This window comes from Schistocerca gregaria, chromosome 6 (genome assembly GCF_023897955.1).
Source record: "Schistocerca gregaria isolate iqSchGreg1 chromosome 6, iqSchGreg1.2, whole genome shotgun sequence".
Lineage (NCBI taxonomy): Eukaryota > Metazoa > Arthropoda > Insecta > Orthoptera > Acrididae > Schistocerca > Schistocerca gregaria.
The window spans coordinates 530370159-531523591 of record NC_064925.1 but is presented as its reverse complement, the minus strand read 5'-3'; the positions used below and the strand labels follow the sequence as shown (position 1 = coordinate 531523591).

General features: G+C 42.8%; 2 protein-coding genes, 1 non-coding gene and 1 pseudogene across 3 annotated transcripts; 3 read left to right on the top strand and 1 right to left on the bottom strand.

The window, feature by feature from the left end:
• The first annotated feature begins 186183 nt into the window (after positions 1–186183).
• On the top strand, positions 186184–186681 carry LOC126278927 (nematocyst expressed protein 3-like). Its single transcript, XM_049979204.1, has one exon. It carries the CDS (start codon positions 186184–186186, stop codon positions 186679–186681), a length of 498 nt encoding a protein of 165 aa, XP_049835161.1.
• Positions 186682–237281: 50600 nt separating this feature from the next.
• Positions 237282–896435, top strand: LOC126278305 (uncharacterized). Its single transcript, XM_049978320.1, has 6 exons — positions 237282–237736; positions 569924–570129; positions 673388–673523; positions 793964–794097; positions 826755–827043; positions 895483–896435. Exons 1-6 carry the CDS (start codon positions 237676–237678, stop codon positions 895641–895643), a joined length of 987 nt encoding a protein of 328 aa, XP_049834277.1. The 5' UTR covers positions 237282–237675; the 3' UTR covers positions 895644–896435.
• Positions 669469–669574, bottom strand: LOC126279736 (U6 spliceosomal RNA). Its single transcript, XR_007551200.1, has one exon. It is a non-coding gene; the product is annotated as a U6 spliceosomal RNA (small nuclear RNA).
• Positions 779585–779702, top strand: LOC126279211 (5S ribosomal RNA; annotated as a pseudogene).
• Positions 896436–1153433: the final 256998 nt, after the last annotated feature.

The following is a 1153433-nucleotide window of genomic DNA, read 5'->3' as shown; positions in this document are numbered from 1 at the left end:
CAATCGTCAGTTTCAGCACATCGTCTGCTACAGCGCACCATCAATTGTTCTCACTCCATGGTACACTTCACTAATAACTTTGCACTAGAGTTCTTTGCTGCTGTGCATCAACTAAAATTCATTGGCACACATGTCTATTGTCCTTTGTCACCCGTGTGTGTGAATACTTAACGAATCCATTTAAACACTGCTGCTATTGTTTTTCCTGGGTGATAAAGCACCAATTGCGGTGGTGGTGGGTTTGATTGCTACTCGTCGTCCGACGTACTGTTCAAATTTAAGGTACACCTATCTCAGAACGGAGTGTGCTCAATGTCCCTTCACTCGGCAGTGTAGACACTTACAAGAAGATGTAAAAGCAGCGTTGATAAAAAAACACCACCTAATATCTAGAATTACCGAGGCCGCGCAACTCTAGTTATGAAAGAAAGTTCTGTAGAAAAACTGTAATTCAATTTTATCTGGCAGTAAGAATATGGATTGGTTACTGGAAAATAATGTCCGAAATTTCCACAAAATAATGTTTATTTTGTCCTTGATAACAAAAGAAAAGGTACTGTTTAGTCCACATTTAAACTATTGGATATTACCTTCCGGTTCATGATTCATACACACATTTCACATGCACAACAGCCAGCAATCTGTCCAAACCCGACCCGAATTAAACAACATTTTCACAGACATTAATTTCATCACTAATATGAGTTGTTACATTCGGTCATTCTTGTGGATTTCCAAAACAGAAACTAATGCCAGAAATGTTCAGTGGTACTGCAACATATCACACAGATACTATGAAGGCCAAATTTTCACATGTGAATATCTGTCCGACAGGTTTAGTCAAAACCTTTGAAATTTCACCAACCAGTCCTCAACAAGAACTGCTATTGACTTAGCTCACCAATAACTCAAACACTATGTAATTCTTCATCTTACACATTATTTTTACTGGCACTAGTAACATGACCGTCCACATCCAAAGCTAGCGAGCGACTCCCAGTATAACTATCAGGTAACAAGCGGGAACCGTCTCAATTCTGATTGGCAGACCATACTCACTACCAAACAGAATACTCGCCAAGATCACACACGCGCCAAAACTGGCCTGCACCAGTCCTTATATAGAGTTGCATTTAAGTCAATCTGAGATGTAAATAATAAAGTAATGTTTACTAAACGAAAACGAAATGATAATAATTCTGGAAATGTTCCTTAGATACTGATGTTAGTCCAGCTGATTTTCTGGCTGCTCTGTTAGAATAGCAATCACACCTAGACATGCGTCATCAGCAAAGTGGGTAAATCCCACGACAGGCTTTTGTAACTCTAGCAGGTTACTTAAGACGGTAAATAATGCAACATTAAAATTTGACTAATGTCCTGCATACACACTCTCGTTTACTCACAGGCTCACGTAACAATATTAGACACAAATAATAATTTTGTCTGATTTTTATACTAAGAAAAAGAAAAATAATTAAACTTTTAATATGAAAATCTCAGTTAATTTATTCTACACACTGAGCGTTCTTTTTATGATTTCAAATGATGCAAAAAAGATAAACTAATATAGTTCCGATCTGAATTTAACTCCCCAAGTGTCGGATTTTGGCTTTTTTCGTAAGTTTCTTTATCTCCGAAACTATAATAGTTACAATTTTGAAATTTAGTGTACCGAAGGTAGTGTACCGATTTCGAAAATGATTTAATAATATTTAATATCTTTTATTTAGGTTTTTATAGGTGGTGAATTTACGTGTTCAGTAAGAGACCTTGAATAGCTTTCCAATGGCAGGCAGTGACAGATGCACATGTGTCTCCTGGGTAGGCCAATAGACGTCAACCCCCAAAGTTACATGCAGAAAGCTATCCTAAAACAAACGTTCGCTCGGAACAACTTACGATGCTACACGCAGTATACAATGAATGTGTCATCAACATATCTGCAGTGGTGTATTATTTTCTGGTTTATGTTGTCTTTGTTGTTGAGAAGTTTATTTTCAAGGTGGTTACTGAAAATTTCTTCAATGATTCCACTTATAGGACTTCCCATTGCTATGCCTACATCTTGTTTGTACTTTTCACCATTGAATGTGAAATAATTGTGTGAAAGAACAAGCTATAGCTATTCTATTACTTCAACTACTTCAGCTATGGACACAGTCTGACCTTTTAATAGAGTATTTTTTATTATATATATATAGCTTCTTTGATGGGGACGCTGCTATAGAAGTTTACTATGTCAAGGGAGATGAGCTTTGCATTGGATGGGATATTAGGATGTTTAATACATTGAATTGATTGGTAGCCATTTTTCACTGAAAAAGAGGTTTTAAATTTGTATTGTTTTTGTAAAATTGGATGCTGCTTAATAACTTTGTAGCCTGTATGATTTATAACATTAAAAATTGGTCTGATAGGGATGTTAGGTTTCTGGATCTTAGGCTAGGCTCTTAAGTTCGGGGCTTTTGGTTCGTAATTTATAATCTCTGTGATTCTTCCCTTTTTAATAAGAAGCATGTTTTATTCAACGGTTTCTTTAGTTGTCTGTTAAATTTCTGAGTGAGATAATTTCTTGTATATGTTTACCCTGAAAGAAATGGAGTGTTTTATTTATATATTCATGTTGGACCATGAGAAGTACTGTATTTCCCTTGTCAGATTTTACTGCTAGTGCTTTGTCGTCAATGAGCTTCTTGTTGATGTTCTTAAGTAATTTCTTCTCTTCTTTAACTTCTTTTAGTGGATTATTATTAAGGTGTTTCTCTATTAATTTGTTAGATTTATGTCCTATGTATTCATTTTTGTTTAGTTTGGCTACATCTGCTACCATTTTGAGTGAGTAATTGATATCTTTAATTTTCTGCTGATTGAGCTCTGGTTTTAGGTTATGTTTAAGACCTTTCTTTAGTAGAGACAATTCGTCGTTTTTGAAACGAATGTTTGTGGAATTGACTAATCTTGTGAAAAATTTGTGGGAAGAGATTAACAATTATGAACCCAACAGTCCCCAAGTTAAGAGCGCAGCCTAAGTTTCAGAAACCTAGTAACCCCTATCAAGCCAATTGTCAGTGCTGTAAATCATCCAGGCTACAAAGTTATAAGTAAGCTGCATTCAATTTTAGAAAAACAGTATAAATTTAAAATCTCTTTTCCAGTGCATGAAGGCTACCAAGCAATTCAAAGTATTAAAGATCTTCATATCCCATACAGTGCAAATCTCATCTCACTTGATACAGTAGACTTATATAGCAGCATCCCCATCAAAGAAGCCATAGATATAATCATCCAGATTTTCTCAAACAGTAATTTTTTTTCAAGTATTTTAAAATTCCCTTTCATTTTTTTCTGCCAGTATGCGAAAGTTAACCTCAGGAAATATTGAAGAGATCTTGTTACGGTTTTCACTAAGAACGAAGTAATTGACAAGGAAGCTTTGGGTATTAGTTTACAGTTATGGTAATGATGAGTGTTCCATATATGTATGTTTTTATCTGGTTCACAATTAACTTGCTACTGACATTTTGTGGCAGTGATGAGAACTTCGATCTGGTCAGCTATAGAGCAATTGATATCTGGCGAGAAGAACAGTATAATTCTATTCCAGCTCCTGAGAGCATCGAAGAGTAACCAAATGTATGCACCTATACATGTCTCTTTTACCAGTACATACACAGTTTAGCCTCCTCCGTGATTTTCTGTCAACATGTAAACGGTAATCTCAGGAAGAGGTTTCTGTATGTTATTAACCAAAATTACACAAGGCAAGTCGTCCGGCCACAGATGACGCTATCCTAATTAAGCCGGGTCGGGTCTTTAGTTGACTATAAATGTGTGCTGTTAGCCCATCACTTCGATCACTCAGGTTGTTGCGTAAGTTCCCTTTCGCCCCCACTCGACTCAGTATCTTTTCATCAGTTACCTGGTCTGTCTATTTGGTCTTCAGCGTTTCCTTCAGCATTATATTTCAAAAGCTTTTTACACACAATATGGATATTGCATTAAGAAACGCAGTGAACCAGTTTCAAACGATTTTTTATGCGTCGCTTTTTAATTGATATGCTTAATTTCTTTTTCTTCGTCGGCTCATCTACTACCACTCACTATGTACCAGTGATGAATAGAGGGGCCCAGGGGGAAATACACCCACCAACCACGAGAAATACCCATTTATTTGTAGGAAACACTGAGAGTAAAATAAAGTTTAAATTAGCATCTGAGACTTTGTAAACTAATAGCTGATAATATTATATTGTTTTGACAAATTCCATCTGTGATGGTAGCCGCTGTTTACGAAGTGTGGAATCAACAATGGACAAGTGGTAACTTTGCATATACTGATAATATACACAAAATGGTTTCCATCTAAGTAAAAAGTCTGCCCCCTGTTGCACACTACTACAGTAATAAGCTTTCATTAACGTAATAAATTTCAACTTCTCGCATGCAACGATTCTTAAGGTTAGTCAGTCAACAGCTTAGTATGGAGGAGTGATGTGATTATGCAATGCGTGTGTAGTCTTCGTCATTTTGTCGTATAGACGAAAGTATTAGTGCTGAAGTACTGTATCTAAACAACAAACATGATTAGCTTTCTTTTATAATAAATTAATAAGTATTGCTGAAGACATAGATGAGTGTGAGTCCGGTGAAAGAAATGGTAGTGAATGTGATAATGAACTGCTTACTCAATATTCAGTTAATCTTCTTTAGTCTTCAAGCGTAATTTCTGACCGAGACGTAAGTCGTCATACTAAACAAAGACTTGAACGAGTGATTAAGCACGAGTGAAAATGTTTGCATCTGAATAATTGCTTGGAGATTGACCGCGATTGGAGTACGCCTTTCTGAAAATTGTGTGAAATGAATTTAAAAATGATATCGAGGCTCTACAAAGAAAACAATAGGGACGCTTTGATCTCTGTACGTTGCACTAAATGTAGAGAAGATACTGGAACGACGCTAAAACTAGAAAAACACGTCAATTCAAAAAAACATGAGAACATTGTAAATTACAGAGGCGAAACGTCCCAACTCATGCGGATATAATTGAGCAAAATGAAAATGAAAGAGTGTTAAACCGACAAACAATGTCTTCTTTAATTTGAAGTGAGTATTTTCTTAGTAGTAAGAAACCTCCCACATAAAAACATACGAACGTCTGATTAGTAAGATCCAAAAAGCGACATTAATCTTGATGAGTGGGTTAAATATTAAAGTGAAAGGTCCACGTATGATAGCAAAAATACCTATTCAGAATTATTAAATTGCACTGCAGAAGTTCTAGATAGTCAAGAGAAAACAGTTGCTCTGGACAAATACCGTTCCTTAATGGAAGACGAATTTACAAGTGTTTCTATTCAAAGTGGTCATTCCTAGTTCATGATTTTGCGTCGTTTCTAACTTTTCAATTGAAAGAAAGGTTTTCATGTCTGGTTGAATTGAAGAGAACTGCTGGTGAATTTACACTCCTGGAAATTGAAATAAGAACACCGTGAATTCATTGTCCCAGGAAGGGGAAACTTTATTGACACATTCCTGGGGTCAGATACATCACATGATCACACTGACAGAACCACAGGCACATAGACACAGGCAACAGACCATGCACAATGTCGGCACTAGTACAGTGTATATCCACCTTTCGCAGCAAGGCAGGCTGCTATTCTCCCATGGAGACGATCGTAGAGATGCTGGATGTAGTCCTGTAGAACGGCTTGCCATGCCATTTCCACCTGGCGCCTCAGTTGGACCAGCGTTCGTGCTGGACGTTCAGACCGCGTAAGACAAAGCTTCATCCAGTCCCAAACATGCTCAATGGGGGACAGATCCGGAGATCTTGCTGGCCAGGGTAGTTGACTTACACCTTCTAGAGCACGTTGGGTGGCACGGGATACATGCGGACGTGATTTGTCCTGTTGGAACAGCAAGTTCCCTTGCCGGTCTAGGATTGGTAGAACGATGGGTTCGATGACGGTTTGGATGTACCGTGCACTATTCAGTGTCCCCTCGACGATCACCAGAGGTGTACGGCCAGTGTAGGAGATCGCTTCCCACACCATGATGCCGGGTGTTGGCCCTGTGTGCCTCGGTCGTATGCAGTCCTGATTGTGGCGCTCACCTGCACGTCGCCAAACACGCATACGACCATCATTGGCACCAAGGCAGAAGCGACTCTCATCGCTGAAGACGACACGTCTCCATTCGTCCCTCCATTCCCGCCTGTCGCGACACCGCTGGAGGCGGGCTGCACGATGTTGGGGCGTGAGTGGAAGACGGCCTAACGGTGTGCGGGACCGTAGCCCAGCTTCATGGAGACGGTTGCGAATGGTCCTCGCCGATACCCCAGGAGCAACAGTGCCCCTAATTTGCTGGGAAGTGGCGGTGCGGTCCCCTACGGCACTGCGTAGGATCCAACGGTCTTGGCGTGCATCCGTGCGTCGCTGCGGTCCGGTCCCAGGTCGACGGGCACGTGCACCTTCCGCCAACCACTGGCGACAACATCGATGTACTGTGGAGACCTCACGCCCCACGTGTTGAGAAATTCGGCGTTACGTCCACCCGGCCTCCCGCATGCCCACTATACGCCCTCGCTCAAAGTCCGTCAACTGCACATACGGTTCATGTCCACGCTGTCGCGGCTTGCTACCAGTGTTAAAGACTGCGATGGAGCTCCGTATGCCACGGCAAACTGGCTGATACTGACGGCGGCGGTGCACAAATGGTGCGCAGCTAGCGCCATTCGACGGCCAACACCGCGGTTCCTGATGTGTCCGCTGTGCCGTGTGTGTGATCAATGCTTGTACAGCCCTCTCGCAGTGTCCGGAGCAAGTATGGTGGGTCTGACACACCGGTGTCAATGTGTTCTTTTTTCCATTTCCAGGAGTGTATATTGACTGCAGCTGATAGTAAACTACACAAACTAATTTTTCCTATTCTGCACTACACGGCTGCCAGTCATACACTACACCTTGCAGACACCTTGTATATTCCTCGTTAATGCAGCAAAATTTTTGACAACCTTATTCACGGTATGACCAAGAGTAAGTCAAGAAACAACAGTCCCTTTGTCCCTTTCAGTCACGTCTCCGTGTCGACTCATCTCACTGCGTTAACTGCATGCAACAGACCGGCACACCTTGAAACGTCACAGGTTTACGCTTCATTTAACTGACTGATTAATTTCTACATGTTTAATAATTCATTTTACGCCGAGAGCGTCCTTTCAGTGTTTCGTCTAGCTAATTAACCTCTGGATTCAAGAATGCTTCTGTGTATATTTTTTCTTCTGTTGGTGTCACACCTCCTCTCTCATCCTTTGATACCATGATGTGTGTGGATGGATAAACGTAATTATGTATGGAATATATAATAATCTGGGTTAGTCAAAGGTGGTAGCAGTAGGGTAGTTTACCACCAACGTACGACTTGAGCAGATTCGGCAGAGAGTTCGTGATTACAAAGATAGTGGGGATGAGCAGGGCAGAGTTTGTGAGGTTGGTTCTCACTGAGGTCCTACCTCCATCACCAGTTTTTATTTTTAACGGCTGGCGGTTGGTCGTGGTACGCGCCATGATAGGAAACTCTGGGGCCGCCGATTGAACGAGACGGACGTAGGGGTGCGTCGCTCGTCATTTATGGTGAGAAAAGTTACTCATAATGTAGGTTTCTTGGGGTAACATTGATTATGAAGCATGTTCTGGTGTGAATTAATACCGGGAAACGTTCAGTGATATTTTACTTATAGAAATTTTGCAGATAAATTTATTTGAACTAGCGGACTTAGGCGCGAGATGAATGAGGGCATGAACCAACAGTTCTTGATATTAGGTCAATAGCGGATAGGTTCATTAATGGTGGTGGTTAGTGTTTAACGTCCCGTCGACAACGAGGTCATTAGAGACGGAGCGCAAGCTCGGTGTAGGGAAGGATTGAGAAGGAAATCGGCCGTGCCCTTTCAAAGGAACCATCACGGCATTTGCCTGAAACGATTTAGGGAAATCACGGAAAACCTAAATCAGGATGGCCGGAGACGGGATTGAACCGTCGTCCTCCCGAATGCGAGTCCAGTGTGCTAACCACAGCGTCACCTCGCTCGGTGGTTCATTAATGTTTCATTTGTTGCATAGTTTCATTTTGTATTTAAGCAATATAAATTTTTCATGATTCAATGGTTTATTTTACCCGTTTCCTTGTTGTCTAACTTGGCCACCTGTTGGCAGCATTCATAACGGTAGTCACTGGATTTACCATTCATTAATCATACTATGGATAATGTGGGGTCATGAAGCCTGGGCTGGTTTGCTCACGTTGCATTGCGGTTGCATAATACGCGGTTTCTACATGAACGTATCTGCATGGTACTGCATGTGTAGTAACGCAAGTAATGTTTGAGAGAGTGAAAGGTAAAATCCATCCCCACTCCGAGCGTTAAGTAGGTGTGATAATAACTAAATGGTGTTACGAGGCCACAATTCAGTAACATTAATTTTTACCCACTGGAATCATTAGTAGATGTAACTGGAGACGAAGTGCTGTCTATGTTTCCAGTATGACGAGATGCAACAGATAGTTAGTGCTTCATGTTGTTCTTGTCACTGAGAGTAGTAGTTTTCTTAAATATAATAGATTTTGTGTATGTTTCGTCACAAGGAGTAATAGTTTCCTTAAATGTTTTGTCACAGAGAGTAATAGTTTTCTTAATTGTTTTGTCTCAGAGAGTAATAGTTTTCTTAAATATTATCGAAATAATTCAGAATGACAATTGAAATTCTCTCTTAGCGTTATTTAGTATCCTTCATCCATACCACTGAGATAATGGCTATATTCTATGAATTTTCAATCCATGCATATCCATTGTAAGCGTTATGCACTTCATGCGACTAAGTGAATTCACAGTATCCGAGAAAGAGCTTCAGAAACTGAGCGAGTCGGTTACGCGTTGGTCCACTTCTGGTTCTTATGTAAGCAGTTATTCGGGTTGGAATCTATTGACATAGTTGTTGCTGGATGTCCTCTCGAGGGGTATCCTGCCATATTCTACAACTGACGCTTTAGCTAGTTAAAATCTAAAGCTCATAGGAGAACCCTGCCCGTAATGATCCAAACGTTCTCAACTGCGGAGAGATACGGAGACATTGCTGGCCAAGATAAGATTTGACAAGTACGAAGACAATTAGTTGAAACTCTGGCCGCGTGCAAGCGGGTATTATCTTGCTGAAATGTAAGCCCAGGACGGCTTGCCATGAAGGACAACAAAACGGGGCGTAGAATACGGTCGACGCACAACTGTGCTGTCAGGGTGTCGCGGATGACAACCAAAAGAGTCCTGTCACGAAATGGCACCCCCGACCCCCACATCTGGTCATTGGGCGGTATTATAGGCGGCAGTCGCGCTGGTGTCTCTCTGCTATATGGGTCGCCATTAGCTCTCTGTCAGTGCCTATTAAATGTCGTTGTAGTTACAGGAGCTCTAGTAGCATTTCGCATTCTACATCTACATATATACTCCTCTAGCCACCAAGCGGTGTGTGGCGGAGGGCACAATTCACGCCAAAGTCATATTTCCTCAGCTCTTTACCACTCGCGGATCGCGCGAGGGAAAAACGACGGTCTGAACGCCTCAATGCGAGCTCTTATTTCCCTTTCTTTGAATGGTGATCCTTGCGCGATTTGAAAGTTGGTGGTCACAGTAAATGCTCTACATCCTCGGTGAAGATCGCATTTCGGAATTTAGTGAGCAGCTCTTTCTGTTTAGCGCGCCGTCTATCTTCAAGGGAGTCCCACTTCAAACTTTCTATGAGATTTGTAACGCTCTCGCGATGGCTAAATGTACCAGTCACAAATCTTGCCGCTCTTCTTTGGACTTTCTCAATCTCTTGAATCAGTCCCAAGTGGTAAGGGTCCCACACAGACCAACAGTATTCCAAGACTGGACGAACTAACGAATTGTAAGGTATTTCCTTTGTTGAAGGACTGCATCGCTTCAAGATTCTACCAATAAACTGCAATCTAAGGTTCGACTTACCCGATACTTGTGTAATCTGATCATTCCATTAGAGATCATTTCGAATAGTCACTCCTAGATACTTGACGGACGATACCGCTTCCAAAGACTGTGCATTTATTTTCTACTCGTACATTAATGGGGATTTTCGCCATGTTATACGCAGTAGGTTACACTTATTAATATTGAGAGATAACTGCCAAACGTTACACCACGCATTTATTTTCTGCAAATCTTCACTGATTTGTTCACAACTTTCGTGTGATACTACTTTCCTGTGGACTACAGCATTAACGGCGTACAGTCTAAGGCCGCTGTCAATACCATCGACCAGTCGTTTATGTAAATCGTAAACAGCAATGGACCTATTACGCTGCCCGGGGGCACACCTGAAGTTACACCTGTTTCTGTTGAAGTCACCCCCTTCAGGACGACATACTGCTTCATGTCTGTTAGAAATAATTCTATCCAACCGCATATGTCATCGGTTAGACCATAAGCGCGCACTTTTTGTAGCAAGTGACAGGGCGGAACTGAGTCGAATGTCTTTCGAAAGTCAAGAATTATCGCGTCAACCTGGGGGCCGTTATCTAGAGCCTGTTGTATATCATGCACAAAGAGAGCCAACTGTGTCTCGCGTGTCCGCTGTTTCCTAAAACCGTGCTGCTCTCTGCAGATGAGCTACTCAGACTTTAGAAACGTCATTATACCTGAACACAAAATATGTTCCATGATTCTACAACAAATCGATGTCTGTGAAATTGGCTGGTAATTATGGGAATTCGATTTTCTACCCTTTTTATAGATTGCTATGACCTGGGCCTTCTTCCAGTCCCGTGGAACTTTCCGCTGTTCCAGCGATCTCTGATAGATGATGGATAAGAATGGTGCTATATTTGTAGCATAGTCAACATAAAATCTTACGGGGATACTGTCTGGGCCAGGTGCCTTCCTGGCGTCTAAGGATCTTGATTCGTGATAGTAATGAATCGGAGTGCCTCTCTAACGTTTGCTGTCGTATAGTTCTGCTGTCTCTCTAGGTCCACTGCTTCCTCCTTGACACCATGTTCATCCAGGGTTTACCCATTCCTGTCAGCATCGTCGAAGAGTGGCACTGCTTCCTATTCAAAGGTCGAGCGTATCTTCGGTTACTCCAACCGCCTTGTTTGAGCCCAACTACACCTCCTCTATAGTGATGACTCTGCTGATAATTTTCGCGTTCCTGTCTGTGAGGCATAGCTGCTGTCGAACTGAGTACACGGAATGGAATTTGCTAAGACTTTATGCCCTGGTATCGACTTTTACCACCCTTGGCTGCTGTGCGAGTGAATTGCGCTGCAGCGTCACAAATCTATCCATCAACCACCATAGTTAACTATTTTGCACTTTGAGTCGATACCTGCATTAGTCGGAACTTATGACCAATTTGAACAACTCCTTTTTTTGTGAAAGTTATTGAGACGGGTTTTACGATTAATCAAGGAAAAGCCCCAGTTGGGAAACGGGGCCAAAATTAGTTGGTTACTACCGAGTTGCTATTTACAATTTCTTTATTGATTACTTCAACCATTAAAAGTCATTTCTTTATCACTTGACCAGGAACAGATCCAAAAAGCTAGTAGGCATGAGGGTCTTTTCAAAACAATTTACCTTACAGTTGACGGCCAAGCCATTTTACTTAAAACCGACTTTGATAAAACATTTGACAACAAATCAAAATTTTCCAGGTAATGAAATTAAAAACTTAACTTTACCGTTAATAGGCAACCCATTTCACTTAAAACAGACTTTGATAAAGCATTTAATAACAAAATTAAAACTTTCCAAGTAATGAAACAAAAAACCACCAATTTGCATACAATTTCGCTACCGAACATGCAGGGAGCCAACTTCTTTTAAACTTTGTCACAACAAGCTATTAAATTACAAGGGCTCGCTAACAGGGAGGCAGAAGTAGCATTTTCAAAAGATGCCAAGTAGAATAAATCAATCAAAGTAAAGACACAGTCATTCACATTTTACAATAACTAACAATTTTAAAGCTACGTAATTTTAAAAACCCAGCAACGAAAGGCAAACTTAATCTTTTTAAACAGTGGCCAAGAAGCAAGCAGAGTAAAATACAAGCATTTAACATTTTACAACAACTAACAACTTTAATACCATGTCCTGCCACCGAATTGTCCTGGGATATAAATAATTAACCGACCGGGTGTAAGGGCGGTCAGAATGTCTCCCGAAGGATGCTCAGCCTAGAAGCGGATTAACAGACCCACAACGCCTCACATTCAGCAATCACATCGGCCTCACGCGAGGCCAGGGGAGGAGGAGGAATCAAATCCGGAACCATAAACCTTGCCCAAAAATAGACTCCCTCCCAGGCAGTAATAATAAGAAGCCAAAAGATCACTGTCTATAATTACACCGGCGACAGGGACAGGCAATCCGAACGCAGGAGGCCACAAGGCGGAAAAAAAGTAATCTAAACAATAATCACTGTCCAAAAATACAATTCCTACCGATAACAGGTACAGGAAACGCGAACACAGGAGGCCACATGGCAGAAAAGACGCTGGTTGTACAAACCAAAATTCTTCAGTTAACATCTAAACCTTTAACCAACTGAACTTGCAGTTTATCAGAGAAACAGCAGGTGAACTCCGATGCAAAGGTTCCTCACACCCGACCGCGCCCAAGTCGCCAGCGTATCTAAATGGGCACAATGGCGCAGCCACGAGCTCTGTCACCGGAGCCCCCGTCTTCTCTGCAATCACGGCGGCGAAATACCACTCCTCAGGTTAGGCGAGTTACTAATCCGTCATTCCCGCCTCCAGACGGAAAATTTAAATACATCCGTTGCCACTCCCACAGCCGTGGCCCCCGGATGCTCACGGCAAGAGCTTACAGCCTTGTCCCGTCAACCCGTCCCACACGTCTCGCACCGCCATGACAGACCACGCGGCTTCTCGGAACAACAGCCAACTCTCCACCGCCACGCCAAGCCGCGGTCTCATCGTACGACATTCTCTAATTCCCAATTTTAAATACCGACCGACCGACTCGTCACCGCTAGGCAACCAACCGGCCACCCCCCCCCCCCCCCCCCGCCCCCCCAAAGATCTTATTCCCTTACACGAGGCTTACAGGAAGCAACGACTCGAAGATCGAGAATACCAGACAGAGGGGAGAATAACGTTAGAGGGGAATCTCAACAAAATCGTACGCAGCATAACGATACATTTGAAAGAATCAATTAACGATGCAATGGAAGGACTCAGAACAGTCTTTACAGTGCGATATATCTTGAGAGCCGACTCACGGCTCAGTTATAGCATGACATTAGGTTCGACTACTGTAAACAGGTCAATGTGGATTTCTGTTTGCAGTGCTTATACAGAGGTGGTTGTACAAGAAAATTTAGTGTGGAGAGCTGCGTCACAGCAATCTTCGGACTCGAGACCACAACAACGGGGATGACTGCTATCTGTGGAGCTACAAAGTATGTGGATTATTGATGGCTCCTGCTTAAGTCTGAGCTCTAAGCTCAGTAGTGGCCTTCACCCTGCGTAGGCGGTCAGACCCCCCGCGTCGCCAACGTGCCTGCAGCCAGGCAGCGTGGCGGAGCGGCGGGCCTCAAACACGCCGCGACCTGTCGGGCTGCACGCATCGTTAGCATCGCTGGAGGCGGGCACAGCGGCTACCGGCGCGCAGCACGCAGCACGCAGCACGCTCGCCCTCACGCACTGCCCCTCCGCCCCCACGCGTCACGCCCGATTAGCGGGCGTCGCTCCTTCTACCCAGCGCTGCAACACCGCCGCTGCTCCTCCTCCGAGTTCTGAAACACGGAGGCTGTTGAACAGACAGGTGGCGGGACGTCTACACATACATCTACATTTATACTCCACAAGCCACCCAAAGGTGTCTGGCGGAGGGCACTTTACGTGCCACTGTCATCACCTCCCTTTTCTGTTGCAGTCGCGTATGGTTTGCGGGAAGAACGACTGAAAGCCTCCGTGCGCTCTCGAATCTCTCAAATTTTACATTCGTGATCTCCTCGGGAGGTATAAGTAGGGGGAAGCAATATATTCTATACCTCATCCAGAAACGCACCCTCTCGAAACCTGGACAGCACCTTACACCGCGATGCAGACCGCCTCTCTTGCAGAGTCTGCCACTTGAGTTTGTCAAACATCTCCGTAACGCTATCACGGTTACCAAATAACCCTGTGACGAAACGCGCCGCCCTTCTTTGGATCTTCTCTATCTCCTCCGTCAAACCGATCTGGTACGGATCTTACACTGATGAGCAATACTCAAGTATAGGTCCAACGAGTGTTTTGTAAGCCACCTCCTTTGTTGATGGACTACATTTTCTAAGGACTCTCTCAATGAATCTCAATCTGGTACCCTCATTACCAACAATTAATTTTATATGATCATTCCATTTCATATCGTTCAGCACGCATACTGCCAGATATTTTACAGAAGTAACTGCTACCAGTGTTTGTTCCGCTATCATATAATCATACAATAAAGTATCCTTCTTTCTATGTATTCGAAATACATTACATTTGACTATGTTAAGGGTCAGTTGCCACTCCCTGCATCAAGTGCCTATCCGCTGCAGATCTTCCTGCATTTCGTTGCAATTTTCTAATGCTGAAACTTCCCTGTGTACTACAGCACCATCCCCGAAAAGCAACATGGAGCTTCCGACACAATCTACTAGGTCATTTATATATATTGTGAAAACAGTGGTCCCATGACAATCTCTTGTGGCACACCAGAGGTTACTTTAACGACTGTAGACGTCTCTCCATTTAGAACAACTTGCTGTGTTCTGTTTGCTAAAAACTCTTCAATCCAGCCACACAACTGGTCTGACATTCTGTAGGCTCTTATTTTGTTTATCAGGCGACAGTGCGCAACTGTATCGAACGCCTTCCGGCAGTCAAGGAAAATAGCATCTGCGTTGAAGCCTGTATCTAATATTTCCTGGGTCTCATGAGCAAATAAAGCGAGTTGGGTCTTACACGATAAGCTGTTTCAGAAATGCATGTTGATTCCTACGGAGTAGAGTCTGGGTTTCCAGAAACGACATGATACGCGAGCAAAAAACATGTTCTAAAATTCTACAACTGATCGATGTCATAGATATAGGCCTATAGTTTTGCGCATCTGCTCGACGACCCTTCTTGAAAACTGGAACCACCTATGCTCTTTCCCAATCATTTGGAACCTTCCGTTCCTTTAGAGACTTGCTGTACACCGCTGTTAGAAGGGGGGACAAGTTCTTTCGCGTACTCTGTGTAGAATCGAATTGGTATCTCGTCAGGTCCATTGGACTTTCCTCTGTTGAGTGATTTCTGTTGCTTTTCTATTCCTTGGACACTTATTTCGATGTCAGCCAATTCTCCTTCGTGGGAGGATTTAGAGAAGGAACTCCAGTGCGGTCTTCCTCTGTGAAACAGCTTTGGAAAAAGCTGCTTCATCTCCCAGTACCTACTGCAACCTACATCCTTCTGAATCTGCTTAGTGTACTCATCTCTCGGTCTCCCTCTACGATTTTTACCCTCCACGCTGCCCTCCAATGCTAAATTTGTGATCCCTTGATGCCTCAAAACATGTCCTACCAACCGATCCCTTCTTCTAGTCAAGTTGTGCCACAAACTTCTCTTCTCCCCAATCCTATTCAATACCTCCTCATTAGTTACGTGATCTATCCACCTTATCTTCAGTATTCTTCTGTAGCACCACATTTTGAAAGCTTCTATTCTCTTCTTGTCCAAACTAGTTATCGTCCATGTTTCACTTCCATACATGGCTACACTCCAAACAAATACTTTCAGAAACGACTTCCTGATACATAAATCTATATTCGATGTTAACAAATTTCTCTTCTTCAGAAACGCTTTCCTTGTCATTGCCAGTCTACATTTTATATCCTCTCTACTTCGACCATCATCAGTTATTTTACTTCCTAAATAGCAAAACTCCTTTACTACTTTAAGTGTCTCATTTCCTAATCTAATTCCCTTAGCATCACCCGATTTAATTTGACTACATTCCATTATCCTCGTTTTGCTTTTGTTGATGTTCATCTTATATCCTCCTTTCAAGACACTGTCCATTCCGTTCAACTGCTCTTCCAAGTCCTTTGCCGTCTCTGACAGAATTACAATGTCATCGGCGAACCTCAATGTTTTTACTTCTTCTCCATGAATTTTAATACCTTCTCCGAATTTTTCTTTTGTTTCCTTTACAGCTTGCTCAATATACAGATTGAATAACATCGGGGAGAGGCTACAACCCTGTCTCACTCCTTTCCCAACCACTGCTTCCCTTTCATGCCCCTCGATTCTTATGACTGCCATCTGGTTTCTGTACAAATTGTAAATAGTCTTTCTCTCCCTGTATTTTACCCCTGCCACCTTTAGAATCTGAAAAAGAGTATTCCAGTCAACATTGTCAAAAGCTTTCTCTAAGTCTACAAATGCTAGAAACGTAGGTTTGCCTTTTCTTAATCTTTCTTCTAAGATTAGTCGTAAAGTCAGTATTGCCTCACGTGTTCCAACATTTCTACGAAATCCAAACTGATCCTCCCCAAGGTCCGCATCTACCAGTTTTTCCACTCGTCTGTAAAGAATTCGCGTTAGTATTTTGCAGCTGTGACTTATTAAACTGATAGTTCGGTAATTTTCACATCTGTCAGCACCTGCTTTCTTTGGGATTGGAATTATTATATTCTTCTTGAAGTCTGAGGGTATTTCGCCTGTATCATACATCTTGCTCACCAGCTGGTAGAGTTTTGTCATGACTGGCTCTCCCAAGGCCGTCAGTAGTTCTAATGCAATGTTGTCTACTCCGGGGGCCTTGTTTCGACTCAGGTCTTTCAGTGCTCTGTCAAACTCTTCACGCAGTATCGTATCACCAATTTCGTCTTCATCTACATCCTCTTCCATTTCCATAATATTGTCCTCAAGTACATCACCCTTGTATAAACCTTCTATATACTCCTTCCACCTTTCTGCCTTCCCTTCTTTGCTTAGAACTGGGTTGCCATCTGAGCTCTTGATATTCATACACGTGGTTCTCTTCTCTCCAAAGGTCTCTTTAATTTTCCTGTATGCAGTATCTATCTTACCCCTAGTGAGATAAGCTTCTACATCCTTACATTTGTCCTCTATCCATCGCTGTTTAGCCATTTTGCACTTCCTGTCGATCTCATTTTTGAGACGTTTGTATTCCTTTTTGCCAGCTTCATTTACTGCATTTTTATATTTTCTCCTTTCATCAATTAAATTCAATATTACTTCTGTTACCCAAGGATTTCTAGCAGCCCTCTTCTTTTTACCTACTTTATCCTCTGCTGCCTTCACTACTTGATCCCTCAGAGCTACCCATTCTTCTTCTACTGTATTTCTTTCCCCCATTCCTGTCAATTGTTCCCTTATGCTCTCCCTGAAACTCTGTACAACCTCTGGTTCTTTCAGTATATCCAGGTCCCATCTCCTTAATTTCCCACATTTTTGCAGTTTCTTCAGTTTTAATCTACAGGTCATAACCAATAGATTGTGGTCAGAGTCCACATCTGCCCCTGGAAATGTCTTACAACTTAAAACCTGGTTCCTAAATCTCTGTCTTACCATTATATAATCTATCTGATACCTTTTAGTATCTCCAGGGTTCTTCCATGTATACAACCTTCTTTCATGATTCTTAAACCAAGTGTTAGCTATGATTAAGTTGTGCTCTGTGCAAAATTCTACTAGGCGGCTTCCTCTTTCATTTCTTAGCCCCAATCCATATTCACCTACTATGTTTCCTTCTCTCCCTTTTCCTACACTCGAATTCCAGTCACCCATGACTATTAAATGTCTCCCTTCACTATCTGAATAATTTCTTTTATTTCATCGTACATTTCTTCAATTTCTTCGTCATCTGCAGAGCTAGTTGGCATATAAACTTGTACTACTGTAGTATGCCTTCTATTACTCTTGCTAAACAGATAAACCTTCCTCCCTTTTTTTTTATATCCCTATACACTTCCATATTCAGGGATGCTGCAACGGCCGTATGATCACTGATTCCCTGTTCTGCTCTTACAAAGTCAAAACGTTCGGGTCTCTTTGTTATCAGCATGTCCGAAATGTTTTCTCCACGAGTCGTTTCTCTGTTTAATTGCTCGAGGTAACTTTGGGATAGTGCACTCAGTATAATGTCACTCGATACTCTGTCCCTACCATCCGTCCTAAACATCTGAGTGTCCCAATCTATATCTGGTAATTGAAATATCCACCTAAGGCTATAGCATGCTGAGGAAATTTATGTGAAATGTATTCCACATTTTCTGTGAGTTGTTCTGCCACTAATGCTGTAGAGTCGGGAGGTCGGTAAAAGGTTCCAATTAGTAACCTAGCTCGGTTGTTCAGTATAGCCTCCACCCATAATAATTCACCGGAACTACCCACTTCTATTTCACTACAGGATAAACTACTACTAACAGCGACGAACACGCCACCACTGGTTGCATGCAGTCTATCCTTTCTAAACACCGTTTGTGTCTTTGTAAAAATTTCGGAAGAATTTATCTCTGGCTTCAGCCAGCTGTCCGTACCTATAACAATGTCAGCATCGGTGCTTTCTATCAGTGCTTGACGTTCCGGTACGTTACCAACGCACCTTCGACAGTTTACAATTCCAATACCGATTGCTGCTTGGTCCCCGCATGTCCTGACTTTGCCCCGCACTCTTTGAGGCTGTTGCCTTTTCTGTACTTGCCAGAGGCCATCTGTGAATGTACAACCTCCGAGACAAAGTAACACATCTACAAACCTGAAACATTGGGACCTTAAGATTCCAAACAATAGGGCGGCACAGATAAAAGTGATCCCTGTAAATACACACATCAAAAAAAGTTATGCATCACCTCGGTCTCGAGAGATCCGGAACCTGTACAGAAAAGTGGAAGACAGATCAACATAAACATCTCTTTCGCCTTTTTAATTGCTCATGAATACTACACAGTGCATGTTGTACCACCATAAAGCGAGACCTTCAGAGGCAGTGGTCCACATTGCTGTACACACCGCTACCTCTAATACCCAGTAGCACGTCCCCTTGCATTTATGCATGCCTGTATTCGTCGTGCCTACTACCCACAAAACACTGTTGGTTCATGTTGTCCAACTCCTCATCGGAGATTCGGCGTAGATCCATCAGAGTGGTTGGTGGGTCACGTCATCCATAAACAGTCCTTTTCAATCCGTCCCAGGCATGTTCGATAGCGTTAATGTCCGGAGAACATGCTGGCCACGTTAGTCGAGCAATGTCGTTATCCTGAAGGAAGTCATTCACAAGAAGTGCGGGATGGGGGCGGGAATGGTCGTCCATGAAGACGAATGTCTAGCCAATATGCTGCCGATATGGTTGCACTATCGGTCGGAGGATGGCATTCACGTATCGTAAAGCCGTTACGGCGCCTTTCATGACCACCAGAGGCGTACGTAGACCACACATAATGTCACCCCAAAACGGCAGGGAACCTCCACCTTGCTGGACTCGCTAGACAGTGCGTCTTAGGCGTTGAGCCTGATTGGTTTGGCTCCAAACACGTCTCCAACGATTGTCTGGTTGAAGGCATATGTGACACTCATCGGTGACGAGAATGTGATGCCAGTCCTGGGTGGTCCAATCAGCATGTTGCTGGACCCATTTGTACAGCGCTGCATGGTGTCGTGGTGGCAAAGATGGACCTCGCCATGGACGTCGGGAGTGAAGTTGCACATCATGCAGCATAGTGCGCAGAGCTGGGGTCGAAACACGACGACCTGTGGCTGCACGAAAAGCATTATTCAACATGCTAGCGTTACTATCAGGGTTCCTCCGAGACATAATCAGTAGGCAGCGGTCATCCACTCCAGTAGTAGCCTTTCGGGGGCCTCATCGAGGCATGTCATAGACAATTCCAGTCTTTGAGTATATCCTCCATGTCCGAACAACATCGCTTTGGTTCACTCCGAGACGCCTGGAAACTTCCCCTTGTTGAGAGCCGTTCCTGGCACAAGTTAACAATGCGGACGCTATCGAACCGCGGTATTGACCGCATAGGCATGGTTGAACTACAGACAACAAGAGCCATGTACCTCCTTTCTGCCGGCCGCTATGGCCGAGCGGTTTCAGTCTGGAACCGCACGACCGCTACGGTTGCAGGTTCGAATGCTACCTCGGGCATGGACGTGTGTGATGTTCTTAGGTTAGTTAGGTTTAAGTAGTTCTAATTTCTAGGGGACTGATGACCTCAGATGTTAAGTCCCATAGTGCTCAGAGCCATTTGAAGCATTTTACCTCCTTCCTGGTGGAATGACTGGATCTCATCTGCTGTCGGACCCCCTCCGTCTATTAGGCGCTGCTCATGCACGGTTGTTTACATCTTTGGGCGGGTTTACCGACATTTCTGAGTCATCAAAGGGACTTTGTCTGTGATACAATATCCACAGCCAACGTTTATCTTCAGGAGCGGCATCTGATATCCGCGTCTTGTCACGGTCCGCGCGGCTCCCCCGTCAGAGGATCGAATCCTCCCTCGGTCATGGGTATGTGTGTCGTCCTTAGCGTAAGTTATTTTAAATTACATTAAGTATGGGTAAGCTTAGGGGCCGATGACCTCCGTAGTTTGGTCCCATAAGACCTTACCACAAAATTTAAAAAAAATTCTATCTTCAGGAGTTCTGGGAATCGGCGTGATGCATACTTTTTTTTAAAAATTTGTGTATAAAGGAACTGCAGTGAAATTACAGAAATGAATAACTGGAATGGACTTACCATTTATTTATTTACAATAAAAAACACATTTATAGAATATGTTGAAAGTGACCCACTGCAACATCAACATACAGCTGTGCAAATCTAACCATATTCAATTATACCCAGAGTAAAGTTCGGATATCGACGGCGGCTGCTTCACGGCTCAGGCTTTCAGTTTCTGTGTTGTGCTTCAAATGGAGCACTATGGGACTTAACATCGATGCTCATCAGTCCCCTAGAACTTAGAACTACCTAAACCTAACTATCCTACGGACAGCACACAACACCCAGTCATCACGAGGCAGAGAAAATCCCTGACCCCGCCGGGAATCGAACCCGGGAATCCTGTTTTGTGGTTGGACTTATTGCATAGACCATGCTCTTCAGATGTTTCACAGAAAAAAAATCACATGTTGTTAGGTCCGGCGCAAGTGATGGCCGTAAATGTTTGCTGACAGTTCGTTCCAGGAATACTTAAGACGTGTGGTATATTGCCCCATCTTGCTGAAAGAAGCGGTATCTTTTTCTCATTTTCAGTGAGTTCAGCACAAACCGTATCAGAACTGAAACTTCCTGGCCGACCTTTGCCTTTCGCGTGCTCTACCATCTGAGCCACCGAAGCACGACTCACGCCCTGTCCTCGCAGCTTAACTTCTGCCAGTACCTCGTCTCCTCAGGAGAGCTTCTGTAAAGTTTGGAAGGTAGGAGACGAGGTACTGGCAGAAGCAAAGGTGTGAGGATGGGGCGTGAGTCATGCTTGGGTAGCTCAGTGGTACAACACTTGCCTGCAGAGGTCCCGAGTTTGAGTCTAGGTCCGGCACACAGTTTTAATCTGCCAGGGAGTTTCATATCAGCGCACACTCCGCTGGAGAGTGAAAATCTCATTCTGTTCCAGAACTTTCCATATATGCAACCCTGTTGAGGGAGGCGTAAAAAATATCCGTCGAGTAATAGGGTTCCTGTTTTACCGCACCAAATGCCAATTTTTCATCGTGGAGCGGTTTCTGACACGAAATGCTGTGGTTCTCCGTGTTCAGTAAATTCACATGACTTGAAAGATGAAACCATGTTTCATCACTCATAATGGAATGGAAAGGGTCTAACAAACCATCGTTGATGTTGCTGATATGTTATTCAAAACGCCTCGTACAGCAATCAACATGTTTATGACTGATTCTTCCTGGCAAAGTAGAACTGTGTGACGGCCCGAGACTCGAACTCGTGACCTTTTCCTTCCGCGGACGAGTGCTCTACCAAGCACGACTCACGACCCGTCCTCAGAGCTTCAATTACGCCAGGACCTTGTCTCCTTCTGTCTGTCATCCTGACGTAATTGCTGCACAACCAACACAAGAAATGGCTTCAAATTAAAACTTTTTAATATCCTCTTGCAACTCCTCCTACTTACACGCGTCTGTTGAGCCAATTTACCTGTAGACTTCTCTGCGCTCTGAGTAATACTTCAGTGAATGTCTGCAATAACTTATGGTGCGCGAACTATAGGAATTCTTCCTTGTTTTACATTTTATACAGATTCATAGGTACGCCAATTTTTATACAGACTCTGTATTGCTCTTTGCTGCAAGCCCTCTACCTGGATACTTGACCCCGAAAATTTCACGAGTTTCCTTAACCCAACCCGTTTTCACATTTTCTTCCTCAGTTTCAATTCCTTCTTCAATTGAGGAAGTCATTTTGGAGACCGCAAAGAGAAATGTCTAAAATTCTGACAGAAGAATGCTAACAATCGATTACTGCGTACAACTGTCCACTGTTGTAGCTGTCTATTTCAAAAGACAAAATACTGCATTCGCATTCAGTGGGCAGGTGGACTACATTTAACTGCACCATCCTGTAGTTTTCACTCTTGAGACATTTATTTCCCCTTCTCGGATAGGGCAACAAAAGACCACGAGTCAATTTCAAGTAATTACTCTTTTAATTTTCTACTGTTTCAGCAATCTTCCGTCTATTCAGTATGTTTCTTCTCCCTGTCTTTTGAGACAAACGTTTTTCACTCTCCTCACTTGGAATCCTTCATATTTATTACTTTTCCGTAAAACACTTCTCTGACAATTCTTTCTTCAGTTATTATGTTTCTTCCTGAAGCCTTGTGTGCTTCACGGTTCTACTTGTTGCTTCTTTTGCATTCTATAAGTATTTTAAGATATTTTCTAACACTAAATGTAAATATCAAAAAAACAGTGGTGTTCCTTTCATCATTATTTCTGATGTATTTTTTATGTTTCTGTTTTGACTTCCTATACACTTTGTGCGAGTCTTAAATGGATACAGAATCGAGGAACGGATGCTGTTCATGGACAGAGACTTCACATATTAATTTACTCTATGTCTGATATCAAATGGTAAACATAATACATAAATTTGTTGCTGTATTTTCTGTTATAGTTGCCAACAGTAGATTGGAATGTAGAAATGCGTACAGACACAATGGATTTATAAATCTCTGACTCTTCAATACAATGTCTATTCAGAAGATGTCGAGCCCTGGCGACTATGAAAGTCGGTGAATGTTATTCAACTGTGAAACAAAGAAACAGCGGACAGTGCACGAATGTTCGAAGTTGAGTACACGCCGCTGGAGCTCCAGAGAGAGGATACTTGCGTCTCACTGGCGACGACATTAATCGTTCGTGGCCGCTGTAGAAAATGCGGCGGCGTAACTGGCGGAGGGCGTTTAGAAAGTGCCACAGTTTCGATAAATCTCATCATTACTTCGTAATTTCGAGCTTTCCATACGGTTTCATGAGCCTAATATTTTCCTAACGGTTCTCCTTTGTAGTATTTCTAATTATAGTTTAATGCTAAATATTCACTTGCATTTGGACATTTTCGATTCACTAATGTATTGAAATATCTAGTTTTTGCATTTTTAGACAGGCATTATTTATTTCAAAAATGATTAATTACACTGTCTCTCTCTTTCCTATTTTAGGTATAGCAGTGTTTTCCAACCCATTTTCTTCATTTTTTCTCCAAGGTATTTAAATATTTCAACCTCCTCTATTTTCTCAACACCCTTTTTCCTAAAGTTAAATGCATTTTTAATATTTTCTAACAATTGGTTTTTTCTGATAAATTCCTGATGCATCTCTAATGCCTATTTCTGGTTAAAGGCTTATTAATTGTCTTTCAACGGATCTTTTCCACTGGAAGCCGTAAGGTTCCCGTACTGCTGTTTCCATATTTACATCTACACCAACGAGTCAAAAAGTAATGGCAGCTAGATCGAATGTAGGACGTTGCCGTTGAAGGTACATCATGATGAAAGGAGACTTTGTTATCAGACCAGAGACGAATGGGGGATTAGTCCAACGATGATACGGGCAGCATGTGGGGACATCCACTGACTTACTCGACCTTGACAAAATACAGGTTGTTCTCACCTGGTTGGCTGCTTGCGTCGTGCTGTCGCGAGTATTTATAGAAAGTGGAACGTCGAATCGAAACACTTTCAACTGTCTAAATTTTCAGTTGTTATTTAATTTGAGCTACCGGTTTCTCCGCTATATTACTTCATTCTCGGCAAGTGTTCCCTTCGATCATCACTTGCCGTCTAAGTTTCCAGTTGTTACTTTATCTGAGCAACCAGATTCGGTGCTGTATTGCGCCAGTTTCGGCAAGTAATGATCTATGGGATCGCTGTGTCTAAAATCTACGGAAACCAGTCACTTCATGCTAGCCTCTATTTTGATTAGACCAAAGGTGTGCTTCTTCTCACACTTCGATCGGGGAATGGCGTAACGCAGCGCAGGAACTGGTTGCTCAAATAAGATAACAACTGGAAAGTAATACGGCCGAAGGTATTTTTAGTCGACACATTGTACTGAACAGCCTAGATCCCGTAACCACTTTTATGAAAACTGTCTGTAGCAAGTGGTTGAAGGACGGTCACAGAGCGTCGAGATCGAGGCTCGTCCGCTCTGTAAAGTAGGGCAGGCGGCAGTCTTTGGCAGATCTGACGATAGATTACAATGCTGTAGGCACAGGTGTTTTGCCGTTCACCGTTCAGCTCACTGTTGAAAATGAAATGCGTGACGCGTGCGTAGACATTCAGCGTCACATACCCTCGGAACCGTTGCTGTATTGCGTTGTAAACGTGTACCAACAGTTGGTCATGATGTTTTGGCTTGCTACAGTATTATCTGAAAGCCACCTTAGCATTTCTGTGGCAGGATACCTCCTGTAGCACTACCATTATCCCCTTTTCCCTGTTTCAGTTGCAAATGGGGTATAGAAACAACGACTGTTGTAAGACGTGTATATTTCTATTGTTTATTGTCACATCACATTTTATGAAACATGTTTATATTTTATTAATAGTATTAAGTAGGAATAATTAATATTTGTCATGTTGGAAATAATTGTGGTAGCAGGGAATGTCTGCTCCAAAGTATTGTGGACAAGAGAGACCGCAAATGGATATAATTTTAAAAAGGGCGGGAGAGACCGCGTATGGATACATTTTAAGAAAAGTAAGGGAAAGACCGAGCATTGATATTTTGTAATGGCACCAGAAAGCATTGTTGGCAGGAGAGACCGCACTTTAGCATTCGTAGGAAGTTACTAGTAAGCGAGAAGTGAAGCGAGTCGGTAGCAGGTCTGAAGCGAGAAGTTGAGAAGAGTGGTGTGTCTACCAGCCATTGGCTATGATTTACAAGAGATTATAAACGGATGTACAGAGATATTAGCTAACTATTATAATAAGAGGAACTAATGTTATTCAATTAATTTTTTGAGAAACTCAAGACTACTGAAGGTATGTTTGCGCATTGCTAGTTGTAAGATTATTGTAAAAAGTAAGTCCCATTTGAACGTTTGTAAAATCTTTCATACAGAATATAATTAACATTTGTCAGCAATATAGCATTTCTAATTATAATCCATCCCAAAAACCATCAACGTAAAGCTCTGAAAAAGTTTAACTATGAATTACGTAACTTAAGTCAAATTAATGGAATCATAACGCCAGCTTTGATAATCAATACAGCCACTTATTATGACAGCTCACCAGCAGCTAACAGAGTATAGTAAAACAGAGTAAGTATATTCATGTCGCAGTTCGATGTAACAGTCAGATGGCGATCCAGTAACAGTAAAAAAGGTAAGGAACAGATCTGGGTTATTGCAGATAACGACTGAGGGCCACGACGACGACACATTCTATGTTTCGTCGAAATAATCAGAAAATCACTTTTAATAAGCAGCAATTAAATTCGTATGTGAAGATAGAGAAAGAGAATAAATTTCAAAGGGAAGTTTTCATTTGTTATTATTAAGCAAGAGATAGAAATCCTAAGGAAAGGTTTCATATTTTATTGTAAAAGGGAAGGTTATCTTTAACAAAAGAGAAAAAGAGGAGACTTGAAGGTTTCACTTGGCGACATCCAATCGGTAAGACTCTTTAGTGAATCTACTGTGAAAATGAATATACTGACTCTGGCAATTGTATGAATAAGCTAGTGTTAAGTGGCGCAACGCTGGCAATGCTGGCATAACAGAGGTGTGAAGGATGGTGGAAGGGTGCAATCCCCATGTCCGGCCAGACGGGAGTTTCTGGACACATGATACGGGCTTTCTCCTGGATGGTCAGGAGATGAGAGGTGCAGGTGAGATGACAGTTGATTTATACGTTTTATTTTATTATTTTTTATTTATTGAACTCCGATCCACCCAACCCCCGAGGAGCGGGGCGGGCTGGCAGCAGCGTAATAGGCCACTCTACAGCTGACAGAAAAGTTGAGAAACATAATGAGAATATAAACAAACAATAAAAAGAGGTGACAAAATGATGACCTTGTAAAAAGCTGTAGAATGGCGGAAAGTTGCGGAATTTAAAATATAAAAACGCGAAGTTGACGATGCGGATGAAGACACACACTAAGTTGAAAGGCACATTTAAAGGAAACACACGCACAGTCAGGTTTCTATTCGCATGAGATAAAAAAACACAACAAGTGACAGTATGGCAACACTGACAAGGGATGCACAACACTGAACATTCACATTAATCAGCACTACAGAGGCGACACATAGGTAGATGGGGGTGGTGGGAGGACCCAGACTGATAAGGGGGAAAAAAGGTGGGTGGCGAGGAAAAGGGGGAATCTGATGGAAGGAGAGGACATAGAAAAAAGGGGGCTCCGGTGCCAACACAGAAGGATTAGGGGAGGCAGTAGATGGCAAAGCAAAAGGATTCAGGGGGAGCGAAGGGAATCAGAGAGAGAATAGGTGTGGAAGAAACAGGACGGAAGGGGGGGGGGGAGAGAGAGGGCCTGGGAAAACGTCAGAGGGAGGGAGGTGCAGGTGAGAATGAGTTGATAGAAGGGATAAATGGAGAGAGAAGGGGCATCATCCGGAAGGTGTAGGTGAAGGCAGCCACCTTGGGAAAGGAGGTGGAGGGTAGAAGGGATACAAAGGTGTAGGCATCACAGAGGACAGGGGTTGGAGAGGAGAGGAGCAACCAGGGGATCAGGGGCATCAAGTCCATAGGAGGTGTAGAGGAAGTGGATATGTTCGAGGAAAAGGAGCGGATGGGGGAAAGGAATCAGGGTATCCATCTGGAGGATGGGAGGTGTATACGGAAGGCAAGGTAGAGTACATGGCACATAAGGATCTGGAGATACTTACAGAATTTGGGGGGGGGGGGGGGGAGGAGGGCAGATATCCAGGTGGGACTGTCATGACAGCAGATGGAACGGATGAAGGATTTGTAGGTTTGGAGTATGGTAGAGGAGTTCAACTGTCATGTCCGGGCAGAGAGGAGTTTAAGGAGACAGAGGCAGTTAGGGGCGTTGGACTGGGTAGAGTATACCTTCGAATCTGCTGATATTGCCCTGCTAAGAACTAAGTGTTGAGGTCTATATGCAAGTAAGTCCTGAATACTGTCATAAATCTACATCTACATCTATACGCCGCAAGCCACCCAACGGTGTGTCGCGGAAGGCACTTTATGTGCCACTGTCAATACCTCCATTTTCTGTTCCAGTCGCGTATGGTTCGCGGGAAGAACGACTGTGAGCGCTCGAATCTCTCTGATTTTACATTCGTGATCTCCTCGGGAAGTATAAGTAGGGGGAAGATGGCATTACTGTGTATCTGTATCACCACCAGATGCCTTGTTGTTCACATTTCATACTATAGGACTGTCTAGGATGCTGTGTTTTGTAAAACATAGAATAGTCCCTTTCCCAGCGTAAAGCCGTCTAAGACTTTTTCTGAAATCTGTAGAACACTTCCCATTTTATATTATTGCAACACGACGTCAGTGCCTCGCCATAATAAAGATTCTACTTCAACTGTCTCGAAGTTTAATATGTTTATACATCCTTCAAAGTACACACAAACACAGAAGGACACATGAAGACAGAGGCGAGTAATTATACAGGCAAAGGAGAAGCAAAGAATACGCTGAACTTCCACAGTTTTTGATCAAAATAAACCGATTATAAGAAACATCATACAACTAACTAATAAGTTTTGGAGTACCTTTTGATTTTCTGTTGCACACAAATATAGCAGGTCTTCTCATATGCTGAAGTGTTTCGTGTGAGATTTCCCTACTCGTTTGCTTGAACGCGTGTAGTTAAAAAAAGGATTATAGTACCATGTAGGATGCTTTGTAATTCGCACATATGGTATTCTCTGTTTGAAACCGAGTGAATGGAAATACAAAGCAGTGGAAATTTACGTGCTGTTCGCGCCGCCGCTTTGTGGGCGAACAGTATCGGCATTAAAGTGTGCGGCTGTGCCTAATTTCAGAGCAAATTTGATAAAAAGTTTTAGAGGTTGATGATGCCCCAACATTGCGGAATCAGATTATTTCATTTGCGCTAAAGCAAAACAGTATAGATAATTTACGCAATTTTCGCATTTGCACAGCATCATTAGTAGCATGGCCAGTTAATAGCTTGGTCTGTACATGACGCAGAAACAAATAAACACGCACACACACACACACACACACACACACACACACACACACGCTCGTACGCGTATTTATCGATTACCAAGTGCTTCTGTTCACTTTCAGAGAGGGTAAGCGAGTCGGTGCAGTGATGGTGCATATACCTGTACGGTAAGTGCTCAACAGAAACAAACGTAATATCAAGACTTCTCCATGCTATAGTTCAATTCGTTTATCTTGGTGGTTCGCTCATGCCCGCCCAGACGCGGGAGATTGCTGCGTTGCCGGTTGTACGCGGCAAGAGAAGCACCGACATATTATAGTTCGTAAACTACGTTTAGGGGAGAGCGCGCAGTTTATAAAGTAAAGCCACTACGGCCGCATTGACCCTTTTGCTGCTACAGAGACGTGCTCCTCGCATTCCGCAATGTGCACGATTTTGTCATCATTGCACTGTTCGCCATATGCAGACACATGGTGTTTCGACTGATTTGACACACTTTATCATTCAATTTCACAAAAACTATTTGGCCCAAAAATTGGATTTTTACACATCTTCTTGACTGATACCTTCCCCCCATAAATGACTTAATTTTGTTTCGATGTTCAACGCAGTTATTGTGCAGCATTAGATGTAGTAAACCATTGCACAGATTTTGAAGAGTTTGCAAATGTAAAAGTCCATAGCGTATACTTTCCGTATGGTCTATTCTAGTTGCCACTAGAAATTTCAAAAAGTAACATTCAAACTAATAAAATTCATGAAGTAAGACACTCCGATATTGTTTTTAAATGAAGAAAATATTGAGCACTGGTCAAGATTTGAACCCGGAACTTTTCGCTTAGCAACCATGCACTGTAACCATTTTTTTTACCTTTCTTTCCTTTATTAAAACAACCACATATGTACACAAGCACAAAAACAAAATATTGAAGTGCTGGAACTGATTCAACACGAATTGTATCCTACAATAGACTGAAGAATACATTTCCATATAGTGCCATTTGTAAGCTTACAAAATAGAACATAAATAGTAAACTGACAATAGCCTCTTCACTCCAGAGACATAGAACCGAAACGCAAACATATATATAATTGATTGTCTTAACTTTAATGACAGTTCTGTCATTTGATACATACCCGTCCAAAACTCAAAGGCATTTGGAGCACACAAACGGATAACAAGAGATGCACAGGAACGTAAATTAATGAAAACGTCATAATGAAGTTAATAACACCATTGAGAAGTCGTGAGTAGTCCTAGGAACTGGCATAACCCCTTATTCGTTGTGTATTTTGTTCGCTACGTAGTCTTGCATGTGATTTGTGTCCTTACCGGCATCGAGAACTACTCTACGCCTTGTTTTTCTAGAATTATATCTAACATGTCAGCAAACATCTTACTGAAATTTGGGTAACGTTTCATCTTCCAGCGTGCCGTTCTCATGTAAGCCTCGAAACTAATGAGATTATTTTCACTATTGTGGATGATGATATATGTCACAAACTGTCCTAACATCCACATCACGGTGTTGTTCTTGGTGGCGGGAAAATGCTTCGCGTCCGGCCAGAGCAGGATGTCGGTGCAGTGGCTGGCTGGGCTGCTGCGGGTAATCAGGCCCAGCCTCTGCTGCACCCATTTCCAGTTAACGAGATGGCCGCCACTGGTGAAGCGGTGACGTAAGGTGTCGACCAGACCACAGCGGACGCATTTATCACTGTCACTTCTATGCAACCTTTAGTTAGTGGGAATAACATCGTTTACCACTTTATGCCATGTGGTCGCCACTTCAGCAGTGTGGACAGTTAAACGAATGTTGTCCCAAACTGCCTTCCAATGAACACTCGGGTATTTAAGTTCAATGGGATTCCGGACTATTGGAGATGTCCATCTTTTAATAACAGGTGCGTCGTCGGTAAATCCTGCGTGAAATAATGTCCATCAATGTAGCTTACTTCAAGAAAAATCTGCTTCACATGTCGTAATTTTGTAATGTATTTTACCTACATTAATGGGTGGATGCATATCGGTGGGTTGTAAGGTTCGGAAGAGCAAACTGGTTACGCTGAGAGGTTCCTTGTCCAACAAATGGGTGATTCGTTTAATATATAACGCAGTACACTTTCGGTTAATGTCAGGCATGTTTAGTCCACCGGACTGTCTGGAAGACGCCAGCGTGGTGTATTTCACTTTGAACAGGTGCCCTTGCCAGATAAATCTATCAGAGAGTTTCATCACGTGTTTGGCCTGCATCTTGGGGACTGGGAATAGTTGGGCCATATAGTACGCTTTACTGAATGTATAACTGCTGAGGAGTCGTATGCGTTGGAGAATGTTACCATTACGCTAAGGCAGCGCGTCATTTATTATATCTCCCGGAAGACTTTAAAATATCACGCAAAATACCGACAAACACTGTTGGTATGATTGTGAATTACTCACGTTTCGTCGAAGTACAATAGGAAATGAACAATTACCGCTGTTCTTTATTGCGAAAAAGCGGTTAGTGAAAATGATACAAACACCTTTCCTTGTTATCGCCTTAAAAAGTGGCGTATTGCTTGTCTGGTTTAATTAATTAAGAGAATATGAAGCAATTGGTATAAAGAATGCTTTTTCCAAACTTTCTATAAAAGAAAGTCTGCTATCAAGACATTGCTTTTGTTCAATTCCTTTATTTATGACTGAACGTTTCTAAAACTGAAGACACTCGTCCGTGCTCTGCACTGCAGTCGAGCTGTGGCAACGTCGTTCTCTGTTCATTGGCTGACTGTGTTTTGTGACGTGAGATGCGCAGAACGAACCCAAATTCGGCCGCCGTCATAAATGACGTGCACTTTAGTGCGACAGCATCACTCCTTTATTATATGCAAATAAAAGATCTGTCAGATGAAGTGATCAGCAATAAGACATTATTTGTCTCACGAGGCTCTTACTCACGATAAAGTATCATCCACGAGCGGACTTTATGGGCTAGCAACAGAATGGGCTAGCATGGACAGAATTTTCATTTCCTACGAACGGCACCTTTCACTAAGTGAGGCTGAGTTAAGTTAATAGCAAATATAACAGCGTTAAAGTTCACTATTAAATTGTGTTCTGATTGGCTAAGCAGCGTCGATAAAATATCCCTACGTAACATTTCGGAGCGATACGAATTGAAAAGAGCACATAAGATGAGCTGCAGGGAAGGCGAACAGCTGGCTACAGTTTATTCGGAGAGTTGTAGTCACATTCAGCACATTTGCAAAAGCATACGCCAGGGAAAACACTTGTGCGACCCAGTGTATCGTTACCAACCGAATGTTTCGGATCCGCAAAAGATAACGAAAAAATGGTTCAAATGGCTCTGAGCCCTATGGGACTCCACTGCTGTGGTTATCAGTCCCCTAGAACTTAGAACTACTTAAGTGTAACTAACCTAAGGACATCACACACATCCATACCCGAGGCAGGATTCGAACCGGCGACCGTAGCAGTCGCACGGTTCCGGACTGCGCGCCTAGAAGCGCGAGACCACCGCGGCCGGCGCGAAAGATAACGTTAGAAAAGGATATCGAAGCATTCTGCTATCTCTCTTACTGGTTGGTTCGATCAGTTTCATCTACATCTACATCTACAGCTACATTTATACTCCGCAAGCCACCCAACGGTGTGTGGCGGAGGGCACTTTACGTGCCACTGTCATTATCTCCCTTTTCTGTTCCAGTCGCGTATGGTTCGCGGGAAGAACGACTGAAAGCCTCCGTGCGCGCTCGAATCTCTCTAATTTTACATTCGTGATCTCCTCGGGAGGTATAAGTAGGGGGAAGCAATATATTCCATACCTCATCCAGAAATGCACCCTCTCGAAACCTGGACAGCACGTTACACCGCGATGCAGACCGCCTCTCTTTCAGAGTCTGCCACTTGAGTTTGCTAAACATCTCCGTAACGCTATCACGGTTACCAAATAACCCTGTGACGAAACGCGCCGCTCTTCTTTGGATCTTCTCTATCTCCTCCGTCAACCCGATCTGGTACGGATCGCACGCTGATGTGCAATTCTCAAGTATAGGTCGAACGAGTGTTTTGTAAGCCACCTGCTTTGTTGCTGGACTACATTTTCTAATAACTCTCCTAATAAATCTCAACCTGACACCTGCCTTACCAACAACTAATTTTACATGATCATACCACTTCAAATCGTTCCGCACGCATACTCCCAGATATTTTACAGAAGTAACTGCTGCCAGAGTTTGTTCCGCTATCATATAATCATACAATGAAGGATCCTTCTTTCTATGTATTCGCAATACATTACATTTGTGTATGTTAAGGGTCGGTGGAACCTCCGTGCACCAACTGCCTGTCCGCTGCAGATCTTCCTGTATTTCGCTACAATTTTCTAATGCTGCAACTTCTCTGTATACTACAGTATCATCCGCGAAAAGCCGCTGGGAACTTCCTACATTATCTACTAGGTCATTTATATATACTGTGAAAAGCAATGGTCCCATAACACTCCCCTGTGGTACGCCAGAGGTTACTTTAACGTCTGTAGATGTCTCTCCATTGATAACAACATGTTGTGTTCTGTTTGCTAAAAACTCTTCAATCCAGCCACACAGCTGGTCTGATATTCCGTAGGCTCTTACTTTGTTTATCAGGCGACAGTGCGGAACTGTCTCGAAGCCTTCCGGATGTCAAGGAAAATAGCATCTACCTGTTAGCCTGTCTCTAATATTTTCCGGGTCTCATGACCGAATAAAGCGAGTTGGGTCTCTAACTATCGACGTTTCCTTAATCCATGTTGTTTCCTACAGAGTAGATTCTGGGTTTCCAGAAATGACATGATACTCGAGCAAAAAACATGTTCTAAAATTCTACAACTGATCGATGTCATAGATATAGGTCTATAGTTTTGCGCATTTGCTCGACGAGCCTTCTTGAAGACTGGGACTACCTGTGCTCTTTTCCAATCATTTGGAACCTTCCGTTCCTCTGGAGACTTGCGATACAAGGCTGTTAGAAGGGGGGAAAGTTCTTTCGCGAACTCTGTGTAGAATCGAACTGGTATCCCGTCAGGTCCAGTGGACTTTCCTCTGTTGAGTGATTCCAGTTGCTTTTCTATTCCTTGGACACTTATTTCGATGTCAGCCATTTTTTCGTTTGTGCGAGGATTTAGAGAAGGAACTGCAGTGCGGTCTTCCTCTGTGAAACAGCTTTGGAAAAAGGTGTTTAGTATTTCGGCTTTACGCGTGTCATCCTCTGTTTCAATGCCATCATCATCCCGGAATGTCTGGATATGCTGTTTCGAGCCACTTACTGATTTAACGTAAGACCAGAACTTCCTACGATTTTCTGTCAAGTCGGTACATAGAATTTTAGTTTCGAATTCACTGAACGCTTGACGCATAGCCCTCCTTACGCTAACTATGACATCGTTTGGCTTCTGTTTGTCTGAGAGGTTTTAGCTGCGTTTAAATTTACTGTGAAGCTCTCTTTGCTTTTGTAATAGTTTCCTAACTTTGTTGTTATAAAACTGTGGGTTTGTCCCGTCCCTCACAGTTTTTCTCGGCATGTACCTGTCTAAAACTCATTTTACGATTGCCTCGAACTTTTTCCATAAACACTCAACATTGTCAGTGTCGGAACAGAAATTTTCGTTTTGATCTGTTAGGTAGTCTGAAATTTGCCTTCTATTACTCTTGCTAAACAGATAAACCTTCCTCTCTTTTTTATATTCCTATTAACTTCCATATTCAGGGATGCTGCAACGGCCTCACGATCACTGATTCCCTGTTCTGCGCTTACAGAATCGAATAGTTCGGGTCTGTTTGTTATCAGTAGGTCCAAGGTGTTGTCTCCACGAGTAGGTTCTCTGTTTAATTTGCTCGAGGTAATTTTCGGACAGTGTACTCAGTATAATGTCACTCGCTGCTCTGTCCCTACCACCCGTCTTAAACATCTGAGTGTCCCAGTCTATATCTGTTAAATTGAATTCTCCACCTAAGACTATAACATGCTGAGTAAATTTAAGAGAAATGTATTCCAAATTTTCTCTCAGTTGTGCCACTAATGCTGCTGAGTCGGGAGGTCGGTAAAAGGAGCCAATTATTAACCTAGCTCGGTTGTTGAGTGTAACCTCCACCCATAATAATTCACAGGAACTATCCACTTCTACTTCACTACAGGATAAATTACTACTAACAGCGACGCACACTCCACCAGCGGTTGCATGCAATCTATCATTTCTAAACACCGTCTGTACCTTTGTAAAAATTTCGGCTGAATTTTTCTCTGGCTTCAGCCACCTTTCCGTACCTATAACGATTTCAGCTTGAAGTTCCGGTACTTTACCAACGCAGCTTCGACAGCTTACAGTTACAATACCGATTGCTGCTTGATCCCCGCATGTCCTGACTTTTCCCCGCACCCTTTGAGGCTGTCGCCCTTTCTGTACGTGCCCGAGGCCATCTAACCCAAAAAACCACCCAGCCCACGCCGCGCAACCCCTGCTACCCTTGTAGCCGCTTGTTGCGTGTAGTGGACTCCTGACCTATCCAGCGGAACCCGAAACCCCACCACCCTATGGCGCAAGTCGAGGAATCTGCAGCCCGTTTGAAGGAGCTCCGTAAATATTCCATCAGAATAAATGAAAATCCTGGCGGGGAAGAAGGCAATTTATTCCGATAACGCTCTTGAGCAACTTTAGAGAAAAAGAATGTACAACAGAATGATGAATAATCTTACCATCTCATACAAATACCTTATAAGCAGCCGTGAAGACAGAGCAAGAAAAATCAGGGCTCGTACAGATGCATAGAAGCCATTATTTCCGTCACTCCATTTGTGAATTAAAACAGAAAATGAGTGATAGCAATTGACTTGGTTACACAGCATACTGTGGCTTGCAGAATAGGTATTCAGAACTACAATCATGCTCAAAAATGAAGCATAATGCTGATACATTGTGAAACAACGCTCTGGTTAGCGGTTTGCGGATTTTTATCACCTCGGGGTACGACCACGCGATGCATTTGACTTGCGGTCGTCGCACGGTGGCACTGGCAGCAGTCCACATAGTCAGAGGTGTGTCGGTGCATGTCAGAGTACGGTGCAGCCAGTAAGTGTGCAGACGTTTTCAGACGTGTTAATGGTGACTGTGTGTTGGAAATGGCTCAAAGAACACATGTTGATGAGGTTCTGAGGGGTGGAATACTACAGCGACTGGAGGCTGGCCAAAGACAGCAGGTCGAAGCGCAGGCCCTCCGTGTGCCAGAAAGTGTGATCTCAAAATTATGGCATCGATTCCAGCAGCCAGGAAACATGTCCAGGCGCTACAGTACGGGACATCCATAGTGTACAACACCACAAGAAGACCGATATCTCACCATCAGCGCCCGCTGACGGCCACGGTGTACTGCTGGTAGGCTTGCTCGGGACCTCACCGCAGTCACTGGAACAGTTGTCTCTACAGACGACTGAACAGACATGTTTTCTTCACCTGGAGACCAGCAAGATGCATTCCACTGACCCCTAGTCACAGGAGGGCCTGTAAAGCCTGGTTTTAAGAACACAGTACATGGTCATTGCAACTGTGGTCCCATGTTATGTTCACGGACGAGTCCAGGTATAATCTGAACAGTGATTCTCACTGGGTTTTCATCTGGCTTGAACCAGATACCAACCCCTTAATGTCATGGAAAGGGACCTGTATGGAGGTCGTGGTTCGATGGTGTGGGGTGGGATTACGATTGGTGCATGTACACCCCTGCATGTATTTGACAGAGGAACTGTAATAGGTCAGGTGTATCGGGAAGCCATATTGCATCGATATGTCCACTTTTCAGGGGTGCAGTGGGTCCCACCTTCCTTCTGATGTTTGATAACACACGGCCCCACCGAGCTTCCATCGTGGAAGAGTACCTTGAAACAGAATACATTAGACGAATGGAGTGGCCCCGGTGTTCTCCAGATCTAAACCCTATCCAGCACGTCTGGGATGCTCTCGGTCGACGTATTGCTGCACGTTTTCAAACCAGTACAACACTTGAGGAGCTCCGGTAGGCACTGATGCATGAATGGAAGACTATACCCCAGCAGCTGCTCGACCACCTAATCCAGAGTATGCCAACCCATTGTGCGCCCTTTGTACGTGTGCATGGTGATCATATCCCTTACTGATGTCGGGGTACACGCGCAGGAAACATTGGCGTTTTGTAGCACATGTGTTTTGGGACCGTTTTCTCAACTTATCACAAATACCCTGGACTTATAGATCCGTATCGTGTGTGTTTCCTATGTGTCTACTCTATTAGCGCCAGTTTTGTGTAGTGCCACGTTGTGTGGCGCCACATTCTGCAATTATCCTTAATTTATGGGCACGAGTGTAGGTAGAGTGGCTCAGGACACTGGAGTCGTATTCAAATCGAATTCCATCCCTCATTGTTTATTTCCATGATTTAATTTGAGTCTCTGACTGATTTTGTTTTCCTTTATCGTCAACTCAAGTTAGTTTCCGGTTCCCAATAACATTGAGGCAGATGGTACATTGATCTCTTGCGTTCCTATTTAAATGAAGGGAACGCTTTATTGCTCCTATCGTTAACTTCACATCAGGTCAGCTGAAATTATCGCATCTAACAAGTACAACACTACCCTGCTACGGGACAGTTTTTTCGATATTTGCTTGAGCATCCATTATTCAGATGAGCATACATAATCCATTAAAATTTTTGATGCGACATGGAAGTATGCAAACAGTTAAAGCTAATACCAATGACTACAGATATGACTCTGTATGATGGTGGGTCTGTGTATTATCTTGCTGAAATTTGTAATAGCGAGCAGCTGGATATAAGAATGGACAGGAATAGCAAGGAGCAGCATGGCAGGCAGAGAGTAAAAATATTTCTACTGTAAGCTAGGACTCAGCAGATAACAGTCATGGGCAGAGCGTTGTTTTTCCTGCAGCTAAAAGCACTAGGTGGTCGCCGTGGTGGCAGCAGACTGAGGGTTCTCAGTATGTTGCATACTTCAAGAAAGCAAGGAGCTTATAGAATGCTTTCTAGAAAACATAAAATCGACAACAGCAGAAGAAAACCACAACGCACTCAGCATTGGAGACAGCTGTTGCAGCTCGAGGAAGTCACAGGTCTATGTTTTTAAATTATTTAACGGAACCCATGATTGGCTCCTAGAGGTTACTCTGGTGGCGGTGAATACACCTTGTGAGTTCTTATATGCAATCACGATAACGCACGGCCCCACCGAGCTTGCATCGTGGAGGTGTACTTTGAAACAGAATACATTAGGTGAATGGAATGGCCTCCCTGTTCTCCAGATCTAAACCCCATCCAGCACGTCTGGGATGCTCTGTCTTCTGCCCCACTCTGAGAAGGAATTGAGTACTATTTCTTAACAGTAGATGTTCCATTTGGAGTAGGGATAATGTTGCAGTAGTTATAAGCTTTTCATGGGTCTGGATGCAGAATGTATACCGTGATTGGCTGCCAACATTCCAGTGCCGGAGGAACCAACTAGATTCTGTGGAGGAACGGAGAAAGACGCTTATTCTCAGAGTATTAGAGAGAGAAGACTTCATCTTAGGACATGAAAACATACAGTTCTCCATTGAAGGATGTCAGGGAGACAATGGACGTGTTTTCACTTTACAGCTGGATAGTAGGGATGAACGTGGAATGCTCAGTCATCACTAGAACAGTCATTCTCGGCACTTGGGCATCTGCAGAGTGGTAAGCATAAGCCACATTTGCACAGGTCGTGATGAGGGGACCACGAAGTTACTTGTTTCAAGTCAAACTTCCGTTTTTCAGACGTAATCCACAGCCATCCACCTGTATTATTATTAGCTTATGCAGCAATCACTGATGATATTCGTGGATTCATTTTTTGTATCATTATACAGGGTGTCCCAGCTATCTCGTCCACCCAGAATATCTCTGGAACAAGAACAGCTATTGGAAAACGACTTTCACCGGTATCAATGTAGGGCTGGGGCTCATGTATGTACATATTTGGAAACATTCTAAAACGAAAGCATATGTGTTTTTTAACACAAACTTATGTTTTTTCAAATGGACCTCCTATATTTTTTCTTCAGCAATCCATAGCATGACACAGCACATACACAATGGCGTTGATTGCATCGCAATATTCCCATTACATCCAGAGATATTTAGACGCGAAGTTGACGCTTGAAAAGGGCCGACATGCGCTGCTAGCGCAGATCCCGAGGCTCAGGCGTGAACCCCTTGCTTCCCGTTATTGTAGCAGACCGTATTATTCGTTTGGGACCTCGTTATAAGTATGGAGGTGTGATTGCACATGTCAATCACATCGCGATTACGGGCAGCATGTTGGTCACGCCTGAGCAGCGCATGTCGGGTGTTTCAAGCGTCAACTTCGCGTATCAATATCTCGGGATGTAATGGGAATATTGCGATGCAATCAACGCCATTGTGTATGTGCTTTGTCATGCTATGGATTGCTGAAGAAAAAATATAGGAGTTCCATTAAAAAAAACATAAGTTTGTGTTATAAAACACAAATGCTTTCGTTTTAGAATGTTTCCAAATACGTACATTCATTGGCCCCAGCCCTACATTGATACCGGTGAAAGTCGTTTTCCAATAGCTGTTCTTGTTCCAGAGATATTTTGGGTGGACGAGATATCTGGGACACCCATTGATACCGATGAAATTCTTTTTCCAATAGCTGTTATTGTTCCAGAGATATTTTGGGTGGACAAGATAGCTGGGACACCCTGTATATCAAACCCACCCACCTGTGCTGAGGTATTTCATATATTGTTCTCCATCTTTCTGCTCCTCGTAATTATATGTATAGTTTATTGAGTGATCGGAATCATACAAAGGCATATAGCAATAATCATAATTTTTATTGTGACCTTTAGTTTCGTATGGTGGCTGGACGGGAATCATCATCGATATTTCTATTTGGGTGGTGGTACCCATATGTTAAACTGGACCACCCCCTTTTAATTCACATAGTCAGTCAGTCAAACGCTACACAATTTTGCTTTCTTATTTTACATAGTTTCACCGTTATAAGTCACTGTGTTGTGATCTTGTAACATCTCAGGGATATGCCAAATGCTCAGCCACCACCTCACACACGTAACACAACTTATTACAAATCATCAACGTCACGTTCCTCACACACTTATGGACTGGAGAAATTTTTATCCATCTGCAACATTACTTGAAATATGTGGCTTCCTTTAGGATGGTTCATCTTCATTCAGCTGTAGCTCTGCATCTTTACACGCGACTTGATATGAAGGGAAAATTTTGCAAGAGATTCATTTCTCTTCGTCCCTCTGTAAATTGAGTATGACATACGGGAAGAGTGATTGTTAGTATACGACTCCATAGGTCGGTATTCTCCTGGATTCGTAACTGGGAGGACAGCGGCTCGTATGCCCTTTCCACCCAAGAGATTGCCGGCCAGAAGGCTGAGCTGGTTCTAGGCGCTGCAGTTTGGAACCGCGCGACCGCTGCGGTAGCAGGTCCGAATCCTGCCTCGGGCATCGATGTGTGTGCTGTCCTTAGGTTAGTCAGGTTTAAGTAGTTTACGTTCTAGGGGACTGATGACCTCAGATGTTAGGTCCCATAGTGCTCAGAGTCACTTGAGACACCCAACAGATTTAGTTTCTCTGTAAAAATTGGCAGGATCTCCCTTTTATAACAACACGCTCGGTTTCATTTCTCATTATTACCATATTCGACCCTGGACTGCCTGCCTCTCTAATGACCACGTCGTCGATAGTATGCAAAACATAGTCTACCATCTACCTTACATTCATTGGAAATATCCGTTGGGGTCATTACGCCAGGTCGATGTTGGAGGAAGTACTATCTTTCATGACTCATTTCGTGATTTCCACACGTTTTGTAATTTTTGTGAGTAGGTCCAAGTAATTCCGAGATGCACTATGCTTTGCTTCTATCGTCCCTCATTTCAAATTTTTCACTATTTTCATTACACTCTCACCCATTCGAAACGAAACCGTGGCGTAAAGCGCAGCTCGTCTTTCAGTTTTCTATCTCTGTCTCTCTTTCATTAGTCCTATTTTCTAATGGTCCTGGAGTGTCGAATATACACGAGAGTTTTCGGTGGAGCTTTCTTGTTGTAAACGACCTCTTTCAAGTGCAAATTACAGTTCATTGGGATTTTTCCAAGAGATTTGACATATTTCTTCATCTTGGCTAGATTTATGTGGTCGTTCAACGTTAAATCGCTGCGGACGAACACTCAAACTTGGTTGATCTGCAAGTTGATAACAGTGGTTCTACTTTCTAACACAACGATAAAGGTGACATTATTACCAAACTTGTATTTCGTTCTTCTGAGTATGTTGTACGAAGAGTCTTACTTACCATCACGCAGTTCAGATGTAAAGATTGAGTAAACCTCATTGCACGTTTGGATAGCACGAACATGTTTGAGGGTCTATCCTATCCTCTGAAAGTGACCAGAAAAATATCTGTGCATTTTTACGATGTACGTTGTGTACAGACGACCGTATGTCCAGTCCGTAGGCCACAGTCTTTTGGTGTGGAGACAAGGAAGGCGTAGCGACTTGTTGCTGAGTATTCTGATTCGTCTTTGCACACAGTGCATAGTGGGTACCCACTGCAATTTGTCTAGAGGCATTTTCTAATTGTTTTGGTATAAGACTTTCGGCCTGCTTTGAGACATAATGATAGAGTGAGGTGACAAAAATCATGCGGTACATCCTAACAGCTTGCCGAACCTCCTTTTGTCCTGCATAGTGAAGCAACTCGACGTGGCATTGACCTCTCCTGCAGCAATACTGAGCCATGCTGCCTCTATATCTTCTTCATCTGTCTATCCACACCTGCGGAATTGTTGCCGCTGTAGGATTCTCTGCACGAATTGACCTCCCGATTATGTCTCAGAAATGTCTGATGCGATTGATGTCAATCGATCTAGGTGGCCAAATCATTCGCCCGAATTGTCCAGAATTTTCTTCAAACCAATGGCGAACTGTTGTGGCTTGGTGACGAGGCACATCTTTGGTTGAGCCGAGACGAACCTTTTCCAGCACATAATCGGTTCCGTTGGACACAAGGACACATTCCATTCCATGTAAAGAGAGATGGTGGTGGTTAGAGACGGAACGCAAGCTCGGGTTAGGGAATGATTGGGAAGGAAAGCAGTCGTGCCCTTACAAAGTAACCATCCCGGAATTTGCCTGAAACGATTTAGGGAAATCACCGAAAACCTAAATCAGGATGGCTGGAGACGGGATTGGACCGTCTTCCTCCCGAATGTGAGTCCAGTGTGCTAACCACTGCGCCACTTCGCTCGGTTAAAGAGAGCTCAAACCACTATAGAGCCACCATTAGTATGCACAGTGCCTTGTTGACAACTTGAGTCCAAAGTTTTGTGGTGTCAGCGCCACACTAGAACCCTACCATCAGCTCTTACCAACTGCAGTCGTGGCCCATCTGAGCAGGCCAACGTTTACCAATTGTCTACCATCCAACTGATATGATCACGAATCCGGGAAGAGGTGCTGCAGTCTATGTCGTGCTGTTAGCAAAGGCACTCACGTCGGTCGTCTGCTGCCAAAGCGCATTACAGCTATGTTTGGCAGCACTGTCCTCACGGATACGTTCACTGTACCTCCCATACTGCTTTTTCGGGTTATTTCACGCAGTGTTTTTTTTTCTGCTAGAACTGACAACTCTGTGCAGACACGGGCGCTCTCGGGCGGTCAGTAAAGGCCGTCGGCCACAGGGCTCTCCGTGGTGGGAGATAATTCCTGGAGTTTGGAGTTCCCTTGACACTGTGGATGTCGGAATATTGAACTCCCTAACCATTTCCCAAAGGGAAAGTGCTAGTCGTCCAGCTCTGTTAAATCCCGTTGTGCGGCCATGATCATGTTAGAATGCTTTTCACTTGAATAACCTGGTTACAAATAACAGCTCCTCCAATGCACTGTCCTTTTATGCCTCGTGTACGCACTAGTGCTTCCATCTGTGTGTATGCACATGGCTATCCAGTGAGTCTACTCACCTCAGTGTAGGGTGCTTTTCCATTTATTCGTTTCCTTACGACGATTCCATTTGTTTCAGTGAAAATAGCTACTGAGAAGCGAAAGTTCCTGTAATATTCAATCATCTAAATGTACAACATAAAGGACAGAGTAATGCCACAATCCCGAGAGCAAGGATTTACACTTTTACCGTGCGATGTTCAGTCTGTTACGTCTCTACATAGTATAGGACGTAACAAATGCAGAATGTTACCTAACCGCAATGATCATGCCAGAGTCTGCAGGAAAAAAATGGAAATACCGTGTGGCTAGGGCCTCCCATCGATAGACCGTTCGCCAGGTGCTAATCTTTCTAGATGACACCACTTCGGTGACTTGCGCGTCGATGATGATGCTAAGGACAACATAACGTCCAGTCCCTGAGCGCGCTGAATACTCTTTTTTCCGGTATAGTTTGTCGCGTTTGGTCTGGGCGGAGGTCACAAGATATCCGTTGAAGTTGATAGTTGATTCCTTGACAAAGCATTTTTATTACAGAGAGCATGCAGCCCTCTGACCGAACACGCTGAGCTACCGTGCCGGCTCAGCTACCAGGGCGGACAGAGTCTACAGTGATGTACCGTCAAGTAGTGAAGTAGTTGCCGTTGCTGCGGAAACATATCAGCCGACTATTCATCAATAAGCCTAAACCTACCACCATGTAACACTGTCAGAGTACAACTACCACTTCCGGAGAAACGAAACTAAGACGAACCGAGCAGTCATGAATGCGAACTACAGGGCAAAGAGTGAGATGCGTTTTACTGATGTCAACAGCTCGTACCCCAAGTCAGTGGAACAAGTATGATTCCAAACAAGACACAGAGTATGTACAGTCGACTCCTGCACAGTTATGCAGTTGCTTCAAGTACAATACGTAGATGATGGTAAATTGGTGTTAGAAATCAAATGGAATGCAGTTACTCCGTAACGAGCCACGGAGATAAAATACTACTTAAGTATCCCAGGAGAACCTCCTACATTTTGTCCATAGTATTCGGGTTCAGCATACACATACTCAAGATGAATTCAAAGATGTGATAGTATGCTGTAAAATCGTGGAAAATCAGAGTGCCAATTGTACGTTGAGTCCTTTCGGAACTGCTATCCCACTCATTTGGATGGAGGTCTCGGTGCACCAGTATTTATAGCACTTCACCGAAGTTCCAGATTGCTTACTACCCCCTTATTAAATGAAATTTATAAGTCTCTTATAAGGCAGCGAACCATAGCCCCTGCGGAAGGTACATTGCTGATCAGTATTTATTGCTGTGGAAACAAAAAGGGAAAGTAGACAGTAATTTGTAAAATGACCAATGTAGCCCTAGAGCACTAAAATGGGGGTATAATTTACATTGCTACTAAACCATCGTAAATTTTACTACTACAAATTTTCTTGAAACGAAGTCAAATGCATGGGCTGTGCACTACTTAATTGCAATTATTAAATCTCCAGTTGTGCGTTGCATACAAAATAAGTACAAAATGTACTGTTTTATATCCTATAATGACAATTTTACTCCTCAAAACGTAACTAAAAAAGAAGTAAAAATTTTTTTAAGCACTAGTTACAAATTATTACGGCTGGTCGCGGTGGAGGTTCGAGTCCTCCATCTGGCATGGGCATCTGTGTTTGTCCTTAGGATAATTTAGCTTAAGCAGTGTGTAAAATTAGGGACTGATGACCTTAGCAGTTAAGTCCCATAAGATTTACACATATTTGAACAAATTATTATAATTCCACTGTATTTTATGCGCAGAATGAGTAGAGAATTTTCTCATTTTTACGCTGTTATTTCCTAGATGGATCTACTGTGACAACCCAGGAATCCTTACTTTGACTCCTTGTTTTTCTTATTTTCTGATTCAATGTCTGGGTCCACGTCACTATACACATTTACTCCACCAAATTATTCATTTAGTCTTAGTCAAATTCATCGAAGAAATCACCCAGTATGTTATTATCAAAATCAAACTCAGAACTGCATACTGTGCTGATTTCAGTAGCTTAAGGAGAGATTAGGACTGAAGGAGGGCAGTGTGATATCAACTAACACTGTTCTAATTGTTTGATATTTCAACGAAGGTGTCACACTAAGACAAATTAGAAGCGACAAAATAAATATGCCTTCTATTCAGAAACAGGAAACCATTAGTAAACATTCGTAATATTTACTACAAGAACACAATTGCCAGCAAACCCTTGGAATCGCAAAATCAGAAATTCAGCCTCTGTTAACAACAACGTTTGCCATGAAGGTACTCAAGACCACGTTTCTCTCTTGTATCCAGATTCCTGGGAGACGGGAAGGGATACAGAACTGAAACGGTAAGTTATACGACATTACACGATAGTAATGTAAGGTTAAGGTTAAGGTAAGTTCACAAAAGAGGACGTAGGTGTCATTAATCTGGACTGAGGATAGTGTTTCGGGCTACTTACAGGATCTGAGGTATGTTAAGTATAGTTAAAAGGCGAAGTAGGTCTAAGGGTACCCGGAATTCATCGCGTAATTTGTGATGGCGAAATCTGGAACTATTCGTTTTGTTGATGTGCGTTGTGCAGAGCATATGCTACGTTTTGAAAGTCAGCCATGGCTAAAGATTGCTTAATAAACGGATACAAAATAGTTTGAATAGAAGGGGAATTCTGTTATAAAAGGGGTGATCAAGATCAAACTGAAATAATTTTACCCGAGATTGTGGAACACTGTTAGTAGGGTGTGTAGGGGGCTGCCGTTTTGTTAACTAAGTTGTGCCTAATTTTATTCTGTGAAGATCAGTAACATATGTAAATACCGTAAATGTAAATTTAATTCAAAAAGTACTTGACGTGAAATTAAACGCAGCGGGACGGCAAGAAACTCGGTTGCTAGGTAATCGCTCAGAACGTTTTGTTAATTTTTTTGAAAATTGCTGTTGTAGTTATAAAACCAAGTAAAGTATGTGTAAAAGCTGCCAAACATTTATGTATAAAAATTTTCTGGAAGTGAAGAATAGAAATATCTTGTTTTTGGTAAAGGAGGTGAACTTCATTGTCGTCACCGGCTATCAATCGACGGAATTGTAAGTGTACAAAGTCCACTAAAATGCAGGAAAGGAACTGCATTCTCTATAGTTTTCATTCAATACGTAACAACCTCTCATAATTTCTTAATTATAGTAATTGGATTATGATCTTCTATAGTAGTATGGTGCTGAACTCCACTGACCAATTTTGATGTAGCAGGACGTGTAGTTTGAAGGAAGTTTGTGTGCCAAGCAATCTCCTTTTCTCACGAAAAGCAGATTGCTGTTTGATCTTATTTACTTACAACAGTGGTCCCTTAGCACCTACTTGGTCTCACAGCTATCCGCAATACGGCCAAGTAAGCAACAGAGTCGTATTTTTAATATTAAATAACAATAGCTTCCTCCAAATTATAATACGTCACCATCTGGTGCAGAAGCTGATCATTTAAGGAGGCAGCAACCAAAATTCAGGTACCAGTTACAAATCAAAGTCTCAATCAACAATCAATCTCTCTCTCTCTCTCTCTCTCTCTCTCTCTCTCTCTCTCTCCCAACACATATATAAATATTCGTATTATTAAGATAAAAGTCATTTTATAGGCTTTGGACACGGACTGAAAGCAAAGACCGATGCCTGACGATGTTTGGGAAGGAGGAGTGGCGTACAGCATCTGGGCCTGAGGGGGAATAAGCGCCCCGGAGTGAACATGTGACGTCACATTAGTTGCCTCGCTTTCCACACAACGTGAACAACTTGCTATGTCCGGGGCTGGGCGGAAAATCAGTATGTCAGTGCGAAGGGACTCAATAAAATCCATAACTTTGTCATGTTCTATCGAATGCGTGCATCTACACTCCTGGAAATTGAAATAAGAACACCGTGAATTAATTGTCCCAGGAAGGGGAAACATTATTGACACATTCCTGGGGTCAGATACATCACATGATCACACTGACAAAACCACAGGCACATAGACACAGGCAACAGAGCATGCACAATGTCGGCACTAGTACAGTGTATATCCATCTTTCGCAGCAACGCAGGCTGTTACTCTCCCATGGAGACGATCGTAGAGATGCTGGATGTAGTCCTGAGGAACGGCTTGCCATGCCATTTCCACCTAGCGCCTCAGTTGGACCAGCGTTCGTGCTGGACGTGCAGACCGCGTGAGACGACGCTTCATCCAGTCCCAAACATGCTCAATGGGGGACAGATCCGGAGATCTTGCTGGCCAGGGTAGTTGACTTACACCTTCGAGAGCACGTTGGGTGGCACGAAATACATGCGGACGTGCATTGTCCTGTTGGAACAGCAAGTTCCCTTGCCGGTCTAGGAATGGTAGACGATGGGTTCGATGACGGTTTGGTTGTACCGTGCACTATTCAGTGTCCCCTCGACGATCACCAGAGGTGTACGGCCAGTGTAGGAGATCGCTCCCCACACCATGATGCCGGGTGTTGCCCCTGTGTGCCTCGGTCGTATGCAGTCCTGATTGTGGCGCTCACCTGCACGGCGCCAAACACGCATACGACCATCATTGGCACCAAGGCAGAAGCGACTCTCATCGCTGAAGACGACACGTCTCCATTCGTCCCTCCATTCACGCCTGTCGCGACACCACTGGAGGCGGGCTGCACGATGTTGGGGCGTGAGCGGAAGACGGCCTAACGGTGTGCGGGACCGTAGCCCAGCTTCATGGAGACGGTTGCGAATGGTCCTCGCCGATACCCCAGGAACAACAGTGTCCCTAATTTGCTGGGAAGTGGCGGTGCGGTCCCCTACGGCACTGCGTAGGATCCTACGGTCTTGGCGTGCATCCGTGCGTCGCTGCGGTCCGGTCCCAGGTCGACGGGCACGTGCACCTTCCGCCGACCACTGGCGACAACATCGATGTACTGTGGAGACCTCACGCCCCACGTGTTGAGCAATTCGGCGGTACGTCCACCCGGCCTCGCGCATGCCCACTATACGCCCTCGCTCAAAGTCCGTCAACTGCACATACGGATCACGTCCACGCTGTCGCGGCATGCTACCAGTGTTACAGACTGCGATGGAACTCCGTATGCCGCGGCAAACTGGCTGACGCTGACGGCGGCGGTGCACAAATGCTGCGCAGCTAGCGCCATTCGACGGCCAACACCGCGGTTCCTGGTGTGTCCGCTGTGCCGTGCATGTGATCATTGCTTGTACAGCCCTCTCGCAATGTCCGGAGCAAGTATGGAGGGTCTCACACACCGGTGTCAATGTGTTCTTTTTTCCATTTTCAGGAGTGTATTTAAACTCGCAGCCACGAAGCATTACAGTAGTCTCAAATAATAATTCGCTTTCCGCTGGAGAGTCTCATTGCAACTCGTTAAAATCTAGTATCGTATGCTGTGAAGTACACAACAGAACGCGTATTTGTCGTTGGGCCCACTTTGCTCCAGATGATGTCTCTTTGCACTTCAGCGACGGGAATGGTGCAGAAGCTAGCCAAGGAGTGCTCTGGTAGGTTCTAGGCATTACTGTCTGGCTTCATAATAAGTAGATCACTGTGCCACTTGAAACTGTGGAGTTTTGTGTAAAATCGGTCGTAGAGCCCAAATTGCTGAAGAAAATAGAAGATAAGCCAGATTCAGATTACCTCTATTAGTGCAATCCGGAAAACTTAAAGCTGTTCCACTTCACTCGCCTCTCTAGTCTCCCGGTGAGATAAGAAAATCTAAGAGCTAAACGAAGCTCGGCCAAGTACTACCGGTGACAGGGCATCAGTCATGTTGTTCCGTGACAGAGAATTGTGTCAAGAGCACTGACAACTACACATGTCGTGACTGCACTCTCCCCCCGTGGTTCGACGTCGTCATTTGCAGTCTTCTGCTAGGAACGACATGTAGATAGTTACTGACGCTGCACCGTATGGAAGCGTGCTATACCTCGCCATCGCAGACAAACTACTACGATTCGCCAAAGAAGACGGCCAAGACACGTCCTGGCATATCCTACGCCGTGTCGACACCTGTGAGCCAACGCAGAAGCATCTGACCTACAGCGTCCAAGCATGTTACAGAATGAAAACACCACCAAGGCAGCGTAGAAGAATTTGTTGCAGCCTCCTGAAGATGCTGCCGCCTCTTCGCAGCTGCTACGCACGTCAATGCAGTAATTTACTTACAACACGCCACGAACGTAGGCGAGACCTGTGACTAGACGCAAAAGGGCGGAAAATTACGATGAAGGCCAGAAGAAAGGCTCGACTGGGGTTCGACCGTCCTCGAGTACTGTTTTGACACAGCCCTTGGAACTGGTGCCAGTAACAGCTTCTCCAACGAGCGATGTCATCAGATTAAGTTCTAAAGGCACTGCTCTGCTGCACTGGGTAACAAAAGCTGATACCGCTCCTTCCGCATCAAATTAGTGCTCCAGTGATGTCAGCTGTGCAAGCGGCCACCAGATCTAAACCACAACGACCGCATGACGGACAGCTTTATCGGGCCTGTCAGTGATATTCGCTGTTCACACTGCTGTCCTCAGTGAAAGTGACAAAGAATTGCGGGTCAACTGAATGGGATGAACAACCTAATGAGCACAGATTGTGGCGTGTGAGTAAACCGCAGAAAGACGGAAGGAGCAGCACATGTGAGATTAGCGACAAATTTAACATCATAATTAGGTATCACGAAGTACACGAAGTAAAAGAATGCTGCTACCATCTAAGCAAAGATGCACTTAATGCACCAAGCAAAGTAGTACCGCAAGCAAAGGCGGCATTCCTGGTAAGAAGGGATCTACTGGTGTCAAACATCGTCGTTAGTTTTAGGCAGAAATTTTTGAGAATAGGACTTTCAAGCACATCATTTAATAGAAGCGAATCGTGCACTGTAAAAAAACCGATAAAGATGTGGCTCTGTAGAAGTGTGTTGAAGACGAGGTGGGCTAATAAATAAACGTTAGACCGCAATCTAATGTGGCACCATACAACCGAGACAATATGAACGAAGGCAGTAGTCGTCTCAGCAAGCTGTAGCCAAAGGTGATTGATCAGCGCTGTAGCCGCAGGTTGTTGTCACGCACAACAAAGCGTTGCTCCACCCTGCGTTGGAGTACGCCGCCATCGTCTGGAGTCAAGCTGAGAATCACACATACAAGAGATAAGAATTGCATGATGTGGAAGACTCTGCACCTGCTAGAGGCGTTTCCGAGAGCTCAGTTTCACCAAATGGCTGAGGTTCCACATGTACGGCATCATTCAGCAGCACTTATCTCAACCACTTCTCGGCTGCCACACTTTCCAAGAGGAAAAGCGGCGATCGCTTAACACGAATATTCAGGCATTGGGTCGAAAAATTCAACTTAGCTTCCATACAAGACGGCCGCAACAGATAGCCAGTTGGCCGCATTTGCAGCTGCTACTGATTTAGGACAAACTGAATGTACAAGAAGGTTACCACAGCTGATGAACATAGAAAAAAGAAAAAAATCAACAAATAATTACACATAAGTGGCCCGCCGTGTCGGTGGTGGCTTCATGTCGGCTCCATTCGTATTACGTACGAGGGCTATTCGGAAAGTGAGGATCGATGTGTCGCGAAATGGAAACCACCGTGAAAATCCGACGAGGCTTTCCACAGACGTTTTGGGCACAGTCTCCAGTATGACCGTCGATCACATCAAGACGCTCTTTTCAGTTGTGAGCGCACTGTGAGAGAGTAAAGGTGCCCAGAACAACGATGTCTCCTGCCAAGTAGGAAGGCCCGCTGAGAGACTTCGCCTTACTGAATGCAGCCCACGTAACACAACTGCCACGCACTTCATTCTCCATGGCAATTCTCAGCCGCACTCTGCAGGGGCAGTGAAGACGCTGCTGCAGCCTTTTCGATAAGAAGTGTTCGATCACCCACTACACAGCGCTAATTGGCTCATCCTGAGTATCATCTCTGTTCACATGAAACGCTGAATAATAAGACAACACTTGGGCTCAGGTTACGCGCTGTAAACCGGCGTAGAGAATTGTCGGAAAGCACACGCGGCTGCCTTCTATTATGACGGTGGTGGAAATTTGATATAACGCCCCGACAAATGTCTAAGTCGGGGCGGCGACAGTGTGGAGAAATACCTGGAAGGTGCAGCTAAATGTGCAAAGATAACAGTTTTGATTTTCACTGTGGTTTCCATTTCGCGACCGATCATTCCTTACTTTCCGAACAACCCTCGTATTTGTCGTGGGAAGCGCAATCAACTGACTTTCGCGTTCGGTTAGCGATTGCATGTCATGCTATCAATTCCGCTGTGAGTGAGTGTGATCCGTGCACTCGTTACCATTATGACAGGAGACGTATAAAAAACTCTTCGCGTATTTGCCTGTGTGCGATAGTCGTCCTCCGAGGCAGCGTCTGACTGCGGAGCATCAGCATTCAGACCAAGTGGAGCGCAGCTTATATCGGCAGATCAGTTTCCTTCACCCTATACACCAGTAAGATCGTATGTTGACATGTACTGCCGCGAGTTTAATGGACTGTAATTCAAATGCACTGAAGAAGATTATTTATATCCGAAAGATAGATATGCAAGAGTAATGAAAACTAATGATATTGCGACTGACTGTTGTGTGTATCCCCATCCTTCAATACACAACAGGTAGTAATTCAATAAATATATTATACCGGGTGTCCCTGCTAAGAGTAATGAGGTGGATGTTCTCTGGTTTTCAAACAGACAATTAAAATTCCCTGTTTACGATGTGTAAGTGGAGTCACTTCAGACAGATACTGCTCAACAACGTCTTTCATGTGACGCCAAGTGTTGACGGAAAGCGTCCGTTTGTTTCCCGTTACAAAGAAAATTATTTATAAAGCAGTACTTTGTGTGACATTCGATACAGAGCTCCCAATTTAAACCAGCGCAATGTTCGTTTTACCGGTATGTATCAACAGGGAAAATAAAACTGGTTGAATAACAAGTACTCCAAAAGCGACTGAAGAGCACTTCTGCATGGCGGCAGGAGTCAGCTCTGGACAGTGCGGTTCCATGCCTTCTGGAGAAGTGGTTATTCCTCTTGTTTCATTGCCACTGTTGATACATACTGATGAAATAAATATCGCGCTAGACTAATTTGGCATCTTTCTGTTCAGCATGAACGTATGATTCCGTTTTAAAAATAATTTTGTTCGGGGAACAAACCCATGCTTTACGTCGACACTGAGCGTCGAATGAAAGAAATATTGAGCACTTATGGTTTGGGTTAACTCCACCTACGTATTGCAAAAAACGAAATAGCATGTATCGCCCGTAAACGCTAGAGAAATTGAGCCTACGACTCCTGCGAGGTACGTCAAGTATAAAGAAATATTTACCACGAGTCGCTCATTTGGCAATAACAGCAATGTGGCCTAAATGTCTGTCACATCACAAAATGTGGAAACTTGTGACGTAATTGCCATTAAGACACAAAAGCATGACAGACACTGGCTGCGAGCACGAATTGATTTAAATCAAGGGAGAAAGTTGGGAATTTGTGCCGGAACTGCATTCGAAGCCAGATTTCTTTGTTACTAGCCAGATGCGCTGACCACTGCACCATGTAGACACTGTGGTCAGCGCTACTGCACGGACTACCTCAGCAAGCTTCGCGCCAGATCCAAATTCTCAAGTTATTCACAGACTACTAATGTAGTGGTGCCCCTTACCCACTATCCTCATTATTTTGGCGGCATTCCGCCGACTCCTCTAAGAGTTCGAGTCACATGTGCGTCTGCACTGAAAAGATCACTGGCCGTCTTTGCCTTCATTACACACTGTGAATCACCTAAAACATGCACCGCAAATACTGCGGAAATAGGAAGTGCTATTGATGTGCAGTTTCCACAGAATTTATTGGTAGTCACGGGCTTGTAATGTTAGCCAATAAACAAAGTGTAATAGTACTTGTAAAAGTGTATTCTTTATGTAGGCATACAGCTTATTAATTGAAACAATGCTTGTTGACATTAACGAACTAAATGTAGGGTAAGTTGTGCTAATGATGTTTGTTGCAGGTTTCTGGTGCGAGTCATTTATGAGATATGGTATTCTCAAAAGTTCCCATACCGTCCCTTGTACAACAGCTGTGACAACACACACGTAAAAACAACGAAAGTGCATACACTAGTTACGTGGATTCTGACCACTTACGAGACAACTGACTATAAGAAGCTGCGTTCAAAATGAACGACTGCTGCCCACATGCTAGCATTTCAGCAGAAATATGCTAGGCTGCAGTAATTCGGGAACGGGCAGGCCAAGGTACAGGTCCTGTGCGTCCAATCCAACGATTTGGAAGCAAGTCGTGAAGACATACTGCAGTGCTTCGTGCAGCCATCGCGTTGGTTCCTCTTAGTCTGCATAGGAACGTCTTCTAACATTCAGGGAAGATGGTTTGTTAGGAGACTGCGATAATTGTGCGAGTTCAGTGTTTCGTCTGTAAACACTGGCTTATAAGCTGATGGTTTAGTATCCCAGATCACACAGGCCGGCCTGATTGGCCGAGTGGTTCTAGGCGCTACAATCTGGAACTGCGCGACCGCTACGGTCACAGGTTCGTATCCTGCCTCGGGCATGGATGGGTGTGATGTCCTTTGGTTACTTAGGTTTAAGTAGTTCTAAGTTCTAGGGGACTGATGACCTCAGAAGTTAAGTCCCATAGTGCTTAGAGTCATTTGAACAATTTTTGAACCACACTTTTACGCTGCATGGACCCTGACGTTCCACCTAACAAAGCAAACGGGTATTGTCAACAGAGCAACAGCGCATGTTTTGGCGGTGAACATGCCCGTGATTCATAAAGGTGGCTTCATCACTAAACAACATGTATGATACATCTTAGTATCCTCTCACAATGCCTTAGAATCCTTCCAAAATATATTCCCAGTAGAGGAGTTGGCACAGTTGATGTATGACCAACTATACATGCTCCATCTCCAGGGAAAGCAGGTGTCCTTCTGCTGGATGCCAGGGCATATCGCGATACGGGGAAATGAAAAAGTCAATTGGACAGCCTAGGAGGCCGGCAGAGGACAAGATGTGGCACATTGTCGTATTCCCATTGCAGACTGTTGTTTCTGCGTTACATAGGAAGATCACGCGAGTGTCGGATGAGGAACGGCTGGCGGTGACGAACAATAAACTGCGGCTCGTGAAGTCAACCATCTGGCCGTGACGTTTCTGCTGGTGGCTCAGGCGGGATGAAGTTACCCTTACCAGACTTCGCATCGGGCACTGCGCTCTTACACATGTCCTAATGCCCATGTACAGAAGTTAGCATGTTTCTCATAACCGTTTTCATGCAGCACTTAATGGAGAGAAATATGATAGGGATGGAAGGTATGTCATGGAGAATGCATAGGACACTATCTCCTAAATGGTTCGCACTAGAATCCTGTAACAACCACCACTGACATTTTAATTTATCCCACTTTTACTCTGTTAGTGTCTATTGTCGTTGTACTATTTAAGAAAGTATAATTTTGCACAATAATGATTTTGCACCGATATTATTACAATCTGTTTACTGGCTAGAAATAGGAGCTGTGACCACCAATCGATTCTGTGAAACATGAAGATTTAAAACCTGGCTGAAACAGCAACTGTTGAAATTCTTCGCGTAAATAATAACAACCAAACAGTTGCAGGATAAAGATCTATTAAAATTCTTGACCACGGTTTCGGTATAACTAAATATTCCTTCATCAGAAGTGAAATACACTAAAATCACATCCTGCAGTGGAGATACATAAAACAATTATGTCAAAGGCCTTTGGCATAATTGTTTTATGTATCTCCACTGCAGGATGTAATTTTAGTGTATTAGGCATTTGGCATAATTGTTTTATGTATCTCTACTGCAGGATGTAATTTTAGTGTATTATACTTCTGATGAAGCTATATATAGATATACCGAAACAGTGGTGAAGAATTTTAATAAATCTTTATCCTGCAACTATTTGGCTGTTATCATTTATCGTGAAGATTCTGTGAAAATTGCGCATCAATTGCACATCATATTTTTGCAAAATTTGTGGCGCAAGCTTTAGGTGTTTCGCCCTGTCAATATGTGGTGTCTGTTCTTTGTTGTAGGTTGATCTTTTCATGGACGGTATGCTGCAAACATCCTAGTTGTTTACTTCGAAAGATGCCAGGATATCTGCTGTCGGATCAGCAGAGGTTCCACCGCTGCCTCACCCCCTTCTGCATGCCACGATGACAACCACTCACAAAATAATGTGCTCTAAGGTAAATCCCACTTAGCCATCAGTTACCTTTGTCATATAATTTTATAAATAACTTCAGCAATTGAAAGGTACTAACGTTTTTATCCCTTTTTATGCTGTTTCTAAATAAGAAGATGATCTAATTTTGCCAAAACAGCAATTAAAGAAAACGTCATTTTGATTGGTTCCTTCGTTAAATAATAAACCAAGACCACTGATCTCTCCTCTGACAAAACGTCACCTTTCAGCTTTGTCTCCTTTTGCAATCGGTAGGTAATTTGTTTCCTACATGGATATCAGTTACAAGGCGTTTCAGAGTTAAAACTTACGTTCTCCACACCTATCCGAATGACATACAATAGCCCCTAACGAAAGCCTCCTGCATCATTTGATAAATCCTGTATTTATTCCACGTGTAACAGTACGTTAGGATGAATCGTGACATTGCCGTTAAGGGCAATATATAATTATTACCACCAATCATGGAAAAGAATTTCGCGGAAGTAAATATGAATGTAATTTCGAACGTACGAGAGAGAAAACCAGTAATTAAACAGCCACGAACTCCCAGGAACTCATTATGACAAGTATCAGCCAACAGCTATTACTCGTTGACCTCATTTTATTAGAGTGATATTAAAAAAAATATATAAAGTAGGATTATGAATTTGATATGTTCCGAAAGCGTGAGAGATGGCATTTAGGTAACAATTTGTACACAGTCCTTACAGTCTACTGACAAATACAACTATTTTGCTAATAGGTAACAAGCCAAGCTGCATACATTAAATATAATGTCTCCGCACCTATCATACAATAATCTCCCGAACCTAGTTGTTAGAGTGTACAGCCAACCTGAAAACGGACAGTAACACATAGAGATATTGTAGAATAGGTTATGGAAAACTGATTAAAAGTCCCGATACATTTTTAGATTTATGGGCCCGGGAATTGCCTTTGATATCGTTGAGTGGAATAAGATGACCTCTCCTTACAGGGTTAAGGCTAAAATGCAGAGACCAATTGAATAGCTCGTACATCCGATGGTGTATTCACTACATAGTTTTGTTACTGAGTGGTTGCTGCATTTTGCCCACTAGGTTGAACACTTGCAACTAGACTCGTCAGAGGGCGATTTAAAATTAAAACACAAGCAAAATACCGAAAGTAACAAATAACAACCACTCATTAAAATCCACTCTAAGACAAATTAATGACTCACCACCAAGGATTATCCGAACGGGACTGACATCGATAGACATATAGACATGTACAAACAAACAAATAATTTCAGAAAAATTGGTTGATTTATTCAAGGGAAAGAGCTTCACAGATTGAACAAGGTAAGAATGCGTTGGTCCTCCAATGGCCCATGTGGAAGCAGTTCTTCGGCTTGGCATTGATTGACAGACTTGTTGCATGTCCTCGTCAGTGACTTCGCGCCATATTCTGTCCAACTGGCGAGTTACATACCCAAACTCCGGAGCTGGTTGGAGGGCCCTGCCGATAATGGTCCAAAAATTCTCAGTTGGGGAGAAATGTGGTGACCTTGCTGGCATAGGTATGGTTTGGCAAGCATGAAGACAAGCCTTCTGCGGGCGATCAATATCTTGCGGAAATGTAAGCCCACGATGGCTTGCAGAGATGGGCCACAAAACAGGGCGTGAAATATCGTACCGCTGCGCTCTGGGGGCGCCGCGGATGAAAACGAATGGAGGCCTGATATGAAAAGATGTGGCACAGCTAATTGCCACTCCTTCTTATTGTGCCGTATGCCAGGCGACAGTCAGGTTGGTATCCCCTCGCTGTCCATGGTGTTTCTTAACACGTCTTCACTAGTCATCGGGACTCAATGTGAAGCGGCACTCATCAGGAAGACAATTACACTCCAGAGTCTCTACTGCTTGTTTTCGTGCATGCCAATCCCGCGTCCGGCCATCCTGATTTAGGTTTTCCGTGATTTCCCTAGATCACTCCAGGCAAATGCCGGGATGGTTCCTTTGAAAGGGCGTGGCCGCCTTCCTTCCCCATCCTTCCCTAATCCGAGCTTGTACTTCGTCTCTAATGACCTCGTTGTTGACGGGACGTTAAACACCAATGTCCTCCTCCTCTTCCTCGTGCATGCCAGCGTCCACTGTGCTCCGTGGTCACTACAGGAGGCCTCAAAAAAGCATGAACACATTTTGGCTCCCGCATCTCGTGGTCGTGCGGTACCGTTCTCGCTTCCCACGCCCGGGTTCCCGGGTTCGATTCCCGGCGGGGTCAGGGATTTTCGCTGCCTCGTGATGGCTTGGTGTTGTGTGCTGTCCTTAGGTTAGTTAGGTTTAAGAAGTTCTAAGTTCTAGGGGACTGATGACCATAGATGTTAAGTCCCATAGTGCTCAGAGCCGTTTGAACCATTTTTGAACATTTTGGCGCATCGGATCACATTCGAATTTTGTTGAATGGTTTTGGAAGGTCCATAGGTTTTCCGTCCTGTATAACGGAGGAAAAGTGGCGGTTGCACTCCACAGTGCAGCATCCATCACGATGCTGCGCATCGCTAACTAAACGGAACAAACATTACATGCGCGTTCTAACACATCCAAAGACTAGACAAGACAAGACATTACCAATAAAATTACAGTGATCAGCCAGAACATTATGACCCCGACCTACTACAGATATAAACCCATCCAAGTGATAGCAACCACACCTGGCGATGACTGACAGGTGGTCAGCCACACACATGGTGCACATAGTGTCAATGAGCAAGTAGACCATGTATAGAACGGAAGGCGAGCAGTCTTTATGATTTTGACCGAAGACAGATTGTGAAGGTCTGGAGCCGCGGTACGAGGATTTCGGAAACTCTCGTCGACTGCTGTGGCCTCGCGCTTCTAGGCGCTTCTGTCCGGGACCGCGCTGCTGCTACCGTCACAAGTTCGAATCATGCCTCGGGCATGGAGGTGTGTGCTGTCCTTTGTTTTGTTTGGTTTAAGTAGTTATAAGTCTAGTGGACCGTTGACCTCAGATGTTAAGTTCCATAGTGCTAAGGGGCATTTGAACCATTTTTTGCAAGACATGTCGGGTGTCCGACGACTGCTGTGGTGTATGTCTTGAACACCTGACGAAACCATGGTGAAGCCACGTCGTGGGCTTGGGTGGCCACACATCATTACAGCTGTTGGACGTCGTAAGCCAGGCAGACTGGTAAAACAGGACATGCGGCGAGCAATGTTGGAACTGATACCAGAATTTAATGCTCGACAGAGTACAAGTATGTCCGAACACACAATGAACCCAACACTCTTAACGATGGGTCTCCACAACCGACAAAAGACGCATGTTCCAACGTTAAAACCACGACTGAAATGAGTACGTGACATTTTCACCGGATGTTGGCGCAATGGCAGAGCGTTGTATAGTCTCATGAATTCCGATACCTTCTTCGTTATGCCAATGGGAGGACACAAGTTCCTCGTCCTCAAGCGGAACAGCTCCTTAAACACCTGTACTGCGGGACGGAGACAAGCTGGCGATAGCTCCATTATTCTCTAGGGAATATTCACGGGCATCTATGGGCCCAATTGAGCTCATGCATGGCACGATTACAGCCAAGGAGGATCGTACACTGCTTTCAGACCACATATATCCCTTCATGACGATCATGTTTCCCGACGGGAGTGGCTTCACATCACAAGGCCCGGAGTGTGAGAGAGGGATACGAGAAAAGAGTTACAATTGATGTGACGACCTCCAACTCGCTACTTCTGAGCGAGATCGAACACGTCTGGGATGCCATTTAACGTCGTGTCAGAAGTCATCGCGTTCTTCCCCGGGGTATATGGGAATTAGCTGACTCGTGTGTGCAGGTGTGGTGCCAACTGCCTCCAGCGACCTACCAAGGCCTCAGTGCTTCCGTGCCACGACGCGTTGTCGCTGTTATGCGTGCCAAAGGTAGATACTGTAAGTAGGCTGTTTAGTTTTTTTTTTTTTTTTTTATTGGTAACGCCACATAGCGCTCTGTATGAAAAATCACTGGCTGTGCTGTGTGCAGTCAGTGGCTGGTTGGCATTGTTGTAATACTCGCCACTGTAGTGTTGGGCAGCTGGGTGTGAACAGCGCGTAGCCTTGCGCAGTTGGAGGTGAGCCGCCAGCGGTGGTGGATGTGGGGAGAGAGATGGCGGAGTTTTGAAATTTGTAAGAATGGATGTCATGAACTGCTATATATATTATGACTATTAAGGTAAATACGTTGTTTGTTCTCTATTAAAATCTTTCATTTGCTAACTATACCTATCAGTAGTTAGTGCATTGAGTAGTTTGAATCTTTTATTCAGCTGGCAGTAGTGGCTCCTGTTGTATTGCAGTAGTTCGAGTAACCAAGATTTTTGTGAGGTAAGTGATATGTGAAACGTATAGGTTAATGTTAGTCAGGGCCATTCTTTTGTAGGGAGCTTTGAAAGTCAGATTGCGTTGCGCTAAAAATATTATGTGTCAGTTTAAGCACGGTAATGTATACTTTTTCATAGGGGACGTTTCATATGTCGACCCTTAGCCGAGGATACCTCACTGGAATCTTCTGATTTGTTTTGACTCAAAAAGCGGGAACCATCCGGTCGTACTCTTGGATAAGTGTAGGTCATTAATACCGAAAGAACTTCCGGAGGAAAGCCGGTTGCGTATTGCAACAACAAGCTTCGGTGGAGATGCAGATAGTTCAGCAGTTCGCGACTCGGGGGTAGCGAAACGGTCGACGTATTTTTGAAAAGGTTGAAAAAAGGATACTGGTCAGCAAATAAGCAAGTGGAAGTGACAACAAAGCTTACTTATGCTATTTCATGCCGATATCGTAGGAAATCGAGTATGAAATTCTATTAAAAATCTATTACTAGGACCTGACGAAGAAGTGGAAACCATAAAAAGGTCAAATGAGGGAGAAACGAATGCTTAATATATTGCGGGAAAAACTAACACGAAAAGTCCGGGGGTATGTTCTTGAGGACTGTGATAAAATCTCGTTTTTAAAGAAAGTAGGAGACTTAGACGTGCTTTATTGTGATGAAGAAAATGGGTAACACAATAATGCTAAACCACCCAAACCGAAACCATTATAACAACAGCAGTAACAGCAATAGAAAATACAATAACGATAATGGGAATCAAAATGGTAATAGTAACGAATACAATTTGAGGTCAGTACAGGTAGATAGAGGGAGATGAGGTGGAAGATGTTTTGGTCCAGGAAATAGAGGGCATAATTTTAGAACTCGTGAAATTAGCTATGAGGAAAACAACAACTCCCTCAGCAAAGGTGCTCTACGGGTAGTGTCTTTGACTAGTAATCGAAACGTCTTCGGCTCCGGTTTGAAACTCCCCACCACTTAAATTTTGATTGATAAACAGCAATGGCGACGGAAGACTTCCGGAAGAATCAGCAATGATCAACGACATGAGGATGCAGAAGGTAATGGAAACCACTGCATTAAATGCACATAAAGTGTATACATAGGACGTATAGCCTGTAACTGAAAAGGGTCATGATTATCTCTCCATTGGAAAAAGGGAGTTGACCATGAGAAAAAGACTGAGTAACCATGGAGAGGAAACGTTCTAAGATTCGGGGCGTGGAATATCAGAAGCTTAAATGTGGCAGGGAAGCTAAAAATTCTGAAAAAAGGAAATGCGAAAGCTCAATCCAAATATTGTAATGGTCAGTGAAGTGAAATGGAAAGAAAACAACGATTTTTGGAGAGGCGAGTATAGAGTAATATTAACAGAAACAGAAAATGTCATATTAGGAGTAGGATTTGTTATGAATAGGAAAGTAGAGCAGAGAGTGAGTTTCTGTGAACAGTTCACTGCTAGGGTTATTCTTATCGGAATCGACAGGAACACTGACAGCGGTAGTTCACGTACACATTCCGATGTCGCTAGCTCAAGATGAAGAGATAGAAAAAATACGTGAGGATAAATACAGTATGTGAAGGGAGGTGAAAATCTAGTAGTCATGGGGGACATGAATGCACGTTTAGGGGAACAAGGAGAAGAAAGGGTTACAGGAGAATTTGGGCTTGGATCAAGGAATCAGAGAGGAAAGAGACTAATTGAATTCTGTAATGAATTTCAGATAGTAATAGCAGATCACAAGAGGAGCAGGCATACTTGGAACTGGACAGGAGATACAGGAAGATTTCAGTTAGCTTACGTCCTGGTTAGGCAGAAATTCCGATACTGGATTATAAGGCGTACTCGTGGAGAGATGTAGACTCGTATCACAACATGGCAATGATGAAGAGTAGGCTGAAGTTTAAGAGATAGTAACTATAGCCTTACAGAACTTCAAGCCTGTCTCCTCATTCCTTTGTACTTCCATATTCCACTTCTTTGCGTATTGATTCTCCTGTGAGAGAATTATTGCACAATTAGCTTCGCAGTTAATGCGTCAAAGTTACTTACAAGAATAATATGCAGACGAATGGAAAAGAAAGTTGATAATTTATTATATGACGATCAGTTTGGCTTTAGGAAAGTTAAAGGCACCAGAGAGGCCATACTGACGTGGCAGTTGACACTGGAGGCAAGACTTGAGATAAATAATGACACGTTCATAGGATGCGTCGACATGGAAAAAGCGTTCGATAACGTAACATGGTGCACGATGTTCTAAATTCTGAAAAAAAATATGGATAAGCTATAAACAGAGATGGGTAATCTAAAACATGTACAACGGCCAATAATGAATAATAAGAGTGGACGACCAAGAGCAAAGAGCTCGGATTAAAAACGGTGTAAGACAGGTATGTAGCCTTTAACCCCTACTGTTCTACCTGTACATCGAAGAAGCAATGATGGGAATAAGAGAAAGGTTCAGTCATTGAATTAAAATTCACCGTGAAAGGATATCAATGGTACGATTCGATGATGGCATTGCTATCCTGAGTGAAAGTGAAGAAGAATTACATGATCTTCTGAATGGAATGAAGAGTATAATGACTGCAGAATGCGGACTGGGAGTAAATCGCAGAAAGACGAGAGTAATGAGAAGCATCAGAAGTGAGAACAGCGGAAAATTTAACATCAGGATTGACGGTCACGAAGTAGATGAAGTTAAGGAAATCTACTGCCTAAGCAGCAAAATATCCAAAGATCGCTGGAGCAAGGAAGACATCAAAAACAGACTAGCACTGGCAAAAGGGCATTCATGGCCAAGAGAAGTCTACTAGTATCAAATGTAGGTCTCAATTTGAGGAAAAAATTTCTGAGGTCACTGCGTTGTATGGTAGTGTGGAACAGAAGAGAATCGAAGGATTTGGGATACGGTGCTATAGACGAATGTTGAAAATTAGGTGGACTGGTAAGGTAAGAAATGAGTTGGTTCTGCACACAGTCGGAGAGGAAAGGAATAAGTGGAGAACACTGAAAGGGGAGAGGACAGAATGATAGAACTTTTGTTAAGACATCATTGAATGATTTCCGTGGTACTTGAGGGATCTGTAGAGGGCAAAAACTGTAGAGGAAAGTAGGTTTGGAATACGTTTAGCAAATAACAGAGTACACAGGTTGAAAGTGCTGCTGAGAGGTGAAGAGGCTGGCACAGGAAAGGAATTTGAGGCCGACTGCATCAAACCAGTTAAAAGACTGATGACTTACAAAAAAGGGAGGGCGTACTTCTGCGGATAGAATAGCGAGGCCCCGACTCCAGCGTAAAAGAATCCAGTTTTGCTACAACTATAACTACGACAATGTAACTGAAGGTGAATAGGAAAATGTGTATAGGCATAGTCGAGGTGGCACAGAGGCTACCAGACACGAACAGCTAAACGCTAGTTGTTTGTTTCAGACACAAGGTTAAAATGGTTAAAATGGATCTGAGCACTATGGGACTACTAAGGTCATCAGTCCCCTAGAACTTGGAACTACTTAAACCGAACTAACCTAAGGACATCACACCCATCCATGCCCGACGCAGGATTCGAACCTGCGACCGTAGCGGTCGCGCGGTCGCGCCTTTAACATCTTGGCCATCCCGGCCAGCTCACACACAAGGTGAGTCAGATGTAGAAGCTCATGAAATTATGAGTGTAGTCGGAATGAATGTTTGAGCATGCACGAATAGTGCTGTTGCTCCGGTTCCATCTCAGTGTTCAGTTGCAAAATATGCAAGCTGTCTAAGTAAATGAAGATGAAAGTGTGGTTAAGGATGAATAATGGTTAATGCAGATAAATAAGATCTACGAGAGTTTAGAATAGTGGCAAAAGGGAAATAAAATAGATATTACAGGAAATAATGATGAAGGTAGGAGACAAAAAATGAAAGTATACTTAATAGGAAGATAAATAATGAATATATAATGAGTAAGGTAGATGAAATTTATAGTTATGATGAGAAGGATGAAGAGTTTAAGATACAGAACGATAACTTTTTTTATGTCATTCCTAAACTCAATGAAATCAGCAGATTAGAAAGGGAAATTGGAAACTGTGCTCTAGGAGAAGAGCAGGGAACTGTGTAAGATTACTGAGTGAAGCCCACAATTTCAAGGTACATGAAGCTACAGCTGATGTAATACATTCAGATGAAAGTGAAAGAGAGAGTGTTCTTGGTGATACGACAAATGCTATAGGAAGATGCATAAAAGGAAGAAAGATGTAGGGAGAGAGAGAATAAGCTCCATATAAAATTCAATAGCAAGAGGAAATAAGTGGACAGATTTAGAAATTGAGCAGGACATATTGTGGGAGGATAAATGTAATGATGTAGGACGATGTGAACAAATAATGATCCCAGGAAAGTATATTATATACAAACACGAGTGTTAATTAATTGTGGAAGTGAAGTTATGGGGTTTCATTTTATGAGCTTATAAGAGGAAAATCCGAAACAGCAGAAATGTCAGTTATGGGAGTGAAACTAACAGATAATTGAAACAAACCAATCAAAGCTCCCATCTTTACAGAATTTGGTATTAATAGTATGTTGTTTCAATATGACTTTTTAGTGGTTCCTCAGTTGTGAGATAATTGTGGGCATGAACTGGATAACGAAACATAAAGTACTTATTGACCGTGAGAGGAAAATAATGGTTTGTTCAGTAGGGAAGAATGAAATAGAAGCGAATCTCCATGTTGTTGTGGAAAATGGGACAGGATATAAATGGGAGACTTGTTATATTAACAGAGTATGTAGGTTTAGATGAGGGAGCTGAGTGTCATCGTTATAGAAATGTGAACAAAGCGAACTGGAGATAATTTAAGAGCCTTAATAGAGACAATATCAGAAGTGTCATTAGAGCAGAAGACTGAGTTGTACAATATTTTGGTAAGCAGCAGAGAAGTTTTTTCAGCTAAGCCTGCTTTAGTGGGTGACTTTGAATGTCAAATAGAAATGGTACCACATGAAATATTCTTTGGGACAGTTTACCGAACAACCTTAGCTGAGAAAGAAGCAGCGGAAAAAGGAATAAATCGTGTGGAAAATTGGTTAATAATAGAATCATCTAGGAGTAAATATAATAGTCCTCTAGGTATAGTCAACAAAAAAGACGGTGGGCTAAGAATCATGATATGAAATGAAATGAGTGTATGACATCGTTGGCAGGGAGGCCCCAGTCAGGGAGGTACGGTCGCCAAGTGCAAGTCTTATGTCCATCGACGTCACACTGGACGATTTTCTCGCCGGTGACGAGGATGAAAAGATGATGGGGACAACGCAACATCCAGTCCCCGCTAAGAAAGTCTCCAACTCGGCCGGGAATCGAACCGAGGCCCTCTTTCATGGGAGGCGAGCACGTTACAACACAGCTACGCAGGCGGACAGAATCATAATAAATGCTCATGATCTCAATGAAGAGGTGAAACGTGAAATGGATGTGTCAGAAAGTGTTGACAATATGCTACAGAAATTGCGTAAGTTAAAATGTTGGATGAGTTTCAGTTTGAGTGTGGGATATTTGCAAATCGCCATTGAACGAAATTCGAGGAAGGTGACTGCATTTCTCTTTCCAAATAAATGTTACCATCACAGAGTGATCACGTCTGTGTCTGTGTCTGTGTCAGTGTTTATCCGAAATTAGGATGGTGTGTTGGGGAAAGAAGTGATGTGGCAGGATAACCATACATGTGGACGACCTGTCGATAGCGACAGCATACGGGAAGAGCATTGTGAATTATTAGATGAAATTTTTGGTTGTTAAAAAGAGGTGGAATTACCCTGAAAATAAATAAGTGGGAATTTGTAAAAAATGAGCTGGAGTTTTTTGGCCAAATTATTATGACAACAGGAGTAACAAAATATCCTAGGAAATTAGAAGCAATCAGTGAGGTCAGCCTCCAAAGACTAGAAAACAGTTGAAACAGTTTTTGAGTCTATGTAATTTACATAATAAATATGTAAATGGGCAAGTATTTAATGATCCAGATCTATGTAATCTGCTGAAAAAGAATAATGCATATTTATGGACTAGAAAACTTCAAGCGGCGTTTGACATGTTGAAACAAGAACTTACTAACAATCAAATCCACCACCATCCCATTTAATCTTTTCCATTTCATACAGGGACTAATTCATGTGATTATGGCATACCAGCTCCCTTATTATAGGAATTAGGAGAAGGAGAAGATAAAGATAGTAATTCAGTAGTGTTAGCAAGTAGGACATCATCCACATACTAGCGAAAGTATACAGTGTCAGAAAAAGAAGCATTGGCTTTCATATGGGGCATTAGTCATATATGCGTTTCATTATGAAATTTGTTACATAAAACGAGTTGATAATTGTGTAGTTTGTCAAGACTGCCGTTTGATCACAGTGGTACAACTAACAGGGAGAATTAAGAGGGAATGTGCCTTATGGAAGTTGAAGATAAAAGAAAGACAGAGAAAATACGTAAAAATATGCATCGTTATCAACCTGAAGACTAATGTTTAATGCCAGTGAAAACTAAATATGATACTATGAAAGAAGGAGGTGCTAAATTTAAGAAGTATTATAAAATGTATGATAGCATATTATATTTACAATAGAATGAAAATTGGGAAAACTGGTGAGTATGTTGGCCAAGTGACGAGTACATATCTGAATTGATTGACTACTACTATTAAGCCTATGGCCACTATGGATCTAAAAGTTCATAGATGAAACATCTCAAGCTGTAACATTTGTTAATATTAGTGAGAGAGTAACGCTAAGAGTGTGGAAATGTGATAAATGTCAGACAGTAAAAATGAAGAACTTAACAAGTCAAGGTGCCATGGAAAGAATTCAGCCTAAAGAGAATCTGGAAAATATTGGCAATGGACATGTGTGGTCTGTTACGAAAAACGACTCGAAGCTTTGCATACATTTTGATAGTGTTGGGTACTTTTTCAAAATTTGGAAAACTGTATACTTTGAGAAAAACTACTGCAACAGCAGTATTCAATAAAATAGCAAATGAATATTTTGTGCAAATCGGAGAACCAAAAGCCATATTATTCGATAATGTGCCTCAGTTTATATCCAAAGTGTGAAATAAGGGAATGAGGGAAAAGTGTACAAGTGATTCTCATTGCTGCCTACCATTCGCAAAGTAGCCCATCTGAACGATGTATGTGTGAATTGGGCAGGTATTTTAAGACTTATTGACACTAATCACAGAGTGTCAAGCAAATATGTATCTAAAATAGAATTAATAACAAATTCAATCTCACATGAAAGTACGGGATTACTCCTATAGACATCATGTTAGGTCATAATCCAAAAAAAAAAAATAGTGGAAGAGATAATTAACATTCCATCAAAACTAGAACTGGATATGTTACAGAACAGGAATTATGGTGAGAAACGATGAAGAAGCGTGCTAACGCACTCATAACATGGCATGGTCAGACAGTGAAACCTGTTAAATTCAATGTAGGTGACGTAGTTTGCGAGAAATCCAGCGAAACTGATAATGAAATATAGAAGTTCTAATTCTTTTACAATGGATCACTTAGGACTGATAAGTGGAAATAAGTGTATATGGACTTGCTTCACATGTAGGTACAATAACGCAAAATGTGTAGAAAAGCTGTTCTGCACAAGTGAAATACGTGTGTTCCTTTACGGAAATAAAACATAAAACGTGCAATTGTAAAATGAAATAGTTACCAACTTACAGGATAACGGGAGGAAATTTTAATTTGTTATTACAAATTTAAGGTTTTCATTTGACTCACCCTCGTATATCTATGTAAGGGTAATAGTATCTTTCACAATAAGGTTGAATCATGCGTCTGCTTTCTTTCTGCATTCTTCTCGTTTCATCCATCCCACAGACTAAGAGTTGAAGGAATAGTATTGGTCACTGTAAGTCGTCGCAACCACGGAAGAAAAGTTATGAATGACGCACATTATTGTGTACATAAATAAAATTATTACAAAAATGGGTGAATATATGCATTTACCTTCAATAATTAAATAATATTATTTAAATTAGGCTACGCAACGTACATGGTACTGCCAATGTATGTTCCTAAATTAAATATTTTGTAACTCAAAGCGAACATTATACTTAGGAGAACAATTTGGATTGCCACACCCGTAATCGTTTTCGTCGTAACGGATGAGGGCAAAATTGTACCTGCTAGGCTTCTTACCGTCGTTTGTAGATCAGCGGGATAGTTTCCTCAAGTTTTTACGGCGTGACTCATGAATTATGTGCTTCATGGTATTCTGCAGAGAAATTGTTTCCATTTTCTGCACAATATTTCGACAACCGAAACCGCCTTCTTCTTCAGGTGCTGCGACTTTTTTTCTGTCACGTGTACTCTCTGAATGGACTCCAACCAGTGAAGTATTGCTGTTGTCGCGCCACTGTTTTAGTCAATTTCGATTATCGACCAAGACTATGGTTTGCGAGCTGTTCTCTGACTCGTGTGCCATAGCTCTGTTGACAGATTGTAAGCATGTATCGAGTAGCGCTGATATCGATTATGAAGACAGCGCCATGGTCACCTATTTTGTTTTTTCGCACCAGAACGAGTGAGGGAGTCACATGGAGGTGCTTAATCGTGTGCTTGGTGTGAAGATGTTAAGGAAGCAGCCTAAGGGAACAAGTAAATTTTGTGACAATAAGGTAATATAACTAATGAGGAGGTATTGAACAGAACTGGGGAGAACAGGAGTTTGTGGCACAACTTGACAAGAAGAAGGGACCGGATGGTAGGACATGTTCTGAGGCATCAAGGGATCACTAATTTAGTATTGGAGGGCAGCGTGGAAGGTAAAAATCTTAGAGGGAGACCAAGAGATGAAAACACTAAGCAGATTCATAAGGATGAAGGTTGCAGTAAGTACTGGGAGATGAAGAAGCTTGCACAGGATAGAGTAGCATTAAGAGCAGCATCAAACCAGTCTCAGGACTGAAGACAACAAGATGCAACACCTCCCCCACCGCCATATGTCACACTATTTCACTTGAGGATGGAGAAGAGAGGGGAAATGGCTGATGTGCGGCAGCCATACTACATGCGACTTTGTTTAATGTTTCATATTTCTCAACAACACAGATTGCTAAAGAAATTTTCACCATTGTTTTGTTATTTTTATTGAACCAAAAACATAATATCACATGTATCTGGTACAGACTGAGGGCAGATTCATACAGCTTGACAGATTTTCGTACTTCGGTTACCATGTAATATTAACTGATTTAGTTTCATAATCGAAAAAATATTTTATACGCAAACACCGCCCCCCCCCCCCCTCCGAACCATGGACCTTGCATTGGTAAGGCGGCTTGTGTGCCTCAGTGATACAGATTGCCGTACTGTGGGTGTAACCTCAATGGAGAGGTATCTGTTGAGGAGCCAGACAAACGTGTGGTTCCTGAAGAGGGGCAGTAGCATTTTCAATAGTTACAGGGACTGATCTGCCCTTGTAACATTAATCAAAACGGCCGTCCTGTGCTGGTACTGTGAACGGCTGAAAGCAAGAGGAAACTACAGCTGTAGCTTTCCCCAAGGGCATGCAGATTTCCTGTATGGTTAAATGACGATGGCGTCCTCTTGGGTAAAATATTCCGGAGGTAAAATAGTCCCCCATTCGGATCTCCGTGCAGGGACTACTCAGGAGAATGTCGTGATCAGGAGAAACAAAACTGGCGTTCTACGGATCGGAGCGTGGAATGTCACATCCCTTAATAGGGCAGGTAGGTTAGAAAATTTAAAAACGGAAATGGATATTTTAAAGTTAGATATAGTAGGAATTAATGAAGTTTGGTGGCAGGTGAATACAGGGTTACTAATACAAAAACAAATAGGGGTAATGCAGGAGTAGCTTTAATAATGAATTAAAATATAGGAGCGCGGGTCAGCTACTACGAACAGCATATTGGACGCATTATTGTAGCCTAGATAGACACGAAGAACACACCTACTACAGTAGTTCAAATTTATACGCCAACTAGCTCCGCAGATGACGAAAAGATTGAACCACTGTATGATCATATAAGAGAAATTATTCAAGTAGTGAAGGGAGACGAAAATGTAATAGTCATGGGGGACTGGAAGTCCATAGTAGGGAAAGGAAGAGAACACAAAGTAGTAGGTGAATAAGGACGGGAGGTAAGGAATGATAGAGGAAGCCGCCTGGTAGAATTTTGCCCAGAGCATAATTTAAACGTAGCTAACACTTTATTAAAGAATCATGAAAGGAGTTCGTATAAATGGTAGAGGTCTGGAGACACTGGAAGGTTTCAGACAGGTTATATAATGATAAGACATAGATATAGGTACCAGGTTCTAAATTGTTAGACAGGGGCAGATGTGTACTCTGCACCCAATCTATTGGTTATGAACTGTTGATAAACACTAAAGAAACTGCAAAAAGGTGAGAATTTAAGGAGACGTGACCTGGATAACCTTAAAGAAGCAGAGGTTGTAGAGAGTTTCAGAGAGAGCATTATGGAACGATTTACAGGAACAGTGGAAAGAAATACAGTAGAAGAAGAATGGGTAGCATTGAGGGATAACATAATAAAGAAAGCTGAGGATCAAGTAGGTAAAAAGACGAAGGCTAGTTGAACTTATTGGGTAACAGAAGAGACATTGAATTTATCTGATGAAAGGAGAAAATATAAAAATTCAGTAAATGAAGCAGGCATAAAGGAATACAAATGTCTAAAAGTGAGATCGACAGGATGTGCAAAATAGCTAGTCAGGGATGGCTACAGGACAAATGTAAGGTCGTAGAGGCATATATCATGAGTAATGGTAAGATATATATAGCCTACAGCTAATTTAAAAAGGTCTTTGTAGAAAAGAGAACAAGCTGTGTGAATATCAAGAGCACAGACGGAAAACCAGATCTAATCAAAGAAGGGAAAGTAGAAAGATGGAAGGAGTATATAGAGGGTCTATACACGGGCGATGTACTTGAGGGCAATATTATGGAAGTAGAAGAGGACGTAAGTGAAGATGAAATGGGAAATATGATGCTGCGTGAAGAATTTGACAGAGCACTGAAAGACCTAAGTCGAAACAAGGCCCCAGAGCACTGAAAGACCTAAGTCGAAACAAGGCCCCAGGAATAGACAACATTCCAGTTGAACTACGGTTTCCTTGGGAGAGCCAGCCCTGACGAAACTCTACCATCTGGTGAGCAAGATGTATGAGACAGGTGAAATACCCTAAGACGTCAAGAAGAAAATTTAAATCCCAAAGCAAGAAAGTGCTGACAGGTGTGAAAATTACCGAACTATCAGCTTAGTAAGTCACAGCTGCAAAATACTGCCTTAAATTCTTGACAGACGAATGGAAAAACTGGTAGAACTCAGGGAAGATCTGTTATGATTCCGTGGTGATGTTGGAACACGTGAGGCAATATTGACCCTACGACGTACCTTGGAAGATAGATTAAGAAAAGGCATATCTACGTGTCTAGCATTTCCAGACTTAGAGAAAGCTTTTGACAATGTTGACAGGAACACACTCAAATTCTGAAGGTGGCTGTGGTCAAATGCAGTTAGTGAAAGGCCATTTACAATTTGTAGAGAAACCAGATGGCAGTTATAAGAGACGAGGGGTATGAAAGGGAAGCAGTGGTTGGGAAGGGATTGAGACAGGGTTGCAACCTATCCCAGATGTTATTGAATCAGTATATTGAGCAAGCGGTAAAGGAAACAAAAGAAAAACTTGAAGGAGGAATTAAAATCCATGGAGAGGAAGAAAAAAACTTTGAGGTATGCCGATGACGTTGTAATTCTGTCAGAGACAGCAAAGGACATGGAAGAGCAGTTAAACCGAATGGACAGGATCTTGAAAGGAGGATCTAAGATGAACATAAAAGAATGGAATGTAGACTAATTAAATCCGGTGGTGCTAAGGGAATTAGATTAGGAAATGAGGCACTTAAAGCAGAGATGAGTTTGGTTATTAAGAAGCAAAATACCTGGGGATGGTCGAAGTAGAGAGGATATAAAATGTAGACTGGCAATGGCAAGAAAGGCGTTTGTGAAGAAGAGAAATTTGTTAACATCGAATATAGATTTAAGTGTCAGGAAGTCTTTTCTAAAATTGTTTGTATGGAGTGTAACCATGTATGGATATGAAACATGGACGATAACCAGTGTAGCTACAGAAATGTGGTGCTACAGATGAATGCTGACGATTAGATTCGTAGATCGTTTAACTAATGAGGAGGTAATGAATAGAATTGGGGAGAAAAGCAATTTGTAGCTCTACTTGACCATAAGAAGAGATTGGTTGATAGGACACGTCCTGAGGCATCAAGGGATCACCAATTTAGAATTGAAGGGAAGTGTGGTGGATAAAAATCTTAGAGCGAGACCAAGAAATGAAAATAGTAAGCATTTTGAGAGGGATACAGGTTGCACTAGCTGCTGGGAGATGAAGAAGCTTGCACAGGATAGAGTAGCATGGAGAGCTGCATAAAACCACACTTTGGACTGAAGACTACAACAACAAGTACAACAACACACACACATATATTGATTACAAGTTTTGAGAAGTTTTGCAACCTCATTACGAAAACATGGGAACTCTACCTGAGGAAAAGAATGATGGCGACCTGGACAATTTGAACATAAAAGATTTGTTTTGAAAACGAAAATTACACTGTAAATCAGTCAATTCTATTTATACACGCACAGGCTCGCTTCCCAGTGGAATGGCGAACGATCTATAAAACGGTTCGGAATCAGACGTAATATTGGCAATGCCCTCAAAACGTTTAGAAAACTACCCTTGCAATTCTTTTACGGCCACAATGAATTCTTCTATTATCAAATTATCTTTAACACGAGTGAGCTTACCGAAATTGAGTTTTTTGTGACATGTACAATACGAGTTTCTGTTTAAATGCATCCCAATCAGATCAGTAATAGATTGTTTCTCACCTTGCAATGTCTTACTGAAGATATTGTGCAGACAAGGCCACTGAAAATAGGAGGACTGCAATCCACTCCAGTAACTTTCGTTTGTGTTGCCTTCTTCCTTCATTAATGCAACAATAATGTGTTTCCAACTGAAAAATTCATCCAGGAACGCCCATTTAGTTAACCAATATGCTTTACAGCAACATGTAGTCTCCATCCTCTTCGTACAGTTCCATCGAAAACTGTTGCAACTGACAGCACAATAATGTGTTACACTGCAGGACTGTATCCCCGGTGGACTCAAAATATTTGTGCAAGTTCTAGTTTGGCAGCTGCCAGAAGACGAATTGCCTGTTTCAGTGACGAGCAGACTGCCAGCCAGGGGGAAACTGCTGAGGGAGCTGCGGCAAACATTGAAGCTGTCACTGCACGGGGGAACGACTGATTGTCCAAAGCTGCAAGTGAAGCATAATGACCTCATGGAAGCCGAGAGACCCCGTCATATTAATGACAAAGCAGAGTTTCGTACGGAATGCTTGGTACACTGCAACAACAAGTAATCAGGCGTCGAGCCAGTGGAAAAGAGCCTCTGAATGGTGAAGTTGCGAAAGTCTGACTGCAGACTAGGAGTGCTGAAATCAAGGGAAAACGAGGACACACGATGTCATAGCCATACCTCCCACCGGAGACTGCATGGAAAGAACCAGCATCAGTACCGAGCCCTTCTTAACAACTGGCTGACTGCAGACTGATTAGTGCTGAGGGCCGACTTCCCAGTGTGTTGTCTCAAATCTTATGTCAGCTGCAGCTATCCAGTGTGAAGGGCAGCTATAGATGTCGACCCTCAGCACGCCTAGCTGTCTTCAATCATCTGCTGAGCCACGACTCTGGCTGGAAGGGCGCTGCAGCTGCCAGAAGTACTGGCAACTTCCGACCCAACACTGATGGGCCGCGAAGGCCGCCATCACCCTACAGACCTGCTGGAGGCTTGAACTCCACGACCTGTACGATCTCCTGCCTTCGAGAGATTGAGCGCCGCTGCTGCTCATCTCGTTCCTGAGGCCGACACCGATGCTGTTGCCTCCTGTTTCCTAAACAGGGGCTGAGAGCTGACCTCTGCGAGCCCGGGAGTACTTCAGGTGGACCTGGAGCGAGACACTTGAGCGCAAATCTTCGACGTCACCTAAAGCAGTTCGGAGAACGATATGTAGAGTGGGAGCCAGTCGGATTCTGCGGTCGACAACCACCCGTGATGAAGCATCCGTCACCTCATACTTCGCTTGCCCTGCTATGTTCCACTTTGAGTGCAGGCTTACCTTCTGCCACTGACGACAAGCTGCTCTGCCGACCCGGTTGTGGCACAGTGCTTTGGAAGACAATCCTGTACTACTGCTTAGTGCCTGTGCTATTGTCAATGATTTTTTTCTTGTAGATCTTGAGTGTAACTACGATTTCGCCAGTGTATCTCACCTGGCTCACTCCTGATTACTGCACGAGTCTCGAATCGGACCCCTATAAATGCATGTGGACTCAAGAAAATTTACTATTCGTACCACCAGTTCCTTCACGTGTGCCATGCCTCCAAATTTTAGGGCACAGTGTTTCCTGACGTAGAGAGAAATGGACGCTGACTGTCGATCGACATAATTTTTTTTTCTCTTTCATTGTCATGTTAAAAAATGGTTCAAATGGCTCTGAGCCCTATGGGACTTAACTTCCGAGGTCGTCAGTCCACTAGAACTTAGAACTACTTAAACCTAACTAACCTAAGGACATCACACACATCCATGCCCGAGGCAGGATTCGAACCTGCGACAGTAGTGGTAGCGCGGTTCCCGAGTGTAGCGCCTAGAACCACTCAGCCATCCCGGCCGGCTGTCATGTTAATCTCTGAATTCGTAGCGTTGTAATGTTTTATACCAAATCAGCAATATCTATCCATTGTGTGACTGCATAATAGATAACGAGAATTCTCACTATTGTCTTCTTTGATACCGATTCATTTTTAAAGGCTTATGTCTATAAACCACTAACGGTATCTACTTGTGCATACCGCCATTGGACCTGTGAGTCCCCTTTACACAATGAACAAACAGCGAAGGATAAACAACGCCGACAACATGATTCTACGGAATGCAAGAGAGTCATGCCGACCGAAACATTCCGCACCACATACTGAATTAATTGTCGCCCTGCACCGAGTACTTCCGAGAAGGACCGAGAAAAGTCAATATAGGCCGAACCTCGGCTCGCACGTAGGGTTAGAGTGAGGTTTGGCACGCTGTGGCCGACCCCGAACTAAGCCTTTTGATCCATTTTTATTTTCCGAGCCAGCACTGACATTCCGAGAAACGCAAATTTTCTCAGCGTTTTCCAATTCTGGTGGATGTGAGGGGCATCCAGAAATCAATTAACTAAGTGTCGGTCCCCAAGCCTTGACATAAGACATACTCTCCTAAATACCTGACTTTCCACATTTTCCACCTAAAACAGGAAACAATAAATAAAGAAAGGCAATTATGAGAATTTCTTCTGAAGCACATTACCTGCTCTCCTGGAATATACTGTTCACGAACAAATTACAGAACACTTGTGCACATTCAACTTATTTCAAAATATCCATCTGGCTTACGTAAACACTCTAGCACAAAAACTCCTTTAACCGAAGTAACTGATGTCCTGGAATAGGCCATGGACAATCGTCAGTTCACTATATTAGTTCTACCAGATTTTAGCAAAGCTTTTTATACTGTGAACATGATATACTGCTCAGAAAAAAGCGACAGCTAAATTTCTCAGCTAGCTTGTGGCATGAAAAGGTCTAAAAGCTGCTTGAAAAACACACAGCGAAATGTTGTCTGTGGGAATGAGAAATCGTCTCCGAAAGTCGTTATTTCAGGAGAGCCACAACAGTCAGTCTTTGGCCCATTTTTGTTTCCTTTGTATGTGTGGTGTACTGTAAGACCTTCGGTACACACATCATCAGATTATTTGACTTGTCGCTCTAACGAAGTAGGCGAGTTTCAGCAATATGTCTCGTGGTCTTATCGTGGCGTGTTTATCTTCTGCCGTTAGGTCAGACGATAGAAATGCGGCTTGCACGCTTAGAGTGGCAGATTGACGGTGACCTACTTTTAAAACAGCTTGATTAATTTTCACACACATTTATTAAAATAATAACAAGCATAAATATTAATTAACTTGGTTCTGGATGCTATTTACAATTGACAATTGGAAGTTTCTTTGGTATTGGTACGTTAATCTTCTTCTCACATATATCTTTGATACTTGACAAAAGTGTCTATACATTTATCTTCATGGCTATGTACAGGAAATGGTAATCTTATTAGGCGCAGACTGAAACTTAACTATAGACTGGTGCAGACAAATGTAGAACTCGTACAGACTGGTACAGACTAATGCAGACTGGTACCGACTAATGCAGACTGACTAATCGGAGATATGTACACTCGTTATAATACCTCATGCGTTCAGGTATCACTGTGCGAGTGTGGTCCGGGAGGAGAAAGGGTTCTACGTTAGCAGCGATCTCACTGGCTGTGTTACATGTCAATATGCTGGTTGGCAGAAGCAGAATTTGGTCCGTCTCTAAGGCAGCGCCATCTCACAGTGCGGAGACGGTCGAGCGCTGTGCCTGTGCTTTGATGCTTAGCGGGGCGCGCTCTAGTGGGAAAGTTGTGTACACGCTGACTACGCGGAACTATGTACACAACAGTATGTCAATGATACTGATACAGGTCTACCATCGTATTAATTTCATTTCATACCGACGAAATCCAGCTCTGCCTAGGTGCCAGACCTGTAGATATGAACACTGAGAATGCCCAGGTGAGTGGTGATCTGTCTTCAGTGATAATATGAGCGATAAACCTAGGGCTTAAACTAAATTCATAAAAGTCGCAAGTAATCTTAGTACCCCATCAGAAGTTAATAAGGTGAGAATTTAGCAATCAATTGTCTCCAACTTTATGTCATCCCAGTACTAGATCAGACAGCAGCGAAGTATTTGGGTGTAACGTCGTGAGGTATTTAAATTGTGCCGTGAATGCTGTCGCTATATGCCGAAAGATTCCCGCTTGCCTCTATGCCCTCAAAAAGTTTCGAAACGTATCTCCAAAGGATGTGATGTAAGTCAACTTGGAACAAATGGTGAAAACATTAGACGTTCAGTGCTAACCATGAATGTGTTACATCTGCAACATTCGTCGATGTGACCATGTCTGTGTGTCATACATCCAGCTAGGCTAGTTGCGGCCAGACAAGTTGCGGGGCTACCACAAGCTATGTCTACTTCACCAGCTCCTCAGTGCAAAAGCACTTCAGCTCCTTGTCTCAGGCATTAAACACCTTCTGTGCAGTCAAAATATAAAGACAAAGTCTTACCTGTTTCGTATCCTAGCTGTGTCGATTCATAAAACAAAAACACTAATAAACTCCTCCACTGTCGACGCGTTTCACCTCTGGAACAAGTTGCCCTGCAGTCTTCACGCAGTTGGATGACCTCCCACTCATACGAAAAAGTTGAAGCAATTCCTCCTGTCGTCCTCATAACGAGTCACCAAAATTAACACATATGGCAAACTTTGCCTGTGTCGAAAGGCAAAGGCCAAGCCGGTGATCCTGTGTTATCCCATCTATGCTTCTTTCTCTTTTCCTTTCCTGATGAGTCATGCCACCTCGTCCCTTACATTCTTCGTCTGTGTGTTATCATTTTCATCTATCCCTTCCTCGTCTATTCATTACTCCATACAGATTGCTCTAGCATTCATTATTGAAAACTTACTTTATTGTGATCTCTAATGATTGTTGTATTCACCGTGTATGGATGTAAACTGTATGATTTTTTTAATGTGCTATTATAATTTTTACTTTTCTAAATTTAGTGCAGCATGCTTACTGTAATATATGCAGTGTAAAATATATAGAAGACCTGGTTTGTAGCTAAAGGCTTGGTCGCTCTCATCTTGTCAAGTTAATTAAGTAAATAATACATAATGCTGGAGATTTCAGTTTAACAGAACTTGCGATCTGGCACTCAGTTTATTAAAATCTCGGTGGCCCTGATATCCAACAGAGACATGAAACAGTGACAGAATTCACGTTTAACGGAGTATCAGTGTAGGCTCTCAAAAACTAGAGCGCATCAAACGAAGTAGTGGGCATCAGTAATCGAACTGAGCTATAAATAGCAGTGCGTGATCAACAATGGATGGGGTCCACGCAGTGAGCACACTTAACAGCAAACCTCTCTGCACTAGAGGAAGACAGCTGGATCGGTCACCGAAAAACAGGGTGTTTATAAATATGTCTTTTTGTATAACCTTTAATGGTGAAAAATGTAAATAACTTACGGAACTGAATACAGTATATCTTCAGATTTTATTTACACATGTTGGATGTGGCTACCTTCTGTAACGCGACAAATGTCCCAACTGCAGTCAGTTTGTTGCCAAATACTATAAAGCAAGTCTTGATGTATGGTGACAGCTGCTTGTGTTATCTGTTGTCGCAGCACTTATGCGTTTCCCGTAAGCGTAGAAACACTCTGTCTTTAATGTAACCCTATACACAGGAGTTCACTCAGGTTAAATTATGTGACTGGGGGTCCAGGATGTTGTTCCACCACGTCCGATTTAAGTCGGCGCATTCTTACGGAGACACGCGAAAATTTCACGATGATGATATGATGGCGCGCCACCTTCCTGAAAATTAAATTCAGTGTCCATATCCTTTTGGAATCGAGGCATTAGATGACAATAGTCAGACATGCCCAGATACGATTTGTCAGCTACAGTTGAATCAGCAAAAAAAAAAAAAAAAAAAAAAAAAAAAAAAAAAAAAAAAAAAAAAAAAAAAAAAGCTTTCAGCCCCAAAAACATTTACGTGAGTCCTGAAAATAATCGATTACGTGACGTGGTTTCGTTCACCCCATATCCGAACTTCATGCTGATTCTCTTTACCATAGGTATGGATGATGGCTTCGTCATAGAAAACAATTATTCCGAAAATCTTCATCAGTCTCAATTTTGTCAACCATTCCTTCTCAAAACTCAGTTCGTCCATCTTTGTCAATTTCTCTTAAAGCTTGCAAATGTGCATATTCAATTCTAAACAGACACCTTTCGTTAATACACCTGGACAATAAATGTAAGACTACTGAGTTGGTTCAGTTGCTGCACCAGAGACTGTTGGCCGACCCTGACTCGGCGTCCTATGCGAAACACGACCAGTTTCTGTGAGAACGATTGTACCAGTTCGTAACTGTTTGTCTTTGAGCTGGCGGCTGCGGTATATTATTCTGAACTGTTCCAGAACTGTAGTAGGAGATTTCGCTTCATGAAACCATAAATATCACTGCGCATGCTATGCTACATGATGACTGTTGGAATAACTCATTCGCGGGTGCCACTTAGAGGAAAAATTGGGAAACAACATGTTAGGTAGGAATATAATTGAAGAAATACTACATTTAGTGCTACACTGTAGAGCCAAAGAAACGGGTACACCTGCTTAACATCGTTAGGGCCCCCACGAGCACGCAGAATTGCCGTAACACTAGTGGTGGATGGAATTGACAGCATGAATCCTGCACGGCTATCCCTGCATCCATGAGAGTACGGTAGTGTGGAACGACGCACATGATTGGATGCTTACGTCAACGTCGTATCTAGATGTTTGAGGGGTCCTCTGCTGACATGCGTGAGGTTGTCCCCATAACCGTACACGTCCATCCACTTCATACAATTAGAAGCGAGACTCGCCCAATCAGGCAACTTGTTTCCAGTCATCAACAGTCCAATGGCGGTGTTGACGGGCCCAGGTGAGGCGTAAATCTTTGTGTCGCGTACTCATCAAGGTTACGCGAGTGGGCCTTCGGCTCCGAAAGCCCATATCGCTAATGTTTCGGTGAGTCGTTCGCACGCTCAGCATGGAATGTGCAGTAATTTGTGGATGGGCTAAACTTCTGTCATGCTGAACAATCCTCTTCCTCGTCGGTCCCGTTGTTGCAGGACCTTTCTCCGGCCGCAGCGATGTCGCAGGCTTCATGTGTTACCGGATTCCTGATATTCACGATACACTCGTGAAATGGTCATGCGGGAAAATTCTCACTTCATCGCTATGTAGGAGATGCTGTGTCACATCGCATGTGCGCCGACTATAACACCACATTCAAACTCACTTAAATCTTGATAACCTACCACTGTAACGACAGTTACCGATCTAACAACTGCGCCAGACACTTGTTGTCTTATATAGGCGTTGCCGACCGCAGTGACGCATTCTACCTGTTTACATATCTATGTGTTTGAATGCACAAGTATATATCAATTTCTTTGTAGCTTCAGTGTGGGCATGCCATAGATCAGCTGCAAATTTGGAATTTTCTCATTTTCGCCTACAACTTTCGGCTCAGTTATTTCTGGACCAGAGTTCTCTCACCTCCAACTGGTACACCTGCACTTCTCCATCATTCCTGGGCGTTTCTTCATAATGACGCAGAGCCCTTGTACACAGAATACAGTCCATTGTGACAGACGTTTGCGATAATTTTGCCAAAGTTTCTCAGCAAGCAGTCCGTGAGAGCCTTCGCGGAAGAAAGGAGAGACTTGCGCCGCTTCATTTGCGCCCGGAGCCTGTCTTCGTATTTTATGTTTCGAAATCGAGTGTCTTCTCTGAAGCAAAACAGGAAAAACGTAACTTATTCCAAAGTAAGATAATGCTCCACAATTTACATCCCGCAATTGTCTCACAATTTTCACCGTGCTGTTGAATGAAAGTTGCTGCTCTTTTTCTGTATGCCGTTATCTCCAGTTGACTTTGCCACCACCCGGTGTTTCACATGCAAATTCGAGAGCATTTTACCCCGTGCCTCTTGTGTATGCAACTGGTAAAACGCCTTCCAACGCCACAGTTTTGTGATCGTATATCTCAATGTTATTCTTCATGGACGTGATGAGAATTTCTCACTGCCTTGCGTCTGTCTTTGTTCACCAATTGGATGACCGTACGCGCGCACACACACACACACACACACACGCACACACACACACACACACACACACACACACACACACACACACACACCAATAAGCCACATAAAATGTTTGTCTTAAACCAAAGTGTTAATAGGTGCTCAGACTTCAAAATAAAAATCAGTTCCATATAATTTGACTACATGCACTTGCTACACACACCAGAATCATGTGTGTGTTATCATTCAAGACTTCACTGTCTGTAATGACATTTCAGAAGTCAAGTAATTGTTTTGTGATTTACAGACAGTAACGTACTAACGGCAGCTCTATTTCATTGTTATTTGTGTTTACCGTTGCAACGAAAACAAAGAAACGGGGTAATGAGCAATATGAAGTCGATTTCTCATTTATTATGGAACAAACACTGATCATATTGAAGTCTTAATGCGTGTTTCGCATTAATACTATTTCAGCGACAACATATTCCTTGGAAGAATCGAGAGCAGTTTCGATAGCATGGAAGAAAATCAACTTGCTTTTTTCTCACTGAAATATGTAGAAGAGCCTTTTATGATGAATTACTGCAGAGTCAGAAAAAAGATGTACAAAATATCGGAGCAAATGAATGAGTGGAGTACATTTTTTTTTAGAAATAAGACCCTAGTATAACGTTGTCAATTGAAAGATATCTTTAGAAGCGACGATCGTACCGGGCATAAGCAAGGCAGAGTAAGCCAATGGCCAACATTTTCTTACCTACAAAATAATGCGTGAAAGGAACGACGTATTGAAACCAACTGTGTACAAACCAGATTAAATTAAGTTTCTATAAATTTTAGTGATGGAATTAGAAAAGTACAGATTTTAATGCTGCACACAACACAATGTGCATACGGTTATTGACTGTTTTCAGATGTGTATTGGTTGAAATGGCTCTGAGCACTATAGGACTTAACTTCTGAGGTCATCAGTACCCTAGAACTTACTACTACTTAAACCTAACTAACCTAAGGAAATCACACATATCCATGCCCGAGGCCGGATTCGGACCTGCAACCGTAGCGGTTGCGCGGTTCCAGACTGCAGCGCCTATAACCGCTCGGTCACTCCGGCCGGCGAGGATTTTTCAGTCTTGTGTTAGGAGTTCTGAGAGGCAATTGCTAGAAGGTACCATCGGCAATAAAAGTTAAATATTTTTTTCATAGATTCAAACTTTCATAAAACCACAGATATCGAGTAAGTAAAACAACTGAAATGTTTTAACTTTGAATTTCAAAACCTGTAAATACTTCCTTAATAAACCAGCATTCACATGTCATTTACTAAAACTCACACAACGTGATTTGAGTAGCAGGGACACATGTTACAGATTTTGCGTTACATAAAAGTAACGCAAAGCAATAATGAGACCATTTTCGAAACTTTTACTTCTATTTTTACACCATTTGTACAAGTACTGATTTGAAATTTTTGTTCCTCTTTGATAGCAATATGCTAGGGACACTGGGACCGTGAGCGAAAATTGTGTCCCCCAAAACTGCCTCCTTCCAAAGAAGAAGCAAGCAGAGAAAAATGAAGGATGATCTATTCAGTCTGCCATACAGAACAAATACAGTTTGTTTCTGTGTAAATGACACGACAGCTCCTTTGTTTCAACAGCATACATAAAAGTAACGCAAAGCAATACTGAGACCATTTTCGAAACTTTAACTTCTATTTTTACACCATTTGCACAAGTTCTGATTTGAAATTTTTGTTCCTCTTTGATAGCAATATGCTAGGGATACTGGGACTGTGAGCGAAAATTGTGTCCCCCAAAACTGCACCCTTCCAAAGAAGAAGCAACCAGAGAAAGATGAAGGATGATCTATTCAGTCTGCCATACAGAACAAATACAGTTTGTTTCTGTGTAAATGACACGACAGCTTCTTTGTTTCAACACCATCAACTACAGCCCAGTAACTAAGGTTAAAAAATATTCTCAACCGTCAAGAAAATACATGGATTTTCCTGGACCCATCATTCTGACGTAATAGAGGGAGACCAAGAGATGAATACACTAACCAGATTCAGATGGATGTAGGTTGCAGTAAGTACTGATAGATGAAGAAGCTTGCACAGGATAGGATATCATGGAGAGTTGCATCAAATCAGTCTCAGGACTGAAGACCACAACAACAACTACAATTACTGATTCTTTACTTTAAATAATTCTTTATCAATATAACAAAGGAAGTAATGTTACTAAACGTAAGAAATTAACAAAAAATTAATATGGGCACTAACGGCTTCATTGCGATGTCCAAACAAGTGCCCATTTCCCGGGATGCACAAGTCACTACGCCTTCTAATCGATCTGCGGACGAGATGCAACTTTGCCTATATCACAGAGCGACAACCTTCCTCGATACGCTAACTGAAGTCACGTTCTGTTACAACTCAAAATGTATGCTCACTCGGTAATATACAAGGCAGTTCGAATAAATGAACGACTGCCTAAAATCTGAACACCGACAATTACGTACAGCCTGTTGCATCCACTCCTTAAACTTTGGACGTTTGCAGCCCCCTACCTAGTACTAACAGAAATTTGATTCAAACTGATATTTTTTTAAATATAGGATGGGGCCCCTCCACGCCCATACCGACGTGATGACCAAACCAAAAGTTCTACTGTCACCTCCGTATAACATTTTAGTTTTCGAATCAGGAGTCACAGGATCCGGGCTGTGATGCTGTCCATCTGCCTGGGTAGGATTACTCATTGATATGGTCCATCAGAGGACAGAAAGTGGACGAAAGCGATCGGAGGGTAGCGATTTGTAAGGACAGAGGGAAAAAAGTGCCAAGGCATTCGCCAAGGGAAGAAAACCACAGCGACAGTAGGACGGGTAACAACGGCAGTAGCGTCTTGCTAGCTGCGACAGTGCGTGCAAGGTGAGGTTGTGTTAGTGCGAGGTATCGTGCTTCGTTCCCACTGTCGTGGCGGGTGCTCGTTGTAGGGCCTGCTACAGGGGCTGCGTCCTTGTAACAGTCCGAGGTCGTCATACATTAGTGGGCGATCGGCCATAGATCGGCTCACAGAAAGTGTAGGGGACGTGTAAGGTTAGCGTGCGTGTTGTGTTCAGTACGGCTTCCCTGCGATTGCCTGTTTTCTTTTTCGGCGGGTCTAGCATCTGGGGTTCCTAGTAGTAGCTGTGTTGCAGGGGCTCGCCAGTAGTGCTGTGTTAGCGTTCTACGAACCATAGATGTTTAGTTCCTCGCTAATAGTGTCTTTGGTCTATTATGCTTCCATCTATAGTTGTGGTCGTAGTTCCCCAGAGGAAGAATATACGGGTTACGTGGGTGTCTCGTGTTTATGTACAGTCGTGTGGAGAGTTTTTTTAATACCTGCAAGAGGGTATCTAGCCGAAATTCCCGGTGAAGATCCGTGGTGCGTGTGTAACGCGGAGCATTGCTTATGATTCTGAGTACTTTGTTCTGTATGAGCTGCAGACGGCGCAGACGTGTGAGAGCAGCTTATCCCCAGACGAGAGCAGCATACGTCATCAGAGGTCTAATAAGTGTGGTGTACATGGACCTGGATACCCTCCTATTCAGTGTGCTACCTCCCCCCATGAACCATGGACCTTGCCGTTGGTGGGATGGCTTGCGTGCCTCAGCGATACAGATGGCCGTACCGTAGGTGCAACCACAACGGAGGGGTATCTGTTGAGAGGCCAGACAAACGTGTGGTTCCTGAAGAGGGGCATCAGCCTTTTCAGTAGTTGCAGGGCAACAGTCTGGATGATTGACTGATCTGGCCTTGCAACATTAACCAAAACGGCCTTGCTGTGCTGGTACTGCGAACGGCTGAAAGCAAGGGGAAACTACAGCCGTAATTTTTCCCGAGGACATGCAGCTTTACTGTATGATTAAATGATGATGGCATCCTCTTGGGTAAAATATTCCGGAGGTAAAATAGTCCCCCATTCGGATCTCCGGGCGGGGACTACTCAGGAGGATGTCGTTATCAGGAGAAAGAAAACTGGCGTTCTACGGATCGGAGCGTGGAATGTCAGATCCCTTAATCGGGCAGGTAGGTTAGAAAATTTAAAAAGGGAAATGGATAGGTTAAAGTTAGATATAGTGGGAATTAGTGAAGTTCGGTGGCAGGAGGAACAAGACTTCTGGTCAGGTGACTACAGGGTTATAAATACAAAATCAAATAGGGGTAATGCAGGAGTAGGTTTAATAATGAATAGGAAAATAGGAATGCGGGTAAGCTACTACAAACAGCATAGTGAACGCATTATTGTGGCCAAGATAGATACGAAGGCCACACCTACTACAGTAGTACAAGTTAATATGCCAACTAGCTCTGCAGATGATGAAGAAATTGATGAAATGTACGATGAAATAAAAAAAATTATTCAGATAGTGAAGGGAGACGAAAATTTAATAGTAATGGGTGACTGGAATTCGAGTGTAGGAAAAGGGAGAGAAGGAAACATAGCAGGTGAATATGGATTGGGGCTAAGAAATGAAAGAGGAAGCCGCCTAGTAGAATTTTGCACAGAGCACAACTTAATCATAGCTAACACTTGGTTTAAGAATCATGAAAGAAGGTTGTATATGTGGCAGAACCCTGGAGATACTAAAAGGTATCAGATAGATTATATAATGGTAAGACAGAGATTTAGGAACCAGGTTTTAAGTTGTAAGACATTTCCAGGGGCAGATGTGGACTCTGACCACAATCTATTGGTTATGACCTGTAGATTAAAACTGAAGAAACTGCAAAAATGTGGGAAATTAAGGAGATGGGACCTGGATCAACTGAAAGAACCAGAGGTTGTACAGAGTTTCAGAGAGAGCATAAGGGAACAATTGACAGGAATAGGGGAAAGAAATACAGTAGAAGAAGAATGGGTAGCTCTGAGGGATGTAGTAGTGAAGGCAGCAGAGGATAAAGTAGGTACAAAGACGAGGGCTGCTAGAAATCCTTGGGTAACAGAAGAAATATTGAATTTAATTGATGAAAGGAGAAAATATAAAAATGCAGTAAATGAAGCAGGCAAAAAGGAATACAAACGTCTCAAAAATGAGATCGACAGGAAGTGCAAATTGGCTAAACAGGGATGGCTAGAGGACAAATGTAAGGATGTAGAAGCTTATCTCACTAGGGGTAAGATAGATACTGCCTACAGGAAAATTAAAGAGACCTTTGGAGAGAAGAGAACCACGTGTATGAATAGCAAGAGCTCAGATGGCAGCCCAGTTCTAAGCAAAGAAGGGAAGGCAGAAAGGTGGAAGGAGTATATAGAAGGTTTATACAAGGGCGATGTACTTGAGGACAATATTATAGAAATAGGAGAGGATGTAGATGAAGACGAAATGGGAGATACGATACTGCGTGAAGAGTTTGACAGAGCACTGAAAGACCTGAGTCGAAACAAGGCCCCCGGAGTAGACAACATTCCATTAGAACTACTGACGGCCTTGGGAGAGCCAGTCATGACAAAACTCTACCAGCTGGTGAGCAAGATGTATGAGACAGGCGAAATACCTTCAGACTTCCAGAAGAATATAATAATTCCAATCCCAAAGAAAGCAGGTGCTGACAGATGTGAAAATTACCGAACTATCAGTTTAATAAGCCACGACTGCAAAATACTAACGCGAATTCTTTACAGACGAATGGAAAAACTGGTAGATGCAGACCTCGGGGAGGATCAGTTTGGATTCCGTCGAAATGTTGGAACACGTGAGGCAATACTGACCTTACGACTTATCTTAGAAGAAAGATTAAGAAAAGTCAAACCTACGTTTCTAGCATTTGTAGATTTAGAGAAAGTTTTTGACAATGTTGACTGGAAGACTCTCTTTAAAATTGTAAAGGTGGCAGGGGTAAAATACAGGGAGCGAAAGGCTATTTACAATTTGTACAGAAACCAGATGGCAGTAATAAGAGTCGAGGGGCATGAAAGGGAAGCAGTGGTTGGGAAAGGAGTGAGACAGGGTTGTAGCCTCTCCCCGATGTTATTCAATCTGTATATTGAGCAAGCAGTAAAGGAAACAAAAGAAAAATTTGGAGTAGGTATTAAAATTCATGGAGACGAAGTAAAAACTTTGAGGTTCGCCGATGACATTGTAATTCTGTCAGAGACGGCAAAGGACTTGGAAGAGCAGTTGAACGGAATGGACAGTGTCTTGAAAGGAGGATATAAGATGAACATTAACAAAAGCAAAACGAGGATACTGGAATGTAGTCAAATTAAATCGGGTGATGCTGAGGGAATTAGATTAGGAAATGAGACACTTAAAGTAGTAAAGGAGTTTTGCTATTTAGGAAGTAAAATAACTGATGATGGTCGAAGTAGAGAGGATATAAAATGTAGACTGGCAATGGCAAGGAAAGCGTTTCTGAAGAAGAGAAATTTGTTAACATCGAATATAGATTTATGTATCAGGAAGTCGTTTCTGAAAGTATTTGTTTGGAGTGTAGCCATGTATGGAAGTGAAACATGGACGATAACTAGTTTGGACAAGAAGAGAATAGAAGCTTTCGAAATGTGGTGCTACAGAAGAATACTGAAGATAAGGTGGATAGATCACGTAACTAATGAGGAGGTATTGAATAGGATTGGGGAGAAGAGAAGTTTGTGGCACAACTTGACTAGAAGAAGGGATCGGTTGGTAGGACATGTTTTGAGGCATCAAGGGATCACAAATTTAGCATTGGAGGGCAGCGTGGAGGGTAAAAATCGTAGAGGGAGACCGAGAGGTGAGTACACTAAGCAGATTCAGAAGGATGTAGGTTGCAGTAGGTACTGGGAGATGAAGCAGCTTGCACAGGATAGAGTAGCATGGAGAGCTGCATCAAACCAGTCTCAGGACTGAAGACAACAACAACAACAATACGCCTGTTAAGCATAGGATAGTGTTGTGTCAGCCTTGCGTTTGCTTTGTTGGTGATGCGTTGAATGTGCCCCGCCCCCCTCCTCCCCCCCACCCCCCCAGTAGTTTCCGGTCCAGCCAGACAATGAGGTATTTGACCTTCTCACGGAAAAGTTTTGGGCGTGCATGTAGTGTTATTGGGTTGCAGTGTTGATGTTTGCGCAGTAGTTTCGGTCTTCTAGTGAACAGAACGGATTCGAACATGTCGACGTTTACCTTAACACGCAATTTCACCAACCAAGGCTCTGACGCTCTGAGTGCAGTCTGTAGTCGTGAGTCAATGTTAGACGGTTTCCAGTCTTCCGCGAGGATGGCAGTCATCCGCGTAGACTGCCGCCGTCGAGTTGCGTGTAGGTCGGAGATCATTAATGTAGTGGTTAAACAGTATGGGCCCTAGGATGCTTCTTTGGGATACTCCAGCCTGGATACCAGGTCGTGTCGACTGTTTATCCTGCACGTCGGTGTTGAAACTCCTGTCCGTGAGATATGAGTGTATGAGACGTACGAGCCCGTCGGGGAACACTGTGTCGCTGATATACACACAACTGATTTAAATATATAAGCTGTGTGATAAAAAACTTTGCTAAAAAATTATAGTAACCTCTGGGCAAGAACTAAATAAACTATGTTCATACCTACACACCAAGAGTAACGTTTTCTTACGTTTACGTACCTAAATAAATATCCCTTGCACATATTATGGCGAATAACGTATAACTGAAACACGCTGCCTGCACGTGGGAAACGTGAAATCCTTCAAAGCAATTCTTCCCAGTGAAACTATTCGTAATACTTCTATTTCTTGCATCCATCATTACTTTATAGCAACCAAAAGCGTTGTAGCGCGTATCTGACCTCTGAAGAACATATTGTGGGCGATTGTGACTATTTATTAATTAAACAAGATGTCAGCTAAGTATATGCATTAGGGAATAAAGTGTGAACTTGTTAAATCATATTTATTAAAACAAACTGACTATAACATTCGTAAAATTAAAAAAAAGGAGATCAACAGCCCAAATTACATCGTCCATTACCGGGTTGCCAATGGCTCAGAAAGTGATTGCGCTGGCAGCCAACGAGATAGTTGTTGGCACGAGTCTTAGAGCAGTGTACGCCAAATAGTTAACGGGAAAGATGATTATTGCACATTGGGGATGAAAGGCATTGTTCTAACATATGTGGGGTATCTTGCGTGAGTATTATAGATTGTTGATCATTGGGTGCACTCTAGTGTGTGATGATGGTCTCGTTATTTTTAATCAGCGTCAACGTCGTGAATAAAATAAACTAGCAGATGTTGTGAAATTTCGAAAATGTCACATAATAACCTGCCTAAGTGAGAGTTTCCGAGACACATGTAGTAGCAATGTATCTGAGGCAACGGTACCTGATGAAGAGTGGACACCTCACCTGTAACTTCAATGGGACACATTGCTTCCAGTGAAGACGCAGTTCAGTACAACTTAACAGAACGCAGTGATATTTTCCGATGTGTTAAGATTCGTCTGCAACCGCTACACGGGCTTCAGTCTCAAAACAAATGAGTTCAGTACTGTGGACATAGTGGGATCATGTATAGGAGGGAGCGATCCTAATTAAATTCAACCGCCAAACGTTACAACCAGGATGATAAGCTTAGAAGCTGCTAATGGTCAAAGAACCATATAAAGAATTTCAGCTGATCTGCACAGTGAAGATTAATAAAATGACTGTGAACAAACGAAACGATGGATATGCTACTTGGGTGCCAGATGTACATCGTCTGGAAAATACTAAGAAACGGAAATTTGCCCACGACATATTCTGATGCAACAGATTCATGAGCACTTTTTCTTAGTGTGGGATCCTTGTCAATACTACTTACTAGAATATATAGTGAAGATACAAAGAAGAGTTCTGCAGTTCGGTAAGCCCTACAACACTGGAAAGATTCGTGGCAAAGAGACGTTGAAAGATTCTCCTCCTCATTTGTACTTAGTCAGGTTGTGCGCGATTCACGAGTGATGAGAACACCATGAAACCAGGACATGGAGCCTAACAGGTGGAATCTTAATGGTTCTTTACTCCACAACAACTGCCACCACTCTGTGTAGCTTGATGGTGCTCTGTGTAACACGAGCTCACGATGGTTGATGGAAACCAGATCTGTCCGGTATGACAGATATCAGCATAAATATAGACCTATAGCTAAACAGCACGATTGAGGCTCACAAGTATCACCATACTCGTGGAGGGTTTCTCAAACGATTCTGATACAACTCGGAAAAGGAAGGTGCGTGTTTTGTCTTGCTGATGGATATGGAATGAGAACCTTTGTATGGCATAGCTAGGAGTGGCTTCAAAGAAAGGAATATCAGGGTTGTAATGTTCCATCGATGAAGGTGTTTCAGACACGAACGTAAGGTCGGACCGGTGAAGGTAACTGCAGAGAACTGGAATGTGAATCACAAATATGAACCGCCATCTTGACGAAAGTGAGCACAGTGTCTTTTCCACCCTGGCACCTTTATGATCACATTTGACTTCGACGATGTACTATTTTCAGCTGCTTATTCATGACATGTACATCTGTGGTTCTAATATATACTAATTCAGAGTTTCCCAAACTCTGTTCTGCGAAACAGTGGTATTGCTCGGGAAGCGAACAAATACTTCGCGAAAAACTACTAATAACATTGTGGTTTTTTTCACATTTTATCGATATTAATGACTTTTCTTAAGTTTCGGTATAATTTCTTTGTTATTAGTTATGATTTAAAGTTGGAGTAAACACTAAATAGAACCAGTTTTTCTCATTTGTTAAGGTTTTATTAATCTCGTAAATAAATAACGTGTTCCATCAAATCACCAGGATTCTCAAAGTTTTCCGTCAGAGGAGAAGCTAGAGAACCCCTGCACTAATTGATAAAAAAATATCCGGATATTCCTATAAAATGCAGAATTTATCATCTGATGTCATGAGAGGCGCAGCAGCCACTATACAAGCAGCATCTGTGAGGCACGGGATTTGTGGACAATGATATCCCTGATTCTTAGAAAAATGGGGGCAAGCTATAGGAAAAGACAGATGCTATACAGTATGTATAAGAAGGTAGATGCAACAGTAAGAGTGGGAGACCTAGAACGATGTGCTCGGATAAAAGACAGTAAGACAGAGATGTGGTACTTTACCAGTACCGTTCACTCTATACATCGGAGAAGCAATGATAAAAATAGAAGTTGAATTCAAGAGTGGGACTAAAATTGAGGGTGAAAGGATATCATTGTTAATATTCACTGATGACAATTATATCCTCAGTGAAGATGAAGATGAACTACAGGGTCTATTGAACGGAATGAACAGTATAATGAGTACAAAATATGGACTCAGAGTAAGTCTGAAAAAGACGAAGGAGACGAGATGTAGTAGAAACGAGAATACCATGAAACATAACATCAGAACTGGCGATCACGAAGTAGAGGAAGTGAAGGAATTTTGCAACGTAGGACGCAAAAACCCCACGACAGACGGAGCAAGGATGACATAAAAGGTGAAACATGGACTGTGGGAAAACTTGAACAGAAGAGGATCGAAACATTTGAGATGTGGTGCTACACAAGGATGCAGAAAATTAGGCGGATCGACAGGGTAAGAAATGAGGAGGTTCTCCGCAGAATCGGTGAAGAAGGAAAGATATGGAAAACACTGACCAGAAAGAGGACACCTGTTAAGACGGAATTCTAGAGGTAGCTATACAGCGTAAAAACTGTTGAGGAAGACAGAGATAGGATTTAAAAAATTGGGTTGTTTTAGAAATCAGCCTTATACAAACACAATTACTTTATTTTTATATTTCCCCAGACATGTTTCGACACCAATGTATCAACTTCTGTGGATAAAATTTTTATTTCTGTAAAGTACAATATCACATTTGTAATAATTTAACTGCTGTAGGCCTAAGAAATACAACAATTACAATTTGCTTCGTTTTGCTAGAACACTCACCTTGAAGTTACATCGCTAATTGAACTGTATTATTCTACATGGCCTACAGCAGTTAAATTATTACAAATGTGATATTGTACTTTACATAAATAAAATTTGTGTTTGCATAAGCCTGATGTTCAAAACAACCCAGTTTTTAAATCACAAACACAGAAGAACGAAAAGAGTAGCTTCAAACCTTAGTAAAATGAGATACGAATATATTTAGGAAATAGCTGAGAAGGTAGTTTTCAATTGCTATTCGAGATGAAAAAATTGTCTCAGGAATGGAATCAGTCAGAAGACTGGTGGCGAAACATCATCAGACTATATAAGTGAAGTGAGACACACAGACCAGGCATACTTTCTAGAGGAAACACAGTTACAGACTCGTAACCTTATTACAATTGATAAATAATTCAGCTACAAATGGTATCACTTCGGGGTATCCATATATCGACATCTACATCTACACTCTGCAAGCCACAGAATGATGTGAGAACAAGAGTATTCTATGCACCAGTGTCACATCTACTCTTTCGGGATCCAGTCTTGACAATTGCGGGGGAAGAACCACAGCGGTAAATCTCCGTGTGAGCTCGCGTCTTGTAAGTAGGCTGTTTAGGTTTTCTTATTGGTAACGCCGCTTAGCGCTTGGTATGAAAAATCACTGGGTGTGCTGTGCGCAGTCTGTGTTTGGTTTGCATTGTTGTCTGCCATTGTAGTGTTGAGCAGCGGCAGCTGGATGCTAATAGCGCGTAGCGTTGCGCAGTTGGAGGTGAGCCGCCAGCAGTGGTGGACGTGGGGAGAGAGATGGCGGAGTTTTGTAATTTGTAAGACTGGATGTCATGAACTATCATATATATTTTGACTATTAAGGTAAATACACTGTTTGTTCTCTATTAAAATCTTTCATTTGCTAACTATACCTATCAGTAGTTAGTGCCTTCCGTAGTTAGAATCTTTTATTTAGCTGGCCGTAGTGGTGCTCGCTGTATTGCAGTAGTTCGAGTAACGAAGATTTTTTTGTGAGGTAAGTGATATGTGAAAGGTGTAGGTTAATGTTAGTCAGGGCCATTCTTTTGTAGGGATTATTGAAAGTCAGATTGCGTTGCGCTAAAAATATTGTGTGTCAGTTTAAGCACAGTCTTGTATAAATTTTCAAAGGGGACGTTTCATAGAGACCAGTCGTGTATAATTTTTCTAAGGAGACGTTTCATATGTCGACCCTTAGCAGAGGATACCTCACTGGAATCTTCTGATTTTTTCTTGTAGTTTGTGTAATTAGTGTAGCTTTTGTTTATTGCTATCGCGTAATCATAGAATTTCCTTTGTAGTTGTAGTCTTTCATTGTTGTACAGTAAAACAGTTGTGGCATGCATGTAAATTTGCACCAAGTATTTCGCAGCTGTGCTTGCAATTAACTAGTTATTATTTTCAGTGCTATGTTAATGTGTTTTCTTATTTTGCTTTTCAAATTGTGCTTTTTTTGTGTTGTCGTGTGAAATATTGTGACAATAATGGCGTGTGAAAAACGTAATTCTAGGCTCCAAAGTAAACTGAGAAATGACAGTGAAGACGAAAGCAGTGTGTGTTGGCGCCACCATGTAATGAATTAACTAATGTTCAAAGTAGTAATTTGGTAATTGTGCATAGGGAAATGGAGCGGGTTGCAAATAATGGTGTAGGCAGTGAAACAATTAGTGAACAGGAAAGCGTTATCGATCGATCGGTCGGTAACAGCTCGCCTCAGGATTCCGAAATGACAGGACACAATCTTGCAAATACTGTACATTCAGGTTTTGCGTCCTCACCGTTTTTCTCAAATAAGACAAGACACATTTTCTGTTTTTCAAACTGCGAATATTGCCGGTTCAAATGCATTGCCGAATAGCACTAAGGAACATGTTTCAGACACCAGTGCATTGTTATTACAATTAATGTAACAAATGGGACAAAAGCTTCAAAAGTTAGACATAATGGAACAAAATCTTCAAAAGTTAGACACAATGGAACAAAATCTTCAAAAGTTAGACACAACGCTTGAACAAAATCAGAGACAAGTGGGACAGAATCTTCAAAAGTTAGACACAATGGAACATAATCTTCAAAAGTTAGACGCAATGGAACAAAATCAGATACAAACACAGCAAAAGCTTCAAAAGTTAGACACCACACTTGAACAAACACGTGAAGATTTAACTAATGAGTTACATAACATCGAATCGAAATGTCAAAAAGTCTGTAATGACGTAAAAACACAAATTTGTGAGCATTTCCAACCTATTTTTTCGCGGCATGAAAATGCATTACAGAATCACGAAGCAGCCATAAAAGTAGTGCAAACTATTGTTCATGAAAATCATGAGACCTTGCAAGCTAAAATTGACTCAGTTGCATCTACCGATTCGGTTACACAACTTGCAAAAACTCAAGCGAACTTAAAGGACACAGTAGATACTCTGAAAATTGGTTCAGAAAGACACACAGAGGAAATAATTTCACTGTCGGATAAAGTAACCGAACTTTCAGATCAGTTCACTAACTTATTTACGAAGGTAGATGATGATCTGAATGACACAAAACCTGTAGCCTTCACTGACACTGAAGAGTATGAACAAATTAGGAAATTCAAACAGAATCAAAATCAAATCAACACACAGTACAAAAGAGAAATGCGGGAAGTACAAGATCAGTTGGCTCAAGTAATACAAGAATTACATATTTCAGAGGACACTCGCGCCCCAGTATGGGAAGAGGGACATAGCAATACAGAACAACTACAAAATAATAACACAGGGCATTTCGGAAATCATGAAAGTAATTGGCAAGGTGCACCGAATTCTGAGATGGAACCGCCGACACGACGTAACAATGACCGATATGCTACCCGCCGAGAAGATGATTTTGACTATAAGCTGTTCATTACTACACGTAAATTCAAAACATTTAAGAATTCTGGCAACGACGTTCATCCACAAGCGTGGCTCCATCAATTCTCTCATTGTTTTCCTCCCAACTGGTCACTAGAGCACAGATTAGAATTTATGTGTGGCTACTTACAGAATGAACCAGCTGTAAGAATGCGATCGGTCATTCACGATTGCCACAGTGAAGGAGAATTTTACCATGCCTTCCTCTCAGCATATTGGTCCCAAGCCACACAAGACCGAGTAAAACATGGCATCATGATGATGAAACATTTCGAACAATCTGAATTTTCCAGTCTTGTGAAATATTTTGAAGACATGTTGCACAAGAATCAGTACCTGTCAAACCCATACAGCCCGTCAGAACTCATCCGCATTTGCTTAATCAAATTTCCTGAACATTTACGGCATATTATTTTGGCAGGCCGTTGCAAAGACGACATTGAAGCTTTTCAGGGATTCTTACAAGAATTAGAAACTGACACAGACCGTAGCCGGATACGAAAACAGGAAAACAATCACTACAGGTCACATCCGTCACAATTTCGTGACGACAGAAACAATAACTGGACACAAGTCTATTCTTACAACGCAAATCGTGACCAAAACAGACACCACCCATATGACAACCACTGGAAGAGTAATAATAGTTACAGAGAAAGGTCGCATTTCCGTAGTAATGAATATGACAGGGGTAACCACAGAAACAGACAATATGGGAACAAAAACAATTATTATCAAGGGAGACAGAATAACTTCAGACGCAACGGTCAAGCGTGCAGTTACGACTCAGGGAGAAATTCTCCACCACATGACCGACAAACAAGAAACTATGTAAACTACCGACAAAACGACAGACCTGAATTCCTTCAGAACTGGCGAGCTTCAAACAGGTCAGGGCCTTCTCGTCAAGGTGAATTTGTAGAAGTTAGGTCTCCTAATCCCATTAACGACACGCGCCAAAAAAGAAACAGACAATGACTAGCACCGCAGGCAGCCGTGTGCGCCGGCTGGCTCAGAGAAAAATAACATAAGCTAACCTTGAGCAAAATTCCAGTGTTGTTTACTGCTGTATACCAGATGATGTTTGACTTAAAGTTGATTTGCTGCATACTGAGGAAGAGTAAAGGTTTACACCACATTTCACATGTAAAACCGTTTATTGAAATATAATCTCTTTTTAACTTTGTCTTGGCCACAAAAATTTTCACTTCACGCTACTAGTACAATTTGTCAGACTTAGAATGTGTTAACATGCAACCATGTTTGAAGTTAAATATCCAGTCAAGAACCAAGAGAACTTATTTAAACAGAAATTAGGAATGCATTGTTATAGTGAACAGACGTCACAGTGTTATTGTGCGTATACATTCTTGCTTGTTAGTTGCACAATTACGTAACGAATATAAGGCTGACATACTTAGAACATTTACCAGTACTGTTAATGAGATTTTAATGCAACATTTTGGTTTACTTGAAAATACATTCTGGATTTAAAGTACTTTCTGTGAGATACCAGACGATACAGTGATTAGTTTATGTGACAGCTACACGATTTTATCACGACGCTACTAATGAGTGACACTTTACAATGTTGCTTTTGCAGTTTATCTGTTTTATATCTGCACAGTTTTTCTGAATTTTTCTGGAAAGTAAAACATGTTTTAGTAGTAACGTTTGTGGTATAGCTACAATGAGACAGCCTTTTCTATAGCACAACAATACGTACAGTACAGTACTTACTTCATCACGGCAATAAGCGTAATAACTAAGATATCAATACGCAAAGCATTTCAATTTCGATTATCATGAGGTAAGTACATTGACTTCTGCAGAACTTAGCTTTCGGAGGACAACAACTATGACACTTCCACAGAGATTGTCTTACAGCAAGACGCACATTTAGCGCTACAGGACACGCATTAAACTATTTACTTTTCAACATATTTGAATTACAAACAAAGTTTTCCGTGATACATTTCATTCCATTGCTGTAATCTGTAACACATGAGGATATAATTACATTATCCTCAGGGGGGTACACGTCTACTTTGTGTACCATGTGTTTGGCAAATACAAGGAGCCCTAGCTAATATGGTATTTGCTTATACAACTTTACACATCGGTACCATATTTCTCTAACACATAAATTACACAGCTATCTGGTCATTTAACTGAGAGGCAAACTTTTTTTTACTACATCAGTGACAGATGTTTACGTAATTACACAGTTGGATAATTTCACACTTATGAAATTGTATTTTGTCTGTACTGTGTGAACCCTTCATATTTTTTTTGGATCCATTGTGATGCTATGAGAGCTTTGAATGATGTATTTGCTATGGGATCAAGATGTTTAAAGTACGTTTGAGGTAGTTGACACTTTTGACATGAGCAGAGAATTTTTATTAGGTTTTGAAATTATTGGAGGAAGCTACGACGATTTAGATAGTTGACTGAGGTGTTATGATGTTATTATTACGACGACGATGTGAATTATGCTGCTGAAGCATGCTTAAGCTGATGCTATATGAGTTATTTGGTTATGCTATGTATCTGTTATGATGACATATTGAAGAAGTGTCGACGAATATACATATGTGTCATAAGGTAAGGAATAATGAGTAGTGGTTAGGGACTCTGGTTTGTGAAAAAGGTTGTTGGAAACTAAGAATCGTACTTTAAGAGTTATGAAATGTATGTACATGCGTGATTGTATTACAATGCCACGAAAATTTTTGAACACTATTATTTTTAAATGATTTTATTTTTACAGATTTGTAACGCAAATTCTTGACCTGTGAAATTTTTTATATGAGACTGCCTCTGTAGCGGAAACTGGTGTCGTAAATATTTCGTTAAGACAGTTAAGTGACCACCTGCACGTAATGCGTCGTGGGCACCCAGCTGCGCGACAACCACCTGACAAAAGAAAGCCATTAGTGTGTGCCTTTCAGAGGCACAGGTAAAAAAAAAAGGGCCATTATCCTCTCTATTGACATTCCTTTGTAGAAAGCACCGCAAATGCGACACGCTCATTACTGAGAAAGATACTTACATCTGACACCTGATTATAACAAACGTCTTTCTACGAGAGTTGAGAGAATTCTACTAACTTATGAAATGTCACATGACTATTGAATGATATTTTTATGCTTTGTCCATAGTTGCTTATTTCATTTGATATCTGTTTTCCAGCTGTGTTGCAGCATTGGTTTTATAAAATTAAATGCATTTGCTAATGTGAACACTTTCTGTCAACAGATCTATTAAAGAATTATTTAATGATCCTCATTCTTCGAAAACGGAGCACTTGGAATGAAAAGAGCAATAAGAAGTGACTAATAACAGTAACTGTATATATAATTTTCTTTTCAAGTACTTGGTAATTTTTATGGTAGAATAAGTTGTGGTGCACCACTTTAATTGCATAGACATTAAGATGTGAATAGACATTGTCCTTATCTGCATTGTTGTCTTTAGTGTAACATTTTTTCTGCTTGAGCTTTGTCATGTTTAGTTATAAGCTGTTGCATTTGCTGCTGCTGTTTACCAGGCACAATGTTACTGAATTTGACTTTGTATTACTCTGTTAAGCCAGTTTTACTACGGATTTATTTTTTCTTGTTTGCTGCGCATTGCCTTATATTAGTTGTAATATTGCTGCCTTTTTTGCCAATTTCCGTTTTTTTATCATTTCTGTTTGTGTAAATTGTTTTGTGCTGCTGCAATGCCTCGTCCCTTAGTTTAGCATCTGAGCTCAGTAGATTTAAGTTAGCTTAAGAGGGGGTAGCCTATATAAGAGAATGAGTTGCGATGGATTTGAAGAAATGCACTGAGAGGTTATATGAGAAAAGTATAGAAAGCAGGTATAGATAGGACTTTTTGGAAATAATGAAGAACGAAGGGAGATCTCCGAGAAGTAAAGGAAGTTTTGTTTGCAAAATACTGCAGTAAAACAGACCCTGCCCTTTCCTTGTGTTATCCCACTATATGTTTGTGTATTTATGTTCTTCCTGTCTTTATATGTTTATCTGATAAGACTTATGTTGCAGAATTTTTCTAATACTAAGCTACATTCACTATGATGAGGAATACTGTTATCCTCAAATATAATTTGAATTAATAACATGTTATTTACTTTGTAAAGTTGTTGACACATTATTTATTCTGTTTTGTTCTAATGCTCATGTGTGAAGTTGATGTTTCAAAAGTTATTCTGATCTTTTATGTATGTACTTATGTCGTAATTTTCGTAACACTGATGTATTTGCTATTCCGATTCTTTTGTAAAGCCTGTACTACTGCAAATGTTATCTGTATTGTTATATTCTTTAAAGATGTATTTTGTACCTTTGTTATTGCATTCTTATGTTATAAAATTGTAATTGACACCAGTTCATCAAATTAAGTAATTGTAAATTACATTTCACTGCACACGTTTCTGTTGGTCATAGTATATGGACAATATGTGAGAAGTAGGGACTGATAGTGTTTGCACGTGTGTTAATAATTCAGTAAGGGACTGGATATCAGCATTGCTGGTTGTAAGGACATTTCAAAAACAATTTTTGTCATTGCATAAGTGGTGGTTATGGACTTGCTATATTATCCGCAAGGCTCTTCAATGGTGATTGTGCGCCTGCACAGTCAAACAGATGGCTGCTGGCCATCTCTACAAGAACTACAGTGGGTCTACACCTGTGATGACCCACCAATACCATTATTTCTACAAGGACTGCAGTGGGTCTGCACCTCTGGTGGGCCACCAATAGTAATCTCTACCAGGACTACAGTGGGTCTGCTCTGTGATAACCTACCTACCGATAGTCTTCAACGTCAACTGACTCTGCTGTGGCCCATTACCTGTCTGCATGTCAAAAGTGAGCACTGTCTTTCATTGGAAGGACAAAACTACTTCTTCAAGACTGCTTAGAAATCCACTACTTCCAAGTGCAATTTCTTTTATTGCTCAGACTTTGAAAAAAAAACACTGCAATTTTACTGTGATGAACGATCAGGACTGTCTTTATGGACTGTGAGAGAATTTTAGCTTCTGACCAACATTGTATCAATTAGTGTGTGCATTTGATATCTTTGTAATAGTAATTATGAAAAATTTTATCAAATCATTATTGGCCACTGCCCAAAACAATTTGTAAAATTTTTTTGTTGGGAGCATGGGGGCTATGTAAGTAGGCTGTTTAGGTTTTCTTATTGGTAACGCCACTTAGCGCTCGGTATGAAAAATCACTGGGTGTGCTGTGCGCAGTCTGTGTTTAGTTTGCATTGTTGTCTGCCATTGTAGTGTTGTGCAGCGGCAGCTGGATGCTAATAGCGCGTAGCGTTGCGCAGTTGGAGGTGAGCCGCCAGCAGTGGTGGACGTGGGGAGAGAGATGGCGGAGTTTTGTAATTTGTAAGACTGGATGTCATGAACTATCATATATATTTTGACTATTAAGGTAAATACACTGTTTGTTCTCTATTAAAATCTTTCATTTGCTAACTATACCTATCAGTAGTTAGTGCCTTCCGTAGTTAGAATCTTTTATTTAGCTGGCCGTAGTGGTGCTCGCTGTATTGCAGTAGTTCGAGTAACGAAGATTTTTTAGTGAGGTAAGTGATTTGTGAAAGGTATAGGTTAATGTTAGTCAGGGCCATTCTTTTGTAGGGATTATTGAAAGTCAGATTGCGTTGCGCTAAAAATATTGTGTGTCAGTTTAAGCACAGTCTTGTATAAATTTTCAAAGGGGACGTTTCATAGAGACCAGTCGTGTATAATTTTTCTAAGGGGACGTTTCAGTCTGTCTAATTTTACCTTCATGGTCTCTTCAGTATATATGCGTACGAGGAAGCCATATACAGAGTGGTCCATTGATCGTGACCGGGCCAAATATCTAACGAAATAAGCTTCAAACGAAAAAACAAAGAACTAAACTTGTCTAGGTTGAAGGGGGAGACCAGGGGCGCTATGGTTAACATGCTACATGGAGCTGCCACAGGTCAAACGGATATCAACTGCGTTTTTTTACATAGGAAGCCCCATTTTTTATTACATATTCGTGCAGTACGCAAAGAAATATGAATTTTGCAGTTGGACCACTTTTTTCACTTTGTGATAGATGCCGCTGTAATAATCACAAACATATAGCTCACAATTTTAGACGAACAGCTGGTAACAGGTAGGTTTTTTAAATTAAAATACAGAAGGTAGGTACGTTCGAATATTTTATTTCGGTTGTTCCAATATGATACATGTACCTTTGTGAACTTATCATTTCTGAGAACGGATGCTGTTACAACATGATTACCTATAAATACCACATTAATGCAGTAAATGCTGAAAATGATGCCCGTCAACCTCAATGATTTGGCAATACGTGTAACGACATTTTGTCAAAGCTAGTAGTTCGCCTTCCGTAATGTTCGCACATGCACTGACAATGCGCTGACGCCAGTTGTTAAGAGTTTCGGTGGATCACGAAAGCAAATATCCTTCAACATTCCCCACAGAAAGAAATCCGGGGACGTCAGATCTGGTGAACGTGTGGGTCATGGAATGGTGCTTCGACGACCAATCCACCTGTCATGAAATATGCTATTCAATACCGCTTCAACAGCAAGTGGGCTGTGTGCCGGACATCCATCATGTTGGGAGTACATCGCCACTCTGTCATGCAGTGAAACATCTTGTAGTAACATCAGTAGGACATTACGTAGAAAATCAGCATACATTGCACCATTTAGATTGCCTTCGATAAAACGGGGGCCAATTATCCTTCCCCGCATAACGCCGCAACATACATTAACCCGCCAAGGTCGGCTGTTCCACTTCTCGCAGCCATCGTGGATTTTCCGATGTCCAATAGTGCATATTATGCCGGTTTACGTTACCGCTCTTGGTGAATGACGCTTCATCGCTAAATAGAACTTGGGCAAAAAATCTGTCATCGCCCTGTAATTCCTCATGTGTCCAGTGTCAGAACTATACACGACTTTCAAAGTAGTCGCCATGCAATTCCTGGTGCATAGAAATACGGTACAGGTGCAATCGATGTTGATGTAGCATCCTCAACACCGACGTTTTTGAGATTCGCGATTTGTAAGGTGTCAGGCAAATCCAACACATTCCATGAAAACCCTGACATGATACGCAAATCCAGTAGTATGTCACATAGTTCCGAATAAATCGTGACATTAAATTAACCAAAGTAATTCGAGTAACGAGTGAGCAAATGGAATACCACACACTAACACAAGGATGCCTAAATGCAGGTCATACCTCTCCACCATGAGACAGACGCAGTTCTGAGGGGAGAAACGAGAACAGAAGCCGAGAGCACAACCGTGTTAAGCTAGAAGGCCCTAAGATAAGGGACGGACTGGGCACCCACGTCGCCAGCTAACCGCTAGGACCACGCCAGCTGCAAGTTTTAGCATGAGACTTTTTCGCGACTCTGTTACTTCACGGACCACCCCACAGCCCATATTAAAAGCAAGAGCCCTCCAGAAAAACAGTACAGATCTTACGATAACACAAAAAGGGCCACACCAGCCGCAAGTTTTAGCGTGAGACATTTTCGCGTCTCTGTTACGTTAGGACAACCCCCCAGCCCATGTTAAAACATAGAGCCCTCCAGAAGAACAGTATAGATCTTACGATAACGCTAAAAGGACCATACCAGCTGCAAGTTTTAGCGTGTGACTTTTTCACGTCTCTGTTACGTTGCAAACTTTAAAAGCATTGTCCCACCATGAAAAGTATAACGTTTGTCATTGGATAGACAGAATTTTTGTAGGTGGAGCTGAAGGTTAACATTTAGACCCTGATTGGTCAGATGAAAACACAGCCAGATAGGTTTTTTTAACCAACTTTGGTAAATGGTAGTAAGGAGAAGTTAGGAGAAGTGAGTTAGTTCCGAGACGGCTAGCTGCATGGCTGCTGCGCTGGCCGCCACCCTCTCACGAACACCAACAAGGTAATGAACACATGCAATGCCGCTTAACAGCTCATAAAGCTTCACTCAGAACTGCAGAAGTCTCGTCTGTTACACCCCCTTTTTGCATAATGCTAGTGTTGATCGTCAATTAAAGTTCATGGTGTTCACATTTGTCACTTGAAGTGAAAATCTGAAACGCGATGACTTTTCTGCTACATAGTTATTGAGAACCCACATCATCCACTGTAATTTACGACAAGTTAGATAAGTAATTAAAGATAATTGAGGTTCACTGTAGACCATTTTGTTCGGTTTCTCTTTTGTGAAATTTAAGTTAAACCTAGATTATATATGTGATATTGCATATGTCATCCTTTGATCCATTGTAGAACTTGGAAACACATTCAGGGAATATTCGTTCACATTTTTGTTGAACGTAGTTGGGTTTCACCATCCTGTATTAAAACACTTCCTTTTATCAATAGCACAATTTATAAACAATGTTTTGTGAGTAGAATAAAATTTCCAATGGTAAACTTAACTGCTTTATCGACGTTATTTTACCAGCTAACTAAAAATAAGAAAGCCTTGAACCCCTTCCACTAAATTTAGTTAGTATTAAGATTCTCTTACAGGGAGTGCAGTGGACCTGACACTGAAATCATTACGTATTTGGTTATATCATCGCTAGTCTCACTCAACTCTTCTGAATTCTACATGTCATGTGTGGTCTGGCGTCTCCTTACCAGCAACAGGTCCCAGGTTCAAACTAGTCAATTCCCTAAAAAACACGCTGAGAGCGTTGTTGCGCGGAAGTGGTAGGGAGACACGATATAGAACAAACAGACACCACCCAGAATGTTAGAAATTGACGACCCTGCCAGGATGGTAAAATGCCATGCTTGAAGGTCGACCACATGCCTAACTAGGTCAGATATATATCTAAATATCTTGTTGAAAAAATTTTGTAAAAAAAAATTTCTACAGTTATACATAGTCGAAAACAGTAGCTGCAGCGATAGATGGCAAAAATATTCAATAGAAAGTGAGTCTAGCAGAAACACTAGCATAATTAAGTTATGAATTTTAATATTGTTAGAATTAAGTTTTCTCTCCAATGCAAGCGCACAGGTGGCGAATACATCTTTGTCAAATTGGTTCTGACCCAACAAGTAAGTGAATTGTTCGTCAAGTCGTGTGAACCAAAAGTTTATGAAACGCGTGAGATCGTATGAGCGGATGTTGACGCGAAGTAGGGCGCGTGAATTGCTTTTAAAACAGAAAATAAGGGACTCGGAAAGATTCGCTATGGCAGATCGAGACCTTGGCCGAATTGAGGTACAGACTCAGCATGAAAATGGATAGAGAATAGAGGACAGTACAACAGACGATGCAGCATCGCGAGAAATAGCACACATAACGCACCATAAAGAGGATAATGTACGCCAAGGCACACAAAAACCGAGGTCAGCATACGACAGAGGAGCAGGAAAGTAGTGTGACAGTCGATGAGGATTCTAACTTGCGTCTTGAGCACGTAGAACCCATAGTACAACTAATCAAAGCTCCTACACCACAGAGTACAAGGAATGCGAGCAGAAACGTTATACAACACAGTTCAATGCAATCGGTTGCAAACCAACAATTGGGCAAAATCACAGAGCGTAGGACGTCGGATGACAACGCAATGGGACCCACCAATCTGCCAGAATTATTACAATTAATGACGGAAACCATGACAGGACACCATAAAGAAATTGCGAACCAAATTAAAATTCAAAATGCAGAAACGACGAAACAAATTGCAGAAACCACAAGACAAATGTGTGCGATTAAAGAACAAAACAAAAAAATTCAGTTACACCTAAGTCATATTAAAGACGAGGCAAAGGAATCTCGAGAAGTGATAGGTAACTTAATAAAAGGTCACAATCCGTTGAGGACAGGCATTGACAAGGTACAAGCGGGCGTACAAACATTGCGTAATGACATTGAGGACGAGATCAAAACATTACGTAACAACATCCAGGGAGAAGTCAAGAAACTAGGGAAACAGATAAACGAAATTACTAGACAAGCAGCAGGTACAGCGCGTGAAATTGTTGAAAACAGTGTGTTACACAAACGTATCACAAAAGCAGCGCTGAAATGATATGATAACCTCATAGTCAAAATAGAAGCGCAAACGAAGCGACAATTTCAGAAATTGCGGACAGAGTTGTTGCAAACTATTGAAGAGTGTAGTGAACAGGATCGAACAAGCACAGAGTCTGCAACCACATCCGTATCTGTAACAGCACCTGAGAAACAAGCAATTGACGAAGATATTACGCATTTGTGATTCCAATCACAGGCGGAAAGTAACAAACATGAAATTAGACAGCCTGCACAGCAACAAACACGTTTCGAAATTCTTGATGAACAAACGTCATCACAAACACATGCGGAACCACAAATGTATGTTTCAAGACAGTTTGGATCGTGCAATGAAGCAGCAAGGTTAGCCAGACAAGATACCCAACCAATACGTAACAATGGAAAGCCAGGTCGCGAAGAGTACAGTGCAATGCATTCAGCTACACTCTAAAGATACTATGCAAGGGTATGCGAAAGTTACAGTGGACAATATTCAATGGATTTACCACAACCGGAAAGAACGATGGGAGTAATGATCAGAAACAAAAGTGGCGAAGAATCGTGAATTTCATATGGAACTATGACGAAGTACGACAACGATCATTTCCTCACAGTCAGAAAATTTCAACAATTTCCAGAAGGAAACTCATTACATCCACGAACTTTCATTGATCAATTCCGAGTAGGATTACCAGAACACTGGACGCTAGCACACAAATTACACTTTATATGTGCACACATGTCAGGAACAGTCGCAGAAACCATGCAGAATGTTGCAGCGACATGCCGATCGTACGAAGATTTCAGAGAGAAGTTTCTCTCACGATATTGGTCCAGCGAAGCACAGAACAGAGTGAAGTACGAATTATTACAGAACCCATATTTTGAAAATTCAGGAGAGAAGAGTCCCGTGAAATTTTTCGAATTAATGGCAAAGAAAAATCAATGCATAGATGTACCATATAGTGACGGAGAGTTGATTAAATTATGCGCGATGAAGCTACCATTGAAATACCAGCAATCATTAGTAGGTCGCTGAGGCAATAACGTCGAAGCATTTAAAGGTATTCTAAGGGAACTAGAGTTCATATTTTCGGAAGATGACGCCAGAAAAAGACAAAGCGCACGTGAAAACGAAAGCAAAAAGCAGTGGAATCCACAAGACATAGTACGAAGAAACAATAATTACGAACCACGTGATAACTTCGCACCAAGAAACGACAATAGATTTCAACAAAGAACCGGTTATGGATTTAGAAGAGAATATGGCAATAACTATAATTCACCCAGGAACGGCAACAACTATTACAGAGGGAATAACGACAACCGGAACGGGTACAGGAGATCCAATAGACCGACAAATTATCGACAAAGAAACCGCTATCAACAAACTGAACAAGAAAAGCGAATACAGATAGGAGACGTGGAGGTAAGACCACCAAACCCCGATAAACGTTCGAATTGACAGCTAATTGCCCATGCCAAAGAGAATGACGCACCGACCCAGGACAATTCCAGCACCTTGAACAGAGAAGTAAAAATCTTATCACGAGAAGAGAAGAAGGAAGAAACAAATCCGCAGGGACCAGATGAAAACGAAAGCAAGAAAATAACAATGTTGTGTTGGGACGAAATTAATTGGGAGAATACTGACGAGGAGGATGAATTACCAAAGGCATGCACAACGAATGTAGGAGGAAAGGACAAAGGAATGAGTATTGCAGAGCTATTTGAGATGGAAACCAGGGAAAGCGAATTCAATGAGGATAATGCGCAGTCGTCAGAAGTTGAAAATAAGTTACAAGTGAGCACACAACCCAACGTATATAATGGAGGAAGTTATGAAGCGATAATTAGAGCATTTAGATGCGATTGTGTGGAAGAAGCGACGAAGAAGAAGATAGATGAGGATGAGGAAAAAGTAGAGGATGTAGAAGGAAGTGCAAATGAAGGAAGAAATACAGGAGAGGAAATAAAAGTGAAAGAAGTAGTAGAAGAAGCTTATCCTACAGAAAGTTCGAATTCACAAGGGATATTCCTAAAAAGACTCATGTATGATTCAGTGGAGGATTCGTTGATGCAAGAAGAAGAAGAACAGAAGCAACCCTTTCAAATTCAACCAATTGTGAAGGCCATGGTAAAGCATATATCAGTCAATATTATAATTGATAGCGGAAGTGAACTGACTGCAACCTCAGAAAATTTATTCATGCAGTGTAATGCCAATGAGGAATTGCCAGTTCTGAAAACAAGTAAGATTAAAGTAAGAGGTCCTATTTCAAATAAGTTACGAGACAAACAAGGTTAACTCTTTCGTGCCAAGGTCAAAGGATCGAAGCCAACTTCGTGATTATACCTAAACTAACTGTAGATTTGACTACAGGTGCAGATTTTTTAAGTGAGAGACGAGTGATAATACATATGGGGAAAGGCAGCGTAACATTCGGGAATGTCACACTTCTCTTTGAGCAAAAGCTAAAGTTGGTAGAAATACCAGTTATAAACAAACAATTAAGAAAGACGAGAGACAAAGAGGATGAAGAATTAGAATGGTATGCACAAAAGAATGAATCGCCTAACTCATGTTAGAAGTCCATAAAGAAATCGACGAAAAATTGCAAGAAGTTCAAGGTATTTCGGAACACATTGAAAGAGAATTAGAGGGTATTTTACGAGATTAAGCAGACGTATTTTTACATGAGACTGGCAGTATTAAACACTTTCAGTACAAGTTTGAAGTAAAACAGCAGAAACCACTTAGAGTGCCACCCTATAAAACCCCATTAAGCTACAGGAATAAAGTATTCCAGGAGATTTCTAAAATGTTAGATGACGATATTATTGAACCAGCTACCTCCACATATAACAGCCCACTTCGTGTTGTACAAAAACGAGATGGGAGCATCAGGTTAGTGCTTGATTCTAGACAGATCAACACAATCATAATCACTGAGACAGATCACCCAGAAAAATTAGAGGAATTGATGCAAAACTTCCAAGGTGCTAAGATATTTTCATCAATTGATTTATGGAGTAGTTTCTGACAAATAGAATTGGCCCCAGAGTGTAGAAAATTACCGCATTTATCGTATTTGGTAGATGTTACCAGTTTAAACGATTGGCATTTGGTTTAAACATATCATCAGCACCGTTTATTAGGGGATTTAACAATATACTCAGTCCTGAAATTTTACAAAAAATTACTTGTTATGTTGATGATGTGATTATAGCAGAACCCTCTTGGGAACATCACAACGACAAATTAAATCAGTACTTACAGATCATGAAAGAGCATGGGGTCACAGTAAATATAACAAAATCCAAATCAGGAAGGCGAGAGGTCAAATTTCTAGGACACATAATTTCCGAGAAAGGGTAATTCTAGATGCCTCGGGCTAGTGATGAATGCTTGCATTAGATACGTGTTCAATATTCGGTTGTATGATCATATCAGTCCTTCATACTCATAGCTAGGTTGGATACGCCCAAATAAGGCACGCGATCTCCACACGATGTGCTTACTTCATCGATTTCTTAGCCACTGGTGCCCCCAATACTTATCTTCTCACATTAAACACCTATCATCATCCACAATCGCAATACCAGATCGGATACGTCTAGCATCTTGGCTGTACCTTTACATAACACAAGTTCTTTCTCTGTGTCATTCTCCATCTCAGCCATACAACTATGGAACGCGCTCCCTGGTGATTTGCGTCTTATCCAGAACTACTCAACATTCAAGAGGGAACTCAAAACTTACATATTAGGGACGGTATAGCCACCATTGTTGTGCCCCTCTCATCTCCTTCTTTCTCCTCTCCACCACAGCTTCGAATTTTACCATTCTATTTCTCTTCCTCTAACCTATTTACCTCTTATATATCTCTTTCACCCCATTCTATCGTCTTATGTCTCTGCTCGATGAGAATAGCTCACAAGCTGCAAGAACATAACGAGAAAATTCCCAACTAACAATAGGACTGACATTCACAAAAGAAAAGTATGTTTACTTTCATACACATAGACATTATTATTATTATTATTATTATTATTATTATTATTATTATTATTATTATTATTATTGATTGTTATAATTATTTTTATTGTTATAGTTATCATTGTACTACTGTTATAATCTCTATTTTTTTCTTTAACATCAATACTGCATAATATGTTATATGTCCTTAATGTTCTGTAGAAACTGTAACTCGTTCAATCTGAGTATGCCTGGTTAGGTATAAGAGAGGGCCTGAAGGCTCTAATCTTGCCAGGTAAAATAAAGGCATTAATAAATAAATAAATAAAGACACGATTGCTACAAGGCAGAAGTGTCGAGAGAAGGGAAAGAACAGTGAGACCAACAGAGGGCCCTTGTAGAGTGGGCAGTAAATCAGCCCGCTAGGCGGAACCCTGCAGAGACACGACAGAAAACCAAATACCAGAGGGTCTCCGAACTCCCCCAATCAGCGGAGAGAGCTAAAAACTGGTTATCAATAAATATTTCCATATCCTGCCTAGAGAAGAACCAAGAAGCAAGTAAGAAGCAGAGAAAAAGCAGAAAGAACAGAAGTTGAAGATTCGCAAGATTGAGACCAAGAAAGAAGATGGGTGAAGAATAGACGACATATCTTCCCAAATCAGTATCCTATTGTAAACTAGTCGTCTGTGAAGTATTACAACGAAAAACGACCGCTTTCAGGAACACATAACGATGACTTTCACGCATACAAAGCCAGTAATCCACGAGATTCTGCAATCACAGCTCCATTCCATTATGGGACCTCCACAACAGCAACACACACTTGCAAAGCCAACAAGGAACGACGAATGAAGCTGTACATCAAATACTTGCCCACATACATCTAGCTCAAGTCCATCACCTTCGTGCAAAAACATTCGCCCACCTCATGCTTAAACATTCATAGGATTGTATGAATGTGTGAAATCAAATTATGTGATGCAGGAATTGTGAAAAAGAAATGTGTGAAAAACTAAATAAGTTAAGTACACCAGACAGCTAATAAACTACAAAATAACAGTCATTGACTACGGAATTAAGTAAAAAATAGACTATCGATAAAAATAAGTCATTAATTCTGAAATGGACAGTATAAAAAGAACAAACCTAAGGCATAATAAACACTAAAACAATATGCCACCTATTTTGTCCTCATAAAAATAAAAGAATAACTATATTTTACTTATTTTCTCTTTATAAAACCAAAGAATAAAAAATTATCTTGCTGGATGTTTTCCCTTTTTTAAACATTTGTACCATTTGTTAGGGTAATATCTCAATAGTTGTGTATGTATATTTCTATGTCAAAGCAATACTTGGAAAAATTCTTATTTGTTGGTGTAACAATGTTGAAATGAGCGTCTAGAAACAAAAACATTTTACTTGCACATGATATTTAGAAAATGTGTTAGGAATAGATTTTACTTAATTACTACATTTATAAAAATCATATTTCTAAGAAAATCGATTTGAAAGAATCCTACTTCCGATAACAAACTTCTTGAAAAACAAACTACACTTAAATAAAGAAAGAAAATAATAAAAAATTAATAATAGCATAAAAATATTTTTCGCTTCCCATTTTAATTATAATGTGGAAGAATATGAAAATATAAATTAGTAATACAAACTAGCATAGAATAGAATAAATAGGCTGAATAGTATGCAACTAAATTTAGATAAATTAGAAAAGTTTTTACTGACTTAGACAACGTTTCAATCATTGCCTAAATTCAGTGCAACAATTAAGTTCGTAGGGTGGTGATATGTAAGGTGTCAGGCAAATCCAACCCCTTCCATGAAAACCCTGACATGATAAGCAAATCCAGTAATATGTCACATAGCTCCGAATAAATCGTGACATTAAATTAATCAAAGTAATACGAGTAACGAGTGAGCAAATGGAATACCACAGACTAACACAAGGATGCCTAAATGTGTGTCATACCTTCCCACTGTGAGACAGACGCAGTTCCGAGGGGAGAAACGAGAACAGAAGCCGAGAGCAGAACCGTGTTAAGCTAGAATGCCCTATGATAAGGGACGGACTGGACACCCACGTCGCCAGCTAACCACTAGGACAACGCCAGCTGCAAGTTTTAGCGTGAGACTTTTTCGCGTGTCTGTTACGTCAAGGACCACCCCGCAGCCCATGTTAAAAGCAAGAGCCCTCCAGAAAAACAGTATAGATCTTACGATAACGCTAAAAGGACCACACCAGCTGCAAGTTTCAGCGTGTGACTTTTTCACGTCTCTGTTACGTTGCAAACTTTAAAAATATTGCCCCACCACGAAAAGTATAACGTTTCTCATTGGATAGACAGAACTTTTGTAGGTGGAGCTTAAGGTTAACATTGAGACCCTGATTGGTCAGATGAAAACACAGCCAGATAGGTTTTTTTTAACCAACTTCGGTAATTGGTAGTAAGGAGAAGTGAGTTAGTTCCGAGACGGCTAGCTGGATGGCTGCTTCGCCGGCCGCCGCCCTCTGACGAACACTAAAAAGTAATGAACGCACGTATGCCGCATTACAGCACATAAAGCTTCACTCAGAACTGCAGAAGTCTCATCTGTTACACCCCCTTTTTGCGTAATGCTAGTGTTGATCGTCAATTAAAGCTCATGGTGTTCACATATGCCACTTGAAGTAAAAATCTGGAACGTGATGATTTTTCTGTTACATACATATTGAGAAACCACATCAGCCACTGTACTTTACGACAAGTTAGATAACTAATTAAAGGTAATTGAGGTTCACTGTGGACCATTTTGATAGTTTTCTCTTTTGTGAAATTTAATTTAAACCTATATTATAGATGTGATATGGCATAGGTCATCCTTCGAACCATTGTAGAACTTGAAAACACATTCAGTGAATATTCATTCACATTTTTGCTGAACGTAATTGGTTTTTACCATCCTGTATTAAAACACATCCTTTTATCAATAGTGCAATTTATTAACAATGTTTTGTGAGTAGAATAAAATATCCAATGCTACACTTAACTGTTTTTTTCGCCTTTATTTTACCAGCTAACTAAAACTAGGAAAGCCTTGAACCCCTTCCACTAAATTTAGTTAGTATTAAGATTCATTTACAAGGAGTGCAGTGGAGTTACGCTGAAATCATTACGTATTTGGTTATATTATCGCTAGTCTCACTGAACACTTCTGAATTCTACATGTCATGTGTGGTCTGGCGTCTCCTTACCAGCAACCGGTCCCAGGTTCAAACTAGTCAATTCCCTAAAATACATGCTCGGTGCGTCGTTGCGCGAAAGTGGTAAGGAGACACGATATAGTACAAACAGACACCACCCAGAATGTTAGAGATTCTAGCGCAGTTCGTCTGCTACTGAAGTGCGCATTAACCGCAACAGCAGCTAAAACACCTACCTGGGCATCACATTTGTTGCAGGTGGCTGAACACTTCCGGTTTTCTTAAATAACGTAACTGTCCGGTGAACGGTCCGGACATCTGGATGATGTCGTCCATGATACCGAGCAGCATACATAGCACACGCCCGTTCGGCATTTTGATCACAATTGCCATGAATCAACACGATATCGACGTTTCCGCAATTGGTAAACGTTCCATTCTAACACGGAGAATGTACGACGAAGCAAATACCGTCCGCAATGGCGGAATGTTACCACGTACTTACACGTTTGTGACTATTACAGCGCCATCTATCACAAAGCGAAAGAAGTGGTCCCACTAAAACATTCATATTTCTTTACGTACTACACGAATATGTAATTTAAAAAAATGAGGGTTCCTATTTAAAAAAAACGCTGCTGATATCCGTTTGACGTACGGCAGCGCCATCTAGCGGGCCAACCATTGCGCTATCTGGTTTTCCCCCTTCAAGCTAGACGAGTTTCGTTCTTTGTAGTTTTTCTTTTGATGCTTATTTTGTGAGATATTTGACCGGGTCACTATCAATGGACCACCCTGTATAGTGTGACTTTTCTGGGAAAGTGTGGAGACGGAATTCCAACAGTTAACCACATACTGATTCACAACGCTTCTCTTTTAACGTCTACCATGGGACTTTTATGATGATCTCGGAGAGACTTTCGGCTTTTTAAAAAAATACATTACGAAGATCGTTGCTGTTATTTGGATTTTCCCTATTTCCACTACATTTCCCTCCTGGGACTGGTCCCAGACTGACAAGTAGTGTTCAAGTATCGGCCGAAAGACTATTTTGTATTCTACTTCCATCGTAGATGGACTAATTTCCTAGGAATTTTTCCATAGAATCTCCGTCTGTCATCTTCCTTTCTTGCGATTTCTTTTTTGTGATCGTTTCACTTTAAGTCGCTCCATACCATACGCTTAAACGATGTAACTGTTTTCAGTGCTTTTTCGGCAGTCTTGTAATCATGCAATCTACTCTGGGAGCAGATATATTTACAATGCAAGCGCTTCTTTGGGCATGTTCGCCTTACGAGTTACTGTGTAATATACTCATCATCTGACGACTTGGTAATAACCCTAAACCGGAAACAACACAGTTTCTGTGGCCTGAGGTTGAAACATTGAACAGAAAAAAAAGAAAATTTACTGATTAATTACATGCTGTTGATGTACACAGTTGGCACAAAGGTACATGCTTTCTGACGACTTGGAAATAACCGGAAACAACACAGTTTCTGTGGCCTGAGGTTGAAACATTGAACAGAAAAAAAAGAACATTTACTGATTAATTACATGCTGTTGATGTACACAGTTGGCACAAAGGTACATGCTTTCTGACACTGAATGTTGCGCAAATATTACAGAACTCCCACCGCAGGTACTAGAGAGAGTTATTCAGACGCTAAAATAGGTCCTTAAGCAAGGGAGAATAATGCGATAACGAATTTCAGATGACATAGTCAGTGAAGACTCTGTGTAAACAACAGAAAATGTTTCCGGAATGAGATTTTCACTCTGCAGCGGAGTGTGCGGTGATATGAAACTTCCTGGCAGATTAAAACTGTGTGCCCGACCGAGACTCGAACTCGGGACCTACAGAGTGTAGGTCCCGAGTTCGAGTCTCGGTCGGGCACACAGTTTTAATCTGCACGGAAGTTTCATGACAGAAAATGTTCATTTTGTTACATCATATGTTATAGTAGGTGGTCAGAAACAGTTTTAAATGCTTGCAAGGGTATTAGTGAGTAGGTTGTGCCGAGAAATAATTATTAAAAAAAAATCGATACGTTGCCCCGCTTTTGAGTTAATTACCATCAAAGTTAGTCAGTCAGGTCACTGTGCACGTAAATTCAAGTAGCCCGCTACAGACGGTGTCGGCAAATGAGTTCTTCGGCTAATTTCCTAAAACGGAACAAGAGAGCGATACAAAGCTGGTCTTTGAACGGTAGTAAGGATAGAACCCGAGCCGACAGATAAGGATTTTCGTATGCTGTCATCTACGCTATGAGAACAACTGACACTAACTGTATATGGCGAGCCGCTTCAAAACGAACTGACTGTCTAATATCATCACTAATCAACTCGGAAACGGCGCAACTTTAGTAATTGTTTTCTTACCACGGCTCGGCGCAAACTACCCTGCAACGCCGTTACAAACTTTTAAAGCTGTTATTGACCACTGTGAATGTAGCAATGTATCAGTTCTCAGAAATTATAATGGAATACAGAAAAACTTGTAGATGATCGACAATGGCATCTTCCGGTTGACCATGGGGATAAATTAATGCAACAAACTGCGCATAAAGAGGCAGACTAAACAACACGTTACCACTGACTAAACGCTAAGGAAATTAAATCCATCAGGAAAAAATTGGCTTACAAAACTCTCATTAGATCGCTTTTTCACTATTGCTCATCATTGTGAGACGAAAACCAGTCAGGACTATTAGAAGAGATAGGTTAGATGCCGAGAAGAGAGAAGCAAACCGCCTCATCTTTGTTTAGTAAGTGCAAAAGAGAGCCGGAGCTGCTAGTCAGATTTCAGTAGAAGGAACTGCATCAGAGTGACTCACGAAGAAGACTATAGTTAAAATTCGTAGAGTGTATTTCCAAGTAGCGTCAGACAGTAAATTACTGTCTCTCCAACACACCTCGCAAAATGACTATGATGGAAAAGATCTGGGAATGTTGACCTCATAAGGAGGTTCAACTAGCGTCCTTCTTCCTGTGCAACCTTCGCGACTGGAACCAAAAACGGGACAAGTCAGGGTAGGAACAGAAGTATCCAACTCCACGAAGCGATAGGTGTTTTGTAGTCCATAGATCTATAACTGTATGTCAACAGGCAATGATGACTATTTCATTCGCGAACACACAAAGTTGTTTTGTACAGTTAAGCTGTTGTTTCAATTTAACATCCCTGGGGGCATGTCAAAGTCTCACTGAATGTTAAAACAGGCAGTCACTTAAACCTGCAAAGGCAACGAACTCGTTGCCACATGTTATACGTAATCACATTAGCACAAAGTGTATATCTTCATACTGGACACAGATTCTACACAGAAAGTCCAAAAAGTCTGGAAAACTATGAGAATGTTCCAGTAAGATATCTATAAAAAAAAGAATGAAGTTAACGGAAACCTCTGTGATTATGGTGCAGGTGTTTCATCGTTGCTGCACGTTAGAGCAAAGTACAATCTATGGCTGAGTCGTGACAAATGTTGGATAGACCGCGGGCCATAAATAATTGATAGTGAGAAGCACGTTTGATAAAATCGAGCGGTGGAGTGTTCTAAGATTTATGTTCGCTATTTCTATGTTAAAAGCAATAGTAGATCACTCCTATATCTCGTGAACACCGTTCCAAATAGACACCACAATTTGTCCAATAACCGTTATCCACGCGAAGCGACCTAAGATAAGACAGATGGCGACCAGTTTTTTTCGCAGAAACTACTTTTATCGCGCTGTATAACCAACAAAAGCGACAACCAGCATGTATGAGCAGAAATAAGAGTTATATGAATGTCTTGTTTCATTGTTGGGTCGCACGTCCGTTCTCGTGTCAAATTTACAAAGGATAGGAATAGACTGAATGGACAATAAACATACAAGGATTTATTGAAGAATGATAACGTGGCTTCCAAGTTCTCATAGCCTTCAAATACTGTGATAATGAATATAACAGTAGGTATTTCAGCTCGCGAGGATTGATACATCTACAAATTATCATTACAGAGAAGTAACAACGAAGAAACTGTAAGAGAAGAGGTGCTTCTGTGGATCAAGGAACGAAAGAACTGCTAAGCTTTTAAGAAAAAGAAATGAATTCTGGAATATAAATACCACTTTGTAGACCAGGAAAGCACTTCCGGAACTCGAATCGAAATACCGCATGGTGAACGAAGAAAGGACGAAATAAGGAGACTGGCACAGACAAAGACAGAATTGTGAAATTTTAAACATTGTTATAGGCTGAAGACCAGCAACCGTGCTTTAACTTAGTTACAGAATGTACGTATAGTCACCTCGGCTGCATAAAATTGTTGTCAAATTGACCATGATTTCGACAGCTCTAAGGCGCTCTTCATCAGAATAAAACTACACAGGATTGCATGTAATCACACCATAGGTGAAAAACATCTGGTCAGTTTGACAACAATTTTATGCAGCCCAGGTGGCCCTAAATACATTCCGTAGTTAAAAACGACAGAATTCTTCTCTTACAGAAACGCATTATCATTAAACATGGGCCTAAACTAGAAAAACGTCCATATGAGATTGTGAATCAGGAACACAATATTATGAAGAGATGAATTATAGATTGTGAGGTAACCGGATGCAAGAGAATCAAAGCGTCTGAGTATTACAGAGGACTGCTGAAACTAGTGTGGACCAATAAGATATGCAGAACATGTCTGTAGATAAGAATGTGTGAAAAAACACTAGTAAAATAAGGGGTTAATGGTAGAACATGTACTAAGAACCCTAAGAACAACTTCCATGGTATTGGATAGCTACAGGAAGCCGCAGGGACCAAAAATCGTAGGACAAAGAACAATGAAGGCGGATAAGCTTCTGTTATAATGACTGCAAAGTGTGGTACGAGTTGCCTCATTATACCTGCCTTGGCGCCTATAAAAATCTTCACAAAGGTTTCGCGCTCTTCTCAACATGCAATATCCCACGACCATCACTAACTGTAACTCGCTCACACCCATTAATCCATCGCTGTAAGTTGCTCATACTCATCCATTTCCATTTGTCCTTCTCACTCACTCATTCAGCCCAACTCATTGTCATTATCCATTTGTGTCTCTGTAACATTCACTGCCTCCTACGTGACAGACACAGTCTCCTTCGTTCTGACCTACTACTACAGTCTCCTCACTGTCAATGTCTCCCTCTTGCTTCCACTATCTCACTCTTTCCTTCCCACTGCTGCTGTCTCTTCTCGTGTCACTATCTCTCTCTTCCTCGTTATCACTGTCACAGAAGCTGCCAATCATTATCACAGGGTCTCAACCACATCTACTTTCTCCTTTTCTTTATTCCTCTCTCGCTGTCTCTTCACTCTTTTCCTAGCACTGTTCTGTCACTGTCTATTATATACCTATATACCGCTACCAGTGTGTCCCATCCCTGTCTGTCTGTAAAAGTGAGTGTTTCGCTCATTCTATACCATAACCGTGGGCTGCTATCTTCTGGTATTTACTACTCGTCCGTCTCTCTGCCACTGCCACTGTCTCCTCTTCCCTGAGCATAAAAAGGCGCGAGTATGTACGCATGCTAAGACTTTTGCGAAAAATTGTAAGGGCCGAATGAGGCACTGGTACTCCACTTTTTGTGACTGTCTACTTAATAAACGGGAACATATTCGCAGATTTTGTCCTCCGATAGGTACGTTTTTCTACTTTTTCCGTTTATTCCCCGTTGCAGCATGGCGTGCCGCTGATATAGGTCAGTAAAATTTGATAGTTTAATTACGTGACATTGAACTAATTCGAAACTAATTTTACACCCCCGACCAGATTTTACGTGAAAAAATATTGCATATGCTCCAATACAACAGTATGGTGTGCGTGTCACCCCTATGGTGACAACGGAGACCTTTTACAGCATATTTCTGCGGCTACGTCAATTTATAAACTACGTTTTCGCCTCACACTGGATTTAACGTGTTACTTCACGTGCACAAGTAGGGTAAATCTGAACCTCCGTATCTCCAAAACAGATAGACATGTCAAGAACATTTTCAGGGTTATTCAAGGTAGAGATCTTAGGAACATATTGCAAAAATTTGTCAAAGGCTGTGCTTAGCTGTCTTGTAATCAGCGATCCAGTTGTAGTACCCAAAACCCATGTTTCTGCGATGATCCTCGCAATTTACGGGTGGTAGGGTAAATTTGAACGTGTGTATCAAGAATATTTTAAAGGTTGTTCGAACGGTGCTCTTAAGAAAATATCGTAAAAATTTAAACCATTTACTGTGAATAGCCATCTTGGATTCCTCGGCTCGGTTTTGGTACGAAAAACTGGTAAAAACACGCTTTTTTTCAGATTTTCTAAGGAACCGTCAATGAAATAATGGTACCGCCTTAAACCCCTTAGATCCACCTTCTACTACATGATATTTACAAGGAACCAACCAGATTTTCCACTTGCCCAAGCTGGAGCACGTTTGTAGTTTTCACACTTCGACCTTGTACTGTAGGATAGTGAAACCAGAACGATTCTTCTGTGCGGTCCGATAAATAAATGTTCCCTAGCCGAAGGGCTAGCCAAAGCACTTGACCCTACCTTCCTATCACCAATAACACGTGGTAAAGAGGAAGTCCGAGGAATGTATTGTTCTGCAGTGGTAAGGATAACATTTGTAAGAAATTCCACGTGGTCGTCACGACTGGAGAAATCTTGTTCGTCAAAGATCGGCAGGGAGCAGTAAATCCGCCGGTCGGCCTTAGGAAGCTGTCATTTTAGTGTGCACGCAGGTGGGGTAGGTGTCAGCAGACGGATAGCACACGGGAAATGGTCGCTCGAGTAGGTGTCAGAAATAATGGACCACTCGAGATGGTGGGCACGCTGGGCAGTGCAGAAGAATGGGTCAGAATGGGAATAGGTGTGCGAGGCGTCTGAAAGTAATGTGGGTGCTCGTGTGTTAAAGCAAAAGAATTTGAGTTGATTAAAAAGGTGAGCCAAGAGGGCAACTCTCGGATAAGTTCTGGGAGAACCCTAAAGGCGAAGGTGCGAATTAAAGTCACCGAGCAGCGGAAATGGGTGAGGAAGCTACCCAGTAAGCTGGAGGAAGTCTGCCATGTTGACATCGAAGGATGGAGGGATATAAATCGTACAATGGGAAAAGGTCAAGTCAGGAAGGTAATGGTGAACTGCAACGGTTTGAAGACGGGTAGTCAGGGAGATGGGTCGTCTACGAATGTCATCTGACATGAGCAGCATGACTTCCCCATGAGATGGAAAGCAGACCATGGAGGAAGGTCGAAATGGACCAGGAGGAAGTTCGAAAGCGGTTATGAGGACGCAATTTTGTATTATGAAAGCAGAGTACGAGTGGACGCAGCGAGTCTGAAAGCAGCTGTAAATCCTCTTTGTAGGATCGAAGACAGCGAACGTTCCATTGGACGAGAGTCATGATGAGGAGAAAACAAATAGTGTCACCTCAGAGTCTGCTGAGTGCCAGCCTGCGAAGACTCGCTGCTGTAGGCCAAAGAGGCAGGAAGATTTTGTTCCATGAGGTCCACAGAAGCGTCGGCATCCTTCTCCGTCGACCTGCAGAGTCCAACGCAGAAAAACGGTTGGTGGTGCACACATGAAGGTATCATGTGTCGACAGTGTCGAAGACGATCTTGGAGTCAGTGAAGGAGAAGACCTTTTGCCTTTGTTGAACTTCTTGGAGTGTTTAAAGTTAGCAGATAAAGACTCAGATGTTGGTGGACTGGAGGGATGTACGTTGTCTTAATGGGAGATTCCTTCTTTCTGACCTGCCAGTTGTGTAGCTGGTGGCTTCGCCTCTTGAGGCGAGAGTTTGATGGCTTCTTGCACAGCCAGGTGAGGGAACGACTGTGCTACCATGCCACTGGGCGATTTCACAATCCCAGAACCGAATTTGAGGTCGCATGTCTCCGTGACCATGTCCTTAATGGAAAGAGATGTAGCAAGAGCAGCACTAGAAGTGCCAGACGGTAGAACGCAGGGTTTGTGACTAGTTAATAACTTGCGAGTGACCGGTTGGACTGTGGTAAATTCATAGCCTGCTTTGATCTTGGAGGGAAGCACCACTCAATCAAAGGTGAGAAAAACGTGCAAGTGTGCTCTAAGGAGGCGTCTACTTGTTTCATCACCCGGTGTATGGCAATGACACCCTGCTCAGAGAGGTATTTTTGGATTTCGGCCTCGGTCCGATTGTCTAGCAGCCTAGTGTAAATAACAACACAGGAAGCATTCAGAGTTCTATGGACCTCAACACGAACAGGATAGCCATGAACCGTGGTGCAGCTGGAAGAGTCTTTGAATCGTTAGCCTCATTCAATTTACGTTTTGTAGACGTTGATTGTGAAGATGAGTGTCTAATTGCGAGAAAATCCCCCATGACTGCCAGCATCTCCGATCGTGCGTTCCTTCCTACTGCGGGCCCCCTTCACAACGGGTCGCACACTCCTTATGTGACTGATAAGACCATCAGGTCACACCTTCAGAACACCTAACAGAGGGACGAATCGTCAATATCGGAGGGCAGCAGCTCGAACTATCATCCCTCCTTGGGCCTGGCTTGTACCAGGTGGCACATGCGAACTCTACCTGTCGGCAAGTGGCTAGGAATTACGCGTTACCCAGATCGGCCGTCAGGAGGGGACAGGGAGGGACAAGTAAAAGACGAGGATCAGACGCTGAAGCGGAGGAAGGATAGGAGAAAGTGAACGAAGAAAGACTCATCTTCTGTCAGGTACAGACGACGCAGAATATTTCCAAACCCAGACATGTTCCACAACTCAGGGGAAAAAGAATAGCAGGAGGATAGACATGCAGCACAGAAGGGAAAAGATGCTACAAAGGCCTGTGCCCCGTAGTAGCCAAGCAAGAACCCACTTAAGAGCGGCAATCCCCCTGGGGGGTATGGATTAGATGTAGATTTCCTAAATGATTCTGACAGGAAAAGTGAACTGGAATGATTATTTGCCTATTTTTCAGTCTGATTTCAGTAACGAATTCATCGTTTCGTATGCAACTACATAGCATGATCGTGATTGATAATATTTTTATAGACAGTGTTCAGACTGAAACAATGTGTACACAGTGTTGCTAATGGACTATCTGAGCATGATACACAATTAATGGATATAAACATTGTACCACCTTAGAGGTCTGAGGCATCACTGTACAAAGCTGTGAAGCCTATTAATGACACTAGTATACAGTGGTTTAAGAATAAGTTAAAAGAGGTGATCAGAGATGTGGTGTATATGGAAACAGATACTAGTATGAAATTCAGTATTCCATAGTACAATTGTCTCAGTATGTGAAAATAACTTATCTAAGAATCTATCCAGGAAGTCTACTGAAAAAGGTACTAAGTCAATAACTTAAGGGATTAAAACAACTTGGGAAGAATATTTCCCGAAATTATTGAATGAGGATAGAGAAGAGTATCTGTCCTCTGGTGACAAAATTGTGAGACTAATAGCACTGTTATTCACTAAAATGTTGTAAGTAGGCTGTTTACATTTTCTTATTGGTAACGCCACGTAGTGCTCTGTATGAAAAATCACTGGCTGTGCTGTGCGCAGTCTGTGGCTAGTTTGCATTGTTGTCTGCCATTGTAGTGTCGGGCAGCGGCAGCTGGATGCTAGCAGCGCGTAGCGTTGCACAGTTGGAGGTGAGCCGCCAGCAGTGGTGGACGTGGGGAGAGAGATGGCGGAGTTTTAAAATTTGTAAGAATTGGTGTCATGAACTGCTATATATATTATGACTAGTGAGGTAAATACATTGTTATTCTGATCTTTTATGTATGTACTTATGTCGTAATTTTTGCAACACTGATGTATTTGCTATTTCGATTCTTTTGTAAAGCCTGTACTACTACAAATGTTATCTGTATTGTTATGTTCTTTAAAAATGTATTTTGTACCTTTGTTATTGTAACCTTATGTTATAAAATTGTAATTGACACCAGTTCATCTAATTAACTAACTTGTAAATTACATTTCACTGCACACGTTTCTGTTGGTCATAGTATATGGACAATATGTGAGATAGTGTTTGCACGTGTGTTAATAACTCAGTAAGGGACTGGATAACAGCATTGCTGGTTCTAAGGACATTTCAAAAACAATTTTTCTGAGTGCACAAGTGGTTGTTATGGACTTGTTATATTATCCGCAAGACTCTTCAATGGTGATTGTGTGCCTGCACAGTCAAACAGATGGCTGCTGGCCATCTCTACAAAGACTACAGTGGGTCTACACCTTGGATGACCCACCAATACCATTATTTCTACAAGGACTACAGTGGGTCTGCACCTCTGGTGGCCCACCAATAGTAATCTCTACCAGGACTACAGTGGGTCTGCTCTGTGATGACCTACCTACCGATAGTCTTCAACGTCGACTGACTCTGCTGTGGCCTATTACCTGTCTGCATGTCAAGAGTCAGCACTGTCTTTCGTATGGAGGACAACACTACTTCTTCAAGACTGCTTAGAAATCCACTACTTCCAAGTGCAATTTCTTTTATTGCTCAGACATTGCAATTTTACTATGATGAACGATCAGGACTGTCTTTATGGACTGTGAGAGAATTTTAGCTTTTGACCAACATTGTATCGATAAGTGTGTGCATTTAATTTCTTTGTTATTGTAATTATGAAAAAATTTTTCAAATCTGTATTGGTCACGGCCCAAAACAATTTGTAAATTTTTTTGTGGGGAGCATGGGGGCTATGTAAGTAGGCTGTTTACATTTTCTTATTGGTAACGCCACGTAGCGCTCTGTATGAAAAATCACTGGCTGTGCTGTGCGCAGTCTGTGGTTAGTTTGCATTGTTGTCTGCCATTGTAGTGTCGGGCAGTGGCCGGTGGATGCTAACAGCGCGTAGCGTTGCGCAGTTGGAGGTGAGCCGCCAGCGGTGGTGGACGTGGGTAGAGAGATGGCGGAGTTTTGAAATTTGTAAGAATTGGTGTCACGAACTGATTTATATATTATGACTATTAAGGTAAATACATTGTTTGTTCTCTATTAAAATCTTTCATTTGCTAAATATGCCTATCAGTAGTTAGTGCCTTCAGTAGTTTGAATCTTTTATTTAGCTGGCAGTAGTGGCGCTCGCTGTATTGCAGTAGCTTGAGTAACGAAGATTTTTGTGAGGTAAGTGATTTGTGAAACGTATAGGTTAATGTTAGTCAGGGCCATTCTTTCGTAGGGATTTTTGGAAGTCAGACTGCGTTGCGCTAAAAACTGTTGTGTGTCAGTTTAAGCACAGTCGTGTAAAATTTTTCTAAGGGGACGTTTCAATGTTACAAGGAGATTCAGTAGCCAAGAAAATTAAGGTGGGCTATATTAATACTATATTTAAGAAAGGGGATCACAAAAGCTGCTCGAACTATCGAGGAATTCGTGTTACAAACATATCAAAGAGAATTTTTGAGAAAATAATTAAAAATAAGTTGGAAATAAATTTGCTACCCAAGAAGAACTATGTTGCTTCAAAGCTAGTAGCTCATGTGTAGATGATATTTTCACATTACGACAGATCTTAGAGATACATAGGCAAAAATAAGAAAGCCATAGGATTAATTTTGATAGATGTAGAAACAGCATAGGATACTGTCCCGAGAAAAATATTTTGGAGAACATAACATATGGCAGACATAAAGGATCGTTCAATTAAATTAACACAAGAAATGTAAAACGATAACATATGTCAAATGAAAATTGGTAGGACGATTTCACAGAAATTTAGAACAACCAAGCGTCTGTTACAAGTCTGCCCCACGTCACCAACATTATTTAAAATCTAAATAGACATCAGTCTTAAGACATGGTCTCGTAATTGCAATGGGATGGGGCTAGAAATTAAAGAGGGAGTTTATTTACACCACCTACTATTTGCTGAAGATGAAGTAGATATAGCACCAGATGGGAAGGATGCAAATTATATATGTAACCAGAATGAGATTTTCATTCTGCAGCGTGGTGTGCGATGATATGAAACTTCCTGGCAGATTAAAACTTGTGCCGGACCGAGACTCGAACTCGGGACCTTTGCTTTTGGTAGAGCACCTGCCCGCGAAAGGCAAAGGTCCCGAGTTCAAGTCTCGTCCGGCACACAGTTTTAATCTGCTAGGAAGTTTCCTATCAGCACACAGTCCGCTACAGAGTGAAAATCTCGTTCTGGAAACATCCCCCACGCTGTGGCAAAGCCATGTCTCCGCCTTATCCTTTCTTTCAGGAGTGCTACTTCTGCAAGGTTCGCAGGAGAGCTTCTGTTAAGTTTGGAAGATAGGAGACGAGGTACTGGCAGAAGTAAATTTGTGAGGACGGGGCGTCAGTCGTGCTTGGGTATCTCAGATGGTAGAGCACTTGCCCACGAAAGGCGAAGTTCCCGAGTTCGAGTGTCGGTCCGGCACACAGTTTTAATCTGCCAGGAAGTTTTATATATGTAACCAATTAGCAGTGGAATACAGAAACTGGGGACTGAAGATTAATTACCAGAAAACAGAATATCACACTAATGGTCCAGATGAGTAATACATATAGGGAAAGAAAATTAAGAAGGTCAACACATTCTCTTATTTGGAATCCATTTTTAGAGATAGAGGGAAAAATCAGAGGTAGAAATAAATGAAAGAATTAGCAGAGGAAGAGAGGTCATTGAGGCGCTCATCTCAACTTTATCTAGCAGAATTATAGCAAACAGTACGGAAAAAATAATATATAAATCGACACTAGAGAGCATAGTTATATATGGAGTGGAGACTTGTACTGGTAGTGAGATGAAAACATGATGCATGAAAGAAAAGTAAGTAAACTAATAGAATCATCTCTGGCCTGCAGCGCTGTCGGCTGGTTAAAATCCCACGAGCATTCGACCGACGACATGGTGTACAGAGCCAGATTTGCACCTGGTGACAAAAACTAGAACCAAACTTTATTGCAGTATAAATCCTTTCAAAATTCCTAGAGTGCCTGCGCTTTATCTACAACCATCCGGTACAGTGGATGAATGTGCAAAATGATATCGCAGTATGATACACAGTTCAGTACATATGATGTTATAAACATTGAAATGCGTGACAAACTAGCTTATGGTTTAACTGGAGCGCAAATCACTCAATTTATATTCATCTATTGTTTCATAATGAGAACAGTTAGCGACTTCCATCAAAATTTAAACATTTCCAAAGCTCTTCTAAACTTATTCCTCTCTTACACTCTTAACTTCGGATATTTAACACATGATCTAGTTTGTAAAATAATGAGGCATCTGAATATATTTTACACATGGTAAGTCAGTTCTTTAAGGGTCCGCCCGCGGTAGCTGAGTGGTCAGCGCGACAGAATGTTAATCCTAAGGGCCCGGGTTCGATTTCCGGCTGGGTCGGAGATTTTCTCCGCTCAGGGACTGGGTGTTGTGTTGTCCTAATCATCATCAGTCCATCCTCATCGCCGCGCAAGTCGCCGAATCAAAGTTTACTGTTATTTTAGGTAATGGGAAGATGATGGTTGAGGAGTGGCACACATCTGCCAGAAATGTTTCTCACCGCCCGTTTCTCTGCATTTCTCCGTTTCATTGCCTTGTCGGTTTCCCCGGAAGATTTTTCCCCAGACGATATTGCTCTTTGTAAATGGGCGACTGTGTTGCCCTTTTACGAGCTGCACATGCCGTCGTGTGTGTGTGTGGAACTGCACGCCGCATCATATCTGGAATAACCTTCTGCAGCGGCGCCCACGGTGCTGGAACGTTCTCCAGAGGCGCGGGCAATGCTGGAGACGCGGGCGCCAGCCGGCGGCGCCTCCAGAGGCAGCCATTCGGCGCGGCCTGGCCAGGTTAATGTCGAGTAATGCCGCCCACTTACCGTTTCCCGCAGACCTCTCAAATGTAAATGAATAGCCGAATTAGGGTTATCGAGCGGTGCGGGAAGCGGCAGCGAGGGGCCAGGGTTGCCGCCGGCGCGCTTCGTGGCTCACACTGGGCAGGCACTGAGAGATGTGCGAAGCGCAGCCGGGAACAACTTCCGCGTCCCCAAGGCTCCGTCAGCACACCAGGCGCATCCCGACATTTTTGTAGAAACCATCCAAACGTAAACGTAACTCTGTAACGCAGCACTGCCTAGTCGTATTAGTAACTATTATCTAACTTATCCCTAATCACCATTCAGTAGTCCTGGTAAAGTTTTTTTTTTTTTTTTTTTTTTTTTTGCCTGCTATGCCGCCAGTGCTCACTGAGTCTCCATGTGACCAAGAACTCTGATTTTTTGTTGTACTCAACTAATTATGTAACTGTCTGACAAGAGGCAAAGTAATGCTGAAAGAATTGTCTATTTCGACAAATTGGAAGATGTGAAGTGAGACAGAAGCATGACGATGAAATTGCAGAACATTTCACAACATCGTAGCATCCTAAAAACGTGGAAGATACATGTGTATGTGACTCTATAATACAGATGTGCCACCTAAAATTTTTGCTCATATGTTTATTGTGCATACTATATGAAATAAAATCGTCGTAACTTCTGAGCGGTTTGCGTTAGGACGTCCAAACTGCACGGTTCACCGCGGGGCATGACGGGAATTACTATGCGCATTGCCGGCCGATGTGGCCGAGCGGTTCTAGGCGCTTCGATCTGGAACCGCTCGACCGCTGCGGTCGCAGGTTCGAATCCTGCCTAGGGCATGGATGTGTGTGATCTCCTTAGGTTAGTTAGGTTTACGTAGTTGTAACCTCTAGACGACATTTGAACAATAATGTTATCTAAGTTCATTTATGTTTTCCTTAGAAGCAAATGAACCACAGTCCTTACGAATGATTTATAAGAAATTCGGTTTTCCTTCAGCTTGTTTGAACGTGAGACCTTCTTGCCTTGATGGATGATGGTTTTGGACACGTATTTCCTTCTAAAGTTTATGTTTCTCCTAGGACCTTCTAAAACCTCCACTGTTTTTCAGTATACAGGGGAAAAATAAACAGCAGATAAAAACCCATGCAGGAAACCGTAACGCACAGAGCGTAACATTCATAAGAGATAAGACCTTTCCACGCAGCAGCTAGGTCCACATTCTGCAATGATCATTGTGGCTATCAGTAGAGATCACTGAATAATAAAACAGCATTGCGAGACGTTCCGCGTACGATGCGTCAGTGAACAAAGTCACCTTTCCAGAATGAGATTTTTCACTCTACACCGGAGTGTGCGCTGATGGCAGATTAAAACCGTGTGCCGGACCGAGACTCGGGACCTTTGCATTTCGCGGGCAAGTGCTCTACCATCTGAGCTACCCAAGCACGACTCATGCACCGTCATCACAGCTTTACTTCCGCCAGTACTCCGTCTCCTACCTCCCAAAAGCAAAGGTCCCGAGTTCGAGTCTCGATCCTGCACACAGTTTTAAACCGCCAGGAAGTTTCAAAGTCACCTTTACTGTCGAAATGTTGTCCTAGTGGAAAGTGCCAGCGCCTGGATGAATTTTCAGGCACGAGTTCCTGTTATTAATTTTTTCAAGGATACGACTTCTACAACATTTCAAAGTTTCCTGCAACATTTGTGGAACATCCCGTATCTACTGCTGCATAATAACATTGCAACGCCAGGAAACACAATTTAACCCAGCTGTTTCAGGAGAAGGTGCCGTCAGTGCCGCTGTCGAGGTTGGTCAGGACAGCACGGGGAGCAGGCGTTCTTGCATTATCCTCTTGAATGACAACGTTACAACTGCTCTTAACACGTAGGAAATCTAATGGCGTCTATAAAAATAAGCGGCTGTGTGAACCAGATGTGATAGCAGTGTGTGCTCAACGGCACCCAATAGCATCACGCAATATGCTGGACCCGTCTGACAACGACAAATGCTTTATCGCAACGTTCATTCTGCTTGAGGCCACTTGATATCAGGACTAATGATCACAAAGTAGACGATGTTAAGGGATTCTGCTGCATAGGCAGTAAAATAATCCAGAATGAACGGAGCAAAGTGGAAATTAAAGGCAGACCAGCACTGGCAGAAAGGGCACTCCTGGTCGAGAAGAGTCTACTTGTAATTAACATAGGCTTTACTATGGGGGAGATATTTCTGGTAGTGTACGTTTGGAGAACAGTATTGTACGGCAGTGGAACGTGGAAAAACCTGAGCAGAGGTGAATCGAAGCATTTTAGATGTCGTGCTACAGACGGTGTTGAAAATTAGGTGGAGTGATGAGGTAAAGAATGAAGGAGTTCTGAGCAGACTCGGAGAGGAAAGAAATATATGAAGAACACTGAGAAGAAGAAGGTAGAGGGTGAGAGGATACCTGTAAAAGCATAGTGGTATTAGAGGGAGCTGTAGAGGGTAAAAACTGAAGACAAAGACGGAGACTCGAATACATCCAGCAAATAACTGAGGATGTAGGTATGAGCTGCTGCTCTGAGGTGAAGAGTTTGGCACAGTAGAAGAATTCATGGTGAGGAGCATCAAAGCAGTTGGTAGACTGATGGCTGAAGGAAAAAAAATGAATAAAACTGGCCATCCATTCCGCAATCGCATGCCAAGCATGGTTTTACAACCACTGCGAGCATCTACATCGCGAAAAGTTAATCCGCTGCCGCAATAGACCACGATCTTCCTTTCTCGAATTACGATGCATGCTGGTAGACGTTAACATTTTTTACACGATCTTCCTAGGAACAAAAAATATTCTGAAAGACAAACCGACTGCGACATCCTTCATTACGTACGCTATGCAAAAGTCATTATTCCTGCTGCCTTTGTGAACTGCGCTGAAATGAAAAGTTTTTGCGTATCCAAACATGTATACTTTATGCCAGTCTGACATTTGCTAAATGTTGCCTTCATGGCTTTGCAATTTTAATGGCCAGCAGTATTATTAGACCTTCAACTCACGCACACATCTACGTCCGTAGCCAAAGTCACTATCACACATTTTGACAGTCCATGTTGCCTTGAAGTTCGTGAATTCGAACTCGGGAGGTCAAATAACGTTTCGCCGCCACTATTTGGCCGGCGAGATGACAAGGTAAAGTTCCTTAGCTCTAGACGTTACGGCAGTGCCCCTGAAGAAATTTCAAACCACCACGAAATCGAGGCTGTGACACAGTTAGTGGTGATCCGTCGATGTGTTGGGGATGTTAAACTGACATGGTCCGGTGGAGAATTTCGAAAAGAAGCAGGCAATAAGTTTCACTATTCCCTTCTCCTACATGACAGAAACCGACGTGATACATATGAACAAACGACACGTAAAACTGGTAGACGAAAGCAACGCCTAATTCCCTAGTCATAATATACAATGTTCGGCATTCCATATTAAACGAAGTAACGACAGTTTTACTGTATAGTTTCTCGTCATTGAGCTGTCGCTTCACGTAGAAGTTTCCGCCATACTAACTGCAATTTGTTACTTCATTATTTTCGCTTTCTTTCGATACAAACCTTGGTCGAACAGTTTTTCGGCGTTCAACACGCCAGCTGCCCCATGTAACTGTGTAGCGTATCGACTATATTCGGCGAAAAAAATCACGAGAGCAGAAGTAAGTTGCAATAGAGTCAACCACAGGTAGGCAACAGTGTTATGAATTACGAAGCAAAACATGGGCGGCAGACGTTATGAAGCAGTCAGAAGGGGGCGGTATAGCAACAGCCGACTCTACAAAACACTAGCAGAAGGACGGAGTTTTTACCTCACTTGTCACCACAGAAATAACAAGAATAGTCGTCATGCCAAAAAAATCAAAGGATGGAATATGACAATATAGGTTTTTAAACTTCCTGGCAGATTAAAACTGCGTGCCGGACCGAGACTCGGACTCTGGACCTTTGCGTTTCGCGGGCAATTGCTCTGCCACCGAGCTACCCAAGCACGACTCACACGCCCCATCCTCACAACTTTACTTTGGCCAGTACCTCGTCTGCCACCTTCCAAACTTGACAGAAGCTCTCTTGCGAACTGTGTAGAACTAATACCCCTGAAAGAAAGAATATTGCGGAGACATTGCTTAACCACAGCCTGGGGGATGAGCAATTGCACGCGAAAGGCAAAGGTCGCGAGTTCGAGAGTCTGTCCGGCACACAGTTTTAATCTGCCAGGAAGTTTCATATCAGCGCATACTCCACTGCAGAGTGAACATCTTATTCTGGAATACAGCTTTTGTTTCAATGGAAGGTTCCTTCATACTCATTGCAGATTGTTACTTCATTATTTTCGATTTGTTTTGATACAAATCTTGGTCAAACAGTTTTTTAGCATTCAAGGCGACAGCTGCCACATGTAACTGTAAATGCGAAAACCATGAAAGACGCCCGCCCTTAGCGAAGCATCACAGAAGCCTTGCATGATTTAGGGCAATGCTAAATTCTTTCAACAGTGGATTTAAAGAGCTGTTATCACAATGTGGAAGTTGCACCACAGGATGGACACAAAACGACGTTTTCGGCACCGTGGACGCATACCAGTTCAGAAGAATGCCGTTCGGATTAAAAAATGCACCTGTATGGACTGTGCGGCTAGTCCCGGGGGATGTTCGAGTCCTCCCACGGGCATGGGTGTGTATGTTTGTCCTTAGGATAATTTAGGTTCAGTAGTGTGTAAGCTTAAGGACTGATGACATTAGCAGTTAAGTCCCATTAGATTTCATACACATTTGAACATCTTTTTTTGTAAACGACTGTTGATGTTCTGCACGTCAATCGGAGGAAGCAGGCTTAATGATCTAGAAAAGTTGGAAGGTTGTTCTTTCTCGCGAGTCTCTTATTAAATTAACTTGCCTTTTGATAAAAAGTGCAGAGGCTTTATCCGTACACCAGTTAATCCTAGTACACCAGTTTTAAGGATGTAAAGGGGCTACTTTATCAGGTACTCTGAACACTTCACTTTTCGACAAAAAGTTCGTGATCACGGACATTATTGTCCTCTTTATCATTCTCGGTATTGGAAACAGCTGGGCGGTATAACAAGCTGTAGCAAGGATGCATGAGTTGATATACTTTATTCTTTGAACTTGTTCCATATATCGAGTTAAATTCTGTATAATGGTTCCTTACACTTTATCTGCTTAAAATTTCCAATTTAAAGCCGTCATGTTCATGGTACATGCTGTCAGGGTGATCTCAAGTGTTTTGGGGACTAATGTTACCCACTCAACGTTAATATTATCAAAACCTCTGAGATTTAACTCTTTTTTAATTTTTTATGTTTGCATTTACTCCTGATGCTCTACAGTACGTATCAGTCACTGTTGGTAGTGTGGTTACCACTTCATTATTCCTTATAATGAACCCTATATCGTCAGCACAGGCTGTTGTACCTGGTTTATTTCCTAATATTGTTAAGCCTTTTAATGTAGCATGGACATGTCGGAGGAAAGGTTCCAGTGAAATGGTGAAGAGCGACATGGACAGAGGACTCGCTTTAGCAACACCTCGTGTTTTTTTTTTTTTTTTTTAAGTAAAGACGAAGGGCAAGAGGCCCTGTAGAAATTTGTAAGATTAAGTGATAGGGTTAAGGGAACCCAGTGTTAGAATAATTCCTAAGAGGTAAAACAGGGCCACAGTGAAAATCTCATTCTGAAAACATCCTCCCAGGCTGTGACTAAGCTGTGTGTCCTCAGTATCCTTTCTTTTCCTGGAGTGATAGTTCTACTAGGTTCGCAGAAGAGGTTCTGTGAAGTTTGGAGGGTAGGAGACGAAGTACTTGCAGAATTGAAGCTGTGAGTAGGGGTCGTCAGTCGTTCTTGGGTAGCTCATTTAGTAGAGCACATGCCCGCGAAAGGCAAAAGTCCTGAGTTCGAGTTTCGGTCCGGCACACAGTTTCAATCTGCCATGATGTTTCATTGTGAGAATATATAGTTTCAGTACTCTCTTTTACGACTTTGTGGTGATCCACTTTGTTTTTATATTCGCTCAAAAAATTGCTCTTAGTACTTTGGGACTTAACATCTGAGGTCATCAGTCCCCGAGAACATAGAACTACTTCAACCTAAGTAACCTAAGGACATCACACACATCCATGCCCAAGGCAGGATTCGAAACCTGTGACCGTTGTGGTCGCACGGTTCCAGGCTGAACCGCTCGGCCACACCAGCCGACTTTCTATTCGTTCATTTTTGAACATGTTCTGCACTTGCTCTGGGTACTCAAATCAAATGAAAGAGGAACGTTAAAACCTTATGATTAGTTTAATAGATATTTCGCTATCGTTGTGGGTTGTGTTGATTTAACAATGGGTGTTGAGTGTGCGAGTGTGTGTGTGTGTGTGTGTGTGTGTGTGTGTGTGTGTGTGGTAACATTTATTGTAGAAGGAGATTGAAAAAAGCTTGACCACAGTAAGCAGATTCAAGTGGGTGTAGATTGCAGTAGTTATGCAGAAACAAAGAGGCTTGCACAGGACAGACTAGAGTGAAGAAATTAATCACATCAGCCTTCGAACTGAAGACCACAATAAAAACACTGTTTTTTGTTGTATCTGTGTCGACAAACTGACATTATGCTGCTCATTTGAGTGAAACTTTGTTTCAAAGAAGTACGTGTTCCTTTGCTTTCCACCCTTTCGTGGATTAAAGGAAATGGGAATTATGACAGATTAAGAAGTGTAATGCTAGGATCGAGCAGTTACCTCAGTCGCTTTGCCCTGAATTAAGCTGATGTCTTCCTGTTCGCTGTGCAACACGCGAGACCACCCGCGACCTTCTTAAAGGAATCCACGGACGGGCTGACACGCTGTGAAGGAGGCCTAGGGTGGCTGCATCAACAACAGACCGCTGACCACGTGGTCCCGATCCGTTCCGCTCTTAGTACGATGCTGCCGCACCGAGCCGTACTGAGAACCGGCTAGGGACGCCAGCTTATGAAGTGCACGCCTCAACTCTGGCACCTTATTAGCGCAGCTGCCTTTACAACCAGGTGTGCGCAAAAGGACACTGAATTCAAACGGGACTCTAGCCGGAAATACCGGCTAAGTGCAACTGCTGGGCACTTGCCCTTTACGCAGAAGTCCTAAAATAAATGGAGGTAAGACTTTTTTTATTAGAGAATGAAAACTTTGGGTCCCCAGCTCGTTGTGGCTCCACTGTTAGACAGGATTGAGTGTTTCGTTGTTGGGTTTGCGTCACTAGACTATACACCACCATCTCTGCACACATCTACATAAAAAGGACATAAATCGAAGTTTTATGCTTTAAGCACGACAGCTAAAATTGCTACACCATGAAGATGACGTGCTAAAGACTCGAAATTTAACCGACAGGAAGAAGATGCTGTGGTATGCAAATGATTAGCTTTTAAGAGCATTCACACAAGGTTGGCGCCGGTGGCGGCACCTACAACGTGCTGACATGAGGAAAGTTCCCAACCAATTTCTCATACACAAACACTAGTTGACCGACGTTGCCTCGTGAAACGTTGTTGTGGTGCCTCGTGTAAGGAGCAGAAATGCGTACCATCACGTTTCCGACTTTGATAAAGGTCGGATTGTAGCCTATCGCGGTTGCGGTTTATCGTATCGCGACATTGCTGCTTGCGTAGGTCAACATCCAATGGCTGTTAGCAGAATATGGAACGCCATGCTGGATCCCAACGGCCTCGTATCACTAGCAGTCGAAATGACAGGCATCTTATCCGCATGGCTATACCTGATCGTGCAGCCACGTCTCGATCCCTAAGTCAACAGATGGGGACGTTTGTAACCGTGTTCGGTGACATCGCGGTGAACGCACATTGGAAGCGTGTGTTCGTCATCGTCATACTGGCCTATCACCCGGCGTGATGGTATGGGGTGCCATTGGTTACACGCCTCAGTCACTTCTTGTTCGCACTGACGGCAGTTTGAACAGTGGACTTTACATTTCAGATGTGTTACGACCCGTGGGTCCACCCTTCATTCGATCCCTGCGAAACCGTATATTTCAGCAGGATAATGCACGACCGCGTGTTTCAGGTCCTGTACAAGCCTTTCTCGATACAGAAAATGTTCGACTGCTGCCCTGATCAGCACATTCTCCAGTTCTCTCACCAATTGACGACGTATGGTCAATGGCTGCCGAGCAATTGGTTCGTCACACTACGCCAATCACTACTCTTGATGAACTGTGGTATCGTGTTGAAGCTGCATGGACAGCTGTACCTGTACACTCCATCCAAGCTGTGTTTTTGATTCAATGTCCATGCGTATCAAGGCCGTTATTACGGTCAGAGGTGATTGTTCTGGGTACTGATTTCTCAGGATCTATGCACCCAAACTGCGTAAAAATCTAATCACATGTCAATTCTAGTATATTATATCTGTCCAATGAATCCCCGTTTATCATCTGCATTTCTTCTTGTTGTATCAGTTGTAATAGCCAGTAGCGTATATTCAGTATTACAGTAATATTTGTTACATACAAGGGAGTTCAGTAAGTAGCACAACATATTATTATCTGATAACAGGGCGCCTTTCTTCTGGATTCCAATACACCATATTGTTCCCGACTCTTTTCGCTACAATACCCTATTGTTCAACGTAGTTTCCCTCAAATGCGACACCCTTACGACACCGTTGTGGCAGCTATCACTCTACTGGTAGACGTCGGAGCCAATGTTCTGCTGCGTCAATAATCTCATCATCTATGTACTGCTTCCTGCGGATTGCATCCTACATTGTCCAAAAAGGTCTGAAGTCGGAAGGTGCGAGATCCGGGATACAGAGTGGGTGAGCAAAAACAGTCCAATGAAGTTTTGTGAGCTCCTATACGTAGCGCATACTTGTGTGAGGCCTTGCATTGTAAAGGAGAAGAAGTTGTTTTGCATTTTTGTGACAACGAACACGCTGAGGTGCTTTCTTCGATTTTCTGAGGGTATCACAATACGCTTCAGAGCTGATCGTTGAGCCATAATGGATAACATCGAACAGATAACCCCTGCAGAATACCAGAAGTTCGTCGCCATTACTTTACCGTTTGAGGGTACGGCTTCGAACGTTTTCTTCGGAGGAGAGGTAGAAGAAAATTTTACAAGCACAATCTAGTTTTTCACCTTCCTTCGTAAATTTCAAACATTAATTTAATGTTATTCGGAGCAGGGCAGATTTAATTCACAGACTGTGTAGAGCGAGAAAAGCAAAAATTATATTTAAAAGACAAGTTAGGAAGCGTGGTCTTCCTCTTCTGATGCTCACTATTTCTTGTGCTTCCATTGCCGAGTAGAGGTACGTGTAACAGTTCGGTGGAACTTGTAAATACTATTGAATAATAGGTGTTAATTTTGTAAGCGTGTTGCCATATCGCTGGCTTAGTTGTGTTGTGGGTATCTCTGAATGTAAGAAGCTTTGTTAGTATTCAGGTTGAAGTGTTGCTACAAGTACTGTTACTGTAAAGTGATGAAATATTGAAGTGATTGAAAGGAAAGCGCGCCAAGAAGTAATTTAAAAATGAGCAGTGCCATCGATAACGTATTTGTGTATCCTCTCGTTGCGTGTCGTACCGTTCAGTATCAACCATCCGCGCCGTGTTCGGTCTCCCAGAGTGAACTGATGTGAATCAGTAATTCTATTTACCACAAAAGAGAGCATTTCAAGTGCCAGTGTTTTGTAGCGAGCGTGTGAACGTGCGTTCGATCATCGTGTTCCACATTATCAACAATCAGCCGCGCCGCGACGGTTACGCGAACGCTCGTACAAGTGAGAACTGAAAAGTTAACTTTACGAACAGTGTTATATCATTACTACTGTCAAGGAGGACTGGTACCAAAAGAAATATGTGCATGCATGGCGAGCGTAAGAACTTTCGTTCGATTATTCGGCTTTCGCATCATCAATAATCATCCGCGCCGTGTTCGGTACGCGTACGATCGTCCAAGTGATATTGTGGACAGATAATCATCAAGACCGTCAATTGGAATAAACATTCACGACTTAGAGTGTGAACAGTGCAACCTGTGACTCCTTATCATCTCAGAATACAGATGTTCATACAAGATGTAGAACAGTGTTGTGCTTGACGTTGAGTGGCTCCCCTAAACTCGCTTGCATATTTAGATACATAATTTCAGGCAAGCCAGCAGCAGTGTGGAGCAACAGTACGACAACCGCGAGGTTATCAGGTACGTGATGTGGACAGGGCGCACGGTCAAGAAAAGCAGAAGTGAAATCAGTCTAAGGGACCCCACCCATACGTACTCTCTGGCATGTTACAACTTCATATTTAAAATGTTTCCGAACCATTTATAGAATTCCTTAGTTATTGACAATAATTTGCTGTATCAGTTTCTTTGTGTTTCAGAGGAATATGTATCAGGACTGTACACTCATTGTTTGCGAGCAAAACGACCTTGAACTATCGCTCTATCTCGTTTAAACGTTACTTACATACGAAGTTAAATACGGAAATATATTCTTGAAGTCCAAAGCGATACTCGTCACCTTTTTTTTTACGTGGATATTAATGCACTATCCGTACAATCCAATAATTCTTTCGAACAATGAGAAGTACGTTAGCAGCCATTGTCTGAGACATATCGAAACGACAATACCATGGTAAAAAGTAATCCAGCGAGCTTAAATAGAATAGCTGAGCCTTATGTGATGTACGTGGATGCTGAACTTATAACAGTATCGTGTCATCGCACCTTTAACGTATTTTTCCCGGGGCAAACTGTAACATCCCCATAAAAAAATTAATGAATTACTGTGCTGATAAACCTCTTACGTCATTTGGTTTTCAAACAGCTGAGCAGACCTGAACGTACTCAGACATTTCTCTCTTTACTTATTCTGGTCAACACTAAACTGCCACACAATATTTTTAGCGCAACGTAATCTGACTTTCAATAATCCTGTAAAGGAACTGAAAATATTGTGATTTAATCGCAGAGGTGCTGAAAAATTGTTCCAGTGACACACCAGAGAAAAATCTGGTAAACCTTTTATCTTTGAGAGACATATGAACAATTTCGCCCTTCGTTTTTTATTTCTTGTATGAACGACTACTTTTTGTTCTGATGGGCTGGTGGGATGTCGTACTGTCTAATTACTAGTGTGTGTGTGTGGTAAATGAATGAGTTAAAAGACGCAAGATGTGTTTTATATTATTTTCGTCCCACAACAAGCCTTAGTCCCATGCCTATGGAGTATTTATGTTAAGCAGAGAAGGCGAGTTTTAGATGGAACCGAAGATCTTCAAAACGGCGCTGCTCAACAATAGAGGTACGTGATTGTGCTCTCCACTTTCCTTTCGTGGCCGCTAAAATTACTTCCGATTCGTTTTGCCGAGACATTCAGAACCTGCAATCTTCTTTCTCTTATAAAAATACTAGTCCGATGCAAAAGAAATACTCTTAGATTTAAATAATTGCCATTCTTTTACCCAGGCCACGGGGAATGATAGAACGTACGTGCCTCTACTCTGAATGTACGTTCGCAATCTCCGAGTGTGTTACGACGAAATTATTTCACAACGAAAATTTCTCATCAGACCGCAACCACTCGCACGCGAATGTACGTACCCTCTGAATGTATCTAGTCAGTCACGCGCGTTGTTCAAAAGCTTTACTTTTAATATTCAGTGGATTTCATTTCCGAAGTTAATTTTTGTTTATGCTGCAAATCGTACTTCACGCGAAGTATTTATTACGTAAGTTTCAGGCTCAATTTAATAAAAAAAAAAAGATTCCGAATAATAGAAATAAAGAATAACAATCAAACAAATCAAACCTAAATAAACAGAAAGAGGGAACGTTACAATCCCTACATAAGAATGGCCCTGACTAACAATAACCTATACCTTGATGGTACGGGTGTGGAACCCAGACATGACTTGCGGTTCATCTTCAAAGCTTCAGTTCTACCAGCGTCTCCTGTCATCCAAACTTCACAATATGACTGCTGCGTACCTCACGGGACGAGCACTCCAGGAAGAACGACGTTCGGGACTAACGGCTAAGCCAGAGCTTCTAACTCACAACTTCTGGTTTAATAGCCACAGTAATATTATTTGGCTCAATATTAGTTAGCACTATACAGCTTTTGCCACATAAAATAATTTATATTCAACATAAAATTTTGGAACTCGATATAAGTTACAATTATTAATAATATGAACTCTAAATAAAGACTTATTCTTTTTTTTTCATATTTGGTGTAGTCGACATCGTTTCGCACTATGTCTGTAGCTCCTTTGACAGATTTTTCATTTCTGTAAATACTGGTATTATTAACACGTTCACCTCTTCAAAGTAAAGCGTAAATTCCACTGAATCGTACTGTATATTTTTTCACTTTCAGTTAGAGTAGTGACTGGGTCTTAATTACTGACTACCACTAATTAGTGCAGAGTACATATTTACGCCGAGTTACTGAATGTATCACGGTGTTTTGTTGAGGACATGAAATAACAAAAAACCTCTTGATTATAATTCGTAATAAATGGGTATAATGTGGTTGAAAGCGATGTACCATACAACCGTTCTTCAAAGATAATAGTGTGAACTACATGTAATTATCTTTATGCAATTAACTACACAATTAGGATAATTACATCTCTCACCTCGGGATTGTTTCCAAAATGAAGCCCTCAATCTGGAGCGTACTGCGAGCTACTACCTACCTAACTATCGGTCTAGCGGCGTCATAAGTCGTGTGTGTATAGTTCAGTCTGTAAGACCATTGTCCTGGAAAACTGAGGTGCCGATTTTGGTTGTCGATCCTATACACAGTTTTAATATACTAGGTAATTTTGTGACAGAGAACGCTCTGCTGAAAAGTGAAAAGTGCTTTCTATGTAATAGTTCTGTGTCACGTTTGGAATCACCGCCGATTTCACTAGCCAAAAGCTACTACTTCACGTAGTTCCCCGACAATAATTACAGCACCATACTCAATATATTCTTCAAATACTTCGTGAAATTATTAACATGGATGAACCTGTACGTGAAGTCCCAGGACAATAGTAATGTTTTATAAAATATTTTGAAACTGGAGCTCTTTATTATCGGCAACTAATATTAACATTTAATCTCCTCATGAGAGATTAATAATATGCTGACTCGTTTTGTACATATTATACTGTTTGACGTACGGATATTCTCGTTTTAAACTTTTGTTGCCAATGCCAATAAAAACTCGATTTCTTGAAGCAATTCACCTTACGCGAACTTTAACGAAGACGTATTTCCATGTCGAGAAATACGTGGCACCCACTGCCGTGGAGGTGGTAGTGCAACTCTCGTCTGAAGCTATGGATCTCGAATTTTCATAGCAGATTAACGACGAACGGTGTTGTGTAACAAAACCACTTTGCAAATGTATGATGGTGTTTCCTATAAACTGCTCATCGTAACTTCTCCTGTGCTTCGCTTCATACCGATACGCTGACATTTGTGCCTGATTCTATAGTATAGACGAGAACCACTCTTGTCCCATTCACACAGTAAGCAAAACAAGGTTTCCTTGGTGTGAACGCACTTCATAAATTTCTTTCATGTCTCTATGTTTACAAATGAACCGATGTCCTACACATGAAACACTGTGATCGGAAAATAGGTCATCTTTGTCTGGATGCCATAGAAAGGATTGAGAGTCCGACACATTTTAAGGATTTATGTGGTCATTAAAAGGAAGAAAAACCCTTTGAGAAGAGAGAACCAGCTATGCGATTATCAAGAGCTCACATTGCATTACAGTCCTCAGTAAAGAAGGTCATAATGAAAGGTAAAAGGAATATATAGACAGCTTATACGAGGCAAATTAGATTGAAAACAATTTTACAGGAGGGGAAAAGGAAGTAGCTGAAAATGGGAGAGAATATAATTGAAAGTAATTATTTAAAATAAGACAGCAGGGGTAAGCGACATTCCCTTCGAAATATTGAGATCCTCTTGAAAAATATTATCACAGAACTGTTTCATCTGTTATTCAAGGTAAGCAAGATGGTCAACATAGTTTCAGATTTCAGGCGAATGTAATAATTTCAGTTATAAAACAAGAGGATGCCAACAGGTGTGAATAGTCCGAATCATCAACATAGTAAGACATAGTTTGTCTGGGGTGTAGCCCGGTACAGAAGTGAAGTGTGGAAGATAAATGTTTCAGACAAGAAGAGAATAGAAGTTTTAGACCAGAGGGGGCCAAGATATTGGCTCATGGATCAGGCTTGTGCCTCAGTGGTACATCGCTATGCCTGGCTCTCACTTCTCCCACCACCAGGCTACACAGTCCGAACACGAGGTGGGGGGAGGAGGGAAACAGCGCACAAACATGCCCGCACTGCATATGACTTGGTGTTCTTTTTTTTGTTTTATTTTGCGTTTCTCAACAACACATATCAAAAACGAAATAAGTTTTTTGTATTAATTAATTATTTTTGGCGTGCTGAACACGTAAAACTGTCCCATTAACTCCTGCAAGACCATAATGAGTTCTTCAAGCCTCGCGCGGTCCTTAACGCTAGTGACCTTAGAGAAGTACGTATGTGTCAGAATGTGTCCCTTCTACAATGCGATTTTCTTTTTAAATGCATCCTCATCAAATCAGGAAGAAGGAACCTTGCAATGTTTTAGTGTGAGTAGTGTACTGTCAAGTCCACTTAAAATGAGAAGTGTGCAATCCATTGCAGGAGTTCCAGTTTTCATTCCTGCATTCCTCTTTCCTTGTGAAATTCAACAATAGCGAGTGTTAAGTGGAACTAGAGTTTCAAGCGTGTCCCTTTACTTAACCAATGCAGTAATGTATGAAGCCTCCGTGTACTTCGGTCGTTTCTATTGAAAACAATTGCACCTAACCTTGGAATAATGGGCACGACTTAATTTTACTGTTCTTCAAGTGCTTCAGCCGGCCGCGGTGGCCGAGCGGTTCTAGGGGCTTCAGTCCGGAATCGCGCTACCGGTACGGTCGCAGGTCTGAATCCTGCCTCGGGCATTGATGTGTGTGATGTCCTTAGGTTAGTTAGATTTAAGTAGTTCTACTTTCTAGGGAACTGATGACCTCAGATGTTAAGTCCCATAGTGCTCAGAGTCATTTGAAACATTTGAATCAAATGCTGCGTGCTTGCACATTTAACACAAAATACTTCTTAATGCAGAGAACAGTGAATCCCGTCCGTCGATTGTTGTAATTTTTTGTAGTAGTAGTAGTGGTAGTATTAGTTGTGGTAATAGTAGCTTCATTCATCTGTAGATCTCTTTTTACAAGGATATAGGACATTTCATATTATTTACAAGATCCCAACAATTTAAAATACGCTAACTCGTATACACATGCCCTTACAGACTTCTAGTTAGAGACAATCACTAGATTTAATCCTAGTATACAATACATCTTTTACAAATAACTTATTAAACAATGTAATGCCACACTATTCACTCATATCTCACTATAAGTCACTGCCCACACTATACACACATTGTTTCATGACAATTCACTCACTACACACACAAACACATACACACACACTGGTGATCTTTTGGCCATGTCCTGTACCACAACTTCCCATTTGCTATCCTGAAAAACTGAGTCAACATCCCTCTATAACGAATGAGATGTTGAGCTCAGAAAGAGCGAAGAGGTGCTAGTATTGTGTTATTCATAGCCTGGGGGCATGTTTTTCTAGAAAAGGTAAAAAAGGAAGTAAAAGCATAGTGTTAAGGTGCTTTGTGGCATTTTGGCTGTTTCATGATCATTACTATTATGTATTTGTATAGCATTTGTTACCAAACCCCTAATCTGTTTTATCTAATTAATCCTTCAATGTATAAAATATATTGCATAACAGGTATTTTTGGCAGCCTTTTTAAATAAGTGTGTTTTCGCAATTCCTCTACTCTCTTTTGGTAATTTATTGTACAGTTTTATTCTTTGGTAGAAAGTGCTGTTTTGAGTTTTATGTTTATGGACAGAGCTGTTTGTGCACTAATTACCAATGTTAGTTTTGATGTGTTCAATTGATTGGTAAATGTATTCACCCCAGTGCTTTGAACAGATCTTTACAATGAGCTCGACTACCAATTTTGGTTATTATTCTCAAGGGTCTTTTCTGGAGTTTGAAAATTCTATTCATATTTTCTATATTTGTTCACCAAAAATGAATGTCATGGCTAAGAACTGAGTGTACATATGAATAGTATGTAACTGAAAGACACTGCATGTTACACACTGATGATAGGATTCTAGGGGCATAACATGCTGATGACATTCTGTTTGCACGTACCTTTGTGTGTTCATACCGTTTGAACTGACTATCACTATTCATTCCTAGAAATTTGCATTTGTTAGAGCTGTCATCTACATTTAATTGAACATTGTCATTCTCCCTCTTCAAACTGAAATTCGTGACATTAGTTCTTTTTTTATTTTCAATGTCACGTTATTGCTTTTTGACCAATCGTAAACTTTCATTTGCTTTCCTTGCAAGGAGTTCTCTTGTTTTCTCAGTGACTATAATTTTGCTGTCATCAGAAAAGAGAATTTTTTCACCATGAATAACACTACAGGGAAAGTCATTGATGTATATCAGGAACATTATTTGTTCAAATGGCTCTGAGCACTACGGGACTTAACATCTGAGGTGATCAGTCGCCTAGAACTTATAACTACTTAATCATAAATAACCTAAGGACGTCACACACATCCAGGTCCGAGACAGGATTCGATCCTGCGACCGTAGCAGTTGCGCTGTTCCAGACTGAAGCACCTAGAACCTCTTGGCCATCACTGATGGCGAATAGAATTGGTCCTAATATGCTACCTTGTGGGACCCCTATATTACTGCATTTTGACTCTGATAAGTGTTTTACTAAATGTTTAGATCTATTTAAAGTATGTGTTATCTCTACTCTTTGCACCCTGTCTACAAAGTATAATCGAAATTAGTCATTAGCTACCCCTCTTGTTCCTAATGATTCTAATTCAGTTAATATAACCTTGTGGTCGCCTGTATCAAAGGCCTTAGGAATATCCCAAAATATGTATGTGACTCACTCATCGTTGTCAAGAGCATCTAGTACAACTTTCGTGAATTCCACTGTCGCTGAATATATATTTTTACCACTTTAGAAACCAAACTGTGATTCCCTTAGAAGATTTTATTTCTTCAGGTAATACATTAATCTATCTTTCATAATTGCTTCTATTATTTTTGAAAATGGTGGCAGCAGGGAAATGGACCTTTCCTAAGCAAAGATACAACTCTTGCCTGTTTTAAGTGCTTTGGAAATGTCCCTGATGTGAAGGACTGATTAATTATACTTGTTAAGGGACCTTTTCCAATCTCTACACATTGTTTCAGTACACACATTGGAACTTCACCTAAGACTACTGACTTCTTAGTAACATAATAGTATTTAGTGCAACATTACTTACAGGTGTTATATTTGTTTTGGAGAATTTTTGCTGTACCTTCTCTACAGTACTTGAAAAATTCTAATTTACACAATTTTCTAACTGTTGTGGATCATTTATTACCTCATCCCCCTTTCCTAGCAGTATGGTATTCTGCATTTGTTTGCCCTTCAACATTTCCTTTTTTATAACATCCCAGACTCCTTTGCTTTTATTCTCTGCATTATATATCATTTTGTCATTAAATGACTTTTTTGCAGCTATCAGCAACTCCCTATACATCCTTTTGTAACTATGAATAAATTTATAAATTGTGGAACACTGCAGCTCTTTCTCATGGAACGAGGTATTTAATTGTTTGGCAGGCTCTCTTAATACCTGCGTTTAACCATCTTTTTTTGTGAGATGTTGATACAGACATGCATACTTTTGGAAATGCCTTCTCAAAGTTCAATTTAAATAATGTGGAAAATTTAGAGAATTTCAAATACACATTGGTTTTCTTGTATACATAACCCCAGCTTTGGTTTGCTAGTGCTTTTGAAAAATCTCTTATTTTGATTTCTGATAGATGTCGTTTGTAGGTTTGTAGTGTAGGGAATGATTCGATGCCTGATTTTACTGTTGTTATTTGATAGAGATGGTCTCATAGTCTGAGATCTCTTACAGCTACATCACATTTATCTCTGTCCATATTTGTGGCCACATGGTCAATTGCTGATGCAGTCATTGTAGTAACCCTTGTTGCACTATTGACCAACAGGGACATGCCGAAACTTTGAAGGACACTTACGAGGGTGCTGCTGGATTCATTTATGATGATAATGCTGATGTTAACACCTCCACACAGACTTATGTTGACCTTTGTACTTGATACTTTTTCTAGAACTTCTGTTAATTTATTGAAAAAAAAAGTATCCACACTACCACTGGGAGATCTATACACACACAAAATTATTATTTTCTTTGTGATATCAGCCCCTGTTAATTCAATAGCTGATATTTCAAAGTATTTATCTTCCCTTGCTATACTGAGGTCATGTCTTGATTTAAAGTGAGTTCCTTTTCTGATATAGATGCATATTACTCCACCCCTGGAAGCAGATCTGCAGTAAGAGTTTACCCTTTCATACAATGATAACACTAGATGTAGGATTTTTGTTTCTCTACATCAGTGCTTAGTAACACAAATCATTGTACAGTTCAAAGATTGGATCTCAAATTCTAATAGTTGTATTTTATTTTTTATTCATTGCATGTTTTGATGGAGGATTATTAAATCAGTGAAATGCCCCATGTTCCTCTTTCCAACGGTTTGTTTTTCTTCGTGACGTCTGGTACAAGGGTGAGTCAAATGAAAACCTTAAATATTTTTTCTAATATTATTTATTGTGCAGAAGTGGTATAAGGCTTTATCACTTTTCAACATAATCTCCCCCACGCTCAATGCCAGTCCTCCACCACTTACAAAGTACATACATTCCTTTAGAAAAAAATTAATTTAGTAATCCGCGCTACCACTCATGCACTGCGCTGCGTAGCTCTTCATCAGAATGGAATTTCTTTCCTCCCATTGCGCCTTTGAGTGGTCCAAATGTATGGAAATCACTTGGGGCAAGGTCTGGTGAGTATCGTGGATGAGGAAGACACTAAAAATGCAGGTCTGTGATTGTTGCATCTGTTGTACGTGTAATGTGGGGCCTTGCATTGTCATGTTGCACGTCGCTTTGATTTGATTGCGGGCCGCAGATGATTTTTCAGGAGATCTGTGTATAACGCACTGGTGACAATGTTCCCTCTAGGCACGTAATTCCCCAAAATTACGCCTTTTTCATTCCAAAGAATGTCAGCATAACCTTCCCTGCTGATGGTTCTGTTCGAACCCTCTTTGGTTTTGGTGATGAGGAATGGCGCCATTCCTTGCTCGCCCTCTTCGTTTCCAGTTGGTGGAAGTGAACCAAGATTTCGTTCCCAGTAACAATTTTTGCAAGGAAGTCATCACCTTCTCGTTCAAAGCGCCGAAGAAGTTCTTGACGTGCATTAACACATCGTTATCTCATTTCAGGAGTCAGCTGCCGTCTCATCCATCTTAAAAACACTTTGTGAAACTGGAGCACGTCATGCACAATGTGGTGTGTGGACCCATGGCTAATCTGTAAACATGCTTCAATGTCATGCAGTGTCACTCGGCGGTTTTCCTTCACTATGGCTTCAACAGCTGCAATGTTCTGTGGAGTCACAACTCGTTGTGCCTGACCTAGACGAGGAGCATCTTCCACTGAAGTCACACCGTTTGCGAACTTCCTACTTCATTCGTAGACTTGCTGCTGTGATAAACATGCATCACCGTACTGAACCTTCATTCCTCGATGAATTTCAATAGGTTTCACACCTTCACCACGCAAAAACCGAATAACAGAACGCTGTTCTTCCCTGGTGCTAGTCGCAAGTGGGGCGGCCATCTTTATACTGATACTGCGACGGTATGTGTGCATCTGCACTATGCTGCCACCTACTGGCCATTCTGCACGCTGTCTGTAGCAAGCTTACCAACTTACAGGATAACGGCGTGAAATTTCGGTTTGTTATTACAAATTTAAGGTTTTCATTTGACTCATCCTCGTATGTGTGATATTTGGAGTGTTAAAATCTGTCTTGTGAGTGATTGTCTCATTATTTTTTAAATTGCTGGAGATAATCTTTAAGTAAGTCAACCTGGTGTCTGGATTTATCCTAAAAAAATTACTTTTCCTACCCATGACACCAGGTATTTGACCATGGGTGTCCCAAGACACACCACCTATACTTGCATGAGTCAGTTGTACACATCTTCCCTTCCCACTCCTGTTTAGGATTATGGCATGCCTAGTGAAACCCCATTGATAGTCCCGACGGGCAAACGTATGCCATGTGCCCCATCCCTGTCCAAATAGTTTCCTGTCCCACCCACTATCACTACATTGTCCCTTGGAAAGTCGTTACATAAAGACCCTAAGTCATCTATCAAATAACTTACCCCAACATTTGGCTTAAAGACACTAGTGGCCTAGTGTACTATACCTAAACTTTCCTGTAACGGAGGGCCTACGCCTCGCCCATGGCTACTACCTAGCAGCAGCACTTCCTTCTTCCTAACACTTTGTACATTCCTAGGCTTCTTGGCTTCGGTTGAAGTGTGCTGCCTATTTCCAGCTCCTCGTTCTACCCTCTACCCGAGGCTCTTCTCCACTAAACTCTGGCAGTGTTACATAGCTGTTTTTGGTGTTGATGATAAAGCTGTCAGATAGCGTTCTCTTTCTTCCTATCCTCCTACCACAAGCCTGTTTCCAACCACCGTCCTCCCCACTATCTGCCTTGATCCTTATCAGTTCCTTTCTTGTTCCCCCCAAATGTGCCTGAAGGACACCGAGTTTTCTTTCCTGTACCCCAATCAAAGTGTTCCTACTGCATACTATGCAGTTCCAGGAGAGAGCCTCTTCTGCTCTCCCAACATTCTCCCCACTGCATCCCGCCCACAGTGAAAATGTTTCCTACAAGTTTGGGAAAAAATCCCTCTACACACTACCCTATAACGGCTCCCACATGTCTCACTCATGGTCATTTTCGAAAGAATAATGAAGTTTAAAGAGTGTTTTAAATTTGTCATGGACGCTAAATTGCCTGTATGTAAACAACAAAGCAAACAAAGGTCTTATGTGCTGTTGTAGTTTTTGCGCTGATTTAGAAATACAATGACAGAAAAATTATTTAGTAATTACTTTGCTTTTAGAGAATTTAAGTTAGCAAACGTGTTTGGTCAGATTTTTAAAAGTTTATAACTCGAAAAATTTAGGCCTAAATCGCGTCTGTGTAAATAGTAAACAATACGGATTGCGTTAGTTAAATACGATAATGAAACGTTAATTTCAGTTTTCCTGCGACAATAGACACTGATGAAACTAGTAGCTATCTTCCTTCTAAGAATTTTGCACTATCAAAAAACTTGAATTTTTTGTGTTTATGTCACGCCAAATTTCGGATAATGTCGCGATTATCGGGACTTCAGATATCACGAAGTTGTTTCAAGAACAAGCTCTGCTGGGGCACTAATATTCAGATGTATGACTAGAACGTACACTACAACAAGTACACGAATCAAAAAAAATTTAAATTGGACACTATTAACTCTTCAATAAGTTCTTTTGGAAGACGAAGGAAATACCTGTGATCTCACTCGGCGGCCATCTTGATTGCTCTTTCACTGTCATCTAAATTTTTAAAGTCTGTCTGCGTAGTACTGGAATGTCGTTCCATAACAAATAAGAAGTACCTCTCGCTATGGGAATGAATATTTCTCATCCTTCTCTTGTGTGACTCCCTTTCATTTTAAAGAATTGTCTCGAAAGATCTCTAGACTGAGTCTTTTTAAGCAAATATCCGCTGGATATACGAACGTACTTCATACTATGAAAAAACAGCGAAGGGTAAACAGTTCTGACACCAAGATTCTGCCAAACTCAGAGAGTCGTGCCGACCGAAAAATGCCTCATGGCAATACTATATGAAACGTAGAGCTGTTCCGAGTACTTCCGAGGATGACGGAATAAAGCCGAGTGACAGACCGGACGTTGGCCAACCGAACATAAATTTACAGTACAACTTACCTAAAAGAAGGGATTGGTTGAGAAGACGCATCCTGTGGCATCAGAAAATCACCAGTTTGACAGTTTAGGGTTGCAGAGGGACACCAGTTGTTGAATACAGTAACAAAGGAATGTTTGTTAAATAATGGAACTTTGAAGAATTCCGACACAATGGAGACACTCAACAATAAACGTTATCTACAAAGGTAGAGGAGACGCAAAGGACCCAAACAGAAAAATAAGCATAGTCCTGGAAAATACCCAGTTCAAGATGTTTTCAAAGATAATTACACAAAATATCAAAGCCTCTGTGGACAGTCATCTCCCAGAACGACAAATAGGTTTCAGATCTGGAAGATCAACACTTGCGGCAATCAGGCTTCTTCTAAACGACTTCGACGAAGCGCTACAAAAGAAACCAATGTTCTACTCTATGTCCATAGACTTTACCAAAGTCTTTGACCTACTGGAAAGAGATCTCATAGTCGGATAATTGGAAAACACAATGGAAGAAGATAGCGTATGGGCAAGAATAATCAAGTCAGTCCTCGAATACAACTTAATCACAATATCAGACAACCTCCCTTTTCCAACCTTATTCTGCAATCGAAAGGAGTCTTACAGGGTGACTCAATGAGCCATTTGCTGTATATTCTTTCCACTGAAGAAGTACTCCGAATTGGAGAAAATGAAGAAGATGTATATGTATATGGCAATGCTGACGACATAGCCGTAGGTTTAACAGATATACAGAAGCTGCAGAAAATCATTGAGAAACTACACAAATGGTGCTGTGAACACAAACTACTCATAAACATAACAAAGACAGAAATGTTAATTTTCAGAAAAGGAGGCAAAACACCCAAGAATGCGGAAATCAGCATCAGAGGACAAAAAATAAAAGTCTCGTCAAACTTTAAATACCTAGGGGTGACATTGACACCGACAGCCAAATGCTCCACAAAACATACAACAGAACGTGCAGCCGAAGCAATAATATCAATACAGGGCATCAAAAACATCCACCTACTCAGTCTAGAAACAGCCATGAAATTATTCAGGGCAAAAATATTGCTGATCCTTGCCTATGTCATGTAGGTTATACGGGACCAACTGAAAGAAAAAAATCTAGAAACACTAAACAAGGTAAAATCGACTTATCTAAAAACAGCACTAGGTCTTTCAAAGACAAGAAGATCTAGACTAGTGTACCTGCTAGCGAGAGAGACATTCCTAATATGAAGACATCAAACTTCGACACATGATGCCACACACCAGGGCTTCCAGAAAGCAACTGAAGATCATGGAGGACAAATGAGAAAAAATATGGCTGGAGGTCTATGGCACCGAAGCAATGACGAACCGTTCATGGACAGCACCAAATTTCGAGCTGCAACATGTCGTAACTAGACTTTCAATTCACGGCTTTCATTATCTAATTTGCAAAAACAAAACTTATCACGACTCATCCACAACATGTGAATGTGAACTGTGTAACGAAGCTTTTGAACGATATCACATAGAACTGTACAGTAAAAGAGTGAAATCGATAACTGAATATGCAAAAACGTAAATGTAAAATGTTAAGCAGAGTAACTGTATATGGCTATTTGGCTGCAATTTTATTAAATAAAAGTAACAAAGGAATGTAGGTTGCAGTAGTTATGCAGAGACGAAAACGCTTTCCCAGGGTAGACAGATGTTTACAGTTGCACGGAAGCGGGTGTCGGACTAAAGACTGCAACAATACTAATGGCCGTCAGAGACCCAGTTTGGTACAACACGAGAAATAACTTTGCGGTAAGGTAAATTTGTGTTCTTTCTTCTTACAAGTTGTTCTTGAAACGTGAAGGAAACGAGGCTAACATTCCGAAAACGAAAATTGTCGACTTTCTCTATAGGCTCCGACTACTTTTTATACAAGTTCATTAGTGATTAGAAATTTCTTCCATTCCATGCTTTATCAGGTTTAGCACGATGAGCTTGCTGAAATACGTGGCATTATGACCACACAACGCTGTTACTAATCATAATAACTGACTTATTTTCCAGTCATTTGGTATCTCCAGGAAACATAGTAAGATGACAACTGGGTTTGTCCAGTGAGTCAAAAAAGTAACTTAAAGCAGTCGCGGCTTTCGAAATGACTCCTAAAAATCTATTATGTGTAATCACCGTCAGCTACAAACTTTTGAACAGTCGGGACTAGACACTTTGCAACTGCAACAAGGGTGTGTCTTTGATTCTTCACAGGCGTACATCCAAACACAGATCTGAAAGACGTTCTGCTTTCATGAGTCTTTTATAGTTGCGTTTCTGTTCACGGGCACCGTATCACAACCGCTTATAGTGCAGTTTAAACAGCAACATCCACTGATGTTGGATGTAGATGTGTGAAGCTTTTGACGAGCAGACGAGTAGGAGGGACGATCTTTTCCTTTACGGTCAACATAAGATATTCATCACTATTATCATCATAGATACAGGCAGCAGTACCAGCGGCTATTTGACATCCACTGCAGCATGTAGGTCTTCTTTCATGACTGAAACACGTAAAACCAGCACCGCAAATATTGCGGAAATGGAATATGCTATTGAAACATTCTGGCAGATTAAAACTGTGTGCCGGACCGAGACTCGAACTCGGGGCCTTTGCCTTTCACGGGCGAGTTTGGAAGGTAGGAGACGAGGCACTGGCAGAAGCAAAGTTGTAAGGACGGGGCGTGACTCGTGCTTGGGTAGCTCAGATGTTAGAGCACTTGCCCGACAAAGGTAAAGGCCCCGAGTTCGAGTCTCGTTGCGGCACACAGTTTTAATCTGCAGGGAAGTTTCGTATCAGCATGCATTACGCTGCAGGGTGAAACTCCCATTCTGAAAATGCTATTCATGTGCGGCTTTCACAGAGGGTCGTATCGTTACCCAATCAACAGACCGTAATAATTCTTAGAAAGTGTCTTTTCTGTGGAAATATACACTTTAAAAATGCAACAATGTCTATTGGCACTAACAAACTGAAAGCAGGTTAAATTCGAATGTCAGTAGTTTTTCTTGCAGCGTTCAAAGGAGACTCGTTTACGAAATATTGTATTTTGAAAAGTTCCCATGCCGACAATTGTATAATAACTGCGGTACCACACACTAAAGAACAAGCTAAGTGGCTCACATGGTAGGTGAATTCTGACCAGTAACGGGAAAACTGACTATCAAAGGTTGTGTTCAAAATTACTACCGGTAGTAGCAATGTAAGCTTTCTGTCAGGTATGGAACGACTGTTGCACGAGTGCTAGCATTTCAGCAGAGATGTCCGAGCTGGCTGTAGTAATATCTCGTTACAATTTACCGGGTGTAGTTGGTATGTCCTTGTAGACAGCGTATTTCGCTTTTTTCCACAGAAAAGAAGCCTACAGGTTTCAAAGACCGGGAACTGAACAGGCAAGATACAGGTTCTCTGCGTCCAACTGATTGGAAATAAGACACCGTCTGAAGAGAGCAGAAAGATCTCCAAGAAAAACATCCGTTATAGATATCTCAACTTCCTTCACTGGGATCATAATAAATAAAGACACAACATCGAAACTGACATCTTCAGCAGCGAGAATTACCCCTTCACTGTCCTCTATAAAATGACGCGAGTCAGCTTTCCCAAAATATGGCTATTAATGAGTTGTCACATATTTTACTATTTCGTATGTGGCAGACGTAATAGGGCTGGGTCACAGAGCCAGATCTATTTTATGGATTTTGTGTAGGTTGTAGCATTTGTATCGATTAGAAGTAGGTTCATGTTATGTAAGTGTAATTATGAAGTGTGTGTCCTTCGTTAGTTGAGGTCATGGAATTGTGACAGGAAATGTAAAGTTCTGTAACGTATATATGGAAAAAGTTAAATGATATTTAAAATAATGACATTTTATACACTCCTGGAAATGGAAAAAAGAACACATTGACACCGGTGTGTCAGACCCACCATACTTGCGAGAGGGCTGTACAAGCAATGATCACACGCACGGCACAGCGGACACACCAGGGACCGCGGTGTTGGCCGTCGAATGGCGCTAGCTGCGCAGCATTTGTGCACCGCCGCCGTCAGTGTCAGCCATTTTGCCGTGGAATACGGAGCTCCATCGCAGTGTTTAACACTGGTAGCATGCCGCGACAGCGTGGACGTGAACCGTATGTGCAGTTGACGGACTTTGAGCGAGGGCGTATAGTGGGCATGTGGGAGGCCGGGTGGACGTACCGCCGAATTGCTCAACACGTGGGGCGTGAGGTCTCCACAGTACATCGATGTTGTCGCCAGTGGTCAGCGGAAGGTGCACGTGCCCGTCGACCTGGGACCGGACCGCAGCGACTCACAGATGCACGCCAAGACCGTAGGATCCTACGCAGTGCCGTAAGGGACCGCACCGCCACTTTCCAGCAAATTAGGGACACTGTTGCTCCTGGGGTATCGGCGAGGACCATTCGCAACCGTCTCCATGAACCTGGGCTACGGTCCCGCACACCGTTAGGCCGTCTTCCGCTCACGCCCCAACATCGTGCAGCCCGCCTCCAGTGGTGTCGCGACAGGCGTGAATGGAGGGACGAATGGAGACGTGTCGTCTTCAGCGATGAGAGTCGCTTCTGCCTTGGTGCCAATGATGGTCGTATGCGTGTTTGGCGCCGTGCAGGTGAGCGCCACAATCAGGACTGCATACGACCGAGGAAAACAGGGCCAACACCCGGCATCCTGGTGTGGGAGAGATCTCCTACACTGGCCGTACACCTCTGGTGATCGTCGAGGGGACACTGAATACTGCACGGTACATCCAAACCGTCATCGAACCCATCGTTCTACCATTCCTAGACCGGCAAGGGAACCTGCTGTTCCAACAGGACAATGCACGTCCGCATGTATCCCGTGCCACCCAACGTGCTCTAGAAGGTGTAAGTCAACTACCCTGCCCAGCAAGATCTCCGGATCTGTCCCCCATTGAGCATGTTTGGGACTGGATGAAGCGTCGTCTCACGCGGTCTGCACGTCCAGCACGAACGCTGGTCCAACTGAGGCGGCAGGTGGAAATGGCATGGCAAGCCCTTCCACAGGACTACATCCAGCATCTCTACGATCGTCTCCATGGGAGAATAGCAGCGTGCATTGCTGCGAAAGGTGGATATACACTGTACTAGTGCCGACATTGTGCATGCTCTGTTGCCTGTGTCTATGTGCCTGTGGTTCTGTCAGTGTGATCATGTGATGTATCTGATCCCAGGAATGTGTCAATAAAGTTTCCCCTTCCTGGGACAATGAATACACGGTGTTCTTATTTCAATTTCCAGGAGTGTATTATGCGTATATTTAAAAGAAAAACAGTGTTATCGGAAACTGGTTCATGCTTAGGGCACTTGTGTTGTAAAATGTAAAAGATATAGGGAAGTCCCTCCGCAACGGAAGTGACTCGTCGCCATGTAAAAGGTGGTTTTGGCGTTCGAACTGGGCGGCTACTTGGTGGGAAGGGTACGCAGTCAGTGACCAGCCGTTGCACGGTACACATCGACAGTGCCAGGGGAGGCAATTGGAAGGAATTTTGCAAGGAATTTGGCCTCGGATGTGGATTTGGCTGTTGCATGGTAGTCTCGGCAATAAGAAGTGGCTCTCACACATTAAAAATTCGCCGCCAAGAAGAAATTGTGTAGAGCATTCAAACATCTAGAGCCGTGAGTACAGTCAGCTGTGACGTCGATTGCCACCACTACTTCCCCACTGCTCCAACAACCCAGCACGAACCAATTAACTTGTGTGAGTGTTTTAATATTAATCCAAGTGCTATAAACCGGTGTTTAGAACCATAACTTTTATCCTGATCACGAAACTATGCAGGATTACTTCCTAAGTGTTTATAAAACAGAGTATTCTGTTTCAAATGCACTATAATTGTTTATTTATATTTGTCAGATGTGCAAGGATTATTAAAACTGAAACTAGTTAGAATTTTACTAAAATACTCTCAACTTGAAACCCTCTGCTGGTGACAGGTGTTGTTGATATACATCAATGGGGACAGTTGAAAATGTGTGCCCCGCCTGGGGCTCGATCCCGAGATCTCCTGTTTGCATGGAAGACACTCTACCCATCTGAACCACCAGGCACACAGTTCAATAGCGCGACTGCAGGGACTAATCCCATGCACGCCTCCCGTGAGACCTACATTCCCGACTCTGCACAATCCACATACGTAATGTTTCTTATTTCTTATACACTCCTGGAAATTGAAATAAGAACACCGTGAATTCATTGTACTAGGAAGGGGAAACTTTATTGACACATTCCTGGGGTCAGATACATCACATGATCACACTGACAGAACCACAGGCACATAGACACAGGCAACAGAGCATGCATAATGTCGGCACTAGTACAGTGTATATCCACCTTTCGCAGCAATGCAGGCTGCTATTCTCCCATGGAGACGATCGTAGAGATGCTGGATGTAGTCCTGTGGAACGGCTTGCCATGCCATTTCCACCTGCAGCCTCAGTTGGACCAGCGTTCGTGCTGGACGTGCAGACCGTGTGAGACGACGCTTCATCCAGTCCCGAACATGCTCAATGGGGGACAAATCCGGAGATCTTGCTGGGCAGGGTAGTTGACTTACACTTTCTAGATCACGTTGGGTGGCACGGGATACATGCGGACGTGCATTGTCCTGTTGGAACAGCAAGTTCCCTTGCCGGTCTAGGAATGGTAGAACGATGGGTTCGATGACGGTTTGGATGTACCGTGCACTATTCAGTGTCCCCTCTACGATCACCAGAGGTGTACGGCCAGTGTAGGAGATCGCTCCCCACACCATGATGCCGGGTGTTGGCCGTGTGTGCCTCGGTCGCATGCAGTCCTGATTGTGGCGCTCACCTGCACGGCGCCAAACACGCATACGACCATCATTGGCACCAAGGCAGAAGCGACTCTCATCGCTGAAGACGACACGTCTCCATTCGTCCCTCCATTCACGCTTGTCGCAACACCACTGGAGGCGGGCTGCACGATGTTGGGGCGTGAGCGGAAGACGGCCTAACGGTGTGCGGGACCGTAGCCCAGCTTCATGGAGACGGTTGCGAATGGTCCTCGCCGATACCCCAGGAGCAACAGTGTCCCTAATTTTCTGGGAAGTGGCGGTGCGGTCCCCTACTGCACTGCGTAGAATCCTACAGTCTTGGCGTGCATCCGTGCGTCGCTGCGGTCCGGTCCCAGGTCGACGGGCACGTGCACCTTCCGCCGACCACTGGCGACAACATCGATGTACTGTGGAGACCTCACGCCCCACGTGTTGAGCAATTCGGCGGTACGTCCACCCGGCCTCCCGCATGCCCACTATACGCCCTCGCTCAAAGTCCGTCAACTGCACATACAGTTCACGTCCACGCTGTCGCGGCATGCTACCAGTGTTAAAGACTGCGATGGAGCTCCGTATTCCACGGCAAACTGGCTGACACTGACGGCGGCGGTGCACAAATGCTGCGCAGCTAGCGCCATTTGACGGCCAACACCGCGGTTCCTGGTGTGTCCGCTGTGCCGTGCGTGTGATCATTGCTTGTACAGCCCTCTCGCAGTGTCCGGAGCAAGTATGGTGGGTCTGACTCACCGGTGTCAATGTGTTCTTTTTTCCATTTCCAGGAGTGTAGATATTTGCCCATCCACTCATTACTCGCGCCCACTAAGGTGACGATTCCCGTAAGTGGATGGGCAAATATCTATTAGAAACATTACGTATGTAGATCGTGGACAGTCGGGAATGTGGGCCTCAGGGGAGCCGTGCAACGGACAAGTCCCTGTAGTCGCGTTATTCATCTGTGTCCTTGGTGGCTCAGATGAGTAGAGCGTCTGCCATGTAAGCATGAGATCCTGGGTTCGAGTCCCAATTGGGGCACATGTTTTCAGCTGTCTCCATAAGGTATATCAACAACACCTGTGAGCAGATGAAGGTTTCAATTAATTATCATTTGTTCTAGAGAAAAAAGTTATAAATGGTCATCAATGGTATCTGTTCTTTTGAGAACAGTTACTGTCTTCAAATATACTCTCAACTTATTGCCAAGAATCTTATTGCAAAACTTCAGTGCCAGACTGCAACTTTTACTGTCTACAATACCGTTTCACAGGTGATGAAATGAAGCAAACGTGTTATACTCATTTGAAACTTAATTTAGATTTTATTACTATCATTAACGAATTTTTGACGTTAATTGAGCTCAGTGTTGAATAATTTCCATTGAAAAGTAAAAACATAAACTATTTCAAGTGTACCTAAGAATTAAATTTAGCTGAATTGAATTTTGCTCCTTAAATAATCATAGAGTTTGACTAGTGATACAAAATAAGTTTATGGGTCCCCACCATATTCTTCTCATATTAGAAAGATAATTGGAATATTATTGCTACTAAGGAAATATGATACATTTCTATAAATAGAGGTATAAGCAGTATAATTGTGGTATTATTTATTTTTATTTGTGGTATTTATATGTCAGTTTAGTCAGAATCTCGTCCTGGCCACCGAGCGAGGTGGCGCAGTAGTTAGCACACTGGGCTGGCATTCGGGAGGACGACGGTTCAATCCCGTCTCCGGCCATCATGATTTAGGTTTTCCGTGCTTTCCCTAAATCGTTTCAGGCAAATGCCGGGATGGTTCCTTTGAAAGGGCACGGCCGATTTCCTTCCCAATCCTTCCCTAACCCGAGCTTGCGCTCCGTCTCTAATGCCCTCGATGTCGACGGGACGTTAAACACTAACCACCACCATCCTCCTGGCCAATTTTAGTTCTGCTCTTCTTGCTGTAACGTTTCAATACTGATTCAAGTAACAATCTTGAATGTAGCTCTTATTAGTGTGAGTCTGGTAAAAAGTTTGCTTTCTATTATTACTAGCGCGGGCAGTATTGGTGACTGCTGCTACACACAGCCCAGGATGCCCTGTGTCCCTTTGTATCCTGTGTGCTATTCAAAAGGAAATATTAATGAAGGTAACTTCAATAATTAATATTTAATTATCTTAAACATATATTTCTTAATTCATGTGCCTAACTGACCTTTCAGTTTATCATTCGTATACGATATTTACTACTTTCATTAAAACCCAAAGTTTAAAGCCTGTTTAGCTTTTCTGTTACATTTACCATCTACCCTTATCCGTTAGACGTGCATGCACGGTCAAAGTTATAAATCCTGTCCGAGGGTAACATTAGTTTGGGTCGCGAGAGGCTAGTGTTGTAAGGTCTTCAAGTCTAGGACACAAAGCTTCATCTACAGTAATACTCGTTCTTTTTCTTTTTGAATAGAAGTAGATGACTTTATCAGATTATTTGTTTTCCTCACTACGCCGGCTGTAGGAACTTCCTTAAGGTTTTTGTACTGTCCTGACGTTAAGAGATTCAAAACTTTTCAAAATGTTTCAAATGTCTGTGAATTCTTCAGGGATCAAACTGCTGGGGTCAGCGGTTCCTAGACTTTCACATTACTTAAACAAACTTACACTAACGACAACACAAACACCCATGCCCTAGGGAGGACTCGTACCTCCGGCGGGAGGGACTGCGCAATCCGTCACATAGCGCCTAGGACCGTGCTGCCACTCCTCGCGATTTCAAAACGTTTCTTCGATAACACTCTTCATTCAAAAGAACGGTAGCATCCGCATTATCAACAGGAAGAATCATTATTCCTACGCCTGAATTTAAATCTCTAAGAGTCTTTCTTTCACATTTCCTTAAAATACGTTCCAAATGTTCACTGCGCCACAATACTCTGGATGTTTCGACCCTAGACTGCATTTGCAGTTTCCTTGGGGATGGAACGTATGTCTCCTTCTACATTCGTGATAATATCCTCAAATGCTACTTTAATTGGCGTTATAGCGTTGTTTCCTCTGTTTGCAATGAAGGAAATCTCGTCTTGAGATAGTATTCTCAGTGACTTGTTAATAACAGTTATTTGCATTTTCTACATAAGTTTGTAACTTTCGAACCACTTCTTGTGTTCACTAGGAGTCGTTTCTATCATAGCTTCCGTATATCTTAACGTAAGGTAATCTTTCTTGTTCCATACATCAATCTATACCTTTCTAGCAAGAAATAAATGTAGTTGCAGCAACTGAAAGTCAACAGAACATATCTCTCATCTTGTATAATGTATCCATTCTAGAGGTAGTGCTGCTTCTGTATAATTATATGTCCGATGAACGCGTATTGTCCGGAAATTACTCTTCAGCTTTAAGAAATTATGTACGAAAGACGAGTCTCTACAACGCAACAATAAAGTTAAAGTACAGATAAACTATACTCTTTTCCTACATGGAAATTTCAGAAGCCTGACTCATTTTGAGAAATTCTACCTGTGGAGTCTTCTATGGACAGAATGAAGGCTTTCACGACCGGATGATACTGCTGCTGGTACTCCTGTAGGGGTGTAACATCGTGATCCCCGAAACTCTTCTGTTCCTAACTTTTCATCTCGAACTTCACTGGACATTTTTAGAGGCCTTGCTCCTCCGTTTCGTCTTGCCGACTGACAGGTCGGATGTCTGAGATCAGCATATGTACTGTATTTTAACTTTGACAGGGTCACAATTGAGAGTTAAATTTTATCTTTGGCGAGGATTATCTCTGCTTTTCAAGTCTAACTCCGGCCACGCCCCTTTTACTACAGTATCTATATCGCTATCAGACTTCCAGCCCAGTTCTGGACGGAGCTTTATGAACAGAAGAGTTTTGTGGACCACGATATTATATCCTAAAAGGTTTACCAGCATCAGTATCATCCGGTCATGCACGCTTTCATTCTATCATCAGAAGACTCCACTAGCAGAATTTCTCAAAGGTCTGTCAGACGTCTGGAATTTTTACGTAAGAAAGGAGCACATTCAATTTCTACTTTAACTTTCTTGTTGTATTGTGAAACGTCTCCTTATAAAAATTGTACAAGACTGTGCTTAAACTGACACACAATATTTTTGGCGCAACGCAATCTGACTTTCAGTAATTCCTGCAAGAGAATGGCCCTGACTAAATTAACCTATACGTTTCACAAATCACTTACCTCACAAAAATCTTCGTTACTCAAAGTACTGCAATACAGAGAGCGCCAATACTGCTACCTAAATAAAAGATTCAAACTACGGAAGGCACTAACTACTGATAGGCATAGTTAGCAAATGAAAGATTTTAATAGAGAACAACCAATGTATTTACCTTAGTAGTCATAATATATATAGCAGCTCATGACATCCATTCTTACAAATTTCAAACCTTTGCCATCTCTCTCCCCACATCCACTGCTGGCGGCTCACCTCCCAACTGCGCAACGCTACGCGCTGTTAACATCCAGCTGCCCAACACTACAGCGGCGAGTATTACAACAATGCCAACCAGGCACTGACTGCACACAGCACAGCCAGTGATTTTCATACAGAGCGGTACGTGGTGTTACCAATATAAAAAACCTAAACAGCCTACATACAATTGTAGGGATTCATTTTGCGTACCTAATCCTATAAAACTGAAGAGGACTCCCCTGTCGGCCCAGGTTCATCGTATTTATAATTATGCAGAAGCAGCACTACTTTGAGGAGGAAGGATACCTTATGCAAGACAAGAGATGGGTCTGTTGAATGTAAGTTACTGCAGCTGAATTTCTTTCTTTATAGTAAGGTACAGATAGATTTGTGGAACAAAATAGATTACATAAGATGAAGTTAGGAAACTTACAAACTTATATATAATGTACTAATATTACAGTGATACCTGGTACTGTTATTAAAAGGTCATAGAGAGTATTATCTCAAGGCAAGATTTCCGTTCATGCAAAAGAAGAAAAATACATTATAACACCTATGAAAGTACCAGTTGAAGATAGTATAGCTAATGTAGGAGCAGGTATACATAGTCTCCCCCACAGAAATTGGAATTGCAATCCGAACTCAAGCCTCTGGAACACTTTGCCACAGGATACCTTTGGAACGTAATTTAACGAAAGATGAAAGAAAGGCTCTTAGAGAGTTAAATGCAGATGAAGACAGAGTAATTCTTCCTCCTAACAAGATGAATGTTACTGTTCCTATCAATAAGGAGGATTATCAAAGAACCTTTTAAATCTTTTACATCAGGAAAGGAAAAACCTTAAGAATGACCCTGCAGTTGGCGTACTAGATTGGCTACCAGTAGGTTCGAACAACACGTAAGTGTTACTCAAATGTTTGGGAAACTCAAATGTAAGTCGCTGGAGGGGAGGCGAAGTTCTTTTCGAGAAACACTGTTGAGAAAATGTGGAGAACCAACTTTTGAAGCTGACTGCCGAACGATTCTACTGCTGATAACATAGATTTGGCTTAAGGACCACGAAATTAGGATTCGCGAAATTATGGATCATTCGGAAGCCGTTTTTCCCTCGCGCTGTTTTCGAGCGGAAGAGGGAAGTAAATGGTTAGTAGTGGTACAATGTACCCTCCGCCACACACCCTACTTCGGCTTCTGGAGTATCTACATACATGTAGATGTACTGAGGAATGTAAATAATCTGATCAAGTCATCTACCTCTACTCAAAAACAAGGAAAACAGCATCATTGAAACCTGAAGCTTTGTGACCTACACTTGGCGACTTACCGAAAATTCATAAATCAGGTCTTTGTTACCACTATTAATTCTTCCACATTAGAAATAGCAAGTTATCTGGCAACTCATTTGCAGCCATATATGGGGTAAACTGTCTCATGTATAAAATACTCGCTCTATTTTGTAGAGAAAACTGAAGAGCCATTTCTCGCTTCTGAAGATGTCCTTGTCAGTTTCGTCATGGAGTCTGTACCCAATATGATCCCTGTCAACGAAGCTATGATAATTATAACGGATATTTTTTCCAGATATTTTTCAGCTGTTTTCAGATATTCTCTTACTTCCAGTCGGTTCCAGTGGGATGATGAGTCTTATGAACAACATGAAGGTGTGGCAATTGGTAACCCATTAAGTCCTGCTGTAGCTAATTTCTATACTTTGTGTCCTCTCGATGTCACTGTCGGCTTGTGTCATGGGAAGCGAGGAGAGGATGTTGCTTGGTGGCCGGTATCCTCTCCTAAAACAAACTGCTAGCATGAATTAAGAGTGTTCTTTATTCATAAGAACAAGAAGTTACTTAAGACAATCCAGGTGTTGTGGTGCAAGCCCTTCCGTTAAGTCCACATTAGCCTCACTGCTGGTGAAGTACACCACTCTGATCGCTATGTACTGACTGACTCTGAGCTAGAGGCTGAGCTGACTACGAATGCGACTCCCACTGGGCTGGCGACAGCTTACGCCGGCACACTATATGGAGGTATTGGAACACTCAACTCTAGAAATAGCTAATAAGAAACCATCTCGCTGGTATCGGTTTGTGTGTAACACATACGTGGTTTGGCCACATGGGAAAAAGGCTTTGGACGAATTCTTTGGTTTTCTAAATAATTTAAATCCAAATATCCAGTTCACTACGGAAACAGAAAATGACGACAAAATACCTTTCTTAGATGTTTTAATTATGAGACACACCGATGGAAGTTTGGAACGTAAGGTCTTGCGAAAAGTAACTTACATGAGTAGATACTTACATAAGAATTGTGATCGGCACCCACAACTAAAGAGAGGCGTCATTCAAAGTGTTGCCGATAGAATCAAAAGGATTTGCATGCAGGAACAGGTGGACGCTGAATTAAAGCATCTAAAGTAGACTTTCGAGGAAAATAGCTACTCGGAAAAGGAAGTTAACGGAGTTCTAAGACCAAATAACGGAAGATCAAAGGTCAAGCATGAAAATCAACGATGGAGGAATGCAGATCGGAACTGAGAGATATTACAGAACCATGACATTAGACCGGGAAGTAGATCTGTGAGGGATATACCCCTCTTCTATCAGCAGGTGGCGTACATAAAATATCTTTGCCAACTAGGAAAAATAGACAGAGCGGCTGTAGCAGAGGATGCTCTTCAGCCAGGAAGTCATGAAGTGAAGTTATCTGAAACCTAAATTTTATCTGTGACCACGAACTATTATCCACGGCTATGTAGAGAAGCCAATAAAGTGTATAAACATAAGGGTAATTTTAAAGGAAAGTAGAGTCCATGAAAATTAGCGACACATGGACAGTAGTTCTGCAAAATCGCCTAAAAGTTTTTTTTATCTTTGACAAGACGACAATCCATAGTTAAACTGTATCTTTGAAGAAGATGTTCTCTGCTTATCATGTGCAACGTCTGCCACGCCCCGTTTTCCTACAGTATGTATGTCGCCGCCAGACGTCAGACGCATCAGACAGCAGGACTCTACGGAGCAGTAACGCCTCTGAACACGTCCAGCGCAGTTCTGAACGAAAAGTTAGAAATGGAAGAGTTTCATGGACACGACCTTATACCCGGAAAAGTTTACCAGCAGGAATGTCATCCGACCATGGAAGTCTTCATTCTATCAATATGCAGTTTACCTAGCCTAAGATGGCCGATGTTACGGCGTGTCGTAATTGTTAACAAGGAAGATATAGGTGTTGTAAACGAACGACAACATTAACGTCTACATTGCTTGCTTCCCAGCATTTTTTCAAAGAAAAATATTAAGGGAAATTACTCAGTTCATAATACTATGCTAAAAATGGTGAAAACGTACATATGCCTAGTGTAAATCAGAACATTATAGTTCCAAGTGAAGAAGATGAACACGTAACAGATATGGAGATGGAAAATGCTAATGCTGTCGTATCAGAAAACCTTAAACAACCTGGAAACACTGCAGTTTCATATGATATTCACATGGAACCACAACCAAATGTTGGCGACTTTCAGTCGATATTACAAACACCCGAACACAAGATGCCGATGCATTTAGTAAGCAAAATACGTTTAAAAGGTTTTTAAATGAAATGAAAATTAACCGGGAAGTACTTAAAACTGAAAGGGATACTTATAATAATGAAATGTAGAAAAATGTTAGTCAGTTAACACAAGAAAATGGTAATATAAAGAAAGAACAACAGATATTGATTAGTAATGCGTCCACTTTGTCTTACGTTTGCGAGGCTTTGTCAAGTACCATAAATAAACTTTCTACAGAAAATTCCAGCCGTAGTGCTGGAGTTCAAGCTTTACAAGTTGAACTTTTACTGCCTACCACATCCATGGTTTGAAATTACAAATTGACAAGCAGATGTATACATTTGGTAGGAACTTTTCAGAATGGATAAATGAGAAAGACAAACATACAGAGCAATGTGTCAGCGAAGAGTTGCCGAGCTCGGTGTAGCAATCGGTGACTGAGAATCGTAACAGTAATAAAATCGTGAAGCCATAACACTCAAGTGAACTGGAACATCTTAAGCAAAGGGTAGTCGAAGACTGGTCGGAATGGCAACGGGAATGTGTCGGAGCAACGGTGAATTAAAGCAAGAGACGGAGGCCACAGTATACATCGCCTGAGGCTGCACCAACGACAGAAAGTGCTGGTCAGATACGAACTTCACGTAGCTATGAGAATGCGATTAATTATTTTACTAAGATCCCTATCTATGCTCTGATGTGCAACACATGGAAAGTACCAAATCTGTCTACAGTATTATTAGAAGAAAGTCAAAGTAAACATTATCATTTCCAATTATTCACCCAGAAAAAGAAGACTGTAAATCTTATCGTTTTTCTCAAATCGCTTAAGACTGTTCTACCTAGAACCTGTACCGATGGACAAAAGATCAACTACATAGTAGGTTACATTCATGGTGAAGCATCCGTATGGGCAACTGATACAGCAGATAACTGCATTGATGACGAGAAATTTGAACGTGTACTTCTGAACAAGTTTTAGTCGGGAGCGGTTCAAGAGAGACTTAGAAAACTAATTTTTGACCCAGAATTCTTTAATCCTCACCAAGGAAGCCTACGGCGTCATTTTGAGAAATACCTAAACTTGACCCATTGTAAGTAGGCTGTTTAGGGTTTTTTTATTGGTAACGCCGCCGCCACGTAGCGCTCTGTATAAAAATCGCTGGCTGTGCCGTGTGCAGTCTGTGGGTAGTTTTCATTGTTGTCTGCCATTGTAGTGTTGGGCAGCGGCAGCTGGATGCTAACAGCGCGTAGCGTTGCGCAGTTGGAGGCGAGCCGCCAGCAGTGGTGGATGTGAGGAGAGAAATGGCGGAGTTTTGTAATTTGTAAGACTGGATGTCATGAACTACCACATATATTTTGACTATTAAGGTAAATACACTGTTTGTTCTCTATTAAAATCTTTCATTTGCTAACTATGCCTGTCAGTAGTTAGTGCCTTCAGTAGTTTGAATCTTTTATTTAGCTGGCAGTAGTGGTGCTAACTATGATGAATTGGAAGAAAAGCATTGAGATGCTATAAGAAAATGGTTTGCCCAAAAAAGTAGTGTACAGTGGAGGAATACTATTTTGGAAAGAGGATAAGAACAGAATACAGAAAGCATGCTTGGACAGGATTTTTTTTTTGGCTGGAGCAAATGTTGAAATAAGAGGGGCGATCTATGGAATGAAGTTTTGGGTTGGACTCCAGTACCAAATGTTACCCTGAAAACAAACCCTGTCCTTTCCTTTTATGTTATCCCACTATGTGTTTGTGTACCCTTGTGTATTTATTTTCTTCGTGTCTCTGTGTACTGTTTCATAGAATTTTTTCTCTCTTCTAATACTAAGCTACATTCACTATGATGAGGAACACTGTTATCCTCAAATATAATTTGCATTAATAATATGTTATTTACTTTGTAAAGATGTTTAGACATTATTTATTCTATTTTGTTTTAATGCTTATGTGTGAAGTTGATGTTTCGAAATTTATTCTGATTTCTTTTTATGTATGTGCTCCTGTCATAATTCCTGTAACACTGATGTATATGTTATTTCGATTCTTTTGTAAAGCCTGTATAACTGCAAATGTTATCTGTACTATTATGTTCTTTAAGGATATATTTTGTACCTTTGTTATTGTATTCTCATGTTATAAAATTGCAATTGACACCTGTTCATCAAATTAAGTAACTTGTAAGTTACATTTCACTGCACCCATTTCTGTTGGTCATAGTATATGGACAATATGTGAGAAGTAGGAACTGATAGTGTTTGCACGTGTGTTAATAATTCAGTAAGGGACTGTATAACAGCATTTCTGGTTCTAATGACATTTCAAAAACAATTTTTGTGAGTGCACAAGTGGTGGTTATGGACTTGCTATATTATCCGCAAGACTCTTCAATGGTGATTGTGCGCCTGCACAGTCAAACCGATGGCTGCTGGCCATCTCTACAAGAACTACAGTGGGTCTACACCTTTGATGACCCACCAATACCATTATTTCTATAAGGACTGCAGTGGGTTTGCACCTCTGGTGGCCCACCAATACCATAATCTCTGCCAGGACTACAATGGGTCTACTCTGTGACGACCTACCTACCAATATTCTTGAAAACTTCGACTGACTCTGCTGTGGATTTGCTCTGTTGTGGCCCATTACCTGTCTGCATGTCAAGAGTCAGCACTGTCTTTCCGTTGGAAGGACAACACTACTTCTTCAAGACTGCATGGAAATCCACTACTTCTGTGTGCATTTTCTTTTACTACTCAGACTTTGAGAAAAACACTGCAACTTTACTTTGATGAATGATCAGGACCGTCTTTATAGACAGTGACAAAATTTTAGCTTTTGACCAACATTGTATTGATAAGTGTGTGCATTTCATTCTTTGTTATTGTAATTATGAAAAAATTTTTCAAATCTGTATTGGCCAGTGCCCAAAACTATTTGTAAATTTTTTTGTGGGGATCATGGGGGCTATGTAAGTAGGCTGTTTAGGGTTTTTTATTGGTAACGCCGCCGCCACGTAGCGCTCTGTATAAAAATCACTGGCTGTGCCGTGTGCAGTCTGTGGGTAGTTTTCATTGTTGTCTGCCATTGTAGTGTTGGGCAGCGGCAGCTGGATGCTAACAGCGCGTAGCGTTGCGCAGTTGGAGGCGAGCCGCCAGCAGTGGTGGATGTGAGGAGAGAAATGGCGGAGTTTTGTAATTTGTAAAACTGGATGTCATGAACTACCATATATATTTTGACTATTAAGGTAAATACACTGTTTGTTCCCTATTAAAATCTTTCATTTGCTAACTATGCCTGTCAGTAGTTCGTGCCTTCAGTAGTTTGAATCTTTTATTTAGCTGGCAGTAGTGGTGCTCGCTGTATTGCAGTAGCTTGAGTAACGAAGATTTTTGTGAGGTAAGTGATTCGTGAAATGTATAGGTTAATGTTAGTCAGGGCCATTCTTTCGTAGGGATTTTTGGAAGTCAGATTGCGTTGCGCTAAAAATATTGTGTGTCAGTTTAAGCACAGTCGTGAATAAATTTTTCAAATGGGACGTTTCACCATGACTAGGGCGACCTACTTTCGAAGCGAGACGCTTTGCGCATCTTAATGCAAAGTTGCCGTAAGAGATACGCGAAAACTTGGTGCAAGTAACCGAGACGGACACTGAATGACTTTGTGTCTGTTCTCTGTTCGTTAGGAAGGTGCTCGTGGAACAACAATACATACCAGTCAGCCCACGCCGTGCCGTCGCGGCAGTATGAGCAACACAACTCGAACCGCGAGAATTCTGTCAACTATGTGGCGCTGGCGAATCAGCCTCCGCAAGAGAACTCGGCACCGTGAAATTAAGGTCCGTAATCATGTAACCACCAAAGAAGAAGTAATAACAGAGGAAATAGTCGGCACGGAAGCGGCCATATAAGCGAAACCATAATTACGGTCATCGACGGACTGATAACCCAATTAGAAATAACAATCAGCGTACCTGAATGTAGCGGTGGTATCCGCCGAATAATGATTCAATTAATACAATGAACTCGCCGACATTTGATAGCACCAGCAGTAGAAATCAAAAGAATACATAGAACCAGACAACAGGTCATGCAGTACAGGGAGACTAGCAAAGACAATATACGCAATAATATATAACTGAAATGTTCCGTCAAATTAAATATGGTCACATCTCACCCCCGAATGTTAACCAGGGACTGTACGTGAGACGACGACAACAACAACAACAACAATTACAATAAAACGGTAACCACCTGTTGTGTAATACTAACAGAAAAACACAGTATAAGCATAGTACTAAACAGACGGAACCTATACTGCTACTAAGACACAGGCTTACGCGACGAGGTAAAACGTGAAAATACTGGGTTTCATGAACTGCAGGCCGAATTAATACAAGCCACGACCCAAGCAATTGTTGGCGGTGTGCCCAGTACTGTCGCATTGGGCAGTCATGTGTGCTGCGTCATATAATTTGAAATTCCCTGTTCACAAATGCCGGATCATAACCATTGTTGGCGCCAAGTCTAATAGAGTCAGGACGCAAAACGTCGTGACAGTGCAGTTTGGAAATGGAGTCAAGGTACTCCCACTCCTTGTAATTGATCACTCAGTCACAGGTTGTCTGGTAGGTTAAATTTTGTGCAGTTGTGATGAATTTTTCTTTTACGCTTTGTCAATTGTTGCTCTGCCTTTCGTCAAGTTCGTTTGATAGAGTTGGGATTATTTTAGCAGTGTCCAATTTTGGGATAGCATTTTTCGTCTTGGATAGTTTTTGAAGTTAAAGTTTTAGTTTCATTCGTTTAAAAAATAGTCAGAACCTACATTAGCCCTTGTCATAACTTTTTTTTTTGTAGTTGGAGTATAAAACTGCTACATTATTGAAGTTCTCCAATAAATGTATTGCGTGCCCACGAAGCTCTTTGTTTAGAAGGGTTCTTTTTAAAATGTGTTGACATGTTTAACGTCAAAAGTTTTGCACGTTTCGACAAGTTTTCGGCAATTTTGGCTTGTCCATTTACACGCAGGAGATCCACCCACCTTTTTCTTATTTTTTTCCCCTTTACGTAATTGAGCATCAAACTCACCAATTAAAATTTTAACATGGTTTAAGAGAAGTTTCGAGATGACGCTTTCTAGCATTTCCCAGTCTTCATTAACTTCTTCAGGTTTTTTACCCTTATCCTCAATGACTCTCATATGGGCATCAATTGATGTGTATGCCTTATTTGCCCATTTAAGAGAAATTGTCATTACTCTATTATTAATGGGTTTTACCTCCGTTATTTAATTTAAAATATTTTTGGAGACTGCAAAAGCAACTACCAGATGTGGTGTGTTACTATTCTTTTATCAGTTTTACGTCTAAAAAGACGATATTTACTGAAATCCATGGCATTATTATCCGCGATTCGTGTTTCTTGAACTGCCAAAATTTGAATCTTCTATTCTTTTAATGTATCTCCCAATTTATGAAGTTTACCTGGTTCCGAAAGTGTTTGTATTTTAAGTGTTGCAAAAAATGTATTTGTTTTGGAGTTAAGTTGTCCCGAGGACTCCGACTTTCCCTGTTGAATCACACTGCATTTTAACCTGGACACCCCAGAATCCGAAGGACCAGTTGCGCCAGTCATACTGACGCTGGTCTGACCATCTGGGGTAATACTGTGATTATCAAACTGCTCCATGAGGATTGTACCTGGAATCAGGTGGGGTTGAGTAGACTCATTGGGTGAACTCAGAGTTTTAAGAGTGGAAGAGTTAGTTCCAGAACATTTCAGCTGCACCACTGGTGAACAGACACTGACCAGTTTGCCACTTGCTACAAGACAGACGGAAGTGGATTTGGTTTTATTTTTCCTTTGTCTTTGACTCCTTATTCAGTATTCGCAGCTGTTCACTATCCGACACCTGCGATCTGTCCAACACCCTGGACAATGTCGGGTTCTTTGACTTTTAGTTACAAAGTCTTCACGCCACGATTAGAAACTTAATTGTTTCATGTTGTTTGTTGTTGTTGTCATCGTCTTCGGTCCAGAGATTGGCTTGATAATAACCGATAAAAACCGAATAATTACTACAGCCTAAATCCTTCTGAATCTACTTAGTCTATTCATCTCTTGTTCTCCCTATTCCACGCTTCCCTCTAATACTAAATTGGTGATCCCTTGAGGCGTCAGAACGTGCCCTGCCAACCGATCCCTTCTTCTAGTCAAGATGTGCCACAGATTCCTCCTCTCCTCTATTCTACTGGGTACCTCCTCATTAGTTACGTGATCTACCCATCTAATCCTTAGCATTCTTCTGTAGCACCACATTTCGAAAGCTTCTATTCTGTTCTTGTCTACGGTTTTTATCGTCCATGCTTCACTTCCATACATGGATAAACGCCATATAAATGCTTTCAGGAAGGACTTCCTAACACTTAAATCTATACTAGACGTTAACAAATTACTTATCATTAGAAACGCTTTTATTGCCACAGCCAGTCTACTTTTTATTTCCGCTCTATTCCGACCATCATCAGCTATTTTGTTCCCCAAGTGGCAAAACTCATTTACTACTTCAAGTGTATAGTTTCCTAATCTAAACCCGTCAGCATCACCTAATTTACTTAGGCTACATTCCATAATCATAGTTTTGCTTTAGTTCATTTTATATCCACCTTTCAAGACACTGTCCATTCCATTCACCTGCTCTTCCAGGTCCATCGCCGTCTCTGACAGAATGAAAATATCATCGGCAAACCTCAAAATTTGTATTTCTTCTCTAAGGGTTTTCTTTAGTTCCTGCTCAATATGTAGATTGAATAACATCGGGAATAGGCTACAACTCCGTCTCCCTCCCTTCTCAATCACTGATTCCCTTTCATGTTCCGCGACTCTTATAACTACCATCTGGTTTCTGTAAAAATTTTAAATACCTTTCCCCTCCTTGTGTTTTACACCTGCGACGTTCAGAATTTGAAACAGAGTATTCCAGTTAACATCGTCAAATGCCTTTTCTACGTCTACAAATGCTAGAAACATGGGTTTGCATTTCCTTACCTATCTTCTAAGATAAGTTGTATCGTCAGTATTGCTTCGCGTGTTCCATCATCTCTACAGAATCCGAACTAATCTTCCCAGAGGGCGGCTTCTACCAGATTTTCCGTTCGCTCGTGAAGAATAACTGTTAGCATTTTACAACCATGACTTCTTAAACTGTTAGTTCGGTAATTTTCACAACTGTCAACATCTCCTTTCCTTATATTGGAATTATTATTTTCTCCTTGAGGTCGGAAGGTATTTCACATGTCTCATACATCTTGCTCACCAGATCGTAGAGTTTCGTCACGCCTGGCTCTCCCATGACTAACAGTAGCTCTAATGGAATGTTGTGTATTCCTGGGACCTTGATTCGACTTAGGTCTTTCAGTGCTCAGTCAAATTCTTCACACAGCATCAAATCTCCCATTTTGTCTGCGTCCACGTCCTCTTCTATTTCCATAAAATTGCCCTCAAGTACATCGCCCTTGTATAGACCCTCTGTACACTCCTTCCACCTTTCTGGTTTCCCCTCTTTTCTTCGGACTGTTTTTCCATCCTAGCTCTCAATGTTCATAGAGGTGGTTTTCTATTCTCCAAATGTCTCTTTAACTTTCCTGTAGGAAATATCTATCTTACCCCTATTGATATATGCTTCTACATCCTTACATTCGTCTTCTAGCCATTCCTGCTTGGCCATTTTCCACTTCGTGTCCATCTTATTTTTTAGACATTTTTATTCCTTTTCACGCGCTTTGTTTACTGTATTTTCATATTTTCTACTTTCATCAATTAAATTCAGTATCTCTTCTGCTACCCAAGGAATTCTACTGACCCTTCTCTTGTTACCTACTTGCTCCTCTGCTGCCTTCACTCTTTCATCTCTCAGAGCTATCCATTCTTCTTGTACTGTATTTCTTCCCTCTGTTTTTGTCAACCTATCCCTAATGATCTTCCTGAAACCCTCTACAACCTCTAGTTCTTTCAGTTTATCCAGGTCCGATAACCTTAAATTCCTAACTTTTAGCAGTTTCGTCAGTCTTGATTTACAGTTCATAACCAATAAATTGGGGGCAAAGTCCAGATCTGCCCCTGGAAATGTCTTACAGTTTAAAATATGGTTTCAAAACATCTGTCTAATCATTGTATAAGAAATATGAAAACCTCTGGTGCCTCCAGGCCTGTTAAATGACCATCTTTCATAATTTTCATATCAAGTGTTAGCTATGATTAAATTATGCTCTGTGCAAAATTCTTAAAGGCGGCTTCTTCTTTCATATCTTACTCCCATGCCGTATTCCCCTACTACTTTTCCTTCTCTTCCTTTTCCTACAGACGAATCCCAGTCCCCCATGATTATTAAATTATCGTCTCCCGTAACTATCTGAATAATTTCTTTTGTCGCATCATACATTTTTTCAATTTCTTCATCATCTGTGAAGGTAGTTGGCATATTAACTTGTACTACTGTAATAGGTGTAAGCTTCATGTCTATCTTGGCTACAATAATGCATTCCATATGCTGCTCGTAGTAGCTTAACTGCGTTCCTACTTTTTATTCACTATTAAACCTACTCTTGCATTACCATTATTTGGTTTTATATTTATAATCTTGTATTCACCTGACCAAAACTCTTAGTCCTCCTGCCACCGACCTTCACTGATTCCCGCTATAACTAAGTTTAGCCTACCCATTTCCCTTTAAAAATTTTCTAACCTACCTGCCCGATTGAGGCATCTGACATTCCACGCTCTGATCCAAAGAATGCCAGTTTTGTTTCTCGTGATCCTCCTGAGTAGTTCGCGCCCGGAGTTGCGAATGAGGGACTATTTTACCTCCGGAATGTTTACCCAAGAGTATCCCCTCATCATTTAACCATACAGTAAAGCTGCGTTCCCTCGGGGATAATTACGGTTGTTGTTCTCCTTGCTTTCAGTCTTTTGCAGTACCAGGACAGAAAGCCGTTTTGGTTGGTGTTGCAAGGGCAGATCAGTCAATCATCCACAGCCCCTGCAACTACTAGTAAGGCTGCTGCCCCTCGTTAGGAACCACACGTTTCTCTGACCTCTCAACAGATACCCCTCCGTTGTGGTTGCACCTACGGTACGGCTAACTGTATCGTTGAGGCACGCAAGCCTCCCCACCAACGGCAAGGTCGATGGTTCACATATGGCAGAAACATAAAAGTCGGCACTGACCACCATGATAAGTTTGTTAATGTCAAGCAAACTTTTACAAGGAGGTTTATCACATTCTATGTTATTTGTACAAGAATGCTCTTTTGAAATAATCCATATCTCAGATAAACTGAAAATTATAGCTGACGCACTATCCCTGTTACCGCAAGGACTACCCAAGAACACTGAAACAATAGAACTGATATCTGACTGCCGAATCTTACTTACGGAAATTCGATACTACAGGCAGTATTACATTGTCATGTGCCGGAATATGAAGAGCTTACAAGGAAATGATCCCAGGTGGTACAAGTAAGAGGACAGTGACGACACAGTGACACTACCCCACTGAAACAATTCTACGCTTTATATAGCGGTGCATCATTCTCTTTAGACACTCACGTTCAGTGAGAGTGCGTACCTGTAGACAGTACTTACACGCTCGTTTGCTGCACACATCATGTTTGGGGGGTATTTCCGGACAAAGAGGTGTTTACAAAAACAAATGTGTTCTTTTATTTTCCAAATATACGAATCAAGATTAATGGACTTCATGCATACATGTTTAAAAGTCAGAAAACGAAAGTAATCACTGCGACTACCAAAAATGAATTGCATTCCATTTTACCACGTAAGGCACAAGAAGCATTGACGTTACCGGTCCACATCAGACGCCCCATGTGGGTGTGTGGTATGTTACCAACTTTACCATGTATTTTAAAAATTTGTAAAATTGTACTCATCTAAGCCAACCATAACAACAACAATCATCAAAAAGGCTCTGATCATTATATTCGTGTAATGGAAAACCTAAAGCCTTACTGTCAGGCAGTTCATCTTATTTTACAACATATTATTTCTATGACTGAATGACATAAAAATAATCTTGATACCACAATTCAGCGGGCAAGCCATGCAATTGAATAATTCGCAACCTTAACCGTCTCATGCGGACATACCAACAGCAAAAACACTCATTGGGCACAATATTTCACACTATTGGAACTAGTACTAAATCATCTTCCAGTATGTGACGTGTTGGAAGCCATTCTGAAGTTCCATTGGAAATATGAAACCTACGTAAAAAACCAAAGAAAAAAAATTAGATCTGTTTTAATTTGTACTAACACAGGAGCCCTCCTCCCCCCCCCCCTCCCCCCCCCCTCCCCCCCCATGAACCATGGACCTTGCCGTTGGTGGGGAGGCTTGCGTGCCTCAGCGGTACAGATAGCCGTACTGTAGGTGCAACCACAACAGAGGGGTATCTGTTGAGAGACCAGACAAACGTGTGGTTCCTGAAGAGGGGCAGCAGCCTTTTCAGTAGTTGCAAGGGCAACAGTCTGGAGGGTGACTGATCTGGTCTTGTAACAATAACCAAAACGCCCTTGCTGTGCTGGTACTGCGAACGGCTGAAAGCAAGGGGAAACTACGGCCGTAATTTTTCCCGAGGCCATGAAACTTTACGGTTGATTAATTGATGATGGCTTCCTCTTGGGTAAAATATTCCGGAGGCAAAATAGTCCCCATTCGGATCTCCGGGCGGGGACTACTCAAGAGGATGCCGTTATCAGGAGAAAGAAAACTGGCGTTCTATGGATCGGAGCGTGGAATGTCAGATCCCTTAATCGGGCAGGTAGGTTAGAAAATTTAAAAGGGAAATGGATTGGTTAAAGTTAGATATAGTGGGAATTAATGAAGTTCGGTGGCAGGAGGAACAAGACTTCTGGTCAGGTGAATACAGGGTTATAAACACAAAATCAAATAAGGGTAATGCAGGAGTAGGTTTAATAATGAATAGGAAAATAGGAATGCTGGTAAGCTACTACAAACAGCATAGTGAACGCATTATTGTGGCCAAGATAGATACGAAGCCCACACCTACTACAGTAGTACAAGTTTATATGCCAACTAGCTCTGCAGATGACGAAAAAATTGAAGATATGTATGATGAAATAAAAGAAAATATTCAGATAGTGAAGAGAGACGAAAATTTAGTAGTCATAGGTGACTGGAATCCGAGTGTAGGAAAAGGGAGAAAAGGAAACGTAGTAGTTGAATATGGATTGGGGCTAAGAAATGAAAGAGGAAGCCGCCTGGTAGAATTTTGCACAGAGTACAACTTAATCATAGCTAACACTTGGTTTCAGAATCATGAAAGGAGGTTGTATACATGGAAGAGCCCTGGAGATACTAAAAGGTATCAGATAGATTATATAATGGTAAGACAGAGATTTAGGAACCAGGTTTTAAATTGTAAGACATTTCCAGGGGCAGATGTGGACTCTGACCACAATCTATTGGTTATGAACTGTAGATTAAAACTGAAGAAACTGCAAAAAGGTGTGAATTTAAGGAAATGGGACCTGGATAAACTGAAAGAACCAGAGGTTGTACAGAGTTTCAGGGAGGGCATAAGGGATCAATTGACAGAAATGGGGGAAAGAAATACAGTAGAAGAAGAATGGGTAGCTTTGAGGGATGAAGTAGTGAAGGCAGCAGAGGATGAAGTCGGTAAAAGACGAGGGCTAGTAGAAATCCTTGGATAACAGAAGAAATATTGAATTTAATTGATGAAAGGAGAAAATATAAAAATGCAGTAAATGAAGGAGGCAAAAAGGAATACAAACGTCTCAAAAATGAGATCGACAGGAAGTGCAAAATGGCTAAGCAGAGATGGCTAGAGGACAAATGTAAGGATGTAGAGGCTTATCTCACTAGGGGTAAGATAGATACTGCCTACAGGAAAAGTAAAGAGACCTTTGGAGAAAAGAGAACCACTTGAATCAACATCAGGAGCTCAGATGGAAACCCAGTTCTAAGCAAAGAAGGGAAGGCAGAAAGGTGGAAGGAGTATATAGAGGGTCTATACAAGGGCGATGTATTTCAGGACAATATTATGGAAATGGAAGAGGATGTAGATGAAGATGAAATGGGAGATACGATACTGCGTGAAGAGTTTGACACAGCACTGAAAGATCTGAGTCCAAACAAGGCCCCCGGAGTAGACAACATTCCACTGGAACTACTGACGGCCTTGGGAGAGCCAGTCCTGACAAAACTGAACCATCTGGCGAGCAAGATGTATGAAACAGGCGAAATACCCTCAGACTTCAAGAAGAATATAATAATTCCAATCCCAAAGAAAGCAGGTGTTGACAGATGTGAAAATTACCGAACAATCAGTTTAATAAGCCACAGCTGCAAAATACTAACACGAATTCTTTACAGACGAGTGGAAAAACTAGTAGAAGCCGACCTCGGGGAAGATCAGTTTGGATTCCGTAGAAATACTGGAACACGTGAGGCAATAATGACCTTATGACTTATCTTAGAAGAAAGATTAAGGAAAGGTAAACCTACGTTTCTAGCATTTGTAGACTTAGAGAAAGCTTTTGACAATGTTGACTGGAATACACTCTTTCAAATTCAAAAGGTGGCAGGGGTAAAATACAGGGAGCGAAAGGCTATTTACAATTTGTACAGAAACCAGATGGCAGTTATAAGAGTCGAGGGGCATGAAAGGGAAGCAGTGGTTGGGAAGGGAGTGAGACAGGTTTGTAGCCTCTCCACGATGCTATTAAATCTGTATATAGAGCAAGCAGTGAAGGAAACAAAAGAAAATTTCCGAGTAGATATTAAAATCCATGGAGAAGAAATAAAGTCTTTGAGGTTCGCCGATGACATTGTAATTCTGTCAGAGACAGCAAAGGACTTGGAAGAGCAATTGAATGGATTGGAGAGTGTCTTGAAAGGAGGATATAAGATGAACATCAACAAAAACAAAACGAGAATAATGGAATGTAGTCGAATTAAGTCAGGTGATGCTGAGGGAATTAGATTAGGAAAAGAGAAACTTAAAGTAGTAACGGAGTTTTGCTACTTGGGGACCAAAATAACTGATGATGGTCGAAGTAGAGAGGATATCAAATGTAGACTGGCAATGGCAAGGAAAGCGTTTGTGAAGAAGAGAAATTTGTTAACATCGAGTATATATTTAAGTGTCAGGAAGCCATTTCTGAAAGTATTTGTATGGAGTGTAGCCATGCATAGAAGTGAAACATGGACGATAAATAGTTAGGACAAGAAGAGAATAGAAGCTTTCAAAATGTGATGCTACAGAAGAATGCTGAAGATTAGATGGGTAGATCACATAACTAAAGAGGAAGTATTGAATAGGATTGGGGAGAAGAGAAGTTTGTGGCACAACTTGACAAGAAGAAGGGATCGGGTGGTAGGACATGTTCTGAGGCATCAAGGGATCACCAATTTAGTATTGGAGGGCAGCGTGGAGGGTAAGAATCGTAGAGGGAGGCCAAGAGATGAATACACTAAGCAGATTCAGAAGGATGTAGGTTGCAGCAGGTACTGGGAGATGAAGAAGCTTGCATACGATAGAGTAGCATGGAGAGCTGCATCAAACCAGTCTCAGGACTGAAGACAACAACAACACGGGAGGCACACGTCCAAAAGGTAGAATATCTCGTAAATCTAAGAAATGTACAGAAGTATGTAATCGGAAATTATATTCTGCTTAAAAGTCACCGAAAATCATCACAGATTAAGCGAGGAAACACCAAATTGGCGTTACTATACGAAAGACCATACGTTGTTACCCGCATACGTCCAGGCTGCTCCTTATTGTCAGCTCATAGAAACAACTAAACTCAGGGCTTGTAGCCACATAAGGATCTCAAGAAATTTCGCCCTGCACAGAATCAGTGTACTAAAGTGAAGTAAAGCTATAGAAACATACTTCATGGGAAACTTCCAACAAAACAAACTCACTTACTACTCTTAATATTTATGTCATCCAGAACAAGTAATTCATTTTCGGCACACACACATATCTGCAATATTGAAGCTTATCCACAGTAGATTTTATTTATTCTTCTGTCTCGACGTAAGTATTTCCTTTTAACACTTACGTGCTGTATCATAATTTATTTACGTTTCATTGTTATGCCTATTTGATTGCTTGAATACTGCTTATAACTATAAATTTTTAAGGTGTATCTTCCTGAATGTAGAGGTGCATTTCACAAAGAAACAAGGATACAGCGTATGCTATACGTAACACGTATTTCAGCTATGAACAATCATCTGTCATTTTGGAGAAGGAAGCAAAATAAAAAAACCGAATAGCGCAACACATTGTTTTTTCGTGAGTGGAGCTACTATACTGACATGCTACACTATGAACTGTAAATCACACTAGTACAAGAGAAAAATACGTGTGCACACCGTTCATGAATCAGATTACACTAGCAGTACCAGTGATACAATGGCATAATATTAAGCAATGAAACTAGGGTATACCGCTGATAAGCAACAATTTTTTAGTCTTTTATTTGAGCTACTTTAGTATTCTGTTCTTTGTCGCTTTGATACATCATTATGTTTGTTCAAACACTCAAAGGCCTTACGTAGGTTTGTGTCTTAGTGACTTTCTCAGACGTATCTGAAACAATAATGAGCGCATGACAGGAAATTTAATTTTAAAGAATCTGAACAATGTTTCTAGATAATTCAATGTGTAGGAAACTGACCTACATTTTGTCAATGTAAAACGTAGAGCACATGACTGGAAAAATTTGTTGAGAGTGTGGTAAAATGAACTGAATCAGAAATTTATGGCGTTAAAACCCGTAACCTATATAGGACAACATGTAAACGTATAGTGAATACATATTTTCAGTAAAAAGAATCAGTGACCAGTAAATAGGTAAGAAACACTAATTCACAGTGTGTTGTTAGGAAGGAAGTACAGGATTATAATCCCGGTTCTCGGCAGAAAGTGATAAAGACTTACTCCAAGTAAACGACATTTCCACTTAGTGCAGTAGGTGTTTACTGTCCGCGAAACACTTAAACTTTTCGAATCAATAGGGCGTAGCACCGAAGGAATCAATGACTTTGCCTCCACGAACATTTCGAAGAACACATCAACTTAAACTATCCCATTGAGAAACTTCATGTGAATGATTTAGTTTGTTTGCAACTGTCACGCTCCAGCCGAGATGCCGGTGCGGTATCAACAAAACGAGCACTGTCGATCGCCAGTGTAGAAACAGAATTTAATGTACGTTTAAATGACTACGCTGACATGTCATTTTGGGACGTAAGTTATGATCCAAAGACAGTTATGTGGTTTAATGACTGAAACTACACTTCATAGACAAAAGATTATTACGTCACAATAGTGAGAATCTTAAATTCGATCGACTACAATGGGCGACGTCCAAATTTAGAAAATTGACTGATTAAGATAAAAAATATATTTTATTATAAATAACATAAACAATTTTAAACTCGTAGCCATGGTAGTAGTAAAGAAAAATTTGTATTATTTACCTGTACGTATGTAAATACCTTAACGTGTTTCAATTTATTTGTGCTCTGAGTTGTGCAATCCCTTCAAAAATACGGATACTATGGGAGAATTGTTTCAAGTACTCTTGGAATCTGGAACCATTACAAGTGATCTCATGAACATCTAGTAAATAAATGTACGGTAAGTCACTTAATTCATGTACATAATTTTACTGTTTATTCACTGAGGCCGTTAAAATTAATGAAATTCAACTTTTTCTAATTACATTTTTGTAATGTGTTTATCTGACATATTCCACACCCAGGAGGATCCCGTCTTTTGTGGGTCTATGGAATGAAGCACGCGCAACAGACAGCTGCCCATCGTCTGGTTGATGACGCGAGACTGACGTCACCTGCTGCCACGCTTTGCGCTCTGCTGAATCACGCAACAAAAGCTGAGAAGTGTTGTCTCTAGTACGAAGCGGGATTCGAACCTGCGACCGTAGCGGTCGCGCAGCTCCAGACTGTAACGCCTAGAACCGCTCGGCCACTCCGGCCTGCTTTTCAGATTAGTTGTTGAGAATACTCAAAGGATTGATGTTACTTCCGATCCGTCATTGGCGAAATTTGTTAACTTGCTTAAAATTCTATTTTCTTTGCACAGCTGTGCCTGCACCTTCAATGACTAAGTTCGATCACGTATCGCGTTTATTACAGCAGTGAACGACTGTCATGTTGGGATTTGTTATTTCGATTAATCGCATTCTAAATTATGACGGACCAAGTCAGGAGCTTGCGTGTTTTGGAACAATTGTCAGGAACAAACCCTAGCGGAAAGGTAGAACTCTCATACGCAGCTCTGTCAGAAAACGATAATTTTTCTGTTTTCTTGAAAGGTAACGTACAAACCACAGCGGAAATGCAGTAGCTAAAATCTTAACGATGTTTGCCCTACACCAAAATTACGAATCCTGTTTCATTTGTTGGGAATATCGAGGCCAGCGTTTCTTGGATCAAAATGAAATTCATCTTACTGATTACATTTAAAAGAGTGATGGCGCTGTTAACAAACAATGGCTGCGCGAATCTTACGAATAAAGTGATTGGTCTGTAGAGGAAAAACATCTAGGTGTAGAAAAATGTGTATTTACTAAGCGTGCTTTAGAAATGGATAAAACCTAAGGATCTGAAATAGGAACGGTCTGAACATTTGCTGTAGCGACGAAATTAGGTACCAGCTGTCTTTCGACAGTTCTTATATTTGACTGAAAAAGGTTTCTAGATCCGACATCAGAAAATGGGTCCTTTTAGTATGGTTCTAGTCGTTGTTAAGTGTAGTAACCGATTTACCGAAAACGCGTTGAATGCAGTATATTCACACCAAAGGGTTTACATAAAAATATGAATTGATTTAATGTTTCAGAAACCGTTATTTTGCAAGACAGGAATTTTACACTTTCCGCTAAGGCTGTTATCATTGTCCTAATAAATTCTAGAATCACTGCTACAGCAGTGCATAACTGTACATTTTGCTACGTACATTAAAGGGTTATAGCATTTCTCGTTCCTTTTGGCTCTATCGTCGTGAATGGTGTCATATTAGGTATAATATTGCAAAGAAAATTAGATGGACACCCAAAACTGAACTAAATCTCTTTACATAAGCGAGACGTACCAGCAATTTTCGCATCAAACGAAAGGAGAAATTGGAGTGATAAGTTGCAAGAGACGAAAGGAAGAAAGGTGGTGAAGAAGCGAGGGAATGAAGGGGACGTGGCGTCAGTCTTCAAGAATGCATGTATTATATTTAGTCACACTGTAGCGTGTCTGTGGTGTCGCCCAGATATAGCAGTGCCACACCAAAGTCTACAACGCGAATCGATATCACAGACGGTAGCGAGGGCTCGCTGTAATCCGCTCTAACCAATGGGAGGCACTCCAGGAGACCATTCTTCCCTCTCAGTATAGCAGCGGCTTCACCCTGAGGTCAACATAGTGTCGAGCTCAGCCCAGTTGGTGACCTCGGCAACAGTGATGATCATCATCGTTCAGGACAGTGACAATTGTTACAGTTTCTGATAAACCTGTACTTTAGTAAATGCTGAGACAGTACCTCAAGCGAACCGTTTGGTAATTAGTGTAACAAGTGATGCTTTGCTACTCAATGACAGTTGTAAATAATCCCGTACTCTGGTGCCAAAGAAGTGTCTCAAAGTTCAATAAATCTTTTGTTCATGAATCTAATACTGTGAACCATTATTTCATTAGCTACAATTCCTATGTGCAACATCACCGAGCAGTCAAAGTACTCTCAGTTGTGTTTGGACGGCAGTAGTTTCGCCTACTCACAACAGTGTCATCTTGACTTTATTTCCTGAAAATGACGTAACGTAACTCAAAGTGAAGAGATCAAAAATTTAATAAAGGAAAGAAACTGTAGAAAAATTAGGAAAAATCTCGTTAACCTCTTGTAAAACGAGTATTGCAATTCCTGTTGTTACAGGATTGGTATATTTTAGTTGAGTAAAACGCTTTTGCTCGCTATAACGAAATTCAGTAGCAAGCTTCAAAAATTTCTTGAAACTTTCTAAATAAATTCCACTTGTGTACTATTTACTCGATAATATCTGACGTGACATATTTAAAGACTGGTACAAGCTGTCGAAAATTAAGGTAGCAGAACAGAGTACCTGAAGCTGTAGATGACAAAATACCGCCCAGTATTTATAGCGTACAGCACAAATTCATTTTCAGAAAACGAAATCATTGATTTCATTTGACAAATCACGGATAATTAATGTCAAAATGACAGGCAGTACGTTAGGCCTAATGTTAAACAAGAATCACACAACGTGTTCCACTTACCTGGAGATTACAAATCGTCGTAACAGTCGACTACATGAGTTTGTATTCTGATTGTTACGATTTCAAGTGCACCTTGCCCCTCCCATCCCTGAAGCATCCTAAATTTCATTCGCACTCTGGCTTACGTTTCAGCTTAATGGCAAGCAGTTCCGAGCAGCCAGGTCTGGAGTTATGCGTGTACCTTTTCTGTTTATGGGTTTCCACTCCTCAGTGATATTAAACCGGTTAAGATCTTGTATTTTATGTCTGTCTGTCGTTTACGAGGCAGGAATGTATAACCTAGGAGCAGCAGTAAAAGAATCACTTTGTAGTTGTTATTTCTTCCGCACATTGTTATTTCAATCGAACTTGTTTCTATAACTCACCAATGTTGCATGACATACACTAGTTCTCAATGTACAATATTCAGTGCAATGAAGTTGTTAAATCCAACGCAGATTGTGTTTTTACGAATTATAGTAGTTTTGTTTACTTAATGCCATACAACCATGTAAGATATGAAAATTCGTCATGATGTTAAATAATCACAGTAAGTTACTAATTGCATCAGATGTATATTCATGTGCTTTAACGGCTAATGCTGGTAGTTTTTGTAATTCTCCTTGCGCCCAAATTTCCTGTAATTTCGAAAAATGGAATAAAGGTGCAATTTAAGATCGCATAAAAATCGTATATATATAATATATTGTATCACCACTTGAATTTGCCATCAATTCTTGGTACAAAAAATAACAATCACAAAAAAATTTTGTTATGGCCTACAATAATGTTTTTCTGGTGTTTTGTTTTAGTAATACCTGTTAAGAAACTGTTTTTGCAGTAAAAGAATAATCTGGTTGTAACGAGTTAATTTGTAAACAACCATTGAACTTACCGTGGTACTCGATGGTAATGTATTGTGCGGTTTCAAACCAGCCTGAAGGTCCTGATTTTGGCACGTGATTCCAACCTTTAAGACACGAATGATAACTATTTTTAGGAACAGCGATTCGTAGCATTTTAACACCGGTTTCATCAGTTCAAAGTATAAACAGTTTTATACATATGAACATACACCCTCATTACTTCTAACTACCGTCTACAAATTGATACTTCCCAGTTTTATTTTCGGTTTAATCGTGTAATGTCTGGTAAACAAACACTCGCTACTAGTGTTGGAAATATAGTTACAAGCGGATTTCGAGCCGTTAAAAGTATCAGAAATTTTCTTGTACATTCGTGGGCTTGTGTTTTATAGTTGTATTTCAAAATAATTTCAATTGTGTCTGTGTATCAGTTAAGATCAGTATCCTATTTTTAAAAAGAATCCTTTTCGGAGATGATGTTGAGTTGTTTTCGTGAAACATATAAAGTGTTCAGCAACTTCTAAACATACTTAACAGAGCTATTAACGAGTCCAGAATCAACATTATCGCACAAAACCACAAACATCATGACAGCAGGATGAAAACGATAGACTGTGAAGTGGTCAAACAGACTTTGAACATAATTGAGAAAGTAATGGAATCCAAACAGCAAACATATGGCTCAATAGGAGGGCTGGAACATGACGCTACGATCATAATTGGTAACGCGTGAGTAGAACTTAAAAAAACTCCAAAATCTCAGAGACCATTGTTATTCTGAAAACGAAACTTCCTGGCAGGTCAAAACTTTGTGCCAGGCCGAGACTCGAACTCGGGACCTTTCCCTTTCGCGGGCACGTGCTCTACCAACAGAGCTACCCAAGCACGACTCACGCCCCATCCTCACAGCTTTACTTCTGCCAGTAAGTCGTCTCCTACCTTCCATATTTTATGTACTATGTGCTGTCGGGTTGTACACCGCTACGCATTGTTGTTAGACATGATCCTTATGTCTGTATGGAACTGAAGCCTGAACGCTTAGCACCAAGTATATGAACTTCTTGTAGTTCGTTTGTGTATAATATATCTCAGGACTAGACCTCGCAGCCAGCTATAAACAGCTCCATCAAGTTAGTAAAAATTCTGAATCCCTGTCCATCGCTGTATAGAGAAGCACACAATATTTTTACCACATCTTTCGAAGTAATTACAGCTTTATGCACAGTGTCATTCGAGGAACCACAGAAGGGATCTGTGGACTTGGCACGCGAAGAGAGTCATTTTCGCAAACACTCTGACGGTGTCACGACGTCGAAACATTAATAGGAAGTGTTGTTCCCATTAAGGCATACTCCTTTACGTTCCGTAAGGCATGGCACGGAAGTATGAAAGGGATTCTACTCTAAAACTTTGTGACTGGTAAATGGTATGAATCATTATAATATTCCATACGTAACCCTTACGCTCACATAAAAGAAAGAAGATTTATTGATATGGGTGGAGAGTACACTCAGCACATCATACGATTTAACGATAAAGAATGCAAATACAACAGTAATGACGAGTTGCAGAAGGGAGAATAGCTACTTGCTCAACATCTGACTTCGGAAGTACTCGATGGTGGATGAACTGAAATAACAATTATCCTACTTTGGAGGTAAGATTACAAAATATTGTCAAGGGAAGGTAAGTTTTAGAAGCAGGTCGCGTGGATACTGACACGGAAATAAGGCATATGTATACACTCGTATATTGTACAGAATAGAAACGTACGCCTTTGAAAGTGCGGGAAAAAATATACGGGAAGTATCTGAAATGTGATAATGTTAAAATTATTTGGACTGATAATGAGCGGAATATAAAGGTACTAGGTGAGGGAAAAAGCCAATGAAACACCCACACCAGAGGAACGGACAGAAGCATCGGCTTAGGCATCCAACAACAAGGTATAGTGACGATGGCATAGGAGAAAAACGTTGAAGGAGGCACACATTGGGATATTTAAACCAGATTGTAGAGAATATTGTGGTCTGACTTACCCTCTCACCTGACGGTAAATATACAGTTGTAACAGCGCCATTAAGTAGGGCAAACTATTTTCGTACGTAAGGTTGTGCCGGGAGGAGTTGGTAGAATTTATTAAATACTTAACTGTTAATGATAGGACCTTGTCTTGAGTCAGCGAGATGTTCGTGGTGTTATACAAATTCTGGAATGAAACACATAATTTTGTTTCCCATGTGTATTTGCGTCAAAACATTAGTGCCAAAATGGTAGAGTATGTGGAACAAAAATTGCCTCATGATTGATGCATAGCTGCGGCTGGAAACGTGGTATTGCACTGGCTCTTACAAAAAGAAATTAATGAGAGATATTAGTACATTATTGGTACAAGTAAACTTTCTCATTTACAGTGAAGGATCTAATATTAATAAAGTTTTAAATGTGTCAGCAAGTTCTATATTTAGAAAGTAAACAAATGATTCATAGTGATGGTTATCGATCTTTAATACACAAAAATTAATGAAATGTTATATCTAATCAGTCACCACCGAGATATGTAAGTTATAAGTAAAAATATTTAAATATTACAGCTGCCTACATTTACAAATGTTCCTGTATTGAAGTACTATTAATTCATCGTTTTGAAGGTAGTGACGTTTCTAATGTTTACATTTTAGATGATTGATTGTGTTGTTTTGCAGTGCTTTCTAGAAATTCCTGAAGCAAAAATTTACGTATTTTGCACAAAAGTTTTGTAACACTAATTTCATTCTTCTTGAATTTGAAATCATTAAATTGACTAAACTGAAATATTCGTACACGATGTCTCCGTTTTAATAATTCAGTAATTTTGATTATAAAGTTTACAATTATACTATAACATAAATGTTAGTCAGATGTAGAACTTTGCCTTATGCATGCCACTAAATTACTGTAAATGGTATCAAACAATGATTAATGTATGTGAAATGCATGTCAACATTATACATCGATACATCGTATTTTTGTAATGTTGACCTACATTTCACATACATTAATCATTGTTTGATACCAATTCCACTAATGTAGTGACATTCATAAGCCAAAGTTGAACATGTGGTGTTATTGTATAATTGTAACAGCCAAAAAGGAAGTAACTTACGCAGCGTAGAATTTCAATCGTAAGTTTCAAAACATACCAACCAGCGTTTTCCGACATGACTCCAGATTTTAGATTTCATTCCATACGTCTGCTTCAACGCCTTCCTTGTCTGGTACCGAAATTACCAGGGGAAGGATGGTAGCAGAATTCTGCTGTCGGTTAACGAAGCTCCTCTGTCGTCGAAGAAAGGAGAACATCCTGCAAGATGCAAAGTAAACGGACTGCGTCCTTGAGCGGGAATATCATTTAGCGACGCGGAGAGCCCTCCGGGCGATGTTAATGAATAGCACAGCACGGAAGTAAAGCGCCACGCCGTATCTGGATTGCCCGTCCGCCCATTCCATGTTCTCAGTCAGCGCCGAGATGGAAGTCGACGCTTAAGCAGCCTGCGTGCAGAGATCTTCCGTCACGCACCAGAAACCGTGGAAGTCAAGCCCCTGCCAGCATTTGTTACGCTGCTCCCCATTTCTGGATGTTAAGCGTCTGAAAATCCCGTCGTATATCATCAATAATTACGGAAATATTTTATAGAGTGCACATGTGTTTTTCACTACAAAATGCTTGAAGGACTACATTGCTCTATAATTTGTGGCTTGTGCTTCTTGGGATAGCGTAAGACGACGAGATTAATTGAAGGTATGATAGCAATCATTAAATTGGCTGTCAGTTTGCCTCATTCCCCTAAAGGGCAAGCGATTTTGGATCTAATCTCCCATTTTGCTGTTGTCTCAATCGCGCACAACGTCAGGCTCCATCATCTGTAGCTCGGATTTCAGAATTCGAATTCACAGTAAAAAGAGAAAATACGGGGAAGCCACAGACTAAGCAAAAACAGACAGATCTGGTAACATGTGGCATATATTGTCTCAGAAGAACATATTAAATGAGAGGTAGCCTTTAGCAAGTAAATAACCGCTAGTGAACACAATTTCAGCTAAGAAACTGGCGGGAACTCGTCTTGGTGCAGGTCAAGACGGCAGAGCAATTCAACAGGAAACAAATAACGGGCATAACGATGAATGGTCTAACCCCTGAATAAAGACAGAGTGCACCGAGAAGTTCCTGGAATACACTACTGGCCATTAAAATAGCTACAACACGAAGATGATGTGCTACAGAGGCGAAATTTAACCGACAGGGCGAAGATGCTGTGATATGCAAATGATTAGCTTTTCAGAGCATTCACACACGGTTGGCGCCGGTGGCGACACCTACAACGTACTGAAATGAGGCAAGTTTCCAAGCGATGTCTCATACACAAACAGCAGTTGGCGGGCGTTGCCTGGTGAAACGTTGTTGTGATGCCTCGCTTAAGGAGAAGAAATGCGTACCATCACGTTTCCGACTTTGATAAAGGTCACATTGTATCCTATCGCGATTGCGGTTTATCATATCGCGACGTTGCTGCTCGCGTTGGTAGAGATCCAATGACTGTTACCAGAATATGGAATCGGTGGGTTCAGGAGGGCAGTATGGGACACCGTACTGGATCCCAACGGCCTCGTATCACTAGCAGTCGAGATGACAGGCATCTTATCCGCATGGCTGTAGTGGATCGTGCAACGAGACGGCCCGGCGTCTCTTTCGCGGCCGCAACGTCAGGGGCGCCCTCCGCCGTCCCGGCTGCGTCGGCTGCTCCTGCTCCTGCCGCGTCCGATGCCGTGCCGATACCTGAGGCTCCTGCGCCTCCACCACAGCTGCTAGTGGCGGACCCGGGTACTGCCTCTCCCGGGCCGTCGGCCAGACTGCGCCCCGCCAATCGCCTGCGCGGGGGTCAGCGCCCCGTGGGTACCCAGCGCTCAGCACCGTCAGTCGAGCAGCCCCAGGTGGACTCTCCAAGCGAGTCAGCCACGCCTCCCAGCGACGGGGCCGCGCCGGCAGCCTCCACCGCTGACCTGGCCAACCTCGTCGCGCAGCTCACTGCCTTGGTGACCAGTGCTACGAAAGTCCTGTCGCAGCAACTCACCGCTGCAGTGCCGCTGGCCTCTCCGGCCCCGACCGCTGTCAACACTCACCAACTGCACCATGGGCAGCGTTAGAGGGCTCACGGTCGTCACGTGGAATGCCAACGGCGTCCGCACTCAAGCTGGTGAACTTCGCCAATTTCTTCGAGATGAAGCCGTCGACGTCTGCCTTATCAACGAAACCCACCTGAAGCCTGGGGTTGACATCAGGGCGGCCAACTGCTCCAGCTATCGCACCGATCGACTGACGGCGGGTGGTGGGACAGCCTTTTACGTCCGCAATGGCATTCGTCATCACGTGATAATACTTCCACCACTGGCAACCCTGGAGGCCACTGGTGTCGTCGTTCACACCTCGTCGGGCGCCATCACGTTCGTCGCTGCCTATCGGCCTCCGTCTCGTCCACTGGACCCTGCTGACATCGATGCTCTGCTCTCCTTGAGGGGGCAGGTGTTCTTCCCCGGGGACTACTGCCTGCTCCGGGTAGTAGAACGCCACCATTCGCTTGTGGTGGGGCCGTACGATCCGACAATCTTCCCTGCCCGTGGCCTCCCGGATATCATCGACATCGCAGTCGTCAAGGGCATCCCTCATCAGATCACCGCCACGACGAGGACGGCTCTGTCTTCTGATCATGTCCTAGTGGTTTTCGATATCGACTTAGACGCCCAGCAACAGCCCAGGCGAGGCATCTCACTTGCTGGCATCGACTGGGGCAGGTTTCAAGCAGCCGTGACGGACTCACTCACCGCCGCGCCGCCCCCTGTGGAAGCTGGAGCGGACGCAGCACTTCTGCACTTTGCGGCAACCACGATCGACGCTGCCAACATAGCAAGGCCGCCCCGACCTCGAACTCCGCCTGACTACTCCCGCCAACTGAAGCCGGACATCCTTGCGGCCATCACTGAGAAGAACCGGGTCTACTGGGAGTGGCAGTGGACAAGAAATGCCGACACCAAGCGCCTCCTCAACAGGATGCGGCGGGATATCAGGGTCGCCATTGACAACCATCGCAATCGCGACTGGAATAACAAGGTCGCCACCCTCTGTCTTGACGACGGCACGGCCTGGCGGACGACGAAGCGTTTCCTACGCCGCACGCAACGTATCCCTCCACTGCTGGTCAATGGTCAGGCTGTCTGCGAACCAGCTGCGAAAGCTGATGCCCTCGCAGACGTCTTTGAGGCTGCGTTTACGCTGATCGAAGACCCGACCGACGCTGTCCACGACGACCTGGTTGCTGGCCGGCTCCCACACTACTTGGAGGCACGCGACGACGATGACGTCATTGAAGAGACGACGGCGGAGGTGGTGTCGTCCATCCTGCGTGCCCTGAACCCCAGGAAAGCTGCGGGCCCAGACGAGGTTTCCAACGCCCTACTCCAGAAGTTGCCGCCGGTGGCTGTCACTCATCTCGCCGCCGTATTTAATGTAATCCTCCGGTCCTGCAGTTTTCCTCAGTTCTGGAAGCATGCAGAGATCGTGGCGATTCCGAAGATGGGGAAGGATCTACGTCAGCCCGCGAACTACAGACCTATTAGTTTACTGCCGGCCGTCTCCAAGGTCTTTGAAAGGGTGTACATCAGGCGGCTGCAGCGCCACGTTGACGAGGAAGGCCTCCTGCCCGAAGAGCAGTTCGGCTTTCGCAGGGGCCACTCGGCAGTTCATCAACTCCTACGGCTAGTGGGAGATGCGTTCGTCGCCCTCGGGCAGCGCGAGTTCTTCGGCGCGGTGTTCCTGGACGTGTCGCATGCTTTCGACAGTGTGTGACACCGCGGCCTCTTGTTCAGACTTTTTGAACTTGGGGTCCCGATGTCACACGTCAGTCTCATCCATTCCTATTTTGCCGATAGGACCTTCCATGTGCGGGCCGCGAATGCCTTGTCTTCCGTCCGCCGCATCAACGCCGGTGTGCCACAGGGCTCGGTCTTGGGGCCACTCCTGTATTCGCTTTACACTTCCGATGCGCCGAAAATCGACCGTGTGCTGCTCGCCCTGTACGCGGATGACACGGCTCTATATACGAGGAGCCTCAATGCCGCCGTCATGCGCCGCCGTCTGCAGCTCGCCGTTGACACCCTGGCAGCCTGGGCCGTCAAGTGGCGTCTACAATTCAGTGGGGCCAAGACGCAGTTCCTGATCGTCACCAGGCGACTGGTTCCTGCGGGTCTGCAACCGCTCACCGTCGGTGGCAGCCCTGTCCCGTGGCGTCCCACGGCGCATTACCTCGGAGTCACCATCGACCGCCGGCTCACGTGGGTTCCGCACATCCGCGAAGTGAAGGCCAAAGTGCGGAACCGGCTTCGCGTCCTGTACCCGGTGCTGAACCCCGGCTCCCGACTACCACCGCGTCTGGGCATCACTCTCTACAAGGCGCTGCTCCGCCCTGTAATCCAATACGCCGCCGTCGTCTGGGAGAACGCCGCCGACACGAACCTGAAGAAGCTGGAGACACTGCAGAATCGCATCCTTCGGCTGGCCTTGCACCTGCCTTACGATTGCCCCACCGCTCATCTTCACGACATCGCGGAAGTACCTCTGCTCAGTGACCTCTTCCAGGCGGCCGCCCGCACCTTTTACGAACGTGCTGGCCGGTCACACAACACCCAAATCCGGACGCTGGGCCGCAAACTGCCGCGCAGCGTCAACACCCGCTGGCCACACCTGCTCGCTGCATACCTAGCACAGCAGAACTGTGCTGAGGAGACACCGAAGAAGACATTCTACATGTGAAGACGCATTACATCGGCATGCATGGGAGGCAAAGCACTAACTGCTGCGAACTCTATCACACATCGGAGGAAAAGTTATCTCCGTGCAGATCCACGCGCGTTAGAAAGGCCCCAGTTCTCTCCAGACGCTGATCAGCGCACCATCTGTGCCGGGAGTCGCGTCGCGTCGGTATCATTGCTATAAACAGCCTCGGATGCCGTAATAAGTTATTCGGGATACGCGTAACAGTGAAATCGTTTTCGAGTGAAGTGTTAATTGTGGGATGACTTTAATGATCTATCTTCAGTTTGCGTATGTCGTATTTTTACGTGCCGTCGCGGGATTGACATTCTATCATTATTTAGCGTGGCGTTTGATGAACATTATCATCAAATTATGACGAGCATTCGCTTAAACATTTAATTGGAACAGTTATAGTTGCATCAGCGCATTAGACTCTGAACTGCTCTGGTAGTTGGATTGTGTGGATTCTTTTTGGTCTGTGACTTTCAGAATAAAGTGAACCCTTTAGAGTGAACCGTTTTTGATTATGAATCCCAGACAATCTCCTAATTCCTCAGAGCTATAAGCTGTAGCTATAAGTGTATTTCTCAGTTGAAGTGGGCACTAGGAACTCTAATTACAGGCTTCAGGTTTTGTTAATCACTTTCTGGTTGCCAATATTGTAGTTTGAGAGCCAGTGTTGAGAACAGTAAACAACAGCATTAATTAAATCATAGGAACATTTCAATAACAATAAATTCCATACGCCGCCCCACATATGGTGCATGTGCCGGGAAAAGCATCTTTTCTACATTACATTCATTAACAATTATTTCCATACGCCGCCCCACAACATGTCATAGTTATCAAATAATAATCAAATAGCAAACACATATAACACATTGTATTAATTTTCCAAGATCAATTAAAGTAAGGTTGTTTACTGGCTTTCGGCAGAAACTTTGTTACGTAACTCACCGTAATCCTAACTGTCGTAATTGTAGGAAGCACAAAGATTGATTGAATTTGCTCATTGGTAAGGATTGTCGTTTGCCTAGCTGTTACTCTGATATTTCTCTGTAATACAAGTTACAAATTATGCCGCAAGCTATAAATATGAGCTGTGCTCTGACAATGAAATTCAGTGTCCAAGTTACGTAAAGTTTTACTACAAATTTTTTATTATGGCAGCAACTCAACTTTTAGCAAATGAATTAATACTGGCTTTTGCATCATTCTATTTCTGACATTGTTCATACTACAGCTAAACATTTCATTATTACGTAACTGTCCAAAAGTTGGAAAAACTATGTTTTGATAATCTAATAAATTAATGTCCTTTTCTTTTTCATTACTTTTATTATTATCTCGATTCATACAAGGAAATAAGATAGATACTACTTGGATTATGACTCAGAAAAAATATTTACGCGACAATACGCACGACAACAATGTTATTTAAGCAATAAAATTCCAAGAACGCTGGTCAGTCTGTTAGACTTCCAGTTATAAAAAGTCTAGATCTTACTTTACTTCATGATGCCGTCGGTTTCTCGGGTGGCTTCATTTAGCGGTAAATACGGCACAGGCTGATCTTCTTGCCATACCATAGCCAATACCAAGGGCTTGATGTTATGAGAATTACTCTTGCAGCGTTTGTACTGTGCCCAATAAATGGCATAGCTTGCCCATATTAAACATCCGCCAAAACAATCATTTAAGTTTTCACTGCTCCGCAGTTTGGAAACAGACTTTTTGTCTCCGCACTTTAGCATAGCCACACCGGTTAGTACACACAACCAACGACACCATCGTCTCCTCGCGTTTTGGCGCGCTCGCACGCCCAGCGATAATGCATTTACAATTTATTACACTCTTTGACAATATATTTTCATGACTAGGCCAGCGTGTCTACATACAAAATGTTAACATTGTATGCTTATTCTCTTCCCTGAATAACAAATAGCATTTGTAACTTGACAAAATACACTCCTGGAAATCGAAAAAAGAACACATTGACACCGGTGTGTCAGATCCACCATACTTGCTCCGGACACTGCGAGAGGGCTGTACAAGCAATGATCACACGCACGGCACAGCGGACACACAAGGAACCGCAGTGTTGGCCGTCGAATGGCGCTAGCTGCACAGCGTTTGTGCACCGCCGCCGTCAGTGTCAGCCAGTTTGCCGTCGCATACGGAGCTCCATCGCAGTCTTTAACACTGGTAGCATGCCGCGACAGCGTGGACGTGAACCGTATGTGCAGTTGACGGACTTTGAGCGAGGGCGTATAGTGGGCATGCGGGAGGCCGGTTGGACGTACCGCCGAATTGCTCAACACGTGGAGCGTGAGGTCTCCACAGTACATCGATGTTGTCGCCAGTGGTCGGCGGAAGGTGCACGTGCCCGTCGACCTGGGACCGGACCGCAGCGACGCACGGATGCACGCCAAGACCGTTGGAACCTACGCAGTGCCGTAGGGGACCGCACCGCCAGCAAATTAGGGACACTGTTGCTCCTGGGGTATCGGCGAGGACCATTCGCAACCGTCTCCATGAAGCTGGGCTACGGTCCCGCAAACCGTTAGGCCGTTTTCCGCTCACGCCCCAACATCGTGCAGCCCGCCTCCAGTGGTGACGCGACAGGCGTGAATGGAGGGACGAATGGAGACGTGTCGTGTTCAGCGATGAGAGTCGCTTCTGCCTTGGTGCCAATGATGGTCGTATGCGTGTTTGGCGCCGTGCAGGTGAGCACCACAATCAGGACTGCATACGACCGAGGCACACAGGGCCAACACCCGGCATCATGGTGTGGGGAGCGATCTCCTACACTGGCCGTACACCTCTGGTGATCGTCGAGGGGACACTGAATAGTGCACGGTACATCCAAACCGTCATCGAACCCATCGTTCTACCATCCCTAGACCAGCAAGGGAACTTCCTGTTCCAACAGGACAATGCACATCCGCATGTATCCCATGCCACCCAATGTGCTCTAGAAGGTGTAAGTCAACTACCCTGGCCAGCAAGATCTCCAGATCTGTCCCCCATTGAGCATGTTTGGGACTGGATGAAGCGTCGTCTCACGCGGTCTGCACGTCCAGCACGAACGCTGGTCCAACTGAGGCTGCAGGTGGAAATGGCATGGCAAGCCGTCTACAGGACTACATGCAGCATATCTACAATCGTCTCCATGGGAGAATAGCAGCGTGCATTGCTGCGAAAGGTGGATATACACTGTACTAGTGCCGACATTGTGCATGCTCTGTTGCCTGTGTCTATGTGCCTGTGGTTCTGTCAGTGTGATCATGTGATGTATCTGACCGCAGGAATGTGTCACTAAAGTTTCCCCTTCCTGGGACAATTAATTCACGGTGTTCTTATTTCAATTTCCAGGAGTGTATTTACAAGAGTAATATTCCGCATAAATTCTAAATAAAACTTCGCAAACCACGTAGAAAATGTGTGACTATCCACAGAGTGATGGCGTTACAGGTTCACCAACAGTACCCGCAAATACAATCGCAGCAGAAACAAACGAGCAGCAAACCTGTCGTGGTGACCTAACAGCATGACGAATTTTGAAAGAATAAATGACCAAAAATGTTTCTAAAAAATGTTCTGTAATTCTATGTAATATAATTCACATATTATCCATAAAGAAAACGATTTAAACATTAAAAGGAGAAGCGAACGAGGCAAAATAGCGAATACGATTCCAGACGGATTGCCTAGAGCACTAGCGTTCAGTCACCGTCAAAACCACAGGTTCATATCTTTAAATTATATTTACATCGACTAAGGGCCGAGGCAGAAAATGGAAATAAGTTCATTCAGATCTATGTAATTCTTGTTTGTTTCTCGACTTTTTCTCTTAAACATCTGTGTTTTCAAATTGTCTCTTCGCGACTCACACGCCTCAATTAAGCGGTATACTTTCGAAATTATGTACTATACACAACTTCGATTTCCACCCTTCCGTTGTCAACAGCCTTAACCATATTTTACAGTCACATTTCCGCGTGTTCCACAAATAACATTTGTTTCCATCATTTTACCTAGCGCAAAACTTCTGTGTTTGTGTTATCCCTGGGTAATGGTGACATAACAAAGAGGAATCATTAAGAAGCATGTAACGACAGAAAACAGTTTTAAAAGTGAAGGTGGTGTTTTCGTGCTGTGGTTGCCGGGACACTGCAAGTTCAGTGCAAACGCCTCCCAGGCAGATAAAGAATGTCTACTGTGGCTATTACGGAGAGACCTTTTGAAGTTTCTCCTCACCGAACTGAGATCAATATCAATGCCCGAGGTGTTTCTGCATTTACATGACGTTTCTTGGAGAGAATAATTACGTGGTAGGAATATCAAATCCTTACTGTCTTTGAAACAGTAAGTCACAGATATCGGAAACGTGTGTGGACAATATATGCAATCGACTCTTCTTTTGAATAAGTCACTTACAATTCAATTCGTTGTAATTATCCACTCGGAGCCTTTACTTCGGTACTATCGACCTCTTCTACAGGAAATTAAGCCCTGAACTTCCTTTGTTAATTCCGCGAGGGTTAAACAGCATCTAAACAACATTGTTATCAGATCTTAGTCCGACAGAACAAATTACATAGCATTTTTCCAAAAAAATGAAGAAACAGATTGAATAAAATATGAGAATGGTATGTCAAATAAGAGATGAAGAATGTCGTATCTCGTATACGTTCGCATCGCAGCTGTTATTCGGACGCCTATTGATCGATATTTCCAGCTATTGACTGCGGCAGACCGTCTGATTGTCAAGTCTGATATGACACACCGAGCGACATCGCCTGGTAAACAAAGAGAAATACAGCTGCTACGACGGTAAATATACTTTGAAGAATAAATAGGTCTCAGTGGTTTCCTTAAGTCTCCGCGGTAGTAACGTACTTTGTAAAGTGTCGTAAAATGTCATTAAAAGAGATGTAATCATTTTAATAAATTAGCCCAACATTTCCAGCAATTTTAACTTACAGCAGACATTTCTTGTGACTGTGTTTCATTAATGCGAAAGAATGACAGCTGTCCTAAGCAGACGTACTTCGGCGTAAAATTTCAGTTTTCTGGGCGACGATCACCGAAGTATTCCTGATGTCGACTCGTCTCCCGTCGGCGTCATCATTGAAGATGTTTGCAATGATTCGGTATATGCTCCAGGCACCAATATTGTTAGTTAATGAAACGAAACTCACAGTTTTCCGTGCCATAAGGTACAAAGAAATAGCAAACCTGACTCCAGTGTAACTTGAGGTCAGTCGTAACACGTGTTTAGCAGTGATTACTCGGAATGTAAAAGATTTCGTGGGAAGTGTGCTTGTCAGAATATTGTCAAGCAAGCGAAATTTAAAGGGATGAATTTAATTTTTGTTTTTGCAGAAAATAATATAAGGGCTAGAGACTACAAATACTGCCAAATCGCGATGCTTGTCATCAAGAAGTGTTTCGGGTAATGAAGGTTACCCATATCACCGTGAAAGAGCGTATCATTAATATAGAGAAACTGTAACGTCCCCTTAGAATAATTTATGAATGACTGTTCTGATAAAGCTCTTACATTATTTGAGTTTCAAACAGATGAGCAGAACTGATCGTACTCAGACATTTAGCTCTTTAATTATTCTGAACATCACTAAACTGACACACAACACTTTTTTTAGCGCAATGCAATCTGACTTTCAAAAATCCCTACAAAAGAATGGCCCTGACTAACAATAATCTATACCTTTCACAAATCACTTACCTCACAAAAATCTTCGTTGCTCGAAGCAATGCAACGCAGCGAGCGCCAGTACTGCCAGGTAACTAAAAGATTCTAACTACTGAAGGTACTAACTACTGATAGGCATTCTTAGCAAGTGAAAGATTTCGATAGAGAAAAAACAATGTATTTAACTTCATAGTGTTCAAAAGTCATTATATATATATATATATATATATATATATATATATATATATATATATATATATATCAGTTCGTGACATCCAGTCGTACAAATTTACTGTCTCTGATGGACACACGTCCAGATCACCCGTTCTCAAAACTCCGCCATCTCTCTCCTAACATCCACCACTGCTGGTGGCTCACCTCCAACCGCGTAACGCTACGCGCTGTTAAAAGCCAACTGCCCACCACTACAATGGCGAATTCGAACAATGCAAACCAGCCACAGGCTGCACACAGCACACACGCTCAGTGATTTTCATATAGGCATTACCAACATAAAAACCTACACGGCCTACTTACAAAACGTTCACTGCAACAAGTTCTCACCAATGTGTTTATTGTTAACTGACACGTCTTGTAAAAATCCTCATCCGGAATTTTACTGAAAAGTAGAGGAATGCTCTTTGGACTATATCATCTTACCTGGGATCTTTCTCACACACACAGACGACTGCAGTCCATCTGTAAAATAGTCTCCCTCTCAAGAAAGAACCAACTGGTGAATAGGGCCGGCCGAAGTGGTCGTGCGGTTCTAGGCGCTGCAGTCAGGAACCGCGAGAGAGCTACGGTCGCAGGTTCGAATCCTGCCTCGGGCATGGATGTGTGTTGGCCTTAGGTTAGTTAGGTTTAACTAGTTCTAAGTACTACGGGACTAATGACCTCAGAAGTTGAGTCCCATAGTGCTCAGAGCCATTTCTTGATGAATAGGACGGAGGAAATATTGTGTGCGTTGACATTAGATTTTAGATTGAGACCATTACTCACTAGAAGTAGTAACAGCAGTGCCGTTTAGGGTGTTGGGTTGTTATGCGCTGAAGTGGTAAAGTCATGATATAACGATATGCACACGAGGGTAAGTCAATTATTATCCACAGTTTATATTTTTGTTTATTTATGTAGTACTGTAGTTTTGCGTTGATGAGCCATGCTTTGTTTATTTGTCGTTGTATCTTTGCAATTTTGGAGCTGCTAGGTTAGTTTCGTTATCGCTGCCGTGCTGTTAATCATGGCTGTTCCGCTGTCTATTTTCACCAAAGATGAGCAACGTTCAGTGATCCGTTTTTTGTGGTCGGAAGGCGTATCAGGGGCCGAAATTTATCGAAGACTTTCGGTACAGTTTGGAAACAGTGTTTTGGCACAACGGAGTGTCTTAGAATGGACTGAAATATTCAGAAATGGCCGCACAAGTGCTACGCACAATGTGGGAGCCGGACGACCATTTACCGCCATAAATAAAGAAATCATTGAGCATTCATATGAAATTATTCTCTTAGACAGACGATTAACTATTGACAAAGTGGCACATCGTCTGCAAATCAGTCGCGGTTCTGCCTACGAAATCATCCACAACAGACTTGGGTTTCATTATGTTCGTGCAAGATCGGTCCCAAAACAACTCCCATAGTTACATAAACAGACGCGCTTGGATATCCACAAAAAAAAATTATCGCTATGGTAACGAAGAGGACAACTTTTTAGACAGTATCATTACTGGTGACACAACATGGATCCATCAATACGAGCCGGAGAGTAAACGACGGAGTATGGAATGGAAACATCCAAATTCGCCGTGCAAGGAAAAGTTGAAGACGCAACCATCCACAGGAAAACTGATGCTTAAGGCTTCTTGGGACACACAGGGTCCACTACTGGAACATTATGGTCAAAGGGGCACAACAAAAAACAGTGTACGTTACAGTGAGATGCTTACTGCCAGGCTAAAGCCTGCAATTCGAAGCAAACGCCGATGATTGCGGTCAAAAGGTGTTGTGTTGTTGCACGACAATGCCCGTCCAAAACTTCTGCTGCTGCCCACACTGCTGAAACGCTCCACAACTAAAATCTGAAATACTGGATCATCCTCCATATAGTCCTGATGTCGCCCCATTTGACTATCACTTGTTTGGTCCACTGAAACCGGCATTAAGGGACCGTCGATTTGCTTCGGACAAAGCAGTGAAAGAAGCGGTGCATTCCTGTCTCGCAGCTCGAGCAAAAACCTTCTTTTATGAGGGCACCTGGAAGCTTGTACAACGATGGACCATGTGCGTTGAAACGCAAGGAGAGTATGTCGAAAAATGATGTTCTTGTATGTTTCCTATTTGATCACAATCAAATTTTATAAATACTTTGCGGATAATAATTGAATTACCCCCGCATATACAGATGGCAGTAGTATCGCATACACGAGTTGTAAAAGGGAAGTACATTAGCGGAGCTGTCATTTGTACTCAGGAAATTAACGTAAAATGTGTTGTATGTGATTATGGCCGCACAACAAAAATTAACAGACTTCGAACGCGGACCTGTAGTTGGATCTAGACGCATGGGACACTCCGTTTCGCAAATACGAGGAGCATTCAAGTTCTAAGGCCTCCGATTTTTTTTTCTCTGGACTGGAAAGAGATAGAAACATGGGCATTGTTTTAAAATGAGGCTGCGTTCATTGTCAATACGTCCCAGAGATGGCAGCACAGTACGGCAGATGGATTTTTATCGCCAGAGGCGAGAATGAGAACTGTTTTAAATACTTAAAATGGCGACGTTTTCCTTACTTGAACAGCGTGCAATCATTCGTTTTCTGAATTGGCGTGGTGTGAAACCAATTGAAATTCATCGACAGTTGAAGGAGACATGTGGTGATGGAGTTATGGATGTGTCGAAAGTGCGTTCGTGGGTGCGACAGTTTAATGAAGGCAGAACATCGTGTGACAACAAACCGAAACAACCTCGGGCTCGCACAAGCCGGTCTGACGACATAATCGAGAAAGTGGAGAGAATTGTTTTGGGGGATCGCCGAATGACTGTTGGACAGATCGCCTCCAGAGTTGGCATTTCTGTTGGTTCTGTGCACACAATCCTGCATGACGACCTGAAAATGCGAAAAGTGTCATTCAGGTGGATGCCACAAATGCTGACAGACGACCACATGGCTGCCCGTGTGGCATGTTGCCCAGCAATGTTGACGCGCAACGACAGCATGAATGGGACTTTCTTTTCATCGGTTGTGACAATGGATGAAACATGGATACCATTTTTCAATCCAGAAACAAAACGCCAGTCAGCTCAATGGAAGCACACAGATTCACCGCCACCAAACAAATTTCTGGTAACCGCCAGTGCTGAAAAAATGATGGTGTCCATGTTCTGGGACAGCGAGGGCGTAATCCTTACCCATTGCGTTCCAAAGGGTAACAGGTGCATCCTACGAAAATGTTTTGAAGAACAAATTCCTTCCTGCACTGCAACAAAAACGTCCAGGAAGGGCTGCACGTGTGCTGTTTCACCAAGACAAACGCACCTGCACATCGAGCTAACGTTACGCAACAGTTTCTTCGTGATAACAACTTTGAAGTGATTCCTCATGCCCCCTACTCACCTGACCTGGCTCCTAGTGACTTTTAGCTTTTTCCAACAATGAAAGACACTCTCCGTGGCCGCACATTCACCAGCCGTGCTGCTATTGCCTCAGCGATTTTCCAGTGGTCAAAACAGACTCCTAAAGAAGCCTTCGCCGCTGCCATGGAATCATGGCGTCAGCGTTGTGAAAAATGTGTACATCTGCAGGGCGATTACGTCGAGAAGGTACGCCAGTATCATCGATTTCAGGTGAGTAGTTAATTAGAAAAAAAATCGGAGGCCTTAGAACTCGAGTGTACCTCGTAGTTACGGAATTCAGTATTCCGAAATCCACAATGTCAAGAGTGTCCTGGGAACACAAGTATTCGGGCATTACCTGTCACCGCGGACAACACAGTGGCCAATGGCCTTCACTTAACGACCGAGAAGTGAGGCGTTTGCGTAGACTTGTCAGTGTTAACAGACAAGCAACACTGCGTGAAATAACCTCAGAAATAAGTGCGGAAGGTACGGCGAACGGATCCGTTTGGACAGTGAGGCGAAATTTCGCTTTAATGGGATATGGCAGCAAACAACAGACGAGAGTGACTTTGCTAACAGCACGACATCACCTGAAGCGCCTCTCCTGCCCTCCTGAGCATATCGTTTGTCTCTAGACAACTGAAAAACCGTGACCAGGCCAGATGAGTACCTATGTCAGTTGATAAGAGCTGACGGTAGAGATCGAGTGTAACGTAGACCCCACGAAGCCGAGGATCCAAGTTGTCAACAGGGCAAAGTACAAGCTGGGAGTGACTGCAGAATGATATGGACTGAGTTTACATGGAACGGACTGCGTCTTCTTGTCCAACTGAACCAATCACTGATTGGAAAACGCTACATTCGGCTACTTAAACACCACCCCCAGCCATTCGTGTTCGCAAACAATGGTGGAATTTTTATGGACGACAATGCACCATCGCGATCGGTTAGAGGAACATTCTGGACAATTCTAATGAACAATTTGGCCTCAGATATTGGCCGATATGAATCCAATCGAACATTTATGGCACATAAGTTTTGGAATACATATCATGTTCGAGTATAATGACTGTGTCCGCCCGGCTGGTCGTGCGGTGTAACGCACGGTTTTCCGGGCGGGAAGGAGCGGCTGCCTCCAGTACGAATCCGTCCGGCGGATTTGTGTCGAGGTCCGGTGAACCGGCCAGTCTGTGGATGGTTTTTAGGCAGTTTTCTATCTGCCTCGGCGAATGCGGGCTGGTTCCCCTTATACCGCCTCAGTTACACTATGTCTGTGATTGCTGGGCAAACAAATTCTCCACGTACGCGTACGTCACCATTACTCTACCACGCAAACACAGGGGTTACACTCGTCTGGTGTGCGACGTTCCCAGGATGGGGAGGGGGGAGAGCGGGTGTCCACGGGGGGCCGAACCGCACAATAACCTTGGGTTCGGTGTGGGGCGGCGGAGGGGTGAACTGGATTGCGGTAGTGGTCGTGGGGTTGTGGAACACTGCAGCTGTGGCGGGGACGGAACCTCTCCATCTTTTCTAGGTCCCCAGTTAACATACGAGACATACAAGAATGACATTTCTGGGGACTAGAAATCTTCTCTGTAGGAATGATAATGGGTTTCGAAAAAGACGATCGAGTGAAACCTTCCTGCTGCTATTCGTCCAAGAGACTCAGAGGGCCATAGACACGGGTTCCCAGGTAGATGCCGTGTTTCTTGACTTCTGCAAGGCGTTTGACACAGTTCCCCACAGTCGTTTAGTGAACAAAGTGAGAGCATATGGACTATCAGACCAATTGTTTGATTGGATTGAAGAGTTCCTAGATATCAGAACGCAGCATGTCAATCTCAATAGAGAGAAGTCCTCCGAAGTAAGAGTGATTTCAGGTGTGTTGCAGGAAAGTGTCGTAGGGCCATTGCTATTCAAAACCCTGTGGTTAACATCGGAAGTTCACTGAGGCCTTTTGCTGATGGTGCTGTAATGTAACGCGAGGTTGTAACAATGGAAAATTGTTCTGCAATGCAGGAGTATCTGCAACGAATTGATGCATGGTGCAGGGAATAGCAATTGAATCTCAATGTAGACAAGTGTAATATGCTGCGAATATATACAAAGAAAGATTCTTTATTATTTAGCTACAATATAGCAGGTCAGCAAGTGGAAGCACTTCATTCCATAAATTATCTGGGAGTAGGCATTAGGAGTGATTTAAATGGAATGACCACATAAAATTAATCGTCTGGCAGAGGGCTCATCAAACCACCTTCACAATAATTCTTTATTATTCCAGTCTCGAACAGCGCGCGGAAAAAACGACCACCTGTACATTTCCGTGCGAGCTCTGTTTCCCTCTTTTTTTTATATATAATGATCGTTTCTCGCTATGTACATCGGTGTCAACAAATTTTTTGCGGTCGGAGGAGAAAGTTGGTGATTGAAACTTAATGTGAAGATCTCGCTGCAACGAGAAACGCTTTTGTATTAATGATGTCCCCCCCCCCAAATTCTGTATCATATCCGTGACTCTCCCCTATTTCTCGATAGTACGAAACGCAATGCCGTGCTTTGAACTCTCTCGATATACTCTGTTAACCCCATTTGGTAAGGATCCCACACTGCGGAGCAGTGAAGAGGACGGACAAACGTAGTGTAGGCAGTCTATTTAATAGATCTGTTGCATCTTCTAAGTTTTCTCCCAATAAAACGCAGACCTTGTTACGCCTTCCACACAAAATTTTCTGCGTGTTCTTTCCAATTTAAGTTGTTCGTAATTGTTGCTCCTAGGTATTTAACTGAATTTACGGCCTTTACATTTCATTGATTTGTCGTGTAACCGAAGTTTAACGCATTCCTTTTAGCACTCACGCTGATAACCTCACACTTACCAATTTAGGATCCATACAGTTATCTTAACTAAAGCATTTTGCAGTCTGTTTTAATCTTCCGATGACTTTACTAGATGACAAAAGAGAGCCTAATCTACAATCAAGGACGGCTGCTCAGATTGTCTCCTAAACCGTTTATATAGATATGGAAAGCAGGGGCCTATAACAGAACCTTGGAGAATGCCAGAAATCATTCCTGTGGTACTCGACGACTTTCCGTCAGATACTACGAACTGTGATCTCTGTGACAGGGAATTACATATCCACTCACATTACTGAGACGATGGTCCATAAGCACAAAATCGGATTACATGGCGCTTGTGAGTTATGGTGTCAGAAGCCTTCTGGAGAGCTAAAAATACGGAGCCAATATGAAATCCCTTTCCGGCAGAAATCAACACTTCGTGTGAGTAAGGAGCATGTTTCGTTTCACAAGAACGATGTTTTCTAAATCCGTCTTGACTCTGTGTCAATAGACCATTTTCTTCTAGGTATTCATAATGTTAGAACACAATATGTAAGTAGGCTGTTTACATTTTCTTATTGGTAACGCCACATAGCGCTCTGTATGAAAAATCACTGGCTGTGCTGTGCGCAGTCTGTGGCTAGTTTGCTTTGTTGTCTGCCATTGTAGTGTCGGGCAGCGGCAGCTGGATGCTAACAGCGCGTAGCGTTGCGCAGTTGGAGGCGAGCCGCCAGCAGTGGTGAGCGTGGGGAGAGAGATGGCGGAGTTTTGAAATTTGTAAGAATTGGTGTCGTGAACTGATATATATATATATATATATATATATATATATATATATATATATATATATATATATATGATGACTATTAAAGTAAATACATTGTTTGTTCTGTATTGAAATCTTTCTTTTGTTAACTATGCCTATCAGTAGTTAGTGCCTTCAGTAGTTTGAATCTTTTATTTAGCTGGAAGTAGTGGCGCTGGCTGTATTGCAGTAGCTTGAGTAACGAAGATTTTTGTGAGGTAAGTGATTTGTGAAACGTATAGGTTATTGTTAGTCAGGGCCATTCTTTCGTAGGGATTTTTGAAAGTCAGATTCCGTTGCGCTAAAAATATTGTGTGTCAGTTTAAGCACAGTCTTGTACAATTTTTCTAAGGGGACGTTTCATATGTCGACCCTTAGCCGAGGATACCTCACTGGAATCTTCTGATTTTTTTATTGGAGTTTGTGTAATTAATGTAGATTTCGTTTATTGCTAGCGCGTAATTGTAGAGAGAATCTCCTTTGTAGTTGTAGTCTTTCATTGTTGTACAGTACAACAGTTGTGGCATGCATATAGAGTTGCACCAAGTATTTCGCAGCTTCGCTTGCAATTAACTAGATATTATTTTCAGTGCTACGTTAATGTGTTCTCTTAATTTTGCTCTTCAAATTGTGCTTTTCTGTGTTGTCGTGTGAAATATTGTGACAATAATGGCGTGTGAAAAACGTAATTCTAGGCTCCAAAGTAAACTGAGAAATGACAGTGAAGACGAAAGCAGTGTGTTAGCGCCACCGTGTAATGAATTAACTAATGTTCAAAGTAGTAATTTGGTAATTGTACATAGGGAAATGGAGCGGGCTGCAAACAATGGTTTAGACAGTGAAACAATTAGTGAACAAGGAAGCATTATCGATCGATCGGTTGGCAACAGCTCGCCTCAGGATTCCGAAATGACAGGACACATTCTTGCAAATACTGTAGATTCAGGTTTTGCGTCCTCACCGTTTTCTCAAATAAGTCAAGACACATTTTCTGTTTTTCAAACTGCGAATATTGCCGGTTCAAATGCATTGCCGAATGGCACTGAGGAACATGTTTCAGACACCAGTGTAGTGTTATTACAGTTAATGCAACAAATGGGACAAAAGCTTCAAAAGTTAGACACAATGGAACAAAATCTTCAAAAGTTAGACACAATGGAACAAAATCAGAGACAAACACAGCAACAGTTGGTCACAATGGAACATAATCTTCAAAAGTTAGACACAATGGAACAAAATCAGAGAGAAACACAGCAACAGTTGGACACAATGGAACATAATCTTCGGAAGTTAGAAACCACACTTGAACAAACACGTGAAGACTTCACTACTGAGTTACATAACATTGAATCGAAATGTCAAAAGATCTGTAATGACGTAAAAACACAAATTTGTGAGCATTTTCAACCTATTTTTTCGCGGCATGAAAACGCATTACAGAATCACGAAGCAGCCATAAAAGAAAATTGCAAACTGTTGTTCGTGAAAATCGCGACACCTTGCAAGCTAAAATGGACTCAGTTGCATCCACAGATTCGGTTACGCAACTTGCAAGAACTAAGGAAAACTTAAAGGACACAGTAGCTTCGATTTCAACACAAATGGGCACTCTGAAACTTGGTTCAGAAAAACACACTGAGGAAATGTGTTCACTATCGGAGAAAGTAGCCGAACTTTCGGATCAGTTCACTAATTTATCTACGAAGGTAGATGATAATCTGAATGACACAAAACCGGTAGTCTTTAATGACACAGAATAGTGCGAACAAATTAGGAAATTCAAACAAAGTCTGAATCAAATTAGTACGCAACACCAAAGAGAAATCCGGGAAGTACAAGATCAGCTGACACAGGTAATACAACAAATACGTATTTCAGAGGACACTCGCGCTCCAGCACGGAAAGAGGAACTTAGAAATAAGGAAAAGCCACAAAATAATAACAAAAGGCACTTCGAAAATTATGAAAGAAATTGGCAAGGTACACCGAATTTTGAGATGGAACCGCCGACACGACGTAACAATGACCGACATGCCACTCGCCGACATGACGATTTTGACTATAAGCTGTTCATTACTGCACGTAAATTCAAAACATTTAAGAATTCTGGCAACGACATTCATCCACAAGCGTGGCTTCATCAATTCTCTCATTGTTTTCCTCCCAACTGGTCATTAGAACACAGATTAGAATTTATGTGTGGCTACTTGGAGAATGAACCAGCTGTAAGAATGCGATCGATCATTCACGACTGTCACTGTGAAGGAGAATTTTATCATGCTTTCCTCTCAGCATATTGGTCTCAAGCTACACAAGACCGAGTAAAACATAGCATCATAATGATGAAACATTTCGAACAACCTGAATTTTCCAGTCTTGTCAAATATTTTGAAGACATGTTACATAAGAATCAGTATCTTTCAAACCCATACAGCCCCTCAGAACTCATCCGCGTTTGCTTAATCAAATTACCTGAACATTTACGACAGACTATTTTAGCAGGACGTTGCAAAGACGACATTGAAGCTTTTCAGGGACTGTTACAAGAACTGAAAATTGACACTGACAATCGCGGAACGCAAAAACAGGAGCACAACAATTACAGGTCACACCTGTCACAATTCTGCGATGACAGAAATAATACACGACAAGGCTATTCGTACAACGTAAATGGTGACCAAAACAGACACCACACGTATGACAACCGTTGGCAGAGTAGTAATAGTTACAGAGAAAGATCGCATTTCCGTAGTAATGAATATCACAGAGACAATCACAGAAACAGACAATACGGGAACCAAAATAATTATTATCAAGGGAGACGGAATAATTTCAGACGCAAGGGTCCACCACGCAGTGATAATTCAGTGAGAAATTCTCCACCACTTAACCGACAAGAAAGAAACTACAGGAACTACCGACATGACAGACGATATAATCATAACGACAGACCGGAATTTCATCAGAACTGGCGGGATTCAAACAGAGCTGGGCCCTCTCGGCTAGGTGAATTTGTAGAAGTTAGGTCTCCTAATCCCAATAACGGCGCGCTCCAACAAAGAAACAGACAATGACTCGCACCGCAGGCAGCCACCTGCGCCTGCTGGCTCAGAGAAAAATAACAGAGAAACTAACCTTGAGAAAAGATTTAGCATTCCTTACCGACGTATAAAACATGATAATTGCTTTTCAGTAGACAGTCTGCGTACTAGGAAGAGTAATGGATTGTACTACATTTCACATGTAAAACCGTTTATTGAAAGATTATCTGCTTTCTAACTTTCTATTTGCCATATAAGTTTTCACTTTACATTACTAGTATGCTTTGTCAGACTTAGAAACTGTTAACATGCAACAATGTTTTGAAGTTCACTATCCAGTCTAGAACCTAGAGAACATTTATAAACAGAAATTACGAATGCATTGTTATAGTGAACAGACGACACAGTGTTGTTATTTGTACATTCTTGCTTGTTAGTTGCACGATTACGTAACGACTATAAGGCTTACATACTTACAACATATACTGTAAATGAGATTTTAATTGAACATTTTGGTTTAGTTGAAAAGACATTCTTTATTGAAGTACTTTCTGTGAGATTAAAGATGACTTAGCATTTGGTTTCTTTGATAGCGACACGATTATATCACGACACTACTAATTAGTGACACGATTTACATTGTTGCTTTTGCGGTGTATCTGTTTTATATCTGCACAGTTTTTCTGTATTATTCTGGAAAGTAAAACATGTTTTAGTAGTAACTTTTGTGATATAGCTACAATGAGACAGCCTTTATCATAGCACAACAATACGTTACATTATAGTACTTTCTAGATCACGGTAAGGTACGTAATAACTACCATATCTATATGGAAAGCATTTCACCTTCGTTTATGATGAGGTAAGTACATTGACTTCAGCAGAACTTTGCTTACAGAGGACGCTAACTACGACAGTTCCACAGAATTATCTTACAGCAAAACGCACATTTAGCACTACAGGGCACGCATTTGAGTGATTAATTTGGTACTTAAACCATTTATTTATCAATATTATTGAATTAAAAAGAAAGTTTTTTGTTATACATTTCATTCCATTGCTGTAATCTGCAACACCTGAGGATACAATTGCATTAATCCTCAGGGGGGTACACGCTTACTTTGTGTACCATGTGTTTGGCAAGCACAAGGAGCCCTAGCTAACATGGTATTTACTTATACAACTTTACACATCGGTACCATATTTCTCTAAAACATAAATGACACAGCTATCTGGTCATTTAACTGAGAGAGACAAACATTTATTTTCCTTCATCAGTGACAGATGTTTACGTAATTACACCGTTGGATAACGTCACACTTATGAAATTGTATTTGTCTGTATTTTGTGAACTGTTCATATTTTTTCAGAACCATTGTTATACTATGAGAGCTTTGAATGATGTATTTGGTATGGGGTCATGATTTTTAAAGTACATTTGAGGTAGATGACACTTTTGACATGAGCACAGATTTTTTTTTAGGTTTTGAAATAGGAAGCCACGACGATTTTGAGATTTGGCTGAGGTTTTATGATGTTATGATGACGATGTGTATTACACTGTTGTGGTATGTTTATGATCAATAGGCTGATGCTATGTGAGGAATTTGATTATGCTATGTATTTCTTATGATTAAATACTGAAGAAGTGTCGACAAATATGTATATGTGTAATAAAGCAAGGAATAATGAGTAGTGGTTTGGGACTCTGGTTTGTGCAAAAGGTTGTTGGAAACCAAGAATCGTACTTTAAGAGTTATGAAATGTATGTAAATGCGTGAATGTATTACAATGCTGATGAAAATTTTTTGGACACTATTATATTTAAAAGATTTTGTTTCTACTGATTTGTAACGAAATTCTTGACCTGTGAAATATTTTTATATGAGACTGTCACTGTAGTGGAAACTGCTGTCGTAAATTTTTAAGTAAGAAAGGTAAGTGGCCACCTGCACGTAATACGTCGTGGGCACCCAGCTGTGCGACAGTCGCCTGGGAAAAAAGCCATTAGTGTGTCCCTTTCAGAGGCACAGGTGAAAAAAAAGGGGCCATTATTCTCGCTATTGACATTTCTTTGTAGAAAGCGTCGCAAATACGACACGCTCAAACTTGAAAACATATGATTACACTTTGGAGTTCTTAATTTATGATATTTACTGAAATGAAATGTTGAGAAACATTCCTTGTCTATTGTCTTCCTAGTTGGAAGATTGTTTACTGCATTATGAAATGACTTATGGCTAGCGAATGACGTTTCACGCCTTGCTTCGCCTATTTGGTTTAATATCTAGTTTCCAGCTGCACTGCAGCATTGGTTACAATAAAATTGAATCGATGTACTAATACAGATATTTTATGCCCACAGATCCAGTAAATAATAACTTTATGATGTACTTAAAAAAACGAAGGAGCACAAAAAGACTTCCTTTCACAGGAACTGCATACATAATTTTCTTTTCAAGTACTTGGTAATTTTTGTGGTAGAATAAGTTGTGGTGCACCACTTTAATTATATAGACATTAAGATGTGAATATACATTTCCCCTATCTGCATTGTTGTCTTTAGTGTACTATTTTTTCTGCTTCAGCTTTGTCATGTTTAGATATAAATTATTACATTTATAGCTGCTCGCTATGCTTACTTGCATTTTTTTTGTCATTGCTGTTTGTATTAATTGTTTTGTGCCACTGCTTTGCCTCGTCCCTTAGTTTAGCATCTGAGCTCAGTAGATTAAAGTTAGTTTAAGATGGGGTAGGCTATATAAGAGAACGAGTTATGAATTGGAAGAAATGCAATGAGAAGCTATAAGAAAATGATTTGGCCAAAAAAGTAGTGTACAGTGGAGAAAAACTATTTTTGAAAGAGGATGTGAGCAAAATACAGAAAGCATGCTTGGATAGGATATTTTTGATGGAAACAAAATTTGAGATATGACGAAAGATCTACAGAATGAAGTTTTGGGTTATACTGCAGGACCAAACGTTACACTGAAAACAAACCCTGTCCTTTCCTTTTGTGTTATCCGACTATGTGTTTGTGTACCCTTGTGTATTTATGTTCTTCCTGTCTTTATATGTTCATCTTATAAGACTTATGTTGTAGAATTTTCTAATATTCAGCTACATTCACTATGATGAGGAATACTGTTATCCTCAAATATTATTTGCATTAATAATATGTCGTTTTCTTTGTAAATATGTTTAGAAATTATTTATTCTGTTTTGTTCTAATGCTCATGTGTGAAGTTGATGTTTCAAAAGTTATTCTGATCTTTTATGTATGTACTTATGTCGTAATTTTTGTAACACTGATGTATTTGTTATTTCGATTCTTTTGTAAAGCCTGTACTACTGCTAATGTTATCTGTATTGTTATGTTCTTTAATGATGTATTTTGTACCTTTGTTATTGTATTCTTATGTTATAAAATTGTAATTGACACCAGTTCATCAAATCAAGTAACTTGTAAATTACATTTCACTGCACACGTTTCTGTTGGTCATAGTATATGGACAATATGTGAGAAGTAGGGACTGATAGTGTTTGCACGTGTGTTAATAATTCAGTAAGGGACTGTATAACAGCATTGCTGGTTCTAAGGATATTTCAAAAATAATTTTTGTGAGTGCACAAATGGTGGTTATGGACTTGCTATATTATCCACAAAACTCTTCAATCGTGATTGTGCGCCTGCACAGTCAAACAGATGGCTGCTGGCCATCTCTACAAGGACTACAGTGGGTCTACACCTTTGATGATCCACCAATACCATTATTTCTACAAGGACTGCAATGGCTCTGCACCTCTGGTGGCCCACCAATAGTAATCTCTACCAGGACTACAGTGTGTCTACTCTGTGACGACCTACCTACAAATATTCTTGAAAACTTCGACTGACTCTGCTGTGGGTTTGTTCTGTTGTGGCCCATTACCTGTCTGCATGTCAAGAGTCAGCACTGTCTTTCCGTTGGAAGGACAGACTGCATGGAAATCCACTACTTCCGTGGGCATTTTCTTTTACTACTCAGACTTTGAAAAAAACACTGCAATTTTACTATGATGAACGATCAGGACTGTCTTTATGAACTGTGAGAGAATTTTAGTTTTTGACCAACATTGTATCGATAAGTGTGTGCATTTCATTTCTTTGTTATTGTAATTATGAAAAAATTTTTCAAATCTGTATTGGCCACGGCCAAAAACAATTGGAAATTTTTTTTGTGGGGAGCATGGGGGCTATGTAAGTAGGCTGTTTACATTTTCTTATTGGTAACGCCACGTAGCTCTCTGTATGAAAAATCACTGGCTGTGCTGTGCGCAGTCTGTGGCTAGTTTGCATTGTTGTCTGCCATTGTAGTGTCGGGCAGCGGGAGCTGGATGCTAACAGCGCGTAGCGTTGCGCAGTTGGAGGTGAGCCGCCAGCAGTGGTGGACGTGGGGAGAGAGATGACGGAGTTTTGAAATTTGTAAGAATTGTTGTCACGAACTGATATATATATATATATATATATATATATATATACATATATATATATATATATATATATATATATATATATATATATATATATAATGACTATTAAGGTAAATACATTGCTTGTTCTGTATTGAAATCTTTCATTTGTTAACTATGCCTATCAGTAGTTAGTGCCTTCAGTAGTTTGAATCTTTTATTTAGCTGGAAGTAGTGGCGCTGGCTGTATTGCAGTAGCTTGAGAAACGAAGATTTTTGAGAGGTAAGTGATTTGTGAAACGTGTAGGTTATTGTTAGTCAGGGCCATTCTTTCGTAGGGATTTTTGAAAGTCAGATTCCGTTGCGCTAAAAAATATTGTGTGTCAGTTTAAGCACAGTCGTGTACAATTTTTCTAAGGGGACGTTTCATAAATATACGTTCCAAAATCTGGCTGCAAATCGTGATATGAGCCTGTAATGTAGTGGATTACTCCTATTGCCTTTCTTGAATATTGATGTGACCTACGCATTTTTCCAGTTTTGGGTACAGATCATTCATGGAGCCAATCACGTTTAATATGATTCTTCAGCATGGAGCTACTGTATAAGCATACTCTGAAACGAACCTAATTAATAGAGAGTCTGGACCGGAAGTCTTGCTTTTATTAAGTGATTTAAGTTGCTTCACTGCTCCTGCATACGCACTTCTAAGTTATTCATGTTGCCAGCTGCTCCTGATCCGCATTCTGGAAAACTTACTTGGTCTTCTTTGGTGAATTAATTTCGGAAGACTGTGTTCAGCTGCACTGCCATCGGTAATATTTCCAAGTCTATTGACTGTGTCTTGGCGCTAGTACACTTCACATACGACTAAAATTCCTATGGTGTTACTCTAAAGTTTGGAGACAAAGTTTCGTTGTGGAAATATTACAAGCAATTCGCTTTGAAGTCGTGGCCAAATTTCCAGCTTCTGTAGAAGATGGGCGATCTTGGGGATTTTGCGTTTACATCGGGCGTACTTTTTACGTTATTTCTGCAACAGTGATCTGACTCTTCTGTGTACCATGAGATATCAGCTCCATCGTTTGTTAATTTATTTGGTAGAAATCTCTCAATTAATGTTGAAACTATTTCTTTTAATACAAGCCACATCTGACCTACACTGACATTGTTCATTTGAAATGAGTAGAGGTTATCTCTCAGGAAGGCATCAGGAAAGTCTTTCCCTGCTTTTTTTGAATAGATACGTGTTTCGTTTCTTTTTGGGGGATTTGAGAGTTACGATATTCAATCTATTTACGAGAACCCTGTGTCCAGTAATCCCTGTAACTCGTTATTAGCTCAGGAATATTTGTTGCTAAGAGGTCAAGCGTGTTTTCACAACTGTTTAGTATTCGATTGAGTTCATAAGCTAATTGCTCGAAATAATTTTCAGAGAAAGCATTTATCACAGTATCGCATGATGTTTCATGTGTACCTCCGGATTTAAAGTTGTATTTTCGCCAATATATCGAGGGTAAATTAAAATCACCACCAACTATAATTGTATGAGTGGGTACGTATTCGAAATTAAACTCGAGTTTTCTTTGAACCCTTTAGAAATTGTATAGTCGGAGTTACGAGGTCGATAAAAGGATCCAGTACTATTTTACTACAGTTGCCAAAAATTACCTTTGCCCATACTAACTCGCAGCAACTATCTACTTCAATTTCGCTACAATATGGAATACGTCTGACTGCAACAAACACGCCACCGACTATTGTATTTAGCCTATGCTTTCTGAACACCATTACGCATTTCGCAAAAATTTCTGTTGAGTTTATCTCCGGTTTTAGCCACTTTAATGTACCTATAAATACTTGCGCATCAGTGATTACTATTAGCGCATGGGGTTCTGGTACTTTTCAAACAAAGCGACGCCAGTTTACAACCGTTATAGCGTTGGTTCCTGAATCTACGCTCTTTCTGTGTTAAATCTGTACCCTTTGAGACTGAAGCCGTTTCTGTGTTTTTCTGCGATTCTCTAACCTAAAGAATCGCCCAGACCACGCCACACAGCCCCTGCTATCCGTGTAGCCGCCGCCTGCGTGTAATAGACTCCTGACTTATTCAGCAGTAACCGAAACCCCACCACCCTATGTCGGAAGTCGAGGAATCTGCAGCCTACATTGCCGCAGAATCGTCTGGGCCATTGGTCCAGACCCTCCACTCGTATCTGTACCAGAGGTTTTCAATCGGCCTCGTCGTCTGTGATGCATATGCTGAGCTCTACTTTTACCTCGAATACTCGCAGTACTTGCCTTTTTTAACGGCTTCTCGAAATCGGAAAAAAATATCTTCCAATCCAAAGCGACACATTGCCACTCGAAGTCTCACTCGACCATCGATGAGGGGTCGACCTCACTCCGAGCAGACCGATCAGAGGACTCGTGGGTCCTGCTGGACGCCAGTTGGTTCGCTACAGCCGGTCCACAACAGTGATGCCCATCCTTTGCAGCCTAAGGTTGTGTAATCGAAGGCAGCACAGCCTGGAGCTGAGAGCTATGTGTCACCAACTCAGCTTGCATCGGTACACAGCAATCGCAGTCCCTAGCTGTACTAAAGACCGTCGAAAACTACACTGCACAAACAAACGACTATCGATGTATGCTATGAAACTGTACTTTAGGCACTGATGAAAGCGCAAGAACTATTTCCAATAAATTAGATTAACACGCAGAGATTCAAAACCTGAACTACCGAAGCACTTAAACTATACAATTCGCTCCTGATTAGGAACTTGTAAAATGTCACAAAAGCAGTTTAGTTTCCTACACAAACATAAACGCTAGAACTGTGCGTATTAAATATTAAATAAGCATGCAGAAGCATATAGATGAAACTATACAATTCTCTCCTGGTTAGGAACTCATAAAATGTCACAAAGCGGTTATTTCCCTGTCGTTGGTGTTTACTGGGGGCTGCTGCTGCCTGACTCAATCCATTGGTGGGTGAAAGCCTCTGCTAGATTTTTCCATGTATTCTTTCTTCAACAACAAGCAGTCATGTTCTTCATACTTTTTAATACCATCTATCCACATGCCATTATGTCGCCCACCACCTCCCACGGAATCTATAAAACCATCTTCTTTCATCTATTAGTTATTTTATTGGTTGTATGTCTGCCCAACTACATTACATATTTGTTAATGATATAATGACAACTTCCCACTCTAGTTGTCCCCATATTTCTTTAGCTTCCTGTTACTCTCAGAAATTCCAAAGATGCATCTTCCTTAATTTTTATAATAACATTGACATTTAAAGTCCATTTCGAAATGCAGTCAGTCACAACTTTAAATGCAAGTGGATAGACAATTTTTCCATAAAAATTTAAAACTTGGTTTCAAAAATTCTTATTCTTCAGTTTACTTACTTGTGCGTCTATTTCACTTGGCAAGGTTATGACCTTCAGACCATATCGCACATGTAACCATAAACCCATATGAAATTAGCATCATCATAAATTTAGTACGTCAAGAGTACACAGTAATAATAGTAATAATGATTATAAAAGAAACTACAATCATTTAAGAGGAGTACGACGTCAAATGGTCCAACTTGGAGCAGGAGAGGCACCACAGGGCACTTTATTTTCTACTGTCTATACTTTTACAAATAAATTCATAAAACTTTGTCAGCATGACCAGAAAGGATTCAGGATTCCCACTCATAGCACTGAAAGTACAAAAACATAGCAAAATAATTTTTTTTTAGATATGAAATTTTATCAGTTTTTCACTTACTCTTGGCTGCATTTGTTGCTATAGGTACATTTTTCTTCACAAGTAAGAGAGATTGTTTGATGATTTTTGCACAGCATACAAACCATACATACAGGTGTATGAAACTCTAGAATTTTCCAAATCTATTAAAAGCTGAGGTAAAAATTGAGGTAATTAACAACAAAATTGGATTTTTTTCTAAATATAAAGTTTAAAACGTTACAGCTAATTCATTTTGCCATTAATTAAATATATTCTAGAGTTTCAGACACCTGCAAGTATGGTTTGTATGCTGTGCAAAATTCATCGAACAGTCTCTCTTACTTATGAAGAAAAGTGTACCTATAGCAACAAATGCAGCCAATAGCAAGTGAAAAAATGATGACACTTCACATGTAAAAACATTATTTTGCTATGTTTTTGTACTTCCGCTGCTACGAGTGTGAATCCTGAATCCTTCCTGGTCATGCTGACAAAGTTTTATGAATTTATGTGTAAAAGTATAGACACTGCAAATTAAAATGTCCTGTAGTGCCTCTACTGCTCCAAGTCGGCCTGTTTGACGTCCTACCACCCTTAAATGTGCATCGTAAATCATCAGTATATAAGAATGATAAATTCAGTTATTTTTTGAAATTCCAGAAATATAAAGTGCTCATCAGCTGGTACTAAGACTTAATTGTTAATTTCTTGGTTCAAATGGCCCTGACAACTATGGGACTTAACATCTGTGGTTATCAGTCCCCTAGAACTTAGAACTACTTAAACCTAACTAACCTAAGGACATCACGCACATCCATACCCGAGGCAGGACTCGAACCTGCGACCGTAGCGGTGGCGCGGTTCCAGACTGAAGCGCCTAGAACCTCGTTAATTTCTCTCCGATATATTGGTTCTACATGGTTTAGTCATATTTGCGTTTTCCAGCGTTCTATAAAACTTCTTTTGTTACGTTTAACAAGCCTGAGTGCACTAGAGGCCGTAGAGTGCCATCCCAAAAATCGAGAGTGGTTGAGGTACGACACATCAACACGCTTAAAGTCTTCACCACTCAATTAAACATTCTGAAAACTTCCTCTATGACTACTATAAGTAGGTTTTGTGTTACAACATATCGTTGTCCGACTGCTGTTCTAATCCCAAATTCCTCACAACCCTGGCGAAATGAAGTGGACGCTACAATAGTGGCGAATGCATTCTTCAGAATATTTGGATATATTGAACTAACGCAGCGTTCCTTAAAGACCGATGGTACACATTTCCTTGAAACAGAGTCAACAGTTTCCTGAAGGTGAACGAATTCTTGATTAAATTTAATCATTAGGGATACTTCATATAGAGAATGTAACAAAACGTTACAAAGTTGCTTCGAAGAGTTGTAGAGAGTGCTTTGAAAAACAAATTGAGGATAGGAAAACTTGTCGGCAGCTTCATGCAACAATATGACGATATCTCGAAGTTGCAGGGGACAATGGCTGCATATAGGCTATACGTTCGACGACAAACGTGTGTTCTGACGCTTTGTGTTGTGACATTGAGAATGCGTTTGACGCCATTAACGTTCCATATACAGTCAGGTACATTGCAAGACCTTCCGCCTGCGGCTCAGCAGCGAACGAGCTCGTGTTAACTGTGGAAGGGGTTGCCTCTAGTCAGAACGATCTGTATCGTCATTGGATGACATTTGTGGCTACGGGTACCAATCCCAAATCTGTTGTTCAAGGCCTCTTCTGAAGCCCCTCGTAGTTTGTCGGTACTGTTTAGCTCTACCCTAGCCTGTATAAGCAAGGGTCACTCTGATTTCAAAGCGAAAGCACTGTTTCTCAAAATGTCATTTGATTCAGTTTTTTAGCGTTTTCAGTGAAGAATGCAATGTGACAATGGTTTTCGTTGACGCTGTAGTAACAGGCTGACAGGCTGACAGGCTGACACTGTAGTACGGCCTGCAACTCTACTTCCGGAAGCCGTGGATTATGGAGCGCTCAAAGTGGACAAAGTTTTCCCTCCCTGCTGTTGTTTATAAACTGCTGAAACTGGTGGGAGCCGGCCGGTGTGGCCGTGCGATTCTAGGCGGTTCAGTCTGGAACCGCGTGACCGCTACGGTCCCAGGTTCGAATCCTGCCTCGGGCATGGATGTGTGTGCTATCCTTAGGCTAGTTACGTTTAAGCAGTTCTAAGTTCTAGGGGACTGATGACCACAGATGTTAAGTCCCACAGTGCTCAGAGCCATTTGAACCATACTGGTGGGGACGGCGTCGAGGTAGCTAAGCACAGGCACGAATTTAGACGCGATGATATTTTTTACCACCAAGTATCCGACTGGTTTGCTACGGCCCGCCAGCAGTTCCTCTCATGTGCAGTCCTTTTCATCTCAGAGTAGCCCTTGCATCCAGTGTCCTTAATTATTTGTTGCATGTACTCCACTACTTGTCTTCGCCTGCAGTTTTTAACACCTACTGCTCCATCAGATACCAGTGAATTTCTATCCTGATGGCGTAGTGCTTGGTCTACATTTCTTTTTCTTCTTGAGAATGTTTTCCACATACTCTCTCCCCTTGCATTCCGCGCGTAACCTTTTCATTTCTCATTCTCGGAAATATCTTCCTGAAACTGAGTCCTGTTCTTATAACTAGTGGATTTCATTAGGAAAGGAATGCCTGTTTTTAATTTCCTCCTTAATTCGTCTGGAATGCGTTACTTTGCTTTTACGATAGCAGAATTTCATCATTTCATCTGTCATGTGACCCCGATTATTTGTGTTAAAATGGTCAATAAGCTTATATCATCAGTTCCCTTATTACGTTCATATTTTTTTTTGTTTACTCTCAACACAAGGGGCTTGTTCATTAGGTTGTTGATTTCATTCTAACGAGTTCTTTAGTTCTTGCCTACCTTTGGTGTAGATAGCAACGTCATCACTGATCCTTACTATTGATGTCTCTCTTCCCGAATTTTAATCCCATTCCTGAATCTTTCATTAATTTCCTTTATTGCTTCTTCGATGTATGGACTGAAAAGCGGAGACGAAGGACTGCAGCCCGTCTTACATCCCCTTTAATCCGAGGTCTTCGTTCTAGATCGCCCTTTCTTATTCTCTCCTCTTAGAAACTTTATGAGTCGTGTTCAGTGTTCAATACTTAGAAATTTCCACGCGCTCATGTCTTCTATTTAAGAGCAAATTCCATGTCTTGTGGCTCAGAGCGAATTCCTTATTGTATCTGGAAAAGACTTTTAATTATTCGAGAAAGTTCGCTCGGTGAATTTGTTGGTCTATTGACTTGTAATATTTTGGTTGTTTAACAGTTTAAAATTAACTTTGATTCTATTCTGGTGGGAGAGTTTAGGAAGCTGGTGAAAGTGTGTATCGAATGTCCTCAATTACAATAAAGCTGCTTTTGTTTAGTTATATTTACTGATTTAACCTAATCTGATAAGGGCCATCACGCATTCCCTTACAACAGATCAGCATTTCAAGCATACAGTGCCTTTTTTACGTCCTAGTTACCTAGAAAATAACAATTTATATAAAACAATTACTGCTAAAATATTTAAATGACTGAAGAGGCACTGTGAGTAAATTATAATGAATATTAAATAATATAGATAATTCTGGGAGTACTTGTACTTCTGCAGCTGCTGCCGCTAAGAGTGACAATAGTAATGACAAAAATAATGACATAATAAAACTAATGATAGTGGCAGATAAAAGAAGAATTTATAGGTGCACAAAACAGATGTTTTCTGATATACCGACTTGTGGGGAAAGGAAACTTAAGGAGATAGCGTGGCCTAAAGGTACTAGGAAGTGAGGAAGATTAGGCTGAAAAGTGGGATGTACAAGAGTAACGAATGCGTAAAAGGACAATGGTAATCCTTATTGTTGATTTAGCACACATTTCGTTAACTCTCTTCTGAAGCTGGAGAAGTTATTCTGTTCTCTAACATAAGTGCAGGTGGGTCTTCCAGAGTGGGTTCCTGCTACTGAGAAGGAAGTCGTGAAAGTGGGTGAACAGAAAAAAATTTTGGCCAGATGAGAACGGTTGTTTCTGCCATGTTGTTCAGACACGAACGTTAAGGTCGATGAGAGATACGAGGAACATTGTTAACTGGTAAGACAGTAGAGAAGATAAGGGCATGCAAATCTCTGCCCTTTTGTGCACACAGACTCCATATCTGTGCATATGATGGTGAAATGTGAACAAATTGGCGGGGTGGGTGGTCGGAGGGGGGGGGGGGGCGAGGCTGCGGGAGGGGGGGGATGACGCCTGATATTACCAGCCTACGCCGTGACTTTCTGGTGGCGGATATGACACACTGCCGGAAGTACTGTAAGCGTATTGTCATATCGCTGAACTGCTATGTTGTGTTGTTTGCAGCTCAGCATGTTAGAGGCATTGTTAACATGGAAGTTGAAGTGTTGCTGCCAGTGTTATTACAGTAAAGCGATAAATACGTAATGATTCAGTGGAAAGTGCGTCAAGAAGTAATTTAAACATGAGCAGTGCTGCTGGTAACGTATTTGTTTATCCTCTCGTTGCATGTCGTACCGTACTGTATCAATCATCAGCACCGTGTTCGGTCTCCCAGAATGAACTGATGTGAATCTGTAGCAATTAAAGAGTGCAGTCAAGTGCCAGCGAGCGTGAGGACGTGCGTTCGATCATCGTGTTTCCGCATTATCAACAATCAGCCGGGCCACGACGGTTACGCGCACGATCGTACAAGTGAGAACTGAGAACTGAGAACTGAAAAATTAACTTTACGGACAATGTTATATCATTTCTAGTATCAAGGAGGACTATTACCAGACATCTGTGTATGCGTGGCGAGCGAAGAACTTTCGTTCGATTACTCGGCTTTCGCATCGTCAACCATCATCCGCGCCGTGTTCGGTTACGTGTACGCTCGTCCAAGTGAATTTTGTGGACAGATAATCATCCATTAAAAGGCGTAAACACTAATGAATTAGAATGTAAACAGCACAACCAGCGACTTTCATTACTGTCTCAGAATATAGTCGTTCATAGCAGACGTCAGGCAGTGTTGTGTTTTAACGTTGAGTGGCTCCCCTAAATCCGCTTGCATATTTCGATGGATAATTTCAGGCAAGCCAGCAGCAGTGTGGAGCAGAGCAGTACGACCGCCGCGGGATTATCAGGAACGTGGTGTGGTCACGGCACACGGTCAAGAAAAGCAGAAACGGCAACCAGTTTAAAGTACCCCCCCCCCCCTCACCCATTTGTACCCCCGGGCGTGTTAACAGTATGAGCGTAACTATTGCACTGCACTTGGTGAGAAACTTAGGCTGCAAAGTTTGGCAAGTAAACTGTTACAGTTGACAGTGTTTAAGGCTTTACTGCAGTCTAAGAAGCATACGATGGTACGTCTTGCGCATTCGTGCCAAGACTCAGCTCATCTGTTTCCTTTTGACCATGAAGGCTTCGAATGAAAGTTATTTCTTAAAATGAAATAAACTTGACTAAATTAATTTGGAGGAATTTTTAAAGTCTTTTTCTAACCTAAATCAGTTAAATACTGTTACTATTCCTGACATAGAAAGGGGATTCCATTCGGAGGTAATGCGAGAAGCTGCTGTTCCAAGGTTTCCATTATTACCCATTATACAAATGTCTGCGAACCTGTCTCAGGGGTGTGGTCGAGCGGTTCTAGACGCTTCAGTTCGGAACCTCGCTGCTGCTACTGTCGCAGGTTCGAATCCTGCCTCGGGCATGGGTGTGTGTGATGTCCTTAGGTTAGTTAGCTTTAAGTAGTTCTAAGTCTAGGGGACTGATGACCCCAGATGTTAAGTCCCATAACGCTTAGAGCCATTACAACCATCTGTCTCAGGGGCCGATGCCTTCAGATGCTGTCTCTCCCCGCCACCGCAATATTCGTCACTTTTTACCTCTTATCGTCATAACCGACGGCATTGGCTGTCGCTTCTGATGCTACCGCCTCTGTCAGCGCACTTTGTCTTTGGTGGCAGTGCCGCGGTCATCGCTTGGCGGCACAGCGTCTGTGATGTCACTGTCAGGTTCATGTCACCTGTGCCACAGGCACGTCCGTAGCCTCTACCTCACCTCTTGTCTCTGCGAAATGTCTGTGGTGGCCTTCACCAATGGCGTTATTACATGTTATCTTTGGTGCAGAACCAACGTCATCAATGCTGGTCATACGTGAGGCCAACTTCGGCTTTCGGGTGACACGATCACTGTCATTGCCTATTGTCTCTGAGACTACTGTCACCAGCTTCACTTGTCGTCTGTCATACTACTACCGTAGTCATCGCCTGTTTACTGTGGTGCCACCAACTCTTTCACTGCTACATACCCGTTGCGCTCCCCCTGCCGTCATTATCTGTCTTCTGTAGGATCACTTCCTCTGCAACGTCCTTTATCCCTCCTGCCCGCGTAAGGCCAAAAGTTTTCCGGTAGCTATCAATCCATTAATTATCGTTAGAGTAATGAACAGACTTTTTCCGCATCTGCTCGTCTGTATACATTTGAGAGTCATGGATCTTCCTGCTACCGTCTTGTCACCAGGTTTTACCCACTAAATAATTTCATCTCATCCCATGCTTCTCTCCATATTCCCATAACCACATATGCTTCTGAACCATGTATATATTAGTCCCACTTTTAATTTCCATCTTTCTCGTCTAGCCTATCACAAAGGCCAATCTCATATTTTCCATAACATAATAACAGTCGTCAATACTACCTAACACACTGCAGCTCTGTTGCTATAACCAGTATCATATACAGCTGTCAGAACACCAGCAATATCATACGCAACAGTTTAGCTATATCATTATCCTACACAGCAACTATAGTTGTATCAAGACGATCACCACCAACCTTACTGACATCATCAGAAACTCCGTAAGATTCGACATTTCATCTGAATGAAATAGTCCTTTATGGAGGTCCGACCAAGAGACCTGTTCGTTCAGACTACCCAACCTCAGATAAGATGAACGGGAAGACTCGCTGTAAATGACTTAGCACACGCCCTACCAAACATATAAAAAGAACACCCCACACATAGCACATGATCACTGGTGTACTACATTCCTAAAATTTCTCTATCTCTTTCTATACATCCTTTCCTTGCCGTAACTTTGTTTTCACGTGAAACTTTCTTAACCCACTAACACCACCTGCACACAGGTATCCTAACCCACTCTACCTATCGCCGTAAGTGTGAGGCAATACTGCCCCTCACGAAACCGCGTATGGCTTTTACCTTCGGGCCCATCCGCCCATCACTCCACATCATTCCTGTCAAACATTTTACGTCCTGCCATATCTACTCAAGATAATTTTCTTTCCTTATACACCTGTGATTTGTTAGTTAGGTTGATCAACCGGCGTGCTTTTCAATATGCAGTTTGTGAGAGAATTTTTATCTGCCTCTTACGGTGTTTATCCTTTATCTTCGCACCCGCGGTCTACTGGTAACGTCTTTAGTAATCGAAACATTCTCGGTGCCGGAGTCCAGGAATGCCACCGCTTAAATTTTGAATAGTGATTAGCATTGGTGGTGTAAGACTTCTGGCATAAGTAGCCACTCTCATTCTGCCAACGGTCTTGTCAAAAAAGGTTGAGGAGCGGACAGAGGTTCAGTGTGGGGAACTGCCCCTAAAGGCGGAAGAATCAGCAATGATCAACGGCATGACGATCCAGAAGGCAATGGAAACCACAGCATTAAGGTCACATAAATTGTGTCCAAAGGGCATGTGGCCTGTAACTGAAAAAGTGTCGTCAGATATCTCCATTCGCAAAGATTTCGGAATAGTCCCCCATTGGGATCTCCGGAAGGCGACAGCCAAGGAGGAGGTGACCATGAGAAGATGATTGAAAAACCAACGAGAGGATAACGTTCTTCGAGTTGGCGCCTGGAATGTCAGTAGCTTCAACGTGAAATGGGAGCTAGAAAATCTGAAAAGTGAAATGCAAAGGCTCATTCGAGATATACTGGTGCGGAGGGGAGGGGGGGGGGGTCTGTGAAATGAAATGGCGCGGAGACAAGGATTTCTGGTCAGATGAATATAGAGTAATAGCAACAGCAGCAGAAAATGGTATAATGGGAGTAGGATTCGTTATGAAAAGAAGGGCGGAGAGTGTGTTACTGTGAACAGTTCTATTATAGGGTTGTTCTGATCAGAGCCGACAGCAAACCACTACCGACAACATCAGCTCAGGTATACATGCCAACTATGCAAGCTGAAGATGAAGAGACAGAGGAAGTATGTGAAAATACTGAAATGGTAGTACAGAATGTAAAGGGAGATGAAAATCTAATAATCACGCGGGACTGGAATGCATTCATAGGTGGAGGAGTAGAAGAAAAGGTTATAAGAGAATACGGGCTTGGGACAAGGAATGAAAGAGGGGGGAAAAATTAATTGAGTTCTGTAATAAATTTCAGTTAGTAACTGCGAATACTTTGTTCAAGAATCACCGGAGGAATTGGAAAAGGTAGGGCGATATGGGAAGATTTCAGTTACATTACATCACGGTCGGGTGGAGATTTCAAAATCAGATACTGGATTCTAAGGCGTACCCAGGAGCAGATATAGACTCACACCATAATGTAGTAGTGATGCACCGTAAGCTGAAGATTAAGAGATTAGACCGGACGAATCAATATGCAAGGAAGTGGTATACGGTAGTACTAAACGATGACGAGATACTCTTGAAGTTCTCCAAGGCTATAGAAAGAGCAATAAGCAATAGCTTAGTATGCAGTACGGTTGAAGAAGAATTGACATCTCTAAGAAGGTCAGTCACAGACGATGAAAAAAGAAAACATAGGTACAAAGAAGGTAAATGCGAAGGAACCGTGGGTAACAGAAGAAATACATCAGTTCATCGATGAAAGAAGGAAGTACAAAAATGTGCAGAGAAATTCAGGAATACAGTAAAACAAGTCGCTGAGGAATGAAATAAATAGCATGTACAGGGAAACTAAGACGAAATGGCTGCATGAAAAATATGAAAAAATCGGAAATGAGATGATTGTCGGAAGGATTGACTCAGCATACAGGGAAGTAAAAAAAAAACTTTGGTGAAATTAAAGGAAATGGTGGTAACATTAAGAATACAACGAGAATGCCACTGCTAAACGCAGATAGGTGGAGAGGCTGCACTGAAGTCCTCTATGAGAGCGGAGATTTGTCCGTAGTGAAAGAAGAAGAAACAGGAGTCGATTTAGAAGTGATAGGATATCCAGTATTAGAATCAGAATTTAAGTAATCTTTAAAGTACCAGTACCTAAGATCAAGTAAGGCAGAAGGGATAGATAACATTCCATGATCCATCGGCTTGAATCTGCTGACTTGAAACCCATGGTATACTGGAGGTATGTTGGTGATACCTTTATAGTTTGGCCCCATGGTGAAGATAACTTGCAAGGCTTGTTAAGACATCTGAAATCCCTCCACGATCAAATAAAGTTCACAAGGGAAATTGAAAAGGATGGATGCCTTCCCTTCTTGGATGTTCTGGTTCTGCGCAGAGAGGATGGCCCTTTGGGACATGAAGTGTATCTGAAGCCGACGCACACGGATTTGTATTTACGTGCAAACAGCTGCCACCATCCTGCCTAGACGATGAGTGTTCGCTGAACTTTGACCCATAGAGCGCATATTATGTCTGACGTAAGTAGTCTGCAAGATGAACTTTCCCACTTGCAAAGACTGTTTGAAGACAATGGGTACTCCCCACAGGAAATACAGAAGGCACTCAAAACGAAACCAAAAGAGGCCACAAAGAAAGCAGAAGAAGACGAAGAAACCATTAAAACGGCGGCCTTCCTGCCATATATGGGTAGCCTCTCATCAAAAATAGGACGGATTCTCAGGAGACAGAAAGTAAAAGTTATTTTTCGTCTTCCACCCAAGGCAGGTGCAATCGTGGGCTCTGTCAAAGATGATTTGCTGCTCTGAGAATCTGGAGTTTACAAAATTCCACGTGAATGTCGCCTTTCTTACGTTGGAGAAACAACTCGTAATGTCCAAGAAAGATGTACAGAACACTAGAGGAACACTCGACTTTTACAACCTAACAAGTCGGCAGTGGCAGAGCACTGTATTGACACTGGTCACAGTATGTTGCATGACAACGTCGAAATTTTGGCCACTACATCATCTATTTTGGACTCGACAGTGAAGGAGGCAATTGAGATTCGCTTGACGACGAATTTGATTAATAGAGATAGTGGTTTCAAACTTGATAAATCATAGAATCCTGCACTTAGTGTAATAAACTCACAAGGACATCGTCAAAGCGCAGCTCACAATGATATATCGACTTGCTAACACGGATCGACTGCGGAGTCATAGATTTAACTAGCGCATTGTGCACGTCTCTTTCGCCGACCAACGTCTGGCGCATTTGCATCTGTCGCCGCATGCGCTGTCTCGCTGTACAGCATTATGAAGGGACGATGCGAGCACTGGAGCGGCAGTCTTGCGGCTCACTCTGAAGATGGCTGAATGTTATACAGCCGAAATATTAGAAGAAGGAGATTTATTGCGGCTGCACACCCGAAACTTAATGGAACAATATTTGCGCCGCCAAAACCTGAAGATTCAAAACATTGTTTGACAATGTCTGAAATCATTGGGGGTATGGCACCGAAACAACTATTCCCGTTAGTTCTTAGAATGTATGAGTCTGGCGACATACCATCTAACTTTCGGAGAAGTATCATCTACACTCTTCCGAAGACTGTGAGGCGAAGCGCCTTCGCATCGCTCCTGTCACTTGTTAGGACGATATCGTTATAGGCATGAGTCATCGACAGATGTCACCAGCTGACATGGAACTGAGTTACAGAGCTGCACGTAGTTGTACTAGAAGGCGGCAGAGGTCAGAAGTTGACGGACAGTGCTAGCAGTCGTAGTCAAAACAATGTTGGAAAGTTATGTTTGATAAATATTTCATGTATTTTCATAATTATAATTTTTTTCTATGTGTAGTAATTAACAGTGTGAGTGTTGTATGAGTGAAGAAGAACAGAAGTAAGTGAAAATTGGTTGGTTTATTCACGAAGTACCAGTTAAACTATACAGGGGATTTACTATAAATGTGCAGTCAGTTTATGGTACTAATAAATCGTGAGTAGAACAGAAATTAATCGGTAATTTCAGAAGGAGTAATCTTATATTTGATACTTTTCTAAATTTATTTATTTAGCAATTGCCATAGAAAGAAATGTTTTACTAAGCTTGGTCATTGAAATGAAGTGCGGGTTAGCGCGGGATAATACTTAACCTGATTTGCTGTTTGTGATATCAGCCAATCGAAAAAATGCAGGCTCGCGCCAATCTATCCTGGGAAGAAAGCCTTTGGTGTGATCTAGGTCGGTCGGGGCTGAGGTTTCGAACTAGTAACATCTCATTGAAAGCAGCTCCGACGAAAGTGCTGTAAAATCACGGGAAAATGCTAATTATGAGTTCGCGAAGTAGTACAAAGGGTATTTACGTGAACGGTATAGTGGAAGTCGTGTGGAATTTCGGACGGATAATCAAAATTATTGCTTTTGACTGTTAGTTAAGACCGCGTGGCATGTTGTGCGATCGAAGACTGGAACAGGTATTAATTGCTGAGCAGAGTGCACAACATTTGAGCGAGCATTTTCAAAACTAAACGATCCGGTGAACTCTATTAACTTCGGTAACGGGTGTAAATACGATAAACTCTCTACGTGTGTGATTGTGGTGTGCATGTGAACTTTACATTGTGTTGCCACTTAGTGCGGAGTTGGCAGTATTAACTGTGATCTTTATCGTAAAAATACACCTAAAAATTTACATTGCCAAGTTAAAACTTTTGTTTCAGTAGCTAGCCACATCCCGTTTACCGGGCAATTCCATGTATGTTGCGACCTGCAATAGACAGTAGTGATCTAGTATTTTGTTCTACAGCTTTTAGCTAGACAAATGAACATTGATGGACACTGGCAGGGCAGCAAAAAGTAGCGTGCAGCGCCACAGCTGCAAGAGTTGAGAAGTGCGAGAATTGTCGCACAATTAGCTTAACAGCTCTTTCATCCAAGTTGCTGACAAGAATTATATACAGAAGAACGGTAAAGAAAACTGAGGATGTATTAGATGACGATCAATTTGGCCTTAGGAAAGCTAAAAGCACTAGAGTGGACGACGAAGAACGACGTGCTTGGATTAAAAAGTGTGTATGACAGGGTTGTAGTCGCCCCTACTTTTCAATCTGTACATTGAAGAAGCAATGATGGAACAAAACAAAACTTTCATGAGTGGAATTAAAATTCAAGGTGAAAGAATATTAATGATACGATTCGTTGATGACATCGTTATACTGAGTGAAGAGGAATTACAGGACCCGTTGAATGGAATGAACTATCTAATGAGTACAGAATATGGATTGAGATTAAATCGAAGAAATTGAAAGTAATGACGATTAGCAGAAATAAGAACAGTGGGAAACTTAATATTAGTGTTGATGGTCACGAAGCAGATGAAGGTAAGGAATTCTGCTACCTAGGCATTAAAATAACTAATGACAGACGGAGCAATGAGAACATCAAAAGCAGACCAGCTCTGGCAAAAAGGTCATTTCTGGCCAGGAGAAGTATACCAGTATCAAATACAGACCTTAATTTGAGGAAGAAAATTCTGAGAATGTACCACAGCATTGAATGGTAGTGAAACATAGACTGTGGGAAAGCCGGAATATAAGAGAATCGGGGTATTTGAGATGTGGTGCTGTAGGCGAATTTTGCAAATTATGTGGACTAATGAGGTAAGGAATGAGGAGGTTCTGTACAGAACTGGAGAGGAAAGGAATATGTGCAGATCACTGACAAGAAAAGGGGAGCGGATGATAGGGCTGCTGTTGAGACATCAAGGAGTGACTTCCATGATACTTGAGGGATCTGTAGAGGGCAAAATCTGTATAGGAAGACAGGATTGGTATGCATCCGGCAAATAACTGAGGGCGTAGGTTGCAAGTGCTACTCTGAGATGAAGAGGTTGGCACAGGACAGGAAACCGTGGCGGGCCGCATCAAACACTGATGACTCAAATAAGGGTCTGATCTAGCTCTGGCACTGTGCTTTGGTGTCCAGGTAGATTCTCATATACTTAGCTGGATGATTTAATTCAAAGTTCAAAAGAAGGCCAGAGTACAGGACCCTAGTACAACACTGTGGTGTTGGAATGAAGACCAGTTTGACAAACCACGTTTGCTTTCAGGGTACATCACTAGCTCTCCATTGCGCATTTCAAAAAAGCATACTCCAAACGTACCTACAACAACACTGTCTCCCGCCGAGACACTGCTTTAAACTCTCTACTGCTTTATCATTTGTAACATGCTCAATTCCGTTGTTCCCAAACGTCCTCAGGGATACTGATACCGAACGAGCAGCAATGCTCACCAGGGAAACTCTATTATGCACCTCCGCCTCCCAACTGCAGTTATAACCGACTATCACTTTGCTTCTGGTTACGTCATGATCCAATTCCATCCATCAGTTACCTGGAACAGCTGATGAAACCTCTGAACCTGCTCTTGCAGATAACTTTTCGAAGCACCAAGTTCACCGTTTCAGCGATCTTCATCAAACGAATACCTCCTTTCTGGGTAAACGTGCTTTTTTTTAACTTTTCAACGTTTGTGTTAGCTACGTTGGGTAAAGGAATATAGTAAAACAGAAGAGGTGAACCACTGTAAGGCCAGGAGCTTCCCTCGCTCTGAAGAATGAAATAAGAATAAGAAATACACACACAGCAAAATGGTTCAAATGGCTCTGAGCACTATGGGACTGAACATCTGAGGTCATCAGTCCCCTAGAACTTAGAACTACTGAAACCTCAGTAACCTAAGGACATCACGCACACCCATGCCCGAGGCAGGATTCGAACCTGCGACCGTAGCAATCGCGCAGTTCCAGACTGAAGCGACTAGAACCGCTCGGCCACCCCGCCCTGCCACACATAGCAGATTCGTAGCACTGGTACTCTGCACTACATGTAGAGTAAGTTATCTCTCTATCACACTACGGGTTCACGACTGAGTGTGGAAGAGTGTCCGACAAGCAAGCATTTTTGAAAGGCTCAAATGAACTCACAGCGAAATAGACCACATTTCAGGAGGACACCATCAATCAGAATCTGTCGGCAATTAGTTAGCTATCACTTTCTATATCATGTCTGTGTCCGTCGATCTTAAGTAATTAAACTCGTCTATGATGCTGCCTGTATGGTTAGCAAAATACTAATATATGTACTGAGTAGCGGTAAAGTCTTCTTTTACAATGTGATATTCTGTTAACTAAGATATGACTGGAAACTGCAAGATCCTTGAAAGTAGAACCAAAGAAGCGCTAGATGGTTGACAAAAGAAGAAAAAATAAATATCTTACGAATGAAGCAGAAATAGGACAGTTTTAGCAGCTTAGGAATGAAGTTAAAACAAAGTGTAAACCTATCAAGTCAGCATGGATGTGCAAAGGATTTGTTTATATTGAAGAAGATATGATTAGAAGAAAAATGGACGCGGTGTATAGTACAACTAAATTACCTTTGCCAAAAAAATTAAGTTCTAAGGGGCGTTCAATAAGTAATGCAACACATTTTTTCTCAGCGAGTTTCGGTTGACAAATATACGGAATTTGCTGTGAGAAATCGTTTAGTTTCAGGTAGTATGGACAGGTTGTCGCGCTATACGTAGCCTTCAAAATGCACTCCGTCATCAGGCCATAAGTGGCCCATCGAGACCATCCGACCGCCGTGCCATCCTCAAGCTGAGGATGCGGATGGGAGGGGCGTGTGGTCAGCAAACCGCTCTCCCGGTCCTTACGATGGTTTTCATGAGGCTAAGTTCACCCCGAAAAATGGTAACAGCGCATGGCGGCCCTAACGGTCACCCATCCAAGTGGTGGCCACGCCCGACAGCGCTTAACTTCGGGGATCTGGCGGGAACCCGTGTATCCACTACGGCAAGGCCGTTGCCAGCCTTCAAAATGGCGTCCGTAAAGTAGGTGCGTTCCAAGCAGGCAACTGTCACTGAGCTTCTTTTGCGAAAAACCAGGTCATCCCAGATGTTCAGAGGCGCTTGTGGAAAATTTATGGAGACCTGGTGGTGAACAAAAGTACGGTGAGTTGTTGGGCGAGGCATCTGACATCAGCGCAGAACGGTGGCCACGGTCCAACTCCCACGTGCCAACCGGCCGTACATAGGTGTCACTCCTACAATGTTAGAACATGCGGATACTATCTTTCGAAATCAGCGACGATCACAATCAAACACCTCGCTGCTCCACTGGACGTCTCTATTCTTAGTGCTGACACGCTTGTCCACTAATTGGGGTACTCAAAGGTGTGTGTCGGCTGAGTTGCTCGCCGCGTAACCGAAGGGCAGCGAAGGACCATATGTGCGGAAATGCTTGCGCAGTGCGTGACTGATGGTGACAATATTTGTCGAACATCGGCACAGACGATGAAAGATGGGTTCACCACTCCGAACCTAAAATAAAACAGTAGTCCACGGAGGGGCTCCACGCCATCCCCTTCTCCGAAGAAAATTTGAAACCCTCATCCTCAGAAGCTAAAGTAATGGAGGCGGTCCTCTGAGACTCTGAAGAGGTTATTCTTTTTCTACCTCACGGTGCAACGATCAACTCGTAAGTAAATTGTGCTGCCGTTAGGAAGCTGAAGAAACGACTTCAGTGTGTTCGTCGCCACAAAACGCAAACCAGCGTTCTCGCTGTGACAGCACTAATCTCACACAATCTTTGTACCGAAGTGGAACTAACAAACCTTCATTGGACGGTTCTTTCTAGAACTCGGGTCACGCAACATCCACCTTCCATCTGTTTGGCCCGACGAAGAATGCTTTCTGCTGGCAGCAGTACGTGGATGAGGAGGGGGTTACTGATACAGCAAGAGGATGGCCCCCACGTCCACCAGTTGAGTGGTACCAGGCAGCTATATGGCACATCCCAGTAAGGTGGCGTAACGCTGCCGCATTGAACGACGATTATGTTTAAAAATAGGGTTTTGTAGTCACAAGAGAGGGTAATAAATGGTGTTCTGGAATCCTGAATAAAAGCAGCCTGCTTTCATAAAAAATGTTGCATTACTTATTGGACAACCCTCGTATAAACCTGCGATACACACATGCACAGCCGGCCCGAGTGGCCGAGCAGCTCTAAGAGTTACAGTCTGGAACCGCGCGACCGCTACAGTCGCAGGTTCGAATCCTGTCTCGGGCATGGATTTGTGTGATGTCCTTAGATTAGTTAGGTTTAACTAGTTCTAAGTTCTAGGGTACCGATGACCTCAGAATTTAAGTCCCGGTGAGATTACACCGCAAACTTCGACAAAGGCGAGAAACACTCATTCTGTATGAGAAAACAGGAGGTGCTAGAAGATGTGGAAAGAAATACACGGATGTCAGAGTAATACCATCGGAGGGCGATTGACCATTTAAGTGCAATCTGTAAGATTTTTAGGAACTATTATGACATTTAAAATGATGTCAGACATCTACGAAGTGGATGACTTACCACTTTATATTGTAAAAAGCCTAACCATCTTTTACAGGGAGAACCGCTGGGAGATGTGCAGGAATGATGTCACTGTGTTTCTGGGTGGTACCGATAGGGATCTGGAGTCATGGCGATTCCAGCACCGTCGCCTCGTGCGCTGCGTTTATGGGCTGAGCATCAATGACGCGTACAGTAGTCACACAGATTATCGAACGAGTTTAAATCCGGGTATTCTAGTGGCTAGTGGAGAAAGGTAAACTCATTCCGGAGGTCTTCGAACCACACTCCTACACTGCGATCTGCGTGACACGTTGCACTGTCCTGTTGGTAGATGCCATCGTGCCGAGGTGATAAATTGCAGGATGTTTGCCTTCAGACGTTTCACGTCGTACACGGCAAATGCCATCAATCCAATGGAATGATCCCACTGAAAAGGCCATCGGTCGCCTCTCAGTGAAGGTGTTGGCGTGCAAATTCCAAGCATTCACAGATTTAAGCTGTTGATGGGGTGGCTAAAATTACGTAAAAATAAGAGATTAACAACTCTTTAAATCTTCATTCTTAAATTCAATTACGATCAGACGTTTTCTTGTCAGTGTTCTGACTTATTTCATGCTGCCCACCACGAATTTCCCTTCTGCACCTACCTCTCAGAGTAGCACTTGCAACCTACGTCCTTATTTTCACACTCTGGGCTCCCTCTAGTGCCATGGAAGGTATTCCCTAAAGTCTTAACAGATGTCCTATCATCCTCTCCCTTTCTCTTGCTAGTATTTGATTCGGCGATTCTGCGGAGAAGCTCCTCAGTTCTTATCAGTTCACATAATTTTCAACATTCTTCTGTTGCAGCAAATCTCAAATGCTTTGATTACTTGAGGGAGAAACACATCCATGGTAGAGGCAGGCAACCATTCTGATTTAACACAACCATGAAATATGCCGGCCGAAGTGGCCGTGCGGTTCTAGGCGTTGCAGTCTGGAACCGCGAGACCACTACGGTCGCAAGTTCGAATCCTGCCATGGGCATAGATATGTGTGATGTCCTTAGGTTAGTTAGATTTAGTTAGCTAAATGTTCTAGGGGACTAATGACCTCAGAAGTTGAGTAACATAATGCTCAGAGCCTTTTTGAACCATTTTTGAAATATGGAAATGTCTTGATCGCACAATTGTTTGTGAAGCGTTATGCGTTTCAAAATATAATCGTCAGGCAGAGGCTGTGGGGTAAATACACGGATCGAAGCTGGACTGCAGGAATTGCTAGAGCCTCGTCCGAAATGTTCTGATGCAGTTCATAGACCTGAGAACTCCCCACACAACGTAATCGCACACTGACAGACCAGGTCACCTGAGTGGCCAGCTAGGGCAGCGAGCATATTGACCCCTGCTAACAGGTCTGTCAGGACTAAAGATTGTATAAATGTGCTGTATGGTTCGGTCAGCTGAATGGGCAGTCGCTCCATCCTGTTGAAAGTAAGTGTAGGGGTGTGACTATTTGCATACATTGAAGACCAGTCATATCCATTCCTTCGGGTCACTTATTTGCGTGTTCCATACACATAATTTTCAGTTAATATAATACTTACATTTAATTCAAACTTTAGTAAAAGGCTCATAAAAGTGATCACGTACACTGACTACAGTACAGATCGTATATAGGCATATTTGCGATTAACCTGTGTTTTTGTGGTTTTCAGTCCCGAGACCATACAGTAAAACTGCAAGCCCTCGGGAAAAATTACGGCTGTAGTTTCCCCTTGCTTTCACGCGTTCAGCTGTTCACAGTATCAGCACAGTACGGCCCGTTTTGGTTATTGTTGCAAGGCCAGATCAGTCAATCATCCAGACTGTTGCCCCTACCACAACTGAAAAGGCTGCTGGCCCTCTACAAGAACCACACGTTTGTTTGGCCTCTCAACAGATACCCCTCCGTTGTGGTTGCACCTTCGGTACGGCTATCTGTATCGCTGAGGCAGGCAAGCCTCCCCACCAACGGCAAGGTCCATGGTTCGTGGGGGGCGAAACCTATCTAAGAAGTAAACGAAGGCCGGTACGTGGGTTAGCAAATGACCGTAGAAATGAATCGAATATAAGTATCCAAAAAACCACACTTAGCGTCGAGCTACATGTCAGAATATCGTGGACAACTTGACACAGATGCATTCATACTACTTATACAGAGATGAAACTCTAATGATATTAGATAAAACTACGTAGCACCGAAAGTGGGTCGTAAGGTAATATCATGAAAGTCGCCACAGCGAAAGTTGTTAGTCAATAACCAAAACAGAAGACGCATTTGCAAGCATTAACTAATGTAGTACATCACCCTAATTTTAATCCGAACATTTCCAGCTGGCCGGTGTGGCCGAGCGGTTCTAGGCGCTTCAGTCTGGAACTGCGCGATCGCTAGTTTCGCAGGTTCGAATCCTGCCTCGGGCATGTATGTGTGGGATGTCCTTAGGTTAGTTAGGTTTAAGTAGTTTTAAGTTCTAGGGGACTGTTGACATCAGATGTTAAGTCCCTTAGTGCTCAGAGCCATTTGAACCATTTTTGAACATTTCCTTCTTGCTCCTTGAACGTATTCTTTCCTCTCGGTTATGGTACATATCGTATATTACCCGTCTTTTCCTACAACTTAAGCCTACTGTTCATAGAATGTAGAGCATCATTCACCATTTTTCATTGCTGAACTCTTCTTCAAGGTCTACAAATACTATGAGCAAGTCTTCATTTTTCTTCAGTCTTGCTTCCATCATCAAGTGTAACGTCAGGATTGTCTCTCTGGTACCATTACCTTCCTCAAAGCCAAATTGATAGCCATCTAACACATCGACAGTTTTCTTTTTCATTCTTCTGTGAATTATTCTTGTCAGCAGCTTGGACCCATGAACAGTTATACTGATGCTGTGCGAGAGTTCCAGTATTTACCTGCCCTTGGCATCCTCGGAATTGTGTGGGTGAAATTCTTCCCTAAGTCCGATGGCAGGCTGCCTCCTTCACAGATCCTAGACACCAGCTTTATTAATCGTTTGGTTGCCACTTCCGCAGTGATTTTAGAAATTCCGGAGGAATGTTATCTATCTGTAGTCTTTCGGAGATCCGACTATAATACTGGATCCGCTATCTCTTCTATAATGACTCCAGTTTCATCCTCCGTCAATTCCTCAGACCAATCTTCCCACACATTGACGTCTACAATATACTCGCTCCCTCCACTGCATTTAACAGTGAAATACCATTGCACTCTTAATAATACCACTCTTGCTTATTTTCACCGTATGCTGTTCCAATTTTCTAGGTGCTGAGTCAGTTCTCCCGACGGTCATTACTTTTTCTATTTCTTCACTTCTTTCCTGCAGTTATTTGCCTTGCCTGCCCTCAAACTCATTTTTTTAAAAGTTCTAACTGTCTTATGTTGCTGTTATCCTATCTCTCATAAGTTTTCTTCTGATACCCATTGTTTCTTTGTAATATCCGCACTTGCGCCTATGTTTGTTTGTCCAACATATCCAACTGCTCTTCTGCGATATGTTAACCTCTCTTCAACTGGTTTGCCTACACTGATATTCCTTACCGAACTTCAAAGGCGCCTCATCATTCTACAGTCCTTCAGCTTCTCACTTCCATCCACAATAATTCTTCTGGGTGGGTCTCTTAAACTTTAGGATGCTCTTCATCAACGTTAAATTGTAATCTGCGTCTATATCTGTACCTAGGTATCCAATCCAATTTCTGATTTCTGGATTTCTGCCTGATTATGATATAATGTAGCTTGAATCTTCACGTATCTTCAGACCTTTTCCACGTGTATCCGCTCCTCTTATCATTATTAAACAGATTATTCGCTATTTCTATCTGAAATTTATTGCAGGACTCAGGTTATCCTTTCTCGTCTCCCATTCTTGCTGCCAACTGCATATTCTCCTGCAACCCTTACTTCTATTCTTTCCCTTACAACTGCATTCCATTCCATAATGGCTATTAGACTGTCATCTACGCTTAGATACTGAATTACCCGTTAAGTTTCCTTACATACTTCATCTATCTCGACGCATGCATATATACCGGGACTGTTGTGTTTGTTGTCGAATCTAACAAAAACACACTTATCACTAAATTGTTCCCTCACTCTCTCTTCTAATTTCCTATTCATAACGAATCCTACTCACATTACATCATTTTCTGCTGCAGTTGATACTACTCTAAATTTGTCTGACCAGATATCCCTTTCACTTCACTGATCCAAACTATATCCAGACTGAACCTTTGCATTTCCCTTCCACATTTTCTAGCTTCCTTACTACGTTCACACTATCCACATTCCACGCCCTTATTCTTACAACGTTACCCTGTCGCTGGTTATTCAATCTCTTTCTCATGGTTACCTGCCCTTATGCATTCTCCTCCCGGAGATTAGAATGGAGGACTAAATCGGAGTCTTTTGACAATGGATAAATCATCATGACACCTTTTCTGTTACAGGGCACATGTCCTGTGGATACATATTACGTGCCTTTAATGCAGTGGTTTCCATCGCATTCTGAATCCTCACGGCGTTGATCATTGATAATCTTCCGCCTTTTACTGGCAGATTCCCACAAGAGCAAGAGAGTTCAAAAATGGTTCATATGGCTCTGAGCACTATGCGGCTTAACTGCTGAGGTCATCAGTCCCCTAGAACTTAGAACTAATTAAAACTAACTAACCTAAGGACATCACGCACATCCACGCCCGAGGTAGGATTCGACCTGCAACAGTGGCAGTCGCGCGGTTCCAGACTGAAGCGCCTAGAACCGCCCGGCCTCTCCGACTGGCAGCATGAGAGTGTTCTAGTGAAGGCGGAAGCAATCCAGCACGCTCGCTGTGAAATTGCGACTGATTTCATTCCGACTATGTGGGAGATGCTTTCCGCCGCCAACCTTCAGTGAGCTGTGGAGAAGAATATTCATGTAACTTTTACTTTCGCCAGACCCACATGTGTGGTGAAGGTAGTAGAGAGGCGTAGCGGGAGGATTGGGGGGGGGGGGGGGGAGACTGTCACATAGATAAAGTACGTGAATTTCACATTTTACGTGAATTTCCGCAGGAGACTTTAATATTAATACTTTTTACGAGTTAATTTTCATTAAAAACGGAAGTTTCTCGAAACTTTTGCTTTGAGAAAGCAATGTGACATGCAACTTTGGATTAGATTAGGTTAATACTTGTTACATAGATCATGAATACGACCCTTCGTAATGATGTGGAACGTGTCAGATTAATAAAAGATGTCTGCACAAGATATTACATTACACTAAATATTGCATGACACTAATATTTAAGTTGTTCATTTTTTCTTTAATTTATATCTAAAAATTCAGCCAATGAGTGGAAGGAGTTGTCACCTAGAAATTATTTTAATTTATTTTTAAATGTTAGTTGACTATCTGTCAGGCTTTTGATGCTGTTTGGTAGGTGACAAAGGACTTTTGTGGCAGCATAATTTACCCCTTTCTGTGCCAAAGTCAGATTCAACCCTGACTAGTAAAGATCATCCTTTCTCCTGGCGTTATAGCTACGCACGCTGCTATTACTTTTGAACTGGGTTGTATGATTAACAACAAATTTCATAAGTGAATATATATACTGTGAGGTTACTGTGAGGATCCCTAGATCCTTAAATAGATGTCTGCAGGATGACTGTCGGTTGGCTCCAGCAATTATTCTGATTACACGTTTTTGAGCAACGAATACGTTTCTACTCAGCGATGAATTACCCCAGAATATGATGCCATGCGAAAGCAGTGAATGAAAGTAGGCATAGTAAGCTAATTTACTGAGATTCTTATCACCAAAATTCGCAATAACCCTCATAGCATAGGTAGCTGAACACAGACGTTTCAGCAGACCATCAATGTTTTGCTTCTAGTTTAACCTCTCATCAATGGACACACCTAAAATTTTTGAAAGTTCTATCTTAGCTACAGACTTCTGTTCAAAGTCCATATTTATTACTGGAGTTGTGCTATTTACTGTACGGAACTGTATATAGTGTGTTTTATCAAAATTTAAAGAGAGTCCGTTTACTGAGAACCACTTAATAATTTAGTAAAAAACATCATTTACAATTACATCACTTAGTTCTTGGTTTTTGGATGTTATTACTATACTTGTACCATCAACAAAAAGAACTAACTTGGCATCTTCGTCAATGTGGAATGGTAAGTCATTAATGTATATCAAGAACAGTAAAGGGCCTAAGATCAAACCCTGTGGGACCCCGTACTTGATAGCCCCCCCAGTTTGAGAAATCAGCTGCATGAACCACTTATTTCAACTTTCTGCATTCTTCCAGTTAAGTATGAATTAAACCATTTGTGCACTGCCCCACTCAAACCATAATGATTTAGCTTATCTAAAAGAATTCCATGATTTACACAATCAAAGGCCTTTGAGAGATCACAAAAAATACCAATGGGTGATGTCCGGTTATTGAGAGCATTTAATATTTGACCAGTGAAAGCCTTTCTGAAAACCAAAGTGACATTTTGTTAATACTTTATTTTTACAAATATGGGATGCTACTCTTGAATGCATTACTTTCTCAAACAATTTTGATAGAGATGTCAGAAGAGAGATTGGGCGGTAGTTGTTGGGTGTAGTTTGGTAATTGAAAACAATAATGTTAGAAGTTCTTTCCCGAATGATAAAATTTCATACGCTAAAAAAGTTACTTAGCCCCCAGTTCCATTTAACAACAGATTTTAGACGTGCTCAAAGACATCACAGAGGTCTATAAATTTGGTGAATTTCAGAGTTTTTACGTGATACTTGTAGGAAATAGCGACTCTAAAGCGATAATTATCTACGAATACTAGCTGTCGCTACAGTGTCGCAGCTTTGGACATTAAACGTCTGATGTCAGCTACTTTAAATCAGATCGTACTTTAAATCTAACTGTAGTATTCCGAAACTCGTCGTCCTCTCCCCGTCGCACTGTCTGTGGTTTTTCGCTCCTCCTCTGGAAACGAGAGGCCAGCATCAGAAGCTCTCTCCGGAGCTATGACAGCCGGCAGCGGATGTCACCCCCTCGCTATTAAAACCGGCCAGTTAGCCGAGAGGCGCATGCGCGACGCGCAGCGGTGCATGCCGGGAGCCAGAGGCGCGCGGGCCCAAGCGTGGCAGCGACGCCTCATGCCGCAGTGTCTCTTCGCGCCCCGCTCTGCACAGACGCGCGCAGCTGCGACGCTGTGGCCGTCCACCTGCCGGGCGCGAACGCGTGACATGCCGATTGGAGCACACCCACGCAGCGCAACTGCCTCGCTCTGCCGGTACGACGAGTCGTAACCCGAGTTCCCGAACAGGTTTTCAGCGGGACTGTTCCTCAGGTGTACGCACGAGACTTTGTCGCTACCTGGGCAATACACACGAGGACAAATACTTGTATGGGCCTACGAAAGTGTCTTATTCGTCAGTCGGGGAATGTCAGACAGCTAATTATTTCTCAAATGTGATTAACATTAGAAGCACTCCCTACGCCACGAGATAGCCGTTCAGTTGCTTTGACAGACATGGAATACAGTGGTCTCCGATTTCTTACGCTGATAATTGCGACTATCTTTAGCTGTCAAGGTAAGCTCTCCGTACAGTACATCAGCCAACTTATACAATGGCACACATTATTATGTCTGGCTTCTTGAGAAACTGTGAAAAAAATGTTTCTTACATCGTCTTTATTTGTGTTGAAACTACAAACAAAGGAGGTCACCCCTCTTCTCCGTTAGACCAATTTTCGAGACTGGCGCACTAAATTCGAACGTAAACCGTCCTATGGAAACATAGCACCATCAATTTCTCCATTACATAGAAATTTAACACATATCAAAAAGTTTTAAACTGGTACTTATGTGGATGAAAGTAACACGGTAATGGTGTCACTTTTATATTCATTGAACAATTAAACGTTTGCATCTCATTCGCATATATTACACAGCACCCCTACCATGTTGCGTATCTTCAACGGAACACAACAGTGGCAACGTAAATTGCACAATAAAAAATCGTTGTTTTCCATTATTACATTGGAAATCCATACATTGGTTCTCGTTAAATGGTAAAGAACATAACTTCAAACGAATAGGACCTTTTTTCACTTGTGAATTAGCTTTATCTAATTATGCATTGATATATATTAAAAATGAATATCGTCAAGAGCGCTAGCGCTTATTTCCCATGGAAAGGCTTGTTTTATTTATTTATTTATGTACAGCTTCAAGGCTAACTTAATGTTTCATTTGCTCACAAATAACATATGATACTCAATTATAGTTTTTAACACGGACTCAGTAAATGGTTCTCATTTTCAGAGTATCTACGATAAGAATACATAGCTGTATCTGAAGACGATTTCTATTTCGTCAACTAAGCATTCACAAAATTTCCTAATATGCATAGTTGATGGCTTTACGAAGCTGAATACATGAGTTCACATGAACTTCAATATTTTACAAACATTTTGTTTTAATTTATTCCCTCATATCTATTTAGAGTTCATCATCTATAACGACGCACTATAATTGGCGAAAAACTGTTGAATGAAATTATTTTTTCTCTTATAATAACGTGCTCATCTGTTACATGTAATTATGCAAATATCATAAAGGTAGCCATCGTTGTTAGCACTATAAAATTCCTTCTTGGGAACTACAAATCTGTGAGGTGCTGGACAGTTACCAGCGTTTGGACTAGCAATGGTATCTTACGGATTGCCCCAAAATTTAAAAACGTTCTCAACATTTTCCTGTTTGCCCCGCAGTTTTTACTTTTCAGTGTCGAATTTCGTATAAGATTCTGAAAAAAGTTGAGAAATATATTTCAAACTTCCCGGATATCTGAAATAAGTCAAATTCCATAAACATTTTAATTTATATGATGTGACGTAGGCTTCTAATCCAGAGTACTACTGGTATATGCACAGTTACCTGTGACGTCACATACACGTCACGCAGAAAGGCGACGCTACAGAATGGTGACGGCAGTGGTTTCATACTCGTTAGTGGTTCAGACCCTCGTCTGACCATACCCATTTCTGTTTTTCACAGTTTTGGTAGTTGTTCCGTGCACAGGCGGATTAGTTTTCCTTATTTTTGACATCCGCAACTGGAGTGGACCACTGGCTTCATTCATTCGTAAAGATACTGTGAAAACGTGGTTACTTAAATAAAATTGTTTGCGTCAGTGGTTTAGACAGCTGGTATCAATAAGAACTCAGCTGTTTAAGTGTATGTCGTTTCGTTCCATAAATTAAAGATGTTATCAGCTATCATCAGTTGCGAGCAGATATTGAACATCCTGCACGAAATAACAATTACATTCAAGGAATACTACTGTTAACGTCACGTAGGATAATGCCATGGAAATATATGTAGGTGTATTATTCTGATTTCTATGCTCTGACGTTCTGTTACTTTGTGGCGCAGACGGGATAAACCGTATGTAATCATACATGTAGTCTGTGTTTTCCTATGTAACGACATGCTTGAGTGAGGATCAAGTCAAATTTAAATTTAAATCTGAAATATAACTGTTCACCAAACCAGAATACTCTAAACACCGTGAGAGTTATGGATGTATAATTTGGCTGAATATCTGTCAGTCATCTCAGAAGATGCTAATTTTGGTTTAAGAACACAGTCTCTAACAAAGGCGAATTTATTTTTAATTTATTTAATTTATCTGGTCATTCGGAAAATGTGATCATGGAGGGTCACCAGAGACATCTGACATGAAAAATTTAAAAACCGGAAAATAAGAAAGTAAAAATTACAAAAGAAAAATAATAGTTACAACAGCAAAGCCAACAACAATGAGTTACAATGCAAGCCTCTATTTTGCCACGAGAAACTTCAAAGCATAAGAACGAAAGTGCGGCAACTTCGGTTTTAAAAATCAGAGTTCATCATTACAATTTCGCATTTCTGCTGGAAGTCTAGTGTAATGTTTGTAATGTGTAGAATAGCATGCCCCTACCTGTCCGTTGGTTACAAAACTGTTACCAAGACGGACACTGCTTTTCCGTCTTGTGTTCACTGAGTGAAGTATGAAGCTCCTTTCAAGTGACTCCGCATTATTAACCACAAATTCCGAGAGGGAGTATCGGTGCTGGGATGGCTACGTTAGAATTCCAAGACGCTTGAACAAGGGTCTGAATGACATTCGCGAAGTGACACGGCATATCATTCTGACTACACTTTTATGAGATTAGATTATCTTCTGCGACACCACAGATTTGGCCTTGGAGGTTTTACCATGCAGTCTTTTGCCATTTTTAATATTCGTGTTGCAACCTTTTTTTCCACATATTGTCCATTTCGTTGAACGGACCTACCAAGTCATTCGGGTCTGTGATGATAGCCCAGCAAACTTCAAAAGTGGTTATTTCTTCCCCCAGCTCGTAAACTGATTTTAGAAATTTATCCTTGGTACCTTCACCGAAATTGTAGATATACAGATTGAGTACATGTAAGATAGGCTACAATTTTATATCAGATTGTTCTCACAGGCTGCCTGGTTTTAAAGATCTGAGACTATTAGAACTGCAGTATGGTATATGAGATGTACACAGCTTTCTACTCCGTGTATTCCGCTCCATGTAGTGCCGTTTTATTTCCTTCCTGTTCATTCGAATTCCTCAGTCTTCGCTTCTCATGCAACTACATCACATATCTACGAGTGAGAGTGAAAAAAATTTTTTGCTATTGTTCTTTTCAGAACGTGCAGCTTCTTATTATGTTGAAAGTTGTTTACCCATTTTCTAAATGTTACAGTTATTTTGTTCTGAATTAGTTCATTGTGAGAGCTATGAAGGACAAGTGAACGCAATGCCTTATTTACCACAGCCACTTACGACATCTACGAAGTCCCACATCTGTTACGTGACTTATTAATCTCTCCTTAGCCTCTCCACCCATGCGTCGTGTGAAGCTGTACTGGTTTAAAGCACATCGTTCCCAATACGAGTACTGCTTCTCCTGTAATGGACTACACTTCTCCGTGAAATTGAACTAGAAATTTAATTGGTCGGACGCTGTGGCCAGGCGGTTCTAGGAGCTTCAGTCCGGAACCGCGCTGCTGCTACGGTTGCAGGTTCGAATTTTGGCCCTGGCATGGATGTGTGTGATGTCCTTAGGTTACTTAGGTTTAAATAGTTCTAAGTCTAGGGGACTGATGACCACATATGTTATCTCCCGCCGAACGGTCTAAGGCGCTGCAGTCAAGGACTGTGCGGCTGGTCCTGGCGGAGGTTCGAGTCCTCCCTCGGGCATGGGTGTGTGTGTTTGTCCTTAGGATAATTTAGGTTAAGTAGTGTGTAAGCTTAGGGACTGATGACCTTAGCAGTTATGTCCCATACGATTTCACACACATTTGAACATATTTTTTATTAAGTCCCACAGTGCTTAGAGCTATTTTTTAGAAATTTAATTTTTTGCTTGTGTCTGTCTGTTGTTGCATTTGATTCTTCCTGTTGTAGTTATGGTAAGGAATCACTTCAATTCAGAGGCGATTTATTTCGGCGAAGCGGCTCGTGTTTTTTCCTCCTCTGTAAATAGGTCCTTCCGTTTTGAAACATTCTATTAACGTAATTAATTATTTTTATCCTTAATTTTAGAACTTTGCATTCAGTGAAGTTACAGAAATTCCATTTTCTGACAGCAGTCGACGATTTTCGTTCGTCATCACACTGTCGATATGATATTCCGTCTCGTACACGAATATGTTTACTAAACTGATAGCGATAGATAATATGTGTAAAAACCCGACATCTCCTTGAAAGTATCCTAATTATGGAAAATGTGAGAAATACCACATCAAAACATCTGTATTATTAAATATCAAAAAACCCACATGCCCTGTACCGTCCTTTACTAGGCTGTTGTATGACATTTTGTTCACACAGCTGAATGGCGATTGTAACTGACATTTATCTTGGTGCGGGGCCGTTTCACACTAAAAACAAGCGAAAAGCATTTAGTATCGAATCAAGAGGATGTGTATTGTTGGTGATGGCATGATGTAATTCTGAATGCTACGACATTGGTCTCAGATACTTATTTGACTCACCTTACCTAGAACACTTTCATAAATATCTCGATCGTTCCCTTTCTAGCAAAGTGTAGACAGTACCACACCTACGAAAATATATCACATTTGTCAGGTTTTTCTGTAATTTCGATAGCAGCCGCTGTGCACTATAAGGTCATGAATAATTTCTATCGAGATACACAGCAACAACGGGAATATATACCTGATTTCTTATGAAATTCTCAGTTCTGATATGAGACAGATGCATAACGGTTTCGGCCGTTGGGGCTGGTCTTCAACATAATCATGCTGTTTCCAGCATCATGTCATTTTATTCGCCGTGTAGGACATTAATGTTGAGGCGATGTAGTTGACACGTGTGTAACCAAGCCGAATATATGTGAAGATGACTAGAAGCCAAATCTGTAACCACTTTATGACACTGCATTAGTCATATACCATCGATCTTATAGAGAGTGGTTTGTGGGGTGCGGAAAAAAGTCAAAGATGAACATTTAACTTATCTTGCGTGCAGCTGAAGGAAATTATGTAACATTAATAAATGCTTTGGTATTACAGTATTAAATGTAATTATAAAATAACTTAAGAGCTACCTTCCAGTAGCGTGAAAGGCAGAGCCAAACAAAATGTTCTTTAATTCCGTTTTAAACTTCTCTCTATTATCTACATGACGTTTGACGTGATCTGGCAGAGCGATAAGTAATTGACTCCTTTCTGTTAACCCCTTTAAGTATATGCAGAGGTTAGGTTTGGCCCTAGTGCCGTCTAGCGTGCGACATGAACTGGAATGAACACGTAATGTCGGTTGTACGGAAGGAGAGTGGCATGGCGGAACAACATAGGCACTGCCGCACCGATTTATCTGCCGACACCGGCCAAGCGACTTTCAATTGACATGTCTCCCCAGTGTGGGAATGTACGTAATGGATGCTCGCTTCGAGTTCACGCCAGGCATAAATTTTCATTGTGACTCCATTATACAGCTGATGGTGGTCCATGTTCGCAACTGCGAATACATTTCATGCACCTATAAAGAAGACTGCGTACGGAACCCGTATACGGCTCATTCAGGAGTACTTCTCGGGTGTTTGGATCCTCACCAGGTCTGATTAAAGGAAGGCGTGAAAGCAATGTAGAGGTGGGTTCGATCAACACGTGAGTGAAATACACAAGACTCAAATAGGAGTCCCTGGAGTTCTTTTTGTGAAATACTATTGAGAAACTTTTTAAAAGACATCGCAGTCGCCGCCGACTGTAAAAATTATTTACTTTCATTTTCATAATTTATTTTCACTGTTGCAGCGTAGGCCTTGAGGTGTTTTTCAAGTGGTACATTGTAAAATACTGAGCTCTAACAACAGTCAAACTTTAAAAATCTTCTGACTTGTACGCACTTTGTCATTCTATCTGAGCCTTTTATCATCCATAACGTTAATTTCAATAAACCACTATTCTTTTAAAATGCTTAGAGACACGCCGATGACATGTCTACATGTCGGAAGATGTTTAAAGATTGATATATGCTAAAATACAGTCTTTTGCAGTACACCACTTGATATACGGCCTCAGACCGAAAATGCAATAGTAAAAATAAGTTCTTTATATAATCAGTGGCAACAAATTTTGACTTGACTTTGAACCTAAACCATGAGATGTTTATGAATGTTGAGAAAGTTCAGAGTGACGACTACCGTGACGGACTGCAGAGCGATCCTACAGTTGTTACCAACACGCCGTACAAAAGCGAGAAAGATAAGAGAAATCGCGGCCCAAACGGAAATATAGAGGCAGTCCTATTTTCTTCGTTGCTCCTGCTAGTCCAGGAGAACGTTTATGACCCACGGTGGTACGAAACAATTTCTAAACTAATTCTCTCACCGCAACTTTCTTCGTATGAGCTATATTATGTAAAGGTCCAGTACCCAGCAGTAACATATGAAGATTTGTGCTGGTCAGAACTCGAGGCCGAATTTGCCGCTTATCACGAACGGACTCCTCAACGACTTCGGCTATCTGTGCACGCTGCGCAGAGCGGCCGAGACATCCATAAACACACTGTCAACATCCGTATATCGTAGTCCTCTAAATTCATCACCTAACGCTCGCAATAGGGACAATGAGGCAACGAGAAATCAAGACCATTGTAAGGGAAAACCTAGACCCTCCCCTGTGCCCCTTATATTGCCTTGCGGGGTATATATGTAGTGCTATATTCACAGCAACAGTGACTGTGGTAAATAACCTGTCACACAGGCAAAATGACTCCTATAACAGCTGATGTTTACGAACCTCTGGTTGGGATATTCTCACAGAAAAGCGTTTTATTAAGCTCATATTACGCAGTTTACTTAGTGGAATGAAGAGCGCCGCTTCTGTCGCTGTGTCATTTTCTGTTTCACACTGTGCCAAAGTTGGTTCACTACAAAGTATCTCTTAGGCCTGCGTAACATTTCATGCTATTTTGTAATCTAATACATAATGTGTGTCTACGTATCAGAAGATGTTTCAAGGTTGACACGTGTTAAATACAGTCTTTTCCAGTACACCACATTCTCGAACTTAGGTCAATGTGCCGTGAAATGACAATTTAAAAACGATCGTTTCAAAAATTACTACGGGTTAAATATTTATGGTAGAAGCGGATGATATCTTTTATCTCGCTGGCTAGTGCGATGTCCAGAACGTAGATGACGTATGCTTGTATATGACTGCCGGCCAGGGTGGCCGAGCGGTTCTAGGCGCTACAGTCTGGTACCGCGCGACCGCTACGGTCGAAGGTTCGAATCCTGCCTCGGGCATAGATGTGTGTAATGTCATTAGGTTAGTCAGGTTTAAGTAGTTCTTAGTTCTAGGGGACTGATGACCACAGAAGTCAGGTGCTCAGAACCATTTGAACCATTTATTGTATTTGACTGAGTTTGTGGATATAATCAACAGTGCTGCAGATTTAGATACCAAATTGTGCCATTTGGGAGGAAATTATATGCGGTTACCGAACAGAGTTAAATATTATGGTCAACAGCCTCCTGTTTGCTTCGCCTTTGCTTAGATTCAGCTATTTCCTAAAGCAATTGTGCTAAGAAAAGATAACAGTTTGCGTCAAATGTCACTTAATATACATTTCATTTGCTAACATATCCTCGCCTCCAAATAACCTCAGAATTTCTACAAATAATAGCTGAATGACTAGTTCAAAAATATTATCTCACTCAACAAAAATATATTGTTATCAAAGTTAGATCAAAGATGGTAATCGATAAGCAGATGGTATACCAGATATTTAAGTTTTCATAGAGAGAGAGGAGTTCACAGTCTTACAAAATTTAGTTGAAGACATCCGTGTTGTCTCCGACTGTTAAAATTATTTGTTTATAATGTGTAAAGTCTCAATTTCGTAATTTGGCTATTTTTATGTTGAACACTGCGAAGAACGAAATTTTGAAAGTGTTGTGCTGCAGAATGCCCAGAGCGTAACACTGCTGTCTTGTATACCTTATACATAAAAGGATATTTTTGGCTCAGAAAATAAGTAGTGTAAGTTCACGAACCTCTTGTCGACCCCCTGTTCACAAGTCTGGGTATTTTGACAATGGCCTCTCAATATGTATAAGCCTTACTGTCATTTCTTGCTAACAATATAAGCTTATTCCCAAGAATAAGCTGCTTTTACTCAGTTCATACTCAGCAGAAATCAAACCAGCACTTGGGCCGGACTTTTATACCTCTTTTGCAGAAAGGTGTTCAGTATATTGCTGTAACCAGTTTCAACAACCTACTACTCGAATTCGAAAATCTTAGCACTAATCCACACTCTTTCAAATCGAAACTGAAGAGTTTCCTAATGGGTCAATCCTTCTATTCTGTCGAGGAGTTCCTTGAAAAAGTAAACTGACTCCATTTGTATAGTTGATTGCGTTTACTTAAACTTATGGATTGATTTTCTTCGGTTTCATAACCATTTTATTTTTATTTGTTGCTACTTTTATGTTGAAACTTCATGTACTGACACGTTCCATGACCTTGGAGATATGCTCTTCAATTTGGTCCTGAGGGACCAGACGTGCAAGAAAAAAATTTAAAAAAATATAAAGGAAAGACAACTGAGGGCGTTCCTCAGTTTGAAGTCGAGAATAGAAGAGTGCAAACGTCAATGATCGAAACGCACGAATTGGCGCTTCCGGTGTAGTCATCGAAGAGACATTACGCAGAGAATGTTCTCAACTAATGTACGATTAAGTGTACTCTTTCGGTAGACCACAAAATTTGCCTATTATAGGAATATATAGTAAGAGTTTAGAAAAATTTTCAGATTTTCATTGTGGTTACATTGTAAATCAATACATTTAGCCTAAGGTTCCCTCACAATTTTAACTGGTTAAGTAAGAGGTTTGTCCCATTATGTGAAATAAGATTTTATCATCGCTACTCCTTCAAGTTCTACGGGTACTTCATCCACCAGTCCGTTTCCTCAAGTTTGGTAACAGTTAGCTATAGCTGTAAGAGGGAAGAAAACCTAGGAATTGCAGCGAATGTAGAAGTACACCGCCTGACAAAAAAAGTGTCCCATCCAGAAGGGGAGGAGAAAAAGAGACGAAACGTTACGTCCTGAGAGAGTGAGTGAAGGTGTTTCAGTGATTACTATATCAAGTCAAATTAATAAAATACTTGGCAGTATGAGGTCACCTGTCAGTATGACGTCGCACACCCTCTCGCCAGGATGCATGCACTGATTCTGGTGGCAAGGGTGGTGTAAATCTCGTTTATCCTCTCCTGTAGAAATCTAACACACAACTGTGGTAGCCGGGATTGATATCCTGAATATGGGCACTATGGCGGAATTGATGCCTGCGGCGGTCCTATACATGTGCATCTGTGGATTTTGCTGATCACGGGAGAACCTCGTCTTCAAGCAGATAGTTCAGAGAGACACGTGCCATGTGCGGACGAGCACAGACCTGCCGGAATATGGCACCGTGGCATGACAAGTAACGTATGAGAACATAGAATGACAGTGATATACCTTTGTGTCACCAGAGTTGCCTGTCACCAGCTGCCGTACTCTGAAGTCATAGGCGACGGCTCTCCACACCATGATGCTAGAGATAACACTTCAAAATTCTGCCAGAATGGAATCGCCCAGGTCCCCTACATGCTAGCAGACGATGGTCATTCAAGGTACTACAGTACCGCGTTTCACCGTGAAGACAACGTCACGCTAGTCTTCGGTCACGGCAAGCCTCCAAACACAGTCGGCAGCATGTGCAGTGGTGCAGGATAGCAGAGAATACTGTAATGAGTGCATGACTTGTTCTCGACAGGCAGTCGCAGCTCTGAAGGGAGTACAGTGAGATTGTTGCATCCCCCCACCCCCCCTTGTGCTGGTCGACTGGTCGAAACCTTGACGAGGTATGCTTGCCACTACGTTCTCATGGGGTCCAAAGTGGAGCCACAAACATCAGAGTGTCACACATATCGAAAGCAAACTGCCACATGGAGACCCACCATGAGGCCTTTTTCAGACTCTGACACGTGCTGATAACGCGTCTCACACAAGTGTACCTCCGTGTCTTCCCCCACCCCCCCCACCCCACCCCCTTTCCAGCCAATAATACTCTACCAGTCCTGGTAACAATACTATACACGAACAGTTCTAATGCACTCTGGTGGTCATTCTAGCCGTCACAGGTAACTGGAGCTCTAATCAGTTACGTACCCTCAGATAGTGTTTACTTGTACCAAGCTATGTCTACCGGATACTTCGTGTGTTTTTGAGAGGCAGTCGTTCGGAGAGACCGCGCCGCAGTTCCTCTGTAACGGTCTGTGGTGACACAGGGCGCGTTGTCTTGATAGAAACGTGAGAGAAAAGAACTACGTAAGATTTTTTTGTTTGAAACGGTAAACCGCCATTTGACAGTGAATTACGGTTTTTGTTTTCTGTACCATCTAGATTTCGGCTTTTATGCCGTTATCAAGAACAACGCTAACTTCTTAGACCATTGTTATGTCATACCTCACTATTTAAGACATTGATGTCTGATACAAATTTCGTCTTTATTTTTGTCAGATGCTAGGGCAGAAAATTTCCACTAGTGGTTCTGTGATACTCTCCGTGCGAATACCACACCATAAAAATTCCAGGAATCAGTAGTTTTAGTTTGTGAACAGTTGGAAACGCTTTAAGTTTCTTTGGTGTAGGCTAACGTTCTGTAACCCGCGTTTTTGACTTTGACTACAGTACTGATCAGTCCATGTTCCATCTAGTACATCCTCATATGTACCTCAAGTCACTGTATGATACAGACCGAAGTTCTGTCTACTTTTTCTCCTGTTATATTCGCGTACTGAACGAGAGAAAACTGTACGACTATCAGGCGCACTAATCTCTCTTATCATTGTGTACGCTTTCCGCGTTATATGATGGGGGCACCGGAAGTGTTGCACTGTCTTCCTCGAGTACGGTTTCTCTTTGATCCAGTGAGCGCGTCTTCGAATTCGACCAGTCTCTGCTGTCATGGTATGAAAATGACCGTAAACATTTGAATACGTCACAAAAGTGTTTCGTCTGTAGTCTCCGTGATGTATCGCATTTTTACGGAAGCTCGCTAGAAGTTATCCATTCGCCTTTGCTACAACTGATTTCGAATATTCTTTCCATTTCATACCTCTTATTTTTATTACCTCTGATAACTTAGTGGCAGTTTGACACAACACACGTTGGTTACCTTACGCAAGTAATCAGTTTGCGATGATTTTCAAGGAACTGAGCCAAGTTCCGAGGTACAATTGCATTGTCACCAGCCTGCTGCGAGAATCATTACGGAATGTTCTGGTTTTCCCATTAAGCATTGCAGAGTCGAAGAGAAAGGATCCCATCTGTACGAAATCATCGAATTTCAAAAGTAAGGAGAGCCCTAGAAAACTGGAAGGATTCCGAAGGGCAGTTCATGAATTTGAATGGGAGTTGCGCAAAAAATTGAGCGAAATCTGAATCAGTGTGAATTCAAACCCGTATCTTCAATATGCTTGATCAAACTTCTGAATCAAAGTAATACAAATTCATGTCATTTCAGCTTAAGCAGAACTTTCGGGTGACGAACGTGACGTTCGAGGACGTAGAAAAAATGGCTCTGAGCACTATGGGACTTAACTGCTAAAGTCATCAGTCCCCTAGAACTTATAACTACTTAAACCTAACTAACCTAAGGACATCACACACATCCATGCCCGAGGCAGGATTCGAACCTACGACAGTAGCGGTCGCGCGGTTCCAGACTGTAGCGCCTAGAACCGCTCTGCCACTCCGGCCGGCGAAGGCGTAGAATTCCATTAAAAAGTTAAAATTAATCAGCTACTAATTAATACTAGTTGCTCTGCTGGGACAGACTGGGCATGCGTTCTGTATACCGTACATCCTGTAACGTAGCAAAATAGAGGTAAAATATACCAGATTACTCTGCAATGGCGTCAAAGTTTTGCGGGTGACTTCAAACGATCTAGTGACCAGTACGTAATAGGAAAAGCGGGATCTGAAGCAAACAAAGGGGACGTTAGGGCTTAAAGGCCTTTGATATCAACGTTATAATAAATAGATCATTAGGTAACTTGAACGAGGATAGAGAAGTGTAAGTAGGCTGTTTAGGTTTTTATGTTGGTAACTCCAGGTAGCGCTCTGTATGAAAAGTTCTCTATCAAAATCTTTCATTTGCTAAGTATGCCTATCAGTAGTTAGTGCCTTCAGTAGTTATAATCTTTTATTTAGCTGGCAGTATTAGCGGTCGCTGTATTGCAGTAGTTAGGATAACGAAGATTTTTGTGAGGTAAGTGAATCATGACAGGTATAGGGTATTGTTAGTCAGGGCCATTCTTTTGTAGGGATTGAAAGTCAGATTGCGTTGCGCTAAAAATATTGTGTGTCAGTTTAGTGTTGATCAGAATAAGTAAAGAAGGAAATGTCTGAGTACTTAAGTTTTGCTCAGCTGTTTGAAAATTAAATAACGTACAGGTTTTCCACCGGAGTAAAATATTTATTTTCCTAAGGGGATGTTTCAGAAGGAAACGGTCGTTCCTGATTGGAATAATTGCCTAATATTTGCCAGAAATAACTGAAGGAAACTAATGAATTTCAAAATCAGGATAGCCTACATACCCAAAAAATCAGAATGTTCTACGGTGATTTGAACAACGCAGCTGCCATCTTCCTTGGTGAAGCACTATATTACTTTGAATGTCGTAAAAAAGTCTTGATCACTTTCAGTGTTGCAACAGTAAATTGAGTCTTTTAGATGAACCTGTAATTAATATAAGTGCGTTTTTGTGGTGTACAAATGACGTACTAAAAGGATGACACAGTCGCTGATAGATTTTAGAACAGATTATTGGTGTCTACACTAGAAAAAAACTGAATTAGCGTTCAACGTTCATAAAGCGACTTGATGGATCTGAGTTATTAACTTGGAGATTTTGAGGGTTCTTTGTGCTGTGAACAAATAGAGGATGCAATAACAACTTTCCAGCTCTTACCATATGATAACTATTAATTGACACTGTGAGCTGATGTCTAGTAAATAAAATGCAGCAATAGTTTTATTTTTAACACTGTAAGTAGCAATTTCCATATTCATGCATATTGTAGCTCTGTGGTCTTCAGTTCAAAGACAGGTTTAACGTAGCTCTCCCAGATAGTGTTGCTCATGTAGGCCTTTTCATCTCTGTAGAACTACAAGAAGGTACATACATTTGAATATGCTTAGTGTGCTAAACAATTCATCTCCCTCAACAATTTTCAGCCTCCGTACTTACTTCCATTACTGGCATCTTGCTTCCACAGGGGGCGTCCTACCAACCGATTATTTATTCAATCTGTCGTCCTGATTTTCATAAGTCTTCTGAAGCAGCATATTTCAAAAACTTCTCTATTCTTCTTGCCTGATATCTGCGCTGAAGAGCTAAAACACTATGACCACCTGCTTAATATTTCTTTGTCCGTATTTGGAACGAAGTACATCCCTGATTTTGCGTATCACTGATACGACACTTTGTTGGAAGGTTTGTGGAGGTAAATGGCATTAGATGTCTACACATAGGTCACGTAATTCGCGTACGAAGTGACGATAGTGAGCCATATGGGTTCCATATAATGTACATCAGGTGAATATGGTTGCATCCTGAGTTCCCTGTACCGCTCCTCAAACCACTGTAACACGGTTCTGGCGCAGAGCCATGGGCAATTAAGTTGCTGGAAGATCACATCGCAGTGGGGGTAGACATCAAGCAGTTATGCTGTTAGAGTGGCTCCGATTCCTATCACATGTCACATACCAGCGCAGGAGGATGTCTCCCATAGTATAATGTTGCTCCCACTAGCTTGCGTCCGTGGTTCCCTGCACGTTTCGAACCGCCTTAACCTCGATGACGGCGTATGTGGAGACGACCATAATAGACTTGCTGTAGGAAAAATGTGACTCACCCGAAAAACCGACACCTTTAAATTGATCGATGGTCGAATCTTGACGGTCCCATGCCCACTGCAATGGTGATTGATGATGTCGTCGTTGGATCAACATGTGAACACGGCTGCGGAGTTTCGTGTTTAACAATGTACGTTGGACGGTGTGCTCCGAAACAGTTGCTCTTGTATCAGTATTGTCCTCTTTCGGCAGAGATGACACAGATTACCATGTACGCTACTTTACAGAGCAGACAAGCCTCCGAACCCTACGTTCTGTGAACAGTCATGGACGTCTATTTAGCTCCTCGTGGTAGTTTCACTGTCCTTCTACCTCTTTCCGTATGTGCTCACGACAGTAGCACGAGAACATTCGACAGGCTTCCTCGTTTCACCTTCCCTTATGTGATCCCTCCTCCGTGTCTGCTCCGCTTACATCCTTTTGTTACAACGTCACGTAGACGTTACGTCATCAGGTGAAATCCAACGTTGCAGTGGGCAGTACTAATAATGTTTTATACCGTTCGCGTTTCACTTTCGTACAGGGCTGCACTTCAGACAAATACCTTTAGGAAAGGTTTATTATTACTTAAATTTATACTTGATGTTCACATATTTCTCAATTTCACGAGCTCTTATCTTGGAATTGCGTGCGTGCATGTTATATCCTCTTTACTTCCGCCCTCGTCACTTATTTTGCAGCCCAAACAGTAAAACTAGTCTACTATTGTGACTGTTTCGCATCCTAATATAATTCCCTCAGCATCTTCTTATTCAATTCAATTATTCCCATTCCCTCTTCAGAACCGCTTCTGAAGATTTCTCACTATCCAATAACCTAAGGTAATATCAGTGAAGATATAAATCATTCATTTGATATTTGTATACGGCTGCAGTTTTTTTTTTCAGTGATGTTTGCGAAAAGAATGTACTGAAACCGTAGTGGATGAAATAATGATCGTCCAGTTACTTTGCTTTCTGTGAGAGAATTACAGCGTCATTGACAAACGCCAAAGTTTTTCATCTTGATATGGAAGATCTTTTGTCTGTGTTTGCTTTAACAATAACACACAACTGTGTTTTTCTAAAGGCGGACCCCACTCAAAAACATATGTTATTGATGAAGCAAACACAGACAAAAACGCTTCAGCATGAAGATGACTATTTCGACGCCCTGCCCGGCATTTCCAAGCAAGCTCTACAGCAAATTCCGGAACAGCACGGCAAAGTTACATAAAACTATTTTAAACATAAAACTCAACAGAATCTGCCTTTCACGTAATGTAATACCTAACTACACATATGTAAAAGTTAACAGTATGTCACCTGCAGCCCAAATGGAACAAAAAGAAAACTGTGTTTCATAAAGGCCGGCCCCACTCAGAAACATATGCCAAAGTTTTTATTTCAGCTACTTGATATTCATTTCCCTCCTGGTTTCAGCTTGGCTACCATTACTGTCTGGTTAATGTACGGATTCAAATCAGCGACAGGCTCTTGACCCTGTCTCACTTCCTTCTAAACAACTCTCTCCCTCTCACGTCCTTCGATACAAATGTATGGTTCTTATTAAGTAATAGATGTTTTTAGTCGTGACAGTTGTGTTAGCACCTAAATTTTCAGCTAATGGATTTGTGTGTTAAAACAGGTTTTACTGTATAAAGAGAGTTTTATATAAAATCGAATATCTAAAATAACGAAGTTCCATTATCGACGCGTAAAAAAAGGCTAAATGTGAGCGCTGAACAAATAAATAAAAATCGATGCCAAAAAACAAGTAGTGTTACAAGCTATATGCTCAATTGCTAAAACAACTGCCAAACATTTACCGAATAAGAGTAACGACGTTATACCTCGTTTCCTGGCCTTTCGAATCAAATTATTATCCCCGTCGTAATGGAACGAAATTTTATGCTTAGTGTCTGTAGTTTTGTCATTCTTGGTATCCGAGTAGTTGTCTCACAGTCCCTGATTTTAACACTTCTACTAAAAAATCAATGCAATCAAATAAGCAGTTTAAAGATTTTAAGCAAACTCACAGTTTGTTATTAACTACATAGTTTCGTATTAAAAATTTCCTAGCTTGTCAAAAAATGTTCAATGGCTCTGAGCACTACGGGACTTAACAGCTGAGGTCATCAGTCTCCTGTAACTTAGAACTACTTAAACCTAACTAACATAAATACATCACACACTTCCATGCCCGAGGCAGGATTCGAACCTGCGACCGTAGGAGTCGCGCGGCACCGGACTGAAGCGCTTAGAACCGCTCGGCCACAGAAGCTAGATTCCTAGCTTATCCTTCACAAAACACCAATGCACCCTACATATATTTGTAAAACTGTTCACACCTTTCTTCAATTGTAGAAGCCATAAAGTAATCTTATCAGATCACAGAAATTTACAAATCAAATCTGTAAAGTAGGAAGCGTGATAGATTAGGGTCTAACGGCCAACCGGCGTCGATTTGTTTGGAGAGTGAGAAAAACTCTTACTAGAAAAAGTTGGAGAGGAAACTGGCCATTCCCTAACCACGAAACCATCCCGGCATTCGCTTACGTAATTTAGACAGATCACCGCAACCCTTAATCTTAATTCTCAGCCAGAGATTTGAATTGTCGTCCTCCAGAGTACAGATCCAGAGCCGTAACACTGCGCCACTTTACTAGCTACAAGTACCTTTAGACGTGGAAACAGCTGCAAATTAGAGTGCCAGATCTGTAACGAGACAAACGCCCAGGAACTCGCACATCTTCAGTTTCCTATTGCCGAAGAATCTTTGTGGAAAGTGTGGGTGTGTTTGTGTGAACTTCGTGCTGAATCGTCAATGGTGAAACTCGCGTCGGGAGAGGAGACTTACAGCATTACTTTTTTTTTTTTAAATAGTGGTGGCCGTTGAGTCAAGGAATACAAGGAATAACTGTAATATTTGTGTCGTGTTTACCGTACCTGCATATAATCAGAAATATTGAAATTGCTAAAAAAAATATTACATCTACTATTGAAGAGTTACTACATTTGCACATCGTACATCAGCAAACCCTAACTTTTTTTAGTTAACGCAGACGACACGCGTCTGCCCTGCTTGGTGGTCCACCCGTGTACTGTTCGTTGCACTCGCTGACTGTAAACAGCGGTGAACTGTTCACTTTGCGTAACACACCGCTGGCAACCTAGCCGTTGAGCGCCCGGGATCACCAAACACATTGTTTAACAGAGATCCGGTATGTTTACTGTCAGGTTCAACCCTCTCAAGTCTAGACTGGAACTGCCACTTTAGTACGAAAGCTAGTGGCTACTGTACAGTACACTCACAAGGTATACTGTCTTTCCCTTAAGAAGTACTAATTTTTCAGTTGTACTGTTGAGGCGTCATCAAGCGTAATGTTTGGTTAAGTTTGGCCAGAGGTTTCCCATTATACGTGCCAGGTATTCAGCAACGCTTTGCTAGATAATGAATCAGAAGAAAGTTCTGTTTGCGTGACAAGAAACATCGGTCATATTACTTCCGACGGATGAAGTCGATATCTCCGATTTTTATAGAAGATGGCTGACTCTCATCAGTGCTTTCAATACTGTTTCGGTTTTCATGTCACTTTGTTGACCCACGTTGTGTCAGCATATGAATTTAATTTCAATCGCACAGTCTAGTCAGCAGCGGAAAGAAAAATACGTCGTTGATATACTGTATACACATACGTTGACAATAACGAGACAAAAACGAGGACACAAACAAGGGCTACTTACTTCACACTGCAGATAAAGGTAATATAAAACCAAATTTATAAGAACCGGAATTTCCTTGTGTAAATGCAAACGACGTTCTCACCGAAAGGTCAGATTTTAGCATTATCTTTAATTCTGCACCTTTATAGATTCATTGTCAAAAATCTTTCATAACGTCATACAGGAGGAACATCAATGGAGTGCGCATTCAGATGTGCAGAACGTCATTTCTGTAGCCAATATACTAATGAGCCAATACATTGTGACCACCTGATTAATAGCTTGTTTATCCACTTTTGGAACGAAAAACAACACTGATTCTGTGTATCATGGATCCGACAATATTCCATGTAATTCATGTAAATAATGGACCACTGATTTGCGTACTTGAAGTGATGGAGCCCGTCAGCGACCCACAAGGGAAACATAGAATTTATATTTGGCGAATTTGGTCGCCGAGACTTCGACGCGAGTCCACTACATTGCTCCTCAAACCAATGTAACACGGTTCTGGCTCAGAGACTTGGACAATTATACTGCTGAAACAAGACACTACCTTCAGGGAAGACATAAAGCATGAAGGCATGCAGGTGGTTCGCAGTTCTCAGAGTGTCTTGGGCACCTGCCACAGATCGCATGCCGGCGCAGGATAATGTCACCCGTAGCATAATACTGCTCCCCCAGCCTACGTCCGTGGCGCGCTGCTCGTTTCGAGCCGACATTCACCTCGATGACGGCGGTTGTAGAGACGACGACAGACCTACTGTGGCAAAAACATGATTCAGCCGATACGTATCGATTGATCGACCGTCGAATTTCGATGGTCCCATGTCCACTGCAATCGTAATTGACGATGACGTTGGATCAACATTTGAACGCGCAGGACCGGTCTGCTGCTGAGCTCCGTGTTCAACAATGCTCGACAAGCAGCGTGCTCCAAAGCACTTGTGCGCGCTCCTGCATTGTGCTCTATGGACAGAGATGTAACAGATCACCATCTGTTCTAATTTACAGAGCGGACATGCCTTCGAATCCTGCGTTCTGTGAAGAGTCGTGAACGTCCAACTATTTAGCTCCTAATGGTAGTTTCACTGTCCTTCTACGTCTTTCAGTACACACTCACGATTGTAACACGTGAACATTCAACCAGCTTCGAATCTGTCCTTTGTCAGTGTCGCTCATCTCAATGGATTTCCCTATTTTATGCCCATATCCTCGCCAGATTGATCCCCCATGCGTGTCTGATCCGCTTATATCCTTTCTTACCGCGTCATGTGCCCGCAGCGTCGCCAAGTAGCACGCATCGTCCCGGTGGGCAGTGGGCATAATGTTTGGCCTGATTGTTGTACATTGTCACATGTCACGTGCCTATGGTACAGAGCAAATTTTCCCCGTAAGCGCTCTGCAGTTTTTTAATGTAATTACATACTGCAGTTTGTACAGAGATGCTGTTCAAAAGTATCTTGGATTCTGCACACATACTGCATTGGTACCTTGGCATGTTGCTTTGGATATCTGAAATGCACTTGGCTTACAGCATTTCGCTTGCTTTGCCACAACTGTCACAAATGAGACGTTTCTTTTTTGTGGTAGGAAAAGAATGAAAAGTCATAGCTATTTTTCAGATTTTGACCTGCAGTTTAGCTCATTGCTGAGTCCCGGAGTAAGTAATGCTGTGGTGGTATGTGAAATACCTTCCTAGTAGCCCAGTATGAATGTGTCCAGAAATTCTTTCATGATACACTTTTTTTTAAAATTTTATCCATGTTTAGGGAACCTAAAAATTAATCGCATATAATCGTTCTGCACGTTATAGGTTCTAATAGAACAGTTTCCTCTCCTATTTTAAAATAAGCACAGTGATTTGGAGATCTGTGCAATATTGTGAAAGAAATGACTCAGGGTGTCAGATATAAATTTTATCTGGAGTGGCACGTGGCACACTACTCTAAACACGCCTGCATTAGAGCGATTGAGTAGCAACGAACTCATGCATTAACTGATCTAGTATTTGTTCGCATATGCTCTGCGGCCACACAGATTATCACTACGGCATAAACTCTTTACAATAATGTGCCTGGATATTTTTCAGCAGATAAAGCACTTATTTCTAGTACGATAATCGTAATTAGTGATCTGTGGTTCTTACCTACGAAATCCAAATTTTCATCATTTTGACGTATAGTGATTTGCAACTGAACAGTAACAATTATATTCCATTCCCGTTACTAATAAATAAATCTATAAACCAAGGAAAATGTGCAATACTAAAATATCAGCTTCGGCACAGTCCGTAAAAAATCTGCGTTACTAATATACTACACTCACGTACCAATTCCGATGTGATGTAAGCGATATACGCTATGCCCAGTCCACAGATATTCCTGCTCTTCATGAAATGCACGATCGTTTACAAAGCATTTTTGTAGACTCCATGGGCAAAGCCGAAGAGTAGAACATCTATGGAGTGAGCCCTGCTTTCTGCACATGTCGTCAACTTTGCGGTGGAATTGTTACGTGATCTTGGGGCATTTCACATTCTCTGTGTCGTCACGTCACGTTGCGTCACGTCGCTTCCAAGTATTCCACAACGCATTTCAAATGGCGGCATTCAAGCATATCACCGGACCGTCGCATCACTTCGCGGCACGGCACATCACGGTTTCTCGGCATAAAAATTTTGACGGCATCGTCTACTAACATAGTAAGTTGACCTATTATCGTCGCTTTCACACGTGTTATAAAGGTGGATTTTGTTCTTTTGCGTCTTCTTAATCTTTATTTTGTTATTATGCTTTGTTTTTGTGTCAAATTTAAAATATTCTATGAGGACTTGGATATTTTTCAATTGACTGTTCTTACGCAAGGGAGGACAGATATGTGGGAGTGGAAAATTATTTACGTTTTACAATAACAGAGCAGCTAATGCCCACAGTGGATATAAATACGAGCGTAAGTTGAGGAAGCAGTTTCCATGACATACCATCTGAAGTGGAAAGATAATCTTTAATTAAGTAGAAAAACACAGGAAGCTGATGCACCCCAGCCTTTCGTAAGAGAAAATCTTCGCAAACAACTCCCACTCTGGCCTGACAGTCAGACAGACGTACATTTACTACGACACCCCCCCCCCCCCCCCCCCCTGTTCAACCACCAGTTTCTTGATATGCTTTTGTGCACGATGTCACCCTTTATATTGAATTTTCATGATGAATAAATTTTATTCTTTGATAGCCTTATTTCACTACTGAAACAGATCCATTTATTAATTACCCATCACTAACTTTTTATGAATGACAGAAGTTGTACGGTTTTTATTCGTTTTGCGCAACCTCCCTGATTTCATTTACAGCTTATTCTTTCCTTTGAGACTGACTCGCAAACAACTCACTAATTCTCTTAGGATGGTTTTGTGTCACAATGGAAGTAATTCAGCATGAGAAGTAAGGTAGACTCGTAAATAGATGCATTCGATCTCTCGTGTTCTGACTGGATGTAATTTAATGGTAAACAAGCTACGAACTTTAAGGCCATTTACCTCAAGACTCAAAATGTCCAATAATTATACCGAACTGGCTTCAATTTATGACGCTGCACTGGGCTTTTCAAAAGGTGGGACATGGTGCTGTGTGATAACCATGGATGGCAGTTCCCCTATGCTGGTCTTAATTTGGTAATTCTTGAGGAAATGTTCTCCACCTGCGCGGTCGACAACTGTTATATGGGCGTTGGTGCATGGGACATGCTTCATTACTCTCCCCAGCCTATCCTTCATTTTCTCGATGGAATTTAAATCGGTGAGCCGGCCGCGGTGGCCGTGCGGTTCTGGCGCTGCAGTCCGGAACCGCGGGGCTGCTACGGTCGCAGGTTCGAATCCTGCCTCGGGCATGGGTGTGTGTGATGTCCTTAGGTTAGTTAGGTTTAAGTAGTTCTAAGTTCTAGGGGACTTATGACCTAAGATGTTGAGTCCCATAGTGCTCAGAGCCATTTGAACCATTTAAATCGTTGAAACGAACAGGACAGTCCATTCGCCGAATACCCTTCCGTTCCGTGACCTCTTCGACCTGCGCTGTTCGATGTGGTGGAGCACTGTCATACTCAAAAAGTCAGGGCCGATTACGCCTGTGATAAGACACTCAGCTAAAAAGAATACAGTGACCTGAGAGTGTACCGTGTTCAAAGAACTGGGTTTCAGTATGTTCATACAACATTATGTCTATGCCCACTGTTACACCTGGTCTACTAAAACGATCATGTTCGACGATGTTTCTCGGTGTATTGAGTACTACTACCTCTTGGAATGTGGGGGTACGTGATGAACCTAGGAACATTGTCGAACATGAAACTTTTGGTTGTCCATGTGTTACGGTGTGTGAAGGTATGATGTTGCATAGATGTACTGACGTCCAAATGCGTGATCACGGTACACTCACGGGTCGACTTTATTGTGTCGCTGCATTCCTTCCCCAGGTGCGTCTTTTCAGGGGTGTATTCGGCACTGGCTTCATTTTTATTAGCCGGCCGCGGTGACCGAGCGGTTCTAGACGCTTCAGTTAGGAACCGCTCGACTGCTACGGTCGCAGGTTCGAATGCTGCCTCGGGCATGGATGTGTGTGATGTCCTTAGGTTCGTTAGCTTCAATTAGTTCAACGTTCTATGGGACTGATGACCTCAGATGTTAAGTACCATAGTGCTCAGAGCCATTTGAACCATTTAATTTTTATTGATGACATTGCCCAACTGCATCGAACAACGCTGGTGGAGCGAATCTTGGAACACGAGAATATTCGGTGAATAGACTAGCCTGCCCGTACCCCTGACCTAAATCCCATCGAGCGAATGTGATATGCGCTGGAAAGACGTAATGCGGCATGCTTACATGCACCATTGACAGCCAGCCGTTGTTAACTGCATTGGTGCTGAAATCGAACCCTGCCACAAGAACTCCTTAGTTACCAACATAGGAGCACATTACAAGACATACACTGCCGTTCATAACGATTCCACGTCCTATTAAGAACCATGTCCCACTTTTTGTAATGTCCAGGAGACCATGATAGACTGCGGTGCCATCAGTGCGGTTATTGACTTGGAACCGAAGTGTAATTTCTTTTCGTCTTATTACGTATTTTTTCATTTACCTTGTGTTCTATAACGTAGCAGTACTGCAGCAGAACATGGTCCAAGCTTCCTCGAACTATGTTGTTTGGCAGTGAGAGGTAATGTGCAACCTACTTTCACAGAGTATTTGCGGCAACATGTCAAAAAATGAAAGTAAATTTCGAAAAAAAATAAACTACATTATTGTACTAATCGCTACAATGATTACATAGATTTTAAAAAACACCGATTAAGAATAAATTTAAAGTTTAATTTATTTCAATGACGTATACGCTAGACTGGCGATTCGACGCCGTATTGGGTGCAGAATATTGCGTTAACTGTGGTCTCATTCTAAATTACTTATTACTAATAGAGACTTGTATCTGACATAAAGCGTTCCATCTTGTCTCTTCTGAATTATGCTACCATGAATTCTAAATGTTGATCGCTGCTAACTGTAACTTTCAAATACGACTGAGACATTCATTGTTTCTAATTTCAGTCAACTACGTACGTTTACATGTCACTACATGATGTAGGAGAAGTATGTTAACATTTAATATAAATTAAAGTTTCAGGAAATCCTTTCTGGAGGTCTTTTGAACACAATGTAAGGTGACCTAAACTTTATTATTAGGCCGAATAGTAGTGAAATCCTGAGCACAGCGTGGTTTGAGAATATTTCAATCGTTTCAGGATTTATATGCGGAGTGAGGTAGCTAATACAATACGTTCAAAACAGATTTAGAACGAGCGGTTTCCACTAATTTATAGCAGAAAATGTGGCTGATTTATAACGTCTATAGCTGCCAAAATATCACACCAACTGCGTTTTATTTTTCGGATGGAAGTACATACATTTCTTACTCTTTGTGGAATATTGGCTACTGGAGAGGATAACTTCGAATTAATTGTATATCTCCAAGACAGTCTGTTTCTCTCCACCTCTTCCCTGTGTCACTGTGCCATTCCTGTTCTTTCGATTCGGTTTCGTCCATTCGTATGGAAATATCAACTGTCTGGTTTCTCCTTTTCTAAAATATGAGCTTTTACCAGTTGTAACCAAGCGAATACCATACCCTTCCTTTGTCTCAAAGTTAACATGTTAGACTGCCTCAGGAATAATATTTACTGGTGTTCTTATCTACTTGACCATATATGAAGACTTGTTCGTACGTCAATGTAAATTTTATTTCATTAGCGAACTATTGGCAACTTCCTAATAATCTGTTGGTCCAGACGACTGTGGTGGTCGAGAAAGGGATGCGCACACTCCCCTTCATTATCAAACGGACTACTCCTAGATGCCTCAGGATACGACCTGTCAACCAATCCTTCCTTTTAGTCAGGTTGCAACATAAATTTCTTGATTTCCTGATTCGCTTAGCTCGCTTCCATTTAGTTATTATACTCATTCATCTAATCTTCAGAATTCTTCTGTAACACCCTACTTCAAAAGCTTGTATTACTCTAGTTTCTGAACAGCGTATCATCTACTTTTCACTTCAGTTCGAGATTACACTCCAGGCAAATATCCTCAGAAAATACTTCCTAACACTTGAATTTATATTAGATTTTAACAGTTCCTGTGGTATCGATAGCAACGATGCCACGGCATAGTTTCATAAGTTGGTACTGTGAGACACCGACGACAGCGCACTCTAGCCGGAGCGTGAGAGCTCTACGAGCTCCGCTCCAGTTTCAGCCCATTTGATCAAGAGCAGACCGCCGGGACTCTTCGCTTCAGCTTCGCACCTCAGGGCAAATTTATGTACTATTCTTGTTGCGCAAGTAAATGTGATTTTAATTCACACTGCAGAACCGAGAGATTTTCACCTTTTCCTGCTCCTACCCACGCGCCACCTTCCAGGCGGGATGCAAAAGTTCCCTCTTTTCAGGAACACTTCTCTCGATATTGCAAGTCTGAAGTTTCTATGCTATCTACTTCTGCTCTCATCGATTATCCTTTGTTTCCTTCACTACTTGCTCAAAGCACAGATTGCATAAAATTGGGGTAGGCTACAATCCTGCCTCATTCCCTTCTCAACTACCATTTTCCTTACATCTGTACAAGTCGTAAATAACCTTTCTCTCCGTGCATTTATTCTTGCTACTTGAAAATTTCAAAGAGTGTCGTCCTCTCAACATTGTCGACGCTTTTTGTAAATCTACAGATGCTAAAAACGAAGGCCTGCCTTTCTTTAACCTGTCTTCTAAGGTAAGACATAAGTCCAGAACGTTTCTGCAATTCTATATAACCCAAAGTGATCTCCCCAAAGGTCGGCTTCTACCAATTTTTTCCACTCTTACGTAAATAATTCATGCCAGTGAGGAAATAGGTAACTGGCGAAGTATTTCGTTACGATTTACTCCGTAAGAATTTGAAGAAACACTACTCGTGGCAATATTTTGCAACCATGACTTATTAATCTGGTCGTTCGATAGTATTCGGACATGCCAGCACTTGCCTTATGTGGAACTGGAATTATTACAATCCTCTTGAAGTCCTAAGGTACTTCCTCTGGTCATATATCTCGCACACCAAGTGGAACAGTTTCTTCATAATATACGATCCGATATTGCACCGGCTGTGTTGTTTGAAAGTACGATGGAATGTTCCTTCACGCTTGTATTCATGGCAGTGGTAAGTTCCTATGGGACCAAACTGCTGAGGTCATCGGTCCCTAGGCTTAAACACTTCTCAATCTAGCTTAAACTAACTTACGCAAAGGACAACAGACACACCCATGCCCGAGGGAGGGCTCGAACCTCTGACGGGGTGAGCCACGCGAAGTGTGACAGGGCGCCCAAGATCGCGCCTCTAACACACGCGGCTTGTATTCACGTCCAAAGGATCTGTGCGTCGTACTTCTGAACAACACAGGTACTACAATATCACATTTCGCCGACACTGGGCAAGCAACTGTCAATAAAATGTCTCCTCTGTACGGGAATATACTTAATGAATGTACGAGTGCAGGTTTTAGACACTTGGTTGACGACATATGGAAATTTGGATATGCTCGTGGAGCGTGCTCTAATGGCTTATGTTTAAGGCGACCGCTCAATATAAGCGGGAAATCCAAATTAGAGTCTCTGTAAAGCACAAATTTTCATTGTCGTCATTCCGTTATGCAGTTCTTGGTTGTGCGTATTCGCAACTGTGAATACAATTCATGAATTTATGAATATTTTATAAATTATGGAGCGTTGCAATCAGTCGTCCTTTTTTGTAGGTTTTATTTGGCAAATCCAGATTTCGGCTAGTGCCTAACCGTTACCAACGCACTATTTTATAGTCTCAATACATGTCAGTTCCATGTTGTTCGGACGTCAGTCACAGTTATTTGTATACTACTGTATACAGTAGTTAGGCAGTGACAGATAATTTTCAGGTTACTTTCACAGTGTATTTGAGGCAACAATGTCAAGAAATGAAAGTTAACTTTGAGAAAAATTAAAGACATTATTGTACTCGTCGCTGCGCGTGGTTATATTACTGTATGCAATAGTATTTAGAGAAATGTGACTGACGCCGAACGACAAGGAACTGACATGTATCGGGGCTAGAAAATAGTGCACTGACAATGGCTAAGCACTGGTCGAAATCTGGATTTGCCAAATAAAACCTACAAAAAAAGGACAACTGACTGCTGCGCCCTATAATTTATAAATAATATCACAGTCGCGGAGTGCACCAACTTCCCTAACGGAAGGTGACCTGATCATTTCATCAAATTTTGTCATGGCTACTTTCCCAGGTTCTCAATAATTCTGATGGAATGTCGTCAACTCGTAGGGCCTTGCTTCCACTTAGACCTTTCAGTGCTCTGCAAATTCTTGTCGTAGTATCGTGTCTCATATCTTGGCTTCTCCTATTTTCTCTTCTCTTTCTATAATATAATCCTCTAGTTTCTTTACCCCGTAGAGAGCCTTTGAACTAGCCGTCCTGTTCTCGGTACTGGTTTACCATCTCAGGTCTGATAGTCATACAACTGCTTTTCTGGTATAAAGAGGCCTCTTTCATTTTACTGTAGACGACATGTATGTTTCGGCTAGTGATGCATGTCTCTCCAGCCTTTCATTCGTCCTGTAGCATTCTTGATTAGCAGTTCTGCATTCCAGGACAACTTCGTTTTTCAGACGTCTGTATAACTTTTTTTTTCGACACAATCACATGAGCGTTTTATAATGCCGCTACTGGTTTCGGGCATCCAGTTGTCATCATTAGACTAAAGGCACATGGTTCAAGTGCTTTCCGTCGCTTTCTCAACTCTAACAACAATAACACACATGCGTGATCGTGTCGAAGAGAAATGAAGGTAAAAAAGTAAAAACGGTTACTTGCCAGCACTCTTTCGTACTGTTTGTTCTCTTCACGGGACCTAACCTACGTCAATCTTGCTACCTGCAGTGACTCCAGCCCTTTTAATTAACAGGCCATTAAACAGCTGTCATATCTCCAAGCGGTAAGAATGTATTTGTCATTCTGTCTGCGAAATAATCAGTGATCAATTGTTATAAACATTTGCAGTTTACAAGAATAGCCGCAGGCCAAATTTGTCTGCATCAGACGCAATGCGCTAATAATAACGCAGCGTTTCGGTCGATTTCCGATTAATGCGTACGTGTTTATGTTTACCTAATTAACAGAGGCTAACAGTTGGTTCCATTCGCATATTGGGCTTCGCTGTGTACTAACTAACGCAAAATTGTTTTTCCGAGCTCAGTGTTTGAACGCGGAAATATCTTTCTCAGATTGCTGACAACGATCTAAATAATTATCCATGTGCGTGTAGAGTATTTTGTGAAATATAATACAGGATAATTCAGAACGAAGTGTTATAGCTTTCCTACTGTTAGAGCATTGTAGGGCTGCGTGGTGAACAGTTAAACAATTATTAGGGTCTAAAACTAGTAGCAGTTTCCGTCGACGACGATTATAGAATTACATCTACATCTATACTCTGCAAATCACCTCACGGCGTATGGAGGAGGGTACTTCGTACGTCTATGTTACTTCACCTTTTTCCTGCTCCGGTCACCATTGGTTCGCGGAAAGACCGTGTGATATAAACCACCACGAAACCTGGAATCTCTTTCATTTTAGATTCATTATCGTTTCTCGAGATATATATTGAGTGATTCTTCTAGGAATGTGCGTTCTCGACATTTTAACAGTAAACCACATCGTGCAGCGCGTGTCAATGGAGTTGGCCAGACATCTCCGTGACGCTTTCGCGCTTATTAATTCAACCTGCAAGGAAACGTTCTACTCTTTTTCGCATCTTCTCTATTTATTCAATCAATCCAATCCGGTACAGATCTCAGATTGACGAACCACAATCAATTACTGGTCGAAAGAGGGTTTTGTAAACTACTTCCTTTGTGAGCGATCTACGCTTCCTGAGTATTCTTCCAAAGAATCTCAGTCTAGAACATATGTCTTACCTGCTCTGGGCTTTATGTGGTCGTTCCACTTAAAATCTCTCAGATTCCAGACTCCTAGATATTCCACTCTGCATTCATGTAATCATGCAGTGATGGATCCTTATGCCTGTAACTGGACGAATGCCAGTCTTTCTACGAAGCGTCAATCCTCTATAGGTCTCCCTGAATTTCCATTAAATTATGTAGCTTTGTTTGTGTACGAAATTATCCTTCACGACGAGTCTTCTCGAACTAACAATAATATCCAGTATGGCATTTATATGTATTGTACACTAAAAGCCAAAGAAACTGGTATAGGCTTGCTATGCAAATACAGAGGTATGAAAGAGGCAGAATACGGCGCTGCAGATGTCAACGCCTATTAAGACAAGTGCCAAGCGCAGTTGCTAGATCGGTTACTGCCGCTACAATGGCAGGTTATCAAGATTTAAGTGAGTTTTAACGTGGTGTTATAGTCGGCTTGCGTGCTATGGGACTCGTCGCCTCCGAGATAGCGTTGAAGTGGCGATTTTCCCGCGCAGCCGTTAACGATTGTACCGTGATTACCAGTAACCCAGTAAATCATGAAATCTCCGACATCGCTGAGGCCGGAAAAAGATCCTGCAAGAACGGGAGTAACGACGACTGAAGAGGATCCGTCAACGTGACAGAGGTGCAACCCTTCCGCAAATTGCTGCAGATTTCAGTGTCGGGCCATCGCCAAGTGTCAGCGTGCGAATCATTCAACGAAACATCATGGATATGGGCTTTCGGAGCCGAACGCCCGCTCGTGTACCCTTGATTGCACGACACAAAGCTTTACGCCTCGCCTGGCCGGAAACATGTTGCCTGGTCGGACGAGTCTCGTTTCAGATTGTATTGAGTGGATTGACGTGTACGGGTATGGAGACATCCTCGTGAATCCATGGACCCTGCATGTCAGCAGGGGAATATTTAACCTGATGGAAGCTCTGTTACGGTGTGGGGAGTGCGTTTGGTGTGATATGGGATCATTGATACATCTAGGTACGACTCTTATAGGTGACACATACGTAGGCATCCTGTCTGATCACCTGCATCCATTCATGTCCATTGTGCATTCCGACGAACTTTGGCAATTCCAACAGGGCAATGCGACCGCTCACACGCCCAGAATTGCTACAGCGTGTCTCTAGGAACACTCTTCCGCTGGCCACCAAACTCCCCAGACAGGAACATTACAGAGCATGTCTCAGATGCCTTGCAACGTGCTGTTCAGAAGACACCTCCACGTCCTCTTACGGATATGTGGACAGCTCTGCAGAATTCATGATGTCAGTTTCCTCCAACAGAACTTCGGACATTAGTCGAGTTCATGTCAGTCGTGTTGGGACACTTCTACGCCCTACGCGGTATTAGGCGAGAGTACCAGTTTCTTTAGCTCTTCTGTGTAGAAAGTGAGAGCCCAATACCATTCCTTTGGAGTATACCCGAAGTTACTTTTGTGTCTGAAGATTTCCCTCCATTGAGAATGACATGTTGTATTCTTTGTGCTATCTAGTCACAACACTTGTCGTATATTACGCAAGCTCTTACTTGGCACGTTAGGCGGCAGTGCGGAGCTGTATCTGACGCCTTCCAGAAGTCAAGGCACAGAGGATCAAGGGCGCTGGTACCTACTACTTTAAGAGATAAAGAAGAACTTGAGTACGTTAACCCTTCATTACTATGGTCATTCACAAGAACACAATTTCCTGTTTTATATATCACACCAGAATTTTGCTGAATATATATAGTTTCTTGACTTCCAATCATTCATTACAGTTCTTAGGGGTGGCATTTGTAGAAATTTGATTTTTTTTAAACACTGCGGTATTTTAAAGACTTCGACAGTTAAAACAAGGCGAAATCTGGAGTTTATTTTTATTTTATGAGTTACGAAAATAACAGCAAATAGTTAGCTCTCTTCTCACACATATATTTTCATCAGAGGGATTATATTACAAATTGGCAATATAACTAGGTGGAAAGATCCGACATGACTTACGATAAATTGTGTGCGAAGTCAGCTTTCAGTTTACGACCCACTTTGCAATGTAGAGCGAATATTTCAGTTCCCCAGTCTATGAATGGAGGCACTTTGCCACCATTTTACTTCTAAAATTACAAGTAAAAACTAAATACTTGTTCTCATGTGCCACTGAATCATACTTTAGTCAATTTCCACCTGCAAACACTTCACGGAGACCTTCCTGGAACACTCCAAATAAATCGGAACACCACGCTGTTGACATGGAAACCTTGTTTTCCACTTCAGACGAGGAGGGCAAAAGGTGCACGTTTTTAATTTTCGAATTCTTTTTTCGGTGTCTGAGGCTCATCTTGCATGTGAAGACATCTGTCTCACATAACACACGTTGTACAGAAGGCCCAGCTTTCCAAACACTATGGTAAGTCTGTGAGACCTCCCAAGGCTAATAATTACGAAACAAAGAGCAGCAACAATGCAAGAATGCTGGCACGTGTAGCTTGACAGCCAATAGGAAGGTTCATGGAAGAGTCCATTTGGCTTTGCAGGGGTGTCAGAAATACCTCGACACAAAAATTAGTTGCGGTCTGAGAGACGGTAAATAGTAGTTAAGGGTTAAATAATCTGTAGTGACTGTGCGAAGTAAGGAGTGTTATCACATGATATCGAAACAAGAATTTCCAATCGAACTTTTACAAAAGAAACAAATACAACCACGAAGAAAGGAAGACGAGTGTTTAATGTTCCGTCGACGGAGGGAAATCAGAAACGTCTTGCGAAGGAAGCATCTCAGCATGAAGCAACGATGCAAAGTAAATGTACTGATTGGTGTTAGTAACAATAAGAAATCACCACAGGTTTGTTGACCAACGATTTGTTACGTCACGACCGGTTTCGTTCAAAGGAACATCGTCAAACTGTACTGCCAAGAATCATCATTTGAAGTCGTCGCAGAATTTTGCCAACATTATGACTTAAGAATTCTATCTTTCTTACGTAACGATAAAGACAAATTCTGGAACATGACGATGGCATAAACACTCTGTGGACCGGATTGAAAAAGCACGGCGAGCAGTGAATGCAGGCACGTTGGGATTCTCTGTACGCAGTGTCTAGGCGACGTTGAAATTTTAACTAAATCTTCTCCAGAGATTAAAAGCGTTATTATTTCTTTTGAAACTCTGCAAAAAACTGAAATATTTAATTTAAAGTAAGTAAAAGCATTGAGATTCGCTAGACCAATACATGGAAAAGCAGTACTGCAGCGGTTGTACAACTGGAAATGATGGACGTAATTATGTTCTGATAGCCTAGTGCTATGTGAGAGGTAAGCTATTGCTTTTCCTTGAGGACTGCCTTTTTTTGCTGTAGGGAACCTATAATTCTTACAGCTTCAAATTAATGAACTATTTAGTTACACGATTCATAGCACATATGACCAACTTTTATTGCGAAATGTGAAACGAGTCATTCTACACACATGTATACACGAATAGTGCTAACGTTAAGTAAAATATTAGTTATTTTTCTGTCCTACTTATTCAGCTACACTTAAAAGAATTTTTGTGCAGGATACTAGTTTTTGAATAAAAGTTCGTCTGTGATGCTTGAAGTTTCCTAGATGAAATGATTTCAGATTAGATTCAAAATTTGTTACGCTACACGTGATACAGTTGATGATTTTGGGCAAATGCTCTCAGACTGTTGTAGGTGCACATTGAACTTCTTTCTGAGCCATAAACAAATAAAATGGGCAATAAATGTAATTTTTCTTTTCGTAATGTGGACACAACTGTTCTTCTCATATTCTAATAGACTTCTTATAACGAATTTTGCTACCGAATATATTGTGAAGGTGCTGTTAAAATTCTTACCTATTGTAAGAGGTGCCTACCAGATGATTGCAGGTGAACATCACATATTATTTTTACTGTTCATGTTTGTGCTGCCATTACTTTCTTTCTAAGTGATCGGTTACGGTAGGAAATTAGCACATACAACATTATTGAGTGGACATGTGGAAAACGAGCTAAGAGGTAAATTCGGTTATTTTCAAGACTAGCAGTTATATCAGGATAAAAATTAGCTGAATTTAGTTGTTTGAGCAGCTCAGTAATGTGCTTCTGGCAGTTCAAGATTTCGACAGTTTGTGTACCCAGATATTGGGAGCAAACAACCTATTTTCTGACTCCTGTTTATGAATTCAAACTATTGTTGGTATGCCTCTCTTGTACAGAGTGGGAATACAGTGCGTTTTCTCCAAATTTAGGGAGCATCCGTTTTCAGATAACCATATATTTATTTGAGAAACATCGTTTACAGTTTCTCGTGCTGGTTTCTCTGTAATGCAGAAGTACCTTCGGATGTGCCCCAGGGAAGTATGTTAGAACCTTGATGTTCATCTTGTACTTAATGGCCTTGCAGACAGTATAAATAATAATAACAGACTTCTTGCAGATAATGCAGTTGTCGATAATGAAATACTCTTTCAATGGAGATACGTAAATATTCAGTCAGGTCTTGAAAAGGTCTCAAGGTGGTACAAAGGCCGGCAACTTGCTTTAAATGTTCTGAAATATAAAATTGTGCCCTTCACCAAACAAAAAAGTAACTTATGACTTTAATATTAACGATCCATAGCTGGAGTTTGTCAACTCAAACAAATACCTGAGCGTAATACTTTGTAGGGATGTGAAATGTAATGATCACGCAGACTCAGTTAAGGGTACAGCAGATGGAAGACCTCCCGGTTTTGGTAGAATACGGCGAAGATGCTATAGCCTACAAAGAAGATAGCTTACAAATCACTCGTGTGACCCATCCTAGAATGTTGTTCAACATTGTGGGACTCATGCCAAGTAGGACAAACATGGAGTATTGAACGTATACTGAGGAGGGCAGCACGAATATTCACAGGTTTTTCTGAGCCGTGAGAGTCTCACAGAGATGCTTAAGAAACTAAACTGACAGGATCTTTAAGACAGACGTTAACTATCCCGATAAAGCTTACTTATAAAGCTTCAAGAGCTGGCTTTAGGTGATGTTTCTCGGAATGTACTACAAACCACTACGTATCCGCTCACAGGAAGCGTGAGAACAACAATATATTGATTACAGCACGCACAGAGGCCCGTAAACAATCATTTTTTCCCGCATTCCTATGTGAAATGAACGGTAAGAACGCATAATAACGTGTGAAATGGAACGTACCCCTTGTGAAGCATTTCATAGAGAATTGTAGCGCATGGATGTAAATGTAATGTATATTATTCTAACACTAATATATCGTCTGAAAAAAATATCAGTTCTGCTGATGAATGTTAAGAGGAAGGACATTCACATACGTTGAAACGCCCCCCTAGAAAAATTTATATTTTACTGTGCTGGAAAACCTCTACGTTATTTGTTTTTTAAACAGCTGAGCAGAAATGAACGTATTCAGACATTTCTCTCATTACTTATTATGATCAACACTAAACTGACACACAATATTTTCAGCGCAACGCAACCTGACTTTCAATAATCCCTACAGAAGAATGGCCCTGACTAACAATAACCTATACCTTTCATGAATCACTTACCTCACAAAAACCTTCGTTACTAGAACTACTGAAATACAGCGAGCGCCAATACTGCCAGATAAATAAAAGATTCTAACTACTGATAGGCATAGTTAGCAAATGAAAGATTTTGATAGAGAACAAACAATGTATTTACCTTATTAGTGTTCAAAAGTCATCATATATGTCAGTTCATGATAAACAGTATTACAAATTTACTCTTTCTGCTGGCCACACGTCCAGATAGTCCGCTCTCAAAATTCTGCCATCTCTCTCCCCACATCCACCATTGCTGGCGGCTCTCCCCCAACTGCGAAACGCTACGCGCCGTCTGGGTCGTGAAATCCAGACACCTCGATTTTCGTACCAACCTCATCAATATCTCGTATTTTAGTAAAAATTCTCGTAAGTTTGGAAATTTTTTTAGCTTTACCGAACCTTATTTACAAATGAATAAAACTATGATCAAGAATTTGTAATTATGAAACAAATTCGATGTCTACATCTTCTTCATACTGTTTCGTTTTATAAAGGGTGTCCGACGTCATTTTCTCGTACATTTCGTGTATTGGCTCAAACGTTACACATGTTCCGTTGTTTTCTGGTCGTTCTTTAATGCATTCAGGGGCAAGAAGTGCTACATTCAGTGTACTGATTTGGAATCAGTTCCAAATTTTGGTGTCCATGAGGTTTACCTGAAGTTGAACATGAAACTTCAATAACCTGGCAAGTATGAAATCATATTATTAACTAGTTATTAGCTTTATTACTGTACATACCTTAGAAAAAACTCTTTCGCAGTCTGCATTTGAATGAGGTAAATTGAGAGAGCAAACACGCTGAATTCCTTAAATTCTTCAGATTCGTTATTTAATATATTCCGCATTTTATCCGTGATTGTTCCTTTTGTAGTGAGTCTGGGAGTCAAGCCAAAACCAGAGGGAGACGCCTTCACTGGTAAATCGACATCTGAGGGAGGAATTATACATTGCAACAGTTCCATTAACGGCATGAGTGAAGGTGTTGTATCTAGGAAACTTTGTGACAGGGCATTTGTAGGTTTGAGTTTCGCTAGTTTGTACAGCACTTTATCTTCCATATCATACCGTAATTGATCTGGTACGACGCTGTCTGTAATATTTGAGAATTAATAGCTCTCATTAGGTATGCCACACACAAATGTATAGCAAACAATAAAACACAAATTATATATGATTTCAGGCAAACGAGGTGTACTCCTAACAAGAAAGTCCTGCATCATTGATAAGATGTGGGTGATTCTTTATATCTGGTGCGCCAACGTTCTTCAGAGTTTCACACCCAAATACACTTCAGTGAGATTTTTTCGCATGACATAAGTGCGTTACTTGAAATACAGAAGTATTTCTGTATAGAGAGCTCTAATCATGTCATGAAGGTCAACAATTACTACTGCTCTAGACTGGAAATACTCGTTGAAAGTAGTAAATTTTGGTAGATCCACTCTAAGAACATATATTACAATTTTGCAAAGGAGTCATGCGAACAGATAAAAACCTGTTCAGCACTTAGAACTCGCTCAGAAAGCCATTTTTAGTTAAAAAACAGTATTAGAGGATCCCAGTTTTCCAGCACTGTCCTAACAACCGCGATCATTGACAGCCAACGTGTCTGTGAAGGATGTAGTAATTTGTGTGGTTCCAAGTTTAAAAATACCTGAAATAGAACAAAATATTTAGCCCATTTCCACACGATCAGACGTAAAATAAAGTCTATGAGATATAAAATGCTACAATACCTGAACTTCCTTGAACTCTGCCTGCCTCTTCGCACTGAGTTTGAAAAAACCATAAATATTACTCGCGAGATCCTCACAAGCTCTTGGAAAGTTCTTGCACGCCTCGCTTGCGCATATATGCACCGAATGACAAACACACTTAATTACATAAATTCCCGGGCAGCTATCTCGGAATCTGCTTGCTACAGAATTACGAACTCCCATCATAGTATTGCAACCATCTGCTCCAAAGCCAATAATATTGACAAATGGAATGTTATGCTGTTGAAACGTTTTTACTACACAACTGTAGAGATTTTCTGCAGTAGAAGCTTTCTCAACATTTAAGTCTCCATCTTCATAAACTTTATATAGCTCCCAAAACTTACTTTCAATACAACCTGTAAAATGAGAAGTGATACAAAGTGATAACTTAACTGGAAAATTTATTTTCGAATTAATTTGGTTATTATTTCAAAACTAGCTCTTATTATTACTCACCCGAATCTTTGTCATAAAAGCGGATCGCCACGCAGGAATTTTCCACAGTTCCGATATCGGTGGACCCGTCCGTCATTATGCTAAATTTGCCGTGTTGTACTTTTATCGCTAACGCTTCTTTGTGTGACGCCCCAATAACATTAGAAACAATGGCACGTGGTTTGTTCTGTTTAAGAGTCATTGTCATTGCAATATCCGAGTCTGGAAAAATATCTTTTAACAAACCGGATAAATGGTCAGCAGCTAAAAATTGCCACATGTAGTGCTAAGGATGCTGATAATTTGATTTCAGCTTTAGCAACCTTCCTCTTAACTGGTTGTGCGTTTGTGACAAATTAAGGATCTGAAGGCTGTCGCACGGTAGCAGACTGCGCCATGTTTAGGTGCTTCTTACTTCTGGAATGGTTTTTAATATTCTGGATTTCGGAAACCATGCTGGTATTGCAAAATCTGCATCGCGCCCTCAGCGGATCACTATCACGCACCAGCCAATTACGTAAACCTGGCATATGTAGCCAAACATCACGAAATTTTAGTTTTCGATGGACAGGCCGTTCTGTCTTCGAGATGTCACCTCCTTTTAGACGTTTTTTCTCCGGCGTGCACGAAATTTTCATGCTTGTGTTTTCATATTCACTGTCACTTCCCATTTCTCCACTGACAGTAACACACAGTAACCATAAACACTTACAAAAAGAAAATACACAGTAAATGAATTCAGCTAAACGCACTCGTAATGACTATACGCGAAATACTCATTGTTAAGAATATCGTTTGTTGAAGACGAAACAATACCGTCTGATGAAATGTGTTTCGTTTGTACAATTCCACAGTATTGTAGGGTAAGTAGGTCTACTGTTAATTCCTATCCAATAATATACGATTAAAGTTCCCTTTATTTCTTTGAGATTCGTTGGCCGCTCTATTTCTGAAACTTAAAAATTCGAACTGAGTGAAATATGTTATACAAAGCAAAGTCATTAGTTATTGTTAGCTTATTTAATTTATTTTCCAGGGCCAGGCTTTGAACTAAGCCTCATTCTCGACTTTAATCGTTTTGTCATGTCGGTAGTTTGGCTCTCTCTCTCTTGCCTGAAATTTGTTGATTGACAGAGACTGCATGGATTCGTAACAGTTTCTAATCATTTTTAAAATATAACAGATGGTTTGATTATTTTCCAAACAAATATGTATAATGTATATTTGGTAAAAATTTGGATCCGCCTCCATAGCCACACGACTTGGTGTGGTGTCACGAGCCACGAGCCCGCAACTACTAAGGTTCGAGTTCCCCCGCTGACATGTACGTTTCTGTGATGTCTATAGACTAAGTTAGGATAGGATAGGGTAGATTAAGCCGTCTGTAAAGACTCCAGTTATCGACCGGATTAAACGCTTTAAAAAAAAGCACCGTTTTAGGCAAAATTCTCCTATGTTCCTGTACGATATCCACTTATGCCTTATAATGACGAAATTCTCATACATATCACAACCCTGGCGCTATTCACATCCAACTGCTCAACACTACAATAGCGAAGATTCCAACAATTCCGTCCGCAGCTCGTGGTCGTGCGGTAGCGTTCACTCTTCCCACGCCCGGGTTCCATTCCCGGCGGGGTCAGGGATATTCTCTGCCTCGTGATGACTGGGTGTGGTGTGATGTCCTTAAGTTAGTTAGGTTTAAGTAGTTCTAAGTTCTAGGGGACTGATGACCATAGATGTTAAGTCCCATACTGCTCAGAGCCATTTTCCAACAATTCCAACCAGCCACAGACTGCACACAGCACACTCAGTGATTTTCATACACAGCGCTACGTGGCGTTCCGAACATAAAAATCTAAACAGCCTACATACAACGTAAGGAGCAGAAATTCACCCAAAATTGAATCCTGTTGGACGCCCTTCGTGATTTCACCCCAGCCACTAAAGTTTTCTTTCCTACCATCATTGTTTGAATTATTGAGTTCAACGCCTTGCATTCTGTTTGTTAAGTACAATTACATTTAAGTACAATGACATTTATAGCTATTAAAATGTCAACGAATTTTAAAAAAACTGAAAGCATACAACACTTCTGTTAAATACAAAGTTTAGGTTGCGTGAAAGTGGAGATTAATCGAAATTCCACACGCAATACATAAACAGCCACAGCCATATACGGCAATGCCAGTGATTAAGAATTACGTGAGGTTGTGGACACTACCTCACTAAAGGAGTAAAGAAAGTAAGTCTGAAGAATGTCATAGACTGTAATACGTAATTTTGTCCACACTTATCCAGATTTAGATGACCTATTATTAAAGACGTCTCATAGCGGTAAATTTTCGACCCCTTAATACAGAATTTCCAATGGATGTACAGGTCTATAAAGGTGGGGTTTCAGAGAAATGTCGAGCGGTTTAAAGAGAGAGAATAATTTGAAATGTTATCATCTACATAAATCTTTCATCCATATTACTTAGATTTTACGATTGCGTAACAAGGTTATTAACTTATTAGTTTATCAGAACAGATACAACGTCCTTCGCTTAAGTAAATGGATAAATAACGAGACAATTAAGACATCGAGTTATAAGCTACACAAAACACTAATACCTAAGAGATTTACATAAAATCATGGGATAAAGTATTTGATCGAAATACTAGAAATACAAGTGCCGTATGGATCGAGCATGAGTCAGTTGTCGTTGAGGTTTCAGATCATATACAGAAATGAGAATTAGGAAAAATGTAACTTGCCACAATTATTGGGAGATGCTTTGTTACTTTTTCTGCTCATTTCATCTTTATTTTGGTCATTCAGTGCGACGTGAAAACAGATGAGAAAAGATTTAATGTTATTACACATAGAAAAACACCAAAGATGTGTAACATGTAGGATGCCGTAGGTATGCAGAGATGAAGACGCTTGCAGCTTATAGACTCGCATTCAGTGTTGCAACAAATCAGTCTTTGGACAATACCACAACAACACGAATAACAAAACGAGACCCACTGAAGATAAAACTTAGGCTTCGAAACAGGTTTGGATGAACAATAGAAAAAAGAAGTACATTGTGTTTGCAGAAGGGATTAAAAAGTATCCACAAAGACGGGGAAAAACAATATAAGCTTAAAACCCCAAAAAGATGATCATCTATATATGACTGCTGCAGCATTAACAGGTAATTACATCAGCCATTAAAATGGATATGAGCTTTATTTAGAATAGTCAGTATCTACAGCTATTTAAATTTCTGATCCTCTCCTACGCTTTCTCTATAAAAAACGAGTGGTAGTATATAAGAAGCTGACGGCCCACTTAGGCATAGATTTTAATTCTGACTCTTAAATTCATTTTGTCCGTTCAGACTTTTTGATATCTGATGATATCAGATTCAGAAACATCACAACAGATAATGACTTTTACTGAGAACTGTAGACTGTTTTATGTATGAAATCTTATATAAAGCTTCCATGACATAATGACACTCATTTACTAAAAGAAATGCCACACCTTTGGCCTCATGTATTACAAATATATTGATTCATATCAAATACAAAATTATTGTAAACCAACATCGAAAGATAATCGTCAATGTGCAGAAGATTGTTTAAGTTAATGAAATCTATTTTCTGCTGAACGTACGGATAAATGAGATTGTCTTAATAACTGACACCGTAGCGGCCCCGAACATGCTGCCCATTGTTACTTATCACACTAAGGCCCGAGTGTAGCACAGATGCCTCACGCTCGACTGGATCAAATATAAATAAGAATGTTTGGTAGACAAGGTTGCTTATTGTAATATTTTTTTATTTTATTTCTTCAATGAGTTGTTTCGATAAGAGTCTAGCTGTTTTCTTGGGATATACAATGTACCAGGAAGTAAACATTTCTGTTACACCTACAGAATCATCTACATGCAGGGACTATGTATGTAGTGCCACCTGTAACAAGTAACTTTATCTGCATTTGTAAACAAGCTATCACTTTAGTTATGTGCAGTCTAAGTATTTCAATGATTCAGCGAGGGACCGACAGATTTTGCCTTATGGTGGGAAATTATTCAAATGCTTGTGATTTTCCTTCGTTTAGACTGAAGCTAAGCTTTCCCATTATACAATAGCCATTCCTCTGCCTAAATATCTGGAGAGTACAATTTTGTTTATCAAAGAATATTTAATAGTAGATATAATGGCGCACTGCCGCCATCTATTGACCAAGCGTGTAAACGCCCATCAACGATTCCGCATCTTCCATGATGTGCCGTAGCTATAATGGCTCCACTGACTAACTCGTCTCCACTCCGTGGCACACTGTTGCTGCTACGGACAATGTGGCGCCTGTGCTCTCTCGTTATACTCGTGCGATTCATGCACAGTAATATTGTTCCCAGAAGGTATGCTAACAATGTCGTGATATCTCATTGTTACGTTGTTTTTTCACATTTGAACTGTTTATTCACTTATGCAGACTGGAACAGTAAAGTTTTTTCCTGCTAAACTGTAGATCCGAAAAGGACAGTTACACTCTGTCGAAACCGGACATTGAGGAAATAAAATAAAAACAAAACAATACACCACTCGATCTTGCCTACCAAATACTCTTGTTGACAAAATACCAGATCGCTACCAGTAATACGTGCTTCTTAGCTACCAGTTACGCTACCGGGTACCTATCAGCTAGGTGCGATGAACAAATATGAATACAGTTTTGCGTGATCCTTCAACGAGACTGATTTCTGAACAATAAAACATCACATTCTTTGTGATTAGGTATTAGGGGCGTTTGAAAACTCCGTGCAAAGTCCGAGAGATGGCACCGCCTTCGCGTATCGGGGTAATGTTTCGTTAGTACCGTCTTTCAGCCATGGCGGTCCATTTATTTGTGTTTGGCACCCGTGTGAATCAAAGAAGTCGAGTGACTATCAAAAAAATGGACGAAGAAGAATTTCGTGTGGTGATTAAACATTAATTTATGAAAGGCAAAATGCCTCAGGAGATTAAATAGAAGCTTGATAAACATTACGGTGACTCTGCACCTTTGATTAGAACAATTTATAAGTTGTTTCAAAATTTTCAGAGTGGCCACATGGGCGCTAATGATGCTGAATGTTCTGGACACCCTGTGGAGGTTACGACTCCTAAAATCATTGATAAAATCCATGATATGGTGAGGATGACAGAGGAGTTAAGCTGTGTGAGATTGATAGTGCTGTAGGAATCTCGAATGAAAGGATACATAATATCTTGCATGAACATTTGGATATGAGAATGCTATCCGCAAGATGGGCTCCATAATTGCTCACGTTTGACCAAAAACGGAATTGTGTGAAGTGTTGCAAGGATGGTTTGCAGCTGTTCAGGAAGAATCCGCAGGACATTTAGGTCGTTTAGTCACTGTGGATGAAACATGGATACATTACTATACTCCTGAGGCCAAATAACAATCTAAACAATGGGTTATCAATGGAGAATCTGCACCAACAAAGGCGAAGACCAGTCCTTCAGCTGGAAAGGTTATGGCGACTGTCTTTTGGGATTTGCAAGGGATAATCCTCATCGACTATCTGGCAAAGGGTAAAAGTATTACAGATGCATATTAATCATCGTTATTGGACTGATTGTAAACCGAGGTGCAAGAAAAACGCCGGTGATTGGACCGCAAAAATGTCCTTTTCCATGACGACAATGCACCAGCACACACCTCAGCAGTTGTGGTCGCAAAACTAATGGAAATAGAATTCCAACTCGTTTCACATCCCCCTATTCTTCAGACTTGGCTCCGTCAGACTACTATTTGTTCCCCAATTTGAAGAAATGGCTGGAGGGACAAAGATTTTATTCAAACAAGGTGATTGCAGGAACTAATAGCTTTTTTGCAGACTTGGACGATTCTTATTATTAGGAAGGGATCAACAAATTAAAACAGTGTTGGACGAAGTGTATAGGTCTAAAAGGACACTATGTCGAAAAATTTAGAAAAGTTTACCCCATGTAAATAGTTTTTATTTTTGCACGGAATTTTCAAACGCCCCTGGTATATGCAAAATCATTTTTGTGATCCCTCGCTGTTTTAAAAATAAAAGGCAAATGTATTAAAATATTAGCCTCGTTCTTTTGAATATGACCAACCGCCCATGGTGAGAAATATGAAACGCAACTCCACCAGATGCCGGAGAGCATGAATAAACGCGCCACCCCTCCATGAGCAACATAAGTCGAAGAGCCGGCGAGAACGTGTTCATTGCTCTCCTAACTAAGGCAAACCAAAACAGGGAGACTGTGGATTGCAAGACACAGCTAAATGTACTGTACCACTACTTAAACTGGACTCGTCTTCAGAAAAATCTGAACACCTTGAGTGACTAGAGGTACGACGTTCATATTCACAGAACATGTATATTAGCATGTCCTGCAGAAGTGATTAGCTTTTGAACCATGACGGCCCGCGGGTTCAAGGCCAACAGCGATATTGCAGCACAACACCACCTACCGGTAAAATGTTCCTGCTGCTCTCGTTTGCGCTCTAAATCGAGGATAAGTGGGACTTGAGCAGATGTACAGAAAATCTCGCAGACGTTTGCGCGAACCGTACCGTCAAATCAGTGAGTTTGAAACAGGGCGCTGTATTGGCGTAAAACAATGAGCTGCATCCATCCGAGAAATACCTGCTCGCTTGGGACGAAGAGTCTCGGTAGTGCAACGGGTCTATGCAGAACGATTCCCGTGAGGCCGTATAACACGACGAGTTGGGTCAAGTCGCACCACCCACACCATCCCCGAGATGGTGGACATCTCATCCGAATGGCATTGCAGGATAGATCTCCGTTTTTCTCGGCTCCAGCGCAACAGTGGAACAGTGTAACGCATTCTACACTATTGGGGGTGACAGTCCATCGATCTTTATTACGGCATGGGTTAAGTGCGCGTTGTACACTTCTCAGCCTATCATTGACGAATGTGCAGAAACATGCTAGACGGCAATGGTGTATAGCATGACGTCGCCGGGAACAAGAATGGCATCAGATCGTGTTTTCGCACGAATCCAGGTTCTGTTAGTTTGAAAGTGATGGCCGCGTTTTGGTTCGCTGCAAACACGGAAGGCCGCCGTCAGAGTGACTGCATTCGCACTACACATACTTATGGTGTGGGGTGCCATTGGGTACAGCCACAAATCACAGTTGATGCTTGCCCCGGGAACTGTGACCAGTGTCACCTACGTGTATGAGATGTTGCGACCCGTGGGCATACCCTTCCCGCACAACACACGAGTAGTCATTTTTCATGACAGTGCATGACCACATGTTGCTGCACGAATGCATGCCTTCTTGACGACATGCTGTAGCCTACACTACCGTATTTTGTCAGCAGTGCGTCGTTAAACAGCACATGCCCGTGCCCCAGTTCTGTGCAAAATACAACAGTTTCACGCTGACCGGCACTTTTGTTTGATAATCCTTATTGCACGCTACACCTGTGACAAAATTTATTCATCTCTTATTTCCTTTGGTTCTCCAAGGCTAGCCAGGTAGATTCGAAAAAAAAAAATATATTGTCTTATAGATACGGTTTTAGAAGAAGCGAGAGAAAATGAGTCATCGTGCATGAAGAAAATAACAGAAAAGGCACATTACATCAGACTAAAAAAGTGGTTCACACACTACTTCGTACAGCGATTGTACACGGCTGATGTGGTCCTCACGGTCAGCCGGCCGGTGTGGCCGTGCAGTTCTAGGCGCTTCAGTCTGGGACCGAGCGACCGCTATGGTCTCAGGTTCGAATCCTGCCTCGCGCATGGATGTGTGTGATGTCCTTAGGTTAGTTAGGTGTAAGTAGTTCTGCGTTCTAGGGGACTGATGGCATCTGATATTAAGTCCCATAGTGCTCAGAGCCATTTGAACCATTTTTGAACAGCGATTGCAGTGTGTTACCACTGAATGATGTTTATATTGCCACATGCACATGCACAGGCATTTACAAAATACACATAACTAAAATGGACTACGTCAGTTTCTATTTAGTCTTACGCCGCCAGAGAGAGCCACAGATTGCCCAGAAATGTGGCACGTAAAAATCTTTAATATTTTGTTTATCTGATTTGAGATTAACTCACCTGATGACGGAGATATGATAAACTGAAACGCGAAGTGGAAAGTTCAGTAAACATGACCAATTGTGATGTAGTTCCTTTCCATAGTTGTGGCTGTTGATTCGTCTGTCGTTTCAGTCGTGGTTGATAACGCTGACTGTTGACTCTTTGTTCCAATCAATGCCGACTGATTTTACTGTGTTGTCAGTTTCCTCGTGCATCACACAAACTCTCTCCAGAACTATCGCACTCTTTCAAGTCTCCAAATGCCACTACTGCTGAAGGTAATATTCCACCTACAAAGACAAATTGACAGCTAGGGCTAGTGGTCAGCGTTTGGAACTAGTAACTCTCATCCAGATTTCGGTTTCCTGCGGTTTCATTAACTCGACTTAAGGTGAATACCATTACTTTTCTTTTGAAAAGAAACATAACCGATCCCCTTCCTTATGTAACCAAGATCTGGGACTTTTTAGCTTTTTTGAAAGCTTTGTGTTAATTTATGTGTACAGTTCTCTAAATCTAGTCTTCTAAGACTTTCAGAAACATGTCATGTTTGTCCTGCCACTCATGTGCGCACAGCAGTCAATGACATCTGGTCTTACAGTTGTAACCAAAGCAGTTGCAGATTATGTTCAGGTTCTGAACTGAAAGGATATGAGAACTACACTACTACTCTTTTGCCATGCAATGATGTGGTACGAGAATCAGAGAAATATTAAGGGATAATTTATGACGGATGGTGTGTTTATCCAATACTATTGCTTCATTTTCGGTCGACAAAAATTAATAAACGTCACGTTAATCGGAATCAACAAATGTCAATATTTGAGAATCGGTCTGTCTGTGATTTTGTCTATAAATGACAAAATCATTATACAAATCCAGGATCATTGTCATTACCCAATATCGCAGTCAGACTTTATCGATGTTTTTATTTGTTAAGTTTTTATTTAAAAAAAGTTATAGGTCTTAAAAAGTTTCGACCACGCCGGTCTTCAGTATCTGTCAGATACAAAACAGAACAAATGATAAATATTATTTTTACGTTTATTAACATAATGCCTATATAGAAAAAAAGAAAAGAATATTAGATTTTAAATCTAGTCACTTACCTGGTTCCGAGGAACACACGTTTATAAATGCAGAAAACTGGAGCAAAAAGCATAATAGCAAACAAGTGCATATAACGAGCAATATATTGTAATTGTACGAATCGCAAATTATGGTAGCTAGACAGATTTGTTATTTTGCACAGTCGATGAAGTGATAAATGAAGATTTAAGTATGTATTACGCAAATTAAGGAGGGGGAAAGCCCTAAACGCATAATGTTTTAAATAACTTAAAAAACTGGTTCATACACTGTCTCTTACAGAAATTGTAGTCCGTTACCAGTGACAGATGTTTTATTTCTACATGTACATGCATTCACAGAATACACGTAACTAAAATGGACTACGTCAGTTTCTATTTAGTCTTATGCTGCTAGAGAGAGACACAGATTGCCCAGAAATGTGGCACGCACAAATCTTTAATATCTTGTTCATTTGTGATTAACTCACCTGATGATGGAGATACGATAATCTGAAACGCGAAGTGGAAAGTTCAGTAAACATGGCTGATTGTAGTTGTTTCTACATTTGATTTAAGTGCGAAGAGAAGTTACTTAATTGAGACTCGTGGGTGACGAGAATAATTGCCGACATATCCTCTAAATTATCTCGCACTGTTAAGTTCCAGCGGCAGGAGCGTGCAAATCGAAGCGAGTGTAGTTTATGGGCTTATGAAAGTTGCAACACGCGGGAACTCGTCCGGTGGCCTGGATCGGATCTCGCCCGCTGAGGGATTTTCCGGCGAGCCCGGCTCCGCTGTCGCCGGCGCTCTCCCGAGTTCTTATATCTCCCAAAGCTGCCGCAACTGGCAAGACCGCTCGCGAAAGAAACTCAGAACTTATCCCCGGAAATCTGCATGATTCCGATTCCGTGCTGAAATCTCTTAGGGCGACCCTGTCTTTGGAGTCTCTGTGCTTCTGAAAGACATTCACGGAAGCTGTGGCTCAAGTGTTCGGGTTTTGGCACAGCTTAGAAGTACTACGTGGGAGTGTTCAGCTGTCTGCTGACACCGCTGTATTTATTGTGGTTAAGCCAATACCTGACGCATTGATTACTGCAGCAGTGAATTTCAAATCAGTAATCAAGTTCTGCTATCAGAACTGAGTTGATCCGTTATACAATTAAATGTTTTATTGGGGGCAAATGCAGGGTGGCGCAGCTAAAGAGGACTATACAATATATATCAGAAATGGGTGTATATATAAAGATGCAGTTTAAGTTACAGCCGACGGTGTGGTGAGTAGTCTCACATACACAAGTAATGTTTAATGTTTGCAACGGTCGAATTACGACACCGTCAATCTTAATTGGAACTATGTATATATAATTGTGTAACACTGCAAAGAGCCTTTGTACAGAACTTCAGCGACATACGATGTGTGGAACGTAATCAAATAGTAACAGGAGAGTAGCAGTTTATTACCGTAACTGTAATATGTATTGTTGCCTTCAGTCCTGAGACTGGTTTGATGCAGCTCTCCATGCTATTCTATCCTGTGCAAGCTTCTTCATCTCCCAGTACCTACTGCAACCCACATCCTTTTGAATCTGCTTAGTGTATTCATCTCTTGGTCTCCCTCTACGATTTTTACCCTCCACGCTGCCCTCCAATCCTAAATTGGTGATCCCTTGATGCCTCAGAACATGTCCTACCAACTGAGCCCTTCTTCTGGTCAACATGTGCCACAGACTTCTCTTCTCCCCAATCTTATTCAATACTTCCTCAGTAGTTATGTGATCTACCTATCTAATCTTCAGCATTCTTCTGTAGCGCCACATTTTGAAAGCTTCTATTCTCTTCTTGTCCAAACTATTTATCGTCCATGTTTCACTTCCATACATGGCTACATTCCATACAAATACTTTCACAAAAGATTTCCTGACACTTAAATCTATACTCGATGTTAACAAATTTCTCTTCTTCAGAAACGCTTTCCTTGCCATTGCCAGTCTACATTTTATATCCTCTCTACTTCGACCATCATCAGTTATTTTGCTCCCCAAATAGCAAAACTCCATTGCTACTTTAAGTGTCTCATTTCCTAATCTAATTCCCTCAGCATCACCCGACTTAATTCGACTGCATTCCATTATCCTCGTTTTGCTTTTGTTGATGTTCATCTTATATACTCCTCTCAAGACCCTGTCCATTCCATTCAACTGCTCTTCCAGGTCCTTGTTGATGAAATATCGAATACTTTAGAAATAAAGATTAAAGACTGCGTAACCCAGGCCGTGGCTCGGCTGGAGGTAGAACCGCAAACTTCGACTGGCGCATCACCTGACGAAAAGGAGCTATACGGAAATGTACCACTTGATATGTACGGAGCAGGAAAAGCAGACTGCGAGAGCATGCAGCCGCTCTCTCCGGTGAATTATCCAGGCATTGTCGGTGCAACAGAGGCTGGAGTGCTACCAACAGTAGCACAGATAAAGGACGAAGAATCTTTAATTAAGCGCCGGCAATAACAAACGTTTAGTGACGAAAGGAAACATGTACAAGGAAGGTGACTGTGCGCCAGTAGCCCTGCGGAAGTACCGATCGCTTAAGGGTATGGAAAAAGGAACTGGTCTGCATTGAGCTCAAATGGTTCAAATGGCTCTGAGCACTATGAGACTTAACATCTGAGGTCATCAGTCCCCTAGAACTTAGAACTACTTAAACCTAACTAACCTAAGGACATCACACACATCCATGCCCGAGGCAGGATTCGAACCTGCGACCGTAGCAGTCGCGCGGCTCCGGACTGTGCGCCTAGAACCGCGAGACCACCGCGGCCGGCTGCATTGAGCTCTTGATATTCATACAAGTGGTTCTCTTTTCTCCAAAGGTCTCTTTAATTTTCCTGTAGGCAGTATCTATCTTACCCTTAGTGAGAAAAGCCTATGCATCCTTACATTTGTCCTCTAGTCATGCCTGCTTAGCCATTTTGCACTTCCTGTCGATCTCATTTTTGAGATGTTTGTATTTCTTTTTGCCTGCTTCATTTACTGGATTTTTATATTTTCTCCTTTCATCAATTAAATTCAATATTTCTTATGTTGCCCAAGGATTTCTACCAGCCCTCGTCTTTTTACCTACTTGATCCTCTGCTGCCTTCATTACCCCATACCTCAGAGCTACCCATCCTTCTTCTACTGTATTTCTTTCCCCCATTCCTGTCAATTGTTCCCTTATGCTCTCCCTGAAACTCTGTACAACCTCTGGTGTAGTCAGTTTATCCAGGTCCCATCTCCTTAAATTCCCACCTATTTGCAGTTTCTTTAGTTCTAATGTACAGTTGATAACCAAAAGATTGTGGCCAGAGTCTGCCCCTGGAAATGTCTTACAATTTAAAACCTGGTTCCTAAATCTCTGTCTTATCATTATATAATCTATCTGATACCTTTTAGTATCTCCAGGGTTCTTCCATGTATACAACCTTCTTTCATGATTCTTATACAAAGTGTTAGCTATGATTAAGTTGCGCTCTGTGCAAAATTCTACCAGGCGGCTTCCTCTTTCATTTCTTATCCCCAATCCATATCCACCTACTACGTTTCCTTCTCTCCCTTTTCCTGCACTCGAATTCCAGTCACCCATGACTATTAAATTTTCATCTCCCTTCACTATGTGAATAATTTATTTTATTTCATCATACCTTTCTTCAATTTCTTCGTCATCTGCAAAGCTAGTTGGCATATAAACTTGTACTACTGTAGTAGGTGTGGGCTTCGTATCTATCTTGGCCACAATAATGCGTTCACTATGCTATTTGTAGCAGCTTACCCGCATTCCTATTTTCCTATTCATTATTAAACCTGCTCCTGCACTACCCCTATTTGATTTTGTGTTTATAATCCTGTAGTCACCTGACCAGAAGTCTTGTTCCTCTGCCACCGAACTTCACTAATTCCCACTGTATCTAACTTTAACCTATCCATTTCCCTTTATAAATTTTCTAACCTACCTGCCCGATTAAGGGATCTGACATTCCACGCTCCGATCCGTAGAACACCAGTTTTCATTCTCCTGATAACGACATTCTCCTGAGTAGTCCCCGCCCGGAGATCCGAATGGGGGACTATTTAACCTCGGGAATATTTTACCCAAGAGGACGCCATCATCATTTAATCCTACAGTAAATCAGCATGCCCTCGGGAAAAATTACGGCCGTAGTTTCCCCTTGCTTTCAGCCGTTCGCAGTACCAGCACAGCAAGGCCGGTTTGGTTATTGTTACAAGGCCAGATCAGTCAATCATCCAGACTGTTGCCCTTGCAACTACTGAATAGGCTGCTGCCCCTCTTCAGGAACCACACGTTTGTCTGGCCTCTCAACAGATACCCCTCCGTTGTGGTTGTACCTACGGTACGGCTATCTGTATCGCTGAGGCACGCAAGCCTCCCCACCAACGGCGAGGTCCATGGTTCACGGTGGGGGGGGGGGGGGGGGGGGGGGGAGGACTGTAATATTAAGTTCTCAAAATGGTGACATCGAGCACTGATACGTGCGATAAGGCAACTGCGAACACACAATAATATACCGTGAACTTCATCTGGACTCACCACAGCACAGGCCCCTCTTATCCGGCATTTCATATCTTCGGGAGTACTCAGCGTTTCCTTGTATGCTTCTTGTTTCAATTTTCGCTGCAAATGGAAAGCCATAAGTAAAAAATCTGACTAGCGTTTGGGCTGGTTTGTGTTTCCATAGCGATCGATCCAACGATTTCAGAAAGGTCTGTCCAAAATGGGAGGGAGCTCCGTCATGTTAGTACCAAATGGACTGCCTTAAGTCTGGTGGTATTTCTTCCAGGAATTGTGGCAGAATTCTTTTAGGAACTCTAGACCTTGGTGGTGGTATTTTACGGCAATAGGACACTAGGACCATGTCTCCTAGGGTGAAGAAACTCACTGTGTAGTGTGGTTACGACCTTAAGTGGGCTATCTAGCTTTTTTTTAATAATGGTTTGCACAGTTCGCCTTAACACGTTGCTTGAACTCCCTTCAAGGGTACAAAACTATCTTTGATGAATGATCGAGTTTGTTCTCCACAATGTTATGTGTGGATCGTAACTTGCCAATGTTTGCCTGTAAATCAATTTTCACCACTTTATCGTAAGCGTTTCGTAATTTGTCACCGAGTAAAATATTTGAAGTCACTACATGCTGGGGCTGCAAACACCCTCACAAATCACGTTGCGCCAAATATTTTACCAAGGCTACGATTACTCTGGTATTCACAATTAAGCATTCGGCGAAGGATGCGTAGAACAACGTTCAGTCCATAGCCCATTAACTGTTACGTTCAATGCCACTCGCGAATAGTACGTGGCAAAAATGAACGCTTGAATCCGTCAGTGCAAGCTCTGCTTATTACGATGCTCATTTCTCTCTCCGTAACTGGGAGTCAGTACAGTATTTGGGAATGCTGAGGAGAAAGTTGGTGGTTGAAGTTTCGAGAAGAGATCTCGCTGCAAGGAAAATAGCCTTTGTTTGAGTGATTCCTGCCCCAACTCCAGCATCATATTCTTGATTCTACATTTTCCCCCCATTTGGGGACAACATGAAACGAGCTGCGCTTCTTTTCTTCTTTGGGGCTCGCAGTGCAAAATATGTCATAGAAAGACATGATTATTTTTGGATAGTAGCTTGCTACACTGCTATGTAATAAAAAAAAAATAATAGAGCTGCTTTTCCGATCTTATCCATCACTCCTGCCTGCCTCCCATAATGCTCAGTAATACTCCAGAATAAGGCAGGCTTGCATAGTGTGGGCAAGCTCTTTAGTGGACCTGATGCAAATTCTGTTCTTCTAATAAAATATAGTCTTAGGTTACGTTTTCCTGTAACATTTCCAATGTGACGATTCTATTTTTAATAGTTAATAACTTTAAATCTTAGGTGTTTGGTTGAATTAACAAATATTGAACTTGTACTATTCATCGTGTACCCAAAATTTAATGGATATATTTTGTAGGTCTAGTTATGCGGACAATCTCACTTTTGTACTCTGCATGGTCAGTTGCCGCTCTTTGCACCAATTTGTGTAAATCACTGCACTTTTGATCTTCTGATGATTTCAATAGTTCGTAATAAAGAGCATCGTTTGTAATAAATCTAACAGAACTTCTCAGATTGTCACCCATATCGTTTACACAGTTTAGGAACAGAGGGCCTACGACGCTTCCTTGGAGAACCTGTCTTACTATGTGGCACATCCTCAGTTATTACCAACTGCGGTCTGGTTGACAGAAGTTTATGATCACAGTCCCACGGCTGAGACGATACTCGACAGGCCCGCAACAAAAGGGATTAGATACTGCTTGCATTGCCCCTTCATTTTTCCATATGTATATGAGGTTCCATGGGGCCATGCGAACTAGAGCCGTTTGCTCATGGAACGAGTCATTACAATTTTTACTGAATGCTGATTATAAAATTTTGAAACCAAAGAAATAAAGAAATAATAGGGAAAATATGTCAGAGAGCATACAAATAACAGCACTTTACAGAAAAAAGTTGTCAACTATTGGGAGGGAGCATCCCACAGGAACACCTCTCAACTTGGATTTGAATCCATGGGGTTCACCACTCAGTGTGTACGGTTCTGCTTGTAGTCTACTGAAAATGGTACGTGGGAGGTGTGGAGGTGTCATCCAAGTGCAAAGCTTTTTTCCGTCTTACGCTTAGTGACTGAATGTTGCTGTGTTTTCTGAATGAGAGTACTGTTTACTAGAGATCAGTCTGCTCGCCCTTTTCTGGACAGATTGTAAGAATATTGTAGACGAGTGCACGGAGTTGCTTTGAAGTATAACACCACATAATGTAATGCAGTGCAAGTAACCAACGGGAATGAGCATTCGCATTTCGGTGCCAGAGACAGGGGAAGTCATTCTCACATGAGTATGGCTGCGTTGAGTTCCTGCACAAGGTAGAGGATACCGGACTCTAACGAAAGCCTCCTGTGTACCCTCAGTCGTAAACCTTTAAAATGGTCGAGTTCATTGACTGCCTGCCCGTAGTAAAAATTCGCGTTTACGAGAGTTCCGTGTCACAAACTGTATGCGTCGCGTTTCCTTGATTTGACCAAATCAAAATTCGCACACTCTGTCGCCACACTCCGATTGCTTGCATGCAACAAACCAAAAGTGCCTGTAAGAAAATTTCGTCTCGTGCCTGTTTCCAGCAGAAAATGGACGTCACAGGAACGCAGTTTGGGAACACTATAATCAAACGTAAGACGAGTAACCTCACTAAATACTGGGTAGGTAGCTCTGCTGCTCAGATACTGCATTCTTCTTATCAATAAATATTACGTTCAACGTTAAAAACAGCTGTAATTGTAGGATTTGTATCTTTTAAGTAGCAGTCGATTCTACAGAATTATTGTGTAGATGAGAACTGGGAAATAAAGAAATCGAACTCGAGGGCTCTTATTCAAATCTAACTGTTTTTCATTTATTAATTGTTGTCTTATTAATTTGCTTCAGCTTTTTTATCCTTTTTTATGTGTTTTCCCCACTGCGCTCGCTATATGTACACCTTAATCAGCACAATCATGTAGCTTGCGGTGAGTTTTTCGTTGCGCAATTTGTCCAGCGCGATCGTCTGCAGTTATTCATGACATGCGTCCCCTTAGGACAGGTCGATGACAATAATAATGAAATAATTAGTAACGATCTTGGGCAAATGAAACTTCGATTTAAATAAATATTACTTCAAAGTAAAAGAGTAAATGTCCTCCATTAAATACCATAACATAGCAAACCCTTTTGAAGAAAAATTAAGCCATTCTCAGAATTCAGTTTTTCCAAAAAATGGTTTAAATGGTCCTGAGCACTTTGGGACTGAACATCTGAGGTCATCAGTCCCCTAGACTTAGAACTACTTAAGCCTAACTAACCTAAGGACATCACACACATCCATACCCGAGGGAGGATTCGACCCTGCTACCGTAGCAGCAGCACGGTTCCGGACTAAAGCGTCTAGAACCGCTCGGCCACAACGACCGGTTCAGTCTTTCCCCAGGACCACAAAATGACTAGGTGTTGCAGCTAAACAGTATAAAATGAAGATACTTGTCTTACATGTGACTTCAGTGGGGTGAAATTCTCTTTCTTTGGTGTCCTATCTGTACTGATAATATGCTACGCAGGCAGTCGAGATTTGGCAATCGAGTGCGCTAGTTTTAATTCACCCTGCATATATATAGACACATAGAGATTTCTGTATATCTCTGACTCCCAGCACTGAAACCGTAAACCCACGCTAGTGTTACGGGATGCGTGTTTCTGTGTACGAGTATATACACTCCTGGAAATTGAAATAAGAACACCGTGAATTCATTGTCCCAGGAAGGGGAAACTTTATTGACACATTCCTGGGGTCAGATACATCACATGATCACACTGACAGAACCACAGGCACATAGACACAGGCAACAGAGCATGCACAATGTCGGCACTAGTACAGTGTATATCCACCTTTCGCAGCAATGCAGGCTGCTATTCTCCCATGGAGACGATCGTAGAGATGCTGGATGTAGTCCTGTGGAACGGCTTGCCATGCCATTTCCACCTGGAGCCTCAGTTGGACCAGCGTTCGTGCTGGACGTGCAGACCGCGTGAGACGACGCGTCATCCAGTCCCAAACATGCTCAATGGGGGACAGATCCGGAGATCTTGCTGGCCAGGGTAGTTGACTTACACCTTCTAGAGCACGTTGGGTGGCACGGGATACATGCGGACGTGCATTGTCCTATTGGAACAGCAAGTTCCCTTGCCGGTCTAGGAATGGTAGAACGATGGGTTCGATGACGGTTTGGATGTACCGTGCACTATTCAGTGTCCCCTCGACGATAACCAGAGGTGTACGGCCAGTGTAGGAGATCGCTCCCCACACCATGATGCCGGGTGTTGGCCCTGTGTGCCTCGGTCGTATGCAGTCCTGATTGTGGCGCTCACCTGCACGTCGCCAAACACGCATACGACCATCATTGGCGCCAAGGCAGAAGCGACTCTCATCGCTGAAGACGACACGTCTCCATTCGTCCCTCCATTCACGCCTGTCGCGACACCACTGGAGGCAGGCTGTACGATGTTGGGGCATGAGCGGAAGACGGCCTAACGGTGTGCGGGACCGTAGCCCAGCTTCATGGAGACGGTTGCGAATGGTCCTCGCCGATACCCTAGGAGCAACAGTGTCCCTAATTTGCTGGGAAGTGGCGCTGCGGTCCCCTACGGCACTGCGTAGGTTCCTACGGTCTTGGCGTGCATCCGTGCGTCGCTGCGGTTCGGTCCCAGGTCGACGGGCACGTGCACCTTCAGCCGACCACTGCTGACAACATCGATGTACTGTGGAGACCTCACGCCCCACGTGTTGAGCAATTCGGCGGTACATCCACCTGGCCTCCCGCATGCCCACTATACGCCCTCGCTCCAAGTCCGTCAACTGCACATACGGTTCACGTCCACGCTGTCGCGGCATGTTACCAGTGTTAAAGACTGCAATGGAGCTCCGTATGCCACGGCAAACTGGCAGACACTGACGGCGGCGGTGCACAAATGCTGCGCAGCTAGCGCCATTCGACGGCCAACACCGCGGTTCCTGGTGTGTCCGCTGTGCCGTGCGTGTGATCATTGCTTGTACAGCCCTCTCGCAGTGTCCGGAGCAAGTATGGTGGGTCTGACACACCGGTGTCAATGTGTTCTTTTTTCCATTTCCAGGAGTGTATATGCAGGCGTGGAGCTACCGATGGCTCCAACCGTACGGGGATCTCGATCTCGTTTCCTTCTGTTTGAGATGAGTAGACTATTAGCAGCGACCCATATAGGCCTTTACATATCGCTGAGGAGCAAAGTATACATAAAAGTGTAAAACACAAAGCTTTACTCTCCAGGCGCTCATAGCAGCGGTCTTCATAGTAATTACAAAGTTGAACGACTCAATTCCAGTGCATGATACTGACAGTTACGGTACCTCAATACAGGCTGCTTCACGCACGAAGTCAGAGCTGCGTTCGGCATTGCGAGGGAACGAACAGCCTGACAGCCACGTTGCCATCACTGGATGATGCTTCCCTTTCCTGGAATAGTTAGGCAGATAGTGTGTTGGGTTTAAATGACAAGGAGACATTAACTTTTGATTAAATTCCCATGGCTGGTGTTGACAGTCATGTAAAGTTTTTCAAGGGACATCGGTCGTAATATTCGCCATTGACAGCAGTGTTTATTTCACACCTGCAGTTTAGGTTCAGATGGTTGAAATGGCTCCGAGCACTATGGGACTTAACATCTGAGGTCATCAGTCCCCTGGAACCTAGAACTACGTAAACCTAACTAACCTAAGGACATCACACACATCCATGTCCAAGGCAGGATTCGAACCTGCGACGGTAGAGGTCGCTCGGTTCCAGTCTGAAACGCCTAGAACCACTCGGCCCCACCGGCCGGCTGCAATTTAGGCCCTAAGGCACATGATTCCCAAGCGTGAGATCGACTCTCTGGAACTCACTATTTAGTGATGTACGTTAGGTTACCATGTACCACACCCTATTACTACTCCCCGTGGTGGACATTCGTTTACGAATAATCAATAATCAGTTAGCGTGCAGACTGTGTGTAGAATGAGGAAGGCGCGCGATCTGTCTGAGTTTGACAGAGGGCAGATTGAGATGGCCTGGAAGCTTGGCGCGAGCGTTGTGGAAACTGCAAGGCCTGTCAGGCGCTCTAGAAGTGCTGTGGTGAGTATCTTCAACACGTGGAGAAACCAAGGAGAAGCCACGTCCAGACCTCGTGGGGATGGGCGGGCACCCCTCATTATAGACCTCAAATGTCTTAGGCTGGACAGACTGGTAAAACAGGATAGACGACAATCTGAGACGGAACTAACATCCGCCTTTAATGCTGGGCAGAGTGCAAGTGTGTCTGAACACAACAGTGCACAGAGCACTACTAACGATGGGCTTCCGCAACCGACGGCCCACGCATGTGCCAATGTGACCAACGGCACAGGGCGGTGGCGCAGTGGCAATGCGTTGCATGGTTTGGTGAATCCCGATAACTTCATCATGCCCATGGCACTGCTCGAATCCGTAGTCTGCGAGGGGAACTGCGGGAGGAGGACAAACTGGCGACGGCTCCATTATGCTCTGGGGAAAATTCACGTGGGAATCCAGGGTCCTGTGGAGGCTGCGCAAAGAGCCATGACGGTCAAGTAGTATCGTACACTGGTTGCATACTACGTATACCCCCTCATGACGATGGTGTTTACCGACGGCAGTGGCATTTTTCGACAGGAAAATGTACGATGACACAAGCCCAGGAGGATGATGGAATGATTTGACGAACGCAATGGCCAGTTAACAATTGATGTGCCGGCTCCCCAACTCTCCAGATCTGGATCAGATGGCACACATCTGGAATGTGACTGAAGGTGGCGTCAGAGATAATCACCCTCCTCCCCGGAATTTACTGTAATTGCTGTGGTGCCAACTCCCTCCAACGACCTACCAAGGCCTCACTGCCTCCACGCCACGAAGCGTTGCCGCTGTTATACGTGCCAAAGTTGGACATACTGGCTATTAGGTATGTGGTCATAATGTTCTGGCTGTTCAGTGCGTGATAGGGAAGGTGTATATCGCAATCATAAACCATACTTCCGTTTATTTTGATCTGTATGGAGCATTTAAGGCAAATATCGTTAGAAAGTGGACATCTATATGGATATTCTGCATATCACATTTAAGTGCCTGGAAGAGGGTTCATCAAACCACCTTCACAATTCTCTATTATTCCAATCTCGTATAGCGCGCGGAAATAATTAACCACTATACCTTTCCGTGCGGGCTCTGATTTCCCTTATTTTATCGTGGTGATCGTTTCGCCCTATGTAGGTCAGTCTTAATAAAATATTTTCTCATTCGAAGGAAAAAGTTAGTAATTGAAATTTCGTTAGAAGATTCCGTCGCAACGAAAAACGCCTTTTTTTTAATGACGTCCAGCCCAGATCTTGTATCATTTCTGTGACACTCTCTCCTATATTTAGTGATAATACGAAACGTGCTCCCTTTCCTTGAACTTTTTCGATGTACTCCGCCAGTCCTACGTGGTAAGGATCCCACACCGCGAAGCAGCATTCTAAAAGAGGACGGACAAGCGTAGTGTAGGCAGTCTCCTTAGCAGGGCCCGAAGGGTAGCCGAGCGGTTCTAGGCGCTTAAGTCTGGAACCGCGCAACCGCTATGCTCGCAGGTTCGAATCCTCCCTCGGGGATGGATGTGTGTGATTTCCTTAGGTTACTTAGGTTTAAGTAGTTGTAGGGGACAGATGACGTTAGATGTTAAGTCCCATGGTGCTCAGAGCCATTTGAACTATTTTTCTCCTTTGTAGGTCTGTTAAATTTTCTAAGTGTCCTTCCAATAAAACGCAGCCTTTGGTTAGCCTTCCCCACAACATTTCTATGTGTTCTTTTCAATTTACGTTGTTCGTAATAGTAATATCTAGGTATTTAGTCGAATTTACGGCTTTTAGATTAGATTCATTTATCGTGTAACCGACGTTCCACGAGTTACTTTTCGCATACACGTGGATGACCTCACACTTTTCGTTATTTAGGGTCAACTGCCACTTTTCGCACCATTTCGTTATTTTTTCTAAATCATTTTGCAGCTTGTTTTGATCTTCTGATAACTTTATTAGTCGATAAACGACAGCGTCATCTGCAAACAAAAATGGTTCAAATGGCTCTGAGCACTATGGGACTTAACAGCTATGGTCATCAGTCCCCTCGAACTTAGAACTACTTAAACCTAACTAACCTAAGGACATCACACACATCCATGCATGCCCGAGGCAGGATCATCTACAAACAACCTAAGACGGCTGCTCAGATAGTCTCCCAAATCGTTTATAAAGCTAAGGAACAGCAAAGGGCCTATAACTTTACCTTTGGGAACGCCAGATATCACATTTGTTTTACTCGATGACTTTCCGTCAATTACTACGAACTGTGACCTCTCTGACAGGAAATCGCAAATCCAGTCACATATCAGAGACGATATTCCATAAGCACGCAATTTTACTACGTGCCGCTTGTGTGGTACAGTGTCAAAAGCCTTCCGGAAATCCAGGAATACAGAATCAATCTGAAATCCCTTGCCAATAGCACTAACTCATTATGGAGTTATGCAAAGGCAAATTGTACACAATCTGAGAATTTTCCTTGACTGTACTGTGTAATGTAAACACACTGTTTTAAAACGTGGTATTGCGTACTGGGTAGTCCAGTACCACGTACAAAGGGACAAAACAAGTTAACCCAGAGGTTCGTTAAACTCAGTTTTGGCAGTAATACCATAACCAAACTAAATTTATTGAAAATGTTGGGAAAGGATTACCTTTAATTCGAACTGTAACGACATATATTCTGAAACTTAAATAGATTTATTCTACTAACATTACATTTAATGATTTATCGCCGAGTACACTACTTTCCTCTAAACGCATGGCCTTCTGGAGCTCTCACTTCAGTCACATTCATTTCTGGCTAAGCCCAGCACGTACTATAAATCAGGATGGAATCTGTAATGACGAGTAGGCGCGGTCCCTTTGTGAGACGAAAACAATCATTTTCGACAGTGTTGGGCGTATCTTCCTGTGGCAAGACGCGGGAACGCGTAATAAAGCCGGAAACACAGTCGAATATGATCCATTTGGTGATCCAGGTGTTATGGTGTAGGGAGGCACAGTGTTGTGGAGACGGGAGGTGGAGGGGAGGCTACTGACCTCCAAATCCTCGAACGGTGCACCCACCGATCAACGTTGTTGTGACACTGTATTTCTTCCCCATGTGCGCCTTTCAAGCTATACATTCCGCTCTGACTTCAATTTCGTGGATGACAACGCACGACCGCATCAAATAGCGCAGGTGGAGGAGCTGTTGGAACGAGAACATATTCGGCGAATGGACTGGCCTATCCGTTCACACCACTAAAATCCCATCGAACATGTGTGGAATGCACCTTGGGGTCGTACTGCAACATGTATACATCCACCATCTCATTCTGTATCATCCATCAGCTGTCATCAGAGCTGGTGGAGAAGTGAGAGCGCCTTATTGTAAAATTTCTTTAGCAACCTTGTGGCCACCATGGGAGCACGGCCAAGGGCAAGCATTGCCGTCCGCGGTGAACACACACCCTATTAAGAACCATATCCCGCCTTTTGTAATTTCCAGGGGACTGTCATAAATCCCGATGACTTCAGTGTACTTATTATCCTTGATTCTTTTTGTCTCATTGCGTTTTTCTTGCAGTTACCCTCCGCAATATAGTGTGACACTTCTTTATGTACGCGGTCGAAGTTCCATCGAGCCATGTTACTTGGCAGTGACACATTATGTAAAAGTTACTTTCAGCCTTAAGTTTTGCACACCAGCGTAGCTGACTTCCGTGAAGTCCAGGAGTGCTACTGGCGCAACGTACGCAGGAGAACTTCTGTGAACTTTGTAAGGTATGAGATGAGGTACTGGATTATGAAACATTTTTCGTACTCATGCAGTATTAAGGTTTTGGGGAAACATCTATCACAATTAATCTACATCTACATTTATACTCTGGAAGCCACCCAACGGCGTGTGGCGGAGGTCACTTTACGTGCCAGTGTCATTACCTCCCTTTCCTGTTACAGTCGCGTATGGTTCGCGGGAAAAACGACTGCCGGGAAGCCTCCATGCGCCCTCGAATCTCTCTAATTTTACATTCGTGATCTTCCAGGGAGGTATAAGTAGGGAGAAGCAATATATTCGATACCTCATCCAGAAACGCGCCCTCTCGAAACCTGAACAGCAAGCTACACCACGATGCAGAGCGCTTCTCTTGCAGAGTCTACCACTTGAGTTTGCTAAACATCTCCGTAACGCTATAACGATTACCAAATAAGCCAGTGACGAAACGCGCCGCTCTTCTTTGGATCTTCTCTCTCTCCTCCGTCAACCTGATCTGGTACGGATACCACACTAATGAACTATACTCAAGTATTGGCCCAACGAGTGTTTTGTATGTGCTGATGAAACTTCCTGGCAGATTACAACTGTGTGCCGGACCGTGACTCGAACTCTCGGCCTTTGCCTTTCGCGGGCAAGTGCTTTACCATGTGAACTACCCAAGCACGACTCACGCCTCGTTCTCACAGCTTTACTTCTGCCAGTACCCCGTCTCCTACCTTCCAAACTTTACAGAAGCTCTCCTGCGGACCTTGCAGAACTAGCACTCCTGAAACAAAAGGATTTTGCATTGATGGCTTAGCCACAGCCTTGGGGATGTTTCCAGAAAGAGATTTTCACTCTGCAGTGGATGTGTGCACTTGCCCGAGAATGGCAAACGTCCCGATTTCGAGTCTTGGTCCGGCACACAGTTTTGATTTGTCAGAACGTTTTATATCAGCGCAAACTCCGCTGCAGAGTGAAAATCTCATTCTGGAATATGTTCTTAGTAAGGAAAGATCTTGCACAGGTTTTCTGTTCGCCAATGATATACCGAGCATGTTGGTCCCTTCTTTTTTTTCTTCGAGGAGGTATTCGATTACAATTCCTCACGGTCAGCCGGCCGGTGTGGCCGTGCAGTTCTAGGCGCTTCAGTCAGGAACCGCGTGACCGCTACGGTCGCAGGTTCGAATCCTGTCTCGGGCATGGATGTGTGTGATGTCCTTAGTCAGTTATGTTTAAGTAGTTCTAAGTTCTATGGGACTGATGACTACAGATGTTAAGTCCCATAGTGCTCAGATCCATATGAACCATTTGTTTCCTCACTGTCGTTTAGTAAAGAAAGTAAGATCTTGTCGGACGCTGGAACGGACAGCGATTTAGGTAAAAACATTCCTAGCAGATACAACTCAGCACATTGTTACTAAAGCGACAAGATATGTAAAGTTAATTTCGTGGTTATAATAAAGGTATTATGTACGGTCCATCACAGTGTACAACGTATGTAAATTATTTAGTGGATAAAATTTGAGACATTGCTTTTTTGTATAGAAAGATAGCAGCGCCAGAAGGTTGCGCAGGATCCAGCACACCAAGCGGCCAACGTATACAACTAAGCGACAACTCCGAAATTCACAGTTTAGCGCTTAGCAGAGCGCTCATCGAACCACCTACAGACTGTTGCTCTGTTGTTCCCTTCTGTAAAACGACACTGGAAAAACGAACATTTGAATCGTACCGTGTGGGCTCTGATTCGTCTTATTTTATTATGATGACCTTTCTCCCTAAGTGGGCGTCAGAAAATATTTTCGCATTCGGAGGAGAAAGGTGGAGACTGTTATGAAAAGACTGTTATGTTATGAAAAGATCTCCCGGCAACGAAATACTCCTTTCTTTTAATGATTACTACACCGACTCGTGATTCATCTGCGTGACTCTCTCCCCTACTTCGCGACAATACAAGACGAGCTGCGCTACTTCTATCTTTTTCGATGACCTCTGTCAAATCTATCTGGTAAAGATCCAGTACCTCACAGCAGTACTCTAGCAGAAGATGGACAAGTGTAATGTAAGAAGTCTATTTAGCGTATTTGTTGTCTCTTCTAAGTGTTTATTCAATAGAACGCAATCTTTGATATCCCCACAACACGATCAGTCTGATCGTTCAAAATGAAGTTGTTCGTAGTTCTTATCCCAAGGTATTTAGTTAATCTGGCAGCCTTTAGATTTGTGTGATTTATCGTGTAACTGAAATTTAACGGACACATTTTAATCTTTATATAGATGAGCTCAAACTTTTCATTATTTATGGTCATCTGCCACTTATCGCAGTATACAGGTCTCTTGTCCAAATCATTTTGCAATTGGTTTTGATCTCCTGAAAATTTTAGTAGGCGGTAAATCATTCGCAAATTATCTAAGATGACTGTTAAGATTGTCTCCTAAATCTTATGTAGATTAGGAATAGCAGGGAGTCTGCAACGCTTCTGTATTACTCGACGACTTTCCGTCAGTCGCTACGAAATGTAAACATTCTGACGGGAAATTGCGAATACAGTGGCACAACTGAAACGATATTCCATAGGCATGCAATTTGGTTACGAGGAGCTTGTGAGAAACGGTGTCAAAAGCTTTATGGAAATATAGAAACACGCGATCGTTACTTCGCGTGAATAAAGAACTATTTTCTCGCAAGATCGATATTTTCTGAATCCGTCCTATGTACCAAAATATACTTTTCTTGGACGTAATTCATAATGTTCGTTCACTGTATACATTCGAAAATCATGCTATAAATTGAAGTTAGCGATAGTTTTCAATCTTCGTTTTCTTACGTTCTTATTTATTTATTTAACCTTCAGGACCTCTCTTACAGTAGACCAGCGTTTCACACATACAGTATTTTCTGCATCACATTTACCTAAGGAATAACAATAATTTTAACACGACAAATAGTGGCAAAACGATCTGACATATTATTTTATTCATAGTTGTTAGTTTTTCAGAAACTGTAGTATACAGGGTTGATCACCTAAAACTTGCACCGCAAACATTACGCAGATGGAAAGTGCTACTGATGTGCGCTTTTCACAGACTGGATTGGTCATCACGGGCTCGTATTGTTTGCCGATACACAGGACTGCAATAATACTTAGAAAGTGTAGTATTTATTAAAAACATACAATTGTAATTGCAAAAAAGCCTATTGCCACCAACAAACTAAAAATAGAGTAAATTAGAACGCCAGTGGTGTTCGTTTCAGGATTCTAGCTCGAGTCGTTTACGAGATATCGTACTGTGCAAAGTTTCCGCACCAACACTTGTCTGTGCCATACTACCTGAGTAGCTGCTGGTACATAGTGATACGTTTGCTTGTATTGTGCTCGTGTGTTCCTTGAGTGCTCTGCAAGTTGCTCCTTAATTAGTGTGTGACAGTGCAAGTACAAGGTCACCCGCCAGAGTAGCCGAGAGCGCTAATGCGCTGCTTCCTGGACTCGGGTAGGCGCACCGGCCTCGGATTGAATGCGCCCGGCGGATTAACGACGAGGACCGGTATACCAGCCAGTCTGGATGAGGTTTTTAGGTGGTTTTCCACATCCCGCTAGGTGAATACCGGGCTGGTCCCCACGTTCCACCTCAGTTACACGGCTCACAGACATTTGCAAACGTTCGCACTATTTCGTGACTTACACTAAACGCAGACAGCAGGGGTACACTACTTCCGTCCCGTGGGTTCGGGGAGGCGTCAGGAAGGGCATACGGCCATCCTCGGCAATTAACGCTGCCAAAGCCGTACTAACAAACCCGACACCGCGTTGGAGCGGGACACAGGCCCTGAGAAAGAAAGAGCAAGTAGAAAGTCGTGAGTGGAAGCAGGAAAAACTGACATGGTCGTCGATTATGGAGACTTGGAGGAATGCAGTCCGTTCTCGTACGGTGAATGCGGACAGACATTCCAATAGACGTCAGCCATGCTGGAAGTTATTTGTAAATCTCTTCGTCCTGTTACGTGAAAACTGTGGTTTAACGCCAAGACAACGTAACAGAAGGAAACTACTGACGAGGGAAGAGGATGGGGGGAATGAATATTCTTGCTGCTGTTACAGTTCATTCGCACGTTAGCTCCGGGGCAGTCGCACGAGGCAGTGGAAAGTGTGAGGCACGTATCCTACTCATTCTCCATCAGCGTGAGTTCCATCCCTATCACATCTCTCTCCATCAAGATCTGCATGGGACGATTGTAAGAATCGTCATAACTCCTCTACATGGGCATTAAGGAAGGTTCAAATGGCTCTGAGCACTATGGGACTTAACATATATGGTCATCAGTCCCCTAGAACTTAGAACTACTTAAACCTAACTAACCTAAGGACAACACACAACACCCAGCCATCACGAGGCAGAGAAAATCCCTGACCCCGCCGGGAATCGAATCCGGAAACCAGGGCGCGGGAAGCGAGAACGCTACCGCACGACCACGAGGCATTAAGGAAGGATACTCCAGATGTATCATGTATGTTGTTTAGTGATGAGGCCACACTTACCAGTCATGGCCAGGTAAACCGCCGAAACATGCACTACTGGTCTGCTAACAATGCTCCTTGGCTTCCTTAGATGGAACGTCAACGTCCATGGAGTGTAAACGTGCAGTGTGGGATAGTAAACCAACAGCTCTTGGGCCTGTTATCATAGATGGAACATCGTACGTGCACAAGTGTCGCGGCCTCCCAACCGCCTATCTTACACAGTTGCTAGGTGAGGTTCCGCTGCAGACTAGAAGGAACCTGTGGTATGCTAACATGATGACCGTCCAACCCATAGCGCACAATGGTTGCATGTCTTTACGCACTGTTTCCATATCGATGGATTGGACACAGAGGACACATATCTTGGCCAGGCCGTTCCCCGTATTTCATGCCTCTATACGTTTCTTTATGTGGGGAGAGATGAAAGACATTGTCTATTGGACATACCATCTACACCCTACGATATGCAACGACTTACTACTGCGGCCTGCTCGGACATCTCCGCTGAAATGCTAGCATGTGTGCAGCAGCCGTCCATACCAGACTGGAAGCGTGCACTGCCGCTGCCGATGGTCATTTTGAACACAACCTGTGATCGTCAGTTGTCTCGTTACTGGTCAGAATGCACATAACTAGTGTATGCACTTGTGTTGTCCTTCAGTTGTGTCCTACCACAGGTATTTTACAAGAGTCGGTGTGAGAACGTTCAAAATACGATGTCTCGTAAACGACTTCCATCAGAATCCAGGCAGGACACTTAGAAGTTGCAACAAGTCCACTAAAGAGAGAGCTTACACTACACTCGTTCGTCCTCTGTTAGAATATTGCTGCGCGGTGTGGGATCCTTACCAGGTGGTATTGACGGAGGACATCGAAAGGGTGCAAAAAAGGGCAGCTCGTTTTGTATTATCACGTTATAGGGGAGAGAGTGTGGCAGATATGATACACGAGTTGGGTTGGAAGTCATGATGAGCTAGGTCATACTAGAGTCGGGTTCCTGCTACAAAAAACGATTTCGAGGAAGTGGTTAAACAAAACACAATATAGAGTTAATCATCGTTTAAATGTCTATAATAATGGGTTACATCACCAATCATTTTAATATTAAAGTAAACACTGAAACCTTTAAACCATATAGCAACAGACTCCATCTCATTAATTTTACGATGGCTCATGGTACGTATAACAAAAGACATCTTTGAAGAGAGATAACATTTTCCATAATCTTTATTGGCTACAGCAAATACACTCCACGTTCGATAGACAATAACACCACAAGTGCCGAGTTACGTCCGCAGGCGTGCAGAAGGTTGTTCTAGTCTGCACGCCGGCGCGGCGGCTACTTATACCACCACAAGAGATAAGATAAGAGACACGTGCTCAGAAGGTCCTTGGGCATTGATCCAAGTTGCTGACGATGCGTGATTGATCAATGTATAATATAATTTAATCTACTTTATTTAATACCCCCCTTCACCTCCTTACACACTTGCAAATTCGATCAAATTGTTGCCTCCTTGAGCCCCTGGTTCTAGATGTACATCAACAGGTTAGTTTCTTTGCTAATGATTAGCATTTCATACATATATTAGGAATAGGTACTAGGCAAGGGGGGTATTAAATAAAACACAATGTAGAGTTTAATAATTGGTTACATCACCAATCATTTTAATATTGGAACAAACAGAGAAACCTTTAAACCGTATAGCAACAGTCTCCATCTCATTCATTTTACGATGGTTCATGGTACGTATAACGAAAGACATGTTTGAAGAGAGATAACATGTTCCATAATCTTTATTGGCTACAGCAAATACACTCCACGCTCGATAGGCAATAACATCACGGCTATTAGCACTCTCCAATCCAGCAAGGGCTTCAACTGCTCCACCATTATACCGAAGTAAAGCAACTGTTAACCATCAATTTCCCGGTTGAGGACTGGCTTCATTGGACAACACGCGCCGCTGTGTACAAAGCTATTGATAATTTACATATTGACAGTCAAACCAACATTGGTGCTCAAGTGATTTTACAAGGACCGTCCGTCTTCTCTGGTTGTACATCACTTGTGTTTTTTGCTCTGGTGGTAAGATGTTACTCTGCCATGTTGTTCAGACAAGAGAAACTCGAGGAGAAATTTGAGGACAGGTTTCGTCGGTCATACAACAGAGGAGCCAGAGTGTATGGAAACCTCTGCAGGGGTAGCAGGGGCTGTGTGGCGTCGACTGGGCGGTTCTTAAGGTTAGAAGGCTCTCGGGAAAACACAAGAAGGGCTTCAGTCACAAAGGGTGCAGGTTGAACACAGGAAGAACGTAGATACGGAAACCACTGGTATAACAGTTGTAAATTGTCGTACCTATGTTGGGAAAGTGCCAGAGCTCCAAGCACTAATAGAAAGTACTGATGCTCAAATCGTTATAGGCACTGAAAGCTGGCTAAAGCCGGATACAAACAAAGCCCAAATTTTTGCAAAGAACCTAGCGGTGTTCCGAAAAGATAGGCTAAACACGTTTGGCGGTAGCGTGTTTGTCGCTGTCAGCAGTAGTTTAAATTGTTGCGAAATTGAAGTAGATACTTCCTGTGAGTTAGCATGGGCAGAGGTCATTATTGGCAACCGGAATAAAATAATAACCGCATCTTTTTACCGACATCATAATACAGATGATACAGTTGCTGAAAGATTCAAAGAAAACTTGAGTTTGATTTCAAACACGTACCCGACTCATACGATAATAGTTGGTGGTGACTTTAAATTACCTTCAATATGTAGACGAAAATATAGGCTCAATTCCGGAGGTACGCATAAAATATCATCCGAAATTGTGCTAAACGCAATATCTGAAAATTATTTCGAGTAGTTAGTTCATGAGCCCACACGAATAGTAAACGGTTGTGAAAATACACTTGACCTCTTAGCAACAAATAATCCTGAGTTATTAACGAGCATCAAAACCGATTCAGGGATTAGTGAACAAAGGGTTATCGTAGCGAGATTGAATATTATAATCCCCAAAACCTCGAAAAATAAGCGAATCATATACCTATTCAAAAAAAAAGCAGATAAACATTCACTTAGACTAGATGTGGCTAGGATTCAAAGAAATAGTATCGGCAGCAGTTGAGAGATTTATACCAAATAAATTAGCAAACGACGGAGCTGATCCTCCTTGGTACACAAAAATGCTGAGAAAAACGTTGTAGAAACAACGAAAGAGCGGTTCTAGGCGCTCCAGTCTGGAACCGCGCGACTGCTACGGTCGCAGGTTCGAATCCTGCCTCGGGCATGGATGTGTGTGATGTCCTTAGGTTAGTTAGGTTTAAGAAGTTCTACGTTCTAGGTGACTGATGACCTCAGATGTTACGTCCCATAGTGCTCAGAGCCATTTGAACCAAACAACGAAACAAACACGCCAAATTTAAACAGACGCAAAATCCCCAAGATTGTCGATCTTTTTCAGAAGCTCGAAATTTAGCGAGGACTTAAATGCGATGTGCTTATAACAGTTTCCACAACGAAACATCGTATCGAAACCTGGCAGAAAATCCGAAGTGATTCTGGTCGTATGTGAAGTATGTTAGCGACAAGAAACAATCAATGGCTTCTCTGCTCGATAGCAGTAGAGATACTATCGAAGACAGTACTGCCAAAGCAAGAGTTACTAAAAACAGCGATCCGAAATGCCTTCACAAAAGAAGACGAAATAAATATTCCAGAATACGAATCGAGAACAGCTGCCAACATGAGTAACGTAGAAGTAAATATCCTCGGAGTAGTGAATCAACTCAAATCATTTAATAAAAGCAAGTATTCTGGTCCAGACTATATACCAATTAGGTTCCTTTCGGAGTATGATGATGCATTAGCTCCATACTTAACAATCATATACAACCGTTCGCTCAACGAAAGATCCGTACCCAAAGACAGGAAAGTTTCATAGGTTACACCAACATTCAAGGAAGGTAATAGTAGTAATCCGGTAAATTACAGGCCTTGCCGGCCGGTGTGGCCGAGCGGTTCTAGGCGCTTCAGTTAGGAACCGCACGACCGCTACGGTCGCAGGTTAGAATCCTGCCTCGGGCATGGCTGTGTGTGATGTCCTTAGGTTAGCTAGGTTTAAGAAGTTCTACGTTGTAGGGGACTGGTGACCTCCGATGTTCAGTCCTATAGTGCTCAGAGCCATTTGAACCATTTACAGGCCCATATCGTTAACGTCGATATGCAGCAGGATTATGGAACATATATTGTGTTCAAACATTATGAATTACCGCGAAGGAAACGGTTTATTTACACACAGTCAACATGGGTTTAGAAAACATCGCTCCTGTGAAATACAACTAGCTCATAATTCATATGAAATGTTGGTGCTATTGACAAGGGATTTCAAATCGATTCCGTATTTCTGTATTTCCGGAAGGCTTTCGACAATGTACCACACAAGCGGCTCATAGTGAAATTGCGTGTTTATGGAATAGCATCTCAGTTTTTTGATTGGATTTTTGATTTCCTGTCAGAGAGGTCACAGTTCGTAGTAATTGATGGAACGTCATCGAGTAAAACAAAAGCAATTTCTTGCGTTAGCTAAAGTACTGTTACAGTCCCTTTGCTGTTCTTTATCAATATAAACTATTTGGGAGACAATCTGAGCAGCCATCTTCGTTTGTTTGCAGATGAATAAAGTGAACAGAAGATTAAAATAAATTGCAAAACCATTTAGAAAGGGAGCGAAAATTGGCAGTTGACCCTAAATAATGAGAAGTGTGTGCTCATCCACTGGTTAAACTTCGGTTACACGATTAATCAGTCAAATCTAAAAGCTGTAAATTCAATTAAATACTTAGGTATTACAATTATGAACAACTTAAATTGGAATGAACACATAGAAAATGTTGTGGGGAAGGCTAACCAAAGAATGCGTTTTATTCCTTTCAAGACACTGTCCATTCCGTTCAACTGCTCTTCTAAGTCCATTGCTGTCTCTGACAGAATTACAATGTCATCGGCGAACCTCAAAGTTTTTATTTCTTTTCCATGGAATTTAATGCCTACTCCGAACTTTTTTTTGTTTCCTTCACTGCTTGCTCTGTACACAGATTTAATAGCATCGTGGAGAGGCTACAACCCTGTCTCTCTCCCTTCCCAACCACTGCTTCCCTTTCATACCCCTCGACTCTTATAACTGCCATCTGGTTTCTGTAGAAATTGTAAATAGCCTCTCGTTCCCTGTATTTTACCCTTCCATCTTCAGAATTTGAAAGAGAGTATTCCAGTCAACATTGTCAAAATTTTTCTCTAAGACTACAAAAGCTAGAAACGTAGGTTTGCCTTTCCTTACTCTTTCTTCTAAGATAAACCGTAGAGTCAGTATAGCCTCACGTATTCCAACATTTCTACGGAATCCAAACTGATCCTCCACAATGTCTGCTTCTACCAGTTTTTCCATTCGTCTGTAAAGAATTCGCTTTAGTATTTTGCAGCCGTGAGTTATTAAACTGATAGTTCGGTAATTTTCACATGTGTGAACACCTGCTTTCTTTGGGATTGGAATTATTATATTCTTCTTGAAGTCTGAGGGAATTTCGCTTGTCTCATATATCTTTTAGCTTATGTAAATGAAATTCTGAACCATCACTTAAGATCAGTTAATAAAATATTCTTCCAGCAAGTCTTTGATACTACAGGGATCCTTACGCAAGATGGTGTCAATCCTTTCCTTATTTAACAAATGGCAGTCATCTTTAGTTTCGAGATTAGCGCCCGCCGAATCCATGCATCATAAGAGCTTTGAGCTGATTTAGCCCATAATTCAGACTGGAGTCTCTCCAGTGGAGCCAGATACCGTGTCCTCCTCCGCTGGACAGCTGCGAATCAGTGGCGAGCCCCCACGTCTGGCAGACCTTCTGTCTGCTTCTGTCTCACAATTTCTAATCGACTGTTTACTTTTCAGTCACAGTTTCACACTTTGTTAATACACTACTGGCCATTAAAATTGCTACACCACTAAGATGACGTGCTACAGACGCGAAACTTAACCGACAGGAACAAGATGCAAGATTAGCTTTCCAGAGCATTCACACAAGGTTGGCGCCGGTGGCGACACCTACAACGTCCTGATATGGGGAAAGTTTCCAACCGATTTCTCATACACAAACAGCAGTTGACCGGCGTTGCCAGGTGAAACGTTGTTGTGATACCTCGTGTCGTTTATCGTATCGCGAATTGCTGCTCGCGTTCGTCGAGATCCAATGACTGTTAGCAGAATATGAAATCACTGGGTTCAGGAGGGTAATACGGAACACCCTGCTGGATCCCAACGGCTTCGTATCACTAGCAGTCGAAATAACAGGCATCTTACCCGCATGGCTGTAACGGATCGTGTAGCCACGTCTGGATACGTGAGTGAACAGCTGGGGACTTTTGCAAGACAACAACCATCTGCACGAACAGTTCGACGACGTTTGCAGCAGCATGGACTATCAGCTCGGAGACCATGGCTGCGGTTACTCGTGACGCTGCATCAGAGACAGGAGCGCCTGCGATGGTGTACTCAACGACGGACCTAGGTGCACGAATGGCAAAACGTCATTTTCCGGATCAATCCAGGTTCTGTTTACAGCATCATTATACTCGCATCCGTATTTGGCGACATCGCGGTGAACACACATTGGGAGCGTGTGCCGCGCGGGATTAGCCGAGCGGTCTAGGGATCTCCAGTCATGGACTGTGCGGCTGGTCCCGGCGGAGTTTCGAGTCCTCCCTCGGGCATGGGTGTGTGTGTTTGTCCTTAGAATAATTTAGGTTAAGTAGTGTGTAAGCTTAGGAACTGAAGACCTTAGCAGTTAAGTCCCTTAAGATTTCACACATACTTGAATTTAAGATTTCACACATTTCTGAAGCGTGTATTCGTCATCGCCATACTGGCTTATCACCCGGCGTGATGGTATGGGGTGCTATTGCTATTGGTTACACGTCTCGGTCACCTCTTGTTCGCCCTGACGGCACTTTGAACACTGGAGGTTACATTTCAGATGTGTTACGACCCGTGGCTCTACCCTTTATTCGATCCTTGCGAAACCCTACATTTCAGAAGGATAATGCACGACCGCATGTTCCAAGTTATGTACGGTCCTTTCTGGATACAGAAAATGTTCGACTACTGCCCTAGCCAACACATTCTCCAAATCTCTGACCAAGTGAAAACGTCTAGTCAATGGTGGCCGAGCAACTGGCTGGTCACAATACGCCAGTCACTACTCTTGATGAACTGTGGTATCGTGTTGAAGCTGCGTGGACAGCTGTACCTGAACACGCCCTCCAAGGTCTGTTTCACCCAATGCCAAGGCGTATCACGGCCAGAGGTGGTTGTTCTGGGTACTGATTTCTCAGGATCTATGCACCCAGACTGGGTGAAAATGTAATCACATGCCAGTTCTACTATAATATTTTTTTGTCCAATGAATACCCGTTTATCATCTGCCTTTCTTCTTGGTGTAGCAATTGTAATGGCCAGTATTGTACATGACTAGTTTCTGTATTCCTAAATCATCTTCAGAGAGCTCTGTAGTTGCGTCAGCAATCCGTTGCGTCTGTGTCAGAGCCACTCCTGAGATTCAACTTATTCACGTCAACACATTAGCTCCTTGCGCGGCTGAGAAGAGTATAACAGTTAATTTTTTTTTCTTTGTCTAAAATCACGATTGCATTATTATTGAATAACAAATATACAGGGTGAACATTAATAAAACCGACACATTGGAGGGACGGATTCCTGGCTGGAAATGGAGGAAGAAAGGTCCTACGAACATGTGTCCGGAAATGGACGGTGTGCGTGCAACGAGAACAAATCGTCCGGGCATACAGTACAGCGCTACATCACATCCACGTCACATTAGATTTTCAAAGTGGCCTCCATGGAATTGCAGTTAATAGAGATAGTAGCGGTTGTCATACACGATACACATAATCGTACTTTGGCCTATACGCGTTAGTGGGCCACTTGACTGGAGCTTGTACTAGGGTTTGTCTCAATATCCGGTAGAACTCGGTCCTCCAAATCTAGTATACGCACTGTCGACCGCCTTCCTGCACGTTCGTTTGTGAAAGGACCCGTATACCCCTAAGGCCCAAAAACGACTTGAAATGGTGTGTGATGTGCTTGGTGTCTTTGATGGTACTTGTTTTGGTATAATACTGCTCTCTCTCAACTGTTTCCATCTGCTTAGCCTTACACGAACACCATCTCGCCTTGTTTTCGACATGAATACCAGATCTTTCTTCTGCTCACAATACGCTGCGCCAATCTCACAGTCTCCAACACACAAGGATGGAACGTCATCAGGGGAACTGGCATTCGTCAGCGCCATCTACCGTGGGAACGATGCCTTTCTGGGGCATATGATTACAGGACCATTCCTATATTTACAATCAGGAATACGTCCCTGCAGTTTGACGGTTTAATTAATGTTCACACTGTGTAGTAAAAATGTATGAAATGACATGAATGGTTCCCCTTTGATTTTCCCTTTCTGGTTTTCCACCAATGACAAATATTTTTGTCTGACATAAGGGACTTTGTTATCAAGATATCAACATAGTTGTTAAGTTTAAGGAAAAAAATTATGTCAAAATATGGCGGAACTGTTTCACTACTGAACAAATAAACTATGTTTTCAATATGAGTAGCGTCTCCCTCCCCCCCTCCTCACCGTCCCAACACACACACAAACGCACACACACACACTTACTTACCGACATCTCGCCGGTCTTACCGGCCTGCCGTTCCCTTGTACTGTGACCCAAGTAGTTGTTACGTTAGCTTCAGATTTGAGTCATATTTGAGGTAGATTACAATGAGCGAATTTTGTGGGAAAATTGTTAATGTTTCCTATACTCCCTACTGTTGTCAGTGATCGACCTTTCCCAGTTTTTCTAATTTATATTTTACACTTTGTTTCGTTACTTTATATATACTGAACAGAATGGCTTTCATTATATGTTTTATCGCAATAAAAACGACTGCTAATGGTTCTCATTTGTTTTCGTTCTCCAAAAAGTGTTTTCGCATTCACTCTACCTTAGCTGTTAACAAATGTGCGTTACATTTTTATACGAACGTATTTTTCCTTCTTTCGCTTCAGATTGCGCAGGCGCGAAGAAAGATGTTAATCTTGAAAAGGTACAACAAGAGCAACATTTAAAAAGTAACGGACGTAATCATTTTTAACAACAACGACGAGCGTGTACAAATATTTCCTCTCAAGTTCAATATTCGTAGTATCAGCTCATAACATTGCAGAAATGGTTCAGATGGCTCTGAGCACTATGGGACTTAACATCTGAGGTCATCAGTCCCCTAGAACTTAGAACTACTTAAACCTAACTAACCTGAGAACATCACATACATCCATGCCCGAGGCAGGATTCGAACCTGCTACCGTAGCGGTCGCGCGGTTCCAGACTGTAGCGCCTAGAACCACTCTGGCACTCCGACCGGCCATAACATTACATTCTTTGCTACATGACGCAAATGACGGTTCACTGAAACGTTTGCAAAGGCTTACAGCGGTTTAGATGTACTTCGGGCCTCGCATTAGGTAGGAAGACGCTTACATTCGCGTCCACGCATACCCTCAATCGCTCCAGGCAAATGGCGGGATGGTTACTTTGAACGAAAACCGTCGATGTCCTACTGCATCGTTGAAACTATCCGATCAACATCATAGTCATTAGAGACATAGCTTACAAGTTGGATGTCGATGGACCTTATTATTTCTATTAAAATAATGGGTCGTATTTTTAACTCTTTTGTAAGTTGTTATAGGTTGTAATTGCTTACAAAGTTGTGTTTCAGCAGTATAATAATAATATACGGATACTAAAATATAATATGTGTGTGGGATTTGTTAGTAGCAGCACTAATTGAGTGAATACGTGCATATTTATTGGTTAAAAATAGACATAATAAATGTTTCAAGCAGTGTGTGCGTAAAAATCATTGCGACTGTTTATCGCACTGCATTACATGTGATTTGTACGCACCTCCTTCGACGCGTAACTCTTCGTCACCGTCGCCAACGTGGAACTGCATGTGGTTCTCGTGTAGGGCACACGTATTCTCTTTCACATGTGGGCAAGTGACGTGTTAAATACTGTACATCTGCACCATCAGAATCCGCATTACATTATCAGCTTCACGCTAGCACAGTATCCAGTTCCAGGTGCATAACAAATTAAGTGTGGTATAGTGACGTCAACAGCCTTGATGCATTTCCGAGACTGATGTAGCACAGGTAGAATGTTAACGAGCTCTGACGTTATTCCGTATCAGATACACATATATCCAAACACATTCAAATTTTCTAAGGTAATCGTATTCTCCGTAACTGCTCCTCTTTGCTATTACCATTCTATTTAGAACTAAGTGTAAAATATCTCTTTATTACTGAAACTTGCCTATCCAGTATTCGTCGTTACCTTTCAGAGAACTTGTCACAACAGAGTAGACGCAACTCGTGAAATTCGTGTGTAAGTATGTAAATGGGCAGTAGCCGCAATTGGCAGTTACCGTGACGCATTACGCATTCGCACAGTAGAGCTATACCGTCGAGGCAGCGACACGCAACCTTTCTAACTGGCATTCGTTGGACTCTCCGTAATTTTGGCACGTAATTGCTTTAGTGGCCTCCCAGTTACGTACATTTCCCTGATATAATGCAACAAAGTGGCTAATAATAATGACCATACAACTATATATACATAGTACAATCACGTAATGTAAAATCTCCACCTTGCTGACGTTGTAAAATTTAATCGCTCAAAGAGACGAACGACGCAGAGAGGCAAAAAGCGCGCAGAATGAGAGAGAGAGAGAGAGAGAGAGAGAAGGAACGGTTGCGCCCTCGCATGTCATTCAGCGTAATACGCAGGGTAGCGGTAAACCGGGCGACTGTTTATGCGGCCGCGCGGGTTAACATAAAATAAATATTGGCCTCGTTTCCGGCAAACATGTAAACGCTTGCATAAAACGCTCATTTCACCCGCGGTGTATTCGCCTGTCCTAACAATCCAGCGCCCCATTCAATACACGAGAACAGGTCTCATTCCCATGCGGCAGAATTAGTCTAAAGGCCTGAATAACGGCTGGAAATCTGAAGCAGCTTTTCGCACAATATTGTTTTCATGAAAAGCTGGACTTTGATTAGAATGATAGCCGTTGGCAGCTTTACGTTAATTAATAATTGTTCCGCAGTAGCGGCGGCAGATGTGTTGGCGACGATAGCACGTTATGATGCATATTTCCTACGTAAGTACATCTGTTTCATATTTCTTTGTTGTTGCGAATATATTACGATATCTCTATCTCTTGTGCAACTGAGCGATATATGTCGGTGACGAACAGCTCATAATCAGTGAATCTGATTTACATGTATAATTCTCAAAGCACGCTAAGGCACAGAGCCCTTAGGACTTTTCATTACAAAATGCAGGGCATCAGGAAAGTTATCTTTCACATACGAAAAAAATATTAAAAGTTTAAATTTGTATGTAATTGTAGAAACACAGACTGGTTCTTAATGTACTGAAACGATGGAGATACACCGATATGATGTAAATGGGGGATTACTACAGTTGTAATTGGACTAGAACCACACACAAGTTACCACTGTGTAGAATTCTCTACGCTCTACTGAATATCAACAGTAACCGATACGACGTGGCGAAAGCCAAGGAGGTAACTAGGGTGTAGGCAAAAAGGTTTTTTGTGGAGCTAACAATGCAGGTCTTTTTCTGAGATTGATTCGTTCAAAGGAAAATTTTTTAGGGGCATAACTTTCAAAAAGTTGGTGCAAGACCATTTACTTTTTTTCAGTCACCAGCCATGTATTTGGTCTTGCCTGTAATTTTCTATTACTCCCATTTTGCAGCTGTTCTCTTCGTCTGAGTGAAACTTCTGCACCCTACATCACCAACTTTCTTCCTTATACACTTATAATTACAGCTATGTGCAAGTCTTTTTCCTTCCACCAGTTTTTCACCAGCAGTTTGTAGTAATATGGAAGCTGTGGTACGCCAACGACCATTCTATAATTTCGTTTTATTGTGTTCTTTGTTAGCCTTTTTTCAGTTGTTACCTCGTTGCAGAAACTCTTCATTCCTTACTCGACGAAAACAGATTATCTACAGCTGAAACATCCCCCAGGCAGTGGCTAAGCCATGTCTCCGCTATATCCTTTCTTTCAGGAGTGCTAGTTCTGCAAGGTTCGCAAGAGAGCTTCTGTAAAGTTTGGGAGGTAGGAGACGAGACACTGGCAGAAGTAAAGCTGTGAGTGGCAGGCGTGAATCGTGTTTCGGTAGCTCAGATGGTAGAGCACTTGCCCGCGAAAGGCAAAGGTGCCGAGTTCGAGTCTCGGTCGGGCACACAGTTTTAATTACCCGGAAGTTTCATATCAGCGCACACTCCGCTGCAGAGTGAAAATCTCATTCTGGAAACATCCCCCAGGCTGTGGCTAAGCCATGTCTCCGCTATATCCTTTCTTTCAGGAGTGCTAGTTCTGCAAGGTTCGCAGGAGAGCTTCTGTAAAGTTGCGAAGGTAGGAGACGGGGTACTGGCAGAAGTAAAGCTGTGAGTACCGGCCGTGAGTCGTGCTTCGGTAGCTCAGATGGTAGAGCACTTGCCCGCGAAAGGCAAAAGGTCCCGAGTTCGAGTCTCGGTCGGGCACACAGTTTTAATCTGCCAGGAAGTTTCATATCAGCGCACACTCCGCTGCAGAGTGAAAATCTCATTCTGGTTATCTACAGTTGCTTACAGTAACACTAAGTTTCAAGGGCTTGTGATCCTTCCAGTTCTGTTTCCCCACTTTCCATACACCCACCCACCCACCCACCCACACACACACACACACACACACACGACCGGGTAAAAGTGATAAGTACAGAAATTTTTTTCCAGTCTTCCCAAAACAAGTCAAAAACTTTACAGCCTGATGTTTCCGGAATGGCCGTAACTGCAGCACTAAGTGGACTATGCCTGTCAGCTTGTGTCAGCTGACCATTTTGCGTCCACGCATTCATACTTCACCACCTCAGCTGTTGCCCATGGGCAAGTAAGCACTAATTTCTTCTCCTTGCCACATGTACTTACAGGTACTACCCAACCCAAACATATGCGACTTGTAATAACTATAATTATTAGTCAGCAAATGACGTAAATACTGATATAATCATGATATATATACGGTGCCGATTTAACAATAGAAATATCTGCACGTATTACCATCATTCCCTTTATATCCAGGTGGGAGGGTATCCACACTGGGTGGCTACCTAATAAGCGTCTGTGCACAGATAGGGTGCTACTGCAAATGGTGCTCCAGAAACGAACAATGCCTGGTTCTAATTTCCCAGTGGAGACAATGGACCAATAAGATTACAAGCAAACACTGCTCTTGTGGGACATAGGTACAATACCCCAGGTAGCAACCAGTCCATCCCTCAACGAACGGCAACCTGGAACATGAATTCTGGAGTAACTGGACTTACACTATCATAGAGAAGGTCGGGGTTGTCTGGCAAACTAACACAAATCTACTCGTTTGCATACAGTACATCAGGCATCGTTTTACTGTGTTGTAGTGTCTCATTTTTCTGTGAATGAACTTTAATTTCTTATTATATATGTCCTGTGGCTTCGCATACGCTCTCTTCGTTTTTTGTAGTCCAATATTCTGTGAGATCCTCTCTTCACTAGTTTCGAGGATTTCACTTAGATATTAGAAATGTGCACCTCAATTTATTTTGCCGTATCACAAAATCACGAGATAAATTCTCGATCCTAAGCTGAATGAGCTCAGAGAAACACAAAGAAGATGTCAAACCTAGCACCAGACGTCAGAGAAAGAAAGTTTAAATTCTACAGCCACATCAGAAGGCTACCACCAAAATAACTCATTAGGAGAATTGTGACATTCATACAAAGGGCCACACAAGACAGACTTAGCCTAGAAAAATCACAGACGTAGCTAATAGAAATTGAAGACAGAGACAAAATATGTGTGCAAGCAGAACGTGAGGACAGGAAAAGACGTCCCAGAGGAACTATCGACAAAGTGGACAGAAAGAAACTCCACGAAGAAAAAAGTTAAAACATCGTGGAAGATGAGAAAGAATACTCTAATGAAGCAGAATGCTTTGGGTGATCCTACAGGTAGTGGACAGCATTAAAATATACAGGGTGCGGCAAGTAACAGTGGCACGGATGAGTGGGTATGACAGGATGTGAATGTATGCATTAACCACACAATGAGACTCCACGTGTACGCCCGGCACGCGATCCACAACAGTTCAGAGTGTGGTGCAGGCTGTGTCAGAGAGCGTGGAGAGGTGGAAGGGGACGATGGTACCGCACTACAGAAGATACAGCTGCAGTTTGCCAGAAAATGCTTCTGAGTCCTATGGAATCAACACGCGCCTGTCGCAACAGACCTCCATAGACCGTCGATCATGCGGACGATTACTCCACCTACACATACACCCCTACCGAGTGTCTGTTGTTCATGCATGAAGACCGGCAGATGCGCGTCAGCGCCTCTAGTTTTGTGAGTGGTGGTCCCCTGAGACCACAATGAATAGCTTGGGCATGGATCTGTTCTTTACGTCTGATGACACCCGGTTTCAACGGAGTGGTAATGTCAACTTATAAAATCACATGTTCTGGGCAGCGTAACTTCCACGAAGTACCGTTGCATGATCAGAAGGTTGGGTTTGGTGTGCTGTGTCTGCGTGCTGCATTATTGGTCCAATCTTCTTTCATCAGATGCTGACTTTGGCGTGCTACATTTCCAACATTTTGAAACCATTTGTGGCAGCACTAACGGAGTAGGAAAAGAACTATAGTTACTTGCAACAGGATAGAGCAACTGCCCATAAAGCCGGTCGAACCATGGAGCACATTTACACAATCTTCACGCCTGACACAACTGTTAGCAGAGGTCAGTCTGGTTGCGGCCCTACCTAGCCAAACAGGTCACCTGACCTGTCAGTGTGCGATTACTCTGGGCGGGGAGCCCTTAAGTCTAACATGTATCCCAACAACCCTCATAGTCTTCAAGAACTGCAGCAGAACATTTCGGATGAGACTGCAGCAATTCCAGCAATCCAGCTTCGATCTGCCTTTAGCAGTTTCCTGATGTCAAATGTCCAGGAGATTAATCGTCTGCTGTAGTCAGGTTAGTGCTGTATTTCTTTTCCCCTGCTATGTTTCTATGTACCCTGAACTCTTTCCTGTGGGCCACTTTTATCTGCACCGCTCTGCATCATTGTACTAGCAATCTGCCCCATTTTGCACGGGTGGCGCTTAGTATCTGTCGCTAGATGACTTGTCTAATACAGTGGTCATTTTGTTTACAGGCCACTATGCACAATTGTGATTAAAATTCAGAGAACAACGTTAAGTACCTCACTGTCATCACTTTCATATAACTTCAACGATCTAAGCAGCGCATTGTAGGAAAGTTCTCACGAGACACGAATGTTATCTACTCCTTACGTCATTGGCTTTTGGAGAGACATCTAGTGGCAGTGAAGGGCGCTGTAAGTTACTCCGCCACCCGAATGCAACATCAGCTCAGCGCGAGATATCAACTGCTGAGTGCCCAACTCGAGCGTAAGTCTGGCGTGAGATACCTATTCTGTGTGTTTTTTCCCTGCTTTTTCCTTTATAGATCTTGAACATTAGCTATCTACCAAATCATCTGTTATCAGTTCAATATCTGATCATCGCTTTCACAGCCACAGGAGAGCTTAATTCATCATAGTTCAGCCAATGTGCACCAAAAAAACATTTTAAGTTATTTACAGAAATCTTCCTGTATTGTTATTGCTGAAATTATCCCTAACTTGCAGACGCAAACTACCTTCAATTTATATACACCACTTCTCAAAAGGCTGAATAACCACACCCTGCTGGAAGACAGTGAGTCGTGCAGGAAGGGAGTCAGAGAGGTTCTGGAAGTGCCGTGGTTACCTGCTCTAGGTCTCTCAGTTAAGGATCCATGGCGCGGAAAGTCTGATATAGGTGTTTCCACAAATCCTCGACTGGGTTTAAACCGGGGGAGTTTGGTGGCCAGGGAAGTATAATAAACTTACAATGAAACTTTTCGAACCATCCACTTACACATCTCTTCAGCAATTATTCACCCCTGTGCTCTGTCGACCACGGTGCACCACAGTTTCATGGCATCCGTTTTGGTTAACGCCACTTTGCCATGTGCGGTATAATTTAACTAGAGCCAGACGCGAACACTTTAGAAACTTAGCCGTTTCGGAAATGTTTCCACTCTTGACCCGAAAGCCAATGATCTTGCCTTTTTGGACTATAGATAAAATTACCCCGTTCCGCAGTGTAACAACGAGTGCACTGTTTTCGCATACCCCCCCCCCCCCCGACACCTTTTATATACTGCCACCGGCCTTCTATGATCGCTTATTACTCTTGATGTCGATCATAGTCGGTGGTTACATTAATGTGACTGGACTATGAATGTATAGAAGAAAGATGTGAAGCAATAATATGCAAAAGAGAGTTAAAGCGCCATACTAAAGATCCACACGACTCTGGATCGATCACGAGTAAGTCCCTGATGTTTTTATCTGTTGTTTATCACTTTTCCAATTGTAGTAATTTCCTTTAATGAGAAACATGCAAAGTTCCACTCAGTTTCGAAGTCCACGTCCAACTCTCGCTCCTCCCATATTGAATCTGTAAGTCAGTTCAAAGGTTAGGGGAAGCTTATTAAAGCACTGTGGTGTTCAAACAACCTTCCCATTCATGGCCGATTTACCTTTTACAGATAGTCTAATTGCCATGGCTACTGCTAGTGACAAGCAGCTATTCAAACTTCGAATCCCAGTCTGTCTCAAATTTTCGTTGTTACAAAACGCTTATCACATTGCAGGTGACCTAAAAAGAATGGATCAGTTTCATGTCATTGCACACTCGTAATTTTAAATGTTTTCAATCCCACCAATCCATTCATTTCATTTCTGTGCATTTAGTTTACCATCATCATCATCTAAGACTGATTATGCCTTTAAGCGTTCAGTCTGGAGCATAGTCCCCCTTATAAAATTCCTCCATGGTCCCCTATTCAGTGCTAACATTGGTGCCTCTTCTGATGTTAAGCCTGTTACTTCAGAATCGTTCTTAACCGAATCCAGGTACCCTCTCCTTGTTCTACCCCAACTCCTCCTACCATCTACTGCTGAACCCATGAGTCTCTTGGGCAGCCTTGCTTCTCCCATGCGTATAACATGACCCCACGATCTAAGCCTGTTCGCCCTGACTGCTACATCTATAGAGTTCATTCCCAGTTTTTCTTTGATTTCCTCATTGTGGACACCCTCCTGCCATTGTTCCCATCTACTAGTACCTGGAATCATCCTAGCTACTTTCATAACCGTAACCTCAACCTTGTTGATAAGGTAACCTGAATCAACCCAGCTTTCGCTCCCATAAAACAAAGTTGGTCGAAAGATTGAACGGTGCACAGGTAACTTAGTCTTGGAACTGACTTCGTTCTTGCAGAAGAGAGTAGATCGTAGCTGAGCGCTCACTGCATTAGCTTTGCTACACCTCGCTTCCAGTTCTTTCACTATGTTGCTATCCTGTGAGAATATGTATCCTAAGTACTTGAAACCGTCCACCTGTTCTAACTTTGTTCCTCCTATTTGGCCCTCAAGCCGTTTATATCTCTTTCCCACTGACATTACTTTCGTTTTGGAGATGCTAATCTTCATACCATAGTCCTTACATTTCTGAGCTAGCTCTGAAATATTACTTTGAAAACTTTCAATCGAATCTGCCATCACAACTAAGTCATCCGCAAATTCGAGACTGCTTATTTTGTGTTCACATATCCTAATCTTACCCAGCCATTCAAAACAAATACAAAGACTCGAAGATCACGCCTCAGAAGGTCCTGGGAATTTCGTCCGTCGCGTTTCTTCCTTCACTTCTGCAAATACTTCGTAAATGCGAAAAATTTTCGTCTTGGTATCCACGTCAAACAGTAGATTCCGCTCACACTGACTGTGTGTCAGTTCAGAAGTGGAAGCAAGAATGCAATACCAGCAAGCCATTAAAGCACCACAGCGTTGTAATCGTATTTGTAGGGGACCCACTGTAATCATTTTATTAGAATTTACTTCCGGTAGACTTTCTTAACTCCAGCCTTTCGCTGAGTAGCCACACTGATCTCTGTAATTCCGTACGACAGACTGTTTCCTTCTGGATGAGACCCGTGCAATTTTCGTTCACGAGATTATCATCAGCAACTCCGGACTGTCATCGCAAGATCAACAACACATTGAAACTGCCACCTGACATTCTGTGTAACGTTATTCACTCGTGTCCAGGAAGCCCGATGTAATTGACTGCAATGTGCTCTTCCGGAATAACGAGGTAAGAGCAGTCCGCTAACTACCGTATGTAATCTGACGCCAACGTTAAAAATAAATAAATGAGTAGAATTAAAATTTTCCTCTCTAAAATGATGGCAATTTATGGGATTAATGAATTCGTGCAATATTTTGAAACTGCAGAAAATATAGAATAACATTACGTCATTAGAAAAAGCTTACCGTATTAACAGTACAGAAAATCCCCCAGTAAATAAAGATACAATTGTTGTGCAAAAATTAGCTAAAAACTCCAATACATCCTTTATACTAAAGTACAATGCCTCACAACTTAAAATCAATCACAGCTTCAGCGCATTACCCTCTAAATGTCAAAACACTTCTCCGGCTCTACGCATGCACCATTAATTTAACTGTCTCTTTCACTGAATTAGTGGATGAGATCTTCACGTACTCCTCAACCAAGTGGAAATAAGATTTTCTATTAACATAATTGTCAAGCTTGAAAGCATCTTTGATTAGGAGTAATCATTCGAAATGTTCAACCTTTTCTGTGAGCTCATGTGGATCTTTTCTTCCGTTTTTGCGAATTAAATTTGTTAAAGTCCAGCTGCTGGAAAACAGAATCTTTCTCCTTTTGTTGATGCAGTGTATTATCATCTTTGCATGAAATTTATTCCTGTAAAATATTTATCTATACTACTATATAAAGACAAGACCTCCTTTAACGATGTTACCACAAAAATCTCGAAAAGTAACTGTCAAATTAGCTTCAAATTTATACACGGCACTCTGATGAACCTTATGACGGACATGGGCTACGTTTTTGAATATATATTGTGTATAAATACACGCTTAGAATCTATACTACTATGAAACGACAGGTCGATGTTTCAAGTTGTTACCTAAAATCTCGAAAAGTTCTTGACCGATTTACTTCACATTTTTACGTGATACCCTAATAAATGTTCGGACGCACATGGAGTATACTTTTGTTTATGTGGTGAGTGAAAAAAATTTCTCCTAAGACCGCATGCCACTACGCGCAACAAACGACGGACCGTAGATAATTTTGTTCTTCAAGATATGTTGTCAAAAGAAACAGTTGGTCACTTAATGAGAAATCGACAAACCCAACGATCTTGACATGTTATTCACCCACAGAAGGATCAAATGACACACACATGAACTGATTCGCATCTGCCAGCGTTCGAAAGATACGAGAAAGCACAAACTGCACTGTAGTGTATGTGGAATTGTGTTTGAACGTATGAGCCACACGTTGACGGCGGTGGCGGAGTGTACATACAGTCTCATGCCCGTGAATGTCTGTCCCGCCAACGGGAGGAGCGGTCGTTGGCGGAGGAAACCGGCTGCGTGCTTGAGGTGTTTACAACAGCACTGCACTGGCTGTTTGCTTCAACCCAGGCGTGCCGAGCAGCACGCGTGCAGCGTGTGATGGGAGCGGAGGGGCTAAGGCCTGGACTGTCACTCGGCTTGGCTCGATGATTCTCGGAAGTAATCGTTATAGTGCGGCATTTCACTTAGCTTTCCGGTGCGGCTGTTTTTGGTTGGCACAACTCTCTGAGTTCAGTATAATCTAGCAGAGTTGTTTAACGTTCGCTATTTGTTCGTAATATGAACGACGTTCACAGTTCCAGCGGCTGTTTAGACAATACGAGGTAGGAGAGGTAGTGCTAGCAACCTGTAGTTGCAGTCCTTTGAAATGTAGTGACAGAAGAGACGGATGAGAATTCTCAGTTCACATGGAAATGGAAATGCCGTGTGGCCAGGGCCTAACGTCGGGTAGGCCGTTCGCCTGGTGCAAGTCTTTCTAGTTGACGCAACTTCGGCGACTAGTGTGTCGATGGGGATGAAATGATGATGATATGGACAACACAACACCCAGTCCCTCAGCGGAGAAAAATCTTCGTCCCAGCCGGGAATCGAACCCCGGCTGTTAGGTATGACATTACGTCGCGCTGACCACCTTTTTTTCCGACCGGGACTCGAACCCGCGATCCTCTGCTTACATGGCAGAAGCTCTTTCCATCTTTTTTTCCATTAGCGCTCTTTTTTTATATATACATAACAATGGCGCTACTCATTACGCTTTTGTTATTTTTTTAATTTCTTTTTTTTAATTTTGAACAGGAAGGCAGGGTAAACAAACAATCTTTATTCGTACAATTGTGCTGTCCTGGGGATAAGAAAAGTATCAAGACAGCAAAAACAATTTGGAAACCAAAAAATCAACACAAAGGCCGCCCCCCCCTTTTTTTTGTAACAGAAATAAAGTAAATGACAATCCTAGTCACGGGCGGACACCCCAGCTATCGGGAGGATTTTGAAAAACACTTCCTAAAAAATTGGAAAAGTAAGTCCTGTATTTCCTATGACTCCGAATGAGCTCGTGTTGTTCTTGTAAATACATCCAATAATCCACCACGGACTTAATATCGTACGAATACAAATATTTCGTCGCATGTCCAGCGATCCAATTGACCGCATATGTCTTTTGTTTGGGAAAAAAGGTCTTGTCCGGTAGAAAAAGTACATCCGATGTGATTTCTGTGTAGTTAGTGCGCCGAAGGAAGGCCAGTATTCGACGCGTCAGCATCCAGACGTCCCTCGCTGCGCCACACACTAAACCATGTTCTTCCGTTGCTAACAGTCCACAGTTGGTGCAAAGAGGAGAATCGACCATATGAATTGTATGTAATCGACTCCTGGTCACAAGTTTACGGTTTATAAGAATATACCACATCGATCTCGCTGCTGTTGACAGTAATGGAGTATGCATTGCACACCAAATGTGGTTCCACGTTCTCGACGGGTATTTGAATTCCATTATATTGCGGCCATGGTGATCCATCAAGCATCTATAGATCTCCCGAGTCGTGGGTATTCTCGTCGAAGGTACTTTCAGACGAACATAACTGTAATCAACAAGAAATGAGGCAATGTGTGCAAGAGAAGGCGAAATATTGCCCATCGCAATAGGGGGTTCGTACGAAGGCGGAACAAGTACTTATATCAGAGATGACGTTATGGTATGCTTTCTTTGTTACCAATTTCGTATCATCGCTCGCATGTAAAGCGCCAGAGCTTTGTTTCTCACGTTTCTGAGGTTGAGGCCACCGTTCCGGAACTGTAGCGTTAACGTATCATACTTGATCTTAAATAACATCCCAGTACTAACATAGTAACCAAAGGCAGCCATGAGGCGATCTGCAATACCCTTCGCTATTGGTATTTCTGCGCTAAATGGGGCAGTCGTGACGCTATGTGAACGTTGGTGTATGCCACACGTTGGATCATGTCAAAGGCTCTCAGTGAGTTGTGTATCGTCAGACGAACATTCTGCAGAAGCCGCCGAGAACTCGCCGCCGCTGACCGCCGTAGTGAACGGATAAATGTAATTCCCAGACATCTCAGCGATTACACCGTCTGAAACGGTCCCGGTACGTCTTCCAGACCCCGTCCAATGTGCACAATTTTGGATTTCGACATGTTAACGACACTGCCTACCGCCGTCCCGTAAGAGTCTAGATGTTCAACAGCCTGACGAACTTCATGTCCTGATCTGACATGGAGGATCATGTCGTCCGCATATGCGCGGCAAACGAAAGAGTTCTCATTAAGCGCTATCCCAATAAGTGAGCGCCTCATAATACACATCACCGGCTCAAGCGCTATCGCAAACAGCATCATGGAGAGTGGGCACCCTTGTCGGACTTAGCTGTTAATGGGAATCGAGCCCGCTTCCCGGCCGTTTACAATCACCTTCGATGTAGCCCCTCGTATTAGCCTCATAACGATGGAGATGAAAACAAGTGGAATCGCCATTCGGCTCATGACTGACGCCAAGAAGTCATGGTTTATCCTATCGAACGCACGATCGAAGTCCACAGATATCATCGCTGCTCGCATTTTACACGTATCGGCAAGGGCGATAACGTCACGGTATTCACTTAACGACGAGGAGATGTTGCTTCGCACCCCTAGGCAAGCCTGATCAGGGGACATTGTCCTGGATATCGCCAGCTTGAGACGAGACACTAGTAGTCTTGCAAAGATTTTATAATCGGTGTTTAGCAAAGTGAGAGGCCGATATTGATTAACATTGCGACTCCCCGCCATCTTCGGGATGGGAAGAAGAAGGCCCGTCACAAAATCCGACGGTATTCGCATGTCCGGACGCATCGCCTCATTGTACATCGACACCAACTGTGGCATCATCATGTCCACGAATTCTCGATAAAACTCTAGCGTAATCCCATCTGGCCCTGGTGATTTATGGGCCGCTCCTTTTGTGAGTGCCACCTTTATATCGTCTTCTGTGAGTGGCTCCATAAGTGCTGCCTCATCCGTCTCTGTCAGTGTCGCTTGCAGATGTTGCAGTATCTCTTCACCCACGAGACGGTCCGTCGGTGTACCGGCATAGAGGTGGCGGAAATGCTCTAAAAATTCATTTGCAATGTTATGTTGTGTTGTCAGTTGACGGCCATCTAAACCGTGGAGCACTGTTACCAATGCCCGGCGGTAACGTTTATGTTCCCGCGACACATGGTGCATCGAGGTACGTTCCCCAGAGGTGGTGTCGAGACATCGTGCCGGTATTGGGATGCCACCCAGTCGTCGTCGCGTGATGGATAGGATTTGTGCCTTGACACGATGAACTTCCGCTTGATGTTCTGGAGACGGTACCTGGAAGGACAGCTCATGAAGCATGGTGTAGTACTAATCAAGAGTGTCTCTTTGCCATCTCGTCTTATCCCGAACATACTGTATGAGCGCTCTTCTTATTGCCGGCTTAGTACACTCGAGCCACCATTGAAGCACGGAAGTATATGTTGGTAGACGGCGTTGACATGTGGTCCATACCTCCTCGACTCTCTGACGACATTCTAGGTCTTCCAAAAGTGACGAATTGAGCTTCCATGTCCCGCGGCTTCTCCACACACTTTGCCTAGGGAGTGATATGGTACAAATGTAAGCCAGATGATCAGTAAATGCCGCAGGCCATCGTTCTGCGTCGATCACCTTATCCTGTAGGCCAACCGAAACATATATTCGATCGAGTCTGCTCGCCGAGTGACTGGTATAAAAAGTATATCCCTCACGGTTCCTATGAATCATGTCCCAGGTGTCGCTTAACTCCAGATCCCGGCATAGCACATGCAATTCACGAGAGGTATTGTAATGTGGAGTCTGGTATTTTTGGGCTATAACACAATTGAAGTCACCACCTATAATGAAATGATCGAATCTGCCGGTAAATAAGGGCACAATCTCTTCCGACTAATATCTCGCACGCGCCCGTCTGTTGTCGGTGCCGGAAGGGGCATAAACATTGAGAATGAGAATTCCATTAGCAGTTATCGCCAGTCCTCGTGCCGAAGGTAGATAAGCCAGGTCGCGAACCGGAATCCCGTCCCGGACCAATATCGCCGTTCCACTGTCGTTGTTCGAGTGCGGCGAGGTGTAGGAGATGTAGCCATGGACTTCCTGGAACTCAGGAATGTAGATTTCCTGCACCATCAGTACATCCACATCTGACGCGTATATCATGTCCCTAAACAACTGCTGTTTCACGGGCGATCTAATGGTATTTACATTCACTGTCCCTATTCTGCATGCCTGGGGTCGAGTAGCTGTCATCTCCACATGATGTTAAAATGACAAAGTTTCACCGTTTCGACTGTCCCTTTGCACATCCGCAGAGGGCCGCCCGACGGACGTGTCCCTGCGGTATTAGGTTTCTTGAGATCCAGACGGAAAGCGAGTCCCCACCAGTAGAATGGTCCGCATCGGTGATTTCATCGTCCTGCTCATACCAGCTGATATCATTGTGGTGCTCCAAATTTTCCTGTGCACCACTGATGAGTGACAGCTGTTGCTCTTTCGCAGCTTTAGACTCCATCGCAGAAGGCGTAGCAGGCCCCTGAGCGGATGCGTCGTCTGAGCGACATGACATCTTTTCACTGTCCGAATTCATATGGTCTGCGACATCCGAAGCTTGTGGTTCCAAGTCAGCAGGTCCATAGTGTTAGTCTCCTCTGGGCTCCCAAGAAGAGAAGATAGCGTCTCAGCAGAGTTTAGTCGGCGCTTCTTGCGGCGCTTTGGCGAGCGTTGTTTGCGGGCCCTCACTTCGGCCTCTGGTGTCGGTGAATCTTGTATCTCCTGCAGTCTCGCCGTCGCCACAACGCCCTGGGGCCGTTCCACTTCAGCTTCCATGCCTGTTGTGATGCTGTCAACCTCTTTTTGCACCACCTGTAATGTCTTGGACTGGAGGTTGGTCGGAGCCATTCCTTCGTCAGTGGGGTCCGAAGGCGCCTCAATCAACTGAGGCGTCGGTTCGATAGTGCGTTCCGACCTCGGCGTCACCTCCCCGCGAAGCGCCGCCACGTAAGTCATCGGCAGTGACGTTGGTGTAGTCGGATTCTGGAGGTCTCCGCTGGGCAGTTGCACGAGTCTCCTCTGTACACACGCAGATCGAAGATGTCCTTCACCACCACACCCGGAGCATGTCCGGGGCTGCCCATCATAGATGACAATAGCTCGACAGCCGCCGATGTTGATGTACGATGGCACATGTTTCGTAAGGGCAATTCTCACCTGTCGGACACCATTGAGCACTGGATACGTGCTAAATCTTGCCCAACGTTCGGCCGTATGACTGATAACTCTGCCATATGGCTGGAGCGATTCAGTGACCAATGATTCTGGTACCTCGAAAGGCAGCTCGAAGACTCGAATCGTACGCACGCCCAGGCCCGAATGAGCGACTAAAACTTCGCTAATATGACCATCGGAGTGTCGGAACTGGAATCCTCGTTTGGCGGCTTCAATGATCCTATCGCATGCTGCGTCGTCAATCATCTTTACGTAAAGAGTGCTGCTCACGATTGATAAATGAATTCCAATAACCTCCGTGTAATTAAGTAGCACTTCGTCCCTCAAGAAACATTCGATTTCGAAAGCCTTCGGTCGTGCATACTCGTTACAGAACGTGAACTTTATCGTGGTTTTTCGGAAATTATGTGCCATGGCGTTCGATTCAAACAGTAACACACGCGAGTGACGACGGTGTAAACACCGCTTCTTCCACGAACGTAAACAAGTCCGAGCTGCTCCGCGGCTAAAGGCGGACTGCCCACTCAGCTACAACTGCGGACTCAATTCACATAAGCGGCAGGTACTGCATACTTGCAATGAAACCAAATAACAATGCCATGCAGAAAGAATTTAACGATTTAACTGAGAATGAAAGAGCAGAAAATAGCAACGATTAATAGAAACTAGTTAGAATAATGTGTGGGGTTCATAGTCGCACATCTTGTCGGTATCTGTTTAAAAGGTTCGGAATTCTTACAACTGCTTCACGGTACATTTACTCAGAACGACATTTTTTCTCAACAACATGAAGTACTTTAAAGTCAAGGGCGACATTCATTATTACAATGCCAGAAAAAAAGAAAGACCTACACTACCCTTTACTTAACCTATCTTTGGCACAGAAAGGGGTAAAATATACTGCTATAAAACTTTCTGATTAATTACCAGATGAAATAAAATGTTTACAGACAGCAGTAATAGTTTCAAAAACGAATTGAAACCATACCTTCTTGACAACTCCTTCTACACCATATATGAATTCTTGAATATGAGTAAATAAATCTGAGGATATAATATATGCATTTTGTGCCATTTAAGGGAATGGGATAGATAATAGAAATATTTAGGTATAACGCTATAATGTAAAAAAAAACCTTGTTTCCTGTGCGCACTTCTTGTGCATTTGACACGTTCCACATCATAACTGTTTTCTGTGCTAGTGATCAATGGAACACTTAACTAACTAACTAATAGACAGAACTCTTTGTTCTGTGCATTAGACCTATTGCACGTGAAGGCATTGTTGGTACGAATGTAAAATTTCTGTAGTCACACGCGTTATTTCATTCTCAGTTGCAATAGTTTTTAGTGGAACTGAATCAGCAGTATAAAGACTCCATATCTTACTGCACAGTACGTTGGTGAATCAGGAGGCAGAGCTGGAACGGTTTTTTCGATTTAATACTCGCTATTGTAGAATTTGCGAAGGAAGGAAAGGAGAGCAGGAAGTAAATATAAAACATCCAAATTGGAGTGCAGAATTCGAATTTTAAGTCGACTTGACTGCACACTGCAATGTAACTTCTTTCTAATTTGGTGAGGATGCATTTAAAAAGAAAATCGCTTTTTAGAAGACAGTCCCTAATTCACTGTGACCTTGAAAAAACTACAGGTATACTTTTACAAATATTTTGAGGATATTGTCTTAGATCTGTTTCCGAGCAGTTTCCAAGACCGTTTGCCTTTTCAGTTGAAAGAGCGTCTGTACATGTGCAGCTGTAACGGATAGACCTGTTCTATAATTCCAGTTTTAAGGACAATACTTTTTACGTTGCAACTCTCCAGAACGCCTGCGTTGCTGTGCTCGGGTAGAGTTTCCAAGTCTCCACAGTGATGTTGCCAAAATGCTTCAATATTTCGATCGACATACTTGTGTGAAAGACCTTTCTCCGAGCGTGAAACTAGGTGTCACGATTAAGAGGCATCTTCAGGGCTAAGCCCCGTGAAATGGTGTGCGTCTGTCCATTGGCTGACAGTGTGTATGAGATAAAAATGACATTACGCATTCAGCGCACCAAAAATAAATAATACAGAAAATTTTGTTTGTGATCTGTGTTGTTGGAAAATGTGGAATATAAACCAAAACCAAGTAGTATACAGTGCGGCTGCACTGCCCTTTACATCTGCTGCAGTTTCCCCCTCTTGCTCTCTGGCCGGAGGGTGGTACGGTTGAATGTGCTTTGGCGCTTGAGCACGGGCGCGGCCTTCGAGCCAAAATCTGGTCCTTCCTGCTCTGGCCGATTCTCGCCGGCCCAACGACTGCTAACAGACGCGTCACGATGTTGCTTTGATGGCAAACGAGGAGAATGCCGACGAGCATTTCACCTATGGGCTTGCCGACGCAAGAGCTTACGTTGCAGGGGAGATTTCCTAACCGGTGCCTTCCAACCGTGGCAACATTTCGCTCTGTGGACGGGCGCGTGAGGAGGCATGGTGCACGAGTGGCGCCTCCGGGATTTGATGGCCGGAGCCGACCACGGCGTGCAGCGCGGATGGCGAGGGGAATTCGTTACAATCTTTTGAGGAGGACAGAACAATCAGATCCAGGTCTCTCCTCGTGGTTGTTAGAATTTTACGATCTTCTGTTCTCCCAACAGTGCGAAAAATTCCCTGTCAGCACTTAAGCCTGGGGACTTAGATTGACGCTACAAGACTGCTAATAGTTATTAGATTCCAGCGTATATATACACAACGGCAGACGCAACAGGCTAGGCGAGCATATAAGTAATCCTTACAGACATTTCCGACTACGAGTGGGAATATTAGTCCTTCTGTTACGTAATTGATAGTGGAGGGCCTTTCCTTTTATGTCCTGCTTTGCTCAACGTGTGGGTTGCCGGTTCTACCGGTGTTGGGCCTTTTGTGCCATCAGATATGGTCTGTATGTGAATGGCTGGAATATATATATATATATATATATATATATATATATATATATATATATATATATATATATATATATTATTAGTCGTAAAGCTCCCATGTGGAAGATGCTAAGTAAAGCTGGTTCACTTTCCGTTCTTCTTGGTCTTCTGGTTCTTTTTGTTTGCCCACCAGTTTTTCATTGTTTGCGAAAATTTAGTTCTTCTTTCTTCGCTCCATTTTGCACCGGTTCTCGGTGCTTTTGTCTCTGGTTTAACCTCCCACTTTTCAACTTTTATTCCAAAATTGTTCCTTGCAGCTATTTCTTCTTTAGTAATTTTTGCTAATTCCAAATCTTTTTTAACTTTTTGGATCCATTCTCCTCCATTAACAAGAGAATCTACGTATTTTACAATTCTTTTTGTTAATCTGTTTCAGGAAGTCTCATTATGTGGCCATAGAATTTCTGGCGTCTTTTCCTCATGTCTATCTCTATGTTAGAATATTCTTCAATTTTTGATGTTTTCTGTAATCTATATCCATTCTCGATCCATCTTGGTCCCAAAATTTTTCGAATTATTTTTCTTTCTTCTTTCTTTAGATTTTCTAGATCAGTTTTCCTGTTTAGTGCCAAGGTTTCGCTGGCATATAACATTGATGGTTTAATCACTGTATTGTAATGCCTAATTTTTGCATTTAAAGATAAACATTTTTTATTATAGAGGTTTTGCACTAATCCTAAACCTTTACGAGCTTTTTGTATTCTTTCTTGTTGTGCAAATTTTTCCGAGATAATTTCTCCAAGATATTTGAAGTATGGTACTCTGTTGATTTCTCCGTATTTTGTTTGTAATTTGGAAATTTCTAAATTTGTTGTTGTAAACACTGTCTTTTCAAATGATATCTGTAGGCCGACTTTTTCTGCACATTCTTTTAGAATTTCTACCTGTTTTATAGCCATCTCACTAGAATCTGCCATTATTGCGAGATCGTCTGCAAAGGCTAAGTAGGGGATTCTTAGGTTATGTTTCTTGGTTCCTAATGAAATTGGTTTCCAGCACTTTTCTTCTTCAAGTTTCTTCTCCCATTCTTCCATGACTCTATCCAGAACTACATTGAACAACAAAGGAGACAACCCATCACCCTGTCTAACCCCAGTTTTTATTTCAAATGATCTTGAAAGTTTTCCCATAAATTTCACTTTGGATTTTGTATTTGTTAACGTATAGTTACACCACGAAGAAATGCAGATGATAAACGGGTATTCGTTGGACAAATATATTATACTAGAACTGACATGTGATTACATTTTCACGCAATTTGGGTGCATAGATCATGAGAAATCAGTACCTAGAACAACCACCTCTGACCGTAATAACGGCCTTGATTCGCCTGGGCATTGAGTCAAACACAGTTTGGATAGCATGTACAGGTACAGCTGCCCATGCAGCTTCAACATGATACCACAGTTCATCAAGAGTACTGACTGGCGTATTGTGACGAGCCAGTTAATCGGCCACCATTGACCACACGTTTTCAACTGGTGAAAGATCAAGAGAATGGGCTGGCCAGGGCAGCAATCGAACATTTGCTGTATCCAGAAACGCCCGTACAGGACCTGCAATGTGCAGTCGTGCATTTTTTTTTTTTGTCATAAGTCTGCTGACTGGTTTGATGCGGCCCGCCACGAATTCCTTTCCTGTGCTAACCTCTTCATCTCAGAGTATCACTTGCAACCTACGTCCTCAATTATTTGCTTGATGTATTGAAATCTCTGTCTTCCTCTACAGTTTTTGCCCTCTACAGCTCCCTCTAGTACCATGGAAGTCATTTCCCCATGTCCTAGCAGATGTCCTATCATCCTGTCCCTTTTCCTTATCAATGTTTTCCACATATTCCTTTCCTCTCAGATTCTGCGTAGAACCTCCTCATTCCTTACCTTATCAGTACACCTAATTTTCAACATTTGTCTATAGCACCACATCTCAAATGCTTCGATTCTCTTCTGTTCCGGTTTTCCCACAGTCCATGTTTCACTACCATACAATGCTGTACTCCAGACGTACATCCTCAGAAATTTCTTCCTCAAATTAAGGCCGGTATTTGATATTAGTAGACTTCTCTTGGCCAGAAATGCCTTTTTTCCCATAGCGAGTCTGCTTTTGATGTCCTCCTTGCTCCGTCCGTCATTGGTTATTTTACTGCCTAGGTAACAGAATTCCTTTAACTTCATTGACTTCGTGACCATCAATCCTGATATTAAGTTTCTCGCTGTTCTCATTTCTACTACTTCTCATTACCTTCGTCTTTCTCCGATTTACTCTCAAACCATACTGTGTACTCATTAGACTGTTCATTCCGTTCAGCAGATCATTTAATTCTTCTTCACTTTCACTCAGGATAGCAATGTCATCAGCGAATCGTATCATTGATATCCTTTCACCTTGTATTTTAATTCCACTCCTGAACCTTTCTTTTATTTCCATCATTGCTTCCTCGATGTACAGATGGAAGAGTAGGGGCGAAAGGCTACAGTCTTGTCTTACTCCCTTCTTAATTCGAGCACTTCGTTCTTGATCTTCCACTCTTATTATTCCCTCTTGGTTGTTGTACATATTGTATATGACCCGTCTCTCCCTATAGCTTACCCCTACTTTTTTCAGTATCTCGAAAAGCTTGCACCATTTTATATTGTCGAACGCTTTTTCCAGGTGGACGAACGTGTCTTGATTTTTCTTTAGCCTTGCTTCCATTATTAGCCGTAACGTCAGAATTGCCTCTCTCGTGCCTTTACTTTTCCTAAATCCAAACTGATCGTCACCTAGCGCATTCTCATTTTTCTTTTCCATTCTTCTTTATATTATTCTTTTAAGCAGCTTCGATGCATGAGCTGTTAGGCTGATTGTGCGATAATTCTCGCACTTGTCAGCTCTTGCCGTCTTCGGAATTGTGTGGATGATGCTTTTCCGAAAGTCAGATGGTATGTCGCCAGACTCTTATATTCTACACACCAACGTGAATAGTCGTTTTGTTGCCACTTCCCCTAATGATTTTAGAAATTCTATTGGAATGTTATCTATCCCTTCTGCCTTATTTGATCGTAAGTCCTCCAAAGCTCTTTTAAATTCCGATTCTAATACTGGATCCCCTATCTCTTCTAAATCGACTCCTGTTTCTTCTTCTATCACATCAGACAAATCTTCACCCTTATAGAGGCTTTCAATGTATTCTTTCCACCTATCGGCTCTCTCCTCTGCAATTAACAGTGGAATTCCCGTTGCACTCTTAATGTTACCACCGTTGCTTTTAATGTCACCAAAGGTTGTTTTGACTTTCCTGTATGTTGAGTCTGTCCTTCCGACAATCATATCTTTTTCGATGTCTTCACATTTTTGCTGCAGCCATTTCGTCTTAGCTTCCCTGCACTTCCTATTTATTTCATTCTTCTGCAACATGTATTTCTGTATTCCTGATTTTCCCGGAACATGTTTGTACTTCCTCCTTTCATCAATCAACTGAAGTATTTCTTCTGTTACCCATGGTTTCTTCGCAGCTACCTTCTTTGTACCTATGGTTTCCTTCCCAACTTCTGTGATGGCCCTTTTTAGAGACGTCCATTCCTCTTCAACTGTGTTGCCTACTGCGCTATTCCTTATTGCTGTATCTATAGCGTTAGAGAACTTCAAACGTATCTCGTCATTCCTTAGAACTTCCGTATCCCACTTCTTAGCGTATTGATCCTTCCTGACTAATGTCTTGAACTTCAGCCTACTCTTCATCACTACTATATTGTGATCTGAGTCTATATCTGCTCCTGGGTACGCCTTACAATCCAGTATCTGATTTCGGAATCTCTGTCTGACCATGATGTAATCTAATTGAAATCTTCCCGTATCTCCCTGCCATTTCCAAGTATACCTCCTCCTCTTGTGATTCTTGAACAGGGTATTCGCTATCACTAGCTGAAACTTGTTACAGAACTCAATTAGTCTTTCTCCTCTTTCATTCCTTGTCCCAAGTCCATATTCTCCTGTAACCTTTTCTTCTACTCCTTCCCCTACAACTGCATTCCAGTCGCCCATGACTATTAGATTTTCGTCCCCCTTTACATACTGCATTACCCTGTCAATATCCTCATACACTTTCTCTATCTGTTTATCTTCATCTTGCGACGTCGGCATGTATACCTGAACTATCGTTGTCGGTGTTGGTCTGCTGTCGATTCTGATTAGAACAACTCGGTCACTGAACTGTTCACAGTAACACACCCTCTGCCCTACCTTCCTATTCATAACGAATCCTACACCTGTTATACCATTTTCTGCTGCTGTTGATATTACCCGATACTCATCTGACCAGAAATCCTTGTCTTCCTTCCACTTCACTTCACTGACCCCTACTATATCTAGATTGAGCCTTTGCATTTCCCTTTTCAGATTTTCTAGTTTTCCTACCACGTTCAAGCTTCTGACATTCCACGCCCCGACTCGTAGAGCATTATCCTTTCGTTGATTATTCAATCTTTTTCTCATGGTAACCTCCCCCTTGGCAGTCGCCTCCCGGAGATCCGAATGGGGGACTATTCCGAAATCTTTTGCCAATGGAGAGATCATCATGACACTTCTTCAACTACTGGCCACATGTCCTGTGGATACACGTTACGTGTCTTTAATGCAGTGGTTTCCATTGCCTTCTGCATCCTCATGTCGTTGATCATTGCTGATTCTTCCGCCTTTAGGGGCAATTTCCCACCCCTAGGACAAAAGAGTGCCCTGAACCTCTATCCGCTCCTCCGCCCTCTTTGACAAGGCCGTTGGCAGAATGAGGCTGACTTCTTATGCCGGAAGTCTTCGGCCGCCAATGCTGATTATTTATCAAAATTTAAACAGTAGCGGGGATCGAACCCGGGATCGAAGACGTTTTGATTATGAATCAAAGACGCTACCCCCTTTTTTTATTTCATTTTATTTTTATACAAATGTATAAAAGGAAGGCCGTTCCTCTTCGGCTACATAAACAGAATAACCCCTAGACCACGGGTACTTATTTAGTCATGCATTATCCTACTGAAATATAGGGTTTCGCAGGGATCGAATTAAGGGTAGAGCCACAGGTCGTAACACATCTGAAATGTAACGTCCACTGTTCAGGGTGCCGTCAACGCGAACAAAAGGTGACCGAGACGTGTAACCGATGGCGCCCCATACCATCACGCCGGGTGATACGCCAGTATGGCGATGACGAAGACACGCTTCCAATGTGCGTTCACCGCGATGTCGCCAAACACGGTTGCGATCATTATGATGCTGATAGCAGAACCTGCATTCATCCGAAAAAATGACGTCTTCTTACACGAAGCATCACAACAACGTTTACCAGGCAACGCCGGTCTACCGCTGTTTGTGTATGAGTAATCCGTTGGAAACTTTCCTCATGTCAGCACGTTGTAGGTGTCGCCACCGCAGCAAACCTTGTGTGAACGCTCTGAATAGCTAATCATTTGCATATCACAGCATCTTCTTCCTGTCGGTTTAATTTCGCGTCTGTAGCCCGGCATCTTTGTGGTTTAACAATTTTAATGGCCAGTAGAGTACTTCTTCAGTTATACGGTTCTTTTCATTCTACAGTTCTTAAACCGCGACCGATTTAGAGCTTTTACATGCGCATAACCAGTCGTGTTACTGAAAATTAACAACAGACAGAAGCTAATAAAACTTTTACACCCAGTAGAGCATGTAACAGAACAAAAAAGAAGTTCCACATAACATTTAAGAAAAGAGCGGTAGGGCTAGATGCATTAAAACCCAAGTCAATGCCAAAGCGACACCAGACAATGCAATGGACGACTGCCTTGGTAAGTCAATATGTAATGAACACCAGGCCACTTAAGACTGTTTGCTGTGATCCCGAACGCCGCGATGGACTAGCATAGGACGCGTTGTCCCATCACCGAGTAAAGATCGCGTAGCAGCGTACACAAAGGAGGAAGCAAACTAGTAAACTAGACTGGCATAAGTACTGCCGTCTGTTGACGAGAAGAGCGCCGCGTGACCAACTAGCCCGACGTTCAGTATTTGTATTTGTCACTGACTTGCAAAAGGGGGGAAAAATTACAAGGAAGTTGCGTGAAAAGCGTTAAAAGTTCATTATGAGTGCTAAAGAAACATATTAAACAGAAGCAGTGCAGAACAGTAGCAAACCTCGTAACTTGAAGCCGGTGACTTAAACCTTGTGAACAAACCGTAAAATACAATAAAAAATATTCTCTCATTTCCATGAGTGACATGCAAATCTTTAAGTTAGTGGGGACGCATATTGCGACGTGAAATAACGTACCAGAGCCAAAACAAAATACACATGTGCCAATAATATTAAGAAACCAATCGCTATTGAACAAAATGGAAGGTAGTTAAACTCTACAGTCCACAAGCCACAGTCAGAAACTCCTATACCAAGGAAAAGGTGGCAGCAATAGGCCGGTTGCGTTGCCGATTTAAGGTAACTACTCCTTTAGTGTGTTCCTTTACCTCTGTTGCTGCCCACCATCAGCCTTTTTTTGCCCACAAAATACCCATGGCTAGGAATCAGAAGATGCACAGAGCTATACCAAACAATCATGAAACCTGCTGAAAAATTGTGTTTGGTGTGCAGTTTCTGGGCGCTACAGTCTGGAACAGCGCAACCGCTACAGTCGCAGGTTCCAATCCTGCCTCTGGCATGGATGTGTGTGATGTACTTAGATTAGTTATGTTTAAGTAGTTCTACGTTCTAGGGGACTGATGACCTCAGAAGTTAAGTCCCATAGTGCTCAGAGCCATTTGAATCATTTTTGCAGGTTCTGGACAGTTTTGTTTTGCAATCTCTGTACACTCTACAGTCACTCTTAGAAATATGACGTTTACCTGTCATGTATTTTCGTTGCCAATCCTTATTCGTTACAAGTCTGACGAGTGATCACTGAAATTTCAAATTGTATCTTTGTTGTTGACATTCGTATTCGTATTATTTATTTCATTTCCCAATCCATTTCGCCTTAATATCTAAGTACCAATTTCTGCAAGCTTTCCAGATAGTGGAAATTAATTCAGTGACAAACTGTAAATGGGCCAAAGAGGCATATTTCTTTTCTGCTGGTGCTTTGAGGTGTCAGATATATCTTTCACTGCTAATCGATTGAAATGGCCGTAAAGCTGGTGTAATATCTCTTTATATTCGATGAATTATTCTGATACAATTTTACCCTTGAATGACGTTTACTAATTTTCTACCTTCATACTCGCAGAATCCATGCGCAAAGTAGTTTCATACAGCAGCTATGCCACGAGCGCATAATTATTCAGTGTAGTACTCTCTCTGATACTAAAAAAAACTTCCGAGATTATCTTCGTGCCGATCAGCCTGAGCATTGTTTGAAGAATTGTAGTCTGAATATTGAGATTTATGACAAAAGATAACTGATACGAAATTGTACGATTAAAAGGGATATATATATATATATATATATATATATATATATATATATATATATATATTGCTTCTTCATACAAAAGGTGTGTGTTTGAAATTTGAGAAATAATGATATTCATCGATATATTGCGTAGTTGTTAATCAGAAAGGAACTTCCGAAAGACTGGATACGAACCTGCATTTAATAATCCAAGGGCTCCATTACTTCTTTGGAAGGTTAAACTTCATCAAAGCCCAATATCCGCTTGATCTTAGGTTTCCCGACTGATTATACAACGCTCCCAAAAATACGAGGCATTTTATTTTTACAGATTAGCAGACTGACGCAAAGCACGAGCCTGCAAAGAAGAAGAATCATTGCCTGATTTCATTCTAGCAAGTAAAATTTCTGAATCGTTCTGAGTGACTGAGCTATGACTGTGTTTCCTATTAAGAATGATTGATTGCTCGAACGAATTGAGAACTGGTTCAAATTGCTCTGAGCACTATGGGACTCAACTGCTTAGATCATCAGTCCCCTAGAACTTAGAACTACTTAAACCTAACTAACCTAAGGACATCACACACATCCATGCCCGAGGCAGGATTCGCACAGTCGCACGGTTCCGGACTGCGCGCCTAGAACCGCGAGACCACCGCGGCCCATTTGAGAACTACATTTACATAATTACATAGGTAGGAGGAAAAATTACACTGGCATGGAGAACAGTATCTGCTTGTTCTTGACTATTCTTGCTCAGGAATCTGTCAAGCAGACACGGTGGGCAAAATTTGATAGTGGGCTGAGTCTAGTTAACCGCTGTCTCCACCGAGCACCCCCCTCGTATGTGCAGCAATAAAGTTTAGAAATGTCTTAAGTTGAATATACACTTATTTGTAAGCTCGACAAGCACACTTGGTGTGGAACTCTACCCAAGCAATTTGAGAGTATGTATGTAAATTTTACCCAAGCCCTTGAATGTGCTAGCCACTGGAGAGCTCGATCGATTACCATTTATGCAACCTTGTACAGAACTCGCAACATACAAATGTTTGAGCCCGTATACCATCAATGCGCACACTTTAAGGGCAAACGCGAACTGTCGAACCGCCTTAGCAGCGACCATGTAGACTGTTTACAATCATTTGTATAAGTCACTAGTTTGCCGAATAAGTTGTCGTTACCATTCCCTACCGTGTACCGATATTTTTATCTCTACGTGACTATTGCACGACATAATTTGTAATCTGTTCCACAGGTTCTATTCTTGACCTGCGAATGTTATTTATTCCTTACTGTTCCTTTCGGGTTCTTCTAAAGGCGCGTACAAAATAGGCCAACGAGCGACAGACACTGGATTCGCTCGAACACTGGTTGCCAATGCATTGGACTTTAGCTTTTCATCGTCACCAACCAAAGGACTTCGGGCCAAGGGATTCGACCATATGGGATCGCAGTTGGCTCTGATAATTTGCCAGTGTTGCTTCTGTTTTCTTATTGTTATAAAAAACCATTCTGATTTAAATTTCATCCGACGATATTATGAGGGGAGATGGGTATTTAAGAGTCGTTGCATGTGAAGCGTGTATTTTACTGGAAGAAGCTCATTGTCGGTAAAAGAAGAAGAAGAAACGACGCTGGTGAATGACCCCTCTTTTAAAAAGTAAGGAGCAGTGTGGTGGGACAAAATTAATGTCTACCTTTAATCTGAATCGGAATATTCACTACTTCATAACTTTTTCCGAATGAAAGGTGCAGTTTTCAAATTGTTATTAAAGTAAGCAAAACCTAAAATTTTATAAAGATGACGACGCTGTTAGGGGAGCTGTATATGCGACAGAAAAATTAATGGCCGCTCCCAGTTCGTTTCTGTTTGTCGTTCACGGCGAAAAGATTTCGGTAAAGACTCAGTTTTCTTTTTCACATCGTGCACGTTCCTTCCTCACAGCTCACTTATTTCCGTCCAAGCGTCTAATCTTTTCATCTTTTTTATAATCACAGTTCGTAGGGGCCCAGAAACATCCCTATTCACGATAAAACACCATTAGCCTTAAGGCTCCCACCAAATTCCGTTCCATACTCCAGTATTTTTAAACACAATAAGTACACACCATTAGCGAGACCGGGCATTGCGTGCAGGGGGAACCGTGACTCTTAAGTGAGTTTTTTCACGGCAGCCACAAGTCCCACTGTGTATGTTCGACTGACCGGTTTCGGTCTTTAATTTAACAACCAACTGGTGTACTTTGACCTGTAAATTGCAGAATTTGTGATGCTGCTCTTTTGAATTAAAGAGCGAAATCGGTCGATGGAACACGGCAAGCTCAACTTAGGGCTGTCCCGAAAAAGTTAAATACATATCCGTCCCAGACACGCACCAAATCTCTACTGAACCAACGAACATTCGATCCGGCACCCAGGGTAGTAGAGGGGTTCCAGCGCCAAACAACCGCCAACGCTTTAATGATAGTCCGATTACGAACCTAGGTCAACCGCTACGTTGGCTCCGATTTGCCGCCGGCACACCCCAAGAAGCAGAAGTCTCCAGCGGTGTGATTGTATTTTGAAACAACTCAAACCGTGATGTAGGTTAAGATTGTAGGTATCGCACCCTATAGTCATTTTGCTGGCGGTCTGGCGTTTGCGAACAACTGGCGAAAAAAATTTCAGAATTTTGTGTCATGTTTAATAGTATTAAAAAGTAGTTTCGTACCAATTGGTTGCACGGTGTAATGAATGGAGTAAACCCTTTATGTGAATAAATTTTTGGGTTCGGATATAATCAAGTAATATAATTTGTTAGTATTTTTAAATTCTTATCGAAAGACATTGATAGTTATTTTTATTGAAGTAATAACATTAAACCTATTTTTTGATTTATATTCGTTTGCAGCATCGTTTTAATCATCGTATATAACTGTTCATTTGCTCTCCTTTTTCTTCCTATCACTCTTTTCGTCTTGAAATCTTTGTGATTTTAATTAATTTTACGTGTTAATTTCGATTAAATGTCTTTTTTTATCATCCTAACTTTTCGTCCATGTTACTGCATTCATTATTTCTATTCCTCATTTTGCTGGAATCTCGTGGTAGCTACAAACCTTTCGTTCGTTAAAATCATCATCTGCGTTTTGTAGTATATTGTACAATAGTGACTTAGGCTATGTTTTAAATGTGTGTATGATGATTACGATCCACAAGAATAGGCTCATATTACAACGAAAAATGTATTTTTGATCCCAATGCACAGTCAGTATTAATAGATTATTTAGTCTTTCGCTTCTAACCAATAGAGCGGCATTTTAAATATTTAAAAGTTGTAATAGAAAAATATAGCTGAATTGACATTCACGAAAATTTCGGACCGATAAAAAATGATATAAAGAAAAAGTGAGAATGTCTTTTAAACTTCACACAAAGGGTAACATGAGGTGACAAAGGAATATAAAGGAACTACATTTATACGAATTAACTGAATAGAAATAATGATGAAAGTCATATCGATACAGATTTCAAAGATGTAAAGCATCCACCAAGATACGAAATCACAACGTTCTACACGTGAAAGCCTTCTCCTGTCCATTACACCACGCAACTACACCATACAGAAATACTTTTTAACCCTACTGAATGTCACGTAAAATTGAGAGTTTTTTCTCGTCGATTACTGGCAAACAGGATGAATAGCTGCAGTGTAATTCCTAGGATGTTAACTTACACTACTGGACATAAAAGTTGCTACACCACGAAGATGATGTGCTACAGACGCGAAATTTTACCGACAGGAAGAAGACACTGTGTTATTTGTAAATGATTAGTTTTTCGGAGTATTCACACAAGGTTGGTGCCGCTGGCGACACCTACAACGTGCTTACATGAGGGAAGTTTCTAACCGATTTCTCATACACAAACAGCAGTTGACCGGCCTTGCCAGGTGAAACGTTGTTGTGATGCCTCGTGTAAGGCGGATAAATGCGTACCATCACGTTTCCGACTTTGATAAAGGTCGGCTTGTAGCCTCTCGCGATTGCAGCTCATGTGGCACTGAGCACTATGGGACTTAACATCTGAGGTCATCAGTCCCCTAGAACTTAGAACTACTTAAACCTACCTAAACAAAGGACATCACACACATCCATGCCCGAGACAGGATTCGAACCTGCGACCGTAGCAGTCGCTCTGTTGTGGACTGCAGCGCCTAGAACCGCGTGGCCCCCGCGGTCGGCACGCGATTGCGGTTTATCGTATCGCGACATTGCTACTCGCGTTGGACGAGATCCAATGACTGTTACCAGAATATGGAATCGGTGGGTCAGGAGGGTAATACGGAACGCCTTGCTGGATCGCAACGGCCTTGTATCACTAGCAGTCGATATGTTGTTGTTGTTGTTGTCTTCAGTCCTGAGACTGGTTTGATGCAGCTCTCCATGCTACTCTATCCTGTGCAAGCTGCTTCATCTCCCAGTACCTACTGCAACCTACATCCTTCTGAATCTGCTTAGTGTACTTATCTCTCGGTCTCCCTCTACGATTTTTACCCTCCACGCTGCCCTCCAATGCTAAATTTGTGATCCCTTGATGCCTCAAAACATGTCCTACCAACCGATCCCTTCTTCTAGTCAAGTTGTGCCACAAACTTCTCTTCTCCCCAATCCTATTCAATACCTCCTCATTAGTTACGTGATCTATCCACCTTATCTTCAGTATTCTTCTGTAGCACCACATTTCGAAAGCTTCTATTCTCTTCTTGTCCAAACTAGTTATCGTCCATGTTTCACTTCCATACATGGCTACACTCCAAACAAATACTTTCAGAAACGACTTCCTGATACATAAATCTATATTCGATGTTAACAAATTTCTCTTCTTCAGAAACGCTTTCCTTGCCATTGCCAGTCTACATTTTATATCCTCTCTACTTCGACCATCATCAGTTATTTTACTTCCTAAATAGCAAAACTCCTTTACTACTTTAAGTGTCTCATTTCCTAATCTAATTCCCTCAGCATCACCCGATTTAATTTGACTACATTCCATTATCCTCGTTTTGCTTTTGTTAATGTTCATCTTATATCCTCCTTTCAAGACACTGTCCATTCCGTTCAACTGCTCTTCCAAGTCCTTTGCTGTCTCTGACAGAATTACAATGTCATCGGCGAACCTCAAAGTTTTTACTTCGTCTCCATGAATTTTAATACCTACTCCAAATTTTTCTTTTGTTTCCTTTACTGCTTGCTCAATATACAGATTGAACAACATCGGGGAGAGGCTACAACCCTGTCTCACTCCTTTCCCAACCACTGCTTCCCTTTCATGCCCCTCGACTCTTATTACTGCCATCTGGTTTCTGTACAAATTATAAATAGCCTTTCGCTCCCTGTATTTTACCCCTGCCACCTTTAGAATTTGAAAAAGAGTATTCCAGTCAACATTGTCAAAAGCTTTCTCTAAGTCTACAAATGCTAGAAACGTAGGTTTGCCTTTTCTTAATCTTTCTTCTAAGATAAGTCGTAACGTCAGTATTGCCTCACGTGTTCCAACATTTCGACGGAATCCAAACTGATCCTCCCCGAGGTCTGCATCTACCAGTTTTTCCATTCGTCTGTAAAGAATTCGTGTTAGTATTTTGCAGCCGTGGCTTATGAAACTGATAGTTCGGTAATTTTTACATCTGTCAGCACCTGCTTTCTTTGGGATTGGAATTATTATATTCTTCTTGAAGTCTGAGGGTATTTCGCCTGTCTCATACATCTTGCTCACCAGCTGGTAGAGTTTTGTCATGACTGGCTCTCCCAAGGCCGTCAGTAGTTCTAATGGAATGTTGTCTACTCCGGGGGCCTTGTTTCGACTCAGGTCTTTCAGTGCTCTGTCAAACTCTTCACGCAGTATCGTATCTCCCATTTCGTCTTCATCTACATCCTCTTCTATTTCCATAATATTGTCCTCAAGTACATCGCCCTTGTATAAACCTTCTATATACTCCTTCCACCTTTCTGCCTTCCCTTCTTTGCTTAGAACTGGGCTGCCATCTGAGCTCTTGATATTCATACACGTGGTTCTCTTCTCTCCAAAGGTCTCTTTAATTTTCCTGTAGGCAGTATCTATCTTACCCCTAGTGAGATAAGCTTCTACATCCTTACATTTGTCCTCTAACCATCCCTGTTTAGCCATTTTGCACTTCCTGTCGATCTCATTTTTGAGACGTTTGTATTCCTTTTTGCCTGCTTCATTTACTGCATTTTTATATTTTCTCCTTTCATCAATTAAATTCAATATTTCTTCTGTTACCCAAGGATTTCTAGCAGCTCTCGTCTTTGTACCTACTTTATCCTCTGCTGCCTTCACTACTACATCCCTCAGAGCTACCCATTCTTCTTCTACTGTATTTCTTTCCCCTATTCCTGTCAATTGTTCCCTTATGCTCTCTCTGAAACACTGTACAACCTCTGGTTCTTTCAGTTTATCCAGGTCCCATCTCCTTAGTTTCCCACATTTTTGCAGTTTCTTCAGTTTTAATCTACAGGTCATAACCAATAGATTGTGGTCAGGACAGGCATCTTATCCGCATGGCTGTAATGGATCGTGCAGCAGCGTCTCGATCCCTGAGTCAACATATGGGGACGTTTGCAAGACAACAACAATCTCCACGAATAGTTCGACGAAGTTTGCAGCAGCATTGACTATCAGCTCGGAGACCGTGGCTGCGGTCACCCTTGACTCTGCATCCCAGACAGGAGCTGCTGCGATGGTGTACTCAACGACGAACCTGGGTGCACGAATTGCAAAACGTCATTTTTTTCCGCATGAATCCATATTCTGTTTAGAGCGTCATGTTGGTCGCATCCGTGTTTGGCGACATCACGGTGAACGCACATTGGAAGTGTGTGTTCGTCATCGCCATACTGGCGTATCACCCGGCGTGATGGTGTGGGATGCGAATGGTTACACGTCTCGGTCACCTCTTGTGAGGCACTTTGAACAGTGGGCGTTACATTTCAGATGTGTTACGACCCGTGGCTCTACCCTTAATGCGATCCCTGCGAAACCCTATATTTCAGCAGAATAATGCATGACTAAATAAGTACCCGTGGTCTAGGGGTAGCGTCTTCCCTCTAGCCGGCCGGTGTGGCACCATGCGGTTCTAGGCGATCCGTTCTGCAATCGCGTGACCGCTACGGTCGCAGGTTCGAATCCTGCGTGGCGCATGGATGTGTGTGATGTCTTTAGATTAGTTAGGTTTAAATAGTTGTAAGTTCTAGGGGACTGATGACCACAGACGTTAAGTGCCATAGGGCTGGGAGCCTTTTTTCCTACCCTTCATTCGATCCCTGCGAAACCTTACATTTCAGCAGGATGATGCACGACTGCATGTTGCAGGTCCTGTACGGGCCTTTCTGGATATAGAAAATGTTCGACTGCTGCCCTGACCAGCACATTCTCCAGATCTCTCACCAACTGAAAACGTCCGGTCAATGGTGGCCGAGCAACTTGCTCGTCACAACACGCTAGTCACTACTCTTGATGAACTGTGGTATCGTGTTGAAGCTGCATGGGCAGTTGTACCTGTACACGCCATCCAAGCTCTGTTTCACTCAATGCCCAGGCGTATCAAGGCCGTTATTACGTCCAGAGCTGGCTGTTCTGGGTACTGATTTCTCAGGATCTCTGCACCCAGATTGTGTGAAAATGTAATCACATGTCAGTTCTAGTATAATATAATGAATATCCGTTTATCATCTGCATTTCTTCTTGGTGTGGCAATTTTAATGGCCAGTAGTGTACATCACCGTACAGGTGGTTCCAAAAAGTGGATCCAACCGTCGGGGACGTCTCTTCGTAAGCAAATCTCGGCCAACGAAGCGGTTGGCTGTCGGTCGTCGGTGTTGTGTGTCCGCGCTTTGACACACGTGAAATGTGCGGGGCTGCCTGAGCGGGACGGTATCGGACACCGGAGAGGTGCGTGCAATTACCCGCCCCGGTAGCGCCCCTCGGAACCGGCGGGTGTCACGGCAGCGTGTAAGGCTGCCGGTCGTAATGCTAATTAGGCGCTCCTTGGGGGGGCGACTTGTAGGTCATCCGGCCGGCGCTGGGGCACGACCTCTGGCGACCCGTGAGAAGCGACACGACGCGACGCGCCGCGCCTCGCCCTCACACCGCCCCCACCCCACCCCACCCCAGCCCAGCTGCGCTGCGGATCAGCGCCGCTCAATAGCTAATCACTTTAGGCGAGTCCCCTTGTAGGCCTTCTCTGCCCGCCGATGATCCGTAGCGGCTTCTGGCGACCAACGAGTTCCCGTTTCGCGACCCGGTGCCTAACGCGCTCACCTCTCGAAACATTTGTGTTCCCACATACGCGCAGTCACCATTCAATTAGGCTCACAGACCAAACCGGCAGGCGCACGGGAGGAATTTTAACTGCGCTTTGCATATACGAGGGAATTTCGAAAAGTAAAGATACAGTGGCTCGCACCCCTTAAATATAACATATATTTAGACAACGTCAGTTACATCTTATTAACTGGATTATTGGTTATTTTTCGACATAATTACCCCCGTTATCCAAACATTTGTTAACTCAGTGCACAAACTTTTGTATCCCACCGTCATAGAAGGTTGCCGCCTGTAACGGTTTCAAGTACTTAGAATGCATATTCTCACAGGATGGCAACATAGTGAAAGAACTGGAATCGAAGTGTAGCAAAGCTAATGCAGTGAGCGCTCAGCTACGATCTACTACTCTCTTCTGCAAGAAGGAAGTCAGTACCAACACTAAGTTACCTGTGCACCGTTCAATCTTTCGACCAACTTCGTTGTATGGTAGCGAAAGCTGGGTGGATTCAGGTTACCTTATCAACCAGGTTGAGGTTACGGATATGTAAGAAGCTAGGATGATTGCAGGTACTAGTAGATGGGAACAATGGCAGGAGGGTGTCGACAATGAGGAAATCAAAGAAAAACTGGGAATGAACTCTATAGATGTAGTATTCAGGGCGAACAGGCTTAGATGGTGGGGTCATGTTACACGCATGGGAGAAGCAAGGTTACCCAAGAGACTCATGGGTTCAGCAGTAGAGGGTAGCAGGAGTCGGGGCAGACCAAGGAGAAGGTACCTGGATTCGGTTAAGAATGATTTTGAAGCAATAGGTTTAACATCAGAAGAGGCACCAATATTAGCACTGAATAGGGGATCAAGGAGGAATTTTATAAGGGGGCTATGCTTCAGACTGAACTCTCAAAGGCATAATCAGTCTTAAATGATGATGATGATACCCCGTTATCTAAACATCTGTTAAGTCGGTGCACAAGTTTTTGTATCCCACAGTCATAGAAGGTAGCCGCCTGTTGTCGGAACCACATTTCAACTTCACCCTTGATCTCTTCATCGTCGAGGAATGATTTTCCACCAAGATGTGACTTCAGGTAATGAAACACATGGAAGTGGGTGGGTGCAAGGTCCGGGCTGTATGGTGGATGTTCAAATACGTCTCATTTCAATTATTTGAGTAGTGCTTTGGTTACGAACGCTGTGTGAGGCCGAGCGTTGTCATGAAGCAAGCGGACTCCACTTGTCACCATTCCATTGCGTTTGTTTTGAATTGCCCTTCGAAGACGTTTCAAAGTCTGGCAATATGCAGCAGCATTAATTGTCGTTCTAGGAGGCATAAATTTCAACAGAAGAATGCTTTGTCTGTCCCAAAAAACAGAAGGCATGATTTTCTTCGCTGAAATCGACTTTTGCATTTCTTGGCTTTTGGTGAATTCGAATGGCGCCATTGCAATGATTGTTGCTTGGATTCACGTGTATGGCGACAAACCCACGTCTCGTCACCTGTCACATTGTGATCAAGGAACTCATCACCTGCTTCAGCATAGCGTGTGAGGAAGTCGAGTGCAAAGCCCATCATTTTCTTTTTGTGTTCTTCCCTTAACTGTTTTGGAACCTAGCGCGCACACAACTTCCTGTACCCTAACTTGACAGTCACAAGTCATAAAGAGTTGTCATTGACACGTGCGGTATGATCTGATGCAATTCTGTCAATATGAGACGTCTATTCGCACAAATTGCTTCCTCCGTTCTCCGAAGAAGGGCACAGACAGCACAGATAGCTGATCTGTTCTTTGTTCGTTATGAACTTCGGTCCTATCTTCAGAGAAATGACCACAACATTTCGTTACATTTTGTCGATTCATAATGTTCCTATAAACAGAAACCATTTCTTTGAATATCCGCTGGTCACTGACGTTTTGCATGAAGAAAACGCATGACGGAGCGCACAGCGCATTTGGTGGGATTCCGAATCGGCGCAGCCATTTTAAACACGACCTACACCAACCAGAACCAACGTTCGACTAACGATTCAAGGATAACACCAGTGTTGCCAACTTGCTCAACAAAACTCTTCTGTTCCTCTGGCGTACTGTGTATCTTTACTTTCCGAAATACCCTCGTATCTTGTTTTTATGTGCATACTCATTGTAAAGGGTGTAGGTGCAGATATTTTATATGAGGTATCATAATATGTACACACATCAATTTGTCGGTTGTTTTGTATCTCTGCATCGAATAATCTTACCACAAACACGTCACAAACTTGATGTTTTTGGCACGGTCGTCAAACCACCACTAAGTGGATTAGGCCTGTCGGTATAGACTAACCATTGTGTGTCCATGCGTCCACACTTCAAAACCTGACCTGCTACATAGCGGAAAATAAGGATTTATGGCTTGCTCTTGCCACACGTACTTAGAAGTACAACCCAACCCAACAAAATATTATTGGCAATTACTATATTAATTAACCTACAAATGACGTAAATACTGATGTAACGTTGTTCAGTATACTGTCCTCAGACATCGATAGAAATATCTGCATTTATACCACACACACACACACACACACACAGACACACACACACACACATACACTCATATTGAAAAAGAACGTAGTTACCAGCAAAAAAACCTCATCTAAAGCAATGACAAAAATAGTAGGCCAGTACTGAACTTCGGCGGCGTTTGCTTGGCTTTGGCGCAAGTGGGTTTCCCTTGCATAGCTCTGATCTTATAACCTTTAATGTCACACACAATAACTTCTTCCCTACAGAGAGCGTTCTTCATTATTGGCCTCTTACTTCCGAAGTTTCATTCATTGTGGATCTGTCACCTAGCGCAGGATTCCAAGCTACTGGAAAATAATCCAGATGGTTTTTGTCTATAAGAACAGTAAAAGAACGGACCCCTAATATCATAGATCAATATACTCAACATAGATTCTCTTCAGAATTGTTCGGCACATTTTCAGTTCGGGTATAAAAAATTTCGTTGCTACAGAAAAATCAACTGATTTAAAAGTAGCCTATAGTACGTAGCACTTTGTAAGCTCAAATCTAATACATTTACTTGAAGGAGAAAAGCATCTATCAAGAAATCCCGTCGCTCCATTTGCGAGTGGAACAGCAAAGGGAATGAGCAGCGTTGGCGCAAGGTACCCTTCTACCTGTCAGATCATGTATGACGAAGATGGTGTAGATGTAGATAACTTGGCTTGCAGAGTATAGATGTAAATTTAGACAAGATATGATAAGAGGACCATCAAAAAATAGAACGAGAGTCATGCAGGGTACACAAATTAGATTAAGTTGCGGAATTAGATTAGGAAAGGTGACACAAATGGTGCAAAGGGCTCTGAGCACTATGGGACTTGACCTCTGAGGTCATCAGCCCCCTAGAACTTAGAACTACTTAAACCTAACTAACCTAAGGACTTCACACTCATCCATGTCTGTTGCAGGATTCGAACCTGCGACCGTAGCGCCTAGACCCGCTCGGCCACCCCGGCCGGCAAAGGAGACACAAAGTAGCTTAATAGTTTCAGTACATCAACAATTAACAACTGACGATTGTAGAAGAAACAGGCGTATAAAATACCTGGTAATAGTTAGAAATAGATGTAAATTTAAATGTCAGAAAGTCTTTACAGAAAGTATTTCTCTGTATTGTAAACCACAACAACAACAACAATGTAAATCGTACGTGACGTATAGCATCTTCCAGTGACTCATTTCGTGAAGAATGTTTACTATGCACTTTGAATGGGAACATACTTCTTCTACAGAAGTACCTGAGTTAAAAGGCAATTATTTACATTCCACACACCTACCTCAGAGATGGTATCTTACGTACAACATTTATTGCCTGCTTTTACTATTCTTATATACTTAGTAACTTCACAACTTCTGTCAGTGGTTAAAGGAATCACTTTCAGCTTAACGTAATACTATAAATATTTGAAATAAATTAAAATTGATGCAGATAATCTGAGACTCAAAGTAGTGACTTTTTGAAAGACGTAGGGGAGAAAAGCAACTCAACAGCTGAAAAAAGCAACACTAATGCGAGAATAACACTCAAGCTGACAACAACAAGAAACACCGAGTGAGGTGGTGCAGTGGTTAACACACTAGACCTGCCTTCCGGAAGACGACGAATAACACTAGCCTGCCATATACGACAGTCTTCCCTAACAACCGAACCTGTTATTTCAGTCCTGGGAAGCCACATATTACGTTAACTTGCCTTGAAACAAGCTAATGTTACCCGCTGAGAGGATTTTGAATTTTGATCGGGCGTGTGTGTCTAACGGGTTAAGGTATCGGGCAACAATTTTGAATATGGTGAAATTAACAGAAAAACTAAACAGACTTTAACCTTGGGATGTAATAAAAGTGATAAAATTCATACGTGAATGAAAAAAACGGTCGCCAGTACTAGTGGGCACATTAATTTGGAAATATATGTTTAAGAAAATTAGATGGTGGCTATTGAAGTTACTTTCATTAATATTTCCGTTTTGAATATCACACAGGATACAAATTGACACAGGGCACTCTGAGCTGTGTGTAGCAGCACACACCAGTAAACATAGAAAGCAAATTTGCACCAAGCTTACACAAAAAACAGCTACACTCAAGGTCACAACTTAAACGAATACTGAAATGTTACTGCATGAAGTGCAGAACTAAACTTCGACATGAGGGGCTTCTATCTTAAGTGATATAGAAAAACAGAAATAAAGATAAATAATATCATAATTACACTGTTTATGCTCCTCTCTCTCTCTCTCTCTCTCTCTCTCTCTCTCTCTCTCTCTCTCTCTCTTCTATATATATATATAAAATCCTATCTTACTTCACTTTTGTCGTTTTAGCTTTAATTTTTGCCACTCCTTTCACATTTGACAAACAAAAAGAAACCTCTTTACAACACCTAAAAGCAATAATAGTTCATCTAGCATACTCTGTTTTAGTAGCACTTTGGAGGGGACCGTGCATATTTTCGTGATCAGGATAGAAGATGCGGTTCCGAACACAGATGTATAGCGTTTGTTTTATTAGTAAAACCACTCACACACATTAACCGGTCCCTGCCCCTATACATATCTGGATGCGTGAAGTTGGCGAAGCAGTGGCGAGGTTTTGATGGCAAGCGACATGGAGGCTAACTGTACTCACAGCTCTTGAATTCGTGTGCTGTATAGAATCTCTTCTTAGCGTCAGATTTTCAACATATTAAAGTCATTCCTTTTTGCCGAGAATACCAAGTAATAGCCAGATCCGCATCCGAGGCAAAATTCCTGCTACGGCTGGTCTTTTACCACCAAAACCACCTTTTATACCGGGCCGTGCCACTTCCGTTCGGCAGGGACTTCACTACATCTTTTACATTTTAAAATACAAGTGCCCTAAGCATGAATCAGCTTGCAATAAACATTGTAATACTTATAAATATACACATATTATAAAATTTCTTTATTTTAACAAATCATTTTGCTTTTTTTCATGTACGTACTCGTATATTAACATACTCTAAATTTCCTGTCACAAATCAAGGACTTTACCTAACAAAGAATACAGACTCCATAATTGCAGACACACAGTTACATAATATAAACCTACTTCTGATCGATATAAGTATTACAGACGGTTTTAATCCACACCCGGTCACTCTGATTTAGGTTTTCAGTGATTTCCCTAAGTCGCTTCAGGTAAATACCGGGATGGTTCCTGTGAAAGGGCACTGTTAACTTCTTTCTCCATCCTTCGCTAATCGGATGGAACCGATTACCTCGCTGTTTGGTCCCCTCCCCCGAATCAGTCAACCAACGAACAGGAAACACTCCAGTGAAAGATAAATGTGGCAACTTCAAAAACAGTATTAATTTTCGAACGTCTGTCCTGAAAGTATTTGTCTGGGGTGTATCCTCAAATAATAGTGAAGCGTGAACGATAAAAAGTATAGACAAGAAGTCTGATTCCTTTTTTTCCACTGTGTACAAACTCTGTGGATTGACCGATTAGATGATACGGTACAAAAGAGGTGTAATGAACTTACCTGTGGAAATGCATTGTTTCCACGCTAGAGATCATTTATTCAATCACACATTCTTACTGAGACTGCAGTCTGATACGCGCTGCACCATACAATCACAGTTCCCGTATATGTTGAAAATACTGATGTTCTTCACGGGTTTGAAGACAGTTTTTAAACAGAATGGATATACGGAACAACAAATATGCCGTGCTTTTCAGTTTGGTCTGTCACGCGAGCCAATTAAGGATACTTTTGAAGCTGTTGCTTGTTTACCCTTTGCGGGACTTGTATCATCCAAACTTTCAAGAATTTTAAGAAAATATGATATTAAAAGTGTTTTTACGCCTTTGGCCAGGACTAGAGCCCTTCTTGGCTCAGTCAAAGATAATTTGGGCTTGAGGAAGCCCGGGGTTTATAAAACTCCGTGTCACTGTGGAAAGAAGTATATTCGTCAGACTATTCGAACTATTCAGTACCGGTGTGTGGAACATCATCGGCACACTCGGTTGTTACAGCTTGGGAAGTCGGCAGTGGCGGAACATTGCCTTAACGGAGGGCACAGGGTGATGTATGAAAGGACACAATTGATCTCTCCTGCTTCTCGCTAGGCCTTGCTGCATCCGAGCAGGGTCAAAGGCAGCATGAATGGTCAAGTGTCTCCACATCTGGAAGGGGCTCTGCGTACACGATCATTTTGAGATGGTCGCGTAATCATAAATCGCATAGGTTCAGATCCGGTGAACAAGTAGGCAATGCAACTGGACCCCCTCCTCCGACGAATCGACCAGGAAAGACACGATTGAGATGCATCCGGTCGTTAACGGCGAAGTGCGCTGAAGCACCATCATATAGCATCCACATAACCCTTGGAATCATCAATAGCGCTTCTTCCAGCTGGGGTTGCAAAATCGCCCGCAAGAAACGCCGATAGTTCTCGCGTGTTATACCATATGGAAGGAAGACTGGTCCCAAAATACAGTCCCAGTTATTGCGGCCCACCCTTTCTGGCTGCGCCGATGCTGACGATTCGCTGTCCCCATACCATGAGGTTTCTGCATGTCATCCCACAGATGAATGTTATGTAAGTTGAAGATTCCACTTCGCGTAAATAGGATGGGTGACACAAATAGCGGAATGGTGGTTGATTGGTGAAGAAACCAATGGCAAAACTGCTCCCGATGTGAGAAGTCTGTCGAACTGCACATGCGGTAAGTATGAGAGAAGTAAAAATTGTCATGGAGAACGACCCTAACGATCGTCTGGCTTACCTTGTACTGGCGCGCTAACTGCCTGGTACTGGCACGGCGGTCGCCTTCCACAGTGTTAATTACATTTTCTTCCAAGTCTGGTCCGAACATTTCGGGTACGTTCCTCATCAGTTCCTGCTTTCTGAAATGATCCTGTGTCATACAGACGCCGAAACACTTGTAAGTATGCTGTTTAGGTTTTTCTATTGGTAACGCAAGGTAGCGCTCTGTATGAAAATCACTGGCTGTGCTGCGTGCAGTCTGTGGCTGGTTTGCATTGTTGTTGGCTATTGTAGTGTTGGGCAGTTGGATGTTAACAGCGCGTAGCGTTGCGCAGTTGGAAGTGAGCCCCCAGCAGTGGTGGATGTGGGGAGAGATGGCGGAACTTTGAGAGCGGACGATCTGGACGTGTCTCATTAAGAAAGAGTAAATTTGTAAGACTGGGTGTCATGAACTGATATATATAATATGAGTTTTGTACAATATTGAGGTAAATACATTGTTTGTTCTCTATCAAAATCTTTCTTTTGCTAACTATGACTATCAGTAGTTAGTGCCTTCAGTGGTTTGAATCTTTTATTATGCTGGCAGAAGTGGCGCTGGGTGTATTGCAGTAGTTCGAGTAACGGAGATTTTTGTGAGGTAAGTGATTTGTGCAAGGTATAGGTTAATGTTAGTCAGGGCCATTCTATTGTAGGGATTTTTGAAAGTCAGATTGCGTTGCGCTAAAAATACTGTATGTCAGTTTAAGCCCAGTCATGTATAATTGTTCAATGGGGACGTTTCACACTGTTGCAATTATGGTTGTTGTCGGCAGCGGTAGGTCTCGTGATAGAACGTCGCTGCCTGCGCCCGTTGTCGTTCGCCTCTCCATAAGTAAACTCCATGTGGGTAAGCTCTCGATCTGGATGTGAAACCATTGTGTACAACGCTGTATCACATCCACTACACTATGAGTAAGCGAGAGAAGTGAATTGGACACAACATTACCAATTAGTATAGCTGGATTCCTCTAGGAGGAAACCACGAATCCTGTAACTGTGGCTGCATGGGACTGCGCGTGTTACAAAAGTATGATTGAATAAATTATCTCTAGCATGGAAACCATGGATTTCCAGACATACGTTCATCAGACCTTTTTTGTTCCGTTTCCTCTCATCGATCAATACCTACAGTCTGAACGCCGTGGGAAAAAAATCGCCCTCGATATAATATAGTCATATCTCGTTATGAATACAAAACTTTTTCAGACTTATTGGATTACATGTTGTGGCATAGATTCGATAAAATATAGACGAAAGGGGTCACTCAAATATAAAATTTCACCGCCATTTTAAATTAAAACATGTTGAAAATTCAAATGACTGCTCAGAACAATAAGAACCTATCACTCATCAAGGGAGAACGACTGCATATACACAAATGAACGTATGATAACTATGGATCTTCGCAAGGAAAGGACTGGAAAAGTTCTAATACAACAAACCGAATGGATAAAAAGCCATGACGCTGGCTACTGTCGGCCGGAGTGGCCGAGCGGTTCTAGGCGCTACAGTCTGGAGTCCCGCGACAGCTACGTTCGCCGAGTCGAATCGTGCCTCAGGCATGGATGTATGTGATGTCCTTAGGTTAGTTAGGTTTACGTAGTTCTAAGTTCTAGGGGACTGATGACCTCTGAAGTTAAGTCCCATAGTGCTCAGAATTATTTGAACCATTTTTTGAAACTGACTACTGATTGTGAATTTAAATTGGTGGGAAGACTGCATTGTGAGATTAGCCAGTAAAGAGCAAAATCGTGGCTGAGAGATCACCATACAGTGACTGGTTAATTAATCTGTAACAATATGCCTATCATCTTGTACGAATTTCGTACACCATTTTCCTGTGAAACCTAACCAGTTCCGTTGGATGAGGCATAGCGAGGTCGCAGACGGAGATGGACGCTGACATGGTGTGGCCCATCTAGTTGCAAATGGGCAACTCCATGTCCACACTTGGACTCTGCATCACCTCTAGGCATCGACTACCTCTCTCCATCTCCCAACAATGAAGTTTCCCTCTCTCTACTACTAGCGGCGAAAAAGTGCAGGCACTTTGCTCTCTTGTTCCTTCGTGGTGTGAGTTCACCGGTCAGTTATTTGTGGCTAGTCTGATATCACTTGCTTTATTTCCCCAATCCAAAAACTTCTAACAACTTTATTCTTGAAGGTTCGTTGATACTTTTCGGAAGATTGCGACCGCTGAACTACCACAAGTCCTAATTCGAAAAAATTGCGAATGCCGCCCTATGACAAATTGCCGCTCCCAAAGATTTCAAGCGCCGATCAATCAAACCCAGTCACACCAAAATCTTTTGTAGCTTTACCTTCTCAACATTGACGCTCGAGGCGCCGGCTGGCCGCGGCATGAGACGGAAGACTCGCCTATGAAGATACCCTGTGAGTACTGCACGACAGTGTGGTGTTACCTTACGCGACATGAGGGTGGCCAATTTCCTTCAGAGACACAGTATAGATTTTCCCCACTGCCGCCAGAGTTGAGGGAGTTCACTGACGTCAGAACGCAAAAACCTTCTTCCCGAAGCATTGCCAATCCAGTCGAAGACGCTCGCTGCCCTCCACCACAGCCAATGGGACAGAGTTGGCTGTTCCCAGGGATTCAGCCGGCCGGTGTTTACCCCTCGTAGTACATGTCCTGTCACTTAGGACTAGCCTAGGCGAGCTAAAACTGCAGGGGGCATGCTGTCACTCACCACTAACGCCCAGAAGAATGAATTCAACATGCGTTTTAGAGTTAAAGGGAACAAAAGGAAACACTCTTCAAACATCACGAGCTCCCATGGCTAACACTCTCCTTTGCGTAAACATCGAAAATTATTGATAAATTAGACGTATCATATTGAGGAATTATGTATGCGGAGTGAAGTGAATGAAACGCAAGGCCAGGCAAGTCCTACTCACTTTAATGTCGTATTTAATCTAAATGTTCTAGCACTAGTGGACACAGGAATATCCTGACGAAGATCCCAGCAAAAGGGTCGAAACGTACATTATTTTAGTGGAAACATGACGCGGCCTAATAACCCAGAAAATTCTGACTTGAGTGACAACGGTGACGAAAGCCTCCAGACTCACATAATGTACTTTAAATTTTCCTTTCTCTTGAAACGTTCCCTTTGAAAAATTAAGAATTACTGTGCTGGAAAACTCTTACGTTATTTGATTTTCAAACAGCTGACCAAAATTCAACATACTCAGACAGGTCTCTCTATACTTATTCTGATCATCACTAAACTGAAACATAATATTTTTAGCGCAACGCAATCTGACTTTCAATAACCCTACAAAAGAATGGCCATGACTAACAATAACCTATACCTTTCATGAATCACTTACCTCACAAAAATTTCGTTACTCGAACTACTTAAAAACAGCGAGCGCTGATTACGGAAGGCACTAACTATTGATAGGCATAGTTAGCAAATGAAAGATTTTGATAGAGAACAAACAATGTGTTTACCTTAATAGCGTTCAAAAGTCATTATATATATATATATATATATATATATATATATATATATATATATATATATATATAATTTTGTGACATCCAATCACACAAATTTCCTTTTTCTGACTGACACACGTCCAGATCGTCCGCTCAAAACTCTGGCATCTCTCTCCCCACATCCACCACTGCTGGCGGCTCACCTTTAACTGCACAATGCTACACGCTGTTCACATCCAACTGCCCAACGCTACACGGACAGAGCACTACGTGACATTACAAACATAAAAACTTAAACAGCCTACATTTCATAGAGAGCACTACGTGGCGTTACCAAGATAAAAACCTAAACAGCCTACTTTCAGTCTGGTAAGGCCTCATCTCATTAGGGTCAAATCTGACAGAAACCCACATGCTGTTGAAGAGCCAGCAGAGCAACAACGTCTTCCACTGAGCATGGTATTGGGAATACTAGGGCACTGACTCACTGGACGACATGAATTTCCAATGAAACTCCATGGACAAGAATATTTTCTATTTTTGAGGTGGAATCTTCTGTGAGTACTTAAGGATTTTCCTTTCCACTACACTGGGATAGTATAACACACATATACATTGGTCCAAGATATTTAGTTGGAGCACAGCCTGTGCCTTGGCCTCCAATGTAACGACACATTTGCATTTTTCCGTCGGAGTGGTGTGGATGACGTTTTTTCTGAAAATCTGATGATATATCAACAGACTGATACATTATGCACACCAACGTAAATAGTGCTACTTCCTCCAATAACGTTAGGAATTCAGATAGAATGTTATGTATCCATTATACGTTATTTGATGTTAAGTCGCCTAAAACTCTTTAAAATTCTGATTCTAATACTAGGTCGCCTATCGCTTCCCTGCCGACTCCTATTTCTTCTTTCTTCATGTCATTAGACAGCTTCTCTCTTCATCAGACGCCGTCAATATACCTTTTTCCACCTATCTGCCCTCTGCATTGAACAGTGGAATTCCCTTAGCAAACTTTATGTTACCTTCCTTGCTTTTAATTTCATCAAAGGTTTCTTTGACTTATCTGTATTCTTAGTCACACCCTCTAACAATCATTTCTTTTTCGATTTCGCCAAATATTTCATCCACACGTTTCACCTTAGCTTCCCTGCTCTTCTTATTTATTTCAGTCTTACGTGACCTTTATTTCTGTATTCCTGAATTCCCGCGAACATTTTTGTACTTCCTTCTTTCGTTGATCAACTGAAGTATTTCCTCTATCACCCATAGTTTTCTCTCAGGTTCCTTTCCTCTACATCCGTATTTCTTTCCCTGATTTCCCTTTTTAGAGATGTCCATTCCTCTCCAGCTCTTACAAGTATACCTTTTACTTTTGAGATTCTCCAGTAGGTTATTCGCTATTAACTGCTGAAAGTTGTTTCAGAACTCAGTCTTTCCTCTCACTCACTTCTACTACCAAGTCCATATTTTCCCATAACCCTTTCTTATACACCATACACTACATCTGCATTCCAATCCTTTGTGACTATTAGATTTTCATCTTTCTTTATGTACTGAATTACCGGTTGCATATTATCATATAGTTTCTCCATATCTTCATCTGCTGTTTACGACGTTGCCATGCATTCCTGAACTATTGTTGTCGCTATTGGTTGCTGTCGAATCTGATAACAACGCTATCACTGAACTATTCACAATAATTCATTCTCTGTCCTACCTTCGTATGCATAATGAATCCTGTTCCAGTTATACCATTTTCTCTGCTACTCATATTCCGCTATACTCGTCTGACCAGATATCCTTGTCTTCTTTGCATTTCACTTCACTGACCTCCACTATATATAGACTGTACCTTTTGGTTCTTTATTTTAGATTTTCTAGTTTCCATACCACATTCAGACTTAAGATAATCTACGACCCGCTTCGTAGAACGTTACCCTTTCGTTGATTCTTCAATCTTTTTTTCATGGTCACCTCCTCCTTGGCAGTACAACGATTAGCTGCAGAGGCTACAGATGGAAGGCCTCATTTAACAGGTTCAAATGGCTCTGAGCACTATGGGACTTAATTAATATCTGAGGTCTTCAGTCCCCTAAAACTTAGAACTACTTAAACCTAACTAATCTAAGGACATCACACACATACATGCCCGAGGCAGCATTCGAATCTGCGACCGCAGCCTTTAACAGGCATTCGTGGCCAGTACGTGACATAAAGTGGGATTGCAGCTATTATTAAGGTAGGCCTTGTTGAAATTTGAGGCCAGTTAGCTGAGACTGAGCCTAAAAATTGTCAGATGCATTTTTATTAGCTAGTATATCTACATCTACATCCATACGTAGCAATCTACCTAATGGTTAGTGTACGAGGCTACTACTGGTACCACTATCTCTTTCCTCTTGCATCAGAGAATGGCTTGTGAGAAGTATCATTGTCGGTAAACCTCCGTGCTATTGTGGTATTCACTCCGAAGACTGGTTTGATCGAGCTGTAGAAGCTAGTCTACACAGTTTCAGTGTTCAAGTACCACAACTTACATCCATATGAACCGCTTACTCTATATATCCCTTCGTCTCCCTCTTCAATTTTTACTCTCCACACCTACCTCCAATAGCGACTTGACAATTCCTTTAAGCCTCAGAAAGTATCGTACCAACAGACCACTTATATTAGTCAAGTTCTCTCCCAAATTTCTTTTCCCTTCAGTTCGATTCAGTACCTCCGTATCAGCTCTTAATTTCTAGTACCGTCCTGTTGTCGTCTGTGGGCGAATTTAATATGTAGCCCAATTCTCCCCCTCTTGTGCCGGCTAAGCCAACCGATCTCAGTTGGCCTTGTTTATCTCCTCTATTTATTCAACGTGGAAAATATCCTAGAATGATGAACAATTGATAGCAATCGGTCGAATATGTGGTTTATAAGTCACTTCTTTCGGGTCGATACCACGCATTCGAAGTTACGTGGCAACCGGCTCGAATGCAGACATACGTTTACGGGAAATATTTTACTTTGTTTATCATGTATTTTAGCGTGTCAGTTTCCGCTACTAATTACACTCCGATTAACGGCGCTACTGTGATGAATCCTTCCTATAGGATATGGCCGACACGTAATTGGATGTCGTGCCTTACTCAGCTTTTTGACCAGCAGATTGAGTTTCTCCATAAATCATTTCGCCTCCAGCTCTCACGACAGAAGCGCTCACCGCCGCGTGCCGCTAGTCCTAGGTAGCAGGTAGCGAGCGGAGGTCGCCTTCAACAATGGAGAGCGGCAGGCGAGGCGCCTCCTACTCTTGGAATCGCGAATAGCGGCGTGTCGGCCGCGCGTTAAACACTAATTAGTGGCGCGGTATGCGCACACTCGAACCGCGTAATTAACCCCCTGGGCCGTGGCAAGGCGGCCACCAATATCCGCCAATCACGTGCCGCCGCCCGCGAGTAAACACGGCGGCGAGGCGGCGCGCCGTCCAGTGGCGTGCTGTGAGTCCCGTCAACGCACGGCCGCGTATCTTGACCTCACTCTGGGTTCACGGGAAATTACGGGGCAGGCCTAGAGGACGAAAACATCCGGAGTTCAGCATCTATACGATTACTCCACATTTCACATTTGCGCCTTTAGCATAATGTTCACTGAAGGACTTTCAGACTATTTTCTCTACCCTTCGACTCTCGAACAACACGGGGGAAAAACGAACCGTTGCGTCAGAACTATAATTTCTCTCATTTTATTACGATATCCATTTCTCTACATGGAGGTTGGAGTAAAGTACATACACTACTGGCCATTAAAATTGCAACACCACGAAGATGACTTGCTACAGACGCGAAATTTAACCGACAGGAAGAACATGCTGTGATATGCAAATGATTAGCTTTTAAGAGTATTCACACTAGGTTGGCGCTGGTGGCGACACCTACAACGTGCTGACATGAGGAAAGTTTCCGACCGATTTCTCATACACAAACAGCAGTTGACCGGCTTTGCCTGGTGAAACGTTGCTGTGATGCCTCGTGTAAGGAGTAGAAATGCATACCTTCACGATTCCGACTTTGATAAAGGTCGGATTGTAGCCAATCGCGATTGCGGTTTATCGTATCGCGACATTGCTGCTCGCGTTGGTTGAGATCCAATGACTGTTAGCAGAATATGGAATCTGTGGTTTCAGGAGGGTATTACGGAACGCCGTGCGGGATCCCAACGGACTCGTATCACTAGCAGTCGAGATGACAGGCATTTTATTCCCATGGCTGTAACGCATCGTGCAGCCACGTCTCGATCCCTGAGTCAACAGATGGGGACGTTTGCAAGACAACAACCATCTGCACGAACAGTTCGACAACGTTTGCAGCAGCATGGACTATCAGCTCGGAGACCTTGACTGAGGTTACCCCAGACAGGAGTACCTGTCATGGTGTACTTAACGACGAACATGGTTGCACGAATGGCAAAACGTCATTTTGTTGTTGTTGATAAATCCTGGTTCTGTTTACAGTATCATGATGGTCGCATCCATGTTTGGCGACATCGCAGCAAAATCACATTGGAAGCGTGTATTCGTCATCGCCATACTGGCTTATCACCCCCATACTGGCTTATCACCCGACGTGATGGTATGGGGTACCAATGGTTACACGTTTCGGTCACCTCTTGTTCCCACTGACGGCACTTTGAACAGTGGACGTTACATTTCATATGCGTTACGACCCGTGGCTCTACCCTTCATTCGATCCCTGCGAAACTCTACATTTCAGCAGGATAACGCACGATCGCATGTTGCATGTCCTGTACGGGCCTTTCTGGATACAGAAAATGTTCGACTGGTGCCCTGGCCAACACATTCTCCAGATCTTTCGCCAATTGAAAACGTCTGGTCAATGGTGGCGGAGCAACTGGCTCATCACAATACCCCAGTCACTGCTCTTGATGAACTGTGGGATCGTGTTGAAGCTGCATGTGAAACTACCTGTCCACGCCATCCAAGCTCTGTTTGACTCAATGCCCAGGCGTATCAGTGCCGTTATTACGGCCAGAGATGGTTGTTCTGGGTACTGATTTCTCAGGATCTATGCACCTAAATTGCTTGAAAATGTAACCACATGTCATGTCTAGTATAATATATTTGTCCAATGAATACCCGTTTATCATCTGCATATCTTCTTGGTGTAGCAATTTTAATGGCAAGTAGTTGACTTTTGGCATTAGAAGGAGAAAGCTAATGACTGATATTTCGTGTAAATGTCTCGCCACAACGAATTAAGTCTCTCTTTTAATGAGTGCCACTCTAACGGGCTTATCGCATCCCTGACACTCTCCCCCCCCCCCCCCCTCGCCCATTTCGTTATAACAGCAAACGAAATGTCCTTCTTTGAACTTTGTCGATGTCTATCTGATAAGGATCTCATGCCACACAGCAGTAGTCCAGAAGAGGACGGACAATAATAGTGTAGGCACTCTCTTTAATAGATCAAATCATTTCAGTTTTAGACTTCGTAATTAGATTACAGTCACAAGGTATTGAGTACAATCCACAAACTTGAAATCATCGACTGACTGGCTTTAACAGATGAGTGGAGCAGAGGTGCTGTATGTTTCTGCCTGGAGCGTGAGTATGCACGTGATGTTCGCTTCTTCCGCCCGACACTGTAGTGCAACAAGATCAATACAGAAAATCGACTTTGAAAACCGCTTTTCGAAACGACTTTGCTAGGCCAAAGGCAGTCGATGTCGAGCACTTTTTAAAGGACAACATCCTGGATGCCGACATCTTCGACATCCGTTTTTCGCTAGTGAATGATACGGCCCAAGTGAAAATTACAAATGACGCTACATCCGGCAAGGTTTTGCAGAAATGTTCAAATGTGTGTGAAATCTTATGGTACTTAACTAATAAGGTCATCAGTCCCTAAGCTTACACAGTACTTAACCTAAGTTATCCTAAGGACTAACACACACATCTACGCCCGAGGGATTACTCGAACCTCCGCCGGGACCAGCCGCACAGTCCCTGAGTGCAGCGCGTTAGACCGCTCGGCTAATCCCGCGCGGAGGTTTTGGAGAGATGAAGCAAAAACTTTGCTTCTCCCACGCAGACGGAGATGTTGGCAACGTCGCTGTTGACGATGCCGGACTGGTACTACGGATTATACACATTTTCGAATTATATCCCGTGTATACCTAGCGGCAAATGACGTATTGGCGCTCCATCCCTACGGCGCGGTACAAGTACACGTGGTAGAACAGTGGACCCAATTTAAGACGTGTCCGATCCTCAGTGGAGTAAGACAGGTGTGCATTGAACACGGTCGACACGTACCATCATAACTCCATATTAGAGGTGAAACGTCCCCTTTGAAAAATTGTACAAGACTATGCTTAAACAGACACCCAATATTTTTAGCGCAACGCAATCTGACTCTCAAAAATCCCTACGAAAAAAATTTCCCTCACTAACATTAACCTATACCTTTCACAAATCACTTACCTCACCAAAAATCTTCGTTACTCGAACTACTGCAATGCAGCGAGCGCCACTACTGCCAGCTAAATAAAATATTCAAACTACGGAAGGCACTAACTACTGATAGGCATAGTTAGCGAATGAAAGATTTTAATAGAGAACCAACATGTCAGTTCATGACATCCATTGTTACAAATTTCAAAACTCCGCCATTTCTCTCCTCACATCCACCACCGCTGGCGGCTCGCCTCCAACTGCGCAACGCTACGCGCCACTAACAGCCAGCTGCCGCTGCCCATACTACAATGGCACACAACATTGCAAACCAGCCACAGACTGCACACAGCACAGCCAGCGATTTTCATACAGAGCGCTACGTGGCGTTACCAATAAGAAAACCTAAACAGCCTACTTACAGAGGCTGCCGGGCCATAGCTATTCATGACGGCCAGTCGGCAAAGAAGGTCATCTGCGTTCCGAGTGCCTCCAGCGCTCGATCACATGACTTTCATCACAGAACAAGATACATCCACCGACGCCAGAGTTCCCCCCCCCCCTCCCCCCCTCGCCCCCCAGTACATTACACAGCGGCGCTCGCGACATCTCAGACAGTACAGACCAACTAGGTTGCACTGAACAGCCCTTCGCGGATCAAAGCACAGATGATTTGTCAGCCTGGCCAGTGGCAGAACTGTGTACATCATCGATACCAACGAACAGTGCAAGTACCGCCAACAGCAAGATAGCAGTGGATTCACTTATCATACCAACCAAGGCCTTTGTGCTGGCGGGACAAGAGTCAAAGCCGTAGTGAGACACAGAGAGCTGTGTACGAAAACAGCAACGGAACGGCGAAGCCGTAGCCACAGGACCGTGTTAAAATACAGTATCTCCCACTCGCTGGAGGAAGAACTTGTCCTGCAGGACGCTGAACACGAGGCTGACATAATTACCACCGACTCACCCCTGCAGAATGGATGTCTGGTTGGGTTGCATCCATCTGCCAGTTCTCTACAGCGAACAGTGATCATCAGGAAGGTTCCAGTGCAGGCTGTGAAGCTGCTTGGCCCTTACTATCAACCACTACGAACTTACGAAACATGAGCGGACTTTCGCGCCCAGGTCGTGATCCATGGACATCGACACCAGGCAGGGCTGAGATCTGGGGCTTCCCTGGCGTGGCACCAAACCATCCGTTGCGACCAACGCCAGTGGCGCAGCGGTTGACACTTGGGAAGTCCATTTCTTTTCACCATCACTATAGATAACCTTGAAACACCAGGATTACCACTTGGCCTCGATGGATGACAACATAGTTAGCTCCCCTGCCAACCCCCAACTACAGAGAAACAATACGAGTCACGGGAGTAGACTTCTCTCTCCTGCAAAAAGTGCCAACGAATGCATTCTGGTACTTTTACGTTTCGCAGTGTACGTGATTCCTGGTGGTTTCATACACCAGCGTGACGATTTTAGGGCACGATTGTATGAAAGCCATCAACATAATGTATCTCCCCTCCACATGACTATAAGCAGTCACCCGATTCATTAATCTTTATGCACTGCCAGTTACCACAAAACACAGTGATTGGGCTAGGTTCTACTCCACGGACAATGCCCCCATTTTATGGGATAGTATGAACACAGCATCTCTGCTGGAGATTTTGAATGCGTTCTTCGTCCAGAAGAACAAATACTGCACTACTTGCCTTGCCTGGGATTGTGTGTTGTGATTTACGATCTTCACTTGAGTGACATGTAGAAAAATGTACACGGCAACAGCTCTGGAAACTTGCATCTTGCCAGTTATGCAGCGAACTAACTGGATTATGTGCAAGGTATTTCCGTAAAAGCGTTCAAAAATTTGACAGGAGGTAGAGGTTGCTCCACTGAAGAAATTGAGATACGGAATCTGTGGCCGGAAAAGCTAGCTTAATGAGATAATAATAATAAAATCAAATTACTGTGTACTTTTTTAATTAAATTAGTTACAGTTAACTGCAAATATTATCATTGCCACAATGAACGTACCATTTGTAATTTATCTTACACAAAATATGCTGAATGTGACGGCCATCAACCTCAATGCAAGCATGACATCGTCGTACAATATTCTGACGCACCCTGACAAATACCTCTGTTGTGTTTAGAATCACATGATTGGCAGCTACAGTTCTGACAAGTACTTCCATTTTCGCATCCGCTGGGGGTCTTAAACGCAAGTCACTTTAAATATCCCCGTAGGAAATAATCAAGGGAATTCAGGTCAGGATGCCACACAGGTCATGGTATAGGACCTCCCCTTCCAGTTCAGCGACCAGGAAATACAGCACTGAGAGAGTCGCGGACATCCATACTGAAGTGAGGCGGTGCTCCGTCATGTTGTTTCAAAATCCTTTCAAGAACAGCGAAGGCTACATACTCCAACAAACTATTGAATCATGAATTTCTAGTAATCAGCCTCGTCCTCCTTCTTTTCTTGCAGGCAATAAAGAATGTACACGTAATTAAACAGCACATTAAGTGTAAACGTCTACGCATGTTAGTCGTAAATAAGCTGGAAAACAGTAATGTTAGACAAAGAGGAGGACAAGTTTACTTTCGTATCTCCTTAAGGTGGCTTCTCTGACCACAGTTGCCGGCCGTTGTGGCCGAGCGGTTCTAGGCGCTTCAGTCCGGAACCGCGCGACCGCTACGGTCGCAGGTTCGAATCCTGCCTCGGGCATGCGTATGTGTGATGTCCTTAGGTTAGTTAGGTTTAAGTAGTTCTAAGTTCTAGGGGACTGATGACCTCAGATGTTAAGTCCCATAGTGTTCAGAGCCATTTGAACCATTTTTTTGACCACAGTTTACCTGTCTCAAATTGTTCAGTGGAGCATCCTCAGTCTGTTAAATTTTTGCACGCTCTTACGGAAACACCCTATATATGCGTCATGAGGTCTTATACAGGGAGTGGTGGCCGCCAAACGTTGGTCTCTGGTTTTTACTGATCACAGTGGCTGTATCTTCACGACGCATCTCCACCCCCAACTCCTCACTCACCAGCAAGTCTGGTATAGTAACAGCCTTTGGAAGATGAATGTAACTCACCTCTAGGACACAGACCGTCATCAGCAGGGCGTCGCTACGTGAGCTGGCTGTGAGCGACGTCACTTCCGATACCCCTCGACTGGGCGTGGTGACTCCTGTTAGCCAAACCAGCAATCTGCGAGACATTTCTGCACTCATGCACTGGCAGAGAGGGTTACTTTTCTGTGTGCTGCCCAGGGACCTCGGCACTCTATCCCGTTGCCAGGCAGGCAATGAGAACGACAGCAAATCAAGGCTCACAGAGTACTACCGTTAGAAGGCACAGTCCACTAGTGACGACAGGACTTAACGGCCGCAGAGCCACGCACCACTTTGTAGCAGACATACGTTGACATCGCCTACAGTTAATCACACGTCTTACAACGCGAAATGGTCGCTCTTATACGATCGAAGCAACCATAGTGAAAGCCATGGAGGATCGTTTTCGTTATTTTTTCCTTGAAAGAACCGTAGGTGACGAGGAGACTGTCACTGCAGGTGACACTCGCTATCGACACGGCGGCTGCGACAGCATTAACAGAGAAAGTCTCGACTGACGGGGTGAGGGGCAACCTTGGACAAGGTTGTGGTTATGAAGTCTCCAGGCACCAGTGGCTTAGCAGTCAAGTTTTAGGGGGCCTTCCGTAAGTTGTCTGCTGGGTTGCAAAGTTGTGAGAACTCATGTCCCTGGACTGCGCTGTGCCTCATACATTAGTCGATGGTCTTTTTACACCAGTACACATACCCTTGGGAGAGCAATCGGTCAATAACTATTGGCCACTTACAGAGTTGAATGCTGACTAGGAGATATTCGCAAGGCTAATATCAAGATGACATTGCCGATGATTCTCGCCCCAGAATAGTTGTTGTAGTGGGAAGAGGTAGAAGGCACTGTACTAAGACTCGTCCGAGCTTTCCAAGTGATTTGTTGCTTCCAACTACAGTACTGCGTTCCCCTTGGTCTGAGTCACCAAGTCCCAGAATGCTGAGGACACCACTTTCCTGTCTGCGAAACAGCTAGTTTCGGAATGGCTGCCTCAGTGGCCCACGCAATGTGCCAATGTGTGTCGACCTTCTACGGCCGCTGAGTTACGACAATGTCAGGATATGCCAGCAGTCGACTCGGTGGCTCTCGCCTCCGCCACCTCAGCGCTGACCGCTGCAAGGCGACCCGCGGCACGCTTCCTCGCCGGTGTGGCTAAGAACGTGGCGACAACGAGCGCCCACGATCCGGCATCCGAACCTATGGGCCTCGCCTCAGGATGCCTCTGGCGTGTGTTGGGAGCCAACAAGACTGCCCGAAGTGGATAGCCGTGGTCTGGTCCGCCACTGGCTGTCTGCAGACCCCGTGTTGGCCTCAGAGGGTCGAACCAGCGACTCACCATGGACTGGAATGCTGGCGCCCCATCTGCTGCTGCGTGTAGCCAGTAGTGTGGCACGCCCCACCGTCCAGAGGAGCTGTCACACTTGACTGCTTTGTTAGTGAACCGGCACCTATTTGTATGCACCTGTGCACCTCTGTTTCGCTAAGCACACCACTCCTCATCATATAATCATAACACTTAGGTTGGCCAGTGGGTCCCTTCTTCCTGTGACTTGCATGTACTTTTTCCAGCGGTTCCATGCCCCTGTTGCCTGTATTTTACTTCGCAGCTGCTGTTGAGCGTAACTCACTGTAAACAGGCCTGCACCTGGCTGTAACTTGTGCGCTCAGAAATATTGCACCAAAGCTGACTTTTCCTATCCCAAACGGTAGTGCGGCTACAATGTCGTAAGGAGGAGATGTCAACGTACAAATAGCCACGAGCGAGTGCAGGGCCTTACCAGCGGTGACTTTGGCGTGCAGCCTGAGAGCAGCGATTGTGTCCATCAGCTTTGATCAGGATTTCGATAGCGTGCACCATAACTTCCTTCTATAGATGAGAGACCATATGGGATTACCCCTGAGCCTCATTGACACCCTGTGGTGCCTCTTGGCAGGAGCCAGCTCTCAGGTCCTGGTTAATGGATGGGCAATGCGCTCAATAGCCATAAACAGTTACCTCATTCTACCTTCCTTCATGCAATCGCTCCTAATCCACTCCTCACGCGTCTCAACCTCAAGCTGGCATCACCCTCAGGTCATCACCTTCCACTATAGGGCAAATGGCGATGACTTGCTACTGCTGGTTTGATCCACGATTGAAACTGCATCAAGTGATACAGACAGGCCACAGGCAGTCTGAACATCAAGAAGTTAGTGGCTTTGGATATTTGGGCATGGTATCTGGCCGGCCGTTTCTGCATACCTTCCGCCAGGTACTGTTCTGTACTGTACATGGAAGTCACGTTTACGAAGGATGTGCATGGAACGGCCGTGGAAGACTATCAAATGTTACTACAGAGTGTATGAATGATGATGCGCCAGAACCTGCCCGAGGGCTTGAACCAGCGGCCAAGTGTGGAATAAATGAACCACTACAGAGTGTCAAAGCTCAATCACGTAGCACAAGCCTTCACCCTATCGGCGGTGATAGATCACAGGCGGTCTTTACCCACAGGACACGCATTTAAAATACGCTACGACACTCTCTCACTCCCCTTTGTGAAGGGGATCTGGGACTGGTTAACATCTGGGCATTCGAAGTTGCCCTGTACGTGAGCAGCACGTGGAAATAGTGGACCAGTAAACAAGCCTCCCTCATGGGTCGCCTACTGTCGCCTACTGGAGTTTCTCTCTCTCTTCCTGCTGGTGTCGGTGCTGCACGTCGTGACACAGCTCTCCCATGTATTGACATTCACTCTTGAAACTGCTGTGTGATCTCGGAACTTCTACAAAGTGCCCACCGAAAGCAAAAAAATTTTCACCACCCTTCTGAAGTCGGTTCCACGTAACTTTGTAGAAACCAAGTACTCAGCTCACTGTTGGACACGTGTGCGGAAGAAGATACGCCACCGCTTTCTCACCACCACCGTGTGCTCAAAATGTCCAGACACTCTGTGACCAAAATGGTACTGAAACAGAGGATGACAGACTAAAGGCCGAAATACTAAATGTCTCCTTCCAAAGCTGTTTCACAGAGGAAGACTGCACTGTAGTTCCTTCTCTAGATTGTCGCACAAATGACAAAATGCTAGATATCGAAATAGACGACAGAGGGATACAGCAACAATTAAAATCGCTCAAAAGAGGAAAGGCCGCTGGACCTGATGGGATACCAGTTCGATTTTACATAGAGTACGCGAAGGAACTTGCCCCCCTTCTTGCAGCGGTGTACCGTATATCTTCATCTACATCTACATGACTACTCTGCAATTCACATTTAAGTGCTTGGCAGAGGGTTCATCGAACCACAATCATACTATCTCTCTACTATTCCACTCCCGAACAACGAGCGGGAAAAACGAACACCTAAACCTTTCTGCTCGAGCTCTGATTTCTCTTATTTTATTTTGATGATCATTCCTACCAATGTAGGTTGGGCTCAACAAAATATTTTCGCATTCGGAAGAGAAAGTTGGTGACTGAAATTTCGTAAAAAGGTCTCGCCGCGACGAAAAACGTCTATGCTGTAATGACTTCCATCCCAACTCGTGTATCATATCTGCCACACTCTCTCACCTATAACGTGATAATACAAAACGAACTGCCCTTTTTTGCACCCTTTCGATGTCCTCCGTCAATCCCACCTGGTAAGGATCCCACACCGCGCAGCAATATTCTAACAGAGGACGAACGAGTGTAGTGTAAGCTGTCTCTTTAGTTGACTTGTTGCATCTTCTAAGTGTCCTGCCAATGAAACGCAACCTTTGGCTCGCCTTCCCGACAATATTAACTATGTGGTCGTTCCAACTGAAGTTGTTTGTAATTTTAACACCCAGGTACTTAGTTGAATTGACAGCCTTGAGAATTGTACTATTTATCGAGTAATTGAATTCCAACGGATTTCTTTTGTAACTCATGTGGATCATCTCACACTTTTCGTTATTTAGCGTCAACTGCCACCTGACACACCATACAGCAATCTTTTCTAAATCGCTTTGCAACTGATACTGGTCTTCGGATGACCTTACTAGACGGTAAATTACAGCATCACCTGCGAACAATCTAAGAGAACTGCTCAGATTGTCACCCAGGTCATTTATATAGATCATTAACAGCAGAGGTCCCAGGACGCTTCCCTGGGGAACACCTGATATCACTTCAGTTTTACTCGATGATTTGCCGTCTATTACTACGAACTGCGATCTTCCTGAGAGGAAATCACGAATCCAGTCTTACAACTGAGACGATACCCCATAGCTCCGCAGCCTGATTAGATGTCGCTTGTGAGGAACGGTGTCAAAAGCTTTCCGGAAATCTAGAAATACGGAATCAACTTGAGATCCTCTGTCGATAGCGGCCATTACTTCGTGCGAATAAAGAGCTAGCTGCGTTGCACAAGAGCGATGTTTTCTGAAGCCATGCTGATTACGTGTCAATAGATCGTTCCCTTCGAAGTGATTCATAATGTTTGAATACAGTATATGCTCCAAAACCCTACTGCAAACCGACGTCAATGATATAGGTCTATAGTTAAATGGATTACTCCTACGACCCTTCTTGAACACTGGTGCGACCTACGCAATTTTCCATTCTGTAGGTACAGATCTATCGGTGAGCTAGCGGTTGTATATGAGTGCTAAGTAGGGAGCTATAGTATCAGCGTAATCTGAAAGGAACCTAATCGGTATACAATCTGGACCTGAAGACTTGCCCGTATCAAGCGATCTGAGTTGCTTCGTAACCCCTAAGGTATCTACTTCTAAGAAACTCATGCTAGCATATGTTCGTGTTTTAAATTCTGGAATATTCCATTCGTCTTCCCTGGTGAAGGAATTTCGGAAAACTGCGTTCAATAACTCCGCTTTAGCGGCACAGTCGTCGCTAACAGTACCATCGGCACTGCGCAGCGAAGGTATTGACTGCGTCTTGCCGCTTGTGTACTTTACATACGACCAGAATTTCTTCGGATTTTCTACCAAATTTCGAGACAGTGTTTTGTTGTGGAACCTATTAAAGGCATCTCGCATCGAAGATTGGAAAATTGCGCAGGTCGCACCAGTGTTCAAGAAGGGTAGTAGGAGTAATCCATTTAACTACAGACCTATATCATTGACGTCGGTTTGCAGTAGGGTTTTGGAGCATATACTGTATTCAAACATTATGAATCACCTCGAAGGGAACGATCTATTGACACGTAATCAGCATGGCTTCAGAAAACATCGCTCTTGTGCAACGCAGCTAGCTCTTTATTCGCACGAAGTAATGGCTGCTATCGACAGGGGATCTCAAGTTGATTCCGTATTTCTAGATTTCCGGAAAGCTTTTGACACCGTTCCTCACAAGCGACTTCTAATCAAACTGCGGAGCTATGGGATATCGTCTCAGTTGTGCGACTGGATTCGTGATTTCCTGTCAGGAAGGTCGCAGTTCGTAGTAATAGACGGCAAATCATCGAGTAAAACTGAAGTGATATCAGGTGTTCCCCAGGGAAGCGTCCTGGGACCTCTACTGTTCCTGATCTATATAAATGACCTGGGTGACAATCTGAGCAGTTCTCTTAGACTGTTCGCAGATGATGCTGTAATTTACCGTCTAGTAAGGTCATCCGAAGACCAGTATCAGCTGCAAAGCGATTTAGAAAAGATTGCTGTATGGTGTGTCAGGTGGCAGTTGACGCTAAATAACGAAAAGTGTGAGATGATCCACATGAGTTCGAAAAGAAATCCGTTGGAATTCGATTACTCGATAAATAGTACAATTCTCAAGGCTGTCAATTCAACTAAGTACCTGGGTGTTAAAATTACGAACAACTTCAGTTGGAAGGACCACATAGATAATATTGTCGGGAAGGCGAGCCAAAGGTTGCGTTTCATTGGCAGGACACTTAGAAGATGCAACAAGTCCACTAAAGAGACAGCTTACACTACACTCGTTCGTCCTCTGTTAGAATATTGCTGCGCGGTGTGGGATCCTTACCAGGTGGGATTGACGGAGGACATCGAGAGGGTGCAAAGAAGGGCAGCTCGTTTTGTATTATCGCGTTATAGGGGAGAGAGTGTGGCAGATATGATACACGAGTTGGGATGGAAGTCATTACAGCATAGACGTTTTTCGTCGCGGCGAGAGCTTTTTACGAAATTTCAGTCACCAACTTTCTCTTCCGAATGCGAAAATATTTTGTTGAGCCCAACCTACATAGGTAGGAATGATTATCAAAATAAAATAAGAGAAATCAGAGCTCGAACAGAAAGGTTTAGGTGTTCGTTTTTCCCGCTCGCTGTTCGGGAGTGGAATAGTAGAGAGATAGTATGATTGTGGTTCGATGAACCCTCTGCCAAGCACTTAAATGTGAATTGCAGAGTAGTCATGTAGATGTAGAAGTACGTGCCAAACTTCGCGCGTCTGTAAATTTTATCCCATCTTCGGGACTTCGCGTTCTTCTGAACTTCGCATGCTTTTTCCGTTGCCTCTGCAACAGCGTTGGGACCTTTTTTGTGTACCACGGGGGATCCGTTCCATCTCTTACCAATTTGTGAGGTATGAATATCTCAATTGCTGTTGCTACTATATCTTTGAATTTGAGCCACATCTCGTCTACATTCAAATAGTCAGTTCGGAAGGAATGGAAATTGTCTTTTAGGAAGGCTTCTAGTGACACTTTATCCGCTTTTTTAAATAAAATTATTTTGCGTTTGTTTCTGATGGATTTGGAAGAAATGGTATTAAACCTAGCTACAACGACCTTGTGATCACTAATCCCTGTATCAGTCATGATGCTCTCTATCAGCTCTGGATTGTTTGTGGCTAAGAGGTCAAGTGTGTTTTCGCAACCATTTACAATTCGCGTGGGTTCGTGGACTAACTGCTCGAAATAATTTTCGGAGAAAGCATTTAGGACAATCTCGGAAGAAGTTTTCTGCCTACCACCGGTTTTGAACAAGTATTTTTGCCAACATATCGAGGGTAGGTTGAAGTCCCCACCAACTATAACCGTATGAGTGGGGTATTTATTTGTTACGAGACTCAAACTTTCTCTGAACTGTTCCGCAACTGTATCATCGGAGTCTGGGGGTCGGTAGAAGGAGCCAATTATTAACTTAATTCGGCTGTTAAGTATAACCTCCACCCATAGCAATTCGCACGGAGTATCTACTTCGACTTCACTACAAGATAAACCACTACTGACAGACACAAACACTCCACCACCAATTCTGCCTAATCTATCTCTCCTGAACACCGTCTGAGACTTCGTAAAAATTTCTGCAGAACTTATTTCAGGCTTTAGCCAGCTTTCTGTACCTATAACGATATAAGCTTCTGTGCTTTCTATTAGCACTTGAAGCTCAGGGACTTTTCCAGCGCAACTACAATAATTTACAACTATAATTCCGACTGTTCCTTGATCCAAGCACGTCCTGTAATTGCCATGTACCCTTTGACATTGCAGCCCACCCCGTACTTTCCCGAGGCCTTCTAACCTAAAAAAACCGCCCAGTCTACGCTACCCGTGTAGCCGCCAGCTGAGTGTAGTGAACTCCTGGGTCATATGTAATCAACGCGGTAAGGTTGGATCGATGTGAGAGAATGCCAGCTAGCAGCTATCGTGCTCGAACGTACCAATGACCACAACGTGAATGGAACTGTCCGATTTGTTGCTTTATGAACATGGGTTGCTAATGTGTCTCAGTCAACTAATACGGACTTAGCGCAGTGGTCGCAGAAAGGTTCTCACCCATAGGGAGCGGAGATGAGTGTCACGCCTTGTCTGTGACAGTGTGCTCTGCGAAGAATATTTGGGTGGAATGGATATTTTGAGTGCGGTACGGCACAGAAGGCTATAGCTCACAGTGGCACGTAACACTGAGTGTCTTCATTGGGCCAGTGTAATACCGAAACTGAACGCAGCTACTTGAATGCGTGCAGTCTGATCCGACGAGTCGCTATTATGGCTGTCATCAAATGATGCGAGTTGTCGAATGGCTGACGGCCCAATGACACTTTCAGCGTTCAATGTGTGAATGGTGTAGTTCGGGCCGGATGTGGGTCCATGATGTTTTGATGGTGTCTTTCGTACCATGCCTTCGGTAACCGTTAAAATGAACAAGGATGTTTATTTAAGGTTATCGCTGACTAGGTGTTGCCTTTTTTTCGACGTCTTCATGTTGGGAGTGTTCTGAACCCTCCAATGTTCCAAGATGACAACTGGATTGCAAGCACTGCGCGCGTAGCTTCTTGCCTTAACAAAAAACATCTCAATTTCATTCAAGATATTAGGTTCGTTGTGCAAAACACTGACGGTGGCCACGGTATTCGTGTAGTGAAGCATGCGAACGCAATCAGCTTTGGTTTGCAATGGTACCTTCACAAAATGTTCTACACATTCGAATGCTGGAATCTGGAAAGTAAAAAAAAAAAAAAAAAAAAAATATTCAAACGTGTGTGAAATCTTATGGGACTTAACTGCTAAGGTCATCAGTCCGTAAGCTTACACACTACTTAACCTAAATTATCCTAAGGACAAACAAACACACACCCATGCCCGAGGGAGGACTCTAACATCCGTTGGGACCAACCGCACAGTCCATGATTGCAGCGTCCTATACCGCTCGGCTAATCCCGCGCGGCTGGAAAGTCATTCAGCAGGACAGTTACAACTGAGCAGTTCACTCCCTCATATGCGTTTCTGATATTTGTATTTTTATAGTTATTATTGGTGAGACTGGTTTTGAACTATCCCTTTTCTTTGTATACTAATCATACTCAGTGCCTTCCACAGCATTAATTTCTTAACTTCTTGTGTTCCACTACATTTAAATATACACCTTAGACGATTTTTCCCCATTTTTTATTTGTGCCGTACTCACGTGAATATGTATAATTTAACATACGTTATCGGTAATAACGTCCCAAAAAACTATAGTGTAAATATATGTATTCATTTCTGATGGATGTTTTCTTTCCTTTTCTTCGCTCCGGTGTGCTTCTAAACCTCGCCTTCGTTTCCGCTATCCTGGTGAAGAAGAGAAGAAGTAGTCCTCATCCTGGTCAGAAGCCTGCAGAAGCCCTGTCTTCAGTATTCTATTTTTCCTTAATTTTATCATGACGTCCTTAATGCATATATTCTCAATATTCCGGATAATTTGCTGGGCTACATGACTTGATGTTACTGTGAGCAACTTGGTGCGCTTTAATGTTTCAAAACTTTGTCGTGTGTTTAAATTTTAATAGCAGACTCTATTTAAATGTTTATATTCCCACTAAAGCTTTTTATGAAGTAATATTCTGTTATCGACATCATCCAATGACGACATTTCTGGGGTCCAAAAAATAGTTAATAGATGTATCAAGAGTAGTGTCACCACATCACAAAGTTTCTTCTTGTATGAAGTTCAAATAAATGCTCAAGGTTCACAGTGGACGTAAGTAACATTTCCGCCACACGAAAAACGCTTGGGAAAGCGTCTCTTTATATCACAAAATTAGTGCGATAGCATACTACATCGTAATTTTGTAAATTTAATATCGCCTATGGGCAGAGCATTTCTGGTTTGCGACTGTGGTATCAAAAACACGGGCGATCCCTTAACGCCATAAACTTGCCGGTAGAAGAGTAGACCCAACCGAGTTCTGCTTATGAAATAGCTCCCGCTCTTTAAGGACTGCCAACGTATGTCGGACTTTATTAACTGGCGGGGCGATACGCTTCTGCGCGCGAGGGCCAAACTCCATTTAAAACTACGATAACTTAAATTCAAGTTTGAGATGCATTCCGTTAGAGTTGTTTCGCTTTCAACCGTTATTACTTCCCAAGTTTTCCCATTTATTACACATACAGATGCGCGATATAGCCCAGCGCTGCGGACTCTGTGTATTTCTGATGTAAATTTTCTTCAGCGCTGATTCAGTACTGTGGTCTGCCTGATGGAATGAGGCTAGTCAGCTTTCCTGTTTCAGAGCAAGGTTCAGTTCGCTGTTTACAGAATATTACCCTCGCGTAAACTGTAAAATGGAATAGTTTCTTCATCCATGTATAACAACACTGCCCTCCTCTTCATCAGCTTTGGTCACGTGCTACAACTTCTACTTCTTATCCGCGTCGCTGGTCTATACATCTTGATCATAGTGGTACCCACTTAGTAAATGAATCGACTTCATTTACTTCCGGTACGATGGACGTGGAAGAATTATGGGCAAATTTTAAACACATTGTAAATCACGCATTGGAGAAGTACACTCCTGGAAATTGAAATAAGAACACCGTGAATTCATTGTCCCAGGAAGGGGAAACTTTATTGACACATTCCTGGGGTCAGATACATCACATGATCACACTGACAGAACCACAGGCACATAGACACAGGCAACAGAGCATGCACAATGTCGGCACTAGTACAGTGTATATCCACCTTTCGCAGCAATGCAGGCTGCTATTCTCCCATGGAGACGATCGTAGAGATGCTGGATGTAGTCCTGTGGAACGGCTTCCCATGCCATTTCCACCTGGCGCCTCAGTTGGACCAGCGTTCGTGCTGGACGTGCAGACCGCGTGAGACGACGCTTCATCCAGTCCCAAACATGCTCAATGGGGGAAGATCCGGAGATCTTGCTGGCCAGGGTAGTTGACTTACACCTTCTAGAGCACGTTGGGTGGCACGGGATACATGCGGACGTGCATTGTCCTGTTGGAACAGCAAGTTCCCTTGCCGGTCTAGGAATGGTAGAACGATGGGTTCGATGACGGTTTGGATGTACCGTGCACTATTCAGTGTCCCCTCGACGATCACCAGAGGTGTACGGCCAGTGTAGGAGATCGCTCCCCACACCATGATGCCGGGTGTTGGCCCTGTGTGCCTCGGTCGTATGCAGTCCTGATTGTGGCGCTCACCTGCACGGCGCCAAACACGCATCCGACCCATCATTGGCACCAAGGCAGAAGCGACTCTCATCGCTGAAGACGACACGTCTCCATTCGTCCCTCCATTCACACCTGTCGCGACACCACTGGAGGCGGGCTGCACGATGTTGAGGCGTGAGCGGAAGACGGCCTAACGGTGTGCGGGACCGTAGCCCAGCTTCATGGAGACGGTTGCGAATGGTCCTCGCCGATACCCCAGGAGCAACAGTGTCCCTAATTTGCTGGTAAGTGGCGGTGCGGTCCCCTACGGCACTGCGTAGGATCCTACGGTCTTCGCGTGCATCCGTGCATCGCTGCGGTCCGGTCCCAGGTCGACGGGCACGTGCACCTTCCGCCGACCACTGGCGACAACATCGATGTACTGTGGAGACCTCACGCCCCACGTGTTGAGCAATCCGGCGGTACGTCCACCCGGCCCCCCGCATGCCCACTATACGCCCTCGCTCAAAGTCCGTCAACTGCACATACGGTTCACGTCCACGCTGTCGCGGCATGCTACCAGTGTTAAAGACTGCGATGGAGCTCCGTATGCCACGGCAAACTGGCTGACACTGATGGCGGTGGTGCACAAATGCTGCGTATCTAGCGCCATTCGACGGCCAACACCGCGGTTCCTGGTGTGTCCGCTGTGCCGTACGTGTGATCATTGCTTGTACAGCCCTCTCGCAGTATCCGTAGCAAGTATGGTGGGTCTGACACACCGGTGTCAATGTGTTCTTTTTTCCATTTCCAGGAGTGTATGTGCCGAAAAAGTGGGTTACGGACGGAAAAGACCCATCGTGGTTTAACAGCGCAATTCCGAGAATGCTCAGGAAGCAAAGACAGTTGCACTCGCGGTACAAGAAAGATCGGGAGAATGAGGACAGGCAAAAGTTAGTAGAGATTCGTGCTGCTGTAAGAAGAGCGATGCGCGAAGCATACAACCACTACCACCGTCATACCTTAGCAAAAGATCTTGCTGAAAACCCAAGGAAATTCTGGTCTTAGGTAAAATCGGTAAGCGGGTCGAAGGCTTCCATCCAGTCACTTACTGATCAGTCTGGCCTAGCAACGGAAGACAGCAAAACGAAAGCTGAAATTTTAAATTTAGCGTTTGAGAAATCTTTCACGCAGGAGGATCGTACAAACATACCGCCGTTTGAGTCTCGTACAGGTTCCCGTATGGAGGACATAGTGATAGACATCCCTGGGGTAGTGAAGCAGGTGAATAGGTTGAAAATAAATAAATCGCCAGGTCCTGATGGGATTCCAATTCAGTTTTACAGAGATTACTCTACTGTGTCGGCTTCTTACTTAGCTTGCATTTGTCGCAAAACTCTTGCCCAACGTTAAGTCCCGAGCGACTGGAAAAAAGCGCAGGTGACGCCTGTATATAAGAAGGGTAGAAGGACGAATCCTCAAAATTACAGACCAATATCCTTAACGTCGGTTTGTTGCAGGATTGTCGAACATATTCTCAGTTCGAATGTAATGAATTTCCTTGAGACAGAGAAGTTGCTGTGCATGCATCAGCACGGCTTTAGAGAGCATCGCTCCTGCGAAACGCAACTCGCCCTTTTTTCACATGATATCTTGCAAACCATGGATGAAGGGTATCAGACGGAAGCCATATTCCTTGACTTCCGGAAAGCGTTTGACTCGGTGCACCACTGCAGACTCCTAACTAAGGTACTTGCATATGGGACTGGTTCCCAAATATGTGAGTGGCTCAATGGTAAGTGTTCATCTGAGATGATGGTATCATCTGGAGTGCCCCAGGAAAGTGTGTGGATAGGTTCGCTGTTGTTTTCTATCTACATAAATGATCTTTTAGATAGGGTGGATAGCAACGTGCGGCTGTTTGCTGATGATGCTGTGGTGTACTGGTTAGTGTCGTCGTTGAGTGACTGTAGGAGGATACAAGATTTCTTGGACAGTATTTGTGATTGGTGTAAAGAATGGCAGCTAACTCTAAATATAGATAAATGTAAATTAATTCAGATGAATAGGAAAAAGAATCCCGTAATGTTTGAGTACTCCATTGGTAGTGTAGCGCTTGACACATTCACGTCGATTAAATATTTAGGCGTAACATTGCAGAGCGATATGAAGTGGGACAGGCATGTAATGGCAGTTGTAGGGAAGGCGGATAGTCGTCTTCGGTTCATTGGTAGAATTTTGGGAAAATATGGTTCATCTGTAAAGGAGACCGCTTATAAAATACTAATACGATCTATTCTTGAGTACTGCTCGCGCGTTTGGGATCCTTGTCAGGTCGGACTGAAGGAGGACTTAGAAGCAATTGAGAGGCGGGCTGCTGTTAGGTTTGATCATCCCGCGAGTGTTACGGAAATGCTTCAGGAACTCGGGCGGGAGTCTCTGGAGGAAAGGAGGCGTTCTTTTCGTGAATTTAGAGAACCAGCATTTGAGGCTGACTGCAGTACAATTTTACTGCCGTCAACTTATATTTCGCGGAAAGACCACAGAGATAAGGTAAGAGAGATTAGGGCTCGTACAGAAGCGTATAGGCTGTCATTTTTCCCTCGTTCTGTTTGGGAGTGGAACAGGGAGAGGAGATGCTAGTTGTGGTACGAGGTACCCTCCGCCACGCACCGTATGGTGGATTTCTGAGTATGTATGTAGATGTAGATTTAGATGTAGACCAACAGCTCTCGTCTGGATAAATATGTGAACATTTTCTTGGAATGTTATCAGTTCCTTGTGATGTATTTATCTGTTTTATTCGGATGTCTTGAACACTTCAGACAGACTCTGTGCTTCTCGTTCAGTGTTTATAGTGTATTGTGATTCTTTACTCTTCTGCTCCTGTGCACATCATTTTCTCCTAAAATCCTATGAACAGGTTTCCTTACTTACACCCCCGCCCCTGCCCCACCATCGCTCTCTGTTTTGATTCTCACTGTTTGTACACCGAAGAGCCAAAGAAACTGGTACACCTGCCTAATATCGTCTAGAGCACCCGCTAGCGCGCAGAAGTGCCGCAACACGACGTGTCATGAACACCACTAATGTCTGAAGTTGTGCTGGAGGGAACTGATACTATTAATCCTGCAGGGCTCTCCATAATCCGTAAGGATACGAAGGGATACTAATGTCTTTTGAACAGCACGTTCCAAGGCATTTCAGATTAATATCTGGGGAGCTTGGTCACCAGCGTGTATTTAAACTCAGAACACTGTTCCTTGAGCCACTCTATAGCAATTGTGGACATGTGAGATGTCGCATAGTTCTGCTGGTATTGGCCAAGTCCGTCGAAATGGACAATGGAGATGAATGGATGCAGGTGATCAGAAAGGATGCTTACGTACGTGTTACCTGTCAGAGTAGTATCTAGATGCATCATGGGTCCCGTGTTACCTGTCAGAGTAGTATCTAGATGCATCATGGGTCCCGTGTTATTCCAACTGCACACGCCCCACACCGTTACAGAGCCTCCACCATCTTGAACAATCCCCCACCGACCCACCGACATGTAGGGTCCATGGGTTCATGAGGTGATCTCCGTACCCCTACACGTCCACCCGCTCAATACAATTTGAAACGAGAACCCTCCGACCAGTGATCAACAATCCAATGTCGGTTTCCACGGGCCCAGGCGAGACGTAAAGGTTTATGTCGTGCAGTCATAAAGGGTACACTAGTGGGCCTTCGACTCCTGAAGCCTATAAAGGTGATTTTCATTGAATGGTTCGCATGCTCACACTTTTAATCTCCCAGCATTCAAATCTGCAGTAATTTGCTTAAGTGTTGCACTTCTGCCACGTTGAACGATTTTCTTCACTTGTCGTTGGTCCCGTTCTTGGAGGATCTTTTCCGGACGCAGCGATGGTGGAGATTTGACGTTTTACAGGATTCCTCATATTAACGGTACACTCCTGAAACGGTCGTACGAGAAGATCCCCCACTACCTCGGAGATGCTGTGCCCCATCGCTCGTGCGCCGACTATAACACCATGTACTGGTCTCACTCACCTGCCATTGTAGCAGCAGTAGCGATGTGACAACTGCCCGAGCCACTTCTGTTACATAGGCGTTGCCGACCGCAGCGCCATATCCTGTCTGTTTACATATCTCTGTATTTGAATATCTATGCCTACACCAGTTTCTTTCTCTCTTCAGTATGTATATCTTAATTCTGCCTAGCAAGAATACTTAGGAAAATGGTTTTATACAGTTTCCTTACAGAATCGAATCTTAATGTTTCTTTTAAATGTCTTTGAAATGCAGTGTAACTAAAGCTTCGTATTAAATTCGCACTTTTGGAAAGGTGGGTAAGACGTATTCCAGAAAGTCAGATTAATTTACACTTCATCTGTTTATTTTTCCAATCTTCGGGTTAAAGTTAAAAGGTTCTTTCCTGTAAATATCATGGGTTTCGTCTGTTTGTTCCAAATGCTAAACAAAAATCGCTATTAACTGAGTGAAGTCCATGATTAACCTCTTGCAGTGGTACCACATATTTGTCTCTAAATAACTGAACGTGAAACGTTACAGTATTTGATCAGTTGTACATACAGATCATAATCGTTAACCTGTATTTTCTGAAGACGCCATTGCCAGCCTCCGTGGCCGAACGATTCTAGGCGCTTAACTCCGGAACTAAGCGGCTGCTACGGTCGTAGGTTCGAATGCTGCCTCGGGCATGGATGTGTGTGATGTCCTTAAGTTAGTTCGGTTTACGTAGTTCTAAGTCTAGGGGACTGATGACCTCAGATGTTAAGTCCCGGCGCTTCAGTAAGGAATCGCGTGACCGCTACGGTCACAGGTTCGAATGCTGGCATGGGTATGGATGTGTGTGATGTCTTTAGGTTAGTTCGGTTTACGTTGTTCTAAGTCTAGGGGACTGGTGAGCTCAGATGTTAAGTCCCGCCGGCCGGTGTGGGCGTACGGTTCTAGCCGCTTCAGTCTGGAATCGCGTGACCCCTACGGTCGCAGGTTCGAATCCTGCCTCGGGCATTGATGTGTGTGATGTCCTTAGGTTAGTTCTAAGTTCTGGGGGACTGTTGACCACAGATGTTAAGTCCCATAGTGCTTAGAGCAATTTGACCCATATTTTGAAGACGCCATACATATATAAAAAACCATGGAAACTGTAATTGGAATTCCACGTCCATTTCGCAATTTATAGGCTTATTTAAAACTACCGTGAAATACAGCACTGTCGTCTACACTTACATGCGTTTGCCCCACGAAACCTTAGTATATAGAAACACTAATAGCTGAAATTATGACCATGATTTTTATTAATTTTATCAGTTGTGACGGTCCCACATCAACTGAAATACCTTCGATTTTTCGTATTATATGTTATGAAATATTTTCATGTAGTCTGTAAATGGAAGTTAATTTTTTTCGTGAATCGATATATTTGAAGTTTGCAAGTCGCATTGTATTCAGTGTTATTGCAGCACCAAACGAACAGATGAGCAAATACTGTAGCGGTTAACATGCAACTTTCGAGGTGAGATCACTCAAAAAACTTCCAGTCTCGCCGTTGTAAGAGCGCACGGTTCGCTTGGGAGTGTTTTATATGGTATAGAACTGGTCTCAGGCTGTCATGTGAGCGTGCACCACCGACCTGATACATGGCAGTAAAGTCCTCTGTCTGTTTAGTCAGTTTTATTGAATTTTCGCAAGAAGCTGGGTCGACGTACAGACATGACAGAAAAGTTGAAAGAAAATACCGTGTTTGAACTACCTGACTTGATGGTCTATCAACACTGACAGCTCAAAGTATTTACAAGGAATGGTGTACTGCTTGAAATATTCTTCGCTACGCTCTCTCATATTTTACTTTAGCAGGACTTGGGAAATCTTCGTTCCCATCGAAACAAAGTACATCGGCTGACACGAGAGAAAATGCTTGATGTGCACACCCTGACCAACAATGTACCACTAACAAGCTACCTGTATCCAGAAGCGGAAGTCTATTAGGGGTGCTTGGCTGTAGCGAATATCAGACCTACCTGTTTTTTCTGTATCTCAGAAGTCTAACTGCACATCCTCCACCTCATAAACTCACCTGATCTTACCCGCAGTGCAGCCGCCAGTACGTTGGGCACCACTTTATAATTTCGATACCATAACAGATCTCTCCGAGATGTTTGTACGCTCGTAAATGAATAAGAGACAAATCTAGTAGAATCATAATACCGTGCTTCGTCAAAGTCTCTCCGCAGCGGTGAGCCTCACGTGTCTAGCGTTGCGGGAGGCTCAATGTTGGCAACAGGTTCAAGTCTCGCCAGCACGTGTTCTGCGAACCTGTAGTGTTATGTTATAGTCTATTTGCTGTATGAGCTGAGTGAAGTGAGAAAGCCTGTTATTGCAGAGAAAGCGATTTTAGTGGAAGAGGTTTTCCCTGCAATAGGAAACTTATGGAGAATATGAGGTAGCTATTTACGTGCGTTTTCCTGCTTCCATGTGTCCACATCGTGACACTGTACTTGATTTTATTCGTAAATTCCGGACAACATGTTCTCGATGCAAGACAAACCGGTAGGCCTCAGTTTTACCATAACAGAAGCTTGACGACATTTCCGACATCAATTTGCGGATTACATCAAAATCAATGAGGAGATTATCGCAAAAGGCTAAAGTCTCTCGCACGACAGAACACAAGGCCACAACCGAAGAACTGGGGATGTACCCGTATAAAATTTTTGGTGTGCAACAATTACATTGTATGGACCATCCGTAACGATCAACGTATTCTGAATGGCTTCAGCGAAATGTTAGTCGCATTATGTTTATGTTTCAGATCGAATCTTTTCCACTGATAAGATTTGGTTTCACCTATCTGGCTTCGTTAATTTCCAAAATTCGCGAATTTCGTAATAAGAAAATTCACACTCCTTAAGAGAAACGCCATTGCATGCACAGAAAATGGATGAGTGGGTTGCGAATTATAGGGCCAATCATTTTCGATACTATCGTCACTTCCGATGTCTATTGTCCCCAGATAATTTATCCATTTATTGCCCTGCTGAATGAAAACGATACTAATCATACTTTTTTTTGCGACTGGACAACGCTACTGCTCATGCAGCACACCAGTCCCTACGACTTCTAGACGAAATCTTTAGACACAGAATAACTACGAAAGGTCTCTCGCCGACCACCTCACCTGATCCGGTTCTGCCCGACTGTTTCCTTCGGGGTTTGGCTAAAACATTTGTTTATCAAAATAACCCAAAGACAATAGATGAACTGTAGACGGTGATAATTGATCACCTACATTCGGTTACAAGTGGAACGTTGGTAAAAGTGATCGCAAATAAACGTAAACGATTTGCGCTAAGCCTTCAAGAAAGAGGAAAACATTTCCAACAGCTGCTGTGATAATGTTGAGTACAGTACATTCAATTGTAATTTATATAATTTTGTCCGCCCCTGGTAGCTGAGTGGTTAGAAGCAATTTATGTTTGTTTTTGTTACACCATAAAAAAGTGGTTTGCACGACGGAATGCCATACCTAACGGCCCGGTTTCTATTCCCGGCTGAGTCGGAGATTTTCTTCGCTCAGGGACTGGGTGCTCTGTCGTCCCTGTCATCATCATTTTATCCCCTTCGACACGAAATTCGCCGAACTGGCGACAATTGGAAAGACTTGCACCAGGCGAACGGTCTACCCGACGGGAGACCCTATCCACACGGCATTTCTTTATTTTAGTTTTAATAGTGTTCGATCCTATCACTCAACGTAACTGCAGCAAGTATCAGTGAATCCCGGCCTTCAACTTACACAGCGACATGAATGTGCTGCCAATCTTACGGGCCCGCAAGGCGACACACGCAGAGGTCGCCGCTGCTTGGAGACTTTGTGAACTCATGGTATATTGCCACGGCTTAGTGTTCTCCAGCTTTTGAGATGTACATGTGTTAAAGCAGTTGCACGAAGTTACGAATGCTTTGATCAGAATTCACGGAGCTCACGAGGTGGTGACTTCTCATTCGCGACACGACAATACCAAAAAACACTAAAAGACTTTGGAATAATCTTGGACGAACACCTAAACTGGGAAGAACAAACAGTCACAGCTTGCCGGAAATCGCTCTCCTCCCTACATGCAATTCAAAAATTCAGAAAAATATTTCCAACCCATGTTAAACAAAAATTAGTCCAAACACTAGTCTTGCCTAATCCTTACTACTGCGATGTAGTTCAACAAGGCACAAATAGTGAAAATTCTAGATGCCTCGAGCTAGTGATGAACGCTTGCCTTAGATACGTGTGCAATATTCGGTTGTATGATCATATCAGTCCTTCATACTCCTAGCTAGATTGGATACGCCCACATAAGGCACGCGATCTCCACACGATGTGCTTACTTCATCGATTTCTTTGCCACTGGTGCCCCCAGTACTTATCTTCTCACATTAAACACCTATCATCATTCCACAATCGCAATACCAGATCGGATACGTCTAGCATCTTGGCTGTACCTTTACATAACACAAAATGTTTCTCCGTGTCATTCTCCATCTCAGCCATACGACTATGGAACGCGCTCCCCTGTGATCTGCGTCTTATCCAGAACTACTCAACATTCAAAGGGAACTCAAAACTTACATATTAGGGTCGCTATAGCCACCATTGTTGTGCCCCTCCCATCTCTTTCTTTCTCCTCTCCATCACAGCTTCGAATTTTACCATTCTATTTCTCTTCCTCTAACCTATCTACCTCTTATATATCTCTTTCACCCCATTCTATCGTCTTATGTCTCTGCTCGATGAGAATAACTCACAAGCGGCAAGAACATAACGATAAAATTCCCAACTAACAATGGGACTGACATTCACAAAAGAAAAGTATGTTTACTTTCATATATATAGTCATTATTATTATTATTATTATTATTATTATTATTATCATTATTATTCTTGATTGTTATAATTATTTTTATTGTTATAATTATCATTGTACTACTGTTATAATATCTATTTTTTCTTTAACATCAATACTGCATAATACGCTATATGTCCTTAATGTTATGTAGAAACTGTAACTCGTTCAATCTGAGTATGCCTGGTTAGGTTAAGAGAGGGCCTGAAGGCCCTAATCTTGCCAGGTAAAATAAATGCGTAAATAAATAAATACTGATACTCAAGAGAAAGTTCGTTCCACTTAAACGGCTGATCTAACACAGCTCTACTATGCTCTGAGGCACATTGTTGCTGCATGGCATGCTGGACTTTCTACCACAATGCCAGCATAGTTTAGGAACTTCTGTCACTTAATAACCCAATATTATCCCAAAACCACAACTGTAAAATAATCACCTTGTCGCAACTAAGCGGTCATCAGCGACGCTAAAAACACAACACTATTTGAAGAACACTGGAACAGTTAAAGGATCCAACTTTTCGACACGAATTGCAGTGCTGGCGCTGCGCTTGTCATAAGCTTTCCTTACTGTCTGGCATCGTCTGTGTCCGAGCAAGATTTGACAGATCAGAATATACTTTGGCCAACCAAAAGAGTTCATATCTTGGTGAGACATTATTGACATAATACAAGTAAGTAAACAAGTTTGTTATGCTATAACTGTGGAGCTGACGTTCGTCAGAAGTCCGATTGCTCCAACTCGCACCCTCGTTCTCCATAGCAGTTGCGCCTCACCCCTACCGTTACCCAGCCTGGGTGTCATGTCGTCAGACCATCCACTTTCATGCATGTATTATCAGATAACTTACGTCGATTGCTCCATGTGAGACGCACTCTAAATTATAACTGATAGCATTTCACCTACACCTTAATGATGACTGTGCGTAATTTTATCACGCACTATTTGTGTTCTGTCCTTCTACACTCCCTTGGACTCTTGTAACAGTTCGTACCGAAAGGGAGTCCAATTCTGCAAACTACGCCGTATTTTTGCTTAGGACACAGTTAGAATATCTACGGTATCACTCGAACATTACCGACGGCGTTGGTTGAATCCACATCAATGATGACCTTCCTTCTTGTTGTTAACATCACCCTGCTACTTGGCAATGGTGGTTCGCGCTCGTCTCTGGCTCACGTGATTTTTTTTTTTTTTACTTGGGCCTCCCGCCGGGTAGATCGGTGGCTTGCGCGTCCATGAAGATGAAATGATAATGATTAGGACAACACAACACCCACATCCCTGAGCGGAGAAAATCTCAGACCCAGCCGGGCATCGAACCCGGGTCCTTAGGAATGACATTCTGTCGCACTGACCACTCAGCTACCGGGGGCGGACTCGCGTGAATTAAACCAGAAATATCTCGTGATTTTCCATTCCGGTCGCGATCTTATTTCCACCGAACTTACTGCAACTGGTTGGTTGGTTGATTTGGTTGAAAGGGCCAAACAGCGAGGTCATCGGTCCCATTGGATTAGCGAAGGATGGGGAAGACAAGCGGCCATGTCTTTTTAAGGAACCGTCCCGGCATTTGACTGAAGTGATTTAGGGAAACCACGGAAAACCTAAATCAGGACGTGCGTTTGAACCGTGACCTTCACGAATGCGAGCCAGTGTGTTGACTACTGCGTCACGTCGGTCGGTGCTTACCGTAGTACAATTTTCCATATATCTAGATATTATTACACATCATTATTTCTTTCCTTCAGTGTTTTACTGTACTGATGAGAAGGGTGATGAGCGCGCACAGCGGACAGACAACTGCTGCCCCATCTCACACACGCAGCGAGGTAATATGGCGTAAGGACATTGGTCGTAAATCTCCTAACTGAGAATGATCAGAGAAGAATTCATGCCTTCTTCATTTTTAAACCCGTCCGGAAATGCTGCTGTCAGTCCATGCAGGTCCACCTCAACCAGTTTCCAAGGTATCACTGTGAAAGGTATTGCATGTGTTGGACATACGGGTTCTGGTATCCCACAAGAGGCCACATTCACAACTGCATGTGACGGTGGACGTCGTCTGTGGACCAGACAAGCCAAATGCTGGGAAGTAACTGACTGGAATCGTGTAGTGTGGTGCGGTGAGCTGTTGTCTACCACTGTACAAAGGATGCAAGGCGACGAGGGCACCAATGGCCCAATAACTCGTTGAGTTCTGTGTGGGTAGGGAATTCAGTTCAACCAGAGGATGGTTCTCCGAGTTTTCGGAGTGTTATTGTTTTCTGTGAGTTGAGCCGTTCATTCAGGTCAATGACAGCATGAACCAGGACGGCTTTTTAATCATTCTCGGAAATCAAGTGTTGCCATTTGTTCTACATCTCCATCAAGAGAGTGCTACGAGATGCGTTCAAGTTCTAAGGCGTCCGATTTTTTTTTATCTGGACTGGAAAGAGATAGAGACATGTGCATTGTTTTAAAAGGAGGCCGCGTTCATTGTCAATACGTCCCAGAGATGGCAGCACCGTACGGCAGATGGAATTTTACCGCCAGCGGCGAGAATGAGAACTGTTTTAAATACTTAAAATGGCGACACTTTCCTTACTTGAACAGCGTGCAATCATTCGTTTTCAGAATTTGCGTGGTGTGAAACCAATTGAAATTCATCGATAGTTGAAGGAGACATGTGGTGATGGAGTTATGGATGTGTCGAAAGTGCGTTTGTGGGTGTGACAGTTTAATGAAGACAGAAAATCGTGTGACAACAAACCGAAACAAGGCCGGGCTCGCACAAGCCGGTCTGACGACATGATAGAGTAAGTGGAGAGAATTGTTTTGGGGGATCGCCGAATGACTGTTGAACAGATCGCTTCCAGAGTTGACATTTCTGTGGGTTCTGTGCTCACGATCCTGCATGACGACCTGAAAATGCGAAAAGTGTCATCCAGGTGGGTGCCACGAATGCTGCAGGACAACCACATGGCTGCTCGTGTGGCATGTTGCCAAGCAATGTTGACGCGCAACGACAGCGTGAATGGGACTTTCTTTTCGGCGGTTGTGACAATGGATGAGACGTGGATGCTATTTCTCAATCCAGAAACAAAGCGCCAGTCAGCTCAATGGAAGCACACAGATTCACCGCCACCAAAACCGCCAGTGTTGAAAAAATGATGGTGTCCATGTTCTGGGACAGCGAGGGCGTAATCCTTACCCATTGCGATCCAAAGGGCACTACGGTAACAGGTGCATCCTACGAAAATGTTTTGAATAACAAATTCCTTCCTGCTCTGCAACAAAAACGTCTGGGAAGGGCTGCGCGTGTGCAGTTTCACCGAGACAACGCACTCGCACATCGAGCTAACGTTACGCAACAGTTTCTTCGTGATAACAACTTTGAAGTGATTCCTCATGCTCCCTACTCACCTGACCTGGCTCCTAGTGACTTTTGGCTTTTTCCAACAACGAAAGACACTCTCCGTAGCGGTACATTCACCAGCTGTGCTGCTATTGCCTCAGTGATTTTCCAGTGGTCAAAACAGACTCCTAAAGAAGCCTTAGCCCCTGCCATGGAATCACGGCGTCACCGTTGTGAAAAATGTGTACGTCTGCAGGGCGAGTACGTCGAGAGGTAACGCCAGTTTCATCGATTTCGGGTGAGTAGTTAATTAGAAAAAAGATCGGAGGCCTTATTACTTGAATGCATCTCGTATGGACACTTCCAGCACGAAAGCACCCGCGTCCAAGAAACTGCTCACGTTTGTTTCTCGTTTGATGGACACTCAGGAACCCCAACTGCTCTTTGAGAGGTCCGCTAAATCACCTGACCTTACTCTCAGAGAAAATGCCTCAGAGAAATTTTTAGAAAGAGTTGTTTAAACGTAGTATTCGACTAGCGTCTTGTATGTAATTTTCTTTACGGGTGCTTTGCACTTTTCCAGAAGCCCTCCAACATATACAAATCTTTCTATTTTCTTCTCTAATACGGATTTTACATGATTCCATATAGCTTCTTAGTTTTACCTCTAAATATATGATCCTAATTTCTCAAGGTGTTCAGCATATGTTGTGTAGTAGTATACTCTCTGGTATTTTCTATTTTCTATAGGCATAATTCTGATCTACATTTAAAAAGAGCTGCTCTGCAGTTCCTAACGATCGTCTAACGAAGATTGTTTCCTGTGAACAGCTGCACCATCACCAGATATTCTTATGGTGCTGCTTATCCTCTCTGATAATTCGACTATGTATAGGATCAGAGGGTCTATAATGCTTCCTTGAGGCATACACTCTGCTGCTTCCATTTCTATAGGACATTCGCCGTCCACTGCAGCGTAAAGGATGTTATTAGTCATCTGTTCCTCGAGAAAATCGCGTATTTGCGCAGTAACTGTCTACGGTCGTCTCTTGCTCAGTAGATGACGGCGAGGTAGAGTGTCGGACGCCTTTCAGATGTCTAAGTAGACGAAATTAACCCATTCAGCTACATATGCTGATTACAAGATTTTTGTGTGAATAATGCGGCCTGTGTTAACTCGCCAATGGTATTACAGCAGTAACCGGAATGTTCCTTCCAAAAAAAAAAAAAAAAGGCCACTTTTTTCTCACCCATTGATAATGTGATTTTGCACAATGATTCTTCATTTATGTTGCTCGTCATATTCCTTTAGCAGTGTACATACCGGGCGCGAAAGTAAACGTAGCCGAGGTAAATGAGAAAATCAAGTTGAATGTAAGGTTTTGGAGCATTCATGTGCGGTAAACACAGGATAACTCACTCGGGATGTTCGCAATGTGCGAAATGTGAACCGTTGCAAGATTGTTCTCTGTGTGACTGACGGAACCGAACGCACACGATACTGTAATACAGGTTTATTACTATGTTTTGTAATAGAACATGGCGGTCAATGAAAATTGACTATTTCACGGCTCTGGCTCAGTACTGATACATCAGAAACACGTCCTATGGATACAATTCCTTACAGTAAAATACCAGGAAACGTCACGTCGACGGTTCGTATTACTGAAACCAGTGAGCCTTCTGCAACACTGTCTCAGTTACGAACAACTACATCTTTTCTAATTTCTAACGTTACATACCTTTTGGTGTCATCTCCAGCGTCAGTTTCATTTCTGTACAATTGTGAGCTACACAATCGAATATACTTGCAAAACTAAATCGTTATAAGTTACGTAGTTATGGATATATGACGTCATAAACTACGAGATGTGTGAAAAACTTGCTTTTCTTAAAACAGAGCGGAAACTAGCTAAATATACCTACCCTGTGTTTGATACTTAGAGAACTTGGCGGCTTGCAACAAACTTTAAACATAGTTTAAAACCTTCTTCTATATTTTTTCATTAAGCTATGGGTGAATAAAGCGAACTAATAAAACTAATACAATTAAGGTTCTGCTTCTTCAACCATAAAGATTTTACACTCTCAACATCAAATACTTAACACACAATCAATGTAATGTGGCGTTTGAAGCTGTTTTATACGAGGAAGTTCGGTTATTTAAATAATTACAAGTGGAGAGGCGCTTGGTTCACTATTAAAGACGCCATCCATTTCTTTAACGAGTCTTACAACTTCCTCATCTCTCTTGAACGATTGCGTAGCTTACGAACTTCTAGGATGGTATCAGGTTGACGGCATCCTTTCATTCCTGTGCCGAAATATCCTTTCACAACCTTCATTGCTTCACCGACGCAAATACAAATGAAGAGTGGTGATACCCTGTAACAACGCCTTATATCTCTTACCGGTTACTTGCTTTCCTCGATATTGAACTACACTCTCTCCGACCTGAGTTCTATAGGTACTCGCATTATAATCTCGTCTACCTCCTTGCATGAGCCATAATTTTCCAAGAATTAGGAACATCTTATTCCACGTAACAGTGTACACTGTTTCTTAATTTCTCTTCATTCTGGCTTCTATTAGCGACATCAATGTCAGATTTGTCACTCTAACACCTTACCTGAAACGAAAATTATCTTGATCCACTATGTGTCCAGTTTTTTTCTACACTACTAGCCATTAAAATTGCTGCACCAAGAAGAGATGCAGATGATAAACGGGTATTCATTGGGCAAATATATTATACTAGAACTGACATGTGATTACATTTTCATGCAACTTGGGTGCATAGATCCTGAGAAATCAGTACCCAGAACATCCACCTATGGCCGTAATAACGGCCTTGATACGTCTGGGCATAGAGTCAAACAGAACTTGCATGGCGTGTATAGATACAGCTGCCCATTCAGATTCAATACGATACCACAGTTCATCAAGAGTAGTGACCAGCGTATTGTGACGAGCCAGTTGCTCGGCCACCATTGACCAGACGTTTTCAATTGGTGAGAGATCTGTAGCCGCGTAGGATAAGCCGAGTGGTCTAGGGCGCTGCAGTCATGCACTGTGCGGCTGGTCCCGGCGGAGGTTCGACTCCTCCCTCGGGCATGAGTGTTTGTCCTTAGGATAATTTAGGTTAAGTACTGTGCAAGCAGAGGGACTGATGACCTTAGTAGTCAAGTCCCATACCATTTCACACAAATTTGAACATTGAGCTATCTGTAGAATGTGCTGGCCAGCGCAGCAGTCGAACATTTTCTGTATCCAGAAAGCCCCGTACAGGAGCTGCAACATGCGGTCGTGCATTCTCCTGCTGAAATGTAGGGTTTCGCAGGGATCGACTGAAGGGTAGAGCCACGGGTCGTAACACATCTGAAATGTAACGTCCACTGTTCAAATTGCCGTCAATGCGAACAAGAGGTGACCGAGACGTCTAACCAATGGCACCACATACCATGAAGCCGGGTGATACACCACTATGGCACTGACGAATGAACGCTTCCAATGTGCGTTGACCGCGATGCCGTCAAACACGGATGCGACCATCGTGCTGATGTAAACAGAACCAGGATTCATCGGAAAAAATGACGTTTTGCTATTCGTGCTCCCAGATTCGTCCCTTGAGTACACAATCGCAGGCGCTCCTCACTGTGATGCAGCGTCAAGGGTAACCGCAGCCATTGTATCCGAGCTGATAGTCCATGCTGTTGCAAACGTCTTCGAACTATTCGTGCAGATGGTTGTTGTCTTGCAAACGTCCCCATCTGTTGACTCAGGGATCGAGACGTGGCTGCACGATGCGTTACAGCCATGGGAATAAGATACCTGTCATCTCGGCTGCTAGTGATACGAGGTTGTTGCGATCCAGCACGGCGTTCCGTATTACCCTCCTGAACCCACCGATTCCATATTCTGCTAACAGTCATTGGATCTCGACCAACGCGAGCAGCAATGTCGCGATACGATAAACCGCCATCGCCTTAGGCTACAATCCGACCTTTATCAAAGTCGGAAACGTGATGGTACGCATTTCTCCTCCTTACACGAGGCATCACAACAACGTTTCACCAGGCAACGCCCGTCAACTGCCGTTTGTGAATGAGAAATCGGTTGGAAACGTTCCTCATATCAGCACATTGTAGGTGTCGCCACCGGCGCCAACCTTGTGTGAATGCTCTGAAAGGTAAGCATTTGCGTATCACAGCATCTTCATCCTACCGGTTAAATTTCGCGTCTATAGGACGTCATCCTCGTGGTGTAGCAATTTTAGTGGCCAGAAGTATATTCTTCAGCATACAGTTTTACTGAGAAATTTCGCGCTATTATTTCGGAGATGTGCGAAATTTTAAACTGCGCGCTCTCTCTCTCTCGCTTGTGTATGTGTGTGTGTGACTGTGTGTGTGTGTGTGTGTGTGTGTGTGTGTGTGTGTGTGGGCTACGGTTCCATAGCGCTGGCCTACTGGGTGCGCTGTCGCACGGCTGAAACAAAATGGTCCCTTTGCCTGCGGCATTACTTCGTTATGCAAATTTCGAACGCTAAATTCGTTTCATTTCTATTTAGATGGTCGGCGCCGCCGACTTGGTCCTCGCAATTAGGACGAACGTGGCGCCACTGGCAAAGAGCTCGATGAATAAACAATGAACCGTGACCGGAGCGAAGGCGTCGACGGCACGGGACGGGCCCGACTAGACTGCCTTTCGAAGTTTTGTCGAAACAGGCAGACCGTCGCGCGGGGCGACGCCAAAGAGCCGCCAGCACAGCTGTCCAGGGAGCGACGGGTTCTGTTCATCTCTCATAGTGTAAAGACAATATTTGTATTTAAAGGTGCTAATTGTATCATTTTGTTGGTGAAATTTTCTCGATTCTTAGAAATTCACAAAGGGATTACAAAGTGAGACATCTGTCTGGTTAAAACCACAACTAGTAGTAGGTATGGAGCAAATCAACAATTTTGATTATATGGTGTGTCAAAAGAGAGACAGAGAAAGAAGGAAGGATCAAAAGAAGGAGCACGAAAAAAGCAAGGAAGGGATAAATGAAGCAACGAAGACAGTAAGTAATGTAGTAGAAATATGGAAGGAGGAGAGGCAAAGGAAGGAGGAGAGGCAAAGGAAGGAGGGGAAAGAGGCAGGGACAGGAAGAAAGCGGGTCAGAGGAAAGAAGGGTGAGATGCAGAGAAAGAAGAGAGGCAGGAAAAGAAAGGATGGAGGGCAATGAAATTTTCGGAACAGAGACATGAATACAGTGAGACTATATGTCAGTGTAACAATCTAATATAATGAAAAACATGCAAGGCAAGTGGTGTGAAGTAGGTCATCGATCTGCTTGAGTCAGAATTTGGATCTACTTAGGGAATTCGTTTCTAAGTGCCTTGTTCGGCCCCCTGAAAGTAGTTCCTACCGCTAACGGGATGTATAGGAGAGACTATTTGTATGTTTGATAATACTGCGATACTCATCTAGAATGTGGAACTCTCATTCTGACGTTGACAACACAGTGTTCGTGGGTTCTGTACTACGCCACTATCATTAAACATGATAAGGTCAGCCATGAATGCATGTAAAGTAAGGATTCCGATGTTGGCCCCCTTTAATACAGGCTAATATGTCTTATGGTACTAATAATAATAATAATACTAATAATAATAATATTCCAAGAATTTGGTGTCAAATCTAAATTAGCAAAAGTACCGTGTTGAGAAGTATCTAAAGTAAAGTTTATGGGAGAAATATCTCTGCGCTTCGTAATAAAGACAGGTCTACGTCAACGTGATGGCCTGTGACCAATTATTTTTATCTGCGTTCTAGAAAAAACAGTGAGAATTTGCAACGAAAAATTCAGTGTATACAAGAGTTCATCAATATTTTTGGGAAGAGGAAACAGAAATACTGAAATAAATTCGCTCGTATTTGCTGATTACTTTGCATAAAAATGTCATATTAAGAATTCCTACAGAGAAAACTAAATATTTTTGCAATCATTAAAGGTGCACCGAAATTTCTAAAACAGTTATAGGACAAACTGAAAAAGTTAAAAATTTTAACATCTTGCAATAATAAGACACGGAAGTAGTTAAGAGTAAGGTGCTAGAAAGAATAGGATACCTAACATGGGAAAGACAAATGGTATAACAAAGAAACTATTACAACGAAAATTGCCCATATAAATACGCAAAAACAAGGCATTGCAGTATCGTTGTGAAAACAGAATTTCTTTGCGCAAGGTAATTCTAGCATACAACTGTACCTTACACAAATTAGACATACTAGGAAGGCGAATCATTAGGAAAATATTAGGCCTACGAATGATATGAAAAGTTCGATATTTCATAGTAATGATGAAATTTATCTAAACACAGAAAACATATCAGAAGTAATGAGAAAAATAATACTGTTGTTGTCTGAATAGTTATATCGTCGCAAGACAATAGCTTAGTTGAAAATATCACCAAATATGTGTATATAAGAAGACGAGTTGGACTTAACAAGTGACAAAAGTTTTGTAAAGAAATATATAAACGCATTACAAATAAAGATCAGAGAAGTGTTTGGGGAAAGAGTATGGAAGGTGGAAGGAGTTCTAAGTAGGAGAGCGAAAAATACTGATCTGAAGTTATTAGAAGACAGGAAGAAAAAACATAGTAAACAGGTGAAAGAGTACTGAAAGAAATCTAGAGAATAGGTAATAAGGAACTGAAATTGGCCCTTGGTCCTTAGTTGGCATATTCTAGAAGAAAAAACATAAATAATCTTCATCATCCAATGCTGAGGTTACCCACATTTTCGCATGCAATACAGTGTTTCCTGTTCGCATTAATGTGATCCTGCATGCTTCGTAATACACTCCTGGAAATGGAAAAAAGAACACATTGACACCGGTATGTTAGACCCACCATACTTGCTCCGGACACTGCGAGAGGGCTGTACAAGCAATGATCACACGCACGGCACAGCGGACACACCAGGAACCGCGGTGTTGGCCGTCGAATGGCGCTAGCTGCGCAGCATTAGTGCACCGCCGCCGTCAGTGTCAGCCAGTTTGCAGTGGCATACGGAGCTCCATCGCAGTCTTTAACACTGGTAGCATGCCACGACAGCGTGGACGTGAACCGTATGTGTAATTGACGGACTTTGAGCGACGGTGTATAGTGGGCATGCGGGAGGCCGGGTGGACGTACCGCCGAATTGCTCAACACGTGGGGCGTGAGGTCTCCACAGTACATCGAAGTTGTCGCCAGTGGTCGGCGGAAGGTGCACGTGCCCGTCGACCTGGGACCGGACCGCAGCGACGCACGGATGCACGCCAAGACCGTAGGATCCTACGTAGTGCCGTAGGGGACCGCACCGCCACTTCCCAGCAAATTAGGGACACTGTTGCTCCTGGGGTATCGGCGAGGACCATTCGCAACCGTCTCCATGAAGCTGGGCTACGGTCCCGCACACCGTTAGGCCGTCTTCCGCTCGCGCCCCAACATCGTGCAGCCCGCCTCCAGTGGTGTCGCGACAGGCGTGAATCGAGGGACGAATGGAGACGTGTCGTCTTCAGCGATGAGAGTCGCTTCTGCCTTGGTGCCAATGATGGTCGTATGCGTGTTTGGCGCCGTGCAGGTGAGCGCCACAATCAGGACTGCATACGACCGAGGCACACAGGGCCAACACCCGGCATCATGGTGTGGGGAGCGATCTACTACACCGGCTTTACACCACTGATGATCGTCGAGGGGACACTGAATAGTGCACGGTACATCCAAACCGTCATCGAACCCATCGTTCTACCATTCCTAGACCGGCAAGGGAACTTGCTGTTCCAACAGGACAATGCACGTCCGCATGTATTCCGTGCCACCCAACGTGCTCTAGAAGGTGTAAGTCAACTATCCTGGCCAGCAAGATCTCCGGATCTGTCCCCCATTGAGCATGTTTGGGACTGGATGAAGCGTCGTCTCACGCGGTCTGCACGTCCAGCACGAACGCTGGTCCAACTGAGGCGCCAGGTGGAAATGGCATGGCAAGCCAGTCCACAGGACTTCATCCAGCATCTCTACGATCGTCTCCATGGGAGAATAGCAGCCTGCATTGCTGCGAAAGGTGGATATACACTGTACTAGTGCCGACATTGTGCATGCTCTGTTGCCTGTGTCTATGTGCCTGTGGTTCTGTCAGTGTGATCATGTGATGTATCTGACCCCAGGAATGTGTCAATAAAGTTTCCCCTTCCTGGGACAATGAATTCACGGTGTTCTTATTTCAATTTCCAGGAGTGTATGATCTATTCCCTTTCAATTAGTCAATGCCTCTGTCTAGTTTTTTATTTCACGAACTACGACAAACAACTGCCTTAGACCAGCTGCCATCGACTAGCCACGCTACACGAACTGCAGATCTGCATCTCATTTGCATTACTTTCCGGTCTGTTCTCCAATTCATTTATTTCCATGTCGTCCCCAGTAATTTTTAACATACATATCTTAATCGCTTAAAGATCAACACTATAATTTTGCATGGCCATCGAATTAAAGGTGAATGTCAACTTCCGTATGTCAAAAAAAATAATGTATTCTGATGGTAATTTTAACTTAGCGGAAACAAGGAAACTTAGTTCTGTAAATTCTATTCTCGTTACACATAGGTTTTCTGTTCACTTACCTATTTCGTTTGCTGCCCCTTCCTGAATAACTAACCGCGATGTGTCGTTATATTTCAACATGTAGAAAAGTCTCGGGGGGGTGGGGTTGTTTTGTAGAAACTACAATGGGAGCTGGAAACGCTGACCTATTCGATTCCCTCAGAGTAGATTCCCACAATGTAAATGTACACCGCATTACCACACGTCGAGTGAGGTATCGTGCAGGTAAGTTTCGCGGATACACGACTCACAGTTAAGTACAACAGTACTTTCTTCTTCTTCTTCTTTCGTTTCACCCTCTTTGGGGTACGCTGGATCAATCATTTCTTTGTGCGTTGTTCTTTTCTTAGGGCTCAGTATTTCTTCATTCTTTCTGATCTTCTTCTCCTCTCTTCTTCCGAGATGTAGGGTTTGGACTTTTGTGTGGATTTGTCTTGGAACCTTATGTTTTCATCTTTAGTAATTAATTTATCATTGCGATGAATAAGTGAATTTTCTGAAATCTTTAATTCCACTAGGTCTTTCTCAGTTTCTTTAAACCAGTTGGGCTTCGTTTTTCGGTTACAGAAGAAGTCAAAGATTTGTTTAGTTAATCTGTTGGAATTCATTCTGAGAAGATGACCATAAAAATTTATTCTCCTTTTTCGCATAGAATCTGAAAGTTTTTCAATTTTCTTGTAGAGAGTTTCATTTTTGATGTATATAATCCTAAATTCTTGAAATTTTGGCCCAATGATTTTTCTTAAAATTTTTCTTTCCATTAGGTCAAGTTTCTCCATTTGTCCTTTGAAATTCCTGTTAAGTGTTTCTGCTGCATACAGTGCTTCTGGCTTAATCACTGTCTTGTAATGTGTAATTTTGGACCCCCATGGGAGGGATTTTTTGTTGTATGTATGTTGTATACAATACTTTATATAATTTTAATTTCACTTTCCGCGTGGTGCACGTCCACAAGCAGCCCCATGGAGAAAATTTAACCAATTCTCTGTGTGAATATAGATTTTTAATTATATTCACACTATCGCATCACTAACTTACATAGCTAACAAAGTGGCTCAGGGAATGGGATATCAAAGTCGTTCATTAATCACATAAAAAACGCAGTACTAGCTCTCGCATACGATTAATGATACCATATCCTTGACGTTATCATTATAGAGTCTTTCAACACCTTTTAGCCTTCAGTATTAAACTCTTTTCAACTGGAGATAGAGTTCTTAATTATTGATTCTGAATTCCCTGCTTGCCTTTCTCACTTTCTCTCTCTCTCTCTCTCTCTCTCTCTCTCTCCCTCTCTCTCCTCTTACTATCAGTTCCGAATTACCTTCGACAACCTTACACATCATTGTCCACCGATTAGCTCTGGAATAAAATGATAACGGATTTCCGTACTGCAGCCAGATACTTACAATGAAGTAATTAGTGTCTTTGTTTGCCAACCATTTCTCCGGCCCGTAAACCTATTTTCAGAGGACAGATTGTTTACATATTTACAGAAGTACCGTTGAGTCACCTATTCCTTTGAATTGGTGTGTGGATGAAGGCGATTTCTTGTCTTGTTTGTTTGGCAACACCTGCTTCCTTCTCCTTCTTGAAAAATACGCTGACACGAAAACAAACATATATTGGGTTTTCTTTTGTTTCCCCCAGTATTTCCTCCGCTCCTATATGTCCCTGGGAGAAACACGTGAACTCGGGTGCTCAATATCGGCAAAATATTTATTACTCGTTTGCATGTTTTATTATTGCCGTCAGCATCAGTGTTTCTACTAGACTGCTATTCATATTTCATTCTGTTGCCTGTCTCTTTTAATAAATGAAAAAAAGACGATCCGAAGGAAGTGATGGTGTAACCCGTGCTATTCTCGCCGTGTGTTGCTTCTTAGGGAGCAGTATGACCTCATACCTATTAATCTCGGTGTTTTCCAAGCTACAACAACTGAATGGAAACTGAAGTAACGTAATTCGGTAGTATCTCTCCTAGTCTCCTTATGGTAATGAGCGACGAACACTTCCTAACTTGTTGACGACGTTTCAAAACCGTCAGCTGAAATTTATCACGACGTCGCATAATTTTCGCTACTTCTTTGTTTGCTTTCTTTCTCTCCATAGGGAGCGCTTTCGGACACAGATTAATACCTAGAAGGGTATCGGGTGAAAAACGATTCCCCTCTTTCTTAGGCCATTACCCTTATGGGGACTCTCACGCTAATAATTTTTTAAAGTGTTCCAATCTATTGATCTTTACCAGTATGTTACAGTCATGTTCTTTATTGTATAAATTCTACCTGCCGATGCAAATCTGACTCTGCAGTACTTCTTTCGAGGCAAGTTCATTATTCCATGAATGTGTATTATAGGTCTCAGAAATTGGCTCCTTGATGTGCTAATGATTTCCTTTCACTGTTTCCTTGGCTTCATCTTTCTAGTACATTTACATTTCTTGCTCATTCTGCCCACATAGCTACTAATATCAGATCATTGGTAAACATTTAAGTACTTCCACTAACATGTTGTTCTGGTTTCACATGGCCCACCTTTCTTTAATACCTAATTCTTTACTACAAGTCAGTGTTTCTGAATTCAATTGGATCTTTTAAGAGTCTGTCTTCTGCTAAATCAAATTTTTGTTCTGTTTTAACATCTATGGAACATCTTTGTGGATCTCGTTTTATTTCTGTAATAGTAAATTTCTGAGTTTGGGCTACTTTTATTAGTTTTATGATGTTTAACATGTCGTGTTTTTCATTTTATTGTACAGTCTTGATGGGGTTATACGTTGGTTACAGCAGCGCAACGGTAGCGTAACATCTCCTACTTTTATGTATGAAAACTTAAGGTTCCAGGTGAGTGGCACATATCCTATCCCCCAGTCAAACAGTGGCAATGCTTTCCACATATTATACTTCTCTCCGATTCTGCGGGAATGTCCACATTGTTTTTCTAATAAGTCAACCTAATTTTCAGCATCCTTCTACACTAAATCTCAGAAGTATCGATTCTCTTCGTTTGCGATTTCCCCGCAGTCCATGATTCATTGCCACACAATTCATAGAAATATCTTCTTCCGATTACTGCCGATGTTCGATATTAGTAGACATTTTTTCAGGAATTCCCTCTTTGACTGTGCTAATCTCCGTTTTGTTCTCCTTGCGTTGTCCGCTTTGCATTATGTTCTTTCCACAGTAACAAAATTCTTTCACTTCGTCAATTTCGTGGTCCCCACTTTTGATATCAGGTTTATCTGTAAACGCGTGTACATTAATCATATTTTGTGTCTCGTTCAGCTTGGGAAGAGGATATAATAGAGCGGTTCTGTTTTATTTCATCTGACATCAGCAACCCATTTTGCTGTCCCATACCACGCCCGAAATATCTGTAAAATACGGATGCCTGGGTTCGTGGCTTACAAATGAAGTTGGGTTGATCAAACAAGTGTCTTGCTTCAGAGAATAGCAACAACCATCTACCTATTTCATTTACTTAGATGTCTTCTAACCCATCATAATGCAAATTTGAAGCTTTTCCGCTATTTTCGATTCACTCTGTTGCCAATTCGAACACTGCTCTTCCCATTCCACACAAAAAACAAGGCTCTGCTTCCAACAGGCGACTGGAAGCTAACTTTTTGAGGCACTCTTGCGGCAGTTCTCCATGTGTGCGAATGTTTGTTCGTCTGTAAGATGATTTAGTCGTGTTAGGTTACCTTGTGTGGGCCAGGAAGTCGGTGGAGGTGAAAGAATCAACGACTTCATGTCAAACCACTCCTTGTTAATGTTTTAGTGGGTATTGCGTTTTCCACTTAATTAAAATTGCCACATAACGTGTGATCGTGCATCTGTGTTTTGTGTTTAGTCCCTTAATCTGTTACTGGACACGTGGGGTTAGCATGCTAGTTGTTGCTCAATTTAGTATCTCAGATTTCGATATGATTGCTCAGTAATAGTATCAGCGTGCCGTGTTAATTTTCCGTGTTACGCATCGTGAATGAATATACGGTGTAGCGGAATTCCGTGCATCAGGAGCGATTGCCCACCGCCTCAGTGTTTTCTTGCAGTCTAAATTACATTCATTCTTCTCTTATTTAATCGCCTTCAGCGGTTCTCCCTTATTACTCGCTTGCTTGATCGTGGTCTATTGGTTTCTCATACCATGTCATACGTTCGATAATTTGAACCTATCCGTTGTTCGGCACTGGTCATCACGTGGTTTCGAATCTGAGTTTTACGTTTAGGGATCCCTTCGATCAGAGAGCGCACACCTTTATGAGAGTAAGGAATCTCTACACCCACCATTTTCGGTTTTTTACATAGAGATTTTATTAGGACTGACGTTTATTATTCCGGGGAGTAGGTTTGTGTAACGCCTACGTGATCGATGGCCTCTTCTATAATTTCATGGCACTAACTATCATGAATGTAAAGAATCCCCTAGGTGAGATTTCTATTGAAACAATTGGGTCTTGTCAGGTCTGGTGAACTCAGTCTTTGCCGGCCGCTGTGGCCCGGTGGTTCTAGGCGCTTCATTCCGAACTGCACTGCTGCTACGGTAGCAGGTTCGAATCCTGCCTCGGTCATTGATGTGTGTGATGTCCATAGGTTAGCTATGTTTCAATTGTACTAAGTCTAGGGGATTGATGACCTCAGACGTCCCATAGTGCTTAGAGCCATTTGAACCAGTTTTGAACTCATGTTTTCTCTTCCCTTTCTTTGACTGATTGTATGGAAGGATCCAGTCTTCTTACATTTTGTCAACTTCCATAGCATCAAATCCACGATTCTCCGTGATCAGTTTAGTTAATTACATATACGCTTCATTATGTAAGGTACCTTAATGAACTTCTGTTTGTAAATAATGTATTGATTTCCTTCGATGAAATGAAGATCCATGTAATAAATATTCATTTGTTGGAACCCATACCTAGTTGAATTACCCTTCTCACCGTTTCCACTATTACTGATATCAATATATGTGTTAAATGATTTTGAGATTCCATTAGCCGAGAGACCCCTACGATAGCAAGAGAACCTGTATGACGTGTTGCCTCTTAGTATGAGAAACTATTCCGTAGAGCGATGGTTGCTTCTGCATGCTCGTACAGAAACCGAAACGTTCTGTCCGTTGCGCGTCTTGATGTATTTATTGACAATTTAACAAGGGCTTCATCTATTCGTCCAGTGTTGGTGCAGCGCGAGTGTTTCATGTACGGTGAGCGGCGATATGGGAGTAACGGAAGTAAAACATTTCATCACGAGTGCCCGAGTAAGCTAGGTAATAAATATTCATTTGTTGGAACCCATACCTAGTTGAATTACCCTTCTCACCGTTTCCACTATTACTGATATCAATATATGTGTTAAATGATTTTGAGATTCCATTAGCCGAGAGACCCCTACGATAGCAAGAGAACCTGTATGACGTGTTGCCTCTTAGTATGAGAAACTATTCCGTAGAGCGATGGTTGCTTCTGCATGCTCGTACAGAAACCGAAACGTTCTGTCCGTTGCGCGTCTTGATGTATTTATTGACAATTTAACAAGGGCTTCATCTATTCGTCCAGTGTTGGTGCAGCGCGAGTGTTTCATGTACGGTGAGCGGCGATATGGGAGTAACGGAAGTAAAACATTTCATCACGAGTGCCCGAGTAAGCTAGGTAATAAATATTCATTTGTTGGAACCCATACCTAGTTGAATTACCCTTCTCACCGTTTCCACTATTACTGATATCAATATATGTGTTAAATGATTTTGAGATTCCATTAGCCGAGAGACCCCTACGATAGCAAGAGAACCTGTATGACGTGTTGCCTCTTAGTATGAGAAACTATTCCGTAGAGCGATGGTTGCTTCTGCATGCTCGTACAGAAACCGAAACGTTCTGTCCGTTGCGCGTCTTGATGTATTTATTGACAATTTAACAAGGGCTTCATCTATTCGTCCAGTGCTGGTGCAGCGCGAGTGTTTCATGTACGGTGAGCGGCGATATGGGAGTAACGGAAGTAAAACATTTCATCACGAGTGCCCGAGTAAGGTAGGTAATCAATACAAACCCCTAGGAGTGTGCAATGTTGTAGAAGGCTACTAAGAGTAGAAGCCACCCAGGATGGGTTTAAGAAGATGCTAGTAACTAGGAATCGCTTTCTCCTCCACTGTAATTAGTCTTATTGGGCTCGAAATGTAGCCGACCTCTTTCACCAAGATAGAAAACGATGAGAGGAAGTGCCCTTGTAGTTTTGAAACTATTAGTACGTGTAGGAATGCCTACGGAAAATCTCCCGGTTTAGAATTCTCTTTCATAAACTGCGTGCTGCTTGCAACGTCACTGGATTCAACTCTTTGTTAGATGCTCCTGATGAACTGCGAGTACTGCTGATAAACTGGGAGTAATTTAGATAGTTTAACGTCCGATAACTGCGCCCACCATTGAAATAACAGAATTGACAAACGAAGGTGTCTCTTGAGGTACAAAAGAGGAGAGACTCCACGTGAAACAGGTCTCTATACCCAAGAAAGTAGATTTTGTGCTCGGCATTGCACGCCACTAATTTACGAAGTATTTCTTCGCGTAGATGTGTTCATGCATCTTCACCCACTGGCTGTCTACATTGGCTCTTCATCTTTGATCATTCGCTGGTTGACGTGGGTTGTTTCCCGACAGTGAGAGGCTGCCATCCCAGTGCGTGCCACTTTTACGACTCAGTGGGAGTATGTCTGCTGCCCTGCGGCCGACCTCTGTGAGATGAAAAATTCTACCTGCCCAAGAGCAAAAGGAAGTTCTCTCTCTTTTTCATACTCGAGGTGACACGATTCTTCACTCAGTCTTTTCATCTCACGATGTGCGAAGACCGCAGGAAGAATTCTATTAAAAGAATTTAATGTAGTCAAACGAAGCCAGACATTAACAGGGCAATTACATTAGGAAATTAAACACTGAAAGTAGTGGGCGAGTCCTACGAATGCAGTAGGAAATTAACTGATGACGACCAAATTGAAGAGAGTCCAAATTATGGAATAGCAGAGCAAGGAAAGATTTTCCTGATATGAGGAATCGACCTCTGTTCACGAGTGTGGGTATTTTGACATTGGCATCTCAATATGTATATTCCTTATTGTCGTTTCTTATTACCAATATTAGTTTATTCCCAAGAATAAGTAGCTTTCACTCGGTTAATACTCGGCAGAAATCAAACCTGCATATGGATCGGACTTTCTTAACTCCTATGCAAAAAGGTGAGCAGTATACTGCTGCATCCATTTTCAATAAGCTACCACTCGAATTCAAAAACCTTAGCAGTAATCCACGCGCTTTCAAATCGAAACTGTAGAGTTTCCTCATGGGTCACTCCCTCTATTCTGTCGAGGAGTTCCTTGAAAAATTAAGCTGCTTCTTATTGTATTTCTGATAGCGTTTACTTAAACTTATGGACTAACTTTTTGCAGCTTCATGAACATTTATTTTTATCTTTTGCTACTTCTGTGTTGTAATTTCATGTACTGACACGTTCCATGACCTTGGAGATTTGCTCCTCAATTTGGCCCTACGGAACTTGACGTGTAAATAAAAATAAATAAATAAAATCAACACTGGGTATAATTTTAAGTGTGAAGAAGTCTGACCTGAAACGCACTCAAAACTTGTCCGCAATAAGTGAGCTGAAGATATGGCAGGGGGTGATTATGCACAGCTGAAAAGTTACCGTCGAGATCCATATGACAAAAGTCTCAGACTGAAGATTTCAACATCAGCATTAGCGACTGGCACTGCTGTATTTCTAATCAGTAAACATAACAAACCTAACTCGGCTCCCCCAGCTGGGTAGCACTACGAATAGCTATACAGGTTAACATTCCGGTTTATACTAAACACCACATGACGTATAGATAAACCTGAAAAAATTCAATACATACAATTTTCGATGCAAACAAATCCTCGCAGAGCTTTCGTAATTTTCTGAAACTAGGAAAGAACTACTTGGAAGAACACAAAATTTATCGATGTGTAATGGCGTAAAATTGTCGTAGTATAAAGAATTTATGGAGGTGCTTTGTCTACACGAAGCACATCGATCACAAAACTCACCTTAAGTTGTAGTAGTGAACCAAACGAAAGGGATCGAAACTTCCTGTGGGCTTTACTGTCGAAAGGACTTGGCAAATGTCATCGAGAGAAAATTACCAACTTCCCCTTCCCGCACGGTTGTCTGTTCCTTTATTCACGTCAATGTAAACTTGTCGGACAAAAAATCTGTTACCCATAGAGAAATGATTACAAGCATTACTTGTTACCGTGTAATTTCGTCGCTGGATCTGATAACCGCCTGGGTTCGTTTATAAAGTGAGTTGACAAGCCTTTTCGGGTACGTCGCATCCAGGTTAACTATTCGCTGAGGATTTGCTCGCACAGTTACACCAAATTGCAGGGATTCTGCGCGCTGCTATACCCGCTGTTTCAACGTGCCCCATAGATTTTCTGTGGGATTGAAGTTCGGTGATTTTTCAAGCCAGTGGAGTGTGGACAGTACTTATAAAACCTGTCAACATACTCTCCGAGCCCCATGAACTTTCTGTTATCGTCTTTATATGCCTGTGTGAGAAATTGCCTTTTCCGAGGTGACCGACACAAAATGTTAACTCTATGCAGTTCCCGTCGCAAAGCTGTCTCGCTGAAAGGTTAGGATGGACCTTCATTCAATGCCCGAAGCAATTCTTGTCAGTTTGGAAGCAGTTTTGTCTCACAAACCCTGAAACGCTTCTCCGGTCCCTCTCAGTCAGGATCTTCAAAAAAAAAAAAAAAAAAAAAAAAAAAAAAAAAAAAAAAAAAAAAAAAAAAAGAGGTTCAAATGGCTCTGAGTACTATGGGACTTAACAGCTGTGGTCAGCAGTCCCCTAGAACTTAGAACTACTTAAACCTAACTAACCTAAGGATATCACACACATCCATGCCCGAGGCAGGATTCGAACCTGTTACCGTAGCAGTCGCACGGTTCCGGACTGCGCGCCTAGAACCGCGAGACCACCGCGGCCGGCGCCAGGATCTTCCTCCGGTGACAATTCTGTCGTCGTGTTTCGTGGCCAGTGTGTTATACCACTGCTTAAAGATACGAAGAGTCCATCGCGAATCACCCAAAAGATGCAGCAACTACACACACCGGCTCGGTCAAACATGAGTGTCCATTTTTGCCACTCTGTCACGTCCCTACATTTACCTATCTTTATGTACAATGACCGCTTGAAACGTAGACTTCCCTTTGATCACAACTGCCTTATGCTTACGTGGAGGTAGTGCGTGCATGGTTCGGCAAGAGGCTCGATCATTGCGCCACCTGTAAAATCTTAATGATTTAGCTGCGCACTGGGGATACCAAGTTTTTGCCCTGTGAGCTTGTGCATACTCTCTGCAGGCTGCATTTCTGTAGGCACTGGAGAGCGACGCAGCAGCAACATCACGCCGAAACGGGAGACATCGCACTAATACTGTGTATCCTCTCTAGGCCTGATAATGGCCTCAACTAAGAGAAGGAACAGAGTAGACAAGTTTCATCAGGTCTGCCATACCCAAATGAGCTCGTGACTGAAACCTAGTTCGCTTAGAGCTGCCAAGCTGGGGCTATATTATTTGCTACGCTCCATCCACTGTTCCAGTTAACCTCAGATATTTCATAAGGAATTCAGATTGGCCACTCGAGCTGTATTAGGTTGCCTCGAACTAGAAACGTATACAGTAGATGCCGCTAGGGAAGACTGTAATGTCCACAGCGTACACTCCATGAAGATGTAGGAGATGGAACAACACTGAGGTCACCGGGAACGTTGCGATAAACATCACGGTTGATGTTCGTTGTCACCTGAGTCAATGGAGCGAAGTCATTGTACGAAAAATACTTTGAAAAATCACATACATCTCAAGCCGGAAGTACATTCTGTATCGTCAGTGGAGAATGGATTAATAAAACGTAAAGAAAAGTTAAGATGATGGTTTTAATGCTTCGGCTGTTCTAAACTCCCCGACTTGAGTTCAACACTCAGAACGTTCATATAGCCATGAGAAACTGCAGGAAAAGTTGACTCTTCAAGCTTTCCCGGCAGATGTGCTGTAAATAGTCTTCACGCGATTGTCAGGAAAGTCCTGCGAGACGTTGTGCCACTCGTGCGTTACATTCTCACCTTCTTCGGCCTTCACGAAATATCAGACATGCATCCTGCACTTTGTCTTTTTTTGGTAGGTTTGTATTGACGACACCAAGTCTCGACACCCGTGATGACTTTTTCGCCAGAAAAAAAAACTGTATTTGTTTTTCATTTTAATCAAGTCGCGGCAGGCGTCCATGCGTTCCATTTATTGTTCTGGCACCAAGGTGTGAGGGACGAACTTCACGCACACTCTTCCCTTTTTCATTCTGAAAGACACCTTCTAAACTTGATTTAGATTTGTTCAGTTCACTGCATCATTGCGATTTCCGGCTCAGCAACGTTGACACACACTATGACCGCACATTTATTGCCTAACACTGTTGACTATTCGAATGCATATCTATTGTTTACAGATGTTAGTTCAAGCGGTGAACGTACGTACTACACTGACGTCGCTTGTACACCACGAATAACATCAATAGCAGAACTCTCCGGACGGACGATGCACACACGCATTGTGCGTTAAACAACTAAGTTCGGAATCAGTGCACTCAGCTCCTTGGAGCACGAAATACGCAGACAGACAAGTACTGCGCAGGTTCTGTGTTGTCTGGGCGAGCGAAGACATGCTGCTGTTGTTCTGCCGAAAGCAACGGCCTTTGCAAGGTACCACACTCTAAATGTCCCTTGCATGAAGCTCCCTTTGCAGTTTGCCGGCCGCGGTGGTCTCGCGGTTCTAGGCGCGCAGTTCGGAACCGTGCAACTGCTACGGTCGCAGGTTCGAATCCTGCCTCGGGCATGGATGTGTGTGATGTCCTTAGGTTAGTTAGGTTTAAGTAGTTCTAAGTTCTAGGGGACTAATGACCACAGCAGTTGAGTCCCATAGCGCTCAGAGCCATTTGAACCATTTTCAACCCTTTGCAGTTTTCACGCTTTAAGTGGTCGAAGTGAACCTGTATTTAACCAGCGTTGCTGGTATGGTTTGAAATCTATTCTCACTGACAAGGCGCAACATCCGTCTCCCGTCTCTGTCTGTTAGTATCTATTTAACGATCCATGTTCTTACGCCACGTTACGTGGCTGCGAGTGGTATATCATTACTTGACATGCAGGATAGGCAAGGAATGGTCGAGGTTATTCGTTTCTATACAACAGACTAGCATACACTGTGCGCGTAAACCAGGGACGGCCAAAATTTCGACTCTCCAGCCGTGCTTTTTCTCGGGTGCCACTGCGCTGAGCCTCGCTGCACATTTCCCCAACCGTAACGCCACACTGTCTGAGCCCTTGGAGAGGGGAGAGTTAGAAACTCCGACATCGCTCCATTTAAATGGCAGTGTATTCCCGCTGCACATGACTTAGTGTTATATTTCTCATTCCTCAACAACATAAATCACAAACGAAAGTAATTTCATGTATGTTTTACATTTGCAATCGTTAGGGACGATCTGAAAGCTATATTATTCTTGAAGAATCACGTACGCCAAGATCGGGGATCTGAAAGTTACAAAAACTGACATCCCGAGGGAAGGTTCCTCAAACATATAGGATTTCACATAGCGACTGCATACACTATTTCGATGTTAGAACTTACCTTGTAACATTATTAGAAGTACTTGCTTCTTATAACAATGAAAGCCGCATAGCGATGCTGCGTCAAACTGTATTTTTTCTGTTGCATGCTAATGTTCCCTGCCGCTTTTTATTAAACAGTTAAAACATTATTTGTTTGTCAGAATGCATCCCTCCGTAACCGTATTTTCTTTTTAAATTCATTCCTACAAAAAAAAAGAGGTTGTTTCTCACCTTGCAATGTCTTAGCAACAAATAATAGTGAGGTAGTAACGAACATTAAAACGGATACTTGGATTAGTGAACACAGTGTTGTCATAGGAAGAATGAATGCTGTAACCCGTAAATCCAAAAATAAAAGAAAAATGTACCTATTGAAAAAGGCAGATAAAAGTTCACTTTACGACTTACTGAGAGACAATCTCCATTCCTTCCGAATTAACAAGTAAGTGTAGACCAGATGTGGCTTGAATTGAAAGAAATACTACCGACAGCAGCTGAGAGATTTATACTAAATAAATTAACAATCGACGGAGCTGACACCCCATGGTACACAAAACGAGTCAGAACACGGTTATAGAATCAACGAAACAAGCATGCTAAATTTAAAAGTACGCAAGATCTCCAAAATCTGAGGACTCTTACAGAAGCTTGTAATATAGCGCAAACCTCAATGCTACGTGCTTATAATAGTTACCACAGCAAAACTATATCCCGAAACCTGATAAAAAATCCATAAAGATTCTGGTCGTATATGAAGTATGCTAGCGGCAAGGCACCATCAATGTCTTCGGCGCACGATACCAATGGAGATACTATCGATGACAGCGCTGCTAAAGCAGATTTACTAAAAGAAGCCATCCGAAATTTCTTCGTCAAAGAACACGTAAATATTCCAGAATTATAATCAAGAATATTCGCCAACATGAGTAACTTGGAAGTAAATAACCTCAGGGTAGCGAAGCAACTTAAATCAGTTGATAAAAGCAAGTCTTCCGTTCCAGTCTGTATACCTATTAGGTTCCTTTCAATCTATGCTGATGCAATAGCCCAGTACCTAACAATCATAACAACCGCTCGCTCGAAGGAAGATCCGTTACCGAAATACTGGAAAGTTGTCCATGTCACACTAGTATTCAAGAAGGGAGTAGTAGTAGTCCACTAAATTACAGGCCAACATCATTAACGTCGACATCCAGCAGGGTTTTCGAACATATATTGTGATGGAACATTGTGAATTACCTCGAAGAGAACGGTCAGTTGACACGATGTCAACACACAACGTCAACACGGGTTTAGAAAACATAGTTCTTGTCAATCACAACTAACTCTTTACTCACAGGAAGTGTTGAGTGATATTGACTAGGGGTTTCAAATTGATTCCGTATCTCTATATTTCCAAAAGGCTTTCCACATCGTACTTCACAAGCACCTAAAAACCAAATTGCGTGCGTTTGGAATACCGTCCCAGTTATGCGACTGGTTTCGTAATTTGAAATGCATAAAATGGTTCTTATCAGTATTGGACTTAACATCTGAGGTCATCAGTCCCCAAGACTTAGCACTACTTAAACCTAATTAGGCAAAGCACATCACACACATCCATGCCAGAGGCAGAATTCGAACCTGCGACCGTAGAAGCATCGCGGTTCCGGACTGAAGCGTCTAGAACCGCTCTTCCACAGCGGCCGGCTTTCGTGATTTCCTGTCAGACAGGTCACAGTTCGTAGTAATAGACGGAAAGTCACCATGTCAAATGGAAGTGCTTTCTGTTGTTCTCCAAAGTAGTGTGACAGGCCCTCTGCTGTTCTTTATCCATATAATCAAAAATGGTTCAAATGGCTATGAGCACTATTCGACTTAACTTCTAAGGCCATCAGTCCCCTAGAACTTAGAACTACTTAAACCTAACTAACCTAAGGAAATAGCATACATCCATGCCCGAGGCAGGATTCGAATCTGCGACCGTTGCGGTCGCGCGGTTCCAGACTGTAGCGCCTAGAACCGCTCGGCCACTCCGTCCTGCCTCCAAATAATAAATTTAGGAGACAATCTGATTAGCCGTTTACACTGTCCTCTTTTTGGGGTATTGCTGCGTGGTCTCAGATCCCTACCAGATAGGATTAACGCAGCACATCCAGGAAGTTCAAAGAAAAAGCAGCACGTTTTGTATTATCCCGAGACAGGGGAGGGAGTGTCACTGACATGATACGGGTTTTTTGGTGGATATCTTTACAACACAGGCATCTTTCGATGAGACGGAATCTTCTCACGAACCGGCCGGAGTAGCCGAGCGGTTCTAGGCGCTACAGTCTGGAACCGCGCAACCGCTACGGTCGCAGGTTTGAATCCTGCCTCTGGCATGGATGTGTGTGATGTTCTTAGGTTAGTTAGGTTTAAGTAGTTCTAAGTTCTAGGGGACTGACGACCTTAGCAGTTAAGTCCCATTGTGCTCAGAGCCATTTGAACCATTTGAACCAATCTTCTCATGAAATTTAAAACACCATCTTTCTCCTCGAAATGCGAAAATATTTTGTTGAGACCCACCTACACAGGTAGAAACAAATATCATAGTAAAATAAGGGAAATCAGTGTTCGCACAGAAATATATATATGTTCGCTTTTCCCTCAAGCTGTTCTAAAGTGGAATAATAGAGAATTATGGTGACGGTGGTTCAATGAATCGTCTGCCAGGCACATAAGTATGATTTGCAGAGTATTCATGTACATGTGGATGTAGATACGGGCGGTGTGCAGCCAAGTCCACAGAAAATGTGAGGTCTATAATCCATTCCAAATGTTCTATGCTTTGTTCCTGCACTTGGTTTTCCTTAAGAAATTGAACAACAGCGAGTTTTAAATCGAAAAATCGCTACAGGCATGGCCCTTGACTTAACCAATGTAGTTTACAGTAACATATACTCCATACTCTTTTCACATTTCCACTGAAAACTGTGGGAACTGGAAATGAAATAATGCGTGTGACTTCAGAAATTGTACAATCACCGTCACCAATTCCTTCACGTACTTCATGCCTGCAAATTTAACGCAAAGTGCTTTTTGATGTACTGTTCAATGAACCCCATCTGTCGATCATTGTAATTTTCTGCTCTTTCTTTACCAACTTCATCCTTAAATGTTTTCTGTCTGGTACTGTAATGTCGTTTCATAGAAAATTTGCAATATCTGTCGTTTATGCGACAGTATAATAGATATTGAGAATTCTCATCTCTCTAGTCTGTCATTTCCATTCATTTGTAAAGCTTTCTGACGACAGATCACCAGACTGCCTCTTTTCGTGCAAACATCCACTGGACCTGTGAACATCCTCCATACAGAGAACGAGTAGCGAAGAGTAAACAACGCTGACATCACGATTCTGCATAACGAAAGACAATTGTACAGAGCGAAAAATGACATACCGCAAAACTAAATGAAGTCTGTATCAGTGATATCCGAAAGTACAGACACTACTCTTATGAATACATATGCATCATGAAGGCTAATACGATGATTCAATGCAGACCACTCTTCAGGCGACCTCGTGTGGGTTTCCCGTTGTGCGACGAGCAAAAAGGAGGATAAAAGGCCTAGGGGATGTCGATATAGTAGTTTGCGGCTAATAGCAATTAGTGTTGAGGGGTAGGGGATGTGGGGGAAGGGGGGGGGGGGGGTAGGGCGAAGGCGCGCTTGGGTGGCCCACACAGTTGTGTCTAACGACTACACCACTACACCAGGGGGCGTCCATGCACCGCTTCAATCAACGAACTTGTCTGGAATCTGGTACGTCGCCGTAGACGGTAAATTCTTGACCAATCGTCGACTTCGTCGCATAGGACTGACTTCGTCGCCACTTTGCTTCGTCTGCCAACTTGACGACACAAACGAGCATCGTCCTAAATGCCTTCTACGCGGGACGTTTGGCTGCTCATCGAACACATCAACGGCTGGTACATCCGCACCCTGCCATCGACGGTTGCCCCAAACTTCACACCATGCCCACATCTGTTTCGAGAACAGGACCCACATACTGTCCTTGATGTCGAGAGTGTTATTCTCATTGAGCATAGTACACTCACCCAATTGCCCCATTACCGACGAAACTTCGCAGGGTATCTCCACAGCGCCTTTTGTCACCTCCCCCCCCCCCTCCCACAGCTGGGGTGTGCCCCGTTGTCCATTTCATGATGCATTCGTGACCACTTTCCACGGTATTGTGCATGAATGTGTATAGGCCAAATAACAGATATAATATGAACACAAAAAATAAAAATGAAAAAATGACAGCAATAAAAAGTTAAAAAATAAAAATAAAAATCTTGATTCATGGTCATTGAGATTCCTTATCATTCATACCCATCGCCCTTCAGGATTGGGTCTCGACAGATTTCCCCCTTTTAGCTATCTTACTTTCCTTATGTGGCAGTGGAGGGAAGGGGTGTTTTAGGTGTTGTTAGGATGGTATCGCCTTAAGAGGGATCAGTTTATTTTTGATAATAGAGTCACGAGTGGCGTGCCTGATTTTTATTTTCATCGCTAGGTACCCTTAACTCGCCAGTAGAAATAAAAGAGAAAAAAGGAAAAGAAAAAAAGCGAGTCAACACGAGGCACGTTGACCATGAAGTACTTGCGCAGCGATGGAAGAATATGTGGCTTGGATGGTTAACGCATCTGCGTAGTCAGCATTGGGACAAATGTTGATTTATCACCAATGAATTCTTTCATTGCCCGAATGCGGCAGTGCACCTATCGAAATGTCGCGCTCCGCAGAGTACTTTCAGAAAGGAACGAACAAAGCCGAGACACACTGAGCCACGGCCCACACATTGCAAGATCCCTCGCTTCTAAACTGATACTATTATTACTCAGCTTAGCCGCAAGTCCGTAGAGGGTGGTATACGTGACGTACAGTATGACTGGTCAGCATTTCCACCCGGAATTTGCGAGTGTATGTCGGAACTTCCTTGATCCGCCTTGGTGGGTCGTGCTGTCGGATTTCCTCCTACCTGTGCGCGGTGTAGCTCTCGTAAATGTCGTCCCGTGCAGATTCTTCATTGGCGCATTGGATGTCTCTGTCGGTGGATGCTAATTATCTGAAATTGCTGTCGGTCAACTTTGGGGTACCTATTTACTCGAAATTAACATTCACAATGCCGTAATATCACTTTTATTTCTATTAGATCAATAATGAAACACTCATGTCACAAACTGCTCGTAACCGAGAGCACGGCTACCATCGAACAAGACAGGAAGAGCTCTTATCGCCGACTGACGAATTTGGAGCGCAGTCCGTATCTCTTACTAGTTTCGTCACAGTTCGTGGATTTTCGATCAAGTTCTTACTTCAAGAGTAACATGGGGCATTTCACAGACTTAACAATCCTCCATCAAAACATGCAATCAATAAAAAATAAAATACAAGCATTAGAAGTTGAGCTCCAATCTTTGAACTGCACAGTAGTTTGTATTACTGAGCACTGGTGTAGAGACACAGAAATCCAACATGTAGTATTATTATTGTATGAAAGGGCAAACTCTTACTGCAGAACTACTTCAAGGGGTGGAGGATCATGCATTTATATCAGAAAAGGAACACAGTTCAAATCTAGACATGACCTCAGTACAGTAAGTGAAGACAAACACATTGAAATATCAGCTATTGAATTATCAGGGCTCGATATCACCAAGAAATTAATCATTTTGTGTGTGTATAGATCTCCCAGTGGTAGTGAGGACACTTTTTTCAATAAATTAACAGAAGTTCTAGATAAAGTCTCAAGTACAATGGTCAACATAATTCTGTGTGGGGACATAAACATCAACACTAATATCATAAATGAATCCAGCAGCACCTTCATAAGTATCCTTCAAAGTTTTGGCATGTCCCTATTGGTCAATAGTGCAACAAGGGTTACTACAATGACTGCATCAGTAATTGACCATGTGGCCACAAATATAGACAGGGAAAAATGTGATGTAGCTGTAAAAGATCTCGGACTATCAGACCATCTCTGTCAAATAACAACAGTAAAATCAGGCATCGAATCATTCCCTAAACTACAAGCCTATAAACGACATCTATCAGAAATCAAAATAAAAGATTTTTCAAAAGAACTAGAAAAACAAAGCTGGGATGAAGTGTATAAGGAAACCAATGTGAATATGAAATTCTCCAAATTCTCCACATTGTTTAAATTGAACTTTGAAACAGCATTTCCAAAAGTATGCATGACTGTATCAACATCTCACAAAAACAGATGGATAACAGCAGGTATTAAGAAGTCCTCCCAAACACTTAAACACCTCAGTTCCATGAAAAAGATGATCCAGAATTCTTAAATTTCTATCATAGATACAAAAAGATTTATAGGAAGGTGCTGATTGCTGCAAAAAAGTCATTTAATGACAAAATAATATATAATGCAGAGAATAAAAGCAAAGCAGTCTGGGATGTTATAAAAAAGGAAACGGGGAGAGGCAAACATACTGCTAAGGGAGGGGGATAAGGTAATAAATGATCCACAACACTTAGCAAACTATGTAAACGAGCATTTTTCAAGTATTGCAGAGAAGTTACAGCAAAAATTCCCCAAAACAAATATAACACCTGCAAAAATTGTTGCACTAGATACAATGATGTTACTTCCAACCACAGAGAATGAAGTCAATAAAACTGTTCAAAAGCTAAAAAATAAAAAGTCAGAAGGCTTAGATGATGTACCAATGTGTGTACTGAAACAATGCATAGGGATTATACAAGGCCCATTAACAAATATAATAAATGAATCCTTCACATCAGGGACATTTCCAGAGCAGCTAAAACAGGCAAGAGTTGTACCTTTGCTTAAGAAAGGTAATGCAGAAGACATAGAAAATTACCGGCCCATTTCCCTGCTGTCAGCATTCTCAAAAATAATAGAAGCAATTATGAAAGACAGATTAATGAATTATCTGAATAAATACAATCTTTTAAGCAAATCACAGTTTGGTTTTCGAAGTGGCAAAAATACGGAGTCAGCCATAGTAGAATTCACAAAAGTTGTACTTAATGCTCTTGATAAAGATGAGTGTGTCACAGGCATATTTTTGGATCTTTCTAAGGCTTTTGATACAGTCGACCACAAGATTCTATTAAATAAATTAGAAGCATTAGGAATAAGAGGGGTAGCTAATGACTGGTTTCGATCATACCTAACAGATAGGGTACAAAGAGTAGAGATAACACATACTTCAAATAGATCTAAACATTTAGTAAAATACTTATCAGAACCAAAACATATTAATATTGGGGTTCCACAAGGTAACATATTAGGACCAATACTATTCCTGATATACATCAATGACTTTCCCAGTAGTGTTACTCATGGTGAGAAAATTCTCTTCGCTGATGACAGCAATATTATAGTCACTGAGAGAACAAGAGAACTCCTTACCGAGAAAGCAAATGAAACTCTCAAGGAAGTTTACGATTGGTCAATAAGCAACAAATTGACATTAAACATAAAGAAAACTAATGCCATGAACTTCAGTTTGAAGAGGAAAAATGACAATGTTAAATTAAATGTAGATGGCACCTCTATAGACTGTGTAACAAATGCAAAATTTCTAGGAATGAATATTGACTCTCAGCTGAAGTGGTGCGAACACACAAAGGTACTTGCAAACAGAATGTCATCAGCATGTTATGCCCTTAGAATTCTATCATCTGTGTGTAACATGCAGTGTCTTTTAGTTACATATTATTCATATGTACACTCAATTCTTAGCTATGGCATTCTTTTTTGGGGAACAAATCCACAAAATATGAACACAATTTTCAAACTCCAGAAAAGAGCCATAAGAATAATAACCAGAAATAGTAGTCGAGCTCATTGTAAAGATCTGTTCAAAACACTGGGGATTTTAACTGCTCCATGTGAACACATTTACCAGTCAGTTGTACACATCAAAAGTAACATTGGCAATTACTGCACAAACAGCTCTGTCCATGACCATGCAACAAGAGATAGACTCAACTTACATTTACCAAGAAAAAATAAACATAAAACTCAAAACAGCATTTTCTACCAAGGAATAAAACTGTACAATAAATTACCAAAAGAGATTAAAGAAATTTCAAAAATACACTTATTTAAGAAGGCAGCTAAAAAGTACCTGTTATGCAATACATTTTATACATTGAAGGATTACTTAGATAAAGCAGAGTAGGGGTTTGATAAAAAAATGTTATACAAACAAATAATAATAATAATAATGATGATTATAAAACATCCAATATTCCACATAACACCTTCACTTTATTATTTTTCTTCTTTTTTCCTTTCTAGAGACACTCTCCCCTCAAGCTATGCATAGCACAATACTAACACCTCTTCCTCTTTCTGAGCTCAACATCTCACTCATTATGAAGGGATGCTGACTCAGTTTTTCAGGATAGCAAATGGGAACTTGCAGTACAGAAAATGGCCCAAGGATCACCTGTGTGTGTGTGTGTGTGTGTGTGTGTGTGTGTGTGTATGTAGTGAGTGAAGTGTTATGAAACAATGTGTGTATAGTGTGTGCAGTGACTGATAGTGAAATATGAGTGAATAGTGTGGCATTACATTATTTAATGAGTTATTTGTAAATAAATTATTGTATACCAGGAGTAAAATCTAATGATTGTCTCTAACTAGAAGTCTGTAAATATATGTGTATATGAATTAGCTTATTGTAAATTGATCTAAGCTTGTAAATACTTTGACATGTCCTATATCCTTGTAAAAAGAGATCTACGGATGAATAAAACTACTACTACTACTACTACTTACTAAGATAAGCATTTGTTAATGAACGGGTGTGAATTTTAACGAGGCAAAATTATGATAAATAGTTTTAAACACCCAGAGGTTTCTCCTAGTATTCATGTTGTCATAAATGACTTTAAGTATTAAATGTAAATAAAGAAAATCGGTGACTTTGGCGCCAAGATGGCGGTACTTCCCGTCATGTATATTTCCCAGGCTGACCCTCGTTGCTACGGTCCAGCGCCGAGCCCAGCCCCACTACACGCGACGTATGGTCGCTTCGTCACCTAGCCAGCCAGCCTGGGAAATGCTCTCCGACTCATGGCCGGAGACGGACTACAGCACTTCCTAACTATCGTGAATACATCAATAAGAGACAACAATTTATTAAAACTGGTAAAAATGTCTTCCTCACGTAAGAGGCACCTTACAACATCCGGCTAGTGTGAAGTAAGGCACGCCGTGGCGGGCCATGCCTTAAATGAAGCTGACACTGGTAGTGGTGGCTGATGGGAGCGACTTAGGCTAGGCGCTAATTCAGGCGTGTATAGCACGTGTGACGTGACACGACACTACAGCGCACGAGTCGCGCGGTTGCAGCGCATATTGAGACGCGTTCTCCCAAATTCGCACGCGCTGACTGGTGACGCTCTGCGCTGACAAGACCGAAGCGCGCGCAACCTCTTATCTTCCTCAAACGATTTTACAGAAACTATTCACTGAAAATGTATGATTTTTGCCTTACTTGTAGCGTTATATGTCAGCTTCGTGGCGACGTGCTCATCACCTCGCTAGCGACCATTCTTATTGTGAGGTACACATTTTAGTAAGACACTACGCAAAACTCAAAAAGTTTGCAACGAAAATTAAGGGTCGCTACGATTTTGTATTTGATGCGTATTACACCATATGTTGCTGCGTATGAAATTTAGCTAATATGCTGCATTTTTGTTTAGACTTGGGCGGAGGTCTCTATCTGCCTCCGATCTCGAGAAAATGGATCCCATGTAGGCGCTCACTTTCGATTTCACGCCCGCGAGAAAGAAATACTCGCAGCATCTCTCTTATCTCTTAAACCGCTCGACACATCGAAACGAAAGTTTGGCGAATGATAGCACACAAGGAGGAGAGTGTTTTGCCATTTCTTAAATACATGGAAGTCTCTTACCTATGTTGATATATCAGTACTTATACTTCCCTTTTTATTTATTTTGCCCCAGTGACTAATTTTTTTACGAGTTATCGACAGCTAGCGAAACAAGAGCTTCCTAGTATGAAGATAAACATGAAATTTCTTCTTTTATGTTACTGCAAACCGACACTATGAGGATTTTAGTAAGCTATGAGCTCTGTGATTGCCAATCACTTGTTTAATGATGCACTCCGTTTCGGAATTCTATCTCAATAGCTGCTGTGAGATGAGTTCGGCAAATTACACAGTCATATGTTCCGCCGTCGCTGATGTAAGACATGGCACCTCAGCGAGGTGTACTGTCCCTGAAAACCATCCGATCGTAGATTGACAGAAGAAAGCTGGAGCGTTTAAATGGCGAAAAACGAAACACTACCCAAAGGCAATAAAATTTAGTACACAGTAAGCCAAAATTTATCGTATGGGCAATACTGCCACTGCTCATAGGCGCCGTGCCGATGTGAGCATATGGCCGGGCTACTTTTCCGCTCCCCGCCTCAAATTTCCCACGGTGCTAATGAGGCAAGCGCGAGAAACTGTGCCACAAGCACAACGCCGCGCGACCTGGCGCAGGCGCGAGTCGCGTCCCAGTCGCGTCGCGTCGCTATTTGCGCGGTCCCATTTGAACCTGTGATGTTACAAAAACGCGCGCTGCGCTACGTCTCGCCACACGCGCTATACGCGTCTCAATTTGCGTCTAGCCTTAGAGGCGTCTCCCATCTACGATCGGATGGTGTTCAAGGACAGTACACTTCGCTCAGATGCCATGACTTATATCAGCGACGGCAGAACATATGACTGTCTGCTACCAGTTGTTCACCACCTACTGTGCTTCTTAGAGACGTGTGTGGTCTTTTAACGGGATGCTATTGTATTACGCTGTGAGCTTAGGTTCCCATAATGGGAAGCCCGAACAAATACGACGGATTTCGAGCCTTCCCTCAGCGCGTAGGCTGTGACGAGTATCGACAGGGCAGCCACTGAGCATCTCCACGAGCGGTGTGCTGTGCAACCCCAGGGCGGGGAGAGAGAAAGAGAGAGAGAGGGGGGGAGAGAGAGGGAGAGATTGCGTAACCCGACACCGCGGCCGTCGACTAGCGGCGCCACACAATGGCGAAGCGACGCTGGTGCACGGCGCGGCTCAAGGGCCTATTGTGGTGGCGTGCGGTGTGCCACGGCGTGCAGCGCTGTGATATGCTACGGCCGGGGAGAAGCTGACGTCCGACTTTCCGCCCGCACGTGTCCCACCTCGCTGCCTCTTCGCTGGCCACAGCATCCCCTCCCACTTTACTCCGTTACGGGCGTAAGTCCGGTTTCAACAAAATCTTGTCAACATCGCTTCAGTCCGGAGCAAACTTCAAACAAAAGTCTTTCTGATTTTAGAGAGCATTCTTACGTGAAGAGCGAACAGCGATCGGTGCAAAATATCAAAATTCAATAAAACACCCTCCATGGCAACAGATGTTTATTTTCGTTTGCTACCTGTTTCGGTCTATAATTTAGACCATCTTCAGGCCGTATACATCACACATTCAGAGGGACTTCTATATAAACATATGATTGTTGTTGTTGTTGTGGTCTCCAGTCCTGAGACCGTTTTGATTCAGCTCTCCACGCTACTCTACCCTGTGCAAGCTGCGTCATCTCCCAGTACCTACTGCAGCCTACATCCTTCTGAATCTGCTTGGTGTATTCATTTCTTGGTCTCCCTCTAGGATTTTTACCCTCCACGCTGCCCTCCAATACTAAATTGGTGATCCCTTCATGCCTTAGAACATGTCCTACCAACCGAACCCTCCTTCTAGTCTAGTTGTGCCACAAATTCCTCTTCTCCCCAATTCTGTTCAGTACCTCCTCATCAGTTACGTGATCTACCCATCTAATCTTCAGCATTCCTCTGTAGCACCACATATCGAAAGCATCTATTCTCTACTTGTCAAAATTATGTATCGTCCATGTTTCACTTCCATACATGGCTACACTTCATACAAATACTTTCGGAAATGACTTCCTGACACTTAAATCAATGCTCGATGTTAACAAATTTCCTTTCCTTGCCGTTGTCAGTCTACATTTTATATCTTCTCTACTTCGACCATCATCAGTTATTTTGCTCCCCAAGTAGCAAAACTCTTTTACTACTTTAAGCGTCTCATTTCCTAATTTAATTCCCTTAGCATCACCCGACTTAATTCGACTACATTCCATAATCCTCGTTTTGCTTTTGTTGATGTTCATTTTATATCCTCCTTTCAAGACACTGCCCATTCCGTTCAACTGCTCTTCCAAGTCCTTTGCTGTCTCTGACAGAATTACAATGTCATCGGCGAACCGCAAAGCTTTCATTTCTTCTCCATGGATTTTAATTCCTACTCCGAACTTTTCTTTTGTCTCCTTTACTGCTTGCTCAATATACAGATTGAATATCATCGGGGAGAGGTTACAACCCTGTCTCACTCCCTTCCCAACCACTGCTTCCCTTTCATGCCCCTCGACTCTTATAACTGCCGTCTGGTTTCTGTACAAATTGTAAATAGCCTTTCGCTCCCTGTATTTTACCCGTGCCACCTTCAGAATTTCAAATAGGTTATTCCAGTCAACATTGTCAAAAGTTTTCTCTAGCTCTACAAATGCTAGAAACGTAGATTTGCCTTTTCTTAATATTTCTCCTAAGGTAAGTCGTAGCGTCAGTATTGCCTCACGTGTTCCAACATTTCTACGGAATCCAAACAGATGATAACGTGGTTAAATACGAGGGTGAGTCACATGAAAACCTTAAATTTTTTAAAAAAATGTTATTTTTGTGGAGAAGTGGTACAAAGCTGTATCACTTTTGAACATAATCTCCTCCACGCTCAATGTAAGTCCTCCAGGGCTTACAAAGTGCATAAATTTGTTAAGACAAAAATTCTTTTGGTAGTCCGCGCAACCACTCATGCACTGTGTGGCGTACCTCTTCATCAGAACGGAACATCTTTCCTCCCACTTTGTCTTTGAGTGGTCCATACATATGGAAATCACTTGGGGTAAGGTGTGGTGAGTATGGTGGATGAGGAAGACATCCAAAATTCAGGTCTGTGATTGTTGCAATTGTTGTACGGGCAGTGTGGGGCCTTGCATTGTCATGTTGCAAAAGGACACCTGCTGACAGTAATCCACGTTGCTTTGATTTGATTGCAGGCCCCTCTAGGCATGTAATGCTCCAAAATGACGCCTTTTTCGTCCCAAAAGAGAGTCAGCATAACGTTCCCCGCTGATGGTTCAGTTCGAAACTTATTTGTTTTCGTGATGAGGAATGGCGCCATTCGTTGCTCGCTCTCTTCGTTTCCGGTTGGTGGAAGTGAATCCAGGTTTCGTCCCCAGTAACGATTCTTGCAAGGAAGCCATCACCTTCTAGTTCAAAGCGCTGAAGAAGTTCCTCACAAGCATCAACACGTCGTTCTCTCATTTCAGGTGTCAGCTGCCGTGGCACTCATCTTGCAGACACTTTGTGAAACTGGAGCACATCATGCACAATGTGGTGTGCTGACCCATGACTAATCTGTAAACATGCTGCAATGTCATTCAGTGTCACTCAGTTTTTCTTCACTATGGCTTCAACTGCTGCAATGTTCTGTGGATTTCACAATCGTTATGCTTGACCTGGACGAGGAGCATCTTCCACTGACGTCACACCATTTGCGATCTTCTTACTATTTGTAGACTTTCTGCAGTGACAAACATACATCACCGTACTGAACCTTCATCCATCGATGAATTTCAATAGTTTTCACACCTTTACTACGCAAAACCGAATAACAGAATGCTGTTCTTCCCTGGTGCAAGTCGCAAGTGGGGCGGCCATATTTATACTGATACAGCGACGGTATGTGTGCATCTGCACTATGCTGCCCCTACAGGCCATTCTGCACACTGTTTGTAGCACTCTTACCAACTTACAGGATAACGGCGCGAAATTTCGATTTCTTATTACAAATTTAAGGTTTTCATTTGACTCACCCTTGTACGTCGAGGATAAAAGTTACAACAATAACACAATAAAATGTATATCGAAATAATCAGCAACCAGTTGCATAAGAGAAATTTAATTTCTTTAGCGACTTCGATCACATAGTGCTTTTCTTCCCACGGTTGTATCTACCGCATTATTTGCGAGTGTCAAAAGTTATGACATTGGTATGATCTTCTGATGAAGAGCACTAAGTACCGGATATCAGTTAAGAAATTAAATTTTTTTATCGAACAGGTTGTTGACAATTGCGGTACATACAGGGTGATGCAAATAAAAAGTGATCCAGAGAGCGCAGTTCCAAGGTACAAAGAAACACAGCAGAGGAAAGGAAATACAGTACTAATCGCACAACAGAGGATGTGGAAAGTGACCACCATTCATGTCTTGGCACTTCTTGACCCTGGACAGCAAGTTGCTGAAGGCGGATCCAAGCTGGACGGCTGCAATTGTTGAAGTCTCGTCCGAAACGTTCTGCAGCAATTCTTGAAGACTATAGGGTGTGCTGCGATACACCCAAGACTTGAGGGCTCTCTACACAAAGTAATAGCACACTGACAGGTCAGGTGACGTGGGTCAGGGTGAAGTATTCGTCCGCATGAGCGACGTGATGTGCCGGTCTCTTGCGGCAGGCGTCCAGTGCATTTGGAAGGATTATAAGGCATTTTATGGCGAACTGCACCCACATTTTCTGGTATGCGCCCACTTTTCGGACTGTTTTTTTACTTGTTCAAAACATATCCTGTCTGACACCATTTTCGGAGTTGGCGTTGCATGGCACTCTCTGCTGGCCAACAATAACTGACCACACCGTTTCCACGACTTTGTTGTCACGTAACTTTCGTCAACACACACCCACTCGTCCTCTTTTGCACTACTTGACGCACACTGACGCCGCTCGTACTACACTCTGAAGCGGTGTGGATCACGTGGCGGGCGTAAACGTGATGTGTACGTCAAGGGATGTGGTTATATGCGTTCATACACGTCGAGTCATATTCATTCGTCCAGGACACTTTTATTCAGTTGCCGAAGACAGATAAAATACTAAAAATAAAGTGTTACACCGTCCGATGGTGGTATTGAAAGGAGCAATATTCATAAGAACACGGACGTCAACTGAAGGATAACGGAGAATTACTCGAGAATACAGGGGTATTATAATTAAAATTAAACTTTCAAAACGCTGTAGAAATAACACGCCTGGTCAGAATGACGTCAAATTGGAGCGGAATATTATCGGAGAATGGGGGAAAACGTATGGCAGAAGAAGAAAGAAGTGTGAAAATTGATCAATAGATGGCGCTGTATGTGTTAGAATTTGTAAATGAAAACAGCTGTCATGCGCATTGAAGTTGGTACAAACACGCCGGGCACACAGCTTTTCCTCATTTCGCCATAAGTGTCTCAATGCAAGGTCACGCTCTGCATGTAAAGCTGTATTACAAGGGTGTACTCACGTCGCTCTCCAAAGGTTCCGGACAGCGAAGGGTTTGAAAAAAAAAGCATTGGTTCGAAGACTGCCATGGGTCTGCCGTGGGTCCAGAAATTCGAAAAGATGGGTTCTTTCGGGGTGCAACCTGGTAGAAGGAAGAAACGATTTGATTCGACGTCAGTGTAAGGAGTGGCCACAGCAATACAGGAGGAGACGAATGGTGGTGTGCAAACGTGTAGTGCACGGATAATTGCCCGAACGTTGGACATTCCTTTGAGCATGGTGAGTAAAATCATGCAAAACGTCCTCCTTTCCTGTCCATTCAAAATTGTCCATGTGCACGAGTTGATTCATGTTCCCCCGCCAGCAAGAGAGAGCTTTGCTTTAGAACATCTTGCTCACATGGAAGTGGACAATGACCGTGGAAGATTTTGTCAACAGCCGAAGCCCACTTCTATCTGACGGGATATGTCAAAACATAGAATTCTCGAATATGGGAAATGGAATATCCACACGCAAATCAACAACTTCATCCTGAGAAGGTCACTGTGTGCTGCGGTTTTACGGCATCATTTATCATAGGGTCATATTTTTTTCGAAGAAACAGGTTCTTCCTGTTCTGCTCCCTGTACCATCACTGGGAGCGCTGTGAGCGTGTTACGCAGAATCACGTCATTCCATCTTTCTAAAAGCGTTGGTTTGTGGATGGGATCTTTTTTTTTTTTTTACAAGATGGGGCACCTATACACATTGCAAATCCAGGTAAGCAGCTGCTGAAGCTCCATATCGGAAATGCTAGAATTATCAGCGCCATTTCCCTACAACCTGGCCGTCCCGATCACCTGATCTTAATCCGTGTGACTTCTTGCTGTGGAGCTATCTGCAGGATGGTGTGTTCAGTGTTCAAATTGCAAACTTAGCTACATTGAAGTCACGCATTCCGCAACACATTCTGAACGTGACCCCGGAAACACTTCTATCAGGTGTGAAACATGCTGTTTCTCGATTTCAACTTGTTTGTAGAAAACGGTGGACACCATACTGAACATGTTTTACGCCAGTCACACGCAAATTAATAATCGGATTTAATTTTGACTGACGCTTTTTAATGTGGTTTTTGGCCTCAGGACAATAATAAACCGATTTGAGTGATGCTTTTTATGCGATTATTGGCCTCAGGACAATTAAAAACAGATTTTTCTCATCCGCTGTGATATGACCTTCCCGTGGTGGATGGGCTAACGTAACTAACAGTATGACACCTGTACGCCCATGCACATTGAGTAGTACAGTTTGTTTAACGTCAAACATACGCCTTAGGCATTGTATGATTCATTTGTCATTTGTAGCCGACCGCTATTAAATTAGGACGCTTACAGCGCCTCCTGTTGCTACATTTCGTAACTATTTATTTTTCTTCTGCCGTAAGTTTTCCCCATTCTTCGATAATATTCCGTTGCAATTTGACGTCATTGTGACCAATGGTGCTATGTCTGCAGCGGTTTGAAAGTTCCACTTTAATTATAACCACCCTGTATATATGGTCACGTCCATCGCTTTACATTATTGACAACCAATGTTGTACTCATTATGTAACAAATGTTGCATTAAATGGTGTAGTTAGAATTTACAACAAAATTAGGTACAAAGATGTATACAAAGATTACATACGTAATGATTCACTGTAAATGCTTCCATAACCTTTTTAAAATAAAGAAATGCTATCACACACTGATCGGTTTTCTGGGTGGAGTGACCTTATGGGCATTTGTATTGATTTATTTGTATGTCAAGGCTATACTGTTTAGGACAGCAATGGCTTGCCAATACCAATAGTTACACTTTAACAAATACCATTGCAAACAGCGCGATAAGTGACGGAATATTGAGTAGGTGGCGGCTCTCTGACGGCTTGGAATTCGATCGTCGTGTTTCAGCTTTGATAGACGACATTAACGAAGAAACTAACTACCACAATTCCGCCTCCAATGGTCAGAAGAAACCACTACGAGCCGGCATAATGAGTATAACATTTTATGTTGTTATTATTGTAGCTTTTATTCGCAGTGCTTTTAGTCCTGCTACCATCTTTTTGTATTGAAATTACTCTGAACATGTGTTGCTACTGTACTGCAATGTTTGCACTTTGAACTAGAGAAAGCATCTAGAAATATGTCTTCAAAATAAATCACCACTTTTTGAAATCAATGACTGATTATAATGTGAGTACCCCTGTAAGAGTTATCTACTGTAACATCCCCCAACTATAAAATGTCTCAGTTTTGTCGTTAGAAGAGAATGAACTAAAAATGATGCCACCAAGTACCACGTGCATACCACGTTACGGTCTGGAATTATTGTCTTGAGTTTTGGTCAGTGTCAAAGAAAGTAAGAAAATGTTAGTATCCACGTAACAGTAACTTGAAAACTTAATAAATCTCTCTTTTACTCGTACTTTGACGACATTTTTCTCTGTGGATTTTTTCATAATTGTCGTCAATTCTTACTGTGAATAACTTATAGAATGACAGTAATAATTTCAAATGTGGTTATAATTTTCATGAAACTGCAAATCGGAAAATAATTATTTTTCTTGAAAATAATTCCTATTTTACACTAATGTGTTATTTCTGTTTATGGAAAGAAACTGTAGGATCATTTTAATGATACCATCATAATTTACAGTAAATGCCGAATTAGAATTATCATCCCACTGGACTGTGTTCTGGCTCTGAGCACTATGGGACTTAACATCTGTGGTCATCAGTCCCCTAGAACTTAGAACTACTTAAACCTAACTAACCTAAGGACATCACACACATCCATGCTCGAGGCAGGATTCGAACCAGCGTCCGTAGCAGTTGCGCAGTTCCGGACTGAGCGCCTAGAACCGCTAGACCACCCCGGCCGGCGGACTGTGTTCTAAACTAATTTGTATCGTGAATGAGATTTTCACTCTGTAGTGAAGTGTGTGCTGATATGAAACTTCCTGGCACATTAAAACTGTGTGACGGACCGAGACTCGAACTCGGGAGTTTTGACTAACGCTGGCAGGTGCTCTACCATCTGAGCTACCCAAGCACGACTCACGCCCCGTCCTCACAGCTTTACTTCTGCCAGTACCTCGTCTCCTACCATCCCGACTTTACAGAAGCGCTGCTGCAAACCTTGTAGAACTAGCACTCCTGAAAGAAAAGATATGTGGAGACATGGAATAGCCACAATCTGGGGGATGTTTCCAGAATGAGATTTTCAGTATGTATGAGAGTTTCAATATGAATCATTTTTGCCAATACGTGACGAGGTACAATGAAGAATTTAATTACATTGGCTGGAAGACTGCATCTGCATGTTGTGTTTGATTTTTCCGTAACGATATATCAAGTCCTATGGAAGCACACAGCCACCGTTTAATAACAACACTATGAGGGCGGCAAGCCACAGACCTCATATTGGCATGAAGTGCAATACCTGCTATGATGTGCAAATGGGTAGTATTCCAGGGCAATCATACACATTAGGTAGGAATAAAGCCATGTAATTCTTTACGCGGCGATTTCTTAGAGATCGCATACGACTGTTGTTCGTTTGTTTGTGGAAACATTGTTTCTACACCTCGTGTAAGGGGGCGTCCATTAATTACGTGAGGTCGAATCTACCTAATCTCACATAGAAGAGAGGGCAGACTCGGCAAATATCACGCAATCTTTCCCGCAAAAAAATAGTGTAAAATTGCGATAAAACTGAATTAAATTAAGTAAAACATGTTTCTCCACTGAAATATGGCTAAATCCTACACAATAAGATGTTTGGCGGTTGTGCGAACGTCACAAAGTATCACAATAGACCCTCGATTGTTTGGCCGTCACCGGTCAGACAAATCGCGCAACTTGCCGGATGCTGCGGAGTTTGAGCCGGGTGGCAGCGGCAAGCTGACTGGTTCCCCACCCTGCCATGTTTACGCCCGTAAGTGTTTCGCTACTCGAAGGCTCATTCAGAATGAGTTATCATAATTATTATGTTGCATATGTGGAATGAGACGTCTGCAACACGATAAAGTGCTGCCAGGAAGAAATGACGAAGTTACGGTACGCAGTGAAGCAGAGGTTTAGTATTAACTAGTACTAAATAAAAACAATAAAGCAAATTATGTTTTTTAAATTAAATACAACGCAGTCAAGCCCCTATTAACGTGCTTACACTAAAAATACGCACTTCGAAAAATATCCCTAGAGTTAGGGAGGAGGTCGAGCCAAATCTTACGACATCTCACCAAGGGAGAGGGGGTCGAAAAAATGCCAAAATCGCACAGGTAATCACTAGACGGCCGCCAAGAAGGAAGAAGGTGGCGGAATCCGACAGTGGCAGGATCTAAGACAGTCGACACTGGCGTTTATCGTTCCGCGACAAAGCTTCTCGCATTGGTCACGCACGTATAGAATCGACAGGTTCTGGAGAACCTTACTTAACACGATTCTGGACCTCAACGATCGCCGCAAGTGGCTAGCGCCTGAGAAGACATAATAATTTCTTAATTCGGCCCAGGAGGTTTGTTCAGCCAGATCACGTACCTTGAACACGGAAATGTGAATGTTTGCATCGCATGCAAGAGCAGTATCCACACCTGCAGTGAGACGACATCCAGAACACCACATACTGTCAGTAAGGTAATCATTGTTCCATTTTCCCGTGAGGTGACATTAGACACAGCCGCATAGTTAGTGGTGTGCCCAATACCGCTGACGGGCGACGCCAGGTCGTCTTTACAGACGAGACGTGGTTCGGTATTCAGCATCACGATGGAACATATCCATATTTGAAGCCTCCGAGCAGAACGAACGTTCCAAAACTGCGTTCGTAATTGTTATTCTGACACAACGGACGTAGTGGGATGCCACTGGCTGCACATTACTATCACCTCTTGTTCACCTTAGCTGATAATTTGGACATCAGTTGAAGCAATTGAAGTTTTTGTCATCTAAGCTCAGTTGGATTAAAAGCCCAACAGGATTAGACTGTTTCTCACAGAGATGGTAGGTCTGTGTATTTTGCACTCTGTATATCCTCACTCACCTGGAAGTGTAATCATCTATACTTACTACTATTTAATATAGGCACAATTAAGTAAAATTTCGTTATTTACTATCCTTCCTGAAGGACGCAGTTTTTTTGGTCGGGCCTCACAGTCTATACTTCTTAACTGGTTTTGTAGGACTCTGTTTCGTTGTAGCTAGATATCTATCATAAATGTTAATGCATTGTAGGAAGTAGATTCGTGATATAAATTTTCAACAAGTCGAAAGCAGTGAGAAGCTGCCTGCAAAACAATTACTTGTTGAACATTACATGCTCACTTTATTCCCTATTTTAAGTTTCTTAGTATATCAAAGTGGCTGGTTGCATGGCAGAAAGACAACCCTCCATCACTGAAGTATGTCAATGAAAAAATTACAGAGGGGAACTACTGCGTGGGCTACAGGAATATGAGTCTACATTTTTAACGTAATACTTTAATGAAATAAGCAGTTATTGAAAGAATGCCTAGTTACGACACTATCCTTGAGTTATAAATAACCGTTCTGAACGTTTATACAATTATCTTTCATTGTCCTTCTCAGTAACATTTGAATTCGGTAATACTATTTTGTAGATTTGGAAGAGCATTATAATTACTGTCAAGTTCTTAGTTGCACCACCTTCTTCTGAGTTCATCAAGTTATTCTACCATGATTTCACTGTGTTTTCTGTAACTGTACCTCAAGCTTCCACTCTACAGTAGGCCTATATAGCGTTCTTGATGTCGAAGGCATGTACACATACTTGCAAGATACGTCACCACATTGGTTACCAGTAAGTTCTTAAAGAAGTGGTTCACGGTAACGTCGCTCCACCACCCCATTGGTCTGCATGCTGCATTGTGATGTTGGGTGGCAAAATCTTCCCTGTTGTTTTTCCACTTTTTATCTGAGTTGCCGATGAGTCCGTTGGGCCGTTCTTCAACAAGAGAGGAACTTCACAGGTGAAATGTGTTTTCAACTCCAAGGAAAAACTCATTGTGAAGCCTGTCATGGAAGAAATCTACAGACATCTATGTGCTGCAATGATTTTTGTACTACAGATGAAGACAAGAGGTGACAATTTACCAGGTATTTTAAGTTGATAGTCTAACTTATAACAGTAAGTGGTTTGCACCGTTATTACCGTCAAACGGTCTTTATGCTTTTAGCGACTGTAAAGCTTTGGTGTGTCAGTGCTTTAAAAACTATACTCACATCATCAAAACTATGTCAACGATAAACTGTGTAACCCATTATCTCTGTAAAGTTATTAAATTCTTCCCAAATCAGAGCAGGTGCTAAGTCGTGTGCTGATAACTTTTCGTCTGACAATTCCAATGACGTAGACGCAACGTGTTTTTACCTACTCCCAAGTGAATGTTGACTAAGTCATAAATGTGTTTATTACGAACATTTCTGTTAAACGAAATTTACGCTCACCATTCATACTGTAGAAAATTAAACAAGAAACAACTAATACGATAGTTTTTTATTTTAGTTTTGAATATTTTGAGATTTAAAATTTCCTGGCTGATGTTTGCTGACCACCTGTGAAAGAGTTCAGTATCACAATATAAAACTTGATTCGAAATCGTAGACAGTGGGTCACACTCTTCAAGGAACTTATTTCTAATGCTAGCATTATGGTTATAAATTTTAAAATTTACCCTAAATTAACCTACACTACTGGCCATTAAAATTGCTGCACCACGAAGATGACGTGCTACAGACGCGAAATTTAACCGACTGGAAGAAGATCGTGTGTTATGTAAATGTGTGACACAAGGTTGGCGCCGGTGGCGACACCTACAACGTGCTGACATGAGGAAAGTTTCCAACCGATTTCTCATACACAAACAGCAGTCGACTGATGAAACGTTTTTGTGATGCCTCGTGTAAGGAGGAGAAATGCATACCTTCACGTTTGTGACTTTGATAAAGATCGGATTGTAGCCTATCGCGATTGTGGTTTATCATATCGCGAAATTGCTGCTCGCGTTGGTCGAGATCCAATGACTGTTAGCAGAATATGGAATCGGTTGGTTCAGGAGGGTAATACGGAACGCCGTGCTGGATCCCAACGACCTCGTATCACTAGCAGTCGACATGACAGACATCTTATCCGCATGGCTGTAACGGATCGTGCAGCCACGTCTCGATCCCTGTGTCTACAGATGGGGACGTTTGCAAGACAACAACCATCTACACGAAAAGTCCGACAACGTTTGCAGCATGGACTATCAGCTCGGAGACCATGGCTGCGGTTGCCCTTGACGCTGCATCACATACAGGAGTGCTTGCGATGGTGTACTCAACGACGAACCTGGGTGCACGAATGACAAAACGTCGGATGAATCCAGTTTCTGTTTACAGCATCATGATGGTCGCATTCGTGTTTGGGGACATCGCGGTGAACGCACATTGGAAGCGTGTATTCGTCATCGCCATACTGGCGTATCACCCGGCGTGATGGTATGGGGTGCCATTGGTTACACATCACGGTCACCTGTTGTTCGCATTGACGGCACTTTGAAGAGTGGACGTTACATTTCCGAAGTGTTACGGCCTGTGGCTCTACCCTTCATTCAATCCCTACGAAACCCTCCATTTCAGCAGGATAGTGCACTACCGCATGTTGCAGGACACAGAAAATGGTCAGCTGCTGCCCTGTCCAGCACATTCTCCAGATCTCTTGCCAATTGAAAACGTCTGGTCGATGGTTGCCGAGCAACTGGCTTGTCACAATACGCCATTCACTACTCTTTATTAACTGTGGTATGGTGTTGAAGCTGCATGGGCAGCTGTACCTGTACACGCCATCCAAGCTCTGTTTGACTCAATGCTCAGGTGTATCAAGGCTGTTATTACAGCCAGAGATCGTTGTTCTGGGTATTCATTTCTCAGGATCTACGCACCCAAATTGCGTGAAAATGTAATCACATGTCAGTTCTAGTATAATGTATTTGTCCATTGAATACCCGTTTATCATCTGCATTTCTCCTTGGTGTAGCAATTTTAATAACCAGTAGAGTATATTGTTAGCAACAATTACCACTGGCGAATAAGTATATTGGTACGCAATTGTAAGAAGCATTACTTCCCTTATGAGCTTTCCATCAGACTTTCGGTTACCAATTTTACCTAATTACTTACACTTTGGTTTTGTTAAACGACTTTTTATTTAAGTGCATTGCCTCATAAGCTTATGACACATCGTAGTAAGAGAGAAAGTGAAATTCCGTCTACCAGACTATATAATGTGATTTGTATTTGAAATGCTGACAGGTTTGAGCTATTTTGTTAACTTGTCCATGTGCTGATGCCTTCTCTGTATGTAATCTATTGAGCTGCAAGCAAATTTCAGCCAAGAAGTGTTGAAATGTGTGTGAAATCTTATGGGACTTAACTGTTAAGGTCATCACTCCCTAAACTTACACACTACTTGACCTAAATTACCCTAAGGACAAACACACACACCCATACCCGAGGGAGGACTCGAACCTCCGCCGGGACCCCAAGTAGTGTCATTTAGTGTGTGTGTGTCCATTGACCTCTATTTCTGGGACCTGTAAGTTGTTTTTATTTACTTGGAATAGCATAAAAAGAATTTTTGGAAGATTTGTATTCGAACTGTTTACTATTGACCAGGTGTATGCCTGTTTCATTATTTACCTGGCTGTTTCCGGTGTGGGGGTGCTTATTTTTTCCACCACCGAACATGTATCATCAGCAAACACCACCGTTTTTGATCCCTGCTATGTCTTTGTAAATCATTTATGTAATTCAAAACAGTGCGCATTGCTACATCTTGTGGAATACTATATTTAATGCTTCGCCACTCCGAATTTTGTTTTATTCCTGTGTTAACTTTTATTAGCTTCATCCTCTGTCTTCTGTTGTGGACGTAAGTATGACTTCACCGAAGTGAGGTGGATGCATTTATCGTTGGAACATTCCAATATCCATAATGATCCACTTAATATAGGGCAAAGTCAAGGAATATGCGAATAGCATTATGCTTCTTTACTTCTACACCAAACGCAGCCTCTTTGTAACCAAGGGGTACCGGTACCTCAATTTTTCTGCAAATTTATCAAATGCTTTTTTGTTTCTTCTTCTACACCAAACGCAGCCTCTTTGTAACCAAGGGGTACCGGTACCTAAATTTTTCTGCAAATTCATCAAATGCTTTTTTGTTTCTTCTCCAAGAGTGTGAACTGCTTCATCGTACTCACTGAGAACGGTATAGCTTCTCGCCATACATAATCAGTGTATTTTATTATTTCTGATTTCTACTGGTGCGAAACCACTTTGCGTCAGAGTTTCTACGCATTAATTTTTGGTAAGGTATTGGTTGAATGTTGGCCATAAAATAAGGCTAGAAGTAGAAAAAGAAAATTATGCTGGTATTTTATAAATACTGACATCGACTATTGCCATACTAGAATGAAACTAATTTGTTCTGAGTACTTGTATGTACAACTGAATCGGAATAACAACGATGTAGTATCCATAAATGTCAATAAAAAGGGTCAACAGACTCTGTAGATTGTATTTTGCGTCTTCTGTAGTTCTCTGATAATCAGTTGGGAGTGGCTGGATGTCAAAAAAAGTTCCAGTAATCGGAAACCAAAAACCGCACATTCCAACCTCGTGTAATCGACAGCTCGGCTAATTTGAGCTCCGATAATCGGTGTTCTACTGTAATTAATTATTATTAAATTTTTGTTGCATGAAATTGCACGATTCATTTCATGTATGTTGGGAAATTTTCCTCCTACTTTTTGTTCGAGGCAATCCGTTGTCGGCGTTGCTTTGAAACAATGCTATGGAAGTAGCTAGCTGCCCGCATGTAGTCTACGTGTCCTGTGCGCGAGACAATGGCTGTTTGAGAAAGCAGCGGGAGCATTGTGGATTAAATTAGAGTCAGGAGCCTTATTAAATCTTATCGTCAAATTAAACTGCAGAATGAAGGTTAGTTACTCTTCTGAATGACTTAGTAATATTAGTGGATAATGACGTCACTACGTTACGATGAATATGATCGTAAAATTAGAATGAATGGATAAAATTGGTAAGGATTTATTTATGATTACATATCAATTTCGTATGTTTTTATTTGAACTTTCGGCGATGAGCCAATAACTAATGTTTATGATAGTCCTTCATGCACAATTTGGCCATAGATTACACTACAGACCTTTCGTTATCGGACAGAACTAGATATAGTTTCAGGAAGAGGCTAGTAGCTTTACAAAGCTAATTGGCGACAAAAGATATCTACATGATTTGGCGCTGGATTTGTTTTGTAAATTGTACCAGTGTAGCAGAAATTGTCAGCAACTTAGAATGAGATACGCGACACGAAAGAAGCAATAAGTTGCAGACCGTTTATTATTAAAAATCTGACGCCGTTCTCTTCTTCAGAAATCTAAATATATATTAGTTTCACCACAGATATCACGTTAAGTAATTGTATTTCGATAGGTAGAGAAATTACCACCTTGCTTAGTAATGAAATGACGGTCCCTCTCCCGCACTACCCATCAACTCAACACGAATGATAAAGAAACTATTCTCGGACTTTATGTGCCCTCCATTACGCATCGCATTGTCTCGTGTGAAATATAGAAGTTGATGTTAATCATGGAAGTGAATTTCATATCTCAGTGCATCCTTACGTCTCACGTAAAAGTGTAATGTTTCCCAGATGTCAGTGTCCACAGTAATTGAGCGATGACTAGCAGCAACTTTAATCAAACCAATACTTAAAAAATCTAAAGCTCACTTCAGTCCGAAGATTAGTTTGAAAATCCCACTAATGGTGCTTTGAATTGACTCATCCAGCCATTTGTGGAGTGTTTGTGATTTAACATGGACTCCGAAGCAAAGAACAATTTCGCTTTTCTCACAATCCGTCTTCAAAGTTCGGAGATTGGTTTATTTCTGGCGTCCAAGCGACGTCAGCGCAGTAGTTGCTGTGGCAACTTGGACTAACAACTATGAACGTTCATATGAACCTTCGGTCCGTCTGATGTGGGCACACAGTGTTAAGAAGCGGACGTGCGTCCTTACTCTGTCAACGTTGTTCTATCACAAATCACAATGGAGTTACAAACTGGAAATCTCTCTAAATCACGTCTTCAGAACATTCTCCAGAACGTTTACTGAAGAGAAAAAGTTCTTGCCACACATATTGACTCCTTAAGAAAAACAAAGATGCTTCGACGCCTGCCGCTTATTGAGTGCAATGAGAAACGGGGACAGTTCGCTTCTGGAAAAAAAGTTATCACGGTTCACGATTTTTACTGTTATTAATGCGAGCCTGCCACAGAACGACAAAGTGGCGATGGTTCGCCAAGATGGAAGAAGTTGTCAATATGACACGTGGGTTGAACAACATTCCAGAGAAAGGACTTTTTTGGCAGTTTCGCATGCTTATATGAACTTTCTGTGCGTGGTACACAAGTGAGAGGAGACCACATAGAATAAGCGTTACAACTACCATCTCAACTTATCGCTGTTTTCCTGTTAATCCAGTCTCGATACTTTTTGAACTGATGAAGTCCGAGACAGAAGCTATAAGCGGACAAGGGAACAGAAAACCGAAGAGCGGTCTGGAGATTGAACCGAAACAAATTCCATCACATCCGCTGTATCCTATTACTTGAAGAAATCATCATACACTGATATTCAAGTGGTAACTGCCAATTTGATACTTTAAGCGTCCAGCGCTATAGAAGCACTTCGATTATAGAAAATAGCGTACCATTTATCCACGTCATAATATGGCGATACCAGATAAATTATACTGGGCGGATATGTAATGCAGAGAGGTTGCTGACGCTTTGTAGTCTATTATAGTAGACTAGTCGGCATGTATTTGAGACTGGTGTGCTACAGTTTCAGTATACTCACTTTGCAAACGGCTGTGCTTGCTTGAGACCATTACTTTTCACGCAATTTGTTAGGCAGAGCTTTATCTCTTTTTTTAAAATTATTTTGTAAGTTCTGATGCACACGATAGAATACTTAGCCTACGGTTTGAAAAACGGTGTCGCTTCTATTCTAAAACCGTTTTATATATCAGAGAGAACACTTTCATCCTCAAAACACTTTAATAATTCTTACACTTGAGTGCTAAAAGGAACTCGGTAAACACTATAAATCAGTCTAATCTAAATGTAAATTCTACTAAATACCTAGATATTACAATAACGAACAATGTAAATTGGAAGGAACACATAGAAAATGTTGTGGGGAAGGGTAACCAAAGACTGCGTTTCATTGGCAGGACACTTAGAAAATGTAACAGATTTACTAAGGAGACTGCCTTCACTACGCTTGTCCGCCCTCTTTTAGAATACTGCTGCGCGGTGTAAGATCCTTACCAGATACGACTGACGGAGTTCAAAGAAAGGCAGGACGTTTTGTATTATCACGAAATATGGCAGAGAGTGTCACAGAAACGATAAAGGATTTGGGATGGACATCATTAAAACAAAGGCGCTTTTCGTTCCGACGGAATCTTCTCACGAAATTCCAATCATCAACTTTCTCCTCCGAATGTAAAATATTTTTCTGACACCGACTTAAATATGGAGGAACTGTCACCAAGATAAAATAAGGGAAATCAGAACTCGTACGGAAGGATACAGGTGTCCCTTCTTTCCGTGCGCTATACGAGATTGGAATAATAGAGAATTGTGAAGGTAGTTCGATGAACCCTCTGCCAGGCACTTAAATGTGATTTGCAGAGTATCCATGTAGATGTAGATGTACACAGTAAAATTGCCCTCGTACAGGCTGGTAGTGTTGTCTTATTCTTCCTTTTATGGCAAGCAGCTTCATTACCATGGATTGTGATAATGAACTAAGTTAAAATTTCTGGGAACGAACTGATCTTAAAGATGGTTAGACATGTCAGTCAAGAAACCATGGAAGTGATCAAAAAACTCAGATGGACAATACAACTGTAGAAATTTTTATTCATGTGTGCACTTACCCTTATCAGATTAATGAAACAAGGTCCTCTGTAGCGTGTAATCTGATATTATTCAAAAGTTAGTTTTAGGTCTTCTGTGATGTGGCGCACCACGAATTCCTTTCTTCTGCCAAACTGTACAAATCAGACCACCACTTGCACGTTCAATGTTGGGTGCAATCCAATGTCTGTCTTCCGCTACAATTTTTGCTCTCTACAGCTCCCTCTAGTACCATGGACGTTATTCTCTGATGTCGTAACACATGCTCTATCAGTCCTGTCCGACCTCTCATCAGGATTCTGCAGGAAATTATCAGTCCACCTAATCAAGAAAAGCCAAGTATATCACATCTCAAACGCATCGATTCTCCTCTTTTCCGGTTTTCCCACAGTCCATGATTCACTACTCTGCATTGTTGTGGTCAAAACGTAGGTGCACACAAATTTCTTCCTCACATTAAGGCCTATGTTCGATACTTGCAGCCTTCTTTCGATCAGGCTACCTTCTTTGCCTGTGCTAGTCTGCTTTCTATGTGCTTCTTACTTCGTCCGCCATGTCTTATTTTGCTTCGAACGTAGCAGAATTCCTTAACTTCGTCTGCTTCATGGTCTCCAGTTTCGATGTTACAGTCATCGCTAATCCCATTTCTCTTGTTCTTCAGTGCTTTAGTCTTTCTTCGGTTCACTCTCAGACCGTATTATGTGTTCAAAGACTGTATATTCCTTTCTACATCTCCTGCAATTCATCCTGGTTGTCACTGAGGACAGCAATGTCAATCATTGATGTCTTCTCACCCTGAATTTTGAACCTTCCTTTTATTTCCGTCATTGCTTCTTCGATTTACAGATTGAACAGCAGATGCGAAAGTCTGCATCACTGCCTTTCGCTGTTTGTAAACAGAGGACTGCCTTCTTTATCTTCCAGTCTTATTGTCCCCTCTTGGTTCTTGTACGTATTACATATTTTCCACCTTTCCTTATAGCTTACTGCTACTTTTCGGACAATTTTGGTTATCTTCAGTCTGGAATTTCACGACCGCTACGGTCGCAGGTTCGAATCCTGCCTCTGGCATGGATGTGTGTGATGACCTTAGATTAGTTGGGTTTAAGTACTTCTAAGTTCTAGGAGACTAGGAGACTGATGACCTCAACTCTTAAGTCCCATAGTGCTGAGAGCCATTTGAACCATTTTTTTTTTTTTTTGCTTATTCTTTACCACTACATATCGTAAAATCTCACCAGTGGTTTTGGGCTAGCATCTTTGATTCGTAATCAAAAGATTCTCGGCCCCGGATCCGAATCCCACCGGTGCTTAAATTTTGATTAATAATCAACATTGGCGGGAGAAGACTACCGGCAGAAGATGTCTCGCTCATTCTGCCAACGGCCTTTGTCAAAGAGGGCGGAGGGGCGGATAAAGGTTCAGGGCACTCTCTTGTCCTAGGGATGGGAAACTACCCCAGAAGGCAGGAGAATAAAAAAAGATCAACAGCATTAGGATGCAGGAGGCAATGGAAACCATTGCATTAAAGACACGTAACGTGTATCCACAGGACATGTGGTATAAAGGAAGTAGGATTCGTTATGAATAGGAACGTAGAGCAGAGAGTGTGTTACTGTGAACAGTTCAGTGACAGGGTAAATCTTATCAGAGTCGACAGCAAACTAACACCAACATCGATAGTTCAGGTCTATGCGCCGACGTCGCAAGCTGAAGACGAACGGATAGAGGAAGTGTATGAGGATATTGAAAGGGTAATACAGTATGTAAATGGAGATGCAAATCTAATAGTCATGGGGGAGTGGAATGCAGCTGTAGGGGAAGGAGCAGAGAAAAAGGTTACAGGAAAATATGGGCTTGAGACAAAGGTAGAGAGAAGAGAAAGATTAATTGAGTTCTGTAATAAACTTCAGCTAGTAATAGCGAATACTCTGTTCATGAATCACAAGAAGAGGACGTATACTTGGAAAAGGCCGGGTGATACGGGAAGATTTCAATTAGATTACATCATGGTCAGACAGAGATTCCGAAATCAGATACTGGATAGTAAGGCGTATCCAGTAGCAGATACAGACTAAGATCACAATATAGTAGTGATGAAGAGTAGGCTGAAGTTTAATACATTAGTCAGGAAGAATAGATACGCAAAGAAGTGGGACACGGAAGTACTAAGGAATGACGAGAGACAATTGAAGTTCTCTAACGCTAAAGATACAGCAATAAGGAATAGCTCAGTAGTAAATACAGTTGAGGGGGCATGGACATCCCTTAATAGGGCGAGAACAGAAATTGGGAAGGAAAACATAGGTACAAAGAAGATAACTGCGAAGAAACCATGGGTTACAGAAGAAATACTTCAATTGATCTATGAAAGTAGGAAGTACAAAAATGTTCCGAGAGACTCAAGAATACAGAAATACATGTTGCAGAAGAATGAAATAAATAGGAAGTGCAGGGAAGCTAAGACGAAATGACTGCATGAAAAATGTGTAGACATGGAAAAAGAAATGATTATCGATAGGAGTGACGCAGCATACATGAAAGTCAAAACAACCTTCGGTGACATTAAAAGCAAGGGTGATATCATTAAGAGTGCAATGGGCATTACACCGTTAAATGCAGAGACAGCGGATGGGTGAAAAGAATACACTGAAAGCCTCTATGAGGGGGAAGATTTGACTAATGTGATAGAACAAGAAACAGGAGTCGATTTAGAAGAGATAGGGGACCCGGTATTAGAATCAGAATTTAAAAGAGCTTACGATCAAATAAGAGCTTAAGAGCAAATAAAGCAGAAGGCATAGATAACATTCCATCAGAATTTCTTAAATAGTTGGGGGAAGTGGCAACAAAAAGACTATTTACGTTGGTGTGTAGAATGTATGAGTCTGACGACATACCATCTGACTTTCGGGAAAACATCATCCGCACATTTCCGAAGACGGCAAGTGCGAGAATAATCGCACAATCAGCTTAACAGCTATTGAATCCAAGTTTCTGACAAGAATAATATACAGAAGAATGGAAAAGAAAATTGAGGATGCGCTAGATGACGATCAGTTTAGCTTTACGAAAGCTATAAGACACGAGAGAGGCAGTTCTGACGTTGCGGTTAATAATGGAAGCCAGACTAAAGAAAAATCAAGACACGTTCATAGGATTTGTCGACCTGGAAAAAGCATTCGCCAGTGGAAAATTGTACAAGATGTTCAAAATTCTGAGAAATATAAGTGTAAGTTATAGGGAGAGACGGGTCATATAAAATATATAAAACAGCCAAGAGGGGATAATGCGAATGAACGGCAAGAAAGAAGAGCTCGAAAAAAGAAGGGTGTAAAACAAGGATGTAGGCTTTCGCCCCCTACTGTTTATTCTGTACATCGAGGAAGCAATGATGGTTACTACAGTAAGGTTCAGGAGTGGAATTAAAATTCAAGGTGAATGGATGTGAATGACACAATTCGCTCATGGCATTGCTATCCTGACTGAAATTGAAGAAGAATTCACATGATGTGCTGAACGCAATGAACGGTCTAATGGGTACAGAGTATGGATTGGGAGTAGATCGAAGAAAGGCGTCGGTAATGAGAAGTAGTGGAAATGAGAACAGCAAGAAACGTAATATCAAAATCAATGGTCACAAAGCAGAGGAAGTTAAGGAATTCTGCTACCTAGGCAGGAAAATAAAGAGTGATTGACCGAGCAAGGAGGACATCGAAAGCAGACACACACTGGCGAATAGGGCATTCCTGGCCAAGACAAGTCAACTAATATCAAATATTGGCCTTAATTTGGGGAAGCCATTTCTGAGAATGTACGCCTGGAGTACGGTGAAACATGGACTGTGGAAAAACCGGAAGAGAAGAGAGAAGAGAATCAAAGCATTTGAAATGTCATGCTACAGACGAATTTTGAAAATTAGGTGCACTGCCTAGGTAAGGAATGAGGAGGTTCTGTGCAGCATCGGAGGGGAAAGGGATATTTGGAAAACACTGATAAGAAGAAGTGACTGGATGATAGGACATCTATTAAGACGTGAGGGAATGACTTCCATGGTAGTAGAGGGAGCTGTAAAAGGCTAAAATTTTAGAAGAAGACAGAGATTGGAATACCTTCAGCAGATAATAGAGGTCGTAGGTTGGAAGTGCTACTCTGAGATGAAGTGGTTAGCACAGGAAAGGAGTTCGTAGCAGGCCGCACCAAATCAGACAGGCTACGGGTGACCCAAAAAACAAAATTGTCAAACGCTTTTTCTAGATCAACAGATCATGTGAACGTTTCTTGATTTTTCTCAATCTTGCCTCCATTATCAACCAAAGCGTTACAGCTGCGTCTCTGGTACCTTTATCTTCCTGAAAGCCAAACTGATCATTAGGTAACGGATCCTGGATTTTATTTTTCATTCATGTCCATACAGTTCTTAGGTGCTTGAGATGTTACGCTGATTGTGCGTTACTTCCCGCAATTATTTGCTGTTCGGGATTGCAAGGATGATAGTTTTAGAAATTCTGATGGCATGTCTGCAGCCTCATAGATTCTAAATTTCTCACTGAATCATCTTTGGGTTGCCACTTGCCTCTATGATCTTAGACATTCTGAAAGAATTTTATTTATACAGTCTTTAAAAACTCTGTGAAACCCTGTTTTGAATGCTGTATCCCTTAAGTCTTCCATATCCTTTTAAATGACGCCTTCAGACAATTAATCCCTACACCCGTCGAGGCCTTCGATGTACTCCTTCCACCTGTCCACTCTCACGTCTGCGTTTAACAGAGAATTACCTAGTGCACGGTTAATGTGGTCGCCGAAGGCTATTTTGTCTTTCTTAAATGCTGAATATCCTTCCGATGGCCATTTCTTTCTTAGTTTGTTCACACTTTTCCTGCAGCCATTTCGCCTTACATCCCCACAGTTTCTAATTATTTCGCGCCCAAGTGAAATTTTGCTACATTCCTGTCTTTCCATGAACATTTAATGTGTTAATCTGTTCAGGGTATGTGATCGCTATTTTTAGCTACGCCTGGTTCTCTTCACCCGAGCTGCCTGTTGTGTTATTCATTATCATGGAATCTGCAGCCTTAGAGAACTTCAAATGCATCTCACCATTCCTCATTACTTCAATATTTCACTTCTTTCGACATTAATCCTTTCATGTAATTCTCTTAAACTGCAGTCTACACTTCATCACTTCTAAAATGTGATCTGAGCCTATATCTGATCCAGGGTACACATTCCTAGCCAATACTTGATTTCGGTATCTCTGTCTGACCATGATGTAATGTAACTGAAATCTCCCCGTATCTCCAGTTCTTTCCTTTTGAGTTTTGGATAATGAATTCGATATTACCAGCTTTAACTGAATGCAGAATTATATCAGTTTTTATACTTTCTGCTACCAAGCCCATATTTTACTGTAATCCTTCCTTCTAGTCCTTCCTCTACGACTGTCTTCCAGTCCCCCATGATTGATGCATTTTCATCTCCTTTTACAGCCTGAATTATTCTTTCAATATCCTTAATACATTCCTATCCCTTCATTTTCTTCTTGAGATGTCGATATACATACCTGTTGCTGACGTTGGCTTACGATCAATTCTGACGAGAACCACAATATCAGCGAGCTGTTCACACTAACTAACTTTCTGCTCTACTTTGCTATTCATAAAGAATCGTAAACCTGTTTTACAATTTAAGGACTCGTACACCTGTTTTACAGTTTATCAGTTAATTAATTTTGACACTTGAGAAACAATAAGACAACAAGAGAGAATGAAGGTTAGGTTATTACGTTTCATCGACGGCGAGTTAATTTGAAACAGAGTTTGCGTTCCGATTGGAGAAGTATGGGCACGAAATCGGCCGTGACCTCTCAGAGGGGACCATCCCGACATTGAGCTCATGCCATTTAGGGAAATCGCAGGAAACCTAAATGTAGATGGCTGGACAGCGACTTGAACCGTCATCCTCCTGAATGCGATCCAACAGTGTTACCAACACGCCGCCTTACTTGCTCTGTGTAAACTCAGATGCTGTGTTATACTTGGAATCTAGCGTTTGGAAAGAATGTGTAACTTTAATTTTGTGGAATCATCCTCAGGCCAGCCGTGGCATCCAGGCAAGGGATATGTGGACCAACCACAGACGAATTTCCACAGCAGTGCGCTGCAGTAATTCTGGCGCAGCCATCGACCTATTGTCAGAAAGTACGGAAAAATAAAGGGTGCTCATACAATGTAAGCTTTCACGGCCGGTATTGTCTTCACCTAAAACTTCCGGGCTGATACGCCGTGGTCGAAGTATAAAACTCTCTCCTGACGTTTCGTCTCCGACTGCGGGAGACGTCCTCGGAGGTAAAGCGGCGAACTGCGAAGAGAACTCGAGGAAGCGCTGATTATATAGGGCGCCACTGTCGATCACGTGGTGTCGGCTGTGAGATTGTCTCTGGTAATGACAACATTCTCGATTGAAAGTAATCGATCGTCACGCTTACGGTGCAACGCTGACATCCAAATTTTATCCAGTTTAACACCTTCGTCTTTCCTGTTAAAATTATTACGATGTTTATCAATTTCGATAGCCTCTCTATACAAGCGTGCGTAGTAGTGCGAGGTTTTTGATATGACGCTCGTCTCGCTGAATTTTATTTCATGATCACCTTCCTGGTAAACATGTTCCGCTACGGCCGATTTATCCGTGTGACCCAGGCGGCAATTCCTCTTCCGTTCAACATGACGGGTGATCACACTTCTCTTTGTGGTACCGATGTAAACGTGTCCACAACTATAAGGAATTTTATATACCCCCGGTGTAGCCAAAGGATGTCGTACGTCTTTTGCCGACCTTAAAAATTCTTTTATTTTCCTGGTGGGTCTGAAAATAGTTTCCACCCCATACTTGCCTAAAACTTTCCGAATGCGGTCTGTGACCTTACTAATGAACGGAAGAAAAAGTTTGCCCTTGGACGACTGTTGTTTGTCGTTACTCCTGATTCTCTGCATAGAGCGAAGTGCTCGATCTCTATCCTTGCTAGAATAGTCATTTTTCAGCAAAGTTGACCGTAGATGTTTAATTTCATCTTTTAAATAAACAGGTTCACAAAGTTTGTACGCCCTGTCTACCAAAGTTTTCATTACACCTCTTTTTTGTCTAGGGTGGTGGTTTGATTCTTTGTGTAGATAACGATCAGTATGTGTGGGCATTCTATGCACCTCATGGCCCAACGTTCCGTACCGTCGTTTAATCACACACACATCCAGGAAGTTCAATTGCCCATTGCTTTCCGTCTCCATAGTGAATTGGATTTTCGGATTAATGCTGTTTAAATGAGTCAGGAAGGCATCCAACTCCTCTGGTCCGTGTGTCCATACTACGAACGTATCATAGACATAGCGATACTATCTGGCTGGTCTCTTACTGGCAGTCTGCAACGCCCGTTGTTCAATAGTCTCCATAAATAAGTTAGCCACAGAGGGACTGAGAGGACTGCCCATAGCCACCCCGTCAATCTGTTCATAAAAGTTATTATTGTATTGAAAGTAGGTTGTGGTGAGGCAGTGCCGGAATAGTGCCACAATATCGGGAGGAAAACTATCCGCTATGCATAAGGTAGCTTCGTTTACCGGAATCATGGTAAATAACGACACAGCGTCAAAACTGGCGAGGATATCATCCGGACCCACGCTCGTTTCCTTTAACTTGTCAATGAAATGAGCTGAATTTTTAATATGACTGTCCGTCCTACCAACATAAGGCTGCCGCATTGAGGCAAGGTGTCTAGATAACTCGTGTTTTGGTCCGCCTATAGCGCTGACAATTGGCCTCAACGGAAGTTTATGAGCTTTGGGTAAGCCATAAATTCTAGGTGGATACGCTTTCTCGAGTTCTCTTCGCAGTTCGCCGCTTTACCTCCGTCTCCCGCAGTCGGAGACGAAACATCAGGAGAGGGTTTTATACTTCGACCACGGCGTATCAGCCCGGAAGTTTTAAGTGAAGAATAAAGAGCGCTGTTGCTGAGTAAGCATTCTTGACTCTGCCTTCGAGGCGGTACTAGAAATCCCAACCCGTAGCTTCCCGCATACGCCAATTTCGAGTCAGTATCCGACATCCTGCAACACTGCCGCTCTGTGCAGCGGCAACGGTAATTACCGTAATAGCTACAGCAGAAATAGATATAGTTTGCATTTGATTCTGGAGCAGACAATCACAGAGATGATTACATGCAAGGATGGACTTTAGTTGAGAACTGTGACACTATCTGACGTGATAAAACTGACAGAGCAACAATGGGGAGCAAACATACGTGATGAAGAGACGAGAATAAGTTAGAGCCGATGAGTGGAAATGGAAAAATGAGTACTACTGATATAGTGTCTGACAGTTAGTGTCACTATTTGATATAGAAAGTCCCACAATGTCACTTTCTGAAAGAGAAATCATAGAATGATAAAAGAACGTACTTCAGGTTTTCATACACATAGGAATGTGCTGTTTCCAGTTGAGCCTTCCAAAGGTCTGTCTGAAGTATAGCGTTGCTCTAGGCCTCTTGCACAACACTGCCACAAACCGCAAATTTACACTCACCGTATGGAGACCGACTATCTCACACATTGTCTCACACCTTGTAAGTAGTCTGTTTATGTGTTTGTATGTTGGCAGCGCTTTAGGCTACACGAAAATCTCTGACAGCGCTGTGCGCACTCTGTAAGACACTCTGTGGCTGGTCGGACTAGCAGTTGGAAGTTAAGAGTCAGCGGTGATGGAAGCTTGGTGGTGAATAGCCAGCAGTGATGGAAATTGGGAGTGAGTAGTCAGCAGTGATGGAAATTAGAGGTTAACAATTAGCAGTGTTGGAGGTTTGTAGTATTAGCGCGAGCGGAAGATCTGGACGTGTCCGACTTGGAGATTGAATATTATTCATGATGATATAATTTTTGGAACTGGATGTAACGGACGATTATATATTTTTTGAACTGTATGTCACATTATTAAGGTAAAAAATACATTATTTGCTTTGGAACCAAATCTTTCCTTTGCTAATCTTATGCCTATTAGTAGTTAGTCTACAGTACTTAAAATCTTTTATTTAGTTGACTGTATTGGCGCTTGCTGAATTGCAGTAGTTCGGGTAACGAAGATTTTTGTGAGGTAAGTGACTTACGTAATGTATAGGTTGTTGTCAGGATTTCTTCTTATTCAGGGCCGTTCTTTCGTATTAATTATTTGAAATCTGGTTATCATTTTTGAGCAGTCAGATTGCGTTGCGCTAGAATATTGAGGGTAAGTGTTGAGATAATAAAGACAAGCTATGAGACAGTATAGTCAATTTCACTCAGCAGTTTAAGCATAACGTTAAATAAAGAAGATTCATTCTCATTTCTCCGCGACGTAGAACACTTACAATCAGCCCCAGCCCACATATTGCCGCGAGAGCAACACGAGCCCACAGTCTTAGTACATCCAATTGAGAATAATGTCAATCGAAGCAAAGTCCATCTACCACCCTTGGTAGAAGATCCAATCAGGTTTTTCCCCATAACCCAGCAAAATACTTCTACCCCATCCATCACTGCCAAGTCCTAAGCTTCATTTCCTTCCTTGCCCACTACCTTTTTACCATAACTTTTACGCTACGCATCAGCTGCAGATAAATTTAAAAAAATCAAATTTCCTGCGAGGCCAGCTTAACGCCGTGTTCAAGTAACATGCTGGGCTCGATTACTGACTCATTTGGAACTACCGAACAACAAAAACGAAAATCTTATTAATTAATGTAAGATATTTTGCAATTTCTAACAAACTATGGTATCGTGACTACATACCGTTCACTTAAATAAGCAAAACTCTGAGAACATATTGATCACATTTATATCACACTGGAGAAAACAGAAATAGGCTCTCTACTCCTTATAAAAATTTAAGTTACCTATATCTCGATCCGTGTCCTGGAAGAAAAACATGCGTCTAGTACCATGAAAAATATTCCCCGACGTCCGAACAGATGTCCTATCATCCTGCCTTTTTTTTTGTCAGTCTTCTCCATATGTTCCTTTCCTCACCGATTCTTCGGAGAACCTCCTCATTCCTTACCTTATCAGCCATACTAATTATCAACATTCTTCTGTAGTACCACATCTCAAATATCTCGATTCTCTTCTGTTCCAGTTCTCCCACAGTCCGTGTTTCACTACCATACAAGGCTGTGCTTCAGACACGTATTCTCAGAAATTTAGTCCTCAGATGTTTGATACCAGTCGATTTCTCTTACACAGGAACGCCATTTTTGACAGTACTAGTTTGCTTTTTATGTCCTCCTTGTTCCCTCTGCCATGAGCTATTTTGCTGCCTAGATAGCATAATTTCTTAACTTCATCTACTTCGTGGTTACCACTCATGTTAAATTTCTCAGTATTCTCATTTGTGGTACTTGGTCTTTCTTTCATTTGGCATAAGAAATAGTCACGTCAGAAGTAGAATTCAATTTCTCTTGAATTTGAAGTTAAATCTTTGGCGGTTATATAAGAAATTACTCACGTGTATGTGTGATTTGGGGCCTTCAGTGCTAGGTACGTAAAATCTGCATGTATCTGTGACCAGTGAGAGGACAAAACTTTCAACAGAATCTTCGACCTTACAAAATTGCTACATAATTCCCTTCTGTTCCGGAATCCTCGCCAACTTCAGCTTCTTCATCTAAATGTCAGATCTGTCGTCTCCCGAGTAGTCCCCCTTGGCGATCCTCAAACTTGGGAGATGTTCGTTCTTGAATATGCAAACGGCCTGGTCCGACGAGAACCAGCCACGGACCAAACTGTGTGAAGGGACGTGCGAGAACAACTGAGAGTCATGCTCCGCTCAAGTTTAGATGAACTCAGTAGTTCGCGTGAGTAGGTGCCATGTCCCGGGAATATTAAGAGGGTACTGAGTCGTAGCGTACTCTGCGAAAGTGAACACATTTCTGCCTTGCCTTATGTGCAGTGAATATTCAGCTTCATGCAACAAACAAGCAAAAGCATATGGAAGATCTGGGTCTAACGTCCAGTCTCAGAGAAGTAGTATTTCAGAGTCACGGCTCAAATAGGGATTCTACATCCACATCTGTACATTTAACGTCACTGTTCAGTGTATAGCCAAGGGTACATCGTATCAATGTAGTCATTTTCCGCCCTGTTCCATCGTTCATTGAAACAGGAAAAATGGTGAAATCTCTATACGTGGTCTAGTCACGCTTACCTTATTATTATGACTCCTACGGGATGTATGTGACATGGCAGCACAACGAAGGCACTGTCTTTTCCTGCAATATAGCAAGTTTAAGCAACATAGTTTCACGGAAACTAAAGAGTTTTTCTTTCAAATCTAATTTCCTCAAGTGTCTCTGTTACACTTGCATAAGGGTTGTACCGTCCAGATACGAACCTATCAGCGTGACAATGAATGGATGTAGATTGCAATACTTACTCGGAGATGAAGAGGCGTGAACAGGAGAGAGCGGCATGGAGAGCTGCATCAAACTAGACCACAACAATACCATTCACAATAGCAGGCAGAAATGCGTCCAAATGTTTCTGCATTTCCTTATGACTATCCAACAATGAAACTTTCCTGCAGAGAACAGCTTGTCATCGATCAGTCTGATAGTTTAAACTTCGTGCCTGCCCGAAACTCGAGCACAGTATCTCGTCCTGCGTGTGCAACGCCCTTACCGATGAGTTCCCCAGGCATAGCTCACGACCCGCTCTCACAGCTTTAGTTTCTCAAGTACCTCTCTCCTATCTTTGAAACATCACAGAAGCTCTTCTGCGTGAGAGAAAGTAATGTACTTTTGGTTTACGCAAGAGAGATGCCCCAACAATCGAGGTGGGATTTCTTGGCTCAGGAATTCGTACATAGTAGGGCAGCGAACACAGCTAATCCTCTTCTCCATCAACTAACGTGCGTCATTGAGGACAACGAGTTCACCGTTGGAATTCGAGGGGCGTGGAGGACCGCACCAAAATTACTTGATACTTGACACTTCATACGCTGCAGCTGGTTTACTCCAACCAGAGTTTTCAGCGTCACGTCGAAATCATTCACCATTGCCAGGCTGCTACAACGATTGGTCAGTTCACTTTTAGTTCCTTAGCCGGCGTCCACCTGCTTAAGTGAGTGGTAACGTGTTTGCCTAGCACGCAGCAGGCCCGGGTTCTATTCCAGGACGTGTTGGAGATTTTCTCCGCTCGTGGCCTGGGTCTTGTGTTGTCCCCTTCATCACCATCCCGTCGACTGAAATAAGACTTGCAACTCGGCGGCTCAATTTCCACGGACGGGGCCCTCTGGCCAGCAATGCGACACGCTCACTTCATTTCCTTATCCGGCTCTCTTGGTGTGTTTCGATCCCGATTAGTGGGGTCTGGCGCGTTTATTTTATATTTCATCACACATGATAATCATACCAAAAAACAACACACACACACACACACACACACACACACACACACACACACACACACACACACACATGCACGCACATACCAACGATTCTAAGGAAATACACACTTTTCATAAGTTATTTTTAGCACAGAGACTGGCTTACACTAGAAAGTTTCGCAGCACATTGTGTGAAACGGAATTTTAAAGGCTGCAATTGAAGGGTGCAAGATCCCCTCGCTTCTAAACTGATACTGTTATTACTCAACATAGCCGCGAGTCCGTAGAGGGTGGTATATGTGGCGTACAGTATAACTGGTCAGCATTTCCACCTGGAATTTGCGAGTGTAAGTCGGAACTTCCTTGATCCGCCTTGGAGGGTCGTGCCGTCGGATTTCCTCCTACCTGTGCGCGGTGCAGCTCTCGTAAATGTCGTCCCGTGCAGATTCTTCATTGGCGCATTGGATGTCTCTGTCGGTGGATGCTAATTATCTGAAATTGCTGTCGGTCAACTTTGGGGTATCTATTTACTCGAAATTAACATTCTGAATGCCGTAATATCACTTTCATTCCTATTAGATCAATAATGACACACTCATGTCTCAGACTACTCGTAACCGAAAGCATGGCTACCATCGAATAAGACAGGAAGAGCTCTTAACGCCGACTGCCGACTTTGGCGTGCAGTCCGTATCTCTTACTAGTTTCGTCACAGTTCGTGGATTTCCGATCAAGTTCTTACTTACTAAGATATGTATTTGTTAATGAATGGGTGTGAATTTTAACTAGGCAAAATTATGATAAATAGTTTTAAACACCCAGAGGCCTCTCCTAGTATTCATGTCGTCTTAAATGACTTTAATTATTAAATATAAATAAAGAAAATCGGTGACTTTGGCGCGAAGATGGCGGTACTTCCCGTCATGTATATTTCCCAGGCTGGCGCTTGTTGCTACGGTCCAGCGCCGCGCCCCACCCCACTACGCGCGACATATGGTGGCTTCGTCACCCAGCCAGCCAGCGTGGGAAATGCTCTCCGACTCATGGCCGGCTACGGACTACAGCACTTCCTAACTATCGTGAATACTTCAGTGAGAGACAATCATTTATTAAATCTGGTAAAAATGTTTTCTTCACTTAAGAGGCACCTTACAAGGGCTTACTTCAGTAGTGTTACAAGTCCATTTTTGTTCATTCTCAGATACAGAGCCCTAAAGAAATTGAGCGCTGAAATATCTGCCGATTTTTCAGCGCTCATTTAAGCCCTTCAATTCATCGTTGCAGATCTGTGACTAGTTTCATAAGCATAAGAAAATTCGCACTGTATAGTGACAAGGCGCAGCGGTTAACATATAAACTCTATCTGTAGAAGGACGTATGTTAGAATGTCGCTCGATTTTTTTGCTCTGAATCTAATTGAAAGACATTGATTTTGATTTTTATTCAGTTATATCGTTTGAGGTACACTCCTGGAAATGGAAAAAAGAACACATTGACACCGGTGTGTCAGACCCCCCATACTTGCTCCGGACACTGCGAGAGGGCTGTACTAGCAATGATCACACGCACGGCACAACGGACACACCAGGAACCACGGTGTTGGCCGTCGGATGGCGCTAGCTGCGCAGCATTTGTGCACCGCCGCCGTCAGTGTCAGCCAGTTTGCCGTGGCATACGGAGCTCCATCGCAGTCTTTAACACTGGTAGCATGCTGCGACAGCGTGGACGTGAACCGTATGTGCAGTTGACGGACTTTGAGCGAGGGCGTGTAGTGGGCATGCGGGAGGCCGGGTGGACGTACCGCCGAATTGCTCAACACGTGGGGCGTGAGGTCTCCACAGTACATCGATGTTGTCGCCAGTGGTCGGCGGAAGGTGCACGTGACGGTCGAACTGGGACCATACCGCAGCGACGCACGGATGCTCGCCAAGACCGTAGGATCCTACGCAGTGCCGTAGGGGACCGCACCGCCACTTCCCAGCAAATTAGGGACACTGCTGCTCCTGAGGTATCGTCGAGCACCATTCGCAACCGTCTCCATGAAGCTGGGATACGGTCCCGCACACCGTTAGGCCGTCTTCCGCTCACGCCCCAACATCGTGCAGCCCGCCTCCAGTGGTGTCGCGACAGGCGTGAATGGAGGGACGAATGGAGACGTGTCGTCTTCAGCGATGAGAGTCGCTTCTGCCTTGGTGCCAATGATGGTCGTATGCGTGTTTGGCGCCGTGCAGGTGAGCGCCACAATCAGGACTGCATACGACCGAGGTACACAGGGCCAACACCCGGCATCATGGTGTGGGGAGCGATCTCCTACACTGGCCGTACACCTCTGGTGATCGTCGAGGGGACACTGAATAGTGCACGATACATCCAAACCGTCATCGAACCCATCGTTCTACCATTCCTAGACCGGCAAGGGAACTTGCTGTTCCAACAGGACAATACACGTCCGCATGTATCCCGTGCCACCCAACGTGCTCTAGAAGGTGTAAGTCAACTACCCTGGCCAGCAAGATCTCCGGTTCTGTCCCCCATTGAGCATGTTTGGGACTGGATGAAGCGTCGTTTCACGCGGTCTGCACGTCCAGCACGAAAGCTGGTCCAACTGAGGCGCCAGGTGGAAATGGCATGGCAAGCCGTTCCACAGGACTACATCCAGCATCTCTACGATCGTCTCCATGGGAGAATAGCAGCCTGCATTGCTGCGAAAGGTGGATATACACTGTACTAGTGCCGACATTGTGCATGCTCTGTTGCCTGTGTCTATGTGCCTGTGGTTCTGTCAGTGTGATCATGTGATGTATCTGACCCCAGGAATGTGTCAATAAAGTTTCCCCTTCCTGGGACAATGAATTCACGGTGTTCTTATTTCAATTTCCAGGAGTGTATATTTGTTTACTTCTAATACTTTGCCGCATCATTTTCATCGGCGTATTCGCCTTTGTATTGGCTCTAATTGTTCTTCTAATTTGTTTGAAATCTGCCTGTGTCACCTACACTCTGCAGCCAAGTGCCAACCAGCGCTGCTCATCGATTGGTAACCGGGCATCTCGCGTAGCTGCTGTGGGGATAGTTTCAGGTAATCAATGCCTGCGAGAAATTACAGTTTTCTTTTAGCACTGAAACTGAAATTTTCTGAGTTTGCTCGTAGGAAGCGTCTTTAATCGCCGCGAAAAAAGCGATCGTGGTTCTGCCGCAGATTGTTGATCGCCGTTCTTCCAGATACATTGCACACCACGAAGTTGTGATTAGGTCAGGATATAAGTTTGAGCGCAGGATTACAAAACGCTTCGTGTGCCACAGGTCACATAAAATCAGCTGTATGCGCAGCATTTCGCCTTTCTTTCATAAGCCGCGGCGGCTGCTTCCAACATTGTTCCACGTTACTCTTAACAGTACCTGTCAGTTATCACCGTGTTCGTATGTCGCATATAACCCACCGGTAGTCGGCAGCTCATGTGGTAAAACTGTAGCCGCAGGTGACACACGTCAAATCTCAAGCAATTTGAAACGAACTATAGTTAGAAATTACCCCTCCTAGTTATTATCTATTCCTCATTACACAGTGTTGACTGGATGCTTTTCACTGGACAATGTATATTTATCCCTCCGTTGCTCACTCGGACGACACTCATCATCCACATGACTTTCCCGCTCAATTTTGTCTGACAGCGCTGGATTGAGTTCGCGCCATTTTCAGTACCTTTCTGTTATCTCTCCGTCTGTTAGCTCCAATCATTGTTGGCTTTCAGTTACGAAAGATACATTTTTTCTGAAACATTATTATGGTCTGTACGACACTTGTCATCCGCGCGAGCGCTGCTACCACAATCTGAAACAAAGTAAGTCTGTATTACTTTATTGCTTTCCTGCATTCAATCGATCTTTCATGTGCCGGCCAGGGTGGCCGAGCGGTTCTGGGCGCTACAGTCTGGATCCGCGCGACCGCTATGGTCGCAGGTTCGAATCCTGCCTCGGGCATGGATCAGTGATGTCCTTAGGTTAGTTAGGTTTAAGTAGTTTTAAGTTCTAGGGGACTGATGACCTCAGATGTTAAGTGCCAAAGTGCTCAGAGCCATTTGAACCATTTGATCTTTCATGTGCGTAAATTTAGACGTATTCAAACTGCTTGCAGCTACCGACCATGTTACCTAGTATTCTCTTCATTTTTAAATTAAGGAACAAATTCCAAAGGCAAAACACCGCGGACAGAGTTTAGTAGAGATTCTGACTGATGGTTGGAATCGTTAAATGAGCTGAGTGATGAAGATGCTCACAGTGAGAGCGCTGACTCAGACACTGAGGATTCTGTTCATGAAAGCGGTCAAATTTCAGGAACAGAACAAGAAGTGTCAGAAAATGATGAATAGAAGTCACAGGAAGAAATAACTCAAAGGATGCTTTTTTTAGGGAAAGATGGAAAAACTAAACGGAGGGAAAATAAATATCCTACCAGTGTTAGAAGCAGATTTCGTAATTTTATTACTCATTTGCCTGGACCAAAAAATCAAGCTCGTATAAAAAAGACAGAAACAGAAATTCTGTACTTTTTCTTACACGAAAACATAATAAGCATTATCGCAACATGTACTAATATATACATTAATTAAGTTCGTGGTAACTTCTCTAGGGAAAGGGACGCTAAAGAAACAAATGCGATAGAGATCAGAGTTTTCATTGGTTTGTTATATCTATGTGGATCTTTAAGATGTTCTAGGAAGGGTTTATCGTAATTGTGGGACAACTCAAAAGGAAACGGACTTTAATCATGTTATTTATGCATAAGTGAAAACTGATTCAGGTTTCTGTTAAGATGTCTTAGGTTTGATAACATCAGTGATTGATGTGTTCGCAGAGAAATTGACAAATTGACTGCTGGCCGAGCTATCAGAGAGGTACTTGAACAGTTCACGAACAATTACCAAAAACTATTTTTCATCTACTGAATATCTTTTGGCATTTAGAGGAAACTGCCCGTTCAGTCAATATATTCCTAGCAAACCAGCAAAGTATCGGTTAAAAGTGTTTGCTTTGGTTGATGTAAAATATGCCTACAGTTTGAATTTTGAACCGTACGTCGCTAAGCAACAACAAGGACCATGTAATGCCAGTAATTCAGCTGGAGATATTGTTCTTCGAATGGTCAAACTGTTTCAAACGTTAGAATATATTACACTTTGTACAACTACTAAATGTATTATATTTAGTTTTAATAAAAAGAACATAAAACCAGTCATAAAGACCGTCAAAGTATACAAATAGACCGCTTGCTTTGTGGATGACACCAGTCATCCGCGCGAGTGAGGATGTCTTGAGCTTTCGCGCGAGTAACGGAGGGTTAAATGAAACAAATGGTGAAGGTCTGTTTGGGTTGCAAATTTAAAAAAAGAACAGATAACAGGCTGTGTCCTTCCTGCAGAGAAACCTTAATTCAGGTCACAAATTTCAATGACACTCAATACAGCCATACTTAACGTTAGTAAATATTGGCGCAGTATGGATACAAATGCTAGGCCCATAGAGTAATAAAGTGAGAAGTGACGTGTACACCAAATCCGCATCTCGCCAGGTGTACCCCAGCCGGTGGCATTGCAGCACGGCAAGATCTCGACGCCTGGCGGGGTCGCCTGTGAGAAGCCGCGCTCTCGTAGCATAGGGGAGCGCCGGAGTGGATGGGGGTAGCTGCCCTTCCCTCTCCATGTGAGACGAATCGACGTCCCGCCCCGAAGAACCGCGTCGGTACGAGGCCGCCTCTGCAAACACGCCGCCAGGCCCTACGGGCTACCCGAACCATTTCCACGGGGCCGGCTAGTAGGGTTTTCAATCACGGCGCAGCTTCTGTTTCCACAGCCCAAGTGACTGGTTATTTCTGCCGAGAGATGGGACCGTAGTTCGAAATAGAGATCAGTGTCCTTGTCGAAGCTAGAGAAACAATTCCTGTTAGAGAGGTGCTGGGAAAACAATTTCGCGATCAGTCACGAACATACGTATCTTAAAGGATCAAATCATTCATTTAGCTCCCTCTTATTCTGTCTATGGAGATAATTTGCTTGCTTACATATACAGGATATTTCGACAAGACTCAGCTGACCTCACGTGATACAATCTTCCGCGTAAACGACGTAAAAACTCAGCGCGTAGTAATTAAACGTTTGCATTGGTGTTAATCGTAAGTTCCCTGTCTCACCCGTTCGTTCATTGGCCATTATGCATGGACGCGAGATGGCGATAGCACAGAAGCTGTTGTTGTAATTTTTTAAAAACATCTATTCTAACAGTCTCAACAGCAATTAGTAACATATTATAACAAGTTTCAATCTCGTAATGATCATCTTTTGTTCGAAACTGAAATAAAGTAAAACCTCCATAGTTAATAATAATTTATTTTACTTTTGAACCTGAAGATAACCATAGAGTAAACGAGACTAGTTACCATCTGCGATTAACTGCAAGTGAGGCTGTTATACAGAATATTTTAAAGATTTGATACCGTTGCAGCATTCAGTATCTACATCTACATCTACATGATTACTCTGCAATTCACATTTAAGTGCTTGGCAGAGGGTTCAGCGGACCACAATCATACTATCTCCCTACCATTCCACTCCCGAACAGCGCCCGGGAAAAACGAACACCTAAACCTTTCTGTTCGAGCTCTGATTTCTCTTATTTCATTTTGATGATCATTCCTACCAATGTAGGTTGGGCTGAAGAAAATATTTTCGCATTCGGAAGAGAAACTTGTTGACGGAAATTTCGTAAATAGATCTCGCCGCGACGAAAAACGTCTTTGCTTTAATGACTTCCATGACAATTGGCGTATCATATCTGCCACACTCTCTCCCCTATTAAGTGATAATACAAAACAAGCTGCCCTTTTTTGCAGGCTTTCGATGTCCTCCGTCAATCCCACCTGGTAAGGATCCCACACCGCGCAGCTTACCGAAAGGAAAAGAAAGAACTATAAATTCAGAACCTGATATATTTACTGAAAGAAAGCAAAATACTCTCTCACATAATAAAAAACTAATAACTTTACACTGATAGAAGGCGCTTGTAAGTAGCACCCTGCCAGTATTGCACAAAACATTTAAAAACTACCTTTTCAGTACCAATTTAAAGACAAGTTTAGTGATTATTAAATGTTTATCTGTGGGGCATCTGTAGCTGTTCTGCAACAAGGTCATGGTGAACAGATCCTGCACAGTTGTAGAGTAATTTCATTGAGGAAAATCTTCCGCGACAGAAGCCGATGTACATCCCACGGGTTCGGGGTCTTAGCAACATTATCAGGCGTATCTAAAACATGAAGTAAAATAACAGTCGTAACATACTTCACTAAACAGTTAAGAAATTTAAAAAATTAAATATTAACATTTAGAAACTAAAAGATCTGATGAACTGGTTAAAAAATAGTAGTATGACGTCATATCCATGCTGAAACAGTTAGTAGGCAAATCCGTAGGTAGACCGTAAAATAAAATCTCAAACTGTAGCTCCAAAGAGAAATGCTTCTTGTCCCAAAATTTCCAAGAGCTAGACCAGAGAAAGGGAAACTGAGGATGTGTTAGATGACGATCGGTTTGGCAGTTCTGACGTTGCGGTTGATAATGGAACCTACAGTGTACTCTCCTACAGTAAGGGGCAGATGGCAAGCTACGTGTCGGTAGGATGGACATTATCGACCTCTCCGCTGTTGGTAAATCTAGTTCTTCTATTAAGCACAGTACACCACTTTACATAGAAAACTAGTACAGCATGACGTCCACGCGTAGTCAACTATGAGCTATAAATGCGAATCCGGCCGGCATAGTAAACCTAATATGTACATGATCTAGCCTCTAGTGAAGTCGCGATCACCTTCTTGCCAATACAGCACTTACATCAAATTCAAATGCTCTAGGCTGTATAAACGTCAGCAAATAAGTATCTACGTCAAAACATCTACTAGGAAAATCCCAGCAAAGTCTTTAGAAAAGCGCACTTATGATACGATATAAATTCACCATCACAGTGGCAAAAATAGTCATATAATGCGAATGATAAATTAACTGTTTCTTCTCTCTTCCAGTAACTGCGTCATTGCCAGCGAAGAAAGTGCGACTAGAAAAGAGAGGGAGGTAGCTGAGCGATGCCGGTGAGCGGGTGCAAAAAGCCACTGCCTATTGGCTCTGCAGGGCGGCGTGCACTCGGCTTTTATTTTTAGATTTAGCGCGACCTCTGGCGCACCTTTCCTTCCAGTCAACGCAATCGGGAGATCGTTCCCCGTGGGCGTGGTCGGCCGCGCCTGACGATTTCCTGAGATAAATTTCACATTATCTAATTATTTACCGCGCAGGTGGAATTGTCGTCCATCTCGATGAGAAATGGAGGACAGGCGTCTTTCAAGACCTCAGCAGTAAGGGTTTGCCATATTCAGCCAGGCAGTTCAATTAACATTTGATTTTCTTCCGTGGCAGTTACACTGAAGGATTTTAAAAGTGTCGGTGAAATATCGTTTTATGAACACTAGATAATACTTTTTTAGTTAAATGTTGTGTGGAACTACTCAGTTTTGAGGATATTTATACATGATTAGTGTTAACATTAATGCACACATTATTAGTTTTACCTCTACTCGTGTAACTACGCTTAACTTTTTTTTTACTGGCTATCAGTTTTTAAGTAGAAACCGGTCATTAAAGTAGGAGTTGTCCCGGAGAAATCGTTTTAAATTAGATTTAAAGCTTTCTTCGCTGTCTGTCAGACATCTTAAGTTACTGGGCAAATGATCAACAATTTTTGTTGCTGCGTATTCAACTATGAGACACTGAAAGCTTTGACAATGGCTAGTGAAGTTCATTCTTCCCTCTAGTGCTGTAAGTATGACATCATTGTTATTCTCATATTGTGTTTCATTATTAATGACGAATTACATTGCCTATTACATGTATTGTGACGGCGCAGTTAAAATGCCTAGCTCGTTTAAGAGGTTCCTCTATGACACACGGGTGAACACCACATATTATTCTTACCGCTCGCTTTCGTGTAAACAATACTATCTTTCTACGTGATGAGACACCCCAGAAAATTATTCTGTATGACATTATTGAGCGCAAATATGAAAAATATATCAGATGGTTTATACGTTCGTTCCCAAGATTAGCAATTATACAAAGAACAAAAGTAGCAGAACTTAATTGTATGAGAAGCTCAGTAATATGTACAGCAAAAAAATTGGAAATTTTGAGCCCTCTACCTTATTTACTAACTATTGTCTCACATCAGTTGTTGGTTTGATTTTATTTGCTGTACAGAACTGAATTTTGTGAGTTTTTTCCCAAAATTTAGAGAGAGTCTGTTTTTAGAAGACCACATACAATATTTGAAAAATATCATTTACCAGCCATTCTGTTGTTTTCTCTGTAACGGCATATATTGTAACTCTAGCGTCTTAAGCAAAAATTGCCAGTTCTGCTTTTTAATGTTAAGTGAAAGGCCATTCACATACGTAAGAAATAGGAGATACCCCAAAATGGAACCCTGTGAGGCTCCCTTTGTAATTTTTGTTTTCCGTCACTAAAATTTTCTACCTTTCCGACATTATCTGAATTACTTAGAACAACCTTGAGCGTTTTGTTTGTCAAGTATGATTCAGACCAGCTGTGCATAAGGCCGTCAGTATCATAAAACTAGACTTTTTGTAAGAGAGTGACATGGTCTGCACGGTCAAACGCCTTGGAAAGATCACAAAAAATACCAGCTTCCGCTGTATGGTTATTTAAGGCTTTTACTATTTGGTGAGTGAATGTATAAATAGCAATCTCACTCGAGCAGCCTTTCAGGAATCCAAGCTGTGATATGCTAAGTAAGTTGTTTCCACTTATGTATGGGACTGTTCTTGAGTGTATTACTTTCTTTCGAATTTTTTTGAAAAATAATGAAACCAGAGAGTAAATTTTAAGCCTGTCACCGTTTTTATGCAATGGTTTAATAATTGCATATTTTAACCTGTCTGGAAAAATCCCCTGTGCCATATATCATTAAGGGCTTTACTTATTAAATTGGAACAAACTTTCCTGAATTCTGTTTGAAATTCCATCAAATCATAAGCTTCTGTTTTCTCAATTCTTGTAATTGTATTAATTTCTGTAAAGGATTGTACTTAAAATTTTGAAGAATGTCATTTTAATTTTTTTTTCTTCACCAACTGAACCATTAAATCGTATATTTGTTGATACGTTTAGAAAGTGACTGCTTGGGAATTGTCTGTTGCAGGATTTTATTTAGATTAACATTTGTGGAATCTTGTATTTGGACTGGCTGTCCTATCTCCCATTTGATAATTTTGTTGTTGACGATACTGATGATGGTGAAGATGATGATGGTGGTGACGCAATTGCCTGTAATGGAGATGATGTTTAGATGTGATTGTTTTGACAGTGTCATAACGGGATAATGATGACTATGAGGGTAATGTGTTCTTGATGATTATGACACTCGTAATGGTGGTTATTTTGACAAAGTGAATTGGTGTTTGAGATATACGTATATTCACGTTCAACATAACTGCAAACAATTACCAAGTATAGTGCAGCACTCTTCTTCTTTCTAACAAAGTTTGTTTCCTGGTTAGTTGCAATTTTCATAGATTAGAGTTTCAATAGATTAGAGTTTTGTTGAAATTACGTTGGACATGTTGCTTACAAGCTAAATGGGCATAACTTTTTTGTCAGTGCGCCGAATTGCTGGTCATTTGCTGCATACTAAATAGCACATATTCTTCTTTTCTTGTGGCTTTAGCCGTCACTGGAGCAGGGTTGGGATGGTTATTAACGGATATGGCTTTGTTAGTTTAATGGTAGCCCGATGACTTTCTTGAAGCCACCCCGTAACCTCCCAGGAAGGAATATGTGTACATAAACTGCGTGCAAATACTGTTATGTATGTGGTGAACGGATGTGTTCTAATGTTTTCGAATCGTGTAACTGAGGCGGGACTTGGATACCAGCGCGGTATTTACGGCGTGGGCTGCGGGAAACAGCCCAAAAACCACATCCGGTTTCCGAGCCTCGTCCGGCGGATTCAGTACAGAGCGACGGACCTCCCCGTGCAGGAAGCGAAGCTTCTGCATCCGGAAGGGCAGCTTGCTAAGTAGCACATTGGCTTCAATTAGATACGAATGAAGATATCAGTCACTAGATTTAAACTTAAATTTAATTTTCAGTTACAAATTCTACCGGTATGTAAATTTAAATTCACCCAATGAACAAGAGTTATCGAAAATATATTACTTTTGACAAGATCTTCTATTTATTTTGATACATGACAGAAATTTTATGATGTTTATCAAATGATCAGTGTACACTGTGTGACAATAAAGGTGAAGCATCCAGAAGGAGAGAGGAAAACGAAACTTACAGGTACCCAGTCAGATGTACCAAGACGTATGAGCTCACTTATCAGTATGACCTTGTACTGGATGCATGCAGTGATTGGATTCTGACGGTGTCACAAAAACATTTTCTCCCCTCCAGAGACAAGCTGGCACGCATCTGTTCTGCCAGCTAATTGGCATCCTGGATACTGCCACTGCAATGAAGTTGGCGTCTGAGCTGGTACCACACATTACCTGTCTGGGGATCTGGTTGGTCAGGCGAGTACCTTAACATCACGCCGACAGCTCATACAGATACGTGACATGTGTGGACGAGAATTGCCCTGCTGAACAATGCCACCACGATAGTGACGCATGATACGTAACACACAAGGACGCAGGCTGTCCTTGATGAACCGTTTTGACGTCAGAGTTACCTCAGTCGCCTGTAGCCGTGATCTGAACTCATAACCAATGGCTCCCCATAGCATGACGCCTGAAATAGCACTTCTGTGGCTTTCCAAAACATTAGAAGAATGGGACCTCTCCCAAGACCGCCATGCTTACGTTGGCCACGTAGGTCAGCGCAGAACCTCAATTCATGGCGAAACGCTGTTCGTCACCATTAAACAGCAGACCACGCTTCTTGTCACGGCTCAAATTTAAATAAAGCCGTTTCTGCTGTGGTGTTACCGGTAACCTATGCTAGAAACGTAAATTCCCTAGAACAGATGCTGGTAGTCTCCGATCAACGGTGCTGGATGGCACCAATCTTACAGGGAGAACATAACTTATTCTCGGATCGCAGTCGACGTGCTTGGAGACCAATACAGCGATCGTGTATTGTGGTTGTCAGACGTGGTAGACCGGAATCTTGACGACTAGTAAGCCTGCTTTCACATCTTCATGCAGTCCAGTATCGGATCAGTGTAGCAATCAAATGCCCCACGAAACGGGATATTGACGGTTATGACCACCTGGGCAATTTGAGATAAGCTCTGACGTACCTCTCTAACCCTGTAAGTTGCTGATAACGCTATCTCACATCGGTACGCGGCATTTCTGGGTCCTCCACAGTTTCTATCCGACATGTGGCACTGTTCACACCCCTTGCATATCAGGTTGGAATCCCACCGCTGTCCAGGGCATCCGAAGTCACGTTTTTGCTGGTCATCGGGGTTCAGTTCGAGGAGGTACTCATCACTGAAAGCAGGGCTGCTTCAGTCAGTGATATTCCAAGCCGCAGACGTGTGTCGAGAGCCGCTAGACAGCGATGGGATAGCAACCTGACTGTGTCCTGCCATACTGACCGATGACCAGGAGTGATGGTCTAGATGCACTTTCACATCATAGCCTGACCTCTTTGGTTGTCATTCGTGGCACAGCGTGGCGTCGACGATATTGTACATTTCGTTTTGTTCCCCATCATGGCAAGCCGTTCGGGGCTTACATTTCAGCAAGATAATGCCCGCGCACACATCCATGCCCGAGGCAGGATTCAAACCTGCGGCCGTAGTGGTCACGCGGTTCCAGACTGTAGCGCCTAGAACCGCACGGCCACTCCGGCCGGCACTATCTCCTCAATTCGCCTCACAAGGTCTGAGTGCTCCACTCTTGCCGTTGGCCTTTACCGTCTAAGCTACTCCGAAAACGGTCATCGTATCAAGTTGGACGAAACATCAGTCACGGCTCCCACTAACTATTTCTTTTACCGTGTAATTAAAGGAACCATCGAAATGTCGTGTGAATAGGGCCTCCCGTCGTGTAGACCGTTCGTCGGGTGGAGGACTTCAGATTTGACGCCACTTCAGCGACTTGCACGTCGATGGAGATGAAATGATGCCGATTAGGACAACACAACACCCAGTCCTTGAGCGGAGAAAATCTCCGACGCAGCTCAGAATCGAACCCGTGCCCTTAGGATTGACATTCTGTCGCGCTGACCACTCAGACACCTGGAGCGCACGCCTTCGAAATGAAAATTATCGACAAAATTTTTAATAGAGACGGCGACCTTCATCTCAGAATGGCTTGGAATCCAGTGATCGCTAGGTTGAAGCGGGCGCATCGAACGTATATGCACGTGTCGTAATGCCGAGGGCACCAGTGAAGTCACAACCGCGAACTTGTGAGCATAAGCGCGTATCAGCAGCTATTAATACACAATCCACCCGACAGTGGCCAAGAAGTGGATATTCGAAAATTAGCGGCATTTTAACCACTTGCCGCTATTGGAAGTCGGAGAACATTTTCTTCAAAGATACGTCCTTGAGGTTCTGCGTTCCTGCAGGAGACAGGTTCATTATTATATCAAAGACAATAAAAGACTATATGAAGAGGTGCCACATGAGGGAAATATAAAAAATGCAGTAAAATCCAGTTGCAAGGACTACAGGGTGTACGTCCGCCAGGTTGGCCGTGCGGTCTAACGCTCGGCTTTCCGGGCTGGAAGGAGCGCCTGGTCCCCGGCAAGAATCCGCCCGGCGGATTTGTGTCGAGGTCTGGTGAGCCGGCCAGTCTGTGGATGGTTTATAGGCGGTTTTTCATCTGGTGTGAGACGCTCCCTGGGGGTCCACCGGGGGCGGAACCGCCCAATAACCCTCGGTTCAGTGTGGGGCGGCGAAGGGATGAAGTGGACTCCGGTAGTCGTCGTGGGGTTGTGGACCACTGCGGCTGCGTCGGGGACGGAGCCTCTCCGTCGTTTCTAGGTCCCCGGTTAACATACAATACAATACAATACAGAGAGTACAGTCTAGAACGTTGCCCTCTCGAGTTGCTGAAAGAACAACGATGAGAAAGAAAGGAACTATAGTTACGATTTAATGTGTGGATTGATAATTAGAAGCTGAAATTTCATTCATGTACTTCATTACAGTTTCACTGAAAGTCTTCAGAATGCACTATAATTCTCACCACAACATATCTCAAATACCTCTATCAGCTTGTACTTCTGCATGGTAGAGATAGAAATACTATCGATGACAATGCTGTCAAAGCAGAGTTACTAAACAAAGCCTTCTGCAAATCCTTTCACCAAAGAAGACAAAGTTAATATTCCAGAATTCGAATCAAGAACAAATACCAACACGAGTAATTTAAAGTACGTATCCTCGAGGTAGTGTAACAACTTAAATCATTTACAAAAAGGAAGTCTCCCTGTCCAGACTGCATGCCAGTTAGGTTCCTTTCGTAGTATGCTGATGAAATAGCTCCATCCACATGTAACTACCGTATACAACTGCTCGCTCATCGAAAAGACCCGTACCCAAAGACTAGAAAGTTGCACAAGTCACACTAATATCTAAGAAAGCAATAGGAGTAATCTCCTAATTCCATATTCATTTCATTATCGTTGATGTGCAGCAAGATTCTGGAATATACAATGCGTTCGAAAATTATGAATTACCTCGAAGTAAATAATCTAATTAGACGTAGTCAATACAGATCTAGAAGACATCGTCCTTGTGAAACACTACTAGCTCTTTACTCACACAAAGTGTGCTACTGATAGTGGCTTTCAACCTGATTCCTTGTTTCTAGATTTCCAGAGGGCTTTTGACACCGTACCTCACAAGCGGCTCGGAATCAAAGTGCGTGAATATGTAATATCACCCCAGTTATGCGAATACTTTCGAAATTTGCTCTCATATAGGTCGCAGTTCGTAATAACTAACGGAAAGCCATCAAGTGCAATGGAAGTGGTTTTTGGTGTTCCGCAAGATGCCCTCTGCTACTCCCTATCAGTATAAACGATTTAGGAGGCAATCTGAGCAGCGGTTTTAGGCTGAAAAAAGATTATACTGTCGCCTACCGCCTGGTGAAGTTACCATAAGATCAAAATCAGTTGCAAAATGATTTTGATAAAATGCTTATATGGTGCGAAAATTTACAATTGACTATACATAATGGAAAGTGTGAGGAAATGCACGTGAGTGATTAAGGTCCGTTAAACTTCAATTACACAATAAAATTATCAAATGTAAAGGAGTGTAAATTCAAGCATTACAGTTACGAACAACTTAAATTGGAAAGAACACATAGAAAATGTTGTGGGGAAGGCGAAAAAACTACTGTGTTTTATTGGCAGAACATTTAGAAAAATGGTTCAAATGGCTCTGAGCACTATGGGACTCAACTGCTGTGGTCATTAGTCCCCTAGAACTTAGATCTACTTAAACCTAACTAACCTAAGGACATCACACACATCCATGCCCGAGGCAGGATTCGAACCTGCGACCGTAGCAGTCGCACGGTTCCGGACTGCGCGCCTAGAACCGCGAGACCACCGCGGCCGGCAGAACATGTAGATGATGCAATAGATCTACTAAAGAGACAGCCTACTATACTCTTGTCCTTCCTCTTTTAGGGTACTGCTGCGCGATGTGCGATCCTCACCGGATAGGATTAAGGGAATACATCGAGAAAGTTCAAAGTAGGGGCAGCATGTGTTGTATTATCGAGAAATAGGATAGAGAGTGTGACGGGCGTGATACAAGATTTGGGGTGGAAATTACTAGAACAAAGGCGGTTTTCGTTGCTGCAGGATCGTCACACGAAATTTCAGTCACCAACTTTCTGCTCCGAATGCGAAAATATTTTGTTGACGCCCACCTACATAGGAAGAAAGGCCCATCATAATAAAAAAAAAAGGGAAATCAGCGGAACGATATAGGTATTCTTATTTTCCGCGCTCTGTGCGTACAAAGATGCTTCGATAAACCCTCTACCACGCCATGTACACGTGGATGTAAATATAGATGGGTATAGTGTCGGTGCATTCCTATTGAAACGGATTGTGTGTGTTATTTACGGAGTTTAATCAGCTCCTTGTATCTGCGCTACGCTGCGTGGTGCCCTTTGGGATAGACTGGATTCGGAATAGTGTGCTCGGAAAAAGATCAGTGAAAAGGGCGTTGTGTTGAGCGGAGAAGGGTGGGAGTTGGGGACAGCTTCGGTCTGACGCTGTGCGGAAGTGGTCTCAGCGCAGTGTGGTGTCGTGTCGGCCCTTTTCGGCCACCGCTAGCCCCATGCTGGTGGCTCGCTGCATTATTTGTCGCTCCTGGTTCACCAGGCGCTGACAAGCAGCTGCGAACTCTGTGCCACAGGAAAGGCCGGAGGGAGTGAGCTGCAAATAGAGCAAATATTTCTTTTAATTCACTCACGTTTCTTCTTATTACATGTGCGTTAATCATATCATTCCAGAAAAACGTTCGTAATGTTCACGCTGACTTCAAAAACTTATTACCTGCTGTTTCAAAAAGATTGATCCTATTTTACAAAACTATACCTTCTACATCAATAAATATAGAATGTTAATGTAATGTAATTTGACAATCTGTAAAAAACCTGAAAAAGTACCTTTTGCAGCTCCGACCAGTGCGATATGCGAAGAAATAGACTGAAGCAGGTTCCGGAAGGTGCTGCCATGTGGAGGCATGCCAATTCCAGAGCTGTGGCCAGCGGGGCCAGGTTTCTCGGATTAGGATACGTTGTGTGAACAGCCCGATCGTGGTGGTCACACATGTCCTCGACTGGATTTAAATACGCGGAGTTTGGTGGCCAGGGGAGCACGGTAAACTCATCGGCCTACTCTTCGAACCACGCACTTGCCCTGAAAGCTATGACACACTTTCCATTGTCCTGCTGGTAGATGCCTTTGTGCCGAGGAAAACAAACTGTTTCTAGGGAGTGCAAGTGGTCCTAAAGCATAGATGCATACTTGTGTTGATCCATCGTGACTTCCATAATGAAGAGGTTACATGGCCAATCCCATGAAAGCATTCCCCAGGCCATAAAGCTCCCTCCTCCGGCCTGGACCCTTCCGACGATTGTTGCAGGGTGTTTGAGAATTTCGACACCCGATGGAATCATGTGAAGAGGCTACCTGTCGCCGCTCAGTACATGACTGCACTAATAGCTCTGAAATTGCTACACCAAGAAGGAATGCAGATGATAAACCGGTATTCATTGGACACTTATATTAAAACTGACATGTGATTACATTTTCACGCAATTTGATTACATCGATCCTGAGAAATCAGTACCCAGAACAACCACCTCTGGCCATAATAACGGCCTTGATACGCCTGGGCATTGAGTCAAACAGAGCATGGATGGCGTGTACAGGAACAGCTGCCCATGCAACTTCAACACGATACCACAGATCATCAAGAGTAGTGACTGGCGTATTGTGACGAGCCAGTTGCTCGGCCACTATTGATCAGACGTTTTCAGTTGATGAGAGATCTGGGGAATGTGCTGGCCATATCAGCAGTCGAACATTTTCTGTATCGAGGAAGGCTCGTACAGGACCTGCAACATGCGGTCGTGCATTATCCTGCTGAAATGTAGGGTTTCACAGGGATCGAATGAAGGGTAGAGCCACTAGTCGTAACACACCTGAAATGTAACGTCCACTGTTCAAAGTGCCGTCAATGTGAACAAGAGGTGACCGAGACGTGTAACCAAGGACACCCCATACTATCACGCAGGGTGATACGCCAGTATGGAGATGACGAATACATGCTTCCGATGTGCGTTTACCGCAATGTCGCCAAACCTGCATACGACCATCACGATGCTGTAAACAGAACCTGGATTCATCCGAAAAAATGACGTTTTGCCATTCGTGCACGCAGGTTCGTCGTTTGGTACACCATCGCAGGCAGTCCTGTCTGTGAGGCAGCGTCAAGGGTAACCGCAGCCATGGTCTCCGAGCTGATAGTCCATGCTGCTCCAAACGTCGTCGAACTGTTCGTGCAGGTGGCTGTTGTTTTGCAGACGTCCCCATCTGTTAACTCAGGGATCGTGACATTGCTGCACGATCCGTTACACGCATGCGGATAAGATGCCTGTCATCTTGACTGGTGCTGATAAGAGGCTGTTGGGATCCAGCACGGCGTTCTGTATTATCCTCCTGAACCCACCGATTCCATATTCTGGTAACAGTCATTGGATCTCGACCAACGCGAGCTGCAATGTCACGATACGATAAACCACAATTGCGATAGGCTACAATCCGACGTTTCTCAAAGTCGGAAACGTGATGGTACGCATTTATCCTCCTTATACGAGGCCTCACAACAACGTTTCACCAGCCGACGCCGGTCAACTGCTGTTTCTGTACGAGAAATCGGTTGGAAACTTTCCTCATGTCAGCACGTTGTTGGTGTTGCCACCGGCTCCAACCTTGTGTGAATGCTCTGAAAAGCTAACCATTTGCATATCACAGCATCTTCTTCCTGTTGGTTTAATTTCGCGTCTGTAGCACGTCATCTTCGTGGTGTAGCAATTTTAATTGCCAGTAGCGTATTTTACCAGAGTACGTTTTCTACGAACTATGGATTTTTTCTGACAGTTCCGTTTAGGATTAAAGTTTTCATTTGCCTTCCTCAAATGTTCAATGTAATTTCCATCGGAAGCACGAACAACATCCAGGTGATAATGAAATTCGGCCGATTCTTTAGCGAGCATGTCTGTAAGTACTGCATTCAATGGTGTTGTTACGCAACGTCGTTGTTGAGACAAAGTTATTGGGAAGGGAAAATTCCCACAAATTAGGTGAGATGAGGGTGGAGTCCAGTAGCTAAATATCAATTCATCGTTGAGGCATCTCTTTGTTTGTAATGGGTCTTACATGCTGGTGGCAGGGCAGTGGCGCACAGTCGCGTTGAAAGAAGAAATTTTCGGTTGAAACGGTGCTAAATCCATGAAGCTTTGGAGAGTCCTTATCGAGCATATGATTTAATATCCCCGATATTATGTTCTTCTTGTGGTTGACTTGCCCACTTAAATAATACGTAGACTGACCACTGATCACTGGACACTAAACTTGAATGGAATTCGTTGTCTTTTATCCCCATGCATTGAATGAAATCTCAGAACTCTACACGTCCTTATCACTATGGTGAATACTTGAGCAATTAAATTTGTTTGTCTTCATAGACAAACGTCGACATAGAACAGCCATAAGAGCACAGACGCTCGAGCAATGGCCAACATTCGGCTGGTACGACGGATAGACTTTCGTGAGCAGCGCGTCACACTCTATTGAATGCAGTCTGTGTCTTGGACGACCACTCGTTGGCTGATTGTGGATTTACGTTTACAAGAAAAATCACTGTCTTGAAACTGCTGCTGTCATTAATGCACGTTTATTGATTTAAGAGATTCGTTGTCTTACCCTCGAAGAACAGCACGCTGCCCAGCTGTAACTGAGTTGCACCTGTTGAAACGAAGAACGTAAAAAGGCCTTTCTTTGTCGTGATAACGCCACCTGGACGCAACGCACTGTGGGTAAAGGACTAGCAAGCTGACAGCGCCGAGGATTCTCTCGACGGCAGGTATATGAACCGGGGAGTGGGCGGGGTGAGGTATTAATGAACCAATGAGGTTTCCAGAATGATATTTTCACTCTGCAGCGGAGTGTGCGCTGATATGAAACTTCCTGGCAGATTAAAACTGTGTGCCCGACCGAGACTCGAACTCGGGACCTTTGCCTTTCGCGGGCAAGTGCTCTACCATCTGAGCTACCGAAGCACGACTCACGCCCGGAACTCACAGCTTTACTTCTGCCAGTATCCGTCTCCTACCTTCCAAACTTTAATCTGCCAGGAAGTTTCATATCAGCGCACATTCCGCTGCAGAGTGAAAATCTCATTCTGGAAACATTCCCAAGGCTGTGGCTAAGTCATGTCTCCGCAATATCCTTTCTTTCAGGAGTGCTAGTTCTGCAAGGTTCGCAGGAGAGCTTCTGTAAAGTTTGGAAGGTAGGAGACGGATACTGGCAGAAGTAAAGCTGTGAGTTCCGGGCGTGAGTCGTGCTTCGATAGCTCAGATGGCAGAGCACTTGCCCGCGAAAAACAAAGGTCCCGAGTTCGAGTCTCGGTCGGGCACACAGTTTTAATCTGCCAGGAAGTTTCTACCAATGAGGTAGTCTGTTATGCTGGCAATTACATCAAACGGCAAATTAATACTAGCATCAAAGTAAGCTTTTAGTTTCGATGCCTAAGTTACAACTCATCTCAAGTTTCCAACTTTATTCCTATAGAAGATATAGTCTTGCGAAATAGGTCGAATAGTTTGGGACACCCTGTGTTTTGGACCTCTGCTGTTCCTGATCTATATAAATGACCTGGGTGGCAATCTGAGCAGTTCTCTTAGGTTGTTCGCAGATGATGCTGTAATTTACCGTCTAGTAAGGCCATCCGAAGACCAGTATCAGTTGCAAAGCGATTTAGAAAAGATTGCTGTATGGTGTGGCAGGTAGCAGTTGACGCTAAATAACAAAAAGTGTTAGGTGATCCACACGAGTTCCAAAAGAAATGCGTTGGAATTAGATTACTGGATAAATAGTACAATTCTCAAGGATGTTAATTCAACCAAGTACCTGGGTGTTAAAATTACGAACAACTTCAGTTGGAAAGATCACATAGATAATATTGTGGGGAAGGCGAGCCAAAGGCTGCGTTTCATTGGCAGGACACTTAGAAGATGCAACAAGTCCACTAAAGAGACAGCTTACACTACACTCGTTCGTCCTCTGTTAGAATATTTCTGCGCGGTGTGGGATCCCTACCACGTGGGATTGACGGAGGACATCGAAAGGGTGCAAAAAAGGGCAGCTCGTTTTGTATTATCACGTAATACAGGAGAGAGCGTGGCAGATATGATACGCGAGTTGGGATGGAAGTCATTAAAGCAAAGACGTTTTTCGTCGCAGCGAGATCTATTTACGAAATTTCAGTCACCAATTTTCTCTTCCGAATGCGAAAATATTTTGTTGAGCCCAACCTACATAGATAGGAATGATCATCAAAATAAAGTTACAGAAATAAGAGCTCGAACAGTAAGGTTTAGGTGTTCGTTTTTCCTGCGCGCTGTTCGGGAGTGGAATGATAGAGAGATATTATGATTGTGGTTCGATGAACCCTCTGCCAAGCACTTAAATGTGAATTGCAGAGTAGTCATGTAGATGTAGACGAATAATAATCGTCATTAGCATCGTCCCCTCCAGCATGAAGCATGGTGCCGCATCATTCCACAAGGAGAGGATTTAAGTATCGTAAAATGAAGTACATGAAGCTGAAAATAATGTCGTAAGTGGTGTATCGCTGAACTAGGTGAAAGTAAGCATTCATCCAGCAAGAGACGGTAAATGTGATGAATGTGGTGTTAACAAAGATTATATAAGACTCACCAGCTATTTGACCATCTTCTTCTGTGCGGATGCACAAACAGTGCCCGAACTCTTACGGGAATCGGCAACAAGCCACGAGTAATGAGTATAATGGGCCGGGACACTATGAATATAGTGCGGGACAATAAGTTGGGATTGTGGGTCTTACGGGAGGCGTGCCAGAGATAAGTCCCTGCAGTCGCACTCTCATCTGCGTCCTCGTTGGCTCAGATGGATAGGGCGTCTGCCATGTAAGCAGGAGATCACGGGTTCGAGTTCCGGTAGCGGCACATATTTTCAGCGGTCCCCGTTGTCTTATATCAACGACTGTATGCAGCTAGGGGTATTCATTTCACTGTTAAAAAAGATTCACAAAGGTGAGGGTGGATCGGGTGATCAATGACGAGGTACTGAATCGCAGAGGAGAAGAATTTCCGGTACAGCTTGACCATAGGCAGACAAACGGTTGACGTGACACAACTCGCGGTCTGAAAAAGTAGTCTGTTTCGTAACGGGCGCAGGTCGGAAACAGGGTAAAAATTTCAATGCTTGCCGACGGCAGGCAGGTACAAATGGATGTAGGATGTAAAAGTCACGCCGGCCGCGGTGGTCTAGCGGTTCTAGGCGCTCAGTCCGGAACCGCGCGACTGCCACGGTCGCTGGTTCGAATCCTGCCTCGGGCATGGATGTGTGTGATGTCCTTAGGTTAGTTAGGTTTAAGTAGTTCTAAGTTCTAGGGACTGATGACCACAGATGTTAAGTCCTATAGCGCTCAGAGCCATTTTTTTTGCAGAAGTCACGCAGAGATGAGGAGCCTTGCTCGGGACACTCTAGCGAGGAAAGCTAAATCACAACATCCTTCGGACTGAAGACGATAGAACTGGAATCAATTACTGACCTGCGCTGGACCACTTTCTGACATACATTGAAACTGATCTTAAAACTGGTGTTGCAGGGGTCTCGCACGACTAAAGTTTGTGCTAACAATTGCCTACACATATCTTTTCAGCTTATATATCTTTAATTTAAATGTTTATTACTATACACGGGTGATGGAAGAGAGTAAATGTACCAATCTGAGGTATGGAATCCCTGTGCGTAAACGACGCCGAGGTAAAAGTTAAAGGCGAAAACCGTTCTGTAGCCTCTGAGAGTGGAATCCGTCTATGAGTACTGCTGTTCCTAAGACTGTAGGCTAGGCTACTTTCACAGGCGATAGCATGGACCAAAACAAGAACAAAATATGATATCGCAGTGCCTGTGTTACTATGAGTACGATGGAAATTTCCTTTGGACATGCATGCATGTAAGCGGGAAGTCTGGGTCCGTGTCCCAGTGAGGAATAAATTCTCATTGTCGTAATTCCATTCTATAGCTGAAGGTTGTCCTTAGTCGCAATTGCGAATACACCTTACAAAATTGTCCAGTAAACATGGGATCTGGAATGCTTGCCTTAAGAGCCATGGGAATTTGTTCAGTAGAAGATACGTGTTTCACAGTATGTGATGAACAAGTGATCATAGCTCTTTTTGGTAAGCATTCTAGAGGCCACGTTCACTGGACTTTCTTTTCTTGTGATGGTCCGTACTATCAACTCTGAAAGCTGCGTGCCCTACAGTCCAACCAACGACAGTACCCTCACATGTATTTCATTCTCTGAATTGTCAGAACGATTTTCGCTTACAGCTTCCGACTCGGTCGTTCCCGGACCATGGTCCCTTACCTGTAATTAATACATTTAGCCTTCTGCATCGTCTCTGAAAGTTACTAACATCATCACGGAATCACCCACTATTATTATCTCTTACCTAAAAATACTGTCGGAAGACATCCGTTGGAAGCAAAATAAGTAAACAGTAGCAGCAATGCTGAAAACCTTTTAAACAACTCACGCTCCTTCCTAAAGTCATGACAGTAATACTTCTCCTTCAAGAATAATTTGTCTTTTACTGTTTTCCACTTTCAGAATTAGAGACAGAGCAAATACAGATATTACCTTTCATCCAGTCAAAAACAGATAAATTATGCTTATCGCAAATAATATAACGGGTTGTGATCCAAAATGGCGTGTCAGCCATTCGTGGTGGTTTATAACTTACATCCAACACTGCATTCTCTACAGTGACGCTTAATACAATTTACACTAATATAACACCAATACAGGCTGCTGGTCAGTAAAAGATCAGTAATGAGTTATTAACACGGCAAACACTAGTGAGTGATTACCTGAACTGGCACTACAGTTTGTTTATTATTGCTTTACTGCGGAAAATTTCATTCACTTTGTCCGCAACGAAAACCATCCAATGCCTGACCTATAAATAGAGGTCATTTATATGCTTCGATGGAGCTAATTACTAGCTAATCCGGCCGTGATATTGGTTTCCACTCTTTAGATCATTGACCGCATGTAATGCAATCGACGGCAGCGATTCGAAAGGAAACGAAAGGAAAATTTTGTTTCTGAAACGAGGAAAATGCGACTGCGATAAACGAGAGTATGTGTGATACAGGGAACTGATCACACGTGTCACTGTCTACTGGAGGTGTCTAACTGTCAGATTTATCTCTAAAGACAACTTGTGGTCATTTTGTAATTGACGGAAATCAGTTACCTTTATTGGAGTGCGAAGATACAGATGCTCCATCAATATTTATTTTCTCTTTTTTGCTTTAAGAAGACCAATGGAGGCTGTGAAATAGTCCTCTATTAATGATAATCATTTGTACTTCGGAATCGAGTGTTAAATTGTTAACTGTTTCTCAAATGATAATTACTTCTGATTTAGGATTCTACATCTTTAACTTATTTTTCGTCTACCTTGTTTGGTGTTGTGGCAACGGCCTTGCCGCAGTGGATACACCGGTTCCCGTGTGATCACCGAAGCGCTGTTAGGAGTGGCCGACACTTGGGTGGGTGACCATCCAGCCGCCATGCGCTGTTGTCATTTTTCTGGGTGCACTCAGCCTCGTGATGCCAACTGAGGAGCTACTCGACCGAATAGTAGCGGCTCCGGTCACATAAAAGCATCATAACGACCGGGAGAGCGGTGTGGTGACCACACGCCCCTCAAAAAAATTGCTCTGAGCGCTATGGAACTTACCATCTATGGTCATCAGTCCCCTAGAACTTAGAACTACTTAAACCTAACTAACCTAAGGACATCACAAGCCCCTCCTATCCGCATCCCCAACTGTGGATGACACGGCGGTCGGATGGTCCCGATGGGCCACTTGTGGCCTTAAGTTGGAGTGCATTGTTTGGTGTTGTCCTTTCTTCATATCCTTTTCTTCTTGACACGTTATCTATGCGTACCTACCGTCTGCTGCATCCTCTATAACCTGTACCTATGTCAGTCTGCAGAGTCTGTGCCACCTGAAGCTAGCAATGCCTCATAACGAACTTTATATGACTGCAAACTAGAAAAATGCAACGTACAGATTTCTTTTAGGTATTTATGGGTAAATGAGTCTGAACGAGGTCTCAGAAGCACTCACTGGTTTAAACCTTGCAAATTTTCTACGCATGTGGTCACTGCTTTTACTCTGCTGAACACACAAGAGATGCTATGTGTCATAGACCACAGTTTACGTTTTTTGAGGGTGGATACGTTGGTACGTTGGTCATTGGAAGCTAGTGAGCTAGAGTCACTGAGCCTCCCAGGGAAACAGCTGTCAGGTCACAAAGGGAAGCCCACTCGATCTCAGTTGGCTTTCTAGAGGTCTCGGCGAGATGAGGACAGGATTCCACGATGGTTGATAAGCAACTTAGCTGATAAGATTTTCATTCTGAAGCGGAGTGTGCGCTGATATGCAGCTTCCTGGCAGATTAAAACTGTGTGCCGGACCGAGACTCGAATTCGGGACCTTTGCCTTTCGCGGGCAAGTGCTCTACCATCTGAGCTATCCAAGCACGACTCATACCCCGTCTCACAGTTTTACTTCCGCCAGTACCTTGTTTCCTATTTTCCAAACTTCACAGAAGGTCTCCTGTGAACCTTTCAGAACTAGCACTCCTGGAAGAAAGGATACTGCGGAGACTTGGCTTAGCCACAGCCTGGGGATGTCTCCTTTCTTCCAGGAGTGCTAGTTCTGCAAGGTTCGCAGGAGAGCTTCTATGAAGTTAGGAAAGTAGGAGACGACGTACTGGACGAAATAAAACTGTGAGGAAGGGGCGTGAGTAGTGCTTGGGTATCTCAGATGGTAGAGTACTTGCCCAGCGAAGGGCAAAGGTCCTGAGTTCGAGGCTCGTTCTGGCTCACAGTTTTCATCTTCCAGGAAGTTTCAACTTAGCTGATGTTAGCAAGAGTGACGCCAACCATTCGCGTTCCGATAACATTAAATTAGTTTCACTGCTTCTGCCATTGACCTATAGCGGGAATATCAAGGTGGGTATGAAATACATTATGTGAAAATAAATACATAATCATACGTACGATATACCTAGAAGCTAATATTCGTTCCATAGACTCTAAGTGAGCTGGGTTTCTGATTATAAAAATAAATAAAGATAAAAAATAAATTATCAGGAGCATATTACGTACAGTGCATACAAGAATTATCTACGTGCATACATTGTAGAATTATTAAGATTTTTCTCTTACTCACTAGTAACCTCCTACCCCCGATTCTTTAAAGAATATAACTTCCCTGTATATAACGTCTTTAAACGTTTGATTACTTTACAAATGAGTTAATGTGTTAAATATTTGATATTAATAAAGATGAATCTTTAAGACTGAATCTGCGAAATAGTAATTATCTTGGTATTATTAGTTTCATATTATTCACCCAGAGAGTAATGAAATAGTCAAAATTAAAATGTGGGGTTGTCTGCAACGAAAAGTCAAGAAAGCGTTTGGGTTATGCTTAAAGTTCGTTGTCAGATGCTAGGTGTTGTCTTTATGAAACACTGGATGTCAGCCTGTGTAGTTCGCTCACAGTTTTATGAAAACCGACTGTTTCTCGCTTCAAAATGTTGCGTCGCTATACACTCAGGTGACAAAAGTCGCGGGACACCTCCGTATATCTTTTCGGACCTCCTTTTACCGGCTAGGTGCAGCAACTCGACATGGCATCGATTCAAAAATGGTTCAAATGGCTCTGAGCACTATGGGACTTAACTGCTCAGGTCATCAGTTCCCTAGGCTTAGAACTACTTAAACCTAACTAACCTAAGGGCATCACACACATCCATGCCCGAGGCAGGATTCGAACCTGCGACCGCACCGGTCGCGCCGTTCCAGACTATAGCATCTAGAACCGCTCGGTCACAACGGCCGGCGGCATCGATTCAAGTCGTAGGAAGTCCTCTCCAGCAATGCTGACCTATGCTGACTCTGTAGCCGTCCATAATTGCGGAAGTGTTGCCGGTGCAGGATTTTGTGCACCAACTTGCCTCTCAACATTTCCCGTAAACATTGGATGGAATTCATGTTGAGCGATTTGGGTCGCTGAATGACTCGCTCTAACAGTCCAGAATGTTCTTCAAACCAATCGCAAGCAATTATGGCCCGCTGACATAACTTCGTTGCTTGGGGTCATGAAGGCCATGAATGGCAGCAAATGGTCCCGAAGTAGACAACATATTCATTTCCCTTCAATGACCAGTTCCGTCTGACCAGAGGACACGGTCCATTCTATGTAAACAAATCCCACTCCATTATGGCAATGTCTTCTTGACAACTTTGGTCGATGGCTTCATGTGGTCTACTTGCCACTCGAACCCTACCATCAGCTGTTATCAAGTAAAATCGGGCATCGTCTGAACAAGCCAATATTTTCCAACAGTCTAGGGTCAAAGCGCTATCATCACGAGCCCAGCTGAGGGGTTGAAGGCGATGTCGTGCTGTTAGCAAAGGCACTTGCGTCAGTCGTCTGCTGCCTTACTAACGCCAGATTTCGCTGCACTGTCCTAACGAATACGTACGTCGTAAGTCCCACTTTTCTGCGGTGATTTCATGAAATGTTGCTTGTCTATTATCACTGACAACTCTACACAGCCACCGCTGCTCTTAGTCATTACGCGAAGGCTGTGTTGTTCGTGGTGAAACGTAATGTCAGAAAGGTGATGTTCCCGACACAGTCTTTACACTGTGGGTCTCGGATATTTAATTCCATACCGATTTCCGAAATGGAACGTCCCATGCGTCTAGCTCCAACTACCATTTTGCGTTCAGAGTCTCTTAACTCCCGTCATAAGATCACAATCACGCCGGAAACCTTTAGTAATAATCAACTGAATACAAATGACAACTCCACCAGCGCACTGCCCTTTTATACCTTGTGTACGCCATACTACCACCGTCTGTATATGTGTGTATTGGTATATCATGTCTTCTTACCCCAGTGTACCTCCTCAACAGAGTGTCGTACAATGGTACTATTGTAAAGGTAAGTTCAGTGGAATAAGTGAATATTGACTAAAAATGAGTCACAAAAAGTTTGAGTAAAGGAGAGGGAATCAAATAAAACGTCATACATCAGGCTGAAGTTTTACTTCATGTTAAGGGAAGATCTATTAAGCAATAAATTGTTCATCTTTTATTATTTTTTGGAGAACACCAGCAAGAAAATATTTCGAAAATGTTTGAAACTGTGTGTAAAGTTTATTGAAAGTCGCACTACACAGGCTGAGCTCATCCAGTGTTTCATAGTGACACCACTTAGCATCTGACAACGACCTTGAAGCGTAATCCAGACGCTTGCTTAACATACGTTGTGGACAACCCCACATTTTTATTTTGACTATTTCATTAGTCTCTGGGTGAATAATCTGAAGCAAGGAAAACCAAGATAATCAGTGTTTCTCGGATTCAATCTTAAAGAGTAAACATTATTAACTCCAAATACGCAACAGATTAACTCATTTGTATAGTAACCAAACATTTAAAGATGGTTGCATAGAGTCTGGATAATTTGCAGGCCCTGCTTTATGCTGTCTGAGTACATACAGACAGTTTCTAGCATTAATACTTGACTTACGATGTTAAACTTTTACCGTAACACCGTACCTGTTACTAAGCAGATTATGACAGCATTTTATACTGACACACTAGCACAGGTAGCAAGACAGCCCAGTCAAGTACAGAGGAGGTGCCGGCGTGTACGTAGCAGACCTCAGAGGCCATAACATTAACCCAGTTAACACTAACCAAGAAAAACATGCTAAATTGAATTTTTTTTGCAGTTAATCTACAGAGCCAGAAGTGGTTAACTGGGGTCGTCTGTAAAACCCGAAACATAAGCTGAATAACATTCTTTCATAGAGGACCACATTCGCTTCAATGAAGACAATCCTTCTCCAATAAACCTAAGAAGATTCTTTAGTAGAGAAAACACGAGCACTCTCTCATTATAAAACACACACTCCACGGTGTGCATTCAAACTCTTATAGATATAATGGCAACGAAAGAGGATGTATATGTATATATATATATGAAGATAGTAACTGTTCTCGAAACTTCAGGTATCATTGATGACCGTACAGCTTCTCTAGGATAAATGATAATTAATTGAAACCCTCAGCTTCCAACAGGGGTTGTTGTTGTACCTCGATGGCAACAGCTGAAAGTGTGTGCCCCGACCGGGACTCGAACCCGGGATCTCCTGCTTACATGTCAGACGCGCTAGCCATCTGACCCACCGAGGACACAGATCAGTAGCGTGACTGCTGGGACTTATCCTTTGGACGGTTCCCGTCATCAATGGTAACTGTTCTTCCGAGAACAGTTACTATCTTGATGTACATAGTTAAAGGCTACCCAGACATTGACCTTCGTCTGTGCGAATGAGCACACGTTGCCCCAACTCTTACGGGAATCTACACCTGAGTGTGCGCGAGTAATGAGTGGATGGGGAAATATCTATTAGGTACTTGACGTATGTAGATTGTGGACAGTTGGGAATGTGGGTCTCACGGGAAGCGTGCAAGGAATAGGTCACTGCAGTCGCGCTATTCATCTGTGTTCTCGGTGGCTCAGATGGCTAGAGCGTCTGCCATGTAAGCAGGAGATCCCGGTTCGAGTCGTGGTCGGGGAACACATTTTCAGGTGACCCCATCCTGGTATATCAACAACACCTGTCGGCAGCTGAGGGTTTCAATTAATAATCATTTAAAAATATAAAATATACAGGGTGTATCAAAAAGGATAACACAAACTTACACGGCTGAAAGAACACGATAATAGAAGCACAAATGTCAAGTAAACATTGGCTCTAAATTGCATACGTTTGAGATATTTTTGATTTTCAATATTGTCAAACAAATATCTTCTACTGAAAGCTCTTTACTTTCCACATTTTGGGAAGTAGTAGCATGGACAAAAACAAAAAGAAGATCTCCAGAAATGCATACCTTAACAGCTATAAACACCTGTTCATCTTCGGTACTTTGGAACACAACTCTTCTAATGAACAAGTTCTCATAACTTTTAAGGTATGGATTGTAGAGCATATGTTTAATGGACATTTTTTTCTTGTTTTGCTCAATACTACCACTTCCCAAAATATAAAAAACAAATAGCTTTCAGTAGAAGAGATTTGTTTCACAATATTGAAAATCAAGAATATCTCATATCTTTTAAAGTATGATTTTTATATCCCATGTTTACTTGACATCTGTGGCTCCATTATCGTGTATTTCCAACCGTGTAAGTTTGCGCCATCCCTTTTGATACACCCTGTATAGATTATTTCTTAGGCCTCTCGAAAGATGTTCTAATACTTCTTGTCTGCCCCTCATCATCACCAAAGCTCAAATCCTGTCATGTAATTTTCTGGGAACATTAAACATGTAGATCGTGCGTCTTTCATAGAAACCCAGTGGCATAAAATAGCCAGAGTGCCCACAATTGACGGCAATATTCTTGAAGTTCATGATCATCTCAGAGCTCTCTACGGCAGACTCCACCACCTATAATCAGCGTAACATTTCCCGCACATGTAAGGCGGCCAGAGTATGTCACCATACAGTTAGAATCCTTGCGGATTTATACTTACGTTAGATCGTGTGCATTTTCAACTTCTCGTGGCGTAATTAATAGTCCATTAAATTTCGGGAGTGCAGCCGCGTAAATAAAACTTCCTCCACTGATATTTCGGTCGCGTATGGTCCGGCCATTCTCAGAGTGTGTCACAAGACTAACGACAAGATGCCAATCGCGGCCTTATATGCTCCACCGCGGCGGTACTGCACATGCTGGTCACAGATGCTGCTCAGCGGCAGAGACATACGCTGACACATGCGCCGCCTGTGGCGAAGGCGTACAGACATTCGATTCGCTTACCGATGTATGTTTGACAGCGGTGACACCATGACGACTTCTCTGCAGTTTAATTACCCTAAGAGCCGGGTTCCATGCTCTGTCCAAATTAAAACCACTATCTATATTTATTAAATTATTATCTAATCTAATCTCTATAATTTCCTTGAGGACAGACTTCCAAAAGGAAGATGTGCATGTTAAAATCTTCACTTCACTGCAATTCATGGAATACCCTGTATCTAACAAAGGAAGACATAAGAAGTATAGAAGTGCCAGAAGCAGTACCACAGATGTTTTATGGGCCTCCTTAAGTTCACAAGATGGGTAAGAATGAGCGTCTAGAGGACTTGTCAATGAAGCCTATAACGAGCACTATTGGTTCACCAACGAATTTTACTGCCAAATATTAAGCTTCCTTGTTAAAACCATTGGTAGGAAAATGTAGTCAACCCATTCGTAATTCTATGGATTTTATTCAGAGACTTAGCAATGTCAGGCTAAATAGTACGGATGTGCTTGTTAGTTTTGACGTGGTACCATTATACGCCAAGGTACCTTTAAAGGGCTCTTTATCCCTTATCGGTCAACATTTTGATAAGAGCATTACGGCCTTATTTGACATGTGCTTTTATCACCTTATATTCAGTTTTATGGTGAATTTTATGAGCAGATTGATGGCATTGCTATTGGAAGCCCTCTCTCCGCACTGGTAGCTAATTTATTCATGGAGGACTTCGAGGACAAGACAATGGACTCAGCAAGTTTTAAACCAACAGTCTTCTGGAGGTATGTGTACGACACATTTGAGGTATGGCCGCGCAGGATGGATGAAGTACATCGATTTCTTGAGGATATGAATTCTATCTATGCTAGTATAAAATTTAGTATAGAAATAGAAAAAGACTGCTGCGTCCTCTTTTTGGACGTTGTCAAAAGATGATGTCACATTAGGACATGCCGTATATCGAAATCCAACACACACAAATCTAAGTCAACATGCCAGTAGCTGCTTTCACCCTTCACAAACCATAGGTGTCCTTAAGACTTTACTGCCTAGGGCGCACTGTATATCAGCTAAAGATAATTTGCAAGAACAGCTCACATACCTCAAGAGAATTTTTCAAGTGAACAGATTTTCTCCGCAACAAATTCGTAGAATATTCAATGTAAAACCTAGAATGCAGGCATGTGATGGGGAAAAAGACAGTAATTCCTTCATATCAAAAGCGTTTTTACCCTATGTGGGTATTCTTTCCTCGACGATAGGCCATATTATTGAGAAACACTGTGTTAAGGTGATCTTCCAGCTACCCACGAAGATTGCAGCTTTACTGGGCTCTGTAAAGGACGATTTACGGCTTCGTAAAGCGGGTGTGTACCAGACTACTTGCGGAAATTGTGAGAAGTCATACACAGATCAAACAACTCGCATTGATCATGAGAGATCTGTGGAGCATCAAAGATACACACACTTATCACATCCAGAAAAATCAGCTGTGGCCGAACATTGTATTGATACAGGACATTCCATAAATTACAGTGATGTGAAGATTTCAACATCCACCTCTTCCTTTTGAGATTCTGTCTTCAAGGAAACTATAGAGATTAGATTAGCTAATAATTTAATAAATACAGATAATGGTTTGGACAAAGTATATAATCCGACTCTTAGGGTAATTAAACTGCAGAGAAGTCATGATGGTGTCACAGTCACCGAAGATACATCGATAAGCGAATCGAATGTCTGTACGCCTTCTCCACAGGCGGCGCATGTGTAAGCGTATGTCTCTGCCGCCGACCAGCATCTGTGACCAGCTTCTGCAGTAATGCCGCGGTGGAGCATATAAGCCGCGCTTGGCATCTCGTCATCAGTCTTGTGACTCACTCTGTTGATGGCCGAAATATCAGTGGTGGAAGTTCTATTTGCGCGGCTGCATGCCCGAAATTCAATAGACTATGTTGGATCATATTTACGATGTAAAACCGGATTAATCATTTCAGGATCACAAATGATGCTCACGAGCTGATCTGTGAGGAATCGTCTCGTGGGAAGTTCCAGAGCACACCTCAAGCCGAAAAAAGCACATACACCTTAAGGAAGAGAAATGAAGCCTTCTAGAAATTCTTCTGAAAGGAATATTTAGCTTTAGATGACTGGCTAGCAGACTCATGACCCATGTAGTGGCAGGCAGTGTTTTTGTAACAGCCACTGGGATTCGTTGTGTGAGAGAAAACATAGACGCTTCGTGTCCAACAGGAAGCGGCGTTTGAGGTGAAAAAGGAATTCACTGTGAGCAGCGACTAGGGGCATTTGCCTCTGGAGGTCACTATAAGGGTCTACGGTAGCGAGAGCAATAGTGGAAGATCTGGTAATAAAATTTTAAGGAGTGTTGCTTTCGTGAAGTAGTTTTCTTGCGACAGAATCTTTATTCTGTCTACTCATGTGACGATTTTTTAGCTCTCTGTGGAGTTTGACGCAACCTAGTGCTCCTTTACCGGAGAATATCTGAATCGAATTTCTGTTGATGGCTAGTGAGCAAACAGAAATCTTGTCTGTATCCTCGTAAAGTTACTCAACTGCAACATGTACCCGTACGATGCACTATCATCAGCAAATTACAACCCACTGCTGCTCACTCTGTCTATCACATCATTTATGTGTGTAGGAAGTAGCAGCGGTTATGTCACACTTCCCTGGGGCACTCCTGACGATACCCTTGTCTCTGATAAACACTCACAGCCTAGGACAACGTACTTGCTTCTGTAACATAGGAAGTCTTCGAGTTAGTCACGTATCTGGGAACCCATTCCACATGCCCGTGTCTTCGTTAGCAGTTTTCAGTGGGGCGCGGTGCCAAATGCTTTTCGAAAATGCAGAAAAAGTGACTCTGCGTGTTGCCTTCACACACTATTTTAACAGCCAACCTAACTGGGCGCCTTTGTACAGTTCAAGGCAAAATACTCAATTAGCTGATGTTGCCAGAAACTGCTTGTCCTAAAGCTCAGGACCGCTTCTTTGGTGCAGCCCCATTGTATTCATGTACGAAGTACCGTTCACACTTTGCACAAAGGGCTCCTTTACACCAAATAAAAATCAGTCGTAAGGTGCACAAAAATTGGTAGTATAACTTCACCAGTTTCGACACGCTGAGCTTTTATCTTCAGAAGTTTTATACAGGCTAAAATCATAGTTAGGCCTACTTCGAATAAGGATATAAAGAAAAGGACGTCCATCCTTACATATGCTTTAAGCCCATATTAAACTACTGAAGGTGCGAGATTAATCTACTGAATTCGGCAAAGTAAAATTAAGCATTTCTGTGGAGCTGACGATTTATTTATATTTCCTTTTTTCTGAGAAGAATGCGCAACACAGGCGCTGAACAACAGCTGTGAAGAAAATCGTAGTGAGGGCTCCCTTAAAACGAGAAGCTTCAATTTGGTGAAATTTCTACCGTCTGTATTACGTACAATACTACCACACTGGGGTATCATTGCTGTCGATGTCGCATATCTCGTCCTCAATATACGTACAATCATGAATCAAAGTCCTGTCAAAATTAATTGATATTGTAATATTGCTACTATTAGCACATGCTTGTCAACCTCGTAAGTAAACTCATAGACTTGTTAATCTCTTAAGTAAGCTAACATTGAAACGGCACTAATACACTCCTGGAAATTGAAATAAGAACACCGTGAATTCATTGTCCCAGGAAGGGGAAACTTGACACATTCCTGGGGTCAGATACATCACATGATCACGCTGGCAGAACCACAGGCACATAGACACAGGCAACAGAGCATGCACAATGTCGCCACTAGTACAGTGTATATCCACCTTTCGCAGCAATGCAGGCTGCTATTCTCCCATGGAGACGATCGTAGAGATGCTGGATGTAGTCCTGTGGAACGGCTTGCCATGCCATTTCCACCTGGCGCCTCAGTTGGACCAGCGTTCGTGCTGGACATGCAGACCGCGTGAGACGACGCTTCATCCAGTCCCAAACATGCTCAATGGGGGACAGAACCGGAGATCTTGCTGGCCAGGGTAGTTGACTTACACCTTCTAGAGCACGTTGGGTGGCACGGGATACATGCGGACGTGTATTGTCCTGTTGGAACAGCAAGTTCCCTTGCCGGTCTAGGAATGGTAGAACGATGGGTTCGATGACGGTTTGGATGTATCGTGCACTATTCAGTGTCCCCTCGACGATCACCAGAGGTGTACGGCCAGTGTAGGAGATCGCTCCCCACACCATGATGCCGGGTGTTGGCCCTGTGTACCTCGGTCGTATGCAGTCCTGATTGTGGCGCTCACCTGCACGGCGCCAAACACGCATACGACCATCATTGGCACCAAGGCAGAAGCGACTCTCATCGCTGAAGACGACACGTCTCCATTCGTCCCTCCATTCACGCCTGTCGCGACACCACTGGAGGCGGGCTGCACGATGTTGGGGCGTGAGCGGAAGACGGCCTAACGGTGTGCGGGACCGTATCCCAGCTTCATGGAGACGGTTGCGAATGGTGCTCGACGATACCTCAGGAGCAGCAGTGTCCCTAATTTGCTGGGAAGTGGCGGTGCGGTCCCCTACGGCACTGCGTAGGATCCTACGGTCTTGGCGAGCATCCGTGCGTCGCTGCGGTATGGTCCCAGTTCGACCGTCACGTGCACCTTCCGCCGACCACTGGCGACAACATCGATGTACTGTGGAGACCTCACGCCCCACGTGTTGAGCAATTCGGCGTTACGTCCACCCGGCCTTCCGCATGCCCACTATACGCCCTCGCTCAAAGTCCGTCAACTGCACATACGGTTCACGTCCACGCTGACGCGGCATGCTACCAGTGTTAAAGACTGCGATGGAGCTGTGTATGCCACGGCAAACTGGCTGACACTGACGGCGGCGGTGCACAAATGCTACGCACCTAGCGCCATTCGACGGCCAACACCGCGGTTCCTGGTGTGTCCGCTGTGCCGTGCGTGTGATCATTGCTTGTACAGCCCTCTCGCAGTGTCCGGAGCAAGTACGGTGGGTCTAACACACCGGTGTCAATGTGTTCTTTTATCCATTTCCAGGAGTGTAGTTTACCACCCCAAGTAATTCTGGCATTACGGCAAGTTTGACAGAAACTGATACTGAATGTTTTTTACAAGCTCTAATGGAGTAAAGCTTTTCGAACTTTTTAAATGTTTTCAGTTGCTGATGGGGTAGAGCGCGGTAAATTGCTGACCTGGAAATGTATTAAGAAAATAATGAACACCTACAAATCGACAATTTTATTTTTCTCATATTGAAAATAATGGAAGTTTCTAATTATATCTTTTAAACAGATATCTGAAAAATGTCTACCTTCGCAATCCACACACTGCCGCTGTCGTTTTCTGAAATTCTCATGAACTCTTTCATGAGATGATTCCGTAGCAACGAAAACCACCTTTCTTTTAATGACTTCCAGCCCAAATCTTGTATCATTTCAGTATCAGGAAGTTACAAATCCAGTCACAGAAATGAGACGATATTCCATAAGCACGCAATTTGATTACAAGCCGCTTGCGAGGTACGGTGTCAAAAGCCTTCCGGAGATATAGAAATACGGAATCAATATGAAATCCCTTGCCGGTAGCAATCAACACTCGATGCGAATAAAGAGCTAGTTGTGTTTCACAAGAACGATGTTTTCTAAAACCATGTTGACTGTGTGTCAATAGACCGTTTTCTTCGAGTTAATTCATAATCTTCACTGTCTTCGATAGTATCTTCATTGCTACTGCTATCGCGCAGAGAAGGCACTGATTGTTTCTTGCCGCTAACATATTTTGCATACGACCACAATCTCTTTGGATTTTGTACCATGTTTCGAGACAAAGTTTCGTCGTGGAAAATGTTTTAAGCATCTCGCTAAAATTTGAGCTTCTATAAAAGATCGCCAATGTTGGGGATTTTGCTTCTGTTTAAATTTGGCATGTTTGTTTCTTTGTTTCTGCAACAGTGTTCTGACCCGTTTTGTGTACTAAGGAGAATCAGCTCCGTCTTTTGTTAATTTATTTGGTATAAATCTCTCAATTGTTGCCGATATTATTTCTGTGAATTCAACCATATCTGGTCTACACTTATATTATTAATTTGGAAGAAGTGGAGACTGTCTCTTAGGAAGGCGTCAAGTGAATTTTTGTCTGTTTCTTTTTTTTTTTGAATAGGTACAGTTTTCGTTTATTTTTGGAGGATTTGGGGGTTACAGTATTCAGTCTCGCTACGACAACCCTGTGTTTACTAATCCCTGTATCCGCTTTGATGCTCGTTATTAACTCAGGGTTATTTGTTGCTAAGAGGTAAAGTGTGTTTTCACAACTCTTTACTATTCGCGTGGGCTCATTAACTAAATACTTGAAATAATTTTCAGAGAATGCGTTTAGCACAATTTCTAATGATGTTTTATGTGTACTTCCGCAATTAAGAATATATTTTCGCCAACATATGGAAGTTAAATTAAAGTCACCACCAACTATAATCCTATGAGTCAGGTATGTGTTTGAAATCAAGCTCAAGTTTTCTTTGAACCTTTCAGCAACTGTATCATCTGTACAATGCCAACTTCTTGTTGAAACAAGGTATCCTGTATCTGCATTGCCTCAAAGGCAGCCTGGAGAACTCTTACAGATCCAAATTCACAGTCACAGCATGACGATTTTCCTGGAAAAAGTGTGGGTCAATGAGGCCCACTCGTCATATGGGCGCCACACAGTGACGCGGTCTGAGTGAATGGGTGTCTCGTGAATTGTCTTGGGGTTCGTGTCGCTGCAGTACCACATATTTTGCTCGTTTACACAGCAACTGAGGTGAAAGTGTGCCTCATCAGGAAAGAACACATTTACTTCACATATGGTTGCAAGCATGTCTTCACAAGATATTCTTCGTGTTACACAATTCTGTACTGGACAATGCACATTCTATACGTGTGAAAATCGATTTCATTATGAAGAATCCGGTGTAGAGAACATCTTTAAATGCCAGGAGCAGGTCCTCTTCGTACGGATGACACACGCCCTGTTGTTCTGAATGCATTTACCCAATTTAAAATTGATTGCCGTCCAGATACACGGCCGCATGTTGGTCAGCAAATCGCAAACGGAAAACACGCTACCCTGCAGTGATCGAGTGGGGATTCAAAATATTCGCTTCAGTAGAAAATGAGCGCTCCTCACGTATCCACTGCACCATCAAATAGTTCAAATGGCTCTGAGCACTATGGGACTTAACATCTGAGGTCATCAGTCCCGTTGAACTTAGAACTACTTAAACCTAACTAACCTAAGGATATGACACACATCCATGCACGAGGCGGATTCGAACCTGCAACCGTAGCGGTCGCGCGGTTCCGGACTAAAGCTCTTGGTTCAAATGGTTCAAATGGCTCTCAGCACTATGCGACTTAACTTCTGAGGTCATCAGTCGCCTAGAGCTTAGAACTAATTAAACCTAACTAACCTAAGGACATCACACACATCCAAGCCCGAGGCAGGATTCGAACCTGCGACCGGAGCGGTTGCTCGGCTCCAGACTGTAGCGCCTAGAACACCTCGGTCACTCGGGCCGGCGTGACTGAAGCCCCGAGAAGCGCTTGGCCACAGCGGCCGGCAGTGCGCTACCGCAACTGAACAGCAATTGAATATAAACTTCACCTCCTTCACTATAAACCAACTCCGCTGTTCCATCTATTCGACTAACAGCTGATATGGCATTGTAAATAAATGCATTCAGCTATCTAGCTGTCTTTATTCACGAAATATACATCATAATCGAAATTCATTCAGGAACTTTATTTGCTTTATTGATGGTATGGGAAATGTACCGGGTGATCAAAAAGTCAGTATAAATTTGAAAACTGAATAAACCGCGCAATAATTTAGATAGAGAGGTACAAATTGACACACATGCTTGGAATAACATGGGGTTTTATTAGAACCAAAAAATACAAAAGTTCAGAAAATATCCGACAGATGGCGCTTCATCTGATCGGAATAGCAATAATTAGCATAAAAAAGTAAGACAAAGCAAAGATGATGTTCTTTACAGGTAATAAACAATATGTCCACCATCAACCTCAACAATAGGTGTAGTCGAGGAAAATGTTGTGAACAGCACTGTAAAGCATGTCCGGAGTTACGGTGAGTCTTTGGCGTCGGATGTTGTCTTTCAGCATCCCTAGATATGTCGGCCGATCACGATACACTTGCGACTTCAGGTAACCCCAAAGCCAATAATCGCACGGACTGAGGTCTGGGGACCTGGGAGGCCAAGCATGACGAAAGTGGCGGCTGAGCACACGATCATCACCAAACGACGCGCCCAAGAGATATTTCACGCGTCTAGCAATATGGGGTGGTTCTAATAAAACCCCATGTCTCTCCAAGCATGTGTGTTACTTTTTACCTCTCTATCTACATTATTCCGTGGTTTATTCAGTTTTCAAATTTATACCGACTTTTTGATCATCCGTTACATTTACCATACCATCAATAGAGCAAATATAGTTCCTGATTGAATTTCGATTATGGTGTATATTTTGTGAATAAAGACAGCTAGATAGCTGAATGAATTTATTTACAATCCCATATCAGCTGTTAGTCGAATAGATGGAATAGCGGGCTTGGTTTATAGTGAAAGATGTGAAGTTTATATTCAATTGTTGTTCAGTTGCCATAGCGCACTGCCGGCCGCTGTGACCGAGCGGTTCTAGGCGCTTCAGTCCGGAACCACGCGACTGTTACGGTCGCAGGTTCGAATCCTGCCTCAGGCATGGATGTCTGTGATATCCTTAGGTTAGTGTGGTTTAAGTATTTTTAAATCCTGGAGGATTGATGACCCCAGATGTTAAGTCCCATAGTGCTCAGAGCCATTTGAACCATTTTATAGTGCAGTGGACACGCGAGGAGCGCTCATTTTCTACTGAAGCACACTGACTTTTTGATCACCCAGTATTTGTTAGCTTACGGTGCTGAGTGGTCCGCACAATGTTCTGTCCCTACCTGTGGTGTCGCATTCGTCCTCCCGAGCCATGTCAACAGTGGAGAGCGGCAATGTGCTGTGGAAGCACACGCCTGCGGGAGCTGCTGCCAGCATTAAACGAGAGAACCCGCTCAGCCGGCGCTGCTGCGCGTATTGTGTCGGGCCGAGCCCAGCCACGCCCCCTAAACCCAGACTGCGGCCGCGCTGACATCGGTCGGTGCACCTCCGTCCCGGGCCGGATCAGCGCTGATTACGGTGTCCGCGCGCGATTCGCAGTGCCCATTCCGGCCGGACTACAATTCAATTAAGTCCGCTGCCTCTGCGGCCGCCGCAGTCGGTCAGCCGGAGCCATTACGCACCCTCCCCCCCCCCCCCCCCCCCCCGGTCAGCGTCGCACGATCGTTGCCGCGAATGAGCGCCGCGGTGACGTCGGGTAAGGGGTGGATCGCGATGGGCGGGGTTGCGTAAGGCAGTACACACCGTCCCCGTCTGGGGTGGGCATTCCTGCTGTCCGCGTGTCCGCGCTGCGCAGCTCTGTGCACAGTGGTAAAGGCGCCTCACATGCCGCCGATAATCAGAGCACAAAACACACACACACACACACACAAGGGCGCTTGAAAATACGCTGTACTTCAAGCGCAGCTGTTCCACCGCTATACAAGCCTGAAATTGAACGAAGCGAGTCCAGTTTAATTAACTACGGGACCGTTATTCTAAACCTACAGCTACATCACCCACCTCTGTAGCCTAGGTCGCCAATGCAAACCGTTGTGGTGGTGGTCCATTTGGAGTTAAGCCAGTTCAAATCCTGCTGGTGGATGAAATTTTTGCTGCCAGTGTTTGATCAACAAAAGGAGGACAGGCCGTGGTGTAATGATCCTGATCACCAGATTTTGCAGCGATGTCCAGGACTGAATTCGAAACCCGCGTAAATGATGATGATCTGTCCATCAGATGGGGACGTTAAGCTCAGCAGTCTCGCTGGTGCGTTTAGAGAAGAATATCCTATGTGCCGCCACAGGTTTTCTCTCTCAATCTTTCATCATCATCATTTTCATCTAACTGCCCTAGTGGCCGTGCGGTTCTAGGCGCTACACTCTGGAGCCGAGTTAACCGCTACTGTCGCAGGTTCGAATCCTGCCTCGGGCACGGATGTATGTGCTGTCCTTAGGTAAGTAAGGTTTACTTAGCTCTAAGTTCTAGGCGACTGATGACCTCACAAGTAAAGTCGCATAGTGCCCAGGGAGGAGGAGGAGGAGGAGGAGGTTAGTGTTTAACGTCCCGTCGACAACGAGGTCATTAGAGACGGAGCGCAAGCTCGGGTTAGGGAAGGATGGGAAAGGAAATCGGCCGTGACCTTTCAAAGAACCGTCCCGGCATTGGCCTGAAACGATTTAGGGAAATCACGGAAAACCTAAATCAGGATGGCTGGAGACGGGATTGAACAGTCGTCCTCCCGAATTCAAGTCCAATGGGGTAACAACAGCGCCACCTCGCTCGGTCCATAGTGCTCAGAGCCATTTCAACCATTTTCTTCATATAACACAAACATCCATTACACTCTTCAAATACACTTATTACCAACTCTGATATCTTGACGAAAGGGGGCCAATGTGTGCAGAGGAGAACACCCTCTGTGACAGGCAGCTGAATAAATCCTCGGGAATATCTTGGCCTTCACTGTTACATGACATTTACATTTCTATATCTACATATCAATGGTGAGGCAGCTAAGACAGGCCAATCAAAATGTATCCAGAACGTGTGAATAGTTAGAGGTGCCGTTTGCGCTTTGTGTCAATTTTTCTAATGTACAGAAGTATTTTAACATTTTGTATTAGGTGGCTATCTCGTCTGCCTGTCTGTTCGGTTATAAATATTGCAACCGGGTATAAACTACCCTCCCTATGATCTAGGCTCTAGGGATTTTAATCATACATCAGAACTGAATGACAATTTCATATTTACTCTCTTTCTTCGCGGTCTGTTTGGTACAGGTGGAGGTGGGAGTGATGATGTTGGCTAACGCATGACATCTCGGCTGCCCTGAAAGACTGGTGTGTTTTGCACGTAGTATTGGAATGTCATTAAGGAGACCTTTGGAGAAAAGAGAACCACTTGTATCAATATCAAGAGCTCAGATGGAAACCCAGTTCTAAGCAAAGAAGGGAAACCAGAAAGGTGGAAGGAGTGTATAGAGGATCTATACAGGAGCGATATACTTGACGACAATATTATGGAAATGCAAGAGGATGTAGATGAAGATGAAATGGGAGATATGATACTACGTGAAGAGTTTGACAGAGCACTGAAAGACCTGAGTCGAAACAAGGCCCTGGGAGTAAACAACATTCCATTAGAACAGCTGACGGCCTTGGGAGAGCCACTTCTGACAAAACTCTACCATCTTGTGAGCAAGATGTATGAGACAGGCGAAATACCCTCCGACGTCAAGAAGAATATAATAATTCCAAACCCAAAGAAAGCAGGTGTTCACAGATGTGAAAATTACCGAACTATCAGTCCAATAAGCCAATGCTGCAAAATACTAACGCGAATTCCTTACAGACAAATGGAAAAACTGATAGAAGCCGACCTCGGGGAAGCTCAGTTTGGATTCCGTAGAAATGTTGGAACACGTGAGGCAGTACTGACCCTACGATGTACATTAGAAGAAAGATTAAGGAATGGCAAACCTTCGTTTCTAGCACTTGTAGACTTAGAGAAAGCTTTTGATAATGTTGACTGGAATACTCTCTTTCAAATTCTGAAAGTGACAGGGGTAAAAGACAGGGACCGAAAGCTATTTACACTTTGTACAGAAAGCAGACGGCAGTTATAAGAGTCGAAGGACATGAAAGGGAAGCAGTGGTTGGGAAGGGAGGGCGACAGGGTTGTAGCTTCTCCACATTCTTATTCAATCTGTATATTGAGCAAGCAGTAAAGGAAACAAAAGAAAATTCGGAGTAGGTATTAAAATCCGCGGAGAAGAAATAAAAACTTTGAGGTTCGCCGATGACATTGTAATTCTGCCAGAGACAGCAAGGGACTTGGAAGAGGAGTTGAACGGAATGGACAGATATAAGATGAACATCAACAAAAGCAAAACGAGGATAATGGAATGTAGTCGAATTAGGTCGGGTGATGCTGAAGGAATTAGATTAGGAAATGAGACACTTAAAGTCGTAAAGGAGTTTTGCTATTTGGGGAGCAAAATAAATGGTGATGGTCGAAGAAGAGAGGATATAAAATGTAGACTGGCAATGGCAAGTAAAGCGTTTCTGAAGAAGAGAAATTTGTTAACACCGAGTATTGATTTAAGTATCAGTAAGTCGTTTCTGAAAGTATTTGTATGGAGTGTAGCCATGTATGGAAGTGAAACATGGACGATACATAGACAATAAGAGAATAGAAGCTTTGGAATTGTGGTGCTAAAGAAGAATGCTGAAGATTAGATGGGTAGATCACGTAACTGAAGAGGAGGTATTGAACAGAATTTTGGAGAAGTGGAGTTGGTAGCAGAACTTGATTAGAAGAAGGGATCGGTTGGTAGGACATGATCTGAGATATCAAGGGAACACAAATTTAGTATTGGAGGGCAGCGTGGAGGGTAAAAATCGAAGAGGGAGACCAAGAGATGAATACACCAAGGAGATTCAGAAGGATGTAGGTTGCAATAGGTACTTGGAGATAAAGAAGCTTGCACAGGATAGAGTAGCATGGAGAGCTGCATCAAACCAGTCTCAGGACTGAAGACCACAAGAACAACAACAGATATAAACTACCTTCCCTATGAGCTAGAGTCTGGAAACTTTAAACATACATCAGAACTGAATGACAATGAAATAATAACTGCGGGCCGTGGTGGTCTAGCTGTTCAGTCGCTCAGTCCGGAACCGCGGGACAGCTACGGTCGCAGGTTCGAATCCTGCCTCGGGCATGGATGTGTGTGATGTCCTTAGGTTAGTTAGGTTTAAGTAGTTCTAAGTTCTAGCGGACTGATGACCACAGATGTTAAGTCCCATAGTGCTCAGAGCCATAATAATAACTCTCTTTCTTCGCTGTCTGGTCACGTGGAGGTGGGAGTGATAATGTTTAGTAAGGCATGATATCTCGTCTGCCGTGAAAGACTGGTGTGTTTTGCACGTAGTATTGGAATGTGTTCCCGGTGGTATACAATTCTATAGACATGGCTGTCCAGAGAGGGGACGCAAGAGGGGCTGAGTAACACTTTACTATCCGCTTGCCTGTTCGGCATAACTTTTCCAATTTGTTTTAAACTAGCTTTCCAATGAGCCAAAGATCAAAAATTTTAAGTATAGCTCAGAACTAGATGATAGTACCGTGTTAACTTACTTTCTTGTCTGTTGTGTGGCAGAGGGTACTTTGTTTACAACTGTCGTTCCCAAATTGCTGGAGACTTGAAATTTTATACATATATTTCAAGTGAGCGACAATTCATTATTAACACACTTTCTTCTCCAGTGTGTGGCAGAGGATATACCACTGCCATTTCCCCGCTTTACCGGTTCCAGTCATGAATGGTTCACAGAAAGAACAATTGCTGGTAAACCTCCGTGTAAGTTCGAAAGTTTACTTTTTACACTGACTGTCTCTTCGCAATATACTGGTTAACTGATGTGAAGAGAAAATGAAATGTACCTAAGATTTACCATACGTCTGTATTGTAATCTTATCAGAATGTTTGAAATGAGTGTAAAACATTCATACCACAAGACTAAAAAGTATAGAATAATTATTGAAATACAAACTTATTTTAACATACCATGATTTTAAGCTAAACCCAAAAGTATAAAATTATTTTTTCTAGCCCCAAACAGATTCTTAATAGAATAAGTACTCGCGAGAAAAGCGATGGCTCATTGTAATAATTAATTTCAATTTGATTAATATCATATGAAAGTACTTCATTTTTTTACAGCTGATACTCTGCCATATTTCTATCAAACTTTCATAGAGACAACAATACCATGCATAAGCGGAATTCGAGACTTTTCTTCGAGGAAGATCTGAAATAATTACTTCTTCTCATATAAAGTTGCGCTTAGGCCGACAGTCTAAGTACGTCAGTCGGACTTGAGTGTTATACACCTACACTACTTGTTATAGAAACACAATATGAACAATGGAAACACGAAACACAAATTTCCCAAACGTAATCTTTGTACGAGTTTCTTCCGCAACAATGATTCAGTTTAGTGCGTAACTTGACGGTGATTCTTCTTGGTTTGGCTTTCAGTGGTATGGTATTGATATCGGGAGATGTGTAATTCAATGCTGCAATGTCGATTTTCACAGAGAACGTACGTTTACAAGACACAGTATTACTCACCTCTGGAAGCACCACGATATTATCTTGTAAGGAGACTCTAACGCTCGATATTTATTGTACAATACTGAGTGATGTGCAATAATATTGACCACTACGGGCCGGACTGGCGGACTGCGCAGTATACAGAAGGAGATCTTCAAATGCCGGGCAATATCTTCAACATGCAAGGATGGTATTCCACAATAAACGGCAGTTTCTGACGAGACCACGAGAATTTCAGTTCACACCGAACAAATTTCCACAAAGAACTGAAGAAGGTAAGTGACAAAAAATCTGGGAATATGCTGGAGGATGCGTATTAAAGCACCATAAGGTGCATTTGGGTTGACGCCCCTTCGGCGACTTGGGAGTCACTGATGATGAAGGACATCCAACACCGTCATCTCGAGGCAGAGAAAATCCCTGACCCCACCAGGAATCCAACTCGGGAATCCGTGCGCGGGAAGCGAGAACGCTACCGCAAAACCTCGAGCTGCGGACACTTCATAGTAGCGTGCCACCATAAACTGATCGCTTGATACAACATTCCATTCATACTATAGTGTACCTATTCATGGGTTAGTTCACTTTCATCGTGACTAATTATTTTATTGTTAAATTTGGGGTCAGCAATGTGGTTCCGACTAGAAAGTCACTAACATTAATTTTCGCAATAAAATAATAACCAGAATAACCAAATATTGCATTTTATTTTCATGTCACTTAGTTGTTGCAACAGATCTACTACAGAGAATGCTTAAACTATTTTTGTCCAATCTCTTCTGGAGTATTGCTGCATGGTATAGCATCCTTATCACTTAGGATTGACAGACGACATCGAAAAAGTTCAAAGAAGGGCAGCTCGTTTTGCAGTATCGCTAAACAGGGGAGAGAGTGTCGCGGACGTGATTTTCGAGCTGGAATGGCAGTTATTAAAACAATGGCAATTTTCATTGCTGCGAGATATTTTCACGAAATCTCAACCACTAATGTTTTCCTCCGAATGCGAAAATATTTTGTTGACATACAACTACGTAGAGGGAGAAGTTGTGATAAAATAACAGAACTCGGAGATGGCACGGAAAAATTTAAGTGTACTTTTTTGCCGCATTATGTTCGAGACTGGAAAGGTAGAGAAATTTTATGAAGGTAGTTCGATTAACCCACTACGAAGCACTGATGTATGAAAATGAATATGAACAGTCACAACCGCAACGAACTATTTTCACAAGAGGCTGCCGGTTTCGGTCTCTTTTAAATCATCTTCAGAACTTCCACGGAAAAATTTCAGTGTACAATTTACGCCCATACTAACCGAGACTAGAAAGGTAGAGAAAACCGGTAACCTCATACAAAAAAGGTTTTTTGGGGTGGTGGCGGTTCATATCCACTCTTAAGTAATCAATAAATCGCTGCACTCCAGAGAGACATGTTCTTGAAAATTACTTACGTGTTAATTACAGAGAAGTCATATAGATGTAGATGAAGATGTAGTTGTAGTTGAGTACATGTCTATTTCAAAATGGTGAGTGTCAGTACTGTACTTGTTACTTAAGCTTGTTGCCTACTCCTTTGTATTCGTTAATAAAATATGTTAACAACGTATTTCATTAACATCGATCGAAAAATTTTATGTTGTCTTCCTGACTAAATCTTTGTCATTATAAGAACAGAGGCATTTTGTATCCGTGTAACTGGCTAGTGGTGAAGCTATTCTGTTCTAGTTCACCATTTTCGAACTATATTTTGAACCCGACGACAGCAAGTGTGGCTGTAACACATATAAGCTGGGCAAAATGAAACTGGTCCACAAAATTAATACACAAACCTTAGTTAAAGGCAAAGATAAGCAACCAGAATTACATATCCACCCCAAGTAACAATGATATAAGTTTGCCTACCTATTTTAAGTATGAAATGTTTTCTGAACCAGCTTTACTTTGGCCAACCAGTATACCTCATATCGTTAATCTGCAACTCTCTTACTACGAAGGGTAGTCATAGTGAATTCAGGTTCACTGATTATTCCCAAGTCGTAACCAATTCAACAAATGAATGTTATGTTTGCAGAACTACTGAATAGGTCTGTAAGGGTTAAGGACGTGGAACCAGTTCCGATAGCATGAGAGAAGACGAGTTAGTTTGTTTGACAATGTACTGAGCATGGAAGAAAGTACCTTCACAAAACTAATTTCGAAACATATTCGCAAGATTAAAAAAAGAGAAGTGTGTAGAAAAGAAATAAAGAATGGCATGATAGAAATGATTTAAGAACATATATAATAAATAACTGAAGTACTTCTGTAATTATGCAACTAAATTTCAAACTTTTCCACAAAAAAGTGGAGAAAACGAGTAAGCAGATTAAATTGCCCTGCAATCGTTGACATCTAATTTAAAACCATCATTAAAGTGGATAATGAATGTACTGGATTATTGTACATGGTCTTCAGAAGGTGTTAATCAAGAAAGGGGAAGTGCAGCCAATACCTGATAACGTATGAATACACACAAGTGCCATCTTTCTAAATGCTTCATACAGTAAAAACAGAATTTGCATTTATCTACAGTTTTAACTCTATATATAACGCTTTTCAGCTATCTGCAGTATTGCTTCGTATATTGGCATACTCGAATTTGAGATGGGTGTTTATTGCGAATAGGGTAAAGCGAGTCAACAGTCTAGATTAACAAGTAGTATTTCCGCTGGCATAAAGTTAAGCTTCAGAGTGCTCTTAACACTAGCACGGATTGCACTGAGCCTGGCTTGTAGGCAATTGCACGGCCGTAGGTGCACAGCGAGACACATAATCGGGTCTTATCAGGGGACGAAAAAGGTAGCGAAGCTCAATCTCCAGGAAGTAACTGCACCATTAGCGATAAATGCAACTCGTTGCCACAACAGCACAAAAGAACAAAGCTTCCTTAAAATCTACGATCAAAACAAGATTACGGGGAAAATCTAAAGATTTAAAGCATGTACAATATTTTCCCGTCGATAAAAAGGCCTTTCCGAAAAGATTTTCTTATAGCTAACGCCATGCTTAAAGATGAAACGAAGGATTTCGATCAATCAAAATACTTTCATACGTTTTTTGATTTAGTAAAAGCGTATGGGTAAGCTGTTCCGAACCCAAAGAAAAGGGGATTAAGAGTCCCAACTAGCCACAGTTGCCTGATCTAGTGGTATCATCTTTGTATAACATTAAGGAACGTCCTTGATGCCATGTTAGAAATCCATTGCCACTTAAATTTTAATTAACAATCAGCATTGGTGGCCGAAGACTTCCGGCGTAAGAAGTCACACTTAATCTGCCAACGGACTGATCAAAGGGGACGGAGGAGCTCACAGAGGTTCAGGCCACTCTATTGTTCTTGGAGTGGGAAACTGCCCCTAAAGGCGGACGAATCAGCAAAAATCAACGGCATGAGGACGTAGAGTAAAATGGAAACCACTGCATAACTTGTATCCTCAGGAGATGTGTCCTGTTATTGAAAATGTGCCATGATCATCTGTACATTGGCAATAGATTCAGGAATAGCCCCCATTAAGATTTGTGGGAGGGACTGCCAAGGGGGAGGTGACCATGAGAAAAAGCATGAATAACCATAGAAAGGGTAACGTCCTGGGAGTCGGGGAGCGGAATGTCAGAAACTTGCACGTGGTAGGGAAGCCAGAAAATCTGAAAAGGGGAATGCAAAGGCTCAGTCTAGATATAATAGGGGTTGATGAAGGGAAATGGAAAGAAGACGAGGATTTCTTGTCAGATGGGTATAGAGGAAGAACAATAGGAATGGAAAACGGTGTGACGGGAGTAGGATTCGTTATGAATAGGAAGGAAGGGCAGAGAGTGTGTTACTGTGAACAGTTCAGTGATAGGTTATACTCGCCGACGTCGCAAGCTGAAGACGAAAATATAGAGAAAGTATATGAGGATATTAAAATGTTAATAAAGAACATAAAGGGAGAGGAAAATATAATAGTCATGGAGGACTGGAATGCAGTTTTAGTTGAATGAATAGGAAATAAGGTTACAAGAGAATATGGAATTGCGGCAAGGAATGAGAGAGGAGATAGAGTAATTGAGTTCTGTAATAAATTTCAGCTAGTAATAGCGAATGCTCTGTTCAAGTATCACAAGAGGAGAAGCTATACTTGGAAAAGGCGAGTGGATCAGGGAAGATTTCAGTTAGATTACATCATGGTCAGACAGAGATTACGAAATCAGCTACGAGATGTAAGGTGTACCAAGGAGCAGATATTGACTCAGATCACAATGTTGCAGAGATGAAGACTAGACTGAAGCTTCAGATGCTAGTCAGGAAGAACCAATATGCAAAGCAGTTGGATACGGATGTCCTAAGGTATCACGAGGTGCTCTTCAAGTTCTCTAAGGTTGTAGATAACCCAGCAGACAGTACTGCTGAAGAGGAATGGACATCACTATAAAGGACAATCACAGAAGTTGGAAAGAAAAACGTAGGTGCAAAGAAGTTAACTGCGAAGAAGTCATGGCTAACGGAATAAATAATTAAGTTGATCGATGAAAGAGAAAAGTACAAATATGTTTATGGAAATTAAGGAACACAGAAATCGATGAGGAATAATTTAATTAGGAACTTCACGGAACCGAAGACAAAATGGTTGCATGACTATATGAAGAGATCGAAAATAAATGATAGTTGGTTAACTCACTCAGAATATAGCAAAGTCAGAACCGTCTTCGGTTAAATTAAAAGCAAGAGTGATAACATTAAGAATACAACGGGAATTCCACGGTAAAATGAAGAAGAGAGAGCGGATTGATGGAAACAGAGCACTGAAGGCCTCTGTAAGGGGGAAGATTTGTCTGATGTGATACAAGAAGAAACAGAAGCGATATAGATGAGAATATAGATGAGACAGGGGATCCAGGATTACAATCAGAGTTTAAGAAAGCTTGGGGACTTAAGGTCAAATAAGGCAAAAGGGTACGATAACGTTCCATCAGAATTTATAAAATCATTGGGGGAAACGGCAACAAAACGACTATTCACATTTGTGTGTAGAATGTATGAATCTGGCGACACACCATCTGACTTTTGGAAATGCATCATTCACACAATTCCGAAGAATACAAGACACGAAACGCGCAAGAGTTATCGCACAATTAGCTTAACAGCCCATGCACCCAAGTTTCTGACAACAATAACATATAGAAGAAAGGAAAAGAAAACTGATGGGGTGTCTGATGATCAGTTTGGCACTGCGAAAGGCAAAGGCATTTGAGAGGCACTTTTGACGTTAAGGCTGATAATGGAAGTAAGACTAAAGAAAAATCAAGACACGTTCAGAGGATATGTCACCTGCAAAAGGCGTTCGACAGCGTAAAATGGTGCAAGATATTCGAAATTCTAAGAAAGATAAGGGTAAGCTATAGGGTAATATACAATAATATACAATATGTACAAGAGCCAAGAGGGAACAGTAATGACGGACGACCAAGAACGAACTACTCGGAATAAAAGGCTGTAAGACGGGGATGTAGCCATTCACCCCTGTACGTCGAAGACGGTCCTGGACTAGAAATAAAATTCAAGGTGAAAGGATAGCAATGATATGATTCGCTAATGATATTGCTTGAATACTGCTCAGCAGTGTGGGATCCGTACCAGATAGGGTTGATAGAAGAGATAGAGGACATCCAACGGAGAGCAGCGCGCTTCGTAACAGGATCATTTAGTAATCGCGAAAGCGTTTCTGAGACGATAGATAAACTCCAGTGGAAGACTCTGCAGGAGAGACACTCAGTAGCTCGGTACGGGCTTTTGTTGAAACGTCTAATGAGTAGAGAGTATGAATGGAGAGAAAATCGAAGAAAGACCAATGCAATGCGAAGTAGCATCAATAAGAAGAGAGAGATACTTAACATAACGACCGCTGGTCACGAAGTAGATGACGTTAAGGAATTCTGCTACCTAGGAAGCAAAATAAGCAATCACGGACGGACCAAGGAGGACACCAAAATGAGTCCAGCACTGGAAAAAAGGGCATTCATGGCCAAGTGAGATCTGCTGGTATCAAACATAGGCCTTAGTTTGAGGGAAAAAAAATTCTGAGCATGTACGTTTGGAGCACATTACTGTGTGGTAGTGAAACATACACTGTGGGAAAATTGGAACAGAAGATAATCAAAGCATTTTAGATGTGATGCTATAGACGAATGTTGAAAATTAGATGAATGGATTAAGTGAGTAATGAGGAGGTTCTGCGCAGAATCTGGCAGGAAAGGAATATGTGGAAAACGTAGACAAGGAGAAGGGACAGGATGATAAGACATAGTGAAGACATCAGGGAGTGACTTCCATGGTACTAGAGGGTGCTGTAGAGGGCAAAAACTGTAAAGGAAGACAGAGATTGGAATACATCCAGAACATAGGTTGCAAGTGCTGCTGTGGGACGAAAATGTTGGCACAGGAGAGGAATTCGTGGCGGCCCCTATCAAACCAGTCAGCAGACTGGAGACTCAAAAATAATAAATAAATAAAAATAAAGGTTATGGGGAAAGACGGATAATAAACAGTACCGTTGAAAGGTGGCTACCCTGAGTCACAGCTCCAGAAATTGCGCCAAAGATTGTTATTCCGCCGCCTCCACTGGTGTAATAGTAGTTCAGAGAATGTCGAGGGCAGTTGTTCTGTTGGGCGAGAGAGTAGATGCTGTTCGGTTGGTGTAATATATAGATGGAAGAAGTTGCAATTACCAGAGTGTACTTGAGAAAGGAGATGGGCTTTTGATTTATGATGCTGGTGTAATGGAAAATTTTCGTCAATATATAATGAGGTAAAAAGGTATTACAGTTTTCTTTAATGACAATCCCTCTTGCTGACAGGTATAGTCAACAAAGCATCTGGCTCGTATTCATTTATTAGACTCGTAATTCTAGTTTCTATGTGCAATTATAGTATTTCTGCTTTTTTAATTAGTTCATTGTAAATGGTGTTTAAAATATTTTGTCGTATCGAGAAAGAACCGACCCAGATACACGTACGTTGAGTCACACTACCACACACAGAACAGTTACACTTGTGGTTTGTTGTTCCGTAGCTTTTATAGTTGCAGGGGACTTAATTAATCAATCGTGTTAATGGAAATTCCTTGTCATTCTTAATTTTTATTTTATGCAATCAGATTGCGTGCTAATACTAGTCAGGGACAACCGGTTACGAGACTTCGTAACCGGTCACACAGCTACTAAAATTACTGCATTTATTGACTAATATTTGACTTTTCTTATTAATTAATCCCCCATGCACCGTAAAAACGCGCAACTTCGTGACTTTGGTACTACTTTGTGATATCAGCGCAGTGTAGCTTTTTACCCTTAAATATTGTAAATCAAGCCAACATTCAATATACAGTTCTACTGGTGCTCGTTATTGCATAGCGTTGCCATTACTGATGGAAACTACATGGCCATGCATTTCACTTGAGGTAATCAGAAAGGCATTTTCTCTGTAGGTGGAAAAGCTATATGCAGATTACTTGAAAACTTTCTGCTACTGCCGATACATTTTAATAACTGACTTAGCTGAACGTAACTTGATACAAAAAGCTACATCTGCTGGTAATACTGTATAAGATTAAAAATTTAGAAAAATTTTCTTTAGTCACTGGAAAGCAAAAAAAGCAATTTCCATCGATTGTAGCGCTAATTTTTTGATCGTTCAAACACCTGCAGAAACAGGTGTGGCAATTGAAACTGTATCAAACAGTATGAATAAGGCTAGACCATCTGCGAATGGTTTAGTAAAAAGGACAAAGTTTTATTTTGCATAATATCTATATTTCTAAATATACTGCACTCAGTAACATTTAAGGTTGACGCCTGGACGTTATGCAACCAGAAAGATATGGATGTCTCAAAAGATGCAGTGTGCCCCGGCGTACACCAAGCTGTGTAACACGCGACTGGTTTAGATCATCTGTCACAATTCTGAAGCACTTACGATGACTGACCACTGCTGCTGATCTCCTACCGTCTGGGTGCGCGTGGCACTCCTTAATCTCACGTTCCGTTAGAAGCGTTTGTGGCCGACCAGTATGCACGTCATCGTGCAAACTGTCTCTCCCATGTGAAAACCTTCGATGCCACGAAAACACACTATATTGACTCAGTGCGTCGTCGTCGTACATTTTGTGCATCAGTGGATACATTTCCGTAGAGGTTTTGCATAATTTCCGGCAGGACCGTTGTTCCGGCTGCGATGTACTTGAGTTCCGACCTGTTCGGTCGAATCATCGTCACAGCAACAATCGTAGTTCTGCTTACAAAGGATGCACTCAGTTACGTCTAGCTAGGCCGAGAGATTAACTGAAAAGATTCCACATCATGGTGCCATTTATGTACTTTGGTCCACCACACCACCACTTTGGGCACAGTCTCAGAATTTAATGACTGCACTATATATAACGTTCAGTTGTTCAGATTATTGCATTAAATGTGCCATGACTTACATTTTTTTCTCCTGTTACCTTACATATAAACAAGTGTCTAACAGTTTGTGCTGATTACTTTGATTAGATGATATTGCGTTAAACGCAAGTGATGTGACCTGTTTTTGGCCTGTACGCTCCCACTGAATAGATGCTTAAATAAGTGTGTAAAAGTATTTTTAATTATCTAGTTTAATTCAGTTTAGTTCGTTTCCATTCTTATTTTGTTTCAGTGATGATATGCCAATAATTATTTTCATTTCAAGTAAACTAGAAAAATAAATATCAAAAAATTGCCAAATATCGTGAGAAATGATTGTCTGCATAGTGATGAAACAAAGCTCATAAAGTCGAGCAAATTTGTGACAAAGTTACAGCTGTGTGAATTAAAGAGACGCAAGCTCAGCCCATCTTTCAATTGATGAATGTAACTTTACCTTTCGTGTCTTAGACATCATATCACAACATTGTCTACAGCTAGGGGGCTACTTTTTGGCAGTTAATATTTAAAATTGTGAATACCTCTTTTCATATCAATGTTCGATGACAACCGTTATGAAATTCAATACACGTAGAAATAGAATGCCAAAGCACATTTTATGTAAGGTAATGTTGCAAAAAGTTCTAAAACAGTCATGTTGCCCACATTTACGGTATGTGCAAGAATCAACAGCAAATAATAGCAGTCTGGGACCTAGAGAGAATTACTTATAATTAAAAAGTAGGTAATGTAGGGACACAGTTTTTCCTTTACTGGTCAACCTTCATATGACAGAAGCGAAGAAGGAAATACATGTTTTAAAGTGGAATTAAATTCTGAACGTCAGGATACAAGCTATGAAAGCCGCTGACCGCATCGCTCTCCTTTGAAAAAGTGAAACAGAATTATAGGATCTGTTGGACGGAACGTACAGTGTGCTGAGCTCAGAATATGTACTGACTGTAAATAAAGGAAAGATGAAAGCACTGGGGAACAACGGAAATAAGATTATTGCCACCCTCCACATCCAAATATGGGGCCACTTGGTAGACAAGTGAGGGAATTCCGCTACCATGTAAGCAAAACAACGCATAATGGATAAAGCAAGGTGGATATTCGAAGAAAACTAGCAGAGACAAAGATACTATCCACGTCAAAAAGTGCCCACTGTTTCCAAACGTTATAATCCTGAATTAAAGAAGAATCTTATAATGTGGGTCTGAACATAAATATCAAGGAGGTAATTCTGGAGTGCGGGAAAACTGGAAAATAGTTGAAAGCGTTTGCGATGTGGAGTTAAGAAGTGATGGTTGAATTTAAGTTGACTCATAAGAAATTAGGAGATTTACCACAAAATCGGCGAGTAAAGGAACATTTGCTAGCTGTTGAGCAGAAAAAAGGGATAGGGCGACTAAACATGTGATACTTTTCAAGTGGCTGCACCGCGATTAGAAGCCCACACTGTAGGTGCCGCTAACAGACTGAGTAAGCCCATTCAAAAGTCGGAGAAAAGCAACAGGATGTCTCCTCGAATAGGATCAAAGCATGTAAACTAATTCAATTTTCTAACCAACATTTGCCTTAACGACAGCTTTATATTTCGTCGGAATTCAAAGCAAACTTTAGATCCTGTACTGATTGAGGTATTGTAGTATTCTCGTTTGGTGAAGCAGGTAGTTCAGGCCTGCTAGGTGAGAGTCTCGGTGAGATAATGTTAGGCAACGTCGTTACTAGAATTATTAGTAGTATTTCGCAAACTGGGTGGATGTGAAATACAGTTTTCACCAGGCAGTGAAACAAGGACAACGGTAGCTCGGGACCCTGAACAGCTCATTGAACAGTGGCGGTAAATGTCTGATGTGTTACGCCCCGTGGCTTTACCCTTCATTCGATCCCTGTGAAACCCTATATTTCAGCAGGATAATGCACGTCTACATGTTGCAAGTCCTGTAAGGGCCTTTCTGGATACAGAAAAATGTTCGACTGCTGCCCTGGTCATTACATTCTCCAGATCTCTCACCAACTGAAAACGTCTAGTCAATGGTGGCCGAGCAACTGGCTCGTCACAATACGCCAGTCACTACTCTTGATGAACTGTGGTATCGTGTTGAAGCTGCATGGGCAGCTTTACCTGTACACGCCATGCAAACTCTGTTTGACTCAATGCCCAGGCGCATCAAGGCTGTTATTACGACCAGAGGTGGTTGTTATGGGCACTGATTTCTCTGGATCAATGCACCCAAATTGCGTGAAAATGTAATCACATGTCAGTTCTAGTATAATACATTTGTTTAATGCTTACCCGTTTATCATCTGCATTTCTTCTTGGTGTAGCAAATTTAATGACCAGCAGTGTATTTGTCCATTACTTGTGGTAGTATTATTGCCGAAAGACATATCAAACGTACATTCCGTGGCAATGTACAGGTAAATAAAGACAAAAGAAATTAAGGGAGCACTGAAGAAAACGCAAACTCAAAAACGTCATGACTTCGCGGTGCGCTGTACGCCGCTGAGCGGCCGGTATTTATGCACGAGGCCGCTCACAGCCCGCGGCGGCTTGTCCCTGCCTCGCCGCGGAGCTGCTGTGCGCTAATTTGCAGAGTGTGCGACAGCCGCTGGGCCCACTGCGGCTGCGGCTGCGTTATGCCTCGGGACGTGCTGTCACCGCCAGCGCCTCCCCGTTCCTTTGCCTGCACCTCCCCTTTCCTTTACCTGCCCCTTCGCTCTCCTATGGCCGCCCTTCCTCTCACTCTGTCGGGGCAGGCCCTGCGCCTCTCTGGCCAGGAGCCAGCCGTCAGCCTGTCCCTTACCAGGTGAGCGCTTTCCAGCAAGATAACGTACAACCGAGGTCTGCCTCCGGCGCTCTGCGTTTCCACAACAGTGCCTGTTACTGCTGCACCCGTCAGTTGTTCAGTACAGTAGTAACGTAAGCTGTGTCGACACACAGACAAGTAACAGGTGGCGGAATACACAATAATGGGTATGACGTCGAAACTAAGGATCAGTGCTCCCTCAGTGGTTCCAGTGCACGGTATAGAGTACCTCAACATGTTACAACAAGCTCCAGCGTCCCTGGTCACACTTGTAAGTTGCACTCAGCGTTCTTGTCTGGATAACGTATGTACCGTCAGTCATTATGCATGAGAATTGCACGACGAGTCCTGATGTCGCAGCAGTGCTACGTGGCTGCATGGATAAAAGTAAAGTTAATATTTAGCTTTTATAGTGTCATCTCCTTCGCGCTTCTCCCAAGTTCATTAATTCCGTGAACTCCCTTTGTGGCAATTCATTCTGTTATCTAATATAAATATGAAATTTCAGTCTTTTATTAGGTATGAGGTAACTTTATTACTTGGTAACTTGATAATTACCTAACGTCTAAATTGCTGAACTTCAGTTAGTATCGTGCAGTATTGTTTTACACAGCAAATTGCACATACGTCTAAAGTACGGTCACCTTCCAAGTGCCTCTCGCTTCAGAAATGCCTGAAGTCAGAGTCAACTGGTTGTTTACAAGATTAGTTTCAGCAACAAGTAATACGTAAAGCTTGAAACAGACATAAAATTTAGTATATACATGTTGATTTGTTCTGCAGGTAAATCACATGTTTTAGTACGGTGTTTTACTTTTGTAAGTAATATATCTACACTATGTGATCAAAAGTATCCGGTCACCTGGGTGAAAATGACTTACAAGTTTGTGGCGACTCCATCGGTATTGCTCTAATTCAGTATGGTTTTGGCCCAACCTTAACCTTGATTACAGCTTTCATTCTCGCAGGCATACGTTGAATGAGGTGCTGGAAAGTTTCTTGGGGAATCGCAGCCCATTCTTTACGGAGTGCTGCGCTGAGAATAGGTACCTATGTCGGTCGGTGAGGCCTGGCTCGAAGTCGGCTTTCCAAAACATCCCAGAGGAGTTCAATAGGATTCACGTCAGGACTTTGTGCAGGCCAGTCCATTACAGGTATGTTATTGTCGTGTAACCACTCCTACACAGGTGCTGGAACGTATTGAAAGACGCAATCGCCGTCCCCGAAGGCAAAAGGTGCTTAAAATATCAAAGTAGGGATGTGCTGTGATAGTGACACGCAATTTACATCAAGGGGTGCAAGCCTCTCCAAGAAAAAAACGACCGCACCATAACACCACCGCCTCCAAATTTCACTGCTGGCTCTACATATGCACGCAGATGACGTTCACCGAGCATTCGCCGTACCCACCTCCTGCCATCGAATCTGTGTACTGTGTGCGATGATTCGTGACTCCACACAACGTTTTTACACTGTTCAGTTGCCCAATGTTTACACTCCTTACACCAAACGAGTCGTCGTTTGGCATTTACCGTCGTGATATGTGGCTTATGAGCGGCTGCAAGACCATGAAATCCAAATTTTCTCGGCTCCCGCCTAACTGGATTCTGATGCAGTGGATTCTGATGCAGTTTGGAATTCCTGTATGATGGTCTGGATATATGTCTGCCTATTACAAATTACGATCCTCTTACTCTCTCGGTGGTCTCTGTCAGTCAGCCGGCCCAGTTGGCCGTGCGTTTCTAGGCTCTACAGTCTGGAACCGCGCGACCGCTACGGTCGTTGGTTCGAATCCTACCTCGGGCACGGATGGGTGTGATGCCCTTAGATTACTTAGGTTTAAGTTGTTCTAAGATCTAGGGGACTGATGACATTAGAAGTTAAGTCCCATAGTGCTCAGAGCCATTTGAACCATTTTCTGTCAGTCAACAGACGATGCAGCCCAGTATTCTTTTGTGCTGTACGTGTCATTTCACGTTTCTACTTCACTATCACATCGGAAACAGTGGGCCTAGGGATGTTTAGTAGTGTGGAAATCCCGCTTAGAGACGTATGAGGCAAGTGACATCCAATCACCTGAACACGTGGTGGAGCGCCCCATTCTGCTCTCTCACGGCGTCTAATGACTACTGAGGTCGCTGATATTTAGTACTTGGCAGTAGGTGGCAGGACAATGCACCTTATATGGAAAAGTATATTTTTGGGGGTTTCCGGATACTTTTGATCACATAGTGTAATTATATAGGTCCATACTACATGTCGATTATGGGGTCCATACTACTTAAAAGAGGAATAGCGGAGAGGATAATTTTCAAAGAGCGTCGCCTATGGAATGGGTGAGCTCCAAAGGACATATGTCGAACAACGAAATTTATCGAACGCACGGCTGTCATGGCGGGAGATGCACAAAGTGTTTACCGCGTTCCCAAGTATAGTCGTGCAATGCTTAACGTTGTGAATAGGAATGGATGAAGCAGTAGTATTCCCGAGTGCCACTACTCTTACCTACCGAAACTTAATTCGTGGACTGTATAGTGCGTTGTATTCTTTGCATTTCTCTCGGAAATATGGATTGCTAACAGATGACGCTTTAGGATGTGGTATGAAATGTCACGGAGAAAGAAACGAACTATACCTCTTATAGTACCCGTAATTTCACGAATCGCGACAAGGAAAACATGGGATAATTCAGCCTTCAGAGACTCCGTGAGTTCCGCCGATCTGTCTCACGGTGTCAAATGACTACTGAGGTCGCTAATGTGGAGTACCTAGCTCAAAATGGTTCATGTGGGTCTAAGCACTATGGGACTTAACATCGCCGGCCGCGATGGTCTCGCGGTTTTAGGCGCGCAGTCCGGAACCGTGCGACTGCTACGGTCGCAGGTTCGAATCCTACCTCGGGCATGGATGTGTGTGATGTCCTTAGGTTAGTTAGGTTTAAGTAGTTCTAAGTTCAAGGGGACTAATGAACACAGCAGTTGAGTCCCATAGTGCTCAGAGCCATTTGAACCATTTTTTGGACTTAACATCAGAGGTCATCAGTCCCCTAGACTTTGAACTACTTAAACCTAACTAACCTAAGGACATCACACACATCCATGCCTCAGGCAGGATTCGAACCTACGACCGTAGCAGTCGCGCGGTCCCAGACTGAAGAGCCTATAACCACTCGAGAGAAAGCTAAAAACTGTCCCTAAGATCGTGTTCCGTAAGCGTTTAGGGGACTGTAAAAACATCTAGCGTAAGTCTGTAATGTCTAATGGTGACTGTTCTGAATGGAATAACATTCGTGTAGGCGAATAAATAAATTTGTTTTAAAAGAATAGAGAAAGTTTCCGATATTTTTGTAAAATAACTCTTGTGTTTACAAGCTCGGCAGTCGTGAGTGTTCTGTATGACGCTCGGCAGCAGTGCTAATAGTTTGCCCTATGTAAATGCTACCACAGTGGACACCGTACATGCCACGAACACAAAACCCTTGTTGTTTTTATAAAATATTACTTATCTTAGAGGCCGACTGGAACACTGGTTTCAGTCCATGTTTCATCATCAAGCGTTCTATCTTGCTAGTAGTTGCCTTACAGTATAGGACTGCAACTGCTTTGGCCCCTTCCGCCGATTCACAAAGCGTCTTTCGTGTGCGGCAATTGAAAGCTTTAGCAATTTCTCCTTTACTGTCACCATTTTCTCTGAACACGCTCTTCAGTTGCTGAAATTGCAGCTCCAGTGGTCATAATAAAATAATAAATAATTTTTCCCCTACGTACTAACTTACCCTATCTTACCGCACCGTATAGTACCGCTTTCTCGTGGCTCTAGGGGCTACAGTCTTTAACCGCACATCCGCCACGGTCACAGGTTCGAATCCTGCCTCAGGCATGGATGTGTGTGATGTCCTCAGGTTAGTTAGGTTTAAGTATTTCTAAGTTCTAGGGGACTGATGACCTCAGATGTTAAGTCTCATAGTGCTTAGGGCTATTTGAACCATCTTGTGTACAGGGTGGTGAAAACATTTGGCATTTAAGCAGCGGTCAGTATGCGCAGATTTCCTGCACACTGAATGTTCTGCTAAAACGGCTAAGAGCTGAATCTTACCACCCCACTCCAACTGAACAATCTTCGCACATTGTCCGGTACTTAAAAGCCAACAGTTTTCACCACCTTGTACCCAAGAAAGAGGTACTGAACACGTTACTACACCGGGGAAAGATTATGTCTGATGACGACTATCTAGAGTCTGCATTTGAAGCGAGCGTTGAGAGAAAACTATTACAGCAAGGGAGCAAGGGATAAACTGCTAAAACTTACGAGTGCGACCAACGAAACACGCCTTGTGAATCGGAGGAAGCAGCCGAGCTAGCTGCATTCATACCATATTGTGCAAGACAGAGCGCGTTTGACAGATACTTTGCCTCAGAACACTGTTCTGACCCCACTTCTAAGATAAGAGATACGTTACGTCTCATTAAAGACGACAAAGGTATTCGAGATCCTGGCGCCTATGGTGTCTTATATGAATGTTGTAGCATTTACATCGGTCTGTTTGCACTGTTGCCGTACATTGTGCAGAGCATTCACGACACATCTAACAAAGGAAGCTTGAGATGTCGCTCGTGGGTGACATTTCCTAGTTAAAGGGCATAAAATACGATTTGAAGAAAAAAAACGAGAGTTTTGGCTCAGACGCAGGGCTTCTGTTATCAAAGAAACTGTTTCACAGCGACGAGGGTTACTCACTTCTACATCTACATTTATACTCCGCAAGCCACCCAACGGTGTGTGGCGGAGGGCACTTTACGTGCCATTGTCATTACCTCCCTTTTCTGCCCCAGTCGCGTATGGTTTACGGGAAGAACGACTATCTGAAAGCCTCCGTGCGAGCTCGAATCTCTCCAATTTTACATTCGTGATCTCCTCGGGAGGTATAAGTAGGGGGAAGCAATATATTCGATACCTCATCCAGAAACGCACCCTTTCGAAACCTGGACAGCAAGCTACACCGCGATGCAGAGCACCTCTCTTGCAGAGTCTGCCACTTGAGCTTGCTAAACATCTCCGTAACGCTATCACGGTTACAAAATAACCCTGTGACGAAACGCGCCGCTCGTCTTTGGATCTTCTCTATCTCCTCCGTCAACCCGATCTGGTACGGATCCCACACTGATGAGCAATACTCAAGTATAGGTCGAACGAATGTTTTGTAAGCCACCTCCTTTGTTGATGGACTACATTTTCTAAGGATTCTCCCAATGAATCTCAACCTGGTACCCGCCTTACCAACAATTAATTTTACATGATCATTCCACTTCAAATCGTTCCGCACGCATACTCCCAGACAATATACAGAAGTAACTGCTACCACTGTTTGTTCCGCTATCATGTAATCGTAAAATAAAGGATCCTTCTTTCTATGTATTCGCAATACATTACTTTTGTGTATGTTAAGGGCCAGTTGCCACTCCCTGCAACAAGGGCCTGTCCGCTGTAGATCTTCCTGCATTTCGCTGCAATTTTCTAATGCTGCAACTTCTCTCTATACTATAGCATCATCCGCGAAAAGCCGCATGGAACTACCGACACTATCTACTAGGTCATTTATATATATTGTAAAAAGCAATGGTCCCATAACACTCCCCTGTAGCACGCCAGAGGTTACTATAACGTCTGTAGTCGTCTCTCCATTGAGAACAACATGCTGTGTTCTGTTTGTTAAAACTCTTCAATCCAGCCACACAGCTGGTCTGATATTCCGTAGGCTCTTACTTTATTTTTCAGGCGACAGTGCAGAACTGCATCGAACGCCTTCCGGAAGTCAAGGAAAATGGCATCTACCTGGGAGCCTGTATCTAATATTTTCTGGGTCTCATGAACAAATAAAGCGAGTTGGGTCTCACACGATCGCTGTTTCCGGAATCCATATTGATTCCTACAGAGTAGATTCTGGGTTTCGAGAAACATGATACGCGAGCAAAAAACATGTTCTAAAATTCTGCAACATATCGACGTCAGAGATATTGGTCTATAGTTTTGCACATCTGCTCGACGGCCCTTCTTGAAGACTGGGACTACCTGTGCTCTCTTCCAATCATTTGGAGCCTTCCGTTCCTCTAGAGACTTGCGGTACACAGCTGTTAGAAGGGGGGCAAGTTCTTTCGCGTACTATGAGTAGAATCGAACTGGTATCCCGTCAGGTTCAGTGGACTTTCCTCTGTTGAGTGATTCCAGTTGCTTTTTATTCCTTGGACACTTATTTCGATGCTAGCCATTTTTTCGTTTGTGCACGGATTTAGAGAAGGAACTGCAGTGCGGTCTTTCTCTGTGAAACAGCTTTGGAAAAAGGTGTTTAGTATTTCAGCTTTACACGTGTCATCCTCTGTTTCAATGCCATCATCATTCCGGAGTGTATGGATATGCTTTCTCGAGCCACTTACTGATTTAACGTAAGACCAGAACTCCCAAGGATTTTCTGTCAAGTCCGTACATAGAATTTTACTTTCGAATTCACTGAACGCTTCATGCATAGCCCTTCTTAGGCTAACTTTGACATCGTTTAGCTTCTGTTTGTCTGAGAGGAACTTGCAGTGAAGCTCTCTTTGCTTTCGCGGGAGTTTCCTAACTTTATTGTTGAACCACTGTGTGTTTTTCCCGTTCCTCACAGTTTTACTCGGCACGTACCTGTTTAAAACACATTTTACAATTGCCTTGAACTTCTTCCATAAACACTCAACATTGTCGGTGTCGGTACAGAAATTGTTCGTTTTGATCTGTTAGGTAGTATGAAATCTGCCTTCTATTACTCTTGCTAAACAGATAAAGCTTCCTCCCTTTTTTATGTTCCTATTAACTTCCATATTCAGGGATGCTGCAACGGCCTTATGATCACTGACTCCATGTTCTGCACTTGCAGAGTCGAAAAGTTCAGGTCTGTTTGTTATCAGTAGGTCCAAGATGTTATCTCTACGGGTCAGTTGTCTGTTTAATTGCTCGAGGTAATTTTCGGATGTGCACTCAGTATAATGTCACTCGATGCTCTGTCCCTACCACCCGTCCTAAACATCTGAGTGTCCCAGTCTATATCTGGTAAATTGAAATCTCCACCTAAGACTATAACATGCTGAGAAAATTTATGTGAAATGTATTCCAAATTTTCTCTCAGTTGTTCTGCCACTAATGCTGCTGAGAGCATTGGGGCATGGGGGCGGTCAATGGACATTGAACGAAGCGAAATACGTATGCTTGACGCCTGTAGGGACACGGGAGCGTTGCTTTCAAACGTGGCACCGCCCGCTCGCTCCGAAGCCTACTAGAGAGATAGACCGCGGCGCGTACGTCACGAAGGTAGTCCAGCGCTAGCTCGTAACTAGGCTGAATCTTCTACCGGAATCCGCTATTATGGAATCTTACTGTTATTTGTCCCATAATGATGGGAAGTCCGACTTATAATCTGTTACGGCTGTACTGGCGTACAATAAAATAAAACCATGCTGAAATGATAATCAGTTGCATAATGCATCACTTCCAGCATGTAATGAGTACTGTTAAGCAGAAGAGACTAACTGCTAAAAACAAGCCGTTATACCATTTATATCGAGTATTGATCTTAAATTAAATTTTGCTGTAGTACCTTTAATCAGTAAGACTTCATAATAGCAGATTCCAGCGGAAGATGCAATTCTCGTTAGTACTTACACGCCCAGCTGCGAGTTAACAGGTTTAGAAACGCGTTCTGTCTGCAGAACTGAGCGACCGAGCGAGTTCAGGAATACCAGCGTGACGTACGCGGCGCGGCCTGTCTTTCCCGTGGGCCTCGGCTCGCTCCATGTGACGTCACTCGGTCTCGGGGCGGTACGATGCCGCTAGCAGCTACCCAACTTGCCCTCCAAGCGCTAGCCACTCAGACCCTCTCTGGAAGGTTCCAGAAGGTGCCATCACATCTATATAAGCAGAACACCGTACTATCCCAGAAAGCTCCACTATCTTACTGGTAATGACGCTGCTTGTGAAGCGAATACATTTTATTAATATTTTGTGGTTGTTACCATTATAAAACGGATATTTTTCTAATTCTTTAAATATAGTTCAAACTATGCCCCGACATATACCAGGAGAACTCTATGTACTTAACGTCCTTCGAACAGCCATTGTGGTACATTGGGTTATTAACATCTGCGCAAGGAAGAGTTGCAGAACTCTACTGTAAATGAGAGACTTCGCAGGAAGAGATAATCACTGACAAAGCCTACATACCCAAAGAAGTGTTACATACACATAAGTACAACGTTATCAATCTGAATACCCTCCATTTTCTGTCCTTTTCATCCTGCATATTACGTCTGCCCTTACCTCAGCATGGCAGTGATGTAATGGTGGCAACATTGCAATATCTAAAATAACACTTTGCAGACTGCTAAGCTGTGGCTGTTGAGACTGACCTTCGTGGCGAAGTTTAACCGTAGCTTTGATAACGATCCTAGATGGCAATCTTGGCCTTGCGTCATGCCTCGTGCTTCACGCGACGCCTATATCAACATCTGTCACCACAGTGCAGTGTGGACTGGTGGGTAAACCGCCAGTAGTGTTGGCTCTCTAAATCTGCTTATCAATAACCCATCAATTATCCTCATGGGGCTCAGCACAACCCATTCCAGTTTCTCATAGAAGACCTTTTCTTTCCCTACTGATTCCCCACGCTACGAATCCTATTTCCACTCTCCTGTCATTCCCTTACGTTTGGTAGTGGTTTGCGTTCGTACTGTTAAATATTGACATCTTTATTTTTAAAATTTCCGAAAATGTTCTCAATTCTTTCTATGCTTAATCTATCTTCCCGACGATTATTGGGTTTCGGTTGCATCTCATGTTCGGTCCCATGCATTTCCGACTAATATGATTTGCTTCTTCTACATCGATTAACAGAACTGTTTATTTGGTACCAACATTTTTTTTCATTTTTCCCCGGTTTTATGATTACCCTTTACTCCATGCAATCTAACTACAATTTTTCAATAAACTGAATAGCGTGCTCAAAAAATACAAGAACATTCTCCGAAATATTTTCTTCATATTAAGTCCTATGTCTAATATCACTAAGGTTTAATTACAAACAAATTCAATATTTATCTGTTTTTCCCCGCCATGATTTGGTTTGCTTTAGACGTAGCATAATTCCTTATTTTCGTCTACAGTGTGGTCCCCAAATTTAATTTACAATTTTCACTAATTTCATTTCTGCTACTCTTCGTTCCTTTGATAATTCTTCGGTTTATTCTCAGCTCATAATCTGTCTTCAATAGACTGTTCATTCCAAGGAACAAGGCTTTGAACTATGGCTCACTTTCACTGAGTATAGCAGTCCCATCAACGAATCTTACCATTGATACCCAACACCGTGAATTTTTAAACCCAATATCGAACATGCCTATTATTTTCGTCGTGCGTCTTCGATTTAATATTGAACAGTAAGGGGGAAAGACCTCAACCCGGCCTCATTCCTCTTTCAATTTGTGTTCTTCGTACACGGTTTTCCATTCATAATACAATTTATTGGTTTTTCTACGTCCTTTATATTCCCTGTTTTTCGCTAAAAATTTGACCAATATTTTTGAGAATTTCAAACATCTTGCTCCTATTTTATATTCTCCAACGATTTTTATGAATCATAAAGCAATATCAAGATGTCTTGACTTTTCTTAAGTCTTGCCACCGTATAAAGAGCTTCGAAACTGCCTCTCTGATTTCTTTACGTTTCCGAATGCCAAACTTATCGTCATCTAAAACGTTTTCAACTTTCTTATCCATTGGTCTGTATTATAGACTTGTCAACTCTTAAACAGTTCGTGCGATTGTTCTTGTACACTTCTTACCCTACGATCTGCACAGCTGTGTAGATAATATTCTTTCGGAGCTCCGACGGAAGGTAGTTGGTCGCTATTGAGTTCATTCGAAGTCATTGAAGCTCGGATTGTGTTAAGGAAGGAGAAGGAAATCGGCCGTGTCCTTTCAAAGGATCCATCCCGGTATTTGCCTGAAGGGATTTAGGGAATGCACGGAAAAAATAAATGTAGGTGGCCGGAAACCAGGTTTAAGCCGTCACCCTCCCGAATGCGACTCCAGTGTGCCAACCACTGCGCTACCTCGTTTGGTGCCGTGACTCCAACGGTATCTCTCTAGTCGCACAGAGTATACATATATAACTAAAAAATCGTTTGGTTGACTCTTGGCGCTACAGTTGTCCGTTCATTAATTTTCCGCAGATCGTTCATACTCTGACTTCATAATTTTGCACCCCCTTTGTCTTTTTTTCGGCATTCATTTCGTCTTGTACCACGACAAAAGGTAGTTAGTCCCACTCGTACAGGCCCTCAAACAACTCTTACAAAAAACTATTCTCAGCTCTATGGGACTTAACATCTGAGGTCATCAGTCGCCTAGAACTTAGAACTACTTAAAATCTAATTAACCTAAGGGCACCACACATAGCCATGCCCAAGGCAGGAATCGAACCTGCGACCGTAGCTGTCGCGCGGTTCCAGACTGAGCGCCTAGAACTGCTCGGCCACGCCGGCCAGCTAACTCTTTCCATATAACCGCTCTGTTCAAAAAATGTTCAAATGTGTGTGAAATCTTATGGGACTTAACTGCTAAGGTCATCAGTCCCAAAGCTTACACACTACTTTACCTAAATTATCCTAACGACAAACACACACACCCATGCCCGAAGGAGGACTTGAACCTCAACCAGGATCAGCGGCACAGTCGATGACTGCAGCGCCTTACATAACCGCTCTGTCCTCTTTCTTTAGCAGTATAATACTTATAATGTAAACCTCTATCCTTTTAATTTCACTGAAAATTGTTTTGACTTTTCTATTCTCTGAACGACCATTTTGCTTCCGATTTTTCAAAATTTCTTTTGGAATATTGTTTTGGCTTGCATGAACTCCATATTGGTTTGATTTGTGCAGCACATTTTATTTTTTGTCTGGATGTTTCGCTAGAAAAAATATGGACTTTGTAACTGGACATTGTGAAGTATTCCCTCTTCAGCATCTATCGTTTTATGAAGCTCCGAATGGTGGCAGCGTTATACAGAGGCTTCAACATGGTGTCTGTAACGGAGGTACGTTCCTAGCACAGACCTATAACTTAAGTTTCTTTTCACTGAAGGCCAGAGTGTCATAGATATTAATAATCGCCTGCAGAATGTCTACGGAATACTGGCAGTGTACAAAAGCACGGTGAGTCGTCGGGTGAGGTGTCTGGCACGATCGCAACAGCATCACTCAAATCTGCCCGATACCCCAGCCGCACACACCTGTGATCCTGAGATGTTGTGCACTCACATTAGAGGTGATCGGATCGCAGTGAAACACACCGCTGCACAATTGGATGTCTCTGATGATAGTACTCACACACTCGTCAGCCATTTGGGGTACTGAGAGGTGTGTATGCGCTGGATTCATCGCCGCCTAAGGGAAAACCATAAATAGCAATGAAGGACCATCTGTGCAGAACTGCTGATACGAAGCTGAGGATGACAATTCTTTTCAAAAATCGTTGTTGTTGTTGTTGTTGTTGTGGTCTTCAGTCCTGAGACTGGTTTGATGCAGCTCTCCATGCTAATCTATCCTGTGCAAGCTCCTTCATCTCCCAATACCTACTTCAACCTACATCCTCCTGAATCTGTTTAGTGTATTCTTCTCTTGGTCTCCCTCTACGATTTTTAACCTCCACGCTGCCCTCCAATGCTAAATTTGTGATCCCTTGATGCCTCAGGACATGTCCTACCAATCGATCCCTTCTTCTAGTCAAGTTGTGCCACAAACTTCTCTTCTTCCCAACCCTATTGAACACTTCCTCATTAGTTACGTGATCTACCCACATAATCTTCAACATTCTTCTGAAGCACCACATTTCGAAAGCTTCTATTCTCTTCTTGTCCAAACTATTTATTGTCCATGTTTCACTTCCATACATGGCTACACTCCATACAGATACCTTCAGAAACGACTTCCTGACACTTAAATCTATACTCGATGTTAACAAATTTCTCTTCTTCAGAAACGCTTTCCTTGCCTTTGCCAGTCTACATTTTATATCTTCTCTACTTCGACCATCATTAGTTATTTTGCTCCCCAAATAGCAAAACTCCTTTACTACTTTAAGTGTCTCATTTCCTAATTTAATTCCCTCAGCATCACCCGACTTAATTCGACTACATTCCATTATCCTTGTTTTGCTTTTGTTGATGTTCATCTTATATCCTCCTTTCAAGACACTGTCCATTCCATTCAATTGCTCTTCCAAGTCCTTTGCTGTCTCGAAAGTCGTTATACGCGATCAATCATGGGTTCATAATTTCTAACAGGAAACAGAATGGCCATCCCCGGAGCGGCGCCACGCCATCTTTCTACCAATGAAAACGTTCAAAATCGAACCCTCAGCCGATAAAGTCGCAGCGTCGTTCTTCTGGGACCCTGAAGAGGTTATTCTGTTTGACGTATTCCCTCATGGTGCTACGATCAACTCTGAAGTGTATTGTGCTGCCCTGAGGAAATTGACAAAACGACTTCATCGTGATTGTATCCACAAAAATACATGACAAGGCAACGTCCCACACAAGTCTGCGCATCTGGAGGAGGTCACCGAACTTCTTGGACAGTTCTTCCTCATCCACCCTACAGACAGGCTCTCTAATCATTGGACTACAATTTCTTTGGCCCAGTAATGGACGGTCTGTGCGTAAGATGGTGTTCGTCGCCCCAAAAATATATGACAACGCAGCGCCTCACACAAGGCTGCGCATCTTGGTGGAGGTCTCTGAACTTCTAGGACAGTTCTTCCTCATCCACCCTTCACCCAGGCTCTCAGATCTTTGGACTTCAATTTGTTTGGCGCAGTGATGGCCGCACTGTGCAGGAAGATGGGGAGCTTATTGATGCAGCAAGATGTTGGCTTCGACGTCGATCGTAGAGTGGTACCATGAGTAGATGGAGACCCTTCCAATGAGGTAAGGCCGTCTTATTGGAGGGAGATTATGTTGAAAAATAAGATTTTGTAGCCAAAAGTCTGGGGAATAATGTGGTGTATTGGAATAATAAGTAAAGCCAACCTGCTTTCAGAAAAAAAATCTATTACCTACTGAATGGCTCTGGTATCTTGAAGAATTCTTCTATTTTCTAGAGCAATTTTGTATGTCCTTCTTTCGTAGATTAACACAAGGATTTTTTGTTTGTCAAAATTTATTACATAATTTTGTTTCAACACACACACACACATATGTAGAGAGAGAGAGAGGAAGAGAGGCAGAGAGACAGAGAGAGAGAGAGAGAGAGAGCGAGAAATAGAGAGAAGCTACTACAATGGCGCCGGGCTGGGTGGCCGAGCGGTTCTAGGCGCTGCAGTCTGGAACCGCGCGACCGCTACGGTCGCAGGTTCGAATCCTGCTTCGGGCATGGATGTGTGTGATGTCCTTAGGTTAGTTAGGTTTAAGTAGTTATAAGTTCTAGTGGACTGCTGACCTCAGAAGTTAAGTCCCATAGTGCTCAGAGCCATTTGAACAGCCATTTACTACAATGGCGAAGAAACTATGCGAGTCTCACGTGGGTATTGGCACAAATAACGGACGGTTGCTTATTCTTTAATTGCGATGATAATTGTATTTCCAGTCCCTGATTCATTTATCTCTTTTCCCTCGTTTGGCTAGCAGTTCGGAATATGCATCTGTCTGTTATTTTCCCGTAAACCTCTTTATTTCTCATTTCAAGTGTACGTCTCACTGCCATACCCTGGAATAGGTGATCAGACCACTCCGTCTACCGGCCACAAGTGGCCCATCGGGACCATCCGACCGCCGTGTCATACTCAGTGGAGGATACAGATAGGAGGGGCGTGGGATCAGCACACCGCTCTCCCGATCGTTATGACGGTATTCTTGACCAAACCCGCTACTATTCGGTCGTGTAGCTCCTCAATTGGCATCACGAGGCTGAGTGCACCCAGAAAAATGGCAACAGCGCATGGCGGCCTGGATGGTCACCCATCCAAGTGCCGACCGCGCCCGACAGTGCTTAACTTCGGTGACTCACGGGAACCGGTGTTGCCACTGCGGCAAGGCCGTAGCCGAAATAGGTAATACATATTCTAAGCTTTTCCTTTCAACCATAAATTCCTTAACTTGCACTAATAGGTATTCATTTTATTTACTATATTTTCGGAATTCATGTCAGTACCATGTTAACGGTGCTCAGACCAATATTATATTGAAACAGAATCGTGTTACACGATATTTTCCTATGAGCTTTTCTTCTGCTCTTACTCCCTGAAGCAATCGCCCATGATTTGTGCCAATATGCGCGTAATACTCTGTATAGATTCTTCGACTGTAGAATACCTTCTCTCTCTCTTTCTCTCTATCTCTCCCTCTCTTTGCTCTATGTGTGTGTGTGTGTGTGTGTGTGTGTGTGTGTGTGTGTGTGTCTGTGTTCGATTTTACATAAACGCTTACCTGTCCAAATTGAAGCTTCATTTTAGATATCGATAATAGGATTACCTAAATTATCTGACGCTCTTCTTCCACCGGCTGCCGCGCACGAAACTTGATAAATCACAGTCGCAGGTCATGAAGTCAGTGAGGTCGTGTAGATACGCAGTAATAGCCACAGTTCGCACGCGGATTTCACGGGTATTCGAAAAGGAAACAATTGCGGCTGATGTGAAACCGACCGCCAAATTCCAGAAATTAATTTTCGGGGCCGACGTGCGCCGCTCCGGACTGCCTCCGGCGCGAACGTAAATTCGGCGGCGCGGATTTCCGGCAAAAACGCGCCGGCCGAATCAATACGGCTGGCCATCGGCCACCTGATTGGATTGTGCGCCTGAGTTATTCGGGTGTAACCATTACCGCAGAGGCTGTGCGCGCATAAAATCGAACCGTAACGGCGGCCGAGGAGGCGAAAACCGGCCCTCCGCGGTTTATCCAATTTGTCCGGCCGGGCCGCCCGATGGCCACTTTGCATAATTCGTCGCCACCTGGGTCAGATAAGGCTGCCGTCTGAGGCGGTGGCTCGCCGCATTATCGGCGAGGGACCGTCGCCCGCGCTGAAGTGTGACGTCGCGCGCCACTTGCCGACGCCGTTGCCCGCCGGCCGTTACCGTCGTCGCCGGCAGCTGCGCGCCACCCTGCCACTCGGCTCCACTTGGCGCGGCGCAGAGCCGATACTCCGTCCCCCAATGGCTTTTGTTGCCAACGTGAGGACTACTTTCTATCGATGGAAACTGAAGCCTGCTTTATTTCGATGGAATCTTTCCGCATGTATGGCGGAACAATGATATCAAATAGTCAAACGGAGCTACAGCTACTTGTGTTGTCCGATAGCTACTGTACAAGGGAAAGATGACTTTAATATCAATGAAAAGTGGTTTTAATTATGCTGATACATGCTACCTAATAGCTTCAGTGAAGTGACAGAAACACCACTGTTTGTACTCATTTTAAGGAATTAATCGTGTATGTGATTTGTTAAAACAGAAATAAATTGATTGCTTTAATAAAATTCTTTAGTCGCTATTTGACGTCAAGTTAGTGATACTTAAAGTAACCTTTACCCATCCAAAACACATGCAGTGTCTGTACGACAAATTGCCCATAGCTTTTTTCTCCATAATTTATACAAAATCATTCAAGAGTTACCGCTTACCAACACATTATAATACCATGGACTAAAACTCGACCAGCCACAACATGAAAACTGTAGAGTGTGTCTTGAGGAACAAAACGAGTACAAGAACTCGTGCCCAGCAACGTCATCCAGTGACGCTACAGGTCGTCAAAGTTGTAGGCACCAGCGCCTGCCAGTAGGCCACCCCTGAAGCAGCGAATGTGGCTGTGTTCCCTGATGGACCGTGGGCGGAAAGTCTCGAAATGTTTATTATTCAGTGATCGCGACTGATTTCCACTACCGATTGTGGATAAGATGCAGCTAGCTGCTACGTATAAAAGCTTTGGACACGGATTTCAATCCACAGTTTATTTTTCAACTGGAATCCACTGATATCTCCTAAGTTTTTCAATATACAAGAGAAAAACTGCAGGTGGAAACCTGTGTCCAGAACTGTCATCCTGCAAGACAACAGAGCGTCGCATTCACAGGGGACAAGGCCATTCTACGCAACACGTTGCTCCATCTTCTCATGTGGTGACCATGGCAATCAGTACCGGTAATTAAATAACAGACAAAATTGCAAGTCGTTCCGATTACATTCCGTCGGCGTACAAAGCCACGTTCCCTGTCGAAGGGGTGGCCACGTAGCAGCAACCAGCGAATATAACTTCGGCTCTCTGTCGTCACATGGCGTTCCCAGAAAAGGGTTCCTGTCCACAATTTGTTCCTCAAGACTCCCTCTACAATACCTCGAAGCTGGTCACAAATATTCTGGCCAGTTCTAACTGGACAAGTATTGGGATCCAACTATTCAAAACTCTCCATACACACAAAACACCGATCCTACCGATTCTCTCCTACGCCAATGTTGCATGGGGATCACTCCCTCGGAATCGTTGAATACCAAACACTCTACTTCCACATCCGTTTACTTTCACACAATTCTCATTTGATCAAATTTCTGTCTTTGCTCAGTCACATTCAACATCTCCATACATACAACAATGTCATGAAACTCGTCTCCAATTCCATTATTTTCCTTCTAATTTCCAATTCTGGCACTCTGCTGCATCATATTCCACCAACTGTGTATCTGTGCAAACTCCATATTTTGTCCCTGCGAAACTTCAACCGCCTCTCCCGTTGGAAAAAAAAAAAAAAAACAAAAAAAAACGCTCCCATGTTTATCGATCGTATCAGTTCCAACTCTTTCCTCTATGTCCTTCCCACAACTTCCTTCTCAGATTCTCCTTACCCGTTTCCTCTTCTTACCCCATCACCTTCGCTCATCTCCATAGCTACAAGTCATCAGACCCCTTTCTCAATACGTGCATCCCCACAAAAGGCCTAACGTTCAGTCTCACACCTATTCTTTTCCAGGGCATGTCCTTCAGTTTTGATGAATGTGGAGTGGCTCGTTTTAATATCTTCGGCTTTCTTCTTTTTGCACAACCTAGAATATACACTGTCCAGTGACATTAATGTGACCACTTGTCAAAAGCCTGAATGACCACATTCTGAAGTACAGACTGCTACGGTACGTGCAGGTAGAGAGCCAATGAAGTTCTGTACAGTACTGACAGGGATATAGAGCCATGCTGACCACAGCACCCTGTCCTGCTGCGCTACGTTTCTTAGATGATGATCAGCGGTTCGAAATTACCGATGGAGGCGGTCCTGCAGATTCTCGAGTGGGTTTAAAGCCGGGAAGTATGGTGACCAGGAGATTACGGTAAAATGATCCTACTGCCCTGCGAACAATGCACGTCCACTGCGATCTGTGTGACACGGTGTATTGTCCTGCTGGTAAATGACATCATGCCAAGGAGAACCAAAGTGTATGTAGATGTGGACATGGTCCCTAAGGACAGATGCATATTTTTTGTGTTGGTCCATTATGATTTCCATAACGACGAGATCACTCAGTGAATACCCTCTATGAACCAGGCACCTGCTACGGGGTCTCATACGCAGCAACCTTCGATGAACGGTCGTTGAGAAGACACTGTTAGGAGTCTCTTAGTTCATCTAGGCGGTCGGTTGCTCAAAAGTTTGCACGTCTGTTAAGCTGTATAGATCCCCTCAATGCCGTTCAGTATTTTCTTCTATGGCCCGTGTTGCACCAGAGTTGCCTAGGCGTCAGGCTTTCATAGCGCCCTTTTGAGTTCAACCCTTTGCCCGAAAGACAATGATCATGCCCTTTAAGGAATTCAAATAGAGCACTCCTTTCCCTCATTGCCACATCGACTTTACTACTTTTCCCGTCCCCCGTCAAGCTTTATTTGACACTCACTGCTAATGCTGCGACTGTGAGTCGTTACTGCATGACGAGCCGGCCAGAGTGGCCGAGCGGTTCTAGGCGCTACAGTCTGCAACCGCACGACCGCTACGGTCGCAAGTTCGAATCCTGCCTCGGGCATGGATGTGAGTGATGTCCTTAGGTTAGTTAAGTTTAAGTAGTTCTACGTTCTTAGGGACTGACGTCCTCAGCAGTTAAGTCCCATACTGTTTAGAGTTATTCGAACAATTTGAACTGCATGCCGACATCTAACATAGACGGTGGTCACATTAATTTGACTGGATCGTGTTTGAAAAGTTTTGTATCATTAACGAAAACCATGCTGTTAATAATTTAAAACCTAAGTTAATAATATGATTTTACCCACGTACAGTATCAACAAATGTACAGTATCAAATTCATGTGGGTTAAAACCCATTGCCTGGACAGGGAAATTTTTGAATCTTTGACATCGACACCCGCGCATATGGGGCGAGTCGCATGAAACCACAACTAAAAAATAATAGTTCAAACTTGCTGCGGTATTATATCGAATCTGCTGCTTCATTATAAGAAGTCAAGGAATGGTTGATGATAGATGTTAAATACTTATATGTAGGAATTAATATTTTCCGAAGCAAAGAAGATGTGATTAGGAGAATGTCACAGGCAAAAAAAGCTTTCTTCATGAGAAGAGTCCTGTTGGTATCAGGTTGTACTAGTCCAGTAAGAACACAGGAGAGACATGAGATAGCGCAGGTAAAGCTGTGGGGATGGATCATGGGTCGTGCTCAGTTTAACAGCACTGGCCACGAAAGACAGAAACCGTGTTCATCAAACCGTTTAAACCACCCAGGTAATTCCGTTGTCCCTATGTCTCAAACACGTTGAGCGGTTCTAGGCGCTACAGTCTGGAATCGCGCGACGGCTACGGTCGCAGGTTCGAATCCTGCTTCGGGCATGGATGTGTGTTATGTCCATAGGTTAGTTAAGTTTAAATAGTTCTAAGTTCTAGGGGACTGGTGGCCTCAGGAGTTAAGTCCCATAGTGCTCAGAGCCATTTTTTGCGTAGAAATGAAAAGATTAGTTCAAGATAAGGAAAGATGAAGGACCTCATCACCTGACGACATAAAAATACGGAGATATCATTCAGATGTGGCTGAATGTGTCTTGCCATGTATCCGCGTTATGACTGTACCAAACTATGGACAATTGCATCAATATATTGTACCGTGTGGTCCTTTACAGCTGTCGACTTAAGGTTGCTGAATGGAAACGAAGAAGAAAAAAGCATGCTTCACTGGATCACAGATGACGGTTTTTTCCCCTCTGTTTGACACACACCGTAGCACCAGTAAAATTTTCTTCGAGAGGATTGTCTACTTCAGTCGACACGTACATAGCCACCTACAGACAAACACACACACACACACACACACACACACACACACACACACTCACACACACACACACACACACACACACACACAACATAGCGTTTCCTCCCTCAATTCCAAACGCTCTTTTATAAACATATCAAAAAAGTTTTGCATCACCTCGTTTCCGAGAGTTCCGGGTCCTGTACAGAAAACTGGAATAGAGATCACATCGGTACCTCTTATAACCAGCAGCACGTCCTCTTGTATTGATGCATGCCTGTATTCGTCGTGGCATACTGTCCAAAAGTTCATCAAGACAGTGTTGGTCCAAATTGTCCCACTCCTGAACGGCGATTCGGTGTAGACCTCTTAGCGTTGTTGGTAGTCGTCCATAAACAGCCCTTTTAATTTATCCCAGGCATTGTCGATAGGGTTCATGTCTGGAGAAAATGCTTACCCCACTAGTTGAGCGATGTCGTTGTCTTGAAGGAAGTCATTCACAAGATGTGCACGATGGGAGCGCGAGTTGTCGTCCATGAAGACGAATGCCTCCTCGCCAATATGCTTCCTAAATGGTTGCCCTATCAGTCAGAGGATGGCATTCACGCATCGTACTGCCGTTATGGCACCTTCCATGACCAGCAGCGGCGTACGTCAGCCCCATATAATGCCAGTCGAAAGCAGCAGGGATCCTCCAGCTTGCTGTACTCACTGGACAGTGCGTCCAAGGTATTCAGTCTGACTGGGGTGCCTCTATACACGTCTCCGACAATTGGCTGGTTGAAGGCATATGCGACACTCATCGGCGAAGTGAACGTGATGCCAATCCTGAGCGGCCCATTCAGCATTGTGTTGGACCGCGTTGCATTGTGTCGTGGTTCCAAAGATGGACCTTGCCATGGACGTCGGGAGTGAAGATCCGCATCATGCAGCCTATTGTGCATAGTTTGAGTCGTAACACGACGTTCTGTGGCGGCACGAAAGCATTATTCAACATGGTGGCATTTCTGTCAGGGTTTCTTCAAGCCATATGCCACAGGTAGCGGTCATCCACTGCAATAGTAGCTCTTTGGTGGCCTGAGGAAGGCATGTCATCGACAGTTCCTCTCTTCTGTATCTCCCCCATATTCGAACAACATCACTTTGGTTCAGTCCGAAACGCCTGGACACTTCCCTTGTTGGGAGCCCTTCCTGGCACAAAGTAAAAATGCGGGGAATTGACCGTCTAGGCATGGTTACAATATCCACAGTTAATGTATATCTTCAGGAGTTCTGGAAACCGGGGTGATGCAAAACTCTTTTTGATGTGTGTGTATAACCTAATCTAGGTATAACACCTCTTACACCTCTGTTGCGTAATTACAAAACTTCAGTAACTGAAAAATAATGAAAATACTTATGAAATTTATTAAGAGATTGATGGTAAGTGGACCAAATGCATGACCACACACTCCTACGAAAAATGAAAGCGAATAGTCAGTCTTTCTACATCTACATCTACATCCATACTCCCAAGCCACCTGACGGTGTATGGCGGAGGGTACCCTGAGTAACTCTATCGGTTCTCCCTTCTATTCCAGTCTCGTATTGTTCGAGGAAAGAAGGATTGTCGGTATGGTTCTGTGTGGGCTCTAATACCTCTAATTTTATCGTCATGGTCTCTTCGCGAGATATACGTAGGAGGGAGCAATATACTGCTTGACTCTCCGGTGAAGGTATGTTCTCGAAACTTCAACAAAAGCCCGTACCGAGATACTGAGCGTCTCTCCTGCAAAGTCTTCCACTGGAGTTTATCTATCATCTCCGTAACGCTTTCGCGATTACTAAATGATCCTGTAACGAAGCTCGCTGCTCTCCGTTGGATCTTCTCTATCTCTTCTATCAACTCGATCTCGTACGGATCCCACACTGGTGTGCAGTATTCTAGCAGTACGCGAACAAGCGTACTGTAACCTACTTCCTTTGTTATCGGATTGCATTTCCTTAGGATTCTTCCAATGAATCTCAGTCTGGCATCTGCTTTACGGACGATCAACTTTATATGATCATTCCATTTGAAATCACTCCTAATGCGTACTCCCACATAATTTATGGAATTAACTGCTTCCAGTTGCTGACTTGCTATTTTGTAGATAAATGATAAGGGATCTATCTTTCTATGTATTCGCAGCACATTAAACTTGTCTACATTGAGATTCAATTGCCGTTCCCTGCACCATGGGTCAATTCGCTGCAGATCCTCCTGCATTTCAGTACAATTTCCCATTGTTACAGCCTCTCGATACACCACAACATCATCTGCAAAAAGCCTCAGTGAACTTCACATGTCATCCACCAGGTCATTTATGTATATTGTGAATAGCAACGGTCCTATGACACTCCCCTGGGCACACCTGAAATCACTCTTACTTCGGAGGACTTCTCTCCATTGAGAATGGCATGCTGTGTTCTGTTATCTAGGAACTCCGCAATCCAATCACACAATTGGTCTAATAGTCCATATGCTCTTTCTTTGTTCATTAAACGACTGTGGGGAACTGTATCGAACGGCTTACGGAAGTCAAGAAACACGGCATCTACCTGTGAACCCGTGTCTGTGGCCCTCTGAGTCTCGTGGCCGAATAGCGCGAGCTGGCTTTCACACGACCGTCTTTTTCGAAACCCATGCTGATTCCTACAGAGTAGATTTCTAGTCTCCAGAGAATCATTACACTCGAACATAATACGTGTTCCAAAATTCTACAACTGATCGACGTTAGAGATATAGGTCTATATTTCTGCACATCCCTTCGACGTCCATTCTGGAAAACGGGGATGACCTGTGCCCTTTTCCAATCCTTTGGAACGCTTCGCTCTTCTAGAGACCTAAGGTATCCCGCTGCAAGAAGGGGGGCAAGTTCCCCCGCGTACTCTGTGTAAAATCGAACTGGTATCCCATCAGGTCCAGCTGACTTTCCTGTTTTGAGCGATTTTTATTGTTTCTCTATCCCTCTGTCGTCTGCTTCGATATCTAATACAGAATGTTCTCAATCATCGAATAATTTTCTTTGTATTGTCTTGAACTGAAAGTAACTCTTTAACATCTAGCTTGACTACTTTGTTAGGGATACCAGGCTCTGTAATTATGAACCCATCAAGTTAGGCGAGAGAGAAGCCGGCACGGTAGTTCGGCGTGTTCGGTCAGAGGGTTAGCTGCCCTCTGTAATAAAAAAAGTGAGTGAACGAATAGAGGAAACTACCTGAACAAGTGTCATCCAACGTCTGCCGCCAACAGAGTCAACGTACAATATACAGCAAAATGAGATTTTAAAAAAAAGAGAGAAAAAGAGTGCTGATGCGCTGTTTCATGAACTCTGGTAGACGATCCGGCTCCCGCACCAAATCCGCCAGGCGGATTAACGACGAGGACCGTTGTGCCGAAGACGCTAAATGTAGTTCTTAGGCGGTATTCCACATTCCACTATTTGCTTTTTATATGCTTGTACAGTATTTAAAAGGAACGTATCATAAAACAGTAAGTAACCGAAGTAAAAGGCGTTTGAATTTTGAACTTATCGATGTCAGAGTACTGCGTTCTGAATCTGATTTCAACAGCAGAAGAATGTATAAAGTATTGCAGTTTTTACGTACATTGGAATCGTTTTTAAATTATTGCAACTGTCGTAAACTGAAGTCTGTACATGTAAAAGACACAGCTACCGAAAGTGATGTTAAAACGTCACGTAAATGGTCAGCACGCTACTAAATTTTGCACCAAGCGAGGGCATTACAGCTGTAAACTGAATGACATTTTCCACATCGTAGCGAGAGATTTCGATTATGATACGTGTAGCAAACAAGTAACTAACTGGGCCACATTTGGTGATATCCTCGCCGCAGTGTTTAGGAACTACTCTGTGTGTGTAACGTGTAGCCTTACTATACGGCGTTGATGACACGAGGCCATTGTCGAACATGTTATTTCAATTTCATTTTAGTTTCTTCATATACATTTAGTTTCACTCAAAAAAGTTGTCAGAAAATTTAACTAGTAATAAAATATACAAATTAATAGTCGTTAACTGATTTAAATAAATAGCAGTGAGATTATTACTCATAACTGATATCGTTAGCTGTTTCGTGCAGTATGCTCGTTTTACTTCAGGGCGTTTTTCCACCATTTTGTAATAGTACAAATTCATATACACAACAAAACATGAATAAATGTACGACAAACTGTGTTTTTTTTTTTTTAAACTGGTGAACCAGTTGTGGGAATATAAGTCAGCGAGAGACAGCAAAATGTTCTTATTGTCAAAGGGATTAGCAAGCACTTAAACAGCTTTGACACACCGTCTTATCAGTTTCATTTTTGTTTGATTTTTATTATAATTAGTTACTTCAAATTCGGTTTATTTCTAATAAACTACGATTTATTTTTATGTAATTACGCCGAACTGCATAAACCGCTGGCCTTGTTTTACATTATTCAAAGAATATCATTTTGTAGAAGGTATTCAGTATGTAGAGTGTACTACACGATCTGTTTTAGGTAGTGAAGAGGATATGTTTTTTGAAAACCACGATTTGCAGAAAAATGTGAACTGCCAAACTCACCGAGAAAGTGATCCTTTACATTGAAAACAGTGAAATTAGGGGTACGTAACTGAGGGGACATTAGACTATAAGTTGAATCCGTGTCACAAGAAAAGACAATATCATAAATGGGGGATTACCTGCATGTCATATTGACGCATAAACTGATGTGTGGAAGGGGGACGTTGGTGAATCAAATAAATTTTCCAAACAAAATACAATCGTTTGAAGTGCGGATCTTCAGACCAGTTAAAGGATACGCCCTAGAAGACATAAAATGCAATGAAGGTAGAGACTGAAATTAAATATATTCTCTTTGAAAGACAGGCTTTCCCAAAACAAGAGAAACGGGAAAAAAACAGTTTCAGAGCGGAGAACAATTCTGAAGCTTACCCTTAGGTATAATCCTCGGAAGCGGCTAATGGTCTAATCCTGGAAGGAAAAGTAAGATCGTAATGTAAAAAGCTAGTACCATGCTGTTAACTCATTTCTCTACATGAGGCATTGCATCGACTACAAACAATCCCACACACACAAACACATACACAAACACATACACACACACACACAAATACACAAACGTGCACAAGTGTGCGCTCGCGGTATGTATATCGACATGACCGTGACAGTTATGTTTGGCAGCCATTTTGTGAACTGCAACTTACCACTTACTTTCCTGAAAAGTGACTTAATATCCCTACACAATCAGTGAGACATTGTGGCGGTAACGAAAATGTCAGTGTTACTCATTTCATAGCTTTTGTGTACGGTTTTCGAGAAAAGAGGCCAGGACGGTGTTGTGTGCAAGCCTGTTGTGAAGTGACAAGTAGTTTTGTTATTAATTATTGGTGTCCAAAACTCCTAATGTACATTATCTAAGTAACAGTTCACTATGTAAGACGTATTTTTAAACAGACCCTTTGTAAAATCTTAGTAAATGGGTTTATTATGTTGATACCTCTACTACGTAATGAAAATGAAAGCTCCAAAACTAGCTGCAATAAGGTGATATATGTAACACTGTACAGGACAGATTTGTCTCGGCGTAATTGCCATTAACAAGTGACCTGCAAAAATGATATTGGTAAAATTATCAGTAAATAAATCATGGCTATTTTATGTTTACATTTGCATTGGTACTTACTTCTTGTTGTAAGTGGCGACCATATTGCAGGTGTAGTAAATTTTTTCGTCACGTTGTGGCCACTATAATATTTTTGGCCGTTATAAATTGTAAAAAATACGTTGAGAGATATTTTGACTGTTTAATATGTTTAGTATGGTGCTATATGTTTACAAACCTTACCATAGAAGATGTTACATTTTGTGGCTTTTATTTTCCTTCGAATTTTATCTGAGGTCTGGGCATGTTTTGTATTAACTATGAATGTGCCTTTACGTTATCTATTACTTTTATTTGAAAAATAAGAATACGAAAAGATAGTCTTATGGTAAACAAAACGTACATAGACTATAGATAATATTCAAAGGAAAATAAGAATAACGAAATTTAACATCTTGTCTGGTACGATGTACTGTACATATTTTGTTAGCAAGTAGCTATCGCAGTAAAGAACTGTCGAAATACTGAAGTAAAAAATTTCTGTCAAAACATATTTTTTTACCTTTTTTAACAACAAAAAGTATTGTACTTACCACGAGTGTTGAAAAAATTTACTTCAGATATATTAAATTCCAACCAGAAGTAATTACCAATGCAAACCTAAACATAAAACAGCCATTATTTACGTACAGATAACCCTACCAATGTTATTTTCTCAGGGCATTTGATAATGGGAATTAAGCCGAAACAGGCCTGTCCTGTAAAATGTTAAACTTTTGTTAAATATAGTAACTTATTGCAGTTAGTTTTGGAGCTTTCATACTCATTATACGCTATAGTGATGTGTACTATGCTGATGCCCAACGGAACGTTTATTCAGTTTATTGTAAAATTTTTTTCCCTGATGGAAAATGTTGGTTTGAGTTGTAAAACGGCCGTCAAATAACGAACGCCTTCTTGATACCCCTCAATATGCAATATGCATTGCGTTGATCACTTGGTTGTTCGGGCTGTCGACCAGCTTGTCTACTGCAGATCGCGGGAATAATGCATCTCTGTTAAAATGAGTATGCTGTGATCTCTTCAGAGATGTTAATATTTGAACGTTTGTCAGGCAGTCTGGGCGCGAGGCGGTAGTTTTCGCCTGTTCCTGTAACGCCTCTCGGCACTCCCTTTCTCTGCTTTTCTGTTCGACCGAACGAGGTGGCGCAGTGGAACATACTGGACTCGCAATCGGGAGGACGACAGTTCAAACTCGCGTCCGGCCATCCTGATTTAGGTTCTCCCGTGAGTTCCCTAAATAGCTTCAGGCAATTGCCAGGCTGGGTCGTTTGAAAGGGCACGGCCAATTTCCTTATCCGTCCTTCCCTAATCCGATGACCTCGCTGTTTGGTTCCGTCTCCTAAATCGACCAACCAAGCAATCTTATGTTTGGCTGGTCTTGGTTCAGAGGGGCTCAGGCTAATCCAGATCGTCGTTTGCGGCACGCCATATCGTTGCAGCTGCACATATCCTGTAATTACTCAAATCTGTGTCTATTGCATGAGATGAAACCTTTCGAGCAGCACACGTCTAAGCAATGTAGTGAGATGAGTTTGCTGCGCACATGGTGTCCAGCTTCATTTGGAAAATAGCCGCACAGGATTATCAACTTTGGGATTTCTGGTGTTAAACGTTGGTCTTTGTACGACCAAGCACTTGGCATATAGCACTTGTGGTTCTGAATCCATTCAGTGACAGGTATCCTAAACATCAAGTGACGTACATGTACCTTTTTTAATTGTAAATGATGTGTTTACTCCTAGCGGAATATTCTTTCTGTCGTGTGATTTTTGAGATACTGTGAAAAGAGCATTTAAAGTTGGTTGATTTTAACGTATGAACACGGAAACCTAGCCTGAAATGTGCATTGGATTCTCTTTTCAGTTGTAGCTTCGGCTAGTTTATTTTGTTACAAATCCAATCAAAGACTGCAGTTGTTTCACATTTTGGTTATCAATTTCAGTGAACATTGACCATTCTCAGACCTGAGAGGATGCAATATGCTACATATGTCGTCTCTTAGTTTAATGTATCTATTCATGTCTGAAGATGGTCAGCGTTGACTGAAACTAATTACCTGAATGTGAAACATTTGTGGTCTGTGGCTGGGTTTATAATAAAATAGATATTTCCTGGATCACTAGAAAATGTTACTGTTCCTTTCATTAGTCATGAATCGGTCAGTTTCATTTGTTTGCAATCATTCACTAATTTTTTCGATGGTGCTGATCCACAGTGACACAGTATCTTTTCAAACAAAACATCACTGTTGGACTGTATATTTATGTAGATTTCCCATGTACAATCCACATTTCGACTTTGATGCCATTATCGAGGACAGTGATCTTAGAACAGTCTTAGACTCGTCTTGGTTTACCTGCTTTGGGCTGACACTGTCAGATAGGATGTGCTTGTACGTTAAAGTGTTACGTTATTACAAGACGTTAATTTTGTAGCACTTACATCATGAAAAGCAAATGTGTTGAACTGTGTATTTGCTAACCAGCACAGTACACAGAAAAAATATGTAATAGCCTAAGAACATTGTATTCGAAAATGTCGTGTAATAGTATCTCATCCTGCACAGTACTCAGCAAAATACGATTATGGTCTGAGATCATTCTACTCGATAATCGCGTGAAAGCCGAAATCAAGATCGTACGCGGTATATATAAAGAAATACAGTCAAATAGCGGTTTATTCTTTAAAGAAATTCATTGATGTGTTCCGCCTTATACTGAGACACAAACTTGCCTTGTGGCACGGCTTTCTCATTGGAATTCTGGATGAAACCCACACAATCCGTAGAATCAGTCATATAAGGTTGATATTCCATTAGTATATTTCCTCTAAACTTTTCTTCCGTAGGTCGTAAGATAATTTAGTCGCCGACGCTGTTTCTCTCCAAGATCTTCACGCAGCGGAAAAACTTCCACTCTTTAATACTGCTCAGATAACAAAATTTTGCTGATTGTCAAGCAATTATAAGCAGCCGAGAGCAATGTGCGTATTCTGAGGATGCAGAATCTATTTATGAGCACGCAGCTGACATGTCATGTTTAATGTTCAGTAAGGCATCACAATTTAAATTATTTTCCCTTGCTGTATCTTCAGTTCAGGTTTATATTTCAGGGCATAAATAATTATCTTCTCCTTGCATAAATACCCTAATTCCAGTTCACAAAGTAGGGGGCAGCTTAGAGGGTTTTATGATCAATAAAATCAATATTTTAGCCATTACTGGAGGCAATGAATTATATAGTACCTTTAGCTCATAATATTCGTTTGGCATTAGAACAGATGTGAGACGAAGTAAGATAATGTGGAATATTGAATATATACCTTAAATTGAACCTTCACGTACACGTGTGTTCAAAAATGGCTCTGAGCACTATGGGACTTAACTTCGGAGGTCATCAGTCCCCTAGAACTTAGAACTACTTAAACCTAACTAACCTAAGGACATCACACACATCCATGCCCGAGGCAGGATTCTAACCTGCGTCCGTAGCGATCGCGTGGTTCCAGACTGTAGCGCCTAGAGCCACTCGGCCACCCCGGCCGGCTTATACCTATGTGTCTTAATTTCTACTATGACGTTTTAAGCCACGAACTGGTTCACAAATAGCAAATTTCAAAAGCCATAGTGTTTTCATTGATCGAATTTTCAGGCATTCAGTTTTCGTTCGTTTAAGGAAGCGATCTAGACACCATGCACTCCATGTACTCCAGAACACACTCAAAGCGCAGACGCTTCGAGCTAATCCCGGATTCTTTAACTTATAAAAAATCTAACTGAAGGCAGGCAGAGTGTCCCGGCTCCTTTTGCAGGATGACGCACCCATGTTCCTCAGAAGACACAGCTGAGGAGGGAGGAGAGACGAAATCTCAAGAAACGTCTCCCGCCTTTATCGCTAGGCTAAAGAATGGCTACAACGTTTTAATAACCGCTTCATTAGTAAGGTCCGCCTGGCGCTTCTTTTCAGCGCGAACGCTGAAATCCCCCTCGCACACCAAGAGTCCTGCCAACAGTGCAAATGGCGGCACTAATCCCCTGCTAATGACTTGTGTAACAGTCTTCGAAATTAGCTCTCCTAATTAAGTATCGAAAAACGCCCGATCGAAGAGGAAAGAGACGAACTTTTGGAAAAGAAGTTCTCGCGAATTCTATGTAGCCTTCGGAAATAAGGGGTTTCATTACGTGAGACATCTACGGGTGAGGACGCAGGTTGAATATTCGTCCCGTTATCCCACTGTCGTCAGAGAAGGATATAAGCAACATCAATAGAAAAGGTGACAAGCTAAGGAGAGCCTCAGTAAACCATCAAATGCCGTGATTCGCTGTAATTTCAGCATTACACGCAGCAGCAGCGCTATTTTTGTGGTCTACATTACCTTATTGATTGGGCATTCATTTATGAATTAAACCAGGCAAAGACGAAGGTAGAAGGGAGACTAAAATTTTTCTTAAGATAAAAATTGAGGAAAACGGTGCAGTGGAATAAGAGGTAATTTTTCTAGCTACGAACAAGTTTACAAAATTAGCAAATAATGTATCGGAAATAGTATGGTACAGGTGAAAAGCGTTTATTCGTTGAACGAGCTCTACTACATACATGCTCATAAATTAAGGGTAATGCTGATACATGGCGAATCAACGCCCTGGTGGGCGTTTGCGAGTTTAAATCACCTCGGAGTATCACCACGCGGTGCATTTGATCAGCGATTGTCCCATGGTGCCGCTGGCAGCAGTCCACATAAGCAGAGGTGCGTTGGTGCTTGTCAGAGCACGGTGCAGCGAGTAAGTGTGCAGACGTTTTCAGACGTGCTGATGGTGACATTGTGTTGAAAATGGCTCAAAAAACACATATTGATTTCATTATGAGGGGTAGAATACTAGGGTGAGTGGAGGCTCGTCAAACACAGCAGGTCGTAGTACGGGCCCCCTGTGTTTCGCAAAGTGTGATCTCAAGATTCTGGAAACGATTCCAGCAGACAGCAAACGTGTCCACGAGCCACCATCACTGCCCGCAGACGGCGGCGGATTACTGCAGGTAGACTTGCTCGGCACGTTACCGCAGCCACTGGAACAGTTGTCTCAAAACACACAATCTACAGACGACTGAACTGACATGGTTTATTCGCCCGAAGATCTGCAAGGTTCATTCCACTGACACCTGGTCACAGGAGAGCACATAAAGCCTGGTTATTGGAACTGTGGTCCCAGGTTATGTTCACGGACGTGTCCACGTATAGTTTGAACAGTGATTCTCGCCGGGTTTTCATCTGGCGTGAACCAGGAACCAGATGCCAACCCCTTAATGTCCTTAAATGCGACCTGTATGCAGGACGTGGTATGATGGTGTGGGGTGGGATTATGATTGGTGCACGTACCCCCATACAGGTCTCTGACAGAGGAAATGTAACATGTCAGGTGTATCGGGATGTCATTTGGCACCATCAGGGGTTCAGTGGATCTCACCTTCCTTCAGATGGATGATAACGCACGTCCACACCGAGTTGCCATCGCGGAGGAGTACATTGAAACAGAAGATATCAAGCGAACTGAGTAGCCTGCCTGTTCTCCAGACCTAAACACCAACGAGCACGTCTGGGATGCTCTCAGTCGACGTCTTCAAACCCCTGGGACACTTCAGGAGCTTCGACAGGCACTGGTGCAAGAATGGAAATCTATACCCCAGCTGTTGCCTAACCACCTGATCCGGCGTATGCCACCCCTTTGTGCGGCGTGAATACGTGCGCATGGTCATCATATCCCATACTGATGTCGGTGGCGTTTCGTAGCACGTGTGTTTCGGGACGGTATTCTCAACTTACACCAATATCGTGGGCTTCCAGATCTGTGTCGTTTGTGTTCCCTTTGTACCTATGCTATTATCGCCAGTTTTGTGTAGTAGTCAATGTTAATCAGGAATTCAGAATGAAGTTCTTTAAAGCTTGACCCTTCGGTCCCAAAAGCATTCGGTTCTGGATTAACAAAAAATACGGAAAAATTAAGAAGGTGGTGTTAATGTTTCAGATGGTCTACATAGCCTTTCACTACTAGCGCACAAAGTTCGTACAACTTTGTGGAACTGTCACAGAAGTCCTTCTTTGAGGTGTTGTTGAACTCGCGCGTCACTTATTTATTTGTTTATTGTTCCGTGGGACCAAATTAAGGAAAAGTCTCCATGGTCATGGAACGAGTCAATACATGAAATTATAACTCGATATTAGAAACAGATAAAATTAAATATAAAAAACATATTGAGGTGACAAGTCGTAAGTTTAAATAAAGAAAATCAACAATGCAACAGTGGAATTTGCTTAACTTTTTAGCTCTTCCAGGAGCTCCTCGAGAGAATCGAAGGAGTGAGCCATGAGGAAACTCTTCAGTTTAGACTTAAAAGAGTTTGGGCTACTGCTAAGATTTTTGAGCTCTTGTAGTAGCTTGTTGAAAATGGATGCAGCAGAATATTGCACTCCTTTCTGCACAAGAGTCAAGGGAGTGCATTCCACATGCAGATTGGATTTCTGCCTAGTATTAACTGAGTGAAAGCTGCTAACTCTTGGGAATAGGCTAATATTGCTAACAATAAACGACATTAAGGAAAATATATACTGTGAGGGCAATGTCAGAACTACCAGACTATTGAATAGGGGTCGACAAGAGGTTCTCGAACTTACACCACATATAGCTGGAACAGCCCGTTTTTGAGCCAAAAACACCCTTTCTGAATCAGAAGAATTACCCCAAATAATAATACCATACGAAATAAGCGTATGAAAATATGCGAAGTAGACTACTTTTCGTGTTGAGGTGTCACTTATTTCAGATACTGTTCTAATGGTAAATAAAGCAGCATTTAGTTTCTGAACAAGATCCTGGACATGGGCTTTCCAAAACAGCTTGCTATCTATCCGAACGCCTAGGAACTTCAGCTGTTCCGTCTCGCTTATAATATGCCCATTCTGTCTGATCCAAATATCGGTTCTTGTTGAATTGTGAGTTAGAAACTGTAAAAATTGAGTCTTACTGTGAGTTAGCTTCAAATTATTTTCCACAAACGACGAACTTATTTCATGAACTACATTATTTGATACTGTTTTAACACTACACATAAGAGCCTTCACTATCAAGCTTGCGTCATCAGCAAACAGAAATATTTTTGAATCACCTGTAATACTAGAAGGCATATCATTTATATAAATAAGAAACAGCAGTGACCCCAGCACCGACCCTTGGGGAACGCTCCACTTAACAGTGCCCCATTGGGACTGAACATCACTGCCACTTTCAATATTGCGGAGAATTACCTTCTGCTTTCTGTTCTTAAAGTAAGAGGCGAACCAATTGTAAGTTACTCCCCGTACTCCATAATGGTCTTACTTCTGCAGTAATATTTTGTGGTCAACACAGTCAAAAGCCTTCGTTAAATCAAAGAAAATACCTAACATTCACAACCTTCTATCTAATCCGTCCAAAACCTCACAGAGAAAAGAGAATATAGCATTTTCAGTTGTTAAGCCATTTCTAAAACCAAACTGAACATTTGACAGCAAATTATGTGAATTTAAAGTCTCAAGTAACCTTGTTTATAGAACCTTCTCGATAACTTTAGCAAACACCGATGGCATAGAAATAGGTCTAAAATTGTCACCATTATTGATGTCTCCCTTTTTATAAAGTGGCTTCACTACAGAGTACCTTAATCGGTCAGGAAACCGACCACTCCTAAAGGAAAAGTTACAGATATGGCTAAGTACTGGGCTAACATACATAGAACAATACTTCAGTATTCTGCTAGCTACCCCGTCATATCCATGAGAGATCTTGGTCTTTAGTGTTTTAATTATTAACTCGATCTCCCTCTCGCCAGTATCATGGAGGAGCATTTCAGGTAACAGTATAGGAACACTTTTTTCTAAGAGCGCTATATGATTTCCTGTTGGGACTAGGTTTCTATGTAGTTCATCGGCTATATTCAGAAACTCCCACTACGCACTGATTCTATATCCTCGACCTGTCTCTGCAGATCAGCCACTTCCTTTACGACTGACCATATGGTTATAATTTTATCCTGAGACTTAGCTATTCTATCTGCATACCGCATACTTTTTGCCTTCCTAATAACATTTTTAAGCACCTTACAATACTGTTTGTAATGGGCTGCTGCATTTAGATTTTGACTGTTTCTAACGTTTTGATATAATTGTCACTTTGCTCTATAAGATATTCTTATCCCTCTAGTGAGCCACCCAGGCTGCCTGTTTGTGCTAGTACCCTGTTTTGAACGTAACATTGGTATTAATGCCGTCTGATCGTTATGCATTGAGTATTCGTGTGAATTTCTTCACATGTGGCTTTACGGCAGATTTTAGTTGAGAAAAGTAAGTCTTATCAGCGCCAATGATATTTTGCAGAAAAAATTGTCCACATTTTTCATTTCTATCAAGTCGCAACAGGCGTCCGAGCGACGTTGCGTTTGTCCGGGAGTCAAATTGTGTGCGACATACTTTGCAGACATATTTCTCTTCTCCAAAATATCCTGTAGAATGTACTGAGGACTTGGTTTGGAGACGTAGCTCCATTGTGGTTTGCGACACACCGTTGACAACCTACAGACACACTACCACTGCCAGCGCTGTCTGCTGACAGCTGATTGGTCGAATCCACATCTCTTGTTTACTGTTCTGCGGCCATAGTTACTGCGCTGACCTCGCCTGCACGCCAGGTGTAAAGAGAGTCTTGGGACATTTCGGACGAACGATGAAAATCTGGAGCACCGAACTGTTTGAAACTTAAACGTATACTTTTGGAATTCCAGAGAAAAAACCTAAAATAACTTTAAACGTTAAAAACTATGTGGTCAAATATATAACGAAATGAGTAAAAACTGAGAAGAATATGTGAAGAAAGATATCTTCCGAGCACTCTCATCAGTCGGAAGACTAATCACTTGAATAAAAAGTCAATTTGCCTTAAACGACTTAAAATCATCCACCCTGTCATAAACAACGCCATTCTTTCATACTGAGGCGATAAATATCACGGTATACCTCTAATAAAGTGTCGGACCTCTAGCCCGTCGCAGTACAGTAACTCGACGTGGCGTGGACTCAACAAGTCATTGGAAGTCTCCTGTATAAACAGTGAGCCACGCTGCCTCTATAGTCGTCCATAATTGTGTGTACCACCAGTGCAGGTTTTTGTGCACCAACTAGTATCTCTACTATGTCCTATACATGTTCCGTGGGACTCACGTCGGGAAATCTTGGCGACAAAATCATTCGTTAGAATTTTCCAGAATGTTCTTCAAAACCAATCGCGAACGATTCTGGTCCGGTGACATGGCGCATTGTTATCCATAAAAATTCCGTCGCTATTTGGGAAGTCCATGAATGGAAGCAAATTAAGTAGCCAAAAATAGCCATTTGCCGTCAATGACTGGGCCAGTTGGACCAGACGTCCCAGCGCATTCACAGTCTACATGATTATCGAGCCATCACTACCTTGCACAGTGCCTTGTTGACCACTTGGGTCCCTGGCTTCAGGGCCACAGACGAACCCTGCCAACAGCTCTTACCAACTGAAAGTAGCCAAACATAACCATTTGCAGTCAATGATTGGGTCAGTAGGACCAGAGGATCCAGCTCATTCAATGTCAATACAGTCTACACGATTATCGAGCCATCACTACCTACCACAATGCCTTGTTGACCACTTGGTTCCATGGCTTCGTGGGTCACACTCGGACCCTGCCATCAGCTCTTACCAACTGAAATCTAGCCACAGGTTCCCACTCGAGTTCAACCGATAATTCCCGAGTCGAGGAGAGCCGCTGCAGATATTGTCGTGCTGGTAGCAAAGACACTCACATATGTCCTCTGTTGCCACAGCTCATTAAAGCCAAATTTCGCTGCTCTTCGCTATCGGATGCTTTAGTCGCACGTCCCATATTGATTTCCATGGTTATTTCACGCAGTGCTTCTTGTCTGCCTGTACTGAAACGCCGCTAGTCTCGGTCGTTAAATGAAAGCCGTCTGCCCACTGCGCTGCAGGTAATGAGAGATAATGCCTGACATTTGGTGTTCTCGACACACGCTTGACTCTGCGGATTTCAGAATATTAAATTCCGTAACGATATTCGAAACGGTATGTCCCATGCGTCTAGCTCCAACTACAGATCCGCGTTCAAAGTGTGCTAATATGCATTGCATGGCCATAAACATGGTGGACACCATTTTATATGAATCGCCTGAGTACAAATGATAACTCTGCCTATGCACGGCCCTTTTATACCTTGTGTACAAGATACTATTGCCATGTGTATATGTGCATTCGCTATCGCATGAGATTTGTCACGTTAATTTATAACTACAGCTACTCATATTTCGCCATCTTGTTTTCTAGGGGGAAGGTTTGAGCTTTTATATAAATTTTACGCGGGCTTCTGCAAGTCACGTTTTGGGGTGTAACAATCCTGCGTTTGAGATCTATTGAAATACGTCAACATACTGTGCAAGGAATTAGGAATTACATTAACATCAATCCAAAAAAAGATAATTAACCTTCGGCTTTTATTGGAGTTACAACCATACATCGCTGGTACATGCTATGCGTATCATTTACACAAGTGAAGAAAATAACCAATAGTGATACCTAAACGTCGAGTAGATGGACATATTGTGAAACGTTGGAAGGTCGAAACTGAGTATTGTATGGAGTTTCGGAGCAGAAAACATCTCTGAAGTTTGAAAAATAGGAGAAATGTTTTGGTTGAAGTAAAACTGCAGGAGCGCTTCCTGAGTCGGTCTTAATACTTTAGTTAGTAAGAGCGTAATCGTGAACGATAGGGTTCACCTATCGATTAACAAACGGGCATACAGTTTCATGCTGCCAGAAAGTTTAATATGTATGTCCTCCGATGATGTATATGGCTCATAGCTGAAGTGCTGAATGCTTTCGCTTGATAGCTGGGTGGGGTGGGGATATCCGTATCCGCCTCCCGACCATGGACGTCGTAGCATAGTGTTAAGCGCGGCAGATGATTTATGTTGATTATTGCTGTGTGCCAGGATTAGTATTTATGAATATCTAATGATGGTTCGATCATATGGAGGGGCGATTCGACTGGTTCTGCGTTTGTACTTTAAGTGTAATATAACAGGCGTGTGACGAGGGCGTCCGGTCGGGAAGGCCGCTCGCCTGGTGCAAGTCTTTCGATTTGACGCCACTTTGGCGACTTGCGCGTCGATGGGGATGGAATGAAGATGATTAGGACAACACAACACCCAGTCCCTGAGTGGAGAAAATCTCCGACCCAGCCGGGAATCGAACCCGGGCTCTTAGGATTGACAGTCTGTAGCGCTGACCACATTTTTTTTTTAAGACGATGGCCGAAATGAGGTAAGAAAATTATAATAATACAGTTGGAAGCGAAGAGGCGACTGTAAGTTTAGAATTCACGACGATTACCATTTTTTTGTTTTCTTCTGGATTCAAAAGAAAACAAATACTCCAATTATATTGGTTTCTCCTTCCAGTAAACAAAAATTAGTCTCCTTCGTCTTGATGGCAAAGAAGCAATCTTTTCGAACAAAAAACGTTGCTCAAAGCCAAAATCAAATTTCTTTTTACTTTAAGAACAAATAATGAGGAGTAAAGAAGGAAGGAATCCCTGATGCGCTGATGCAGCCCTGGAGAATGGAGTATTGTATCACAGCCGTCCACAATACGAGCACGAAGAGTCTCTACATTTGGTACCAGGATTTCGTAGACAAGAGCTTTCAAATTCCCCCATAAATGAAAGTCAAGAGGGTTGACGTCAGGAGAGCGTGGAAGCCATGGAATTGTTCCTCCTCGACCAATCCATCGGTCACCAAATCTGTTGTTGAGAAGCGTACTAACACTTCGACTGAAATGTGCAGGAGCTCCATCGTGCATGAACCACATGTTGTGTCGTACTTGTAAAGGCACATGTTCTAGCAGCACAGGTAGAGTATCCCGTATGAAATCATGATAACGTGTTCCATTGAGCGTAGGTGTACGAAACTAAAATGAGCTCTAACATGGAAATTAAGTGTTTCCGGACACATGTCCACATAACATCTTTTCTTTATTTGTGTGTGAGGAATTTTTCCTGAAAGTTTGGCCGTACCTTTTTGTAACACCATATATATATATATATATATATATATATATATATATATATATATATATATATATATATATAAAGTCGTCGTGCGACTTGTAGTTAAGGACCAGTTCTTACAGGAGTGCCTGAAGTGTCTGCGCCTACAGCAGGCCGGCTCATCCAAACGTGTCTTCCCATTGCGTAGGCGTGGGTTCCGGATAGCAGATTTTTTCAGTTCGGTTAGGTTAATACAGTTTTCAGCTTCTCAGGGCTTTGACTTTCCGGCTACGAGGTGGGTCATCGAAGGTGCTCCGTAATAAACTGGACAAATATTGCTTATAGCTTGGGTTGCGCATCAGGACGCAGTGTCATTCGTTAATTCCAATATCCTAGCGTAGGCTTGTCGCCAGAAGTAAACACATACCGGATCGTGTGGCCACAGATCCAATTGACAGAGAGAGTTTTGGCGGAGGGGTAGAAAGTCTTATCGGGGTACAAAAGCATGTGGACGTCGATCTGAGGTGGTGTATGTCGAAGAAGAAACGCAGAGATTCGCCGCGCAAGTGTCCAGACGTCGAACGCTGTGCCACAGTGGAACCGGTGGATATCCGTGTCAGCCACTCCACAGTGGGGGCAGAGGGATGGATCGGCGAGATGGATGCGGTGCAGACGATCTCGGTTAACTTTTTTGCCATTTACGGTGTTGTACCACGCTGATTGAACGTCTGATTCGAGAAAACGCGCATGTATCGCCTTCCATATGTGCGCCACACGTACTGTGGATACTTACGTTCGATGGGGTTGGGCGGGCGGCACTGTTGTAACAATTCGGAGACTGTTTTCGTGACGTACAAACGTGCAAGCGGTAAGGACCGGTAGACATAACTGCAAGAAAAATCGTTGGATACAATAAAAGGCGCTTGGAATGATCGATACCAGTACTGGGGCTTACAAGGAGTACCACTCAGCTACTGCGGGTTGACGTAGTTTAAGTGGTTCGCTTTCATTATAGGGCTGCAATCAAATCGCAAGCTATTCATCATGGTTTCAGTACTAGATTTCACCTGAAAAGATGGTCCCTCAGTAACATACTTCCCACACTGAACCAACAATCAGACCTTGTAAATTCCCTTTCACAGTAGCGTTGTAGAAAACACGTAGACAGAAATAAATAGCCAGTTCTCGATCAGAGACGTAGAAAATGGTTCCCAAGAGATCAACTACTAATTAACGGCATTTTACACACATCGCAATACATCCGTCAGAATCGTATCTCGCTGCATTTTGCCCGTGTTAATATTTCGCGCCGCGATATAAATGTCTCGTTAAGGTCTGGAGCTCCCTGACTGTTATCTCCGAGGCGGAGCAGCTTTTTACGGGAAAAAAATAAAAGCTCGTCTCTCTAATTTAGCCTTTTTAACTCGACAAACGACCGGCGTTTCTAATTACATTCCTCGGCTCTACACGGCCGGCGCATCAGTTACGTCCGTTCTGTGCGCTTTAATGACCGCCGGCCTCTGGAATCGAGCCGCTACATACGCGGCCACTCCGCTCCCTGCACCAGGTACAAGGGATGCGGAGGGCTTGCAAAGACGCACAGACGGGGCTCCCTGGAGTGTTGTGACGAAGGGAGAGAAGGGCCTGCAGTTGGCGTCCGCGAGGAAGAAGTACTACTGTCGTGGGCGAGACGTCTCAAAAATACACTGTTTAAGACAAGTACTGTTGCAAGTAGGTCGAGGAGCCATCAACTCTGGGACGGCAGTAAAGCTAGTTAAAGTAATTGGTGAGTATACAGTCAGGAGCTAAAAGTTTATGTCAACAACACAAACGAAAGTATTTCTTCCTTTTTTTCCTTTTTCCATTCCGGTCAGTCGTAGACAAAAATATTTCCACCATATTTTTCCTTAGTTTAAACTTTCGTACAGTATTTAGCATTCGTTTCTATGAACCACTACATTCTTATGTAGTCTGTAAATCGTCTTGAAAAAATTAAAAGTCCGCTCTTCATTTGGTCTTTATTCTTAGGTTTACCACTACATTCGTTACAATTTTGGTAATGTCGAAATACGAATAACGTGACTGTCTTAAGTGTTGCTTCAGCTCGTTATGGGATAGTTACGTAATTGGTAAGGTCATAACTGTTTACTAATGATAATCACTGGCTGCGCTGAAAGTTCAGTAGAAGTGTACACAAATTCGGGTGAGACAAATGCCTATTTCACTCATGGATAAGCGTAAAGTAATGGTCAAGCCACATTAGTGAGCTGAAGAAAAAGACGTTTAATACAACTTAACATCACCTTTGACAGCATGGTTTGCCTTGAAGTTGAAGCCTAGAACGACGACGATATACACCTATAAAAAACAAATCTTCAGGCAATCAATGACGACCTTATTGACAGTGTAAGCCAATTAGCTGCAACATGTCATATTTACAGTCTAGTGGGTGTTACATAACAACCTGCTGTCTACATCCATACCATTTACAGCGCATGAGGCACCGCCAGAAGTCTATCGACCTGCATGATTCAAGCATGCTGCTGGAAAAAAATAGTACGCCTGAAATGACACATCGATTTTGATCCGATGATGGCTTATTCCACATAGAGGACAGTAGATGGTTTCAGCGTCGTCCACCAACAGTAGTGTAACGGTGTAGCTACAAGAGTGCCATTCGTGTCTGCACTTTAATAGGGAATGCTCACAGTCAGAAGGTCTGCCCCGACAGCTCAGAGGTCAGTGTGACGGACTGCCATCCTACGGGCCCGGGTTCGATTCCCGACTGGGTAGGGGATTTCCTTCGCTCAGAGACTGGGTGTTGTGTTGTCTTGATAATCATTTCATACCCATCCGGCGCGCACGTCATCCAATGTGTCGTCGAATGGCATAAGACCTGCACCAAGGCGGCCGGATCTGCCCTGCAAGAGGCTTCCCGGCCAATGACGCCAAACGCTCATTTCCATTTCACAGTCATAACGCTTAGCTTGGTGCAAACGTGCGAAACAGGCAGGAAACCGTACCACGAAGACGCAACCGTGTGTCCTAGATAAAGCTGAGCGAGTCTGAAAGGCGGCTTTCCGAGTGGCGGGATGATTCTTTCGGAAAATTTCCACGCGAGTTGGACGTACTGCGTCAGTTGTGCAACGATGATCAGTTGTCACGTAAATATTCTGACACCCGCAGACGAGGTTCTACACGTCCACGCGCCACAAGATCGTCATACTGTAAGCAGTAGCATGTTTTACAGCAACCACAGCACAGATGGAGAGAAGCCTTCCGAAGTAATAGTGATTTCAGGTGTGCCACAGGGGAGTGTCGTAGGACCGTTGCTATTCACACTATACATAAATGACCTTGTGGTTAACATCGGAAGTTCACTGACGCGTTTCGGGGATGATGCTGTATTATATCGAGAGGTTGTAACAATGGAAAATGGTACTGAAATGCAGGAGGATCTGCAGCGAATTGACGCATAGTGCAGTGAATCGCAATTGAATCTGAATGTACACAAGTGTAATGTGCTGCGAATACATAGGAAGAAAGATCGTTTATCATGTCGCTACAATATAGCAGGTCAGCAGCTGAAAGCAGTTAATTCCATAGATTATCTGGTGGTAGGCATTAGGAGTGATTTAAAATGGAATGATGATATAAAGTTAATCGTCGGCAAAGCATATGCCAGACTGATATTCATTGGAAGAATGCTAATGAAATGCAATCCGAAAACAAAGGAAGTAGGTTACAGTACACTTGTTCTCCCACTGCTTGAATATTGCTCACCAGTGGGGGATCCGTACGAGATAGGGTTGATAGAAGAGATAGAGAAGATCCAACGGAGAGCAGCGCGCTTCGTTACAGGATCATTTAGTAATCGCGAAAGCGTTACGGAGATGATAGATAAACTCCAGTGGAAGACTTTGCAGGAGACACGCTCAGTAGCTCGGTACGGGCTTTTGTTGAAGTTTCGATAACATACCTTCACCGAGGAGTCAAGCAGTATATTGCTCCCTCCTACGTACATCTCGCGAAGTAACCGTGAGGATAAAATCAGAGAGATTAGAGCCCACACAAAACCATACCGACATTTTTTCTTTCCACAATACGAGACTGGAATAAAAGAGGGAACCGATAGAGGTACTCAAGGTACCCTCCGCCACACACAATCAGGTGGCTTTCGGAGTATGGATGTAGATGTAGATGTAGATAAGAGGGTTTGTGAGCGCAGACGTGTCATCATGAGCTGTTGTGCATCGGTTATTTGCAGTGGGATTACAGACGCGCGCATCTCCAGCACATCTTCCACTCAAACTATAGCATCGACCTTCACGGCTCGATTGATGCCGTCAGAGGATCATTTGGAAGATAGAATGGCGCGCCGAGGTCTTCAACGACGAAAGCACATTCTTCCAGCACCAATTCTATGGTCGTTTGCGAGTACGACATAGACCTGATGAACACTATCTCGTAGAGTGCATTCATACAAGCTACATCGGCCACACCCCAAGCCTTACAGTCCAGGCTGCAATAAGCTACAACTCCTGTTCACCTTTGGCGTTTCTGGAGGTGGCACTAACTAGCGTTCGTTACGTGCAGAATGTAGTTCCACCCGTTCTTTTGCCGTTCTTGCATCAGGAAGATGATGTGTTTAGCAACACGAAAATGCTCACCATAACACTGCCCGTCAAATTCAATGTGCTCTGCAAGATGTGCACCAACTCCACTGTCCAAGGGCGATCTGTGGACTTGTCTTCAATCGAGCACGTGTATGATACGAGGGGACGAGAAGTGACTTGCACGAATCGTCAGCCCACAACTCTGACGGAACTACCCGAACAGGTCAAGCAGGCGTCGAGTAACGTATTCCAGGGCAGTATTCACCATCTGTGCGATCGTCTGGAGGGCAGAGTCAGCGCCTGCATTGGCGCCCGAGTAGGTTACACCACTTATTAATAAGAGGGTTTTAGCACTACTCGATACCTGGTACCGCAGGACCGCTTGCTTATTGATCTGCAAATGTAATAATTTCATGTACTCTATTTGCACTGTTGCACCAATAAATCTTTAATGAATTGGAAACTTCTAAAAGGATGTACTAATTTCTTTTTCCAGCAATGTCTATTCCACCTCTTTTCAAAGCAACTGTGCTCTTCAAGTATTACACGGCGTTTCAATGTGACCAAATATGAGCTAACGTGAATCCGCACGGACCTCTTGAAGCCAGTTATCAATGAATATTTTATCCTAAGGTTTTTCCGCCACCGTTGTCAGTGTGTATTAATGCCTGATGTTGTGCCAATTAGGCTCAATAGACGAACTCGCAACGCTTTCTTAAACAGTATTCTAGCTGCATTCTCGAAGCTGTGCCTGTTCCGTTACGACAAAGCACAATGAAGCACCGCTACACTTCAGAGTTAATGCCAGTCGGCTTCCAAATGACATTACCATAGGATATACGGGATGATGGAGGCGTATGTTCTGACTTCCACGTTATGTGGCCTTAAACCCACTAGATTTATACTTGTCGGGATATTTCAAAGTTCTTTTGAGACGAATCTCTGTGCAATGTGCAAACGATCTTCGTACGTTCCAAAAAATACCCTGTGCTGCTGAGTTTCATCAGCGCATCCGAATTCAGTGCGAGGGAGGGTTTAGGCCAGTATCAATTCGTTCGTGAATGTTTTCCGTAACTAACGAACTATGAAAAGCTGTAGGGAATGAGTTTTTACAGGGAAATAGATAGTTTTCTTCTATCTTGAAAGTGCTTTATTTAAAATGTTTTTCTTAGTTAAACTGCAATGACTGAGAAGGTGAAACTTCTTAATTAAATTTTCTGCTTATACTGCTGAGTGAAATTGACTGTACTTTCTCTTTACTATTCTTTATCGTTTGATATCTGATCTACAGAATCTTCCGTGACAAACAGAACTCAAACTTCTCCCATTCATTAATTACCCACAACATTCAAGGATAGCGTGATCTAACTGCTTTAAAATTGATAACCTGACTTCAAATAATTAATACAAAAGAATGGCCCTGAAGTAGAAGAAATCCTAACTATAACCTATACATTACGTAAGTCACTTACCTCAAAAAAATCTTCATTACCCGAACTACAGCAATGCCGCAAGCACCAATACTGCCAGCTAAATAAAAGAAGGCTCTAACTACTGATAGGTATGTCGTTAGCAAAGGAAAAATTTTGTTGCAAAGTGAACAGTGTATTTCTACCTTAATAATTTGACATGCAGTTCAAAAATATATATAATCGTCAGTGACATCCATTCTAAAAATTATATAATCATGAATAATATTCAATCTCCAAGTCGGACACTTCCAGACCGCCCGCTTTCGCTAACACTTCAAACCTCTAACCTCCATCAATGTTAACTACTCTCTCCCAACTTCCATCACTGCTAGCTGTTAACTTCCAACTTCCATAACTGCTGGCTGTTCACTTCCAATTGCTAGTCCAACCAGCCACAGAGCCTCATACAGAGTGCGCACAGCACTGTCAGAGTTATTAATGCAGAGCGCTACGTAGCGCTGCAAACATACAAACACTTAAACAGCCTACTTACAATCTGCAAGGAACATAACCTGTAACTTTGCTCGTAGCATTTGTAACAATCTATATGGCACTAAAAACACTCTCTCTGGCTGGTGATTTTGGTTCCATTTCACGAATACCTAGTTGAATGATGGAGAAAACTGATTAAGGATTTCGTGTCGATCAAGTACATCTGAGATTCAACTGAATGTACTATAAATCTTGTCACTACAGCAGTTCTCATGTACAAATTTTAGCCCTTTCCATGTCAGTATTATGGGCGAGTTCTTATTTTTCGATAGAGCTTATAGTTTGACTGATAATCAAAAATAAATTGGTGTATTAATCATTACTAACCACTCTATTGTTTCATTACATTATTTATTCTGTGCTAAAGCCATCTTCGTTACAATAGTCACATGGGTAACGTTTCAAAAAAAATTAATAAATGAACAACTGTTTTGAATTTAAATGCATTTTTGTTTGTCTAAATCTATCATTCGTTACTGATTCTCCTTCACTGGCAACTGTGTTATTTCTGCCTTTGTTATTCACACTCTGAATAATTATCGAATCATACTTTTTCATTTTCTTTTCCTGGTCTGAAGGTATACGTTTTAGGAAAGTAGCAGCTGTTTCTTTTCGTAGAAAGCACTTCGGTTTCTTGTAAATTCTTTTGCTAGTGGTTTTTTTCTTGTATATTCTTTTTTTATCTACTCTTTTTCCGATATGGCAAAATTCATGTATTGTATCGTATCAATAATGTCGTGTTCAAAGTAAGCGCGTAGTCAACTGGTGTACCTGTTACGTCATCACTTCGTTTCTTGTTTCTTTTTTCTTAGCATAGTATATCGACCACCTAGCACACGTTCCACTTTATCGACCACGCAACTCATTCTCTCTTCCTTATAGGCTGTCACGGCTATCTCATTAGTGAACTGTATGAAGAAGATTCTGTGCCCATGACATACTCTATCTAATTAAAAGTATCCGGGCATGTATTAGTAGATACTGACATGGTGTGCGCCCGCCTTCGCGGGCGGCTTCAACTCTGCTTGGTACACTTTCAGTGAGATGTCTCAATGTCTGTAGTGGAATGACAGCCTACTCTTACTCAAGAGCCGAAACCAGATAAGGTGGTGACGTTGGAGGCTGGGGCCTGGAGCGTAGTCGACGCACCAACTAATGAGGTGAAGACATTCGGCTGACTGTTCCATTCTTCTTTTCCACAAACCTTTGTCTCACAGATATTGTTTCACGTCAGGATGCAGTGGCAGTCTGCTACAGTCAACTTCTCCGAACTGTACCTTTACAAAGTACACAATACTGTAAAATGTATTCACATCTTTTCACATTTAGCATTTTCTTAAGCATACTAAGGGGACCACACCCTAACTACGAAAAACATCAACCTACCACAACGCCCCTCCGCACACTTCACTGTTCCCACTACATATGATGGCAGGTAATCTTCTGCAGGCATTCACCAAATCGAAAAACTTCCATCGTACTGCCACATGGTATGGCGTGATTCAACACTCCAAATCACTCGTTTCTATTCGTCGACTGTACAGTGGTGTCATTCTTTGCAACACCTCAACAGTCACCTACCGTCAACTGGTGATGTTTTTTGATTATGGGGAACTTTGTCCGTTTTTTTTAACGCCAGGTTCTGATTCAAATAAGCAAAAATGAGCAAAATTTGGAAATACTTTTGAGGCTATGAAAAGACGTATAGTTGATTTTTGGGGATTATCGTTCATCATCCTATCGACTTTATTTTAGATTTTTAGTACAATACAAAAAGCAAAATGACACCCGTAATTACGATTTTGTCAAAGGCCTGCGAGTATGAAGTACGCAAACTGCGTGCAATGTAGCCCCTCAGTAGTTACCTGAGTTCAAAAAATGAATAACATCTGTCCATACTACATAAATTTGTGGGAGCTTATACCTAACCTCAATGAGATAAACTTACATTTAGCGATATGGTGCTAAATCGAACTTTGAGTTTGATTTTTGGGGCTTTGTTTCTGTCTTTATGGCTTTACAAAAACTAGTTAATACTAACAATTATCATATATTATGGATCTAAAAGTGTTTACTTTTTGTGATCAAAGGTAGAGTGTAATATTTTGGAGTGTTCTTATTCTATGCTGCACGCAGTTTGAAAAATCGTTTCTTGTGAAAAACTTATTTAATGTTAAGGGGAAACTTAGAGTTTCTCACCAGCGATAATCTGAGTTAGAGGAAGGCTTGATATAAGATCCTGGAGCTGGAGACAAAACGTAAGTAACGTAAACACTCATTCCTTTAGTCAAATCTTGGTCGAAGTTGGCCAAAACATAAGCTTTGGTGAATCATATTGAATTATCCAGTTTCGTGTTCAGCAACATACATAATAATAGGCAGTTTACCTAAATTCAAATATATCTGTATATAATTAAATTTGCACACACACACATACACACACACACACATTTATATATAATATATATATATATATATATATATATATATATATATATATATATATATATGTGTGTGTGTGTGTAAATTTAACTATATATATATGTGTGTGTGTGTGTGTGTGTGTAAATTTAACTATATATATATATATGTGTGTGTGTGTGTGTAAATTTAATTATATATAGATATATTTGGATTTACGTAAACGGCCTGTTACTATGTATATTTCTGATGTTGCTGAACACGAATCTAAAGTTAGATTTTGAAAATTCAAACTGGATAATTCAATGTGATTCACCAAAACTTATGTTTTGACCACCTTCGACCAAGATTTGACTAAAAGAATGAGTGTTTTCGTTACTTACGTTGTGTCTGCAGCTCCAGGACCTTATGTCAACCCTTCCTCTGACTCAGATTATCCCTGGTGAAAACTCTCTTGTTCTTTCTGGCCAGAAAATCCGATCAGGCTGAGCAGGATACGCTGCCTTCGGCAGCATGCATAGGTTTTTCGTCAATTTTTCGGCTAATATGTTTGCATGCATGCTGCAATAGAAATCATTTTGTCAGCGTGCGCCATGGTGCAACAAGTTTTCTACCAGATTCGAGCGTCTCCGTCGGAGAGTGTGCCACGGCGACCGTGAAACTGCTTCGAACAATGGGCTGTAGGAGCTTTTGTAGTGTACGGGTTGAAAAAGCTTTCTGCCCCAACATTCCAGATAGATACACTTTTCAAAAAATAAAATTACAAAATTTCGAATTTTCGACTATTTTGAATGAGAACCTGGCCGTAACTCCCCACGCACAGTCGTTCTGGTGATAGCGCAATTGAACTGACGAGTTATTTCTTCCCTTGATTTCAAGCGACTTTTTACATACACATGCTGCAGTGTTCGACTATACCCGTCCGTCAGTACTGAGGTTGGCTGGTCTTCGTCTAGCTTTCATTGTTAACCTTTTATTCTTCCTTCTCGTCCCCACTTCTCAATAAAATCACCAACAGTCGACTTAAGAGGCTGTAGAAGATTGTTCAAACAAAATTAACAGCTGTAGAAGGGTTGAAATTTTATTGATAGAGTGTTGCTCAGATGACGTTCAATGACTAGTCCACGTCAGAATTCACTGCTCTCTACTGACGACCCATTGTCCTGTTACTGCCTCTGTACTAACAGCGCTGTTTCTCCCTGCCTCCTTTATACGGGCGGATCCAACTGTCGTGGCAATTACTGGCAATTCCACTTTACAAATGGGGTTCGAATACCAACGATCAGACAGTGTAAAACTGTCACATCGACGTATATATTTTTTAGTTAATATCTGTGAGAATAAGTGGTCTGTTCTTTCGAACATGTCCGAAAGAACAGGCACCACGTACGTATAGTTATGGCGGAGACGGCCAATGATCTCTTTAGTACAGATTCACGACAGGCTCGAACTCTTCCGGAAATCGGGGAAATTCCGCTACAAATGAGGATAATGGGCATTCGTAGTCTGTGGATAAGTTGAGAATTGGGGTCAAGCGAGAGGCGTAGTAGTGTACTCCGTGCTGTTACTATTACATTGTGCCCGACAGTCAGAGGAACTGCCGAGTAAGCGGGACCTGTGTTCGAATCACAGTCCGCCACAAATTTTTAACTCTCCCCTTTGACTTCCATCAATACTCACGTGCATCCAATGTCTGTAATTCATTTGTGCCTTAATGAGCTAACCTGCCATACACCTTTTGCTGATTATGGCCTCTTGTATCAATACCGCCTACTCGAGTCTGGTTTGAATAAAGACTATTGTAGCTGGCGCCTTACCGGACCCATGCAACCGCCAACATTACTGACTTGTGTGGGTTGTCTAGCGGAACGAACGCAGGCGTTTCCTCGTTAAAGGTTTCACGTTCCACCTACTGTAGATGAGCTCGCGCTACCAATAACGGCGCGGAGGTCTTTTCTTCACCCGGAGTCACTTGTCTGCACACATGTGCCCACACACCACCCATAATAGCAGCGTTGCGGTCAAAGTCACGTGATTACGTTCATATCAGTACTCCTGCCTTTACAAACCGTGCCGCGGCCAGCAGCAGTTTCAAACAACTCCCAGTCCCCGACTACAAAATACATCCTGATATATACCCCCCTTTAAAATCCTTATCACATGCTCCACCTCACATGATACTTCCATTTTATCTTTCACCCATCCTCCATCTTGCTTACCAATTGTCGCCACCTGCATTTCTACAGGACCACACGCTCATATTCATTATTTAATATCCATCACGACAATTATGATTTGCATGTACCACCAGCATCAGCATTTCCACATGGCATCATTCACATTCATCAGTGAGTATAGTTAAACTGTAATATCAAATCGTCAAACAAGTTTTTAGAATCAATATTTTCCAGTTGCGTGTTTTTTACAGGTAATTTCATTTCCTGAATGTAGCTCTACCTTATGGCGGAGTGTGGGACTACAGCTCTTCAGTGTTCAATAAAAACAATACAAATCGACGTTTACACTATGTCATCTTCAGGCCTAAACTGCTCCAATCCAGTAATCTTCGTGTTACGAATCGGAGAGGAAAGGAATATGTGGAAAACACTGATAAGGAGAAGGGACAGGATGATAGGACATCTGCTAAGACAAGAGGGAATGACTTCCATGGTACTAGAGGGAGCTATAGAGGGCAAAACCTGCAGAGGAAGACGGAGATTGGAATACGTCAAGCAAATAATTGAGGACGTAGGTTGCAAGTGCTACTCTGAGATGAAGAGGTTAGCACAGGAAAGGAATTTGTGGCAGTAGACTGATGAAAAAAAACAACTTTAACTGGTCTCGTAATAGCCATTACGGGCATACGTGCTCGCTGGACAACAGCAACTACAACAGTCAGCAACTGCTGGACTGTTCTGAAGCGAGCACGTATGCCCGTAATATCTATTACGAGACGAGTTACAGGCACTGCTATATTTGTAACACGTAGGGCACTGTAAAGAGCAGTTTAGGCCCGAAGTTACGTAGTGTGACGTTGAAAGTTGTTGCTTAGAAATAAACATATACAACGGCGATTAGTATTGCTTTTATTGAACTTCATTTATTGTAATTTGTTTTTATTTAAAATCGTAAGTATCATCCCTCTGTGTGTGTTTTAAAAACTAATCTGTTATTTACATATTTCTTAATATAATTTACCCATCTTTTAAATAAATGTAGTTTCTGGCCGAAGAGACCTTTTATCCGCTGTCATTCTGCCCACTTTGTGGGGACTTAGTAACAATAAAGAAAAGAAAAGCCACCAACATAGGTATGGTTCGCCCCACCCGGCCAATTACGCCGGCTTCTCGACGTCTACTAGTCAGAGCATTATCGTCCATCTCGCCCTCCCGCGTCCTCTGGCAGCCACCATTGGTCAATGAGTTCCTCCTCTCGGTATTCGACACCTGCCGACGGCGTCGCCGGTTCTTTGGGTCTACGCCAGCGCACTCCTTGGCTGTCACTGTAATTTGGGCGGCCACAATGATCGAGTGCTGTCTCCCAGCTGCGGTCGACACCGTCTTCGCCCAGAGCAACATCGTTCTCGCCAGCCAGTCGACCTCGCTACATCGCAGGTAGTCACCGCTGATCGAGCGCTAACTCTCCAGAGGCCGCCGGTGGCTGCCGACACAGCCGCCGACTCATCGCGCTACCGACGCTGCCGTTCTAACCGGGAGCCAGTCGCATTCCCCTCGCCACAGTGTCAATCATAGCGCCAGCTGCGTACTACTGAGCATCACCAAACACCAGTCGTGCACCAAGCACGGAATCGCTCCGGGTTGACACCGAATCCGAAAACGTCTTCCACACCGTTGCACCAGTCTTCATATGTTCCTACCTTGACCGGTAAACCATCCCAGATGTCACTCGGAAACTGCTGCTTACTTCCTGTGCCCTTCCCACCGTGCAAAGAGACAAAAACGACTACTGTTAGACTTCTATCCCTGTAGTCGATAACATATTAGTTAATAACGAAAGACGTTTTATTCCATACAGAATTACTAAAAACCTTCTACAAATCGTAATAAAGTCATGAGATGTTCAATTGACTCTTTTATTAGAACATGTTACGCGTTTCGGGATTACAACCATCTTCAGACATCACAAACTTCAACTGCTTCCTAACGAACCAGGCGTACAGCCTTGATAACTCAAAGAAAGTGCCATTCCACTTAGCCTCACACTCATTCGACACTTTCTTACAGTTGTCAAGGCTGTACGCCTGGTTGGTTAGGAAGGAGCTGAAGTTTGTGATGTCTGAAGATCGGTGTAATCCCGAAACGCGTAACATGTTCTAATAAAAGAGTCAATGGAACATCTCATGACTTTATTGCGATTGTACAGAAATGGTAGCCAATTATTAACATAAAACTGATCGCAAGCCTCATACGGAATTTTATGTTCTGTATATCCTTCTACAAATCTGCGTATGGAATGCATATTTCATTGTCTTTCCTTTTCTATTGCTGACCGCAGTGTTAAAATTGCTCCATGTCCTCTTCAGTATCTGAGTGGTCAACGAAGCTGACTGCCATGTGGGAGACAGAGTTTCGACTCCCAGGATTGTCAAGGATTTTTCCTGGTGGGAGAACTGGTACGGAGTGTATTCAGCCATGTGATGTCAACTAAAGAGTTACTCGAGTCACTACTAGCGGTACCAGGGTCAGGACACCTGACACAGAGCGGGAGAACGGTCTGCTGACCACAAGGCCAGCCGGCCGGAGTGGCCGTGCGGTTCTAGGCGCTACAGTCTGGAGGCGAGCGACCGCTACGGTCGCAGGTTCTAGTCCTGCCTCGGGCATGGATGTGTATGATGTCCTTAGGTTACTTAGGTTTCAGTAGTTCTAAGTTCTAGGTGACTGATGACCTCAGAAGTTAAGTCGCATAGTGCTCAGAGCCATTTGAACCATTTGAACCACAAGGTCCCCCGTGTCTCTTCCCCTGACAACACTTGCAGAGGATGACACGTCGTTCGGATGGACCCAGTTGGCTCGTCTACGGCCAATAAGCGGGACTCAATTTTATTTCTACTTGCCCCTCGAGGCCCTTTTCTCTCCTAAACGCAATACTTCTCTCGTAAGCACGCTTTAGACAGATCGAAATCGACTACCGTCGGTGTGTGCGTGGCACTTGCCTGGATCTAAATCAGCAGCCAACTACGTCGCCAGTGAGTCAGTGACGTCGATGATCGCTAAACTGTCCAGGGTTTATAGTTCCGGAAACCTCATTACGCTACATCTACATCTATATCTAAATCTACATGACTACTCTGCTATTCACATTTAAGTGCTTGGCAGAGGGTTCATCGAACCACAATCATACTATCTCTGTACCATTCCACTCCCTAATAGCGCGCGGGAAAAACGAACACCTAAACCTTTCTGTTCGAGCTCTGATTTGTCTTATTTTATTTTGATGACCATTCCTACTTATGTAGGTTGGGCTCAACTTAATATTTTAGCATTCGGAAGAGAAAGTAGGTGACTGAAATTTCGTAAATAGATCTGGCCGCGACGAAAAACGTCTTTGCTGACTTCCATCCCAATTCGCGTATCATATCTGCCACACTCTCTCCCCTATTACGTGATAATACAAAACGAGCTGCCCTTTTTTGCACCCTTCTGATGCCCTCCGTCAATCCCACCTGGTAGGGATCCCACACCGCGCAGAAATATTCTAACAGAGGCTGAACGAGTGTAGTGTAAGCTGTCTCTTTAGTGGACTTGTTGCATCTTCTAAGTGTCCTTCCAATAAAACGCAACCTTTGGCTCGCCTTCCCCACAATATTATCTATGTGGTCTTTCCAACTGAAGTTGTTCGTAATTTTAACACCCAGGTACTTAGTTGAATTGACAGCCTTGAGAATTGTACTATTTATCGAGTAATCGAATTCCAACGGATTTCTTTTGGAACTCATGTGGATCACCTCATACTTTTTATTATTTAGCGTCAACTGCCCCCATCCACACCATACAGCAATCTTTTCTAAATCGCTTTGCAACTGATACTGGTCTTCGGATGACCTTACTAGGCGGTAAATCACAGCATCATGTGCGAACAACCTAAAAGAACTACGAGTACAGACTGAAAGTACGTTGACACCTAAGACTGTGCCGTCGTCTGCCATCGCTGGAAGTTATAAATAAACGTTAGCGCACTCATTCGTGTTATAGTAGTGGATTTTGTGCTGTTGTGCCTTCTCAGTCGTTATTGTATAGCTTTCTGTGGCTTCGAAACACATTACAATGCTGGCATATGGAACTGATAGTATTCCCACTGCACACAAGAGAGACTAAAACATTCAAAGCAAAATGGTAATCAGGTTCTACAATACCCGGACAAAGAAACAGACTATACTGCGCATAAATAAAAACACGAATGAATATATGTTTTAGTGAAAAAATTTTAAAACGTGAAGAAAAAAATTTATTGAATGAGGGAAATTATTTTCGTTTTTATTTGGCACGTAGGAAGAAAACAACATACAGAGCTGAAGTAAAGCAGCACTCTTTAGTGTCATCTAAGCATTGTATTACGTGCAACGTTTTGAATTGTTTACCCGACACTTTTCCTTTCCTTTGAGTTTTCAGCTTTGTTGGGAAATTTCCATACGATCTTCGTCATGAATGTCAACTGAGAATTTTCCTGGTCTGTATTAAACCGAATTCGCAGTGGTAAATCTGTAATTTCATTAATATATTTCAATTTTTTTAAATAAGGACGGCCTTCCACAAAAATAACATTCACCGTTCAGGCTACGGCCTGTGCAGCACAAGGCGTCACAGCACCGATGTGTAAACAAAACCGACCAGTAGGACCGGTGGACTCAGTACTTATATAGTATGGCAGTGGCGCTGCGGTTGAGTCAGTGGTCACTCGGTAGAAGAAGATTTAATCTGCTTTCACCTTTTTCTTCGATTTCCGTCCAGACTACTTATAATAGTTAAAAAAATGGCTCTAAGCACTATGGGACTTGACATCGGAGGTCATCAGTCCCATAGACTTAGAACTACTTACATCTAACTAACCTAAAGACATCACACACATCCATGCCCGAAGCAGGATTCGAACGTGCGACCACAGCAACAGTGCGGTTCCGGACTGAAGCGCCTAGAACCGCTCGGCCACAGCGGCCAGCTATAATATTTATTTTAACGTATATTGGACTAGACTGATTATATGATAATTTTCGGCTTTATCTCCTGACTCAGTAGACCGTTGCCTATAAGTTACTCACACAGTATCTGAGGTTGACGACGGTGTATGTTCTTGGACGCCTGAGTCACTATTTACACCTAATGCAACGCTGGATGTATCGTAATTAAATGAACAAAAGCTTTCCAGCCAAAGTCGCTCTGCAAAGAGCCGTTTAAGAGACAGTTGCGAATGTGTGGTTTCATATCATCACTGAGTTTTGTATAAGATAATGTCCTAGAGCAGTGGTCGTCAAACAGCGACCCGCGGGTCGCATTCGACTTGAACCAAGTATTCATGCGGCAAGCGGTCCTTAGGAGCGCCACCTAAAAAGGTCGTGATCTTCGCAACCATGTTTCATGATAGACAAATCAAAAAAAGTTTTATATCACGTCGGTTCCGGGAGTTACGGAACCTGTACAGAAAATTGAAATAGAGATCAACATAAACATCATTTCCGTCCATTTTATTGCTCATGAAAACCACACATTTCATGTAGTGCCACCATACAGTGAAACCTTCAGAGGTGGTGGTCCAGATTGCTGTACACACCGGTACCTCTAAGACCCAGTATCACGTCCTCTTGCATTGATGCATGCCTGTATTCGTCGTGGCATACTATCCATAAGTTAATCAAACCATAGCTGGTCCAGTTTATCCCACTCCTCAACGGCGATTCGGCGTAGATATCTCAGACTGGTTGGTGGGTCACGTCGTCCATAAACAGCCCTTTGAAATCTATCCCAGGCATGTCCTATTGGATTCATATTTGGAGAACATGCTGGCCACTCTAGTCGAGCGATGTCGTCATCCTGAAGGAAGTCATTCACAAGATGTGTACGATTGGGATTCGAATTGTTGTCCATGTAGACGAATCCCTCCTCGCCAATATGCTGCCGAAATGGTTGCACTATCGGTCGGAGAATGGCATTCTCGTATCGTACAGCCGTTACGGCGTCTTCCATGACCACCAGCGGCGTACGTCAGCGTCACACAATGCCACCCAAAAACAGCAGGCAAACTCCACCTTCCTGCACTCGCTGGACAGTGTGTCTAAGGCGTTCAGCCTTACCGGGTTGCCTCTAAAAACGTCTCTGACAATTGTCTGGTTGAAGACATTTGCAACAAACATTCCTGAGCGATCCATTCGGAATGTTGTGGGGCGCACCTGTACTGCGCTGCATGGTGTCGTGGTTGCAAAAATGGACGTCGGGAGTGAAGTTCCGCATCACGCATCCTATTGCACTCACTGTGAGTCGAAACACGATGTCCTGTGGCTGTACGAAAAGCGTTGTTCAACATGGTAGCGTTGCTGTCAGGATTCCTCCGAGCCATAATCCGTAGGTAGCGGTCATCCACTACAATAGTAGTTTAGTAGTCCTTGTGCGGCCAGAGCGAGGCATGTCAGAGACAGTTCCTCCCTCTCTGTATCGCCTCCATGTCCGAACAACATCGCTTTGGTTCACTCCGAGACGCCTGGATACTTCCGTGTTGAGAGCCCTTCCTGGCACAAAGTGAAAACGCGGACGCGATCGAATCGCGGTATTGACCGTCTTGGCATGGTTGAAGTACAGACAACACGAGCCGTGTACCTCCTTCCTGGTGGAATGACTGGAACTGATCCATTGTCGGACCCCCTCCGTCTAATAGGAGCTACTAATGCATTGTTGTTTACATTTTTGGGCGGGTTTAGTGACCTCTCTGAACAGTCAAACGGACTGTGTCCGTGAAACAATATCCACAATCAACGTCTGTCTTCAGGAGTTCTGGGAACAGGGATGATGCAAAACTTTTTTTGATGGGTGTAGTATGCATCTATCAGGTAACAGCCGAGTCCAAAAATGTCATCAAACCTTAAGAGCTTCCTAACAGTCTAGATTTCCCGACCCATTCCAATAATAATATTTATAGAGAGAGTGATATTTTTACACGTGGTTTGTTTCAATTGAGGCTGGAGCATTCGGTGGCGCGCTAAGTTACATTGGTCGCCTATGTCTGTGGCAGAGAGGTAAGTAACGTGGACACTGCGGGGATAGAGGATGAGAAAGGAGGAATGTTTTATTGCTTGCCTTGCAGTCCTGACAACTGAATTTCGTGCGCGATTCGTACCGTTCAGCGTCTCGTGTAAATTGTGATACATCGATTCGTGGATGCAATGCTGCACTTACTTGTAACAAGAGATATGAAATTAAGTTGAGGTTGTCGAATACAGCGCAATGAACAAAAGGAGAATGACATAATAGCATTTAGTAAATATCTGTGATCATGTTCCTTACTGCATAACGAATTAATATGTAAGTACAAATACTGTTTTAATTAAGTAATCATCCACTCACACAGACAACGCAAGAACACTTCGTCAGCCTCGTGGATTGGCCCCTAGACTCAGAACTACTTAAACCTGACTAACCTAAGGACATCACACAAATCCACGCCCGAGGCAGGATACGAAACTGCGGCCGTAACAGGAGCGCGGTTCCCGACTGAAGCGCCTAGAACCGCTCGGCCATTCCGGCGGCAGCAACCGGCTTCGCGATTTCTGAGATTCTCGTTCCCAAGCACGGGGCACTAATAATCTACTCTATCTCTAGTCTGTTGTGTCGGTGTATTTCCCCATTCGCGACCCATTTTATCGTTAGAAGATACCTTATTCGTCTCTGCTGTCTTTGTATATTTTCCTTTTCATGTCACGTGTCTGCAACGGCACATCATTCAATGTTGTTCTGAACAATGGTCATAATGTTTTGGTCAGCAGACTCGCTTTCACTCTATCTCAGTTGCTAACATCTGCTTTATTGACCCTTGTTTCCTGAGACATTTTTACGACGAGCGTTGAATAAGTAATACTAACATTTTTCTAAGAGTAAGTTAGTTTCATTCAAAATTCCCATACGCTCTATTATTTGCCACTCTTCTGGCGACGAAATCCTACTTTTGCAAATAATCTCCGTTCAGTGCGACAGCCATACGCCACCATAGTGGGAGAGACTATAGGCTCATATGGTAGCACACTAGTATTCGACGTGGAAGCCAATGACTTGTTGCATCAATAACATCCCCCCACCCCAACATCCTCATACTTCTTCCCACCGGGTTCAGACTTTATTGGCCCGAGCAGATGGAAGTCGGAAGATACGAGATCATCGCTTTAGGATAGATGAGGAAGTGCAGTCCTGTGAACTTTTGTGACCACTCCCAACAGAGACGTTCAGTTTTGCAGCGAGATGTTTGCTATTTATTCCTCGATCAGCTCGAGTGAGAGTCTCCGCACCTTCCAATAAGTCAGGAGTCACAGCTACACTACTAGAAATTTTAATTGCTACACCACGAAGATGAAGTGCTACAGACGCGAAACTTAACCGACAGGAGGAAGATGCTGTGATATAAAAATGATTAGCTTTTCAGAGCATACACACAAGGTTGGCGCCGGTGGCGACACCTACAACGTGCTGACATGAGGAAAGTTTCCAACCGATTTATCGTATACAAACAGAAACTGATCAGTGTTGCCTGGTGAAACGTTCTTGTGATGCCTCGTGTAAGTAGGAGAAATCAGTACCACCACGTTTCCGTCTTTGATAAAGGTCGTGTTGTAGTCTATCGCGATTGCGGTTTATCGTATCGCGACATTACTGCTCGTTTCGGTCGAGATCCAATGAACGCCGTGCTGAATCCCAACGGCCTCGTATCACTAGCAGTCGAGATGACAGGCATCTTATCCGCATGGCTGTAACGGATCGTGCAGCCACGTTTCGATCCCTGAGTCAACAGCTGGGGACGTTTGCAAGATAACAAACATCTGCACGAACAGTTCGACGACGTTTGCAGCAGCATGGACTATCAGCTCGGAGACCATAGCTTCAGTTACCCTTGACACTGCATCACAGACAGGAGCGCCTGCGATGGTGTACTCAACGACGAACCTGGGTGCACGAATGGCAAAACTTCATTTTTTCGGATGAACCCAGGTTCTGTTTACAGCATCGTGATGGTCGCAGCCGTGTTTGGCGACATCGCGGTGAACGCACATTGGAAACGTGTATTCGTTATCGCCATAGTGGCGTATCACGCGGCGTAATGGTATGGGGAGCCATTGGTTACACGTCTCGGTCACATTTTGTTCGTATTGGCGGAACTTTGAATAGTGGACGTTACATGTCAGATGTGTTATGACCCGTGGCTCTACCCTTCATTCGATACCTGTGAAACCCTACATTTCAGCAGGATAATGCGCGACCGCGTGTTGCAGGTAATGTACGGGCCTTTCTGGATACAGAAAATGTTCGACTGCTGCCCTGGCCAGCACATTCTCCGATTTCTCACCAATTGAAAACGTCTGATCAATGGTGGCCGAGCAACTGGCTCGTCACAATACGCCATTCAGTACTCCTGATGAACTGTGGTATCGTGTTGAAGCTGCATGGGCAGCTGTACCTGTACACGCCATCCAAGCTCTGTTAGACTCAATGTGCAGGCGTATCAAGGCCGTTATTACCGCCAGAGGTGGTTGTTCTGGGTACTGATTTCTCTGGATGTATGCACCCAAATGGCGTGAAGATGTGATCACAAGTCAGTTCTAGTACAATATATTTGTCCAATGAATACCCGTTTATCATCTGCATTTCTTCTTGGTATAGCAATTTAAATGGCCAGTAGTGTATTTGTGGACGGCTGCCATGCGGAAACTCGGACAGGTTTGCACAACCTTGTTATGATGTTGACATGCGCCTCGCCCAACGGCTCACCGTGCTTTTCTTCATGACAGGTCTATGTATACATTCTGCAAGCGCCTATGAATATTTGCGATGCACTCGTTTTCCGCCTGAGGTGTCAGTTAGAACTGCCTCGGGCATGAGTGTGTGTGATGTCCTTAGGTTGGTTAGGTTTAATTAGTTCTACGTTCTAGGTGACTGATGACCACAGAAGTTAAGTCGCATAGTGCTCAGAGCCATTTGAACCATTTTTCAGTTACAACGCTACGTACAGCAAAGGCTCCTATGGAAACTTCACACAACTACAGGAGCTGAAACAGAAATATTCTACATTGCCCACAACTGATTCAGCATTTTTAAAGCGAAATTAGCCGGGGGAAACATGTTGCGTTTACTTACAAACGGGCCTCAAACTTCTGTTAGCCTATACCTTCTCCTGTATGATTTTCCGCTATTAATAATTATACACCATATACGTGCGTGTTTGTCTGTCAGTAACTGTGAAGCCTATAACACCGAAAATGGAGGATGCATGGCATCTGCTACCGATATATATGTGTTTTTAATTGTATGTAAATATTTGTCATTTAACTGCTTTCTTATAATAAGTAAGGACATTGCTTCACTGTAGGTGTACATTTAGGTAGAAATCTGTTGACGTTTCATTGTATTTACCTACGTGCAACTAACAATCAAGAATATACACACTCAATAACACTGTGTCCTCTGTTCACTATAACAATGCATTTGGAATTACTTGTATAAAATAGTTCCCTAGGTTCTTGACTGGACAGTTAACTTTAAAACATAGTTGCATGTTAACAGTTTCCAAGTGTGACAAAGACTACTAGTAACGCGAAGTGAAAAATTTTATAGCAAAGACTAAGTGAAAAAAACGGTTATCTCTCAATAAACGGTTTTACATGTGAAATGTGGTGCAATCCTTTACTCTTCATAGTACTCAGAGTTTCAACTTGAGTGCAGTTATCATGCGGTATAAGTCGGTAAAGAATACTTGAATTTTTCTCAACGTTAGCGTCTATGTTATTTTTCTCTGAGCCAGCCGGCGCACGTAGCTGCCTGCGGTTCGAGTCATTGTCTGTCTCTTTGTTGGCGCACGTCGATATTAGGATTAGAAGACCTAACTTCTACAAATTCACCTTGTCGAGAGGGACCTGCCCTGTTTTAATCGCGCCCGTTCTGATGAAATTCAGGTCTGTCATTTTTTTCGGTAGTGTACATAGTTTCTTTTTTGTCGGTCATGTGGTTGAGGATTTCTCCCAGAATCGTAACTGCACGATGGACCGTTGTGTCTGAAGTTATTCTGTCTCCCTTGATAATAATTATTTTGGTTCCCATATTGCCTGTTTCTCTAACTGTCTCTGTGATAGTCATTACCACGGAGAGGTGATCTTATCCTGTAATTATTACTACTCTGTTAACGGTTGCCGTAAAGGTGATGTCTGTTTCGGTCACGATTTACGTTCTAAGAATATCCTTGTCGTGTCCAGTTATTATTTCTTTCATCGCGAAATTGTGACGGGTGTGACCTGTAATTGTTGTGCTCCTGTTTTCGCGTCAGATTGTTCGAAATGTTTCATCGTTATCATGCTATGTTTTACTAGGTCTTATGTAGCTTGAGACCAATATGCTGAGAGGAAGGCATGATAAAATACTCCTTCACTGTGACAATCGTGAATGACTGATCGCTTTCTTACAGCTGGTTCATTCTCTAAGTAGCCACACATAAATTCTAACCTGTGCTCCAGTGACCAATTCGGAGGAAAACAATGAGAGAATTGATGGAACCACACTTGTGGATGAATGTCGTTGCCAGAATTCTTAAATGTTTTGAGTTTACGTGTAGTAATGAACAGCTTATAGTCAAAATCAACACGTCGGCGAGTCGCATATCGGTCATTGTTACTTCGTTTCGGCGGTTCCATCTCAAATATTGGGTGTACCTTGCCGGTTTCTTTCATAATTTCTGAAGTGCCCTGTGATATTATTTTGTAGCTGTTCCGTATTTCTTTGTCCCTCTTCCGGTATTTGAGCGCGAGTGTCCTCTGAAATATGTAATTCTTGTGTTATCTGTGTCAACTGATCTAGTACTTCCCGGATTTCTCTTTTGTACTGTGTATTGATTTAATTTTTTTTTTTAGTTTTCTAATTTTTTCATACTCTTCTGTGTCAGTGAAGTCTATGGCTCTTTTGTTATTCAGATCATCATCTACCTTTGTAGATACGTTAGTCAGCTGATCCGAAAGCTCAGCTACTTTATGCGATAGTGTACTGAATTCCTCAGTGTGTTTTTCTGAACCAAGGTTCAGAGTGTCCATTTGTGTTGAAATCTTATCTACTTTGTCCTTTACGTTTTCCTGAGTTTTTGCAAGTCGCGTAACCGAATCGGTAGATGCAACTGAGTCAATTTTAGCTTGCAAGGTGTCGTGATTTTCATGAACAATAGTTTGCAGTTCTTTTATGGCTGCTTCGTGATTCTGTAATGCATTTTCATGACGCGAAGAAATAGGTTGAAAATGCTCACAAATATGTGTTTTTACGTCATTACAGACTTTTTGGCATTTCGATTCGATTTTAAGTAACTCAGCAGTTAAATATTCACGTGTTTGTTCAAGCGTTTGTTCTATGGAGTCTTTTTAGCTTTTGCTGTGTTTGTCTCTGATTTTGTTCCATAGTGTCTAACTTTTGAAGCTTTTCCCATTTGCTGCATTAATTGTAATAACAATGCACTGGTGTCTGAAACATGTTCCTCAGTGCTACTCGGCAGTGCATTTGAACAGGCAATATTCGCATTTTGAAAAGCAGAAAATGTGTCTTGGCTTATTAGAGAAAACGGTGAGGACGCAAAACCTGAATCTACCGTATTTGAAAGATTGTGTCCTGTCATTTCGGATTCCTGAGGCGAGCTGTTGCCGACCGATCGATCGATAATGCTTCCTTGTTCACTAATTGTTTCACTGTGTACACCATTGTTTGCCGCCCGCTCCATTTCTCTATGCACAATTACCAAATTACTATGTTGAACATTAGTTAATTCGTTACACGGTGGCGGTAACACACTGCTTTCGTCTTCACTATCATTTCTCAGTTGACTTTGGAGCTTAGTATTACGTTTTTCACACGCCATAATTGTCACAATATTTCACAGGATAACACAGAAAAGAACAATTTGAAGAGCAAAAGTGAGAAAACACATTAACATAGCACTGAAAGTAATATCTAGTTAATTGCAAGCGCAGCTTCGAAATACTTGGTGCAAATCTACATGCATGCCACAACTATTTTACTGTACTACATTGAAAGACTGCAACTACAAAGGAGATTCTCTCTACAATTACCCGCTAGCAATAAACAATAGCTACACTAATTACACAAACTACAAGAAAAAATTAGAAGATTACAGTGAGGTATCCTCGGCTAAGGGTCGACATATGAAACGTCCCCTTAAAAGAATTATAGATGACTGTGCTTAAACTGCCACACAATATTTCTAGCGTAACACAATCTGACTTTCAAAAATACGTACAAAAGTATGGCCCTGACTAACAATAACCTTTACCTTTCACGAATCACTTACCTTCGTTACTCTAACTACTGCAATACACATGGGCCAATACTGCCAGCTGAATAAAAGGTTTTAAGTACTGAAGGCACTAACTACTGATAGGCATAGTTAGCAAATGAAAGATTTTGATAGAGAACAAACAATGTATTTACGTTAATAGTGTTCAAAAGTCATTATATATATATATATATATATATATATATATATATATATATATATATATATATATATATATGTGTGTGTGTGTGTGTGTGTGTGTGTGTGAGTGTGTGTGTTCAAAAGTCAATATATATTTCCTGTCTCTGATGGACACACGTCCAGATCAACCGCTCTCAAAACTCCGCCATCTCTGTCCCCACATCCACCACTGCTGGCGGCTCACCTCCAACTGCGCAACGCTAAGCGTTGTTCACATCCAACTGCCCAACGCTACAATGGCGAATATTCCAACAATGCCAACCAGCCACAGACTGCACACAGCACAGTCAGTGAGTTTCATACAGAGCGCTAGGTGACGTTACCAACATAAAAACCTAAGCAGCCTACTTACAGTATTAACGGCCAGTAGCACAACTGATTGTGATTTGATTAATGAACTGTATTTAAATAACAATCAGTTAAATTCAAGGCGATTGTGTCCTCATTGTGTCTTCATTGTCCCCAGACATTCTTACCTACTAGGGTCCTTGTAACCTTTTTTCCGTATATACTAACAGAAGTTTGAGAATCTAACAAGGGAGAAAATACAAATCTAAAGAAAATGCACGAATCAAGTTTGCGGAAGTGTTATTTATTTTACATTTAGCTTCGAGCACATGGCTGTGTGTAGAATATATTTAATTCTGTTCAAGTCAGTAAAAAAAGGCTCACTTGTTGAGACAGTAATATGAAATCCAATTTGAAAATTAAGTAACTGCAAAGTAAAAAGTGCTTACCTTTCTCTAAATTTCTTTGATGACGTTATGCTGAGGTCTCTGAAAGTCATTGTACACGTAACGAAGTTGAATACTAACATACAGTTTAAGTGGATATTTTCAAATCATTACTCGATTGCCTTTTTCAAAATTTAATGACAAACTTAACGTAAATGTGGCTTGTCAGTTTTCTTTTTCATTACATACTCACTTAAAATTAGTGTTCCCAAAAAAAATGGCAACCCTTAGTTGGTACGTCAGTGTTTAATAATTAATGTTTTTCTCTCCCATCATCTTGTACAGGATTTTGGATGCAAATCGCGCTACTGGGCTGGCGACCGTAAGTATTTCGTTTTCGTGCATTAGTGTAACTTTTGGATTCATGATCAGTGGTACCCCTTTTCTGTCCAGTGTTGTTCGTGAGTGAATGCACGAAATAACTTTCATTTTTCCAAATTAGCCCTGTTTTATTTTTAGTAGACTTTTCTGTCACAAAGATCGGTTGTACACATACACACGATCCACGGTGATGATATTTTGTATCGCAAGCAGGATAGGTCATTTAGTAAGGGGGAGGTTACACGCCGGATCGCCAGCGAGTGAGTGGTTTTCTTTGCAGGGGGCTGGAGCCTGCGGCTGGTGGAGGTGAGGATCCCGATGCACACGGTGCTGCACCAGAACGCGCGCCTCGAGTGCCACTACGACCTGGAGGGCGAGTCGCTCTACTCGGTCAAGTGGTACAAGGACGGCCGCGAGTTCTACCGCTTCGTGCCCAGGGACACGCCGCCGGCGCAGATCTTCCAGCTGCCCGGAGTCGTCGTCGACGTGAGTACTCTATCTGCTCAGAGTTCCTACTCCTTTGTAGCTGTTTGCGGCGCTGGGGCTACAACTGGGGGTGACGTCGCAGCTTGTGAATGTTCATATCGACTGTCTTTGCCAGAGACAGCTCGTGACCCATTCGGGTTCTACGTCTATTTCTGTACTCTGACGGATAGAATGTGTGGCGGAGGGTACACGGTGCACAGGTATCATTCTCCCACTGCCTATACCAGCCGCTGGTTGTTAACTGGGAGACATACTGTTGGTACCCCTCTATGTGGGCTCGAATTTTTCGAAGTTTGTAGTTGTGATGATTAGATGATGTTGGAGAAAACAGTGTGTTTTGGTAGGTGTGCAGCGGCGTCGGAACTGTACATTGGAAAGATTCGGAATTGTGAGAACATAAATTCATTATAATTTAACTCTTGCTAATACTATGCCTGTAAACAACAAACTCAGATGACACTTTAACCCGGCAGTGGTGTGGCGTGGAATTCTTACCCAAGGTGTAGTACATCCTATGTAGTTTCTTGCATGTTTTGATTATTTTAACTTCTAATTTAATGGTTTAATCAGCTGTAAATTATTACTATAGCCTAATATTATTAATACGTAGTGACAACAATGAAACGTAATTTTATTTTATTAATTAGTATTCACATGCTAGTTACAAATATCGATTCATACAGTACTGAAATTAATGTTTGCTGCCCGAAGCTATTGTACTGAAATAAAAGAGATCACAATTACCAAAATACCTTTTATATGTATAGACAGTACAATAAGACACTCATTATTCTGAAAAGCATTTTCAAGATTCACCATCTAATTTCTCCTCACTGGTACAATTCTTTGCTCCATTTAGTCGTTCTACTTTTTCCCAAATCATAACTACCACTGACCTCGTCTTTATCATTTTCACCGCCTTCTTACTTGGGCGTTTTGTGATCACTGACAACAACAGTATCTTCGTTATCTCCACTATTAGAATCAACTGGTCCCTCATCAAGTACGTCATCAAGCAATGCTTGCACTAGGTCCCATTCAGGCCTATAATGATCTCACTGTAATAATATTTGCTCTTAATTACACAATCAAATAACACATATTACGCAAAATACTCACAAATATGCAATCAAATAGCTACCTTGAGTTTTTCGTCTTACAGCACGATAGTAGTGTGTTCGGATTTAACAAACCCCAGCAATCTCTTGTCTGAACAGCACGTCGCGACGTCTTATGCACACCGAGACTGAAATTAATGTTTGCTGCCCGAAGCTATTTTACTGAAATAAAAGAGATCACAATTACCAAAATACCTTTTATATATATAGACAGTACAATAAGACACTCATTATTCTGAAAAGCATTTTCATGATTCACCATCTAATTTCTCCTCACTGGTACAATTCTTTGCTCCATTTAGTCGTTCTACTTTTTCCCAAATAATAACTACCACTGACCTCGTCTTTATCATTTTCACCGCCTTCTTACTTGGGCGTTTTGTGATCACTGACAACAACAGTATCTTCGTTATCTCCACTATTAGAATCAACTGGTCCCTCATCAAGTACGTCATCAAGCAATGCTTGCACTAGGTCCCATTCAGGCCTATAATGATCTCACTGTAATAATATTTGCTCTTAATTACACAATCAAATAACACATATTACGCAAAATACTCACAAATATGCAATCAAATAGCTACCTTGAGTTTTTCGTCTTACAGCACGATAGTAGTGTGTTCGGATTTAACAAACCCCAGCAATCTCTTGTCTGAACAGCACCTCGCGACGTCTTATGCACCACTAAATTTACAAATCTATTTATATGCAAACTGAAGAAGCAAATAGGAATTTGTATCTTCAGTCTGCATATGTACATCAAGATGAAACGAAATAGTTTCATTTGAATGAAGTCACAAAGACACACTCGTACCACTCTACTGATATCTTGTAGCAGCTGTCTGGAAATAAAAACCAGTGTGACATGTCATCTAGCAATTAATTGCAGGAATTCGCCATATTCACTTGGCAATACTGTTCCAAGCACTTATAATTTACAACTTGGAACGTGTCTCTATGGAATTTAATTTGTCCACAGACCCTGGTAATAAAAGATAGTATTGGTAAAGTACGGATTTTAGCAGCTAATATGATCAAGTGATTATACTGATGATGGAAGCTCCTGTCGATGTTCGTTCTGTGTTTGGGAACCAAATTTCGGTTTTTTAACTCCACGTCCTTCAGAATACGCTTCTTTTTATATTTACCCAAACATGTTTCGACACCTTTGTGTCATCTTCTGTGGCCTCAATTTATTTCTTAAAAACATTATACGTAGTTCATGGTTCATCTTCCAGGAGCAGCCTAAGAACTTTTACATGTGTCTTTTTTTATTTTGTTTCGATTGCTCATCTGAAATAGTCAAAGGGGATTTGTACACGCACAAAAAACAAGACGACCTGCACAAAAACACTTTCACAATTAATGTAATTTCAGGTGAATAAACGAAACAAAATTTTAAAAATATTAATTTTATAGTTTTTAAACCGAAAATAGAAAAAAAGCATGAAATTCGAATAGTATTTTCACTGAATTAAACCGAGACTCACAGAGAAATGTCTGTGTACACAGGGAAAGAAATACATTGTGATTTGCAGAAGTAAGAGTTCAATAACCCAAATGATCATCTCATCAATGCGGAATAAAAATACCAATATGTAAAATCATCAGATCACATAGTTGTCAACTTCAATAGTGGTATCAGCACAAGGACAAGTTTCACTAGGCCACGTCTTAAGTACCGATCAACAAAATACAATGGCATACGCGCTACCTGAATCCTATAATAGCAAGTGACTCCTGCAGGTAACAGGAAATAACAGCAACCATGCGTCCGGCTGGTTCCGCGTTGGTTGTGTTGCCCTTCTCCAAACTCACCTGCCATCGGGCTGCCCCTTCCGTCACTCCCCCGCACGATGCACCACTGGCAGCGAAAAGTCCTCCACTGTGCTGGCGCGGCCTTCTCACTTTGCTGCCCCAGGCGCCTTGTTCGTCTCGCTGCCCCAGTTGCTATGTGCGCTTGCTCATCGGCGTCCAAGGCGCTTGCTGCGGCCAACACTCGATATTGTGGGTGCCCTCTCGCACGGAACAACTGAAGTGCTTGTCACTTTAGCACCACCTGACGAGCAAGCGGGGCCCTCCAGTTGTGCCATATGTATCAAGGCAAAGTTGCTTGACTCATTATGAAATGGGGAATCTAGGAGTTCTGTAAGGCTGTCATCTGCGCACCAATTCTTTATTGCAACGCCTCCCACTTCAGTTCTTTGAACACCTCTGTCGCAACCTCAAGCTGACTGAAGCAACGCTTGACAAATTACGAAGCTCTGTACTGAACCTCTATCTCAGCCCTACTCGATAGGTGTCCAAGACTGGCGAACAATAATCAAGAATCGGTTGAACTGCTGTTTTACGTAAGGTTTTGCCCTTGTATTGCCATTTTCAAATTTCAGAACAATACTCTTGTTCCGCACTCTTGTCAAGAGATGTCATTCAGCCACAGCCTGTAGTATGCAGGAATGATGAAGCATCAGTACTAGAACAGAGTGCGCTCTGATTTAAAACTAGCTATCATACTAATAACATGTGACGAAACTCGAACTCGATTATTTACCTTAACTTTCGTTGGCCAAGTCACATATAATTTGCTAGAAATTGTAAAAAATAGCACACGGTCCATTTTAGTGTATTTTTTGATGAGCCCTTTTTAATAATAAGATAGTGCATGACAAAAAAGTGAAGTGACAGAAGAAGGAAACATAATGAAACTTGAGAGGGAATGTAATGACGTTATTTTAGGGAATCAAACTCGAATCAAATTTACGGAGAATTTGGTAGTTTGGGCCGACTTATCAGTATGACTTTGCACCCTCTCTGGGTTGGACGTGTGCAATGATTCGGTTGGGAAGGGTGTTGAAATCTGTTTTATCCTGTCCTGAAGCAAGCTGGCCCTCAACTGATTTTAATGGTCCTCGATATCGTGGGTACTTGTACTCGCACGGTGTTGACGTCCAATCTGATCACATGAGAGTTCTATGAGGGACCGATCTGGGGATGATGCTGACCAACGCTGTGCCTCGTCAATTCTTATAAATACAACGCCGTGCCTGGACGTACATTGACCAGTTGACAAATGGCACCACTATGCTGTCGCACGAGAAGTAACACATGTGGACGAAGGATGTCCGTGACGTACCGTTGTACCTCCGGTGCTGACTCAGCCACTGTCAGCCGTGACCTGGAATCATACCCGATGGCTCCCCGGACCTTCACGACAGAAGCAACACCGACGTGCCCCTCAAAACGATTGGAAGACCCGGGGCTCTCCTCGGGTCCCCGCTATGCTCCTCGACGATGAACGTACGGGGCAGTGCACAACCGCTATCCATTGTTGAACACAATGTGACGCCATTTATCAGGAGTCCATACTTCCCAGTAACGGCACTACGCCAAATGCAGCCGCTTGTATGACATTTTATGTAAGGAATAGTTCAAATTAGATGCTGAAAACTTTATTGATTCTATATCTTAGGCTTACTTCGGCGTTTGTGTCATTTTCTAGTACAACCTCCAATTAATAAAAACAGTATAGATATCATCTATTTGGTAGTAGTTTAAGTAAGAGATGTTTGACTATTTAACTTGCATCTAGGATTTCTTGACTTACTTAAGTACTGTACCTCTGTGTTGTCGTTCTCTGGTGTCTTTATCTGTTTTGAAACGTTATTTAGTTAACTTAATTTTGATAGCTGACATGAAGTTTGATAGCTGTTGGGTATGTGCTGTGTGTCTGAAGTTTGTTTGTACTCGAATTTATCATAGGTCATGATTATATTGTCGTCTGTAGTCGTTAAATACGTAATCCTTCGGTTTTGATGCTATATACATTATCGTTTTAGAAGACTAATAATTTTTTATAGGTGGTGTTCGTGTGTTAGATCTGTCTATTCGTTTACAATATTTTACGGTTGATTAACCGTGTGCATGTACATTTTAAATTCTTCTAAAAAAATTATAGTGATGCTTTTCGGAAGCTTGTGTAATACTAGGAGGGCACTTTCTATGTATACTGCTATATGATTCTGCGGCTTTAAGTGTATGAAGAAGTGAGATTGGTTGCTATTAATATGTCTTGTCTGTTCTTTGTATCTGATGGTGACATTTATCCCTCTTTGCTCTACGTAAAATTTGTCACGCATATCGTAGGTGATTTTATATAGTCCTGGATATGAGTAATTTCGTAAGATGGTTTCTCCTGAAAGGATTATTGTGTTGAAATTGTTTGCTGTTCTTAATGTTAATTTAACAATCGTATTTTTTAAACGTGTCATTTGTTTTATTCGAAATTCCATGCAGATGGCAAGTACGTATCTGGGTATGTCTTTTGGTTGATTTTCTCGATTGAGTCTTATTTTAGGGGATGTTGATTGTTTCTTGGGGTATGTATTCTCTTTGTACAGAATCAATAAACCTTTTACCAGCTAACTGAATTATTCTTTATACGAAATATCATGCTGTGACATGTAATGCGCTGCGGGCCCTGCAATGCATTAATTGCAGCCGTTTTTGTTGCGGTGTTAAGTGTACCCTACGCATCGGACGCTAATTTCCTAGTCCGGCAACCATTAGTCTCCGATCAATGGCGTGGATGACGCAGAATGTAACGGGGAAACATTATTTGTTCCTGCGACGGTAGCCGCAGATGTGAAAAGGTTTCGATATGCTCTGGCCAGAATAAGACGACCCTCCCTCCTGTTGGTCAGACGCGGTCGACTGGAAACATGAAGACGAGTTTGCCTGCTCTTATGTTTCCACGCAGTCCAATATCGAGCGCCGGCCGATGTGGCCGAGCGGTTCTAGGCGCTTCAGTCCGGAGCCACGCGACTGCTACGGTCGCAGGTTAGAATCCTGCCTCTGGCATGGATGTGTGTGACGTCCTTGGTTACTTAGGTTTAAGTAGTTCTGAGTTATAGGAGACTGATGACCTTAGATGTTAAGTTCCATAGCGCTCAGAGCCATTTGAACCATCTGAGCCAATATGGAGCACTGCCACATCCGAATGCCCCGCATATCAAGCTATTACATGAATGCGTAGTGTCTGTTCTTTGGCATATGTCCGAAAGGAGAGACATCACGCATTCATATAACTGATACGCCCAGCTGGGCTATGAATCCAACATCTTCAATGAGTATGGAAAAATACACTACTGGCCATTAAAATTGCTACACCAACAAGAAATGCAGATGATAAACAGGTATTCATTGGACAAATAAACTATACTAGAACTGACATGTGATTACATTTACACGCAGATTGGGTGCATAGAGCCTGAGAAATCAGTTCCCAGAGCAACCACCTCTGGCCTTAATAACGGCCTTGATACGCCCGAGCATTAAGTCAAACAGAGCTTGGATGGCGTGTACAGGTACAGCTGCCCATGAAGCTTCAACACGATACCATAGTTCATCAAGAGTACTGAATGGCGTATGGTGACGAAACAGTTGCTCGGCCACCATTGATCAGACGTTTTCAGTTGGTGAGAGATCTGGAGAATGTGCTGGCCAGGGCAGCAGTCGAACATTTTCTATATCCAGAAAGGCCGGAAAGGACCTGCAACATGCGGTCGTGCATTATCCTGCAGAAATGTAGGGTTTCACAGGGATCGAATGGAGGGTAGAGCCACGGGTCGTAACGTATCTGAAATGTAACGTCCACTGTCGTCATTACGAACAAGAGGTGACCGATACGTGTAACCAGTGGCACCCCACACCTTCGTGTCAGGTGATACGCCAGTATGACGATGACGAATACACACTCCCAATGTGCGTTCACCGCGATGTCGCCAAACACGGATGCGACCGTCACGATGCTGTAAACAGAACCTGAATTCATCCGAAAAAAATGACGTTTTGCCATTCGTGCACCCAGGTTCGTCGTTGAGTACACCATAGAAGGCTCTCCTGTGTGTGATGCAGCGTTAAGGGTAACCGCAGCCATGGTCTTTGAGTTGATAGCCCATGCTGCTGCAAACGTCGTCGAACCGCGCAGATGATTTTTGTCTTGCGAACGTTCCCATCTGTTGACTCAGGGATCGAGACGTGGCTGCACGATCCGTTACAGCCATGTGGATAAGATGCCTGTCATCTCGACTGCTAGTCATACGAGGCCGTTGGAATCCAGTAGGCGTTCCTGAACCCACCGATTCCATATTCTGCTAACAGTCATTAGATCTCGACCAACGCCAGCATCAATGTCAATCGTGATAGGTTACAATCCGACATTTATCAAAGTCGGAAACCTGATGGTACGCATTTCTCCTCCTTACATGAGGCAGCACAACAACGTTTCACTAGGCAACGCCGGTCAACTGCTGTTTGTGTATGAGAAATCGGTTGGAAACTTTCCTGATGTCGCCACCGGCTCCAACCTTGTGTGAATGCTCTGAACAGCTAATCATTTGCATATCACAGCATCTTCTTCCTGTCGGTTAAATTTCGCGTCTGTAGCACGTCATTTTCGTAGTGTACAAATTTTAATGGCAGTAGTGGACTTCTTATCGCCTGTGGGAATCTCAGAGTAGTGAACATGCAATCAGTGCACAGGGACTGTGGGTAGGCGGGAATGTGGAGTGGCCCTCAGGCGCGCCGGGATAGTCTGAGCTGTTGCTGTGCTGCTGTGTCCCGGATGGCCCAGTGCTTAGCGCACCTGCCTAATAAACAGTATTCCGGCTTTCGCAGCCGTGAAGTGCGGACGTGCTGTTCTTTTTTGCCTGCAGAGCGCGCGCGCTCGCTGCTAGTTACTTTTCTCCGGCCGTTACTTACGTGTAGTACAGCCATGGCCAACCGTTTTAGAAAATAAGCACTACGATTCAGCAACAACTACACACGACCAAAGACCTTGCAAGTGGAACGCTTTCTACGCGACGTTACTGTGATCCCAGCTTCCGACATCTTGGGCATCCATTTGTCCATAGTAAACAGTACGATGTACGTCAAATTCGTCAAAGACGCGGTGTGCGAAGTGATACTTCGTGCCTTCAATCGCGGAATACGCTTTTGGCACGCGGACGAAAATGTCGGTGCGGCAGTCTTGGGAATGCGTATCCTATGAGTTTTCGAACTCCCGTTCGATCCCTTGGTAGAAGAAGTTATCGCGGCTTTCCGCCCCTATGGCACTGAGCATGGCCACACTGTCGAACGGTGGGCGGAATTCCATAAGTACCCCCTGCAAATCAGCGGTTGCCGCGCGGTCGTCACATACGACGGCCAACCCAAGACCTGTTCCAGGTTCTGCAAAGAAAGCCACTTTAGGTCTGAGTGTCTTCAGTGACTAATCACCCAACTGCCAGTCGACTCTGACGTCTGTTTTACCCATCACCTACGCATCGGCGCTCTCTTCTCCTCCCACCGGCAGCCGTCCGTTGGACCCTTCCTGCTGCTACGAATACCGCCGGGGTCGACGAGTCGCGCTCACAACCTGACGGCACTCCGTCCCCTCTACCCACCCTACGATGACATAGACGCCCCTTCAGTTATCGTTCCCGCGACGGCCTTCCTCGCAGATCGCCGCGACTCCTTCCCGACAGCGGGATCAACACGCAAACAACGGACACCTAAAAGGGGCCTGAGGAGGCGCCGTATGGTCTCGGAACGAGACAGATCACATACTCCTGAAATCCAGAGGCTGTCCGGACCGACGAGGCCTCGGAGAGCCTGCACGAATGACAACACGACGCCGGCGGTGCTACTCTGCTGGCTCGCCCAGGTGCACCTCAACCAGTGGACTCCACCATTGCCGCAGAGACCTCCTCCGCTTCTCCGAACGAAGTGGAACGTAAGATCATCACAACGACAGCGCGTTCAACGGCGTGGAGTGACGACGTCGACGAAGGCCCGAACTACACGCTGGGGACGGAGTTACCCCAGACGGAAGCCTAGTTGCGTCGCCGATGACGTCGTCAGAGGGCGTACGGCATGACTAGCCGTTGCCTCGCCCCTCTTCACCCTCCGCTGACGGAGTTCCACTCCACGGCTGGGTAGGACAACAAACCCACCGAGTCGCGAGTATCGCATCAACACCATTAGCTCCCCCGTCAACTAGCTCCCCCGTCAACTGCTGCGTGGAATGATATGGGCATCGGTCGTAGACATCGCATTACTACAGGAAGTACACTTGGCCACATTTACAGACGTCGTGGTATATACGAGGTGTGTTTTTTTAAGTAAGTACCGTTTTCAAATTAAAAAACGACGTGCCAAGATGTTTCAATTATTTAATTTTTACAAGAAACCCTGTACCTTAATCTACGCACTGACGCCGTTACAGACTCATTCTTCTTTGTTTACGTTGGGTACTGAGTATTCAAGATGCCTCCGATACTCGTGAGTCCCGCCGACTTTGAAGTACGCGCTGTTATAAGATTCCTTAGTACTAAAGGCCTAAAAGTGATCGATATTATCGTGAGATCTGTGCAGTTTAGGGAGAAAACTTTATGAGTGTTGGAATGGTAAGAAAGTGGGTGAGATCATTTAGAGATGGACTCACAAATGTGCATGATGAACAACGCAGTAGGCTTCCTTCGGTCAATATTGAAAGTTTGGTGCAGGAAGTGGGCAGTAAGGTGAGAGAAAACAGACGCTTCACGATTTCCCCCGTGCGGGGTGACTTTCCTAATGTGTGTTGTAAGGCATTGTGACCGAGCACTTGAAATACCGAAAATTGTGCGCACGTTGGGTACCGGAAATGTTGACGGATGTGGACAAAACCAAACGTTTAGACAGTTCATTGACTTTCCTTGAGCGGTACAACAACGACGGTTGTGATTTCTTAAGCCAAATTGTTACGGGCATTGAAACATGGGTGAACTACGTCACACCAGAATCAAAGCAGCAGTCCATGGAAGTTAAGCAATGGCATCGTTTTGCTGCAAGACATTGCCCGTGGCGAATCAGACCAAAAATTTCATCACGTTTCGATGGGAAACTCTAGATTATCCTCAGTACAACCCCGATCTTGCGCCCAGTGACTACCATCTGTTCCTGCACTCGAAGAAACACCTGGGCGGTCAGCGTCTTCAAGACGATGACGAAGTCAAAACAGTGGTGATGCAGTGGTTAACAAGTCAGGCCGCAGACGTCTATGACGAGGATATTTAAAAACTGGTACAACGTTATGACAGGTGACCCAATATTGACGGAAATTATGTAGAAAAGTATATTAACGTGCAGGACTTCATGTGAAAATAAAATTATTGAGATATCTTAGCACGTCTTTTTTTAATGTTAGAACGGTACCTACTTAAAAACACGCCTCGTAACACTTATCATTCTCCTGGTAACCACCTGGGACGTGGCGTAGCCATCTACGCCCGAGAAGACATTCCGATGCCTGATATCACACACCTTCCATCCGCCAGAGGCATCCTCGTCACCGTCATGGCGACGCGTATAATCAACATTTACGCTCCGTCGTGCTCCACCCGCAGACGCGACATGGCACACTTCTGTTCAGAAGCAATCGTCCCTTTGTTTCTTGGATGCTGTGACCATTACCTGATCTGGGATGATTTCAATTGTGTCCTGCACCCTAAGGATCAAATACCCCCTACAACACCTCTCAAGAACTGCTCCTTTATGTCCGAGATCTGTTGCTTCCCGGCACTTGGGAAGTTCGGCACGGCGACGCACCTGGACATACTTACCAGACGAGCCCCTCTGTGAGCCGCCTTGTTAGGATAACCGTCTCTCGAGAACTCTCACCTGCAATCCAAGATGCAGAACTTTAGCCCTTGGCTTTTTTCGGATCACTGTGCCTACATCTGCATCATTCTCCTCCCATTAGAAGAGGCATCTCGCAGTCGTGCACTGCGTAAACTAAACACCTCCCATCTTTATGATCCCGAATGTCTTCAACATGTCACCGAGACGTGAGCCACCTGAGAACGCTGCTTACCTATGTACTGCACAACGTTGAATCAGTAGCTGGAATGTGCCAAACCTGCCATTCGATGTACCTTGATGCAGTATGACATGGAAGTACCTGCGTGGTGCCGGCACACTACCGACTATTTCTACACCGTTCTCTGCCAACTGGACACCCAGCCGCCCACCCCTCAAGCACAGAGTGAACGCAGCAGGATTAAGGCACAAATTATAACGTTGACACGCCGTAGACTGCAGGGAGCGATGGTGCGGACCCGTCAAGATCCGGCGGAACAAGAACGTCCCACTATGCATCTTACCACCTCCGATAGGAAACACCGATGACGACGACTCACCACCGAGATCTACACTTGTCGCGCCCAGCAACTCGCCAGGCCAAAATCGCCTCTGTAGACCACTATCGCACAATCTACCATGAGAAGACTGCTAACAACCACGCTGAGGAGTTTGTGTTACCACAGGTAACTCGCACCCTCGCCAGCGACGAAGCGGACGTGCTGATGGAGCCAGTTACGCGCGACGAAGTCCACGGTATAATCAACAAATGTGCTTTGAGTAAGTCACCTGGTGTCGACGGATTGCCTATAGAATTTTATCACGCTTTCCTCGAGCTAATGGCGTCAGGGTGGACGATGTTTCATGAACTGATGACGATGGGGAACGCCGTACCGCCGTCCCTTGTCACGTGAATTATTAAATCGATTCAAATCCCTCAGACATCAAGAACAATATAATAATTCCAATCCCAAAGAAAGCAGCTACTGACAGATGTGAAAATTACCAAACTATCAGTTTAGTAAGTCACAGCTGCAAAATACTAACTCCAATTCTTGACAGACGAATGGAAAAACTGGTAGAAGCCGACCTCGGGGAAGGTCAGTTTGGATTCCGTAGAAATGTTGGAACACGCGAGGCAATACTGACCTTACGACTTGTCTTAGAAAATAGATTAAGGAAGGCAAACCTTTGTTTCTATCATTAGTAGAGTTAGAGAAAGCTTTTGACAATGTTGACTGCAACACTCTCTTTCAAATTCTGAAGGTGGCAGGGGTAAAATTCAGGGAGCGAAAGATTATTTACAATTTGTACCGAAACCAGATGGCAGTTATAAGAGTCGAGGGGCATGAAAGGGAAGCTGTGGTTGGGAAGGGAGTGAGACAGGGTTCTAGCCTATCCCCGATGTTATTCAATCTGTATATTGAACAAGCTATAAAGGAAACAAAAGAAAATTTCGGAGTAGATATTAAAATCCACGGAGAAAACATAAAAACTCCGAGGTTCGCCGAAGACATTGTAATTCTGTCAGAGAGAGCAAAAGACTTGCAAGAGAAGTTGAACGTATTGGACAGTGTTTTGAAAGGAGGGTATAAGATGTACATCAACAAAAGCAAAACAAGGATAGTGGAATGTAGTCGAATTAAGTCGGGTGATTCTGAGGGAATTAGATTAGGAAATGGGAGACTTAAAGTACTAAAGGGGTTTTGCTATTTGGAGAGAAAAATAACTGATGATGGTCGAAGTGGAGAGGATATAAAATGTAGACAGGCAATGGCAAGGAAAAACGTTTCTGAAGAAGAGAAAAAAGTGTCAGTAAGTCGTTTCTCAAAGTATTTGTATGGAGTGAAGCCCTGTATGGGAGTGAAACATGGATGATAAATAGTTTAGACAAGAAGAGAATAGAAGCTTTGGAAATGTGGTGCTACAGCAGAATGATGAATATTAGATGGATAGATCACATAACTAATGGGGAGATATTGAATAGAATTGGGGAGGAGTTTGTGGCACAACTTGACTAGAAGAAGGGATCGGTTGGTAGGACATGTTCTGAGGCATCAAAGGATCACAAATTTAGCACTGGAGGGTAGCGTGGAGGGTAAAAATCGCAGAGGGAGACCAAGGGATGTATACACTAAGCAGATTCAGAAGGATGTAGGCTGCAGTAGGTACTGAGAGATGAAGAAGCTTGCACAGGATAGAGTGGAATGGAAAGCTGCATCAAACCAGTTTCTGGACTGAAGACCACAACAAACACAATGTTTATTGGACGCTGCCTCTCACACGACGACTTAGCACCTCTCCCATGGGAACAGAAACTACGATACCTTAGTGTCATTTCCACTTCTACCGTGCGCCGCTCCACTGCCATCAATTTTCGGCGTGTACTCCAAATCATCCGCACGGCGGTGCGACAAAATCTCCTCCGCAGACTCCATTCTTTACAATGTGTTCAATACCTCAATCAACATGTCCAAAATGGTTCACGTCGAACAGTTACTCCCGCTGTCAACGTGTGACTCCGAGCGGCGGCCTTGTTCATGTCCACCACGCAGAAGCCGTGAAACGGGGGCCCCTCCCTTACTTGCAGCTTGCTGGAAATTCTTATGCCCGCGACCATAACGCCACCAGTACCAGTCCGACACGTCAAGCACCATTTGAAGCACATATCTGATTTCATCGCTGACTTAAGTTATGCTCACGCACACTTACCGGACACGTGTTCTCCTCGACCTAATGATTTTTACACCCCACTGCTTCGTTAACTATCCAGCAACAAGATCGAACTCAGACACCCATCGACTCGGTGGTCCACGGTTTGGCGTCATACCCACCAGCTTTTCGTTCCCTCGAACGTCCGGGCAATTTGGTACCACGTCGCATGTGGAAAATTCACCACGAATCAATGTCATTACCCCATCGCACTAACGGACACTCCACTTTGTTCAATTTGCCACCTCATGGATGACGATGACCACCAACTTACTTGAGCTGCCACCAGTGACGTCTGGAAACTTGGTCGACAGTTCGTTGTCTGTTACCTCCGCGTTACGCCGGATTCGATTGACCCATGGACTTTTATCCATCCTGAGGATACTTATTTCCCCGCCACCCAAAATCATGGGATTGTATGGGTCAAGAGGTGGACGGTCACCTACATGTATATACACTCCTGGAAATTGAAATAAGAATACCGTGAATTCATTGTCCCAGGAAGGGGAAACATTATTGACACATTCCTGGGGTCAGATACATTACATAATCACAATGACAGAACCACAGGCACATAGACACAGGCAACAGAGCATGCACAATGTCGGCACTAGTACAGTGTATATCCATCTTTCGCAGCAATTCAGGCTGCTATTCTCCCATGGAGACGATCGTAGAGATGCTGGATGTAGTTCTGTGGAACGGCTTGCCATGCCATTTCCACCCGGCGCCTCAGTTGCACCAGCATTCGTGCTGGACTTGCAGACCGCGTGAGACGACGCTTCATCCAGTCCCAAACATGCTCAATGGGGGACAGATCCGTAGATCTTGCTGGCCAGTGTAGTTGACTTACACCTTCGAGAGCACGTTGGGTGGCACGGGATACATGCGGACGTGCATTGTCCTGTTGGAACAGCAAGTTCCCTTGCCGGTCTAGGAATGGTAGAACGATGGGTTCGATGACGGTTTGGATGTACCGTGCACTATTCAGTGTCCCCTCGACGATCACCAGAGGTGTACGGCCAGTGTAGGAGATCGTTCCCCACACCATGATGCAGGGTGTTGGCCCTGTGTGCCTCGGTCGTATGCAGTCCTGATTGTGGCGCTCACCTGCACGGCGCCAAACACGCATACGACCATCATTGGCACCAAGGCAGAAGCGACTCTCATCGCTGAAGACGACACGTCTCCATTCGTCCCTCCATCCACGCCTGTCGCGAAACCATTGGAGGCGGGCTGGACGATGTTGGGGCGTGAGCGGAAGACGGCCTAACGGTGTGCGGGACCGTAGCCCAGCTTCATGGAGACGGTTGCGAATGGTCGTCGCCGATACCTCAGGAGCAACAGTGTCCCTAATTTGCTGGGAAGTGGCGGTGCGGTCCCCTACGGCACTACGTAGGATCCTACGGTCTTGGCGTGCATCCGTGCGTCGCTGCGGTCCGGTCCCAGGTCGACGGGCACGTGCACCTTCCGCCGACCACTGGCGACAACATCGATGTACTGTGGAGACCTCACGCCCCACGTGTTGAGCAATTCGGCGGTACGTCCACCCGGCCTCCCGCATGCCCACTATACGCCCTCGCTCAAAGTCCGTCAACTGCAGATACGGTTGACGTCCACGCTGTCGCGGCATGCTACCAGTGTTAAAGACTGCGATGGAGCTCCGTATGCCACGGCAAACTGGCTGACACTGACGGCGGCGGTGCACAAATGGTGCGCAGCTAGCGCCATTCGACGGCCAACACCGCGGTTCCTGGTGTGTCCGCTGTGCCGTGCGTGTGATCATTGCCTGTACAGCCGTCTCGCAGTGTCCGGCGCAAGTATGGTGGGTCTGACACACCGGTGTCAATGTGTTCTTTTTTCCATTTCCAGGAGTGTAGACGGCGACAAATCACGCCTGGATTTCTGACCGCGCTACCACGCCTTTGCGTCAATTACTTACACGTGATCTTAACGTCAACCCCGCTCAGCTGGATGGAGCCACACGCGGCACGCAGACGACACTCCCCCCCTCCCCCCCTTCCCTGCTGACATCTGAGACTCTCTGCGCTCCTTTCTGTATCGTAACCCACAGTGGAGTAGGCGCACGGACACGCGCCTCCTTTCTCTTATGCGCTATACCAGAGCACGCTGTTCATTCCGCCAACTCTACTGTCCCTCTCTTTGGCCTCTACCATCCCACCTGGCACTTCTGCTCGGCAGTGGTGCCGGGGACACAGCGTCCAGGCCTCGCATGCTGACGCCTGCCCACTCTGTCTCCAGGCTCCACCTGCCTTCTTCCCTTTTTCTCTATTGCCTCACACCTCTTAGCTAACTTCAGTATTACTGTTATTATTTTTCCGACACTTTGTTAATAATGACTTTTGCTCGCCTTGTTCGAGGGTAATGTCTCGTGTTGCTGGATGGATGGCATTTCTGTTGTATTTATGCTTATACAAATGAAGATATTTTGTTTACTTATTCTGTTCCCTGTAAAAAAAAGAAAGAAAAGTAGTGGGGAGTAATTCAGGGATGGTAAGGGGAAGGCATCGTGACATGGCCTCGGGTGTAGACCTCAGCCCACCCTGTCTCCACCAGCTCAGAACTGACCACTCTACTTTCCACAATTTTTTGCAATTTAAATAAAAAGTGTAGTATGAACAAAAATAAGAATAATAAAAGAAAAAAGGGAAAATCACCCAGAGATCTTGATTTCGAAACCCAGTCCGGTGCACATAAGCTCTAAACAAACAGTCTACAAGACCATCGAGAACATCGAATTTGCTACAACAGCTGGAGACAAGAAGAATCGTATTCCAGTTAAGTCTGTCGCTGCACAAGCTCTGCTGGATGGTCCTGCTGTTTTCGTCGGTTGTAGACTTAATTTTAGTTTAGATATAAACGATACGTTTGGTCATGGTAACGGATGGTTTACTGTTGCCATTGTTCGAGGAGGTACTGGTGTACCAAGTGTTGCTGGACTGGAAAGTTTTGTTGACAGAGACATTATTGCTTTTCGCACTTACCATATTTCCGAATTGGCTAATAAGGATTTTGGTAAATCTGCATATGTTTCTCCTTCTTCCTTGTCATTGTATACTCGTAACAGGAGGAAAATATCTGTAAACGAATCTGTATTCATTTGGGTTAAAGGCAAAGGTGTATGTGAATATGTAAAATTTGTTGGTGATTGTACTGTATATTTCCATAAATAATTTTTTTTTTGCAATTTTTGTTACAATGGTATCCGACCATGTCATCTGTGTGCCTCACTTTGTTTTTTCAGGCAATGTAATTATACTTATTTATCTTTAGAACGTTTTGATCAATGACACTTTTAGAAAGGTGGTCAATGCAGTGTGCTTAGATAATATTTCTTGGAATAATAATTCATCGTAATCATCTGTAATAACAGTGAAAGTCTGGAATATCGGTGAAGTGATTAAAACGCAGTGTATATAGAAGAGTAAGTATAATTGACGAGAGTAATATTTGGACATGCTGCACCATTTTTGGTGTATCTTCACTGTAGTAGTCCAGTGTTTCGAGCCAGAACAACCGCTATCTCCTGCTGTCCCATAATGCTGTTTGCAATCACTTATTTAAAACTGCGCATTGGCCCTTCGATGAGTAATGAGAGAAGAAAATACGAGAACCCAGCAACGTCTTGGGAAATATAATCTGTAAGTGTTGCATAAGTTAAGTAACTGTTCACCTTTTAACAAAATAATACCTCATTTGTGAACTGTAATCTCCTGGTCCAAGTGTCTTTTACATGCACCGTTTCTTCAGCGGCTTTTACTCTTCTGGTATTTAGAAACGTCAATTCCAAAACACCGATTATACACAAATGCAGTGTTTTACAGATAAATGAGTTACAGAAGTGGAACAAAAGGTGTAGCTCTTGATTTTAAAATCATTTTTATGGATCTTGGCTATTCTTGCTTCGGCACAGCCCTTATTAGTGTCTTCGTTTTACATTCCCCAGCCAGAAATGGTTTTGAAAGACAAAGCACTTTTCCAACGACACTTTCGTCTACATCTTCAACGTCTAATTTTCCTTTTATCTCAATGTCATATATCTCCACAGAATTTTGTTCCGGTAAGTCTCACACGAGGTACACTAACATGAAACTGGAGTTATTCTCGAGAACTGGAGAATGATTTCATGTCGAAGATGACCAATAGTGGTTCCACTAACGCAAGATTTATTGACACATGGATGCTTCGCAATATATAATACTCCTCTGTTCAGCATTTTGTAAGTTCTTCTATATTCCATGTGGCAAATATTGAAACCCTATGGCTCTCAATGTCCATCTGCCGCTCGTCATTACATCGCTGCTTATTACAATCACGATCACTATTGACAACTTCTAATCATACACAGTTGGATACAGGTGGCTTCCTAACTTCTCCATACATTACTGCCCTCTGCTTCTCGCATCCAAGTCTGCCCTGCTTATCTCCATATCCGTGCAACATCCGAGACAACGTCGTCGGATCTTTTCTTTTTATTGCCAACCAAATAGGATTTCCTAAATTCTTTTGCCATTACTTTCAGTTCGAATATTTATTGCCACACATTCAACTGGTTTCTTGCATTCTCTTATTTGAAATTCTGTCCCTATTTGTTATTCACAATGTGCCACTTTCCATTGTTCGTTGGGAGCCCTTCTCTTTTTGGAGTGTTCGCACACACAACGATGTGTATCTCCTTTGCAGGTTGGTACTGAAAGTATAAACTGGATACAGATTCTCAGTTTGAGGTGCGTTGACTGTTCTGAATACATCATTCAGAAATCTGAACGACGGTTCATGTACGAAGAGTGCTGCTGTACAGTGATCTAGAGATCGTTGTAAATGTTTGCTTTCTCACAGTAAACACTTCTTCATGTGCTGAGCGGTGCTTGGCACACAGGTGACCGTTGCATTCGCCTACGATATAATGACAGCCCCTTTCCATAATTTAGGTGGTAAATGGCGCTTCTACCCTTCTAAACTGAGCTGCCTCTCCCATCCACCTACTACGATTCTCATACTTTAGTAGATCTACACAGACGTGCATTTCCCTGCTGCGTACAGGTCACACCGGCAGAGCACACCGCCACCAAATTGCAGTGGTAGTTCTGTGCAATACTGTTGCACTGACCGTATACTTGGTTTTTCAGCTATATTGTGTTTATTCGCAGTATAGAAAGTATATCGTGATTGTTTAGCTTCATTCCATTTGGTAACACCCTTAACATTTTTGGTCCAGTCTTGTAATTTTTATCTTCAAATTCCAGTTCACTACAATATTTTCTGAAATACAATTATACTCAAAAGTGATAGGTAGGCCTTTTCTTCCTGTAACACCACTTTTATTTCAAATGGTGATGTTTCCCCCCTACATTTATGTTCATATACATACTCTAATGTTATCACCAGACTGGGTGACTAAATAAATTCTCGTCCTTCGATATATGGTGTAAAATTTTGTTGGCCAGTGAGGTGCTAGGACATAGAACAGCTGGTACACATGCAGCATCAACCTTACTACCACTATCAACTTAACGTTTTCGTCTTACGAAGCACCAGATGAAGAGCATTACGATAGTCACGTCTGTTTGTGCTTATACCTGACACAGTGACTAAGAAGAGCGGAGAGAAGTTGCTGACATTGGTCTTACATGCAAAAGACCATTTTTTGACACTACCACATAGATATTCCCTGTTTGTATTAAATTATCCTAAGTGCTGTAGGCTTTCAGTTCACTCTTCCTGCTTTGCCCTATTGCATAGTGGAATATGGTCAATAAACGAACACTAAAATGAACCTCTTTAAAAGCACAACGAATATAATTTATTAGTGGCCTAGTATTTCAATAATTTTGCTGTTGCATATTTTAAAAGTTTGACTAGAAATGTAGCTGTCAGACTAAAGTGTTTGTGAGGTGAATGTATGTACGTTCGGCACAACTATTATTGTGAATTTGGGTCCCAGACAAACACAAACAAATTGACAGAACTGTATAGTACGTACGAAATATGACAGCATAGCTACTGTAGGCATTGGAGTCTTCGGTAATACATAGGAAATACTCATTAGTTCGAAAATGACACTCTTGATTTTACATTTTTGTCATGTTCTTTACGCGCAGAACATGATTGCTACCATAAGGAAGGATATGATAGCAGGAAGGGTTGTCTCTTTCTGTTGACCTTCCTTTTATCATCTGATTTCACAATATCAGTTTTATCACCTTCACTCCTTCATCATTCCCCACTTCAAGTGACGGGGACACATATTTATCTGTACCTCTATTTCAGTTAATCGGAATGTACGGTAAAATTTAAGGAGCTCGTGTGCATGGTTCACTATTTCTCTCAATTCGTGTAACATTTTCGTAAAAAGAAATTATACGCATTGAGTAATTAACGATCTTATGGTTTTATCGACAGCAACGTCGTTTGTAAATTACTTTCCTATTGCATTTCCACATGTAATCTCCTGTAGGCGTTACTTTAGGTAATAACACAACACATGCAACTTATGCTGCGAAATTTGTAATCATACTCATCATCCTATCCTTTTATTCTATAATTGTTCTTTTGTCAGTCCAGATCAGATGTACTTTCCTCATTCATAGATCTGTATACGACTGTAGATTACGGTAGAAACCGATCGTTGCAAGACTAAAAACTATGAGTCTCCTCTAGGTAGATATAAGCAAAGAAATCAATAGCAATAACCAGATTACCCACACTATTGATTCGATTAAGCGTCCTCTGACGACTGTATATTCACATATCTCAAGAAATTTGAGGCTAGAAAATTCTTTGAAATTAGAGAAGAAACTGTGGAAACCGTAAATGGGTGTTTCACTATACTATCATTCCTTCCCTGAGGCGTGTCTCACAAAAGGCAGATAATATGCGCTATGCAAAAAGCAAGAGGAAATAATGTGACTGGACGACCAAGAAGAAAGTGCTCAGATGAAGACAGTTGTAAAGCACGATTGCAGGCTTTTCTCCTCTACTGATCGACCTGAATATCGAGGAAGCAATGAAGGAAATAAAAGAGAAGTCCAGAAACGAATTTAAAATATTCAGTGAAAGATTATCAGCGATAAGAAAAAGATTTTGTTATATAATGCGAAGCTGCGGAAGACTTTAGACGGGACCTGCTGCATGGAATGAACTATCTGTTTAGCGTTGAATGTTGATTGATAATGAACCGAAGAAAGACGGAATGCTTCGTCCTGTGCGTTAGGACGGGTAAGTGAGATATTTAACCATCCCGTTTTGGTGGTAGCCAGGTAGCATGCTAACGGACCTCCACTTAAATGCGGTTACCTTCGTGCTTTTGACTGAAGGCCTGGAAAAAATTGTTGCATTAATTATTGAACGCCCTACGTAACTTTCGACAGGAAACCATTTACTTCGGTGAGTGATGGGTTCCTAAAAGAATACGAAAAACAAGTACTTCCCCAGTTACAGCTGTACACGGTACCGAAGCAGAAACAGCCAGATATCATTTCTGTCACTAATGGTCTTATATGTTACTTCGCAACTTGCAATGTCCAACAAAATAGTAGAACACTTAGCGTTGTTTATCGCAAACCTGCTGCCCTCAGAATTTTAGTTACTGTCGGGATAATGCAAACAGTGCATCGGAAACTTAAGAGAGTCGTGAAGGAAGCGGCGGAGCTACGTCGCCACCCGTGGCACCAAGGGATTTCGTTACAGCTGTTTGTGGCGAGGCGGCTTAAAATTGTGGCGTCAATGTTTTATCACTGTCTCTCGACGTACTGTGCACTACAAAAGTTCCACCTAGCTCAGTATGGCATCTGATCACCAGTCCCTTTCTGTTCACACACAGATACTGTCCAGATGATGTTAAAAGCAGCGCTGAAGAAAAACACCGTCAACACTTACGTTTGCAAAGTCCACGTAAACTCTGGTAGCAAGCTATCCAGAAATACCTTATAAAAAATTTCCAGTGGAGGGCGATTGCTTCATGTCTTTAAAAAATTGGCCAAATTCCTCACCGAGTTCTTTTATTTCTTTAGGTTCAAAAATAAACACTTCTCATCAGTCCGAAATTACGTAACTAACAAGGTCACTGTTCTCAGTTCACAGTCATGCCATACATTTCACACGCAAAGCAGAAGAAATACACTTAAGTCCAACCAGATTGAACTCTCGATTTCACAGTCAATACTCTGCTACTATATATGAGTTTCACATTCAGTCCTTTTCAGAAGATTTCTTTAACAGAAACTGCTCGACAAATATTCCATAAATGAATATGAAACATGCCACACGAAATTTTTGTGAAGGCCGAAAGTTCACACGCGTTTCTCCTTCCAACAAAACAATCCAAAAACTTCCAAACTTCACGAAACTGACCGTAAATGCAACTGCTATTCCGGCCACACAATCTGGACGCGAGAAGCCAATTATTTCTTCATTTTACACATAATGAAGACGGAATATTTCAACATGACCTGCACGGTCGATAGCTGACTAGCGACTGCCCTCACTGCCGTTGCTTCAAGAGCCTATAGCTACTTGCAATGCGCGGGAAATGCTTAACTCTGATTGGTTGTTCAAAATGACCATCCAATCAAAACAATTCCTCGAGTTTTTTTCCGCGCTAAAACTGTCTTACGCCAATCAGCATCTACAGATGCATTTATGTCATTTCATCATGCAAATATTAATAAAATGTTTAACAAAACCAAATGAAAAGAAAACTAATCTTGAAATAACTTTCCAAAACTATTACTCTGAAAATGATTATTGTGGCTGCCTTCTTACAATGGCAAGTGCCCTTGGACATACGTCATCAGCACGGTGGAGAAATTATATTTTTCACTGCAACTTGCTTGCTTAACACTTTCCCAGAACATAGTTACGTAATGTTTAACATGAGATAATATTGAATTTTTTCGTATGTACCACATTCACACGCTCAGTCAATCTCATTTACTCACACAACAACACATTAAGTAAATACTTATCTTTTCTGAATTTTATATTACGAAAATGAACAATAGTTAACGTTTTTAATCATGAAAATTCAAACTAATGGACCTAACATTTTGTGAACTTCAGTAACGATTCAAAATGATACTAAAAACGAACTGCTATGAATCCTAACTGACTTTAATCTTATAAGTGTCGGTTTTTGGTGTTTTAGGTAATTGTCTCTAAATCTGAATGTATCTCCGCTAGAAAACTGAATTTTTACACAATCTTCTTTTTAATAGTAAAGGGCAGTTGTTTCGTCGAGCACACAGTCATACGCCCTCTTCCGTAAAACCAGAAGGTGTACCAAATTATAGCCTCGATTCAGCGAGTAGCAACTACTGTTTTGACTGCAAAGTTTTCTGTAAGTACCTAGGGCCTAGGGAGCTTAAGAAAGTTAATTCTTGCACCTTCCCTCATGTTCTTCCCTCCAACTCTGTGAAGAGCGCTTGAAAGAAACTGAAAATCTTCGCAGTAATTTGCGTCTCTTCCTCACCCCGATAAAATGGACAGACGCTTTCTTGTAAGGAAAAGCTGTCCTTGCAGAAAATCTGCATCTCAACCTGAAACTGGTTTCAGTAGTACTCCGCCAACACGTCTAGGAGCTCCACGACAGCCGTGTACCACATTCCCGCCGAAAATACGTTGTTAAGGCGGCCTTGTTAACTGTTAATGATTTCGATCACACTCTCTCCTCTGATGCGTAGTCGGAGCATTATAATTATGTCACGAAATTAATTGCATGGAACGGAAATACATGTTTCCTACCAGATGGTCTTTTTTGATCTTGAATACAACTACGTGCTGATAAGTAATGCCCCCATATTTATTACGAGAAAAACTATTACAGATTTTTAAATAAAACAAACCTTATTAACATTCCACATACTGTATTTATTTTCATGCCTACAAATTTAGGGTCGTCTGCCTCCAACCGGCTCCAAATTGCATCGTGTAACATAGCGGAGTGTAATGTAACTATCCAGGTGAGTGAAAAACTGCTGTAATCCTGTTTCTAATGGCACAAAACTTTGTCCACAAGTGGAGTACCCTCCTTTTCAGCATGAGAATGCCAGAACATACGCCAGCGCTGCAACACCTGCCACAATCCAGTGCTTTGGGTTCACTGTCACGGATCATCGTTCATACAGTCCCGACTTGGCCCTAACCGATTTTCATGTTTCCAAAACACATTCGGGTACTTCACTTTCATAGTGATGAAGCGGCACGAACAGAGATACGGCTGTGACTGCGTGAACGAAGCCAAATATTTTGCATTGACGGCATCAACAAACACGTCTCCCATCTGGAGAAATGTCTTCGAAACCGGGGTAACACGGTGTGAAATGAGGAATAAAGATGTAGAATGTTAATAATGTTTATTCTTCTACAAAAGATTTATGAGATTTCACAGGAAAATTCGGAGACGTTAGTTCTGAGCACACCCTTGTAAATCGGTACCAAATTTTCTCATAAAATAAATTATTCATTGATTAAGAAAGAAAAAGGCGGAAAGGAGCGTAGACGCATCTACATACTGCGATACAGGACGTATGGAGAAGAAACAGAGCTGAGATTAGCTCCAAGCATAACATCAAAATCGGCGACTAATTAGCAAACGAGGGTAAGTGATACTGCTTTCTTCAAACAAAAACCGTTTGTGACGGACAAATGAAGGACATCAGGACCAAACGAGCACAGCCAATAAGAGCAATAGTCGCAAATACAAACTGTTATTGTGAGAAATAGGCCTCAGATTCAGAAATGAATTCCTTTGAACATTGGAGTGAGATTTTGTAAGTGAATTACGTTTTCATCGAAACATAAGATAATCTAAACATCTGAAATGTGAATTTCACGTTCACGAAATAGTTCACAAAGGGGAATTGGGCAAACATACCGTAATTTGACCATCGGACTGACTCCCGTTACAACGATATAGTAATAAGCATGCCTGACGTAGAGAAACAACTGAAATATTTGAAAATAAATACATCACCATTGACGAATGGAATATCAGTTCTATTTTACAGAGTACTCTACGGCAGGGGTTCCCAACAAAATTTTCTCGAGGACCCCCTCATCGAGCATGATTGGTACCTTGTCATATCACAGCATCAAGTACCCAAAAAACCAAAATTAAGAGTCTTTTATTACGTTTTCTATTTTTGGTGCTTAGAAAGAACATTGACATATTCATTATTGAAAAAATATTGAACTTAAGACTTTTTAAATTTAGCCATCGTTGTTATTGTTAAATTTTTAATAACTGCTCAAAATCTTTGTCTTCAAATCCGGGTGTTTAATATAACAAAGTTCTTAAAAAAATTGAAATTGAGTGTGAACTGAAAATGACAGGAAAAAATTAAAACTGAGTGTTTTGGTCTTTCAGGTGTACTACACTTGAGATTGCAATGAGTAGACATGTGTGAAAAATAAGAAAAAACTAATTTCATAAAGGTATTATTTATTTGAAAAACTACAGTTACAGCAGAGTACTCCATCAGTATACAGTTACTTTTAATTTTCAGTTCTTAATGAGATGGGTTCAATCTGACCTTTGAGTCCATTATTTATGAAATATTAGGGTCCAAACTTGATACTTTCACTCTGAAATCCGACCGCTCACTCTGAAATCCGACCGCATGTCGAGTCGATTCCTATATTTGTTTCTCATGAAACACATGGAAGAAAAAATGCTTGCTCACGCCGCCATGTGGCTGCAAATGGAAGAGTCTTTTTCATTGCCTTCTTTCCAAGTTTCTTGTAGTCTTTGCGTGCTGATGCCCAGAAGTCTGTTATTTTATCACCGATGAAAATATTTATCATCGTACCACAGCTGGACAGATCCACAAGTTGACCTTGCTCTTCTTGAGTGAGGCCTTGTATATTGTGTATTTCTTCACAGCTGAAGGGATTTCGAATCCATTTGTGGTCAGGGTCAGGTTACGGGAAATACTGTCTAAAAGTGGTGGCTAGGCTGCGTAGATGCTCGGCTACATTTATCTTGATCTGGTCAGGCACACCCTGCTCTAATGAGTCCAAGAACTGTTTTAAAGTAGGAAAGTTAGTTAGTGACTCGTTTTCTATCCTTGAAGCCCAGATATGACTCTTTTTGACCATAGCACTAATCTTATCCTAAACTTTGAACACGTCTATATTTTTTCCTTGTAAACTCAAGTTTAAGACATTCAAGTGTTCAAACACATCAGCTAAGTACGCAACTGATCAAAGCCAAGAGAAGTTAGTGAGAAAATCAGCATATTTTGAGTCAAGAAGGAAGACAAGAACCTCGTCTCTAAGTTCAAATAATCTTGACAAGATCCCACCTCTTATTTCCGTATGAATAAGAAGTTGCTCATGCTCACTGTCAATATCTTTACACTCTAGGAAGAGGCTAGACGCAGAAGTTAGCGTTCACTGAAGCTCTGCCCATGCAGGAAGCGGCCAAAACAAAAAAATCTGTTATCATACGAAATACATTTAATGTATTTTTTATTCTAACAGCATCTTGCGGACCCCTCTGGCATAGCTCGCGGACCCCTACGGTTCCGCAGACCACCTGTTGGGAACCACTACTCTACGGCATTAACCCCTTACCTTGTCTGCATTTATCGTGAATCTCTCGTCCAACACAAAGTCCCAAGCGAGTGGAATAAAGCGCAGGTGACTCCGGTATAAAAGAGGGGTAGAAGTATGGACCTCAAAATTTGCAGACCAGTACCCCAAACTTCAAAATGCTTGAACATATTCGTAGTCGAATACAACAGACTTTCTTAAGACTGAGAAATTTATGTCCACGGTTTTAGAAAGCAACGCTCGTGTGAAACAGACCTTGGCGTTTTCTCACACGATGTACAGCGAACAATGGCTGAAGGGCAAAAGGCAGATTCTATATTTGATTTTCAGAAATCATTTGACATGGTGCCCAATTGAGGGCTGTTAACGAGGGTACGAGCATGTGGAATAAGATCGTAGGTATGTAAGTGGCTCGAAGACTTCTTAAGTAATAGAACCCACTGTGTAGTCCTCAACTGCGTGTGTTTATCAGAGAGGGGTATAGTCAGGAATGCCACTGGGAATAGTGATAGGACCGTTGTTGCTCTCTATATATACAAATGACTTGGCGGACCGGGTGGGCAGCAAATCTGCCGTTGTCTGCTGAGGATTCTCTGGTGTACAGTAAAATGTTGAAATTGAGGGACTGCAGGAAGATGCAAGATGACTTAGACAAAATTTACAGTTTGTGTGACGCATGGCAGCTATCCACAAAAGTTGAAAAAATATGAGTTATGGCAGATGAGTAGGAAAGAAATCGTCTAATGTTCGGATACAGTATTTCCACTGTCCTGCTTGACAAAGTGAAGTCGCTTAAATATCTGAGCGTAACGTTACAAAGCAATATGAAATGGAACGAGCCTGTGAGAACTGTGGATGGGGAGGCAAATGGTCGACTCCGGTTTATTGGGAGAATTTTAGGACAGAGTTGTTCACTTGTAAAGGAGACCACATATAGGACGCTGGTGCGATCTATTCTTGAATAATGCTCGAGTGTTTGGGCTCCGTGCCAGGTCGGATTGAAGGAAGACATCGATGTAATTCAGCAGCGGGCTGTTAGCTTTGTTACCGGTTGGTTCGAACAACACGTAAGTGTTACGGAAGTGCTTAGGGAACTCAAATGAGAATCCCTGGAAAGAAGGCGATCTTCTTTGTGAGAAACACTATTGAGGAAGTTAGAGAACCGGCATCTAAGTCTGAACGCCGAACGACTCTACTGCCATCAGTATATATTCCGTTTAAGGACCACGAAACTAAGATACGAGAAATTAGGGCTCGTACGGAGGCAAGCAAACAGTCGTTTTTCCCTCGCTTCGTTTGTGAGTGGAACAGGAAAGGAAATGACTAGAAGTGATACAGATTACCTTCCGCCACGCACTGTACGTTAGCTTGCGGAGTTACTTTGTAGATGTAGATGGGTGGAAGGAAACTGAAATTTACTTGGAACGATAAGGTAATAATAGGAAAGTTCTCTGCAGAAACGGAGAAGGAAACAATATAAGGAAAACTGTAAACAGAAGGGAGTAGATCTTAGGACATGTGTGATGTTAAGGTTGAATAACTAATAACTAGATCTAGCCATTGATGGCTAAAATTTAGGGGAAGACATAATTTTCATTAAGCATGACTAATAGGATAATATTGGCACAGAGAGAATATCGAGACAATCTGTACCAAAACACGTGATTTCGTAGACTTTCCCGGCGTAATAACTGCTGATATTCTTCACGGGTTTGCAGCCGGATCATGTCGTCGTCCAGACACAACATTTCTATGGACCAGCTGGCTGCCACCTTCGGGTGAGTTAGCTTCAGTCCTCAGGCCATATGTGGGAAAATCTGAACACCACATATCAAATACGCCCGACTTTATTCGACGATTAAAATCTTTGTACTGTGGTCCTTCTGACTTGCTCGTTAGCTTTGATGTTATTTCTCTCTTTACCCGGGTTCCTCTTGAAGAGTCCCTGTTACTAATCGCTGAGAAATTAGATGAAGAGACTCCCTGGTTAGACCGTCATGTGTTGACTTCAACGTATTTTCCTTTCAATGATGTATATTTTGAGCAAACTGACGGAGTGGCTATGGGGAGTCCACTCCCCCCCACCCCCCCCCCCCACCCCGCCCCACATAGTCGCCAACATTTTTATGAAAGACTTTGAGGACATGACACTCAACACTTCATTTCTTAAACCAAAGTGTTTTTTGAGATACGCTGATGACATTTTTATTGTTTGGAAACATGGAATTGGTTAGAATCGCTTTTTAGATCATTTTAAATATTTACATCCAAGTATTCAATTTCCTATGGAAATTGAAAGTGATGGTAAACTTCGATTTCTTAATGTTTTATTTAAAAGAAAGGATGATGGGACTTTTGGACATCGTGTGTATCGGAAACCTACTCATACCGACCGCTATATTCATGCGACCAGCTGTCATCCACCACACCAACGTAGTGGAGGTTTGCGGACTTAGGTGAAAAGAGCTTCAGCCATTTCTGACGAGGAACATTTGAAAGAAGAATTTGATCATTTGAAGATTGTTTTTAAACAGAATGGATATAAGCAACAACAAATATGCCGTGCTCTTCAGTTTGGTCCGTCATGCGAGCCAATACTTTTGAAGCTGTTGCGTATTTACCCTTTGCAGGAAGTATATCATTCAAAATTTCAATACTTTTAAGAACATTTGATGTTAAAAGTGTTTTTACGCCGGTGGCCAAGACTAGAGCCCTTCTTGGCGAAGTTAAAGATAACTTGGGCTTGAGGAGGCCCGGGGTTTATGAAATTCCGTGTCACTGTGGAAAGAAGTATACTGGTCAAACTATTCGAACAATTCAGGACCGGTGCGAGGAACATCATCGCCACGCTTTTGGTTGTTCCAGCCTGAGAAGTTGGCCGTGGCGGAACATTGCCTTAACGAAGGACACAGGATGATGTATGACAAGACACTTTATCTCTCCTGCTTCTCGCTATTGGGAATGTGTTCTTAAAGAATCCATTGAAATTAGATTATCAAGTAATAGTACTAACAGGGATAAGGGTTTTCCTCTAAATAAGATATGGAATCCGATTTTGTCCGGCATTAAACAACAAAGGTCTTCTTTTCGATCATTGGATTCTTCCAACTAGTGCTGTTGCGATTTATCGTTTCTGCCGTCTTCTCCCACCGGTGCGCTGCGTGTCTACTTGGCGCCAGGAGGTGCTGCCCATCATCTCGCACACGCGCGGTGCTCTGTTCGTGGTGTATAAAGGTTTCCGTCGTTGTGGCTGGAATTCAGTTCCGGCGAGGCAGTGCACTAGCATTAACTCACCTGGAGATGGCTTCCAGCTGGTCCACCGAAATATTGTATCTTGACGACGACATGATCCGGCTGCGTGAAGAATATCAGCCGTACCAAAACAGTCAGGAGAGTGATGACGGAAATAATAATAAATATCGGATACTTTTCAAATTTCCTTAGAACCGGTCTTTTGGGTCGGATCTGCTGAATGTAGGATCGTTGGTCAAAATATGTTGATTTAAAATCTGTCTGTCTCGAAAAGGAATTGCTTTTTCGGTCTAAGATATGACTCAGGCCGTGAAGTTTCCTCCTTTGCCTCGTGAATATAGGTACACGGGTATTCGAACAGCCTGCCTGTAAATTTTCGGAAATCTGTCACCAGTTTTCTGTGGGCCGACACGAGGGAGAAGATACCAGGCAACAGTATAGGGGCAGCGATCGCAAAGTTCTCGTCGTCCGCCGAGCGACACCAGTGGCCGGTGTGGAAGGCGAACAGTTGGGCTTCCTGCTGGAGAGGAGGGTGCCTTCTGGAGGAACGGCTCTGGAGGGCGCTGATAGGATTCCAGGGACTCGGCGGGCCATCTGGGTGGGGGTGGAGGGCTGCGATCTCGTTGGGCGGAGAAAGTGGAGCCAGGTAATTCGCGCCGCGCGTCGCGTACGCTCGGGGGCCGAAGCCGTAAAGGCGTGCTCGACGGTCGGCGCTACCGGCGGCGGAAACGAACGTGGCGAACCGTGCCGGAGAGGACAGCCAGCGGCCGGCCCGGGACCCGGAAATTGAAAACTGGGCTCCCGTAAGGATGGCAGCAGGCCTGGCCTGCGGGAGGGGCCGAGGTGGCTGCCGTCCGCTGACCGGACACCCTCTCAGCTAGCGCCGCGCTGCTATGGCGGGCAAGCAGAAGCCGCAGGGGCATCACTAAGCTTACTTTGTCACATGGGACCTCGAGGATATCTCTTAAAGGCTGAAAGATGATTTTTCGTAACACTGTCGTCATCCGCTGACTCCAAAATGCTTCTAATCGCTCCTTATTGCTACTTGGTAACCGTATTTAGCCTTTTTTTAAACTCTTACTTTACACCATCAGGCACAACAGACTGCACGAGGCTACGAGTTTCCTCCTCTATCGTCTTTTGTCCATTGATCGCTGCCATCCGCTGTGCAGCCACATCTAGGTGTTGCAGGTCTTCATGGACACCACCACTTCCCTAGTCTTCCTTGACACCTCCTACCTGCAGGAGCTTTGGTGGTCACTTGCCGTCTTGTGGCAGGTTCGAATCCTGCCTTGGGCACGGATGTGTGTGATGTCCTTAGGTTAGGTAGGTTTAAGTAGTTCTACGTTCTAGGGGACTGGTGACCTTGGATGTTAAGTCCCATAGTACTCCGAGCCGTTTGAATCATTTTGAACCTGTCGTCTTTCACACGGCGCAAGTGTCCTGCCACTCCAGTCTCTGGCTTCTGATGAGCCCTGCTATATTGGCAACTTGTTACAGTTCGTTTATGGTTCAAAATGGCTCTGAGCATTATGGTACTTAACATCTGAGGTCATCAGTCCCCTTGAACTTAGAACTATGTAAACCTTACTAGCCTAAGGACATCACACACATCCTTGCCCGAGGCAGGATTCGGAACTGCGACCGTAGCGGTCCCGTGGTTCCAGACTGTAGCTCCTAGAACCGCTCGGCCACACCGGGCGGCACAGTTCATTTAGCTCATGGTTGTGTCTGATACTCCATTCAAACTTGTTTGCGTCTAACACTGACCTAAGATCTTCCACATGTAACGTTCTTTTATTAAGGATAACGATTACATTGAATGAATGTCTGATATGCGGTTTGGAAACAGAACTCGATTGGTCGTGTTGCGTGTTGTAAGTGCAAGTGGTATGCTTACTCTGTCTTATTGTTAGAAAATCTTTACACCAATCGATTGGCCAATGCAACTCCCGATACAAATAAAGAACTTTGGTTACTGCAAAATATATTCAGCCCCTTAGGTACTGAAGAAATTAAAACTTCGAGGTTCGCCGATGACTCTGTGACTCTGTAGGACCTGGAAGAGCAGTGGAACGGAATGGACAGTGTCTTGAAAGGAGGGTATAAGATAAACATCAACGAAAGCAAAACGAGGGTAATGCAATGTAGTCGATTTAAATCGGGTTATGCTGAGGGAATAAGGTTACGAAATGAGACACTTAAAGTAGTAAAGGAGTTTCGCTATTTGGAGAGCAAAATAACTGATGATGGTCGCAGTAGAGAGGATATAAAATGTAGACTGGCAATGGCAAGGAAAGCGTCTCTGAAGAATAGAAATTTGTTAACATTGAGTAGAGATTTCAGTGTCAGAAAGTCGTTTCTGAAAGTATTTGTATGGAGTGTAGCCATGTATGGAAGTGAAACGTGGACGATAAATAGTTTAGACAAAAAGAGAATAGAAGCTTTCGAAATGTGGTGCTACAGAAGAATGCTGAAGGTTAAATGCGTAAATCACATAAATAATGAGGAGGTATTGAACAGAATTGGGGAGAAGATAAATTTGTGGCATAACGTGACTAGAAGAAGAAATCGGTTGTTAGGGCATATTCTGAGGCATCAACGGATCATCAGTTTAGTATTGGAGGGCAGCGTGCATGGTAAAAATCGTAGAGGGAGACCAAGAGATGAATACACTAAACAGATTCAGAAGGATGTAGGTTGCAGTAGCTACTGGGAGATGAAGAACTTTGTACAAAATAGAGTAGCATGTAGAGCTGATTCAAACCAGTCTCAGGACTGAAGACCAAAACAACAACAACAGGCACTGTATCACATGGTTCCGTTCAAATCTGATATCTTGGGTTCCTGTGCAGATGGCTCAAATCACTATGAGACTTAACATCTGAGGTCATCAGTCCCTTAGATCTAGAACTGCTGAAACCTAACTAACCTAAGGACATCACCCACATCCATGCCCGAGGCAGGAATGGAAACTGCAGCAGCGCGGATCCGGACTGAAGCGCCTAGAACCGCTCATCCACAGCGGCCGGCGGTTCCTGTGCACATAGCAAATAAATCATGTTGTCTTACCTCTTAAGCAGCAATGGCGTAACGAGATATATTTTGGTCTCTCATAAAAAAAATATAAGTATTCCAGCTACGGGCTCAACAGTGTGCAATGCTGGCCATAATACTTGAAATGCACATGAAATTCATTTGGCTGATAAACGAGGGCGTTTAATTACATCCAACTTCTTTAAACATATGACCTGGACATGGAGGAGGTACTGACAATGATGAATTACTAACACTCACTTTCTTAGCTAAATTATATTGCAAGTTAAGCTTGTCTTTTCGAAGACATCTTACAACGGAATTACATTACTCACAACTGATTCACAAAGAATGAGATTTAAACAGCGAGTAGTTTCTAACTTAATTAATCCAACATAAATGAATATCATCAAGTTACACATAGCTCTGTTAACAAATCTTCAAAAATTACATATTTAACTTGCCTCTTTCTCAAAATCTTTTACGTTTATTCTGGGGTTACTCCAGAATTATAAATTATCAGCCAACTCATCTATACTAAAGTGCTGGCAAAAGCAGAAATCACAATTATTTAACATCGTTACCTTATTTGCACGAAGGCTTCTGCTTTCACGTTAAACAATATTGACATACCTACATTAATCTAACTCTTGGTGGCTTCACACAGCACACCACGAAAAATGCCTGCTTCATCGTCTTTCCCTCACAGACAGCTACCCACGACTGTGCGCCGGGTGCTCTATTACTCCAACACTAGTAGTACAGTATCTTTGGCTCTGCGGTCGCGTAAAGTCAGCGACCAAATTATTGAGCCTATCAGATACATTCATCGTTTACGATACACTAGTTTCATTTTAATTTAATAGTATTCTTTTCTTATTCAAGTGCCACATACAAGTGTGTCCAAATATACTCCTTTCACACAGTATATCTTTCTCGACTACGAGAAATGTATGAAAGTCCTACGTTAGGGCACTCCACGACTCACAACCATATACTACCATGGGCTGGATCAATATTTTGTATAGCCGAATATGGAATCGTCTCTAGAGATAAGGACTAAAATAGTTGTTATAGGCTGTAAGACGATTCCAGCCTGGATCCTGGCATTGATCGTGACGAGTTCTCCGTCAAAAGCGCTCCCAGGCATTTAAATTGCCGGATTCTCTCGTAGAATCAGCCTACCAAGATAAATAATTCATCTCAGTTTCGTGTATCAGTAACGCAAATTTGCAGCCATCCACCACCAACAACTTGTCATTCCTTTCAGTTACTCTTCAGAAATTGGCGAGGAAGCAGGTATCATCAATCATATCATAATGTGCATCCACAGGACATGTGCCTTGTAAGTGAAAAAAAAATCATAATGATCTCTTCATTGACAAAAGATTGCTGGCTGGTCTTCCATTCGGATCTCCAGGAGGGGACTGCCAAGGGGGGAGATGACGATGAGAAAGAGACTGAATAAACAAGGAAAGCATAACGTTCTACGAGTCTGGGAATGGAATGCCACAACTTTGAAAATGATAGGGAACTTGAAAATCTGTAAAGGAAATGCCAAGACTCAGTCTTCGTATAGGGAGGGTCAGTGAAACGGAATGGAAAGGGGACAAGGATTTCTGGTTGGATGAGTGTAGGGTAACATCAACAACAGCAGAAAATAGTATAACGGGAGTAGGATTCGTACGCGAATGGAGATGAAAATGTAATCATCGTGGGGGGGGGGACTGGAATGCAGTTGCAGGTGAATGAGTACAAGAATGAATTACGTGAGAATATGGGTTGGTATTAGGAATGAGAGAGGAGAAAGACTAACTGAGCTCTGCAATAAGTTTCAGCTAGTAATAGTGAATACTCTATTCATAAATCACCAGAAGAAGAGGTATTCCTGAAAAAGCCCGGGAGATACGAAAGGTTTCAGTTACATTTCATCATGGTCAGGCACAAATTCCGAAACTCTTTATTGTACGTAGCTACAGATACAGATTAAGATCACAATTTAGTAATGATGAAGAACAGGCTGAATTTTAAAGGATTAGTTAGGAAAAGTCAGAGCGCAAAGAAGTAGGATAATGAAATACTAAGGAAAGAGAGACGTGGTTGAAGGTATCTGAGGCTGTAGAAACTGCGGTAAGGAATAGCTCAGTAGGGAGTTCACTTGAAGAGGAAAGGACGTTTCTACAAAGGGCAATCACAGAAGTTGGAAAGAAATACATAGCTACTAAGAAGATAACACAAGAAATACTTCAGTTGATCGGTGAAGGAAGGAAGTAAAAAAATGTTCAGGGAAATTCTGGAATACAGAAACAAGAGTCACTTAGGTATGAAGTAAATACCAACTGCAGGGAAGCTAATGCAAAACGCCTGCGCGAAAAATGTGAAGCAATGACCTCCGGTGAAATTAAAAGCAAGAGCGGTAGCTTTACGAGCGCAATCGGAATTCCACTGTTAAATGCAGAGAAGCAGACAGGTGGGAAGAGTACATTGAGGGCCTTTGTGAGTGGGAAGGCTTCTCTGATAACGTTATAGGAAAAGAAACAGGAGTTGATACAGAAGAGATAGGGGTTCCAGTATTAGAATCGGAATTTAAAACAGCTTTCCAAAACTGACGATCGAATAAGGCAGAAGGGTGAGTAACACTCCATCGCAATTTTTAAAATTATTCCGGAAAGTGGCAACAAAACGATTATCCACACATTTGCGAAGATTGCAATGGCCGACAACAGCGGGCATTATCGTACATTCAGCATAAGCGCTCATGGATCAGACTTGCTGACGAAAATAATATAGAGAATAATGGAAAATAAAATTGAGTATGTGTTAGGTGACATTGATTTGGCATGTAAGAAAGGTAAAGACATGAGACAATTCTGACGTTGCGGTTGCTAATTAAAGCAAGACTGAGGAAAAAAACAAGATACGTTCATAGGATTTGTTGACCTGAAAAGAGCGTTCGAGAATGTAAATTGACGCATCGAGGAAAAATAGAGATAAGATATTGCGAAGGAAAAATAGGGATAAGATATTACGAAATACAGGTAATGTACAAGATGTACCAGACCTAAGAGCGAGCTGTAGAGTGGCAGACGTAGAACGAATTGCTCAGATTAAAAGGGTGTAAGACAAGGATGTAGTCTTTCACCCCTACAGTTCAATCGATGCGTCGAAGAAGCAATTACGGAAATAAAAGAAAGGTTCAAGAATGTAATTCAAATAAGATGAAGGTATATCAGTGGTGGGATTCGCTGATGACGTTGTAATCCTCAATGAAAGTGGAGAGGAATCACAAAATCTGTTGAATGGAATTAATATTCTAATGAGTACAGAATGTGAGAATAAATCGAAGAAACACGAAAGGAAAGAGATACAGCAAAAATGAGAACAGCTGGAAACTGAACATAAGAATTGATAATCACAAAGTAGATAAAGTTAAGGAATTCTGCTACCTAGGAAACAAAATAACCTATGACGGCTAGCTCAAAGAGACCATCAAAGGCAGACTAGGACTGGTAACAATGGTATTTCTTACCACGGGAAGGCTTTAATCTGAGGAGGAAATTTCGGAGAACGTACCTTTGGAGGACAGCATTGTACGGTAGTGGCACATAGAATGTAGGGATATCGGAACAGAAGAGAATCGAAGCATATGAAATGTGGTGCTACAGACGAATGTTGAAAATTATGTGGACCGATAAAGTAAGGAATGAGGAGTTTCTCTGAAAATCGGCGAGGAAAGGAATATTCGGAAAACACCGACAAGATAAATGGACAGGATAGTAAGATTTCAGTTTAAATATTACGGAATAACTTCCATGGTACTAGGAGGAGTCGTGAAGCGTAAAATCTTTAGAAGAAGACAAAGACTGGAATACATCCAGAAAGTAACTGGGGAATTGGGTTGTAAATTCTACTCAGAGATGAAGGTGTTGGGAACCATTTCGTATGACTTTAGGAACCGCTTGGCACCGTTTGAGAAAACTCTAAAAGCGTATCGGTGCGTCACGGACATCAAGTTCTCGAGCGATGTAATTCCATTTTTCACACAACACTGTAAAGAACGTTTGGACAGACACGGGCTGTTGTTATTGTGGTCTTCAGTCCAGAGACTAGTTTCATGCAGCGCTCCATGCTACTCTATCCTGTGTAAGCTTCTTCATCTCCCAGTACATACTGCAACCTATATCCTCGTGAATCTGTTTAGTGTAATCATCTCTTGATCTCCCTCTACGATTTTTACCCTCGGCACTGCCCTCCGATACCACATTGGTGATCCCTTGATGTCTCAGAATATGTTGTACCAAGGAACCCCTTCTTCTAGTCAAGTTGTGCCACAAATTTCTCTTCTCCCCAATTCTGTTCAATACCTCATCATTAGTTATGTGATCTACCCATCTAATCTTCAGCATTCTTCTGTAGCACCACAATTCGAAAGCTTCTCTTTTTGTCTAAACTATTTATCGTCCACGTTTCACTTCCATACATGCCTACACTCCATACAAATTCTTTCAGAAAAGATTTCCTGGCAGTTAAATATATACTCACTGTTCACAAATTTCTCTTCTTCAGAGACGCTTTCTTTGCCATTGCCAGTCTACATTTTATATCCTCTCTACTTCGACCATCAGCAGTTATTTTTTCTCCCCAAATAGCAAAACTCTTTGACTACTAAGAGCGTCTCATTTCCTAATCTAATACCCTCAGCATAACCCGATTTCGTTCCACTGCATTCCATTAGCCTCGTTTGGCTTTTGTTGATGTTCATCTTATATCCTCCTTTCAATACTCTGTCCATTCCGTTCAGCTGCTCTGGCAGGTCCTTTGTTGCCTCTGACAGAATTACAATGTCATCGGCGAACCTCAAAGTTTTAATAACTTCTCCATTGATTTTAATTCCTACTCCGAATTTTTTTTTTCGTTTCCTTTACTGCTTGCTCAATATACACATTGAATAACATCGTGGATAGGCTACGACCCTGTCTCCCTCCCTCCCCAACCACTGCTTCCCTTTCATTCCCCTCAACTCTTATGACTGCCATCTGCTTTCTGTTCAAATTGTAAATAGCCTTTGCTCCCTGTATTTTACTTCTACCATTAACTGCATTTCTGTATTTCTTGCTTTCATCAATTAAATTAAGTATCCCTTCTGTTACCCAAGGATTCCTATTACCCCTTGTCTTTTTGCGTAATTTATCCTCTGCTGCCTTCACTATTTCATCTCTCAAAGCTACCCTTTCTTCTTCTACTGTATTTCTTTCCCCCATGCTTGTCAGTCGTTCCCTAACGCTCTCCCTGCAACTCTGTCGAACCTCTGGTTCTGTCAGTTTATCCAGGTCTCATCTCCTTAAATTCCCACCTTTTTGCAGTTTCTTTACGTTTAATATACAATTCATAACCAATAGACTGTGGTCAGAGTCCACATCTGCCCCTGGAAATGTCTTACAATTTAAAACCTGGTTCCTACATTTCTATCTTCCCATTATATAATCTAATCTGAAACCTTTTAGTATCACCAGGCTTCCTTCATGTATACAACCTAGTTTTATGATTCTTGAACCAAGTGTTAGCTATGATTAAGTTATGCTCTGTATAAAATTCGACCAGGCAGCTGCCTCTTTCATTCCTTACCCTCATTCCATATTAACCTACTACGTTTGCTTCTCTTCCTTTTCGTAATTTCGAATTCCAGTCACTCATGACTATTAAATTTTCGCCTCCCTTTACTATCCCAATAAATTCTTTTATCTCATAATACATTTCATTATTCTCTTCGTCATCTACGGAGCTAGTAGGTATACAAACTGATACTACTGTGGTAGGCGTGGCTTTCGTATGATGCGTTTACTATGCTGTTTGTAGTAGCTTGATGCGTTTACTATGCTGTTTGTAGTAGCTTACCCGCATTCCTATTTTTTTTATTCATTATTAAACCTACTCCTTCATTACCCCTATCTGATTTTGTATTTATAACCCTGTCTTCAACTGACCAAAAGTCTTGTTCCTCCTGCCACTGAACTTAACTGATTCCCACTATATCTAACTTTAACCTATCCATTTCCCTTTTTAAAGTTTCTAACCTACCTGCCAGTTTAAGTGATCTGTCATTCCACGGTCCGACCCGTAGAACGTCAGTTTTCTTTCTCCTGTTAACGATTGCCTTCTGAGTAGTCCCCTCCCGGAGATCCGAATGGGGGACTATTTTACCTCCGGAATATTTTACGCAAGAGGATTCCATCATCATTTAATCATACAGTAAATCTGCATGCCCTCGTGAAAAATAATGGCTGTAGTTTCCCCTTGCTTTCAGCCGTTCGCAGTACCAGCACAGCAAGGCCATTTTGGTTAATGTTACAACGCCAGATCAGTCAATCATCCAGACTGTTGCCCCTGCAACAGTTGAAAAGGCTGCTGCCTCTCTTCAGGTACCACTCGATTGTCTCGCCTGTCAACAGATACCCCTCCGTTGTGGTTGCACCTATCTGTATCGTAGAGGCACGCAAGCCTCCCCACAAATGGCAAGGTCCATGGTTCATGGGGAGGGGGGGACACAGGCTATATGTATACTAATATATATGTAATATTTAAAGGGGAAACGTCGTTACCATAACTCTCAAAAACATCTTCACGGATTTACTTCAGTCTTTTACACGATACTCTACTGAACATTCATATGCCATTCCCATGCGTATTTTGCGAAGCATTACCGTGTTCGCTAGTACGTAGTTTCAATACCCACAATTTCAAGAAATATACAAAAGTACGGGTTTCTCAATCAAATAGTTTAGAAGGAATAACGGTTGAAGTAGTCACTCCAATAAGCTGCATTCTTGATAGACTGTACATAGAAAGATAATTAGATTTCTGCGAACCAAAATATCTAATATTGTTTTGTTAAATTCAGTTTAATTCCCTGTCTCTTTCTGGGCTTTTGTCTGCCGTGTGAAACTTATTCTTTCCTTTCTCATCTTTTTTTTTTTAACTTTGCATATTACAGCGAAGCAAGAGCTAGAGTCAATTGCAGCCCACTACGAGGGTCTGGCTTCACGCGTCAAAAAGGTTCAACTCCGTAAATTTTCATCACTTTCTTCTGAAATCCCTGTTTCAGATGTAGCGCGAAGCGGAGACTATGCGATTCGTTGTGGCCTCTACAGAATTAAACAGAGGAGATCTCGTGACGACATGCAAATGGGAAGACGTTCTCCTCGTTTTTCATAAGTTTTTGCTTTATAGTTCTCGATTTAAGTACTTATAATAAGTCTTCAAAAAGATCAAAGAAATTTTGTTTTGTTAAATTCGTTGGAAGAAATATAAATTGATACACATTAAAAAACAACCATCTAGCCTTACTCAACGAGGAGCTCGACATCAGAGCAAAATGTTTCTTTCATCTTTTTGAAGGCTTGTTATAAGTAATACTGTTCTTTCGTTCTCAAATAAGTTACGTCATTGCTCTTTTCATACACCATGTTGACTCTTGATTTTATCAATAGCGCTTTTATGTTCAAGGACACAATTTTGTTTTTATACTTTTCGCATATTTCATATTTTATATTTTGATATAACCATTGCTGTAGCCTCATTGCGTTCATGATAAAACATGGATTTACTATATGACAATTTTTGCAAATAATACCCCACTTTTCCTGTATTGCTAATGGTTTCCTGGTTGTAGAGGTTCTATCCTGTAAATGCTATACGTAATGTAACATTTATATAACATATTTGTGTCAACTGTCTCTCATTATGGGATTATTTCCCTTAGTGTACCTGAATGTTGCCACTATTCTACCTAATAGCATCATGATTCTACTTTTTTCCTAATCACTACTAGATAGAATAGAACATGCATATAGTACCTTCATGCTGCTCTATACTATCTATGTCTTTCACTATGCACTAATGTGAAAACTGCCTTCTCACCCACTCATTGTAATGACTGTTAAAACCACCATCACATAAAGCTATTTCCAACATGTTATACCGACAGACGACGTTTGTCTTCATCTATAGCAATCTTGGACACTTCTGTAGACGGATGTATTCGAATAGGACGCCGATTCCACTGCAACTCTCGATGTCGCTCGACTAGCATCATCTCACTATCGATATAGTAATCTCTGGTGCATCTTTTACAAAACTAACATTAGAGGGCAGCGTACTTTTAGCTGATCTTTAATCTTTAACCTTTACAGTTTATATCTCATGCTAAATAATGAGACTTATGTGCTGTTACTACATAATATAACTATAATTCACTTCTAGTTATCTCCAACACGTTATATCGACAGAGGCCGTTAGTCCTCGCCTATTGTAATCTTTGACAGCACTGTAGACTGCCACATCGGAGTAGGACGCCGTTTCCACGGCAGCCCTCGATGTATCTTTGCGAATAGCGTCTCCCTGTCGCTTTAACAACATTTGGTGAATCTTCGCAATAAATACGTTAGAGAGCAGCTTACTTTTAGCTGATCTTAAACCATGTAACCGTTATAGTTTATATTTTATGACGCATAATCATATATAATGATGTTACAATGCAGTTTAACTATAATGCACTTTTTAATCTACTTCTTGTGCTTACCTAATCATAGACGTCTTTCTGATTGGCTAGCAATGATGTCACAGTCAGGACGGTTTGCGTGACCAAGCCTATTTAATGACCGTTCTCTCCGTGTCCGATTAACAGTTATTCCAGCGTAGAGGATAGGCGCAACTTGCACCACGGAGTCCGCCCATCGTTTGGGTATATTTATTTATTAGTTATACATTTTGTCATATATACTTACTATTGTAACGATCACTGTATCTAGTAATATGATTTTTCCAGAGTCTGAAGATGGTTCTTAAAAAGAATCGAAACCGGTCACTCCAATAAAAATAAAAGTTGCGATGAAGACTGTTTTTAATCTTTAAATTTCAAGTAACAGATGATAAGAAAACAAATTTCCCTTTCAGCAACACTGAAAAAGAGAAAGTGTAACTTACGAACAACGTGCCGGCACAGTACTAGCTGCACTGTACGTGAAAAACGCTTATCTATTACATCATTGTAAATCATATAATTCCAAATTAAAGTTGTGATGAACATCTTTTTCCGCGGTTAGGGAAAGCAATAAAAGTTCGTTTCATCAGTCTTGAATTCCTCGGCCAACTGTCATATCAAATGATTCATTTCTCAATCTTAGAGTACGCAAAAACAACTGTTATGGTTATTCCACAAATAAAGATAACAAGTAACAAAAATAGCTCTCACAGACAGCGGGCACATAAACACAACTATTGCTCCTCTCAAAACAACACAAGGAAGAAATGTATTCCCCAAAGTTCCCGTCCCCTTCTCTGTTCTTGTCCAACAGGGTGCGAACCTGCCACTTGCGTTGCCGCCCCGAGCCTTGCGCCGGCTTTTATCCTAGCCCTCAGTGTTGGAAACGGCTGCTCGTTGAGCTGCACCTGATGCAACAGTTTCGGTCCTCGCTCACGTCCGAGTCCTTTCCCGACAGCTGTTCTGCTGTTTCAGTTGGTAGCGCTGAAACATACTGGCGTCACTGCAGTAGGTAGGAGGTATGCCATCTGCATTCTATCACTAGGGAAAGACTGCGCAGCGGATTTCTCATTCGAAAAACTCGTTTTGATTGTTGTTTGTCTCTGAAGAGCTCGTGTTCAGCCTCTTGCTCGCGTATCATGTCGTTTCTGGAAACCCAGAATCTTCTCTGTAGGAATCAAATGGATTGCGGAAACAGCGATCGAGTGACACCCAACTCGCTTTATTAGTTCATGAGGCCCAGAAAATATTAGATACAGGCTTACAGGTAGGTGCCATTTTCCTTGACTTCCGGAAGGGCGTTCGATACAGTTCCGCACTGTCGCCTGATAAGCAAAGTAAGAGCATACGGAATATCAGACCAGCTGTGTGGCTGGATTGAAGAGTTTTTAGCAAACAGAACACAGCATGTTGTTCTCAATGGAGAGACGTTTACAGACGTTAAAGTAACCTCTGGCGTGCCACAGGAGAGTGTTATGGGACCATTGCTTTTCACAATATATGTAAATGACCTAGTAGATAGTGCCGGTAGTTCCATGCGGCTTTTCGCGGATGATGCTGTAGTATACAGAGAAGTTGGAGCATTAGAAAATTGCAGCGAAATGCAGGAAGATCTGCAGCAGATAGGCACTTGGTGCAGGGAGTGACAACTGACCCTTAACATAGACAAATGTAATGTATTGCGAATACATAGAAAGAAGGATCATTTACTGTATGATTATATGATAGCGGAACAAACACTGGTTGCAGTTACTTCTGTAAAATATCTGAGAGTATGCGTGCGGAACGATTTGAAGTGGAATGATCATATAAAATGAATTGTTGGTAAGGCGGGTGCCAGGTTGAGATTCATTGGGAGAGTCCTTAGAAAATGTAGTCCATCAACAAAGGAGGTGGCTTACAAAACACTCGTTCGACCTATACTTGAATATTGCTCATCAGTGTGGGATCCGTACCAGATCGGGTTGACGGAGGAAATGTAGAAGATCCAAAGAAGAGCAGCGCGTTTCGTCACAGGGTTATTTGGTAAGCGTGATAGTGTTACGGAGATGTTTAGGAAACTGAAGTGGCAGACTCTGCAAGAGAGGCACTCTGCATCGCGGTGTAGCTTGCTGTCCAGGTTTCGAGAGGGTGCGTTTCTGGATGAAGTATCGAATATGTTGCTTCCCCCTACTTATACCTCCCGAGGAGATAACGAATGTAAAAATAGAGAGATTCGAGCGAGCAGGGAGGCTTTCAGACAGTCGTTCTTCCCGCGAACCATACGCGACTGGAACAGGAAAGGGAGGTAATGACAGTGGCACGTAAAGTGCCCTCCGCCACACACCGTTGGGTGGCTTGCGGAGTATAAATCTAGATGCAGATGTAGATGTAGAGAATGACCTACCAGAATTGGAGAGTGGCAGGATTGTGGCGGACTAACACGTTAAGACTATTGTTGTTTGCGTTTGTCGATATCCGACTGTCATACTAATATTAAATCGACCAGTTCTGGAGGGCCATACTCAACTCAGTTAGAGCTTCTGTTAGGGATTCTGTCAGCCCAGCGCGACTATCATACTAGACAACAAGCACATTATTCTCTCGGTCGTGCAAGTTCGTGTAGCCACGTCAATTATGTCAGGCAACTGGATGATCTGCTGAAAGACATGTATACACACGGATAACGTGATGACGTCAGGAGGACCATGGACTACGTGTACAATGACCATTGTTGAGGCAGCAGTGAACCGTGCCAGTCGTCCTACGACGCCACTGGAGACAGATGTCTTTTCAGACGGGTCCCACTTCTACACGTAGCACCGGTATCTGGAGGTTTCGAGGTGGACAAACGTTGCCTGATGGGACTTGTCATCGTGATTCGGGCCAAACACCCGGCTTGTTGTTATGAGGTGCCAAGATGTACGGTACAAGATTACCTCGGGTTCGCATAACCGGTACGCTGGACAGCTGGCGTTACGTTTCTTATGTCCTGAGGCAAGCGGCTGCACAGTATCTTCGAGTTCTCGGTGACGTCGTGAAACAGAGCAACGTATACTCGTTCTTTTTCCCCGTGCCATTCAGTTTTACGTCGATACAGATGACGTTCGACTGTGGCCGTGCCCAGGTCGTTCAGTAGCTCCCTCACTCATTGGAAAAATCTGATCTTGAATTACTGGGAGACTGGAACGCCACTAATCACCATTAACTACGTTTAAGCAGCATGGAATGACATACCAGTAAGTGTGATCCCAACTCTGTTCGAATCGACACTGTCTTTTGTAGGGCTAAAGCGATCTGTTACGATCCTAGCATATCGTCTGAGTATTCGTCCCAGGTTTATTGTTGTGAATACTTGATAAGGAATCCAAACACTGGAATAATCAGAATTATTGCTCCCACCAGTGTCGAATACGCTATTTCCTTTACAAATGCAAAGCACTTTCATAGAACCCTTGTAACAAATCTAAGACCCGTCACTGTTTACCAATACTGACACCATGTAATACCCTCTAATCGCCAAGGAAGCTGATCATGTAATCTGCTTCCTACATTCGATACAGTGATTAAAATTTTGTTATTTGCTGTGCCTACCGACATTACAATTTTAGTGGTAAACAGTGTGATGTGACTAGTATTTTTGATTTTGTGATTTCTTCTTTGATTAGATGCAGAACCCTTCCCCCATTTAGTAGGTTCACTTATGTTTCAGCATATTTCTGTAACACTTCTTTTGAAACGATTTGATTCTGTTTATTTCCGGGTTTTTCGAAGTTCCTAACTCATGTCACACAAAATTATGCAACCATACGATTTCTTAAAAATGTCACTAGTTTCAATTCCAATACATCTCAATGTATGCTTCTTTCTATACTTTACTCTCAATTCGTATTTCACCCTATTTCGTAGCTCTCTACTTTCACAGACAATAGCAATGTGTTCAGCGAATCTTAGCGTTGATGCTCTTTCTCCCCATTATTTTTAATCCTATTTCTAAACATTCATTTCTTTTCCCAATTGCCTCTTCGACTATACAGCTTAAAAAGTAAAGGGAAATTACTGAACCCTTGCGTTAAGCTGTTGTAAATCCTAGTAACTCTCCATTGGTTTGACATTCTTATTCTTCCAGCTTACATGTTGCATATTATCCGACATTCTCAGTTGCATATATCTATTTTTCCGAAAATTTCAAACATTTTTCTCTACTTTTTTCTGTAAAAAGTATTGATCTTCTAATTTATTGTTCCCATCAACAAACATAACGTCACAACTACCTCTGTAGTGGTCCTGTCTTTTCAAAGCTAAACTCACTGACTAAGGAAGTTCTCAATTCAGTTTCAGTAACTTGGACTAATGGTCTGACAAACTGGTTGCAAAAACTTCTCATATTTATTTGCTCTTACTGTCATCTTCCAAAGGGTGATCCTTTCCGAAATTTCTATGGTATTATGTGAGTCTCGTTGATTCTACACATTGACTTGAATAACAATTTGGCTGTCATTTCACCTAATGATTGTACCGTAACTTTGCACTGTTCTGCATAATACAGCTTCTTCTAACACCAGTTGCTAAAAATCACGTGCTACACTGCAAAAGCCAGAGCAACTAAGGATTCATTCATCGGACCCGAAATATAATGTATCATTTGATTTAAAGCTCCTTTTGCATTTAAAACTAGCACACAGTGAAATGAAGACCTGTGTAACAAAAGTAATCAAAGGAAATTTGCTGTGTACTCCCATCCCCTAGTACTGAAGTGTACTGCACAGCGGCAGTTTTGTACATGCATCATATTTTTAGTAGCGGTGATAAGGTCCGGGCGTTCTCAATATTATATGGATCAGTAGCAATGTAATTCGCTGACGGTACTCTTCTCCAAATGCAAATAACTTCGTTGTGGGATCGCGAGGAAACATGGAACGACTTGACCAAAACTGTCACTTTGCTGCAATAAAATGCAGATTTCTATAGATTCGATAAAAGCCAGAAATTTCTGTAATTATAAAACTGGTGCAGAACTTCTTAAGCACGTCGCGTCTTATAAGTACTTAGTTGTAGTAGTAAGGAGCGGTATGAAATGGCACGTTCAGGTAAAAGATGCATTAGGGCACATGGATGACTTAGATTTGTTACAAGGTTTCTATGAAAATGCTTTGCATTTCTAAAGGAAATAGCGTATTCGACACTGGTGGAACCAATAATTCTGATTATTCCAGTATTTGGATTCCTTATCAAGTATTCACGACAATAAACCTGGGACGAATTCTCATACGATATGTTAGGATCGTAACAGATCGGTTTAGCCCTACAGAAGACTAGAAGAAGTTCTTGGGTCACATAAATGGAAGTCATTGGTAGAAAGAAGACGTAACTCTCGCGAAAAACTGTTGAATAAGTTTAGGAAACACTATCTGAAGAAGAAGTGTTCGACAGTTCTGGTTCGGCCGTCGTATATGTTGCATAGAGAACTTGAAAACAAAATGAGAGAGAATTGAGCGTGCAAAAAAGGTACATGGACAATCATCTTTCGCCATTTCAGTACGGGGTTGAAAAGGTCAGAACTCCATAGTATTTCACTACTGCTTACGGAGTATATACGAGGGTTGTCCAGAAAGTAAGTTCCAATCAGTTGCGAAATGGACACCACAGTGAAACCTGATGAAACTTTGCACAGATGTATTGGGTAGTGTTCTAGTATGACCGTCGATCGCATCAGGACGCTCTTTTCAGTTGTGAGCGCACTGTCAGGGAGTAAAGGTGCCTAGAACAACGATGTCTTCCGCCAAGTAGGAGGGCCCGCTAAGAGGCTTCGCCTTAATGAATGCAGCCCACCTGATACAACTGCCATGCACTTCCTTCTCCATGGCATTTCTCAGCCGCACTCTGCAGGGGCAGTGAAGACGCTCCTGCAGCCTCTTCGATGGGAAGTGTTCGATCACCCGCAACAAAGCCCTAATTGGCTCGTCCTGAGTATCATCTCTGTTCACATGAAACGCTGAATACGAAGACAATACTTGGGCGCAGGCTACGCCCTATAGACCAGCGTAGAGAATTATCAGAAAGCACAAGCGGCTGCCTTCTGTGACGATGATGTTGGAAATTTGGTATAACGGTCCGACAAATGTCTAAGTCGGAGCGGCGACTATGTAGAGAAGTATCTCAAAAGTGTAGCTAACTCTTGCAAACAAAATCTTTCTAATTTTCACTGTGGTTTCCATTCAGTGACCGATCGGAACTTACTTTCTGGACAACCGTCGTACATAGAACTAGATTCGAAACGTACTGCAATTAAGACCTCGTTACGGCTGCGCTCTCATCCCTAGAGGTGATTGTTCTGGTCCACACTGTCGTATCCTGAGTGACGGAGATAGTAATACTGACTGGTGTTGGTTGAAATACCGTTTAGATTGGAATAACAGCATGCTAAAAACACATCGAAATATCTTGTGCACAGACATAACAGAGGCTGCAAGTTGCAGCTGACGGGTAGAGACGGAAGGTGTTGGAAGTGGAAGCGGGATGTGGCAGGAAAGTGTAAGAAAATATTATCCCTCGTAATATCTGAGATGAACATACATCCTTAGGCAGCTGTATCGTCAATAAGTACCTCGTATGTAGTGCATGCGGCAAACATTCATATTTGATTACCATTCACTACACTACGCAAAGATATGAAATGTTGAAAGTGAGGTCGTAGGAGTGTGAGCAGGACCCATCAGCGCGGGTTAATGTCATTTGGTCGTTTTGGTCATAAGAACTATCACGTCTTTATTCTTGATCAGTGGGGATGCTTACATCCGATGAACGCATGGAGGTGCCTACCGTATTGATTATCTGCCACTGTGAAGTACGGCGGAGATTTGATGGTATTGTCGTGTTCTGCGTCTCACACCGTATTGGTCCACTTCTGTCCAACATGGACAGCTCGCAGGGTGGCTTTGTCAGCTATCTGACCGGCCACAGTACTCAATGCTGCTACAGCGACGTGATAATTCTCCCTTTCATACATCTTCGATTCTCAGGGAGTGATTTAAGAACACTGTGCTGAACTTCACTACCCGTGTAGCCCTGTTAGACCGTAGCATCTCCAAGAACATTTTCTCGATTAGTGTTAATTTTCAGGAGGAGTTACTATGTTTCTCTCTTACCGTTGTTTGTTGATCCTAAATCAGATACAGGCTGTAATTTACAAAAATGGAGGCAAACGGCCGGTAATTTCGGAAAAGTGTTGCCTCTCGAACGCGCTGGCTCCGAACGATATACAGGGTGAGTAACGTAAGACGTAACAAACCTTTTATTTCGTGAACGGTTACACGTATCAAAACGTGATTTTCGGCAGATGTTAGAGCATCAAACGGCATGTATCTCTTTGATTCGTTAATACCGTAGCGCTGGTATGAACCTAGATATTGGAGTCAGTATGTGTTTTCTAAGTGGAACCGTATACTTTTTATCACTGCATTCGATAATCGTGTGGCTAGGGTCCCCCGTCGGACAGATCGTTCGCCGGGTGCCGGTCTTTCAATCTGACGCCACTTCGGCGACCTGCAGTCGATGAGGATGATAGGATAATGATGAGGACAACACAACACCCAGTCCCTGGGTAGAGAAAATGTCCTGACCCAGCCGGGACTCGAACCCAGGCCCAGAGGATCAACAATCCGTCACGCTGACCATTGAGCTACCGGGGGCGGTCATAGCGTTTGTTAACGTTGACTCTGAAAATCTGACGCAAATCAAGAAATATCACAGAATGTGAGAATATGGTGGATGTTAACGGTGTTTGCGGTGCAAACACTGACAAGCTGGCGTTTCGGACCAAGTTACGTAGCCGTATACCTTAAGATAGGCCTGTGCTACCAAAATAAATCTATTTCTCCTTGAATCAGCTTACGACTTACATGCAACTTCACCTACCAGGTTGTATGTGGAAATAAGACATAAGGTAGAAACTTGCGTATTACAAGGGGCATAGGAGAAGTATTTTACATTTGTGTATCCTACCAGACTTACATGAACTAAAACAAAGAAATCAACTGTTCATTTTTCAAAAATAAAGAGGTCTCATAAGCTGCAAAAGCAACTCTTGTGTTAAATATCAAAATGTTAGAAGAATGATTTAACCTGTTTCTTCCTGTGTGTGGTTGTGTGCTGTCGGACAACTGTCTCCATCTATCCTGCTCTACATTATAACACATGTGATACATTCGTCCAAATAAGCGTTTTATTAAAAAGACGTTGGTGACCACCTGTGCCAACATTCTTCTTAACGGAATGTCGTTTGGTGCTGAAAGTAAGCTCAAAATGACAGTATTACCAGATATGTGCAATACACGATAATAACTTATTTGACATTGCAATGCGATTTTGTACATGAACTAAAAATTATTAACAATGATTTTAAGAACCTCCCAAATCACATAACATAAATATTGTCTTCCAAAAAAATAACTGTGTCCTTTATTTAAACATGTGTTCAAACTGTTGACCATGGACTGAAAGGCAGATTTGCAACCGTCGTTAGAAAAAACGATGAACAGGTTTAATTACAATGGATAATATGGTTGAGCATGTATTGGCGATTGGACGACATATATCAAATGGTTCAAATGGTTCTGAGCTCTATGGGACTTAACTTCTGAGGTCATCAGTCCCCTAGAACTTAGAACTACGTAAACCTAACTAACCTAAGGACATCACACACATCCATGCCCGAGGTAGGATTCGAACCTGCGACCGTAGCAGTCGCGCGGTTCCAGACTGTAGTGCCAAGAACGGCTCGGTCAGCCCGGCCGGCGACGACATATATCGTCTGCCGCAGTTGGGGCCTAGTCATAGATAACATCATCGAATTGTTTTACTCTACGGGAGATTGCTAGGAGACTGTGAAGCATTTTCTTAAAATACTTAATGACTTTCTTTAACGTTACACGTTAACAGTTCACGCTCTTGGAGCACGTATAAAATTGTCAGTCTTGTTTGTAATGTTTATGAGTTAGCACCAGCAACATCGACGTTGCACCTTTGACCTACCGGCAATGTAAAATGTTAACAAAAGGCAGATTTGTACTGCGAGCTGACGTACTGGTAGTGTGAGCAGATGAAGCTGGCTTTTACTATAATTTAGTAGCCACATTTTTGGAAAGACGTGGTCTGAAAACCGTAGAAGCCAATGGTTATTGCCGGCCGCGGTGGTCTCGCGGTTCTAAGCGCGCAGTCCGGAACCGTGCGACTGCTACGGTCGCAGGTTCGAATCCTGCCTCGGGCGTGGATGTGTGTGATATCCTTAGGTTAGTTAGGTTTAAGTAGTTCTAAGTTCTATGGGACTGATGACCACAGCAGTGAGTCCCATAGTGCTCAGAGCCATTTGAGCCATTTTTTGAAGCCAATGGTTATTCTGAACGTTATCGGTACAGCGGTCGGAGTTCACTGTACATCAAGTAAACTTCCTACTCGCAGGAGGGTTTTATGTCAGTGTTCTGTCCGACCACTGTTACCCGGTGCCGCAAATATTCCTTATTGAACGAGCTGACATTTCTCCTGTCCACACATCTGTAGATGTCTGAGAATGATTTAATGAACACGATGTTGGAATTCACTACCTGTGTTGCTGCCGTTGTCCTTAGCATCTCCCAAAACACTTTCCTGATCAGCGATAATTTCACAGCAGGAGCTGCTGTGTTTCTCTCTGACCGTTGTTTGTCAGTTCTACTTCAGATTCAAGAGCTGTAATTCAGGCAAATCGACCTACCATTAACAATTTTATTTATTTTCACACGGTGGTGACAGAAGTTATGTGACAGCGATATGGAAATATACAGGTGCCCGTAGTATAACGTATACCAAGGTATAAAAGGGCAACGCATTGGCGGAGCTGCCATTTGTTATCAGGTGATTCGTGTAAAAAGGCGGGAATTAACAGACCTTGGACGGGGTATAGTAGGCGGACCTAGACACATGGGCATTCCTTTTCGGAAATGATAAGGGAGTTCAGTGTTCCCGAGATCCAAAGATTAGAGGCTGTGCCGAGGCATTACCTCTCTCCACAGACAAGACAAAGGCCGACAGCCGCTTCGATCCCCCCCCCCCTCCCCTCCCCCCACCACCCTATCAGCGCCTAGTCCGCACGTTCCAGTCTACTTCCATAAAGTATGCAAACAATATTTTATGACTAATACTAATGTATGCGTTGTGATACTTACAGGAAGTGATGAAAATCAGCATTGGCCCTATTTTGTTGTTTTATTGTCAGCAAAATCGATATGTTGTTTTGTTGTTGTTGTTGTCTTCAGTCCTGGGACTGATTTGATGCAGCTCTCCATGCTACTCTATCCTGTGCGAGCTTCTTCATCTCCCAGTACCTATTGCAACCTACATCCTTCTGAATCTGCTTAGTGTATTCATCTCTTGGTCTCCCTCTACGATTTTTACCCTCCACATCTACATCTACATGACTACTCTGCAATTCACATTTAAGTGCTTGGCAGAGGGTTCATCGGACCACAATCATACTATCTCCCTACTATTCCACTCCCGAACAGCGAACGGGAAAAACGAACACCTAAACCTTTCTGTTCGAGCTCTCCAATACTTGATGCCTCAGAACATGTCCTACCAACCGATCCCGTCTTCTGGTCAAGTTGTGCCACAAATTTCTCTTCTCCCCAATCCTATTCAATACTTCCTCATTAGTTATGTGATCTACCCATCTAATCTTCAGCATTCTTCTGTAGCACCACATTTCGAAAGCTTCTACTCTCTTCTCGTCCAAACTATTTATCGTCCATGTTTCACTTCCATACATGACTACACTCCATACAAATACTTTCAGAAATGACTTCCTGACACTTAAATCTATACTCGATGTTAACAAATTTCTCTTCTTGAGAAACGCTTTCCTTGCCATTGCCAGTCTACATTTTATATCCTCTCTACTTCGACCATCATCAGTTGTTTTGCTCCCCAAATAGCAAAACTCCTTTACTACTTTAAGTGTCTCATTTCCTAATTTAATTCCCTCAGCATCACCCGACTTAATTCGACTACATTCCATTACTCTCGTTTTGCTTTTGTTGATGTTCATCTTATATCCTCCTTTCAAGACACTCTCCATTCCGTTCAATTGCTCTTCCAAGTCCTTTGCTGTCTCTGACAGAATTACAATGTCATCGGCGAACCTCAAAGTTTTTATTTCTTCTCCATGGATGTTAATACCTACTCCGAATTTTTCTTTTGTTTCCTTTACTGCTTGCTTAATATACAGATTGAATAACATCGGGGAGAGACTGCAAACCTGTCTCACTCCCTTCCCAACCACTGCTTCCCTTTCATGTCCCTCGACTCTTATAACTGCCGTCTGGTTTCTGTACAAATTGTACATAGCCTTTCGCTCCCTGTATTTTACCCCTGCCACCTTTAGAATTTGAAAGAGAGTATTCCAGTCAACATTGTCAAACGCTTGCTCTAAGTCTACAATTGCTAGAAACGTAGGTTTGCCTTTCCTTAATCTTTCTTCCAAGATAAGTCGTAAGGTCCGTATTGCGTCACGTGTTCCAGCATTTCTACGGAATCCAAACTGATCTTCCCCGAGGTCGGCTTCTACTAGTTTTTCCATTCGTCTGTAAAGAATTCGAGTTAGTATTTTGCAGCTGTGGCTTATTAAACTGATTGTTCGGTAATTTTCACATCTGTCAACACCTGCTTTCTTTGGGATTGGAATTATTACATTCTTCTTGAAGTCTGAGGGTATTTGGCCTGTTTCATACATCTTGCTCACCAGATGATACAGTTTTGTCAGGACTGTCTCTCCCAAGGCCGTCAGTAGTTCCAATGGAATGTTGTCTACTCCGGGGGCCTTGTTTCGACTCAGGTCTTTCAGTGCTATGTCAAACTCTTCATGCAGTATCGTATCTCCCATTTCATCTTCATCTACATCCTCTCCATTTCCATAATATTGTCCTGAAGTACATCGCCCTTGTACAGACCCTCTATATACTCCTTCCACCTTTCTGCTTTCCCTTCTTTGCTTAGAACTGGGTTTCCATCTGAGCTCTTGATATTCATACAAGTGGTTCTCTTTTCTCCAAAGGTCTCTTTTATTTTCTTGTAGGCAGTATCTATCTTACCACTAGTGAGATAAGCTTCAACATCCTTACATTTGTCCTCTAGCCATACCTGCTTAGCCATTTTGCACTTCCTGTCGATCTCATTTTTGAGACGTTTGTATTCCTTTTTGCCTGCTTCATTTACTGCATTTTTATATTTTCTCCTTTCATCAATTAAATTCAATATTTCTTCTGTTACCCAAGGATTTTTACTAGCCTTCGTCTTTTTACCTACTTGATCCTCTGCTGCCTTCACTACTTCATCCCTCAAAGCTCCCCATTCTTCTTCTACTGTATTTCTTTCCCCCATTTCTGTCAATTGTTCCCTTATGCTCTCCATGAAACTCTGTACAACCTCTGGTTCTTTCAGTTTATCCAGGTCCCATTTCCTTACATTCCCACCTTTTTGCAGTTTCTTCAGTTTTAATCTACAGTTCAGAACCAATAGATTGTGGTCAGAGTCCACATCTGCCCCTGGAAATGTCTTACAATTTAAAACCTGGTTACTAAATCTCTGTCTTACCGTTATATAATCAATCTGATACCTTTTAGTATCTCCAGGGTTCTTCCATGTATACAACCTCCTTTCATGATTCTTAAACCAAGTGTTAGCTATGATTAAGTTGTGGTCTGTGCAAAATTCTACCAGGCGGCTTCCTCTTTCATTTCTTAGCCCCAATCCATATTCACCTACTACGTTTCCTTCTCTCCCTTTTCCTACACTCGAAATCCAGTCACCCATGACTATTAAATTTTCGTCTCCCTTCACTATCTGAATAATTTCTTTTATTTCATCATATATTTCTTCAATTTCTTCGTCATCTGCAGAGCTAGTTGGCATATAAACTTGTACTACTGTAGTAGGTGTGGGCTTCGTATCTATCTTGGCCACTATGCTGTTTGTAGTAGCTTACCCGCATTCCTATTTTCCTATTCATTATTAAACATACTCCTGCATTACCCCTATTTGATTTTGTGTTTATAACCCTGTAGTCACCTGACCAGAAGTCTTGTTCCTCCTGCCACCGAACTTCAATAATTCCCACTATATCTAACTTTAACCTATCCATTTCCCTTTTTAAATTTTCTAACCTACCTGCCCGATTAAGGGATCTGACATTCCACGCTCCGATCCGTAGAACGCCAGTTTTCTTTCTCCTGATAACGGCATCCTCTTGAGTAGTCCCCGCCTGGAGATCCGAATGGGGGACTATTTTACCTCCGGAATATTTTACCCAAGAGAACGCCATCATCATTTAATCATACAGTAAAGCTGCATGCCCTCAGGAAAAATTACAGCCGTAGTTTCCCCTTGCTTTCAGCCGTTCGCAGTACCAGCAGAGCAAGGCCGTTTTGGTTATTGTTACAAGGCCAGATCAGTCAATCATCCAGACTGTTGCCCTTGCAACTACTGAAAAGGCTGCTGCCCCTCTTCAGGAACCACACGTTTGTCTGGCCTGTCAACAGATACCTCTCGGTTGTGGTTGTACCTTCGGCACGGCTATCTGTATCGCTGAGGCACGCAAGCCTCCCCACCAACGACAAGGTCCCTGGTTCATGGGGGTTGTCAGCAAAATCGATTTTTGGTCACTTAGTAACCATCCTGAGCGCTAGAAGTTAAGAATTTGCACCTAACGAGCAGAGAGTATAAAACAGAAAATCACAACATAACAGTTCGTAGGAAAATAGCTGTAATATACAATTAAAATTGGTAGGCACTGGTATCAAGCTATAACCACAAGCTTCGAGCAATCACAAACTGAGGCCGCTGTTTACATGCACATGTTCAGCAGACCTCGGTGTGACAGGTAGATGTTTCCTTCCACCTTTGTCAGCTATGTTTTTTATGTTCATTTTAAATTTGAAGTACTTCATGATTCACAAATGCACAAGAGATATTTTGTGTAAATATCTTGCAAAACCAGTAATATTAAGTTTCCACGTGACACATGTCACATAAAGGGTGTTCCAAGCCCTGTCACACCAAGGTCTGCTGAGCAGGTAGGTGCATGTAAACAGCGGCCTCAGTTTGTGATCGCTCTAAGCTTGTAGTTATAGCTTGATACCAGTACCTACCAATTTTTATTGTATATTAAAGGTATGTTCTATCAACTGTTATATTGATACGCGAGTGTAGTTGTGATTTTCTCTTTTATACTCTCTGTTCGTATGTGAAAATTTTTAACTTCCAGCACTGAGCGACCGAAAATCGATTTTGCTGACAATAAAACAACAAAATACGCCCAATTCTGAGTTTACTTCCAGTTCTATTTGGTCGTGGCACACAGAACATTCGATGAAGTTGCCAGTCAATATATATATTAAAAAAAAATATCTGCTTGGAAAAACTAGAAGCCACTGCTCCATCTCTCGCATTACTCAGCTGGTAGTTTTACGTCTTGCTGCATACAAACCATTTATATAAATGTATACAGACTGCTATCAGCTTTCAATATACTCGATGAGTGATGATGTGCTTAATACAAACATTAAATTTACGTGGAATTTATATCCACGTGTCTTAAAACTTTGACAGGTTGTAGAAGTAGTGCCAAATTAGGTACTATTTTCCTTGTTGATAAATCGTTTTTGAATCGTTTGTGAATATGGTTATTTTTCAGTGTCATGCGTATTATCTAGCGGCAGTATACTATAGACTTTTGCGCTAGAGTACAAAAATGCTTTATAAACTAGTCCCCTCATTAGTCCTATCGATTCTGAGCAGCAGCGATGTACAGTAGTTCATTCCTGTACAGATAGTAATACTCTTGACGACTCTATTTACCCACGCATGATTGCTGGCTTAAGCTACGCGCAGAACATTCTTTTATTTGTTCACTTCAGTCTTTCCTATACTCATCTAGGTTGGATACGACGCAATATACGTCGTGAGTTTTACACACTCTGTTTTTCTCTGTGGTTTCTTAGACACCAGTGTCATAAACTCCTCTTCCTACTCATCAGACAACTACAGTCATTCAATAACTACAATTCAAATCTGATACTTCCAGCACCACTGGCTGCACTTATGCATACCACTAAATCTCTAACGATCTCCTTCTCCACCTCAGCCACTTCCCTATAACCGAGTCTTGTTTAACTACTCTGCATACAAGAAGAGGTTAAACCTTTACCTCTTATCACAGGCGAAGTCACCGACTCGGGAGATCCCAGCTGCGTTTATTCTGTCCAACAGTGAACCACTATCTTTGTCATGTTGTCAGCACTATATACGCTGTCTTGACCCCTGCCTATTACCGTTTTCATTATTCTATCTCTTCTGCTATGCTTACCACGCTATTTCTTGCTGTTTCCTACACCAGCGAATTTCTTGTCCAGGTTTAACTACTTTTACTACTGAAACTTCCTGGCAGATTAAAACTGTGTGCCCGACCGAGACTCGAACTCGGGACCTTTGCCTTTCGCTGCCACTATCCGTCTCCTACCTTCCAAACTTTACAGAAGCTCTTCTGCGAAACATGCAGAACTAGCACTCTTGAAAGAAAGGATACTGTGGAGACATGGCTTAGCCACAGCCTGGGGGATGTTTCCAGAATGAGATTTTCACTCTGCAGCGGAGTGTGCGCTGATATGAAACTTCCTGGCAGATTAAAACTGTGTGCCCGACCGAGACTCGAACTCGGGACTTTTGCCTTTCGCGGGCAAGTGCTCTACCAACTGAGCTACCGAAGCACGACTCACGCCCGGTACTCACAGCTTTACTTCTGCCAGTATCCGTCTCCTACCTTCCAAACTTTACAGAAGCTCTTCTGCGAAACATGCAGAACTAGCACTCCTGAAAGAAAGGATACTGTGGAGACATGGCTTAGCCACAGCCTGGGGGATGTTTCCAGAATGAGATTTTCACTCTGCAGCGGAGTGTGCGCTGATATGAAACTTCCTGGCAGATTAAAGCTGTGTGCGCGACCGAGACTCGAACTCGGGACCTTTGCCTGTCGCGGGCAAGTGCTCTACCAACTGAGCTACCGAAGCACGACTCACGCACGGTACTCACAGCTGTACTAGGAGACGGATACTGGCAGAAGTAAAGCTGTGAGTACCGGGCGTGAGTTGTGCTTCGGTAGCTCAGTTGGTAGTCGGCTTTCGGCCGTGGTCGTGTGCGGACCGGCTCCGCGCGCCGGACAGCGCACCGTAGTTTGTTTACTTCCGCGTCGCGGTATTTCGTGTTGTGTAGCGTCCATTTCTATTGCACCTCATGGCGCACTGTTACCGCCGAGCGACAGTTAAAGTAACATTCCAAGCCGAACATGCTAGACCACGCGCTTTTGAAATTGAGCAATTCATTCGCGAAGAGCTACGTCTGGACCCTCAGGAAGTGATAGGTATTCATTTCTCTATCACTAGCAGCATCGTCTATATTAAGATGACGACGGAGGAAGCGTGTGCTAACGTAGTTCGACAACACGCACGCGGACTCAAGTTCAAACATTCTGACGGGCATATTGGAGAGGTGACGGTCGATCACGCTGGTTTCGGACTTCGAACAATCCGGGTTTTTGAGCTCCCTTTCGAAGTGCCGCAAGATGTGGTCGTCGAAGCTTTCCGACCCTATGGCAATGTTGTGGGGCACATCGCGGAGAAATGGCAGACATTCACGACATACAACGTGTTGAATGGTGTCCGCCAAATCAAAATCGAACTCTCCAAACATGTACCATCCTATCTGCTGATAGGTGGCGTGCGAGCCATCGTTATGTATGATGGCCAGCCGCGGACGTGTGCCGGTTGCGGACAGGAGGGCCATGTTCGGTCAGAATGTCTCCGCCGACGTTTGCTCCAGGTCCCGACCAGTGACTCAGCTCCCAAAGTGACGGCCGCTTCTTTACCAGATAGCTACGCCACAGCCGTACGCAGCCCCGATGCGTCACTTCAGGAAGCACCTCTTCTCCACCCGGCACTCCCCACTGGAAATGACGGTGCTGCCATGGCCTCACCGGCACCATCTCCTCTGACGGCTACGACTCCACCAACTCTCCAGAGCTCGATGGACATCGACGCGAATGCGGTGCCTACCTCTGCTTTTCTTCAGACTGGCGCGACCTCGGACATCGAACATCCACATTCTGATTCAGAACAGCACCTCCGAAAGCAACGGTCGCCCAGAAAACGGAAGAAGAGGAGTCAAACGCCATCTGACGACACACTTCTTCATGTGGCATCACAGGCAGTGGAGCTGATACACGACAGTGATCTCCCTTCGAGCGTTCTGACGACAGGAGAGGCTGCTCCTGATGTCCCATCTGAAGAACGATCTCACACGAATATGACGGATTCCAAGGAGGGTGCCTCCCTGGACCCCACTACAGCAGCGTCGCTACAACTCGCCCTCGAGGAGTGTGACAGTCGCTCACCGTCTGTTCCAGTCTCCTGGGCTGATGATATCGACGAAGGAGCAGTTCGAGATGGTGGTCCTCCCATCAGGCAGTGCCCCATGGAGGTGCCTGACCCACCTTCCAGCCAGTGATTACGACAACGGTGACTACGTCAGATGTTACACGCCAGCCAGACATCTCTGCCGGAACATCTGTGCCAATGGTGGGAGCACGCCCCCAACATTACCGCATAGTGACGATGAATCTGGCCACCATTCGGGCCCCCCATAAACTGGCAATGTTCCGTGAGACCATTTATGCTGCTGATGTCGACATTGCCCTCCTCCAAGAAGTGTTTGTCGCCGATTTCCATGCCCCCACTGGCTACGTGGCACACATCTCCCATGCTTCTGACAACGGTAGTGGAGTTGCCATCCTCCTCCGTTCTGGACTCCCTGCTGAAGATGTAGTGTACCTTGCTAATGCTAGGGGTATGGCTCTCACGCTGTTCGGCGTCCGTATCCTCAATGTATATGCGCCGTCCGGCTCCAGTCGACGTCGTGATCGACACACTTTCTTTGCTGACGAGGTAACGCCGCTGTTTGAGGGTCCCCTAGATGATATGGTCCTCGGTGGCGATTTCAACTCCACGCAAAGGCCTGAAGATCAATTACCGCATAATTCCCCTTGTGCGGCCCTCTCCGTCATCATCGACAGACTCCAGCTTGTTGACACATGGACAAAGGTGCATGGTACCCGTGCAGGTTTCACATATTATACGGCGCATTCATCTAGTCGTCTCGATCGTATATACCTCACACGTTCCCTTGCTGCCGACACTCGACATGCCGAAGTATGGCCTCTGGCTTTCTCTGACCATGACGCCTACATCTGCGATGTCGTCCTCGCCCGCCAACAAGTGTGGCACAGCCGCGGCTTGTGGAAATTCAACGTTTCCCACCTGACTGTCCCTGACTGCCGACGAATCGTTGAGGATGCGTGGGCCCTCTGTCATCGTCGTCGCCCCGCCTACGCATCCACCTTATCGTGGTGGGTATCATGCGCGAAACCAGCTCTGCGCAGGGCGCTGATAGGATATGGCAAAGACTTCAAAGCCTGGCAAGCGAGCACCATGGACTTTTATTATGCAGTCCTTCGTGACTGCACTTCGATGGCCTTCTCTCCTGATCGTCAGATGATGGTGCATCGTGCTAAAGCGCAGATCACTTCCCTCACGCGACGGCGCTTAGAAGGGACTCTTGTCAGATCCTGCACCCGTGACCATATGCCTCATGAAACGCCATCGATGTACCACCTTCTCAGGGAACGCCGACGTCGTCGTCGAACCCTCATCCACGATCTCACAGATGCGGAAGGACGACGACACACTACGCAATGCGACATTGGTCACGCTTTCTATTCTCATTTTCGTCAACTGTTCGCTGCCGTCCCTCATCCCCCGACCTTAATTGAGGAGGTGGCAGCAATGACTGTCAACACCATGCCAGAGGATGTGGCTCAAGAACTTCAGGAACAAGTGACCTCTGATGAAGTCCTAGATGCTATCAAGGTGGGGGCTGCCAACAAGTCCCCTGGACCTGACGGCCTCCCCCTCGACTTTTACAAGTATTTTAGCTACCTTTTGTTACCTGCTTGGACGTCCATCTGTCGTGAATTGATGTCACCAACAACGATGATCCCAGCCATCTTCCTTGATGGGGTCATCATCCTGGTCCCTAAGCCACATGGGCGATCACGGATCTGTGATTACCGGCCCATCACTCTACTCAACAGTGACATGAAAATTTTCACCCGTTTGTTGGCCTCACGCCTCAAGAAGGCAGCAAGATCCGTCACCTCCCTTGATCAGACTTCGTTGGGCGGTGACAACAACATCCATACGGCCCTTTGCCGTTATAGGGACATGATTGCGCTCGCGCGCTCGCGACATTTACCTGGCGCATTGGCATCGCTTGACTTCCGTCAAGCTTTCGACCGTGTCGACCATACTTTTCTGAAATCGGTCCTCCAACACATGGGTTTTCCGGTTCGTACAATCACCGTGGTAATGCGGCTCTTGAGCGGCGCAACTTCAAGAATACTCTGTAATGGTCGCCTCACCGCGCCTCTAGCGATCGAGCGCTCTGTCCGACAGGGATGCCCACTTTCCACGATACTGTATGCTTTGGCATTAGAGCCCCTCCTACAGGGGCTTCGCCAACGCCTGGTGGGCCTGACATTGCATGGGCACCGCTTCTGTTGTACAGCCTATGCTGACGATCTAGTCCTCTACCTCCGCAATGAAGACGATGTTCGCGCTGCTCTGACTTGGGTGACGACTTATGGGGAGGCATCGGGCAGTTCTCTTAACATTTCCAAATCGAAGGTTCTGCTCATTGGTGAGGGTCTACCAGAAAGATCTGTCGCTCCTCTAAGTGTGGCCACCAGCGTCCGCTGTTTGGGCATTGATTTTATGAATGACCTCCGTCGCTCAGCGGCAACCAACGGTCGACGTCTCCTACAAACGATCAGGGCTGGCCTTGTGGACCACCGGCTTCGATCCCTCGACATTATACAGCGCGCGCAATACGTGAATGTTTATCACGCCTCACGCATCCCCCATGTGGCACAAGTGTTCCCGGTTCCGATTACCCTCGCACGTCGTATGTTGATGGCGATGGGATCCTTTGTCTGTGCCGGGATGTTATTTAAAGTTCAATATTCCTCCCTTGCCCTCCCGCGGGAGCGTGGTGGAGTGGGCTTATTCCATGTGCCAGACAGAGTTACCGCACTTTTTGTTAGCTCCCAACTGAAAGTCTGGCGTCGCTGCCCGACGTGCCTGACCGGACTGCTTTTGCGTGAATACGCACCAGTCTCCAAGTCAGCCCCGGTCATGTTATCCGACATTCCACCCCCCCTTTTATCACTTTCGGTACTTCTTCTTTGAAACCAGTTACATTCTGCACTCCTTACCCCTTCTCCGTATACTCCAGACAAAGACTGTATACGACACCTTACAAATGTGTCAAACCCCCAACCCCATTGAACACAAGTTTCCCCAGATCATATGGCGCCGTGTGTGGAAAGCAGTGCATGCTGGTTACCTCGACACCAGCGTTCAGTCCACCTGGTATATCACCGTCAATGGCAAACAGGTCAACCAGTCTCGTTTGCACCGCATCCGCCTTGCTGACACACCACTCTGTGTTCACTGTGGTGTAGAGGACACGGACGCTCATCGGTTCTCATGTGGTCCGTCTGCTGACGTCTGGAGGCTCGCGCAGCGTATCCTGGCTTTCCTCACCCGACAGCCGCCTGCTCAGATTACTTTCCTGACGCTTCTATTCCCGGATGTGATTCATTACCCCACAACAAAAACTAATGCCGTGAATTGGATACGCGGTCATACAGTCCGCTACCTTTTTGGGCCCGATGAGAAATCAGAACTAGGTTATTGGACGTACCTTAACGATCGACATTGTGCACTTGTTCGCAACCCCAGATACAAGCAGTTCTTTTCCAATTTTCTACGGAGCGCCTTTCATGACCCGCCTTCCAGCTGGAACGTCCAAGCCATGAGATGCTGATGCTTTTTTGCCGATATGATGTTCTGAACGTACTACACACGGAATCCCCACTAAAATTTCGAGAAGACACGTTTGGATGTTCCGCCAATTAGACGGCGCAAGCGACTCCTAGAATTCTGGTGCAACGACTGCCATAATACAAAAAAAATGAATAAATAAAAACATACATACAAAAAAAACAAAAAAAAAAAGTTGGTAGAGCACTTGCCCGCGAAAGGCAAAGGTCCCGAGTTCGAGTCTCGGTCGGGCACACAGTTTTAATCTGCCAGGAAGTTTCATATCAGCGCACACTCCGCTGCAGAGTGAAAATCTCATTCTGGAAACATCCCCCAGGCTGTGGCTAAGCCATGTCTCCACAGTATCCTTTCTTTCAGGAGTGCTAGTTCTGCATGTTTCGCAGAAGAGCTTCTGTAAAGTTTGGAAGGTAGGAGACGGATACTGGCAGAAGTAAAGCTGTGAGTACCGGGCGTGAGTCGTGCTTCGGTACCTCAGTTGGTAGAGCACTTGCCCGCGAAAGGCAAAGGTCCCGAGTTCGAGTCTCGGTCGGGCACACAGTTTTAATCTGCCAGGAATTTTCATATCAGCGCACACTCCGCTGCAGAGTGAAAATCTCATTCTGGTTCTACTTTTACTACTGTTAGATGCCATTACTTAGAATCGGAGAAACAGAACGAGAAAATTACTAAATACTCTATTAGCTAGAGAGGACTTTCTGCTGTGTCATAGATTTCTTGTTATTATTTTTATTACTATAATTATTATTTTCACTGCTCATATTCTATATATATATATATATATATATATATATATATATATATATATATATATATATATATGTTAGTGTTAACTTAGTAAGGATGTGAGAGAGAGTCAGGAAGACAAATCATTTCAGACGAGACATATACATAAATAAATACACTCATGCTCATAAATTAAGGATAATTGCAGAATGTGGTACCACACAACGTGGCTCTACACAAACCTGGCGCTAATAGCAAAGGCACATATGGAACACACATGATACAGATCTGTAAGTCCACGGTATTGGTGATAAGTTGAGAAAACCATCCGGAAACACATGTGCTACGAAACGCTACTGCTTCCTGCGCATGCACCCTGACATCACTATAGGATATGATCACTATGCATACGTACACTGGTCGCACAACGGGTTGGCATACTCTGGATCAGTTGGTCGAGCAGCTGCTGGGGTATAGCCTACCATTCTTGCACCAGTGCCTGCCGGAGCTCCTGAAGTGTCGTAAGGCTTTGAAGACGTGCTGCGATACGTCTACCGAGAGCATCCTAGACGTGCTCGATGGGGTTTAGAACTGGAACAGGCAGGTTACTCCATTCGCCTGATATCTTCTGTTTCAAGGTACTCTTCCACGATGACAGCTCGGTAGGGCCGTGCGTTATCATCCATCAGGAGGAAGATGAGACCCATTGCACCCCTGAAAAGGCGGACAAACTGCTGCAAGATGACGTCCCGGTACACCTGACCTGTTACAGTTCCTCTGTCAAAGACATGCAGGTGTGTACGTGCACCAGTCATAATCCCACCTCACACCATCAAACCATGGCCTCCATACAGGTCCCTTTCAAGGACATTAAGGGGTTGGTATCTGATTCCTGGTTCACGCCAGATGAAAATCCGGTGAGAACCGCTGTTCGGACTATACCTGGAATCGTCAGTGAACAGAACCTGGTAACCTGGGCCACTGTTCCATTGACCATGTACTTTGTTCTTGACGCCAGGCTTCATGGGCTCACCTGTGACCAGGGCCAGTGGAATGCTCCTTACAGGTCTCCAGGCGAATAAATCATGTCTGTTCAGTCGTCTGTAGACTGTGTGTCTGGAGACAACTGTTCCAGTGGCTGCGGTTATGTCCCGAGCAAGGCTACCTGCAGTACTCCGTGATCGTCTGCGGGCACTGACGGTGAGATATCGGTTTCTTGTGGTGTTGTACACTGTGGATGTCCCGTACTGTAGCGCCTGGACACGTCTACTGTCTGCTGGAATCATTGCCATAATCGTGGGATCACACTTTGTGGCACACGGAGTACCAGTGCTACGACCTGCTGTGTTTGACGAGCCTCCAGTCGCCCTAGTATTCTGCCCCTGATAACGGCATCAATATATGTTCTCTGAGTCATTTTCAACACACAGTCACCATTAGCACGTCTGAAAAAGTCTACACACTTACTCGCTGCACCGTACAACGACGTGCACCAATACTCCTCTTCGTATGTGGACTGCTAGCAGCGCCACCGTGCGACAACCGTAGGTCAAATGCACCACATTGTCATACCCCGAAGTGATTTAAAGCCGCAAACCGCCCGCCAGCACGTTGTTTCACGATGTATCTGCGTTATACTTAATTTATGAGCATGAGTGTAAATAGACAGACAGTGGCGCATAGTCCGCATGGGTTTTAACTTCGTCTTTTAGTATTGTGGTCGTGAACTGCAAAGTTCGTCCTGAATTCAATCTCTTTATAAACCACAAATACCATTGCAGTGTTTTTGGTTTACACTTTGTGATGAAAATAGCCTGATAGTAAGGTCACGTCGAATGGACAAGAATTTTTCAGAAAACCGCATATTAGAAATACACTGTTGCGGAGCTACGACCGATCACGGACGCTCCGTTGGAAGTATGTGCATCCCAGCTAATACATACAGTGCTAAACAGGGAGGTTGCTAATCAAATTATTCTCATGACTTAGTCTTGATTCGTCGCAGGGTGGGCAAGGTTATGAACGGATATGGCATGGTTAGTTTAAGGGCTGATCGGATACCCGTTAACACAGGGGCAGAATATGTGTACTCCAACTACCATTTTGTAGTGTTATTCGTACTAAATTTAGATGAAGACTTCTAAATGTTTGCGAATCGTGTAACTGAGGCAGGACGTGGGAACCTGTCACGTATTCACCAACTGGGTTGTGGGAAACCACCTGAAAACCACATGTTGTGTGACCGGCACACTGATTGACGCTGTCAATGTGCCAGGTGGATTCAGACCGAAACTAGTACATCTGCGTCCTGGAAGGAGCGCTTTAGCCTTCACAGATATTCGTCGAGTTGCAATTAATAATTCAAGTAGCTACGGTGTCGAAGTTTGACAAATTGCCAATTTTTATCCCAAGGCATCTACGTCAGAGAGAATTTACTGTGATGTCTACTGGGTTAACCACGACTGTTAAATCAACTACGTTAAAAATACTGCAGTGATATTAATTTCTTTTATAACCTGTACTGTAGAAACATCATTCAGTAAAAGTGTCAAGATGCTGTGCTGTAAAGTGCAATTTTATCGATGCGAAATATAAAGGCCTCATGTTTTAATTTCTCCTAATGTAAAGAGAGCGTTAATGAACTTTTGTTTTAAGAAGTCTAGTAGATCAGTTAGTGGATAATGAGAAACAGGTGGATAAGAAAAGAGAAATTTTATTTTTTCTCAAAGCACGGTTTTTACAGAACATACTACAAAAATCTGCCTCCATCATAGTTACAGAGTTAAACTGGTTTAATTCGAACCGCAGTGCTTCACACAGCCATCTGATCGGCCGTACTTTAAAAATCGCCCACCGCCTGTCATGCCGCCGTGTTTCCTACAGCCGCCATCACGGCATGAGCACGCTACCACGAACTCTTACTCGCTGCCCATGGTAAGAAAGCATCACCTCTCCGGAGCTCCAGCATCTGGTCTACTTAAGTTTAAACTGCAATGCACAGACCCCATTTTGTGTGTTATCAATTCGTAGCACTAGAGACTTTCTTAGCGGTCGGGGTTCGTCATCTACGGAACATTCACTGTACCGAACACTGATTGAATTAAAAGACTTTGTGTCTGTACATGCGCTACTGGCTATTAAAATTGCTACACCAAGAAGACGACGTGCTACAAAACCGAAATTTAACCGACAGGGAGAAGGTGCTGTGATATGCAAATGATAAGCTTTTCAGAGCATTCACACAAGGTCGGCGCCGTTGGCGACACCTACAACGTGCCGACATGAGGAAAATTTCCAACCGATTTCTCATACACAAACAGCAGTTGACCAGCGTTACCTCGTGAAACGTTGTTGTGATGCCTCGTGTAAGGAGAATAAATGCTCGCATTGGTCGAGATCCAATGATTGTTTGTAGAATATGGAATCGGTGGGTTAAGGAGGGTAATACGGTACGCCGTGCTGGATCCCAACGGTCTCGTATCACTAGCAGTCTAGATGACAGGCATCTTATCCGCCTGGCTGTAGCGGATCGTGCAGCCACGTCTCGATCCCTGAGTCAACAAATGGGGACGTTTACAAGACAACAACCATCTGCACGAACAGTTCGACGACGTTTGCAGCAGCATGGACTATCAGCTCGGAGACCATAGCTGCGGTTACCGTTGACGCTGTATCACAGACAGGAGCGCCTTCGATGGTGTACTCAACGACAAACCTGGGTGCACGAATGGCAACACGTAATTTTATCGGATTAATCCAGGTTCTGTTTATAGCATCATCATGGTCGCATCCGTGACTGGCGACATCGCGGTGAACGCACAATGAAAGCGTGTATTCGTCATCGCCATACTGGCGTATCAGCCGGCTTGATGGTATGTGTTGCCATTGGTTACACGTCCCGGTCCACTCTTGTTCACTTTGACGGCACTTTGAACAGTGGACGTTACATTTCAGATGTGTTACGACCCGTGGCTCTACCCTTCATTCGATCCCAGCGAAAGCCTACATTTCAGCAGGATAATGCACGACCACATGTTGCAGGTCCTGTACGGGTCTTTCTGGATACAGAAAATGTTCTACTGCTGCCCTAGCCAGCACATTCTCCAGATCTCTCACTAGTTGAAAACGTCTAGTCAATGGTGGCCGAGCAACGGGCTCGTCACAATACGCCATCCACTACTCTTGATGAACTGTGGTGGCATGTCGAGGCTGCTTGGGCAGCTGTACCTGTACACGTCATCTGTTCGACTCAATGCCCAGGCGTATCAAGGCCGTTATTACGGCCAGAGGTGGTTGATCTGGGTACTGATTTGTCAGGATCTGTGCACATAAATTGAATGAAAATGTAATCACATTTCAGTTCCAGTATAATATATTTGTCGAATGTATACCCGTTTGTCATCTGCATTTCTTCTTGGTGTAGCAATTTTAATAGCCAGTTTCAACATTCAAATCTACTGTTAGAAACTGACGCTGCAAATACAGCAAATGAAGTTCAGTATTATTTTTCCGGTTTTGTATAACATGGAGAATAAATAAATATCGGGCGTCTGTTTCTCCCTCCCGTATCCACTAAAGAACCGCAATGTGTGCAAATGAATAACTACACACTTAATGGACTGACATCATACCATGATTATTTTAAAAAATTAAAAAAAAAATCACGATTCGACCTCTGTTACCAAGATGTGACCTTATTATCAGGTTGCAGTCCGTATAGGTATTAGTCGACCGCAGTATTATAGCACCTATAAGTGAGGACCCTTCGATCGGCTTACAATGAATTTTTATTGTGCTCTTTCACGAGGACACGCTGGAACACTTGATATTATGTGCACAAGTCTCTTCAAATCATTCAAAGTTCTATGCATTTCCCATTGTACTTGCTTACTGTAACGTCACCACGTGTTTCCAATGAGGGCTACGGTAAGACAGGTACAACAGTATTGTGGTCAGGTAGTAACTGTTTGTTTGTTTGCTGCTGCAGTCAGGTTTGATACAGTTTTTCAAGCTACTCAAACCTGGGAAAGACCCTGCATCTCTGCATAACTAGCTCGAGCAGGCCATTGTGGCCGAGCGGTTCTAGGCGCTCCAGTCCGGAACCGCGTTGCTGCCACGGTAGCAGGTTTGAATCCTGCCTTGGGCATGGGTGTGTGAGATGTCCTTAGGTTAGTTAGTCTAGGGGACTGATGATATCGGATGTTAAGTCCCATAATGCTTACAGCCATTTGAACCATAACTAGTTCGGCCTATGTCTATTTGAACCTGTTTACGATTTTCGAGGCTTGGTCTCCCTCTACAGTTTTCACCCAACACAAAGTCACGTGGTCATGTGCTCAGCATTTATGAATCTCGATCAAGGGGCTATGGGATCGATTGTTGACCGGGTCGGAGACTTTTTCCGTTCGGGACTGGGTGTTGGTGTGTGTGCTGTCCTCAACATGATTTTATCATTATCGGTGTGCAAGTTATCGAAGATGTGTAAAATAAAAAGGCTTGCACCAGGCTGCTGAACTCTCCAAATCTGGATTCTGAACCAAAACCGTCATATTCACACATACGTTCACACCCCACAAACTTTTATTACCGAATAAAAAATTCCTTGACGTCTCTGGATTTGACTTACCAAGTAAGCCCTTAAGATTTGCCACAAATTTGCATTTCCCTTTTTGTATTCAGTACGTCCGCAGCTCGTGGTCTTGCGGTAGCGTTCTCGCTTCCCTAGCACTGAGTCACGGGTTCGATTCTTGGCGGGGTTAGGGATTTTTTCCTGTCCCGAGATGACTGGGTGTTGTTGTGTCGTCTTCATCATCCTCATTTATTCCAATTACGGTCGGAGGAAGGCAACGCCAAACAACCTCCACTAGAACCTGGCCTAGTACGGCGGTGTGGGTCTCCCACATCGATTTCCTACGCTGTGTCAAGAATCGTGGGACTTTACTTACTGTGCAGTACATCCTAATTAGTTATTCGATACCTCATCTAATTCTCAAGATTCCTTACTGCAGCATTACATTTTAAAATCCTCTACTGTATTCTTATCCGAACTGTTGGTCGTTCACATTGTCTTGTGTACAAGGCAACATTCCAGAGAAATGGCTACAGAAAAACATTTAAACATCCGAAAGAAGAGACACCACACATTCGTATAATTCATTAGATGGGCAATAAATCCACAACCTTCAGTGTGGGTACCCATTTACGTTCGACCTCCTAGCGAGCGCGAAGAACAAGAGTGGCGAGTGCAGATAGGTGCCGCTTGATGGGAGTGTGGGTCGAGCTATGCCGCACATTTGCGATGAACACCGCTGCCGGGTGGCGCAGTCGTTACCGCAACTCCCTAGTAAAGAGGAGATCTCAGGTTCGAGTTCCAGGCGATCACATATTTTTATTCATCGCCACTGCTTCTATGTAATATTCCTAAATAGCTTAGTCCATAAGTTCCTTCCCTTTTCCTTCCTTTCTCTCCCTCCTCCTTCAATTTACATATAAAAATATGTTATTAAAAAACTAATTTTTTGCCATTGTCAGTCGAAATTTTATATCCTCTCTACTTCGGTTATGATCAGTTACTTTGCTGCCCAAATAACAACCCTGATGTAATACTTTTGGAGCCTCATTTTCCAATGTAATTCCCTCGGTATCACCTAATTTAATTAAACTACGTTACTTCACTCTTGTTTTACTTTCATTGATGGTCGTATTATAGTTTTCTCTTTAAATCCAGCAGCAGTGTCGCTCTATTACTGTTAGCTACAAAAACTGAGGCACATCTCATGTCCATTTCATCTATATGGACCTTGTAAATGGAACCGCAGTTCCTAAAAGTATTGGACAATAATTCGATAATACAATATTGTGACTGCAGAGGGAATATAATGTTAAAAAAAATATATGTCCGTCCTAGAACTTACACTCACGGACAACCCACGACTTAATGTCTGTTAATAACATATTATAAACTCCGTTGAGAGACTGTTTATGCCGTTCAACTGATCAATCAACAAATAGAATTACACTGTCGTCAGTAAACCTCAAATTTTCCATATCTTCTCCCGCAGCTTTAAGTCACATTCCAGCTTTCTCTTCCCATTCCTTTACTGATGGCTTCACGTCCTTTCGTATAATCGCAGTATGGTCTCCGTAAAGGGTACGGAGAACATTTCCTTCTTAGGAAGCAAGCGTATTATTCATTCTATCCTTGAACAGGCGAAAGACGTAAGTTTCAGTGCGTCTTTCATTAGTGTATATCGTTTCAATTAGGAACGGTATTTTATCATTTTATACGTCATCTTTATGATATTCTACTCGGACCAATGCCTATAGGAAGTGATCAGTGGGGTAAGTGTTTTACTTAATCGTAACTTCTCCTTTACGATATGCATTTCATGAACACTCCCTGTCTTCCGTGAAATCCATTCTGTTAGTTTGGCTGAGTGCTAAGGCGAAATTTTTGCTCTCTCCAAGCTTAGATACGGAGTGATGAATCGTTGGAAAGCACAGAACAACAGCAACGAAGGGGCGGGGGGGGGGACAGGGGACCAAAGAATAGTTAGAGAAATGATGGCAGAAGACCCCAGCCCTCTCTGCCTTGGCGTACATGACGTGGAGTGCGTACGTGGAACGATCTTTCCCATCAGATTGGTGGGCAAGTGTTCCCATTTGATGACGAAGGTTAACCGTAAAGGCTTCGAGGTCTTGTCAGAAAATCTGTCAGTTAAAACATGCGAACAAGGGATCTTGAGAGTGTGCTTTCGACGTGAGCCGATTCGATTGATATGTGGCACTCAGAAGCTAGAACTGTGCCTGGCCGTAATATGCGCCAAAGAAGTGCGTCTTCCCAGTGGTGTAGAGGAGTGAACGGTGAGCTGTTGGAGGCGGTATGAGCTGCTGCCCGGTCGCGTTGGAAATGCTGCTGGCAGGTGGGAACACCACGAGACAATTGCGGTGAGATGCAATGCAACTGCTGTTGGCGTACTGCTAGTTAGTCGCGATCCGAACTTGTTAGTCAACACAGTTCAAATGGCTCTGAGCACTATGGGACTTAACTTCGGAGGTCATCGGTCCCCTATAACTCAGAACTACTTAAACCTAACTAACCTGAGGACATCACACACATCCATGCCCGAGGCATGGTCGCGCGGTTCCAGACTGTAGCGCCTAGAACCGCTCGGCCACCCAAGCCGGCTCAACACAGTTCTGTGCACCAAACTCTTTCCGAATTGCTGAATTCTTTGTCACATGTATCGTATGCTAAATTCTTTACACCGCCCAGTTTTAGGTTGACCAGCGTGTTTAATCTCTTGCTTCGATAATTGTCACTAACATTAATTTCATTTTCGCTCTGCCCATGTCCCGTGCAAGTCGGTTAACGTAATAACATGTTTACGAGCACAGTGAATCTCTGTGCATGAGTAACAGCGACTTTCTCTCTTGTTCTTTGCTCCCAGAAACGCTTATCTCTGTTGAAGGACGTTTGATTCATGCATGAGCTTATATCATAGACACTCCCCGTTACATTACTTTGTCTGCCAAGTTACTGTCGAATCTTCATTTTTTCAGGACAGTATCAGTTAAGAACGTTGTTTGATACGCAGATCAAATTTCCTTCATGTAAAAGTAATTGTTAATAAATCCAAAAATCTTAATTCAGTCTTTTACTTCAAGTATCCAAGGTGATTTCCAGACATATAAGGCATTAGGAGAAGAAATATATGAAGCGCGTATAAATACTGTGTTTGTCTTCTTAGGGCCATATTGTACTGCTTGCGTCCGTTGCGTCAGTTTACAGACATTTTTATAATTGTTTTGATGCAGAAACTTCAATAGCTACTGTGCAGCTATTGCACTTACTGTGTATGACACCATGGTCATGTAGTATCATTGCCACAGATACTAAAACATCGCCGCGCCAACACAAGGTTGGCAGCCTGTCGTCTGCCGAACACACCCGAACTCTAGCGGGCTGTGCAGCTCGACGGAACTGGAGTGTGCCTCGTTCACTTCTTAGCCAGATTTCAACGTAGGCAGACGCACTTCCATAATCGGCCCTCAGCCAGTTCTGTTTGCACTGATTCTCTGAGGAGGGACCATCAGGCTTAGTCCCTGAGAATAAGTTGTATTAGTTATAGCCGTAGCTGCGGTCCTACAAACTACTTTAGGTAAGTAATTTTCATTGTACTATGTGTTTCTTGAATACTAATCCTTCTCTCTAACAGTGTGCTGTACCGCATATCATTGCAACCTGGACTCCTTAAGCTCCTATCAACTCGGCCTCCTACTTATTTGCATTTAGTAACGAGCTGATAACACCCACGCGTTTTGTGCCACTAAACAATGAGACACAATACATCAATGTATTCGTTAAAAGGACAATAGCAATTAAAGACTAAGTGTATATTCTTAGCTTTTTTCGGCCCGGAACAGAAATTAAAATCACCAATTTACTATCAGATCACACCATGCTATCTAAGATAAAATCACAGGCAGCATCATGTACAGGCTTCTGCTCGAAGCTTTTACGGCACAATTTTGTCGCATAAACACATTTACAACCTCTACATCTACATCTACGTACATCAATCCACCATACGGTGCGTGGCTGTGGGTACCTCGTACCACAACTAGCATCTTCTCTCCCTGTTCCACTCCCAAACAGAACGAGAGAAAAAGGACTGCCTATGTACGAGCCCTAATCTCTCTTATCTTATCTTTATGGTCTTTCTGCGAAATGTAAGTTGGCGGCAGTAAAATTGTACTGCAGTCAGCCTCCTTTCCTCTAGAGACTCCCACCCGAGTTCCTGTACCATTTCCGTAACACTCGCGTGTTGATAAAACCTACCAGTAACAAATCTAGCAGCCCGCCTCTGAATTGCTTCTATGTCCTCCCTCAATCCGACCTGATAGGAATCCCAATCGCACGAGCAGTACTCAAGAATAGGTCGTTTATAACCGGTCTCCTTTACAGATGAACCACATCTTCTCAAAATTCTACCAACGAACCGAAGACGACTATCCGCCTTCCTTACAACTGCCATTACATGCTTGTCCCACTTCATATCGCTCTGCAATGTTACGCCCAAATATTTAATCGACGTGTCAAGCGCTACACTACTAATGGAGTATTCAAACATTGCGGGATTCTTTTTCCTATTCATCTGCATTAGTTTACATTTATCTATATTTAAAGTTAGCTGCCACTTCTTACACCAATCACAAATCCTGTCCAAGTCATCTTGTATCCTCCTACAGTCACTCAACGACGACACCTTCCCGTACACCACAGGATCATCAGCAAAGAGCCGCACATTGCTATCCACCCTGTCCAAAAGATCATTTATGTAGATGGAAAACAACACTTCGCTGGGGCACTCCAGATGATACCCACACTTCCGATGAACACTCACCATCGAGGACAACGTACTGGGTTCTATTACTTAACAAGTCTTCGAGCCACTCACATACTTGGGAACCAACCCCATATGCTCGTACCTTAGTTAGTTGTCTGCAGTGGGGCACCGAGTCAAACGCTTTCCGGAAGTCAAGGAATATGGCATCCGTCTGGTGCCCCTCGTCCACGGTTCGCAAGATATCACCCGCCATGCGGCAGAAGGCTTGCGTTCACTCGGTGTGTGCAGCTGTCGTTGTGTTCAGACATTTCGTGTGACATCCTTATTTCGCCACCGTAATGAAGACGGGGGACGTGCGCTTCGGGCCCTCCAGAAAGCTGCAGCAGCAGCGGGGCTTAGCCTCCAGTGCCTGCCTGCAGGGCGACTGTCTGTCTGTCTTCCGCGGCTGCTTCCCCGGGCCTCCGCCGCCGCAGCCACGTCCCGCTGTCCGCCGCGTCAGCTTCTCTGCCTTCCCGGAGACAAAGCTTCTTGTTATGCGGACTGCGGCTGCCACGGCGGCTCTCATTGATTCGCCCGGACCTCCGTCGCGCTTCTTTCCGCCGCCTCCCTTCCTCTGCCCTCTCCGAGAGGCGGATTTACCGCGGAGAGCAGCCCGCAGCCTCGCCGTGAAGCATTATACTATCAGATGGCCTCGCCGTCATGAGCACCGGAGCAGGCCGGACGGAAAACAACAACACTCCGCCTCGAGACTCCAGTGGAGAGGCTCGGGACAGCGCTTCGTCCGAACCTAAGCAACGTCTCAGGTCTAGTGCCCTGGTCGCCGGTTTTCGCCCACCTCGTTTGCATCTACAGCCGGCATCTAGATAATTCGAGTCACGACCACCACTTTCAAGCGCAAGTGCTCTTATCCGTGGCAGCCTACTCACATACCTACATTACTGGTCATTAAAATTGCTACATCAAGAACAAATGCAGATGATAAATGGTGTTCATTGGACAAATATACTAGAACTGACATTTGATTAACTTATCACGCAGTTTGGGTGCATAAATTCTGAGAAATCAGTACCCAAAACAACCACCTCTGGCCGTAATAACGGCCTTGATACGCCTGGGCATTGAGTCAAACAGAGGTTGGATGTCGTGTACACGTACAGCTGCCCATGCAGCATCAACACTATACCACAGTTCATCAAGAGTAGTGACTGGCTTATTGTGACGAGCCAGTTGCTCAGCCACCATTGACCAGACGTTTTCAATTGGTGAGAGATGTGGAGAATGTGCTGGCCAGGGCAGCAGTCGAACATTTTCCGTATCCAGAAAGGCCCGTACAGGACCTGCAACATGTGGTCGTGCATTATCCTGCTGAAATGTAGGGTTTCGCAGGGATCGAATGAAGGGTAGAGACACGGGTCGTAACACATTTGAAATGTAACGTCTACTGTTCAAAGTACCGCCAGTGCGAACAAGAGGTGACCGAGACGTATAACCAACGGCAACCATTACCATCACGCCGGGTGGTGCGCCAGTGTGGCGATGACGAATACACGCTTCCAATGTGCGTTCACTGCGATGTCGCCAAACACATATGCGACCATCATGATGCTGTATTCATCAGAGAAATGACGTTTTGCCATTCGTGCACCCAGGTTCGTCGTTGAGTACACCATTGCAGGCGCTCCTGTCTGTGATGCAGTGTCAAGGGTAACGTCGAATTGTTCGTGTAGATGGTTGTTGTGTTGCAAACGCCCCCATCAGTTGACTCAGGGATCGAGACGTGGCTGTACGATCCGTTACAGCCATGCGGAAAGGATGCCTGTCATCTCGACTGCTAGTGGTACGAGGCCGTTGGGATCCAGCTCGGCGTTCCGTGCTATCCTTCTGAACCCACCGATTCCATATTCTGCTAACAGTCAGTGGATATCGACCAACGCGAGCAGCAGTGTCGCGATACGATAAACCGCAATCGCGATAGGCTACAATCCGACCTTTATCAAAGTCGGAAACGTGATGGTACGCATTTCTCCTCCTTACACGAGGCAGCACAACAACGTTTCACCAGACAACGCCGGTCAACTGCTGTTTGTATATAAGAAATCGGTTGGAAACTTTCCTGATGTCAGCAAGTTGTAGGTGTCGCCACCGGTGCCAACCTGTGAATGCTCTGAAAAGCTAATTATTTGCATATCTTCTTCCTGTCTGTTAAATTTCGCATCTGTAGCACGCCATCTTCATGGTGTAGCAATTTTTATGGCCCCTGGTGTATATCTTTATGCTTTTATTGAACAAAACAAAGTCCTATCACCTTATATTATAAATTTAGTTCCCCCCCACTTTCTCCTGCCCCTATACGGAGCCTGATCTCTTCAGAAACTCTAGGGATTTTGATACGGTTTTCACTAAAAGGCACAGCTATTCACAAGGAAGCTTAGTACACAGTGCGTTCAGAATTTCCCGTTACAGTCTTCTACGACTTGTATGTGGGATTGAGTAAATAAAATATTGACTACGAAACCATGTCCGGAAATGTACCACTTCCGTCCTACGACGGTTTCAATGTGCATGTTTAAATCATCCACTTCTATTTGAGAAACTGAATTAGGCGAGACTCATTACGGTTATTAGATATAAATTCGGAAGCAGACATAACGAAATTTTCTTTTATCGCTTAAACACAGTTGTTTGCATTAGCACTTCAACATCATGTGTTTACACTTTTCCAAAATAAAAAAGGACCCAGCTTACTGTACTTACAGAATAGTACTGAGGCTCGATGTTATGACCGCCAACGCTGTTGCAGACAATGGAGCTACGAAATATGTCCTGCCACACGCACCCCATTCCACCTGTTGTCTCCCCAATTTCCAGTGCAGTGGCCAGAACGCATGCAAGCAGATCTTCCTCTGTCTCTACAGGATTCTCGTGTATTATACTTTGAATACGCCCCCACAGGTAGTAGTCCGTAGGTATACGTCATTCTGCCTACCCTGTAGGATACCAGGACGAACAACTCCGAGACTTTTCTCTTTTCCTCAGCAGACGTCCAAGCGTTACACATCTGAACTGAAACAGTCGTAGAAAGGTTCCTATTCAAAATTTTATGTACTCACTCCCCTCTACAAGTCCTAAGAGTTTGTTACGGGAATTTCCCAAAACCTTGTATACAGGGTGAGTCAGTACAGTGGAAACACCTCCCAAACCACAACAAACATTTCCGCAGATCAAAAGTGAAGAGAGGGGCTGATGTAATTGGTTAATACAAACCATTGAGAAATGTGCGTAAGTATGATTTTTAACACGTACTTGTGTTTCTCTTAAATTGAAACCTATTATTATTTTTACCATAACTGAAAATAGAAAGAAATTATTAATGCCTTTTCTTACATTGTAAAATGTTAATTGCAATTAGAGTAATTTGTAACGTAAAGTAGACGCTTGAGTAACTCCTCAGCAGTTCAGTCGTGGGTACCGGAGAGAACCGAATTAACTAGGAATACAAAAGCATCAGTGATGTAACGTAGGTACAGAAGAGACTTGAACAGCATCTTATGTCCACATGCTGACATATTTATTAGTCTTTTTCTCTGGAGAATACTGAACGACGCTGATTTGTTAGAAGAAAACGAACACTAACATGAGAATTTAGTTTAACTTACTAATTTTTTTTTTTTTTTTGTTTTCAGTTACAGAATGTAAAAGTGTGTGTCCTGACATTTCAGGCCAATAAATGTTGAAAATGTTGCCCTTCATTTTCTGCACACATTTGCAATCTACAGCGCTATGCATATCTTACACGACGCAGTACATCTGGTGTAATGTAGCCACAGGCTGCCTCAGTACGATGTTTCACTTCCTCTCGGGTTGTTGGCACATCTAGGCGTTGCAGTCATGGACTGTGCGGCTGGTCCCGGCGGAGGTTCGAGTCCTCCCTTGGGAATGGGTGTGTATGTTTGTCCTTAGGATAATTTCATTAAAAAAAAGACATAAGTATATGATGAAAATCAGAGTTCCGTGCATTTGTCAGTGGTTTATATTACTGATTTGCAATAAATTTTAAATATAATTTCAAACTGTTAAGAAAATTTTTTCTCGCCGACAACAGCCGCAAAACGAGGAAACGAAGGAAGTTTACCACTTATTACATTTTCGCTGTTCATGCAGAAAAACTGCCGCATGAAGAACGACGTTTTAATTCATTAGTTTGTTAATACTAACTTTATTTGAGACCTATTTTGCAGACAGTATTCGCATATGTCACAAAATGTATCAGAAAAATCATATCACTATACAACTCATAGTTCAGAAGACATGACATCATAAACACAGAGATGCGTGAAAACTGACGAATAGTGCGTCACGTTTTAATTTATTACTTGTCTACGACTAATTCTGTTCGTAACATGTTTAGGAGGCAGTCAGCACGTATGCAACGGGATGTATTTGCAAAATTATATTGTCGTACAACTCTTACATCAGGAGGGTTGACGTTATAAACATTGAGCTGCGAGAAAATGAAACTACAGGGGACAATTTTCTAGAGAAACGCGTGAAGTACGTGTGAAATACTTAAAACATGGCTGAAATATATTTGCATGTAAGTACGCAGGAAAAACTACGGCAAGGCAAGGAGTTTCATCTTAGCCCCTGGATCAATTTCAACCAAATTTGTTACACATATTACTTTCTGGTCGAAATGAATGTGAGGGGAAGGGGGGGGGGGGGGAGGGAGAACCGCAACTTCCTATTGTGATGTCGATGATAACGTGGGAGGAGAAGGATGGGGAAAGAATGGACAGGATGGGGGGAGGTAGTTAGGAGGAGGTGGAAAGAGAGAAATGGGTAAGGGAGGCGGGAAAATGGGCAGAGAAAAGGAAGAGGAGGAGATGACAGTGACAGGGTTGATGAGGAGATTAGCAGCGTAGGAGGGATGAGAAAATGGACAGGAAGAAAGGGGAAAAGGGGATGGACACCGAGATTGGAGAGGAGGAGATGGACAAATGGGGGAAGGATATGGAATTAGAGGGGTGTGGATGACATGGAATGAAAGAAGACTGGAATAAACCCTCAAACAGACATCGGCGGGTACTCATCTACATCTACATCGATACTCCGAAAGCCATCTGACGGTGTGTGGCGTAGAGAACCTTGAGTACCTCTATTGCTTCTCCCTTCTATTCCAGTCTCTTATTGTTCGTGGAAAAAAAGATTGTCGGTATTAAGGGGGGGGGCGGGGGAGGGATAACCGAAAATTCCTATTGTGATGTTGATGATAACGTGGGAAGTGAAGGAGGGGTTGGTAGTTTATAAATATTTCGTGTAAACTGACTAAACTGTGATGAATTAGAGATTCCCACGGCGTTTTACTGTCTGTATGTGATGGCTAACTTCAGGAACTACAATAGCGATTTTGACACGCTATTACTAATTAGTATACTGGTTCACGAGGACTTTTGTGTGTATAATTCGTTTCCGCTATGCCAAATACGTCGTCGTACCTTAGACATTTACTTAGCATTACCAGTCAGACCTAGGATGGGTTATTAGATACAGCTAAACACATAACCTTACCTTGAACCTTACAAATACCGTGGTACAACGCTTTAAGTAAAGATTAGATTGCATTAGTTTTACTTTCATGCCAATTTATTCGTAGTGAGGAGGTCCTCCAGGATGTCAGAAAAACAATAATACATGACAGATACTTACAACTAAAACAAATAAGCTAATTTACCTTCCACAGATCCCAAGTGGAATGATCGTGTTTTTTTTAATGAACACTATACGAAAAGATCATTTTGCAACACTCATTTACTTATATCGCTTTAATGCACCGAATTTAAAATTTAAAAAAATGTTTTATTTATTTATTTATAAGATAATAAGCATATAACAGAACTACTACAATACTAATTTACAATGAACACATTATTGCAGCGTAGGGATTAAAATTCAGGGTGAAAGGATCGATGATAAGATTCGCTGATAACATTTGCTATCATCAGTGAACATGAGGAACAATTACAGGATCTGTTGAACAGAATGAAAACTGTACCGACGACGCGCTTCTTCAAATAATCTTCCGATATTAGCTACAAACAGCGTGCAAATCATTGGATGGACTTACTTCATATTTTGGCAGTGTTACCACAAATTTTTATCCAACCCTACAACTTGCCTTGTGAAAGTAAACTAAGGAAAGACGACAGCAGTGAGGAGTAGCAGAAGTGAATTTATACGAGACGACGTGAAGAGATTCACTTGCCATGGAAGTAGATTGACACATGACGGGCGGAGCGAGGTGGATATAAGAAGCATAGTTTATTTTCCAACTCCTGTTGCATATTAACTGGTAATCTGCATTCAAGAAGTAAGTTATAGAGTGATTGGATTGGCAAAATATAAATAGTCAGACTATACGTGGACTCATATTAGCATTGCGACTTCTATTTGTGAAAACATGTATTTTGTAACAGGCCACTTTTAGACTCGTCAGTGCTGGAGGCGCTGCCTTGAAAAGCAACAGTCAGATGCCCATGTGTACGACTCGCGTATGATCATTCGCGATGAAGCACTACTTGTTGTGAGAACTTGCAGACACCCATGTAGTACACGATAAGTCAGGAAAGAGTCGCAACGGAGATGAATGAATGTGCAGAGATAAATTTAGCAAAAGGGTTCATCCTAATTAGAACAAACTTATGGAAACAGAATACTTCACGCCTAGAAACAGGTGGCCAAGGTTGTCGACAAGGAATGCTTCACAGTGCGGAACATGAGGGGACTGTGCTGAATCGAATAGGAAAGGTCTCAGTGAAAGCACCCGTCAACTTAATGGTCGTCACATGAGCTTAAGTTGTCGCTATGAAGTGTAAGATCTTTACATGAATAAGAAACTCTCTTAGTTTCTGTTCATTAATTACTTATCTCAAGATATTGGGTTTAGGATGATTTTTCATTTGTATTGCTTTGACTCAAAACAAAGTCTGTGCTCGGTGCTTCCTTGGTGAACGCACAGAACTTTGTGGTTTAGGGTAAAGGTATCAGTATGACATTGGAAATTCTAGTGCGTAAATCGCTCAGTTGAACATTAAGCGCGAAAACGAGCATTTGTGAAATATATAGTTGGTCAGACGTTGTTCTAACTTTGAAAATAGGGCACTTTACTAAGTGACCAGTGAAAGAGATAAAAAGGCCAGAGCTGATATCTGACAGCAGTAACTGGCTACGTCATCGGAAGATAGATAAATATATAGGGAGAGCATTAGTCGTATTTAATATGAAACAAAAGACACTGAGGTATGGAAGCGGATATTAAGAAAATGTTACAAGAGTACAGAATGCAGATCAGCAGAACTACTGCTGAAATATAAGCCACAAACAGGAAGGAGTCAGATCAGTAGGGCCAGAGGCATGTAAACAAAGCAAAAAACATTCACCAGGAAGGAGGTAGTCACAGGCCTGAAACAGTAGACTGGTCGCTCTGTATAACTGACGTGAGTCGTGGCAGTGAAGTAATGTGTACACGCCAGTCGGCTGTCTGATGGCCGGCCGGAGTGGCCGAGCGGTTCTACGCGCTTCTGTCTGGAACTTCGCGACCGCTACGGTCGCAGGTTCGAATCCTGCCTTGGGCATGGATGTGTGTGATGTCCTTGGGTTAGTTAGCTTTAAGTGGTTCTATGTTCTAGGGGACTGATGACCACAGCAGTTAAGTCCCATAGTGCTCAGAGCCATTTGAACCATTTTTAAGCTGTGTGATGGTTGTTCAAAAAGTATCCGACATATATACATATATAACCAACTTTATTCGTATGCCATGAACACGTTTATCGACGCAATTTTGGCTAGGTACGGCAACAGTGCTTCAATGTTCCAAATGTCGAAAGGGTTTTATTAATAATGACACTTTTCACGCAATTAGCGCATCTTACGATTGCCTTGAACAGAGACTGATTTCATTGTGGCTAACGAGGTCTCCACTGTTCAAGATAATCTGAAGACGCGCTGACCGCGCCAAAGACGCGCTGACCGCACAAAAGACGCGCTGACCGCGCAAAGTCCATAATTATGAATAAGATACTTGCAACACAGACTATTTTCCATTTTTGGATCGATACGATTGTTTGACACCAGTCACCATCAAAGTAGTCCACTTGAACTTCTAGACGCCTCTCCCTACGTTGCTCCCACACTTGCGCGCATCGCTGCAGAGCCTGTTTTGGCACGGTGCTGAGCTGTTCCGTCGAGTTCTGCGTAATGTATTCCCTGTTCTGAAATTTGGTATCTTTCAGAGTTTTTTTTTTTTTTTCAATTTAGAGAAAAGACCGAAGTCACTCGGTTCTAAGTCAGGGGAAGAAGGAGGCGGCAATCCATAGCTGTGTTATGTTTAGCCAAAAAGCTCTGTTTTAGATGAGGACGACGAGCTGGGTCTATTGTCGTGGTGAAGGCGCCAACCGCCTGCTGCCCATAAGTCCGACCATCTGCGCGTGAATGCTTGACGAAGGCGACGCAGAACATCTTGGTAGTACTCCTTATTGACATTAACGTCTTCTGAGGCATAGTAGTGCTGGACGATACCAAGGAACTAAAAAAAAGACGTTCAGTATAATATTTAAATTGCTTCGGACCTGTCTCGCTTTTTTGGGTCTCTGGGATTGTGATAACCGTAACTTTTTTCTGACTGTACTGATAAACCCAGGACTCATCACCTGTGATCACTAAGAAAATCGGGGTTACAGTTCACAGTATCCAGTATAGCCTGTGCTATCTGTGTGCGAAGTTGCTTCGACTCAGTTGTCAGCAACTTTGTCACAAATCTTTCTGAGATCCTTCTGAGTTACAGATGTTGTTTTAAAATGGAACGAATGGATCCGCAACTAATTTTGATCCCGTCTACAATTTAGCTGATCGTGATTCATCTATCCTGCGTCACCAGGGTCCTAACGTGATCAACAACAACCTCATTCGCGGATGTTGAGGGCCTACCCTAACGTGCTTCACTCTGCACTGAAGAGCGGCCATCTTTGAAGCGGCTCTATCACTCCCTCATCTGCACAGTACCCTTTGCTTCGTCCTCAAAAATCTTTAGATTCTTGTGGATTGTTTCAGTTTTAGAATCGCCAGGCTTAAAGCAAAATAACTTTGTTCCACTTTTTCTGTCATTTTGCCTAGAGCACAAAATCTGAAGACTACCATTTACATAGGTTTACTTGTTAACGGCCAGCCAGCTTCTGGTTGTTTCCGCATTTGCGAAAATCTCAGGCATGTACACTAAGTATGCCTACAATTACAAAGAGCGAGCGCCGCCCAAAACTGTTGTTGGTTTCAACAATAAACAATAATGTAGGGTTCCTTATCAACAGCCCTCACACGTAATTAGTGCAGTAAGGTAGTTCGACGTGGAGACGTAGCATAACAGCCGAAGTAAGCTATGATGTTTTGGTCCAATTATGACCACGATGGGAGTGAAACTGACTGTTGTGTTAGTGTGTCCAACGTGTCCACAAAAAGACGAGTGTACTGCAGGTTCCATGAAAATGGGTTTCAAACTTGACAGTATTTCTGTCAATTAATGCGCGTTCATCTTAGTGCATTTCCGAGCTAACACTGCGGAAAGATCTATCCACAGTGGACATTTGGGGACAGGTAGATCGCGAAAGAGCACTGGTAACAGTGGCACGTACGGTTGCACGGCTTCAATGGGAGAATAAACACAGTATATGGGCAGTAGCTGGGCGCGTGCGCTGTGGTCCGAGGAATCGCGATTTTGCCACTTTTTCAAATGGCTTGGCGTTGAGAGTATCGACAGCCCACTGACACGTTTCGTGTACTTCGTACCACGACAGGATCCAATCATTCAGTTCACACTGAACATGAAACATGATTTCAACAGTCTCGATGACCGAGTGTCGCCTGCTTTCTTCTATTTCTTCTTGATATCAGGTGGCTATAATTAATGTGCAGCGACCCACAAAGCTCGAGCGTGGGCTGTTGTTATCGTATGACAGCGAAACTTGATAGATATTGTAACGTATTATTGCGGAACCGATTTACGATAGAAAAAAACTTTGTTCCAATTTTAGCCTCCAGATAGAGATCCGGTGCTGTGAATGCAAGAAAAGTCGTGTGAGAATGTATCCATATTTAATAGGTTAGGAATGAGACGTCGGCAGAAAAGGTCAATCAAATGAGAGAAGCATGGTTTGGTTTTATTATTAACCGCCACTTAATTTGTAAACGAGATACTGTACATCGCCAGATTTGATCCTGATGGCCAAAACTGGAACAATTTTTTTCCAATACAAATCGGTTTCGCATTAACGCATTAGCGTATGTACAAAGTTTCGCTGCCATATGATTATTACTGCCCACAACGGTACTCTGTAAGTAGCTGCTCTTTAATTATAACCACCCGGTACTTACTCTGAGGATATTTTCGTTTTTCGAGATGCAATAAGCGAGCGCACAGAGTTGCACGCCTGTATTCATGTTATGACGAATACCAAAGCTACGTATTGCTACTAGACTGCCGCTCTAGTTCACACAATCTTAATCCCATAAATCATGTCTGGGGCTATTTGGAACAGTCGGTAAAATTCAACGTCCCCAGAACTTCCCAGTTCTACAAAACAGTTAACAAGGAATGGTTTCAACTCGGTAAGACACACCTCTCTCTCCTAAATTGAGGGCACTATCAAAGCGAAAAGCGTCATTACACGTTCTGGGTGATGTCTTCTGGAGGTTACTACATTTTGATTCAGGTGCTTATTTGAGGGCAGAGGAAGCCAGAGATCGTTTAATTCTTGATGTTGATGATGATGATCGCATGGCGACTGACGATGAGAAATTGCCAACTAGTGTAGATAGACTTTTTTTTTATCAGCACGACATGATCACGATATTACATTCACAACACTTATTTCAAGCGCCATCTTCGAACTGTGTGCAACCATAACGTCGCGTATATTTGATAAAAAACTCATGTTGTTCAAATCACGTCACAAGTACCGAGAACGCCTTCACCTAAAAAACACAGGTCTTCAAAGTAGGTGCTGTCACGTGAAACAGTTTGACAACACAAGATCATATTCTGCAACTTGATAACACAAGATTACATTCTTTTATCTACTGCTCCGGTAACATCTTATGCAGCCGCTAACTAGCAAGTTGTGATATATGAGCTGGAGTTCCATTATGTTAGAGCCTCTTGCATGCACGAAGATTATGTGGGATATCGTCAAGCAACATAGAAGTATTTCTCTAAGAAATCTATTGCACTATGTTCGTGTTAAGTGGTAAACAGGTAGATAAATAGTGTATCCTCTATTCGCAAGTTGGTCTGGACAGCTTTACTAGGCATTCTCCTATTGCAGATCGAACGCCGCGATCGTATAAAACAGATACTGGGGAAAGCAGACACCAGACTCGGATTCATCGGAAGAAGAAGCCTCCAGAAGATTACATGCCATCATGTGTAACGGGAACAGTTAAGTGCGGGGGGGGGGGGGGGGGGGGGACTTGCGGTAGGGTGTTTTTCGCAGTCACGGTGTGGTCCCCTTAGTGTGCCTAAGAAACTGCTAAATGTGATAGGATGTGAATACATTTTACACCGGCCAGGGTGGCCTAGCATTTCTAGGCGCTTCAGTCTGGAACCGCGCGAACGCTACGGTCGCAGTTTCGAATGCTGCCTCTTGCATGGATGTGTGTGATGTCCATAGGTTAGTTAGGGTTAAGTAGTTCTAAGTTCTAGGGGACTGATGACTTCAGATGTTAAGTCCCATAGTGCTCAGAGCCATTTGAACCGTCACCGGAAGAATCTTAAGGAAATGAAACTTGTCCACGAAAGATGTGGCTTATAAGGTGCTTGTTCTCCCGATTCTTGAGTATTGTTTATCTTTTTGATATCCCTATAAGGTGGGACTGATAGAGGAGATAGACAAGATCCAACGAAGAGCGTCCCGTTTCGTCAAGGGATCGTTTAGCTGGCGAGAGAGCGTCACGGAGATGCTAAACAGACTCCACTGGCAGACGTTACAAGAGAGGCTTTGTTCATCACGGAGAGATTTGCTCTTGAAATTTTGGGGGCAGAACTTTTCATTAGTCGGAAATTCCCCCACATACATCTCGAGTATTGACCACGAGGAGAAAATTCGAGAAATTAGAGCCAATACAGATGCTTACCATCTATAATTCTTCCCACGCACTATTCGCGATAGGAACAGGGTTGGAGGGATCAGATAGTGGTACCGAAAGTACTCTCCTCGCCATTAGCTGGCTTTCCGAGTATGATGTAGATGTAGATTACTTTTCTCCTACCACTGAACTAACTTGCCCTTGAGTAACAAGTGTTCCCAACCAACGTCCAACGCTGCATTGTTCTCATTAACAAATAATTTTTAGTGGTAGAGGAGGAGACTGGGGACCGACAGTTTTGTAGTCTCGCACGTATTCTGCCACTGAGCCGACAAGTTAACAAGCATCTCCTCACCAGTCAATTGTTATGCCCGTCACAATTTCGGTGTTCGTGGATAGGTAGTGGGAGAATTCTCAACGGCTTATAACGACTACGGTGAATACTGAGTATAAAGTCTCTGATGAAACGGCTTCATCACAAAAATCTGTATATGGATCAGCTGTAAAGCACTGCAGCTCAAACACCCACGAGATCTGAAGCCAACAGAAGGGAAATATATACTATTTGTGAAATAGTCCGTTACCAAAGGTAGGTTCGTTATTGGTGTGAGCAAAAACTACTCAGTCGGTGGACCGTACAGTTTGACCGTGGTAATGTGGTACTATTTATCCTTCCTCGATTAATCATTGGAATAGTTCTGGACAAATTTGCCGGTTGTCGCCTCCGTCGTTTGAGGATCGATAAAACCTGTCTACTTCCCAACAGTTTTAATTTGATTGTCAATGCAACTATATCACATCTACTTCTTTTGTAACAGACTACAACGACATTTCGCCAGATCAAATCGACAGTAGGCGTCAGCTTATCGTCGTCCACTATTCCCTTCAGAATCGTCCCATTTTCATCTCAGTCTCCTTGATCGTTCCCATTTCCGCATCACGTTCGGTCGGTCTCTGTCAGACATTCCTCGTTATAGTTCCCCAGTTTCTCGCTCCCTTCTTTGCTCCGTTCGGTTGAGCTCGTTCGTTTCCGGGTGGTTACTCGCCCGTCGTTCAGCTCCAGCGTTCTTCGTTTAGTTGGAGTTCCACTCGTTCATTGTGTTCGCCAGTTTTTGTTTAAGTTGAAACCCTTCTCAAAACCTCAGCTTCTCACAACATGTAGTCCTGAGGACTACTCAAATGCGATTGCTCTGCCATCCTGTCAAATCTCCACGTCGAACCATCTTATAGTGCTGATTCCACACATTGTTTGTGATACATTGCCGTCTATTATACGTCACTAAAGGTCACGGTTGTGAGATATCTGGGATCTATCTGAAGATATCAGGTGAAGAAATAAGAAGTAACCTGTCGTGTCAGTGTATCTGCGTGGATTGACCAACAAACCTACAACAAATTATGTACCACCTGCACCAATGTAACACTTCGTGCTAGGTGTTGTCTTGAACATATCCTATCGAAGAGGGACCTTGGAGTATCAACGACAGTTGGTTTATAACGCGACAGCCATTTCTGCATCCATGACAGGGTGGGTGCCGTATTATAAATTATACATTTGTATCTGTGACTGGTTATGATAACTGTGAACACATTTGTTACATACAATCTGAGATTTGTAAATAAAGGGTTATGTTAGCCAGCAAACCGCTGCCTACTATTGCCAGTCATGGCATAAAATTTTAAAAATTATAGCCGACACCCTGAGGATGTAGGGAGATTTCTGCGATTCCTGCTGTGATACGAATTTTGAGCGTAGTTCACGCGAAAATACCACCAAGGGCTCACTGCAGTGATTTATCGCGCCTGGCAACAAAATTTTCCGACAAAGAGAGCAAGCATAAACAGGTATCTTTAACTGGATTATCACGCCATACACTTCACACCACACACTTGTAAACCCAGTTCATTTCATACATGTGGTCTTACTGATATTGTGGTCGGGGCGTAGGGTCTTTGATTAGTAATCGAAACGTTCTAGGACCAGAGTTCGAAGCCCATCACAATATACATTTTGAAGAAAAATCGACAGTAATGGCGGCCGAAGACATCTGGATTTGTCAAGAGGGATAAAGCGCCGACAGAGGTTCAGGGCGCTGTCTTGTCTGGAAGAATCAGTAATGATGAACTGCATGCGTTGCAGGCGGCAGTGGAAAGCCACTGACTTAAGGACACATTATGTGTGAAAAAACTGAGTAATCAACAAAAGGATAACGTTCGATGAGTCGGGGAGTGGCACGTCAGAAGTTTGAAGATGACAGGGAAGTTAAGAGATCTGAAGAGGGAAATGCTACGGCTCAGTCAAAATTTAGTGGGTGTCAATGAAGTGAAATGGATGGAAGACAAGGATTATTGAAGGATGAGTAAAGAGTAATATGAAAATCAGCAGAAAATGGTATGACGGGAGTCGGATCCGTTAGGAATGGAAGGATAGGGCAGAGAGTTGAGTTACTATGAACAGTTCAGTGATACGGTTGTTATTACCAGAATCGACAGCAAACCAACTCCAGCAAACACCCTGCCATCATTGGCGACTGGCCTATTCTTACATTCTAACCGCAACTTACGATTTCGTTGTCACTAACTCTGGCTTTAACCAGCCTTCTGCACCTAATACTATCTGTGAATTTTAGCCCTCAGTAAGCGATACTAATTCGGGGATCTTTTCTCGGATGCTTATGAAGTTTACTAAAATCATATTAAACTTTTCCGTCTCTGATCTGCGACGACGAACTTTCTCCGATGTCGTTGTGGCAAATTTATGGAGCAAATCGCCTTTGATCTCAAGGGAGGTGTACCGTCTCCAGTAAAAATATTACAAAAACTTGAAAGTGGTATTTGAAAAACAAATTAATAATGGACTATACGTGAACATTAACCGCTCAGGTGGAATGAATTTTCTCTCACGTGTATTATTATTATTGTTATCATATAAACTTCTCTGTGTCATTTTCGAGTGCAAAGAATAAAAAAGATGCACTCTGACAATATTAGACCACGTAGATGAAAAGGAACCATCTTTCGTCATCTTTTATCCGTTATCAAATTCTCTCTCCTGTCTTCGATAGGCGACTGATGACCTCAGAAGTTAAGTCGCATAGTGCTCAGAGCTATTTGTCTTCGATGCGAGTAGTCGGAAATATTGTCGAGTGCAGTTGAATGTAAAAATTATTCTACTTGTAATCTGATAATATATTAATTTCATTCTATTATTCGCTTTTAATTGAAAGAGGTGAGCCCTATCTCATGTCCGCTTCCTTTGAATATCAGTAATTCAAGTTATTTTCAGCGCAACAATTGCAGCCGCCGTTGCAGCCACAGCCGCGATTACGTGCCAATTTTAATTTATGAAATTAGCGGTAGCAAAGTATTCGCCCGCTTCAGTTATTATACACATTTTTTCCACAGCCGGCAGTCGCTGCAACGGAAGACATAGCTTTAAGATTTTTATTTTCAGTTCAACATCCGAGATCCAGACACACGACTCAGCTTCAATGCATTACGAAAGAAAGTGGTAAGAAATTATTCTTTCGCGCGTGTGTTGGCAAACGGAAGTAATATTCAGAAATCTCATGTTTGAGCAGAAACGTTTAGTCGAGGCAAGAACCTATAAAAAATTATTCCACTTTCAACTTACATGTACCGTGTTACGAGATCAGTGTGTCTTACAATTACTAACGTGATTAATGATTTTGCTAAGGATTAAGTTTCATTGAACAAACCGTCTAACAAAAAGCAGTTTCATTCAGATCAAAGAATAAATCAAAATTAAAGTAATAACCAAATTAGCGATTAGTATTGTTATCATAAATCACGCGAGAGAGGGTTTCTCTAAACTAAAAAAGTACAATGTGCACACTACAAGTACTATGTTACCGTGGTAGCTGCTTTCTGCGTGTAGCGTACGCCTGATCTTTTGAGGAGAACCCCACAGTTCTGAGCCCTATAGGGAAGGTTAAGAAATTTGCATCGCATATTTTGTAAGCATCTACAACAGTGGTTGTGAAACAGCGGCCTGCGGGCTGCATGCCACCCTAATCAAGTTTTCGTGCCACCAACAGTTCTTAAACGTATCTTATAGCTGTAAAAGGCACCTATAGTCCGATTCGCGAGCGATGGCGCTTCGTGCGAGTAGAGGTACGTCGGACACTGAGCTATTGCGGGTTCCAGTAGGGAGATGCTTTACGCATACATATGTGCTTTGTGCTCGAAGAAAATGTGTGTATTGTGAATTATGTCCCTCGCGTCGATTCCCACCTCCATCCATTGATGGCAACTCTTTTCGTGTGAAATAAAAATTCACTAAATAACGCTGTACGACAAAGTTGAATGCTCGCATTGACTACTCCATTGGCAGTAGAGAGCTCAGAATGCTAATGAAAGTCCGTTGGCTGTCGCAGAATGCTTGACATATGTGTTCAAAACAAGACGAAACTCGACGGCCATTGTTCGTGGCTCAAAATAAGACAACTAAAAGGCGATACCTCGTCTTACCAGCACTATTTCGCTGGATGCAGCCCCACAAACGAGAGGGAATGCAGTCGGTGGCTCATCACGTGAATGTTCAACATTTTCATGTTTCTTTTTCTTGAGAACGCTGAACTGATAGTGCCTTTTGCGACACTACGTCCAGGAAAATAGGGAGAGTCATAGGAATACGGGGTATCGGACGTATTTTACGACCTCCTGAGAAGATAAAGCAGGTACTACGTCCTGTTAAGGACAGTACTGGCCTCAGAATTCCCCATATGGGTGCGGAAGAAGTTACATCGGTCAGTCCATCAACATCGTTTACGACCGCTGTGGAGGACTTCGATGGCATATAAAAAATGCAGAACTGGGGAAATAAGCGGTTGCTGGGCACAGGCTCACAAACAAAAATACTGTTTGAGGAAACAAAAGTTTTGTCCCAGGCTTACACATACTGGAACTCTTATAATTAAGGAGGCTGTAGAAATAAGAATGTGTGAGAAAACCTTCAACCGTGACGGTGGATATAATCTTAGTGGTGCGAGTAAGCGAGCTTTCGATGCAGAGAAGAGCCAACGATATTCGTCGTAATGTTAACGCTACGGCGTGAGCGGTGGCGCCACCAGGGCAAACATTGACTCCGTCTGTGAGAGCATGACGTAACTACCGACCAATCAGAAGCCGTTTTTAGGCTATATAAGAACACCACTGCAACAGTTTTGACAGTCACTTGCTGCTTATGGAGATGATGATGGAAATCGTCGAAAGATCTACGTTTTAAACTGAATCGTCGCAGCCAGAAGGTCGACAATGTATTATACAACAGTGCCGTCGCGGAAACTTCATTCTTATATACCTGTGATCGTGTGTCATGTTGCATAATACATTTAGATGTAAATTAGCTTAGTGTTAATAATCAATTAACCATTCGTCCACGCAGAAAATACAACACTTCGTCAGGCAGTTACAATGCCACAGTTATGGGGTCGGTGAACTTGAGCGCCACAGTGATAACACTCAGAAAACAGACGACGTGCAGTATTTCTAATGATGTCGACTTTAATGATCAGTACTGGTGGGGCCAGCTGCCAACTTAACGCAAGCTCTCTGTAGCTAGTCTATTAACGGCTCATTACGTACTAATCTAAGTAAGAAACAAAAGTTCTGCTACTACTACTACTACTACTAACAAATAATAATAATAACAATAATAATAATAATAATACAGATGTGGCCAGAGGTGCCCCGCTCAACAATAGTACTGACTCTTGAGCGAAAAAGTTTGACGACCATTGTTCTAGAATCATGCAGAATTTCATGCATAAGATCGATAAAAAGAAAATAGGGTCCAATATATAGACAGACGGAGAAGTGTTTCCGAACATTACAAGTCTTTCTATACGTCTTTCTGTACTGGAAAGTAAAATATTATCTGTGGTACTGCTGTATGTTCTTACGTATTTTGATGCGTAAAATATAATGTTAGTTATAACATTGTTTTTTTCTTTAATCTGATTTCTTTTCCTAAAATATTCCTTTATCTCTTCATGATTTGTATTTATCCAGCCTCATAATACCGTTTCAAGCATGTCCTCTTACCTGTTCTATTTTGCAATTGTTCCTTCTGAAGTCACTTAGCTGAGCCACTTTTACACCTTTCATGTTACCTCATTCTAAATATTTTTTTTTACTTCTAGCAACCAGGTTGTTAAATCCATTTCCCAATGACAGTTTAAGCTCTGATTTGTTAGCAGTTCCATTGAATCTGTGTAAATATCCGTCTTATTTTAAATATTGCTGCTGTCATTTCCTCAAAGATTTGATAAATTTTTATCATTAAGCCTTAATAAACTAGCTAGCACACTTTTTGCTGGACCAGAGGTTCAAATGGCTCTGAGCACTATGGGACTTAACATCTGTGGTTATCAGTCCCCTAGAACTTAGAACTACTTAAACCTAACTAACGTACGGACATCACACATATCCATGCCCGAGGCAGGATTCGAACCTGCGACCGTAGCAGTCACGCGGTTCCGGACTGAGCGCCTTAACCGCGTGACCACCGCGGCCGGCGCTGGACCAAAGACTTTCTCGTAATTGATTTTTCTACTTCCTCTATTTAGGCTAATTCACAACTTACAATTCAATACTATATATTTGCATGAAGGCTTTTTGGTTTCACTACTTAGTTGCAATGCGTTATTTTTGCATTTCGTAATCCATGCTTCTACGTGAAAATATTCATAGCATTTTCATATGCTCTTTTCATATAGATTAAACTTTAATCAAAGTAAAATTTTTGTAATCCACTTCCTTTATTTCCTCGTCTTAGATAACTGTCTGTACATTTGATGTTGCTTTCTGATTTCACTACTTAGTTCCAATGCGTTATTTTTGCATTTCGTGATTCATGCTTCTACGTGAAAATATTCATAGCTATTTCATATGCTCTTTTCATATTGATTAAATTTTAATCAAAGTAAAATTTTTGTAATCCACTTCCTTTATTTCCTCGTCTTAGATAACTGTCTGTACATTTGATGTTGCTTTCTGATTTCACTACTTAGTTCCAATGCGTTATTTTTGCATTTCGTGATCCATGCTTCTACGTGAAAATATTCATAGCTATTTCATATGCTCTTTTCATGTTCATTAATCTTTAATCAAAGTTAAATTTTTGTAATCCACTTTCCTTATTTACTCCTCTTAGATAACTATCGGTACATTTGATGTCATAAAAAATTTAGAGTTTTCGGCGGTGATTATAATCATACTGTTTACATGTTCCAAAAGATTTACTTACATTAATGTGTGGGGTACATTTTAAAATAGTACGGCAAACTGATCCGCAAATGTCAAGCATCTTACATGAATATATTGCTTCCTGGTTCCTAGTATTATTAATGTTTCTTAGTATTACTTTTTATCGTATAACGTATTTATATTTTCTACTACATAACTAATTATGCGATTTTAATACGTCACTTACAAGAAATAGCCTACGCCCTGAAGAATCATCCATAAAAATTAAATTCACTTTGTGTATAGCCCATGTTATTGCACAGAAATAACAAAGTGCAGAGCAGTAACACAAACTTCTAATTGATGTATAGCTCTATATCACTACATGTCGCAACATTGGTCGTACTTCGCTTTCGAGTGTCTGCGACAAATATTATCCCAAAAGTCCTTAACGAGAGTGCAACATTAACGTGTATTTGATATTGACCGAGTGCCACAAACGAGCTTCCGACCATCGCAAGCCCAGAAATGTTCAATATTTGACGTGCCATGTGAATGTGCAGACCACAATAAGGTGGTATCAGTCCGGAGAAACGTATTTGTGAATAATTGACGAACAGCGTGAAGGCCATCGTTGTGTTTCGATTCAGCATCAATACACTTCTTCGGTTCCTACAATTTTAATGATGTAGCTGTCACTGTGCGGAGTACACATAATTTGGTAGCGAACGTCCAGTGATGTGCTGTGGTGCATAATGTGTAAGTCGATATTTATCAAACTTTCTGTTGCTGACTAATTAAACTACTGTGTATCTCATGCTAGTTGCATCATAATATCTGACGAATCGATTCTTCCACGTTTACAATTTCATTTTTGTTCTACTGAAATTAAAATGTTATGCATGTTTACATATAAATGAAGAACTGACAGAATTTTGAATGTGTGAAAGGACAGCTGAGTTACATGCAGTTACCGGAATATAATTATGTTCTATGCACAGACGATATTACAATTCTAAAGAAGAAAGAGAATGAACAGCAAAAAAAGAATTAATATTTTGTGCAAAATGGCCATACACTGTAATATGATTGTATCCTCAAAGGAAACTAAAACAATAGCATTTGTAGGAAGGGATCCACAAGAACAAATATAGTAGTGAACAATGCAATACTAGAACACGTCAAACGTTTTAATTATCTGGAATATAATTTCTCTTGCAAATATGACAAATGCGTTGAAAAACAAAACGAAAAATTTAAATACACATGTGAAACATTAACAAGGTACTTTAGAAAATAGATACAAAAAGTAACAAAAGTAGATACTCGACGGAAATGAGGCATGGATCATTTGCAAACGACAACATAGTAAGATCAAGGGAACTGAAATCAGATTGCTTACAACGGCTTTGGCACAATGAACTGCGGCGGCATTAATATTCCTCTCCTGTACTGTAAAGTGGTTCCTGCGCAGATACTGACCTTTAAGTATACTTAATAGCTGCAGCACCCAGTGGATATGATCACTCGGCAGAAAGCGCTTAACCACTCATTAAATTGTATCGCCGCGAGACCATGTTTTAAGAGTCATATTTCGTATCTTCGAATGTTTCCTCACAAAACTGCTGTCAGAAAAGAAGACAAAACAGATATTTCGTTAACTTACTCCTAAATATAAAGTCTTGCTGCTGAAATATCACCATTACTGCATAAAGACATGAAACTGACAGGGGAAATATTGTCAGAGATGCTATAAAGAACTCTCTGTTTGAGGAGTATTGCATAACTGCTTGTTTTGGATTACATGTTTTGGATTACATGTTTTGGTGACTGCATTTTTAGGCTTTTTCTTTGTTGTCGAGGCGTTTCCTCGGATACGAAAGTAGCTGGGTTAACAGACGAAATAAATCATATGTACAGATTACACCGCTGACTAAATTACAAAGTTTTGACGATGGATTTTGGGACCACAACGTGGATGATGGAAGGACCTCGTCGAATGAAGAAAGAAGTTAATTCCCATAAATGTGAGTCCTTCAGCTGCTAAATCTGCGATAGTGTAGAAATTTTTGGATGAATTCTAGTGTCGATTCCACTCGTCGGCTTATAGCACCGACGTCATACCTAAGGCAAAGACGATACGTGTAGGCAATCTATGAAAGCAACGGATAATACTATTAAACAAACGAATGTAGCATATGATACATTTGCAATCACATTCACGCATTTATTTGCTTATTAATGAATTATATCGAAACGAACTGAAGATAACCAAAATAGTTGATAACAAGAATTAAGAACAAATTCTCAGGTCTGGTAAGAAGTATTCTCGTAATGTATGCGACTAGAAAGACAGAGAGAAATTTTAAACTGCATTACAATGAAGCGCATGGTGAAGTCATACTGTTATAAAATAGCGTTAATTTTATATCAGTTTTTGAAGTTAACAGCATAAGCGCAGGAAAGTGGGGGTTTTGGGCGGGGATAAACTAAAATGTATCAGATAAACGGGAAAATTAAATGAATGGCAAAAAAACGAAACAATAGTATAAAATGTGGATAAACTGACACACTAAATTGTAAAAGAAAAGATAGTACATGAGAATCGAATATCCACAAAAAATAAAGAATTTTGGAATCGATAACTAGAATTAACCGATGTAAATAAATTCCATTTACAGTTTCCAACCGCGCAATCGTTCATATCTAAATTACTTTTGATTTGTATGCACTGAAACGTAATACCATTTCTACATATGAAATTTCTCTCTAAAACTGCTGCGGTGCATAACAAAAATTGGAATCGGTAACAAGAACTGATTTTCGGTATAAGTCAATTCTAGCTATCGATTCCAATATCAGTACCTTTTTTTACAGTAGTTCAGAGAGCAATTACAAATGCAGAAGTAGTATTAGTCTACATTTTAGTGCACGCACGTGCTAAAAAAAAACGATCTAGTTTTAGACATTCTAGAGCTTACACGTGCTGAAATAACGATCTAATTAATGAACCATCGAAAAGTTGTAATCGGCAAGATTTCAGAACTACTACGTAAAACTAATAAATATTGTAGGTATAGCTTCCAAATTTTTCTGTTTTTCATGGTAATGAAGATAGTAATACCACACATAGAAATCCTGTAACAATTAAGTGCACACACTTGTTAAAACGATCTAAATAAGGAACTGTGGAATGGTTGGAATCGGTAAGTAGAATTAACCTATATAGGTCAGTTCCAGTTACCAGTTCTAGTCTCTGTTAGATCCTACTTTTAGCAAGTTTCCGTTGCGTACTCGTACCGTTAAATTTAACAATTAGTATTAAAAGTGAAGGCTGATTCATAATATTATGACTTCACCATTCGCTAAACTGTACTGGATTTAAAGGTTCTCTTTGCTTTTCTTACTGGCATATTTATCTTTTTCTGTTTTTATTTATTTTAGTTAGCTTTAATTCTTGTCGGTATAATTTGTGGGTTAGTAATTAATCACGTGACATGTGTGTGTAATTTTATCATATGCTACATCTTTTTGGTAGCGAATATGATAAGCTGTTTTCAAAGATTGCCTCTATGTAGCGTCTCTGCTTTATGTATGACGTCATTGATGGAAATGAAATGAGCGTTTGGCGTCATTGGCCGGAAGGCCTCTTGCGGGGCAGGTCCGGCCGCCTCGGTGCAGGTCTTATTAAATTCGGCGCCACATTGAGCGACCTGCGAGCCGGATGGGGATCAAATGATGATGAAGGCAGCACAACAACCACTCCCTGAACGGAGAAAATCCCCAACCCAGCCGGTAATCGAACCCGGGCCCGTAAGACGGCAGTCCGTCAAGCTGACCACTCAGCTATCGGGGTGGACACGTCATTGATCGAAGCCAGTGAGTGGAATCGGACACAATAATTGACCCTTTTGTAGTGAAGTCATATAGAGATTGGTCAGGAACGCTCTGAAATATTTGTAAGGGTGTCACTGGGTAGTTTGGGCTGAGAAATAATTGTTAACAAGAAATGTGATACATTAGGCCCTTTCTGAATTAACTAGCATTCAGGTTATCCAGTCAGGCCGTTCCGCTCGTAAATTAAAGCTCCCCACCACATACAGCGTAGGTGATACAGGGTGTTTCAAAAATGACCGGTATATTTGAAACGGCAATAAAAACTAAACGAGCAGCGATAGAAATACACCGTTTGTTGCAATATGCTTGGGACAACAGTACATTTTCAGTCGGACAAACTTTCGAAATTACAGTAGTTACAATTTTCAACAACAGATGGTGCTGCAAGTGATGTGAAAGATATAGAAGACAACGCAGTCTGTGGGTGCGGCATTCTGTACGTCGTCTTTTTGCTGTAAGCGTGTGCTGTTCACAACGTGCAAGTGTGCTGTGGACAACATGGTTTATTCCTTAGAACAGAGGATTTTCTGGTGTTGGAATTCCACCGCCTAGAACACAGTGTTGTTGCAACAAGACGCAGTTTTCAACGGAGGTTTAATGTAACTAAAGGACCGAAAAGCGATACAATAAAGGATCTGTTTGAAAAATTTCAACGGACTGGGAACGTGACGGATGAACGTGCTGGAAAGGTAGGGCGACCGCGTACGGTAAACCACAGAGGGCAACGCGCAGCTAGTGCAGCAGGTGATCCAACAGCGGCCGCGGGTTTCCGTTCGCCGTGTTGCAGCTGCGGTCCAAATGACGCCAACGTCCACGTATCGTCTCATGCGCCAGAGTTTACACCTCTATCCATACAAAATTCAAACGCGGCAACCCCTCAGCGCCGCTACCATTGCTGCACAAGAGACATTCGCTAACGATATAGTGCACAGGATTGATGACGGCGATATGCATGTGGGCAGCATTTGGTTTACTGACGAAGCTTATTTTTACCTGGACGGCTTCGTCAATAAACAGGACTGGCGCATATGGGGAACCGAAAAGCCCCATGTTGCAGTCCCATCGTCCCTCCATCCTCAAAAAGTACTGGTCTGGGCCGCCATTTCTTCCAAAGGAATCATTGGCCCATTTTTCAGATCCGAAACGATTACTGCATCACGCTATCTGGACATTCTTCGTGAATTTGTGGCGGTACAAACTGCCTTAGACGACACTGAGAACACCTCGTGGTTTATGGAAGATGGTGGCCGGCCACATCGCACGGCCGACGTCTTTAATTTCCTGAATGAATATTTCGATGAACGTGTGATTGCTTTGGGCTATCCGAAACATACAGGAGGCGGCGTGGATTGGCCTCCCTATTCGACAGACATGAACCCCTGTGACTTCTTTCTGTGGGGACACTTGAAAGACCAGGTGTACCGCCAGAATCCAGAAACAATTGAACAGCTGAAGCAGTACATCTCATCTGCAGGTGAAGCCATTCAGCCAGACACGGTGTCAAAGGTTTCGGGTAATTTCATTCAGAGACTACGCCATATTATTGCTACGCATGGTGGATATGTGGAAATTATCGTACTATAGAGTTTCCCAGACCGCAGCGCCATCTGTTGTTGACAATTGTAACTACTGTAATTTCGAAAGTTTGTCCGCCTGAAAATGTTCTGTTGTCCCAAGCATATTGCAACAAACGGTGTATTTCTATCGCTGCTCGTTTAGTTGTTATTGCCGTTTCAAATATACCGGTCATATTTGGAACACCCTGTAGCACACGGGACTGCTGAGCCTGCCGCGCGGGATTAGCCGAGCGGTCAGAGGCGCTGCAGTGATGGACTGTGCGGCTGGTTCCGGAGGAGGCTCGAGTCCTCCCTCGGACATGGGTGTGGGTGTTTGTCCTCAGGATAATTTAGATTAGATTAGATTAGATTAATACTTGTTCCATAAATCATGTATATGACACTTCGTAATGATGTGGAACGTGTCAGGTTAATGAAAGATGTCTGTACAAGATATTACATTACACAAAATATTGCATGACACTAATGTTTAAGTTAGTTTTTTTCCCCTCCCTTAATTTATATCTAAAAATTCAGCCAATGAGTAGAAGGAGTTCTCATCTAGAAATTCTTTTAATTTATTTTTAAATGTTGGTCGACTATCTCTCAGGCTTTTGATGCTGTTTGGTAAGTGACCAAAGACTTTTGTGGCAGCATAATTTACCCCTTTCTGTGCCAAAGTCCGATTTAACCCTGCATAGTGAAGATCATCCTTTCTTCTAGTGTTATGGCTATGCACACTGCTATTACTTTTGAACTGGGTTGGATTATTAACAACAAATTTCATAAGTGAATATATATACTATGAGGTTACTGTAAGGATCCCTAGATCCTTAAATAGATGTCTGCAGGATGACCGTGGGTGGGCTCCAGCAATTATTCTGATTACACGTTTTTGAGCAATGAATACTTTTTCTACTCAACGATGAATTACCCCAGAATATGACACCATACGAAAGCAGTGAATGAAAGTAGGCATAGTAAGGTAATTTACTGAGATTCTCTTCACCAAAATTTTCAATAACCCTAATAGCATACGTAGCTGAACTCAGACGTTTCAGCAGACCATCTATGTTCTACCTTAGCTACAGACTTCTGTTCAGAGTCTGTATTTATTACTGAAGTTGTGCCATTTACTGTACGGAACTGTATATCCTGTGTTTTATAAAAATTTAACGAGAGTCCGTTTGCTGAGAACCACTGAATAATTTTGTGAAAAACATCATTTACAATTACATCACTTAGTTCTTGGTTTTTGGATGTCGTTAGTATACTTGTATCATCAGCAAAAAGGACTAACTTTGCATCTTCATCAATATGGAATGGTAAGTTATTAATGTATATCAAGAACAGTAAAGGACCTAAGACCGAACACTGTGGGACCCCGTACTAGATAGGCCCCGGTTTGAGGAATCAGCTGTTGTTTTAGCATTACACTTATTTCAACTTTCTGCATTCTTCCAATTAAGTATGAATTAAACCATTTGTGCACTGCCCCCCTCAAACCATAATGATTTAGCTTATCTAAAAGAATTCCATGATTTACACAATCAAAGGCTTTTGAGAGATCTAATAAATGTGGAACGCTTCACGATTTTGCGTGTCATCCTTGCGCAGGGGCCATGCTAATCTTCTCTATATGTTCCAATTTTGGTATATGTACCGCCGAAGCGAGTACAGGTTAAGTAGTGTGTAAGCTTAGGGACTGATGACCTTAGCAGTTAAGTCCCATAAGATTTCACACACTGCTGAGCCTTTGGCTCGGATTCGAGCCTCGTTACGGACCAATGTCCAGTTACTGTTTGTCTCTCGCGATCGGTTTTAAAAAATCAAACGAACACGTTTGGCGACACGGTCTCTGGCGGGGTGGTTGAACTAGCACGGGAAAAATCCTGGATTGCCTATCTTCAATGCTAATTAACTCAGAAGCAGCGCAACATGTCTTCTTTTGTTGTTAACAATTGTTTCGCTGCACAACCTAACCTGAAACTCTCTTACAGGTTTCGACGCGGTTTATGTCCACGTAGTGTTTGTCCGTCATTTTGACATGGTGAAAGAGTTTAGAATCGCAACGTGCTTGCATTCGACAGAGACTTGTTACATATGGCCGTGCAAAACACCATCTCAGTCAATTTGATTGTTTTAGCGTCTGAAGTGGAGAAAGGCAGAGACACTACCTCCTTTTACGAGAACACTCGATAAGTAATGTAACACATTTATTTCCTCGTTCAATTTCGGTTGCCAAAATACGGAAATGGTTGTGCGACAATGGTGGAATATTCCATCTTCAGCTCCTATAAACTAAACTAAACTCCTCCCGAACAGGCCATGAAGGCACAACGGTCTAGACCGGCCGCCGTATCATCGTCAGCCTATAGGCGTTACTGGATGCGGATATGGACGGGTATGTGGTCAGCACATCGCGAACCCGCCAGGGTAGCCGAGAACGCTAACGCGCTGCTTCCTGGACTCGGGTGGCCGCGCGCAGGCCCCGGATCGAATCCATCTGGCGGATTAACGACGACGGCCGGTGTGCCGGCCAGCCTGGATGTGGCTTTTAGGCTGTTTTCCACATCCCACTAGGTGAATACCGGACTGTCCCCACGTTCCACCTCAGTTACATGCGTCGCAGACATTGGAAACACGTCTGCACTATTTCACGATTTTTCACTAGACGCACACAGTTGGGGTACACTGATTCCGTCCTGGGGGGTACGGGGTGGCGGCAGGAAGGGCTTCAGGCCATCCCTAACACTAACATTGCCAAATCCGTTCTAACCACGCCCACCCTGCACTCGCTGCGGGACTATGGCGCAAGTGAAAGAAGCGAAAGAAGTGTTGAGCACACCGCTCTCCCGGCCGTATGTTAGTATCCGAGACCACAGACGCTACTTCTCAATCAAGTAGATCCTCAGTTTGCCTCACAAGGGCTGAGTGCACCCCGCTTGCCAACAACGAGCGGCACACCGAATGGTCACCCATTCAAGTGCTAGCCCAGCCCGACAGTGCCTAACTTCGGTGATCAGACGGGAACCGATATTACCATTGCGGCGAGGCCGTTGATGAGCCCCTATATTCCCATTGGTGGCTGTGCTAAACGTACCCTTCAAAACAGCGCCCGTAACGGAGGTGGGTTGCGACAGTGAGCTATCACTGACATTCTTTTGGAGGAAGAAGCAGAGCATCGCAGATATTCATAGGCGCTTGAAGAAGTCTGCGGAACCCTAACACTGAAAAAGAAAGACGGCGAATCTTTGGGCAAAGCGTCTGTTACCATGCCAACAAGGTCTCACAGAACTGCTCGATTTCTAGCGTGTCGTCCGACCGCACACAGCTGTGACTCCTGCAATGTTGGAACGTGCGGACTCTCTCATTCAAGATGACGCAAAAGAAATTATCCTTCTCCAAAAAAAAGCAAGGCCTCATACGAGTCTGCGCGCCCGAGAGCAGTTCACAAAAGCTCATTGTCTTGCGGACCGGATCTCTTACCATAAGACTTAAATCTGTTCGACCCAATGAGGTATGAACTCCGTGGGAAGCAGTACGTGGATAATGGGGAAGCTGTTGGCGCAGGAAAGCGTTGGCCTCGACATCGACCAATACAGTGGTATCATGAGAGTATAATAGCGTCTCAGTAAGGAGGCGTAGGGCTGTCGCATTGAACGTGTATCCTGTTGCAAAATAGGATGTTGTGGCCAAAAGAGGGGGAATAATATGGTATAGCAGAATCCTAAATAAAACCAATACGCTTTCATAAAAATTTTGTGTTAATTACCGAACGCCCCTCCTAAACAGTAATACAGAGTGGTACACAGTACAAACGTAGCGTACGCTCGGGGTTACATAAAGGTTTACCGGCTCTACGTCTTCCTGTGGACAACCTGTGCAGGGTAAAGGGGCAAAATGCGGCTGCCGAAATACGTGCCCTCCTGCACACGATACCGGACTGCGTGTGTAGATGTCGGTTAGGTACACTACTGGCCATTAAAACTGCTCCACCAAGAAGAAATGCAAATGATAAACGGGTATTCATTGGACAAATATGTTATACTAGAACTGACATGTGATTACATTTTCCCGCAATTTGGGTGCATAGATCCTGAGAAATCAGTAGACAGAACAATCACGTCGGGCCGTAATAACGGCCTCTATACGCCTAGGCATTGAGTCAAACAGAGAGAGGATGGCGTGTACAGGTAAAGGTACCCATGCAGCTTCAACACTATATCACAGTTCATCAAGAGTAGTGAGTGACTGGCGTATTGTGACGAGCCAGTTGCTCGGCCACCATTCACCAGACGTTTGCAATTGGTGAGAGATGTGGATAATTTGCTGGCCAGGGCCGCATTCGCACATTTTCTGTATCCAGAAAGGCTCGTACAGGAACTGCAACATGCGGTCGTGCATTATCCTGCTGAAATGTAGGGTTTCGCAGGGATCGAATGAAGGGTAGAGCCACGGGTCGTAACACATCAGAAATGTAAAGTCCACTGTCCAAAGTGCCGTCAATGCCAACAAGAGGGGACCGAGACGTGTAACCAATGGCACCCCATAGCATCACGCCGGGTGATACACCAGTATGGCGATGACGAATACACGCTTCCAATGTGCGTTCACGGTGATGTCGGCAAACACGGATGCGACCATCATGATGCTGTAAACAGAACCTTAATTCATCCGAAAAAATGACGTTTTCCCTTTCGTGCACCCAGGTTCGACGTTGAGTACACCATCGCAGGCGCTGCTGTCTGTGATGCAGCGTCAAGGGTAACCGCAGCCATGGTCTCCGAGCTGATAGTTCATGCTTCTGCAAACATCGTAGAACTGTTAGTGCAGATGATTGTTGTCTTGCAAACGTCCCCATCTGTTGACTCAGGGATCGAGACGTGGCTGCTCGGTCCGTTACAACCACGCGGATAAGATACCTGTCATCTCGATTGCTAGTGATACGAGAAAGGTGGGATCCAGTACAGCCTTGCGTATTACTCTCCTGAACGCACCGATTCCATATTCTGCTAACAGTCATGGGATCTCAACCAACGCGAGCAGAAATGTCGCTATACGATGAACCGTAATCGCGATAGGCAACAGTCTGACTTATCAAAGTCAGAAACGTGATGGTACGCATTTCTCCTCCTTACACGAGGCAACACAACAACGTTTCACCAGGAAACGCCTGTCAACTGCTGTTTATGTATGAGAAATCGGTTGGTAACTTTCCTGACGTCAGCACGTTGTAGGTGTCGCCACCGGCGCCAACCTTGTTAGAATGCTCTGAAAAGCTGATCATTTGCATATCACAGCATCTTCCTCCTGTCGGTTAAATTTTTGCGTCTGTAGCACGTCATCTTCCTGGTGTAGCAATTTTAACGATCAGTAGTGTAATTTAGAGCACGAGGGGCTTATCTGAAGCTCCGGGCGATAGCAGAGCTGCAGCTGCCACAGTGTTTGGACTCTGGCTACAGCGTGCTCGACTGCTTGCTGTTCGCAGATGAACAACTCGACGGCGAGCCAGGTGGAGCTGAAGGACGTGACGCTGAGCAGCTCCGGCCGGTACCGCTGCGAGGTCTCCGGGGAGGCGCCCTCTTTCCAGACCGTCTCCGAGCACGGCGACATGATCGTAGTCGGTGAGTTGGCAGCCGCGCGACAGCGCACCGCCTTGCAGTAAGGACTGGCTCCTCCAGTAAGGCGGCTCTAGGATTTCCTACTAAAGAGAACATACACTATTACTCCGTGTCACAGATAATGCAATGTGGAGAAAAAACGTAAACTAAGTTATGTTTGCCGCTATCGACAGGGGATCTCAAGTTGATTCCTTATTTCCATATTTCCGGAAAGCTTTTGACACCGTTCCTCACAAGCGACTTCTAATAAAGCTGCGGGCCTTAGGGGTATCATCTCAGTTGTGCGACTGGATTCGTGATTTCCTGTCAGGAGGGTCGCAGTTTGTAGTAGTAGACGGCAAATCATGGAGTAAAACTGAAGTGGTATCAGGTGTTCCCCAGGTAAGCGTCCTGGGACCTCTGGTGTTCCTGATCTATATCAATGACCTGGGTGAAAATCTGAGCAGTTCTCTTAGGTTGTTCGCAGATGATGCTGTGATTTACCGCCTAGTAAGGTCATCCGAAGACCAGTATCAGTTGCAAAGCGATTTAGAAAAGATTGCTGTATGGTGTGGCAGGGGGCAGTTGACGCTAAATAATGAAAAGTGTGAGATGATCCACATGAGTTCCAAAAGAAATCCGTTGGAATTCGATTACTCGATAAATAGTACAATTCTCAAGGCTGTCAATTCAACTAAGTACCTGGGTGTTAAAATTACGAACAACTTCACTTGATAAGACCACATAGATAATATTGTGGGAAAGGCGAGCCAATGGTAGCGTTTCATTGGCAGGACACTTAGAAGATACAACAAGTCCACTAAAGAGACAGCTTACACTACACTCGTTCGTCCTCTGTTAGAATATTGCTGCGCTGTGTATGATCCTTACCAGGTGGGATTGACGGAGGACATCAAAAGGGTGCAAAAAGAGCAGCTCGTTTTGTATTATCACGTAATAGGGGAGAGAGTGTGGCAGATATGATACGCGAGTTGGGATGGAAGTCATTAAAGCAAAGACTTTTTTCGTCGCTGAGAGATCTATTTACGAAATTTCAGTCACCAACTTTCTCTTCCGAATGGGAAAATACTTTTTGAGCCCAACCTACATAGGTAGGAATGATCATCAAAATAAAATAAGAGAAATCAGAGCTCGAACAGAAAGGTTTAGGTGTTTCTTTTTTCCCGCGTGCTGTTCGGGAGTGGAATGGTAGAGAGGTAGTATGATTGTGGTTCGGTGAACCCTCTGCCAAGCACTTAAATGTGAATTGCAGAGTAGTCATGTAGATGTAGATGTATGTATATCACACAATACAATTTTTAAAATTATGTTCTTTTTAAACAGCTATCACTGTCTCAGAGCGCCTCTAGCGTAATGAGAAGTGACATCTGAATACGTTGCTACAGTGTAATGAATCGCCTACATATTACCTAACACGCTCTTTCGCACATCGACGGCGGTTCTGCTACATAAATTGTCCACCTGCCTCGATACTGCTGCAGATCTGCATACGTAACTCCTCACTACAGCTATTAAGCGATCTCAGAAAAGCCGTGTCGAAGAAACTGAGATTTCATAACTACACGGCGGGAGCCGTTATAAGTACAAAAAGATGAAAATAGTCTTATGAACTCTAAAGAATAAATAGGAAATGGGTTGCTGTTCAAATTTCTAAGTTCAAAGGTACTTTTAAACTTGCATTACGATTTTGTTTATTGCTATTAAGCAAGATCATCAACCCACATGTGTTCAAATCATTGAAGTTCCTGTTCACAGTCCTCGTCACACTCAAACAGCCAGAACGTTTCCTATCCAATTCCGAAATCATTTACAAGAATAACACAGGCAGTAAACCGCTACTTATTTTTGCATTCGGCATTCAGTGGTTGTCTTTAAATAAAGTTTTTGCTCGCCATAAATACTCAGTAAAAAAAAAAAAAATTACTTAGTACTGCCATGCTTTCAGCTCAAAGTTTACACACGTGATTTTCTCCAGAACAAAATATCTCTCAACTCATAAAATTTCACAAATAATTATTGGTAAACACCGGCTACCTTCATCCCTGTATCGACACGTGGAAGTCACAATTTCACTTCATTTTACACATAATGCGTTCGGACACTTTCAGCAAAACCGGCTCCTTCGAAAGCTAGTCCACCACTTCCTTCTTCTCTCTGCCTCTACAAGCACCTCTATCTTATGCGTTAGGTGGGAAACCGTCTCAGTTCTTATTGGCTGTACAGAATTGTGGCCAATCGGAACTGACTTTCAGGGTACGGCTCGCGCCAAAATCTAGCAAGAACCAACCACTGCTCTCAGCTCACTGATGCAATTAAAATGTGCAACTCAAAACTCTCTTGTTAAACAAATAAAATGAAATAAACTTTAAGCTGTACTTTGCGTCTGGAATTTAACTCTACAGTCGCCAACGTTCTGTCTGTGTTTACACTACAGAATACCTAATATGAAGTTCCTCAATCTGTTTCTAGATCAGTTATTAATTTTTATAGTTCCAGAGAATCTAACTACTCTGAAAGCAGCTCTTTGCTTCTTTCATATGCTGGAGGCCTGCCATACAGTCATGACTCACGTCTGCAGGACCCAGCTTGCCCGTTGCAGACCGTATAAGATTCTGACTGCTTACACTGGAGCCCACATACATTCATACAAGAAAGCTTTAATAGACAAATTGGCGATCGCGCCCTAGCTGCGACGCCTCTTGTAGCCATAGGAAGTCCTTGCGATACCACTGCTTCCTCAGCTGTAAAAGCCCATGTGGCCTATTTGTACCCGTAGATGAATGAAATTTTCACTCTGCAGCGGAATGTGCGCTGAATTGAAACTTCCTGAATTCGAAATCAGGACCTTTGCCTTTCGTGGACAAGTGCTCTTCCAACTAAGCTAACGAAACACGAGTCACGACCCGGCTTTCTTACAAATTTGACAGAATTTTTTCTACGAAACTTGCGGGTCTAGCACTTCTGTAAGAAAGAATATTGCGGAGACATGTCACAGCAAGAGGGGGGTAGGGGTGTTTCAAGATTGTGATTATCACTCTGAGGTGGAATTTGCGCTGATATGAAACTTCCTGTCCGATCAAATCTGTGTGCCGTAGTGAGATTCGGACTCGGGGCTTTTGTCTTTCGCAGCCAAGGGCTCCACCACCTCAGCTTCCAAAGCACGACAGGCGACCCTTCCTCACAGCTTTACTTCCTCCAGTACTCCGTTTTCTATCTTGCTAACTTTCTGTACACACTTTTCCTCTGCCAGAAAGTTTCACATCAGTGCACACTCCACTGTAGAGCGATAATTCCATTGTGGAACTGCACCAGACAGTGGCTAAGCCATGTCTCCGCAATATCCTTTCCTCCAGGAGTGCTCCCTGCAAGATTTGTAGGAGACTTCTATGAAGTTTGGGATGGAGCAAACGAGCAACTGGCGGAGGTAAAACTGTTGAGAGCGGATCGTGAGTCGTGCTTCGGTAGCTCAGCTGATAGTGCAGTTGCACACGGAAGGAAAAGGCCCCGATGTCGAGTCTGTATCCAGTACACAGTTGTAATCTGCCAGGAAGTTTCGTTGTAGAGTGGTTTTAGACGCTCCACATCTAAACTGACGGCGGTCTGACTCATGGTAGACCATCCAGCAATGCATATGGCTTTGCAGACGTAGCCATACGTCAAACGATAGTGGTCATCCCATACGGTGCGGAAAAATCGTCTCAGCGATACTGAACATTTCCCATGCCACTGTTGACCACAGATAACCGAAATGCGATGTAATCTTTTATGTATTGTGACTCAAGGGTCTAGCACCGACTACCATTCTACGTTAAAAGTCGATTAACTTGCGAAATGTTGCAAAGTTCACTACACAGCAGACTGTACTAGACCACTCAAATATAATACCTAAGCATTTGCACTATACACCGCATGTAGCCACAACATTCAGGCACCGTCTGCCGTGGATAACGCTTTCCGTGACTTTCGGCCGCTCAGTCCACATCAAAGTAGAAATAGTATTCTAATTCTATGCATCTGCGCCGGCCTGAATGGAATAGCGGTTCTAAGCGCTTCAGTCTGGAACCGCACGACCGATACGGTCGCAGGTTCGACCCCTGCCTCGGGTATGGATGTGTGTGATGTCGTTAGGTTAGTTAGGTTTAAGTAGTTCTAAGTTCTAGGGGACTGATGACCTCATAAGTTAAGTCCCGTAGTACTCAGAGCCATTTGAACCATATGCATCTGCTACGATACTCTTGACGTCACCTTATGTAGTTTATGTATACTTGTTTTTTGGCGGCAAACCAAGGTTTGACTATAATAAACAGATTAAAATGGCTCCGAATTGCAATTATCATGCAGTGATGAAGACGTTTACACAGAGTAGACCAGTTTGAAGCTCTGTATCAAACTAGTATTCGTACAAAAAGCCATAACAACAACATTTTATTTAATTTTTAAAATTGTTCATTTCTTCTACTTAGCGGTTTTATTCCAGCTCCAAAGCAGGCATTTATTACGAGATTAGATACCTGTACGAGTTCCTATCCCAATAAACCTAGGGTATTATCACATTTCCTATCGTCCAGGAGTTGTACTTTCCCAAGAGATGGTGGTAACGTTTTAATCGTATAAAAATGTAATTACGTGCCAAGACCCGTCCTACTCCACCTCTTGGTACTGTACCCCATGCCGCATGTTTGAATCCGAGTGACAACAATTCCAAGTATTGCGCTCTCTCAAATTGGAATTTATTGTTTTCTTTTCCTTTAAACTGCAAGTCAATAATGAATTCCAGACGTTAACGTTCAGTCTCTATATACACACAGATATTGAAATTATTACTCCCAGAGGCGGTATTTATGCACTATCAATCGTGTATCTTTAACGTCAACCAAAGTTTTATCGCGATTCAACCTTACGTTTAATGAAATGCCTTCATATTTCCTTCGCGATCCGGCGCACTTTGGAGTCTTGGCAATATTATCCAGCATCCTACCAGTATTAAAGAATTTCACATGGTCAGGCGGCATCTGCTCAGGTTGGTGGTATCTTTTAGGTATTCCTGTACAGACATGATTCCGCTTCGGTGATGGTGGGTTTGTATAAGAATATTCATATTACACTGACCCGGCCTATTCCGGGCTGCTATGCTTCAGGAAGGGCGAGAGAATTCGCGAGGGACAGGGCAGATCTACGCCGGTGCGTGCAATAAAACAGTAGTAGTATTGACAAGTGTTTATTCAAGCAGCCTTACACAGCATGGGCCGTATTATGTGAGTGCAAATGCAGACGACTGCAGAATTCACTGATGAATCCATCACGCCGGTGACGTCCTATATCTTGAGTCGCTGGCGGCTGCTGCTGTGGCATTGTATGGTTCGCCACTTGGTGAAGGACGAGCGCATCCCGTCCACGCCCTCTGGAGTATCGCTGGCTAGGCACTTCCGCGCTTACCCATTGTCACCATGTTGTGCACTTGGATGCGATAGCCAACACTAGGAGTCCCGATGTCGTGCAGCTGCGCCCTGCTCACTCCCCAGCGATAAATCATGATGGTGGCTAATGACGCCTAGCTGGCTAGGAGGCATGCATGCTCACCTCCCTCCCCCCCCCTCCCCCTCTCCCTCCCTCCCACCCCAGCTAAATCACAGACATCTAGCAGTCCGCCAGCCAGGGTCCCTCAGAGGGCCGCAGTGGATGACCGGACACCAGCTCCGCGCAATGGTGAAGTTTCTGAGGACCACATCGCAAGTGCGGCGAGCCTCGGGCCAGGAAATGGCGAGTTAATCAGCGGGCAAGCAGCCAGCAGACCATCGTCACCAACACTTTATCATGGTTTCTCTGAAACTCAAAAGCCCATCATTCCCTGTAGCTCACGCAAGACACAGAAAGAATGGCGGCATGACTGAATCCTTTGAGCCCCTAAGCTCGATTATTTATACCCTTTGAGATACGCTTCTGACGTATTCCAACATGGAGGAACGAGTAGATTTGTCACATACTTGACCTGTCAGCTTATCCTGTCCCGGTCTGCCCCAAGCACAGGTTGCTACGCCTGGTTAAATTTGCGGCATTTGAGTTTCTCGATAGCATGAGAGTGCTGCGAGCTAGAAAACGTCACTTCACTGCTGGTCACACGGTGCTGCGACGTTAGTTGTTCTATGCACTCAACCTTGACTGATGTCCCACACCTCACCTGCCTGGAGGATTTTGATATATCAACAGCAGTGCGCAGTAGGTATCTTGATTAGCGCATCAGCCGCTCTGGACTCTACTGCCCTCCCCCCCATCCCCCACCCAACCCCCCACTAGAGCCCACAGCTGAGGCTCTAAAAATTTGTTTTGCGAACTAAAAACTGTACATTTCGTCCCCCCAAAATTTTCAAGCAACAAAGTTCTGCTGACACATAAAAGTCCTGGAATGAGATTTTCACTCTGCAGCAGAGTGTGCGCTGATATGAAACTTCCTGGAAGATTAAAACTGTGTGCCAGACCGAGACCCGAGCTCGGGACCGTTGCTTTTCGCGGACAAGTTCTCTACCATCTGAGCTACCCAAGCACGACTCACGGCCTGTCCTCGCAGCTTTACTTCTTGCAGTACGGTAGAGCACTTGCCCGCGAAAAGCAAAGGTCCTGAGTACGAGTCTCGGTCTGGCACACAGTTTTAATCTGCCAGGATGTTCCACATAACTAACTAATAGTTGAGTACACCACTAGGAATCAGCCATTCACGAATCTGCAAAACATGCTGCTTCCTGGCATCGACATGGGTTGTAATATGTTACTACGACTGCAGTCATTTGGCTAGCCATTAATAAAACATCCCTGTTTACAAAATTTCTTTAGAAACATCCCCTTAAAAAACATTATAAATGACAGTGCTGGAAAACCTCTACGTTATTTGAGTTCCCAACAGCGGAACAAAACTGAACGTACTGAGACATTTCTCTCTTTACTTATTCTGATCTTTACTAAGCTGACACACAATATTTTTAGCGCAACGCAGTCTGACACAATAATCCCTACAAAAGAATGGCCCTGACTAACAATAAAATATACCTTTCACGAATCATTACCTTACAAAAATCTTCGTTACTCAGACTACTGCAATACAGCGAGCGCCAATACTGCCAGCTAAATAAAAGATTCTAACTACTGAAGGCACTAACTGCTGATAGGCATGGTTATCAAATGAAAGATTTTGATGAAGAACATACAACGTATTTACCATAATAGTGTTCAAAAGGCATGTTCATGACATCCCGACTTAAATTTCCTTATTCTGACGGACAAAGGTCCAGATCATCCACTCTCAAAATTATACCATCTCTCTCCACATCCACCACTGCTGGCGCCTCACCTCCAACTGCACAACGCTATGCGCTGTTCAAATCCAACTGCCCAACACTACAATAGCAAATATTCCAACAATGCAAACCAGCCACAGACTGCACAGTCAGTGACTTTCATACAGAGCGCTACGTGGCGTTACCAACATAAAAACCTAAACAGCCTACTTACACTTTATACGATTTTTTACAGATACATGACAGCAACAGGATGAAAGCTATAGCCATTCGATGATGCAGATGGCTGTCTGCATGCCAGGTGCCAACGTCAGCAGCTGCTGGGTGACACAGGACGTGTTGGCAGGCACGGGCGTTGGCGTGAGTGAAGTTGTTGCCAATGTGTGTCAGGCGCAGCTTTCGACAGCCTGAGTACCCCTGGGTCACTGTGAACCACACCAGCGACGATGCTGTTTAACCTGTAGTAACCAGCATAGACAAAGTCGAAGGTGTATGCCCGACAGAGTAGTAATCTCCCATCAACGAAAGCCTACAGGAGCTGGTGTACACCAACACAGTGGTCAGGCAGCCCCCATCCTAGGTCTGAACGTGCGACCCACCAGGCAGATGGTAAACAGCAGAAGACACTCACTTTGCCGGTGACTCTGTGATGTGAAGGCGGAAACTTTTCTGTGTACAGCCACCAGCTCAGGCAGCTGTGCATCTCCTGGACAGAAAGGTGATTGGATATGTCTTCTTGCATTGTAGTAGTCTTCGCTTCAAAGTTAACAGCTGATGAAGACGATGGTGTTTGGCATTACGTACAGACAACGAAATGGTCTTGTACAGAGGACGGCAGTGAGCATCTGAGAACACCTAAGGAAGGAGTATTTATGAGAGAGTTTTGGCCAGTACTTCTTCATCAGCACCATCCCAACCTGGGAGAGACTACTGGCTACAGCAGGCGTAATACAGCGGGCGGGTGTCGCCATCGAGTGCCGATGGCTTGTTTGGTCGTATTCCACAGGAGCCCAGCTGGAGCTTTAATATTTCCCAGCATTACACTTCAAATGCTTCTTATGCTTCGACAGCTTGCTGGTAAGGATACTTTGTTCCAAATACACTTTCTTGTAAAACGGTGTCTGGACTTAAGGCTGACTCTTGCTTCCCTCTGCATGAAGACTTTTTGCTGAGCATCGTAGGAGTAGCGCATTGCAACACAAAGAGCCTTGGTTCAGCAATTCTGTAGCTGTATATGTAAAATGTACATTTTCCAGTTTCCAGAGTGCTTCAACGGCTTGGAGTTCGATGCAGGATATCAATATCATTGTGTCGAGAATACTCCCAACACTATACAGGGTGAAAAGTATTTAAACCGAAAAACTCTGGGAGGTTGTAGGGGACATCAAAACAAATATTTTTCCCTAACGTCATTTTTTCCTATGAGGAGTATTTAAACCGGTAGAGGAAGATTTCTCTGGCGGCACATTAATTAAACCAACAAACACTTTTCCATTTTTTATGACCATGAGACAACACATTAACACAACCGAATTCCAATTACAGTAGATTTTCAAAAATGCCTCCATTGACACGTAAACAAAGGTTACACTGTCTGATCATGTTCTCTCTGACACGGGCAAAAACCCCTGAATTGTTCCTGTTGCTGCTACTATCTGGGCAAGCAGATCCTCTTAGGATGCAACAGGAGTTTCGTAAACAAGTTTGCGCATATCTCCCCACACAAAAAAGTCCAGAGCGGACATATCTGGGGATCGAGCAGGCCATGGTACAGGACCACCTCTACCAATCCACGTTTCTGGGAACAGTCGGTCAAGGATTCGACGCAGACGACGACTGAAATGTTACGGCGCCGCGTCATGTTGGAACCACATACGTTGTCTTGTAGGCAGCGGGACGCCTTCCAGCAATTCTGGCAATGCTCTGGCGAGAAAATTGTAATAGTGCTCGCCATTTAATGGGCTAGGTAGCAGATACGGCCCAATTAGACAGTCCCCAACAACACCGACGCACACATTAACGAAGAACCGTACCTGATGAGCGCTAGTAACTGTGGCATGTGGGTTATCCTCACTCCAGACATGCGTATTGTGCATCTTGAAGACTCCATCACGCCCGAACGTTGCTTCATCGGTAAACAACACAGAGGATGGAAATGTAGGATGCATTTCATACTGTTCCAGGTACCACTGCGAAATGTGTGCTCTGGGTGGATAATCAACTGGTTTCAGATTGTAGACACGCTGTAAGTGAAATGGACGTAACAATTGCTCTCGAAGGACTGTTCTTACATTCGTCTGATTCGTCCCCATGTGACGTGCAATTGCACGAGTGCTGATTGAAGGATCCCGCTCCACATCCTGCAAGACAGCTTCCTCAAATTGCAGCGTTCTTATCTTGCGACGGCGTCCCTGTCCAGGTAATCTGCTAAATGACCCGGTCTCACGCAGACGTTGGTACACAGCAGCAACGGTCTTATGATGCGGGATACGGCGATTAGGATATTGTTGGTGATAAACCCGCTGTGCAGCTCGACCGTTGTGGTGAGCTACGTAGTACGCACCAACCATATCAGTTACTCACTCTAGGTGTATCGCTCCATTAGAGACAATGCTCTATTACGCTGGTGGACAGCTGTTGCCTTCAACTGAGGAGCTTAATACGGCCTTTAACAACTGAAGAGCGTAATAGGGCCTCGACCGGTTTCAATAATCCTCATAGGGAAAAATTACATTAGGGAAAAATATTTGTTTTGAAGTCGCCACTACCTCCCGGATACTTTTCACCCTGTACCCAACTATAGGTCCTAACATTCTTTATGCTTTTTCCCACAAGTGAGTCCTACAATTTTATTTGACATACATCACATTCTCTCAGATTCATTTAATCTACTTTTGACGGTGTGTGGCGAACTATGATTCACAACTACGAAAGACAATACACCTTTACTTTTACGTGTAATCGAATTTACTTGTCGCAGAGGTAACACAGTCTAATGAAAGTTTACTACACCAACAAGCGAAATAGTGTCATTACACGTAAGCACGAAAATATATCACATGAAATATTTAATGTGGTATCAACATAATACTGCCTTAACTCCCCTAAACACAAACCACCAAGTAGCAGTATAGGTTTGGGGTTCTGGAACAGTTTGTTTATTGGATAACATCTTCTCGGTTTTCAGGCCGCATCAATCCCAGTAAAATTCTCAAGCTACCGATGACTAGCTCCGTCAATATCAAATGTAGAACTACTGACTGCAGTAAATAGTGCCATTCCCGGCTGTCAGTGATTTCACTCCTGACGACGATGGTGGAGCTAGATGTCAAAAGATTAAGAATTCTACTGGAACTGACGCTGCTTGAAAATCGAGAATATGTTATCCAGTCATGTCGCCGCAAAAGACTCCGACGACACACAGTTTATTTACATTTCTAATTTCATGTCACATATGTCACTGACATACTACAAACATCGTCATCATCCACATCAGTGACGTCATCACTGTTATCAGTGACATCATACTTATCAGTGTAATTCCATGACCCTTTCCCTCAACTTCAATTCCTTGTCTGTAGACAGTCATAATACAGTGTTAAAGAATCCAAGATCTGGACATAGCCAACAGAATTTGTGGAAAATTAAAAATGGTGTCTTCCTCCCGTTACCTGCAATCAATCATACAATGCAGCACTTCACATTCCCAGCCATTCATAATGTGGTATTAAAAAATCTAAGATGGCGGAAGCAATGTAGTCTATTAACGGAAAAGTAATAAAAGACAGAAAACGCCCCTTTCTCCATCTCCAGCCAGTCATACAGTGCTGCACTTCTCGTCTTCAGTTAATCATAGTGTGGTATTAAAAACAACAAAATGGCAGAAATAGCGCTGTTGTGTTAATAGAAAATTCTCCCCTCCTTGCATAAAAACAGGGACCAAATGTGGCCTTTATAACGCGTTCTCTCACTCTCTTTCAGAACATATTACTTAAAAATGGTCTCAAATTACATTTCTGACTTACACACCAAGTCACGCTCCTTCTACCTCTTTCATATCTGCAGCAGTCATAATTCAGTATAAGAAAATATGCAAGAAATGACGGAGACAGACAAATTGTGCTGTTCTCCCTCCTCTTTTCCCAACCCATCAGAGCATAGTATTTCAATGACGTTCTTTAAAAGAAGCACTACATATGAAGTAAAAAGTTACGTAATGGCAATTTGAAAGTCAAAGATATTCATTACTTCCTTATATGTCAAAGATATTCCACATGACGAGCACATACTACGTCAATTACATACATGAAATGATGTCTGTGTGTCATGTTCTGTGTTCCTTACAAACATGAAAACTATCTGCATTTCAACATCAGATATTATACTCCTTAAACGTGTCTCTCAACCAATGTAATCATTGCTCTCTGTATTTTATGAACCAGAATACTGTGCACGCCTCTAATCCCCCTCATTCAAGGCAATAATCTCTCTCTCTCTTTCTAATTCACACACACACACACACACACACACACACACACTAACCCACCCAAGGACGTGTAATAAATTTCCAATAAAATCACCCACATTACCGTCTTTACTGTCTCGTCATTTAATTTTTATCATTAAATCTCACCACACGCGTGTGTTTGTGCACATCTGTGTCGTTATTACGTGTCATATCTCATAAATTTTTATGTCAAATTATAAGTACTCCAATCTCTCAAGCTCTTTCCTCACAAGCATGCATTCAGTAAATGTATTACCGAGCGGCAGTGCCCATCTTTTGCAACAGAGATAAAGCACAATGCAGATAGAAATATCTTCACTCATCTCACCTAACCTGATAAAATGCATTGCTGCTGAAAATTACTCTATAGCATTGTGTGAAAACAGACGATGGAGGAGTAAGAAAGAGAACTCAATACAGAAAGAACACCCCACATACGAAATTTATCACGAATAAATTGTTTTGTCATAGAATAATAGTTATAAATTATAATTTTAACGAATTTACGCTCTTGTAATATTCACATTATATTTTTAGGAATTTATATCTTCGCAATTAAATCAGATTACGATGGACCGCCAAATTTTCGCGTCAGCAAAAAGTGATACTCAACTCGTGTTTCAATCTATAATGTATATTGTTTACAGTGAAATAAAATAAAGGCAGATGGCTACATTTTTCCATCAGAAAAAGGTAGTATCCACCTTAAGTGACGATATTTGCAGTAAATTCAAATTATGATAGATTGCTAAAATATTCCATCACAAAATGGTGGTACTCGCCCATTATCTTAAATATTGATTCGAGGAAAGCTGATTATTGCTTCAAATGGTCAATTATAGCAGGTTTGTACCCAGAAAATAATAATGTGAACCATGTTCTAGTTATCGTCAATATTAACATCTACCAAACTTTTCATTTCCTACAGAATTCAGTCACATGGAAATATTTTAAAGAATGAAGTAAATCTCTTCGTTAATGTGTTTAGGATTCGGTACTCACAGTATGAGTGGATGGCTATAGGTGAAAGTAGAAAAAGAAGACAAAGGAACAAAATTTTCAAGTCATTACATGGCTCATATTGAAACATTATAAATGTGAGAAGCAAGCTAGCCGTTGCAAACACGGAAATCTACCGTTTCTGCTACGTACAAAACCTTTTGAGTTCATTGTGGAGTAGCGTCATTGTTCATACAAGAAATCAATTGCGTCACTGTGTATGCCCTGGTCATACAAGAAGTCCTTGTATTTGCGTGTGATGTTTACGCTACTTCCATTCTAAAGTGAGGTTGGTTGCTTATTTACTTGACTGAAATAAGGAGTTCGATTTTAGGAAGAAATAAGATACTATATATCACTTAAACTGCAGATCGACATGGTCTGTTAATGAACTCACTCTCACGATGAGCCGATCAAAGACGGTAACAGTGGGAGATATGACGTGGCCAGTGAAATTATTAGAGACGATATGTCAAAAATAAATAATATTATTCATTACTTATTGTGAGATTTCTCACACTTTGCGAGCACAATTAAGCGCAAAAGACTAAATATTTTAGCATGTAACTTGTCTGTATTACTTATTAACCTTTCCAGACCTGCCTTTTTTCTGGAGAAAGGATAATTTTTATTTATGTGGTTATGCTATTAGATGATCTTTTAAAATAATTGTAGATGCGAGATTTATACAAAAATATATACCCATTTTCAAAATACGCTTCGCAAACTTAGCTTCTTTTTATGGATCAACATAACTAATTACGAAACATTCTATATTGTAATAAATAGTAGAATCATCATTCAATAATTACTGCGCAAAATTACAGTAATAATATTCGATTTTTCAGTGGAATGTAGCCAACCATATACACCCAGGTATTGTGAAAGTCACGAGCTGCAGCGCAGTGCTACATTGACTTGCTGATATTTTCATAGTGATGCTGAATAGTAGGCAGTACTTCAGCATGCTGAAAAGGTTGAACATTTACAAATGGGTACCTCAGGATGCCATTGGGGAAACATAGTTCTGTTGCAGCTAAGACACAGTAAAAGCTAACGTAATAATTGTAGCCAGAGGATCTGAAGGGGTTCAAATGAACTCTGCTTGCATAATATACTCAAGATCTCCATGAAAATTCGAGCAAAATTAAAATACATTGTATGTAAGATTTCTCACACACTATAAGCACAATGAGGCTTCAAATTAAATACTGCTACATCTAAATCTTCTGTATCACTGATTAAAATATTCTCAGCATTCGTATTGGAACTACTGATAGTAACTTGTACGTTAAGCAACACTCGTTTATGACGAATGTTAGACATGTATACCACACTTGCAAGCTCTATGGGCCTTTAAACTACATATTTTTCCACTTGTAAAGTGTCTGCATAACTCACTGTAACACACACACTTTATATGCTTATCATTATATGCAAGATCTCTACGAAACTTCGAGCAACAGTAAGGTTGACTTATCTATAATTTTACACACTTCACGAGCACAATGAGGCATCACATATGTCTTATCCTTAGATGTTAATAACTTACACGTTATGGCTAATGGCTAATGCCTAATACCTAATGTATAATTGCTAGTAATTATTGCCTAAGATCGATGCCACATGCCTAACGCCTAATGCCTAAAACATAATGGAAAATACCTAATAGCTGAAGCCTATTGCTTAATCTCTAATGCATAATCACTAGCACCTGCCGAATGAATAATGTAGAAAGGCTAACGCCTAATACCTAACACATAATGCATAACACTTAGTAATTAATGCCTAATGCATAATGCCAGTTGATCACTGATCATTGGCCATTATTGACCACTCATCATCATTGATCAATGATCATCAATAACCTCAAATCATGGCTAAAACTGTATCAAGTCTAGTTAATTAATCAGGACTGAAATAAACTGCAAACATTTGTACATCTGATTGCCAACTAATCTGAAGCAATCGGCCTACTTAAACATTTCATCAGATGGAAACCATACCTCTTCTTTTTTCTTTTCCGTTTTTTTCGGTATTGTTGGTTGCGTTTGGTCTGGGCGGACGTCACAAGACATCCGTTCAAGTTCATCGCTGATTCCTTTACTCAGTTTTTTTTATTACGGATAACGAGCAGCACTCTGATCGAACACGCCGAGCTACCGTGCCGGCACCATTATGAAACTTCTGAATCACTTCTATACCACATTCATAAGAAGATCATAAGGAATTTCACTATGGAAAAAGAGATGTCCAGTCAACGCATCAGATGCGTAATGGGCACATCTCAGTTCACTTATAGTTTGAAGTTTTACGCCGTAGGTATGAATAATAAATTTCGACAATAGAAGAAAACTAAGCAATTAAGAAACATTTATGTTAAGATCGTCTCAATTATGTTTATAAGTGCAAGCGTGGGAGAAGAGGACGCTCATGCCTTCTCTGAGAAGATACATTTTGGCACTTCACTGCCATTGAGCTCGAAAGCATTGACGAATTCATTCTTAACATTAGCTCAAAGAGGCCTAATGACTGTTATTATACATTGTTCACGAAATTCTTTATAATCGCCAGGATAGTCAGGCAGATCGAATTTAATGATTTTACCAACATAATGAGGATATGACGTGCATTAGTGAGAGAAACATCAAAGTACACTACGTGTGTTGCAGCACCCTCTTTTCGTACAATATGTCAGTGACAAGCCTGGACCTTTAATAATATAAGGTGAAAAGTTGTAAACCATAAACATTCATCAAACACATGGCTACAGAACGCATCAGTGTGAACTATAAAACCATCGTTACACATGCATTAATCCAGGTTGGTGAAGGATTCCACGTATGAGACAGGCTCAGATATGTAGGTCGTAAATACAGTTCCACCACAAACGAGTTGGTAAAATGTTCATAAAATTTCGGGCGTGCATCTATATAGCATAAATTTAGTTCCTTCTTCTAATATTTCGGCTGAATACCGCCCAGGCATCTTCAGAGTGAGCCGAGGTGAATGACGCTCCAGCACTTGCTCCGTCCTTTTAAACTCGAGGACCGAACCACTGCGGTTGCGGCCAAAGATACACAAGACGCTCGGCCGCATCCTGAGAGGTTCGGTCCTCGAGATTAAAAGGACGGAGCAAGTGCTCGAGCGTCAGTCACCTCGGCTCAATCTCTGAAGTTTCCTGGGCGGTATTCAGCCGAAATATTAGAAGAAGAAACTGAATTTATGCTTTGCGGCAGCACGCCCGAAATTTTGTGGAAGAGTCTTTACGCCGCGAAAATACAGAGTTGGTAGAATGTTTAATACCTCTTTCCTCTTCAAGCAGTGGACTGGCAATGTTATACGAGTGATAGCATTTCACCTATTTCTGAAGTACGTAGTAGCAACGTAATTGAATAACGGTCTACATCTACTTCTACGCGTTCACCATTTGGTGGATGACCAAGGGTAATTTGTACCACTGCTGATCATTTCGTTTCTTGTTACACTCGCAAAGAGAGAGAGAGAGAGAGTGAAACGACTGTCCATATTTCTCCATACGAAACCTTATTTCTCTTATCTTAGTGGTCCGCGTGCTAATTGCATGATGGCTGCAGTAGAATCGTTCTGCAGTCAGCTTGAGATTCTGTTTCTCTAAATAGAGCTTCGCGAAATGAACGTCGTCTCGCTTCCAGGGATTCTCATTTGAGTTCTGGAAGTATCTCTGTAACACTCGCACGTTGAACGAAGCTACTGGCAACAAATACACTCCTGGAAATGGAAAAAAGAACACATTGACACCGGTGTGTCAGACCCACCATACTTGCTCCGGACACTGCGAGAGGGCTGTACAAGCAATGATCACACGCACGGCACAGCGGACACACCAGGAACCGCGGTGTTGGCCGTCGAATGGCGCTAGCTGCGCAGCATTTGTGCACCGCCGCCGTCAGTGTCAGCCAGATTGCCGTGGCATACGGAGCTCCATCGCAGTCTTTAACATTGGTAGCATGCCGCGACAGCGTGGACGTGAACCGTATGTGCAGTTGACGGACTTTGAGCGAGGGCATATAGTGGGCATGCGGGAGGCCGGGTGGACGTACCGCCGAATTGCTCAACACGTGGGGCGTGAGGTCTCCACAGTATATCGATGTTGTCGCCAGTGGTCGGCGGAAGGTGCACGTGCCCGTCGACCTGGGACCGGACCGCAGCGACGCACGGATGCACGCCAAGACCGTAGGATCCTACGCAGTGCCGTAGGGGACCGCACCGCCACTTCCCAGCAAATTAGGGACACTGTTGCTCCTGGGGTATCGGCGAGGACCATTCGCAACCGTCTCCATGAAGCTGGACTACGGTCCCGCACACCGTTAGGCCGTCTTCCGCTCACGCCCCAACGTCGTGCAGCCCGCCTCCAGTGGCGTCGCGACAGGCGTGAATGGAGGGACGAATGGAGACGTGTCGTCTTCAGCGATGAGAGTCACTTCTGCCTTGGTGCCAATGATGGTCGTATGCGTGTTTGGCGCCGTGCAGGTGAGCGCCACAATCAGGACTGCATATGACCGAGGCACACAGGGCCAACACCCGGCATCATGGTGTGGGGAGCGATCTCCTACACTGGCCGTACACCTCTGCTGATCGTCGAGGGGACACTGAATAGTGCACGGTAAATCCAAACCGTCATCGAACCCATCGTTCTACCATTCCTAGACCGGCAAGGGAACTTGCTGTTTCAACAGGACAATGCACGTCCGCATGTATCCCGTGCCACCCAACGTGCTCTAGAAGGTGTAAGTCAACTACCCTGGCCAGCAAGATCTCCGGATCTGTCCCCCATTGAGCATGTTTGGGACTGGATGAAGCGTCGTCTCACGCGGTCTGCACGTCCAGCACGAACGCTGGTCCAACTGAGGCGCCAGGTGGAAATGGCATGGCAAGCCGTTCCACAGGACTACATCCAGCATCTCTACGATCGTCTCCATGGGAGAATAGCAGCCTGCATTGCTGCGAAAGGTGGATATACACTGTACTAGTGCCGACATTTTGCATGCTCTGTTGCCTGTGTCTATGTGCCTGTGGTTCTGTAAGTGTGATGATGTGATGTATCTGACCCCAGGAATGTGTCAATAAAGTTTCCCCTTCCTGGGAGAATGAATTTATGGTGTTCTTATTTCAATTTCCAGGAGTGTATATTATCACGCTTCTGAATTGCATCGACGTCTTCCTATAATCCCACCTGGCAGGGATTCTAACCCCCGATCAGTACTCAAGAATGTGTCGCAAACCTGCAGCACACTACTAATGCTGTACTCGAGCAGGATTCTATTTCATTCTGATCTGTTTACTTACATTTTTCTGCATTTAGAGAAAGCTTTCCATTCGTCAAACCAACTAGAAATTTGTGAAGTGATCTTGTATCCTCCAACAGTTACTTCCAGGACGACACCTCCCTGTACGAGACAGCGTCATCACCTAACAGTCGCAGACTGCTGCTCCCCCCTGCCGTCAGTTCATTTACGCCTACAGGATGTCCCAGGAGGCATGTCCAATATTCAGGGATACGACAGGACCAATCATTAGATGCACAATATCTAGTAAACATGGGCTCTACGCTCCGTACCTTAAGAACAATGAGCACTTGTTCATATTCACTGCTTTGAAACAAATCTCCTCTATTGAACAAGGTATTCATTTCAGAGTCCCTTGTTTACTAAAAAATGTTTCGGCTCATACCTTCTCCTTCCAAAATAAGAAATGCAAGGATCTTGCAGAAGAAGAGGTTTTGTTTCGCAGTATCGATGATAAAGAAGTGCTCATAGCTCTTAAGGCATGCGTTTTGGAGCCCGTGTTTGCTAGACATTTTTTATTCAAAAGACACTTTCTCTAATTTCCCTAAATACTGACCATTCCGCATAGGACATCCCGTATGGAGGATAAGAGAACTCCAATCACACTTCCATGGGGCAGTCCTGGTGCTACCCTTGTCTCTAATGAGGACAACGCACTGAGATTTATTACATAAAGAGTTTTTGACGCTCACGTTTCAGGGGACCTAACCTGTGTGCTCGAACCTTCGTTAGCCATTCTGCAGCGGGACACTGTGCCAAGCGCTTTACGGGAACCTAGAAATGTAGAATGTTCCTGTTTTTCGTCATCCATCTGAATATCATGTACGAAAAGGGGAAGCTGAGTTTCACATGGCTGATGCTTTTTAAATCCGTGCTGATTTGTGAACGAAAGCTTTTCAATCTCAAGGACACTCATTATATTCTAACGGAAAACATGTTCAATAATTCTGTTGTTGTTGTTGTGGTCTTCAGTCCAGAGACTGGTTTGATGCACCTCTCCATGCTACTCTATCCTGTGCAAGCTTCTTCATCTCCCATTACCTACTGCAACACACATCCTTCTGAATCTGCTTAGTGTATTCATATCTTGGTCTCCCTCTACTATTTTTACCCTCCACGATGCCCTCCAATGCTAAATTGGTGAACGCTTAATGCCTCAGAACATGTCCTACCAAGCGATCCCTTCTTCTAGTCAAGTTGTCCCACCACAAACTCCGCTTCTCCCCCATTCTATTCAATACCTCCTCATTAGTTATGTGAACTACCCATCAAATCTTCAGCATTCTTCTGTAGCACCACATTCCGAAAGCTTCTATTCTCTTCTTGTCCAAACTATTTATCGTCCATGTTTCACTTCCGTACATGGCTACACTCCATACAAAAACTTTCAGCAACGACTTCTTGACATTTAAATCTATACTCCGTGTTAACAAATTTCTCTTCTTCAGAAACGCTTTCCTTGCCATTGCCAATCTACATCCTATACCCTCTCCACTTCGACCATCATCAGTTATTTTGCTCCTCAAATAGCAAAACTACTATACTACTTTAAGTGTCTCATTTCTTAACCTGATTCCCTCAGCATCACCCGACTTAATTTGACTACATTCCATTATCTTCGTTTTGCTTTTGTTGACGTTCATCTTATATTCTCCTTTCAAGACACTGTCCATTCCGTTCAACTACTCTTCCAAGCCCTTTGCTGTCCCTGACAGAGTTACAATGTCATCGGCGAATTAATACCTACTCCGAATTTTTCTTTTGTTTCCTTTACTGCTTGCTCAATATACAGATTGAATAGCATCGGGGAGAGATTACAATCCTGTCTCACTCCTTCTATAGCAGACCGATTTTAAGGGAGTTTGAGTATTATTTTCGGGCCCGTTCTTTTACCCTGGCTACATACGGAAGTCATTCCTGCGCTGGGGACTTGGCGCTTGGTGCGAGAATCACGTTAAAAGCAAGCTAAACAATAGACCAATCCCGTAGGGTATTCTCTTTGTACCCTAAGTAGGATTCCATAGAGATCTGAAGACAGACGTGTTTTCAGGTCTTTTAGTCGCTTCGCTACGCCAGGGACGTCTTTTGCTATGTCGCTCGCTCCAAGCGGAGTCTGTACGACGGTCAAACGATCCTCTTGCGTTAATGGTTTCTGAAATGCGTAATTTGAAACTTCTGCTTTCGTTTTGCTGTCTTTTGTTGCCACGCCTTACTGCCCAGCGGGTGACTGGATATAAACCTTTGACCCGCTCAGCGATTTTACGTAGAACCTGTGTGCTTGGCAAAGCGTTTTATCTTAAGTAAGATGATGGAAGTTGCAAGCTCGCGCATCGACTTTTTACAGGCGCTTTAATTTTTATTAACTTTCGCCTGACGTCATCTTTGCTTTGCATTTTAAGATGACGTCGAGATCGCTAATCTCTGTCTCCATTCTGCCACTGTCGATAAAGTCAGACCTGTTTATAGCCACAAGGTCTAAAATATTTCCATTGCGTGTGGGCTGTCGAACTAGCTGCTCAATACAGTTTCGGTAAACGTTTTCAAATTACGTGAGAAGCGGGTGTGTCCTTACCACCTGTAATGGATCCATAGATGTCCCAGACTATACTCGGTAGATTAAAGTCACCTCCAACTAATATTGCATGATCTGGATATTTCTGTGGTTCTGAGCGTAGACTTTATTTGAATGATTCTACAACTGTCACAGTACCATCGGGTGGTCTGTAAAATGTCCGGTAATTAACATGAATTCACCTACGCCTATTACTTGCATACCGATGACTTTACAATAAGGTTCAATTTCGCTCTTGATAGACACCATATTTTTGTCGGCTGTACTGAACATTCCCCCTTCTATGGAGTCTAATCTGTCTTTCCGATATGTGTTGCTGCTTCACTAAAGGTTATTATGAGCGTTGAATAGTCCTTATTTTGTAAGCGGTCTGATTTCGCTCTGTGTGTATCGACTGGAGAGCGTTCGTCCGAGGACGTCAAACTACCACCTAGCCATTCCACACGTACTCTGCTGTCTGAGTAGCTGCTTTCTTTGTGTAGTGTCCCCTGACCTATCAAGTGAAAACCTACAATTCTCCAAACCCTAATGCAGGTCCAGAGATCTGCAGCCAAGATCGTGAAATAATGACGGAAAATTGGACAGACAACCTCCACTGGGTTCCAAACCAAAGGAACGAATAGAATCATGACATTTGACACGAATAAAGGTTTCACTATACATGTAAATGGTAAACTGCGAAAATGATAATTTTAAATTCTATCACACGAAAACGTAGTTCTTTTCTTATTTCTTACCCGATTTCAAACTTGAAATAAAAATTTCTAAAAAGTCTTGGAGTCCTAGAACCTACATGTCGCCAGTATCAGTGTCGCTAACAGGCAAATACTGTCTGTATCCTCGGTTCCCAGAGTGGATATACTATCTGCATAGACAGCCAACAAGTAGGTGGACATTGGTAAGTGTGTTACGTAATACAGTAGTATGATAGTGCTCGAGTATAAATAGAAAAAAATCGAGGTTCGATATCAAGGAGACGCTGGAATTGTTTCTGACATACACTCCTGGAAATGGAAAACAGAACACATTGACACCGGTGTGTCAGACCCACCATACTTACTCCGGACACTGAAAGAGGGCTGTACAAGCAATGATCACACGCACGGCACAGCGGACACACCAGGAACCGCGCTGTTGGCCGTCGAATGGCGCTAGCTGCGCAGCATTTGTGCACCGCCGCCGTCAGTGTCAGCCACTTTGCCGTGGCATACGGAGCTCCATCACAGTCTTTAACACTGGTAGGTTGCCGCGACAGTGTGGACGTGAACCGTATGTGCAGTTGACGGACTTTGAGCGAGGGCGTATAGTGGGCATGCGGGAGGCCGGGTGGACATACTGCCGTATTGCTCAACACGTGGGGCGTGAGGTTTCCACAGTACATGGATGTAGTCGCCAGTGGTCGGCGGAAGGTGCACGTGCCCGTCTACCTGGGTCCGGACCGCAGCGACGCACGGATGCACGCCAAGACCGTAGGATCCTACACAGTGCCGTAGGGGACCGCACCGCCACTTCCCAGCAAATTAGGGACACTGTTGCTCCTGGGGTATCGGCGAGGACCATTCGCAAACCGTCTCCATGAAGCTGGTCTACGGTCCCGCACACCGTTAGGCCGTCTTCCGCTCACGCCCCAACATCGTGCAGTCCGCCTCCAGTGGCGTCGCAACAGGCGTGAATGGAGGGACGAATGGAGACGTGTCGTCTTCAGCGATGAGAGTCGCTTCTGCCTTGGTGCCAATGATGGCCGTATGCGTGTTTGGCGCCGTGCAGGTGAGCGCCACAATCAGGACTGCTTATGACCGAGGCACACAGGGCCTACACCCGGCATCATGGTGTGGGGAACGATCTCCTACGCTGGCCGTACACCTCTGCTGATCGTCGAGGGGACACTGAATAGTGCACGGTACATCCAAACCGTCATCGAACCCATCGCTCTACCATTCCTAGACCGGCAAGGGAACTTGCTGTTCCAACAGGACAATGCACGTCCGCATGTATCCCTTGCCACCCAACGTGCTCTAGAAGGTGTATGTCAACTACCCTGGCCAGCAAGATCTCCGGATCTGTCCCCCATTGAGCAAGTTTGGGACTGGATGAAGCGTCGTCTCACGCGGTCTGCACGTCCAGCACGAACGCTGGTCCAACTGAGGCGCCAGGTGGAAATGGCATGGCAAGCCGTTCCACAGGACTACATCCAGCATCTCTACGATCGTCTCCATGGGAGAATAGCAGCCTGCATTGCTGCGAAAGGTGGATATACACTGTACTAGTGCCGACATTGTGCATGCTCTGTTGCCTGTGTGTATGTGCCTGTGGTTCTGTAAGTGTGATCATGTGATGTATCTGACCCCAGGAATGTGTCAATAAAGTTTCCCCTTCCTGGGACAATGTACTCACGGTGTTCTTATTTCAATTTCCAGGAGTGTATTTCTTCTCTCATCTCTGGCAATGACTTGCTAATGTTAAAAATGCCGGACTGCATCATGGTTCAGAATTGACGTCAGATGATAGGTTAACCTATAGCCAGCTGGGTAAATTTACCTTTAGGAGCTGTACAGACGAACAATTTAATAAGACACTACGAATGGAACGTCTGGAGGTTTACTTTAGAGGACTCTTAGGCCATTGTGCAATATCATTCTGCGTCCGAAGGCTGATCTATTGGTGTAAGACAAGAACCTTTAAACACTACCGCTCACAATCGAAGCAACTTTATGGATACCTGCAGTACCTGCGTTGACGTAGACTGTGTTCGTCCACTAAGTCTAACAGGGTTCGCTGGAGACGCAGGAAGAACAAGAATTAGCCGATCAACCATGTCTCAGACATATCCAACTAGCTGCGGGTCAAATAATGTGGACGCAAGGGAGGAAGAAGTACGATTAGGGTTCAGATTTCGCTGTCCGAAGGGGTTGTTAGTGGAGGATTGAAAAGAAAGTCGGTTATCTCCTTTCCTAAGGAATCATCCCGGCATACGCTTTACGTGAGTTGGAGAAACGGCATAAACCAAGATGTGGATGGTTGGACAGGGATTAGCAATCCGCTCCTTCAGAACGCGACTCCAGTTGTAAAGGTGCCATATCGTCGAGACCAAGTTCTGTTTTCACCTGTCAGGCAATCGTTGGGAACGATAATGCAGACAATGTGAGGTTCATGTTTCAGTCGCGCATATGTTCTCCGACAGTGAATGTGCCGGAGGAGTTGGATGGAGTAGCCAGAGTTTAGAACATTCGTGTAAATGACTGTGAAACAGGAGATTAATGATGGACGTGACAAGGAGGTGCATATTAATTAACAATGTGGATGAAAATATTGTGATAGGGCGCTATTAAAGATGTAGGTCTCTGACAGTGAACGGCTCACGTGGTTAAAGTTAACAATCACATGTGAATAATAACAAACTGTAACTGTCATATTCGATTTTACAAATACATTTTCGTGGTGTTGTTGGGAATTAATCCAGAGTGACACTCAACTGTGTGAAAATTGTCACGAAAATGACGAGTTCGGATACCAACTGAGTCTTTTAGGGCTGAAAAACTTTTCAAATAATGACTGTGCCCCAGTGGGCATCCGGCCGCTATGGCGGAGTGCTTCTACGCTCTTCATTCCGGGACCTCGGTACTGCTACGGTCGCAGATTCGAATCCAGCCTCGGGCATGCGTGTGTGTGATGTCCTTGGGTTAGTTAGGTTTCAGTAGTTCTAAGTTTAAGGGGACTGATGACCTCAGATGTTAAGTCCCATAGTGCTCAGAGCTATTATTGAACCCAGTGGGCAAAAACATCAAGTCCGCATGAAGAAGTCTGGAAGCTAGGCTATAAGGTACTGGCGGCAGTAAACCTGTGAGGGCGGGCTGTGAAAAGTTCCTGGATAGTTCAATCTGTAGAGCACATTTCCGCCAAGGTCCCAGGTTCGAGCCTCGCTGAGGCACACAGTTTCAATCTGCTAGCAAGTTTGGCCATGATAACCGCCGCCGTGAGGTTGAATCCAGTCTGGTGGTTTCGGCGGCACGTGACGCAGTAAGAAAGTACGAGTATAAAAGTGAATCAAACAATGGAAAAACCAGGATGGAATGTAACAATACGCGAGAAGGATAGTTGCTACTCACCATATAGCGGAGATGCTGAGTCGCGATAGCGACAATAAAAAGATTCACACAATCATAGCTTTCGGCCATTAAGGCCTTTGTCAGCAGTAGACACACATACACATACGCACACACACACTCACGCAAGCGCAACTTGTACACACGTCTGCAGTCTCAGAGAACGGAAACTAAACCTATGTATGTGTGTCTACTGCTGACAAAGGCCTTAATGGCCGAAAGCTGTTATTGTGTGAATCTTTTTATTGTGCCTATCGCGACTGAGCATCTCCGAGTATATAAGTGAAGTAGACATCAATGGTGGATCACTACGGCAACAATATGGGCCTCAAATGGGGAAGTCCACTGACGTGACTAAAACAAAGGCCAGATTCTTATGGCCAAATGCCTATCACATCTGCGGATCTAAAACTAATGTCCTTTTTTTATATTATAGAGGGAAGATTAATTATAAGATATGTCTGTGCAAAATAGGACTGTTTTGTGCAATTTCTGTGAGAATAACGAGTGAATACTTTAAAGTGTTTTGCGTACTACAACCAACTTTCAGCCAGAGACGGCGAATGAACCTGGAGATTTGTTCGTTCCCTGGGGTGAGAAAGAAATCAGAACGAACACTACAAAGGACAGGCGAGCCAGAACGAGATTAGAGGGCGGTAATATCGGACGCTGAATGCCCTCTCCACCTGGCCACGTGCAAGGCGGGGAATTTCCCGATATCCATTTTTCTTCGCCCTGCACATGCGCTACAATGGCCCAGCTCCGTCTGCCGGCGCTTTCTCTCTGTCTCCGAATCGTGTGTGCTTGTGTGCTGCGCCCGTGTCAGAGGGATTCGAGGAGGGGGGGGGGGGGGGAGAAGTGAGGGGGGGGGGGCGATTCTGCGGAAAAATGAAAGGGATCGGACCGAGCCCGCACGGGGAACAGATCTTTATTTCTTGCCCTCGAGCTCCTGGATACCGTCTACAGAAACGGCGCAATAACGAGCCAGAGATCCGTATAGTGGGTCTCCAACTGCGTCCCTCGGGGCTTCTCTTTTGGCCCGCCTCATCGTAGAGTCCTGCGGCGCACCGCCTCTGAAATGGTGGACAATTGCATGCGATATGGCCGCGAAAGGGGGAACCGGTAATGCGATAACACACGAGGCAGCGGACCAGTTACCAGCGTTGTCTCTATGAAAAAAAAGATGACAGAACCCACTTTGTGCATTTACGACATTCTGAGCACTACGTGCCCATTGCTTGCGACCGGACCAGCTTCTCTGGCAGGGCACTTGCTGATGAAAAAATCGTAAATGTCCAGTGTGTAGGTGGTGATAATATTCTGGGTAACCTCTACCCTGCAAATACACAATCTTCACTGGCGCTTTGGTATTTATTTTATGATGACCGGGAAGCATAATCTACAGCAACAACTGCAAGAAGTTAATACAAATGACTCTGAGCACTATGGGACTTCACTGCTGAGGTCATGAGTCCCCTAAAATGTAGAACTACTTAAACGTAACTAACCTAAGGACAACACACACATCCATGCCCGAGGCAGGATTCGAACCTGCGACCGTAGCGGTCACGCGGCCCCAGACTGTAGCCCCTAGAGCAGCTCGGCCACTCTGGCCGGAGAAGTTAGTACAGAATGTTTTAATATACACCTGACACTCAACTAGAATAACACTAAAATAATAGTAAACCAATGCACAAAAATGCACGTTAACAGTGGAATCACAGAACAATGGATATGTTTCTATATTTAGGTCTACTAGAGATAACACCTTGAACCGACAGAGGAATAATGAAACAATAGAGTTAAAATAGGGTTAAGTGATTTTGCTGAACTGAATAGGGTCTTCAACACTAAGTTGATGTGCTTGAAAAGCAAAATTTATGATCATTTCGTATTACCAGTCCTGGCTTATCACAATGAGACTTGGAATTGTAATGCGAAAATCAATCCAGATTTAGGCGTGATTTCCGATCTATGACACTAGATAACGTCCATAAACGATGAAATGCATACAGCTCAGGGCTAATGCATGGACAAGTCCGAACTTCGAGCATATGAACACGCATAGTGAGTATTTTAAGTAGTTGTATGTTCCAAAGATCATTGAACGATTCTTTAACCGGAATCGTATGGAACGCGTCAGTTTACAGGATATGTATACTTGATTAATTTTAACATTAATGAACATATTATTTTTTTAGTTCCACTCGTGTAGCTACAATTAAAAATAAGTTGTTTTTTTTTATACCGGTGCTTAAAGAAAAATCTTCCACGGAATAGGATGAGTTGTCCAGGAGAAATGATTTTACGTTAGAGTTGTTCGTCAGCGCGCGTGGTGTGTGTGTGTGTGTGTGTGTGTGTGTGTGTGTGTGTGTTTGTGTTTGTGTGTGTGTGTGTTTCTGTGTGTGTATATGCTCGCCTTCGCGTGCCCCTAACCTCGAGGATTTCGAGAAACGGGTAAGATATTGTAATTTTGTTTCCACTCAGATAAATTCAAAGATAAAACCCGTTAAACTAAGCCACATATCCTGTCTTTCAAAGGTAACAGGAATTACAAACGTATTAGCATCGACTTTGTTGTATAAAATTGAACAACAGTAATAACACTTGCCAGTACCGTCGATATGGAAGAAACAGATTGAGTGTCGTTCACTGTCCGAAATCCGGTAAGTGGTTTATCATAAATTACAGGATTTCTGTGAACCGGAGACCAAGTGGTTCTATGTATTCTGCTGAGCCTCTACTTAGAGGCAATAAAGTGAGGCTAATTACAAATTCTAAAACACGTTTCATGTAGTTGCCATTTTCGCAGCAGCTGTATATAAATTGCAGTTGTTTCAAAGAAAATGCCTGTTTTGCATGCTGCACATCGAAATTTTTATTTTCATTTATGCATCCAGATGCGTTTCGTCTTTTTTACATGCTATCTTCAGTGGGTGTCAGGTAACTTCTAATTCACTACATCCAAGCAAACTACTTTGTCTCATCTGGTAACCAGGTGGACATCTTATAGTTCACTTCCAGTTCACAGTTTACGTTACACATCAATGTAAAAGATGGCAGTTACAGTGATGTGTAACGTAAACAGTGAACTGTAAGTGAACTGTAAGATGTCCACCTGGTGGTGGTAGTTAGTGTTTAACGTCCCGTCGACAACGAGGTCATTAGAGACGGAGCGCAAGCTCGGGTTAGGGAAGGATTGGGAAGGAAATCGGCGGTGCACTTTCAAAGAAACCATTGCGGCATTTGCCTGAAGCGATTTAGGGAAATCACGGAAAACCTAAATCAGGATGGCTGGAGACGAGATTGAATCGTCGTTCTCCCGAATGCGAGTCCAGTGTACTAACCACTGCGCCACCTCGCTCGGTCAAGATGTCCACCTGGTTTCCAGATGAGAAAAAGCAGTTTGCTTAGATACAGTGAATTAGAAGTTACCTGACACCCACTGAAGACGCCTTGTAAAAAGGCGAAACGCATCTGGGTGCATAAATGAAAATAAAAATGTCTATGTGCAGCATTCAAAAAAGGCATTTTCTCGGAAACAACTGCAATTTATTTACAAATTCTAAATTGCTGTTCGACAGAATATACATGAATTTCCTAACTGCTCCTTTTACAACGATATCGTAGCATTAAAAAACAGCGTTTCTTCCCTTTCAGAACCAGCGTTTTTCCTTCTTTGTACATGAAACAACGAAGTTAGGCTGAAGATAGCAGCATGTCGTTCCGTCCTTGTCCAGTATCAATATTTTTACGAAAGTATTCGTCAAATTTCCCTGAGTGTGCCATTCATTTTGAAACCTATGCTCACATGACGTATCTTGAGTAATCGCCACACAAATAAAAATTTTATATCGTATGACGGCCTTCTATTGAAACTGTAGGAAAGGACTGACATCATTATTACAGTACGACTCAATGGGGGATCGATCACATTTACAGGTTGCCTTTCCAATGGATCTCAGGGGCAACAAAAATTGTTTTCCAGCGTTTCATATATTTATTAACCGAATTTAAAAATTTAAAATCCTGTCTTAACTTACTCATCAAGATGTATAATCTTATGTTAAAGTGTTAACTCAGTACTGCAAGTATTACAATTAGAAATTGTGTTTGTCTCATGAGGCACTTTAGGTAACAGCTTGCAAATTACTCGGACTATATTCATCCAGTACTTGGGAACGAGAGCACTTAGTGACTTAATATAAACTTTACACGTAATTTCAACCCGTGTCGGCCTTTGCTTTGTCTAATCCGCCCACAAAACAACGAAAGGGAAAAAGAACTGTATCACTTCTTGTATTTTCGTTATTCATGCAGTGAAACTTTCGCATCACGAATGACGATCTCACGTACTACTTCTGTACTACCAGCTCTGTTCGCAACAAATTTTGCTGTCAATATCCACATATACCCTTGAATGTATCCACAAAATTATGTAATTGTACGACACATAAGAACCCGTCTGGCAGATTAAAACTGCGTGCCGGACAGAGACACGAACTCGGGACCTTCGCCTTCCGTGGGCAAGTGTTTTACAGATTGAGCTATCTAAGTACGACCCACGTCTGTCCTCACAGCTGTAAATCCGCCAGTACGTCGTCTGCTACCTTCCAAACTTCACAGAAGCTTCTGTAGAAGTAGGAGGTAGGAGACGAGGTACTGGCGGAATTAAAGCTGTGAGGGCGAGTTGTTAGTTATGGTTGGGTAGCTCAGTTGGCAGAGCATTTGCCCGCAAAAGGCGGTGGTCTCGAGTTTGAGTCTCGGTCCGGGACACTGTTTTGACCTGCCAGGAAGTTTCGTATCAGCGTACATGCCGCTGCAGAATGAATATTTCATTCTGGTACATTGAGACGCGTCAAGAACTACCACTGTTTGAAGCAGAGTGTAAGTTACCAGGCCTGTACTCATCCAGAGTATGATAATGACAGCACTTAGTGATTTCCAAAAACTTTAGATGTAATTTCGAATCTTTCCTATACCTATCCTCACTTACATGCTAAATGGCAAAAAATTAACATATTAACTCATCTGCTTCTGTTTCATATCTGGAGGGTCGATTCATTAAAGAATCTGGGATGGAGGGGTTTACTATGAGATAACTAATAGTCACTGAAGTATAAGACGAAATTTTCTTCAACCCAAACGATGGAAAACAGCCCTACTGTACATGATACTACTGGAAGTGGTATGTCCTTTTATTCAAGCGATCTTAGAACTAACTTCGCCTGCCAGCCATAGATAGATCCATAGTTTAAGGCGGTCTCCAAACGACTGTTCAATGTGGTAACGAAGAGAGTTTGTAACTAATTCCGTATTAGGCCCCACACTTTTAGATTTGTACTTTGACACTCGTGCACTTAGTCACCGAGCCACACTGTGCAAATATTATAATAAAATTTGATACAGAAATAATGTAGCAATATAAACTCAAAGTACCAAATATTCGGCTTTGCTGTCGAATAATTATTTTTGCCGCTTTGTTTTTGAGATTCCTTATATGAAATACCTAGTAGCAGCTATAGACATGAATTATTTTTATCAAAGAATTTGTAATGGACTATATGTCTGTTGTGGTTCCACAATAAAGGTGAACACTAAAATAATCGTGATAATACCATGAAATTCCACAGAACTATGAGAAACCTATAAAAGTGTATTCTGAAAAATTAAACCGCTACATCATGACTTTCAAAACACTGTAGCAAAATCTCTCATGTACGAAAATTACGTCCTGCTGACGGATTTATGCTTGACATGTGTTGTTTTCCAATCTGCAGTCAACGTTCTCCATTGTCTTCTTTAACGTCGGTACTAGGGTACGAGAATTCCGTCACTTCATCGTGTCCCCACTGCGATCACTGCAGACAGCGTCCACGTGCGTTGATCTAGATTTATATGACATTTATTTTACTAACAATTACAGTGTAACGTAAAGTTCAATATACTGATGGCGCGATTTGTGACATATAAGGTTAACCATATATCTGTATACAACTTCTTGAATTTGTTGCTAAAATACTGCAACCAGCCCTTCTCTGACATGGATAAATTAATGCCTTCGATGAGCTTCGACATGAACCATAACACTGATGGTTTCTGTAAAGAAGTAACCGATATTTGAGGACCAAGATACATTTAATTTTTCATACTGAAAACGGGCTCTATACAACCACATACATGATTTGCAACACTTACTATTAATCAACAATGAAGTTACGCATACTGCTGCACGTTTGCATGGTACCCAAGGTAAATTTCACTTTCTAAATGGTGTCAGAAAATTTGCTGTGGGACTTCATTGTCGATTTCCACTCTTATCATGCGATCTCTCGATGACTGTACACGTACAACCATACGAATGGACGCTGTGTAGTTCATGAAACTTCTATGCTGAATTCCGAGAGTTAAGGAAATTTGTCATGTCATCTTGTATCTTTCTAGTGACTCAACTTCGACAGCTTACTGTACACCATGACGTAATCAGCAAACATCGGAAGAATGCTGTCCACGCTGAGACCCAAATCATTAATGTATGTGGAGAACAACAGCGGTGCAATCACTGTTCCCTGGGTCACTCCTGACGATACTATTGTCTCTGATGAACGCTCGCCGTCGAAGACAACATACTGGGTTCTATTACTTAAGAAGTCTTCGAGCCACACAGCCATCTGTGAACGTATTCCGCATGCTCGTATCTTCGTTAGCAGCCTGCAATGGAGCACTGTGTTAAATGCTTTCCGGAAATATAGAAATATGGAGTGTGCCTGTTACCCATCATCCATAGTTCGCATAATATCATGTGAGAAAAGGGCAAGCTAAGTTTCGTGGACATTAAATTCTCAGTCTCAAGAAAGTTTGTTGCACTACTGGCCATAAAAAATTGCTACACCAAGAAGAATTGCAGGTGATAATCGAGTATTCATTGGACAAATATATTATACTAGAACTGACATGTGATTCCATTTTCAGGCATTTTGGGTGCATAGATCGTGAGAAATCAGTACACAGAACAACCACATCTGGCCATAATAACGGTCTTGATACGCCTGGGCATTGAGTCAAACACAGCTTGGATGGCGTGTACAGGTACAGCTGCCCATGCAGCTTCAACACGATACCACAGTTCATCAAGAATAGTGACTGGCGTATTATGACGAGCCAGTTACTCTGCCACCATTGACCAGACGTTTTCAATTGGTGAGAGATCTGGAGAATATGCTTGCCAGGGCAGCAGTCGAACATTTTCTGTATCCAGAAAGGCCCGTACAGGACCTGCAACATGCGCTCGTGCATTATCCTGCTGAAATGTAGGGTTTCGCAGGGATCGAACGAAGGGTAGAGCCATCGATCGTAACACATTCGAAATGTAACGTCCACTGTTCAAAGTGCCTTCAATGCGAACAAGAGGTGACCGCGACGTGTAACCAATGGCACCCCTTGCCATCACGCCGGGTGACACGCCAGTATGGCGATGACGAATACACGCTTGTAATGTGCCTTTACCGCAATGTCGGCAAACACGGATGCGACCATCATATGCTCTAAACGTAACCTGGATTCATCCGAGAAAATGACGTTTTCCCATTCGTGCACCCAGGTTCGTCGTTGAGTACACCATCGCAGGCGCTCCTGTCTGTGATAACCGCAGCCATGGTCTCTGAGCTGATTGTCCGTGCTGCTGCAAACGTCGTCGAACTGTTCGTGCAGATGTTCACTCAGGGATCGAGACGGGACTGCACGATCCGTTACAGCCATGCGGATAAGATTCCTGCCATCTCGACTGCTAGTGATACGACGCCGTTGGAATCGAGCACGGCGTTCCGTATTACCCGCTTGAACCCAACGATTCCATATTCTGCAAACAGTCATTTGATCTCGACCAACGCGAGCAGCAATGTCGCGATACGATAAACCGCAATGGTGATAGGCTACAGTCCGACTTTGATCAAAGTTGGAAACGTGATGGTAAGCATTTCTCCTCCTTACACGAGGCATCACAACAACGTTTCACCGGCAATGTCGGTTAACTACTGTTTGTCTACGAGAAATCGGTTGGAAACTTTCCTCATGTCAGCATGTCGTAGGTGTCGCCACCGGCGCAAACCTTGTGTGAAGGCTCTGGAAAGCTAATCAATTGCATATCACAGCATCTCCTTCCTGTCGGGTACATTTCACGTCTATAGCATGTCATCTTCGTGGTGTAGAAATTTTAATGGTCAGTAGTGTATATGTCAGCGCTTTTCACTCATGTTTTAGCCAACTCTCAGTCCCAAGAGTAATTTGAGCCCGAGAACTTTCCTGGAGGGCAGTATATTCTGGAACATTAGTACGAATACTTCGACAGTTTACTGATGTAGTGGTGACAGTCGAAGTGTCTTTATTCTGAAGGCCGTTTGACTTGCCTTGCTTTCTTTGCAGCCTGAACGCTATCTGCCTAAGGGACTCCATAACGCGCATAACATTGGAGCTCCCATTAACTACCCCCATGTGCCTGCTCGGACTCTGCTGAAGGAGCGGCCACCTGTCCAACATTGGATTTCCGCCTTGAGCGACGCGAACGCGTTACCACCGCCACGTGCCCTGCCGTGAGGGCGGATCCGCAGTGTCCCGTGCACTGGGAAGGGCCTGGGAATCAGGGCCCACGGGCAAAACAAGCCGCACCTTTGGCGTCCCGCGAGACGCGCCAAGCTCCCCGCCACCGCTAGACCCTTGGGCAACAGCCTGAAGATAACTGTCCATAGCAGAAAGCGCATTCAGCTGTTTGCGAACTGCTGTCAGCTCCTCCTCCAACCGCACCCAACGTCCACTCATCCTAACCATCCTAGCAAGCCAAACTGAAGGAGTAAACTACAGAAGCAGACAGAATCCTAGATATGGCACTTGCTTCCCTCCTGATGTGTCACCTATGGACGCTAATGCGTTAATCAGTTATGTAGCTGGCTTTTCAGTGAGCAGCTACTGCGCTACTTACTGAATTGATTTACACTCACAAAAATGCTAGATTAACCAACTCAAATAGAATAACAAACACGGAATTTAAGAAATATACTACGAAGAAAACACAGAGAAAGATAAACACTTAACTTGCGTCTCTGTTGTTGTATATCAACCTGTGAGGATCCACTCATGTTTTAGCCAGCTCTCAGTCCCAATAGTAATTAGAGCCTGAGAACTTTCCTGGAGGGCAGTAAATGTGTAGTATCTGTAAGTGGTTGTTCTTTGGAGGGCGACAATGCCCAGTGTCGCAGAGAGTCGCAAGCAGAGGCAGTTGTTGAGAGGCTGTGGAAGGTGCAGGCTGCTTGAGCCAAAGGCGGTTGCGTAGCGAAGGATTTATCTCCGCCGGCCGGTGTGGCCGAGCGGTTCTAGGCGCTATAGTCTGAAACCGTGCGACCGCAACGGTCGCAGGTTCGAATCATGCTTCGGGCATGGATGTGTGTTAAGTCCTTAGGTTAGTTAGGTTTAAGTAGTTCTAAGTTCTAGGGGACTGATGATCTTAGAAGTTAAGTCCCATTGTGCTCAGAACCATTTTTTTGATTTATCTCTATGTTTAATAGTAGTGGCAAACTGTTTGAATATTAGTGTGTTTATGTTTGTGCAGTGTGATAAAGGAAACAAATTAAATTTTACCAGTTCTTAATGCGTCTCCAACAGTTAGTAGCACACCATTGCATTTAACAACGAACGAAGTCTCGATATACACGGTCAACTAAAACAAGGGAAATGTAACATAAGAATCATTAAATAACCCATATAATCTCCCAGGAGACGGGAGATTTTATTTGGCGACGCGTGTGTCGGACGTCGATTCCTTCGCAATCTTCGGATCGCCGGAGAAGACGGCACAACAAACGATGAGTGGAGCAGTTAATTGAGACCGCAGTGCTCCTTTTCAAATTGTTTTCCACGTTGCACAGGAGAAATTAGGAAAGGACCTCTGAACTATGTTAGAGACTGTGATATTTATAATATGACCTTTTAAATTAAGTGTTGGAACTAATTATAAACGAACAGTGATTTTTGTGAATATTGTTAACGTGGCGGACACAACGCAAAACAAAAGTGAAGTTATTACTGAGGAGGGGCAAGTTAATGCTGTAGTCAATGTACAATGCGAGTTTGGACTTGAGAATACCACACTTAACGTAATGGAAGATAGTGGTGTAGTTAGATTACATTCAACGCCGCTTAGTTCAACACCAGTGATTAGTCAACAAACGGGAACGAGAGATAGCACTAACGATTTGATAGTAAAGATGTTGAGAGAAATCAAACAGGAAAGTAGGAACGCCAATGAGGAAGTCAAGAATTTATCAAATGCAGTGGCTAACTTGCGAACTGAGCTCACTGATTCACTTAATCAGAAACATAAGGAGCTCCAAAAGGAATGTGATACCAAACATGAAGAACTTGAAATTAAAATTCAAGATCTTAACACAAAAGTTTATGAACAAGGTAAATAATCGAGCACGTTAGTTAACAAAGTTCAAAAAACAGTTAAGGCTCAAAACAATGAAATTTTTAAAATTAAGAGTACATGTAAAGGCAACAAAGAAACAATTGTTAAGTTAGTTCAAGGCGTACAGACGCAGTGTACTGAACTATGTATCGAAGTAGGCGAAATTCGCCAAAGGGTAACCTAGCTCTAGTTTTGTTTTGGTCGCCAAATATAAGCTCCCGTCTCGTTGGAGATTATATAGGTTATTTAATGATTATTATGTTACATTCCTCTTTGATGTGCTACTAACTGATGGAGACGCATTAAGAACTGGTAAAATTTAATTTATTTTCTTTATCACACTGCACAAACATAAACACAGTATTACTCAAACTGTGTGCCACTACTATTAAACATAGAGATAAATCCTTCGCTACGCAACCGCCTTTGGCTCAAGCAACCTACACCTTCCACAGCTTCTCAACAACAGCTTCTAGTTGCGACTCTCTGCACCACTGGGCATTGTCGAACAGCCACTTACAGATACTACACACCAGTACCCTCACAAGCCTCATAGAAAAATGGAGAGGAAGTGTAGGATATGATACCACAAGATACAAATAAAGAAGCAGAGTGGAAGAGCACAATTGAAGAACTTTATCTATGGAAAAGTCTATAGGAGACCGGTGTCCTGAAGTGGATGTCTAATGACTGATGGTGGTTATTACAGTTTACGTCTTTTCTGGCGGGAAAAACGTTTTTCGGGCGTTCCACATTATCAGCATCATTACTTGGTGGTTTTCATGCTTATTTGAAGGCACATAAGTCTGCCACCTTTTGTACCGTTTCTATTGTGGCTTATAACGGAATCCTGTATAGTCAAAAGTGACATTTTGTTGCAACCGTATAAGCCTTCACCGGCGGCTTTGGCAAATTTTGTGCCGTCAGTATGTAATACTTTCTTTGTTATGTGCCTGTCTGCAAGCTCATATATAATGCACAGCAAATACCGCCGTTGTAGGGGATCACCGTATATTTCAAGCTGACACGTATTGTCCATAAATTGAGCCTTGTATTACCACACATTAACTACGGTGACGGAGCTATACATGCGCTTTTAATTTCAATATATCCTTGTAATACTGTTAAAACTTACTTATTCACACATGAGCGCCTCGTTGATCATGGTATGAGTTCTTTCAATTGTATTTAATACCGCCAAAAAAGCTTAATAATATTTCGCCTCAATCATTTTCGACTTGCGCAGCAAATCCGCTTCATAAACCTCCCTGGTAATGAGGTAACATACATCAGGCAAGCACGGTGAATGATTTTAAACGTGCTTCATGTATATGACTTGCTGCATGTGTACAGAAAAAGCTAAGAGGAAATTTGATTATCATTTATTGAATAAATAGAAACTGTGTATTGCCAGAATGTATTTACTACGATGAGAGTAAACAGTACTCTGTAATTACTTTTCTTTTAAAGTGACTTAGTAAGGGAAATGATAGTCAACTCAGTACACTTGATAAGAAGCTTTCCTAACAGGAACCTTAACTTAACTAGACAATGGCGATTCCAAACGTTATGCTAGAACCACGTTGATAGGCTTCGACTTCGTTGTTATGATTCGTATTTTTAGCGTATAACTTGAAATGTATTGATTTCTGGGATAGGGCTTTTGACACAAATTCGCAGCATGCTTTTAAAATATGGTCGGATGGGTGTTATGTACATCATGTTCAACGTTCCACAGTACATTCTTCGTCTCAATATGGGCAACTTCCGTAGAATATTGAGCTCCTTTTCATTCTTTTTGGAATTTCTTTTATATTCTGCCTCCAACTTTCGACTGATATTGTTGTTTTTGTTGTTGTTGTGGTCTTTAGTCCTGTGACTGGTTTGGTGCAGCTCTCCATGCTACTCTATCCTGTGCAAGTTTCTTCATCTCGCAACCTACATCCCTCTAAATCTGCTTAGTGTATTCATCTCTTGGCCTCCCTCTATGATTTTTACCCTCCACGCTGCCCTCCAGTACTAAATTGGTGATCCCTTGATGCCTCAGGACATGTCCTACCAACCGATCCCTTCTTCTAGTCAAGTTGTGCCACAAACTTCTCTTCTCCCCAATCCTATTGAATACTTCCTCATTACTTATATGATCTACTAATATGATCTTCACCATTCTTCTGTAGCACCACATTTCGAAAGCTTCTATTCTCTTCTTGTCCAAACTATTTATCGTCCATGTTTCACTTCCATACATGGCTACACTCCATACAAATACTTTCAGAAATGACTTCCTGACACTTAAATCTATACTCGATGTTAACAAATTTCTCTTATTAAGAAACTCTTTCCTTGCCATTGCCAGTCTACATTTTATATCCTCCCTACTTCGACCATCATCAGTTATTTTGCTCCCCAAATAGCAAAACTCCTTTACTACTTTAAGTGTCTCGTTTCCTAATCTAATTCCCTCAGCATCACCCGACTTAATTCGACTACATTCCATTATCCTTGTTTTGCTTTTGTTGATGTTCATCTTATATCCTCCTATCAAGACACTGTCCATTCGATTCAGCTGAATATACAGATTGAATAACATCGGGGAGAGGCTACAACCCTGTCTAACTCTCTTCCCAACCACTGCTTCCCTTTCATGTCCCTCGACTCTTATAACTGCCATTTGGTTTCTGTACAAATTGTAAATAGCCTTTCGCTCCCGGTATTTTACCGCTGCCACCTTTAGGATTTGAAAGAGTGTATTACAGTCAACATTGTCAAAAGCTTTCTCTAAGGCTACAAATGCTTGAAATGTAAGTTTGCCTTTCCTTAATCTTTCTTCTAATTAAGTCGTAAGGTCAGTACTGCCTCACGTGCTCCAGTATTTCTACGGAATCCAAACTGATCTTCCCCGAGGTCGGCTTCTACTAGTTTTTCCATTCGTCTGTAAAGAATTCGTGTTAGTATTTTGCAGCTGTGGCTTATTAAACTGATTGTCCGGTAATTTTAATATCTGTCAACACCTGCTTTCTTTGGGATTGGAACTATTATATTCTTCTTGAAGTCTGAGGGTATTTCGCCTGTTTCATACATCTTGCTCACCAGATGATAGAGTTTTTTCAGGACTGGCTCTTCCAAGGCAGTCAGTAGTTCCAATGGAATGTTGTCTACTCCCAGAGCCTTGTTTCGACTCAGGTCTTTCAATGCTCTGTCAAACTCTTCACGCAGTATCGTATCTCCCATTTCATCTTCATCTACATCCTCCTCCATTTCCATAATATTGTCCTCAAGTACATATAGACCCTGTATATACTCCTTCCACCTTTCTGCTTTCCCTTCTTTGCTTAGAACTGGGTTTCCATCTGAGCTCTTGATGTTCATACAAGTGGTTCTCTTATCTCCAAAGGTGTCTTTAATTTTCCTGTAAGCAGTATCTATCTTACCCCTAGTGAGATAAGCCTCTACATCGTTGCATTTGTCCTCAAGCCATCCCTCCTTAGCCATTTTGCACTTCCTGTCGATCTCATTATTGAGACGTTTGTATTCCTTTTTGCCTGCTTCGTTTACTGCATTTTTATATTTTCTCATTCCATCAATTAAATTCAATATTCATTCTATTATCCAAGGATTTCTGCTAGCCCTCGTCTTTTTACCTACTTGATCCTTTGCTGCCTTCACTACTTCATCCCTCAAAGCTACACATTCTTCTTCTACTGTAGTTCTTTCTCCCATTCCTGTCAATTGTTCCTTTATGCTCTCCCTGAAACTCTGTACACTGATATTATGGAGTGAGTATTTTAGTCACTTTCCTCTTAATTGTCGTCATTTGACTTTGGCAACGTAATTGTTTGTTGATTTTTTAAGACTATTTAGATACACAAATCTGCTTAGTGCATTGAGTGCTACTCTTATACTTTTGATGTAATTCTCGAATGGTTTACTTTCATTAAACATACGTAGCTTTTGTATTGTATGAATGCATCTGTCATAAGCACTATGAAGTCCGGTGTGTATACATCGAGTGTCGACGGAGCCAATACTTTCCCTGATTTCAGTATTTGTTAGGACTTTAAAGTTTTAATACGGTCACCATTCCAAACTGTATTTAATTCTTCACGATCTTGATTCGACCAGGTGATAACATGATTAAGTTCACTCATATTTTATGGTGTCTTCCAGCTTCATCAGACTTCTGACATTCACCACCTTTAACCTAAGGTAGGTTCATGCGTGTTAAAACCCACCTATGTGGGCAAGATATAACGTCTCATACTTTCCTGAATCACCATTACGGTGCTGGTTGGTATCATATTTCTTTTACTCCTGAAAATTATCCTGCCTCGTATGAGCTACCTTACTAATATTTAAAACAATAAAGTAATATTTTCCACGACTTCTAAAAATACTTTGCCAGTTTTTCGTTAAATTTATAGCATCATACATGGTGTTATGTTATTACGTCACCTAACAATGTATAAGGATTTCTATTATGAAAAGGAATTCTTTCTAATTCCAATTTTGTCACACACCTTGCGTCGTGGCGGGTTTGGGTTTCTTCATCGTCGCACTGTTCAGATTTAAAGTCCACCTACCTCAGAACAGCGTCTGCTCAGTGTCCCTTTGCTCGAGTAGATACTTACAAGATGATGTAAAAGCAGCGTTGATGAAAAACAGCACCTGATATCTACAATTACTCAGGCCACGCAGCTCTACTTATGAAAGAAATTTCTGTAGAAATACAGTACTAAAAATATCATCAGGTGGTAAGAATATGGATTAGCTTCTGGGAAGTAATCTCAGAAATTTCCACACAAAAAATGTTCATTTTGTCCTTGATAGCCAAAAAAGGTACAATTCAGTCCACATTTAAACTATTGGCTATTTTTTCCAGTTCACAACTCATACACACATTTCACTTCCACAGCAGCCAGAAATCTGTCCAAACCCCACCCCAGTTAAACATCGTTTTCACAGTCATTAATTTCATCACTACTTTGAGTTATCACATTCGTTCCTTCTTGTAGATTTCTAAAAAATAAACTGCTGGCCAAAAATGTTCAATGGTTGAATACTGAAACATGCCACTCGGACACTATGAAGGTCAAATTTTCATACGAGAATATCTGTCAAGTAGACTGTTTAGGTTTTTTTATTGGTAACGCCGCCGCCACGTAGCGCTCTGTATGAAAAATCACTGGCTGTGCTGTGTGCAGTCAGTGGCTGGTTGGCATTGTTGTAATACTCGCCATTGTAGTGTTGGGCAGCTGGATGCTAACAGCGCGTAGCGTTGCGCAGTTGGAGGTGAGCCGCCAGCAGTGGTGGGATGTGGGGAGAGAGATGGCGGAGTTTTGAAATCTGTAAGACTGGATATACATTATGACTTTTGATCACTTTTGAGGTAAATACATTGTTTGTTCTCTATCAATATCTTTCATTTGCTAACTATGGCTATCAGTAGTTAGTGCCTTCCGTAGTTTGAATCTTTTATTTAGCTGGCAGTAGTGGTGCTCGCTGTATTGCAGTAGTTCGAGTAACCAAGATTTTTGTGAGGTAAGTGATATGTGAAACGTATAGGTTAATGTTAGTCAGGGCCATTCTTTTGTAGGGATTTTTGAAAGTCAGACTGCGTTGCGCTAAAAATATTGTGTGTCAGTTTAAGCACAGTCTTGTATAATTGTTCCAAGGGGACGTTTCAAGATTTAGTCAAAACTTCTAAAATTTTGCCAAGCAGTCCTCAACAACAAGTGCTGTCGACTTAGCTCACCAATAACTCCAACACTAAGCAATTCTTTATCTTACACCTTATTTTGACTGGCACTAGTAACACGACGGTCCGCATTCAAAGCTAGTGAACGACTCCATTCTTCCAGCCTCTCTCCCAGTATAACTATCAGGTAACGAGCGGGAACCGTCTCAATTGTGATTGGCTGACCATACTAGCTACCAATCAGAATGCTCGCTCAAGATCATACTCGTTCCAAAACTGGCCTGCACCAATCCTTATACACAGATGCATTTTCGTCATTCCAACATGCAAATACAAAAGTAGTGTTTAACAAACGAAAACAAAAAGACAATAATTTTGGAAATATTCTTAGATACAGATTTTACTCCAGCTGACTTTCTGGCTGCTCTGTTACAATAGCAGTCACACCTAGACATATGTCATCAGCAAAGTGGGTAAATCCCCATGGATCTTTTTCCCACGACAGGCTTGTGTAACACTTGCAGGTTACTTAAGACAGTGTATAATGCAACACTGAAATTAAACGAATGTCCCACATACACACTCTCATTTACTCACATTCACTCCAACAACCATATTAGACACAAATAATAACTTAGATTTTTTTATATTACGAAAACGAAAAATAATTAAAGTTTTAATATGAATTTTTTTTTGTACACTGAGAGTTCGATTTATGTTTTCCGATTACAACAAAAGATAAACTATCATATTTCCTAACTGAATTTAGTTCCCTAAGTGTCGTTTTTTTTTAATTATTAGCAATTTTGTTACCTCTGAAACTATGATAGCTACAATGTTGAAATTTTTATACAATCTTTTCCTGAATAACAAAATGTAGTGTACCTATTTTGAAAATGATTGAATAATATTTAATATCATTTACCTTTCGAACGGCAGGCAGTGACAGATTCTCGCGTGTCTCTCGGTTAGGACTCCAGATGTCAGCCCCAGAAGTTGCATGTAGCAAGCCATCCTGAAACAAACGTTCGCTCGGAACAACTTGCGACGCTACAAACTGTAGGTCGGAGTTTGTGTAATGTGACCAGTCTCTCTTGGAAGTCTGGTCTGAAAAACATAATTGTGTAATTTTCGGTTATTCATTGCTAATGCAACCGGCCTGTAAACATATTATTCTTCGTTAGTGAGTCCGTCATAGAGATGACGAATCAGGGGAATTGTTCCCCTGGCTTAAGCCATGTTTCACACACGGCGTATTCGGATACCACAGTGTACACGTATCGTGGTTGGCTTGTTGACTGATGTGGTCCCGTGTGTGCCCCTCGCCGCAATAACTACATAGCGGCTCGCTCCGATACTGTTTGCTGACGCGTCCCTAGCTAAGACATGTACAGCAGTGCAGGACTAGTCGGATATACGCCTGTCCTGCACATCGCACAAACTGCGTGCAGACGTATTCTGGTTTCCTGGGTTGGACATGTTAGTAGATATATGACAGTCTATTTCTTCATAACGTTATCTCCCTCTCTCACTGTGCTGTGGAATGAAAGTGAATTTACTATTGTTTGCAAAAATATATTTCCATCTGAACCACTACGAGCTCAGTACTTTCAAATAAAAAAAATTATTATTCCCTTCTTTACTTCTTTAGAATTAGTTGTGGCATTATTCCACAAAATTAAAGCTCAGACTCTTGCCTAGGCATGTGGTCATGATTTACATAAAGCTTCAAAGAAACGAGACAGATGTCATATGTGTCAAAAGTCTGTTACTTGCATGACAACCATTTATCACGAACACACAGTGCCCCTTTACAAAGCGTCGAGAAAGGAGTGCAATTATTTTATTTGTTGTTGTCTTCAGTTCGAAAAATGGTTCGATGCAGCTCCACATGCTAGTTTAACCCGTTCTGGTTCCGTCTTCTCTGCACAGCTACTAAAGCCACAATCCACTTGAACCTGGTCACTGTATTCCCTGACCAGCATCCCTCTGTAATTTTCACATCATACGCTTCGCTCCATTAGCCAACGTACTCCACCTTGATGCCTCAGGATGAGTCCTGTCAACTTACACGTTACTTTGGTGAAGTCGAGCCATAAATCGCTTTTCTCTATAGTTAGACATATTTTGAATGTTTTTATCATGATATCTATTTACTAAGCGTAGCAACGGTTTAAACGTTGAAAACTACTGACGTATTCAATCAGAATATCACGATGGACAATTCGGGGTAATTTTCTCACCAGCTTAGCTATCCACAAAAGGTTCATTGGTGGGCTTAAAGCTTCAGTTTGGACGTACATATATGGAATTTATCTGTCAGGAAGGTTTCACTGAAGCTTCCACATCATTGCTGTGAGAAATATTCTTTCTTGACTTTTTAATGTCATTGGTGAAGCTGTGTACAAGGTAGAACTTAAGGTTATTAACGCTATAGCGATATTTACTCTAATTTGGATAGTCTCTCTACAATGTCTTGGAGTTCATACTAATTTCTATATAAACGACAAGTATAACTTTTGCTTGTTTGCTGCGAATTGTTTCGGCCCACGGTCGCCATGCTATGGTTGGCCTTGATGTCTTGTTTACGTGGATTTAAACTTACACTACGGATCTAAGCTATGGTAGGCGGATAAAAATAAAATGTAGAGACACACTGTGACCAAAATGGTACTGAATCAGTGGATGACAAAGGCCGAATTACTAAATGTCTTTTTCCAAACCTGTGTCACAGAGGAAGAGTGCACTGTAGTTCCTTCTCTAGATTGTCGCACAGATGGAAAAAATCGCAGATACCGAAATAAATGACAGTGGGACAGAAAAACAATGAAAATCGCTCAAAAGAGGAAAGTCAGCTGGACCTGATGGGATACCAGTTCGATTTTACACAGAGTACGCGAACGAACTAGCCCCCTTATTTCAGCGGTGTACCGTAGGTCCCTAGAAGAGCGTAGCGTTCCAATAGATTGGAAAAGAGCACAGGTCATCCCAATTTTCAAGAAGGGACGTCTAACAGATGTGCAGAACTATAGACCTATATCTCTAACGTCGATCAGTTGTAGAATTTTGGAACACGTGTTATGTTCGGGTATAATGACTTTTCTAGAGACTAAAAAATCTACTCTGTAGGACTCAAAACGGATTTCGAAAAAGACGATCGTGTGAAACCCAGCTCGCGCTATTCATCCACGAGACTGAGAGGGTATAGATACGGGTTCCCTGGTAGATGCCGTGTTTCTTGACTTCCGCAAGACGTTCGATACAGTTCCCCACAGTCGTTTAATGAACAAAGTAAGAGCATATGGACTACCAAACCAATTGTGTGATTATATTGAGGAGTTCCTAGATAACAGAACGCATCATGTCATTCTCAATGGAGAGAAGTCTTCCGAAGTAAGAGTGATTTCAGGTGTGCCGCAGCGGAGTGTCGTAGGACCGTTGCTATTCACAATATATATAACTGACCTTGTGGATAATATCGGAAGTTTGCTGAGGCTTTTTACGGATGATGCTGTAGTATATTGAGAGTGTTTAACAATGGAAAGCTCTACTGAACTGCAGGAGGATCTGCAACGAATTGACGCATGGTACAGGGAATCGCAATTGAATCTCAATGTACACAAGTGTAATGTGCTGCGAATACATAGGAAGAAAGATCGTTTATCATTTCGCTACAATATAGCAGGTCAGCAACTGGAAGCAGTTAATTCCGTAAATTATCTGGGAGTACGCATTAGGAGTGATCTAAAATGGTATGATAATATAAAGTTGATCGTCGGTAAAGCAGATGCCAGACTGAGATTCATTGGAAGAATTCTAAGGAATGCAATCCGAAAACAAAGGAAGTAGGTTACAGTATGCTTGTTCGCCCACAGCTTGGATACTGCTCAGCAGAGTGGGATCCGTACCAGATAGGGTTGCTAGAACAGATCGAGAAGATCCAACGGAGAGCAGCGCGCTTCGTTACGGGACCATTTAGTAATCGCGAAAGCGTTACGGAGATGATAGATCAACTCCAGTGGAACACTCTGCAGGAGAGACGCTCAGTAGCTCGGTACGGGCTTTTGTTAAAGTTTCGAGAACATATCTTCTCCGAAGAGTCAAGCGGTATATTGTTCCCTCCTACGCATATCTCGCGAAGAGACCATGAGGATAAAATCAGAGAGATTAGAGCCCACATAGAGGCATGCCGACAATCTTTCTTTCCACGAACAATACGAGACTGGAATAGAAGAGAGAACCGATAGAGGTACTCAAGGTACCGTCCGCCACCCACCATCAGGTGCCTTGCGGAGTACGGATGTAGATGAATCTTATTCTCCGGAAATGGGTTAACAATTAACTTACCTAAATTATACACGTATTTGAAGGTCTTTGTCACTATAGATTGGAAATACACTCGTTCAACAATAAAGGTTACTGTTTTTTGATGGAAACTAGCTTATAAACTAAAAACAATAGTTCACTGATCGCAGATAAAGTATAGTCGAATGGAAGAGCTTAGGTATTGTAACTTAGCCGATTGCGGAGATGCTATCTCGGCATTAAATGGAATATTGCAGTCAGTCATCTCATGCCTACCCCAGTACTTCATAATATTAATGACGCACGTTACAATATCATCCTTAGAACCGACTCACAGGTGTGACCTTTCCTCAGAAATCCTTAAGTGTACGTTTTCCTAGTCTATCGGTGTAATATAATTATGAAGTCGCTAAGTATCAGACCACAAATCCAAACTTCTAAAATAGAACACTTAGTCCCTCTGATATTTTTCCAGTCGCTTGCATCTCTGGCTATTAATTTTGTGTTTATAAATGTTTAATTCCACGACTATGAGTCCACATTAAGTTGAAAGGTCCTCCTAGAATTGGATGGGAAAATCAGCTCAGAGACTGTAGGAGCACAAGGGCGTATGAATTGTCACCACCACCAGGCCTTGTAAAGCATTGCAGTGTCGAAATGAACCTTTATATCAAGTATCATTTTACCTGGATAGCTAATCTTGGCAAACCTGGCAGTTATTCTTTCGGCACTCTCTTCCTATTTAACCATACCGTATTCTTTAGAACTTTGGAGGTGTTGTATTTACAGCGCGTATTCAGATCATGTAGTAATTAGCTCTGTGAGTCTCAATATATATTTCAAGTGCAGTCACTAATTATGTAATTATCAACAATGATACTGAGAAATACGTAAAGCTTCTTTTCAGATGGGTCTCTAGCATGTATTAGGTCAGTAAATGACATATTAGGTATTTTTCCTTTTCCTGCTGCACATTCATTTTATTACCTTGTTGTTTATATACGATGAACAATTTGCCGTTTTCAAGTAACCCAGCAGTATACAGTAGAAAGTTTCTATGTATAAAATTTTAGGAATAGAAGTTTGATGACTTCCGTGACTGAGATGGATATTTATGTTTTATGTGTCATAGTATAGTGGCTTGGTGTATCTGTTGAGATTATTTATCAGTTTCCACGCTGCTGAAGTTCGTCAGAAATTTATGTATTGTTTTTTTTCATTTGTACTTTGGTTCGCTCTACAACACAGTCCCTCCAGTGTTAACAATGCATTTGCAATTAATATTTTCAGAACTTCAATGATAATATCTAAATACAAAGATCGTATAATATAATTTCTGTTGAGAGTACAATTGATTTGATTCATTTCTTGGCTTTGTTGCACAGCATAATAGTATTATAGTGAAGAATAAAAAATTTTCAGCTCTCTGAAACGACGTACAGGCATAGCGCATCTACCCAATATGCAATGGCAGCGTAGTACTCAGAGGCGTCAGAAAGCAAACCAGCAACGAGCCCACTGCCACAGACTGTACGAAAGAATCAGGAACACCTGATTCATCACCATTACGTCATTGCAAAGGAGCGCTAACGTTACTGAGTAAAGAGGATAGCATGGAGTAACAGCACCTAAAGATTACACAAAAACACCTTTCAGGCTGCAGACATTGGATGAAACAACACTCTGTAGCTCAATATTACAGATTTCCGCTCCCATCCTGATGGAGATTACTAGTTTCTATGGTCTACCAAGATCATTTCACTAAGTTTGTAGTTCTCACAAATCTGAAATTAAGGACAGCAGAAGACGTAGTCTGGAGCCTCATTGACCTATTTATGTCTCTTGGTGCTCCAACGATTCTACAGTCTGAAGACGACAGGAAATTTGCCTACACTTTGGTAAGCAGCGTAAACGAATGTTGGTCCACCTTGAAGATCGTCCATGGTAAGTTGCGCCGCTCACAAAGTCAAGGGACATTGAAAATATGCTGCGTGGTTGCATGCAATGTGAAAAAAACTGGCTGCTGGAGTGACAGCCTGCGATTCATGCAACTTTTGAAATACAGAGCTTTTCATTCTGGTATTGCCAGGTCACCATGTGGAAATATGTTTGGCTACAATGCTAGGATAAGTCTCTCGAAGCCGTTCCTTTCTGACGAGATTTTACAACACGTAGAGACTGAGAAAGAGCTGTAAAAAATAATAGAGTGCATACAAACAACACAACAGCGGAAAGGAAGGCGAGATGAATATTTGCATCAGCATGGCAGTGCACACTGTCATGTAGCAGAGTCTGTGAGGAAGGGTCTGCCTGCTCAGCTGGGTGGTAACGTACTCGCCTCCCCTGCAAGCGGGCCTTGGTTCGATTCCCGGCCGGGTTGGAGATTTTCTCCGCTCAGGGACTGGGTGTTGTGTTGTTGTCCTAATGATCATCATTTCATCCTCATCACCGGCGCGCAAGTCGCCCAGTGTGGCGTCGGCTGAAATAAGACTTGCACTTGGTGGCTGAACTTCCACGAATAGGGCCTCCCGGCCAACGATGCCATACGTTAATTTCATTTCATTTTGTGAAGAAGGATTTGTGGACAATAACACTACTGACCTGGACTGCCCTGCCTTGAGTTGCCACCTGAACCGAATGGAACGTCTATGAGATGTGTGACAACGCCATCGCCACTTCTGAATCGACTTCCAGTAACATTGCGTCCTTTGATTTCAGCTCCTGAGGAAGAATGGGCTGCCATTTACCGACAGACATTCAGACACCTCATTGCAATTCTCTCCAGCAGAACTGAAGTCGTGATAAAGACGACAGCATATTAATGTCTAACATTAGATGTCCGGATACTTTTGATCAGATAATGTGTCTGGATTCTAAGTGAATATTAGTTGGATTTTATCATTACTCCTGTAAGGGTACTGACGTATGTCCTCCCAGAGCAGTTGGTTAATGTTCTCGGTGCAGTTCTCGCGTTAATTCTCCAACTACCTCTCGAAAAAATAACGGAATAACACAGAAGTAACTGACTTAGTAGTGCACACCTGGACTGAGGCTTACATTCGTGAAACAGTGGAGACTCTTTCAGACTGCTGATATCCCACGGGCGAATCAACCGTGCCCTAAGTACACAGTAGGAGCGCCATCCCTTTGTACATTATCTCACGACTTCGGAGTGGCGCACGACTACCATTTTGGCTCTGGTGTGCAGGGTGGAGCCCTAGGGGCTGTTCAGGACCATTCTACGAAGTCTGAACGTGATCCACACAAGAAAATGGCATTTATTCTTTTTCATCCCTCCTGTACTGCACACCCTCCGCTGACGTGATCATTGGTGAGGGGGAGGGGGCGACATCGATACACGCGCTAATGAAATGGCAGAGGGTCCCTCTGAGACAATCCAGTTCGGCAACGTCGTCAGTGCAATCTTTGCTGAACACTTAAAAAATGTACCTGTACAGAGGCAGCGTCGATGTGACAGACAACCATGTCGATCCACCTAAACTGAGTGGCGCTATGTTGTTGAACTAGAGCCTGCAGGCCACATGTGCTGAAAGTTTTGCCGGCCATTGGGGCCGAGAGGTTCTAGAAGCTTCAGTCTGGAACGGCGCGACCGCTACGGTCACAGCTTCGAATCCTGCCTCGGGCATGGATGTGTGTGATGACCTCAGATCTTAGTCCCATAGTGCTCAGAGCCATTTGAACCATTTTGAACCGAAAGTTATGTCTTAAATGTTTTCCTCGGCGACGCATAAGAAAACCGCAAAATTTCGAAGCTGTGCATCGCGGTTCTCAGTTCCATCACAGAGGCGTCAAAAGAAAGGATGAAATGTGGGTAAGAGAGGCTGTGACGATGTTCTCATAGTGTGCCATTCCGCGGTGGCGTCGGGTACAATTGTGTCGAAATTTGGTTCCAATGTGACACCATTAACCCATCTTAAGCCTCACATGAATCTCCGGGCTTCTGTCTTTTTTTAGCACTTGTCGACATCTTGCTCTTTTGAAGCGTCGCCGTGCCGGATAGTGACTTCGCAGGGAGGCATGCTTTTGCATCACTACACAGGAAGGTCACAGGCACCATACAGCCAAGTTTCATACATTGGCGTCGCGAAGGATGATAGTTACGGGGCTTAGAAAAAGTGAAATGTGATAGTGTTGGGCAGTATAGTTCCCTCGTCGAAGATAATCGGACTGATCAGGCGTGGCCCGCAGTCCTAGTTTTATGAGTAGGGATGTATCCGGCGAGGGTAGCCGGAGTACGCAACAAGAAGGTGATGACTTCTACATCTACATCTACTTGGATACTCTGCAAATCACATTTAAGTTCCTGGCAGAGGGTTCATCGAACCACCTACACAATTCTCTATTATTCCAATCACGTATAGCGCGCGGAAATAATGAACACTTGAATCTTTCCGTACGAGCTCTGATTTCCCTTATTTTATCGTGGTGATCGTTCCTCCCTACGTACGTCGGTGCCAAGAAAATATTTTGGCATTCGGAGGAGAAAGTTGGTGACTGGAATTTTGTGAGAAGATTCCGTCGCAATGAAAAACGTCTTTCTTTCAATGATGTCCAGCCCAAATCCTGTATCATTTCTGTGACACTCTCTTCCATATTTCGCCATAATATAAAACGTGCTGCCTTTCTTTGAACTTTCTCGGTGTACTCCGTCAGTCCTATCTGGTAAGGATCCCACACCGCGCAACAGTATTCCAAAAGAGGACGGACAAGCGTAGTGTAGGCAGTCTCCTTAGTAGGTCTGTTACATTTTCTAAGTGTCCTGCCAATAAAACGCAGTCTTTGATTAGCATTCCCCAGGACATTTTCTATGTGTTCCTTACAATTTAACACTGGACTCGCATTCGCGAGGACGACAGTTCAATCCCGCGTCTGGTCATCCTGATTTAGGTTTTCCGTGATTCACCTAAATCGCTCCAGGCAAATGCCGGGATGTTTCCCTTCAAAGGGCACGGCCGACTCCCTTCCCCGTCCATCCCTAATCCGATGAGACCGATAACCTCGCTGTCTGGTCTCCTTCCCTCAAAACAACCCAACCCAACCCTTACAATTTAAGTTGTTCGTGATTCTAATACCTAGGTATTTAGTTGAATTTACTGCTTTTAGACTAGACTGATTTATCGCGCAACCCAAGTTTTACTAGTTCCTTTAAGCACTCATGTGGATGACCTCACACTTTTCGTTATTCTGGGTCAACTGCCACTTTTCGCACCATTCAGATATTTTTTCTAAATCATTTTGCAGTTTATTTTGATCTTCTGATGACTTTATTAGTCGATAAATGACACCGTCATCTGCAAAACAACCGAAGACGGCTGTTCAGATTGTCTCCCAAATAGTTTTTATAGATAAGGAACACCAAAGGGCCAATAACACTACCTTGGGGAACGCCATGAATCACATCTGTTTTACTCGATGACTTTCCGTCAGTTATTACGAACTGACAGGAAATCACAAATCCAGTCACATAAATGAGACGATATTCCACTTCAATACGAACCGCTTGTGTGGTACAGTGTCAAAAGCCTTGCGGAAATCCAGAAATACTGAATCGATCTGAAATCCCTTCTCCATAGCACTCAACACTTCATGTGAATAAAGAGCTAGTTGTGTTTTACAGGAAGATGTTTTCTAAAGCCATGTTGACGGTGTGTCAATACACAGTTTTCTTCGAGGTAATTCATAATTTTCGAACACAATATATGTTCTAAACTCCTGCTACATATCAACGTTAACGATATGGGCCTGTAATTTAGTGGATTACTCATGCTAACATTCTTGAATATTTCTGCCACGTTTCGAGACAACGTTTCGTTGTGGAAACTGTTGGAGGCATCTCGCATTGAAGTCCGCGCTAAATTTCGAGCTTCTGTAAAAGATGGCCAATCATGGGGATTTTGCGTTTGCTTAAATCTGACATGTTTGTTTCGTTGTTTCTGCAACAGTGTTTTAATCCGTTTTGTGCACCGAGGAGGATCAGTTCCGTCCTTTGTTAATTTATTTGGTATAAATCTCTCTATTGCTGCCGATACTATTTCTTGAATTTAAGCCACATCTCTTCTACAATTTTATTATTAATTTGGAACGAGTGGAGATTGTCTCTCAGGAAGGCATCAAGTGAATTTTTATCTGCTTCTTTGAATAGGTATATTTTTCTTTTATTTTTCGGGGACTTGTGCATTACAATATTCAATCTCGCTACGACAACCCTGTGTTCACTAATCCCAGTATCGGTTTTGATGCTCGTTATTAATTCAGGTTATTTGTTGTTAAGATGTCAAGTGTGTTTTCACAACTGTTTAGTATTCAACTTACTACGTGAAATAATTTTCAGAGAGTGCGTTTAGGGCAATTTCGGATATTTTATGCGTACCTCCGGAATTAAACATGTATTTCCGCCAACAGAGGGTAAATTAAAGTCACCACCAACTATTATCGTATGAGTCGGGTACGTGTTTGAAATCAAACTCAAGTTTTCTCTGACCGTTTCAGCTTCACTGAAAAAGAGAATCATTACACGAGACTACATTTCGGTCCACAACTGCCAACCCGAAACCAAGAGAACAAGCTAGAAATGGTGTCTGTCTCCATCAACAAAGCGCAGTATGTACCATGGGCAAGTTATTTTCACTCTTTTATCGGATGGACATAGCTTTTATCTTGGAACACTACATGTTTACCATCACCAGTGCTTCATATTCCTATCAAACTGAAGCGGGATTCTGACTGCAGGTGTTATTTTTCACCATGACAATGGTCGACTTAATACAGTCCACGCAACAGCTGCATCAGTCACTGACCTTAGCTTTCACACTTTTTCACATCTGCCTCACTCACCAGCCCTCGACTCCAGTGACTACCCAAACGTTTTACCTAACAGTACGAGAGCCCATGACGAAAATTCTTCGCTTACAGCAATACGAACAAAACATTATAAAAACGATAGATTCGATTATCCTAAGCCAAGAAAGACTAGTCTCAGAAATTTTGCGGTCGCATGTGATGTGACCGCATTTTCAAAAACATCAACAAATATTACCGAACTGTATCGAAGCAACGTGTCCTTTTTTCAATGAAAAAAAAAAAAAGAATCAGAGCAAAACGTATGAAAGTATAATTTACTAGTAGATTTGTGATAATTAATGGGAAAAAATTATTTTTCAGAATAAAATATGAGCACCTTCCTATTTATAAACGTTTTGGAAACATTAAAGAATTTTATCGATAAGTAAGAAAGCTATACGTCTGAAAACTATTGGATATAATAAAATAGATTGGCCAGAGGTAGAAAAAACTGATATCAGACAAATTCAATACAGCAGCTCTCCAATAACACAACTTTCCTGCACTCAAAAATCATTAAGAAACTCGTATTAAGGCTCATGTAACCCAATGAAAGAGTACCAATATTCATATTCTGAGATGATTAATCATTAGCTTACTCGAAACAGTCGTACTGTCGTTTAAGGATTTTAAATAAATTGCACCAAGGGAGAGTGGGATGAAGATTTAAAAATACTGTTAGTTCAGCGTGATAAAATGTAAAACTTTTTATCCATTTTCGGACTCATCATCATTACTGTCTCCATCAAAATCACTCTCAATGTCACTACCTAGAATTTCAATGCCATTCTCTGGTAAACAATTACAATAAGTCAAAAACTCTCGTTGCTTCAGAAAAATCTTACAGTAAAATTCTTTTCAGCTGTGTCTTTTGTGGATGCTGATTTTCATTCGAAAATAACTTCTAGCATTTCTGGTATTTTGGCTACCAGAGAACCACGAAAAATCGTAACGGACCCCGTTATCATACCATCCCAAATCTGTTGGGTTTGGATCTGTTAGATTTTTCGTATCAGCATTGCGCCATATTTGCGCATTATATTTTGTTCTCAACCACTGCTGTCCTGTTCTGCTTTACGCGGTGGTGGTTTGCAGTCGTCGTAATTAGATTAATTCAGCTTTGCAGTTCTAGAAGAGTGTTCACTTGTCATTTTACACGTTTTTGTGAATCTTCCCTGTATCAAAAGTACATCTGTCTGGATGTGGGAGAGGCTTGTTGTAGAGTGTAGAATTTTTTAGCATTAAGAAAGGTCTTTTCTGTTTCTTTGCCGTGATTAAAATCCCAAATTGTTGCAGAATGAAAAAAAGTGTAAAGATTTTGGCAGAGATGATCCCGATCTTTCATACGTAAGCGAAATATCAGTGTAACAACAGGAATTACTTTGTCAACTTCCATACCAAGCTTGACGGATCTTTTTAAATCTTTCAGAATCCCTATCATTATAATGAAAATTTCAGCCTCACAAAATCCCATAGATACTCGATTTAGTTTCCTGTTTCAACTAACATGGTGAACAATGTTGGAATCTACCTCCTTGTGTTCTTGTCAGTTAGATCTTCATTAACAATACCATCTTCAACGAGAAATTCATAACACATGTCGTGACTAACATGAACTGTTCGTAGTGATCTGCACCATGTCATGTTGTGACCTACTATTAATTTCACAAATGATCAAAGCTTCTTTAAATTTTATATTCCTGAGTTCTTTTGCCAGATCTGAATGTCTAACTTGTTGTGGACCTTAGATGTGAAAATCTACTGATGGTATGCGTTCGCGCAATTTTCGTTCGATGTAGATGATGAACGGACGAAAACATCTGTCAAATATTAAATCGAACCTTGCAACATAATTGTTACATATAATGTATAAATTTTTCTTCAGGAGATTTCATGGTGTTCTTGGAATGCCTCTTAAGGTACGCAGTAAGAAGAATCCATTGACGATTAAAATATCTACAGATTTCGGGTCAGAGTTTCCAATTTTTTCCTTCAAGACCACCCATATGAGCCTAATTGTGGATTCTGTTTGTTGCTCCTCCCACGTGAGAAAGTGATAGCACCATTGGAATTGCCGGATGACACAACACTTACTCAATAATCTTTTCTCTAACGATAAAACTAATAGCCACCAAACTAAATCTCGGCCTACCCTCAATCATCGGACTTGCCACCGAGTAGTCTGTGGACCATCTAAGTGAGCATCATTACCCTTGTGAAAACAACTTGCTGCCCCACTTGCTACAGTGAAGGGACAAGAATGCAACATTCTAATAGCAGTTCTCAACGTAGAAGTTTAACAAGCTCTAGGACGTCTTTTCGATTTTGGAATTCTAAGATGTCTGTAAACAATATTTTCTCAATTCTGGCCGGCATTTAAAAGATTAAAAGAATTTGAACCCAGTACTTGTAATACAGTTCGATTAAGTTCGTCAACACTTTCATAAAGCGTTCAAATCATATGCTACGCGAAAAGTATATGAAAACAAACATTTTCTGTAATAAAATGTCAAAATTAATATACAAGTTTAATATCAGATATCTTGTGATAATACCATCTGACTACATTTCTAAACATTGCAGGAGTGAAGCCCCGAGAAGGTGTGATGCTTTAGATCGTTACTGCCCTCCCCCACACTCTAATGACTGTCTCTCTCACTGTTTCTCTCTCCCTCTTTCTCTCGCTCCCCCTCCTTCGCTCCCGATACACACACACACACACACACACACACACACACACACACGAATTATATATAATTATTTCGAAAATATTTCACGGGTTCGTATTGGTCAGAACTTACTCGAAAAACAAATTAGGATACGTGAAAACTGTGATAATGGGCTGTGTGCGAATACACGTAACTAATGTTCCGTTTCTAAAGCGAGGTGACGTGCAAAAAACGCTAATGCAGCTTAAAAGAAAGTACTTTCAAAAATGTCAAATATCTGCCAAGTGTGTATGTACAGTGAAGTTCGTTTCGACCTCAACCTCCGCTTATAACGAAGGAAAACGCAGTGGTTTTCAGAATACGTGAACAAGACGCTGAAACACCGTGGGCACATTGCACATCAACTGTATATAGAAATACTCTTTTCGATCTATAACAACCAAAATATATTAACATATGTATCCATGTTTCCAGAATGACCAAAGAAGTTCCTTTGTAAAACGAAAACCGAAACGCTTCTGGTGCAAAGATTTAGGCGGCACCTCAAGCACACACATTTAGCATAATGTACTGTTACTGAACCTAGCCTTACAAATAAGGGTAAAATCTCTCATGAACACACATAGATACTAACGAATGCTGCAAACTATTGGGAATATTTTACTGAGTAGGGTGTGTGTCAACAGCTTTTATGCGAACTCAAGAATCGCACTCGATACTTTGTATAAACGAGCACATGACACCGAGATTCTGTGTAGTTTTTATACGCATGTTACTGGCATTGCTTGAATGCTGGTGTTCTGTAGAATACCTTGGTAACCTATAGAATGTCTGATGGTTTCAGGCAAACTATGAAACATAAGTTGTTTGTGAAAATGATGTATACTTTTCGTAGGATGTCTACACTGTTCCTAGAATGATTAGTACCATTTACGCTATGTTATAGGGCACAAGCTGAGAAGCCTTTATTACTTAATAGACAATTGAAATTAAAAGAACAAGACTACGAAATAAAGCACAGGTTATCATTATAGGGAAACAATGGAAGTAGAACAGTGATTGAGGTACTTGTTATAGTAAGTACTCACTTTCTTCTTCACAAGAAAGATCTTAAATTTTGGCAATTTGATTTTGTACATGTGTTTCACGCCTCAGAGAAGAATGCTATCAGACTATTGTTACTGGTAAAACACGAAGCAGAACAGGCAAACGTATTTGTTGCAGCAAGGAAGGCTAGAATGACCTTTTTAATTGCACTTAATTTACAGTGAATTCTGATCTTGAGTAGAGCTGCTTCAAGAATCATTCTGCATTTCCAGGTCGGTAAAAGGCATCTTACGTCGCCTTCATAACAACTGCCACCAAATTGCGCGAGTCTCCCTGTTCTTTGTTGACATCGGGAGTCAGAATTCTCGCAGTGGCAGCAAAAGGCACAGGAGGAATTATTTTGCCAGAATCCGCTTTTCAATTATTTTTTTTTTTGACTGAATATCAAGGTTGAATTTCGATTCTGTTTTACTTTGGATAAATTTCTCAATACTGAAGCACACACTGCACATTTGCTAACCCCATAAACCGTTACCTCGTCGCCGTCATAGTCTTTTGGACAATGTCCACAGATGGCATGAACGTTTCAGCCACACTTTTGACATGTTTGAGCACCCCTAGTTTCTATTAAGCAGACGCAACGGATGTCACAAAAAGAAGTATTTTCGGTATCCGCAAAAACGGAAGGCTCGTCGATAAAAATGGCGTCATCACTGTCTTGGTTTCCTCCTGTAAGGATTGCGTTCTCATCTATGCCTTCTGCAGGGAGATGTCATTCTTGTAACATCTCCCCCGGAATGTTCACACATATACAAGATGCTGCTGAAATTGCTCACTTAGTGTTTTCTTAGGAGTGGTAAGGGTTCCAAAATCTGATGCCGACAAACACTCCTTTATAGTATCACCACCTCCTCAGCATTTCGCCGTTGATACTACACTTCATGGTAGGTACATTTCTACAGGCATTCACCACATCGAAACAGTCACTGTCACAGGGTATAGCGTGATTTCTCACTCTAAATCACTCGTTTCCAGTCACCCATATCCGGTGGCCTCGCTCTTTGCACCACTTCGAATATCGCTTAGCACTGAGTGCAGAAATGTGTCGCTAATGAGCAGCTACGCGACCACTGCACGCCACAGGTCTTACGCCCTCTGCACTGTCATTTTGAGGGCTGGACTAATGGTGTCACTCTGGAACTCAAGAGGATCCCTTCCGCTCTTTTCGTCCGATTTTTACAGCTACCCCCAGCAACACTCGACGGTCCCCGTGCGTCAGTACTTTAGATCTGCCTGATCTTGTCTTAGCTGTACCTTTTCTTTCGTGTTTCCATTTCACAGTTACACCACCACAGTCATCTCGATCAGCTTTAGTATGGCTGAAATGTCGCCGATGTATTTGTCCAATAACTAGCCCACTTTTGAAGTCACTGAGTTGTTACTGCTGCTCAATGGTAACGCGATCAATCGCCTCCATCCCCTTTCCCGTTCGTTTTATTTTAGCGGGTCGCTTTTCGCGACAGGTAGTCGTCAACTCCGCATTAGACAGAGAAGTCCGGACACCCTTGATCAGATTTTGGAGAATCGCTACGTATTCTGTGAACAACAACAGAGATTACAGAGAAGCGCGTGACTGTCTTTTTTTCGGGACAGTGGCCCTGCATCGCGATGCGGCTACTACAGCAAAGGCTTCAGCAAAGAAGTACACGGAAAAGTAGGTCAGGGACTCATATGTGGAGAGGCCAGTGACCGCAGAGTGGCTGCCAGCAAACGAGAAGCCACCTCCAGCCGAGAATGTTGGCCGGACCCTCGGCAGAACATCTCCCAACTCTGCCGGCAGAGTCCGCCCTCTAGAGGGCTGCTGAGCAAGCGAGCGAGCATCTGAGACCCCCACACCGCTCTCTGCCTGCTGGCCGAGTGAGCTGCGAAGAGGCTGCGGCGGAATGCGGAGAATGCCAGAGTGCCCCGGGGTCCCTTCCAGAGGTTCATCACGGGACGGGAGGGCGTCGCTTCCGTTGCGTCTCCCACATTCTTCCGTCAGACCAGCGTTGCGCGAATGTCTTTCATTCCGGAACAGCTTATCCGGGATTTATTTTTACATCGCACAACTCCTATCGGGTGAGCCTTCTTACACTATTGCGGGGTGTGCTATCATACAATGGTAAAGTAGTCATAGAATTCCGTAAGGTGACACACTAAAATACGTCACTGGCCTTTAAAATTGTAAGGTGTCAGGCAGATGCAACACCTTCCATGAAAACCCTGACATCAAAGCAAATCCAGTAGTATGTAACATAGCTCCGATAAATCGTGACTTTAAATTAACCAAAGTAATACGAGTAACGAGTGACCAAAGGAATACCACAGACTAACACAAGAATTCCTAAATGCATTTGTTACCTTCCCACCGTGAGACAGACGCAGTTCCGAGGGGAGAAACGAGAACAGAAGCCGAGAGCACAACCGTGTTAAGCCTGAAGGCCCTACGATAAGGGACGGACACCTACGTCACCAGCTAACCGCTAGGACCACCCCAGACGCAAGTTTTAGGGCGAGACATTTTCATGTCTCTGTTACGTCTGGACCACCCCCAGCCCATGTTAAAATCTACAGCCATCCAGAAGAACAGTATAGATCTTATGATAACACTAAAAGGATCACCCCAGCAGCAAGTTTTAGCGTGAGACTTTTTAGCGTCTCTGTTACATTGCAAACTTTAAAAACATTGCCCCACCATGAAAAGTATAACGTTTCTCATTGGATGGACAGAATTTTTGTAGGCAGAGCTTAAGGTGAACACTGAGACCCTGATAGGTCACATGAAAACAGAGCCAGATACTTTTTTTTAAACCAACTTCAGTAAATTGTAGTAAGGAGAAGTTAGGAGAGAGTTGCTTCCGAGACGGCGAGGTGAGCGGAGCTGTGCTGCCCGCTGCCCCCTGACGAACACAGACAAGGTAATGAACGCACGCGATGCCACATAACAGCGCATAAAGCTTCACTCAGAACTGCAGAAGTCTCATCTGTTACACCCCCGTTTTGCGTAATACTAGTGTCAATCGTCAATTAAAGCTCATGGTGTTCACATTTGCCATTTGAAGTAAAAATCTGAAACGCGATGATTTTTCTGTTATTGAGAAGCCACATCAGCCACTGTAATTTACGACAAGTTAGATAAGTAATTAAAGATAGCTGAGGGTCACTGTAGACCATTTTGATAATTTTCTCTTTTGTGAAACTTAATTTAAACCTAGATTATAGATGTGATATGGCATAGGTCATCCTTCGATCCATTGTAGAACTTGGAAACCCATTCAGGGAATACTCGTTCACATTTTTGTTGAACGTAGTTGGTTTTTACCATCCTTTATTAAAACATTTCCTTTTATCAATAGTGCAATATACGAACAATGTTTCGTGAGCAGAATAAAATTTCCAATGGCAAACGTAACTGCATTTTCGACGTTATTTTACACGCTACCTAAATATAGGAAAGCCTTGAACCCCTTCCACTAAATTTAGTTAGTATTGAGATTCTTTTACAGGGAGTGCAGTGGAGCTGACGCTGAGATCATTAAGTATTTGGTTATATCATCGCTAGTCTCACTGAACTCTTCTGAATTCTACATCTCATGTGTGGTCTGGCGTCTCCTTACCAGGAACAGGTCCCAGGTTCAAACAAGTCAATTCCCTAAATAACACGCTCAGAGCGTCGTTGCGCGAAAGTGGTAGGGAGACACGATATAGAACAAACAGACACCACGCAGAATGTTAGAAAATTGCTACACCAAGAAGAAATGAAGATGATAAACGGGCATTCATTGGACAAATATATTATACTAGAACTGACATGTGATTAAATTTTCACGCAGTTTGGGTGCATAGATCCTCAGAAATCAGTACCCAGAACAACCACCTCTCCCCGTTATAACGGCCTTGATATGCCTGGGCATTGAGTCAAACACAGCTTGGATGGCGCGTACAGGTACATCTGCCCATGCAGCTTCAAAACGATACCACAGTTCATCAAGAGTAGTGACTGGCGTATTGTGACGCTCCGTTCACCAGACGTTTTCAATTGGTGACTGGCCATGGCAGCTGTCGAACTCTTTCTGTACCCAGAAAGGCCCTTACAGGACCTGGAATATGCGGTCGTGCATTATCCTGCTGAAGAGTTGGGTTTCGCACGGATCGAATGAAGGGTAGAGCCACGGGTCTTAACACATCTGAAATGTAACGCCCACTGTTCAAAGTGCTGTTAATGCGAACAAGAGGTGACCGAGACATGTAACCAGTGGCACCCTATACCATCACGCTGGGTGATACGCCAGTATGGCGATGACGAATACACGCTTCCAGTGCGTTCACCGCGATATTGCCAAACACCGATGCGACCATGATGATGCTGTAAACAGATCCTGGATTCATCCGAAAAAACGAATTTTCTATTCGTGCACCCACGTTCGTCGTTGAGTACAACATCGCAGGCGCTCCTGACTGTGATGCAGCGCCAAGGGTAACCGCAGCCATGTTCTCCGAGCAGATAGGCCATGCTGCTGCAAACTGTCGAACTGTTCGTGCAGATGGTTGTTGTCTTGCAAATGTCCAACCTGTTGACTCAGGGATCGAGGCGTGGCTGCACGATGCAATACAGCCATGCGGATATGATGCCTTTCATCTCGACTGCTAGTGATACGAGGCCGTTGGGATCCAGCACGGCCTTACGTACTACCCTCCTGAACCCACCGATTCCATATTCTGCTAACAATCATTGGATCCCGATCAACGAGCAGCAGTGTCGCGATACGATAAACCACAATGGTGATAGGCTACAATCGGTCCTTCATCAAAGTCGGAAACGTGATGGTACGCATTTCTCCTCCTTACACGAGGCATCACAACAAAGTTTCACCAGGCCACGCCGGTCAACTGCTGTTTGTGTATGAGAAATCGGTCGGAAACTTTCCCCATGTCAACACGTTGTAGGTGTCGCTACCGGCGCCAACCTTGTGTGAATTCTCTGGAAAGCTAATCATTTGCATATCACAGCATCTCCTTCCTGTCGGCAAAATTTCGCGTCTGCAGCATGTCATCTTCGTGGTGTAGCAATTTTAATGGCCAGTAGTGTACAAGACTCGTGAGCAAGAGTAAGTTCGAAGACAAGAAGAGCCAATTTCACTATCGTTTCTCTAATATCTCTGCATTTCACACCACATGATCAGATCAGTACGAACCTTGTCGTAGCAAGCATATCAAAGGTGTCAATTTCGATAGGCATTGAAATGTAACGTTCTTTCACACAGAAACATTTAGCTAGTTGTAACAAGCATAGATAATGATATCAATTTTGTTAAACACTATCTCTTTAAAAGTGTTCCCACCCTGATATATGATGCGAAATTGACCACTAGATGTCACCAGAGGCGGAAGCGCCATTACGAAAGAAGGCACAGAGGACTGTGCTGTCAGTAGGGATACAGTAACAGCAGAATGGGTCCGTCAGGAGAGCTCACTGTCTTCGAATACTCACTAGTTATTGGATGTTACGTAAATAACAAATCCAACATGGACACTTCGAACATTATAAAAATGAACTTGAAGAGATTGAAAAAAATCAGCCAACCAGTTGCCAGTAAAGGTCTATTTCAAGGTTTGGCCTAGGTTTCGATAATTATAGAATTATTTTTTTCAGGAAGTATGGTAACACTAAAAATTAGGTTCGTAATACTTAAAGCAGGTGTTAACAGATGTGAAAATTACCGAACTATCAGTTTAATAAGTCACAACTGCATAATGCTAACGCGAATTCATTACAGACGAATGGAAAACTAGTAGAATCCGACCTCGGGGAAGATCAGTTTGGATTCCGTAGAAACGTTGGAACACGTGGGGCAATACTGACCCTACGACTTACCTTAGAAGCTAGATTAAGGAAGGGCAAACCTACGTTTCTAGCATTTGTAGACTTAGAGAAACCTTTTGACAATGTTGACTGGAATACTCTATTTCAAATTCTAGAGGTGGCAGGGGTAAAATACAGGGAGCGAAAGGCTATTTACAATTTGTACAGAAACCAGATGGCAGTTATAAGAGTCGAGAGACATGAAAGGGAAGCAGTGGTTGGGAAGGGAGTGAGACAGGGTTGTAGCCTCTCCCCGATGTTATTCAATCTGTATATTGAGCAAGCAGTGAAGGAAACAAAAGAGAAATTCGGAGTAGGTATTAAAATCCATGGAGAAGAAATAGAAACTTTGAGGTTCGCCGATGACATTGTAATTCTGTCAGAGACAGCAAAGGACTTGGAAGAGCAGTTGAACGGAATGGATAGTGTCTTGAAAGGAGGATAGAAGTTAACATCAACAAAAGCAAAACAAGGATAATGGAATGTAGTCGAACTAAGTCGGGTGATGTTGAGGGTATTAGATTAGGAAATGAGACACTTAAAGTAGTAAAGGAGTTTTGCTATTTGGGGAGCAAAATAACTGATGATGGTCGAAGTAGAGAGGATATAAAAAGTAGACTGGCAATGGCAAGGATAACGTTTCTGAAGAAGAGAAATTTGTTAACATCGAGTATAGATGTAAGTGTCAGGAAGACATTTCTGAAAGTATTTGTATGGAGTGTAGCCTTGTATGGAAGTGAAACATGGACGATAAATAGTTTGGGCAAGAAGAGAATAGAAACTTTCGAAATTGGGTGCTACAGAAGAATGCTGAAGATTAGATGGGTAGATCACATAACTAATGAGGAAGTACTGAATAGGATTAGGGAGAAGAGAAGTTTGTGGCACAACTTGACCAGAAGAAGGGATCGGTTGGTAGGACATGTTCTGAGGCATCAAGGGATCACCAATTTAGTATTGGAGGGCGGCGTGGATGGTAAAAATCGCAGAGGGAGACCAACAGATGACGACACTACGCAGGTTCAGAAGGATGTAGGTTGCAGTGGGTACTGGGAGATGAAGAGGCTGGCACGGGATAGAGTAGCATGGAGAGCTGCATGAAACCAGTCGCAGGACTGAAGACCACAACAACAACAACAATACTTAAACAAAGAAAAGAAGTAAATCTGCAGACAAAACGTTGCAATTATATGGATATAGACTGAAGTGGCGATTAAAAATTTGTACCGAGGCCTGGAATCGAATCCGGATCTCCTGCTTACTAAGGAGGTGTGTTATCCACTAAGCCACCTTGGCAGAGCGGTTCACACAACTGCACGATCTGCCTGGCGTGTCTCCCTCCTCGATTCTTATTGTTGCTGCCCCCACAGTCTACTTTAAACGCACCTGTTGGTGTGTGAGGGTGGCGTGCCATGTAGCTGAGTGAACCACGGTGGCAAGGTGGCTCAGTGGCTAACGCACCTGCCTACTGAGCAAGAGATCGCGGTTCGATTCCTGGTGCAGATACATATTTTCACTCTCCGCTTTAGTCAATATAGATAAAATCAGATCTGTGTGAGACCTTTAAAAGCACTGAAATTGTGTAATTTCATTTGTAAAACACACACAAGTTATTGTATGTCCGTCCATGTGATTGGAGGCCTGGGGGACTTCGGTAATTCACTTATGTACCAAAATGTAACGACTATAGCCATCCTTAAAGGGTAATTTACTATATAGCTGTCAGTTTCGGTAATTCAGTGCACCATTTTTGGGCCTCAGATAGTGCCCAAGGGGTTAACAACAGCCGTATTCATGATGTAACAGAGGCCAACCTGTAACTGGGTTTCGCACATTACGTGTAAAAGCAATGTTGTCTCTCCAACCAACTATTAACTGAGTTCAGAAACATTCAAAATATAACGTCCAGAGATATGTGTCATTGAACGCTATCGGAATCAGTTAGATGCCTGTAAGATGGTGCACTGAAGCACCGAAATTGGTTGCAAGAGTAAATTACATCATAAGGACGGCTGTAGGTGTTTTATTTCCCTACATTGTAAGATAAGCGTTCTCATTTGCTACATCACATGCTGATAAAGTAGAAGCATTTAAAGTGTGCAGAAGTTCATTAACATAAGGTCCTGTCGAAGTAAGGTGTCGAGGTCGAGAATTGTTGATATGACTGTGAAGTGGAAACGCTAAGGAACTACCAGTGCTAAACCAAGAACACGCACGCATGATGTACTGACAAATAGACAGTCGCGCACAGCAGAGTGTGGTTGTATAAATCTAGCTTTTAACCAGGAGCAGGGACCACTGTTGAGCTCCCAAGTGCTGTCGGCGCTCTGGCTGTCACGGCGGCTGCAGGGTTTGGAATTAAGACGAATGGGGTGCAGCTCTCCTCACAAGCCGCCCAGTTGTGCAGTCAGTGCCAAAGGACACTTCAGGCACTTGAGTTGGTTCAAAGAGCGACGAACTTATACAGTGGATGACAGCAGACGAGTAATTATATATCAGAGAAAATTAAAAGCAAGGGAAGGGCGGTAACATGTATAGTACAGTGGAAATTCGTGTGTTAAACGCAGAGGAGCGAGAGGACAGGTCGGAAGAGTACATTGAAGGCCTCTATGGGGGGAAAACGTATCTGATTACCTGACAGAGGAAGAAACAGGATTCGACATCGAAGAGATATGGCACGTGGCATTAGAGTCAGAATTTAAAACATTAAGTAAGGTTGATGGGATTGATAGTATGCCAACCGAATTTATAAAGTCATTGAGAAAAGTGACAGGAAGACAACTATTCACGTTAGTGTGTAGAGTGTATGAGATTGGGGATGTGCTACCAGACGTTCCGAAAAACACCATCCAAACAACTCCAAAAATAGCAAGCGGAGACAAGTGCGAGAATTCCCGCACGGTCAACTTAACACCTCATGCATCCATGCTGCTGACTAGAATTATGCACAGAAGAATGGAAAATAAAACCAAGGAGTTGTTAGATGACTATCGATCTGGATTTAGGAAAGGTAAAGTCAGGAGAAAGGTACACTATGTGTCAACCATTCCCTAATGCGCTGTCTGATTTCTCTACAACCTCTGGTTCTTTCAGTTTATGCATGTCCCATATCCTTAAATTCCTACCTCTTAGCCACATTTTCAGTTTTAATTTACAGTTCATAACCAATAATGTGTGGTCAGAGTTCACATCTGCCCCTGGAAACGTTATACAATTTAATACCTGGATCATAAATCTCTACCTTACCATTATATAACCTACCCGAAACATTCCAATGTCTCCAGGCCTCTTCCACGTATACAACCTCCTTTCATGATTCTTAAACCTAGTGTTAGCTATGATAAACTCATACTCTGTGCCAAATTCTACCAGGAGGGTTCCATATTTTCTCTTCCTTTTCCTACAGTCGAATCCCAGTCCCCCATGACTAATAAATTTTCGTCTCCATTAACTACCTGAATAATTTCTTTTATCGCATAATACACTTCTACAATCTCTTCATCATCTGAGGAGATACACAATGTGATGAAAAGTATCCGGACATCTAGCTGAAAATGACTTACAAGTTCGTGGCATCTTCCATCGGTAATGCTGGAATTCAATATGGTGTTAGCCCACCCTTAGCCTTGATTACAGCTTCCACTCCCGCAGGCATACGTTCAATCAGGTGCTGGAAATTTTCTTGGGGAATGGCAACCCATTCTTCACGGAGTGCTGCACCGAGAAGAGGTATCGATGTCGGTCGGTCAGGCCTGGCACGAAATCGGCGTTCCAAAACATCCCAAATGTGTTCTATAGGATTCAGGTCAGGACTCTGCGCAGGCCCGTCCATTGCTAGGATGTTATTGTAGTGTAAACAATCCGTCACAGGTCGTGCATTATGAACAGGTGCTCGATCACGTTGAAATATGCAATCGCCATTCCCGAAATGCTCTTCAGCAGTGGGAAGCAAGAAGGTGCTTTAAACATCAATATAGCCCTGTGCCGTGATAGTGCCACGAAAAACAACAAAGACTACAAGCTCCCCCCACTCACCCCCCATGAAAAACACTACCACACCATAACATCACCGAATTTTACTGTTGGCGCTGCACACGCTGGCAGATAACGTTCACCGGGCATCGTCCATACCCACACCCTGCCATCGGATCGGCACATTGTGTACCGTGATTCGTCACTCCACACAACGTTTTTCCACTGCAGTGGATTCTGATGCAGTCTGGAATTCCAGTGTGATGGTCTGCATAGATGTGTGCCTGTTACAAATTACGCTCCTCTTCAACTGTCGGCGGTCTCTGTCAGTCAACAGACGAGGTCGGCCTGTACGCTTTTGTGCTGTACGTCTCCTTTCACATTTCCACTTCATTATCTCATCGAAAACAGTTTACCTAGCGATGTTTACAAGTGTGTAAATGTAGCGCACAAACGTATGACACAAGTGACACCCAATCAACTGACCACGTTCGAAGTCCGTGAGATCCGCGGAGCGCCCCAGTCTGCTCTCTCATGATGTCTAATGGCTACTGAGGTCGCTGATATTGAGTACCTATCAGCAGGTGGCAGCACAATGCTCCTAAAATGAAAAAGTATGTTTTTGGGGGTGTCCGGATACTCTTGATCACATAGTGTAGTTCCTACATTGCGGTTGGTAACGCAAGTACTCCTAAAGAAAGATATAGACACATTCTCAGGCTTTGTTGGCCTGAAAAAAGTGTTCGATAATCTAAATCGCGGAACATGTTCTAAACCCTGAGACGCCAATATGCAAAATATACAAGGATCGATACTTAACAATAAAACTATAAGGCCAAGAACGAAGTGCTCGCATTAGAAACGGTGAAACATAGGAATGTAGCCATTCGCCCCTACTGTTCAGTCAGTACATCCAAACTCCAGGTCAAATTATCCATGATGAGAGTCGCTTCTGACATTGCTGTCCTCAGTGAGAGTGAACAAGAATTTCAGAATTTGTTGAAATGATAAGGTTTCAGTTACCTTACTGCTGTTATGCAGACAATATGTTACGTGTGTAGGCAAATGGAGTGAATAGCAGAATATGGAGTGCTATTAAATCGAAGAATCATGAAAGTAATGTCAAGCAGCGAAAATGAGAATAGCGAGAAACTTAACATTACAGTTGGGGCTCACTAAGTAGAAGAAGTTAAGGAATTCTGTTACCAACCCACGCTTCCGGAGCATGGAGGACGTAAAAAGCAGACTCGAATAGTAAACGGTTGTGAAAACACACTTAAGCTCCTACCAACAAAAAAATTCTGAGATTATAACGAGCATCAAAACAGATGGTTCAAATGGCTCTGAGTATTAAGGGACTTAACATCTGAGGTCATCAGTCCCCTAGAACTTAGAACTACTTAAACATAACCTTTACTTTACTTTTCCGTGTCCAGATCAAATTTTATTTTTCCAATGGTTAGCTAACACCGCTACGGCTTTGTTGTTGGATTGTAGCAGGTCACTAAAACTGCAGGACTCCGGTAGTAGTCGGCACATGAGCATATGTGCCTCGTCTTGTACCTCTCCGCATCCATAAAGAACGTCGTCATCGTTAATCAGCAGTCCCCACTTGCACAGATTAGTTTTGCATCTGGGTACACCAGCCCTCAGCCTATTTAGTGTTCGCCATACGGTATAAGGAAGTTTGTTTCCAGGTGCCATTTGCTCTTTTGGTATTATCTGCAGTGCGGTTTGTTCATTTTCCCATTTACGGACTCTATTACCTTCCTGTGAACCGTCAAGGATATTGGTTCTTGAAGTAAAGCTATTTCTAGACATAAGCCTCCGATCCTGAGTGACGTGGCCATTCAGTGGTGTCGAGAATCTGTTTCTTTCTTTGTTCTCTCAGCGTCTGCTGCCACCTGCCTTCTGATCTTGGATGGGGCAATTCCAGCACGTAGGTACTAATTACCCGCTGGTGTGGGTCTGAGACAGCCCTTAACAATTCGCATTGTCTCATTTACACTTACATCAACCTGTTTAGCATGTGCAGATGCTTCCCATACTGGCGCTGAATAGTCTGCTGCAGAAACACACAGAGCAAGTGCTGATGTTCTCAGTACTGATTGTGGAGCTGCCCATTCATAGTTTGTCATCCTGCGGATGATGTTATTCCTGGAGCAGACTTTAGCCTTGGTGTTTTGGCAATGCTGCTTGAAGGAAAGTGTTCTGTCAAGTACAACCCCAAGGTATTTATGTGTTGGACAGCGCTTTAGCTTCTTACCTTGCCACGTAACGTCGAGATCAACTCCAGCATCTCTATTGTGCAGATGGAAAGCACATACTTGGGTTTTGTCAGCGTTTGGCTTGAGGTGATTGACCTCGTAGTATTGAGCCAGTTCTTCAAGCGCTCTAGAGAGATTTCCAGATGTTGCATCAAAATTGGACCCCTGGACCACAACAGCTGTGTCATCAGCATATACGAAGTCTTGCATCTTGAGGTATAGGTTGCTCATTAGTGTACACATTATAAAGGATGGGAGAAAGTACACTTCCTTGTGGTAAGCCATTCTTCTTGCAGTCGTCATCTATTGTTCTTACCATTTAGGGAAACATAAAATCTTCGATTCTGCAGAAGACTACCAATACCCATCGTCAACCTACAATACCCTGTGAGGTTATATAATTTGCGCAATAGCATTCTGTGGTTTACCGTGTCGTATGCAGCATTAAGATCTATGAAAGTTGCTCCAGTTATTAATTTTTCTTTCAAACCCATCTCCTAACTAGCCTAAGGACATCACACACATCCATGCCCGAGGCAGGATTCGAAACTGCGACCGCACTGGTCGCGCGGTTCCAAACTGAAGCGCCTAGAACCGCTCGTCCACAAAGCCGTCATCAAAACAGATACAGGGATTAGTGAACACAGGTTAGCCGTAGCGAGACTGAGTACCTTATCCCCCAAAATGTACGGATTCAAAAAAGGAGATAAAAATTCACTTGACACCTTACTGAGAAACGATTTTCGCTCCTTCTAAATTAACAATGTACCAGTAAGTGTAGACCAGATGTGGCGTGAATTCAAAGAAATAGTATCGATACCAGCTGAGAGATTTGTACCAGATAAATTAAGGAGCGACGTTGCGGCTACTCCTTGGTACACAAAACTGGTCCGAACTCTGTTACAGAAACAACGAAAGAAAACGTGCCAAATTTAAACGAACGCAAAATGTCCAATATAGGCGATCGCTTACAGAAGCTCTAAATTTAGCTCCCACTTCAATGCGAGATGCTTTTAATAGTTTCCAGAACCAAACTTTGTCTCGAAACCTAGTAGGAACTCCAAAGAGGTATCGTATGCAACGTATGCTGGCGGCAAAACACAATCAGTGCCTTCTGTGCGTGATAGCAATGGAAATACTATCGATAACAGTGCTTCTGAAGCAGAGTTAATACGCACAACCTTCGGAAATCCCTTCCCCAAAGACGACGAAGTAAATATTCCAGAATTCGAATCAAGAACCGCTGCCACCATGAGTAGCTTAGAAGTAGACATGCGCGGAGTAGTAAAGTAACTTAAATCACTTAATAAAAGCAAGTCTTCTGGCCTAGATTCTATACCAATTAGTTTCCTTTCTTATTATGCTGATGCTATTCATCTATACTTGACGACCACATACAACCACTCGCACGACGAAAGATCACTACCCAAAGACTGAAAAGTTGCACAGGTCATACCAGTATGCAAGAAAGGCAGTAGGAGTAATCCACTAAATTACATGTCCACATCGTTAACGCCGATTTGCAGCAGGATTTTTGAACATACATTGTGGTCGAACATTATGAATTAATCCGAAGAGAGGGATTTAGAAAACATCGTTCTTGTGGAACACAACAAGGACTTCACTTACCCGAAGCGCTGAGCAACATGGACAAGGAATTTCAAATTGTTACCGAGATTTTCAGACGTCTTGTGACACTGTACCACACAAGCAGCTTGTAGTGAAACTGCGTGTTGATGGAATATAGTCTCAGTTATGTCACTAGTTTCGTGATTTCCGGTCAGAGAGGTCACTACTCGCAGTAATTGACGGAAAGTCATAGAGTAAGACTGAAATAGCTTCTAGCGTTCCCTAAGATAGTGTTATAGGCAGTCTGCTATTCCTTATCTATATATACGATTTAGAACACAATTCAGAGCAGCCGTCCAGGTTGTTTGCACATTATGCCGTTGTTTATCGACTAGTAATCAGAAGATCAAAACAAATTGTAAAGCGATTTAGAAAAGACAAATGTACGGTGCGAAACATGGCATTTGGCCCTACATATGAGTGCTAACAGGAATCCGATAAATTTCGGTTACACGATGAATCAGTCAAATCTAAAGGCCGTACATTCAACTAAATACTCAGGAATTACAATTACGAACAGCTTGAACTGGAAAGAACACATTAAAAATGCCGTGGGGAAGGCAAACCAGAGACAGCGTTTTATTGGCACAACACTTAAAATATGTAACAGGCCTGCTACAAATGCGGCCACCACTAGGCTCCTTTGGAGCACTGCTGCTCGGAGTGCAGTCCTTCCACAAATAGGATTAACGGATTACATCGAGGAGGTTCAACGAAGGGCAGCACGTTTTGTATTATCGAGAAATATTTGAGAGACTGTTACTGACGTGACACAGGATTTGTGGTGGACATGATTAAAGCAAAGGCGGTTTTCGTTGCGGCGGAATCTTCTCACGATAATTCAGTCACCAGCTATCTCTTCTGAATGCAAAAATACACACATCAAAAAAGGTTTGGCATCACCCAGGTTTCCAGAACTCCTGAAGACAGACGTTGACTATGGATATTGTCTCACAGACACAGTCCCTTTGACTGTTCAGAGATGTCACTAATCACGCTCAAAGATGTAAACAACCATGCACGAACAGCGCCTATAAGACGGAAGAGGTATGACAGCCGATTATTTCCAGTCATTCCGCCAGGAAGAAGGTACACGTCTCGAGTTCTGTGTATTTCAACCATGCCTAGACGGTCAACACAGCGGTTCATCGCGTCCGCATTGTTACTTTGTGCCAGGAACAACTCTTAACAAGGGAAGTGCTCAGGCGTCTTGGAGTAAACCAACGGGGTGTTGTTCGGACATGGAGGACATACAAAGAGATCGGAACTGTCGATGACATGCCTCCCTCAGGCCACCCAATTGCTACTACTGCAGTGGATTAACGATAAGTACGGATTATGCCATGGAGGAACCCTGACAGCAAGGCCACCATGTTGAATAATCCTTTTCGTGCCGCCTGCAGCCACAGGACGTCGTGTTACGACTCAAACTGTGCTCGATAGGGTGCATGATGCGCAACTTCACTCCCGACGTCCACGTCGAGGTCCATCTTTGCCATCACGAGACCATGCAGCGCGGTACAAATGGGCCCAACAACATGCCGAATGAACCGCTCAGGATTGGCTTCACGTTCTCTTCACCGATGAGTGTCACATATGCCTTAAACCAGACAATCGTCGGAGACCTGCTTGGAGGCAACTAGGTCAGGCTGAACTCCTTAGGCACACTGTCCAGAGAGTGTAGCAAGGTGGAGGTTCCCTGCTCTTTTGCAGTGGCGTTATGTAGGACCGACGTACACCACTGATGGTCATGGAAGGCGCCGTAACGACTGTACGATACGTGAATGCCATCCTCTGACCGATAGTGCAACCATATCGGCTGCATATTGGCGAGGAGGCATACGCCATCATGGACTCCTATTTGCGGCCCCATCGTACACATCTTGTGAATGACTTCCTTCAGGATAAATCTATCGCTTTGATTAGAGTGATCAGCATATTCTCTAGACATGAATCCTATCGAACATGCCTGGGATAGATTGAAAAAGGCTGTTTATGGACGAACGTGTCCCACCAACCACTATGAGGGATCTATGATGAATCGCCGTTGAGGGGTGGGACAGTCTGGACCAACAGTGCATTGATGAACATGTGGATAGTGTGCCACGACGAATACAGGCATGCATCAATGCGAGAGGACGAGCTACTGGGCATTAGAGTTACCGGTGTGTACAGCAGTCTACACCACCACTTCTGAAATTCTAGCTGTGTGGTGGTACAACATGCAATGTGTGGTTTTCATGAGCAATGAAAAGGACAGAAATGATGTTTATGATGATCTCTATTCCACTTTTCTGTACAGGTTCCGGAACTCTCGGAACCACGGTGATAGGAAACTTTTTATGATGTGTAATTTCTTTTTTGTCGCTAATCTACGCTGGGAGATATGATCATCATAGTATAATAAAGGGAAATGAGTGCTTGTAAGGAGAGATATAAATGTTTGTTTTTTGCCCGCGCTGTTGTATATTGAACTAATATAGAATTATTGTGAAGGTTGTTCAATAAACACTATGCCAGGGACGTAGGTGTGATTTGCATAGTGACCATGTACATAAAGATGTTTCGTTTAACTGGCATAAACACAAACAGTATTGAGCAATGTATCAGCAATTTATCATCAAAACACACAAGTGGTTTCTAGACGTTGTTTTCCTTTTGTTACTGTATACATCGACTCGTTCCTCTTCACTGAAGGTTCTCTTTCCTAAGACGATGAATGAATGAGTGAATGAATAAATCATCCAGTTCTTAAGACGATTTCTAACGCCTGAGAACACTGATGGTCCTCCATGGTATATTGCAGTTGTGTATGGAACAAATGAACAATTCTAAAGCATTAACATGTTCTATACCTCTCGAATGCTATATACGTGCACCTGCAGCTCACAGTCCTGACAACTCTAAATCTAGGGTCAGTAGCCATTTACAGCTGCGTGCCCTTGAGGCCGTCGCGCTTCGGATCGTACCGCTACATCGCAAACGCTTCGAATTTCCACGAGAGTGCTATCCACAATACCGTTGCATAATTTACAGCGACCTACCCGCCGAACCACGATGCCATGCTGTTGCTGTTTCCAGTGCGTTCCATTTTTAAAAAGCGGTTAAAGTTAGCGAATACCTCGTGAAAGAATGTCGTCCACACAAGGTTTTTTGAAACTTAATGGCATAAAACACGAAATTTAAACTTTTGAACAATGCAGTAATTATACGAAAGAACTGGTTAATTTTTGCTACAATCAAAACTATTAAAAATCTTTAGCAAACAATAGAGATCGCTTTACTTCCTTTGCCCAACAATGTAATATCGAGTAAATTGTTAAATGAGGATTCTCAGCGGTGTCAGAGATTTTCTTTTCTCAGGCAGTAAATGTTTGTGTTGTCCCAATCATTTCATCCCATCTTCGAAGATGCGCAAGCTGCCGAAGTGTTGTCAACTAGAAATACATGCACCAGGCGATCGAACAGTACCCCACGGGGCCTGCCGACCAATAATGCCATTCTATCATTTTATTGTTCAGTAGCTCACACAGTGTATTATGAATTCTTATTTGTCAGCAACGCTGTTGGTAGACTTAGACAAGACTATGGTATTTCATAGTAAAACACCTAATTGTTTAGCCATTTGCTTATCATTTTTCAATTATTCAGTTATTTTTTAGCTTAAAATGGCAATAGGAAAGAATCAAAAGTTAGTCAATTTCAAAACAAATTTTACACTTTTTATTCATATTTCATCACGCATCACTGCGCACATTGCACTCACTGCAGACACTAGTGTACGCTTTTTTCAGCGGACATTACTATCATGATAATACCCCTGCCTCTGTGTTACATTAACTGTGCGTATCCATTTGTCAGTCTAGGCAACTGATACAGGAACCATCCCAAATAAAAGAGATGATGACCATAGGAAGATGAAAGGAGGTAGCATTTGCATTGCAGATAGTAATTATAAAATTTTTCAGTAACATCCAACGTACTACAGAACTACGTTGCGAAGCGTGATTTTAATACTGCTTCTTTGTGCCCTTCACTGTACAGTTTGTACTACTTAAGCGGTATGCCTTAGCAGCCTTTTAGAACCTGGTGACTTTTGTTTATTCTTTCAATTTCTTGGTAGGTTTATTGCAATGTTTTATTACCGGGTGGAAAATTCTGCTTTTGAATGTTTTTCTGTGCATGTAAGTTAAAGAGGGATTTTGTTTCATGATCATGGAAAGATCTGTTAGTGATACAAGTACTAATGTTATACTGGACATGGAAAATCGATTAATAGAAATACACTCTGCAGTTAGAATTTCCAGCTCTGCAAATAAACTTTTCCAATAAACATGATTACACAACTTAACTATCATTACTATACCCCTCTTTACGTCTCGGACCCATATGTTTTGCACACGAGCCCCAAAAATGACACTATAGTCAACCATGGAATATATTTTGAAAATGTAAGTGACTATGAGGTACTTTTCGTGTTAAGCACTGATAATGGGAATCTATGGCATAGTATGCCGGTGACATTTTCTTTTCTACCATCATTACGTGTTAAGAGCACTTCAGTCGACAATCAAAATTCATCACTAAGACTTTTATGTTTGTTGTACACTCTGTGGATTTACTGCTTACATTTTGTTTGATAGTAACTTTTCCTTCCTCAAACAGAGTTTCTTGTCCGTACGCTAAGGTATAGTTTATTGCCTACTTCCCAGTTGTTAACCCCCTTGATCGTTTCATTTCGTAATTTTGGGGTCAACAGTTTCAAACGCCTTGGATAGATGTCATTTACATTTCCTTTCTTCAGTGGGCATACAACTTTTGTGTCAGACTCTGTGGGAAGATAAGTGCACTGAAGAACTCATTTAACATGTTAATTATAGATATTGAATGCTATCTGTTTTGTTTCATTACAGAGACTGGTACTTTATTTATGCCTGCTGTCATTCTGTTTTTGTTTAATTTTTTTCTTAACTTCGTGGTTTGTGTAGGCTAACAACGTGATTCGAAGGACAGTGTGTGTTGCCTCATGTCACCTTTATATTTGTTTTATGTTTATACAATTTTACGCACATTGAGCAAGTTCTGTTCATCTTCAGACGTGATAACATATATACGTACAGTTCTATCATGACTCTGGCTACGTACCATAAGCTAGAACTTTATCTTCTGTTGAACATTTTCCGATATGTTTTCAAGTGAGTGGATAAGTATTCAGTAAAAAATGGCTAGTTCGCGTTAACAGTTTATTGCTCTATATCCTTTCTTAAGCTATTTAGTTGTTATATTTAGTTTTTTCATGTTTCCGTTCTACATCATTTCAGGTTAATTTCCTTTTATTTTAAGCAGTAAAAAGTATTTGACATATGCAGCACTTTTTGGAAACAGTGACTCCGATAGACGTTTTCTTATAAGAAATTCTGGTTCACTATAGATCTTGTCAAAAATTTCAGATTTTTGATATTAGAGAGCTTTGTCACATCTACAGTTATCCACTTTTCTTCATTTCGAATTTCTGGTGTTTTTGATGCATATCTACAGGCGTCCAACTACGTAAATTTGTTTATAGTACTCCAAGCGCTAATTGAAGCTCGCACCTTGATATATTCACCATCGCGGCTAGTTCATCATGAAGATGAAGAGGAAAAACGTCGAAAAATTACACAGAGGAAAGGAATTCGTCCATCACGTCCGATACTCGGAAACACTTACTGGAAGTTAAGGATAGTGCCATGCAATTATATCAGTGCTCTTCCATATCTATTGCAAACTTGCATCTTCTAAGCAGCTCAGGTCTTAATAGTTGCCAGCAAAATCATATTCGGCAATGACAGTTATCTACTCATCGGCCACTCTCTCAGACGGAGAAAATATCATGACATATGGCCAGTGTGTGTGGGTAATGTATTTCAGAATGTAGAAGCTCAAACAAATCCCAATCATGCAAAAGCCACACCATTTCATGTGAACATTAAATATGCAAATTACGTTCCTCTGGCAACGTTCATAGATTATAATACTGGAAGTCACTTGTGATAGATCACTTAAACACTGAAACCTTTTTTGTAAATCATCTGGAGAAATTAAAGGCCAAAATAATCTATGCGAAGGTTAACTGAAATTTCATAGAAAACTGTCGCAAACACACTGAGATCGATAAAAATAACTACTGTCTAGGTTTATTAACCCGTTGAACACTGTTAAGACGTACATACACCTCACCTAAGAAGATAAGCTATCGCATAGACATGGACAAAAACTACGGAAGAACGAATCTGTTCCCCACATTATAGAATTCATCAAGGCCCGATAGTGAGATATTAATGCAAATAACAAATCAGGAGAACAGTAGTGAGCCTCTTATCAAGTGAATTCATCCTCAAGGCTTCCTGAAAATCGTCATGATCACCTTCATTTCTGGAAAGCTTGTCGCGATTAGGAAACTTGAGTGTCATACTTTCAGGTTTCAACGGTTCTCACGCCATAAGGGGTAAATGGAGTCCTATCGTGTATCGGGTACTAGGAACTGCCTCTGCTCTTGACAACCAGGGATGAGGCACTCAAAGATCTGACTCAACGAGCTGTCATAGTCAGGTGCATATATCACACGGAACCTATTCTTGCCAGCTGGAGCTCGAACGTGGTAGAACTTTGCCAGACTTGCTCCGAGGCAATCGAGTAACTGGGAAATCTGTGCATGGAACTTTAATTTTTCATTTTCTTTGTTTTATTGGACATTTATTCGTAATTTCTGCTGTATACGAAATGTAAATGAATTTGTGACTGCCCAGCAGCTTACAATTCTAAATATCTACCCCCCGTTGACTTACTTCAACCTGCAAACCAATAATAAATTAACTCCGGTAATTAATAACTACTAATTATTATTTTAGCGCAAAGAGTAACACAGTCCCACAAGAAACTACTTTAAGTTACTCTTATACCATAATACATTATGAGATATTATGCGTGAAAATGACACAAATGCCGAATAGCGAAATAAAAAGTTACAGCAAGAAGCGAACGTGGCGCCATTTAAAAACAATAATAATATGATTCATAATTCAAAGCCTCCCTCCGTCTAGAAGAATGTTAAAAAATTTTCATTCAAAATGTTGAAGCAACATTTACGCAGAATTGAGCCGATTTTCAGTCAGGTTTCCAAAATTCTAATAAGAGCGGTAGTGCTTTCACAACCGCCACAAGAATATCACTTCTATGTTTCTCAAGTTTTGACCAGTAATGTGTTACCACTAGTGCATCAATGTGTAGTAAGCTTGATCTCGTAGACGAAACACACGTCAGACAACGTGATTGACGTCCGTCTACTATTAAATTAACTACTCAGGCCATAAACTTTCCAACCCTAACCAATTATGACGAAATTTATGTTGGAGAGGATGATCTCACGGCGTAGCTACTCCCGACTGCATGTATCAGCAAACTGCATCTCGTCGACTTACCTGACAGCTGTAGATGATGCGGAAGGCAGCGTAAGAGTGTTCGACAAAGGATAGCAAGTGCATTTCATAGTGAAGCAAAACAATAAAAAGGGGATCAGGACCCGTATGGACAGTCATCAATGGTGCAGGCATATAAAGCAACGTTGTTGCAAGATCATACAAAGGAACCTTTTATATGCAGCTAAAAGATGAAAGCAAATTGCACTAGGAGATATTCCGCTGTTCAGAAAAAATCAGATAGATATCCTCACTTGGGCGACTGGGGGATTACACCTTGTTTTAAATACCACAGAACAATGAGCAGCTGTGTCTGTATGTAGCATGTAGCGTGACCAGGAAAGGATACAATGAAATCGTTCCTCCTACTTTTAGTTGGGAGAGAGAGAGAGAGAGAGACAGAGAGAGAGAGAGAGAGACAAGGAGTGAGAGATTAATTGTCAACAGTTTTCACGGATGTGATGCTCGCGAATGTACACTCCTGGAAATGGAAAAAAGAACACATTGACACCGGTGTGTCAGGCCCACCATACTTGCTCCGGACACTGCGAGAGGGCTGTACAAGCAATGATCACACGCACGGCACAGCGGACACTCCAGGAACCGCGGTGTTGGCCGTCGAATGGCGCTAGCTAAGCAGCATTTGTGCACCGCCGCCGTCAGTGTCAGCCAGTTTTCCGTGGTATACGAAGCTCCATCGCAGTCTTTAACACTGGTAGCATGCCGCGACAGCGTGGACGTGAACCGTATGTGCAGTTGACGGACTTTGAGCGAGGGCGTACAGTGGGCATGCAGGAGGCCGGGTGGACGTACCGAAGAATTGCTCAACACGTGGGGCGTGAGGTCTCCACAGTACATCGATGTTGTCGCCAGTGGTCGGCGGAAGGTGCACGTGCCCGTCGACCTGGGACGGGACCGCAGCGACGCACGGATGCACGCCAAGACCGTAGGATCCTACGCAGTGCCGTAGGGGACCGCACCGCCACTTCCCAGCAAATTAGGGACACTGTTGCTCCTGGGGTATCGGCGAGGACCATTCGCAACCGTCTCCATGAAGCTGGGCTACGGTCCCGCACACCGTTAGGTCGCCTTTCGCTCACGCCCCAACATCGTGCACCCCGCCTCCAGTGGTGTCGCGACAGATGTGAATGGAGGGACGAATGGAGACGTGTCGTCTTCAGCGATGAGAGTCGCTTCTGCCTTGGTGCCAATGATGGTCGTATGCGTGTTTGGCGCCGTGCAGGTGAGCGTCACAATCAGGACTGCATACGACCGAGGTACACAGGGCCAACACCCGGCATCATGGTGTGGGGAGCGATCTCCTACACTGGCCGTACACCTCTGGTGATCGTCGAGGGGACACTGAATAGTGCACAGTACATCCAAACCGTCATCGATCCCATCGTTCTACCATTCCTAGACCGGCAAGGGAACTTGCTGTTCCAACAGGACAATGCACGTCCGCATGTATCCCGTGCCACCCAAGGTGCTCTAGAAGGTGTAAGTCAACTACCCTGGCCAGCAAGATCTCCGGATCTGTCCCCCTTTGAGCATGTTTGGGACTGGATGAAGCGTCGTCTCACGCGGTCTGCACGAACGCTGGTCCAACTGAGGCGCCAGGTGGAAATGGCATGGCAAGCCCTTCCACAGGACTACATACAGCATCTCTACGATCGTCTCCATGGGAGAATAGCAGCCTGCATTGCTGCGAAAGATGGATATACACTGTACTAGTGGCGACATTGTGCATGCTCTGTTGCCTGTGTCTATGTGCCTGTGGTTCTGTCAGTGTGATCATGTGATGTATCTGACCCCAGGAATGTGTCAATAAAGTTTCCCCCTCCTAGGACAATGAATTCACGGTGTTCTTATTTCAATTTCCAGGAGTGTATTTCGCCAGCTCACTGGCCACGTAGTTCCGAATCTACCGAAAAGAGAAGCTGGTTTTTGTTACAATTCGGTTAGGTTATATTCTCTCTATAAAATGACTCAAAAGTAAAGCTATCTGCACAGCTGTGACCTCTCTTAACTAGAGATTGAACATTAAGAAAACCCTTGTTCTTTCCACTCAAAGAATTATTACACAATACCAACCTACAGAACTACCTCCCAGCCCCCACGCACGCACACACAGACACATCCGTACATACACACACACACACATACATAAAAACTAAAAACATATAAATATACATAATTACAATACTAATCACACCTCTGACAAATTCAGCCATTGTTGCCTAGCTGTTCTACGCTCTTACGTCTGAAACAGAGCGACTGCTATGGTCGCACGTTCGAATCCTACCTCGGACATGGATGTGTGTGATGTCCTTATGTTAGTTAGGTTAAAGTAGTTCTAAGTTCTAGGGGACTGATGACCTCAGATTTTAAGTCCCATACTGCTCAGAGCCATTTGAATTTGAGAAATTCAAAACCACCGCCAATGGCATCTTCAACTGTTCCACTGTCTGCCATCTTGTTTTCACACCTTCCACTGTTCCACTGTCCGCCATCTTGTTATGACAGCTGGTAAACATTGACTCTGACAACTCAATACACAGAACATGACATTGCAGAAGATGACGGAAAAAGAAAGTTTAAGTGAAACATGATGTAAATAGACACACGCACACACACACACACACACACACCACCTTTCACATAAATTATTAATCTCAGGAATACGTATTTTGCCTACATTAAGTTGTATATAGTTGCAGATGACAAACTGTAAAGAAAAGCAGACTGTAAAAACGTAATATAGTAGGAAAACAATACCATGTATTAAGAAGATATGAATACAGAATTTTATGTGCTCTTCAAAAATCTATAATTACAATTTAGAAACTAATATTTACATGTATTTAAACAGTATAGAACGTTCCTTATGTTTAACAGGCATAGTAATAAAAAAACCGCTGACAGTCTGCAACTGCAGTGAAACATGTCTGGGGCAAAAAAGAAAATTGTGTTTTGATAAAGGCGGACACCAACCAAAAACTTATATTATTAATACAATCGACAAATTACAGACTGGAAACAGAGGAAAAAATGTCCTTTCAACAAGTGTGACTGCAATGACAACAAATCGTTGCGAAGTACAGTAGACAGCAGCATCCCATCCATGTCACAACAGATCAATTATTCACAATGACAGTCACAATCGCATTATTTATTTTGCCACGAACCGCGCACAGGCAGGGTGACGACTCCGGCGAGCGACCAAATGGTGTAAATTGCCCTGAAGACGTCCCCATCGCGGCTTGAAATGGGTTGGCGGCAAAGTAAATAATGCGATTGTGACTGTCATTTTGAGTAATTGATGATAAGTAAATTAATCGCTGTTTATCCCTATACAACTATGTTGCCTAAAAATTCACCACATACGTTCAAAGTGACCTGCATGGGAAGCAATTCACGGGTTCACACGTCATGAGAGGCACCCACATGCCTTGCTAATACTGTGGCATCAAGCAGTCAGGCCTGCAAGATGAGTGGTCTGCCAAGCGAGTGGGTTCATTCTTATTTATCGAGTAACATGAACTCTCGTACTCACAATTAAGTTACAAATTAATCTCCTGTATGAATATTACGCAACGGATAACGCACATCTGACTGTTAGTAATTTACTCAACTCTGACTGTTCACTACGCACTGGCAATACAACACTTTCTTTCTCATTCAACGGCTTTGAACAACACGAGGCCATCGCACTGATTATGAATGGCGCACACATTATAAATTCTGGGTATCATGACTACATACTATTCGAAGGAAAAGGTCACCAATCTTTTTCTTTTCACTGTCTTATTTATTCCGATAAATTCTATAACCTAAACACACAAATTCTATAACCTATAACAATAACACATGAGGAATTCCGCCCAGTGGGCATGGCTTTACATTGGTGATTCTCTATCTTATGGTCTCGTAATTATTTAACGCTATAGTGCACTTTCTGGATAGGATGGTGGATCTTTTTCTATATCTCACACTTCGACTCTCACACCCATCATTACGAAAATTTCCTCCAGACCGAGCGGTAAAAAAAGGAACATGCATAACCCACTGCCTCTGAAACTATCTTGTTACTCTCCCATGCCAACCACACATACTTAAATTTCATGAAATACATCGCACTGGCGACATACAATACAAAACAAGGAATAGTCATAACGTTTTAATCACATCACTTTCAGCTTTCCCACTTCAATTAAAATTCATCCCAGTTTCACACGTCACTTCCCCACTTCGTGACTTTTCTTTTCTACTACGAACTCTGGAGGATATATGCACGTCTTCCTGTGCAATACAAGCCAAGCGGCGTTGCTGGATAGACGGCTGATTCACCTTGCTTCACTCTCGGAGTATTATAGTTTGAATCAAGCGTAACACGCAAAGTAATATTAAGAACATATTCATCACACACGCGAGTCCTCAACTGATACCATGGATGAGTACTCCTCTTCATCCTTTGTCTCATACACAGATTGAGACTCACAAGATACAATGTGGAAATACTATTCCCTAATTTCAAGCCCTGCACACGCCATTTCTTAATTATTTCCAACTTATAGTACACACGCTAGTAATTCAGCTTAACTTAAGCACTTTGAAGTATTTCAACTTATTGCTGCACATGGTTTCATTGTGACCGTTGGTCACTTCCGAAGATTACTACGATCCCATTAATATTACCTGCCTGACATTTAATTCACCCCACAAAATTTCCTGAAGTAGAGAAATTATTATTCCAAACTACTCTTAAGTATTTCACATGCATACCATGTCTCCACTCTTTTGTCTTTGCGGAGCACACCTAAGACAGGTCTACACTAGATCCAGCGGCAGAGTGCTGAAATATGGCCGTTCTTCAGGTCATCTCGCACCTCCGTTGAGGTGGGGGAAGACCATGCTACCCATTGGTCAGCCACATTTCAGGAGCTCAAAGCTCCGGTAAATTTCATCTCTTTGGTTCCACCAAAGGTGACCAAAAGATCGTCTCAAAGAAGATCATATATTCACATTCACTATCAGCCGTTAGCAGACAACCATACATTCATTCATTTCACTGGTCTCACCAAACTGGATGTAGGGATTGATTTTGTGGGAGTGCACATGTGATTAATGAAATAAATAAATTGTCATTGTTTCCCACACTGGATTCCGGCTTCGCTGTATTAATTGAAATTGAGTTATTATTAGAAAAAATATGTTGTACTGACAAGAATAGCGAAGAATATTGTACCTATTTTCAATGTCGGGCGGTACTGTACCCTTTCAGTCACATCATGGATTGCCGCACTCTTTCGAAAGTTCCGGCCCCTCTCTCAAAGACGACTTGAACACGCTGTGGAAGAGTCTGCACACCGGGAACTGGTTCAGCACATGAAACACTTTTCACATGCTCCCAGAGATAAAAATTCAGGAGGTTTACGTACGGTAATCTAGAAGGCCATGCTAAAGCCCCTCCGCGTCCTATCCAATGTCCGGAGATGTTGGGGTGCCTGCGGACTGTAATGCGGATGTGGGGTAGTGCAGAAACCAGATAAAATGTTGTATTTCCAAACACACATTCTCATGCAGTAGGCAGAGTATTCCGCAGGAAGTCCAGGCACGTTCCTTCGTTGAGGCGTTGCGGAATGATAACTGGGCCAAATATGTCGTCACTTAGAATCCCAGCCCACACAGTGATGCTGAACCGACGCTAATGAAATGCCTCAACCATTCCCCGACGATTGTCTGCTGCCCACAGATGACGATCATGCAGACTGATGACGCCTTCGTCGGTGAGGAGGATAGATAACAGAAATCCCGTAACTGTGATGGTCTGGTGCAAAAACGATCGAAAGAGCACTTCCCGTAGAGGGAAATCCCCCGCTGATATTCCTTGCACTTGTTGCAGGTGAAAGGGATAGCAACGGTTGTCGATCAGGATATACGTAATCATTCTCTCGTTACATCATGTTGGCGTCCCACTTGCCTGGAGTTCGTACTAGCGTACGTCTCAGTATCCTATAGAACGTGGTGCTCCACATCTGGTGTACGCACAGGCCACCTCTTTGATGCACACTCGTCTGTTTGAAATCATCATGATCACACAAACGCCCAAAGAAGGCTTCAAGTGTTGTGTGAAATCTTTGGTGACGGTGAGGGTACATTTTATGGTATAGCTGTGCAGCTCTCGACCGTTTCCACGTGCTTGTTTCTATATAAACACCATCACGACCTGTTCCCGACATGAATAGCGGATCATTCCCTGGCTTATAGTACCCTGCTTTAATAACATAGCCCGCAACACACAAGTAGCAAACGGCACGTGGTCAGAGGAACTTTCATTCGTCAGTGCTTTCTACCGCGGCAACGATACACTTCCAGATATATCTTCATAGGACCACTTTTCCTCTATTTCCAGTCAGAAATCAGTCCCTGCAGTTTGTCAGTTTTATTAATTTTAACCTTGTATTTGAAATAGTGTGTTGAAACCTCAAATCTGAATCATCCGTCCGAAAACTATGACCGAAAAGTCCGCATCACACAAAAACAGGTCCAAAAGCGGCATGTGTGGCCACGTTTTGGCGAAACTTTATTTTCATTGGTTACCCGTGATTAGCTGCCGTTGTCCAAAGTCCTTGAACTTTGCGTGACGTTCAGTGCGCGACTGACCAAAGATGGCAACCGCACGCAGGCAGTACTGCCTGACTGCTAGGCTTGCTCTACTTGGTAAGAAAACATGAGGCTGGAGCGCTTGCTCCTTTGTGAAGCGAGTCGGCGAACGGGTAGCCGACCCCTTTCACAGCATTGAATTCAAATTGGGGTATATTCATTGTAGGGATTTACTGCAACTATCAGGTTGAGTGATTAGGCACAAGCAAGAAATACAGGCAGATGACTACATGTGTACGTGTTCACTGGTCGTCTTAATGCAACGCTTGTTGGATGAACTAGTTACAATCGGTATAAGGGGAAAGATCGTTTATTTTTGTCACGTGTTGATCGTCATCGCAACAGATACAAGATACAGCTTAGTAAACAATTGAACTAACTATTAAACACTCGATATGTATTGCTGGCTAATTAGCTGTTGTCTTTGTCTTCACCAGTTCCATCGTTACTTCCCTGCTATATAATTTAGTTTGACGAAATCCATACCCAATAGGTTGTCGACGACGCGTGCCAACCGGGTCAGTGCGGTCACAATACAACCCGATACGCGGGTACCTGTCATGTAGCTACATGCTTATTTGCTTCACATGATACCGCTGTTTGGACGTTAATACTAGTTTAATTCTAGTTCGTCACAACTTCAAAATAGAATTAGCAATTCTTAAACAAAAATAACGCTTTAATAGAAATTATAATCTTCGTGGCATCTTCAGATGTGGCTTCTTCAAATGGAACGTAGTGGAAATGGATATGCCGTGTGGATAGGGCCTCCCGTCGGGTAGACATTTCGCCTGGTGCAAGTCTTTCGAGTTGATGCTCATTCGGCAACTTACGTGTCGATGGGGATGTAATGATGATGATAAGGACAACACAACACCCAGTCCCTGAGCGCAGAAAAACTCTGACCCAACCGGTAGTCGAACCCGGGCCGGTAGGTACGGCATTCCGTAGCGCTGACCACTCAGATACTAGGGGCGGACATGGAACGCAATAACACGAAGCCAAAAAATAGATATTGTGAGCGAAAAATGTACTTACAAGAAGAAATGGCCCCATTGAATGAATTTATAGTGGGAAAACATACACAACTCTAAAAAAAAATTTGTTGTCCTGCATGGCATGATAATATCGAAAGCACTGTGTCACAAGTCATTCCGCTTCGTACTTTGTGTCCCATGCAAACATTGTAAATCCTTGCTCTCTCTCTCTCTCTCTCTCTCTCTCTCTCTCTCTCTTTCTTTCTTTCTTTCTTTCTTTTCCTCTAGGGTTAAATTTTTCCTCGCTTTACGTAGTCCGGAATTGGTAAATTTTAACATTACCTGTGCTGTATTTACTCAGTAATCAAGATATGTTTCCTGTCTCTGACCGTGTATTATTGTATGTATAAAGTACGTATTGAATAGAGCGATATCCGAAACATGAGAAGAAAGTTTTGAAAGGCTCACGAGTGCGACTCGTGGTATTTACGTTCGGTCCGAATTTCTCTCCGCGAGTCGAACTTGCCATTGAATTAAAGATCTGAGGTGGTGATGAACACTTGCGTAAGATATAACTGTGATGTTTGTCCGCATCACACATTGCAACGCTACCGCTTGGTTCTGACAACAGCTCTACCTTACTGAACAATGAGTGTCTCATCCAGCTACTCCTATTTCGAATTTCTTGGCGTACCAAGAGATAAAACGTTACTGCAAGAGATAAAACGGTCGGTGCAATATTTTGGCAATCAGACTGTGTTTTGTTTATGTTTTTGTGCCAAATTCAGTAATATAATGCTTACATGATCGTAAGCGAAATAGGTATTTACCATAGATAAGCACATTCTCCGTTAACAGCCGACACGTTCGAGTGTTTGCTACAGTCCGGGCTAGTATATACATGCACAGAAATCTCACCCCCCTGGCTATAGACAGATTGCAAAGCTTCATGCTCTTGATTTCGTTAGGATGTACGACCGACTTAGCCCTCACTCTTAGCTGTGGCGTTTAACACTGCCTACTCACAAAATAAAATTTGAAATAATCACATCCCCGCAGCTCCGCAGACGGCTCAAGTGGAAGGAGCAATGGCACACCCTCAGTCGCATTTCTGCTCTTAAGAAAGTCCAAACGGTCTGGTACAACCACTTGTATTTTGTATCGTCATGGCTACCGACAGCCATGTTCAGATGATTCAAATGGCTCTGAGCACTATGGGACTTAACATCTGATGTCATTAGTCCCCTAGAAATGAGAACTGCTTAAACCTAACTAACCTAAGGACTTCACACACATGTATGCCCGAGGAAGGATTGGAACCTGCGACCGTAGCGATCGCGCGGTTCCAGACTGGAGCGCCTAGATTCGCTCGGCCACACCGGCCGGCGACAACCCTGTTACATACACTGTTTGAGTACTACTTTTTTCTTCATTTTCAAGATCTTCATCCTGTATATTCACGGGGTCTGCATCTTAATTTATGGATCTGGCAGTGTCAGTGGCAGAGGATAGCCGGATGTCTTCCTGTCACTCTCCCCCAATCCGCACTTCTCTCCCCACCGGAACGTATATTCGCGTACCTCATCCACCTACGTTTAGTGCTATCAAATACACTCCTGGAAATGGAAAAAAGAACACATTGACACCGGTGTGTCAGACCCACCATACTTGCACCGGACACTGCGAGAGGACTGTACAAGCATTGATCACACGCACGGCACAGCGGACACTCCAGGAACCGCGGTGTTGGCCGTCGAATGGCGCTAGCTGCGCAGCATTTGTGCACCGCCGCCGTCAGTGTCAGCCAATTTGCCGTGGCATACGGAGCTCCATCGCAGTCTTTAACACTGGTAGCATGCCGCGACAGCGTGGACGTGAACCGTATGTGCAGTTGACCGACTTTGAGCGAGGGCGTATAGTGGGCATGCGGGAGGCCGGGTGGACGTACCGCCGAATTGCTCAACACGTGGGGCGTGAGGTCTCCACAGTACATCGATATTGTCGCCATTGGTCGGCGGAAGGTGCACGTGCCCGTCGACCTGGGACCGGACCGCAGCGACGCACGGATGCACGCCAAGACCGTAGGATCCTACGAAGTGCCGTAGGGGACCGCGCCGCCACTTCTCAGCAAATTAGGGACACTGTTGCTCCTGGGGTATCGGCGAGGACCATTCGCAACCGTCTCCATGAAGCTGGGCTACGGTCCCGCACACTGTTAGGCCGTCTTCCGCTCACGCCCCAACATCCTGCAGCCCGCCTCCAGTGGTGTCGCGACAGGCGTGAATGGAGGGACGAATGGAGACGTGTCGTCTTCAGCGATGGGAGTCGCTTCTGCCTTGGTGCCAATGATGGTCGTATGCGTGTTTGGCGCCGTGCAGGTGAGCGCCACAATCAGGACTGCATACGACCGAGGCACACAGGGCCAACACCCGGCATCATGGTGTGGGGAGCGATCTCCTACACTGGCCGTACACCTCTGGTGATCGTCGAGGGGACACTGAATAGTGCACGGTACATCCAAACCGTCATCGAACCCATCGTTCTACCATTCCTAGACCGGCAAGGGAACTTGCTGTTCCAACAGGACAATGCACGTCCGCATGTATCCCGTGCCACCCAACGTGCTCTAGAAGGTGTAAGTCAACTATCCTGGCCAGCAAGATCTCCGGATCTGTCCCCTATTGAGCATGTTTGAGACTGGATGAAGCGTCGTCTCACGCGGTCTGCACGTCCAGCACGAACGCGGGTCCAACTGAGGCGCCAGGTGGAAATGGCATGGCAAGCCGTTCCACAGGACTACATCCAGCATCTCTACGATCGTCTCCATGGGAGAATAGCAGCCTGCATTGCTGCGAAAGGTGGATATACACTGTACTAGTGCCGACATTGTGCATGCTCTGTTGCCTGTGTCTATGTGCCTGTGGTTCTGTCAGTGTGATCATGTGATGTATCTGACCCCAGGAGTGTGTCAGTAAAGTTTCCCCTTCCTGGGACAATGAATTCACGGTGTTCTTATTTCAATTTCCAGGAGTGTATGTAAACGTGCAAAGTCGTTTGCAGATATACTAATCGTGTAGATGAGGCGGAACGTGAGTACCGGAAACGCATCCACATAGATGTCGGAAGCGGTCGGAAAATCACATCCAGGCTGCCCGGCAGACCAGTCCTCGACGTAAATCCGCTCGACGCTTTCAGCACTAAAGCAGAAAATACAAAACGTTAGGAATATATATGAGTGTAAGTCCAGGCTATATCTTTGGAATCCAAATATCGTGTGTATCACAAAAATGACTGTACATACAAATTTACTTATCATAAACAGTGACATGCCTGAAAAATTGCAGCATCATGGATGACGTATTAATTTATTGCTTCTTGACTACTAACGCTATCGACAACATACTACGCAGAGAGTAGCCACATATATCACTGGTTTATCTGCAAAATTGTATGACTGTAAACGATTAGTTCAGACGTCGTTAACACTAAGCTGAGTGAAAATAAAACTGCATTGCGAAATTCGCTAGAGGTACAGGTGAAATACGTGGAAAATATGTTAAACATATGTGAAATACACACATCATAAAAAGGTTTGCGTTACCGCAGTTTCGAGGATTCTGGAACCTGTACAGAAAACTGGAATAGAGATCAACAAATACATCATGCCCGCCCTTTTTATTGCTCATGAAAACCACACATGGCATGTTGTACCACCGTACAACGAAACCTTCAGAGGTGGTGGTCCAGATTTCTGTACACACCGGTACCTCTAATATCCAGTAGCACGTCCTCTTGCGTTGATGCACGCTTGTATTCGTCTTCGCATTCTATGAATACGTTCATCAGGGCACTGATGGTCCTGCATGTCTCTCTCTGCAACGGACATTCGGCGCAAATACCTCAGAATGGTTGGTGGGTCACGTCATCCAGCAACAGCCCTTTTCAATCTATCCCAGGCATGTTCGATAGCGTTCATGTCCGGAGAACATGGTGGCCACTCTAGCCGAGTGATATCGTTATTCTGAAGAAGGTCATTCAGAAAATGTGCACGATGGGGGCGCGAATTGTCGTCCATGAAGACGAATGCCATGCCAGTATGCAGCCTACATGGTTACAGTATCGGTCGGAGGATGGTATTCACGTATCGTACAGCCGTTACGCCACCTTCCAGTACTACCAGCTGCGTACGCCGGCCCCATATAATGCCACCCCAAAACATGGAACCACCACCTTACTGTACTCGCTCGACAGTGTGCCTACAGCGCTCAGCTGACCAGGTTGCCTCCAAACACGCCTGTTCGGTGCAGTGTGAAATGCGTCCAGCAAGATGGCAGTTATAGATTGTAAGAGATGCATCCAGTGGGATGGCAGTCCTGGATGGTCGGAAATGCATCTAGTGCGACAGCAGTCTTGGACAGTCAAAGGTGAATCCAGTAGGGCAGCAGTCCACGATGGCCAGAGATTCGAACAGCAAGATGGCAGTCCTGAATGATAAGAGATGTGTTCAGCAAGACAGCAGCCTTGGATGGTTAGAGATGTTCCAAGCAGTTAGGCAGTCCTGGACAGAGGTGTGTCCAGGGAATTGAAGTCCTGGATGGCAAGAGTTGTGTTCAGTGGGATAGCAGTACTCGAATGTTAGAGATGTATCCAGTGATATGGTAGTCCTTAAAGGATGGAGGTGCATACAGTGAGATGACAATCGTATAAGGTTGGCGTTGAGTCCAGAGAGAAAGAAGCCATGGATGGACGGAGATGTGCCCAATTAGAAGGCGGCCCTGGACCGTGAGAGGGTAGAGTCAAAAACCCTGAACGATTGCACATGGTGTCTGATGAGGATGGAGAGCTGGATCATTGTAGATGACGTCTTGTGAGGCAACAGACCTGTACGGTCGGTGGTGAGCTGAAAGATAGTTCGAATGTGAAGTCGAGTAATGTATAATGGAGGAGGCATATCGTTCCTCGACCACCTCACTGACGTACATGCTGAGCACATGATAAGTACACTGCCGAGCTGCGATCGGTTGGAGCCCGAATAGCCGCCTGGCAGAAGAATAAAGGCGTCCATACAGCTAGTATGTGATCTCGTGGTTGGGAAGAGGTGCCCACAATCTCACCGCTGTGTGCTGTACCAGTACGGCGGCAGCACCACTGCTAGCGCCACCTGATATTATGGCGAAACCATGAAGGTTGGTTTAAAATTACCTGGGCTGTTCATATGCTTTTTGGGCCCTTTCTAAGTAACTCATGTGGTAGTGTTTCCTGCGGATTGTAGATGCGACAGTCGACTGTCCGCATCTGTCTGGTTGCTTGCAACTTGGATTACCACTAGGCTACAATGCCAAAAGCGGAAATCAAGTAAGGAAAGACTTTTTCGAAACCCGGTAATTGACTTATATTGCGACATAAAAAGTTAAAATTTAGTTCCCATGTGCCTATACTCTTCCTCTGCAAAGATAAAGAAGCATGGCACCCTGAAACCTCACACTTGATGGTGCTTCAAACAGCTTGATATCGACATATGCGAGAAAAGGCCACAGCTCACAAGATCATATGAGCTGTAAAGATGGGATAATCATTCCAATTGACGTGTCACACGGTGAGGTGATCATACCCTCTCTAACCAATATTTCACCTCTTTTTGTAGCGTCTCTGAGACTGAGGTTAAAACGGCGACAACCTGTGTTAAAATCACAATGTTTCTTTATGGGTACCAAAGGAAAAGATTTCGGACCCACCACCGCCCTGAATAGACACCAGAAGACATCAGGGGGAGTCAGAAAGAGTGTCAATGGAACCAGCCCACTTGCTTGCTGTGTTGATTCCAGCTCATTTCACGGACGAAAACGACGGATGGTGTTTACGTGGTTAGCCTTCAGGGCTACTGCGCAGATTTTCTCTGTGAAGGCACATTTTTAAGCTTTACAGTAAATGGAGGTGTGTGCCTTGTAAGGTATTGCTCAACTGGGAGGTCTTTGAAGGACCCTTTTCCATTGTATTCATGCATGTGTCAATGTCACGCCCATGTGTGATTACGCCACGCAGGTGGGTTGGAAAGGCGTAATCACCCTTTTCTGCTTTCAATCACTTTCAAATGTCGTCGAATGATTTTGAACACTCCCTAATGGTCCCAACAATGGGGTCCCAACAGTGTCAAACATTGTCATGCTGCTCATTGCACTGTGAACTGTCGTATTCGACCTCAAAATGTGTGGAAATGTGCAATCTGAGGGAAGCGGTGCTTCGACTGACACCTTTTACGCCACCCCCTTAGGCCTTTTGGCGTGGATTCTGAACGTCGATGTGTCTGAAATTTTTCCCTCGGCCACACGTAACAATGTCTCGTGATTTCAATGCTAGGTGTCACCGTTCTGACCTCCATCGCAGAGGCGTTACAAAAAGGGTCAAGTGTGGGTAACAGGGACTGTGACAACCTTCCCTACGTGTGACACGTTCACAGCATCGTAGGGAGGAATTGTGGTGATATTTGGTGCCAATGTGACGCCATTAACCAACCTTACAGCTCATATGGACTTCTGAGGTGAGGCCTTTTGCTAGCATGTGTCGACACCTAGTAGTTTAAAGCATCGTCGAGCCCAAGGGTGATGGCGTGACCACCAACACAGTGGAGGGTTGTAGGCAACAAATTTCAAATTTATACGTACGGAGTTTCAAAAAAAAAAAAAAAAAAAAAAAAAGCGGTAATGTTGTGCAGTGTAGTATTTATTAACTAGACAAGACTTCGTATAATAATTACTAAAACGTATTGCAGTTACACAAATTCAAAACAGTGATGTCTAGATTAAAGGATGTAACCTTAAATTATAGCCTGACGACGTTAACTACAACATTAGGATGGAGGTTATTAGGGAAATAGCTTGCAAGATTAACGATAAACAAACATTGGTAACATAATTGAGAAACAGGAGTCTCATTTCCAGTATGTAAAGTATAGGATAACTTTTGAGGCAAAGAAAGACTTGTTTAAGAAAATTAATACCTAGGAACATACACTCACAGAGAAAAAGATTCCTTCACCAAGAAGCCGCCTTGCGACATGCACGAAAGTTAGTAGACATGTTTCTACATATGAAAGATGATGTCTACTCCGATTACGTGCCAGTCGCGTAAGTGTGGCGCTACTAGTGCCATTATCAGGATTCAGATCAGGTTTGTTTTGAATACACGCTGTAGCGGTTGGGAGCGTTACTTACTTTCGAGATGGTGAGTTGATGTTAGTCCAGAATACCATTAACGCGACAAAGACGACATTGTTAACATCTAATAGGTCGTGTAGTCGGGCTATGAGAAGCTGGATGTTCCATATGCGATACTGCAGAAAGAATTGGCAGGAATTCGCCCAGTGTACATGATTTTCTGGTAGCTGCTGCCGCAATCTGAGCAGCAGTTGGTACCACAGTGACACAACTAACTGCTGCAAATCGGTAAGTTGAAGGCAGCTCCGAGCCTTGTAGGATGAAGTCCTCTGAGCCCAGACCACCGCCATTTGTGATTTCAGTAGTGTCAAGCCGGAGCTCACTGGAGAGCGGAGTGGTGGTCTGTTGCGTTTTCTGATGAAAGCTGGTTATGTCTCGGTGTCGGTTATGGCCCTGTGTTGGTTTCAAGGAGGCCAGTTGAAAGCCTGAAAACAATATGTCTGCAACCTAGACACACTCAACCTTCACCTGGAGCTATGGTCAGGGGTGCGACTGTACAAGACAGCAAATTCAACCTCGTTGTTATCGCACGCACCCTGACTGCAAATTTGTACGTCAGTCTGGTTATTCGACCTGCCATTTCTGAACAGCATTCCAGGGGATGTTTGTGAAAGGGTTATACTCGCCCGCACAGTGCGTTAGTAACGCAACATGATCTCTACAGTGCCGACATTTTGTCTCAGCGTTCTCGATCACCGGATGTGCCTCCAATCTGGCACAAATAGGCCACCATCAGGCGACGTCCGACCCTGGTAGCTGAGTGGTCAGCGCGGCGAATGTCACATCGAACGGACCGGATTCGATTCCCGACTTCGTCTGAGATTTTCTCTTCTCAGGGACTTGGTGTTGTGTTATCCTTAACACTATCATCGACACGCAAGATACCGAAGTGTCGTCAACTCGAAAGACTTGCAACAGGTGAACGGTCTACCCGACGGGAGGCCCTAGCCCAGTGGCATTTCCATTTCCATCAGACGACAACTCCAGCGTCACTCACAAGCAGAAGTGACAGTCCCTGTATTGACCGAACAAGTGGGACAGGCATGGAATTCCATTACACGAAACTAACATGTGGCCCCTACACAAGAACACAATGTGTGCACAGTTGCATTCAACATTTTGCCGGTTACACTGGTTATTAGTGTACTAGCAATTGACACTTGCAATGGCTCATTTCGTTTTTACGTTAATCTGTGATCTCGCAGTGCTAATCACTTAAATACATTACCTAGACGATTGTATTCCGAAATTATATTACTCTGTTTGGTATTACTATTTATTCCGTCAGTGTGTGCGTGTCACAATAAGAACATCAGAAATAATGTTCCTAGGATCTGTCAAAGGCTAAACAAGAAACGTGAAATACTAAATAAAGATAAATAACAGAAACTGGGGGGTGCAGCCATTAACTGAGAAGGTAGTCCAACGAAGACATTATTGGAAAAGGGATATATTACGTATGTCACCTCTAACGAAATGCAGTTCTATTGGATGAAGGAGTGAAGGAAGGCCGAGGAAGAGGTGGAAAGGCCGAAACAGGCCAAACCTAGATTGTCAGAAGAAGAAAAATATTGTAGTTAATCTCAGAGCACTTGATGTATATATGCAGCCAAACGGGGTGTGACAAGGTCCACAGGTTCCAAGTGACCTAAAATCCAGTCCTGTTGGAACTCCAGTGGCGCGTGCAAACCTAAAAATTCCTTAGTCGCAAAGAGAGACCACTATTACACTACTGGCCATTAAAATTGCTACACCACGAAGCTGACGTGCTACAGACTCGAAATTTAACCGACAGGAAGGATATGCTGTGATATGCAAATGATTAGCTTTTCAGTGCATTAACACAACGTTGGCGCCGATGGCGACACCCACAACCTGCTGACATGAGGCAAGTTTCCAACAGATTTCTCATACACAAACAGCATTTGACCGGCATTGCCTTGTGAAACGTTGTTGTGGTGCCTCGTGTAAGGAGGAGAAATGCGTACCATCACGTTTCCTCCTTTGATAAAGGTCGGATTACAGCCTATCGCGATTGCGGCTTATCGTAACTTGACATTGCTGCCCGCGTTGGTCGAGATCCAGTGACTGTTAGTAGAATATGGAATCGGTGGGTTCAGGATGATAACACGGGACGCCAAGCTGGATCCCAACGGCCTCGTATCACTAGTAGTCGAGATGACAGGCATCTTATCCGCATGGCTGTAACGGATCGGGCAACAACGTCTCGCTCCCTGAGTTAACAGATGGTGACGTTTGCAAGACCACGAACATATGCACGAACAGTTCGACGACGTTTGCAGCAGCATGGACTATCAGCTCGGAGACCATGGCTGCAGCTACCCTTGACGCTGCATCACAGACAGAAGCGCCTGCGATGGTGTACTCAACGACGAACCTAGGTGCACGAGTGCCAAAACCTTTTTTTTTCCCCAATGAATCCAGCTTCTGTTTATAGCATCACGATGGTCGCATCCGTGTTTGGCGACATCGCGGTGAACGCACATTTGAAGCGTGTATTCGTCATCGCCATACTGGCGTGATAATATGGGGTGCCATTGGTTACACGTCTCGGTCACCTCTTGTTCGCACTGCGGCACTTTGAACACCGGACGTTACATTTCAGATGTTACGACTCGTGGCTCTACCCTTCATCCGATCCTTGCGAAACCCTACATTTCAGCAGGATATTGCACGAGCGCATGTTCCAGGTCCTGTACGGGCCTTTCTGGATACAGAAAGTAATCGACTGCTGCCCTGGCCAGAACATTCTCCAGATCTCTCACCAATTGAAAACGTGTGGTCAACGGTGGCCGAGCAACTGGATCATCACAATAGGCCAGTCATTACTCTTGATTAACTGTGGTATAGTGTTGAAGCTGCATGGTCAGCCGTAACTGTAGACTCCATCCAAGCTCTGTCTGGCGCAATGCACAGGCGTATCAAGGCCGTTACTACGGCCAGAGGAGGTTGTTCTGGGTACTGATTTTTCAGGATCTATGCACCCAAGTTGCGTGAAAATGTAATCAAATGCCAGTTGTAGTATAATATATTTGTATAATTAATACGCATTTATCATCTGCATTTCTTCTTGGTGTAGCAGTTTTAATGGCCAGTAGTGTATATCTGCAGCCAAACGGGTCGTGACATGCTCCACTGGTTCCAAGTGACCAAAAATCCAGTCCTGTTGGAACTCCAGTGCCGCTTGCAAACCTATAAATTCCTTGGTCGCAAAGAGAGACCGTTATTTGTGGCGTAGCGTGCTGCAATGCGCAAGATGCTTTGGATGACCTCAAATTGGTCATGGCTCCAACAGCCGGTATGCTGCAGTGGAGCAGTAGAGACGTGGATGAGCGGGAAGAGTCGGCCGCGGCTGCAGCCGCAGAACCAAGCGGGGTCCGGCGCTGCGGCTGCGACTGTCACGCCAGACAACAGGCGGCGGAGTGACGCGGGCCTTTTGTGCGCACTGCTGCTGCCGCCCTGCCGGCTGGCGGCTGACGTGCGTGGCGTGGCCCGGCGCGGCGCGGCGCGGCGTGGCGGCTGTATTAGCGGGGATCGCCGCCGGCTGATTACGCGGCTGCACTCTTCTCGTTCCGGTCCGGCGCGCGCCAGAGAGCGTCGGGTGGCCAGGGCGCCGGCGTCGGGTCGATAGGCCGTCGCGACGCCGACGCCGACGACGCTGCATTCCGTCCCGTCCGCTGGTGGAGCGAGTAGGTGCACCAGCAGGAGGCTGGGTGCAGCTGCAGGTACGATAAAGTAACGTGGCGACCGACGGACGTAGCGGCATAGTGCGCCGGTGCCACTACACGTCCAGTCACGTTAAACCGCTCGCATGTTAAAAGCCGGAATAACCATGTCTGCGGACCGGTATTTTTCAATACCTGCTTTATTTTTATGACCCATCATCTAATTTCTTATGGTGGATCGTATGTTGCCACTTGGCCGCTGTGACTGGATCCGGGGTGACGGCAAGTACCACCATCCCGGCTCCCTTCCCCACTCACACCGTTTCCCGTATCCCGCCACGTGGAGGCGGGCTCTGTTTGTTTGTAACTATTTCAAATGGTTCAAATGGCTCTGAGCACTATGGGACTTAACTTCTGAGGTCATCAGTCCCCTAGAACTTAGAACTACTTAAACCTAACTAACCTAAGGACATCAAACAACACCCAGCCATCACGAGGCGGACAAAATCCCTGACCCCGCCGGGAATCGAGCCGGGAACCCGGGCGTGGGAAGCGAGAACGCTACCGCACGACCACGAGATGCGGGCTGTAACTATTTAACATTTTGTGTGCAGCATTTTGGAGTCCTATAACTAATGCAAAACAAGTAATATATTTATAAACAAATACAATATACAAAAACAAAAACAAAACAGTTACATATTAAAGAAGTAAAGAAAAAAACTGGATAGAGAAGAGAGAGGTATAATATATTCCCGTCACCTGGTTGTGGGCGGCGGCCCGGGTCTTGGAATGACCCTCAAGACACTGGCCATCGCTCACCATTCCTTTAGGTCTCCCATCCTAAAAACTAAATTAATAATAAGAGATGGAGATATGGATAAACTAAAAACTATAAACTCCATGTCTAACTTGCTAAACGTCTTACGATGTAAAATGTGAAGGTAACTGATTTTATGCTTTGGCTCAAATTTGCTGATAAAAGGGTGGTAGTGGTATCAGTAATAGAGCTATGTGAGGCTAACGGTTTATGTTGATCCTACAAGGCTCCTAATTAAGTACAATTCAGGTGCTAGCACTTCCCGGCCCCGCCGACAACACGACCTGAACGGTGGTTTTCCCAGGTCTACCATAGGTATCCGTCGGATTGGGCTCAAAAGAGAGGAACCACAATTAAGATCCTTCCATACAGGCCGTGAGACACCTCTTACCAGGAGGCGTAGGTCCTTGAATAGGTGCCTAGCTTTAAGCATCAAATCAGATATTATTCGTGAAATGGAAGTTGCGGTACTTGTTGTGTAGGTAGGTTTTACTAGCGACACATTTTGAGCCAATAAGACTTATAGTGATACGTGCTGTGGCAGTTAGCACCTTCGGGCCCTGCCAGCAACACAGCCTGAACGGTGGTTTTCGCCGATCTACCTTAGGTATCCTTCGTGTTGGGTTCAAAAGATAGGGACCATAATTAACATCCTTCCGTCCAGACCATGCGCTGCCTCTTAACGGAAGGCGTAGGACGCTTGAAAAGGTGCCTACCTTTAAGCTCTTATTAGAGATGGAGGTACAGTTGACTATTTATATATTTACATTTGATGTGCAATTACTTTTTAGGATTGCGGATTGCTACGAGAAGTGCAGGTAGAGAGCGAATGAGTTTCTGGAACGTACCGAAGAGCATGGTGGAGCCGTGCCGACTCTAGTACCGTTGGATACTGCGCTACAGCTCTCGGTTTAGGATCGATGGCACCAAAAGCCCGATGTATGTGGTCCCATAGATTCTACATTGGGTTTAAGTCCGGGGAGTTTAGTGGACAAGGAAGTACTGTAAATGCATCCTGGTGCACTTCCAACAACGCACGTACTCTTAGAGGTTTGTGGCACATTGCATTATCCTGCTGGTAGGTGCCAACGTGCCAACGGAAACCGAACTGCATATAGGTGTTGACATGCTACTAGAACGCAGATGCATACTTCCTTTGATCCATTGTGCCTTCCAGAATGACAATCAACCTAGGGAGTGTCTCGAAAATACTCCCTACAACATAATGTTCCCTTGTCCGGTGCCGGCCGGGATGGCCAAGCGGGTCTAGGCGACCGCTACGATCGCAGGTTCGAATCCTGCCTCGGGCATGGATGTGTGTGATGTCCTTAGGTTAGTTAGGTTTAAGTAGTTCTAAGTTTTAGGGGACTGATGACCTCAGAAGTTAAGTCCCACAATGCTCAGAGCCATTTGAGCCATTTAGAACCTTGTCCAGCCTGGAACCTTCCGGTTGTTGCAGGGTGTTTACTTTCAGACGTATCAGGTACGTGGTATGGACAGGGCCCATGGTCCGAACCAGATAAAACAGTTTATGCGTCCCCCACCCCAATTTGTAACTCCCGGCGTGTTATAGCATGTCTTCCTTCCGGTCGTTAAAAATGGGAAAATCATTCAGTGAAGGTCCGGGCTGTGCAAAGTACGTTACAGTGTTTCGCAACAAAATGTCTGGAGCGTAGCTTTCGTACAGTTGTAGTCCCAGGCTCCAGAAACTCGTCTCTAAGCCATCGCCGAAGTCATGTAGCGAGCGGGCGAGGTATATAGGCTGCGTCTGCTACACGGCTGTCTGAAGGGTAGTCGAACCATAGGCGCTAGCTGTGCTATATAATGACAGCTAGACGTGCACATTAGCCCAGTTCGCCAACAATGAAAGTCATAACCCAACAACTACCGTTCCCGTAACAGTGTCGAAACGTAATGTCAGTGGGGACACCTGTTGTGGTGTCACCGCCAGACACCACACTTGCTAGGTGGTAGCCTCTAAATCGGCCGCAGTCCGGTATTATACGTCGGACCCGCGTGTCGCCACTATCAGTGATTGCAGACCGAGCGCCGCCACACGGCAGGTCTAGAGAGACTTCCTAGCACTCCCCCCAGTTGTACAGCCGACTTTGCTAGCGATGGTTCACTAACAAATTACGCTCTCATTTGCCGAGACGATGGTTACCATAGCCTTCAGCTACGCTATTTGATACGCCCTAGCAATGCGCCATTATCAGTACTATTGATACTATAAACCATGTATCGTCAAGAGCGACGTTCGTCATTAATGGATTAAAGTTAAGTATTCCACCAGCTACGTCCGTTTTTCTCAATTCTAATTCCCTTGTCATGTTCCAGACCTCACGCCAGCCTGCGTGAGCTAAATCGCGTGCCTTTCGGCCTCCTTTAGTACTAAGGCGTTGGCTCTCCTGCCATCCACAACACCTGTCGCGCCGACTCTGTGTCTTGGTGGGTGTTCGATTTTCATTTGACTGTCCTTTATAATCCAACGTTAACAAAGTGCAAAAGTAGAAACGTGAAAACTATATAGGTTCATTTCGGTATGTAAAATAAAAGTGAGAAAGTCTGTTCAGTTCCAAATGACAAACGTGGTAAAATGTCAGCTGTAGTGCAGGCGAAATACCCACGCGAACATTAGCGTGCCGTTTTACTGTACACAAAGGGAGGTTCTTGCAAGAATATACGTATTTCAAAACCATATATTTATTGAATTGTTAGACATAAACTATGAAACATGATACAGACATTCACGAACCTCTCAGTTTTAGAAGACAGATGTTGAGTAGGTCTTCCATCATCGAGACGAACAATGTTAAATCGATATTCGAATTTCTCCAATACTCGGGTAAGCATGTTCATCGTCACTTACGTAAAGGCAGTACTTCAACTCGTCTTGAATCTGTGATAGTGTTGGTGCATAAACATTGACTTCAATGATAGCCCACAGGAAGACGTCATAGGGCGTCAAATCCGGTAACCCTGGAGGCCAGTTCAAAAGTGCTTAGTCACCTGCTGTCTGATGACCAATCAAACGGTTCGGTAGAGATACTGACGTACTTGGTGACTGCAGTGAGGGAGTGTACCCGGAACGAACCAGTTTTGTAACAGAGCAAGACACTGCTGACAAAGAAGAATGGACCGTGAACATGTGAGTGGGATATCTCACAAAACACACTTTTTTCGTGCAGCTCGTACGTGTTCAGTCTGTGCAGATGGGTTCTTTAGCCCCAAATTCGAACACTGTGTTCCTTTACTTTCCTACTAAGGTGGAAAGTCGCTTCATCACTGAACATGATGCGTTGTTTGAAATTCTTATCGTTGTCAATAGCTTTCTGAAGCTCGTCTGAAAACGCCATACTTTGGCATTTGTCGTCATGACGTTGAGCTTGTACGGCTGCATAACCGACCGAGGTCTCAAAACACGTCAAATTGTTGTTGTAGGCAGTTGTAATTCCCGGCTGACTCGACGAATTATGTTTGTAAGACTACGTTGTAAAACAGTCTGAATGCGTGACATTTTCGCCAGAAACACAAGGGCGGCTCGTACTCTTTCCTATTCATACACGTTCTATGACTATAAAATTTCTGTACCTTCCGCGCGTGTTTCATCCTTTCGGAGGATGGGTTTGGTACTTGAACCTAAAACGCCTTTCCGCTGTTATCACCGAACTATACTTCGCAAACTCGAGAACACAAAAATATTTTTGCTGCGGAATAGCCATTCTGCATCAAGTGATGGTAAACAACTAAACGGGAGAAAACGACATCTGGCGGCAACAGATGTATATTAGACAGTTCATTCTTTCCTCCAAGCCGTGGCATAGCGATCGGAAGTTCTGACAACTTAATACTTTGCAATAAATATATTCTTTTGTAGCATACTGTAATTTGTTATTTTACTTATAATTACCAATTGTGGTTGCCCTTTAATATCCGAATACGTTTCACCACAGTCATGTCGTCATCAGCTCCTTTTTTTTCTCTTTTCTCTTACTGCACTTAAGTTAGGAATTAGGTTACATCGGATTTTGCCGATGTTTAAATTACGGCCGTACTTTAGATTCTGTTTATATTGTTCGTGTCCTATGGCTGCCAACGAAAATCAGCCAAAAGTTGAAACTAATACACCACGTCATATGCAAACTCAGGGATGTTGGAACATCGTCTGAATAAATGGTCGGTTAAAATACCGTTAAAATATGCATTCCAGCAAAATCATTGCTTATGTCCTCTTTTAGACATCAGTACTCTGCCGTTCGACTCACCCGCAAAGTATCTTCGTAAGAGCGAGTATCTAAGAGCACTGATTTTGTAATGTTTTCTAGAACAGTGTCTTTGTCATCCTATCAAATCTGAAACTAAGTCTCTCATTTTACTCAGCATCAATAACTCCCCGTCTACAGAACACCTACATCATCAAGCAATGATGTTCATTCTTCATCCAGACACCCGACAGATCATAAGTTTGCCACTTTTACACCCATGTTCCACAGGAAAAATAGAACACCTCTTAAACCTCGTAAGTACACAAACTAACTAAATGTAATCGAAACAATTGTTACTGAAAATCAGTACTAAGCAGACACCATAAACAAGCTGAACAACAGGATAAAAATGAATGATAAGGAGAGTGGCCACCTACTCAATTGGACAGCTAAAGAGTCTGAAAACACAGACGCAAAACAAACTGATAACATAGCATACCACACCAATCAGAAAAATGTAACAAATGTATACACCAAAATGGCTCTAAAAACTATGGGATTCAACATCTGAGGTCATCAGTCCCCTAGACCTAACTAATCTAAGGACACACGCATCCATGCCCCGACAGGATTCGAACCTGCGACCGTAGCAGCAGCGCCGTGCCGTACAGAAGCGCCCAGAACCGCTCGGCCACAGCTGCCGGAGTACGCACCAACATACAGTCGTAAAACAGTACATAGAATAGGAAATATATTGAAGGAACAAAGTATCGTAATAACCCTCAGAATAAACAACATAGTACAACCAAAACTGAGATCAGAATAAAGAACTCCAGAAAAATTCAGAAATGTAGTAATATACCGCCTCACATACAACTCCTCTTAAACGCAGTACATGAGATAAACGGGCAGAAACTTTCCAAAAGTCTAAACAGAGCACATGAGAGCTCTGAAGAGTGACAGCACACACTCAATTTTCGCATAATGCAAAATAAATAGAAATAACCACCCTACAATAATCTCTCTAAAGCTTTGAAACATTCTCGCGATACATGATACCTGTCGCGACACACACGGACAGCAAAGTGGCGTAACGTTCTGAATTGCTGCCAAGGTGTTAAGTTACGTTTTTCTGTGTTGTAGTGGAACTGCAAGACGATCGACGAACGTGAGTACATGACAGGTTACGTTATAACCTACTGCCTACCAAAATTCTATCCAAAACACTAACGCAATTCCCAACAGTATAACGCTGATGTATGTAAGCTCATAGTTCCATATATTCTCCTCAATAACAACCGTTCACAACGTTGAAGATAACGAATTGTACGCCAAAAATGGCAACGAACATAGAAAATATGCCAGAAAGCGGCAAGTATAAGAACCATGCAGTAACTCAAATGTAAAAAGGTATTATAAAACTATACACAAAATACAATATATGTATCCAAACATTATACATGTAATATTGGTGTTGTAATGTTCTGTAACGATGCTAGCTTTGAATATTTCGGAATAAAAACAAAATAACAGATGTTGGCGTAATTTTCGCTTGAATTACTTCGGGGAAGTAATTAACAAAGCGTTTTTCGTGTCGAGGAGGACATAAGACCCCATATTCTTCTACACACACATGGACCAACAAAATAGTGTTCAAGTTACAAAGATTATTTTATTCTTATTGGCTGATTTAGGTCGTCAGTAAATTGTCTAAACTGACCACTTTAGAGTGTTTGCTTTGCTCTATTGAATCTGAGCTCCGTGTTTCGACGAGTTTAACAGTTCTGATCAGATAGATGGTGTATCGGATATCCAAGGGAGAGTCGAGCAATTACCTGTTTCATACCGATTGCTTTACAGCCGCACCGGTTGCTGCTGCTGCTGAAAGCAGAGTGTGGAGCGCAGCGAGTCAAACAGGAATGGGAGTTTGCGTAATTGAAGGTAAATAGAGATCTCCGAGGAATCCGTAATCCTTCTAAATCCTCTCGTTTCGATCTCGAGGACTCATTAATCACTCCACGTGTCAATGACACGCTTCCGTGACCCGCAGTAGAGTGAAATGATTTACGACTGCCGCAGTTGCTCCTCGAAACACGCAGTAGCGCGTGCCGGATGGAATTCCTTTTGCCGCCACCTGCTCGACGGAAAATTGCTCATCAGTAGCTCGGTATCACACGCAAATGCTATTTACAGGATATCGCCGTCGTAAACACACCATACACACGTAAACAAATCCGTTCACTGCTGGTTACACTGGCATTCTGTACCTAACAACTGAATTATAACACAGAAGTAGTAATTGACGCAATCAAGGTAATTTCAGAATGATTTGCCGCTGCCAATTAAAACTATATGTAGTAAGGACTTTGACCCTGAATCATTGCTGTAAAAATCTACTCCTTGCGTTTGTGCCAAACATTACTATATTTTACAGCAATTACAGAATAAACTATACTACTGGCCATTAAAATTGCTTCACCACGAAGATGACGTGCTACAGACGCGAAATTTAACCGACAGTTAGAAGATGCTGTCATATGCAACTGATTAACTTTTCAGAGCATTCACACAAGGTTCGCGCAGGTGGCGACACCTACAACGTGCTGACATGAGGAAAGTTTCCATCCGATTTCTCATACACAAACAGCAGTTGACCTGCGTTGCTTAGTGAAAGTTTGTTGTGATGCCTCGTGTAAGGAGGAGAGATGCGCACCATCACGTTTCTGACTTTGATATTGGTCGGATCTTATCCTATAGCGATTTCAGTTTATCGTACGGCGACATTGGTAATCGCTTTGGTCGAGATCTAATGACTGTTAGCAGAATATGGAATCGGTGGGTTCAGGAGGGTAATACGGAACGCCGTGCTGGACCTCAACGGCCTCGTATCCCTAGCAGTCGAGATGACAGGCATCTTATCCACATGGCTGTAACGGATCGTGCAGCCACGTCTCGATCCCTGAGTCAACAAATGGGGACGTTTGCAAGACAACAACCATCTGCACGAACAGTTCGACGAAGTTTGCAGCAGCATGGACTATCAGGTCGGAGACCATGGCTGCGGTTACCCTTGACGCTGCATCACAGACAGGAGTGCGTGCGATGGTGTACTCAACGACGAATCTGGGTGCACGAATGGCAAAACGTCTATTATCGGATGAATCCAGGTTGTGTTTGCAGCATCATGATGGTCGTATCCATGTTTGGCGACATCGAAGTGAACGCACATTGGAAGCGTGTATTCGTCATCGCCATACTGGCGCATCACCCGGCGTGATGGTATGTGTTGCCATTGGTTACACGTCTCGGTCACCTCTTTTGCATTGACTGCACTTTGAACAGTGGACGGTGCATTTCAGATGTGTTACCACCCGTGGCTCTACCCTTCATTCGATCCCTGCGAAACCCCACATTTCAGCAGGAGAATGCACGACCGCATGTTGCAGTTCCTGTACGAGCCTTTCTGGATACAGGAAATGTTCGACTTCTGCCGTGTCCAGCACATTCTCCAGATCTCTCACCAATTGAAAAGGTCTGGTCAATTATGGCCAAGCGACTGGTTCGTCACAATACGCCATTCACTACTCTTGATGAACTGTGGTATCGTGTTGAAGCTGCATGGGCAGCTGTACCTGTCCAAGCCATCCAAGCTCTGTTTGACTCAATGCCTAGGGGTATCAATGCCGTTATTACGGCCAGAGTTAGTTGTTCTGGGTACTGATTTCTCAGGATCTATGCAACCAAATTGCGTGCAAATATAATCACACGTCAGTTAGTATAACATATTTGTCCAATGAATACTCGTTTTTCATCTGCATTTCTTCTTTGTGTAGCAATTTTAATCGCCCGTAGCGTATATATCTGTAGGTGACATTTTTCGAATTCACAGCAATGTTTCCGTTGCGCAGGAGCAGTCATTACTGGTATATGAAAATAAGGGAGGATCATTGTCTTCATGAGACCATCTCAGCCGCATCATACAGTTCTATTTAATACTCTGGTGATTTTGGAATCTCATCGTGTTTTGATGTAGAAGCTTGTCATAGGATCTCAGTTGAATAAGTAAAACTCGTCAGTGGTAATGTTTTTCACGCGCACACCGGACATACGTATAATAGGGTCAAGAACTTTGGCCCTAGTATGTAATGAATTTTGAATCATAATTACGTAACTTTTTCAGTGTTGCAGAAGAGGATCTTTAAATATAGTATTACAGTCTTCTTTAGGAATTTCTTCATTTGGGAAGTTCGCAAGGAAGGCTGCATCGATTACCCGTTTCGACCAGTTTAGTGCCCATTTTCTAATCTGAATATTTACAGACGTCTACAGGCCATATTCTCGGGCTTCGTAGCACTAGCTTATACTTCATAAGAAAACTTTTCCAAATGTGACAGTATTACCATCAAGATATGTCGCTCAACTTCTGTACATTTATACTACAAATCAGTAAATTAGAACATACTTCATATTATATTGTCTTTCTGTGTTGTTTAGATAACAGGCATGTATAGCCTTCCTATTCAGTTTTTAACATTTTGTTAGATATACGTAGACGTTGCAGTATGTACAGCCAGAGCGTTTGTTTGTAATGTATTGAATTTTAGTGATTACTTACATCTGTCACCATACTCTACGTATCTGCCATGTTTGTGTAGGCCTGATATCACATTCTATAGTCAATATGCGATTGGCAGTACGTTCTATAGGCAGTGTAATAGTAAAGCAGACTTCGATCTACGCACAATGCATTATTCAGCTCTTAACTTTTTGTTTAGCAAAAATAGGAATTAATCTTGTCAAGTTATAAAGTAAAAATGTTGCAATTATTAAATTTAAAAGACATTATAGTTGTACTGTTTTGTCTGCCATATCTGCTGCATTAGCGCATATATACCACATAGAACGTGTGAGATTGCTGCATTCTATACACATAATTTACTTACCTTAGTTGTATGTATGCTACAGAAGAATACTGAAGATAAGGTGGATAGATCACGTAACTAATGAGGAGGTATTGAATAGGATTGGGGAGAAGAGAAGTTTGTGGCACAACTTGACTAGAAGAAGGGATCGGTTGGTAGGACATGTTTTGAGGCATCAAGGGATCACAAATTTAGCATTGGAGGGCAGTGTGGAGGGTAAAAATCGTAGAGGGAGACCGAGAGATGAGTACACTAAGCAGATTCAGAAGGATGTAGGTTGCAGTAGGTACTGGGAGATGAAGAAGCTTGCACAGGATAGAGTAGCATGGAGAGCTGCATCAAACCAGTCTCAGGACTGAAGACCACAACAACAACAACAACAAGTTGTATGTAAGCTTGTAGATATATTTCTCTTCAATTACTGACGGTACATCACTGTATGTTTTTGTTGTACTTGTGTCTTTATATGTCTCTTTTTTTCAAAAACATTTGCATTTGCTTTAGATAGATTTATGGCAACGGCCATGCCGCAGTGGACACACCGGTTCCCGTGAGATCACCAAAGTTAAGCGCTGTCGGGTGTGGCCGGCACTTGGATGGGCGACTGTCCGGGCCACCATGCGCTGTTGCCATTTTTCGGGGTGCACTCAGCCTCGTGATGCCAACTGAGGAGCTACTCGACTGAACAGTAGCGGCTCTGGTCAAAGAAAACCATTATAACGACCAGGAGAGCAGTGTGCTGACCCCACGCCCCCCTAACCGCATTCTCATCTGAGGATGACACGGCGGTCGGATGGTCCCGATGGGTCACTTACGGCTTGAAGACGGACTACTGTTGCTGCTGCCTTAGATATATTTATCAGGTTTCGTCATAACCTTCAGTATTTAATTATTTTCTGTTATTCAGGATGAAAAATTGAGGTGTACTGAAGTATAGCCATTAATTATATATGCTTTCAGGTACATTGCACGGCAGACAAAACAGTTTTCTCTCATATATAACTGGTATCATTACTACGTCGACCGTCCGGTACTTGAGTAGCCACCGACCACAATAAATTATATTTGAAATTTGTGAAAGTACACTGTATTCCTATTTTACAATTTTAAACATACTACTGTCTCGTGTAGTGTCTCGCATTTGACGCTGAAATAGGTACATATGGTCGGATGTATTGAACTACTGGAGCTTCAGTCTTTATCACCTACTCCATTGTTTGGCTCTGTCTGTGCAGCTTTCAAATTTTTACGTGTAATATATTATAATGTATTCCAAATCTACCTTGTAAACTAATGTATAAATTTTGGTTATTTTTTATAATTTACTATGTGAAAGTATTGTATGTTTACGGAACTGTCATCTGATGGCAGCTTCAGTGAATCAGAAGTCGGTATACAGAATACTGTTCCGTCTGCCTGTTGCTGTCAGCTGCACGGTTTCATCAGTTACTGTCAACAGACAAAACTGTCTCAATACATTACTATGATGTATCTGTTACACTGCTCAATGAAATGGTGAGTACGGTATCTGAGACGTATGTAGTATAATAACAAAATTTGGGGCACGTGTTACTCAAAAAAATTTATGCGCTGATGACTGGGGACTGTTTTCCGTAAAACTTTATTCCACTGCATCTTATAGTTTGGAACTGTATACATTGATAAATATGACAATGCGACTCACTTCAGTAGTCGATGTAGACACTGCTTTTCAGTATGTGGCAATTACTCTGACAACTATTATGAGATGATTTATTTTGTCCATTCTTTCTATTACGAATATTAGTATGTTTTTGGATATGGTCCGCTTTTAGCAAAACACAGTTTTTTTTTAACCCAAAGATGTTTCACTGCAGTTGCAGCATCTTCAGTGGCCCACTGAAGATGCTGCAACTACAGTGAAACATATTTGGGTTAAAAAACAAAATTGTGTTTTGCTAAGGGCGGACCCTATCAAAAAACACAAGTATTGTTAAAGTTAACTCGGAAAAAAGAGCTTCAACCCCAAGATGACTGTTACGAATATTGGCCTGTAACCACCGGTATAGTTTCAGATCTGAAGATGGTCCTTTAACTGGTCGAAACTAGTAATCGCTGTAGACTACCTTGTCATCTTGGAAAATAAAATGTTTTCATAAAGAAGACTAGAAAGCTAACTTTGGATAAAATTATTTGTTACTTCTCACCGCTGTGTGCATTTAGTTCACTTGCTCATACGTTGTTACTGAAATGTATGGTCGAGCAGAGAACGTGTGTGTTGCTTTCGGTGAGTCGTCGGAGCTAAACATTCAGTGTGAACCATTAGGAGCAATCAAAAAGTTTCCGTTCGAAAACTGCCGAATCCAGAACCGGTATGCCAGTCATCGCTGTGAGCATTAAGGGAATCACCCAACCGAGGGGGACTTTGAAGATACATGTTCGGTGAGACACCATGTCTTACTGCGTGAGTAAGTCGATAACCGCCTGCTGCCCATCACCCGACAGAAATCTTCCTCCCTTCAAGGCCTTTTTTAGGAAACCGAATGCCTGATAGTCGTGTGGGGAGAAGTCAGCACTATCGCTAGAGTGGTCGAGTGTCTCCCATTTGTGTTGGTGTAACTTCTGCGTTACGACATTTACAAAATGAAGACGTGCACTTTTTTGAATCAGCAGCGTTCCTTGACGCGCACCATTTAACAACGTTGGTTTTCGACAGACGTGCTGCCCCATACACATTCTTCATTATCCGACTGATGTCTACCGCTGTTTGTCCTTCGCCAACAGAGAACAGAATAACAGCACGTCGGTCCTGTCTGGATGCATTTGATAATATGGTCGCCACAGTTCAGGATCCAGCGTTTGCCGAACAGCAAAACACGAATGACACATTCATGCCTTACCTACATGTTGGTGCTTATATTCCCACAGCAAAGTCTTGAGACATTGCGTATACGCAGAAGCAACGTCCTCAAACCAAAGGTTTTTGATCGTGCCTTACATTTTGAGAAAATTTTTGGCTCATTATAAATGTCTAGATAATGCTCTCATCGTTAAAGTTACCAATTAAACCTAGTCGCTAGTAATTCTTTCACGACGTCATTTTCAACTCTTCCATAAACAAATCTGTAAGAGAAGAGGAATCTTCGCAATGCGCAACGTATAATGTGACAAAATCTGAGGTAAACTCAGATGTCACATTGCATTTTATTCATTGCAGAACAATGGATCTCTGCGTACGCTAGCTTTGAGGTGAAATAAACCGGATCTCAAAGTAGAAATTGATCAAAATAATGCATCACACGGAAAAGACAATTGTTAACAAATAAATTGCCAGGTAATACGAAAAAAACATATTGAATAAGTTGACATCATTACAAATAGTTCAGGACGCCAAACCCAGCAGCGTAACCCGAAAAACGTACACCAAGGAGAATGTCGAGCCTGGAGCAGACAGTGGCGGAATACAGACACAGGCACAGAGGCAGAAGACCGTGGCGTAACGTCGAGAAAGGTGATCAATTGTGGCAGAGCTTACGTCGACTGATGTGAAGAACGAGTGAGTAAATTAACAGTGTGAGTATCTGAGGAGGAGAGCGTATGAGGAAACTGACGTGTGGATGTACAATTACGTGAGAAAGTTTATTCTGACTGGCACATAAAGGAAATAGATGGCGGAATAACGTAGAAGTGTCTGATAACAGTGAAATACAAGTGATAATAAAAAAGGAATGATTGTAGTTGTTTCTCATTTCAAATAAACCACTTGACAACAAATTTACATCATGACATGATTGACACAATCCATCACAGCTTCATTCTATTTTTTAACGCTCCGTTACTCGGGCGAAAATTCGTGATATGGCCACTCACGAGGATGACAGAAGTCATCCACAAAGCAAGCGGTCTAATCGTATATTTTGAACGGTCTTTATGACTGATTTTATGATTTTTTATTAAATCTAAATATAATACATTTAATATTTGTACACAGTATAATATATTCTAACGTCTGAAACACTTCGACCATTCGAAGAACAATATCTTCAGCTGAATTACTGGCATTACATGGTCCCTCTGGTTGCTTACCGACGTGCGGTTCTAAATTCAAAGTGTAAGCTGTTTTTAAATCAGCCAAAGCAAACACATTTAACCCATACTTTGCTGGTGTGCTAGGGATATATTGCCTCTACGTAATCTGCATTTCCCTCTAAATGCCAAAAGCTGTTCGCCAACAGTAAGGCATTCACTAGGTGAGAAATATTTTTGGCAATTGTTCGTCAGTAGTTCAATTACCTCTCTGATAGGAGACTTCCGCGAACACCTCCATCACTGATATTATCAAACCTGAGACATCTCAACACAAACCTGAATCAGTTTTCACTTACGCATAAATAACATGATTCAAGTCCGTTTCCCTTTGAGTTATCCCACAATTTCGATATACTCTTCCTATAACATCTCAAAGATCCACACAGATATAGCACACCAATGAAAGCTCTGATATCTATCGCATCTGTTTCTTTAGCATCCCTTTCCCTAGAGCAGTTACCATGAACTTCACTGATGGATTTATTAGTGCATATTTCGATAATGCTTATTATGTTTTCATCCAAGAAAAAATTAATAATTTCTAATTCTGCGTTTTTTACACGAGCTTTGTTTTTTGGTCCAGGTATATGCTTAATAATTTTACAAGATCTGCTCCTAACAATCGTAGGATATATATTATTCCTCCGGTTAGTTATCACATCTTTCCCTAAAATAAATGAATCCTCTTGAATTACTCCTTCCTGTGACTCATATTCATCATTCTCTGGTACTTCTTGTTCTGTTCCTGAATCATGACAGCGTTCATGAACACAGTACTCAGTCTCTGAGACAGCGCTATCACTGTGAGCATCTTTATCAATCAGCTCATTGAACCATTCCAACCATGCATTAGGATCTCTACTAAACTCTGTCCGAGGTCTTTTTGCTTTTGAAATTTTTTCCACAATCTAAAAATAAAGAGAATACTAGGTAACACGGAAGGCAACTGCAGTGAGTTTCAATAAGTGCAAATTTACGTACATGGCAGATCGATTGAATCTACGAAAGCAATAAAGTAATACAGACTTACTTTGTTTCACATTGTGGCAGCAGAGCTCGCGCAGGGGACTGATGTCCTACAGACTATAATAATGTTTTATAAACAATGTATCTTTCGTTACTGAAGACCAACAGTGATTGGAGCTAACTGCAGGAGAGTTAACAGAAAGGTACTGAAAATGTTGCGAACTCAATCGTGCCCTGTCAGACAAAATTGAGCGGGAAAGTCATGTGGATGACGAGTGTCGTCTGCGAGAACGACGGAAGGTTAAGGTAGCAAGGAGCAGATAGTTTTACGGGAATTGCAAAATAGTCGCTCAGACGAAGAAAACGACTTCGGAATGTCTGTATTGTTTGCATGTTCCAGAATCTGTAAATAGCTTTCATTTGGAGATAGATTTCTTTCAAAAAAGCAGTAAGATTTTATAAAAGGAAACATTACCATTTATCAGAAAGAAAACAAAAAGCAAATTATACAGGATTGATTGTGGAAACTTTATACTTGGTTTAGCTTTCTAGGAAAAACAGTAAGGATACTATACTCCGTTCATCACACCATACTCAACAGCGATACAACGAAGGGGAATACGTGGCTCGGGCTGCTAGTTTTATGAGAAACACCGCGTCTCATCATAAGCGTAGCAGAGGGGCTGTTCTAATAGGATATCCCTCCACGATGCGTCGGAGCTTCAACCCACTCAGAAGTTAACTTACTGCAGTCGAACACATAGTGGCGTTAAGCCTGATTTCAGCATATAACAGGATGTGTGTATGTCCCAAGGGAATTAGTGCCTGTCTGAACGGACCGTCGAACCTAATTTGCTGCACTGCGAGGATAGCATGAGAGACTCAATGCGTGCCCAAATACGCAGATGAGGTGCCCTATATGTTGCACAGCTTTGTGAAATATGTCGGTATCAAGCGTCTCACTAGCTCTGCACCCGACCTTCACGTCACTGGCCTGCAGAAACTCCGACGAAATATAAGTCAAGTGATCCACTGAATTAATTCATCCACCATCGAAACGAGAACATTCTCCCTCCCTCCCTTCCTCCCGCTCTCTCTCTCTCTCTCTCTCTCTCTCTCTCTCCTTCTATATGTATCCTCCTCTCTCTCTCTCTCTCTATCTCTCTCTCTCTCTCTCTCTCTCTCTCTCTCTCTCTCTCCAAAACAGTCTATCTCTGAATTTGTTCATGATTCTATAATAGCTTTCCATGTTACAGAACAATAGACAGAATGTCAAAATCCAATCCACTGTCAACTATTTAGACATTCATTGAGTGGATCATGTTTTTGAAATCCAAGAAAAACGTTTCTTGTAGGATGATTACAATTTTTAAAGGGTTATTTACATGATTTACCAATCCGTCAAAGTGAGAAGTCTGATGTACTTTCATTGACCTAGGATACACTGGATGTAAGGTCTGTGCGATGGTGGCCACCTTACCAAGGATATTCAAACAGATCTGTTGTGGTGTTCTCCATGACTGTATTGGTGTGTCTCTTCAATTCTTAAAACTTTGCTGGAAGTCAAGGAATCCAACCATTACCCTACTGAAACATATTTAGAAATCAGGTGTAAGGACTGAAGGCGCCAAAATAATTTCCTTTGATCCACTCGCGTAACTACCTATCGTCCTGACTAACGTTGGTACAGACATTCGCGGGTATCATATCGAAACATCCAAACTCCTGGTCGTTTTGTAAACCAATACACATCACATGACATTTATTTGTACAAGCCTCGCCTAGAATGTAATGCCCCACTTCTTTTATCTCCAACCGACAAAAATTTTGAGTATACGAGACATTAAATATGAATTCACTGAAGCCAGAAGACCATCAACGGCTGTGACGCTTGGCATGTCTCAGCGTGCTGTTGACGTTCTCATTCCCGAGTATCGACACATAACGACTCGGCAGTTGGAACTGATGATGTAATCAACAGAGTAAGTGTTTGTAATTTGCCACGCTCTTAGATACTCAAAAGTGCGTGCAAGGTGAGTTCTGCGCTGTCATACGTTGGAATACAAATCAAAGAGAAAAAAAGTTTATTTTGAATTGTCGCGGTTGAGGAAGGGGCCTTCATGTTCTGGATTGTGGCATGTGATGAAACCCAGGTTCATCATGTTGAGCCCGAAACAAAAAGTCAGTCAAAGGAATTGCGTCTTCCGGAGCCTCCACGGAATAAAAAATTCAAAGCAACTCCTTCTGCTGACAAGATCATAATGGCTGTAATTTCTGATCTGAGTGTTTGATCACCATCGATGCGACAGCCATCGCAGGCGGACAACACAATAATTTTCTCCGCAGCAGTCTGAGAACATTTCACTTCCACATCACCAGGTACCAGTCTTGCTGCGAGAGTATTTCTCTCCTCGGCGGCATGAGAGAAAGCATCTCCACATCACCTGAGGCTAATACAGTAAATGAGGTAACTATAGTACCGTAGCGAGGGCTATAGCGGGAATAATGTGCTAATTTTTAACTTCCACATGCCGAGTACGAAATGTTGGACAGATAAGCATCTTGTGTGATGTGATGCAAGAGGCAGTACCATTAATTCGAAGGAATACATTAACACACACCCAGTGAGTGTTTCCAGCGACTTCTGTGCTACAGAAACCCGGTGATGTTTCGTTTCAACACAATAATGCTCGGTCACACAGGAGTATGACGGCTTCTGGACACATCTCGTAGCAGAGATGGACATTGTTACCATTTACGCCACAGCCCAGGCCTATCTCCCTTGGACCTTCACTTGCGTGCCTCTTTGAAGAACAGCATTTGTTCAACACTTTTTGAGGACGACAAACGGATAAAGAAATGACTTCGTGACCAGGACAAACACTGGTACGAACAGGACATACACGTGTCAGGTCATAAAATGATAAGTAAACTACGTGGAAAAATACGGCGTAGAAAAAACATCATGCTTTCATGTGTTCAAATTTCAATGATTAGAATAAATAATTCTTGAAGAAGCAAATATGGGCCTTACCTTCACAGCTACCCTCGTAGCACTGGCCAGTGTTACTGTATGTCCTGGGAAACAAGTTCCCTGGTGAAATAAGTTAGGCTGGTATGCCACTGTTGTCCAGGATGTCTCCAGACACTTCTTCGGCCTGGATTCTCAGTGACCCGAGTAGAATTGTCTCCAGGGATTAGTCCCGCTGCGAATTGAGCCCCGACGTCCAGCGAAGACGTGTCTGGAGACACCTAGACAGCGGTCGGATACCAATCCCACCGTCGCTAGCCATACGTCCCAACAACCAAGAGTGATGATGTGGTGTGACACTTTCTCACAGCCAAATCCCATTGGTTGTCATCCGCGACACTCTTACAGCATAGCGGTACGTCGGCGATATTCTATTCCTGGTTTTGTTGCTCTTCATGGCAGACCATCCTGGACTTTCATCTCGACAAGATAATGCCCGCATGCATACAGCGAGAGTTTGTTCTGTTTGTTTTCGTGCTTGAAACCCTACGTTGGCCGGCAACGTCACCATACCTCTCCTCAACTGATAGGCTTTGGATCGTTACGTGCAGGGGACCCTTCACCCTGCTCTGGATTATGACTATTTAACGCGCCAATTAGACAGAATTTGGCACGTTATTCCTAAGGAGGATGTCCAATCAATCAATGCAAAGCGGAGTATGTGCTTGCACAAGGTCCACTTGCTCAGTCTAAGATGCACTTTTTCTTGAATAAGTCATCCAATTTTTCTGATTTGTAATTGTTTATTTGTCTGTACATGTAATTCTCATCCACCGATTTCCGTACCATTTGGATAATTCTTTTGTGGCGCTTCTCTTGTTTAAAAGTGTTTTAGCAGGTCAAATATAGTATGAATATACGAGATTATTAGATGAGGCATTCAGTCGCTTTCCAAGGACTTTGTCTCCATTAGCAACAGGCATCCATGTGAACTGGAGACTGCATCCAAACAGCCACAATAGGTTGATTTCTCCGACGCTGCTGGGGTTAAATCCTCATCCCAACAGTGAGAAACTCAAAGAAATCTCATGGTGAAACTCAGAATAATAGTTTCGGTCAAATAACAGTATGTATTTGAAATATCTCCCATTAGTGTTATCTGATTTGGGTCCCACATACTTGAACAATATTCTGGAAACAATCAAATCTGTAGACGCATCGCATTTTCCCAGTACCATAACAATGAACCGAAATCAATCACTTACTTTATCTATAACTGACATGAGGCTTCGTGAATATTGCATTTCATATTTCACAAATATTTACACCAGATATTTGTATGAGTCAATTATTTAAAAATTGTCACTCATTCATACTGTTGCCAAAAGGTACTACATTTTTGTCTCCTGTCAACTGTACAATTATGCGTTTCTCAACATCTAAAGCAAACTTCCCAGATCTGCACCACTTTGAAATCATATCTGTATATGAAGCTTCCTGGCAGATTAAAACTGTGTGCCGGACCGAGACTCGAACTCGGGACATTTGCCTTTCACGGACCAGTTTCGCAGGAGAGCTTCTGTGAAGTATGGAAGGTAGGAGACGAGGTACTGGCGGAATTAAAGCTGTGAGGACGGAGCGTGCGTCGTGCTTGGGTAGCTCAGCTGGTAGAGCACCTTCCCGCGGAAGGCAAAGGTCCCGAATTTGAGTCTCGGACCAGTACACAGTTATAATCCACCAGGAAGTTTCGTATCAGCGCACACTCGACTGCAGAGGAAAATTTCATTCTGCATATCGGTATATGATTGGATGTTTGTGCTGCCTTTCCAGATCACACGTAATTATTGACAATTGCTTCATATACAAAAAGTCTGAGGTTACAGTTAATATTGCTTGGCAGGTTATTGATGCACATTACTAACAGAGAGGGTCCCAACACAAATCCCAGAGGCATGACCGACATTAATTCTACTTCTGTAAATGACTGTCTTTACAAAAGACAGCGTCCTTCCTACCAAGAAATGCTGAAACCATTCACAGATATAGTTCAATATTCCATATTACGGTACTGTAGTCAGTAACCCTTGTTTGATGCTAAATGAAATAATTTGCAAAAGTGGTGTGAGAAAATTTCAAGTTCGGTAACTTTTGGAATTCACTCTAGTTTGTATAGATGAGATCAATATGTTCGAGGTAGCTCATCTGTGCATGTGTCCTGTCACACACATTACGCAGATTAGGGAAACCAACCGCATCAGCTGCAGGTTTTAAAGTCAGCACCTACAGCTGATGGTGTCAGTGGAAGCTCTTCTTACTTGCTCTGATCAGTCTAGGAACTTATAAGCACGCAGGAGAAAAGAATTAGCCACCTTCACGAGAAATCACAGTGAAATCACCATTAACCTTTATAATGGTCTTAACCTGCGAGGAAGAGAGTCGACAAGTTTATTTAGGTACGTCATGGAAGCCATTCACTGAGGATTAGATATGAATGAGTTACCAAATTATGGGGATACCGATGTTATGTTGACGTGTTGGTCTAAACAGTCCCAGACTTTTGTAGAGGATTAAGACTGGGTGACTTAGCGTGACTGAATACTTGAGTGTTTAGACCAAAAAGGTATGCATGCACCAATGTGAACTCGGCTGTCATCGTCTACGGCTGTGCCTCCATGCCGAGTATGCAGAGTTTCTTCCTGCATAGAATGAGCGTCTCAGATCAACCATGGATATGCTTCCTATGGCTAAACGGATCAGTCCTGCTACAAAACATGCCCCCACACAAACCGCACTGAATGGTTGGAGGAGGGTGGGGTTGTGACTGATGGAGCTTTCTTGCTGGTCGCATGGACGCTTCGTGTCTGATGCGTCCTCCTTCATACTAGCTGACAGCCGTTAACGGAGTGTTCCTTCACAGTAACCGGCCAACAGTACGTTCTTCCCACGTTTGAATGTTTATGTCAGACGTCTTCATGGCGTCTTTTAGCTGGTGCTTAGAGCGTTCGGGAGGGGCTCCATGAGATCTACTGCCAGAGCAGATTTCACCATAAAGGACTTGACCAGGAAGCTTTGTATCAACACGGCCTAACCATCTCAGTTGATGAGCGATGATGGTTACCTGAGAGCTGTTCTGGTTTCCCTAGAACGCAATGTTAGTCACATCGTCCTCCCACTTAATGTTCAAGATATATCTCATTTTTTATAAGTGGAAGCACACAAGGTTTTTGCTATCACGGCGATAGAGTATCAAAGTTGCCCAGGCATACTGGAGTGCAGAGATGACAACAGCTCTGTACACCATGAATTTGGTATGCAGTTTTAGGGCTTTATTCATGAAGACCCTGTGAGTTAACTGTCCAAGTGCTGTATAGGCAACCCCAAGTCTTTTATCAACGTCTTGTTACAGGTACACCGTTTAGACAAGATGCTTCCAAGATATGAAAAGTGCTCAACTTGCTCCAGTGCTGTGCCTAGGGTGGAGATATTGAACTCAGGGAGAGTTAATCCTGGGACAGGTTCTGCGAGTACCTTCGTTTCTCCCTTGGTCACATGCGGTTTTAAAACAGTTCACTGATTCTTGTAGCTCTGCCAGAGTTAGACCAGGTGATGCAGTGTCATTTGCTCTGTCGCACTGGTAACCGTCTTTGCGAACAAAGTCTTCCCAGATTGAAAAGACCTCCGTCAAACCGAAATTTCCATGCGAATTAAGTGTTCTCAGATTGAAAAGAACTCCATCAAAATGAAATTTAACCCCCATTACTTTGTTCTTTGCAGGTGATTCATACAGCATGGAAGCCACGTACAGTAGCAGGAGTGTTTGATCAAACACACAGCCTTGTTTCAAACCCTGAGTGACTGGAAACTAATCCGATGCATAGTCACTGTGAGGAACCAGCCCAGACATGCCATCATGAAGAGCTCGAACCAGTGATATATAGTGCGAAAATGAAACGCCTATGGCCATCCTTATGATTTTATTTTCATGCAGCCAGTTTCGGTGCTTCAATGCGCCATCTACAGGCTGTAGTTGATGCCGAAGGGGTTGACACGACAGCCATATATATCGCATCAGTGGCCAGCATAACCGGTTACGCAGACTATCTATCTCTAACCATCAACTGCCAACTGACGATGGTTAGAGTGCTGACACCAAATTTTTCAAATAGTCTGTGTAACTCGTTAAGCTGGCCACTGATGCGGTGTATATAGAGATCTTGTCATCCCCTTCCGCGTGAACTACAGCCTGAGGATGGTACAATGAAGCGCCGAAACTGGTTGCAACAAAATAAATAAAATCATAAGGACGGCTACAGGCGCTTGATTTTCTCATAATAGTAAACAGCCGCTGTCCCAAAGACCTCCTGTCAAAAGGATAGACAACCAAAAACTTGAGTTCCACATAGTGTTTTCGACATTCAAAGTGTTTTAGTTCCTTGCATATGGCAGATTAGTGAATCAATGACTTTTTCCTGGTTGTAGCTGATTAAATATAGAGGCTTCTGTTGCCCTCTGGAGTTTTCCTGGAGTTCTCTGGCAGAAAAGTTCATACCTGTTGTGCTTCTGGCGGTTCGGAAACCACACTGAAATTCAGGCAAAATCCTCTCTGGAATAAGCTTAATCCGATTTAAAAGAATTCTTGGAGGGATTTTATGTGCAACGGTCAGTACCGATGTACGACGGGGGTTCCGACATACGCTGAAGTCAGCTTCCTTGAGGATAATGATGACATAGCTGTATTCATCATGGAAGAAGCGTGTCCACAGCATAGTCATAATGATGTAATAGAAGGGATGTCGCTTGGTCTTCGTCATAACCAGGATGGTCATTTCTAAATGGTTCATGTTTTGGATAATTTGCATGAGTGCCCCAAAGTCGTGATGTGAAAGTCACTCGACCCACCTCCTACATGAACTACGAATTCAACACACTATGGGTTAAACGACGTGCATAATTTCAAAGGACAGGGAAACCCAACACGTCAGATCAGTATAGCCTCCCGTCAGCTTCTCTTCAGTTTCAGTGTATTTTGGCCCACAGAAGTCGTGCAGTCTTACATTCCACTTCGAACAGTGCTCTCTTTCAACGTAGCTGACGCCAAGTATCACTTTCATGCTGTTCGCTTGAAAATGTTCTCCCGAAAATTGATTCAGGTGGACCTGTGTTCACTAACAGCAACAGATCATAGCGGGGTTTGAAACTGATTGTTATTGACGAGAGGGACACTCGTGTCTGCTGCCCGGAAATTGGTATCCTTTTACGACTACTGTGTGGCATAGGTGCGTGTGCTAAGTCAGTCCTTGTAAAGGTGTAGGACAGTCCGCTTTGAGATGCCAAGAAATTGGTTAATCTCAATCATGTTATGTCTGTGTTCGTAGATGAGTAGTCAGCGTGTCTGAATGCCATGTGAAGGCCCCGGGTTCGTCTACAGAACGGAAAACGGCTATAAGGAAGGGGTGATGACGCAGTAGGCCACCATATCACGTCCAAATGACGCCACTGTCTGCGGACGACACGGCGGTCGGTCAATCCATATTGGCCCATCCGAGGAGAGGAGCGTCATGGGCATGTCTTCCGGCATATACAACCTGGAGGGTCAGCTGACAATGTGACTCCATTTCTATGGCATATATGCGCCGAAGACCACCTGTTTAATAGCTTGATATTTCCCTTTGTAACACTGTACGACAGATATTCTACTTAGCATGTATTCTACAAGTCCTTGAAATTATTCTAGAAGTATGGGCCACAAGATGTCTGGGCACAGGTCAAGCAATTCCGTTAAGTTACGGGATGGTGGTTTAAAGGCACGCAGCTTGCGCGCGATATGTGTTCCAGCGGGGACAGATCAGGCATTTTCATAGCCACGACGTCTATCTGAGTTCACTGTAATGTCCCTCAATTCACTGTGGAACGATTCTGACCTTTCAACACGGGCAGTAATTCTGTTGGAAGATGTCATCGCCGCTGGGGACTTCAAGCATGTAGTGACGCAGGTGGCCCGCAGTAATAACGTTCGTATAGTTCATTGCTGTCCAATGCCGTCCATTCCTACCACAGATACCACGGAAGCTCAATTTAGTGTACCCCATAGCAATATTCTGCGCTCACTGACCTGCATCTTTGGCGCAGTGCATGTTTCGTGCCCCCATTCACCTAGATGACAGCGCGTAAGAAACCAGCCATCGACTTAGTGTAGCAGAACATGTGATTCATTCGATAGGAGACACGTTTCTGTCGACCCACGGTGAAAACTCAGTACTGCTGTGCCCACTGCAATCATAACTGAAGTTGTAGTTGAGTCACCACAGGAACAAACAGAGGTGATGCGATTTGGAGCTCCATCTTCAAAACGGCCTTTGGACGGTGTGCTTCGAAACACTTTTGTCTGCACCAGCATTGTGCACTGTCGTCAGATCTACCACAGGTTGCTGCATATCTTGGATTATACAGACGAGACTTGGTCGTCCATTACCACAAGGCCTACTTGTTATTTCGCTATCCTTCAACTACTTTCCATAGTTCCTCTCGATAGTAGTACACAAACAGGCGACCAGCTTCGCCATTTCAGGGACTCCCTTTTCGAATTGCAGGACCATAACAATGTCCACTTTGTCAAAACCACCTATAAAAGGAGTTTCCTTATTTTCGGTCCGTATTTTCGGCATAATGACTATCCATTTGGCCCTCCTCCGCTTACATCCTGTACTGCGTCATGTGCCCTAAACACCACCAGAAAGCACTAAAGTATCGCGGTGGGCAGTGGTTGTTAATGTTCCGGCTCATCAGTGTAACGTTTTTTAAGGGAGCCACCAATATCTTGCACACGGTGAGCTTATGTTCCATCACGTGTGCAGGAACTGCAAGACAGCTTTGCCTCCTATGTTTCAGCCCTGCCAGACGAGGGTCCCCGGATCACGGGCGGCCGACCCCGCTACCAGGTTGGCGACACTGTCAGGGTCAACTGCACCTCGGGCAGGTCCAAGCCGGCCGCGCAGCTCGCCTGGTTCATCAACGGGGAGCAGGTGAGTCCTCCACACACCCATCTCGAGTGCGATGTTCACAGTAAGCTGGGAAAACGACCGTCTATTAAGTAGAGCGTCAAGTGCAGTTGGCAGGCGTGGAAGAGGTCAGAGGTCATTGTTGGCAACCGGAATAAAATAACAGTTGGATCCTTTTACCGAGCTCCCAGTTTAGATCGTAAAGTTCCTGAAAGGTTCAAATAAAACTAGAGTTTGATTTCAAACACGTACCCGACTGATACGATAGTAGTTGGTGGTGACTTTAATTTACCCTCAATATGTTGTCGAAAATACGTGTTTAATTCCGGAGATACGCATAAAATATCATCCGAAATTGTGATAAACGCATTTTCTGCAAATTATTTCGAACAGTTAGTTCATGAGCCAACGCGAGTAGTAAACGGTTGTGAAAACACACTTGGCCTCTTAGCAACAAATAATCCTGAGCTAATAACGAGCATCAAAACCGATTCAGGGATTAGTGAACACAGGGTTGTCGTAGCGAGATTGAATATTATAATCCCCAAATCCTCGAAAATAAGCGAAAAATATACCTATTCAAAAATGGACATAAAAATTCACTTGACCCTTTCCTGAGAGAGAAACTCCACTCATTCCAAATTAATAATATAAGTGTAGACCAGATGTGGCTTAAATTCAAAGAAATAGTATCGGCATCAATTGAGTGGTTTATACCAAAAAATCTAACAAACGACTGAGCTGATCCTCCTTGGTACACAAAATGGGTTAGAACACTGTTGCAGAAAGAACGAAACAAACATGCCAAATTTAAACAAATGCAAAATCCCCATGATTGACAATCCTTTATAGAAGCTCGGAATTCAGCGCTGACTTCAAGACGAGATGCCTGTAACAGTTTCCACAACGAAACTTTGTCTGGAAACCTGGCAGAAAATCAAAAGAGATTCTGGTCGTATGTGAAGGATGTTAGCGGCAAGAAACCATCAATGCTTTCTCTGTGCGATAGCAAAGGAGATACTATCGAAGACAGAGCTGCCAAATCAGATTTACTAAACACAGCCTTCCGAAATGCTTTCACAAAAGAAGACGAAGTAAATATTCCAGAATTCGAATGGAGAACAGCTGCCGACATGAATAACGTAGAAGTAAATATCCTCGGAGTAGTGAACCAACTCAAATCACTTAATAAAACCAAATCTTCTGGCCCAGACTGTATACCAATTAGGGTCCTTTCCGAGTATGGTGATGCATTAGCTCCATACTTAAGAATCATATAGAACCGTTCGCTCGAAGTAAGATCCGTACCCAAAGACTGGAAAGTTGCACAGGTCACACCACTATTCAACTAAGGTAGGAGTAATTCACTAAATTACAGACCCATATCGCTAACGTCGATATGCAGCAGGATTTTAGAACATATATTGTGTTCTAACATTGTGAATTACCTCGAAGAAAACGGTCTATTGACACACAGTCAACATGGGTTTAGAAAACATCGTTTCTGTGAAACACAACTAGCTCTTTATTCACATGAAGTGCTGAGAGCTATTGACAAGGGATTTCAGATCGATTCCGTATTTCTGAATTTCCAGAAGGCTTTTGACACTGTACCACACAAGCGGCTCGTAGTACTTATGGAATATCGTCGTCAGTTATGTGACTGGATTTGTGAATTCCTGTCGCAGAGGACACAGTTCGTAGTAACTGACGGGAAGTCATACAATTAAACAGAAGTGATTTCTGGTGTTCCCCAAGGTAGTGTTATAGGCCCATTGCTGTTCCTTATCTATATAAAAAATTTGGGATACAATATGAGCAGCCGTCTTCGGTTGTTTGCAGATGACGCTGTCGTTTAACGACTAATAAAGTCATCAGAAGGTCAAAACAAACTGCAAAACGATTCAGAAAAATTATCTTAATGATGCGAAAAGTGGCAGTTGACCCTCAAATTCGAAAAGTGTGAGGTCATCCACATGAGTGCTAAAAGGAACTCGTTAAACTTCGGTTGTACGATAAAACAGTGTAATCTAAAAGTCGTAAATTCAACTAAATACCTAGATATTACAATTCCGAACAACTTAAATAGGAAAGAACACATAGAAAATGTTGTGGGGAAGACTAACTAAAGGCTGCGTTTTATTCGCAGGACACTTAGAAAATGTAACAGACCTACTAAGGAGACTGCCTACACTACGCTTGTCCGCCCTCTTTTATTATACTGCGGCGTGGTGTGGGATCCTTACCAAGTATTACTGACGGAGTACATCGAAAAAAGTTCAAAGGAAGGCAGCACGTTTTGTATTATCGTGAAATATGGGAGAGAGTGTCACAGAAATGATACAGGTTTTGGGCTGGAAATCAATAAAAGAAAGGCGTTTTTCATTGCGACGGAATCTTCTCACGAAATTAGGATCACCAACTTTCGCTTCCGAATGCAAAAATATTTTGTTGACGCCAGCCTACATAGGGGGGAACGATCGCCACGATAAAATAACAGAAATCAGAGCTCGTGCGGAAAGATATAGGTGTCGTTCTTTCCACGCGCTATACGAGATTGGAATAACAGACAATAATGAAGGTGGTTCGATGAACCCTCTTTGCTCTGCACTTAAATTTGTTTTGCAGAGCATCCATGTAGATGTAGATGTAGAAGACACCCAGGAGGGTTGAGGCGGAGAGCGGCAAACTGCGCCTCTCCGTCCATAACGTTTCGCGGCTGTAAACTGGCATTTTGCTCAAAAATGTTGCCCTGTTAGTCGACTTCATTGTCATGTTTCGTTATTAACATTCAACAAAACTGCCTGACAGAAGAAGTGAATCGCCCCAACGAGAGGGGAAACGAAATGAATCTCCTCGGTTTGAGAGGGTACTTGATGTTATTTCAGTGATAATAAAATCTAATAAAATTTACCAAGAACTTTCTGGAACGAACCCACTTACCAGTACGGCGTTGCATCCCCTCTGGCCTGGGTGTGTGCACTGATTCGGTTGAGAAAGGTATCACAAGCCTTTGTATCCTCTCCTGGCCCACATCTGGATTCTGGTGCAGGGACTGTTCTGACGTCCGAACAGGTCCCACACGTGTTCCATCTGGGACACATCTAGGAATCTTGATGGCCATCAGAGTACAGCAGCAACAAGCACAAATTTCATAGATACACGTGCCATGTGTGGTCGAGCATTGTCTTGTTGATAAATGTAGCCACGATATTGCCGCGTGAGAAGCAACGCATGGGGACGCAGAATGTCCGTGACGTATCATCGTGCCGTTAAAGTTCCGTCAGTCACTATCAGTCGCTGTACGAAGTCAAATCTGATGGCTCCCCACACCACGACTCCAGGATTAACACCGCTGTCGGGCCGTCATGACCGAGCGGTTCTAGGGTCTACATTCTAGAACCGCACGACCGTTACTGCCGCAGGTTTGAATCCTAGCGGACTGCTGACCTCAGAAGTTAAGTCCCATAGTGCTCAGAGCCATTTGAACCAACACCGCTGTCCCTCTCCAAAATACGAAACCGGACTACTCACCACGTCGGCACCTTACTTTCCGACGATTCTAAAACACATTTCATCGTTGAACACAATAAGACGTTTTCAATGAACCCAAGCACCTCGGTTATAGTACCACCTGAAACGCAGCCGTTTTTGTTTTGGTGGTAATGGCAGCCTACGCATAGGATGGTAATTCACTATTCCAGCTGCCACTAATCACCGAATAATGGTGCAAGGTAACAGAAGATGTTGCAAAATGTCCACTGGTTATTCTCGAATGGTAGGCGCTGATATGAATGGGCACGATGAGATTGGTGCAGAATATGGCGAGCCGCCCACTTGGTGACAATATGTCATCGACTGGAGTTTTGGTGACAAGGATGCCTGCCCTCATGTTCCCATGCAGTCCAACATCAGGCCATTGTCTCATCTGAATGCCCCATAATTGTGGATATTGCACGACTCAATAAGCCAGCCAAATTTAGACTCTTAATCACGCCTCTTTCAAATTGTCAGGTGTCTATAATGCTGTCTCACACGAATAGGTGGCTTCTCTTTGTCCTCCACAGTGATCACCCAACCTCCGATGATTTTCGCATCCCTTATATTCGCAACTAGAAGTGGAAACAACACTAAATACCAACGACACTAATGAACTCTGGTGGCTGTTCCTCCTGTCGCGAGAATTACAACTCTAATCATTTATGCAGCCAGCGAAGGTGTGTACGTGTATGAAGAAGTTACATTGTCATCCAACAATGCCTTCGTAATGCTTCACACACAAATGTTCAAACGCGTGTGAAATCTTATAGGACTTAACTGTTAAGGTCATCAATCCCTAAGCTTACACACTACGTAACCTAAATTATCCTAAGGACAAACACACACACTCATGCCCGAACGAGGACTCGAACCTCCACCTGGACCAGCCACACCGTCCATGACTGCAGCGCCTTAGATGGTTCAAATGGCTCTGAGCACTATGGGACTTAACATCTATGGTCATCAGTCTCCTATAACTTAGAACTACTTAAACCTAACTAACCTAAGGGCAGCACACAACACCCAGTCATCACGAGGCAGAGAAAATCACTGACCCCGCCGGGAATCGAACCCGGGAACCCGGGCGTGGGAAGCGAGAACGCTACCGCACGACCGCGAGCTGCGGACTGCAGCGCCTTAGACCGCTCGGCTAATCCCACGAGGCTAATGCTTCACGTTTTTTGTCAGACAGTGTAATACATGCTTAAAAGGGCAGTGCGTAGCGTACAGTGATTGCAATAAATAAATTATTCATATTAATAACTGTGTATTGTATTACTGGATTCGTGTTTCTATTGTTATTTTTTTACGACATTCATATTGCACTTAAGTTATTTAAAACTTGTCAATGGAGGTGTTATATCTTATGTTCCTCGTTTAGGGTAAGGTACGCTAAATGAATCACTTTGGGTCGCAAAGGGATAGTAAATATTTTATTACACATTTTAAAGTATAAGAATGAATAGAGCCGCGCGGGGTAGCCGAGCGGTCTGAGGCTCCTTGTCACAGTCCGTGCAGCACCTCTTGTCAGAGGTTCGAGCCCCCATCCGGCATGGGTGTGTGTGTTGTCCATAGCGTGAGTTAGTTAAGTTAGATTAAGTAGCGTGTAGGCTTTGTGGACGATGACCTAAGTGGTTAGGTCCCATAACACTTAACCACAAAAATATGAATAAATTATAGTTGTAAGATTTTTATGGTAAAGGTACATTGGTTCAAGATCATTTCTTCTTCATTAGAAACAGCAAAATTTAGAACACTGAAAAAAAGAAAATAGTGAAAAAGTAAACAGTCATGCAATTCTACACAATGTGTTCTAGTAGTTATTACATGCATTTCCCACAGCAGAATTGGTTGCGACCATCGGCCCCCATACATATTTTGTGAAAAAAACACATTTTGCGCTGGTCAACATTGATCTATTCCACGTTCTTCACAGGTCTAGGGCCGTAATATTTGATGCTGCAGAAACCACAAAGTACGCTTCATCTCTCCGAGTCAGCTTCAGTTGATGATGGACTGCAAGGTTTATTTTGAATATCCATCGTGTAGTACCGGTGGTTTTCGGTAGGGCTGGCAAAACTGAAGAAAATGGTGATAATGTTGCTTAGTTCTGGCTTTCCGAATTTCTTGGAGGACTAGAAGCAGTTGAAGGGCCTGGATTTATTTTCTGTTTATGTGAGACAGAGCGGGGTTCATCATTCTGGCACGTGTACGAAGAGAGGAATTAGTGTGACGGTACTTTGTTGGCATTGAAGGGAAAAATTCTCGTGCATTCAGGTGCCTCCACAGCTTCTCCTGCATTAATTCCACGACTCCAGGCGGCGTCGAAAATTTTGCTAGAAACAAATTCTCTAATCAAGGTTGAGTGATTAACCTACATGCATATTGCAGTAAAGAAGTGATAAAGCGTACTATGGTGCGATTCAGAAAGCACTACGAAGACTGATTCGTATAGCTCCAAGATTTCTTTTATGTTAGCAGTTGCTCAAAACTGTAACGGATGTCGCTAATTGTTCTGTCGACCGACCTTGTGGATACTATACAAATGGTAGCGGACAGGTCTGTATCTTGTATTTTAACTGCAGACCTTATTTTAAACAGGCTTAATATTGCATGGTGGATTGTTATTCCTTCTGAGTGATTACTGTCTGGACTAAATATATTTGGAAGAAATCTTTTTGTCGCTTGTGATCGACTTGACTAATAACGTTCCTGGAATATAATGGCGCCCGAGCTGCATACATGGACAGAGCGGTAGATTTTTTCCTTATTTCTACCCACATTGCCCCATGAAACATTAAGTCGCTTCCTACGTTCCCAGTATTGCGACCTGAGATTTGCATTTTTCGATACTGGCTTGGTAACACGTTTTTAATCTCAGCATCACTATGAAAGATATGATTTCCTGTGAGATGTTCACCCAGACGTCGAATCATACATGTAACACATAAACAAACGAGAGAATCCCTACATCATGGTGTTGTTCTTCAATAACAGTAAATATATATTTCAACACTGACATGCATAGTGCCAGAATTTATGCATTCGCAGTGTGTTAAGCGATAAATCGCGGATCAGCTCAACCACGGATGACCATCAACGATTAGTATGGCGGCGACACGGGGAGAGAAACCACTCTCTCAATGTCTTGGAGAAGAACATCGGTGTTACCTCTCACGTTATGGTATGAGGGGCCATCGGGTATGACATCGGGCTACAGCTGCTACTCAGTTCACGGATAGTGTTGATCGAGAGAACTCTGACAGTACATCCTGGGGCCTGTTGTGTTACCTTTCCGAGCGAAAGTCTCGTGGGATGCACAGATCTGTCCTCTACATCTACATCTACATACATACTCCGCAATGCACCATACTGTACGTGGCGGAGTGTACCTCGTACCAAAACTAGCAGCTTCTCTCCCTGTTCCACTCCCAAACAGAACGAGGGAAAAATGACTGCCTATATGCCTCTGTAGGAGCGCTAATCTTTCCTATCTATCTTTGTGGTCTTTCAGCGAAATGTAAGTTGACGGCAGTAAAATTGTACTGCAGTCAGCCTCAAATGCTGGTTCTCTAAATTTCCTCAGTAGCGATTCACGAAAAGAACGCCTCCTTTGCTCTAGAGACTCACACCCGAGTTCCTGAAGCATTTGCGTAACACTCGCGTGATGATCAAACCCACCAGTAACAAATCTAGCAGCCCGCCTCTGAATTGCTTCTATGTCCTCCCTCAATCCGACCAGATAGGGATCCCAAACGCTCGAGCAGTGCTCAAGAATAGGTCTTATTAGTGTTTTATAAGCGGTCTCCTTTACAGATGAACCACATCTTCCCAAAATTCCACCAATGAACCGAAGACGACTATACGCCTTCCCCACAACTGCCATTACATGTTTGTCCCTCTTCATATCGCTCTGCAATGTTCGCCCAAATATTTAATCTACGTGACTTCGTCAAGCGCTACACTACTAATGGAGTATTCAAACATTACAGGATTCTTTTTCCTATTCATCTGCATTAATCTACATTTATCTACATTTAGAGTTAGCTGCCATTCTTTACACCAATCACAAATCCTGTCCAAGTCATCTTGTATCCTCCTACAGTCACTCAACGACGACGCCTCCCCGTACACCACAGCATCATCAGCAAACAGCCGCACATTGCTATCCACCCTGTCCAAAAGATCATTTATGTAGATACATGCTTCACCCACTGTCCCTGCTGTCGAGACATCTTCGCGGGTACCGGGCGCGGTTGGGCCACCCTCTCCCCAAGGGGAGTGGCAGGTTCAGCGGCGTTCGCGGCGCACGAGGCGGAGGGTCAATGTGGAGGCTGGCCGTGTGGCATCGCCCGCTCTGCCTGTGAATGGACATGTGGCCGCTCCTTCAGCAAGGTCCGAGCAGGCACACGGGGGGAGGGGTTTATTAGTTATTGGGAGCTCCAACGTTAGGCGGGTGATGGAGCCCCTTAGGGAAATAGCGGAAAGGTCGGGGAAGAAGGCCAGTGTTCACTCTGTCTGCTTGCCGGGGGGTCTCATCCGAGATGTGGAGGAGGCCCTACCGGCGGCGATAGAGAGCACTGGGTGCACCCGACTGCAAATTGTTGCTCATGTCGGCACCAATGACTGCTGCCGTCTGGGTTCAGAGGTCATCCTCAGTTCGTACAGGCGGTTGGCGGAGTTGGTGAAGGCGGAAAGCCTCGCTCGCGGGGAGGAATCAGAGCTAACTATTTGTAGTATCGTTCCCAGAAACGATCGCGGTCCTCTGGTTTGGAGCCGAGTGGAAGGCTTAAACCAGAGGCTCAGACGATTCTGCGGAGAGCTGGGATGCAAATTTCTCGACCTCCGCTATCGGGTGGAGAAATGTAGGGTCCCCCTGAATAGGTCAGGCGTGCACTACACGCCGGAAGCGGCTACGAGGGTAGCGGAGTACGTTTGGAGTGCACATGGGGCTTTTTAGGTTAGAGAATTCCCTCCCTAGGCCCGACAAGACGCCTCCTCAGACGCGGCAAGGCAGGAGTAGGCAAAATGCAACAAGGAATAACAATATTAATGTGCTAATAGTAAACTGCAGGAGCGTCTATAGAAAGGTCCCAGAACTGCTCTCATTAATAAACGGTCACAACGCCCATATAGTACTAGGAACAGAAAGTTGGCTGAAACCAGACGTAAACAGTAATGAAATCCTAAACTCTGATTGGAATGTATACCGCAGAGATAGGCTGGACAGTGAAGGGGGAGGCGTGCTTATAGCGATAAGAAGTGCAATAGTATCGAAGGAAATTGACGGAGATTCAAATTGTGAAATGATTTGGGTGAAGGTCACGGTTAAAGCAGGCTCAGACATGGTAATGGATGTCTCTATAGGCCCCCGGGCTCAGCAGCTGTTGTGGCTCAGCACCTGAAGAATTATTTGGAAAATATTTCGAGTAGATTTCCCCACCATGTTATAGTTCTGGGTGGAGATTTTAATTTGCCGGATACAGACTGGGAGACTCAAACGTTCATAACGGGTGGCAGGGACAAAGAATCCAGTGAAATATTTTTAAGTGCTTTATCTGAAAACTACCTTGAGCAGTTAAACAGAAAACCGACTCGTGGCGATAACATATTAGACCTTCTGGTGACACACAGACCCGAACTATTTGAATCAGTTAATGCAGAACAGGGAATCAGCGATCATAAAGCGGTTAGTGCATCGATGATTTCAGCCGTAAATAGAAATATTAAAAAAGGTAGGAAGATTTTTCTGTTTAGCAAAAGTGACAAAAAGCAGATTACAGAGTACCTGACGGCTCAACACAAAAGTTTTGTCTCAAGTGCAGATAGTGTTGAGGATCAGTGGACAAAGTTCAAAACCATGGTACAATATGCGTTAGATGAGTATGTGCCAAGCTAGATCGTAAGAGATGGGAAAGAGCCACCGTGGTACAACAACCGAGTTAGAAAACTGCTGCGGAAGCAAAGGGAACTTCACAGCAAACATAAACATAGCCAAAGCCTTGCAGACAAACAAAAACTACGCGAAGCGAAATGTAGTGTGAGGAGGGCTATGCGAGAGGCTTTCAATGAATTCGAAAGTAAAGTCCTATGTACTGACTTGGCTGAAAATCGTAAGAAATTTTGGTCCTATGTCAAAGCGGTAGGTGGATCTAAACAAAATGTCCAGACACTCTGTGACCAAAATGGTACTGAAACAGAGGATGACAGACTAAAGGCCGAAATACTAAATGTCTTCTTCCAAAGCTGTTTCACAGAGGAAGACTGCACTGTGCTTCCTTCTCTAGATTGTCGCACAGTTGACAAAATGGTAGATATCAAAGTAGACGACAGAGGGACAGAGAAACAATTAAAATCGCTCAAAAGAGGAAAGGCCGCTGGTCCTGATGGGATACCAGTTCGATTTTACACAGAGTACGCGAAGGAACTTGCCCCCCTTCTTGCAGCGGTGTACCGTAGGTCTCTAGAAGAGCGAAACGTTCCAAAGGATTGGAAAAGGGCACAGGTCATCCCCGTTTTCAAGAAGGGACGTCGAACAGATGTGCAGAACTATAGACCTATATCTCTAACGTCGATCAGTTGTAGAATTTTGGAACACGTATTATGTTCGAGTATAATGTCTTTTCTGGAGACTAGAAATCTACTCTGTAGGAATCAGCATGGGTTTCGAAAAAGACGGTCGTGTGAAACCCAGCTCGCGCTATTCGTCCACGAGACTCAGAGGGCCTTAGACACGGGTTCACAGGTGGATGCCGTGTTTCTTGACTTCCGCAAGGCGTTTGACACAGTTCCCCACAGTCGTTTAATGAACAAAGTAAGAGCATACGGACTATCAGATCAATTGTGTGATTGGATTGAGGAGTTCCTAGATAACAGAACGCAGCATGTCATTCTCAATGGAGAGAAGTCTTCCGAAGTAAGAGTGATTTCAGGTGTGCCGCAGGGGAGTGTCATAGGACCGTTGCTATTCACAATATACATAAATGACCTGGTGGATGACATCGGAAGTTCACTGAGGCTTTTTGCAGTTGATGCTGTGGTGTATCGAGAGATTGCAACAATGGAAAATTGTACTGAAATGCAGGAGGATCTGCAGCGAATTGACGCATTGTGCACGGAATGGCAATTTAATCTCAATGTAGAGAAGTGTAATGTGATGCGAATATATAGAAAGATAGGTCCCTTATCATTTAGCTACAAAATAGCAGCTCAGCAACTGGAAGCAGTTAATTCCATAAATTATCTGGGAGTACGCATTAGGAGTGATTTAAAATGGAATGATCATATAAAGTTGATCGTCGGTAAAGCAGATGCCAGACTGAGATTCATTGAAAGAATCCTAAGGAAATGCAATCCGACAACAAAGAAAGTAGGTTACAGTACGCTTGTTCGCCCAATGCTTGAATAGTGCTGAGCAGTGTGGGATCCGCACCAGGTAGGTTTGATAGAAGAGATAGAGAAGGTCCAACGGAGAGCAGCGCGCTTCGTTACAGGATCGTTTAGTAATTGCGAAAGCGTTACGGAGATAATAGATAAACTCAAGTGGAAGACTCTGCAGGAGAGACGCTCAGTAGCTCGGTACGGGCTTTTGTTAAAGTTTCGAGAACATACCTTCACCGAAGAGTCAAGCAGTATATTGCTCCCTCTTACGTATATCTCACGAAGAGACCGTGAGAATAAAATCAGAGCGATTAGAGCCCACACAGAGCCATACCGACTCTTTCCACGAACAATACGAGACTGGAATAGAGGGGAGAACCGATGGAGGTACTCAAACTACCCTCCGCCACACACCGTCAGGTGGCTTGCGGAGTATGGATGTAGATGTAGATGTAGATGTAGAAAACAACAGCGGACCTACCACACTTCCCTGGGGCACTCCAGATGATACCCTCACCTATGATGAACACTCACCATCGAGGACAACGTACTAGGTTCTATTACTTAAGAAGTCTTCGAGCCACTCACATACTTGGGAACCAATCCCATATGCTCGTACTTTAGTTAGGAGTCTGCAGTGGGGAACCGAGTGAAACGCTTTCCGGAAGTCAAGGAATAGGGTATCCGTCTGATACCCTTCATCTATGGTTCGCAAGATATCATGTAAAAAAAAAAAAAAAAAAAAAGGGCGAGTTGCGTTTCGCAGGAGCGATGCTTTCTAAAGCCGTGCTGATGCATGGACAGCAACTTCTCCGTGTCAAGGAAATTCATTATATTCGAACTGAGAATATGTTCGAGAACCCTGTGACAAACCGCAAACCGATGTTAAGGATATTGGTCTGTAATTTTGAGGATCCGTCCTTCTACCCTTCTTATATACAGGAAGAACCTGCGCTTCTTTCCAGTCGCTCAGGACTTTACGTTGTGCAAGAGATTCGCCATAAATGAAAGCTAAGTAAGGAGACAATGCAGTAGAGTACTCTCTGTAAAACCGAATTGGAATCCCATCAGGACCTGGCGATTTATTTATTTTCAACCCATTCAGCTGCTTCACAACCCCAGGGATGTCTATCGCTATGTCCTCCAAACGGGAATCTGTGCGAGACTCAAACGGCGGTATGTTTGTACGATCCTCCTGCGTGAAGGATTTCTCAAATGCTAAATTTAAAATTTCAGCTTTCGTTTTTCTGTCTTCCGTTGCCAGGCCAAACTGATCAGTGAGTGACTGGATGGAATCCTTCGACCCGCTTACCGATTTTACGCAAGACCAGAATTTCTTTGAGTTTTCAGCAAGATCTTTTGCTAAGGTACGTGTTGGACAGAGTATGTGTTGGACCAGCCCTGTTGTCAGCGCTATCTCAGTACCAGGATATCGAAGAGTTGTTTCAATATTCTTGGGTCAACTAGCGTCAGGAGAGGATACAAAAGCCTTATGACATCCCTCCAAACAGAGTCAATGCATGCATCGAGGACGCAGGGGGCATACCGTCACACTATAGGTCGGGCACATACTGCCACTTCTTTGTATATTTAACTTGATTTTTAAATGACTGGTATAATACTATTGACATTCTCAGCTATGAAGTTTTATTTCATTTTCTCATTCCCTTAATGATGGTTTACGTTTCTTGTTAGGCTGTTTATTACGACGTACGGCTGAAGCAATAACTATAATTTTGACAGTAGTAAATGGATATCAGGGTTTGTTCGTGTATTACCCGTTTCTGTTTGCTGTAACAATGTGCCCCCAAGAGCTGCTATACGACCGTATTTAGATGCATGTTTTGATATCTCTTTTTGTAGTACTGTATTACATTTCTGTCGCTACTAGGTGGTAACGAGTTTTACTCGCTGGCAATTTCGGGGAAAGAGGACGCTGTTTAAGCCGACGGCTCGCTGGAAACTTGGATAAGCGCGCATAGGACGGGGGTATTTTGCGTGTTGTTATCAGAGAACCAAGTCTCTCTGAAACTCAAGGAAAAGCGGAAAAAAAGAGTAAGCGAATAGGGCGAAGCCCGATAATTAAGCTTCTTCCAGCGTTTCGGTTTTTATGTTTTCTGCTGGGCGATGTTTCTGCCCTGTGTTTCAGCGCCATTTACTGTACTTTTCAGACCATCACTAAAAACCTACAGGCCAATATTTTTGTTTAAATTAACAGAGCTTATAACAGTGTAGGTATGGATGGACTTTTTATCATTTTCCCAAAACTGGGAAAAGAAAATAATCAATCTTAACAGAGGTTCAAAGACAAAGTAACAACATTTTCTCATAAAAAGTAATAATCGGAAATTACATACACCTATGCTCTTACACAGTATGATTTTTCTGTAAGAAAGCCTGAAATACATTGGTGGGCATTCGGTATTTACCAATAAACTGACAAATTTTTTCATTTCGATAGCCTTGATATAATATCTGTTAATATTACAAAGCTCATTATCGGCTGAATTGTACCCTGCAATAATACGATGAATATAGTTAAAAATAAGTGGCTGTGTAATGTTCCAGCCGACATTTGTTATAAAACACGCGGGAATAAATACGACAGATAGGCTTACACTAAAACCTGAGAATGAGGATCCTGCATCTACCTCAGTTTCAGTGCCTCCTTCATTTAACAGGCTTTTCTTCTCTTCAGAATAACCTGCAAGCAATTAGTAACAATATGACAAAGAGATATTCATTTCTCTTATTTTTTCTCTCAACACATAGATTTATCTCTAACGTTTTTCTTAATCTGAAACTAATACAATATTTTTCGAAAGCTGTGCTAGGTTTTCGGTCTCTTTTGAAACTTTCTCCACCAGAAAGCTCTGATGGTAGACAATATATTTCGTTGAAAAGTCGTAAATCAGTGATTGAAGCAAACGGAGCTACTGCTTGACTGATTCTAATTCATAGGACAGCTTTGCAGCATCCTTATCTAGGTCTTTAAGTTACTTATTCATATCTTGACAATATTCTTCGTCAACCTGCTGGACACCATATAGAATTTATGTGCCATGCATCTTCTCTTTGTATCTGCCTTTACGTTTAAATCATCAAGAAGTTTTTAAGAGTTCTTAAAAATATCATTTGTGAAGAATGAACAGTTTTGATCGTTTAAATATTTCAACGCAAGTCAGCTTTAACTCGTAAATATAAGATTCTATACCCAAAAGTCTTGACATATATACTTTTAGGTTACATTTCCGTTAAAAATGTTTATTTTACAAATCTATTGAACATCAAATATTTTAATACGATTAGTGCAAAAACTTCGGACATTTTAATACTGAACATGATGTCTGTGCTCATAGTTGCGTAATACATTAACATTTGAGAGAATGGCAAATTTCCCAACGAATTTCCCGAATGGGCCCAAGATTGTCGACAATGAATAAATGATTAACATTACTTCGTGGTAACAGCGTGAATGTAAATGAAACTCTCATGCTGGTGTTAGAACAAATAGGAATGCTTCATTTGTTTTATATACTGACGATGTCACGTTCTTAACAGAGTAATGCGCTGACTTGCAAAAAGAATGTACGTTATATGGATTTAGTATCAAAAGACTGCAATATATTACATAAATAAAATTAAACATTGGCTTTTGTAGGAAGGGACCTCATAAGAATAAAAATAGCATGCTCAGTACTGTAGTCGAACTGATCACACATTTGAATTTCATGTGATGTTATGTCATGTACTTGTATGAACACGTGATAGACAAGAAAAATACCAAATTTGGAAAATATGTAGAATATTACGGACGTACTTTACAAACAAATTACAGAAAGAAAAAACGGATGCAGTTTTACAAACTACAAGAAAGTAAGATCAAGGCTGATAAAATGCAATTTCTTAGACCTGTGAAAGTCACTACCACGGAAGACAGATGAAGAAACAGCGACCTGTACATGTCTAAAATTTTTAAATTTTAACTCTATGAGTAGTCCAACACTGTACGAGTGGCGTCATGCGTGACTTACTTTCTGAAGTACTTACGTATTATAGAGTGAAGTAAGTAAGTTACATAGTATTATGACAAAACAAAGAAATGTTATTGGATGCTGCACTACAAAGTGATTCACATATATAACACTATTTAGCAGCATGGTCACCAAGTCTCTGTATTAATGGTCTGAACGCTCTAACAATCTATCAGTTTATCGACGGTTGAACTCTGCTCCTTCGCAACGGTGCATTTTGAGAACCAATGCTTGAACTTTCTCATCGTTGGAAACCTCTCCCGGCCCCCTCCCCCATTACTCTTTCAGCTTTCCCTGAAGATGGAAATCGCATAGTGTAAGATATGGAATGTATGGTGGATCTGCATCTGCTAAGTCGGTGCGGCCTTGGTCAAATTTTGGCACCATTTCACTACGGCTAGCAGCGACATTTCATCTGGTCCGTATATCACCATAATTTCATGGTGCACCTGTGTGCAGTTCAGACGCTTTGCCCACAGGAATCATACTGCCCCGCGTAAGTGTTTCCAGTTGCTGTACCATTTCAACCGCAAGCTGCGATGCACCTGTTGTCCGTATGGCAGCAAAATGAATCTAAGTGACAAGTTTGTTTGCGTGGTCATCCTTGGCAGCAAGCATAGAAATACTTACATAATGAGATTTTCACTCTGGAGCGGAGTGTGTGCTGATATGAAACTTCCTGGAAGAATAAAACCGTATGTTGGACTGAGACTCGAAGTCGGGATCTTTCGCCGGGAAGTACTCTACCAACTGAGCTACCCAAGCACGATTCACAACCCGTCTTCACAGCTTCAATTCTCCCATTACCTCGTCTCCTACTTTTCAAACTTCACAGAAGCTGGAGAACTAGCACTCCTGGAGGAAAGGATACTGTAGAGACATGGCTTAGCCACAGCCTGGGGGATGTTTCCAGAATGAGAAAGGTTCGCAGAAGACCTTCTGTGAAGTTTGGAAAGTAGGAGACGGGGTACTGTCAGAATTGAAGCTGTGAGGACGGGTCGTGCATCATGCTTGGGTAGCTCAGTTGGTAGAGCTCTTACCCGCGAAAGGCAAAAGTCCCGAGTTCTGGTCTCGGTCCGTCATGCAATTTTAATCTGCCAGGAAGCTTCATAGAAATACTTGTTTGGTAAGTAAAACCACCTTTTCCTGCTGCACGTAAGTGGCAGAAGGAAAAGGAGGTTTTATTTACAAAACAAGTGAATCTAAGTAGTTTATCAGTGTCGTAAGTGTTTGGCAACAGTATCTGAACAGTAAACTAATTTTACTTTTTATTTGGAGCAAATATTTTCCGGTGTGGCGAGGTATTGGAAACCTATTCTTTATAGTGGGTGACATAGTAATAAATTTAGTGAATGGAAGTGGGATTTTTCCAATAAGGTTGTATAAACAGTGTGACCGATTCATAGCTGAAATAGTTTCGGCTTAAAGCCATTTTCGAGTGTTTACATTTACAACAAGCGCAAAACATCATAATTACAAAACGGAGCACATTAGCGAAAAAGTAAACAACGGAAAATTAGTTAAGCAGCCACAACTAAGGGCCACAGGCATGAGCCTGGCAACGTAGTCTCAGAGTGTGCCGCTGTTAACGGCTGTTTGCATATTACACTGTTTGTGACTGTTTGACAGACTTTCGTCACGGAAAAGCTGTGCAAAGGTATATCGCTGGTCAAAGGAAAAGGATAACGATAGGCCAGGAATTTCAGAGATATATGCATTTCTATCAATAAATAACTAAACAGAATTCTCTCTCTCTCTTTCTCTCTCTCTCTCTCTCTCTCTCTCTCTCGATGGTTCCATCCTGAACTTGGTTTGCAGCGGCACGCCATTCCCCTCTTCTGCCTGCCTTTCTCTTCATTTCAGCGTATTTAATGTATCCCTGATTATACTTGTACATTATCTGTTGCATGGATGACATCCTTGGTCATCCCATATCAACTCTGTCCTCAACAGCTCCTTCTGCTATTGTTATAACGATGTTGTTGTGTCTTGAAATGTGTCAGACTACAAGTCTGTCTCGTGGTGTTTGGACCTGCGACCATGAAGATTGGTTTTCTTGTGCTCTTCTCAGCATCTAATTATTGGTAACTGTCTCTCCGGCTGATCATTATACTTCTGTAGCATAAAATCTCCAGTTTTATAGCATCTTCCTATTGTCTTAGTGGAGGACCACGATCCAAGCAAATGCTTTCATGGTCAATTTCCTTATTCACAGACTGATGTTCCTGCACGTGAGTAAGTTCTTTTTCATATTAAATGCAATTTCGCCTCATCTATTATGCCCACATTTTTTTTTCCATCGTCTACCATCCCTTGTGACCACGCTTTCCAAATAGGAACATTTCCGTATCACTTCTAGCTCCTCTCTACCAATTCATATTCTTAAAGGCTCATACTCTTTCTGAGTACTGCATACATTAGTTTTTCGATTTTTATTCTTATACAGTACTGACTCCTGAAAATCCTTTCCATTGTGCTCAAAAATGGCTCTGAGCACTATGGGACTCAACTTCTGAGGTCATCAGTCCCCTAGAACTTAGAACTACTTAAACATAACTAACCAAAGGACATCACACACATCCATGCCCGAGGCAGGATTCGAACATGCGACCGTAGCGGTCGCGCGGTTCCAGACTGTAGCGTCTAGAACCGCTCGGCCAAGCCGGCCGGCTTCATTGTACTCACTACCTCCTCTAGACCCATTTTCATGACCATAGAAATATCATCTGCTTAACGCACCATGCCAGCCTTCTCCCCATCAATTTCAATACTCACCTCAGTAGTTTCGCGAACTTGGTCTTTAGCTCCCTGGACGTTAGCACGGAATACAAGAAGAGAGAGAGAGAGAGAGAGAGAGAGAGAGAGAGAGACAGGCAGACAGAGAGGGCACATCCTTGTTCAACGCCTTTTCTAATTTTTGTGTGTTGTTCCTTAAGAAAATTCGTAAACACAACAATTTCTTTCTATATTAGACCTGATTTTTTCAGCACTCTGAATAGCTCTTGCCGGAAAACATTACCAAGTGCCTTTTCTAGGCCTATGAAAGATATGTAAGTTGGTTTTTTTTCTGGATTTGCTTTTCTCTAAGAAGCCCCAGAGCCAGAATCTCCTCTCTCATTCGTAATTGCCTTCTCAGTCCAAACTGATCTTCACGCGTCGTATCCTCCACCTTTTCTTCAGTTTTACTCAGAATTATCTATAGGGCAATTTTTGACGCATGTAATATTAGGCTTAAGATTCAGTACTGCTCACATTTTGTAGCTGCCATCTTCTTCGGAATAGAAACCGTGATGATTTTTTTTTGCAAGTCGGTTGGGGTATTTCTTGCGTTACAAGTGGACATAACCAGTTACAGCAAGGTTATATTCATGGTGTTACCTAGATTCTTGTTTAGTTCTGCAGGAACGTCAACAATACTCGTGACTTTGTTATCCCTCAGCTATTTGAGAACTTCCTCAAATCCTTCATCTAGAATGTTGTTTCCTTTGTCATCTTGATTTGTTTAATCTTTTTTTCTATTACATCCCCCTGTTACATCCTTCGTCATACAATTCCGCCATGTAATCTTTCCATTTCTTCACTACGTCTTCACCATACAGCATTGTTCTTCGTTTTCTGCTGTACACGAGAGTGTTTTTTTTGCGCTTGTTAAAAACTTTATTTTATTTGCTGTTCTGAGAGCTACAATTACTTCTTCCATTTCGCCTACTGTACTCCATTTCCCCGCTCACTTCCTCAAGGAAGACTTCTTTTCTATCCTCTTTTCTCTATTAACTAAATCCCTTAGACTACTGTATTCAGCTTTTCCTTGTTGCGTTTTCACATAGCGTGCTCTTTCCTATAGGCTGAATGTAATCTGGTATAATTCTTTTCCTCTTGTTGTTGGCTTTCGTTTTCTCAACTACCTTTTCTGATGCGTTACATACGTAGCAAATTTAATTTGACCTCAGTCTTCTTATGCTCCGTCATGCCGGAAATTTTTAGCTAGGTTGTCTGTTCACTGTGCATAATGCGTTACCAGTCCCTGAGTTGTCTATAGCCAGTTTTTCTTCAGACGTCTGCATCTGAATGAACTTTTCATCTTGAGGGCATTATGTCTGCAGATGGATAGCTCTCGCACTTTAACCTATAAATTAAAAATAAGAAATTAAAGTCCAGATGTGCAAAACGCGAATATTTTAAAACTGAAACAAATTAAAATTAAATTTAGATACTATAACTTAAGAGAGTAAACTTCTGTTAAAAGTAGATTTAAGAAATTTGAGAGACAATTTTTAGTAGTATTTGCAATTATTTTTGCTGAGGAATTTTATCAGAATCTTTTTTATATGTGGAAAAAATGGTTTTTCAAATGAATTTCTATAAAGGCATAGCCACACCGTTTTCAATTTTCGTTAACAGCCTGATAAAATTTCAGTCAAGCTCCAGATTCTTCCTCAGGCTTAGGTATTCCGATATCACTGTTTTCTGCGAAGGAAGACAGATGAATATCTTCCCGCCGGGCATGGGTGTGTGTTTGTCGTTCTTAGCATGGCTTAATCTAAGTTAAAGTAGTGTGTCTAGGGACCGATGGCCTCTGCAGTTTGGTCCCTTAAGAACTCACACACATTGAACATTTGAACAGATGAATAGGTGCTCATTTGTTTTAATATGGAAAAGAGCAGCTGAAAACACAGCTCAATGTTTCTATTTCATGAATCATGTTGCAAACTGAATTTTTCAGAATATTTCGTGTTAAAACTGAACTAAACCGTCCAGACTCAAGAAACAGAAAAACGGCTGTGATACTTGGCACACTATCAAAACAAAGGTTGTACCTGAAGGCAAAGTGAATTTGAAGGAGAATAATCTTGTAGCGTACGTAATTAGATGCGGATGCCGTAATCAGTGATTTTGTTTGGATCCGGAAATATCGGAAAGGAGGAAAAATTTATAATTCACTAGTGAGCAGACTGTAGCATGCTGCTAGTATTAAATGGTATGGTACTTTTATTAGTGATCGAAGATTACGAAGGTATAGCAGCGGTATTTTTGAGCGATAGGTGTGTGGTGTACTTGTTATTATAGTCGACGTCGAGAAATTACACAGTGTAGTACGGTCACACTATCTTACCGTATTGTCAGTAAGGGAAAATTTCTAAAGCTAGTCGAAATTCCGGAAAAATATTAGACATACCATTTTTAGTCTAGAATGTGATGGCGTACTTTTCAAAAGAAAATGTTCGCAGTCATTACTTTAAAAAAATGAATTAACGTTACGATAAATTTCCAGCAAAAATATTTTCATTTCATCTACATCTACATTTATACACTGCAAGCCACCCAACGGTGTGTGGCGGAGGGCATTTGACGTGCCACTCTCATCTCCTCCCTTTTCTGCTCCAGTCGCGTATGGTTCGCGGGAAGAACGACTGTCTGAAAACCTCAGTGCGCGCCCGAATCTCTCTAATTCTACATTCGTGATCTCCTCGGGAGTTGTAAGTAGGGGGAAGCAATATATTCGATACATCATCCAGAAACACACCCTCTCGAAACGTGGACAGCAAGCTACACCGCGATGCAGAGCGCCCCTCTTGCAGAGTTTGCCACTTGAGTTTGCTAAATTTTACCGTAACGCTATCACGCTTACCAAATAACCCTGTGACGAAACGCGCCGCTCCTCTTTGGATTTTCTGTATCTCCTCCGTCAACCCGATCTGGTACGGATCCCACACTGATGAGCAAAACTCAAGTATGTGTCGAACGAGTGTTTTGTAAGCCACTTCCTTTGTTGATGGACTACATTTTCTAAGGACTCTCCCAATGAATCTCAACCTGGTACCCGCCTTACCAACAATTAATTTTATATGATCATTCCACTTCAAATCGTTCCGCACGCATACTCCCACATATTTTACAGAAGTAACTGCTACCAGTGATTGTTCCGCTATCATATAATCATACAATAAAGGATTCTTCTTTCTATGTATTCGCAATACATTTGTCTATGTTAAGGGGCAGTTGCCACTCCCTGCATCAAGTGCCTGTCCGCTGCAGATCTTCCTGAAGTTCGCTACAATTTTCTAATGCTGCAACTTCTCTGTATACTACAGCATCATCCGCGAAAAGCCGCATGGAACTTCCGACACAATCTACTAGGTCATTTATATATATATATATATATATATATATATATATATATATATATATATATTGTGAAAATCAATGGTCCCATAACAGTCCCCTGTGGCACGCCAGAGGTTACTTTAACGTTTGTAGACGTCTCTCCATTGATAACAACATGCTGTGTTCTGCTTGCTAAAAACTCTTCAATCCAGCCACACAGCTGGTCTGATATTCCGTAGGCTCTTACTTTGTTTATCAGGCGACAGTGCGGAACTGTATCTAATGCCTTCCGGAAGTCAAGGAAAGTAGCATCTACCTGGGAGCCTGTATCTAATATTTTCTGGGTCTCATGAACAAATAAAGCGAGTTGGGTCTCACACGATCGCTGTTTCCGGAATCCATGTTGATTCCTACAGAGTAGATTCTGGGTTTCCATAAACGACATGATACGCGAGCAAAAAACCTGTTCTAAAATTCTACAACAGATCGACGTCAGAGATATTGGCCTATAGTTTTGCGCATCTGCTCGACGACCCTTCTTGAAGACTGAGGCTGCCTGTGCTGTTTTCCAATCATTTAGAACCTTCCGTTCCTCTAGAGACTTGCGGTACACGGCTGTTAGAAGGGGGGCAAGTTCTTACGCGTACTCTGTGTAGAATCGAATTGGTATCTCGTCATGTCCAGTGGACTTTCCTTTGTTGAGTAATTCCAGTTGCTTTTCTATTCCGTGGACACTTATTTAGATGTCAGCCATTTTTTCATTTGTGCGAGGATTTAGAGAATGAACTGCAGTGAGGTCTTCCTCTGTGAAACAGTTTTCGAAAAAGGTGTTCAGTATTTCAGCTTCACGCGTGTCATCCTCTGTTTCAATGCCATCATCATCCCGGAGTGTCTGCATATGCTGTTTCGAGCCACTTACTGATTTAACGTAAGACCAGAACTACCTAGGATTTTCTGTCCAGTCAGTACACAGAATTTTACTTTCGAATTCACTGAACGCTTTACACATAGCCCTTCGTACGCTAACTTTGACAACGTTTATCTTCTGTTTGTCTGAGAGGTTTTGGCTGCTTTTAAACTTGGAGTGAAGCTCTCTTTGCTTTCGCAGTAGTTTCTTAACTTTGTTGTTGAACCACGGTAGGTTTTTCCCGTCCCTCACAGTTTTACTCGGCACGTACCTGTCTAAAACGCATTTTACGATTGCCTTGAACTTTTTCCATAAACACTCAACATTGTCAGTGTCGGAACAGAAATTTTCGTTTTGATCTGTTAGGTAGTCTGAAATCTGCCTTCTATTACTCTTGCTAAACAGATAAACCTTCCTCCCTTTTTTTATATTCCTATTAACTACCATATTCAGGGATGCTGTAACGACCTTATGATCACTGATTCCCTGTTCTGCACTAACAGAGTCGAAAAGTTCCGGTCTGTTTGTTATCAGTAGGTCCAAGATGTTATCTCCACGAGTCGGTTCTCTGTTTAATTGCTAAAGGTAATTTTTGGATAGTGCACTCAGTATAATGTCACTCGATGCGCTGTTCCTATCACCCGTCGTTTCGAACTGCGAAAGAAAATACAAACTTTAACACATTTGGACTGAAAAAAATGTGGAAATTCTCAAATGTGATACATATTTCATCGTAAATAAAATCAAAGTATTCGAAGATAAAAATAGAATCCCTTAAGAGGTTTGAATCTGCTTCGCTTGTGTAACAGAAAATGTAGTCGCTGATGCCTTTGCGTTCTGTTGGACGTCGTAAAAATTCTCCGCTAAGAAATTGTTAAGCAAAATATGAAATTAATTTTGGTAAAACCTGAGACATCATTATTGTTTCGTATCGCCTATGAACGAAATTTATTTACGAGGAACTCTGTGTGTGACAACGTATGAGAACGTGACTGCTACTACCAGGAGTTTTGCTGCGTCGGATTGCCTTAATAGGACCGATAATATTTCGTACCTCTCTATTGTATTTTTAGTTGCAGCTATTGCAGAACCTTCAGCACCTTAACTATTGTCCATAACGCCAATATACGCAATGCAAAAGTAACTGTAAGTACTTTAAGACCATTATTTCCGTTGAAGTGGAGCAAAATATATTTGTTCATATGTTTTGTGAAACACAAGTTTTATGCAACTATACTACAATACTGTTTTCCTGAGCTCACAATAAGCACAGTGTAAAACAAGAAATGAATAAACAAATATTTAAAAATAAAAATTAAAGATGCTTCGATTTTGCTCTTGCAGTGTCTCTGCGTTCCATTAAAGAATAAGTCCACTGTACTGAATCGCAAACCAAGTAAGAGGAGAAGACACAGAACAAAGTTGTCAATAGGACATATCACGGCGTTTCGCGATTGACGACGTCACATAGTAGATACACTATCATTACGAAGTGACTATTTTGGAGACGAGCACTGTATCTGACACTTAACAGACAATCTACTTGCGACTTTCCATACAATATGGGACATGAAAAATCGGACTGGAAAGGTATGCGGTAAAGTCCGTTTGACGCCTGGAGGATAGGGGCGAGGTCCTGTTAGTATTAAGCAAACTTCGGCTACACGATGAATCAGTGTAACCTGAAAGCCGTAAATTCAACTGAATACCTAGGTATTACAATTACGAACAACTTAAATTGGAAGTAACACATAAAAAAATGTTGTGCGGAGGGGTGACCAAAGTCTGCGTTTTATTGGCACGACACTTCGAAAATGTAACAGACCTACTAAGGAGACTGCCTACACTACGCTTATCCGTCCTCTTATAGAATACTGTTGCGCGGTGTGGGATTATTACCAGGTACGACTGACGGAGTACATCGAAAAAGTTCAAAGAAAGGCAGCAAGTTTTTTATTATCGCGAAATATCGGAGAAAGTGTCACAGAAATGATACAGGGTTTGGACTGGACATCATTAAAGCAAAGGCGTTTTTCGTTGCGACGGAATCTTGTCACGAAATTCCAATCACCAGCTTTCTACTCCGAAAGCGAAAATATTTTGTAGACACCAACCTACATAGGTAGAAATAATCACGACGACAAAATAAGGGGCATCAGATGTCGTACGGAAAGATATAGGTGTTCGTTCTTTCCGCGTGCTATACGAGATTGCAACAGTAGAGAACTGTGAAGGTGGTTCAATCAACACTCTGCCAGGCACTTAAATGTGATTTCAAGAGTATCTATGTAGATGTACATGTAAGTTGCGAGGGCAAGTAGGGACTGTTGCCTGAATAAATGTGTCAGTAAAAGGATCGTTCGTGCTCACATGGATTAGTCTAGTTTTAATCTGCTAGGAGTGTCACCATTGTTACCTATATGAGATAATTACTCACGGATAAAACTGCTTCGTGAATCACGCGTCCTGTGTACAACTACGCAGTCTATAAAGAAAGTCTGCAACTAAACTTTTTTATTTTAAATTACGGGAAACTGACGTGTCCAATGGTCTTTCCTGGCCGTATTTTACAGACCATCACTTTTAATTATCAATTTTTCAAACATTGGAATTATACAGCCAATTAGTTGCAAATAAATGTTTGGTACACAGACTTAGGCTTCATCTCCTGCAACGGGTGTCTTTATCAGAATGCTATTTTGGAAAATCGTAAAATTGCGTTGTGAGAAAGCAGTTATCAGAATTTGGAGCAGCTGTGCAGTCAAAATTGAAATAAAACATGTTCCAGGGTTGTCTACAATGTTGTGCCTAGCGAGGCATACGTGGCAAGGCTGGAACTCGTTTTATTTTGTTTTTGACTTGAGCATAGCTGCTCTAAATTCTGACCATTGCTTTCTCACAACATAATTTCACAGTATCTCAGAATTTCATTCTAATGAAGACACTCGTAGTAGGTGTCGAAACCTAGGTCATTGTACCAAACAGTTATTTGCAAACCGGTTGGCTGTAAAGTTCCTGTGTTTGATAATTATATACGGATGTTGAGAACCACGCATATTTAAAACTGTATTAATTTTTCAGTTTTAAATTAATTATTAATTACCAGTTGAGGCAACTGACGACAGTTTCCACGAACGTTTCGTCAGGACATGGAGTATCTTTTCAGCAAGTAATGTTGTCTTGAACGGCGAAGTTCTGTAGAAAATGCGCCAAAACTAGACACATTTCATACTCATTGAGTATTTTAAGACTTTTGAAAGACAGTTAGCTGGAGCATACGGCACTGCAGAAGCCGGGCGCCCACTCGAAGGAGGAGGAGGAGCCAGTGCGGAAGGGTCAACGAGTTCACACACAGTGGCAGAGGTTAACGCCCCCTCACCGGCCGGGACGAGGCCGGCTGCCACTTAGGAAGGCCATTAAAACTTAGATTAACTCTCCCCCTAATCGTTAGCGGATTGACATGAAGTAGGCGCCTACAGCAGCGTTCTCGTTCAGAGACCTCCGTGCACACCGTTCATTACGGCCCGGGTGTTTACTCTTGCGTATTATCTGACATCTCAGCTACCTCCTGCTAATCTGCTCTGGTCGTACATCGTGAGTGCGTAGTTAGTGCAGCACATCAGTCGGTTCCTTTATGTTATATCTGGTAATGGGTGCAACATTTAGTTCTTGTCTAATACCAGTATTTCTTTAGAGACCCAACGATGACTATCCAGTTAAAAGTGGAGGAACATGGATGATTCGATTCGTTATAATTGATCAGATGCCAGGGTCGAAAATTCGCTACCATACAATACCCAAGACCACGATATTATTTTGTAGTGTTTCTCGCCGTACGTTATGCTAAAGTGTACGTTTCAGTTTTACAGAAGTGTATGAACGTGCCTAATATTAGTTCTGCATCAACCGATTTTAAAATTTCTCCCTTGTTATGGTTCATATGGGTTTCAGTCCTTGAAACGTCATTGCTTTTGCTTTATTTATCGAAATTCTTGTTCCTTCTATGGCGACAATTTGACTCAATATATTTACTGCAATTTGAACCACTTCCTTGGATTCCCCTAAATCTGATCATCAGCGTTTAGCAACTTCATAAAATTAAAATCACAATATGTTAAGGGGTCATTCAATAAAATCAACCAATTATGAAGGGCTCGGTCAATATAACCATTGAAAAGTGTGAGGGACGGGGCAGCTTTGTCTCTCTGGAAACAACTGTAGGCTAAGGGTAAGTCTTTTTTTTTTCTATGATCACCTTCCTTCCCAGTGTGCTGATGCAGGAGGGTGTGAAACAGACCACCTGTGAAATTTGGAAAGTAGGAGAGAGGTTCTGGCTGTAACGTCCCATCAGAAAAAGATATACATGGAATACACATTCAGTGTAACCTCGCAATAACAACGCGACTAAGGTCCCAATAAAAAATGTGACTCATATGTAACCTTTCAATAATTGACTGACTGTGAAGCTAAACTGGTAAATTTAGGCGTCAGCAGTGCTGCGTCATGGGCCTGAAATATCATACTGAATAAATTGAAAATTCTTACCTCAATGAAGTCGCCGGATAACGCGTATATATCTGCTTCTATAAGACATTTTTCTTGCACAGCCCAGTGCAATGCTAGCCACTAGATATGTCATGTATAAAAAGAAACAACTGATTTTTCTTTACGATCATTGGGATGACCATGGATTGCAGAAATTAGTAAATTTTTTAATTCAAATGAATAATTGTCAAAAATGTTAATTTTATAAAAAATTATTATTAAAAGATTTTTTTGAAACATTTACATGGGACTTGATATAACATCATCATCACCATCGTCATCATCATCATCATTTAAGACTGATTATGCCTTTCAGCGTTCAGTCTGGAGCATAGCCCCCTTATAAAATTCCTCCATGATCCCCTATTCAGTGCTAACATTCGTGCCTCTTCTGATGTTAAACCTATTACTTCAAAATCATTCTTAACCGAATCCAGGTACCTTCTCCTTGGTCTGCCCCGACTCCTCCTACCCTCTACTGCTGAACCCATGAGTCTCTTGGGTAACCTTGCTTCTCCCATGCGTGTAACATGACATCTACATCTACATCTACATCTACATCCGTACTCCGCAAGCCACCTGACGGTGTGTGGCGGAGGGTACCCAGAGTACCTCTATCGGTTCTCCCTTCTATTCCAGTCTCGTATTGTACGTGGAAAGAAGGATTGTCGGTATGCTTCTGTGTGGGCTCTAATCTCCCTGATTTTATCCTCATGGTCTCTTCGCGAGATATACGTAGGAGGGAGCAATATACTGCTTGACTCTTCGGTGAAGGTATGTTCTCGAAACTTTAACAAAAGCCCGTACCGAGCTACTGAGCGTCTCTCCTGCAGAGTCTTCCACTGGAGTTTATCTATCATCTCCGTAACGCTTTCGCAATTACTAAATGATCCTGTAACGAAGCGCGCTGCTCTCCGTTGGATCTTCTCTATCTCTTCTATCAACCCTACCTGGTGCGGATCCCACACTGCTGAGCAGTATTCAAGCATTGGGCGAACAAGTGTACTGTAGCCTACTTCCTTTGTTGTCGGATTGCATTTCCTTAGGATTCTTTCAATGAATCTCAGTCTGGCATCTGCTTTACCGACGATCAACTTTATATGATCATTCCATTTTAAATCACTCCTAATGCGTACTCCCAGATAATTTATGGAATTAACTGCTTCCAGTTGCTGACCTGCTATTTTGTAGCTAAATGATAAGGGACCTATCTTTCTATGTATTCGCATCACATTACACTTCGCTACATTGAGATTCAATTGCCATTCCGTGCACCATGCGTCAATTCGCTGCAGATCCTCCTGCATTTCAGTACAATTTTCCATTGTTGCAACCTCTCGATACACCACAGCATCATCTGCAAAAAGCCTCAGTGAACTTCCGATGTCATCCACCAGGTCATTTATGTATATTGTGAACAGCAACGGTCCTATGACACTCCCCTGCGGCACACCTGAAATCACTCTTACTTCGGAAGACTTCTCTCCATTGAGAATGACGTGCTGCGTTCTGTTATCTAGGAACTCCTCAATCCAATCACACAATTGATCTGATAGTCCGTATGCTCTTACTTTGTTCATTAAACGACTGTGGGGAACTGTGTCAAACGCCTTGCGGAAGTCAAGAAACACGGCATCCACCTGTGAACCCGTGTCTAAGGCCCTCTGAGTCTCGTGGACGAATAGCGCGAGCTGGGTTTCACACGATCGTCTTTTTCGAAACCCATGCTGATTCCTACAGAGTAGACTTCTAGTCTCCATAAAAGACATTATACTCGAACATAATACGTGTTCCAAAATTCTACAACTGATCGACGTTAGAGATATAGGTCTATAGTTCTGCACATCTGTTCGACGTCCCTTCTTGAGAACGGGGATGACCTGTGCCCTTTTCCAATCCTTTGGAACGCTTCGCTCTTCTAGAGACCTACGGTACACCGCTGCAAGAAGGGGGGCAAGTTCCTTCGCGTACTCTGTGTAAAATCGAACTGGTATCCCATCAGGACCAGCGGCCTTTCCTCTTTTGAGCGATTTTAATTGTTTCTCTATCCCTCTGTCGTCTACTTCGATATCTACCATTTTGTCAACTGTGCGACAAGCTAGAGAAGGAAGCACAGTGCAGTCTTCCTCTGTGAAACAGCTTTGGAAGAAGACATTTAGTAATTCGGCCTTTAGTCTGTCATCCTCTGTTTCAGTACCATTTTGGTCACAGAGTGTCTGGACATTTTGTTTTGATCCACCTACCGCTTTGACATAGGACCAAAATTTCTTAGGATTTTCTGCCAAGTCAGTACATAGAACTTTACTTTCGAATTCATTGAAAGCCTCTCGCATAGCCCTCCTCACACTACATTTCGCTTCGCGTAATTTTTGTTTGTCTGCAAGGCTTTGGCTATGTTTATGTTTGCTGTGAAGTTCCCTTTGCTTCCGCAGCAGTTTTCTAACTCGGTTGTTGTACCACGGTGGCTCTTTTCCATCTCTTACGCTCTTGCTTGGCACATACTCATCTAACGCATATTGTACGATGGTTTTGAACTTTGTCCACTGATCCTCAACACTATCTGCACTTGAGACAAATCTTTTGTGTTGAGCCGTCAGGTACTCTGTAATCTGTAATGACCCCACCATCTAAGCCTGTTCGCCCTGGCTGCTACATGTATAGAGTTCATTCCCAGTTTTCCTTTGATTTCCTCATTGTGGACACCCTCCTGCCATTTTTCCCACCTACTAGTACCTGCAATCATCCTAGCTACTTTCATATCCATGACCTCAACCTTGTTGATAAGGTAACCTGAATCCACCCAGCTTTCGCTCCCATGCAACAAAGTTGGTCGAAAGACTGAACGGTGCACAGATGACTGAGTCTTGGTACTGACTTCTTTCTTGCAGAAGAGAGTAGATCGTAGCTGAGCGCTCACTGCATCAGCTTTGCTACACCTCGCTTCCAGTTCTTTCGCTATGTTGCCATCCTGTGAGAATATATATCCTAAGTACATGAAACCGTCCACCTGTTCTAACTTTGTTCCTCAATGGCACTCAATCCGCTTATATTTCCTTCCCACTCACATTACTTTCGTTTCGAAGATGCTAATCTTCATACCATAGTCCTTACATTTCTAATCTACCTCTGGAATATTGCTTTGTAAACTTTCAATCGAATCTGTCATCACAACTAAGTCATCCACATATGCAAGACTGCTTATTTTGTATTCACATACCGTAATCTCACCAAGCCAGTCTATTGTTTTCAACATATGATCCATAAATAATATGAACAACAGTGGAGAGAGGTTGCAGCCTTGTCTTACCCCTGAAACTACTCTGAACCATGAACTCAATTTACCATCAACTCCAACTGCTGCCTGACTGTCTATGTAAAGACCTTTAACTGCTTGCAAAAGTTTGCCTCCTATTCCATAATTTCGTAGAACAGACAATAAATTCCTCCTAGGAACCCGGTCATATGCCTTTTCTAGATCTATAAAGCATAGACACAATTCCCTGTTCCACTCATAACACTTCTCCATTATTTGCCGTAAGCTAAATATCTGGTCCTGACAACCTCTAAGAGGCCTAAACCCACACTGATTTTCATCCAATTGGTCCTTAACTAATACTCGCACTTTCCTTTCAACAATACCTGAGAAGATTCTACCCACAACGCTGATTAAAGAGATACCTCTGTAGTTATTACAATCTTTTCTGTCTCCATGTTTAAAGATTGGTGTGATTACTGCTTTTGTCCAGTGTGATGGAACCTGTCCCGACTCCCAGACCATTTCAATTATCCTGTGTAGGCATTTGAGACCTGACATTCCACTGTATTAGATGAGTTCCGACTTAATTTCATCCAACCCAGCTGCTTTATTGCACTGCAATCTATTGACCATTTCCTCCACTTCCTCAAATGTGATCTTATTTCCATCATCATTCCTGTCCCATTCTACCTCGAAATCTGAAACATTACTGATCGTATTTTCACCTACATTGAGCAACTCTTCAAAATATTCCCTCCATTTTCCCAAGGCATCAACAGGATTCACCCGCAGATTTCCTGACCTGTCCAAAATACTTGTCATTTCCTTCTTACCTCCCTTTCGAAGACTGCTAATTACACTCCAGAAATGTTTTCCAGCAGCTTGACCCATAGTCTCCAACCTGTTTCCAAAGTCTTCCCTAGATTTCTTCTTGGATGTTGCAATTATCTGTTTGGCTTTGTTTCTTTCTTCAACATAACTTTCTCTGTCTACCTGAGTTCTAGTATGTAGCCATTTTTGATACGCCTCCTTTTTGCATTTACAGGCTGCCTTGACTGTGTCATTCCACCAAGCTGTTTGCTTCACCCTACTTTTACACACTACTGTTCCAAGACATTCTTTAGCCACTTGTAGTCCTGTCCCTGTACCTTGTCCATTCCTTTTCCAATGACTGTAATTGACTACATTCAACTAACTGGTATCTTTCTGAGATCGTTGTTATGTACTTGTGCCTGATTTCCTTATCCTGAAGTTTCTCCACTCTTGTCCTCCTACATATGGACCTGATCTCCTGCACTTTCAGCCTCACAATCCCAATTTCACTGCAGATTAGATAATGATCAGTGTCATCAAAGAATCCCCTGAAAACACGTGTGTCCCTCACCGCCTTCCTGAATCCCTTATCTGTTATTATATAGTCAATGACAGATCTGGTTCCCCTGCCTTTCCAAGCGTACCAGTGAATGTTCTTATGTTTAAAAAACGAGTTTGTGATTACTAAGCCCGTACTGGCACAGAAATCCAAGAGTTGTTTCCCGTCCCTGTTGGCCTCCACATCCTCTCCAAATTTACCCATAACCTTTTCGTACCCTCTGTTCGATTTTCTATCCTGGCATTAAAATCACCCATGAGCAGAACACTGTCCTTGTCCTGTACTCTAACAACTACATCACAGAGTGCCTCATAAAAACTATCCATCTTATCTTGATGTGTCCCTTCACAATGCGAATATACTGACACAATCCTAATTTTCTTGCTAGACACTGTCAAATCTACTCACATGAGCCGTTCGTTTACATACCTTACTGCAACTACGCTGGGTTCCATTTCTTTCCTGATGTAAAGCCCTACACCCCATTGTGCTATTCCTGCTTTGACTCCTGACAGGTAGACCTTGTATTCTCCCACTTCATCTTCTTTCTCACCCCTTACCCGAATGTCACTTACAGCTAAAACGTCCAGCCCCATCTTACTTGCAGCCTCTGCCAGCTCTACCTTCTTCCCAGAGTAGCCCCCATTGATGTTAATAGCTCCCCATCTCATTACCATTTGTTTGCCAAGTCGTATCTTAGGAGTCCCTGGTTTGTGAGTTAGAGGTGGGACTCCGTCACCTCCAAAGTTCCGAGGCATTTTGCTCTGATTGTTGCCAGCTTCATATTTAAAGTACCAGGGAAGCAGGTTGCTAGCCTTACTTGCCCAGAGTCCCATTGGGTTTTACCCCTAACGGTTGAGGGACTAACCGGTGGATTTGGTAGTCTTTGCCGTATGAGCAAAAAGGTGACCACGACTCAGAATATGTCCGAGATGCCCACCCTTATTCCAAAGTAACTGGTATCCCGACTGTCGGGACCACTTACTTGGCGACTCATACGTTTCCCGTGGTTCATGAACTAGGACATGGCTACAGGAACCCACACCATGAACTACACTTGATATAACTTGATAAAACAATAGTGCAAATTTAGTTTTAACAAACTACATAAGCGCGCGGCTGGTTTTACCTTATACTACATCGCTCAGGCACCGCCATCGCTCCCCACAACCGGCCCAGCCAACTCGATACACCAGACTGCTAGCTACTACTTACTCCTTACCGCCACTGCTCTTACTGCAGCCAACACTGCTCTCTGGTCTGAGATTCTCTTATAGCTTACATATCGCAGGCAGCGTGTGAGCAATCCATTGAAATTACATCAGCTCGAGTGCGCTAGCAACCAATTCCTTAGTCATGGACCTCTTACATGGTCGTGATTAATGCTTACATAGCTCAGCCAGAAGAGCATTCGCCACTAAAAACAAATATCAGCTTCGAGTCCCAGCCTGGCACCCAGCTTTATTCTGCCATGCGGTACCATTATTAATACTGTTAGATGACTGACATCACGCATTGATAAAATTGTTTTTTCATCCACAGGCGAACTCGACGCTGCTACGAGGGCCGTACATTCTGGTGTCGAGCGACAACTCTGTTCTGGACGGTGAAGACACGGGCCTGGAGACGTCAGTGCTGGGCCTGGAGTTCAAAGTGAGGCCGCGGCACTTCCGGCGCGGCGACATGAAGCTCAAGTGCCTAGCGACGGTGGCGACCGTGTACTGGCGCACCAACGAGGAGAGCGTCGAGAGCGACCGCCTGCAGAAGGCGCCCGTGCTGGAGAGCAGAGCCACGCGGCCGCCGAGCGTGTCGCGCGCGGACATGGTGCAAGGTGCGTCTCCAGCCAGAATGCCTAGTAGGGTGAGGGTGAGTGGCCCGCGTGATGTGTAAGAGAGAGAGAGAGAGAGAGAGAGAGAGAGAGAGAGAGTAGGGGGAGGAGAGAAACGAAAAGCAGGGGGAGTGTGAAATACCAAAGGGAGATTGAGGGATTAATGAATGAGAAGCAGAGACAAAGTGTGATGAGGAGAGTGATGTGTATGAGAGAGAGAGAGAGAGAGAGAGAGAGAGAGAGAGAGAGAGAGAACGAAAAGCAGGGGGAGTGTGAAATACCAAAGGGAGATTGAGGGATTAATGAATAAGAAGCAGAGACAAAGTGTGATGAGGAGAGTGATGTGTATGAGAGAGAGAGAGAGAGAGAGAGAGATAGACATAGAGAGAGAGAGAGAGATATATATATATATAGAGATAGAGAGAGAGAGAGAGAGAGAGAGAGAAAGAGAGAGAAAGAGAGAGAGTAGAGGGAGGAGAGGAATGAAAAGCAGGGGGAGTGGAAAATACCAAATGGAGATAGAGGGATTAATGAGCGAGAAGCAGAGAAGAAATATGATGAGGAGAGTCATTAGATTAGTGATGAAAACGAAGGGGTGAACGAGATGAGGAAGAAGCAATAAAAATAGTGATGGCAATAATGAGAAAGGGAAGAGGTGGTAGAAATGACAGGAGGAGGAGGGAGAAAGAGACTGGTGTTTAAGAAGGGTAGGACGTCAAACGGCCCGACTTGAAGCAGGACAGGCACCACAGGACATTTTAATTTTCACTGTCTATACTTTTACAAATAAATTCATAAACCTTTGTCAGTATGACCAGGAAGAATTCGGGGTTCACACTCATAGCAGTGGAAGTTCAAAAACAAAACAAATTAAAAATTTTTTACATGTGAAATTGCATGATTTTTTCGCTTACTATTGGCTTCATTTGTTGCTATACCTGTAGGTACATTTTTCTTCACAAGTAAGAGAGATTCTTTGATGAATTTTCCACAGCATACAAACCATATTAACAGGTGTATGAAACTCTATAATTTTCCTAATCTATTAATAAATGCGGCAAAAATTGAGATAATTAATTACAAAATTTGATTTTTTCTAAACATAAAGTTTAAAACGTAACAACTCATTTATTTTTTCATAAATTAAATAAATTGTAGAGTTTGAGACACCTGTTAGTATGGTTTGTATGCTGTGCAAAATTCATCAAACAGTCTCTCTTAGTTATGAAGAAAAGTGTACCTATAGCAACAAATGCAGCCAATAGTAAGTGAAAAAAATGATGAAATTTCACATGTAAAAAAATTATTTTGTTATGTTTTTGGACTTTCTCTGCTACGAGTGCGAATCCTGAATCATTTCTGGTCATGCTGACAAAGTTTTATTAATTTACTTGTAAAAGTATAGACAGTGGAAATTAAAATGTCCTATGGTGCCTCTCCTGCTCCAAGTAAGTCAGCCCTTTGACGTCCTACCCCCCCCCCCCCCCCTTAACGTCCCGTCGACAACGAGGACATTACAGACGGAGCAAATGCTCGGATTAGGGAAGGATAGGGAAGGGAATCGGCCGTGCCCTTTCACAGGAACCATCCTGGAATTTGCCTGAAGCGATTTATGAAAATCACGACATGACAGGAAAGCAGAGACGAGTGGAAACAAAGATGACAGGATGGTGCTGCGGATAGGGTAACGTAAAAGGACGACATATGTATAGAAAAATATATTAAAATCAATGAGACACATCAAAGGAAGCAGTCGTTTCTAATCATAGCAGCAAAGACCCGGATCTTGATGGCACTGCTGGTTGATGAACGGTGACGAAGAAGTGAGAGGAGAGGCAGGGTGTAAGATAGTGGTTCGGAACCTGTTTGAGACAGTTTCCCTGAACGAGATCGTAAGGAAACCCTTACTCTCAACAGAGTTTAGTGTCTAATTATATTGAAAGTGGAAAAAAAAAAACAGCAAGGTGCAGTCACTCACAAACGAGCAGGGGAAAAGTCATTCCAAAAACATAAAGGCATGAAAAACGCATTTTGTACAAAATACAATCCAGCTACAGCTCAGGCCAATCCAAATCCGGCAAGGATGGTGTAGTTTACAAATCCAGACCTCTGGGCGATTTCCACTGGCAGACACAGGGCTCACACAGCGTAAATTGGAAAAGAAAATAAGAGAAAAAACCCACTGAGGCTGCCGCAATTGTGGTGGAACATGTCTGGCTACTGAAACAGAATAACTGTATGCTTGCAAAAAGGCGGATTCATACTTAATTCATTATTATTTGAAAGAAAAGTTTGATCGTTACAATTTTTTAAATTACAGGAGAACACAGCACATTTTACTAACATTCAAGAAAAAAAACACATGTTTTAGAAAACATTGACTAAACCAAGAAATAATGAACGTCAATAAGATGTTAGGCATTGCGTATTTTTAACAATCTTTTTTTATATTGGGTTTGGTATCGGCGGGTGCACATTGGAAGTCGTGATCCGAGTTCAGTCGATTCCTAGCTTTTGTTTCCACTGCCACAATAGTGGAAAATCCACTTTCTCAGCAATGTTAAGGCTTTTTCTTATAATAATGGGTACTTGCCATCTAGCTTTCTTCAAAATGTTGCTCATAAATGGTGACTTCTCTAAACTGTGAATGAGTATTTTTCTCTGTTAGCACCGAGCATTACTTTCAAACCTCGTTGTTGTTTTTGTTGTCTTCAGTCCTGAGACTGGTTCGATGCAGCTCTCCATGCTACTCTATCCTGTGCAAGCTTCTTCATCTCCCAGTACCCGCGGCAACCTACATCCTTCTCAATCTGTTTAGTGTATTCATCTCTTGGTCTCCCTCTACGATTTTTACCCTCCACGCTTACCTCCAATACTAAATTGGTAATCTCTCGATGTCTCAGAACACCTCCTAGCAACCGATCTCTTCTTCTAATCAAGTTGTGCCACAAACTCCTCTTCTCCCCAATTCTATTCAATACGTCCTCATTAGTTATATGATTAACCCATCTAATCTTCACCATTCTTCTGTAGCACCACATTTCAAAAGATTCTATTCTCTTCTTGTCTAAACTATTTCTCGTCCACGTTTTACTTCCATACATGGCTACACTCCATACAAATATTTTCAGAAACGATTTCCTGACAATTACATCAATACTCGATGTTAACAAATTTCTCTTCTTAAGAAACGCTTTCCTTGCCATTGCCAATCTACATTTTATATCTTCTCTACTTCGACCATCATCAGTTATTTTGCTCCCCAAATAGCAAAACTCCTTTACTACTTTAAGTGTCCCCTTTCCTAATCTAATTCCCTCAGCATCACCCGAATAAATTCGACCACATTCCATTATCCTTGTTTTGCTTTTATTGATGTTCATCTTATATCCTGATTTCAAGACACTGTCCATTCCGTTCAACTGCTCTTCCAAGTCCTTTGCTGTTACTGACAGAATTACAATGTCATCGGCGAACATCAAAGTTTTTATTTCTTCTCCGTGGACTCTAATACCTACTCCGAACTTTTCTTTTGTTTCCTTTATTGCTTGCTCAATAAACAGATTGAATAACATCTGGGATAGGCTACATCCCTGTCTCACTCGCTTCCCAACCACTGCTTCCATTTTATACCCCTCGACTCTTATAACTGCCATCTGCTTTCTGTACAAATTGTAAATAGCCTTTCTCTCTCTGTATTTTATACCTGCCATCTTCAGAATTTGAAAGAGAGTATTCCAGTCAACATTGTCAATAGGTTTCTCTAAGTCTACAAATGCTAGAAACGTAGGTTTGCCTTTCCTTAATCTTTCTTCTTACATAAGTCGTAGGGTCAGTTTTGCCTCACGTGTTCCAACATTTCTACGGAATCCAAACTGATCTTCCCCGAGGAAGATACATCTTGCTCACCAGATGGTAGCGTTTTGTCAGGACTGGCTCTCCCAAGGTTGTCGTAGTTCTAATGGAGTGTTGTCTACTCCGGGGGCCTTGTTTCGACTCAGGTCTTTCAGTGCTCTGTGAAACTCTTCACGCAATATCATGTCTCCCATTTCATCTGCATCCTCTTCCATTTCCATAATATTGTCCTCAAGTACATCGCCCTTGTATAGGCCCTCTATACACTCTTTCCACCTTTCTGCTTTCCCATTCTTTGCTTAGAACTGCGTTTCCATCAAAGCTCTTTATATTCATGCAAGTGGTTCTCCTTTCCCCAAAGGTCTCTTTAATTTTCTTGTAGGTATTATTTATCTTACCTGTAGTGAGATAAGCCTCTACATCCTTACATTTGTCCTCTAGCCATGCCTGCTTAGCCCTTTTGCACTCACCTGTAGTGAGATAAGCCTCTACACCCTTACATTTGTCCTATAGCCATCCCTGCTTAGCCGTTTTGCCCTTCCTATCGATATCATTTTTGAGACGATTGTATTCCTTTTTGCCTGCTTCATTTACTGCATTTTTATATTTTCTCCTTTCATTAATTAAATTCAATATTTCATCTGTTACCCAAGGGTTTCTACTAGCCCTCCTCTTTTTACCTACTTGATCGCCTGCTTCCTTCACTACTTCATCCCTCAAAGCTATCCATTCTTCTTCTACTGTATTTCTTTCTCCCATTCCCTTATGCTCTCCCTGAAACTCTGTACAAGCTCTGATTCTTTCAGTTTATCCAGGTCCCATCTCCTCAAATTCCCACCTTATTGCAGTTTTTCAGTTTTAATCCAGAGTTCATAACCAATAGATTGTGGTCATTGTCCACATCTGCCCCTGGAAAGTCTTACAATTTATAACCTGGCTCCTAAATCTCTGTCATACCATTATATAAAATATCTGATACCATTTAGTATCTCCAGGATTCTTCCATGTATACAACCTTCTTTCATGACTCTTAAACCAAGTGTTAGCTATGATTAAGTTATGGTCTGTGCAAACTTCTACCAGCGCCAATCCATGTTCACCTACTACGTTGCCTTCTCTCCCTTTTCCTACTCTTGAATTCCAGTCACCCATGACTATTAATTCATGGGGGGCTTGTCATGGTATGTTAGGCATATATTGGTGGAACACCCCTTACAAGTTCTGAACTGCATGTAATGTGTTTTTTTTCAACTTTTAGTGACAAGGAATTGGCTAGGAACCAATGATTAATGTCCACAAATATTTTATTAGCTGATCTTTCTAAGACTACACTTGATTTGCTATTTATTGCAATGTTTGAATCATCGGCAAACAAAACGAACTTGGCATCTGGTAACGTTACTGATGAAAGGTCAATGATATACACAAGAAAAAGTAACGGCCCAAAAATGGAACCTTCTGCTACCCCACATGTAATTAGTTCCCAGTTGGATGATGCCTGATAGCTTGTTACATTTCTCTTTCCTAATAACACCCTTTGTTTCCTGCCAGAGATATAAGATTTGAAAAACTTTGCAGCATTTCCTGTTACACTATAGTATTCCAATTTACTTAAGAGGATATTGTGATTTACAAAGTCAAATGCCTTTGACAGATCACACAATATACCAGTTACCTGCAATTTTATGTCTGATGAATTAATCACATTTTCACTGTCACATATCCATCCTTGATGTCTCAGATTCGGACCTTGGCTAATCATAGCCCTGGTATCTGCACATGTGACATATGTTTTAATACGGACTCTCATTTTGTGCAATCCTTGTTTGACCACCACACTACTTCTTTAATTGTACCACATTTTATCACCAACCTTGAACTCGCACCGTTGAGGATTGTATGGGACTTCAAGACAGAATGCACACCTTCAACGTGCAGTACAATGATGTCACTGAGATGTTATCATTGTAAGAAAACAGAAAAACGTCACTCTTCCACCAAGACAGCCATACTCCATACGTCGAGATAAGAGCCCTGGCAGCTGGCAGCGCAGTTGCCAGTATTCCACATGGACGGGCAGCGCGCCAGAGGTGTGGGCGTGGCGGGGGAGGGGGGGGGGGTGAGTGAGCTGACAGACCTTCCCGCCCCACCCTTCAGGCCATGGCAACACTCGGCTCCCTCAGAACCTAATAATGCCGCGTCCTTCACTACAGAATTCCTGTAGGGGCAGCATCCTGCTGACCGATGTGTTCCTTGATGGAATATTTTTTCACATGCGCTACCAGTGTTGGTCACCTTACACAAACACATACATACGTATTTTCTTTAATGATGTTGCAGCCATTTCAGGAAATAAGATAGGTAATCTTTTACTGAAGCTCGACATTTAGCTTGGACTTCAATGCGAGACGCCTATAACAATTTCCACAACGAAACTTTGTCTCGAAACCTGGCAGAAAATCCAAAGCGATTCTGGTCGTATGTGAAGTATGTCAGCGGCAAGAAGCAATCAGTGACTTCTCTGCGCGATAGCAATGGAGATACTATCGAAGACAGTTACTAAACATAGCCTTCCGAAATGCCTTCACAAAAGAAGACGAAGTAAATATTCCAGAATTCTAATCTAGAACAGCTGTCAACGTGAGTAACGTAGAAGTAAATATCCTCGCAGTAGTGAAGCAACTTAAATCATTTAATAAAAGCAAGTCTTCTGGTCCAGACTGTATACCAATTAGGTTCCTTTCCGAGTATGCTGATGCATTAGCTCCATACTTAACAATCATATACAACCGTTCGTTCGACGAAAGATCCGTGCCCAAAACTGGAAAGTTGCACAGGTCACACCAGTAATCAAGAAAGGTTGTAGGAGTAATACACTACATTACAGGCCTATATCGTTAACGTCAATATGCAGCAGGATTTTGGGATATTGCGTTCAAACATTATGAATTACCACGAAGGAAACGGTCTACTGACACACAGTCAACATGGGCTTAGAAAGCATCGTTCTTGTGAAACACAACTAGCTCTTTATTCACATGAAGTACTGAGTGCTATTGACAAGGGAATTCAGATCGATTTCCGGAAGGCTTTTGACAATGCAGCACACAAGCGGCTCGTAGTGAAATTGCGTGCTTATGGAATATCGTCTCAGTTATGTGACTGGATATGTGATTTCCTGTCAGAGAGGTCACAGTTCATTGAAACTGACGGAAAGTCATCGAGTAAAACAGAAGTGATTTCTGGCGTTCCCCAAGGTAGCTTTATATGCCCTTTGCTGTTCCTTATCTATATAAACGATTTGGGAGACAATTTGAGCAGTCGTCTTTGGTTGTTTGCGGATGACGCTATCGTTTATCGGCTAATAAAGTCATCGGAAGAGCAAAACAAACTGCAAAACGATTTAGAAGAAATATCGGAATGGTGTGAACAGTGGCAGTTGACCTAAAATAACGAAAAGTGTGAGGTCATCCAGATGATTGCTAAAAGGAACGCGTTAAGATTCGGTTACACGATAAATCAGTGTAATCTAAAAGCCGTAAATTCAACTAAAAACCTAGGTATTACAATTACGAGCAATTTAAATTGGAAGGAACACATAGAAAACGTTGAGGGCAAAGCTAACGAAAGAGTACATCGAAAAAGTTCAAAGAAAGGCCGCACGTTTTGTATTATGTCTGAATAAGGTAGAGTCAGTCACAGAAAAGGCACTGGATTTGGGCTGGACATCATTAAAACAAAGACGTTTTTCGTTGCGACGGAATCTTCTCGCGAAATTCCAATCACCAACTTTCTTCTACGAATGTGAAAATATTTTGTTAACACCGTCTTACATAAGGCGGAACGATCAAAAGATAAAATAAGGAAAATCAGAGCTCGTACGGAATGATATAGGTGTTCATTCTTTCCGCGCTCTATACGAGACTGGAATAATAGAGAATAGTGAAGGTGGCTCGATGAACCCTCTGTCAGGCACTTAAATACACTCCTGGAAATTGAAATAAGAACACCGTGAATTCATTGTCCCAGGAAGGGGAAACTTTATTGACACATTCCTGGGGTCAGATACATCACATCATCACACTGACAGAACCACAGGCACATAGACACAGGCAACAGAGCATGCACAATGTCGGCACTAGTACAGTGTATATCCACCTTTCGCAGCAATGCAGGCTGCTATTCTCCCATGGAGACGATCGTAGAGATGCTGGATGTAGTCCTGTGGAACGGCTTGCCATGCCATTTCCACCTGGCGCCTCAGTTGGACCAGCGTTCGTGCTGGACGTGCAGACCGCGTGAGACGACGCTTCATCCAGTCCCAAACATGCTCAATGGGGGACAGATCCGGAGATCTTGCTGGCCAGGGTAGTTGACTTACACCTTCTAGAGCACGTTGGGTGGCACGGGATACATGCGGACGTGCATTGTCCTGTTGGAACAGCAAGTTCCCTTGCCGGTCTAGGAATGGTAGAACGATGGGTTCGATGACGGTTTGGATGTACCGTGCACTATTCAGTGTCCCCTCGACGATCACCAGAGATGTACGGCCAGTGTAGGAGATCGCTCCCCACACCATGATGCCGGGTGTTGGCCCTGTGTGCCTCGGTCGTATGCAGTCCTGATTGTGGCGCTCACCTGCACGGCGCCAAACACGCATACGACCATCATTGGCACCAAGGCAGAAGCGACTCTCATCGCTGAAGACGACACGTCTCCATTCGTCCCTCCATTCACGCCTGTCGCGACACCACTGGAGGCGGGCTGCACGATGTTGGTGCGTGAGGGGAAGACGGCCTAACGGTGTGCGGGACCGTAGCCCAGCTTCATGGAGACGGTTGCGAATGGTCCTCGCCGATACCCCAGGAGCAACAGTGTCCCTAATTTGCTGGGAAGTGGCGGTGCGGTCCCCTACGGCAACTGCGTAGGATCCTACTGTCTTGGCGTGCATCCGTGCGTCGCTGCGGTCCGGTTCCAGGTCGACGGGCACGTGCACCTTCCGCCGACCACTGGCGACAACATCGATGTACTGTGGAGACCTCACGCCCCACGTGTTGAGCAATTCGGCGGTACGTCCACCCGGCCTCCCGCACGCCCACTATACGCCCTCGCTCAAAGTCCGTCAACTGCACATACGGTTCACGTCCACGCTGTCGCGGCATGCTACCAGTCTTAAAGACTGCGATGGAACTCCGTATGCCACGGCAAACTGGCTGACACTGACGGCGGCGGTGCACAAATGCTGCGCAGCTAGCGCCATTCGACGGCCAACACCGCGCTTCCTGGTGTGTCCGCTGTGCCGTGCGTGTGATCATTGCTTGTACAGCCCTCTCGCAGTGTCCGGAGCAAGTATGGTGGGTCTGACACACCGGTGTCAATGTGTTCTTTTTTCCATTTCCAGGATTGTATGATTTGCAGAGTATCCATGTATATGTAGATGTAGATGTAAGATCGAGTAATTTTTTTCCCACTGCAGTTAGATGAATCGACTGGCACTGCATATGGTCCCTAGCTGCTTGTCTATGTTCGATACATAAAACATGGTGTCCTGAAAGATGAATACTTGTACTCGGAATCACTGGACACCACTACAAGCGGTGAGGCTCTTTTCCTGTCAGTAAAGAATTTCGATGCAGAAAATACGTTGTAGTGGTCGAAGTTTGTTGGCGTCCACTCTTGGTTCCAGAGACTAGTGAAAGAAGTTACAGTGGCCAGTTTTCTTCGGAGCCTGAAGCGTTACCAACGCAGGGCTGAAGTTCAAGACATTTCGATGTTCCGAGGATTGAAAGTCCCCCCCCCCCCTCCCCATTGAACCATGGACCTTGCCATTGATGGGGAGGCTTGCGTGCCCCAACGAAACAGATAGCCGTACCGTAGGTGCAACCACAACGGAGGGGTATCTGTTGAGAGAGGCCAGACAAACGTGTGGTTCCTGAACAGGGCAGCAGCCTTTTCAGTAGTTGCAAGGGCAACAGTCTGGATGATTGACTGATCTGGCCTTGTAACATTAACCAACATGGCCTTGCTGTTCTGGTACTGCGAACGGCTGAAATCAAGGGGAAACTACAGCCGTAATTTGTCCCGAGGGCTTGCAGCTTTACTGTATGAATAAATGATGATCGCATCCTCTTGGGTAAAATATTCCGGAGGTAAAATAGTCCCCCTTTCGGATCTCCGGGCGGGGAATACTCAAGAGGACGTTGTTATCAGGAGAAAGAAAACTGGGGTTCTACGGATCGTAGCGTGGAATGTCAGATCCCTTAATCGGGCAGGTAGGTTAGAAAATTTAAAAAGGGAAATGGATAGGTTAAAGTTAGATATAGTGGGAATTAGTGAAGTTCGGTGGCAGGAGGAACAGGACTTCTGGTCAGGTGAGTACAGGGTTATAAATACAAAATCAAACAGGGGTAATGCAGGAATAGGTTTAACAATGAATAAAAAAATAGGAGTACGGGTAAGCTACTACAAACAGCATAGTGAACGCATTATTGTGGCCAAGATAGATACGAAGCCCACACCTACTACAGTAGTACAATAGTACAAATTTATATGCCAACTGTCTCTGCAAATGACGATGAAATTTATAAAATGTATGATGAGATAAAAGAAATTATTCAGGTAGTGAAGGGGGACGAAAATTTAATAGTCATGGGTGACTGGAATTCATCAGCATCAAAAGGGAGAGAAGGAAACATAGTAGGTGAATATGGATAGGGGCTAAGAAATGAAAGAGGAAGCCGCCTGGTCGGATTTTGTGCAGAGCCTAAATTAATCATATCTAATACTTGGTTTAAGAGTCATGAAAGAAGGTTGTATATATGGAAGAATCCTGGAAATTCTAAAAGGTATCAGATAAATTATATAATCGTAAGACAGAGATTTAGGAACCAGGTTTTAAATTGTAAGACATTTCCAGGGGCAAATGAGGATTCTGACCACAATCTATTGGTTATGAACTGTAGATTAAAACTGAAGAAACTGCAAAAAGGGGGAAATTTAAGGAGATGGGACCTTGATAAACTGAAAGAACCAGAGATTGTACAGAGTTTCAGGAAGAGCATAAAGGAAAAATTACTGGAAAAATTTACAGGAATGAGAGAAAGAAATACAGTAGAAGAAGAATGGGTAGCTCTGAGGGATGAAATAGTGAAGGTAGCAGGTGATCAAGTAGGTAAAAAGACGAGGGCTCCTAGAAACCCTTGGGTAACAGAAGAAATATTGAATTTAATTGATGAAAGGAGAAAATAAAAAAATGCTGTAAATGAAGCAGGCAAAAAGGAATACAAACGTCTCAAAAATGATATCTATAGGAAGGGCAAAACGGCTAAGCACGGATGGCTATAGGACAAATGTAAGGGTGTAGAGGCTTACGTCATTACAGATAAGATAGATAATGCCTACAGGAAAATTAAAGAGACCTTTGGGGAAAGGCGAACCACTTGAATGAATATCAAGAGCTTTGATGGAAACCAATTTCTAAGCAAAGAAGGGAAAGCAGAAAGGTGGAAGGAGTATATAGAGGGCCTATACAAGGGCGATGTACTTGAGGACTATATTATGGAAGTGGAAAAGAATGTAGATGAAGATGAAATGGGAGATATGATATTGCGTGAAGAGTTTGACAGAGCACTGAAAGACCTAAACCGAAACAAGGCTCCCGCAGTAGACAACATTCCATTAGAACTACTGACAACTTTGGGAGAGCCAGTCCTGACAAAACTCTACCATCTGGTGAGCAAGATGAATGAGACGGGCGACATTCTCTCAGACTTCAAGAAGAATATAATAATTTCAATCCCAAAGAAAGCAGGTGTTGACAATTGTGAAAATTACGGAACTATCAGTTTAATAAGTCACTGCTGCAAAATACTAACGCGAATTATTTAAAGACGAATGGAAAACTGATAGAAGTCGACCTCGGGGCACATCAGTATGGATTCCGTAGAAATGTTGGAACACGTGAGGCAATACTGACCATGGGCGTATCTTAGAAGAATGATTAAGGAAAGGCAAACCTACGTTTCTAGCATTTGTAGACTTAGAGAAAGCTTTTGACAATGTTGATTTGAATACTATCTTTCAAATTCTAAAGGTAGCAGGGGTAAAATACAGAAGCGAAAGGCTATTTACAATTTATACAGAAAACAGATAGCAGTTGTAAGAGTCGAGGGGTATGAAATTGAAGCAGTGATTGGGAAGGGAGTGTGACAGGGGTGTAGCCTATCCCCGATATTATTCAATCTGCATATTGAGCAAGCAATAAAGGAAACAAAAGAAAAGTTCCTAGTAGGTACTAAAATCCATGGAGAAGAAATAAAAACTTTGAGGTTCGCCGATGTCATTGTAATTCTGTCAGTGACAGCAAAGGACTAGCAAGAGCAGTTGAGCGGAATGGATAGTGTCTTGAAAGGAAGGTATAAGATGAACATCAACAAAAGCAAAACGAGGATAATGGAATGTAGTCGAATTAAATCGGTTGATGCTGAGGGAATTAGGTTAGGAAATGAGTCACTTAAAGTAGTAAGGGAGTTTTGCTATTTGGGGAACAAAATAACTGATGATGGTCGAAGTAGGGAGGATATAAAATGTAGACTGGCAATGGCAAGGAAAGCGTTTCTCAAGAAGAGAAATTTGTGAACATCGAGTATAGATTTAAGTTTCAGGAAGTCGTTTCTGAGCGTATTTGTGTGGAGTGTAGCCATGTGTGGAAGTGAAACGTGGACAATAAATAGTTTAGACAAGAAAAGAATAGAAGCTTTTGAAATTTGGTGCTACAGAAGAATGCTGAAGATTATATGGGTAGATCTACATCTACATCCATACTCCGCAAGCCACCTAACGGTGTGAGGAGGTATTGAATAGAATTGGGGAGAAGAGGAGCTTGTGGCACAACTTGACTAGAAGAAGGGATCGGTTGGTAGGACATACTCTGAGACATCAAGGGATCACCAATTTAGTATTGGAGGATAGCGTGGAGGGTAAAAATCGGAGAGAGAGACCAAGAGATGAATACACTAAGCAGATTCAGAAAGATGAAGGCTGCAGTAGGTACTGGGAGATGATGAAGTTTCACAGAATAGAGTAGCATGAAGACCACAACAACAACAACAACAATGTGTTTATTGTAAACATATGTATGCATGAATGTGTGTGTGTGTGTATCTGTGTGTAACTACAATCTAACTTCTGCACCATTGCAGTGCATTAATGTGTTCATTGTAACGAAGTATTACAGTAGCTGTATGCACGTTTATTGCCTTATAAATAAAAGAAATTAAACTTTTTTATTTTCGATTCAGTGTATTAGTATTTGTAAAATGAGTCTTTCATATGGTGTTCATTAAAAAATAACGAACATTCCACTTGGCACCCGTGGAGTGCTACATTAGCTTATTTGGTTTAGTTGTAAATATTTGTCATGTATTGTTGTTTTTCTGAAATGTTCTACATCCTGGAGGACCTTCTCAGTACGTATCAATTGGAATGAAAGTAAATCTAATCTAATCTAACATAAGAGGAACAGGGTGGGTATGCCACTGCTGGGGAGTCATGGTGTCAATGTGTTTCAGTCCAAGGACCATGTGACGTAGCGTGTCCGCTTTGTTGTAACGGCGCCTTGCCTTCTCTCGACTGGAATCCTCATAGGAATCATCTTGGTCCCCGAGTGTAGAGTAACAATCCTCTTGACTGGAGGTGCATGCGGACTCCACCAAAGCATCTCTTTCTGCAGGCACTGGTAGGTCTACTTCTGAGACGCACTAATCGTGGCCCACACAGTCCTTACACTCCCTCCCCATTTCCTGCCCCTTGGTGTGCTCTTCCCCCCCCCCCCCCCGCCTGTCCCCTGTCCTCTGTCAACCAACCCCAGTCAACAGTCAACCGAATCTCTCTCTCCTTTCTCCTTCCTCTCTGGCCTCCCTTCTCTTGGTAGGGTCTTCAAATTTTTACTGCAGTTACTTCGTCTTGTTTTGGTGGTCGCCATATATATATATATCATCAGTGCAGTGTATATTCAGTGTCGTCGTCCTACACTGTAACGCCGTTTTTAATTGTGCTATTCGTAATGTCTGAGTCTCTGTGCTATGTCTTCAAGGGGTGACATTTTAACTATGTGGCAGTTATGTAAACGTGCTTAATCCAACTACCCCCTTTGTTTGTACTTTTGACTCCAATTGCACTCACATTCTCATGTGTACATTTCGTCTTTTATCCCCATCTTTATATATGTAATGTTCCCCTGTGGTATTCTACGTAATCTCTTGGCTGATGGGCAGCCCACCTCTCCCCCATCGGGCAGGGAAATGAAATGACAATAAAGGAAAAAAATAATTACCCTGGCACTTAGTGGTTTTACTCCTGATGACGATGGATGAGATGGTCATCGATAGATTGAAAACTTGATTCGAATTGATGCGGCTTGGAAACAGAGAAGATTTTATTGCAACATGCAGAACATGTTCAACCCAGAGCGCGCTTTGTGGGCGCGCCTTAATGTATTCTGATTGTTTTCACAGTAAATTTTGAAATTACACATAAGATTGGTAAACGAATCTCCGCTGACGAGATATGTGAACTAATTTCATTTGCAGAAATGTATGAACTAAAATGCAGCAACCGAAAAGTAACAGCATTGTTTACAAACGTAAGTGGATAGATGATGCTCTAAAACTACTATACACACGTGGGTACAACCTAAAATGTAGAGGATGGGATGGGGTTCAGATATTGCTTGCGGACGGATACAGAAGTTTTCGAAAGTCTTGTAGAGATGGTTGGGCGGCGCCTTTGGAAGAAAAGACGACATTTTCAGATTTCCAATTTGTGCCTCCCTCGGATCAGCGGTCGCACTTTGCACTGATAATACACCGCGTATTCTTCGGAAAAATAAATAAATAAATAAATATGACTAATAATAAAAACAAAGCCACTGCATCATCAGATTACGGTATGAGAATAAGATGCGAAAGCATCAATTATTTCTAACGAATAGTTTCACGGCAATAGTTTGTCGACTACATAGCGAAGAAACACGCGAATCCAAAATCTGTCGTTTTTAATTTTTTTTTGCAAAACGTAAATCATTTTCCGAAAGAAATCTACTTCCCAGAGTAATGCACCTTTTGTTCATTTACACAAAGAATTTTTTTAGCGATGCAGATGATGACTCAACTTTCAGTTTTATGCTTTCCTCAAATCCAGATTCTTTGCGTGGCAGGACGAAAATGTGTGCAACAAATAATTGTGACAATGCGTTTGAACACTGTGTCACTGCGGACTGCGATTGCTGCGACCTTTCTTATGCATTGCCGCGCGGTATTAGCCGAGCGGTCTAAGGCCACACTGTACGGCTGGTCCCGGCGGAAGTTCGAGTCCTCACTCTGCCATGGGTGTGTGTATTTGTCCTTAGGATAATTTAGGTTAAGTAGTATGTAAGCTTAGGGACTGAAGGCCTTAGCAGTTAAGTCCCATAAGATTTCACACACATTTGAACATTTTTTTCTTATGCATCCCTAGATCAGGCATTTTCAGGAGGCAGCTTGGCGTGCGCAAGAGTTGTGATAAAATGGGGGGAGGGGGGACAGACAGCGGTGTTTAGCGCAATGTGAGCGTTTCTTCCGAAGCATGGCCAGATGGTAAATCTGTTGTAGCCTTGATCACTATTGAAGCCATTCACCACACTGTATTTTCTCTTTTTACACTCCTGGAAACTGAAATAAGAAGACCGTGAATTCATTGTCCCAGGAAGGGGAAACTTTATTGACACATTCCTGGGGTCAGATACATCACATCATCACACTGACAGAACCACAGGCACATAGACACAGGCAACAGAGCATGCACAATGTCGGCACTAGTACAGTGTATATCCACCTTTCGCAGCAATGCAGGCTGCTATTCTCCCATGGAGACGATCGTAGAGATGCTGGATGTAGTCCTGTGGAACGGCTTGCCATGCCATTTCCACCTGGCGCCTCAGTTGGACCAGCGTTCGTGCTGGACGTGCAGACCGCGTGAGACGACGCATCATCCAGTCCCAAACATGCTCAATGGGGGACAGATCCGGAGATCTTGCTGGCCAGGGTAGTTGACTTACACCTTCTAGAGCACGTTGGGTGGCACGGGATACATGCGGACGTGCATTGTCCTTTTGGAGTAGCAAGTTCCCTTGCCGGTCTAGGAATGGTAGAACGATGGGTTCGATGACGGTTTGGATGTACCGTGCACTATTCAGTGTCCCCTCGACGATCACCAGAGGTGTACGGCCAGTGTAGGAGATCGCTCCCCACACCATGATGCCCTGTGTGCCTCGGTCGTATGCAGTCCTGATTGTGGCGCTCACCTGCGCCAAACACGCATACGACCATCATTGGCACCAAGGCAGAAGCGACTCTCATCGCTGAAGACGACACGTCTCCATTCGTCCCTCCATTCACGCCTGTCGCGACACCACTGGAGGCGGGCTGCACGATGTTGGGGCGTGAGCAGAAGACGGCCTAACGGTGTGCGGGGCCGTAGCCCAGCTTCAAGGAGACGGTTGCGAATGGTCCTCGCTGATACCCCAGGAGCAACAGTGTCCCTAATTTGCTGGGAAGTGGCGGTGCGGTCCCCTACGGCACTGCGTAGGATCCTATGGTCTTGGCGTGCATCCGTGCGTCGCTACGGTCCGGTCCCAAGTCGGCGGGTACGTGCACCTTCCGCCGACTACTGGCGACAACATCGATGTACTGTGGAGACCTCACGCCCCACGTGTTGAGCAATTCGGCGGTACGTCCACCCGGCCTCCTGCATGCCCACTATACGCCCTCGCTCAAAGTCCGTCAACTGCACATACGGTTCACGTCCACGCTGTCGCGGCATGGTACCAGTCTTAAAGACTGCGATGGAGCTCCGTATGCCACGGCAAACTGGCTGACACTGACGGCGGCGGTGCACAAATGCTGCGCAGCTAGCGCCATTCGACGGCCAACACCGTGGTTCCTGGTGTGTCGGCTGTGCCGTGCGTGTGATCATTGCTTGTACAACCCTTTTTTCCATTTCCAGGAGTGTATATTAATTGGAATACTATAGCAAAATACGTCTCACACACTTCTATAAAGATTTTTTCTCGTCTTACATTTTCTTGACACGCAACCCAGTAATCACGATTATGCCAGAGTCTGAAATCATACACCTTTGTCTCCAGCGTTTATTTTACAGTCAATAAGTCAGCTTGAGGCACGTGGTGGATCCATGTTTGTCCATACAGTGAAATAATTTTTAGATTGTAGCTATGTACGTCATTTATACTGAACTTTTAGGGATTACTGTTCAGTGCCAACAGAACTACAAATAAAAGAAACTTACACAACTCCTTATATCTTATCGACTCACCTATTTCTGTCCAATAGTAATCAAAAGGCGGTGCTGTTAACTAGGAATATCTTACCCAACAGATAGCGCATGACTAGCAAATTCATCGCTCTTCTAGTTTCTCTTTTTCGTCTCATCCGAAATACGTTGAGACGTTAGTGAAATCGGAGCCACTCGCTTCATGTCCATCGATTTGATTGGTGAGTTAGCAAGCGATTGACGAAAGATAAGCAGATAAATCGGTGGAGTAAATGAACTGCCGCAGCAAAACAGGCAAGTAGCCAACGCAGTTAGCTGTCGTAACATGCTGCACGTGTAGTTCCAGTAATGTCTGTTGTTAATACATTCGCTGTGAGCACCACGCACCGTCATGTGTTAATACTCATTTTTGATACTTTTTGAATTGGCAAACTATCTCAAACTTATTAGTGTCATGAAGTAGTGAACTTGATTTTTTTATTTTTTTATTTTTTTTACCAATTCCGTTGCACCGTGATCTAAACCTTTGTATTTTTACACCCCTTCCCCCAGAAAATTTCATTGAGAACCAATGGACTGTACATTGGTGTAACTGGCGCCTAGTCTACGTTACATTGAAGGTACTTGTAATCAACACGAGAAACTCTAAGGACGTGACATTACATGTGCTCATCACCGACACATACTCCGATTTTGGAGTGCTTTCGACCATTCCTTCTGCGTGTTGCATGTTTCACTCAGAGGAGTTAAAATTTTGTATTTTCTGGTGATTCACCGTCTTCAGAGCATTAAGCAATAAACGCGATCATGGTTCGCAGTGGACTGTAATGTGGTGTTTATTTAATCGCTCGATTAGCTAATTTTGACTGAGCGTCATTGTCAAGCACATGCATTTCAAGTCATTTTCAAATCACTAATTACAAGTAAAAGGTAGTCATATTCCGTCATTTTACGAAAGGATCATCACTACAGTGACACCTTCTGTAATTAAGAGTGATCTGAAAAACACATGAAATACGAACTAAGGAGCTGTCTCTGTAGTGTGGCTCCTTTCGTAATTTGACGGAATATGACTACTTTTTACTTGTAATTAAGAGTGATTTGAATATGACTTCAAATAAAGATGTTATGGATGTGCTTGAGAGTGACTCTTAGTCGACATTAACCAATCTCCCGATTACATAAACGTCCCGTTACAGTCTACTACGAACCATCCTTACTTTTAATAACAAACAGCAGCAATTTCCTGTACGTCTGCGGAACAACGAAGCCCCACAGCTCACATCCGCTCTAAAGAATATCTATTAACCAGTTGCACTTGATCGGATAATGTTTTATATGATTTCTGTTATACCATTATAGAAATTTATACTCACGGCTTATGACCATTTTGAAGCATAGGTAGCTGTTCTACAGGAATCAACATACATTCCACAAACAGCGATCTTTCGAATCTCAGTTCGCTCTTTACTTCCATGAGATAGAGACAGCCGTAGTTACAGGCGCCAGCTTGACGCCATTTTGCTTCTGGAGGGAGTACGATTCAGTTTTAGATTGTTGTTTTGTGAGCAGAATAAGATCTTACGGAATAACGTAGTACCAACATTGTAAAAGCAATCAGAACTACACAGTAGGTGGAATCAAAACGTCGTTCTTACTGGACCGAAATCGTAAAATTAAATGTAATTTCGGGATTGTCCCAAAGGGGTGCTACAGCAGCTTTGACTTTCGCGATGTGTATTACCTCTATGATAGATTCACGAGGCTTCACGGATGGTGATGTCGTATATATGAAAGCTGTAACTTCATAAAACTAACTAAGTGCAAGAAGATCTTCAAAGGATCGACGCCAAGTGTCAGAACCTGAAGTTCGTCTTCGACATAAATAAATGCAGCGTGCTGCATTCTACATCTACATCTACATGGATACTCGGCAAATCACATTTAAGTGCCTGGCAGAGGGTTCATCGAACCACCTTCACAATTCCCTATTATTACAATACCGTAGAGTGCGCGAAAAGAATGAACACCTATATATTTCCGTACGACCTCTGATTTCCCTTATTTTATCGTGGCAATCGTTCCGCCCTATGTAGATCGGTGTCAACAAAATATTTTGGCATTCGAAGGAGAACGTTGGTGATAGGAATTTCGTGAGAAGGTTCCGTCGCAATGAAAAACGCCTTTCTTTTAATGATTTCGAGCCCAAATCCTGTATCATTTCTGTGACACTCTCTCCCATATTTAACGATAATGCAAAACGTGCTGCCTTTCTTTGAACTTTTTCGATATACTGCCTCAGTCCTACATGGTAAGGATCCTACACCGCGCAGCAGTATTCTAAAAGAAGACGGACAAGCGTAGTGTACGCAGTCTGCTTAGTAGGACTGTTCTAAGTGTCCTGCTAACAAAACGCAGTCTTTGGTTAACCTTCCTCACAACATTTTCTGTGTGTTCCTTCCAAATTGTGTTCTTCGTAATAGTAATAACTAGGTATTTAGTTGAATTTACGGCTTTTAGATTAGACAGATTTATCGTGTAACCGATGTTTCACGAATTCCTTTTAGCACTCATGTGGATGACATCACACTTTTCGTTATTTAAGGTCAACTTCCACTTTTCGTACCATTCAGATTACTTTTATAAATGGTTTTGCAGTTTGTTTTGATCTTCTGATGACTATATTAGTCGACAAACTATAGCGTCATCCGCAAACAACCGAAGACGGGTGCTCATATTGTCTCCCAAATCGTTTATATACACTCCTGGAAATTGAAATAAGAACACCGTGAATTCATTGTCCCAGGAAGGGGAAACTTTATTGACACATTCCTCGGGTCAGATACATCACATGATCACACTGACAGAACCACAGGCACATAGACACAGGCAACAGAGCATGCACAATGTCGGCACTAGTACAGTGTATATCCACCTTTCGCAGCAATGCAGCCTGCTATTCTCCCATGGAGACGATCGTAGAGACGCTGGATGTAGTCCTGTGGAACGGCTTGCCATGCCATTTCCACCTGGCGCCTCAGTTGGACCAGCGTTCGTGCTGGAAGTGCAGACCGCGTGAGACGACGCTTCATCCAGTCCCAAACATGCTGAATGGGGGACAGATCCGGAGATCTTGCTGGCCAGGGTAGTTGACTTACACCTTCTAGAGCACGTTGGGTGGCACGGGATACATGCGGACGTGCATTGTCCTGTTGGAACAGCAAGTTCCCTTGCCGGTCTAGGAATGGTAGAAGGATGGGTTCGATGACGGTTTGGATGTACCGTGCACTATTCAGTGTCCCCTCGACGACCACCAGAGGTGTACGGCCAGTGTAGGAGATCGCTCCCCACACGGAAGACGGCCTAACGGTGTGCGGGACCGTAGCCCAGCTTCATGGAGACGGTTGCGAATGGTCCTCGCCGATACCCCAGGAGCAACAGTGTCCTTAATTTGCTGGGAAGTGGCGGTGCGGTCCCCTACGGCACTGCGTAGGATCCTACGGCCTTGGCGTGCATCCGTGCGCCGCTGCGGTCCGGTCCCAGGTCGACGGGCACGTGCACCTTCCGCCGACCACTGGCGACAATATCGATGTACTGTGGAGACCTCACGCCCCACGTGTTGAGCAATTCGGCGGTACGTCCACCCGGCCTCCCGCACGCCCACTATACGCCCTCGCTCAAAGTCCGTCAACTGCACATACGGTTCACGTCCACGCTGTCGCGGCATGCTACCAGTCTTAAAGACTGCGATGGAACTCCGTATGCCACGGCAAACTGGCTGACACTGACGGCGGCGGTGCACAAATGCTGCGCAGCTAGCGCCATTCGACGGCCAACACCGAGGTTCCTGGTGGGTCCGCTGTGCCGTGCGTGTGATCATTGCTTGTACAGCCCTCTCGCAGTGTCCGGAGCAAGTATGGTGGGTCTGACACACCGGTGTCAATGTGTTCTTTTTTCCATTTCCAGGAGTGTAGATAAGGAACAGCAAAAGGTCTATAACACTACCTTGGGAAACGCCAGAAATCACTTGTGTTTTACTCGATGACTTTCCTTCAATTACTACAAACTCTAACCTCTCTGACAGGAAATCGCAAATCCAGTCACATACCATCCATTTTTATGCCTTATGCAGTGAGAGATAAATCATTGGAAATAGTAACAACTATACGTACAGGAAAATCAAGTGCCAGACACATTCGTAAGAAGAAATTTAATGAGAAGTAAAAGGGGAACTCAGATTACAAGCCAGACATATGGAAAAAAGTGAACTGTTATTATTGCAAAAATAACTGCCCTAGCTGTTAATACACTTATTCTAGTGTGAGATAAGACGGTTAATGCCCTCACCGTAAAAGGTTTGCCGTTGCCTACTGAAACATGATTGTACCCAGTTTTGCATCTCTTCGTCTAAAGCAAATCCACGGTCACGAATGTCTTTCTTCAGGATTCCAAAAATACGAAAGTAGCATGGTGTACACTCGTTCGAGGTATTCTCTGGTACCGCTCTTCAGTTTGGAAACGTTACCTAGCATCAATACCAGAGATGAAGGGAATTGACGTATTTCATCATGGCTCCGTTTGCAAAGCGCGCCAGCGTCACAGAATTCTCCTGAAACTGCCGTGGCCGATGCTACAAAGAGAGGCGTTGAATATCACTGAAACATTTTCTTTTACCTTCCAAGAAAAGGGTGGCGTTATATTACTTTCTCACAGCCACATCGCTGGATACGGCCATGACGATAAAATCACAGAAATTCGACCTCCCGTAGAGTATGGCAGAGAGTATTTTTCCGAGCACCATTCGCTTCCTGGAAAGGAAAAGAAGAAAAACATAATGGTGCAGATAATATCTATCGACATGTTTGAAATGGTTTCCAGAGTATAAATATGGTTGTTTATGTAGATTCCTCTGACCACAATCGTTTGGTTATGAACTGTACATTAAAACTGCAAAACTGCAGAAAGGTGGGAATTGGAGGAGATGGGATCTGGATAAACTGACTAAACCAGAGGTTGTACAGAAAAATGGTTAGGTTGTACAGAAAAATGGTTCAAATGGCTCTAGGCACAATGGGACTTAACAGCGGAGGTCATCAGTCTCCTAGACTTAAAACTACTTAAACATAAGGACATCACACACATCCATGCCCGAGGCACGATTCCAACCTATGACCGTAGCAGCCGTGTTGTTCCGGACTGATGTTGTACCGAGTTTCAGGGAGAGCATAAGGGAACAATTGACAGGCATGGGGAAAGAGATACAGAAGAAGAAGAATGGGTAGCTTTGAGGGATGAAGTAGTGAAAGCAGCAAAGGATCAAGTAGGTAAAAAGACAAGGGCTAGCAGAAATCCTTGGGTAACAGAAGCGATTTAATTTCATTGATGAGAGGAGAAAATATAAAAATACAGTGAGTAAAAAGACGAGGGCTAATACAAATCCTTGGGTAATAGAAGAGATATTTAATTTCATTGATGAAAGGAGAAAAAATAAAAATTCAATGAATGAAGCAGGCAAAAAGGAATACAAACGTCTCAAATATGAGATCGATAGGAAGTGCAAAATGGCTAAGCAGGAATGGCTAGAGGACAAATGTATCTTACTAGGGATAAGATAGATACTGCCTACAGGAAAATTAAAGAGACCTTTGGAGAAAAGCGAACCACTTGTATGAATATCAAGAGCTCACATGAAAACCCAGTTCTAAGCAGAGAAGGGGAGGCAGAAAAGTGGAAGTAGTATATAGAAGGTTGTACTTGAGGACAATATTGTGGATGTGGAAGAGCATGTAGATGAAGGTGAAATGGGATATATGATACTGTGTGAAGAGTTTGACAGAGCACTGAAAGATCTGAGTCGAAACAAGGCCCCGGGAGTAGACAACATTCCATTAGAACTACTGACAACCTTGGGAGAGCCAGTCCTGACAAAACTCTACCATGTGGTGAGCAACATGTATGAGACAGGTGAAATAGCCTCAGACTTCAAGAAGAATTTAATAATTCCAATCCCAAAGAAAGCAAGTGTTGACGGCTATGAAAATTACAGCATTATCAGTTTAATAAGTCACGGCGGCAAATCACTAATGCGAATTCTTTACAGACGAATGGAAAAACTGGTAGAAGCGACCTCGGGGAAGATCAGTTGGGATTCCGTAGAAATGTAGGAACACGTGAGGCAATTCTAACCTACGACTTATCTTAGAAAATAGATCAAGGAAAGGCAAACATACATTTCTAGCATTTGTAGACTTAGAGAAATATTTTTAACAGTGCTGACTGGAATACTCTCCTTCAAATTCTGAAGGTGGCAGGGGTAAAATACAGGCAGCAAAAGGCTATTTACAATTTGTACAGAAACCAGATGGCAGTTATAAAAGTCGAGTGACATGAAAGGGAAGCAGTGGTTGGGAAGGGAGTGAGACAGGGTCGTAGCCTATCCCCAATGATATTCGATCTGTATATTGAGCAAGCAGCAAAGAAAAAACAAAAGAAAAATTCGGACTATGAAATAAAAACCATGGAGAATAAATAAAAACTTTGATGTTCGCCGATAACATTGTAATTCTGTGAGAGACAGCAAAGGACTTCGAAAAGCAGTTGAACGGAATGGACAGTGTCTTGAAAGGAGGATATAAGATGAACATCAACAAAAGCAAAACGAGGATAATGTAATGTAGTCGACTTAATTCGGGTGATGCTGAGGGAATTACAATAGGAAATGAGACGCCTAAAGTAGTAAAGGACTTTTGCTATTTGGGGAGCAAAATAACTGATGATGATCGAAATAGAGAGGATATAAAATGTAGAGTGGTTATGGCAAGGAAAGCGTTTCTGAAGAAGATAACTTTGTTAACATCGAGTATATATTTAAGTGAGAGCAAAGAACTTTCTAACGCCAGGGTAGCAACAATGGGAGGCTCCTCGTTGATGTGTGGACGGAAAGGCGCTTTCACCCTCAGAGGAAAGCTGTGGCCACCACTGGCACAGAGAAGGTTAGTGGCTAGGTACTGTACACAATAATCATTTTGGAAAACAGAACTATTTCCGCAAAATTTGTCTGCCAATGAAGACACCATGAATGCCCTATCTACCTTATTGGACTTCTAGCTCTAAGGATCCACTCTCTCCTGGTTTGAAATGAAACACTTTTGACTCTCAACACTATCAAGCTCACACAATTGATTATGGCGTAATCCTACTGGAGCTGAAATAAAATCGCTAGTAATAAGTGATAGCCATATTACAATGTTCCTGACGCGAGAGTACTAAATAGAAGAATAAAACGTTAACAGAGAGAGTAATGTCTTTATACTGGGAAGAGTAAACATGACACAGAAGCTTCTTATACACAGTAAACATATCTTTCAGTACAGTTAACTTTTAGAGAGTATCTAAGAGAAGCGAGAAGTGTACCTTATCCAAGGAAAGGTAGCGATGATGTTATTAATAACTATGTGACTGTATCTCTTCAGTAATCATTACCATTGGTACTAGCAGTGTTTATGGAACACAGACAAATGAATAATGTTACACAGTGTATTCAGAACAGCACAGTTGGCTGTATGAAATTAGATAAGCAGAGAGTCAGTCACAGCGGGGCTACTATAGTGCTGACGTTATACACCAAGCGATGACGACTGTATCACAAACACATTCTTATATCTCTACCAGACTTTTGATACGTGCACTGTAAAATTATTTAATGAAAGTACAATGAATGGGAACAAAATGAATAGCAACTGAGTTGCTCTCATCATTTCTAGAAAACGTTGTTCAGAGAGTAGCAGTACAACTGAGTTCAACGCAGCTACTTTTATTTTCCTTGGAAAAACCTTTTCTGCCAAGAAGGCACTAATTTTCCAATCTCACAGACGGAAAACAGTCACTTTGCGGATAGAAGAGACACGGTATTCAATAATAAAACCCTATAAATGATTGTAACTGATTAATATACAGTTAACTGCTTTTTCAGGTAAAAGAAATAATACACTACAAATTCAGCTTGAAACTGAAACTAATGTTCTGACACTAGATGAACATTGCTTTGTCGGCAGTGATGGCGCAGATCAACATCTATTATACTTTACAGAGCAGACAAGCGTCAGAATCCCACTTTCTGTGAAGGATCGTAAATGTCCAACCATTTAGCGCCTAGTGGTGGTTTCACTGCCCCCGTTCCTATTTCCGTAGACGCTCAAGGCAGTAGCACGTAAATATTCGATCACTTTCACCGTTTTCGATATACTTGTTCACAGGCTTTGTGTAATAATGATCTACCCCTGGTCAAAGTCGCTTATCTCAATGGATTACCTCATTAGCAGCCAACATCTTCGCTAGGATGATCCTCCGTCTGTGCCTGCTCCGCTTACATTCTTTTGTTACCGCGTCACGTGCCCGCAACGACATCAGGTGGCATCCAACGTCGCCGTGGCAGTGGCTTAATGTTTCGCACATATGTATATAATTCCTCCTTACATATATTTTTAACCACAACTACGTACTTTTTTGTTCGTCGTAATCGGTTTTAACTGAAACCACGGAAGTTCCATGTATTAATCACTCCTTTATGATTAAATTGCTACTACCGAATCTGTATTGCCCACATTTTACCAAAGATATCGAAGAGTTCTTAAATCACTAACTTTAAATTTTCAAACAATATTTTAATAAACGTTCGGAAGGGGATAAGTTACATATATTTCAATATATGTGAAATGGAAACATATGTTGTTGTTGTTTTGGTCTTCAGTCCAGAGCCTGGTTTGATGCAGTTCTCCATGCTACTCTATCCTGTGCAAGCTTCTTCATCTCCCAGTACTTACTACAACCTACATCCTTCTGAATCTGCTTAGTGTATTCATCTCTTGGTCTCCCTCTACGATTTTTATCCTCCACGCTGCTCTCCAATACTAAACTGGTGATCCTTTGATGCCTCACAACATGTCCTACCAACCGATCCCTTCTTCTAGTCAAACTGTGCCACAAACTTCTCTTCTCCCTAATTCTATTCAATACCTCCTGATTAGTTATGTGATCTACCCATCTAATCTTCAGCATTCTTCTGTAGCACCACATTTCGAAAGCTTCCATTCTCTTCTTGTCCACACTATTTATTGTCCATGTTTTACTTCCATACATAGCTACACTCCACACAAATACTTTCAGAAACGACTTCAGACACTTAAATCTATACTCGATGTTAAATTTCTCTTCTTCAGAAACGCTTTTCTTTCCATTGCCAATCTACATTTTATATCCTGAATACTTCGACCATCATCAGTTATTTTGCTCTCCAAACAGCAAAACTCCTTTACTAATTAAAGTTTCTCATTTCCTAGTCTAATTCCCTCAGCTCGACTACATTCCATTATCATAGCTTTGCTTTTGTTGATGTTCATCTTATATCGTCCTTTCAAGACACTGTCCATTCCGTTAAACTGCTCTTCCCAGTCCTTTGCAGTCTCTGACAGAATTACAATGTCATCGGGGAACCTCAAAGTTTTTATTTCTTCTCAATGGATTTTAATACCTACTCCGAGTTTTTCTGTTGAATCCTTTACTGCTTGCTCAATATACGGATTGAATAACATCGAGGAGAGGCTATAACCCAGTCTCACTCCCTTCCCAACCACTGCTTCCCCTTTCGTGTCCCTCGACTGTTACAATTGCCGTCTGGTGTCTGTACAAACTGTAAATATTCTAGAATGAGATTTCCACTCTGCAGCGGAGTGTGCGCTGATATGAAACTTCCTGGCAGATTAAAACTGTGTACCCGACCGAGACTCGAACTCGGGACCTTTGCCTTTCGCGGGCAAGTGCTCTTACCAAGAGCACTTGCCCGCGAAAGGCAAAGATCCCGAGTTCGAGTCTCGGTTGGGTACACAGTTTTAATCTGTAAATATTCTTTCGTTCCCTTTATTTTACTCCTACCACCTTCAGAATTTGAAAGAGAGTATTCCAGTCAACATTGTCAAAGGCTTTCTCTATGTCTACAAATGCTAGAAACGTATGTTTGCCTTTCCTTAATCTTTGTTCTAAGATAAGTCATAGGGTCAGTATTGCCTCGCGTGTTCCAACATTTTTACGGAATGCAAACTGATCTTCCCCGAGGTCGGCTTCTACCAATTTTTCCATTCGTCTGTAAAGAATTCGCGTTAATATTTTGCAGCTGTGACTTATTAAACTGATAGTTCGGTAATTTTCACATCTGTAAACATCTGCTTTCTTTGGGATTGGAATTATTATATTCTTCTTGATGTCTGAGGGTATTTCGCCTTGCTCAACAGATGGTAGAGTTTTGGCAGGACTGGCTCTCCCAAGGCTGTCAGTAGTTGTAATGTAATGTTGTCTACTCCGGGGGCCTTGTTTAGACTCAGTGCTCTATGGAAATATATGATAATACATTAAGAGGGAACGTTGATAGCAATTTTGAAATTTCTCCCCTTAATGTTTTACATATTACCATGCCATATATATTACCATTTATGCCATTTTATATATATACATCTCAAAAGCATTCGAGCGTCTTGAATTCTCAATGAAGTTTTAGTTGGTTGTAACGATAAACATGGCTCAAGCCAGTGAGATGGGGAAATAGTATATTGACTGAGGGCGTTGGAGGGGGGCGGGGGTGGAAAATTGTGCACAGACAGAGGCAAAGAGGAAATGGACAGATAGAGGAGAGAATAGGAGGTGGAGATGTGGAGAGTGATAAATTGGGAAACTTGTGGTAAGGTGTTTTGGTACCAAACTACTTTGGTCATCGGTTCCTTAGCCTACACACTACTTAATCTAACAAACTAACTTACGCTATGGACAACACACACACCCAAGCCCGAGGCAGGACTTGAACCTCCGGCGGAAGAAGGAGATGGGCAGAGCGATGGAGGATGGGTGGAGGAGATGTACAGAGATATGATGATTAGGATTGGTTTGTGGGGCGCTCAAGTGCGCGGTCATCTGCGCTCCAATTTTACACAGTCCAAGTTTTACATACTCCAATCTAGTCATTGTCACGCATGATGATGACGGAATGATAAGAACAACACAAACACCCAGTCCCCGGGCATAGAAAATCCCCACCCCGGCCGGGAATCGAACCCAGGACCCCGTGATCTAGAGGCAGCAACGATAGCCACTAGACCACAAGCTGTGGACGGCAGAGAGATGGAGAGTGAGAGGAGATAATGCACACTGAGAGGGGGGGTGGGGGTCGGAGATGACGGTGAATATCCAATTCTCATAAATATTTAGCAGTTGTCGACTGGACGTTAAACCATGATCATCCTTCAAATGATCGTGCCTGTGGTAATACAAATGAAAGTATTTATAATGTGTTTGTCTTGGCACGTGAACGTCTTCATTTTAATAATTCCTAAAGGAAAATAAAGGTGTGCAGTATCTGACTTATTTGTCTGACAGTAAACGGAATATTTTGTACCTCTACGTGAATTCCGTTATCACATATGAATTTTTAAATACGTAGTTATGATGACACATTAACGTTGCTTTTACTCTACTTTTTACTTAGGGTACGTCTGTAGATGACATTTCGACAGAGTGTAAGTACAGGATAAAGTAAGCTACAACATGTTGCATGGCCTACTATCTTACTGGTGACAAGTCACGAGGCTGAGAGCGAGGGCGTGTGATTGACTTACACGCCTGCCTACACACAAACACTTCCAGTCTCCCTCTCTTGAGCTTCTGATGTGCTGCAGGGGAGATTCCCCTTTCCGGCTACTATTGTGCAATATGTTCTAGAAAGATTCGTTAATCTGTGGCCCTTCGCTATCACTATTATTTCGACTGCGCCATAAGGCATAGTTTCCTTCGAATGTAGTAAAATGTTTATCACTCATTAGCATCACAACCATTACTGTTTGTCTTCCTCGTGTCTCAGTGGTGATTGTGCTTGGCTGCCATGTGGATTTTTCCTTGGTGGGAGGGCCACGATGTTGTGCACTCATCCTTGAGATCGGTCGCTGCTTGACTGAGATTTGATGGCTACTAGATCAGAAAAGCCGACAGTGGCCAGGAGAGTGGTTTGCAGCCCCACGCCAAAATGCGAAGCTTATATGTTGCTGTTGGAACTCTTACACATTTAGTATATTACTTCCACACATATCTCTCAATCGTTTGACCCAGTCGCCGATTCCACCCTGCACAAATGCCACTCGGCGTCTTGTAGTGAATATTTATTTTTTATACTTGTTGAATATGTGTCTTACGAAACTTCCTGGCAGATTAGCACTGTGTGCCGGACCGAGAGTCGAACTCGGGACCTATGCCTTTCGCGGGCAAGTGCTCTACCATCTGAGCTACCCAAGCACGACTGACGCCCCGACTTCACAGCCTTTCTTTCAGGAGTGCTGGTTCTGCAAGTTTTGCAGGTGAGCTTCTGTAAAGTTCAGAAGGCGGGAGACGAGGTGCTGGCAGAAGTAAAGCTGCGAGGACGGGGCGTAAGTCGTGCTTGGGTACCTCAGATGGTAGAGCACTTGCCCGCGAAAGGCATAGGTCCCGAGTTCGAGTCTCGGTCGGGTACACAGTTTTAATCTGCCAGTAAATTTCATATCAGCGCACACTCTGCTGCAGAGTGTAAATCTCATTCTGAAGACTTACGGATACATTTTTTTCGATAGGCAGCTATCTCCAAAAGAAGAACAAACGGCAATAGAGAATGATACTATTGTAACTTGGCGAACTAAGCCAGTTCTCTACGAAAGACCCCAAATAGCCCCTCCAGTAAAAACCGCGGAATTTCGGTATTTATTGCCCGCAGTGGGGCAGCGATTTAATCCCTTTGATGACAAACGATACGAACGGAGATAAATTTTCCGGCAGCGCGACGCGGCATCTAAACGCAACTGCGCACGCGCGCTCGTGGCGAGACGGTCGCGCAGCCCGCTGCTGGCTTACCGAGGGCCGCGTGGGGGCGGCGAGGGGAGGGGCGAGAGTGGCCTCTCCTGAATTTATTACAGTCACTGTTTTATGCGGACGCCCATTCGGTCTGCCGAAATTTTAAATTCAGCGCTTCCCCGAGTGCACGGCAGAAGGGAAAAGGCGCAGCGGCGCTGGCGGCGGCTGTCAGGGAAGAAACACATAAATATGGCGGGGGGCGCGTGCCCGGGCCGACGGCCTGGCCGAGCGATAAAAGGTGGCCGACGGCGCCGGGACAGGGCCCAACCACCACGCACCGCCCGGCACCTGGGCCAGTGATAAATTTGCAATGATATTGCCAACGCAGGCACGCCCGCCGGGGCCGAGCAGCTTCCCTTTGTAGTCCTTCTGTTCCGATCATTGGTGTTGTTGTCTTTACCCCACAACCATAGGCGCCTTATCATTGCTTTTGGGACGGAGGGGAAGCCGGTAAACGGCAACTCAGTGGCCAAACATACGATCCAGCTTTGAAGAACGCCGTGTTAGTATCCAGTAGTATCCAGTAGTATCCAGTAGTAATCTCTACGAATCGCGGACATGTACGCGTCTACGCTACAGACTGGCGTTATGTAGCTGTAACCACAACACTGTGATGCTGCCGAGAGACCGGACTAACATATGGTTCCTGCTGGAGGAGCAGCGGCCTCTTCAGTAGATACGGGGACAAGACTCCGGTTTAGCGGCCGTCAAACATCTTTGCTTTAGAAAAATGGTTCAAATGGCTCTGAGCACTATGGGACTTACCTTCTGAGGTCATCAGCCCTATAGAACTTAGAACTACTTAAACCTAACTAACCTAAGGACATCACACACATCCATGCCCGAGGCAGGATTCGAACCTGCGACCGTAGTGGTCGCGCGATTCCGGACTGTAGCGCCTAGAACCGCTCGGCCACCTCGGCCGGCTTTGCTTACGAACCAATATTTACGTGGTAGGGTGACACCACAGTCGCGTAAGGAAGGAAGGGGGCTGGAGGGGGAGTAAAGTAAAGCGGCATCCAAATCAAATTCTATTTTCACCAAACGACGTTCATTGTAGAATGATACACTACTGGCCATTAAAATTGCTACACCACAAAGATGACGAGCTACAGACGCGAAATTTAACCGACGGGAAGAAGATGCTGCAATATGCAAATGATTAGCTTTTCAGAGCATTCACACAAGATTGGCGCCGGTAGCCAGAACTACAACGTGCTGCCATGAGGAAAGTTTCCAACCGATTTCTCATACACAAACAGCAGTTGACCGGCGTTGCCTGGTGAAACGTTGTTGTGATGCCTCGTGAAAGGAGAAAAATGCGTACCATCCACGTTTCCGATTTTGATAAACGTCTGATTGTAGCCTATCGCTACTGCGGTTTATTGTATCGCGACATTGCTGCTCGCGTTGGTCGAGATCCAAGAACTGGTAGCAGAATATGGAATCGGTGGGTTCAGGAGAGTAATACGGAACGTCGTGCTGGATCCCAACGCACTCATACCACTAGCAGTCGAGATGGCAGGCATCTTATCCGCATGGCTGTAACGTCTCGATCCCTGAGTCAACAGATAGGGACGTTTGCAAGACAACAACCATCTGCACGGACAGTTCGCGACGTTTGCAGCAGCATGGACTATCAGCTCGGAGACCATGGCTGCGGTTACCCTCGACGCTGCATCACAGACAGGAGCATCTGCGATGGTGCACTCAACGACGAACCTAGGTGCACGAATGGCAAAACGTCATTTTTTCGGATGAATCCAAAAAAATGGCTCTGAGCACTATGGGACTTAACATCTGTGGTCATCAGTCCCCTAGAACTTAGAACTACTTAAACCTAACTAACCTAAGGACATCACACAACAGCAATGGTGACCGAGCAACTGGTTCGTCACAATACGCTAGTCACTACTCTTGATGAACTGTGGTATCGTGCTGAAGCTGCATGGGCAACTGTACCTGTACACGCCATCCAAGCTCTGTTTGACTCAATGACCAGGCGTATCAAGGCCGTAATTACGGCCACAGGTGGTTGTTCTGGGTACTGATTTCTCAGCCTCTATGCACCAAAACTGCGTGAAAATGTCAGTTCTAGTATAATATATTTGTCCAATGAAAACCCGTTTATCATCTGCATTTCTCTTTGGTGTAGCAATTTTAATGGCCAGTAGTGTACCTTTTTCACATTTTGATTATAAATATTATGAGGTACACCAACAAATACGGGGTGTTTATAAAAGATATCGGGATTTTAACGCTTTATAATATTTGTGACATCAAACTTCCAGTTGTAAATGATATCTCAAATCAAAGAGCAACTCAAACAATTGTGTTTGGTACCAGCAAGATGCTACGTCACTGGCATAGCGAAGTACGTGGTTGGTTGAACTTCACTGTACCCAAGCGCTGGATAAGCCGTGAAGGGCCCAGTGGCAGGGCTCGCTTTGCATGGCCTCCACGTTCACCCGACCTAACGCCATGCGATTTTTTCCTCTGGGGCTTCATCAAGGATAGTGTGTACGTGCCTCCGCTACCAGCAGACCTCCCTGAATTAAGAAACCGGATTGAAGCAGCTGTTGCTACAACCACTGAAGACAGACTTATCAACGTTTGGGAAGAACTCAGCTATGGACTTGACGTGTGCTCACATTGAACATTTATAAGGTTCTTGGTAAAACTGAGTTGCTCTTTCATTTCACATATCAATTATAACTCTAAGTGTAATATAATAAATATTATAAAGTGTTAAAACCGTGATATTCATTTATATACACCCTATACTTCTCAAGGTTTATACAGACACTAATTTTTTCGTGCATTATGGTTTTCTGTGGCCAGTGCCATGGAGACAGGACCCCATCTCTAATTTTCTGATTTCGGGGCACATTTTTTGTTGATATTCACGCCCTAGGATGTGAAAGAATATAAGCCGGCTGAAGCAGACCATTCTCAATCAGACATCTGTATTACGCCAAATATAACACATCATAGACGGTTTTAAATAATGTCATTTAATCAATTCAAAATTGTGACAAAGGGATAGAATGACGGGTGATACCTTTGTACATGAAACTGTTTATGAGTAAGTTTTATCTCTTGCATTACGCTCGATTTTTGGAAGTATCCAACTCTTCTTTGAGTAAACACTTTGGCCACTTTTCCCGTCGAGTAGTGTGTCCGCTCTTCGCGATTGGTCACCATGCCAGTATTAGTGGTACACAGGGGAAGTTATGAAGCGGAAAGAAACAACAGGGAACTACATTTGTAGACCTAAATGTTGTTTAGGCATTTATATTTTTAAAAAGTAAAATGTGGTACCAAGAATAAAATAAATGACTTGTCTTGCATTAGATGACTCTGAAACAAAATACTTTCACTAAAAAATAACGGACTAAGCCTGGTTTGTCAGCCTTTCTGACAACAATAGCAATGCATGGGATCACGTATCAGCAGGCAGCTACAAGAATTTTTCTCAAGGTTTACAGAAATTCCACTTCTACGTGCATTAGAGGATACTGATCAGGACAAAATAATACACAATGTCCAATTTTTCTGTCCTGCCCACTTTATCACGCCTTCTCCTACCTATTTTACTAATAACTGGTATCCTACATACATTAGAATGTTGTATTAATAAATAACAGGAATTGTAACATGAGACATTATCACATATGTGTACGTAACGTTTGCAATGTCATTTTCCTTCACAGCATTGCGTTGTATTACAGTTTGACATTATTTTACTTACCACACGCATGTGCCACATTTCAAAATGACCACGTGTAAAATACGCATTCATCAGTCCTCGCTACTTCCGTTCGACAGTGGTCAACCCTACTTAGCTCACCGCCGAATTCACCAATGTCAAGTAGTGAGAGAGAAAAATACGCTCTTAAGAAGCTCTTAACATTACCAGACTGAGGTATTCGCTCAGCATCGGAGTGCGCTGATATGAAACTTCTACATCTACATCTACACTCTGCAAATCACAGTTAAGTGCCTGGTAGAGGGTTCATCGAACCACCTTCACAGTCCTCTGTTATTCCAATCTCGAATAGCACGCGGAAAGAATTAACACCTATATCTTTCTGTACGAGCTCTGATTTCCCCTAATTTTATCTTGGTGATCGTTCCTCCCTATGTAGGTCGATGTCAACAAAATATTTTCGCATTCGGCGGAGAGAGTTGGTGATTGGATTTCGTGAGAAGATTTGTGTCGCAATGAAAAACGCCTTTCTTTTAATGATGTCCAGCCAAAATTCTGTATCATTTCTGTGACACTCTCTTCCATATTTCAAAATAATACAAAACGTGCTGCCATTCTTCGAATATTTTCAATGTGTTCCGTCAGTCCTATCTGGTAAGGATCCTACACCGCGTAGCAGTATTCTAAAAGAGGACGGACAAGCGTAGTGTAGGCATTCTCTTTAATAGGTCTGTTACATTTTGAAGTGTCCTGCCAATAAAACGCAGTCTTTGGTTAGCCTTCCCCATAGCATATTCTATGTATTCTTTCCACTTTAAGTTGTTCGTAATTGTAATCCCTAGGTATTCAGTTGAATTTACGGCTTTTAGATTAGTGTGTGTCGTGTGTGTCAATAGACAGTTTTCTTCGAGGAATTTAATATTATAAGAACGCAAGATACGTTCTAAAATCCTGCTGCAGATCGACGTTAACGATATGGGCCTGTAATGTAGTGGATTACTCCTACTAACTTTCTTGAACATTGGTGTGACCTGTGCAAGTTTCCATTCTTTGGGTATGGATCTTTCGTCGAGCGATCGGTTGTATATCATTGTTAAGAATGGAGCAAATGGATCAGCATACTCCGAAAGGAACCTAATTGGTGTACAGTCTGGAACAGAAGACTTGCTTTTATTAAGTGATTGAAGTTTGCTTCACTCCTCCGAGGATATTTATTTCTACGTTACTCATTTTGGCAGCTGTTCTCGATTCGAATTCTGCAATATTTACTTCGTCTTCTTTTGTGAAGGCGTTTCGGAAGGCTTTGTTTAGTAACTCTGCCTTGGCAGCACTGTCTACGATAGTATCTCCTTGCTATCGTGCAGAGAAGGCATTGATTTTGCCTCGCCGCTAACGTACTTCCTAGCAGATTAAAATGTGTGCCGGACGGAGACTCGAACTAGTGACCTTTACCTTTAACGGGCAAGTGCTCTATGAGCTGCTGTTAGTCGCTACAAGCACGTTACTGATTGTTAAATAGACCGAGAACCGCGGACGGCACGAACGTTTGATTCGGGTCGCATGCGGTCCGCGGGCTGCAGTTCGAGGACATTGCTCTGGATGACTGACTGATGTGACCTTATAACATCAGCCAACGTGTCCTTCCCGTTGTGGCACTCCGAACAGCTGAAAGCAAGGCGAATGCACAACTTTTTATATTTTGTGAGGGCATGGAGCTCTTCTGTATGAATTATTGCTCTTGAGTAAAATATTCCAGAGGTAAATGGTCATTATATTTGGATACCCGGCAAGAACTATTTCGGAGGTTGCTGTGATCAGAAAAAATAGAACTGGCAGTATATTGGTCGGAGCATGGAATGTCATATCACTTGAATCAGTAGGTACGTTAGAGAATTTAAAAAGACAAATGGATTGCTTGAAGTTAGAAATAGTACGAATACATTATGTGCAATGGCAGGAAGAACTGGACCTCCAGTCAGCAAAAAGGAAATAGGGGTGCTGTAGGAGTAGGTCTGTCAGTGGCCAGCCAGTGTGGCCGAGCGGTTGTAGGCGCTTCAGTCTGGAACCGCCCGACCGCTACGGTCGCAGGTTCGAATCTTGCCTCGGACATGGATGTGTGTGATGTCCTTAGGTTAGTTAGGTTTAAGTAGTTCTAAGTTCTAGGAGACTGATGACCTCAGCGCCATTTAAACCATTTTGAAGGTCCGTCGGTGAATATGAAAATGGGAATATTGATAATTTACTGTTAACAGAATACTGAATGCAATATCGTAGCCACTACAGACATGAAGCCAACAGCTACCGCACATATACAACGCTATATTGTCAAAAGTTAACATGTTGAGAGACATGACTGTATTTGGAAGGTTTGTAATTTAAGTAGCAGTCAGTCACGGATATGATTCTAAAAAGAATTGTTTACCTCAATAAGTTACCGGTTTCGGATTTTTATAAAACCATATCTACATATGGCTTATTACAGCTTTCCTGTATTTCCTCCTGGGGCCTCGTTTTGCTTTCGTTACTGGCGTGGTGGGCAGAGATGAAGAAATGTTTCTTCGTTAGTAAGATGGTGAAGGTAGGAGAGCTGAACCACTTTTTTCAAATGTTGACCATGTGATTGCCATAAAATATGATACTATGTATGCTATAACAATTTACATGGAACTCGTCACTCATGGAATTCGTCACTCAGAAACATCCAACACATACCTTCCAGCCACATTTCCTGTTCCATTAAAAATTATTTCATGAATAGTTCTGTGAAAGTTATAATGAATCATCTCTCGTATCTCGTATGAACAGAAAACCCTATGTTTCTCTCAGCATCTCATTAGTAACGAATACAAAACGACGCCCCAGCTTGAAGGAAAGGAAATCTCTAAGATTCTGTGAAATTCGTATGAGGTATTTGTCTGTGTTAAATAATTTTTAAGCCATTCTTATGGCCGATTTCTGCTAAAATTATAAACCATATACCACACGTACAAGTTTATATACCCACTAGCTACTCAGTACTTTGTATTAAGGTTTGGTACGATCATTTTTTTAATACTATTCGTAATAGCTTCAGTATATGTATTCTTTATGACTTCTGTACGTTACGCTTTAACTTATGAGTTTGTATTTTGTGTGGCAGACATTCTGAAGGTACGGATCGACATACACGAAACAATATGAAATTTTTGAACAACGAGGTCAGTTCATCTCTAGAGACGCATTTAGCGTTGTCAAAAGATGTGCTTCCAATTTTGCATCATTACCGCGGGCCTCCTGCGCGACTTTATGTCGAGAAATTCAAACGGATCGTTAGGTGGCGATTGATTGTGACAATAGAAGACGAATGGGTAGCTTTGAGTGTTGAAATAGTGAAGGCAGCAAATACGCCATAAGACAAAATCCAATAGAAGTCCTCGAAAAACACACGAAATACTGAATTCAGTTGAAGGAAGTGTGTATTAGAAAAATGTAGGAAATGAATAAGGAATAAGGGAATACAGACGTATAAAAAATGAGATTGACAGAAAGAGCAAAATTCCAACATAGGAATGACCAGAGGAGTTAGACAAATGACGCCTAAGGAAAAATTAAAGTGAATTTTGAAGAAAAGATAATATCAAGAATACAGACAATTATGTCAGTGAGAAATGGCAACGGGATGATTCAGAGATGAAAAACAAATAACACGGAAGTGTAAGCGTGGGAACGAACTTGATGATAACATTTTAGAAAGTGAAGAGGAAATGGATGGAGATGATATGGGAGACATGATACTGCGAGAATAATTTGACAGTCCACTGGAAGACTTACTCTGAAGTTAGGCACCTTGAGTAGACGACATTCCTTCAGAATCGTAGAAATCATTGGGAAAGCACATCCATGATAAGACGGCTCTAGTGTATGGCAGATGTAAAGTACCCTCAGACTTTGAGAAGAATGTGCTAAATCCAAATCCAAGAAATAACAGCAGCTGACTCATATGAGTATTACCAAACCCTGAGTTCAGTAGAACATGGCTGCAGGAAACCAATGTTTATTATTTACTGACGATTGGAGAGTATGATGGAAGCCGACCTTGAGGAATCACAGTTTGGGCTCTACAGACAAGTAGGAATACACAATGCAGTACTTACCCAATTATTTATCCTAGAAGATAGGACGAAGACAGGCAAACCTATATTTATGGAAGTTGTAGATTTAGAGAAAACTTTTGACAATGTTTGCTGGAATAAGCCTGTAACAGTAACACCGACCACGTTCAACGACAATCGATGAAAACGTTAAACCTCTGCGAGGAAGTTTTAGAAAGTTTTGCCAGTGAGGTATCCTAATGGAAACAGAACAGTCAGACTGGGATTCATTTCCGAAACACTCCAGCAGACTATAACCAACACTAAACAAGTGGGTCATGAACAGACGTTCTGAGAGTGTAAAAGCAAGTTGTAATTGATATCGGTCGCCAGCCTAATTAAGCATTCTTGTGTCAAGGAACATAACAAAGCAGAAGGCAGTGCTAAGGATTACCTAACCTTCCTTAACACACACACACACACACACACACACACACACACACAGACACACACACACACACACACACACACACACACACTAAACTCTTTCCTTACACGGCTGGTCCCAGTGCAGGTTCGAGTCCTCCTTCGGGCATGGGTGTGAGTGTGTTTGTCCTTCGGATAATTTAGGTTAAGTAGTGTGTAAGCTTAGGGACTGATGACCTTAGCAATTAAGTCCCGTAAGATTTCACATACGTTTGAACACTTTCTTTATACCTGTTCACGCTACAACACAGTTAACTAACCTTGCAGATAGATGTACTACTAATTTGGAAATCAGACAAACAAATGGCCAATGAGATAGCAAACAGTAACATATTCCTCTCACCAACACATACCTTAAATGAACTAGATGCAGCAGTTTATAAAACTAATCACGAGCACACATGAAATTGATAACAATACTAAACAGGGAAGAGCACGAAACGATTCTGACTTAAATCAGGGGGTCTATTAATGATCATACACTGTAACTAGAGGGTTCTATGCCTGTGCATTAACCAGCTTGCAACTGTCTTAAACTCAGATTGAGACAAATAGAAGATGAAAATCTATCCTCCTGGCTCTGAAGGAGGCTTTGCTTTGCTTCATCAACTAATTAGCCTACGATATGGGCACCATTAAACTTTCCCGATTTGAAGAACCATGTTCTACAGATGTATGTATGAGAAATGGAAAGTATTCTTAACAGTAATTATTAATTAAGTAAAGAAAAACAACTGTAATTGTTTAATTAACAAATGTACTTTGATAAGCTGTCTCCTAATCTACTCAAAATATAGTTAGCTGTGAAAATGACTACACAACATTAACTTCTAGTTCAAACACTTTCTCATGAAATGAGCACCGATAGAACTTTGTACTTCTGATCAAAGTGCATAAATTCAACAGGTAATTTTTTTCTCTTTAGATAAGTACTATTGTTCTTTTAACAAAGAGCTTCACTACATTCAAACAGCTTTTCAGCTAAGCCAAATTATTTAAGAAAATGACCGCTAATTGATTTAAAAATGCACTGGAAGAGGAGTGTTTCTCAAACTATAAAACTGAACTGTGAAAACTATAACTCCACATATTACAAAGCAATCAAAACTATTTTTACAGCTGCCGAATAAGCTTTCCCATAGTAAATTAGGACAATCTGAATTAAATTCGCTAGAGTAGTAGAGCTGTCCAGGTTTGTGATTTGGGTAATTCACGGTGCCAACTATAGTTCTTACCAACACCACCATTATTGTTAAAATCAAACAATTTTCACAAATACCTGGTCCATTTACAGAGTACCAAATATAAGCAATTACTGGAAGAATGGTGGTGCAGTCAAGTCAGTACTGTTGGCCTTGCCGTATTACAGTTCTTCCTGGCGTCGAAATTATATTTTTACAGGGCCAAAAACCGTCCCATGAAAATATCACTAATGCAGCATCTTAGGCCTAAATATACCTCTCATAAGCTCCTCTGGCCTCAAAACTCCAAGAATATGAGCCACAGTGATTCGCTACTGCTAGCGAAATGTTAACCACAGCACTGATCAACCTAGACTCTTAACCCGTCACAAAGGACGAGTGGCCAGTTGCCCAGCAACCATACATTTTTCACTCCGCCAGGCTACTTTCGTAGCCGCGCAGCTTCGCCACACCTTTCATATTGAACCCTATGTTCCCTAACTACGAACCAAGTCATTTACAGTACATTATATAACTATCATTCCAGTAGTTGTTTCAATCCACAATCGCTGTTTAAACAACACCGTTCAAAAAGTAACTGAAGTATGTAAACGTAGTCAAAGAATTTCCATGACAGATACAACACTCTACATAAGCAACACTACAAATTGACATAGAAACAGTGAAACCTTCTCGTCGCCTCTATATCTCTTTGCTACTCAGCCTTCCCTGCTACAATAACCCATGAAACTTTCCCTTAGGATTTCTATCTCTTGCTTAATAATAACAAATGAAATCTTCCCTTTGAAATTAAGTCTCTTTCTCAATCTTCGCATACAAATTTAAATGCTACTTATTAAAAGTTATTTTCTGATTACATCGACGTACAGTAGAATGTGTCGTCGTCGTAGCCCTCAGTCGCTACCTGCAATAACCCCAAACTGTTCCTTACCGTTTGTACTGTTACTGGATCGCCAACTGACTGCTACATCGAACTGCGACATGATTATACTTACTCTGTTTTACTGTACTCTATTAGCTGCTGGTGGGCTGTCATAATAAGTGGCTGTATTTATTACCAAAGCTGACGTTATTCTTTAATAGCAAAGCTGACGTTATTCTTTAATTAATTTGACTGAAGTTACGAAATTCATACTTAATCCTTTTCTTGACAAGAATAAAATTTTGGAAAGTTTTACGTTGGTGGATTTGGGATGGATTATAATAAGTAATGCAATATTGCTGGCAAAATTAATTATATTCTGAATGAAATGATTTTACAAACGTTCAGATGGGACTTATTTTTTACAATAATCTTACAACTAGCATAGCGCAAACATACCTTCAGCAGTCTTGAGTGTCTCAAAAAAATAATTCAATAATATTAGTTCCTCTTATGATAATTGTTAGCTGTTGTCTCTGTACATCCTTTTATAATCCCTTGTAAATCATAGCTGGTGGCTGGCAGGCACACCGCTCCTCTCAACCTCTCGCTTCAGACCTGCTACCGACTCGTTTCACATCTCGCATAGTACTGACTTCCTACGAACGCTAAAGTGCTGTCTCTCCTGCCAACAATGCTTTATGGTGCAGACAATCCCTGCTACGATTACAAAATGTATCTATGCACGGTCTTTCCCGCTCTTTTCTTAAAACGTATCCACACGCTGTCTCTCCCGCCCTTTTTAAAATTACATTCATGTGCGGTCTCCCCTGCCAACAACACTTTGGTGCAGACATTCCTTGCTACCACAATTATTTCCAACATGTTGTTGTTGTGATCTTTAGTCCTGAGACTGGTTTGATGCAGCTCTCCATGCTACTCTATCCTGTGCAAGCTTCTTCATCTCCCAGTACCTACTGCACCCTACATACTTCTGAATCTGCTTAGTGTATTCATGTCTTGGTCTCCCTCTACGATTTTTACCCTCCACGCTGCCCTCTAATACTAAATTGGTGATTCCTAGACGTCTCAGAACATGTCCTACCAACCGATCCCTTCTTCTAGTCAAGTTGTGCCACAAACTCCTCCCCAATTCTATTCAATGTCTCCTCATTAGTTATGTGATCTACCCATCTAATCTTCAGCATTCTTCTGTAGCACCACATTTCGAACGCTTCTATTTTCTTCTTGTCTAAGCTATTTATCGTCCACGTTTCACTTCCATACATGGCTACGCTCCATACAAATACTTTTAGAAACGAGTTCCTGACATTTAAATCTGTACTCGATGTTAACAAATTTTTCTTCTTCAGAAACGCTTTCCTTGCCATTGCCAGTCTACATTTTATATCCTCTGTTCTTCGACCATCATCAGTTATTTTGCTCCTCAAACAGCAAAACTCCTTTACTGGTTTAAGTGCCTCATTTCCTACTCTAATTCCCTCACCATCACCCGTCTTAATTCGACAACATTCCATTATCCGCGTTTTGCTTTTGTTGATGTTCATCTTATTTCCAACATGACAAATATTAATTATTCCTACTTAATCCGATTAAATAAATATAAACATCTTTCATAAATTATGGTTTGAAAATAGATGATGGAAGTATATACGTCTTACAACAACTATACAACTAAAAAATTTGTTAAAAATAGGTGTTACAAACTCTTTGAAATTTAGTAGCTAAGAAGCATAAAATACAGTTTCGAAGATTATTTACAACTTGTGGAGGAACTAGAGTGCAGTGGGTGAACCGCAGCAGTCAGCATACCAGCAATTTGGTAGCGCTACAGGATAAAATGTTACAGGCTGTGTTACGTGGCATTAACGCGTTATCTCCATGGGGGTGACTAATTTTTTTTACAGTGTATTGACGAAGTATTAGAGGTATCAAAGGCTTGAATACAGTAAGTCGGCATTAATTGATGTGAGTTTCTATACTCATTAGATGTGTACTTTGTAGAACAGTGTGGATTTGAGACTACAGGAACAGTACCGAATAGGTTCCACAAATAACTACTGATACGCTGAGCTCTGTTAATTTTCTCTAGCACAATAGAACTGCTCTACTGCAAAGCACGAGACTGTTGTGGCCAGCAGAGTATCAAATCAACACGCGGCCGAGTTTTCGAATTAACCCTGCGGCGCGCCCCCTGTGTGGCAGTGGCTGCCGCTGGAGCAGCCGCGCGGGTCCCATGTTTTCTGCCGCGTCCTCGGTGCCAGACCAGCATGCAATTACGCGGACCACAATTCGCGGCCAACAGAAGCAGCCGACAGAGCAACGAGGTCGCAGGGCGGGCCTTTATTAGGATGCGTGGTGTACAGCGAAGGGCGAGTAAGCCCTGGGAGGCCACTCCACATGTCTCGGCTCCAAACAGCGGGCAATCCTCGGCGGAGGCAATCAGGAAGTCACAGGGTCGCTTCCCGCTGAAATCAGCGGGGCTGGCTAGGTGAACCTCACCTGGTCTTCCTCCGGACACTGCCAGATGTCTCCAGCATCTCCACTGTCGGTACCACTGGTAAGTATGGGGAGAAGTGCCGCAGTGTGTAGTCACTGTATAACGATACTGCTTATTACCACGCCAGTAAATCCTAGATAGCGTTGCTCCTGTGATACGAATTTGACCGTCTGCTTGTACTAAAGGGATGGAATCGGACTATACAGGGTGTTACAAAAAGGTACGGCCAAACTTTCAGGAAACATTCCTCACACACAAATAAAGAAATAATGTTATGTGGACATGTGTCCGGAAACGCTTAATTTCCATGTTAGAGCTCATTTTAGTTTCGTCAGTATGTACTGTACTTCCTCGATTCACCGCCAGTTGGCCCAATTGAAGAAAGGTAGTGTTACGTTCGGTGTTTGTGTTGACATGCGACTCGTTGCTCTACAGTACTAGCATCAAGCACTTCAGTACGTAGCATCAACAGGTTAGTGTTCATCACGAACGTGGTTTTACAGTTAGTGCAATGTTTACAAATGCGGAGTTGGCAGATGCCCATTTGATGTATAGATTAGCATGGGGCAATAGCCGTGGCGCGTTACGTTTGTATCGAGACAGATTTCCCTACAGGAAGACGTTCGAAGCAATTGATCGGCGTCTTAGGGAGCAAGGAACATTCCAACCTATGACTCGCGACTGTGGAAGACCTAGAACGACGAAGACCCCTGCAATGGACGAGGCAATTCTTCGCACAGTTCACGATAACCCAAATGTCAGCGTCAGAGAAGTTGCTGCTGTACAAGGTATCGTTGACCACGTCACTGTATGGAGAGTGCTACAGGAGAACCAGTTATTTCCGTACCATGTACAGTGTGTGCAGGCACTATCAGCAATTGATTGTCCTCCACGAGTAAACTTCTGCGAAAGGTTCATCCAACAATGTGTCAATCCTCACTTCAGTGCAAATGTTCTCTTTACGGATGAGGCTTCATTCCAACGTGATCAAATTGTAAATTTCACAATCAACATGTGTGGTCTGACGAGAATCCGCACGCAACTGTGCAATGGCGTCAACACAGATTTTCTGTGAACGTTTGGGCAGACATTGTTGGTGATGTCTTGATTGGGCCCCATGTTCTTGCACCTACGCTCAATGGAGCACGTTATCATGATTTCATACGGGATACTCTACCTGTGCTGCTAGAACATGTGCCTTTACAAGTACGACACAACATATGGTTCATGCACGATGGAGCTTCTGCACATTTCCGATTCGGTGACCGATGGATTGGTAGAGGCTGGACCAATTCCATGGCCTCCACGCTCTCCAGACCTCAACCCTCTTGACTTTCATTCATGGGGGCATTTGAAAGCTCTTGTCTACGCAACCCTGGTACCAAATGTAAAGACTCTTCGTGCTCGTATTGTGAACGGCTGTGATACAATACGCCATTCTCCAGGGCTGCATCAGCGCATCAGGGATTCCATGCGACGGAGAATGGATACATGTATCCTCGCTAACGGAGGACATTTTGAACATTCTGTTGCTGTGTGTTTCCATTCCATGATTAATGTGATTTGAAGAGAAGTAATAAAATAAGTTCTAACATGGAAAGTAAGCGTTTCCGGACACATAACCACATATTTTCTTTCATTGCGTGTGAGGAATGTTTCCTGAAAGATTGGCCGTACCTTTTTGTAACACCCTGTATAGCATGGTCCATTGACCTGGCCAAATGCCTCACGAAATAAGCATCAAACGAAAAAACTACAAAGAACGAAACTCGTCTACCTTGGAGGGGGAAAAAGATGGCGCTATGGTTGGCCCACTAGATGGCGCTGCCATAGGTCAAAAGGATATCAACTGTTTTTTTTTTGTCGGAACCCCCATTTTTATTACCTATTCGTGTAGTAAGTAAGAAATATGATTGTTTTAGTTGGGTGTCTCTTTTCGATCCGTAATACGTGGCGCTGCAATAGTCACAAACGTATAAATACATGGTATCACCTAACATTCCGTCAGTGCTGATGGTATTTGCATCGTGATACTTTACCCGTGTTAAAATGGACCGTTTACCAATTGCGGAAAATGTCGATATCGTGTTGATGTATGGCTGTTGTGATCAAAATGCCCAACGGGCGTGTGCTATGTATGCTGCTCGGTATCATGGACGACATCATCCAAGTGTCCGGACCGTTCGCCGCATAGTTACGTCATTTAAGGAAACAGGAAGTATTCAGCTACATGAGAAACGTCAACCACGACTTGCAACAAATGATGATGCCCAAGTAGGTGTTTTAGGTGCTGTCGGGGCTAATCCACACATCACTACCAGACAAATTGTGCGAGCATCGGAAATCTCAAAAACGTCGGTGTTGACAATGCTACATCAACATCGATTGCACACGTACCATATTTCTATGCAGCAAGAATTGCATGGCGACGACTTTGAACGTCGTGTACATTTCTGCCACTGGGCACAAGGGAAATTACGGGACGGTGACAGATTTTTGCACGCGTTCTATTTAGCAGAGAAGCATCATTCATCGACAGCGGTAACGTAAACCGGCATAATATACACTATTGGGCAACGTAAAACCCACGATGGCTGCGACAAGTGGAACATCAGCGACCTTGGCAGGTTAATGTATGCCGCCCACAGTGGCCGTGCGCTTCTAGGCGCTACAGTCTGGAGCCGAGCGACCGCTACGGTGGCAGGTTCGAATCACGCCTCGGGCATGGATGTGTATGATGTCCGTAGGGTAGTTAGGTTTAATCAGTTCTAAGTTCTAGGCGACTGATGACCTCAGAAGTTAAGTCCCATACTGCTCAGAGCCATTTGAACCAACCAGGTTAGTGTATCGTGCGGCATTATGGGAGGAACGATAATTGGCCCCCATTTTATCGATGGCAATCTAAATCGTGCAATGTATGCTTATTTCGTAGGTAATGTTCTACCGATGTTACTGCAAGATGTTTTCTTGCATGGCAGAATGGCGACATACTTCCAACGTGGTGGATGTCCTGCACATAGCTCGCGTGCGGTTGAAGCGGTATTGAATACCATATTTCATGACAGGTGGATTGGTCGTCGAAGCACATTCACCAGATCTGACGGCTCCGGATTTCTTTCTGTGGGATAAGTTGAAGGATATTTGCTATCGTAATCCACTGACAGTTCCTGACAACATGCGTCAGCGCATTGCCAATGCATGTGCGAACATTACGGAAGGCGAACTACTCGCTGTTGAGGAGAATGTCGTTACACGTATTGCCAAATGCATTGAGGTTGATGGACATCATTTTGAGCATTTATTGCATTGATGTGGTATTTACAGGTAATCACGCTGTAACAGCATGCGTTCTCAGTAATGATAAGTTCACAAAGGTACGTGTATCACATTGGAACAACCGAATTAAAATGTTCAAACGTACCTACGTTCTGTATTTTAATTATAAAACCTACGTGTTACCAACTGTTCGTCTAAAATTGTGAGCCATATGTTTGTGACTATTACAGCGCCATCTATAATAAAGCGAAAAAAGTGGTCCAACTAAAACATTCATATTTCTTTACGTGCTACTCGAATATGTAATAAAAAGTGGGGTTCCTATTTTTAAAAACGCATTTGATATCCTTTTGATCTATGGCACCGCCATCTACCGAGCCAACCATAGCGCCATCTGGTTTCCCCCTTCAAGGTAGACAAGTTTCGTTCTTTGTAGTTTTTCCGTTTGACACTTATTTCGTGAGATATTTGGCCCGGTCGCGATCAATGGACCACCCTGTATATCATTACCAGACAGATTCTGTTTTGAAAGAGAGCAGTAGTTAATTTATCGTGGGTCGAACCAAAGATATTGCTGTATGTAACTTTACCCTGGAATCTGTTTTGTAAACTGTATACGAAACAATTTCAGAACGAAGTAACTGTTTATTAAGTAACAATTGATGACAAAAGCAGATAAATGCTTAAAATGTCTTAACAACAAACTATCTCCCTCTAACGAATGCTGTGTATTACAAAACCAGAAAGACAGTATTCATTACACAGTACTACTTAACTATGGACAAGTGCAACTAAACTGAGCGTAAGATGGCCCTAACACTGCACAGCTGCAGGAGAGTAATAGATTAATGCTCATCAAACTGTTATGCTAACCAGTAGGATTAGTAAATCTTTTGAAGTGTTCAAGAGATAAGTATTTCCAGTATGCAGGACATAAGCCAAACATTAGGACCCTGAATCTCTAATGGATTCACTAAGTTGTAGCCAGTTATATTTATTGCAACGTAAATGTCTCCAAGAAAGATTATTGTATTTCATAAAAAGTTTCACTGTAAAAATTTAGTATTGGTTCAAAACAGTCTTGACTGCAATTTTAGTTTTTTATTTTTCAACGACGCGTTTTACCTTATTTTGACATTTTCAGGTTATCTACATACAAAACAAAGAACAAATACATCTATTTAAGAATCGCGATCGCGTTGTGCAGACTTGGATAACCTATAAGCATGTACAAACAGATCACCTATTGATAGAACAAATACCTTAATTTGGTATTTCTTAGAAGAATCCGTTAGTCAGTGTTGCCAAAGGGCATCGTCAAATATATCAGGCCAACATCGCCTTCGTAAAACCCAGTAAAAACAAGAAATATAAAATAGTAAAATCTTTACCTTTTCTAGATGGACGTAAGAGGAACCAAGATATGCATAACGCGTTCCCGTTCGCAGGAGCGAGTAACAGAGTAAGACGGAGGCTCAGGGTGTAAGCATAAATTATGCTTACTACCTAAGCCCCCGTCTTATGCTGTTACTCGACTTATTGTTGGTTAACAATCAGCGTGACACTCTTGTCCTCACAAAATAAAGTCAAGAAGGAAGAGTTGCTCTTCCTTAGAACTAAACGATAAGATTGCTATTATAGCCACTGTTTACTTGTATCCATAACGCTTTTCATAGGCTCAAATCTGCATCATCGGGTGGGTGTATGTGTATTAATCCGATACATGTGTGTTCTGTTTAGACTTTGGGCAACCTGTGCATTGACTCCAATGGTCACAGGCTCCGTCGCCTGTCACAATACATCACATATGGACTGTCACACTTTTAAACAAAGATGATGTCTTGCGACTGACATTAGTTACTTTTTATAAAGCAAATTTAATGCGATCCCTCCATTTCGGCGTTTAATGCTGGATACTGTTTCAAGTGTCTAAACTTCAGTCGTGTAAATAAATAACACTCGGCATTTCAGCACATTTATGCACGATACTTCATCTCTATTTGTGTTATCAACGTTCTATCTCTGCACCAACCATCAATCCTGTAATAGGCTTCCAGATTTTCTTTGCGGTTTGTTCTCTTTGTTTTCGTAAGTAAATCAGCAAGTTCAGAAGAGATCCACGCAGATCTTCTTATATAATAACTTGTAGCTCGTTAACAACAGAGATTCTCTAATCTGCCGTTGGGGTAGTGCAGAAGCTCTTTTTCCAATTTTTCAATTTCTTTTTTCAGTTCTCAACTCAAAGGTGTGAACAGGCTAGTTTGAAATCCTTGTCAGAATAGAATGGTGTTCTTTACATCCAAATATCCGTAGTGTGGGAATACAGCGAAGAGAACACGGAACGGAAATACCTTTTACATCTCTCTATGTAGAGCCGGCCACGGTAGCTTCATTCCGGAACCACGCGACCCCTACAGTCGCAAGTTCGAATCCTGCCTCGGGCATGGATGTGTGTGATGTACTTAGGTTAGTTAGGTTTAAGTAGTTCTAAGTTCTAGGGAACTGATGACCTCAGACATGAAGTCCCATAGCGCTCAGAGCCATTTTTCTCTAAGCAGAGCAGGTTTTTCGAACAATGAATAATCGTAGTCAGGGAATATTCAGCCAAATATCGACCGAGCTAGCAGTAGGACAGATACCATCCGAATTGGGAATATTTGTGAGGGTATTTTCAACTGCCGTTTTTGAATTACACCTTAGGGAAACCAACTGGATGATTGTCCCAGTTTTCTTGAAGTCTTGAGAGAAGTGAGATGTATTTCACAAGTCCCTGTCAACATTTTTTTTTTTTTTCGAACAAACTGCCAGTGGTTCTCTTTTCGGTATTAGAACCATCGGAGCAATATACAGAACGGAAAAACGTTTTGGAACAGGAAAAACACTGAAGTAGTAATAAGCACAAGTAAGAGGAACACACATTATTTATTAACGCATTTATATTGTGGTTACGTGACACTGTCAGCGGGAGAGTAAACTCTGAACTGAACTATGTAATCTTCTTGCTAGAGATTGAAACGTCCCCTTAGAACAATTTATACACGACTGTGCTTAAGCTGACACACAATATTTTTAGCGCAACGCAATGTGACTTCCAAAAATCCCTACGAAAGAATGGCCCTGATTAACATTAACCTATACGTTTCTCAAATCACTTACCTCACAAAAATCTTCGTTACTCAAGCTACTGCAATACAGCGAGCGCCACTACTGCCAACTTAATAGTCAAAATATATATGGTAGTTCATGACATCCAGTCTTACAAATTACAAAACTCCGCTATTTCTCTCCTCACATCCACCACTGCTGGCGGCTCGCCTCCAACTGCGCAACGCTACGCGCTGTTGGCATCCAGCTGTCGCTGCCCAACACTACAATGGCAGACAACAATGCAAACCAGCCACAGACTGCACACGGCACAGCCAGTGATTTTTACACAGAGCGCTACGTGGCGGCAGCGTTACCAATAAAAAAACTAAACAGCCTACTTACAAGATATTTTATTTCCCCACATCGCACGTTGGTTCAAATGGCTCTGAGCACTATGGGACTTAACATCTGAGGTCATCAGTCCACTAGAACTTAGAAGTACTTAAACCTAACTAACCTAAAGACATCACACACATCCATGCCCGAGGCAGGATTCGAACGTGCAAACGTAGCGGGCGCGGTTCCAGACTGAAGCGCCTAGAACCGCTCAGTCACTACGGCCGGTCATATCGCAGGAAATACATATATAGACAACTAGTTCTTGCAGTTTAAATTGCCATTTTCAGATTATTGACATACAGCAACGATTGTTCGACTCCATGTAGTGTACTGTTATCTACTCATGAACATACTTGTATTTGGAAGCATCTCGTTGATGCAGACTACACGAAATATATTTTGACTACATGACAGTGCACTACATGGACTGACACAACGGCTGATACCTGTAGATTACAATTGAAGCTGTGGAAACTAGTAGTCTATATAGGTATTTATTGCGACGTGTGCAACTATATTGTCACTAGTGAAGAGATCACGTTTTTCGAATTTACAGTAATTGTGAGGATTATCAGCACACCATCTCTTGCGCTTTATTAGGTATGTTGCACAGATTTGGGTATCTTGGAAGATGCTTATAAATGTAATATACAAGGTTTTGAAAGGGTTGAGGATAAAAATTACATTCTCGAGTTTCCAAGGACTTTGAGATTGAGGTTACCTAGTAACTACATGCGGTTAGTCATGTCGCGTTACGAAAATATTTATATACTTCGTGAAAATTATTTTTGTAAGTATAAAATATCAGTGTGGCTGGAGGCACAACATTTCACTTATACCGTAAACAATACGTCATAATCCGGAACATCTAAACACCTTATAAATGAAACACCCTTACCACCTTTGTCTGTATGTGGAGGTTAATCTCAGCAACTACTGTAGGAATTTTGATTCGGTCTTCACTGATAAATACGTTGATTCATGACGAAGGTGCGTGCATACCTATACATATTATAAATTAAAGTATTCTGTCGTGTTTTTCTGTATATGAAGGCTGACCTCAGTAAGTATTGTCGAGACTTAGATACGGTTTTTGACTAAAAGTATTATGCCTCGTTTTTCTGAATGTGGTGGTTAATCTCAGTCAGTACTGTATGGTGTTTGATATGGGTTTGACTAATAGACAGACTGATTCACAAGAAATGATGTTTTGTATTACTACGAATTATAAACGAATCTTCCGGATGTAGACCCTTAGTGCTACCTGTTCAAATCCAAGGTCCGTTGCTAGTAAATGATAAAATCAGCAGTAAGACTGAAATATAATAATCAAATATCACACTATTGATAGAAGAAACGTCAGTAATTAGATTGATAGTAACAACAGTATACAGTAATAATAATAATAATAATAATAATAATAATAATAATAACATTGGGATAAGTAATGTGGATGTATAATGTAGTTATATTTTCAGTGGATGCGATGGAATCAGAAGAAAGAAGTTAGTCAGCCAGCCAAAAGATCTCTGTCGTCAACAGAAAAAAGACATTAAGTGAAACGCTGAGAAGGACTAAGAGATAAGGGAGGAAGTAAGGGATGATAAAAGCAATGGGAGAAGTCATGAAGACTCTTTTCATCACTCCTCTGAGTAAATAGTTTTTTCGCTCAACTTTGACATTCTTAGTTTGTTGGCAGGAGAAACATTTCAGCTTCTTGTATAATTATGATGATTTATCGTATGTAACTACGAAGAGGTTGCTCCCAGTACTGGATATGCACACTGACGAAGAAATTTCACAACGTTTTTGCGCTATGCTGCTGCGTGTATATCCAGTAGATCAGGAGTTATATTTCAGTGATGCTAACGCTGGAGATATCTGATGTACAAGAAGAAGTACTGACAGAATTATAGGCTATATAAGGCGCATTATTTAGACGTTCTGTTGGTTGTTCCATTCATTTCAAGTTCTAACAGTGTTTCATACTCATCAGCTTCAGATTGGATTTTTCTTATATTAGTATGCATGAGAATCTTTATAGTACATCAGTGATAAAATTGGTCTCTTACTTAAGCATTTTGGCAGACGCATGTTGACTCTGCCATAATGTTATTTTTGTGATTTTTTTCTGAAGAAAATCCTGTAAATATTTAGGTGCTTGTGTAGTGCCGATGAAGATTTGGAAATCTGTCGAGAGAAATGTTATGTCTCTTTTAATGGTTACTTTATTTTGAGGAGGCGGTCATTTATACATGCAGTTTCACTAGTAACCCATTTTCAGGTATAGCGTACAGTAAATCTTTGGCAAGGTGTAAATGGATGTGTAATACATCGATTAATGCAGCTGTGTGCTACCATGTGTTTTCAACAGTCTTTTAATGTTGACTGTTGTTTCATAATGGTAAACTTGGCTCAGATTGTAATTACTGTGACTTTCTCATATTAAGCTCGTACTTCAACCAATACACTACTGATAGCTTGCGAGGAGTTTATGTACGAAGAGTCAGCTTTTAACGTGGTGCTACGTTAAGGAGCAGTAACGTTCCTGATAGCCATCACAGAGGCTTGGGAACCCGTGTGTGATGTGTTCTGCACACTGAGGGAGCCGTGCGCCCACAGTACAAAATTGGTCGCTCGTACCTGGCCTGTAGCAAGGTAATTGGCGACCCTGCCAGGACTCCCTTCTGAAGTCGATCCTCAAAGGCGTCCGAGCAGGTGCGGGCGCTGGGCCCGGCCGCCACACCCAAAGCGCCCTGCCCCCAGGGACCAAGTGCATGCCCCTCTTCGTCTGTGCTCCCACTTTGAGGTGCAAATAAGAGGACGATGATGTGACGGAGGGGGAGATGTAGGCAGAGGCAAGCAGAAAGCTTGGTCGTGGCTGTAACGTATGAGGGGGGGGGGGGGGGGGGTGTCCTACTTAGCTATCACAAAGAACTATATATCCAAGTCTTCAGTACCTGCACAAACGTAAGACAGGACTGAGTAGGTTTTTGTACTTCATAAATAAGGCAGCAAGAAGAAAATAGTTTTTGCTTTTATGTATTTAATGAATAAATGTTCTCTTTAACCTTTGTGTTTTTAAATTTGAAGACGACTATGTGCAATATGTGACTGTTTCTATCTTTGATTCTCAGTTTTCGAAACATTATTTTGACTGAATAATATTAATGACAAATTAAAATCCCAATAGTTAAATAAGTGTCAATAATGCCTCACTAAGAAAAACACACTTCGTTTTACAAATTATTTCAGTAATCTAGTTTTTAAAATTCTTTGTGGAATACTACGATCTATAAAAATGGTCTACACTAACAAGAAAATATCTCAATTGGTTTGGCTGCAGATAGATCACGATCTGAACTAGATAATTCACATACTATAATTGATAAAGCTCCTTAGTTCAGTTATATCAGCAGTGTTTATGGGTGTCGCTATAAGGGATTTAAAATGAAGTTAATTTATACTGTTTATTTATATTCCTAATGAAGTTAATTTATACTGGTTATATGTATTCCTAATTTCAAAAAAAAAAAAACAGTCATGGTTGCATTGGAAACACTACTTTTATTGATGCTGTTCGTTCTTCCAATGTATCATCAGTGAATGTATAAGAAAAAAAAAATGTTAGTCAGGGTGTGGTCCTATCCAGCAGACCTACCCTGGACATTACGAGATTTACTACAGAACTTACTTTAATACACTAAAATTAGCAAAACGTCAAATCTGTGTGTGACTTTGTGGGTACGAGCAAACAATGCTACTATTCTGCTACTGAGAGCCACGGTGTGGGGAAAACAATATATATATATATATATATATATATATATATATATATATATATATGTATGTATATATAGATATATATTCTAAGTTTAGGGGACTCATGACCACAGCAGTTAAGTCCCATAGTGCTCAGAGCCATTTGAAACATTAGAGCGATTCTAACCTTACCTTAAGGTGGGACGTTCATGAAATTGACCGAAAATCTTAATTTTTTAATTTATTTTTATTTATTAGTTGAACTCATGGACAGTAAGTTCCCAAAGTTTCAAAGGTGAAATCGTATCCGAAGTGCCTGAAAAATAAGTGACGCGACTTCCCTGTCACGCCCACTTTCTGAAGCAACACTTCAATACTAGCTCAGTAGACAACGATTACCTGGATTATATTCACAAGGAGAGGATTCTAATTATATCCAGCATGTTGTCAAGATTACTTTAGCTTCTAAAAGAAAAGTGTGCTTATGGCAAAACATAATGCAAATGTACCTCTAAATTCGCTCACATGGAAACGATGCTCTAAAACCAGAATTTCGTCTGTTACAGTTGTCAGAATTGTAATTTATGCAGTTCTTGTATTTAATGTTGGAACGTAGTGAGGATGGGCTTCAAGACAGGAAATTTCGCTCAGGACATCTTTAGAAAAATAGATCCACATCGCATCTCTGCAGCTGAAAAGTCAGCTTAAGTACTGGTAGAGGAAATAAGGCACCAAATAAGAGACTAGAAGGGAAGCCATGAAGGTAAAGAGGATCCCGAGTACAAATAGATCCACATTGCATCTCTGCAGCTGAAAAGTCAGCTTAAGTACTGGTAGAGGAAATAAGGCACAAAATAAGAGACTAGAAGGGAAGCCATGAAGGTAAAGAGGATCCCGAGTACAAATCATTGGATTGAAGTCTAAACTGCGATTCCTGGAAATAATATTTTTAAAAGTTTATATATATTTTTCTCAGCACCTATGAAGGCTAGAATTACGAAACTTTGTGCACTCCCCAATAAATGTTGGCGCGAGAGTAATATCGAAATTACGAGTGTAAGCAGAGATGTCCGGAAAAGGGTTTGCAGTTTTGCAATAATTTTGCGTTATACTTACAGACTTACAGCTAAAAAATCATTAAAATTCTCCTATTCGATATATTCAAAAAGCTCAAGATAGAAGCTTACTATAGGCAACGTGATTAAACAGAGAAAATTTTGTTGAACTCTCGTGAATAACTGTTGAGAAAAAGATCCATATAATATTTTTTGAAAATAAAAATTTTAAATCCGATAAAGAAGTGAAATATGTATAAGCCGAAGAACTTAACAGCAAATGTGTTAATTTCATGTAAAGTACGGTACAAAATTTCATTGACGTATCTCCAAAATTGAGGATTTGCTGCATCTTTTAAATAGTGAGTGTTTTCATGCAAGTCCCCAACCCTACACTTTTGTTAAAGCGGTGCTGCTATAAGGTCACACGTACAGGTTACGAAACCACGTAGCATAATCTGTATACTACGCAATAACTCGTTCCAATCAGGCTTACAAGTTCGCGTACAAAACACAAAACGTTCTCGTTGTCGGTTGACTAGGTAACTGTCCCCTGGGTGGCGCGCTTGGCGCGTTCTTAGCATCACTTCAAACATAAACATTCTTAGAAAGTTTACTTTTAAAAAGGAAGCCTAGATCTGTATTTAAGTTATGAAACTAATGTGAGAGTCTCCTAGAACGTAGAACTACTTAAACCTAACTAACTTAAGGACATCACACACATCCCGGCCCGAGGCAGGATTCGAACCTGCGACAGCAGCAGTCGCACGGTTCCGGACTGCGCGCTCAGAACCGCGAGACCACCGCGGCCGGGTCGGATTTTGGACTGAGTAGGAAGGCATGCTAGGATAGTTCGTGCAGCTCTGCAAAGCCACTGCGTGTTCGAATCCCAGCCTTGGTACCAATTTTCATTCGTCGCTTCACTGTGCATACATACATTATAGATGAATGATACGTGAAAAGGTCTCTGGAACCATATAGTTTCATTTCATTATCAATAATTATTTACAGAATCATTTTCTGAGAAACTCAACATCCAGATACAGTAATTTTAGAATGAACAACTCAATTATAAGAATTACATCTGGTGTAGTTCTAGAACGTCCAAGGGAGACTCCGGCCCTGCAGGTGGAGTGTTCAATCCCAAGCAGGAGCAGAGAAATGTTTCTCGTTCTGGACCCTCCAGGAAGGACCGAGGTCAGTAAAGTATTGGAGATCCCTGGGGGTAAAATGCACCCAGCACGATGGACTCGCTATCTTCTAATTCCCCGAAAAAGAAATAAAAGAACCCTACATATACAGAATTTAAAAAATGAAAAAACGGGTTTAATGTGCCAAAAAAGGTCACATGAGCACCATACCCAGTATGGAACCCTGATGGATTTGATGCTACTGATGTTCGGAGACGATGTTCAAACTACTAAGTCAAAGGTAAAATGTCGTTCGTCAACACTGATGCGCAAGTGGTGTCTCAGCATTAACGATTATCGATCACGCTCTGCTAAACAAACCGTTATACGTGTCCAGAGCGTGCAAGTAATGTACAACGGTGTTTCTTACGTGTTTACATTTCTTAATCGTTTTCTGTAGGTGTATTCGTGTTTTCATTGTCGTTTGGACTACGCTCTGTGGTCTACAAGGGCACTGTGCCAAGTCTCTTAATACTTGGCAAGGGCAACTGCATACTGAAGTCTATCATGTACACTGAAGTGCCAAAGAAACTGGTATAGACATGCGTATTCAAATATGTAAACAGGTAGAATACAGCGCTGTGGTCGGCAACGCCTGCATAAGACAACAACAGTCTTGCAGAGTTGTTAGTTCGCTTACTGCTGCTGCAATGGGAGATTATCAAGATTTAAGTGACTTTGAACGTGGTGTTACAGCCGGCGCACGAACGATGGGACAGAGCATCTCCGAGGCAGCGATGAAATGGGGGATTTTTCCGTACGACTATTTCACGATTGTACCGTGAATATTGGGAATCGAAAAAGACATGAAATCTCCAACATCACGGTGGCCGGAAAAAGTATCCTGCAAGAGCGGGACGAACGAAGACTGGAGAGAATCGTCCCGCTAATTGCTGCAGATTTCAATGCTTGGCCATCAAGCGTGCGAACCATTCAACGAAACATCATCAATATGGTCTTTCAGAGCCGAAGGCCCATTTGTGTACTTTTAATGACTGCACAACACAAAGTTGTACACCATGGCTGGGCCTGTCAATTCCGACATTGGACTAGTGAATACTGGAATCATGATGCCTAGTCGGACGAGCCTTATTTCAAAATGCATCGAGCGGATGGACGTGTACGGATATGGAGACCACCTCATGAATCCATGGCAGCTGAATGTCAGCAGAGGACTGTTCAAACTGGTGGAGGCACTGTAATGGAGTGGGGCGTGCGCTGTTGGAGGGAATCGGTCCACTGACACGTCCACATACGACTCTGACAGCTGGCACCTACGTACGCATCCTCTCTAATCACGTGCATCCACTCATATGCATTGTGCGTTCCGACGGACTTGGGAAATTCCAGCAGGACGATGTGACACCCCGCACGTCCAGAACTGCTACAGAGTGGCTGCAGGGACACTCTTCGGAGTTTAAACACTTCCACTTACCACCAAACACCCCAGACATGAATATCATTGAGCCTATCTGAGATGCCATGCAACATGCTTTTTAGAGGAGATCTCAATCCCCTCGTACTCATACGGATTTATGGACCGCCCTGCAGGATTCATGGCGTCACTTCCCTCCGGCACTATTCCAAACATTAGTCGAGTCCATGCCACGTCGTGTTGCGACTCTTCTACGTGCTCGCAGGGGCACTACATAATAATGGTCATGTGTACCTGTTTCTTTGGCTCTTCAGTGTATTTTAAACGCGACTTCCTGTGTATTCGACACTAATTTATGCAAGGGCACCAGACAGTGTACGTCAAATATTGACTACGTTGCTTGCCTGCTAACATGGTTCAAAAGGCTCTGAGCACTATGGGACATAACCTCTGTGGTCACCAGTCCACTAGAACTTGAAACTACTTAAACCTAACTAAACTAAGGACATGACACACATCCATGCCCGAGGCAGGATTCGAACCTGCAACCGTAGTAGTCACGCGGTTCCGGACTGAAGCGCCTAGAACTGCTCGGACACCGCGGCCAGCCGCCTGCTAAGACACTTGCATGGTCAGTAGCCTATGTGCTTAACGCCTGTTATTGTCGCCAGGTTGCACCTGCCTTAAAGAAGGCGAAACGCGTTATTGACAACATATGAAATAATGAAGCCTGTTTTGCAGACAAGACTATTTATCACTTCAAAATATTTATACCTTTTTGCTTTATCATCCAGTAACGCATTGGAAAAAGGTCCATGTTTATTTTATGAATATGCGCGCGCGTGCGTGCGTGTGTGTGTGTGTGTGTGTGTGTGTGTCTGTTAGAATGATCATTCGAAATAAAAAAGTCAAGTAAACATGGGCTCTAAAGGCATACCTACAGACCTATGAGTACTTGTTCATCATCGACATAGTTAAATACAGCTCTTCTAATGAACAAGTGCTCATAACTTTTAAAGTATGTGTTTTAGGGCACATGTTTACTGGATATTCTTTCCTTGTTTTTTTCCGTAATACCACTTTCCAAAATATGGAAATCAAAGAGCTTGCGCTAGAAGAGACTTGTTTCACGGTATCGAAGATCAAGGTTCGTCTCATATCCCTGAATATTGATCATCACTTTGTACACATTTTATGGTTTGGCTGATGCGCAAGAGATTTGTGCTTCATCGTATGTTATTACTAACAAAAAACTTTATCTATAACTTTATGTTAAATGTATAATTAGACATCTGCTAGGTCGCGTCCTACGTAAGCGACAGAAGCGACCAACAGCGTACGACAGCTTCAGAAGACGGAACACAACCGCAGGTACGGTTACGGAAGTGTCTTACGTGGGCTACGTCGGTGGGGCTGCCTGTTGTCTGCTACAACTAGCGACGTTTTAATTCAAACGTCTTAGAAGCTTGTCGCTGCAGAACGCGCGACAGTGAAAGCGGCAGCCACCTGCTTTTCCGGCAAAGCAGTGGGGCGGGCCCAGCTTTGAAATACTTATCATCCAATTGTAAAAAAAAACTATTCGGTGAACTCCCCATGAGCCATGGACCTTGGCGTTGGTGGGAAGGCGTGCGTGCCTCAGCGATACAGATAGCCGCCCTGTAGGTGCAACCACAATTGAGGGGTATCTGTTGAGAGGCCAGACAAACGTGTGTTTCCGAAGTGGGGCAGCAGCCTTTGCAGTAGTTGCAGGGGCAACAGTCTTACTGATTAACTGATCTGACCTTGTAACATCAACCAAAACGGCCTTGCTGTACTGCTACTACGAACGGCTGAAAGCTAGGGTAAACAACAGCCGTAAATTTTTCCGAGGGAATGCGGCTTTACTATATGGTTAAATGATGATTGCATCCTCTTGGGTAAAATATTTCTGACGTAAAATAATCCCTCATTTTTATCTGCAGGTGGGGACTACTCAGGACGACGTCGTTATCAGGAGAAACAAAACTGGCGTTGAACGGATAGGAGCGTGGAATGCCAGATCCCTTAATCGGACAGATAGGTTAGAAAATTTAATAAGGGAAATGGATAGCTTGAAGTCAGATATAGTTGGAATTAGTGAAGTTCAGTGTCAGGAGGAACAAGACTTCTGGTCATATGAATACAACAAAAACTAAATCAAATAACGGTAATGCAGGAGTCGGTTTAAAAATGAATAAAAAAATAGGTAAGCAGAGAAGGTACTAAAAACAGCATAGTGAACCCCGTATTGCTGCCAACATAGACACGAAACACACGCCTACCGCAGTAGTACACGTTTATATGGCACCTGCACTATATGAGTTTTTCGTATTAGATGCATTGTGCAGCCACCTACTGCCAGGTTCTCCATATCAGCGAGCTCAGTATTAAAAGACATAATGAAAGAGCAAAATGGGGCGCACCGTGGAACTCACGGACCTCGAACGTGGTCAAGTGATTGGGTGTTAATTGTGTCATACGTCTGTAGGCGAGATTTACACACTCCTAAATATCCCCATGTCAACTGTTTCCGATGTGACAGTGAAGGCGAAACGTGAAGCCACACGTACCGCACAAAAGCGTAGAGGCCGACCTCGTCTGTTGACTGACAGAGACCGCCGACAGTTGAAGAGGGTCGTAATGTGTAGTAGGCAGGTGTCTATCCAGACTATCACACGTGACTTCGAAACTACATCAGGATCCACTGGAAGTACAATGAAAGTTAGGCGAGTGGTGAGAAGACTTGGATTCAATGATCGAGCGGCTGCTCGTAAGCCACACGCTACGCCGGTAAATGGCAAAGGAAGCCTCTCCTGGTGTAAGGAGCGTAAACATTGGACGACAGAACAGTGAAAAACGTTGTGTGGAGTGACGGATCACGGTATACACTGTGGCCATTAGATGGCACGGTGTGGGTATGGCGAGTACCTGGTGAACGTCTTCTGCCACCCTGTGTAGTGCCAAAAGTAAAATTCGGAGGCGGTGGTGTTGTGGTGTGGTCGTATTTTTCACGGAGGGGGCTTGCACCCCTTGTTGTTTTGCTTGCCACTATCACAGCACAGGCCTACATTGATGTTTTAAGCACCTTCTTGCTTCCCACTGTTGAAGATCAATTCGGGGATGGCAATTGCATGTTTCAACACGGTCGAGCACCTGTTCATAAAGCACGGCCTGTGGCGTAGTGGCTACACGACAAAAACAACACTGTAGTGGACTGGCCTGCACGGTGTTCTGACCTGAAATCTACAGAACACCTTTGGGATGTTCTGGAACGCCGACTTCGTGCCAGGCCTCATCGACCGACATCGATACCTCTCCTCAGTAAAGCACACCGTGAGGAATGGCCTGCCATTCCCCATGAAACCTTACAGCACCTGACTGAACGTATGCCTGCGAAAGTGGAAGCTGTCATCAAGGTTTAGGTTATCCGAACACCATACTGAATTCCAGAATTACCGATGGAGGGTGCCACGAACTTGTAAGTCTTTTTCAGGCATGTGTCAGAATACCTTCGATCACATAGTGCATCTGCGCAGATGATGAAGAGATTTGAAGAAATGTATGATCCGATCAAAGAAATTATTCAGATAATTAAGGGAGACGAAAATTTAGTAGTCATGGGGGGCTGGAATTCGACTGGAGGAAAAGGAAGGGAAGAAATAATAGTAGGTCGATATGGGCTGGGGGTAAAGAATCAAAGAGGAAGCCGCCTGGTAGAATTTGGTACAGAGTATAAGTTTATCATAGCAAACTCCTGGTTTAACAATCATGAAAGTAGGTTGTATACGTGGAAGAGACCTGGAGACATTGGAAGATTTCAAATAGGTTATATAATGGTAAGGAAGATATTTAGGAACCAGGTTTTAAATTGTAAGACATTTTCAGGGGCAGGTGTGAATTCGACCAAAATTTAATAGTTATGAACTGTAGATTAAAACTGAAGAAACTGCTAAAAGGTAGGAATTTAAGGAGATGGGACATGGATAAACTGAAAGAACCAGAGGTTGCGGAGAACTCAGACAGAGCATTAGGGAATGGATGACATGAACAGGGGAAAGAAATACCGGAGAAGAAGAATGGGTACCTTTGAGAGATGAAAAAGTGAAGGGAGCAGAGGAGCAAGTAGGTAAAAAGACGAGGGCTAGTAGAAATTCTTGCGTAACAGAAGAGACGCTGAATTTAGTTGATGAAAGGAGAAAATATAAAAATGTAATAAATTAAGCAGGCAAAAGGAATACAAACGACAGGAATTCAAAATGGCTAAGCAGGGGTGGCTAGAGGACAAATGGAAAGATGTAGAAGTATGTATCACTAAAGGTAAGACACAAACTGTCGACAGAAAATTAAAGAGACCTTTGGAGAAAAGAGAACCATCTGTATTGATACCAAGAGCTCAGATGGAAAACCAGTCCTAAGCGATGAAGGGAAAGCGGAAGGGTGAAAGGAAATATATAGAGAGTCTTTACAAGGCCGACGTGCTTGAGAGCAACATTATCGAAATCAAAGTGGGCGTGGATGAAGATGAAATAGATGATATGATACTGCGTGACGAATTTGACACAACCCTAAAAGATCTAAGTCAAAACAAGGCTCTGGAGTAGACAACATTACATTAGAACTACTAACAGCCTTGGGAGGGACAGCCATGAGAAAACTCTTCCATCTGGTGAACAAGATGTATGACACAGGCGAAGTACCTTCAGACTTCAAGAAGAACATAATAATTCCAATCCCAAAGAACCAAGGTGTAGACAGGAGTGAAAATTACTGAACTATCAGTTTAATAAGACACGGCTGCCAAATACTAACACGAATTCTTCACAGACGAATGGAAAAACTCTTAGAAGCCGATCTTGGAGAAGATAAGCTTGGATTTCGCAGAAATGTTGGAACAAGCAAAGGAATACTGACAAGACGACTTATCTTAGAAGATAGGTTAACGAAAGGCAGACATACATTTCTAGCACTTGTAGACATAGGAAAAGCTCATGAGAGTGGTGACTGGAATACTCTCTTTCAAATTCTGAAGGTGGCAGGGGTCAAATACAGCGTGCGAAAAGCTATTTACAATATTTGTACAGAAACCAGATATCAGTTATAGAAGTCGAGGGGCATGAAAGGGAAGCGGTGGTCCTGGAGGGAATGAGACAGGGTTGTAGCCTCTCCCTGATGTTATTCAATCCATATATTGAGCAAGCAGTAAAGGAAACAAAAGAAAAAATTGGAGCAGGAATTAAAATCCGTGGAGACGAAATATAAATTTTGAGGTTCGCCGATGACATTGTAATTTTGTCAGAGACAGCAAACGACCTGGAAGAGCAGCTGAACGGAATGGACAGTGTGTTGATAGGAGGGAATAAGATGAACACCAACAAAAGCAAAGCGAGAATAACGGTATGTAGCCGAACTAAACCGGGTGATGATGAGGGAATTAGATTAGGAATTGAGACACTTAAAGTAGTAACTGAGTACTGCTATTTGAGAAGCAAAATAACTGATGATGATCGAAGTACAGGAGATATAAAGTAGAGATGATATAAAATGTAGACAGAGTCTGGCAAGGAAAGCTATTCAGAAGAAGAGAAATTAGTCAACATATAGATTTAAGTGTCAGGAAATCTTTCCTGATAGTATTTTTATGAAGCTACGTATGGAAGTGAAACATGAACGATAAATAGTTTAGACAGGAAGAGAATAGAAGCTTCCGAAATATGGTGCTACAGAAGAATGCTGAAAATTAGTTGGGGTGGTTACGTAACTAATAAGGAGATACTGAACAGAATTGGGGAGAGAGGAATTTGTGGCACAAGTTTATTAGAAGGGATCGGCTGGTAGGACAAATTCTGAGGCGTCAAGGGACCACTAATTTGATACTGGAGGGAGACGTGGACGTTAAAAATCGTAGAGAGAAACCAAGAGGCGAATACACTAAGCTAATTCAGAAGGATGTAGGTTGTAGTAGTTATTCTGAGACAAAGAGGCTTGCACAGAATAGAGTAGCATGGACAGCTGCATCATATCAGTCTATGGACTGAACACCTCAGCAACAGGAGTTGGTGAAAAAAAGTTGATTCTTCCGCATCGTACAGCTTGATATACTTGCTCGATAAAGGTCTGAATCTATTTCCGTTCTTCATAGTTACTGTGCTGCATGAAACTGAGTACATGGTTGCATGAAATCTTGAAGGATTTGCAGAGGTAAAATCACATTTCGTAGACATTCCGTATAGTTCATTTAAGCCCATACATTATTGAGGATGAAATAATGCCAATATATATATATATATAAATTTCATTTAAAGTTGAGACCGGAATGATAACTCTTTTCATTCTTGATATATTGGTTGTTATATCCGCGGACGGGTCACTGGCGACGCGTCTGAATCCTTTTTTGCACTTCGGGAATCAAGTGGTAGCAAAAATCGTCATATCTCATAAACGGTTCAGCATATCGAATCGACGCTTTTTGGAAATGACAGCACGCAGAAAGGACTATTTTATCGTATGATTAATACTCGATATGTTATTGTAAACGCGCTAGCAGCGCGAAAATAAGACTCCCTATACATTACACAATGAGGTTTTGTCCAAATTTTTATAGCCAAACAAACAGAGAAGAACACGTAAACTGGTATCAAAGTAACCACCGTGAGGTCTAGTTTTGCATGAAAATATTTAACTGCTTGAAAGTAATGAGAGTAATTAAGGAAAACGTCATTAATGAGGTGAGGAAAAATTGAAATAGCCGGCCGTGGTGGCCAAGCGGTTGTAGGCACTACAGTCCGGAACCGCGTGACCGCTACGGTCGCAGGTTCAAATCCTGATTCGGGCATGGATGTGTGTGATGTCCTTAGGTTAGTTAGGTTGATGTAGTTCTAAGTTCTATGGGACTGATGACCTTAGTAGTTAAGTCCCACAGTGCTCAGAGCCAAAAATTGAAATTTTTCACGAAAAGCTGTAGGTAAACTATGTGAATGGGAAGTCAAAAAGGTCATCTGTTCCAGGCATAGCTGTTTTGCACATAAAAAGATACATTTTGGTGGTATTCAAATGTCAAAAAGGCTTCCTTCGAAACAAGTACCGAAGTTAGGATTTTCGAGAACAGGAGACGTTGTGAAGGCAAACGAGGAGTCACTAACATCATGCTTCTTGAATGAAACTTGGAAATAAAAAATGTGTGTAAAAGAAATTAACAGATCAGAGAAACGTTCTACGTGCCTTTGAATGATGCTCGAAATCATGACCAGAAAATGGGGTGCATCAAACGTTTCCATTTCACAGAACGTTTAGATTAGATTAGATTAGTACATGTTCCATAGATCATGAATACTACACTTCGTAATGATGTGGATCGTGTCAGGTTAACAAAAGGTGTCTATACAGGATATTAGATTACACAAAATATTACATGACACTCAATATATATATATATTTTGTGGGGGTTGGGAAATTACCCACTTACTATACCCAGAAATTCATGTACACTGCTATTACTTTTGAATTCGTTTGGATCGTTAATAACAAATTTTCCTTTAAAAATTATGTATGCTTTACTTTTATAGACTATTTAGATTAACTGAATCGCTTGGCCTTAATACTGACAGCTCATGAATTACGTTCGCAACATCAAATATTGGTAACTTTTTATGGTTGTTCATTGCAATTGGGATAGGTGTGTATACAGTTAGAGATCAAGTACTTTGTCAAGGCCTTAAAATGTGCTTAGCGATGTAATGTATAAAGTGCAGATAAAACGTTGTATACAGAATTGAAGCTGAGTCAGTTAAAATGTAGCTGGTTTCGAAACCAGATCCTTTTCTGTCTATTTCATTTTGTTTGGTATTGTTCGCTGTCTTTGGTCTGGGCGAACGTCGCAAGACGTCCATTCGAGTTTATCGTCGGTTCCTTTACTCTGCCTTTATTGAGGGCAAGCAGCCCTCTGGCCGAACACGATGAGCTACCGCCCTGGTAGTCATTTTTAAGCGTTCATCGGCTGTTAAAAGTTCTTGATCATGAAAAATAAACGTTCGTCTTTAATTTATTGACGAGATAGCGGAATACTTATCTGCTCATTCACCTGTATTCGAAGAATTTGTCTGGTGATCTTCGCACTAATGATACAAATTACGAAATTCTCCTTGAAGTTTCCTCCGTTTGTATACTTCATGTACAACATTCCTTTTCGTTTTATTTTCCTAAGTAAAGCTTATTTTGTAGCCTTACTCTCCAGCTACAGTATTCTATAGTTTAGGGGCGCCACTTTATAGAAAGAGCTGACCAGCTCTAAGTAGCCATTCTGTAGCGGTAGATGTTAAGCCCGAGCTTTTCGCCCGATGCTGCTGGTTGTTGCTGGAGTGTCGCGTATCCAGGCGCCGCTCGCTGTCGGTCGCTTCTGACGCTTACGTAGGACACGGCCTTAGTTGCACCACAGGTTGTCTACATCTCAATTTTCTGTAAGACACTCGTGTAATTTGCGAAGCTGGTTGACTAGGATTTTTATCCTCCCCATATCTCAAGATTATTATGTCTGCAGATTTTCAAATGTTTCGAACTTATCGTAGATACGCAAGATGGATTAATTTGTTGTCACTGGCAGGTGTTCTTGCTGGCGTAATGTTGCTGTTATGGTCTTCAGTACGATGTCTGAATCAATGCAACTCTCTACGCAAGTCTACCCTGCGCAAGTCTCTTCATCTTAGCTGAACTACTACAACGTATATCCAATGGAAGCTCCTTTCTGTATTCATGCATAGATCTACCATTACAATTTTTAATTCCCACACTTCCCACTACTGCCAGTTTGATTATTCCTTGATGCCTCGAGGTGTGTTCTGTCAACAAAACCCTTCTTTTACCCAAATTGGTCCTCATATTCTTTTGCTCCCTATTTCGATTCAGTATTTCCTCAATAGTTATTTGATATACTAATCTAATCTTCAACATTCATCTGTAGCAGAACCTTGCGAAGACTTCCCTACATTTGAATCCATACGAGATTTTAGCAAAATCTTGTTTTTCAGAAATTGTTTTCTGAGTATTATCGGTCTGATTTTAAATAGTTTCTACTCGTAATCAGCTTCGTTGGTGCCCAAATAGCTAAAGTTACATACTTATTTTAGTGTCTCATTTTCCAGTCCAATTCCTTCAGCTTGACTTGAATTAATTCATCTGCATTCCATTACCTATGTTTTACTTCTGTATGTGCTCGGATCTTGATCACTTTTGAAGACACTGTCCATTCCATACAGCTCTTCTTTCAAGTCCTTTGCTGCCTCTGAGAGAATGATGTAGTCATCGGCTAATCTCAAGGTCTATTTTTTTTTTGCTCCATTTCAGTCACGCCTGAGAAACAACAGAAGATCCAATACTGAACGTAGTGAAACAGCACTAATGATTCTTTTCAGCCAGAAAAAATATCCCCTGCGTACACATGACTTATTTTGAAGTAGAACTTTCTTCATTCATTTTGTTAAGCACCGAACCATACTGCTAAGTAATATGCTGCACTTTTAATTCCATCAAACCTCGGCTTCTGTAACGAAGTGTTGTGATAGTGAGATATCCACAGTTCGCTGCGTAGTAACTTCACTATTCTTTCTTTCGAGATTACTACCTCTGCAGATTTACAAACGTTTAGAAAAACTCCTACGTAATACTTGCCATTCTATTCAGTAGGAGAAACTGTAGTGGTCTGAACATTAAACCTTGTGGAACACTACTTATAATTTCCCCACCCCACCACATATGTCTTCAGTTGATGAATTGCGAAGTAAATCTTTGTGATTTCTTAAAATTATCTAATGAGCGTAGTTTTACATGTCCTATTACAATAGTGTCGATTAAAATTGCTACACCAAGAAGAAATGCAATTGATAAATGGGTATTCATTGTACAAATGTATTATACTAGAACTGACATGTGATTACATTTTCACGCAGTTTGGGTGCATAGATCCTGAGAAATCAGTACCCAGAAAAACCACCTCTGGCCATAATGACGGCCTTCGTACGCCTGGGCGTTGAGTCAAACAAAGCTTGGATGGCGCGCACAGGTACAGCTGCCCATGGAGCTTCATACCATACCACAGTTCACCAAGAATAGTGACTGACGTATTGTGACGAAGCAGTTGCTCGGCCACCATTCACCAGATGTTTTCAATTGGTGAGAGATATGGAGAAAGTGAAGGCCAGGGCAGTAGTCGAACATTATCTGTATCCAGAAACGCCAGTACAGGACCTGGAACATGAGGTAGTGTATGATCTTGCTGAAATGTATGGTTTCGCAGGGATCGAATGAAGGGTAGAGCCACGGTTCGTAACACATCTGAAATGTAACATCCACTGTTCAAAGTGCCCTCAATACGAACAAGAGGTGGCCGAGACGTGTAACCAATGGCACCCCATACCATCACGCCGGGTGATATGTCAGTATTGGCGATGACGAATACACTCTTCCAATGTGCGTTCACTGCGATGACGCCAAACACGGCTGAGACCATCATGATGCTGTAAACAGAGCCTGGATTCATCCGAAAAAAATTACGCTTTGCCATTCCTGCAGTCAGGTTCGTCGTTGAGTGCACCTTCGCAGGCGCTCCTGTCGGTGATGCAGCGTCAAGGGAAACCGCAGCTATGGTCTCCGAGCTGATAGTCCATGCTGCTGTAAACGTCGGCGAACTGTTCGTGCACATGGTTGTTGCAAACGTCCCCATCTATTGACTCAGGGATCGAGACGTGGCTGCTCGATCCGGTACAGCCATGCGGGTAAGATGCCGACTGCTAGTGATAGGAGGCCGTTGGGATCCAGCACGGCATTCCGTATTACCCTCCTGAACCCACCGATTCCATATTTTGCTAACAGTCATTGGATCTCGACCAGCGCGAGCAGCAATGTCGGGATACGATAAAGCGCAATCGCGATAGGCTACAATCCGACCTTTATCAGAGTCGGAAACGTTATGGTACGCATTTCTCCTGCTTACACGAGGTATCACAACAACGTTTAACCAGGCAACGCCGGTTATCTGTTGTCTGTGTATGAGAAATCGGTTGGAAACTTTCCTCATGTCAGCACGTTGTAGGTGTCGGCACAGGCGCCACCCTTGTGTGAATTCTATGAGAAGTTAATCACTTGCATATCATAGCATCTTCTTCCTGTCGGTTAAATTTCGCGTCTGTAGAACATCATGTTCGTGGTGTAGCAGTTGTAATGACCAGTAGTGTAATTACATAAATGCTGACATTTTGCGAGAAAACGTGGTGAGTTTTTCAGTTTGGTGGCTATCAGCTCAGCACGACTGACAGCAGCGTCTGCCCCGCCCTGTTGCAGCCCCAGGCTCCAGCGGCGCCGCCTCCAGGCTGCGCGCCCTGGGCCTCGCAGAGACACTGCTCGCCGCCGCCGCCGCCTTCCTATGGGTGGTCCTCTGCGGCGCGCCTCTACCCGCCCCTGCCGCCGCGTCGCGAGCGACAAGTGCTGCCGCCCGCAGGTAGCACCCGCGCATGCGCGTCGCGGTCTCCCGGCGGCGCCCAGCGGCTGTAAACACTGCGTAATGTTTACCGAGCAGAGCTCGGGTTGACTGTTTGAAGTCACAGGTGTGCGTGTGCGCGTTCTGCTGCACGACGGACGGCATCCTCCGCGGAACGCAATCGAGTCTCGATCCTCCCCACTCCCGATACATTCCTCCCCTCCCCTCTCCGGCCTTTATTGTGCAGCTACAACCGACTGTACTATTGGCTTTTTTGTAGACGACACAGTCAGTGTACTCTCTTACTGCAGTCCGTGGTTTTAGATAAACAACTACGCAACAACAGCTTGAGTTGTGTCTCTGAAAGTGTAGACAACACTTTTGTGAAGATCGTACGAAATCTACAAAAACAACTGATACGTTCTACACGAGGATAGTCCATAATTAATCACATTATCACGAGAGAAAGTTTTCATCTGTGAGACTTTACATCAATTACTGTATTGAACTCGCACCTAAAGACGTCATTTGTAATAAAATTTTCTTGCAGAAATAGTAATGCGGTATTGTCTTAGTTCAGTCATGGACTTGCTATTCACTTGAAGTTTCTCGTTATTTTGGTAAATTACCAACTTCCTTATCTGTCAGAACGATGCTATATATTTTTCGTTAACTTCACAGTCACATATGATAAAACTGAGAAACAGATGCGTCCTGTAAGTAACTTGTACTTAATGTACCTTTATTGTATGTTGCTTTTTTATGGAGTCACTTCTGTATACACTTGTACATATTACATTATTTGTAAATATTACAATCGTACTGTCTAAATTCATGCGTTACCTTGCACCACAGAAATAGAGTTATGTTTCCTAATGATTCCTAACCTTTCCTTTAATCGTTACAAGGACGTTGACGATGTATGTTTCATATAATGCCAGATAATACTGAAACCTTATCCAGCGAAGGATACCACAGTTACTTTTTTTTACAGTGACATGTGCTTACATTTGTATACAACTTTACACATTTTACAGTTGTAAAAATGCTATTTTCTAGCAATCAGAAGCATTCCCGTTGCGAATTGCTGCAGGAAATCAAACGTAATGTGTTTTTATAAAGGCATAGTGCCCAGAGTGGTGAGTACATGTTATGGCGTGGTGAATTATGTCCGTAAGTATTTTTAGCACCTGACATAGTGATTGAACCTTGTTTTATTAAAAAAAAAGCACGTATTTCGTTTAACATCTTTTACTATCTGTTGGAAAGTAGCTGCCAGAAATATAAACCTAATTAATGTTTTAAAAAGATAATCGTGAAGTGAACTCAAATTTCAGGCGTTCATTCCAATCCTCGAGCAGCAATGGACGTAAAGTACCGTGTGGATGTATCTTTCCCCTTTTCAAAAGCTAATCAATGTCGTTTAAACACATGTTTGAATTTCAATGGACCGGAAGTGATCCAGTACCCCAATAAGTAAAAAAAAAAGGGATTATTTCCGTGGTCAAAAATGTTGTATCGATATCTTGATGGGTAAACGAAAACAAGGTTTATACACTGTCTAAGTCAGTCATCTACTATGATTCATAAACACTGAACGTTTGCATAGAAGCATTGTATTCACACAATATTAGGTAATTGCTATCGGCATTTAAAAGCCATGTGCCTTTTAATCCTTAATAACAGTTTGTGAAATTTGCCACGAGGGCAAAGACAAGCACCCAAGATAATCAATAATTTACCCCCATGACAAGTCACTCCTTTCCTATGGTGCTTGACGGAGGATAAGTTCCCTATACCACCGGCAAGTAGAACGACGGAAAGACAACTGTCTACATGCCTCCGTACGGGACCTAGTTACTGTTATCTTCGTGGTCGCTACACGAAAAGTACGCTGACAGTGGCAGAATCGTTCTGTAGTCAGCTTTAAATGACGGTTCTCTAAATTTTCACAATAATGTTTCGCGAAAAGATCATCATCTTCCTTCCAGGGATTCATATTTGAGTTCCAGAAGCATGACCGTAATACTCACGTGGTCATCTAACATACCGGTATAAAATCTAGCGGACGAGTTCCGAACTGCTTCGACGTCCTATCCGGCCTGGTGGATGTCCAACACACTCGAGCAGTACTCAAAACTGGGTCACACTAGTGCTGTATACGCAGTCTCCTCTACAGATGAACCTCATTTTTCCTCAAATTCTCCCAACAAACCGAAGTCTACCATGCGTCTTCCATACTACTAATCTTATGTGTTCGTTCCATTTCATATCACCTTGCAATGGCAAGCCAAGATGTTTAATAGATGTGACTCTGTCAAACACACACTACCAATTCTGTAGACAAACGTTATGGCATTGCTTTCCCTACTCATCTACATTAACTTATGTTTCTTTAAATTTAGAACTAGCTCACAGTCTTCAGATCAACTGGACATTTTGTCTGTGTAACCTTGTACCGTCCTACAGTCACTCGACTACAATACCTTCCTGTATAACACAGCGTCATCTGCAAAACAGCGGCTGATTGCTACTCACCTTGTCTTTTGTGTAATTTATGTACTGGGTGGTAATCATTAAAGTGCAGTCAATCATAGACGTCCAGTGCGCTGTAATTACCGTATGGCAGCGATACTTGGTAGATATTCTATGCTCTACTGCGAAACCGATATACTTAAGAAAAGAAAAATATTTCCAATTTTGGCCGTCAGGTGTTTTTCTGGCGCTGTGAATGCAAGAGAGACTATAGAAATGTTTGCATATGTAATCGATTCGGGACGGAACGTGGGCAGAAAACGGAAAACAAGTGAGAAAGGGACAATGTTGATTTTATTTTAAGTGCCGCTTACACAATTTGCTCGGTGAACACCACAGACGTCTATGTGATACTGCATCCCTATGCCGACGTGATCAACAGTCTCTTGCAAGCAGTTCCGGTGGAATCTTAGCGACATGTTCCTGTGTACTGTACGTAGAGACCAAACGCGTCCCTGGTCACCTGGATTCAGGCCAAGCGATGTTGCAGGCCATGCACCTCTGGAGGCAACAAGTTCGTAGATGGTCGGATTAAGCAGAGCTTAACAGAGGTGTCATGAGGTGTCGCACAGTCCTGCACGAAAACAGTGGTTACGTCAAATTGTGCTATTACAAAGCAGGAGGCGTATCGATAATACATTACTCACGGTAAACCTGACAGGTCATCTGGGTGTATTCTTTTCAAAGCGGAACGGACTGCGAAGAAAAGTGCCTGTGAACCCTCACCACACAGTGACATATGGCGAGTGTGAACAACATGAGATTCAACAGTAACCATAACTCGGCGGTTCTCTGCAACCTCTAATACAAAATGCCCCTCGTCACTGCACAGAATATTGCCCGGCCACTTATCACCAACTTCTATCCGTCCCATAAACGGAAGGAGCAAATTCAGAACTAGGCAACGGATCATGAGGTTTCAATTGCTGCACCGTCTGGATCTTGTGTGGATACCAGTGTCAAAGAGACCACAAAACTTTCCGTACTATTGACCATTCTCGTGACAATGCAACCAGCACCAGCATCACACGGGCCATATGCTGCATGATCAGTTACATAAACACCAACCTTGTCAATAGCTGTCACCCTGATAGGATGTCTTTCTCTTCCATGTGCCTCAAGAAGCTCACCCGTGTTTTTCAATTTCATTCTCATCCCCTATTAACCATTTAAAATGGTTCAAATGGCTCTGAGCACTATGTGACTTAAATTATGAGGTCATCAGTCGCCTAGAACTTAGAACTAATTAAACCTAACTAACCTAAGGACACCACACACATCCATGCCCGAGGCAGGATTCGAACCTGCGACTGTAGCGGTCGCTCGGCTCCAGACTGTAGCTCCTACAACCGAACGGCCACTTCGGCCGGCTATAAACCATTTATTCATGTCCGGTCGTTCTTCAAGTCGCTCCTAATGGAGCACTGTCGCTGTTGCTGTTTACATAAAACCGTTTCACAAACAGCGCACGGTCTCTCTTCTCAATAGCCGTACTGTTCACTGACGTTATGGCTTCTCAATGACGGCGTGGATGCCGTACCGTCATACAAACAGTTTGTTGTTGTTGTGGTCTTCAGTCCTCAGCCTGGTTTGATGCAGCTCTCCATGCTAATCTATCCTGTGCAAGCTTCTTCATCTCCCAGTACCTACTGCAACCTACATCCTTCTTAATCTGTTTAGTGTATTCATATCTTCGTCTCCCTCTACGATTTTTACCCTCCACGCTGCCCTCCAGTGCTAAATTTGTGATCCCTTGATGCCTCAGAACATGTACATTTTGGTTCTCACGTAAATCACAGGGGATGATTTGCACACCTGGTGCTTTAGTACACTGTTCCACAACCTCGCATTAGTTATAGTTTCACGAATTAATATTCATGAGTACAGTTTATGCTAAGAAACAAAAATTAAGCGATTATTACAGCAAAATCAGTTTTTCACGACACAGGCCAACCACTGTTTATTGGCGTTGCCATTTCCTTTCACACAATGAAATTAGCGCTGGTGAGATGGTTTATAGTTTTACTTTAATAATAATTTGACTCCGAGCCCCCAATAGCAGTAATGTAGGCTGCTATAAGCAAAAATGGCTCAATCACTTCGAACAGAAACCCAAGTCAAACTGTACTCTTTGTTCTGACAGTTTTGCCACGAAATCACAGTTCGGCACATGTTCACTTACGACGATGTATACTTCGTTAATAGCACTCACACAATTAATCGTAGCTCTTCCAGTTCACCAAATATATGGTTGCACAGTTGCACTATTAAACAATACTGTTTGTCGAAATAAATCGACGCGAAAAATTCTTCCTCAAACGACCACATGGGCCACCCAAAAGTGGGGCTTGCTTGCCACCCACCCTCCAAAACGACTGACCAACGACGGACCCCTGGCCAAGATAGCGGCTCGCTTATATAGGCTCCGACGTCAACCCCCCTGAGGGGTAAGGTTACAAATTTTGATACATACATAACTACACCATCAGAACCGCGCTAAAAAGTATATCTCATTAAATTCTAGGATCATTCTATCGCACGTAAATCAAGTTTTAGTTTTTGCTAAATTTCGATATTTAGCGCAAATCTGTTTGTTTACATCTGTGCTGTAAAGTTTTAACATAGAACTGCATATAGCACAGTTTTTAGATGTAATCTATAGCGATCTACACATTGTGCTGCTCAAAATCTTCATCTCTATAATAATGAATTATTTATGGGCGGTAAATGTTAATTCTAATTTGCAAAGAATGAAAACTATTGCAATTTAAATGTATAGTATAACTTAACTAGCTCATAATACGTGTAATGCCACCCAAAATATTATACAGTGCTGGTCTTTTACGTCATGAATTTTCTATTGATTTTTATAAACAATTTTACCTCAAACTTTTATTTATTGCTCTTTACGGGATTAATCATTTATGAATCTTAACATATGACTACGGCACTCAATCGGCTATGAAGAAACTTTTTGAATGAGTACTCGCTCATCCCTGTAAGTTGTTATTTCGTATTATTATTAATCTTTCTGTGTTAGTGATACTAACCGATTTTGAGGTTACTCTAGCTCTTGCGTCTCGTGACTTGAAATTAAGATCGATCCTTGAGAAGGTGCATATTGCTTACCACAATCTACTGCCGCATCGCTCTTCAGGTAGTCTTCGCATAATGCACGAAAAACCTAACAATGCCCCAAGCTGCGGGACACGTGGCCGCCCGGCGCCGGAGACCATCCCACCGACCGTGGAAATGGCATGGCAAGCCGTTCCACAGGACTACATCCAGCATCTCTACGATCGTCTCCATGGGAGAATAGCAGCCTGCATTGCTGCGAAAGGTGGATATACACTGTACTAGTGCCGACATTGTGCATGCTCTGTTGCCTGTGTCTATGTACCTGTGGTTCTGTCAGTGTGATCATGTGATGTATCTGACCCCAGGAAGGTGTCAATAAAGTTTCCCCTTCCTGGGACAATGAATTCACGGTGTTCTTATTTCAATTTCCAGGAGTGTATGTTCAAAAAACCGGAGGTTACTCTTCCTCGTTACATCAGTCTTAGCCATTATTGCAAATTACTATGTTTACACCCTCCTCATTGTATTCAAGCCTAGGTAACCTTCTGCAGTTGTTCCCCCAAACACTTAACTAAAATGGCCAATTAAGTACTGTAACTGGGTAACCTCTTTTGATACTATTCAGTTGTCAGCATGAGCATTACTGCAAAGGGAATTTGATTCTAAAGCATTTTCTCAGGGTGAAAAACACTAAATAAATCACTTTTTCTCTCTTAATAACATGTGAGCAGGGTGGCTTCTTCCTTGGCTCCGGTATAAGGTAGAATGAAACAGCATTCTTACATACGATAACTTTTATTGAAAGATTTGTACAACTGTTTCCTTACTGGATTGTTCTGCTGCGTGGGTGGTGGCGTCTGATTACGCGTGGCGATGTGTATCTCGTGTCGCTGTTTCGCCCAGTTGACTGGAAACGCGCCTCGCGCTGTGGCCCATTTAATTATTGAGAACTAAGCCGTGAATCGGATGGTGATACCTTGGATGGGGTGTCCCAGTGTTTCTCTTCTCTAAGCGGTCCCACGTCTTGTGTGTCGGCCAGCGGGCGGCGCGGCGCGGGAAGGCCATTGTCCCGGACTCGAACAACGGACTCCCGCTTGCCAGTCTTCGGCTGTCAGATCTTCATCACAAGCTCACAGGTGACTGCTGATGTGAGGCCATCTCCTTCACGTCCTCCCGAGTCACCCGGGTACGTAAAAATCAGTCTTCAAATACCTTCTAACTTCGGTCTTCTGGCGGCGAGGCTGCTGCTTACTATTCCATTACAGCTGTGGACTTGGTGTTTCTGTGTACGATGTAGTCTCTTCCTGCATGACGGTCTTCAGCACCGACTGAACCGTACTGGAACTGAAAACTACTCAGTCGGGCCCACTGTGTCTCGCGTATTTATTTACTTAAGTTCACTCGAGATGAACGACTTCACGGTCATTGCCTCTTCTGTTACGTTGAAAAGCTTCTCGAAGAATCTTCTTAACGGCGGTCAATGGCTCTTGGAATGTAGGCGAGGGCCTTTGATCACATGTGACACTTGAGAAACACGTGAGTCGGTCGGGCGATGCCCTGAGGGCTGAATCGACAGCTTCCGCTTGTGTGGGGAGGGCGATGGTTTCTTCTGACCGTGCTGACTTCACGGTCATTGCCTCTTCTCCTCTGCCCGCTCTTTGCCAGTGTGTAATTCTTCTAAACTAAACTTAGTTTTTCATTTATTTTCTAATTTCTACTTCACTTCACATTGATTTCACTAATTTATTTACCTATCTTAAGTACCACTCAACAGTATTCCTTCACGCCTCAGGATGTTTAGTATCTACCGAGTCACCCTTTAACTTCATACTACTAGTTTCTTTTTTCCTTGAACCAATACCATCTCGTTAGCATTCGATCTATCTATCTAGGGTGAAACTTCAGAGCTTCTACAAGGAGAATTCAAATGTAAACGAGACAGATGGAAAACATAAGTAATCTGTTCATTATTTCAAAATTAATCGCAGTGACTGCTGTCACATTCATTAAATTGCGAGACAAGATGATGCATACCTTCATGGAAAAATGTTAACGGTTGCTTACAGAACTATGGTTGTACCCAGGCATCCATCTCTTCGTCCGAAGAAGATATACAGCCACGAATGTCTTTCATGTGAGCCCCAAAAATATGGAAATCGCATCGGCAGATACAGGGGCTGTATGGAGAATGTGTAATGGCTTTCCTGCCACACGTCTGCAGGGTAGTCGCAACATCTTACTAACTACTGGGCGAACACGTCGGTGCACACCTGAGGTGCCATGGGCAACCGAAAACATTTTTCCATGGAGATATTCTTCGTGATGTCTCACAATATGATACATGTTGTAACGGTTATGGCTATTACTTTCGAAGTAATAAGCATTAGATAAGCTGTTAATAGCCGAGGGCCGGCCACGGTGGTCTAGCGGTTCTAGGCGCTCCGGAACCGCGCGGCTGCTACGGTCGAAGGTTCGAATCCTGCCTCGGGCCTGGATGTGTGTGATGTCCTTAGGTTAGTTACGTTTAAGTAGTTCTAAGTACTAGGGGACTGATGACCACAGATGTTAAGTCCCATAGTGCTCAGAGCCATTTGAATAGTCGAGGTCACATTCAGTACTGTTTATTCCTTAAGACCGGGATCAACACTTAAGACTGTCATCTTCTGATCTAAAAACTTATTACTATATAATACTGCATGTGATCTTTTCTGTTAAAAGATTTTTCACAGGAAATGCAGCTAGCTCCTTGCAGCATTTAATAATGAGAAATTGCAAATAATAAATCGTTTACTTATATTTTTCCATCTGCCTCATATTCATTTGATGGCCCCTTGCATTATCGTCTTGTCTGAAATGTTTATCATTGACGAATTATTTCCGTAGAAGGCTGCACTCCAGAGAAATACTTTCAGAAAAGTCTTCCCAGCACTCAAATTTACATTCGATGTTAACAAATTCCTCTCTTTTAGAAATATTTACCTTGCTATTTCGTGTCTGCATTTTATATCATCTCGTCTTCGGTCATTCTCCGTTATTTTAAAGTCTAAATAGCAAAACTCATATATTGCGTTTAGTATCTGACTTCATAATCTAATTCCCTTAGTATCACTTGGTTTGGTTCAACTACATTCCGAAGCTCTGCATTTGTTAACATTCACCTTATAACGTATTTAGAAGACAATATCCATTCTATACATCTGATCTTCACTGTCCTTTGCTACCTATGACAAAATTACAGTATCGTCGATAACTGCCAAACATTTTTAATGTTTCTCCCTAAACTTCAACCAATTTCCAAAATCCTCCTTCGTTTCACGCACTTCTTGCTAATCGTACGGATTCAGTAACGTAAGCGGTAAACTATAGCCTTGCCTCACTCATGTTTCAACTGTTGCTTCCTTCGATTTTTATAATGGCAGCCTGGTTTCTGTTCCAACATACAAATAACCTTCGACTCACTGTAGTTTATGCTTTTTATACCTTGACACTCCAAAGAATATATTCGTAATTACGCACTCATAACGGTGATCCTTAGAAAGTACTTATTCGACGCAGTCTTCAGGATACCTCTTCGATTCGGGGCCCTCATTAGATATTATTAATGGAGCGGATAGAGAAAACAGAAGCAACAGCGGCGAGTTTCCCCTCCGTTTGCTTAGTAGCCCCGAGTGTCCCACTGAGAAGTCCATCTATCCTCAGTCACAGACCCTACAAGGAAGCCGATGTACGACACTGTGAGTTTGACCGGTTAATTTCCGAGAATGTTTTTTTCCGAGAAGAGTTGTGCAACATATAAATCCTCTCACATATACTTTGCTAAATTATCACGACGAGAATCCTGTTAGACACAGGCCTTCCTCTAATTATATATATTGCAGTTTACCTCGGTAATGATACTCGGAATTCTATCGTCTTATGTCTCTGCTCGATGAGAATAACTCACAAGCTGCAAGAATATAACGAGAAAATTCCCAACTAACTGACATTCACAAAAGAAATGTATGTTTACTTTCATATACTTAGTCACTATTATTATTATTATTATTATTATTATTATTACTATTATCATTATTATTATCATTATTATTGTTGATTGTTATAATTATTTTTATTGTTATAACTATCATTGTACTACTGTTATAATCTCAAATTTTTTTCGTTTGACATCAATACTGCATAATACGTTAAATGTTCTTAATGTTATTTAGAAACTGTAACTCGTTCAATCTGAGTATGCCTGGTTAGGTGTAAGAGAGGGCCTGAAGGCCCTAATCTTGCCAGGTAAAATAAATGCATAAATAAATAAATAAATAAACATATAACTAATCTACAATAGAATAGGTAAAACAGCTTATCCTGGTTTCAGCTCGTGATATAACCAATATTACAAAACAATTCAACAGGAATAACAATTATTAAGAAACAATGTATACATCTTAGGTTTTTGGCTGTTCGCACGAGCCAACGACAAAGTAAGATAAAACGAGAATGAGATAATATGTTCTTAGTACGTCTTCTTAGGCGTGAGCGACTTCTAACAAATCATTCTATGATGCGTGGTAATAAAGAAATCAGTCCTCACGCAGGCTGGAGTATGAGAATAAGAAATATCACTCTCCTGTGTGTACACTCCTCATGAGTTAAACATAATCTGCGATTCATTTATTCGATTACATGCCATTTCATTAGCTGAGATATTAGTAGTTACTTTTTTATAGTTGCTAATGACTAACGACCACTTATTTTTGCTCCCTCTAACACGAAGAGATATAATGCTAGAAGTATTAGTTAGAAAAAAAAGTTTTATATTTTACAGAACTTATTTTGACAAACCGCGGAGAATAGAGCGATGATTCCTTAACCAGAGTACAAATTTGAGTTTTGTCTTAAAATTCACCCAATTGAAGCTACTCCCCGACTCATAGTGACATCGACAGAACGCTGTACCCTAATCTTACGCTGGTTTTGCAGGATGGTTGTAGCCACATCGTACGTATTCATTTTGAAGTTGTCTTAACTGTGCAACACAGGCTTTTTCGGAGCTCCCAAGTGTAAACATTTAGTAGTAGCAGAGCCTTGTATGTAAGAAACAATGTGAAAAAGCGATACCAGTCCTGCAGCGCACGAGAAGTACATATTGCGTAATCACTTTATACAGGGCAGCTTACATAACCTTGTTTTCTCCAGAGCATTAAACTGGAGCCTCTCATTTTCCTGTCAGTCGTAACTTCTACACACGGGACCCCAGTGTTCTACTTCCAAAATATTCAGATCAAGTAAGATGACCCAGATTCCCCCAGGGACACAAAGACAATTTATAGATATTTCACTTTACATATATTTCTTCTCCCTCCCAGAGAGGCCATGAAGGCCCAACGGTACCGACCGGCCGCCGTGTCATCCTCAGCGCACAGGCGTCACTGGATGCGGATATGGAGGGACATGTGGTCAGCACACCGCTCTCGCGGCCGTATGTCAGTTTATGAGACCGAAGCCGCTACTGCTCAATCAAGCAGCTCCTCAGCCCGCCTCACAAGGGCTGAGTGCACCCCTCTTGCCAACAGCGCACCCATCCAAGTGCTAGCCCAGCCCGAGAGTGCTTAACTTCGGTGAAATGACGGGAGCCGGTGTTACCACTGCGGCAAGGCCGGTGGCTTACATATATTTAGATGTATTCTATTTTTCTGTTACGGCATCGTACTTGTCTGATAGTGATTAAAAATTTGGGTTTTATGTATATAAAAACAAGAACAAAAAATGTAGTAGTGATATATTATGACCACTAAAGGAGAAGTTCTTAACAACCTTTGAGCACAAAGTATTGATCCAACATAAGCTACTTTTCTGGAGGCTATACAGGGTGGTCAGAAACAGTCTGAAAAGCTAATGGTAGATTGTGCTGAGAACCAACGGTTAAAAAAGAAATTCAATACTTTGCGACGATTCCAAATTATTTATCATTAAAGATAGCCATGTATGGAAGTGAAACATGGACGATAACTAGATTGGACAAGAAGAGAATAGAAGCTTTCGAAATGTGGTGCTACAGAAGAATGCTGAGGATAAGGTGGATAGATCGCGTAACTAATGAGGAGGTATTGAATAGGATTGGGGAGAAGAGAAGTTTGTGGCACAACTTGACTAGAAGAAGGGATCGGTTGGTAGGACATGTTTTGAGGCATCAAGGGATCACAAATTTAGCATTGGAGGGGAGCGTGGAAGGTAAAAATCGTAGAGGGAGACCAAGAGATGAATACACTAAGCAGATTCAGAAGGATGTAGGTTGCAGTAGGTACTGGGAGATGAAGAAGCTTTCACAGGATAGAGTAGCATGGAGAGCTGCATCAAACCAGTCTCAGGACTGAAGACAACAACAACAACAACAAAGATAGCCAATCAGGTAGTCGCGCGCAAAATCAAGCAGCATGCCGGAGGGTGTGTCACAAAAAGCGTTCCTCGTTTTGCTTCCATAAACCAAACAAACGTATCTTTTTCACACCTAGCTTAAATCTATCACTTCCGAAAACTACACATTTTAACTGATAATGAGCATTTCACCAAATGGTAACTCACAGATCCCCAGATGTCTGTGCATTACCGCATTTTCGCACGTGCAGGTGATTCAATTTGCACGTGCAATTATCTGACTGGTTAACTACAATGCTAAATAACTCGGAAACAGCGCAACGTATCAACATTCTATCTTTAGAATCTTCTCTGAGCACAACCTCCCCGCCGGCCGGAGTGGCCGTGCGGTTCTAGGCGCTGCGGTCTGGAACCGAGTGACCGCTACGGTCACAGGTTCGAATCCTGCCTCGGGCATGGATGTGTGTGATGTCCTTAGGTTAGTTAGGTTTAATTAGTTCTAAGTTCTAGGCAACTGATGACCTCAGAAGTTAAGTCGCATAGTGCTCTGAGCCATTTGAACAACCTCCCCTGCAAAAGCCTTACAGGCTTTTCAGACAGTTTTATGGCTACCCACTTCACATCAGAGTTAAACTTCCCATAAACTGCATCAACAAAGTGAGAAATTAGTATTCAAAGTGGAAGAATGGAGATTCAGTGTCAGCAAAATTGTGTTTACCGGTCCCAGAGGAAGTTTAACTGGAAAATCTGGAAGGAATACCTGTTCACAAAATCTTATCTGATGAGCCTTCTGTTTTGTGAATGACATTCCCTTGCTTGTCTCTATGGCCGAAAAATGTCGACGGTGAATAGAACAACGTAACAGGTCAGTTACAAAAGGAGAGTCGAAAATCAATCACAAGTACATGAAAATAACGTATGAGGAACATATCAAATAGGAAATCGTACTACTTACCAGTTAATCCATAGAATCCGTTGATGAGTCCACAGGGTAGGTGAAAACGACGACTTCTTGGGTCGGAAAAAGGCATCAACAGAAGAGCAAAAGCTATGTGAAGATCTGTTACTAAACCATGCAGTGTTTTTAAAACAAAAGTTTCGATGTGCCTCAAAATAAAAATTCTGAACGATGGTGTGTAAACAGTTCTTACTTTTTGCATCTGACATAGACGGTTAATAAGAAAACCAATCAAAAACTGAGGGTTGGTCAGCTCGGAATGAAGGGATACATTTTGGAAATTAAGCGAAAGCAGCGGTACAGTATCTACATTATTTTGACAAATTCGTAATACGTAACCTAAAGTCAACTGTTGAGAAGATTGCTGTAGTTTCTCTGCTTTTGCTGTACTAATTCGATCTTAATCTAGGAAGCACTACAATGAAGCTGAAGCGCAAATATAACTAAGATGCGGTGGCACACGATTCCCTATCTCATGGGGTAATCCTCCACGGTGGTTGAGAAAACGTGCGATTGATAATGGATGTTTATGTTAAATATACAAGAGCGAAAATAATCCCCAATTAACTTACCTGATAATTTCTGTTACGAAATTAGATGACTGAAATGTATTCAAACAGCGAGAAGGAATGTGTAACCACTTCTGTTTTCACGTTTCATCAATTATTATAAAGTTCATTTCTTGATTAAGCAGTCACCACAAACATAGTACCTTTAACATGATTCCAACCAGAGCACCCAGCACAGCTGTACCCCAGATTTTCGCCCTCATGTAGTCGCGGCAGATGCAGCTGCGCGGTGGTAGTGATTTTCATTCGCCAGCATACTGGGCATTGTTATCAACTTCATCGACATCATCGGTCGATATCTCCAGCGACTCTGATGTTTCCTCCTTCCTGCTGGTTTTCTTTTTAATCTTTTGTGTCTGCTCAATTATTGAGACCGCTACTCAGTTTTCCTTATTGATAACTTGAGTTTAATTTATACAGCACTGAAGATGATCAGTAAGTGATCAAAAATCGCTTCTGCTATCAATAAAACATCAATATTACTGCCAACGCTGACCTTCCTTTTAATTTCTCCAGCTTCTTACGTGGTGCGCACATGTGCTCTTTCAGCGAACCACTACACCATTCTACCATTACACACTAACGCGAATGCGTTTGATAATGAAATGATACCTTAAATTGCACTTTCTTATAGCACATCTAGGAATAATAAATCAATAATACACTACTGGCAATTAAAATTGCTACACCAATAAGAAGTGCAGATGACAAACGGGTATTCATTGGACAAATATATTATTCTAGAACTAACATGTCATTACATTTTCACGCAATTTGGGTGCATAGATACTAAGAAATCAGTACCCAGAACAACAACCTGTGGCCATAATAACGGCTCAAACAGAACTTGGATACCGTCTACAGGTACAGCTGCCCATGCAGCTTCAACACGATACCACTGTTTATCAAGAGTAGTGACTGGCGTATTGTGACGAGCTAGTTGCTCGGCCACCATTGACCAGACGTTTTCAGTTGGTGAGAGATCTGGAGACTGTGCTGGCCACGGCAGCATTCAAACATTTTCTGTATCCAGAAAGGCCCGTATACGACCTGACACATGCGGTCGTGCATTATCCGGTTGAAATGTAGGGTTTCGCAAGGATCGAATGAAGGATAGAGGCACGGGTGGTAACACATCTGAAATGTAACGTCCACTGTTCAAAGTCCCGTCAGTGCGAACAAGAGGTAACCGAGACGTGTAACCCCATACCATCACGCCGGGACATACGCCTGTATGGCGATGACGAAAACACGGTTCCAATGTGCGTTCACCGCGATGTCGCCAAACACGGATGCGACCATCATGATGCTATAAACACAACCTAGATTCATCCGAAAAAAATGACGTTTTGCCATTCGAGCACCCAGGTTCGTCGTTGTGTACTCTATCGCAAGCGCTCCTATCTGTGATGCAGGGTTAGGGGTAACCGCAGCCACGGTCTCTGAGCTGATAGTCCATGCTGCAGCACACGTTCGTGCAGATGGTTGTTGTCTTGCAAACGTCCCCATCTGTTGACTCAGGGATCGAGACGTGGCTGCACCATCCGTTACAGCCATGCGGATAATACGCCTGTCATCTCGACTGCTAGTGATACGAGGGCGTTGGGATCCAGCATGACGTTCCGTATTACCCTCCTGAACCCACCGATTCCATATTCTGGTAACAGTCATTGAATCTCGACCAACGCGAGCAGCAATGTCGTGATACGATAAAGCGCAATCGCGATAGGCTACACTCCGACCTTTATCAAAGTCGGAAACATGCCGGTACGCATTTGTCCTCCCTACACGAGGCATCACAACAACGTTTCACCAGGTAACGCGTGTCAACTGCTTTTTGTGTATGAGAAATCGGATGGAAACTTTCCTTATGTCAGCACGTTTTAGGTGTCGCCACTGGCGCCAACCTTGTGTGAATGCTCTGAAAAGCTAACTATTTGTATATCACAGCATCTTCTTCCTGAGGGTTAAATTTCGCGTCTGTAGCACGTCATCGTCGTGGTGTACCAATGTTAATGGCCAGGAGTGTAACTATATCCTTGCCTTCTTATTTCCCGCTGAAAATAACAAGAAACTTGCTTGTATCATTTGCCTCACACTCACTTAGTTCACAGCTCCAATGAGGCCTTTCTTCTTGTTCCTCTTCGTTGCTCACGGGAATCAGAATAATGCCACAGTAGTTGGAAACCATCATATTTTCACAGAATTTCAAATACCTAGTACGCCTAGTTACTAAACTCACCCATTCTAGAAGAGATACGAGGCATACAAATTGATGAGAGAACAGACACCACTGGAAGATGTAATTGCAAACGTAATGAAGATGAAATAGTGATAGGCAGAACATTTACGTAGCCAAGTGCTTGAAAAATCGTTAACCCAGTTGCTGGATTCCAAAAGATAAGAAAATACTGGGACGACAACCTGATGAAGTGTTGGTCAGAGACATTAGGCAATACATGGGACCAAAGCGGAGGCGTACAACTGAAGTGTCTGGAAGAGGCCTACGTCCAGTTCTCGACATCGAGTAGGTGGCCGTGACAAAGAAGTAAAAGGGAGGAATATATTTCATTCCTCCTTTGGTCCTTCAGTTCTCTCGCTGATATCTCTTTTCTGAGATTTTAATAAGTCGGCGCAAACTGAGCAACCACCCAGCCACGATTTGACATTTCTCATAATATCCTGTGGTTTAGTAGCACACCAGCCGACGCATCAGTGTTACTTAAGAAGATCAGAAATGTTGCGTATTCCGCTTTGTATACTATTCTTGTGACTCCTGCTCTGTGTGCGTTTGTTTCGTTTTAAATGTTTCTTTGTCATGATTCTGGGGCACTTGTTTACAGGCTGTGATAAGCCACCTGCAACATTTACTTAGCTGAAAGCGATGCAAGAGCAAAAGTCGATAACCCGGTACGTGCCCTGCATCCAGATGTGGACCAGCTCCATGTCTCACAAGCCGCCTCAGGGTGCCTCAGTTAATGCGAGCAGCCGGTGTCTTTGTTAAATATCACAAGTAAAAAATCGAATAGTTTTAAGAAAATTTTAAAATAAGCGACATATGATGGCCGGATTACGCACTCCTTCAGTTCACGTCTACGTCAGTGAAAATAACGTTCCTTGCTGGCCAAAACGAAATCATCGTCAGTATTCTGTTTACAGACTGTTAAATGATATTCTCGTTACTGTTTACATTACTGTCATTCTGAATTGAATGATTTTTACTGTTGACTTACGGCTCAACATCAAACTTGTCGTACATAAATGGAACGACCATAATGAGATATATTCCGCGTTATCACATGAAGAAATGCACTTGAACTCTGGGCTATATTCCGTGTCATCTCTGATTCAAAAGTATTCTCTTTAATTGTATGGCTTTTATACAAGGAATTATATATTGTATGAGAGAGTCCCGTTCGTTGGAACGCTTCTCAGAATCTTTACCCGTGTAATAGAAGTTAAATACATTTTCTTACTCCACTTTGAAATGAAGAGTTCCATTTTGTGCGTGCTGCAGAATTTTTCTGAAACGACTGAACTGACCCTGGAAAAGACAAATTTTTGCAATGGTGAAAACCTGTTCCAAGGTACAACATGGTCACCCTTCCGTTCTTTCGGAGTGTCGAATTTAAATTGTTGCAGTCCAGATAACCTGGTCAGCACTGTATTTAATAGTCTATGTGTAACGTCATCATCTACTACACACCAATAACCACTAATTGAATTATGATGAAGCATTATCGAAAACGAGTTACAAGTTAAATACATTTTGAAACATAAGCTACAGGCAACTAATAGCAGACAAGGGCGAGAAGTATCACACAATCAGCTCAATAGGTCATACATTCAAGTTGCTGACAACGACAATATACTGAAGAATGGAAAAGAAGATTGAGGATGTGTTAGATGACCACTAGTCTGGCTTTAGGAAAGGTAAAGGCACCAGAAAGGTAATTCTGACGTTGCGGTTGATAATGGAAGCAAGGCTAAAGAAACATCAAGACACGTTAATAGGATTTGTCAACCTGGAAAACACGTTAGACCGTGTCAAATGGAGCGAGATGTTCGAAAATCTGAGAAAAATTGTGGTAAGCTATAGGGAAAGACGTGTAACATACAGTATGTAGAAGAGCCAAGAGAGAATAATAAGAGTGGTCGACCAAGAACGAAGTGCTTCGATTAAAAAGCGTGTCAGGTGAGGACGTGGTCTTTCGCCTCTACTGCTCTATCCTACATCGAAGAAGCAAAGACGTAAGTAATAGATTAAAGAGCGTAATTCAAATTCAAGGTGAAACTATATAAATTATAATATTCGATGATGACATTGTTATCCACAGTGACAGTGAAGAAGCAGAGGAATGGAATAAACAGTGCAGTAACTACGGAACATGCATTGAGAAGAAATGGAAGTAAGACGAAAGTAATAAGAAGTAGCAAAAACAAAGACATCGAGAAAGTTAACAAGATTGGTGATCACGAAGCAGATGAAGTTAAGTAATTCTGAAAGAACCCTTTTGTTTCAAGGTTCAAAGCAAGGTACAAGATAGTGCACGACCGTTTGGCTTAACTATCCACACGTTGTGTAACTACTTTTGAAGATAATGCGACCTCTACTCACCATAAATGAGTAACTGAATAACTAAGATAGCAACAATATATTATACAGCCCTTAAATTTCTACTACTCGCAATATTTACAAACGCTACACAAAAGGCAACCTCATATCTCACAACAACAAAAAACAGTCGAAAATGACGGAAACCGCTTGTTGTGGTTTCCAGTGCTCATTCTTTCATGTGGTTTTACAATCAGTCACTAGCTTAAAACAACGGCAGGAAACATTATGTGTTCCTGGGTATAATATTCTTCCTGTTGTCCGAATTGCATAATCATTGCCGACAGCGATTAAGGTGCGTAAATAAACAATAAAATTTAAATGACTGCAATGAAGACCAAGGTTCCACTTCGATATCTGCAGAAGTAGGGATTTTTCACCGTATATGTACCCTAAAAACTTCGATGAAGAAAATGATTTCTCTCATACATTTAAAAGAAATTGTCATCACAACAAACTTCAATTATTAGGATAGTGAAGATTAATACTAGCACCACCTTTCATACACGAAGCTTACACATTACATCTACATTTATATGTACACACATACTCTACAGCTAACCGTACGTTGCGCGGGAATGGCCCCCTGCATTACAACTTGTCGTTTCGTTTCCTGTTTCGCTCGCAGACAGAGCGAGGGAAAATTGCCAGTCTTTATGCTTCTGTATGAGCCCTAATTTCCAGCATCTTATTTTCTCGGTCCTTACGCGAAATGTATGTTGGCGGCAGCCGGATCGTTCTGAAGTTAGTACCAAATGTCGGTTCTCTACACTGTCTCAATAGTCACAAGTTTGTTTTCGTGGCCGTTTTGTTTGATTGGCGATATTTCTCAATATAGTTCCCCGGAAGAAAAAGGCATTTTCGGAACACTTGCGTGTTATCCGAACCCACCGGTAAGAAATCTAGCAAGCAGCCCGCCTCTGAATTGCTTCCGTGTTTTCTTTTAACCCAACCTGTTGAGGATCCCAAACACTCGAGGAAGTACTCATGAATAAGTCACACTAGAGTCCTATATGAGGTCTCCTTTACAGATGAACCACACGGCTGTATACCTAAAACTTTACACCACCAATGGCTGATAGCAATTACGTCTGTTGACAGCTATATGTTCGCCAGTAGGTAATAACTAATATGTGACAGTAGTTTCGTCCTTGACACGGCCGTTGGCTATCGTAGATATCAAAGCAAGAGCTAGTTCTGCTTTCGTCGTCGCAAGGGTATAATTACTGCTCTCATGTCGTTCATGTGCTCCGCATGAAACGCAAAAAGTACAAGTTCCGATTACATGAAATATCATAACATGATAATAAAGATTATTTCTTACAATTTATCAATTAGAAGTGGTATTTGATTGAACATTTTATGAGGTACCACTACATTATTGACGCAATAGATGAAACATAGCGATCATACTTAATATTTTAACAACAACGCAGTAAAATCCCAATGAATTACTTATTTCTTATTACGGTACCAGTTTCGGTCCACACGAAAATCTTGAGATCAGCCGCACCAGATGACGTGAGGAGCCAACTGAGAGCTTGGTGACAGGTACTAGTCGGTACTCACGGTAGCTCTACACGTTATCCGGCGCCTTTTGTCGAAGTTACAGGTGGGCATTTCATTGTGCTCTTGACTGCTTTTTTGCTAAAGATTACTACTCAAACGACCTCACTGCGTACAATGGCTTGTCTAGATGTCTTGGTCTTAACTTGATGACGAAAACGTCGACTTAATATGTTGACTAATTTGAAACATAACTTGCCAAGAGGTTACAAGACCGATTACGTGCTGACATCGAAAACACGTGGTATCACAGTACTAGGCTACAATAGAATATCTTTTCTCATTTGTGTCGTCACGTACTTTCGTAAATTACACATCTGGCATGAAGTCGTTTTCACTGCCAAACGGTAGTTTCACTAGAAACAAACACTTTATGCCGTTGGAAATTATTTACTGTTTTGCGTATTATTTTCTCTACCTGCCGGTACAAGCAGTGACAACAGTAACAAAAGATACAGGCAGCATCATAATATAGGCGCTTGGAAAGCGAAGTCTCACAAGCAAACAATCAAGAAGTACAGAATACCTGCCATAGCCACTTACAGTTACAAGAAAAGGTTACAAGCTATCATTTGTCGAATACGTGCCCTAATCGATATAATGTCCCCAAAATTAGAACAAGCAGTTTCAGCACATTATGCAGTAATAACACAGTTGATCCATTTTGCATGTGTCTCTCAACAGTGACGTTTTCATATTATTTTTGACAAAATTATTTTGTTTCTGAGCTCGTATACGTATTTACCGCTTGCTTTGACTACATTACGATCCCAAGCGTTCTTATATTTCAAATTCGAGTTGCCCTATTCTAATGTTAAGTTACTGCAGTGTGATGGTAAGATGACATACAACCAAAAAAGGACTGCATTTTTATTTCTGCATACAGAACCTAGTATGTGGGAATCCACGACATTACACTATTTCAAGGGAACGTGTTATGTAATTTGTGTTTTTGTATTTTGAATCATGTTGAATACTGATATGAACTGATGCTAGTGGTTTCAATACCTAAAATGCTTTTATTACTTCTCGTTCGGGACGGTGTTAAATTTTGATATTTTTGCAAACAGTGCAACCTTCGGTAGGTGAATAAAGTGTCAGAGCTGCGCAGCATGTACCCTTACGAAACCCTTCGAAATCACTTCGAACGCGTCCCATTATTTAGGGATACCTACGCCCACAGTGCGAAGAATTCTACACAGCACACTGCAATGCATACACATAAGGGACCAGATAAAAGACGTGTTGGGCAGCTATCGAGACTGAGGTATTGACACGGATCGATATCAGCAATGAGTATCTTCAGCGGATTTGTTTTTCGGATGAGGCTACTTTCCACATACCATGAGAATTTAAGAAGCGCCATGTGTGGATATAGAGTTCTGAAAGTGTACTTGTGACCTTAGGTCACGATAGGGATTACAATAAAATGAATGCGTGCTACTGTTCCCTGCACAGCAGAGTCACTGGCCCTTCCTTTTTCGTTGAAAAATAAGTCACAGCTTACATCTATGTGGATACGTTAGAAAAGTTTACAGATCAACAACTGTGAGACGTAGTCTGAAGTGATTTTCCAGCAAGATGGTGCATCATCGTGTCGGAGATTGCAAGTCAGAAATTTTCGTAATGAAACCATCCGTGACAGGTGGAGTGGATTTGATTGTCCCACTGCATGACCTGCTACATCACCAAACACAACTCCTTCAGATATAAGTTTTTGGGGCTACGTAAAGAGAAGATCTTCGAAGATGCCTGGCGTAGATGCATTAAGAAGGATTAGAGATACTGTTTCTGGTGTTACACAAGGAATGTTGTCAAACGTTTGACGTGAAATCAAATATCGGTTAGACATTCTTTCACTAACTAAGAGCGCACAGGTTTAAGTTTATTGAGATTGTAACAACAATTAGTGGTTTATTCTTTCATTTGTCACAAACCACAAATCTGGAGGCTCTATAGGTCTTGTAAAATAAATATTGATAATTGTAAAAAGACTTAAGGCCAATCCTGTATTTTGAAAGATATATTTAACTGTGGTATTTTTTACACTTTCATTCTCTCTTCGTAGGTTAGACAATCTTTTTTTTCTTTTTCTTTTTTTTACAGCTGTATGTTAAGATCCTACCTTATTCTCTCTTTGTTATCAAAATTGGTGCTGGAGGAGGTCGCGGTATTTATGAGTAAGGTGTTAGTATCAAATTAAAAAAGCATGAAACATGAGAAATGATACCATGGAAGACATATGCCTAAACTGACAATGGATTACTTTCACTGGTTATACTGTATAGATGTAACGGTAGCTATTTGTGACCTCTCAGGTAACTGATCTCAGAATATGTGACGAAATTCTCGAAGACAAGAAGTACATCACACACCCTGCAATCACCACATGAGGTGTCAGGTGCCGTAGTTGTGCAGTCGCTGTAGTGTAAAACGAGACAGCAACGATACCCTCAAGTTGTGAAAAAGCAGGTAAGTACCATTAGAAGGGCGTAGTCAATACAATGCTATGGACACGCTCTTAAAATATTATATGCATTTTCGAAGTTCTTTTATGTATTTTGCGTTAACTGAGAGATTTACTTTATCAGCAGCACTCTTAATGTGTTCATCACACGCGCTTTCACCGCCAGGAATAAATATTGTGACTCTCAGCAGGGATAGTATAAAGGGATTTCCTAAGATAGAGGGTCAAAATTCCAGACATGTTGGAGTATTATAAACTGAGTCCTTTGGAAGACGTAATGGTGGGATAAGAATATGTAGTGCTTTGCTGATGTTAAAATCTAACTATTATCTATTATTTCAATATTTGGAATGTGCTTGAAGCGGTTTTCCTGGCAGTTCCATTTAATTTACTTAACTGACAACAATTAACATTCGCAACATGAAGTGCAATGGAACACAGTCTATCAAACATAACCAGAACTGGTTAGCTGCAAGAATTATTGTCTACAACAGTTTTTTTTAAATTTGCTACATCTATGAGCACTTTTTATGCTGCAGGTAGAAAATCTTAATGAATACAAATAAAAGTGTAATATAGACAAATTAGCAAGAAACAAGGTGTAGGGAGTGATGACTGTGCTACTTCTGTCAAGACCATTTACCTGTTCGACGACTTACCTTTAACTGCTGGAAATCACATAATGTAGAAAGATACCAGCAGCCCCGCTGAATGTGCAAAACATGTCTATAGATTGACGCAGTCAAACAGAGAATGGAAGCACAGAGCCTCCTACTGCAGGCGATTAAAGAATAACAAAGTACTCATATGGACTCAACTTCTGTTAGAAATTCGCTCTGTTACAGAAAATATCTTTGACATGACGGACAAATGCACACTGAAGGTCAATAGTCAGCACCATAATATCCCATTAAATGAATTCCAGAACTAGTACAAAAACCTCACATGGGGAAAAGATTCTATATAATGATTTTCACGAGTCAAAATGGCTTGATGGAGAGGGGGGATTGGCCACGAATGCCTATAGATAGGCGTTTTGCCTGGTCCATGTGGGAACAAGACTCAAATCCGTTCATACAATTTAACCTCTGGTTTAAATTAAAATGCAAAATAAACGTGAAGGGACATAGTGTTGGTAGCCACTAAATTGGAAATTACAATTAGCTCGCCCCAAGTGAGTGTTCCCTAAACCTATGGTAGGTTTCACTGGTAGCAGATGCATCTTGAATCTAGATAGTACGCCGACTGAAAGCAGGACGCCCAACGAAACATTTCAGTTCGCCCTGCAGAGAGATGTGAATAGAAACAGCAGTGTTAAACTTGTAATTGTTTTGCAATAAATAGAGACATTTCACACTCTGTTCTGGTTCTTGGAGAATAAGAAACAAAATTTTTTTAAGTTAAAAAACGTTTTATTCAAAACCAAAACTCAAGTTATTGCAAGAATTGTGAGCTTTTATTCTGCTTTCGAAATCATTAATGCTCTATATCTAATTACTGTACTGGAACATTAACTGATGATCTTGATTTGTTTGTTAATATATTCAGTAACTGCTATTAGTCATGATCACTGTATGTATTTTTTTATACTGCCTCACGTGTTCCGAGCATACACCATTCTCAAAGACTCTACAAGAGAAAAACATGAAAGGGTAACAATAAAAAACATTGGTACAATAACGTAAAACGTACATCGTAAAAACGGAAGCAGCAAGCACTCAGTGAAAAAACATTGATAAAATATATAAAATGCATATTGTAAAGAGACTTAGAGAGTTGGAACTCACCAAAATATCCATAACACATTCTTAAGTAAAACGAAACTATTTGTCAAACATGTATAGAAAGTATACCTGGTGAACATAAATTCATGACATTTGAGTGAAAAGTGAGTCACTGTACTCGTGGAAGTACTAGACGAAGAAGACTGTCAAATGGCAGTACTATAGGGCTTTTATGAAAATGAGATATTTTTGAATATGGAAGTACTGACACAACTGACTACAATGTAATTTTAAATGAAAAATAATATTCTAATATGTCTGTTACATCACCCAGTCTATTACTTGAGAAATATCACTCCGGTGCAAGGAGACGGGCGTAAATTACTACCCCAAGATGGCGTCAATTTATAAAAATGTAATTAAAATAAGTGAACATCTAGTTGTTTATTAAAATAACGTAATAATTAGTATCCAGAAATGTATGCATAAACACTAAAATCAGTGAACTGGTATTCCAGCCATAAGATAAATCAAAAATTTCAAAGACAGATACAAAACGACAGGAAGACGCAAAACGGCAGAAAGCATATTTAGTGTGTAACAGTTTTGCAGAGACAAGCGTGAGTGTATCAAATAAAATACAAAACGCAATTTATATAAGGACAGGACTATAACAGGTGAATAAGTATTTAAATACAGCTCAAGATAAAGAGTGAAAAATTAGCATCTGTTGAAGCTTGTGATCGTGCACGATGTACATACTCCTAGTCAAAGGTCGTGAGCTATAGTACGCTGTGAGCGTAATATTCAATATCTAGCGGTTTTGTGGAATAATGTTCTACTTATGATAGCACTTTCAGAGCACAAAATCAAGCTAACAGTTTGTAAAACTATGATACGACAGGTGAAGCATAGCGAGAATATGCTCTGACATGTAAGCCTGAGAGGTTAAAATTTTTTCATTGATTACTGACATCTCTAAACTTTCCAGATCACGTAACAAACGATAAAGTAGTTGTCTTATGGCAAACTAACCCTGACAATATGGTTAGACTGCCGTAAGACAACGAGACAGGGACTGGATTATTTATTACGTGATATGAACAGCATTTCACGGTTTTATTTGTAGATATGAGAGTGAAGCTTTTTGGGTAACATTGTTGATAATGGCCTGTGTTCCCATATGGTTCTTAAGGTAATTATCAGCATCAATTGCGAATAGTCTGTTTAAGGTAAATCTTTCCAATACACTGTTTGTATCTAGGAATCTTACATGAAAGTAGTCAGGCAGAAAGAGAGCTTTTTGTTATTGACTTTCGGACTGTAAAGTTGAACCCCGTCGCTTGTCAAAGCGGAACTGCCAGTCTTTATTTAATCTGATTCCATAGTGTGTCTGATTACATCCGCGGAGCACTAGGTCGTGTCACTTCTTTCGAGGGCCGCACCTCGCCCAAGATGTGTGTATTCTGGCGACGGCCGCGAGCGTGATTTCCCGAGAGCCAGCGGGTGCTTCGAAGAAGGCGAAGAGGGACGTTCACTGTAAATCGTGGACACCGAGAGCATATTACAGGCTATTGTGCACTGTTCATAACAACGATCTATGTCAGGCTGTCTTCTCACATTTGGAAAGACGGCGGATCAGCTCACTTTTACTTTTCTTGCCGTTGCGTCCTTAAACCATTTTGCAAGATGTAATACACTCCTGGAAATTGAAATAGGAACACCGTGAATTCATTGTCCCAGGAAGGGGAAACTTTATTGGCACATTCCTGGGGTCAGATACATCACATGATCACACTGACAGAACCACAGGCACATAGACACAGGCAACAGAGCATGCACAATGTCGGCACTACTACAGTGTATATCCACCTTTCGCAGCAATGCAGGCTGCTATTCTCCCATGGAGACGATCGTAGAGATGCTGGATGTAGTCCTGTGGAACGGCTTGCCATGCCATTTCCCCCTGGAGCCTCAGTTGGACCAGCGTTCGTGCTGGACGTGCAGACCGCGTGAGACGACGCTTTATCCAGTCCCAAACATGCTCAATGGTGGACAGATCCGGAGATCTTGCTGGCCAGGGTAGTTCACTTACACCTTCTAGAGCACGTTGGGTGGCACGGGATACATGCGGACGTGCATTGTCCTGTTGGAACAGCAAGTTCCCTTGCCGGTCTAGGAATGGTAGAACGATGGGTTCGATGACGGTTTGGATGTACCGTGCACTATTCAGTGTCCCCTCGACGATCACCAGACGTCTACGGCCAGTGTAGGAGATCGCTCCCCACACCATGATGCCGGATGTTGGCCCTGTGTGCCTCGGTCGTATGCAGTCCTGATTGTGGCGCTCACCTGCACGGCCGCAAACACGCATACGACCATCATTGGCACCAAGGCAGAAGCGACTCTCATCGCTGAAGACGACACGTCCCCATTCGTCCCTCCATTCACGCCTGTCGCGACACCACTGGAGGCGGGCTGCACGATGTTGGGGCGTGAGCGGAAGACGGCCTAACGGTGTGCGGGACAGTAGCCCAGCTTCATGGAGACGGTTGTGAATGGTCCTCGCCGATACCCCAGGAGCAACAGTGTCCCTAATTTACTGGGAAGTGGCGGTGCGGTCCCCTACAGCACTGAGTAGGATCCTACGGTCTTGGCGTGCATCCGTGCGTCCCTGCGGTCCGGTCCCAGGTCGAAGGGCACGTGCACCTTCCGCCGACCACAGGCGACAACATCGATGTACTGTGGAGACCTCACGCCCCACGTGTTGAGCAATTCGGCGGTACGTCCACCCGGCCTCCCGCATGCCCACTATACGCCCTCGCTCAAAGTCCGTCAACGGCACATACGGTTCACGTCCACGCTGTCGCGGCATGCTACCAGTGTTAAAGACTGCGATGGAGCTCCGTATGCCACGGAAACTGGCTGACACTGACGGCGGCGGTGCACAAATGCTGCGCAGCTAGCGCCATTCGACGGCCAACACCGCGGTTCCTGGTGTGTCCGCTGTGCCGTGCGTGTGATCATTGCTTGTACAGCCCTCTCGCAGAGTCCGGAGCAAGTATGGTGGGTCTGACACACCGGTGTCAATGTGTTCTTTTTTCCATTTCCAGGAGTGAATGTTTATAGGGTGTAGAAACACTTCCTCTACCAGTTGTGGCGTCGCAACTAGTCATCCAAATTTGAGCTTTGAAACCTGCATATTTTGGAAATTAGAAAAATCTTACAGAAAACGCAAATTTCTACAATTTTCGAGTCTAAATAAATACCATTATGTATAGATCACCTTCAGTGACCATCCAACTATGAAACAAAATCACCTTCCGTGCTTTTGTATTTATTTTGAGAATTTTACTTTTAGAAATTCACCTATAACTTTGTTAAAACCATAAATGTTTTGAATTTTTGTGAACAGTTATTTTATATGAGTAGGTGAGAGTGAATGAGTGTGCCTGAGTGAATGAAAGAGGGACATTCGCCATTCTTTGCAAGTGTATAAAATCTAGGTTGGAACTCGCAAGTGTTCAGACGATGTAACCGTGGGAACAGAGTCGCCAGTGGTTCCCCATCTTAGTGAATGTCGGATGTCCAAGAGTGTATGGTATTGTACAAGCAGCCAGAACGTTCGCGAGTATTTAAATAATTTCTGGAAATAAAGTAAAGTCTAGTTTTCCTTTCGGTTTGTTAAATTATACAGTAAATTTTGTGTGACAAGAAATCATGACGTAAATGATTCAGAAGTCATGACTGGTGCGTGCTAGATTTTGGCGCGAGGCGCACCCAAAGAGTTAATTCTGATTGGCTGTGTGATGTGTGAGCCAATGAGATGCGAGGACGGTTAGCAGACTAGGAGAGTGAGTCGCGAGTGGAGGAGGAGTCGCGAAGGAACTGTGATCGAGAAGAGACATGCTTGATGTGTCCTCGCGAATAATGTGTAAAATGAAGTCATAAAACGGCTTCATCGGTTCGGTACTGTGCGATTTGAGACTGGAAGAGTCCAGTAACGCGTAGTGTGAGTTTGAGCGAGTTGTGACTTTTCGTTCCGCGAAAGACGCGAGTAACTTTAATAATTAAAAGCGTGGCGGTACTTCGTAAACTTTTACTAAGTGCTTATGGCGAGCATTAACGTTAAAAAACGAACTATTATTGAACATCGACTGCAAACGTGTACGTTAGAAAATCGTCTGTGTTGCAGTTAAGTAAATTCCGTAACTTTGAAAGCTAATTCTGGCGGGGTTTGAGTGTGGATAGAATTGTGAACTGAACTTTCTTCAAACGTAGATTAGCGGGCTGATGATCAGGCTTAAAGACAATAAAGAGCTTAAATAGAATTACCAACTTCGCGTTCTCGTTTGAGTAAACAATTACTACCATTCCAATAACTCAATTTATTTAGGAAGATTGCTCATAGATTGTATTTCAGCAAACATGTATCGCGGCCTCCGGTGAGCGGCTATTAAATTGCAGTTTCTTCAACACTGCTTTTCTGCAATTTTTCCAGTAGCTGCTATCAGGAGAGGCGAGTGCAGCAACTACCTAAGAAACGAGGTAGGTGGATTTTCTTTCAGGGAAAGGAAACTGCGCGATAAGAGCCTGACCCGTCGCAAGTGGTGCATCGGCCGGGAAATAAAAATAGTAAATTCCAGTGAATTTCAAAAAAAGCAGTAGTGACAATTACCGGACAATACAGAAGTGCTCGCTATGTGTAGGAACTGTGTAGCGTACAAATTGATATCGCCACGTGAATAGGAAGGACAGTGAAAGTGTCCGTGAACTGTAATGTGTTGTACGGAACGGAAGAATTTTTCGGTGACTACGCGCCGATTGGAATAGCAGTCTACGACGGCGTCTGGCAGACGACGAGCTACGGAGACTACGCAGAGGCGACGACAGCAGTGGCAGTTGGCAGCGCTGATTCGAGCGGGGGCCCGGAAACTGGTACAGCATTGCAGTGTATGGTGAACGGACCCGCAGTTTCATCTAGCAGCAACGCAGCACGCCGAAGCACAAAGTTAAGTACAGTGCTTTTGAAAACTTTGTGTGTTTGTGGAGTCAAACTGAGAAAAATGGCTGAGTTTCAACCAAGTGACAAAAAGGCGGAACTAAGTTGTGATAGTGGGATGGAGACAGGGGAAAATGACCCCATGAATTTTAGTTTAGACGTGTCTCAACCCAATTTCAGTAGTAGTTTGACTGATTCATCCTATGTTAATTATAGTTTGGAGTCAGATCCAAATATGTCAGTGCCCAGTGAGTTACAGTTACCCATGCCGGTAGTTAATGTTAATAGGGACATTGTATCAGCAAATGAGGGGGCGAAGGATAATGTCGCCAGTATGCTGATGAATCTATTAACTAAGATGAACGTGTTGGATTCCAATATGTCAAGTAAGATGGATTCCAGTATGTCAAAAATGGATTCCAGTATATCAAAATTGGAAACTAATATGTCACAAATGGAAACTAATATGTCAAGTAAAATGGATTCAAAAATGTCTAAATTAGGATCTGATTTAAGTAATGAGATGACTAAAATGGGCGCTGATTTAGATTCCAAAATATCCGATCTCAGAGACTGTTGGAAGCAAGATTTAGCAGTGCTCAGTAGTAAAGTAAATGTTGAAATACAGCAGGTTAAACTAGAATGTACAGAAAATATTGTTCAAGTGCAAAGTGAATTGACGACACGAATCGAACAGGTTACTGAGGATCAACAGCAATTTAAATCCTATGTTGATGCAGAATTAGATAAAGTATGTGAGCACATAAAAGTGGTAGAGAATTCCAATGAAATTAATCATGCCGCCTTAGAATGTAAAGTAAATGATACCAAAATTCGGTGTGAGAAACTTGGAGAGCAAGTTGTAAATAAGGTCAATAATTTAGAGACTCACATAAGCCATTTCAGTGAAAGTGTGAATGAGCAACTTTGTGGGCATGAATGCAGACTAACCAAAGTAGAACAGTGTGTTTCTAACCATAGTGGTAGTATAATTTCCAGTGGAATAATTGAATCTACCGAGGTTGCGTATGTTACCCACAGACAGTTTTTAAAATTTGACCCAAGTAAGAACATGCACCCCAGAGAATTTTGGAACGATTTTGAAGACGTTTTGCCGAAAGTATGGAGCGATAAACAAAAGATAGGCTTTATCACTTCAAATTTGATGGGAGAGGCCAGAGTATGGGGGAATTTAGCCTCTGAAAAATACGCGAAATTGTCAGAATTTAAATTAGCGTTCTTTGAGGAATACTGGGGAAAGAGAAAGCAGATGGATGTTCTTAATCGGTTCTGGTCGGGAGAGAAGTATGACCCCAAGAGAGAGGGCATCAAACGATTTGTTCAAAGGTGGGTAACAACTCTGTCCTACCTTAGTAATAAGTTAGAAACAGAACAGATCATATTAGGGGTAGAAAATAAGCTACCGTGGAACTGGAAAACTAAGATCATATCTGCGCCCCGAGATAACATTGACAAGTTCGTACAGTATTTAGAAAGGGTTGAATCCGTCCAAAAAGAAGAAGAAAACATGAGGAGGGAGCATCGCCCGCCTGCTAGGCAGAATGACAATCGCGCGGATGTAAACATTAATAGGATGGGTGTTCAGAGAGGCGGCGGATACCGTGGCAGTTCACGTGGTAGAGGAAGAACATATGTTAACAGGTTCAATGAACGCGAGCAGTATGACAGCGGCCGACAGATGTCAGGAGGTGAGGCGGTCAGCTGGAGGCATAGTGATGACGCACCGCGCTCGGAAAACCATTAATTGTCTACGAGTGTGCTGGCGATCGTAGGCAACAGCGTTTAAAGTTAAATCCGCTGGCAAAACCATTCATAAGAAAGCAGCCTGAACGACCACCTAACATAAATGTTGTTGCTACAAAATTTAGGGAGGATAACGTAAAACAGACAGAGATAGTAGCTTTAAGTCAAGTGGAGGTTAATGAACCAATTAACTGTAAGAATAATCATAAGAAGCCACTTATTGAAGAACTAAGTACTAGTTATAAGGGTAATAATCAGAAAGACATTATGCACAGTAAAACTAATGAAGAGCTGTCGGATAGGGGTGAGAACAGTAATAATGGCAGGGTTGTGACTGTGCTTGATAAGATAATTGATGTTGTAGATAGTTACGAAGAAGAGGATAGATTAGAGGAGGAGGTAGAGGTTAATGACGACGCCTTGGATAGGGTCGTAGAAAAGGAGGTTAATGAGAAAGAGGGGGAAACATTGGAAAAATGTTTTGACTTAGCAATAGTGGATAGGCTGATAGGAGCTGCCACTAGAATTGAGGGTGATAATAAGCATGAAATAAACCCTGTAAGTGTGAATGTGATTGCCACCCAAAAGACAGGCTTCGAAAGGAGAGAAATTGTGCAAGATTTATTGGAGGAAGCAGAACCCAAAATAAATAAAGAGTACTTAGGGCAACCGATAGTAGAGCTAAGAGTATTAAATGAACCAGTTAAATGTTTGATAGATACTGGATCGGAAGTCTGTGCAGTATCCCAGAACTTGGTAAATGAACTCCCTAACAGTAAACAGATTGTTAAGATGCCAGTAAGTGGCTTGAACATTGTAGTAGCAACCGGTAAGACTAAGAAGACAGTAAAACAGGAAGTGTTTCTACCCATAGCATTTAAGGAAGTAGAAATAAGACAGAACTTCTTAGTTATAAATGGACTGAGTGTAGACATATTGGTGGGGGCTGACTTTTTGAATAAATATGAAGGATGGGTGAATTTTTCTACCAATGATGTTATGGTAAAAATTAAGGGTAAACTAATTACTATACCTTTCATCGGTAAGCAGCTATGTGAGGATCCTGAGCAGAATGATTTTCCTATATGTATTTGTAAAACAGAGAAATTCTTGGAGGGCTATAATGAGTACGGTGGCAAAAAAGTAGAGGATCCGTCTGAGCTTGTGAGTGTCAGAAATAGGATCGAGAAGAAATTACTAGAATTAATTGATATTGATGAAGCAAGGAAAAACGATTTAAGACAAATACTAGTCAAACATGCCGAGGTTTTCTCAGATCAACCAGGGCTAGTAAAGGATTATGAGTGTTTTTTGACAGTGCAGAAAGACGCTCATTTCTTCAAAAAACCATTTGCAATCCCAGAAGTACATAAGGAGGCAGTACGTGACTTAATTCAAAATATGTTAGAGTGGGGAATTATTGAAAGGGCTGTTAGTGTGTACAATAACCCGCTAGTCATAGTTCCTAAGAAGGATGGCTCAATTAGACTAGTGTTGGATGCTCGAGCATTAAACAAAATAGTACTACCTGAGAGTGACCGTCCGGAGAATATTGAAGAACTGCTACAAAAGTTTAAAGGTGCTAAGTTCTTTACATCCATGGATGTGACCTGTGGATATTGGAACCTACCGTTAGCAAAGGAATCAAGAAAGTACACGGCATTCTTATTCGAAGGTAGATGTTATCAGTATAAGGTGGTGCCGTTTGGTTTAAATATAAGTGTATGTGCCTTTGTAAGAGCTATGTCGCAGGTATTAGGGGACCATCTACTAAGAAGAATTACAGTGTATGTAGACGACGTTTTGATATCGACACCAACGTGGGAGGAACACTGTATGTTATTGGATGAAGTATTGAGGGCCATAAAATTGGGGGGTATGAAATTGAAGCTAGACAAAACTGAATTTGTGAAGAAAGAAATTAAATTCTTGGGGCACATAGTGAGTGGCGATGGTATCATGCCGGATCCAGAAAAGATTAGAGCAATAAGGGATTATGCTGCACCTACAACACGTAAAGCATTAAAGGGGATGTTTGGTTTGTTTGGGTTTTATAGAAAATTTGTGTCTGGACAATTATTCAATGCACCGTGCCTGCGAGAACTCTTAAAGAAAAATGTAGTTTATAAATGGACTTCTGAGTGTCAGAAGGCGTTTGAAGAATTGAAAGAAGCTCTTATTAATAGTAAGATTTTGAACCATCCCGATTTTTCGAAACCATTTTGTCTGGGATCTGATGCTTGTGGTTACGGGTTAGGAGTTGAACTATTTCAGTTGGAAAAAGAAGGAGAAGAGGAAGTCCACAAGACCATAGCCTTTGCGAGCAGGTCATTGCAACAATCCGAGAAAAATTATAGTATATCTGAACTTGAAGCATTAGCTGTTATTTTCGGCCTGCAAAAATTTGAAAAGTACCTTTTAGGACATGAAATTTGGATCTACACAGACCATAGTGCCCTTACATATTTAGACTCATGTCAGCTAAAACATGCTAGATTAAGAAGGTGGTCCCTGTATTTACAGCAATTTAATTATAAGATGATATACATTAAGGGTTCCGAGAACATCGTGGCGGACGCCTTATCAAGAAGTGTGAAAGATACAGGACAAGAAGGGAAATCTTTTAGAAATACCGATAATAATGAAGTAATGTTGGCCATCATGCAGCTCCAGGACGATGGCTTAATTAAGCGCATTTGTAAGAACCTACAGAGGGAACAGAACCAGGATGACAACATTAAATTAGTAAAGAGTAGATTAGGTCATCCAGACTACCCAAAATTACTGGTCTACTATAAAGTGCATAAAGATGTCTTATTTAGGCGCAGGAAAGACAGTGAGAAGAATTGGAAAATATGTTTTCCGGAGCAACATGTAGATGCACTTATAGACTACGTACATTGTAAGTATGGGCATTATGGCGCTCGTAAATGTATAGCTAAGTTAAGTGAAGTGGTAATTTTTGATAATATGTGGAGAAGGGTGCAACAGCGATTAGAATCCTGTGATCGTTGCCAGAAAGTTAGGGCCAACAATAGAACTATCCAAGGACAGATGTATTCAGTAGAACCACAAAATCGGCTGGATTTAGTAGCTGTAGATTTATTTGGTCCACTACCAGTGTCTAGAGGGGGATGTGAATATGTGTTTGTGATGGTGGATGGGTTTACTAAGTACGTAAAATTTTACCCAATTAAGAAAGCCAACTCTAAAGTATTAGTGAATAAGTTGGAGAAGGACTATTTTGGGAAGATAGGAGTGCCAAAGGCAATATTGTCAGACAATGGGCCCCAGTTTATCTCTAAGAAATTTAGTGAATGTTTACAACAGAGAGGTATCGATCACATAAAAATCTCCGCGTACTTTCCTCAAGGGAACATGTGTGAGCGAATTATGAAGGAGTTAAACAGATTGTGTAGAACATATTGTCATAAAAAACACTCCGCTTGGGCCAATTATATTGAATACTTCGAAGAAGTAATAAACCATCTGAAGCATGAAGCCACAGGATATGCACCAGTAGAGCTAATGTGTGACATTAGGCCGAATAATATTTTATTCGACCTGGTCGAGTTTCCAAATCTCACAGACATAGCCATCGAAGAGAAGGAGAGACTGGCACGTATTAATATAAGAAAGAAGGCCCTGGAAAGAAAGAGAAGGCATGACGCAAGAGCTGATCCCACTAGTTTTCAGGTAGGGGATCTAGTGCTAGTGAAAACTAGGGAAAGATCTAAGAAACTTACGTCAGAAACAAAGAAGTTTACCGATGAGTACGTGGGCCCATTTAGAATCGTAGAGAAGCCTCACCCAAATGCTTATAGACTGGAGTTTGTGAAATCACATAAGGTGTTAGGGCTTAGGAACATTGTGGATTTGAAAAGATATGTTCAAAAGAGAGACGTGGCCAGGAGTGAGTATATACCTCAGAGAGCTTTGCACTCTTTGCAGAGCTAAGTGCGTGACGAGCACTAGGTCTCGAGTCGTTTGACAATATTTCTTCCACTTTCTTTTCCGTATTGTCAACCTACCTCTTCTTTCATTCAGAACTAAAATTCTATCGTCTTTCCTTCTTCTCTATCGTAGTTTTTAAGTGATAAAGTGTTTAAGTAATGAGTAGGAAAGAACCTCAGTGCAGTATAGGTTAAGCGTAAGGAATGAGTGTAAGAGAAAATCAAAAAGGATTAAGATACCTCAGATAAGTAATAAGTCTCAGTAAAGTAAATGTTTGGCCTAAGGTGTGAGTAATGCCCTTAGAAAGGTAAAATAACTAAGAAATGTAAGAGCCTCAGAAAATATGGTGACGAACATTGAAGCTGTTTGTTAAGTAACAGAACGATATGTTAAGACGTAGCATTAAGCTAATGTTTAGGAAAGGAAATGGAGCAGTACAGCAAAACTGTCTGTTCAATGAAGTCAGAGCCTCAGGAGGTGATTTAGTGGTAAAATGAGTAAAGGTACAGTGCAACAAGGTTGACTGTCAAAGGGGTAAAGGAAGTTAAGTTAAAGGGACAGTGCAGCAGGACTGACTGTCAAATGAAGAGAAATATGTGAGAAAAGGAGAAAGAATGAGCATAGTGTTTGGCTAGCTCGATATTAGGAAAAAGTGAGGCTACGAAGGTGAGTAAATAAAAAGTTTAATGTTGGTAACCAGAGGTGGCGTTTGTTGGTAAACAGAGGAGATGTTTGTAAACAAAAGGAAGTGAGGCTACGAATGTAAACAGAGCTGAGGCGACGTTGGTAACTCAGGAGGTGGATGTATGTTAGAAAGTATGGGTAACGAGGTTTCGCAGATTAGTAGGAAACGCTTTAACAAATACTAACCTGAGTGTGTGAAGTATGAGTATGAGAGTTGTAAATTAAACCCGAATGTGACTAGAGAAAACCTGATGTTGACAAGAAATTGAAGTAACTCCAGATATGTGAGATGAGGAAAGTACCCATGACATCGATTCCATTTTTGACCAGAGACACACAAAGCTCCCCAAGTTTGTCGTAGAGATTAGTATAAGGATTGTAGTGTTGATAAATGAATAAGTAAATATGTATTTTTCAGTGTTTAATTTATGATACAGGACTACAGGAGATTGCCTGGAGACAGAATTGTAATATTGATAATTTTGTGTATATTTTATATTGTTGTGTATTGTACAGGAACTGGAGAGTCACCAGTGCTGGCGGAGATTTATTATGTATTTGTGAACTATTTGTAGGAATTGTTTTTCTTAGTATTTCTTATGTAACCATAACTTGTTTGATTATGAGATGAAGAAGTAATTAAAGAGTAAATGTGCCACTTCGGTACTGCATTAGGAAAGTCAATTCACTTTTCACTTAAAAAAAAAAAAAAAAAAAAAAAAAAAATTTTGAAAATTGTACATACTATAAAGTAAATTTTATCAAAAATATGAGACTTTAGAGTCAAGCAGATAGCGCCATTTTAAGACGTAGCAGTTAGAAAGGGAACTGAGGCCAGCTGATGTTTCAGGTGCGCCGAAGTAAACAGAGGTGGTAGCACGAGACTTGAAATGGACCTCCCAAGCAGGACCCGGTCGAACTACGAGTGCTATCAAAATCTTAAGTGTAAGTGGTAAAAAAGTGACGCTCACCATAGCGATAGTAGTGTTAGTGTGCGTGTGACGTACATCAAGATAGTATTTAGGTTTGTTTTCTCTTTCAGGAATTTGTAAATAGAATTTTGTAATCTGAAAAATTTTTTTTTGAATGATGATAAAAGTGCATGTTTAGATATAAGATGTTTTGTAGGTCGTCAGCCCTAGGTATAAGTGGATGATTGATGTACAGGAACTATAAATGTTAAATAGCTGTTTGAGTAAATCTTTAATAGAAATTTTTTTAGAAAACTAAAAGTTTGTCATGAATGAAAAAATTTAGTTTCCTCAGGAGGTGTGTGGCGTCGCAACTAGTGCGAGCGCACAGTTTTCTATCAAATATTTACTGTGAAATGTAGACAGACTGTAAAGTAGCCATCAGATTAGCATATGTGCTGTAGCGGGCAGATTACCGGTGTCCGTTCGTCTGACGTCACGACCATATGGCATGTCTGTACCGTGAGAATGTAAGACCTGTGCGCTAACTAGCCGCGTGTATAACGTGGAACTTTCATCTTTAATAACTTCTAACTGAGGAACCTGAGGAAATTAAAAGTTAATATACTAGTTTCTGTTATGAATAAAAATAAGTCATCCAAATTTGAGCTTTGAAACCTGCATATTTTGGAAATTAGAAAAATCTTACAGAAAACGCAAATTTCTACAATTTTCGAGTCTAAATAAATACCATTATGTATAGATCACCTTCAGTGACCATCCAACTATGAAACAAAATCACCTTCCGTGCTTTTGTATTTATTTTGAGAATTTTACTTTTAGAAATTCACCTATAACTTTGTTAAAACCATAAATGTTTTGAATTTTTGTGAACAGTTATTTTATATGAGTAGGTGAGAGTGAATGAGTGTGCCTGAGTGAATGAAAGAGGGACATTCGCCATTCTTTGCAAGTGTATAAAATCTAGGTTGGAACTCGCAAGTGTTCAGACGATGTAACCGTGGGAACAGAGTCGCCAGTGGTTCCCCATCTTAGTGAATGTCGGATGTCCAAGAGTGTATGGTATTGTACAAGCAGCCAGAACGTTCGCGAGTATTTAAATAATTTCTGGAAATAAAGTAAAGTCTAGTTTTCCTTTCGGTTTGTTAAATTATACAGTAAATTTTGTGTGACAAGAAATCATGACGTAAATGATTCAGAAGTCATGACTGGTGCGTGCTAGATTTTGGCGCGAGGCGCACCCAAAGAGTTAATTCTGATTGGCTGTGTGATGTGTGAGCCAATGAGATGCGAGGACGGTTAGCAGACTAGGAGAGTGAGTCGCGAGTGGAGGAGGAGTCGCGAAGGAACTGTGATCGAGAAGAGACATGCTTGATGTGTCCTCGCGAATAATGTGTAAAATGAAGTCATAAAACGGCTTCATCGGTTCGGTACTGTGCGATTTGAGACTGGAAGAGTCCAGTAACGCGTAGTGTGAGTTTGAGCGAGTTGTGACTTTTCGTTCCGCGAAAGACGCGAGTAACTTTAATAATTAAAAGCGTGGCGGTACTTCGTAAACTTTTACTAAGTGCTTATGGCGAGCATTAACGTTAAAAAACGAACTATTATTGAACATCGACTGCAAACGTGTACGTTAGAAAATCGTCTGTGTTGCAGTTAAGTAAATTCCGTAACTTTGAAAGCTAATTCTGGCGGGGTTTGAGTGTGGATAGAATTGTGAACTGAACTTTCTTCAAACGTAGATTAGCGGGCTGATGATCAGGCTTAAAGACAATAAAGAGCTTAAATAGAATTACCAACTTCGCGTTCTCGTTTGAGTAAACAATTACTACCATTCCAATAACTCAATTTATTTAGGAAGATTGCTCATAGATTGTATTTCAGCAAACATGTATCGCGGCCTCCGGTGAGCGGCTATTAAATTGCAGTTTCTTCAACACTGCTTTTCTGCAATTTTTCCAGTAGCTGCTATCAGGAGAGGCGAGTGCAGCAACTACCTAAGAAACGAGGTAGGTGGATTTTCTTTCAGGGAAAGGAAACTGCGCGATAAGAGCCTGACCCGTCGCACAGTCACAATAAAAGATTATTTATTCGTCATAAGACCTGTTTCGGGCTTGCGCACATCCTCAGGTGTTTATACATTCAAGTACATTTTTATATTGCTGGAGACCACTGTATAAAGAGAATATAATATACTGTACATAAATATAATATACTGCATAAAGACAATTTTTGCTGGTGACTACACAGACACAAGTGGACAGTCGCCGCAGCGTAATTGTAATAATGGTGCTTCATCTTCATGTAAATACAGATATGTTTTCCACCCATGCTGCCTTCCACTTACAATTGTTCCACGTGTATCTGTTTAGTCACATGCATTTTCTTTGTATTTATACAGTGATCTCCAGCAGTATAAACATATACATAAATGGATAAACACCTGGGGATGGCAAAAGTCCAAAACCGGTCGTCTGACGAATAAACAATCTTTTACTGTGACTCGTAGCGAAAATTTTTGTACACCCCATAAAGGGACAGTCACGGAATTCAGCAGCATCCACTATGAATGTTTTTCTGTGCTTATACTGTACATATCTGAGCTGTGTTTTTATGTCCTCTGATATAAAATATTTATAGACCAGTCTTACACTCAGGTGTCAAAGACATGGGATAGCGATAATAACATATACAGACGGCGGTTGTATCGTATACACAAGGCATAAAAGGGCAGTGCATTTGTGAAGCTGTCATTTGTACTCAGTTGATTCATTTATCCGCCGTGATTATAGCCGCACGACGGGAATTACCTGACTTTGAAAGCGAAATGTTAGTTGGAGCTATACGAATGGGACACTCCATTTCAGAAATCGTCGGAGAATTTAATATTCCAAAGTCCACAGTGTCAACAGTGATCCGATAATACCAAATTTCACATTCACCACGGACAACGCAGTGGCCAACGGTCTGAACATAACGACCGAGAGCATCGGCGTTAGCGTAGAGTTTTCAGTGCTGACAGCAAGCTACATTGCGTGAAATAGCTGCAAAAATCAATGTAGGACGTACGAAAAATGTATCTGTTAGGACAGTGAGGAGGAATCTGATGTTAATGGGCTATGGGAGCACGACATCGTCTGCAGCACCTCTCCTGAACTCGTGACCATATCGGTTGGACCTGACTACTGGAAAACAGTGGATGGTCAGATGGGTCCAGATTTCATTTGGTAATACCTGATGGAAGGGTTCAAATGTAGACGCCTCGGAACCATGGACACAAGTTGTCAACAAGACACTGCGCCAGCTGGAGGTGGCTCCTTAACGGTGTGGGTTGTGTTTACTTGGAATGAACGATGTCCTTCGGTCCAACTGACCCGATCATTAACTGAAAATGTCTATATTCGGCTACTTGGCTTGTAGCCACCCTTGGACATCACGTTCCTAAATGACGAAGGAATTTTTATGGGTGACAATCCGCCATATCATCAAGTCACAATTGTTCGCTACTGGTTTGAAGAACATTTCAGACAGTTCAGGCGAAAGATTTGGCCACCCACATAGCCCGACACGAATAGCATCGAACATTTATGGAACGTAAAGGAGAGGTTAGTTCTAGCTCAAAATTCCACACCGGCAGCTTTTTCGCAGCTATGGGCGGCTATAGATGCAGCGTGTGTCAATAATTCTGGAGGGGACTACCAACGACTTATTGAGCCCATGTCGCGTCGGGTTGTTGCACTACCGACACGGTATTAGAAGCTAGACAATGACTTTGGTCTCGCAAGTGCACAAGTATTATTCGTTAACAATGGTAGTTCCAGATACACTTGGAATTGGCCTAATATCAAGACTGAAACTGGGCGTGGACTTAATACACATTTTCCAGACACTAGAGCGGTATTTTGTGTGTTGAATAGTCGAGGCTGCATTTTTTACTTTCTTTTTTCTTCCTTTTTTTTTATTAAAGTAGGGCCTGCCATGTCATAAATCTTGTGCAGCCGTTGTGCTCCACTCAGTCCACTTGGTACCCACGAGCCTCGGCGCGCAACGAAGTTGGACTACATAGCTGAGTCTGTGGACACCACTGCCCATGCATCACCACATGGAGGTGTGGCTGTGTCCTCTCTGGATGAGATACAGGTATGATTATTTCTTGAATTTATAATACATTAAATTGGGAAAAGAAAAATTATAAAATTTAAATTTTTAAGAGGAGAAGAAAATGATGGTAGGAAAGATTAGTGTTGTTGATAGTTTTCTATTCACCACCGCTGGTCTGGGAATGTGTCCTCAAGCCCGACGTCTCTGGGCTGGGCGTCCCACTGTTACTTTATTACATGAGTTAATTCACATCTCAAATGACACGAGTCGCTTCATATCTCGCATAACTCTTACATCTATGTTTTGGTACAGTTTTTACACGTATTGTGTATTGATTATCTAGATTAGCAGTGTTATAGATCTTCTATGTTGACTTACTCTAATTACATTTATAGTGTGGCACCTAGTACAGTAATCGGCCATGATCTATCCTACTTAATACATTGACAGTTTACTAGTCTACTCTTTCTGTGTTATACTATTTCCTGACTTAGTATCATTTGTCGTGTATGTTGAATTTTATTTTTGGTCTCGTTGGCTGTAATGCAGCCTGTATTAAGTACAGGCTGTAATAAGTGAGAGTGTAGAATCTTCTATTGGTGACAGTGTCCTAAAAATATTACATCAGTACTTACGTAAATTATAAACTAATAATTACAGTCATTAGGAATGGTATGTTTATGGATTGGTTAGTACCTCCAGTTGTTTGTGGAAAGAGAAAGCCATTAACGCTTATTTTGCCCTGGGCATCACACCAGAAGTTGAAATGTGTATGCGTGGACACAAAACAGTTAGTCTATCTTGAAAGCCCACATAGTGGTGCAGTTTCGACCGTGCAGTAAACATTAAGTAATACATTATGTACGATGTTTGTGAGAAGAATATTCGACACAAAGAAAAAACAACATCCAACACACTAAAGTGTGAACATACATACATCAAAGAACGTTTTGCATCACCTCGGTTCCGAGAGTTCCGGAACCTGTACAGAAAATTGAAATAGAGATCCACAAAAGCACCATGTCCGCCCTTCTTATTGCTCATTGCTTATTGTACCACCATACAGCAATACCTTCAGAGGTGGTGGTCCAGATTTCTGTACACACTCGTACCTCTAATACCCAGTAGCACGTCCTCTTGCATTGATGCATGCCTGTATTCGAGGTGGCATACTATCCACAAGTTCATCAAGGCACTGTTGGTCCAGATTGTCCCACTCCTCTAAGGCGATTAGGTATAGATCCCTCACAGTGTTTGAGGGGTAACGTCGTCCATAAACAGCCATTTCCAATCTACCCCAGGCATTTTCGAGAGGGTTCATGTCTGGAGAACATGCTGACCATCCCAGTCGACCGATGTCGTTATCCTGAAGAACTCATTCACATGATGTGCATGATCGGTGCGCGAATTCTCGTCCATGAAGGCGAATGCCTCGCCAATATGCTGCCGATATGGCTGCACTGTATGTTGGAGAACCGCATTCATCTATCGTACAGTCGTTACGGCGCCTTCCATGACCATCAGCAGCTTAGGTCGGTGCCACATAATGCCACCCCAAAACAGCAGGGAACCTCCACCTTGCTGCACTCGCTGGACAGTCTGTCTAACGCGTTCAGCCTGACCGTGTTGCCTCCAAGCACGTCTCCGACGATTGTCTGGTTGAAGACATGTGCGACACTTATCAGTGAAGAGAACGTGATGCCAATCCTGAGCGGCCCATTCGGCATGTTGTTAGGCCCATCTGTGCCACTCACGGTAGTGTCATTGTTGCAAAGATGGACCTCGCCAAGGACGTCTGAGTGAAATTGCGCATCGTGCAGCCTATTGTGCACAGTTTGAGTCGTAAGACGACGTCCTGTGGCTGCACTAAAAGCATTATTCAACATGGTGGCGTTGCTGACAGGGTTCCTCTGAGCCATAATCCGTAGGCAGCGGTCATCCACTGCAGTAGTAGCCCTTGGGCGGTCTGAGCGACTGAGCGAGGAATGTCATCGATAATTCCTGTCTCTCTGTGTCTCCTCCATGTCCGAATAACATCGCTTTGGTTCACTCCGAGGTGCCTGGACACTTTCCTTATTGAGAGCACTTGACAGGAACTTGTCGGCTTCGGATCCCCCTCCGTCAAATAGGCACTGCTTATGCATCGTTGTTTACATCTTTGGCCAAGTTTAGTGACATCTCTGAACAGTCAAAGGTACTGCGTCTGTGAATCAATATCCACAGTCAACGTCTGCGTTCAGGAGTTCTGGAAACCTGGGTAATGCAAAACCTTTGTAAAATCCGTAGTAAGGCACCACATTTACTTTTACATCCGTTACACCCTGTGGCTAGGTTACTAATGTTACAGTTTTTCAATGTTAATGTAATCACTTACATGTCTTATGTGGGGCCTGGTTCAATAGCTACCCACTAACTATCCTACTTAATAGACTCTTAGGTTTGTATTCTAATTTATATGTGTATTACTATTTCATCATTCATTGTCGTTTATGTGTAATGTACATGTTGTTGTTGTTTATCTCGTCGTTTGTGTTAATGTCAGAGGAATCCAGTAGTGCTACAGTCTTCATCTGAGCTAACCCATTCGTGTTGCTATCTCCTAACTCGATGTCTCATTCCTTTGTAGATCGTGTGTTCAATTCTGGAGACATTATCTGTGTGTTTGTTTAATAGTTCCCACTCGTCTGAGTGTTTCCTGCAGTGCTTCTGTGGCAACTACTAGTATATTTCTATGTAAGTGGTTCAGTTACAATACATAGCTAAATGTTCTGGAGAACAGTATTCCCAACAGTGGCAATCGTTGCTGTCATCAAGCGAATCGCACTGTAATTGCGCTGGATATGGGCTGTGCCCATTTAGGAAGTGAACCATGTGGCGTCTCTGCTGTTTCATTTGTACTGTTGTTGATAATTCTTCCGGTTTATATGGCCGTGGTCCATGGAATACTTCTATTCCTAACCTTCCCTCCAATACCACGTTGGACATCCTCAGAGGTATGGCTGGTCTTGTTGAGTCCTACCGACAGTCGCCAGGACTCAACAGGACCAGCCATACCTCTGAGGATGTCCAAAGTAGTATTGGGCGAAACGTTAGGAATAGAAGTATTCCATGGGCCACGGCCATATAACCCGGAAGAATTATCAACAACAGTACCATCCGGTCGTGAAAGCCTTCATTGTATGTTTTATTTGTAACCGCTCACTGGTATACAACGTAGGACCTTTACCACTTTGGCCCCACTCTCGTTGCCAGACGTCCATCCCCCAGGAATGTTGTTGACATTTCTGCTCGTTCTTTTCTAATGTATTTTCTACGGGCGTATCGGCTCTTTCCTTCTCCAGCCACTACGATGGAGCTCGGTAATTGATGGTTGTAGCTATTGGAACGACGCATAACACTACACACAGTGCCTCTACTGAGGTGTTGCTGAATGCTCTGACAGTTGCGGAAAAAGCACCCTCCGGGTATAAAGAAACTACAATGTAAGGAACGCCTTCTCATATCATGTCGGACCTCCCATGCTGCAACTCGATGTGGCATGGACTCAACAAATCGTTGGAAGTCCACTGAAGAAATGTTAAGACACTCTGCCTTCATATACGTCCATAACTGCGAACGTGTTGCCGGTGCAGGATTTTGTACATGAACTGATCTCTCGGTTACGTGCCAGAAAAGTTCAATGCGATTCATGGGTAGCCAAACCATTGTCTCGAATTGTCCAGGTTGTTCTTCAAACTAGCCGCTTACAACTGTGGTCCGGTGACACGACAACATTGTTTGGTGATATGAAGTCAATGAATGGCTGCAAATGGTCTGAAAGTAGCCGACCATAACTATTTCTAGTCAATGATCCATGTAAACACAGCCCACACCATTATGGAACCACCATCAGCTTGCTCAATGTCTTCGTGACGGCTTGGGTCTATGGTTTCGTGGTGTTGCGCCCAACTCGAAGGCTACCATCAGCTCTTACTTACATCGAGACTCATCTGACCAGGCCACGGTTTTTTAGTCGTCTATGGTCTAAGCGATATAATAAATGTCCCTGGAGAGTCGGTGAATGCGATGTTGTGGTGTTAGCGACGGTCGACTTCTGTCATAGCCCGTTAACGCCAACTCTCGCCACAATATCCTAATGGATACGTTCTTCGTACGTATCGTATTGATTTGTGCCGTTTTTTCAGTATTACTTTCCTGTTAGCATTGGAATCTGTACGAAAACACCGCTGCTCTCAGTCTTTAAGTCCAGGCCGTAGTGAGAGGTAACGCGTGAAATTTGATACTCCCGGTAAAGGGAGTAGAAAAACATCCGCTACCAGTCATATTAAAAGGTTATTTATTTGTCACACGACCGGTTTCAGACTTGCGCCCATCCTCAGATGTTCATACATTCATGTACATGTTTACACTGTTGGAAATCACTCTATAAATACAGAAAAAGTATTTGCTGGTGACTACACAGATACAAGTGGGAAAATTGTGTTTGTGTGTCTATGTATCTGTGTAGTCACCAGCAAATATTTTTTTTTGTTTTTATACAGTGATCTCCAACAGTATAAACATGTACATGAATGTATAAACACCTGAGGATGGGCGCAACCACGAAACCGGTCGTGTGACAAATAAATAACCTTTTATCGTGACGGGTAGCGTATATTTCTCTACACCCTCTAAAGGAGCAATCACGGAGTTCGACAGCACCCACTACGGATAAAGTTCACTCTTGGTAAAGTCTTGACACTGTGGATTTCAGAATATTGAGTTCTCCAACGATTTGTGAACTGGTATGTCCCATGTGTCTTATCAACTACCATTCCGAGTACAAAATCAGTTAATTCCCCTCGTGCGGCCATAATCACGTCCGGAACAGTTTCACACGAACCACCTGAGCAAAAATGACAGCTCTGCCAAGACATTGCGCTTCTACGTCTTGTGTACGCGATAATGCCACCATCTGTACATGTGCATATTGCTATCCCATGACTTTTGGCACATCATTGTATTAAGGCACATAATTACAAGCAGCAAGTATTTTCTGTGATTTGTCAAAGGCATTTGATTGTGTGAACCACAACATCCTTTTAAATAAATTAGAATTCTATGGTGTCATGGGCAGTGCTGCAAAATTGTTCAAGTCATACCTCGCTAACAGGAAACAAAGGGTATCAGTGCAAGGGACTAGTGAATTAAGTCATCAGTCATCATCAGAATGGGGAGAAATTACATGTGCTGTCCCACAAGGATCCGTCTTAGGGCCATTCCTTTTTTTGTGTACATTAATGATATCTCATTAGTTACACTGCCAGATGCAGAGTTCCTTTTGTTTGCAGATGACACAAGTACTGCAATAAATAATATGTCGAGTGTAGTTCTAGAAAGATCTGCTAATGATATTTTCATGAATATTAATAAATGGTTTAAAGCCAACTCACTGACATTGAACTTCGAAAAGATTCACTATATGCAGTTCGGAACCTATGAGAGGTTTCCACACAGCATATGCATAAAGTATGAAGAAGAGCAGATAGTAGAGGTTGAGAGTCTTAAATTCCTGGGATTACAACTAGATAATAAATTCAGTTGGGAAGAGCACACCACAGAACTGCAGAAACGCCTTAACAAATCTGAATTTGCAATTCGATTGTTAGCAGACGTAAAACTGAAGAATCTTGCATACTTTGCCTACTTTCATTCCATAATGTCATATGGTATAATATTTTGGGGGTAATTCTTCAAGTCAGACAATAGTTTTCAGAGTCCAAAAGCGTGTAATACATACTATTTGTGGAGTAAATTCACGGACGTCCTGTAGAAACCGCTTCAAAGAACTGGGAATACTAACTACTGCCTCTCAGTATATTTACTCCTTAATGAAATTTGTCCTAAATAATATATCTCTTTCTTCCAACAAACAGCTCAGTTCATACATACAATACCAGGAACAAAAATGATCTGCGCAAGGACTTAAAAGCACTTACTTTAGTTCAAAAAGGGGTCCACCACTCAGGAACACTAAGCTTCAATCAGCAGACATAAAAAATGTAGTTGCAAGAAAAAGATGAGTTTAAAAGGAGCCTGAAAGACTAGTGGCCAACTCCTTCTACTCCATTGACGAATTTTGTAATAGAAACAAATGATGTATTGTATATATTCGTTCTATTAGTATTGTTATTTCAGCTTAAAAAATGACATGTTCCTCATCCGCGAGGATCTCCTTTTTACGGATCTATGGAATGAATAACTAATCTAATCTAAATTAAATCTAATCCAATCTGGGATACCACACGCTTCGAGTCAGATCGCCACCGATTTGAATGTGGCGCCGCACGAAACCATTTCTACAAGGAGACAAATCCTCCATATTGGCTTCAGCAGTCAGCGACCGTCATCACATCCAGACTTTCCAGGACATTCGGCCATCTAGCGTAGATAAACAAACCGGATTCTTCAACTGCTGAGCTTCCGCAGGAGTTGTAAGCAACACTCTCGGACTGTGGCGCGACACGTGGCTACGAGGCTGGACCCAGCTGCGCAGAAGTTGTTAGCGGCTGCCGGCCTCAGGAACACAGGCGGGGCCGTCCGGCGCAAAGCCGCAGGTGGTGAAGCGGCGCCGGCAGATCAGGAAGGCGAGTAATCACAGGCGGAACTTGGCGGACGCGCATCTGGCCGGCAGCGGCAACAGCAGGCTGCAATTATCTGGCTGCCAGTCGGGGCTGGCGACGACGGCTGCCGCCGCCGCTGCTGCGGACCACTTGTTACTGTCTCAGGTTTCAGAGCGTCTCTCATAATCACTGCGGCCTCATCTTGCGGGAGCCCTTGTGTTACTACCGAAACGGAATGAAGTTAGGCGTCTCTAGCGTCGGCGCCATTGGATGAGTCCTGCCATGAAACCTTATGAGACCACATACTAACCGCAAATAGTGTAGTATTGTATGTTAACCGGGTACCTAGAAACGACGGAGAGGCTCCGTTCCCGCAACAGCTGCAGTGGTCCACAACCCCACGACGACTACCGCAGTCCACTTCACCCCTCCGCGGCCCGACACTGAACCCAGGGTTATGGTGCGGTTCGGCCCCCGGTGGACCCGCCAAGGGAACGTCTCACACCACACGAGTGTAACCCCTATGGTTGCGTGGTAGATTAATGGAGGTGTACACGCACGTGGAGAACTTGTTTGTGCAGCAATCGCCGACATAGTGTAACTGAGGCGGAAGAAGGGGAACCAGCCCCCATTCGCCGAGGCAGATGGAAAACTGCCTAAAAACCATCCACAGACTGGCCGGTTCACCGGACCTCGACACAAATCTGCTGGGCGGATACGTGCCGGGGACCAGGCGCTCCTTCCCGCCCGGAAAGCCGTGCGTTAGACTACCGCAAGGCCAACCGGTCGGGCCAAATAGTGTAGTAGGTACTCCTTTATATTGACTTCTTCATACACGATTAACATTAAAAACCCGACAAATTTCTGGCACGGATAGGTGACTGAAAGTGGAGGAAAAAGTCCTATGATCATGTGTCAGGAAATTAATCGTTATCAGGGTGGATGACCCTGACGAATGACATTTCCTCTGACCACGTGTCATGTGTTCTAAGTCTGTTTCAGGCTTTGTGATTGATGCAGCGTACTGTAAGCAGCATACAGGTATTAGCCCGGTATTGATGTCGGGAGGAGGACGAGATGGTGTTTGTGTTCCGTCAAGCGGATGGAAACGGTTTAGGGGCAGCACGGTCATACCAAAACAAGTACCCTTGCAGACACCAACCACATCGCACAATATTTCAAGCCCTTTCTGGACGTTTTTCTAATCTTGGGTCCTTTCAGGCAGATGAACGTGTAGGGAGGCAGTGAATGTAGCGAGGCAGTGGACTGTGAGTACATCAGATTTGAAGAACCGGGTTCGACAGGATATTGAGAAGAACCAATGTACAGGCTCCAGGCAAGTGGCCTGTCAACATGGTGTAAGTAAAAGCACGATTGTGTATATCCTGCATTACAACTGCTACTATCCCTATCACCAGCAACCCCATGAAAACCACTTCGAACATCCGTTGTGACGTGGATGAGATGCAGCTCTGCAGAGTGTTCTGGGATGATGCGCGATCGCCATCCATTTCTCGACACTTGTTCAAAGGACCATTTCCAGTCACAAACCGTCCCACCAATTTGTCAGCACTTTATAGTTTATATTTATGCTGACTCCACAACGCATGTTTATTGCAGAGAAGAATACCAGATGCATGGAAAAAAGCAAGTATGGTTTCCTTGAAAGAGGATGGGGACAAGGATCCCTTAGACATAAAGTCCTACGGGCCGATTTGTCTTCTCGATACTTTAAGGAAGGTTATAAAGAATATGCTATGAGCTAGACTGGAGAAGAAGAGATTTCTTCATGGAACGAAATCGCAACAGTATGGTTTCAGAAGTCGGAAATGAGGTGATAAGACTTATGAAAAACAATCAGCATAAATATGTCGTGTTCATAATGGTGGGCATCGCTGAGTCGTTCGATGATTTACAGTGGCCAGCACTTTATGGCCGACCAAGGATCTTGGAGTACCGATGAGAGTTATACAACTGCTTTAAGAAGTACTGTAGTGCCCAGGAGAGACCCCAATAAAAGAAATTTGAAAAGGCTGGCGCCAGGGATCTGTAAGTGGCCCTGCAAACTGGTATTAGGAAAGCTATAGTTATTAGGGAAGCTGCTGGACATGTTTGAGGTATTTGGTGTAGTGTCATAAGCCAAAAACCTGATGATTCTTGCTAAGAGAAGCTCCAGAAGCAACTTGTAAAAAGAACAGAACATAATCCTTTAACAACTATATCAGTGGCACCAAGGAATCAAATTGTCTGCTGCGTCGGAAAAGACCACGTACATGTCTTTACATGTGAATTTGTTAAAAGATCGGCTCATGAAATTAAGAGATGGGTCCATGTAGAGGAAATCTGTCACCAGATTCTTAGGCACCTCTTTGGACAAACGACAAAATTATGTGGCATATATTGAAGAAATGAACAAGGGAGACAGGAACATGATGAACAATATTATTAGTCTTGCGAGTGGCGCTTATAAGCTGTCAATGCAAATAATAAGAATATATTGTATGAGATTTCATAATTGCTACCGGATCATGACTTGACTTCTTGCAACAGTATTTCGGTTGGCAAACATTCAGCATCTTCAGGTGAGTGTCCGCCACTGAAGACCGCTAGTTTTTTTTTCTCCTTATTCTGAGTTCATTCTTCTGCCCATAAGAACAGCGGAGAGCTGGTAGTGGCACAATCCGCCGCTCTTCAGCAATGTTAAATTACATTGAAATAAAAAGAAGAAATTATACATAAAGAGGCGGAAAAAAGGAGGACATAAAAACACAATAAATGGCGACAATGGGCATTAAAATATATATGGACATAGGGACGTTCAATGTGGGACAGTTAAAAAAATAAGTAGACATAAAATTAAAAGAACACAGTTTACGAGACATGGATCTCTTAAAAGACACTGGAGTCACATACACAAGTTAAAATTTGGCAACAGTATAAAAACACACAGAACGAGAAACACTAAAAAAACGACTGGAAATGATGGAGTGCAAACAAAGAATAAAACCGGTGGGGACGGAGCTCCTGAGGGAGAGGGGGCCTGAGAGGAGGGATAAAGAGGGGAAAGTGCAGTGGGGAGCAGGGATGGATGGGGTTGGAGGAGAAGAAAACAGAGGGGTCAGGGGGGCGCACCAATAGGCAGCTTACTTAAGGTGGTATATAATGCAACATTAAAATTTGACGAATGTCCCACGTACACAATGTCATTCACTCACATATATTCCCACAACAATCTTAGACACCATTAATAAATTTGCCTGATTTTTATATTACAAAAAAGGAAAAATAAATGAAGTTTTAAAATGAAAATCTCAATAAATTATTTCTTCACCCTTATGAGTTATGCTTATGATTTTGGATAATACCGAAGGATAAACTATTATATTTCCTAACAGAATTTAGTTTCGTAAATGTCAATTTTTGACTTTTTTTAGAATTTTTTTTATCTCTTCATCTATGACAGTTACAAAGCTGAAATTTGAATACAATCTTCTCCTGAACGTCAAAAGGTAGCGTACCGATTATGAAAATGATTGAATAATATTTAATATCATTTATTTACTTACTCCAGTAAGAGACATTTGATAGCTTTCTCATGACAGGTAGTGACAGATTCACCTCGGACAAACTTGCGACACTATAGACACAACGATAAAGGCGCAGCAACGGGCTGAGGGTAGAGATGATAGAAGACACCAAGGGGTGGGGGGATCAAGACAAGAGACAAAGTACAGGGTGCAGAGATGTTTGAGGAAAAGAAGAAAGTGTGGGAAGGGGAAGTGGTCATAAAGGATTCGTGTGGACTGAAGGTGGATACAGGAGGCGAGGAGAAGTGCATAGTGTTCTAGGATTTGGAGGGAATTATAGAATATGGGGCAGAAATCGAAACGTTGCTGACATAACAAAGGATGGGGCGTATCAATGATTTGTTGGTGTAAAGGATGGTGGAAGTGCGCAGTCACCATTTTTGGCTGGACAGAAGTTTCAGGGGCAGAGTATATTGTGGGCTTTGTGTTGGACTGTAAGGAGATGGGGAGTCCAGGTGAGGTGACGGTCAAAGAGGAGGCTAAGGTATATCAGGCTAGGAGTGAGGCACATAGGATGAACATAAATGGTGAGGTAAAAATCGTGGAGGCGGAAGGAGTGGGTGGTACGACCTACGATGATTGCCTGGACCTTGGAAGGGTTGATGTGAAGGAGCCACTGGTTGTACCAGGTGGTGAACTGGTCGAGGTGGGTTTGAAGGGTCCATTGGGACCATTGAAGAGTAACATAAAGGGCCAGGAAGGCTTTGTCGTCAGCAAATTGGAGGAGGTGAATAGGCAAGGGAGGTTTGGGCCTATCTGAAGTATACCGGAGATAGAGGATAGGGGAAAGGACAAAGCCTTGGGGCACGCTGATGGTAGTATAGAAGGCACAGGAGTTGGTATTGTGGATAGTGACATAGGAAATTGTAGTAAGGATTCCTCTAAATGGCCCATGAATAGGTTAGATAGGATGGTGCCATGCGTGTGCCCATAGCCGTATAGCCGTACCGTCGATTTGTTTGTAGGTAATGCCTTCAAAGGAGAAGTAATTGTGAGTGAGGATATAGTTGGTCATGGAGACTAGGAAGGAGGTTGTTGGTTTGGCTTCCATAGTGATCTCTTTAATTTCATCTCAGAGAAAATTATTTTTTTCATGAAGACACGTCTTGTGACGTATGACGTTTGTTTTTAGAGCCACGAGCACATGTTCCGACAGAGGGCGAACATATGGGCCGAGGCAGATGGTACAGTAGGTGGGGACCGTGCGGATTTTTATAGAGGGCAATCTTGCGACGGGCGGCAGTGCGCATGCGTCTACTCGCCAATTTTTCTATAAAACCGACACCGCCAATTGCAGCCTTCGGTGACGAGCACGTACCTGAAGATAAGTGAACGGTCCACAGCCGAAATATTACGGCAAAAAGTCAGCATGATATTGCCGTAATCCCAAAACCTCATACAATATTCACTACACCTAGAAAACATCAAGAATGAAATATGAACGTACCATAACGCTATGTTAACTACGATCATGGAACAGTGTGTGAGTGCTTTGGGCCACAGGCTTTTGTTCGTAACATCAGCGTGGATAGTTAACAGGGAGCAATGTGGAACATATCTTCGGTTGACAGGAGCCTTCAGTGCTATATCAATTTAGGGGTTGAAGATCCACTCGATCTTTTGATACGAAATAAGCGAGTATTTATTGACTGAAAAAAGGACAATATCATGAATTGCTGAATGAATAGGACTACAGGCCATAAGCAAACAGCATAGGACACTTGCTTTTTTGAAAAATGTAAAATAGAGACTGGGAATGGAGCGCTTGAATCCCTCAAGAGCCCCGAAGCTCATATTTATTTGTCATGGGCTCTACACCACCTACTGCCATCTACAGAGGTGATGTGCAACAAAGATCAAGTTGTCATCAAGTGTGTTACAGACTTTCAGTTTTCGTGTTATTGCTACTTAGATGAATGAGTATACCACGACTGTGATTGCAAATAAAGATCGATGGATTATAGAGTGCCATAGAGCAGGAACGGTCAAGAATCAGGTAAGCGGGACGTGCCCTGGCATGAGTGCCATGACGCTCAGTCTTCTGCACATTTCCCCCACCGCCACACCACACTGTCTGAGCACCTGGAGGGCAGAGAGGGAGAATACGAACGTGTCGCATTTAAATGGCATTACTGTCACTATTCACTGCGTATGACCTTTTACATCTCACATTTATCAAGACTATAGATAAAACAAATTTTTTGGCATAATTTGCTTCGGCGTACTGAAGGCACAACATAATTAGAATCTGGTATGAAGTGTCAGCATACAGACAACAGACAGTTTCACAGATCTTTGCAGTACATTTGGAATGTAATCGGGCCTTCCTTACTTTCATGATCGAAGAAAGTTCTTTTACAGAAATACATCGATCGAAATATTGTAGCAGTTCCGCAGCTTCACAATGGAGACATGAATACTCTATCTGAGGAAACCACATACGATTTTCTGAATGCTTGTAACGTAAAAGGAATTGTCATTAAAATGGGAATTACTTAGCAGGCTAATAAGTTACGTCTGCACATGCACAGAGGCGCTTTCAAGTGAAACAGCAGACAGTGGACAGTGGCGGAAACAGATGTAATAATAACAGTGTCCTCAAAGCGTTTAGGAAACTGTTCTTGGAATTATTTCAAGGCCACAATGAAGTCTTTCTGTAACAGCAGGGAGTGTACGGAACTAAACTGTATTTCTCAGAGTACTTCCAGTCTATAACGCGATTTACTTTCTAAATGCATCCTTTTCAATAGAGAAAGAATGTGTTTCTCACCTTGCAATGTTTTACTGTGGCAGTGTGCAATAGAGTCTTCTTACAATGCCTGGTCTCCAATCAATTCTGGATTTTCTAATTTTCATTTCTGCATACCTTTGTTCTTTGTAAATTCAACAATAGCGAGTTTTAAATAGAAAAATCGTTCTAGGCATGCCTAGTAGCTGAATCAACGTGCCTTGCAGTAATATATAAAATTTCCAAACTATTCGTTCAGTTTAATCGAAAACTGTTGCACCTAGCAGTAGAATAATCTTTGCTGCTCGAGAAATTTTACTGTTCTAACCATCAATTTCTTCAGGTGATGTATGCCTCCAAATCTTACACAGAGTGCTCGTTGATGTACTGAACAATGAATCACCTCTGTCGTTCATTGTAAGTTTCTCTTTCGTTGCCAAGTAATTTTCTTACATTGTTCCTACACGGTAGCGTAGTATCGTTTGATAGCAAATGTGCGATATCCGTCCCTTCCTTTGCCCGAACGAACAGACACCATTTGGATCCTGCAGCCATTATACATGACACAGAGGAATTAAAGATATTAGCTGCAAGTGAACGCTGTTTAAATCAGTAGAGAAAGTTGAAAATGTATGCCGGAAATTATTCGAACCAAAGTCTTCTCCTTCTCACCAGAAGTGCTGATCACTGTCCCATTCAGACCCAGTGGTCATCCCAATTGCAAAGACTACCCTAGCACGCGTCCCATCAGGCTCACATTCTCGACTTATCACCACACTACTGATACAGTGCACCTTGCCCATTATCCTCAGAACTTGCGGCGCTCCTTTTAGAGTCCCCAGTGAAGGGAACGTTGGCCGTCCTCTCTGTAATTATATGTGCGGTACCCGTTCTTTCGGACATTCGAGGATGGCCAATGATCCAATCGGCGCATATAGACACCAAGCTCAAACTCTTGTGGGAATCAGCGAAATAATGAGTAACGGGCAAGGAGCACTAAGTCAGTTGTTGTTGTTGTCTTCAGTCCTGAGACTGGTTTGATGCAGCTCTCCATGCTACTCTATCCTGTGCAAGCTTTTTCATCTCCCAGTAATTACTGGTAGCCTACATCCTTCTGAATCTGCTTGGTGTATTCATCTCTTGGTCTCCCTCTACGATTATTACACTCCACGTTGCCCTACAATACTAAGTTGGTGACACCTTGATGCCTCAACACATGTTCTACCAACCGATCCCTTCTTCTTGTCAAGCTGTGCCACAAACTCCTCTTCTCCCTAATTCTATTCACTACCTCCTCATTAGTCATGTGATCTACCCATCTAATCTTCAGCATTTTTCTGTAGCACCACATTTCGAAAGCTTCTGTTCTTTTCTTGTTCAAACTATTTATTGCCCCCGTTTCACTTCCATACATGGCTACACTCCATACAAATACTTTCAGAAACGACTTCCTGACATTTAAATATATACTTGATGTTAACAAATTTTTCTTCTTCAGAAACGCTTTCCTTGCCATTGCCAGTCTACATTTTATATCCCCTCTACTTCGACCATCGTCAGTTATTTTGCTCCCCAAATAGCAAAACTCCTTTACTACTTTAAGTGTCTCATTTAGAAATCTAATTCCCTCAGCATCACCAGACTTAATTGGACTGCATTCCATTATCCTCGTTTTGCTTTTGTTGATGTTAATCTTATATCCTCCTTTCAAGGCACTATACATTCCATTCAACTGCTCTTCCAAGTCCTTTGCTGTCTCTGACAGAATTACAACGTCATCGGTGAAGATCAAAGTTTTTATTTCTTCTCCATGGATTTCAATACCTACTCCGAATTTTTCTTTTGTTTCCTTCACTGCTTGCTCAATATACAGATTGAATAACATCGGGGAGAGGCTACAACCCTGTCTCACTCCCTTTCCAACCACTGCTTCCCTTTCATGTCCCTCAACTCTTATAACTGCCATCTGGTTTCTGTACAAATTGTAAATAGCCTTTCGCTCCCTGTATTTCACCCATGCTACCTTCAAAATTTGAATGAGAGTATTCCAATCAACATTGTCAAAAGCTTTCTCTAAGTCTACAGATGCTAGGAACATAGGTTTGCCTTGCCTTAATCTTTCTTCTAAGGCAAGTCGTAGGGTCAGTATTGCCTCACGTGTTTCAACATTTCTACGGAATCCAAACTGATCTACGTCAGCAGTGTGCGGATAATATGAAAATTTGGCTCTTTGCCGCGGTAGTCTGTGCAGTTGCAATTATCTCTGTGTCTGGGTGACACAGTGATCGACCCATCTACGCAGTAAGCAGGAGACTCGGATTACAATTCCGATTAGGCACCAATTTTCATCTTTCGACATTGTTTTAAATTAATGGCTACTTGCAGTGAATGTCTTTAATTCCTGTGTCCTGATTAAATGAAATATCGCGGTGCAGAAGGCAATTGGGAAGGAATGAGTAAACCCAAGACACACCAAGCTCTGATGATCCGCACGTGGCCCACACACTCGACCCACGTGAAGTTGGCACGACATGTCCAGCCCTGCCGTATATCACTTCAGCAGTCACGTACACGACTGTCACCTAAGAGGGCAGACGTGTTGTTTCCTAGGCCGTGGTGACTCATACAGACTTTTCACGTGCCATCAGGTAGAAAATTTTCGTAGAAGTTCAAGTAAAACAAATTATCTGTATCAGTCACTTTTTAATTTCTCCCACAACACGTTTTGAGAGATCGTATTCTAACCTTCATACGGAAAACTGCGATAGGTTGTGACATGTTTGCCAACTGGATGAAGATAGTTGTTCGTTTTCCTCCATTCTGCTATAAAGACTACAACAAGTACTTGCTTTCGTCGTGTGTCACAAAATTTACATATTTGAAATAGTGATGAAAGTACTTACGATCTGTTCCATAGTACAGAGCCCTGCAGTTCATAATAAATAAACAATTTTAACTTCACTTTTCACACAGGGACACGAACCTCTAATATAAACACACCAAAGAGTGTAGCGATTCAAGACAGGTTACTTTGCCTCAGATATCAATGATAAATAGATTACATTGTGGATCAGACGGACATATGCACTTGTAAAATTATTTCTTTCCTTACAACATGTTGTTAAAAGCTTTACACTGCATAATACATTACAGTAACATAAAATAAAATCTATAAATGAAACATATATATATATATATATATATATATATATATATATATATATATATATATATATATATATATATATGTGTGTGTGTGTGTGTGTGTGTGTGTGTGTGTGTGTGTGTGTGTGTGTGTGTGTGTGTGGTCTTGAATCCGGTGACTGGATTGATGCAGCTCTCCATGCTACTCTATCCTGTGCAAGCTTCATCTCCAAGTAACTAAACTACTGCACCCATGTCCTTCCGAATCTGCTTAGTGTATTCATCTCTTGGGCTCCCTCTAGGATTTTTACGCTCCACACTGCCCTCCAGTACTAACTTGGTGATCCCTTGATGCCTCAGAACATGTCTTACAAACCGAACCATTCTTCTAGTCAAGTTCTGCCACAAATTCTTCTTCTCACCAATTTTGTTCAGTGCCTCCTGATTAGTTACGTAATCTACCCATCTAATCTTCAGCATTTCGAACTTCTATTCTAATCTTGTCTAAAGTATTTATTGCCCATGTTTCAGATCCATACATGGCTACACCCAATACAATTACTTTCAGAAAAGACTTCCCAGCACTTAAATCTGTACTCAATGTTAACAGATTTCCCTTCTTCAGAAACTCTTTTCTTGCCACTGCATTCTACGTTTTACATCCTCTCTACTTCTACCATTATCAGTTATTTTTCTCCCTAAATAGCAAAACTCATCTAAGTCTTTAAGTGGCTCATTTCCTAATCTAATAGCCTCAGCATCAACTGATTTAATTAGACTACATCCCATTATCCCCGTTTTACTTTGGTTGATGTTCATCTTATATCCTTCTTTGAAGACATTGTCCATTCCATTCGACTGCTCTTCCAGATCCTTAGATGTTTCTGACCGAATTACAATGTCATCAGCCAACGTCAGAGTTTTTATTTCTTCTCCACTGATTTTAATTCCTACTAAAAAAAATTTTTTTGTTTCCTTTCCTGCTTGCTCATTATATAGATTGAATAACTTCTGGGATAGGCTACAACCCTGTCTCACTCCAACTAATGCTTCCCTTTCATGCCCCTCGACTCTTACAACTGCCATCTGGTTTCTGTATAAATTAGAAAAAGCATTTCGCTCCATGTATTTGACCCCACCTTCATAATTTAAAAGAGGGCATTCCAGTCAACATTGACAAAAACTGTCGCTAAGTCAACCAGTGCTAGAAACGTAGGTTTGTCTTTCCTTAACCTATCCTCTATGTTAAGTAATAGGGTCAGTTTTGCCTCACGTGTTCCAACATTTCTACACAATCCAAACGGATCTTCCCCAAGGTCAGCTTCCCCCAGTTTTTCCATTCGTCTGTAAAGAATTCCGTCCGTATTTTGCAGCCATGACTTATTAAACTGATAGTTTGGTAGTTTTCGCACCTATCAACACCTGCTTTCTTTGGGATTGGAATTATTATATTCTTCTTGGGGTCTGATGGTATTTCGCGTGTGTCATACATCTTGCTCACCAGATAGTAGAGTTTTGTATGGGCTGGCTCTCCAAAGGATATCAGCAGTTCCAATGGAATGTTATCTACTCGTAGGGCTTTGTTTCCACTTAGGTCTTTCAGTGCTCTGTCAAATTCTTCCCAAAGTATTATGTCTCCCATTTCAGCTTCACCTACGTCCTCTTCCATTTCCATAATATTGCCGTCGATTACATAGCCCTTGTACAGAACCTCTGTATACACATTCGACATTTCTGCTTTCCCTTCTTTGATTAGAACTCGTTTTCCATCTGAGCTCTTGATATTTATGCAAGTCGTTCCCTTTTCTCCGAAGGTCTCTTGAATTTTCTTGTTGGTAGTACCTATCTTAAGTGACATTTGCCTCTACATCCTTACAATTGTCCTATAGCTATCTCTGCTAAGAGATTTAGCACTTCATGTCGATCTCATTTTTGATACATTGATATTCCTTTTTGCCTGCTTCATTTAATGCATGAACATACTGTTATGTTAATGTATGAACATTATGTTTCTGTATAGTGCTTTGAGAATTTTTTTCTTATAACTGACTAAGGAAGTAGAAGGTAGAAAGTTTTATAACACACCATCTAGCACACCTTCAAAGCACTTAAAGAAGCTCATTGCTATTGTCTCAACTTTTCCACTTTATGTGTTCTGTCCATGTTTTCTGTTGTCAATGAAAATTTCCAGCTTTTCATAAAGATTGAGTTTGTGGACTTGTTCATTTTGTGAAGTACTGTTAGATTGTTCTCTGTGTTATCAAAGGATCGTCCTGTGACCTGAATTACTGCAGCTATGGCAAATTTATAGGATGTGTTGTATCCAAATATATTTATGTGTTCTTTGAATCTAGTTCAAATATTTCGTCAGGTCTGACCCACACTTTGTCTTGTGTACAACTGAGTTGCAGAATTTATATTTATTGATTTTTGTATTTTGTATTACCTAATTTACTGTTTGCAGAGAAAGCTACTCTCATATTATACTGTCTCAACTGATTAACATTTTTTGTGAAATGTTACGAAAGTACTGGAGTCTATTGGTTTGTTGTTCTTGTCTATATTTCTGTCCATTCCTTTCTTATCTCTTATAGATATATTATCTATAATTGTAGGTTTGCAACCATCTGTGACTGCTATCTGTCTGATAACATGAATTTCACTTTGGAGAGTTTTTTTACTTAATGGCATTTTGTTTGCTGTGCAACACGGACCTATAGGCTGCCACTTTGTGTGTGTCAAGGTGGCATGAAGCAGCACGGATATTTACATCTGCACTCGAGGTTTCTCTGTAAATTCTAAGCACGTGGTGAATGATTTTTCTAGTGATGGTGAGGTCCAGAAAGTTTATTGAGTTCTGACAAGTTCCAGTTCAAGTGAACTGGATGTTCTTGTCCTTTGTGTTGAATGCCTGAATTATTGCCTCAACATTTTGTAATCTTTACCTCTCTTTTATTATTAATCTGTCACAAATATATTTTCTGTAAAACTTGTATACAGCAAACGTTGTTATGGTGCAATTTTTGCTCAAATTGGTTAATAAATATGTCAGCTTTATTTCCCAATATGCTAGAACCCATTATTAAAGATTCGGTTGTTTGGATATTTTACTGTTAAAAGTGAAATAGTGTAATGAAGTTCAAGTTCAAGCAAATCAATGAATTCAACTATTTCAAACCCTGACAGTCTTTTGTGTCTTATGAGACTGTATTTAATGACTTCTGCTGCCTCATCTATGGGGATGTTTGTTCATATATTGATGACTGATATCAACTTGCATACCTTAGGAACAGGAATGTTTCGTAGCTCATGTGCTAAGGTATATTGTTTTCGACACAGCAGTTGTTTCAAAAGTGTATTTATTCTTCAGAATCTCATTTAGTTAATGTGTCAGCTTATAGCCTGGGCTGTTTTTAGAGTTAACAGTAAGTCTCATAAGACAATCCTCCAAGTGAAGGTGCTTCTTAGTTCGTGGGTATGCATCTGTATTTCTCCTTCTCAGTTAGTAAGAAGTCAGTTTTCTTCAAGAGCGTCTTAATCTGAGCTTGAAATTTGTCTGTTAATGCTTTCTTTGTGACTTCATTATTGTTTTTATGACAGAATTCTAATGTTTTCTCAATGTAAGACTGTTTTTGAAAAATCATGAATATACTGCCCTTGTCTGCTTTCGATGTTATTGCCTAATGTTCCGTTAATGTCTTATTTATGGTTTTAAGTGTTTTACAGTCCTCATTGGATTTAAATTACTGCATTTCTGCTGTTGAGTTCTCGTTCTAATATACACTTTTCCTTGTGTGCTATTGCAATTTTTGTGTTATTGACAACTTAGGCAGCATCTATTGTATTCTGTGAGGCTACCGTTATGTCCCTGAGATGTCTGTCGCTAATTGGATTTCTTAAGTTGTAATTAAGACCTTTCTGTAGTAAACTTAATTCTTATTCATCAAATGCAATCTCAGTTATGTCTGACCTACAAATTGTATAGAGCATTGATTGCATTTTATCTGACATATATCTGAGTTGGAGAATTTACCTTTTTTTGTCATCAGTCTACTGACTGGTTTGATGCGGCCCGCCACGAATTCCTTTCCTGTGCTAACCTCTTCATCTCAGAGTAGCACTTGCAACCTACGTCCTCAATTATTTGCTTGACGTATTCCAATCTCTATCTTCCTCTACAGTTTTTGCCCTCTACAGCTCCCTCTAGTACCATGGAAGTCATTCCCTCATGTCTTAGCAGATGTCCTATCACCCTGTCCCTTCTCCTTATCAGTGTTTTCCACATATTCCTATCCTCTCCGATTCTGCGTAGAACCTCCACATTCCTTACCCTATCAGTCCACCTAATTTTCAACATTCGTCTATAGCACCACATCTCAAATGCTTCGATTATCTTCTGTTCCGGTTTTCCCACAGTCCATGTTTCACTACCATACAATGCTGTGCTCCAGACGTACATTCTCAGAAATTTCATCCCCAAATTAAGGCCGGTATTTGATATTAATAGACTTCTCTTGGCCAGAAATGCCTTTTTTGCCTTAGCGAGTCTGCTTTTGATGTCCTCCTTGCTCCGTCCGTCATTGGTTATTTTACTGCCTAGGTAGCAGAATTCCTTAACTTCATTGACTTCGTGACCATCAATCCTGATGTTAAGTTTCTCGCTGTTCTCATTTCTACTACTTCTCATTACCTTTGTCTTTCTCCGATTTACTTTCAAACCATACTGTGTACTCATTAGACTGTTCATTCCGTTAAGCAGATCATTTAATTCTTCTTCACTTTTACTCAGGATAGCAATGTCATCAGTGAATCGTACCATTGATATCCTTTCACCTTGTATTTTAATTCCACTCCTGAACCTTTCTTTTATTTCCATCATTGCTTCCTCGAAGTATAGATTGAAGAGTAGGGGCGAAAGGCTACAGCCTTGCCTTACACCCTTCTTAATACGAGCACTTCGTTCTTGATCGTCCACTCTTATTATTCCCTCTTGGTTGTTGTACATATTGTATATGACCCGTCTCTCCCTATAGCTTATCCCTACTTTTTTCAGAATCTTGAACAGCTTGCACAATTTTATATTGTCGAACGCTTTTTCCAGGTCGACAAATCCTATCAACGTGTCTTGATTTTTCTTTAGCGTTGCTTCCATTATTAGCCGTAACGTCAGAATTGCCTCTCTCGTGCCTCTACTTTTCCTAAAGCCAAACTGATCGTCACCTAGCGCATTCTCAATTTTCTTGTCCATTCTTCTGTATATTATTCTTGTAAGCAGCTTCGTTTCATGAGCTGTTAAGCTGATTGTGCGATAATTCTCGCTCTTGTCAGCTCTTGCCGTCTTCGGAATTGTGTGGATGATGCTTTTCCGAAAGTCAGATGGTATGTCGCCAGACTCATATATTCTACACACCAACGTGAATAGTCCTTTTTTTGCCACTTCCCCTAATGATTTTAGAAATTCCGATGGAATGTTATCTATTCCTTCTGCCTTATTTGACCGTGAGTCCTCCAAAGCTCTTTTAAATTCCAATTCTAATACTGGATCCCCTATCTCTTCTAAATCGATTCCTGTTCCTTCTTCTATCACATCAGACAAATCTTCACCCTCATAGAGGCTTTCAGTGTATTCTTCCCACCTATCTGCTCTCTTCTCTGCATTTAACAGTGGAATTCCCGTTGCACTCTTAATGTTACCACCGTTGCTTTTAATGTCACCAAAGGTTGTTTTGACTTTCCTGTAAGCTGAGTCTGTCCTTCCGACAATCATATCTTTTTCGATGTCTTCACATTTTTCCTGCATCCATTTCGTCTTAGCTTCCCTGAATTTCCTTTTTATTTCATTCCTCAGCGACTTGTATTTCTGTATTCCTGATTTTCCCGGAACATGTTTGTACTTCCTCCTTTCATCAATCAACTGAAGTATTTCTTCTGTTACCCATGGTTTCTTCGCAGCTACCTTCTTTGTACCTATGTTTTCTTTCCCAACATCTGTGATGGCCCTTTTTAGAGACGTCCATTCCTCTTCAACTGTGTTGCCTACTGCGCTATTCCTTATTGCTGTATCTATAGCGTTAGAGAACTTCAAACGTATCTCGTCATTCCTTAGAACTTCCGTATCCCACTTCTTAGCGTACTGATTCTTCCTGACTAATGTCTTGAACTTCAGCCTACTCTTCATCGCTACATATTGTGATCTGAGTCTATATCTGCCTACCTTCCCTTTATTAGTAGTTGTATTTTGTGGCATTCTATGTAATACTTGCAACAACTGAGGAGCTACTTGAATGAGAACTGACAAAAGACAGAGGAGAGGTGTGCTGACCACATGCCATGCCATGCCATATTCGCATGGATTAACAGCTATCGGCTGAGTATGACACGGCAGTCGGTCGGTGCCATTGGATCTTGGAAGTCATGTTCGGGTAGAGTTTAATTTACGTATACCCTCAAATTACTTACTAATTTGATAACGTACCTTTCAAAGGTCGTACTCAAACAGTAAGTTAAGTTCGTAATTTGTTGTCCTTCGTGCTGGGACCAGCAGTGTATGGAAATAAGACATTAGTTCTTTTTTTTACACTATGGGGGTGTTGAAATTAATTTGGACGGTAAGTTGAGAAAAACTAGAATACCTCATTTGCTCCTAGTGTGGACATAACACAACAGATGAAGCAGTGCACACTCACAATACTACAAGACCTCTTCGTTTATTAAGATTCGATCGGTCGAAACCACAGTAAAAGAAACCTGTGAAGCTTTGCACAGATGTGTTAGGCAGTTTCTCTAGTATGGCTGTCAATCGTGTCATCTCGTTCTTTGCAGGTCTGAGTGAATAGTCAGCAAGGAAAGACGTCTAGGAAATAGTGTCTCCCGAAAAGCATGAGTACCTCTGAGACATTTCGCCTGATTTCATGCATCCCACAAAACGTAATGTCGTGCATTTCCTTTCACGGCAGTTCCCAGCAGCACACTGTCGGGGCTGTGGACGCACTCTAGCAGCGTTTTCGATGGGAAGTGTGAGTTCTGTATCTGTTCACATGAATTGCTGGCTATGACGACAACATTTTGGCGCATACAACGCACTGCATACCAGCGCAGAGAATCAGTTAAAAACCTAAGTGGCTGCCTTCCATGACGAGGGTGGCGGAAAGTTGATACAACACTACGAATAATATCTAAGTCGGAGTGGTGACAATATAGAGCAGTAGCCGGAAGGTAGCGCTAACTGCTGTAAGTAAAATATTTTTAATTTTAAGTGTGGTTTCCATTTCGTTCCATTAAGAAACTGTACCCTTTATAAGAACGAATTTCTAATTCCGGAATGAATTTTCATTCTGAAGGGTGTGGGCCGATTTGAAACTTTCTGAGAGATTAAAACTGTGTATCGGACCACGACTCGAAACGGGGACCCATCTGGTTCACGATTTTAATGTTCAATGAAGTTTGGAATCCCTCGTTATTCAAATAGAAATTGTTCATTTTTGACCTGCGATATAGACATTAATAACTTTCTATCTTTTTATGAGCAGGTTATATTAAGCGATAACGTCTCCTTTGATTTATAAAAAATTTGTTTCTATCCAAATAATGGTATGATGTGTTTCACAAGAAAAACTTGCATTATGTATGTAATGGCTGGTATTTTAATGCACCCCTGCAGCAATGGACGTACTGTACACTCGTCAAAACGAATGTCATAATCCTTTTTTAGCCTAGTTGTATGCAATAAAAAGAGAGTCGTTTCAACTGTGAACACTTTCAGAGTAGCAAACTGCAAGGAGCACACAGTAATTAGGTCTTTGGGCTCAGCCAAAATTTTCCGCGTTTGAACTCGCCAGAGACGCAGTTGTATTCGTCAGACGTATTTGAATAATTAATTCAATTACGTTGATGTAACAGAGTTTATAGAGAAATCCTCTCCAGGGCAGTAATATAATTTTGTTTATGCTGCGTCGCATCAGCAATTTGCAAAGCAAATAACTCCCGCCTGGGACAGGCCGCCCACAGTTCTAAATCCGCGTCGACACACGGGAGCAACTAGCGCGGTCACACTCGAAGGGCATCGGAAAAATATCTCCACGCGAAAATGAAACGTGGAAATTACATTTCTGTCAACACCAGATCCGTCAATAGCGACGGATTCTCAGATTCAGTAGGCTTAGTTGCGGTAATAGGATGCCGTGCACGCCGGTTCGTAATTATCTGCCGGCACAGAAATGCTTTCCAGCAGAGAACGGTTCAAACAGGACACCAAACTCTGGCAATTGTGATTTTCATTACTGTCGCTTACGACAGGACCTGTGACAATAACATTTGCTGGATTGTACACTACTGGTTATTAAGATTGCAGCACCAAGAAGAAATGCAGCTGAAAACTGGTATTCATTGGGCAAATGTATTATACTAGAACTGAGTAATCAGTACCCGGAATAACTACCTCTGGCCGTAATAATGGCCTTCACACGCCTGGGCATTGAATCAAACATAGCTTGGATGGCGTGTACAGGTACAGCTGCCCATGCAGCTTCAACACGATACCACAGTTCATCAAGTGCAGTGACTGGCGTATTGTGACGAGCCAGTTGCCACCACTGACCACACGTTTTCAGTTGGTGAGAGATCTGGAGAATGTGCTGGCCAGGGCAGCAGTTGAACACTTTCTGACTCCAGAAAGGCCCGTACAGACCTGCAACATGCTGCCGTGCATTATCGTCCTGAAATGTAGTGTTTCGCAGGGATCGAATGAAGGGTAGAGTCACGGGTTGTGACACATCTGAAATGCAATGTCCACTGTTCAAAGTGCCGTCAATGCGAATAAGAGGTGACCGAGACGTGTAACGAATGGCATCCCATACCATCACGCCGGGTGATACGATTGTACAGCGATGACGAATTCACGCTTCCAATTCACCACGATGTCACCAAACACGGATGCGATCACTGTCATGCTGTTAACAGAAACCGGATTCATCCGAAAAAATTACGTTTTTCCATTCGTGCACCCAGGTTCGTCGTTGAGTACACCATCACAGGCGCTCCTGTCGGCGATGCAGCGTCAAGGGTAACCGCAGCCATGATCTCCGAGCTGATAGTCCATGCTGCTGCAAACGTCGCCGAACTCTTCTTGCAGATGTTTGTTGTCTTGCAAACGTCCCCATCTGATGACTCAGGGATCAAGACGTGGCTGCACGACCCGTTACAGACATGCGGATAAGATACCTGTCATCTCGACTGCTAGTGATACGAGGCTGTTGGGATCCAGCACGGCGTTCCGTATTATCCTCCTGAACCCACCGATTCCATATTCTGCTAACAGTCATTGGATCTCGACCAACGCGAGAATCAGTGTCGAGATACGACAAACCGCAATCGCAATAGGCTACAATCCGTCCTATATAAAAGTCTGAAACGTGATGGTACGCATTTCTCCTTCTTACACGAGGCATCACAACAACGTTTAACCAGGCACGCCGGTCAATTGCTGTTTGTGTACGAGAAATCAATGGGAAACTTTCCTCATGTCAGCACGTTGTAAGCGTCGCCACCGGTGCCAACCTTGAGTGAATTCTCTGAAAAGCTAATCATTTGTATATCACAGCATCTTCTTCCTGTCGGTTAAATTTCGCCTCTGTAGCACGTCATTTTCGTGGTGCAGCAATTTTAATGGCCAGTAGTGTATTTTTTTCCTATTTAGCGATATCTTCTGGTCGTAACGTCTTAACTCGGTCTGAAACTGATTTTGGGGCAGATAAAGTTTCCATGGCCAAGTTTCAGCTCTCGCTTTCCCTGCCACCACGTTTTCGTATCGTCAGAGTTCGTTTCGAAAGTTTCTATTCTCTTCTTGTCCAAACTAGTTATCGTCCATGTTTCACTTCCATACATGGCTACACTCCAAACAAATACTTTCAGAAACAACTTCCTGACACTTAAATCTATACTCGATGTTAAGACATTCATCTTCTTCAGAAACGCTTTCCTTGCCATTGCCAGTCTACATTTTATATCCTCTCTACTTCGACCATCATCAGTTATTTTACTTCCTAAATAGCAAAACTCCTTTACTACTTTAAGTGTCTCATTTCCTAATCTAAGTCCCTCAGCATCACCCGATTTAATTTGACTACATTCCATTATCCTCGTTTTGCTTTTGTTAATGTTCATCTTATATCCTCCTTTCAAGACACTGTCCATTCCGTTCAACTGCTCTTCCAAGTCCTTTGCCGTCTCTGACAGAATTACAATGTCATCGGCGAACCTCAAAGTTTTTACTTCGTCTCCATGAATTTTAATACCTACTCCAAATTTTTCTTTTGTTTCCTTTACTGCTTGCTCAATATACAGATTGAATAACATCGGGGAGAGGCTACAACCCTGTCTCACTCCTTTCCCAACCACTGCTTCCCTTTCATGCCCCTCGACTCTTATGACTGCCATCTGGTTTCTGTACAAATTATAAATAGCCTTTCGCTCCCTGTTTTTTACCCCTGCCACCTTTAGAATTTGAAAGAGTGTATTCCAGTCAACATTGTCAAAAGCTTTCTCTAAGTCTACAAATGCTAGAAACGTAGGTTTGCCTTTTCTTAATCTTTCTTCTAAGATAAATCGTAAGGTCAGTATTGCCTCACGTGTTCCAACATTTCGACGGAATCCAAACTGATCCTCCCCGAGGTCTGCATCTACCAGTTTTTCCATTCGTCTGTAAAGAATTCGCGTTAGTATTTTGCAGCCGTGGCTTATTAAACTGTTAGTTCGGTAATTTTCACATCTGTCAGCACCTGCTTTCTTTGGGATTGGAATTATTATATTCTTCTTGAAGTCTGAGGGTATTTCGCCTGTCTCATACATCTTGCTCACCAGCTGGTAGAGTTTTGTCAGGACTGGTTGTCCCAAGGCCGTCAGTAGTTCTAATGGAATGTTGTCTACTCCGGGGGCCTTGTTTCGACTCAGGTCTTTCAGTGCTCTGTCAAACTCTTCACGCAGTATCGTATCTCCCATTTCGTCTTCATCTACATCCTCTTCCATTTCCATAATATTGTCCTCAAGTACATCACCCTTGTATAAACCTTCTATATACTCCTTCCACCTTTCTGCCTTCCCTTCTTTGCTTAGAACTGGGCTGCCATCTGAGCTTTTGATATTCATACACGTGGTTCTCTTCTCTCCAAAGGTCTCTTTAATTTTCCTGTAGGCAGTATCTATCTTACCCCTAGTGAGATAAGCTTCTACATCCTTACATTTGTCCTCTAGCCATCCCTGTTTAGCCATTTTGCACTTCCTGTCGATCTCATTTTTGAGACGTTTGTATTCCTTTTTGCCTGCTTCATTTACTGCATTTTTATATTTTCTCCTTTCATCAATTAATTTCAATATTTCTTCTGTTACCCAAGGATTTCTAGCAGCCCTCGTCTTTGTACCTACTTTATCCTCTGCTGCCTTCACTACTACATCCCTCAGAGCTACCCATTCTTCTTCTACTGTATTTCTTTCCCCAATTCCTGTCAATTGTTCCCTTATGCTCTCCCTGAAACTCTGTACAACCTCTGGTTCTTTCAGTTTATCCAGGTCCCATGTCCTTAAATTCCCACATTTTTGCATTTTCTTCAGTTTTAATCTACAGGTCATAACCAATATATTGTGGTCAGAGTCCACATCTGCCCCTGGAAATGTCTTACAACTTAAAACCTGGTTCCTAAATCTCTGTCTCACCATTATATAATCTATCTGATACCTTTTAGTATCTCCAGGGTTCTTCCACGTATACAACCTTCTTTCATGATTCTTAAACCAAGTGTTAGCTATGATTAAGTTGTGCTCTGTGCAAAATTCTACTAGGCGGCTTCCTCTTTCATTTCTTAGCCCCAATCCATATTCACCTACTATGTTCCCTTTTCTCCCTTCTCCTACACTCGAATTCCAGTCACCCATTACTATTAAATTTTCGTCTCCCTTCACTATCTGAATAATTTCTTTTATTTCATCGTACATTTCTTCAATTTCTTCATCATCTGCAGAGCTAGTTGGCATATAAACCTGTACTACTGTAGTAGGTGTGGGCTTCGTATCTATCTTGGCCACAATAATGCGTTCACTATGCTGTTTGTAGTAGCTTACCCGCATTCCTATTTTCCTATTCATTATTAAACCTACTCCTGCATTACCCCTATTTGATTTTGTGTTTATAACCCTGTAGTCACCTGACCAGAAGTCTTGTTCCTCCTGCCACCGAACTTCACTAATTCCCACTATATCTAACTTTAACCTATCCATTTCCCTTTTTAAATTTTCTAACCTACCTGCCCGATTAAGGGATCTGACATTCCACGCTCCGATCCGTAGAACGCCAGTTTTCTTTCTCCTGATAACGACATCCGCCTGAGTAGTCCCCGCCCGGAGATCCGAATGGGGGACTATTTTACCTCCGGAATATTTTACCGAAGAGGATGCCATCATCATTTAATCATACAGTAAAGCTGCATGTCCTCGGGAAAAATTACGGCTGTAGTTTCCCCTTGCTTTCAGCCGTTCGCAGTACCAGCACAGCAAGGCCGTTTTGGTTAATGTTGCAAGGCCAGATCAGTCAATCATCCAGACTGTTGCCCCTGCAACTACTGAAAAGGCTGCTGCCCCTCTTCAGGAACCACACGTTTGTCTGGCCTCTCAACAGATACCCCTCCGTTGTGGTTGCACCTACGGTACGGCCATCTGTATCGCTGAGGCACGCAAGCCTCCCCACCAACGGCAAGGTCCATGGTTCATGGGGGGAGGGTGACTTATATAGCTTGCAGATAAGTCTTCCTTATCAATATTGTTTCTACCACTGAAAGACAATTGCAAGTACAATTGATTTAGGCCTATTGAAGTCGTGTTACCCACTCTGTTCGATGCACTTAGTGCTGCACCTAACTATGGTTCGTTTCTATTATTGTGTGGATGTCCTGGTTGGGTCGCCATATGTTACAATCTAAGTTTAGGAGCCTTGGTTGTACTGTGTTTGCATTTGTGCATTCTTTGAGCCACAGAGGTCAGCGGAATGTGGGCTGGTTTATACTGCTCGAACACATCTGAACACCACTTCTACGTTCACCTCTGTCCAGTACCATAACAGATGCACCTGCCACACTACACACAGCATGTGAAACATTGGCTGGAAGTAAGAAAACGACAGATGACCATGCAGTTTAGTCCCTTTACCGTAAAAACCAAACAACCAAGTAATAAAATGCTGAGATTGACACTGGACTATCAATTCAGAACGAACAAAGCTAAGTCAATACAATTTTTTTTATTTATGCTATTGCAAACAATTTAATATAAAATTCCTTACTTAACTTTGCGGGAACACTATCCCTAACTTAATTTAGTATTATATACCCTAAAGCTAAATCAGTAATTGTTCCTTAATTTGGGAAACCAAAAAAAATGAATGAAGGTAATCCTTGCAAAACATATTACCAATGATGTAAAATACTGGAGTCAAACATAGCCTTCACCTGCCCACTGTGCATTTTGTGAGTTGTTTCCTGAGCAGCTCGCACAAACAATGTTTGCGCCAGCTATCCAGAAACCAGTTCCTCTTCTAACTTACTTTTGCTTTTAATTCAATTTATAATATCTGTGGAGTTTGAAACAGTTTTTTATGGTGATTTGTTTCTGACTGATTGTTTTTGCCTATTATTCTTAAATTTGAGAACCATCTTCTTTTATTTAAATTTGACGCACAGAATTTTTATGCAGAACTGTGTTCGTTTTGGGATTACTGTTATGTTGTTTAGACGCACATGGCCAGGTATAATATAAGTCAACAGTTTTACATGGCATCTACTCCTCTCTCTGCTTGCCTGATACTTCCTACACCTGCACTAGGGGTCACACACACAACATCTAACAGTTGTTATTTAGCCATCTGCTTAGGTATGCTTCAGTTCTATTGCAATATATATGAATCCACTGAAGATGAGCATGTACCACCTACAAGTCAAGCACTAGACAAGAAACACTCTATTTGGCAAATTTTACAAATCGCACCAGCAACGGACTTTGGAGAATGAGAACAGCCTCATGGGGAGAATACTAATTTTTAATGGAATAAAGGATGTGTACAGTACAAAGACAGGCATTATTATTGTTTCTATTGACATATTATTATCTCTTTTATGAAACTGGATATGTTAATCTGTTTTCTGACGTGCTGTGGAAGATAATTTCTGAGTCGGGCTCCTGCTACTGGAAACGATTTAGAAGAAAAACAACTGGGTGATCGAGTGTGACAAAAATAACTTCTCTCTGGTGGTAACGGGTGCATTTATTGTGTTGTTCAGACAAGACTGTGTATTCTAGGAGAGATATAAGAGTCGGTATAAGTCGATAAGTTGATGAAAGAGGAAATCAGGAAATACCTGCCCTTGTGTCCACGTAGTCAGGGTGGCTAAACTTAAGATAGTGAAACGTGACCAAAACGTCGAAAGCCGCAGGTATATCATTCACCGGCGTTCGTCGATAGCTACAAGTGCTTTGAAATTTTCCGAGAAAAACGTTATGAGATAACATCGCTTTGGTAAACGATTAGAGGTTTAAGTGTTAGCAAAATTTTTTTCTTGGGTCGAAAGTGGTTAACGTTTTATGTTTATAGGCCATGAGGGATTCTGATATCTTCTTGCACATTGAGTCTATCTGCTGAGCCGACATTATGTTTTCATCCGTTATTACTCCAAGTCTCTTTACTCATCTAGAAGACGTAATACTTGTCCCTTTTAGGAATATGGATGATAGGGGCTCACACAATTTCTACTTAATGGGCCTAAAGTGCAAAGCAGACTCAATTGAGTTTTCGATGGATTGAACTTTAACGCTATATTCTATGCCCATATCCCAATTTTCGTAACAGACATGGATTAGCATTGACATTTTCGAAAGTTGCCCTGAATTTGACTGGATTTGTAGTTGATTATAACAGAAAGTCCTCAGCATAAATAAAGTACTGACAACTGGCTAGAGCTGTGGCGTGTCATCGACATACAATGAGAAGACTGTCGCACATTAGGTACGAGTGAAACCATAGTACTGCACTTGGAAAGAAATATAGACCGCTTAAGTTTCACAAGTGAAATATAAAACAGTAGTGCCAAAGGCCTTGTTAAAGCTTACAGTAGATTCTCGAACCCCCAACCTGTACTACGTGGTCATAGTGCCTGATGCCATCATCGCTCCAGAGGTAGACTGTCCAACATCTGTTGGTGTGAGAAATTTCCATTGTCACATTTGATCAGAGAGATGCATGAGAATACGTTAGTGATTTCCTTGCTTCTCGCTGAGAGGACATGATAATAATGACCCGCCACCCCGCTTAATGCTGCCTCTAAAAGTACAGGGAAGGTTTTCTGTTTAATTTTCACCTTAAAATAACAATAATGCTTTAGAATATATTCCTAGAAAAACGACGTAACTTCAAACATCAACAGAAAGGACTAGAGTAAGGACTGCTTATAATACTGCCAATACTGACAATTTTACAATCTATCAATCTATCTTAGTATTTTTACGAGGAAATATGAGATGATAGTGACCCGTCACAGCTTTTCGCAGCTAGCTCTAAGTATCCACTGCTGGACGACTTGCCTGACATGGCGGTGACAAATTATGGGAGCAACCCATCCTCGTGAATCAGTTTATCTGGCAGACAAAGTTGTATGAAAGTTCCTGCCGTTGTTCCTGTGATTAGACTTCATACACAGAGAGGAAAAACGATGACGAGCTAAAAGTAATGCCTCCGAAAATTTTTGGTGAAAACTCTCAAAGATTTTTGAATAAAACAAACGTTATTAACATCCTACATCTTTATTCTATATGTCTAGGTATTTACTTCTCAACTTAGCGACACCAGTGAAGATCGAAAGCCCCCCAACGAGAAAGGCTTTGTTGATACTGTCACTGTAGAATGGATGACTTTCTTGCCAGAGCCACAGCCTCGTCTCTGCTTACACCGCTTCAGCAGTGTCAAATTGAAGTCCTCGGTGTCCTTATGTTTTGAAAACAGATGAAAATCAGATGCAGCTAAGGCGGGTCTACTGGAGGATGGGCCATGACAGTGAAACCAAGACGCCGGGTTATCGCAGAATGTTGCAGCCCTCACATATGATCTGGCATTGTCATGATGAAAGAGAGACTGCTGCAGAAGTGGACGAACTCTTTGAATTTGTGCTTTCAGTTTTCTGAGGGTCTCGCAATAGCTTGCAGAGTTCACAGTGGTGCCTTTAGACATGAATTCCTGATGCTCTACACCTCAAACATGCAAGAACACTATGACCATCATTTTGCCTACTGATGGTATGGTCTTGAAATTTTTTGGTATCGGCGATCCTTTGTGGCGCAGCTCCACTATGTTGTCCTTATTTTTTTGCGTCCAAATGATGGACCCTTCTTTCATCACCTGTGACAGTATTTTTAAGAATCTCATCACCCTCGCGCTCAGATCTCAAAAGTAATAGTGGACGGATGTCCTCTGTCCTCTGTTCCTTGACAATAGGGAGCATTCGAGGCACTCACTGTGTACACAGTTTTTCGTACCTCACCCTTTGATACTAATGGCCTGTAGCAGCTATCGTGATGTGCACACTTACCTGAGTGCTGTGTCTGTGTTGTCTCAAGATTTTGTCTGATGAGTTTATGAAGCACACTCCGATAAGTCTCATCGTTTGCTGTACGCAGTCGACCACTCTGAGATTTGACACACATGGTGAGGTTGGCACCACTGTCTCGTTCATTACGAGTACGAACACTCCAACGCCGCACATTACTGATGTCGATATAAGCATCGCCATACACGTTTTCATTCTTCTACAGACTTGACGTTTTCTGCTTATAGAAACTTTATTAGAGCACGCTCTTTCTCACCCACCGACGTAGGTTCATTACATACCACAATGTTACACGCTACAATTCTGAGCCTCCCAGCGGTAGAAAGGTTGCAACTATAAGTCAGTACCACGCGGTGCAGCCCCCCCCCCCCCCCCCCAAATCACGTAGAACGATCGAGTCTTCCCTCGGCCATGGATGTCTGTGTTGTCCTTAGCATAAGTTAAAGTTAGATTAAGTAGGTTGTAAGCCTACAGACCGATGACCTCAGTAGTTTGGCCCCTACAACATTTAACACCTCAACTGATATCAAGAGAAGAATGAAAAGAATGACGCATTACTTTCCATACACTACTGTCCACTAAAACTGCAACGCCAAGGGGAAACGCAGATGACAAAATTGTATTCATTGGACAAATATATTATACTAGAACTTATATTTGATTACATTATAACACAATTTGGGTGCATAGATCCTGAGAAATCAGTACCCAGAACAACCACCTCTGGCCGTAATAACGGCCTTGATACGCCTGGGCATTGAGTCAAACAGAGCTTGGATGACGTGTACAGGTACAGCTGCCCATGCAGCTTCAACACGATACCACAGTTCATCAAGAGTAGTGACGGGCGTATTGTGACGAGCCAGTTGCTCGGCAACCATTGACCAGATGTTTTCAGTTGGTGAGGGATCTGGAGAATGTACTGGAAAGGGCAGCAGTCGAACATATTCTGTATCCAGAAAGGCCCGTATAGGACCTGCAACATGCGGTCGTGCATTATCTTGCTGAAATGTAGGGTTTCGCAGGGATCGAATGAAGGGTAGAGCCACGGGTCATAACACATCTGAAACGTAACTTCCACTGTTCAAAGTGCAGGTGATCGAGACGTGTAATCCACGGCACCCCATTCCATGAAGCCTGGTGATACGCCAGCATGGTGATGACGAATACACACTTCCAATATGCGTTCTCCGCGATGTCGCCAAATCCGGATGCTACCATCATGATGCTGTAAATAGAACCTGGATTTATCCGAAAAAATGACGTTTTGCCTTTCGTGCACCCAAGTTCGTCGTTGAGTACACCATCGCAGGCGCTCCTGTCTGTGATGCAGCATCAAAAGTAACCGGGTCACGGTCTCCGAGCTGATAGTCCATGCTGCTACAAACATCGTCGAACTGTTCGTGCAGATGGTTGTTGTCTTGCAAACGTCCACATCTGATTACTCAGGTATTGAGATGCGGCTGCACGACCCGTTACAGCAATGCGGATATGATGCCTGTCATCTCGGCTGCTAATGATACGAGGCCGTTGGGATCCAGCACGGTGTTCCGTATTACCCTCCTGAACCCACCGATTCCATATTCTGCTAACAGTCATTGGATCTCGACCAACGCGAGTAGTAATGTCGCGATACGATAAACCGCAACGCTATACACTACAATCTTACCTTTATCAAAGTCGGAAACATGATGGGACGCATTTCTCTTCCTTACACGAGGCATCACAACAAGGTATCACCAGGCAACGCCGGTCAACTGCTGTTTGGGTATAAGAATAGGCTTTAAACTTTCCTCATGGCAGCACGTAGTAGGTGTCGCCACCGGCGCCAACTTTGTGTGAATGCTCTGGAAAGATAATCATTTGCATATCACAGCATCTTCTTGCTGTCGGTTAAATTTCGCGTCTGTAGTACGTCATCTTCGCGGTGTAGCAATTTTAATGTCCAGTAGTGTATGTACATTTTCGGTACTCCTCACGGAAAAATCCAATTTGGGAACAACCCTTTGATCGTTAGCAATTGATAATCGCTAGTCAAAGATACTTAGCAAACTCTTGCCAGTTAAAAAGAAAGCCAAGTGTCGTTAAAAATGCCAATTTGACTCGGAGTGAAAGAGTACTTTTAATTAGAACAGCCTGGTTCTGCGGTCTGAGACAGGGTAATGGCTCGCGTTTGATGAATGTGCCGTTCAGGGCAGAATGGGTTAGTGGTAGGGAGGGAGGGAGGGAGGGAGGGAGGGAGGGCTGGAATCGGCAAGGGCGCTCGGCGGAGGGTGAGTTACTGCCGCCGTGAGCGGAATACACGCGGTGATGGCGCTGCTGCTCGCCACACACGCCGGCTCCGGCGCGTCAGTCATGGAGGGCCACCACGTATTCACACGACGCCAAATGTTTCGCTCATTACACTACGTAGCAGAGCATCACGTTTAATGACTCACTCACAAGGACACCACGCGGAAATTGGATTACGGTATTACCATAAATTGTACTGTCCTATTGCACTCACCGGCTTTGAGCAACGACGGCATACGTAAGACAAAGACGATTCTTATATGCAATCTATGAAAGCAACGCATCATATTCACAAACAAACGAATGCAGCATACGATAAAGTTACAATCACATTTACGCAGTTATGTACTTAGTAATGAGGGGAGGGAAAGTATCCACCTTGGTACAACAACCATATTAGGTAGTTGCTGAGAAAGCAGAGAATTTTGCACAGTCATTTTAAGCGTAGTCACTGCCCCGCTGACGAACAGAAATTATGCACAATGAAAGCAACTGTCAGAATGACAATGAGAGACTCTTTTAACGAATTTGAAAACAATATTTTATCTGCAGATTCTAAAAATAACCGCAAAAGTTTTGGTCGTACGTAAAATCTATGAACGCTACAAATAATTCAGTACCTTCCCTTGCTGACAGTACGGGTAATGTAACTAATGATTATAAACAGAAGGCCGAAATTCTAAACCTAACTTCCAAAATCTCATTTACGATAGAGGACTGCAACACCTTTCCTCTTTCAATTATCTAACAAACGAAAGGATGGCTGACATAGTGTTTAGTGTATATTGGATTGTAAAACAGTTACGATCCTTAGACGTAGAAAGGAAAATGGCCCAGACGGTATCCCCTTAAGATTTTATGTTGACTATGCTACAAATATAGCACCATTCTTATCTGTCATCTATCAGAGATTATTGGAACGGCGGAAAGTTCCACAGGACTGGAAGGAGGCCCAGGTCATAGCAATCTTTAAAAAGGGTAAAAAATCGGATGCACATTATTATCAGCCAATTTCACTGACATCGATTTGTTGTAGAACCACGGAACATATTTTGTGTTCAGAATTAATGACCTTTCTAGACTCTGAGAAGCTCATCTGCAGAAACCAGCACGGTTTTAGGAAACAGCGGTCATGCGAGACACAGACTTTGAGCATCATATACAACAGGCTCTAGGTACCGGCTCCCAGGTTGATGCCATATTTCTCGACTTTAGAAAGGCGTTCCGCACTGTGGCTTGCTACAAAAAGTGCGCGCTTACGGTCTATCCAATGACATATGCGGTTGGATGAAAAGTTTTCTAACAGACAGGGAGCAGTGTGTCGTCCTGAACGGGGTAACTTCAACAGAGTAACTTCAGGTGTACCCCAGGGCAGGGTAATAGGTCCTTTGCTTTTTACGATTTACATAAACCATGTGGTTGATGACATTGACAGCGGCCTTAGACTTTTTGCCGACGATGCTGTAGTCTACAGGAAAGTGGCATCACACGAAATTTGTGGACAAATCAATGAGGATTTGCAGAAAATAAATGCGTGGTGTAATGACTGGTAGTTATGGCTCAATATTAGTAAGTGTAACCTACTGCGTATAACAAGGCTATAATCCCCATTAATATATGAGTACAAAATAAATGATCAGTCTCTGGAATCGGTAACATCAGTCAAGTATCTGGGTGTGACTATTCGAAATGATCTGAAAAGGAATGATCAGATTACACAAGGAACAAGTAAGGCGAACTTTAGATTGCGGTTTATTGGTAGAATCCTGGAGCGATGCAGTCCTTCAACAAAGGAAATAGCTTACAATACATTAGTTCGTCCAGTCTTAGAGTATTGTTCGTCTGTATGGGACCCTTACCGGTTGGGTCTGATTAAAGAGATTGAGAAGGTCCAAAGAAGAGCGGCAATATTCGTGACTGGTACATTTAATCATCCCGAGAGCGTTACAAATCTCGTAGAAAGTTTGAAGTGGGGCACACTGGCAGATAGACGACGCGCTAAACAGAAGGGGCTGCTCACTAAATTCCGAAATCCAATCTTCACCGCGGATGTAAAGCATATATTATTACCACCAACTTTCAAATCGCGTAATGATCATCATTCAAAGATAAGGGAAATAAGAGCTCGTACTGAGACGTTCAGACAGTCGTTATTCCCTCGCGCGATCCGCGAATGGAACAGAGTGGTGGGGGGGGAATATGACTTTGGCACGAATTGTGCCCTCCGCCACACATCGCTTGGTGGCTAGCGGGGTATATATGTAGATATAGAATTATATCTAAACGAACTAAAGATAGTAAACATAATTAAGAACAAGAATTTTAAAAAAAGTTCCTGTCTAATAACAAGTGCCCTCGTAATTTATGCGAATAGAGAAACGAAGAGAACCTTTCAATCGCATAACAGTAAAGGTCATGGTAAAGTCACACTGCTATAAAATAGCGTTAACTTCGTATTAATTGTTGAGCCCAACGGGAGAAGCGCAGAAACGTGGGGGTTTGGGGTGGGGGGAAACTAAAATGTATCAGAAAAACGGGAAAATGAAATGAATAACAGCAAATACGAAAAAGTTGCATAAATGTGGAGAAACCGACTCATTAAATTCTAAAAGAAAAGCCAGTACCTGACAAACGAACATCTACAAAAAATAGAGAAAATAGAAATCGATAGCTAGAATTAACCTTTGGAGGTGAATACCAGTTAGAGAGTCCAACAGCTCCATGATACGTAAATTATTTTTGCAGTTGTGTGCATTGAAACGTAATACCATTTCTAAATTTGTAATTGCTCTCTAAAACTACTGCCGTGTACAACAAAAATTGGAATGATTAACCAGGACTGGCCAATTCCAATATGACTAATTTTTTCTGTAGTTCAGAGGGCAATCACAAATGCAGAAACCATGTTATCCTAAATTGAGTACACACACATGCTGAAAAAACGATGTAAACAGTGCATTATCGAATGGCTAGAATCGGTAACTAGAATTGACGTGTATAGGAGTTCATTTCTAGTTCGCGATACCAACTTGTCAATAGTTCATAATTTTGGACATTTTTTGTAGTAAATCTGTGGATTATGTTTTTGTAGGATTTCTATATTTCTTATTGGCCTCAGAACTACTACGAAAAACTACGAACTACAGCTTCCAAATTTTTCTCTTTTCCACAATAGTGAAGATAGTAATACCATATGCAGAAGTCCTGTAACACTTTAGTGCATAAACGTGTTTTAAAATTATCTAAATAACGAACCGTGGGATGGTTGGAATTGGTAGCTAGAATTAACCTATGTAGGTCAGTTCAAATTACGGATTTCAGTATTTGTTAGATCCCCCTCTTTGTCAGTTTTCGTTACTAGTGTACGCCTCCCATTAGATTTAACAATTAGTACTAAAGGTTAACACTGATTCATAATATTATGACTTCGCCATGTCCTATACTCTACTGAATTTAAAGGTACTCTGTGCTTTTCTTACTCGGCTAATTTACAATAATAATTTGTTTCAAACATGTACACTGCTTTTTCTCTGTATTTATTTATTTTCGTTACCTTTCATTCTCGCCGATATAATTTGTCGCTAAGTAATTAACCACGTGAATTGTGTTTGTAATTTTATCATATGCTACATTCGTTTGTTTGCGAATATAATCAGCTGCTTTCAAATATTGCCTCTACGTAGTTTCTCTGCCTTAGGTATGACGTCATTGCTCAAAGCCGACGAGTGTAATCGGACACTAGAATTGACCCTATTATTTTATTATATATTTATGGTACGTGAAGTTGGGAACTTAAATATCAATCAGCGAAAGCAGTTCGATGGAATTCGCAAAAATTTTCTGGAAAATCTACAGCCTTTGATACTCTAATGTGAGATTAATTTTGCCTGGCAGTGTGGCTTTGTCGTGAATATTTGTCTGCCTTGCCCTGATTTCGATTCCCAGTCACTGTTTTTAGACAAAAGTGTATGTTCTACGAGCATTTCAGTGAAACATAAAATAGGTAAAGACGGAAAAACCAGTAGCGCTCGGGACTGGAAATAGATTATTCGAGTCTTGTTTCGTTCATTATTTCCTTTTCCTTTATTTTCCAATCCTGTTTGAATATCTATGTCATTTACATATACGATTCATCACCTATATGCTAAGTAATATATTTTATTGTCATTTTAGTAACAAAAGCACTTCTTCTTATTTCGAATTCCGTATCACACATAAAAATTCAGTTTTAGTTGCATATATAAATTTTTAATTAACAGTGCTTGATAGAAGATTATTAACGAAGATTGTTTAAATTAAAAAAGCATTACAAAGATTTTTTTTTTCAGCTGGACATGCACCTTAGTTTAAAAATTTGTGCCAACTATGAGTCGAACCTAGGCCTTCTGCCGGCAAAATCGACCGTACATTAAGGTATTACACACAGTCGGAAAACTTCATAGACAATTTTCTCGAGAACTTTTTAGAATTTCATAGACGGATTTTCTAGAGTGACTAGAGTTTAGATCTTCACCTACTACAAATATAAAAACGTACAACATTCAAAATACCGTGTGGTATCTTTCTCGATATCGATTTGTTTTCCATAGTATATGTAGGAAAACGTTTCTGAGCATTTTCAGATCTCGATGTTGTGATACCTGTCTTTTCCATGTATTCATGAGACAATCTTCTGTGACGTTTCGCTTGTTTTAAACACAATGTCTGAAATTTTGGAAAAACGAAGAGAGATGTCGAGATATGGACAGCTACTCAACTTTTGTGTCACCTGTCTTCCCACTTGTGCGCTAGTGTCTTAATGTTTTCCTATATTTTGCTTATCCTTTCATCTCACTGGAACAACTACATATAAAACATAAATCTTCTTCTTCTTGGCCTTATCACGTATCTTCAAGGGGTCGGCATTATAATTTGTTCGAGGGTGAGTGAAATGAAAACCTTAAATATTTTGCAAATATTATTTATTGTGCAAAAGTATTACAAAGCTGTATCATTTTTCAACATAATCTCCCTCACACTCAATGCAAGTCCTCCAGCACTTGCAAAGTGCATAAATTGCTTTAGAAAAATATTCTTTTGGTAGTCCGAGCAACCACTCATGCACTGCGTGGCATATGTCTCCATCAGAACGGAACTTCTTTTCTCCCATTGCGTCTTTGAGTGGTCGAAACATATGGAAATCACTTGGGGCAAGATCTGGTGAGTATGGTGGATAAGGAAGACACTCGAAGTGGAAGTGAACCCAGGTTTCGACCCCAGTAACGATTCTTGCAAGGAAGCCATCACCTTCTCGTTCAAAGCGCCGAAGAAGTTCTTCCCAAGCATCAACACGTCATTCTCCCACCTCAGGAGTCAGCTGCCGTGGCACTCATCTTGCAGACACTTTGTGGAACTGGAGCACATCATGCACAATGTGGTGTGCTGACCCATGAGTAATCTGTAAACATGCTGCAATGTCACTGAGTATCACTCGGTGGTTTTCCTTCACTATGCCTTCAACTGCCGCAATGTTCTGTGGAGTCATAACTCGTTGTGCCTGACCTGGACGAGGAGCATCTTCCACTGAAGTCACGCGATTTGCGAACTCCCTACTCCATTTGTAGACTTGCTGCTCTGACAAACGTGCATCACTGTACTGAACCTTCATTCTTCGATGAATTTCAATAGGTTTCACACCTCCACTACGCAAAAACCGAATAACAGATCGCTGTTCCTCCCTGGTGCCAGTCACAAGTGGGGCGGCCATCTTTATACTGATACTGCGACGGTAAAGACCTATGTAAACAACATAGACTGCCCATGGCACCGCCATCTTTGAAGCAACTTGAAAACTGAGCCGTCATGTCTTGTAGCGTCAAAGTGCAGCCTACACGTCGTCTGCTAATACTGAATGTTGTTGTTGATATAGTGATGAAGGCTAAAAGAAATGAAATACACTTCTGAGGTCGATTAATTGAAAAGTTTATAAAGAAATATTGCAGTTCATTTCGCTGCAGTGCCATATAGATTAGGTCAAAAACAATTTTAAATAGTTGAGTATGTGCAAACACGACCAATTCACAGCGCAGGATTGGGTAATTTAATAGACTTCGTCAAATAATTATAAACTTTGAAGGAGTAAAAATTGAGTGTAAGGGCAAACTGTCTTATTTCTTTAGGATATTCAGGAATTGAACATTTGTTTTGCATTGCAAAAAGTGCTTCAGAATATCACTTTTTTTTGTCACATCCTATCGCTTCAGAAGCACAGTCTTGAAGTCTATTATTTAGGCGTGTAACCACTGTTTCATATGTCACAATTTGTTTCTTCTTTCTTGAAACACTTTGCCTTGCATGTTCCGCTTGCTTCCTCAGCTTCTCAGTCCTTTTCTGTAGTGTCTCATAATTCTGTTTCCAATTTTGTGGGGCTAGGCAAACAATAAGAGTGATCTGTATGATCATTCTGATTCACTCTTTCGCCTACAAAAATGAAGTAGTGCCATTAAGCTTTATTTTTCTTTAAACATACATTTATTAATAGTAAAATTCACACATAACCCATATAGAAAACAAATAACAGGAAAACTATTAAATCTGGTTCATTTGATAAGGAAGCTGATTCTTCACTGACAGGCCGTTTCCTTGGTTGTCTCTATACTGTAGTAGTTTTCTGCAGATGGTCAGCAAACGTAAATATTGTCGGTACTGCGTTTGCCAGAAGTCACCTTTTCTCGTTTGTATCTATCTTCAAAGTGAAACGAGCATATGTAACTGTATTGAGTTGGCTGCCACTTATCTCGCCTCATATTGGCTGCCCACCGACTTCACAGCTCTTTCTTTTTCAGAGGAAATCTAAAAATAAAGAGACGTGTATACAATAGCTTATTTACAGTTTGTATACAGCTTAAACACGAAAATTATGCACAAGACGCTAAGTACAACACGCATTTAGATACTCACCTGAAATATCATATTCCAGTTGTTTAACCACTTCTATTAGCGCAATTGTACGCTGCACATACACTGAGCATGATTCACGATCGGTCAATAATACTTTTAAAACAAATTACAGCCGGAAAACAGTGATTTTCTAACGCCAGTACTATACACCAAATGTAAATATACTGACATGTAGACGATTCAAGAAATGGCGGTCGGTGTTGCTTTTTGCTGCCGCTGGGAGCGCTGTTACCTCACAGATAGCCACTCTATGTAGTTTATATACCTCCTTGTGCGACGGTATGTGTGCAACTGCACTATGCTGTCACCTAAAGGCCATTCTGCACGCTGTTTGTAGCACGCTTACCAACTTAAAGGATAACGGCAAAAAATTTAGATTTGTTATTACAAATTTAAAGTTTTCATTTGACTCAGCCTGATATTTCGCAGTGCTGGTAGGGTGCCCTTCCTGTGCCTCCCCCCTTCCCCCTCCCACCCGTCTCAGTCTAGTGTTATATCATGTGAAAGTGTCAGAAGCTTTTCAGAATGTCTGAGAATTGCCTAATGGAAGCAGAACGAGGGTATTCACCTAGTAGGATGTGAAAAATGGCCTAGAAACCACATTCTTCCTGATCACCACATCAATCCACGTCGTCAACCAACTGGTGCATTCGATCCGGGACCGGCCACAATCCCAGCATGCCTAGGCGTGTGGCCAAGAGGGGGGGTCTGATCCAAAGCGTGAACAATGAACAAATTTAATAATGGAGACATTCACATGCTTGGAAAGTATAACTTACGTAGAGGTTTAGCAGAAAGTAAAACAATCCCAGAGAAATGATGCGGCAGCCATAGACTGTCTCCCTCTCTCATTTTATCTTTTTTCTTCAAAATTTTTGACAACGGGATAACAAATACGTTCAAGGAGCGTGTTTTCTAACTTCGCGGATGGAGTTTTGCCGTTAATACCTACAGACGAAGCATCGAAGACTCTGCAAAAGTGTAAATTTGAAAGTTATCCTGGCATGGGACGCCTCAATGAAAGTTAACCAGTGGTGATGACTACATAAAATGATTGACAATGTAGTATATTTTACTAAAAACATTTATTTTTTTAAGGAAAAACAGACACAAATTATAGTTATTGATTGAATACAGTAAACAACTAACAGTTGGGTTAAGAGAACAATGGACAAGGATCCTGGGTGGCAGAAGTGAGTCAAGTAGTCTGACCCTAAGAAATGTGGATAACGCAATATGTCGCTGAGCAGACTTTGATTGATGATCTACAGAAGTCTATAAAGGTGCACCTGAGAGCAAGTGGCGATTGAGATCTGTACGCCCTGACAAGGCCGGAGCAGCAGTTCGTTACCCCGTTTGCTTCGTGCAGCGACGTAACTTGCAGCTGGGGAGATGTGTGCGATGGAGGCGTTGTGTAAGGCGGCACCTGTGGATCGATCGCGGCCATGAAAAAAATGCAAAATTTCACTGTCTATAGACCTGGCAACAGATTCAGAAGGATGTGGGTTGCAGTAGGTACTGGGAGATGAAGACGCTTGCACAGGATAGAGTAGCATGGAGAGCTGCATCAAACCAGTCTCAGGACTGAAGACCACAAGAACAACAACAACATAGACCTGGCAGACGGATCGCAATTTACTCTCTACCAGAGCCCTGAAATCACAGAAGATTTCAGAGTGTGACACACCCGTTCATTGGTCGTACCAAGGACCAATCTGGCTCACTTGTACGAATGTGCGCACAAGGATACCAAACGTCAAGACCGGTAAACCAAAAATCGATAAGTGTCTCCTCCTAGACGTTTGAAGTCACACTATCGGTACAGTAAGAACCACAGGCTCTCCAGTCTAATTACTTGCAAGTGAAGTCAGTCTTAGGGCAGTTTCCAAGCACCAACCACACATGCCAGAGCTTCGACCAGAAGATCCTTCCAGATCGAAGTCCAGAACCCGAGTACCTCGCACGTTTTCCGGTAAAAAATTCCGTTTTCCCACAAACTGCACGAAAGACACCGCCTTCATCCCGTCTTGAGCCAATCACAGGGTTTTACATGCGCTAAATCTCCCCTCCTACACGACAGCACAAACTCATATCGAATCTGCGCAAGAGCTAAGAAACCTGCGTCTCTGGAAAAAAAAGAAACCACCAATTACCAGCTTTTTGAAGTATTCGCGGAGGCAGAAAATGTTTGTCTCAAAAGTGGCGTCGCCTCCCACGCCACCAAGCGAATAGATAGCCTTAAAGATCTTTATCTAAATCGCCCGTGCCTTGGACCAAGTTAGTCCTAGCTATGAAGTGTAGGGGAGAGTCGGACAAAACAGGGTACCATAACTTAAAATTATTATAAAAACATATATTTTACCAATAGATCAACAAACGATGTTTTTTATTTTTCTGACTTATTTGTTATCAACGTATTATTATGTTTTTGCTTTAAAATTAACACACAATTTTTTTACTTTTTTTGTTGTTCAGCTGGTGCAAAAACCCGATTTTACCCCATGGGTTGAGTAAAATCGGGTACCCATTTAAATCAATACAAAAACAAAGTATACTATTGTAAAACTTTTATTGAAAACCCTTTAATTCAATAGAGACTTCGAAACTGTCGATAAATGTAATAGTTTAAACTCCCACATGTTCCTTTACTAAATATTTCGACCTTAAATACTTAAAAATCAGTGATATTAGGCCAATTTTATTTTATAAGGTAAACTGTCAGTTTATAATATTATAAAATAAACATTATTGACATATTTCAAAAAATCTTTAAATTTAATTGTTAATTTTGAAAAACTGAACATATTTTCCAAACAAAACTTACCCCTAACCAACTAAGAACTGAAGTCACAAGCAAATGTGTCGTCCTCTTCTTCGGTCTTGGAGCACACCTCATGCCCCGAACCATGACAGGAAAAGCACTGATTCCATCTTTCTTTTGAACGAGACTGTGTATACAACTCGTTGCAAAATATGCAACCTTCCTTAGGGTTGTCTTCGTCTGAAGAGATAGAACTCTCATCAAACATCTTCTTTGACTTTTTCGCCAGGCTCCACGTTGTTGAGATTGGTTGCTTCTCCACAGATGTTATCATTTTGGAACATTTGCCTCTTTGGTTTCGAGCGGCTAACAGAAGTGGTAAAGGCTGCCAGTCTTGCTTGCAAGATGAAAGCAGAGCTGACCATTTGTAGCATAGTCGACAGGACCGATTGCGGACCTCTGGTACGAAGCCGAGTGGAGGGTCTGAATCAGAGGCTAAGACGGTTCTCCGGTAGTGTAGGCAGCAGATTCCTCAACTTGCGCCAAATCTCAAAATCCCCAAAACTGGCGATCTTTTACAGAAGCTCGATATTTTGCGTGGATTTCAATTCGAGAGGCGTATAACCGTCTCCACAACGATACTTTGTCTCGAAACCTGGCAGAAAACCCATAGAGATTCTGGTCGTATGTGAAGTATGTTAGCGGCAAGAAACAATAGTGCCTTCTCTGTGCGGTAGCAATAGAGATACTATCGAAGGCAGTGCTGCCAAACCAGAGTTACTAAACACAGCTTTCTGGAATTCCTTCAAAAAGAAGACGATGTAAATATTCCAGAGTTCGAATCGAGAACAGTTGCCAACATCATTAAAGTAGAAGTAAATATCCTCGGAGTAGTGAAGCAACATAAGTCAATGAAAGCAAATCTTCTGGTCTAGGTTCTATACCAATAAGTTTCCTTTCATATTATGCTGATGCGATTTATCCATACTTAACGATCATATACAACCCCTCATTCGACGAAAGTTGCACAGATCACACCAATATTCAGGAAAGGTAGTAGGAGTAATCCACTAAATTAAAGGCCCATATCGTTAACGTCGATATGCAGCAGGTTTCTAGAACATATATTGTGTTCGAACATTATGAATTACCTCGAAGAAAACGGTCTATTGACACACAGTCAACATGGGTTTAGGAAACATCGTTCCTGTGAAACACAACTAGCTCTTTATTCACATGAAGTGCTGAGTGCTATTAACAAGGGATTTCAGATAGGTTTCGTTTTTCTGGATTTCCGGGAGGCTTTTGACACTATAACCACACAAGCGGCTCGTAGTGAAATTGCTTGCTTATAGAATATCGTCTCAGTTATGTAGCTAGATTTGTGATTTCCTGTCAGAGAGGTCACAGTTCGTAGTTATTGACGGAAAGTCATCGAGTACAACAGAAGTGATTTCTGGCGTTCCCCAAGGTAGTGTTATAGGTCGTATGCTGTTCCTCATCTACATAAACGATTTGGGGGACCATCTGAGCAGCCGTAATCGGTTGTTTGTAGATAACGCTGTCGTTTATCGACTAATAAGTCATCAGAAGAGAAAAACAAACTGTAAAACGATTTAGAAGAAATATCGGAATGGTGCGAAAAGTGGCAGTTGACCCTAAATAACGAAAAGTGTGAGGTTATCCACATGAGTGCAAAAAGAGACTCGTTAAACGTCAGTTACTCGATAAATCAGTCTAATCTAAAAGCCGTAAATTCAACTAAATACCTTGAATTACAATTACGAACAGCTTAAATTGGAAAGAACACATAGAAAATGTGGTGGGGAAGGCTAACCAAAGACTGCGTTTTATTGACAGGACACTTAGAAAATGTAACAGACTGACCTAGAAGATTGCCTACACTACGCTTGTCCGTCCTCTTTTCGAATAATGCTGCGCGGTGTGGGATCCTTACCAGGTGGGACTGACAGAGTACATCGAAAAAGTTCAAAGAAAGGCAGCACGTCTTGTATTATCATGAAATATGGGAGCGAGTGTCACAGAAATGATACAGGATTTGGGCTGGAAATCATTAAAAGAAAGGCGTTTTTCGTTGCGACGGAATCTTCTCACTAATTTCCAATCACCAACTTTATCCACGGAATGCGAAAATATTTTATTGACAACGACCTACATAGGGGGGGAGCGATCACTACGATAAAATAAGGGAAATCAGAGCCCGTACGGAAATATAGAGGTGTTCATTCATTCCGCGCGCTATACGAGGTTGGAATAATAGAAAATTTTGAAGATGGTTCGATGAACCTTCTGCCAGGCACTTAAAAGTGATTTGCAGAATATCCATGTAGATGTAGATTTTTATGTCTACTGATAGATGTAGACCTACTGGGCTTGAAAAGTGGTATTTTCATTTTTTTCTTCTCACTCTTGTTCCTTTTTTACTTCTTGCAACTCATTTTTTATAGTGAAGAAATGATATCTTTGTTTTAATTTTTTTTTCGTATTGCTTTCATTGATCTGTTAGTTCTCTCCAACAGTCTCTCGTAAGAGCAACATGATGATATCATAAACGATATCGTACCCATAGGAGAAAAGCTACATAAAAATAAAGACTTCGGAGAGTCAACTAAAACTGTCACTTAATGTGCTTGATTCCACATGACAGAAGCGATCTAGATGGCTTGATGTACTACATCTATATCCTGTCTCTCTACCAATTCAGTGCACGAATGATGATGATGAGGTCCCATATTCCGAGGAGTGTAGGGGACGATGCAGGAGGCCCACACCGACGTACTAGGCAAGGTCCTAGTGGAGGTGGCTGGCCATTGCGTTCCTCCAACCGGAATGAGGATGAATGATGATGATGAAGACGACACAGTAACACCCAGTCATCTAGAGGCAGGAAAAATCCCTGCTCCCCCCTCCCCCCACCCTCCACTGAATAGAAACCGGGGCTCCTTGCACGGGAAGCAAGAACGCTACCGAAAGACCACGAGCAGTGCACGTATTATGGCAAGTAATTAATTACAGGACAGGATTCTTCTGTACTGTTGGCACGGCTGGATAAAATTGAGACACCACCCACGGCTGATGCAAGAGGACATGGAAACAGGTATGTTGATGTTGGCAAGGCGCAATTACATCAGAGCCCACCTGCTGGTATGGCAAGTATCGCCTTCGAGGCATCGGTGCGGTTACAACACATTATGACCAAACCGAGGACAACAATTGTATTACGTTTAAGCTTGAGAAAAGCAGAGCCACTGGATATGAGTGTCCTGACTACTTCCTGTCCAAGCCATGGCTCTATTGTGCCTTACGATATAGGCACCATTCCTTCAGCGAAACAAAATGGATCAAACACTTACAAACACTCCTTATTTCTATATAGAAGTATTTCAGTCTCCCAGCCACCAGCTCCGAGAGCGCAACTATGTCGGTTTACTAGTCTACCTGTCACCACTTCCGGACTCTGCCGCTGGTAACTGCAGCTCTGTAGTGCCGCTGGTAGCTGCGGCCCCGTAGTTCTTGCTGTCCAATGGTGGGCCTACCTCAGCTGCTGCCTGCCTCCTGCCCTGGTGGTATACGGTTTGAGTCCAGGATCATGCAATTGCCCAGCCACCATCCTCATCTTTGGTTCTGCACGCCTCAGCACGTGCAGCCAAATTGCCTCTACTCTGAATTGTGGGCTGCCATCAGCTTTCTTGCTGAGTAGCTGACGTCATCACCCCATCAGCTGCAAGACGCTTCTGACAGCGGCTTCTAGATTATGTCCTGGGAGCATTGGCTTCCTTGAGTATCGACATGACTGTTGTAAAAAGCTGAAAAATAAATGTATGATGTTTCCATGACGATACGGTGGTCGACCATCAGGCATCCGCTTACTGCTTCACTGCGAATCCACGCAGGACGGTGAGTTGCTAACCTCTTGACCTGTGGCGACTCGGTTCAGTCACTCACTACAGAGGCTTGCCACTCTGGCCTTTATAAGTTGTGTCAGAAGGATGAGCCACCTTTGAATTTAGGTGGGAGAGGAACCTCGCGTGCCACCATCTCTGGAGGAGACAGCTTGATTAGTTGATTACTACAGGGTTGCTGTTTCGTCAATGTACAATATAGTGAACGATTTTTTTTTTTTTTTTGACTGCGAGGATAATTGCTTCTGAACGGGGTTATCGTCAAGTGTTCAGTTGTAATTGTGTGTGCTTGTGAGGAAAGTGAGCTCAGAGTGTGCTCTGAGAATGGCAGAATATGTGAGTTTGTATCGTTTAAATCAGGCAATGTATTGATTTGGATAGGGCTATGCTTCATTGTGTTTAAATATGTATGTCATGAGTTACATTCAGGCGGAAGATTTTGTTACGATAAGGCGTTACGTTAGTGATATTCTTAAGGTCTCTCATCTTCGTTCTTGTTTTTCTTTTGACGTTTATAATGTTTGTGTGATTCTTAGAGCGTCAACTACATCGTTTTTGATACCATAGAGGCCTACCTCTGACAAAACGTTGAAAATTTTAGCAGCCTAAGTATCTAGGCTGCAAGAAATCAGTGCAAAGATATCCGACCAAAGAAAAGCTGCAGAACCAGACAAGGCAACCATAGCACTATAAGTACTGACTGAGAAGGGGAGGGACTGAGATTGGTGAAGTACAATTATTCAAGGAGAAGAACGGAAGAAGGAGCAGGAATGGGACGACTGGCGGGTTCAAAATGCCCAGTACGTTTCTCCAGTGGCGACGAATATTAGGATTTACTCGGGACTTGAGATGTTAAACAAAAGTAGCATCTTCGTGGAAGAAGAAATAAGGGGAAACACGTTAATAATGTGAGTTTAATTCATGTGTAGAGCACTACTGGTGTAGAAGTCAAGGAAAGAATGTAGAATTGTTAGTACCAATATCTTGTAACAACACAGAGTCTGAATTAGATGGTGTACCACAATGTGCGATGTACTAAAGTAAATGAGTGTGGCAGTATCAACATGGGTGATAATGATTTAGGTGCAGTAGTACTCAATGGGCGATAATAGTTTTGTTTAGAGACAGTAGAGCCTAGCCAAATGTAGGGGAAGTAAATGTACCAGTGATTTTTGCGTCATGCAGAGTGGCCTGCAGATGGTAATTTTGTTGTAGATACTGCATATGATGCACGAGAAACTACCGGTGATGTTAATTGCGTCACTTTGTGGTTGATGGAGTATTACAGACGCTTTTATTTCTAAAGATGCAGATTCGTTACCACCTATTTTGGCTATACCTCCTCAAAATGGGGGAAAGAAGGAAGAGGCAAGAAATTTTTTGAAAGGCTACTGATAGTGCCAACAAGGATGAATTCTTTGAGGAATGTATACCAGCCTGTCCAGCGGTTTATAAAGTTAATGATATAGGTACTGAGCATAAGAAAATGCTGTGTAATGTTTCTTTAGCACTACTCCGTCAGCCTCTGGGAGATTGCTGCAGATGATGTATTGGCGCAAGTTTCTGTTATCATGAAAGTAGGATTAGAGGATCATTAAGATTCAATTCACGCGATTAAAAAAAAATAGTTTTGTTTAAAAAAAAGTTACAAGATATCATGGCTTTGCCAGAAGTAGCCATTCTGTAATTAGCGTCAAAGTAAGGGTAAGAATTGGAGCTACCAATCAATATATTGTGAGTGGTAGTTTTTATACGATCATGTTTTAATATGTGTTCTCTGTGAAAACATAAGGAAAACTTTTGTTTCACAGACAAAGTTTTTAATTAATTTTTTTATTTGTTTGTCTCATGCAAAGCTGTATCGAGACTAAACAATGAATTAAAGTAATTCAATTTAATTTGTGCGTGGCATTTTCGTTAAAGGTACGTTCATGAATTTTTAACCGTATACTTCTCTGTGTGATTTTTCTAATATCGGACATCGTGAAAAGACAGCACCCAAAGACGATGGTGGTTCGAGCTGGACGAATTATTGTTCAAAACTACGGAACCTTTTGCCAAGTCACCCAAATATCTTACAATGACTAAAGACACAAAAATAAAACATACATACGCTAATAATAATTATATTCTGTCCGCCCCCTGTAGCTGAATGGTCAGCGCGACAGACTGTCAATCCCAATGGTCCGGGTTCGATTCCTGGCTGGGTGGGAGATTTTCTCCGCTCAGGGACTGGGTGTTGTGTTGTCCTAATCATCATCATTTCATCCCCATCGACGAGCAAGTCGCCGAAGTAGCGTCAAATCGAAAGACTTGCACCAGGCGAACGGTCTACCCGACGGGAGGCCCACGTCACACGACATTTCGTTTCACTATATTCTGAAATAAAAACACAGTTTTTTCCTGTGAATTATTATGGGTGGAGGTTACACTCAGCAACCGAGCTAGGTTGATAGTTGGCTCCTTTTACCAACCTCCCGACTCAGCAGCATTAGTGGCAGAACAACTGAGAGAAAATTTGGAATACATTTCACACAAATTTTCTCACCATGTTATAGTCTTAGGTGGAGATTTCAATTTACCATGTATAGACTGGGACACTCAGATGTTTAGGACGGGTGGTAGGGACAGAGCATCGAGTGACATTATACTGAGTGCACTATCTGAAAATTACCTCAAGCAATTAAACAGAGAACCGACTCGTGGAGATAACATCTTGGACCTACTGATAAGAAACAGATCCGAACTTTTCGACTCTCTAAGTGCAGAACAGGGAATCAGTGATCATAAGGCCGTTGCAGCATCCCTGAATATGGAAGTTAATAGGTATATAAAAAAGGGAGGAAGGTTTATCTGTTTAGCAAGAGTAATAGAAGGCAGATTTCAGACTACCTAACAGATCAAAACTAAAATTTCTGTTCCAACACTGACAATGTTGAGTGTTTATGGAAAAGTTCAAGGCAATCGTAAAATGCGTTGTAGACAGGTACGTGCCGAGTAAAACTGTGAGGGGCGGAAAAAACCCACCGTGGTTCAACAACAAAGTTAGGAAACTACTGCGAAAGCAAAGAGAGCTTCACTCCAAGTTCAAACGCAGCTAAAACCTCTCAGACAAACAGAAGCTAAACGATGTCAAAGTTAGCGTAAGGAGGGCTATGCGTGAAGCGTTCAGTGAATTCGAAAGTAAAATTCTATGTACTGACTTGACCGAAAATCCTAGTAAGTTTTGGTTTTACGTTAAATCAGTAAGTCGCTCGAAACAGCATATCCAGACACTCCGGGATGATGATGGCATTGAAAAAGAGGATGACACGCGTAAAGCAGAAATATTAAAGAACTTTTTCCAAAGCTGCTTCACACTTAAGACCTCACTGCAGTTCCTTCTCTAAATACTCGCACAAACGAAAAAATGGCTGACATCGAAATAAGTGTCCATGGAATAGAAAAGCAAACGGAACCACTCAACAGAGGAACGTTCACTGGTCTTGACGGGATACCAATTCATTTCTACACGGAGTACGCAAAAGAACTTGCCCCCCTTCTAACAGCTGTGTACCGCAAGTCTCTAGAGGAACGGAAGGTTCCAAATGATTGGAAGAGAGTACAGGCAGTCCCAGTCTTCAAGAAGGGTCGTCGAGCAGATGCACAAAACTATAGACCTATATCTCTGACGTCGATCTGTTGCAGAATTTTAGAACATGTTTTTTGCTCGCGTATATGTCGGTTTAGGAAACCCAGAATCTAATCTGTAGGAATCAACATGGATTCCTGAAACAGCGATCGTGTGAGACACAACTCGCTTTATTTGTTCATGAGACCCAGAAAATATTAGATACAGGCTCCCAGGTAGATGCTGTTTTCCTTGACTTCCGGAAGGCCTTCGATACAGTTCCGCACTGCCGCCTGATAAACAAAGTAAGAGCCTACGGAATATCCGACCAGCTGTGTGGCTGGATTGAAGAGTTTTTAGCAAGCAGAACACAGCATGTTGTTATCAATGGAGAGACGTCTACAGACGTTAAGGTAACCTCTGGCATGCCACAGAGGAGTGTTATGGGACCATTGCTTTTCACAATATACATAATGGTTCAAATGGATCTGAGCACTATGCGACTTAACTTCTGTGGTCATCAGTCGCCTACAACTTATAACTAATTAAACCTAATTAACCTAAGGACGTCACACACATCCATGCCCGAGGCAGGATTCGGACCTGCGACCGCAGCGGTCGCTCGGTTCCAGACTGCAGCGCCTATAACCGCACGGCCACTCCGGCCGGCAAACTATATATAAATGACCGAGTAGATAGTGTCGGAAGTTCCATGCGGCTTATCGCGGATGATGCTGTAGTATACATAGAAGTTGCAGCATTAGAAAATTGTAGCGAAATGCAGGAAAATCTGCAGCGGATAGGCACTTGGTGGCAACGGACCCGTAACATAGATAAATGTAATATATGGCGAATACATAGAAAGAAGGATCCTTTATTGTATGATTATATGATAGCGGAACAAACACTAGTAGCAGTTACTTCTGTAAAATATCTGGGAGTATGCGTGCGGAACGATTTGAAGTGGAATGATCACATAAAATAAATTGTTGGTGAGGCGGGTACCAGGTTGAGATTCATTGGGAGAGTCCTTAGAAAATATAGTCCATCAACAAAGGAGGTGACTTACAAAACACTCGTTCGACCTATACTTGAGTATTGCTCATCAGTGTGGGATCCGTACCAGATCGGGTTGACAAAGGAGATATAAAAATACAAAGAAGAGCGGCGCGTTTCGTCACAGGGTTATTTGGTAACCGTGATAGTGTTACGGAGATGTTTAGCAAACTCAAGTGGCAGACTCTGCAAGAGAGGCGCTCTGCATCGCGGTGTAGCTTGCTCGCCAGGTTTCGAGAGGGTGCGTTTCTGGATGAGGTATCGAATATATTGCCTTCCCCTACTTATACCTCCGTGGAGATCACGAATGTAAAATTAGAGAGATTCGGGTGCGCACTGAGGCTTTCAGACAGGCGTTCTTCCCGCGAACCATACGCGACTGGAACAGAAAAGGGAGGTAATGACAGTGGCACGTAAAGTGCCCTCCGCCACACGCCGTTGGGTGGCTTGCGGAGTATAAATGTAGATGTAGATGTAGATTTTTAAAAGTACACTTACATTATGTGAATACGAGTGAAGTTTAAATGCAACTCATGACTAAAATAATGAAATAATATAGTATTAATGGCGGTGCGCCTAAATAAGTCCGATCTCGTCAAGACCTAGGAAACAAAAGGTGACTCTTCCTCTTTCGCCAATAATATGACGATCAATAATCTTCCGATGTTTCCAGCGGCTGCATACAATATCTCTACAGCCGCGAACAACATCTATGGCTCAAATTATTGATACCATTACTTATAATTACGTTTTCTTCTAAGGAAAGCTCAGCATCCAAATGTGCCTTTCAACAGATCCCGGGCCACTTACGAGGCGAAAGGACACACCTGCAGGCGAGCGATTTACTGTAAAGCACATTGCATGTATTGGGTCTACAAATCCAGATGCATATCATATACAATATACATATCATAACATAATATTTACACAAAAAAGATTTTCAATGTTCGAATGTGTAAAACTGTAACAGTTTTATGTTGGCATTGCGGCTAGCTCAGCCGTCGCGAAGGGAGTTCATCACATGACACATAGTTTGTACTCAGTCCGTACGTTCATGTGCACAATACGTAGCAGAGACAACATTTATAATCATGGATTTCCGAAATGCGGATGAACATTTAAAACAGCTACAAAATGCTAAAGCTGCAACACTCGTTAACCTGAAATTACAAATTCTTATTATTGATAGTCTCTTTGGCACAGAATTGCGCTTTGAATGTCTTTTTGTTTCAGATATAACGTCTTTATACGACGTATCGTCGTTCACAGCTGCATGGGCCGAAAAACGACGATCACTTTTTAAAGGTGATCATTCTTTATGGTAGTTAAACGTCATAGTTCGCAGTTTTGATACAGATGCGTGTGCGCGATCACTTGTAGCACAGTTTATATTTTTTCACTGGTTACACTTTTTATTTAAACCGATGTCACTGGTTTGGTCCTAGGTCGTACATCGGCTGAAAGAAGACGGGTGGATTTCCATTCCACAGCGTAAGTTTGTGAAGGCATGGAAGCAGGACCTCGGACGGCATGATGCTGGCGTCGATCTCGTTTAGAGCAGTTAAGGGTGTCCGTCATTTCCGCGAACATACTGCTCACTGAGGACGCGTCCAGAATTCCTCCACCCGTCGAGTAGTCTTCATCGTTTTAGAACAAAGCGGCCGTAGGTGCAGTAGGGATCCAGTTCTTACTATTCAGACTTCCAGAGATGCAGAGATGCTTCGCAGTAAATGTCAATTTGCGATGCACTCAAAACTGCCGGTGCACTTCTCTATGACAGTTTTTTCACGTGCTCAGTTTGTCAAGCGATATACAAATGTTCGTATGCAAGTAGTTGTGTCGTAGAACAAAGGCCCATCGTCAAGCCTTTACGCAAACAATTCGTAGCACGATTCTACATGAATAGTTTGTAAACAAATTTCAAACATAAATGTTCATCACGACTGCATACATAGCATTGTATCATGGATAGTCTTTTTCAATTGTGGCGTTTTGCACATCAGTTTCCTCGTAGTCACAAACTCAGCGACGTATAGTAAATGTCCACAAACAGTTTCAGGTTATGCAAGTCTCATAACTTTTCCATATGGACACATGTAACCTTCCAAGTCACCTTACTGCAGCCCTTTGCTTGTTGTAAAGGAACCCAACGGGAATATCAGAGTTGTTTTGGATGCTCGTGCAATTAATGAGATTATTTTACCTGTTCGTACGAACCTGAGAATTTAGAGGAGCAACTCCAGGAATTTTTAGATTCTAAGTATTTTTCTATGATGGATCTGACCAATTCGTTGTGGCAAGTCCCAATCACACCACATTCTAGAAAATATACTTCATTTGTATTCGTGGGGGGGGGGGGGGGGGGGGGCGAACCAATCAATTTTGTGTCTTTCCCTTCGGTCTGAACGACAGTTCAGGTGTATTTATCACCGCTTTGGATACTGTACTTGGTTGAATCACTTACTCACTACATTGATAACCTGGTCATAGCTAGTAAGACCTGGTCTGAATACATTGATACTTTGCAGAGGATTCTACACAAATTTGCGCAACCTCAAAGAGTCAAAATTTGCTTGCAGTGAAATTACGTTTCTTAGATATATTATTAATGCTCAGAGTATGCGACCTGACCCAAGTAAGTTAGACGCAATGAGGAATTTTCCTATTCCACCGACTAGAAAATAATTGAAATCTTTCCTTGTACTCTGTTCTTTCTTTCGACGATTTTTACCACATCAACTTATAAACAGCAAGCATCAACAGAACTTAATCAAAAAGAATCCGGTATGGATATGATATGACCAGTGTCAGAAAGACTTTGATAGTATTAAGCATGCTTTGGCTAGCGCAAACATTTTGGATCACCCTGATTTTAATTTAGATTTTTGTATGACATGTGACGGTCCATCATATGGTTCAGGCTGTTGTTTGTTTCAAGTTGTAAAGAATGGAGAACAAGAACATGTGAAAATTATTATTTTTGCGAGCCACACATTTAGTGAATGTGAACGCACATACTCTTCCACAGAACTTGAAGCACTCTCTATAGTGTGGGCCTTTAAGAAACTCAATTATTATTTTTTTGGTAAGCACACTAAAATTTATACTGACCACTAAGTTCTCACATTTCTGTTTACTTGTAAGCTGGTACATCCCAGATTATCACTTTGGGCTCTATCTTTGCAGAACTATTCCTTTCAAATTTATATATTAAGGGTAAAGACAACATCATTGCCGACGCGTTGTCTCGTCTACCTCAAGGCTTGAATGAGTGTAGCTCTGACCTGGAGAATGTAAATGATTGCCAAATACTTCTTACCCAGTATAAGCTATATCACCAGTATTATAAAGACTTACGTAGAAATATATCAATGTTGCAGAAATCTGATCCTCACTGCAATAAGATAAGAGTTATACTCACAAATTAACCGGACCATCCTCTGTCCAACCGATATTTCATACAAATTATGTGTTATTCTATCGCCGTCGTCCGCCCCTGGTAGCTGAGTGGTAAGCGCGAAGGAATGTCAATCCTATGGGCCCAGGTTCGATTCTCGGCTGGCTTGAAGATTTTCTCCGCTCAAGGACTGGGTGTTGTGTTGTTCTAATCATCATCATTTCATCCCCATCGACGCGCAAGTCGCTGAAATGGCGTCAAATCGAAAGACCTGCACCCCTCGAACGCTCTATCCGACAGGAGGCCCTACTGCTTAATGTGTTTGTATTCCTAAGGATTCTGAACACAGCCTAATTTGGTACACACATTTTGTTTGGGGTCATTATGGTACCAAGAAGTGCCTCGCGAGGTTTAGTACCTAATGTTACTTTAGCAATATGAGACTTAAGATCACAGTATACTCTAAACGTGGGCGATCTGTCAAAAATCTAAACTGCTGAACTTGTCTACAAAGACTGATTTGCATTCTATTCTACCCAGTAAACCTTTAGGAATTGTAAGATCTGACATAAGTGGTCCCCATCCCACAGGCAGTGGTGGTGTGAAATGTATTCTTGCATTTTACGATTTATTCTCCAAGCATGTTAAACTCAATGCTTTAAGATCTGCTACTGCTACTTCCATCATTCATCGTTTCTCATGTGACTACATTGATCACGTGGGAAAGCCAAAAGCTATTTTATCCGACAGTGCTGCATACTATACTAGGTACAAGTGACGTTAATTTCTCAAACACTAGTATTACGAGCATTTTTATCTCAGGTTATTGTCCCCAGTGTAATCCCACTAACGTGTGCTCTGTGAGATTAACAGATTCATGACACTCTACATTTCTACCAAACATACCAATTGGGTAACATATTTGTCTTTATATGAAGAGGTACAAAGCAACCTCAGTGTTTATGAAACTCCACACTTTCCTAATGAGCTCATGTTCGATCGCAAAGAAGACATCGACTGTACAACGCCGTTACCGAAACTTTATTTGCAGCAAACAACACACGACGAAAAGGTAAGGGAAGTCTGTGCGACGCTGTCTGCGGAAGCCAAAGTTAGCGACAATACTTATGAGCGCACTGTCAAGAGGAAGCAGGAATTTAAAGCTGGTATGCTGGTGCTTTTGCGTACTCACCATAAGTTGTCTGCCCTTCAGAGGATCAACGCGAAGTGGCGTCTGCTGCACCCCTGTCCGTATGTTACTGTAAGCATTCCACATCCTGTTGCATATCTGTTGCAGCGTCCTAAAACAAACAGAATTATTGGATTATATGCTCACCGTGATCTTAGAGTATAACATGCTCAACAGTAAACACATCTATGGAGCATACTTAAATTACACACAACTATCAAATACACATACCTCACAGTACTTCTACAGAGAAGCTACGTAGTATAAGAGTTTTATTTCAGCTATTCTGATTGGCAGCGGAAGGAGAAAGAAGAGATTCATCTTCGACGAATACTTACAGTTGTCACTTGAGACTTTAAAGCAAATTCTATATTCACTTTTACACAGGTGTGAAGAAGATATATTTTCAGCCTGTGAGATTTGATTATCTGCACCATCAGTCTTCGACTGATTGATGTGAATACTTTATCATTGTACACCCTTATACTTTCGCCTTGAAACTGAGTGGATACGGATCTCACTATTGAACACACACTTACGAGTAGCTAAGGCCATGCTTAGACTGCACACTTTCACTAGTGTCGCGGGTATTTTTCTGTTTGATGTTAGTTCATCGCTTTTGTTATTTGGTTATTTGTAGTTGTGCGCTTGGCCTTATTGCGGGTGTGTGATGTCGTGTCTAATCCTAATCTATTTCAGGGGATATCATTTACAAAAGCAAAACATGGATCTAAACTTGTAATGATTGTAAATACTGTAACTTTTGTAAACTTATGTAAAGCTATATGAAAAATATTTCTCTGTGACCAATCATACATGTCGGAAGACAAGAGGAATATGTCCCTATGTTTAAGTAAAGCCAGTATGTGATATGTTTGCATGTTACTGTCCTACCTATGTAAAAAATCTACATGTAACATGTTTCCGTGTATTTATCTGTATTTAGGTAAAGCTAAATGATACATGCTCACTTGCCAAACCATGTGTTTTGGTTGCTGTTGCCGTCAGTGCACACTGGTTGTACGTAACTGTCAAACTGTTTCGATTGCGCAGCGGCAGATTGTGCTGCTTCACTGATTACGTATTTGTTGTTATTTGCCGGCCGAGGTGGTCTCGCGGTTCTAGGCGCGTAGTCCGGAACCGTGCGACTGCTACGGTCGCAGGTTCGAATCCTGCCTCGGGCATGGATGTGTGTGATGTCTTTAGGTTAGTTAGGTTTAAGTAGTTCTAAGTTCTAGGGGACTAATGACCACAGCAGTTGAGTCCCATAGTGATCAGAGCCATTTTGTTGTTATTTGTAAACTTCGCGACAGTGTCGTGGATAACAGCAGGCTATTTTTCTTGTAAGCACTCGTCAAAATATTTGTCTTTCTGATCTATCCAACTGAGAAATTTTCTGTTGATGCATGAGAAATGGTTTTGAGTACGTAGTATTACTTTATCAGAAAACTGTTTGTCAATTGTGTCAACCTTGTTTCAACTTCGGCAATACGCGTTTTTATATCATCATGCACTTCCGGATGAGATTTAATATGCGTAACTATAGACTCACGTGTTTTACTGAGATTGTTTACTTTTGCTTGGATATCTGTCACATCTTTATTTGTGTTTTGTTGTTGTAATGAAAGCTCTGAAAATTTCGCGTTGTGATCGGACACTTGTCCAGTCAGTCTGTTATTTATCTCCTCACCACGACTACACAAAATATCGTTTGACGTTTAAAGTGCGGCTAAATCTGATTTAATTTTACCATGTCGTGTTTTTATTTCGTCATGAGCTGTTTTCAAAGCGGCGCTTATAGACGTCATCTGTTGGTCGGAACGTACGCAGCGTCCTATTTATATTGTGTGATCTGATTTTTTTTGCCAGTCGTCATGTGTTTTTGTTCCTTCATTTGTTTCATAAAAGCATCGAACATACTGGCAATACTAGTGATGAGCAACTGCTCCGCCCCCGCCACATCAATAGACATGACGTCAGACACCAAAACTGGCTCGGAACTATAGCTAGGCATGCCACACGTAATGTATGACACAATAACAACTTAAACTCGTATGTGTATTCACCCCCCCCCCCCCACCCCACCCCACCCATGAACGATGGACGTCGCCGTGGGGAGGCTTGCGTGCCTCAGCCATACAGATGGCTGTACCGTAGGTGCAACCACAACAGAGGGATATCTGTTGACAGGCCAGACAAACGTCTGGTTTTTGAAGAGGGGCAGTAGCCTTTTCAGCTGTTAAAGGGGCAACAGTCTGGGTGATTGACTGATCTGGCCTTGTAACACTAGCCAAAACGGACTTGCTGTGCTGGTACTGCGAACGGCTGAAAGCAAGGGGAAACTACAGCCGTAATTTTTTTCGAGGGCATGCAGCGTTACTGTATGGTTAAATGATGATGGCGTCCTCTTCGGTAAAATATTCCGGAGGTAAAATAATCCCCCGTTCGGATCTCCGGGCGGGGACTATCCCGTAAAATGTCGTTATCAAGAAAAAGAAAACTGGCGTTCTACGGATCAGAGCGTGGAAAGTCAGATCCCTTAAGCGAGCAGGTAGGTTAGAAAATTAAAAAGGGAAATGGCTAGGTTAAAGTTAGATATAGTGGGAATTAGTGAAGTTCGGTGGCAGGAGGAACAAGACTTTTGGTCAGGTGAATACAGGGTTATAAATACAAAATCCAATAGGGGTAATGCAGGAGTAGGTTTAATAATGAATAAAAATAGGAGTGCGGGTAAGCTACTACAATAGCATAGTGAACGCATTATTGTGGCCAATATAGGCACAAAGTCCATGACTACTACAGTAGTACAAGTTTATATGCCAACTAGCTCTGCAGATGATGAAGAAATTGATGAAATGTATGATGAGATAAAATAAATTGTTGAGTTAGTAAAGGGAGACGAAAATTTAATAGTCATGGGTGACTGGAATTCAAGGGTAGGAAAAGGGAGAGAAGGAAACATAGTAGGTAAATGTGGATTGGGGGAAAGAAATGAAAGAGGAAGACGTCTGGTAGAATTTTGCACAGAGCATAACTGAATCATAGCTAACTTGGTTCAAGAATCATAAAAGAGGGTTGTATACATGGAAGAATCCTGGAGATACTAGAAGGTATCAGATAGACTTAATCTGTAAGACTTTCCAGGGGCAGATGTGGACTCTGACCGCAATCTATTGGTTATGAGCTGTAGATTAAAACTGAAGAAACTACAAAAAGGTGCTAATTTAAGGAGATGGGGCCTGGATAAACTGACTAAACCAGAGGTTGTACAGAGTTTCAGGGAGAGCATAAGGGAACAATTGACAGGAATGGGGGAAAGAAATACAGTAGAAGAAGAATGTGTACCTCTGAGGGATGAAGTAGTGAAGGCACCAGACGATCAAGTAGGTAAAAAGACGAGGGCTAATAGAAATCCTTGGGTAACAGAAGAAATATTGAATTTAATTGATGAAAGGAGAAAATATAACAATGCAGTAAATGAAGCAGGAAAACGGAATACAAACGTCTCAAAAATGATATCGACAGGAAGTGCAAAATGGCTAAGCAGCGATGGCTAGAGGACAAATGTAAGGATGTAGAGGCTTATCTCACTAGGGGTAAGATAGATACTGCCTGCAGGTAAATTAAAGAGACCTTTGGAGAGAAGAGAACATGTATGAATATCAAGAGCTCAGATGGAAACCCAGTTTTAAGCAAAGAAGGGAAAGCAGAAAGATGGAAGGAGGATATAAAGGGTCTATACAAGTGCGATGTACTTGAGGACAATATTGTAGAAATGGAAGAGAATGTAGATGAAGACGGAATGGGAGATAAGATATTGCGTGAAGAGTTTGACAGAGCACTGAAAGACCTGAGTCGAAACAAGGCCCCGGGAATAGACAACATTCTATTAGAACTACTGACGGCCGTGGGAGAGCCAGTCTTGACAAAACCCTACCATCTGGTGAGCAAGATGTATGAGACAGGCGAAATACCCTCAGACTTCAAGAAGAATATAATAATCCAATCCCAAAGAAAGCAGGTATTGACAGATGTGAAAATTACCGAATTATCAGTTTAATAAGCAACAGCTGCAAAATACTAACACGAATTCTTTACAGACGAATGGAAAAACTGGTAGAAGCGGACCTCGGGATTCCATAGAAATGTTAGAACAAGTAAGGCAATTCTAACCTTACGACTTATCTTAGAAGAAAGATTAAGAAAAGGAAAACCTACGTTTCTAGCATGTGAACTGATAAAACTCTATTGTTGCACTGTATGAACAATAAAAATAATTTAGGAAACCGCGATGTAGCTTAAAATCACTGCTACGGTAACGGAAAATTGCGATAGATGTACCAAGGTAACTACGATAATACAAAAGCGCTTGGACAAGATTGCTGATGTAAAGGTGCAGTGCCTTACCTTCCTCGGGCATGGATGTGTGTGTTGTCCTTAGGTTAGTTAGGTTTAAGTAGTTCTAAGTTCTAGGGGACTTATGACCTCAGCAGTTGAGTCCCATAGTGCTCAGAGCCACTTGAACATTTTTTTTTTTTGCCTTACCTTCTATCCATGATTGCAGTGTAATTTCAGGCGTCGACATAAATTCTAGTCATTAGTCTTACTTCAATGTATTACGGTCTCTTATCCCGTATGTTGTTTGCAATAAACATGTAACAAAAGGAAGGCAATATAGTACATAAGACAATGCGTCCTGTCACCGTCGCCAGTTTAGTTAATTGTTTCTATTTGTTTGGCTCATACATAACTGGATCTAGACTATACAATGAATGAAAGTAATACAATTTAATTAAATTTTTACAAACTCTCGGCGCTTGTGCATGGCATTTTCGTTAAAGGTATGTTCATGTATTTTCAACCTTTTTCTTCTCCGTGTGATTTTTCTAATATCGACTTCCTGAGGAGACAGCACCCGAAGACGAAGGTGGTTCGAGCTGGACGACTTTTTTGTCAACAGCACGGAACCTTTGGCCATGGCAAGTCACCCAACAATCTTACAATAACTAAAGCCACAAAATAAAACATACAAAGGTTAGAATAACTTTATTTTGAAATAAAAACACAATGTAAAAGTACACTTACATGATGTGAATACGACTGCCGTTTGGTTGCAACTAGTTAATAAAACAATGAAATAATATAGCATTAAGGGCGGCGCGCCTAAATACGTTCGATCTGGACAAGACCTAGAAAACAAAATGTGACTTTTCCTCTTTCTCCAATAATATGACGATCAAAAATCTTCAAATGTTTCCAGCGGCTGCATACAATATTTATACATCTATGGACTATATATATGGCTCAAATTATGTATTTCATTACTTATAATTAACTTTTCTGCTAAGAAAACCTCAGCATGCAAATGTGCCTTTAAAAGTTCCAAATTATGTACCGAACCAGTGGCTTAAGAAACCAGCTGATAGTCAAGGAGAAACGCTACGTATTAGAATGAACTGCGGGTGACTATCTACTGTTCACTGAATACTGAAAAATTTGTGAAGGAGAAAGAATATCGTAATATTATTGTACAAGTCTGTAAGTGATGGTTCAGTGGAATTATGCTCCTATGAAGAGGTCAGGACACTTCTGTAAACTAGTTATTGAAAGTATCATTTGGATTCAGAAACAGCCGATACACCTTTTGGTTTAAACTGAGCTAGCATAAAGGAAATTTAATGTGCTGCATGTGATAGTTAAATTCTATGATATGCATTGAGTCTGCCTCCGTATCTGAGTGTTCAACGTGGCGGACTTCCATGTGGGGAGACGGTTCGATTCGCGGTACTGCCAAGGATTTTTCCTTAGTAGATGGACTAGAGTGGAGTGCTCTCTGTCTCGTGAAGCCCGCTCAGCATGTGTTTGACCGAGTGGTGCATTTGCAAAAGCCAGAAAGCGGCCAATACCTGGGAGAGCCATGTAATGACCAACATGCTCCTCTACACAGCAACCAATGACGCAATTGGCAGAGGATCAGTGACGCGCGATTTGCCGATATAGGGTCACAACACTGAACATTACCTTTTCAAGATATGTATCGAAACTTTTCAGGTTTGCCATGAACTGGATCCTGTAGGCCAGAGCTTCAGAATGAAGGAGACGTGCTGTTATGTAATTAATTTGCTTGGCAAATCTGAGTAAAATGAGACACAGCCAAAGGTAATGCAAGAGGAAGTAGAAGCCGGTCAGTTCACACCGGTTAGGTGAAGTTCCATCAGGGACTACCTGCTGACGTCTCAAGTAAGTCTCCGAGGCGTTGATGTGTTTACCACAGCTTTGTCCAAGCAGAGGGACCAGCGGAAAAATCAAATGGGCGCCGAAGAAAAGCAGAACTGTTGCTGTGTGGGTGAACCAATTGCTTCACATCCAATATGGGCTGTGTTGAAACTTAATGGAAAAGGGACCAACCCTTTCGCAAAGCAAGGACATGTCAAGCCCATTAAATATACTCATTTCTAGATGTAATTACTGCAGTCTCCCAGCCTCTTGCCACGACAAAGGACCTAGAAGAGTCTACGAGTCTACAGTCAATATGGATCAAAATGTTGCCAAAAAGTCTGTAGCCCTGCTGTTAACATTGAGTCCAGTGCTGTTGACTCAGCATCATTTAAGCAGTGTGCGACTTCGGGCCTACTTCACCCATTGACAGCCCTCTGCCCTGGTGGGTTACGGTTGGAAGCCTATGTAGTGCTGCCACTCAGCAGCCGTTGCTCGTGTGGTCAAACTTCCTGCTGCTCGCCTCTGCTTGTGCTTGCATATGCAGCTGTAAGCTGTCCCATTCATTCTTCATCCATTGTCTCAGTCTATGCACCTCAGTACGCCTCATCCTGTGCAACCAAGCCACCTGTAGACTGCACTGTGGGTCACTGCACACTGCCTTTCGGCAGCGTTCTTGTTAAGTCACTGACATCATCACTCAACTAGGCAAGTGACATTGTTGATGGCCACAACTCCTTGCAGGTCGCCTGTAGCTTATGTCCTCGGAATTCAGACTTCTCTTTTATCCTTATGTTGTAGATTGCTGAGCAATAAATGAATATTTCAGCAATGAGTTTTTCTGACAATTTCTCAGGCAGTTGCAAGGCATCCGATCACCACTCCACTGCTACTCAGTCTAGGGTGGTGAACTGCTGGGCCCCTAACTCTGCCAGTCTAATTCCTCCATATAACATAGAGGTATAGCACCCCAGCGACTATACTACAACGTCTCGACACTTACTCCCCTATACAAAACTGATTGCACTGTGATATGTGGCACAACAAAACAAAACCGTCTCTTGAAAACAAATTCAGTTGTACGCAGAAATTATTCACTATAATATGAAACTGACTAAATTATTACTGAATATTAGTTACGCTTTGTTATAGCTTTCTCGATTCCGGTTTTAATCATCTTGGAGCAAAGCAGAAGAGCTATAGTAGAAAGAGATTATCCACAGCTAGTTCACCATTTATGAGAGCTCAGGTGTCTAGAAAAGGATTTTATGATTCCTATGATACAATGTATTAACACATAACATGTTACAGACAATGAACTTCGAACTTACCAAAACAAAAATGAGCAGCTTCACGGAAATACATAAAGCAGCAGAAAATAAAGAAAAGTAGGAATAAGCGCTTAAGTTCAAATTACAAATGCAAATTAGGAATTAGATTATGAACAAAGTTACATGGGTAAAATACACTGAGGAGCGAAGGAATCTGGCACACCTGCCAACCGTGAGCATGCAAAAGTGCCACAACACAGCCGGGCATGAACTCCCTAATGTGTGAAGTAATGCTAGAGTGAACTGACATAATGAATTCTGTAGGACAGTTCATAAATCCGTAAGAGTACAAGGAGGTGGAGATCTCTCTCGAAAAGCACGTTGCAAGGCATACCAGATATGCTCAATAATGTTCGTGTCTGGGGAGCTTGGTGACCAGTGGAAGTGTTTAAACAAAGAAGAGTGTTTTTGGAGCGGCTCTGTAACAATTCTGGACGTGTGTGGGGTGCCCCATTGTCCTGCTGAAATTGCCCAAGACCTTCTAAATGCTCAATGGACATGAATGGATGCAGGTGATCAGTTAGGATGCTTAAGTACTGTCACCTGTTCAGAGTCGTGTATAGATGTATCAGAAGTCCGATTGCACTCACCTCAAAATATTACAGAGCCTGAACCAGCTCAAAACGTCACCTGCTGCCATGCAGGGTTCATCGATTCATAAGGTTGTTTCCATACCTGTACACGTCCATCTGCTCGATACTATTTGAAACGAGATTCATCTGCCATGCAACTTCTTTTAAGTCATCAACAGCCCAATTTTGGTGCTGATGGGCCCTGGCGCAGTCATCAAGTGTACACCAGGGGGCCTTTGGCTCTGAAAACCACTACTGATGATGTTGCGTTTAATAGTTCGCACGCTGACACCTGTTGATGGACCAGCACTGAAATCTGCAACAATTTGGGGAAGAACTGCACTTCTGTCACTCTGAACGATGCTATTCAGTCGTCGTTGGTCCCATTCTTGCAGGAACTTTTCCCTGCTGCAGTGATGTAGAAGATTTGATGTTTTCCCGAATTCCTGATGTTCATGGTACATTCATGAAATGGTCATACACGAAAATCCCCACTTTATAGCTACTGCAGAGATTCTGTGTCCCATCGCTCGTGCGCCGACAATAACAGCGCTTTGAAACTCACTTAAATCTTGATAACCTGCCATTGTAGCAGCAGTAACTGTTCTAACAACTGCGCCAGACACTTGTTGTCTTCCATAGGTGTTGCTAACTGCAGCGCCATATTCTGTCTGTTTACATACCACTGTATTTGAAAATGCATACCTATACTAGTTTTTTTGGTGCTTCTGTGTATTTCCTATGTTTCTAGTCAGTGTGTTACATGAATAACGAAATTCCAGAACTGACGAGCTTCAATCTGAGGAAAAATTAAACACAGTGCAGAGGTGATCTCAAAATTTTAAAATACCAAAATGTGTGTGAATTCCTAAGAGACCGAACTGCTGAGGTCATCGGTCCGTAGCGTTATACACTACTTAAGCTAACTTATTCTAAGAACAACGCACACAGCCATGCCCCAGGGAGGACTCGAACCTCCGGTGGGAGGGGTCGCACAAACTGTGACATGACGCCTCAAATCGTGTAGCAACTCTGCTTGGCTTAAAATAGTAGTTGAACACAAATGTAATATTTTCCTGTTTTTATATTCCGATTACCCCTAAGGATTAAAATTCTTATGAGGAGTAAATAAAATTATAGAAGTAGACCTTGAATATCTAGACTAAAGCTACTATTCTGTTGTGAAACGAGTCTTACAGACTATGAAAATTATAGATGCCTATCTATTTAGTGCATACAAATATTTACTTGAGTAGTATATACTAAACTCAGAACACACAAAAATTGGTCATGTGAAGAATAAAATGGATTTCGAAAATGATCTTGGACTAACAGCTCATTTGCTCTGAGGCTTTCAATTGAAAACCAAGAGGAATTTCTATGTTTATCTATTATCAGAGAATAATGGATCGTGACAAAAATAAAGAGTTAAACGAATTTTAGCAGATGCTGGAACACCTAGTCAGTTATTTACTAATTGATGTTGTTGTGGTCTTCAGTCCTGAGACTGGTTTGATGCAGCTCTTTATAATACCCTATCCTGTGCAAGTTTCTTCATCTCCCAGTACCTACTGCAACCTACATCCTTTTGAATCTGCTTACTGTATTCATCTCTTGGTCTCCCTCTACGATTTTTACCATCCACGCTGCCTTCCAATGCTAAATTTGTAATCCCTCGATGCCTCAGAACATGTCCTACCAACCGGTCTCTTCTTCTCGTCACGTTATGCCACAAAATCCTGTTCTCCCTCATTCTATTCAATACCTCCTGGTTAGTTATGTGATCTACCCATCTAATCTTCAGTATTCTTCTGTTGCACCACATTTCGAAAGTTTATATTCTCTTCTTGTCCAAACTATTTATCGTCCATGTTTCACTTCCATAGATGGCTACACTCCATACAAATACTTTCAGAAACTACTTTCTGACACTTAAATCTATACTCGATGGTAACAAATTTCTCTTCTTCAGAAACGCTTTCCTTGCCATTGCCAGTCTACATTTTGTATCCTCTCTACTTCAACCATCATCAGTTATATTGCTTCCCCATAGCAAAACTCCTTTACTACTTCAAGTGCCTCATTTCCTAATCTAATTGCCGCAGCATCACCCGACTTAATTCGATTACATTCCATTATCCTAGTTTTGCTTTTGTTGATGTTGATCTTATATCTTCCTTTCAAGACACTGTCCATTCCGTTCAACTGCTCTTCCAAGTCCTTCGCTGTCTCTGACAGAATTACAATGTCATCGGTGAACCTGCAAGTTTTTATTTCTTCACCATGGATTTTAATACCTACTCCGAACTTTTCTTTCGTTTTCTTTACTGCTTGCTCAATATAAAGATTGAACAGCATCGGGGAGAGGCTACAACTCTCTCTCCCTTCCCAACCATTGCTTCCCTTTCATGTCCCTCGACTCTTATAACTGCCATCTGGTTCCTGTACAAATTGTAATTAGCCTTTCGCTCCCTGTATTTCACCCCTGCCACCGTCAGAATTTGAAAGAGAGTATTCCAGTCAACATTGTCAAAAGCTTTGTCCAAGTCTACAAATGCTAGAAACGTAGGTAAGCATTTTCTTAATCTAGCTCAGTCGTAGGGTCAGTATTGCCTCACGTGTTCCCATATTTCTATGGAATCCAAACTGATCTTCCCCGAGGTCGGCTTCTACCAGTTTTTCCGTTGGTTTGTAAAGAATTAGTATTTTGCAGCTGTGACATATTAAACTGATAGTTCGGTAATTTTCACATCTGTCAACTCCTGCTTTCTTTGGGATTGGAATTATTATATTCTTTTTGAATTCTGACGGTATTTCGCCTGTCTTATACATTTTGCTTACCAGATTGTATTGTTTTTTCAGGATTGTCTCTCCCAAAGCTGTCAGTAGTTGTAATTAAATGTTGTCTCTCGCAATATGATATCTCCCATTTCACCTTTATCTACATCCTCTTCCCTTTCTGTAACATTGCCCTCAAGTACATTGCCCTTTTATGGTTCCTCTATATACTCCTTCCACCTGTGTGCTTTACCCTCTTTGCTTTGAACTGGGTTTCCATCTGAGCTCTTGATATTCATACAAGTGGTTCTCTTCTCTCCAAAGGTCTCTTTAATTTTCCTGTAGGCAGTGTCTATCATACCCCTAGCGAGATAAGCCTCTACATCCTTACATTTGTCCTCTAGCCATGCCTGCTTAGCCATTTTGCGCTTCCTGTTGATCTCATTTTTGAGACGTTTGTATTCCTTTTTGCCTGCTTCATTTACTGAATTTTTATATTTTCTCCTTTCATCAAATAAATTCAATATTTCTTCTGTCACCCAAGGATTTCTACTAGCACTCGTCTTTTTACCTACTTCATCCTCTGCTTCCTTGACTACTTCATCCCTCAAAGCTACCCATTCTTCTTCTACTGTATTTCTTTCCACCATTCTCGTCAATTGTTCCCTTATGCCCTCCCTGAAACTCCGTACAACTTCTGGTTTAGACAGATTATCCACGTCCCATCTCATTAAATTCCCACCTTTCTGCAGTTTCTTCAGTTTTAATCTACAGTTCATAACCAACAGATTGTGATCGGAGTCCACATCTGCCCATGGATGTGTCTTACAATATCAAAACCAGTCATAAAGACCGTTAACAGTGTACAAATAGACCGCTTGCTTTGTGGATGACACCAGTCAGTGACGATGTCACGAATTTTCGTGCGAGTAACAGACGGTTAACTGGATATGTAGCAACTCAAGTTAGAAATACTTGAGCTGGTTGAGGATGCGTAGTCTGCGTGTGAAAACGTCATTAGCTTCAGTGCGTACAGTTTATCTGAGTGTCCCGTGTTTCGACGCCCTGCAGTTACGCACTGTTTAATCACACGCGAAGCGGAGAACAACGGCAGTAAAGCGACGCCCGCCATTGTTCATGCACCGAGACTGTGAGGCTCAGACAAAGACGCCGCGCGAAAGAGAAACCAATTGTGCGCCCGCTGGCGGGAGCGCTGTTCGCGACAAGGTCTGTGACCGGCTTCCGATGCCGTACGCGACACCGGCGGGTCTTTCGTAGCGCCGAAATCATTGTTTCCCCTAGCGTGTAAAGAAACTTTAGAACATCGAAGCATCTACGCCAACAGTATTGTTAAGACGTGCGCCGCTCTCTCTTATTATTTTCGTTTATTTTATTGATTCCTTTCATCCATTATGAACTTGGAGATAACTCGAAATGTGTTACAACGTAAGATATAGATACTGTCTGGTAACTGCGGAATCGCGTAGCAGTAACGATTAGAGGCTGGACAACAGGAACTAACACTTCACAATGAAAACACGTTCATTGTTCACACAGAAAGGACATATGGTATTAAACCGCCTAGCTTGCTAAATTCTCATTTATACCACAAATAGAATGTCCTGGAAAATTAAATACTCCATAAATAAGGAGCTCTCAGAACCGTCCAGATATTGGACATCTTAAATCTGTGTTATACGGCTTCATAAAGACTTGTCTTTTTTTTAATGTTGTTACAAAAAATTTCAAAGATCTCCTATCTAATATACTTCACAGTTTTACACAGTATTCTAATAAACGTTCGGGCTGACATACGCCACATATAAAGGGAAAACGTTGTTAGGAAAAACAGCGTACAGGTTTTCTGATACACCCGATTGCGGTGAAGGAAAAGCTGTGCTATGCTGTGATGTGAAAATGTGCGGCTTCGTTTTCTTTCCCGCAGCCAGTTTTAACTACGACAGCAAATAACTTAAACCATTTGACAAACTGTATAAAGACCTAAAAATAAGACTACCACCAAAGACAGCAACAAATAGTAACCCATCACACCAAATGAAACATAATAACGCTTATCTTCAAAAGAAAATCTAGAATAAAAATAATTATCCCCAGATATTGAGTAATAAAATTAACAAAAAGAATATGAAGCAGTTAAGCGTAGTAGTGAAATTTATTGCTATAAATGGTCCAGTGCTTCCTAATAAGGTTAGTAATAAGTGTCCTGCAATTATGTTTGCTGCTAGTCGTACAGCTAGTGTAGCTGGTCGAATGACATTTATAATTGTTTCAATTAATACTATATATGATATTAATGCAGGTGCATTCCTTATGGTACAAGGTGTGTAAATATATGGTTAGTATTATTGATTCACCCAAATGATATAAATCTTAATCATATAGGCACAGCGGGAAAACGAAGTTGTATGCAGAAGTATGTGCTGCTTTGTTTTTTCCTCGCAGTCAGGGAAACGTAATCTGGATGGTTATATTTGTGGCTTTTCGGCGTATAGTTAGGACACTCCTGCAGAATCTGCAATCCTGACCGTTTTCAGATTAAAACAATGCAAAATTCTGTGTACTGAGGCCGCTATTCTCATAGATCCAGCAACAGGATACGTCTTTCAATAATCCCACCCAATTTATCCATTTATTTTAAGGGAAATCAATTCCCAGTCACGTCTGTTGGTAATAACTATAGACAAGGCTCGAGGTTAGAGAGGAAGCAAGAGGAGATGGACAGAGAGAAGGGATAGGAAATGAACGTAGACTGAGGGAGGAGGAGATAGACAGAATGGAGGACGATGAGGTGGAGAGAGATAGGGAGGAGGAAGAAGTGGAGATGGATGGCGAGAGGAAGGACAGACAGAGAGAAAGAGGAAAAGTAGATAAAGACGTGTATCCAGTTCTCACATATTTTCAGCGATCACGAAGCACTGCCGGGTCCGCTAGTGGTAAATAATTACAGGAGGCAGGCATCGATTCTGAGACACTCACATTGCTAGTCAGCATCTGTAGTTGACACTTTAAGGCATACCATCATTAGAATTTTGTTTTTTCTTGTTCATTTAGAATGGATAATAGTGGATAAGCTCTCGCCTCCAGGTGCTCGCAATATTATTTGTTGCGCACTTCTATGTCTGTTTGACATTCGTGTAACTCTTAGTATCGTTGTTTGGTGAAACTGTGCAGATGTAAGATCGCAATAAAATACATACTGTCGTCAAACCTCGAAAAACAGAATACTGACGAATGGAAGTGACACCGTGTGATTTTTTCCACCGTGTACAAGCTCTAGGGGTTGATCGATGAGAGGATCCGGAAAAAGGTCTAATGAACTTACGTCCGGAAAAGTATCGTTTCCACGGTACAGACCATTTATTCAATCATAAAACTTCCTGGAGCATTAAAACAGTGTGCCGGACCGAGACTCTAATTCGGGACCTTTGGCTTTCGCGGGGAAGTGCTCTACTGGTAGAAGTAAAGCTGTGAGGAACGGTCATGAGTCGTGCTTGGGGAACTCAGATGGTAGAGCACTTGCCCGCGAAAGGCAAAGGTCCCGAGTTCCAGTCTCGGTCCGGCACACAGTTTTAATCTGTCAGGAAGTTTCATATCAGCGCACACTCCGCTGCAGAGTGAAAATCTCATTCTGGTATTCAATCATACTTTGTTACAGAGACTGCAGTGTAATACGCGTTGTACCATGCAGACACAGTTACAGTATGTGCCTCAAAGCACGCGTGTATGCGTTGTGACAAACGGTTGATGTAAAGAGCAGCAAATCATGTGGTGACATAATGTCATATACGACTTCTGTGGCTGAAGGAGTGGGCTTTTACGTTTCCATGTTGTGTCAGGTTATCAGGAAGATAAATCATACGTCCAAATTTAGTAGCGTGTAGCACCAATCTTCGCCCTGATGACGACAGTAATGTGACGTAACGTAAGCTCTATGAGCAACATGCAGCACTGGCGGTTCGTAGTGCTCTAGTACTGTTTGTATGCCGGTCACTGCTGACTGGGAATGGCCGGAAAGGGGAATAAGACGCCCACACGCCGCTGATAAACGTGTCCGATATGTTCAGTACCCCAAGATACACTAGCACCGTCATGTGCTTGAGGAGGAGATATTGGAGAGATGGACCAGGACTCTTTGCAAGATATACTGACACAATTCGAGAGTGACGGGATGAAGAATTTTCTTACTTTTTTCATGTACCAGTGCATTTCCTTCCTGGAGTACCTATGTGTGCTGAGAACCATTAGCTCAGGAGATCTTTTCCCTTTCTACGACCCACTCCTCGCAGTGGAGGCTACCTGAACCTATGCTAATCCTTGTGCATTGTCACGTATGACGATCAGAGATGTTCGGTCGGAACGCCTCCACGATTTCATATCTCGTGGTGAGATCTTGGTTATGGTCTTTGTAGCTACTTACCACCTACTATTGAGGAGTGGTCTAGAAAACATCGTATTAACAAAGGACAGTATGTTATTTTCGGATGGGAGGCCTTGAGTGGTGTCTTCAGCCTCTTGACAGGAAAAGGTTTGCATCACCTGCGTACAATGGTGTCCTCCCTGTGGTATTTCAGGGCTGTGTATTCAGTGTCTCTGTTGGGTGTAGTGCACCGTAATGGATATGTGTCTTCTATGCTGTCATATTTGTATACTATGATGATGAGACAAACCTACTGCTGGCACATAGCGTACTACTGTTGAATATCACCATGTGTGCTGTCGAGCTTGCCATTCTCGTGGACGCTTCTGCATATTGCTCGGCCTTTTCTTTAGCAGTAACATATCCAGGGTCTCTTTGATTCATGCCTAATCTATCATCGCAGCATGTCTTCACACTACACTGGATTCACACTGTGAAAGTGCATCTACACCTACGTCTACATCTACACTCTGCAACCAACCTTGCAGTGTGTCGCTGAGGGTACATTGTGGACCTTTGTCACTTCTCCCGCGTTCCTGTTCCAGTCGCGAATAATCGCAGAAAGAACGATTTCCGGGCAAGCCTCCGTGTGAGCTGGGATCTCTCTAATTTTACACTATGTGATCAAAAGTATCCGGACATCCCAAAAATCATGCGTTTTTTATATTAGGTTCATTGTACTGCCAGGTACTCCTATCAGCGACCTCAATAGTCGTGAGGGAGGAGAATAGGGCGCTCCACGGAACTCACGGACTTCGAACGTGGTCAGGTGATTGGGTATCACTCCCAAACATCCCTGTGTTCACTGTTTCCAATGTGACAGTGAAGTGAAACGTGAAGTCACTCGTACAGCATAAAATCGTACAAGCCGACTTCGTCTGTTGACTGACAGAGACCGCCAACTGTTGAAGAGGGTCGTAATGAGGCAGGCATCTATCTAGGTCATCACACAGGAATTCCAAACTGCATCAGGATCACTGTAAGTACTATGACAGTTAGGCGGGAGGTGAGAAAACTTGGATTTCATGATCGAGCGGCTGCTCCCAAGCCACACGTCACGCCGGCAAATGCCAAACGTCGCCTCGCTTGGTGCAAGAAGCGTAAACATTGGACGATTTAACAGTGGTAAAGAGTTTTGTAGAGTGACGAATCACGGTACACAATGTGGCGATCCGATATCAGGGTGTGGGTATGGCGAATGCCAACGTGTGTAGTACCAACAGTAAAATTCATAGGTGGTGTTGTTATGGTGTGGTCGTGTTTTTCATGGAGGGGGCTTGGACACCTTATTGTTTTGCGTGGCACTATCACAGCACAGGCCTACATTGATGATTTAAGCACCTTCCTGCTTCCGACTGTTGAAGAGCAATTCGGGGATGGCGACTGCAACTTTCAACATGATCAAACGCCTGTTCATAATTCACGACGTCCGTCCCTGGTAGCTTAGTTGTCAGCACAACGGAAAGTCATGCCTAACGGACCGGTTTCTATTCCCGGCTGGGTCGCTGATTTTCTCCTCTCAGGGACTGGGTGTTGTGTAGTCCTTATCAACATCATTTCATCCCCATCGACAAGCAAGTCGCCGAAGTGGCGTCAATTCGAAAGACTTTTACCAGGTGAACGGTCTACCTGACGAGAAGCCCTAACCACATGGCATTTCCATTTCCCTAATGCACAGTCTGGGGCGGAGTGGTCACACAACAAGAACATTCCTGTGATGGATTGACCTGCACAGATTCCTGACCTGAATCGTATAGAACACTTTTGGGTTGTTTTGGAATGCCGACTTAGTGCCAGGCCTCACCGACCTACATCGATACCTCTCCTGAGTGCGGCACTCCGTGAAGAATGGGCTGCCATTCCCCAAGGAACTTCAAGCACCCGATCGAACGAGAGTGGAAGTTCACCAAAGCTAAGGATGGGCCAACACCATACTGAATTTCAGCAATACCGATGGAGGGCGCCACGAACTTGTAAGTCATTTTGAGCCAAATTTCCGGATACTTTTGATCACATAGTGTATCTTCATAGTCTTTTCTCGAAATATTCGTTGAAGGGAGTTTTGTATCATACTTAGTTGTCGAAGATGGGGCGTCTAGGAAACCGTCCGCTCGTATTGCTATATCGTATTATTGAGTTATATTACAGAAAGTAAATGACAATACTGAACTTTGAGTAATACATAGTTGTGTCGTAAGCATAGGAAGAGATGCAATATAATGAATGTCCTTCATTATAACGATTCCAATACAAGTGAAGTAATACAGTTGATGCTTGTATCCACGTGGTTGGTCTGGAAACTTCTGTAGAATTGTAGAATTTGGCGCGACCGGTCGGCTTGGTGGTTATGTTCATTCCTACGTAGAGGGCGCTGCCGTCACGTTGTAATCCTGGAGAGGGGTCGGTCCGCATGCAATTGGCTGATGTCTTCTTTACAGCCCTCTCTGATCTCTCGTTTCGCACTGTCTTGCTGGCGCTTGACTTTATGCCGTTACAGGGAGAGATATATTTGTTGATGTAGAAAAGTAAGCTCTCGGACACCATACCATGATGCAAAACTGCTCTCTTGCAGCGTCTGCTGCAGGAGTTCGTTGATCATCTCTGCGGCGCTTTCGTGCATACTAAATAAACCTGTTCTTTTCTGGACATCTTTTCCCACTGTTAGTCCTATTTGGTATGGATCCCATACTGAAGAGCAATCTTCAAGTATTGGTCGAACGAGTTCGTTTGTAAGCTACTTCCTTCGTTCATAAACTACATTTCCTGAAGATGCTTCCAATGAATCTCTCTTACACCTGCCTTACCACAGTTAATGTTAGGTAGTCATCCACTTCAGATCACTCCGTACGCGTACTCCTACATTTTTTGTGAAAATATCTGCTTCCAGCGATTGTTCTGCAATCCAGTAAACGGTCTTTTTGAGGTTTAATTGCCACTCCTTGCATCAAGCGACAATTGTCTGCTGAACTTCCCGTATTTCACTACTTCCGATGTTGTAATGGTCCTTTAACACTCCCTTGGGGCACGCCCGAAGTTAATTTTTAGCTGTGTTATGTTCGGTAGAAATTTTTCAACACCAACAATCAGTTTGTCTGATATTCTAAACGCTCGTATTTTCTTCACTATGCGACAGTTCGGAACTGCATGGATCCCAGATACTATTAGGAAGTCAAGGAACACGGTATCCATCTGTGCGCCTCCATTTACTAATGTCTGGGCTTCCAGAAATGTCGCAGTATGCTAGTATAATATACTCCTGGAAATGGAAAAAAGAACACATTGACACCGGTGTGTCAGACCCACCATACTTGCTCCGGACACTGCAAGAGGGCTGTACAAGCAATGATCACACGCACGGCACAGTGGACACACCAGGAACCGCGGTGTTGGCCGTCGAATGGCGCTAGCTGCTCAGCATTTGTGCACCGCCGCCGTCAGTGTCAGCCAGTTTTCCGTGGCATACGGAGCTCCATCGCAGTCTTTAACACTGGTAGCATGCCGCGACAGCGTGGACGTGAACCGTATGTGCAGTTGACGGACTTTGAGCGAGGGCGTATAGTGGGCATGCGGGAGGCCAGGTGGACGTACCGCCGAATTGCTCAACACGTGGGGCGTGAGGTCTCCACAGTACATCGATGTTGTCGCCAGTGGTCGGCGGAAGGTGCACGTGCCCGTCGACCTGGGACCGGACCGCAGCGACGCACGGATGCACGCCAAGACCGTAGGATACTAAGCAGTGCCGTAGGGGACCGCACCGCCACTTCCCAGCAAATTAGGGACACTGTTGCTCCTGGGGTATCGGCGAGGACCATTCGCAACCGTCTCCATGAAGCTGGGCTACGGTCCCGCACACCGTTAGGCCGTCTTCCGCTCACGCCCCAACATCGTGCAGCCCGCCTCCAGTGGTGTCGCGACAGGCGTGAATGGAGGGACGAATGGAGACGTGTCGTCTTCAGCGATGAGAGTCGCTTCTGCCTTGGTGCCAATGATGGTCGTATGCGTGTTTGGCGCCGTGCAGGTGAGCGCCACAATCAGGACTGCATACGACCGAGGCACACAGGGCCAACACCCGGCATCATGGTGCGGGGAGCGATCTCCTACACTGGCCGTACACCTCTGGTGATCGTCGAGGGGACACTGAATAGTGCACGGTACATCCAAACCGTCATCGAACCCATCGTTCTACCATTCCTAGACCGGCAAGGGAGCTTGCTGTTCCAACGGGACAATGCACGTCCGCATGTATTCCGTGCCACCCAACGTGCTCTAGAAGGTGTAAGTCAACTACCCTGGCCAGCAAGATCTCCGGATCTGTCCCCCATTGAGCATGTTTGGGACTGGATGAAGCGTCGTCTCACGCGGTGTGCACGTCCAGCACGAACGCTGGTCCAACTGAGGCGCCAGGTGGAAATGGCATGGCAAGCCGTTCCACAGGACTACATCCAGCATCTCTACGATCGTCTCCATGGGAGAATAGCAGCCTGCATTGCTGCGGAAGGTGAATATACACTGTACTAGTGCCGACATTGTGCATGCTCTGTTGCCTGTGTCTATGTGCCTGTGGTTCTGTCAGTGTGATCATGTGATGTATCTGACCCCAGGAATGTGTCAATAAAGTTTCCCCTTCCTGGGACAATGAATTCACGGTGTTCTTATTTCAATTTCCAGGAGTGTATATTTACCAACGTCAGAGATACAGGCTCATAGTTTTGTGCGTCTATTCGACGACCCTTCTTGAAAACGGCAACGACCTACACTTTTTACCAATTGTCGATAACACTTCGCCCCTGTAAAGACGCACTGTGAGCTGCTGCTAGAAGGGGGCAACTTCTTTCACGAACACGTACAGCATACTATAAAGTCCAGTGGCCTTCCCTCAGCAGTGCGATTTCCGCAGATTTTGTATCCCATGGTTACTTATTGCAACATTAGGGATTTTTTTATTCATCCGTCGATTTAAAGTAGCCATTACAGCGCGATCTTCTTCCACGAAACCGTTTTGGAAAAACACGTTTATTACTTCGGACTTCTCTGCGTCGTCTCCCGTTCCAGTGCTTCTACGATAACAGTGTGTGTGGACAGAGCGCTTAGATAGGTTTACTGATTTAACAAAAGACCAAACCTTCTTAGGATCTTCTGTCAGGTCGGTAGACGGACTCTTACTTTCTAATTCGCTGAACACTTCATGCAAGGTTCCCGATACGCTAATTTTGACTTCATTTACCTTTCATTTGTCCGAAAGGCTTTAACTACGCATAAATTTGCAGTAAAGCTCTCTTTTCACTCGTAGCAGTTTTCTAACACTGCTTCTCAGCCGCGACGGGTCTTTTCCATCTCTCACAATTTTGATTGGTACGTATCTGTTTAAACGGTATTTTTCAATGCTCTTGAACTTCGTCCATAGATACTCAACGTCGTTAGTGCTAGTTTTCTTCCTGAACGCTCAGGTAATCTGGAATCTGTCTCTTGAAGTCCTTGCCAAGCAAAAGATCTTCCTGTATTTCTTTGTATCCGTAATTGCAGCTGAAATCTGGGATCGCAGGACAGAGCGGATCAGGTTGTGGAAATCGGCCAAGATCAGTTACTGTTAATTACAGAAGAACACACAACTTTATTCCTCGAAAACACATTGCACAGTTTTCTCTTTAAAACAACAATGATTAATTCGCGATTGAGGGCCGAAGTAAGTTCACAATAATAAGCCTTAAATAATTCATTTTAAAATAAGTAAAATTAAAATATCTTCTCGCCCTAAGGCCCGAATAATATTTCAGATCAAAAAAGGAAATTCCTTAAAAGGCAAACATTTTCCAATTTCGGCTAAACGTCATATTAATGGAAAATTTTAATTAGTTTCTCGGCTGAAAGCCCAATAATATTTCAACATAATAAAAGGCAACCTTTAAAGACAAGCATTTACGCAATACAACAAAGAACTATCTTAAGAAAACTTGAAATATCTTAACGACTGAAGGCCCAACAATTACTCAAAATAATTAAAGACAAACGTTTACACAGTACGGCTGAAAGCCATTTTAAGAATTCAAGAGAAGTAAAGAAAAACCTTACGGAGAGGAATTTACACATTACGCCTGAAAGCCACAGATTTTAAGACAAACGCGGCCGAAATGCCTAAATACAGAGCAAACAAGAATTTTAAATAAAACACGGCTGAAGGCCTAATCATAAAATACTTCACATAAGGTTCGGCTGAAGGCCATATACTGAACATAGAAAGGACAAAATTAATGCACGGCTGAAGGCCTGGCACAGTACCTGCGACAAAAGAAAATCACAATCTGAAACAGCAGAACAGTGGTGCTCAGAAGCGTTCCAAGGGTCTGCTCTAACAACAGCTTAGGTGAGACAGGCAGCCAAGCGTAACACTAAATAATCGGGTGGCAGCACGACCTAGCGACGGCTGAAGAACCAACCAGCAACCCAATCAATCAGTCATGATGGTATATTCAGTGATAAAACAAAGCAGTAGGCTTTTACCAGAAATACTGCCCCTTAGGCTACGTGTATAATACTATATTTTAAATACGACAGTATGCCATCTTAGGCACTGTATAACATTAAAGCACTTAATAAGGGCTACTTAAAGCCGAAATCGTGATCGTCTAAATGTAACACAACAAATATAAAAACAGCCTTGTGGCGGTATTGACTTTAAATGGCTAAATGGTTCCAGTGGCTCTGAGCACTATGCGACTTAACTTCTGAGGTCATCAGTCCCCAAGAACTTAGAACTAAGTAAACCTAACTAACGTAAGGACATCACACACATCCATGCCTGAGGCAGGAATCGAACCTGCGACCGTAGCGGTCGCTCGGCTCCAGACTGTAGCGCCTAGTACGGCACTGCCACTCCGGCCGGCTGACTTTAAAAAAATACACTCCTGGAAATGGAAAAAAGAACACATTGACACCGGTGTGTCAGACCCACCATACTTGCTCCGGACACTGCGAGAGGGCTGTACAAGCAATGATCACACGCACGGCACAGCGGACACACCAGGAGCCGCGGTGTTGGCCGTCGAATGGCGCTAGCTGCGCAGCATTTGTGCACCGCCGCCGTCAGTGTCAGCCAGTTTGCCGTGGCATACGGAGCTCCATCGCAGTCTTTAACACTGGTAGCATGCCGCGACAGCGTGGACGTGAACCGTATGTGCAGTTGACGGACTTTGAGCGAGGGCGTATAGTGGGCATGCGGAAGGCTGGGTGGACGTACCGCCGAATTGCTCAACACGTGGGGCGTGAGGTCTCCACAGTACATCGATGTTGCCGCCAGTGGTCGGCGGAAGGTGCACGTGCCCGTCGACCTGGGACCAGACCGCAGCGACGCACGGTTGCACGCCAAGGCCGTAGGATTCTACGCCGTGCCGTAGGGGACCGCACCGCCACTTCCCAGCAAATTAGAGACACTGTTGCTCCTGGGGTATCGGCGAGGACCATTCGCAACCGTCTCCATGAAGCTGGGCTACGGTCCCGCACACCGTTAGGCCGTCCTCCGCTCACGCCCCAACATCGTGCAGCCCGCCTCCAGTGGTGTCGCGACAGGCGTGAATGGAGGGACGAATGGAGACGTGTCGTCTTCAGCGATGAGAGTCGCTTCTGCCTTGGTGCCAATGATGGTCGTATGCGTGTTTGGCGCCGTGCAGGTGAGCGCCACAATCAGGACTGCATACGACCGAGGCACACAGGGCTAACACCCGGCATCATGGTGTGGGGAGCGATCTCCTACACTGGCCGTACACCTCTGGTGATCGTCGAGGGGACACTGAATAGTGCACGGTACATCCATTCCTAGACCAGCAAGGGAACTTGCTGTTCCAACAGGACAATGCACGTCCGCATGTATCCCGTGCCACCCAACGTGCTCTAGAAGGTGCAAGTCAACAACCCTGGCCAGCAACATCTCCGGATCTGTCCCCCATTGAGCATGTTTGGGACTGGATGAAGCGTCGTCTGACGCGGTCTGCACGTCCAGCACGAACGCTGGTCCAACTGAGGCGCCAGGTGGAAATGGCATGGCAAGCCGTTCCACAGGACTACATCCAGCATCTCTACGATCGTCTCCATGGGAGAATAGCAGCCTGCATTGCTGCGAAAGGTGGATATACACTGTACTAGTGCCGACAATGTGCATGCTCTGTTGCCTGTGTCTATGTGCCTGTGGTTCTGTCAGTGTGATCATGTGATGTATCTGACCCCAGGAATGTGTCAATAAAGTTTCCCCTTCCTGGGACAATGAATTCACGGTGTTCTTATTTCAATTTCCAGGACTGTATATTATGACTGAGGCCCCATATTATGAAAATATTATTAATAGTATATTTTAAATACAACAGTATGCCATATTAGGCACTGTATAGCATTAAAACACTTGATAATGGCAACTCAAAGCCGAAATCATGATGTTGTAAATGTGACACTGCAATTAAAAAAAACAGCCTAATGACGGGACTGACTTCAAAGACCAATCAATTCCCTTCCACCCAACCAACGGTACGATGACCAAAAATATCAGCGAGGACGAGGATCGCAGCAGGACTATGTCTTAATAATTGGCGTCTAAACAGAGCCACTCAAAAATATGAACAACACCAAAGGCTGTCAAACTACACGCGGTACGGACAACATTAACAAGCCGAGGAAAAACACACTGCGGAACACTACGCTAATGCCCTCGCCGCGGAGACTTCCTCACTGCTCTGTCCCAAGCGACCGACTGCCTACTCCAGTACGCAGACAGCATTAACACAAGCTAGACACAGTTCCACGAAAACCCTTCCGCAAGAACTCGAACAATCGTAAAGTCAATCATTGCGGAAGAAGCAGGACGAATGACAAGTCGACACACAGAGATCCCGAAACGGTCGGTGACCAAATACACGTCGTCCGATGAGACGACAAACCGAACGACCAACCAACGTCGTCCCCACCGAAATCATGTGTGTCGGCAACGGTCGGGAGAGTCTTGGCTGACCGGACCTCACAGCAGCTTCATCCCGACTTCTTGATGTCCGTTCGGAAGTCGGAGACCCGACGACCCAAGCACACTGGCTCAGACCCCACAATGCAGAGTGAACACTCGCCCATTGGCCACCGACATCTCTGCACAAGGAAGGAACCGACCGACGTGCGGCACGATGACCAACTGATGAGGCCCAGAAACTGTTACAAGACCAAACACACGTCGTCCGATGAGACGACCGACCGAACGACCGACGACCGGTCGTTCTCGCTCCAGTCTCCTTCCGTCGCACAGTGCATGTGTGTCGCCAGCGCTCGGCGATTACTGGCTGTCCGGAAGTCATAACTGCTTACCCAATTGACATTCTTGATGATTATCTGTCCACAAAATCTCTTGGACAAGCGAACGCGTAACCGACGCGACGCGGGTGATTGTCGATTAAGCGGAAGCCGAATGATCGCATGAATGCTTTTACGCTCGTCACGCATACACAGATATTTCGTACCCGTCTTCCTTGACACTAGTACTGACATAACACTGTTCATAGGGATTTTTCTGTTCCAGTTCTCACTTGTAGGAGCGTGCGCGTAACCGTCGCACTGCGCATCCTTGAGGTACGGTACGACACGCAATGAGAGGATACACAAATATGTAATCAGCGGCACTGCTTATTTTTAATTACATCATTACGCACTTTCTACAACTATATCTACATCCATACTCCGCAAGCCACCTGACGGTGTGTGGCGGAGGGTACCCTGAGTACCTCTATCGGTTCTCCCTTCTATTCCAGTCTCGTATTGTACGTGGAAAGAAGGATTGTCGGTATGCTTCTGTGTGGGCTCTAATCTCTCTGATTTTATCCTCATGGTCTCTTCGCGAGATATACGTAGGAGGGAGCAATATACTGGTTGACTCTTCAATGAAGGTATGTTCTCGAAACTTTAACAAAAGCCCGTACCGAGCTACTGAGCGTCTCTCCTGCAGAGTCTTCCACTGGAGTTTATCTATCATCTCCGTAACGCTTTCGCGATTACTAAATGATCCTGTAACGAAGCGCGCTGCTCTCCGTTGGATCTTCTCTATCTCTTCTATCAACCCTATATGGTCCGGATCCCACACTGCTGAGCAGTATTCATGCAGTGGGCGAACAAGCGTACTGTAACCTACTTCCTTTGTTTTCGGATTGCATTTCCTTAGGATTCTTCCAATGAATGTCAGTCTGGCATCTGCTTTACCGACGATCAACTTTATATGATGATTCCATTTTAAATCACTCCTAATGTGTACTCCCAGATAATTTGTGGAATTAACTGCTTCCAGTTGCTGACCTGCTATTTTGTAGCTAAATCTGAATCACTTCCATATTTCTTCACTTTACTGTCATAGCACTTGTGGCAACACTTCAACTTCCATAATAACAATGCCTCTCACATGCTGAACTATCCACAACACAACTTTTCCGCGTCCCGTGCTCGACTCTGCAAACGCGCAAACATACTCCACAGCTAAGCCAGCGATATGACAATAAGCTTAAAACTTTAAGAAATATCAGATATAAAACTCAATTTTGAATATGTCCCTGTGACACATAAATAGGCACCAAGCAAAAACAACAATTATCTCACAGAATAGTCGCACACACTGTCCGTGCAACGTTCCACGCAGGTGACGAACTCAATAAAGATCAATAAATTAATAAAATCACTATTGAACCTAATTCCACGTCAAGGACTTCCGCCAGCGGCTTACTACTACTACTACTACTACTACTACTACTACTACTATAGGCTACAAAGGTACCAGGCTAAATGCGCCACAAAGAACAGCAACAATAAAAATTTCATTAACTTAGCGCTAAATACAGTGTTTGACACGCCCTCTACGTAGTTCAAAAGCAATGAATGTAACTCTATCCTATGTACAACAGTAACAAACTTCCTAGGCGTGTAACGTAATACAGGGTGTTACAAAAACATACGGCCAAACTTTCAGGAAACATTCCTCATACACAAATAAAGAAAAAAAAATGTTTTGTGGACATGTGTCCGGAAACGCTTAATTTCCATGTTACAGCACATTTTAGTTTCGTCAGTAAGTACTGTACTTCCTCGATTCACCGCCAGTTGGTCCAATTGAAGGAAGGTAATGTTGACTTCGGTGCTTGTGTTGACATGCAACTCACTGCTCTACAGTACTAGCATCAAACACATCAGTACGTACCATCAACAGGTTAATGTTCATCACGAAAGTGGTTTTGCAGTCAGTGCAATGTTTACAAACGCGGAGTTGGCAGATGCCCATTTGATTTATGGATTAGCACGAGGAAATAGCCGTGGGTGCGGTACGTTTGTATCGAGACAGATTCCCAGAACGAAGGTGTCCTGACAGGAAGACGTTCGAAGCAATTGATCGGCGTCTTTGGGAACACGGTACATTCCAGCCTATGACTCGCGACTGGGGAAGACCTAGAACGACCAGGACACCTGCAATGGACGAGGCAATTCTTCGTGCAGTTGACGATAACCCTAATGTGAGCGTTAGAGAAGTTGCTGCTGTACAAGGCAACGTTGACCACGTCACTGTATGGAGAGTGCTACGGGAGAACCATTTGTTTCCGTACCATGCACAGCGTGTGCAGGCACTATCAGCAGCTGATTGGCCTTCACGGGTACGCTTCTGCGAATGGTTCATCCAACAATGTATCAGTCCTCATTTCAGTGCAAATGTTCGCTTTACGGATGAGGCTTCATTCCAACGTGATCAAATTGTAAATTTTCACAATCAAAATGTGTGGGCTGACGAGAATCCGCACGCAATTGTGCAATCACGTCATCAACACAGATTTTCTGTGAGCCTTTGGGCGGGCATTGCTGGTGATGTCTTGATTGGGCCCCATTTTCTTCCACCTACGCTCAATGGAGCACGTCATCATGATTTCATACGGGATACTCTACCTGTGCTGCTAGAACATGTGGTCCATCTACGGTGGAGCTCCTGCACATTGCAGTCGAGGTGTTCTTACGCTTCTCAACAACAGATTCGGTGACCGATGGATTGGTAGAGGCCTGGTTAGCGTGACCAGGTGCGGAGCGAGAGGTCCTTCCCTAGAGTGAAAAGTTTACTTTCTTTATTTTCGCAAAGTTATGATCTGTCCGTTCGTTCATTTACGTCTCTGTTCACTGTAGTAAGTTTAGTGTCTGTGTTTTGCGACCGCACCGCAAAACCGTGCGATTAGTAGACGAAAGGACGTGCCTCTCTAATGGGAACCGAAAACATTTGATCGCAAGGTCATAGGTCAACCGATTCCTCCACAGGAAAACACGTCTGATATATTCTATAGGACACTGGTGACGGCATGTGCGTCACATGACTGGAATATGTTGTCTATCCACCAAACTTGCAGACTTGGCGAATGGGTACAAAGATTCTTCTACCTTGCCCGATTTAGGTTATCTTGTGGACTTGATAATCACTCCCAAAAAAGTGATGGAAACATAAGAGTTGCTCACATAAACTGCAACAAATGAATGCAACAGTTTCACAGTCGCACAGTTTTCCGTGTGCTCTGTCAAAACATATCTTTTTAACGTTTTCAAATTTTTCCGTGTCTAGACCGTCAAATCGTGCATATGTCCAAGCAAATCTGAACATATCCTGGAATTTTGGAGAGCGAAGTTGATTATGTGTGACTGCCTGAACTTTCCTAATTGACACACGATCACGTAAACAATACTGCTCTATCTACCTGTCCACTTCGCAAAATAATCGTCTGAAAATAAAAAATACGAACTTTCCACTCGAGGGAAGACTTGATCCAAGGACCTCTCGTTCGGCAGCTGCGCTCACTAACACTATCATTGATGGTGACTATCTTCGCCATGGACTACTCAGTTTGCATATTTTGCTTTTTTTTTTCATAGTTCCACACAACTTCTTCCTGTTTTGTCGATTGATCTGTGTTCAGTTTTTCAAAGCCTATCCACTGTGCCAACTTATAAGTAAATCTGAGGGGGGTGCGATGTGGAGGTTCCCTTGTAAGTAGTCAATGTCCATAACAGCTCGACCACATGCCGCTTTGGCCGTTTACCACACCTACTGTCCGTCAACACGCCACACCAGCTCCCAGCTTGGCTGCTGGTCACCAATCATCTGGCTGCTATCTTCGCTCCGTGTCTTCTTCTTGGTCTGAGAGGCACGGGTGTCGTACCTCGAGCACGGAGCGAGCCTTCGCGCAAGGCGCGTCCCGGAAAATATGCCGTAACCTCGACCCTGGAGGCGGGAAGTTCAAAAGTGACCCTCCTTTTGTATCCCGGCTGGAAGGTGGCGCGTGGGTCTGCTCCTGTAAACTGAAGGGTACGCCGAATGTAGCAAGTGAGTAGGAGCGGGAAAAGGTAGAACACGTCGCTACTGCATGTCAAATTGTAGATGTTTACTATAGGCAAAAACAAGTTAATAAATGGTTGATAAGCAAGCCTTAGACCCGTCGTAAGCAGTGTAAAGTCTCTATACGAAGCGAAGTGTCCCGGCCTTCTGCTCTTGCTCAAATGGGAAGAATATGGAGCGACGCTCGTAGAGCTACACAGCGCCTGCTAGATGTCGCTGTCGTCGGTGTCTCGTAGTGCCAACTTGCACCTACGCCGTGGCATCGTAGCTATCGATACCCCCCACATATCACTCCTGTGGTGAGGTGGACATAGGCACTGAAACCGTTGTTCCACCCGCGCTCCATACCCTATTGTAACCGTAAAAAAATTCATGCCATCTGTCATACACTTAATAGTGGAAAGGTTGATTTAAACGTGATAGTGAGGCACCAAAAGTAAAAGTTTTAACGAACTTCTAGAGGTACTAGAGGACGGCCGGCGTTTTTGCGGTCGTACTTCCGTACCGGCGTTACCAGAGAGCGCACAGTGGTGAATGAAGCGGCAGTAAACAGTAGAGAGAGCTCGTTTACCGCGGCGTGCCGCGTCTGCCTGGTGCGCCTGTAATTGCCAGCAGGCCGCTATAGACTGGTCATTAAGCCGGCGCTAAGGGCTAATTTCCTTGTTCATCAGGGCGCGAGCGGCACATATCGCGTTACGTGATGCCAATATGCAAGGAGCCCGGCGGAGCGTGCCGGAAGCCGTCGAAGGGCCTCCCCGGTGTTTGTGCGCCCCCTCCCCCCCCCCCCCCCCCCCCCTCCAGCCATTCATGTGGTCCGCGCCCACACAGTGGACGTACAGTACCGCACCTCCACACTGGCTGTACGGCACACGCCGCCGGCACATTACGGCCTGCGCTGCGTGTCTGCCATCCCAAGCGGCCGTCGCCTTCCGCGTCCCTCTAATGGACTCTGGAGCCTCCAGCATCCTCTCCATAAAGTGATTGCTCTTTACTACCCTTTCACAACATTACAGCTTCTTGTTTTTTACTGTAGTGTTAATGAAATATTGATGATGATGATGATGATGATGGTGAGGTCCCATACTCGGATGAGCGTAGGGAACGATGCGGAAGACCCGCATCGCCTTACTAGGCAAGGTCCTAGCGGAGGTTGTTTGCCATTGCCTTCCTTCGAATGAAATATTAGTATGGCCTTATGGGACCAGTCCTGACAAAACTCTACCATCTGGTGATCAAGATGTATGAGACAGGCGAAATACCCTCACACTTCAAGAAGAATATAACAACTCCAATCCCAAAGATAGCAGGTGTTTACAGATGTGAAAATTACCGAACCATCAGTTTAATAAGTCACTGCGGCATAATACTAACGAGAATTCTTTACAGACGAATGGAAAAACTGGTATAAGCCGATCTCGAGGGGGGGAGGGGGGGGATCAGTTTTGAGAATAATGAAATATGAAATGTAGTCGAATTAAGTCGGGTGATCCTGACGGAATTAGATTACGAAATGAGACACTTAAAGCAGTAAAGGAGTTTTGCTATTTCGGGAACAAAATACGAGGGTCACTCCAAAAGAAATACACACTATTTTTTTAAACCCATATTTTACTCTACATGTTTGAAAGTTTTACAGTGTCTAGATACATCCTTTAGAAACAATATTTTCATTTCTCCACATAATTTCCATGCTCCTCAAATGTCTTACGCCGTCTTGGAACCAGCGTCTGTATAACCGCACCGTGAAATTCTGGACCAACCTGTTGGAGCCACTGTTTGGCACCGTGTACAAGGGAGTCGTCACCTTCAAACCTTGTTCCACGGAGAGAGTCTTTCAGTTTCCCAAAGACATGATAGTCACATGGAGCCAGGTCAGGACTGTAAGGCGGGTGTTTCAGTGTTGTCCATCCGAGTTTCGTGATCACTTCCACGGTTTTTTGACTGACATGTGGCCGTGCATTGTCGTGCAACAGTAAAACATCCTGCTTTTGCCGATGTGGTCGAACAGTTGTCACATATGCAACACAGTTTATGGTGGTTCCACTTGGCATCATGACCACAAGCAACAGTCCTTCGGAATCGACAAACACAGTACCCATAACTTTTCCAGCAGAAGGTGTGGTTTTGAATTTTTTTTCTTGAGTGAATTTTCACGATGCCACTTCATTGATTGTCTCTTTCGTCTCTGGTGAAAAATTATGGAGCCACGTTTCATCACCTGCCACAATTCTTCCAAGAAATTCATCTCCACCTTTCTCGTACTGTTCCAAAAGTTCGCTGCATATCCCTTTTCTTGTTCCTTTATGAGCCTCTGTCAACATTCTAGGAACCCAACTGGCACAAACCTTTTTAAAGTCAACACTTTCAGTATTCTGCAAACCCTATCCCAACGATGCGTGACAATTCGTTCACTGTGATGCATCTATCAACAGTCACCAATTCGTTAACTCTCTGTACAATGTCTTGAGTGTGTGCAGTGCGAGGTCTTCCGCTGTGAGGACAATCCTCAGTATTACCCTGCTCGCTTTCATCACGTAACCTGCTTGCCCACCTACTAACTGTACTGCGATCGACAGAAGCATCCCCATACACCTTTTTCAACCTCTAGTGGATGTTTCCCATTGTCTCGTTTTCACAGACAGGAATTCTATTGCAGAACGTTGCTTCTGACGAACGTCAAGTATAGCAATCACCTTGAAAACATGGTGTGACGGCGCCACTCGCGGAAACAGGTTGAACTAAGTCTGAAAACAAGCAGTAAGGATGTATCTGCACACTGCAAAACTTTCATACGTGCAGAATGAAAACTGCATTTTTACGAAAAAAGTGTGAATTTCTTTTGGAGTAACCATCGTAACTGATGATAGTCGAAGTAGAGAGGATATAAAATGTAGACTGACCATGGCAAGGAAAGCGTTTCTGAAGAAGAGACATTTGTTAACATAAAGTATAGATTTGTCAGAAAGTCGTATCCGAAAGTATTTGTATGTAGTGTAGCCATGTATGGAAATGAAACATGGACGTGAAATAGTTTGGACAGTAAGAGAATAGATGCTTTCGAAATGTGGTGCTACAGAAGAATGCTCAAGATTAGATGGGTAGATCACATAACTAATGAGGAGGTATTGAATAGAGTTGGCGAGAATAGGAGTTTGTGGCACAACTTGAAGAAGGGATCGGTTGGTAGGACATGTTCTGAGGCATCAAGGGATCACAAATTTAGTACTGGAGGGCAGCGTGGAGGGTAAAAATCGTGGAGGGAGACCAAGAGATGAATACACTAAGCAGATTCAGACGTATGTAGGTTGCAGTAGGTACTGGGAAATGAAGAAGCTTGCACAGCATAGAGTAGCATGGAGAGCTGCATCAAACCTGTCTCAGGACTGAAGACCACAACAACAACAATGGGACAAAACTGCTGAAGTTATCGGTCCCTAAGCTTATGCCCTACTTAATCTAACTCACGTTAAGGGCAACACACACAGACACCCATGCCCGAGGGAGGAATCAAAAAACCTCCGACGGGGGGGGGGGGGGGGGGGGGAGCCGCGCGGAACGTGTCAGGGCGCCTGAGACCGCGTGGCTACCCCGCGGGGCCCTGCCTAAATACTAAGACCTACTTTCATTTGAAACTATTTAGTGTAGTCAAGCCTACCTTCTTTACAGTTTTCCCCCTCTCCCCCAAACACTTTCTTGAATTACCACTCCTTGATGCCCCAGTATACGTCACATTAACAGATACCTTCGTTTAGACAAATTGATCTATCAACTTCTTTTCTCTCCGATTCAATACCTTTCCATAAGCCATTCTATCTAACTGTCTGATCTTCAGCACGGTTCGGTACATCGCGTTTCAAATGCTTTTATTCCTTTGTCTCTCAACTGTTTATCCCTCACGTTTAACTTCCGTGCGAAGCTACACTCCCGAAGGCACCACCAGAAAAGACTTTCTAACACAATATTTTATATAACATCTGCACAAAAGTCTGTTTAAGGTGCAGTTTTATTGTTATGACAGTCTGTGTTGCTGCTCACATATTTCGGCCACGTTACTGATGTCTTGAGTCCGTCTCCTAAAAGCCGGCCGCTGTGACCGAGCGGTTCTAGCTGCTTCAGTCCGGAACCTCGCGACTGCTAAGGTCGCAGGTTCGAATCCTGCCTCAGGCCTGGATGTGTGTGATGTCCTTAGGTTAGTTAGGTTTAAGTATTTCTAAGTTCTACGGGACTGATGACCTCAGATTTACGTCCCAGTGCTCAGAGGCATTTGAAACATTTTGTCACCTAAGGGAAGCCGTAGCGTACGTTTTGCCTCCATGTTCCTACATTTCTCCGAATCCCAGTTTGATCTTCTTTGACTTCAGCTCTTTCGACTCTTCTGTAACTATTCCACTGCAATATTTTGCAACCCTGAAACACTAAACTTATTCCACTGTAATATTCATACCTATCAGCACCTGCCTTCTCTGCGATTTAAATAATAACGTTGTTGTTCAGGCCTGAAGGTATTTCACTAATATTATACACGAGGTGGGATAGTTTTCTTATGATATGGTTTCCTAAGGATCCTGATCTTTGTGAGCGAATGTTGTCCATCCCAGGAGCCTTTTTTCACCTCATCTCTTTCAGTGCTCTGTCAAATAATCTTTGCAGTGTGGTGTCTAACACACTCCCAGTCCAGCGCACATACAAGAAATACACACTCAAACATTTTATCCGGGACAATAGACAACACTGTGCCAAAATAAATTAAGTAGTTCTAGTGTCCTAGTCCGACTAATCCTGTCGGGAGGTTTCCCTTGGTAGAGCGGCCAAACTGAGAGTTCCTTCTCTAAGGTTCCCACTTGCGGTTCCTTCTGTCCCCTCCTAGCCTGTTGAGAAGTTTGGAAAGAATCGCATCCTGCAATAGACCACCATTCTTTCACGAGTTGGGAATCAGAAACATAAAAAGAAGTATTCAGCTCGTTTTCTTTCCAATTATATATTTCTGTAATTGTTTTTGAAAAATGATGTATTTCAACAATTATTGAAGTGAAATATATTGCTAGCATGCAGTTAAATCCTTCCAGTGCCCTTGAAACAATGGAAGCTCGTTTTGTGTTATCGCAAAATAGGGGAGAGAATGCCACGCATGTAATACGCAAATTGAGGTGGAAATCATTAAAACAAAGGCGTTTTTCGTTGTGGCAGGATCTTCTCACGAAATTTCAATCACTAATTTTCCCCTCAGAGTACCTAAACATTTGGACGACCACATACGTAGCGAGAAATTATTTTCACATAATAAAATAAGAGAAATCACAGCTCGCACGGAAATACTTAGGTGTTCGTTTTTCCTGCGCGCTGTTATAGAGTGGAACGCAAGAGAAATAGTTTGAAGACGGTTCGATGAGTTCTCTGCCAGGCACTTAATTGTGCTAATGATGGAAGCTGAAGAAATTAATTAAAAGCCGAGACTTGACCCGGGTTCAATGCCCGCCTGTGGTACAAATTTTAATTAATTTCTTCAGCTTCCGTCATTCTCGTAGATCAACATGAGACTCAAACGTCTCGAGGAAAATCGAAAAATGAACTTAATTGTGAACTTTGAAGTAATCATGTAAATGTAGATGAAGTTGTCCAACACAGTTCTTATTTTTTTCATAAATAAATATATAAATACTTGCATATGTTTGATCAAAATGGAATGACTAAGTGTGCTTGGAATACTTTCTTCATTTACGATCTTTGAAACTAAAAGCTAAAATAAACCTTACTGTCATTTAGCAGCTCTCATTTTTCGTGAAACTTGGTGCACGTTTTTATCTGGTAACAGTATCAGGACAACCACATGCAATACGGAGTTAACCACTAGACACCAGAAACGGAGCCGGCCGTGGTGGCCGAGCGGTTCTAGGCATTAAAGTCTGGAACCGCGCAACCGCTACGGTCACAGGTTCGAATCCTGCCTCGGGCATGGGTGTGTGTGATGTCCCTAGGTTAGTTAGGTTTAAGTAATTCTAAGTTCTGGGAGACTGATGACCTGAGAAGTTAAGTCCCATAGTGCTCAGAGCCATTTGAACCAGAGACGGACTCGCCGGTACAAAAGGAGGTAGGGCTACTGTATTGTAAGCGAAGAAGCAAAAACAGCAGAATGCGTCTCTTGCGAGAGTGCAGTGACTTCCGGCGTGGAATGATTGGTCACTGGACGTCACCTGAGTGACAAATTCATCGGAGGCATTTCAATCCTCGAAAGCCGCTGAACTCGACTGTTGGTGATGTGATAGTGACGTTTAAACGCGAAGGAAACCACAGATAAACCGAGACCAGTCAGATCTCAAGTGCTGACGGATAGGAACCACCGAACATTGTGTAAGGTGGTTGTATAATTGCCAGAAATCAGTAGAAGGAATCAGCTGTGAGTTCCAAAGTGCTACCAGGAGCCCAGCTAGAAAAATAACTGTGCGTATGGAGTTAGAAGTGGTGTGTTAAAATGGTCGAGTAGCTCCTCATGCGTCACACATTTTATGACTGTACAGTGGATGAATGGAATGAAGTGACGGGGTGATGTAACACGATATACCCTGTGACAATCCAGGGTTTTGAGTCTGACAGATTCCTGGGACAGGTTACCTGCCATCATTTATACACTGAAGGACAGAGGATGGTTTGCTTCGGGACTGGGGTTGTTTTGGTGGTTAATATGTGGTAACCCTATTGCGCTGAGATAATACTAACTGCTAAGGGATGTGAACATATTTTACAGCTTGAGCCAGGTGTGCAGTACAGGAACGATTCGAGGACGATGATTATATCAGCATGACAATTCATCCAGCCATAAAGTGGAATTGGTGAGGCAATGGTTTGTGGGCACTAACATTCCTGATATGGCCAGCCTCACCTGAGACCAGGCAGAAAAACTTTTGCGTCGAGTTCGCTCCAGGTTCGATCACCACTATCTCTTTTCGTTTCCTGAGGAAGACTGGGCTGACAGATTGTTGAATGTATCCGCAGCAGAGTCATTATGAAGGCGAAGTGTGGACACACGTCCACTAACAGCTGTCTGGGTACTTTTAATCAGATAGTGTATGTGACATGTTATGGCAAACACCGTTACAAGGGTATGTGCTACAAAATACGCATGGCCATTTGGTGACCGAGATCAGCGCTGCATCAGGAACTCTTATTGTCCACTACAATGGCTACTGTATGGTGGTGGTGGTAAGTTCCTATGAGACCAAACTGCTGAGGTGATCGCTCCCTAGGCTTATACTACTTCATCTAATTTAAACTAAATTACGCTAAGGCAACACACACACCAATGCCAGAGGGAGGACTCGAACCTCCGCCGGGGGAACCGCACGAACCGTGGTAAGGCACTGTAGACCGCTCGGCTACCCCGCACGGCAATGGCTACTGCAGATTTCTGTAACACGAGAGCATCATTGTTAGTTCAAGCGTTAAACTGATACATGTTAAGGTTGTCTATTATGTATATTTGGTAATATGCTCTTTACGAAGAGCTCATAGCCAGTTTTAATTAAAACACTATCGGCTTACTTTTGTTCGTAATCTCGAATATTTGTCGTGTCTTGTGGGAAAGAACTTTTGCAGACCAGTTACGGAAAGACAGCGTCGCAGCCGCTTTTATAGGAAAGTGTAATTGAAACTGTCTTAATGCATTAAGTACATTAAGTCCTTTCTGATACACATTTCTAACCTAATAATCAGTTTCATGTGCGTGGCAGTGAATTTTTTATCGTATCTTATACCAAGGTTTGTTTCCATTCCGTGCATCCATGAAGTATAGGAATAATGCTTGCCTGTACACCTTTGTTGTGTCCTATTCCATATGCGCAATCTCTGCGGGCTATACAGAGTGAATCACTTAAAACCTGCACCACGATTATTGCGCAAATGGAAAGAGCTATTATGCGAGGTTTTTACACAATGGATTGGTAGCGAGGGGCTCGTACTGTTAGTCAATAAACAAATTGTGATACTACTTAAAAAGTATTTTTTTTTGTTCAAACATGCCCTTTTTTCAATGGATCAATGCCTATGGACAATAAGAGACTAAAATGTACAAATTAGAATTTTAGTGATGTTTGTTACAAGATGCTAGAGCGAGTGGTGTAGCATTCCATCTTCAGGCCACAAGTAGCCCATCGGGACCATCCGACCACCGTGTCATTCTCAGTGGAGGATGTGGATAGGAGAGGCATGTGGTCAGAACACTGCTCTCCCTGTCGTTATGATTGCTTTCTTTGACCGGAGCCGCTACTATTCCGTTGAGTAGCTCCTCAATTGGCATCAAGAGGCTGAGTGCACCCCGAAAAAAGCGCATGGCGGCTGGATGGTCACCCATCCCAGTGCCGGCCACGCCCGACAGCGCTTAACTTCAGTTGTCTCACGCGAACCGGTGTATCCACCACGGCAAGGCCGTTGCCTTTGAGTGGTGTAGGAGATACAGTATTTTGGAATGTTTCCACAGCGACTCTTGTTTGTACCTGTCAACCTGCTTATTTGCTAGGTACGATTTTGTTACGTGTGCATAGTGTATGTTGCTTGAGTACATTGCGACTTGCTAGTCAGTTAGTGTGTAACAGTCCAAGCAGCATGTCGGCAGAGGAGGTTGGGATTTACCAATGCAGACAGAGCCGATATGCTCATGGTGTATGGAGAGCAAAGGAAGAACGCAGTTAGTTCTTGTACGGTATATGCAGCAAGATATCTCAACAGACGTCAGTCAGCTCGGCAAGCCAGTTACGTAAAAGTGGTAGGGAAATACCTGGATAACGTAACAGTGGGAAAAAATTCACGGCAGAAGAGGTAGAAATTAATATTCTTGATGCTGTTACAGTTGAATCTCACGATAGCTCCTGCCCTACAATGCGAGGAAGTGGCATGAGTTAGGCAAGTATCCAGCGCATTCTCCATCCACAAAGGTTCCATCACTATCACCTCTCTCCTCATCAATACCTTCGTGGAAACTATTATGAGATTCATGTTAACTTCTGTACATGGGCGTTAACACAGGACGCTCCAGATGTATCGTGTATCTTGTTTAGTAATGAAGCCACGTTTGTCAATAACGGACAGGTAAGCCGCCGCAACATGCACTGTTGGCTTTGTCACCTGAAACATCAGTGTCCATATAGTGTGAAGGTGTGGTGAGGGATAGTGAACCATTCACCCTTAAGCCTGTGTTTCATAGACGGAACACTGAACAAGCATAAGTATCGCAGCCTACTAACACACTATCTTTGGAAGCTAGAAGACGATCCTCAGCAGACTAGGAGGAATCTGTGATAGCAACATGATGGACGGCCAGCCGATACTGCACGAAGTACCACAACATGTCTTCACGAATTGTTTCCTTGGTCGACCTGTTCCCCGGATTTGACGACTGTAGACATATTTCTGTGGGAAAACCTGAAAGACGCTGTCTTCAAGGCCATACCAATCACACCCGATAATATGCAATGACGTATTACTGCAGCTTGCTCGGAGACCTCCGGTGAAATGCTATCACGCGTGCAGCAGTCGTTAGATATTAGACTTAAAGCGTGTACTGCCGCTGCCGCTGGTTATTTTAAACAGAAACTGTGATGGTCAATTGTCTCGTTACTGATCAGAATCCACACAGCTAGTGTATTCTCCTGTGTTGTTTTTTTAGTGTTTGTTATCACAGATAGTGTACAAAAGTAGGTGTGATAACTTTTCAAAATCCGATATCTCGTAAACGATTCGCACTAGAATCCTGCAATAAACATCACTGACATACTAATTTACCATACGTTTAGGCTGTTAGTGTCAAAATGGGTTGTTCATTTTAAAAAAGTGTGTGTTTACACAAAAAATACATTTTCTCTGAAAACCGTACATCAGTAGCACCTTCCATTTCCGCAATATTTGCGGTGCAGATCTCAGTGATACGCCCTGGATATATTAGAAGGCGAAGCATATTTGCCAGGAAAAATAATTATTTCAGATCACCAGATTACCGCATATTATGAAGCTATTAAAGGCATGTCTGACTCCGTTCTCTCTCTCTCTCTCTCTCTCTCTCTCTCTCTCTCTCTCTCTCTCCTTCTCCTTAAGTTTTTCAGAAGGAAATTAGCTACTTCCTTTTTTAATGGGAATGTCCAAGATTTTTTGATATATAAATAACCGAATATTCGTCGGACGTTGCACTGACACATTTTGTTGTAGGAAAGTGCCGCTCTCTACGTTTCTGGTTTTGACAGTATATACTAGTGATATTCAAGTGATATACTTGTAAACAATATTTCAGAAATAAATTGTATCGATTCTCTGTCCTGTCCTCTTCCACTGAAAAGATAGACGCAGGCGTACATAACCACAACTAAATATGCTAACACTGTTGGTTGCCTCTTATGTTAAGATGCGTACGGACGGCTATGGTAGAGTAGAGAAAATTTGATCAGACTGTATTCCGTATTTCACTCATTGTTTGAGAAAGGCCGTAGTTGCCTCGTATCTTTTGAAACGATGTTATTTCCGCCCAACGGCTTCAGATATTATTATTTTTAACAGAGAAATTTAGTGCTGTTACTGTAATTGCTACTACAGAAATTACAATAATGTTCCTACTCTTTACTTTAAGGGAAACTGGTGCCATCTTATTTACTACTTAAAATGGAATAAGGAAACATTTACATGTGTCAACATAACACAATCAGTTTAATGTGAGAGTCATTCGAAATTCACAAATCGATATAGTGATCGCGATATCTACATCTATATCTACATCTACATCCATACTCCGCAAGCCACCTGTCGGTGTGTGGAGGAGGGTACCGTGAGTACCTCTATCGGTCTCCCTTGTATTCCAGTCTCGTATTGTTCGTGGAAAGAAGGATTGTCTGTATGCCGCTGTGCGGGCTCTAGTATTTCTGATTTTATCCTCATGGTCTCTTCTCGAGATATACGTAGGAGGGAGCAATATACTGCTTGACTCCTCGATGAAGGTAGGTTCTCAAAACTTCAACAAAATCCCGTACCGAGCTACTGAGCGTCTCTCCTGCAGAGTCTTCCACTGGAGTTTATGTCATCTCCGTAACGCTTTCGCGATTGCTAAATGATCCTATAACGAAGCGCGCTGCTCTTCGTTGGATCTTCTCTCTCTCTTCTATCAACCCTATCTGGTACGGATACCACTCCGCTGAGCAGTATTCAAGCAGTGGGCGAACACGCTTACTGTAACTTACTTCCTTTGTTTTCGGATTGCATTTCCTTAGGATTCTTCCAATGAATCTCAGTCTGGCATCTGCTTTACAGGCGATCAACTTTATATGATCATTCCATTTTAAATCACTCCTAATGCGTACTCCCAGATAATTTATGGAATTAACTGATTCCAGTTGCTGACCTGCTATATTGTAGCTAAATATATCGGATAGTATTATCTGGATTACAACAGATATTAACCAGACCTTCACTCTCTTCACGTCCGAATCCTTATTCTCCAAATTAACGGTTTCCGAGTTAATATTTCTATTTATATCACTACCACTTACATGGTAGTAACTAGTTAGTTAAATCATGAGTGATACGTATTCACATCAACAAGAATGACAGATAACTCGTTCCAGACTTACACTGGACTATGACTGTTCCCCTTCTGCCCACGCAGGGTGTACTTTCCTTATATCTCGGTCATCTCCTGCGATATTGTCATAGTGATCTAATTCATTTGTTGTTAATTTTTAATATAAGACGTATATAGTATTTACAACTACTTATTCTTTCCTCAGCATCTGTTGGCGTTCATCAAGTCTCAGCTCTGTCTCCGCTACTGTCTGTTACCGTATTGCCTGCCGTAACACGCTACTTACGGAAGTGTGTACCGTAAGCAGTGCTTCACGCCAATGCTCTGATGCTTGCGGAAGATATCAAGCAGGATCTTGAAACTGAAGTCTAAGTATTGTATGATCTCCTTCAAAGATTTGGTCTCCGTTTAAACATTACAAGGCATAGCAGTCGAAACTTCGCCATTTCCTGGAAATATAGAAATTAATGGGGCTTCTCCTATCAAGGTGGATACGTTCCGATATCTGGGTTCAAAAATGGTTCAAATGGCTCTGAGCACTATGGGACTTAACAGTTGTGGTCATCAGTCCCCTAGAACTTAGAAATACTTAAACCTAACTAACCTAAGGACATCTCACACACCCATGCCCGAGGCAGGATTCGAACCGGCGACCGTAGCAGTCGCACGGTTCCGGACTGCGCGCCTAGAACCGTGAGACCACCACGGCCAGCATATCTGGGTTCCCGGCTGCAGAGTGACGGCTATGTGAATGAAGATGTGCGGGCGAGAACCAAAGCAAACTAAATCCAGTGACTTCACTGGTCTTCTTTGTGATAAGACGATGCTTATCCACCTAAAATCAAAGATGCACAGTGGGGAGGCAGGTTGCTGAGCGTCCACCATACGTCACGAAAATACTGGTACTTCGATCGTCAGCCATTTGTCTGAACGTCCATATAAGCAACACAGCGATTTCCAGAATAAGATATTCACTCTGCAGCGGAGTGTGCGCTGATATAAAACTTCCTCGGTCCCGAGTTCGAGTTTCGGTCCGGCACACCGTTTTAATCTGCCAGGAAGTTTCAACACAGCGATTTGATAACCAACTGGATTAGCTAAAAAAAAAAAAAAAAAAAAAAAAAAAAGTGTTCAAATGGCTCTGAGCACTATGGGACTCAACTGCTGAGGTCTTAAGTCCCCTAGAACTTAGAACTACTTAAACCTAACTAACCTAAGCACAACACACACATCCATGCCCGAGGCAGGATTCGAACCTACAACCGTAGGGGTCCCGCGGCTCCAGACTGTAGCGCTTAGAACCGCACGGCCCCTCCGGCAGGCGGATTAGCTCCCGTCAATGAGAAGATGCAAGAATCGACATTTCTTTGGAATGGACTCATTATCATTTCACTGTCGAAGGGCAGAGGGAGCGTGGAAGACCTAATTACGATGGCTGGACACCAAACGCAATCTAAGTTCCAGAAACCGAAAACTACAGGAAGCATTAGACCATAAGAAATAACAGTGAGTAGATTCTCCAATCGTTTCTTGTGCAACCGATGTTTCCAAAACAGAAGCCAGTAGATACACGCACTTTCCCAAAGTGTTCACTTTGACAGACGGAATACAAAATGAAATAAAACCTGCACAGAAACAGGGCTCCAGTCATCAAGATTTAAGGCGTGCCGTTCTACAGATCGACATCAGAACATGACACTGATTTACAAACGACAGACACAGAATCATCTTCTTTAAAAGACTTCAGGTTAGACTATCTTACCGGAAGCTTTCTATACGTCTAAATCTGCATCTATTATCCGAACACCACATTTCCGGATTGGTTGAAGGCACTTCAGGTACTGTCTCTTTCTATGCTTTTCTCTTGATCTCGCGACTGATGGGCAGGAGGGGTGACTTTTGATGAGCCTAATTATGAGAATTTCATTGATTGTCTTCCACGTTCTTTTTGCGAAATATACAAAGAAGAAATCATATGTTGCTTAGTTCTTTAAGAATTTAGGCTATTTAAGTTTTAACCACAAACCACAACGTAAGACACAATTACGGTCCTGCATCGTCTGTCGCTGGAATCCGATGAACATCACCGTAATGTTTTTGCCTTTACGAAACGAACCAGAGTAGAAACGCTCTGCTCTTACCTGTCTTCTCCAACAGTCTATAGCCCCATGAAGTTATATTTAATTAATTTTTCATCAAACTCGTTGTTGTGCTCTTCTTTTATTGTGAAATCTAAGGATAACTTCTAAATAATAGCATGTCCTTTCTCAAATACTGGATTTTATTAATTAAAACACCCTTTTGTAAAACAACATTTATAAACACTCAACAGAAATCAAATAATGTGTGCCATTAAACCTTTATTCTGCCATTAACCTCCGGCCTCGCTACCAATCAACCTTCTCCAGCCTCTCGCACACCCGACGTCCACCCACGGACTCTCTTAACACTCGACTCCTGCTCACCCGCTCGCTCGCTGTTGACCTCACTGCAGTCTTTGCTGTAGTTTATGATCCCTACGTACAGCGTATGATCGATACTATGTAAGGGGACAGCTCTGTAAGGGTATTGTACATTTACAAGTCTTTCCCGGTAAGGATTCCAGTCTGAGGGACAACACTTGAAACTTCATTATTTATTTCTGAAACTGCTGAGTGAAATAGAATACAAGCGAACGTACTGTCACTTTGCTTGTCTTTATCGTTTCAACACTGACCTACAAAATTTTCCCTGACATATGACGTTCAAACTTATTCTATTCATTAATGACCCACAATATACAAGGATAACGCAATACGGCTATTAAGTAACCCAAAAGGATGGCCATGAATTAGAAGAAATCTTAACAAAAACACATACATTTCATAAGTCAATTACTTCACAGAAAATCTTCATGACACTAACTGCAGCACATACAGTAACTATACCGGCACCTTAAGAAAAAGATTCTAAGTACTGTAGGCTCTAACTACTAATAGGCATGTTGCTAGCAAAGGAACGAATTTGTTGCAGAGCAGACAATGTATTTAGCAGATTTTACCTTAATCAAGTGACATCCACCTTAAATAAAAAATTTAAAAAAACGTATAATCGTCCGTGACATCCAGTTACAAAAATTAAGTAATCGTGAATAATTCCATTACCCACATTTCACAATCCATGTCAAACCAGTATTAAATCTCCATGACGAACACGCATCTCGTGGTCGTGCGGTAGCGTTCTCGCTTCCCACGCCCGGGTTCCCGGGTTCGATTCCCGGCGGGGTCAGGGATTTTCTCTGCCTCGTGATGGCTGGGTGTTGTGTGCTGTCCTTAGGTTGGTTAGGTTTAAGTAGTTCTAAGTTCTAGGGGGCTGATGACCATAGATGTTAAGTCCCATAGTGCTCAGAGCCATTTGAACAATCCATGACGGACACATGTCCAGACCGACCGCTCGCGCTAAACTGCTTCAACCTCCATCACTGCTACCTATTAACTTCAGATTGCGAGTCCGACCAGCCACAGAGTCTCTTACACAGGACGCCCGTCGCTGTCAGTGATATTAATGCAGTCTATAGTGCTGCATAGCGCTGCCAACATACAAACACATAAACAGGCTACTCACGGGTCTTTAGAATGAGAGTTTAGTATGTTAGCTTTATTTGTGGTCTTCAGTCCCTGCAGAGACTTCCAATTTATCTCTGCCTCGCCTTTACCATTTCTACAAATAGCATTAAGTAGTGGTTCCAGTTTAAATGACGCTGTACTACCGTTTCCACTTACTATTTACTAATCCTGTAATCAGACAATAACGAGTCTTTCCCCTATTTATGTATAGTAGGCTACGTTTGTTGATGTTAATACGTACCCGCATTTAATTACATGTTTTTTTAGCTTTACTACTTCGCTGTAAACAACAGCATCATCCGCAAACAGCCTCATGGAACTCCCAACGTTATCCACTAAGCCATCTTCAAGTATATTGGCTAGCACTGGTCCATTGACATAGTCTTGGAGTACACTCGGAGCTATCTGTACACCTGAAGATGTCTATCGTAAGTACTAAGCTGCTGTCATATTCAGTACCACCGAATCCTGCTATGAAATAATTTTGTGTTATGTGGATTTAAGAAAATACATATTTATAAAAAGCTACTGGAGAAATATTTCAAAATAGAAAAAACAAATGAAAAAAATGTAAAATTACTTTGACTTTCACTCTAGGAAGTAATCAAATTTCCTTTAATAGTTACTCTATGGACATATTTAATTGTATGCCATTCATGTAGTAACCTTTGTAGAGAAACGTATCTAAAAATTTCTGTTTGGTAACCCGTCAATGGCGGGAATCAACGGAACAGACAACGACATATGGTGTTTCTCTGTTGTTTACGAGGCTTTGCCCTGTGGCTTCGCCCATTATGCATGCAACACATGGATTGATCACACCTTCTCCCCCACCCTCCCCACTGTCTCCACCTCTTCCACCATTTGTCTGTCAAAGTCATGTTTACACTTCTATATATCTATCTTCTCCTCCAGTTCTCTCTGTTTCTTCATCTCCTCCTCCCCATTTCCTCCACTACCTCTCTCTGATCATATCTTTCCCTCCTCCCTGTGACCATTTCCTTCATCTCTCTTTTCATCTCTACTTCCCTTTCATTCATTTTCCACATGTCCACTACCCCTCTTTACCTTCCACATGTTTGATACACCTCCCCCTCCTTCCCTCTCTCTCTCTCTCTACACTTCCTTCTCACCCTCCCTCTGTCCATCCTCACATAAGTCAGTTTCAACCTGTCCCCACCTATATCCCCAGCCATACTCTCCGGCACATGTAGTGTCTGCACTGCAGATTAATAAAGTAGACTCATATTACTCTCTCAACATACCTGTCGTGAGGACAGGCTAAACTTCAGGGGCTTTGAAGTCCTTTATTTTCTCTGGCATACGGCCTTGCTGTGCTGGTACTGCGAACGGCTGAAAGCAAGGGGAAACTACAGCCGTAATTTTTCCCGAGGACATGCAGCTTTACTGTATGATTAAATGATGATGGCATCCTCTTGGGTAAGAAATTCCGGAGGTAAAATAGTCCCCCATTCGGATCTCCGGGCGGGGACTACTCAGGAGGATGTCGTTATCAGGAGAAAGAAAACTGGCGTTCTACGGATCGGAGCGTGGAATGTCAGATCCCTTAATCGGGCAGGTAGGTTAGAAAATTTAAAAAGGGAAATGGATAGGTTAAAGTTAGATATAGTGGGAATTAGTGAATTTCGGTGGCAGGAGGAACAAGACTTCTGGTCAGGTGACTACAGGGTTATAAACACAAAATCAAATAGGGGTAATGCAGGAGTATGTTTAATAATGAATAGGAAAATAGGAATGCGGGTAATCTACTACAAACAGCATAGTGAACGCATTGTTGTGGCCAAGATAGATACGAAGCCCACACCTACTACAGTAGTACAAGTTTATATGCCAACTAGCTCTGCAGATGACGAAGAAATTGAAGAAATGTACGATGAAATAAAAGAAATTATTCAGATAGTGAAGGGGGACGAAAATTTAATAGTAATGGGTGACTGGAATTCGAGTGTAGGAAAAGGGAGAGAAGGAAACATAGTAGGTGAATATGGATTGGGGCTAAGAAATGAAAGAGGAAGCCGCCTAGTAGAATTTTGTACAGAGCACAACTTAATCATAGGTAACACTTGGTTTAAGAATCATGAAAGAAGGTTGTGTACGTGGAAGAACCCTGGAGACATTACTCCCATGGAGGAAAGAGCGCATGGTGACTGTTGTATTCAATCCCGATGCAATTTTGGTTTCATCAACACTCTGATAGTCCACAGATTACAGAATGCCGCCAGATGTGCATCGGAAACTACTACTGGTCTTCCAGGAAACGATCAAAGCGTAGACTGTTTGAGACATTACTCCCATGGAGGAAAGTGAGAATGGTGACTGTTGTATTCAATCCCCCGATAGATTATATAATGGTAAGACAGAGATTTAGGAACCAGGTTTTAAGTTGTAAGACATTTCCAGGGGCAGATGTGGACTCTGACCACAATCTGTTGGTTATGACCTATAGATTAAAACTGAAGAAACTGCAAAAATGTGGGAAATTAAGGAGATGGGACCTGGATAAACTGAAAGAACCAGAGGTTGTACAGAGTTTCAGGGAGAGCATAAGGGAACAATTGACAGGAATAGGGGAAAGAAATACAGTAGAAGAAGAATGGGTAGCTCTGAGGGATGAAGTAGTGAAGGCAGCAGAGGATAAAGTAGGTAAAAAGACGAGGGCTGCTAGAAATCCTTGGGTAACAGAAGAAATATTGAATTTAATTGATGAATGGAGAAAATATAAAAATGCAGTAAATGAAGCAGGCAAAAAGGAATACAAACGTCTCAAAAATGAGATCGACAGGAAGTGCAAAATGGCTAAACAGGGATGGCTAGAGGACAAATGTAAGGATGTAGAAGCTTATCTCACTAGGGGTAAGATAGATACTGCCTACAGGAAAATTAAAGAGACCTTTGGAGAGAAGAGAACCACGTGTATGAATATCAAGAGCTCAGATGGCAGCCCAGTTCTAAGCAAAGAAGAGAAGGCAGAAAGGTGGAAGGAGTATATAGAAGGTTTATACAAGGGCGATGTACTTGAGGGCAATATTATGGAAATAGAAGAGGATGTAGATGAAGACGAAATGGGAGATACGATACTGCGTGAAGAGTTTGACAGAGCACTGAAAGACCTGAGTCAAAACAAGGCCCCCGGAGTAGACAACATTCCATTAGAACTACTGACGGCCTTGGGAGAGCCAGTCATGACAAAACTCTACCAGCTGGTGAGCAAGATGTACGAGACAGGCGAAATAACCTCAGACTTCAAGAAGAATATAATAATTCCAATCCCAAAGAAAGCAGGTGCTGACAGATGTGAAAATTACCGAACTATCAGTTTAATAAGTCACAGCTGCAAAATACTAACGCGAATTCTTTACAGACGAATGGAAAAACTGGTAGATGCGGACCTCGGGGAGGATCAGTTTCGATTCCGTAGAAATGTTGGAACACGTGAGGCAATACTGACCTTACGACTTATCTTAGAAGAAAGATTAAGAAAATGCAAACCTACGTTTCTAGCATTTGTAGACTTAGAGAAAGCTTTTGACAATGTTGACTGGAATACTCTTTTTCAAATTCTAAAGGTGGCAGGGGTAAAATACAGGGAGCGAAAGGCTATTTACAGTTTGTACAGAAACCAGATGGCAGTCATAAGAGTCGAGGGGCATGAAAGGGAAGCAGTGGTTGGGAAAGGAGTGAGACAGGGTTGTAGCCTCTCCCCGATGTTATTCAATCTGTATATTGAGCAAGCAGTAAAGGAAACAAAAGAAAAATTTGGAGTAGGTATTAAAATTCATGGAGACGAAGTAGAAACTTCGAGGTTCGCCGATGACATTGTAATTCTATCAGAGACGGCAAAGGACTTGGAAGAGCAGTTGAACGGAATGGACAGTGTCTTGAAAGGAGGATGTAAGATGAGCATCAACAAAAGCAAAACGAGGGTAATGGAATGTAGTCAAATTAAATCGGGTGATGCTGAGGGAATTAGATTAGGAAATGAGACACTTAAAGTAGTAAAGGAGTTTTGCTATTTAGGAAGTAAAATAACTGATGATGGTCGAAGTAGAGAGGATATAAAATGTAGACTGGCAATGGCAAGGAAAGCATTTCTGAAGAAGAGAAATTTGTTAACATCGAATATAGATTTAAGTGTCAGGAATTCATTTCTGAAAATATTTGTTTGGAGTGTAGCCATGTATGGAAGTGAAACATGGACGATAACTAGTTTGGACAAGAAGAGAATAGAAGCTTTCGAAATTTGGTGCTACAGAAGAATACTGAAGATAAGGTGGATAGATCACCTAACTAATGAGGAGGTATTGAATAGGATTGGGGAGAAGAGAAGTTTGTGGCACAACTTGACTAGAAGAAGGGATCGGTTGGTAGGACATGTTTTGAGGCATCAAGGGATCACAAACTTAGCATTGGAGGGCAGTGTGGAGGGTAAAAATCGTAGAGGGAGACCGAGAGATGAGTACACTAAGCAGATTCAGAAGGATGTAAGTTGTAGTAGGTACTGGGAGATGAAGCAGCTTGCACAGGATAGAGTAGCATGGAGAGCTGCATCAAACCAGTCTCAGGACTGAAGACAATAACAACAACAACAACAACAGGCTGCTTTGTAAAGCAGGTCAGTAATTCAGGCTGATACTTCTCCAACAGAACATGGCTGTCATGTATGGTAGCCTACATCTCAGTTCCTGGGAAATAATTTGTTGCCCCTGACATGCAGGCTGCTCTGTACAACAGGTTAATTTTGGAATCCAGCACTGTCCCCAAACAACATGCCTCTTGTGCCACGCAGCCTATGTGCCAGCGGCTGGGTAAAACACGTTTTTTCCAATAACCCTGCATTGTATTCAACTTAGCAGGCTATAAACTTGACAGTACTAATACTTGTGATGCCTGATGTTTCTGCACCAAATATGGGTGAAATCGATCCAGAGGTTTGCAAGCAGATCCTGGACATATGCCAATACACTCTGCTTATAATAGGAGATTAATTATCCTGGGCAAAGTTGGGGCCAACAGGTCTTTTTTTTTTACATTTAACCTTGTTTTATGTATATATTACCTTATGTTCTTTACTGCAAACATGTTATGGGATGTGGAACAACAAAGACAAATTACACATAGGTAACCTCAGAACTGTGGCATGTTGCTCATTATCCTTTCTTCCACAAGTGCTAGTCACACAAGGAATGCAGGAGAACTTTTGTGAAGTTCTAACTGAATTAAATCTGTGAATTGGCCATGAATAGGACTAGGATAGCTTAGTCGGTAGATTACTTGCATGTAAATTTCAAACCAGTGTACACTCTCCTGCAGAGTGAAGAATTCATTCCGTGCACAGAGACGTAGATTTCAACTGAGGGCACTGGCATCAATAGATGTGAGAAAAGACGTTACAGAGGAAGAAGAAGACTTACATGACGGAACATGAGGAAGGTGGATGACACAGGCGTGTGTCCAGTCATGACTCAGCCATGACTGGTTAGAGGGGTGTGTGTTAGAGGCTTGTGATGTAATTCTCCGCTCTTACTGTTAGTTTAAGATAGACAGAAAGCGCTTAATATATACCTAATCGACCCGTTCTGTCTATACGCACTTTATCATTTATAACTTCAATTTTCACCTAACAAATGTTGGTCCTAACATATCACACTTTCGGCTCTCATCTGTAACTGCTTCAAAAACGTTATGTCTGTTTCACTTACGTTTACTTTGCCAGGTCTCGTTGTGTCTTCCTAGGATCCGCACTAAGTTTCTACTTTAAAATTGTCACCAACATTATTGATATTTATTGAAACTTACATGCAAGTAATCTACCGACTAAGCTATCCTAGTCCTATTCATGGCCAAACGCAAAGACATCTTTTGTTCCCAGTGACGTGATATGCAGTGTTGGGGATAAGTTGCTTAAATTAATCTCGTCAAAGGAGAGCACTAATATTTCTTAAATTTTCTTTAAAAATCATTGTGAAGCAATTGACGAATTTCAGTCTAAGCATGTGGTCAATACACTTTGATACAGGTGATTTAAGAGACAGTGTTTAATTACTGGTAATTAATTATGATCTTGACATTATTCGATAACTTTTACTTGGTAAACTCTAGTAATCAGTTCATAATCTCTTGATATTTGATGAAAACATTTCTTCCACTTTTATTTTGGTATTTTTGTACATTTTACCACGTGCATCAGAATTAATCCTTATGTCACAAAACTTAAAAATATGTATTCGTTTCTGACGAATAATGGAGTAAAAAAGTGATTGAGGCGTACTGAAGTTCAGAAGAGATATGTTGTTGTTTTATGCTGGAGCTAACAACAATAAACAAACGTAACATATTTTTTTTTTATAACTTGAGTCTTTAAGATCACTTATGCCGTAGACGTACAATCCCAGACAAAACGCTAGAAAAGATAAGTAAATCTATAGTAGTTTTGGATCTGAGAAACTGCAAACTGGGAATCGAATGATATGTCAGGAAGTAGCTTCCTACCGTTGCCCAGTGACCAAAGTGCCCGCCGAAGTCGGTATGTATCACAAAATAAGGGAGAGAGTGTCATCGATATCGTAAGCGAATTCGGGTGGCAATTATTGAAACAAAGGCTTTCTCGCTGTGGCTAATCTTTTCACAAAATTTCAATAACCAATTTTCGAATAAGAAAATATTTTGTTGCCTTTCATGATCGTAGTAATAAAAGAATATGAATCAAAGGTTGCACAGAAAGATTTAGGTGGTATTTGCCAAGCGTTGTTTGAGAGTGGAACCGTCGAGAAATACATAGAATGTAGGTCTATGAGCGCCAAATGCAAATTTCAGAGATCATGTAGATTTAGATGTACATGTAGATTAGTTGACAGAGGTCTTTCGTAATTTTTCGAAATAACGGCATCCATGCATGGAAGTTAAGATGGGTGGAAGCTCTTGAATGCATATGATGATGCTTCGTTGTGTTTCACTCGAAATGCACGTCGTAGTTTACTTGCTTCGTAGTATTATTCGTTTTCAATTATATTTAGCTTTGTCTGAAATTAGGTATAGTTCGGCAAGTGCAACAGTTCTGTCATTGGAAGTGCCACGGAGAAACAAAAATGGAAGACACCGACTCGAACTGCGGACAAGACTACTTTCCGATCGAAGACTACCAACCTGCTCTTAGCGCGAAGAAAGCTACAGTGCGCACTTAATAAGACGTAGAATCGTACTGCCTCAGGCACAATGGGAGTGAGTCAAGCGATGCAGTACTTGGGAGCAACAGCGTTTAGTGATACAAATAGGAATAACCAGATGGAGTCGGTGCTGGTAAAGCAAAATAATAGCCAGATATGTTTTATTGTTACTATATGGATAACTGCAGTCTCTCCACAAAAAGCAGTAATATATAAAACGTTTGTGGGAACCATACTTAAAATGTGCTCAAATGTGAGAGACGCATATCACTTAGGACTAACAGGGTACGACGAAGGTATATAAAGAAGCGGGGCTCGAATGGTCATGGGATTGTTCGACTGACGACAGAACAAAACCATTGGTGGTGGTGGTGGTAGTGGTCGTGAGGGGGTGGGGGAGGGGTGAAAGATCTGAGGAGTACCGGCGATATTCGGTAGGGTGGGTAGTATGGTATAGCCGTGGGGCCCAGTTGATACACTGATGACCGAGAAACATCACTTTATTATCTTCAGATACATTTTACATCGTTAACAGTGTAAGGCAAACCCGCCCCACTCCAGCTATCCATGTTGGCGAACCTTCCAAGAGTCGGCTTCTGCCCTGGGAAAAAGGAACAGTGTCAGCACCTGCAATGCTGACGTCGCTGAGTGCGACAAGTATTGTATTTAGCTCATTTCATTGATCAGTTTGGATTGTAAAAGAAAATCAAACCTCTAATTTGTAAAGAAGGACTTTCCAAGAAGACAGAAATGTAAACCTTGCAAAGAAGTGAACGCTACCGTCTGACGATAGGCTCAGGTCCGAAACTAGTAATGGTACAATTGATTCAAAGAATTTGTGGCCCGTTACAGTATTGCCTACAGTACAATTTATGAAAAAAGGTGCGGTATTGTCGAAACCAGAATCGATAAAATTATGTCTTTCTTTCTCGCTTACAGTCTGCTGTCTTTATCTTCAGCTACCATTGTATCTTCTCCACACATGCCCTTGGGGATGGTTTGCTTGAGATTTTGACCCCTAGATTGGGAAACCTTAACACATGGGTGTGGGCTACGGGGGAAAGCTGGAAAATTCGTTTTAAGTTAAAATTAACCGGTCTCGTGGCGTCCACAAAGCTCAAGTCAATATATGGGCTCCATTCTTCTTTTTCATTTCTGCTGTCTCTTCTCTCTTTTGCTTCCACTGGTACTATCTCCAACCATTTCTCTTTCTTTTTTACTGTCACTGTCGCTCACTGGCCATCATTATCTCTTCTCTTTTAGGCTCCCACTGCTATTGTCTTTATACATCCCTCTTCCCCTTTCACTGCTATTTTCTCTCTCAAACCACCACTGTCTCCTCTCTCTTTCCCTCCAATCGACACTCTGCTACCTCTTCCACCGTCATTTTCTCTATGCTGTTCTGTTTGAGGACAAGAAGCATAAATATATTCGGATCGGAAAATATTTGGTGAGGAAGGCGGAATAAGATTTGAGGTAGCTGGTCCCCAGCTTTTCTGTCAGAATGTTCTAAAAACGAGAATATTTGTCTTTCCTATACACTGACAGCAGCATTTCTCAGCTGCTTCCCTTCGTTTCCTTGTTATAGGAGGTTGTGTTGCTTAAACAAAACTAATTCTGTTTGTCAGCAAACTTTCGACAGTTTATTTACATATTTCGACACATTTACTTACTTTGACACATGTAAACAACAAACAGGTACACATAACATGAGGTTAACACAAAATCTCTTCAATCCAACGCAAATTCACTTTGCACTACTTCGCAGGAAAAAGCTACACCTACAGTGTCTCATTTGCAAGTACAAAGGATGTTGAGGCATCAGAACCCTTGCTATGATCTCTGAACCGTTGCCTTTTACTGATTACGTCAGTTGAAACTAAGTTTACATCTCAGAATGGGTATTACGTGCGTATGTTGCGTGCATAAGTGCGGTTTCAACCTTTCAATCTCAGTACTCGAAAATGACATGGGAAACAGTTTCAAGTGTCCTCAAGAACATCAAATTAAGAACACATGGCAGAAATCTCGACGATTCGCTAAGAATAGAAATTATAGAAGTGGCCGTCACCATAATTGGTACTGTTGGAATCCAAAAATTCGTGGTTTTTCGAGGTTTCCTCTGGAAATGCTGTCGAGCTGTTTGTGCTTTTACCCAACCGAGACGACATTTATCGCAAAGGAACCTACCCATTTGCTCGACGTGCTTGGAGGTGTGCAGTGTTTAAATTTTGATCGTATTCTGTAGGATAGCTGCAGTATGCTCGTTCTTCCAACAGGTATAAAAATGGTCCCTCGGCCAAGGGGTATTCAGGGCACTTGATCCCCTGATTCTGTGATGAACAGAACCGGAGAGATGACCCCTTGAAAAATCTCATTTTCATGCAGCTTTTAGGAACTTACGAGCGTCGTGTGCAGTGGTTCACGGATCGATAGCAATCACTAACGTTTCGGTCACGGTTTCAGTGGCTCTCTTCTGGGTCTGCTGCTACCGTCTAACCACGGCCGATACCATGGTGATAGTTATTTACTGTATGATGCGGTACCATATCTACGTACAGATACATCAGTATTGTGGCTGATTTCAGTGTCCTGAGTCAACCAACATGCTCCATAAATCAACCCCGGAAAAAACAAGATCATACAAGTCACCATCCAGCAGGCACCAAAACCATCTACGTGCAATACGCTGCCGTAAGAGGCAAACACTATTACCTGACGACTACCCCAACAATGGCCACATTCCAGGCTTGATACACAATACAAACCTGGAGGACAGCCATCACGCAATCACTGAATACATAGACGACCTAACACTCACAGGATAAATGTCACCAGAAGCCGCCAAACTAATCAAAAGACAAATAATGTACTGGATGACATTCCAGACGACCCTTATGAACAGAATAGACGGACTCGAAGACGAACTGCTGACTATGGACATGATAACCCCAAATCCTGATACCGACCGACCAGTAAACCACACCACTCATGACCAACCAAAGGAACGGCACAAAACAGCATTGCTGACGACTCAAGGTCACCCATCCACTCCAGCACAACTACGCACATACGACACTACAAAATGTGAAGGACGAATCAAACCAATCGAATTCATACAAGGTGAGACCTTGAACCCAACGGTGCTAAACACAACCGTAACGCAAGCCAGCAAAACTGGAGCCCAAACGGAAAACACGGACAAATCAGACACCTCAGACTGTATTCATACCAAACGCAAAATAACTCTCTCTGACTCACTGACAGAGGAAGAGGACGACGTGTGTTATTGCCCTTACGCCAGAGGTTGTAGTGTTCATAACAGTGATATTCTAAACCGTAATACTGACCTCGAACAGGTCACAGCGCCGGCAGACACCACGAATGTCACACAAAAAGCCGCAACAACAAGCGCAACAAAAGTCTGCGCAGGGTTCGGCAATAGAGGCGACAGTGCGCATAACATACCAAAAGCTGTTATGCCTGTCATAGATAGTGTAGACGAGCAGTCAAGTGGGAACCAAATCACGTCAAATCGAAGCAGAATGGAAGCACAAACAACCAACACATCTGATACACATCAAGACTGCAAGAACGAAACACACACACACACACACACACACACACACACACACACACAAAAACGAATCATCACAGTCTTTACGACATTAAAACCTAGTGATACAAAAGTGCATACTCCAGATGATACGAATACCTTCGCAGCCCCCCAACCATCAACCTCAATGCCGACGCCCAAGGAAACCCTCACATCGACCAAAGAGGGCGCCAATCCAGCGCCCCCCCCCCCCCCCCCCCCCCGGCAAATGTGCACAGCAACGCCACTACACCATCACTACACGTCACGGCTGCAGAGACACCAAGACACGCCATCGACACCGCTAGTTTTAGTTACGACAAGCTAGGTATAACTGTAAAATTAAGTACACTAGAAAAAAGAGACATCGTAGAGAGTGCACAGCGGATGCTCATTCGCAACTTACACCCATACGGCTATTCGGTTTGTTTCCGTACATCGCAGCAAACCGATAGGCTGATTCTCAAAACGGAGAATATTGCAACAGATCCCGACAGCTTGCTAGACCTGCTCTTGCAGGTGTGCGCCCGCAGGGATGAACCATTCGATATGGACAAGCTTTAGAAGGATCCCGTAAGGGCTCATTGGAGAGCATACTTCGATTACAGTCAAACTGGCAGCACCGTTAACCACCCAAACTGCTAATAGCACAGCTTAATACTATGCAGAGTATACTTGGAAATTCGGAACTCCCACGGGTCCTACGTGAACTAAATTGTGACAAGCTGTGTATACAGGAGCCCTACACCAAGTGCGGTGGCAGTTGTGGAGGGGTCAGGCTGTAAGGCATCTGTCATAATCTAAAACAAAGAAACACATCCAGTCAAAATTACAGAACACTGTTCCGAGCACCTTGTTACAGTTTAACTCACACACAACGGGGATACTTGGATCATCGCGTCCCTGTACGCCCAATTCTGTCATTGCATCAAACCATACCATCAGACCTCATCAGAGATGTTGCGCAATACGCTGGCAACAAGAAACTTCTCATCTGTGCAGACATAAATGCTAGGTCAACCCTGTGGCATTCAGATAGAACTGACGACAGAGGTAGAATAATAAATGGCGTCATCCAAGGAAACAGACTACACGTACTCAACAAGGAAGGACATCGCCCGACCCGCATCGGACACAACGGTAATTCATCAAACATAGAAACCACCCTCGTTAACAATGCCGCCATCAGCCACGTACGAGATTCGACCGTACATGGCCAGATCACTGCCAGTGACCACAACATCATCACACTAACCTTAAGTGGTACACCAAACGTCAACACATTAACACAACCAAAAAGACTTTTATTTTGCAAAAAAGACTGGGACAGGGTCAGACTAAAATACATGAGCATACACCGCAAGATATCACCGGCAGTGTTGACTAGAGAGCACACATGCTGACTGATATCATCACACACACACACACACACACACAGAACACCTGCATACCCACACGAAGAATGACAAAACACAAAAACATTCCCTAGACTACACAATTAACACGACTTAAAGAATACTAAAAACGTAAACGAAAGCTTTACCAAAGGGCAATTTTAAATAGAGAAAGACAATTACCACTACACGACTACCGGCTTGCCAAGGACAAATACAAATTTCATCTACATCTACATCTACATGATTACTCTGCAATACACATTTAAGTGCTTGACAGAGGGTTCATCGAACCACAATCATACTATCTCTCTACCATTCCACTCCCGAACACCGAGCGGGAAAAAGGAACGCCTAAAAGTTTCTGTTCGAGCTCTGATTTCTCTTATTTTATTTTGACGATCATTCATACCTATGTAGGTTGGGCTCAACAAAATATTTTCGCATTTGGAAGAGAATGTTGGTGACTGAAATTTCGTAAATAGATCTCGCCGCGACGAAAAACGTCTTTGGTTTGATGACTTCCATCCCAACTCGCGTATCTTATCTGCCACACTCTCTCCCGTATTACGTGATAATACACAACGAGCTGCCCTTTTTTGCACCCTTTCGATGTCCTCCGTGAATCCCACCTGGTAAGGATCCCACACCGCGGAGCAATATTCTAACAGAGGACGAACGCTTTGCAACTGATACCGGTCTTCGGATGACCTTACGAGACGGTGAATTACAGTGTCATCTGCGAACAACATAAGAGAACTGCTCAGATTGTCACCCAGGTCATTTATATAGATCAGGAACGTCAGAGGTCCCAGGACGCTTCCCTGCGGAACACCTGATATCACTTCAGTTTTACTCGATGATTTGCCGTCTATTACTACGAACTGCTAGCTTCCTGACAGGAAATCGCGAATCCATTAGCACAACTGAGACGATATCCCATAGGCCCGCAGCTTCATTAGAAGTCGCTTGTGAGGAACGGTGTCAAAAGCTTTCCGGAAATCTAGAAATACGGAATCAACTTGAGATCCCCTGTCGATAGCGGCCATTACTTCGTGCAAATAAAGAGCTAGCTGCGTTGTACAAGAACGATGTTTTCTGAAATCATGCTGATTACGTATCACTAGATCGTTCCCTTCGAGGTGAATCATAATGTTTGAATACAGTATATGCTCCAAAACCCTACTGCAAACCGACGTCAATTATACAGGTCTGTAGTTCGATGGATTACTCCTACTAGCCTTCTTAAACACTGGTGCGACCTGCGCAATTTTCCAATCTCTAGGTACACATCTATCAGTGAGCGAGCGGTTGTATACGATTGCTAAGTAGGGAGCTATTGTATCAGCGTAATCTGAAAGGAACGTAATCGGTATACAATCTGGTCCTGAAGACTTGCCCGTATCAAGCGATATGACTTGCTTTGCAACTCCTAAGGAATCTACTTATAAGAAACTCATGCTAGCAGCTGTTCGTGTTTCATATTCTGGAATATTCCATTCGTCTTCCCTGGTGAAAGAATTTCGGAAAACTGCGTTCAATAACTCCGCTTTAGCGGCACAGTCGTCGGTAACAGTCCCATCGGCACTGCGCAGCGAAGGTATGGACTGCGCCTTGCCGCTTGTGTACTTTACATACGACCAGAATTTCTTCAGATGTTCTACCAAATTTCGAGACAATGTTTCGTTGTGGAACCTATTAAAGCCATCTCGCATTGAAGTCCGTGCCAAATTTTGCGCGTCAGAAATTTCTAGCGAATCTTCGGGATTTCGCGTTCTTCTGAACTTCGCATGCTTTTTCCGTTGCCTCTGCAACAGCGTTCGGACCTGTTTTGTGTACCATGGGGGATCAGTTCCGTCTCTTACCAATTTATGAGGTATGAATCTCGCAATTGCTGTTGCTACTATATCTTTGAATTTGAGCCACATCTCTTCTACATTTGCATAGTCAGTTCGGAATGAATGGAGATTGTCTCTTAGGAAGGCTTCTAGTGACACTTTATCCGCTTTTTTAAATAAAATAATTTTGCCTTTGTTTCTGGTGGATTTGGAAGAAACAGTATTGAGCCTAGCTACAACGACCTTGTTATCACTAATCCCAATATCAATCATGATGCTCTCTATTAGCTCTGGATTGTTTGTGGCTAAGAGGTCGAGTGTAATTTTCCCAACCATTATAATTCGCGTGGGTTCGTGGACAAATTGCTCGAAATAATTTTCGGAGAAAGTATTTAGGACAATCTCGGAAGATGTTTTCTGCCTACCAACGGTTTTCAACAAGTATTTTTGCCAACATATCGAGGGAAGGTTGAAGTCCCCACCAACTATAATCGTATGAGTGGGTTATTTATTTGTTAGAGGCTCAAATTTTCTCTGAACTGTTCAGCAACTTATCATCGGAGTCTGGGTGTCGGTAGAACGAGCCGATTATTAACTTAATTCGGCTGTTAAGCATAGCCTCCACCCATACCAATTTGCACGGACTTCGACTTCACTACAAGATAAACCGCTACTGACAAACACAAACACTCCACCTCCAATTCTGCCTAATCTGTCTTTCCTGAACACCGTCTGAGACTTCGTAAAAATTTCTGCAGAACTTACACTCCTGGAAATTGAAATAAGAACACCGTGAATTCATTGTCCCTGGAAGAGGAAACTTTATTGACACATTCCTGGGATCAGATACATCACATGATCACACTGACAGAACCATAGGCACATAGACACAGGCAACAGAGCATGCACAAAGTCGGCACTAGTACAGTGTATATCCACCTTTCGCAGCAATGCAGACTGCTATTCTCCCAAGGAGACGATCGTAGAGATGCTGGATGTAGTCCTGTGGAACGGCTTGCCATGCCATTTCCACCTGGCGCCTCAGTTGGACCAGTGTTCGTGCTGGACGTGCAGACCGCGTGAGACGACGCTTCATCCAGTCCCAAACATGCTCAATGGGGGACAGATCCGGAGATCTTGCTGGCCAGGGTAGTTGACTTACACCTTCTAGAGCACGTTGGGTGGCACGGGATACATGCGGACGTGCATTGTCCCGTTGGAACAGCAAGTTCCCTTGCCGGTCTAGGAATGGTAGAACGATGGGTTCGATGACGGTTTGGATGTACCGTACACTATTCAGTGTCCCCTCGACGATCACCAGAGGTGTACGGCCAGTGTAGGAGATCGCTCCCCACACCATGATGCCGGGTGTTGGCCCTGTGTGCCTCGGTCGTATGCAGTCCTGATTGTAGCGCTCACCTGCACGGCGCCAAATACGCATACGACCATCATTGGCACCAAGGCAGAAGCGACTCTCATCGCTGAAGACGACACGTCTGCATTCGTCCCTCCATTCACGCCTGTCGCGACACCACTGGAGGCGGGCTGCACTATGTTGGGGCGTGAGCGGAGGACGCCCTAACGGTGTGCGGGACCGTAGCCCAGCTTCATGGAGACGGTTCCGAATGGTCCTCGCCGATACCCGAGGAGCAACAGTGTCTCTAATTTGCTGGGAAGTGGCGGTGCGGTCCCCTACGGCACTGCGTAGGATCCTACGGTCTTGGCGTGCATCCGTGCGTCGCTGCGGTCCGGTCCCAGGTCGACGGGCACGTGCACCTTCCGCCGAACACTGGCGACAACATCGATGTACTGTGGAGACCTCACGCTCCACGTGTTGAGCAATTCGGCGGTACGTCCACCCGGCCTCCCGCATGCCCACTATACGCCCTCGCTCAAAGTCCGTCAACTGCACATACGGTTCACGTCCACGCTGTCGCGGCATGCTACCAGTGTTAAAGACTGCGATGGAGCTCCATATGCCACGGCAAACTGGCTGACACTGACGTCGGCGGTGCACAAATGCTGCGCAGCTAGCGCCATTCGACGGCCAACAGCGCGGTTCCTGGTGTGTCCGCTGTGCCGTGCGAGTGATCATTGTTTGTACAGCCCTCTCGCAGTGTCCGGAGCAAGTATGGTGGGTCTGACACACCGGTGTCAATGAGTTCTTTTTTCCATTTCCAGGAGTGTATTTCATTTTTTAGCCAGCTTTTTGTACCTATAACGACTTCAGCTTCAGTGCTTTCTATTAGCGCTTGAAGCTCAGGGACTTTCCCAGCACAACTGCAACAATTTACAACTACAATTCCGGCTGTTCCTTGATCCAAGCACGTCCTGTAATTGCCATGCACCCTTTGAGACTGCAGCCCACCCCTTACTTTCCCGAGGTCTTCTAACCTAAAAAACCGCCCAGTCCACGCCACACAGCGTCCGCTACCCGTGTAGCCACCAGCTGAGTGTAGTGAACTCCTGACCTATTCAGCGGAACCCGAAACCCCACCAACCTATGGCGCAAGTCAAGGAATCTGCAGCCAAAACGGTCGCAAAACCGTCTGAGCCTCTGATTCCGACCCGCCACCCGGCTCTGCACCAAAGGTCTGCAGTAGGTTCTGTCGACGATGCTGCAGATGGTGAGCTCTGCCTTGTTCTCGTAAGCAAGACCGGCAGCCTTCACCAAATCAGATAGCCGCTGGAATCCAGAGAGAAGTTTCTCTGATCCAAAGCGACACACGTCATTAGTGCCGACATGTGCCCCCACCTGCAGCTTCCTGCACCCTTTGCTCTTCATGGCATCCGGAAGGACCCTTTCCACATCAGGAATGACTCCTCCCGGAATGCACACGGAGTGCACACTGGATTTCTTCCCCTCCTTAGCCACCATATCCCTAAGGGGCCCCATTACCAATAAGCCCACCGTCTACGATTGCCCGGACCTTCACGGCTGAGAATCATCCTCTGAAACTGGGCAGGCAGCTGCATCTGGCTCAGCCAGAGACAGTACTTGAAACCTGTTTGTCAGACGCATTGGGGAAACTTTCTGATCAGCCGACGGGGACGTCTTTCGCTGCCTGCCACGCCCTGGAACGACCTCCCAATCAACCACAGTCTCAGCCTCACTGCGGGCAGCAACCGGGGCAACCACAGCGGCAGACCGATATGGGGACAGACGGGACGAGGTTGACATCCCCGTGATACCCGAGTCCGGCTCCCCACAGTGGTGCCCATTGGCAACAGCCTCAAGCTGCACGACATAAGTCAGCGCCACCTGCAGCTGTGAGCGAAGGGATGCCAACTCATCCCTCATCCGAACACAGCAATCACAGTCCCTGTCTATTCTAATCGACGTTGAACAACAGTTACTGAAACATGAGTCCATGCCTAGATAACGCAAGCGAAACACGCAAAGAATGCATGAACTAACCTGTACAAATGCCTACCGACTACGCTACAATCCGCCTGAATTTACGATTACAGTACCTACAACTCGAAATTACACCTCCTATTCGAAACTCACACATAATGTAAGTAAGAATCTATGAAGTAAACACAGAAAAGAAGCTATATACGTATGTTTCTGCGCTGTCGATGTGCACCAACTGGGAGCTCTGAACAAGACCAGGAAAGACCATTGGAATAGCCATGTAGCAGCACAAACACAACTAAACATATGGGGGGAACCATACAAAATCATGACAGAGAAAATTGAGAGCCCGCTGGTTCTGGGAACGCTGCGATAGGAGGACGGTGCGATGACTAAAGGCTGGAGACTCACAGCGGAGTTCCTGCTGAGCAAACTCGTGCCTCAAGACATTGCAAACACAGTCATACCACAACATGCAGCACTGAGACGCGAACTAGTCACCATACACCACACCAACCGTCACCTGTCCATTTGCGCAGGGAGAAGTGGCGACAGCGATCTCAGAACTCAGAAACAAAAAGGCGCCTTGACCGGATGCTATCCACTCTGAGGTACTGAAACAAATTGCACCACAGATCACCCCGTTTCTCACAACGTCGTTAAACGATGCATTAAGGCTGGCCCGAGTGCTGCAGTGTGTAAGACCTCGAAGGTGGTTATCATCAAAAACGCTCCAGACAAAGACCCATCAGATCCCAATTCATACAGACCAGTTTGCCTTATCAATATACTCGGTAAAGTACAAGAAAAACTACTCTGCAAAAGACTACAAGCACACCGAACACTACAGGGACTAACACCATACCAATACGGCTTCAGGGAAGGGAAATCTATAGACAGACCACTCCAAATAGTAAACGACACACCTTCCAAATACACACTTGCAATTACGATAGACATTTCAGGTGCCTTCGACGACCTCTGGTGGCTGGCCTTGTTCAAGAGGCTCAGACACCTGCAGGTACCAAAGTCTCTGTATAATACTTTCATGGACTATTGCAGAGAAAGAACGGTCGTTTGGCAAATGGACAACCAGAAAGTGATTAAATGAATTACAAAAGGCTGTCCACAACGGTCGATCTGCGGCCCCATCTTCTGTGACATAGTTATAGAACCGCTCCTACAGTTACTAGAGGAGCACATTTTGACATATGGAGTTGTCGCTTATGCTGATGATCTACTTTCAGCAAACAACCGTGCCCAGCTAGAAGAAAGAGCTAATGGAACACTTCGGACAATAACCCAATGGTGTACAGATAATAAATTAAAGATAGCAGGAAACAAAACAACTTATACATTGCTAAAGGATATCCTGCGCACGAACCCAATAGTCAAAATCGGGGACACAAACATAAAAAGACTATCAGTCACACGCTATCTAGGAGCGTACATTCACGAAAGATTGAGCTTCCACGAACACATATGAATATGCACACACAAAGCAGAAAAGATACTACACAAACAGGCTAAGCTAAATTCGGAACAATTAAGACTACCCCTGTCAGTCACACGAACATACCATTGCGCTCTCTTCGAGTCAGTACTATGCTTTTCTGCCAGTACATGGGCCCAACCAACAGAACCATTATACGTCGAGGGCAAAGATGTGTTCTACTTCGACTAAGAGGGGCATTCAACACTACGTCAAATGACGCACTATGTGTCGTCATGGGAATCTTCCCCATAGAAATCACCATCAGGTACCGCGCAGCAATGTACTGGCTTAGGATGGGGAGAACAGACCAGGTTCGGCAGATCACTGGTGTACCGATTGAGACAACACCCCAACTCAGAGCATGGCGAGGGGATACCCGTCAGTGCGAGAGGGCCAACAGCGATAAGGGCCGCCGTGTACACAATTTCTTCCCTGACATCCTGGAAAGACTAAAACTGAAACATATCGATCCCAGCCGCAGTATGGTACATTTCATCACAGGACATGGCCCTTATCCCATGCACCTGTACCGAGAGAGTCTGCAGCAGACTAACAGATGCACATGCGATGAAGAAGGTTCCTCTGAACATACTGTCTTCTTCTGCGGACAACGCATGAACACAAGACACACAGGACACATAAATCGCCTGAACACACAGAACGAACTACATGCCATAATACGCGACCCCGAAAGGAGGACTGAACTCAACAAACTAACTGACGAAAGCTCGAAGATCCAACAAACAGAATACTTGCGCAACTGACCCTACCGAAGGCAAGACGGTCCAAACAGATATCACAATGCCCAGGGGGACACAGATATGAGTAGCACCACGAGGGATGAAGGAGAAACAAATACAGAGCAGGGCACCATCACAGATATTGAAGCGTCCAGCGCGGATGATCCATAGTCCAAGTCAACTTCAAAGAACAGTCTGGAACAACCGACAAGAGGTGCGCAAGTCACACACAATCCTAAAAACAGATTGCACCTTATATGTAAGTAGTTAACAGTACTTCCATGTACAGTAAGAGCTTAAAGCTAGGTATCTCTTCAAGGAACCTACGCCTCCTGGTAAGAGGCGGCGCACGGCCTGGATGGAAGGATCTTAACTGTGGTTCCTCTCTTTTGAGACAACCCGACGGATACCTATGGTAGATCGGGGAAAACCACCGTTCAGGTCGTGTTGTCGGCGGGGCCGGGAGGTGCTTGCACCTGATGTACTCTACGAGGAGCCTTGTAGGCTCAACACAAACCGTTAGCGTCATTACCTTTATTACTTTTACCACAACTACCCTTTCATCAGCAACTTAGAGCCAAGCACAAAATCAGTTACCTCTCTACTGTATATCGTAGAAAGTTTAGCAGGCTGGACATGGAGGTCTTAGTTTCTAGCTTTAATGTAGCTTAATCTCTTCTAGTTAAGTTAGTTTTTGGGATGGTAGATGTTAAAGGCACGGCGAATGATGGCCAGCGTCTTAAGGGTCATTCCAAGACACGGGCCGCCGTCCACAACCAGGTAACGGGCAATATTATACCTATCTCTTCTCTATTCAATTCTCTTCCTTCCTTCTTTCTAAATATTTAATATCGTTTATTAATATCTCACTTGATTTTGTATTAGTTATAAGATTTTCTAATGCTGCACAAAAAAAGATATCAAATGGATGAAAACAAATAGAGCCCGCCTCCACGTGACGGGACACGGGCAACCGTGTGAGTGGGGCGGGAGCCGGGGTGGTATTACTTTCAGTCACTCCGGACCCGGGACCCAGTAACAGCGGCTAAGTGGCAACATACGACCCACCATAAGAAATTAGAAGGTGGGTCATAAAAAATAAGCAGCTAATGAAAAAAAAGTGTCCTATAACTGACGGCGTAGTCCAACGATTTGCTTAATCCATTAAACAGAAATACACTGAGGATCCGACTGAAATGTTACACAGTATTGGGCAATATCATGTCAGGCCCTACGTGTGAATTGTGCACAATACTTCACTGTTTTGTGCTGCCTATTTCCCAGTTAATTTACGATTTTAATCTCAGCGTGGTGTGGGCGCTCTTGTGTCTGCTGTAATTACACTTCGCCTCCCCGCATCAAAGGGCGACGGCATTTCTTTGTCAGCACCTAGCCTCACAGCCGCAAAGTTTTATCTTCTTTGTGAGGAGACAAGAGCACCTGAATATCCCGGCTGCCCTCCGTTCTCATCACCGCCGCCCAACACGCAGACCGTCGAGAGATCGGGGCATTACTCGGCTGTAATTACCGAATTCCTTGATTTTAATTAATTTTCACGTCGCGGCCGTCCCAGGCAGCTCCGAGTAGCCCCGTTCCTCCGCTCTGCTGCCTCCCTTGCTTCCTCATTACCCACTACACTTCCAACCCTGTCACTTCATATTTACGAACACTGCGACGATGAAGACTGTTTTTATATTTTTATGGATCCCAGCAGTGACTGCTCCTTTCTCACTCAGATTATGAATGAGTGGTGCAAATGACCAATGACTCACTTGCCATTCTGAAGAATTTTTGTTTCTTTGTGGAACAGGGAACTGTATCTATGCTTTATAGATCTAGAAAAGGCATATCACCGGGTTCCTAGGAGGAAGTTATTGTCTGTTCTACGAGATTATGGAATAGGAGGCAAACTTTTGCAAGCAATTAAAGGTCTTTACATGGATAGTCAGGCAGCAGTTAGAGTTGACGGTAAATTGAGTTCATGGTTCAGAGTAGTTTCAGGGGTAAGACAAGGCTGCAACCTGTCTCCTCTGTTGTTCATATTATTTGTCGATCATATGTTGTAAACAATAGACTGGCTGGGTGATATTAAGATGTGTGAACACAAAATAAGCAGTCTTGCATATGCGGATGACTTAGTTGTGATGGCAGATTCGATTGAAAGTTTGAAAAGTAATATTTCAGAGCTAGATCAGAAATGTAAGGACTATGGTATGAAGATTAGCATCTCCAAAACGAATGTAATGTCAGTGGGAAGGAAATATAAACGGATTGAGTGCCAAATAGGAGGAACAAAGTTAGAACAGGTGGACGGTTTCAAGTACTTAGGATGTATATTTTCACAGGATGGCAACATAGTGAAAGAACTGGAAGTGAGGTGTAGCAAAGCTAATGCAGTGAGCGCTCAGCTACGATCTACTCTCTTCTGCAATAAGGAAGTCAGTACCAAGACTAAGTTATCTGTGCACCGTTCAATCTTTCGACCAACTTTGTTGTACGGGAGCGAAAGCTGGGTGGATTCAGGTTACCTTATGAACAAGGTTGAGGTTACGGATATGAAAGTAGCTAGGATGATTGCAGGTACTAGTAGATGGGAACAATGGCAGGAGGGTGTCCACAATGAGGAAATCAAAGAAAAACTGGGAATGAATTCTTTTGATGTAGCAGTCAGGGCGAACAAGCATAGATGGTGGAGTCATGTTACACGCATGAGAGAAGCAAGGTTACCCAAGAGACTCATGGGTTCAGCAGTAGAGGGTAGGAGGAGTCGGGGCAGACCAAGGAGAAGGTACCTGGATTCGGTTAAGAATGATTTTGAAGTAATAGGTTTAACATCAGAAGAGGCACCAATGTTAGCACTGAATAGGGGAACATGGTGGGATTTTAGAAGAGGGCTATGCTCCAGACTGAACGCTGAAAGGCATAATCAGTCTAAAATGATGATGATGTTGATGATGTGACCGATTGTCACGAATGACGTGCGAGAGGTACTCACGAGGGCTCAGTTGTCAGATCGAAAAAGTAGAACTGCGCCCATGAAACTAGCAGATTGTGTTGAGCCTGCCTTTGATATTGACTTTTACCAACAATGGACTACTTTGCAGGAGACATTGGTTACAGGAAACTGAGTTTTATGTATTCAGGAAAGATTCCATCCCAACAGTCACGTCTTCGTCTTTTTGAAAATATCTGCCGCATAATGATTTTTCTCGTCCAAAAATGATGAACAAATCATGAGGTGCCACTGCAGTACGACGTCCAAAGTAAGTTCCGATGGCGTGCTGAGATGGCAATAGTAGTCGGATAGGAGTGCGCATGAGCAGTAGTGGAGAGGAGGTACGTCGGAATAATGCAGTGCGGTTTCGGTCTTGTGACGGCAGTGGTTACTGCAGAGTACTAGAATATAATAGCTGCTCTGTCTCCCACCAACTTCGAGGATAAAATAGCTGTTCTGTCTTCCAGCAACTGCGAGGTTCATGCAGTTATCCTAATTTTGCTGACACGTGAGTTCTGTCCTCAGAGAATCATCGGCAATTGTGCCACGTGCATGGACACGACATTGTGAGCGGCAGTATAGTCAGACGATGGTGCAGGCAGTTCTCTGAAGAACGAAGCAATACTCACGCAGAAGACCGTCCCTGGTGGCGCCAAAACTGATGGAAAGTGTTCAGTAAGCGATTTTGCACAGCTAGCGCTTCACAGTTTCAAAACTCAGTTTCCTATAGATCTCTCTCTCCTTGTTACACGACATTGTCTCCCGGTTTCTTGGTTTCTGGCCACGGTACGCAGCGGTATGCAGAGAAAGGTGATGTGTTTCTTGATAATATCGTCCCTGGGGATGAAACTGGGTGTCGAATGCCACAACAGAAACGTAACAACAATACATGTGTTGGCGACATAATGATTCACCTTCGAAGACCAAATTCGAGCAACACTCTCTGTCAAGAAAGTCATGTGCTCCGTCTCCAGTAGGTTAGATATGGTATACTGAAATATTATGAGAATAAGATTTGGCACGAGAACAAGGTGCTCCTACTCTGTGTGATACAAAAGATTGATGATAATGGCTGGAGGTCCTAATGAATCAAATATTTATCTCCCAACTATACAGGGTGTTACAAAAAGGTACGGCCAAACCTTCAGGAAACATTCCTCACATACAAACAAAGAAAATATGTTATGTGGACATGTGTCCGGAAACGCTTAATTTCCATGTTATAGCTCATTTTAGTTTCGTTCACCTACGCTCAATGGAGCACGTTATCATGATTTCATACGGGATACTCCACCTGTGCTGCAAGAACATGTGCCTTTACAAGCACGACACAACATGTGGTTCATGCACGATGGAGCACCTGCACATTTCAGTCGAAGTGTTCGGACGCTTCTCAACAACAGATTCGGTGACCGATGGATTGGTAGAGGTGGACCAATTCCATGGCCTCCACGCCCTCCTGACCTCAACCCTCTTAAAGTCAAGAGGGCATTTGAAAGCTCTTGTCTACGCAACCCCGGTACCAAATGTAGAGACTCTGTGATACAGTACGCCATTCTCCAGGGCTGCACCAGCGCATCAGGGATTCCATGCGACGGTGGGTGGATGCATATATCCTCGCTAACGGAGAACATTTTGAACATTTCCTGTAACAAAGTGTTTGAAGTCACGCTGGTACGTCCTGTTGCTGTGTGTTTCCATTCCATGATTAATGTGATTTGAAGAGAAATAATAAAATGAGCTCTAACATTGAAAGCAAGCGTTTCCGGACACATGTCCACATAACATATTTTCCTTCTTTGTGTGTGGGGAATGTTTCCTGAAAGTTTGTCCGTACCTTTTTGTAACACCCTGTATAGTAGTATCGCAGTTAGTAGTGAAAGCTGAAATGGGATCACATGGAGAAACAAGCAACATGGACTTGTAGAAAAGCGAGCGCGCATGCTGCTGAGGGATTCAGTATAAATTTGATAAGGTCCTACAATGCCGGAGCCGCAAAATACTGTACCAGCGACTCTGTGCCAACCCCTGGCCGCAAAGGCTGTCCGAGAATTCTAAGTTCTTCCGAAAACGAGCGACCAAGTCGCAAGACCGTCCGACTCCGAGGAAGAACAGATCCCGAATCCTCCTCTGTGATGCTATACAAGCAGCGAAGCCAGCATAGCTCAGCTCCCTACTCTCCTCGAAAACCGCGAATCAGCTTTCAGTGCTGATTCCAAAATTCCCCCACACTGGCTCGGAACGTCATTCGCGCCAATGGTGACCGTTTCCTCCAATTTCGAGCAGGGTTTTGTGACGTCAACCAGTCTCAGTTTAAGTTGACCAATCATGTCTCTACTATTCACCTGAGGGAACTGAACTTGCCGTTTGACCAGCTACAAAAACAACCTTCCTAGACCACCGGCCCTCGGGCGCCAGACATTCGCACCCACCAGGGCACAGTCCACAATTATTCTCAGAGTCATGACCACAATGCAGTCAGTCGATGTCAGGAATCTTCGTCCCGGTCCTGCTGTAACGGTAAACACATAAACTACAGTGACACTCAGACGTCTGGAAGGTCATTTCGTCCTGCATACAATAGGCGACAATCGACTGGCGTCAGTCGTTCCGCCATGCGCTTAAGCCCACTGTACGAACCCTTCAGAATTCAGGGGAGTGCAGCCCCCAGCCGGAAGTGCCGTCTGCCGCGTCCTAAGATGCTTGTCTCACACAGGCCACCCAGGGAAATAACCCAACATGTTTAGCAACCAAGTGAAAAGAATTTTTGAGCTCTCAGTACAAATACTCTCATTAGAATAACCTTTTCGGTCTGTTACTTACGTGCAATGACATAGAACATTAATAAAATTGATGAAAATGAGAGGAGACAGGCAAAAGAGGGCATGAAACCTCTCAAGGTGTCGACGGTATTCCTTCTCTGTCTGAAGGAGTGATATCTGGTGGCAAAGTGTGAGGAATGAGGAGTGCGCTGTGAATCGTGAAGCGAGTTTCCTGATACTGCAGGATCGCCGACTGTAGCATAGTTTGCTGCAAGACGAGTCCTGGCGTGTTACCTATAGAGGACAGCCGGCTGCAGTGGAGCTATCCCTTGTTCTAGTGGGAGGATTGCACCTTGAAGTGGTGGAATGTACACTTTGCTGGCGTTGGGTTTCAGCTGTACCGGGACAGTATGGTTTGGCCAGTACGCGAACATGACTTGCTTCAGCACAAACAGTGAGTCGATGTTTTTCTAAGCGCTATATGCGCTGATGACATTGCTATCTTGAGTGAAAGTGAAGAAGAATTAAATGATCTGCTGAACGGAATGAACAGTCTAACGAGTACACAGTATGGTTTGAGAGTAAATCGGAGAAAGACGAAGGTAATGAGAAGTAGTAGAAATGAGAACAGCGAGAAACTTAACATCAGGATTGATGGTCACGAAATCAATGAAGTTAAGGAATTCTGCTACCTAGGCAGTAAAATAACCAATGACGGACGGAGCAAGGAGGACATCAAAAGCAGACTCGCTATGGCAAAAAAGGCATTTCAGGCCAAGAGAAGTCTACTAATATCAAATACCGGCCTTAATTTGAGGAAGAAATTTCTGAGGATGTACGTCTGGAGTACAGCATTGTATGGTAGTGAAACATGGACTGTAGGAAAACCGGAACAGAAGAGAATCGAAGCATTTGAGATGTGGTGCTATAGACGAATGTTGAAAATTAGGTGGACTGATAAGGTAAGGAATGAGGAGATTCTACGCAGAATCGGTGAGGAAAGGAGTTTGTGGAAAACACTGATAAGGAGAAGGGACAGGATGATAAGACATCTGCTAAGACATGAGGGAATGACTTCCATGGTACTAGAGGGAGCTGTAGAGGGCAAAAACTGTAGAGGAAGACAGAGATTGGAATACGTCAAGCAAATAATTGATGAGGTTAGCACAGGGGAGGAATTTGTGGCGGGCAACATCAAACCATTCAGTAGACTGATGACAAAAAAATAGGAGAATTGTGATTAAGTACAGACATCCATATCTGTGTTACTGTTACTGGCCATAGTGCATGATAGATATTTGGATGCAGACTTTGTAATGGACTCCCTTAAAGTGAATTGCTGCAAGGAATCTTTAGTAAACTCTAAAATGCACACTGCCAAGACTGAATGTGTTAAAAAGAGCTACTGTATTTCATGACTAGCCATATACATGTTACCGATGTTGGTAAATGATTTTTGTGTTGTGTTCATAATACTTATCTTTTTCAGAAAGACCGTCGCACTGTTAATTTACATGTACACTAAAGGTATGAAGGTGAACATTCTGTCTTGTACGGGAGCCAAATGTTCAAGGGAGCCACATCAAATTGCCAAATGTCGACGCGCTTCGTAAGACGGACGAAACTAAGTGTTCTCCCCTATGCTTCTGGTTTTAAATACGGTATTTTAATTGTTATTAACTTTTTAAAATTCTTCTAGTACTGTCAACGCTTTTGCGATCAGGACGCCTTTGCTATACGAAATGTAGCGTGTGCCAGTTTTTCTCGTTTGAGATCAACGTAATATCTGCACTTGAAAACTGTCATATTTTCTTATGTCGCTTATGATATAAAAAGTGTACAATTATTGTTCTGGTAAATCAAGCTTGTTGTTGTTGTTGTTGAGGTTGTCAGTCCTGAGACTGGTTTGATACAGCTCTCCATGCTACCCTATACTGTGCAAGCTGCTTCATCTCCCAGTACCTACTGCAGCCTGCATTCATCTGAATCTGCTTAGTGTATTAATTCTTGGTCTCCCTCTACGATTTTTACCCTCCACGCTGCCCTACAATACTAAATTGGTGATCCCTTGATGCATCAGAACATACCTTACCAACCGATCCCCTCTTCTAGTCAAGTTGTGCCACAAGCTCCTCTTCTCCCCAATTCTATTCAATACCTCCTCATTAGTTATGTGATCTACCCACCTAATCTTCAGCATTATTCTGTAACACCACATTTCGAAAGCTTCTATTCTCTTCTTGTCCAAATATTTATAGCCCATGTTTCACTTCCATACATGGCTACACTCCATACAAGTACTTTCAGAAACGACTTCCTGCTGCTTAAATCTACACCCGATGTTAACAAATTTCTCTTCTTCAGAAACGCTTTCCTTGCCATTGATAGTCTACATTTTATATCCTCTCTACTTCGACCATCATCAGTTACTTTTCTCCCCAGATAGCAAAACTCCTTTACTACTTTAAGTGTTTCATTTCCTAATCAAATCAACCTTGTTGAATTCATTTCGTTCTTTAATTCTAATAGCCAGTACCGTCACACTGCTTCGGTCTTCGCACCCTTCGGCGGTCGTCCATCCACATGTTTCCTCCGACTGCTTTTCTCCTTCATCTCAGGATCATACTGACACACCAAACAATTGTTCATGGTGGTTAGGTGGCTAAATCAGGTCATCTTGATGGGCCGGATACAGCTGCAACATTAATTATGATGCTGTCTCAGTTCGGCAGGTTTTCCGAAAGTATTTCAGTATTCACGAAACCCATCCGTGTGTAATATTTATTACGTTCAAAGAATCGTACAACATATAGACAAAAGATTCGTGACTTTTAACCTTGATTTTTATACACTAGCGCCACGCATTCACTTCTAATTCCCAGTTCCTTAGAAACAGATTGTTTGCTACTTCGTCTTCGTCGTACAGACATGTATCACAACCTAGGAAATGTTAGCGACCCTCTCCCAATCACTGTGTCATATCACGCTGCATTATTCGTTTTCATTCTGCCAACTCAGCATGAAATGGTGCTCGTTGTTCGCTATTAGATGTAGAAAAGGAGTTAGCACACCATACTCCAAGTAATCCGTGATGCGCTGTAATGCGTGGATTGAGTATGTACTAAGAAGCACATCGGTACTCACAAACAGCAAATTATTAATTACGTAACTTTATTCCTTCGAGGAAATAAAAGTATATCACTAATCTCGAACAGCCTGTTCCGAATTGCACTCGTGTTCATTGGTAAAGAGAACACTGCACTTGTAATTTTCTAGATTGAGGTACAATCATTATACACTCCAAGACACAAAAAAGCTACGCATCACGCAGGAGTTATTCGAATGGGACGCAAAACGGTAGATGTAATGTATAAGTAGCGTCAAAAAGAGGATTACAATTTTAGAGACACTGGATGATTTATTCAAGAGAAAAATATTGAGCACGTGAGTTACACTTTGGTCAATCTCTGGTCCTGACGCAAGCAGTTATTCGGCTTGGCATTGATTGAGAGATTGTTTCAACTCCTCCCGAGAGATATCATGCCAAATTCTGTCCAATTGGAACGTTAGTTCGTCAAAATCCTGAGCTGGCTGCAGGGCCCTGCCAGTAATACTCCAAATGTTCTCAGTTGGGGAGAGAAACGGCCAACACGGTGGCCGAGATATGGTTTGGCAAGCACAAACACAAGCACTAGAAATTCTCGCCATGTGCGGCGGGCAATATCTTGTTGAAATCTAAGCCCAGGACAGCGTACTACGAAAGGAAACCAAACCAAGGGTACAATATCGTCGACGTGCTGCTGTGCCGCGAGGGTACCTTGAATGACCACCAAAGCGGTCCTGATGTGAATAGAAGTGGCACCCCATCCATCACACCTGGTTGCCGGTTCGGATGCTGGGCAACAGTCCGGTTGGTATCCCATCGCTGTCTGGAAGGTCTCCAGACACATCTTGGACCTGGAATCTCTTTCACTGGTATAGAGTTGTCTTCAGTGATGAGCCCCGCTTGGAACTGACTCTTGATGATTAACGAAGACGTGTCTGGGGAGGCCCCAGACGGCAGGTGGGCAACAACCGAACTGTCGAGTGCCATGCCGCCCAACAACCAAGAGTGGTGGCCTGTGAAGCCATTTCTTTTCAGAGCGAGACACGTTTGGCTACCATCCGCGGTACCCTTACAGCGCAGTGGCACATCGGCGATATTCCGCGCCCCGTTTTGTTACCGTTCATGACAAGCCATCCTGGGCTTACATTTCAGCATGATAATACCCGCCCACACACGGCGAGAGATTCTTCTGCTTGTCTTCGTACTTGACAGACACTACGTCAGACGGCAAGTTCACCGGAACTCTGGGCGTCGACCATCTAAAGCGTCAATTGGACAGAATATGGCACGATATCCCTCAGGAGGACATCCAACAGATCTGTGAATCAATGACAAGCAGAATAACTGCTTGCATAAGAGCCAGATGTGTTACTGTCTTACTCATGTTGTGCAGCTCTTTCTCTTCAATAAATCATCCAACAGTTTTAAAATTCTAATCTTTTCTTTTCTGCACATGTGCATCACGTCTACCGATTTCTATCTCGATCGGTGGTGGTTCCTTTATTTTTTTTATCTATTGTGTTGCCATTTTTTGGGTCTATTTTTGGAGAATCTGTCGTAGGAGACTCAAACAACGTCGAATATTATTACCAAAACTAAGAAACATTGTTTGTCTACCCTGACGAATAATAATACAAGACTGGTAAGTTGACGGCCATAGTTTAGAAATAAAAGTAAATTGTAGGTCTCATTGTGACTGTCTTGAAGAAAACTTTAGTCAAGCGTTCAGTTCTTCCATCAATGCGCGTAGTTAAAGTTGCCTTGGGCCGGTCTACAATCCACTGAGCTTCAAGAACAATTTAAGCAAAGTCTTACCTCATCCACAACAATGAAGACAGCGGCGTCGCGGCGTCCAGGTCGTTGTATGTAGTGCTGGAGGCCGCTCTGTGGCGGAGACGAAGGTGTCATTGATGACAGGATGTCCGAATTGGAGTGCTGGCTCGGAGCGAAATGCTAATGGGTGGCCGAGCGTTGGCCTAACTGTTGCTCGGCGCCAGGAATCTTGGTACCTACTTTCGGTCACGTGCACTGCGGAAGCAAGTAAATTCCTGCCATTCTCGGCGGCGCTTCTATGTCAGCCTAGTGTAAAACCAGGAAATATTCTTATCGGCGAAAAGTGTTTGTGTGGCATGCCTACACCCTCCGAGCTAGCACGTCTGACGTGTTATGGACTGGCAGGCGTAATGCAACGACATACAAACTTTCGCGTGACGTTATACAGAAACTGAACAAAACGTGCCTATGAATCTATACGAGGGCAACCCAACAAGTAACGGTGGTTATAGCTGTTCCATAATTTGACACTACTGACTCAATAACGTGTGCCTTGGTTCCACTCTTCTTCCAGTGTGTTTACTGCTTTGGTTCAGTGAGTAGCTCTATTTAAAGTGATATAAGGTAATTTTATTCTTGGTGCTGACTTTCTTCCGGTAAAGGAAGAATTGAAAGTAATGTATTATTTTTCAGTACTCAGAAGGTACTGTGCCTACGAAGATTATTGCAAACCGCAACTGCAGCTTGGTGAAGCTGTCTTAGTACAAAGAAACTTACGGATGTATAAATCGTTTTAACAGTGCTCGAGTATTCATCTGCCAGGAAGAGCGTTTGGTTCACCATCCACTCCGAACGGGCAGGAATATCGAGGCCGCTGAGCAATTTTTTTTGGAAATGATGATACTGCATATAGCGAAGATCAGCCATAGGTCAGTATTTCGAATCGTTAATGAACCTCTGAAGTGCCTCAAAAGTTCGTGCGGATTGGATACCAAGTCAATTGGCAGACTTACACACAATGAATGATTTGAAAGCGTAAGAATAATATTTAAACCTTTTTGAAGAGGAAGAGGAACAGTTTCTCAATCGCATAGTAATTACTGGTCAGACGCAGGTCCATCACTATTAGCCAAGGAGTACGCGGCACAGCATGAAAGATTAGATAGACGATTTACTGCTGCTTCATCATACTTCTGAAGGTCAAACAGGAAGAGTCACAGCTACTGTGAGTTACTGTAAGATCTGGAACTCAACAACAAAACGAAGAGAAGAGGAACGCTTTGAAAAAATATGGTTATATGGTTTATGTTCAAGGTAATGTCTCGCTTCATGTGGCTGGATAAGACAACCCCTTGTTTTCAGTACCTTCCTTTTGGACTTCGGCAGGGGACTGATGACGCTGTAGTTTGGTCCCTTTACTCTCCAACACAACCAACCAACCAACTTGGGAAGCACCTACCGTGTAGTCCTGAGCTACATCCGAATGAATTTCACCTTTCTGGTCCGATAAGGGGCACCTGTGTGAACCCAACCTTTTTGTCGAGTGATGAGGCTGTAGAGACGGTCCAGGAGTGAATGTACACGAAAGCGTAAGCTTCTTCCTAGACCGAATTAGGAAGCTTGTGAAGAGATGAATGAAGTGCGTACGGTATGCAAATAAATGTTGATACCTGAAACCCAGTTTTCCCAAATAAAACTCTATTTAAAACCGCTTTCACTTTTTGACTTGCCCTCGTAATTTATTCTGCGGTGGAATCAAAAAGTTTTTATTAACACTAAAACAAAAGGAATAATCAACATGACTGAAGGTTATTTTTTTATGTAGTAATACTGACAGACGCCACGTAGAGTAAATAATGGATATATAGTTATGGTTTTCTGAACTTGAAGCTGCCATTACGCCTCTGTCCATGGGCATAATTGCAAATATTTGTACTACATGAGATCCATGACACTTATGCGTATGATCGTATTACACCAAAAACATTTCTGGAGTTTGTTGAGTCACGGACATAGACATTTTCAGTAAGAAACCTTGTAGTTTGAATAACTAACCGGACAAACGCTACGTTTGTGATCGAGCAAACTTCCGGCACAGTTTTGAGACAACAAATGGTTCAAATGGCTCTGAGCATTATGGGACTTAACTTCTGAGGTCATCAGTCCTCTAGAACTACTTAAACCTACCTAACCTAAGGAAATTACACACATCCATGCCCGAGGCAGGATTCGAACTCGCGACCGTAGCTTTCGCGCGGTTGCAGACTGAAGCGGCTAGAACCTCTCGGCCACTATGGCCGGCCTTTGACACAATAGTATGAAAGAATGGTGTTAAAGGCATTTTATGCTTTATGGATTTTCTCAGTCATATGTAACGTCGCAAAAAAATATCCATTTAACATATTCAAGCTACAAGGTGCTATTGCTTTGAAGTTCTTCAGTTTTAGGTTTTTCCGTTTTAGGTACAGAGGCACAGCCAGTAGCTCTGAAAATACCGGAGTTTTGTACTATGACACAGATGTAAGAAATGTGATTATCGCCAGTCCTTGTTACATCAAACAGTTTGACAAGAATGTCAAATTTCAAAGAAATAAAATAATGTATCCTTGCTGGTGCATAGCTTCCTATTTCATTATATCCGCACGGGTTGTAGGAGCTACCGCAACTTTGTAATACCCGAAGTACTGTCTTTATCAAGATAAAAGAGTTAGTGTAATTTTTAGTTGTTAACTGACGAAAAAATCCTAACACCAAGAAGGAGTTGTGCAAGATAAACGAATTTGGTGCGCGTGTTTCTACTTTTGAAAGATGTTGTCTATTCAAATTTTGCGCCAGTCGCATAAGAATGGCGCCAGTAGTGTCACTATGAGGATGCAAATGAGACTTGCGTCAAATACGCGCTGTTACGGTCGTGATCGTGAGCTACGTTTTAGACAGGAGGTAGTGAGTTGTTTTAGTGAAGAATGCTACGCTGAATACGCCGTCATCAGCAGCTCACTGAGTTTGAACGAGATCGCTGCGAGAAGATGGATGTTCCTTCCCCGATATTGTTGAAACTCTTGGCAAGAATGTAGCCACGGCACGTGACTGCTGCCAGCGGTGGTCACGGGAAGATGCAAAAGCACCAGGCTCCAAACAGCCACATGGCATTACCGATAGACAAGACTATCGTTTTGGACGTATGGATGTGGGGCATCGTTCTGCGTCTGCAGCAGCAATTCGAGCAGCAGTTAGAACAAGAATGACACAGCGAACTGTTACAAATCGGTTACTTCGACGACAGTTTCGAGCTAGGCGCCCTGCAATGTGCACTCCACTGACCCCAAACCATCCCCTTTTGCGCCATCAGTGGTGTCAAGTGAGAGCTCCATGAAGAGCGAAGCAAAGGTCTGTCTTGTTTTCTGGTGGAAGCCATTCTGCCTCGGTGCCAGTGATGGCCGTGCGTTGGTTAGAAGGAAGTCAGGTGAGCACCTGAAACCAAACTGTCTGCAGCACAGACACATTGGTAATACACTTTGAGTTATGATCTAGAGTGTGATTCTGTATGACATCAGGAGCGCTCACGATGTTATTCCAAGAACCCAGATTGGACATTTGTCTGGTAATTTGGAGATTGACCTGTTGTGCAGCCATTCATGGGCAGCATTCTATGGTTAGTTTTCCAACACGGTAACGCTCGGCTATGTAGTACTGTGGTAACATAATGTGCTCTGTAGAGTCTCAAAATGTTTCCCAGCCATGTTCCATCTCCAGATCTGTCTCCGATCGATGGGATATCATCGGACGATGGCTACAGCATTATCCACATCAGCATTAACCGTCTCTGTACTGACCGACCAGGTGTTATGGGCACCTGTGCTATACAATGCATGCACGTCTGAATCCTTGCATTCAACATTCTGATGGTCACACCTGTTATTAGTGTGCCTGCTCTTTGCATTTCCAGTGGCTTTTCTCGTGCTTACACTAACTTGTGAACCTGCAACGTTAATCACTTAAGTTTGTTACCTACACACATGTATTCCCAACATAACATTATTCTAAAATTATTACTGTATGGTGTTTGGATTTTTTTCCCTCTGTGCATTTTCTTCTCCAGGTCTATATTCAGTCTTCATTGGGAAATGAAATAGTGTGAGACTCTTCACTCAATGGTCTTCAATTCTGAAATCGTAACGTGCCAGCCATATAAAAAACGTTTCCCTTAATTCTATTTATTATTGATCAGAAAACATAATGTTAAAATACTGCTTTCAGTGATTTCTTCGTGACGCTTTACAAGAGAATTCGCGATGTCTTAAGAGTACAGTTTTCTTAGCGTTTCACTTCTAAAGGCATAAACCAAATCAACTTTATGTCTTTTCAATATACCATTGGGTCCCATCTTGTGTATCGACCGTAGATTTCTACCTAATATTCCAATTTACCACTAAGTTTTGGATGTACTAAGCTGATCATTTTCTATGTTTTCCTCCCCTTGAAATACCCGTCAGATGCGCAGGTCCTCTGTTAGTATGGAAAAGCGCTCCGTTCCCCAGTACTCTAGCTACACATCCAACCAACAGTAGTCTTCTCAGGTTCAGTACTTGGATTTCTGTAACGCACCTACCGTTCTTCACTTCCCTGATTATCTGTATCAACAGGTGTTCACCTAAACATCTCTGTTAGCACTCATAAACTAGGAACTTTCTTAATCGTTGTTTACGATTACTGAAGCCTCAAGAGAGTGTCGTAGACACAGTAACGGATCGTTGAACGCAGTTTTTGATGTGTGAACAGGATGACCGTACGTATTCGGTTTGAAAAGCGTAGAAGTAGGGCAGGATTAAATACATGCGTAAGAAATTGTGATTAATATTTGAATGTTGACATATAAACCTATGTCCTAATTGTCGTGACAGGTGAGGATTTTAAAAGAAGGTGGAAACACAATGAAGACTCCTACAATATATTTAAGAGCAATAATAAATCAGGAATAGCGTCTGCTGCACCTAAGAACTCTAAATGGACAATGTGTAAACAGTTAAGTTTTCTTAAAACCGTATCTCAGTATAGGACTGGTGGTATTAACGTAGTGAAACGTATGGTTGACGGAGGGGATACTGGGATCGCGGGACAAGAATGTTGTCACTGACAGAGACATGAATCGGGAAGAAGCTTCGAATGAAAGCCCTACAGACCGTCATTCTAAGACAACTAGTGAGGTCACCAAATGACGCCACCGACACAAAAAGGACGAAAATATTGTTGATTAGTTAAACAAGAGAGATGACAGTCAGCAGACACTGCTCAAAAATATAGCGTGGAAGCACGATAATAAAATAAATTCATTTTGCAGTCACGTCGAAGATGTTTTTGGCTCGCTGTCATAAATTTACAAACTTAAAGCGAAGCACGAGATTTTAAACATTCTGATTAATCATCAAATAATTGCAGCTGAGAATCCTGATTCTTCTATTCAACAGTTCAGTATTCTAGTTCATTTCACTCCAATTCCCCAAGTCAAACTGCGAGCGCTACATCATTTAGAAGCCCGCAATTTCCACCAAATCCATTACCATATATGCTCAAGAGCCTGCTGATTTGAAGATATAACCTGATCAAGAACATTATAGTTTCAATGTACAAGAAATTGAAAATGTGGTACATGTGAATACAAATACAATACCTTAATCTTAAGAATAATTTTTCTTCTGTTGTGATTACATATCTTGTACTTCCTGGCCGTAATTCTTCACAAATTAATTTCAAAATCTGAAGTAAGATCTAAATATTTTTTCATCATTTTTTATACTTTTTTTAATGTAGAAACCTTCCTTGCGTCGTTCGTTGAACATCGAAATAACTGAGCGTCTTCTCTTTAGACACTGGTACAAAAAAAAAAAAAAAAAAAAAAAAAAAATTCATCATCTTCCTCCTCTTCCAAAAGTAAACGCACAATTTCAGAAGTCGACATTTTTTCGCAGGCAAACTTCGTCTTCGAATTCGAACGACACACTGTAGAGACTGCAGCTGGTTACAGAAACAATACGTCGCTGTCTGTGTCCACTGTCGAGCGTCGATGTCTCTGCGTTCGGAATGCTGCCTTCAGGAGCAGTGGTTACCATTCTCCGCCAACATTCTGCAAAATTTGTCTGTAAATATTTCTTTAAATCTGAGTGGATTCTTCACCCATCAAATTTCGTTACTGTTGTGTAACGCATCCGTTTTCCAATGGCAAAAAAAAAATTATACATGCTAAATCTCACTGAAGAGTCAAAGAAACTGGTACATCTGCCTAATTTCGTATAGGGCCATCGTCAGAATGCAGAAATGCCGCAACACGAGTTGGTATGGACTCGACTAATGTCTGAAGTAGCCCTAGAGAGAACTAACAGGATGAATCCTTCAGGGTTGTCTATGAGTCCATATAAGAGTACGAGAGGCTGGAGATCTCTTCTGAACAGTGCATTGCAGGGCATCCCAGATATGCTCAATAATGTTCATTTCTGGGGAAGGGGGGGGGGGTGTCGCATTGTCCTGCTGGAATTGCCCAAGTCCGTCGGAATGCACAATGGATATGAACCGATGCAGATGATCAGACAGGATGCTTACGAACGTGTCACCTGTCAGAGTCTTATCTAGACGTATCAGAGACCCCATATCACTCTAATTGTACACACCCGCCGCGCGGGATTAGCCTAGCGGTCTTGGGCGCTGCAGTCATGGGCTGAGCGGCTGATCCCGGCGGAGGTTCGAATCCTCAGTCGGGCATGGTAGTGCGTGTTTGTCCTTAGGATAATTTAGGTTAAGTAGTGTTGTAACGCCCCCTTAGAATAATTATACAAGACTGTGCTTAAACTGACACACATTATTTTTGGCGCAACGCAATCTGACTCCCAAAAATCCCTACGAAAGAATGGCCCTGACTAACATTAACCTATACGTTTCACAAATCACTTACCTCACAAAAATCTTCGTTACTGAAGCTACTGCAATACACCGAGCGCCACTACTGCCAGGTAAATAAAAGATTCAAACTACTGAAGGCACTAACTACTGATAGGCATAGTTAGCAAATGAAAGATTTTAATACAGAACAAACAGTTAGTCATAATATATATATATATCAGTTCATGACACCAATTCTTACAAATTTGAAAACTCCGCCATCTCTCTCCCCACGTCCACCACTGCTAGCGGCTCACCTCCAACTGCGCAACGCCACGCGCTGTTAACATCCAGCTGCCCAATACTACAATGGCGAGTATTACAACATTGCCAACCAGCCACAGACTGTACACAGCACAGCCAGTGATTTTCATACAGAGCGCTACTTGGCGTTACCAATAAGAAAACCTAAACAGCCTACTTACAGTGCGTAAGCTTAGGGACTGATGACTTTAGCAGTTAAGTTGCAACACAACGTGCCGAGAATACCAAATTTCAGCCATTACCTCTCACCATTGACAAGCAGTGGCCAGTGACCTTCACTTCACGACCGAGGACAGTGGCGTTTGCGTACATTTGCAGTTCCAACAGACAAGTAACATTGCGTAAGGAACCGCAGAAATCAATCTGGGACGTAGGAAGAACGTGTCTGCTAGGACAGCGCGACGAAATTTGGCGTAAATGGTCTATGGCAGCAGACGAAAGATGCGAGTGCCTTTGCTGCCACCACGACGTCACCCTTAGTGCCTGTTGTGGGTTCGTGACCACATCGGTTGGAGGTCAGACGACTAGAGACCAGTGGCCTGGTCACATGAGTCCCAATTTCGGTTGGTAACACCAAATGGTGGGTTGCGGGTGCGGCGCAGACTCCGCGAAGCCATGGGCCCAGGTTTCCAGGAAAGCACTGTGCAAGCTGGTGGTGGCTTCCTAATGGTGTAGGCTGTGTTTACGTCCCATGGTCTGGGTCATTCGGCCCAGGTGAACCTATCATAAACTGAAAAAGGCTATTTTCGGCTACCTGGAAACCATATGGCGCCATTCATGGACTTCACGTACCTAAACAACGAAGGAATTCCAATGAAGACTTTCAAGGCCGGTGTTGTCTTCAGTTGAAACTTCCGGACTGAGAGGCAGGGGCCGATGTATAAAATTTCCACCTGACGTTTCGTCTCCATCTGCGGGAGACATCTTCTGAGGTCGTCCAGCTACCTCAGAAGATGTCTCCCGCAGATGGAGAGGAAACGTCAGGTTGAAATTTTATACGTCGACCACGGCCTCTCAGTCCGGAAGTTTCAACTGAGAACGAGGGAACTGTCATGCATGACAATTCGGCATGTCACCGGCTCACAACTGTTCACGACTGGTTTTAAGAACATTTTGGACAGTTCAGGCGAATGGTTTGGCCACCCAGGCAGCCCGGCATGAATAATATCGTTCGTTCAAATACATAGCATAGCATAGCTCTACATCTCTGCAGAGGACTTCCCACGAGTTGTTGAGTCCGTGCCACGTCAACGTACTTCACTGTACTGAACTAAGATAGCCCGGATACTACAGGGTGCTCCATTTATAGTGGCCGGGCCAAATATCTCACTAAATAAGCATCAAACGAAAAAACTACAAAGAACGAAACTTGTCGAGCTTGAAGGGGGGAACCAGTTGGCACTATGGTTGGCCCACTTCATGGTGCTGCCATAGGTCAAACGGATATGAACTACGGTTTTCAAATAGGAACTCCCATTTGTTATTACATATTCGTGTAGTACATAAAGAAATATTAATGTTTTAGTTGGACCACTTTTTTCGCTTTGTGATAGATGGCGCTATAATAGTCACAAACGTATATGTACGTGGTATCGCGTAACATTCCGCCAGTGCGGACTGTATTTGCCTCGTGATACATTACCCGTGTTAAAATGGACCGTTTAACAAATGCGGAAAATATCGATATCGTGTTGATGTATGGCTGTTGTGATCAAAATGCCCAACGGGCGTGCGCTATGTATGCTGCTCGGTATCCTGGACGACATCATCCAAGTGTCCGGACCGTTCGCCGGAAAGTTCCACTATTTGAGGAAACAGGAAGCGTACAGCTACATGTGAAACCTCAACCACGACTTGCAACAACTGATGATGCCCAAGCAGGTGTTTTAGCTGCTGTCGCGGATAATCCGCACATCACTACCAGAAAAATTGCGCGAGCATCGGAAATCTCAAAAACGTCGGTGTTGAGAATGCTACATCAACATCGATTGCACCCGTACCACATTTCTATGCACCAGGAATTGCATAGCGACGACTCTGAACGTCGTGTACAGTTCTGTCACTGGGCACAAGAGAAATTACGGGACGATGACAGATTTTTTGCACGCTTTCTACACTCCTGGAAATGGAAAAAAGAACACATTGACACCGGTGTGTCAGACCCACCATACTTGCTCCGGACACTGCGAGAGAGCTGTACAAGCAATGATCACACGCACGGCACAGCGGACACACCAGGAACCGCGGTGTTGGCTGTCGAATGGCGCTAGCTGCGCAGCATCTACATCTACATCTACATCTACATTTACATCCATACTCCGCAAGCCACCTGACGGTGTGTGGCGGAGGGTACCCTGAGTACCTCTATCGGTTCTCCCTTCTATTCCAGTCTCGTATTGTACGTGGAAAGAAGGATTGTCGGTATGCTTCTGTGTGGGCTGTAATCTCTCTGATTTTATCCTCATGGTCTCTTCGCGAGATATACGTTGGAGGGAGCAATATACTGCTTGACTCTTCGGTGAAGGTATGTTCTCGAAAGTTTAACAAAAGCCCGTACCGAGCTACTGAGCGTCTCTCCTGCAGAGTCTTCCACTGGAGTTTATCTATCATCTCCGTAACGCTTTCGCGATTACTGAATGACCCTGTAACGAAGCGCGCTGCTCTCCGTTCGATCTTCTCTATCTCTTCTATCAACCCTATCTGGTGCGGATCCCACACTGCTGAGCAGTATTCAAGCATTGGGCGAACAAGCGTACTGTAACCTACTTCCTTTGTTGTCGGATTGCATTTCCTTAGGATTCTTCCAATGAATCTCAGTCTGGCATCTGCTTTACTGACGATCAACTTTATATGATCATTCCATTTTAAATCACTCCTAATGAGTACTCCCAGATAATTTATGGAATTAACTGCTTCCAGTTGCTGACCTGCTATTTTGTAGCTAAATGATAAGGGACCTATCTTTCTATGTATTCGCATCACATTACACTTGTCTACATTGAGATTCAATTGCCATTCCGTGCACCATGCGTCAATTCGCTGCAGATCCTCCTGCATTTCAGTACAATTTTCCATTGTTGCAACCTCTCGATACACCACAGCATCATCTGCAAAAAGCCTCAGTGAACTTCCGATGTCATCCACCAGGTCATTTATGTATATTGTGAATAGCAACGGTCCTATGACACTCCCCTGCGGCACACCTGAAATCACTCTTACTTCGGAAGACTTCTCTCCATTGAGAATGACATGCTGCGTTCTGTTATCTAGGAACTCCTCAATCCAATCACACAATTGATCTGATAGTCCGTATGCTCTTACTTTGTTCATTAAACGACTGTGGGGAACTGTGTCAAACGCCTTGCGGAAGTCAAGAAACACAGCATCTACCTGTGAACCCGTGTGTAAGGCCCTCTGAGTCTCGTGGACGAATAGCGCGAGCTGGGTTTCACACGACCGTCTTTTTCGAAACCCATGCTGATTCCTACAGAGTAGATTTCTAGTCTCCAGAAAAGACATTATACTCGAACATAATACGTGTTCCAAAATTCTACAACTGATCGACGTTAGAGATATAGGTCTATAGTTCTGCACATCTGTTCGACGTCCCTTCTTGAAAACGGGGATGCCCTGTGCCCTTTTCCAATCCTTTGGAACGCTTCGCTCTTCTAGAGACCTACGGTACACCGCTGCAAGAAGGGGGGCAGTTCCTTCGCGTACTCTGTGTAAAATCGAACTGGTATTCCATCAGGACCAGCGGCCTTTCCTCTTTTGAGCGATTTTAATTGTTTCTCTATCCCTCTGTCGTCTACTTCGATATCTACCATTTTGTCAACTGTGCGACAATCTAGAGAGGGAAGCACAGTGCAGTCTTCCTCTGTGAAACAGCTTTGGAAGAAGACATTTAGTAATTCGGCCTTTAGTCTGTCATCCTCTGTTTCAGTACCATTTTGGTCACAGAGTGTCTGGACATTTTGTTTTGATGCACCTACCGCTTTGACATAGGACCAAAATTTCTTACGATTTTCTGCCAAGTCAGTACATAGAACTTTACTTTCGAATTCATTGAAAGCCTCTCGCATAGCCCTCCTCACACTGCATTTCGCTTCGCGTAATTTTTGTTTGTCTACAAGGCTTTGGCTATGTTTATGTTTGCTGTGAAGTTCCCTTTGCTTCCGCAGCAGTTTTCTGACTCGGTTGTTGTACCACGGTGGCTCTTTCCCATCTCGTACGACCTTGCTTGGCACATACTCATCTAATGCTTATTGTACCATGGTTTTGAACTTTGTCCACTGATCCTCAACACTATCTGCACTTGAGACAAAACTTTTGTGTTGAGCCGTCAGGTACCCTGTAATCTGCTTTTTGTCACTTTTGCTACACAGAAAAATCTTCCTATCTTTTTTAATATTTCTATTTACGGCTGAAATCATCGATGCAGTAACCGCTTTATGATCGCTGATTCCCTGTTCTGCATTAACTGATTCAAATAGTTCGGGTCTGTTTGTCACCAGAAGGTCTAATATGTTATCACCACGAGTCGGTTTTCTGTTTAACTGCTCAAGGTAGTTTTCAGATAAAGCACTTAAAAATATTTCACTGGATTCTTTGTCCCTGCCACCCGTTATGAACGTTTGAGTCTCCCAGTCTATATCCGGCAAATTAAAATCTCCACCCAGAACTATAACATGGTGGGGAAATCTACTCGAAATATTTTCCAAATTATTCTTCAGGTGCTGAGCCACAACAGCTGCTGAGCCCGGGGGCCTATAGAGACATCCAATTACCATGTCTGAGCCTGCTTTAACCGTGACCTTCAGCCAAATCATTTCACAATTCGAATCTCCGTCAATTTCCTTCGATACTATTGCACTTCTTATCGCTATAAACACGCCTCCTCCTTCACTGTCCAGCCTATCTCTGCGGTATACATTCCAATCCGAGTTTAGGATTTCATTACTGTTTACGTCTGGTTTCAGCCAACTTTCTGTTGCTAGTACTATATGGGCGTTGTGACCGTTTATTAATGAGAGCAGTTCTGGGACCTTTCGATAGACGCTCCTTCACTTTACTATTAGCACATTAATATTGTTATTCCTTGTTGCATTTTGCCTACTCCTGCCTTGCCGCGTCTCAGGAGGCGTCTTGTCGGGCATAGAGAGGGAATTCTCTAACCTAAAAAAACCCCATGTGCACTCCACACGTACTCCGCTACCCTCGTAGCCGCTTCCGGCGTGTAGTGCACGCCTGACCTATTCGGGGGGACCCTACATTTCTCCACATTTGTGCACCGCCGCCGTCAGTGTCAGCCAGTTTGCCGTGGCATACGGAGCTCCATCGCAGTCTTTAACACTGGTAGCATGCCGCGACAGCGTGGACGTGAACCGTATGTGCAGTTGACGGACTTTGAGCGAGGGCGTATAGTGGGCATGCGGGAGGCCGGGTGGACGTACCGCCGAATTGCTCAACACGTGGGGCGTGAGGTCTCCACAGTACATCGATGTTGTCCCCAGTGGTCGGCGGAAGGTGCACGTGCCCGTCGACCTGGGACCGGACCGCAGCGACGCACGGATGCACGCCAAGACCGTAGTATCCTACGCAGTGCCGTACGGGACCGCACCGCCACTTCCCAGCAAATTATGGACACTGTTGCTCCTGGGGTATCGGCGAGGACCATTCGCAACCGTCTCCATGAAGCTGGGCTACGGTCCCGCACACCGTTAGGCCGTCTTCCGCTCACGCCCCAACATCGTGGAGCCCGCCACCAGTGGTGTCGCGACAGGCGTGAATGGAGGGACGAATGGAGACGTGTCGTCTTCAGCGACATGTATCCCGTGCCACCCAACGTGCTCTAGAAGGTGTAAGTCAACTACCCTGGCCAGCAAGAACTACGGATCTGTCCCCCAATGAGCATGTTTGGGACTGGATGAAGCGTCGTCTCACGCGGTCTGCACGTCCAGCACGAACGCTGGTCCACCTGAGGCGCCAGGTGGAAATGGCATGGCAAGCCGTTCCACAGGACTACATCCAGCATCTCTACGATTGTCTCCATGGGAGAATAGCAGCCTGCATTGCTGCGAAAGGTGGATATACACTGTACTAGTGCCGAAATTGTGCATGCTCTGTTCCCTGTGTCTATGTGCCTGTGGTTCTGTCAGTGTGATCATGTGATGTATCTGACCCCAGGAATGTGTCAATAAAGTTTCCCCTTCCTGGTACAATGAATTCACGGTGTTCTTATTTCAATTTCCAGAAGTGTATATCAGTTCATGACACCAATTCTTACAAATTTGAAAACTCCGCCATCTCTCTCCCCACGTCCACCACTGCTAGCGGCTCACCTCCAACTGCGCAACGCTACGCGCTGTTAACATCCAGCTGCCCAATACTACAATGGCGAGTATTACAACAATGCCAACCAGCCACAGAGTGCACACAGCACAGCCAGTGATTTTCATACAGAGCGCTACGTGGCGTTACGAATAAGAAAACCTAAACAGCCTACTTACAGTGTGTAAGCTTAGCGACTGATGACTTTAGCAGTTAAGTTGCAACACAACGTGCCGAGAATACCAAATTTCAGGCATTACCTCTCACCATTGACAAGCAGTGGCCAGTGACCTTCACTTCACGACCGAGGACAGTGGAGTTTGCGTACATTTGCAGTGCCGACAGACAAGCAGCATTGCGTAAGGAACCGCAGAAATCAATCTGGGACGTAGGAAGAACGTCTCTGCTAGGACAGCTCGACGAAATTTGGCGTAAATGGTCTATGGCAGCAGACGAAAGACGCGAGTGCCTTTGCTGCCACCACGACGTCACCCTTAGTGCCTGTTGTGGGTTCGTGACCACATCGGTTGGAGGTTAGACGACTAGAGACCAGTGGCCTGGTCACATGGGTCCCAATTTCGGTTGGTTACACCAAATGGTGGGTTGCGAGTGCGGCGGAGACTTCGCGAAGCCATGGACCCAGATTCCCAGGAAAGCACTGTGCAAGCTGGTGGCGGCTCCCTAAAGGAGTAGGCTGTGTTTACGTCCCATGGTCTGGGTCATTTGGCCCAGCTGAGCCTATCATAAACTGAAAAAGGCTATTTTCGGCTACCTGGAAACCATATGGCGCCACTCATGGACTTCACGTACCTCAACAACGAAGGAATTCCAATGAAGACTTTCAAGGCCGGTGTTGTCTTCAGTTGAAACTTCCGGACTGAGAGGCAGGGGCCGATGTATAAAATTTCCACCTGACGTTTCGTCTCCATCTGCGGGAGACATCTTCTGAGGTCGTCCAGCTACCTCAGAAGATGTCTCCCGCAGATGGAGAGGAAACGGCCGGTTGAAATTTTATACGTCGACCACGGCCTCTCAGTCCGGAAGTTTCAACTGAGAACGAGGGAACTGTCATGCATGACAATTCGGCATGTCACCGGCTCACAACTGTTCACGACTGGTTTTAAGAACATTTTGGACAGTTCAGGCGAATGGTTTGGCCACCCAGGCAGCCCGGCATGAATAATATCGTTCGTTCAAATACATAGCATAGCATAGCTCTACATCTCTGCAGAGGACTTCCCACGAGTTGTTGAGTCCGTGCCACGTCAACGTACTTCACTGTACTGAACTAAGATAGCCCGGATACTACAGGGTGCTCCATCTATAGTGGCCGGGCCAAATATCTCACTAAATAAGCATCAAACGAAAAAAACTACAAAGAACGAAACTTGTCGAGCTTGAAGGGGGGAACCAGTTGGCACTATGGTTGGCCCACTTCATGGTGCTGCCATAGGTCAAACGGATATCAACTACGGTTTTCAAATAGGAACTCCCATTTGTTATTACATATTCGTGTAGTACGTAAAGAAATATTAATGTTTTAGTTGGACCACTTTTTTCGCCTAGTGATAGATGGCGCTATAATAGTCACAAACGTATAAGTACGTGATATCGCGTAACATTCCGCCAGTGCGGACTGTATTTGCCTCGTGATACATCACCCGTGTTAAAATGGACCGTTTACCAAATGCGGAAAATATCGATATCGTGTTGATGTATGGCTGTTGTGATCAAAATGCCCAACGGGCGTGTGCTATGTATGCTGCTCGGTATCCTGGACGACATCATCCAAGTGTCCGGACCGTTCGCCGGAAAGTTCCACTATTTAAGGAAACAGGAAGCGTACAGCTACATGTGAAGCCTCAACCACGACTTGCAACAAATGATGATGCCCAAGCAGGTGTTTTAGCTGCTGTCGCGGATAATCCGCACATCACTACCAGACAAATTACGCGAGCATCGGAAATCTCAATAACGTCGGTGTTGAGAATGCTACATCAACATCTATTACACCCGTACAACATTTCTATGCACCAGGGATTGAATATCGACGACTCTGAACGTCGTGTACAGTTCTGCCACTGGGCGCAAGAGAAATTACGGGACGATGACAGATTTTTTGCACGCTCTCTATTTAGCGACGAAGCGTCATCCACCAATAGCGGTAACGTAAACCGGCATAATATGCACTATTTGGCAACGGAAAATCCACGATGGCTGCCACAAGTGGAACATCAGCGACCTTGGCGGGTTAATATATGGTGTGGCAATATGGGAGGAAGGATAATTGGCCCCCATTATATCGATGGCAATCTAAATAGTGCAATGTATGCTGATTTCCTGCATGAAATTCTACCGATGTTACTACAAGATGTTTCACTGCATGACATAATGCCGATGTACTTCCAAGAAGAAGGATGTCCGGTACATAGCTCGCGTGCGGTTGAAGCAGTTCTGAATAGCATATTTCATGACAGATGGATTGCTCTTCGAAGCACCATAGCACTGCTGGCACGCTCACCGGATATGACGTCCCCGGATTTCTTTCTGTGGGGAAAGTGAAGGATATTTGCTATCGTGATCCACCGAAACGCCTGACGACATGCGTTAGCGCACTGTCAATGCATGTGGGAACATTACGGAAGGCGAACTACTCGCTGTTGAGAGGAATGTCATTACACGTATTGCCAAATGCATTGGGATTGACGGTCATCATCTTGAGCATTTATTTCTTTAATTTGGTATTTACAGGTACTCACGCTGTAACAGCATGCGTTCTCAGAAATGATAAGTTCACAAAGGTACATGTATCACATTGGAACAACCGAAATAAAATGTTAAAACGTACCTAGGTTCTGTGTTTTAATTTAAAAAGGATACCTGTTCATCTAAAATTGTGAGCCATATGTATGTGACTATTACAGTGCCATCTATCACAGAGCGAAAAAAGTGGCCCAACTAAATCATTGATATTTCTTTACTTACTAGACGTATATGTAAAGAAAAATGGGGGTTATTATTTAAATAAACGCAGTTGATATCCGTTGGACTTACAGCAGGGCCATCTAGCAGGCCAACCATAGCGTCATCTGGTTTCCCACTTCAAGCTAGACAAGTTTCGTTCTTTGTAGTTTCTTTTGTTTGACGCTTATTTTGTGAGATATTTGGCACGGTCACTATCAGTGGACCACCCTGTATATCTGCCAGGGACTTCCAACGACTTGTTGAGTCCGTACCACGTCAATATGCTTCACTATACCGGCCGAAGTTAGTTCCCACACTATATTGGGAGATATGACTTTTGTCAGCTCAGTGTGTAATGTTAGCGACATTTGCAAATAATTTTTAAACTACTGGCCATTAAAATTGCTACACCACGACGATGACGTGCTACAGACGCGAAATTTAACAGACAGGAAGAAGATGCTGTGATATGCAAATTAGAGCATTCACATAAGGTTCGCGCCGGTGGCGCCACCTACAACTTGCTGACATGAGGAAAGTTTCCAACAGATTTCTCATACACAAACACCAGTTGACGGGCGTTGCCTGGTGAAACGTTGTTGTCATTCCCCGAGGAAGGAGGAGAAATGCGTACCACCACGTTTCCGACTTTGATAAAGGTCAGATTTTAGACTATAGCGAGTTTGCTTTATCGAAACTCGACGTTGCTGCTCGCGTTGGTCGAGATCCAATTACTGTTAGCCGAATATGGAATCGGTGGGTTCGGGAGGGTAATACGGAATGACGTGCTGAATCCCAATGGCCTCGTACCACTAGCAGTCGAGATGACGGGCGTCTTATCCGTATGGCTGTAGCGGATCGTGCAACCACGTCTCGATCCCTGAGTCTACAGATGAGAACAATTGCAAGTCAACAACTATCTGTACAAACAGTTCGACGATGTTAGAAGCGGCATGGACTATGAGCTCGAATACCATGGCTGCAGTTACCTTTGACGCTGCATCACAGACAGGAGCGCCGGCGACGGTGTACTCAGCAGCGAACCTCGGTGCACGAATGGCAAAAGGTCATCTTCTCGGATGAGTCCTGGTTCTGTTTACAGCATCACGATGGTTGCAGCCGCGTTTGGCGACATCGCGGTCAACGCACGTTGGAAGCGTGTATTCGTCATCGCCATATTGGCGTATCACCAGGCGCGATGGTATGGGGTGCCATTGATTACACGTCTCGGTCACCGCTTGTTCGTATTAACGGCACTTTGAACAGGGTACTTTACATTTCAGATGTGTTACGACCCGTGGCTCTACCCTGCATTCGATCCCAACAAAACCCTACATTTCAGGAGGATAATGCACGACCGCATGTTGCAGGTCCTGTACGGGCCTTTCTGGATACATAAAATATTCGACTGCTGCGCTGGCCAGCATATTCTCCAGATCTCTCACCAACTGAAAACGTCTGGTCAATGGTGGCCGAGCAACTGTCTCGTCACAATACGCCAGTCACTACTCTTGATGAACTGTGGTATCGTGTTGAAGCTGCATGGGTCTGTACAAGCCATCGAAGCTCTGTTTAACTCAATGCCCAGGCGTACCAAGGCCGTTGTTACGGCCAGAGCTGGTGTTCTGTGTACTGTTTACTCAGGATCGATGCACCCAAATTGCATGAAAATGTAATCACATGTTACTTCTAGAATAATATATTTGTGCAAAGAATAACCGTTTATCATCTGCATTTCTTCTTGGTGTAGCGGTTTTAATGGCCAGTAGTGTATGAATCAAAGGCAATAAACTGGGGAGTACGTTTCCAGAAGTTGAAATGCGTTGTTAAACGAAATGTCACTTTTCCTCACACCTTGCAGGTATTTGGAGAGTACAGTAGTATTTACGACTCCATCGGCTCGACACCCGCAGTGGTGGTGGGAATACCGCTATAGGCGAGAACGTCTGGCGGCCCTAGGGGCGGTGGGCGTGTCCCGGCAGGGCTGAGCGCTCCGGCCGCCCACGGCGGCGCAGCGCAACGCCTGCTGGGACCTCGCGGCCCCGTGGGGTTACGCCGACTTTACGGCTGGACACTTCCTGACGCCTCGTCCCGCGGCGGCCGCCGATGGCAGGCGCGAGATAACCCTCCGGCACCAATAACAGCCCCACACTGGCAACCTCCGCTCTATAAACTGCTCGCACATGTTTGTCATCCTTCCACTGAGGGGCGATTCAAACCAAGATTCGAGGCGATATATGCGCAAGTACCAGTACCCAAAATTGTATCGATATTTCTCAATAATGTCGCAATAAAGACAACATTAACAAGAGTATCGCAAGATATTCAGATCTTACGTTTGTGGACTTCGATTATCATCAAAACAACAGGAAGGAGGCAAGCAAATATACTTAAAACATGCCTCTACACTACTGGCCATTAAAACTGCCACACCAAGAAGAAATGCAGATGATAAACGGGTATTCATTGGACAAATACATTATACTGGAACTGATATGTGGTTACATTTTCACGCAAGTGGGGTGGATAGACCCTGAGAAATCAGTACCCAGAGCAACCACCTCTGGCCGTAATAACGGGCTTGATACGCCTGGGCATTGAGTCAACCAGAGCTTGCATGCCGTGTACACGTACAGCTACCCATGCAGCTTCAACACGATACCGCAATTCATCAAGACTATAGACTCGTGTATTATGACGAGCCAGCTGCTCGGCCACCATTCACCAGTCGTTTCCAATTGGTGACAGCTCTGGAGAATGTGCTGGCCTCGGCAACAGTCGAACATTTTCTGTACCCAGGACCTGCAACATGCGTTCGTGCATTATCCTGCTGAAATGTAGGGTTTTACAGGAATCGAATGAAGGGTAGAGCCAGGGGTCGTAACACATCTGAAATGGAGCGTCCACTGTTGAAAGTGCCGTCAGTTGCGAACAAGAGATGACCGAGACGCGTAACCAATGGCACCCCATACCATCACGAGGGGTAATACGCCAGTATAGCGATGACGAATTCAAGATTCCAATGCGGGTTCACCGCGATGTCGCCAAACACGAGTGCGACCATCATGATGCTGTAAACAGAACCTGGATTCATTCGAAGAAAATGACGTTTTGCCATTCGTGCACCCAGGTTCGTCGTTGAGTACACCATCGCTGGCGCTCCTGTGTGTGATGCAGCGTCAAGGGTAACCACAGCCATGGACTCCGAGCTGATAATCCATGCTGTTGCAAACGTCGTCGAACTGTTCGCGCAGATAGTTTTTGTATTGCAAATGTCCCCATCTGTTGACTCAAGTATCGAGACGTGGCTGCACGATCCGTTACAGCCATGCGGATAAGGTTCCTGTCTTTCGACTGCTAGTGATATGAGGCCGTTGGGATCGAGCACAGCGTTCCGTATTACCCTCCTGACCCCACCGAGTTCAGATTCTGCTATGTCATTGGATCTCTACCAACGTGAGCAGCAACGTCTCGATACGATAAACTGCAATGGCGATAGGCTACAATCCGACCTTTACCAAAATTGGAAACGTGATAGTACGCATTTCTCCTCCTTATAGGAGACAACACAACAACGTTTACCAGGCAACGTTGGTCAACTGCTGTTTGTGTCTGAGAAATTCGTTGGAAACTTTCCTCATGTCAGCACGTTGTAGGTGTCGCCACCGGCGCCTACCTTGTTTGAATGCTCTGAAAAGCTTATCATTTGCATATCGCACCATCTTCTTCCTGTCGGTTAATTTTCGCGTCTGAAGCACGTCATCTTCGTGGTGTAGCAATTTTGAGGCCAGTAGTGTATATGCCAATGGATAGCATTTTAGGGGAACCATGTTAATTATTTAGGAGGAATACATTATACATTCGATGCAGCATCTAAACTATAGCTGTTTACAGTGTACCGCAGTGGCGTTAGGGAACTCGAGATTAGCAGTTTTACATACGTCACTTGTCGTCTGTGAAACCAGGAAATAGGTCTTTTTTTCTTTTTTTGCCAGTCTTCACCGGTTTAATATGAACCGACACAAATTTTTCTCCTGTGTCAGTCTTTTCCCGTTTCGTCTCAGAGTAACAACTGGAACCTACATCCTCTGTTAGTTGCTAGATGTTCGAATCTCTGTCTTCCTCTACAGTTTTTACCCTATATTGCTCACTCTAGCACCATGGAACTTATTCCCTAACGTCTCAACAGATGTCTTACTAATAAATGGTTCAAATGGCTCTGAGCACTATGAGACTTCACATCTGAGGTCATCAGTCCAGTAGAACGTAGAACAACTTAAATCTAACTAACCTAAGGACATCACACACATCCATGCCCGGGGCAGGATTCGAACCTGCGACCGTAGCAGTCGCGCGGTTCGAAACTGTAGCGCCTAGAACCGCTCGGCCACCGCGGCCGGCTGTTCTACCATCCAGTCTCTTGCTCTTGATAGTGTTTTACATATGTTCCTATCCCTGACGATTCTCTGGAGAACCTTCTAATTTCTTATCTCACGACCGGACTTAATTTTCAAAATTCTTATGTAGCATCACATCGCAAATGCTTCGATTGTCCGACCTTTCTACATTCTGTGTTACTCTATCATACTATGCTGGGCTCCATACGTGTATTCTCATTAATTCATTCCTTAAATTAAGGCTCATATTTGATATTAATGAACTCCCCTTGGTCAGGAATGTCTTTTTCCAATGCTAGTCTGCTGTTTATGTCCTCGTTGCTCCGTCCTTCATAAGTTATTTTGCTGTCTAGATAACAAAATCCTTAACTTCGTCTACATCATCATTCCCAATTCTGAGGCTTCTCGCCCTTCACATTTCTGTTGCTTCTCATTGCTTCCTTCTGTCTTCGATTTATTCTCAATCTATATTCCATATTCTCAACTCACTAGATTGTTCATTCTATTCGACACATCTTGTAATTCTTCTTCACTTTCACTGAGGATCACAATGTAATTGGCGAATCTTATCACTGATATACTGTCACCTCGAATTTTAATCCCGCACTTTAAACTTTCATTTCCCTCACTGTTTCTCCGATGTACTGATTGAACAGTAGGGGCGAAAGACTACAAATATATCTTACACCCTAATAACTCGATCACTTCATTCTTGGTCTTCCTGTCTTATTGTTACCTCTTGTCTCTTGCACTTATTGTATATTGTCGCTATTTCTTTATAGCTTACCCCTAATTTTCCGAGAATTTCCGACGTCTTACACAACTTAACATTGACGAACGCTTTTTCTAGGTTGACAAATCCCAAGAAGTTGTCTTGATTTTTCTTTAGTCTTGCTTCCATTATGAAGGGCAACGTCAGAGCTGCCTCTCTCGTGCCTTTACCTTTCGTAAAGCTAAATCGACCGTCATCTGATACATCCAACGTGAATAGCCATTTTGCTGCCACATTCCCAAATGATTTTAGAAATTGCGATGAAATGTTATCGATCCCTAATGTCTCATTTAATCTTAAATTTTCTAGAGCTCTCTTAAATTCTAATTCTAATACTGGCTCCCCTATCTCTTCTCTGTCGACTCCTGTTACTTCTTCTATCACGTCGTCAGGCTAGTCTTTCTCCTCTTAGAGACCTTCAGTTATTCTTTCCACCTTCCCGCTCCCCCCTCAGCACTCAGTAGTGGTGTTCGCATTTCACTATTAATGTTACCACCCTTACTTTTAATTTCACAGAAGGTTGTTTTGCCTTTTCTGTATGCTGAATCCGTCCTTCCGACGATCATTTCCTTTTCGATTTCTTCACATTTTTCATACAGCCTCATAATGCACCGAGCCGTGCGAGATGTTGAACATCATCTCGCCCCCTTACGCCACTGCCATTCGTTAGCGTTACTAAGTTAACGTTAACTATTAAGGTGATGAACCAAAACGGACTTTTGAACACATTGTGGAAAATCTGATTACGTTTCCGGTTCGATATAAACTCAACCCTTAAAACGTAGCTAGTCATTTTGCATGCCTTTTTCGTTCTATACGAAGTCGCTTAAGAAACGGGATAAGGCTAACGCTGCGGAGTACATGCGCAATGTTTACTAAAGTACATCAAATGCCATAGAATGAGCATACGGCATTGTTTCTAGTCACACTTCTTTTCATTTGATCTTGGTACTTGAATGGCCTGTTTTGAGGATAACTTTTGTGAGTGTGGGAAGCCACAGCGTCTCGGATTTGGCAAAGGTGGTCAGATGGTTACGAAGAAAGAGCGGCTCTTTTTGCCGTGAACAGGGACTGCCGCCTCAGGTGCCTGTGTTCCCAGAAGTTGTGTCGCCAGCGCGCAACCAGGGTGTCCAGTGGCTACTGTGTGTGTTACATCCTGGCCTCGTCCAGAGGCAAAACTATCGCTGAGTCACCATACAAACAGAGGGACAGCACCGCCTTCCTACATTTCGAAAAAAAGCTTTTGTAGATAAGACTCTCCTTTTCCCAAAGAAACACGTAGTACTGTGTACTGTGTACTGTAGTAATGAACCAAGCCTCGTGTGCACTGTTTACTTTCAGAAGATCCCTAATGTGAGGTTAGTGTTTGACGCTAAAATGTGCCATTTGTAAATTACTCAGTTACGTCACGAGGACGGAGCTGAAGCGATTGTTTTCTTAGAAGTGGGAAGGTGATTTGAGACATTATTGGGTAGGTATCGTAACTCGTTATTTGATGGGATTCTGTGTCCGGTAGGAACCCAAGCTATTGGGCAGCCATGTATGTACACGTCACTATTGCTGGGTGTATTGATACGCTAGTAAATAAAAGAGACGGAGGTTAGAGTTCACGGTGGGGGACAGAGTTTCCAGGGCGCTGTCGGGACACTGAAATCGCTGTTCAGAGAAAGCATCTTAGCGGGTGACCGTGGTTCAGAGTTGCAACCGCATCAACGCGCACTCTTCCTCTACAGCAGATCCCTCTGCAAGTCAGCAGCGTCCAGCACAGCTGTCCGAGAATAATTACAGCGTTGCAGCACCGGCGTAATAGCGTACTGTCTGTACGATAACCTCTCTCTCATTCACGGTTGCTGTACTGAGTGTGTGAGCTACTTGATTAATCAACAGGAGTCCGGTCACTGTGTTCGTTTTGGGTTAATAAATTTTCAGACCGAATTACCGACTGACATTTTGCGTTAGAAGGACTTAGTCATGTTGCTGGGTAAAGTACCTCTGAAAATTATTCAAAATGCAGTAGTATAAGATATATGCATTGTGTTTATAAACCATTCAGCAATCTTGTATAATTTGTTCATTTTTCTATGTTTTGTTGAATAAATTATTGTGTTTACTGAAAGACTGTTTCTGTTAGACACCTTTCATTCATATTAAGACAAAGTTTGTGTCAATCTCAACTTTAGGAACTATAGTTTGGGCCTTACGTACCTCGATATCCGTTACAATTGCGCACATTAAGAATTGTTAATTTCGATCTTAAAGCTATTTGCTGCTTACAACCATTCTGGGACTTTCTAGCCTTGGGGACGCAGGGGCTTTCGCACCATTAGGGCACACTAGACACATAGGCGACGGGCCGGTGCTAGCAGTGTATTTAACACTAAATTCTTCTCGAACCTTCATATGGAGATGATGCTCTAAGCCCCCCCCCCCTCCCCACCCCCCACTTATCTAACTCCGACTTCTGCTGTGGCACATGGAAGAAACGGGAAGTGACTGTAATCGACCCTGTAAGTGGAGTAGAGAAGAGTTTGGCACCTGCGATAATTTAATTTGATGGAAATTAATCTGATAAAGGAAAGTTTCATTAATGTAGTTAGAAATGAAAGGGTTTCTCTAGCGATCTACAGAATACAAGTTCTGTTCAAAATAACAATTTTATTTATTATGAGTAAACTCAAAATAATAAATAAAACACATGAAACATTGACAATACGTCAAATTAGATACTCAAGTAAATGCTGTGAAGGTGAAGTTGTCCATTATCTAGCTTGTGACATTTATGACCAAGTGGTATGTGGAGCCAATTCCTTGCAACTCAGATCTCAAAACACCCAGCCAACCCAACATTAATTGCTGCTTCAGTAATGAGAACTCAGACAATAAACACCCAAGACAAAACCACGACAGGAAAGACCGGAACAGGCGCGCTGTGTTGAGCTCTGATTATCACATAGCAAAATGTCCTAACCTGCCATTGCTGCAGACATACATTACCAAGCCGTCTTCGTAATTGCAAGAACACGATCTGGCGTACCGGAGGCGATGGCTGGTTTCTTCGACGTCCCGTCGTGGTGATGATAATGTCGCGAAGTATAGCCTGAAACAAATTACCCTTGTCTGGTAGTTCCAGACTAAAGACTTCCTAGCAATACAAATGCGCGTCTGAGGGGGACGAAGAAGGCTTGCCACACAATCACTGATGGTACAGTGATTGATTTTAACAAGCGAAGTCACACAGTAACTTGGATACAGTCATCTTGAGCCAAAACTGCTCAAGAAAAACAACATAGGCCACTTGTACGCAGATTGCCAACTGTACTCGGAAAGTCACGTTGAAGTCAAAACTTCAGCAGCTTTGTCAAACAGTTCAATTAAATGACAGTATATTCGACAGCCAACGAAAGGCAGGCTGTCCAGAGCAGCGAGAGATTAGTCTTGTAACCTACTCCGACAGAAAGGCATGAACAGACTCACCCAAGAGCACCCATAAAAGCCGAACACAGAACATTACCGGCCCCACCACAGTGGCTGTGGTTAAGCGTGCCAATCAAAAACTGGTGGAACATTCTACTCTATTGCCAAAGCACTACTATTCCACCGCCCGCATCTCTGGTCGTGCGGTAGCGTTCTCGCTTCCCACGCCCGGGTTCCCGGGTTCGATTCCCGGCGGAGTCAGGGATTTTCTCTGCCTTGTGATGGCTGGGTGTTGTGTGATGTCCTTAGGTTAGTTAGGTTTAAGTAGTTCTAAGTTCTAGGGGACTGATGACCACAAATGTTAAGTCACATAGTGCTCAGAGCCATTTGAACCATTTTTACTATTCCACCAATGGAGATACTTGAGGCCAATTTCTGGGCCGATTTTGCTACGTCACGGAGCTATACCCTGATCAAACTAGTCACAGCTTTGATTTTGCAGTAAACGCGGGAATTTTCCCGCCAAGACTGCCTGGGAACACAAGTCATTCCCACACCTCACTCGTAGCCCGTCAGAAAGCGTTTTCACCAAGTTTCTGCGAACGGAATCTCTAATCCCAGCCACTCCTTCAGGCCCCTGTGGGCATGTCGCCTCCGCTCTTACGACAATGTCGGCGTCTGCATCCACTCGGCTCCCTCACAACCTTCGGCATAACTCTTTCAAGATCAGCAGAACCCGCCTGTCACCGGACCACCCTGCTGATGAGAGGCGCTACGTGGGAAGTCTGCGTGTGAACGAATAGCAACTTTTCACCGCATGCAATTAGAGAGGAAAATATTGGTATCTTCCGAGTTCTCAATACTAGCCTTGTAATGACCATTCTAGGCTATACTTCCGAAATCGAATTACTCAGAGTAAGAAATAATTATGAGCGGGGGCAAGTCACTGTTTGCATCATAAAGGCATGCCACCTCTCAATTAAACACACCAGGGAAACAAAACTATATAATTGTTAATTTTACGCAGTTAAAAGTCACAAAATTGATAGCTCAAATGTACATGACGTCAGTTTTACAAGTGCACGAGTATGTCGTTGGCGTATGAGGACCAGAGCTCTTCCACATTCTCGCAATGTACGAATGCACTGTAGCTTAGGTAGTTTCCGGGACTGACATAACACACGTGTGTTGTATCAAATAGCTCGTCTCAACTCTCTTACAGTACTGTGGTACACTGCAAACACTTATCGTTCACACCTTGTAAAGGGTGATTGCTTGATGATGTTACAAATTTCCAAGGGTGATGGAGAAGGGGAACGTATTATCTTGAGGTAAGGGACCCTAGTCTGGAAAAGACCGAGTCGAAACGTATAAGTAGCAATCTTCTTAAGTTCCAAAGGGCCTAATCGTGACGTACAGAATTCCAGTTAAGTACTCCCCAGTACCCTTACATAATTTCCACTGTTGAAGTAGTAACGGTTCAAATAACTTAAGCCAGCAAAACCGCAGCTAGGAACACCGTTCTGGTCACAATTTGGGACCTCCTCTCCCCATCAACTTTCCAGGGAATGTCTGATCCAGGAATTCACGCAACCTCAGTCCAACGTGAAGCGGGGCTCCATCATGTTGGAACACATTCCGTTCACGAATAACAAGTGGTATATGTTCCATGTATCTGGGTAGGTATCAGAGGTATCACAATGACTTTCGCTTATACCTTTCGACTCGGTTGCACCCCCACCGGGACCCTCTGCCTCAAGTCGATACATTTACTCTTTCCCTTCAACTCACAACATTTGCAACATCTAAGCAGTTTCCACTACCGACCCCTCATCGATAGCGCGTTGCTGAATCTTCGGTGGTCGCTAACTAGCCTCCTACCTGGCTTCTCGTGATAGGACACGTACACGAGCAGTCGCGGTGAGTTAACACTCAGCTGCTTTGGTTCTCGGTCAGATCCGTCTTGCCGCTGGCTGGAGAAGGAAGTTCCTCACCAGCCACAAATGGCCGTTACGTGACGCTCCACACCGACGAGCATTTCTAGTTACCACGATATGTTGTAACCGGAACTTGGATTGATAAGTTCACTTGTCTGAGAAATACGACCCTCGAATACGAACACAGCCTTGTTTCGCCTTTGCTGCTTGGTCCATGGCTATAGGGAAAACTGCTTCTTCTTAATGGTGAAGTATACTCACTTCCAAGGGAAGTGCAGCAGTAGCGACGTTATTGTGTCCTTTTGCGCATTTGGCCACGGGCAACGCCAGCACTTGCTGTTTAGCGTGTACTTCAACCCGTTTCTGCCATATGTGTACAGTGCAGGGCGAGCAATCTCGGATATCCCTTCCACCTCTACTTTTTTTTCTCGAAGTCAGTGCACCTATTTTTAACCTATTGCTTGTTTGTTTAAATATTGTTTAAATTCAACAATCATTTTTAGAGTATAGATTTATTTGCCCAATAATTGTCACTTTTAATTTTGTTCGTGTAATGTGGCATTTGGTTGAAGTTAACTGTCACCGAAAATATATTCTTGAAAGTGTAGTTTGGCCTTATCTGAAGTTCGATATTTTGATCGTACTTGCTTGTGCAATAGCTGGGACTACATGTTCTTAACCGCACTTAACTTGCACTGCGCCCTGTTTTCTTATAGACACTGGTTATGACGGCTCACTGGCTGACTGGGACAACTCTCCATCTTGAATGCTGCTTCTCATCAGCATATATCAGGTAACTTCCTTTCCTCTGTTTTAGTATAGTTTGTCAAACAATCTCTTCCAGTAGTCAGTAGATGGAGGGTATTAGACAGAGCCACACACAGCGGCCACAACGCAGTCGTCATAACCACGGACAGATATATCAGCACACATAAAATGGACCACGAACAGCAGCATTTACAGATAGGAATAGCCGACTGGCAAAACGTTCGAGATATTGTTGAGGCGTCGCCGCTACACACTGTTCAAGGCAGTATAGATTGCAAAACGCACGTACTGACAAAGGACTTACAAAGAGCACAGGAAGCAGCAACACCAAGCGCAAAAACTGGGTGGGGACAGAAACAACCGTGGTCGACAGAATTGGCAAAACTATGGAAGGATTCACGGGACAAAAGAAAGTACTAGCAACGAGCAAAGACAGCTCCCAAGAGAGAGATAAGACTTGACCTGTATCGTGACGCTAAACAGAAATACTAAAAACAACTAAAGACAACAAGGCAAGAGTACTGGACCAAATTTGTAAAAACCCTGTTTCAGAACGACATCTGGGGACAACCATTCAAGATAGAAACAGAACGAACTAAGACACCGACAGTTCTGTCAACACTAAAACAAGTTCATGGCACAATGACCAGAGGATGGAGAAGCACAGCAGAACATCTTCTGAGCAGGCTCCTCCCAGATGACGACCCCACAAAAGACAAGCGACACCACGCTGACCTAAGAGAGAGCACGAGGCAACCATACATCAGTGACAGCGTAACCATGCCATTAGCGCAAAAAGAAGTCGCGATGGCAATCAGCAGGCTTAAAAACCGAAAAGCACCCAGCCAAGACAAAACATTTTCAGAAACATTAAAACAAACAGTAAGTAACACATATCACATCATTTCTTAGTAGCATTTTCAATGAGGCACTACTAACAGGCAGAATTCAAAACCTCAGGAAAACTGCTAATGTAGTACTAATCAGGAAATTACAAGTCAAAGAGCCAACAGGGCCCAAAACGTAATGACAGATCTGTCTCTTAAACATTCTCGGCAAGGTACAGGAAAGGCTCCTGTGTGACCATTTACAATCGCACAGACGCCTCCTCGGCTCAACGACCCATCAGTTCGGCTTCAGGGAAGGTTGATCAATAGAAGACGTCGTCAACCAAGCACCGACAGTTACAAATAGCATCAGCGAGAAATATTCGGTCGCCATTCTGATCGACATAGCCGGGGCTTTTGACAACTTGTGGTGGCCGTCCCTCTTCGCCAGGTTAAGGAAAACGAGGCTATCAGCTTCCCTCATAGCCTCCTTGATTACTGGAGAGGCAGAGTGGCGGAGTGAAGGGCTGGTACACGGACGATTGTCAATAGAATAACAGAGGGATGTCCACAGCGCTCGATCTACGGACCAATATTCTGGGATATCTCATTCGAGCCCTTGCTGAACACCCTGAACCGTGACGAAAGTGCAAGAGGTGTGGCGGCTTACGCAGATGATCTGCTCATAGTGGTGTCAGCCAACTCGAGAGCAGCACTAGAGACAAACGGCACGCAACTGCTTGAGAAAATTAACAGTTGCTGCAAAGAAAATAAATTAAAAATAGCTCCCAAGAAAACGGTATATCTACAGCTCAGAGGGACACTACAGAGGAATCCAATTCTAGAATTAGACAATGCAAGCAAACAGAGGAAGGAAGCCATACGTTATCTGTGGCTGCATCTAGACGAAAAACAGACTTTCAACCACCATATAAAATCGTCGATTGACAAAGCCACCAAAATTATGCACAAACTAGCAAGACTAAACACACCTCAGTACAAATTACCTATTAAGACGATAAGGACCTACACCATTGCAATATTTGAATCCATCGCAAGCTTCGCCGCAAGTGCTTGGGCCCACAGACTGAACATACAGACTAACAAGACATTTGCAAGACAAGGTCAACGTAGTGTACTCCTGAGAATAAGCGGAGCCTTCAACACCACGTCACTAGAGGCACTTCGTGTTGTGATGGAGACCTGACCTATAGACATAAAAATACGTTACAGGGCTGCACTTTACTGGCTTAAGAGAGACAAGCTCAATAAAGTCTCCGAAATTACGGGAACATTATACACAAAACACAAATGAAACAATGGCGTATTATGACATGGCTGGGAGGGTGGGATGTATCCGATAAGGTTCGCCCAGTACACTCTTTCTTTCCTGATGCACGCGAAAGACTACAACTGAAACATGTCGACCCAAGCCGGGGGATGGTCCATTTCCTGACAAGGCACGGGCCGTATCCGGTACATTTAAACCGTACAGGACTAACTAACGATGAATTATACGCATGCGGAGAAACTGGGACACCAGAACATGTCACACTGCTGCGTAACACGCTAATACACGTGAGACCTATACAGAATGACAATGACATCGCCACAATAATACGTAAACCCGATGATTGGAACACAATAAATAGCGTAGCCGATATTGTATCAAAAACTGTGCACGAAGAATACAAGCTCCAAAACCCATATGGAAGGAGGCATAGACAAGCACAAACAACACAACAAACTATATGGGAGGACAAAAACACGACGACAAATTCCGAAAGCGAATAAGGAACACTAAGTGAACATGACTCAGAATGGATCAACATGTAAGGGACCAAATCCAACAATGTATGACACAGCATGCCACAACACAGTCACAAACAAGACAACAATCGAGAAAAAAAACAGCGGCACCACATACTAAGACTGTAGTAAGAAGGTGATGGCGCTTGGGAGGAGAAGGCTCGAAGAACTTTTATTCCGAGGCTCCTCCTCCCCAATGGGATCCTGCATAGTGCTAAAAGTATATTACACACAAGCAGTAATGTACTGCTCGTCTTACTGTGTGCAGGCAGAAGTATATTCTCTTCTCTATTCAAAGCTATAATCAATGAATTTTATATATCAGAAATGTATTAAGTTATTTAAGGAATAATGCATTCAAGTAGCAATGAAGTATTTTCTGTTTCAACTAACAAGTTACAAACCTAAGTGTATTTCTCATGTGAAACTAAAATTCATGTATTCCATGTACGAAGTGCTCAAATAGCATTTAATCTGCATGATATGTGTAAACATACATTAGCGCAAATAATTTCACATTGCAACGTGGTCTCGTCAATACGGTACCAGAACGTGTAAGTTCTACGACTGTAAAGACGGATGATCCGCGATTCTGAATGTCAGAACTGTGCAGTAAGTAGCGGCAGGAACCCCACCACAAAGTCACGCAGCACTACCACTCCAAACCATCGACTCTCGGAAATTTTATTTAACCGTGTTCTACCCAATGGTAAGGTATCGAACTACTCTCCTGGAAATGGAAAAAAGAACACATTGACACCGGTGTGTCAGACCCACCATACTTGCTCCGGACACTGCGAGAGGGCTGTACAAGCAATGATCACACGCACGGCACAGCGGACACACCAGGAACCGCGGTGTTGGCCGTCAAATGGCGCTAGCTGCGCAGCATTTGTGCACCGCCGCCGTCAGTGTCAGCCAGTTTTCCGTGGCATACGGAGCTCCATCGCAGTCTTTAACAATGGTAGCATGCCGCGACAGCGTGGACGTGAACAGTATGTGCAGTTGACGGACTTTGGGCGAGGGCGTATAGTGGGCATGCGGGAGGCCGGGTGGACGTACCGCCGAATTGCTCGACACGTGGGGCGTGAGGTCTCCACAGTACCTCGATGTTGTCGCCAGTGGTCGGCGGAAGGTGCACGTGCCCGTCGACCTGGGACCGGACCGCAGCGACGCACGGATGCACGCCAAGACCGTAGGATCCTACACAGTGCCGTAGGGGACCGCACCGCCACTTCCCAGCAAATTAGGGACACTGTTGCTCCTGGGGTAACGGCGAGGACCATTCGAAACCGTCTCCATGAAGCTGGGCTACGGTCCCACACACCGTTAGGTCGTCTTCCGCTCACGCTCCAACATCGTGCACCCCGCCTTCCTGGGACAATGAATTCACAGTGTTCTTATTTCAATTTCCAGGAGTTTACTTTTCTCCGAATCATACAGTTTGGGGAAAACCAGAGAGAGTAATTACTTTTTGAAACTTTTTATAAGACAAAACCTGTTATAGCAATAAACTGTTTCGCTTAATAAAACGGCCGCCAGCCCAAATCGGGCACAGTGTCTACACAAAAATATGTAGTCAATGTTCGACACTGAATAAATAACCACTTTCACTTACAACGGTCACTTGGCAATAAGTACTATTAATCCCACTTTCTGTTACTTAGGGAATTTATCACTATACTTCAGTAATTATTTAAAGAAGAATACAAAAAATATTTAACTTATAGCTATCATTCATATGACTAAAACTATTATCTAACACTACTAAATTTCGTTTCTTTAGTACTGTTATTTGTTAACGTTTCACTAACACCAGCAATATTTGTCTGGCTTTCTTTGACATGGAGAAGCAACAAGAACAATTACTGTTAAGATTGTTGCAGTTAAACAATTAGGTTACTTTAGTACTGCTAGTGCAAACTTTAGTATTTAATAATGATTTTCAGAATTTACTACCAACACAGTAGTATTGCCAGTAATTTACTATCATTCAAGCTTCAATAAACATCAGGATACTCGGAATAAATTTGTGTAGGTAAGGATCCTACTGAGGTAAATGAAATAGGAAAATTACAGTTACACACAAAGGTACAGTCGTGGACAAAACGAGCGAGACCCCTCGCCTTTTCGTTATGCTGATCCGCACAGCTTTAAAGTCTGCTACGCAGCATAACAGACAAGGCGTCGAAGTGCTACCAAGTTCGCTCAGCTGATGTGCTTGCTAAACTCGCGCTTCGAAGACGCCACAGCATCGTCTGCCAGCAGTTCATGGGAAAGGAGATACCTCAAGTATAAGCCAGTGTGTTGTATTCGCATATCAGTGATTATGTCTTGGATCTAAAGTTTGGTATGGATAGTACGTATGCTCAGATTGCGAATCTAACATCATGAATAAAGACAAGGCGAAATGAATTAGGCGTCCTTCCTCTTCCGTAACATCAAATATGTATTAGTTATTCTTTCTTAAATGAACTGCGCAGAAAATCATTCACCAGAAGTGAATAACTTTTTAGTAACACCAGATGATATTAAAAGCTTGCCGACGCGGGTTAGCCGTGCACTCAACGGCGTCATATCGCGGACCGCGCGGCTGCTTGCGTCATCTGTTCGAATCCTTCCCCGGGCATGGATGTGTGGTTGGATAGGTTGAAGTAGTTGTAGATCTAAGGGACTGATGACCTAAGCAGTTTGGGGACATAGTTCTTAGAGCCATTTTTTGACCTTTCGCGTAAATTTTCTTTATATAAACGGCCGTATCTTTAGATTGCGTTGACACAGTTCACTTTTTTACACCACCAAGGGACCGTATACTGATGGATGTGCGACACATTTCCGCTTATTATGTCCACCTTACTCGAGGTAAACGGGTTTTAAGGGCTGGGTAGACAGATAGACGGTCAAGAACTTGAGACTAGTAGCGTTCCACTGTTACCGATTTACGTGATGAAATTCTAACAACTAAAATAGCTACCACAGTTACTGAAGATGAGGGCCGCATAGTAGTTTCCCCTACTCTTTATTAGAAATGTTCCAGTTGCAGTCGATACGTCAGCATAGAAATTGTAGTTACGCTTTCGATCCAAATCACGTTTACAGGAATGCAAATAAAATCCATTTGCCTATACACCTGGTAATTCAGATCCCACTATTAATGCCACCGCGTTTTAGATGTGCGAGCATTCCCATTGCTGGCTACCTGAAGGAACACTTCTGCTAATGAACATTTTCTGCCTGTGGCACGTCTAATGGAGAATTCGAAACATTGTAGAATACGTTTGGCAGCTACGTCGCCGTTTATTTCCTGGGGTGGTGCAGAATCATCCTACTAAATTTACTGGCTAATAACAGTTTCTTGTTATTTCCATAAACATCCCGAATGATTGTCACATAAGCGGTGACATAAAGGTAGACAATTCAAGTTTTTGAGTCCAGAAAGCTCTATGCAACGGAAACTACAGATCATTTTGCCATTTCAACTGCGAAATTGCTGGCTTATTCATGTCTGGGGTAATAATAGATGATTGTTTGCCTGGGTTGTCTGCTAGCGTAGTGAAAGGTGTCTGCTACTGCACTGGAGGTCTGGTTTGTTTTCGGTTCTAACCTCGTTGGAGGCAGATACACTATCAATAAAGGAATTTTAAGAAATTCTAGCGCGCCCAATACGTCTTATTGCTACCTTTAATCGGTATCGGCGCCGTGTGAATGTCGGTATGAAACTCTTGTAGAATTTCATACTTGTTACTGCCTACTTTTTCTGCTTCTGTCGAAAATGGAAAAGTGTGGAACTGAATGATAATTAACTCAGTTTCGTAATGAATCTTCACGCATTGCTAAATTTGCATACTTTCATGGCAGGTCAGCAACGGTAATCCAGTATGATTGGTCTGAACGTTCACACAGACCATTTCGTGGCCGAATGCGCATAATATTTTGCTAATTCGTAACGATCTGGGGTACTTTGTCTTACTAAAACAGTTATGTTATTTCGATAAGCTTAAATTCATTTTTATTAGTACAGTTCAAATTAATTAGCGTTTCTTCTTACATTTGTATCTTATATTTAGGTGTTGTGCTTAACATACTAATTAGCATTAATATAGTCTTACACATGACTGGAAACAGTCTGCCAAATTTCGGATAGTTTTTCAATTTCACGCCTTTGCGTAGTATGTTGGTAGCACTTCGTTGCCTTGCCTATTATGCTGTGTAACAGTCTTTAAAGCTGTGTGAATCAGCATAACGAAAAGGCGAGGGGTCTCGCTCGTTTTGTCCACGACTGTACATTTAACACTTACATTCCACTGATTGAAGATGGATGGTTCACACTGTGATACACTTCTAAATAAAGTACTTTGCCTGTTACTGATGTCGAAGGTGGCGTGAGGCGGTGCTGCGTAGTAATATTGCGCAGGTACGGCTCCTGATTTACATAGCTCTGTCTTAGAAATTTTTTAGCTATTAATTTATTGCGGTACTGCGCCAATCATGTAGAACACGTCCGAGGCCAAAACCCCAGTTTTGCAGGTAAATTCGGAGCCTCTAGTGCTTGACCAGCGTAATGCGTGTTCACCATTGCAGGGCAGCTAGAGACTGTATGCTACTCGCGCGCCAGTTCTCACTCGCGCCACACCACCTTTTCCATTCCACTACAGAACGGAGTTCCTCTCTACCTATGATCCCTACACCTTTTCAATTTACATTTTCGCTACAGAAACCCAAAGTATGAACCATCTACAATCAATAATAGTTGTACTTGTAATATTACATAATTATTTAGAAAATATAGTTTAATACATTTATTCCACCTACGTCAAAGAGGTTATTTTAAACAGGTAAACTACTCTTAACAAAAGCTTACTCTCATTATAGTTTTGCTTAATATTTTCAAAATTATTATTGAACAAAAAAAGTTTTAAAATATGCAGATTAAAGGCAGTATTATTTTTACAATAGCATTACAAGATGAGAATAGCTCGAGGTTGTACCGAGACCTTCTCATCTGAAATAGACAGAAATAGGCCGTTACTAACCAACATGTCTATATATTACAAATTATTATTAACCACGCTCCTTGTGTTACATTTTCTTTCTTTTTAATTTTCTTTGACATTTGCATTGTATAAATTATATTCTCATTAAGTAGGCAATAACGAATTATATAGAACCATTTTAACAATTGTTAAGCATTCAATTCGCTGTAACCTCAGAGAAAGCTTTTAATCACAGAAACTAGAATGTTTGTCTATATCATCTTGTATCAACCTAAAGTCACGCATCTTTGAAAACTTCCTGTACACAACATCATCATCGGCGACCAACTGTAGATTGCTGCCCATCCTGTCGTCTAGATAATTTATGTGTATATAAAATAGAAACGGTCCTGTTGCCCTTCCTTGGGGCACTCCTGATGTTACCTCTGTCTCCGATGAACACTTGTCGGCGGGAACAACGTACTGCATTCTATTACTTAAGAAGTATTCGAGCCAGTCACATGCCTGGGAGCCTTTGAGTATGCACGTATCTTCGTTGAAAGTCTGCAGTGGCGTATTGTGTCGAATGCTTTTTGGAAATCTAGAATATGGAATCTACCTGTTACCCTTCATTCATAGTTCGCAGTATATCATGCGAGAAAAGACCAAGCTGGGTTTCGCACGAGCGATGCTTCCTACATCCGTGCTGATTCATGAACATGAGCATTTAGTTCTAGGAAATTTATTATATTTGAACTCAGAATGTCGTCTAGAATTCCACAGCAAACCGATGTTGAGGATATTGGTCTGTATTATTCGGGATTCGTTTTTTTACTCTTTTCATGTAAAGGAGTCATTGCGCTTTTTCTCAGTGGCTTGGCATTTTAAGCTGGTCGAGAGATTCGCGTAAATGCTAACTAAGTAATGTGCCAACGATGTAGAGTACTCTTTGTAAAAGTGAATTGGGATTCCATCCGGAACTGGCGACTTATTTGTTTTCAACTAGCATTCTGTTACAATCATTCATGATGCTGCCGCAAGTAAGCGTTTTGTAACAAAAAGCAAAGCGGAGCATCTGCTGTTTTGTGGCGACAATTTTAGCTCACTTTTTCAAATAAATGTCTTTTTTGGCGCGAATGTGAACTTCTACTTCCCAGGAGATGAGCCATCCCAGCTCCCTTCTAGTTGCTCATTTCGGCATCATCACAGAATCATCATGTATTTAATGAAAGATTATACAGTGGGTTTCTCAGACACATATCCTATCTGAGCATTGTTTGTTTCTGAGTGGATCATGCTGTGCCTCATGTACGAAAAACGCCACAACTCGGCTGCAGACGAAAGAAGATTACATCAGCGTAAACAGAAATGCCGAACAGTACGTGTCCAAACTCAACAGTGCCAGAATCATGAACTTTCGAGTCTGCGCTTCATCGTTACACGATCGACGTCCGACAACACACAAATACGGAATACATGGATTTAGGAAGACCACACTCAACGTTAAGTAGGATCTCAATGGTCCTACGTGACTAGCGACCACATCTGTCCAAAATCCTGCACCCACATGGCGTATATTGAGTTCGGAGATGGGTTTGTTTACAGAAAGACGAGCACCCAAACATGAAGTGAGACGTTGCTTGGAGCAGCACGTATTTCAACATTGCAACCATTGTTTCTGCTTCACTTGACGTGGCAGCAGAGTAAAGTACGTCGACAGAAGTGGCCGAATGGAATTACTGACACGTGAGTAGCGTCACGTTGTGTTTTCAGCCGACTCTGAGTTCAGAGCACATCATCACAAAAAATGCGTCCGTGGGAAGAAGTACCGAGGAGGATGAAAATTCTTCGTTCGTCATCGTCATATGGACAAAGTACCTGGGTTCATCGTATGGTGTCCATCGGTTAAACATCGCTTCCACCTCTAGTTCGCATAGGCAATAATTTGAGTACCAGCAGCTGTAATTATAATGTGTTCCGTTTGTTGGCTGTGCCGTACCTTTGAGGTCCTTGTGATGTTATTTTTCAACAAGATAACGCAAAACTGCATGTTTTCCGTGCTTTCATGATGTAACTCGACGTAGAAGATGTTCGACTGTGGTCTTTGTCAAACATTGTCCAAACCTCTCACCCAATGCACAGACCGGATTATGGACTGCTGAAAGGGTGGCACACGACCATTCCATCCGCCAGCCAGTATGATCGACGAACTCTGGCATGCTGTTGAAGATTCATGGAATAACTTAACCGCATCAGTCATCCCAGCTTATTTCGACTTCATGCCCAGTAGTTACGCTGCCATTTTTATTGCCAATGGTGGCAGACCTTTGTATTGAATTTTGTAGCCTGTATATCCCCAAACTACCCACAAATTTAACTGTCTATTCTCCCTTCCATTCTTTACACTAACAATAAGTAAAATTTCTGAAGTATTTATCATCCTTAGTGTTCCACTCTTAATGGCCAACGGTGTATTTTTAAAATTTCATGGGTCTGAGACTATGCTTCTAAAACATAATGAAAAATAATAATAAAAGGAGATACAGGGGGTTAAACTAAAATTAAAATCAGTATGATATCGGAGAGAAGCAGAACCTGCGACATTATGTTAGCAATATGGAGGCCGTCATGGAAGCTGCCAACTTGGATGCCACTTTTAATTTTCAAATGGAAAAGAGATCAGGCGACAGGTTAAACTGATAGAGAATTAATCAGCTTTAACAGAGCTCCCTCTATTTCGAGCAGTAATTTATTGACTCCAGAGCAGCATTTTTCGCAGAAAAAGTCTAATCCTGGTGATAATAAGAAAAGGATGTGCTCAACGTGCGTGGAAATATAGGTTCCCCACCACGGATACTGAGCTTGGTTCACAATAAGGAAAAATCCTCCACCTCCTTCACCACTGACGTGTCTCCTTTTCCGTTAATTTTCTTACTGAGTACTATTGGGCGGAGCCAGTCCTACCAAGTTGCTAAACAGGTTGTTACTCCTTCCATCGTCCTTTCCCAGCTGGTCTTCTGTGAGTAGTAAAGTGAGGGTAAAGACTAAGTGTCAGTTTGAAAGTCAAATGGCGAAGAATGTTAATAGCTTTTAATACTTATCAGAAAATATAGCTAACGGTTCAAGTGGTTCAAATGGCTCAGAGCACTATGGGACTTAACTTCTGAGGTCATCAGTCCTCTAGAACTTACAACTACTTAAACCTAACTAACCTAAGGACATCGCACACATCCATGCCCGGGGGCCGGCCGCGGTGGTCTCGCGGTTCTAGGCGCGCAGTCCGGAACCGTGCGACTGCTACGGTCGCAGGTTCGATTCCTGCCTCGGGCATGGATGTGTGTGATGTCCTTAGATTAGTTAGGTTTAAGTAGTTCTAAGTTCTAGGGGACTGATGACCACAGCAGTTGAGTCCCATAGTGCTCAGAGCCATTTGAACCATTTGAACCATGCCCGAGGCAGGATTCGAACCTGCGACCGTATTACGCTGCAAAAACAATATTTGAAAACCTGCACCTATCGCGGAGCGTAAAATTGTGACATTCCATGTAAGCAATTATAAGTATTCAGTTATATGTAACTTAGAAGATCACCTGCCCAAGAGAAACCATCCGGTTTGAGAAGGAGGAATGAAAAATTTTAGAGTCACGTAGGGCACGATCACCACGATGAAGTTAAGACTCATAGAAATATGAGCTGTGTGAAACCGCAGAGATAATTTCAAGCGTGGAACGGTGGAGTAAGATTTGTAGGCACACCACAAGATGGACGATAATAGTTGATGATGAACTTAACTTGCTTAAGAGGAAGTAATTTAGTGAAATAAAAAAGGAAGGATTGTAGAGAAATTTTTTAAGAATTAAGATCTGCGCTGTCCGACAGAAAGTATTGTGAGACGTTGTCCTACGCAGTAGCTACGGAGGCAGCTTGAACTAACAAGTGTAAACAACAAATGTGCATTCCAAAAATTAGTTGTAAGCAGGCAATGTTAATTCCTTGTCGTAAGGTTTATGTGTGTTGACACTGATGTGTCACAAATCGCAGTGGAGTAACATCTCTACATCAAATGCTCAAGACATTCTCCACAATATTTCACATCTTGACTCTCGAACAAAAACGACGAGGTGCGCACGCCTGCTAGGACTTGGTTGAAATGCAAAACGCGGGAAATTCTTTTCATAAAGAAATCATCACAAGTGACGAGACTTTGTGTTGTCAATATGAACCTGCCATGAAACGACAAAGTGCAGAATTTAACAAGATGGGTCAACGGCATAACCGACATTCAGGCTAATATGACGCCTGAACTGAGCAACATATCAAAGAAGGACTTTTCTGTCAGTTTCAAGTGATTATATGACAGTTCTGAGAGTGGTACGAAAGTGAGGGAAGACCGTGAAGCACTAAAAACACTGTCTTAACGTTTTCCTATTTTTTATTGATCATGTCTCTACACTTTTGAACTGACAGCAGTATGTATGGGAATGTAGGTTAGGTCCTCTTACAACAAATGAAATAAAATGATGGATGGTGGGACAACGGGATCAAAATTAAGATCAGAGACTCATAGAAAAATGGAGGAGTGGAAGAACGCAGAGGCACTTGGAACAATCAATTATACCTATCGTCAAGCTACTGACGGTGTGTTCCGCTCTTTCAGTCCACCTCTACCTTAGTCTTCTAAGACGTGTCTTGTCCGTCGGTCGGTACTCCATAGCTTGCTTAGCTAGCAGCCCATTTACCATTCGAAGCATATGAATGAACCAATTTTTGCTTGTATTCCTCTGCTTTATTTAATATTACGAAGGGTTTCGGTTCTGTTCTTATTGGGGACATGATCCAGTTTGCTACAACGTTTAATTCCTCTGAGATACACTGCTTAACCCTGTTTCTAAAATACACACTAATGTGACGATTAAAGTTTCTCTTGTGTACATGCTTCTCACATCTCAATTTCTTCAGACACCTTTTGAAATGTTACCGATCTAACAGGTGAACTCACCGACTTCTCCAAGTCGGAAGTATGACTGGCAGGTATTTTCCTTTCGAATTCTTTCCACTATTTTAAACTTCATTTAACCTCAACGCAGATACTGTACTAAGTAAATAGTCTACAGTAATACAAAGAATGTCATTCTTTAAACTATAGAGTAGAGCACCTGCCTGTGGAAAAGTCTTTCAAACTCTGTATAAATTGCCTATATCTGAAACCAAATTTTGAGTAGTTCCTGGTAATTTATTGAAAATGTGCGTTCTTGAATGGTGGTCTCCTTTTTGGACCAAAGTAAGTGATTTTATATCTCTATGTAGATTCTTCTTATTCCTAGAATTGATACCACGTATAAGAAGAATCTACATAGTGACCTAAAATCTTACCTTGGTCCAAAACTGGGTGCAGTATTCAGGAACAGAAATTTTCAGTAAATTGCCAGCAACTATCACGAAATTGACTTCAGATAAGGAACTGCCTAAACAGAGTTTGAAAGTCTTTTCAGTAGGCAGCTCTTTTACTCAATAGATGAATATCTTAACAGGGACTGTTAGACCAGCTTAAGCAAAAATGTCAGCTGGATTTCAGTTTCGACAGTACTTAGTCACAAGAGTCAATATTAGGCATTTCGTGTATGATAAATTTCTCAAAGTGCATAATTATGTTTAATTCTGACAGTGCATCAATTCTGTAAAAAATTGCAGTTCTAGTTTATTGTAATGTATTCACATACCTTAACAATATCCTGACAAACGATCAGGGAAGTGAGTATTATATTTAAATGTTCTATGTTTCTGACATGTTCCACACTCTAGAGACTCGTCTCATTTTTGGCTCTACGGAACTAAAACTGAATCTACTCTACTGGCCATTATAATTGCTACACTACGAAGAAGACGTGCTACAGGCGCGGAAGTTAACCGACAGGAAGAAGATGCTGTGATATGTAAATGATTAGCTTTTCAGAGCATTCACACAAGGTTGGCGCCGGGGGTGACACCTTCAACGTATAGGTATGATGAAAGTTTCCAAACGATTTCTCATACACAAACAGCAGTTGACCGGTGTTGCCTGGTGAAACGTTGTTGTGATACCTCGTGTAAGGCGAAGAAATGCGTACCATCACATTTCCGACTTTGATAAAGGTCGGATTGTAGCGGTTTATCGTACTGTGACATCCAACGACTGTTAGCAGAATATGGAATCGGTGGGGTCAGGAGGGTAATACCGAACGCCGTGCTGGATCCCAACGGCCTCGTATCACTAGCAGTCGAGATGACAGGCATCTTATCCGCATGGCTGTAACGGATAGTACAGCCACGTCTCGATCCCTGAGTCAACAGATGAGGACATTTGCAAGACAAAAACCATCTGCACTGACAGTTCGATGACGTTTGCAGCAGCATGGACTTTCAGCTCTGAGACCATGGCTGCGATTACCCTTGACACTGCATCACAGACAGGACCGTCTGCGATGGTGTACTCAACGACGAACCTGGGTGCACGAATGGCAAAACGTCATTATTTCGGATGAATCCAGGTTCTGTTTACAGCATCATGATGGTCGCATATGTGTTTGGCGACATCGCGGTGAACGCACATTGGTAGCGTATATTCGTCATCGCCATACTGGCGTATGACCCGCCGAGATGGTATGGGGTGCCAGTGGTTACATGTCTCGGTCACCTGTTGTTCGCATTGACGGCACTTTGAACAGTGGACGTTACATTTCAGATATGTTACGACCCGTGGATCTACGGTTCATTCGATCCCTGCGAAACCCTACATATGAGCATATAATGCACGACCGCATGTTTCAGGTCCTGTACGGGCCTTTCTGGACACCGATAATGTTCGGCTGCTGCCCTGGCCAGCACATTCTCCAGATCTCTCAACAATTGAAAATGTTTGGTCAGTGGGGGCCCAGCAACTGGCTCGTCACAATACTCCAGTCACTACTCTTGATGAAGTGTGGTATCGTGTTGAAGCTGCATGGGCAGCTGTACCTGTACACAGTATCCAAGCTGCTGCATGGGCAGCTGTACCTGTACACGCTATCCAAGCTCTATTTGACTCAATGGCCAGATGTATCAAGGCCGTTATTACGACCATAGGTGGTTGTTCTGGGTACTGATTTCTCAGGTTCTATGCACCCAAACTGCGTGAAATTTGTTATCACATGTAAGTTCTAGTATAATGTATTTGTCCACTGAATACCCGTTTATTATCTGCATTTTTTCTTGGCGTAACAATTTTAATGGCCAGTAGTGCCTATTTTAATGTTCTATGTTTCTGACATGTTCCGAACCCAAGAGACTCGTCTCATTTTTTGGTCTACGGAACTAAAACTGAATCTAATCTAACCTTTTCCTTCTCTCAAGAACTGTATTTAACGTGTATTGTGGTTCTATCTGTTGCTACAGTCTTTGCCCTTAAGGCTGATATTTTGGGACTGATGGCAACAACAATAGCAACAATTTACCTCAAAAGTCACTCTGACCTGGCAGTTAGTGACGTAGACTGCGTTACATCGCCTGATTGGAGCGGGCGGCCGACTAGCGAATGTATCGGCACTGAGGGAGGCTGTGTCTGTTGGCGGATGGAGCGTCCACCGGTTTGCACAGCACCGGGGGGTGTGAGTGCGATGGAAAACAGTTTGAAACGCGGCGGGACACGGCGGCGAGTGACGATGGAGTTTGAAATGCTCTTAATGGCGGCAACTTGATTACTGTCGCTAAGCGCGGCGTGGCTGCACGCACACACACACACACACACACACACACACACACAGAGTGCTTGTTTGCCGGCCCACTCGCGGGAAGGCAGCGAAGAGCAGGAAGCAAGCAGTGCGGGGGCGGTCGATGTTCTGGCCGCCCGGCCACCGATAGCGATGGCTTGGCTACCTAAATAATGCCGCGCCACGCTTCGTTCGGCCGCGATCTATTATGAAGCACAACAGGAGCGTGTCCTCTGGGGAGACTGGCGCCCCGACCCGTTCTGCCCCCCGCCTCCCCCCTTCCGTCCCCCACCTACCACCAGTCACTCGGCCCTCCTGAAATTTGACGGCGAAATTATGACAGGGTTGACCAGAGCTGAGAGAGAAATTCGTTCGTTATTTAAGCTAAGTGCCCCCGCTATCTTGGCAGCTGCGACATTCGTGTACGCTTGCTTCTCTTACATTTAAAGAAGCAAAATGTAGGCTGGTACTGCTGAGGCGTTACTTCCGTTTTGCCTCAGTTTACAATAGGAAGTAATTATGTTTTCTATATCGAGATACAAATTTTTCTTTGATTGCTAGCAGCTTCAATATTTCTCTGGGTGGAAGGAATATTTGAAGCATTTGTTTATTTCTTTTTATCATTTCACAAAGAGGTCACAGGCCGTTTATATGTATACTCCTTGTTCCGTCCTGTATGAGTGTGCGTGGGTATGAATGGAAGTCAAATGTAGCGGGAGCATGGACCAAAGGGAACAGTTTGAGGGAATAGCAGTCATTGCTAACATTACAAGAATAAGGGCTGGTAGGCCAGAGCAGCAGGCAAAGATGAAAACAGGCACGAGGGTAGGTTACAAAGTTGGTGCGGGGGTGAGGTGAGTCTCCCCACCACCGCGTATGAAAAGGAACGTTGGTCGGATTTTGGGGCGTGGAGAGCACTGTGGGGCTAGCCATAAGACGAACCGGACGCGGGAGCACAGCAGCTCGCAGATTTGGTGAGATAGAAATGACGTAATGTGGTTAAAAATTCACGACAGTATATGCTCATAGCACGCATTTTTAATTTATTTGCAATAGTTTTCTCGGAAATGTGTTTGTATAAAATTTTGCTTTGTGGTAGAGAGCATTCAACAGGACCATCAGTTCATTAGTTATTTACCGACTTATAAGCTTCACTTTTAGCTCAATGAGGGCAGATTGCGCATCAGATGGTAGATCGAGAAATTTCTGTCGAGAAATTTAATTATTTCTGGTACTTTATTTATGAGTTCAGTTCGCACTTCATTTTGGCGCCAATAGTACATCATTTTTGCCCAGAGTTTTTTCTTTGATAGTAGTTTTCTATCTTCAGCAGTGGCCTGCCTTAAATTTCTAGTAGTGTAATTCATGCCTGATGATACGTGAGTCTTAAAGAATGAATGACGATTACCCCGCTAAAGACGGTGTGGCCCACTTACGTATTTTTTGTGTTATTATGAAATTATGTGTCATATATTTTTTGTGTTATTATGAAATTATGTGTAATATATGAAATTATTCGTGTAGTGTTTTCATTTTGTCGTTGTTCTACCATGAGAGGTTTAACGCTGATTCAACCATAAGTTTTGTAACTAAAGAAAAACTCTAATGTGTCGTCTTCTAAAGTTTTCATAAATAAATCTATTAAATGAGAGCCAGCATTTCAGTTAAGAAATATTTCCCCAGTCACCTGATACATGAAATGGGTAGGATGTATCTTGTTCAGTTCAGTTAAACCTGGGAAGCCTTTTCAGATCGATTTTCTAAAGTTAATGAAAGACAGAAATAATCTGCAATGTGAATTTAGATAGGCTACCAGCTGCTATAGTGACGGCTTTGAGTTCAACCACCCCATAACGTGTTATCTTGGAGAAACTCGCACCAGTTTCTGTTACACACATTTCAAAAGTAATTAATTTGTTTATCTAGTTAATCAAATAAGGGTCACAATATAGACACCATTTCTTATGGGCCTGGTATATTAGCACCCAGGACGCAAAGTCGAGTACAATTCTGTAAGGTAACGCGAGCAGATGGTCAAACAGATTCAATATAAATTAAAAATATATAAAGAACCAGCATACAGCCAACGAGCAGTCATATAGCACTGTGCAAAACTCATTGTTGTGGTTCACTATAGCCTAGATGGAACAACTGCTATCTGCCTAATGTTTACTGACATTTGTACGAGAGAAGATCGGAAAACGGCGCACAATAGTTTTATTACCAACAGATTAATAAGTAAAAAAATCCCAAATGAACTTATACCTTTCGGCTCTTTTCACACGTAGTCGGCAACGTTGTAGCAATTTCAATACGAATTACTTCTTAATACATTATGGGAGTGACACTAATCAATGTGTTACAAATATTTACTATCAAAAACCCTGTGCGGCTGGTCCCGGCGGAGGTTAGAGTCCTCAAATGGTTCAAATGTCTCTGAGCACTATGGGACTTAACTTCTGAGGTCATCAGTCCCCTAGAACGTAGAACTACTCGAACCTAACTAAGAACATCACATACATCCATGCCCGAGGCATGATTCGAACCTGCGACCGTAGTGGTGGCGGGTTCCAGACTGCAGCGCCTAGAACCGCTCGGCCACTCGGCCGGCTTCGAGTCCTCCCTCCGGCATGGTTATGCGTGTTTGTCCTTAGGATAATTTAGGTTACGTAGTGTGTAAGCTTATGGACTGTGGACCTTAGCAGTTAAGTCCCATAAGATTTCACACACATTTGAACATTTTATCAAAAACAGTCTTGATCACAATTTATTTATTACGGTGACCGGTTTCGACCACTACTGTGATTATCTTCAGACCAATGAGTGAGAACCTCCTTCTGCTGGAGAAGTGATTCTCCAGCAGAAGGAGGCTCTTACTCATTTCCCCCAGGGGCTCAGCATTCTCTTGCTGAGTACGGGCTTGGCGACCCCGGGGTCCTGAGCTGGGGACTGGTCTGCGCCGCCAGTGTCCTGACACCGTAACCCCCGGACATGCTTCAGCGACCACCGTACGGCGCGGCGGTGAAACGTTGTGTGCTGCGGGGAATGGTAATCTTGGCTTGACTGCCTGGATTGCGAGGAAGGCCAACCTCTATAAAAACCCCTCAATCTTTCGGTGTGCTCCGCGCCTAGAAGATGCATGGCTGTTGGGGTGGAACAGTCGCAAGCGGACAACCTCTGGGGCACCTGCCGCACCCCAGTTGTATAAGGCTTACTCAGGCACGCGGGGCTCTGTCTGAGCGGACTTTTAGTTCCCTAGCTGCTCGTGGGACCACAATGGACCCTTCGACCTCTACTTTTCCCCCTACCAGTGGCTTGGGTGGGCCGCTGGTAGGAAAACACACCCAATCGAAAAAGCGGCTACGCGCTGCGAGTCCTCCAGCGCCTGGTGTTGCTAGAGATTTAACAGAATGTAGTAACGGAGCACATGCTGATAATCAGAATGTGTTTTTGATTATTAAAAGGAAGGAGGGTAGCTTTGAGAGGGTTTCTCCCTTTTACATCCACAAGGGTCTTGAGGGAATTGCAGGAACACTGAAATCTGTAAAGCGACTGCGCAATGGGACTCTGTTAGTTGAAACTTCTAGTTCCCGTCAAGTCGCTGCCCTTCGGAAAGCAAATTGTCTAGGAGAGTACGCTGTCGAGACCGAGCTCCACTCCACTTTGAACTATAGTAAGGGTGTTGTGACGTGTAGGGACTTGGTGGATATCCCCATAGACGTGCTAAAATCTGAGTGGGCTGACGAAGGAATTGTTGACGTGCAGCACATTATGAAACGAGTCAATGGGGACCTCGTCAAATCTGACTCGTTTATTCTCACATTCAGTTGCCCGAGACTCCCGGAGCATGTTAAAGCGGGTTTCTTACGTTTGTCCGTACGGCCATATTTCCCCAACCCAATGCGCTGTTTTAAATGTCAGCGCTTTGGGCATACTACGTTGGGGTGCAATGGAATAGCCACGTGTGGTAAATGTGGTCAGCCTGCCCATGACGGAGCCGATTGTTCCTCGCCTGTGAAGTGCGTGAATTGCTCTGGGAGTCACCCTGTCTGGAGCCGGATCTGCCCCATCTATCTCGAAGAGCGGAAGGTACAGGAGATTAAAACCTCTAAGCGCATCCCCTATGGTGAGGCCAAGAAGATCTTTAAGGCCATGCAACCTCCTGTGTTTTCCACATCTTTCGCTTCCGCTCTCAAAAAACCGGTACAACTGGCCACTGTTGCTACACAAACGGAGGTTGCTAGTGTTAGCACTAAAACCTGCGCTTGCCAGTGCACTTGTGCTGCTGCGGTTGTTTTGCAATCTGCGGCTCTCCCCGCTACATCGGACAAGGCCGTGGTTGCTGACATTGAGGTACTTCCAGCCTCCCCCCATATGGCGCCTTCTGCCCAGGCGAGTCAACCTCCAACTGTTGACAAGGCTCTGCATTCCAAGCCCCCCAAGACAAAGCCTCAGAAGATGAAGGTTCTGCCACCTGAGGAGACTAGTCAGCGTCGGTCCGATGACGAGGCCATCGTACTGTCTGACATCTCCCGTGGGTCGTCATCGGATCTTATGGACATTGATGTCGACCGGGGGCGATCTTCTCGCCCCAGGAATAAATCTCCGGCCAGTACGGTCTCTCCTCCAAAGCACAGAGGCAGGGTGAAAGTTCAGCCACCCTGATCACTGGCTCCCATATTACAGTGGAACCTGAATGGTTTCAGGACGCATGTGGCCGAATTACAACTCCTCATACGAGAGTGCCCCTTGTGCTTATGTCTCCAAGAGACACATTTTCGGGCCACTGATTCTCCTTCTTTACGCGGCTATACCGCATATCGAAAAGATGATCTGACGGGGCAAAGGGCAAAGGGTGGTGTTGCAGTTTTTGTCCGTGATGTGCACCCCTCATCTGAGCTCCCTCTCGTCACCGACTTGCAAGCAGTTGCAGTTGACATTCTTGTGGGTCGGAGGCTCACAGTCTGTTCTGTTTATTTACCACCTCCGGATGCGATAGACACTGAGGCTCTCACGGACCTTATTAGCCAACTCCCTCGCCCATTTCTTCTTCTGGGGGACTTCAACGCTCATAATGTCTTATGGGGCTCTCCGACTACTTGCCCCAGGGGTCGCATTCTGGAAAGCGTCATGATGTCTGAAGAACTGTGCCTCCTCAACTCTGGTGCTCCCACTCATTTCTGTACTGCTTCCGGATCGTCATCGGCTATTGACCTTTCCTTTTGCTCTCCAGCACTCGCAGATTCTGCTCTGTGGGAGGCTGCAGCTGACCTCCATTCTAGTGACCACTTCCCCCTCTGGATTCGCCTCTTGGATGAGGCTGTGGCATTACCAGTGCCGCCCCGGTGGCACCTTTGCAGAGCTGACTGGACACTTTTCAGCCAACTGGCTGTTTTGGAACACCGTGCCAGCGTCCACGAATGGGTAGACCATGTTGCAGCCGTGATCTCTCATGCTGCTGAATTGTCCATCCCACGGTCATCCGGTCATCCCAAGAGGCGTCCTGTCCCTTGGTGGACCACTGAGTGCCACTCAGCCATCCGCGCCCGCCGTGCAGCACTGCGCCGCTTCAAGTGCCGTCCCTCAGCTGACAATCTTGCGGCCTTTCGAGTGGCAAGGGCCAGAGCGCGGCGGGTGATTAAAGAGAGCAAACGACGGTCATGGCAATCGTTCTTGAATTCCATCTCTCGCTCCACTAGTTCTACGAAAGTATGGGAAGTCATCAGGAGGATTTCCGGGAAACTCAGCCAGCTACCTGTCACGGCATTGCTGCATCAGGGATGTCTCCTCACGGCGCCGAGAGACATTGCCCAGACACTGGCCATGCATTTTGCGGAATCTACCGCCACTATTAACTGTGATCCAGATTTCTGCCGCTACCGCACTGCCGTCGAAAGGGGTCACTTGGACTTCCGGTCTCTAAATTCTGAACCCTATAACTGCCCCTTCACAATGTGGGAACTGGATTCTGCGCTGTCTGTGGCTCATGATACTGCGCCTGGTCATGATCAAATCCGGTACAGCATGCTGCGGCACCTGTCGCTGCCATCCAAGGAAGTTCTCCTGAACTGTTTCAATATGATATGGTTATCTGGCACGTACCCTGACTCGTGGAGGGAGGCAATTTTGATTCCCCTCCTCAAACCAGGGAAGGATCGAACGCATCCCAGTAGTTATCGGAGTATTGCCTTGACGAGCTGTGTTGGGAAGACGTTGGAACGCATGGTCAACCGCCGCCTGGTTTGGCTGCTCGAGACCAGGCAGCTCCTTAGCCCCTCTCAGTGTGGCTTTCGGAGATGTCGTTCCACTATAGACAACTTGACCCTGCTTGAGGCCGCCATCCAGCAGGCCTTTCTACGTAACCAGCATTGTCTAGGGGTCTTCTTTGACATTAATAAGGCGTATGACACTACTTGGCGCCGCCTTATCCTCAATCAACTCCATGAGTGGGGCTTTCGTGGCCGTCTCCCCATCTTCATTCGGTCCTTTCTTTCTCACCGCCTCTTTCGGTATCGGGTTGGTAATGTGCTATCGGATTTGTACGTGCAGGAGAATGGTGTTCCTCAGGGCAGCGTTTTATGTGTCACCCTCTTTGCCGTTGCTATTAACAGTATCACGTCCACTATCCGGAGTCCTGCCCAATGCTCCTTGTTTGTGGACGATTTTGCTGTTTTCTGTTCTTCCTCCAGTCTTGTCAGTGCTAGTCGGCAGTTACAGCTTACGATAAAGCGCTTAGAGGCATGGACTGCAAAGACGGGTTTTACCTTTTCTGCAGACAAATCTGTGTGTGTTCATTTTAATCGTTCTCGGCGTCTTTTTACCTCCCCTGAATTGCGTCTGAGGGACACCGTTCTTCCTTTTAGAGACACTGTGAGGTTCCTGGGCCTCACTTTTGATTCCAAGTTGTCGTGGTTGCCTCACCTTAAAGACCTCAAGGTGCGGGCCCTGAAGGCACTGAATATTTTGAAGTGTCTGAGCCATCGGTCCTGGGGAGCAGATCGGGCGCGTCTGCTGCAGTTTTATAGGGCTTTCGTCCGATCGCGTCTTGACTATGCTTGCACCGTGTATGGGTCAGCAAGGCCTTCGTATCTGAAGATCCTTGACGCAGTACACCATGAGGGTATCAGGCTGGCCACTGGTGCCTTCCGTACCAGTCCCATCCCCAGCCTGTGTGCTGAGGCAGGGGAACCGCCGCTCGCCATCCGGCGGAAACTCCTCATGGTGCGACGGGTGTGTCATTTCCTTGCCTGTCCTACCTCCCCTGCGTACCCTACCGTTGCCCGACCGCCTATGGAACGTCTCTTTTCCAGTCGTCCCAGGGCAACAAAACCATTTGGGATTCGTGCCAAGCATTTGCTTGAGTCCCTTGGTGTGGAGCGTGTGGCCCCCCAACGACAAGGTTTTACTCGCCTGCCTCCCTGGTTGCTCCAGAGGCCCAGCATCCTTTTAGACTTGTCGGAGAACCGGAGGAACTGCACTCCGGCGTTTGTTTTTACCTCCTTATTTTACGATATTTTAAACCAGCATGCGGACCATGTACCTGTATTCACAGATGGCTCTAAACAGGGGGACACTGTTGGTTGTGCTGTTGTTTTCCCTGATCGAGTCGTCAAGTTACGGCTTCCTGCGGTGTTTACCATCCTCGATGCCGAATTATTTGCAATACTGCGGGCATTGGAGCAGATGAGATGTGTTCCCAGTATTAAGTTCCTCATCTGTTCTGACTCCCTGAGTGCCCTTCAGACCATTCAACACTTGTACCCAGCGGATACGGTCGTCCAGAACATCCATGATGCCCTACTCCACCTGCAACGGCAGGGGAAGGAGGTTTCTTTCTGCTGGGTGCCGGGGCACGTGGGTATTAGGGGCAACGAACTGGCGGATGTGGCTGCCAAAAATGCATGTTCCCTCCCTCACGTTGTTGAATGTGTCGTCCCCCTCCATGCTGTAACCTCCCTTTTGCGTTTTCGTGTTATGCATCAATGGGAAGAGGAGTGGTTGGCAGTTTCTGACAATAAGCTGCGTCTGTTAAAGGCCACTACGCGACCATGGCGTACGTCCTACCAGTCATACAGGCGGGATGAGGTTCTCCTCACTCGCCTCCGCATTGGACACAGTCCCTTCACGCATGGTTTTTTACTCCGGCGGGAGGACCCCCCAATCTGCAGTGCTTGTGGCGTCCAGATTACTGTCCGCCACATTTTACTTGACTGTCTTTTATTCTCTGACCAGAGGGCGGTGGTTTCCTTGCCACTGGATTTGCCCTCTATTTTGCAAGACGACGCAGCGACTGTGGTTAAGGTTTTACGGTTTTGTGTCCTGTCCAGTCTGTTGCCTCGGATTTTAGGGAGAAGGTTTTAATGTGCTGCTGGGTGACTGGCTCACCCAGTTTTTAGGTAAGAGGTCCGCCAGTCACGATTACCTCCTTCTTTCACTTCGGTATCTGTTCTCTTTTCCTTGTGTTTCCTTTCCTTTTTTAGTGTGTTTCTTCTCCTCTTGTTTTGCCTCTGTATGTGCGCATTTGGAACTGCGTCAGGCCTGTGTGTTTTAGCCGTTCTCCTTGTTCGGCGTCCGTCTTCGTCCCTTCACCGCCTGTGTTCCTGTTTCTATGCGCTTGGGCGCTGATGACCACGCTGTTTAGCGCCCGTAAACCTCAAACACACACACACACACACACTCTTACTCATTGGTCTGAAGATGACTAAAGTAGTGGTCGAAACCGGTCACTGTAATAAAGAAATTGTTATCAAGACTATTTTTGGTGATTAAAATTCTTGTGGGTATTACGCCTCGTCATTGCTAAAAACTGACAACAATAATAAACTAAAACCGACGTTTCGGCCGAATTGCAACGGCCTTCCTCAAGGCACGACTGGTTTTGCAGGGGAATTGGTGCTTCTATTTATTACAGACTATCGATGTCTGACGTCACTGTTGTAGAACTTTTAATTGGCCCTCTAATCTGATTGGCTACTCATGTCGTAAGGGAGATGGAAGGAAAGAGGCTATTCGTGGATGTCCATGACATCAACGATTGGTAACTGTCTGCCAATCATCGTTCGGCTTCTGCTCAGACATCGATAGTCTGTAATAAATAGAAGCACCTGTCCCCATGTAAAACCAGTCGTTCCCTGAGAAAAGCCGTTGCAATTCGGCCGAAATGTCGATTTTGGTTTATTACTGTTGTTAGCTTTTAGCAATAACGCGGCATAATACCCATAAGGATTTTATCGCTATGACACCGGCCATGGAAGCCTACGTTCTTATATCAAGACTGCTTTTGATACTAAATAGTTTCAAAATGCCCTTCTCGTCGAAACCTGTTTTGTTGAGTATAGAAATCAGCGGACAGCTGATTTAACTACCACATCTGTCGCTAAGGATTGACCGCCCAGGAATTTCTTCATGGGTTCAAACAGATGAAAGTCGGATAGTGCAAGGTCCGGACGATATGGCGGATGCCGGAGCAACTCCCACATAAATTTGGTGACTTTCTAACGAACAGGAGCAGCAACACGGTGCGGGCATTGTCATAAGGAAGTTTGACAGCTTCAGCATTAACGGTATGGTGATTGTCACGAAGGTCACGTCGCCACTTAACCAAAGTTTTAATGTAGACTAAAGCATTCATAAGTCTTCCGTGTTCAGCAGAGTCCACCAGTAACACAGCATCCATATGCAACAACACTGTCACAAGAACTTCCCTAGCAGATTGTTGAGTCATTTTTAATTTTTTGTACTGGGAACCAGCACGTTTTCACTCCATAGAGGCCTGCTTGTTTTCGGGCATGTAGTGGTACGTCCACGGCTCTTGATTAATGACGATTCTTTTCAGAAAGTCCTTGCCTTCCAAGCTTCTCATCATTCGCTGACCCTTGTGGTTGTCTCTCTGGTCCTTCGGCACAAATGGATCACTAACGCTACGAACTTTCAACGTGTCATGAGCAATACCGTACACCTTACCATAGGAAATGTTGAACTGCTGTGATAAGTTTCACAGTTGTACACGCCGGTCATTCAAAATTGCTGCCTCAATGGCTCCAACATGTTGCATGGTTGCAGCTGTTACCGTAGCGAATCAAATGGTTCAAATGGCTCTGCGCACTATGGAACTTAACATCTGAGATCATCAGTCCCCTATAACTTAGAACTACTTAAACCTAATTAACCTTAGGACATCACAGACATCCATGCCCGAGACAGGATTCGAACAAGCGACCGTAGCGGTCGCGCGATTCCAGACTGAAGCTCCTACAATCGCTTGGCCACACCGGCCGGCTCGTAGCGAATCACTAAGGTTCATACAGCCCTCTTGGATGAATTCACAATCTGGCGACGTTAGTGCGGTCCGTACAGTCGTTGCCATACGAGCCACGTATGTCCCTGTCAACGTCACTCGATTAATGCCCTTCGGCCCACAAACATCGAATTAGAATTCGCTGCTCTTCACAAGTTGACTACGGTGACATGGGGGCCTTTTTTTGTTTCGTAGTTCAGACTTATCTCGCTAGAGCTGCACATGAAAACAAAATACTCTCTGCAGTGTAAATTTTAACTATATCGTCATGAAATTTCAGCATTACTTCAGCAGTACCAAGGGAATAAAGAATTATTGTGCGTTCGATCGCCGGCCGGATTGGCCGAGCGGTTGTAGGCGCTCCAGTCTGGAACTGCGCTACCGCTACGGTCGCAAGCTCGAATCCTGCCTCGGGCATGGATGTGTGTGATGTCCTTAGATTAGTTAGGTTTAAGTAGTTCTATGTTCTAGGGGGCTGATGACCTCAGCTGTTAAGTCCCATAGTGCTAAGAGCCATTTGAACCTTTTTTTGCGTTCGAACATCCTTCGTAAACATCTTGACTAAAACCACAAATCCACGTCTTGTATCCTACACGAGTTGTCCAGAAAGTAAGTTCTGATCGGTCGCGAAATTGAAAGCACTATGAAAAACAGTAACGTTCTACATCTACATCTACATGACTACTCTGCAATTCACATTTAAGTGCTTGGCAGAGGGTTCATCGAACCACAATCATACTATCTCTCTACTATTCCACTCCCGAACAGCGAGCGGGAAAAACGAACACCTAAACCTTTATGTTCGAGCTCTGATTTCTATTATTTTATTTTGATGATCATTCCTAACTATGTAGGTTGGGCTCAACAAAATATTTTCGCATTCGGAAGAGAAAGTTGGTGACTGAAATTCCGTAAAAAGGTCTCGCCGCGACGAAAAACGTCTATCCTGTAATGACTTCCATCCCAACTCGTGTATCATATCTGCCACACTCTCTCCCCTATAACGCGATAATACAAAACGAGCTGCCCTTCTTTGCACCCTCTCGATGTCCTCCGTCAATCCCACCTGGTAAGGATCCCACACCGCGCAGCAATATTCTAACAGAGGACGAACGAGTGTAGTGTAAGCTGTCTCTTTAGTGGACTTGTTGCATCTTCTAAGTGTCCTGCCAATGAAACGCAACCTTTGGCTCGCCTTCCCGACAATATTATCTATGTGGTCCTTCCAACTGAAGTTGTTCCTAATTTTAACACCCAGGTACTTAGTTGAATTGACAGCCTTGAGAATTGTACTATTTATCGAGTAATCGAATTCCAACGGATTTCTTTTGGAACTCATATGGATCATCTCACACTTTTCGTTATTTAGCGTCAACTGCCACCTGACACACCATACAGCAATCTTTTCTAAATCGCTTTGCAGCTGATACTGGTCTTCGGATGACCTTACTAGACGGTAAATTACAGCATCATCTGCGAACGGTCTAAGAGAACTGCTCAGATTGTCACCCAGGTCATTTATATAGATAAGGAACAGTAGAGGTCCCAGGACGCTTCCCTGGGGAACACCTGATATCACTTCAGTTTTACTCGATGATTTGCCGTCTATTACTACGAACTGCGACCTTCCTGACAGGAAATCACGAATCCAGTCGCACAACTGAGACGATACCCCATAGCTCCGCAGCTTGATTAGAAGTCGCTTGTGAGGAACGGTGTCAAAAGCTTTCCGGAAATCTAGAAATACGGAATCAACTTGAGATCCCCTGTCGATAGCGGCCATTACTTCGTGCGAATAAAGAGCTAGCTGCGTTGCACAAGAGCGATGTTTTCTGAAGCCATGCTGATTACGTGTCAATAGATCGTTCCCTTCGAGGTGATTCATAATGTTTGAATACAGTATATGCTCCAAAACCCTACTGCAAACCGACGTCAATGATATAGGTCTGTAGTTAAATGGATTACTCCTACTACCCTTCTTGAACACTGGTGTCACCTGCGCAATTTTCCAATCTGTAGGTACAGATCTATCGGTGAGCGAGCGGTTGTATATGAGTGCTAAGTAGGGAGCTATAGTATCAGCGTAATCTGAACGGAACCTAATCGGTATACAATCTGGACCTGAAGACTTGCCCGTATCAAGCGATTTGAGTTGCTTCGCAACCCCTAAGGTATCTACTTCTAAGAAACTCATGCTAGCAGATGTTCGTGTTTCAAATTCTGGTATATTCCATTCGTCTACCCTGGTGAAGGAATTTCGGAAAACTGCGTTCAATAACTCCGCTTTAGCGGCACAGTCGTCGATAACAGTACCATCGGCACTGCGCAGCGAAGGTATTGACTGCGTCTTGCCGCTTGTGTACTTTACATACGACCAGAATTTCTTCGGATTTTCTACCAAATTTCGAGACAATGTTTCGTTGTGGAACCTATTAAAGGCATCTCGCATCGAAGTACGTGCCAAATTTCGCGCGTCTGTAAATTTTAGCCCATCTTCAGGATTTCGCGGTCTTCTGAACTTCGCATGCTTTTTCCGTTGCCTCTGCAACAGCGTTCGGACCTTTTTTGTGTACCACGGGGGATCCGTTCCATCTCTTACCAATTTATGAGGTATGAATATCTCAATTGCTGTTGCTACTATATCTTTGAATTTGAGCCACATCTCGTCTACATTCGCATAGTCAGTTCGGAAGGAATGGAAATTGTCTTTTAGGAAGGCTTCTAGTGGCACTTTATCCGCTTTTTTAAATAAAATTATTTTGCGTTTGTTTCTGATGGATTTGGAAGAAATGGTATTGAGCCTAGCTACAATGACCTTGTCATCACTAATCCCTGTATCAGTCATGATGCTCTCTATCAGCTCTGGATTGTTTGTGGCCAAGAGGTCAAGTGTGTTTTCGCAACCATTTACAATTCGTGTGGGTTCGTGGACTAACTGCTCGAAATAATTTTCGGAGAATTGCACCACTTACATGCAACTTCCAGCTACTTCTCTACAATTTTCGGAGAATTGCACCACTTACATGCACCTTCCAGCTACATCTCTACATAGTCGCCGCTCCGACGTAGACTTGCGTAGTATCTTTATACCAACTTTCCAAATGTTCAAATGTTTGTCGATTCCTAAGGGACTACATTTCTGCCGGCCGCGTTGGTCTCGCGGTTCTAGGCGCGCAGTCCGGAACCGTGCGACTGCTACGGTCGCAGGTTCGAATCCTGCCTCGGGCATGGATGTGTGTGATGTCCTTAGGTTAGTTAGGTTTAAGTAGTTCTAAGTTCTAGGGGACTAATGGCCACAGCAGTTGAGTCCCATAGTGCTCAGAGCCATTTGAACCATTTGATTTGAACTAAATTTCTTAGGTCATCGATCCCTAGACTCACACACTACTTAAAAGAACTTAAATTAATTTATGATAAAAAGAACACACACACACATGCAAGAGGGAGGACTCCAACCTCCGGGGGGAGGGGCCACGCAGTCCGTGACATGGCGCCTCAAGCCGCGAGGCCACTCCGTGCAGCAACTTTCCAGTACCCATTTCACAGACGGCAGCCGCCTCTCCTTTCCGCCAAGAACCCACACTGGTCTGTAGCTCTTTGTCTGAACCAAAATGTCGTCTTCATAACCAGCGGTTCATCGGAGCAGAGATGAAAATCAGAGGGACCCGTGTCTCCGCTGTGTAGTGGGCGATCAAACACATCCCACCGAAAACGCTGCATTAGCGTCTTCATTGCCCCAGGAATTTGCGGTCGAGTATTTTCATGAAAAAGGAAATGCATGGCAGTTACTTGTGTGAAGTTGCATAAAATCAGCGAAATCTCTCGGGAGGCACCCGTCCTTGGTGGAAGTCAATATTTTCTAGGCGTCTTTACTTGCTCGTTGTGCTTTCTGGCTCTATGTCCATCCTGGTACTTTACTTACAGTCGTTGTCTCGGAAAGCAGATCCAAGCCTCCTTTACCGATTCTGATACTATTTTTGTCAGTGTGAGAAATGTGCGGTTCTAGGATTCTTTTCTGAGGGGAACCATAGTTTACAACTGTTTCAATCCCCATCCGCCACTCCAAAATATAGTTTGCTGTCACCTCCACATTTGATGAGCCACATATGTCTAGGATTTTAATAACAGTTGCCGTAATATATAAAAAATGTTTTCATTTAATAATAATAATAATAATATGTTTTCAGTAAGTGATTAATTCAGTGGTCTTGCTTTTGGGAAGGTCCAGGCCAATTTTTGATCTGTGCCTTGTGTGGGAACTGAGTAAAATACAAAGAATAAGGCGTTTTTGGGTGCTTTCTATGTTATTTTACCTACAACTCCGAAAGGAAATAGATTATATCACAAACATTCTACGTAAACGTCAATGTGGTCTACATCAGTTCCGCCAACATAAAATCTGTGTCGCACCAACTGTTTAGCATGTACCACATACACACATTGTATGTTGACACATGACGTCCTCTTTTGGCTAAGCAGTAATTTTTTTTTTGGACACATCACATTTGACTGGAATAAGAAATGGCCTAATGACAGAATTCATACATACTTTCCATAGACAACTACATGACGGAAATCACCATTGGCCAACTTAACACTCACAACAGCAGACTTGTGATGCAGGAGTTACGTAAGGAAGTGGAGGAGAGGAGACTAGATGTGGTCTGTCTGCAAGAGCCGTACTCCCTAAATGGGAATATAGCTTTCACAGCTGCGACCTGGCAAGCAGTCAGCAGAGGGTAAGACCCAACATCGGCAATAATTATTACCAACAAACTTATAAGGGCTACAGTCCTAACACAGTTTACAACCAGCCAATGCAACGTCGTGGAGCTGCAGTCTCCATCAGGAGCTATTGTCGTTATCAACATGTACTTCCAATATGGTGATGACATCGAAAGACACCTGGCGCACCTCACCACAGCTATCACGGCGTTGCGGGGGCGGAAAGCCGATATAAATGCCAAATCCCCCCTATGGTACAGCGGCACCAGGGACCTTAATGGAGAGAAGGCATAAGAGGCCATCATGGCCTTGCAGCTTGTGGTGGCTAACAAGCCAGGCAACCCAACCCTCCGACCTATGCGGCGGGAGGTGGCCAAGGCACAAACATTGATGTGACCCTGGCTACGCCTAGTGCTGCGCACCTCATCCAGCAGTGGAAAGTAGTGGAGAATGCCACCACAAGTGATCATAATCTCATCACTTTCAGCATTGGAGATGAAGAGAGCCGCTGGGCCATGGGGTGGGAAGTACAATATAATTACAAAAGAGCTGACTGGGAAAGACTTGATAGGGAATGCGACATTCCTCCATTATCAGAAGGTGACGGACACATGGACTTTGACGTTGACAACAGAGCCGAGGAACTGGTGACAGTAATAACTCGAGCGGTTAAAGCCGCCTTACCTACTAGGAGGAGGGCCATGGCGGCCTCTCTGTCACCATGGTCAGCTGAAGTAGAGGAGATGCGCCGGTCGGTCAGAAGGTTCAGGAGGTACTACCAGCGCAGTGTCGTCTGGCTAGAAAGACAAAGATGGCTGCAGCTTTACCGGGAAGCCAAAGATAACTTCCAAAAACAGCTACGGGAATATAGAACAAAAAGTTGGGAACACTTTGTTCTGAACCAACTAGCATTAGACCCATGGGGAGTTCCCTACAGGCTTGTCCGGGAAAAAATCCGTTCTCCGATGGAGCTCTCAACCGTCAGGCATGGTGACGGGATGACAGAGTCTTGGTAGGAAACTGCTGAGGTCCTTCTCCTGTCCCTACTGCCTGACGACACTGCGGATGAATAGACAGATGAACAACGGCAGCTGCGTGAGAACAACAATAACGTATATGAAAATGATACGGCAGTTTACCCATTCTCTGAAGAAGAGGTAGCTGCCCATATAAACTCCCTGAAGAGAGGGAAAGCTCCTGGGTCAGACGGCATTGTGGCGGATATGGTGCAATTCCTGGCCCCCCAGATAGTCGCCCCTCTAACTCATCTGTACAACGAATGCCTCAGGCAGAAAAAGTTCCCTCGAATATGGAAAAGGGCAAATGTTGTAATTATAAAGAAAGGAGCAGACAAAGACCCAGCAGAAACCAAATCTTACCGACCTATCTGCCTGCTTGATCTGCTTGGGAAGGTTCTGGAGACACTACTGGCTGACAGACTGGCTGCGCACCGAGTGCTGTGCGGAATGAGCAGCAGGCAGTTCGGCTTTAGGCCTGGACGATCGGCATCTGATGCAATCGCCCTGGCGGCCGAGGTCTGCGGCTCTACCCGGTACAAGTACGTTGTTGGCATCATGGTGGACATAAGTGGCGCCTTCGACAACCTGTGGTGGCCTTCGCTCTTCTCCTGCTTACGGGAGAAGGAGTGTCCAGGGCCGCTATATGGGTGTCTGAGGAGCTATTGCGAGGATCGGGAGGTCGGGCTATCATCCACTAGCACAAGAGTAAGAAAAACTATCACTAAAGGATGTCCCCAGGGTTCCGTACTGGGTCCCCTGTTTTGGGACATCCACATGGAACACTTACTAGACAAACTACAGCAAAGTGATGAAGTGCTGAAGGTGATAGCCTACGCAGATGACCTCCTCCTACTGGTCGGCGGCCGTAGCCGAGAAGACATAGAGCCCAAGATCGAAAGAACAATAGAAACACTACAACTATGGTGCCGTAACACGAAGATGAAAATTACACCGGCCAAGTCCACATGCCTTCTTCTGAAGGGACAATTAGCTCGCAATCCAACTGTGAGGATAGACGGATCACCAGTTCTCCGGCGACGTGAGACTCGCTACCTTGGTATCATCATTGATGAAAGGTGGTCTTTCGGTAGACACATCGAAACCGTAACTCAAAGAGCCCTACAAGTACTCAACAACCTCATCTCCATTGGACACAAACGGTTTCATCTCCCACCACATCTCATCAAACTCTATCACAATAGCATACTCACATCTAGAGTGGGTTACGGCTCGGGAGTGTGGGCACACAGGCTCACGAGGGTGGTGCCCGCCATGACAGTGAGGAGAGTGCAGAGAAACATGATTTTGAGATCAGTGGGGGCATACAGGACTACACCGGGTGGAGCCCTGTTAGTTATAATGGGGCTCTGCCCCTTGAATATCAAAATTCGGGAGCAGGCCGCTTGGTACTGGGCAAAGAAGGGGAATTTGGAGAAAACTGAGGAAATTCTGGGCAGCAGGACTGAAAATAAAGTAGAGATCAGGCAAAAAGAGGATCTGCTATGGCAACATTCGTGGGAAAGCGAAGAAACAGGGCGTCGAACCTTTGAGCTCCTACCAGATGTCAGGGAAAGGATGGGAATGTCATATTTCGATCCAACCCGGGGACTAATCCACTTTCTCACTGGACATGGACCGTACTCGACATACCTATGTCGATTTGGTAAAAAGGTGACACCTGCGTGTGACTGTGGTGTTCCGGAGGGTACTCCTGACCATGTAGTCTACGAGTGCCCCCTTTTCAATGATGTGGCCTCAGTACTACGTGACCAACTACCACATAACGACACATATAGACTGATCAGACATCGCGCCACTTTTCATACCATCAATGAACTGGCTAACGCGTTATCACAGAAAGTCTTAAAGGACTACTTGAGAGAACTATATTAGCACTAATTGGAGACAAACCTAAACACAAATACAGTTCGATACCCTACTCCCAAACCGCCTGGGCGCGGAAAGGCCGACTTCCTCAGTCTGAATCCGCTGCGCCACAGGATATTGGGGGAGTGAGGTGCAGCCTTACTGAATTGGAAATCGCACCTGATTTGACCTTAGGATAAGTTAGTTGCAGGAGTTTTAGACACTACTCTTAGAAACCTGCAGCGATTAACATCTTGGCCTGCTCAGTGTCAGGTTCACGCTCATTGGGGTTAGCTCAATGAGCAAGGCTCTATAGTAGGTTTATACTATTCAGCTGACACATTTGTAACGCTGTTGTTGTTGTTGTTGTTGTTGTTGTCATCAGTCCTGAGCCTGGTTTGATGCAGCTCTCCATGCTACTCTATCCTGTGCAAGCTGCTTCATCTCCCAGTACCTACTGCAACCTACATCCTTCTGAATCTGCTTAGTGTACTCATCTCTCGGTCTCCCTCTACGATTTTTACCCTCCACGCTGCCCTCCAATGCTAAATTTGTGATCCTTTGATGCCTCAAAACATGTCCTACCAACCGATCCCTTCTTCTAGTCAAGTTGTGCCACAAACTTCTCTTCTCCCCAATCCTATTCAATACCTCCTCATTAGTTACGTGATCTATCCACCTTATCTTCAGTATTCTTCTGTAGCACCACATTTCGAAAGCTTCTATTCTCTTCTTGTCCAAACTAGTTATCGTCCATGTTTCACTTCCATACATCGCTACACTCCATACAAATACTTTCAGAAACGACTTCCTGATACATAAATCTATATTCGATGTTAACAAATTTCTCTTCTTCAGAAACGCTTTCCTTGCCATTGCCAGTCTACATTTTATATTCTCTCTACTTCGACCATCATCAGTTATTTTACTTCCTAAATAGCAAAACTCCTTTACTACTTTAAGTGTCTCATTTCCTAATCTAATTCCCTCAGCATCACCCGATTTAATTTGACTACATTCCATTATCCTCGTTTTGCTTTTGTTAATGTTCATCTTATATCCTCCTTTCAAAACACTGTCCATTCCGTTCAACTGCTCTTCCAAGTCCTTTGCCGTCTCTGACAGAATTACAATGTCGTCGGCGAACCTCAAAGTTTTTACTTCGTCTCCATGAATTTTAATACCTACTCCAAATTTTTCTTTTGTTTCCTTTACTGCTTGCTCAATATACAGATTGAATAACATCGGGGAGAGGCTACAACCCTGTCTCACTCCTTTCCCAACCACTGCTTCCCTTTCATGCCCCTCGACTCTTATTACTGCCATCTGGTTTCTGTACAAATTATAAATAGCCTTTCGCTCCCTGTATTTTACCCCTGCCACCTTTAGAATTTGAAAAAGAGTATTCCAGTCAACATTGTCAAAAGCTTTCTCTAAGTCTACAAATGCTAGAAACGTAGGTTTGCCTTTTCTTAATCTTTCTTCTAAAATAAGTCGTAAGGTCAGTATTGCCTCACGTGTTCCAACATTTCGACGGAATCCAAACTGATCCTCCCCGAGGTCTGCATCTACCAGTTTTTCCATTCGTCTGTAAAGAATTCGCGTTAGTATTTTGCAGCCGTGGCTTATTAAACTGATAGTTCGGTAATTTTCACATCTGTCAGCACCTGCTTTCTTTGGGATTGGAATTATTATATTCTTCTTGAAGTCTGAGGGTATTTCGCCTGTCTCATACATCTTGCTCACCAGCTGGTAGAGTTTTGTCATGACTGGCTCTCCCAAGGCCGTCAGTAGTTCTAATGGAATGTTGTCTACTCCGGGGGCCTTGTTTCGACTCAGGTCTTTCAGTGCTCTGTCAAACTCTTCACGCAGTATCGTATCTCCCATTTCGTCTTCATCTACATCCTCTTCTATTTCCATAATATTGTCCTCAAGTACATCGCCCTTGTATAAACCTTCTATATACTCCTTCCACCTTTCTGCCTTCCCTTCTTTGCTTAGAACTGGGCTGCCATCTGAGCTCTTGATATTCATACACGTGGTTCTCTTCTCTCCAAAGGTCTCTTTAATTTTCCTGTAGGCAGTATCTATCTTACCCCTAGTGAGATAAGCTTCTACATCCTTACATTTGTCCTCTAGCCATCCCTGTTTAGCCATTTTGCACTTCCTGTCGATCTCATTTTTGAGACGTTTGTATTCCTTTTTGCCTGCTTCATTTACTGCATTTTTATATTTTCTCCTTTCATCAATTATTTTCAATATTTCTTCTGTTACCCAAGGATTTCTAGCAGCCCTCGTCTTTGTACCTACTTTATCCTCTGCTGCCTTCACTACTACATCCCTCAGAGCTACCCATTCTTCTTCTACTGTACTTCTTTCCCCTATTCCTGTCAATTGTTCCCTTATGCTCTCTCTGAAACTCTGTACAACCTCTGGTTCTTTCAGTTTATCCAGGTCCCATCTCCTTAATTTCCCACGCTGTAGGACTTAGTAACTAGTCTATTTTAATGTTACATGCTTGTAGTAGATTAACACATTAGCTTTTGCCCATTGCTCTCTCCTAATAGCTTACCTACTAACTAGTTACTAAAATAGGACTTAGAATTAGCTGCAACTAATATCTCTGTATAACTATTTTGGCCCACTAATCACATAAGGCAGTGGGCTAGATGTATAAATAACATTCTTTCTGGAAATAAAGAATTTTTTTAAAAAAAGCAGTAATTTTAATCGTGTGGCTCTTGAGGGGTTGTCCGAGTGTAAGCCCAGCTGTAACCCGAAATGATCACTTCACTCTTAACTCAATGATTAGTTAATATATTGTTGTATTGTTAGTTTAGCATGAAAGCCAACTTGTTTTAACATTCAGTGATTCATAACATAAAAGGGAGTACCTAAAATATGCGTAGTGTGACCATAAGATAGTGACTGAAGCGATATGGCATGAGAAATTTAATACTATGAAACTAAAAATAAATTATTACCAAAATAAAAACTGAACAATATGTAAGCGTCATTCATATCAAGTTCTGAATGTGAAGAAAATGAACCTGGATGCAAATTTTGCCTGGAAACTTGTTCATAAATGGAAAAATGTTTCCTCTTGTGTAAAGTAGTAAGTGAGAGGAAGTATTCAGATTTCCTGCTTCGACTCAGATAGTTCATTCAGATGGTTCAAATGGCTCTGAGCACTATGCGACTTAACTTCTAAGGTCATCAGTCGCCTAGAACATAGAACTAATTAAACCTAACTAACCTAAGGACACCACACACATCCATGCCCGAGGTAGGATTCGAACCTGCGGTCGCTACAGTTTATTCACGTCAGTGGAAAAATGTGACTTAAACCAAGTAGCGCTGTGCTGCCCTACAACGTTTGGTGAGATAAGCTAATGGAAGCTATTACCACAGGACCTATTATTTCGTGGTGAATAAAAACTGGACCAAGCGATAAATGTTAATAACGTTAGACAAAATTTCTAGAAAGGAAACGAAAAGCAAAACCTTGATTCATATAAAGGTAAATAATTAATAAAATGTACGCAAAATTACTTGTAGTAAGTTAACAGACAATTTGAAGCAATTTTATATTTAGTTAGAAGTGTACCTCATTGAAAATCAAAACCTAATTTCAGTCTGCGACAAATCAGGTTAGATGGCGAAAGAACGAACAGATAAAAGCAGTGGATCACATTTCGATCAAACCATTGCTATCGGCTGTTAAGTGTTGACGAGAAGGAGTCAATCAGAATTACACCGGAAACTCCGTCAGACTTTAAATTTAAAAAAAAATGGAAAAATATGTGATGAATGTCTATTCTTACAATTAGTGTGTGATCTTTCTTAAAGGAACTATTTGGCCGTGCAGTTAATGAAGTATTTTTTGAAGCTCTTCTATGACCTGTTAAGTCACTATTGTCTGCAGAAGTTTGACAAAATTGTGCAACGAGTTGTGGGCTGGTAATACGTAGCATTGCTCTGGGTTGCTGGATAAGCATTCGGATTTTCAGTACTTGCAGAAGCCACATTATTAATCTGTCAGAAATGTTTCACTTATAATTCTCAAGAAAGTATCATTTCGGGAAATCTCAATACATTAACTTGATTGGCGACATTTCCACACTGATAAGGAAAGCAATGTAGGAAAGAGGATACATTTTCGTTTGCTACTCTTAATGTTAAATTTGTATTATTTAAGTTTGTTAATCGTGGATCCGTTTTGAACTTCTGGTGCTAAAAGTTTCTATCACATACCAGCTACTCTGAGAGACTGACTAATCACTGCGACAGGAGTTTTTAATTCGTGAGCCTCCAGTTTTACATAGGTCTGTACAGCATTAAGAAATGTCACTTTCGTGTACCCCACAAAGAAGCTGAGATAAAATTTCATGTTTATTCAGCTAGTGATACGATTTCTCCCTTGTCTGGTACACTTTAAAGCTTAAAACTGTCTAGACAAGATGTCCATAATTAATCTCTGTCTCTGTCCTGAATGATATCGTGCCTTATACCAGGATCACTTAATTCCACAGTATTAATTATAAGCCGGCCGGTGTGGCCGTGCGGTTCTAGGCATATCAGTCTGGATACGCGTGACCGCTACGGTCACAGGTTCGAATCCTGCCTCTGGCATGTACGTGTGTGATGTCCTTAGGTTAGTTAGGATTAAGTAGTTCTAAGTTCTAGCGGACTGATGACCACAGATGTTAAGACCCATAGTGCTCAGAGCCATTTGAACCATTAATTATAAAAGGTGTAACGAAAGGACCTTACCACTTTTAAAACTCATATAGATTTAGTCATTTAACTCACATGCCAAATATTCTGAGAGACTGACTAATCACTGCGACTGAAGTTTTTAATTCGCGGGGCTCCAGTTTTAAACAGACACATTGGTCTATATAGCATTAAAAATAGTCATTTTTGTGTATCTCACAAAGAAGCTGAGATAAAATTTCATTTTCCTTCAGCTAGCGACTACGATTTCTCCCTTATCTGGTACACTTTAAAGCTTAAAACTGTCTAGACAACGTGTCCATTATTACGCTCTGCCTGGATGATATCGTACCTTCTACCAGGGACACTAAATTGCACAGTATTAATTGTAAAAGGTGTAACGAAAGGACTTTACAACTTTGAAAACACATACAGATTTACTCACCTTACAGACATGATTCTAGTGTCAATTTATAGCAAAAGACATGAAGTTTTTGTTTACCTTTTACCTAAACAGGTTAAATTTGACTTCTACTAGTTATGGGGAACACGTCCCATCTAAAGTCGATTTCTTACGAAACTCGCAGCAGCGTGTGCCGCGTGACTTGTTCAATTTTGAAGTAGATTTTCACTCGAGACCTGGTAGGGAATCTTTTACGGGTGGAACAAAGACGGTGTCCTTGATGAACCGCGAAAAAAAAAAAAAAAAAAAAAAACAGTCGAGTGGCGACCAGTGAAGCCAGGATCCATGATACTGGCGCACCTTGACCCATCCACTTACCTGCAGAGCGGACGTTTAGGAAATCCAGGACTCCGAACAGGTACTGTGTTGGTGTGCCAAGTTGCATTAACTGTTCGCTGCGTTCTTCGTCATCAGCGTCAAACAGGGTGATTACAAAGCTTTCCAGCATGTCTAAGTACTCTAATCTGTTGACAGGTTTCTCTTTATACAGGAAAGGTCTGTAAATTTTGCTCTTTATCAATGCACGAAACACTTTCAACTTTGAACTGAAACATTCAAGTTCCAGTAATTTCCGTGGGTTCCCGATCCCACCTCCTTCGGTTGTGTTAAAACTTTACTACTTACGTGAAAAGACAACTCATCCTCACAAATAACCATTCCAATGAATTTTTCAGCCAACCGATGTGACATTTTCACAAAAAGTCCCTTCAAGCAATCCTATTAGCGTCTTTTAATTCCTGTGCCGTTATAAACTTGTATGGTTTGAGATGCAGTCGTTTTCGTAACAGTTACAAAACAGGCACATGTGTGATCCCCAGCTCTCGAGAACACGCCGTGTCGCTTATGTAGGACTGTTCACAAAATGTTGTCTCAATTACTCTACAACGTCGTCAGACATACGAGCTTGATCTGCAGAGTTTTCATGTCTCACCGAGCACCCGGTTTCGATAAAACGCTTATATCACCATAAATAGCTGGCCATCTGGAACGATCTTTTCCATATTTTGCGCGGAAGTTATGTCCCACGGTTGTCACAGACTCATCAAATCAAAACACGCAGCGACCATGATCAGGATCGATAAATGCAGCAATCAGTGCTCCAGTTGCCGCCAGCACTTGCAATGGTACGATTCTTTACTAGCATACCACGTGACTCATAACTTCATCTACACACGTCAAAAAAATTTTTGCATCAGAACACCTGAACATTGACGTTTACAGACACAGGCCCTTTGACTGTTCAGAGTTGTCACTAAAGCCGCCCAAAGATGTAAACAGCCATACATGAGAAGCGCATTTTAGACGGAGGGGGTCCGACAGCCGATCAGTTGCAGTTATTCCACCAGGAAGGAGGTACATGGCTCCTGTTGATTCTGTTCAAGCATGCCTAGACCGTCAATACCGTGGTTATATCCCGTCCGCATTGTTACTTTGTGCCAGGAAAGGCTATCAACAGGGGAGGTGTCCAGGCACCGTGGAGTGAACCAAAGCTATGTTGTTCAGAGATGGAGATGATACAGAGAGACAGGAACTGTCGATGACATGGCTCGCTCAGGTCGCCCGAGGGCTATTACTGCAGTGGATGACCGCCATGTTGAATAATGCTATTCGCGCAGCCACAGGACGTCGTGTAACGACTCAACCTGTGCGCAATAGGCTGCAAGACGCGCCACTTCGACCCCAAGGTCCATCTTGGCAACCACGACACTGTGCAGCGCGGTACAGATGGGCCCAACAACGTGCTAAATAGCCCGCTCAGGATTTGCATCAGGTTCTCTTCACCGATGAGTATCGCACATGCCTTCAACCAGACAATCGTCGGAGACGTGCTTGGAGGCTGGTCAGGCTGAGCGCTGTAGGCACACTGTCCAGCGAGTGCAGTAAGGTGGAGGTTCCCTCCTGTGTTGGGGTGGCATTATGTGGGACCGGCGTAAGCCGCTGGTAGTACTGAAAGGCGCCGTAACGGCTGTACAATACGTGAATGCCCTCTTTTGACCGATAGTGCAACCATATAGGCAGCATATAGGTTAGGCATTCGTCCTCATGGACGGCAATTCGCTCCCCCATAGGGCACATCTTATGAATGACTTCCTTGAGGGTAACGACATGGCTCGACTAGGGTAACCAGCATGTTGTCCAGACATGAACCCTATCGGACATTCCTGGGATATATTGAAAATGGCTGTTTACGCACTACGTGACCCACCAACCACTCTGAGGGATCTCCAAATGGTTCAAATGGCTCTGAGCACTATGGGACTTAACATCTGTGGTCATCAGTCCCCTAGAACTTAGAACTACTTAAACCTAACTAACCTAAGGGCATCACACACATCCATGTCCGAAGCAGGATTCGAACCTACGACCGTAGGGGTCGCGCGGTTCCGGACTGAGTGACTAGAACCGCTAGACCACCGCGACCGGTTAAGGGATCTACGCCAAATGTCCGTTGCAGAGAGGGACAATCAGGACCAATAGTGCCTTGATGAAGTTGCGATTAATATGCCACGACAAATGTAAGCATGCATCAGTGCAAGACGACGTGCTACTGGGTATTAGAGGTACCGTTGTGTTCAACAATCTGGACCACCACCTCTGAAGGTCTCGTTGTGCGGTGGTACAACATGCAATGCGTGTTTTCATGAGCAATAGAAAAGGCGGAAATGATGTTTATGTTGATATCTATTCAAATGCTCTATACAGGTTCCGGAACTCTCAGAGCCGATGTGATGCAAAACATTTTTTGATGTGTGTATTTTCCTTCAAGATGACTTCAGGCAGTATGTATGTCGCACGAATTTCAGAGCTGTAAAGTCCTTTTTGATAAACTCTATATATTTAACACATTTTACAATAATGGACACAAAAAAATTTTACACTTGAAAGCCACTAAGATAATGGTGAAATATTTGAAGCTAGTTTCAACAAAATAAAATCTTCATAGCATCTTTTGGTGGTATGTTACAATGTCTTAAAACGATTGTTTATAAATGTGATTAATGCATTTAATTCGGCAAAGATCTATGCTAAATAATGAAAATATATAAATATAGAATATTTGTGAATATAATACAAGTATTTAAGAATTGCATCAGGAACGTTTCAATGAATAAGAGACGGAGAAGAAAAATTAAGCCCTGTAGAGGCTATGAAAACTTACACAAACACATCGAATAACTACTGAGATAAAAGCAAAATTTGTGGTATTAGGGATTTCTGAAATTTACGTTTTTCTTTATTAGTATGGCCCCTAGCACTATGGGATTTAACAGTTGAGGTCATCAGTCCCCTAGAACGTAGAACTACTTAAACCTAACTAACCTAAGGACATCACACACATCCATGTCCGAGGCACGTTTCGAACCTGTGACCGTAGCGGTCGCGCGGTTCTAGCCTGAAGCGGCAAGAACTGTTTGGCCACACCGGCCTTCGCTCTATTAGCAACTTTTTCCAATTCGTCACGGGATGATACAAAAAATAGTGGTAAATTATTTGCCAATAACGCGTTTCAACTCGCTTAAGGTATCTACAGACTTGCTAACACAACAGATGTTAAACACCTAGGCTACCAACATGCTCTTGTCTTCGGCTAGTAAATCATTTGCATGGACGGCAGCCTATGTATTTAACACTAGTTCCGCCAGATAATCTCAAGGTGCTTTGAACAAGTCGTAACGCGTTATCGGCTGCTTTGTAGCAAATACTATTTATCTCTACAAAATATCCTGTATTAAATTAAATTTAAAAAAACGTGTTTGGCAGCATCCTAAATTGTGAAGGATGAAGACCGTGTAGTGAAGAGTTACCTATGCAGCGATTGCTGCTATGAAGCAGGTGTACACAGCGTGGGTAACCCGCTGTGGAAATGCCCGAAGAACGTACTTGCTTCCCCTCAAGACGTCGGCTACATCTCGTGATAAATAGTCCCACCAATGAAAAATAAATCGACGTTGTCCTGCTGAATTTGCAAAGCAGTCCGTGCAAATAACATTGTTAACGACAGATAAACTGCGTGAAAGATCTGATTGTACATAGTTTGCGTGGAAAATCCGACAGCTCATTATTATGTCGTTAATAAAGTGAGGAACGATTAAGGTGCTGAAGAGAGAGGTGAAACTCAGAGCTAGGTCTCAAAACAAAGCACCGCCACTTGTTAGTATGTAACGAAAAAAGATTTGTAATTTTGACCTAGGGAGGTGGAAGTAATGTAGCAAAACGCAGCCTCAAGCTCTGCCTATATTATATTTCATTTAATCGTTGAAGCTCTAAAGGAAGAGAAATTAAAAAAAATCCTTCTGTGTGGTGAACGTGCCCAGAAATACGGAAGTGCAGCCGCAGTCTGTGACAGAAGGAAACATAAAAAGAGAGTCGCATAAAACCAAGTAATCGTATTCCTTTTCCATTTTAACTATCTCTAAAATTTACATTTCTTCGAAGAGAGAGGGGTGAAGCCAAGGATGACGTACAAAGTGTTTTAAATGGCCGACGAATAGTCCACAGAGCTCATAAAAAATGAGACACGTTCCGTGAAAGCGACAATGTGATGGGGAAAAATAAAAGGAAGTTGGGTGGGGGGTGGAGGAGCAGATGGAAGGGGTCGGTTGAGGACACGGAGTGAAGGGTAGAGAAGAGTTGCATGAAAGGAACAGAGTGGTAGAAAGAGACACTGACGCGGTGGGAGGATGAAACAGAGGGAAACGGGTGAGGTGATGTAGGGGAGTGGGGGCAGAGCTTGAGCAGGCGGCAGGCAGTAGGAGGGAGAGGTGAGGGCGACCAGCGAGATCTCTAAACTCGTTTCTTGCGGAGCGAGCGCCGTGCGGCCGGAAGACGGGCCTAATGAAACTTTAACGGGATTGCCCTCGGCCCGTGGCACGGCGACGTTTAAAGCGTCCTTTGTCGTCATCAGATGGACGAGTAATCGCTTTACGGGTTTTTCTTCCTCCGCCTGCCGAGTCGGATGCCAGTCCGGCACTGCCCAGGCGTTTACTATTCACGCTGCCTCCCCAATTATTTACCCATCGCTCTCCCGTAAAAGCGCCAATAAAAAGTAATTAGCTGTAATTGGGCAAATGCGTCGCCGAGGAAGCGGCAGCCCGGAGGAGGAATTACCTTTTACTGTCAGCGGGCATCCATTTGGTAGCTTTATACTTTACCCTTATGCCCCCTGGAAAGTCGTACCTCTGGGTGGAAACGTTAATCGCTGATGTTACGGAGACAGTCAGCAGAAAGATAGCTACTTAGAGTCGGATGGCGAAAAACGTTTTATCCCTATCCGTAAATTGCAAACACAGTCTTGCACAGAATGATATTTTCACTCTGCAGCGGAGTGTGCGCTGATATGAAACTTCCTGGCAGATCAAAACTGCGTGCCGGACCGATACTCGACCTCGAGACCTTTGCCTTTCGCGTAAGATTGGAGACGAGGTACTGTCAGAAGTAAAGCTGTGAGGAAGGGGCGTGAGTCGTTTTTGGGTAGCGCGAAAGGCAAAGGTCCCGAGTTCGAGTCTCGGTCCGGCACACAGTTTTGATCTGCCAGGAAGTTTCACAGTCTTGTACAACACGCCATAGGATATGCCTTGTATAATGTGCTAGTAGAGCTGTCCTTAATCGGGGGGGGGGGGGGGGGGGGGTTTGTTTGGAAACCACCGTTGCACTGTAGTTTACTGAAGGCAGTCCTGATGGAGGTGGTATGCTTTTGCCGTTACGGGGGCGAGGGCGGGGCTGTAGTCTAATGAACATTCCGAATCTCGGTGCGGCGTAGCATTTCTTTTTTATAATTGTGTCATCCACTCTTCCGATTCGTTTGATGCGGCCCGTCACGAATTCCTCTCTTGTGCCAACCTCTTGATCTCAGTGTAGTATTTGCACTATACGTCGTCACTTATTTGCTGTTTTTGTTTCAGTATGTGTCTTCGTCTGTAGTTTTCATTCTCTGCAGCTGCCTCAAGCACCATGAGATTTATTCCCTAATATCGTCTTCTTGTCAGTATATTCCCCATGTCCCTTTCTCTGGTGATTCTACGGTAAACCTCCTCATTCTGTGTCTTACAGATTAACAGTTAACTGGAAGAGGCCGTAGGACAACCTAGGGATTCAGCTATAGACCATTCGATTTGTAGTCTGGAACATACCCGCTGAATCAACTACCCAAATCACAACAAATTAAATATTCCTTAATTACGCTACAGTACTGAAGAGGTACACTGAAACCAGTACCCAGTACTTTCCGTCGCCTCATTACATTATCCATATGGGTCGTGCATGGAAAGCAGAAACTGAGCCGTGACGCTGTCGATCTTGCTTCAGTGGTTATCAGATCGATTCCACGCTCACAACTGAAGCTCTATTACTGGAGGAATTCTGACGTGGGTGGTTTTAAAAGAGCATGATGCCGCTAAGGTAAGGGTGAGACCAGAGAGCGAGTACTTCCTTCGCAGAGAAAAGGTGGAGATACTGTGCAACCAGCCGTACGCCGCTTTCTGTGGGTCGTTTCCTAGGTGGTGGCGGCCATATATGCCGGTGTTGAGTTCGGCCAGGCTGCACGAACTACACAGTCTCTGAGTGCCTGCACTCTGCGCGTGCCAGCTTGGATTAGTTCAGATTGTGAAACGTGTTTTCGGCAAATGCTGTTGCTGTTTTATGAACCAGATACAGCTTGTAGGAGGGGTGTTTAAAAAGTCCGTGTAAAGTCCGAGAGATGGCACCACCGGCGCATATCGAGGTCATGTTTATTTAGCAGCATCTTAGGAAAAACGCGCACCACGTTTCACCCATACTGATCTATTTTTTTGTGTCTGGTATTCGTGTGAATCAAGGAAGTCGAATGATTGTCAAAAAATGGACGAAAAAGAATTTCGTTTGGTGATTAAACATTACTTTATGAAATACTAAACACCTCAGGAGACTAAAGAGAAGCTTGATAAACATTACGGTGACCTTGCGCCTTCGATTAGAACAGTTTATAAGTGATTTAAAAATTTTCGGAGTGGCCATATGGGCACAAGTGGTGCTGAGCGCTCTGGACGCCCTGTGGAGGTTATGACTCCAGAAATCATTGATGAAATCCATGATATGGTGATGAATGACAGAAGAGTTAAGTTGCCTGAGATCGCTAGTGCTGTGGGCATCTCGAATGAAAGGGTACATAATGTTTTGCATAAACATTTGGACATGACAAAGGTATCCGCAAGATGGGTTCCGCGATTCCTCACCCTTGACCAAAAACGGAATCGTGTGAAGTGTTGCAAAGATGGTTTGCAGCTGTTCAGGAAGAATCTGCAGGACTTTAAGCGTTGTTTCGTCACTGTGGGTGAAACATGGATATAATACTGTACTCCTCAGACCAAACAACAATCTGAAAAATAGGTTACCAAGGGAGAATCTGCACCAAAAAAGGCAAAGACCATTCTTTCGGCCGGAAAGGTTATGGCGACTGTCTTTTGGGATTCGCAATGGATAATCCTCATCGACTATCTGGAAAAGGGTAAAACTATTGCAGGTGAATATTATTCATCGCTATTGGACCGTTTGGAAACTGAGCTGCAAGAAAAACGCCGGCGATTGGACCGCAAAAAAGTCCTTTTTCATCACGACAATGCACTAGCACACACCTCAGCAGTTGTGGTCGCAAAATTAATGGAAACAGGATTCCAACTCGTTTCACTTCCCCCCTGTTCTTCAGACTTGGCTCCCTCGGACTACTGTTTGTTCCCCAATTTGAAGAAATGGCTGGAGGGACTAAGATTTTATTCAAATGAGGAGGTGATTGCAGAAACTAACAGCTATTTTGCAGATTTGGACAATTCCTTTTATTCGGAAGGGACCAACAAATGAAAGCGTTGTACAAAGTGTATATGTCCTGAGGGAGACAAAGTCGAAAAATAAAAAAGGTTTACCGCAAACAAGTAAGTAGTTTTTATTTTTGTACGGACTTTTCAAACTTCCCTCGTACAACAAATTATTGCCGATAGCGTGTGGAACGCAGTGAACTTTGGACATACCTCGGAGTGTGGCTCATGTTTATGGATATGAAATTATGGCAGTAGTGATTAAGGCCACAGTGTGAGTTTATTTATTGGTAAGCACGACCCTGCTCCAAATATATGTGTTAAAGTAAAATTGTGTGAAGTTCACCTTCCTGTTTGCCAGACATAGATTTAGTTTGTGTTCACGTAGTAACGCGATGAAGATACCTTTCCTTAAAGAGTGTGGTGCGCCAAGTGATTTAGATATTTAAATCTGATAGTTGATTAATAGAATCTAGCTCCTTCTCTTTTTGGGCAATAAACATTCTGCCAACTTAAATCCCTTGTTTAAAGTCTATAAGACCAAGTTATGGTGGTTACAGGATTAAAAATATAGTATGCACATTCCCTGGATATTACAAGTGGTCAAAGGTTGTTGTGTTGCAGGAGCTATAGCTATGTGCTGAAGGTGTTTTACTAAAACAGACGAAATGCCCATCTGAAAGCCATAGAAGTGGCATGTGTAAGTGATACAAGACGGGCTTGTGTTCTAGAATTAATGCCTTCATGCAAAACTGGTCCATTTTGGAACCGGGGCACCTGATTTACAATTACTGCGAAATGAATTTGCTACGTCTCATTTCGTTGCTTGTTTTCCAAATATTTTAAATTTGTTGAGAAATTTTTTTGTATGTTGCTTTCTTACTTGTTGTAAAATTTACTTAAGATTTTTGGATATTTGTTTCGTTGTAGTTAAAATCGAAATGATAATGGTTTGATAATGTAGGTAACGGACTAGTTAAAGTAAAAGAGATTTCAGCAAGTTGTAATTTTGAGATTACCAGTAATTAGGATTTACTGCAGTGAATGAGTTCTTTTAAACATTTCTTGTCCCAGCCCTTCTTCCACTCCACACGCTTGGAACTCTCTGTTTGGTGGAAAATATTTGTCTTTATAACTTTATCCATATTTTGCAGCTGCAAACATGACCGTATTAAACGTACTGGAAGTATGATTTTAAAAATCTCCTTCAAATTTTCGTGTTACATTAAATACACGATGCACTTCGGACCCTGTGAGTTCTTGATCAAATATACGTTGTCTTAATACATGATTTAATTTTACTCTTCAATGACGTGCAATGCATGTTCCTGTCATAAAAAGGTTTGATGTTAGGTTACGAATTTATTAAGTCAAATGCGGAAATTATGTGCAAAACAGTGAAAAAAATTAGCAGTGTAAACTTACCACGAAATCAAATAAAAGCTTTTTTAAATTTTTAACACCATCAGACCTTGGTTTCTCCAACCTGTTCATGCATATCTCTTCACTCAAGAGACACATCTACACATCTACATACATTTCACAGATGCTGTACACGGTGCGATCAAACATTATTTATTCGTAGCACGAGAGATCTAATTATTAAGGAATTGACATATCCAGGGAATGACTTTAGAACAGGCGCTTAAAATTACTAAAATAGCTGTGATTTGCGAAATCTGTCTGTTTATTTAACATTGATTCTGGTTTTTTGATTTTATGGAGGTATATCTCCAGTTCTTCTTACAGATTTAGGCTCATACGACTGGCTTTATTATGCTATACTACTAAATTGTTTTCTAGACTGTTGACTGTATATGTTTCGTTTCAAACATATGTTGTACAATAATTTATTTTTCGATGTGGTTGAGTCTGAAAGCATTTATGTGCTCTTGAAATCGGGTTCTGAAGCTTGTACCTATTTTCCCTACACAGTAGGCAAGACAACTGGGGCATGATACTTTGTACACTCCACTGCTGTTAAATTTTTTTGTATTCATTTTATGCTATGGATGAGTAAGGTTCCTAACTTGTTATTAGCTGAGAATAAATTTGTTACATCTTTTGTAAAATTAGCAATTTTTTGTGATATGCGACCCACGCATCGGATACTGGCAAATATTTTTTCCTCTTCACCGTGTGGACATTTTTTGTCTTAACTTAGCGTATTTGTCTGTCTAAATGGTCAGTTGTTTTGGCTGTCTGTGTAGCATGGCCATAAATGCAGCAAATTTCTGTGTAGTGGGATGGCATGATGAGTTCTCCAGTTGATGTCTGTGTATTCGTGTTTCCTGTCAATGCTGAACTTATGTTTGTATTAGTGGTTGGTGATTTTAAGCTGCAGAACATTTATGCTTTTGTCTTCATGTTCTATTGTGTATATTTTGTTTTTGGTGAAGGACCTGAAGAATACTAGTAGTTCTTCAGTCTCCTCTTTTATTCCATCAAATAGCAGCAAATTTCTACTACTTGACAGAACAAAAGAAAAGATTCATACTTCCATCATAGTGTTTGCTTGCTTAAAACTTGGTTTGAACTTACATTTTTGAAATTACAAGACCAGAAGTACCTACTACGATTCAACAAAACCAACAGAACAGAGATTTAGAGATGACAATACACTTGTTAACGCCTGCGAAAAGATGTTTAGCTGCAGTCCGACACCTTTGAAAGTGATTGTTTTCATTGTGCCACGATTACCTCTCCCGTGTCAGTCTCTCGATTGTAGAGTATTACTTTCACCTACCAGTCCACTTAAGCACCAGCGTCTTCATGTGACGCCACATCTCAGACGCTTCGATTCTTGTCTTTTCTGTTTTTCTCCCCCGTCCTTGATTCACTTCTGTACAACTATGCGCTACGGAGGTAAATCCTCACATATTCCTTCCTTGTTGTAACGTCTATATTGGAACAAGAAGAATTCGTCTGGTATGGGAAATTCTTTGCCTGTACTTGTTTGGTTTTAATGTTCTTCTTGCTTGGTCCGTCGTGTGTTCTTTTGCTTCTAGCGTATCGCAATACTCCATTTCTCCAAATGTGTGATACCCAGCATTGATGATCAGTTTGTCGTTAACCTCATTTCTGCTGCTGCTCAACACTTCCTTCTTTTTTTTTTTTGTTTACTTCCAATGAATGTTCTGTACTCACCTGATTTTTCGTTGCATTTAGTGAGCCCTCAAGAGTCTTGACAACTTTCGCAAATGACATATGCATGGTAACAGAGTTGTTGTTAAAGTGCCATGGGTCAAAACGAGTGTTGAGAATGAATGAAAATAGTGTACCAAATTTAGCTCTAGATTTTCTCTCTCAGGAAGATGCACTGTGCTACACCCCACGAAGAGGTGGACCGTTGATCCGAAGAAAGCTAATGTTGTGCCTCATGACTAGGATGCTGCTGATTGGTATTTTAGGTGACCAAGGGTATTTCCCATTTCGCAGTAAATTTCACACAATCATGGTTTCGGCTTCATAGCTATTCTCAAGTGCGTGTTGAAATTGTTGAAGTGTTACAATATACACGGTCCTGTCAAACCGATGTGTCCACCTATCAAAAGCCTAAATAATCACCTTTAGCACCGCATATGTGCAGCAAGGGAGTCAGGGAGGTTCCTGAAGTTACCGACAGGGAGGTGGAGCTATGCCGATTCCAGGGCAGTGGTAAGCTGCGCTAAGCTTTTCGGGTGAAGATCTGAACAGTTTGATAGAGGTGGTCCCCCAGACTCTCGATTGGTTTCAAACTTGGGGGTTTTAATGGCCAAGGGAGTACGGTAGACCCACCCTGGTTCTCTTCAAACGAGGTACGTACATTGCGAGTCTTGTGACATATTGCATTGTCTTGGTTCGTTGACGCCATCTTGCCGACGAAACAGAAACGGCATGTAGGGGTGGACATAATCCCCAAGGATAGATGCATACTTACGTTGATTCGTTGTGTCTTCCAGAATGACGACACCACCCAGAGATTACCACGAAAACATTGTCCAGACCATAGTTATCCTTCCACCAGCGTCAACCCTTCCAACGGTTGTCGCGGGGCAGTACACGCCAACAGCCAACTGTCCGATGGAGCATAAATCATGGTTTATCTGGAAAGGTCAGCTGTCGTCACTCAGTGGATATCTACACTCCTGGAAATTGAAATAAGAACAACGTGAATTCATTGTCCCAGGAAGGGGAAACTTTATTGACACATTCCTCGGGTCAGATACATCACATGATCACACTGACAGAACCACAGGCACATAGACACAGGCAACAGAGCATGCACAATGTCGGCACTAGTACAGTGTATATCCGCCTTTCGCAGCAATGCAGGCTGCTATTCTCCCATGGAAACTATCGTAGAGATGCTGGATGTAGTCCTGTGGAACGGCTTGCCATGCCATTTCCACCTGGCGCCTCAGTTGGACCAGCGTTCGTGCTGGACGTGCAGACTGCTTGAGACGACACTTCATCCAGTCCCAAACATGCTCAATGGGGGACAGATCCGGAGATCTTGCTGGCCAGGGTAGTTGACTTACACCTTCTAGAGCACGTTGGGTGGCACGGGATACATGAGGACGTGCATTGTCCTGTTGGAACAGCAAGTTCCCTTGCCGGTCTAGGAATGGTAGAACGATGGGTTCGATGACGGTTTGGATGTACCGTGCACTATTCAGTGTCCCCTCGACGATCACCGGAGGTGTACGGCGAGTGTAGGAGATCGCTCCCCACACCATGATGCCGGGTGTTGGCCCTGTGTGCCTCGGTCGTATGCAGTCCTGATTGTGGCGCTCACCTGCACGGCGCCAAACACGCATACGACCATCATTGGCACCAAGGCAGAAGCGACTCTCATCGCTGAAGACGACACGTCTCCATTCGTCCCTCCATTCACGCCTGTCGCGACACCACTGGAGGCGGGCTGCACGATGTTGGGGCGTGAGCGGAAGACGGCCTAACGGTGTGCGGGACCGTAGCCCAGCTTCATGGAGACGGTTGCGAATGGTCCTCGCCGATACCCCAGGAGCAACAGTGTCCCTAATTTGCTGGGAAGTGGCGGTGCGGTCCCCTACGGCACTGTGTAGGATTCTACGGTTTTGGCGTGCATCCGTGCGTCGCTGCGGTCCGGTCCCAGGTCGACGGGCACGTGCACCTTCCGCCGACCACTGGCGACAACATCGATGTACTGTGGAGACCTCACGCCCCACGTGTTGAGCAATTCGGCGGTACGTCCACCCGGCCTCCCGCATGCCCACTATACGCCCTCGCTCAAAGTCCGTCAACTGCACATACGGTTCACGTCCACGCTGTCGCGGCATGCTACCAGTGTTAAAGACTGCGATTGAGCTCCGTATGCCACGGCAAACTGGCTGACACTGACGGCGGCGGTGCACAAATGCTGCGCAGCCAGCGCCATTCGACGGCCAACACCGCGGTTCCTGGTGTGTCCGCTGTGCCCTGCGTGTGATCATTGCTTGTACAGCCCTCTCGCAGTGTCCGGAGCAAGTATGGTGGGTCTGACACACCGGTGTCAATGTGTTCTTTTTTCCATTTCCAGGAGTGTATATTCTGGGACGATATGGAAATCACAGGTTGCACTGTTTACACTATAAGTCGTAAATGTTTATCCCAACTGACAGTCTTGATGTTTATCTGTCCGCTTGGACGAGCGTACGCGTAACCGACACTACGCGGGTGATTGTTGATGATGCGGAAACCCGAATGATCGAAAGAAAGTTCTTACGCTCATCGCGCATGCACAGATATTTGGTTACAGTCCTCCTTGACACTATTAATAATTTTTATCACTGTTCACAAGGTTAAATTTACAGTTCACAGTTCTTCAGTTGTACGAACGTGCGCGTCACCGTCGCGGTATGGCTGATTGTTGTTGATGCGGAACGCGATGATCGAATGCACATTCTCACACTCGCTACAAGACACTGACACTTAAATGCTCTCCTTTGTAAAAAAAACATAGTATTACCGATTCGCAGCAGTTCATTATGGGATACAGAACACGGCGCGGAAGACTGATACTGCACGGTACGACACGCAACGAAAGGATACACATACACTTAAACAGCAGCACTGCTCATTTTTAAATTACTTCTTGTTGCATTATTTCTCTGAACCATTTGCATATTTTATCACTCTACTGTAATAGCACTTGTAGCAACACTTCAACTTCCATACCAACAATACCTCTCACATGCAGAGCTACACACTACACAACATAACAGTTCCATGTCCGGTGCTCGACAGTCTAGACGCGGCTGCCCGCGAAGATACTCCATAACTAAACCAACTATATGACAGTACTCTTACAGATCGTACAGAAGTATATCAACAGTTATTCTTGTCACACTGCACTTCCAAATGGAACAGAAGGGGGGAAAGGCAGATACCATAAGTCAAGCACGACGGCCTGCAGAGTAAATGTGTAGATATAGGTAAAGGAAAAACTTTGAAATGGCTTAGTGTTCTGTTCTTGTGACTTATTGCTTGCGAGCTAAATAAAAGTAGCAGTATATCTGTAAAAATTGGTTTATGTGAAAAAATGGGCGCAATTTTTCGATTCGTCCATTATCTGTTGGTTTTTCGTCAATGTCGAAATACTAGCCTTTATTTCGATACAGAAACCGGCGGGAACTCGACAGTATCCTCACAAAGCTAAATTCCGAAAGTAATCTTCGGCACGCCGGCGCAAACAGCAGTAGTCCAGATGGTCGACACATCTCATTGCAGGCACAGAGCAGCATAAACACTGCTGGCGAGCGAGGTAAGCGAAACCCGGCCCGGCGCAGTGTTTCAAGTAATCACTCCGCCACGCCAGCCGCTCCTGTCGCTCCACCCATTCTCTGCATGCTGCTATTTTCTTCGTCCGCTGTTTGTCCGATCACCAATACGCTGACGTTGGCACAGCGCGTCAGTCCCTCCTCTTTTTTTTAAAACTTTTTTGTGCCTCTCCTCCAGCGGTGCCCGGCCTTTTCGTAGCGGGGCTTTCGCTGCTCTGAACCGACGCAACGCGACGCGACGCGAAGCGCCACTGTTTTCCCCGGAAAAGCGTTTGAAGAGCGGCAGCGGCCCGGCTCATAGCGCGCCCGTGTCCCCGGGCACAGCAGGTGTACAGGGACGGCACGCAGCGGCGCAGCCCTTATAAAAGGCCGTCCCACCGCGGCGCACTCGCTCTGACGCGCCCGGCGGCCATTCGCTGCTCGTGGCACCCCGTAGGCCTGCGTGCGTGGATCAATCTCGCCGAGCAAATACCGACACGGACAGTCTCACTTAACACGCACATACGCATCTACACAAACACGCGCGAACGCCCGTGAGTATGCGAGTCGTGTACACAGCACACAGCGGTCGGTGGACAGCCAGTGGTTACCACAGCTGCATCCAGATTACTCTTTTTCTCTTTTTTTACGCCATACACAGGAATTCCTGAAAGGCTCCATCACAAACGCAATACAATATAAGCGATTCTCCGAGGGTGAGCTGAAAATTAGTGCCTCTGAATTTTTTATGAGAAAACTCTTGACGTCATTTAAATTAAACAAACGTTATTAACATCTAAAACCCTTATTTTTTATGTGAATTTGACGGGTAAGGATCTGGACGGAGCTACGTTGTCTGTCTTAAGTAAAGGGCTAAATTTTGCCCCTACTCCAAAGACTTTACCGATATCATCTTTCACCAGTGCCATTGAAGAAGCAGTCCGACCACTGTCAGAGGATTCTGCTCAAGAAATCAGACGAGAAACCTGTCAAGCAATGACGAAGCATCGTCCACAAAGAAGCAATGTTTCCAAAGAAGAAAGCTGCGTGAGGATACTGATACAGTCGTCCTGCGTGCTCATAAAGGTAATGCTAAAGTCCTTTTGCCTCAGGAAGTCTACAAGGAAACGATATGTGGTCTACTTAGTTCTGGTGCATACCGGAAGATTAACGAAGATCTTACTAACTAGGTGACAACAGGGACTACTGCCATGCTGAACGCTTCATCACTACCAAAGGAATTCATAAGAAGTTTAAAAGTACGAGGTGCAGTACCACCGAGATTTTATGGTCTTCCAAAAGTTCACAAGATGTGTAAGGATGAGCGTCTAGAGGAAAATATTTAGCTTCCTTAGTAAAACTATTGGTAGGAAAATCTAGTCACCACATTCGTAATTCTATGGATTTTATTCAGAGACTTAGGAATGTCAGGCTAAATAGTACGGATGTGCTTGTTAGTTTTGACGTGGTATCATTATACACCAAGGTAACTTTAAAGAACTCTTTATCTCTTATCGGCCAACATTTTGATAAGAACATGACGGCCTTATTTGAAGATGTGCTTTTATCATCTTATTTTCAGTTTAATGGTGAATTTTATGAGCCAATTGATGGTGTTGGCACGTGAAGCCCCCTCTCCCCTCTGGTAGCTAAGTTATTCATGGAAGACTTCGAGGACAAGGCACTGGACTCAGCAAGTTTTAAAACCAACGGTGGAGGTAGGTGGACAACACACTCGTGTTATGGGCCCATGGGATGGATGAATTACAGCGATTTCGTGAGCATTTGAATTCTATGCATGCTAGCATTAAATTTACTATGGAAATAAAAAAGACGGCTGCCTCTCCTTTTTGGATGTTGTCGTTCGCCGTAAAGGTGACAGCTCATTAGAACATGCTGTATATCGGAAACCACCACACACAAATCTATATCTTCATGCCAGTAGCTGCCATCACTCTTCACAGACCATAGATGTCTCTAAGACCTTAGTGCATCGGGCGCACTGTATATCTGATGAAGACAATTAGCAAGAAGAGCTCACATACCTCAAGAGCAATTTTAAATCGAATGGATTTTTTCCACAACAAATTCGTAGAGCACTCAATGCAAAACCAAGAATACAGGTATGTGATGGGGAAGAACACAGTAATTCTTTCAGATGTAGTGCGTTTTTGCCCTATGTGGGTGCTCTCTCCTTGAAGATAGGTCGTACTCATGAGAAACACTGTGTTAACGTGATTTCCGCCCCCCACCCCCACGAAGATTGCAGCGTTACTCGGCTCTGTGAAGGCCGATTTACAGCTTCGTAAAGCGGGTGTCTATAAGACTCCTTGCGGAAATTGTGAGAAGTCGTACATAGGCCAAACAACACGCAGCGTTCATGAGAGACACTGTGTTAACGTGATTTCCGCCCCCCACCCCCACGAAGATTGCAGCGTTACTCGGCTCTGTGAAGGCCGATTTACAGCTTCGTAAAGCGGGTGTCTATAAGACTCCTTGCGGAAATTGTGAGAAGTCGTACATAGGCCAAACAACACGCAGCGTTCATGAGAGGTGTGTGGAGCATCGAAGATACACACGCTTGTTACAGCCAGACAAATCAGCTGTGGCCGGACATTGTATTGGTACAGGGCATTCCATGAGTTACAGTGATGTGAAGATTTTAACATCCACCTACTAGTTTTGGGAATCTGACTTCAAGGAAGCAATAGAGATTGGATTAGCTAATAATTTCATAAACAGAGATAATGATTTTAATTTGGACAAAGCATGGAATCCGGCTCTTGGGGTAATTAAACTGCAGAGAAGTCATCATGGTGTCACCGCTGCCAAACATATATCGATAAGCGAATCGAATATCTGTACGCCTTCTCCACAGGCGGCGCATGTGTATGCATATGTCTCTGCCGCCGACCAGCACCTGTGACTAGCATGTGCAGTACCTCCTCGGTGGAGCATATAAGGTCTCGTGGCGTCTTGTCGTCAGTCTTGTGACTCACTCTGAAGATGGCCGGGCGATACGCGGCCGAAATATCAGTGGAGGAAATTTTGTTTGCGCGACTGTATGCCCGAAATTTAATGTACCGTATTTTTTATGTTTACATCTCTATCTCTCAAAATAGTAACGCAGTCGACGAAAACATTTCAGCCACAATTGACCAGTTTGTTGATACCGTCACTGTAGAATGTCTGAGTTTGTTGAGGGAGGCACAATTTCGCCTCTGTATGCGCTGCATCATCACCCTCAAACTGAAGATGCGCTCTTTAACTTTTCGAAACTGATGAAAGGCAGATGAGCCACGCAGAGACCGCTCGATGGCAGTGAACCCAAGGCGTCGTATTGTTGCAGAAGTCGCTTTGCTCGTGTGTGGTTTAGCATTGTCAAGCTGAAGCAGTGGTTGATGCATGCGTGGACGAGCGCTTCTGATTCGGAACTATATTACATCCCTCCGCTTCTCATACACCGACATACAGTGATCTGAAAGTCATGGGGTACAGATACGCACATATACAAATGACAGTAGTATTGTGAACACAAGGTATAAAACTGCAGTGCATCGGCGGAACTGTTATTTGTACTCAGAAGATTCATATGGAAAGGTTTCCGACGTGATTATGTCCACATGACGAGATTTGACAGACTTTGAACGCTGTGTGATAGAGATACAAGAATGGGACATTCCATATCGGAAATTGTTATGAAATTCATTATTCTGAGACCCACAGTGTGAAAACTGTGCAAAGAATACCACTTTTCAGACATTACCTCTCTCCACGGACAATGCAGTGGTCGAGGGCCTTTACTTAACGATCGAGAGCAGCGGCGTTTGTACAGAGTTGTGCGTGCTAACAGACAAGCAACACTGCGCGAGACAACCACAGAAATCAATGTGGGACGTATGACGAACTTGCCTGTAGGGCCAGTGTGGCGAAATTTGGTGTTAATGGGTTATGACAACAGATGACGATGCGGGTACATTTCTAACAGCACGACATTGCGTATAGCTCCTTTCTTGGGCTCGTCATCATATCGGATTGGAAAATCGTGGGGTGCTCATGTGAGTCCGATTTCATCAGGTAGGTTTCAAGTTTGGTGCAGACCTCACGAAGCCATGGACTCGAGTTGTCAACACGGCAACGAGCAAGTTTGTGGTGGCCCCAAACCGGTGTGGGCTTCGTTTACACGGAAGGGACTGGGTCCTGGAAATTTTTGACTTCTAGGAGACCATTTGCAGCCATTCACGGACTTCATGTTCCCAAACAAAAATTACAATGCACCGTGACACCGAGCTACAACTGTTCGCCACCGATTTGAGGAACACTCTGGACAATTTGGGCGAATGATTTGGTCATCCAGATCGCCCGACATGAATACCATAGGACATTTATGAAACCTAATCGAGAGATCAGTTCGTGCGCAAAATCCTGCACCGGCAACACTTTCCCAATTAGGGATAGCTAGCGAGGCAGTATGCCGCAGGGGACGTCCAACGAAGTGTTGAGTCCATGCCACATCGAGATGCTGTGCACTACGCCGGGAAAAGGAGGTCAGACACGATACCAGGAGGTATCCCATGACTTTTGTCACCTCAGTGTAGTTCTGTTATACTCCACCATGGTACATCCTACCATTCGGATACCTCTATGGTCATATTACGTTTCTATGTATTAATTGCTAATCACTTAAAAGCTGATGAGCATGCTCGAAAGCGTGCGTGAAGTCTGAAAAACAATGTAGAGCTACTCGCAGAAGTAAGTCTGTGAGTGTGGCACATTGTTTATGCCTGGATATCTCAGATCG

Bases quoted from the DNA above. Each gene is read 5' to 3' on its own strand.
- LOC126278305 (XM_049978320.1), top strand. From the start codon at position 237,676: ATGGAATACAGTGGTCTCCGATTTCTTACGCTGATAATTGCGACTATC. The intron at 237,737-569,923 runs GTAAGCTCTCCG...TTTTCTTTGCAG, and splicing joins GACTATCTTTAGCTGTCAAG to GGGGCTGGAGCCTGCGGCTG. The intron at 673,524-793,963 runs GTGAGTTGGCAG...CCTATGTTTCAG, and splicing joins CGGCGACATGATCGTAGTCG to CCCTGCCAGACGAGGGTCCC.
- LOC126278927 (XM_049979204.1), top strand. From the start codon at position 186,184: ATGGCTGTAGTGGATCGTGCAACGAGACGGCCCGGCGTCTCTTTCGCG.